We start from the raw sequence: 923388 nt of genomic DNA on the forward strand, positions 1-923388 counted from the left end.
ATGAAGCGGCGCAATTACGCCGTCGTTATCCATTTTCAAGTTCTCCATTTTCCAGCGCAACTCTTTTGTCCTAATCGCGGTACGCCTCCCTAAAAGGCTTCTTTGCGGAGGCCTGGCCGAGTTAATTCCTTCGTCCCAACGACCAGATAGAATCCCGGCTCGCGTCTCTGGACCTGGGAATCGGAATCCGTTGTTTATTATGCTATCCTCTTCCTCTCCTCTCGCTCTCTCTCTCTCTACTCTTCGTGGTCTGCCTGTTTGCGCTCCGCAATGGACCAACGGCTGAAACACCGCAATTCGAGCTCGCCAGCCGGATAATAATAGCGATGTCACTCTTTGGGTTCTGCACGGGGGAACATCGTTTGACGAAAGCAAAGACAGAAATGCTTCACAGGCCTGAAAATTACAATTTTCGGTTAGCTTATCGCAGAAAGACTTTTACAGCAACGGGAGACGACCGTATCGAATGGAAACCTGCTTACGCGGATTTTCCATCCAACGCAAATATTTGACGGCGCGACGCAGCATTCGAGTGAAGTTTGCACGCTACCTTGCGATTCCTGCGCGCCAAGCAACAGTCTAATCCTCCAGAATACTCAGAACAGTGATTTACAGTATTTGACATACAGCGTTTTATAGCATTTTATAACGTCGTCATAGCAGGTATTTATTTGTTGCAACAATGTGCCGCATACAGAGTGTTAACAAATTATGCGTGATACTTCGCTTGCAAAATGTAGTTTACGTCTCTGAATATCACGATCTTCCTCTCTACGACTCGTACGACGCAAGCTGCAGCCCATGTGTCGTTCGGTTTGAGGGTCACTGTGCGCCCCGTTGCTCAGGCTAACCTCCTTTCCTTCGTGTAAGGAGGTTTGCTCGCGTGCAGGGGTATTTCGTCCGATTTCTAATTGTCAATAACTAAAAGACAACGCCGAAAACGCAATTCCTTTATTCTTGACTTTCGCCTTATTTCAGCTTCAACGATCATCCCTCAAATTTCCCGGCACCTGTAGCTGAGCACTTAAATCGAAATCGTGATCCGTGGGACGGAATTATAACGATACTCGGCGTACGTACACTGCAATTGGCGAGTATTCCAAAAGTCGGAAAGAAAATATCCGAAGGGATGTGCAAAGAGGAAGCAACGAAGAGAATAACACGGTGCAGGGAAATCTTGTTAAAACCAGAACTAACGTCCATTCTATTTCGCCATGTTGACTCGAAACTACAGCCGAACAGGGTTCGCGAATAATATGCAAAAAGGGTCAAAGTTTGGGAATTGGGCAAAGTTGGGAAAGATGAAGGTAACAGAAAATACGTGCGGATGATACAAAATGGAAAGTAAACTTCTATCGACTATGACGGAAACTAGTTTACGAACGTGATACCTTGCCAACGACGTTGCAACTAGGTGTCATTGATTAAAGAATCCAAGTTTCCTTGCGCGTCGCTGCTCTTAAATCGTTGATCGGTGTGGACAGGTATCTATGAAGTTGTATATCAAAGACCAAGCTCGCTCTGCGAATCTAACGTCCCGAGACGGGATGTGCCAGAGGTGACACATTCTCGCCCTCTAAAAACTCGGTAGATATTTCATGCAGAAGAATGCGGAGCTGGAGTCTAAATGGCTAATTAAGGAGGAGACGAAAGCCATTAAGGATGAAGCCACCTAGAGGCAACAAGAGCGAGAAACACTGGAAAATATTTCGCCAGCGTGAAGAGCTAAGAGGATTAAGCCGCAGACTCTGCGTAAATCTAGGGTCTTGAGTCACCCAAATCTCGTCGCGCTTCTTTCCTCCATCAAAGCTGCTCATTGTTCTGACGTGGAATCCGTACCACGAGAAAATATACTTTCACGACGTTACACCTGCGCATCGATTCGGCAGCGATTTTCAGATCAGTTTACCGTCACATGTCCACAAGAACATTTCAAGTATGAATTTTTCAAGTATGAACCTCATCGTTTAGTCAGGAGCGCTGACTTTCTTTCCTCTGGGTCATCCAATAAAAAAATGGCAACAGCCAAAAGAACAGTAGCTTTCCAGCTATGACTGTTCTGCGTCGAACAGAATATTACGATATATTCTCTTTCTCTTGTGTCGAAGCATTTTAACCTGTTAACTGCGGAATTTAGTTTCAAAAATCCCTTACAGGGTGCGTAGTTAGAATCGAGCAACGACGAGTATATACGTCGAACGCAGGGCAGATACTCCTATTCTAAACTTCACGAAAAATGTGAAGCAAATTTCTATTCGATAAAAAATTAACGAAATAATAAAATCCATAAAGGAGAAAAATCAAAGAAAACAAATTTAAGAAATTCGGTTGATTTCAGTGCGGTATTTCTCGATGCAGGGTACCGTACAAAGTCGCACTTTGCAGATCCAGCAGCAGTGACGTGACTGTATTTTTTCAGCAGATGGCACATCTTCCAAGTGGATTTGCTTTTGACGGTGTAGCTGGTATAAAACTTTACAAAATTATACGTGGTATAAAACACAAAACAATTCGGGGAATAGCCGATATACGCGGCAAAGAGAATAATCAAATAATCAAACTTTTTTTTATAAAATACGTGACAGATTCGGTGGAAGTATAAAGGAAACATACCACCAAATGTCATTTACATTACTTGCCACTAAAGTTTTCAGCTTTTATAGTAAATGGTAATTTTTTATTTCAAACGACGAGTATACGCGTCAACCGCACCGAGGTAAACCTACGGATTGACGTGTATACACGTCGAACGCAGTTAACTTAGCTAGTAACTAGTTCTCGTGTGTACTGGTTCACGCGTACGTATCAGATGAACATGAAAACAGGCTGGTGTATATCTATGCGACAACGTTAACCCGCCAACCGGCACATAAAACTATTTTACGACCGTGGAATATCTACTTGATTATTACGTATCCGGAAGCGTGCCGGTATTCAGAACGTTACGAGCGATATATATCTTGATTTGAGCAGGTCGACGAGGCTATTTTTCAGACTGGCGGACCGATGTTCGACAAAAGCCAGACAGAGTGACCCTTCGTTGGCCGAGGCTAAAGAGGAAAAACGACAGTGGGGAAATGGGCCGCTGAAGCGGGAAGAAGGAGCAGGTACGACGACACCTTTTACCCGGACCGGCTAATAAAATGCTCAGCTTCGAATCCGTGGCGTTCACAGACGGACCAGTCGATTAATCCCAGCGAAACTTCCGGACGCTCGGTCGACCGTGTAATCGGCCTAACTCAATGGATTACGCTTCGAGACTTCGACTTCTTGAGATCGAGTCTCCTCTACCAAGAAGAAGGATACTCGGAGGTCTCTCCATCGGTTGTCTTTTTACTCCCACGCTAATTTCTGTTGTGTCTTTATCGCGACAACGTTCCCGACAAGAACGCTACTTGCGATCGTGGCGTTTATTTAGCGCAGGTTTTTCTTCGTCACGCCGGACTCTCGCTGGTGAAAATCTACGCTAACCGACTTGTTCTTTTTGCAATTGCGAGAAACAAAAATTGCCAGTGTTCTGATAATATTGTTGCCCCTTTAACACGCAAGTTTTTCGATGCTGCGTTATTTAAAGCATCCGCTTTATCGAGGCGAAAATATGATGGCGTATTTATTTCGGTCGTGTCGCTCCGAATCTTATCAACTGCGCGTCTGGAGCCCGCAGCCACAGCGTATTGACCCATCGTCTTTAAAAAATTACATTTTACGTACTTGCCGTGTCGAATTTTTCACTCCTGCCGATAGTAAACATTTTTTCTAGCTCGTTTGTTTCTTATAGTACGACAGCGTGAAAGTAATATCAAGCTGGCATCTTGTTCGAGGGTTCCACAACTTTCATTTCCTTTCGTTCAAAGTTGGAAAAACGTAATTTAATACGGACGATACGTATCCGTGGTGCACAGATCGCGAGTGTATTTTCTGATCGTTACGCTTCTGACGTTTGGTTCTGCGACAGCGACGAGAGGACTCTGCGGAGGATGAGCCATCGAAAACTCAGCGAACGTTCGTATCGGATTACAGCAAGCGAAAAGGGATTCTGAGAATGCACGTGGAGATTTGGCTCGCTTCGAGCCACGTGCAGTGAAATTGACCCGCACGTGTGCCGACCGAGTGCGTGCAGTACCTGTGTGCGTGTACACGTTTAAGGGCGCTGTAAATCTGACAAACGAGAGAGTCGTTTTCCCATTTTGTTGTTGCATATCCAACGTCCTCTATCCAACACTCCTACGATTCCTATAGAAACAATCGGTTTAACGACACGCTCTTGATTAGATTCGGATTAGGTTGGATTTTTCTATAAAAAAGAAAAGGGAACAAAGAAATTCAATTTTCTGCGAGATATTTTCACGTGTTTCGGGAAGATAGGAAGAAAAGTACGGGTGAACTGTGCGGTAGGTTCAGGTTGTGCTAGGTTGCATAGAGTTCTCGGTGATCCTCATCAGTTACGGAACGAAGCTGAAGCGCAACCTGCACTAGGTCGGTCGGAGGTTGCCAGCAGGTGGCAGGTTCGCCGCGTATCGATTTCTTACGAATCCAGCCGGGCTTGGACCCGCTATAGAACTGCTCTCGAGTACGAACTCGGCCCTGAAGCGAGCCTCTCGACCTATCTCGAACTTCGTGCAACGCCCGATCGTCCCCTAGCTGAGCCTTTCCCACGGGGAACATTAGAATACAGAAGGCTGGCAATAATCTTGACGAATCTATGGCCTCGCCTTCATCTTTCAAATAACGCAAACATCTCATAGAAGCAGCTTCTCGCATGCCATAGTTGGCAAACTCCTGAACGATTAACGTCGCGAGCCTTTGCTAATCTCGCTTAATCGAACCTCTTAATCTCGTTTTTGTACGTTAATCGCGTTCCTAAACTAATCTCGTTGATCCGATAAGGATAATTCGGCGGAGATCGATTTGCTAGCCGGCGAAGCCTACGAAAGTCCTACGTGGAATTTCCACCGGTTCTCGTTCGGTTTGCTTTCTGATCGAGCACGACGTCGTGGTTTCTGATGGTCTGCTTTGGCCCGGTTGTCTGAGCAATTCGCGGCAAGCAGTTCTCGCCTGCGTTTACTTGAAAACTTCTTACAGTGCGCTCAGACATCGGCTATTCACCTGACTTTTGAATATTCCGCACCTGCGGAAGCGTCAGAGCCCCTAAGTCTATGCAACGTTAAACGCAATCCCGACAACGATGAAGTTGAGCGAGAACCGTCGAAACGTGAAATTAAAATTCACAGAAGTATCGTTTTAACGTCGTTTAACTGCGAGCCCGATCTCGATAAGTCGAATAACTCGCAGCGTGATCGCGACGATAAAATATCGAACATTTGCCTCGTAATTCCTTGGAAGGTTAAACACAACGGGCGTGGGAGGAGGCGTAGCAACGAAGAAAAGGGATGCTTAACGTTACAATAAATACACAAGGCATTAGGGTAAGTTAAAGTTATTCGAGTCGAGCTAAACGATTTATCTCGCAGTTCGCTAAATTTTTATGAATAATTTTTTACGCGATCCGTGTTCGAAAGCGGTTTATTGAAGTTCAAGATGAAATTTTAAAACATCGAAGCTCGAGTGACTCAGCTTGTCTTACTCTGGCGTGCTAGCTCGATTCAAAAAGTGACGACTACGAGTAGTCCGTAGCTTCCTGTAGCGAGTATCCTTGCTACAATGTACACTCAACGACTTCATAAACTCATCTATCCGTGATATATACGTCTTCTCCATTGGATTGACAGGTCGAAAAAGTGTCCTCGCGATGTCTTACAGGACACGCACGCTCTGTCGACAGATTAGCGCGTTTCAGGGCAAAAAGAAGAAGGACCAGTCCGACAGACGTGTTGGCATCGCTTATGAGTCACGTCGTTACATCGTTGCACGGCTGTTTATCGTCGAGTCTTTCTTTTTCTAAGCTGTCATTGCCCTCTCAGTTACAGTAGCACGTTAAAATAATTTACTTATAATTCTCAATGAGAATCGATCGCAAAAAGTCTACCAAATAAAAAAAGAAAAAACAAATTCCCCTCTCTAAACAGAGCTACCGAGTCAAGAGTCTTCTAGCTGTGTGTGTCCATGTGTCAAATTACGATATCACGAAAACATCTTTGGTAGCAGGTTAGTCACGAATTTATTTTTCGCGGTCGAGTGGCAATGCTATTTTAAACGTCTTTAAGGATTAAACGCGATGTGGCTGTTATTCACGGTTCGCCTGTCTAATAAAAGCCTTTCTGTGTGGTGCGTCGGTATAAAACGCTACTGACAAACGTGTACAGGACTGTTGATCGAGGCTGACCGCCTGGAAATAAACCGCGACCGATTTACAGGTCATTCTTTGCGTCACCAGACGACGCCAGGTGACTTTATTCGTCGTTGTCAATCTCACGCTCCTCCGTTGGCTTTGCTCATTAGCGGCCTGGCTGTCGCGCCACTGCCAAAGGTCCTAAACGTGGGTTCGTCGTTTGTTCATTCTCTTACATCGACTACTAACATAAACGACGTATTTCGCCTTTCAGCGAAAAAGACGCGTGCGTGGATGTAGCACAGATTTACGAATCACGCGTCGAATTGAAACGGCAGTTTATTCGACGAAAAAATATCGTCGAATTTTTCGCACAGTTTTTCCCGGAAACGTTGAAACTGGTTATTTAACCAGTCAGCTGTTGCGAGCTCTTTTAAAACTGTTTACCTAAATTGTATCGCGTTGTTCACGCTACATACAGTTTTCTCGTAATGATTAATCATATTCTTTATCCGAAATTTATCGAAACATCTTCAAACTTACGAATATGTTTTAGTTTTCACTGAAATTGCAATTTGAACAGCAAATCGTACTACTACTTTATACGCACGACGAGTATACTCGTCAGGATACGAACTACCGCCATTCCTTCACGACGAGTATACTCGTCGCGATACAAAGTACCGCCATTCCTTCGAGACGAGTATACTCGTCACGGCACAAAGTACTGTCATTCCTTCACGACGAGTATACTCGTCAAAGGCAGTTAGCCGGTTAACAGACTTTCAAAGAATTCAGTTCTAAACGTAGGAGTCTCCCCCTCAGGTATAATCCGCTCTCAAGCGTACTGATTATCTCGCGTTAAGCTAGATGATACGTTTGACGTTTTTGCGTTTCATCGGTGACCCCATACACGGCGGGGCTTTAAGTGGGCGGGATTAAATTTCATTTAGCCGCCTCCTCACAATGGCCACTTTAATCCGGCCCGGTGACGTCGCGAATCGCTGCTGTTCGCACCTGACCGCAATTTTTCCCTTCTGCCTCGCGTCGATCCTGTCCCGATACTCCGAATTTACAGTTTCATTTAAATCCCATTGAAAATGTCTATTCTGATCCCCAGAGGTATCGAATCTCTGGTCGCATGAAACGAGGCGAACGTTGAATTTTCGAGATCGAGTGGCTTTTTTGCGCCCCGTTTCGACGAGGCGCAGCGAAAACGCGCACGATCGCAAAAATTGAAAACGCAGACAAAAGTTAGATTCCGGGTAAAGACGCGGCACGAATTTGTCAGGGGGAGAACGGATTATCGATACGATCGCGGACTCGAGCCACGTTCGACCTAACGGGGCATCGTTACCGGCTACATAACGTGTCCATCTAGCCAGCATGAGACTGTACACGTGGAATTTTAACGACTGAACGAGCTTCAGCCGGCGACGTGATTTTAATAACGCCGGCCAATCAGTTAAAATCGTAAAAAGGAAAAAAAGAGAAAAAAAAGAAAATACGCGCGCTTATACCTATAGAAAATCCGTTTCGGCGAATTTCAATTATTCTTCCGCTGTTTAATTACTGGAGATTTCACGATGGAATACCAACCATCTCGCATGATGGAATTCGTTCTCGAATATATCGCATGAAACGTAAAATATATCGTGTAAAAGCGAAACGAAAAGGTTTGGTAGAAACGTCGAGGCCTCGAACACGAGGCTTCAAAGGATCGACCACCAGGGGACGAAACGTCGAGCCGGTGCTCCACGATCTTCTTAACTCCACTCTCCTAATACATGATGCTTTTGAAAAGTTTGCTTTTTTTAGAAGAGTTTTTTTTAAGCGCGCACTTGACACCGTTCCCTCTTATAAGCCTTATTCATGCTCTCCCTCGATTCACGTCCGTCTCTTTCTCGCTCTTCTAACCGAGGCTGTTCCTAACATCGCATTAAAGGAGGATATATCGTTGCCCAACGTCAATTCCTCGCCACGGAATCCCCTTTCCTTCAGATCTCTACGTACCGGTTAACACCGACTAACCTACATTGCCTGAAACTCGACAAACTTTCGAAAAATATCGGCGCAACGTTCGATATAGCAAAAACCAGGATGCTAATATTTATGAACGAGGGCGTGTGCGTAAATGTACACGCTCGTCCTATAGTTTGGGACGGACTATTCATCTCCGCTGAAACAAACTTTTCTCCTAAAAAAAAAAAAAAAAAAAAAAAAAATGGAATATTACAATTGTAAGTTTCTCAGTACGTGTGATAATTAATCGCAATTTCGTTAACGTAAAACGATAATGTTACGAGTAAAACACTTGTACGCTTAAGCAGGTGATTATCTCTTTTAAAATCCTAGTACGCGATCTAACGAAAAGCGTGTACCTAAAATGTGTCGCGAAAAGTAAGCGACGACGAGTATACTCGTCGAACACAGACTACATGCGGTTGTTATAATATAGAATCAAGTTGTAACGAAACGACTGTTTTATTTCTTCATTTTATTATTCCGATTTACCGCGATTACTCAATTGCGATTTAAACAGCAGATTGTAATTGTAAATCAAACGCATGACGAGTATACTCGTCGTAGCAGAAAATATTGCGTAAAAAGTAGTTAGAATTTGCTGTATAAATAGCAATTTAATGACTGCAACAAATTGCAGTATACTCGTCACTCGTCACGCGATATTTTATATTACGACGAGTATACTCGTCATGCGTAAAAAATAGTTACAATTTGCTATATAAATTGCAATTTAATAATTGCAACAAATTGCAGTATACTCGTCATGAACAAACGACAACATTTTCCGATACGACGAGTATACTCGTCAAGAGCAGCTAACTGGTTAAAACCTGCAAACTTTCCAACGACCCTGTGTGTATACGTCTCCGTACTCTATGAAACTACGCATATTGTAACAAAATATTCCAAAGAAACAGGTGAATAAATTAGTTGACGTCTCGGGGACGAGAACGCGTCTCGATTCGATCGAAGCGGAGGAATCTTGGTCTTAAACGGAGGGGCGTGACGCTCGTAAAGCGTGCACGGTTGATCGACGGGTCACGTTGACCGCAATGATCGTGTACCAAGAGGATAACGATTGGTCGGTTCGGTCGGGAGGATAAACAAGTGACTTCCGCTGGCAATTGCATGACAGTACATTTGTAAAGTAACTCCGATGATTACCAGCAGAAGCGGCCCGCCCGCATCTTGTTACAGGATGCAATTCACGCGGACGCTCTCTCGTTCCCGATCGTATATAAATCGTCGGCTCGGATCTATTTCACGGGAAACCTGTCCCACGTGGTGTTGGTCATAGGCCAGCGACGACGAATCCGAGCCATCGAGTGGTTCGACGGGAATTAAAGTTCAAGGACGAACGCCAGCCTCGGCCCCAGCCGCTATTCCCATGTCGCCGTCGTTTCTACCAACGCCTGTCAAACGATGTAATTGAAAGCAGCCATCGTTCTGCAGCCCGGTAGAAACATCCACTGACCTTCCTCATCTTAGAAATTCTCCGCGTTTCTTCTTTGCCTACGCTGTTTGTATCGCGCACCGACAGCTTCCGCTTCTTCTGAGAATTTTTCATTTCGAAAACACGCGACTGATCGCCGACAAGATCGTCAAATTCCAGCATCAGAGATTCTACTATTTTACGACGATTCAAGAGATTTAAGCATCTAGAACGAGCTATGATAAACGATCGCTTGATACTTGATAGGCTGATCCTAGACACCAGAAGAACATCACTGAAGTATAGTAATTAGAATCTTGAAAATGTTTAAAAATCGTTGGTTCGCTCGTACTCTCGGGATTGTTGATCCGGTATCGGTTTTGGCTTGGCAAAAGTTATCCCGGTATGCAGATATCTTCTTAAACTGCCGCAACTCTCGAAACTTTGCCGCTATGAAGCTGGTATTACGAGATCGATTTCCCGGGCAACGAAGTCATGACATATGTATGTAATCGAAAAGTTGAAAGATGTAGCAAGTTTTCTAAAAATAGTTGAAATTTCGTAGCAGTGGGAAAAATATAGTCACCGAGACAGGAAATATTTTGGAAACTTTCAAGAGGATAAAATTTAAAGACCACGTGTTCAGCTGCGAAACCAACCGAGAAGACAATTTCACCGCGACTAGCAGATCGATCGATTTTCGACATACTAAATTTTACAACAGCTATGCTGTACGGAATACAACGTATTACTTAGCATTCTTTCTCTATAGTTCTGGAATATAAAGAAAACGCGAGCTGGTGATTCAGCCTTTGACGTAACTAGTGACGCGCTTGATTCTATGGGCTGCCTGTCCACGACTCATTTTCCATTTCTTCAACGTTCTACCGCTCTCTCCCACTACGCTTTCGCCTATTTACTCTGTCCCAGTTTCCGCTGCGGGCTGCGTAGGCTCGCGATCCTAATTGCGCCGCGACGACCAGCCTCTCACGACGTGCTCGCGTGTTAACGACATCGCGACGACAACCGGTCTCGTAAATTCCCACCGCGTTTCCAACCATTTAACCATCCCACCACGCCCTTCGAAATCGTGTTTCCGACATACAGAGTTGCCTAAGTCGGCGATGAACTTCGATTTTATGCTCTGAACTGTATCGCGAGCCGTTCATCCACAATGAAAGATGTAAAAAGAAGGAAGAGTTCTCTACGTTAGCGATGAACTTCAATTTTATGTTTTGAACTACGTCACAGGCTATTCATCCACAATGAAAAATACAAAGAAAAAGAAAGAGTTGCCTAAATTAGCGATGGACTCAAGTTTTATGTTTTGAACTACGTCACAGGCCATTCATGCACAATGAAAAATACAAAGAAAAAGAAAGAGTTGCCTAAGTTAGCGATGAACTCAAATTTTATGTTTCGGATCATTCGGATTATTTTATGAATAGAAACAAATTTATCGAGTGGATCATTTATTCGTAGCGAAACGACGATGGAAAGTCTAAGTTTGTCAAGTAACAAGGCGTTCACGACACTGCAAAATTTATTAAACTAACTTCTCAAACGACTAAAATTCACTCAATTCCGACACTCGTTGTTTCAGTCGCTAGTAGTTAGTTTGGAAACTAATGAAATGAATTTAATCATTAAACTGCTACAGACACTGTATCTTTTATCTTCCGTATTCATTATGGACGAGTCAACCGCGATGCACGTCCCAAGTGTCAAAGTGTAAATTAGCCTTGAGGCTATAATCACTGTCGCCATGTGTGTACTACCACAGTTATCGCGTGTTCCAACGACCTGATTGTCGCAATATTTTAACGAATATTTCAGCAATCGGATATAATCCGATATAAAAATGTAGATTCTTACGAATGTACGCGTTTCATAGCCAAAGATATCCAAAAGGCTTAGAAGATATCCCCATCAGAGCGATTAATTCCTCGTTCATCTTTCGTTTCGGTGAAAAATCTTACTCCCGTGGATTCCCTCGAGGATCCTTCCGATTTATTTCCAGAGCAGCATCTTCTTTTCTAATCTCTCCGATGCGCTACTTCGGCACGCTGCTCGTTCCTTACCGCGTTTTATTACTTTTACGCTCGCGTATTGTTTACAGTGTCAAGGATCGGGGCTCTGGATCGGCTAGAGCAGCCAGGATAATGCCATTTATTATCGAGAAATTTATGTCCCGCCGTAGGCGAGCCTCTTCCCTTCTGATTCTTCTGGGCCCGGTGCGAAACTTTCCCGTAGGTTTTCTACCATCCTCCTTTTCACTATTTTTAATTAAAATCCTTTCTGCTGTATTCTTCAACCTTCCATCTTCTGTTATGGTTAATTATAGCGCGAGATGTCTATCCTCTTTGTAGAATCAGCTCTACGGTATCCTACGCTTTTTAAATAATTTACAATTAACTGTGTCTTGATTATACAAAAGCAAATTATATAAAACGCTGTTGCGAACGATTGCTACATACCCAACGATTAGTCTCGGTAGGATAGAAATTGACGGATGAAGAATATTCCGAGATCAGCGGATTTCGAACTGAGGATCTTAAATCTGCAGACAGGCACTCCATTCGTGTGGCCGGTGTACTTTGAGCAAGGTTCTTCTGTTTTATCCTTATTCCCTTTACGTGAGTTCCATACGGTGGATATAAAGAATATTTCTACGTTCTTGCGTGGTCCAATAAAAGCTGCTTTCACAGAAGTAATGGTCCCAACATCTAGGAGAAATAGAAAATCCAGTGACTTCGAGGTGAGGAAAAAGAGAGAGAGAGAGAGAGAGAGAGATACAGCGCAGTCGTTTCCTCAGTGTAGGAGTTTCATCCTCGCTGGGATGAAAATCTGGACGATGCTGAAGGCTGATCTAGCGGATCAGAGGCTACCACCAGGTGGTAGGAAATTAACATCGGAGGAAAGGATGGCTGTATCGAGACAAGTGCCGGCTAATAAATGCCAGCGCCTCGGGCTACACGTGCAAGCCGCGTTATCAAGATCCTCCAATTATTGGAATTGACGTAGCCTGAGATAACAGGCCCCGGCCTCTGTTCTGGCCGGTGTTGCAAAAGAATGGCTGACGTTAACAGCCAGCTACCAGACCTGCATATCCGGCTATCGACGTTCAATTCGAAGCCACGCTGACGATATTACCAACAATGGGAACGTTCTAGATCCTCGGATCGGTGACCCTGAAAAATCTGGAACACTCGAGGACTCCGATTACACCCTCCAGGGCTTCTTTTTACCAGGCAAATTAGGATTTTAATATATTTTCCAGGGGCAGCAAACGGTCGACGAGGCTTGTACAACCAACAAACTAGAAATAAAAAGTAGAGGTAAATAGTGGTAAGCGGTAAAAGGGCTAAATAAGGCAGCCATTAATTTCATTTGAAGTTAACTTGAAATATGTTATCATAATATATAGTATGTATATATTATATTCTTTTAAGTTCCGAGATAAAAAATATGTTTATCGTTATAAGTATGCGATGTTAACAAGGAGATGGCAATGGAACCGCGAAATCTCGAACGAGTTGGCTGCATGTGCGTTCGACGCTGTGGATCGATGGCGAAACAGTGCCAAAGGGATTTTACCTTTGCTCTCGGAAAATGAATCGAGAAATTATGTTCTTCTTACGGCAGTTTCTTACGTTTTGCATGCTTTTACTACAAATTTCACTCGACAAATCGTAAGGACATGCAGCACTGTGCCATAATGAATAAAAATGGTGGAAAACTTGTCAAAGTAAATCACAGAAGAGTGAATATTCTTAACAGACATAATACTATTGTAGTATGAAGAAAATTTATAAGGTAAGACATAAAAAGAAACGTATTAATTTCTCGAAAACAAAGGATCGTGCACTGAAATCCTTTTGGGGCTGTTTTAACATCAACCTGAAGCGTCGTATACGAACACATACACAGCCAGCTTATTCGAGATTTCGCGGTTCTTACTATCTCCTTGTACGTATTTGTTGAAATTTCCCCTTAAATTAGGGGTGAATATTTAATACATATGTACATGTATATGTGTGCTATGAAGTAAAAGTGCGCTCCCCTACCCCATAAAGAATCTGATGTTACTTTTGGATAAATTAAAGTAGAACTTGGGTTGGGTTGGATTTGCTGTACCGCAAGGGTGCAGGGGGAGGGGCTCTGCCCCACCCACGCTTTTACATCATTACATGTATATCTTGAGAGTACAAAAATATCGCAAGTGTAATTTTAAAGCAACCTTTTCTCCCAATACCTCGGAAGCTAAAATAGTCCGCCTATTATGTCCCTAGGAAAAAGTTGTAGAAAATGATCAACTTATTCCAACATATTTCAAAGTGTTTGAGATGGGAGTATTGGTACTGCGAAAGATGATTAGGAAATTAGCAAAATGTTCAGCAAATTTCATCGTTTCAATTCTTACGTCATCTAAGACGTTAGACTATAACGTTTGCTTCTAACAATTGCTGCGACAATAATCTCGTTAATTTTACATAACAGTATATCTTTTACCCATATAACGTATGTCTTTCTTTCAGTCATCGTTTTCATCAATTTCGACGTTATCTCCTACAACAATGATTTTACGAAACGTATTGAGATTTCGAATGAACATCTGGCAATGTCTTGTCTAACACATCCTATTTTTTGTTTCAATAGGATTTCGATTAGAAGACGCGTAATTATGACAATTTCCATCCACTGCAACGCTACTGAATTACTGTAATTTATTATTACGTTGATTCCTTTTGACGTATCGCGGTAATTCGCTAGAACGATTTCAACGAATATATCTTCTACGTATAATTACGAAAGCAGGAGGACTGCTAATGCTCGTGAACGACAAAGTACGCGCTTGTGCGTTACCTGTAAGCGCTGAGAAATTTAAAGGCAGGCAAGACAAAGCTGACAAATCACTTGGAAATTATGAGACTTGTTTGGAACGTTAGAGTCTGAATGGAGGTCGGTATGTGCAATATCGTAATAAAAATCTGAGCAATTATATCGATAATTTCACGATGTCTGGAAAATTTGAAGGATTGCAGAGCAGGTCGACGTCGTTAGCGGGTTGAGCGGCAATGTCGAGGCACACGCGATGGAGAAGTGGCGCAAAAATGGAAGCTCAGGGAGCGGCGCGTCCAATCGATTCAGGGGAAACACGTGAGCCATCCTGGAGGAAACGCTTCGCTGGAGTAGAACGACCTGTGAATACTAACGTGATCCGTTCGGGGCTTCGATCGTTCTTACTTTATTAATATGCCGTCGATCGAAATAACAAAACGAACCTCAAAAATATCCTTGAAAATTCTGTAATTGTAACTCGTTTGGAATTAAAACTGATAAGAAACTGAAAAATTTTATCGCGAAATCGAAGTTTAAGCTACCGTTGGAATTTAGTATTTTTCCATCGATATCGTCCGTTTGATTGAATAAAAATCAGTTCGTTTAGAATGAAGATTGTTAGATGAAATAAAAGACTGGAAATCTTGTTAAGGATTCTAAGGAAGTTCGAGTCAGCGTAGCGAGTATAAATCTTAATTCGCTGGAAATTGCTTGTTTGATTTATTAAAAAACGTCTAAAATACTTCGCCACCCTCGTTTAAAGTGAAAATTGTCGTAGGAGTATGTCATTGAAATATTATCGGAGAATCGAAGCACGAGACAATGTGGAACGTATAATAAATTCAAAAAATTCGAAACAGTCGAACTCTCGACAAAAATACCCAAAATACTCCGTGTCTTGTTTAAAATGGAAATTGTGAAAATCATGAAAATAAGAGACGGTGATATTATTGAAGAATCGAAGCACGTGTCAAAGTGTAATTGTCCAATTTATCCGAAAAATTCGAAACAATCGAACTTTCAACAAAAATACCCAAAATACTCCGTGTCTTGTTTAAAATGGAAATTGTGAAAATCATGAAAATAAGAGACGGTGATATTATTGAAGAATCGAAGCACGTGTCAAAGTGTAATTGTCTAATTTATCCGAAAAATTCGAAACAGTCGAACTTTCAACAAAAATACCTAAAGTACCCTGTGTCTCGTTTAAAATGAAAGTTATTACAGAAATAAGAAAGCGAAATATTATTAGAGAGGCGAAGCTTAAGCGAAGTAAGTCCTCTCTGATTTACTCAAAATTGTTTAATTTATGAAAAACTCTTCTAGGTAGTCGAAATACGTCGTTCAATTAAGGTAATTGGTTCTGGCGTCGAATAAACGTGGCTGGCGAGAGTATTGGGTTCTGCTTTCATCTCAACAAGTAGCTAGTTAAATTCGATGTGGAAGCCGTGGCTGGAAACCGGAGGCTCGCGTTTAAATTCGTGGGATTTTCGTGAGTCATGCTGCGTCTTGGTGAGAGCAGGCCTCGGTGCTATGGTAAACGACGCCTTCCTGGCGCCAACGGCGTCCCCTTTCCAACCGTTCTACCCTTTTCCACCCTCATGCTCCTTCGGCGAACATCGAGAACCGTGTACGCCACAGTCGCCGCGATAACAATGCGATCGTGTGATCAAAATAATGGCGTGCCGTCGAGTAACTCGTCCGACCGCTCTAACTCCGCTCTATACCACATCCAAGTCCAACTTAAACTGAACTCAACTTGAAAAATTAAACGAATTCGCAAGACTCCTCTACTCTTATCGGAAACTTTCCAACTTCGTCATACACTTTCAACAGAATTTCTACAGCGATTTTGATGAAATTTTGACGAAGTATACCCTATCGATAAATAGGAGAGCTATGCTGGAACTTTTATATTTGAATCTCGTAATCGTAACCATTAAAAGAAGAATCTGTGACGCCTTAAACAAGATATTTAAGGCAAAATTCAAAGGAGAAATCATGCGCGCCGTGGTACCGATATTTTTCGTATTTTCTTGCCACGCGTAGAAAGACAAAAAGAAAAGAAAATATAATTTTTCGGAAAATTCGATTGGAAAAAATTCGGTCGAAGATGAGCGAAAGCAACAAGATTATAGATCGTTTGAAAGAGAGACATATATTTTCGAGATTGACTGATAAAAAGAAGTTGATTGTCTCTTATTATATCAGTGGCGGATTCCTGCTACTTTCCTACCATCTGACGATCAGTCTGGATTAAGTCCGATCTAATTAGATTTATTCGGATTTGGTTCTCAGTCTCCGGCTGCTTCCTAATTTTTTTCTTCGACAACGAGCAAAGAAGTTTCCGCTGGAAAAAGAGCTGAATGAGGAATCGCAATGTTTTTGTTGAGAAGGGATGGAAATTCTCGGCGGTCGTCGGGATTTGTATACGAGTTTTGACGTCAACGTGGAAAAAGCGGGTCAAGCTCTTTAGCCACGTAATTATTTTCCCTCCACGGATGAAGTACACCGAATCATTCGTATAATAAACAATTTTCCAAGCAAAAGGAACTGTTACACAGCATTCCGGCTTCTCAAAGGCACACGCGTCTAAACCGCTATCGTAACGCTCCAGTGGGCTCTTGATAATTATTGCAAATTATTCACTGGAAAAGTTACAGCTGCGTGTTGCCAATGACGTAATTAATATCACTGACTGATAATTGAAACATCGCTATAACCACTTTGATCGATTAATTTCGCCACGTAACGATTAGTTCGTTTCGAGATTCGTCTTAAATTGAAAATATATACAGAGGAATCATTTTTCCAAAGATTAACACGTCTCGAATATTCTTCGATATTCGATCATCGGTAAAATACCACAAAGTCGATGAAATTTTCTGTAAAGAAATTTGGTTGTTCAACGTCGTGAATTATCAAGGTATTCGAGCAACGTTTTCATGAGCTCCAACTTGCAAGTTGCGGCTTAAAAACTGCTGGAAATCTGAATCTCAGCATCGAGAGAAAATTTGTTAAAGTTCTTCGTTTCGTTTCAGATTAATTCGTAGAAAAAGAGAGAGAGAGAGAGAGAGAGAGAGAGGAATTAAAACTCGTTCGCGACAAAGAAGATATTATTCCAATGAAACCGAAATATTTCGCATCATTACTCGTCGCTTGACACGAATGGAGAAAATAAAGGAAATAGAAAAATGGAAAAATGGATAGAAGACGTATGGAGATAGTCGCTACCTTGCGCTTACGGACAATCATTTTTCCAAGCACCTCGACAATTTTTCAAAACTGCTATCAAACAAATTGCTTCGAAATGAAGACACTAAAAGCAACCTTCGAGCAATTCTTCGATACTGAAGCATGCGATTCTCATTATAATATAATTCTCCTTTTTTTTTCAAATCAAGTTTCTCGTGCACCAACACAATTTTCCAAAAGCAAGGAATACAAAAGGTACTTCAGGCAGCAAAGAGGGGAAAACTCCCTGAAAATAGAGAACCTTCTCTACACAACTTAAAGCGCTCTTCGTCTTAGTTTTTCAAGCACTTTCTACTCCGTGCTCGTAACTTGAGTATCAAAATTGGATACATTTATTATGTAAAAACCGGAGAAGAATTAAATTTGAGGGTATTCTATCTTCTTGCCAACTAGCGTATTTTATACTTCTGCATATCATGTTCCTTACTTGTACACATTTAAATTTCCCACAAATGCATAAACAACCTATAGTCTACAAATCATTCAATTTTGGGACCCATCCTAATCTTTCTATTTAAGAATGTATTCTATATTTCTACATATCTTGTTCGTTTCTTGTACATATTTAAATTTCCCACAAATGCATAAACAACCTATAGTCTACAAATCATTCAATTTAAAGACCCATACTAATCTTTCTTTTCAGAAGTTTATTTTATACTCGCACACATCATGTTCTTTTCTTGTACACATTTAAATTTCCCACAAATGCATAAACAACCTATAGTCTACAAATCATTCAATTTATCCTCCATTCCCTTACTCACACTCACAGAGAGTCGAATCAGTACAAGCACGATGACATCAAATTTCCTAATACTGCCACGTCCCCGGTATTAATTCACAAATGCGCTAGACCCGCCAGCATGTCTGTCGTTCCTACTCGTTCAACAAGACGAACCGACAACAAGAATAGGGAAAAGAGGGAAGAAAGAGAGAAGAAAGGGGAACACGCTGGTCTGAGGGATGAAACGAGACGCGTTAGGTCGAGAAGATAGGAAGAGCGGTTGCGGGTGTTGCGCCTGTACAGATATTGATCGGTCAGGTCACGCAACAGGCTGCTTGTCAGGATACTCGTCAGGTTCCTCCCCGGCTAGGAACTCGCCTTAGGATTCCCGACAATAACTCACGGCCTGGAGAGAGGCACGCCGTTGCATAACCCGTCGACGAGCTCGTGGTTAATAATTCTCTGTCCGACGTGCACGTTCGACGAATCCGCGACCGGATAATTTGCTCTGCCTCGAGATCAGCCTCCGACGGAGAATGGCTGCGACTCTAGCGACAATATCGAACCCTTTGAACCCGGCATTCCCTTCAAATGAACGGGAATTCGTGGAGGAACGAGTGGCTGATCGAGTTAGTCTGCAAGGTGGGGAGAAGAATTCCGCTAGACCCTGCGTAGCCTGGAATTTCGCCAGGTTCTTCAACGTGGCCTGGCTTCTGTCTTCATCTACGTGGCTTGACAAAGTACTTGCAACATTCGTAGACACCTTCTATAGGACGCGTTACGTGCGTGTTATTGGATACATTTTGAAACTTCATTAGCACCGTGACAATTAATGATCGTATCGGTAACGTTTGAAACAAGTTTGCAAATGTACATGGAAGCTGTGGATATTTGAGCCGCTCAGGAAGGCAGATCGAGGAGCAACTCTCCATTGTTTTTTTCGCAACGTTATCAATTTTCCGTTATATAGATACGTATCCAATATGTTCGACAAATTACGAGGAACATTTTAAAAAGAAATGCTCGTAATTGTTTTCCTTTTACGTATTTTCATTTATGGAGAGTTGACTTTCAACGTGCTTTTGTGGCCGACTCGTTTATTGCGAGCATACCGTTCGCAGAGCTCAGCAAAGTATTCGAACAGTCAATTATTCGTTACATCGATAGATCTGAATGTTCAATATATACTTCGTACTTATTACTTAATACGTATACTTAATACTAGTTGTACGCTTAAGCTTAGACTAAATATATATTTACAGTCACTTCTATATACATTCTCAGATTGCTTTCAAACTTGCTCGATATAATCACCACAATCGTATGTTGTTACAGCGTTTATGAGATTTCAAAATGTTTAATTCATACAACACATGTAATTCATACAAAAGTCTTCTATTGTATAATGAATGCTGAAATATGTTTGTAAGCTAAATATATGTGTGAGTATATGGTGCAACACGAAGGTACCTGGCTCTCTCCTCGTCGATATGCTAATTTATTCAATATTCCTCGCGGTGTAGCTTGAAACAAGACGGAAGCGAAGTAAGAGCTCCTTTTTCTGGGAATTTGATGAATATTTTCTAAGCTATCTCTCTCTCTCTCTTTCTCTATTTTTGGGCTTTTCGGTGCTAGCAAACTGCACATCGTGATCCAGCTGGAAATTATGAGAACATGAACTGCGAGAACATGGAATTCGAAGGAAATAAAAAAAAAAATAAAAAAGGGGGGAGGAACCTGTGCGCGGTACGCTGCGATAGGAAGTTGCGAACCCAGAGACCAACGACATTTCATGAATACAGGTTTGATTGGACGTCCTATGTCCGATAAACGTTGTCGACATTTGCGTGATGTTGTTGGCTGCTACGCTGTAGAATGATGTTCGTTCAATGATATCAGGAGGTGGCTGCAATAGGAATGGATTACGAGGATGTTAGTCGTGCAGGTGGAAGCAAATCAATTTGTCCGATCGATGGTTAGAGGAAGGCGAAATTACATCAAGACACTTGCGCCACATAGTGATAGTAATTATAGTTAACAATACCTGATTACCACATCGTACGCTGTGAATCGATTAACTTTGCTCTCGTAATAAAAGACCCGATTTACCTGAATTCTTGACATCTGCGCGAGTAAGTCAGGTCCAGATGCTGTCTGACAGCGCAAAATACATAAAACGATTTAATCTTCCGTAACTGGTGACATTTAACCAGTTAGCTATTTTTGACGAGTATACTCGTCATGCGTAAAAAGTATTTAAATTTGCTGTTTAAACTGCAATTTAATAACTGCAATAAACTGCAGTATACCCGTCATGAACAAACGACAATATTTTGTATTACGACGAGTATACTCGTCATGGGTAAAAGATAGTTACAATTTGCTGTTTAAATTGCAATTTAATAACTGCAATAAATTGCAGTACACTCGTCACTCGTCACGCGATATTTTATACCATGACGAGTATACTCGTCATGCGTAAAAGGTAGTTACAATTTGCTGTTTAAACTGCAATTTAATAACTGCAATAAACTGCAGTATACCCGTCATGAACAAACGACAATATTTTGTATTACGACGAGTATACTCGTCATGGGTAAAAGGTAGTTACAATTTGCTGTTTAAATTGCAATGCAGTAATCGCGGTAAATCGGAGTAATACAATGAACAAATAAAACAGTAGTTTCGTTACAACTTGATTCTATAATATATTATAATTATATTTTGACATGCGTCTGCGTTCGACGAGTATACTCGTTGTCGCTTACTTTTCGCGACACACTTTGGATACACGCTTTTCAAGGAAGTCGCAACAGCTAACTGGTTAATGCGGTTCTTTGTGAAAAACAAAAGTTAGCTTAACTGATACGAACTGTTATCGCTAACGAACCCGAACATTAAATGTCAGTGACATTAAATCAGTGAGTTGGCTGAATCGATACCTGCAACTGTGCAACAACGTGTGATTTTTCAACTCTGAATGTATTTTTGCCACAACTGTGATTAGTCAACTGCGGCTAAAAGTTGCTGTGTACGTTTGTTCCTCGTATAGAACCACCGACACGCGAGATTTAATTGAAATCCGGAACACCTTTTGCGTCTGTCATCGAAATGGACCTGGCCAATAATAGATTGTAAAACTAATCGAACGAGACGATTAACGAGACAACGTTGGCCACGAACGAATCGTAGAGCATTTCCAACGTCTCGATTTCTTCTCCTTTTACTTTCCAACAGTATGTTAATGCATTGTTGACAAAAAAATAACAGTTGCCACTTCATGAGACGTTTCCCTGCCAACGTTCCCTATTTTCTCTGACAGCAAATTGCTCTATCGGAGGATATTGCGTTCGATGGATGGGACTGTTATCCTGGCGAGATAACAGGATAAAACGTTTAAAACGATTCCGCAGTATGGAACAATTCCACTGGCACACGGCAGCGAAAATGTAAACATCGATTTCAGAAGGATTAATAGAGAAAGATAGATGGTGAGAAACTGGCAAATTTGTATTTGCCACTAGAATTCTAATAAGACGTCGCTCCGTAAGTCCTGACGAATCGTAAAGGTACGATTATTCGTGGCAAATGTAATGGGAAAGTTGTAGAAAATGTAAAAAATTGAAGACGGAGAATTGAAACTTTCTGATTCGCAAGCATCGTAACTTGGAAACAAACGCATGAAATGCAACAATTCAAAGGCTATCTTGTCGAGGGAAGTCGATATTTATATAGTGCGTGGAAACATGTTGCTCAAATTGCTAATTGACAACGATAAAACGCGACAAATTAAGTTAAGGTTTCGCGATGTAAATACCAGGTCGTTCGAAAAGTTTCTTTCGCTTCGTAAGGAAATAACAGATAAGCAACACTTTTTTCTTTTATATTATTTAATTACATTATTATTCGATAATCATATATCATTATATTATTAATATTATTAATTCCAATAGAACGAAATGGATCATATATGATTCAATAAAATAATATCATGAATCTATTATTTCCTTACAAAACGACAGAAACCTTTCGAACAAGCTAATATTTCCTCAAATAATCCTGTTACTAATTGTACCATTTCTTCCTCAGCTCGTTTCTAAAACAAGAGAGAACGTCTCGAACGTATCTCGTGACACTGTCAATTTCTTCGTCATTGCTTCTACATTTTTCACAACTTTCCTATTACGTTCGCCGTAAATGATTCTGCTTCAGCACCTCAGCACCTATAAAATTATGCTTGTTAGAACGATTATTAGAATTTCAGATGCCTGAGGAGGTACAAAAATTCTCTACTTCCTCCTTTTCGTGAAAAGGTGGATGCTCGGCGATATTCTCCATCCAGTAACTGCTTCGAATTTGAGAAAAATGTGCGACGTCCCGTGTCGAATATCACGACAGTTTCAAGAGCGTGTGCACCGCGCGCAGTCTGGAGAAATTTTCTGGCCTCGTAAACATCGCTGTTCCTTCGGACGGCGATTCACTGTGTCTCGATAGCAGCGTTCCTTCGCGCGTACAGGAATCCCGAGGTAATCTCTGTTCCAATGGAAACCTTTGAAAATCGCCCGCTATCCGAGACGTCGGGGATGCAATATCCCAAAAGGGACAAGTCGACTTTAAGCTCGGTGTTTCATGCATGGCCGGACTCGCCGGAGCAAATAAAAGAATATCCAGGGACAGGGATTCTTCCTTCAGCCTGCTATCTTCCTAACCCCGTGCACATTCTTTCACTTTACATACAAATTTCTCTCTACATACAAAATCATGCGACTGCGTCCGTAATGGAAAAAGAGAAAATATAGACTTTCTTCGAAATTTTCCATTTCGAAGTGCCATTTGTGATTTTGGTCAAAGGTTCCAGCAACCTATCGTATCGACTGTCTGTGTAGAATCTATGCTCGCGTGAGATAAGCGTCCGCTGACGCGGTAACATCGACTGCTAGCAAGTCTCTCGGTGAAAGGTTGTGTCGTAGGTAAGGAAGCGAAGGATAAGTCGTTCCGATGGTTCTGTTCCATGCTCGCGGTAAATTCTCTGCAACTTCTCTGTAGCGTTGTTTATTCGTTCAAAGGTAAGAGAAGATTTAAAGCAAACTTTTTACGTATTCATAGGATCTGGTGATTCTTGTTTTAACAAGTTAGTTGGGCATCCCAGGCTTTGTAAAGGGACTCCCTCTTCCTGAAGTATTTTGCATGGAAAAGGAAGGACGAGAACACGGTTCCGGGAAACAACCATCAGGAAATCATTACCAGAATATATTTCGCTTACAAGAAGTTTCTCAATGGCAGCTGCCAGTCTGTGACAATGCATAATATTCGCTGCACTCTCTCATTCACCAACACGCATACTCGTTTGTGCTATACAGAAAGAATTGTGCCGAACACGCAGCATGTATCGTTTATTTTATCCATTAAAAATCGCGGAAGAATATATTTCCTTTGGAATAAATCGTCGTTGTCGAACGTATTTCTCTTTCGGAACTTTCTCTCGCTTTTCTTTAACATCTTCGCTCGTAAATTATGTCTCTTCCGTAATACCTTCTTCTATATTAAATAGTACATAATATATGATAGCTTTTTTTTTTTTTTTAATAAAATCGACAATTAATTTTTCAAGATTAGTTTTCTTGAATCGCTATAAAAAATTTGCTAAAATAAGGAGAGCAGAGTTCCCATTGAAAATCGCAAATACAATACAAGTTGACTCGCAGTCGTACTCCACGCACGTGTCACACATTTGAAATCAGCGGCGTGATAGCATTACAAAGAAGAGAAACACCGGAGGAGAATCGGCCTCGGTTCGTTTCTCGATCGAACTAAAAAATTTCCACGATTCCGTTCGATTTCGTTTCGCCGTAGCACGGCCGTGAAACGTTGTAAGCTTGCTTCGCGACTACTTTGCAATTTCTCCTTTTCCTTCCTTCTTTATCGAGAACACATTTCATGGTAAGGCACGATCGACGGTTCTTCGAATTTTTTTCTTGAAAAATTGATTCTCCCTGCTGTTGCGTTTTGGTTTTGATTTCCATTGAGCAGATTCGTTCTTACATTCTAACTGCAGATCGTGGAAGACCACTTTCGTCGTTTCCTACGATCCTCCACTGACTCGTGCACGGTAACTACCGTTGCCTGCTGGTACAGCTAGAAGCTACTAGTCTAAATAAAAGACTGTGGTCGAACTAGTATCGGAGAAGAAATTCGTTATCGTGCATTCGGCTCAAGGTAAAAACGTATCAAATTCGCTGCTTCGATCAACGTCAGCCCGGATTTTCAAAGCTCGACCACGGTCAGTCTATCTTTCGTTTCTTCTAATAAAACAATCACGGGAAAAAAAGACTGGAGAATGTTTAAAAATACCGGCTGACGTAATTCGATCTTAGAAGGTGCTATTTTTCTACCATACAGTTCCTCTGACAGTATCCTAGAGCTCACACTTGAAAAACGAGTCTCTTTGCTTACTTTACTTACTTACGAGTCTACACTCGAGTCTCCTTTCTAAGACGAACACGACTTGCAGAGACGTTCCTGAGAAGATTTCTTTCTTTCTTTCTTTCTCTCTCTCTTTCTTTCCTTCTTGTTAAATATACTGCTCCGGGGAAGGAACCATATTCGCTGCTCTTCCAGCCACCGATTTGTATCTACAGCCACGAGCAAGTCTTTCAAGCCTGATTGCCAGGTTCCAAGAGAAATTCTCAAACAACGTGAACCGTATTTTCGACGACCGTCACACGACAGAAAAATTGGATTTCCCTCTGCAAGCCGTGCACAAGCTACACTCGTTCCCTGCTTCTTCGTTCTTAAGGATAACGCGGGTCAGTCAGGTACCTCGAGGAGTGATGCAGATTATGGTACGATCTACTTCTCCTGTGATCTCTGTGCAGCTGATTGGCCGGCCTGTGAGGTGGATAGGGTCCCATGTAAGACACCGTCCTGGCTGCTCGTCGCTCCTGATCGTTCTGAGTCTCTGGGGTCGTGGCAGAATAATCCGGAGGAGGAGCAGCTGGCGGTGAAGAGGTCTGAAACTGAGACGTGCCATAGAGAACGCCTATGGACCTTCTCCAGACGTCGTGCCGCCTTTGGTTCTCTGGTTCCAGCTGGCCTTCCCTTCTTCTACTTTGGGAGGAGCCACTTTCCGTAGAGTTGCTGTCCTCGCTGGTGCCCAGACCAGGATCTCTGTCTTCGAAGGCGGCTAGACTGGTGGCGGGACTGTCCTGTAGACTTTTCGCGGGTGCAGAAGAATGATAGTAAGTGAGAGTCGGGTGTGGGATCACGTAAGGCTGCTGGAGTTTGCAATTCACATCCTTTTCCGACACCTTCCGCTGTTGAGCCTTGTCCGAGTCGGTTTTCTTGTCTTTGTAGGACGACGGGCCGAACAGAGAGAGCAGAACGGGCAGCAGGAACATGCCGTGCATGGCTCCTATGAATATCACCAGGAACACCATCTTGAAGAACACCATGAAGATGTAGGTACCTGCAAGCACTAAAGCTATGAGGCCGAGGATCGTTGAAGTGGCTCCTTGCACTATCGGAAGACCGAGACTGTACAAGCTTTCCTTCACTCTGTCCTCCGCAGTCTTTTGCTTCGAGCTCATGTAGGCGTAGCAGATGTGAGCGGTGAAGTCGACGCTGAAGCCTATGCACATGATGAGATTGATCATGGATATGCTGTCCAGGTTCACGTCCCAAAGAGCCATGTACCCGGCCACGCCTAACTCGATCGAGATAATACAGAAGGCTACCCAGAGGCAGCACAGAACATTGGGAATGAAGATGAAGCTGATGAACATCATTATGAGGGCGCCGAAGACCATGCATTGGATGCTGGTGGGCTTGACCAACTCGAACTGGTCGAAGAACACGAAGTAAGGGTGGAAAACGCTGGCGTTTAACGAAGACTGGGCGCAAATCCGACGCAGTTCCTTCACCATGTCTTTCTCTTGATTCGTTCCGCTGACGTTCACCGCCTGGATCAGAAATCTACTGGCGATGATGTGCTCTTCGGCCTGGTCAAACTTCACGTCCAGAGAGAAGCTACTTTTGGGGGACAGCCAAGTGTCTTTCAACACTTTGATGAAGGTTTTCTCGTCCTTGATTTCCACGTCGGTGGCGCTGTTGTTGGCATAGCTGAGGAAGCTTCTGAGCCAGCTCTCCGTGTATATGGGAGCGCTGCTGATGTACTTGCTGGCTTCCAGGGACCTGGTCAGATTTTCCATTTGCGATTGAATCACCGGATCGCTGTAGTCGTACTTTCCGCTTACTACAACCTGAAACAAAAGTGACAAAAGTCTTTGTAGACCCTCGCAGCAACTGGTTCATGAAACTCGTCAGCGAATATCAGCGGAATTATTTAATTTCAGACTAGGAAACTTTCTTCGTCTTTTGCTCGCCATTTACTCGCGATCTAAAGATATTGAACACGCGGAATGAGGTATAAAATTATGAAGAGCGGTTTCTATGAACTTGAAAGTCCTCCTATAGCCCGAACGGCAATTAAGTGTCTTCCAGCCACGCCTAGTTCGCCAGAAACTAGCAATTACGGGGTTCCGGAGCGGAGAATGCGGCACTCTCGACGTTCCAGCGAACGTCCTCTGAATTGATCCAGAAAAATCACGACAGTACCGTGTGACGCAACGCCAGTCACTTTTCTTCGACGCAGTGAAGCCGAGAGAAAGTTGCCCACGTGACATAATTGCATGTAGCGAGTTACTCGCAAGTTGATGAATCTTCGGAGGTTTGTCGCGGTTCCTGGACCTTTTGGCTAGAAACACTTTCTCCTTCTCAACCCTCAAAAATCTCTTCGATTGAAAAACGAATCCCAAACAAACACCTAGCCAACCCAACGATTTTCGACTTTTTCTCGTTACAACCGTTTCTCGATTATATTTTATCATCTTATTGTTATTTAAATTTAGTATTCAAATCTATTATATCTCAATATTCAGGTCATTCACGCTGGACCTGCATGTTTTCGTTATTCGTATTTGTCGATGCAGTAAAAAATAAATAAGTTAATGTCTCAGTGTCAAAATAGTACGATACTGCGTGCCTCAAAAATTACAAAAATCGCGAATCTGCACCAGAATCTGCTACTTTCCAGATAACGATCGCCTGTATTCTATCTACCTGTATTCTATACGGAAACTCCCGGAAGTAATAGTCCTGCCGGTCGTAGAAAGTGATCGAGTAGGAGTCGTTCTTGGAGAGCTTGCGACGGTCCAAGCCCTCCTGAAGAGTCGTCAGGCCGTAAAGAGCGCCAGCAAGGTAACAGGCGAATATCAGGATGACGATGACCTTGACGGGTCTGCAATTCAGCGCCGCGGCCAGATAATCCCTGAACCAGCTCATGCAGCCGTGTTCTGGGTTATCGATGGGGTTGTATGGATCATCCGGATCTACTCCTCCACTGCACAGTGCTCTATAGAGCCACGATCTGTTAGCTGAAAAACAAAATAACATTCGTTCGTCGTTAGTTCGCTGATTCAAGTGGAAAGGGGTGGTTGTGGTGTATCACGCGATCGCTCTTTTCACGAGAATCTGTTGCATTGTCTTCTACTATGAATCCCGTGCACATTGTGAGAAAAAGAATGTACAGAGTCATTGTTTAGCGGGAACAAAGCCAGAGGAGAACGACGGTACAATGTCACGCGCCAAAACGACAATGAACATTATGATATACGAAGACTCGCATTAGTACGCCGAGCACGCGTTCCTGATCGGGACAATCGATTTCCAAGATGCGTTGACCACGTGTGTCCGCCACCTTTCTTGCTTACCGATTGATTACCAATTCTTCTCGATCGAGTCACGATACCAATTATTAATGATAAATTCCAACGACCTTAAACCTTTGAGGCCTAGCCGCGCGTGAAGATAAAAGCAACGTTCGCCGTGTAAATTACATTTGCGTCGATGGTGCGTGTAACCACCTTGAAATGGCACTTTCACCGCGTTTTCCAGCCGATGGTGCACGAGTGATCGCGGAAATGAGCAAATACAGTTTGCCGCTTTTCACAAACCATCGAAAGCAGCGAGAAAAGGGGAAAACTGGAATATGCAAAACGCAGATCGTGCAAAAATATGCAAGGCGGTATTGTTTATAACTGTTGACAATGCCTCGGGAGAAAGTGACGAGGTTACATAACGCAACGGTGATCTAACGAATTAGCGACGCTCTAACGTAACCTGGTACGCATTTCTCGCGTAACCGGCGGCTACCACCGGACATCTGGCGTCTCGTCGGTTTCCCATCGAATTGGCAAGAACCAAAGGAGTACACAGACGAAGTAACTCGATTCGGATCGCAGGACGATCGATTTCCAATTTTGCCAATTACGGCTACGCGCTATCGCCAAAGTGATTTGTCGACTCGTAACCGGTGTAAGGGATAGCAAGGGACTTGCTGTTGCATCGAGCCACAATTTCTAAATGATTTTAGAGACTCGACGACGGTTGATCAGGATCTTCCGGCTTTCACGATCGAAATCGCCGGTGATTTACAACGACCATTCTCTCGCAATGATCATGTACCAACTTTTCACGATCAAACGGTATTCGTGAGAAGATTTTAGTTGAAGAAAGGTCTGCTCCAAGAGGATTTTTAGAGCGGCCGCCTTTCGTAGAATGGAAATAAGAATAAAGCAGCGTTGGTGTAATGGCCCCAAGAGTCCGAGGTCCGGCTGGCCGCTGCTTAGCATAGAAAGTTCCGTGGCAAGCGGCAAATAAATGAAAGTTCAAATAAAACCAACGAATGATACGTTCGACGAGGCTCTGCCCGTGAAAGTATTCCGGGTAACGTCTTCTTTGGCGATTTAACGGTCCCTGTTACCATCGCCGCGTACGTGTAAGTAAACAGGATGGTTACATCGGATGTAGTAACCGAAATAAGTCGCAAACGATCGTCGAACTCTTACTTTTACCGACCACCGCGGATTCTTCAGCGTTACAAGGTTACGTAACAAGAAAATGCGTGTGTATCCACTTGCAGCTCCATTTCTCGTTCTCACAGTGTCGCAGCTTCTTCCAACGTTAGTCCTGGATCTGGTTCGACCAGTTTCGCTTTCTTCTTTCTTTTTTTTTTCTTTTTTTTATTCGGAATTAGAAATTTCGGATTAGACATTCTTCTCAGAATCGGACAGTCTACGGTCGTGGGCAGAAGAAAGTTTGAAACTAATATTCGAGTATGAGCAAACTTCGCGTTAAACATTTTGTTTCTACCAACGCTGGTCTATTACATTATAATTCAGTTTTGCAAAATTACAGCGTTTTTCCAGAGCCACGTTTACCGTGAGACGTGTTAGGCGCAAAAAGCTGGCATCTCGCTCCCTGTTTGGCCACGTTTAAGAACCAAGTTGCACGCCTAGAGCTTCCAGAAGTATAAACGCGGCCCTGGTTTCTTCCTCCTTTAACCCTTTAACACGTTGACTGCCACGCGTGTTTTCACTGAAATCTCCGTCAGGCCGGCGTGCCGCAGTACCAAGCGTCCTCTGATATTTTAGTAATGCGAGTAAATAATTTTTTTAATAAACCATTCTCGTATTACTTTCATAACAATTCAATAGTTTTATTATTTCCTCTAGAATATCTTCTCAAATACCTACGACGATCCTTCGCAAGTAGTCAAATAAGCGCCACCCGAATACGGGTGACGCGGCCCTACCAGAAACTTTGCTGTCACCCGAATATGGGTGCCGTGGCAGTCAACGTGTTAAGCCTTCTTTCGCGGAACGTAGAGATCAGAGTATTACTTAGGGCACGTTAACGTTCGAACAAGGAGAAATATGAGCGACAGAGACTTACAGGATTTGGAGAGAGGCTGCACCTTGCAGCACAATACGCTGTGCAGGTTCTTCTGCTCGCAGTAACCGCTAATGGCTACGCAACCCGTGAAGAAGGTCAAATGGAAGACAAAGGTGAAGACCACGGCGAATCCTGAGACAAAGAAAGTAACGGATCATCCATTTGGCCTTGGAGTTTGGAGTTATTGGCGTTTAGGTAAATCGCGTGCTACGGACCTGAATAAATACAGAAGATCTGAACCGAGGGGAAAGGCGAGAGAATGCCAATGAAAAAAGATATCATGTCAGTGAGCGAAGTGATAGTGATGGAGACAGCAGCTTCGCTGAGAGTCGCAGCCATTCTTTCGGGCACCGGTTTCATTATACTGGTTCGTCTCCAGGCCGCCAACATGACGAAGGTGTCGTCGATTCCGATACCTGCAAACAATTCGATCGATCAGTTCGATTAATCGGAAGTAACGTCAGGTTGCTTGGTTGTAAATTAATATGAACGGGAGGAAAAAAAAGAAAAGAAAATACAATGTGACACAGCTGAGTCATTGTGGGAGCGATTTGTCGGCGCAAACACCCCTTCGGTCGGTATAAAAACGACCACAGTGCCATTAGCGTGATAACAAGGCGGCAGTTAATGCGTCGAGTGAATCAGAATGGCTGGCTTATTCGTGATTCAGCCTGTCTACATTTGGACGACGATTTATAACCGCTAATAAACGCATTTATTCAATTTCAAGCAAGGACGACCGATTTCCACACCATTTCCCGCGTTACCATCCAAACTTTTCCATCGAACCATCTTTCGTTCGATGGATTTCTGCCGGAAATTCATGTTTCTGTCGTTTCGCGCTCACCTCAGTGCGCTTAACATTGCATTTCAGTGAGTTACTGGCCGATTGAACGCGACACATATATTTAAAGAGTGGAACATAGTAAATTTCCGTCGCTTATCGTACCGTTCCAATCAGATACATCGTTTGTTTTGGCAATTACATCCTTAGCTGTGCTTGGTAATTTCCTTCCATTCTTACTCGCTTTATATTAAAATATTCCTTTTTAACAGCGGAGCGAAAGTAAAGTTAAAATTGAGAGGTCGATAGAAATGTACTCGTTATGTAACCTACATTCGTTTTTCACCAGTCCATTAGACAATACTAGCCATTGTACAAGAGTTTCCATTATTATACTAATTGCTATGAGAAATATTTATCTGGCAGCTTAAGAAGAACGTCGGATTAATCGAAAGGATCAACAACAACAGGCGTAATTACAATGAATCAAAGATTGTGTATACTAGGGAAAGCAACCGAGTCGTAACGCAATGATCATTGACGAAATTGTTGCAAAACACTGCTTAACAGCCCTCCTCGATTCGATCGGCTGGCCACAGATCAGGGAAACAGGCTGGAATCGGCAAGCACCGGGTGATTTGCGTGAAAAGCGGAAGCCGCCGTCGCGACTTTTCCCTTCCGTCGTTACGCTCGTATGCACCAGCCACCAGGCAACCACGATCGTTGCACACGTCCGACCGAATCATTGAGAAATCTTTCTTCTTTCTTTTCGAATTACCAGAACGCCAATTCTTATTGGAAATTTAAACATACAAAATCCGTAGGATCCATTTAATATGAAAAGAATATATAAAATATCCAAGGTATCGTTCTCGTAAACTATCCAAGTATTCGAAAATGTCCAAAGTATTCGCGAGTATCAAAAGTATCCATAATATTATAAGTATAAAAATATACTATAAGTGATCGAAAAGATCAGAAGTATTTGAAAGTATCCAAAAGCATCAAAAGTATTCGATAGTATCCAAAAGCATCAGAAGTATTCGAAAGTATCCAAAAGCATCAGAAGTATTCGAGAATATCCAAAAACATCAGAAGTATTCGAGAGTATCCAAAAGCATCAGAAGTATTCGAATGTGCCCAAAAGTATCGCAAATACTCGAAAGTATCCAAGGTATCCAAAAAGCTCAAAGTTCGTCTGCCATTTCTGAGATCGATACTAAGTCATCGTGAAGAGTATGCGAGTCACATTGAGCTGTGGTTTCATTCGCACTTATTATTCTGAGAATTCGCACAACAATGAGTCGCTCATCGATCGATCATTCACTCCGTATAACATTAGAATTGCAGTTCTTCCGACAATTTGGCAAATTCAAATTACAACGAACATGAGTCGGGACTTTTTTGATCCGATTAAGAATTCTATAGGACTCGAGTTGAATCCTTGGCGTTCTAGGTGCTATCGTAATTTTCTCAGTATTACGCGAACCGCTATGACATAGAATCTATTTAACCTACATTAGACACCTCGTATCGCAAACGAAAGTGCACCGAACGCCAATAAAGAGCGAAACGTTACTCTTTTGTCAGAATTCTATATATTCATCTGCCGATGTATCTACATCCAAAGAATACTAATCAAGTACCATTCTACGATCTTGTTCCATCTTGGCAGAGGAAAGTTACGCGCTTCTTTCTTTAACGCTTCGTGTACTGAATTATCAGGACATTCGGTAAATAATGCAATATTTTTCAACAGTTGAGTCTAGAAGGAATAATATAGACCTTACCACGTTATCGGAAATTTGAATACATAATTTAACAAATAAATGGTAAAGAAATTTTTTATCATCGATCAATCGTTACGCAACTGATACATTTTTCTGTTTGTCCAACATACGAAAACAAACTGTCGTTAGACGAGAGCTATGTATGTAAATAAATTAATATAATATAGAATATAATAAACAGTAAATAAATATAAATAAAGCAACTGCGTAACTTATGGAACCACCTAATATTTCGTTCTTCTTACGCTTTCACTCCGGAAATTCAATGTTCAGGTGTATCCTGAAGAAGCGAACTGTAACGTTCGCGAAGCGTTAACGCAAGAATGCCACTCATAATACAATCGTCTTCGTAAAAGTCAAGAGCATGACATCCATCGATCATCACGAGAGCTTCAAATCTAAAACATCTGTTTCCTATATTTTATGAAATTTATGATCTTATATCATATCGCTATTTTGCCTTAGAGCGAGGCACATTCGCGTCCACTCACCGATCATGAGGAACGGTGCAGCCAGATTCAACCCGATGAAGTCGACACCCAGGTATATGCAGAGACCAAACGCCGCCACAGTGGCCATTGCCGCAGAGACGTTCCCAAGAAGTCCCAACCAGGGCTTGCTGCGTACCCAATCGGTCATCATGCACGTCACCACAGAGAACAGAGCCATTAGGATAAACGTGCTCGAGAAATAAGGTACTATGGTCTTGGTGTTCTCTTCCAGCTCCAGTTCCAAGGTCCTAGAAGCGAACCTGGCGGTAGCGATGTGCTTGAACACGTTGTCCTCCTCCACTTGCCTCAGCGTCTCTAGAAACGCTTCTTCCCAGGCTGCTCCGCTATTTTCAAGATGCAAAGAATTTTAGATATACAGTGTGAGTCATAGGATTAGGGTATTTTGTATGCTCGCGATTTTGCCAATTTCTTACGTTCTCTTCTACAGTTTTAAAATGTTTGTAATATATTTAACAGTAGCAAATGAGTACGTATGTAACGTGGAAGCTTGGACACGAACTTACATCGCATCCTGGCGAGCATTGTCAGCTGTGAGAAAGTAGGCCAGCTGCATGGAGGGTACAGACTCGATGATCAGGTCCTCGTCGATCACGCTACCTCCAAAATAGACTGGTAACAGGTGAATGTCCCAAGTGATGGGGTTCAATGTCACAGGGAACGTCAGGTTCAGCTCCCTCTTTTCCACATCCCTGCAAAGTGCTACCGACTACTTAGACCCTCGAACACACGGATCAGTCTTAAAAATATTCTTCTAAATATTGTTTTTCACGAAAGATGACAAAGTATGCAATTGTATCTTGCTGATTTAAAAAATATCTCAAGCTTGTACAAAGTATGAACAATTGTTATTAGTGTAGATGATTTCCCGTTTCAATTTTACGTTCGACATTTTCTCAGAACATTGTACATCTTTCTGGCACGTTAAAAATACATAAAAATCTGTTGCTTAATGAAATTAATAATTAACAATGCCACGATTCTAGCAATACACTTACTCTATGACGTGATGTAGGTCCAGAATGTCGTTGTTGAAGCAAGTGTCCAACCATTTGGCACAAATCTGACTATAAGTGAACTCCTCCCCTTCGTAGGTAGCTTTCGTGTTCCTGATCATCTTGTCCAGCTGCCTGAGTTCGTCGAACACTACTGTTCTCAGCAGATTATCGTTTCCATCCTTGGACGTGATGATCACGTGGCCGAATCGACCTATTTAAATCGACAAGTATTACACGAATACGTTTGCGAGTAATTAAGATTCGTACGAACAGCGATTTGACAGGGAGACTAACGAAAAAAGAATTTAAAAAGTAAAATGCGTAGGGAAACACGCAAATCGTTCCAGTCAGCAGTTGATTAACAATGGGCTCGATGAAACGTGAAAGTTCTCAGACGATACAACAACGAACTATAGTCTGCACAGCAGGTTAATTCACGCAGTATGAAATTACACGCAATACAAACAAGAAAAAAGAGAAGTTGATGCACTTTCTCCTTGAACTTCGCCGACGTATTTTATAAAAAGTAGCCGTGAATTGACCGGCGTCGGTATTTCCTTGTAAAATCTGACTCACCTGGCCTGGTAATGCGACCCAGGTTAAATTTGTGGCTGTAATTGACCTTAAAGTATTGCTCGACGATCGCCCTCTCCATTTTGCTCGGTCCATTTGTCGGAGAAAACAGATACTCTGGATCTATCTCGTAATGGATTCTCTGGTATCCGGTGAAGCAGATGAAGGCAACGAGAACCGGAACTATCACGAAGTAGCCGGGATGACGGCCGACCACCAGACCCAGTTTGTGAAATGCCCGGTTTAGGAAATCGTCCACGCATGTCAGATTGTTCCACATCTAGACAAGACATTGACAAAGCTACTTTATTTTATATTTATTTCATGTACATATATTTATTTATATATTATATATTATATTCTATATTATATATATTTATTTATTTTATATTATGTCTATATACACTGTACTATGTAAGTATATTTTTTCTCATTGTATTTGTTCATTTGTATTTCTTTCTCATTGTTTCTTTTAATTTCATCATATAGCTTATATGGAGTAGTCAATGCATTTTTCTTATCCCTTACAAGAAGATATCCCAATGAATTTTAACCAATTTATGAATTAATTTGATTAAATAACCAATTAATTTAGAAACTGCTACAAGTTATAACATCATCTATTACAATTACTCCCACACTATTCCAACTGTATATACTCTGCACTGTGTATAAATATAAACTATCTACATACAGGGTGGCGCATTTAAGTAAGGCCACCTAAACGTCTCTTTCATTCAGTTCAGTGATAATGGAAAAGATACCTCCTTATAGGTAACTTAAATGGTATCGAAGAATTTCAGGAAAAACAAGCTTGCAAAGCACAAATATTCTTACAGGACGTTGATCCTTCGATGCAGGACATTCAAACTGCTTATAGAATATTTTTTACATCATCACGACACAAACAGATATTCAGGTGGAATTGCTTAAAAATGGCCCCACTTGTATGGTATATAACTAGAGCAGAGACCATTGGATAATTCTATTCACAATACAGAGAAACAATAAAGATGCCTTTGTAAATATAGTATTCTACCTTCGAGTCGTGGAAACCGTATAAAACGGCAGAAGTACCATCAGTAAAGAAATAACGTTCGTAACCTGTCCATTCTATTATAGTTGAACGCGTTGTACATACGGTTGAAGATTGTCATAGCGGTTAACAGTAGTTCCGAAGGAACTGGTTCTCAGACGTGCACGGAGATAGCGATCGATCAACGTTGTTTGAAATTTATGACATAATTGCTATAACTGCAGAGCGGTGCTGTCAGAAAACCGGGAAAAACGATAGAAAGTGAAGCGAATTGTTTGTTGTAGCGCAACCAACGAATACGAATATTAACGACAGACTATTTCGCAATTTTGGGGCAAGAAATTAGGAAGAAATAAGTGGAAAAAAGAGCGTAACGCAACGTTTAAAGGAATATTTCGAATGCCTGAGTACTATTACGATCTCCGATCAGCCATGGCGAAATTACAGGTTGCGAATGTAACTCCATCGAAACGGGTACTCGTTGTAATCGATGCTTTTTTACGTGAGAACATGATCTACGCTCGCGTAAGCGATTTCTGAAAGAAGCAGCAAGAAACGCTAAGAATACAGAGAAACGTGTGATTAAGAGTACTTTAGGACAGTTTGAAATCGATACAAAGTCGTCGTCTAATTTTTACTAATTTTTCTAATTAAGGAAGGTTAAAAGGGCAAAGGTATAATTAGTTTTTCTATTTAACAGGGACAGAGCGAATTTAAGATCCAATGAGTTGTATTTTATTTGATTTTCACGATCGTCTTTTCGTAATTTTGGAAAGATCTCTCGTCACAATATCGAGATATTGAAGATATTCGAACGTTGCTAGTCTCAATAGCAGCTGTACCTTTGGTGTCTTACAAAACTTTGTCGACTTGTAAGCTACTTTCGAAAGGATCTTATAAATTATCCCCGTTTTCAACTGTGTCATATTAAAATATTAATTTCTTTCTCTCTTTTCTCCATTTTTCTCCATTTTTCCCTATTTTACAATTTACTCCTTGGCATATTCCAACTTAACTTTACTGTCCTGAGCCTGTCGAGTGACTGGTTACAAAATTTAATTTAAAATCGTTCATCGTTATCTCTTCTGTTCGTCCAACTTTATGTAAATTCTCATACTAACAACTGAGAAATTGATTAATCAGAAAATACGAGAATTTTCACAAAGTTAAATGGACAAAAGAAATAACGATTTTGAAGCTGGTCATTTGATCGGACCTGGCAAGGTTAGTGTTAAGAAAATAAACCAGTCGAGCAAAGGATTAGGCGGATTGAAAAAGAGAAACAAAATGTTTGACAAGACGAATAAAAAATTACGTAGACGATTGTTATTGTGCTCGTGAAGCAATGGAAAAGCACACTTAGTGCAATAACGCAGACATCCGTCTCTGCTTAAGTAGCCAGTCGTGTCTCAAACTCGAGTTCAATTTTAGCGATGAAAATCGCACACATCCGTTCTTCTCTCTTTGGTCCAACCAAACTACTACCACCACCGCCGCACGAAATTCACATTCACTGCGCATTATCGTCATCATCGTCATCCTCCTTGTAACATAGCCGAAAAGAACAAAACAGGGATATATTAAAAATTCTAAATGAAAAGTGGGTTAAGCGAATTCGACCAAAGCGTCATTGAAAAACAGGGCGTAAAAATGACGCACGAAACTTGACCTAGATCGGCACAATACGCGTTTGGCATAGCGAAATGATCGTCAGCTGTCGATTCTTCGGATTCGGAACGAGATTGCGGTAAGTCTGGTTCAAGATCGAAGAAACGGGCCGTCACTGTTTTCTGGGAAGCTCGTTGACTCGCAACTCGCCTTACGTCAGATTCTGCCCAGCGAAAAACACAAACACGGCTCCTGCCAGGGCGTCGACCTCCGCAGTCAGCTGGCCAAACTCTCCAATAAAAGTTCTTGCGATAATGGAAAGTCTATTGAAAAAATGTTCTGAGAAATCTCATCAAAACTTTTAATCGAATTCTAAAAGACGCTAAAATCGACCGAATCAACTGGAGCTCCTTCAATGCGAACTCTGGAGCCACAGTGTATTAAGTCACGCTTATCAAACTTCAGAGCGGAGACGTCGAACTTATCATTTTTACGTTATTATATTAAATCAAAGTGCAACTCAAAGTTTACCTAAACTTGGGAAATTTATTTACTTAAGAAATCTCTTTATCAAAGTAAGAATTCAGTTCAAAGCTAATGAGAGTTCAGCTCGCGTTTAACCAGTCAACTGTTGCTACCTCTTTGAAAAGAGGGCACCTGGAATGCGTGACAAGGAGTAAGCGATGACGAGTATACTCGTCGAACACAGAGTATGCGTGGCTGTTATGATATAGAATTAAGTCGTAACGAAATGACTGTTTTATTTTATTACTCACAAGGCGCGTCATAACACAAAGTATCGCAATTCCTTAACGACGAGTATACTCGTCAGAAACAGCTAACTGGTTGACCGAAGCTTGGAAAATTTATTTATTCGCGAGGATCGGTTTATCGAGTTTCTTAAGTTCACAAACTACGAGTCTGATTGAAACTGATCCGAGTCAAACTTGAAAAATTCATTTCTCCGACTTTCTTCTTGTTTCTACCGTACCTCGAAAAAGAAATGACGTAACACCACGTAATAATGGCAAAGCTCCAAATAATGGCAAAGCTTCACCGACTGGTTTCTAACCGTGTGAAAGTTGCGCAATCGTTGTTAATTAGCCTGATTAGAGCGCGATTACGTCGGCCAAGTTACGATTTCATTGGACAGCTGGAACAAAAGGTTGGCTCGATTGTTACGCGACTGTTATCCAATCGTTGCAGATCGAATAAGGAGCTGTGTTACCCAATGACCGGTCGACTGACTACTTTCTCCGTGACGAGAGGAGAAAGATGGCCATCCAGATCGTGAGATCTGCGTACACCACGCTTCGAAACCACGTCATCGAATCACCGATGGAAAAACCAGCTGGAATCGAGTGCAAGTGGTTTTAGAAAGTCGTTCACGCTCGAATCCTACCGTGTCCGGAGCCAATGTCCTTCCGTTTCCACGGATAACCGCGTCCACGTAGCTTTCCAATCTTATCCGTGAAATCTGCCATCTTATTTCCATTCAAATCACGATTTCCGTAATTATGCGGTCTAGTGACACTTCCCCATTTTCACTCTTCCACTCAAATCTCCACGATGATGACAAATTTTCTTGAAAATTAACGCTTAATGTTCTCGCGTGATCTATCAAAAGGATTAGGTTTGCCTCCAGGCTATTTACCGCAACTACTCCAAATTTTCTCCCAAATAACGTTTCTCCCAATCTCCTGTGGTTCAGTGTGGCCGCTTCTAAGACCATCTTCTTCGTACGTAACTTTAGTACAATCTTCAGTTACGTGACACCCGTTGCCTCATAGGATTGCGTATTTTAGAGATTTCGAAAGAAGATATAGATGACGCCGAAAGCAACAACATACAACGTTAAGTAAAAGTATGTCTTCTTTGAAAAAAATTAGAGTACGAAACGTTATAGAGATGAGATCCTGGGAAAGAGACTGAACCAACGTGCACAAGAGCCAGCGAAAAAGGGTAGGAGGAGGCACTAGACAGATGAGACGGATGAGATGTTAAGGAAGAATGCGCGGTATAGGGTTACGGTAGCCTGTATGGGGGCTGATGATCCAGAAAGAACGAGCTTCTTCCTGAAGAAACAATGACGAGGACATTGATCCAGAGAATGTAAGAGGAGACCCTGATCTAGAGCTACCGGTCTATCCAACCACTCCAGTGTTACATGATCTTTTAAACTACCGTAATGCTTCTTTAATCCTGCCACTTTTTATTCGTCTGCTAAGAAATACGAAAAACTAGACTGCGGTCTTTTATGCAAATTTATGTTTTTATCCACACGATTAAAGAATTAGTACTTGGAATTAACGTGTTTTTTTTTAATTAGATGTGTTTTCTTTACTATTGAGCGTCATAACGAGAACTCTATTTTAGGTATTTTACACGTATTTATATTTTGTAGCTTTATAATTACGCATTGTATTTCATAGTTGTGTAGATTGTACGCATACTGTGTACATTTTTGTATCTTTAAATTTCTCACAGATGCATGAAAATCCGTGGATCCGTATAATGGAAAATTGGATAATCCATTAGAAGCTACGAATAATACAATTGTGTGACTTTTCTTTGTTAGTCCTACACGAAGGCTGAAGAAGTCCGTCCAAATTTGGTTTAGATTAGCTCATATTAAAATTCAGGTCAGGTTCCCATAATAAAATTCTCCTCTGTAGATTCTTAGGTAATATTAGAAAGTCATTCTCATGTAAATTTCGTAGGGAATTCGTAGGACTGACCTGATCTAGGCTTAATCATAGAACCTTAATCAATTAACCTTGGTTCTTAACTATCCCTTCTCCTCCATACGTGCACGCTATTAAAAATCCCACGTTTTTAACAGGTTTAATAACATGTTTTCCATTCTGGCCTTTTCCCCACGTGTGAAACAGTCCGATAAACTTGCACGGGATTGCCCAATTGACCAGAATGTGGATTGACCAACCAGTGTGGTAATATATTGAATAATAATCGTTGGTTTAAGTCACAATGTCGACAGCGATAAAATAGTTGAGCGTATCAAAGGATTCTCAAACTTTCAACGCGACAAATTGGCCAAAGCAGTCTGTGGCCTGTAACGCAATTGAAGTAGATAATCTCCAAGAGAGATGATTTTTTACAACGAGGAAGCAAGAAACTGTGTGTCATGACCCTTCCGAAATTAAATTAATTAAATTAATAACCTTTATTGCTGCCATTCAGACCGTACTTCGCGTCGATAGTATCATAACCTAACTTTTCTCAACTTAAACTTGTATGTACAAGATGTTTCATAAGAAGTAGACAATACATAAGGGTCGATAGTGTCATAACCTAACTTTTCTCAACTTAAACTTGTATGTACAAGATGTTTCATAAGAAGTAGACAATACATAAGGGTCGATAGTGTCATAACCTAACTTTTCTCAACTTAAACTTGTATGTACAAGATGTTTCATAAGAAGCAGACAATACATAAGGGTCGATAGTGTCATAACCTAACTTTTCTCAACTTAAACTTGTATGTACAAGATGTTTCATAAGAAGTAGACAATACATAAGGGTCGATAGTGTCATAACCTAACTTTTATCAACTTAACCTTCTATGTACAAGATGTCGCGTAAGTAGGCAATACTTAAGAACTGACAGTGTCATAACCTAACTTTTATCAATTTAACCTTGTATGTACAAGATGTTTCATAATAAATAGGCCAATACTGAAGGGCCGGATTCAGCAACTGAAAACGATAAGAAACGATAAATGATCGCACTGTAAAAGATGGAACCACGTATATATGCTTAAAATATATACCAAAAATAATTTCTTTTTGATCTTTCGATATACCAAAGCACAAATTATTGCATTACTGCCGGTCATTGCCGGGAAAAAGCATCTCGAAAGAGTTAAATCGCATGACGGTGTTTAAATGCGATTGTCCTGCATACTTTCACCAATTTTTTTGGCACTTTCGGTGAAACACTCGTTAGCTTCCGGTCGAAGTAATTACGGTCTATATGCATTTATATAATCTTAAGTTGCATGAAGAAGTATGAGGATAATAACGTGGTTTTTCCAGGACTAAGCGACCGACATTATCGAGTCTAAGCGAGTCAGTGGAATTTCGTGGTAATGAATGGTCGCTTGGAGAATGACTAGGATAATGGCAATGATCCCTCGTAACGCTATTTCATCTGAGACGCTAGTCACGCCAGGTTGTGATGGGAATGTCAAGTCGGTTTCGCTTCACAGGCCTTGTGCTCGAAATTTACAGCGTGCCGCGTCCCTATGTAACCATCGTTGCCCTTTAGTGAAATTTTATACTGAAATATGCGCGACGTATTTGAATCCAGAGCTTAGAAGTATCTCGACGAATATTTAAAGTCTGACGAGACAAACATAATTGAGAACAGATTTCATACATTAAACGATCGAGGGACGTCGATAAAACAACAACTTACTGTAGCTATGATTTTTTCAACATAATGTTGCGTGAAACGTTATTTCGCCGCTCGCCAGGGGAGGTGCATTTAAAACTTACTAAATAAATTTGTACGTATGCTCCAAGCGTTTAATCTTGCTAAAATTCGGGAAATAAACTCTGCGCCATCCCTCAACTTGCCTAATATACACAGACGAAGATTTAATAGCATTAAAATTCAGAGAATAACACAGATACCACTACCGCGTGATTTTATTTCTGACCTACACCGATCTAAGCGCATCTAATTATGATTCTGTTGGAACTTGCTAACTATGCAGAGTCCTATGCACAATCTAACCGAATTACGTACAATCCTAACTTAATTTATTAAACCAACTACTTGGATGCTTCTAAAGTGAATCAGATTAAATTTTGAACCGCGCAACTTCGAAACATGACCTGTGCGAACAGATTGTGTAACGGTGAACCAACACGTGAATCGACAGGGAGTTGGCTTTATCCGTGGTTTGTTAAATTGTAAAAGGACACGAGAATTGCCTGGGACAACGATTAGCCTGTTCGAGGATCAATGTCTCATCATCGCGTCAACCGCAAGAAGCGGAATAAGAAAATTACGATGGAATCGTGTCACTGCGACATGGCCAAGCGATCTGTGCCAATTTCTCTTTCCAAAATTAAAAACTCTCGATTCGCTGGATTTATTCCAGTGGTGGAGTAGCAATTCCAAGTTAGAAAAGAAGTCGTCATCGAAAGATTACAAAATGATATTTTGTTCGAAGTTGGTATATTTTTTCTCCACACTTTCTACAGACTGGATGATCTCAGAGTTCTTAGTTTAGCCAATTCAATCGATTAACAAGCGGCTTGAATATTCTATTGTGAAAATAAAAGAGAAGAAATAAAAATGTAATGTCCATTAACTATAATTCTGAATTTGTTACCAAGACTTCTTGTGTAATAAGTGACCAAAAAATAATATTCCTAGACTGACAAATTGCAAGTCGTAAGTTACACAACTTCTCTTTCATAATTTTATAATTTCTTCTCAGAGATAATAATTAAGTAACTTGTTAATTTGTTAATCTATTTGGGGAATTCGCCTCGCGTTTGACAAAAATTATTACCACTGTATAAGCGTATTTATTAATACTGTAGTAGCATCTGACTTGGGGCTCGTAAACTTTCATTAGTAATATTGGTGTAATTATGCAATAGGCGAAAGTACAAAAACTTCAAGACGGAAAATACGTAACATAATTGTACAACAGATTTTTATATACCGATTTATGGAGAGTGCAAGAATGCACGGAATGTACATAATATGCAAAAATATAGAAAATATCCAAAGTATAGTCCTATGCAAAATATCCAAACTATAGTCCTATGCAAAATATCCAAACTATAGTACCAGTACAAAATATCAAAATTATAGTAGCAGTACAAAATATCCAAAGTATAGTACATATGCTAAATATCCAAAGTATAGTACCTGTACAACATATCCAAAATATTGTACCTATATAAAATACCCAAAGTATAGTCCTACGCAAAATATGCAAAGTATAGTACCTGTGTAAAATATGCAAAGTATAATACCTATACTAAATATCCAAAGTATAGTACCTATGCTAAATATCCAAACTATAGTCCTATGTAAAATATCGAAAATATACTACCTATGAACAATATCCAAAGTATGGCACCTATGCAAAATATGGGAAGTATAGTACCTATTATAATATTCAATGAATGAAATTTTCTACTTGGATTCGATTTGTTTAATTAGCTTTATAAAAATACCCGTTTGCATAAAAATTCACGATCTAATGAAACGAAAGTGTATCGAAACTGAGACATTTCAGCGATCACTTCAATTTTCATTGACCAATTTTCAGCGACCAATTTTCATTTGTATTTATTAGCCGTGTTAACAAAAATCTAGGAAAAACGTACTACGCGTTATCAGTCTAAAGATGACGAGATAGAATCAGGCGAATCAAAGTTGCACGTGGCCGAGAACGAAAGTAACGCTTATAAATAATAAAATGGAAAATGGTAGGCCACGGTATGCTTTCACGTCGACACGGTGGTTGCCCGCTAGAAGAGCCGCTTAGCACGATGCCTCTCGGTTTTCATGGCTGGATTCGACGAGTACGCGGCTCCATTTTCACGCGAGGGGAGCAAAAAATGATGGAAAAATGATGGAAAAATGAGTAAACGACGCGTGGACGATGTACACTATCGTTCAAAAGCATTCGAACAATTCGCTTATTTTTCCCCAAGACTTTAATTATCGAGAACGATTTGGTCCTTCCTAATTATCATAATTACGTATAACAGTATACTATAACCCGGTTAAATCAATTTGCAAAAGTCAATATGTAATAATAAAATTGGCGTTCGTAATTGTCATACCGTATAGAACTATTTTGTTACTGGACTACCTGTTTCTCTCCAGATTCTTTAATTTTTCAATTATAAGGCAGATTAAGACGAGTATTCTAAACAGACAGACAAACTCTTCGTGTTACTACAACCAGCGATATTAATTAGCAAACGTATGTATCGCGCTTCCAAATTATTGCAAATATATAAAATACACTTTAACTAAAGATCTTCGATCTAAGTTTTGCCTCTGATCTTATCTCAGCGAACCATAAACAGTTTTATATATTGTTGAAAACAATAGTCGATATCGATTAGTATAAATAAAAAGCAATAATACCAAAAATGAATGAATATTGTTTCTACGGACACTACCAAGTTAAGTGACTTTAAGTGTATCTGTCAGTGTTCAGATCTTAGAACGATTGGAATATATGTCACGAGTCACATTCTAGAACTTTCTATAGATTTGATCAAGTGTTTGCTATTTATTGAAAATACATATGTAACTTAAGCGATGCAAATATATTCCACGTTTCGGTAAAACATTTGAGCCCGGCTATGATAAGAATTTAAGGAATTGATAATGAACAGCCTTCTATAATAACGTTGAAAATACAGTACAAAATATCAATGCTTTCATTGGATTGCAAATACTTACACACTATCGTGTACACTATACAACAATACACAATACAATACCTACACAATAGTGAACACACAAAAAGGCAATAAACATCGTTTCTATGGCAAGAAGAAAAGAACGAACGATAGAGAAATATTCTTCTATCGTAATGTTGAAAACGATAGAAAATGCAAATGTCTCGATTGAATTGCGCCAAGTGTACAAACATTCATGCACGGTATCGTACAACCAGAAGAATCCATAAAAAGATAATGAGCGTTGCTTCTGTTGCAAGAAGTGAAGAAGTAATTGTAGAGAAACATTCTTCTATCGTAATGGTTCCGATTGGAGTACATTGAGTGTACGAATACTTATGCACGGCACTGCATATCCTGATAGGAATGGCGATGAGACAAATTTTTCTATAATGTAAAGTTGGATATACAACAAAAGTATGAATGCTTCGACTGGATCGCAGCAAGTATCCAGATACTTATGAATGGTAGTGTGTATCTTGTATCTTGTGTGCATCGTGTAGAATACATCTTGGTATATCGCGCTTAAGTATCTGAATACTTGGTGCAATCCTGTCGAATCCATAAGAAAGTAACAAGAAATAAAGTCTAGAAAGAAATAAAGAATTAAACGACAAAGAAAGATTCTTCTACAATATAATATCGGGTATGTGATAAAAATATCAGTGTTTCGATTAGAGTGCACTAAGTAAATATAAATATTTATGCACGATTAGTATACATCCCGATGATAGGATAAAAGCGTGAGAAGCGTTCATTTGTACAGTCTAGTCAAATTCACAAACTGTTATTACAATTCGATAAAGATACTTATGAGCGATAGTGTAGACTGGAGGAAAACAAGAGAAAAACCACAAGAGAGAAAAGTAGTAGGAGTACTCGAATGTCGACGAGCATTGCGAAAAAACAACCGGTGGAAAGCAGGATTTTTGCCGCGTTCCCTTGCGAAATCCATGTCTCGACGTCGTCGTTATCGTTCGTACCCTGTCCCTTGACCTGCCGTAAACCATCTTCCATCCATTCGTCGTCCGCATTCCCTCGTTGTTTCTTAAATCTCAACTATCCATATTCGTATCCATATTGGGTGCTACGTGCGTAATTTCCTAGGCGCCTGTTGCAAGTTTCAGCACCTATGAAGCCAGTTTCCATAGATTTCAGAAATTATTCGCAGTCCAACGTTGGCGGACTAACGTAAGTAAAAGTTGCAATTACTTAACCGTTTGATTAAGAATGCAGCTACCTTTCAATGATTCTCGATGTATGTACAACCGATTGGTCCGTACATGATAACAGAGGCTGATTCTCAATATCTGACGAAGCATTTATCCTCAGTTACTGCAACGAGTAACTTGGATGACAAGTGCAATTAGGCTCCTGGAGTTTCACGAGCAGCCACCAGCACCGCTATGAATAACTTGTCAATTAATCGTGTAAGTACAGTATTAACTTTCAAGTGGATAATGGAGAATGGAGTTCTGAGAATAATGTATGCCGTGCTTTCCGCCATCATAAATACATACAAGTAAAAGCGAGTTATATTTCATATATTAGTAGCGCATTGACGTAAATTTTCCATCGATTGTAGGATTATCGACAAGTAATGGCGAGAGCGGAGAACAAGAGCCTCATAAGGACAAGTTTCACAAGCTGACGTTTACGTCACACTATACCGATCCTTCTACGAAGATGGACGTAAACTCGCTTGTTAATTGACCGCGAAAGCATTAAAACGTGATTTCAGGTCAATTTCGTGCGCGTATACTGTATACGCACGGACGAACGTTACGTGAAACGAAAGTAAGTGCGATGAGCATTACCCAATCGTCCGTAGTCGCGATTTCGTCGATCGACCAATGACGAAAGAGCGCATACGCGTGTCGCGTAGCCCGGCTCTTTCAAAACGACTACGAGCAATATTGTCAACTCGATCGCTGACCTTAGGCCTTAAGTGGTCAAGTTTTCATTCTAGCTAGATGTTAATGTCGTTCATTCGCCTTGCACGTTATTTGAAAGTTGTTTGACACTCCTAACAAGTGTTCGCAAGCTTCGGTATCGTTCGGAATTCTTCAGAATTTTTTCGAGGCCTTCAGAATTTTTTTGAAGCTTTCAGAATTTTTTGGAAGCTTTCAGAATTTTTTGGAAGCCTTCAGAATATTTTGGAGGCGTTCGGAATGTTTTAGAGACATTCGAAGGCTAGTAGAAATTTTTCAAAGGAGCTTTCAAAGGCCATTATAAGCTTTTAAAAACTTTTGGATGCTTTCACAGTCCTTCAGAGGTTTCCAGAACTTCTTCAAAAATTTTCAGAGTCCTCGGGAGCTTCCAAACTCCTTCAGAAATTTTCAGAATTTTTCCAACGATTTCCAGATGCCTCAGTAGCTTTCAGGATCCTTCACAGGCTATCAGAGGCCTTCGAAAATTTAACGATCCTTCCGAAACCTTCGCAGAAACTTGTACTATCTTTCCTGAGTCTCGGTGAGTTTCCAAAAATGATATCGAATATTTTTCTACAGACCTCCAATGACATCCAGTAATTAATTAATCTTCTAGTGACTTTCAGAAACCTAGGGATCTTCCTTGGTGATTTTCTAGGTATCTTCGTAGGTACCTTCAGAGGGAATTCCAGAAAAAGCTTTTGAACAAATTTCACATGCTCTTGGAAACGTTCAAAGGCCTTCACAGACATGTAGGCAGCTTTCAAAGACCTTCGGCGGCTTTCGGACAGCATGTGCACGCGCGGATCGTTTGGAAATCTGCCACACGCGTAATCCCGTGCTCATCGCCAGCCAGGAATGCAAAGTAACGCTTCACGGACGCTCCGCGCTGGTTTCCAACTAATTACTGCGAGAAGAAGCTTGGCTTTCGCACTTGTTGCTCCTTTCTCTCTCTCTTTCTCTCTTTTTCTCTATTATTCCAACAATAACACAATAAAGAGATGATTAGGTAGAAGATGTACGACCATCAGCGTCATTGATTGGCTTATTGAATCAGAATTTCGTTACTGCGTTGCTTCGTGACCGGAGAAAGTTCGTTTGTATGAATCCTGCAAGAAACCGATAAGGAAACGACAGATCGCAGTTTCACGGGGCACCAGCTTTGCGTAACGGAATAATTATCGTCGTTGCTTTGGTCGCTTGAAACGAAACTGTGCAAAAAACTGTGTCCTATTCGCAGGAGTCTCAACTGCAACTATTAAACGAAACAATTGCTTTGAGGCTTAACAACGCTGTTTTTCTTTTTCAATATCTCTCCGCTACGTACCCTGCTTTTATATTTCTACTTTTCAAGTAACGAGAAAAGAAATTCATTGTAATGTATTTTGTAAATAAAAGTAGAGATTAACCATGAAACAGTATTATTGGTTTACAGATGGCTGTAATAATTTATGTTCGATTATTAAAATTTAGGGTATTTCATTTCACTTTGTATTTTATATTCTCCGTGGTAAATAGTGTTGTTGTATTAAGTAGAAATTATGTACTGTTGTAATGTTGATTCAGTTGACGGACGAAATTCAAAGCAGAGAGACAAGAACTAAATAAAATAAATAAATGAAATTAATAAAATAAAATAAAATAAATATATTCTCCGTGATGAAGATTGGCTATAAAATTAAATTACGTTCAAAATTCGAGAATTAAGTAATCCAACTGCAGATTGTTATGGTCTCGATGATACCAGTTATAATGGCACAATCATACCAATTGACACGTTCACGTACGCTCGAGATTATCCGTGCTAACGTCTTCAATGTGACACGTAAGTTAAAAATCCCGAGATTATGAGAAAGTATTTCATAATAATTGATATTTCGCAATACAAACGAAGATACTGCATAAAAATGTTTTGTTAACGTACAGCACAAGTAGAAAATAAACAAGTTGGATGCGCAGCGAACGTGTTGAAAGTTTCAAACGATGCTTCCAGAGCCCTGAAATATTTCACGCGATCGAAAAAGAAGATCTACCTGATTTCAGACCACGTTTTCACGAGAACCATCTTACCATAGGTCTCGATAACATATATCACGTGCCGAAAGAGAAATCCTATTTCAGCCTATTTCCATCTTTCCTCTTTCCTCTGTGGGTCGCATTTACAATTCCTAGAAACGAAAATGATTCAAAGACATCGATTTCTCGCGATGTTGCAACTGATGCTCAGTGTAGGGGGGAGAGACCGGTCTGAAAAGGATGGAAAGTTCTTGTGGAGCAAGTATCGGGAAACGATCTTGCATCCGTTACGAATTTCATTTTTGTTTTCGATGTAAACCAGCTGAGTGACGAGATATTCCTGAAGAATTTAAAAGTTCATCGACCGATGAATGAGAATATCAGTAAAACTGAAAGCCACGTATATTCAATTTAAAAGTACTTCACAGCCTCTTCAAGACTCTGCGAGTTTTTGGAAGAGGGAAGAGACGTCGGGATACGTTCCAAAAGGCTTTAGAAGATTACAGAAAGTCGGGAAAAGTGTTTGCGAGTTGCTCGAAGATCCTAAGAGCCCCAGAAAAATTCTATGATCTCTGAAAGATTCTGAAAGTCTTTGACACTTTCTGAAACGTCTTTGACGTTCTATACAAGTTTAAGGAAAATTCTGAAGGTTTCTGGAAGATTCTAAGAGTCTCCGAGAATTTCTGAAAACTCTTGAGAGGCTTTTGGAAGTCTCCAAAGACTTTTCGAATCCTCCAGAAATCTCTGGAGGACTCTGAAAATCTCCGAAAACGTCTGAAAGTTCCTGAAGACTTCCCAAGACCTTCGACAAATTCAGAAAATTTCACCAAAGAGTTGGAAACATTTCTACGAATCTCTAAAAGTCCTGGGAAGCTTTGGCAATCCAAAAACTGCAAAATCTACTCGAAATCGCCGCTCTCGACTCAATAAGATCGATAGCTAATAATACGATATAACTTCGATCATAGCACATTTTAGAAACTAACGCGAGTAATTCGTTCGGCACTTTCTTCGTTAGAAGTGAAAATCGGAAATTTTAATTGCCTCTAACGATCCTGTTATACTATCTGCATCTGTACTGAACAGCACAAACAACATTTCTTCCCTCCTTTCAGGTTCCTGAACGCTCCAATCGATGATCGAAGACGTACACCAAACTATCTCGATCGAGTGAAGCAATTACAATTTTCCAGAGATGTTGCTCCGAGAACGATATTACAATTGTAGACGCATACAGATCAGCCAAAGTGCAGAGAAGTGGCTGAGATTATGGCTTTCGTTTTAATTAAACATGAGAAACCGCTTGATCCAACTTACCTACTTCGCAGCCAGCGATTATTATCGCGCACTTTGTCTGATAAAACGGTTTCCCTGTATTCATCTACAGCGCTCAGCAAATTATTTCGAACTTCCCAAAGAAAAACTTTCATATTTATATATCGTGTATTATGTAAAACATTTTGAAATTTCATTAGTATTGCGAGGAGACAACACGAGTGACATGATTATGTCGATAGAATTTGAAACTAATCTGAAAATGTATATGGATGTCGCAAGGTATCTGCTGCGAGCATATTATTAATAAAAAAAAATTAATACGGAGTATGAGTAGCTAGCTGTCTTGTAGTCATTTCTTACAGAACAATTTTGACAGAACCTTCTTCATTATTATATTATTATAGTATCAAATACGCTTTCACCGAATACCGAAGCTTATTTAACATACAATGTATACTTGAATGTGTAATTTGACTATTTAACACTAGAACTACCACACCAGTCAAATTGGCTGGTTTTACAATTTAATTTTATTTAAAAATTCCTACTTCGTGTTATATTTTTTCCGCGATGATGTAATGACCTTCGAAACGATAACTAAAAGAATAATATAACGACTTCTATTTTGTTTTTTATGTATTCAAACTGAAAATAATTTTGTATTCAAGCTGCTTATACCGATAGCAGGCGAAATGACTGGTATTTGTCAAAGTGTAAAAAGAGTCCTGCAATCTGTTTATCGAACCCCAATTAACCAGTTTCCTCGTTTTCTACAACTTGCCACGCGTTTTTCAAATTTTTACCGCGTATCATTCGATACGACGATATCAGTTATCAGGAAAATTCCGAATCGAACGCTGGGTCGCTAGATGCTAACGCTAGAAATACCACAGCAGTGAAAATGACTGGTTTTACGATTTTATAAACGTGTCAACCCTCGTTCAGGGATCCCAGATGGATTAATAATAACAAAAATGTACTACATAACGTGTTATTTTTTCTGTAAGAAAGTAATAAATCAATAAATATAAAAATATTCTATTATTACGAATTTTTTAAATACCAGCCATTTTCACTGGTTTTGGTAGAAATAGCTTCGTGTTAACTATCGGTAGTTTTAGCGTTAAATACCTGTGTGTTTCATTATTTCCCTAATTGACATAGAAACTTATAGTAAATATTGTGTCATCTATATACATATTTTCAGATTGGTTTTCAACTACAATCGGAACCACAATGACTGTAGATGTTTATGTATTTATGAAACATTGCAAGGTGCAAGAATGAACAGAATGTGCATGATACGAGTTCTGTTTTTCCGTTTCTCTGGTTGCCTTTACAAAGATCATGAATTTGCATAAATATCACGATCGAGTCTGTCGATCCTTGTTAATAAAATTTCAAGACATTTCCCTTATCGCATAATGTATTCGTAAAAGGTGTGCACGAGTTTTCGAGTACCTTGGCGTAGCCTAAGTCATTCACAAGCGTAAAAACGTTATCCAACGTGTACAGGAAATTGAAGAAACGCGTGCTTCTTCAATTAGAGAGACACTCGAGCACAGAACCAACTATGTAGTTACACGAATGGATCGTCCTGTACAATGAAATTTCTGGTAGGAAGATAGCGGTTATTACGGTAATAGGAGACAAGGAAAGTATTCCAAACTATCAAGAGCTACACGCACGGTTCTCATTATGCCATTTACATTCTTCACACACTCAATCGTTATCTGTAGAACGTGACGATAGACACGAACGCGAAACACCGTCATTTTTTCAACACTTCTCAGGAAAATGTACGTAAAATTAATCGTGAAAAAAAATGTCATTTTTGTGGAATTTAGTTTGAAAAATTGCTTGCGGGGTACGTAGTTTAAAATCGAGCAATGACGAGTATACACGTCGAACGTAATCAATAATACGTTCAATAATAACGTCAATAATTTTTAATCGAACATGATGGTATGGAAATATATTTTTGCAATTTTGTTTAAAGAACCTAAATGAAATATCTCTTAATTACAACGTTTAAACAGGTCGTTGCTATTACTCTACTTTGTTAATTGGAAGCATTTGACGATTAAGGTGTAATTATTGCAATACGTGGCCAACGTCTAATCGTCCACAAAACTGATAATAGTCAGTCCGCCAGGCCTTGAAATTTTAGTTACAGGCAACAATTCACCTGTGAACATACGTTTGATGGATGACCAGGGAAGAAGAGCCATTAATCAGGCGAAACTGTTAGCGGACAAGCGTTTCCCTGCTCGATTATCAACGACAGTCACGTTGCTCGATTCGCCGTGACGTCAAAGCAGCATGGAACTGCGATCTATAGCCGATTGCGATCGCGAAACGAGGTGTTCTCAAGCGAATGACATTAGTCAACTAACGACTACCACGGTTATTCCACTTTGCCTCAAAAGAATCGCCAATAAATGTTTCATCGATCGATCCGCTTTTTACTAATTAGAAAAGTAGAAGAAAAGTTGACTTTTAAGAACGAAGAGGGAATACTATTCAGAGAAACGAGACCTCTTTCCCTTCGGATAGAAAATTATTCCAACTGTAGGTTATTGGACAAATTATCATTTCGATCATAAAAGAAATTCGTGAAAACCTAATATTAATTGTAAGTTCATCTAAGACCTGGTACCAACTTTAGGTCAGACCCAAGGGTCTAATTCTAAGTGAGGCAATTCGTCGTTAGACCTGATACTAAGTCATATTACTCACACACGTACAGACTCTATAGCTGTGAGCCTAAATTACACCAAATATTAGATTTAATTCAGATAATAGACTAATACCGAGTCCATGCCAGACTTTATTTGGAGTTCCCCTCAGACTATACCCAACCCTAATTATCAGTCAATTTAAACCTATAACAGAACTTCATTCAGATTCCATACGGAGTTTAACCGAGATCCGGCACTCGTTTTAATCGCAATTTTACAGCAACGCTGGAGTTAAACGGTTCGTTTTCCAGATGTGATCCAACGCCAAGTGAAATTCACAGGCGCAGTCCAGTTGCGGCTGTCGATCGGCTAAATCCTGTCACTCGGAACCAATGCGAATGAGACGTAACCCCAAACGTAACTCTGACCCACATCGTATCGATAAGGAAAGATATACGACTGGCGATCAAATCGGATCATAAAGCATAGATCGACCTCGAGAACAGGCTGGATATACGTGTGCACCGATCACAGGCTGCAAAATTATGCAGTCGCGTGCCCTTTTTTTATACGTTATCCGGTAAAGCGTTGCAAAATCCACGGGTCAATCGTGGAAAAATGAGGACAAGGCCGTGTGCGTGAATTCTACGCTCGTTAAAACAGACAATTGTGCTTCTTTGCCTCTATTAGCGACAAATTATTCCAAAGGTAATTTTCTACTGATCTTACGGCCCATTGTCTGTCTTTGTCGCGTTTCTACGCTCGCGATATATCATGTTTACACTAGTCTTACAGGTTCGAAAGATCGAGACAAATAACCGATAAAGCGGTTGAACGAAGCTGGTACAATAAGAGAGATAATCGTCCATTGTGAAAGGATAGATGTTAATTGGATCTAATTAGACACAATTTCCCTCTGCAAGTGTTTAGAGGCGGTCTACCAGGTTGATCGTTGCCACTGGTCTTTCTCTACCAGTTCCTCTTTCACGTTCACCAGACACTCGGTTTAGAGCAAATATAATGTATAGCGTGTACTTAAACATGGAGCGTGCAACAGTGTGCGAAGCTGGCGTGTGCACACGCTTGTAAAGCTTGTAAAACTCGTACAAGCTACAGTGCCTTTTATACGGCACTCTAACAGACGTTTATAGCTGCGAGATATACAAAATCGGAGTTAATTCGCAAAGCGTAAGATCGTTCGTTGTTTATCGTAACAGAACACCGGAGATTGTTCCTTCGTCCGTCGTATCCTCTAATTTCTTTTCGTAATTAATTCCATGCTTAGTTGATGATAATTCATCGCTTTACACAATTAATCATAATTAACTGCCTCGACGATTTACAATGATATAGTCCCAGAATTTCCTATTCACTGACTGCCACATATTTTCTCCGATCTTCCTAATTTCTTTTCTCAATTAATCACTCCAGCATGCACAGAGTATTTCGTCTAACTGGAAACTGGTACAATACCTCGCGAGTAATATTACAGTACAATTAAGTATAATTAGAGTATAATTAATCATTACTAAGCATCAAAATTAGAAAAAGAAACGTTTTGTCGTTGAAAAACAGGGAAAATGAAAGCTGTTTCTTTCGACGTCATGCAGGACATCGTATTGTGCAAATTATTTTTTTCTGCAGTAACGGGGCAAGATTTCAAGGTCAACTTTATTCCTTTCAAAATGCATTCACATATTTTTTAATACAACGATCCATCTCGATATTTCCTATAAAAAAGTATTAACCTACTTACGCCGAGAAACTATTACTTTGCCAGATATTTCAACTTTAATTCGTCGTATGAAAGACGAGGAATTCATACGTTAGAACGAAACACCCGGTATAATAAATTTCAGAGATCCAAGTGTCTTTTCCAACGAAGATTATAGTCGCAACGAACAAGCACTCAGGAAAGTGTCATCATCGTCGTATTTATGTCTCTATTCCCTATGAAATACCATGCAGACACGTGTTACATAATTCCGATATGAAGGAAGTGCCGCGTGTACGGTTTGAGTCGCGTGCTCGGGTCGCTATACATATAGATCGCTATCACGCGGATAAACAAGGCGAAAATCGGATTGGCCCCGAAGCGCAGCGAGTTTCCGTGTTTCCAGGTGCAAAATTGCATCGAAAGCACTGGAGCAGACTAAAATTCATCGACGTTTTCCTCAAAATCCCACTTTCTTGGTTGTTCACGGCTCTCGGAGCATGCGTTAGCCGGATATCCGGGTTGATCGCTATTACACAAGTGGCATAATCCGATTATGCAAACTGGACGCGCGCGTGCAACGTTCGTGGAATTTTGTTTGATCGATTTAGGTTTGTCGAATGTTAGGGCCAGTGGATGCCGTGTATCTTGACTCATTAATCAGTTAACTGTTTTTGACGAGTATACTCGTCACGAAGGAATAGCAATATTTTCTGTTACGACGAGTATACTCGTTACGAAGGAATGGCAATATTTTCTGTTACAACGAGTATACTCGTCACGAAGGAATGGATATATTTTCTGTTACGACGAGTATACTCGTCGTGCGTAGAAAGGAGCTACAATTTGCTGTTTAAGTTGCGATTGTAGTAAGAACTAAGGTATATTCGTAAATCTCAAGATGTTTTCAATATTCGCAGGCCAAGACGAAATAAAACGAAAAAAAAGATTGTAATTATTATAAAAAAAAACTGTATATCGTGTGAACAATGCGACACATTTTAGGTACACGCTTTTCTAAGAGATGGCCACAGCTAACTGGTTAGTTAAGGAGCAAACTAAAGTTGCGTCGACGCATCTCATTTCTAACTCGCGTTTTAGACGATCTATCGGGTTGTAACATACACGAAAACTTCTCGGAAATGAGACACTGTACCAGCGACAAATATCAAATTTTCTAGAAGAGAGAGAAAGCTTCTCTGGCTTAGAATTGTCTTCGAAATCTGATTGCTTTTGATTATTATACGATTTTATCAGTTAGGTGTTGCGATCTGTTTATCTAAAATGACAAGTGTGGCAAAGAGCAATGAATATGACGAGTATACTCGTCGAACGCAGAGTATGCGTAGCTGTTGTGATATAAAATTGAGTTGTACTGAAATGACTGTTTTATTTTGTGATTTTACTCGAACGTTTTCAATTAATTAAGACTAATACCATAGATATCATTTATCCAGAGCGCGCAATTTGAAAGTGCGGAGAATTGCACAACGCCGAATTTCCTACCGAGGTTATAATTCTCCAAGAATATCCTCGGAAATACGAACTTGCATAAAAATCCGCAGTCTAATAATAACGTAGTAACAAAGACTAATGAGAATTGTAAGAACAGGTGGAAGTTACAAACCGACATCGATTACTAAATTCTACCGAGTTCACGCTTCGCTTACGAAAAGGAACTTGAAGGATATAATTTAATCATTTAGACACTGTTTCAAAATTCAAGTCGTAATTTGATGATTTTCTACTTAATTCCCGCGCAAGAAAACGTTAAAATCAACCTGGTTCGCGAAAGACGCGCGAGAACCATCGCGATCGTTACTCATCCGACTCGATCCTTTGTTGTCAACTATGGTTTATGCAACGTTGAAACGATAAGCTTGTGTGTGCAGTGTGAACCAGAGGCCTGGATAACCTTGTTTGATTAATCACTGAAGCCGCTGGTCGTAACAGCCCAACAAGGTGGGCTGCATTCTATGAAAGAGCGGAAAGAGAGTATCGATTGTGCGAGTGTAATTGATTTCACGCTTCGTATCGTACTCATACTCTGATTAATTCGCTTAGACAGGTTGTAGCAAATAAAAAAACTAGTTGGTCTTCCGCCACATTTTTTTGCGTCTGCCATTGCTATCTGCTTCCTTTCACTACGTTTCTCTCTTCCTTCTTGGTCGCGTCTCTCTGTTTGGAACAGGTCCCTCATAAACAAAAATTATATATATATGTATATATATATATATGTGTGTGTCGGAGATGAAAAAACATCGGGGCCTTTGGAATTTTGGGAATATCCCCAATACTTTAGTCTAGACTTTTTATTATAACTGTTCTTAAAAAATAAAACTTAGAAGTAACTGTTTATGATGTTTATGTTTAATCCGAGTATGTTTGCCCGAGATTTATGACAGTAGGCTTGGGCTCGAAATGATATCTGGTCGCAAAACGTAGCCACGGTCACGGGATGGACGTTTTTACCTAACAGAGGTATGGAGTAGTTGTAGCTTGTAACTGTAGCAAATATGGAGTATTCTTGAAGCTCCCCTTCAAAATAGAGTTGACCTGAGGAGTACAGAGAAAAGTACATGTGGGAGTTCCACTTGGACTGTGGACAAGTTCAGTTTGACTTTGACTTTGGACAAGCTCAGTTCGACTTAGACTTTGGAAGAAAGCGCATTTGTTATCCCGTTGAACCTAAGATTATTGTCATTGGCAGATACCTCGAGTATCTAATCGCCACGGTTAATCGTCAAATTCTGTAATAGTCATATTTGTACCATTAACAATCATCTATTGTATAATAACGATGGCTAATCCAAATATAGATTCGTTAAACACTATGGTAACCCCAATGATAACTCGACATATATATAATATCAGGCTGTCCCAAAAGTGTCTTTCTTTTACAAACAACAAACGTCTTTTACAACAACGCATCTTTATACAAACATGAGATCTAATCTGTCAAATGTCGTGGTCTTCGTGTTAATAGAACAGAATGGACCATACATGATTCAATAAAATAACATAAAAGAAGAAATGTCGTGCATCCATTATTTTCTTGTAAAACGAAAGGAACCTTTGGAATAAACTAATATGATGTAACATATAAATAGTAATATAACAGGCGAAGGTACATTATGTTGGATACTAAAACCAAATAGTTGGAAACATTATCAACGTTTTATCTCTATTAAGATACAACGGTCATTCCGGGTCATATAGACACGAGGAAAACAACAGTTCTATTGTAACGTGAACGTAATAATCTTTTGGATCTTCTTTAAAAAGCGTAATTTCGTTTCTACCAAAAATTAATTGTATCTTATTTACATTTTGAAAGGACGAAGGCGGGCCAATCCGAAATTCGCTTCGACTTTGTCAACTTTTCTTCTTTAAAAAGCGTAATCTCGTTTCTACCAAAAATTAATTGCATCTTATTTACATTTTGAAAGGACGAAGACGGGCCAATCCGAAATTCGGTTCGACTTTGTCAACTTTTACTTTCAAGGTTATAAAGAGGGCAACGAGTTAATTAACAATTTCAAATCAGCTTTTGCAGTGATACTTTCAACTCTGCTGGTGCAGTATACAGCAAGTGGTAGTATAACACGGCAGTCATTAAAGTCAGCAACACGTGGCTGATGTGTAATCAGGTGTTACGTTTACTTATAGTTGTTACACAAGAACTGATCTTTATTCAAATTAACGAAACGAAGCTATAGAAAGAGTTCCTCTCTCTTTCTTCGAACGTACGTGCTCCTGTCGTTTTATTCCCCCAGCATCACGAGCCGATTCCCTACGATCGATAAATTAAACTCTCCGATATCTCTTCCGGTTTGAAAGCACGCTCCATCGAGGGGAAATGGCGAGGAGGCTCGTTTTTCGTGACAATGGACAGACCCGTTCGCTTCCTTTTATCTTTTTTCCCCTTCTCTTCACTTTCCACAAATTTCATTCCTTTTAACGAAGGTTTAAATAGAATTAAGTCGCAAGAACGTAAACCTTTCTATCGATTTTGCTCTTCGTTCTTTTTCTTTTCTTTTTTAGTAGCAAAATATATATGATCTAATATAGAAACTAACACTGCTGTGCTTCGTTAAAATTAATTTCTATTTGCCATTTCGAAATCAAAAAGACTAAAGTTTTATCATTTTTGCTTGGCTCTATTTTTTCCTCGTTTAATTAAAAATAATTAGTCATCATCACGATACAATATACTGCACGATATAATTTTGCTTGCAAGCTTGAAAACACGTTTTTCCTGATTGATTAAAATTTTACAATTTTACAATATCTCAACGTATCTCGAAAAATGGACAAACGGGGCGAACGAAAATAGACAAAATTTCATAAATCGAAATGTAACGCAGCATACGTGTACGTTCACGTATCTTAACATTTCGATGATAATTAAACGAAATGTCTATCGCCTAATTATATACATTAATTGCTTCGTATACACCTAAACAGGAGAGAATTACATACCGTAACTCTCAAGTTTCTCTCCTAAGTTCCAGAAGCTTGTACAGCTACGGTTCAAGTTCCACGTGACTTCCAATATCAATATTCGAACAATAGCTTCAGACTTTCTACCGATCTTGGTCATTCGCCAATGGTTTATACGATCGAATGAAATTTATGCGCCATTAACCGGGCACCTGTTTCCAGAGGCTTGTACAACGTCCCTAACCGACCGCGATATAGTCGTTATTATTACAACCATACAAGTGCTTTGCCGTGAAAGCGACTAGTGTTGTGAAAACCCTTCCAATTTCTCAATTGTTATGCCGTCTCGAAGAAAATATGATTCCAGATAACCGTTTTAACGTTGCACTGATCAAATTCACCAATAAAATTCCGAACACTGATATCGCAACGTAAACTAGTAGGATCGACAACTACCGTACCACACAGTATAGTAACACAGACTCTTTTCGAAAACAGAATCAACAGAAATTTTTCTAGCTTCTGGTTTTTTTTTTTTTTTTTTTTTTTGAGAACTCAATTCGGATATTTGCTCGTTTACAATAGGCGTTTGAAATTTATGTTTCTCTTGTGCAGAAGCAATAAAAGAGTAAATTATTCTCCATTCAAGACCCCTAGAGTTAAACTACGTTTCAGAGAGGCGAGCACAGAATCATCGTGTCTATTCCGAATGGCGGTAAAAATGAAATTGTTCGTACTTCATTGCTCGCCATCAACGTTCACGACATAATACACTTTCCTCCGGAGCAACTGTTGCCTGTTTGCTATTTGATAACTGGAAATAAAACGACAATTCATGGAAGAACGCTAATGAAACGAAACTATTGAAAAACGGCAATTTACAGAATACAGCAACTGGCAAAAGTATTTGTACAGTAGCCAGAGAAAATTCTCGTGCTCGTATTGTACGTTTCGTACAAAACATTTTGTTAACTGATTGGCAGCGTAACGAAACGCGACTGCCAAGATTATATTGACAAAATCTGAATCTAATCTGGAAATGTATACGAAAGTTGTAAGGTATTTATTTATTTATTTGTAATATGTATATGGTATGAATAGTCATTTTAAACATATGATAGGTGTTGTTAATAATTATTAAAATATCGAGGACGAGATTGCGTGTTTAAATACTTTTGCGATCTCTGCAACATATATACTCCAACTAAATATCTTGCAACTTCCGCATACATTTAAATTCTAGTTTTAATTGATACATTTAATTTAAAAATTCTTAATCAGAATAGTCATTATAATGGATTTCACTGTACCGTGCTAATGAAATTTCAAAATGCTCCGTATAAAACACGTAATATGTTCGTATCATTCGACAGATTTTTGCAAAGACTATTTTCTTTCATTATTCCAGACTTGCGCGCATCATTAATTTTCCAAAGGTCTTAGGACAGAGCTGCTACAATTTCTACGTTTATAAATCTCTTAAAAATAATGTATGTATCAAGAAATTATTTAAATGGAGCAGGAAACGTCTTTGACCTTACCTAAATGCTAATTTTATGTTTCTGGAAACCTTCGTGACATTCTTTCTCAATTTACGTTCACGTAAGATCACACGAATATTCCGACTGCGCGTCAATGTCACCACGACGAAGCGTCACATTTCCACTATAAACCTTCTTAACGTCGAACGTACCGATTTATAGTGAACTTCTTCTTCCTTAATATAGTTGATAATTGACGATAGCACAAGTCGCAATTTGAACAGCAAATTTTAACTGCTTTTTACGCATGACGAGTATATTCGTCATAACACTTAGTATCTTTATAATAAATATCTATATAATAATATCGATTTAATATGTTTGAGTAAAAAATCTCGATTACGAATAACCGTTATAAATGACCAAAATTAATTTCGTTACCAATAATCGATATAAATAAACAGAATTTTTTGGTTATCAGTAACCTTTGTCGATAGACCGAACTTTATTTTGCTTACCGATAACCATTATCGACGACGAAAATACTTCTTGCTTACATTCGACTATTGGTAATAGTTCTTAACATTACCGATAATTAGCATAACATATTAACACAATTGTATCGATATTGTATTACACTATCTTTTATTCTATTCTTTGTTTCGGATATCTTCATATCGTTTCTTTGCTTGGCAAGATACATAAGATTTATAATTAAGCTTTTCTATGTTGCCAATGAATACCAATTAATTAATTAATGTTAATAACGATTCAACAATAGTGGAATAGAGCCAGAAAATGTTTTGTCGTTGATACTGGTGATCGGTAACCAAAATAAAGTTCGAGATATCGACAGTGGTTATTGGTAACTAAGAAAAATTACGGTCATTTGTTACCTGGTAACCAAAATTAAGCTTCCGTCATCGATAACGATCGCCGGTGGCAAAAAAGAGATTTTAATCGTTCATATTGGTTTCATTCGTAATCGAGACGATTAGAGATTAATATTTTCTAATCGTTTCATTCTTCGAGAAATTTCCTTCACATTCATTGAAAACTGGCTTGAATAGAGACTCGTTTTTACTTGTAATGACGTTCTGCCAAGGAAATATTTAAAATATTTGCTATTTTGGATCTCTGCCGCTCGTCAGAATCAAACGGTGACAGGATCTAGAGTTGATTGTTAATAATCGGTGTAGACTTACGGATGGTGTCAGGAGCGAATCGAACAACGACACAGGTTTAAAAAACGATGTAAAAATAGAGTCCCCTCGACTCGATGATTCGCAAGTTCCCCTCTGTACCGAGGTCAACAGTTTGTTACGGGGACCGTCGCTCAAGGGGGTATAAACACCCGCGGTTGATTGACCCGTCGCCGCGATGCACAATCCAACATCCAGCTGCATACCTTCGCCGCGTAACAAGAACAATCGAGTATATTAAATCTAATGGCGACTTGATGATACTTGAGATGCGGCGAGCCGCCTGTCTTCTATAGAAAAACGTTGGTACGAACGGCAAGGTGCGCTTGGAGGAAAATTCACTGAGAACTTTGCGACGTTCTGCCGGACGTTTGGAGAACGATGGAAAATTCTGTGAAGCTTCGAGACGCGATGGAAAATTCTGCGAAGCTTCGAGACGCGACAGAAAATTCTGGGAAGCTTCGGGATGCGATAGAAAATTCTGGGAAGCTTCGAGACGCGATAAAAAATACTGAGAAGCTTCGAGACCGCGATAGAAAATTCTGGGAAGTTTCCAGAAGCGATAAAAAATTCTGGGACCTCGTGGAAATCTTTAATCAGGGGAAATTCTAAATTTTCAAATAAAATTTTTGGAAGGGTAGGAAAACGCTCTTGCGAAGGATTGGAAGGATCTTGCGGCGCTGTATAAAATTTTTACGACTTTTGAATATTTGGAATTTCTGCAAAAATTTATTCTGGGTTTTGGATTAAGTTTTTTAATATTTATTGATATTGGATATGGAGGAAATTTAGAGCTTTAGAATAAGTTCTCGAATATTCGGGAAATATAGAATATGCATATATACACAGATAGTATATATATTATAAATAATAATATATACAATATAAAATATAATATAGAATATATATATATGTTATATAATATATTATGATATATTACACATTGTATATAACATAATATATATAAATATAATATAAATATATATACATATATATTTAGAATAAAGAATATTGCCTAATATTTGAAATAGAGAATATTTGGACCACTTTAGAAATTTGTCCGAAGCTTCGGAACATGTAAAATATCAGATTGTCCCAAAAGTTTCTTTCATTTTACAAGGAGATAACAAATGCACAACATTTTGTTTTATATTATTTTATTAGATTATGTACGATCGTAAAAATAAAAATAGAACTAAATGGATCATACATAATTCAATAAAATAATATAAAACAAAAGATGCTGAGCATCTATTATTTCCTTATAAAACGAAAGAAACTTTTGGAACAACCTAATATATAAAATATCCAAAGTACAGCGTTTTCTATAATACTTGGCAAGTAAAACAATTTTCCGCTGAAGTTCTACTCTTTCGATTATATCCTAAAAAAAAAAAGAAAAAAAGAAAAAAAGGAAGGAACTCGCATAAAAAACCACGCTCTCTATATTAATTATGTAACATTCCCCTTAAATATGAAATGTGCTTCTTCGATATATCGTAACAAGATATTCCGAACCTTTTTGCACGTCGATCAGGACCTTCTTATCGAAAAGCTGTCCCCACGTGAGTCGTCGGTCGTTTAGGAAAATCGCCGCGTCGAATCCTCAGGATTCACCAGATAGATAGACCGGAAGTGTGACTGGTAGAACACGGTTTCCTCTCGTATGAACGTTTCACCTGCACGTTATAGGGCACCGGCGTGTCATCGTCGACGTCGCGTATAATCGGGAACAAAACACACCAAACACACAACAGAAAGATGAAACCGCGGCCGCTGCTCTCGTTGCTTCGTCGCGAAACGCTCAATTCGAACTGATCGCCGCGCGCTTCGAAGCTGCTCGCACCAGCTGCCACTGTGCCGCGATCGTCCACTTTCGTTCGGTCTCGAAACCGCTCGACGCGACTCGCCCCACTTTGCGCGTTTCCTCCGTGATTCTTCGCTTTCCTTCGTTCCGAGTTTTTCCAATTACGCTTTTCGTCTCGCTAATCCAGCCGCGTCAAGAGAAAAGGGCGTATCCGTAACTTTCCCTTAAGCCGAGCCGTAACAGAAAAACACTTTGACTCGTGTCTCTTAAATCTTTCGAACCATCGAATTTCACCAGCTTGTTCTTTGTCAGGAGAAACAAGAAAGGGATGTTATATAAACTATATGTAAGTCCACAGGCGCTTTATAACGACGAAGTTACATAAGAAACACGAAAACTAACCGTTTTTGGGTCAGCTCCTTATGCTTCCATTTGCAAGTACCCCGTTTCGATTTTATGCTTGATATCTTCCCGGTAGATCGAGTTCCCAATTTCATGCTCATTCTGCTTCAGATCGCTGAGTACATCGCAAATTCTTTGGACCGGTTCTCGTCTCCAGTCAATTTTTGCGCGATATACTGTCCCGTTTACTATTCCCCATAAATAAAAGTCTGACAGTACGAGATCCGGTGATCTCGTGGGCCAAACACGTCCCCTACACGACCAATCCGTCTTCCATAACTACATTCGTCCTCTGTTATAACTTTTTCATAAAGCGTCTGCAGTCCTATGTTTGTACAACGCTTTGGTGATTATGGATACCCCCACCCGTCTCACTGATTTCAATCATTTTTCGCTATGTCGTAGAGACCAACATTTTCAACAACTTTTTCCTTACATATAACCGTCGGTTGATTGCAGTTGCCTAGGTATTCGCAAAACATCTATATATATATACCGGGTGGTACAAGCGGAAAGGGGGTGATTCTACGCGAAAAAAGAAGTCGAAAATATAAAATAAAAATTTTTCGTTCGAGGCTTCGTTTTCGAGAAAATTGACTTTGAATCTTCGCTCGGTACGCGTGCACTTTATCGCGTCTCGTTATAACGGATCTCGCTGTAGATCGTTGTCTCGATGGAAAAATTTAAAAAAAATTAAAAAAAAAATTTTTTTATTCTATATTTCCGACTTCTTTTTTCGCGTAGAATCACCCCCTTTCCGCTTGTACCACCAGTTAGCAACCACCCTGTATATATATTATAATTATAGTTATATATGTAAACTGCATAGTTCAAGTGTGATAGGGTCTCTCACGGTTTACGGACAGCACGACTTCTTTTGTTTCACGGACAGAGCGACTTTCTTTGTTTTACGGACAGCCATTTTGAGAGACACTCATTTCCCAAACGGACGGACAGAGAGCAACATCAGAGATAGACAAGATCACAGAGAAAAGAGTAATTATTTAAAACATTGAAGACTGACATTGACGGAGAAAGATCGGTAGCTCAGGACGTTGAAAATCGATTCTCAATTTTCAGGTAGACATTGCACGGAACTTGTTATTTATTGTTTACTGTTATTAATTGGTTGTTGTTTATTTAATTATTACTGTTATTAATTGCTGTTTACTCCTGTATTTCATTTAAGTATTTTCACAATAAACTCGATTTTCAGACTTCAGAATCAATCACCTTAATTATCTCGAGATAAACGATATTACATATATATTATAATTATACATATTATTATAATTATAAATATATATATATACAGAAGAAAAAATACGTATACATATGATGACTAGTGCTACGTAATGTACTTTTACCCTTATCTTATACGGCCTTATCTGACACGTTTCAACATTCTCGAATAAGTTACCGTATACACTTGTTACATTTAAAACTTCCAGGAAAATATATTTTCTGGTCGCGTAAATTAAGATCACGCGTGAAAACTACCGCGCAAATTGTTATAATTTACGGCGCAAAAAAGGGACTCGTATAAAAAAAGTGCCGCGTGAATCGAGGAACGGGTGTACATATACCACTACAGCGAATTCTGCCTGTATCGTGCTTGCGTGCTTGTAAGTGTTGGTTGCATGAGGCGACCCGATAAAATCACACCTAATCCAAACTTATGTAAACCATAAACAAAAGATGAGAATTAGGTTTGAGTTAGGTGTAACTTTATCCTACCGCGTGAGGCGAATACTAACCGTAAGGTAACCAATACTAACGCATACGTCGTCACGGACAAGCAGAATTACAGGCAAAATTCACTGTTGGGGTAACGGTAATATTTTGCGAATATTTCGGAGACAAACTACGAGCGGCAGTTGTACGTATGAGAGAAAGTTGTTCAGAATCACGTGCTTGACAACGTATTCAAAGATATCGCTGAGGTGGATGAGATATGGATAATTAACATCTTTTGGCAAATATTTGCAGGATGGCTCAGCGATTTCCATGATTTTTATATATGTTGCAGAAATCAACATTTTAGACAACTCTTTTTTGCGCATATAATCACTGATTGGTCTTAGTTTCTGAGACATATTTATGAAAATATGTTTATTTTTATGACCGCCATGAGCCGCCATGAGTTTATATATCGTCTCACGTTTCGATACTTAAACACAGGCAGATGAGAAAGAGGAATGCAATCTTGCCGAGCTCTTCGAGAGAATTTAGTAAACCAGCAACTTTCTTCCGTGTCGTATCTACCTACACGCTCAGGCCACGATGAGTTCGAAGAAGGTGAGAGACGATTTTTAGTCAAGTTTATCGCCATAGGAAATGTTGACCGGATTAAAGCCACTGTACAACTAAAACCTAACTCAATACAGGATCATCAAACTAGCTACCAATTAAATAACTTTCGATCTGATTTCAATCGATTTATGCCAAGTTTGATTTGCAAATTTTGCATTTCCATCCAAATTAAAAAGAACTTGATGGTCAAACTGTCTATTCCGAACATAAAATCTATTATACATGACTAAAAATCTTCTCTCTCTGTTTCTCGCGCGTGCACTCTGCAGTGTGTTTACAAACTGAAACGTGAGATTACAAACTCATCGTGATCAGCGCATGTAACATAATCGTGCTTGCGATAAGTCGAACCAAAACATAAGCGACATTCGACGCACATCGAAGTAAAAATGTCCAAATTGTTTTTATGAATATCTCGAAAACTGAGACCGAGCGTGGATTATATGTATAGGAAAAAGTTGTAGCAAATATTAATTTCTACGACATATCCAACTATCGTCGAGATCGCTAAGACCTCTTTGTAAATAATTATACATTATTTTCTTGCTTTTATTCATAAAATAAACTGGTGAAATTTGATCGTATAAAACTGAAACATTTTATATATATTACATAAGACTTTTTAGATAAGAAAATCAAATAAAACGGAAGACACAGGTAACAGTTTATATTTTAAGACGTATTTATGTGAAATCGATGCCTGGTTGTTATTAGGATTATAGATCGGTGCGCGTTAAATGCAGTTTTGTATAATACAATTTTTATTGCTCGTAGCTGCTTGAAAATATCGTACATTTAATCAAAATGATATTTATATCATTCGACAGACCTTTTCAAAGACTTCTTTCATTGTTTCAGACTTGCACGAATTTTTTTCTTTCTTTTTTTTTATTTGGTAGACTTTTTACGATCAATTCTCATTGAGAATTATAAGTAAATTATTTTGGCGTGGTACTGTAACTTGGATTATGAGAGTTCATAGTATGTTTGATTCTAGAGACTTGCACGAACGACCAATTTTAGAATTTGAAAAGTTTTAGAACAAAGCTACTATAATTTCTACGTTTACGAATCTCTTAAAAATAATTTACGTATCAAGGAATTACTTAAATGGAACAGGAAACGTCTTTAACCTTCCCTAAATTATAATCTTACGTTTCCAGAAACCTTCGTGACGCTTTTTCTACATTTACGGTTCACGTAAGAAGATCGCACGAATATTCTGATCATGCGTCAATGTCACGACAACGAAGCGTCACATTCTCACTATAAATCTTCCTAACATCGAACGTACCGATTTCTCGAAAATTTCTTCCTCTTTGATATAGTTGATAATCAACGTAATTAACAAATTAACAAATATGACAGAATTGAATGTGCGATATTGGCGCGGCAAATTCAAACTTCAAAACAGCGACGTATACACCAACCTCGTAAAAACATAGAAAATAAAAAAGTAAAATCTATCGGCCCGCAGTGTAGGATACTTTTGTTCGAAGAAGTCCTTCTCCGTTTAGAGATTTTGTTCGAAGAAGTCCTTCTCTGTTTTCTTCGTCCTCGCCTCTCTACACTTTGTTCCTTTTATCGCGCGTTTGTTTGCGAGTGCCGACTGGCTTCGTAGAAACAAGGGAGGAAGTGGCAGGGTAAAAAATGCTGGGAAGGCGTGTCTATTCATCAGGCTGATTGCGTGAATGCGTTAGAAAGGGACCAATTCACGAATCTCACAGCGGACGAACGAATATAACGCGCAGCATCCACGCTAGACGGAAGTAATGAACGTTGCTGCGCTTATCTAGTTTGATACTTCCTTCCCAGCTTACACGCATTTACACGAGAGCGTAGGCAGACTTTCTATGGATGCGATCACGATCTCCGTCACGATTCGGTTCGAAACATTTCAAGACCACGCCATGGGGTGAAAAACGCAACAAGACTGCGGATTTTCATCCATCTATGGGAAATTTTAAATGCGCAACAAGGCGCGTAGTATGCAGAGTCGTACGAAATATTTATTATATATATATAATAAAGTAAAATATATATAGAATATAAAATATTTATTAAGAAATTTATTTCATTCGCACGAATATTATAACAAATACTTTACATATATATATATATATATATATATATATATATATATATATATATATATATATATATATATATATATATATATATATAGTATGTAGAATCGTATGAAATATTTATTATATATATATTAAATTAAAATATATATTATATATACGATATATATACAAATATATATATACGATTCTACATACTACTACTACTGCGTATTATATATATATATATATGTAAAGTATTTGTTATAATATTTGTGCGAATGAAATAAATTTCTTCAATTAGATTCCATTTGTTCCACTAGGATGGTGAGAAATGAAACAAGAAACAGAAAAAAGATCAACAAAAATCAACTTCCTATCATAACTTTCCCGAGTAGTCTTCGTTTGCAATTTTCCTCGCCGTATAATCTTCACGTTATCATATTACGTTATCGTATCACGTTCCCATGCAATTCGCAATTGACTCGCTGAGAAGCCACACGCCGATTTGCACTGCAAATTCGAACTTCCGATTGTTCATCGTCTCGTCCCTATCGCAAATAAAATTCTAATAATAAAATTTCGTTTCTAAGATATCGTACGTATCACGTACGTTCATTACATTTCAGAAATTACCGATAAGCGCACAGAAAACGGACACGATCTGTCTTGCTTTTGAGTTCAATTATTGAGTTTCGCGAAATAATCTCAATGGAAATTTATGACGTAAAACTCTATTGTGCATCGTGTGGTAGAAATAAGTCACGTTTCGAAGAAACGACGAATCGCACGTTCCAAGTGCACACGTGAGATAATTACTTTTCACGACAATTATTAGAAATTGAATATTCCAGACTAACCTTTTGCTAGGGCGGATCAACAGGAAAAAGGTTTCATTGCGATCTCAGATGTCCTCGTTATCGGATGTATCGTTTCTACACGGACAGTTATTGATTTTATTGTTACAGATGACCTACAAGATACAGTCAGATATCTGGGCATGATTCTGGATAGAAGAATGACATGGAAATGGCACATCGTAGATAAATCCAAATAACTGAAATTAAAACTAAAAAAATTCTACTGGCTCATTGGCAGACGCTCCAACTTAAACACGTAGAGTAAAATAATAATATATAAAGCCATATTAAAACCTGTTTGGATCTATGGGATCCAACTATGGGGAACAGCGAGTAATTCCAACATAGAAATTCTCCAACGATTCCAATCAAAAACTCTAAGATCCTTAATAGATGCATCTTGGTATGTTACCAATGAAACAATACATCGCGACCTTAAGATACCCACGGTTAAAGAAGAAATATCGAAATTCAGTAAGAGATATAATATAAGAGTTAACGACCACCAAAACTCATTAGTTACCCAATTACTTGACACGATTAATCAGATCCGCAGACTAAAAGACAATACCCTTTAGATTGAAGCATTAGATTCAACTAGAATCAAACATACTATAAACTCTTACAATCCAAGTTACAGTACCACGCCAAAGTAATTTACTTATAATTCTCAATGAAAATTGATTGTAAAAAATCTACCAAACAGACGACCTACGATTGTGTCACACGCTCAAGAAGACCACCCGCTCAGAAACAGTAATAGGATAGAATAGACATCCTGCATACCACAGCCATCGAAACAATAACCAAATGGTAACGGAATAGGCGCTTCAGAGATAACCAGATGACAACCCCTCCAAAGGAACTAACACCTCAGTATGAAAACGCTCCAAAATACGCGCTCGGCCCAGTCTCTTGTAACACTTTTGTTGAGAATTTTTGATCTTAATAGCCGAAATAATGGTATAGGAACGCTAAATTTACACTTGGAATTTATATTAGAATAGTTATATATTTATTTGATAAGCGATTTCAAAGATATTCATCGATACACACTCGCACGCGTCTCAGCACTTCCTTCCATAGCCGACTGTTGACCGACTGTTGACCGACTGTTGACCGACTGTTGACTGACTGAACAGTTTACATTCATTTGTTTTCGAGACGCCGCGCACACACATACTTCCACACACTGATATTCACATGCATTACTACTATGCGCCTAACCTAGTCTAGCGCATAAAATTATACATATCTCAATAACTTTGAACCGTCATTCTGTTGGATTTGCATAGTAAGATTTATTATCATATACAAAGTTCAATTTTTTCAACTTATTTGTGAAACGTTCGAACTGCGACTCGAGGAGACTTGTCACGTAAACTTGAGGGTTATATGATAAAAACAAGGTTGAGCCGAAACACAACCATTAACTTTTTTTCTATTAGACTTTATTTTTCACTTAATAGTCACAATTGAATATACACTGACGCGTATGCATAAATCAAGTACGCGACTGGTCTAAAGGTAGAAACCGGTAAACATATGTTGACTATTCTAAGGGTAGAGAATAAGTAAGTTTAGTGACGATGTTGTGGCGGAGGAAAGATAGGGGTGGGTGTGTCTAAGGACACGGCACCATCGGATTTGTTGATGACAATTTTGGTTAGGAAAGTGAAGGCAGTAGACACCGCTTCCGATTGGATAATAAGAAGGTTGGTGGACCAGGAAGGGTTTTAGTCGCCCCCGAGAGAAAGTTGCTAATGGAAGATACCGAACGTGAGAAAAACTAACTTTCCCGTGTCAACCCGTAGTAAATAATAAATGTAAAGGGGCACTTAAAATAAAAGATACTTGTTTGGTCTGAAGGACCTTAACTATGAAAATGCCAAGACCCATGGTGGGTTCTTAAGGCTATTGAGGGTACGCGCCAAGGATGTGTAGACATCTCGTGGTGTTGATGCGGATTGATGTCACTAAATCACCAGCGATCTATCATTTTCGTGATTTCTTGTGTCTCCTACGTGACAGTCGACTCGATCGAACCAGTAAAGCTCCATTTTCTATCTACGAATCCCTTTGAGAACTTTCAGTTGATTCTAAGTTAAGTTTACATGGAGTTTTTATTAAAGAAAAAATTATTAAGAGGAATGTTCATTTTAATAATTTTCTATCCTTAAATGTTGTTCGTCCAACAGAGATCTACGAGAAAATTACTAAAAGAAATTGACAAATCATAAATACAAGCACATCTACATATATATACAATACGTATGCAAAGTGGGGAAAGAACCTGATCGTAGGAGAATGTGTGCGATAATATCGCGGTATTTTGTATCTTTTGTAAGAGATTTTTGGACAGTGTTGAAAGATAAACCGGTGGAACGAAGCACGAAACGAAGCTCGCGAGAGGATCGAGTAACTAATACGTTCTAATTTACGTAACGAAACGTTCAGACCGGAGAAATTACACCTGAATAGCATGTGACACGCAACAAACGAATGCTGGACGAGTTTCATTAACGTCCATTAAGATCATTTCGCCGGCGAGATGCGAGTTTCACGTTACAAAGTAAGAGGAGAGATTAATGCCCTTCTAATACAAATTTCTGACTCTATAATTAGCCAGGATAGCAATTTACGATTTAGAGATAAGGAAGAACGAAGCAGGAAGCCATCCAACTCTTCTGACCGGAGAAAATGCTCTATCCGGCTATTTAGCAGACGTACAAAGGCCACGTTGTTACTTATAGCTGTATACTAAGCTCCATACTATGTGCAACGATTGCTTATTATACGATCGAATGGGAATAGAATGGTAGATGATTTTTGTTGATTTTCTAATTTTCTTTCTTCTTTTTTTTAATTCGTGCCACGCCTGTCAGCTATAAGGAAGCAGTAAGTTAAATGTGCTTACGTAGCTGAGTTGGAAACCTTATTAGATACAAAGACATACGTGTGATTTAAAAGTAGATCATAAATCTATCAAGTTGGAGAAGTTGAGGAAAGTAAAAAGGATATACGTATATATCCTTTAATCCTTTATATAAAAAGGATATACGTTATTTATTCAGAAATATTAAAAATTAAAGTTTCCAATGATTTTTATCCTAAACGATAAGATTATTGATAGATGCATCTATTTACAATAGATCAAACGGGAAACGATGGTTATTTGACTAAATACAGTAATGTGTTGCAACTAACACAACTAGATAGATAATTCACAACTGAAAACTAATAGTTTGCAATTCGTAACAACTTGCCAACTTAACTCTCGACTCCTCACAACTCGACTCTTAGTTAACGACTGCCGATTAATTCGTCTTTCTCCCTTAAGCATCCCTTTGCCTTTTCTCATACCCCCATCACGAACGCCTTCTTCCGCGTAACTATTCGACCGAGAAACAGACAACATATTGATGGGCTGCTTGGCCGATTCAAGTTTCCCGACCCTTTTGGCCTGTCGGCACTTGGGCTTTCTCGCAACATTGTTCATGGTTCACCAGATATTTCTTAGGCAGTTTGTTCACGATACTACACGTATATACATTTAATAGAGAAAATCAAAGAAAGACAAAGGAGTTGATAACATAATGCTGATCAAGAATCAAAATCGAATTTCATACCGAAAACAAAGCTGGTAAAATAGTTAAAATTAGTTGATAAGTAAAATCGAAGTAATTTACATAATACCAAGTGAAAGCTGATAGTATGAAATAAATTGATAATCAATGTCACGTCCCGCGCTGCGCACGCGCCGTAACGTAGACTAAAACTACCAATAGCGCGAGCGAGCGTTCCAATTTGAAATTTAAATAAATTTTAACAATTTGTATAGAAAGCAAATTCGAGCCTCACAACCTCCACGGAATAACCCGTCACACGACGACCCCTCCACGGTAGACCTAAATATAAATAAGCGTAGCGACAGAGGAGAGAGAGATAATTCCTTAGTTCAGAGTAGTTAATTCCTCAGTTCTGTGTGATTAGTTCCCAGTTCTTCTTAGTCTTGTTAATCGACGTGTTTGCATTTGTCAATTTGTAAATTATTGAAAATCTACCAAATTAAAATCTTGTAATTAATAAGAGTGAAAACGTATTGCGAACGATTGTAACTTCGAGTATTTGAAATTTCAACGACAATTCTGTCAATATCCAATTAGAATACGAATAAACATTTTTTGTGAAGAATATTTGTCTAATAATATAATAGGATTAAGCGAACATTTATTTTCACCAACTTTAATCCTCTCCCGTGCCAGTACTCCTGCATTAAATAACAGACAACACTACAATTTAATCTGAATTAAAAAATTAATGCCAACACAACCAAAACGAGCCAAACAAAACGTAACACAAAATCAAATTGGTGAGGTAAAACTGAATGAGAGTGAAATTAGAATTTAATACCAAAACCAAGTGAAAGCTGCTAGTATAAAATAAGTTGATAACCAAAGTCAAATTAATATAAAACCAAAATCGAAGAATGAAAGAGAAATCGCTAATAGAAAATTGATTGCTAACCGTAGGGGATTTTAAAATTGCGTGCTTGCGAAACACAAAATATGTGACTTATGATATTTTTCATCTTCATACGTGATATCTCATTCTTTTAAATAACAATCAAACCGTATTTCGCGAAGCTCTAATTCTCACAATTTACGAATTTTCTATGTTAATCCGACACGTCCCCGTTCTCGAGATTACTATAATACGACCGACAATCGTTCCAGCAGAATAAACAGCTACTATGGGGAACAATATGAAGACCTTCGGGCCTCATAATGACGATAATCGCGCCACAAAATCAACACCAACTTCCATTATATTTTTTCAACGTGTCATTTCCGACAGTTTATCCAATTATTACGTTCAAAACGCACGAATATTTACTTTTAGACACCGTGTAGAGCCGAGTACCTTCGAGAAAGAAAATGATTTATGAAGGAAAGTCAGACGATGATAATACAGCGTCCGCGAGGCTGACAGGTGTCGATGATCGTATCGAGAACAAGAATCGATGTTTCTACGCGTTCTCTACCTGTTCAGGTGCCTGCACTACTTCCAGCAGGAGATCATCGAGAAGAGAGAAGAAATTGGAGAATTGGAGGAGCTTTGCCCGATGACTTATAAATTCCACGACAGAGACGAAGAATGTAACTTTCGTTCAGATCGGTCGAGGGTGAAAGAAATAGGTAGTCTCATGTTTCTTTAATGCAAACGTCGAAACGTTACGACAAAATAATCTTTGTAAATACTTAAAAAAAGTGACAGTGTTAGGCGTTATTACTATATTGCGGATTTTGATGTATTTATGAGAAATTGAAAAGAAATTTAAAGCTGTAAGAATGCACCGTGATATAGAAAAATAATATAAAAAAGATAAAAATATTAGATACCTAAAATACTATATTCTTGATAATATTGTTGGTAGGTGAAAGGACAATTTTCTATTTAGATTAGAGTTCTTTAATCGTATTTATAAAAATATGAATGTTCATAAATGTGCGCAATTTAGTTATTACGTTGTTTCAGACTGAAAATACTCGATAAAGTTGACCATGAAGTTCCGAAATTGTCCTTGCTCTACCTAAGTACATACTTCAAATTGTGCAAGGGTAATTTACTTTCATTCCTACTTGTCTTCGTTTGAGTTACACTAATTCCGACAGAAATGCACGTCCGCTGATTGCAATCTGGATGATAACATACTAAAAATGCCGACTATCTGACGTAATAATCCGTGTTTTGCTAGAACTAGCTTTGTGTTGCACGAGACCGTGCAAGTAAAGCATTATGAAATCGATTAGAAATCTAGGTGTCAACAGCACCCATGGTTGTCATATGCGAAAAATAGGGACGAGCTACGACTTTCTCTAGATACGATGATTTTCTTCGTTCTTTTTCAAATCACATCAATTCTTAACTGTCTGCCACTTTCTCGAGCCAAATCTTTTCACAAGATTTTACTCTTCGCAGTAAATTTACGAAACTTAACATAAAATAAATATATAGTAAGCAATAATATGTAAAGGAAGTTTGAAATAGCAGCTAATTAACTTATATTGTTTGCTTTATAATTCACAATTGTGGTGCAATTAGTAGTTATATATCAAATAATAATGATTACCTAAGTCTCACCACGTGGAGGTGGCTGCACATAGAGACTCGTCCTGAAGATACAGAAAATTTCAATTAAATCTTGAATTGATGGTATAAATTTAATATCGACGGCCAAAGGCAAACAAAGAAATATGGAATATGGAATGTTTTCTGTGCAAGACTTTTTAAAACGAACGATCACCGCGATTCAATTTTAATTTACGCGCAGCAAATTCAAACGTTTTAAAATTACTCTTTGATTAATTAATCAAAAATACTGTAGACGAGATAATTGTAACTCTAATAACGAACGGTTACTATTTACACACTAAAATAACGAAATAATATCTTAATATATATTTCAAATGAATTAATATTCTATAAATGTTATATTTTGCATTTTTCATTTAGTAAAAAAATTTTTGTATCGTATAATCCAAACATATTCGTATTTCATTTGTCAGTTTTTTACAAATGCAATATACATGAAATTACAAAATGAAACCATTTAAAAATCATTTTAAGTAATACAATACCAAGTTACAAGTATTCATCAGTATTAAATGGATACATTGCAGTATTTCCACTGCAAAACGCCTAAAGGGATGATGGAAAAGAAATAAAATCGAGGAGCCAGAAGGGCGATCCACTCGATACAACACCGAACAAACCGTGAGTGGAACATTTTTTTATTTCGCAACGCTAATTTACTAAATCCGTAATCATAAAATAAAATCTTCTCAAAATAAACCGCGAAGAGTGCTTTATTACATTTGCAATTATATTTAATTTGGTCTTGACAAAAAAAAAGATAGAAACAAATGAAAAATTCGCGAAAGCACACACCACAGCAAGGTGTTCATTATTCACGCAACGCTAATAAACACTAATCTGTGCACTCATATTTCAACATACGCAACACTAATACCGAGATGTCCAAGTGCAGCCACGTTCGAAGCTGCTGATGCACGACCACCTCTGTGCAACTGTCTTAGCTGCTTCAGGTGATCCAGAAACGGGGATAAGCTTCCACAATTCCAGTGGAACATTTTGGGCATTTTATAGACGCAACGCTACTTACAAGAACGCGATCATTCGTCAACGCAACGCTAATCGAAAAAATTATGAAAGCAATCCCGATGAAATACATCGCAACGCTAATTCTTAAAGCGGATTTAATGTAAGTTACTATTACTAGATTGAATAAAAGCTACTTCAATTATAATCGATAATCAGAAACCGTGGTACTACGAAATTAATCCAAAATTAACATCGCTTTAATTTAACTTTAAGTAAAACAAAACGCGAGAAACTCTAATTTTACGCTTTAATAAGTTCTAGCAATTCACGATCGAAAATACTGAAAACAATCGCGACATTTTACAATTCGTAACACTAAAGCAAACGCGATCATTTTTTCATCGCAACGCTAGTCCAAACCGTAATTAATCAATCGCAACGCTAATGCAAATACCGCGACTAGCCCAAATGAGGATGGGCCGACATATACGTCGGCAACAAACAAATTACAACTAATACTACTACAAATACTAAAGACGAGCACAGTGACAAAATAGTAACAAGAATGACTTCCCATGCTCTGTATCTGGATGACCCAGAGGATGGGCAGCCATTAGTAGTTGCCCTCTTGAGTGGCAGTTTGCCGGGCCTCTTCGGCTCATAGCCTCTTCTTTCTTCGGGCGCGATGCCCGCTGAAACTTACATCTAGGCTCGAGACTTTCTAAATCGCAAACCAAAAAATAACTTATAAAGGTGAAATAAAAATATAAATCGCGGAAGCTGGCCCAAATGCATATGGATGAACAACGATCAGAGCGATCGCTGTCCGTTCGCATGTGCGTGCTCGAGCAATACATAAACGCTCGTTTCGAAACCTACTCGCGACCACGATCGCGAAAATCGAAAAATCGATCAACTATGCCAGAGACGTGACATTCTGCCCCGTGCCAGGCTTCGCCATCCATTTTTCAAATTACCTTTCCTGAAATAGATTGGACACGCGAGAATGAGCCTACCCGACCAGAGAGAAACCACACCAACGCACTCACTCCACGATTCTCACACATACCACTCGGGCGCAAGAACCTACACTAGAGAGGACGTCCCGGGACACCTCCGACACCCGAGTTTGACACAACTTGCACACTCTAATGTACGTACCATTTTGCTGAAATCGACTGACGAAAGTTAGCGACCATTACTAACAACACGATAAAAGTAAGTCCTGTGACTTGTTGATTGTAATTCGTATAAATATCCATAATTCAAAGAAACGATAGGCGGTACGAAATTTGGTACCAGTTATTATCATTATCATCTTTAAATTTATAATGAACGGAATAATAGCTAAAACGACGCAATTCCACAGCCTAACCACACGCACAATGTGGAAAGTACGTCGTTCACGATACACTAACGCATCGTCAATCGCTTAGAAATTGTTATAAATTCGTCAATGGTCATCGTACCCGTTGCCTTTCTCTCACCCACGTAGCACCTGGGCACGTGAGTGAGGTCCTGGCAACGAATACGGAAGGGGTTAAACCTGAAAATCCTAACTAAAAATGATATTTATGCATCTATTTTGTATTTAACGGGCTAATCGTTCTTCATTTTGCAATTTCAAATTTTATTTCAAATTATTATCACTGTATACTCTACTTTATTAATTTAATGAATTACCAAAATTCTAATATCGAATGTGTTCATAAAAAGCAATATAACATAATTATTCGCTCAAATAATTGACTCTAAACTCTAACAAATTATTGAAACTTTAATATTGAAAGAAAGAATAGACGGAATAAGAAATTGATTTAATAATTGAATCAAGATAAGATACTAATGCCAACAACCTCAGGCGATCCCTTCGTCGAAGCACAATTTGAAAAGTATGAAAGCAGTACAGAAAACTTGTTGCTTCGATTCCGAGATCTGCCTATCGCGAAATTTCTTCTTGCGCATAAAATTCAAGACATTTTTGTACGGAAGGACTAAGCTTCGATATCTTTCTATTTTTTAAGTTAATACTCAAATACAAATATAAAAGCCAAATAATTAATAAAAATAATTTCCATTTTTAATGCAACGAAATTGGAGGATATCCGACTTCTCCACGAAATATTCAGTTGTCATTCCGACACTTATCTCATTTATTCAAATATTCACATCTCATTTATATACGTATATTTGTATGGTTATTTGGCTTCTGCAAATATACATTTTTAGTATATTCTGATTTTAGAAGTAATTATAGTGAATCATTATATTAATACTATTAATATAAAAACAAATAATATAATACAAAAACGCGATGTGCAAGAAGACCTATCCTCAACTAATAAATAACACGCAGAAAAAAGAAATGTTACTACTCACGAGTATAATAAATACCCGCGGTCACTATGCTCGCAAAAAATTCTACGTAATACAACCAATCACCCGTGCCGATTCGGACCTTTCGTCCTACGACATGATTGAGTGACCGGAGGAACAAAAATACATGCGACTCACCACAGATGCGAAGAACCTGTCATCGATGCTGATCGTCATAGTCCAGAAAGTCGTTATCAATGACGTCATCAAACAGGAACCATCGAAACCCATGGCACAAGTGCAGGTTACAAACAATCTGTAATAAAATATTCAATATCACAATTTGTTCTTACGTTGTTTGTCCATATAAAATAAAGATAAAAATTGGTATTCTAATAATTGAAAAGTTGCACTTCATTCGATAATAATTGAAGCAAAACGTATGCACAAATATTTAACTACATAATTGGAATATAGTATTCAAAGCTTTCATACACTTAATAAGTTATTTCTACACTGCTGTATAGCAATTGTGTAGCAAAGATTAGTATTGGTCCAATAAAAAAAGAAAATAAGCATGTACATACGTCTGCCTTTGTTATAATAACTCAATCATTACCAAATCTGCATAAGAAATCAAGAAATTGATTATTAATCATCTGCAGCGTCGTTTTTGTATCGATTTAAATTATCGATTATGAATCTCCCATTGCCTCAGTGCTGTAAACTGCTAGTCTTTCATCAGCGAATAATATATACAAAGGAAAACCAACAATTTCAAGTAAATGTACAAAAAACCAATAACTTATAATATTTGAACAAATTATAGCAAAATAAATCAATAATAGAATTCAAATTACGCTTCAGAGGCCCGTAACATAAAGTATCGATGACTCTAATCGTCAAATATCAATTATCAATCGTCAAATATAATCAACGATAAAAGTACAAAGAAATTACGGAAAGCTACTTAATTTTACTAAAAATGATAATTGATAAGTGAATAAATAAAAACGTACTATTCTAATGATGCTGATAGAAGCGTACAAATGATGATAAAATCGAAATTAAGATACTAATAATGACGATGTGACGCGACGTACACTGGCTCCACGAATTTCAATACTAATCCTAAATTACCAATCGTGGAGACTTTAATATAGCCTCCGCCAATAGGAGCGCTCGGTTTGAGTTCGCAATATTTTCTGCCAATAGGAACGGACTTCCTTCTATATGAGCGCGCGATAATTCAATCTAATCAAATGGTCAAATTAATTAAATTGTTAAATAAACAACATATTTAAGGTAATGTTCATTGTCAATTGCGAATAAAATTATGCTCTTAACGGAAAATTTTCGTGTCTTATAACTATCTATTATTAAATAAAATATGGTATAGTAAAGTAGGCTATAGTAAAAGTAACACTACGATATATTATTTAAATATTCATACTGTTATTAATATATATATATTATTAATAAGTAATTAAAACATATCAATAAATAGAAGAAAAGAATGCGAAAAATTATCCTACCATGCTTTATGAATATATCTATTTAGAAATGTTATTATTATTAAAAATTATTAATAATTAGTAACTTAGAATAGTTGTTGAGAATTGATAGCAAAATTATAATGAAAAAAGAAATTTCTTTAATCGAAAATAATTCTTTGTTATCGTTTACTTTGCTATTAATTGATGTATAAATTAAATAATTGTACATATGTAATACTAGAGAAGAAATAGAAGTGTTTACGCCCGTAGTTCTAGTTGTTTCACAAAATGTAACTACATAATTGACATATAATATTCAAAGATGCTTACATTCTTGGCTTTTGAAGCACCACTATGTTTTCAGGAAGCAAAAAGAAGGAAAAGGAGTGACAAACCTTTAACAAAATATGACAGTTGATTAAATTGATGAATAGAAGACATATTTAAGGAAATATCCACTAGCAATTATGAATAAAATTATGATCTAATGGGAAATTTGTGTTATGCAAGTATACCTGTCTATTATTAAATAGAATCTGGTATTAGTAAAAGTATCATTATAGTATTTCATTTGATTATTCATACTATTATTAATAAATATATTTCAATAATTCAAATATATTAACAAATAGAAAAAGTTATTGTTTTTTCTGTTTCATAAGTAAATTCATAAATAATTGTTTATGTGTATTGCATACTATCAAAGAAGCCTTATTTTGACCTAATATAAAGGTAATAAGATGCCATGTTTATTCTATACCTCGTCTATGGTAGAAATCTAATTTCACAGTAATGTAACTGTGTCGATTATTATCCGTCGTGATGATCGTCGTGCTTGATCTTGTAGCCTTGGCAAGATCATTGCCACCATAACGATGGCGCGAAAAGCAATCGGTGATTATGCGCGCCTCTATTGCGGAATGCTCTGCATTTAATTGTATATAATGGCGCTCTACTTGTACGAACGTGTCACCACAGAGGGCTTGATTTGATTAATAAAATGATCGCTCAAGGATCATCTTATTAGCATAGCATACGACCTTGTATCTTTCGCCATCTTACTGGCACTTTTTATTATTGTATGTGATCTTATCGCGTTTTTCTTCGTGTTTAATTTTCGTTCCATTATACTGTTCGATTACCATACATGAATCCTTGAAAATTTAGTTCAGTGACTCTGTCTCCACAGCCGAGTACGCGAGATTCCTTATGCAACTATAGTTTCCGTGTCCTTGCGTCAATCCAGATTTCAATTAAGAAATCGGGAATCTTTTTGTTTCGCAATCTATCCTCAACAATAATTCATCATCATTATTGCAAAAATACTAGCAGAACAAGCAATGGAAAGTAAAGCTTTCCATAACTCTACTGTGTTTTTATAATATTCTTGTGCCTGCTGCGCCAGTTTTTTAGAGACCTATTGCCCTATTATCCTAGACCTCGATAAAGTTATAATAAATACTGTCTATTTCAACTTAGCTAATTAAAATAGTCAATTCCAACCTTTTGTACTTACAAACATCTTGATACATACATGCTAAACGACAACGAGGAAACGGATGTTGACGTCATTTTGTGGCTCTAGGAGGAGCTGGGCACACGTGTGGCGTACGTCTACCGTAAATATATTCTGCTTAAGGCTGATGGCTAGATTGTCCATAGTTGATGTCTCGAGCTCTCATATCATGTCAGTTAGCTCGAGTTACCCGCGTATCTCGCCTCGTGGAACCGTAATCAACTTCGTCTACGCCGTCTGCCGACTGATTATCAATTCAGTGCCTCCGCCTAGACATCCCCACCCTCTGTAGGTAGATGTTCGATAGCCAGAAATGGCAAAAATAGTGGATCAGTGCTATGAAATACACTGGTGAATTATTCAGTAATCCGAGTATCAAGTATTCGAGTTGTTCAACTAACTGATATTACTTATTACCTGTTTCCTTAGTTGACGAATCTCCAAGCTTTTCCGTGAAAACATTAATCTTCTTCCTTTGTAAAATATCGGATAGAAATGAGTACTGATAAGGATCTTAAAGTCGTCTAACATTTTTGCCCTTTTTTATAACATATAATAAAATAAACTCTATAAATAAGTACATAATAAAAAGAATTAAAATATCGAAAGTATTGGAAGATGAAAATAAAGCTCGTCTTCGTTAAATCATATATTTCACGTTTGCGTGAGATTTCATTACAGATTATTAAAATTAATTTGAAAGCATCAATAAAATGTTTGCAGGATAAGCAAGACAAGATTCAGACGTACACCTGAAATCGGAAATAGATACACCAGCGCCTGCGCTCCCAGCTCACCTATTTTCACTCTTTTAACCGAGAATCTGCGTTTGACAAAGATTTACCTAACGAATGCTCATACAAACACTATATACTAAAATAATTACTTTGTTCTTGCAATATATTTGTATAACATTAGAATGAACGTTAAAAGTAATTAATGATATTTAATTAAAATTTAATTTTCTAAATATCAAATTCAAATGTTGACCGTCATATCAAAAACTTTTTTTACGTGTCTTTTCTCCTCCAACTATAATATTTATACAAATAATATAATTAAATATATTGAATAATTAAATTAAGAAAAGAAGTTAAAGTATAGAGACAAAAAGAGATTTCAAGTACTGTACGTGAAATTGTTAGTTATTTGTTCTTTCTTCTAGCATAGATTTTTATATTTTTCTGAGTCCAGTTTGATGAACCGTTGAATATCGCGCATTCCCATCGTTGAAGCAAACCTCTTTGCAGCTCTCTCGACCGCGGATCGAAATGGATTTAAAACAGAGACCAGGCCAATCGAGCCGCACACATTGCGCGCAAGCGCGCTTCGATAACCTACTGTCGCAAGGAGCGCGGCTTACCTGTCGTAGTCGCAGAAAAATGTTTTAGTAAGGTTGTAGCTTCGCTCGATCTTCGTTGTGAGTGATCTCTTTAAACTTTAATTCTTGAAGTAAAATGACTCAGATGTAAAAAGTGAAGATTGTTGTCATGAAATGTCATCGAAACTCGTTGATCCACGCTTGACGTATGATAATTCGATATTGTTATTATCATTGTAAAAACGCAAATTTGTAAATATGTATGAAAATTTGGTGATAATAATCGAAGAAGGGTAAATGTTCCGCGCGAAAGAGATATTTTCCTTGAATTATTTTCGTGATAAAGGAGCTTCTGGGAAAGGGGTCGTTCATCGACTCTTTCAACTTTTTTTTTCGTAATCGAATCGTCCAAACAATGCAGATAACGAGCCTGAAAGTATATAAAATTAAAGTGTAAAGAGATTTGCGAGGAAAAAGAAAGGCGCCTGCGCTCGATACTAACCTGCTGCGATTTAACGTGAGTACGGAGGTACTCGATATACTTTCCACATCTGTTAGGAAGTTCTTACTAAATGTACAAACCTGTGAAATAGTAAAATGATATTATAAACGTAAACAAATTCAACGAGAACCGTCAATATTACATCTACATGCAGTCCGTTAACTAATCGTAAACGAGGAACGATAATTAATTTAATATAAAAGCTCAACACCTTCAACGGCGATAAATCACGAAAATAAACAAATAATTAATAGTAAAATAAAATTAGTTTAAGGATAATGTCAGAGAGTAGGTCAGCATCTGCATTCACCGAAGTATTCTGGTTGGAGCCAGTGTCGAGGAGGGACGTGAGAAATTCGCTTGACGACGTAGTTCACGGGATTTTCATCCCTTTGAGTTCTCCAAAAGCTATCAGGGTAGAATTATGCAGCAGGATCGTTGAGAAGAGAGGATGCAGCTTGGAGAAGTGTCGTTGAACCGGATTTACTCTGGTTGTTCGATTTGGTGTTACCGTCAGCTACGTCCTCGACGTCGAGGTCGTGAGATTCAGGAACGTCCTGGCTGGGTCCAGGATCGGCCGCAGGATGTTGGCGGAAATGGTCCGACTTTCTTACCAGCATCGAGCGTTCTATTGCTATGTCATTCTCAGCGTGTGGATCTTTCTCCTCGTTGCTGGTAACTAAAGAAACCTGACATGTTTTTCCTCGACTTCTATCTTTTTTCTTTCTGTTTTCAGCATATATCCTAATTGTTCCATGCATTCGATATTTATTTTTGTAAGAAGGTTTCATTTTTATTTATTATTGTATTTGTTTCTTTTAAATATATAATAAGTAATGCTTCTTTGAAAAGCACGTTGATAACAATGCATTATTTTATCGTAGCGTGAGCGTTCGTAAATAAACACACGTAATAATGCGATTAACTAGCACATACGCGATTTCACATTATCGGCTTCGTTGGCCTATTGTGAGCCGTATACGTAAACACGGTTAAAGAACCCTTTGCCATCTGATCTCTTTCTTGTTACTTCTTTTTATAGCAAGCGGATTGAATGCCATCCTATCGTTTATATAAATATTCATGTATATGGATTCCAAGATAATGCAATTGTTTAAAATAAAACTGTTTTGTTGAATTATATAGGTATGTACAAGTACATTGGAATAGATGAAAAGAGCTCGGTGCAAGCCAGAGTTCTAGACAATGACATTTCCATCAGGGAATTTCCCAGGAATTTGAAAACTGATATGAGAACCAAAAAGATATTTCAATTTTGTAATCCTCCAAGTGATATCACAGCAGAAACAGAAGGTATAGCAAACAAAATATTTTACAATTATTAAGTAATCATTAATTAATAAGCCAATGGAAGAATCATGTGGTTTTTCCATATTTAGGAAAATTGGATGGGAATTTGACATTGGGAGGGATTTTAGTATTTGTTCGGCATGGAGACAGGGGTCCTTTGGCGCACATTAGAAATATAAGCATAGTAAATTGCGGTGGAGATTTTAATTCCATACCTGAATTAGAAAGTTTATACCAGAACTATGTGAACTTCTTGCAAAATGTCTCCAGCTACTCCAGAACTGCTTGGGCACAATTCTTAGGTCCATTCCATGGTTTTCCTATGCTGCCCAGCAACTCTAAAGATTGCAGAATTGGTCAATTGACTACACTTGGCATTGGACAATTGTTAAAAACTGGAATCGTACTTAGAAATGCTTATTATCACAAATTGAATCTGGGAAATGGTTCTATATCCAGCAAAGACATTGTTGTGTATAGCACTAGGTATCGAAGAACAGTCCAAAGTGCAGTTGCTTTACTCTATGCCCTACTAGAGACAGATGGTTTCCAAAATCTAGCCAAAATAACCATGCAAGAAAGTCAAAGCTATGCTTTTTGTAACACAGACTGTGCGTGTCCCGCCGCTGAAAAATTCTTCAAACAACACCTAAAAGTAATTAAATTTTAGCCTCTATTATGAAGTTAACATTGAGTCTTCTTAACACAATGTTTCTTGTTACAGGAAATGTCTGATCATTTGAAATCTCATCCAGCGGTGGCTGAGCTTATACGACAGGCTTCCAATGCAGTCTTCGAGATCCCTGATCAAGCCCAAATGACAGATCCAAATACTTTGAAGGATGCATTGTTAACATACATCTGCCATGGTGCTTCCTTGCCCTGCATAGATTTTAACACTCAGAGGGTTTGTGTGAAGACTGAACACGTAACAGGTTTGTTCACTTATACAGAATGGGAGTCTAAACAAGTGGCAAAGAGCAGTAGCCGTAGAAAATATGGATTGCTAAGAGCTTATGGACTACTTCGAAATATCGTTTCCTACATGCTACGAATTATCTCCGAGGCCAAACCTAAAATAGTTTTATACTCTGGCCATGATAAAACACTGGAATACCTCGCAACCGCTCTTGGAATCTTTTCTGACAAGTTGACTATGCCACATTATGCTTCCCGCTTCGTAATCGAGGTCTATCGGATAAATCCGAAGAACGAAAACCACGTAGCCAGTGATTTCTACTTCCGGGTGGTGATCAATGGAAAAGATTTCACCCAAAAAATTCCGTTCTGTAGAAATGCAAATTTTTACAGTGTCAGTTACATCGAGCGCAATGAAGTGGAAAAAACGCGGCGAGATTCAAAATTGTGCCCGATTGAGACGATCATCAGACAACTTCACGACGATTATTTCGGACCATTCAATGCAACTAACTTCAAGGATGCGTGTACCAATCATAAGCGCGGATAATTAAAAGATCGGTTCTAAAATTTCCAGATAAAAATTTTTTATCAAAGGCTATAGTTTGTTTAACACATTGATTGCCACGGTGGTGACACACGTTTTACTAAATATTTTAGGATGCTTAAAATAATATAAATTTCATGGAAAAGATTTTCAACAACGTAAATAACAGATAATATTATCAGTAAAATCCGGAATTTAACACAAATTCATATTTTTAAAGTCATATAAAAGATTCATATATGAATATAATTACAATAATAAATACGAATATAAATATGAATATAATTACAACAATAAATAAAATACAGATTCGGTAAGAAGTTGCTTTACCCCTGCATTATACTTTGGATATTTCATATATTTTTTCATATCATGTATATTCTGCACAATTTTCCACTTTCAAATTTTCTATAGATGCATAAAAATCCGCACTCTAATTATCTGAATAAAGTGCACAAATACAATGTAATATTTTGTAAAAACTAATGTTGTGGTGTAGTACATTTCGGATAAAATATGTAAAATTCGCGTGGCAATCAACGTGTTGACGTTCTAGCGAGAGATCAAAAAAATGAAAATCAATCAGTAACTGAAAATCGAACATTCTACAAGCTCCTTATACTTAAACCGGAAGCGAGACGCAACGCAATGTGTATTTGAATCTTCATACGAATAAGTAATAAGTACTAACGTTTGAATATTTTATGACGAAAGTATTAAAAATTTATGAAAACGAATTGCAACGTACGCCCATCGAATTTCTTTTATCGTTAAGAAATCGATGCTTTATTACGGAAATATCAAAGTATAAAATATGAAAAAAATGATAGTAAAATTTGCACTGTTTAGATACTATGTCTTCGAACGAATAAGAAAAAGGAAGCCTTACATTCTTAGATTACGTCTTACAAAATCGATTGTAGCTTTAAATATACATATATATACATATAAAGCTAGATGATCGCCATATATTTTATCACACATCTCACTGTACATATGTAAATAACTTTTGTCAAGCAGAAATTGTGTTTAGTGTTTTCAATGTTCTTGAGGAAATTATAGAATCCTATGTAATTCACCGTCTTTGCCATTGTTAATTAGTATCATTTCCTCGTTAACGTAAAATTAGTTCTCGTTAAATTTACAATGGACCAGAATCCTCGTATAAGAACGATCATACTTAAAGTGCTGTTAAAATCACTTATCTACTCACCAAAAAATTCCACAGGTCGAGACTAGCATCGCAAAGCTGTACAAAATAATATTTATCCAAAAAAGATATACGAGGCACTGAAATGTAAAATGAAATTATAGATACTTTCTTTTGTTAAAATACATACTTATATCGTAAACTACTATAAACGGATGGTTCATTAATCTATTCCTATCAACGAATCACGATCTGATAAAAAGGTATTTTATTTTTTATTCACAATATAAAAACGTACAGATCATCAACAAATAAATAATAGAACACTTATTACAATGTACAAGGCACAGGTTTGTATCCTTATAATAACAGTATGCTTAAGAGCAATATTTCTATCAGTAACTTTGGTAAAACACAATATATAAGCACTAGTATGACGTCATTTTGTTCAATTATTTAAAAATATTACGGGTACAGATAATATTAAAATTATAGCACGCATAATACATCATCCTCTAATAATTGGTGTGGAAATTTAACACGTGTTCGACATATCGTATTTTCTATGCTACAATTTTATATACAATTTGTAGAAAAAATACAGCTGAAAGAAGCTCAAATTTTTGCAACAACATGTTTTCCGATAAAAATGCCCAGTTTCGAACGTTTTCGATTGGCGAAACAATCGAAAACAGCAATCCCATGCGGATCACACAATAATGACCGCATTCAGAAAACAGTGACGTGATAGTTAAATCACTGTTTACGATACTTACAGAACTTAGGTACAAAACGTAATACTATTCTGGAATAATCTGAAGATTCCCAGCCTCTGCTAAACCCAATCTCTGCTGAACATTCTTCAGTCGTTGGCAATACTGTTCAAACGTGTCAAAACCACCATCTCCACTAAAAATCGAATTTCAGATAGTTAAAATGTTCATTTTCTAATAATTCTTCACTTACTTTGCGGTAGTCTTATCTCGAACAGGAGGCGAATGATTTATGGCGGCTTTTTGAATTGGTAGAAAAGACTGATCCATGTTCCATAATAGAGTTTTCACACCAATTCGTCTGCCAATATTCCATCTCACGATTAACCACTTCATTCTATGGATACTAATCAAAACAAGCACCGCACTCCTAAATCGAACTTTTGGCGATTTCTTGTTACGGCCTACCACAGCGTAGGATCGTTGGTCTCTGGTCAATTGGGCGAGTACACATAGAGTATTTTCTTCAGACAATTGATAGCTACCAATTACAATTAACAAATATCGTTTCTGATATGTTAGAGCCTTGCGTCTGCTTTCCGCTCGCAGAAACTTTCCATAAAAATGTTGCAACTGTAAAAAAGAATATTATCGTATCATTGAGCACAAAATGAATATATGAAAAAAAGATAGAAATTACCTTTTCTATTTCTGGGATTTTAGCATTTGAAACTTGAGGTCCCTTATTTCGTTTGATTTGATCTTCGAGTAATTTAATTCGTTGGTTCAATTGTTCCTTCTCTTCCCTTGATTTTATCAACTTCTCTTGAAGTACAGTCTTTTCTGTCATGTATTTTTCATTAACTTCACTGAGATCCTATAAACCATAATATCAGTCATAAGATACAACAATTCATAAGGTAACTAGGAGTTTATTACTAAAAGTTAGAAAATATTAAGTTCATTACATTTATCTTTTGCATGAATTTTGTAGGCATATTCTCGTTTGTAAATCTGCTCTTCAGTTCCTTTGTGAGCTCCAATTCTCTCCTTGTACATGCTTTTACTTCTTGTTGTAACTCAGCAATCATATCCCTAGAGTTCTTCTCCTCATCTTTGACGGCCGATAACTTTTTAAGTAGATCAGTTTCCCTTTCTTTAAAAGTCTCAGCTAGCTTCATCTCCCGTTCTAGAGATTCCGTTAATTCTCTCTTTGACTGTTTCATGTCAGCCTCCAAATCCATCTATCGAAAAATTAATCACGTGAAAAAAAATCACAAAAACTAGTCGTTATAAATTAATATATTCTTATACTAACTATCACATCTCTAGCATTATTGATTTCTCTCCTCAAAGCCTTGAGCTCACTATGTTCACTGATCTTTTGTTCTTGTCTCTTAGTCTCCGCATCAGACATGGTTTTAATTCTCTTCTGTAACCATTCGCCTTCTTCTTGTTTCGCTTTTAGTTCTTCTTTGGTACGCCTGAGATCAGTTTGCAAGTGATCATTAGTTCCTTTTATCAAAACCAGATTACTTGTTAAGTTCTCATTTTTCTCCACTTCCACTTCTAATTGCTTCTCAAAATGATTCTTCTCCATCTGTAATTTCCTCAAAGTGTCCTTCAGCTCTGTGTTTTCCCTTCCTTCTTTTTCAAAGCTTTCCATTAATGACAGATATTTCTTCCTCTCAGCTTCTAAATCTGTTAATTTTGATAAGTCATCGACTTTCTGGGATTGTACATGGTCTTTCATCAAACTCAGTTGAATCTCTAAATTCTTATGCTCATCTTGTAGCAAGGACAATTCATTTTTAAGCTTCACCTCATTGTCTAAAGAATTCTTCAACTTACTCTGGAGGGTCTCTATTAATTCTGAACAACCAACTTGCATTGCCCTATGCTCCTTTTCAATCTGAATCTTTAATTTTCTCATCAAATTCTTCTCTGAAGATAATTCTTCATCTAGTTTCGCTATTTTCTTTGATTTCTCTGTTAAATCTGACTTTAGTTGGAAAATTCGACCTTCGTATTCTGTTATCTGGCACTTGAGCATTTCTGTTTCTATCTCCAAATCATCTTTCAGCTTCTTCAATTCTTCATTGATTTTATTAGCTTGACTCAGTTTTAATTTTAGTTCTATATATTTTGCTTCTTGGAAATCCTGATAAGGAGTTTGTCTTTCTGTCTTTTTCTTATCCTCGTCATCGTTTTCTATGGCGTTCATAATCTTTCTATCTAAGTGTGCCGATAAATTTAACTCTCTTTGCACCATGTCTTCGATGTCGATATCATCTTGCAATCGTTCTGCAAATTTATACAATAATTATTGTAATAAAACTATATTTTTAATTTATATAAAGAAATACTTACGTGCAGGTAACTTTAGGTCAGACAGATCTTTGTTTAGATTATCCACCATATTCCTCAGTTCAGCATTTATCTTTCTTTCATCCTTCAACTTCTTTCTCAATTCCACAACATTTCCAGATTCCTTCATCTTATTCTGTATAGCTTCCAAAGCCTTGTGCAGACTTTTGCTATCGTCACTCATTTGTCTAATCACTTTATCTTTTTCTTTTAGGTATTCCTGCAGATGATGGATTTCTTGATCCTTTTCGTTAGAAGGTGAGGATGTTCCTGAGAAGCTGGTGCGTCTGGCCATTTCTTCCAATCTTCTAATGACCTGATCCCTGTTGTTTAGACCTTCGGTCAGTCTTTGAATTTCATTCTGACATTCTAATAATTCTTGTTTGGTAGATTGGTACTTTGTTTTGAATTCGTACAACTGTTTATTTTCATTTTCGATCTCAATATTGCGGGTTTGGATAGTTTCGATAGTAATATCTTTTTCGAGAATTGCATCTCTGAATTTCTGTAACTCCTTTGCCTGTTCCTGGAGGAGAATAGTATATTCCCGTGTCTGTCCTAATTCTTGTTCCTTCTCTTCGATATCCTTTTTTAACTTATTATTCTCTAAATTCAATTCTATTATAATTTTTTCGTTCATTTGTATCTTACTTTTGTGGTCTTGCATTTCTTCATTACTCAGTTTTAAAATATTTTCTATTTCCTGAAGATCTTTTTTTATTTTATTCTCTGATACTCGTGACAATTCATATTGATTCTGATAGAAACACTTATCTCTGGATAGTGTCTCCACAACATTTTTAAATTCCATTTGCAACTCGTCGTAAAGTTTCTGCAGAGCTATTAAATCATCTTCTCTTTTAGTCAAAATTGCTGATTTCATATCTAATTCCTCTCTTACTGCCTGTAATTGAATTTCCAAGTTCTCCACCTCTTTCAATGTCTCATTGATGGACGTCTGAGTGTATTTCATTGAAGGAACATAAGATCTATTACTACTACTGTCGTCACTTCTCTCATCAGCACGTTCTCTTTGTGGTAATTCTTGCGTTTGAGTACACTGTTTTGTTGACTGTGTAGCATGGTCAGTTCTGTCGTTAGAATTATTGTTTTCCGACGTGGAAGATTTCGACTCCTGGCCACTGTGCAGCAAGTCTAAGATTCTAGATTGTTGACTGGAATTTGCTGATAGACTTTGAGAACCAAGGTCTAGAAGAGGAACCTGAATTATCTTAGTGCTGTCCATTAAAGGTACAGTTGAATTATCTATACTTTTTGGAACAGGTGAAGTAGGAACTTTGAAAGCAGATACGTTAGGTAAGTTTTGTGTCGTGTTGGCTCCTCTGATGGCTTCCGTAGTCTCTTCGCATTCTGAGTGAATTGATAGAATATCGCTCAATGTACGTGCACTATTCTTTGCCTCTGTCTGTAGTACCAACTCTCTTAATTGTGTTTCGTCCAGATTCAGTGAAGAATATATCTCAAGTTGCTTTTCTTTTTTGGATAATTGTTCCTTCAAGTGATCTATCTCCTCGTTCTTGTCTGCTAACATACTGTCTATTAGTCTCGGTAATTCTAACTGTGCATGCTCTTGAACACCAACTTTCGTCTGAAGAATCTTTTTCTCCTCTTCAATAATTTCTACGTGCTCTTTCAACTTCTGAATAGTAGCACTTTCTACTTGCACCACATTTGCAATCTCTGCTTCCTTCTCTTGCAATAATTGATTAATTCTATCCAATTGATTCTTCATGTCCTGTAATTCTAAATCTTTGTCAGCAATGGTTCGTTCTAAAGATTGAAACTTGGCATTAGCTTCATGAAGTTGTAGTTCTAAGCGTGATGTAGCCTGTCTCTGGGCAAATGGAGCGCTTTGCTTGTGTTGCTCCAATCTACCACGCATTGCTTCTATTTGAAACAATTGCTCAGAAGTGGTTTGCTGAAGAATTTCCTGCTCTGCTTGCAATTCCTCGTTCTGGTTTTTGAAAGCAGTAACTTGCAATTCTAAATCTTTGATTCTTTTTAGTGCTACTTCTTCAGCTCTGGCATGTTTCAACATTTTCTCCTTAAGTTTAAGTAACTGGTCGAGAGGTAACATTGGAGGTGCAGTAGGATCATCGGGAGTAGGGCACCGCGAGGCATCTATTTGCTCTCTAATAGAGACATCTTCGCTTGGTTGACTCAAACTCAAATTGGAACTACACATGTGCGCAGATTCCAGTTCTCTAATTCTTTTAGTTAAATGATTCTGCATATCGCGAAGTTCTGTTTTCATTTGCTTCAATGCCGCAGAATTCACGTTGAATTGTTCAGAACTTAACTTGTGTTTTCTTAATTCCTCCTACAAAATCGTATTTTTAAAAATGTATGTTCTAACAAAGTTAAGTATTTCATTAAAATTTACCTGTAAGTGAATAATATGTTCATTTAGTTGCTTGCTTTCACTACCCATCTTAACAGCATCCAGTTCTTGGACCAACTCATGCTGGTTCTTAGTCTGCGCAGCAATCACAGTTTCTAATTGATTGATTTGTAATTGAAGAGATTCTTCCTTCTCGGTTTTGATCTGTAGTTGTTGTTCCAAGTCTGTGATGATTTCTCTAAGTACCCAAATCTTGTCAATAGCTGCTTTCAGTTCACTCTCGGTTTCAGATTTTCTGGCCTCTGTGTCAGACATAAGAGAGGACATCTCTCTCATCTGAGACTCTAGAACCTCCACCTACATTGTATTCGACTTTTTAATGAAACTTCGCAATTGCTAAGTTTATTCCATTACCACAACCATAAATTAAATGCTGGAAAGCATCACCAATATGTAAAGCACACAAAAAATAATTGTCAAAGTGACAAAATAAAAGATACATGCATATCATCTTAATTTTTATTAAAATGAAATGTATACTTTGTACTTAGTAGAGCCTGGATCTGAAATATTATTAAATGTATTAATTCTCATAAGTAAATGACCACTCACAACTGCACCGATGTCAGATGCTTGAAGCACAGGGACGTCTGACGTTGCTTCGGGTGATAGTGTAGACTGCTTTGTGCGACAAACAGAAACCAAAACCAGAGTGCAGGAAAACTCGTGTTAATAGGTTAGTGATAATGCGTGTTATAAGCTGCCTAATTACTAATAATATAGCTGACAATATAGCTGACCATAAAAAATGAACTCAAATATGATATCCCAAAAGTTATCTATTAGTTTGATCAATTTATATGAGATCAGTAAAGATCATTAAAAAAATCCCAATCCAAGACAAATAGAAATAATCATTTTAAGAAATTTCTGAACTTGATTAAAATGTATTATTTAGTCCGCACCATGTAAAGTATCCAAAAAAGCAGATGTTTTGGGTGCGAATGAATATTTCAATTAGAATCGTAAATTGTTTATATCAAATTATTGTATTGTTAAATAGTATGAATGTAATGCCCAAGGACTCACCTCAGATGTTATGCGTTGATCTCGTTCCTTTTCTCGTTCACGTTCTTTAAGCTGTTCCTGCAGAACATATACTTGTTTCGCTGCTTCATCTCTCTCAGCTTCTCTTTCGCTTGCTTGCTCATCCAGAAATCTGCGAGTTGCTTTTAATTGCTTATCTGCTGCCTCAATCTACACATATTTTCTTTCAGTTAATATCAATAAAATCGAACACTTAAAAAGCAGAAACTAGAAAACTTGAATAAAAATAATCAATAAAATGTACACTTCAGCAGCTACATGAGTTATAAACTTTAATATTATTTATATCAACACACATTTAATCAATCACAATCAAAAATAAAACTAAAAACAAATGCCTTTATGCAAAATAAATAGCAACAAAAATAAAATGTTCTGAAATACTCATGAAAAATGCTCATCAACTTTCTTCAAACGTATTCTTTGTTATTAAATTAATGCAACCAGGGAGGATAAGGAAGAGTTAATTCACAATATTAATAGCATGCATATAAGAGATTAATAGCAATAAATATACTTTTAATGTAACACATGCCTTGATTAATCATTAGGAAATTATTATTTTTAATGATGGCATGAAATTTAGTAGATTCTTATGATAAACCATTTCATCAGAATTGAGAGAGTCCATAGCGTTCTTGTCAATTTATTGTTAAATATTGCTCGGTTTGCGGTTAAAGTTAACTTACGGAACAGCTTTTTATAATAGTATTAGTAATTCTATAATTTACCTTTCGGCGGCAAACCCTGTGAATGTATGGGGTAGGAGTAGGTTCTAAAGGCACCTGCTGGCAAGATAACAGAACGCCAATCAATCTTTCTAAAAAGCTGCATCACGGAGCTATACATTTTTACCGGTCGTTTATCTTTTTTCTTTCTTTTCTTTCTCTTTTATTTCATACGTTTTTATCGTAAATTTTTTTCTATCGATTTCTGAACACGAGATCATCTATCGATTGAAATACTTGTCAAATGATAATCGAATCTATTAAAAGTTAAATATTGATGCATGGATAATGAGACTGTTCATTATGAGTTCAAAAACAAAAAAAGAATGTCTTGTGCAATGTATGAACAACTAAGCTCGTAGATACAGATAAAATAATGGACTACCAAATACAAAACTCGTCTTCAATATGCAATACACCACAACTGTTTTGTATGTAGCATACCAACTCTATATAATGAAAATACATGCAATCGGTGCATCCTTTATAAGAAGAAGTTGCAGTTTACCTGTTGCTGCAAATCTTCCTTTTCCCTTTTTGCCTCTTCCATCAATTTTTCAGTCAGTCTAGATTGTTCATCTATCAATTGCAACAATTCTGTGCAATCTCCTCCTCCATTTGATAATACATGTCTCACTGAAAAATAAAACATAATTTCAAAAGACATTCATTGAAAAGTTCAATGTTCATACCTCAAAAGAATTCATACCTTTTTCTTGCAATTGTGAGAAATCTTGCAAAGTAATGTCAGTACCTAAGTCATAATTTTCCCCATAACCTTCTGTGATTGTTTCTTTTTTATTCTCTGCATTAATTAGCTTCCTTTGAAGATCTAAAATAGTCATTTTCAGATGACTGATCTCTTCTTGATAGCCGATGACTAGAGCTTCAGCATGATGAAGTTTCAAATTCAGTTCTTCATTCATTTTATTTAACCAAAGAGTATCTTTCAAAGGCGAGCTATGTCTCCGTTCTCTTGTGGATAAAGAAGTGCTAAGAATTTCAGCGCTTTCAGATTTCAAGCGACGTACGCAGTTGTTCAATTCTTGCTTTAATTTTTCTGTTATGCACTCATCTTCTTCCAGAATAGTTGGTAAAGTTTCAGCATTGCTATTTATTATAGAAACTATCTCGGTAGTTTTTGGAGCAAAATGGATCCTTTGTATCTTCATTTTGGAAGAGTTCAATAAGCTAGTCTCTTGGTTCTCTCTTGATTCGTTGAATTTCAATCCATCAGTTTTATCAATTTGCATGGCTTTTTCATTAATGACGCTATCGGATAATTGACTCTTAACAACTTTGGTAATAAAAGTATTATTAACTTCCTCTTCACAAATACTAAAGTACTTTATCAGTTCTTCAATCAACGTTTTAAGAGTTACACACGTTTTACTTAAGGTATTCCTGTTTAACACAAAATGTTTATAAATAAAAGATAATAACGATTTTTAATTTTCTCGAAATGTAAATACCTTTCTTCAAGAATTTGATTATCTGTTACTACGCCTTTATCAAGATCTCCTTTTTCACCATAATTCTGAACACATTCTGATTTAATTTTATTAAGTTCTTCCTGATGACGATCGATCATTCTAGCTACAGTTCGAGAATGCTCTTCTTTTAAACGTTGCATTTCCTCAGTATGGGTTTCTTTAAGTAGTTGCATCTCCCTCTTTGCATTACCAGTCAGTTTGTCTCGTAATTCCAACAATTCTGCTGGCCAATTATCTTCTACATCCGACTCGACCGTTAAAAGTGCCTATTGATTAAATTACAATGACATGAAAGTGATAAATTGAAAGTGAATATATCAGTAGGAAACTAAATTTGTCTTGGATGTGTTCGAATCAATTTTTTGCAGGATATTAGCATGTAAATTGGTGTGGCTAAATCTAAAGCTACCTGAATTTGTTCTTGGAGCGCATTGACAATATCCAACTTAGCTAGTGCGATCTGTTCTTCCAATTGATGGTTGTAGGCCGCTCGTAGTTGCGTTAATTCACCATTTTCCAACGCACCCGCATCCCATTCTGTTTGACAATGCTGCATGCATACATATGTGGTCACACAATAGCATGTTAGTTACGAGAGAAATAATACATTATAATTGTACTCAGTTCGAGCTAACGACTTTGCTTTACAATTTATAATCTGTGACCTTTATTAATCGGAAACTATTCTAAAAATGCTTTCAGAACAAAACAATGGTTTTTTGATAAGAACAAAATTATTAAAAAAATACAGGTTTCATTTAAATAAATTAAAGAATCATGCGTTTCATCGAAAATAAATAGAATTATAGAAAGGAATAACATAAAAAACATACTATTGAAAGATTAAAGTAAGACATACCAAATTTAAAAAGTGCAATCTAATGTACATAGCAAAGTGAATGAAAGAAATCAATTTTTATTAGCATGTAACACATATTCTTGAAGAAGAAGAAGAAGCGATTATAATGCACAAAAAGATATTCAACATTTAACACAAAAAGTAAGATAAATGAAATGCATTAAATACACAAATAAGAAGTTCATAAAACGATCAAGTTATCTTGCTTACCTGATTTGCCATATTTTTCAATAACTCGCGTCTTTCTTTGTCCTTGTTATCGTATAGTTGTCTTTCATACATATTTTTCTGTTCTTCTAAAGATTTCTCACATTGCAATTTCGCTTCCTGCAACTCTATTATTCTGTTTTGCAATTCTTGTTGCAAAGTTTTGATATTTATTTCATACTCTAATTCAGACTTATAACTATTAAAATTTTGGCTGGTATGCTTAGATTGCTCATCCTTTATTGGAGAACCAAGTCTTGAACTATGCTCAGAGATATTCGAAACGTTCAAACAATCGCCAGCACCTCCGAAATATAAGCCTTCAGTTATGTCAGCAATTTCACTATCATTGTCTGACATCTTTTTTGACTGCTGACTAAATATTTCCTCGGAATATTGTTTTTCCATCAGCAAACATTTTTGTTCGAAATACATACGCAGTTCTTCCATTTCCTTCGCGTGTCGCATTTCCAGTTCGGTTTTGAGATCGTTTAACTCTGTTGTGCTTCCTTTTGCGCTCAACATTAATGATTGTACTTTTCTAATTTCAGATGTAGTTTCGGTTTTTATAGCGTTTATCTGCTCGTCATGAACATGAATCAGTGCTTCAATTTCTTTACGTAAAGTCTCCTTCTCTAATGTTAATTGATTTACAGAATCTTGTAGTGAATGCATATTCTCTAACTTCTTCTTCAAAGCTTTATTTTCTTCATTCTTATGTTCCTTTTCTATGGTAAGGTTTTCTGAAAGATTAATGTAGTGATCCATTTTGTTTTTTATTTCTTCATAGTCTGCCTGTTGACTCATTAAACGTTCTACTTCTTTCAGCAACCGTTTATTTTCTTCCAGTACAAGCATTAATTTTTCTTGTAGCGATGCTGTTTTGTTACTAATATTAGGATCTTCGGTTTTCTCATCAAGAGTTCTATTTATATCGATGCTTTTATCGTGTGTTGTATCTACAGAATTATTAACAATCCTATCCAGCTTAAATTGTTTCATTAAGGCACTGTTATAACTGGATGACAATGAAACATCAAGTTTACTATCGCTTAAAGCTAACGTCTGATTCAATTTTTCCTCTACCTCTGCACACTGTGCCCATGCTGTGGCTAGTCCAGTCTTCAACTGTTCACGCTCTTCCTCAGATTTCTTCAACATGTCTGCCAGATCATACATTTTTTTTATGGATTCTGCAAGTTCTGTCTCTTTCAGCTCAAGGGTCATCTTAAGCTTCTTGATTTCCTGTTGATTCTCTTCAGTTTTGTGCAGCAGATCACTGATGGTATCTTTCATACTCTGACTAGATGATTTGCTTTCTTCTGCTAATGGCAGGGTACTCTGGCCATCCAAACTGTTCTTCTTCAAGGAACTCAGCTCAGATTTGTATTTGTCGCATACATTCTTCATATCCTTAAGCTGTTTCTCATATGATTTCTTTGTAAGATTTGCTTGTTCCAACTCTTCTTTTGACTTACGAACATCCTCTTCAAGACCCTCAATCTTACAAATTAAAAGTTTCTCGAATTCTGCTTTTTCCTCAAGCTTTTGTTTTGTCAACTGATATTGAATCGCCACTTCGTCAAAAGTCTGATACGTAGTTTCGTTCAGTTCGCTTAGAGTACTCACGTTTATACCACTAAGTCTGGACAATGATTTCTCTAAATCATAGATTTTGTTGCTTAAAGTTCTTTCATGAGACTGACTATTTTCTATCAACGATTGCGCTGTCGAGTATCTCGACGACAGATCATCGAGTTTAAATTTTAGACTTTCATTCTCTTCTTTCAACACAGCAGCATTTGTTAAGGCTTGTTCCAAGGAACGTTCAATGCTTTCCTTCGATTCCAGAACCGCAGTTGCTGCTATGTACTTTGAAGTGACTTCCTCCAATTGAAGTTTATGCAACTTAATCTGTTCGTGTAACATCTCTTTTTCCTTTTGATGATCTAGATTTTGAATGCATGTAACTTTTTCTGCCTGCACTCTAAACTCATTAAACTTTGATTTTTGTTCGTTCAATTCAGCTTGGGCAGTTTGTTGGGATTCAGAACGATTCATTAACTCGAGTTTCAGAGTTTCCACAGTTTTCTTATAGTGAGCCAACTGCGTTTGAAATATGGAGAGTTCTTTGGCATGTCGAGTCTCCAGATCTGGTAGTTCCTTGTTCAAGCGATCAGCCATAGTCTTATTTTCTTCTTTCAATTGCTTTAGATGTTCTTCATATTCTTTTTGGATATTCATTACCTCTTTCTCATACTTTGTAGCTTGCTCTTTTAATTCCTGTTGATGACGTGTAGTATTTATATTCATCTCAGTTGTAAATTTTTTTAATATATGTTGCATATCTTGTTTTATCTTATCTACACGCACTTCATACTGTTTCTGTTGCTCTAAAGTCTCGGCGATGTTTAAATTTTTGTCAGCAGCATTTAGACGGATTTGTTCATTCAAATTATTAATTTGCAACTTATAATCATTAATCTCAGCTGTTCGAGTTTCTTTCTCCATTTCCAGTGTCTGTACATATTCTTGATTTTGGGTCACCTGGCTATTTAATTTTTGTATTATTGACCTTTGATCGCTTACAGTCTTTTCTAAAGTATCAATCTAGAAACCATCAATTTTCTAATAAAAAATCTCTTTATTTTGTGGTCATAAAAAATATGATTTTCTTACCTTTTCTTCCAAGCACTTATTCTTATCACTATCTTTACAAGGTATCTGCATAGCATTTATGGAGTTCAATTGACTAGCAAGATTATCTCTTACAGACAGAGCATGCTGCAGAGACCACATTAGATCTTCTATTAGCTTATCTCTTTGATTCACTGCTTTTTCAAACTCTTGTAGCTATTTGATTGAAAATAACACATGACTATCTATATATACTATGTCAACAAAAAAAAAAGAACAGATTTTACATACTTTTATATGATACAAAGACAAGACATCTCTACTGTGTATACTACTACTCTGGCTTTGAGAAGAGTTTGGAGATGAGGCCTCTGCTCTCAAGTGATCAATTTCCGCATTTAAAGCTTCGACTATGGCTTCTTTCCCTTGCAACAACTCTTCTAATTGAACCACCCTTCCTGCAAGACCTTCTAAATCCCCATCTGCTTCTCCTTCGCTCATACTGACACTGCTTTGTGTCACATCTTTTGAAGAAACTCCTTCATGCGGCTATAATCAATGGAATTAGTGCTTTGATGTTCACAAACAACAAAATAGATTTAAATTCCTATTCTTACATCAGATTTTCTATGTTCCATAGATTTGTCATTACGGAAAGATTCCTCATCGGATACTTCATCCATTTGACTATGCTCGAACCTTGAGCTTTACTAATTCTTTCTACCTTATATCTCTCCAGCTGAAACCACAATTGTATATTATATAAAAATTTTAATTTCCATATAATTTTTCAAGTTCAGTTTTCTAAATGTCTTATTTATGTTCCACGTTTACCATATTAAATAAATCTCAAAATATCAAATAATATACTATGATCTTTTGTACCCTACATCAATGTGAACTTTATGGTGTTCGGAATCCATATTATATCCTTACATTCCTCCACCATACTTATCTGAATTATAATAGCTACAAAAAGCATTTCTACACCTCTAGAAGTATTTATTTTTGCATTTACATATTAATTAGATCCAGGTATATTAAATTTTGTATCATTTAATAGTATATTTACGTCCACAAAAATTTGATACTATCGGAATAAAATGTAAAATATGATAAAAAGATATTTTATTGAAAAATAAGGGTATGTTCAAATACTTTTTGTAGCCACTACATTGAGTTGTCGGTTGAAATTTACTTTGAGAAACCAAAAATTATTGACTTTTTTTATATATTCCGATAATATTCGACAAATAGAATCCAAAAATATAAGTTTTGAGTTTAAAAATCAATTGGTTTAAAAGTTATACGTATATAAAACCAAGAATTTTTAGCGTATTTTACACGTTAATTTGACGCCATATTAGCTTGTATCCATTCGTCCAATGTGTGAAGTCACTAGCTGTAAACAGATACACGTGGGTGGCGGGATAAGTCAAATGTTTTTATCTGCAAGCGTTTTGCACATGTTTGGTTTTTCGCGCTAACACGATTCAAGACTTGCACATAACAATTCTCCCAACGCGTTCGAAGTGTTCGCTTTTATTTTTTTTCCACGGTTAGGTCTTTTTTCGTTTTATTTTTTTTTTACCGCTTTCTTCCTTTTTTAGTTTCTTTTTGTTTTATTTTCTTTTATTTTCCTCTTTCTTTTTAAATGTTTTACTAGTTTTGTTGTATTATTATAAGTACTTGCATAACAAACTGAAAAGCCACACGGTTTTAATGAATGGTTAATCTCTTGATAGTCAATATTCATTAGAATTCATGATCATATCAGATTCATATAAAAACTTTTAGGTGCCAGCTTCCACTTATTAAATATTAATCTATACAATCTTCGCGACAACAATCGATCGCATACAAATACCTAATTATATAACAATTATACAATATTATATTAATTATATAATATATAACTGCATAAAAACATAAAATATACAAATATATAAAATACAATTCAAGAGACAGTTATAAATGCAATAATAACATAACAATAGTTAACAAATAGTTAGGTATTGCAAATGGATCGTTAGTAAAACTTTTGATTTATTAAAAGTAGAATTAATTAGAGTATGATGTAATAGATTGAATACATCTTGGCCATCATAAAACAATATTATTTTTGTAAAATATTAGCCATTTCACATGCAACAATCCAATGTCTTACTTGATTTCTTTCTCTCCCAGTAGTTGATCTTTCCCACAAATTATCAATTATAAATGTGTTAATATAGTTTGTAAGAATTCCATGGACAGCTCTGTAAATATATAATTATGTATTTATTAGATTTTATTAATGTCTGTTGATTTATAATTCAAGATTTTGACTAATAATAGTATCTTTTATTATAATGTAAAAAGAAATAAAAATATATATTCTAATTAATAAAGAAACCTTTCTCATAAATTTATTGCATGTAAATATTTGATCTGTTTTATATAGATAACAATTAACCCTCCCCCTTCAATCATTCCAACACATTCAGAATTATTAATTTATAAATATGAAAATCTAATTTTCTGTTTTTAATATTTATAAAAAAAATGAGCGTAAATTAGAAAAAAATAATTCTACAAAATATTTATGATTAATGAATGGGTTGATGAACCATATCTTTATTAAATTAACAAGTAATTTATTACGTTTAGTATTTGTGATAAATTAATATAAATTGTGAAAAAGTACGTCTGAAGTCTGTTCTTTAATTTACAAGTAATTTTAGATATATTTGTAAAAACTTTAATATATATCTGTCTCAAATTACTGTTCTGATTTTCTAAGTAGTTTTTTCACCAATGTTATGAAGAAATATAGAGTGAATTATCGTGTATCTTATTTTTTCAATCTACTGAATTTATTGAACAAAATGTTCATCTTGAATATTCAATGTAAATATTGCTGATCTCTGAGCATTTGAATATCTTTTGTAATGTTATTTTAGTTAACGTTAACGGGCTTTGAACCAAGTATACTATAACTACAGTTCTTGTTGAATTCTTTTCTTAATTTTAAACGTTTTAGTGTACAGATTGACAGAATTTTGAAAAAGTATTCGAAAATATATATGTATATATTTCTCCATTAATAAAAGACTATTTGTTTTGTAAATAGAATATTTCAAATCTTAAATTCATGTATACTCATTATGTATTCAAAAATATATTGAGTAAAATAGATAAAGTAAAATTACTTTTGTAATATGCAATGCTATTCGTCCTTATTTGTTGAAACAGCAGAACCAGTTAATGATGGCTTTAATTACCTGAGAAATACATATTTTTATTAACATACTTATAACATATGTACATATATTCATCAATATAATTGATTATAATAATATTGTTTATTATCCATCATTAATAGTACAGCTCTGTAAATGAGAAGTACAAAGTTTATAATATCAAATTGTTACTTTTCATTAAACTTTATTTTTGTTCATTTCGTTAAACTTTACACAATTAATGAATGAATCTATAAATTACATATAAATAAATTAATAATTCCCTTTACACCTATACGCTGTTCAAATACATAAAGAAAATTATGAAATATATACTATATCATATAATATGTATATAGAGGAACATTATTAGAGTATATCAAATTTTTTAAATTAAAATGGAAAGTAAATTAAATTACCAGTAAGTTTTAATAATGAATGATACGTATCGTGCAACGAGCAACAACTCAACCACGGTCAACCGTCACATTTCCAGTACGCATTTCAGTGCGCAGGATTATTTCGCGCGCAAGAAGAACCAATAGTAAAACAGTTTGATTCTAAAAATCATTTGGCTTATTTTCACTTGAATTTTTGAAGCAAAAAGAATTATAGTCATAGAATAAACAAAAAGTGCTTAACTTTTTAGAATAATACATAAGTTATAATATATATGTTTTGAATTTATTTAATGTAGATTATGTAGATTAATGTAGATCACATGTAGATATTGCCAACTTAAGAAATTGTGAAGATACTATTTATTGATGGCAATTAAGTGGTTGCGGATTTTATCAATAGGTGGCCTTAGCATATTCTTTTATTTTGTCAACGTGTTCAATGCACCTAACCTATATTGTTTTGTTATTCTTTGGTCTTCCACCTTTAATTTAATAAAGGATTGTATCGATTAGTTTTTTAGTTTCGTTTTTATCCCAATTTAAAAATGGAAGAACAAGACACGCATTTCAGACATATTTTATTGTATTATTTCCGAAAAGGCAAAAACGCATCGCAAGCACATAAGAAGTTATGTGCCCTATATGGAAATGAAGCCTTGAAAGAAAGGCAGTGTCAAAATTGGTTTGCCAAATTTCGTTCTGGTGATTTTTCAGTGAAAAATGCTCAACGGTCTGGTCGTCCAGTTGAAGTTGACGAGACCCATATCATGGCCATTCTCGATTCAGATCGTTATAGTACAACGCGTGAGATTGCAGAGAAGCTCAATGTATCGCATACATGCATTCAAAAAAGAATAAAACAGCTTGGCTATGTCAAGAAAATCGATTTATGGGTCCCTCATCAGCTTGATGAAATTCATTTGAAGCAACGCATTAGCATCTGCGATTCGCTTCTGAAACGCAACGAAATTGATTCATTTCTGAAACGACTGATTATTGGTGACGAAAGGTGGATAGTTTATACAGCCCAGACGACACCAAATGCTGAGATTCACCAAAAAAAGATTATGCTTTCAGTTTGGTGGGATTATAAAGGAATTCTGTACTTTGAACTTTTACCAAGAAACCAAATGATTAATTCAAACGTGTACGTTCCACAACTCACCAAACTGAGCGATGCACTTCAAGAAAAGCGGCCAGAATTGGCAGATCATAAGGGTGTTGTTTTCCAGCATGATAATTCAAAATCCCACACATCTTTGGTCACTCACCAAAAATTATTGGAACTAGGTTGGAATGTGTTGTCACATCCACCACATAGCCCTGATCTTGCGCCTTCAGATTACCATTTATTTCGTTCCATACAGAACTCCTTAAATGGTAAAATTTTTAATGATGCTGATGATGTAAAATCACATTTAATTCGGTTTTTTGCTGACAAAAATCAGAAGTTTTATGAACATGGAATTATGACACTGCCTGAAAGATGGCAAAAGGTCATCGAAAAAGACGGACAATACCTAATTGAATAAAGTTATATTTTTAAGCAAAAATTTTGAATTTTCCTTATTTAAAATACGCAATCACTTAGTTGCCAACCCAATAAAAATGAAATTCTTTCATTTAGAAAAATACACATTTGGAAAGACATGCGAATATTCTTTATGCAATTAATTCTTAAACAATTAAGAATTCATATAATATAAATTTTCTAAAGAATATGATCGTGCAATATGGCATAATACATTGAACATTTTTTTATTAATATTAAAAATTAATATTAATATTAACGTTTTATTAATATTCTTTTTATTAATACATTAAACTTTGAATTTAGTTTAGTTTAGTTTAATTTATCTCCAAATTTAAAATATTTGATGATGAGAGATGCCATCATTATGATATATTTTAATTTTTATTTCCTCAGTAGCCTCATAACGAGCCTGTCACAGAACTTCTAAAAGCCCGCATGAAAAATTATTACAGATAACATCACTGATATGTACTTACATATGTACACATATTTAAGATTCAATTAGTACAAAACTTAAAAATTATTGCACACGATTATATATATTAACTTAATTACTTTGTAATTTTTAATTGTAATATAACCATATTTATATAAAAACTGTGGAAATAAAATAAGAGTAATGTCAAGCGAGCAACATTATTATTGTAAATTGTAAGAGATGATGACATTAATAACATTTTTCATCACTGTACTCTACTAGATTTTATTTAACTTTTACATATATTACATATGTCATAAATTTATACATACTATTATTGCAATATGTTAACACAAATATGATATTAGATATTTATCAGGCATAATAATACATTTGATGTTAATATACAGATTTTCTTGTAGACAGTTTAATTATATGTACGTATATCAAATTATTGAAATAATTTACACAAAATAAATGATTTATGTATCATATGCAGGGTAATTTCAGATTTACTAATTTCTCTAAAATAATACTAATTTTCATTTATGTTTAATTCATAGGAAATACATATCCATCTATTTTTCATATATTTTTTATCAATTGTAAGCAAAGTAAATATTTGCATATAAATATTTCTTGGAATGGTTTTATTCACCTGAAAGAGGCATTAATCTGTAGGTGCTACTAAATATCAATACTAAAACATATGCATACATTTACAACTAGAACTACAGCAAACTGTGATGTAGTGATAAGTACACATTAGATTATTGTATGGATATACATACATTACCTATAAATGGAGGCATAAAAATATATGTTTATAATACATGTAATAAACGTTGCTAATAAACAATTACACTTCTTATTATAAAAATTGTTTAAAAAACGTAGCACTAATATGGAATAAACTCATTTTATGGTAAAATATGATAACATTAAAACTAAGGGAAGCATTTTTGTTTATCTTTTGTAAAGATATGTGTAAATTTCATTTCTACATAGATATGACATATAGTTTCATATATAACGAGTGTAGCATAAACTTTCAAAGTTCACACAAAAGATCAATAATTAAAAATTTATATAATAATGTATTGTGAACATTTAGTATTATTACCATATAACAAAAAATTGCATTCTTTTAACTATTATATCTTTGTCTTTTTACATTTTATATTTTACATTTTTTTAAATTAGTGAAATTGCTTTAAAACAAATTATTATCACAGAGGTACATAAAAATTATATAATTCTAAAATTATGAATACTGTATGTTTGGCAGAATCGTTTAAAAAAATAATAGAAAATATAATTTCTACTAAAAGTATAGTAGAAGGTACTTGCATATTTATAAACAATTAAAATGCTTTACGTAAGTATTTCTAAGACATATACATATATACCTCACGTAATTATACTCGATTTTTTCAAGTAATATAGATTTCGTATGTATATAAATGCAAATTTCTTTGTTACGTACATATTATATATTATTCCGTAAATCACATCTAATTCATTTCTACACAAATAATTACAGCTTTAGATACTTATTACTCCAATCCACCTTCTTCTTCTAATTTTGATAAGAATTTTGGAACTCTATATTTTGGTTCCACTTGACGTGCCATGTCTATTAAGCATAGCAACTTCTTTATACCAATAAATACTCTGAAAGAAAATATACAAATCGTGCTTTCAATATTCACACATTTAAATAAAAATTAATATTGTTAAATTGTTCAAAATAGACATACCGTTTTCCTTGAAGTTTGGCATGTAAATGTACAATTTCTTTTTTATTAAATAGATCCATTTCTTCTAAAACGCTTAAGAGATGGTCAGGAGTTGATAAATTAGGTACATGAAGAGTTGTACTAAATGCTGATAACATTTCCATGTCCTCTAAAACTTGTCTAGAGAAGATATGGTAATTATATTAATAAAAATATATGTAACTATTATTTTGGAGTATTGTTACATTAACGTTAAGTATTTTACCTGCGGCTTGTAGTACAAAGTACTAATAATTTACGACCACGCGGTGGTTGTTTCTTCAGTAAAACTAACAGCGCTTGTAAAGTCAAGTTAGAATATCGTGGACCAATAGAACCATAATCTAATAAACGCTCAATATTATCAACTAGGATGCAACTGAGTTGTGAACGATAAGCATCGTCGAATATCTAAACACAAAAAAATATATATTTCATATTATTTATTATATTATAATTAGAAAATATTCAGTTCATATTTACCTTTCGAATTAAAAGACATTTTGCAGATTCTGTAAAACCAACCATATCTTCTGGTGTACATACTTTGACAAACGGAAAATCGGAATTTTTAGCTATTTGTGCAGCAAGTGCTGTTTTTCCACTATTTGGAGGTCCTTCTAACAAAACTGACACAAGACCAGAACCTTCGGCAGAACGTGCCTCTTGAATATATAAATTGCCATCAGATAAAATCTCTGCCACTGGTTTGCCCCAGTTAATAATACCACGTATAAGAAGATGATCTAATTTTTCTGCACTTGTGCCAAATGCCTGTAACATAAAGTAAAGTCATTAAAACAAATCATTGTAGTTCTTTGTTAATCACACTCGAATTTCTTTTAAATTACTTACAGGTTTAACATCATGTTCCAAAGCATGAAGAAAATCAGTTCTGGAAACCATAAGTTTCTCCATTGCAGCAGGATCTACTTCTACCTTACTAGAAGCTTTAATTAATCTATTCATAGCAGTACTTTGTGCAGCTCTAACTAGACCTTCTAATTCTGCACCACTGAAATTTTTAGTTAATGTGGCTAGTTCTCTTAAATCAACATCTGGTGATATCTTCTTATAATCTTTCATTCTAGATGTGTGAATATTAAGTATTTGGAATCTTCCATGTTCATCAGGCAAGCTGATTTCCATTTGTACCTGCATGTATACAAATTTTATTTAATTAAGTAATAGTAATGGTTTTCCAAACATTATCTCTAAAGAATATTTAATATTATTAAGAAAAATACCTCTAATCTACCAGGTCGTAGTAAAGCTTCATCAATCATATCTCGTCTGTTAGTCATACCAATAACAAGAATATTATTTAACTGCTCCACACCATCTATTTTTGCGAGCAACTGATTTACGACAGTATCATGAACTCCTGTATTTCCAGCAACACTCCCTCGAGATTTACAAATAGCATCAATTTCATCAAAAATAATTATATGTAATCCACTATTTGGTCCAAGCTAAACATGAAAATTTATTTATCTGTAACCACTAACGCCACTGCGTGTTTTGCTTTCATATTGGAATCAAACAAAGTTTTCTAGTTTTTCTTGATCCTTTCTTTAGCGAACATTTCTGCTCTATAATATGCCTGTATTAGACTTTCTCCTAGACTTTTAGTTTTTTAAATAAATTAGGAAATGTAAGCAAAAAATGGTGTTTTAGGGGTCTTTTTTGCTTTGATCATTATTTGAACACACTTAAATGTTTATAATGCAATAATAATACATATCATTTTATTTAAGTGAGCCTAAAGAATTTTTTTGTCCCAACCGCAATTCGATAGTTCTTACTGTAAAAGACATGAAACATCTCCAAAGTTGAAAATGTGCAATTTTTTTCATAATTGATTTTTTTAAGAACTTCGAATTTTAGCAAAACATGGTTTGCAGATTTATATCTAGTACATAAAAGTCTACAAGAATTACCTACTGAAGGTTGCAAAATCGGAAAAAGCTAAAATTTGTTAAACAATGTAATTTATATTTACAACTTATATCTGTAAAACACGTAATGAAGGTTGAAAATATTTTCATACCCTCTTCTCCTCTTCTTCAGCATCAGCAAATAATCGTCTAACATTAGCTTCACTTTCTCCAACATATTTATCCAAAATCTGAGGGCCATTAACGATTTTGGGTTCTCTAGCATTTAACATAGTTCCTATCTGCCTTGCCATTAACGTTTTACCTGTACCTGGTGGACCATAAAGTAAAATCCCTTTTACGTGCTTACAACCCAGTTGAGTAACAATTTCTGGCGGAAAAACTCGTGACGCGAATGCTCTTCGAAAAATAGCACTGAATTCATTATCCAGTCCACCAATACCCATTTTTTGAAAGTCCCAATCTGGATTGATAATTGATTGGCGAATAACATTCCCCTTTGCTTTGCCAATAAGGTTTACATTTGAATTTTCTGCCTTTTCAAACTGTATAACAGTGTCGCCCAAACAACGTCCCATTTGAGTTTTTTTAGATACTGTATTTTGTCCAGAACTTATAGCAGATATATCAGCAGCTTCCAAACTTTTAACTACGAGGCCAAGCATTCTTTTATCCTTGAACTGAAACACCAGTTGTTGACCCACGGTGAATGCCTGCCCCGAAAATTGTAATAGAAAATCTTTAGCCATTTCATCAGTATTGTATGGTTCCAAAGTAGTCCTGAAATATCATTACAAATTTTATTATATATGCTATTTTCTTTGCATTTTCCATGTAATGCACATACGATTTTTTTTGCAAAAAGTCTGCTTCTAGTACAATAGTGCATAAACATTCTGTACTGGAGGTAGGATTAAAATGATATGGTCGAACTTCAATTTCCTGATTAAGGGAAAGAGTGGCCCATTTTCTCTGAAGTAAACTAAATCCAACAGTTCCTCTGGGTACTTCATGATGTCGTTTTATAGTAAATACAAAGTGATGATTTGGTGCAGTGGTAACTTCAATGTGCCTAAAAGATACAATTATGTTAAACTTCATATAATCTGTCAAATAAACTAAAATTATAAATTTTATTATTCTTTTATTGCCTTATTTGTCGATTTTATTATTTAAAACCTTACATTTTATATAAATATATAAATATTATTATATATTATATTATATATTATATATATATATATTATTATATATATATATATATAAGCCGAAAGCAGCGTTCACACATTTCTGTATTTTCGCCGCATGTTCAAGTCCCGAACAAATGAATTAATGGTTCAGTATAATATGTAATAGCTGTTACTACAGTTACTACTATACTGTTACAACAGCTTGTTCAAACTATAATGAATCAATCATTTGTTGGCTCAATTGTTTTTTTGTCTAGGAGCATATACTTACGTATGTTTCATATCCGTGTATACGATGAAATCACCGATTCGGTCGCATTCGACATTTGGTTTTGTCGATGTATGAAGTGATTCGGCAATAAAACCGAATCGGCCGATACATTTTCTTTATCGTACTTATAGAAGAGTCATAGAGGAGAGTGCGTATGAATCGTTGAAAATGGCGAAAATAAATGCGGAGTTTATGATATCGTTGGTGGAATAAAGGCCCGCTATATGGGATAAAAGATTAGATTCATATAAAGATAAAAATTTAAAAGAAGCATTATGGTGAGAAATATACAATTTGTTAAAAGAAGATTTTGATAAAATTAATAGATAAGCAAATAAATTTTCCTAGAGATGAAAAAGAAAATCGTTATATTTAATTTTTTAAAAGTCCTTTGTTATCATTACATATATTCAACAATAATGAAACTTTAGAATTTCAAGTCAAAGTTATAAATTTAATACGAAAAATAAGAAAATATATGCATATGTAGACACTTTTTACCATACTCTTCTAGAGAATTAACAAATGAATTTTATGAATGAATAAATTATAGAGATCAGAACTTGCATCAACATAACACATTACCTTTGTTTTAATTGTAAGTCCAATCATTGAATCCAATCATTCAATTATGGATTTAGATCTGACTGCTTGATCATATATAATGATAACAATTTAAAAATTAGTCTTAACCATGCAATCATTTTCTCTTCGAAACTAATGCTTAGTCTCATAGTTGTGTTCTGTTTTGTTAAATCTCTTCCATGCTTTTTAACAGATCATCAAAAGCAAATATTCATGTACAAAAATAATTAAAAAATTTTATTTCATCCCTTCTTAATTGAGACATGAAAATTTGATAGGAACCCAATTGATATATATCATTTTCAATAGGATATATCTTCCGTTGATCCCTTTTTTGTGACATATTGAAAAACCATGAAAAATTCATAATAAAAAAATATTCACGTCCATTTTGTCAGACTGCAAATAACGAAATAAACAAACAAAAATAGGAAGTAAGCATATGCGTGAGAGTTAGATTTTTGGTGAAGGTACAGAACCGTGTGAACACTGCTTTCGATCGTTACCAACTCGGTAATTGGGCCAATTCATTGATTTGGTACTTATAACAGTCACATCAGATGATACGGTTTTTTGACCAATTCGATTTTACCGAATTAGTAGGATCGATCAAAAAACGATATCATCTATACTGGTTGTTATAGCTACAAAATCAATGAATTAATCATAGGATGATATCTTTACCTGACATCATCTGGGAAATCATCTGGATTGATTATAGCACAATTTGTAATGCTAAGTTCATCAGTAGGACACCTTATTGCCTTCATTCTCTATGAAAAAAGTAAATTTTACTATTGAGAAAAGGAATCGCACTTATTGAAAATATAGTATGTCACTTTACAGACTCATACGCAAGACACCAGACTGACAACTGATCGGACTTTTAGTGGTGGAGGATTCCGCATTACGGCGCTGTTACGGAACTCCGAGAAGCGCGCGCAGAGAGTAATAATATGTTATATTTAATATCAATAAAGGAATAAATATTAGGTAGGGAATAGTATTAACAATATTAATAATATTAATAAAGGAGTTAGTAACATCGAAACGATGACATCCTCCTTCATAGGACTCTCTTTTAAACTCTTTCTCTCTTCTTTGCCTTTACGTTAAATTCGTTCGCTGAAAATCAGATTTAAACTTCCTTCTGTTCCGTTCCTCTCTTTTTTCTTCTATCACTATATATTTGACAATTGGTTGGAAACACCTGCGTAATCAGTTCCAAATTACATTTTGAATTTTTGATTGTTCTGGAGTATGCAGTTTGGTATTTTTCTTAAGATCTTAGCTCTGTATTAAAAAGATTGTTAATCAATTCCTAAAGTGTTGGAAAAGTGTCGAAAAGTAAAAAGCTAAAATAAAATGGAAGGAGCCGATGTTTTGCACGTGGAAATCTGTCAAAATATCGACAGGTATCACCTTCGTAGTTCTCTTTTTTACAATTAACGATTTTGTACGATTACGATAATTTATGTTTCAATTGGAATATAATTCTTTTATCAACTTTGTGCGCTATATTTTGAATGTTAAATCCATTATAAATAATAATATTTGACTTTCAGCACACTTTCTATAGAAAAAATAGAGAATTTAGTATATGCTGAAATAAATGCATTAGAGGATGTTGCTTTAGATATCATTATGTATGGAAAAGACCTGACAAACTCCACTTTGCAGACTCATATTGATTCTATAATATGCACTTGCAGTCATGGAGAGGTAAAAATTTGAAAGTAAATTTAATTGCATACACAAAGAACGTTAGTAATACGAACTTTATAGTTACAGAGAACTCACATGAAAGTGCAAGGAGCTACTCTAAAGTTTCATACATATAGATTAACCACAGAGTCTGCAGCTACAGAGACAATGGAAAATGATGGAGAAAATCTTCCAGCCTCATCCCATTGGATATTACCATCACAAGAATTTCATTATTTATGGGAGAGCCTTTATTTTGATTCCAATATAAAGGATAACGTTAGTTGAATATCTTATAATTAGCTCAATTTTTCATAACACCTGAAAATGTTTTGTTCCTTTTTTAGCTACTTCACTTTGTGGAAACAGCAATGATATTTGCAGATCATGATATTAATACTAATATCATAAGTTGGAACAAAGTGGTACTATTACATGGGCCACCAGGTACAGGAAAAACTAGTTTATGTAAAGCCCTTGCTCAGAAGGCTGCTATTCGTTTAGGTAATAGATTTACACATGGCGAATTTATTGAGATAAATAGCCATAGTTTATTTTCAAAGTGGTTTTCAGAGGTAATATTACAATAACTTATTAAGGAAATTTTTTAATTAGTAGATAATAAAATTAAAAATATTACTATTTGCAGAGTGGCAAATTGGTTATGAAATTATTCAATGAAATAAAAAGTCTTTTAGAAAATCCGCAAGCATTAGTTTGTATCTTGATCGATGAGATAGAATCCCTGGCGCATACCCGGAGAAATTGTAATAACGGATCGGAACCCGTTGATTCCATAAGAGTAGTGAATGCTTTATTAACGCAACTAGACCAAATAAAACGATATCCAAATATTTTAATTTTAACAACTAGCAATTTATCAGAAGCCATTGACATAGCATTCGTCGATAGAACAGATATGAAGCAATATATTGGACCTCCTTCGCATCAAGCTATATACAAAATTTATACTTCCTGTCTTAAAGAATTAATGAGGGTAAATAAATATATATGTTTTCCTATTCTGTCAAATATACTATTTTCATTTTTTTCAGACAAAACTAATGGAACCAGAAGAAATTTATGATTTATCATGCTTAAAAAAGATGGGCTATGAGGAAACATTTCAGACAAAGAACAGTCTTAAATTAATGGAGCTCAGTCAAGAGAGTGTGAACTTAAGTGGACGTGTTTTAAGAAAAATACCATTTTTAGCTCATGCTTTTCATTTGAGAACAAAAAAGTGTACTCTAAGTCGATTTTTAAGAGCCATGCACATAGCGATTGAAAGAGAAAAGGAACATACAGAGGAGGTATTCTAAGAGGTATTTTTCTCTAATTCTTGGACCTTTTTTACTTTTTTAATGTACTTAGTCTTAACTCAATGAAAGATTTAGTATTATATTTATTTAATACTTTTCATACCATACATTGCTTTTATGACATAAAGATATGTGTGCATTTTATTTAAATCTTTCTAATTTTTTATTTTCCCTTCCTGTGAAAACTTTTGGTAACTGTAACGAAGGTCATCGAGGTCATTAGGGTGGAAACTCTCGTAAATAATGATTCAAAGGAGAACGGCTAAATTTGTATTACTTCAGGGATATAAAATTCTAGTAAGACATCATTCTAAACCATAAGATATAAAAATACAATCATTTATAGTAAATGTGATGGGAAGGTTGTAAAAAATGTAGATAAGGTTGACAGCGTCTCGAAGTACATTTGATACGTTTCATTTGGTTTTGGAAGTAAGTTATAGAAGTTATTAGAATATTTGCTCGTAATACCACACTTTAATTTGTCGCGTTTTGTTATTAATTAATAATTTGAGCAATGTGTTTTTACGTGACATATAAGTACCGACTTTTCTTTACAAAATAGCATTCGAATTTTTGTATTTCATGGCATTTATTTCGAAGTTATAATCTTTTGAAGTCAGAAAGTTCCAATTCGTCTTTCAAGACACCATTAACTTCATCTACGTCTTTTACAATTTACCCATCATATTTGTTCTGAATTATGTACTTTAATGATACCTTCAGATTTATAGAATGATCTCTTATTAGAATTTTAATTACCTAAAGGGGTACAAATTTGAACATTCTTCTTTTCAAATTACAAAGTTCCCGCCATATGAATCTCGATATCACCTCGATTGCGAAGCATTCGATAGTCACGACCTCTCTAGTTTCGTGATAGGCTATGGTAAACGGTGCGCCATACGGTCGCGATCAATGCAATCAGTTGTTGCCGGGCTGTTGAACGTATTAGTGGTGTTCTTCGTTCGCGCTTTTTTAATTTGATTGTCGAGACAAGAGCCAAGTTAACTATCGAAAGAATAATACATTGCAATTGTACGCAATTTCTCTGCGTTTCTCGCATGTGAACTTGACAGTGTATTTTTTGTTCTGTCTTTTATCGAAGTTAATGTTCTCAGAGTGACAGGATTAAGTGGAAGAATGTTGGATCGCGATACCGCGATACATCTCGTCGCCGGAGGGTGGGTTTCTCATGTCTTTTTCCTTTATATTAATTTCGACATTCATTGAATTTAGATTAGAATTAGGAACTTGTATATAACAAAATAACAAATTAAGATAAGAAACTTACGTCGTAGATTGACGCCGGCTATTTCGACGAAAACTATTTATTAACAAAATAGATGTACATGCGTTTTGCGCAGTAGCTATAATTTATAAAAATATTGTGCGCTTCTGGACAAGCGCATTCCTAGAAATTTCTACAGAAACGTGACTCAGGAGAATTCCGTAATGTTGAATGCTGCGACATTGTTCGCCGGCTCGCGGTTGTTACGTCATTCTCAGACTAGCTCGTGTATGTCTTGCTTATGCGTAATTGATCGCTCAAATTTAGAAGCTAGGATGTTATTTTCGGCCTGTGTCAGATAATTTTTCACGACTATGTTGAGTCTCGCTGCGATGTATATCATCGAAATTCCTATCTAGATCGAAATAATATCGCGCTTAGTATAATACGCATTATAACCGGCTTCTCAATGAGGGGTACATGTTTTTACGACGAATCTACGTATGGCTTTCTCAAACCGTTTCTTAGACGTTCTACCATTTGCAGTAATATTTTTACGAAAATATTTGAGCACTTATCAGAGAATTTTTTTTATAAATATACTATGTGCATTATACGAATCTTTTTGAAGTTTCATTAGCACTGTAATGAGACACGACTGTCATGATTTCAATAACAAAATTTGAAACTAATCCGTAAATATATGTAAAAGTCTCAAAACATTTATTACAGATGTACGCATATTAGAAAGGTAGTAAACAACATGAATAAGCAGACCTAAGCAAATAGTGCTGACGATGTTCTCACTATATATTGTGGCCTATTGATATAGCGAGTAATTGACTTTACAAATATTTCGGAAATCTTTATGAAGTATATGTTTCAAGTAAATATTTTGTAGCTTCTATGTACATTTTCAGATCCGTTATCAATTTTACCAATATAGTCACGATAGTCGTGTCTAGTTAGAATGCTAATGAGATTTCAAAATGTTCTGTCTAATTAAAAGTCACTGAGCCTTTGTATATGAATTCATTAAACTTTATCGAAACTGAATTCGATTATTCAAGAATTTTTGTATTTAAAAGCGATACGTCTCGTTTGTTGTGTGACATATGAATTACAAATTTAGGAATATGTTTACATCCTAATGATAGTGTACGTTGATAATTGTAGAACACGTCTTGTTAACATAAGTCAATCATATTTAGTAGAAAGTTTTCGACCAAACGATTAGCGTTACAAATTTTTTTCTCATTTACACTATGCCAACTCTACTTTTTAATCTGTTTTAAATGTTCTTAATTAGTTTCATTTTATTACGTTTGATTGACAATTTTGTACAGGTGTAGTATATATGTTTCGCTTGGTGCGTAATAAATATATGAATTATCAATTTACAAACATATTGATATTTTAGTGATATAATTCCATCGAATAATGCTACAAATAATTTGTCATCATATATACATACGTATTAACATCGTAGTTTACATACATATATTAGACGAATACCTTTCGTATCAATTTCCTGTTGATCTCTTCATTCATTTCTTATTAATTGGATTTTTTGTTTCACAGAGTGGCTGGGACGACCGGTGCGATAGTTACCTGCCCTTTAGAAGTAGTTAAAACGCGTTTACAATCTTCCTCATCCGGCTTCTATCCACCCCCGGTGAACAAGGAACTCACTTCGGGTCATGTAACGTGCAAAAGTTTCCCGAAACCGGAACAGAGGAGAAGACTGTGCACTGGAGGGTATACAAGGTAACTTAATTAATACCTCTGTATAATTAATTAGATTAATAACGAAAACAATTTATGACTGTTGTTCTTTTAGATTATTTAAAAATGTAGATCAAATTTAGATTAGTATCGAAATTCGAATTTGTTTTCAAAATGAAGAGCACGAATTGATACTCGGAGCACCGATACCTTCACGAAGCAACAAACCTGCTTATCGTTATTTCAGCGGATCATATTTCTTCTCGTCTCATGCCTGTATATGTTATACATTAGCTAATTGCGTTTTGAAACCCTGTTTACTTCGTCGGGACATTTTGAATTGTACAATGATTGTGACATTAGAGAAGATGGGGCATGCAAACTAAATTTACGTGATGTTCGAACGTGTTCCGAACACGTCCGAGATGGTCCAGCGCCGATGTTCAACTAATTCCTACATTCGCGGCATGCCTGGTTAAAAATAAAGCCTCGACCAAGTATATGCGTCGCGTTGTTGATTCTAGAAATCCTGACAAGTGTGTTCTTCTCAAGGATTCAAGCTTCCAATACTTTTACATTAATTTTCAATTTTTTATAGAATTAATTGATTCACACTATTGCCCATAAGTAGATTGCAGATATTCATACAATTTCATATTTTTATGAATATACCTAAAGAAACAGAATCTAAATGCTTGTTTGTTTATTAAATATTACAACAAATAAATAAGTTTACTTTAAATACTTCGGATATTTTTATATGTTGCAAGCATTTTGTAGATTTTTTAATCTTCCGCAGTCTAGTCATAAGTATTAAATATCAGCTCCTGATATTTAATACAAATTAAATACTTTCCATTGCTTTCAATTTATATTTATTGTATTATCGTCTAGTCTAATTGTTTACATCATTTGTATCATGCGTGTCATATAATATAAAATACTAGATCTAATAAAACTTGATAGGGTATTTTTAATAAATACAACGATGTCCTAATACTTTATGGTCGGTAGTGTAGTTTAACTCTGTACGTGTTAGATTAATTTGTGAGGCGAGAAAAATATGAAAATATCGTTGAAAAAGCTGCGATGGCAGAACGGAATAAAAATGAATGTAACTTTATTTGTATGTTTAATATTTAATCGAAGTTCACCATACTGATTCCAGGCACGCTTTGGTTGCTCTCTCTCACTTTGGCGCGTCCTCTTCTCCAGGAGGTTCTCCCCATAGTCACTCCGCGCCTGGTGTATACCAATGCATCAAGTATATCGTAAAGAACGAAGGTACTCGTGCCCTGTTCAAAGGATTGGGCCCCAACCTCGTAGGAGTCGCACCATCCAGGGCGATCTACTTCTGCGCCTACTCGAAAAGCAAAGTCGCGTTTAACGCGATCTTCCCCCCGGACACCGCTGTTGTGCACGTGTTCTCCGCATTCTGTGCCGGTAAGTTTATCGTTCTACTTCCGTTCTTATCGATCAGACTCGTATTTTCATCGGCTCTGCTGCAGCTTGATTCCGATGTGATTGATTTTAGCTACTGCTGTGATGTAATGTATGTCTTAAGCGAAGGAGGAATGATTGAGAAGCGTTACTTGAAAGCTCGAATGTGTTGTGCATTACAGATGATTATATGAATGATAATTTGATAGATCACAAATAGGTATGTTGCTACAATGCCCGCACAAATGGGATTATTAAGGACTATTTTATCGTTTCAATGTATTTTCGGATGAAATTTCTTTCCATTCAAATCAGTCTTTACGGAGCGACTTTTTTAAAGCACAGTGCTATACAAATTAGAAAATTGACAGTACCATCGACGTTGATCGTTTTCCATCGAATCAAAGAAACCTTTGGCGATTTACGTAGTGGAAAATGAGAAGAGCAAGTATAATGATTGAAGCGTAAAATTGCATCTTTGAATAGAACGAAGACGAATAGCTGAGCACAGAAATAGATGTATGTATGTATATATGAAGATCTAGCTGAGGCATCGGCCGACCAGGCACAATGCATTAGGATCGCGTAGTCTGTCTCTTTTCTCTCAGAACAATCAAGGCGTCCACTGATAAGGAGCTCAGTGGGGTCATGTCGCACGTCACTCGCTGTTATCTAGTTGAATGGACTGCCGTAAATAACTGGTTCCAATCATTGCTGTTTCTGATCTCTTCTAACGCGATAACATTCGATTTTGTATGCTTGATAATTCACATCGTCTATCTTATTTAGTTATCGTGTAATAAAGGACAAAATTCTTGTGAATTTGTGTCCTCGTGGAATCTCTCGAAATACTTACACAGGAATTCTTATCATCAATTTGTTCTATAAACGTTTGCATAATATAAAGTCAATTATCTGAATGAAAATTGTTGTTTGACATTGATAATATGATAAATTAAGCGATGTTTATTTTAGTTCTCAGAAATTGTGATGAGTAATTGCAATTAATTGAAGAATCTGCTTGGCTTGCTTAATTGGCAGATAACTCTTATCCGGAAAGAACAGAACTTCATGTGCCAGATTATTCTTTTGGATACTAATTTCTCTGCAGGGGTGCTGTGTGTAACACTCACTGTATCCAACAATCCACAGTAGAGCCAGTAATTAATAAAATTGGTTAAACAAGAAAAGGAGCCCGATTACGGTATGTAATTTAGTTTATGCGTCTGATGGCACGTAAGCTCCTTTTCGAAGGGTCCTCCTTTCTGCTTGGTCGAAAACGTGCGGCTGATCACGTAGTCGCCTAACAGCTGATTTTTCATCAGCTGCCCCGTACCAGTGACCCAGTTTTTCCCCATTCGAAGTGACTACACAACTTAAGATTTCATAATTCGAAACTGACGCTCTATTTTTTTAATTTTTTGCATTCCTTTCATTTCTTTGATGTCTTGATTTTTCAGACAAATGGAATTTAGTTGCTTAAAGAATTCTAAAAATCGTGTCCAATATAATTTTTAGAATCTTAGATCTTACTTTTCCATTGCACATTTTTCTCGAAATAACAAATATTCTGTATCTTCCTCTACTACTTCGAATCTTCTTCGCTGGATTCTCTGTTTCTGTTAGGCTTACGATCTGTCAGTCTTGCTCCTTCTTCACGATTTATTTCATCTGCGTACAATTGCATCCAAATGGCTTTGAAACACTCGCTGTTGTAGTACTTATGGCTCTCATGCGTCCTTGCATCATGGTTGCATGTGACAAGAAAGGCTTAATTTGATGTTCCTGAAGTCTCATTTTCCCGTTATTTTCCCTCTAGATCATTTTCGGAACGCGATGCCTCGTGACTATGTTGCGATTTCACGACTGAAAGATTCTTGATAAAGAAAATTTATTAGTGACTGGATAACAAAATTGACCTGAATATTTTAGTCAATATAATCAAACACGGAGTTAAGTATATTTTTAATATTTCATATCTGTTTCAATATTTCATATTTATCTTATTCTTCTTAAATTTCATTTATGCTTTTTCTTGAAAAATCAAACGAAATATATCGTGTTTGTCATTTTTCTACGTAATTTTAGCCAAAATTCAACTACATCTGATAATGAAGATCACGGATACTTGGTAATGAATGCTTAGAGAAAAAGCACGGTTTATGGATTGTCGGTTTAAGTCGTAAATAGCCGACAGGTAGAGCGATCATTGAAATTACATGGCTGTTCAATGTTAAAAATAGAAGACTGCTACGAGAACTCTCGGATCTCTTCAATGAAACACCACTTTTACCTGACTGGCGACAGCATTGTTCTCGTCAAACTTTTTATCAAAGCGCTACGCCTCTTCCGATTTTTAGTTTCCGCTTTGTATGACGTTTCTGGAGATTGGTTTGACTGCGATTATTCGTCTTACGCGACCGATAATGCTTTGCATACACGTTATGCAAATTTCTATTTACATCACTGGTGCATAACAAATGCGATCGTATACTTGCAGCTAAGATGTGCAACGAAATTGAGAAAGATATCGTTCAAATAGGAGCGATTATGGAAATCATCGAACGCCTATAATTGCAAGTTCGGGTGTTTTGTCAAGTATATGATCTAGTTCTAAGCTGATGAAGTTACTAGGTAGCATATTTTGAATGTTTACATGGAAAAGAAATTTTCCGTATTTATAAATTGGTCACTAAAGACTGGGATTGTTTATTGGCCGAGCAGATATTCCGTTCTATTGACCCAGTTTGTAATGACCCACGCAGGCAATCATCCCGGCCAACGCACTGTTTACCACCGGTGCATCGCTTGCGACGCGACGCGTCCGGATTACGTAAGCATTTTGCACGCGTCCTTCGAATCTTGAAATGCTATTAACCTACTGTGACACTTGGATTGGAATATGCGAGAATTAATGTATCGGAGATCTTGGCATGTTAGAATATTAGAATAATGAAGATCGAGATATTTCAATATTGGAAACGTAGGGATATTTAAAATATTTGAAATAGTGGACACTGGAATATTTGGAATACTGAAATACATGTAGTGATAATGAGGTGTAGATACAGTGGCTCACGAAAGTATTCGAACATTTACTACAGAACTTTTTTATGTATATACTATGTGCATTGTACTGCGTATATCTATATGTATATGTATATGTGTTGATATGTATAAATGTTTATATATATATGTACGATATATATAGTGGATACGTGCACAGTGATAACCTCGTTTATAACAGGCTGTGAACCTACAATATAAATAATACTATGCTGTGTACAGAACTTTTTAAAACTTCATTAGCACTGTAACGAGACACTACTATCCTAATTATAATAGCAAAATTTGAAACCAATCTGAAAATGTACAAGGCCTTTATCGCAAATATACGTTCAAATGAAAAATTAGTATAAAGCATGAATAGTAGTCTTAAACGTATAAATAGTAATGAAAATATTTTCACTATATGATATTATTATATATGTGTCTTATTAATGTGGTAAATAATTGACTGTTTGGTAGTTCTTGCGAAGTATATGCTTTAAATAAATATTTTGTAACTTCTATATACATTTCCGTTTCTAATTTTTCCAATATTAATCATCCAATATTAATCTTGTCTCGTTGTAGCGCTAATGACATTTCAAAATATATGCATTATATGTACATAAAATATTTTTCTGAGCCACTGTATATCTGGTTCCCACGGTTTAATGTCTTTTAAATCCTGAAGTTAATATTAATATTAATCTTTCAAGTACGAAAGCTCACCAAAACTACTATAACTGTTAGAGTGCATCTTTAAGTCCAGCATCCAAAGTAACCCAAAGTGTGTCACCTAGGAATCTCGCGCTTCAAATCGATATGCGGCGGTGTTTCCAGTGTTTCCCTCGACAGTGAGATAGGTCAAATAGTTAGTATTTCTCAGATTCTGCTGAGCTCAAGTATCTGCTTATTAGTACTCGAAAGAACGTCAAATAGCTGTAACATGGCATTACGCATAGAAGCAGCCTTAAAACTATCTCGGACGTCTTGACCGTATATGTACGGAAAATGAAGGATCAATAAACAAGAAATATCGTCGTAAATGTATTTTACGTTACTACTGTATTTATGAAACACGTGAAAGATGAGGACAAACTGTTGCTCAGTAAGAGTTTGCTTCTTTTTTCAGATCAGCGTGAGCGTGCCGTTACGATAAGATAAATTTATAATTCGTAATAATTTACGGAAGTGTATGGCGAATAGCACGCCACGTTAATCGCGTATAATCTCGCGTGTTCTGATTCGCAACACTGTCGGATGAAAATTGACGAAGCGTGTTTACGATGGAATCACGTTGCACTTATGACAACGTGCAAAAGTATACACGCGGGAAGTCATCAATTGCCGGACTCCATTGGAATGCCGAGCGCTGTGTACTGTGTGCGCTAAGCGATACTTGTTTACAGCTTATTTTAGGTTATCTGTGACCTTGATTATATACCTGTGTAACTTCGTTCTAAGATATTACGTATATTCGATGAATTTAAGACAAGAAGTTCAAGGAAATTTTGCAAAGAAAATTATTGGGAATAGGGTTACTAATAAACAGAAAATTTCTGGACTTCGAGCTTTGTAAATCTAACAATTGGAATTTTTCAATCTTTAAGTCCGATGATTTTGGAAATTGAACTTTGTCAGTATCTCTGTATTTGTATGCTTCGTACAAAAGGAAGTGGTAATACTGTATTGCTCATTGTACTAAGATATGGATTATTTATTATAGGTAAAGAATACATAAATAATTTCTTCCTAACAATAGCATGTAATTGTACAATAGATTTTTTAGCAAAAAATTGTCTGATTTTCAGATCCTCGCTAATATTAGAATTTACATTCTGCGTTCCAGCAATTCTTGGAAATTAAGTTTTCGAACTTGCAGAATAGATTTATTTTGTATAATTAATACCAGGGGTAATTGACGCCGATATGTTTGTATGTGGTACACCATGAGATTTAACATATCACAGAAAAAAGGATAAAAGTTTTCGTGAAATTGTACCATTATTAGCATTAATCATAGCAGATATTATTAAAGAATATGAAGAAGAAGATCGCATCGAATATAACCAGTTAGCTGTTGCGACCTCTTTCAAAAGTGTGTACTTAAAATGTGTCGCAAAGAGTAAGCGATGACGAGTATACTTGTCAAACACAGCTAACTGGTTATGAAACAAAGAGGTCAACCTCTTTTTTTATTAAAACTCTATTGTACAATTAAATGTTAGCGTTAGGAAGAAGATGTTTACGTATTTCTATGCTGCGATAAATGATCCACATTCTTGTATAATATGCGAGTAACTGCAAATACTACTTTTATTCTTATGCTGCTACACCTATGCTAAGTACAATATGTAGGAACACCATCTGTTTGTAAGCACATAAGTTTCACATCGGGTGCGTCTATGAATAATTCTTTTACAATGCCATTCACGGTGGCCATGGAGTATCTTCTACTCCTGGTGCCTCCCAATTCCGGGATATCCACGTCCATTCCTATGGCTTTGGTATATGATGCCGTGGGATCTGCCAGCATCCTCACCTAAATTTCAACGAATCATCTATCTTATACTATACTTAAGTGAAAGTCGCTCTTATTACTTTCATACAGAAAATTATGTTTCAGCTTCGGAGCCAATAACCCTACAAATCTTAGAAAGTCATTATCATTCATTGACGTCAGTACCTTATCATTTGCTCCTTTGGCATTTCCCCAAGCAGACATCACGAATGGATCATTCACAGACACGCAGATTATCTCTTCAAAGCCAAAGAATTTCAGGTTTGTCGATCTGAATTAGCAAACAAGTTTCTGTATATTACAAAATTAAGTGAAATTATCGCTCGTGTTCTGAAATTCTTTTTGCAACAGTCAAAAGTCACGTTAATAATTACAAGAGAGTTAACAGTTATGCCGAACACGTTACTTTTCGATAAATCCTCTGAGATGGACCCTAGAACATCCTGGAACGAAAGCCCCAGGGACTCCAAAGATGATGGCTTTCTTATTAGCAACCAGATCCAGAATATTTCTTCGATTTTCCGGTAGAGCTTCGTACAAGATCACGCTGGGCAATCTGTCGCCTTTTCTAATTGCAGGCATTTCCGCGTAAAAACTAGGACAGTTCTGAACTTCGCCTCTGATTTCAGAGTGATTAGGAACACGTGAAATAACTATCGATTCATTTGTTCACCTCGACGTCCTCGATTCTCGTAAACGTGGATGGGGTGAACATCTAACGTATAAATTCGTTTCTGACTTCATCGCATTTCATTGTCCATTGAAAAGATCGATTGTTGTCGTAAGTACGATAATTTTAGAAGTTGGCATGTTTACAGGAATCAGTGGATCGATCGGGGAATTTCTGCCAGCGACAGACTAGATTTGGATTCACGAAAAAGAATTCAACCCGCCATTCGTTTCTTGGCTCGAATGTATTCGTTGCTTGTTAGATGGATGGCGCAACTGCTATTGAATTACCATAGACATTAGATGATCGAGTTATCTGTGGTCATAGTCGTTCCACAGCGTTTCTTTTAAACGAATTTATTATCTGTTAATCGGCTCTTTAAAGGTCTACGGTCTAAAATTAGACCATTATCAGGAAATACAGCGTGGCAGTTTTGCATCTTACTACTCTATTCTTCTCCAGTTCTTTTGTTCGGAGTATCGTAGCACGAGACTAGATCAATTTGAAAAGAGATAAATTCCTGCAACTTTGGATGTAAATATCGAATTGTTTTTTTTCAGGAGGATATTCCTGGATTTTTTTTTTTTTTTTTGTTTTTTTAGTATGTTTTCTTAGCTGGCACGTTGCGCTGGCGGTCTAAGCATCGCTTCTCCAAAGACCATCTTCGAGAAACAGACTTTAGGGAGCCAGTAAATTAGCTCTTGAAGAGGGCTCAGACAGTCGCAGTTCGCCCCACACGTACTGATCGGATTAAAGACACGTGCATTCATTTTTCAGGTTTCGTGGCATGCACGTTGACAAATCCTATTTGGTTCGTGAAGACCAGGCTGCAGCTGGACCATCGAACAAACAAAATCACCGCGATGGGGTGTGTGCAAAGGATATATCGCCAATCGGTACGAAAATTCTCTTCTGAGGACACTCCTCGTTCCATGAGACATGTCATATTGGAACATCTTGGAAGACTTTTTTTAATCAATTATACCATTGCAATGATCAGTAGCGTATCATCGGAAAGTTTCCCCACCATCCACAGTCAAACACATTGGTACACGGTCTGTGGTCGACACTGTTGCATCCTGAATCATCAATTCACTGATTAGATAGTCTCTGTAATACTATAGGGGTAACGAGCTCTAAACCACATGTTCCTGACATCGGACAAGGGAACTATATTAACTGTATTCTGATTTTAGGAAGCAGGGTATATTTAAGATTGTAGATCCCTCTTGGGACTGGAAGAGCAAGGATGAAAGAGTTTAATAGTATGCTCTTGAGGCTGATGATTGTACTTACAAAGAACGGAGAGTATGTGGTGAATGCTATGCAACAATTTTATTTGTTTTCTTTAAATTAAAACTGGTTCTGAGGCTTAGGAAATGCGAGACCTTAAACCTGTTGTCGATCGAAAGTCAACATAACATAATGTCGCAACTGTCACGACATACAATGTACAACCCGATTCGGTAGCCAACGATATTTTTACGACCATAGATGCATAGGATCCGAGTGCCAAATATATCTGGATCTTCAAGATTTTCGGCATAATTCGTTACAGAATGATAAAATCGCGTATCGTTATCTAGAACCATAATTTAAGTAGGAGCTCTTCCAACACTTACTATAATGTAAACAAAATTTATTTAGCATGTCAAATCGTGGTGTCATTTTCGTATGGTTTGATTACGTCTCGCAGACGTCGCATTTGCATCGCAATTGCAGCAGAGCCAATTCTAAAATTGTCCCTACGAACTACGAATAGTTAAAATGCGCCGAAAATATCTTCTAGATGAGAAAACAACGTTTTTCTTTATAGCAAGTAATCTATTAGTTCATACTGCGTCATGCTGTCGGACTTTTTGTAGCCGGCGTCTAAGTTATGTTAGTATTGTTTTTTTCGTTCAATAAAAAGAAACTGGAACTGTTGTTACGTAAAAAAGAACTAATAATATTATGTATGAAGCATATACCAAAGCGTAAAAAAACTGTTTTAATAGAATTCAGCACTTTGGCTACTTATCATTAAAAGACTGGACGAAACAAGAAAATTCTCATAAATAATAATCGCGAGAAGAAATGAACAGTTTGTTAGAAATTATAGGGGGGGGGGATTCTAGCAATTTCTATGGTGCAATATTACCTCGCCATTTATCAAGCAATTATATACTTTCGCTTTTCTCTCGCTGTAATCGCACAACACGCGTGTACATGCAGCGATAAGGTTGATTAGGTAGACAGTTTTCTACGATAGAATCCTCCGTTCATAACCCACGTCTTTCCATTCTAGCTTCTCTACGTCTATTTGTATTATCATATCTGTTAGCGAGTTCCATTTTCGCCTATACTATATTGTTCCTGAAAATCAGAGAATTTCATATTCAAACAAAAGGGTCAACATTTTCTGAAGCACTTACGATGTAGATATTAATTAAATTATTGGAATATTATACTTTTACGATTTCTTTTCTAATATAAATCCAGTCAATAATTTTAATTCACAGAAAATTCCACTATCGCGTGCTTGCGAATCAGAGACAGAAAATTAGCAATCAAAAAGTAATACAGCGTGAATGGTGGCTCCTAAGGAAGGTTAATTTTGATAGCTCGATCATAAATTGTATCAAGTTATTATTCATCCTCGAAATTTAACGTCTGCCTTATCTTTGAGTGCAAATATCTCTGGTACGCACTCTTCAGATAATTTCTTTATTGAGAACATAGTATGTTCCTTAATCCTTTGACAAGTTTAACAAACTGGTTGAATGCATAAGTACATGTATCATGTTTTTATCGAATATTTAATTTTAAATTCATGATACTCTGATTTTCTTGAGCTTCTTACGCATATAGCAAAGCAGCGCACTCATTTTGCCAACAAATTGACCGTAACGTGTCAAGAATATACATATTTGAAAAGAAGATTCTCGTATGACATATTTACCAGTTTAAAAATAAGGAATTATTCTTTGGCTATTTAGTTACAGTTCTCATTGTTGGCAGGCTGGGTGTTTTAAATTACCCAAGACTAACAATTAACAACATCAGACAATCTCACATTCCTTCCATAGGAAACTAGGAGTATGATAAGTCTTGATGGTTGATGAAACTCGAGTTAAGACTATATATTGTATTTTCAGGGTATCCTGGGATTCTACAAAGGCATTATAGCCTCCTACGTAGGAATAAGCGAGACTGTGATACATTTTGTGATCTACGAGGCCGTGAAGGCCTCTTTAGCGACGTACAAGCCCAGCAGCGCAGACAATCGCAAAACATTGCGCGATTTCTTAGAATTCATGGCGGCGGGCTCGTTCTCAAAAACGATCGCCTCCACCATCGCTTACCCCCATGGTAAGATCGGCTGCATTGTATAATTCTGCCATCACGAAATGCAAGCTTCTGCTTTCTCCTTCAATTATGCTCTATTTTTAAGGCATTGCTCAGTGAGTTGGCTGTGGTTCAAGATCAAAGCACCCAGTTTGTGCGAACTTCCTCACTCGCAAAAGCCTCTCTAGTTCTTGCAAACATCCTGCGCACTAGTACAACACGTCTCCACCACACGTGTAACTGCGCTTAATGTATCAGAATCTCAAAAAGAGGACTAGTTGCTTGGAGAAGGAATACATTTATTTTAATTCTTTTAATAGAACAGTTTTAGTATCAATTAACTTCCATTTCTCCTGACAACGAGTTCCTAAAATCAAAGAAACGATCATTCCAATTTAAGCAAATAACTCTGACGTGGTTAAACTAAGATATAGTAATTAAAACAATTTGAACTGTTCCAGAAGTTGCAAGAACAAGACTTAGAGAGGAAGGTACCAAGTACCAGGCTTTCTGGCAAACGTTGAAGACTGTACACGCTGAGGAAGGATTACACGGTCTGTACCGTGGTCTCGGTACCCACCTAATTAGACAAATTCCAAATACGGCGATTATAATGGCAACATACGAAGCGGTGGTATACTTGCTAAGCAGGCACTTTCACGAACAGGCGATGAACATGAGCAACGGCAATGAGTCCAAGTTCTACACAGAACCAAAGGGTAAACGAGAATTAGCCTAGGACTTACTCACGGCCCCTGAATAATGGGCCAACAGCTCGCATCTTGTGGCGAGTTTTGAAAAAGTTACGTCTGTTTCGAAAAAAAGAAAATGAACAACAAGAACAACAATGCCATCCAAGAGAGCGTCCAGACGTTGGGAGAAGCCATTCGGACACGCGTTCCCGAACTTGGGGACCATGATGGCCGATCAGGTCCAATTGAACATATGGAAGGTAGCAAAATAGGTATCACAGCGCTGCTGTGTGGTCTGTAAGCGTAGCAAAAAGTAGTCCTTCCTCCTTTCAGGTAGCGTACGTACGTACGCGAGGAACAGCCTAAACTGTCTGTCTGTACCTTCGTCGACACATTCATACACACACACGGAGGCGGGGATCGTGAAGCTGGATTAAACGAGTCGGTTACATAGACTCAGAGTGCGCCGAGAGTAAGATTATGTCACCTTCTCGTTACCATTAATCTGCTAACTGGCACTTTCATTGTGGAAAATTGTTTTCAACAAATAATCTGTTTTGTTTCTTACAAATGTAGATATATTTTTAAAAGATAACATTAAGAATTACTAGAAGGTGAAATAATTTGATTTATCTCTTGAAAATGTATATAATTATAATGTATCACAGTTAAATTATTAAATTGAAAATATTGATAATTTTGTCTTTTCCAGTTAACAGGTTAATGAAATGATTGAATTATGTTGACTGGCAATAACAGTAGTGCCAAAAGATCAAGTTTGGTCTCTAGTTGTTTCTAAGAACTTTCGAAACATGAGGAAAAAATTGAATTTGAATTGTAGCTTAGAAGAACTCTCTGGCCTAATTTTGTATTGATTAACTATAATTAACGTAATCTAAAAAGAAAAAAAAATGACCTCTAAGGTTAAATACTTAAAATTCATGGTCCTCGTGTTTCAGTATGGTAGAAACAACTCATTTCCATCTGATACAGTATTGCGATCTTTCTAGAGCAACATGTACACTTGATTTAAACCAAAAGTTATTGTTAAGTATGGTGTTAGAGACAGGTTGCTCTCGTCGGATTCTTCGTATCCATTTCTACTTTGTTATTAATTATCAATACATTATTCCGGTTAATGATTAAAAAAAAGTATGACTATTGTCTTGTGCTATTCTTCCCAACGAAAAAGAAAGTTAGGGAACGATATCATCATAAATATAAATTTTCAAGACGATAAGGGTAGACGATTATTGTGTTTGCTTCTATTCATATTAGAGTAGGAAGATTTATTATTATTACTATTGTTGTCCGTCATGACATAAATCACTTTTCATTATTTTTAAATAATCTTTTCATGAAGCGCTCAAACGTCGAAATTCAACTTTTTCTTTGCGTAGAAAGCCTATTTAAATAAAAACATTTTATTATCAATTACGTTAACAATAAAAAATAAGAAATTAAAAATGTATATAAAAATTGGATAACAGTCTTTTTTTGCATGTAAAACTTGTAAAACAATGAAGAGAAAAAATTTACTATATTGAACATGTCAAATATTACCGATCGACAATTTCATAAAATCATATAATAATCTAGAAGTTGTGTATATAAAACAGTAAATCACATTCTATGTTACATATATTAGTAGATTTGCGACTGTTTGTATTTTTTCGAGTATACTACCGCCTCCGGTCAAGATAAGAATGATATAGTAAAAATGTTTCTTCTCTTTCTGCAATGTTTAGGGGGAAAAACATTTATAGCTGCTATCCTGTTTTTTGAATCGGTAATATCTATATAAACTATGCACTTAGAGATATATTATGTCGAAATATATTGTTGTTAAGAATGATGATTCGTTGAAGATGAGATAAAATGTTAAAGTCATATGTATATTATATACACACATATGTATATGTACGTAAGAGAGGATTAACAATGTTTTGTTACTGAGAGATATTTTAATGTTCGTAAGTTCGATTACGTTTGCGAACTAATACCGTTCAATATTAAAAACAGGAGTGTAACGTAGCTTCTTAATTTTTATACTTTTCTTGCCTTGATGTTACTCACGAACTAAGATTCTAATTTGTTTCTTAGTTTGTACCGTTTTGTAAGATGACGATAATTCGATGGCTCAGGTTTTTTGAAAACTAGTCTAAAACTTTTTTCATAAGTACTATTTTTGTATTTGTGTCGAATCGATGAGTCAGAGCTAGGAGAATTGTACACTAAGATTGGCACTGAGTAAATTTGGTTTGTCTCTGTTCGGTTTATGATGATTTCAATGATCAGTAAAGACGAAGAAGCTGTGATTTTTAATTTTTATATATTATCGGCTGAATTTGGTATTTGGGAAATTATGTTTTTACTCCGAAATATGTTATTAAATAATTTCTTTGTTACTCTAATAAATTGATATATATCCTTCATCATCCGAATTTTAAAGTACAAACAAGTAGAAAAATTCATGCTCATAAGTCTTGTTGGAGAAGACTGCATTAGATTTTATTGTATTTAGTATGACTCCGGAATTGTAGTGATGAGAATGCCGATATACAAATTGTTAAAATGAAATATATATATGTATACACATACATATATGGATCCATCAATAAAGTCAACGAATAATATTTTTGTATTCTTGAGTGTATTTTAAAGCTTACATTTATACATCAATGTAATTATAATTATCTTTAGCTCTTTACTCCGCCTTTTCTTCCTTTATAACCACTCCTACCAGATGTACAGGCTGAGCAGGTGCAAGAAACTGGCACAGCCACTTGTTTCTTGAATGTTCTGTAGTTTTCACAAGTCAGTTCAACAACTAGAGGTTTATACTCTGTTGGTTGACAACATTTGCAATTAGCTACTTGATTCCAATTCTCTGCAATTAAAAAAATAATATAATTATACAGTAGTTCTGGTATAAATTATATACTGTATTTGTTAAGACTTGCCTGTGTCGAAATAGGTGGTGGATTCACATTTACCACGACATTCTGTGACTCCATCAATGGGCTCTAAATTCTTGCAAATGCCATGTCCTCGATGCTTAATGTTAAACATACCAATAGTATTCTGTAGCTCTAAGACTTCAGCAGCACAAGAATCAACTTTTTGACTATACAATGTCAAATTGCACATTTTGCAACAATCCTGTGTGTAAATTGAGGTCACTGGACAATAAGTTATATCAGGACAGACTACAGAACTGCTGCTGATGACTAGTTGTTCTCCTTGATTCATACAAGTAAATGAAGTACAATTATCAGTAGAAAACCAGGTAGCACCTGGCTCATATAACATATCCCCAACCACGCAATAAGCCTGCCTACATTTTCCACAACATTCAGCCTCGTTCATTTCATATACCCAGCCAAGAGTACAATTTTTATTGCAAACTTCTATGTCTTTGTACTTTGTGACAACATCGTTCAACACACAGAATTCTGTAGTACATTTATCATCCAATAATTTCCACTTCTCTCCCGGTTTATATATGGTACCATTATAACGGCAGCCAGTTTTAATAAACTGTGGACAACACTGGCCTGCGATGTACTGCTTTTCTATCTCAAATTCAGCTTCTTCCCGAGCATCCATTTCTGGGCACTTCTGTGTGAAAGATTCTATGTAGATACTTTCATTGTTGGACTGGCAAGCGTACTTGGTACAGAAATCAGGAGAGAGCCATTCTTCGCCCACGTTTATCGTTTTATTGTTGACTATACAAGCTACTGGAATGCATCGTCCACAGCAAGTGGTGCTCCTATTATCCGTGGGCTGGTACTCAAAGCCAGGATCACAGGTTGTGATACATTCTTGGACCCTCACTTGTTTTTGTATCCCATTTTCATCCTTGATACACTTTATTAAAGTGCAACTATCTTCAGGATTTGGTTGCCAAACATCACCAATATTGTATATCTCATCTCCATCCTTGCAAGCTGTTCTCTCGAAATTAGGACAGCATTTATCCTCTACAAGAACTTCTTCTACGACAAAGTCAGATATATCTGGATGGTCCACTGCTTTGAGACACTCTGTAGTAAAGCACTTCGGTGTGGGACCCGTTTCAGAAAATTCACAGATGCAGGAAGTGCATTTTCCATCCATCCACTTTTCACCAAGCTTCTTCGCCACTATGTGTTCCGACATTTCTATCTTACTCTCTGATTTAACATTATACAAACATAAATCTTTTGGTGGAACACACTTGTAAGTGGCACAGCAAACGTCCCATTTTACATCAGATTTCAGCTCATGATATTCTGGACAAGATGGTGCTGCAGGACAAGTCTTAGAATCGCAGATAGTCATAGATCTCGGACAGCAACCAGAAGTGTTTGTCACCTGCACGAATCCAGGTTCCAGCTCTTCGACTTCTAGTGCGACTTCGTTGAGGATAGGACATTCTGATGGTGGCACACATTCGCAGATGTATTTCTTGCATCCATCTGAATCTACAGATACCTTTACAGTTTGCCCATAGCCACACTCTGGAATTTGAGGTTCTTCAATGCAGAAGGGTGCCACAGTGGTTACTGTTTTTGGAATACAAACATATTTAGTACAACAAGATTCCTCTGTCCCATTAACGACTACAGGTGCCATGTTCTCTTCACAGATAGTGTCTATTGCTGGACATTCGGTTTTCTCGCAATTAATGCTCTTTCTATTGCAAGTGCACCTTGTGCAAACATCTGGGAACCATATGTCACCTTCAACGTGTCCTTCTTCATCACATAATAAACATTTTTCCTTTGGGATACAAGTATCATTATGAAAGACGAAGTTTGGAGGACAAAAACAACCTTCTTCATAATTCTTCGAACACGCGGTACTATTGATTTCGTTGATTGTATCGCAAGTCTCCTTACAAGTAAAACCACAAGGTTGATATACCAAGTCTAAAAACAAGATAGTATTTAAGTGATGAAATTTAATATAGATAAAAAAAAGAAACTTACGTGGAGGACAGAAGTGAGGACACATTTCACTACTTCTCCAGATTAGGCACACTCCCATCTGCTGACATTTCCTTGAATATGCTTCAAAACTATCACAATAGCTTCCTCCAGAACACATACTATCTTGACAGGCCATCAAATATGGCATTGGATCAACAAGATTATGACACATGTCAAAGTCCATTGTATCTAATAATTTCCTGCATGTAGCCTGATCTGTTGGTGATAGAACGCACTTGCTTTGATTAATGGAAATACACGTATTTGTGTCTATGTTGACACCACTTGGAGATTCTGTGACCAACCAGCTTGTACCAAAATCTTGCATATTGTCCGCGACCTATTTACCAATAAATTGAGATCATCAGTTTTTTTATTTTTCTATCTTTTCTTTGTTTCCCTGCTTATTGTATTAAGAAAATGATCATACTTGGCCGTCTTGTTGCTTCAAATCATCTTCTGCCTCTGCATTGCAGTTACCACAGAGACCTTCTATAGCACCTCCAAAGATGTGAGAAGGAACAGTCAAGCTAAATGCAAAGTTCGGCTGGTAGCTGATGATCTCTAGTTGAATAGAAGGAATCAGTAACAGCAGCTTCTCCGAAGGTGTTTGTTCTAGAGTCAACCAAGGTGTATTGAAGGGGAATCCGTACACTTTCGAACCATTCAATTCCACTTCGAATTCCTGGGTAGGCACACCCTCCTTAATTTTAATTACATGATCCTGGTAAAGAACTATAATCGCCTCGGTACATATTCCAGTATCGCAAATTCTATTTGACACCAGAACCTGATAAGTGTGTTCTTCATTTCCCTTTGTATTTTCAATAATATCTCTGGAGAGAATATATGTACAATTTCCATCGAATTTCACGTTTTTTCTATCGAAGGTGATGAATTTGGAGTTCCCTAACCATTCACAAATGCAATCCTTGCAATGTGTAGGAGGTACACATTTATCTCCATTGCGTACTGTACCCTCTGGGCAAAAGCAACCAGAGAAACATACTCCCTGCATTACTGGACAAGGGTCTATCTGCTGCAAGTTCTCGCAACTGATCTCACATTTGTTTCTGCAATGAAATTACTCATAGCAATATGTCGGACCATTTCATTCATTAATTTTAAAGTACCTAAAGCAATCTTTGTGAACAAAAGGCGGGGTGCAAGAGGTTGGACAATTGTGAGTGCTTCTCCAGATAGATAGATCCATAGTTAGATCACTAGCTTGACATTCAGTGATAAAACTAGTTAACAAACGACAACGACAGTCGTTGTATGTGAAATTACTGCGCAGGCAGCTACACGTGCTCTCCATACAACTAGATACAAATTTTTCCAAATCCACAGTCTTTGAACATTCTGCCAAGGAGGTATCCTTCACTATATTACAGATTTTCCAGCTCTCTGCTTGCAAATCGTGTGGACAGACCTGGAAAATTAAACAAATTTAGAATAAGTATATTACTGATGTTAATTGACACTGTCGAACCTGTGGATCACATTCTGGTACTCCCTCCATGGCCCAACTGTTTCCAAATTCTACAGTGCTTCGAGCTTGACTTCCATCAGGCAATTCTTTATCATTCATGGAGTATCCATCGAAGTATCCGCACAAACCATCCACTCGTCGAGCCCATTTTGTGGAAATTCCTATTTTCACATTCGAATTTCGATCCCATATCACCCAAAACCCGTAGTTGTTGGATAATAAATATGTAATATCCCCTATGCTTGCTATCTTGAAGGAAGGAAAATTATTACTGATTCTAGCTATCTGCTTTTGTGTGAAACTGTAATCGTTAATGTCCACATGCATATCGGCGGGGTACAGAACAACTACATCTGCATCCAGAATCACAGCTAAGATCTTGATACACTGGCCAGTGTGTGAGTCACATTGTTTTTCCACTATAAAAAGTATAATTAAGATATCTTCCTAATAAATAATTTCATTTATTAATTCTAATGAAATTATATTATAATTTTGACACATAAAAGACTTACATGTAATGTACCATTTATTGGCAAACATATCTCTTGCTAGAATGTGATTGCAGATATCATATTTGTATTCCAGCTTGTCAAAAGTGCTGAACGTTCTTCCCGTCACATTGCAAACAGCTTCTATTGGTGATGGAGGCTTACAAGTATATTTAGGACACTTCTCAAGCTTATACATGCTCATCTTTTCATAAACAACTGTGTAACCTGGTGGACAAGACACCTTTGGGCAGGTCTGAGGTACAGCCTGATTAAAAATTGATAGTATTATAGGCACACAAGTAAACTGTGCACATTCTGTTTCACTTTTAATGTTTTCATTATCTGTGTGTTTCGAATCATGATTCATAGACTTCCTGAAAGATTTTCTAAAAGAAGAGTTTGCATTAATCATTACTAAACCAACGTATTTAAAATTTTATAACAATACCTTAGTCCTTTCGTTCTCAATGAATTCATGCTTGAAGATTTTACTCCCTTTCCCATATGGGATCTGAGATAGTGTTGCCATTTTGTAGGCGTTTTTAAAACTATCTTGTATCCCAGTGGGCAGACAGGCTCTTGACACACGATTGGAGTAACTTCAACATTATAAAATGTTATATAGATCAAATTTTCCTCAATAAAAGTTTCATAAATGTAGCTGTTTTAAATCAATTTTTCAATACCTGAAGTTGGAGTAACTGTCGTACTTTCTATTTTCACTGTAGTAATTTCTTCATGTTTTATTGTAGTCTGTGAACAATTCTTTTCATCATCTGGACAATCCTGAATCCCATTACACCATGAATTCTCATCGATACAAACGTCACTAGTTGGGCAGTGACGTGTCCCACTTGGACAAGGTTTGCAAATGCAATTGCAGAGTCCGTTAACCACTGGTCTCATTTCTGGCTCTTGACAAGGTTTACACTTCATTGGCTGACAGAAAGAGGTACCACCCAAGGTGCATGTGCATTCTTGACAATTTTCACCCATATAAATTACGCCCACATTGTATCTAAAAAACGTTAACCTTGAAATTCGAGAAAAGAGACTGTGTATGAAAAAGGCGCGTTGCATACGTTATATGTCCAACTACACAAGGACATTCTTGCTGGGCAACACAAGTATCTCCATTCCACCAGAGTGATTCTGTGCATCTACAATTAACTTGATCTTCAAATGGTACTCCTTTGCACACATTGCATTTTTCTAACGTTTGTACCGTTGTTGGTGTTAATTCTAACTCTTCAGTGGTTGTTTTAATTGTAGCTATACAAATTAAATGTAATAAAGAACACAGAAGCAGAATTATTAATGTCCCAATTTATACAGGAGCTACTTACTATAGGGCAAGAAGCAGCCAAGGACTTCAAGTTTGAGACCTATCTGTTTGTGCCATTTAATTGGTTGCACCTTCAGATATCTTGCATTCAATGGTTTATCAAAGTAATTCTTCTTAACAGTGTCGGAGTCAAAATTACCTAAGAATTCTCTTTCCAAGCCATTCTCATCCATGACTGGGTTCCACTGATGATCATCACTGCTGTAAAACACTTTATAAACCGTTGTCCAGGTGTCATCGCTACCCTTAGTAGCGATGCCTGTTAAATTACGAGGCTCCAAGAAGTCAATCTTTACAAATTGGTATGGATTGTCTAGTTTCGGATGCCAGATGTTCGGGGAAGATAACTTTAAATTCGGTAATAAATCAGTAGAAGAAGAGGATACTGAGACTTGTTCAGGAAAGATTAAACCATTGTCTAGCCCCATTGCATCATCACATACTGGGAAAGAAATATAGAAAATAATATGATCTTATAATTTTATACATCTTGTTTTTATTTAAATCCAATTACCTGGTATTATGATCTTCTCTGTGATCATTGTAGTTGTTATTGGAACACTTCCTGTCACAGGTATAATGGTGCTTACCATTTCCTGGCAACCAAGCAATTCCACTTTCATGGCTATACCATTGTGCCAGGATAATGGATTGATACGAACTATTTTGGCTTCAATAGGCTTGTAAAACTTTTGTTCAACAGACTTAAATTGATCCACAGGTCCTCTGAATACTTGTGGTTCCTTTCTATCATCCATAACATAAGAAAACGAGTGACCATTTTCCGAAAATAGTACTTTGTAGCTAGTTACAAATTTATTTTCCATTGTACTGCCTTGAATGATGATTCCATAGATAGGTTCCGGGTTCTGGAACTTTATATCCAACCTAAAAATAATCAAATAATAAGATTAATCATTTCAATGGATAAGATGTAATTATGCACTTACCATTGATCAGTAGTGGTATATTCAGGCTCCCAAAATTTAGTATTCCCATTCAGTAGTGCATTTTCTGGTTGGAACTCGGAACTTTTAATACTACTAGCATTAAAAGAAACCTGATCGTTCAAATACTGAACCAAAGGAATAAAATTGTTGCTAACACAGTAAGCTGGTGGACTAACAGTACTTGACATTATGATCGTGAAAGCCTCAGTTCTTTAATACATAAAGATTATTAGTATTCCTATTATCAAAGAATTATAGCTTTTTAAAATTAATAAGTCTACTCACAAAAGTGTGGTTGGAAGAGTAGTTGCTTCTGTGAGTGGTTGGGTAATTGGTTTTTCAGTGGTTACCTTATTCGTTACACTAACGCATAATGATTTATCACAGGTGTAATAATTATTTATACACTGACAGATTTCACATTCTGATTCCTTTAGAATCGCACCAGAAATGACTGGATGCCCATTGTGGGATTTGCAGATACAGTCACTCTCGTCTACACATGTCAATGCATCTCTCCAGAACTCATTTGATGAACACTGTGGTTTATTCAATGGTATGCACCCTAATTTTTTAAATAATTCAATATTAATCTCAAAAAATTCTTTTTTTATTTAAAGTGTAATAAAAGTACTATACCTGGCACACAATCAGAAATACCATCACATTTCCCTTCCTTTATTAAGGTGTATTTATAGTAATCACAAACCTTGTTACAGTTGATAGCGCATTCGCTCCATGTCTCGCCCTCTTTACATGCTTCTGCAAAAGAATCTGTTTTTTACATATTTCTGCTCTTTTTATGGTACCAAAAATATTAGTAAAATATTTAAAAACTATTAGAAAATATATTATACTGGCTGTTATGTTTTTCTGTAAGGTAGTCGATGTGGTGCTCGTATATTTGGTCATGTTATTAGTTGTCCATTCAGTCGTATTTGACATTGTCTGTTTCATCGAACACTCTGGTTTTACTGATATAACATTAGCTGGCCAGTCACAGACTTGTATCTGAGGATTGTAAAACATGTTTTCTCCGCAGGATTTCTCCACAAATTCATTGCCATTGAGTCCAGCGGTGCATTGATAAAATAGATGACAATTTGTGGGATGAGATTCGTATGGATGTTCCATATTGCACTCTTTGTATGTAGGTTTTTTGGTTGTACTTGGTATTTCTGTAATATGAATTGACTTTATCATTAGACTAAAATAATAATCTTGATGTTTCCCTGATACAGACCTGGTCCTCCAGCGGTAGTTGCTGAACACTGGCATAAAACACTGATTTCAAAGTCGATACAAGGAAGACCAGGTTGAGATTGGCAATAAAGACCATGTTCCAAACTGCACTCGACGTCCAAACCAGTTTCTTTTGGTGTTAAGTAATCATTTACTGATCTACACTTTATATCGACCATTTGGTTCTTGTTACATATAGCAGATCCTTTGTTCGCCTTTTAAAAATTATATAGTAATATAAGAGAGATGAAATAAAATAAATAAATGATTAAACAATATAATAAAGTATTACCAATTCTAAAGTTGAAGGTAAGGGTTCAATATCTTTAAATTTCTTCCCTTTAATTGCTGGATCCTGATTTATCCAAGCAGTCCAGCCATCTACACATTTCTGTGGTTCTTCTAGCGGTATAGTACTCGGCGCAGTGATAGTTGTACAAGGTTCTCCTTTGCATAACACTTTTCCACGACTACAGTAACACATCTGACAATTTTCATTCTTTACACTGTCACCCTCATAATAAATTACCTACAATATGAATTATCATTAGTGACAAAAGATATTTTAATCATTTCCTCAACATACCCCATTAATTTCAGTACAAGGTGTTTTACAAGTTTCTTTGGGAACGCATTCCGTGTAACTATCATTGCTATACACTTGATTCTGAGGACAAGATTTGACCAAACATCCCTCAACGCAAGTGTCTTGAGAACATAAATGAGCTTTATCCTTTAGAGTGATAAGATTATCGCAGGTTTCACGAGGACACGTTGTAATGCAAGGAGAATACGAGCTACATTTTTCATCACATTGTATGGGACAGAGTTCTTGACTGCGCCATTTTATGGGAACTCCTTTTGCATTACATTCCTGAGCGTATGCTGCCAAGGCAGTGCATAGACATTCGCAGTCTCCTCCTAAAATATGAAAAATACAGATATAGATAAAAACTTCTCTTATTTTTATAACTTAATATAACACTCACCTGTATCACAACTACAAGTATCATAAATGCAGTTGCGCACATAACTTTCGACCTCAACTTCGGAATGACAAGGATGAAAAACTGGTGATTTTAATATTCCACACTTTTGTACAGCCCATAAGTTCCTCTCTGGATGTTGCACACAAGGATCCAAGACATCTTTCGGCTCGGGACAGAACTCGTTCTTCTTCCAGGAATCTCCAAATAGATTAGCAGACACTTCTGAAATTCCACCTGAAGGAGTTTTGAAATCATCCTTGCTATTATCATTGTAATCACCACAGAGTCCTTTTGTGTGCCCCTTCCAACTAGGCTCTAATCTTACATACACTCTGGTGCCTGTAAATATCATCAAAGTTTTAAGAAAAATTCTAAAACGAGTATAACCAATGGAAAAATAGTGATCATATAGTGATACCTTTATCCCATTGTACAGTTAACCCCATATCTGGTACATCAATAAATGCAAATAGTCCAGCTTCTCTCATGGAGATCCTTTTAAAATTATCCGCTGGAAGTTCCTTTCCTCTAGTTAAAACAATTCTTTCTGAGTTTTGACCACTTCCAATGGTAAGAGTGATCGATTTAGAGCAGGATGTCCCGGTTGTTCCACAGGGGACATTCTGAATAGACACGTCGAAACAGTCTTCCTGGCTCAAAGAACCTTTCACAAACACGTAATCGCATATTCCTTCGAAATCGTAAAGCCTCCCATCAAATGTCTTATAATGAGAGTCTCCCCAAGCAGAACAAACTCCTAATAGAACAGAAGTTTCGATAATTAGATAAAATTGAATGTTTCATAGGGTAAAAAGACGTTTATAATGTTACCTGCACATGTCCTATCAGTGCATTTCCATGTTCCATTGATACACTTGCATGTATTGCAGTCGTTTTGTATAATAGATCCTTCTTCGTAGCTCTGACTTCCATGATGACATGAACAAGATTCCTCTTTGATGCATCTACCATCTGGCTCATCCAAAACATAACCAGGTTTGCAAATGCAGCCAGATTTACAGATTGACGGCTTCTGGACTGGTTTGTGCATATTATGACAGGTCCTAGGCTCTGCTGGTACACAGTCTGTAACTTCCTGATTATTGCTTGCCACACATGAGGCCAATAGGTCCTTGGTTGCTGGGTATTCTGCAATTTCATCTGGTGTGGCTTCCTGACAACTCCAAATTCCACCTGTTTAAAGTAATTCATAAAACTATTTATAAAATTCAATTTAATATTAAAATCAAATATTTTTTAGATTTATAAAAGTCAATACCTGCACAGGTACAAAGTTCGAGTGCTTTATTTCCAGGTCTGACTTCTTTGTGCCCTGGACTAAACTCCAAGCCACCGTAAATGCATGGACACTGTCCAATTGGAATGCATTCCCCATGGATATCCAATGTTTCTCCCTCTGGGCAGTTACATCCCTCTACACATTCTTGTTTGCAGTCCTGATAAGAAGATATATCTCCACAAGATCTGGAAATATTGGAGATAACATTACAGATATCTTACATTTACTGGTATTTGATTAATTTTGAATTATGGCATGCCTGGTGCAACTATCTCCACAAATTTGATAAACTTGATTCCCTGGGCAATGAATTTTACATTCCTCTATGTTCTGATGCCATAAAAGCTTTATTCCAGCAGCTGCACAATCTTTGGCATATGCAGCCAACATAGGACAGAGACAGGATTCAAGTTCAACTTTACAAGAGCACATATCAAACAAACAGTCTCTGTAAAATGTATCCGGGTCTACGTGCCAGTGGCAACCTAAAAAAGAGAATTATAAATAACCGAACTGGAAAATTTGTTAGACTAAATCTCGATACTCTACCAGCAAAGATATCACTGAATAAATAAGAACAATATTGCTTTGCAGTGGCTCGTTTTTGTGGATCAAGATCACAGGGATGATCCAATTCTTTGTCTGCGACATTGGGACAAAATTCATCACATTTCCATTTATTGGCAAAGGCAATTGCTGTGTTTTCAATGTCACCCTCTGGTGTAATGAAGTCGTCCTTCTGGTTCTCAGAAAATGTGCCACAAAGTCCCCTTGTATTGCCTAATAATCAATGTAGAAAATGGAAAATTTGATATAACGTTCTATTTAAATAAATTTAAAGAATAATGAAAATTAATTAACCATGGAATTCAGGAGGAGCATTAATATATACACGAGAAATTCCATCCCACCATATCTCCAAACCATTTGGCAATTGAACGATTAAAAATATACTGCTTGCAATGCGTATTCTAATTCCATGAATAAGTCTAGGAAATACTGTTAGATCATCTCCATTAATCAATACTTCCCTATGTTGCTTTAGCTTCATGCTAATGTCTTTGTAATTGATTGTGATAGTCTTTGTACAGGAAGGAGCTTCAGAAGGAATGTGTCCCATATTCTACAAATAAAATTACAATCATTTGATAATGAAATATATTAGAAAATATTAGAAATTAATAGTTTTATAAACAGACCTCCGATATTGCACCAGAACAGGGAACATTTTCACCTTCGATACTGTAATCATCACCCTTCATCAGATAATACTTGCATTTTCCCATAAAGTCATAATGTCTTCCATCAAAAGTAATATAATGGGGATCTCCCATGACAGCACACCTAGCACTGCATTTTGCTTGAGTACATATCCATTTTCCAGAAAAGCATGTACAGGTATTGCAATCCTTTTGTACACTCTCCCCAGGCTGAAACAATTTTCCACGCAGCTTGCAAGGGCATTCATCAGATTGAATGCACCTTCCTTCGTAAGCTACTGTTCCTTCCGGACAAAAACAACCCTCTTCGCAATCCATTGTATTTGGTTTCTTTTCCTCTACTGTCCAGCAAGATGATTCTATTTTTGGACCACATGGCAGGTATATTCGTCCACTGCTACATATCATGGCTATAATATCATGAAATGATAGAAAATACTTTTTTCGTCAACAGCTTATACATTAAATTAGGAAGATTCTAACTTACGACAAATGTCATCACTCCTCCAACCAGATAGAGACACAACCTTTTTATGAGCACATTGCCTAACGTATACATTCATCGTATCACAGGCACATCTTTTTCTGTCACTGTCTAAGCAAGAACAGTAATCCCATACACAGGCTGTCTGCAGCTCAGGAATGTTAAGTGTGCTAGCACAAGCTTTAAATCGGCGATCAGAAAATAGTTTTGTACAAAATTCAATGGCTTCTTTGGTAATTAATGAATCAGATTCACAGGAGTGCTTAGTGTTTGGATATTCGTCGCACATTTCTGAAAGAATTAAATGAACTGTAGATATTAATAACTAAAAAAATTTATCTTTGACTGTAGAGTAAGAAAATGATACCTCCAATATTTTCTGTCCGCCAAGAAGTAGCAAATGATGCAACACTTTTAGTATGTTCTCCATTCTTACTTATTAAATCGTCACTTTTATCGCCATTCATGTTACCGCATAGTCCGGTCGTTTTATTCCACATATTTTCTAGAGCTTCAACTTGTAACATCAGAGCACCATCCCATTTCAACTGAATTCCCAAAGAGTCCAAAGTTATCACAATGAAATGTGCAGACATTTCAGCTCTCAATGCAGAGAGTTGTGCTGGAATTGGAAGCTGGTGCTTTCGAGTTCTAAATTCTGGAACGCCGTCTTCATTTCGCAACAAAATGTATTCTTTGTCCTGGATGAAAATTCTGATAATCCTGAAACAGTCCTGATTTTTGCAAGTTGGACTGTTGTCCACAGTTACAGTGAACAGTCTGTTCTGTGCTTCCTGTACTAAGATATGAGAACATCCACTATCGAAACTGAAAACATTGTCATCAAAGGTTTTGTAGTGCACTCCACCCCATGTGAAGCAGGTTTTTGGAACTGGTTTCTTCTCTTCAATAAACAACAGGTTATTCTCCGGTGGATTAAACATCATCTAACATTAATCAAAGTATAATTCAGTAATACAAATGTTTCATATTCAATTTTAAACCGCTGGTCTTAAATTATTACCGTATTCGTGACCATATTGGATTCATGATTGCTATAATGTTGTGTGAGCCCATAATTTCCTTGTAACAATGGTAACTGGTTTGTATGGGATTTGAAAGTATTCTGGTAGGTCCAAGTATGATTAGTCTCCTTAACATAAGAATTATACGTTGTCCCCAAAGAAATTATATTCATATTATCGCCGTAGTTACATTGGGGAATTGGTTGAGGTGAAAAGACACCTGTTTCATAGTTGCAAATATATGCAGAAGCTGAAGGGAACTCAAATTCTATCCCATCAGGACATCTTATGATACATGAATAAGTATCATCAACACTTGTGCAGGAAAAGCCTCCATTAAAACCCATTTTCTCCCCATTGCAATTATCAGTAGCTATATCAGAATTATAATCAATCAATTACTTAGATTAAATAATGTTACTTTATTAAAATAAACAAATTATTATACTTACAATATTGACACTGGGGTCCTTTGAATGCTTGAGGACATTGGCAAAAATTGGATGGGAGACAATTGCCACCATTCTGACAAGGTGGATCACACACAGCTATAATAAACAATCTTTATATATGTGATAATAAATTTAATATTTAAATTACAAATTGAGGATTAAAAACATACGTTCACAGTCAGGTATGGAGACCCAGTCTTCCCTGGTGGGCTTCCAATTTCCATTCTTGCACATAAGATTAGTGACTGAGGTGCCATCCGGGAACGTAAAATTCTTCATACAGGATATGGTACATGATCTAATAAAACAAATATTGGAACAATTAAATATTTAATATGGATATTTTAAGTACAATATAGTTCAACATTTTTAAGATCATACTGTGAGTTGCACTTCTTATGTGCATTAAGTATTGGAGCAGGGAAATTTAGACACGGTTTGTTCTCAAATTGACACTGTGGTCCAGTGAAGTCCTCGGGACAATTGCATTGATGGGGTGCGACACATATTCCGTTGTTCAAACACTCTGGTATACAAATTGCTGAAAATATAAAAATACATTTATCTTGCGCATATTATACTTTTTACACCAAAGAAATTGATCATCTTCGAATAAAACTCACGTTCACAGTGAGGAATAGAGTCCCAATCTGTGCCATAAATATGCCATTCCTCATTCATACATGTTATAGCTAATCTTGTTACTCCGTTTGGAAATTCGTAATCACGTTTACAAGTTGCAATACATCCACTATAAATAAAAATTGGTAAATATATGTAACACTTCAAGATATCATCCATTAAACAATAAAAAATCACCTGTCTATAGAGCAAATTATTTCACCATGTATGGGTGGATCTGGTTTCTTACTGCAACCTCCTGGAAATATAGGCAATTTCCTTTTACTCTTTGTGCTCTTCACACTCTCATAGACATGTTTTAGAGAGTCATTTAGTGAGATAGTAGCGCTGAAGAATTTAAATATCAATTAGATTTAGTCTTAAAAACCCCGAGAAAAAGTAAAGAATCACTTACTCTGTTATAGCAGAAAATTCCGATAGATTATCACCGATAATTAGTTGATTACAGATCGTAGTAATTATAGCAATGTTAAGAAATGCTTTCCATAGCACCATGTTGAAGTATCTACTTTTATAACATGCTTGTTAAAAAGAAATGCTTACGTGAAACGCTATTCGCAAGTCTTCTCTTACCAAATATACGAATTAATACATTTCTACTTTTATATAGCCACCTCCAGGAGGAAGCGGATAACCGATAACTGAAATCTTACTTGATAAATTAATTCGACGAAATAATATGTCATTAGTGGGATTTATATCGTGTCAAGGATTCATGCCTGGGATTCGTGAATTAACAAAACTTTGCTTCTAAAAAATTACACATTTATTATTACAAAATTAAATGATTTACACGATAATTATCAAATGAGAATAAACATTAAAATGTATATATATGTATATTATCAGGTACTCTAATAGTTCACTTACAGCTAAAAATAATTCTTTAGAACACCTTGCATATCCATCTTCCCTAGCCAGAAATAAATCATTCACATAGAAAAGCATGAGGATTCATTGTTCCAGTATTCTTAACATATATTTAAAATTGGAGTTGTGATTTGATTACCGAGGTCATTACAAGCGTTAATGAGTTCTTAATTAGTCAGATAAGGCAACAATGGCGTAACAAGGGAAACAGTTATCAAACAACACTACTCCGTCATTCCCACATTTGTCATATCAATATAACTCATTAATAAACTGTAAAACCTGATAACCATTTCAAGTTTTTAACAACATCATTCTATAAAAATTCAATGTTTATTCACAATCAGTTTCAAACAATTTCAACAATTATTAAACTATCTAACATAGATAACATTATTGTACTTTAAAATTATTAAAATATGATATTACTTGATATAAAATATCTTTAAAAAATCTTCAGTCAGTATAAAACATATAAAAATCATATATGAATGATTTATTTAAATTTATCTTAGTCATTAGCCTGATAATTTTTACTAATTAATTGTCCTGGTTCAGAATATTTTGCATGCCATATCTCGTAGTACACCTCGCTAGAAATGTTATTTAAATTTGTAATATTAAACTCTTCTTCCAACGCAACTCTCCAGACCTGAAAATAGAAATATTTAGTTAATTCTAAGTTCTTCCTTATCATAATACATTCATAATAAAATAATAATCATACATCCTTGTCAGATATGGATATTGCTGCTTTTCTACTTCCAAAAACAGCTTCCCTCTTTAAGACATGAAAATGATATAATAAATAATTCAATGTGTGCATTTTTTCTGATTCTCCTACATTAAAAGTAACAGACATAAATGAGCAGCATTCGTTTTTTACTGGGTATAATGCACGAGTCCAATAAACACCAGTCTTAACACCACCCCATAATAAAGATTGCAAAGAGTATCCATGAAAGGTTCCCCTTAAATACTGGTCCCTTGTATCAGAAGGATAAATTCCCATAGACGCCAAATGTTTAGCTGAAAACAATTAAAAACTGCAGTTTAATTATAGTTTTGTAGATAAGGAATATCAGGAGTGATAAAAAATTTACCGAGATAATAATCTTCCTGTTTCCAATATTTGCCACTGATTACACATTTTTCTGAGTTATCAAACATTTTAATTAGCTTCCTAAGCACTCCCACACTAATTACATATCCAGCATCAGCTACATTATAAGATTGACCCCAGAGAGTAACTGCATGACCCAAATAATGATTCTGAGTGTGATTTAATGGGCCAAGCATGTACCGCAAATTTTCAAGAACCACTAATGTGTCATCTTTTACAAAGATAAGCCATTCTAACGTTTCACTGCTCTTCCACACATACTTGAAGGCTTCACATAAAAGTTGCCATGAAGATACTAATTTTATATCAAAATTTATAATAGGCATTTTAGGATCTTTCACTTGACCAAAGAAATATATCTTGTTACAATGTTTTCCCCAAGTATCCTGGATAGATCTAGCCAATTTAACTTTTTTTACAAATACAATACAAGTGATGTGAATATTTGACTTCAACCACTCTGCTTCTGATTCTTCCCTACTTTCAGGTCCATAAAGATAAGTATCCATATCAATATTTTTTGACCTCAGTTTTCTATTATTCAACCATTTACTATATGTCATGTTTGTTGAATCTTTCCAACTCTGTATAACAGTCTCTTGCTTGATCCATGTATCAGACATGAACCATTTAAGATCATTTCTGTTTGTAGAGTACAAATTTAATGATGATTTCTGACAAATGGAAATATTGTTAAATAAATCTTGAGCAGCAAATAAGATCAGAGCAAGGAGAGAGCCGATTCCGAATCCAATTAGAAACACAGGCCACAGTTTAAGACGGTAGAGATACATCTTATAGTTTTGACACTGATCTGTAATACTGCATTTCTATCATAGAGCTTTTTCCTCTGAAATAGCTATGATCTAATAACATTAATTGACTCTCGTTGAACTCGCAAATGGTTGATTGCATTAGATCATTCCAATCATGAATTCTGCATCTTATAAATCATATTTGTGTCTAAAGGATCTACAAATAAAAATAACAAGGTATGTATTATTATAAAAGTTATAGAAAAAATTGTTTAAAATATATACTTACATTTATTTATATTACTTACTGATAAAAAACGATCGAGTGCGCTAGGTGACCTGATATTATGTAGATTTTGTTATTTCATAAATATTGCTATTTTCTTGTAATTTTGCAATTTTATTAATTTTGTATAACCTTTCGTTTATGTAACTGTATTAAAACTGAACGATATAATGAATTAGGTCAACAGGTGGTGTTATGTACCTAATACATTTGAACATAACCAACTAGTAATATGTTTTCCAAATAAAATATTTCATATCTCAATATTTTTTCTGTAGATAATATTTGATGTAAAATAAGATCACTGTTGTCTTTCAAAAATTATTTTTTACATATAAATTTTTATTTCTAATATTATTCTCTATTATTAGCATTGATATTATTTCGAAACAATTAAAAAATTTATTAAATGGTAAAGGATAATAAAAGAAGTTTTTCTGTTACATGTTAAGGAAGAACTATCTTTATTTATTATTATCTTTATATATATTATAGAAAGGTTAAGCGCCTTGTCTTTACAATACGGAATTATAAAACATAGTTTTATATCTAGAAAATGTAAACGAATTATTTTAACGCGATGTTTAATATCTAGTTTTAGCATTCTGTTTGCCAGGTACTGAGTGAAAATGTTTGTATTATACGCCGTAGAATTATATACGATATGCTTAATAGTATTTCACAATAGAATCTTTGAAAAGTAAATAGAGATCTATTTGAGAGTTCTGTTATGTGGATAAAATACAATTGTATCGCTAATTTTAGTATTTCATTATAAATATCATAAAATTTATAAATAGGAGTTTTGAGCTTTGGAAATTGGAATGTGAATTTTAGAGAAATCAAACACAAATTTCAATTTCTTATAAACTAGATTAAAAACTGACTTTACCACGAATTTTATAGAAACCTAATCCATTTCTGTTATGTACTAAGGCACCTACACCAAAGTAGTTTTCTATGATAATAAGACCATTTCTTGTAATGCAGTCTGAAGGCAAGAAATTTTTAATCAATGACTGTAAACCTTCAACATTAAACCTTGCTTTCTCTACTTCTGATCCTACAAATAGCATCAAAGTTTTACAAATAAGTAATTGATATAATTGCACAAATAAAGTAAATTTACCTTTGTACCAAAATAACGGATGACTAGCATAAGTAAGCCATGGTATATCCTTTGCAAATGGATTCCATTTCTTAGTTAATGGTACTGGATTGCCTTTGTTCCACATCAGTCTTATCCCAGACATGTGCCTTTTTCTGGAAAGTCAATTTTAATTTTATACAGTAATTACAAATGAACTACTATCAGAATTACTATTATACATATAGCAATATTTAAAAATAAATATATATATACTTGAAACTAGACAATAAAACATAAGTATTACATTATTTACCAAAGCAACAGTCTGCAAGCATAAGTGTGAATATTAACTAAATGAAATAAACAGTTCTATTATATAATTTGCATTTCACTTAAAATGAAATTATTTGAAGGTGCCTACATGTATTTAACACATACGAGAACGATAATACTATTAACAGAAATCAATAAAAATGGAACAAAACATTCTTTTTTTTTTTAAATAATTGTCTCTGTTCTACGTAATAGCTCAGTGTACCTAGGTTCAAACTGTGCAAAATCTGTACAAGAGACAAGAGTAGACCACTCTTGACGGCCTGCGTAATGAAATATTGACGATACACCCTCTGCCAATCCATTTAATCGTCTAAAAATCGTTCATAAATTTGTAAACAATACAAACTAACTGTGATTCATTTTTCACCTATAATTAGATGGTAATTTTTATTGTGAAAACTTCACGATGATACTTACGGCGCTAAAGACGAAGGAGGATAAACTAATTCGCCCGAGATGAGCGTATCAATTTGCAACAAAGGTATCCGGTTGTACTCTAATATCTTTAAAGAGATGAAGTCATACTTTATTGAATAAATAGCTTTTTTTGAAAGTATTACCAATCTTTCTTTCTCAATATCCCACAGACTTATTCTACAAATATGTCCTAATATTAATCGTCATATTATATAATAATAAAACAAGATGTATATACATTAAGTCTCCTACTCTGTCAACAGCCAGCTTCCAATAATATCGTTTTCCTCTTCATTTATTAAACTCTCTTGGCAATCTTTTAGCGCTCTGTCAACAACTTCGTTTCTGTCAGAGAAAAAAGAGTGAATATCTATATGTTTGAAAGGGATATTAGACAAGTCCTTCGATGATGGAACTTCACTTGAAGTATATGTCTTATTCTCTCTGTTCTTCTTTGCAGTATCAGCTCCTTTTTATTAACAATTACAAAAAATGTTTTTAACACGTTAATCTCATTAAGATATCAAATAGAAAAACATTGTGACTCCCAATATGTAAAATACCAACCAACAGGAACAGTGTTCTGACTATTCAACTCATTGACATCGAGTTCTTTGGTGATTTCTAGCGTAGCTGTTTCAAAATTTCCCGCGGGTCCTTCATCGAAATACGTTTCATCCATCGTTTATAGGTTATGGCTCTCCTGTCTGATCAAAAAATTCCGTTGTTTTTCGTTGTTCACGATATCAGAGTTAGATAATTCTCGGAATACGGCTAAAACAATATTTTCTTTCGACCAACAACTTTTGTAATGTTAATAAAACGTATCCGTCCGATAAATTCTCAGAAACAGTTTGACATTTCAAGTGTTCCCGAAAGGCGCCATGTTTATGAAATTTATCATTGATAACGTTATCAAAAGATAGCAAAGAATTTGTTATCATCATTTCTGTATTTTAAAGAATGTTAATATTGCTTATATTTGAAAAATGAGTAGAAAAATATTCCAAGGTTCTCAGATATTTTTATAAATTATTATATATATCTAGACTGCAGATTTTTATGCATTTATAGGAAATTTGAAAGTGCAAAATTCTATAGAATGTAGTATAATATGCATTATAATATGACAAAATATATAAAATATTTAAAGTATAGTGCTTTCTATAACACCTGGTAGTTAGAACAATTTTATATCTAGATACTATGTTTTTAATCATATAATCAGAAATATGAATTTGCATAAAAACCCACAGTTTACTGACAACAAAAAACAGCGATTATCGAACAAAATAGGAGTTCTTTATTAAATATCATTGACAACGTGAAAATCTCAAGGTATAACAAATCTAGACAATCGTTGTATATAATTAATTTATACATCGCTAATACGTCAATTCTTATTCGTTTAATTATACATTTATATATATACATATATTCGAACTGTACAAAACATCAGCCTTATAAAAACCAAATCTGTATAGAGCTGATGATTTTGAATTTTACAATGTCTGTACAAGTTTTGTTTTTAAACTACCTTCTTTTTTACCTTATATTTTACACTCATAATATTAGAAGAAGAATATTAATACTTGGTTAGTGATATTATCATGTTACATTTTTACAACAAGCTACATAAAAAATATGTAGGCTATAGTCACAAACAGAAAATAGTCTGCAAGATATCAAACTCATTAATGTAGAAAATAAATATCCTATACTATTGTAAAAACTTTGGTTGTCGTTAACTTTCCCTTTTTTTATTCAGTAATAAGTAGATTTGCCCCAAATAGATACCTTAACTAGATCTTACACGCATATTATATATATATACACATATATATTTGGGTTGTCAACTAAGTGATTGCGGGTTTTGTCATTAGGTGGTATTGACAAAATCCGCAATCACTTAGTTGACAACCCAATATATATTTATGTATATATACTTACACATTCTATTAAAAAAAAATCTTGCATCTTTCTTAAGACTTCCTGCTGATCTCCTACTTGTACGTTAGTATATAAAATGTGTATGTATGTGTAAATGTGTGTATGTACTGTCTGTGCGATAATCAAATGTCTTCATTCAAAGAATATTGTCTGAACTGATCTTACATTTGAATCTTGTGAATGCTGGATTGCAAAAACGGTACTTTGCGTCAGTCTTACAATCAAATTAGTTTTAAGCGTAATAAGACATCATTATGTGCACTATTGGAAAAAGAGAACAAGACAAAAAGAAGAAACGAAACACACAAGAAAACCGGGAATTGACTAGCGTACGAAATATAGATTACTAACAAGAAGTTTGGATCACTTGTCTATTTTATTAATATTCAATTATTAGCTAATTTTTTACCATTTCGGAATTAATACTTTTCGAATTGAGAAACAGTTTTCGAGTTGATTAAAAATTATTAATTTTCCTATGAAAACCTCTATATTCTTGTAAACGTGTGATTCCAAACTTATGTTCGAACACAAAGTAAGAAATATTCGCGTATGGCCGTTCGCAACTATTTATAGTACTGTACATCGTCTAACATATTATCCGACGAGGAAAGAGTCAAGCTACGTTCCTCATGCATTCCTTTAGCGTAATTAATTTGCTGCGATACCTGTAACAAATTTGAAATAATATAAATGTATTAATACTAATCATGAAATTTATTATACTGACCCTTTTAGCTACTTCCTCGTTATCACATCGAACTTTAGGTCTCCTTAGGAGTTCTGGGCCGTCTATATTAACGGCTATCGTCGAATCAGATCTAGATATTAATTCAATATAATATAAAGTGACACCGTTGCTTTCTAGTTTATGCATCGGTTGGCAATATAATAAATCTGCTAGGCTGACTTCGGTTACAACTCCTTTGGTACCACCGGAAATCACACGGACTCTTTCGTTAGAAACGAGAACTCTTAGATTCTCCGTTCCACTACGTAAACACTCGTACGCCACGAATAATTCTGAATAATTATGCTCATTTATTATGTACAGAAATTCTTGGCCCTCTGCTTGTTGACGATTATAAGGTGGTAATAGACCAGCGGAACCGCTAGCCACTCGAGGAGGTCTATCACGTTTTGGTATTGTACGATGAGCACTAAATATATCACACGAAATTATAAATATTATTAATAATTATTAAATATAATTTAAAGTACACTTACCTTCTACTGGTTTCTCTTACAGCAGTGGCAGTTTCTGTGGCAAGATCTAGAACTCCTACAACAGGTTTCGTGATAGTTCCAACAACTCCTTTGCCAAACCCAGCGAAAAAGCCCTGAAATCATTTGTTACCATTTAATTAACTTGTTGCAATCAATTGTAATGAATTTTAAAAAACGTACGGGAAATCCTTCGTTTGTTGCTCCATCATAGGTTTGTTTGAAGATGCTAGTTACCCCTCCAAGTAGTCCAAAACCGAAGCCCTTTAATCCGGCTACCAAATGATCACTACTGCCTGCTGTATTAGCTCGAATTCTCTGTCTAGCTTCCTCGTGTCTTTCATCCATTATGACTCTTCCTAGTCCATCGGAAAGAGACTCTGTTACTTTGGCAGCGGAATTTGATATACCGTGTGTAACATTTTTCACTAAAGTTTTCACGCTTCCTTCGTAGATTAAACCGGAAACTCCTTCTGTGACGTCGTTTACAAAGCCTAGAGGATTGCCTAAAAAGTCCACGGATCCTAATATTACTGCAGCTTGCCATTTTAATTCCTGAAATAAAATTTATTGTAACAGGGAAATGAAAGTAAATTAACAAATAAAGAATATTTACAATCGTACATCTTTGTAATGTTTTATAATGGAATGTACTAAGAATTGAGTGCTCTCAAAAGGATGCTTCTTAATAAATGGCTCCAACTCAATAGTGGCATCTTCAAACTTGATTAATGTTAAGCCTAACTGTCTTTTTATAATCTGAAGTTGACGTGGCAGTTTTGTTGTAGTGAGTACACTTAATTTTATCTGAAAAAACATATTATGTGAAATTCGATTAATTAATTTCGATTAATAAAACCAACCTGACTGGGAACGATCTTTAAAGCTCCAAAATAGTATCGTTTAGCATGTGCAGCAGATACTTCGGAAATGAACCTCTGAGCCTTGAAATCGTTTTCGTCCATAGGTACCTCTAATTCCGATCTTCCCGCCCCGACAAAAGCAACTAACTTCAATATCAATTTCTCTTCCAAATGTATGCAAAGTGGTTTGATGCTCACTACCACGTGCTTGTATATTTCTGCATTCTGATTCTTCGACTTCAGTTTCTCCGCAACTACGTGTATAGCTGGTCTGTGCTCACTCTCAACTCGGGTGGATCGTGTTACATAAAGAACAGATGTACATTGTGCTTCAAACAACTGATTATCAATCTGTATATCTTCCATGCTCAAGTCTAGAGTAGTATTGATAGGAGTTTGAACCAGTTCCAAAGAGATACCAGCCAAACGAGCAAACAGTAGCTCCTCAACTGGTCTTCGAGAAACAATTGATAGTCCTAAGCCAGCTGTTAAGTTGATTTTCAATTCCAATTCTTTGGAATTGACCTTCTCTGCGTCACTATTTATCTGTGTTGGTCGGTGGCTGATTGCAATATGCGACCAATCACGTTCTTCCAGTAAAGCGAACGTTTTCTTCTGCAAAAGAAAGTGAGAAAGTGAGTATTGGTATCATTAAGATACTTGTTCCAGTATTCATACCCTTTCTTTGATATCTAACACTTGGAGCACTCTTGTTGGGCCATCAGTAGTTACCGTAACAGATAAAAAGCCAGATCCTGGCCTTAGCTTCTGTCGACCAACACGCTGTTCAATTGGGGGAGGATTGGTGTGCATTTGAGGGCCTAATACTGCTTCACTCCCTAAAAAGACATATAGAAACTGCATGTAATGAACATTTCTGCGCAGATCGAGTAGCTGTATAAAGAATTTGAAGTTGAAATATTATTTCATGCATTTTATTATTGATGAACTTAGCGTTAATGAAATAAAAAAACAAGCGACAGTTTAAACGCTTAAGATAGTTATAATTCTGACTTTAATGTATGCTCCGAATCTATACGTACACATTTGCCAACGGGCGACACTGCCGCCTGCAACATTATCATTATGAGTTTAAGATTCACAAAAATAATATAATTCAGAGAATAAACGGGGAAAACAGCTGGAAATTCCAAATTAATTGAATGTAAGAGAAACAAACGTTGATTTGTAACTATACATTTACAGCCACTTTGCTTAAACCGAGGTACTTAGTAACATTCCACTTTAGTTTTAGTGATAAACATAATAGATGAAACATCCTTTTAATCAAATGATATCTCAATTTACGTGGCATAATAATAGCGATTCAATAAGCAAGTGAAATCTATAGCAAATAAAATAGAAGAATGTATGGTAATGAATAGAACAAAATTTGTGTATAAAATGGATTGCAAAAGCAAAATACTTTTACTGTTTTACAATTCTACAATTTTTCCAAAGTTTTTACAATTTTAACTGTACATTCTATTCTGAATATAAAACGTTTACATAAGAATGACAAAACAATTAATAAAAACACCCCTGACTAAGGAATAATACAAGGAATAATACAATAATTCAATAACCATAATATTTCAAACCTTCGTGTAATCCCATGAATCCATCTTTCGACTGTACACACATATTCTTATGTGCACAACATAATCGTCCATCATCGGTGAATCGCCAAGTTTGTGTGGATCTCCTTCGGGGATCAGGTTTCCTTAAAGCAAGAGCACAATAGGTGAATGGTTGAGGTGCAGTGCCTGCTATATCCAACACTAACACTGTTTCTGGAGCCCTTGAATGTTTATCTCTGGGTGGACTAGATCCTATTCATAAAAAATCATTTTAAGGTATAAGATTAACAAAAACATTTCTTTTAGGGTACCTTCGTGTTGCAATTGACCATCTCCAGTCATTCTCCATAACTGAGATCTAGCACCATATTGCTTTCTCCTCAAAGCAACCCATCCACCAGGACCGGCTTCTAAGACTAGTCTTTGTGTTTCAACATCTAGGGGGTCTAGACCACCCTCTCCAGTCCCGAGATCACAGTCATTTTTAAAAGTACCTGTTTTCAAGAAATAATGAGATCCATAAAAGAAGAATGATTTAATATCATACAGAAAAAGGTGAATTACCCGTGAAGGCAATGTAGATGAAGTTCTCATAAGTTAAAACCCTGCCCTCTCCAAGTACATTCAAATCGTATGTAGCTGTCACACCTCCAGGTGCAGTAAGAACTAAAGCAGCAGCCTGGATGGATTCATCCAATGCATATGGGACAGAGGAGTGTGGTCTGACTGTCCATTGCAAGTTATCGTGCACGGTAACCTACAAAAATACTCTTGAAAATAATTTCGAATTAATTCAGTTAAGGGGTATAACTTATGAACGCTGCTTGAAGCGTATTTAGTACAGAATGTCTTGGTTAATCACCTGATTCACTACCAATGGCACCTCTGAAAAATTGTCCACTCTTATAGGTGGTGGCATAGTATCTGCATCAGTAAACACTATAAAGTATGTGCTCTCTTGCAACACCACGTCTACTCGAAGAAAATACATCTTTCCTGTTGAATCTCTGATGTTAATTGTCAATGAGTAATTGTCATCCAGTCTGATACCACCTGACCACATGCAATTTCTAACATCCACATTACGAACACATAGGAGTAAATCTTTGTCAAGACGTGGCCAATGAAATGCCATATGGCAATTGGACATGATTTTAATATATGTGGATTGAGCATCTGGATGACTCTGAAAGTGAGAAACAATGAAAAACTATTGTATATCACAATAAATTTCTTGTTATTACTTACAATTGTTGTGGTGAAACATTTCTGGGCTAATTCTAGGGTAGAACTTGATTTATTGTGCAGTTGATATCTAGGAGATAATGTGACTACAGTTGTAGCTCTGTATTTCCCTCTAGCTATCCTAGTAGCGACACTAATTAGATATACTATGTCAGGCCTGCCATCACGAAGAGATATTCTAAGACGATGTACCTGAAGATATAAAAATCAATTTGAATATTTTTTATATTTGATGATATTTATTTAATATTTACGGACTTGTATTCCGGGTTGCAAATGAAAATGTTGAGACCACTGTGGAATTCCCTGGGGATGCACTGAAGTACCGATTCTCACTGACAGAGTTCTGCTAGCTTCTTCATCACTAAAAGAAAATAACAAAGGAGCTACCATCCTGGCTTTTTCGTTTTCTTCAAATTGTCCGGCTGCCTCTATCCCAACTCCTTCTTGTCTGAACACCAGTGGTAGACCAGTTTTATTTATAATCCAATATGGTGCAGTAATGTTAATATGTATAGCAGAGCCTTTCTCTATGTTAACAGCCGCGTGGAGATATAATATTCTTCCACAAGAATCTGTCAGCCGTAGACGAGCAGTGAAAGAGTTGGTATTTGGTGGCAACAACATCTATATGAAGTAGATCTTAAATATCAATAAGACATTGAAAAATTAATAAAGAAGGTTTATTTACCGTGCCTGATCCAGAGTATCCGTCTAACTGTACTGTAATTTCTAGCTGCTCTTCGACATTTACAGTATGTAAATCCGCACTGTCACCGGGTAGAATTCTACCATTTTCTGTGCTAATCTCATATAACAATTCGTGAGGCAATAGATTGGTTAATGTGAGAGGAGCCATCACTGTTATAGTGTGTGCTGGTAGCATTTGACTCATATCCAATGGATAATTATCCCTCATCACTGCTACGCTCATTCTACAAAACAGATTGATTTAAAAACGTATATTGAATCATTCATTTCCGTGTATAATTCGGGACGTACCTAAATATATTGTTGTGATTAGCTCTACAAGTGATACGATTTTCTATAACTTCTAATGGTTTCTTAACTATGGTCCAATCTATTGTTTCTGTACAGTATTGAAACAAATTGTTCAAGTTGATAGGTTTTAAGCACATTTGTACCCCGGTGTGCGTTAGGGGAATCGATATTGTGGATTGGGCAGGTACTTGAAGAATTCTGTCACTAGTAGATGAAGTTAAAAGCTGGTCTAAAAGAAAAGGATATGAAAATTGGAATTCAATAATTAACTTCATTTCATATAAGCAACTTACATCCGTATTGATTCAAGGTTTTTTCCATCTTGATTTCCACTGTGTGTTTTAATTTATTGGATATTTGTAAAGCTGATCTAACAGTTACTAATTTTCTAGCTGATCCTTCTAATTCGACAGCAAATACTATTCTAGCTTTCGGCGTTAGTATCTGAAACTAAAAGTAATCATTTAAATATAGGAAGGTATAAATGAGCTCCAGTCAAAATAAATAATCTTAAGCGATGAAATAAAAATGAATTTTACATACCAGTGTTGTATCTATCTGTATATCAGTAACATTTGCACTAGCATGACGAAAATATATCCCAACACGATCGACAGTGACAGGATCTACAGGTCTCCACCCATCTACCAATACTGTAATCTGATGTCTCCTGACAGTATGCGTGGCATGATGTCTCAATTTACCTCTTCCTTCAAAAGTAAATGGAACAGTGTCACCTGGAAGAACTTCAAGCCATGTATCATCCTTCTGAAAGTCATTTTGGGCTTTAAAATTCTGTCCCACATTCTTGGTATCGTCCGCAGTAGCAATAATCGTTTTGAACCACAATTTACAACCAGTTTCATTCCTTAATGCAAAAGGAATGAAAGGCATTCGACGTCGATATCCTTGCCCATTGCTTGCCTTAGTCATATTAACTTCCTTACTGGAAGTAGAGTAGAAATCCTGCATCCAGTTGTTCTTAACCAACTCTATCAACTCTATTAGCGTTGAAGTTATGTTAACATCAACAGAATCTTGGGAGTTAACAGACATCTGCAGCCTCTTTGCATTGAAAGAATTAGTTAACATCTGCTCCCATTGAACGGTAGCACACCATGGTTCGATGAAGGGCTCCCAGCCACTGAGAACTCTATTATAATAATCAATGCTGAAAGTAGTAGATACTATACCAGGTCCCACGCGTTCTTGTCTCAAATTAAGATCTTGTAAGGAAATCTCCAGTAATGGTACATCAGCGTCTCTACAGTCATCTATAATGCATATTCTTGCACATGATGTTTGAATTTCAAAAGTGCGAAAAACGGACTCGTTGTTTGTACTGGTGTCTGAATTAGGTACTGCATGTTGAGTTAACCACAAAGCTGCTTCATCCAATTGCCCATTACAGAGATCCAAAGCAGCTCTACAGTCAGCATCTGTAAATCCCAGGGCTGTCAATTTTTGTACTTGCCTCTCGGTGGGTGTCAATGCTTCACTGGAGCGTTGTTTAGCTACTAGAGTCTGTTTTGGTAGAGAACTGAGCATTCTAGAGAACATAGTCACATCATGGTAACTTAATCTTACGCACAGAGGTTGCAATTGTATTTCAAGACATTTATCTACTGTCAAATCCAAACTGGCTCCAACTGGATCTATTATAGATAATGCAGTCTCTTCTTCTAGCCCTAAGACACAGGAAAAGAGTTCGCAATGGGACAGGTTACAAGAAAGAGGCTTTTCACCTTCTTGAGGGGCAGATCTATAAGAAAGAACAGCTGTGTTTTTCAGAATAACGGCGTTCGTATCGCGAATCGATGTATCCTCTACAATAACTAATTCTGAATCAGTGATATTAATCTTTAATTCGAATGGTATTGCAGACAAAGCATTACTGTCGTTTTCTTGGTTGTTTTCGGTGATTATCTGAGCAGTTCCAATGGGTCCTGGTTCTACAGAATTCAAAATTAGGAAATCTCTTACAGCCTCCCACCAGTCTAGTATAGCAGTTAAGCGCATGCTGTGGACCAAAATAGTCGTGGCCGCGTTTGCTTTACGCCTTCTATGATGAACCTCAGCCTGGACGCGATTTTCATTATTTGAATTTCTCAGAGGCTGTAAAATACTTGTGAAAACATTAGATTGTTTGTTAGCAGGCTCATCCTGAAATCTCATGTCCATAATTAGTATTTCCTGGGATACTAAATCAATATCCTGTGATCCATCACTCAATGAATCTAATGTCAATCTGGATTTTATAAAATTAATACAAGCTAATGCTGCAATATTATGATTTGGATGCAGCTTAACAGTAACATTTACCAATTCTAGCGTTATGCACGATTTTTTCCAGATTTTCCCCTTGTTATCCATGCTAACTATGGAATACTCAACAGTTTCATTCAGATCTTGCATGAATTGTCGCAAGTCATCCAAATTTTCGCCGATATTGTAAGAAAGTAAACCTCGAATCAACATATACTGAGCAGGGTCCAAAGCACAATCCATTGTGGATAGCGTTCCATGAATGCTCAAATCTGGAATTTCTCTACTAATATAGGTGTCCAAGTTTCTTTCGATACGTAATTTCAAATGGCACATTTCAGTGAGCAAGGATGATCCAAGTTTCTTGATATAAAAACCACCAACAAGCAGATTATCCATATTGCCATCCTGATCATTATCACACTTAATCCGTTTAGCTGCATAGACGTCCATATTAACAAGTTCAAGGAACATTATGTCCAGCATGCATTTATCTATCACTTCTGAAGTTTCGAATCGATTATGTGCGGTGAGCTCTCCCAGATCCAGCAATAACATTTCATCTGATCTAGAACTAACTGGCAATAGGATTACTGGTGCACCTGCTTCTAATTCTAAAGATAATCTTATGCTTCTCCTGTTAGTATCGATTATAGCGCCAACACCAGCTCTCAGATTAGCCATAATGGTCCAAAGTTGAGAAAAATGGCCAATGAACGCTTGAAGTTCTGCCACAAATCTTTGAGTGTGTACATAATGGACAGCAGACATCTCTAGTTTTAATTGGGCATCATAAGGTCGTTTTTCAGAATCAATATAGCTGGAATACTGAAAATTCAGAGCTTTCCGCCCAGATGAAAGGAACCTCTCTCTATAAAATCTTCCATGCGGTGTTAGGTCTAGCAAAGACATCGATCCCAAGGATCCTGACACCTTCGTCTTCCCATTTGCTTTCAAAATGTGCATATTTGCATTAGATACATTGGCTTTAGCAATTTCCCTCTCAGATTGTATCAAAACCAGCGTTAAAGATCTAACTTCTATCCCAGTTTCTGATCGTAGAGGTAGATTATCCGCCTTGTCCAATTGATCTGTGCCAGTGGACGTTTGATGCATTGTAACTTTAGGACTGCTTCCTGAGGGACCAGCAAACCCAAAGAAATCAAATACCACCATCCAGGATTCGACATTAATGACCAAATCCAAACAATTAAAATCCACTGTGACAAGTTTCTGATGAAATTGATTTTTCGTTGGCAGATCACAATCTGGTTCTGTTATGGTAATGCTCATTAGTACCAGATTCTCTTCACTGGTTGATGCACCAGGAGACGGAGGTGGAGTATTTGGCGTGTTTGCCAAAGAAACTGGTTTTCTGCGCCAGTGAGCAGGAATTGTCCCATATAAGGTATCAGTTTCTAATCTGTCGGGTAAACTTCCTCGCCCAAATTCGCTTCTAATTTGTTGTACAAAGGCAAAATCAGGACAAGACTTAGAGACACCAGCTAAAAGTTTGGCACGAGTCGGAGCTGACGATTGCATCATGTATCTATGCCTGGAGCCAATAGGACAAAGAAGGTCCTCCATCAAAAGGGATCGTAGAGCAACTTGAATAGTGGATTCATTTTTTTGCAATTTCTCATATTTGGCCACAAAATCCCTCATGGACAATTCAACTAATGGCTGTTCCAAAAGTCCCTGTTTGAGTTCTATACCTAGAGTAGGCAGTTCGAATAAAACTTTGATGGAGAGATCAAGTTTATCAGAATAATTTGATGCTTTGCTCATTGCTTGAGACTTCTGAACAACGGGTACAGATACTGGCATGGAGAAAAGTCTATTAGTAGTGTCTAATAACTGTTCATATTGTTCTCGAGATAGGGAGACTTTCAGTGGTGTCATTACAACTCCATGGACTTGGACAATAGGACTACTGAAAAATTCATTGTCGAGAAAGAAATTCGGGCTTTGTGCTAACGCATTCTCTTTTTCAACCACGACTTTTAATACAGTATCATGCAAAATTGGCTTGCCTGATTCTTTGCAACAGTATATTTCTTCGGCTCTTAGAGGGAGATTACTATGAACTTGTCCCACGTTGGCAGATATCTCCAAAGAGTACAAATTCATTTCCCTAACTTCTAGAGTTAATTTGTGCTTCGCCATGGAACCTTGATGAGGTTCGTGTTGCAAGGACATAGTGCCAAGATGTGCGACGAAAACTTGTCTACTGTGAGACGAACGCGGAATTACCAAAACAGGACTATCCAACAGGATATCTAATTTCAAAGACAAACTTCCTGAATTTTCCAAATCCACAGACAAACTTGGTAAACGTCTACGAGGTGGAATGGACCAGTCCTCTGCGTTTACTAAGCCTATGGCCATGTCTGTGGCAGCTGCGCTGATCTGCCGTGCAAGCTTACTCAAATACTGTTTAAACTCGTCAGCACAAGAACGTAACTCTGACAATAAATGAGGAGCGTGGGTATACCAAACACTACCAATACGAATTGTTAGATCTATTAAGGTTTCCATTCCATCCTGCTGTTGTGCACAAGGTTTGGTACATCGATTGGCGGAAAATCTTAAAGCTTCTGGCTGATTAGGCAGACCAGGAAAATATTCTAATGGATGTTGAGATGGATCAGCTATTGGGTCTCTTCCAACACTGACGATTCTTTGGTGCGTTTTACCGGTTGGTGTTTGATCCAAGATTTGTAAACCTCCAAGTGAACCAGAGATAGAAGCGTTTACTGCCAAAGTAGCTTGTATGCGAGCGTCACACATCGTAGCTGTGGCGATTTTCTGACCAACCAAGTGATTATCCTGTATCACTGCCCTTAAGAGAAGCACATTCAGTCTATGAAAATCAAAGGTTACTTCTGTCCTGGTAGAAACTTTTGGCTCCATAGTTTGACTTGAAAGGGATTCTTGTCTCTCAATGTATCCTGGTTTTATCTTCCTTTGAGAAGGGAATATCCTTTTAAAGAATCCCATTAGTTCTACAATGGTCTCCTGATTAGCAATAATATCCAAGTTGTTGAACTGAATATTGGCTACTCTCAAAATCTCTAATGTATCATATACTAAAGTTAATTCAACTACTATCAAAGCTTCAGAATCCATTTTCTCCAATTCGATTAAAGAATTATTCCTGGGTGATTGCGGATTCTTCGCTTTGCTTGCTAGATTAGACAAAGCATTGGTCAAAGCAACTGGAGAAGTCAATCTCCTTGGCATATTGGAATCGGGAGAACCAGGAGAGACTGGGGAAACAGGAGATGTTGGTTCCGAATCTCTTAAGCTCCCAGAAATACTGTCCATCCCTACGTGTTTGTGACTGGCTACTAATAATTCAAAATCCGGACCAAATTCCTGAAGAGCATCAACGAGAAGCAAACCATGGACAGATAGGGAAACATTGATATCTGCAGACCTTTTGCTAAAACCGGCTCGGACTCCAGAGACCTGAAGTTCAGCAACACTACGGCCTCTAGATTGCAACTCGAAAGTCATCTGATCAATAATGAATTGAACCATAACTGCGTGGCTTAATGATTTGTCTAGGCTCTCTTCTTTCTTAGGACTCTCTGGTTCTATACTGATTACATCAGCCTGAGAAATTCCTGTGGATTTCGAGAAGCTAGATAATAAATTATACATCAGTCTAATTGCCTCCACCTTCTGTTCATTAACATGAACCACCAGTCTTGGCAGATTCCCAGATACAGTCACGGATGGCAAATTCGGATCAGAGGAAGCAAACACTCTTCGTTCAATTTGCAAGGATATGTTGAAACGTTCCAGAACGTGCAAGCTAGACATCCCCCTGGTTCGTATGTGTTTCCAATTGTCCTTCACTTTCCCTACGAGAATCTGCAAATCCACCAGATCGATAGTATAGTGGTCGTACAGTTTCTGATGCAATGCTGTCTCAGAAATGGTCGGGAAGTCTTGTATGGAACCATTTTCTTGACTTCCAGGCGGTGTCGAACAAGGTGTCTCGAATCTTTCATCTTCATCGTCGCTATTTAGTTCAGGAGAGTTCGATTTAATGATTACTTCGTTATTTTGTACGTTATTCGACAAGTGGAGCTTTCCGAAATCTACAACAACCACCGCAGCATTGGAATCGGTAAAATTCTCAACTAGTAGAATCTGTGGTGCTGATATATTGAACTGCAAATCCCAGGATGAGCGATATACCAAATCTCCATCTAAAATCTGTTCCCAGTTCTTGATGAGTTGTCTTCGAGTTCGTCGCTTCATTGCTTGAAACCTTTGATTGGTCGATGATCTATGTGGTTTGCACATGAAGTCTATAAGCCAATGTATCACTGTAGGGTTGTAAACTACATCTAATGACTTTGAATTGACTTGCAGCAAATGATCAGCATTTAAGTGCAATGGTCTTTTTTCGTAAGTCATTTCAAAGAGTTGTTGAGGTAATTGATTGGTTAACTTTTCTGAAGAACCACGTACTCTAGAGGTTATTGTGGGAATTATTTGAGGCTGCACCAAAATCGGGAATGTGGAATTCTCTGTGAGATAATCGTGAAGATACAAGGCTCCCAAACTGATAAAGAATTTGTGAGATCCATATCTGGGTCTCGAATCGTAACTCAAGTTTACTCGTTCGAACTGTAGCTCTATAACCGCTTTCGTATTCTTGCCATCATTCTTCATTGTACAAAGGGAAAAAGCGCCTTTAGATAAAGCAAAATTGAACTGTCCAAACACAGTATCTCGACGTAACAAGGTGTCATCATCTATAGTGTCTGCCAAAACATCCAAAAGCTCTCCATCAAATGTAGAGGATGTACTTTGAGTGTTCGTGTTTGAACTCTTTGAATACCAGCCCCACCACTGTGGAAACCACTGCTCCAACATTCCTCTAGGTTGTGGTACATTTACATCAGAATTTTGAGGTAGTTTTGGAGGTTTAACTCTATACATTGCTACTTCTCTCAGTACTCTCAATTCATCGAAACTTCGTTCCTGTTCTATCTTTTCTTTTAACTGTTTGATATCTGGAGGTAAGATACTAGTTGGTGTTCCTATAAAGTGACACTGATGAGTATCAAGAAGCAATGAAATGGTAGGTTCCCATAATTTTTCTTAAATACCTAGCAATTTAATGTAACTCTCTACATATAAAATGTTCTCATTGCCTCTTTGAAGGATATCTTTCCATGATGGTTTAGGTTTCAGAGCATCTTTTCCGAGGTGACACCTTGCTGCATACTTCCACCATTCCCTTGGAGCAGCAGACACACTAAGCAATGGACGGCAACATCTTTGTTGCTTACGACGTTCTATATCTTTCAATTCTCTTATACATTTAACTATTTGATCATATTGTACCTAACAGAAGGTCACTTGCAATATAAGGACTTTAAATAGTGAAATCAGATATATAGTCTTAAACTTACATCTGTGAGACATAATGGGACATCATCTAATAAAAGATCAACAACCATTCTAGGTTTATTCGTAGATCTCAACGGTCGTTCAGACCTATCTCTCTTGATATGAGCTCTTGCATTAACAGGTAATAAGATGTGGTTCTTTATTATATTGTTTGACTCGCTCATGGCAATCTGAGAATGAAATTAATTTCAAAATTATTGGCTAAATTATTTTAATTAATTGAACTAGGTATATAAAAAACAATATATACAGCTAAATCACCGAGATTAAGAGACCCAAGAAATTCATCTTTTTTCATGTGATTCCAATAAATGGAAAGCCTGTCAAGTTCCATGAGCTTGAAAGAAGCATCTGTGAGATTCCAGGACGTAGAACCAGGTATCCAACTAGCATCACAACTTTGTGCAGTTAGAGCTCCTATAGTTACACCAAGTGTAACACCAGTACCTATTAATCAAAATTATTTTCCAGTAATATATTTACCATTACTTTATTTATCTTACTAAATAAGAAAACTTTTTTCACCATCTGACAATGTCACACCATCTTCATATCTTATGTGAACATCCTTAATATTGAGCTGTAAATTTTCAATAATATTTGTGATCAAGGAGGTGCCATAATTTACCCAGGAACTGTAACTGGTGGCATAATAACCAGGATCTCGTTCTGTATCTGTTCTCCATCTTGCTTCTAATGAATCTAGTCGACTCAACTTATATTCTAAAATTGCCTGTTCTTCTGTTTCACTATCAAACTATGAATACAATTATCTATAAACATATAGAACTGGAAATATACACTGCAGAGAAATCACAGATCATATACCTCATCCAAACTGATTGGCCCAGCTACCAAATAAAGTTGCTCTATCACTATGACCCATGAAGCTGTTCTTATTTGACGAACAGGTACTTGTAATCTTACTTTACCAATAAATCCTGCCTTTATTTCCACTGGTAATCCAATATGACGCAAGGCCTCTTTCTTTAATGGCAAATTCTCTAATTCAACTTCACCTAAAATAAGATATTTTCATTTTACTATTAAACTTCATTGAGTGAATACTATTAAATTTCAATGTACGCTTAAGGAGATTTGGTTTGAAACTAAATAATCCTATCTAACAAGCAGTGATATAATGTACAACTAATTCTAAATTTTTAAATAATATAAGGGAAGTAGTATCAGCGAGGTATTTCAATAAAAGTAAATTCTTATATTACATGAATACAATTAAGAAAGAAAACATAACCTTACCAGAGAGTAAGGCGATACTTAGTTGATCAGTATTTAAATTTTCCACGTATTTCCCGAGATAATTATTTAACACCCAGGCAACGAGTCCTTCCAACATTTTGAAGGATTGTAAAGTTCCTTAACAGCTACAAGGATCAACTTATATACAAAAGCAGGCATAAGTATATTCTGTATAGGTTATATTCGTCGAAGTTTCGTTCAGATTTTCGAAACTCACGATGTAATAGCGATTGTGGATCGTACGATCGGCGAGATATAGCTCTGCTCGAGCAAAAGTAACATTTTTTACATCAAAATACTATTTCTTTTATTACGAAAGCCACGAGATCTCCCGTTAACAATACAGATCACATCAAAGAAGCTTCATCGATCGTGAACACCATCGTGCCGAATGTACAATTTCGACATCACGTTAAGAACTTTGAAACTTGCGATTATTTATAACGAAACGCAACTTTTTTTCTGCAAAATTCTGATCAAATTGCGAACTATGTAGGAAGGGGAACAACGTTACGTATATTATTAGTAGAATGTATAAATGTTTAAGCGATTATAGGTAATTTAAATACCAAATATATATTAAATATTTATAGTAAACTACTCGTTATACCGTTCAGAAGATAAAGAACATACAAATATAAATTTGTATACATGAAATTGTATTTGTATACGTTAAATACATTACATCCATAGCTTAATTTTTTAACTTTATTAAAATCATTCATTAAGATCATTAAAAATGTTAATGGAAGAACCATTAATTGTACTAATGAAAATTGAACATATTTGTTTATACAGAATTGAAAAAATAATTTTTATGCAACTTGCGTCTGAACATCTTGAATTGAGATTTATTAACCAATGAGAGCTCTATTTCCGAATATTTTTCTGTATATATAACGAATCTGTTGTATTCATAAATATAACTGAAAGAAAAAAGATTTGATTAGATTTTTTTCTCTCATTTATTACAGAAGATATAAAAACCATCCTTTTAAAAAACTTCAGATGTAGCCATCATGTGAATAATTAATATACATATCTTCTATCTTGCCCTTCATCTCAGTTTCAAATGTTTCATTAAATAAATACAAATCTATTGTCACAAACTTAAATATGGAACATAAATGCACTTTAATGATAGGTCTGACTAAACACCTTCCTATTCTCCTTAGAAACAACATAATTAATTATCTCGTACGTTTCATTAACGTTAAATTTATTCAGCCTTCGGTTTTGTGTCTTCTTTATAATGTAAGAACACCAGAGAAAATAAGAACACACCGCCCATCATTGAAAACGCACTTATATAATAAGGGAATGCACTGGGTATGAAGCGTTCATATTGAGTGTGTTGCAGGGGACGAACAGATACTTGAGTGGTACTGTACAGATGCGTCAAACCAATGCGGGTATAATCTACTTTGAACTGATAAACTCCGTAAACGTCAGGGATTTTAAATCTCGCTTCATATCGACCATCGCCTACGGGTTTCATGGTCATACGAACGAAAGGATCTATTCTAACGAATTCTAATTGTAAATCATTTGTTTCATAAGGGATCCATTTGTCTCTTGCTAATTTCTGAATTTCGATAGAATAAACTACATCATCCATGATAGTATAAGCTGCTGGAGGTGCAGATTCTCCAACTCTATGGTGATGAACAGTGGAGACACGGATCACACCATTCTCCTTGAACACCCAGCGAGCGATCATCGTTGCTACGGCTTCATTTCCAGATTTCTCGTATTTTTGGCCACCTGTACACCATTTTTAATGTTTAATACATGATCACAAGGAAGAATTATAATATGTAACTTATTCTTTTTACCTTGGACTTTCTGAATAGAACTGGTGAAAGCTTCATCACTAAAAAAGTACAATGAACCAGAGAATACTACTCTGGCATTATTCCTTGCTTGTAGAGCAGCAATCAACAATGTATTTTTGCCTACTGCATGTGGATACTCCTTTATGGGAGTCTGTGGATTGTAAGAGTATGCTGAACTAGATGCTGTTAATAAACGTAGAATTAAAGGATTTTCTATATCTGCAATCAATCCAGTTCCTTGGTAGAGTAAAGGTGGTACGTTTTTACTTCCAACAATTGCAGAAGCATCTATTAAATTGACAGAGTCTGCTACTATTTTTGTATGGTAACCATTATCAGAAACATCATAATTTAAATGATCAATGACCGCAGAACCTTCTTCATCAATTTCAAAACCACATTCTGAAGCTAATTCATGAAGAGCATCTCCTGACTGAGATGAACCAGCAACCAAGACATTACCACCACCATCAATGAAGTCCGTTATTGCTTCAACACTCAATATTCCTCCAAACTCTTCCACAGAAGGGGCAAATATTATTAAATGCTGATACAAATATTCTCCATACTTGGAAAGCTGTAGATTAGCATCATCTGCTAATTTAAATGTTAACGTGTATCCACTATCTACAAAATTTTTTTAAATTACTAACAACCTAACCTCAAATATTTTGCAAGGTATACCATATCTGTGTAATTAAATATCATATAGTACAATTAGATACGTTTAATGTTGTCATAATTCGAAAAAAAAATAAGGAAGCTTAAGGTAATTGGCAATGAATGACATTTCACTGAATTTGATAGCTAAATGTTTACATACCCTGTAGAGTCTTGAAAAATATGGAATGTGTTTCTTTTATGGCTAAATTATCGAGTAAAACCAATGTAGGTCCCCCAGCATTCGTTACTCCGAATATTGTAACAAAACAAAGAAATTTGTTTATAAATCTCATTATAAATTATACACAATATCCTTGTGCCACGAGACCGGTTCTATTATCTTAAACAAGCGGCTCCATTTACAACACGTAACCAAACGGAAGTTATCCACTTTGCGGAAATGATATGTCTTATATTTTGAAACATATGGATTGAATTTATTATTTAGTATTATCTGGTATTACTCAATTTACTAATGATAAAGATATTTTCTTTTGCTTAACATATGTATTAGTATATATTACTATGTATATGTGTATGATGAATAGTATTAAATATAAATTATATTGACATAACCTTACACATTAGAATCATAATACTTAAAACACATCATCAAATATTTTCTTATACCCAAATTAAATTTAGATGTACATTATTATATTATATATATATAGCGTATGACATGCAATGTTAAATATATTACTGATATAACCTAAAACGTCAAAATTTTATAATATTTAAAATCCCCGCCAGAAATATCAAAATGAATTCTAAATCGTATTTGTGGTGTATCAAGGCGGATACGTAACAGATAGAAGTCTTGCGTACAAAATGATAAAGAGATATTAATTTTAGCAAATTACAATCTTGATCAAGAATTCATGAGAATAACCAATTAATTTAAGTCATACGTCATAAAATGTTGTATACAATACTATAGAGTCATTCTCGATTCAACGATCCTTCGTGAAGTTGGCTTGAATAATTTCAAATGAAGATACTAGACTAATGACGTTAGCAAAAAAGCAAGAAAAAATTTTGTTTACGTATAAAGAAAGTAGTTTATGTGGGAAAAATGCACGTATATATAATACCATACAAGCACAGTGATCATTATCACGCATGCTCGAATGCGTTTTAAATGTCAAAACCGTGCGAATTTATCCACATTTTATTCGCATCGAGAATCGGCGAGATTATCCCAACTGTAGAGTTCGCATAAGTAATGTCTTTGCTGCGTGCCCTGCACGACTATCAAAGTGCTATGGCCAAACCGTGTTACAAGCTGAGAACTTCTCTCTTCGGACACACATCCGACGTGAGAGCTATAGCGACTTTCGCTGACGGAACTATAGTTTCTACTTCGAGGGATGAGACTGCACGTATTTGGAAATCATGCGGGTATTTAACCTGTTTAAGTATTTTACCACACCAGACTTTTTCATGACCCCAAACAAAATTTTCTGTGTAAATAAGTAATGAGATAAAAACTTGTTTTATAAGATCCTCTTTACTTTGTAATAAATTTGTATATTAATATATGTGACTTGAATAAATACGCTATGAAAATATGAGCTGAATTTAGAACAATAAAGTTCAAGCCATCATAAAAGAGTTTGTCATTGCAAAAAAATTCTTTTTTCTTATTCTATGTAAATCGTACTTCTTATACGAATGTATATTGTATAAACATTTTACAGGAATAATAAAAATTATGAACATACTGCAACTTTGAAAGGACACTCCAACTTTGTCACTTCTGTGTGCGTTATAAATCCTTCAGAGCAAAACCCCATAGGTTTTATTATCACTGGTAGTCATGATAAAACCATACGTATCTATGTTTCACACCAAACAGAGCCCATAAACATTATAAAAAGTCACCAGGATACTGTTTGTAAATTAACAACTGGTACAAAAGAAGGAACATTCTTGTCAAGTTCCTGGGACATGAGTGCAAAATTGTGGAGCCTGAGTGACTTAAGTAAGCCACAATTAAACTTGCTAGGTCATACAGCTGCTGTATGGTGTGTAGCAGACTTGTCAAGTGGATCTATTGCAACTGGATCAGCAGATAAGCTTGTTATAATATGGGCAAGTGATGGTTCAGTACAGCACAAATTAACCGGACATACAGATTGTGTTCGTGATATTTCTGTAATAAGTAGCAATGAAGTTTTATCTTGTGCCAATGATGCCACTGTACGTCATTGGAACGTGTGTCTTGGAACTTGTTTAGGAACTTATTGTGGACATGAGAATTATATCTATAGCATTTTAGCCTTAGAAAATGGTACAAGTATATTTACTTGTGGCGAAGATCGGACGCTTAGGATATGGCATAATACAGAACTAAGTCAAACCATTACTTTACCCACCCAATCTGTGTGGTGTTTGGCTTCACTTCCTAATGGTGATATAGTTACTGGAAGTTCTGATGGAGTTGTTAGGATATTTACATGTAATCCTGAAGAATATGCAGACCCAGAGGCATTGGAAGAATTTGAGCAGCAAGTAGCCAGTGTTAAGCTTAATGCTCAACAAGAGCTAGGTGGGATCAAAGTTAAGGAGTAAGTGAAGTAGCTGAGAAATGAATCAAATTATAAATAATAAGCTAAAATCTTAATTTATATGTTAACAGTTTACCAGATGCAAAAACCTTGCTACAACCTGGCCAAAGAGATGGTCAAACCAAAATAGTAAATGATGGAGATGCTGTAAGAGCATATAGCTGGTCACAAAATGAACAAAGATGGATAAAGATCGGTAACGTCATGGGTGCTTCGGGTGGTAGTGTAGCTACGTCTGGAAAACAGCTTTATAATGGCATAGAGTACGATTATGTGTTCTCTGTGGACATACAAGATGGTGTTCCTCCATTAAAATTGCCCTATAACAATGATCAGGATCCTTGGCATGTTGCGCAGAAGTTCCTTCACGATAACAGTCTTAGTCAATTATTTCTAGATCAGGTATAAAGCTTGAGATAGATGCTTGTTTATTTCGATAAGAAATAATTTTTATGGCAATTTATTTTCATTTATAGGTTGCAAATTTTATAATAAAAAATTCTCAATCCGCACCAGTTGTGAAAACTGATGCTCAATATGCTGATCCTTTCACAGGAGGCAGTAGATACATTCCTCAATCAACAGCAAATACAACATCACAAGAATCTACAAGACCAGACACACCAAACTCCTCAGACACAACCGCACCGTCTTATATTCCTCATACAAAATACTTGAAACTGGAACAGGCTAATCTTTCTCAAATTTTAGGTACTTTCTATTACTTTTATCTTATACATTTTTATAATGAAATAAATTAATTAATTTGATACTCTTACATAGAGAAACTAAAAGAATTAAATGGCAAACAAAGTGATCCTCTCAAGGTGTCAAGTGACAAATTGGAGTCCTTGGTGAAACTTGCTGGAGACCAAGCTCCTGAACAATTGAAAACTGATACATTGAACACTTTGAAGACTCTCTTGAATTGGCCAAATGATGTATTGTTTCCTGTGCTCGACATTACCAGGCTCGCAGTACTCTGTAGAGAAGTGAATGATGTACTATGTACAGAGGAGCTGCTACAGATTGTAAAGAAGCATATCGAATCTAACGCGCTTCCTTCCAACCAAATGCTTACTTTCCGTTTGCTGGCGAATATGTTCAGTCACGAAAGAGGTGAAAAACTATGTCTTAATTCTAAAGATGAGATATTGAAACTTCTATCAGAGTTGGAATCACTTACAAACAAAAATAATCAGGTATGAATAGCATAGAAGAGTAAAGATTTATATATTGGTATACAAAATTCATATTGTACGATTAGTTGATGAAATTAATTCGTTTGGGTATTTTCAGGTGGCAATTTCAACTTATATATTGAATTTAACTGTGGCTCTGAATAAATATAATGATACTCTCGGTAAAACACAATGTTTAAATGCGATCTTCTCTGTGTTACCGCGTTTAAACGAGCCTGAAGCAGTGTTCAGAACTCTTGTTGCAATGGGAACGCTTTTAAGTACAACATCAAATTCAGAAGATCAAAATAATTTAATAAAAGCAGTACGACAATCGGAAGCTGCGTTAAATATACTTCAAACTATGTCAGAAATTCGAGTTCCAACAAACAAGCTGGCAAATTGTTCGAAACAGATAATCAGTTTAATTATTTAAAACATAAAATATATATGAAAAAGAAATTGAAAAAAAAAGCAATTACACACGGAATCCAAGACTTGAAAACAGTTAAGTGTTGTAATTAACAAAACATTTCTCACCAATATTGCGTTAAATAGGTTTCTTATATTTTTTGCAATCTGATGATTTAAACATTATAATTATCTCATTGCTAATAAAAGTACATTTTGCCATATTTGAGAAACAATCTTCGTTCACCCAAAAAAGAAAACACGTCCCACTTTCTTCCTTCTTCTTTTTTTCCTTTTATAAAGATCAGTTGCTTTCATTTCAGTTCAGGTAAGAATAAGCTGTGTATTTTGAAATGAAAATTAATCAATTAAAATATATGTACAACGATGAATATAAAATAATAATTTATGTAATATACATAATATTTGATTAAATCGTTCGAGCGTTACGCCCGACAAACATACAACAGACAACAGTGTAATAGTAGAATATTGTTATTACATTAACGTCAAATATATATATATACTTTTTTTTTGTTTTCCCTAGTTGTATATCAATTTACCCTCGTGAGTGAGCCGAGAGCCGATTACAACTTTGTAGTTAATTACAATGAAAAATAATAACATTCACTGTGTACACTCATTAACTTCAATTATGCTCGATGAACAATACATACAATACACGAAAGATAGTTTTTTATCCTTTGTTTCTTTTTTACAGTATCATCAGGTAATTTGTGGCTCGTGGGAATGTGAATATGCGATTTCCGTAATCTTTTTTCGTTCTTTGCTTTTTTTCTTACAAAAATAATTTGAAATATATAATCTGAGATCTGTAAGACAATAGAAACAGTATTGGATCGTACAATTAAGAATTTTTTAGTATTTCAAATTGCTATACATCGTCGTATATGTGTATCTATAATTAATCAGTGTCTCTTCCTTTTTTCCATCTCGTATCGACGATAAGGATCACGACTGTCGTATATTTTCATAAACAAATTTCTTTATCAGAATTCTGAGGTATAATACGTGTACGATTTGTCTAATTTTTTCTTCGATTGATTAACTCATGATAAAATCAATTTTTTGTCAATTCTTTTCCGTCCCATAACTCTTTTTTCTTCTTATACGTATTTACGACGACCCTGATTTTTTATCTCGGAAATAGAAGTTTCGGAATGCCCTATAGAAATGCACCGATCCATAAAGATGTACTTCTTAATCGATTATTAACCAAGATTAATTACTTGAAAGAGATGAAGACAGACAGAGATAGAGAACGTGCACACAAGGTTGCAAATCTTTAAAAGTCAGAATTGCACCGGGAAATATGTACCCTTCTCAAGATAAGTCACTTTTGTGGATTTGAAAAATTATGTCAAAAATTACGTTCGAGTAGTATCGAATCATAATCTTTTTATGTATATACCTTCTCTTTTTTTTTATTATAATAATCTAAATTGCCGAGTACGCGAGAGTTTTTCAATTCTTTTTGTACCTCTGAACTTAAACATAGTGTGATCTTTTTATCAAGCACAGTTGTAATTAATTATTTTTTAAATTCAACTACTTATGATTGCCTGTTTTACGATTTATATTTCATTTCATTTCATTTCGCTTTGAATAAGCATCACCCGCGATAAAATCAAACACAGCCTCATTAATTGAAGGGTTCTGGGAGCAAGTATTAAAAATATAGATATCTCATATGTATAAAATTGTATCCTAGAAATGGATCGAGAGTCGAACGAATTCAGACGCTATTAAAAAAAGAATCTTGAATTTTTAGCCGATCATCTTGATATTACAATTATATTAATTATTTGTAAGAAAGTACAGAGTTGAATTTACAAAATACTTTCAGTGTTTAATACTATATCACGACAACTTAGAAACGAAAGAGTCATAGAACCCTTTTGTAGCCGTCCTACCTATTTTTCCCCCTAAATTATAAACAACACTTACGCTTAGATAAAGATTTACAATCGTAGTTTCGTCAAATTAAAAATCATCCTCTGAAAGAGAAACTATATTGTGTCCATTATTTTTTAACTTTTTTCCTGAAGCGATAGTACAGAACCGTGGCTTGCAAAGCCTCGACAGAAACAATTTCCATTACTGGATAGAAAAATACTAGAAAGGTTCAGCCGTTTTAACAATTTTGTTTGAGTTCATCGTATTTCTTTCACTGTGCACGACCTAGTACACAAAACTTTTGTGGCAAAACTCTACCACAAAAGTTTAAAATCACCCGCTTGTTGTACTAACTGTGAATCTTCTGTTAATTCAGAATTAATACTGCACAGTTATTAATAATAAATTTAACTAGTAATTAAACAGTTTTTAAGCTAATTTAAAATTGTAAATTTTTTAAATGAAAATCTCTGCTTTTTTAAAAATATCTAGTGATTCCAAATTTTTAATTGTCGCAGTATATTTGAAATTGCAATCTACTACGATCATTGCGTTTCTCGCCTTAAGATATTATTTTTCTCTTAGCAGAAATGTAAATTTTCATTCCCGCACCCTTCAATTAGGGCTTCCCTTGTTACTATGGCGGCGTACTAGGAGGGACCTAAAATTTGTATTGGGTCCCCCCTGGCCCGTCTCATTCTGCCGGTGTACTTGATGCCCACCTGTCGAATTCTATTCCAGAATCCGGGCTAAGGCCCAGATCAATGGGACTAAGGAAGCTGGGAGCTGGACAATTACATGGTCCTCCAGGCCTGCACGCTCCGATACACCTCTGATCGTTCCCCCTGCTACTTCTGTCACCTCTATCCCTTAGTTCTTTCTCAAAACTGTGCAATTGCTCCATAAAATGGAAATTCGGAGCCACATTAGATTTTCGGCTGCGCACCAGGTTGAAGGCATCGTTTAAGCTGAGACTGCACTTGTGCATAAGGTAGGCTACAGTGATAGTGACGGACCGAGACACTCCGGCCAGACAGTGAACCAGCACTCCTTTGTCTGAACTTCGAGCCTCCTCTGAAAGATGGAGAAATGATTATATCTCAAATTTACATGTAATTAGAACTTATTTTTCCTTTGTTTTTGTAGGTTGTATTCACCAATGAATTGAATTGCTTGTGGAAAGAAACTAGCTAGATTCTGGCTCCAGTGATCGCTTATGGGTATTTGCATGTATTTTATCGAACCAGCGCTTTCAAATACATTTGGCAAATCTGGGGTTACGTTCAGAATGTACTGTATTCTATGACGTGCCAAGGCTTCCCTGTCTTCGCTATTCGCTGCGTTTCCAAGGTACAAATGGGGTAGAATTTCAACTGGAAAATCTTTATCCTCTTCAGGTCCTAAAAAAACATGAAACAACTTTAACATTTCTTACTTTGTATTTTATGTAGTAAAAGAGTTTGTATGGCTTACTAACCAACAGAATCACACGTGCTATCGCTATCAGAATCTGAATATGATCTCGTAGGTGGTGTGGAAATTCGAAGGGACCTGAGACCCATTAATTCACCGTCATTAGAATCCTGACCATGGGGACCTTCACCACTGGCTTGACTACCCTCACACCATTCAGGGTATCTATCTCTGAATGCTCCAAAACCATCTGTAACAGAAAATGAAATAAAGGATTTGTATGAGTATAAATAATTTAAAGCCATAGCTATGCAAAAATATGAAAGAATATATAATAGAAATAAAAAATACTGAGTAGTAAATGAATGAAACAAAAATGTTTTTTATTGAATAACAAAAGAAATTTGGCATAACTACAAGATGTAATTAGATGGACATCAATATTTTTTGTACAAATAAATATTTCATTCACAGATGCTTTTAAGTATGAATTTTTAAATTTCTCTAATGGCAGACATAACTACAGACATAATGGTAGAAACTTGGAATATTTTATAATATAGCCTTTAGCTATACTTATTTCTTCTTCTTTTTTATTTTCTTCTTATTTTTTAAAATACAGTAGTTAACGCATATTCTTTTTTTTCTTGTAGCACATATTTGTTCTAACTATATGGAAATATTATGTGCAATCATACAAATATATGTATTTATGAATATACTGTTCTTACCCATTAAAATAGCAACATATCCTCCACTACTTCTAAGTCTCCGACTTAAAACTTGAATTGTTTCACCCTGATGTCCTGCAGGGTCTGTAGAGTCACCAATCAGTATAAATGTCCCTCTACTATTCTCATCACCACACAAGAACACCTCCACTCTGTTTCTTAGATCTAAGCACCTTATCGTTGACAGCAGATCAACTTTACCAGCTGCTAGCCGTCTTAACATGATGCTAGGTATAGCTAAGGGTACAGAGCCTCTAATATGAGCTTCAGAGAAATCAGAATGTGCCCTACAATCTAAGATGAGAAGTTTGTTTGGACCATCCGGTGACCTAAGATGCCTGAATAGCCATTCAGGATCCACCAGATCTTCTTCCATAATATTTCCACCTGGCATTTTGTAAGCTTAATCTGAATTCCTGATGCTTCTTTGGCCTTCAACCTTTTTCTCCTTAAAGCATGCTTGCCCTCCTTACAGACATAATCTCCTCATGTTCTCCATTGGATTTTAAAAAGAAACAAACACCTGAGACTTGACAATGTTGAAAGAAATCTCCTTCTTGGTATGGCACTTTCAAGTAACGCTGTACCATTGGTTTCTGTGAAATGGTCAGTGTACACATGTGACATCTGCCTAGACTCGTAACCCATGGAACAACAATTTTGTCACTACATGTTTATCGGTAACTGTGGACAGTGTGAAACAAGTGTGCATGTACATTCAGCGCGCGCGCGCATCCTACGTGCACGCGTCCTGTACATCTATTCTTAATTATTTATCAAATACGAAATGGCACTTGGAGTTGTATAGTAGAACGCGTTCTCTGGAGGCATCCAGACGCTCGACGTCCTCCCCCAGCCTCATACACGCGTATCTGTGTCGTAATCCCACGTTTTCTCACGTGTTTCCATCACTTCCTGCGGCACCTCGATGCCGTGTTTTCTACTCCTCCTCCTCCTCCTTCTCCGCCACTGCTACCGCCAGCAGCTCGTCTCGATTATTGATCCTTTTGTAAATAAAGACGACAGGTCTAATTAACGCCACAACCGAGGAATGTTTCAGCCCATCCGACAAATGCATGATCCCACGCGCTCTCCCAGTACACACTTCCTCTAGCTTGTTTATCTCAACATCACACCAACAGTCCAACCGACATCATCACGTCTTGTGAAGAACGTGTTGGCATTATTCTCTCTTTTTCCACAATGGGACAAACGACGAGTGCGTGTATGTACGTGTGTTCCTCTCCTCGCGCTAAATCCTCTCTTTCGTTCTTCTCTTTCGTTGCCCTTTTCTTTACTGTGAACTCGACAGAATCATAACTACAACACGTTCTCAGATCCAGCTTCTTTTTCTTCTCGACTTGACCAACACACAGGGATGCTGCGCTGTACACTGGAGCTGCCGTGAACGGTCGATTCAAATCAGTCTGAGTGAACGAGGTACTTAGTTCGGGAGATCGGTCGCGTATCTCGGCGCTGCGCGACTCGAGACCGTCGCCCTCACCTCACAAATCCCTCCAACATCGCTCGACGCGTCTTCCCTGGGTTGCCGGACCGACTTCCTGTTCTTTTTTTTCTTCTTTTACGTCTCTCCTTCTCTGTCGACTCTCGACCGAGTCACGGAGAGAGCAGCAGAGAGCTCGAGCTACGATTCTCGTGTGTCTTGGCCTTCTATCTTCTTCTCGCTTTCTTCCAACTGTCTGTTCTTCTCTAACGTTCCGAGCACACCATAGATTGTCTCTGTCTCTCACCCGTGGCCTTCTAGCCAGCCTGCTGCAGGCCACACCTTACCTCGAGCGTTCTTCCGTCCAGAATGGGCAAATGGCGCTCGGATCCTCGATTGTAGGGGAAGCTGGTCTTCACATTGATTGGTGCCAGGTCACGTGGTGTCTGCTATCGGACCAATCCCGATCCGGACTGACGTCAGTTCATTGACAAAAGATGTTTTCATTAACAAGGCGTGGGTAGATGGGTCGGGGGTCGGTACTGACCGAGGCGCACAGTAAGCCAGAGGTGAGGAGACGACGGGGAACGCTTCGTATACGCTCACTCTCTCACGCGTGCGTGGGCGCATATTATTACGATCCACAGGAGAACACGGCACCGTCTACCCAAGCTACCTCGTATCGACGTGCACGCACACTCGCGTGCACGTGTTGCGGCCAGGACCGGCGTCATATGACTCGTCACCCTGTAGAATTTGACGAATTTTATTTTTTTTCCTAATTCACTGGATACCTTTATGCATTGTTTTATATCTTCGATATTATCTAAAAGATAAGAATACTAATTAGATAAGTCTTGCCAAAGATCTTGAGATCTGGAAAATAGAAAAGTAGGTCGAGTTTGAAACTCGAAACATGAATGAAAAATTTTAGGTAAAGATAAAGTACGGCTCCTTTCTAATCAGATTTTTGCAGGCTTCAGAGCATTGAATGAATAATTTGTTATAACTTCATCCATGTCTTAGAATTGATATAGAATTTAAAAATTTTCAATCTTCTTAGGATTTCTGAACACAAGTAAAATTCCCATATAGCTTTCTATCCACCATTTTCGGGAATCTCCAGTTCTTCAACCTTGAATTATGCAGAATAATACAAAAGTAGAGTAACTGAAAATGTAAAATTTCTTTGAGGAAAAGCTAAAAATAAAATACAATATAATTCCTAATGGATTTTTAGAGCTTACATTTAGAAATCCGTTATTTTCCAATCAGTTTATTACATTATACTAGTATATAAGTACAAGCAAGATGTTCAAGCCGATTTCTTTGATAACAGTGCTCCTGAAAAGATTACGCCCCTGAGCTCTGTCATACTGTACGTGAAGCCTCACCTCGGATCGGGCAGCCTATCAGGCGGCTCTCGGGCGTGGGTTGGCATTCCATTCATTTGGGCTGCTGTCGTTGAAGATTTTCACGTTCGATCACGCGGACGGCGCAGGGCCATTTTATCGCGACCCCTAGAGAATCGTCGCCTGCAGAAAGAATGAGTAGGCAGAAATAGAGATAAAGAGAAAGGGAGACAGAGGACGAAAAGGGCCTCTCTGGTTGGTGTCGGTGGCCTTCGACGAACCACGAGACGAATTTCGATTCGATTGCGTGGGAGCGTGATAAGGTGAGCGTACTACGGCGTCCTTGCTACTCCACGCTCATTTCGATCAATGGCGGCTGTAGATTTACGTAAGAACCTACCATAGATCCTCGTATATCGATTCCTCGTTACATTTACATTTTTCAATATCCGTGTGCGGAATACAAATCCTCTTCGACTATACTATGTGTACGACAAGTATAATGGATTAATATTCGATCGAGCTTCAAAGCGTCACGCAAGATGCTAATGAATCTTACTAGAATGACGTAGTCGACCTTTCTGAAGAGTATCTTTTTTTATTATATAACTAGAATATTTGATATTAGAATATGGCTCTGTGGATCGCATTAAAAGTCTACCGTAGTAGTAGTCGGAAAATAAATACTATCGTTGGAATTAACTTGTGCTTATAGATTTCACAAAATAACTATTATATGAACACCTTTATTAGACTCAGTATCTAATATTAGAACACAGGTATACAGATTGCATTAAATAGTCTGCTATGGTAATCGCGAGACGTGGGTCGTACCCTATATTTAGCCAGAAATTGGAATAGACAAAGGGTACGAACGTTTACTATGTTAAATCCGTCCTTATATTATTATATCCTTATCTCATTGCAACAAGTATAGCAAAGTTATAAATTAATTCGCCAAGTGACGGTACTAGTTAACTACGGAACTTTGTTAGATATATATAGGTATTATTCCTATAAATTTATCTAATGTTTTCACATCGCGTATAAAGAAAAATTTTGGATGTACATATGCTGTAATGAGAAACGAAATTATTCATATTTTTAAATTGTCCTTAAGCCTAAAGCTATAAATTTTTATCCTCCTATAAAACCTAATTGTTCCATGGCCTCAACATAAGTACTTTATGCCTCTCATAAACTTGCCCTTGTACAAAATCTAAGATTTCGTTTCATGACCACAACATAAGTATTTTATACCTCGACCATAAATTTTTGCCCTCATATAACATCTAAGCTTTTGTTCCGTAACCATAACATAAGTACTTTAACACTTCTGCTGTATCCCTTCAAGAAACTTATAGCTGAATCGGGGAATAAGCTATTGATCGGTATGAATCTGGACTTTTTGAGTTGGTGCATCGCTGAACGAATCCTCATTAAAGCGATTATCGACCGATAGCCGGCGGGAAAGAGAATAGGGAAGGTGCATGCGGTATCACTATGGCAGTCACACCAGTAATGTGTACGCTAAGATGACGTAAGTGATACCTGTTGATGACCTTAACAGGTGTGCATACTTAATGGCAGTGGCATTACGTATTTCGTGATGCAGTCGGAAGTCGCAGCGCATTACTCAATCACGATTCTATAGTACGCCTCGTTGACTCTGTCACGATGCTCTTTTCTCACGACTACCTAGATCCCCATTAATATTCTTTCCTATCTTTCCGCTAAGAATTTCGGAGCTAAATACGTGTCATTCGGTGAAATGATATCGTCCCCATTTCTCTGAATTTCTAGACCATTTTGTTCAAAGGAAACCGCTGCTAAGAGGTTAACGTTTCCACTTAGCAAGGTATATCGATTGTCGAGACCATATCTCGGATCTACAGAGCCAGATTCAAAGGAAACATCCGTTTCTAAGAATCCACCACACGGCGTGAGTCGTATAACGCGGCGTTTATTTGCGTCTGGTTCCTGCAGGCTACCGGAGGAGGAAACCGATTATCGGGTTCACAGTGCCTCACCAGATGTAACGTCGAACGCGTATACACGTGCACAAACGCACCAACACCGAGGTGGACGCAAGTGTACGCACCGGAAGCAATACTCCCTGGCACTTGGCCGGGCATTAGTGCATGCACTGGCTGATATGTATATGTGAACACAAATAAGCTTGTACACTCCACCGCGTGGGCGTGTGCGTGTGATTACCACGAAAAGCGGCCCTAGGTTGACAGGAAATGGTTTGAGATAAGATAATGACGTCCCTCGCCTCTCCTGCATCCGGCTGCTTTCTTCGTCGCTTCGACGTTGGAAAATGTTCCCTTGCCGCAGCTGGGACAGGTACTGATTCAATTTTCAATCAAATAAGTCTACAAAAATTTTTTTATGTAACCACCATGATAAAATAGGAAAATTAGAGATGAATTGTATAATAATTACGGTAGAACCTGGAATCCTTAGAAAAAAATAGCAGTGAAGATTTTTTCGATCATGAGTCTAAAACAAAATTTTCAATATAAGCTCCAAAATAAAGTGAACAAAATGGTGGATGGAGTGTAATCAAAATGGAACCTCGGGCGCACGAAAATAGCCATCCGACTCTTTGCGAGGATTTTTCAAAATATACAAGAGGAATAGCAGTGTAAACGAACCAGGCCTCCACTATGAATAATCGCATCCTGTCTCAGTAACTAAGCAAAAAAGAAAAGAAGGCTTAAACATATATAAACATCTGAGGTCGGCATTTTATAATAGTAATAACGATAATATCTCCAAGTCCAACTTATTTGATGTTTGCTGTAATTAGTTATGCAAACATTGATCGATGGTATTGTGCCAACGATCACGTTTCATGGATCATCAATGCATATTTATAGGTTAGAGACGTAGATGGTTTCCCGCGCTTTCCATTCTAAGGGAAATTGGTAGACGGGAGACCAATTCTCTGAATGACTCTCGAAACTGGTGTGCCCACATTCCTCCAGCCACACAAGATTCGAGGTTCTGGCATGTTCACTAGCCTGTAAAACTGCTTGCGGGATCTTCGTTCCCCCCTCTTTATGCCTACGGATCGAATAAACGACATACAGTTAGTAAAAGGTACCATAAACGTATCGATGCATGTATATAGGTAAGTACAATGATTACAAAAGGTTTTACATTTCATTGTCATAATATGAAATTTCTGTAGTCATAGAAGAGTACAAATTTAATATATCTAGACATAATTAATCACCATGTAAATGCTACAATAAATAGAATAGTGTACAAATACTTTGTTGATTATATTGATTATTAAAAAAAGGGAAACAATTATATCGGTTAGGGTACATCTCACATATAACATTCGCTTTACTTTAGTTCTCGAAATATTCGTAAAAATATTCTTAATACTTTTTATTTTGGTATAGGTTATATTTGGATTAGGATTGAGTTAGGTTCATATACTATAGTAACCGTACACACTTTTTGTAGCCACTGTATGTATTTTCCACAAATAGATCAATCAACACCAAAAATAAATTATACTTGCCGAATTCTTTTGTAATTCACTTTCGCATAATTCATCTTGATTCTTAGACATAGCCTTTTATTCGTCAATTTTTCTTAAGATTTGGCAGCAAGGTTTTATAAGAGAAAAACACATAATATAGATTATATGTCATATATATTGATTGACTGATATGTCAAACAGAATGCAATTATACAATCAGAGGTGGCGCTAATCAGGCCATCTCTATCAACACTGTTCTCCTGCGTTTTTTCCTCTTTTTTAGTTAATTGCTTTTAAGGACAATGATAGTCGTAGATTAATTTTTCGATAGTTTAAGAATATTTCTTCACTTATGGATATATTTGATTAATTGTTAATTATTTACTATCGTAAATCTAAACAAAGGGGGCGCTGAAAAATTTTTCCCCCGTTTTCACTTACTTTCCGTTTCCGATGCAATTAATCGATTTCACAACTACAATTTTATTTTTTCTAGTATTTTTAATGCATCAAATTAAAATTTCCATGCTTATGTATTAGTTATGTTAAAAGTGAATAGATTCAACTAAAATTGAATGTTAGGGAAAAGGCATTACTTTTTGTAGCAGTCATTTCCGTCCCCTGTTTCTTGGAGAAGAAATGGTCCTCGGGCTAGTCCCGGTTTTGTGCGAAAAAGTTGGTAAATTTGTCGTTGAAATCGTAGTAGTGAATATAATTTCGTAATTTGACCGTCAAAGTGATGTTTGAAGTGATTATCGTTTATGTTATAGCCTTTCATTCTTAGCAAGTTATTAGTATCAAAAGTATTTCAGATCAAGGCTTTCTTTTTCTTTGCAATTTTTCAAAATGTTTTTTAACCTATACAGCGCGCTAGTTACCGTAAATCAATCATCTATCATTTTGTTCGTTATCGATATGCAATTTGCTATTGAAATACTTGGAAAAAGTAAAAGGAGGCGTGAATTCTCTGGAGTTCTGTGGAATGTGCTTAAGTGGCGAACGATTTGAAACTGGTAGAGCAATTCTATTTGTTCTATGGGTGTACGAAGGACTGATTCAGGTTTCATCTCGAGTTCAACCCATAGGAGTTTGGTAAGAGTGATCTAGAATTTCCCATTGTCTCTGCATACGAATTTTAAAAATAGCGTAATATTTTAAACTCTACTTTTTTTATCCGATATTTAAAGCCATTGTAATACGTTATTTTATCCAATAATTAAATCAACCGAGAAGTTCTCGCAAATTCATATTTTTGCTTTAATTACTAAATATTATACGGTGTAATATATTTTTGATATTTCATATATTTTCATATATTACGTGCATTCTATGCATTTTTCATTTACAAATTTCGCGTAACCGCATAAAAATCGCAGTTTAACTATAAGGTATGTATTCGACCTAATATAAGGCATTTGGTTAGTCAGGGGTTATAGAAAAGTGTAAAATTTGAAAGATCACATTTTTATTCAATAACAAAATAACTTAATTTATCGACAGCTAAGTGAGATCTCTGAATCTTAAAATTGCATTCAGAACAGCTTTATTGCATTAAATTTTCAAAAATTGCTTAAATAGCAGAGGGAGTGCTATATCAGTCAACTCAAATACCTTATTTAAGGACATTTATTGCTTCTATTCTCATCACTCGATCGATAACAATGAGATTCAAAAATCTTCCGCGTCTTTTTTAATGTTTATACACTTTCTAAACAAAATGCATATTACAATATGTACCAAAATATAGGATATGTATATGTTTAAACAAAGTGCCAATCTTACAACAACAAATTAATGGAAAATATCGAAAATGAATGGATTTTAGAATTCCATAAGTATGGTTCAAATGCATCAATATATCGAAATACGATCACACAGATCTTCAAATATCGACCGAGCGGTTACGCAATTATCGACTCGTCCAAGGTCCAAAAAATCATCCATCAGTTTCAGTTAGATAATATCTGTCTAAAATAATATTAAAGTATTATTGAGCCATCGAGGGCCATAACAATTTAGAGTTACTATTTAATATTTTGGAATTTTTCATTTAATTTAATTTAATTTTATTAATCTTTAAATTTTATATCTTTATATCTGAATCTTAAATTTTATAGTTACCCATTATAGGCATCTATGATGCTATTGATACTTTTAACTAAAGACATTTTACAGAAATTTCGTAGAAAATTGTTATATTTTCAATATTTTAGTATTATGACAAACAATATTTTTGAAATTATGAAGAGGATTAATCAATTATGTAGTTATAAAAATATAATATACGACATTAGATAATAATATCACCATTCTATTTTATATTAAAAAATATCTTCCTTTATATTCTATGCTAGTTAAAACGAAGTATGCCATTCTTTAGGAAGATAATAAGCGAAGAAATTGTTGAAATTAAGAAGATAATCAATTAATTATAAAGTACGGAATGCAACATTAACATTAGAATTAACATTAACATTAGAAATTTTGTCATTAGAAAATATCTTTTTTTTATTCTATATGTGTCAAAACAATGTATGTAATTCTTTACGAAGATAATAAGGGAGGAAGTTTAATTAGCGGCTTTCGCTAGAGGATTCAAGAATACTTGTCCGCGTATGGTAGCTTGTTGTATACAAGTAACGTGCTAATATAGAATGCGCCGGCATACGTTGGTAGGTGGCGAAGTAAAATAATCAATGAAGAGGCGAACGGGATCAGGAGGGAGAAAGCGAAAAGAGCTTTATACATTCGCGCCCACGCGGGCCCACGGGTTCTAGTTATTATCCCGCGCTGTTTTTGTTCTTCCTGCCGGTAGAGAGACCTTGCTAGGAATTGGAACGATGGTTCGTATATGGAATCGTCCATTACATATGCGATAGCAATTTAATCCTCATTTTTGCACCAAATATACAATGTATTCAAATAAAATGTTTCTTCTTTTTAAAGCAATCAGAGAGAAGAAAATATCCGAAGACGTTTTTTAAATCTATGGTTTGTATTCGAAGTTAGTGCAAAATTTATGTGCTATATTTCGTACATGTTACGTAATTTATAAAAGTTATATTGTTTTTTAGAATCATCGAGGAATAAAAAATATTTGAGCGCTCTTTTTACGAGATACCTTTCATATTTGGAATTACAATTTTACTTATAATTTTCAATAATTAAACAATTTATTAAACTAAAATTGTTTTTCGGACATCCTACGATTATTTTGGGCAATCGTTATGAATGACTGTGAATAACTCAGTGCTACAAGAGTAGGAAAAATGAATGCACATGGTATGACCGTAGTCTCAATGAATCAAGGTCCGATGTACGCACATAGAACGCTAGACAGTGAGTGGTTCATTGATTTTGAGGTGTAACGACGCTACGCTGAAGTTTAACGTTCGCGAAACAAGAACGTGATTCTGCTCTCCTGCGATCTTCTCCTAACGAGCCCACGCTTTTTCCTGGAATTCTGCTCACCCGACTTACAACCACTAGTTAATTACTTTCATCGACGGAAGTCGGCATTTACGACGATTGCCCTGCTGCCAATTTGTACTAATTCGGTGAACGAACCGGCGACCCTCGAAACTCGCGCAGGGTGCTCGGGATATGTCGACATTATTATAAGAAGTAAAAAAGTGTATTTTAATTGTTACATACAGATCTATGTGATAACTGGAATATCGCAGACTAATTAACTCATTAGATAGAAATTTTATGTGATCTATAAAATGCGTAGGATTGATCAAATTGGAGAATTGTTGGGAAATATTAAATTTTCGTATTATATACATACGATACATAGAAAGTACAATATAACGCGTATCTGGCGTTCGAAGATAAACGTCATCCGTCTCCTCCGCTCGCGAAGTCAATTGCAGAGTCAAACACTTGTGATATCTGAGATATCTTTATTGACTTCGATAAGGAGAGAGAATAAGAATCATCGCGATAAGAGTTTAAGCTGAATGGAAAATAATCAATGAGGAAAGATAAGTCTATTACATGAGCGGTTCGATAAATTTAGTTCGATTTAACTAATTAGTAAATGTTGACTATTTTCTTCCGGGACCGGGTTTGGAATATACATTAGATATATTCGTCCGGGATGGAATATCGACTTTGGCTGTCTAAATGTTTATTGATGATAAATTTGAAGAATTGCTTTTAGATAATTTGACCCGAAAGGTATTGTTTGTCGATTTCTGAAATATTCCTGTTAGTAAATTATTCTACAATTATCTGGAAATAATTTGGATGGTAAATTAGTGATAGCCGTGAGTTTTGAAAATAATTTTTAATAAAATAAAAATTATACTTATCGATCGAACTTGGCCGATATTCTCAAAGTTGTAGATGGAGCTTGTGATCAAGTTTCCATGTAACAACCGACTGAGCTCATTCTCCATATTAGTCCATTATTTTCAGCGTAGATATTTAAAATTTGAAAATGAAGGAAAATGGAAATTCAAATAATAGGAATTAATCAAATCAGGCTAGAGTTTTAATTAATTTTTTCTTTTTTATTTTATGAAGAATTTCTCGGTTGATTTGATTATAGCGTTACGAAGTACATACAGATTATTTTAAAGCATTTGGAGGAGAGACTGCAAGATGTATCGGTTTATTAGGCTTTCGAATTTCCTGGCTCAAGTCTATTTTGCGAGTTTCTAAAGCCTATTGTTTTAAAAAGTCGCAATAATATAGACAACGATCAAAGCCTGTGAGCATGACATAGTATAAAATATATGTATTTGATGATGAAGTGAATAATTATATTCCTTACTGATACCTATTATTGTACTGATAGCAGCGTAACGTTAAAAGGATACTCTGCTATTTGTTAATATTAATAAAATACATTTATGTAAGAATGATGATATTTATTCAGTCATTGAGTAGTTGCACTTTATGGCTTGTTTGGTGCACTCCTAAGTCTCTTGGGAGTAGTATATCGAATGCACAGGAATACTAGTATAACTAAAACACTGACGATAGTTATTCCTATTCCCAGCCACAGTTCTCCTCTTACATTGAATTTATGCAGTGCAATCTCGTATAATGCCAGAGCACCATCGGGCGGTTCACAGGCAGCTTGAACTATGATATCCTGCCTCTGAATTTGTTTTGGCTTACAATTGGTCAATTTATTCATAACTTCTGTTTGATGAAGCGGAGGTAACAATAGGGACAGAGACCACTGCATTGGGCTGATCTTTTGATACCAGCCTGGCAAGTTCTCCAAATGCAAGGTCACTCCTCCAGCTAATGTCATCTCTCCAATCACAATTCCAGCAAACAAGGAAGCCAAGTACGTCCACTTGCAAGTGTGAGCAAATAATATACAGATTAAATGTTGCAGTATTAAATACAGTAAACCGATTCCGAGATAATTCCATAAGGAAGTCAGATTCTCATCCGGGACCAAGTGAAGTCCGGACATGGCGTAGCCTGGTGCTAAGTAGATCAGGTAGACTACGCACCAGGACACTACTCCACAGAGGAGCTGAAAGAAATCCATTTAATAAAATGAACGATCGTATACTACTGTTTTTGAACATTTACCTCCATTAAAATATACACAAATCTTCCATATAAACCATCCTTGATATCTCTTTCCACGTTCGACCTGCAGTCAGCTACTTCACAGATGGCTATTAAGGTTAATGGCCAGAAGAAAATTCCCAAGCTGGCATAGTGAAACCCAACTCGGTCTCTGAGATATAAATTTGAGTCGCCAGATACATCCCAGAATATTGCACCAAGTAAAATACTCAAAGAGGCAGAGATGACGATTTTCCTGAGTAATCTAGTCAGTGTCCATGGTTGACTGTAGATTAGAGTCCTCAGAAGCAACGCATAAATCTGTGAAAATACATTGGGACTGGAAATGGAAGGAGGAAGTGCTCCAGGTGGTCCAGGATCACTTAATCCTGGCAGTCTAGTCCTTGCAAGCTCGGCCAGGTGGTCTATCCTTTGAGAGGATTCCAACATGGCTTCCGCAGACAGATCATCCAGTGTAACTAAATCAACTGGAATAGGGAATTGCTATAAATTTCAAAATAATTTTGTATACATAGATCATCGAATGTTAGTATAAAAATCACGTACGATAGTAGTCAGAAGGATTCTTAAATGGGGGACACGGGAACTCTGCAAGGGCGAAATATGGCAACATATCCCTCCTGGGACCGGAGTACATGATTCTTCCGCCGGAAGTAAGCGCAACCCTCGAGACCATTGTCAGTATCTCATAAGTAGGCGGGTGCAAGGTCAATACTACTAATCTTTGTCCTCTTCCAGCCCACTGTCTCAAGTATTCTACCATGAAGAAGGCGTCGAAAATATCCAAACCATGCGTTGGCCTGTCCAACGCAAGAATATGCGAGTCTTGTAACAAACGACACGCGAGGGCCAGTCTTTTTGCTTCGGAGGTCGTCAACGAGTTCACGAGACAATGTTTGGTCGCCTCTAAACCGAGTTCCTGGAGGATGGCTTCGGCTTCCAGTTTGGAAGTATTTGGACCTCCTCTAAGAAGCATATAAAAGCTTAGCGTCTGCTGAGCAGTTAGACCTGGGCTTAGACTATTTTCCGTGGACAAATAAGCAACTCGAGACCTGGAATTTGTAATTTTACTAATGTACAATTTTCGGTTTAAGATAATTTTCGAACAAATATGAATTATACCTTAAGGTTCTATAGGACACGGATCTTCCATTGAGCAAAATATCTCCTCTCTTAATTCTCTTCCTTCCGGCGACAGTTTCCACGATTTGTTTTCCTTCTTTCTCCGTAGTAGCCATAATGGCCAACACCTCAGTAGCTCCTACCTCCAAAGTGATTCCTCGTAAAAGAGGCAAACCATCGGATCCTGAAGCCTCTACTCCTCGTAACTGAAGATGAGGATGTTGAAGACATGGTACAGGCCTCAGAGGTAATGTATAACTCTCTGGACCCAAGATTCCATGTCCTGAAAATTAATTTTTCTGTTTAGTTATAACGGAAGCTGAAGATAAGATATGGTAGATGAGAAAAAGCACTACTCACCTCTGGACTCGTGGACACCATACCCTGGATCTATAGGCGCAATACTGTGCCTCCTATTCATTCGAACACCTCCATGAAGAAGATTCGCTTCACTGACACTCCTTAACCTAGGATTCTCCCTTGAAACCGTCAATTGAGAGTGTGCATGTTCCCTAGGAACAATGTGAACGTGTCTGAAATCGGGGTCGCTCCTGGCAGATCTCATAGCGGAGGTCCCGTGTGCGGAAGTTCCCGCGTGAGACACCCTACGACCTTCTTCGCTGGAATCGTAACCGCTAGATCCATCTCTGTTCCTGGAACTAGGAGGCAGAACCCTTGGCAGACCAAACTTTAGATATGTGTACGAATTGCTGGCCAGAGGGCTCTTTGGACCGTATCTAGGGTGTCTGAGAATACTCTGCACTGTGGAATCTCTTAATTGGAAGTTCCCATAGGGAAGAGGAGACTTTTCAGCTGATCCAAGTGCTGAATCGGTGAAATCGGAGTTCAAGTTTTGCCTAGAAGAATTATATACTGATTATGACACTTTTTTTCTTTTCTTTTTTTAAGATTGAAGATTGAAAGCGAAGTTGAAGAAATAATCACCTGTAGATAGACCAGGCGTGAAGATCCTCGCTAGCTGGAGGCTCCAGGCCTCTGGTGTCCAATGCCCCAGGCACTGAGTACCTCCGTTCCAGCTCCCACGCTTCCGAACCCATGCTTTGTGGTATCTGAACAGTTCAAGCGAGACTAGATGAAACGCATGATGGATTGCATCATGTTCGCAGCTTCGATAGAACTTCTCGGAAATGCGTGAACGATTTTGGTTAGTTTTTTGTACCTTGCTCGGTTAATGTTAATTGTTCTCTGGTCTAGTCAAAAGAACTTGACATTTTTCGTAATTACAGTAAATTCGAGGTAGTTTGAACTATTGTAATTAAGAACTTCGCATTGTTTTACTTTTTATTTATTTATCTTCCCTATCTTATTTAGAAAGACATAGGTAAATCACTAAAACAATATTTGAATGAAAATACGAACTGGAGTATTTTAGCAAATAGCAGGGAATTTAATGCAGGAAATATAACATATAAATTGTTCCACATGAATGGTGATAAATGCATTTGAACGGAGTTGAGAGCACTATGGCATTCCATAAGCATGCGTGCACACCGTGCGAATAATCGGCGCGCCTTTGAAATTGCTCGCCACTGGAGGCTCGAAATTGTTCACCTCTTGGCCTTCGGTACTACACTGAAAGGAAAGGAACTGGAATCCGTACCAAAACGCATGACAAGAACACCATCGATCACATTCATGTTTATTATAGCTGGTTATTCGTCAATATTATTTCCCCTTTATTTGAATATTTTTTTATCAAAACTGAATTTCTCATTTTAGTTATCTTATCAATATTGAAACATATTTAATAACAATAACTATACTACATTTAACTATACTTCATTTATTATGCTTGATTACTCGAAAGTTTTCATTCAAGTTTTGTTTAATTTTTTTGTAACAAGTAGAATTCCACGCAGACAAGAGTTATTTATGAAACCAATGATAATTCATAAAGATGTTACTCGGTCGCATTATCCAAATGCTATAATATTTATTAGATGCTAGATCACGCAAAATCATTACATGGTGGAGTGACTCCTGGAGCAGTTGCGCGGATCTGACCGTTAATCGTCTTACTTTTTGCCATTTTAGACGTCGCTACAAGTTCTTACCATCAAACCGTTACCAAATTAATAAAACGTTTTCAATTTATTCGATCGCTCCCTTTTTAATCGAGATGATTAACGTTATGAGTATCAAATTCAATAATGCGTAGTTTAATTCCCTCTCTCATTAAATTTTCTTTCAGGCATAGTGGAACACGTGCCGTCCTGACCTCAGAACGTCGCCGGGTATCGTAAAGCGAGCTCGTAGAATATTTATGGAACGACTAGTGCCGATTTCACGAAGATACATCGCTTCACATTTGCAGTGAGTATACGCCAGAGTGCCATTTACTCTTGTATATTCGCGTAATTATGCTCATTGCGTCGGCACACGTGGCGAAGAGAAGCTCCCCCGACATTCCTCTTAACGGTGTACCTCGTGATGAATGTGAAAACATGTGTAGTATCCCCGAAGTTAAACAATTATATCAGGGATAAAAATTTCGTATTAAGCATTTTTTTATTTATTACAAATTTCATTGGTTACTCGTTAACACAGAATTGTTATTGAAATTTTTGGTAAAATTGTATCCCGTGTCGGAATTTCGAATTGAAATATTTTTCAAATAGCATCGTATATCATTGATTCTCGTTAAAAATTGATAAGATGATATTCCCTATGCCATAAATATTGAATTGAGATTAGTGAAATAATAATTCCATTATTTGATCAAACTTATTAAAGTGGTAGCTAGAGCCTACACTTACTACTTTATATCATATATTCTTATTTCTTATAATAATCCATTCTCACAAATTTTTCAAATTACTCGTTTATAAAGATTTTAAACACTGTGAATTATAACTCAGAATAATGACTAGATTGCGGATTTGTATGCAATTATAAGAAATTTAAAGATACAAAAATGCATAGAATGCACATGGCGCAATGCGGAAACAAAATATCCAAAGTTTACTAGGCAAATCACATGTCTGTATAGCCCCTACGTTTTTGATCGTATCTATGAAGATATAAATTTGCATAAAATCCGCAGTTTAATGATGACATTATTCTAAATACTTTAATGAATCAACAGAGCCTAACAAATCATTTGGAAGATCGAGTAATAAGGATTAATAGGTGCAATAAAATAGCAGTCTGAGATAACGTTCTTTTATATCGGGTGGTTCATGCAAACGGCACTGGTCCACGTCAGATGCCATGATGACATTTTTTTCGACTGCCAATTGGTTTCCCGTTAGATGTTGACTCACTTGCCGTGTGTTTGAACGAAACCGAGCATCTTTTGTGCAACTTCCTCAAACAAAAGACGTTTCTCTGTTATTTTTCTATGACCTAACCAGTCTGATCAGTTTGTTCTCTTTCTTTCTTTGCAGGTATTTACAGATGAACAGTTTCTTGATAGATTTTCACATTACATGAAAATTGTTGATGATCGTTCAAATTAAAGGCTAGCAAGCAGATGATTATTATTGGGTAATGGATCTTCTTTACCCACGAAACTGTTCTCCCCGCGTCTTCGACATCAGCTGAGATTTTTACTCGTCATCGAGTAACGGTATGGCCGAAGGTAGCCAAGATTCTACGTTATTTCCACTGCTAATCATCGCTCTCCATAGCCGTCCAGCTGCTCTGCTTCATCATCTACCTATAGAACCCTCCGAAGGAATCAAACTTGGATTTCCATAAATCAAATTGAATTTCTAAATTCTTCGGTTTATTTTGCATGACACCACCGATTAAATTTTTATAAAATAGGATTATGCGATGATAATTCTTTGAATATTCCAGTTCCATCGTTTAAAAACAGATACGTGTACCCGTATGGAAAGCCATTTGCCACCTGTCACTTGTTTAATCATTCCCAGGACACAACTAGAAATTCCTCGACGAATTCATATTCGTATAGATTTCTCCTTGGCTAATGTATAATGAACCAATAAGTTGCGATCATCGACCGTAATGTTACCCTACGATTTACGTAACGTCGCGTACAAGCTTTTTTTTAGAGCCAGATAACTATCTTGTATTCGAGTTAACTGTTCATTTGCATATCCCGTTTCTGCAACAGTTGTATCAAACTGGCCGCCATATATTTTCTTTTTTATTCCTGTTTCCTCTAGGTACAAAAGTTTCTGGTTACACTTAGTGAAAAGCGTCGACATATCTCAGGTTCAGTAGAGTATAATCCTAGTCCCGTGTGGAAGGTGATACTTAATTAATACATGTTCGACGGCTCGGTGATTTTCACCGTCAACCACTGAACTACATGCAAATTCACTTTTCAATCCACTGGGCATTAGGCTTTCGTGATGAAAAGCGATAGTTGTGTGCCAGCAGAGCGACCACGTTAAATGGATTATCTATCATGAGCGTGTATGTAACTTGATGAGCTGATAACATTCTTCTCTGTTGCTCCTTCTCCATTATTTCCTTTTCTTTTTTTTAAATGAGTGTATTGCCAGTTTCAGTCCTTGTCACCTTGTTTGTGTTCCCATAGATTTAGAGGATTATGGGAGACTAGGCTAACAAGCGGTTCTTACTATGGTGAAACTCGAGAGAGGGAACACTTTATGACGAAGGATTAATTACTTCCTCGTTACTTGATATCTAATAAGTGTGATTTCTTCTTTCCCAATTACCATAATTTAATTTGTTTTCCATTATAATGGTATTCTTCTTTAATGTCTAATTTCTCATAAGAACAATTTCTTATATTTCAATCTATTTTCAATGAAGATGTTACTAGATCGTTACATTATCCAATGACACACGTAACTGATATGCACACTCTTTTTTGCAGTCTATGAACGTTTTCCAGTAGCCTGGCCGACTTGGATAGTTTAGGGAAACGATACTCTGGTTTCGAAATCTCTTCCGCTGGCTGTGAGATTGTCCCACGCACTGATTTCTACGATCGTGCCTCTCGATCTCGTATACACGTGACAGAGAGTGTGTCTTAATAAAGTATGGCCTGGATACCACGTGCAACAAACTGTAGAAAGTCCACCGAATTATCAGATGAATTAGTGCATCGATCAGGGAACGAACCTTGACACTAATGTCATCAGAAACGATAAAAGTACCAGCATACTTTGGAACTGAAATTAGATTCTGGTGGCTAAGTACGCTTTTTTATCGCATAAAATATTTCATATGGGAATATTTAAAGAATGCGGTTCAAAAATTTTCTCATTGATTCAAGAAGAATTCCTTTAGCAATTTTATTTAAGAATTATTTTAGCATTTTATTTGATTCCCTGAATGTAAGAAGGCGTCAAAAGGAGGTGGTCTAGCAATTCATTTGCCATTTTTTATTTTCATTATATACTTTCGTGAACAAAAAAACTAATAAAAATTCTACACCAGTCTTTTTTAATATCTTATGTTTACTTCCGAAGAATTCGATTATTTGTATTCGTTCCGCCATTGAGCCACGCGATGGAGTAAGAAACGCTTTATGGAGGCGTACACCGAGGTCAGTGCTGCCGCGTTTTTCAATATTCTATGGGGGTACGCCTGTCTGCTGTGAGAGAGGCTTAATTAACATTGCAAATCAGCCAGAGTGCCGTCCATGGCACGTGGAAAAGTGCAGAAGTACATGTCTTGTGCGCTCATTGAAATCTCCCGATAGTAGCGTCGTCACCAAGCAGTTCAAAGTATCTTCCATCCCCATAAAGCCATCGCGAAAAACCGTGGCTGATTCAGCTCAAACTTCATTCTATCCATACTCTCAACTTTGTTTTCAGCCATTAAAAATTATGACAATTAAAAAATGCATTCACAAGGACGTAAATAGGGTAATTAACAGTTAATATTTAAGATAACTTATCATGTCATTCTTCAAACCATTATGACAGCGTTATCAAGCTAGTGAAAGCATCGACAGCGAAATGAAAATCATTAGAAAGAAAGTATGGCCACGGAATATTAACCACGCTCCTTGAGTTCCTTTTCTTCGCTAGGCAGAGCCTCCCAGTGTTTCGTAAGCGACTGATTTAAAAAAAATTCACGGATAGATAAAAAATAATTTTCTTTAAGAAAAATAGTTCCTAATCTGCGGCTTTCACCGGTACCAGGTAAACCTTTCTCATTATGCAAAATCAGGTTCCCAGTCGTTGAACCATGACTGGTCACGGGATTGTGCCAACCGTTTATATTTTCCCTTTTTTCCGTGTCTAACAAGAATTCGATCATATATGACTTCTCCTCTGTCGTAATAGCATCTTGGGGTACCTGAGTAAAAAATGTTGCAACTACCCATGATTCATGGTTCTCTCTATTATTATTTTTACGCGGAGGGACAACAAACAAACAATAGGTAATTGTTTGATGATTTTTTCTGCAAAAATAGTGTTCATGTGCGAGAAGGAGGCACGTGAACGTCAGGAATTGCGCGTGCCACGAAACCTGATACGTTCCCGGAGATTCTTCATGACAATGACTCACCACCGGTATTCAGGATGAGCTTTCAAGCGAGCCTGGTTGAGTCAAGGTGATGCTGCTTCTCCATTCCGCCGATTGCTCCTGGTCTCCTCTTTTTCGTCTGGTTCCTCCTGATAACTTTGAACGGGAATTTTAAAGACAAACACTGTGTTCGTCAGCTCAGGAATCGCACGACGGAGCCCGCGAACGCATCACCCGATCCGTGATCGCGATACCGCAATGGCATCGGTATGTCCAACGCCGAGAAGCCTTTTCTAAACGCTGCCTTCTGACAGACTTGCCTTCCGAACCTCCAACGAAACCCCCTCTCTGTATTCCCTTCCTTCCTTGTTGGTCTTTCAAGTTCGCAATGGCGTACCTACCAAAAAGCTGACCCCTGACTTCTAAGTACATCAGTATGAAACTGATTGAATATTATTTCTGCCTCTTTTTTTATTTGCAATTACGTTCCATTATTATCAGTATCTACAAAGCATTTAGGGATGATTTACTATAATTGAAAAGGTGTTTAAATCTACTTTCGATTAGGATAAAATTCCATATATAAAGTTGTGAATGCTTGTTAAAGATCCGTAGTTAGAGATAAAGTTATTTGAGAGAAGATTATTCTTTTGTGTGTAATTCTGAAGACTGGGAAGGGAATTGGGGATTGAAATTAGCAAGTACACCCTTGAGCTACCACTGATGCTACCTTCCTCCCACCAAACTCGTCTCAGAGGAGACATTCACCTCGTGAAGCCAACTCCCAGCCAGGTATCCCTACCGATGGTTACGTTTTACATGCGATGTTCACTTCTCTAGCCGCAGTGCCAGTTTATACATCGTTTTGTCCATTCTACGTGCTTTCCTGGAGTGCAATCTCCGTGACCAAATACTATTTTACTGGAAGAACCATTGTTTCACCGTTCTAACAAAACTTCATCTTCGAGATTTGTAGTATACCATCGAGTCGAGTAGAAACAAAGTTTGTCTTCTCCAAAAGGTCGTTATGAAATAATTCAGAAAGATCCAGGATGATCCCATCGGATTGTACTCTTGATATCTCCAATGTGTTTCATTCCACTGCTGTGGTTATTGAAGGAAGTTGTTTGAGTAAGTCGGAACCTACTGCTGTATTGAGAGATGTGTCCGCCCGAGTTCACGGTGGCGAGGTGTTAGCGATTTTGGGCTCCAAGGGGTCTGGAAAGAGAGCTTTGCTCGATGTCATCGGTAAGATAATGACTTAAGTGCAAATGTAATTAATTAGGTCTTAGAAACCATCCGGAAATTTCTTGTCTTTTAGCTGGAAGGGCGGAGGGAGAAACTAGGGGTAGAGTCAGCCTAAATAACAATTTATTAACTCCAGAATTGTTTAGACGACATGGTGGATATGTTGCACACAGGTGTCATCTATTACCTAGTCTAACAGTTCGACAGACACTGACCTATGCCACATGGCTTGCCAATTTAAACAACAGGGAAGCCAGAGTTCGACAAACTTTAGCCGATCTGGCTTTGTCTCAAGTTGCAAATAGATCGGTAAATGATCTGACGAAGCCAGAATACAGAAGATTAATGTTGGGCGTACAATTGGCCAAAGATCCTACGTTGTTACTCCTGGACGAGCCCACATGGGATACTGATCCCTTAAACACGTATTTAATTGTGTCTATGCTCTGGTCTTACGCAACCAGAAGAGGATCTATCGTTGTTCTAACGATGGAAACTCCTAGATCGGATGTGCTACCTTTCGTGAGTCGCGTGACTCTCTTATGTTTGGGAGCAGTTGTCTATTCGGGGCCAACTAGAAGTATGTTGGACTATTTCACTTATATCGGTTTCCCATGTCCTGAACTCGAAAATCCTTTGATGTATTACTGTAAGTATGTATCTATAGGAATAAAATAATTAAATAATTATTTAATTAAGTAGTGATAATGGTGACTTTAGTATGTTTATCAACTGTCGATCGTCGCTCAAGAGATCGTTTCTTAGAATCTAACCAGCAGATATCCGTTCTGGTTGAAAAGTTCAAAGCCGAGGGTGTTATTTACATGAAAGAGGCGCCCCAAGTGCCACCCAATATTAAAGATACATCTTTAGGAATAATGCATAAAGGTTTAGGGCGTGGAATTAAACCAGGATGTTTCTCCACTTTGTTTGCCCTTTATTTGTATGTATTTTTACAAATGCACGCTATCTCCCCAAATAATAGTACTACTATAGCTTTTACGTTTTAGAAGAAGTCTGGCAACGACATTTGCCTTCAATAAATCTGGCTTAGGACACTTTGCTGCTAGACTATTATTGTTACCATTCTCAATAGCTTTAATGAGTATTTTGTATTCGCATTCGACTCCTGTGCAATCCAGAATATTTCTACAAACAAGTGGTCTTGTCTTCAATGTAGTAACTCTGTTCTATGTTGCTGGAATAGCATGCACAGCTCTCCTCTGTAAGTGCATGTAGACCAATCTCTTCTCAGGCAACCTAATAGATATACTATTATTATGTAACGTCTATTAATTAATAAGTTCCAGGATATAGGGCTAGATACTATCAAGAAAAAAGAGAAGGTCTATATGGTGGAGCTATGTTCTTGACCGCATATGCATTACTAAGTTTGCCATTAAGTTTTGTGTCTACCATGATCACCATTGGTATCCTGACACCTATTTTAGAGCTAGATTTGTCTACCTGGGCTTATGCCTGTGGTGTTTTATGGGCCAGTTATGTGGCAGCAGAACAAATAACTGTTGCAGTGTTCATGGTGGTTGGTAGACCCATTACAGGTGCAATAATGGTGTTATACATGACACTGGTGTCTCTGGTAATTGCATCTGGAGCCATCAGAAGTCTGAAAGGCTTGCCTTATTGGCTTGCTGCAGTCTCCACTGCATTACCTGCTAGGTACGCATCATTGGCTCTAAATCAATTAGCCATTGATGTGCCTACATTTTTAAATTTGCATTATAATGAAAGCTTCACGTGTCCTGGGATACCAGAGCTGTGCAGATATCCAGATGGGAGATCGTATTTAATAGAACGCTTCACCCGTGAAGGCGAAAATATTTCAGAAGTATTGAATGTTGACTTAAACTTATTAATTTCTCTGGCTTTTGCTGTTGGACTGAGTATATTAAACAGTGTTCTGTATTTATTACCACTTCCAGCAAAAGTAAAAGCCAAATTTAGAGAGTAATTTCTTTAATTGTAGGTCTTTGACCGATAGAAATATAAAAGCAGAGCTTGTTCTCTTTTTGGAATTTATTATTTCCTTAGCCTTAGAATATATATTACAAAATTACATTACCCGCGTTGAAAACTAAATACTATATTGCATGAAACAGCGCACTTATATTACATTTATAACTAAACTTTACAGTTCTTAGAGATAAAGGTATGACTTTGTAATTTTACAATTAGAAAATAAGAATTTTAAGTATTATTTTTGCTTTTTTGGAATTTAGACGAAGCAAACTTTTTTCATATTCATTTTTTATAATTAAAAATGTGTAGGAACTTGTATTTACTGACAATCTTCCATATCCACTTGTCCCATTTCTTTAAGATCGTCAGCCACCGAAAATTCACAACCTGTGGAGCTAATAATATCACTGACATCAATGTTTGGTGCAATTTCAATCAATTTCAATCCTTCTCCATGGACTACTTCAAATACAGCCATATCCGTGATTATTAAGTCTACACATTGTTGACCTGGAATTAAAAGATGAGTAACTATTTCTATCTTACGAAGAATTAAAATGTAAAAATTACCTGTGACAGGCAAGGTGCAATTTTTCACAATCTTTGGACTTCCATCTCTAGCTTTATGTTCCATAGTAATCACCACTTTTGTGCTCTCCGCAGAAACCAAATCCATTGCACCTCCCATTCCTTTCACCATAGTTCCTGGAATCATCCAGTTAGCCAGATCTCCATTCTCTGATACCTGCATTCCACCGAGCATCGTCAAATTGACGTGACCCCTGAAAAAATTCAAATGTACTATCTTTTACCAAAAAACTATTTAATATTCAATCTTTTCTATAAGTACCCTCGAATCATTGCGAAACTTTCGTCGCTGCTGAAGAAAGAGGCTCCTGGAACGACTGTAACTGTTTCTTTCCCAGCGTTTATTAAGTCTGGATCAAGTTCTGATTCGTCTGGGAATGGACCCATGCCAAGAATACCATTCTCAGATTGCAATGTTACTTTTATATTTTTGGGAATGTAATTGCAAGCCAGCATGGGTATTCCAATTCCCAGATTAGCTATAAGGAGTGTATTTAGTAAAGGTTTTTCAGAAAGAAACTTTTTAAACTTATTTAAGTGTTTTAATTGAAAATATTTGTAATTTTTTAAATCTCTCACCATACATGCCGTCTTTGAATTCGAGCGCAGCTCGTCTGATAATTCTATCTCTTGCTTTACTTGCTGGTGTTATTTTTTTGGGTTTCATATTTTGCTTCGTATATCGTTTCTAATAGAGACAAAAAGTTTTAGTAATTTTTCAAATTATTGAAATATTTATATTGACAAGAATATGTACGCACTTCCACGCGTTTCTCGTATGATGGGCCTTTGACGATCCTGTCCACAAAAATTCCAGGTAAATGAACGTGATCGGGGTCCAATTGACCAGTTTCTACAATTTCTTCTACTTCCGCAATAGCAATTTTAGCTGCTTTACACATCACTGGGTTGAAATTCCTGGCTGTTTTTCGAAAAACTAAATTTCCAGCTTTGTCTGCTTTCCAAGCCTTTATAAGAGCAAAATCTCCTGTGATAGCAGTTTCCAAGACATAGTTTTTTCCATTGAACTGTGCTACATCCCTTGGCTCTCCAGATATTTCTGCATTCCCATTTTCATCATATTTCACAATGACGTTACCTTCTTCAATTATCGTTCCACATGCTGTGGGAGTGTAGAAGGCTGGAATACCAGCTCCTCCTGCTCGAATACGTTCTGCCAGTGTACCCTATATATTGGAAGTATTATTGCGTAATTTTTTTGTTGTAATTTAATTGAAAATTTTTTTATTACTAATATTTACCTGTGGAGTTAATTCAACTTCCAATTTACCACTGAGGTACTGTTTCTCAAATTCATGGTTTTCACCAACATAGGAAGCAATCATTCTCTTAATCCTACATTCTTTTAAAAGTATACCTAATCCAAAGTCTTCGACTCCTGCATTATTTGAAACAACAGTTAAATCTTTGACACCCCGTTTCAACACTGCTGCAATTAAGTTTTCAGGAATTCCACAAAGTCCAAATCCACCAACCAGAAGCTTAGCCCCATCTGGCATGTCCGATATAGCTTCATCCACACTTTTGAATACCTTTCCATCTCCTACCGGTGATCTTAACTTTGGTACCTCTTCCTCCAACTGAGGGATGTTAGCTTTTGTGGAAAAATTTACTGTGCATATCTGGCAAAGAGAAATGTTATTCCATTTTTATTTAACTTAAAAAAGAAGAGTATAATAAATATAACAAATATATGAACTTTTTTATGAATAAATGATGCAGTTTTGTATATATAGAAATTAAAAGAGTGAAAGTTACTTAGCATTAAAATATATCACAAAATTTATAACAAAATTTATTTCACAATAAATACAATTAATATTACAATTAAAAATATAAATCATCTAATAAGAAATGTACAGGTTGTATAGGTTAGTCGGTATATTTTTATATTAATATTACATACTTTTGACAATTTCACATTTTTGTAATTATTTTTAGATCTCGTGTTAGCACGAAAAAATATACACCCGACTCTACTTATAGCAAAAATCATTTTCCAAATAAAAATTTACTCCCAACGTAAGTTAAATCTTGCACAACGTTAAATCAGCAGTACACTAGTATTTGACACTAACTTCATAGATAACATGATAACATGTTTCTCTGATTGTCATTGGTTGATTTTTATTGGCTCGGATTCAAATAACAAGAATATGCAAAGATCACAATTTTGACGAGATAAAGCATTCTGTATTTCTGAAGGAAGGAATTACCATATATCACACATCATTCAAAATGATTTTGTAATAATTTCTTAAGCTTTATCTCTTACTTATCTACTACTTATTCCTTCCTGTTTTATTTGTCTTATCTCTGTATTATTTAGCATTATAGTTGGCAAATGATACAAATGAACTGCCAAATGATTCGGTGTTTGTTCAAATCTTTGGATTTCTTTATTTATCCTATTATTTTATTTTTATAATAAAAGATATATATAATTTTTTCAAGTTTATTTATTATTTTATTTTGTATAATTTTAAATATGTATAAATTTATAATATAAATTGTACAAATTTTAAGCGTTAACTACTACAATTAATTTACAATTCAATTGTTATCTGCATGCCACATTTTTACGGCACAAATTTTAAGCTGCTAATAATAGAAAGGGGTTCCTCTTGGCTCTTTCTTTGTTTGGTTCTATTAATTGGCATAATCGTCAACATCATCGATGTCTTCCAGCTCTGGCATCAGTCACAGCGCCCCATAACTCAATGACGAAGTCATCCGTAAATCCGAAAGCCTCTAAGTCTGAATTATCGATTGCTTCTGCAAATTCACTACTGTTGCGCTTGTCCTCTGCAAGCTCCCAAATTTGTGTAGCTATTTAAAGAAGAAAATCCAACAAACATTACTTAGAAAAACGATATTTCTAAAACATATTGTAATAATAAAAAATTTATAAATGTATCACGCTTTGTAATACACTTGTAAATTTGTAATACGTTATTGAATGGTTCTATATACCTAATTCCGTGTCATAGATGCCCATGAAGCTCTCTAGGATCACATTGATCTTCTCTATGGCTATAGTGGCAGCATCATCCACCTATTAATCAACAACCAAAGAAGAAATGAATATTTTGTAAGTATCTATGTTATAATTTATTCTTTTTTCATTGATAATTAATTACCTTTTCTATAATCTGTGCACTTCCATCAGCTTTAAACCTGAGGGTTTCCTTTCCAGTTCCATAACCGGATTTTTTTCCTTTCTTCGTATCAACTCGTGGACCAATGTTGGCAAAACCATTTTTCAATGGTTCCACGAGCCTTAGCGTGAATGTGTCTCCCTTAGGGATCTCTTTCAGCACCTTTGCCACTTCGAAATGACGTTTGCCAACTAGACTGGTGGAGTTGATTTTTTCCAAGTGATCTCCAATCTCGATCACTTTTATCCTATCGATTACCGAGTCTTCTTTGATGCGCTTTATGAAGGCGTACCCTGTACCGTTGTCGGTTATGGTTAATCCGAGGGAGTCATTTGTTTTCACCAATTCTATCTCTTTACGTCTCCCTAAAAAAAGTGAAATTAGTAATAGTTGAAGCGGGGTTAGACAAAAAGTAATATTTAAACAATTTAATATTTGTTCTCGGCAATGATAAAACAGTCGATGATTCAAAATTTACAATTTTACCTTTTCTGTGTGCAAATATAAAGTCACCTACTCCTATCTGGCCTCCCAACAACTCGCTCATTTTTATTTTGTGAGTATTCAGCGTACAAAAGAGGATCTGAAATAATAAAAGATGTATAATAATTTTTGTATATTTTATGGTAGACGCGGAAGATGTATCAAAGGTATATTATTATTATTCCAGATCATCAAAGCAACTTCCTCCCCACTACATTCGTTTCTCCTTTCATATGCCAGTACTTTACATTATATGTAGCAAAAAGTAAAACAAGAACAAAGTAATAGTAAAAAATAATTGAAAGAGGTTAAATTATTTTAGTTTGAATAAAAATAAAGATAGTTGTCATTTTTAATGGAAATCTAAATCTAACTGCATTAATATCTATATGGTTAATTCCTTTCATCATTTGCATATTGTTAGAAGTTTCGCGAATTATGTCTTAAATACGATTAACTGCAAGTTAACTTTCACCAGGGTTCTTAAACGGTGTTATAGAAGTCGGTTTAATACTGTCCCCGATTTGAATGACCCACTACATATGCAGCTTGGCCAGCTTGGCTAATAAATGCTGCTACTGGCCTTTTACAACCTGTTATTACACGGAAAGCTACACTTAGCCCTGGTATCCGCCAGGTCGGCCAGAGGCCACAGCCCGGAACCGATGTTTCCTGTATCCGGGATATTCACCCTACGAAGAGCCGTGTTATTTGTGCACCATGACTGAATAAATAAATCACAGGAAGGATTTTTGGAACTATGTTTCTACTACAGTAGCAACAAATGACGAAGAAAATTTTCAAATAAATATTTGAAGATTTTTATTTATCCATCGGAATTACTGTCATAAATTGCAAGAAATAATTCTTGAATAATTCCGCGCAGAAAATTCTTATAAAAATGGATTATTAATTAATACACAGAAGCAACAAAACACAAGTCTCCTTTACAACCCACCTACTATTACCTAAAGTACCAGATAAATTATTTCTATCATACAATCAGCATAAAGAACCAAATAACAGGAGACTCACTTCTTCCATCGGTATATCATAGCAATCCGCTATTTTCTGGTAAAGTTCTCGTACGTTATTGAATCCTGATATCAATCCTGTTGGACTTCCATGAGCCAGTTGACAGTAGAAGACTAGAGGAGGCTTATGTACTTTAGAAGACCGCCTTTGCTCTTGGTTACCATTTTGTTGTTGATTATGAGTCCCTTCAGACCTTTCCTGATCGTTCTCGTTACCATTTGGTTGATTATGATGATTATGGTAATGAGATCCACCGTTCAGAACCTTCTCCGACGTAGGGGACCTGGGGGCGGCACGCGCCTTGAACAACGACATGCTTACTTCTGTGGAACAGGAACATTTCTGTTTTGTTCGAGTCTTTTCTTCAAAGCTTTGATTTAAGTGGAATTTAATGTCTCTTAAGTGAACAAAGAATTTTGCTTTTATTTTCTTTTACAACAACATTTTTACACCATACCTTTATTAATGAAATTTAATTAAAATCTTTGTATAAAGTACAATGAAAATTTGTTAGTGTTTCCGTTTCTTACTTTTATATCTTTTTATCCAATTTACGTTAAATATTTTATAATTTTATAATGGCAGACCGATAAAAGAATATAAGTAAAATTTTGTATAAAACAGTGCAAATACGTTAACATATTCTACATTATTGTTCCATGTTTCTAGTCTTTGCGTAAATCAAGTTATTGTTGTAAAACGTCTTAATTGTTACAAATACCGTTTGGCCACATAAATAACTATAATTTCCAAAAAAAAGAAAAATATTTCTAAACCGAGTATAACGCGTATTTTGTAAGTCCAATGGAACGAAATAGAATAACATATTATCAACTTTCACGTCCGAAACCTAATACCTGATCTAAAATTGCATTTTAAGGTATTTCTCCGAGAAAATGAATTTCTCAAGAATTTCTTCAAATTTTAGCTACGCGTTAAGAAGAATACAACGTACAAGTAATTACATTTTACGGAAGCCTAGCGATATCGAAGTCGAGATATCAAACCCCAAAGTTTCTATATTTATTGCGTAATCCCCAAATCAAGCCATCGCCGAGATAATATTTTTATTTATCTTCACTGTACTTCGATAAATTTCTGGATGAATGTAAAGCACACACGTGTAGGAATATAATAGGTATCTAAGGGACGAGGCTAACGCGTTCAGTTTTTCCAAAAAGATTCTTTTTCTTTTGTCTACTGCTGACATGCAGTATGCATGACTTATACTCCTTTACCCCTCTTCCGGATAATTCTTTTTTAATCTATTACATTAACATCGTTAAGTGGGTTTTTCTGACTATTGATATTTTTCATGAACAAGATTTTACGATGGAGAATACGTATATGTATGGCAGAAATGGATAAAATGTAAAAAGATGGATAAAAATGTAATGAATAAACGAATTAGAAGACAACAATCATTTATAAGGAAAGAAAAAGAAATTTCTAAAAGCGATTCAATAGAATTATTCAGGTGTGACTAATGTCAACGATAACGAGAAAACAAGTGTTGTTTGTTTTAACAAATGCTCAGGCGATAAAAAATTTCATAACTCGATGACGTGAACGTTCAACGCAATGCAAATGTCAATAAGAACTTCGCTAATCGGTATGAGAAGATTAATTTTAAAAAAACAACTCTCCTAACTTTTTGGTCTCAAGACAATTTTAGATTATAACTTTTAGATAGCAAAATTAAGAATACTATAAGAATGTGGTAACGCGATAGTGATCCTGATCTATGAGACAAGAGAACCACTGGAAGATGATACTGCTTTAACGGATCGTTGACTTGTGTTACTGTTCACACAATTATTAACTTCACTCAAGTGTTATTTGCTCGATTAGTCACTTATATAAGAATCAGTCTACCCAATTGTATTTTGTATCCCATGTTTCATGCATGAAAGATTAAAAATGAACATTCCTCTTCAAACAGCCATAAGATCTCTTACCTTAGTTGTGGACGGAGTAGAAAATGACGTTACCGTGCGGACATAAATGGAAATCAACGGGGAAAAGAAACACAAAAGTTCTTCATGTCTGACGTGTACCGTCTCACGGTTGACTTTTTACTGGTTTATGATCTACTTTTATTTTATCAATGCAAGTGTAATCGTTATCAAGACACTGATTTACTGACTGCGCGATCGTCGTGCTTCATCGTGAATTACAAATACCATTCTCCTCCTCCTTTTCGTTTTAGAGTTTCTTGTTTATGGATAGTCTTTCGCCGGGATCTTCCAAGTAAGTTAAACGAATGTTTAATTGAGATTGAAGAGTTTTGCAGCAGAGAATCGAAGAAAACGCGATTTCATGCGAACGGTCGTAACTCGTAGAAGCGTACCTCCGCACTGCAGCTCCCTTATCCCGGACCCTTTCAGCGTTATGACCCCCTCTCTTCAGAGAGTCAGCCTGCTAAAGCGCGTTATGGTGACTTCATTCGATGGTAGAATGGCACTCTGTTAAGTTTGAATGATTCCTTTTATTCCGTATAAGAGAAGTATCACAAAAACGTATATTACGGAATAACAAAATAATTATAGTCAAGTATACAAAACGCTTCTGCATTGGTGGCAATGCAATTGTATAAAATTTTTGTAAAAAGTTTCTGAACGATATACATCTCGTTTAACGACGGTAGTTTTCGTAAAAGTAATTTACGTCGAGTTTTAAGTATACAAAGTAATTTTAAAACTTTGATCCAAAGCTATATTCAAAGAGTATTGTCGAAATGATCTTAGCTAATAATTGTAATAACATAGTTCTTTTCCTTTTTTTACGTTAGACAGTAACAATCACAGCGCATTTGTTAACGAATAAAATCAGAATGCACTATAGAACATAATCAGTCTGTGCATGAATAGAATTGTTTATACTATACTGTATATTAAATATTGTGTACAAGTTCCAAATTTGTTTCAGTAGCAGGACGAAGAGAAAGTATTATATTAATTATTCTTTGTATATAGAAGAAATGCTTAAATATTATTGTTGCCCTAAGTGTGACTCAGGCTGAGTAATAAACACTTCCCACACTTTACCACAGTTTGACTTATGCTCCAAAGCTAAATAGTTTCTCATTGGCACCAATAAATAATCGTAGGGATCTGTATTCAATTGGTACTCTTGCATGGCTCTGTAAATCGCTCTGAAAGGAGGTTGCTTTTGAGAATGAAAAGTGCCTCTAGAACCATGTAGGACCAGAGCACCTTCTTTCTCTGCTTTTGTGCAGACAGGCATGTACATACAATGGTCAGGCCTATAATTATATCTGCAAGAGTAGACATACAGTTTCTCAGGATGGTAATGGAATATAATATTTATTATATCTTGATCTCCCCATGTTATCTTCAATTTATATTCCTTGTGAATGGGTATCACATACTCTATCCATCTGAATTCTCTCATTCTGGTCAGATTCATTAACATCACTCCAGAATTCACACCGAGCTTTCCATAATAGGGATGTTTGGCAAATCTGTTGTACCATCCTGTGTTAGGATCTTCATGTTCTGGACTCAGAGCTGCTAGTTGGCTAGAATTCATCTTCTTAAACTCATCCCAGATTTTTTCTGGTGGAGCTAAGAATAACGTGTCTGTATCTACGTAGAGGACAGCATCTATATCATTTAGCACTGACTGTAATAAGTAAACCATACATTTAAATATTAATACATATAATATTTTTTTGTTAGTTAATTAGATTTTTATGGAATTACCGGGAGAAATAATCTTTGAGCTGCACAAGGCTTGAACAGCTTCTTCCACATAGCTGCATCACTGCCTTCGGGGAATGTAATAGGTTTGACAACGAAATCAAATGTTTTGTTTGATAAAAGCTTCCATTCTGCTAACTTCTCATTAAAGGCAGGAATTAGGCTGGTTTCTGCCAGAATAATGAACTGTAAGGATCTACATGTAAAGACTAGGGCAGATTTGAGCATAGTTAGCGCTTCATCCACTCTGTCTCCACAGACTACCACACAGATTGTTACTTCTCCTGTTATTGATGGTGGTTGAAGCTTTTTAACAGTAGTAGACACGGCAGCTTCTTTGGTGGATGCATCGTAGATTTTGTTAGAGAAATTTGTTAAATTAAGCAGTATTATCAATACGATGAAGATAAGGCACAGAAAAAACAATTTGTACACAGATTTCATCGTTGTACTTATTTGAATTTCACGTAGTCCGCCGAATTTTTGCTGTATTACGGTCGGTGGAAATTATCGTGAAAAAACTTATTGTTTTCATGTTCTTTCGTATTGTTTATCATTCCGATAAATATGCTTAGACGATCATTATGTTTATAACCTCACTGTAGACCTACCATAACTAACAAGTAGGAACTGAATAGTTTAGATGTATAGAGATATTATTTACATAAAATTGTTAAAAAATTGTTGATTATCTTTGGAATGTAATAATTGTCGCTTTATATGGTATAAAAGTAGATTTTAATGGTAGGAGTATCCGTGCTCCTCAGCTTTCGAAAATATCGATTAGTGTGATCCATCTTAACAACAGAACCAGTTTTTGACTCCCACACTCCCACGATTGAATTACATTTTCGGACTGGTAGTGAATCATTATAAACGATATAGATCAAAATATCTCTAAACTAAAGAAATAGTTTTAACTATATTTTAATTAGTGCACATTTTTTTTATTACTAGATAATTATAAATATTGTTGAACTTCTGAAGAATGTTTATTAAAAAAGACACTGATAATATTTCAAGCATATATATTTTTCATCTTTCTTAATCAAGTCTTTCAACATTTCTTAACATATAATAATTAGGCAGGATATACATTTAATTGATAGGATCAAAAATGCGCAAATTAGTTGTGGATATTTTACAAATACATACAGATCCGCGTGCACGCGTGTGCATGTGTGTCAGTATATTAGTTTAATAATATATTACAAATGTACAGCGATTCAAAAATAAGAAAGTTTTTTTATACAAATTTGATTTTAAAAACAATATATATATATATATATATATGGATAGATAAGGTCCTTATGATTTTAAAACATATACATATATATGTTGTATGCTATATTTAATAAGAATAAATCATTGAATCTATCAGGAGGTTCTATCAAGAATAAAATTATAGAATGTTAATGCAGTTCAATCTCCAGAACAGAACTTACATTACAACTCAAAAATACATAATTATCAGTCTGTCACTCGTTCACCGTTTGGGCAACTATTTCCATTATTTCTGCCTTGCTTTTTTGTATTTGTTTCCCTAGATTAAGAATTTCGTTTATATACCAATATTTAAATTAACACCTGATAATTACATATATCACGATGGTGGTTTCTCTAGAGGTATATTATGATCCAGATGATCACAATGGATGGGACACTGGTGGTACGATACCGCACTCGCATGACCCGATCTTCCTGAAGTCATTGGTACTCCCTGCTCCCATGTGTCTTTCATAGGGTCGTAAATTTCAACTATATTTAAAAAGTGTTCACCATCATATCCTCCTGTAAATATTGAATAAGAAAAGATTCATTGATAAAGTCACAAATCTAAATAAAATCTATTCTGTAAAAATATTTTTTGGTTCTCACCCATTGCATACAATTTTCCATCTAGTACTGTAACACTGAGTGCACTACGAGCAATAGTGACACTACTGACTTGATCCCATATATCTCTTTCTGTATCATATCTTTCGACAGAGTTTAATTGCTTTGTTCCATCATATCCTCCCACCACATATATGTATTGTCCGAGGTTGGCTACTCCAGCTCCTGATCGACTACATTTCATGGGTGAAACCATTGTCCACTCATCGTTTTCAGGATGGTAACACTCTATAGAGTTCAATCGATTTGTTCCATCAAATCCACCAATGGCATAAAGTAATCTGTTATAAACAGAATTCACATAGATAACGTAGTTTAATAAGAAACTCTTAAATCTTAAATAATTTGCGAGTTTCACCTATTAACTACAGCTACTCCAACTCCCAATCTCTTGATGTGCATTGGCTTCACGTTAGTCCAAGTATCGTGATCTGGATCATAACATTCAACGCAATTGTGATATTCTGCACCTGCACTACCTCCAACAGCATATAATAGTCCATCCATAACAGCCACTCCTACTCTGTTCCTTGGTACAGACATTGGGCTGCAAGCTCTCCATTGATCCGTGATTGGATTGTATCTATCAACCCAATCACTATCATATCTGCAAATTCATATAAATTCTTAAAAATGTTATGTCTAATTTCTTACTGTCTTCCCTTCCAAGAAACTTACCTGCTATCTGGTGAATTATTCCTTCCACCAACAGCATAAAACATACCCTTTAGGAATGCTCCACCCAAACCAGATCTTGGCACTATTAGTTTAGCATGTTGAGTCCAAGTTTTTTCATCTACGTTATACCCCTCTAGCAAATCTAAAGAATGTTTCAAGAAACCACCAGCTATGTATATCACTCTGCGAGTGTTGGGTGTTCTCTCTTTTACCACTGGCTTTTTATGAAGAGTCAAATCTTTGAAGATCTGTGCAAGGTACTCTCTGCATGCAGGTACTTTCTTCAAAACATCACAGTTTTTCATTTGTTCTCTAAGGAAGTTAGGAGTGAGATACTGACACCTCACTGCATGCAATATGTGCTCCATTTTGGGTCCTCTGGCTTCTTCATTGTACTTGACCCATTTTAACACTGCATTGTACACTTCTCTCTCTTCCTGTACATTCAGCTCATCCTTTCTCACTAGTGCTATCAATTGCATTGCCGATAACTGTAGGAACTCTTCTTCCTGACATATCTGACTAAAATGTTGAACAATAAATTGATTTGCTTTCTGACATAAATTTTGACAACCATGTTGTTCAGCAAAATTAGCAATTCCAATAGCATTTGTGGGATCTAATTGTCTTTCCAAGAATACACAACACGCATCTATGACATTACTAACCTGCACCATAGATGTAAAAAAAGTATATTAGATACTGTGACATCTTTTTTTTTTATTAGAAAAATGTACTTATCTTTTACATACCTGAAACATGGTGGCTGCTGATAAAAGAGAGCACACTGTAATCTCTGTGACTCTTATTTGACCAGTATACATGAAATATATTAAACGTGCCATCGTTGTTGGGCTGACACCTTGAAGTTTTACCCTAGACATTTCAGATTCTTTCAAACCTCCCGTAAACATTGCCTAGAATATTGAAAACAAGTCAATACAATTTTTGTCTTTGTCCAGTGTATATTTTTTGTATGTCTTTAAGGTAAATTACCTTAAAATATGGACTAGCAGCAGCTAATATTACTTTGTGTGCATAGAATAACTCTGACCCTACTTCCAATATAACATCAGTGAGCATATGATGACTACGCATAATGAACATCATCTTCATAGCATCTTTAATATAATTTGCCATGTAAAAGGTCATGTCACCAAGATCTCCATGTTTCTCCATAGAATCTAGGCCTTCACCCTCGGTCATGAACGAACTAGATCCAAGATTTTTGGAATGGAAGCTGCTAGGAGCTTCTTTTTTCATGCAACAATCTTCTTCATCCATTAAAATAACCTATGAAAGAATTAAGTTCACCAATAATAGACAAATCCTACACAATTAAGCACCACGTATAAACCATATTTCAAGAACACAAGAAATACTTACAGGAATGACCGAAGAATCGCCGACAAAACAGAGAAATGCAAATGAATTGCGAATAAAAATTTGCAATCTTGATAAATTTCCCAAAGTAAAATAAATTAAGAAGGGAAGAGGAGATGCGATAGAGCGAACATAATTTGAAGGGCTAAGTTGCCAATTAATTGATCGTGCTCGATGGCGCAGATATGAACAATAAGTACTAACAAATATGATGTTGATGTTGGCTCACGTCAGACGTGAAATTATTATTTGCACGTGCTTTCAAAGAATCCTGTGAGTTGACAAATTTTTCTTTCTCCAAGATGAGCATCGATATCTTAACGTCTATTCTAACGCGTTACTTAAGGACTGATAAGAGTAACTCGTTACTCGAGATCGGCTTCTGAATGAAAAATATACATTCCACCCATGCTCGTAATACGTACGTCGATATTTTACATATGTGTCTGTGAAAAATTTGGGCGGTAAAGCGTGAAAAAACGAGATGCAAAGAATTAATCGTTCGGACGACAACAGCGAATACGTTTATATTTACATGTCACTATACCGCAAGCAGCTCGGTCTTACCGAGATAATAAGGTAATAAGAGACAGTGTCTAAGTATATGGTTACCACACGGGGCTATGTACGAGACAAACACAAGCGAAAGTTCGACCGTGAAACAACACTCGTGATCGTAGATGACGTGAATGACTTGCATTTATTTCGCTTTGATGATCAAGCACGTTAGCAGCTACTCACCGAGGTTTTTACCTTTGAGACCGTTCGCGCACCTTTGAACCAATACGTCCGGTAATTTTTCTGGCTCGCATTTTGTTATCCAGGAATCCGTTTAATATGTTTTAAATATTTGTTTGGTTATGTGTATGCATTTGTATTCTACATTGTTTCAGTAAATTGATGGTAAACTGAAAATGTTGGAGGAATTCACGTATAAAAAATGACAATCATTAGGTTTACATTACATATTTATGAGTTAATTATGTAAGGATTGAGAAATGAAGAGGTTATAGGTTGAAGCTTTTAGGAGTTTGAAATTGGGAAAATGAGAGACCACGTTTATTTTGAGACAATATATTTATTTCTTATTAATATGGAGTTTTCAACAATAACAGTATAATAGTAGGCGTAACAAGAGAGACGAGGTAGGTTACGAGGAACCTAACCTAATACCGTACGCCAACAAGTCACCGCCGTAACAGAATCTCTGTGATTTATTATACGACTACTTCGTGTAATCCTTTACTTTATGATTTTACAATACTTATTTCGTTTCCTTAAAGTTGCATTGTGCTTAAGTTATAATTTATGCAACTTTAATGCAACGTAAGTAGCAATTGGTCTACCAAATTAAAGACCTTTTTAAAGTAATGGTTAGTTCTTGATAAGTATTTATGAATTAGATCTTATTAGTTTTTACTCGTATTAGCAAAACGAAAGAGTAGTACAGAAGTACCTATATTGAGCCTCAAGAATTTTTTTAGCATTGCATTCTATGCAGTTGAGAAGTTTACTATTAAATCTCCACAATGTACAAAGTTCCATTGTAATTGTTGAAAAAATAAATTTCAAAGATAGTAGGAACCTTGTTCTGTGAATTGAGACATTATTCTATGCATAGAATTCAATGAACAAGTCCTCAGTATTTGATACTTCCTATTTGTTAATTTGTTAGTATATTCTGTACTTATATTGGAAATGTTCTCATACCTAAGCAACAAATCCAAATATCTTGTGAATTTGAGAGAATATCTTTTTCTTGACTTATTTGCGATGTATAGTTAATGTCTGTTTTTTATTGAGAAGTTTTAATTGTTTTTAAGAGAGCCCTGAAGAATGCATTATATTTAATGCGATAATATTATTTGGCAGGACCTTAAAATCAATATAACAATAGTTGAAATTATGGCAGTGTTTTATAGTATAGAATAATCTTATTGCCATTAAACGCGGAAATAACGTGTTAAGGCTATTAGAATGTTATTAATACTTTAATTACTAGTTATCTCTAATAACTGAATCATACAAATTTATATTAGATTTATTATCAAGCAATAAATGTTCCTTTTCTTTTAAAGTTCAAATTTTCGAAAGTTTGAATTTTAAATCTGTTATTTTTATGGACATTATTGATGAGAACAATGAGAACACTTCATGATATTAATTTAGAGAATGGAAAGAAAAGAGCACTAAAAGATCCAGAAGTTTTAATTAACTAAGGGGAATTCTCTAAATTCTACATTAAATAGGCCGATTCAATTTTTTTGATTATCGCATGTAATAATTTTCAGAATATTTGATTTGTAATTGAATAATAAAGATAGAAGTACAGATGAATTTTGCTCTGATCTTTCCATAAAATGCTCACATTATACAGGTTCTTGTTGGCGCACAATGAAGTAGGGGGCTCGACCTTTAATTCAGTGCAATAATGCCTCTTCAGGTATCTAGAGTAGAAGACACATATGTACAAAGACTTTCAAAAGACAGGTTTCTTTTTTCTCTTTTTTTATGCATTTTGGAATAAATTGGAGAAAAGAATATATATGATCACTACTGAACTAAATTACCGGCAGAACCCACTTATTAAAGAATGTTACAGCTATTAATTAATTTAATAAGTCTATCTTTGATTTAGTTAGGCTTGGGTGACTCTAAACTGGCCCCCTATATCTTTGTATTTTGATTACTTCCTGAATCTGCTATTGCAAGCAAGCCAGTCGTTTTTCTTTGTTATTCAATTGAAAGAAATTTATGGAAATTATCTTTATTGTTTGTAACACAATGATATTTGTCTTTGTTTCCTCATCATCATGTATGAAATATTCTCGAAAGTCTGTTAGCTAAAAAATGACAGGTGTAAACATGTAGGTGCTGACAGTGTAAATGGTAAAATAAATGTAGTTACTTGTAAGTTGGGACACTTTCATTGGTAGAAGTTACACTTGTTATACATCAGATTGAGGATTCAGTAGTTGTATGTAGTCAGCCTGCGAACAACTTATGTTGTCTTATAGAGTCTCTGAAGCATAGTCTGAATTTAGTGAAATGTATTTTTGAATTTCGGGGATGATAACTAACATGCATTTGTGAGAGTCTCTATCTCGTTAGACTTTCAAGAATTTCAGTTACGAGTGTCGGATACAGTGCCTAACGAGAAAACTATGAAACTAAATCGCTATCCTCTATGTATAATTTATAATTATATAGCGAATTGCTCGATAATACGATTAAACGCTATATCCGTAAGTAAAGAATTGGGCGGATCGACTACTCCTAAGGCCTCGCTCATCAATTATTTTCAATTAATTTAGTCCCACACATTCATTCTAACAGTCTAAGTTTGGGTAGTTGGGATCAAGTTGGAACGATGATAATTCATTTTCAGTTTGACGAAAAAAAGGAAAAAAAAGTATAAAGGAAGAGGAAAAGAACATTTTGAGATAGAGAGTGTATATATGTGCGTGTCCTTCATTTTCAGTTTGACGAAAAAAAGGAAGAAGAAAGTATAAAGGAAGAGGAAAAGAACATTTTGAGATAGAGAGTGTATATATGTGCGTGTTCAATTCCAATGATCCGTGGATGCGTGTGTGCAATTCCTGGATAAATTTTTCTTCACCTATCAGTCTAATAATTGGTGGAAGGTTATTGCACAGTAAACACACGATTTCTTCCACTATCAGTGAATGAAATTACAAATAGAATGATTAATGTGTGCATACAATTATCGTCGTTAAATGTTTGCTGATAGAATTTCATTCCATATAATGGTATACCAGCTTTCGGTAAAAAAGTGACTCGTCCGATTAAAATTTCGTCCGCCTTTCAATATATTTTATTATTCATTCTTTTATTTTGAATGAGATAATTTTTAATAAGATTATGTATTTTTTTCTTTTAGTAAATGGTCATTCTACGCTGAGAGTTCTACGGGCGAGTCTCTCCTTTTCTCTCCTTCCATGAGAGAAATACTAGAAGGTTTATGGCAGTATGTGAGTCAACAAAATTCCGTAGACCAGCGATTCTCAGCTTTCACTTATTTCTATTCATTGTCGATTCTTCCTACTTTAATATATGCCATTGTCTTATGCGGCCGTTCGAATCTCCATCACCAATTTGTTTCAGATGGCAAACTGAAAGATGTCGATGAGTCATCTACGAATGATTAAAAGGAATTTGAGAAATACGGCAGTGTACGATATCTAATAATCATATTATAATTTTAAGAGAGACTCGCCCAGACCGACAGCCTCTGTAGAGTTAAAATGCCAACAAGAAAATACTTTAGTTACTCATTTAAGTCGCTACTCGTTAAGACAATCTACTAAAGTTTTATAGCACTTTTTTTCCATTTTTTTATCAACATACTCTATCAGTATTATCAATGTACGTAACAACATGAACAGATAAAGAGATTTCACTCTTTCTTCGTGAGAGAATCCCTTTCTTGTGTTACACTTTAATTACCTCCGGAGACACTGTGTCTATATATATATACTTTTTCCTTTATATATATATCTTTTTGTTTTACTGTTTGTCGGATTTTTTTTTCTTCTACAAATTGACCTATAAATCTGATATTGCTTAAATCAACCAAAGCCCCTCAGAGGCAACGATCCTCGAAGCTTTTATGGCTCACTTCTGCAAGAACTCTCTCTGTCTCTTTATTAAAATTAGATGAGATAGCCTGTCGTCTATCAAGGGGGATGAAGGTCGCGGTGGTGGGCTCTGGCACTTAAAATCGCTTTCAATTCGGACTCTAACTGCTTTTTCGTTCGTTCGCTTACCGATCGGCCTCCTACCACCGGTTGAGCGGTGAGTCTTGGCGACGGTAGATCGGCCATCAGCTTGCCGGTGTCTCTGTTCTCATGGCTTCTGGCTCTTCTTATAGGCTTCTTGATGGGTAGGGGATCGTTCTGGATCTTCTCATGGGACGGCCGCTCTAAGGATAACGTCATCTCCTGGTTTAGCGTATAAGAGCAGCCGCCAGCGACCGTTTCGGAAGACCTGCTGATGTCTAGAGTTCCCGAACCCCATTCGCGAGATAGTTTCCGTCCGATAGCGGAAGTTAGCTCATTATTAGGGGATAATAATGGGCTCTTGGACATTTGATGGCTGGACGAGTGTGGTGGCCTCAACGTGGCAAACACTGGGAACGATTGCCCTCGTTTTGCAGGACTTCTCGCGTATCTGGGTGTAGGAGCACCTCCCCCAGTGGACTCACCCTTGATCGTTGGTGTCGTACTTCCGGTGGAATCGCTTTTCGTTGGCGCTAGGGGTCTTAGCGTTGCACTGCCACCGAAATTAGAGCCTAGACGCGGTGGTGGTGATCCTCCATCTCCGTGGCTCAAGCGACGACCTACTGTTTCCAAAGGGCTTCTTGCTCTGAGGTTAGTGCTGCTCAGAGTGAATTCTCTGGGCTTCATTGGGGCCTCCAGGCTGATCGGAGACAATCCTAGCCTGGAGCTTGATAAATTGGTCGAACTTCTGCTTTTCTCTGATCTCTTTGGACTTCGGGGCATCAAAGGGCTCTTGCTTTTGCTTCTTTCTCTTCCTTTTACAGTTTTTTCCTCTTCCTCTTTCTCTTGCTCTTCCGATACAGTTTCTATCTTTTCCTCTTGTTGGACTCTGCAAAATTGAAACAATTTACTGATTAGATTTACGAATTGGAGTAGCCAAGTAAGATTAATGGATTCTTCAGCTCTCACCTCCGGATCTCCTGGATCATCTCGAAGAACTGAGCTTTACTTTTGCGCCTTCGACGTTGTTCGTGTTCCTTCTGGAACATGGCTACCTTGTAGATATATGAAAAAAGTTACAGTCTACGGAAGCAAAAAGTCACTTACTCGCTTGACACTTTTTTGAAACAGGGAGGCGATCTGTCCCTGTCGTACCGTGTGAACCAGTTCTCTGGCAGCGTGGTGTGGCGACACCAGCTCCACGCAATTGATGAATCTATACAATTTCTGTGAGAAGAACATCACGTTACGGCTGCGCCATATAGAGTCCTCCGGCCTATGTCTCAATCTGGGCAACGTATATTTGTAAAACAAGTGTTCTCCAGCTAAAATAATTGTACCAAGTACAACGCCCATTCCTAGAAGACAGAATACGCCGGCAACAGAAGCTACACCCAGAGGTCTGGGTTGTCCCCCTTGTTCATGGTCAAGGCCAGTATCCATTCCTTCTCTTCCTCGAATACAAGGTAAACCACCATACCTGTTGTGATCATTTTTTATTCCAGTTATTCGATCGTATTCACTTGCAATTTTTAATTAAATGACAGTATTCTTGTGAAAGTAGTTTACCATTTTTCTTGCAGGATATCCAGTAGTCCAGTGCTCGTGTAATTAGCTATAACTTTAGATATACTTTCTTTCAAAGGATGGCCCTTGGTAAGGGCAACGGCATATGTGTCTTCATTTATGGTGTCTCCGATCTTTTGTAATCGACAACCATCGTCTATCGCCCGATAGTAATCTAAAATAGGAGTATCAGCTATGAGAATATCTAAAGTACCATTTCTTAATCTCTCCACGCCTTCGGCGATGTTCGACAAAGAATATCTGGCCATGTGAGACCACAATTGTGTGTTTGCTTTCTGTACATAGTATTCGGCTGCGGATGCTCTTGGTGCTCCAACTCTTTGCAACAGTAACTGCAACACATAACACAATTACTAGCTAGTTTATTCAGAAATAAGATATAATATCCTAGTCAAAAATTTGCTTACACTTTTATCGTGATAATTGCTCACTGCAGGGTGGAAAAAGAGACCCGCGATAAGGGCAGCTATATTGGCCGTATAGGAAGCCACGAAGATAACGGAGAAACCGCCCCAAATGTTGATTAGAAACTTGTTAGGCCAAGACTTTGGTGCCTTGAAGGCGACCAAATGTCCACAAAGAAGACCCCACATTACCCACAAAGCAGAAGCTATCGAGAAGTTCTTGCTTCGTTGTCTACCCCATGGGTTCAGGCCGAATGGACTGAACCATTCGTACAGTGCCACTGCTATGGCAGTAAAATTCAATGACGTAAAAACAGCGATCCACAGCTCTGTGCTGAATGGAAATAGGAAAGCAAATAGCGAGATTTCTGACTTGAGCTTTGGCGCAGTGAGGAAGCTGACCCCACTGAAGAAATACGGTGTCGTGAAGTCGACTACTTCTGCTCTACGAGCAGACACGCTGAGTGGTGCGAAGGCTAATTGAGCTCTACCAGAGACCAGTTCTCCCATGATTCCGTTCCATGTACTGCCGTTTCTCTTGCCGAACAGGCCATCTTTTACCAGATACAAGTCGTATCGGAATCCTAGTTCACGAGACACCAGGGACATCAAGTCCATGCTTAGACCGTAACAACACATCAAGGTATTTTCTTGACGACAAAACAGTCCTCTTAAGCAAAGACCTTCCTGTAGATTCGTAACCATCGTAAACGGTGGTGCCAGTGCTGTTACTATGCGATACATTGGCATGCCAATTTTTTCGCCTCCTTGCTCCAGGTACGCTGGCACGATTCCACCTCCTGGCCAAATTATCGTGTCTAGATGAACCTCCTTTCCACCTTTCACCGTGCCGACTTTCGTCCATCTGTGCGGAAAAACATTGGAATACATTATCTCGAACATAGTGTTTTGAATAATTGGAACAATTTAGATTTAGAATTGTAAAGATAGACTCAATTATTTAACAAAAACGTTTAATTAAACACACACCTCAATTGAGTCTTATTTCCTGGAAATCTTATGGCTTGTAAGTTCAGCAACTGGAACTTAGCCTTGTCCCTGGAAAGTTGACTCACGGAATTTCTTAACTTCTGAGTCAAGGTCTTGGAAACATTGTGCCTCATTTTACTCATCAAAAATTTGGCGCTACTTTTTGGAAAGCATTCTGGTACGAAGTTCTCTTCGAGTTGAGCTTCTCCCAAACGATTCAGTCTGGGTTTCACTTCTAAGAATGTTTCGTCCAGCGCCTGAGAGGTCTCCCTGATCATTCTGGATAATATAGTGTCACTACCCATCAATTTTATACCAGAGGGTCTCAACGCTAGCATACCGACTGGCATAAAATCCTTGGAATTCAATTCTTTGTCCATTATTCTGATATCCTCGTCGTCGTCAAAATTAAAGCTTCTATCTTCTTGTTTGTTCACAGACCTCTCACTCTGCCACCTATATTCTTGTAATCGATGTATATCGTTCGCTAAACTGGGCAAAGAGTTTAACGATAACTGGCTTTCCGCTACGAGATTCGCGTTTCGGTTTATACTCTCTACGGGTGAAGGATTTTCATTCGTTGCTATCGACGATCTTGAGCTGTGTATAATAGTAGAACTGATTATATTTGGTTCATTGGGTCTCAGTTCTGCTTTCAGATCCAACCAGAGCCACAGAAATCTTCCTGCAAGCATTTCATATTTACCAGCCACAGCTAGGATTCTTCGTGCACTGTTCAAGTCACAACCCATCACTATGACTCCTCCACTGCCACCCTCTTCGGCAACTCTTTTGAGTCTCATCCTTAAGGTCTTGTCATTCGTTGGAAGATGTATAATAGTTCTAGGTGTTAAGGTCGTTTGGTTCGCGTGTAAAAGATGAGTCATTGGCAGCAAGGTAGTGTCTATAAGGAGAGTGAATGCATGCCAATTTGCTCTATGCATCAAGGCAGCAGCAGCTGCTCCCACTTCCCTTGTACTAGAACCTATACGACTTTCGTATTGACCAATATTTCCCTGTAAATTCGAATCTTTTGTTAACTACATAAAAGCTATTTTTTAGAAAAGCAGTTTATCCATGACTACAAACCTGTCTAAGGAAATCCTCGTGTGTAAATGGTAGCCACAAGGCTGGAATATTCAAGGAAGCTGCAGCAGTGACGAGAAATTTGGCTGCAGATCCTCCTCCAATGATAAGACTCAATACAGTTTTCCCAGCTTTGATTTCATTACAGAATTTACTTAACAGTGACAGAGGATAAGACAGCGAATCTGTCTTGACTGGTGCCTCTATGAAAGACACGTTCATGTCTGCATGAGATGACTCCAGCCTTGCCTTCTCCCATGCTTTTTGTACATCTGTCTTCAGTGAACCCTGTGGTTGTGTCAGACACAGCACGATACGCCATGCAGCGTAAGATGTTCGAAACCGTCCCTTAATGGCTCTCACAGATCTGGCAGGATCCGTAGAGCAGAGACAGAAACAAGTACCCAGCAAAAAGAGGAATAGAAATCTCCAAGCGAAGCCGAACATCTTCTTCGCTTTTCTGTCTTTCTCTCCACTTTATTATTCTTTGCTTAGCTCTTCTGACTTACATCATTCATGTAAGGTTCCAATCTGTAATCGTTGAAATCGGAATTAACGAATTATTCGTCATTGATATATATTGTATATAATTACATGAGTCAGTTATGGTTCATGGACGTGTCACAAATTAGTCTCACATTGTTGACAATGCTACATACAAATATCTCGTATTTCTAGCGTGTTTGCGCGAATAATGCCATGATTAATCTGATTCTGACACAAAACGTTGTCTTGCTTCCGTAAAAGGTACTTTTTTATTTCATACTTTCTCTCTGAAACGTTTTTTAGTCATTTGCGCACTCCAGTTTCCAAGGTTCACACTTTATTAAAAAAAATCATGGAACTTTTCACGCACGACGAAACAGTGCATAAAATCGGATAAATTTAACGATTGAATTTAGAAAATTTGAACGTGTACAGAGGAAAAAGAGCTGTGACAGTTTACCTTTTCCCGAAGCGAATCATATGTCGCAGATCCGGGGGTGGGTGAAGAGCAGTACGAAGATTGCTTCTTAACCGCCACATAATAGCTATCGATTAGGTAACCGTATCAATTGTCGTAAAATAATGTCAATTGGTCAGTGTGGAAGACAGGGATGAACCGTCACTTGCCCTCTTCTAGACGTCCTACCCCGTGCATAACAGCCATTTTCGAGCAGCCCCTCCCTTTAAATTTCACCCCTATAGTACACATACCATTCTCTCGCGCAAATACGTGTTATACCACACGTACTTATATATGTATCTCTCATGTGCGTCTCTCTGTGGACCATGAGACATCGAACATTAAGATTGGGCTCTACTGTTTCAATTTCTCAACTTCCCTCTAAAAGATATTAAAATTGTAGTCTTGTTTTTTTATTATTAATGTAAATAAAATAGTCGCTTTTTAAATAAATAATCCCCTTTTTTATTGTATAAAAAGTTACAAAAAATGGTATTTAAAATTATTTGGAATTTGTTAGATGTTTAAGAAGTCTTGGTTAAATAGACAGTGGATGGACGGTGGAATATGGAAGAGACTGTAGTCGGCCGGAAAATATCTTTATATATTTGGAATCTTCCTTAATTTACATTTTGCCTTATATACATATACACGTTATGCCGCAGTTACGTCTAATACAGTTCCCCTTTTTTTAAGTGATCTTACAAGGCTTTTTTCATATGATAAGAAGATGCATGTACATAGGTAGCCATTCAGATGCAGCTTTTTCGAAAATCTGCATTCACTATAATCCCTTAATTGCTTCTTCTTTTTTCTTCTTCCGCTACAGCTGAGATAACATTAGTCGGAATGTAACACGGAGAGTCATGTCTTACCAATAATAATAATATAGTCAATATCTTACAATTAATAATAATTAATAATAATTAATAATATTCTCGGGTCTCTCTTTCCGCTAGGAACTACCTTAACTCGTGGACATAACAAGTATATAACAGTCAGATCGGAATAATTAACTAAATAGGTTTTGTTGCGACGCATCGTTCTCGAATGTACTCCAAGCATTGTTCAGTTCCATGAAAATTAACTTTGCAATGTTCTCGTTAGCCGTTCCTGCTTGCTATAAAGAATAGTATGAAAAAGGATTAGAAACGATATCGTTGTTCATATCTATATTAACATTTTACTCGATAGTTTCAGATTTTGAATAATACCTTATCCGGATGCACAGCCAAACAAGCTTTCCTATAAGCTTTCTTTACATCCGCAGCAGAAACTAACTGATGCATCTCGCACCGTTGCCATCTGTCAGCTTCTGGCCAGAGAACCGTATGTAACGAGCAAAGAAGGGCTCTTAAATTACCCTTCTTTCCTTCTGTCCATTCGGCAATCTTCAATCTATCTGGATCCATATTCTTAGCAGCTCCTACTTTTCTCATTTGATTTATTGTCTTTGGGCTGTCTTTCTCTGCTTTCCTCGAACTGAAGAAATTGTAGCCTTGACTGCCCAATAGATCCTCGAAGGCATCTCCACTCGGTTTGCTTGTTTTATTGCCTGTTGCACCGGTATCAGCAGCAGCAGCAGCAGCGGTATTGGTCTCGTTAGTTGCGTTCCTGTGCGTATTGGGGCTAGAGTGTATCGGTGTGCTAGCTGGAGCGGGGCTAGCGGATTGTGGAGTATTAGAGTTCCTCGGCGTTCCATTCCAACTGGACGTTAATCCAGCTCCCAGGGAGCTAGCAAGACTCGCGAAGGGATCCTTGTTTTGAGCTGCAAAGTTCGGAACGCTCGAATTTCTTGGAAAGTTTTCCTCGGATAGAGGCTTCGTGTTATTTGGTTTAGAACCTTGCATACTTCCTAAAAAATTCGCAGTGTTTCCACCGAGTGGATCAAATAAATCGTTAAGGTTTTGCTTAGTAGTAGGCTGTCTATGATTGAAGAACAAATTGTTCAAATTATTATTAGCATTGTCATTCTTAGTAGTAGGCTGATCGTGTCCAAATAGTAGATCGTTTTGGACAGGATCGGTAATAGTGGGCACGGTGTTTTTCGTTTCTTGTTGAATAAAATCACCGAAGCCTCCTAAGAGATCACTTTCTTTTTGACTAGTTAAATTTGACGAGTTAGAAAAAATATCTAATCCCGGGTTCACTGTAGCCTGCGCAGTATTATTCAAGGTACTGGTGTCTGGCATTCCTAGGTTCAATAAATCTGCTTCTTGTAACTTGATTTCTTCTTTTATTTGCTCTTCTATGTCCTCTACTGGCTGTTGAGGTACTTCTTGTTGTACATTAACGTTGCTTTGTGCTTCGACTGGTTGCGGAGTCGTTACTTCTCTCTGAATCTAACATTTTTACATTAAAATATCATAAAATCTCTAAACTTTAATTATTTTTAATAGAAATATTTCTATAACTTACCTCTTCTGGTTTAGAGATTCTAAAGCTCTCTAAAGTTTCTTCCATTTCCAAAGTAGATCCGAATAATGGATCTGGTTCCAATTTCGAGGATATTTCCGCTTCCCAAGGAGCTGGAACTCTTGCCATCTTTGGATTCTCCTCAGCCATCATGATATTTAAAATAACACTGAAATTCCCGCCTATTTCAGGCGCATCATCGAGATCCTTCTTCTTGAACGTTAAAGCAGATTCACTAAGTGGTATGTAACCAGTATGAAAATGAACAGAGGCAATTTTAATTCCTATCATTCGACCCAGCTGCTGCCTGGCGTGGAATATGACTAAGGTAACATCTCCTCTAACGGTAGCATTGCCAAGTGCCAACTGAACCTTTCCCTTCATCATTCCAAACAGTTTTATGTCCTCGTATTCTGGTCGCTTAGTGGAAAATACTAAAGCTCCGTTACTATAAATATCAACATAAGGTCTACAACCATCTTTTGCCCTAGTAAATAGTGGAACAGGCTTAATTATTAAGGAACAAAGGGCTAGAGGCTTTGTATGAGGCTGTACACCGGTACTCAGCAAACTCATATAATTAATACAGCGTAATTCCGAGGGTTGCAGCTGGGGAGGCTGTCGCCTTGTTATGAACATCGCTATGGCTTCTTCAGATGTAGAGAATGCTCTAGCGTATATTAGTAAAGTACACGCGATCGTGGCGCTGGCTCTATATCCATCCTAAAAGAAGGAAGCAACATTAAAAAATATTATGGCTTCTAATTAATCTAAGAGGCTCCAAAGTATACTCACACTGCAATACAACACTACGATGTGATTAAAATCGGCATTCAGGTATCGATAAATATCCTGACATATCTGATAGAGGGCTGACAACAGCGGGGCATTAGAATCCGAGGAAGCATAGGCGAAAGAACAGTCGATATGTCTACCAGGAAGTCTAGACACGTTTGGTCGACCCCGAGATAAATTATACAATTGTATACGAGCTGGCGGAGGATGTCGAGCTTGTAAAAATGCTCTTACATCTTCCACATGGTTAGCTCTATAGGCAGACTCTATTCCATCTGCTGGATAGGGCATGATTAATATACGCGACGTTAAGTAACTGGCATCTAATTCAGTTCTGGCCATGCTCTGTTGCATAGAGTACATCACTTTGCTCGAAGTATCCTTCAAGTTTCGCAAAATGCTGCCAGCACCGCCTTTCAATGAGCTAAATAGGCCTGTCGATTGAGCTACGGGGATCTTGGCGACTGCAGTTTGAGTCGCTGGAGTAGACTTTGGAGGTAGTACGTTTACCGGAGGAGATGGTCTCGGTGGCGGAGTGGGTGTGCTAGGTGGTTGAGTAGGTCTGGGAGGCGGTGGAGTCTTCACTGAAACTTCCACTTTCGGGGGTTCTCTAGGATCAAAATTGTTTGACTCGGCTATCGCTGCTAACCGCTCCAAAATCATTGATGTAGTCAGCCTTCGTATCGGAGACACATCGAGACATCCTTTTACTATGTCGTGTAAACAGGCTAAACGAGGATTAGGCGGAAGTGAAGTGTACTTGCCATTAACTATTGCGAGCTTATTACCTGTGAATGAAACGAAATTAAATAAGAACCGACTCTACTATTAACATGATATGAATTGAATACCTTCAGGAAATGGATGCCTTAGTGTTATTAGAGAGTATATTATACATCCAAGCGCCCAACAATCAACTGGAGGACCAATAGGCTCATTGTTCCATGTATCCATCATCTCTGGAGCTCGATACATGGGTGTAGTATATTTTGCCATCTGATCCTCCAAAGTGGCGCGTTTTTGAGCATTCCAAGATGGATTTGGCAAGATTTGCTGATTGGAAGTGCTACCAAAATCGCAGAGCTTGATCAGACCATCGCTCCCGATTAGAAAATTCTCTAATTTTATGTCCCTGTGTACTAGTGGTTCAGGTTGCTGACTGTGCATATGGTGCACAGCCCTTGTAGCCTGGTAGGCTATTTTACAGATCTGAGCGAGAGTCAGAGAATTCGTCGATAAATTTCTGAGCGCATCTGCGACTGTACCTCCAGGACATAATTCCGTTACTAATAAATACTCGTATCCTTGACGATCCTCGCGTTCGAAACGCTGAGCATAGAGATACTGAATTATATTTGGGTGGCCAGATAGTTTTTGCAAAATCTCTATCTCCTGCATAATACTTCTGTTAGCATCTTCATCAACTGCTATAAGCCTCTGGAAGAATAAGTGCAGATCAGTATAACCTTCTGTAGCTACTTTAGAATAATGTAAATGGATGAGTGATTTACCTTAAGTGCATACTCTTTCCCTGTATTTATGTCTTCAACTGCAAATACCAAAGCCCAACCACCTGTTGATACAAGTATTTCAATATTGACCAGAATAAATAATTTAGAAAGAAATATAGTCTGAAGTACTAGAGAAATGTATGATAAAGTTTACACATAAAACTTTTATCTCAGTAGTGATGTTTTTTAAATATCGATATTTCTGAATGAATCAGCAATCCTTTACCATGGAAAAGCAATTGTATATAGTTCCTTGTCTCAATCTTAATTCATTTATGTTTTCATTATAACAAACTATATTAAATTTAGAGAATGAATTATATATTCAAGTAAAGTATATAGCAACACCTGCCAATAATATATAGGTATTTGAATGCATATATCTTAGTTAATCGGCTGTTTTTAAAAACATTCTAGATATAGCAAACTGGTTCACTAGCATTGCATAGCTGAATGTCAAAACACATTTGACACATGTCAAGAGGAGAATAATATACAGTGTTGGCACAGTGTCAGCTATTGTTTTATATAGTTTAAATTGCATCAAAAAACAAGTATTTTTATTCTATAATTAAAAACGGTTATAATATGGAAATGTTTTAATTAGGATGTGGAATTGTGTGACAGTGGAGTGCTAGAAGGGTTGACAGACTCACCCTCGGCGAGTAATCTGGTCACACGTAATTTCACATTGTTGATTTCCAGTATTTGTCCGACGTATTCATTGGTATTTGTGGCTCCGTTCAAGTATCCCAGAGCGGATCTTAAATAATCTGACATATTTCTTTTAAAATATCCCGTCGAACCCCCAGAAAGCGTTTCTGTACGTTACAATGCAGACAGCCGATGCTGTCCGGCCATACTGTCTTTCTGACGTCACCGACAGTGCCGTATCAGTGGTATTTTTGTATTCTAAAAATGATAACAATCTCTATTACTTTCACACAAATTAATTATTTCGTTAATTAACAAGTTAACGTAATTACTGTGCGATAATGTTAATTTAGAAAGTGAAGGGTAAATTGGAGCTATATTTATAATTAGTGATGATCCGACAGTACCGTATCAATGACATTTCTGTGTACTAGATGTATAGAGATATAAAGATAGAGTACGCGAGTCATATGTTACCGTGTAAGTGGATTCGATATGGGAGCAGAAAGAGAACGCTGCATGGAGGCGTCGCTCGTTGATTAGTGTTATACTTAATTATTTACTATATAAATGTGCGTACGTTATTAGATGAGGACACAAGAGGCCTCTGTGCAGCGTTCTCTTTTCATTCTTATATCACTTTCCTTTATCGCTAACTCACATCTTTATATCCTCATGATTAGAAAACTGATAACAATTTGTATGATAATCTATAATTAATTAACAATCTATATGTACAATTAGTAATCACAAATATGCGTGATACATACAAATAGGATATAAAATATTAAAAATTTAAAAATATTGAAATGGTCCAAGCTAATTTTTATTTTACAGTTCAATTTTTAACACTTATGGCTTTTCTGAAAATAAATAATTTCTTCTTTTACCAGTTGAATATTAGGAATTAACAAGTCATAATAAGTTATTACTATAATAATAATTATAAGAAAAAATATTATTTTGTATTACAGGTAATCTCCAGAGAGAAAGTTAAAGAAAATTTTCTACTACTTGGTTTTTGAAAAGAGTGCAATTTATTAGTTTGTACGAAACACGCGCATGCGTGTAGAAAATTCTTAAAATCGCGACCTGATGCGATGATTAATTGCTTTTCCTTCGATTCTATGAATTTTTTCGCCCTGTACTACTAGTTCAATTCATTATCGATAATAGAGTAAATAATACCGTGCGAGTTTTTGAGATAAGCAGACCCAGTGGTCGTGCTTTGGAACTTGTAATATATACTTGTGAGTCTTGTTATTGTTATCATCTTGATAACGTATTTTTATTGAATGGTTCAATCATTTTCAGAAGTTTGAGAATGGCGAAATTTGTAAAATTTACAAAATTGAGATCTTCTACAGACAGCACCTTCTGGGCAAAATTTGTGGAATTAAAGATTGACAAATTCAAACTTGATGAGAAAAGTGTCAATCTATGGGGAAATTATAATCTGCAATCGTTAAACGAAGACAACACCAATCCATTGGTGTTGGATTTCACATCGTTCAATGAGTAAGTTTATGTCTGTGACATAATTTATTATTTCGACCATTGTATTTCAAATATCTGTCAGAGTTAATTCCATATAGGTAATTTTTAGAGACTTGGAGACATTAAATAATAATTCATCGGTTCTTTGCTTTGGACATATGATTAATACAAATACTTTTGAAGCATTTCGTCAAATTAATCCTGAACAATTTATCGACTCCATGGGAAAGGATATTATAAATAATATTCAAGATGGAACAATATTGCAAAACCCATGGAAATTGTCATTGTTTTTAGTCTTGGCTTATTCAGATTTAAAAAAATATAAATTTTATTATTGGGTTGCACATCCCACTCCATTGAAATTGCCTGAAATGTATTATCAAGGATCTCCACAATCAATTAATGAAGAATTCACAGCCAAACAAGTAGAAGATTTGTCTCAACATTTCTTACAATTAGATAGCAGGACAAAAAGTTATTTTACAGTTTCAATATCAAAAGAAGGTAAACTGAGTATTATTGACTTGGCAACAGGAGTAGAAACAATTAATGCAAGGGAAAAGCAATCACAAGTATATTAAAAGATTTATTTTATATAAAAATACAATACAATTGTTTTTATATATGTATATTTACCTATTTTTCTAGGAATATAGTGAAATATATTTTGCATTTTATGACCCATGTATGACTTCCAATCCAGGTTGGCCTTTACGTAATCTTTTATGCCTTTTATGTTGGCATTGTCCTATACATTATTTTTCAAAAAACATTAAATTTATTTCCATACGAGGGAATAAAGCACAGAAAAGTATTGTTTTTAAACTTAAGACCAAAGAATATGAAAATTATAAAGACATAAGAGATGCTTTATTTATGAGTCATCTGGTGGGTTGGGAAAGCAACTCAAACGATAAATTGGGTCCCACCATAGTTAATTTATCTAATACAATGGATCCAACCAAGTAATTATTTAAAAAAAAATTAAATACTAACGATAAGCACACATATCAAATATTTCAGTGGCATTTTTATCTTCTATCAGATTGTCAGACAGAGCTATCAATCTGAACTTGAAGCTAATGAAATGGCGTCTTGCTCCTGACCTAGATTTAGAAAAGATCTGTAATCTTAAGTGTCTTTTATTAGGCGCTGGAACCTTAGGTTGTTCCGTAGCAAGAGTTCTCCTAGGTTGGGGAGTTAATAACATAACTTTCGTCGATAGCTCCAACGTATCTCATAGCAACACAGTGCGACAAAGTTTGTACAGTCACCAGGACGCTGTGAAGCATAAGTATAAAGCATATGCAGCTAAGGACGCTTTATTGAACATCCGACCGAGCATAGTGAGTACATAAAAATCTTTAATTTCATCGATGCTTTGTTAAATTAATTTTACTAATAACATAGAATGCAGAAGGTGTAGTTTTACACATTCCAATGCCCGGGCATGTTGTTGGTAAAAGTATGCTGGATTCTACGAAGCAGTCCCTGGAAAAATTGGAAGAACTTGTCGAGAAGAGCGACGTTGTCTTTCTTCTATTGGATTCTCGAGAGGCCAGGTGGCTACCTACGGTTCTCTGCGCTGCTAAGAACAAGATTGCCATCAATGCAGCCTTGGGTTTTGATTCTTATACAGTACAGAGGCACGGTACTCGAAATTTCACTAGTCCAGATTCACCAGACTTGGATGCTAGGAATCCCCGTGGTATGGACCTTGGTTGCTATTTTTGTAACGATGTAACACAGCCTGGAAATGTAAGTCTATCATAAAATTATTACGATTGTTATTCTTTTTATAAAAGTTATTTTATTCTATAGTCACAAACTGACAGAACATTGGATCAGCAATGCACAGTTAGCAGGCCGGGTTTATCACAGATTGCTGCAGGATTAGCAGTCGAGTTATTGGTAGCTTTGTTGCAGCACTCTCAAGGGTAAAAAAAAAAAATAATACAAACTTTAATACAAATAAAAGTTAAATATATTTCAATTGCCTATAATTAATAGTTTATTGTTTTGTATGTAACAGAATCGAGGCTGCAGCGTTGGTGGGTAACAGCAGAGATATTAGCCCAAGCGATACAGAATTTGTAGGCTTGTTGGGATGTATACCGCATACGATACGAGGTTCCCTGTGGAATTACGATACTCACTTAACGATTACTCATAGATTTACATCCTGCACAGCTTGCTCCGTGCCCATTATCGCGGAATATAAAAATCGGGGTTTATCTTTTGTTTTGGACGCGTGTAATATACCGAATTATTTAGAAAAATTATCAGGACTGGAGCAAATACTTAAGAGGCCCGATTTAGACGAGGTACATATATCCCAAAAATTTTATGTTGAATCGTTCAATTTTGTCAATTTTTTATTAAATTTTTAATTACAGCTTTGTTACGCGTTGGATAGCATAAGCGATGACGATGAGGATGATGGAAATGATGTGATACCTTAAATATGCGAATTTTTCTCTTTAACAAAATTCTAGTTCTTGTAATACAATATTTAAAGAATTCAATTTTACCACATAAAAAGCATTGGAAGAATTTATAATCTAATATCCATATTCGTTAATTGCAATCGCTTTATTTTAATTTTTTTATCATTGTGTTGACATTTGACATTAATGTATGTCAAAATCTCATTGCAAGATATGTCTTATTACGCTCATGACTTGTGTATACAGATTTTATGCAAATATTAGAAAAGTATACAAGAGGTTACGCCTCTGAATTTGTTTTTAATGCTAAATATGTTGAATAAAACATTTGAATTGCCTGAAAACTGAAAGAAAGACAGGTATTCTATTCTACATCCCCTATATATATTTAGAAAAATCATCTATAGTACTGTTGTTCCTTAATAATCCTTGGTTTACAGACTAATTGAGACTTAAGCTCAACTCAAGCTTAAAAGAAATCTAAGAAGAATTAGCCCTTCAAAAATTTTGTTTGCTAAGAAAGAATTATATGAAATTGTAGGCATAATTGATGGAGGGAAAAGAGGGAGTTTGAACTGTATTTATACGGTCGGCGTGGCGCGCGTTTGTGCCTCTGGCAATCTTCCCGCTAGAGAGCGCCTCGACGGACGAATACCAGACATTCCAGCGTAATGTTTAAGTAGTGGGGAATCGAGGCTGGCTCTCGTGTGTCAAAGAGCCTGTGTTCCTTGTGTGTTCGACCGCATACCATTAGATTTTCCATCGTTTTCAATGAAAATACGTACTGTGCGTTGGCTCGACGTGCCAGCGGACGTCGTGCCGGATGTTTGATCCTCTGTTCGTCAGCCTGTCAATGCAGAAACATCGGTGAGTGAATCATGGAAATGGGGGGAAGAACCACCTTAAGTTCGATTTACCTTGAGGAATGCGTGGCTCGTTCCTTTTTTTTTCTTCACGCTACGTCGCATTCCTCTATCGATTCTTGCCTCAAGACGGGCGGAGTGACGAGGGGTACGTTTCATTATGCTCAGTCGGTAAAAAAATTATAAAAATCGTTACCGATTTACCGTCTACTTTCTATTAATCCTGCTTTTTGTTCTTCTAGTCCAATTTTCGGCACAATTACGATTTTTTCTAACTTCTCAAGTTTGAAGAAACATACAGAAGTATTATTGCGGCACTGATATGCATGCTTTCTCATTTTTATTTTACATTAAAGATTTTCTTAGAATGTATAAAGTTGGTAAGAAAATTACTAAAATCATCACCGGTCGTCTACTTTCTATTAACTTTGGTCTTTGTCCTTTTTGGCCCAATTTCTTTCTTTTTTTAATTTCTCATGCTTGCAGAGGATACAGAGGTATATTATTGTTGTATTGATATGCATAGCCTTTTGTTTGAATCCTGTGCAACAACTTTTCTTAGAATATTAAGTCTTGTTAAAACAAGAATGAGATTGAGACATAAAAATTCATGAACTGCAGCAATGATGCAGAGTGATTTTCAGAAATTATTCTTTTATCAGGCTTTCTACGAAAAATGTTTGTTACAGATTTGAACTTTTTTAATTATGCCCGCGCGTTTGCGTGTATGTTGTTACATGAGACTGGAATTCGCGTGCCCGGCGTTTCGTTGATTCATCGCTTTCGATGAATTTCATTTAGCGAGGCACGATTATTTACTTCTCTGACTTGTAATCTTCGATTGAATGTTTATCAGCTTTTCAATTTATCAGTAACTCTACATTCCAACGAGAGATTAGTATTTAAAAAAAGATATTGTTGACAAGATACGTTTCAGGAAGAATCTAGAAAAAGCTTGCAAGAATATCGGAGTGGGAGTAAAAGTATTTGATCCAAGTTACCAGATTATTGGCTTCCTTTTACCCCAATTGGACTTTAATACTCGTCCTTCTAAGTATACTTATTACACTAGAAAAACAAAATTTCACTTTTGTTATTACTATCGAGTACGAAAAGTATGCATTCACCTTAGATAATTCTTATTTTTGCCACGGAAACAGAAAGGAGTCGATGAGAGACACAATAATAGGTTGAAAGTACTATTTAAGAGGCATTGTTTATGTTGTTAGAAATGAAATTGCGACGCCGGTTGCATGGAAGTTTGGAAAGAGAGCAGGAGGCGCGATACGAGAGTAAGAAGAGGAACGCTGTTACTAGTAATAGCTTTGAGCATGCCTACATAATTCGGAGTTATCACTGTACAAATATACACACAAGTATCACCGATCAAGTAACCCTTAATATCCTCTTAGCGTTTATTTCCTTAAATAAAGCTTTGTATGTAAAAAATACAAGATCCTACAGGATTTTCTTTCTTTCAGCGGTGATATAATTTTCGATGTCACGACATGTCACACATGGTATATATACTACCTTGCATAAGTATTTGGACACTTGTTGCAATTCAATCAAAACATTGGTATCTTTATTATATTTTCAACATTATAACAGGAGAATGTCTCTCTATTATTAATTCTTTACTTCTTGCCTTAATTGCGACCAAATGTTCTGCTAAATTGAAACTGAAACAAGTAATATACCGAGCATTGATCAACTTCTATATTTATCTCTAATAAATAGCTTATACCTCATAAAGTCCATGGAAACTTTTAGAATATGGTTGGAAACATATATTCCGATCATTCTAAGATGTCAATATTGAACAGATATATTTCATCAAGCTTCGATCATTGCTTTTTTATTTACACTACGTAGTACCAACTATTAATGTTACCAATGTCTACTAATTGTATGTAGTTCCCTGAGATAAAAGATCAGAAAATTAGAACGAAGAGCTTTATTTGAACTATTTTATATACTTGCAATAATCTGCAAGTCTCTAAATACTTATCCACTATAATATACGTTATTGAATACATCTCAAATCAAATATATATATAAGTCTATATATGTATATAAAAGTGGTAAGAACTTTTGTTCTAATCTAATAATTGGAGAGTAATTCGAAGCCATTACTAGTCGGTATGTTAACGGTGGGTGGAGTGGGATCTGGGATCGAGTGGATACGCGTGGGGACTCGCGAAGCGGCGTCGGGTGGGCTGCACGCGAAGAGGCGGAGGACGCGGGCGGTAGACCTCTGGTGAGGGGTCCGCATTCCACAGACAATGTCACGTTTTTTAATCCCCGTTTTACTTTATTTGTACTGGCTTCGGCCGCGAGGAAGGCCCCCAAACAGTTAACTTCGACTTCTGTCCCCAGAGAGCAGAGATCCTCGTGACGGTGCCGTGGTCGTCAGCGTTCTATCGCGGGAATTTCAACCCGTGTGTCGAACACCTGCTGCATCTCTACCTCGAGAAACACTTCCTATCTGAAGTTCAATCCCGCGGACAAGTGAAGTTCTTTTAGAAATAAAAACTAAAAAGGGTGAAATTGGTGGATCAAGGATACCTTTGTTCAAGTTCTCGAAGAAGAAGTACGAGAGAAGAGATGTCCGCCGTCGAGAGCGCCTTGGACGTCCTCTCCAGGGCGGCTACCATGGTGCAAGGTCAGTTTGCCTCGTGACTTAAGCTTTCAATGGATTGCTGGTGATTGTTCGTGATTGTTGATTGATCAAGCTTATAGTGGATCGGAAACTGAACTGGGTATTCCATAGCAGATTGTTATTTAGCTCGATATAGATCACTGGTACAACAATCAGTTGTCACCGTCACCAGTTGTTATTTCAAAGTATGATCGCATTATGATAGAGGGCTAAGGCTATTCTAATTGTACTGTTTCAAGGTACAGGACATTACAGGATAAAATACAATGTTTTAACGAGTGTCAAATTGTCTTGGTAATAAAGCGTAGACTTACGTTACGTTACAAAATGAAAACTGGAAGTAAAACTAAAATTATGGGCAATGGAATGTGTTGGCTACGACCGTGGAATTTAGATTACGTGATGTTGTTGATTATGCTTTCTGCGGTACTCTGTATACGTAAAATTCGCGTTAATTTTACATACTAGTAGGTACAAAAAGTTTTCAACTTTTGCGCATTATAATCTTACGGTAATAGAAGAAAGTGAAGAAAACGTAATTAACCCGTCAACCCAATTTCCATGAAACCTAAAACCAGATCATTTTCAGATATCCAGTTTACCATGTTATGCTCCAAAGTTTTTACCCAGAAGCATTCACACTTCCTGCAGGAAATTTCCCAGTCCACGAAGGCGATTAAAAGGTCTCGTTTCCATGACTAACCGCGGCGAGATAAATCACGGCCCGTCGAACGAATCGATGGAATTTGTTCGGTAGGGTTGTTGAGGATCTATGTAAGAAGAGAGGAGGCCAGTACGAGCCCGCATTCCTGCGAAATGCCAATTTCGCGTCGAATTAGATAACATTGTGCGGCGTTTATTTTAGATTCGTCGCGTTCGCGACTCCTCCGACGGACTCCTTGGCAAGAGCCTCGAACGAGTCTCCTGTGACGTTTCATTTCAAACAGTTAAACAAACGAAACACAAACATTAACAAACATTAAACAAACATCAAAACAATTTCATTCTACTCTCGGAGCACGTTTCGATTAATCCTCTTGTCGAAAGGAGTCAGTCTGATTATTCTGTATTCTTAAAGCCGCTTCTCACAGTATCACGAAACGTTTGCTAGCTAAAGTGTGTCATTTTCGCAATAGTCTAGTGTGTAATCGACCGTAAACAATAGTCTTCTCGCGTTGGAATAGTTGAATCATTCTATTATGTTACGAGCTTCATTCTGGTATTTTAATGAACGAAGGCACGACGGATTTTATTATATCACTTTTGAATCATGTTGAGATTTTAGTTGTTTCGAGTCCCGAAGCTATGGAGGGAACATAGGAGTGGAACTAGGTTTCTTATCGAAAACTGATTCATTGGTATTTGATAAAACATAAATCATCGTGCGTCCTCCTCGTTTCTCTTCCATTTAAGAAACCCGGTAATATTTTCTTCAAAATGCAAGAGGAATTTTGAAGAGAAAATAATATCTAGTTTCTTAGTTGTAAATCTAGAAATTGATTTCTTGCTTTTACAATATTAAAAAGAATTGTTCGTATCAAATTTTATAAGGTCCACAAATTCTTATTATTTAGGAATATCTAGCTTCCATGGCTTCTTTTTAAATTGAGGGTGTAAATCAAGGAGAATTGATTTAAATGACACGGTGAAGAATGTGTATGGTCAGAAAAAGGTGTAGCTGCAAAGTGTGACGCATTAGAGAAAAGGTTCCACTTTCGAGGGCAATCGGGAGCATGACGACGCGTTCGCGGCGATGATTTTCATAAATCATCGAGTTGCTCCTCTCGTCTCTCTCTCTCTCCTCTCTCTCTTTCTCTCTCTCTCTCTATCGAAACGGACAGCGAAGCATAACGAGCCCCGGTTCTCGAGAGTGTGACTGGTTCCTCCTGTGTGTGGTTTGTTGTGATGGAATGCCGTGCCTCGAACCTGTTCCGAATACCAGACGTAGTTGCATCTGCCTGCGGATGATGGCGCATTCTGTGACTTTCTCGATGACCAAAAATACGTTTGCCCGGTCGGTTCTGCTACTTATCGGCGTGGTCAATGATTTCAATATGATATCAGAGGGTAAATTCGAGCAACTTGATTTCTCGGTGATCTTACCTTTGTAGATTTTGATAGATTCACTATCGTACTTGTCAATTTTTAAATGAACCGTGGATCCGAATCTTTTTATTTTGAATACAAAGAAGCTCAAGCAATGTACCAATGTAGAGAATAGAGATACCGATATTTTTTCGGTTTTTGGGAATTCTACAAAGAGAGATGATTTTTTTTTTAAATAAGTATTATTTCAATTTTATTTGTTACTAGAAAATAGAGAGCACCGTTTCGATCGATATTTAGATATTAATTTTCACTACGTGTAGTTAGCAGGTTTCTTTTTAATTCAGCACATTCCATAAAATGTGAATTATGCTCGTCTAGCAAGAATATCAAATATATATATATATATATATATATATATATATATATATTTTAATTAAATTCAGATTGTTGAAGCACGAGGAAGAAATATAGCAAGCGTGTTCGAAATGTATTGAAGTATTCGACGAATTCACACCCACGAAACCGCGATTCGCTGGTGTACGGACGTCTGATAACCATACGCGATTACCTGGTTGCGTTGCTATTAAAATGCCTAGCATTCCTCCTCAATGCCTCACGATTCCTCGAGGATAACTTGCCACCTTGATCTTGCTTAGGTATCACACGACTAACAATAATACAGAGTTCCATAGCTTGCCCAAATCGATAGGCTTCAAGGTTGTTGACCTATTCTCACTAATTTTTTTTTTTATCTATTCTCTAGACTCTGAGTCGAATGCGTGAAATATATTTGAAAATAATTAGATTTTCCATCTTCGAATACTAATTCTTGAAGCATAGGTAGATACGATTACAACAGAATATATTATATTGTAATAATATCCAAGGTCGCCTATACCATTATTGAAATTATAGATTTCTTTTATGGTAACAACGTTGATATTCACAGAGCATGTAATTGTTATTTTAAAAATGTATCGAAAGTACAGATACGCATGTATTATTGTCCAAAAGTGAATTAAAGAAGGGCACCGTAGGTACCTTCGAGACAACCGACAGTATTCGAATTCGAGTACTTTGCAGAACTAATGGAAGGAATCCAAGGATCTTTATCGGGCAAAATTTTTTCGCCAACGTGACGGCGTTAGACGTAGTGTGCACGTGTACTGGACGCACATGTGCATCGATCGCTTACCTGCTACGGAAAAAAAGGGGAAAGAGGAAGAAGAAAGAGGAAAGAAGCGAGTTAGTTGGCAAGAGGTGCCTGTATCCCTTAACACTCACACTGTTGTAGCCAAACAGCGATGGCTTTCAATCACACACCTTTCGAATTAATCCTAAAACAAGCATTGGATAATACTCAAATCAGGAAATGTTAAACCGTCCATTCTTCTATATGGTAAACTATCTGAATTAATTTCCACGCTATATTTAATATAAAAATTAATTACTTTTTTAATAGGGTTCTCAAAAACTCCCCTTCGAAGTTTCCGAAGATAATCTTACCTTAGGACTAATATTAGAACAACGCTAATATCGGGATTCTACAAGCTCTAGAAAGTTTCAAAAGATACTAATCTGTATATCTATATCTGTATCTATATCTACATGTATATACTACATCAGAAGAAATTTGTTCAAGAATGATTGATAAAACGGAGCCATCGCTAGATCCAAGCGTGCAGACCGTGTGCATGTGTAAAAGGCAAGCTTTACCAGCTGTGGAGGGGGCAGACGACGGGACGAGGCGGATGAATGAATGAATCTTAAGACAGTCGTGTTAAGAGGGGCATTCACGAATCCACGTATCTCTGACTCTGTCTATCTTTCCAGAAAACTCGTATCCAATGTCCCCAGTCGTTCCGTATCCTTTAACGTGCTAGTTTTAACAATCGGGTGATCCTTCAGCCTGGGTCATACTTATAAGAGCCAATGGTCCTGATTTCTGGCCGACGACCAGTCGAATTCGTCGATAGATCGCGTCACGCCGCTTTCTTCGAGTTCTCCTCGAGGCTACCAGGACATCATGGAAGCCACTTTCTTCGGTGAGAAGAAGATCCTCCCATGGAAAGGATATTCCACGTATTCTATTCTCTGAAACCGATTTCGTAAAAAAAGAGAAAAAAAAACAAGGAGAAGATTGTAAAAAGTGGCTTGAAATCTGTGCAATTTTTATAACTTGATGGGAACCAGTCGGTGGTTCGCGATATTCCGCGCTTCTTCAAGCTCTATGGACCGTCTGTGAGAGAATAAGAGAGGAGGAATCATTGATTTATGATTAATCTTGTTGGTATTCATGGTGGTTGCAAGTTGAGTTCATGACACCTGAAGATTTTTCGAAGCATGGAGATCTCGCCGAGGAGAAGGTGTTTCTGGCAGCCGTGGCTCACTACGGAGAACTTTCAAACGGTATACAAACCCGGAGGTACGTGAGGAAACGTTCTGGATCGTTTATGGGATGCCCTTTCCCCGAACCTTCTCATTAAGGTTCGCCAAATAATTTTTATACGTATGTGAATACACGCTGTTAAAAGGATCTGAGGCTTCAGAGAAGTGGTACTCTCCCATGGTTGGTACTCAACGTCAAGTGTAAAAAAAGAAGTGAAAGAACAGTGTAATTAGATGAATTCGAAAATGATCTATCTCTGATAAATTGTATTTTATATGCGTCTGTAATGAATTCAACTTTTTATTTGAAATTAACTAGCTTCCATTAATATTTCAGAGCTCTGGCCTCTGGTTTCTTCCATAGATTAAACTTGTAAACTGGTCTCTTCTGTTCAATTCGACGAAAGTATGGCAGAAGCCAGCAGCCAGATAGTTAATTGAACGGAACGATCTCGGCTTCGATCCACGCGTTCTGTCCATTCATCTTTTCCCTGGCCGCTAGCTCATCCTTTGCCTTTAAACCAGTTTGACCGTCTTCCTGACGATCCTCTCACGGCTATTAGGCACTTCCTGCCCCATCCTGGGAACCAGTCTCGTTTCTCTGCTCACCCTTCGCGTTCTCCTCTTCCACCTCTCTCTTTTATTCTCTTCGCACTCCTCCGTGTGTTTCTCGATCGTTCGAGGGGTTGTTAGATCGATTTCCGATTTTAGATATCGCAGGAAACGGAAATAGGTGATCTGTGATGTTTTATAAATAAATTAAGTGCGATGCCGGAGGCTCAAGGACAGATTTACTTGATCTCTTCATTCTTTAATGATCGTAAGATCGTTTCGAGAATTATAAGAATGAATATAGTGTAGGAATTGCAGGGTGAATCAAGGATGGCTTGAAACCCGGACCATTCGCTGCTTCTCCGAGCTATCGATCATGATTTATAGTTGTACGTGCAAGAAAAAGTCGAGGATAGATACATGCAGTTTAGGAATCAGTATAGTTTACACTATATGTCTATAAGCTTTATCTATAGGAAGAGGAAATGAAGATTATTTAAAATATTAAACAACCTCGTTATTGCATTTATTTACAGAGACTCCTCTAAAATATAAAGAAACTCCTCCAACATGCTGACAATGACCGTTGTTTCTAATCTGTGAGAGTCCTCTGTACTTTTATGTCCATTTAAAAACCTCCCTTTTAGAGTAAAAGTAAATCTCTTTTTAAAGAATCTCGAACAGCCAACCAGAATAGTTACAACATAAAAAAAACAACCATTCCGCAAACTAGCAAGCCTAAAAATGTATAAACTTATAAAAAGTTTCATTTAGAAAAATAGAATTCTCAATCTGAATAATATGTTAAAAGCACAGAGTTCAAAATATCTGAAGATTTTTATCTATTGTGCAGAAGAGAGGCCGAAGACGACGAATCTCCACCGGAAGCCGAGTAGCGCGTGGCGTAAGGAGCGTAGGAGGGATCCTATCCAAAGTGAAGCTCTGGACATGTCCGCAGCCAGGGTCCATCATCATCATCATCACAGCAGGCCCAGCGTGATTGTTCCTACCACACCGCAACCTGGTAAGCTTCTGCTTGCGAGTTCCTGGTGTTCTACGCGAATTCGTTAGGCGAGTGGCTGGCTGCCGTTGTTCTTGGCCTCGCGGGGGGCAACCAAGAACAGGCTATTGTCTGACGCATGGGGTGACTGCGTGCTTTGACAATGTGGCGTGATGCACGTCGCGCAGATGCTTGGCTTGAATAGAGGAATAGACGATTCACGTTAGCTACAAGCAGGAATTCCTCTGAGAAGTACTCTGAAAGAAAAAAAACCAGCTAAAGTTTTGAATTTTTTTAAATAAAATTGAGTTAGCATGGATTGAGAATTAGTTTGGCTAGATTTGAAAGTAAAAATGGGGTGAGAATTCCAAACTGAACATTTTAATTTCATTTTGTTATTTGTCATTAATAAGCTTAGTAGAATTGCTATTAATAGCCTTCGGTATTAATTATTTGTGATATTAAAAGTTTCTTCGCTACGTCAAACATTTTTGGGGTATGTTCTATGTCATATTTTATGTTGGATGAGATAGTAAATATGTACTGTTTACCAGGAACAACTATCGAGGACACGGCAGTGACGCCCACCCCATCACTGACGCCGTCGGCGGCAGCAGGAGGCCAAAGAACCGGGGTCAGAACTGTTGGTGGTGTGAGTGACCCTGCAATAGACGAGCATTTCAAGCGATCTTTAGGCCTAGAAGAGTACGCTGCAGTTTTTAACGCCACCACTACTGACAAAGAAGCAGGCCTCAGTGGTACGTCATTATCTTATTTTATACAAGGCAGGAAGAGTTAAACAAGGAATTTATAAAAATTTAAAAAAACTTTTTTAGTGGATGATCACTTTGCAAAGGCTCTTGGGGAAACCTGGACAAGGCTGCAGGCAACCAGCAGAAGCAAGGACTCGACTTAACTGCCGGACAGTTAACCAAAAGTCTTCACCATCATCGTTGCATTGTTGCTGTTGCTTCTGTTTTCTTCATTGTGACATCCAGTGTGGTTCCATTACCTGTTTAATTAACCCATAAATTAACGTGAAATCGCTGTTAATATCCGTAGAAGAAACAGTGGGAGCAACCAATGAACTCTGTATTAATATTATTATAATATTATTATTATTACTATTATTATTGTTTGGTTCGCGTGGGAAGCAGAACGAAAGAGTACCTAAGTGTCCTTGAAATGTCATAGATGCTCTTGGGTGCAATCGACGGCGTACCGCGATTTTTCTAACTTCTTGGGACAATTGTACTCGAGATACTGTATATATAGACGCGTATTCTTTTAATCATGCCATCATCGCGGCCTCAGAGGCCTCAAGTTATTTATTATACGATGTTCCATACTGCCTCGCTAAATACTAGATCCTTTCATTCCTTTTGACTTCTTTCTGCTGCAGTAAGAATTTGAAGAAAAGAAGACTTTTAAGAAAATTAACGAAGATTAACCTTCTACAGTTCTAATTGCATTCTGTGTGTAATTGTGCCGAATTTCTGATACTTTAGTCTTTCGTTATAAATATACGTTTTCCATAATGTCCACCAATAGTATAAACGGCACGAAGAGGAATTGTATTTTCCTCTAAAATTAAAAAGATGATACTGATAAAGAATAAAACGTCGAATTCGGTTCGATGTAGGACCGTATGGAATTAGAACTACTGCAGCTGTTGGAAGAGAAAGTATAATGAACGGTGCGACTTGTACGTAATTAATTATTCGCCTAAACGTATTACGTGTACATATATATGTACTTAGTATATATGTATGTATGTTACATATATTTCGCAATACATATATATATATATAAGTAATGCGTATGTTGTAATTATAGAAAACCGAGAGTCTTTATAAAGAACGTAGAGGATAAGCACGAAACCGTATAAATTGAACCGGTTGTTGCACAAACTTGTAACACGTGTTCACCTCGTGTAACTATATATATAATTATATATATATATATACACATTGTATCAAAGAGAAGAGAAAAAAGAAAACGAAAGAGGATACATAAGAAGTCGACTGATGATATTTTTAATACCAATCTTGCTGCCGAAAATACGTATCCTTCCTAATCCAGTAGATCCCTAGTGGTCGATGATGAAGATTGCTAAGAAGAGTAGTACTGATTTCAAATGGTGCTAGGAGGTTTATCATAAACCCCAGCACGCACAGAAGTCAGTACCTCTGTCTTCTTATTGTCTTCAGATCCTCTTCTCTGCCGATTTTCAGTGCTCTCGTTTAAAACTCGATTGCTACAGCCCATTCTTCTTATTGCAGCTCCAGAGATTTTTCTTTGGTATAAAATTGAGCTGAATATTAAGATTCAAATTGAAATATGGAAAATACTATCTGAAGATCCTCGGAGTCGCGCACTTTCTCCAAATATCAAAATTTATGGAAACTTCGTACCCCCTTCTGACAATGGAAGACCAATTCGTAGCAAAGAAAAGATCACTTCCCAGGGAAAAGATTCACATAAACGCGTTCCTGCTCCAGTTCCAGCCATCCAGCCTCCATGCATACAATAATTTAACCAAGTAAAAATCACTTTTATCCAAATCATTAAATACCATCGATCCACAATTCCACTTCACAACGTATTTCTTTCAGCTTCTGCTCTTTTGTCTTCAATAAAAATTCCTGCCCTTTGAGAGAGACAGTTTCCTAGTTGAAAGCAGAAAAAATGATGGAAGTCGAAGTTTGGTGACACTTTTTTCGGAACGAAACCACGAAGGATGATGGGCCGGGAAGAAGCGACGCTTTACATGTCGTAGGTGGGCCCAGACCTAACCCAGACTGTCCCAAGAGCGCTCGGATGGCTTCCTATATGCAGGCAGCCTGTTCACTTGCCGTAAAGCAAAATGGTAACTTAATATTAGACTTGAATATAAGTACGGTAATCCCACACCAGAGTCCAAAGTAAGCCTACACCTAGCCGGCCGACCATCCCTGGACCTCGGTTCCCCCTTACGAACGCCCTCGAGCGTAATAATACGACGGGATACTAGATATCGGTGCTCTCTGTGCTTCTAGGTGCAAATTGCGACCACCTATGCACGCCTTGCCGTCCCTGTTTCTCCGTTTCCAGCCTGTACTCGCGTCTCTCTTCCTGTCAGCGAGCTCCTTACTGCCTGTCGTCCAAGAAGATGACTCTCTTCGACCGACTACGCTGAATTATAACGTCTATTCAACTAAATCTTCGGTACCGAGATGTTCTTCGATTTAGCATATATATTCCATCGAAGATTAGTATGTCAAAATTGGAATTAGTGTGCCACGATGAAGAAATGGGAGCATACTGAAGATTCTTTCAAACCTAAGTGGGAATTTTTTCACTTTATGATGCATCAATGAGAAGAAAGATATCTTCCTAATCTCATATCCTCGGAATAACTCGGAAGGAGAGTGAGGACTTTCCCAAAGAAATTACGCTTTTTAATCGTTCTATTAACAACATATAATGTTCGTGACACGGAATTGCAGAAACTCGATCTGGTTTTCCAGCGTTTTTTCAAAGTAACGCCGCCATGAGCGCTCCCCGAAGTACGACGACCTTCGCTCTGCGAAGAACTAGGATAAACCAGTGGTCTGCGTTTCTCTTTGGACATATAGAGTAAGTTAATCCGGCTGCGTATCATGTTTGCAGTCCCTTTAAACGATACTGATACGCCTTAGTCGCGAAAGTCGCATGTTCCGGGCTCCAGACAGTTTCTTCATCTCTTCACTTAGGAATTCTGATCGGGCAAGTCCTTCTCGATATATTCAAAATGTTAAAAGAAGTTCAATGAATGGACAATTGAAGAATTTATGAGTTTTAAACGCTATAATACAACGTACTAGGTTTTATAAAGGTAATTATATGTTTTTACTATTGGTTCATAACACGACAGATGTTGAGGGCGGTTTTTGATGATTCCCAAGAATTTTCCAGGACAAGATGGTTACCCAACGACATTAGGGAACATGGTTTTCGACAATTTCGAATTAGTCAGCCTCTAGGGGTGATACGCAGCTGGAAATAGGCCAATAGACCGCGAGCAGATGCTCGACGAAGCTATTTCCCCGTGCACGCAGGTGTTTCTACGACTGTCTACGAACTTCTACCCTCCCATTGGACACAAATGCATCCCCTAGCGCTGACTTAGTGATTCTACCCTTGCTAGATGCTATAATTTCTCTCGTACATCATTCAGAAGGGGAGGTCGCTAGATTAGTATCGAATTGGACACATTCTAGAATGTTTGTTGCGTCTATTTCACCATTTTCGTGAAATTAGGCTTTATTTTATGAAAACGATCGATTTTACGTGGATTCTCGATATATAATATTAGATATTAGAAGAGAATATATTTTCGTTAAAAGATTGATCATGTTTTGAAAAGCTTATGACTACAAAAATCCAAAGTTTTTGCTAGGATAGATGACAAAGGATATTGTATATATATATATATTTCTGAAAGAATACGTTCTGTTTTAGAAAAGAAGAGCGAATCGGGTTCACGAGGAGGATTCTTTGACGGTGGACCAACATCCACCCCATACAGATGGTCTCCCCCGTAAATAGTGGCTCTACCATCGCGTTCCAACCGAGATATCGATCCAAGTTCCTATCTCACCCTCGATCGAATTGCGTTCCAAAAATTTCTTTCATACCATTCCTTCTTCTAATCACTATTCTTCAGAATTATTAACATAATATAGCCGTAATCTAACTTCCTTCGCGACAAGTGGGCACGTCGTACAATTTCATTTGCTCTTTTAGAGATCGATAGTAGATCGACTAGCTTTTCTATTCGGTTCGTGGCATATTACTGTTTGTTTATTTTAAGTCCCAGGCGTATCTTGTTTCGGAACCAGACCCAACTGACCGCAGCCTGGCATCGTTTTCTCGTTTTATTCTCTTGCGTTACACGTCGACCTGGTATCGGTGGCGTGAATTAAGCGAGAAAAATCGACACCGTGAGGCGGATGCGCGCAGCTTCCAGAACGATCGGCCCGATTTTTTGGAATTAACCAAACGATCAAGATGCCCAAATTGTCTGGTCCATCGGAGCTATCTGTTTCTGTATGAATCCAACTTTTAAGAAATTTATGGACAAAATCTTGGAAGTTTCGTGCTTTCTCTAAACTAATATTTTAAGCTGCAGTTGCGAAAACCGTTTTGTGTACTAAAAAAAAGGAAGGTATTTGGTATTTGGTAGCTTTGACTGAAAAGGACCACTTTTTTTTAAAGTAAGAATGGAAGGATTCCTATGGATATAGCAACAGGTAGGTTTAAAAATAATTAATCGATAAATAATTGGAATTAATAGGATAGAGTTGACGATCAACGGTTTTACAGGAACGTGACGATAATAGAATTTTAGATGCGTCTCGATGCCTCACGTTGCTAGCCTCGCATCGAAATCCCCGAGCCACCCTCAACGCGAAAAAACGGTACAGTTGCATGCTCAGATTATAGTATGCCCTCCTATAGAAATATGTGACAGAGTACTTGACGTAAAAAGAATTAAACACTTTTCGTAACATAAATTAAAGTTGAATGAAAGAAAGAGAGATTCATTTGGAAGAAGTATGTAATTGCAATTCTACCTACACACAACTTCATTTTTAAACAGTTCTATAATTTGGAAATTTTGTTTACATGAAAAAAAGGTAAGAAGTTTTCACGAAAAGAAATACAAAGGAATTGCCAAAAAGTCACTTTTTCATTATCATTGACCAAACGGATCAGTGATACGGTCAGAAAATCTCCATAGCACAGTTCATATAACAATGCACAAATTTTAACAACTCTGAAATTCTTTTACCTGTCATTAAAGTTGATCATATCCTACAGGATGCTCTTACTCTCAGACGCCGTAGAAGAGAAGTGAAAGACAGCTCATCGGTCCTCTATCATAGCCAATCACCACTGTAAACACCAGCACATGCACTGAGGAGGTATATACAGTCCTCCGAATATTGATATCAGTCCTCGAAATCGAATGACGAACGCGGGATCACCGGCGATCGCGCACTGGATGTAGCTTGTACGTGTCGACGCCGACGCATTCGACGAAAACCATCACTAAAACCCCCGTGACGTGTGGAACTGCTATAGATCCTGGAAATGATCGAAAGGAGAAGCAACGGGCGTAAAATTGACAAATGGAAATAAACATGGGAAACGAGGAAGACACGCGAGAACGTCGACGAGGAGAGCCACGAAGGTTCACAACGAGCATGGGACTCTGGACACGACTGATCGAGTGACCGAGGGGGTAGCATTGTAAGAATACCCCTCCTCGTGTGCTTGTATAGAATTACGTGTGTTGATCGCACATACAGCCTGATACAGCTCTCTCCGTCCCCTTGGTTCGCGGCAAAAGGGAGCACGAAGGGAGAAGAGTGGCTCTCCGTTCTCCCTTCCCCTCCGTTGCCTCTCCTACAGCCTTTCACCGTGTGTATACCCACCCCTGCGTACCCCTGTCCCCCGGCCCCCTTCGAGGCGTCCTCTCTCGCGTGCGTGAATCATGCATATCGATTTTCTTTCGTTAGTACGTCGTTCGGTAGTCGTTGCCCGGCTGTGTACGCCTCTGACGATGCGTTTCCCCTCTTCTTTCGCGCGGAGAGAGCCCGGGGGCCGACCGCTGCTCTGGAACCCCTTCTGAAAATGCGCTAGACGCACCACCGCTAATTCTTTTCGCCACAATGGATAGAGGAGGTTCGTTTTCAGCGGCCTGGTGGCTGAACCCATGATCTGGATTGGATTGGAGGTTCCGGGTTCGGGAGGTTGGGGAGGATGGGGTTCTTAAGAGGATAAGAGGTCCCTCCAACCCTCTACTAGAGTAATCTGCATCAAAAGTAGGAGGAACGTCCTTGACAATTGAAAATTCTCAAAATTGTGCAAATGATAATGTGTATTAGTAGTAGTAGTAGTAGAAGTATTAGTCAGAGGTTAATCCAACTTTATTTTTAGACGTTTAAGACGATCGTCAATAGGAGAACTATTAAGAGAAATTCAAGGAAGGAAGTTGATGATGAAGAGGCTGATGAATGAAGAGAAATTTGTAAGGACTAAAATGGCCCGGTCTGGTCCGGCCCCCACCCCTTCTTCGGAAGCTGAAAGCCCTCAGAGAGACCCCCTCTTTTCGCTCGGGCAAAATGTCCCCGTATGAGGCGAACAACGATGTGAACGATGAGACGATGCTCTTGTACCCGGCCCCCTCTTTTTTTTCCTAATATACTTCCCCTAGTCTCGCAGCAGCAGGCCTTCGATAATAAAGTTTCTTTGTTTTTGCTCACTCTTTTCTCTCTTCTTGTCGCGAGTACCCCCCCCCCCCTCCACCCCACCCCACCCTATTGCTAATGGCTACGGTTAATTGATTCGTAGTAATTAACTAGTTTCTTTGTCGCGGCTTTTGAAATACGAGCCCAGTTAATCTCTTCGATCTTCCAGCATAGCTGGCAGAATTAATAATCCATATTTGGCCATGAAAACTTGGAAACTTCCGACTTTGCGTAAGAGTTACCATACGATAAATCTCACTCTATCCTTGCAATTCTTTTTCATGCAAAATGTTTATCCTCGTTCTTGGAAAAATATTAATTTTGTTTTAATCTAATTTGAAAAATTATATATGTTTTAGAGAAAAAATATATTTTTATTTTTAGGTGGAAAAAAGATTGAGGCTTACTGAATCTTTCTGAGAATGTAGTAGATATGAACCCCCATAATTTTTCTATAAAGAGAAAAGGTAGGAATGTGAGAAGAGAATAAATAGTATCGATTTATAAACAATTCCTTTAATAATAAGTAAACGATGACAGATATGGCGTTTCAACACGATAGAAATAACGTTCATGTATATATACAATTGTACGACATTTACAACAATTTTACACTATCGTTAAGAATAATTACATTCGTTAACGACAGGGGAATTAAATTAAGATTTTACAAACTTATAGCTGTCCGAAGAAATTCTTCAAAGAGATTCGAATAAATAGAAACTTGGTTTTACTTGCTTTTGTCTTTGCTACGTGTAGGTTTGAAATGGCACGATACATTGAAGATCTTTCGGCGAATTAAGTATTGTATTTTCGCGACGATTTGTACATTAAAGAATAACACCATCATGAAAAAGTTGGTCTTCTAGTACACGTGTAAAAAGTGTTCTTTTATGAAGTACATTGCTAAAATGCAAATTGGAATGCATAATCTTCTTAAATACGCGTGTCTCTACGAGATATTCGAGAGATTTGTGAAACGTTCCGTAACCTACCAGCAAAACTCGATTAAAGTGCTCGAATTAATTCGTGTAAATAGTTTATTAGACTTATTTGGCCACTGGATTACTGCGCTTATTTTATTCGAATATACATATTAATAGAAATTGAGAGTATGATTTAGAAATTCTTTTTCTCTACAGAACTTTCAAATTGTTCCCAGTTTGAAAAATGACTACTTCCATCTTTTCTTCTCTTGTTTATTGCAATTAAATTGGCTGCTCGAGATAATAATGTACATAATCACTTTACCCCTAACGAGTTTTTAGGTAATCTTCCAGTTGAGCATCGATTAAGGAAATTCGTCCTTTGTATTTTACAATTCATCTATAGATAAAATTTATAGGCATGAGTATTGGTTCCCCTAACTCCCTCTATAAAATATTTACTCGACAATATGATTTCTCCTCTCATTCATTTTTGAGAAATCAACTCAAGAGCTGGTAAACAGTCATCCTCCATTTCACTATTCTGTTCAAAGTCTTTGGTGCAGATAGTATTCGATGAAGAGATTCATAGGCGTTCCTAACTCCAAAATACGCTGAATAGAATTATCAGATCTTATGTTTTCTGAAAATTTCTTTGTTGTAACCTTGGTGAAACCGAGTAGAGTTTTCGGAAAATGTCCACCAAGTTGTTCTGAGGGAACAGAGTCTCTACAATTCCTTCTAGAAGTGCGTACAGAAGTCTTCTGTTGAGCACAGGTCGCTGGAACAACTCAAACACTCTCAGAAGGCCTCTCCTGGTTGTTTCACTACCAATGATATGTTTCAATTCATCCGAAAGACAGGATAGAAGTGCAACCTTGGCTGCTACCCTTGTCCTGTTCTTCGTTTCTGCATCCCTGGGTGGTTTCTTTTCGGCTTTAATTCCGTTTGGCCAGAAACTGTTCCTGTACAGTCGAATAATTAGTAAATAACGTTAATTAGTTAATTCCAACAAATTCCGACAAAATATAGGGTTACTTACTTAAATAATTTTAAGTAACCAGCTACCCTGGCTGGACTCGTTAATAGGGAAACGTACTCGACTATTCTTCGATTTACTATGTCGCCAAACATAGTGCGAATGATCTGCCTGAGTAACGTTATTATTCGTCGTCTGAGCCATTGGTTTCTCACTTTTAAGTCGAAGATTTCATCCATCAATAGTAGCATTATTCGTAAGGGAATGTTGTCGTTGGTCTAAAATAAAATGAAATTAAAATGTGCTACATATTTAAATACCATGTGGTTACTACATACTGATCTAAAAGGCAAATAAGCACCTCCACATCCAGACTAGCACTAACTTTGGTGTTCTCATAGAAGGCATTGGGTTTCTTTGGATTGCCAAAAAATTTACTTATATTGTCCATAACTCCATCTACCGTATTTAGCATATTATCCGGCATAGTTTTCACTGCCTGAGTTACTGTTTTCATTGACGTTTTCAATGGATTCATCAGAGTATCTATCTGTATTAAATCGAGGATTAAATACCTTGTATAATCCTCTTACAATCTTACTCGTATATACAGAGTGTACCAGACAAACAGAACTCTTTAAATAAAATATCATGCATTTAATTACTATTATCATTTAATACAAAATTCTTATATTTTTTTCTATTTTCAATTGATTTAAAGACACCGCTTGTTCCAGTTGACTAAAACACCCTGTATAATAATTATAATTACCGTTTTAGATATCTGTCCACCGGTAACACCTTTATCGTAATCGCCCTGCTCCAAAAAGTTCAGTAACAAATTCTGTAAACCCATATGTCCTTCGACGACAGCTGGTTTCGTTAATTGATGCAACCAGGCATTCAACATCAACATTCTTCTTTCCAAAACGGTTCTTTCCATATTATGGAAAGCCTTCTTCGCTGGAAAAGGAATTTTCGCCAAATCGTAGTATTTTTCTTTAATCTTTTGATGAAGATTGTAAAAATCAGAGTATCTCCTATAAATGTGCCACTTCTCTTGATAACCTGAATCGTAATTCTTGGTCACGGCTACTGCGTAGATACCATAAGTTTTCCCACGATCATTAACTATTCCAGTCTCGATAATCTTGGCCGTAATTTCGAATTTTCCCTGTTGCAACTTCTTAATGGCATTCTGATCATAAGTGTTCTCATCTAATTTGACAAATTGTTCTGAATTCGATTCCAGATAGAAAGAGACATCTTTACCCTCGCTAATGTGGTCCGTATCAATGCTAATTGCCTTCCTTATACTCTTCATGGTTCTAATGTTGATCGAAGAATCTGATTCAACCGGTTTGTCCTCGTTTGGCTCCACGATACTGGCCAAACTCGTCGAAGAGTTAGATTTCGATTTACTATCTTTTAATTCAGCCGGTTTAGTATCCTCGGTTTTGTATATTTCAGACATCTCATCCAAAGTCTCCAGTTCGTTATTCGTACTCGACAAACTGATACTATCCAAAGATTTTGTATCTTCTTCAGATGTTGGATCTTTCAAAAGATCCAATTCCGCGAGAAGTTTTACGTAAGCCTTAGATCTTTTAAAACCCGGCAGAAATCGATCCTCGTTTTGTAATTTTTCGTAGCAACAAGCTCTAAGATCGTCGAACCATATTTCTTTCACAGACTCAGTTTTTATTCTGGTTAACAAAGTCTTTACCAAGGCATCGTCCAGTTGTAACTTTGGAGATGCCTTGTCACTAAGGTACTGCTGATAGATTTTGATAGCTGCTTCCTTTAAATTTTCCAGATCTGTATTTTTACGCTTGGTACCTATGAGACTAGGAGTTGCTTGAGCCGCGTGCAACTTCTGCAATTCTATGTTGGATATCTGTTGCTCTGCCGATACCCTCCAGCCATAGATATTTAGATAAAAGAACAGGTACGATTCTGCATTTATGGAGGTCATGTAGTCGATGAAGTAACTCAACGCGATATTATTCTTCAATAGCTCATCTAGGGGTAAATTCACTAATTTCTGTCCAGGCATCAGTAGCCTGTTCCAATCAGGCTGAGTACCAATTAAGTCGGTCTCTGACTCTAGTCCCTCCTGCATCCCGATAATCCTGGTTTCCAAAATCTTCTTTACATAGAGTAAACTATTCAATTGTTGTTTCACCGACAGATCATCCTCTCCTCCAGAATCCTTAGAACGAAGATGAGCTATTTCTTTACAAACTATATTTTTCGTCGCCGTTAATTCATCTAAGCTATCCGTCACTCTGATCACCGTTAAAAACACATCGCTGGGTAAGCCACCTTCTTTAGCGCACTGAAAATGCAAAATTATAAGCATAATTCGTTCCCTGCTGTTTAAAACAATCTTATAATATACTTACCAGCCATATACACGCCTGATTAATATAATCAGGATCAGAGAATAGATCCAACAATGGTTTAATAATCACATTCACTAATAACTCCCTTAAAATAAATCTTACAGTCAAACAATCGAAGTCTCCTTTTGGTAATACAAGATATAATAGAATTTCAGATATCTCTCCCAAAAATTCAAGTTCCTGAGTGCTATTAGTGCACACCAGGTCCCTGCAGATTAAATCGTTCTCCATTTGCACCTCCAGGTCGAAAAATATCTTTTCCAGCGATTCCTCTTCTTTCTCTTCGTTATTTTCGATTGGTTCCGTGAGGGAAGATAAATTGGGAATGTAGAACTTAGACTGGGAATACCAAGAGACGTCCGTTTCACTTTTATTTCGTCTATGCGTGGGTGTCTTCTTAGGTGTGCCACTGGAAGTGCTTGAACTGGCACTACCTTTCTGCAGTTTCTTGGCTCGAAGCTGTTTTATCCTCGCTCTTGCCTGTCGATAGAGCCTAACATGGGAAGCTGCATCGTCCACGAGGCGCGTGGTTAAGTATGGTACCCAATCTACACCTTTCACCCTAATGAAAAGATGATTTTCTTAAAAGGGAATGAAGCAAAAAAGATTTATCGAATTGTATGCTTTATGTACCGATTTGCAATGTTGATTGCTATTTTCTGAGCAGTGTCCCGAACAGAATATATAAACTCCTCGTCGTCTGTAATAATGCTGTACCATGGTTCCACATAATCTCTGATAACGAAATCTAGTATTTCCTATATAGGGGGAAGTCGCAAATCGTATGTTACTCTTATTATACATATTATATATTATTATATACTATATAATATATTTCATGTTGGGGTACACAAAGGCAATAAAAGTTCTTAAATCGACTATGTACTTGCAGGGATTCGTCAATAATACGGCTCCCAGTGATTCTTCTATCTAAAGTAAAGGTCATCTTCTGGGTGGATAGATCTAGAATATACTGAAACAAAAAGAAATGCATCTTTAAGCACCATGGTAATCAATCCAATCGTATTGTTTAATGTGTATTCACCTGCCGTAACTTTTCAGTCTTCTTGTTTAAGTCTTCCCTTTCAGACTTAACTGCATTGTCAAGATTTGCACCATATGTTCTATATATACATGTGATTATTCTACAACAAAATTAAATGGATAGAAATATCAATGCTTCCAATATCAAGATCTTAAAAGCAAGTGAATCATACCCTAAAATTAAGGCTAGCAGACAAATAAACAGCTTCAGGATCATTCCAATTCCAATAATATATATGAGTAGAGCAGCCGCAACTCCAAGAAGTCCATATAGTGGAACGTTCATCTGCAAAAATGCGAAGCTGGTTAAATGGTCATTAGCAAAGAAGATGTAAGAATAAGATGGCAGTATTACAAGAAAGTTTAATAATAACTTCTGATTCAAGATAATCGAAAAAGAATATACATTACTGGAAATTTCCTATTCGATGGTCCTTATCAATGATCGGACGTGAAATATAGTTCTCTTCTCGCATTATCGCGAGATTGGGTTTTCATAAAGAATTTTTATGAATTCTTACTGGACACATTAAGTTTCACTCAAATGTCACTCTCCACTTTAACTTATCGAATAGATTTGATAGTGATACCATATTATAGTGTATCATTCAACAATTGTCACATTGACGTTTGCATCACAAATCGGAAGTCCACGTTTGAGTAAATAGACAGGAGAATAGATAGTGACAAGAGATTGTGGAGGATCTCCCAAAATGGAAATTTCATGGGACAGAAATAACTTTGATAGAAATGTTGGAGCAGAATTATTTGATGAACCAGTGCGTGCCCAGTAAAGAATTTGCGCACATCAAAACAGAAATAAACGTCGACGAAGCAATATGTTCCGTCTGCTACAGTAAAGTCGATCATTGCACACGCGCGGGCGCCATTCTTGGGCCCCTACCTTTGGATTGCCGGATAAACGGTCGTGTACATACAGCTACGCACATATTGCGGTCCTCGTACGATTCATCGCACGAAACTGGTCAGCTAACCAACAGTTTATTTACATCTTTGCAGGCGAACATTAATCCAGCAAATACGTCCGACGACATGTCTGGTTAATTCCGTATGTGGATGTTAGGGGCGCTTCCGCGCGCCAACTTTATACGTCCTACGTAATTACTTAATTCTTTATAATTTATAGTGACTCACGAAAATCTTAACTCGAGTAATAAATTCATCAAATATCCTATCTAGTTAAGAGTGAACAAAATAAAATATAGGAAGATAAAAACGATTCAAAATGCTACTTCAAATCTTCCTTTCCTTTCGAACTGTTTTGCCCATGTCTCACCTTTTTTTGTTTTTCCGCGGAAAAATTATTCTGCGCAGTAAGATGCGCAGTTGTCATGTTCTGTGGCACCTTTTCATGTAACAGTCATGGAGCGTTAAGTCACTATATACTAATATTGCCAACCTTAACATACAATAACGAACAAAATTCTTATAGGAATAATAGAGATCTTTAACTTTTATATTATGTACATTATTTCCAGCCAATTAGATGGAAGGTCAAAAAATTTCAAACTTAAATTCGTCAACGTCTACGTTGACCAGTTACCAGGATTTTCGGTGTTTGAAAAGTAAATATCCTGGAAAGAAGTTTTTTTTATAGAATTAGTTATTTAAAGAATTGTGAAAGAACTACTGGACCAGGTAAACGTTTAATTACACGAAATCGTGTAAAAATTGCAGCTTAAGTGCTTGCTACTTATTCCAAAGGTACCTATAAACTTTAACATATACAAATAGAATAACGTTTCTAAGTTTTTTTTATTATCCTCGCGCTTTTTTTGTAGATTGTGTTTGAATAATATCCACCTTACGGTAGTTTGTTGTAATACTTATTTGAAAATTTAATCCATGAATTCAAATTTTTTTGATATGATGGAGAACTGTTGTGCTCCACAGTGGGCAGATTTTACATGTAGTCCTCAGGTTTGTTGTGATAGTTATTTCGAAAAAGAACACGAGGTGCACGATCCTCAAATATTTTTGAAATCTACCATTGATTCCACTCCATCTTCCTCACATACGCAAGAAAGCAGAACTGAGCAATCTATCAATGAAACAAAGTTTGATGACAGTTTAGAACCACAAACTCCTGCACATTGTAATATAGCATATTTTATACCTCATGAAAATAAAATGCATTCTATAGAGAAAGTTAAGGAAGATCATCAATTAGACAGAGCTATGAAAGACTTAAAGCTAGATGAAAGGTCCAGCAAAATTCATCAGACATGGAATATACCAATAACAGATCTGACCACTGAATTTAAAGTATCAATGGCAAATCATAAAATTAAGAAGGATGTGCCTGAGAGGATTAAGCAGCGCATGTTACAGGCAAAGAACACAATTCTTGGTAAGTCTTCATTGAAAGATGTTCAGGCAAATAATATGGAAAAGAAAAGTACTTTACAAACTGCATTTGCAAAAAATAAAGATAAATTAGTAATAAAATCAAAAGTTGATACTTCAGCAAAAGATAATCTTTCAGAGAAGAGATTATCTTATAAAATTGTATCACTTTCAAAAAGAGAATCTAATTTATTTAATAAAAAACGACACTCATTGGGTAAATCACAACCAAAGGTACTTACTTGTCAATATGGTATAACAAAGATGATAAAGAATCGAAAACGTTCAAATCAGTTCGTAAGTTTAGCAGAGGCGATTTCTAAGTTCCAAAATGGAACACCTCAGAGATTCCGTACTCTCAGTAACAAGGATATGAAGCCTGGTCCATTGATGAAATTGAAACGATTACCGATGAAGCTTACTTATCCAGTTTCTCCTGCATTAAGATGCAAACAGAGAAGGAGAAGAGGTAATATCTTGAGTCAGCAAGAAAGAGAAGAGTTGGAGTTTGAAGAAATGAAGAAGCATCAAATCAAAGCAAATCCTGTACCAATTAATATCTTAAAGGGTCGGTCAGTGTTGAAAAAAGTGCCTAAAAAACCAACTACAGTTACGGAAGAGTTTCATTTGACTCAGTCTAAGAGAATACGTCATACAGCAGGACCATCCCTAAATTTGCAACAGAATACAAATGCCAAGGAACACAAAAAGATTGTTCCCATCACTCCTTCCACCAGTAGCTCAAGTGTTTCCTCTAAGAAGGGAAATCCCTGTGTAGAAGTTGTTGCAGATAACACAAAGGACACAAAATTCAATTCTAACACTCACAACAAGGAATTTCAGATAAGAAAGGAAGAAAAACTGAAAAATTGTCACACTCAGGAAGTAAATAAAGTAAAGACAGAGTTTCATGCAAGACCCGCACCTAAATTTCTAAAGCCAACAAATACAGTTAAAGAGCAGAGTTCAAAAAGGAGAACAATAGCTACATGTCCATTTAGTTTTGAAGAAAGAAACAAATTTCTTGCTAAGAAGAAAGAAGAATTTATTAAGCAGTTGGAGGAACAGGATAAAAAGGCTAGAGTATTCCATGCCAATCCTGTTCCAAGCTTTAAACCTGTTGTGATTCATGGTTTATCTAAAGATAATATACGAAGCAAGGACAAGGTAAGTGGCTCTAAGGAACTTGGAACCAGACAAATAAAAAGTTACAGTAACCAAGAAAATAAGCAGCCTAATGTTATGAACAATACATTAACGGACATAAGCACTAGAAAGAAGGTGACAATAAATAGAACCAGCACAAGCTTAATAGATACCAAAAATAAAAAATTAAACAATGTCCAGAACAAGGTTGGTAAAGTTGAATTAAATACAATGAAAAGAGCTCAAAAAAGGAACGAATTTGATGACAAAATCAAGAAGAGGGAACAGGAATTTGGAGCAAAGAAAATGCAGGAAGAAAAGAATAAATTATTGAAAGAAAAAATGGAAAGAGCAGAGTTGCGCAAAATGGCAGAGGTGAAAGCTAGACCAATGCCAGTATATAAACCTATAAATATTGTAAAATCAACCAAGCCTATAACCAATCCACAAAGTCCTGCATTGGGAATTAGAAACAAAGCAAAAGCCGTTTCTTAATTTTAATCAACATACAATATACAAGTTAATTATGTATTGACTATATGTAAGTAACACGACATGATTTGTTAGGTAATACTTCTTTGAGTTGTAGGAAATATTTGAACTCTCATATACGGTATCATAATAAAGTAATTTTTTTATGGAGAATGGTGCAATCGAGCTTCGAATCACAATAAAAAAGCTGTATTTTTTTTTGTAATTTTGTGTCTAAAACTGAAAATTTTTATTTTTACCGTTTAGATAATTTAAATGCTAAAAAACAAATTAAAAAGAAAACTAAACAATTTATACATATTTACACTTCGAAATGACGATTGAATGTAATTAAATATTTCATGATTCGCCATAAATTCGAAAATAACTTGTATTAGCTAACTATGACATAAACAAGATGTTATTTCATTATTTCTTTGATTTGCTGGATTACTTTTTTCAGATATATCTCTAATTGATAAGGATGTAAATGACATTTTTAGTACTTCTCTTTTATATCACATAAAATATATATAATAAATTTATATACCAAGAATATTATATAGCTTCAACAACATAGTTTAATTTATTTCGAATGTACAAAGACCACACTATCATACATCTACTTTCTTTTGCTTCACATCAGTCAGAGGAATAAAAAGTTCAGTTCTGGAGACAATTCAATCGATTAAAAATGCTATCATTAACAACTTTAACACCACAATCAGCAGGAATATTTTTTCTTCCATCAATTTCAGATGTTCCAGTTATCTTTATCATTCTATTTGGCATACAATCTAATATCGATTTTTTAGATACGACAATACGATATAAAAAATTAAAAACGTTTATCAAGATTTCACAGTAGACGATCGATAGTAGAAAATGAATATTGTAGATTGGTTGCTTCCATTCGAAATTCTAGCTTTAACTATTAACACGGTTCTCGTAGAAGTTATAAATATTTTGTATCTGTAGAAATATCGTTTATAAATTATTCGATGTAACACAAAAATTACACTCATTGACGTACGCAATGTTTTAATTGACCCGTATATCATAAATTATTCTGAATAACTATTATACGGTTATCTTCAAGTTTCCATCGCAGTAGCTCCAATGAGCAAAAACTAAAGTAACATGAAAGATTGTGCCTCAAAAAATAAAGGCATGGAAAATATTTAATTCCATTTATAATACACGAGTCAGAATATTTTTCCTCAAAATAATATACATATTACGAATCGACTCCATAACTGTTCGCAAAATTAACGAAAAAATATTCGGTGTTTGAAATGCATTGAAAAGGCTGTTACTTCTTTTTCTTCGTTTTTTTCTTTTTTTCTTTCTTTTACTAAGAAATGCAGAATAATTGTTAGTGTTAAAAAAAAAAAAATTAATGAAAGAAAAGAACGTGTTGAATATAAAACAGCGACTTCTTTTCACAGCAGTTTAGCGTATAATTAATCCAAATATGGCATCCCAATAGACCATTGCACAGCGGTGGCCATTTTGGAATGCCATACTTGTATGCAGTATTGTACAATTAAAAATCAATTAAAATCATGGTAAAATCCGCGTAACGATTACTATATGTACGTGTTCCGTTCGCATAAATTATATTTCAATGCGTTAAGTAGTATCTCATGTTGTGTGAGGCAACATCGGCACACGGTTCCCAGTGAATCGAAAAATGGCAGACTCATTGTACAGACCCCAAGAAGTCGTCCCGTCAAAGCTCTTTCAACAGAGCGGATTTTGCGTTTTTAAGTTTATCCAATCGCCTCTGTAAATGAGAATTTGCCGTTTCCAGTTCTTCTACACGGCCTTGAGTCTCTCTGACCTATAAGAAACAGATTTTTTCTGATTTATCTGGCGAGAATGTTCAAATTACAAAGGATTAAAATTCGCAGAGAGTTTTCGCTTACTTCTCTTTGTAACTTTCTCTTTTCTACTTTCAGTTCATCCTCCGCTTTTTCAGATGCCTCTGCTGCTGACTTATAACGTATTACTTGACTTTCTAGCCTGGCTACAGTAGCTTGCAAAGTAGACATATCTTGTTCAGCTTTTTGAAGCTTAAACTTGTAATCGGCCAAAAGCTTGTTTGCTTCACGTTGCACATCTTCGGAGTCTGATAAGCAACCTAGAAGAAACAATTAATGAAATATAATTATAGATACACTAAACAATATAAAAGGAAATTTTATAATATGCTGTAATATAAGTACGGTGTATTTTATAGTAGGTATACAAACCTAATACTGAACCAGGCGATCTTTCGGACCTAATACGATTTCTTGTCTCCTCTAGTTCCAATCTAAGATGTCGTATCTCATCTTGCAATTCTTTTTTTTCAGAAGCAAATTTTCTCAGCCGGACATCTATGATTTATGATAAAACATTCTCTCATATATCTTTTTATTTCAAAAATATTCTTTATCTTTTATAATTGCGCATACCTAGTGAACCCTTTCCAGCGTTTTGCAATAATTCTGCTGCTTCTGTACTGACTAGTACTCTTCGTCTTGGACGTGGACCGTTCTCAATTTCATTATCTTCGTTTTCACTTCCTTCATCGTCGACAATAACTAAACCGTTTTCCTAAAATAATTTTAGTTTTTAATTACAGAATTAAAATAAAAAGTACGACATATTTATTTGAGATTATCGCTTACTTACTTGTATAAGCGCATCTCTTTCTATTAATTGTGCATGGCATACATCTAACTCGTCTTTCAATGTTTGACTGAGTCTTTTTAACTGCTCAGATTCGCGATTCTTTTCTCTAAGTTCCCTACGAAGTTGTGCAACTGTCTCCTCTAGTTCCTCCAATTTGTCTTTCAATAGATCGACTTGATAAGCATACGAAGATTTTTCATTGTCTAACTGAGCATTGGCTATCATCGCCTTTCTAAATTTTTCTTCAAATTCTTTCAATTCTAACTACAAAGGAAAAATTCGGAGGAAGGCTTGTACATATTTAAATAAACGAACACATGGTGTTTTTTATCCTAATATGAATTGCAAGATAAAAATATTAGTACCCTGAGGTCTCTGCTTAGGCCAGCATCTTCCAGTGAATCTTCAGAAGATCTTCGACTGGATTGGAAATTGTTAGAATTCGTGAGGAGACGCGACGACCTCACAGAATCAGGTGTTACTCTCATTGTTCTATTCACATCAGCTGAAAAATTGCGAAAATAATGTGTTTTTCGTTTCTAACATTCTATGTAGAATTAATTTTTTTGGATAGATACCTGAACACATGTCGTACACCCTATCTGCATTTTCCTCTGCCTCTTTCTGTTGTCTTTCTAACTCCCGCATTCGTATTTCTCTAGCTTCCGCTCTTGCCTGTCTTCTAGCAGCTAATCTAGCTTCTGCCTGAAAGTATGTACGGTAAATCCATCCTGTTACCAAAAACATAGTTTCACATTCAATTTATTATTAACACATTGACACATGATATAGAAACACTGTATTAGACACATGATATTAAAAATAACATGCGAGATCCTGATATCAATTTAGATCAACAAATACTTACTTTAATTTAGTCACAATTAAAAGATAAAATATTAATTAGAATAATACTTGTGACATGTACTATATATAATATCTCACTTATTTAGTAATTGTCTCTACACATTCTGGTTTACAGATAAACTTATCAAGGAAGATATAAACCCCACCTACTACAAACATGCACACATTTAAGTACCGAAGGTCAAGCACACTTATAGCAACAATACTATCTTATTTTATTTCCTGTTAAGGCAACGAATACAATTTTGAAATAATATAACAATTATAAAGTTCTTAATATCATCTTTTTCATAAACTCCACTCTGTTACATTATTATAAAATAATCAAGCCATACCTCCTTGGCTATCTGATCGAGAGCCTGATCCTCTGCTGAATGTCGTGCGGTTGTCCGCCTACGTCCAGCTATAGCAGACTCCATTTCAGTATTCAATGCTTTAATATGTGTATTTTGCTTGAATATCAGGCAGACTTTTGCTAGGCAGATCCACGTCCTTCACCGTACAAGAAGACAAACCACCACACTAAAGGACAAAGGGACAATATGCTAGAGCTAGAAATATGTGAGCATGATTTAAAGCATGATTAATAGACGCATTATGACCAATTGAATATACTGTACAGATGGGAGAATGATGTTTGCAATGCAACCAGACATAAATGAAGCGTTAACGTTCAAACATTGCAAGGATATTCATTCGTAATAACAACTCATTCTGATAATGCCTTAACTGTTGCAAAGAATAATTTAGTGGTGTTACAGACTGCTAATAATTACTCATTATGCAACAAAAATGCTTTATATGTAGACAATGACGACGAATAGATAATGGAACGGTTATCACTCTGAATATTTTAAACGACTCAAAAGGAAAAATTACTGAATATCGATATTCAAAAATTAGAAAATTTTGAAACTAGAGGCTGCAAAAGGAGAAACTTCGTACTTTTTCAACGAATTATAGGTTAACAATACCCGGCGACATGTGAAGGTTCAAAATAGAATTGTAAAAAGAATCTAGCACAGGTAAAAACGGTCTTCCGTCGTTCTAACGTTACAACGTTTTCACGCTAAGAATAACATCTCCATAGTGGGATCTAATAATGTATTTGTTCGGATCACTTTTATTGTGCTATAACGCGTCAAATGATTCCCCCATAAAAAAATCGCGTTCGTCGTTAAGTCAGTGACGACGACGACGACGACGACGAAGACGACAACAACGAATGAGACACAGGATCACGAATCTAGAACAGAAACGAAATAAAGAGTCTAGCAATCGAGTTCGTACGTTCAACAATATATATTAAATAGACTTGCACACCCACACATAACGTCAGTCCGAATACATGCAAATAAGACCTTACTGTAGTCGTCAATCGTCTTTTTTCTCTCTCTCTCTCTTTCTCCCTCTCTTTCTCTCTCTCTCTTTTTCTTTCGATTTCTTTTTTCTCTCTGTACAACTACGACTTCTCCTAAATGTTAAAAATCCTATGGTTAAAGGGACTTACGACGCGAGAAACGCTGTCAGCCAGCGGATAGGCGCATCTTTTTCTCAAAGGAGCCGCATGCAAAAATAAACTGGAGGACACTATAAATACAATCAATGGAAATCGGAAGAGTGAGCCACGATGACCATCTGCGGCCAGGGAATTAACTCGGTGCGGTTTCCGTTCAGTTGATTCACGGTTCCATGGAATTTTCCAAGTTATCGTTGCAAATTAAGCTCACGCGACTTCACGGTCAAACCTTCTACCTCCTATAGGCGAAAGCTTGTAAAAACAGTGCGTGCAGTCGCACTTAAATATAGCGGAAGACACATTTTTCGATCGAATAGCCTGGATGGTGATGCATGCGAATGCAAAAGCACACTGTGCGCCGCGCCTCGAATCACCGAAATTGGTGGAGTCATCTGTATATTATAGCGCTAACGTTAGTATTCCTATCGGCAATACAGTCTCTTACAAATCGTAATCTTGCTTATCTTAAGCAAATTTGTTGTACATATTGTTCTAGTTACGTAAGATTAAATGAATTATTTGGTTTAATATGCAGAAGAAACTTGTCTAAACTAATCCTTTTCATACAACCAGTTCAATAAATTTGACTTCATCTTTTATATCAGCATGGACATTTCTATATACATATATTATATAGGTAACTTATAAACCGTAATCTTGCTTATCTTAAGCAACTTTGTTGCACATATTGTTCCAGGTAATCAAGATTAAACGGATTACTTGCATTAACACATGGAACAAAATTACTTAAAATAATCCTTTTCATACAATCAGTTTGTTGAATTTAATCTTTAATTATTCTCTCACATGTTATATAGCACATTTTTAGATGAATGAATTTGAGTATTAATAGACAGTTTGAGTTGTGAAATTGAAGATGATGTTTCAAAAGGTTCTATAATTTTGTTTCAATGTAAAATTTTGGATACAGAATCAGAAATGATTTAAAAAACTAAAAATCTTTTATAGGTAACCTCGATTGATAAAGTAGATTGACGATCATAAAATCGCGAATTGAAAATAACCCTTTGGTTAAGTGCAACAGATACACTAACACAAGTTCAAATTCTATTTTTTTCCTATATATCGTCAGTCGTCGACGCGTTTAATACACACGGCCTACGTTTCCATAATCTAACCTCACTTGAATTTGCGATGTGGCACTTAGCATTTTAACATATTTCATACTTTGGTTAGCGGAAGATCGATTTAATTCGAGTGAAATAATGATTATAGCATAGTGTTTCAGTGACTAACGCGCTAGAATAAAAAAAGGAGGAACTTTTCAACGGATATGAATGTACATACTTAGCGAATAAAAAAAATGAGAGTGTCATTATTACTGATCTTTCGAATTTTATACTTTTTCGATGTATATGGTGTCACAAATGCTTGGGACAATGACGAATTGGAAGTATTTGATGTTGTCGAGGAGGTCAATCAAAATTTCTACGAAGTGCTTGGTGTCCCCCAGGTTTATCTCGTTTTTTATTGTCCTTATTTACATAATTAATTTTCTAAATGAAAAACAAATAGTTGATGAATTAATTTTTCAGGCCGCAAATGCTTCGGAAATTAAAAAAGCTTTCAGACGATTGTCACTGCAGTTGCATCCGGATAAAAATCCTGCAGAAGATGCAGAACAGCAGTTTAGGAAAGTAAGTAACAGATCGTCCTAATTCTGAAATAAACATTTCGAATGATAAAGGACAAAAAATGCCTAATTTCTACTCCTTTGGGTACCTAAAATTCTAATTCATCATCCTATAAGTCCTATAAGTATCATAAAAATACAATCATTTATGGCAAATATGGTGTGAAGGTTAGAAAATATAGATGAAGTTAACAGTATGTTCTGATACACAATAAATATATTCCAACTTATTTTAGAAGTTATAATATAATTAGAACCATATTTTATGGAATATTTTGATCATAATACGTTATCTTAAATAGTTGTATTTTATTACAATTAATTAGCAATTTAAGCAATATATTTTTTCATACTATATAAATATTGACTTTCTTCTACAAAATACTATTTGAATTTTTGTACTTCTTGCATTAATTTCAAAATTGTGATCACTTAAAGTTAGAAAAATTCAATTTACTTTTTGAGGCAATGTCAACTTCATCTTTCAACTTACAACTTTCCCATCACATTTGCTATAAATGATTATATTTTTATGATACCTGATTTGTACTTAGATACTTTATATAAAAAATGATGCCTGATTAGAATTTTCAGTGTCTGAAGGGAAATAAATTTAGTATTTTTTCACCACCCTCCTCTCATTTCCAGTTAGTCGCTGTTTATGATATTCTGAAAGATCCTGCGAAACGTCAGCGATACGACAATGTTCTAGTTAATGGATTGCCAAACTGGCGATCAGCCGTGTATTATTACCGCCATGTGCGGAAAATGGGACTTGTAGAATTAGGAATAATTTTATTTTTACTGATTACCATCGGACAATATGTAGTTGCGTGGGCCGCATATTTCGAAAAAAGATATACATATGTATGTAAGAAAAACTACTCAAAACTAATGGAAGTTAAATTGCTTTGCCTATTTATCATAATGTATGTTGCAGGAACAAGTTTTGGGCAGTAAACTTCAGAAAATGCAAAAAAAGAATAAGAAAGGGAAGATGGATGTGCCGGATTTGGCAGACATTTTGGAGAAAATTCCTACACCAACTATTTGGAACACTCTCCCCTTTCAATTTCCAAGATGGATAATAGCTTTTACGTTGTCCATACCTGATATCGTGCGTGTAATGAATACTATACTGGAAGAAAGAAAACGTAGGAAAAAGCAAAAAGAAGAAGAAGCATTGTGAGTAAAGCTGTGATATTCAAATGAAACGTATTATTTGCCACCAAACATTTTCCTTCCATTAGGTATGCTTAGAATTTATTTATACGACCTGTTTCAGAATGCAAGAAAACGAACAACCAGAACCAGAATTCACATCTCGTACGAGGAGACGCAGAACTGGTTTCACTCCGCAAGAAAGAAGCGGTAATGGCGTTAAAGAGGTGTTTAAGAAAGATCAAACGAATCACGTTTATCAGAAACCTGCTTTTTCTGGGGGATTATGGACTGATGATGACATACTAGAATTAATAAAACTCGTGAAGAAGTATCCCAGTGGTACATCAGAGAGGTGGGATAAAATTGCAGACGCGATGAACCGTACAGTTACCGAAGTTACACATATGGCGAAAAAGGTTATTTTCTAATCTGTTTTTTATAGATTCTAATTCTAACTTCTTGATGAATAATTTTTTGGTACTTGCTAGATAAAAGACGAAGGATTAAAACCCGGTTCGTCTACAGAGGAGACTGTTATAGAAGAACGTTCAAAAAAGATAAAGACTCGTGCCGAGAATGTAGAAAGCGTTAGCGAATGGAGTCAAGAACAACAAAGAGCTCTAGAAGCGGCTCTTATAAAATATCCTAAAGGCACATCAATAGATAGATGGGAGAAAATCGCAAAATGCGTTGAAGGAAAGAGCAAGGTATCGTATATAGATATATTACAACGAATTTTTCAAACGTATGTTTAATATAATCGATATTGCGTTCCAAAGGATGAATGCCAAGCAAGGTATAGACAATTGGTGGAATTAGTCAAAAAGAAACAACATACTCAATAGCCTGCCATGTACAAGATGTTCCTTCGACAAAAAGTATAGTCCAATGCCAATCAAGTCCAAAAAAGAAAAATGAAAGAAAAACATAATTTTCGATCTTAAGATGATACATATTTCACAGCTGTTGTACAAGCTTTACAAAGTGAATTAAAGATTTCTTAAAAGTACTCTTATACAAGGATGACGCATTAAGAATAATTAAGAAAAAAAAGAAACTTTATACACGAAAAAGAACAATTACTCCTACATCATTTTATTATTAAATGTTTGTGGAGAATGTATTTATTTAATAAATTTAATAACTAATTCAGAGGAAAAGACTGACAAGAGATATGATAATTAAATACTTTCCTGTTCTCTGAGACTGATACGCCGTATCGTTTTAGCTTTGAAAACAAATTGTAAAAAGTAATCATGCCAAAGTGTATAACACATTTTACTTTACCATTAATATAACTTACATATATAGATGAACTATATTAATATAGTCGATATTAGACTCTGAAAACTAAGTTACTTGTATTGTACTTGTTAAAACTAGTACAAACAAATTCCGTCTTAAATATTTTTCGAGATCTAACCCAGGAGTTATACTATAAAGTAAAACAGTGGGCCCTGTTCTTGCATTATGAGTGTAAATATTTAAAAGGCTATAAATTTGCAATGGACGAGATAATTGCCCACGAATTATTCTGCGTAATTTACTTTACTTAAGAAATTATAAATACATATAAGCATAGAGAACTACTATTACAATTTCAACGTCGAACATATTTTATAATTGTCTAAATGGAAAGCAACATTTTGTGTAACTAATATTTAATTTTGTATCATACGCAAAGAAGTGAAGTGAAGAAAACAACTAGTATATCCGAGCTATTTATTGGTTAGTTTTTAAATAATGACTGTACAAAATACTATTTACAGATTGTATAATAAACATTTTAATTACGTCTTCTTCGAACCCTTGATATTCGCCAAGCGTTCGGTTCTTCGTACTTATTATAAAGTGGTTCCAATCTTTGGTTCTTCTTAAACTTGCTAAGTTTGGTCGGATCGCTAAATTTGAAAAATGCTGGCGCAAACTCTACTAACCATTTTGGATCTATAGTTGTCACTTCCCTCATGTATTCTTTTGTAGTTTGGACCAATTCATGATAAATTACCTATAGAAAATGAAAGAAAAAATTGGTCATATGTATCTTTTATAATTACGTTTCTAACCTTCATTGACTTACCCATTCCGGTTGTCTGTTAAATAACGCGCTACTTGGATGAATGTAGACAACTTGGCTATCTACCAAGGTTCTATATCCTTCTTGAGGATCTTTCTTTGCGGCGTTTCTGAAGAAACCAGAACAAACAGCTTTCTGAATTCTTACAGTGTTTTTACCCGCAGATACTACGTCCAATTTGTGTCTGATAAGCCAAATAAATAATTAGTTTATCTTATTAGATATTAAAAAATTGTATTTACAAATAAACTGATAATTACCTGTCCATTATACCTAATAGTTGTTTCCGAACATCCTGAGCGCGTTTTAAAGTTCTAATTTGCACAAAATTTTCATAACACCATGCATTACTAAATTTATTATTTCTCCAGGAGTTATAAACTGCCAACAGAGTTAAATGATCGCCCTCCGGTTGGTTGAATTTTGCTTTCTTTTGATCTGCTAAAGCTTGCTTATCTTTCGGTCTAGAAAAATTACAAAAATTAAACATTCGTTCGCGATTCTCGTCCGATATCATTTCTTACCTGTAGAAGACGTTCTGAACAGATAACATGCTGACGATGGTCAATATCTCATCAGAGCATTGAAGATGTACGCTCATAATAAGCATTTTAGATAAATTAGGTTCTAGAGGAAACTCTGCCATCCTTCTTCCTAATCTGGTTAACAAACCTTCGTTATCTAATGCACTTAAGCTGTGTAGAGATTCCAAAGCCATAATCAGCGATTCGACAGGTGGAGCATCCATAAAATCAAAGTGTAATAGATCATTGATGCCCATAGTCTTTAATTGTAATACCGTGGTTGCTAAATTAGTACGTTGGATTTCTGGAACCGGCGTCGGAAGCATTTCGTCCCTAGAAAGAATTATAATTAAATAGTTTATTTGTTGCATATTTTCAAATATAGAGTATTTCAAAGTATTTGTAAATTTTAAGCCAAATACCTATAAGCCCTTTCAGTATAAAGTCTATAACATTTTCCTGGACCAGTTCTGCCAGCCCTCCCTGCTCTTTGTTTCGCAGCTGCTTGACTTATTGGTGTTACTATAAGACTATCCATTCCAGTTTTAGAATTATAGACCTTCTGTTTCACAAATCCTGGATCAACTACGTAATAAATTCCATCGATAGTCAAACTAGTTTCCGCTATATTGGTGGCTATTACCACTTTTCTGGAACCAGGTGGAGCTGGTTCAAATATTCTCGTCTGCATCTCCGAAGGAAGCGCCGAATACACGGGCAAAATGATTAACTCTGGAACATCAGGACCTAAAGATTTCATACGTTCGTATAAAATTTCACAAGCTGTGTCGATTTCTTCTTGACCAGTTAGGAATAGAAGTATGTCTCCTGGAGGTTCTCTCAAATGTATCTGCATTACTGTTATCAGTGCGGCATCCAGATAGTCTGTTTCTGGTTCTTTGGTGTACATGACCTGTTTAAAATAATTTCAATTAATACTTTCAGTTATAAAAACTTTTAAACATAGATTTGAATCACTTACTTCAACTTCGAATGTTCTACCAGGAATAGTGAAGATCGGTGCTTCAAAAAAGTATTGTGAAAATTTGACAGCATCCAAAGTTGCACTTGTAACGATTAGCTTTAAATCTGGCCTCCTCCCTACAGCTTGTTTCAGCAATCCAAAAAGAACGTCCGTGTGAATGGTACGTTCATGTGCCTCATCCAACATAATTACAGAGTATGTCTTCAAATCCAAATCCATGAGACATTCTCTTAGCAACATACCATCAGTCATATACCTACAAAATTGAACATTAATATTGAATATTTGTATCTATGCAACTGAAGAACGTATTACTTACTTTATGTTGGTTTCTGGACCAGTACAGTCTTCAAAACGAATCGTGTAGCCAACTTCTTGTCCTAAACGACAACCGAATTCTTCCGCCACTCTTTTGGCAACTGACATGGCAGCCACTCTTCTAGGTTGAGTACAGCCGATCTTTCCACGGGCTGTGAACCCTGCTTCTGCTAAATACTGTGTAATTTGCGTGGTCTTTCCTGATCCTGTTTCTCCAATTACGATTAAAATTTGATTATCCGTCACAGCTTTAACTAAATCATCCCTGAGTTTATATATTGGTAAGCTCTGACGCTGTTCAAGAAGAGTTAAATTTGTTTTCTTTCCAAAGGAAGACTTTTTTCCTCCTATCACGTGTTTCTTCCACTCGGGCAAATCCTGTGTTTGAAGGCCGATTCCACGCATGTTCGCAGCTAATGTTCTACTTTCAGCTATACAATTTATAAAAACTGTATTGTTAAAGTATTTTATATTAAAAAGTTTTTAAGTGTATGTAGAAATAAAAAAATTACCTTCTGGTAGAGGGTCAATCCAATTTTTGTTCAGTCCTGTTGGAACAGAATCCATTTCCTGTTCTCTTTGCAACATTTTTTGTTCCCTCCTTTCCTTTGCTAAAGCACTCTGCATCATTGCAGCTTGCGCTAAAGAACCATCAGGATTTTTTACTATACGAACAGGACTTAAGTCTCCAAGAGCTCTTCCGTGGCCATGTAAAAATGGTGGCTCTTCTTCCACTAACTCTATTTCAACGTCTTCTTCTTCATCGTCTTCTCGTGGGAGGATTCCCGTTTCGGTATCGAATTCTGGCAATTCACTCCTATAGAAAAAGGTAAAGTTCAAACAATGAAGTTACTACATCAAGAAATTTAATTATTTAATTAATTTTAGTAATACCTATCGATACAAGATGCGGCAAGCATTTGTTTAATTTCCCACTTTTCTGGAGAAGACAATCTCTGCACACGTTTTCTAGAATAAGTTTCGTCCTCGTCCCAATTACCCTGGAGTTCTAACAAGGAAGTAGGCCTATCTGGATTTCTCAAATGTTTCTCATCTTCTTCAGTTTTGGTAACAGCCACAACAGGATTTAGATCCCTGCCGGTTTCCTGATCAACATCCTTCATACTTAAAGAAACCTATTAAAACTCAATTAGTAAAGCCCTAAATCTATTTAAAAATATATTTACTTCATTTTATAAGTTTGTATACCTTTTGTCCACCAATATTGAGGACTTTCACGAGCACCTTCTGACCCCTAGATACTACATCGCTAGCACTGGCGACTCTTCCTTCCCTTCTTAATTGTGAGATATGAACAAGCCCTTCCCACCTTCGTTTCAAACCCTCCAATTGAACAAAACAACCAAAAGGTACGATATTAGCTACTTTGCCTGAATAGATCTTGCCTACTTCTGGATCCATGGAAAGTTCTTCTACAGATCGCGATCTAGATCGATCAAGTTTATTGGAATATTTGTCCCTATGAAATTTTCTGTCTCGTGATCTAGATCTTTTACGATCTCTGGACCTGTGACGTCTTCTATCTCTGGATCTTGAACGATCTCGTGACCTTGAACGAGATCTAGACCTATGCCTTCTGTCTCTGCGACCTGATGAACGTGATCTGTGTCTTCTTCTATCTCTTGATCTACTTCTTCTTGTGTGTTTGTTCTTCTTATCATTATTATCGATTGATTGGTTCTCTTTCTTGCTATCTTCTTTGTTAGACTTTTTTGATGGTGCTAGTTCCTCCAAACTTGCCATAGCACTGCTGACTATATCATCGTCTTTGAGTTCTTTTTCATCCACAATTTTTGGTTCCTCATTTGGCAGTGCTAGGGCAGGGAATTTTTGAGCTAGTTCATCTTGCTTTGTCGGAGGTTTCAATGATTTCTCCTCCAATTTAGTTGGCTTCATATGTTGTATTATTCTTAGCAAATTGGCCATAAAAGATTCCTAAATGAATAATTGAACGTTACAATGCAGCTAGATAAAGGAACAAAGGGATAAAAGGATAAGCTTCATAAATTACTTACAGAAAATTCAGCACCATTTTCAATGAGAACTTTTTTAAATTTATCAAATGTATCATTTTTCTCTGCCAAATGGATTATGAATTCAGCTGTAGGAGAGAGAATATAATTTATAATTATAATAATGTAATATAATTAATAATTAAATATAGTTTATATATAATGTAGTCAACAACAAAATGTAAACAATGAGAGACTTTATGAGAATTAAGAGAACATAGGATATGTTTGTATTAGAGTAACAAAATCTGTGTTTTTATTAATATAAATAAAATTATATTCCATACCCAAATCTTTGTCATTTAGCCCTAAGTGATTTTCCAATTCCGTGCATATTTTCGAAACCAAAGACAGGTGTTCGAGCTTTGCAACTTCATCCATTTTCGTGCTTTCACTTATCTGCTTATACCAATACTAAGTATTTGAAACAAATAAATTAATACATGATATTGGAAATTTCAATTCAAACCATTCTTTCGTGAAATTATGCTTGGAATCAATGTACATGCGTTATGAAGCATAAAATTTGCCATAAAAACATTACGGAAGCATTTGGAACTATGTTATTATCATTATTATGCAGGAAATGTCTTTAACAAGTGTCAGTAATAAAAAAATTTTGTTGTAGGAAATAACTTTAACACTTATCAGTAATAAAATATTTTAGCTGCAGAAAATAAACTGAACATGTATTACCAGAGAGAAAATGAAAATGCTTACGCTTATGAGCAGTTCTGGTTGTTCTCGGAATAGTACTCTAACATAAAGGAACCACAGCCGAATATACAACTATCGTATTCTTAGTCAATGCTCTAACTTAAAATTTAAATACATAGATTCTTGTATATGTCAGCGTACAACCAAACAGGGCAGATCTCTAATTTTATAGATTCTTGTATATGCTAGCGTTTGTATATGCTTAGCCTTCAGGATACAACACCTGTACTATGAAACAACTAAAACTACGGATGTAAACACTCTTATTTCTTCTCTAGTATTATATATGTGCATTTCCTTTTTTATCATAATTTTGCTCTTAATTCTTGACGACTATTCTAAATGATTAATTATTAAAAATTTTTAATAATAATAACTATTCTATTAAATAAATACATTCATAAAACATGGTAGAATAATCTTTCTCACTTTTTTCTTTTAATTATTGTATGTTTTAATTATTTATTAATAATATATATATATTAATAACAGTATGAATATTTAAATAATATGTCGTAGTGTTACTTTTACTATAGCCTACTTTACTATACCATATTTTATTTAATAATAGATAGTTATAAGACACGAAAATTTTCCGTTAAGAGCATAATTTTATTCGCAATTGGCAATGAACATTACCTTAAATATGTTGTTTATTTAACAATTTAATTAATTTGACCATTTGATTAGATTGAATTATCGCGCGCTCATATGGAAGGAAGTCCGTTCCTATTGGCAGAAAATATTGCGAACTCAAACCGAGCGCTTCTATTGGCGGAGGCTATATTAAAGTCTCCACGATTGGTAATTCAGGATTAGTATTGAAATTCGTGGAGCCAGTGTACGTCGCGTCACATCGTCATTATTAGTATCTTAATTTCGATTTTATCATCATTTTTACGCTTCTATCAGCATCATCAGAATAGTACGTTTTTATTTATTCACTTATCAATTATCATTTTTAGTAAAATTAAGTAGCTTTCCGAAATTTCTTTGTACTTTTATCGTTGATTGTATATTTGACGATTAGAGTCATCGATACTTTATATTACTTGCCTCTGAAGCGTAATTTGAATTCTATTATTGATTTATTTTGCTATAATTTGTTCAAATATTATAAGTTATTGGTTTTTTGTACATTTACTTGAAATTGTTGGTTTTCCTTTGTATATATTATTCGCTGATGAAAGACTAGCAGTTTACAGCACTGAGGCTATGGGAGATTCATAATCGATAATTTAAATCGATACAAAAACGACGCTGCAGATGATTAATAATCAATTTCTTGACTTCTTATGCAGATTTGGTAATGATTGAGTTATTATAACAAAGGCAGACGTATGTACATGTTTATTTTCGTTTTTTATTGGACCAATACTAATCTTTGCTACACAATTGCTATACAGCAGTGTAGAAATAACTTATTAAGTGTATGAAAGCTTTGAATACTATATTCCAATTATGTAGTTAAATATTTGTGCATACGTTTTGCTTCAATTATTATCGAATGAAGCGCAACTTTTCAATTATTAGAATACCAATGTTTATCTTTATTTTATATGGACAAACAACGTAAGAACAAATTGTGATATTGAATATTTTATTACAGATTGTTTGTAACCTGCACTTGTGCCATGGGTTTCGATGGTTCCTGTTTGATGACGTCATTGATAACGACTTTCTGGACTATGACGATCAGCATCGATGACAGGTTCTTCGCATCTGTGGTGAGTCGCATGTATTTTTGTTCCTCCGGTCACTCAATCATGTCGTAGGACGAAAGGTCCGAATCGGCACGAGTGATTGGTTGTATTACGTAGAATTTTTTGCGAGCACAGTGACCGCGGGTATTTATTATACTCGTGAGTAGTAACATTTCTTTTTTCTGTGTGTTATTTATTAGTTGAGGATAGGTCTTCTTGCACATCGCGTTTTTGTATTATATTATTTGTTTTTATATTAATAGTATTAATATAATGATTCACTATAATTACTTCTAAAATCAGAATATACTAAAAATGTATATTTGCAGAAGCCAAATAACCATACAAATATACGTATATAAATGAGATGTGAATATTTGAATAAATGAGATAAGTGTCGGAATGACAACTGAATATTTCGTGGAGAAGTCGGATATCCTCCGACTTCGTTGCATTAAAAATGGAAATTATTTTTATTAATTGTTTGGCTTTTATATTTGTATTTGAGTATTAATTTAAAAAATAGAAAGATATCGAAGCTTAGTCCTTCCGTACAAAAATGTCTTGAATTTTATGCGCAAGAAGAAATTTCGCGATAGGCAGATCTCGGAATCGAAGCAACAAGTTTTCTGTACTGCTTTCATACTTTTCAAATTGTGCTTCGACGAAGGGATCGCCTGAGGTTGTTGGCATTAGTATCTTATCTTGATTCAATTATTAAATCAATTTCTTATTCCGTCTATTCTTTCTTTCAATATTAAAGTTTCAATAATTTGTTAGAGTTTAGAGTCAATTATTTGAGCGAATAATTATGTTATATTGCTTTTTATGAACACATTCGATATTAGAATTTTGGTAATTCATTAAATTAATAAAGTAGAGTATACAGTGATAATAATTTGAAATAAAATTTGAAATTGCAAAATGAAGAACGATTAGCCCGTTAAATACAAAATAGATGCATAAATATCATTTTTAGTTAGGATTTTCAGGTTTAACCCCTTCCGTATTCGTTGCCAGGACCTCACTCACGTGCCCAGGTGATACGTGGGTGAGAGAAAGGCAACGGGTACGATGACCATTGACGAATTTATAACAATTTCTAAGCGATTGACGATGCGTTAGTGTATCGTGAACGACGTACTTTCCACATTGTGCGTGTAGTTAGGCTGTGGAATTGCGTCGTTTTAGCTATTATTCCGTTCATTATAAATTTAAAGATGATAATGATAATAACTGGTACCAAATTTCGTACCGCCTATCGTTTCTTTGAATTATGGATATTTATACGAATTACAATCAACAAGTCACAGGACTTACTTTTATCGTGTTGTTAGTAATGGTCGCTAACTTTCGTCAGTCGATTTCAGCAAAATGGTACGTACATTAGAGTGTGCAAGTTGTGTCAAACTCGGGTGTCGGAGGTGTCCCGGGACGTCCTTTCTAGTGTAGGTTCTTGCGCCCGAGTGGTATGTGTGAGAATCGTGGAGTGAGTGCGTTGGTGTGGTTTCTCTCTGGTCGGGTAGGCTCATTCTCGCGTGTCCAATCTATTTCAGGAAAGGTAATTTGAAAAATGGATGGCGAAGCCTGGCACGGGGCAGAATGTCACGTCTCTGGCATAGTTGATCGATTTTTCGATTTTCGCGATCGTGGTCGCGAGTAGGTTTCGAAACGAGCGTTTTTGTATTGCTCGAGCACGCACATGCGAACGGACAGCGATCGCTCTGATCGTTGTTCATCCATATGCATTTGGGCCAGCTTCCGCGATTTATATTTTTATTTCACCTTTATAAGTTATTTTTTGGTTTGCGATTTAGAAAGTCTCGAGCCTAGATGTAAGTTTCAGCGGGCATCGCGCCCGAAGAAAGAAGAGGCTATGAGCCGAAGAGGCCCGGCAAACTGCCACTCAAGAGGGCAACTACTAATGGCTGCCCATCCTCTGGGTCATCCAGATACAGAGCATGGGAAGTCATTCTTGTTACTATTTTGTCACTGTGCTCGTCTTTAGTATTTGTAGTAGTATTAGTTGTAATTTGTTTGTTGCCGACGTATATGTCGGCCCATCCTCATTTGGGCTAGTCGCGGTATTTGCATTAGCGTTGCGATTGATTAATTACGGTTTGGACTAGCGTTGCGATGAAAAAATGATCGCGTTTGCTTTAGTGTTACGAATTGTAAAATGTCGCGATTGTTTTCAGTATTTTCGATCGTGAATTGCTAGAACTTATTAAAGCGTAAAATTAGAGTTTCTCGCGTTTTGTTTTACTTAAAGTTAAATTAAAGCGATGTTAATTTTGGATTAATTTCGTAGTACCACGGTTTCTGATTATCGATTATAATTGAAGTAGCTTTTATTCAATCTAGTAATAGTAACTTACATTAAATCCGCTTTAAGAATTAGCGTTGCGATGTATTTCATCGGGATTGCTTTCATAATTTTTTCGATTAGCGTTGCGTTGACGAATGATCGCGTTCTTGTAAGTAGCGTTGCGTCTATAAAATGCCCAAAATGTTCCACTGGAATTGTGGAAGCCTATCCCCGTTTCTGGATCACCTGAAGCAGCTAAGACAGTTGCACAGAGGTGGTCGTGCATCAGCAGCTTCGAACGTGGCTGCACTTGGATATCTCGGTATTAGAGTTACGTATGTTGAAATATGAGTGCACAGATTAGTGTTTATTAGCGTTGCGTGACTAATGAACACATGCATGGTGTGTGCTTTCGCGAATTTTGCATTTCTTTCTATCTCTTTTTTTTTGTCAAAATTAAATTAAATATAATTGCAAATGTAATAAAGCACTTTTCGCGGTTTATTTTGAGATTTTATTTTATGATTACGGATTTAGTAAATTAGCGTTGCGAAATAGAATAATGTTCCACTCATATACAAGAATAGCATTTGAAATTACAAAATACGTAATATGAGCTAATTGGCTGCAATCGCTATTATGTTTTTATGGGAATGTAATTACACACATAGCTAGGAATCGATCTAATTTCAGTAATAATTCCAAATTGTAGGTGGTACAACAGAACCTTTGTATTTTTGAACGATCGTTATTACAGTAATTCGTCTGTAGCAGATGTAGCGATATGACGATAGAGTGCGCCAGTCATATGTTACCATCGCGATATAAAGTTAGGGCGTGGGAGTGAGCTGAAGCAATGATACGAGAATAGAAAGAGAACGCTGCATAGAACTTTCTTCTATTCTTGTCTAATAACGCATGCATGCCGATGCCGCTCGTTAATCGGTGTTACACTACATATTTACGAATGTGCATGCGTTACTAAGCAAGGACAGAAGGGATATCTGTGCAACGTTCTCTTTCTATTCCTAAATCGCTTTTCCAGCACGATATCTTTGTATCTTTATGATTTTGCGGTGACACAACCATAGAATCACAGAAAATACTTTTTCGAAACAAATTTTAAGTGGTATTTTAAGTAAGGAGGGCGCCTCTTTACATGGCCTTTCAACTGTTTTATCGACAGCAAAATTCTCATAATTCTTAATTTGCCGTCACTGATTTACAAAGATGATCGAAATGACAAGTTCGTAGATCCCGTTAATTTACTTAACTCTTTAATCCGATTTTTCTATCTCCTCGCTACTGTTTCACAAAATATATTCCAAACTGCTTCGTTCTACATTCTACGTTATTCCGTTCCTTCGGATAACAAATTCTTCCATGCAATCATTTAATACTCTGACAGTCACACATTTCGGCCTAGATCTTATTGCCAACTGCTAGTACGTTTCACTCAGTCTATTATCGTATATTATGATACACGATGATTATCACGAGAAAATTGCATCGACTCTATCTTCGTTATTAATTTTCTATCGTATCGTGTGTTAATTTATTTTCTACACTTATACATTATATTGTACAAGTATTGTACAAGTCTATTTACTTTGTACATCGGAAAAATAGCGAAAATCCAACGGTTGTTGGTGCATTTCAGGATTCATACACAATTGAAAGGGAATGTCAATGGACATTTCATAATTTCATAATTTCTAAGAAATACTTACTAAACACTCAAGCGTTATTTCTAATGATCGAATGACTTGTATGCGTTTCGATCTCAATTGAATCAAGTATGATCTAATAGTTACTTATCTGAAGTATGATTTAATAGTGACTTATCTAAAGTGTGATTCAGTAAGAGGATGAGGAAAACCAGAACGAAGAACAAATAATAGTGGGTGTAAATTAACTCACTGTTAATGTTACCGCACTTATTCTCTCACAGATGTTAAGTACAAGTTGTAAGCCTGACACTTATCATAGTCGTATAACGTAAACGTAATTTATCGTAAGTTTGTAAAGCGAACGTAACTTAATATGGACATGACGCGGTGGTAATTCATTACAGGCATGGCTGTTTAAAAAGAAGAGGGAGAAAAAGAAAGTCGGGTAGAGGCTTGTATCTAAAAGACTGGAAATAGCTGGTCTTCCGATCAAATAAAAGGAGTGGAGCCGGCGTCTAAAAACTACCGAAGGGTACACGCGATCGAAGAATTCAGCTGTCAGACTATAAATCGCCGAGCTTTCTTTGTATTCAGGAAATTTATTTCAACATTTTTCCCTTCGTACCGGCTAACTTGCTTTATATTCGTGGCGAATATCTTCCTCCGATCTTGTCCACGCGTATGCGCTTTCGTCAACAAGAGTACTTCACTTTCCTCCCCTTGTCACTCGGTACTCCTCTAATTGACATGCATCACGTTTTTTGGAATAATTCGCCAACCTATATACGAGCCAAATCCAACGCTAGAAACTGAGGATTTCGATGCATTTATGGGAAATTGAAAGACGCGAAGGTACACAGGGCGCAGCGAAATCAAACCTCCGGTTTCTAAATTTGATTTCACATTTCATTTAGAATTTATTCATTTAATTTCAATTTTATTTATTTTCATTTATCGGTTAATCGGGTAAAGGGAAAGTTAATCGTACGGGCAAAAAGGTGTAAATTGGAGACAAGTATAATATTCTACATTTTAACGCTCGTGTCTTTTTCGTCCTAACGCGGCAAAAGTGATCAGGTTTGTTCCTTCATTAGATTTGTTTTCTTCGTTAGAATTATGATATCTATCGCTGCTGATTAATGTCCTACGTTTCGAACATAGTAAAGTGAAAATCGGGGCGTAGGGTGCGAAGGAACGATAGTTGTGCTCATGGACACGGAAAATAGGATTCTTTATTAGCGTAAACAATTAATAGCCGGTAATATGTTCTGTACGATATAATATAAAGCACGGGGCAGCACATAGCCCGACGCTATAGTTTTCCCAATAATATCTTGTTTCTTTATGTCTGCGTTCTTCTGTACCGCCTCTTTTGTATCGCCACAGACAACGCAGAGTCGGCTGGGAGCCTCTTTCTTTTCGGTTGGTGGAATATAATTAGGACAATGTCCTTTGACTAATCTTTGTGGTTTTACTTGTAGCGCAGGTCGGCGTTTTCCCTTTTCACAATGTAACAGTAGTTTCGAATAATTTCCTCGCTTAGGATTTTACAGAAATCTAAATGATTCTTTATCCTCCTATTTTTTTCCTTTTCTTTTTTGATATAATACGCAGAATTCCTGGCGCATATATTTTATCGAAAAAATAGAAAAATTTATTTTTGTATTATTCTTCGTCGATGGTTTTAATTGTTAATGGTGAAATTTGCATGTTCGATATTTGTCACTGATGTCCGATGTTCCATGTCACTGATTTTCACGAACATGTCGATGCTAAGAAGACTTTCGGATGTACTTGCCATCTCGCACAATTATATTATTTCGCACAAGCTGCGAGAATTTTGGCCACAATTCGTAGCGCGGAAATTCTTCAAACTTATCATTGTTTATGTATCCACATATACAATGAGAAGTACGGAGAACGGAAAATATAGAACGCAGTTCTACTATTTCACGATAATATGTACGTTGCTTATTTTAACGCGCAGACTAAACAAATAATTGCTAATGGCATATCTATTGCTGCTTGAGTTCCACTCGGACTTGCACGCTTTGAACGATTCGCCGCGTCTAAGGCAGATTTGGCTACGAGCTTTAAGGCGCTTTAAAACACGTTCGTCGCCCAGTGTGATTCGGCCAAGTTTCCTGCGGGGGGAACGTAAATAGAGCGACATTCGTTGTTTATCGCCTTCGATTCATTGTAATGAAAAGATTATTTAGTTCTGAAATGGAGAAAGCGATAGGCTTTCCAGCTAAAGTATTCCGAGGGATCTCATGGCAGATATCTCAGATCTTTCGTTTAGTCGAGAAGCATACTTGTGATTTTTTCATCCTCAAAATGTTCAGTAAACAGCGTGAAAATATATTTGAAAGTGAGGAGAGTAGTGATGACGAAGTCTACAACTATTGTTCGAGGTGCCTAAGGATGAGCCTAAATGTGTTTGGAATGTTTTAAGAAATACCATGCGATATAGAATAATGTAATATATTATCCAGAATATAAATTAATTAAAAGTATGGTATAACGTGTTTTTAATATTTTTATGTTGTATATCCTATATAACAAGATGAGCGTCACCCATACTTTGGTGACGGGCCCCCCACGGAAGTACACCCGTCACATAGATATGGGTGACGTGGCGACGAACGTGTTAAAACACTATGTAAGATCAGGTGTTCGATTTTATTAGAATCTTTGCTAGAAGATAGGCGAAGAAATGAAATTGGCTTGTAACATTAGTGTTGAGCTTTTATATCTCGGAATAGAGAGAGCAAACGCGTGTATGAGTGTATTAGGTTGGCAACTAAATGATTGCGGATTTTGTCATTACCAGCTAATGACAAAATCCGCAAACACTTAGTTGCCAACCCAATATTATGGAAATTCTTTATTCAGAAATGTTAGAAATTAGAATTTTCATTGGTCTCTATCCTATGTGACAATTTATTGATAGATGGATTTATTACAGTGGATTAAAGAGAAAACGATTATTTAACTCGAACTAAATGCAATAGTGTGATATGACAACTCTCGATTAACGACTCTTCGTTCTTGACTCTCCGATGGCCAACTAACGAGCAACGACTGCGCTGCCGAAATATATCGATGGCCGTTAGGCTTATTCAAGTTTTCCGACTCTTTCGGCTTGTCGGCATTCGCGCTTTATCGTTCACATTGTCTGTATGTCGGCGATCTTCCCGCCGTATTACTATCGAGATATGTATAATTTTATGTGTTAGACTAGGTTAGATGCGTGGTAGAAATACTTGTGTGTGAATGCCAGTGTGTGGAAGTATGTGTGTGCGCGGCGTCTCGAAAATAAATGAATGTAAACCGTACAGTCGGTTAACAGTCAGGTACGGAAGAAAGTGCTGAGACGCGTACAAGTACGTATCGATGAATATCTTAGAAATCGCTCACCAAATAAATATTTAATTATTCTAATATTAATTCCAAATGTAAATTTAGCGTTCCTATACCACTATTTCGGTTATTAAGATCCAAAATTCTCAACAATTACATTGTGTTGGCAACTAAGTGTTTTTTTCATTAGATAGTATTGACAAAACCTGCAACCACTTAGTTGCCAACCCAATAATAGAGACAAAAGAAGATGTAGAGTTTTCCTAGAAGTGAAATCGTAAGCAACAGACAGCAATGTTGAAATTAGCATACGTATTGATCGTTGATCAAAATATGACACATTTATGTGTTTGCCCGTCCTCCAGAGGTTTATTTATTATTTAGTCGTTGGAAATGTGTGCGAAGGTTCGATTTCTTTTATTGCATTCGTAACTCGTATATGGTGACACAGATTGTTATTAACAGACTGGCTAAAAAAAATGTTTCTTCGTCGACACGAGCTTTCTCGTAGATTCTCTGTTAATTAGGTACATTTGCCAGATTGTCTTAACACTGAGCCTATCAGAGACCGGATCAAATGATCGGTTTCGAAATTTATTTTAAAATTCTACATTCATCGATATTTGTTCTTCCAACTTTATGTGAATTCTTGTATCAGCCGATTTCTCAATATTTGTTAATATAAGAAAGCTTTGAGAAGCGTGTGCCTGTAACGTGCCGAAAAAAGTAACCGACGACGAGTATAATCGTCAGACACAGGGTATCTACAGTTCCTGTAACATAAAAATCACTGTTTCTATCTTCTAATTTCATTACTGCAATTTACCGCAATTACTAAATTGCAATCTAAACATCAAATTCTAGCTACCTTTTACGCATGACGTGTATTCTCGTCGAAAACAGCTAACTGGTCAAAGGTACAATACAAACAAAATTCTATCGAGCAACCTGTGACACGCTTGTTTCTTGAAACGATACAAAATATATTCCAAAAACGTGGTCTAATTTCGATCGCAGGTAAAACAGTATCTATATATCACATAACGATCTTGGAGGGTAAATAGACGGGCAGTTCGATCCTCGCGAATAATCTGTTGCTCGCGGTTCGACATGAATTAGCGCGACTGTTCTTTCATTCTTTTTCTTTTTTTCCTTTGCTATGATTAACAGACAGGCTGTTATAATTACACCGTCTATGCTGGTCCAGGATGCATCTCGTTGGTGAAAACGCGGGCGGATACGCGTGAGGCGAGGTTGACCCGTTTAAAAAAGATCACCCTCGCATCTGTTGCTGAGCGCAACAGATCCTCCAGTTGGACGAAGAGGTCGTGTCAAGCGAGACAAGGAGGGAATACGCGTCGGCGAAAGCACGCGGTTCTCCTCTCCTTTTTTTTCTTCTTCTTTTTTTTTATATCTTCTTTTTCCTACCGGTATGACTCGTCGCTGCTGATGGCCGTTCGATTCGCTGTCTCGTGAATTTTCAAGCGGACAGCCTCGACTGGCTTGCGGGATTAGAGAAAAAACTGAACGGATCGGTGAACCGTAAAACGACGAAATACTTTAAAATCGATTATTTTTGCGTTAAAAATATCCCCCTGAAAAAAGAAGAAGGAGACGAGTGAATTTATTAGTTTGGTCCGCAAATGGCACGGATCTCTCTCGTAGGATGTTTCCAAAGGTTTGATACGTTGTTCCCTTGTTCGCGATCCTGGTGCAGCTTTACGTAAGAATATTCTACGATAGTTTTTAAAGGAACCTGCATCGTTTATTCCACGAGAAACGTAACAAATGGAGCGATATCCGGCTATGGTAGCAACAACTTGCCAATTAATTAACTGCGCTGCACGACACCAGTAACTTTCTCCGCCGTCGCTTAACAATAGTTCAAGACCAAAGATGAACGACGATCTGACTTCTCGCGTCACTTTCTCCGATCGTTGCCAAAATTAATTATCTGACATAACCGAGTCATCGACGATTAACATAACGGACGTAGTTGTGCAGGTATCGGCGCGCTTATGATCTGCAATTTGATCCTGGACTCATTAACAGTACAACTATCGACAGTTAAAACGAAGCTAAGTTTCTAGCAAAACTGATCGACTGGTCTTTAAAAAATACGTAATAATAGAATATTTGCATATTTATTGACTTGTTACTTTCCTACAAAAGGAATTCCACGTTAAACGGTATATTTTTGATATTATTAATCCATTCAAGATTATGATTTCTAAACGAAGGTTAGTACGTTTATAAAATTGTAAAACCAGTCATCTCGACCGCTGTGATAATTCCAGCGTTAGCGTCATGGTGGATCCACAGTTTCCCTGATAATCGACGCCGCCGTATCGAACGATACCCGATGAAAATTTAAAAAACGCCTGACAAGATGTACACACCGAGGGAACTGGTTAATTCGGATTCGGTAAACAGATCGTAGGAGCATTTTACACTTTGACGACTACCGGTCATTGCGGCTGCTATTGCTACAAGCAGCCACGATGCAAAATTATTTTGATTTTGAATAAATAAAAAGATCATTACATCGTCGTGGAAAAAAATGTAACACGAGATAGGAGTTTTCAAATGAAATCGTAAAGCCAGTGATCTCGATCGATGCGATAGTTCTCCTGTTAAAAAATCGCGTACGTCCACTTTTGGATCCTAGTCGCCTCGTGCGTAAGTACGGAACGATCGTGTCCGTGGCAGGAACAACTTACTCCTCTCCGTGTAGAGAAAGAATCCGCTGCGAGAAAAAGATGCACCGCTACCTTCGGCGAGCGACAAAGACGTTAGACCCTCGCAAAATATCGCGGAGTGGGGGCAGCCAGAGAAAGACGGCGTGGAGTGGGGAGCACGACGGAGAAAGACGCGCCGGAGACAACAGCAGAGGAGGGGAAGCTGTGGTCCAATGGTGGGGGAATATCGCGCTAGTGGAAGGCAGACGACTAGCAAAGGACAGAGCTACGGCGCGAATTGGTGGTTGCGAGCGAGGAGGAAGAGGTGGATGGCCAGAGAGGAGAGGGAAGCCCCGTGGACGGAGAGAGCAGAGAAAGAGGAAGTCAGCGGGTGAGAGACAGAACGGCGGAGCGCAAGGGAACGCAGCTGAATCTGTCGGCGAGTCGGCGGGGTGAGGGAAAAGCACCGGGCTTTTGAAAAAGTTTTATCTTGCCGGCGCGCTCGGCCTTTCAGACGCTACCGAACACCGGTACGCTGTTGTACGGTCCTGCGTGTCCCGCGTTGTCGCTTCAGACCAGTTTGTACGTCCAAGTTTGCCCGTAGTAGCCGGTCCTCGCAGTGTGGTCCTCACAGTCGGCTCCGTGAAGGTCCAGATCGAAGTGTCCTTGGAAGAAGGGGACCGGTCGCGCGATTTCTTCCTCGTCATGCGTTGACGAGAGGTTCCCTCGACGAACCCAGTGTACATAGAGAAGAACACCGGTGGACACGCTGCTCAACTACGGGGCTAACAGGTCCACATCCCATCATGAGGGATTCTAGCTCGCTGAGGAGCTGCCTCTTGCTGCTGCTCGTCGCCAACGCCGCCCTCGTGCACGCATCCGAGGCAAGTACAGTTGATCTTTAATTTCCTTTACGATTAATCGTATCGAGCACTACTAAAGCGATACGATGACTGGGACCAGTGACTTTTCAGACCGAATCGAACGTCTGTGGATTTAGAACGAAGTTTGAGCGAATGGCAGAGCTAGCTAGCTAGGTCGAGTTCTAGAGAATCCCTCAAAGGATTTATAAGTCGTTCATCCTAATTTCCGAATATATCGTAGATACACCGCAAGTTTCTTTCAAGATTCTAAAGAATCATAGAAATTTCCAGTTTGAACTAACCGATCGATGTGGTCGCAAGTTGTAAGTTGTAGAAGATATGTTAAGAAGTTTATAAGCCACTTGTTCTAATTTCTCGGAATATTATAGATACCTCGAGTTTCTTTCAAGATGCTCAATAAGTATGAGATATCTAGGCCGAGAACTTCACAGAGTGATAGAGGAATTTCTGTGAAACCTGTGGAAACAACGTGAAAAATATCCTCCCTGGTACTGACCATCCACTAGCCCAACATTCAGGAACATGAAAGAACGAGGAATCGCTGGCCAATTGGCACCAGGCGATTGAATTTTTTGGCAAGTCTCGTAACCGCCTCCTAAAGTTCACTCACCGTGATTATTCGAGGCATGTACCGGTGTTACGTGGAAACGATAAGCATCTTCGCATATTTATCGTTGAGAACCGGCCTTATCTATCGCTTTGATAGCCTATACGTTGCTGAACAATACCCGATATACGATCTTCTGTTTGATATTCGATTGGCAATCCTGACTTAATAGGACTTTGATAATTATTTGGAATTGTTATATCATCTATTCTTCTGCAAGAAAATTGTTCGTTTTTTTTTTATATCGGAGGATTCATAGGTACGTTTGACAGACTCACTTTGGTTGTTGGCCAAAGTAGAATTTACGCGTTGGCCAGGGGTAACATCGGTTTCGACAGTGCTCGGTTTCGTCGCCGAATTTCCAAGTTTCGCTCCTTTGGACGCTCTTGTACGCTTTGTTTACATGGTCAGCCTTGGACATTGGCTGTAAGTGGTACTCTTGAGTCATCGAGTTACGACGAACAATGTATGCTGGTCGTGCGTTATGAGACCTGGAATAAATTGCATAAAAAATTTATTAATATATTCGATAAAGCTTACATAGTGGAATGATTAAGGTTGTTATGTCGTAATCGTATTTCTAAGATTAATACGAAACGCGCATCATATGCCAGTGGCGCCGCATTTTTTATCTTTGATTTGTTTCAATAAATTTGATCGGCAGCGTAATTATTGGAAAATCCGGAGCTCGCGGATTGCCGTAAATCAGAGTCAGAATACGCGAGTGCCTTGCGTAATCTCGTTTCAGCATAATTGTGCAATGTGGTCAAATAGTGTTAGTGATTTGGTACAGCGAAGCAATAAGGTTATGTAGATTATGTACATACCTGATAGTCAAACAGCTTAGTCGAATGATAGGGTAACAGCACATCGTTGACTACACATTCAGCGTTTTTGCTTTACGGTGTAGTTACACGGCGTGTACGTTACAAATAGACTATGGATGTTTACCAGGGTATTTAAAAGTATAAAATTGTGCAGAAGGTGTACGACGTAGAAAAGTGTACGAAATATCCAATGCAAAGCAGCCGTTATAATATTTAACAGAAAACAAATCCCTGGACTCTATTGAATTATTAACTGAATGTCTGCAAAAACCTGAATATGCTTACGTCGCCGTATTCTAATTGCAAGAATACGATGCGGCAATGGTCTCAGTGTAAAAAGTCGTAACTTATTGTACAGAGTAGTCACGCAGAATATAGAAATTGTACGGACAAAGTATACGTTTAACATTAAGCTTGCCAGGTCCGGTTAAACGACCGGTTTCAAAATTTAATTTCCAATTGTACGTTCGTCGCTATTCCTTTTGTTCCTCTAACTTTATGTAAATTCTTATATCAACAAAAATTGAGAGATTGATACAGTTAGACGAACAAAAGAAATAACGACGAATATACAATTTTCAATAAAATTTTGAAACCGGTCGTGTTTAATCTGGTTAAATATAATTCTTGCGCTAACGTGTCTACATAGTCGCGTAGTACGGAGATGCAAGGTTGCTAAACGAAAGTATATGACACACAGAGATGTATGAAATATCCGATACAGAGTAGCGGTTGTAATATTTAACAGGAAAGAAATCTTTTGATTCTATTGAATTACTATAGTTACATGCGTGTAAAAACTCGAATATGCTTGTGTCACCGTATTCTAATTGCAAGAATACGATGCAGTAACGATTAGAATGTAAAAAGAATGTAAAAAGTAACTTGTTATTAGATAATATAGTCACGCAGATGACTACTATACTACAAATTCTATAGTCGAAGTATATATTTAAATATAATTGTTGCACTAATGCACTTACATAGTTGCGCATAGTACAGACATGCGAGGTAGTTAAACGAAAAACAGACGTGGAAAGAGAAACGATGGCGACGTGATCAACAAGTACATCGATCCGTGTCTCTGCTTTGGCTTCTCCTCGATTATTATTCGTAAAGGTTCGCGCGATACGAATAATTCGCGGGACTCGATCGTATTCCGATCACATCGAGAAGTTTGGAGGCGCGGACAGAGCTCGCGTCAGCTTTGCAAACTGCCAATCCGTCGAAATGTCATCCGCTGTCGATGGATTTTTGCATTGCTACGCTTTTCCCCCTAGTTGAACGCTTAATATGTTTCTTCAGAAAAAGTGGAAAGCCGATGTAGAAAAAATTCGCTTTTGAATCATTATCGTCGATAGTTTTGCAGGCATATTCGTTAAGTATTAATGATAATAATATAATATAAATCTGTATATGAAGAATTACAAATCGCAAATTATTCTTTGGTATAGCGGATTGGTTTTCTTGCTGTACGATTTCTTCATTTGGCCGATCTGGATTTATAAATTACGTCTAGCAGTGCCGTAATAATAATCCAATGTAACGTACAGCAACATAGTACGATGTAATGGAATATCATGTAAGATATTTTATGGTGTTGTAATTACAATATAACAATATTTATTTGCACTTGTAGCATTGTTTGGTACTTAATTCTTGGTTTCACTATTGTGATACTCGTAATCGAATATCAAATTGTGTTTAGATATGTTTATTATATATTTATCATATAGATAGAACATCAAATTGAATTGCTACATTTCCATGTCGTTGCAATTGTAGCACAAAGTTGAAACGACGAATCGATAATAATTTTTGTATATTTTGTCGGAACTCGAGGTACATTTTAATGTTGAAAGAGATACAATTGAATGGAGAAGGACTTGAGAGAAGGCAGCAAGGTCGAAATAAAGTTTAAGTTACTTTGTTTTAGTAGACAGAGTTTTATCATTTTCCTTCTTACTCCACCAAATTTGATTCTTACGAAAATCATTGATTGATACAGCGGCATTTATTTTTCGTTTTCTTAGTTGATAGCGATTCGACGAACGTGTGTTTGGTTTGTGTAATTCGATCGATGTAAGAGATGTTTCCAGTTATCTGTAATCGTGACCAGAGTGTCGACGTTAAGGTTTTTTTGAGAATAACAAGATTTACGTTATGTTATAGCGTTTGGCCTTTCTAGTGCTAAATCCAATTTTTAAAGATGTTTGCAAAATACTTGATAATCTGATAAATCCAGGCCGAGAGATGGTAAGAACCTTGAAACCTTGTCGATAATCGTGATATCTGGTTGATCTACTTTTCAGACTCCCTAAGCTATTCTTGTTCGCCGCTATTCTAAAATAAAACTCACTGAAATCTAAACTACCATTCTGTGCTACGTGGAAGTAAAAAATATCTAGCAGCATCGGATCGCCTATATACACGTTACTCTGTTCCAGTATCGTTTCGGTCATTTTCTCCTCGATTGATTCGATTTACTCTTGCCGTCGTAATTTCATTATGTTCCGCTCACTATCTTTACGAAAGCTTTTGCGCTATATTATACGCGTTACGCGGAACATTTTGAAATTCCATCAACTCTGTAACGCCATCTGACTATCACGATTACGATGGTAAAATTTGAAACACGAAAATTTCAACGCGAGCATACGTACACATAGCGAGGTATTTAATGCAAACGTTTTCTTCGTTTCTAAAAAGAAATTCTCTTCGTCTTGTGGCTACGACAAGAATAAGAACGTTGATATTCAAAAGTTGGAACTAAAGCTCGCAGACAAATCACGTTAGTTTGTTAATTCTTTATTTCGTAAAAGAAGAAAATTCCTTAATAAGACTGTTAATATGAGAAGGTTGGGAGCTTCCAATGCTTCTTTTCTCGCTAAAAGTCAACGAAACGCGCGTTCAAAGGCACGTACACTTTCACAGTGCAGGTTTTTGACGAAAACGTTAACATTAAGAAATACAGATCGATTTATTCAGCTGTTGAGAAAGTTGGACAAATCTGAGATATGGAAACAGCCAGGTCAAAATGATCATCGCGAATGTAGCCAAGGCTCGTCTTTGGTCGGCTAATACGAACAGTGATCGTCCTATTGAATTATCGTGCGATAACTGGACGCATGATTACGTTATCTATTTACGGTATCCAACATCGCGTCCAGTAACGCGTTTGCCGCAAACCGGTCAGTTTGACTGGAAACAGCGAACAGTGTGGCGAATCTGCCGCCAAAGTACGTATACTTGGTACGTTCAGAAGAATAGTTTTTGGCTTGGTCACAGAGAAATTTCTGTAAATCTTCGAACCGTGCAAATGCATTTATAGAGCGGTATTTATAGGCGGAATCGGAGCAACGATCTTTAAGGCATGAACCTAGCACGATGAGATCTCTTTTGTTAAATGTTCTATATTTTTCGATGTCTCGTGTTTCAGAGTTTTTAAAGAGGATTCTGCATCTCGGTTATATACGGGTTGGCAACTAAGTGATTGCGGATTTTGTCAATACCACTTAATGATAAAATCCGCAATTAATTAGTTGCCAACACAATGTAAATCTTTGTTAGGAGAATGATCGGTTTAGCCTGTTGAAGGATGCTGGAGTCCGCTTAGAATGTCAATAAATGATAGGCTGGTACCGCATAGTTGTACCAAGCGCGATCATCGAATGTGGAAATTTTGATAAGACAGTTCCTCTTTTCATTTGCTCTTTATCACCTGACGTCTATTAGTCATTGCTGTTCAGTTATCTGTGTCAGTTGATTTCTTTCTTAAGAAGAAGGCCGAATTCAGAAGAAGTATTCGTCGCAATAGAAGCCGATAATGTTTAGACAAACATACGGTTTATTATTGGAATTATCAGGATTGTAGCGTGAAACGTTGAAAGAAATCAGAGTGAAAGTTGTAAAAAGTAATACGACGCAAGATGGAGAAGATAGAAAGGATGGCTGAAATTTCCAGATACATAAGAGTGTAAATTTTATATTCAAAAAGACACGTGCGAAGATATATAAGAAATGTAAAATTTATAAAAATGCATAGCAAAGATACAATAGAAAGAGAAACAAAGTAATAAATATTTATTGTTACATTCCATAAAAATGGGGGTATTTTTCTAACAAATTCCATAATTTTGCTCGTTTTCCTTGAAATAGTAATTCACCATACGAAATGAAGTTCAGTGTCAGATATTATATTTTCTAAATGTGATACACGAAATTGAAATGACAATATTTATAAATTATTACTAATTATTATTTTTATATCATTTCTCCTACTCTTCTTCGCTCTCTTGTCGTTCTAAAGAATTAACCAAGTGCCATACGAAATATTCTATTCTGAAGAAGAGGAGAAAAGATTTCATCAGTTAGGAAACAAATGTTTATTAAAGGATTCACTGGTGAATATTTAATCGAGGTTGCCTTGGGAAAAGGCATTCGATCAATTACCACGCTGAAGAATAGAAACTGATCTTTGTTTGAAATAAATCTCTATCATCTAGTTTCCTTGGTTTCAGCAACAAACAGATCTTTTCGTACTTACGGATATGTCAATCTTCATGAGAGATTTGCTGCGTAAAACAAACGTGAAACTATCCAGATGAATAATTAATTCTCAAATTGAATTTGTATGTCGAACGATCCTTTTCCACTAGGAGATACCTTTTTTCTTTTATTGGGATGAGTTGTAACGTGAGACGAAGTCGACTGTGAAGTAAACGGATATTGAATTAAAATGGTCTATTCCGGGGACACCGGTATGGTTACGGTTCATCGGTGATTCGATTGTCTTGAGAACAGACTTCCTCTCTTCAACTTGTGTCGGTCAATCTAAAACTCGAGAATCGCACGCTTCTTCCTATTTTGATTAATAATCATTTATCCACATACTTTGATACGTAGTGACCACCACTGTCGATGATAGTGTTGCATCAATAAATTAATCCTTGACTCGTACGACCAGTGCAGAACTTACATGTATTAATTGTATATATTCAAAAGTAGAGAAAAATGATCTTATCGTTTCATACGATTCAGAAAATCTTACGATTTAGCGGCGAATCTGCGCCGATTTGGATATAAGAAAATACATAGAGAATGCATATAATATAGAAAAATGTATAATGTACGGTGGTGTGGAAAATATACATTGGAACATGTAATATGCAGGTTTCTGGCCGGATAGAGTTTTCATTTTGTATTCCAGAAATATTATTACAAATAGCGTTATTATGTTAAAAAGATCGTAACTGATGTTGTATTCTTATTCTTTTTTTACTCGTCTATCCTTACACCTAATAATTAATTAAAATTCTTCCAGACACGACTTTTGGGATACAAAGCGGGGAATTTGTCTAGTTGGAAACTCTTGCACGTCAGCGTACGCTGGAATATTTATCATAATTTTCAATAAGTCAAACGAATCTATATTCGGCGTCTGTTCCTTCTATCTTGTCCATAAAGATTTCAATCCGAGAACTAACGAAAAAGAGAAGCGATCGGTTGAGCTTCTGAAAAATTCGATTGTTTTCCAAACTATTAAAAACCGCACGGAGTTGTCGAATCTAACGTGTAAAATTCGCCAGTGGACTAATTTTAATCGTCGATCGATGCCAATCTTGTTTAAAACGCGACATTGGAAACCATTTAAAGTCTTATAAATAAGAATGTCCTTATCGATCAGTTTAGTTTCCCTCGGATATTCATTCGAAGAATCAAAGATTCAGCTAGAAAATCGGTTGTACGGTTGTTCTTCTGCAGGCTGAATCCACGACCCATTGGATGGAAGATTCGATGAAAGACCGAGCATCTCAATTAAGGCGATTCTTCTTATTCCGTACGGAAAGAAACCGCACAAATCATGGCAACCAAAAGTAAGATCGACCGGCATTTGTACGGAGCCTGGCTAACTTTTCAAATTACGCGTTCCATCGGGTCCGTGGAAGCCTGAAAAATCTCGAAGAAATGCTTCTTTCGTTCCTCGTGCCGTAGAGAAGAGTCGTATCGAGCGAGGCCGCGTGCATTACCATATTTTTCATAAGGTACAAATCTTTGGAGCTTTTTCCCCGGCCTGGAAATGGCCAGCTGGACGTGTCCAGCCAGCAGAGAAAGAGATACAACCGGTGACAAGCGACGTGAAAAGGATTTCCAGCTTTTTTCCCATCGAATCCACGATGGAAGCAATCTGCGCTATAGTCTGTTAGCTGTTAGCAACGTTTTTCGATGACGTCGACGGTTTTTTACGACGGTGATTAGATTCAAAAGTAAAATACCTTGATACAGTTTACTCAGGGGATTTTACATGTTTTTTTTTATCGTATTATCGTAAATAGTATTTTATTCGAGGGTATCGGGCTGCACAGAGGCTGGACGAATAAAATTCACATTTCGATTTGCAACGAGGCAATTCATCGGAATTTTTATCACCTCGCTAGTTCTAATCTAACGTCACGTTAGCACATATAGCTCATTGTTAGCACAATGAAGTCACGGTTGAATTTTTCTGACGGATGGATTAATAACTTTGGATGCTCGAGACTATTTTAAGTAGCGTGTAAAATATTAGCCTGATAAGAGATAAGTGAAAAAAGTGGTGATAAGAACGGAAAAAGCTTATTATCTAATTGCTAATTTCCTTGAATCGGTATTGTGCATGATGCGGATCGGCGCTCGGGTTTTTATCAGAATAGTTGGCTAGTCTACCGAAGAATAGCCTAATAATGGATTTGACCTTGTGCAAATTGCTATGAAGCTGTAAAAAAAAAAAAAAAAAAGAAAGATAGTCTGATGGAAACCACCATTGCTTAATGGTGTATGATAAATTGTTAGTTATCGTGCAAACTCTATTTCCTTTAGTTTTTTGCAGCTGTCGCGGACATAAATATAGCAATCACATTGCTCGGCAATTTGAAATTATAAAATGCAGCATGAAAGAATTCCTGGAATACATAGGCTTTTCATATATTCCAAGAGCGAGAATGTTCGATACAATACAATGAACGTTTATTCCTGGATAAGATGGATTAACTCGCAGCGCTGCGCTCTTCTTCTATTTTCTAATTTCCAAAATCTAGGACACTGGCAAGACTTGTTACCAATTTCAGAAGATTCCTCGTGCTTCGGGAAATCTAAAATTGGACAATGTATAACGTTTCGAATTCTTCTTAAACACGTCGTAAGTTACGAAGTCCGGTTCGAAGCATCCGGAAAGCTTCGATCGATCGCCAAGTCTGCGATCTTGACAGGATCTTTATTTAAGTTTAGAAGTCTCAACTCCGATACTTGGCGTCTAATATTAGGCCATCCACGAGGATTCGATTGTTCTTTAAAAAAAAGGAAAAAAAGGCTTTAAACTGTATAAAGTGCAAAGACGTAGCTAAAAGACTCGAGAAGAGACGCGAAAGGTTGGCGACACTCGAGCAAATCCAAGATTTAAAGAATTTAGTGTTCGGGACGCTTGTTGGCCAGGGTACAAGGTCTTGCCGGCGATTTAGTTATTTACAGTGTCACAGAAATCGCATTAAAGCCGGTAGAGTGGTGGGAGGGAGCAGGATTTTTAGGTACGACGACTGGGGGATCGATTTCTCATTGCCAGCCTCGTTTCGAGTTCTCGAAGGAGCGTGCAAGTACCGCTTGTCCCTGAGTACCGGCGCTCTCAAGTGCCTCGCGACGAGTGCAAGCTCGAATGCCTTATCGCCAGAAGGGACCGACTACTTCACGCGAGTCGATTCACACAGCCGATTTCACTGACCGCAATTACACGTGGTTCCAAAAGAAATGACACCTCTTTAAAGATTTCCAATTACGAAAATAGATTCCTTGCACAATGTTGCTGCATTAGATTTAAATCGCACTTGCTTTATACTTACAATTTGAGTAATAAATTATTTGAATCAGTGAGATGATCGGATTAAGCTAGACACAATGGCCTTGTAACTCGACAAATTTGGTTATGGCTCCATGAAAAACATATTGCTTGCATAATGTTATTTCGTTAGATTTAAATGGAAAAATTCTTGGACAATTCTTGCAATTTTAGTAACAGATTGCTTGAGTCAGTGAGATGATCGGATTAAGTTAGACACAATGGCCTTGTAACTCGACAAATTTGGTTATGGCTCCATGAAAAATATATTGCTTGCATAATGTTATTTCGTTAGATTTAAATGGAAAAATTCTTGGACAATTCTTGCAGTTTGAGCAATAGATTGCTTGAGTCAGTAAGATGATTGGATTAAGCTAGACACAATGGCCTTGTAACTGGACAAATTTGGTTATGGCTCTATGAAAAATATATTGCTTGCATAATTTAAATCGAAAAATTCTTGGACAATTGTTGCAATTTTAGTAATAGATTATTTGAGTTGGATTAAGCTAGACAATGTGCCTTATAACTCGACAAATTTAGTTATCCTTCCATGAAAGATAGATCCCTTGCACGATGTTTTTGCATTAGATTTAAATGATTCTTGATTTATTCTTGCAGTTTGTGGATGATAAAGTAAAACATAAAAATATTTGAGTACATTCTATTAGATTAAAATTGGTATGCAGTTTGAGGTAGGGGAAACTCGTTTAGTCTTAATCAAGAGATAACACTTGGTGTCAGTTCAAGAAAGCGATTGCAAACTTCTGGTTGATGTTCTTACGTGGCAGATTTTTTTCATTAGAAATATGTATCGGAATTGGTCAATCCTTTGATCGTGAAAAAGTTGCGAATCTTCGTAAAATAGCGCGTGATTCATCCTAGTTGTAGATTAGATTTTATTCTAAGAAGCAAGCAAGCCTTTAATCTTTTCTCGTGTCAATGAATCTGATTTATTGTTAGATCACTCTGTTCGAAGCGTCATTAATATCGAGAAGATTGCTTGCCAATAGTCTGTTTTAAGACTCGAAGAAACGGCCTGTCAGTGTTTTAGTCATCTGAAAGCTCAGCCTGTATAAACGTAGACAAGTACCACTCGAACAGCAACCTAAACGTTCACTCGAGTCAATAAGGAGGACGTGAATTGCGTTGCCTTTAATTAATTCGATCAGCTGGCGACGAAACAATTAAAACGCCAGCTTTTCCCACTTGAGCGTGAATTTTTCTGTCGACAAGTTTGAGTCACAGATCCGTCTCTTAGTGCTGGTCTTGACTCTCGCTAGCATTGTCAATGTACGAATGATTTTCTATTCAAGCAACGCTGCTCAGGGATCAATTGGCTCTGTTTCTAACAGAGCAACGTACAATAGGATATGATTCAGGCGCGATAAATTAGAAATTAGTAGAATAGTATTTAGAACGATGCATAATGTCGTATCACGCATTTGGCTAGATCCAGTCTTTGACCTACTTTTCTTAATTTTACAGCTTGGTCTATCATTTGCATCAAAGTCTAGGTTTCTCTTTCAATAGCTCTATGAGCTCACTGAAATCACTGGCGCAGCGTCGTATCAACCAGGTGTCTTCATCTGGACCATCAGCTTTCCTAGAAGATCGGAAAGATCGTTCAGATTACTTTGATCGATCGACCACGTCCACACAGACACCGATGACCCACTTGTACGTTTTTAGGCGGAAATTATGGTTCGATGCACGGTTGTTTTATGACTCCGGCAAGTTATGACGTCTATGGTTTTCTGGAAACAATAGCGAATTATTAAGATGACTTCATCTCGATGGAAATTACTAGGATGAATTTCTCATGTCTCGAAGCAAACTCAGCCAGTTTATCCATCAATTATCGTTTCATAGGCAAACTGCAGACTCAGCCAAAGTCCAGCACTGTACAATGAAATGAATAGTTAGTGGGATACCACTTGAAGAAGAGGCACTCCCACGATTGTTATTCACCTAACAGTCTTTTTTATCTGAACGAACGGATACAAGAGACGAGGATTGTTCCCCATTCGTATGACGCGATTGCTTTCATTTCAAGGTTCGTTTCGCAATCGAACGACTCGATTTTATATCTGATGGAAAAGTTATGGTGTCGCAAGTGTTCTCGTCTGGTGGAACAGCCCCGAAACGAGTCTCGACCCATCGGCTGTTTAATCGATTTTTCGCGTAATCCTAGTCGGGCTATCAACCTCCTCATAATCGCCGGTTTGTTAGCTTTCCCCGTCAAATATATATATATATTATATCCATGGTGTACGTGAGTTTGGCTGGTAGTAGCCCGTGCGTTATAGCGAGCTTCTAAATTAAAGCTTCGAATAGCAGTAGCTATCGATACGGATTGATAAAATTCTGATGCAGTATATAACACAGTGTATAAAATGCTCTTGTAGAAACTGAATCGAGAGAGAAATTATCGTCGTGTAAACGTACCTTTACGCGGATCGGGTCATTGATCTTTTGGCTGGCAAAGATTTTGAAAAGTTTCTTTACTTGTCGATATCTGAATTCACTCATTCGGCGAAACAATGGAAACTTTCTACGATGAAAGGAGTTGCCGAAATGTATGAAGCGTAAAATTTCGTTTAAAGCTAGTTATCGATCCACAGGTAGATTTGAATCTTCCGGAAAGTTCGTCAGTTATTTGAAGAACGTCTCACCCATAAGCAGAGTGACGAGTGTTTTCCAGCAGTTTGTAAATATGTGAAAGACGATCGTACCATTTGGATTCTGCTTGTAGTAAGAATAGAAGATCGATAGATGGAAAGAGAAAGATCGAAAGTAGGCTGTGTGGTGTGGCTACCAGCCCCGAATGAAGTAACTTCGACGCCCGGACAGGTAGGATCCCCGAGGCTTTGGTGCATCTGGTACGCATGCACTGGTAAATAACGTGTTTGCGCGTCCCTTTCACCGGCCCACCGTATCGATCCGTTTCCGCATTGGTTGCTTCAGCTCGTTTTTCGAATTTCTCGTGGATTTGCGACCCGGTCCAGCCCGTCGGAATTTATGGAACGAGTCGATCTCGCCAAGGATTTCCCGGGCAATTGCTGGTTTCGCTTCGATTGTGAGCTACAGAAATTCGCAAACCAGGACTGTCTTCAGCCTTTCGTACTCTTCGTCTTATGTTAGCTCGACGTACGTGAAATGTGGTTTCGTCAATTTTTAATTTGCTCGCGAAATGTTCTTCCATCATGCACCATCGAAGATGTCAAGGAAGAGGAAATCAGCGTTAAGAAAGTTTACGATAAAAATATCGAAAGTATATCCCGTTGTGACGAGCAATCGGAATATTCGCGCGATTTTCGCGTACGAGCCTAAGTTTGGACAAAAATTGTATGAAACGTAAATTTGCAAAAGAAATATAAAGTTGTTAAAAAATAATGTTGCAATAAATTTAGCACTGGCGTTTTCTGTCTCACTTGGATAATTTTGTAATCTATAGATTGACTTCGAAGAAACCGATAGCTTCGTTCTGAGAATTAATTCTTCGGAAAATGTAACATCGATAGCAGTTAATCATCGGGACAGTCCAGTGAATCACAGAAATTGCGGAAGTTACGTCGATCAAGTACACAACGTTTTGAAAAAACTACATGACGAGTACCTGATATATACACAGCACCAAATCTTAGAATCGCTGCTCTATACAAAACTCGAAGAGTATCACTCGTTGCTCCCCTGTGGCTCTTATTTGCAAAACGACGATCTACAAAATTGCACATAAATTACTACTATACAAGTCCGAGAAAAATCTATGAAACGTGTGGAAAAGTAACATGTGAAATGCACAGAGCTAAACAATTTGAAGATCAATTCTCTCTGCATAGTGTCGAAAAAGATCCACAAGAGGCACAGAGAACTAACACGTAGAATGCATGGAGTTAAAAAATTCCATTGCGCAATTCCGGAATAAATTTGTAAAATATATCGAAAGGTAATAAAATAAACGAACGAAAAAATCTGCAATTGCACAATCACGAAAGGTAGAGAATAGAGAACAGGTAACTATAGTGTAGAAATGGATTAAGCTCGCGTAGCGGCGGACAAATCGCAATGGTTCGTGGCGAGGTGGTTGGATTGTTCTTGTTTTCTGCTGCGTGAGTCGTAAAGAACGGTGGGGACAAAGAGGTCTCAGAACGCGTGTCCGGTCGAGTATTAAGATTCGATGTCACGCCGGGAAGAAAGGGGAGAGACGTCAGAATACTCGCGTTCTGGAACGTGTGGGCGGGTGAAACTGGTTTCCAACATCGCGTGCGCCCGTGTCTGGCAAGGGCTCGAACGAAAAGGAAGAGTGGACCTGGTCAGATGCGTATTGCAACTGGTCCATTCGACCCTCTTCTGTATAATCTCGGACGCGTCAGATCCGCAGTCTACAGCTTCGTTCAAAATCGCGCGCATTCTTTGCCAAAGTTGTTATTAACTCCGAGTCATACCGTGACGCATAAATGGGAGGATCGTAAAAATGTGATGTACAACGTGCTACTTGTGACGTGACGATTTATCGACGTTATCAGTTGATAAACTATCGTACAGAACGATTCTATCGAAACAGTCGAAACATAGCGAAAGCAGCCACTGGATTAGAAGCTCGTAAAAATATCAATGGCTGAAGCTGTAAAAGTTTATATCGATTCGCTACCAACTGCTTCTTTCTCCATAATCGTGTCGAAGGAGCTCTAATCGCTGCTTTTAACGAGAAGATAGATCTTGGTTGAGATTAGTCGATTTAGGAAAATTCAAGTTGTTGTACCTAATGGCAGCTATGTTTAATTCAGCTTAAGCCTATCGAATTCAATTTAGATGTAATGTATAAATAGAACAGATCTAGCCTGGCAAAGTTCAAGTTGCCACTCCTCTTAGCGTGGCAGGACTCGGCTTAAATCTAATTCAAATTTAGCCCAGACCTAATCTACTACTAATTCTCGGAATTGGCTTTTCTCCTAGCTGCGTAAGAAGTCAGATCATCGGCGGAAATCGGTATACAAGCAACTCACAGATAGACTGGTCTGTCTGAGTGTATGAAAAGAAGTCCGGGGGAACAGTACAGTAGTCCTGTACACCGAAGTTAACTATTCCTAGCACGGAATCGCTCCGAGACGTCGAATCGCACGTATAGCACGTATCTTACACGTTGCTCCTTTGTTTAACCACTTGTCACACGGTTCCCGTATTATTTCTGCGACCCCGAAGCAACGTTGCCAACGTGTCTCTGAAAGCAGACTTCATTCTGGCGAGACCTTTTCCTTAGAAGTGCCCTCCTCAGAAGTGGGTCCATTATTACCCATTCTATAAGTGTCAGATCTTAACAGAGTGAGCAAATTAGGAAGTTTGGCGTCGTTGATGTAATTTGTCTCGCTTCAAAGAGACTTGCACGCGATACTGAATGCAAACTAATAAGATCTTGTTGGCCGTTAGATGGCAAATAATGTTATGTAATCCAGCTACTTCGTAATTTCAAACGACGAATATAAAGATGGAATTTAGCTCGTTCGAGATCCCCGGTTCGAACTGTGGGTCGCGCGATTCGTCCCACTTTTCGCAGCTTTCCGAAGTAACAAGAAACACATGTTTTGCGAAGATCGGAATATGGATAAGACGAGCTAACCTTCTGACGAGTTTTTTAATCTATTTTTCTCTTCCTCTTATTGGGAAAACATATTGTTTCTCTCTTTTAACACGTGGACGCCGGCGTGGGCCACCGACGGGTCACGCGTGTCTGTCCCGTGAGGCGGCGTGCACCATCGGCGGGTCACGCGTGTCTGTCCCATGGGCCGGCGTGTATTTCACAAAATAGGTTTATATTATTTTATCTCAACGTTATAAGCAGACATACAATAGTAAAAACACAACAATTCAATATTATAAACTTAACATAATTATTTCCTTTTTTCATGCAATTTTTTAAAACATGTTAGACAGAGTGCCGGCTGGTCCTTACAACGATCACAATATGTTGTTACTTTTTTGGCTTTTTTCGCGGCATACTCTCTCTACCTTTTATTCCAGAAATGTGTTTATAACGTTCTTTATACCGCCGTCTGTCGAATCAGAAACAATAATAGCAAGAGTACGTAATAAATTGTTCTCGTCAAAAATATCACCTAATACATATACGATGTATATGAACGAAAATAAAATAAACGAGGCAGTAAAAACACTACGAATTTTCCAAACAATTGCTTGGCCACTACAAATAGTCAGCAATTTAAATACAGAAATCTATTAGAATGCGTTGAATATCGTCCAGCAAGCTCTTGAACAATAATTAAAATGGAAAAACACGTTGAATTTATAAGATCGTGTTTAAACGTAGAAGATGGATTCACCTACTCTCCGAAGATATAGAGACAGCTGGGACATTGGTCGCACAGTATTCAGGACCAGGATACGTTTAATAAAAGCAACCTGATAATAGACGTACTCGAACGAGAAGTAATTAGCAGTTGCCCTGGTTCGGGCACGTGCATCGTCTTTCCATTAACGAGGCCAGTAATTCATTCTTTAATAAGACCATTCCGACGAACGTCGATCGAATCACACATCTGTGTTTCCCTATCGAAGACGTTTTATCAAAAACGTCGAAGAAACGTTGCATCACCTTTCCATAACGAACCTGACAACGCGGTGAAACTGTCTCTCTTTATATATTCCACGCTAGAAATTCTCTGATATCGATCTATCCTTGCGCTTCGATACCGTTCTTCTCTGATTTCCATAGCTTTCTCGCGATTATCGCTGGAATTATCATTTTTGGCTGATTAAAATTTCATTTATAAGTCGGCGATCAATTGAAATTATTGGATTTTGTTTTCAACATCGTGTGGAAATTGTAAGGATTTGAAGGAAATTGTCCGATGGTAGGAAGCCATGGAAAAGTTATTGGGACGTTTAATTACGTAGACTGCGATGGAAATTTCTATATTCTTCGTTTATCAGTTCTTTTACTTTTACGTTTACACTGAAATATACGCGACAATTGGAAACTTCAATCGAAACTTCGTACTTGCCTATACACTGGTCGCATAACTGCATTTTAACTATCAGACCGATATTTATGGGAACTGAAATTTTTCTAATTACAGACAAAATGGAACCTAAGCAAAAATTTCCTTTACCTACTGAACGTCGTAATTAGTACTATACTTTGAATATTTTATACATTTTTGTACATTCTGTGTATTTTTCCACTTTCAAATATCCAGCAATTGCATAGAAATCCACAGTCCATTGATCACCTACACAACAATTATTTCCAATTCTCACCTATCGGAATTCCTCCACATATTATCCCACATTCCTCTTCTAAACCTGTATTGCTATCTTGTTTTTCATTTTTTCCTATTTCTGCTCTAATATCCTGATACTAATCCTAATCTGTCGTCAGATTTCCATTTATTATCCGTAATTATACAAGTGGTAGGTTGTTGGGGGAGTTTTTCTCCGCTCTAAGCTCGTAAGATCTGTACGTTTATCATCGTAAAAGAAAGATAAAATTGTTCCAAGCTCGAGCTATTCGAATCTGTTTCAAATCTGACGGTAATTTAATCGCAAGATTCCTCAGATTTCTATTTATCCGTAACGTCCGCTAAAATGCACGGGATTTTTTTCAGAAGTTTCATCGACGTGAAAGGGCTTTGGTTTTATGTTTTTGGCAGGATGGCAGGGTGCACGATCGTGGATACATCTTAAATTAGAGATCAGGTGCAGTCGGGGGCCGGCTGCTTTCCGATTCACCGCTACGATCCGCGGCTTATTGTTGCCGGGAATTTTCTTCCTTAGCACGCGCGCGTTTTGTCACGGCCATCTCGAAAGGGCTAAGCTCCGTGACTTGGATCGGCAGGTATATCGAATTCATAGGACCTTGAATAATGCAGCGTGAAAATGCTCGGACCTAAAATCCTGCCAGACACTGTGGGCCACCATCCTTTCTACGTTTGATAAAAGGAACGGTGTATATTTATAGCGTGACGTTTACCATCGCTCTACAATATATTGTCTCGTACTTTATTTCGTATATTTCATGTAAAGTTTGTTCTTAGATTGGGTCTAGTAGATGGTAATATAAATATTAGGTAAATCTTCGCCCCAAAAGCTTCTTTCGTTTTATAAGGAAATGATAGACGCAGAAAATTTATTGTTTTATATTATTCTATCGAATTAATTTCCTCGTAAGTTCGTTCCATTGGAACCAGATGGATCATACGTAATTGAGTGAAATAGTATGAAACAAAAGATGTCGTGCGCAAACTAATATTGTCATTAAAGTAATACGACACTAATAAGATGGTACATTAAAATATCGAAGAAATTGAGAGGCTCGTAAGGAAAAGAAGCGAAATTGTTGGAATTTTCAGGCGATGTCGGGTCGAGTAAGAAACTCGAAGAAAATTATTCGCACGTATTTGAATGTTTCCGCGAAGATATATATTTGTAAAGAAGCGAGATAAGCTTCTAACAGGTAGATTTTACATGAAGGTAATAACATTAGGTTGTCCCAAAAGCGTCTTTCGCTATCTGCACGCAGCTACTTTATCTAGCAACGTTCATACAAACATGGAACTTAATCTGTCAAACGTTGTCGTCTTTATCTTCAGTCGTCTTCTGGCTCTCGTAAGAAGCGTTTCGTTCGCATTAAAACAAAGATATCTTGTGCATCTATTATTTCCTTATAAAACTAAAGACACTTTTGGGACAATCTGATACTTGACGTGCTCTTTTCGGAAGATTTGAGCGAACTTATCGCTCAACTTAATACGTTATAGGTCCAAACATTCGTGGAATTTGCTAATATGAAAGTATTTCTTACCATTCTAGTATTTTTACAACTGCAATAATTTCAGAATATATCAGAAAATAGATGGAAAAGATAGTTTCTAAATATATGAGACACGAGCCATTATTAACCTCCGCGAATCATTCTCGATGATTCTTTTCAGCCGTGTGATTCACGCACGCAGTTGGCTTTGAAGATCCATTGAATATCTATATCTGTGAAATATTTCTTTACGCGTTTACATTGAAACAGCTGTGGTTTCATGGTGATCCAGTTTCGCTATGAGCGAGATCAATAACTGGACTCTTTAGAATCGTGCAAGTCCAGAAAAACAGGAGATAAAAAAGAATATTCTCTTTGAAACGAATCGCGGCTCGTGGGATTTATGATCGGCCTCAGTTTATAGTTGGGGATGCACAGTTTCGCGGGGGCAGTCTCTGCGGGATTTTCGCATTTTTAGAATATCTTACGTCATGCCGGCGTTAAAAAGTTGGACCAGATGCTCCTTGTCGATCGAAGAAACTTTTACAACCGTCGTGTAATTGTTTGGATTATCGTTGCTCGAATCTCAGCTTTCTTTATTTTCATCTATCAAGGGCCATCGTTTAGAGAACGATCCATTTGTAATTCTTCTTTTGTCAGTCGATCGATAATTTTACTAACATGTTTGTTTTATGTCCTTCTGATTCGAATCGCACTAAACACGATATAATTTGGAACAGATTTGCTTGTTTAATAAATGATAATTCAATACGTATCGATAATTAAACATAATTCAAATTATGTCGTGTGTGGTCTCATTTTAATAAAAAAACATCTGAAAAATACGTCGGTGAAAGTTTGATTTTAGAAAAGTAAAAGATAAAAGAAGTTCCATTTTTGAATTAGTATCTACGTACTCATTGTCTCAGCGATATTTTACATTGAATCACGTTACGCTATTCAAATGTGGCGCGCCGACGAGCTTCGCGGCATCGGGGATAAGTGGTGGGGATAACGACCGTGCATTTATCGAGAGGGATTCCTATTCTATGATTATCAGAGGTTTCTATAATTAATACGCAAATGTTGTAATAAATGCAACGATACGTAAGGATTTTTTCTATCCACTGTACCAGTTATTCTAATAATCTTGATCTTCACGTAACAATATGTAAATTACTTTACGTGCGTTCCATAACATTACGTTGCATTCATGCAACTCTTGTACGTTATTTCACTGTTTGCCTCTTAACGGGCTAGAAATTTAATAGAAATAAGAAAACCGGTATTTCTAGTGTTAAAGAGGTAATCAAATGAATATAGCGCTGCGTGTGCACGTGTTACGCTCCATTTGATTGGAATATGTCGGAACAGTGGTGGCAACCTCGGCGCAAAAAAGGCCCCGGAAACGCACTCGAGGCGGGAAAACGAGCCGCAACACCGCACGACTCGATTCGATTTATCTTAATTAGAACGCAGCCGCGGGAATTAAAAATAACGAGTCCACCGGTATCGTCGTTAATTACGAAACGACCGTGCTGCAGATGAGAAAAGCGAAGGAACACCGCGTCGAAGGAATTGAACGTGAGGGCCACACGCACGATCGAGCGAAAGAATTCGCACCGACAAAATTATCCGTCGTTAGTTGCAGTCATTATGCGTTCTATATTATTTTGTCCGAAAATTTTCTTTCGTTTTAGTGGGAAATAGTAGATGCGTAACGTTGTTTTATATTACTTTATTGAATTATATATGATCCATTTTATCCTATTTCTATTATTATGATCATTCTTCTGTTATCATAAATTATCATGACCATAAATTCCTATATTATCTGACTAATCAATTTCTCAATTTTTATTGATGTAAGAATTTACATAAAGTTAGACGAACAAAAGGAAATGACGAGTACAATTTTAAATTAAATTTTGAAATCGTTCATTTGACTCGGGCTCGGGTAAGGTTAGTGTTAAAAGATTATAAAATGATATTACGAAGTATAATCTCCTCGTTAATATTAATCGTGGCTTCTTTAATACAAATGTTTTCCTCGTAGTAAAATTCCTAATGTCTGCTAAAATCCGCTAATTTCACGAAACAAGAGAAAATCAATGAAATTACGTAAGACAAGCAAATTTTAAAAATTCCAAAATAATAAAGTTGACTATTTTAGCCTGTGAACGGCGCATGTACTTCCTTTTCTAAAATTATCCACTGTCCGCACGTAGAAGTCCAATGGCGTAAAATTCAAGGCGATATTGGAGGCCAAAGTATAATATTATTCTGTTTGCACGTCATGTTCTTTTTTCTAAGGTTTAAAAAGTCTCTCTCTCTGTATATAAAATGTTTTTTGCTTCTGACTATATCCGTAGAATATATACTGACAAAATTTGGTTGCTAAATCTTCGCACACTGTATACTGTCTGTTATAAGCAAAATGTTACTATGAAAATTGAACGATTGCAGTCGTTTTTGAAAATTCGCGAGAAATGATTACTAGTCGTTTGGATGTTGGCAAACGTGTTCACACTAGCGCCTAATCAGGCGTGCTCGAGGTACCAGGTTCGTGAATGGCGACTGATTAGGATCGTAGAGTGGTTTGTTCTTCGAGAGCGTGGCTCGCGTTAGAGTACCTTTCAACACTAGAATTGGTTACACCAGTCAAAATGACTAGTTGTACAATTTCATTTGAAAATTCCTATCTCGTGCTACATTTTTTTCCCGCAATGATGTAGCGATGATTTTTGCAGCGACGACTAAAAGAATGATATAATGAATTTTTGTTGTTTGTATTTATTCAAAATGAAAATAATTTTGTATCCTGGCTGAAGGGTCCTACGATTCGTTTAATAACACTTTTAATAACACGTTTAATTCGTTTAATAACGAATAATCGAACACCTTTTCTTCGAGAAAAATTCCCAGTGTATAGAATTTATGGCAGAATCAAGAAACTCGAATGTTTCACGTGTTCAATCGTTAGACCATCAATATTTATGCAAATTTGTATTTTCGTAAATAAGAGAAAAGGAATCGGACATAAATGGATTTCGTACTTTATTTAGTATATTGATTTAATTACTTGGATATTATTGCTTCAAGTATTGTTACATTATATGGAGATACCTAAATTTATATGAAATGTCATATATAAATATTATATTTGAATATTTTATACATTTTAGCATGTCATCTGTTTTCTATGCATTTCTACGTCTTTAACTTTCCCCTAGATGCATAAAAATCCCTATTATCATTGTTGTTGCTATACAGGGTGAGTCGTTAAGAAGAAGTATCTGGAATAACTCGTTACCTGATATTGGTTTCTTCTCAAAACGTTTGAAAGGAATTACGTTGAATTTCAAGGGATTCGTCGAATGGATGCAGTTTTATTTTTTTCCATCTTATATTTTCCGAGACATCGAGATTCTTGAGACATTAGGTCGTCCGAAAAGTTTCTTTCGTTTTATAAGGGAACACTAGATGCGCAACATTTTTTGCCACTTTGGTTCTATTGGCACCAAATGGATCATACGTAATTCGATAAAATAATATAAAACAAAAAATGTTGTTATATCATTTCCTTATAAAACGAAGGAAACTTTCTGGGCAGTGTAAACGTTGTACTTGAAATTTTGTAAAAAAAAAAAAAAAACGGTTCTCCAATATAATTGGCTTAATACGTTTTTGCCGAGAATAGTCCAACTGTATGGACCAACGTTACAAAAATATACGTTGTAAAGTAACGTTATAAAGAGGCTCGTGGTCAGCTGGATATCTCGGAAAATATAAGATACAAAAGAATAAAATTGCATCCCCCGAGATGCAACGTAATTCGATTAATACGCTTCTCGATAAAACCAATAGATAATGAGTTACGTCAGATAGTACTTGTTATTGATTCACCCTATATACTCGTAGATCATGTAGATCATGTTTGATGTTGGCGACAACTTTATATTATTTTATTATTTGTCTTGCACGATAAATACAATTCGAAAAAGATTGCGACAATGTAGGCGTTATTGTGTCACTTATCAGCCAAGCTTATCACACATTCTTGTTGTTCTATTTCCGCCATGCTTCTACGAGCTGTACGAGCTCTGTTGTCGTAGAGTGTAGAGTTTCGCATTTTAGTGATATTCTTTTACTTACGATACTGTGTGTAAGCACGTTTGTGGCGTAATCTCCCCGTCAGTTTGTGCCACGGACGTTCGTCAAAGCAAAAATTCCCTTTATCTATTTTGCTGCAGTTTATAGAGTTTTCTAGAGTCTATCTGAAGTTAACCATAACTTTTTCTTCCCATGCTGCATTCTAACCTAATTATTTTTACATACCGTTAGATCGGTGCATACGAAGTTTCGTGTCTTCGATGTTTGAACAACTGTGCGTTAAATCTTGTTCTATCGCCGACTATATCAACCGCGTAGGAGAAGAAAAAAGCGCGTATAAATTACATTTGTAATAGAAATATGGAAACTTGGCCATTGGAATCGGATAATCAGAAATATTCGCGTGATGTGTCTGTGAGATGAAATCTGGGAAAGTCACCTCCCAAAATGTTAAAAAGTAAATCTAGCTTCTTCAGTTTCTGAATTGTTAATCATCTTTTCGTGGTTTATTAAAAAAAAAAAAAAAACAAAATGATTATCTCATGAGTAACGTTGGAAGCTCATAAGATAAGAAAGGATCCTAAATCCTTGTGTTCTTCGAATCGATACTTTCGATTATCTGCTTGATTCTCTATCGAACAAACGATTCTAAACGATACGTTCCGAAAAAACGTCAGTGTGGAAGGAATTCCTAGAGGCGACGCACGTGGAAATTTTGCTCGTTTTTTTGGGGGGGGGGGGGGAATCGCGGTATCAATAAATTTCTGACTTATCAGCCACCATAAATCAGACCTTTGAGGCTCGATGAACCATGCAAGAGCTACGTTGCTAGTCTGGTTCGATTCTTTCACGCGGTGCAAGTAAAGAAAAAAATGCTCCGAATTTATTTCGATTTTCTTGCAAAGACATTCCAAATCCAAACATCGCAAATTCCTCGTCACTTTTTATTCATTAAACTTACGATTCATTTCACGTCGCGCTTTAGCCGCGCTTCGAACAATCTTTTTCCCAGTCTCGTTGAAAAATACATTCCGTTTTCTCGGAACGCAAAGATCATGATCAATAGAAGAATAAATTTTTTTCAAGCTCGAAGCAGAACGATTAAGATAAGACTAACCTTCGAACCAGATCGCTTGATATTAATCTGCGCCTGTATCAGTGGTATCATTTTACGATAGTTTGGTAAAAAGAATGAGGTTTCTAGTAGTTGAACGTTTGCTCTCGTATTATCCGAGTCGGGTATTTTCAGCAAAAATATTCAGTCCAGCTATCGAGTCTACTTATTTGCTGCGCTACGAGTAATTTGCATATCTGCTCGTTAAACTAAGTCATTGATCGTTTCAAATGGGACAGTAGAATGTCAAAGCGAGGGTTCATGCCGAATTGATCGTTGAACGTTCACCTCTCTGTTACGTGATAATCGCAATTGAATTCTTCGTAACTCGACAGAACTCGAAAGCGTGTATTATGGCAATTTATGGCACGAATAGGCGCCGAGAAATTCTGTGGCTCAAAATAGCAGGAAAATCAAGAATTGGAGGCTTCGGCTTCGAAGGAATCGAGTTTGAACAATTTTTTCAAGTGTACGCGAATTTGACCGATTCTCGGCTGGATGAGAATAGGCAATCGACAGGTTTAAATAAGTTGAAAATGGGGAATAAAATTCCGAAAATTTTGAGATCTCGTTTTTTGGCAAAATGGAGCTTAGCTAAAAATTAGTTAAAAAAATGTAATTCCACATTCTTCGACTTATTTTCACACGTAGAATAGCGTTCTGTCGATCATCATCTACCGCTGTCTAGCCGGTAATTAGGCAAATGTACGTGTACTTCGCAAATTTTTTTAGAAACTCGTGTTTCTAAAAAAGAAAGAAAAAAAAATGTCTGACCTCATTTGTGTAATGAATTACCAACCACTCTGTATAGCAAATACCAACACTTAGAATAGAAAACTTGTTTCTATAACATACGTATTTAAAAATGTTGCTACAAGTGTTGAAATGCTTTTCTGAGTTACTGTAGAAGCGTGTCTGAACGTAGATATTTTTAAAATGACTAAAAAAAAAAGCTAGTTCTTCTTTTAATCAGATCTATAAGCCATTGATGAAAGAAAATCTTCAGCTCAGAAAATATTTAACTGACCTTTCTATTTCCAGTTCAGTGTCACTTTTCTTTAAGACGTTAACTCCTTTGCCTGTGGAATAGAAAGTTATTCACAGGATTTACATTAATCATTGAATAAATTGATATAATAGGGCGAGAATCTACGTTTAGGCTACTGCAAATAGAAAGTTCTTTAAAATAAGCGTTACTTCCCTTCAAGGTTAAGACTTATTATAACTAAATCAATTTTATTGCAACTTTCATCGTGATCTTTTTTATCACAACTAAATCATCGTAACTATATCAATTTTTGCTTTGTATCGTTACATCGAGCGAAGTATCTGTGATAATTATGAATTGCTAGATCTCAAGTTGAAATAAATATGTGAAATCAATTATTAGATAACACTTGGCTCGTGGGAGTAAGCAAAGTGTTTGTCATACCACACAATGTCTATTATCAAATTAAGGTCGAAATATAAATACACGTATCGGTGGCTTGATTGCACAAATATTGTACGTGCACTTTCCGTGCAATTGGAAATTTTATATCCGGCAAATAGTTCTTCGCTATATCTGTAAGCTGTTCAGATGACCACATGTGTTTCATACGTTTAGGAAAAATAACGTTTTCTCTTATCATACGATCTACCTTTGTCGTTTCACGTATGCCTCTAAAAACGACCAATACGCAATCTCTAATTAATTTTGTAACACCATTGATAAGGATAAATAGAATTCCAATAGTATTTATTTCATTATAAAATATCTTAATATTCAGATAAATATCTTAACCCTTTGCACTTCTATGTCGAGCGTGATTCGACATCAGTTTTTATCTCAGCAGCTCCTTTGTCGAGTCCCACTCGACATTCCTTCAGTCCCACCTTCTTTTTGCGAAGAAAACCAGGACTGCATCCTGGAAATTGTTTCGAGATATATCATACATTTAAAAATTACAAAATGCAACAATAGCGTGAATAAAACTGGTATTTAGGTGAACTTCTTTCTTCCTTTATTTATTTAAATTGTCTTAGTTTTTAGTTTTTATCCCAGGAGCTCCTTTGTCGAGTTCGACTCGACATTCCTTCAGTCCCACCTCCTTTTTGCGAAGAAAACCAGGACTGCATCCTGGAAATTGTTTCGAGATATATCATGCATTTAAAAATTACAAAATGCAACAATAGCGTGAATAAAACTGGTATTTAGGTGAATTTCTTTCTTCCTTTATTTATTTAAATTGTCTTATTTTTTAATTCAAGTAAATTTCGAATAAAACACTTAAAAACGTTGGGAGCTGCTGCTAACGAAATTGAAATAAAATTCGCAGTGCAAAGGGTTAATATTAAATTATTAAAATATTGTTTTTCTCCAGAACGCTGAAAATGGGCATAGGATATTTGTGCAACGAGCCATCGACATTGTGTATAGCAATTAGTAGTCGCAAAAGGGTTAAAGACGTGCTGTCAATTTTATCATTGAGTTCATCGTCGAATATAGTTTGCATAGGCGAGCTAGAAACTTGGTAGTGGATTTATCACTCAACAATAAGTGTTACGACGTTCATTGAGCACTTGACGCGTGACGATGCATATGCATTTTCATTCATCTCCGACGCACGTCGCGTCGTCGCTTCCATTTTCACTTTTTACGATGACGTAACCGGCCGATTTAGATGTAATTATTTGCAAACTAGTTCACACTCCATTTATCTCATCGTGCAAATATTTTTATCGACTGATAACGATGGTTAAAGAATTTCACTCGGTGTTCTTCATTCATGTTGGCGAGTAAGAATCCATTGGATCGGGAAATGGAAAAGTCGCAATTCTGGTGAAACGGCTACCGATTACCAGTCACGGCTAGTAATTATCAAATTACTGATAATTAGCGAGTTTCGATCGACTTTACCCTCTCATTGCGCTCGTTGCAGGTAGCCTTCGTTACTATTCAATCCTCGTGGGATCGGTTCTCTTTTTCAGCCGATCGAAATTGAATCAAATCCTTTTTGCTTTTGGAGAGCAAAAGAAAATGTACAACGTAAACGTTAGGAGAAAGGATATTGAGTGGAAGTTGGATCGGCTAAATGTTAAGTTCTAGAATAGTTGGTATTAATTTCAAAAAAATTGAGTACCGATTTACCAGATTTGCGATGGCTTCCAGTTGACTTAAAAATCTAACGTAGACTTAACTTGAGGACAACATAAATATTCTTTGAAATTGAGCGATGGATTAATAAATTTAGGGTGGTTCAGCTTAAGTCTGCAGATGTAATGTACTATCGTAATTGAGGCAGTAGATGTTAATTTTACTCTGCAAATGAGTTAAATTATTAAGTTTGGTTTAACATTTAGGTTTAGTCAAGTACTCAACTATCGGATTGGGTTAGATTCGTTTGTCGCAAAATCAAGTACGTACTCAACTACTACATTCGCGTTAGATTTGAGTTAGTACTCAATTAGTACGTTTGAATGAGGTTTCAGATAACTTCAAAATGGTGTACCTCACTATTGAGGTAATAGGTACTCGAGGTACTTAAAGCCACTACTGAGTTCAAATGAACTAACTTATCGTTAGATATAAGTTCATTTTAAGATTACTGGGTTTGGATTAAGTTAGGTGATCACCGGATTTACGTTTGCCATAGGTTTTACACTTTCACTCAATTTTCATGAAAATTTGTTACTTGACAGGAAGCACTAAACACTTAGAACCGATTGAGACACACGATCGACTGATAAACTTACTATACTAATCTGACACTTAAGGGGGTGTCCTGAATTAGAATGTTCTAAATCAGCGTCTTTTTGTGATTTTTTTTAGAAGGGAAAGAAAGAAACGAAGTTATTGAATTTTGAGGTATGCTTTTATATATATTTAACGAATACAAAAGATTTTTTTAAAAGTAAAATAAAAAATTATAACAGATTTCTAAGCCTATTTCATGGGCTGCAGTTTCCAATCGGCGTGAAAGATCCAGCTCGTAATTCCTGACCGAAAGAAAAAACCAAAAAGGGATTAAATTATTGTTTATTTTTCTTTTCGATGAACTAAAAAAGTTCGCGAAAAAGTTTATTTAAATAATTGTTACAGCACCTTAAAGTTTATTTTTTCTTTTTATAAAACACATTTTTTCTTTAAACCCGCCAAAAATTTTTAATTTCACACTATTTTCTGCCTTTTTTCAGTTCATCGAGAAGAAAAATATATAATAATTGCCAAGAATTACGAGGTGGATTTTTCATGTCGATTGAAAGCTGCAGCCCATGAAATAGGCTTAGAAATCTGGTATAATTTTTAAGGACACCCCCTTAAGTCGTTACTGAACGCTCGAGTAATCAGTACTCAAGTCGATGTTTATATTCCATTACGAGTTTGTATATATATCGTAGTAGATCATCATCGATCCATTGGCTGGATTGCTGCTTAAAATTTCTTGCGCGAGTGCACCGATGTTTGCCACGGTGAATCACTGAATACATTTTCACAGAAATCGTCGTATTCGCGTCAGATCCGGAAATAGATTCATAAATTAAATAACGTATAAACAGTTGCATGCGATCTTTACCGATGACATAATTTTCAACGTTATCCGTTAATACGAACGAGCTTCTCCTAAGAATTTTTCCTATCGCTAAATAACGCTGTTTCTAAATTTATCTCATCCACTAATTTGATTTATATTTATTTACTTCTGAATAACCGCAGCTGTCACTGTGCGTTTATAAGTTGTGATTTTTCTGTCTAAGCAACATTTGCATTCTTAAATGTCGCAAAGTACAAGGTTAACGTTACACAACCAGGTTAGAATACGTATCGTAAACGTATTTGAGTATGCAAAACTGTACATTGCAAAACTGTTGCTCGGATGTATCGCCGTTAATCCATAAGCAAACCGGCGGCTGTCAGACGAATCTAATTGGATGACCGCAAGGTTGATTTCTTGCTGAAACACTTAGCGCGTCGTGCATATTTCAAGCTTTCCCAGCGATGGCTTCGACTCATCATCGAGTTCTATCATTAGTATGGTATTTAGGTCTTCGCTCGAACAATAAATTAGATTTGAGGAAATATATAACAGTAAAGACGAGACAAGTTAATCCAAGATGTAAAAGCATGTGCTGGCTACTTGACAAAAAGTCAACGTTATCACTGTATTATAAAATACTTATTTATAAAATAATAATAAGGCCTGTGTGTCTCTCGTGTCAATCGCCTTTAAAAATACTCCATAGAATGACAAATGTACCGAGATGCGAGTCAAACAAAACGCTCCACGATGCTTTGATGTCCTATACATCGCAGAAACAGTACAAGAATAGAGCAGCAGCCACCACATGGAATTAGATGTTCACAGGAATCGACAATTGCTGAAGGAAAGGTCCTAGATTCGTTCAATGCTCACTTCCGTGCTGATTGCTGATACAAAGGAGGAAAAAGTATCGAGTTCGTTTTAAAAGGAACGAGGCAATTAACTCGAAATAATTCAGATCCATTGAGATTCCATTCTCGTGCTATCTTCCGCAAATATAACAATTTACTTGATTGGTTTATACCGACAAGTTGTAAAGTACTGAACGTAATTGTGTCGTTATCCATTGAGAACTTGAGTGCCAAGTTTGGAATGTTTCTGTCAACTTTAAGTCAGTGTTAAGTCCGAGGAAATTGAAATTTTGGATTTACGAAAGTGGCATTGAATTTAAAACTGTGCTCATAATCGCGAATACTGGAATTATTTTAAAGATGGTTATTTAATGTTAAGTTCAATCTCGAATCAGTGTTAGATGATGCTCGAGTTATCGTCGAGTCTCTGTTGAGTTTTACTCGAGTTACTCTTGGGTCGATGTTAAGCGAAGTTTGAGTCAATTGTGAACACAGAAATTAGGACTTAACTATTAACGTTAAGTCAGTCACGAGCCAGTGTTAAATAATATTTGAGTCTTCACCAAGTTTAAATTATACTTACGCCGATGTTAAGTGATGTCTGAATAATTGTTAAACAACTATTAAGTTTAACCTGTCTTATTTTTCAGTCAATGTTGAACTTCTCTTAATGTATATTGAGTTGCTATTGGATTTTATTTGCGTTGAGTAACTTGTTGAGTTCCCTTGAGTAACTTGTCGAGATTAGTTGAATTGCACTTGGGTAACTGTTGAGTTAATTTGTTCGTTTCTTATCCGCGAACAAGTATCGAGAACTTGCAGATATTTTCTTTAATTTTACTTGTAGTATTCGTTTTTTCAGAGGTCAGGAAAATGAAGATACTCTCTGGGTAATCGACAAACTGTCAAAGCATTCGATAATTTGACGACGAGTAGATGAAGGAAACAGTTCCCAGATGTGTAAATGTTTCCATCCACTTATCTCCCGACCAATAATCAGAAATCAATTTTACATCACCGGTATATAATTGCGTAATTGTTTGACAAGCTGTTCACACATTTTGCCTGGCCTCGTTCATCCTCCCAGGAAATCGACATCATTTTCTAATATTACCTTTTCACGACGATCATCGTTATTTACCATACCTGAAAACCGGTTTCCCGGATGAATCACGATACTATCTTTTCTCAATTCTCCATAGTAAAAAAAAAAAAAACAAGTTTATTAGTCACGTGTGCTCTATAACGCTATAACATTACAATTTTTTTTTTACTTGCCTGTCCTGGACTAGCAAATGGCAACATATTTATTCCGATTTAATTATCGTTTCTTTTTTTCTTCCTTAATCGATGTCCTCTTATTTACAACATTAATTCGGTCATCCTTCCTTCATGAGAACAAAGTTCAAAATTAACTCAGGTTCGTTCGATTTTTTAAACGTATTTTTCAGGATAATACTTTTTTTTCGTTATAAGACTAAGGTGGGTGCATCGATTGAATTTTTGTATCGTCCGTAGTTGGTCTTTAAAATATACGTTCATTCGGAGGAATATTGGAAAAATCGGAAAATACGATAAAATTACCTCATGGTCATCCTTTTGCAAGGATAGTGAGCATATCTGGGTTAATATTCGATCGATACCGGAATAGTTTAGTCGATATTACTTAGGATTTAATGACAGCCGATTAACGAGTGGCGTGGGATTGATCGAATCTCGGTGGCCAGAGAAATTGTCGACCAAATAGGAGACAGGAATTACAAGGCGTGAGCACTCCATGTTCCCGCTATTCCCTCTGCCGTGTCTATCTTTAGCTCAGACTCTACAGAGCGTTTCAAAAAAGAGACGCATAACCTTTCCACGAACAACTTATACCGAGAATCCCCCCCCAAAACTGATATCAGACAAAATTTCCTCGCGATAAATTCTCAGCAAATTGGCTAAAGTTATTTTCGTTTGATCGGCAAATTTAGGTTAGGATTTGGTAACCTTCTTGTCTTTCTTTTTTCGAACTGTCAAATGTAATAGATTTCCACTAGATTCGGAATGGAATTGCTCTTGGATCAAATTTGAGGTTATGTAGCCTATTGTAGAATGGTTTTATCAGCCGAACAAGATTCGATCGACGTTGATTTCATTACAAATCTTGTACTCGGTTAGTAAATTTAGGTTAGGATTCGACTTAAGTTTTGATTAACTTTTGGCTTAAATGTCGGATGCACGTAGCTGGGGTTCGACCTATGAAATCAGATTCGAACGTGTTGCGAGGTTTGTTGTATACCGGCTGTCGCCAGAGTTGGATGTTAAACGTTAAACGACACAAGTCGGATGCCATCACGAGCCCCTAGAATCAAGCGTCGCGACAGTGGTTCGACGAAGAAACGAGTCCCTCGTTCCTCGAATCTCACGCGTCGTTTGCTCGAACGATTCGGCTAAAGTCGCGAGCAGACGTCATTATGTGGCAAGACACAGCCGTTTGAAACTTATTCACCGCGTCTGCCATGGCTCGTCGCCCTTTTTTTCTTTCAGAAACGTCACGCCAGCGTTCCACCGATACTTGACACGGCCGACACGACGCCCATTGAAACGTGCGTGCGCTCATTAACGCGCGATGAAATCGAGGAAAAACCGCGACACGCCGCATGCTATGCCGGCTAACCCGTGTCGACCAAGTTTGGTTCCGTGGAAACGGCATTCTGGCTGATCTATGGGACCGCGCGAGTCTTCAAATCGTCAGGAATATCGTCTAAGCTTGGTAAAAAGCAATTAATTTGACGGAATATCGATATAAAATTCGAGTCGAAGTTGCCGAATATTCCAGAACCTCGTAGACTTGGACAAATTCTTGAAAATCTGGCGAACTCTTCGATGTCTGCAGGTTTCTTCGTCTTTGTTTCTTCGTATTTCGTTCGTCGAGTATCGAGCTGCTTTGCTTTCGCAGAAACGCGATTCTGCCTGATCATCCAACTTGCGAATAATTAGGTCTTTGAGCCAGCAAAAAGTGGTCAGTTCGATGAAATGGATGAAGCGTCGCAGTCAAAGTTCAGACTCTCTAAATACGTTTAAGAAGGTCCTAAAATCCTGTATTCGAAGGAATTCCTTACGGCCTAGGAAAGCTTTCTACGTACCAAGATTGCTTCTACATTCTGTCTGCCGGCTTCCAGACGAACGACAGAGGTTTCAACGAATTCTTGAAAACCTAGGGGAACGTTCCTCGAGCCTGCGGAAGAATTTTCTTCTAATTGTGTCGCGTGCTTTCGCTTCCTTCGTCTATCTTCGACTGGCAGAATCCGATATTTTGAACCAGAAAGACCCAGTTCTCTGAACCTCTGCACTAAATTCCTATTCTCGAAACATGCGCTACATGCGACACCCACGATCCTCCAACTGCGCAACGTTTTCTCACCCCGAACCGATCTCATCCCGAATTCCATAAAAATCCTTCGCGTTCCCAAGCATCCGAAAAAACGACAATTAAAATCCCCAGTGAATAGGATCGCGTGAAAGAGCAACAAATGTTGCGCATACGTTTTTCCACTCGTCGTCCCAGCGGAGCTTTCTTTTGTAGAGAAATAGGCGGTGGTGGGGGTCGAAAATGATCGGGGTTGTAGGGAAAGAAATTGCTGGTTTTTTCTTCTTCTCGCCCCGGTAACCAGAGTATTTGGGTCGCGTGTCCCACATTCCAGCCATGTTGAAGTTAATTGCAGGTGTTAACGACGATTACCGTCGTCTGTGCCGGCTACAGGCTGTTTATATCCGTGTGTGTCTGGTCTTTTGTGCGACCAGGTCGAGCGGGATGAATCAAATTTCTTCCTCTTTGTTTCCTGCCTCCGCTTCGTAATTTCGTCCCCCTTCTTCTTTTTCTTCTTTCTCTCTCTCTCTCTCTCTTTTTTTTGTTTCTTCTCTCGTTCTCCCTCGCTCGTTCTCCTTCCTTCTCCAACCATCCTCTTCAGTTCAGCCATTTTTTCCCCCTTTGCTCGTCGTTTCCCTGTCGGCGAAGAATGGCGAATCGTCGACCTGGTATTTCTCGAGGACAGATTCCTGTCGTTCGAACCGTTTCGCTCGCAGCTTGAGAACATAGCTACGAATAAGCTTCCGATTCTTTGGCTCTGTCTATGCGCTGGTAACTGTGTCGAGATCCGTTTTGCTGGCAAATTTTACGTGCACGGGCGTGGCTGATTTTTATATTCGGTTAAGGCTAGGATAACGAGGAGCAACGACGTTCCGTTCGCGTCTTTTGCGATCTTTAATTGCTGTCTTCGCTGAATACGATTTTATGAGATTAATTTTACAGCGCAGCGGTTCTCTTTTTTACATTGGATCTGATTCTTCTGCTTTGGATTACGGTGTGAAATTGAGGAAGAAAATTTAGTTTGCATAAGTTTCACGGTGGTTTAGAATGTGGCGGTGTGCTGTAATTAGATCAGAAAATTGTAAGAAAACCTCAGTTTCGATTTTGCATGTAATTATTCAGCCGTTAGCTGATATCTACTCGCCCGCTGTGGTGTAGTGGCTGAAAAAAGGAAGGTTTCTAAAATGAGAAGCATAAAGAGACGCTATAATTTTACAAAATGAGTCCGTATTTGATTAGAGCAATTAATATTACACCGTCACAACAGATTCTCGCGTTTTATAAAGAAATCATAGATGCACAACGTTTCTTCTTTTGTATTATTTTATTGAATAAATGTACGATCCATTTTCTTGCAAATAGAAGAAACTTTTAGAAAGAAACTTTTGGGACAACCTAATAAATAAATGGTAGAAAATCGTCAGCACAAAAGTTCATAATATATCAATTTTCAACTGTAATTTATCCCAATGTTACACGTACGCGACGTCTAAAATCACAGTGGAATAAGTCGAACAGATTCGTTCACCTACTGCAGCTACCAAAAATGATATTCCACAATTAATCGATCAAATTATCACTCTATCCTCCGACGCGATACATTTTCGCAATTCACCGGATCTACATCGAGCGCCAGATCTACATACAGCGTTGTTCTACGGAAAGAATACACTCACTCGCTCACTCACGCCACTCTGATTCCCAGTCATACGATGGCAATGAAGCGCGAAATAGCCCGACAACGACTGGATTATCGCGTTACGGCTCGACAACCAGCGATCAATTATTCTATTTGCCAACGATAACTGTTGCAGCTCGTTATCTGTTGCATAGACACGCGCGCCACGTTCTCTGCCATCCATGCGACGAGGATGCGGAAAAAATGAAAGTGCTACGAAATATCCCATTAATAAATTAAATTGGCCGCGCTGAGTTCACTCCTTGAACTGTAGCGGTCAGTTGGTTTTGCATATTTCACAGGAGACCACCGTAAGTGCGTATTTATAGAAACCGTCTCTCTGTACGTACGTGCTGCCGAACAACGGCAGTTTTTCGGTGACGAAATTGCTGGAAATAGCAGAGAGACGGAGCGGCCCGGCTCCTCACGCACCTCGTGCCCCAATTCCATCGCTTTCTTCCACTACGTTGCCCCACTCGGCCGTTCCTTTCTCTGTATCAGCGGCTGTCCTCGTCGTTGCTTTTATTGGGCGAATCTCCGAGCGGTTTCATTGAGGAAGAGCGGAATAAATCAGGGGAGGCTTGCCAAAATTGCATCACTTAACCTGGCCAAGGTGCGCTGCAGCCTGACACGCCCCTACGATTCTCAGACTACGCCGTTAGTGGACGCAGCGAGAAGAAGCTGGCCGATACGGCTCACAGTTCGGTCGCAGTTCGCGATGAAATTTTATAAGAATCGTGTTTGGTAAAAAAAAAAGAAGAGAATCGACACTGGTACGAGGTTAGAAACGAACGGAGTAATTTTAACAGTTTAACGATACACATGCGGCAAAATTGCTATTCATTAATCATTGTATATACTACTTGCTGTCTGTGATCTTATCTCGGGCAACAATATACCACTGTTAATTAATAGGTATCGATAAAAATAACGAATTAGCGTGAAGCAGATAAAAGAGGAATAATCGAAGATGGATGGAAATTACTCGTATCGATACGCCTGGTTTGAGCGGCTATCTATTCAATGTTGAGGTCTCAGGATAATTGGAACGCGTGTTTGCATCTACGTTGGGGAAATTTTTATAGATCCAACGGGACAGCTGTTTATTACAGATAAATAGGGAACTTGATCGATGCAACTGTATTCCTGGTTTCAGTTTCAATTTAGCGGACCATGTAATATCCCAGTTATGAGAGAAAGCAAAGAATTAGTGGGAGAGAAAGGTTCTTCTATCGCGATGTTGAAAATTCGCAGAGATACCGGTCTTTCGATTAGATTGTACCTGGTGTCCAAATACTTGTGCACGATAGCGATACATATGGAAGATATACTTACCACTTACTGTTGCATGTAATTAAGATATTCGTAAATTTAGCTAAATTCTTTGTCAAGAAGATTGCAAATTTAATGTGCAACTACGTAAAAAGAAGAGGAAGATAATCGAAGGATTGGAAAACGAAGGAAGAAGGAAAATACTGAGCGTAATCGCGTTTGCTATTTCGACGATTACGAGCGTCTATAATTTCTAAAGCTTCGCTTGAATCGACCGGTACAATTAATTAGCAAACGGCGGTAGACGGGGCAGCGCGAATTCGCCGCGAAGTGCCCGAGGCAGATCAAACATAAGCGAGAGCAAGAGAACGAAGAGAATTAATTCGGTTTGCCGATATTCCGCGAAAAAAGAGCCGCGAGACGATTTCGACGAACGCCTGGCTCGCTTATCGTCTCTTCTCTCGCAAGAAAACATGTTTTGTCGAGGCGTGTGACCCCTTTTTCGAGGCCTGGCCGACCGGATCTTGTCTTTTGACGAAGAGAAACGCCGTGGAAAAAAGTCGAAAAGAGAGACACCGGCCGCGGCACATTCAATTTACGTAATTCCTGAAACGAGAAACACCGTATGCACAGTGAAAAGCGCAACGCATCGGCGGTTAATCAGATTTTTTCAGCTTGAAAATTTTCGCCAGATACTCTAATTGCTATGTCGGCCGCTATTCATTTACGTTGAATCAGGTTTGGCAGCGTTGTTTTTTTTTTTTTGAATAAGGTACGTTTCATTCCAACATACACCTGTCCATAAGTCATTTTTCCATTTAAAGGTCGTGAAACAATTTCTTATCGTGTTGTATCGCGTGCTGTTTCTAAATCTTTCGTCTCGGATTTCTTTGGTTCGTTTTTTGAAAATTCAGAATGGAACAACAAGTAACTAATTAACTTTTAGTATATTTTTTTATTATACAGGATGGTTGGTAACTGGTGGGACAAGCAGAATGGGGGTGATTCTAGGCGAAAAAAGAAGTCGAAAATATAGAACAAAGATTTTTCGTTTGAGGCTTTGTTTTCGAGAAAATCGACTTTGAATTTTCACTCGGTACGCGTGCGGTACGTTATAACGGATCTCACTGTAGATCGTTGTCTCGATGGAAAAATTAAAAAAAAAAATTAAAAAAAGGAATGTTTGTTCTATATTTTCGACTTCTTTTTTCGCGTAGAATCACCCCCTTTCCGCTCGTGCCATCAGTTACCAACCACCCTGTATATACTATCAGAATTTTATTAGAAAAGCCTCGGAAAAAAAACACTCGTAATTACAGTCCCGTTTGAGTATACGATATTCCACATGCGACACGCCATTGGTTAGATAAGACCGATGCAAAAGCATTGACCTTTGGTACCGACCTAAAGAAACGCGATCGAACTTACTCGATCCACCTATATATAATGGAGCGATGACGTCACGTTTGTATTAACGCACAACAGTGTTGGAATCTTGGCGAATTTGTTCGCCGGTACCCGCGGGACTTGGACTTTATAAAAACGTTTCCGAGAATTTGCATTAATCGGGGACTTTTGTTGTTTCATTTTTTATTTCAAGAGATATGATCAGGACGGGTCACGATTCACGATAGTTGGAGCAACCGAACGGGGATAAGTACATTCTTATCGCCGAAGATTGTACGAATTAAGCAAACGCTTTAAATTAAGTAAACTTACCGCGAGCTCGGCAAGAGAATAATGATTAACCGGTTCCATCTCAGGATATTAATATTCGATGGGCTGGTGTAATTCAGCAAAAGTGGTCTGTTATCGCCGCCTCTGCCGAGATAATGTCTCCATTTATAAACGGCCTGCAATATCTGTAATTTTACCTTGAAAATTCGATACTTGCCGATTGTTACTGCACGGCTGAATTTTCGTGAATGCAAATTGAAGGGTTTGTGGACAATACGGAAGCAGCTTCGATATTTGAATTGTATTTGTTAGAGGTAGACATCGATCTTATATCGAAATATACGAAAATTTATCGCTACACGAATATCGTGGAATTAACCGTGAACTCGTTTGACAATTCGATTTTGGTCGACTTTTGATCGATCGGTTTCGTGTTTCTTGTTCTATTCAAAGCCGAAATTGGGGCCGCCTCTTTAGCTCAGCGGCCCATCGTCTGGAAAAAATTGGCTAGCATAGTACAGACGCACACAAATGAAGCGTTTTATTATCCAAATATACAGGATATTCGGCTGCAGGTGTCAGGAAATTTAAGAGGCGATTCTCGAAGCCAAAATAAGACGAAAATCAAGAATAAAGAAATTACATTTGCGGCTTTGTTTGTTAGTTATTGACGATTAAAAATCGGCGAAAATACTCCTGCACGCGAGCAAACCTCCTTGCACGAACGAAAGGTGGTACACCGTGTGTGTCTCTCGTAACTGGCTGCATATCTGCATCTGAAATGTCAATTATGATTATAACTATACGAAACGAAAAACACGTTCCATTATCCAAAAATACTTATACCATCTGAAGTTTCCAAAATTTAGAGCATAGATTTTTCATGATCGATAGAATAATTGATAGAATTTGCAGCAGCAAATTTCAACGATGTTTCTATCCATGGAGAGCATGGCTCTCCATGGCAAAAACACGTCCAAGTTAAACGTTATTTTTCCCATAATTCGTTGGGTATTTACACTTGAAATTTCAATTATGGCTGTAATTACACACCCATCGTATTCTTTAACGGACGCGGCACTTAAAAGTCGCTTACAGAGAAAAAAGAAGCATGTTGCTATCAGATAGTCCGCTTACAGGAAATCTGATCTTTGCGTTGTGTAATCGTTTCGTGCTTCTCGATGTCGATTTGCTTGGCGTAGAGAAAGCGTCTGAAGGTTCGTTTCATCATCCGTCGATGCATAATCTGGCCATTTACGGCTGTCGCTCGGACAAAACCTCGCTATCTCTCTTCTTCGTCCCTTTCCTCCTATTCTTCGCACGGTGTTTCCCGCCTTGCGGAGGAAACAACAGATTCTTTTTATTTCGTTGCTGGTATCTTGTCTAACACGGACGTAGATAAGTCTGCCTGATGATCGAACGTGCAAAAAAGTGGGTTACACTCTTGCGAATCGCAGGAAGGAAACGGTCTGCGCGCTGGCGGAGATTAGTTGGGCGAGAAGGAGAGCTCTGTGCTCGCGAACTTGTCGTTTACACTCGGATGAATCGAATGTTCTGTGTTTCAAAGCACAGACTGCTATCTGTTTACTTGCACCTATCCAGCTATATAGCTGCACCAACTTACATCCACAGTAGAAATGTTACGCGGTAACTTGTTTGGTGGTCAAAGTTCTGCAAGAATCGTTCATCTATAGACGATTCGTTTCATTATAAGTTACGAATCCTTCTATCTTGTCGATTGTATAGAAAGGCTGTAGGAAGAAGACTAAGGAGGCTCGAGAATCTACCTCTTCTAGGCCTACCTCTTAGAACTTGTAAAGTTCAAAGATCGTTCCATTTTCATCTACGAACGCTTGTATCTTTGGGATTGTACGTTAGATCGGAGAACTTTATTTTAGAGACTGAAGTATATGCCGACTGGTCGTGGAGAGCGTCTTGGAGGCCAGAATCTGAAAAGGTCGGCACTCGTTCATAGTACAAGGTGATTGGTTTCAATTTTAAATCAAAACGCAAAACACAAGGATTGTGAGAAGTAGGTTGAATTGGAAAACATTGTCGGCGGGTTAAAGAATACGAGAGAGAGAGAGAGAGGGAAGAATCAATTTTCCAGAAGGATCAGGAACGATTCTTGACTTCGCGTGACAGGCTGACTCGTTTCAGAAACTACGGATCGAACTTGATAATTTTCACTTGCAGTAGAAGAGAATGCAAAAGCGTTTAATACATACGTTGAATACAGTCTCTTGTTCATCCACTGCAGAGACTCTGAAGTCTTTTTATCGACGCGTAAGTCTCATTCCAACCTCCATTCGAATAGAATTTGCATTGCACAGTCAGTGAAGGGGCAGTTTTCTCTTCTTCCGTCGCTGAAATCGTTTACCATGGAATTTCTGCGAATGAAAATGACACGCAGCGGCTGAAAAGAGAACGGATGCTCGATAACGTTGAAAGGAAACGACCACGCGTGACCCTGGCATTACACGCCGATCCGATTGAACGTGTCTTTGGACGTGTCGCATGAGTTGTGTCTGTTTCTCGAATTTTAATCGACTCGAGGCGCGAGAAGCCTGCGTACGATTCGATTTACGTAATAGCACGTGTAATACTGTAAAAATAGAAAGTGGCTGGCGGAAACGAACGGCCTGGCACGCGTAATTTACTCCAGAGATCTCGTGATTCCCCGGTTGCCGGCCGAACATCCCGCAAACGAACCTAATATCCCAAGGTTATCGTGTTTCCAATTAAGCGGCAATTATCCAAACATTTTCCATCCAACACTTGCGTCCTGCACACGTCGATCGTCATTACGGAGCTCATCAGCGATTGATTACGGGGAAAATGTACGCGCTGGCAAATCCACCGTGTCAAGGAATTCCTGTAGAAATTAATGGAACACGAACCTTTCCCTCTCTCGGACGCCGATGCTCTTCAAATTATACCGGCTGACTACGGGGGATGGTATTAATCGGTTATGCAGGCAAAAAGGATTGGGTTTCCGGAAGAAATCGCCTGGTAAATTCGTGGGGTAGATCGCTGGTTAATACGTAGCTACTATTTTATTTTATTTTTTCGCAGGCCTGTATTAAAGGGCGAACATATATACCAGATATATCGCCAACTTTTCTCGCTTCTCAACGGTTAGCGTACGCGTAAAGGGACCATCGATACGTATTGCATACGGTATACAATTAATTGTATATATTGAGGTGGCGACTAAGCGATTGCGGATTTTGTCATTAGGTGGTAATGACAAAATTGCCAGCCCAATATTTAATGTATACGGTATACAGTTAATTGTATATAATACTGGGTTGGCAATATTTAATGTATACAGTATAGAGTTAATTGTATATATTGGGGTTAACCCAATATTTAATGTATACGGTGTACAATTAATTCTATATAATATTGGGTTGGCAATATTTAATGTATATAGTATACAGTTAATTGTATATAATACTGGGTTGGCAATATTTAAGGTATATGGTGTACAATTAATTCTATATAATATTGGGTTGGCAATATTTAATGTATACGGTGTACAGTTAATTGTATATAGTATTGGGTTGGTAATATTTAATGTATACGGTATACATTTAATTGTATATAATATTGGGTTGGCAATATTTAATGTATACGGTGTACAGTTAATTGTATATAATATTGGGTTGGCAATATTTAATGTATACAGTATACATTTAATTGTATATAATATTGGGTTGGCAATATTTAATGTATACAGTATAGAGTTAATTGTATATATTGGGGTCAACCCAATATTTAATGTATACAGTATACAGTTAATTGTATATAATATTGGGTTGGCAATATTTAATGTATATAGTATACACTTAATTGTATATAATATTGGGTTGGCAATATTTAATGTATACAGTATAGAGTTAATTGTATATAATAATGGGTTGGCAACTAAGTGATTGCGGATTTTATCATTACCACCTAATGGCAAAATCCGCAGTTACTTAACTACCAACCCTATATTTAATGTACAATATGAATGATTATAGCGTTCAGACGATCAATGTATATCGTGAGTACAATACATAGGTCGAGTAATATGCGAAGCGAGTGGGAAGTGATTTCTGGTGAAAAAATAGGAAAGAGATGTGGAATAATATTTGTTCGTCGAAAGCTTGGTTTTCGAGAAATTCGAGTTTGAAAATTTCCGAAGTATGCTTTAACTCGGTTAATTGTCCACTGGATATGAGTAATTGATAGGTTATCGTACAATAAATGCGAAAATAAATACAAAATTCAGGATAAAATTGAAGCAGAATGGGTTTTAAAGCAGTACAATTTTTCGACGCTGTATGTCTTACTAACATAACTGTTTTTAGCTTACTCAGATCTATTTAATCACATTTATTTAAAAGAATGCAAGAATTTCATCTCTCGTGTGTTTCTCAACGACAGTGATCTGAGAAACATCGCGAGTCCTTGACAACTGTGCGGTTTCTGAATGCGAAAAAGATATTATAACTGTAAGCACGTCGACGATTACTAATACGGGAACTAATAACGCAGTAATTCCCATTCAAGGGATACGCTAATTACAATTTTCAATGCATGAAACAGATTTATAATGATACTTAGCTACATAATGATATTACGATATTAGGAATATTACATACATAATGAAAATATATGTATAATTGATGTATATAAGAAAATTGAACAAGATGAATTAAATAAGATGAATAATTCATTTGCCCGATATATTGATCGACCGACTTGCGCTGTTTTCGAATTCCTGGATGCAATTTTTCCGTTTAAGGCTTCATTTTCAAAAACATAGAGTCTGAACGTGAAAAACGCGATTAATTTACTATTATGCTATTTTTATTCAATTTATAAAAAAAAAAGATATTTTAGAAGAAAAAAAAAAAGAAAATGTTTATTCGCTGTCCCAAATTTCATTCGAATCGAGTCATCGTTGGAAGCTTTTTCAGTTGATGCATATTTCTAAAGTAAATTTTCGAATCACAGGCGTATGATCTCGACCCAGCGATGACAAATACTCCTTTGTGACTTGGCAATTTTCCAATTTTAATGGTATCATTATAAATCTATTTCACGCACTGACGACTGAAATTCACGTTTCCTTTGAATGGGAATTACTGCGTTATTAGTTCGCGTATCAGTAATCGCCGACGTGCTTGCAGTTTTAATATGTTTTTCGCATTCAAAAGCCGCGCAGTCCTCAAGGACTCGCGTATCTCCATATTACAATGCGTTAAACTTTCTGTCAGGGTACTAAGCATCGAAACAAAGGGAAAAGTTAATACGCAGACACGTCGATTAACTTGTTATTTTCCAAGTTCTACTCTCGAATATCGCATAGAAAAGGAAAAAAATGCGCGTACGCATATGAAAGCGACGAATCTGTCGCTAAGCGAAATGGACAGATCTGTGAAACGTGTTAATAGCGTTTCGAGTCGATGCGTGTGTAAACTCGAGTAAACGTGGTGAGTTAATAACGTGCTAAGGAAAGGGTCTCGATCTGGAAGGTTGTTATTTAACGTTGCTGATGGCACGGTTTACGAGCACTGTTTCGCGTCTTACGTCAGACGTTCGTGACATCATACGTTGATAATAAAATATTCCACTGATCGAGACGAGGATAACAAATTATCGCAGTTTGCGTTGGTAACAGAAGGCACCAGCGAATTGAATTTCTCCTGGACGTAGGAATTTCTGCGAGAATTTGCGGCCAAATTCACAATGGTTAGAAATCGGTCGAGTTTGCTTTCTAACGTGGCTCTTGATCACAGTCGTAGCGGGCCACGGTCCTCAAAGTCAAGAACGAAAGGCAATCGTGTGTCTGACACGGTTCGTTACGCTTAATTCTGTCGTTTGTCTTGGTTGTGGCCTAATCGAAACCGCAACACATGCCACGTGCACGCTCGTGCTCAATTTTAGTCGTCTCGGAAGTCCATTGTATTCTTGGAAGTCTTATTTGGTCGAATCATCTCTGCAAACGTTGCGTCCAATGTTTATGCAAATAACGATTAAATCGCTTGTTTATTATCTCGTAGAAAATATATTTATCATAGCGTAGGAATTTTGCGAAGATGTTCAAATTTTTGTTTAGCGAAAATAACTTGTACGTTAACTTTATTGTATTGTTTTCTCTAAACGAATTGCCCTGACACGACGATGACTCCTGACACGATGATGTCTAGTGTTAGTGAAAATTACAACATATCGAGCTTGCACTATCTTCTTGAAATATTTAGGCATCGTATTACTGTCGACGTTCTGTTAGTTTGAATTATTAGCTTTAAGCGGGATATTAACAGAAATGGGAATATCAGTCCGAAATATCGGTTTACGTACGAACTCAATTTTAGCATAAGGTGTGCTATATTAACTGCGTAATAATGTTTCGAGAATATCATTGTCGGGAATTTGTTTAATCGAATCGCCTCCTAATGGAGCGAAGCAATTTTCGTTTTTGTGAAAATGATTAGAACTTTGGAATTAGAAATGGAACGACGCGAGAAATTAAAAAGCGGCCAATCCTCGAATAAACAGATCATCACGACCGAGATATGAGAAACTTTAGATGCCAGATACGTATTTCCTCGACTGTTATTGAATTTCTGATGTCGGTTCGTATTAAATAATTCTGCTAAGTCCGATTAACTATTCTTTAATAAAAAATTTGTATCGTGGAATTGAGTATTCAAAACAGAATAGATTTGTGTCTCTTGTACTATTTATTTGCAAGAATATTTTAATGTCGAAATTCTATTAAATCGCAAAGGTTATTCTATTAAAGTTTCACAAAATTAAATTGTAAAACCATCGTGTCATCGTACCATTTTTTGTCTAAAAGCATTCCACCGTTTCCTTTGAACGAAATGAAAAGAATTAGATTAATTCTAGTTATTTTGATCCGTAGCTTGGCACAGTTCAGCCACGAAACGGTCGAGTAATAGTAATAGGTTTCCGAATGAAAAATCAGACATCATACGGCACTTACGTAGGTGTAAAATTTTCCCTTTGTATTTTGTTTCTTTAACTTACCTGTTCTCCTCCTCATTTGTATACCTTGGGATATCTTTCTTCTTCCAAATTTTAAGATACTTTATCTTTAAAATGCATGGGATATAGAAAAAAGTAGAAAGAAATATACGTAGAATACTGAAATCAAACAAATTTTCGTATGATATTTGTATAATGCAATTTTCATTTCGGCTCGCACAAGCCAGACAAGAACAACAGGGTCAATTCGTCACATACAGTACAAGTCTGTTTGTACGAGTTCCTCGGGCAATAAACCGTGTATACAATTGTGTAATTCGCATAATAGGAGCTGACAAATTTTCTTTACTTTCTATTATTTCTTTGAAACTTTCTATTATTTTGCCTACACGTAATGAGATCTCTCACGTTCGGATGAGCAAATCGAAGCAGTCAGAGTTCAGCTAATCGTCTGGTATCCACGTCAAACTTTCATTCCAATAATCGCAGTTCTATCGTACATATTCAATAAACCTATGTACTTAAGAAAGAGAAAATTTGCAATTGCAGTTCTGAATCCTCAAACCAGTTTCTCGCTTACAGTAACTAAGTCAAGAGCAGCCCAAGGTGGACAAAATGGTGGGAACTCGCGCGATCTCGTCAGACTGGGTCCCAGCGCGGCGCGAACGATTCAGCGATGAGTCAGAGGGCTGAAAGGACTGGCGCGAAAGTGTGTCGGGGCGTGGAGAGTAGGGAAACGAGCGAAGAAGCGAGAGAGTATGGTCGCGTAGGAGTAAACGCGTCGCGACGCATCACAATTAACGCGAATTGTCGGTTCGGTTGGGGCGCCGTTTCCGCGACGACCGAACCAGAAGCCTCTTCTCGGCTGGTGCATGCCGGGACGCGTGAGTTTGCAGCCGGTTAACTTGGTCGAAAGCGGCAGACAGCTTTTTCCAGCGACGGCTGGGCACGATCGTAAATCGCTTTTACGCGCGCCGCTTCTTTGTCCCGTTTCTTTCGCAGCGTGCGTGCCCCTCGACATGCTCACGACCTCGTCGCGATCTCGTTACTCCATATGTACGATGTAGGGTGCTGTCGTAAATCATTTTGATGGCTGGAATCATGTAGCAGACGGTCGCTTTAATTACTATCATTTTAGTCGTCTGACTCTTGGCTGGTTGTAGGATAAGATAGATCCTTATGGGGAAGGGGAACAGACTGGTTGCGAGGAAGATGTATTGCAGGTAGTAATTAGGATTTGTGATAGGTTGTTGTTTCATAGGAATATTGGTGTTTCTATTAACCATAATAATTTTTATCGTTTGACTCTTGGTTGACGTAGGATAACATAGTTGGTTGAAGAAGATTTGGATAGTTGCGAGGAAGTCGAATAGTTGTGTTGCATGTAGCAATGAGAATTTGTGATAGGTTGTTTCATAGGAATATTGATATTCCGATTAACCGTAATAATTTTTATCGCTTGACTCTTGGTTGACGTAGGATGATAGTCGGTCGAAGAAGATTCGAATAGTTGCGAGGAAGTTGAATAATTGTGTTGCATGTAGCAATGAGAATTTGTGATAGGTTGTTTCATAGGAATATTGATGTTTCTATTAACTATAATAATTTTTATCGTTTGACTATATGAGCTGGTTGATTGAAGAAGATTCGAATAGTTGCGAGGAAGATGTGTTGCACGTAGTAATAAGAATTTGTGATAGGTTGTTTCATAGTGATTAGTATTTCTATTAATCATAATAATTTTTATAGCTTGACCTTTGGTTGACGTAGAACGAGATAGTTGGTCGAAGGAGATTCGAATAGTTGCGAGGAAGATGTGATGCACGTAGTAATGAGAATTTGTGATAGGTTGTTTCACATGCACTGGTCATTTCGACGTTTCATGTTATGTTATCTTATTATCTGACGGAGTTTAAATTTTGCAGGGATTTAGTTTAGAAGAATGTTGCGTTGTTGGTATGTTTTTTAATGAAGTATATAGAATTTTAATGGTATATATAGAAATTAGAAAAATATGTAACGTGTCTTGTTATTTTTGATGCGACCGCTGCAGTTTGATGCAGTTGTCTGGCGAATTTGGATTTGGAGAACAATCTGCAAAATTTTAAATATTTTTTAGTCTACCGAGTTCTAGATATTTCGGAGACACTCGGCTTTACGGAATTATGCATCCAGTTTCATTTTATTTTGGGGTTATTTTATTACCAACGGAACAGTAGGTATTTTGGGAAATGTAATTCTGAATAATTCGCAGAATTCTAAATATTTTTGCTAATCTATTTCTGAAAAACAATCTAAATTGTTAATTTTTTCGATTTCTAGGAAACATTCTACAGAATTTTAAGTATTTCCGTGCTCTGACTCCAAGGAATAATTTATAGTATTCTAAATATCTTATGTCAGTAAGCCTCGACATATTGTCAATTTTGATTAATCACGTTACCGAAGAATTTTTACTATTAAATTGTAAGAAATACTAACGAGATTTATCACGAATATTATTGAAATCATGTTATCAGTTGTCACCAATAATTAGAGTACTCTATCGAGTACACGACATTTTCAAAAAAGGTGTCCTAACAATAACACAGATCTCACATTTCGATAATGGAAAATGCTTGTAATTATATGTTAATTATATGTAAATACGTCCATGAAACTCAAGGATGACAATTCTTCGTTAGAGCACGAATGACATTGTCCATTAACAGTAACGACTTAAGAGATATTACTGAAAATAATCTACGACAAACAACAAGAAAGATAACGTCTCAAATCGAGGTAAATTATTTTGCTATTATTCGTCGCTTCGTTTAAACAACTGAGCAATATACAAGAGTTTGCAACGATGATACGAACGCGTAGGCCACGTTTAGTTAAAGTTTCGTTCGAAAAATACCGAGAAAAGTCCATTACAAAAAGGAAGCAGCATGAAAGAAGGTTGATCAAAAAGGTACCAAAATATCTCTTCAGGCACGTAAAATTCGAAGCCATCGTTCTGTAAGTCCTAAGATATAAAAGCACAATCATTTATAGGGAATTTGATGGAAAAGTTAGAAAAAACTGTAGATGAAACCGAGGCGGTGTCCCGAAACATATTAAAATACACTGCATCTTCCCTTAGAAGTAACCTACAATATCAATATAAATCGACAATTTGAGCAACATGTTGTTACGTACTATACGTAGATATCGACTTCCATTTACAAAATGGCCTCTGAATTTTCCCATTTTGTGCATTCGTTTCGAGGTTATCGGCTCGTTCGATACGAGAAAGTTCCAATTCGCCTTTCGCTTCAATTTCCTCCTACATCGCATTTGCCATAAACGATTGCACTTACAGAGAACGATGCCTCGTTGGCATTTTAGAGGCCCGAAGGTCTAGAAATGTGCCATTTTTTTTTTCACCGTCCTGCTTTCCCGGAAGAACAGTCGAACTCCTGGCGTACACAACCAGGACATCGATTCCGCGGAAACTCGCGCACAGAAGAAAAATGCAGGACGAGGCGGAGACGCATCGTGGCACAAAGAGGAATTGGACGGACTTTGCCGCGCACAAAGCGGCCACAAGACCGGGAACCACGGTGCAAATAGGTATGAAAAAGGAAGGAGCGTGCAGTGAAGGGGCGTGGGTGTACCGCCAAGCACTCTCGACAACCCTCTTCTCCCTGCTAGGTCCGGCCGCGGTTCCCTCGCGCTACCGGAGAGGCTGCAGAGCAGCTTACATCGCGAAACTGCCCTAATAGTCCATTGTCTAACATCCGAGCGACAAATCCTCGCCTCTATACCTCGACATCCGGCTCGACGACGCGCCACGTCTCTCTCGTTCAATTCACCAGTCCCTTGCATCGTGCCACACTCTGTTCAATTTCAGCTTCGGTACAGCGCCTCCGACTGTTTATCTTCGCAGGCTGATTTCTCGCGCCGAGAAAGTCGATTCGAACGGCTGGAAGAATTTTTTATTCGAAGATTTGGTCCACCGTTCTTCTGCGATTGTTGCACGTCCGGCTGATGCGTGTTAATTTAGATTCATTTAGAGGGTTCGTAACCTCTCGAAGTGCCACGCGGCTAGTGGAATATCTCGGTTGCCATTCGGAGACTGTGAAAAGCAATTATGCGACGCGAAGAATTTTCGGTTTCGAAAGTCTGACAAGTCTGCTTAATTATTCTGCCATAACTGTTGAATATTCTACCGATGTTCATTCGGTTATTCTGTCGCACACTCGTCTTAATTTAGAAATTAAGCACTTCGTGATCTACTGCTATCGTACAGAGGCGTTCACTTGGTTTCCGTTTGATGACGACGACGAGGGAAAAGCTTTCGCTGACAAGAGTTTCTGTTCTAAGAGTCGAATGCGTTTGCCAATGTTGGTATCGATTGAAAAATTGGATGGAAATCCTGAATTAATTTCGAGATTTAACGTTTCACGACCTACTACTGCACAGACATCTGACATTTGGAGGTTATAAGTAGAAATTTGTGTCGAAAATAATGTTCCTTTCGAGAACAAGCCTCGTTCAATCGTTTTTAATAGTTTTTGGACGATTCGATGACACATTTTCACTTCCGAGATTTCCACTGAGAAATTGTATTTGTTTGAAAGTTTGGTATCGCATAGTTGGCTGCCTTGGTTCCCATTTGAAGATTATAAAAGAAAGTATCGAGGAGAATTTTTATTTTGACAACGGAGTGCTTGCCTGTTCCATGTCTGTACGATATTCACTCATTTGTTTAGTTTGGAGATTTCAGGCTTACCATAATATAACGAAAATTTTACTATTTTTTTTACCATTTCCTTGAAAACGGTGGAATATTTTTATCAAAGGTTTGTATTGTACCATACGCGGCTTTGACCAATCGTAACCTTCCAATGACCATAATTTGAGTCAATCGGAGACTAGAGAACCATAACCCTAGTTAAAATCTAGATGACCTACTAATAGTCTTAATAACCAATTGACTTCCCTATAAAATCAACAATTACGTCTGCATCGGAATTCTTCGACACCATAACGCGATTAAAAACAATAAATTTTTCATCTAACTTTCTTCTTCTTTTTTTTTTTTTATCAAATCTATTTTGTATCAACTTGGACCGAGCCTCCAAAAATGTTTTTGATCTGTGCCTTGACAAGAAATAGAGTACGCAATCGTCCTAATTAGCATCTGTAAATTATATAAACAGTTAGACCGATCGAATATTATCAAAATTACGACGTCGATGGAAAAGTCACGGAAGTCGATTATCTCACAGAGGCGTGACCCGACTTTTGGCACACTGTGTACATGAGACCTGACGAGAATGCCCGTCCTCCCGGCTCTTATTCGTGACTCAATGACAGAGAAAGCACGTGGCGGAGAAACGCCTGTGAGTCATTATCCAGAAATACACGACACAGACTCGAGATACCGTATATATTGAATGTCAATCGTTTCTTTTCGACAACTCGACCAGTTGCTTCTCCAATCTTCCTCCACCGAGATAACTTAATTTCTGTCAGTTTATTCTTCCAGCAGATTAAATTCACTGCACACACAAACACGCGCATATATTCTCGCGGTTCGTGACACAATCAGGTCAACGTTTGGGGCGATCGAATACACATACTGCCTCCTGTGGTCCCTGAATAGTTGAGAAACCCGATCCTAAAATTGTTTTCCGCGCTACCGTCCTAACCTAAACGAACCTGAAGTACGATTTACGTCACGGCTTCTCGATGGACATTCTACAGGCGAGATCGGGTGATGACGATTTCTTCGAAGCTTCGCGATTACGAAACCGTTTCGGAACCGAGATTACCCGGTAGAGGATCGATTCGATTTCACCACCCTTGCTGCCCTAACGCGTAACAAAATAAGTCGCTAGAGCTAAACAAACGAAACTGTCAATAGTCTAACTTGGCTTTCACGCTGCTGTGAAAGAGGTGCTAACGTGTCTTGTACAAGAGAAACGACGCTTGGTTTGTGAAGATGTCGGCGGAGTAGAAAAAGGAGAATTTTTATTCTGCCTCCTCGACGTTTAAGTCGAACGAACTGATCGTATAACGAAGCAGAGACTTCGATAAGTATCTTGTTAATTATGTAAGAGTAATTTTTATCTTGACTATTCCTGCCGAGGTCGCGATTGTTCTGACAGACACGTGTAAAGTCCAAGTATTCTTAAGTTCATAATTTTCTTGTAATTCTTATGCTTTATATATATATATATATATATATATATATATATATATATATATATATATATATATATATATTATATTTTGTATTAATTTTAACACGATTAAAGACTTTCCGTATATTTATAGTCTTTTCGTATTTCTAATACAAATTATTAAATAATCTTCTTTGTATTTCTTATATAAAATAATTTTCTTACTAAATGTACAGGTGAACCTCTCCGATCGCGATGATTTTTTAATATATCGTCGGGCCATGATTCTGAACAACGTTTTTCTATATGCTGGTATTCTTGTAACTGGCGGTAAGCCTTAGTTTGCGAGATACTCGCAAAAAACTGTCGGTATCGTTTTACAGCGAATTCTGATTATATAGTCGTGCGTTTATAGTTACGTAAGCGTCGGTATTATTGGTTGGCGGCCGGTGGCCGCTTATCTTTTGTTTATATACGAGAGGCGGTCGAGCTTAAAGGTCCTGTGCACAACGTGACTATAAGAAACGTGACGTGGCGGCGGCTGGATTTGAAAAGGCTAACCTTAATACGATCCATTACAGTACATTGTTGATATTCGCTTCTAAGTTATAGCAGACCTTTCTTACACTCTCGCGCATGCACGTTGTGCACAGGGCCTTTAAGCTCGTCCGACACGCGTTTATAAACAAAAGATAAGCGACCGGCGACCGACAACCAATACGAACGCACACGCTGCGTCACAGATGTACGACCATAAGCAGAGTTCGTTGTGGCGATGTGAACAGGTTTTTGCGAATATGTCAGAAACTACGCGAGATGCCAGATATATAGGAAAAAATTGTCCATTGATCTCTCCTACCAAATATCAAAAAAAATCATCGAAATCGACGAAGTGGCGTCCGATGTGTACATTTATCATTGTAATAAATACTTTTATTCCGTACAGGATAAAAATAATCTGCAACCTAATTTACGAGCGTTACTGAACGTTGTGACAATACAGCTTAACCTTTGAACGAGGTTCTAATATCTTTTCCTTAGCGCTTGGCGAGCCGTGATGATAAAGTGGAATTTAATGACTTCCATTCATAGTAACTGCAATAAAAAATGCCTGCGATAAATACGTATTTCTATCTTAACATAGTAGAAGTAATTTACAATTTAACGGGTAAAGTAGTCAAACATATCACTGACACTTTAACTTGATCCTTTCATTGCTTCGGCTGAACTTTTAATATTTCTTTTTTTTTTTTTTAACGTGGTTGAAGTTAATTGACCGTGGAAGACAGTTTGATAGTTGTTATTGGCCTTAACACGTTGACCGCCATCCAAACTTTTTTTTTTACACTTTGTCCTGGAAATCGTAGCAGATGAAAATACATTATCGTAGATAACGTTTAATTTTTGCGAAATATTAAATTGTATTTGCGTAATTTTTCTTTCTTACTATTGAAACCAAAATTGTTCTAAATTATTTGCATCGTTGGTAATCTTTTATTATACTGAAAAATTTAGTAACGTGGTTTATCGATGACCGTGTCAAGACAACGCGTTAATCGACATTAAAATCAAGGTCGAGAAAAATTATACTACAATAGACTCGAACCGACTATATTGCGGATCTAACTTAAGGAAAATCAATCTAACTCACAAGATCTAAATCACTGACATTTTAATAGAACGTTTTGTCAGTGGCTTTTGAGACACATGTACCGCTGCAATCTGTTCCTTTTTTTAACATAGTTTCCGAGTAAACGTAAGCCAAATATGATAATAATTAACCTTTTGCAACTTTTCTAAGAAATATAACAGATACCGAGTAATATACGAGTTTCTTGGAAGCCAATTTCACTGTTTGTCAATTTTTTAATTCCATTACTTGACCACATGATTAGCGTGTAACTTCTTAAGAGAATAATTGTTTTACTTCTATAAATTTATTTGTCGTGTGCAGATTAGAAATAGTCGTGAATTCTAGACAAATCTTAAAAAGCATTTGCATAATCATCACGTCTTTCTATCATCCTACTTGTGCTTGTTAACAGATATTCCATTACCTGACCACATGATTAGCGTGTAACTTCTTAACAGAATAATTGTTTCACTTCTATAAATTTATTTGTCGTGTGCAGATTAGAAATAGTCGTGAATTCTAGACAAATCTTAAAAAGCATTTGCATAATCATCACGTCTTTCTATCATCCTACTTGTGCTTGTTAACAGATATTCCATTACCTGACCACATGATTAGCGTGTAACTTCTTAACAGAATAATTGTTTCACTTCTATAAATTTATTTGTCGTGCGCAGATTAGAAATAGTCGCGAATTCTAGATAAATCTTAAAAAAACATTTGTAACATCGTTATGTTTTTTTATCATTCTACTTGTGCTTGTTAACAAATATTGTCACATAACAAACTCACATCTCTTTTTTTTTTCTCCTGTTTATACAGTTGATTGATATAGCCTCTGGCTGTCTCGTGTTACAACATAACCATTTAGAAGCGGAGTAAATCCGATTACAAGTGACACCTCTCGCGATTTCCACGATTGTACTCGATTTAATCTTCGTACGTACGCTATACCGATCGAAGATCAGTTTGGCCGATCGAAACGATAGACACGCGTTGATCTGGTGAAAATTACAGGACGGTGGAAGCTGGGCAAGTCGTCGAGTCAACGAGAAAATTCAGTTACCAAAGTCATCAGAGGCCGAAATCAACGATTCAATGCGTGTGCTGGCATTTGACACAAGGATGGCCGGTTGCGCAATCGATTATAATTATATTTCTGATGTAATTGCGCGTGTTACGATGCGGAGAACTGGCGAGCGTTGTCTCTGAGCGTTGCCATCGGGTTTCGGCGAAACTTCAGCCTCGTTTCTCGTTCCCTTTGCCTTTCTTTCTTTCTTTTCTTCCTGTTTCGCCTTCCTTTTTTTTCATTTGCCTCAGCTTTTGAGGGAATAAAAGCGCGATTTCGTATGAAAGGAGTGGCGGAACCGAGGGATTTCCGGCAAATGGAATTCAACTTGCGGCAAGAATGTGGTTCACGGGCCGTTGGTCAGCTTATTAACGATGTTTCAAAGGGGAAACTAATTTTTCCTGGTTTTGATAACGACGTGTCCTCGAATGCGAATATTTGGCACGGTTTCGGTTGTTCGCCAAATATGGACAGTCGTCCATTCGCGGTCCGGCATTGCCCTAATTTGGTCAACGAATAGGCTGTCTGCCTGCCGGAGCAACGGGAAATTTATTCAGCAACCACCGGATGCGGAGATGTTTCTACGAATTTTTCTCTACGATCTTCATCTTTTCGTAGATTTCTTTTCGTCCCGTGGTCTCTCGTCTGCGTCCTGTGCCATGGCGTGTGTCTCGGTTCGGACGATCGAAAGATGGATCGTCGTGTTCCTCAGCGTGGCGGAAGCTTCCGCTCTCGACTATTTTCGATCCGACGGAAATGGGTCTGTCGGCCAATTGTTTGCCTTCGCCGAACAAATACACCTTCTTCCTTCTCTGTCCGCCAAATCAGCCCGTATAGCCGCCCTTCTGTTATTTGTCACGCGTGTTCCACCCAAAAGAGGAAAAAGAGCGAATCATAAATTGCACCGGCGGATTCGGCCACTCTAACAACGAAACGTTTCATGTAAATCGCAGCAGGATCATCCCCCGGCGTTTAACCTCCGTGTTTTCCTTCTCGATGGCCGATACAGGTTCCTCCGACCCCCTTTGATACTTGAACCAATGTTTTCAGAGGGTTGAACAGGGAGAACTGGCTGACGTAGAGATGATTTTTACATTTATCCAGCCTCCAGTGGACAAGATTCCCCTCTTTCGGTTAGAGAAGACGGTAGGTTTTAAGAAAATGGCAAAAAAATGGTATTTTCGCTTGTCATTTGGATTCCAGCTATTATTCGGAACAACTCTCGATTACCTAGCTGCAAGTTTCCAAAGTTCTACTTTCCGAAGGAGTCACGGAGGTCTGCGAGGCTCCAAGAAAATAACAAGAAACGTACCTCCCAGCCTCGTTTCGATTCTACGTATTATTCAAAGCTCTTTCGATTACTTAGGCGCGACGAATCTATTCGATTCGGAAGTTTCCAAACTTTGCCTCGCTGCGCAGTCACCAAGGTCTCCAGGTCGCTCGAGAGAAAATAGGAAAAAGATAAATTGTGTTTTTTATCGTAATTTGAATACGAGATAACAACGCGTGACATATTGGCGGCGAGAGAAAATTGTCCGTTGAATTTGATGGTTTTTGAGCAGCAGGTCCGAAGAAGATTGATGATCGGTCGGCTGAACGACTCAATGAACTCGAGGAACGAGTCTCCTCGGCTGACAGACGGGAAAAGTGTGAAGAACGTGAACATGCGTGTCACGTAGGTGATTCCTTCACTCTTGTCGAGAATTAATGAGCCATTCCACTGAATTCGTTTACTCATCGTTGTCGCTTTCTGCCGGCAAAACCGTTCGATTCTTCAACTTCTTGTTCCAATAACTGACAGTATTGCGATTTCAAGACACTGACGCAAAAATTTCCATTTACGTCACGTTTGCAGTGTGACATCGCACGACCCGTGTATATAATAACCATAATCGCGTAATATGTTGTTGGCTGTTGGATTATCTAGAGTTCGCAGTATCTTTCAATCTCGACATGTTGTTTCTTGAATTTAGTAGGACATTTTATGCTAATTATTCAGGAAGCTGGCGTCATGTTGCGCTTCAATGATCTTTTAATATGCTGTAGAAACCAACTTTTTTTTAATTTAGTAGTAAAAAAAAAAAAAAAAAGTCACCTCACGGCGATCATTAAAATGATTTTCAAAGCTATACGTATTACAAAGAAAAGATAAGAATTAGACGTACAACTGTAGGTAGAAATCTGTAAATGTAACGATACGATAGTAATCGAGCGTCGGTTACGCGTACGGGAAAAAATTGTTCAGAATCACACAGCTGACAGTGTAATAAAAGAATCATGAAAATCGAAGATGTGCAGCAGCTCTGTGAACAATGAGCAATTTTATTATGGATTTCTATTAAATACAGAAAATGATAAAGTTCTATTACAAAATTTATTTTTGCATTATTCTTACTTTTACGTTTCGTTTGGATTCTTCCAACGAACACGATATGTTGAGAAAGTTAGAAATAGCAGACAACTTTAAAAATTGATTACAAAACACACCACGTGTCGTATGGTGCGATACTCCACGCGTATTCTTCTTTCAATAAGAGAAAAAGAGTAATTTAAATTTCAAATTTCGACACAGAATGATCTTGGTGTGAACGACGAATGAGTCGAAATACCACCGACGACGAATATGTTAACGAGCTTGCTAGCCTAATTGTCTGCTAATAGTCGACAGGGACTAGAAAAAAGAGGCTGTAAAAGACGAGGAATTTGGATTCAGAGTGCGGTGACAGGCAACACGAGGCGCTAAGTGAGTCTCGTAATTTGTCGAACCGCCTCAGGTTTCACCTAGAGGGGTGAAAATGGGTAAAAGGGTCGTGGCTGAGTCTAGAGGATGGCTGAAGGGTGAGCAACCGTGGTTAAGCGACCTGTTTAGACGACGTGCACACGATCCCCCTTGTTTGCTGTAAAAACAAACCTACGTAGCTCTTTAAGAGAGCCTGGTCGATCGCTGAATCGACTTCTGTTTGGTGTCAGTGGCAGGCCAACTTCCTCGCAAGATCTTTAGCCGATGATGAAGATGAGCGTGTTCTCAAGTGGTAGATTATCGAGCAGTCACGCGACACTGTCAAAACTGCCGCTTTAAAGCTTCAATTACTTTTCTCAGTGGCTTGCTATTCCGCTGATTCGAAATGATAGACGTGTTCATAGGAATAATTTGATCGATCGGTACGACATTTTCAGAAGCAACGATGCTAATACCAGCCGAGAATGGAATATAAAAGCGACAGGAAAGAGATGTAAACGATAGGCTTGTGCCGTATACTGTACGTAAAAGTCTAATTAAATATCGCATCGTAGGAAATTTACGAGTTTCGCGAAAAAAAGGCTCGTAGGTCTCAGGTATAGAAATGCTGGGTGTATTTTTCTAGTCACATAATTGAGCTATCTTGAGTCTTTGAAAGGACTGAACTAAACCTCGTGACACGATTTATAGCATTCAGCACTTTATCTCATTTGGACAGTTCTACGATCGAAGATTATTAATTGAAAGCTTCTCGTTGAAAACCGTCCACCATTCATTGTTAGAAATATCGAAACATCTCAGCTATTTTCGTACGGCGCTGAGAATAATTGATAAAAAAGTTGCTGACAGAGCAGCTTGGGCCAAACTTTGGCGAGAATCGCATCGGCTTCTTGCTAAAATTAATCCAACGTTCAGTCTGCAACTGCTGGTTATCTTGTTGAAAATGGACTGACTCATTGAAAGAAGTAAGTCCGGTTGAAATTTCACATTGACAGGCATTTTTTCGATTTTTTTCTCCGCCGGCACAGGACGTTCAGTTTCAGCCGTTTGGACGCGTGAGTGGCAGATCGCAGCCCGAGGGCCGGAACGTTTCTGTCGGGAAGTCGAAGCCTCGTGATTTCCGCAATTTCACCATTTTCACGGGATTGCCCATAGTATTTGCCCTCCTCGCGCACAAGGGCTGAGATATGAAAGTTCATATGAGATGATCCTGCTTCTTCTGGATCTCATCGCGTCGTTTCGTCCGTTTTACGGCCTGGGAATCAACACGTGACACTTTGGCCCAGCCGTGAGCGAAAGCTTGAGATTTGGCGCCGGTTATGGACGTTGCTCTTTCGATAATAGAATCTTCCTTTAAGAGAAAAGGAACGAGAGAGTATCCGCTATCCCGATAGTGTTTGAAGAAATTTATAACGAAGCTGCAAACGTTTATCTTAACTATACATTGATTATCTTGGTTATATCTATAATCAAAGTTCTGTTTAGTCGTTGTGTTTCTTTGCTGCACGTCTCGATTATATCTGCGCCCAAGCTGGACCCAAAATCCTCCATTCGATAATTTGATCTATCTACGACGTCTAAAATCTAGCGATTCAGCTTGCAGGCATGTAAAATTACAAAACGCTGGTTTCGTACGCTGAGAAAATATCGTATAAATAATCCGTGATATAATCCACGCGCGGTACCCAGAGAAGCTTAATTTATGACACTCTCGAGTAGCTTTTTCTTCCTAAGTTCCATGATATAGTCCGGAACTTTGGAAGCTTCGCGTTTTCTTACAGTTCCAATTTGTACCACGCCTCGCGAGTGATACGAGGTGTGACAAGTTTCTAAATATCGTTTATGAAGTACTATTCTACTTGTACTGTTCTCCGATCACTCTCACCCGACAGATCAAGAAGAACCCAGTGAACGTACTTTGGCAGACGTTTCTAACTCGAACACCTGACTCCACAGGTCTTCACGAGCTCATAATTTTCCGGCTCTTTCGCAACAAACGTGCGTACAGGGGAACTGTCGAAAGTTGCTATACTTGGCAAAGCCTTGCCCGAAGGATTTGCTGGAGTAGAGAGGCAGTTAAAATGCAAAGGCTCGGTCGCGCGAGACTAGCGCCACCTATGCAGCACATAGTTCGCCACTGTTTAGTATTCCGGGCGCTGACAGCCCTCTTTTCCACGTCTAGTCGTCCAGCTATCGTAGCATGGTTCGACATGGCATGTTCTTCACATTAATATAGAGCGGCTTAAGACAAAAGACGATCGGCCAGTCTCGCCAGATTCTTCCCTCGGAGATGCTGTTCTCCACCCATAACGCCATCTAGCTCGCCAGCGCGTATATTTTCGTTAAGTCGAAGCCCCTGGAAGTCTCTCAAATTGGGGGATTTCTCGCTCTCGGCCTCCATACGTGCCGGATCTTGACCTTTGAAGCAGCCTCGCTGCGAAGGAACAGATTGATCCTGATCATCACCGAGGATTCCAGTCTGGCGCCAGTTGTTCCAGTGTTTAGACAGCTAGTCATGAGCCTGAGTAGGTGGTGCGATGATCGATCACGAGTCAAGAGGTAGGACGATGCGTATTTGGAAAGCACGTTTCTCAAGATCTAAAGTCTGGGACCTTAGGATCTTGGATTTGAGGAAAATTTTGCAATCGAAGAGCTTTGAGTGCAAGGTGCAACGATTTAGGGTTGAGAGATGTAAGGTTTTACAATTTAGGATACGAAGGGTATTAGAGCTCAGGGATGAGGAGTCAATAGATGAAGACCAAAGAGACTACGATTCATGAGTCGAAGATTCGAAATTGAAAATTTGGATTGCAAGTGTTCAGCATCCAAAACTTGAAGTTTCAGCAAAATTTAGAGATTCGTCTGTGCAGGATTCAAGAGTTCAGAGTCCAAGACAAAGAGACTGAAAGATGTCAGATCCACGAATTTTAGGGCCCAATCATTCGGATTGCGAAAATCCAGGATCTAAGGATCCCAGGGATTACGATTGGAAAATTTTCCAGTGGAAGGATTTTGAATTCCACGATCTACGGTCCAGAAACTTAAGATCCAGGATCCTTAGGCATAAGAATAGTTCAGTATTCAATTATTCGTCGTTGGGAAATTTGGCAGCCGAGTATCTTTCGTCGAATTATTCAGAATCCAGAGGCTCTAGAATCCAATTCAGCTTTCGTTTAGCAAACAGCCAAAATGATTCTACTTGAAAGAGTACTCCGACGTTTGAAACACGCGGAGAAGCTATTGAATTCCCAAGATAATTAATTACGAGGCACCTTCAGTAACCAAAACTTGTACGGAACGCACGTGTGTCGTCCTCTGATCTTTGTATCCTGATAAAAATAGCTAAGATTGTTTCGCCTAATCGCTCGTTTAACGCCAATTATCTCTCGTGGCATCTATATAAGACGAGAAGAAGCAGCGGAGGCAGAGAATCGATACTTTGCCATCTATTTTCACGCGAAGACGAGAGTTTGGTTTCGCGAAGGCGATTCTGCGAGTCTGGTCAAGCTCGAGGCGAGGTTCTCGCTCGCATTATGCAATCAACACGTGTGTGCAAACTGCACGGGACCGGCTTAACGATATGCAGACGCGCTTGCTTATTTTTTTCAGGACCAGTTCTCCAACTGTGTGAGTCATCGGTCGGACTCATTTTTGCACCAGGTTTAACGACCTCGTTTACTTGTTCTCCTCCTCTCTTTCTCGAGGCTCGTTGATCCACCTTCTTTCCCTCCGCGTCTCGCCAACGTTTTACCTTGGAATCTCACAGTTTTGTCAAACGTTTGCGAGCACCGAATTTAGTGGCTCTAACCCTGGCTGAGTTGGCGATTCATACGCGACTGGCTGATGAGAGTCGAGTCATTTCTGTTCGTTACAACGAGAGCAACGTTAAAATACGAAAATACGAAAAAATTGATCTTCTCACGTTCGTTGTTCTTCGGTAAGTTGTTGACTCTCGGTTGACAGGAATGAAAGATTAAAATTAATAATTCGCGTATCGTTGTGAGAATATCGAAAGACAGTTTGCGAGAAGCGCGACACTGTGGCAAGGAAAAATGAAGTATATGACGTTTATTAGCGGTGTCGTCCACTTTCAGGGGTCCAGATCATCGATGGATCCAGGTCATCGATGGATCCATTATGTAACACGACAGTGGTTGAACGTTTTGTGTTAGAAGAAAAGGCTTCGTTATCTTTTATCTTCTCGTTTTGTCCTCGAGGTTTCTTTGCAACGAAGCTGTTGAAATTGTCACATTCACATTGTTCACATTGTTGGACAATGGAGCTCGAAACATGTCTACGATAGATTTGAAACGGATTTAATTGTGATATATCATAATCCTTACAGAGACACGATTTTCTAGAGAACAAAGCTTCCTATTATTAATGTCTGGTGAAAAGATTTTTCTACCTATATGTACTGTTAAGAGGTCTGAGTCAGTGGAAATGTCAAAAGTCCTCGCACGATTCACATGGCAACTAAGTGATTGCCGATCTTGTCATCAGGTGATATGGACAAAATCCGCAATCACTTAGTTGCCAACACACTATCGACGCGTGTGTAATATCAATCACATCTCAATCCACATGAGAAACCAGGCCGCACACCGAGGGCAAAATGGCAACCAGATGTCTACGCATCCTTGCTGCGTACCCTCGATATTCTTAAGGATCCACCATTAATTTTGGCATTTTCATGACTAAGGTCCTTCGGACCAAACCATGTCTTTTATTTCGAGTATTCTTTATATTTTTGTCTACTACGGGAAGATACGGGAAAATTAGTTTTCCTCGCGTTCGATATCTTCCGTTAGCACCTTCTTCACCCATCAACCTAGAAAATTTGCCAATTGACAGCGAAGTCTATTTCCCTCACTCTCCTAACGAAAACTTGTCCTTAAGAAATCAACTCTTTTCGTGTCCTTAGACCCACCCATCGTTAGCTTTCCTTCGCCACGACATCGTCACTAAACTTTACTGATTTTTCATCTTTCGAACAGTTAACATCTCTTTACCGGGTTTCTTCCAGCCTTAGATCAGTCGCCTAATTTATTGAAAGTTGTTAGAGTAAAGTAACAAATTTATACGCGTTAATGCAGTGTACACTCAATTGTGACTGTTAAGTGCATAATAAAGTGTAATAAAAAGGAAGTTGATAGTTGCGTTTCGGCTCAACCTTCTTGTTTTTATATCATCCGAGTTGCGACTTGTGATTTTAAGTGACACATGCCACGGTACAGCGGGATCTCCCCTTGGTGCATTCTCAGAATCGCTCTTCGACTGTAATGGACACTTTCGTGTAAATATTTGAACACTCCCGTTTCGCCCTCGATCACTTTGCATCCGTTGATCATTCGTATCGTTATACGATAATCGAATCGAAGTTTGACACGATAGACCGCTTAGGTGAATTATCTGCTACAGATAAATGAACAAATTGAATCGTGCAGGAAATTTAGAATATGATTCGATTAGTATACCTACTCTTGGAATACAACGATATTACGCACATAGACACAAATAGTCTTATACAGACACCTATACAGGCCATACTCACTACTGTACAGAGAGCGGGGTTCAAAATCTTTTAACACGTTGACTGCCACGTTGATTTATTCGTCTACTTGCGAAGGATCGTCGTAGATATTTGAAAAGATATTCCATAATAATAAATTGTTAATTAATAATTAATTGTAACAATAGTTGAATTGTTATAAAGTAAAAGTACGAAAATGGTTTGTTAAAAAAATGATTTAGAATGTGAAACTTTAAAGCATTCTATACGCAGCTGAGATTGGTCGGGACAGTTTGAACAATAAGTCGTTGTTTTCTTCAAATTCTTTTGTGCCTTTGTTCGATCCATTCGACGTCTTTTATTCGCGTAACGTAGTTTGCATGCGCGTCTATTGCTTCTTCCGGAATCATTTTTCCGAACGGCGATATTACGCTGACTCCGTCGAAGACAAGGATTTTTTGTATTTTCAGACAACCCTGATAATTTTGCAACTAATAATTGTCTAAATATTCTAATATTTATATTTTTTCTCGTTGCAATTTTGTAAATCGTCAAAGCGTTTATAATAGAAATTCCCAGAAAGAATCGAATGCCAAGCTTTCTGTACCATTCGATTCCTTTTTTAATTTTGGTGGCGTGAGAAACCATTTGGTCGGAATAATCTATCCACGCTTTCCTTCGTTATATTCGACAACAGTTAGTGGTCACCATGGGTCACCATGGGTCACTACGTACAGTCAGTCTGAGAGTAACTGGCCAACTGTCGACAATCCATAAATTCTTTACCTGCACACTTTGTCAATTATACCATATCACTTCACTGTTCTGTAATTTCGTTCAATAAATATCACCTGATATTATTTCAACATCGTTGAGCTTATTCGATGTGTAAACAGAGAAAACTCGTGGTTAAATTGTAAGGTAGGAAATATATTTAAATAGAAGCGTAATTACAAGTAAGAATACAATTTGAGCTGGTCCAGATCCGCACGCTAGCCGTGTTACCCAATAACTGAAAACCCCGAAGTCAACGTCAAGCTGTCTACTGTTTATGGTCTGTCTTCGTCGCGGTCTTTTGTCTACACGCTGTCGATGGCTTCGGTGCTTGAGAAAAGTAAAAAGGCCAGATGTAGAGTTTTCTTAGAAGTGGTGATCACTTGGACAAACATAAACATCGTGCCTTCCACAGATTATTTATCTTAACTGTAAGATTAATTTCGAACACCTACAGTAGTTTGTAGAATTTCAAATCCTCATATTGCCGAATATCATTAACCCATTAATCATGGCCCTACTTAAGAGGACTGGTCCCTATGACCATGACATGGAACGACATCCGAATTCTTCATGGAGTTTATCGAAAATTTACTGTTCAAAACGATTGGCAGACAATGTTGCTTCGCGAACATCGCATCTTACGTTCTTTATAACAGAGGAAAAAAGAAGAAATTATTTATTTTAGAAAAAATAAGAAATTGAATCATATTATTTCTCGTGGAATTGTTTAAAATGGTCGATACAATAAACTGATATAGGCGAGATGCTGACAAACGGGTCGAACGTGATCTCTCACATCTGAAGAATACTTAACGATTGAAATAAAAAGCAGTCGCAGCGCGCGTAATAATCCGCGCTTGCATGCAAAAGGGGTAAAAGAATGGAAGTTAAATATTGGGTTGGCAACTAAGTGGTTGCGGATTTTGTCATTAGGTGGTATCATTCGAAGATGGTATCCCACTGGGGGTAGCCATCCACATGCTATATTGCTATATCACTAAGCTATAATATTTTACCAAATGTCCTACTGGACAAATTGTAAAATGTAAATAAATAAATAAAAAAAAAAAAAAAAAAAAAATAGGTGGTATTGACAAAATCCGCAACCACTTAGTTGCCAACCCAATAAAAGTTCGTCGCACCTGTTCTATTTCAGGTATCTTATTTGTCTGCTCAATTACGTTCTATTTATATTTTATTTACATTTTCTTATCATCACACGCGCTCTGTACATTTTTGCGTCCTTAAATCCCCCATAAGTGCACAAATATCCATAATCTAGCGATAACGTTTGATATCGGCTAGTTTCGAGCGTAATTTTCACGTTAGAAATTCACTCGATAAAATAAATACCACGACTTTTCGTATATTATCGACGAGTAACGTGGACCGAAGTTTCCGATATTTTAGACGCGGAGCAATACGTGTGAGTCGAGCTTTCTCATTTCATTCGATTTGACGTATTTTCCAAAAAAAAAGTGCGACGATTAGGTTGAAGTTTATATTCCGATAAATCGTCGGCAACGTGCAAATACGCGAAGAAGCGAGCAGAGTTTATAAAAAAGTCAAACGATTGATCGTTACAAAGCCTGTACCAGTTGGGTTTGTACGTGGTTCGTGTCACCTAATCAAACGACAAGGGAGTGTGAGCGGAAGAAAATTGAGCGAGGGGGTCGACGGTAGACCAAGAGGCTCGATGTTTGCCGCAACTTCGTCCCCATAGTCGAAGTTCCGAGGACGAATTTCCCGTTGGCCACTTAAGCTGCGCCGACACGTATTTCCCATGCATTTTAAGGATTTCGGACAGCGCGAGGGGCCCGGTGTTTTGTCGAAGTATGAGCACGTAGTTGTCGTGAAAGGATCATAGAGTGGACTTAGCCGGGGAATCCCGTGTAAAACTTGCCCGGAATAACAAAGTTTTGTCTCTAACCTATACCACCCTCTCTCGCTTCTTTCTAATTCTTTGTCCTCTTCGCTCATGGAAACGAGCTTTAATCGACCTCACTTACTTTTTTCCCGATTTTTCGCCCCTTGCTTCATACACGTCCACCTCCTTTTTATTTCTCTTTTTTAATATCTACGATCGATCTTGCGGCAAACCGGAGACTGGTAATCTTCGATTTCAGAATTTGTCGTTTTTTCTTCCATTCGCATTCGTCCTTTTCATTTCCAACGATACGATTGTTATAAGAATTTTAGATAAGAGGAAGGGCAATCTTATGCTTGAAACGTACAATTTCCAAGTCCCGATCCAGGTACTCGTCGTTCGCACGTTTGGCTGTTGGTCGATACTTGCGAACGGATTGTTCTTTTTGTTTTTTAATTACGTTCATAAAAATATGAATATACAACGTGTGTGTATGTTTGCGACAAGGTGGTTCAAGGTCAGACCTTGATCGGAGATTAGATCGACCCGCGTGTGGCTCGACGAGCCAGCAAATCATCCGAAATAAACGAGAACGACGAGATGCCGCGACACGTTGAGGGTTAAGCGGAGAAACGTCGGAACGCGCTAGTTTATTCGGAGTTTTTCGAGCGAAACGGAGAATTCCGTGAACGAGCTGGTGGAGAGAAGTTACACGGCCTCTTGCTGCTGTTCCTGCAGCTGCCAGAAGTAGGCCTTTCAGCTCCCCTCGTGCAGAAGTTTCGCCATTGATAGGGGTCACTGAGTGGATTTGCAACGAGATACAGCAACCAGGTCCAGCGGTCGTGTTGGTCGGGTTGCAGGTAGCGTGGCGCGTTATCGCGGATCGAAACGGACGCTCGTCTTCCCGTACGACGGTTCAAGAAAAATTTCTTTAACATTTTGCCTGCGAAATTTGTACTTTTATCGCGGAGAAAACTGCGATTCTCAGATATTACGTTTGCTGTGTATATAAAAGAAAAAAAAAAAAATAGGAAGAAGCAGGAACGTGAAGAAAAGAAAAGCGATCTAAGAATTGGTCGATCGAGGTTGATCAGAGATACAGCCGTCTACGTCTATAGACGCACATTTGGTTTCTAGATTCTGCAAACATAGCACGATGACTTGGTGCTGACGGCCGGAGAGACGGTAAGAGATTCTTATCGCAAGCCAAATATTAACATCGATGTTATATTTCCAAAATTGTCCATATTTATTGGAATTATTAAAGGAGAAATAGATTATGTTCGAGTATTCGGAATAGCCTGTATCAGAATTAGAATGCACAAGGTGTTAGAGTAGGAAATGAATTATTCGCGTCGTTTACGTAGCGTCGGAATGTGTTTGCTTGTGTTCAAGTTTCGTTATCATCGTACGTTCACGCATATCGGTTGCAAGCAAAGAATACGTCGCAACTAATTTTAGCTGGAGGATTAACGAGCGTCGGCTCGTGTCATTATCCTCCGTGAGCTCTCTGTTTCCAGTTACGCAACGTTACGTCGACCCCCACTCACACGCGCAACGTATGCACGCGGAAGTCGAGTCCTTCGACTTCTAACTTCGTGCGATTTCTTTCAGATTATTAATGATTGTTCACCATTTTACAAAACAAATAAATAATTGCATGTTATTAAACGATTTTAGTTATCGTTATGATATTATGGTGATACGATTATACCGTGCTGGTTAAAAGAAATTCGAAACGAATTTAGCAGCGTACAGACAGGAAGTTATATGGACGCTTCCGGTCACGTGACCAAGCGCATCTCATAGCTGCGTTCGCAACGAAACGCGACACTCTGAGGTATTAGTCGCGATTAGCAAGATCCGCCAGATGGTCGGCTTCTGTTGGATCATGCCATTTGCCACTGATTCCGCCGCCACGAAAAAAAAAAAAAAAACGCATTTTCGCGTCATAATGATACGGCGAGTTTAATTAACGAGTAGACAGGAAATAAATAATGTACATATCGTAGCGCCATGGTACGGAGTATAAAAAGTAATTACGCGAATCGGAAAGGGAGAAAGTATTTTTCATGATTTAGAAAGAGTACTATAGTTTAGAATAGCGTTATAAATATTCAGTTTCTTTAAACTCCGTAAGATCGTAGGAACTAGATGGGAGAAGAATTAATTATTAAAATTAGCGGGAACTGGATGGAAGAGGAATGAAATCCTTAGAATTTCTCCTCGTAACCATCAAAAAATAGAATCTAGTAACGTAATTTGATTGAAAAAGAAATTGCGAATGAATTGTTTTGTCTAACTTATCTTAACTTGGCCATTTTATAGCATTTCGTCGTGTTCATTTAGTTTCCTTAAATTTTGTTAATTAACAAAAAAAGAGAGATTGTAATGCAGAGTTAACACGTACATTAATGTCATTGAAATAATTTTAGCCTTTAGCCATTTCTTAATTATTGCACATGTCGTTATATGTGATATATTATTATATATGTTAATTATATATCAATTCCAGTTTTGCAATTACCTGTGAACAAAATTCCTAAACTGTTCAATAAGGCACAGCCAGAAGGTACACTAACATCATCCAAACAATTGTAGCCTTCCATTTTGCAACTAGTTCTGAAGAAAATTGAACACACTGGGCCTGTTCTGGTTTCATAAGACACAGCAAAAAGGTACACTAACATCATCCAAACAATTGTAGCCTTCCATTTAGCAACTATTTAGTTATGAAAAAAATTGAAAAGACTGAGCCTATTTTGTTTCCATAAGGCACAGCCAAAAGGTAAACTAACATCATCCAAACAATTGTAGCCTTTTTTCATTTTGCAATTACTTATGAAGAAAATTGAAAAGACTGTACCTGTTCTGGTTGCATAAGATACAACTAAAAGGTAAACTAACATCATCCAAGCAATTTTATCCTTCCATTTTGCCTTCTAGTTCTGAAGAAAATTGAGAAGACTGAGCCTGTTCTGGTTTCATAAGACACAGCAAAAAGGTACACTAACATCATCCAAACAATTGTAGCCTTTTTTCATTCTGCAATTACTTATGAAGAAAGTTGAAAAGACTGTACCTGTTCTGGTTGCATAAGATACAACCAAAAGGTAAACTAACATCATCCAAGCAATTTTATCCTTCCATTTTGCCTTCTAGTTCTGAAGAAAATTGAAAAGACTGAGCCTGTTCTGGTTGCATAAGGCACAGTCAAAAGGTACACTAACATCATCCAAACAATTTTAGCCTTCCATTTTGGAACTGGTTATGAAGAAAATTGAAAAGACTGTACCTGTTCTGGTTCCATAAGATACAACCAAAAGGTAAACTAACATCATCCAAGCAATTTTATCCTTCCATTTTGTAACTAGTTCTGAAGAAAATTGAACAGACTGGGCCTATTCTGGTTTCATAAGACACAGCCAAAAGATACATTAATATCATTCAAACAATTGTAGTCTTTTCTCATTTTGCAATTACTTATGAAGAAAATGGAAAAGACTGTACCTGTTCTGGTTGCATAAGGCACAGCCAAAACGTAAACTAACATCATCCAAGCAATTGTAGCCTTTCATTCCGCAATTGGTTGTGAACAAAATCCCCAAATTCCTGTCCTATACGTCCAAGAATGGTCTGATTCGTCGTAATTTTCCATCTCAAGTTTCTTGGATCCGTGGATCTCCGGGAAAGGGAGCGGAGGATCGCTGAAAACTAGGTGGTGAAAAACGCGACGGATGTTCCATAACTACTCGATAGAGGGGAATCCTGTATTCGTCGGAGCAAACGCTCCACTCGTCACGTATAGATCGGCGAGCAAACGTCTGGTTTGTTATTCGCGTCGTAGCATAATATCGACAGGGGTACACCGGTTGCATAAGCTTCGTCAGTCGTTTTCTCGCGTAACGATACTTTATCTCGGCCAGGCGATGCTCGCTGCTTGGACTCTCTGTCGCTCTCTTTCTCTTCTTCCTTTCTGTGTGTATACGTGCGCCTGTTGTTCGTCGAACAGGGAGGAGACGTCGTTGACCCGCGACGTCGAACCCTGGCCAGCGAATCACGGCCGGTGGAATGGGCGGCTGATCCTGAATTTATATCGCGTGTTTAGGTGAGAATTGGTTCTTTATGAGTCGCACGTGAGTTCACTGCGCGATACTCGAGCACACTCGACGAATCTCACTCGTTATGTACATTGGCTGCTGCGGTTTCCTCGTTTGTAACGCTTCTTCCCTTTCAACCAGCCAACCGCATGTATATTAGATGTATACAATAGCGTACAGTTGTTGAATCTTTGCAACATTGAGATCCGCCACGTCGTCTCGTAGCAAACGGATCTCTTCGTTCGGAATTCGCTTTATCAACCAGTTAACTGCGGTGTACACTCTACCTAGACCAGGCCACACACCGCGGGCCAGATGGGAACTAGATGTCCGCTCATCCTCGCAGCGTACCCTCGATATTCTTAAGGACCCGTTATAAATCCCAGTAATTTGCTAGCTAAGGTCCTTCAGACCCAACAAACATCCGTTTTCCGAATCGTTTCTAAAGACCATTGTCTACTACGGCTTGACAAAGGCAAGTTAGTTTTCCTAACGTACGATGCAATTTTCCTCCTACTAACCACTTCCTCTCGAGGGCGGCTAAGACCCTTCCTAGTCCACCAACCTTCGTTTAACCAATTAACAACGAAGCCTATTTCCCTCGCTCTCTTAGCCAAAATCGTCAGCAACAAATCCGATGGTCCCGTGCGCTAGACACACCCATCCTTAGCTTTCCTCCGCCACAGCATCGTCTCCGAAGACAACCGATTTTCCATCCTTCGAACAGTCAACATCCTTCGACCGGGTTTACACCCGTGGATCAGTCACTCGCTCATCTTATACATACGCACCAGCGTAACTATCTTCTTTACGAGTTGTTGGAATAAACGGTGATTTATAACTTACTGTACAGTGTTACATTCATCGAACCACCTCTGTTATCTTAACCGAAACAGGGGAACGACTACTTCGCGGCGTCGATTAACCGAATCGCAGCGAGAATTTTCGCCTCTCGCTGACGCGCTTTCCTAGCGACCGCGTCTCTCCGCGAACGATCGTAACACGCGGAATTTAGTTGTAGAAATCGGGTTAGGTCACCGAGTGCCTGATTAAATACGAACGACGACGTGTATACTCGTCAAACGCAATTAATTGGTCAATATTAGCGATCAATTAGCTTAATATTAAATACAATTTTTCAAACTTACAAACTTTGCAAACTTTCCTGTTCATGTAACAGGCGTTCGCGTTCGCACAAGTGTCATCGATGTAATCGAGCACTGGGCAAAGTTTCCTTGCTGCGTAAACGGAGTTCTAGCGTAATGTGAATTTGTTAATTCGACAGCCTCGTCGGAAGAATTTTTTATGATCTTCTGAGATTCCCTAAGAGGTAGACCTTCGAGTATACAACTAGCTTAGAGTGCAAAGCCCATGCGCCGCCTGGTGTTCTATTTACCTAGCGTTGTTTCTATAGAAAAGTCACTGGAAGCGTTTCCAAAGACGCTTGAAATGTGATTGTCGGAGTTTGAGAAAGTTGGATTACGTATGGATTCTTTCGTTTGCAGAACGACGATCTGGTGTTCGACCAGGATGGCAAACAGTCCATCGGCGAGGCTCCGCTGATAGAGTCGCGCCAACAAGACTCCTTGTTTCACAGGATAAAGAGAGGGCTGTGGGATTTTTTTGGCCCATCCGAATCGACAACTACCACTACCGAAGCTCCAGGTAATGTATCGTTCTTTTTCCCATAGTAAACACGTTTAAACATCGTCGTTAGCTGCAAGGGTTGGCTAATTGGCAGAAATGCAGATCCTCCAATTGCGCCGAACATTCTGCTCTATCGTGTATTACAGAAATTGTACTGTCTAACGTTTTGCAGAATCCGAAGACGACAACGCGGACAACGAGCTGAACAACGCTCCTCCAGTTCAATCGGACGAGGACAAAGAGCCGCAAAGCTCGAATTTGGAAAGGATAACCCGAGATAGCGCGGAGGAATACGACGAAGATGACGAGGTTGGTATCCAAGAACTTACGACGTTGAAGTAAATACGTAAATCTTTGGTTCGATAGTGGCTCTGATCGTCGTTGTTGTTGACAGAACAACGAGGTTGGGAACGCGGCCGAGGGTCGGAGGGAGCCAGCCAATTTTGGCAACACCGACGACGAAGACCTAGCCGGATCTGGAGAAGTTGAAGGCAGCGCCACCGAGTTTGATACGAAAGTTAATTACGGTTCCAGAAGAGAAAGAAGTAGGCAAACAGTTTGTTATGGTTCATTGATTTGGTAGCCGGAGTTTCCTGCACTTGTTGCTAATTTCAATGTGGCTTTTTCAGGGTTCTACAGAATAACCTTGACCGTTGGAGAACCGTACAGGAGGGAATACGCGGACAGAAGCAGCAGAGAGTACAAGGAACTCAGTGGCAATCTGACGCAGCCGCTCGAGGAGTTGCTGAACCGTGACATTCCCAACGAAAATCACCACGTCAACGTTGTTAAAATATCGTGAGTGTAATGTCACTCGGTGTGCGATTTATTTCTATCCTTCTGTTCTACGAGAAACAGATTTCCTTAGTCTCCGACGTTCTTTACGTTCTTATCGGTAGCAACGCGTGCGTATTATCGTCGTTTACTGTAAAGAAAAATGCTTTTAGCTTCTAATCGTACGTAGACTGGATTCGAACGATTGTTACGCGGTATGAAGGTCGCAACGTACGATGAAATATGATAAAGAGTATGTCCTATAACTTCGAATTAAATGGAAAATTAAATGAAAAGTTCGGTAAATTCGAAGCGAGATTGAAGTTTTAGGATAAATTCTATGAAGGATAAATGAAATGTGACAGGTTGTTGTATTGTTCCGCAATGGTTCAAAAAACAATCACATTGTGACGAGTAATATCATCGGGAACACGTAGCAACTGATTTCCGTGTGTTTTTAACGCTAGAACTACCGATAGTCGACACGAAGCTATTTCTATGAAAACCAGTGAAAATGACTGGTCTTCAAAAAATACGTAATAGTAGAATATTTGTATATTTATTGATTTATTATCTTTTTACGGAAGCAATTCCATGTTACGTAGTACATTTTTGCTATTATTAATCCATCTGGGATCCCTAAACGAGGGTTGACGCATTTATAAAATCGTAGAACCAGTCATTTTCACTGCTGTGGTATTTCCAGCGTTAGCATCTAGCGATCCAACGATCGATCCGGAATTTTCCTGATAACTGACATCCTCGTATCGAATGATACGCGATAAAAATTTGAAAAACGCGTGGCAAGTTGTAGAAAACGAGGAAACTGGTTAATTGGGGTTCGATAAACGGATTACAGGACTCCTGTACACTTTGACAAGTGCCAGTCATTTTCACTGCTATTGAATACGTAAAAACCAAAATAAAATTCGTTATATCATTCTTTCAGTTATCGTTGCGAAAGTCATTACGTCATTGCGGAGAAAAATATAACACGAAGTAGGAATTTTAAAATGAAATTGTAAAACCGGTGAGTTTGGCTGGTATGGTAGTTCTAGCGTTAAAGACACTAGAGATGTTTTTCTGAAATAGACAGGTAGCCCAAGAAGCTGAGTCAAAGTGACTCAGCCAATAGGTATCCGAGGTACGATAATAATTCCTGTTCGATGTTCAGGCCAACTTCTGACAGCTTTACGTCGCAAGTTACTCTAGACATCGGCTCGACGTTAGCTGATGAGACGGAGATGCAGTACATCATCGAGAAACAGCTGCAGATGCACTCGTTGGGCAACGTCCAAGTGCGTCCGGATGGATTTACCTTCAGAATATTCCAAGGTAACTTGGTTTCGCTACACGCTGACGCGTGGAATGATCGATTCCTCTACGAAGACCACCCAGGTCGATGACCATAGAAGAAAAAAATCTCGAGATAGAAGGAACGTCCTAGCGTTGATCTTCGCCTGGAAGAATCGATCCATTCAATTTTCACACTTACGCCGCATGCTGTTATTGTGTCATGCTAGTTGTACTTTTATATTATAAGTAGAATCTTTTGTATTAGAGCTCCGTTTCACTTTTTCGTTCTTCTACCTTTTTTGTTGCATTCTGTTGTCCACCTGATGATTGCAAACACGCCTACACACAAACACACGAAATACGCATCTAACCACAGTAGGGTTTGAAGAGCTGGAATGCGATCAGTCAGCTGAGCTAACGTGTAGAGACGGTACATGCGTTCCATTGGAGCGGCGATGCGATGGAATTGCCGACTGTAAGGATAGTTCTGACGAAGAGGGCTGCTCCGAGAGTACAACGCGTAAGTAGCAGTCGTAATCGTCAACACAGTAGCTGTAAATACACTAAAATATAAGTACCATGTTGGACTTCTGGCATAGATCGCTCTTTGCTACTGGTGAAATCGTTCCATATCAGATGCATTCGTTCGTTTGTTCGTTCAACTAATTCCCTCCCCCCTTTTTTTTATTAGAAAGATTTTTATTTTTAATTATTTACTTATTTTCACATACGTATATTTTTTTTTCTCTCTTCATGTTCATAATTTATATTCACTTCCCAATCATCGAAACGATCAACGACAGAGCCGAGCAGGGATTTCGCAAGAACCGATCATCACGAAATTTTGGGAGCTGTACCAAACGAAGACGATGGAGATATAAACAGAGTTGATTCGATATCTAGCAAATGTCGTGCCGACGACACAATTCGTTGTAGAGATGGAAGTCGTTCTATCTGCTCTGTACAGCAATGTGATGGCGTGAAAGATTGTGACGATGGTGATGATGAAGATGGTTGTCCCCATCCAGGTACAGATGTTGTCTCCCGATTACGTAGATGCTTACTCATAACGGCAGTACTTTTGCATAGATTAACTGTACCTACACAAGTATCAAATGTTCCTTATCTTGATAATTTTCGTTGTCCCTTTGCGCGCAAAAAGAATCCACAGTTCGTACGTTCGTAAAAAGTAAGAAATCGATCGATATTACAGGTTGCAGCCCCGGAGAATTCGCCTGCGACGTGTCTAGGTGTATCTTGGACTCGCAGCGATGCAACTTCGTCCAGGATTGCGACGACGGAAGCGATGAACACGACTGCAACTATCCTGGTGAGTCGTTCTTTATTTTCTAGCAACTAATAACGATGATAATCTAGCTTCTTTTGCTTCTTTGTTATTTTATAAATAGAGATTTCCAACTTGTATCAATCGACTGTTACTTCGATTTAGAAAACGATGAGAATTCCATTGAAGAGATATCCACTTGCCAGCTGCGACAAAATGTAGAAATCTACTTTTTATATTCTTACCGACCTTATAACTTACCCTCGAAGATTTCGTTACCGATCGATCTCTGCTTTTACCGACGAGTCGCGTGATTATCGCGGACCTTGGGTCTGTTTTGCCGACATATCGGATCGATGACTCCGAAATTCCCACCTTACGTCAGCCTGATCATTCTCAACGTCTTTGTTTCCGCTCGGCGACCATCAACTAATTATAAGTAACACCGTCACCGGCTCGTCAAAGGCTTAGAGACGGAAGGGCGTCGAAGACGAGCCAGAACGTGACGATTTTCGCCGTGAAAAGAGGGTCAGGTGGAAACCGACCAGGATGTACCTACTGAATATTCAAAACTCGAGGGCTTTTGCTCTTCCGTTCTGTTTTACCGCGCTTTTTTCACCGTCGAGAGGCGGATGATTATGGCCAACGGCCACGGAAGTCGGTCACGTGATGCTGGAACCTCGGATCGCGAATTTTTTATCAGCATAACGTATTACCGAGTCGATAATTGGTATTAACGGTTCCACATCGGATAGGTCAATAAGATCAAGCTGGCCATTTTTATAGTATTACGACGTGTTAAATTTGTCCAATGTTTCTTCGTTAACAAGCAAAAAGACAAGAATCCCACCGTGCTATACCGAAGACATTAATTCGAGTGATGCAACGTATGCGTCAGTAATATGCTTGACGAATATGTTAAATTAATTCGTTAAACCTATCGAGAAGTCTTCTGATAAAAAAAGAGGAATGCGAAGGACACCAACAAGACACAACAATTACGGTAACTTATTTCAGTCTCTGGATTAGTCCTCGAGACTACAGCCAGTCTCCTACTGTTGTAGCGTTTAATGGTTGCAGATTAGGCCAAACTACGAATCCCGAGTACCAATTCTCAGTTACAAGTAGGCAAGTAGGGGAAGGCCAGGTCTTCTCAAGTTTCTCGATCAGAGTTGCGGCTAATGGAGAGTGCGTCAGCTATGCGAGGTCTAGAAACGTAACAAAGGATATTAAATTCCCTGTTTGAAATAGAAATACAGGAGCTGCGTGGAAGTGGGCCAAACCGCGACGGAACAATGAGTCGAAAGTTAATCTTCGAAAGTCGATCGCCGGTGAAATTCGTTTTGCACATCTTCGAAGTCGAAGTTTTTCTGGCTCGCAGGAAGTCGAAGAGAGACAGACAGAGGCATTCGTTATAAATATCCAGAGACACGCAGACCGCTGCTTTTACCTGCTTCCAGTAATCGCGATGTGCATGCTTAATCAATATTCAAGTATTCAACCGTTAGGGGACCATCGACCTTATCCCCTCATTACTAGCGATGGGTATTCGAATCCATTGGATCGCGATCTTCTGAGTAAAATTGTCCTCTAAGTGTCTCCCGATATATCGCGATGTCTCGAAGAAGATTTTCATATTCGGCAAATGAGACTTTTTTTCATCGATGAACGATCGATCGGATTCTTCGAAATGTCGAAGAAATGTCCAAGGAGTACTGTGTTACGATACAGTATAATTAAACGTACACCTTTAATCTTGCACAATCGCAGTGACATTAGACAGGATCATCGATCCATCTACGATATCCCCAAAGATCGTTTCTCTTCATCGGATCTGGGACACGTTGCATCCAAAAATTTGAGAATTCTCTTCGAAGCAAAAAGAGACATCCGATGGTACCAAAGGAGTATCCCTCGAGGAGAATTGTTCTATCTTCGACACTTGGAAACATCATCGTTTTCGTAGCAAACTGTGTCCCTAACAGGAAGCCGGGAATATCAACTGATAGCACAGAAGGAGCATTTCTTGATCCAGCTGTTCCATCTCCAACGATAGTTCTCACCAAACCGACGACACATGACGCCACAAGCTTATAGAATCTTCTTAAAACCTGCACGACGATGTTGCTAACGCTGCCAAAGGAACTAAAGTTGCTAATGCTTGTTCCACCACGGTCTCTCACTGTCCATTCCATATCTCACTGTATCCCAGTAAAGAGATGTTCTATCCCGTCTTTCGCATAGTTTGACGAGACGATCGTTTCCTAGCAAATACGAGACACATTGTGGTTACAAAGCGAGAGTTAGGAGAACCATGATCGTTGGTACCGAGAACAAGTATCGCTGCGGCGTTCCTTGTCAAACTAGAAAGGTCCATCTATAGCTATACCGACAACTAGTAAACTAAATCGAAACAGCTCTTGATCAGAGTGGCATCCGTGTTGAGGCCATCGCTACCGATGACCCTCGTGCTCGCCCTCCCGCCTCCGTTGATCCTGCACGGTGGATAGGAATGCGCATAACCACTTTCGTGTCCCCCGTTTGCTTCCGCGATATGCCAGCTCGGACGGGGACAATTATGAGTCTTGGTGAGCAGGACGAAGCGAACGTTGCTGGAAGTCGGGAAACGAGGCTTTGGTATGGTTGGCAGGTTGGCAAGGGGGGAGGATGGGGAGTTGTACGTTAGGCTGGTAGGTGGAACGACAGCACGCTAGGCACCGCCACGACAAACGTCAACCCCTGCTGTCCCAGCACATTATTCAGGTGCGTCCTCTCGACCTGGTATACGCGGTGTGCAAAAAAAAAAAAAAAAAAAAAAACACGTGGGCATCGTTGCGATGATGGCAATCGCTGCATCATCCTTGCTTGGATGAATTTGTAAGCAGTCATTCGCTTGCTCCGCTTCTCATCGTGCAATCGATAATGAGCGCGGTAACTTTGCACAGTGGCTTGGAGTGACAGTTCTGGGATATTTATCGAGGTTACGGGGATGGGTGTCACCTGGTGACACCGAGTTTAGACGTCCTTGTTGCATGAATGGAATTTGCGGTGCTAGGTTTTCGGTAGAAGCATCCACCTTTTCCACTTGCATCCGTCTAGGTAGTTTAACGATTCCTCGTTTAACCGTGCAATCCTCTCTTTTTCTGACCTTGAAAATTCCTTTAGTGCGATTAAAGCAGGACAGCACGGGGTGACACGCGTGAATTTTCTACGGAAGCTTCTCTCAGGTTGTCAGCTGCAAGCCTCCGCTTATCGGTATCTGGGCTCAGCTCTTGGAATATAGAAATCTCAGGCGATCATTCTTTCGTGATTTCTTGTCTGCGTTCGATATACACGAGCTCGATCAGCGTACGCTCGCGTTATCCTTAGAATGGAGCGTTCGCGAGAACTTCAGACTTGCACACTTTTAGACCTTTCACGAGAACTTAGAGTGGAGCTTTCTCGGAACTGTGCACGGTGAGTAGAAGCTTAGTGCGTTCAACTGGCACTGCAAAATGAAATAAGAGTAACATTTTCGCACGTCAGAAAATAATTCAGACATAGGTAGCTCTTCTTCCGGATCAAACGTAGCAACGATTAACCGTCTGAGTCGCGCTGTTTGGATTTTGTGTCGAAAGGTCCCAGTACGTTTGAACGCTACGGGCGACCCACGGTTTTTTCTATTTCATTGTTATCTTCTCAGTAATTTTTCTTGAACAAAACTTGAAATATTTATAAACCGACAGTACGCGTATATAATAATATAGATGTACAAGAAATAACAAATACGACGAGCGCTATTGCGCCGCTTGTTTCTCTTCGCAATCGATCGAGGCAAGCGCTGTCGCGCTGTTCAGGATTTTTCCATCCTGTTTTTTCAAACACCGCTGGCACTCAAACGGATATTCCGACTGACGCTGGAGTTTTTCCTGGGTTTTCGGCCTTCTTAGCAACTGCTGCTAGCTGGTTGTGTATCTGAAAAATTCGCAGAACTAACAAGTGTCGCATGTCGACTTTTAGCGCGATCGATATTTGGCAGAATTCTTGTTCCCGACTCAACAGTTGTGTCAAACGTGACTCAAGAACTGGAAAAAAGAGAAGAAAGCAGCAAATGTTCGAAAATTTCGAAATATTTTATAGAAACTAGCTACGTTTCATTTATTGTCGGAACAGTAAATTCTGAGAATCGAATTTCAAGGATGTTGTCTTAATTTACACGCAAGTTACATCGCGCACGCGGGTTTTCCAATAAAATACGATCCGTTAGTTGAAATTTCGAATGCGAAATAATCTGTTATATCTGGAATGGGGCCAGCGTCGATATGGTTGAATTTCAATTTCTCCAAGGCCAGCTCAACAAACTTGAGTACCAATTACGTTAGAATAGCCAGCAGTTGTTCTATCCTAAATACTTTCTGACGGATAACGTTTTCCAACAAAGACCCAAACGTTTTACGTGCACGATTTTTTGACCACCCTGTGCGAACGTTCGCCGCGTGGTGGAACGTTCGTGCGCCTATTTCAGTAAAATAATAAATACCAAAGCAATCGTTCAAGCTAGTGTTCAATTTCGACCACGAAGTCGTTCTTTCAACGTCTAACCTTGAACTCCTTTAATAGTCAAAAAATAGTTCAAACATGTGCAATCCCTTTGCTACATTTCAAAGAATTTTTCTCACCTACAGATCAATCTGTTGTATGTTAAAAAATACATCTTTTGAATTTACGATTACTCGATGATTTGTCCTGTAAATCGCGCGGTAGTCTCGTTGAGATTGTGAACATTAATTAATTCAATTAAACGAATCGTTCGTTAATCGGTAACAGTGAAATCGTTGAAGATATCTTTTTACAACGAAGAGATTGCACAGAACTTGTCGCCGAGAATATCGTTGAATAAAGTCGAAGTTATTTCTTTAGATGTTTCGTCGAACGTATCATTAAATTTGCCTGAAAAAAGAGAAGAAATTTTTCAATAGAAAATTCATAGCAATTTGGTAAGTACGAACACGTTTCTAAAATTCGTAGTGAAAAATACGGTCGGTACGTCAGCTGTCATTACGAGCGCAAAGAATTAAGCAAAATTATTTTTCGAATCTACAATTCTGCTCGTATGTCTACTTTATGGTAATAATTGTTCATTGGATAAATTTGACCGGTCCAAGTATTTTTATTCTCTGGGTTAACGTTGCGTTATCCCTGTTTGAACAAGATCCTTTGCAGGACCGAAGGTTTTTTTTATTCACCGGCGAACGAAAGAGGACGGTTTATTGACAAAATAAGCATATGCAAATGTGTCGTGAATGTTCGGGCAGCGTGATTTGTCTGAAAACTTGCTGCGCCCGAGTCGTTCGTTCTGCCTATAAATCACGTCACGAATTTCAACCGCATCGCGTGATCATTGATCGATAAATTAACGAGCCACTTAGCTTTCGCGAAAAATTTGAATGTCTCCTGTTTTCTTTCGCTCTCCTGTCCTCTTGTTGCACGGACAAACATCGCTACCACCGATCTCGTCCTAGTTTTCAGAAACGAAATCATATTTTACCAACGTCCAAGCCCAACCGAAGTTTTGTTTCCGTATCTTTCGTTTCCTACGTATTTCGAAAATTATCGTTTAATCCGAATCAAACGTAGATCTGTTGCAAACGCGAATTGCTTTATTTTGAAACAATTGAAATTTATATCCGTTTTCGTGCTTAACGCGAGCCTGACCCAATTGTGCTCTTAGGTAACTACTCGTTCGACGGCTCTGAGTAAACCTGGTGATGGGTTTTGTTTACTCACGAGCCACTGCAACGAATTCTTTAAGAATTTCAGGCCCCAGGTTTCTCAAAGTCAGTCGCTAAGAACTACGCGTTCACTTTCTCTAACGATCACGCTTGTACCATGTCGTAGAACCCTTCTCGAAGATGGATCTTCGATTTATCTCTAAATATCACGTGGAAGATTTTTGTAAATCCGTGGCGTATCGATAATCGTGAGTTGCATCGATCCTCGAGTCTACCTTCGACACTGTTCTGCCGTGGATTTTTCTGTTTACAAAATATAAAAAGAGTATAGGGATTTCTGTCGATTTTCGAACCTAACCTAAACCCGACCTACAGATATTCGTCGTATACTGTAGTGTCATATTTAAAAAAGAAGAAACATGAGAATTTTAATCAATTTTGAAACTTAAGCAAAATCCAATTACGATTAGTCTAAATGTAGCTCACAGATGTTTCGTATAAACCTACATTCGACGGGAAAGAGAGAAATAGGTTTATAGGGGATTTTTATTAATTCCCTAAACTAATCCAGGTCTAACGCAGACCTGTGTCACGTGTGTCTTACCATATCTAACAAAACCCTAGGGATTTTCCTTCGTCTTCGAACCCAACTCGAGTCTTCTTTGACTTAACCTAATACTCGAACACAAAGAGACGTTTCTATGAATCGTTATGTACTCAACATCGGAGAATCATCTTGATTCTGAAATTTCTGATGGTTCTGGCGATTTCTAACGAGCGATGGATATTTTTGCCGCACATATCGCCAAGGATCAACGAGTTGGGTAAGGGATAATTTGCCCGCCGTGTGTTATTGCCTGATAAGGGACCTGGCAGCTACTAAATAATTCCCGACCTGTGGACTTCGACGTGCCACGAAATTTCGTGGACGGTGTAAGTTTCCGCGCGAGCGAGCCTCGTGTGCGCCTTGGGCTCATTTCATAAATAATCAAGACCAAAGATAATGGCCTGACCACCGAGGCCGCGATCCGCTCAGATAACCACCTAACGTTATCAAATTGCGACATAAAATAAGTATTGATAATTTGCCGATATTATAATCAACGACTTCCCCTCTACGCAAATATTTCACGCGATAAGGCGTTCTAAAATGTATATTTTATTTCCATAGCAATTAGAGTCCAGCTTGGAAAGTCTTCATAGTCTCCTCCTGTTGTTGACTTTCGACTCTGTTATTGAGTTTCGCGTTCGTAAGTTTGCATAAATTGATCGATCGTGTACTTATTGTTTAGAAAATTCTTTTTACCTATTTAACGACCAAGGATCATCCGTATCAGCACATCCTTGGAAATGGTTCAGTGAACATATTTCAAAGACAAATTTCTCATTTAAACGTTTACCAGTGTGTAATATATCTTTCCTAACACCTTAACACTCTGAAGATGAACATTATTTAATTTATTAATTACTCAACAATTAATATTAACATTACGTCTTAACACAATGGGCATACTTCAGAGAAGAAGAACTGAAATAATTTATGTTGTCGGATGGCGTAAATTTTTCAACACGCATTTGCAAAATTTTTGCCCAGTCTTTCTTTGTAAATTTGTTTTTTAAACAATTCTTCGTACATTGTTTATTCGTAAAGATTCTCTGCAAAATTCCCTCCACTTGCATTCTCGATATTTACAAAACTCTGTCTACTCTTATTTAACTATTTTCTAATATCCATAAAATTTATCTTCCACTTTTTACCTCTGTTTCTGCACGATTTACAAGATCTGCCCCTTACGCTACTTGTTTCTTACATTTTTACGATTCTTCCTACCAGTCTGGTTTTCAGCGTTTAGTGAACCATTAAAAAAAAAAGCTGATCGCACGTCCTTTGTCTATGACCTTAGCAAAACTCTCCCCCACCCCCGTTTTCGATATTTACGAAACTCTTCCCACCCTCGCTCAACTAATTTTTACTATCCTCATAATTTCTTCTACGCCTCTCGCCACTAATTTTCGCGAAATTTACCATAGTTTTTGACATTTACAAAATTTGCCCTCTTACTTTTAACTTCTATAAAATCCGCAACATCTGCAAACTTTGCCCTTGTTTGTTTAAAATTTGCCCTACACCCCTTCGTTTAAAATTTGCCCTTCATCCCTCTTCATCTCAACTTCCCTAAAATTCCCCCCAGCCTCTTCATCCTCGGAGTACCAGCGTATCCTGCAGGATGATTTTCAGAAGCTGTGCCAAGTACGGACCAGCCAGAAACGCGTCTAACGGCGGGAAATCGGCTGCCTCCGCCGTGAATATTCCTTGCCAGCCGCGGATTAAACGAACGATTCGAGGTCGCGCAGCCGCGTCGCGCCAGGGCGGATCGTAATTCTGCCGGTCGCGTTCGTATTGTCGTAAATTACAAAAAAGCCAGGGAATTGTTACCACGAAATAACCGCCCGCCCGACCAACCACCTCCACCACCACCACCACCACCACCACCACCAACACCAACACCATCACCACCGTTTCATCCCCATCGTCATCGTCGTCGTCGTCGTCGTCGTCGTCGTCGTCGTCGTCGTCGTCGCGTGGTCGCGTGGTCGTTGTTGCCTACCCCATCGCGACATATTTCGACGTGTATGTACATGCATCCCAGTGCACGTAGAGAGTTGGGAAACGCGGGATGGTTCACGAGGGGGTGGCTGTGGGAGGGCGACGGTGGTTCGTTACACAGTGTGAACCCCTTAAGTGTGGCAACAGACAGGGTAACGCCTACCAATCTGCCGTTTGTCCCCCGGACCAAGCCATACCGACCCTCCACCGCGCCCAGCTTAATTCTCCCCGGCCGAGAAATGAAGCTTAAAGCCGAAAATGAATTCTAAAAAGCGCGGCTGATGAAAGCGTGGTTGGTTGGTTGGTTGGTTGGCTGGTTTGCCGGGGGTGGCCACCGTCGATGGGGGATTGCCTGGCTGTCGTAAATCTGGTTGAAGCGTCGCGGATGGATTATAATTTCGACGTGACCGAACTCGCGATAAATCCGACGCTTCTCTGCTTTTTTTTTTTTTTTTTGTTTTTGTTTTTGTTCTTTTTTTTTTGTTTCTTTTGAGAGGGCGGTTACTCTTTGTTTTTTCGCCAGTTCTCGGGGATCAGAGATTTTGGGAATTGCCGAGGGTAGGCGAGGGAGGAGGATTTTTCTTTTTAACGTTGGTTGGTTGGGTGTTTGGTCGAGGATGCTTGGAATTTTTAGGGAAGTCGTTGGAGACGAGGAATTCGACGTGCGAGTGGCCACAGCTAGCGAAAGAGTTTGCCTTTTTTAACCTGGCTGTTCCCTTCGGGTTTGCGTGGCCTCTAAATGAGTTTCATGTTGGAACAAATATTAGCAAGGTATTGGGTTCCAGTGATATGTTATTTTTACTACCTTTCTTTGCGTATTCCACGTTTTTTTATCGATAAAGTACCGCAAAAGGGGAAGATTTCTGAAGAGTTGCAAACGTAAAGAAGAAAGGGAGGGACAAAACGGTTAGAAAAAGAGAGTTAATCGAAGCAGTTTAAGATTCAACGCTTCTTAATCAATCGTAGGATAAAATATGCATTTTTGGATCTTGTTAAGTGCTACAAGAACGTCGGTTATTGTATCACGTTCTACTTATTGTAATTTTCTCTTCTTTTCTACGTAAATTCTTCTCTTATTCTGCTTCCATTTAGGATAAATTATTATATTTTTAATCTTTTACAAAATTCCATACACCAGAGAAAGACACACTTCCGAGCTAAACGTGTATTTTACACGTTAGGCAGCTGACATGGAAATAAAAAATCAACAAATACGAACTCGCCATATGTTTCCTCTGTGCTCTCCGATTTTCAATTTTTCGTTGATCGACCCGTGAAACAGTACAACGTCTTCCTCACCGTATCGTCGTGCAATTCTTTCTACTTTTCTCTCCTACCATTTCTTCGTCATCGAATATCGAATTGTTCCTCCCGCGAGAAATATTCGACAAAAATCTGTCCAAAATTGCTACTTTGTATGCAACAATTCGATAGTTGACCGAGCATTAATCGTCACAGGTGATTCACGACTGCACGTAAGGATGATGAAGAGTTCTTGAGCCAAGTTCGAAACATCGATCCGTGGCCCTATTTTCACTCGCGTTCGAGCTTTAACGATGAATGATCATCCAGCTTTCCTCCACAAAAACCAACCCAACCTCTGCGATCCGCTGAAATTCTACAAATATATTTGCCAAAGTTGCACGTTATACGCAGTACGTTTGTTGTTGCAATTTTCATTTTCCTGCAAACAGCTCCATATTTACCATAAGGTGCGCTGCGCGCAAGCTGCCTCCTCGCTCTCTATGAGGCCACATTTTAAAACTTAATTAGGCGCTTAGGGCTTCCTAATTATTAATTAATCTAATTCCTTCGAATTTCACGTTCTTTCCGACGACTCTTCGATAAAAATGTTGTACACACATGAAAGTATGTACTTGGGGAAAATCTGACCAGCTACGAGCTCGATCGTGAATTTTCCCCTCGAATCTGTTCGAGCTTCGTTCGACTGAAACGCCTGCGACTAAATTCCTCGAGGACCCTAATACGCGTTTCTTCGTTATCCTTGGGAAAATCGTGGAAAGTGGTTGATTCGCGAATTTCCAAGACTGCACGTTCCTTCGGAGAAGTGGACGGAAGCGCAAAGTATCCCCCAAGCACGCGTTAATCCATCTGACAAAAAGATAATTCGAGGCTGGTTACACCGTGTCGAGGAAGTTGAAAAAGTCCATTAGTATGAAAATGCGAGGTAAGGCCGCGTTCGAATAAATGCCACGTCTAGGTTTCCACGGGTGCAACAGCTTTTTCCTTGGGTTTCCACGGCCGTCATATCGCCGGCACGAACCGTGATTTCTCAACTTATTTTATTTAAACTTTTATAATCCGCCAACGAAACGTGTTTTCTTATGTTCGTTTCGTTCACAGGCTGCCCCACGGCGGATGGTTTATGTCGCTGGAAATTGGATCAGCCTGTAGGATAATCTCGTTTGGCTGGTGTTAATTAGAATTCTGATCTGGGGACATTTTCGCATGGAACGACCGAGAATTAAATAGACCGGTCACCATATCTTTTGTACTGTCGTTTATTTATACAGCGCACCTTAAATTTCACCCTGCCAACCCCTGCTATATTCTGCTCGCGGATACTATTCAAGGTTGTTAAAAAAGTTTACTAAACCGACAAGTTAAATTCCTTACGAAAGAATTAAAATATATCGCTGTTCCACGTTCTTTTATGATTTCGTTGACGTTCGTCGAGCGTCAAGTCGATTGCATAGTAATTAGTATCGTATTGTCATAATGTTAACGTCCTTGTAAATGCCGCGTAGATCATAATGTTAACATCGATGGAAAAATTCAAGAGCGATAGACTCAAAGCTTCGTCGTATTGGTTCTTCCTTTTATTTATTGAATTAATTTGTGGAATTCTTCGGGACGATTAAATTGGTATTTCGGTGTTTTTCTCGAGGAACGTCTTCAGATTCGATCAATCTGACAGCTATTTATTATCCAGTTCAAAAATAGTTTACTCGAACAAGAATATACGTAACCTGGTAAATGTGGGGTGTTATTAAAAGATGTCTGTACGATGCACGAGATCGAATCGTATCCAACGTAGAAAGATTTTGCTCGAACAACGATGTAGCTCAGTGGACGCAACGCATTGTCGAAGACTAAATCTCTAGGTGTGCAAGATCTGTAGATCTAAAGCTCCGATTTTGTAGGACTTGTACTTTTGCGTTCCAAAATTTCTTCCCTCTGTAGAGTATTCCAGCTAATAATAATACACAGAGTACTAGAAGGAATTATGGCTAATTGATTAGCAACAAATTCAAGAAATATTCGCTCCAAAGGGAACGTTAGAATTATATAGGCTAATAGTTTATTGCAAACGCTTCACTTTTTTTTTAAATTTTTGTACGATCGTGGGACCTAGCACTCTTTCGTAGACACAAATTGTGAAAAACAGATTTGGACAGTATAAATCGATTGGAAGATATTGAAAGAAGTTGCGAATGAAAATGTTTTATTAATCACGTGAGAAGTCTATCGACAGTAAAACTGGTACACGAATAGAAAGATTTATAAGAAGAATTGTATCAAATCTTTAAATCTATCTAAACAAAAAAAAAAAGAGGAAAAATGTTTAAACTACCACATTGTCAGAAAATTCATAAATATTTCCCTCGATTTATCCTCACTATAGAGCGCCTAATTGATCATCGTTAGACTGCGGATTCTCGCGCATTTACAGGACATTTGAAAATACAAGATTGCACAGAATGCACGTAATACGACAAAATGTATGAAACATTCAAAGTACAGTACTTTCTATAATACTCGTAAAACAATCTTCTACCAAGGTTCTACGTTTTCAATTATATTCTCGAAGATGTGAATTTGCATAAAAATCCGCAGTCTAATTATCATGAATGATCATTAGACGGCGATAAAGGCATCTGGCGATTCGATGGTTTTCAATTTGCGAGGTTTGGCGGCTTTCTCCTGGTGCTATGCGCATGCGCGTTTATAGCGGCACGCATGCGCGTCGATAGAGGCGCGCGGAATACGGCGCCGCTGCGCTGTTCGCGCGGCAGAGCCGCCGCGGCTGCGACGCGTTGCACGCGCCACTCGACAGTCGTTCGTTCGAAACGGCGCGGGCCGGTTCGTTCGCTCTTTCGAGATATTAGCGGCCACGCTCTCGACACTTTCGATCGGTAAACCGTGGATCTCCATGATCGGAGACGCCTGGCTGACGATCCTCGAGCTGAATTCTGCTCTATGAATCGAGTTGCTCAAGTTGTTGAAATTCCACCATCTGTTAGTTCATTAAAAGTGAACAAAGCCCGCAATTCTATTATATCGTCGACATTTGAAAATCCGCGAGATAAGAGAAGAAGCATTGGAAAATTGTTCATTGAAAATTTCGATAGTTAGAATTTCAAATCGTTGGATGATATTTTTCCTCGCTTTACGTTCCATGGAATTTAAAAAAATCGCTCGCTTTCATCGCCCGTAAAGACGAATTCTGCTCTAGCAACGGAATTCCTCGAGTTCTTGAGATTTTCGTATCTCCGAGGAATTTTAAAGTTGATTAAAAGTTAGCAAAACTCCCGATCCGTTACGTTTACGGCATTTTGCAATTGGCGAGGAAAGAGCAAGGTCGAAATTGTTCCACACGCTAGTTCGAACATTCGAATAGATTAGCATTTGGAAAGTTCAGCGCTCGAATTTGCAGGATCGGATAGCGGTATCGGTATTTTTAGCATTGCAGCTTTAATTAGATAGGAGCGTCTTGGGAGTTTCTCGACAATGTTTTTGCCGCGAGATCGTAGGCGATCTCGTTGCTCGATTTTCGTATGCGGAATTTTAAAACGATGTCAATTCCTCCTGCCGATTTTTCTCGCTTGTAGTCCTGTTGGAAACCGGTGTCGCGTTACGAGTTCCGCGGGGGCGGCGTAGAAAGAAAGTCACTCGCAATCTTCCAAAGCACCGAACGATCACGAAACCGAGGCATATCCTTCCGCTGTCCACGAATTCACGCTCGTTCGTCGAACAAGCTGCTTACGATCTTGTAAATGCCGCCTAGATCATTCGATGGATCCGTTGCTCTGTGCAGCTGCAAAACTTCGAATTCCTGTCTTTTTCTCTCTTCCAGGATATTTTTCTGGGCAAAGTTTCATAGAATTTTTGTAAAAAGATCCAACGTGATTGTGCGTAGCTTTGAGAAAATTTTCGAGAACGGACGAACAACGAGAATTTCAATGTTTTGTCTTTCGATGTTTTATGTTCGTATTCTATGGAAATTCCGAGGGTGAAGCACAGTAACAAAGCACTTTTCTCTACAACATCTCCCGGGCAAGCTGCTAAAAAACATCTTCTAACAGTTTTATCAATTCTTCCCAACATTTACGTTGTTTTTTTCTTCGTTTCTCTGACAAAGACAATAGAAGAGCATTAAAATTCTCGTAAATTTTGCACGGAACCTTGCAAAATATTCCAAGTGAGGATTCACGCGTTACGACGATTCCGAAAGACCGCAAAAGTTTCTAATATTTTTCTAAACAGTTTCTAATCTGAGAAACATTTACCAGCAACATCTCACTAATCTCCTGCTCCATGTTTTTTCCAATTTTGTCTCAATATCTTAGACATTTCAATCTACGTTTCTTCTGCGTTTACGTCCAAACCGCTTTCCCTTTCTCCGCGGAAAATATTTCACTACCCTTTCCAGTCCCTCGCACCATTTTTTCCAATCCACCAATTTGCAAAAAGAACGGCGAGAAACAGCACGTTCCCTCGCTCAATAAATTTAAACCGAAGATTTCGCGCCTGTATCGTACAAAAATTTCCCAAGCTCACGAACCTCCCAACACCTTCCGTCTCTCCGCCGAAACATTTTCTCCTTTTTCGCCTGGCCCCCTCCCCGAAAAGACGCTTCAACGATCTCGCCCAATCCTTTCAGCATTTTTCCTCGGCATCCGAAAAAAGAGAAAAAAAAAAGCAGCAAAGACGACAGAAAACCGCGATTTTCCTAGCCTCTTGTGAAAATTCGGGCCGAAGATTCCGCGCGTACGTCGTAGATACATCGAAGGAGGAATCGAAAAAGCGTGGGCTCGCCTTTGGTCGCCGCGACGCCAGCGTCGACGCTAGTTGCAGCGACGAAAAAAATGAAAAAAAAATGCAAAGTAGCTTAGTGCCTCCCACGCTTCCCTTGTTGACAGCGGAGGTGGGGTGGCCTGTTGTTGGTTCGGTTCATGGCGACTAGTAGTTTGCCAGTCTGTCAGCTTCGGCCAACGCGGCGTCTGCACGGAGAACCGCGCGTATTTCTCTGCTTCTTGGTCGCGACTCGCATCCGCAGGTAAAAAGAATCCATCGCGACCATCGATATCGTCGTTCCATTTTCTTCCATCTTCTTCGCGCCTCGGAAATTTCGCTCGAGGATCGATCCCACAGACACCTTGTTCGAGGATCGCGCGATCAAAGACGACGGAGTATCATCATCTTTCCGTCGAGTGGACTGTGTTGGGAAATTTTCGAAATTCCAAGAATTTGCAACATTCGAAAAGTTCGAGCCTGGTGCAGTGTCGCACGTTCGCAGATATCTCGCATCGTTTGTATTTAGCCGCGAGCTTCGCGATCTTCCGGGGCATCGATCTTCGCCAAGTTTTCGCTCTTGTGAATTTCAGTCGTCGTCGACGTGTGATCGACGCGTTCCTCCGTAAGTAAATTAACGTAAAATCCATGGAACGCGTTGAACGGACCTGTAGAAATCTCCAACAATTTAAACGAAAATTTCACAGCTTCTATGGATCGTTGTGTTTCAGAGATTTTTTAAACGTAGTTGGACTCGTTGTAAGTTCCTGGATCAATCGACATCGATCGTAAGGAAAAGAGGCTTCGTTGTTCTTCTATCTCTTTGTTTTCTGATCGTGCGAATTTTTAGTCGTCGCTATTTGCAAATCTGTCATCTTGTAAACGACAATGTTACATCCCAATAGTTTCGTATATTTCGGAAGCTTCGTCGATGACAAAATTGAATAATTCAGCCGTCGCTGGACCGCGGATTTTTTTGCGTCTATTGAAATTTTAAAGCCGTAAAAACATTCAAAATGCATGTGTCATAGGAAAACACGGTATCTGCCGCAAGTATCCGGACAGTTCGTGCGACGTTTTCCGTCCGATGGATATCGAGTGCCTTCCACTGCTTTTATTTGCTCGAATGCTTCCTTTTAATTACAATTTGTTAATTCATTCGTAGCATTCGTGTCTTGTACGATATAAATATACAACATAAAGCGAAGTATAGTTTGTTAGAATATTTCGATAGAAATGATCTCGTTTCTTGTAAGAAATACGAATAACAATCGTGCAAAGTATAACGAATTAATAAACGTGCTAACGCTTATGGCTGGCAGCGTGTACGAAATATAGAAAATACGGGAAATACGTTGCGCGGTGTAACACGGTCGGCGGGAAAAAAGAGAATCTTCAGGAAAAATCTGAGAAACTTGTAGTTCCTTAATGGCGTCTACGAAAAGAGGAATTTGCATAAAAATCCTTAGTCCACTGGTTTGTTGTGGAAAAGAGTCGGTACGATCGGCCGACAGCAACCGTGGCGACGTTACGTTAAAAACGAGGATCTCGCGGTCTTGTGTCGTCGATTCAGTCAAATTCCCGCAGTTATTTCCACCTTGCTGCGTGCTCCCGTCGCACAAAGCTCCGACTCAAAGCTCCTCTTCTTCGAATTCTCCTCTTTGTCTGGTAACCGGTGGCAGCGACGGCCCAGAGAACGCGAAAAAAGGACGAAGGAAAATGGGAAAAAGACGCGGTGGGTGGGAGGGGCAGTGGACGTGTTTTTAAATTGGACGTGGAAAAGCGAGAGGGATCGATAGGGTGAGGGTGAAAAATAGGGGCGGAGAGACGCGGGACGGCTGTGTGTCGAGCCGGGGGTTGGTGTGTGCATCAAACGCGGTCGCGGCTTTCAGAAAATAATTAAAAATAATTGAAAAACACAGCGTGTCGCCGCGCCACCGCAAGACCATTGTGTCTTGTTCGCTGCACAATTTCCTTGCCTTTCCACCGCGTACCGTCGCCTGCTTTTCCTTTCTTCCGTCGCCCCCCCTCTGCTCTGGTAATCCGCGAAAACAAAAACCGAATTGTCGGCCGGTCAGAGGCTGCAAGGAAGCTCGTGCGACTAACGAGAGAGCCTTGTGACTCCTCGCTTCTTCCACGCTCGCTCCCGGTGCTTTTCGCTTGCAATTCTCGCCGAACAGCGGCTGATTAATCGCAGATCGACGCACAGGGCCAGTCTTCGTTCAGAGCTTCCGCTCTTCGGCTACTTGGCGATCTTCTCCCTGAGGCTTCTTCCCACGCGTCTTTCTTTCGCGTCCTATCGCCTGGACATTCCACGATCCTCTAAGATCCCACCACGAGACAGACACGGTGCTGCGTTTTCGATTTGGAACACACAGGACACTCTGTGAGCGATTTTTGATCGCTCAGACGCGAGGTCCAGCGACGATTTTATCGGAGATTACAAGGGACAGTCGGTCGTCTTATTATGATCTTTGCGTAGAATAGTCGAGAATAGACTGTGTCTAGCGCCGTTTTCTCTTTTGTGACTTCCGTTTAGACTACGTTGCGGACAGCGTGTTCCAAAGGTGGTGTACAGACGTTGCATGATCGCGGCGAGAAATTTCGGCCAGGTACGAAATAAAGTAGTTTATTTTGTATTTTATGGGATAACGATCATCGATTTATTTCATATTGGTTTGTTATGTGGTTATATTGGCTTGGCAACTAAGCGATTGCGGATTTTGTCATTAGGTGGTACCGACAAAATCCGCAACCACTTAGTTGCCAAGCCAATATACAGGGTGGTTGGTAACTGGTGGTACAAGCGGAAAGGGGGCGATTCTACGCGAAAAAGGAAGTCGAAAATATAGAATAACAATTTTTCGTTCGAGGCTTTGTTTCGGAGAAAATCGACTTTGAATTTTCGCTCGGTACGCGTGCACTTTATCGCGTCTCGTTATAACGGATCTCACTGTAGATCGTTGTCTCGATGGAAAAATTAAAAAAAAAAATTTTTATTCTATATTTTCGACTTCTTTTTTCGCGTAGAATCACCTCCTTTCCGCTTGTACCACCAGTTACCAACCACCCTATATATTAGGTGGTCCGAAGAGTTTCTTTCGTTTTATAAGGAAACAATGGATGTACAACATTTTATATTATTTTATCGAATTACGTATGATCCGTTTTGTTTTATCAAGATAAAAATCACAACGATCGATTAGCTTTCATGTTTGTATAAAGATGTGTCCTTGCGAAAGACGTGTCTGTAAAAGAAAGACACTTTTCGGACAACCTAACACGAATACAAATTTCCTTGACTTATTTAAACCGAAATTAGCGCCACCTGTGACCTATACTAATCGAGGATTAGGAATTGGGTAAGAATTATATCGAAGCGCGTGAAGAGTCGAGAGGTTAGGTTCTTCTTTCGAACGGAAGGAAGTTGGAAAAGAAGAAGCGTGTTAGCGACTATTAGCCCTAGGTTCGATAGTTGATGAGACGTTTCGTCTCGTTTATTGAAAATTTTCTTCGCCTGGCGCAAAGTCTTGGCCGATACTGAATTCCCAATTTGTTGTTAAACGAACAAAATTCTCGATAAACGATGTAAAACGTCTCGTTAAACGTGAAATTTATTATCCACTAATACGCCAGTCGATACATTGTTCTTTGCAACTGCAGTTCTTGCCAACTTTTATCCGCAGTTGGACCTTGCAAACGTCCTTATCTGTACAGCCAACGGTCGTATTATCTTAAACCATGAAAAAGATCATGCAACTTTGTACGTGACAGGTTCTTGTGTAATTTCTTCCAATCAATTCCTCGGTCGTTATCAATGTAAAAATTGATACAAAGATATCAAATGTTTAATTACGTTGTCTAGGCGAAAGTAGGCTGAAACATTCTCGCAATAATTAAAGCGTCGCCCTTAACCTCAAATTCCATCGTAGCGAAAGGGCTAATAGAAGTTTCATCGAATCGAACATCTACGAAGGACGCTTTTTTTTTCTACTCTGTCTGCGATTTATTAATCCAGCTGTTGAAGCCATAAAAAATTTTCGACGTCTTCGAGTCTCATTTATATCGCCGAAAAAATACACCGGACGTTGTTCAATCTGTGTTGTAATGGCGGTAGCGTTCTTTGGCTAAATTTGTCATAGCGAAAGGGTCGATAGAAAGCTCATCAACGTCGGGTCATAGCCAGACGGGCAACAATATCCGTTACTCGATGATTGATTAATCGGAATATTACAATTTTGACGCTACCAAATTGTATTCGTCCAGTGCAAGAAAAAGTGCAGGTTATTTCCAAGTTATTGCGTTTGTAGGGCAGTTGCTCTGTAGCGAACGATTATTAACAGATTCCGCGAGTCACTTGTCGAACACCAGCCGCTTAAAACGAAACGTTCAACGCGATCGAAAGATCTAAACGATACCAGACTTGCGATCCGACAGACACTCTAAATACCAGATACTTCGTAAACCTAAAAACCCTCGAAGAAGGTGTCGTCCAGGCTTAATCCTCGAGAGAACTGATCGGTTAATCGGGAAAATTGAATTCAGTTGATGAAATCATCCCGCCCTGTGCCCTGTGCGAAGAGAGCCAATCGAGGGAAGAACGGAGGAAAATCGGTTGAAGATCGTCCGCGGCAAATGAGACGCTAGTAAACGATAGTGGAGAGTGAAATGGGACTTCCGGCGAGGAGATTTCTCGTGGTTCTTTTGCTCTTGCTGGCACTGGCACAGTCGAACCTTGGCCAGAGGCAGAGAAGACCTTATCATCCATGGAACAGAGGTAACTACCACGAATCTTTGCTGATTTATGCACCTGTTGAACCTAACCTCACTCTGTGTCGCGATCTCTTACCGACGAATCTAGGTATTTGCGTTGAATTCCTGTTTAAATAGCGAAATTAATGTTACCAATGGAATAAAAGATTTTCAGCCAGAGGAATATCGATGAATAGGCTGCGGATTTTCGTGTAAATTCGTATGTTTGAGGATATAATTAAGAAAAAAAGAAGTAGGACTTTTGTGGGAAATTACTTTACCGGCCAGATATTACAGGAAACATTACGCTCAGAATATTGTATATATTTGTTTCATATTATGCGCGTTCTCAAATGTTGTACGAACGCATAAAAATCCGCAGTCTGTCGATAAGTCAGGTTTTCATCTTTTGTTTAGAAATTGCATACTTGTATGGGGAATTTATATTTCTGTAATGAATACATTTTACGAAAAAAAAAAATTGTAGCTAGAAATTTGATCAACATTTTCAGGGTATCTTAATATACGTTTCGAATAAAAAATATTAGAGTTCGTCGGATTCATTTTGTTAGAATCTAATTGTCTATTAAATTCATGGAAACATTTTTGCAAAGCTCGATATTAGTAAATCGTCGAAGGGAATACCTTCTTCAGAGTCCGCTTCTTTTTCTAATAGAAAATATTCGTTCGAGTAGAAAATATTCGATTTCGTCATATTTATTTGTAAATCGTTCGTTAAATCCTCGAAAGGAGAATTTTAAGCTGTGTAGTGAAGGGAACTGCTATTAATGTATTCGACTGCATTATTATATAATATTATAAGGAATGTTGAAGAAAGGATTATATTGAAATATGATTGACATAAATAAATTACGAGTCGGTAATCAATAAGTCAATCGAAGTTTAACGCTAATGAAATAAATTTAAATATTCATCGCGTCACATAATACCGAATTATAAATCAAGTTGAATCAGTAATGTTCTAATTAATATAAAAAGTTTCAATAATATAACTAGAATTATATCGACCAAATTCCACTCCATCTTACGTATTATGCATGTGTCCCATATTTGACAATTTTGTTTGCATAATGTGAAACAGTTTTACGTGTATAAATATCAGCTGTCCATCGATGAGGACGATCATTCGATGTGATATTTTTATGTTGCATAATAAATGTGTGGAGACCGGTTGGATCCGACCCGAAATGAATTTTCAATGGAATCTGGTTGAACGGTGGAAAAAACTGTTGTCGGATTTGGTTGTTCCAACGTCAGGGTTAGCTCCAGAGCGAAAATCTCACTTACGTTCGTTCTCGAAATCGTATCGTGCGCCTCCTCGCATTATGCATTAATGAAGAGCACTCGAAGGCGTCGTCGGTATCGATTGCGCGGCCGTTTGTTCCCTAACGCGACGAAAAATCGCGTGAAACGTTTCCACGAAGGGTTGCACCAGGAATTTTATCTCGCCGACCTAACACGATTCGATTAAATTCTATTCAAAATGAATTTACGACGCAGATATAACTGTGACAGACCTTCAGATTTAGCGTGGAGTGAAATTCAGGCGACTTAAAACCGAAGATAAAATTAACCGGGTCGATGTCAGATTAAATTGGAATTCGTAGTTGTTGTGTCTATCGCAGCTTATTCCAGGCATAGCTCGAACCTGAGATTTACGATATATCAAACCTGAGTTAAACGTAGCGTATTTGAAACTGTTGCTCACGAGAAATCGTATTAACTTAACCCACCCGTAAATAGCATTCGATCCACGTGAAACTAATTTAAAGGTAACCTAGACCTTAAACTTAGCGTACAGCTTAACCCAGTTCAGGCGATCGTTGTATCAACACGACGCTTCGTTTGCCATATTCTTTTCGATCCACCTACATTATCGAATCTACGTCTTGACCTTGCGACTCAGCGAAAGAATTCCAAAAACTTCGCCCGATACCTTCCTCGTCGCACCCCCCCCCCTCCCCCAACTAGATTCTAGAAATTGCAAAAGATGTCGAGAAATCGAGATATTTTTAACAATACGACGAACCATTGCTTGGTCCTTAGTAAATAAAATTACGAGTTAAGCTGAGTCAAATGAACGCTTACCCGAACCACGAATTAAATGGAAAGAAAAATCGAAGCTCGAACCTCCATCTCGAAGGAAGATTCGCTGGAAATTGTGTTAACTTGCGTTACGAAAGGGGACAAAGGCTGGCGGAGAATCGCGCGAAACTTAATAGAAATATCTCTGGTGTGCGCTGAAAAGGGGGTTCGTTATATGAAAATGACGACATACACGAAAAGAGCGGGTAGCGGACGTCTTTGATTAATGTAAGGCTCAAAGCGAACGGAAGGCAGATGATGATGATTTCCACGACTTTTATAAGCCACCGGAGATTCGCACTTGTCATCGACAAAGCGTCCAGTGTTTAGCGTCGTTCACCCTGACGATAGATTTTTCTCTACCCACCAACTGCCCCCCACTCCTCGCCCATCTGCCCTATCGGTGTTCTTCTTTCCACTAGCATCCCCACCACTTGTGCCGCGGCTCCAACGTACTCGCGTTTAATTGCATGATGCTAGGGGCCGCGATGTATTTTCAGGGTAAACCCTACGCTGTTGCTCTTGCTAAAAAATACGACAGCGAGAGAAAAGGACGACGAGGCAGCGGGTTAAACGCGTGGATGGTAGAACAAGGGAGAGAGAAAGGCATAGGGAGGAAACAGAGGGAAAGAAAAGAGTCCTTTTACGAGCTGGCTGCGTGGCGGCCCGTGAATATCATTTTCGGGATGAAACAATCGCGCAGACCGTTGCTTGCCGCGTACAGGGCGTATGTACAGTTGTGTCTCTTTTCAGCCAGTGCACACACTCGCCCTCTGTACACTCCGTCTCGTACTAGCTGGTCGATCGTCCACGGCATAAATTATCGTTAGGTGAAAAGGATTCGCAACCGCGCCGCTGTTCCTAGATGAGCAACCGAATTTTCATGCTGTCCTGTTTGGCGTTTTTACGTTGCTCTGCGCGGCGGAGACTGTCTAAAGTAACTGGCGGCTTTAGCGCCCATTCGTGGGTGTCAGGGCAGTCTAATTCCGGAGGAAACGGGACAGAGTTAGGTTAACAGGCAGTCGATTGATTATGGTGGTACAGTAATTATGCAGTTACGTAGTTTAAGCGTGGTATGTAACTGCGTGGTCGGGTTAAAATAGGGAAAAGCAGTTTGCAGAGGATTGTACAATAAAAACTTTAGGAAAGCAGTGAATTAAGAGTTGCGCGTGGAGTGGCTCGCGAATATTTGGACACCGTGGTGTGCCAGACGTTATTGTTACGCAGGTATGTTTGTTTATAACAGTCAAGTAGCTGACTATGTTTTAATGCGTTAAAGTAGATAACGTAGTTGGTAGAAATTAATTAGTAAGTAATAAGGTTGGAAATTCTTGGAAATTCAGATAAAGTATTTTATTCTATCCACTGTTTTTCCTTATTGTCCTTTTTCTAAGAGATTTTTTAATCGTATTATCATCTACGCTAATCTATTCGCTATCTGAGACCGTATAAGGTTATGGTTACAGCAGATGTGTATTCCGATGAATGTCATTCCGAGCAATGACTCATTTAAACGTCGTAATCTGTATGCTCGTAAGAATCGATTGCATCTACGAAAAGTAGTAAAGTCGTATATTAACTCTGACCATTTTGACTTCAGTTCTGTCTTAGAGGTAACAAGTCAATTTAACACTGCGACATCGTGCGACAAATTAACGAGACACGTCGTAGCGGATTACGTTTTGTCTTTTCTCTTTTTTTTTCTTTGGTCCCTGGATCTTTTTTATGTTCAGCACAACCTAATAGCTCTAATTTGTATTACTATGAAGATGGCGTGAATTGCTGTTTGTGACATGAATAATTAGATCACGTACGATCTCAATCACGGTGGTTTTTCAATGAAGAATAGACTGGATAATTGTTCTTTGCATGCATCGCATAAACCGTATATTTTATGTTAACGATATCGGATGAATATGTATTACGATTCTGAAATCGGGAGGAAGAATTAACGTTTTACTGTTTGAAATGCCGATATAAGTTAAAAGAGAGAAAATTGGATTATTTTCTACTTTTAATACGAAACGAAGTAAAATTTACGCCATAAGAGGGGACCGTAACGTTGTAACTGTAAATCTACGTTTCACGCGAGCTACGTCGAACTGTTTCATGAAAAATAATTCAGTCAAGATCGAGAATAACGATCACGGCCGCGAATGAAGTTACATGACAATCGTAATTGTGATTCTGCGAGCATTGTGATAAATGATTGTTAGTGCTCATGCATACCGTCTTTTCTACATATCCGTACGAATATGATAAGGTATCTTTCACTCACTCTAAAGACAACACATCTCGAATTGCCGAGATTGTTTAGCTGTTGGCTCTCGCTGCTCTCACGCCATCTTATCTGGCGTCAGAATTTCGCGACTGCTTATCACGGCGAGTTATTGTACTATTACAATATTATACTATTATGCCATTATACCATTACCATGACTGGTGGTTGGTAAGTCAGTGTTGATAAAATAGGCGTAATTGATACCAGTAACCAAAAACCTATCGATAACCAAGGACCGAAAAGTAAAGTTTCTCGAGTCAATTGCGAGTACTATAGAATCTCGATTATCCTAAATGACGCGATCGCGGGAATATTATTCAAAAATTCGGATAATACGGAAAGGATTTTATTATATTTTGGTAAATCGTACGATAAAACGATAGAAAATATTTTGACAATGTTACATTATACACGTATTTAGGTTTCTTAATTATTTAATTGGTCGAAAGTTCGATCAACAGCTCTCACAATAGACTATTTACGCTTTCACACTGTTTGTGTTAAAATTGTTTGAAAAGAATGAAGTCAGAATAAAGTTCAAAGCACTTTGAATAATACGGCGCTCGGCTAACCTCAATATCTCGAATTCAGCCCCTAAATTTATACTTCAGCTAATACAATTATATCAGATTATCGCGAAAGTTGCTTTTGTTTTACAAGGAAATAATAGTTTCATATTATTTTTTGTTCTATTATTACAGAATCGATCATAATTCGATAAAATAATGCGAAACGAAAAACGTTGCATCTATTATTTTCTTCTAAAACGAAAGCAACTTTCGGGATAACCTAATACTATAAACTCCATCGATAACGCTTTGGCCAGTGACTCGACATTTTCCATTATCGAATAATTCGAAGAAATAGTCCTTCATTCGGCATTATTCGCCGCCAGATTCCAGTCATCGTATCCCTTAAGTTCGAAGACATACGTCCACGAAGCGTCGTTCCATAGACACGCATATTAGAGACGTGGCACAGTTTTCTACACGTTTCTGTGCTTTGAGCAATGTAAAACAATGCGCGTTCTTCTTCCGCGAGGTAGCAGCGTGCGTTCGTCACGATTTTCATTCGTCGTGACGCCTGCTACATGACATCGCTAGTGCGCGGCGTATATTGCATCGCTTCTTTCACTGTCGGCTTCTCTTTTAAACGCAGCCTGCCCTAGCGATCATTGCAGCGTCGGCAAACAGGCGATCCTACGTCAAAAACCAAGTCGAAAACGTACAATACAATTTTTTAGCCGACTGTGCTAGGAGAAGAGGAAAGGCTATCGTGTTTGGTTTTAACCTATGTATGTATGTACGTATGTAGATGTCTCTGTCTGTGCTTACGTTTGTGTAACTTAAAAACGTTTCAACCGATTCAAACTTTGCAGGTTTCGATCGATTCGTCTCGGCAGAGTGTTGTAGGTTATGTAGGAATATCGAAGAAAAAAAGGAAGGAAAAGCAAAATGGCGGGAGATATAGGTAGAAATGCGAAAAGAACGTGCATACCGCGTCGTTAAATCGCTGAATTCAGGAAAGGAATGTGTCTACCTTTTTCCTTCTTACGTATAACGTACTTACCTGTAGGTTTCGTCTCGGTGTGAAGAAAAATTAAAGTAGAAGAGAAAGATTCGACTAAATAAATATTTTAAGAAAACGGTACCCGACAACCAAGTTAAAACTGACCAAAGCTAAAAAAAAAAAAAAAAAAGAAAATAGCTGTACGTATGTGCTTCACTGAGAAATACGTGTGGTACACATTCAGATATTTTTAAGTAAGTGACGTAGCTACGGAATTTAGAGTAGTAACGTTTAAAATAATGGCGTAGTCGAACGCTCGCAGCATTTACACAATCTTATCGTTATTTTTTCGTCGTCAGCTTTTAATCGCCATCGTGACGATTTTTAATCGTCATTGTGACCATTTTTAATCAGTGTCGACTACGGCGTTTTGTAAACGTTACTTATCCTCTAAATTCTTTGTAATTGTATAAATTAATTGTGATATCAGCTACTTGCGATATATCTAAATGTGTACTTGTTCGTATTTCTGTGTGAAACACATACATATTGCTTTGCCTATGTCCGAACTAGACGGGAGCAGATAATCGACAAGAAGTTATTTTAGCCGCGAAACTAAAAATGGAAAACGTAGAATAAAGTTTGCTCGCGGGACGCGCCATTTGCAAGGAAGCAATATTTTCATTTATCAAATACTTAATATAACATGTTCAAATTTTACTTTCCGGGAAACCAGGTCACAAACAGAAAAATTGCATTCCACGCTCTTTACTTATCATTTGCGCGCTGAATAATCTGCTTTTTGTTCATTCATATTCAGTTTGCAATCAGCTAAGTTGATATATATCAGAGGAATTTTCAAATTGGATTCCATCGAAGGCAAGACGACGTATTAAGGATTTATAAATGAATAAATAAATGGAAAATATAGGTTAAATCTTTACAAATATTAATATTTATTAATGCAATACAATATTTATAGAACATCAATATTTATAAACATATATTTTGTTCACGTAGAATTATTGCCTTATCGATCGTATCATGATTTCTAGGGCATTGCCGTATGTATAGTTATTATTGCAGTTTCTGACCAAGGAATTAATTAAACAAAACGAGAGATATGCGAGATATGCTGCGTTTTTATATTCTATTCGCTAGACCTTGACGTTTATCAAAATCTTATCTTCGCCATATATTTACGCTGACGTATATTTATTGTTGTTGTTTCTAGCAATGGTTCCATTATTTGCACAAAACTTTTCCCTCTCTTGACGCATCTTGTACACTGCGTGCGATATCTGTCTTCATCTACTGCTAATCCGTCTGTAATTTAAGCATTTATCTCCTGGTTTTCTCATCATTGGAAGTAGCACTTGTTTCACTCGTCCTTTCAGAGGTCTCTATGCTACTTATATGTAGTTAACAGTATATTATACTAAGAAACTTTGTGTTTCTATATATTGTTCCTTTTTGGTATTTTTGTACGCGTACAGTCAATACTTTCAGGCTAATGAACATTAAATATTTATATATAATACTAAGAAACTTTGTGTTCCTACAAATTGTTTCTCTTTGGTATTTTTGTACGCGTACAGTCAATACTTTCAGAACAATGAGTATTAAATACTTATAGTAATAGTAAGAAACTTTGTGTTCCTACAAATTGTTTCGTTTCTTTTTTTTGGTATTTTTGTATGCGTACAGTCAATACTTTCAGAACAATGAGTATTAAATACTTATAGTAATAGTAAGAAACTTTGTGTTCCTATAAATTGTTTTTCTCTCCTTTTTTTTTGGTATTTTTGTACGCGTACAGTCAATACTTTCAGAACAATGAGTATTAAATACTTATAGTAATAGTAAGAAACTTTGTGTTCCTATAAATTGTTTTTCTCTCTTTTTTTTGGTATTTTTGTATGCGTACAGTCAATACTTTCAGAACAATGAGTATTAAATACTTATAGTAATAGTAAGAAACTTTGTGTTCCTATAAATTGTTTTTCTCTCCTTTTTTTGGTATTTTTGTATGCGTACAGTCAATACTTTCAGAACAATGAGTATTAAATACTTATAGTAATAGTAAGAAACTTTGTGTTCCTACAAATTGTTTTTCTCTTTTTTTTTGGTATTTTTGTACGCGTACAGTCAGTACTTTCAGGCCAATGAACATTATATACTTGTATATAATACAGAAAGCTTTGTATTTCTACAAATTATTCATCATTCTTTTTTTGGTATTTTTGTATGCGTACAGTCGATACTTTCAAAACAATGAACATTTTTACCAGTTACTTGATAAATTACCGCGAAAAGATATCGAGAATTCCTTTTTTAAATTACGTCGATGCGCATTCTTCTTCTACCCATTCTCGTGATCTCGAGTATTTACTCCTTCGACGCGCCACAAAGAAGCTTAGATATAATCCGCGCGATTCCCATCAAAATCGAAGAGCTTGCACCAATAAGGGGGCAGTTGCACGTTGTCTAAACGTACATTGAATGGGCGAAAAAGCAGTACGACAAGCGTAACATTCATATTCGAAGTTTCACACTCAGGAGCACAACACAAGTTTACTATTGGGTTGGCAACTAAGTGATTGCGGATTTTGTCATTAGGTGGTAATGACTCATGAGTTCAGTAATTCAAGCGTATACTTCCAATTCTCCTTGTCAGAGAGGTTTCAAACTTTCTCGTACAGTCTCAATCATGTTGGGGTTCTGCTGAAACTCTAGGTTTGGATGAAATCTTTCAATGTTTGCGAAAGTTTGTAGTTCTGATCTAAGTCAGATTTAAAATTTGTCCATCTCCAAGAATGTTAACAATGAGATAAAATATTCCAAAATTCAGTAACTCGAACGTAGACTCCTAACTCTTGTCAGAGGCATTTCAAACTTTCTCCTACAATCTCAATCATGTTGGGGTTCTGTTGAAACTCTGTTGCAATCTCTAGGTTTGGATGAAATCTTCCAATGTTTGCGAAAGTTTGTAGGCCTGATCTAAGTCAGATTTAAAATTTGTCCATCTCCAAGAATGTTAACAATGAAATAAAAGATTGCAAAATTCAGTAACTCGAACGTAGACTCCTAACACTTTTCAGAGACATTTCAAACTTTTTGGTAGAATCTCATTCAGATTGAGATTCTGTTGAAATTCTCCTGTAATCTGTAGGTTTGGATGAAATCTTCCAATGTTTGCGAAAGTTTGTAGGCCTGATCTAAGTCAGATTTAAAATTTATCCATCTCCAAGAATGTTAATAATGAAATAAAATATTCCAAAATTCAGTAACTCGAACGTAGACTCCCAACACTTGTCAGAGACATTTCAAACTTTTTCCTACAATCTCATTGAGATTGAGATTCTGTTGAAACTCTATTGCAATCTCTAGGTTCGGATTCGATCATACAGAGTTGGTTGCAAATCGCTATAATGATTTTTATATCGTTGGAAGGATACGCAAAGCGTAATCGTGCAGCTCGTCAGATCGAAAGAGATATATCGAACTGCGGTAGTTGATAGCGAATATTGATGACACCTTGTCATTATTTCCGAATGAAAAGGACTTCAATCCCGTGTCCGTTCGTATTCCAAGCCCATTGAAATCAAACTGCGAGATCGTTCCATTAACGGACGTCGTAAATTCTCGTTGACACGACGCAGCTTCCAGCTTCGATCGACGGTCACCCCCTTCGACCGTTTCATCTTTAATACCTTTCAACCAAGTTTTACGAACGATCAACTCGAAGAAACAGAGAAAAAACGACAAGGCAAGAAAAAAAAAGAGAAGAAAAGAAGGGGAAAACCATTTAACATTTGAACGACGAAGCACGCCAATTGTTGTTCTAACTGAAATTTGTCTCATGTACGAAGAATCCTAAAATAATATGTTCTATTTGACACAATCGCGTAGCAACGTAGAAACATAAAGTACGAATAAGTGTTTCAAACAGCACGTAATTTATGCACTCCGGTACCTTTCCTTTCTTCTTGCAATTCCCATTTCTTCTTCTGTCTCTTCAGTCTCTTCCTTTCTTCGTTTCATTTTTTTCTTTTCCCCCTTTTTTCCCTCCTCTTTCTTCCTATTCTTCCTTTCTTCCTACATTCAGTTCCCTTTTTTTCTTCCTTCTCTCTTCTCCTTTGCTTCCACTTCCACTCTGTGCCCACTAATTCGCCATTCGTGTGCCGTACGGTAGCCTGGCTATTCAACGAAAGCCACATTTTTCATGTTGGCGGTAAGAGCAGCTCTAACAGCAAAGTTTACGAAATACCAGGACGATATACTCTTCTTTGCTTCGCAACTCGCGTCCTTTCTAATTTGCTCTCCGCGCGTCATACGTTCCGCGTTCTCGTTATTTCTCCAAAGATTCGCAACTCCCTTCATCAGATCGAACACGAGCGCAGGGACAATTCGTCGTTTGCCGCTTCGATCAAACTCGTGTAAGCAGCAAATAGCCTGGAGTCCAAGCGAAAACCATGTCCGCGAACCGACGTTCTTGCGTAATTCTTTATCGCCACGTTTAACGACGCCTGATACCTCGACTGATCGCAAAACTGGTTGCGAACGCGACAGAACACGAAAAAAAAAAGAAAAAAGAAAGGAGAAAAGACGGAAGGGGATAAAAAACTAAGCTAACGTGTAAGACGAGGTCGTAACGTTAATCCAGGCGGAAGCTTCCTTATTATTTATTAATACGTTTACGATTGCGCGATAAAGCAGAGCGAAGTTGAGGAACTGCAACGAGTCTAATGGCTGGCAAACCGGGAACTTCCATAACCGGCGTTAACGATCGGCTTTGTTTATGCCTTCTTCCTTCCAACCATCGCCCCCGTGCCCGGGATAATTCGATTTGTCGCGGCCAGTTTCCTTCTTTTACGTGATCGACGTTCACCCTTCGTCACGTGCCGGCCAGGCATCGGTTTTTCATTTGCCACGGGGCGGCCTGTTGCCTGCTGTTGTCGGGGCGTTCGCTTTCGGTAAAACAATCGGCGCGCCTTGTTCCCAGAATCTCCCTCAGCAAGATTTATTAAAAGCTTCGTCGAGGAAGATGGCAGATATTACAGTCGACTATGTATTTGTATTTCTTTACATTGTTGTACCAGCCTACGCATTGTTGCAGCGGGTTTTTGCAATTTTCCAGCAATTTGAACAAAGGAAAATCGACTGGGAATCGATCGAGTGACTTTCGTGGGACGCGCTAACGAGTTCATAGCCGACTGATATTCATCGATTTTGTCATTAGATAGCGATGACAAAAGATACGAAAAATTTCTGTTATTTTCAATTTTCTGAAAACCGTCGCCGATTTAACTCAGCGTAGTTTCTTTCGGTAAAATAAAACGTGGACGATTTTACGTCAGCCGCATACTTGGCCGGCCATAAACCGGTGGTCACAAATTGGTCGCAGTTATTCGCATAAACGCCACACGAGAACATTTTTTTACGCCATACGAGCAGATTTTTCCATGTTTTTCTCTCTCTCTCTCTTTCTTTCTATTTAAGTCTTGCCGGTGTTTTTCCTTCTCCCCTCTGCCCACGATTTTCCTCTCACCTCTGGCGCAATTCTGGCGAATCCGATGGACGAAGCCGTGAAATCTGGGTTACCCGCCCCCTGGAATAATTAACGTCGAATGATCGTTTTTATTAGCTCGTAAATTTTGTAAATACCAGTGAAAAATCTGCCAGCTCTTGGCCACTTTTCTGTCCATTTATAAACGCCAGGCGATTTAACGATCCAGCTGGCGTCGTTTCTGATCGACGATAGTTGAAAATAATATCTTGGCCTCTCGTGTTCCGCGTTATCAAAACTGACGGAAGTTAACTCGCGTTACGAGTTCAGTTTCAAATCGATCGAATCTCACATCGAATGATTTGACTAACTGTAGGAAGATTAGGCCTGCAGCTCGTGTTAGAACCTTTCTGACCCGGCGTAAGCGTAAGCTTCTTCCGCTAACGAGGTGTGCGACGTGGGCCGAGTTTAGAGCCGCGTCGTGTTTTAACTTGTCTCTCAGGCTTTTTCAAAGACGTACAAATGTTCGTGGTTCTGCTTAGTAACGTGTTTTCTACGTTACTCGATAGATTTAAAACAGTCGACAGTCGTGGGATTCGGTTGGATCACGTTTCACGCTAGGACCGCAAACCTCTGTGACTAACAGACCTACCGATAGTCGACACGTAGCTATTTCTACCAAAACCAGTGAAAATGACTGGTTTAAAAAATACGTAATAGTAGAATATTTGTATATTTATTGATTTATTCTTTCTTACGGAAGCAATTCCATGTTACGTGGTACATTTTTGCTAGTATTAATCCATTTGGGTTCCCTGAACGAGGGTTGACACATTTGTAAAATCGTAGAACCAGTCAGTTTCACTGCTGTGGTATTTCCAGCGTTAGCATCTAGCGATCCAGCGGTCGATCCGGAATTTTTCTGATAACTGACATCCTCGTATCGAATGATACGCGGTAAAAATTTGAAAAACATGTGATAAGTTGTAGAAAACGAGGAAACTGGCTAATTGGGGCTCGATAAACAGATTACAGGACTCCTGTACACTTTGACAAGTGCCGGTCATTTTCACTGCTATTGAATACATAGAAAACAAAATAAAATTCGTTATATTATTCTTTTAGTTATCGTTGAAAAGGTCATTACATCATTGCGGTAAAAAATATAACACGAAGTAGGAATTTTAAAATAAAATCGTAGAACCAGTCATTTTCACTGCTGTGGTATTTCCAGCGTTAGCATCTAGCGATCCAGCGGTCGATCCGGAATTTTCCTGATAACTGACATCCTCGTATCGAATGATACGCGGTAAAAATTTGAAAAACATATGGCAAGTTGTAGAAAACGAGGAAACTCGCTAATTGGGGCTCGATAAACAGATTACAGGACTCCTGTACACTTTGACAAGTGCCAGTCATTTTCACTGCTATTGGTATAAGTAGATACAGAATTATTTTCAGCTTGAATACATGAAAAACAAAATAAATATTCTTTTAGTTATCGTTGCGAAGGTCATTACACCATTGCGGTAAAAAATATAACACGAAGTAGGAATTTTAAAATAGAATTGTAAAACCAGTCAATTTCACTGGTGTGGTAGTTCTAACGTTAAAGAAGTATGTGTCTGCCTGAATAGAAGTTTCATTTTACCAAAAATATCTAGCGTCTGTTTAATAATCGCAGATGCCCTTAGCTGGAACTGTAGCAGGTTCAAAGTTAAACCTGCAACAATTCCTTTAGGCTTCGGTATAGGTCATTTGCCTCGTGGATTATTTCTCGGATCAGTCGAGAGAAATAAGTGGAAACAACGTGGATATTCGAACAATACTCGTTGCCCATAGTGACCGGGTTGACCTCGGTAGGGCAAACCTGGTTCTGGCTAAATTAAGCGGCGGAAGGACATTCCCCCTGGTGAAAGAATAATCTTGCGGAATGTACGAAATATTCAAGGATCCGCCGACTATAATCGCGCTACGGTGGAGTAATTAAATCCTTCGCCGATTCGTTCGCCCGTGCAATATGCATGAGCAGATTTTTTCCCTCTTCTGTGGTCCGAAAGGAGAAGCGGAATAAGAAAAAGGCGACGAATAAAAGAAACGTAGCGGGCAAAGAAAGCATAAATCGCGTTTTTCCCTTCCCAGCGAATAATCTCGGTGTATGCTGAGAATTTCCCGCGGTATTTAAAATGTAAACTCTTCGGGGGCTGCAGAGAGACAGAAAGAGAGAGAGAGAGAAAGAGTATTCCGTTGGTCTTGCCCTTTCTTCACGTCCTCACCCGCAAATCGAGTCCTCGAATCACCCAATTAATCGACTGCCGATTATTCCGACCGCTAATTTCGACCGCTCTGACCGACTTATTTCCTAAACGATAACTTAACCGAGCGTGTGATATTTTGGATAAAAATTGTCAGATGTAAAATGCGAGGCAATTGGAAAAATATTGTTTTATATTTATAAGTAGAGATATCCGCTGTTACTGGCCAAAGAGCATTTCTTTCGGCAAATTATAGCTGGTTACCAGCGACGTGCAATTACGTTGCTTCGTAAGATACCAGAAATTCGTGGTAGAGTATCGACGAATTCCTCGATAAATTCCGGCAAAGTAAAACTACGTTGCTCTAAGTGAAACTTAGTGGATCTGGCGATCTTGTTGCAATTCTTAATATTTCGCTGATTTTTCTGCCTCCTCGCAGAATATCAGAGCGGACTAATTGGAAAAATTGCACGATGTAAAAGAGAGAAAAACGACGTGATTCTGTTCTCAGAAGAATTTTATCACCTGTGTAATCGATAACTAGCCACTGCATTTGCGGGATGGTTACGTCTTAATTACGTTTTAATCGCAGCCACCAGTTATATAATAGAAGGCAGGACTTTAAACTACACGATATTAAAAAAGCAAAAAGACGAATAAGAAAAGAAGTAGCTGCATATTATTGATTTGCCTAAATCTGGATCCTGTCTACGCACACGAAACCCTAGCAAGCAACCTAGCATCGCTGGTTTTATTTCGATCGACTCGTAGGTCTAACGATTAATGCCACGATGTAACCTAAATCTGTAAGAAACTCGTCAAACAAATATAGACTTTACGAAATACGTTAATACTCGACGTGAAATTTCCATAGAAAATCGAAGTCTGATAATGGATGAGCATAACACTCGCCTTACTTATTCATGATCCTTCTTTCGACCCGAATGTAACTGGTTATTTTCGGATATCCGAACGTACTCGACATTGCCAGCCTCCTCTGTCGGAGTACACTTTGCCGATAGTTTTTGACGACCGCTATAGCGTCCCTCGTCGATCCAGCAAACGAGAAGAAACTTGTGTCTTATCGTTGCTCGACGTTATGAAAAGCCAAATTGATTCTCTGCACGAGCAATGCAGAACGTTCATCGAGGTATTAACCAGCCCGGAGACTATTTAAGTTGCAGTATCTCGAGCCTCTTCCCTTTCGTATCCGTTCTTCCGTGCTGTTTTCCAGTCGATACGAGCAAATTGTTTCGCCAGACGACGAAGACTATCGGCGTGGAACGCCTGGCAAATCCGATCGAGTTGACAAGTTTTGCAACCTCCGTCCCGAGGGATACAGTTTCCCTTCGATTCGTCGCCAGACCTGAAAGCATTCTTCTTCTGGCTCTTCCATTGATTAATCGTTAGCACTTGTACGAGGAACGTTCGATTGGTTGCACGAGGCAGCCCATGACGTACCACTTCCGGTCTCTTTTAGATGCCGCTACTTCCTGCGCCGTTGAGAAGATTTATTTGGTAACCTGTGGTTCGCTCCTTATCCACGGCTTCCTGCTGCTTTTCTATCCTTGACAAATAAATATCAGCTCGGTCTGCAGTCTTCTTCCGAGGTTGGGTTCCATCCCGGAGGTGTGCGAGCGCCGATGGGCCACCGAGTTCCGTTTTGTAAAGTTCTCATAAGGATTCGAGAATAGATGGACCGTCTTACATAGAAACGTACCAGTAATATTCTGTCATCTTGTCACCTTCGCTTAATTGACATCCGAATTTAGCTCTCTATTATGGACGAGCAATTCACGTTCCTATATCGTGTCAGTCTCATCGCAGCACTAACCTTACCAGACCCTGTCAAACGACCGGTTTCAAAATTTTGTTCAAAGTTGTACATTCATCGCTGTTTCTTTTGTTCATTGGAATTGAACATGAAACTTTGAAACCGCTCGTTTGACCGGGCCCGGTAAGGTTATGGAGGGTACGGATTGGTTGACGTTCTAATTTCTATTAGAAAATCGAATTTCTAATTTCAAACTTAATTCGATCATTGTCTGAGATTTTAACAGTCTCTCGCTATCTTCATCTTCACTTTACCTGATCCGATTTCAAACCCAAGGAAAAATTAATTAGTTAGTACGTAGACTTAGTTAGTATATAGACTTCGCATAAGCTGATATCTTGTTATCCTAACCTAACCTAAACTCAAATCTGATCCACGTCCAACATTTGGTCTGACAGTCTGTCGTTCTGTCAATTTTGGTTAATTTAAAGCGAAACTGAGCTCAGATCTAACCATCAAATATAAATAAATGGCAAAGCGCGAGCTAATTTGATCTGAACTCAAACCTAACCTAAACTTGACCCAATCTAGAACCGCTGATCAAGAAGATTTTTTTCGTCGAGCGAACACTGCCTCTAGGTCGAAACTACGTTTTCCTTTGCCCGAGATATTTGATCTGCGCAGTTATTAGATTTTCTGGCTGACTTTCGTGCTTGGCGGTAAACATACTTTTCCAGAAACACACATGTTCCCTGGTTGTCTATCGAATTTCACCTTCCCACCACTTGTCTCAGGCTTATCCAGAGCGTGGCGATCGATGAAACGTACGACACGTGGATCGAGGCTGTCCAACACGAAGGCATTTAATCAAAGTATAACTGGCCGAATTGGTTGTCTGGAAAATCTTTTCTTAAACCATCGCATGAAAATCAGATTTACAGGTAAATTTGATTTACTGCGGCAGATCGCACTTATTCTTGAGTTAAAGCCTGCTTTCCCAACACGCGTACGACTTTTGACCCATTTCGATCCTCTGTATAGGCCATTTGTTACAAACTTGTTTGTTTGATCAAAAACCGCGAGACCTTCGCGATTTTACCCATCTGTCTGGCTACCAGCGAAAACGTCCAAGAAAAATAACTTGGAAGATACAGTTATTTATTTATCACAATGTACATTAGTCAATGTTACAAGAATATCCTCTCTCGGATTATTCTCAGTTTAAGTGTATCAATATCGTAATACATCAAAGAACGTGTGTGCCATTGCCAACCTTGGACCTGATACGAAGGATCAAACATAACCTCTCAAACGATCTTGCTGCTGGATCAAAAGCAGAGTTCTTTTGTTTTGTTGTAATTCGTAGAAACTTTTGCCGGGGAATATAGAAAATGGTGTTTAGTTCGACCTTTGAATCTACCAGAAACCGATACGTACACGGCTAATCATCGAACTTGGTGAAAAAGACAGCGGATCAAAGGATCGACCAGCACTCGAGTCAGGGATTATCGCTGGCATGACCCGAATGTCGTCAACGACTAGCTCGTCAAGCGATTTTAAATTGCCACTAGAAGGCATAGAGGACTGCGTGAGCCTCTTGCCGCGGGTATCATCGACCTCCCCGCGATGGAATCTGTGTGGCAGGCTTTGAATTGCAATATTTACGAGGCTGACGAACGCCAGCCGACCCAGGGAGAGCCATCTCCGTGGCATCCAAGCGAGGAATGCGCCATGATCGAACGGTTGTGCGTCTTCGACTGTCACTAGAAAATCGTAGTCGTGCAGCGAAGAGTGATCGCGACTGTCTGTCGGCTTCTAAGCAAATCGTTCTATGCCATAGAATCTATGGTAATAGGATTAGCCAAGAGAATTGCAATGCGGTGAAATACTTCTATTCATATTCCACGAGATTCCGAAACGATCGGCTAAAATTACCATCCGTAACGTGCTATGTATGTCGAACCAAGACCTCATCGAACGTTTTACAACCAGGTATATTTTCAGACTGACCGAAGTACGAACGATTCATAGCGGTGAGTAGCAAAAGGAAACAGAGCCGATGGATGAGCGTTCCAGGAACGCGTGTACCGATTTGCATCCGTTTTAATTGGGAAACAACGAGAATAGAGCGATCGAAAGATAGGTTAGGTTGGTTACTTTAGGTACAGGTCAGGTTAGGAAACTTGTGACCGCCATCTTGCTTCCACTGTGGGAATTATTTTTGTTAAACAAAAGGAAAACATCAGCTACGTGGTAGATGCATCGGGATGGGAGGAAACGTGGCAACGAAAATGACACGATACGCAATGGAAATGCTAAGTGTAGGACTCGGAGGATCGTAGCAACGCGCGCGCGCGCGCGCGCAAGCTCACGGTGACGGTGAAATAAATTATTCGGCCGCGTTCACCTTGGCGTGTAACGGCATTCTAATGCATATTGGAACAGCTTTATCGCGGGTGTGTGCACGCGCGCCTTGAATACGGTTAAGATGTTTCACCAGTGATGTAGTAGATCCACTTACCCGTGAGCGCGCGCGCGCACGTCTCTGCCATGCAGCGGGAATTTCCAAAGATCTTTGAAGTGCATCCTCGATTTACAGGCATCGCTAACGCTTCGGTTTTGATCTTTCCGTGTTCGCCAGTCCTCTCGTGTCAGGTTTCTAGGTTTCTATTATTAGATAAGCAATCTTTACGTTTCATTATTGGACAGGAAATGATGGCGGTTTCGATGAGATTTTAGCGTGGAGCATAAAACACTCGAACGAGCCTAAATATTTTAGCTGGTAATAGGAAACTTGAAATAGCCGAATTGCGATAATTAACAAAGATAATATTCCAAAATTTAGTAGGCGAAACAGTATTCTCTCCTGGTTCTTTTTCATCCTTTCAATCTTATTGACAGAGGTATAAATTGATTTTCTATTAAATTTAGGTAGCGTGGTACGCAAATAAAACCACTCCTAGGAGTTCAAGCCTCTTCACACCGGCCAAAGATACAATTTCTTCGTGTTGCTAATAAGCGACCAAAGTTTCAAGTATAGATAACATAATGATACTTGACCATTGGCGAGGGAAGCATCAGACGTCGAAGTCCGAGCTAGAAATTACATCGAGATTAGAAGTCTGGATAACGTCAGGTGCTAATTTTCGAGTAGTTTCCACGCTCGTGCTAATCCACACGTCGTGGAAGTATAGCAATCGCGGAGAAAGTTGCGCAAACGAACGGTTTAGTCTTCACCGCGTGCCTCGAGGCAAATCTCTCGATATATCGGATTCGTCTTAATATCAATTTTACCAATTTTATCGTTTCGCCGAAACTGTGTGTTGCACCGTGATCTGCCGCGTTTCTTCGCCCGTGGCTACGGACATAGTTCAATTTTCTAAGAAATTAATCGGGAAAATGTTGCGCACGAGATACAAGACGTGGTTACACGCGTGGTTGAGCACGCAAAACGTTCTTTTGTGCGAAGCTCGTCATTCTTCATCGGCGCTTCCGCTTGCCGCGAGTGATTCCCAAGATTCTCGAGATTATTGCGTAGGCATTCCGAGGCCGTTATCTCAGCGACACTTCCACTTCCGTCTTCTTTATCTAGATCATTGCTCGTGATTCGAATGCTGCGGCATCCCCACGAAAATTCCCTCTCGAGGACGCCGATCGAAACGTCGTGTAATATGTGGCACACCCGATCCTAGATGAGAACTAACAAAAGAAGAAGTAACAAAGGGATTGGAACGAACAGGTGAAAATGCTTAGATAGGAACAAGCTGTCTTTCAAGCGCGAGGACAACCTACATTCTAAATAATTCAACATTTTCTAAAAACCAAGGTTACTAGTCGTCAGTAGTAAACACCAGGAAGGAAAAAGCCACTTGTTGGAGATATTTCTTTTCGACTGCCACGACGATATTTTCAACCTGGCGTATGCATAATTCGCGCGTTGAAAGGGTCGTTAGGAAGGTTGCAAGGACCGTGTGCAATCCTGAGATGAGCTGATATTTGTCACGCGAGACGAGTAGTGTAGGAGTTACGTTCTTCCGTTCCGGCAGGACGAGATTAGAGTTCACGGTGATTCGAGTGCATAATAGCCGTGCACTCGGTCTCGCCGTGTACAAAGGTCGACCGAATTTCTCAGACTTAACGCGTTTATCCTTGCTTCAATCCTCCTCCGCCTCCTACTCTTCCTGCCTTGCTTATGCTTCTTTCTCTTTGTCTCGCGCCTGCCTACATGTTGCTTGCCGTTTCTTCTTCAATATTTTATTAAGCTCTTACGAAGATGAAGCTGGAGAGGTCGCGGAAATGCACGGCTTAATCGCGTTAAGTGAGTTTTAGGGATTTTTACGCGGTCAGGCCGGAAATAGCATCGTGATCCAGCGCTACCTTGTCGTTCTCTCGTGTTTCTCATTCCTCTCGTTCGAGAAGCCTCGATAAATTCCGCTCGATGCTGCGGACCTACCTGACTGAGAACGTCGAACGCGCTTACAAAGAGCCAGTGCCAATGCTACATTTTAGTTGACACGTGTACCGAGTAAATTGGCGCTTAGGTTTGTTCAATTTTGTGTTTTCACTGTGATAGGTTATGCAACGTTCATCCGAGTTATCGTCAAAGGCGAATCCTCAGATTTGTGCTGCTGCGACTGATTACACGCTGAGGAATGTAAGATAAGCGCGAGGAATAAATCACCTTGTAAAGAAAATTGTTACATAACATTTTTTATTCTTCGTTATTCTTTTATGAACGCGATTTTATCCATAGATAGATTAATGATGGCGTATTAACTTCTTGAATTGACAACTTAATGACAAGCCACGTTAATATACGTAGCAAAAGCAAGCTGTTTCTACTTGCGTCACGGCGATTCGTTTTATCGATAAATGTGAACCGATGATCGTAATTTAATTATTCCTGATTGAATTTGTACAACAATAATCGATGTTAAGATCCTTTGTTCGCCGTATAACATCGAAGTAGTTGCATTAGACTGCTTGCTATTCTCTTGACAAATAAAAATAGCACAGTCATTTACCTTCGTACTGTATACTGCTCTTCGCACGCAACTTCGTTCGCGTGGAATGCTAATGTACGCAACAATTTTTAAGCAGATGAATTTTTATGAATATGAAATACCTTCCCAGTATCTTTTATAATAACAGTTAGGTTGTTGCTCGTAGGAAAAAGCACTAAATTATAAAAAGCTTCGATTCCGGAAGAAGCAGAACGTAAACGGTAAACAATACGAGAGCGCATATAACTCAGATGCCAGACTATTTCTTTGCTTCTACGAAACGGTCGAAGATGAAATGTACTCTGTTTTCTTTCGCGGACACTAAGCTATACGACAAAGGAAACATCATCAAGATCCGTTCAGTAGTTTTTACGTGATGCGAGTACAAACGAGCAGACAAACAGACAAAAATTCCAAAAATTAGTTTTTCTCCACTCCGTTGCTTATGAACTGTTGCTGGATGACTGTATTATCCTGTTTTATTCAATGCACAGGCGCAACAATTCTTCTATTGTTTTATTATCGGTGTATATCGGTACGTGGAGCAACGATCAGACAAGACGAGGATGCTTGATACTCTAACAATGATGGAAGTTTACAATCAATTTTTTTCAGAATCAGCGATTTTATCGGCAACTCGATTAAGCAATCAGGCGCGTCTAATCGTGTGGAATTCGTGGATAAATAGCCAATCTTTTACGTCGATGATTACTAACACGAAGAATCACGAGGTTACGCCTCAGTCCCTGCAGCTATTTTGCGAAAAGAATGTTGCATCGTTTATTTTTTATCAGCACACTGTATGCCAATTATCGTCGCCAATAGCTCGATCCTTGAATAGGATAAATGCGTCTATTGCTCCTGGCTTCTTGCGGATAATGACGATCATTAACACAGCTAAATACAGGTTGAGGAAACGAACTGCTCGTTCCTGTTCAACGGATCGATCGATTACCGTTTGTTGTAATGCTTACAGTTAGCCGGTTTCCTTAGCATCGACATACCGAAGATTAATTAATCATTAAATGAAATTAATAACAGCATTTGTGCGTTGGCAATGATACTTGTGTATTTCGTACTGAGAATTCAATTTCGAATTAATTATTATATTACTTTAGACAAACTGTTTACAGTATCCGTGTCCTCCATACGTTAAATTTGCAAAATGTACATTGCATTTGTTAGGTGCGTTACTTAAAAGTGGAATTCTAGAAAAGTAGTTCATTCCAAATACTTTGATCATTCTTCTAATCAAACCGTGCGACTAATAAATGGAGCAAGATTGAAACGCATTAGAACGAAGTTGGGCAAGTTACTAGCGCGGCTGTCTTCCACGCGCGTGACCGAGGTTCGAATCCCCTTTCCCTTAGAAATATTTCTCAGCGACTTTTTCTCGCATTACATTGCTGTTTACGTTCATATCGATCAATTTTAATCGTAAATATTTGCCGTCGCGGCATTTTAACAATGCTCCGTTATGAATTATTCATTTAGTCGCAATGTGGCCAGAAGACGTGCGTGAATAATTGCCTGTGAAAACGTATCGCTTTTCTAGCACTTCGGTTACACGTGACGTGGGGAAAAAGAAAAATGTGACTCTAGGAATGTTGTTGTTGCTGCTCTCGTAACTACATGTTTTCGTTGGCAATTGCAGTTAACACGGAAAGTTGTGTTCGATAGATCGACGATAAAATGAAAGATACACGTGTGACTCTCCTCGAGTTTCTCTACTCTTCTCTAGCACATTGAGAAGAAAAAAGGAAGAGAAGGATGATGATGAATTCATTGATAAATTTAAAAGAATTTCTCGAGGCGAACCGTTGTGGAACCGTGTCGAAGCTCAATGAAAGTGACCCGAGAGTAATCAGAGCAAGCAAACCAGTTCCTTGTCTGGCTTCTGGCTACTTGTTGACACCAATTGGGTGTTTGATGTTGGGGGATTTGAATAAATCTTGGAGATCGTTGTCCTCGCTCGAGATGAGGAAGAATTTACTTAGGAATTTACTACTTCCCTTAGGATCGTTTGAATGCTATTGCCGTTGTGGTGTCAACTATGTTGTTCAAACATGTTTGAGAGTTACATTTGAAAACTGTGATATAATCTTCATTGGTATTCGGAATTTCAACACGTCGATTGCTGGATAAATTTCTCATGTCTTATCACGCACATATTATTTAATGATTTCAATATCTTTACACTGTTACCGTAATATGACAAATGTTGGATAATTCAACGAATCTAAATTCAACGAAAACATGGTAAAATTTCCGACTGACAACGATTCTGTCAAGCGAGACTTGGAAATCTCCAAGAATGTCGCACGTAAAAGGGATTCAACAGTTGGCAACGTGGCCGCCGACCACACTGGCAGCAAGAAGTCAAAGGCCGACGCCGAGTGAGATCGCTGCAGCAGATATATCCTCTGCTTCGGGTATAATGAACTCCAGAAATCGTTGCTTCCTCGAAGGCGTTTTTCATTCACAAAAGACCTTCCACGTACAATTCCTAAGCGTCCGTCGGTCGAATCATTCTTCGTCATAATTTAGGTTATGATCCATGGACAGAGTATATATACATATATATGCAAAGATATGACATCGTAAAGAACGTTTCTTGGAACGTGTATGCGAGAAAGGTTAATTGGAGTGAGAGAAAAAGGCGCGATCGGATTAAACCAGCTTCTCGCCGGGCTAGTAAATAATTAAAGAGGCCTGTCCTGGTTCCTCGTGCACCAGGGTGCCGAGGAATCGAGCCGCGTGTAACACCCACGATTCGCGGTAATTAAAACGCCACTTTGGTCGGTTGATCTCATCGTAGCCGTGGGTGTGAAACGTTCGTTCGAACTGACAGAAAGAATTAGCGACTCGCTGATGTCATCGCGTGATACGGAACGTAGGAAAACAAAAAAAAAAAAAAAAGAAAAAGATAAAAACAGAACAGAACGTGTTCGTAATTAAAGGCAGTCCTTGTAAAAGCTGAACGACAAGTGACAAAGGCGACCATGTTAACGCTAGGAAACGTCCCTCTCTGTGCACTACGCACAGAGATATGTATCTTAAATTTCGTGTAATTGTTGAACCTTGCAATTGTGTAAAAGCTTTCTCTCCGTCTGTAGAAAATTCTCTACCTCTTGTTAGAAAGGCCCTCTTGCACGATAATTCATCAGTTGATAGTTGCGATTTGTAGGCCATAGTCTCGTTACGGTGTTGTTGCTATTTTATGCGAAATGAATCAGCTGACTGGTAACTTGCTTTGCTATTAAACTTGTCGCTGTCATGCGAGAGAATTTGTTACTCTTGCTAGCCTATAATTACGCTGGTCAACATGATTTCTGTCACACGGGCTATTTATACCGGTTCTTGCGTATTTTTCGATGCTCCGTCATTCGTCTGTCATAGTTTTTCTGTAATAATGATTTATATTACTTAATAACTGAGTTTACAGTTATATCGTCAATAGTAGTATGTATACATAAGGCGGATTTAACTTCTGCTTAGTATGTTCAGAAGAACGAAATCCCGTAGTAAGAAATCGTATTGTGTATAGGACAGGTAAAAATTTATTTATTATATAGATGAACGCTGTCAGTTGATTGTCCATGAATGATTTCGCGTCAGGGAGGATATTCCGTGTTCGTTAATTTATTGCTAGACGCATAAACGAGATGTTCCTCGAGCGAAATATTCCAGCAAATCGATAGGTACCAGGTTTTAGGTATTGTGTTAGGTACAATTCCCAAATCTATAGAATTATACGAGTCACTAAATAATCAAACTGTGTGTCACGTGAAAACCTCGCGTGACGAGAACAAACGGATTCTATACATGAATTCAGTATAAAAAATTCTATAGAAATCACATATTAAATTTTATATGACAGAAAGAAAATAAGATTTTATAGACCAGCGTGCAAGAGAAGCCTGATACCAGCTTAGGTTCTGGCTAGGTTTCATTCTTACATTGTTCAGACGTTTAGAAATTTAGATTCAAGATTTTAGACCTACACGGTTCAGTATCGTAAAATTATGAAAATTGTGCCCCAAAGTGTCAGCCAACCATACGCTAAAACATCAATTTTGATAAATATATCCAAATCCAGGAAGTACCTTCGATATAACCTCCAAGGTGTATTCTAAGATTATTTAACGTCTAAGTCTGCCAACGCGTGGAACATAAAATGTTGCCACCCGCTCCAATCTAGGGAATTTCCCCATCTACCATTAGATCTGGTCCCTATAGTCAGCCATATATGGCGAGGCACGTTTTCCTAATTTCTAAGGTTGTTCTTGTTGCCATTAAATCACTCAGAGCAATTTGGACCCACGTTCGAAGTTTCGTAAAATTCCATCGGTTTCATTGAATCTCCAGTCCCTTCCAGCACACGTGACTAACCTACATATATGGCGATCTCGTAACATCCGTGACACGAGGATTTAGCCGAGCGGAGATTACAAAATTTTAAGCGAACGGTTAAATTAGTATGAAGACATGGAACTTCCTGTTTTATCTAACTACAAAAACAGATCAATCATGTTGATGATCGTGATGCAAAGAGCGAACACGTTGAATTAATTGAGTCCAAGCTGATTCACTGTTTGCACAGTCAGAAATATTCCACCGACGCTCCACGGGATCGAGAGTCTCTGATGGTCCAATAATAGTCTCGTACGTAGGTTTGATACATTTCACGAAAGAGGAGAGGCTTTCGCGTGGATACACCGCGACATTGACATAGAAACCCACGTGGCGCCACGAAAAGTAACGCGTCTTGCTAAGAAATATAATCCGCCCGCCTGATTAAGCGACGGCGAATCATTTCCAAGGAAACGCGTGGCGTAACGAACAATTAGCCTACAAAATGCTCTTTGAATGTCGCTTTTCGATTAGGGCACGAGTGTCTAAATTGACTCGTGGCATCATTGTCTTGACGACCCGTATAGCGTCTCTTAAGTAAAAATGTTCGAAGGAAATTGGGCCAGATATCTCTTTCAGTATTTTTGATCTGATTAATGGGATATTTGTCTAATAACTTAGGTCATCGTCTAATTATAATACCATAATATCGTGACTCACTACTCCTATATTGTATAATTCATTCTATCGAACTACTGGAATAGATGACGCCTTATAAGGATTACAAAATCATTAAATATCGATTTCTTAATTAGTCACATTGACTAACGCACTAGCTCGCGACTAGGAGGTCGCGAGTTCGACTCCCGATTCCACCGACGAATTTTTCCTAGCTGTTTTCTCCATTATGTGGCTAAAAATTCCCATAAGATACTACATTAAACGCCGAACATAAAGAATAATTCGTTATGCTAATTAATTTCCCTATTTAAAAATCGATAAGCTGTATCTCGGCTGGCGAACCAGGTGCACGCATGGTGGTATGTATTATAGCGGTGACAACGACATTTCTCTGCGGTTTTCCTCTTCTGACGTCGAGCAAATTCCTTGCGGTTCTGTTCATCCTCCTGGAGAAACGTTAAAAGACATCGAGATCTCATCGAATGGAATGGGAGTGACGTCACCCCACGTTTTCCGCGATACGCTGCCGATAGCATGCCCGCGATGAACTCATCGCGTGCAACATTCGACTGGGTGACATAACTGGCGATGCATGTGCAACACAAACACCATCGAGTGAGAAGCCCCTTCGCTCCGCTGATCGTGTCACGTTCTCGCATTGGTTGGTAAAAAGAGGAGTATTCGTCCGAGAAAGAGGGGAAAACAGGGAGGGGTAGGAGGGAACACTATATACCACTGTGCGTTGTTTGGTATTTTCAGTCGCATTGCATGATTGCATCGGCAAGTTATGCGACGCACGGTAATTAACCGTGTATTGTCAGCCAGTCGAAAAGGCGACAGGAAGCGTCCAGCCGGCTCGTGCCAACAATTACGAGCGAATTCTGCATGCGAAAGAGCGTTCTCCAAGTCGTCCAACTGTATCGATCCATGCATTATGCAGAAAGGGTTGCATGAAAAAATTACCTAGAAGCTTTTTCAATGACGTTTTTATCGGGTTCGAGTGGAAATTAAGTGGCCCTCGTCGGTGTTATGCATCCTCTAAAAATATAGATGTTTGCGATAAATTCACCTTCTACACACATATATAATACAGCAATCATTAACTCGATTTAACCGATCAGATTATCGACGTCGATCGCTGTTATTTCAGGAAAATCCAGCTTCGCTGCTCGTCTGACACGTTTAAATAGTGTAACAGAATAGAAAATTCTTGTTTCCAGCTGGCAAATCCGAAGTAAATATTGATACAGTCCTGAGTGAGAGTCATGGAAGTATACGTGCAGCTAAAAACGGATCCTAAATGGGCAACTGTAGCACGCGAAAAGCGCCTGTCAACGGCTGAGTCGGATTTAGAAATTGTTCAATCGCGAATCGATGAATTTATGGGGAATTTTGTAAGAAATTTAATGCACCGTGGGAAAAAGATTCTGTCAAACAAAGATTGGTTCTGGAAGAAGGTGTTCGGAGCTGGTGAAATCTCAAACGACGTCTAAGAATGCGCCATGAAAGGCATCTTCTCCACGTATCAGTTGCGGATGCGGTAAAATATGATTCCTTGCCGGCTAGCAAACTGCATAGCCGAGAATTTCTTATTGATAAAGAGATACCTTCCGTACGAAGCTTCTGTCAACCGAAATACGAATATTTCTACACGGGTTTTTAAAGCCAGCCATAGAGTCATCCTGGTTTTTAACATCGTCTCTAGGAAAACCGGAACCAATTTTTGGTCCATTTTTCTGCGAGTTAGTACCGCAAAATGTTTGCCCGATATTGTAATCGAAGACAACGATTCCAGGAGAAATAATCTTCTTTCCCTGCATATTGCCAATTACAATTTAATCTTCCTCGAAAATTAATTAACACCGGAGTATTTTTAATCTGCCTGGAAACTTGATTTCAATCGATTCTTCGTCTAATAGCCAAGAAAATTTGTCTAGAAGAGTAACTTCTTCTTTTATGGTCTCGTATAATAATGTATTTTAATGTTTGCAAGTTTACCCAGTTTCCTCAAATTGAAGATTCCGTCGCCTGTACTGACGAACCATTCACATACGCACCTATAACATAATCGTTCCAAGGACGATCTATAGTAGCATCGCGATACGCGTAATTAATTCTGTCCATACGTCCTCCTATCGATCGTTCCAAAACTGAAGAAATCCGAAGAGCTATCGCCTTCATTGTACCTTGTACAACTTATCGATGTTGCATATTTAATCTTTATTTCGTAACACGTACGAAATTCGAGTAACATAATTTCGCTTAGAAGATAAAAGAAGATAAAATTTCAAATAACTCGTTAAACCCCGAAGAATCAAACGGATACCAGATAGAAGAACGGTATTATTACACGTGGAACTTTTGATCTTGGAGCGGACAGAGTCGTTGAAAACGGAAGAGTTTGTATCGACGAGGTTTTATGGTGGAAAGTCGAAAAAATGGAATTGTCGGATGAAAGTGGAGGCGGTAGGAGGTTCGATCGACAGAGAAGAAGGACACTCGGTTGAATTCTAATTGCGTCTGGCGAGAACAAACCGCACGTCAGTTAACGAATGAAAACGCGTTGCGCGACATAGAGAGAGAGAGAGAGAGAGAGAGAGAGAGAGGGAGACATCGGTGGGTTCATATGCTCGGTGGACAAACGATAGCGTGACCTGTTATGAAATAACGATCCAACCGGCCGCTGTCCACCCACGCGTGACACGTATCCGCGGCTCGAGCATTTATTTATCGACAATTCGTTTTACCTGAACGTTATTTACGATACTCGAGGGCGGAAAGAGGCTGCTGCTGCCGCGTATGGTTATAGTTGTCGCGTTGTCGAAACGAGCCAAACCTCGGTCGCTACCTACGAATCGATGACTCCTCTTTGTCGTCGCGTGTTTTCTGCCAGATCACCGTTGATGTCTACCGATCGATTCCGTCGATCATTTTGAAACGATTTGTCCAAAAAGAAGGAAGAAGAACAGCGTGGTTAGAGGCTGACTCTGTGATTTTTTGAAAGATCGAATAATATTACAGTAAGTGTGTAAGGGGACATGTACGAACCGCTCGAGAAGCTGATTGTACAGTTAAAAACAGCGAGAAAAGTTCGTATTAACATTTGCTCTAACTGTCTTCGTTTATGAGATGTGACGAATTTTGTACACAGAGCAAACGCTGCTATAGAGAACGTTGAAATACCGAGGTTTAGAATAGAACAGGCTTTTCAACAAATTCGCGAAACACCGGGAAACATTGAGAGCGTAACTGGATCCATGGCAAGACGTCACTGTGTTGAAATACGAGATGGTCATTTCGAGCATATTCCGTAAAACTCGTTAGATAATGTAAAATCAAAACAGAAAATTCGTGGTATCCCATAAACGCAGACAGATGCAACGTGTACGTTTATATGGATCTTATCTATTGTTTTCAGCTGCACAATCAGCTCCCGAGTTTATAAATATTAATAACAGTATGTAGAAACTTGATCGTTCCAGAAGAGTAGCCTTTTGAATGGTCCGAGGGGAGAAGAAGATCTTTAAATTATTTTGTCAAGAGCATTTCCGAATAGGAAAGTCAAATGAGAACTGATCGTTGCTAATTGATCACATCGATCGTTCGGCGTCGGTTTTCGTCCGTCCCAATTACAAATCCATTCAGCGCTTAAAAATATTTTTGAGAGTAATTTGTCTGTCAATACGTAAGTTAAGGTTAGGTTATATTTCTGTTACTTTTGATAATGACAGGATCGATAATCAGCAGCGAAGACAGTTAGAATAGGAACTAATTTCCTGCGTTACGCAAAGACGAATCGACGAGCAATTATCGTTCTCACGACTACGTTCTGCGAAACCTAACCTAAAAATTCGCGTGGCAGAATTTTATTAATCCAAGCAATGCTTCATCCGTAGTATCCCCGAGGGATCGGACAAGCTGTTACCTCGATTTCTGTCGCGATTTTCCGTGTTCTCCCCGATTTACCAAGCTCCATTGATTGAACGTAAGCTACAGGCTGGTTTACAAGCGCCGCGATCCCACGGGGAGAGCAGAATGGTCCCGTTGTAGTCCGGATGACTCGGTGGTTCGTAGAAAGGTGGATTATGTCGCGCAGAAATCGTCAGATAAGGCGACGAGTGACTATCACGGCCGAGAAATATTTTTCCTAAAATTACTTTCCAACTTTTCCATTGAAATATCCGACTCTCTATATCTCTGTATCTAATATTACAAAACGATTGAATCTGTAAAAATGAAAAACATTATCGATGACTTGCATGGTCAAACAGAACAATTTGCAAATAGATACCGTTGCAAGCTAACTTTAAAGTGTAGAATAACGTACCATTGGCATTTCCAACTTTTCTACTAAAATATTCAACGTATCTTTATATTTAATATCATAAAGTTAATCGAAAGTCTATAGAATCGGGAAACAGTATCGAAGATTTCGATCTGTCGAATGCATAATTTACAAACTGGCGGATTCGATGGTGAAAGGTTTCGCGAGGAAGAACTTCTTCGAATATTGTTGCGACCTAACCTAAAAATGCAGAATAATTTACCAAGACCTCGTATAAGATTTCGATATTGATGTCTTACATGCTAAAATTAGTGAATTTGTATTTGCAATGTTTCGTTCAAGATTTCCGAGTATAGTTTCGACCTGTCGAACGCATAATTTACAAACTGGCGGAAGATGCAGAGATCTATCTAAGGTTCCATGAGGAAGAATTTCTTCTTTGCTTAGAACAGCAGTTTTTCGAGGTGGCCGCGGGCGATTCCGCGTTGGGTTTCATAAGATAGCAATGATCCGGCCGTGAAAACGGGAATTATGGCTGGTTGAATCGCGATAAGGGGCCGAGACGTACGTTCAGCCGTCGTTATCGCGGAGTTTACGCATGCACACCGGTGTAGATTACTCGCTTGATTTTGCACGCGTGAAGGACTAAATGTTTCACGCTCTAGAAATATAATGAAAACGGCCACTGTCCAAGATCTCTTGTCACTACAAAAATGTCCCTTTCGCTCGACATTTCGTCGAATTTTCAGGATTTTCTCGATAACCGAATATCGTCGAAAGTATTACCGACAGACGGTAACATTTTCGATCCAGATCTGTTCTCGATACAAAATTTTATAGCCAAGCTGTTGAAAGGTTATGAACATTGATATAGTTACGTAATCTCAAAAAAGAAACTCACATTTTTTGTAAAAGCAAAGAAAAGTATATCGAATGTTAATATTTCCAAGAATTTTCGTGGAATTTACGTTTACGTCTGTCACTTTCCCGCAATAAATAAACTCGTTTCTTTGAGAGATCCGACTACTACGGTAGTCAATTACGCGCATAGTGAAGTTGATCAGGCTGAGAGGTTCCTACATGTTTCAACTGTAGATTTGTGCATTTATTCAAAATTTCAGGATGAGAGGATATAATGTACGAAAATAATTAAAATATACCTGCAATGGTGGAGTATTTGTTATAACGTTTAACAGGAAAAGTGAATCTCTATCGAACTTCTGTTTCCTTAATCGTGTTCCTAGAAATATAATTTTGCATAGAAAATCGCAGTCTAATGGTACGTAAAATCACGCGTCAACTCCAGTCGGTTAATCTTCGTCTAATGTCGATGAAGTGGCATTTTAAAAAGAACTTCAATTACAGTTTTCGAATAGAACAGGTTGAGAATCACTGTTGGGAAGGACGCTTAAATCGTGCAGTTTCACGCCGCGACTTCCGCTCGACGCGAGCCATTCTACTCGCAGAAGTATTTGTCATTCCAAGGGAAATTAATTGTAAACGAGTTATCGATTGCGCCGCTCGGTACTCGTCTTCACTGTGCACACGATTAAACGTCGATGATTTATTTATCGTTCCGCTCCTTTCTCCAGCTTCCACTCATTTTTCTTGCTAATGCAAAATGCAACTGGCTAAAAGGAATTATAGCTATATGTGCACACATTTCTATTCTCAGATATTTCTCTCGCTTGATAATGGCCAAAGCTGAGAAACCACGGTCACTCGTTCCGTGGATATCGAATTACACTTTCATGGAAATTAAGGATTTAGAAAGATATCGGTAAGAGATAGAAATGCAGTTTCCAATTCCTTCGTCTCGAATTATCTTTCAATACATCGCCTATCGATACAAAGGGAATCGCTATCGCGGAATTGCTTTCCAATTAATCGTAGAATATCGATAAAACAGAATTCGCAGGGTTTCGAATTGCTCTTCGCATCGAAATATTTTTCGGCGAAGAATTTCATGCGACGAAAGGAACCGTTAACGGGGTTCGAAACTACTAATCGATTTAAATTAAATTACATACAATTAGGAAACTAATTGTACATTTCTAAATAGCTTACACGTATATAGTTAAATCATCTTTGCTTCCTAATACGATAAATTCCAAATACGTTATACTTTCTGCTACCGATGAATTCCTAAATATATACTTTTGTCTCTCGATAAAATGTCACATCGAAATAAGCGAGAAAGAGAAAAATGCCAGCAGAACGGAGAAGGATCTTGCAAAGATAATTTTGAATAATTAGCCGCAGCCCTCCTCACAGCCATTCCTCGTGGAATAATTTTTTCGTTACGGCGCGTTCGCAGCGCGTCGCGAGACACGACAGGACGTCATTAATTATAACGTTTAAATTGCAAATCGGCCACTAAAATATGTCGAATCCCTGGTGTACGAGGGGAGAAGGCACACCCCCGCAATATATGACGCGAACATACTTTATATACCGCGTTCATATATGGCGACTGGCCCGTTGGAAACGCAGCGTAATGTTCGTTTCCTCGTTATCCAACGTGCGGCGATTTTTCATGCAAATTCAACCGCGAAATCGATGGTAATTTTTCTAAAACGATTATCACTGGCCGTCCACGCCATTATAGGGCTACGAATGGACCTGGTTAATGGTTAATCGTCTTGATGGATCGCGTTTAAACTTCGACCTTGAGCCTAATCTTCGTCTTGATCTTTTCAATAGCGTAAAACACTTGTTACGAAAAGTTCTCCTTGGTGAGCCATCCATTCAATCAAGCATTTTCTTGAAACTAGTACCGCGTTCAATTGTGTTTTTCCACTTAAGTTGACCCTTTCCTGACTGTTTTCTTCAGTTTCACGACTTTTCAAATCTTTATTTGTCCTCTGGTTATCACATCCGCAATACATGGAAATTAATCGATAAATACAATTATCTATTTATATTATTTATTGTAATGTTAATTGTGTAACGTGTTTTTATTTTCTCTTATCTTCTTGCGTTTTTTCTTTTTTTTTTTTTTTTGACATATTTCTCCTATCAGACTTCCGGATGTTACGGTTAGAAGAACGAGCTTTGGGCTACACTATTTTCGCGCGTATGTTAAGTATCACTTCGTGTGACATTCTTTGTTACACGAACTTACGACAGTGGTTGATAATGGGCTCTGAATGGGGAATTCCAGTTGATCTAATTGCTATTGCAAACTGGTCCTTAGGTTGCTATCTCTTAAAAAATATACAGAATAAAATTGCAGATAGAAAGATAGAGTTGTTTCATAATTTTGTTAGTGTTCATTGTAGTTTGGTCGTTATTTGCGGAAAGGAGGTCGATTTTGTGGTTTTATGAAGGATTATGGTTGCGGATGGATTTTGTTACGCGGGGGTGGAAAAGTAGAGTGAGAACTGCTTCCACTCCTCGAAGGGAAATCACGCCCTTTTTGTTTCCGTGTCTCATTAGGACGAGCCCGAACTCGTTATCTCCTAAATCACGCGAGTATACCGGGAACTGGAGTTGCTCGTGTGCCGCATTGCTTTTTCTCCGCTGCAAAACGCGTCCCTCCTCTTCCTGAATATTTCATGTACGTGGAAAAAATACGCGATTTATCGAAAAATAATTGTATTCTAGTCAAGCGTGTGTATCAAAATCGACTGGGTGAATCAGAATTAATGCACGAGCAATAGAAGAAGAATTTCAGCAACGAAGAGTGTGGTACGTTAGACAAGAATTCCAGCAACAAGAAAAAGGAAAGTTCTAGTAACAGAGAAATTGACGCAAAATGTTTGAGAGGCAAGTCCAGCAATAGAAAGCAATAGCAGGAAAACCAGAAGTGGAATTCTAACAGAAACAGCGATTCAAGAGCCCTGGAATAAAAGAGACTAGGAGATTTCAGGAATAAACGGAACCAGAAAATTCCAGAAACAAATGAAGATCAACGTGTGAATACAAAAGAAAGGAAACTACAGCAACAGTAAATTCAAACACACAGCAATTGCAGAAGCAATTGTAGTAAAATTGTAGTAAAGACGAAAGGAATTTCAGCAATATACGATTCAGCAGAATCACGACAGAAATTCTAGCGATAAAAGGAAATAAGTGGAACTTTGCCAAAGATGGAAATTCCAAAGATAAATGAAGATCAACGTGTGAACATAGGAAAAGAGGAAACTACAGCAACAGTAAATTCAAACACACAGCAATTGTAGTAAAATTGCAGTAAAGACAAAAGGAATTTCAGCAATGTACGATTCAGCAGAATCACGACAGAAATTCTAGCGATAAAAGGAAATATAGTGGAACTTTGCCAAAAATGAAAATTCCAGCAACGGAAAAAGTTAACGCTAGGACATCGAAAAAGGAAGACGACGAAATAAGTTCCGAGATGTCCAAGTGCGACTCTCGAACGCGCTACGTGTCCTAGAATTTTTATTTAATGGTAGTAGAATAAATATTTATACGCGAAAGAAGAGAAAATTCTGAACAAGCTACTCCCCGAGGAAAAATCCGGGGCAGCAGCAACAAAAGCATCATCCAGCGGTATGTTCAACGACGTGTACTCCCGGCAACTTACGCGGGGAAACCATACATCAGAAGCGGGTGAAGAAAAACTCGACTCGATATAAAGCTCGGGATATTAGCATGACAGGCAAGCAGCATCAAATTGCTGGACCTAAAAGCCCCTCTGCTAAATCGTCCGTGCTCTTCTAATGGACTGCCAGCAGGGGAAGTTTAGTCCCCATGGGGTATTCTTTCACCCCCTTACCGTCATACCTTACGCTTTCAGCTCTTCGTTTCTAATAAACCTGCCTTAAAAAAAAGAAGCCAAAAGATAAGATACGAATTTATATTTCAATGAAGACTACGCTCCCTGAATATGTACGTAATTGTTAACCCTTTCATGCTCGATTTGATCGTACTAGGAGCGTAAATTAATTAATTTGTGTATCGCGTGATGTAAACTAAATCACGAGGAATTAGAGTCGGAAGAGCAGCCATAAGCCAATGAGATTTTTAATTTCCCATAGATATTTATTATCGCTAGTTAATAATTAATAAGTTATTAAATTGTAATAGACAGAGAGATACTTATTAATAATTAGCAATCTATTAAATTTAATAAATAGCGAGGATAGTTGTAAATAATTTATTAAATTATAATTTGTATCTGTAGATTTTGGTGGATCTAAAGGCAGTGTATTAATTTACTATAACTAAAATTTCCATCAGTTATTCGCCAATTAGAGAATGAACGTATCTGTTTCTCGTGAAAGTTGCACAATTTTACTATCCTCGTCTTTTCTTTCAAACGCGCTCGAAAGAATGCGTTTCTGTTGTTAATAATTGATTAAAGGAAAACTATACCAGAACTACATCGTTTGCAAAGAAACGTTGGCTCGTGAAAATATTTGGTTAATTGTCCGAGGCATGCTAGGAATTTATTCGATCTACCTTACCTTGTGTGGTAAATTAATTCAAGCCCGGTGATACCTCTAAGATGTTCTTTCCGGGTTGATGCGACTGAAAAAGCAGCGCTGCAACTTTGCACGGGCTGTTGCACGCGATACTAATGCCCTCGTTATCACAGCTGAAAAACTGTTCTCCCTAATGGAGAACGGAAATCGCCTGTGATCGACCTTGACATTTTTACAAACGAAGATAACCCAACAAATAAAGACGAAGGAAGGAAGGTAAAAGTGGAAAAATCTAAAAGCGCATATGACAAATAGAAACTCGTAAACAGTATCATTTCCAAATGTCCAAGTAATCGCATGAATCCTCCATTTATCGCGCCATAGACGGAGGAATTAGAAATTGCGCGAGTGTTGCTGGCTATTGAATAATTTACGAGCGAGAGGGTTAAAATGGCGTTTTAGGGCTAGAAAATTGTATGTTTTATCAAGATGGTGGAAAACTCGCGACGTTAAAGTGGTTAGAGCGTGGCGGAGCGGCAATTTCCACAACTTCTCGGGCCTTAGATAGTTATGATCGAACGAGCATGACAGGGGTTGGGGGTGGAGGAGGAGGAGGAGGAATGATAAGAGAAACGCCGGCTGTAAAGAGATGCATCTCGAAGAGACAGGGCTTTTGAAGCGCGAGGCACGCTCTCATGCATCTTTAGAGCGTAAAAAAACGTAACCAGGCAAACTTTTCCATCCGCCTTGGTTCCATCCGCTCTCGCCACAGCTCGCACCTTCAATATTTCGCTCCATCTCGCGGTTTACCCTGTTGTTTCCTTGTTTCCAATAAAGATGATAATGTTGCGTTTCGATGGAATTCGATTATTACGAATTTTCACGATAAAAGGGCAAACTTGCGAAACGTTTATAAACATTCATGATGTTTTCGAGCGGCAGGCACATGGTGAAAGCGGAATAAGCGGAGGTCCAGAGATTATCACGCACGCATTGCACTTGCTCGATTTTTGGCCCAATCGATCGGCGATGTATAAAAATATACCAATTTTCGTAAACGGCGAACTTGCCCAGTTTTTGCATCAGGATCTTCGATTCAATGTTCGTGTGAATGTTCGTGTACATAACCTAAAATCTATTTACATAACCTAAAATCTATTTACGTAACTTAAAAAGTCGAGTAGTGGAAATGGTTGAAAAATCGAGTTCCACAGTCTTTTGTAAGAACACGTTTGATTTTGGTGTCAAGCAGTTTACTTTGGGTTTACTCGACGCGTGGATGGCATAAGAATACGAGGGACACGAGGCACGATCAGGTTATGTCTGCTAAAGGAACTCGAGTGTGCTTTGACACGGGAGACTATCACTCAATCGCCGTACTTGACTCTGGCTGGCCATTTGCTGCTATATTGCCATTGCCACGAAAGCTAATAGGAATTCTCCTTAACCTTCGTCAGAGAGTTAACCCGAGGAACTCAGACCACCCTAAATCTCGCGTTACTCCATTGGTAATTGTAGAGATCGTGGATACAAAAGCCCGGGGAATCCTCGAGCGACCGCTGTTGTGGTTTTCGACGATCAAGATCTTCCTCTGGAGCAAATCGCATTGACCACGTTGGTTCTTACAGAAAATTTAAGAGTACAAGAATGCGTAATGGAATGAAATTGTTGAATAAAGCATTCACGATCCTTTTATCATCCGACGATGCGCTCTTATTTGACGAATTGAGAATCACAGTGGTTCAAGTGAAAATTTGTCAAACATCGTCCTATGAAAAATGGCGCGTAATATGCGAATATATTATTATATATATATAGATATGTATATATTATTCATAGTTGGTTATTAACATTTGGTTATTTAGTATCTGTTGTAGCATTCATATAAGCGAAACAAATCCCTGTCCAGGCTCTACTCTACCAATTGTGTTTCGTAAAAACACGAATTTGCATAAATGACCGCAGTCTACCTACGATTACCCTACATTGCTGTTATTTTTGTGTGAATATGAAACTAATGCCCGAATCGACAAGAGTGACCATTGGTCGGTAACAGTATCGGCGGAAGTCGGTCGAAAGCGCGGGAAATCGGTAGAAATACGAACCGCGAGGCACTTCACGCGCGTTACGGTAACGCTATCCGAAACGTGATCGGATTGTCTCGAATGAGCATGGCATAATTGTGAAAACGAGATGAACCATTGTCGATTCGATTGCTGAAACACCATGGTCGACGTACTCTCGTATCACATACGAGTGGTAGCTAGAGTCTGGTCTGTCGGCTTGAAACCGGAGCGCCCAGCCACGGCCTCTGTTTATCTGTAACACAATATACCAACACTTTTGACAACTCTGCAGAGTGGCTTGCCTATAGTAAATCACTGGACAGTCAGTGGGCAGAGGTTAACTGGCCAGAGAAAAAATTATTACACGATGGAAAACATTTAATTGGCGCTTACATCGTTCCTCCTGGTTTAAACTCGTTCGTTTTATCCCTGTCGGTAAATTAAGATCGATGGTGATTAAGCAGGTAGATAAAAAAGAGAACAATGCTGTGAGAATGTTATTTAAGATTTATGATTAGAGTGAAACTACCAGATATTGGAAAAGCACACCCCGTATGGAATAGCGCCATTTTTTTTTTTTTTTAAATCTGACAAATGAATATCTGTCAAACGACTATAGGCTTCCTCGCTCAGTCACTTTGGTATCGTTTATTTTGCTACAAACTTTTTCCCCAATACTCTGGTGAAGAAATATGGATCAAGTGCCTAATGCGCGCACTCTGGTCGCATGACGAATGTACTTGCACAAAGTGTGACACTGCAATATGTGACTATTGCAAGTAGCTATTTTCTAAAATGTTATAATCAATAAGAGGAATAAAACTATTTGCTTTTTTTTTATTGCTTTCTATTTCTTTTCTATTTTGCTATCTATCCTATATCTATAATATATTAGGTAGGATTTATATCTTTTTACTGTTAGTTCGATATTGAAAATTGTTAGAATAATGTTAGAAATCTAAGAAATGCTCTTGATACCCAGGAAAACCTTTTGTTCGTTGCTATTGATTTTCTAAGAATGACGTTCGAAAAAACAAAGTGGTATTCCATATTTGGCTTAGTACCTTTGTTGTTTTACTAAACGGCGAAGAAATAGTAGAATACCATGGAGGACCTAGTCTTTGAAATCTGATCTTTCTTTCGGTACCTCTACGAGTTTATATTAAACGGCATTCAATTTGCATTATTGGATCCTTCGTATTTCTATTCCTTCGTCTGTTCTCATATCAGAGAAATTCCTGTTCCATTGATGCCTACTCTCTTTGTAAATCACAGACAAGGAACGAATTACAGAGGGAATTTCACCACGTGCACTGAATTTGATTAAACTCCAAGTAATCTAGTGGAGGGATACCGAGTACTATCCAATTTCGATAATTATGTAAAACATAAATTATGAAGCTCAAAGAGGAAGTAATAAATAAATAATTCGTTTGAAGCAATACAAAATTCCCTAATGATATTTAAAAACGTCAAACCAAGAAGTCACAGTCGATTGATATAACATGCTCTTGATCAAATTTTTGGAAAGAGAGCTAAATCTCATAGTATCATTGCCGCTTTTATTAAATCAAATGTGTCACCCGTTCTGATTCTTCCAATTAGTTTATTCCGATATGTTAAAATTCTCTATACCTTATAATTTCATTTTACAACATTCTGATAAAACATTCGTGAATTTTTTCCCATCTGACAAAATTTATTTAGTCTTATCTAGTGATCTAAGAATCAGGGTGGTGTGAGTCAAAATTTGTACAACACAACTTCATTCCTATTTTGCAAAGCTTGTAAGAATCCAGCTACCAAACAAACTTTGCATTCTAACACACATATGCAGATGAAACAACGAACACAAGTAGATGGAATTTTAACATTGACTATAAATAAATATATATATACGTGAGCATGTGTGTGCGTATGTCTGTCTGTCTCTCTGTCTGTCTGTCTGTCTGTCTCTCTGCCTCTCTGTCTGTCCCTCTGTCTGTCCCTCTGTCTGTCCCTCTGTCTGTCCCTCTGTTTGTCCCTCTGTCTGTCCCTCTGTCTGTCCCTCTGTCTGTCCCTCTGTCTGTCCCTCTGTCTGTCCCTCTGTCTGTCCCTCTGTTTGTCTGTCTGTCCCTCTGTCTGTCTCTCTGTCTGCCTCTCTGTCTGTCCCTCTGCCTCCTCCCCCTCTCTCTCTCCGTGCGTGCGCGCGCGCGTGTGTGTGTGTGTGAGCATAAACGTATAGACAAAATTGAATCGGCATTATGGTCGTTGTTTTTGCACGCGAATATGGCCGCGCAATATGAGATCCATGAGATCGATCGGGAATCAAAGTTTGAAATATTCGTTCGAACCTCGTCGTATATTTCCAACGTTTTCTATTCGAGTACGAATATTTTTTACACGCTCTTTTTTTTACATGACTTTTTCGTTTTCTGTGTTCGCAGCCTGCACCGCCTCGCAATTCAAATGCGGAAACGGTCAGTGTATCGACAGCAACGACCGCTGTAATAACGTCGAGGATTGTTTAGACAGATCGGACGAACTTAACTGCCGTGAGTACATTCGTAGGATCTTCTTTTCTTCCGTTTCGTCGTGCATGGAAAATTATTTTCCTCGCTGTTTTCTTCGTTCCGTTGGGTGTCTCGGCATTAACATCAAATATTTCGTAACCGCGGCACTATATTCGATGTATTCGATGGCATGCACGCGTGGATTTCATTCAAACTATTCGTCGGAGGTACTCGGGAATTGATTTTGCAAAAATAACCCGTCAGTTTTCGTGGGTGGCTTCGCTCCTTCGCGATCAAACAATTCTTAACCACTTGGTGATCTTTCTTTCTAACGTGAGATCTTGGAAGAATAACGCCTTGGTTTGCAATGTATTTGGCAATTGTGTACTAACTTGTTTAACATCTTGAAATTATTCATTCGGGTACTGGTCAATAATAATTCAACGATGTCGGGACAAAATTTCAAATGATTAACATAAGCATGTTTGTTCTTACTCTCTGCTGTGATTCAGAAATGTCTGAATTTGTTACCTGCATCCTCTGTTATCGTAAGAACATAAATGATGTGGATAGCGATGGGTATAGATCTCTCGCACGTTCTCGAACAAGTGGGATATAACTTTACGTAACACATGGATACTAAATCTCCTGTCCAATCTGCTACACAGTTGGCAAAAGCATTTTAACGTCGATATATTAGACACATTGACCGAAAACAACGGTGAAACAATATCCATAAATCTTTCAAATTCTTTCAATAGTTGCCTTCGAATCTTCCAAGCCGTTCAGTGTGTCTCGAAACAACATCACTTTTCATCATTTTTGGACTGCATCCAAATATTTGTTTCATATCATCCTTTACCTCTCAGTCAATGCCAGTAGCATTGGAAACCGTATTTATATTCACATACCAATTCACTCACTAACTCGCCTAACTCATAAACCCATCGACCCAAATTTAATTAAAAAAATTAAAAACACCAAAATTGAAATCATGTACGCTCAGATCATCCCAAAGTCACAATCTGCTCTTATCCTGATCTCCATAGACTTTTGCAAACTCTCGATCCACTATAATTTTCGCTCTTCCTTTTTTCACAGACTCATCGAAACCAAAAACACCCCTTTTCCTTTCATAATCATCTTCGCTCAAAATCTACTGAACGATTCGCGCATCGACAAATTCACGACCTACCTTCGATCAAATCTCTTTGAACTCGTGCGAAATTATCGCAATTACCATGTTCATCGATTCACCGATCTCAAAAACTGGCTTCTCTTCTACGCGTAGCATAGTCACACTTGTCCTTCGCAATCATTGTCAGTACCACCCAGGGCCGGATTAAAATTTTTTAGCTCTGGGTCTGTTGATCCATGGGAGAAACAGGGAAGGGGGGAGGGTTAAAATGAAACACATTCACATAAATATGAAATCAGATTTATTTTGTAACAAGTCATATTTAAAATCATCTACTATACATTTTTAAAAGACAGTCTCTTCACGTAATGATAAGATCGTTAAATTACCGAAACGTTGGATACAATTTATTTTTCCCAGGATGCACCTCCAATCTTCTACTATACTTTCAAAAGACATTTCTTTCTTTATTCAGTTTTCTGCAGAGCCAATTTCTCGTCCTAGTTACGAAGTAACATGTATTTCTCTTAAATAGCAAGGGCCCCGAAAGAGCAAGGCCTGGGCCCGTAGCTTTTCTCCCTTAGCTTGCTCCTTAATCGGCGCCTAATTGCATCCAAAATTCGTCGAACAATGAACACGCAAGCGAAACGCAGCGGGCAAGAAAGCGAGCAAAAGCAGGACAATTTTATGAGCGGCCATCGTCAGTGTGGCACGCGACTGCGCCGGAACTAATCGCGAATGGCCAGGTATTACGATGAGCTGAATAATTACAATAGCTGTGACAATAATAACAATGGCGTGCTGGGAAGACATGGGTGACCAGGCTGAGGGAAGAGACGCAAGGGGTATGGCCTCGCGTTTTCAGGCCATTGCACTTGTTGCCCCACCTTTCCTCCCTCTGTCAGCCCGCACTCTATCTTCCTGTCCTTTTAACCCCTTATTATTTCCATCGTCTTTTGCGGAGGCACGCTCCGACGCTGCACGTCGAAAGTTAACCAGCCCACGGTGATACCTGGCGTCCCTTTCTTCCTCTGTATCGACCTGAAATGCCAGTTTGGGCTGTGCGACACGTGCAAACAAAAATTGGCCACCTTCCTCGGCCACTGATTTCAAACATTTCGTTAGACTGCGAAACATTCGTATTATTGGAACGTCGGAGGAAATTATTTTGGCAAGCGATTGTGAAAATGGAACAGTGTCGATGGCAGTAGGATTAGGAACAGTTTCTTTGGCTATTTTATACGGATAATTAAAATGATTAAAATCGTTGTTGGCTATCGTGATCGTTCGAAGGAAAATGGGACTTTCAATATCGAAAGCGGATTCGCGTGATCGAAGAGTTCCAAGTACAATAGATCGAAGGACATTTTCAAGCTCGCGATAATATCGGCCTCGGGTCAGGAGAAATTTCTTTGGTAGTTTTGTACGATTATAGCGATTAATATTTGATTGGTTAATGTACGTGGGATTTTGCATTTTGAAAGGCTGGTCAGGGCTACTATGCAGTTTTTAGTATCGTTGGGTAGAGTGAGCAGATCTGGGATTCGGTTTAGAAAGTTTCGATAAAACCACATGGTTGCACATAGTTCTCTTGTTAATATTAAACCTGCTACGTTTTTCTAAAACTCTCTCTCTCTCTCTCAAAAAAAAAAAGGTTTACAGTCTTCTGGTTTACGTTTCTTCTTAATACCGGAAATAATAGTGTTGCCTAATGAATGAGCTGATGAAATCAAAAATACGAAGCTGATACGCCAATCGATATACTTTGATAGTTAGATTTTCGAGAGAAGAGGCGGAAAGTCTGTCGGACGCTGAAAACATCATCCTGTGATACACATGTTCGTACGTTGTGGCGACGCGGAGGAGGTCGTGAGGGGTCCAGGCATGAATCAGAATTGGATTAAACCCGGTGAAAACGGATGAAATTCCAGGTCCGAGGCCGCGAAAGGGCCGGCCAGCCCCGCTGGAGATTAACGTCGGATTAAAATTGCAGCCGGTTATTAGGGCGGCTTAATAAACGCGAGTAAATCTCGTTCGGCCACGGGGGCCGCCTTAAATTTGGCTGTGGCAGTGTTGCCCGTTTTTGCGGCGTCCGATATTAATGCTGCTAATGAAGTTTGTTGACGAATTACAAAAAAAAGAGGGGAAAAACACGGGGGAAAAATACAAGGGAAGATACGAAGGATATACGGGTGAGAAACGTAGAACTGTCAAGTCGTTTCGTGTATCCACTTAAGCTAAGGAAGAATCTGAAGAAAGCGGACAGTGGAATTTCTTGGAATCTTTCGTTTACGAAGTAATCGTCAGTTTGCTTGTCCAATTCTGTTCTTGCAATTTTAACCTTTGGAAAAATGAATTGGTGTCGTATTTAATTCCTAACCTCAAAAAAGCAGCAGAAATAGAACAACAGGTTCTTGTTTAATATTGGTTAGGCTAGGTTTTGTTAGATTAGAATCACTCGTTTAATTTTGTTCCTTCAGCTTCGCGTTCTGGAAGTCTTAATGCATCCAGGGGTAATAATAAACCCTTCTACTTTACATTCTAACCTAAAAAGTCAAAGGAATAGGAAATGTTATCACTCCCAATATAGGTTGAATTAAATCTTATTTGGTTTTAAAAGTTGTAATTTCAGCTTTGGAAAGTCCTAAGGTATTCAGAGATAGCAAGAAATTCTTCTTTATAGATCCTAACCTCAAAAATCGGAAATTTCATCGCATCCTGTATAGGTTAGGTCCGAGTAAATTAACTTCGTTATTTAATTTCCTTCCCGCAGCTACATTTCTTGCAGATCATAAACTATCCTAAAATATCAATAATTCTCTTTCTAACCTCTAACCTCAAAGAACAAGAATACGAAACATTATCTCATACTATATCAGATTCGAATAAATTGTGTTCGTTATTCAATTTCCTTCTTCCAATAGCGTTATTTAGCGGGCATCTTCCTAACCTCTAATCTCAAACATCAAAGAAAGATTAGAAACTTTTGTCACAAAAGGTACGTGATCGAGCGTAGAGCGACGGATTAGTCGCTGGAAAAAGGGAGAGGTCATCGCGATTACATCGCCAACCAGTCGTTTGCAATTCCGTAGCGTAGAACAAACGGATGGAGCCTTGAACCTGAGAGATAATGTCAGAGAAATCGTAAGATATTTATCCCCGTTCCCTTCGCGATTTCCTGTTTGCAGAGGCGCGTCACGCGTGTCGCCACCGTGGCTTGCCGCACGTTTGCCAATTTCGAGGTCGCGATATTCGCTTTATATTCGTCGATCACCGCGATGCAACGACCAGAGAGAGAGCACGCACTTGCCACCTGGCAAATCGCGTTAAAATCGTAACTGGATTTTCGCGACCTCACGTTCCATTCGATTCGTTGCTTCCATGGAATCGAATTAATTTCGACTTGTGTCGATTTTTGCTTCTTTCTAGCGGGGAGGGGAGGTCGCTCCTGCCCAATGGAGGAACGTGATTACAGGATTTATCGAGAATCGCTGCTCCCTTTTCCAGGTCGATTTGCTCCGTTTAGTGCCGAATTTGTTGCCCGCGCCGCTGTTTCTTCACGCGGCCGTATACTGGCTGTCCAAAAATTTCCAACTCGGCAATTTCGTTATAGAAGAACCAGAAGCAGAATTTGATACATTAGCCTGGTTTTCAAATTTGATATTTGATACCACAATTATTTTGCGCACGGGATGACCCCTTTTAGAAATGTCAGGCGTAAAAATATGCATCATCGCGAATAGTCGTAATAATCATTGCTCGACTGTGAACTTTTGTGTATTTATACAAAAATTGGAAACTGTATAAATACACAGAATCCACGTAATTTATACAGGGTGGTTGGTAATTAGTGACACAAGCGGAAAGGAGGTGATTCTACGCGAAAAAAGAAGTCGAAAATATAGAATACAAATTCTTTTTAATTCTTTTTCTAATTTTTTTAAAAATCTACAGTGAGATCCGTTATAACGAGACGCGATATAGTGCACGCGTACCGAGCGAAAATTCAAAGTCGATTTTCTCGAAAACAAAGCCTCGAACGAAAAATTGTTATTCTATATTTTCGACTTCTTTTTTCGCGTAGAATCACCCCCTTTCCGCTTGTACCACCAGTTACCAACCACCCTGTATATATAGCTCCTTTATTAAATATTCCTAATCGTTTAATACAATTAAATACATTTCTTATTCGATGAAACGAATATTTATTTAGATTTCGTTTTTTCTATCATGTTGATAGAAATATGAATTTCCATAAACATCCGCAGTCCAGTTATTTACTTAAGAAGAAAAAAAGAACAATAGGAACTTGATAAGATATTCGATTCTGAAATTTGCATCATATCACATACCGGGTGTCAATAAGAGAAAGGAAATGGTGAAAAATTGGATAATAAGACGTTAGTTGTGAACAGAACTGAAATAAGCAACGAACTACTCGATTCTTGAGTTAAATTATGTCGTGCTGTATATATAGCTAGGAAATTCGATTTTCACGAGCATGAAACGCGGTATATCAACGGTTACGTGGGATATATCGTAATAAAAAGTTGAACAATCAACGGGCGGCTATTATTTAAGAGATAATGACAGAAAAACAGGCAGCTGGTCGTCCGATCCGGCGGATTAATTCAGATCCAAGCCGGTTAATGCGTTCCCCAGTGATCGCGTGCCGCCATTTTTCGCGTGCAAAGGAGTCGACGTTGAGGTAAAAACGTGTAAACGTCGCCGTTTAATGGAAACACGGGGACACGTTCGTAACGTCGAGCTTCTGTGTAATTATTGCGCACGTGAGAGCCTGTGTTTCGCATGTCGACCAGCAACAATACGCCAGCTCGGGAACAAATTCGTCGAAAAAAACCGAGTAAAAAGGGAAAATGGTCAAAAGAAATAGCTCCCCTTTGTGTCTATTAATTATTCCACGTTATTCGGCAAGGAACAATAGTTTTCGTCACTTATTGTTCGCCCACTATTTTCGGAACACTCGGTATATGGCGCTGCCATTGTAATTAGAATGTATCTTACGTATCGCTTATAACCTGCCATTTGTTTTATCTCTCGCGATGTTTAACACTTTACCGACCGCTAGCGATTCAACAGCATACGCACGTCCGACCGGCAGCTCAGGCGCTGATTCTCCCTGGCGCCGGCTCTGTTTTGGTTTAGTCTCTCCGATACCATTCTTTTCGTTTATCGCGAACTGTAAGTTTTTCATATTTGTATAAAACTGTGGCAGCTTACAAAGCAACGCAACTGACGCGACTGAGCAAGGTACTTTAGTACTAAATAACGAATTCCTGCTCGAATAATGAGAAAGATTGTCGCCGACAAAAGGCCAATTAATAGGCTTTCGGTCGGTAAGCATCGGCGACAAAAAGCCGATGAATAGGTTATCCGTCGGTAAGCGTCGACGACAAAAAACCGATTAATCGGCTATCAGTCGGTAAAGCGTTCATTATTTGACTGCGGTGTTCTACCTGTTTATGGCAAATTTTAACACATCAAAATCTACAGGAAGTGCAGTATTTTTTTGACATTATGATACTTGAGTGTAGCATGCGTGCAAAGTATAATATTTGTTTGTATGATATTTACTATGCAAAGTAAACGGATTGGATTCTCTCTTGTCAGTGATATCCATTAAAATACGAATTTACATAAATACCCGCGCTCTATTAATTACCAACGACGATCTAAATGTTAGATGAAACTTCTCACAGATTCGATCTGGAACGTACATAAAGGGACTATTTGAAACAGTCCTCCAACAATGGATCGACCGCGACAGCATTCTAATTTCTAGAACGACGATATTTATGCGCAATGGAACGTTTTGTTGCTCCGCTTTGCCACTAACCCATTTTTCTCTCTGTCTCGATCTTATCGCCCGTGATAACTCACAGGTATATATTTTCGTTTGCTAATCTCTACGCAGGAATTGCTTTAGATTAAAAAACGAAGCAACACCGGTTATATACCAAATCTCATAGCGCATTATAAAAGTGTATGCGTAGCAACATTCTAAAGAGCGAAATGTCGACCTCCTTGTAAACCTTCATTGAATTTTTACATATTCGGCATATTGTACTGCCAAAACTAACTATACATGAATATGCAAAGCAGACAATTAATAGTGGCAACACGGCCCGAGATCTTCAGTCTCAGGTCTGTGCTGAAGGTTCTGTTCACGAATTTTTTTTTTATTTAATTACACGTATTCTGTGCAGTTGTGCAATTTCGACTTTCCTACAAACAGATGAAAATCTACCGTCTAATTATACGTAATATTTCTCCAAGTATCTGCACAATGCAAAAAGTGGAGTTGGAAATGGACACCCAGTATGTGGATCTTAAGAATACAGGAGATGGCTTATTTTTCACGTCGAGAATCGTTGGAGTAAGATCCAGGGGAAGCTCGATGGAAATTCCTGGAGGTTGGCTGCCTTCCGTTTCCATTCTTTCGAGTGCACTCCGTTCGAAGTGCCGTTCATCCTCGATCGTTAGCTAATTGCCGCCGTAAATTAGACAGCCGCCGCGTGGCCCGTAACTCCTTCTTCATTTATAATCTCTTCCGCGAAATTTCCTCAGGTGCGTGTTAATTAATGGCCACAGCACGCTAGTCAGTAGGCTATCCTTCTCTACATCTGTCTGGTTACTAATTAATTCTACCACTGCTTTCCTTCATCCACCTTCGGCATCTATATGGCGCCTTTTTTCACGGAATTGAAACCCTATTACTTCTAAGTAGCGTCGTCAACACTTCTATAGTACGGCTTTGTAAGAATTTTTCATCTTATTCGAGGGCTTGAATAGCTTTCCGGCCGGTCACAGTTGGATGAAGATTTTGAAAAATATTTGTCGTGAAACGTCTCGTGAAACTAGGACGATTTGAGTTTTCGAAGTGAGTCGAGAATGAAAAGTAACGAAATTGCGTCGGAGGTTTTTGAGAAAATCGAATTTTAAAATTCACGATCGTGTATAATTTATTGTAGATTTTTCCTCGTTTAAATTTTCTACGAATACGTAAAGATTCCTGGCCTAGTCATAAGGCAATGAATTTGCAACCTTTTTGGGGAAATTATGCGATACATGTTATAAAAATATAGTTTGTCTCAGTTTCATGGGCCAATGTGTGTTCAGTAGTGCGCTACATGTATTTGAAATATTTTTTTTTTCTATCGTCGCTATCATAAAACGTGGCATATTCATTTATTTGTTAACTCTATGATATTATACGAAACTCTGTTTTCCCACTTGGGAATGTTTTCAAAATGCGCTTGGTCGCCTACGTGTGGCGCCAGGTTCGCGCAATAATCATCTGCAAATCCTCCTAACCTCAAACTTCAAGCTTATCACGTATCGAAAATCTTCGTTATATGTGTTCTTCGCTGTGTCTCTGTCTATTTGTCTTCGTGAAACTCGCTCTCTGTGCCTTCGTGGAGCTTTTTCTCAACTCGTGTTGTCAACGTCTGTCAACTCGAAGAAGAACATGCGAAAGCAAAAATATAGGAACAGAGAAATGGAACATGTACGATTCTTGCAGCTTGCGGAGAGAACAAATTCGAATGCACCCCAGGCTATTGCGTGGATAAATCGAAACGCTGTGACGGATACCAGGATTGTGGAAATGGGAGGGATGAGGAAAATTGTCAGCACATAAGTACGAAAACTAAGCACTAATCAGTTGAACGAAGTAAAGCGGAATGTCTGGAGACGGGGAGGAAGCTCACTAATCGTCCGTGAAAGCATATGAATGAGAGAGGCGCATACTTTATGAAATGACTGGTTTCACAAGTGACTGACAAATGTACAACCTAACCTATGTTTCAAAATTCGCTTGCCTTTTACGCTAGAACAGAAGAATCTAAATAAATTTATTTCTAATTTAATTTCTTACGAAGTTTTAAATAAATGGGATTCCGATGTGTATCAGACGACACGACAGGCAATAGCGAATTTTAAAGCATGATGGGTCTAAAATAAACAGTGTAAAAGGTATTAATTAGCGAGGGACAGCATTCAAAACATTTTCTACGTCTGAATAAATAAATTTCTCTAAAGGGATGTATACCGGGTGCCCTGTAAAAACCTGAATACGCCTGTGGCAAATAAATCACTTTTAAGACTGGCAAAATTAAGTATACCTGCCAAAAACGAGGAAGAAAGAAATATGGTATAACATCGTTACACGGTTACCCCTTCTACCACGTGGGGTCACGTGGTCGTTTGAACGAAAGCGCGAAATTCAAATCCCGAATACTTCGAACACAATTTTCAAAGAAAAACCTCTATCCAAAGTAAAAGAAGAAAATTGGAAAAGTTAAATACAGAGTGTGTCAATAACTGTGGCATACAAGCAAGATAAATTACGACAGATTTGACTAAAATTACAAAGTCTAGTAAATAAAGTCAGCTTTCTTTAAACTTCTCTAAAAGAAACTTGTAAATTCTCGCGATTCACTAACATTTCCTGATTAAAGAATAGAAAAAGATTTGTTGAAAGGTGTACGGTTGAACGGGACACCCGGTACGTTGAGATAAGCGCGAGGAACGAGCGAGAAAGAAGCGCTAAGTGCGAACTCGGCGCAAGGTTCGATTTCAGGTGAAACGGCTCGTCGCGTGGTTGTTCGGCCGAGTAATCGTCCGAGCCGAAGCATATTACTGGCCTCAATAATGGACGCTTGTTTCTCGAGTAATTAATTGCACGGCTATGAACAGAGCAGTCGTAATCGTTAGTTCTCCTGCCTTCAGAATCTTATATCCCTCCTTTCTTCGCGTTGAGACGAGGCGCAACGGAATAATCCGATTCATTATCATCGTTCCACTGCCTAATTATCCGCTGTGAACAAGCGTCGACCCGATAAATGGACCTTCCTGGCTCCGTTTCATCTCCACTGACCGATCAATCCCCTTTAGAATCAGTTTCGAACCGTTCCAAGTTGTTTGCCGCTAGGTTAGGTCACCCAGCCTCCACTTTTACACTCTTAATCGCTGAATCTTTACATATTTGTTACGGTGCGTGTGTTTGGGAAGGATCGTGTAATTAAAGATGGCTAGATCTTGAGAAAGTTTTATTTCTCTAGAAGTTCTAACCTAAAAATCGATAAAAATAACCTCTCCTATCTTTTTTGCGCGGGAAAGACTTTATAGTATATAGAATATCATTGCGAATGATTTATAAGATTTATATCACGTTTAAAAAATTGTATTGTAATTTTTCAAAAAGATATCCCAACATAGATTCTAATTTGAGAGTAATTTATAACGTCTATGTGACTTCTTTTAGAATTATATTACAATTCTTTTAGGAACGTGTGACCTAACCTAGTTATTGTGATTTCATTTTTAACATTCGTTCTTTGGTTAAAATCCCTACGCGTCGTTGTTCCTTTCAAGTTAAACATTTCTTTTACCATTATGAAACTTTTGTTTATTTTTATTTTCTGTTTCCCGACTCACAGCTCGATGTCGATCAGACGAGTTCGAGTGCTTAGACGGAAATTGCGTGAGCCAGACCTCGAGATGCGACGGAAGATCCGACTGTCGAGATTTATCTGATGAAATCAATTGCACCGGTACCATTATGTTCCTTTGTATTTTATTTTCACTGAACCATGGACGTTCGTCATATTTATTTATTTTATCAAAAATTCGAGGCAAATTATCGTAAAATATAATTCAAGCTTCCACGGTTCAGCTTTATCTTATTTTTTGTTAATTCCACAAAACGCCATTCGCCGGAGATACAACTTCAGTTTCAGCGCGACACAGTGAAATAATCTGAATTTTCCATTTCTCATTCCAAGTGACCACATGCAGCGGAGATCAATTCAGGTGTCTGGATGGAACCTGCATCAGTATCGACAAAAGGTGCAATCAGAACATAGACTGTCGTAATGGAGAGGACGAGAGCCAGTGTGGTGAGTCAACCTATTCTCATCTCTTAACGAAAGAAGAAAAAAAGACAAACTGTTTTAATCATTCCTGAGATACGATAGGAATCTTTGAGAAACATGGATTCCAATGATCTGATGGAATCCTCTGACCGACACAGTCTGGTGTGAACGCTTGCTTTGAAAGGCCAGGTGTTCGAAAGCCACTTGTTAGCTTATTGCAAAAGCAACAAGCAAGCTCGACACAGCGATTCTGATGACCTGCTAATTAATCTGGTTTGACTCGCGTAGCTCGTTGTATTGTGGCGGAGACGCTTTCCAATCTAATTGCACAGATAAGGTGAAACAAAGTCTCCTTTCTTTTTCTTTTATCGAAAAATTCTATTCTACGTATCGTATTGTTATAGGAAAATTTACCTAGAAAGAAATTATGTTATAGTTTGCATTAGTATTTTGTTAGAATCCTCCACGATAAAATGAGCCTTACTTAAATGGGTTTCACCTTCAAGGTCACCCAAGAATTATCAGTCTTCCACGGATTCGTTTGTTCTTTCACTCAAAAATTGACTAGGGCAATATGATCTTTTTAAGTTAGCTGGAAGATACTATTTAGCGCTGAAAAATTGGATCCAAGACACGAACCATCTCGGTGGAGTATATCTATTCCTTTTTTGGACGATGTTCGATTTTTCCCTGCTGGTCAACCTCACACCGGAAGTGGCTTCTTTCCTATTCCCAAGTTTGCAATTTTCCACCATGGCACGCATGGACAGATTTTCACGCTCGAAAATCATCCCCGATCAATCTCATCTCTCCCCTTATTTGTCACGAGCTCGAATCACTTCGCAATTTAATAATCTGCTGATCATCGAAATTTGATAAGCCTCTTCCGAAGAATTGATGAAACGTCGTATATTAATTTTCCTGTAACGAAAATTGTCCTGCAGAATTAGTAGGAAGCATTGAGAGAACGAGTCCAAATGTAGAACATGTTTCATACCGAAAATCATCGACTCCTTGAAATTCGAAGTGATTCGAAATCTCGTAAAACTTCGAGTCTCGTCGATCATGAATCACGAAGTCATTGATCATCCGCCGCTTGGTAATCACGGCAAGAGGATCTAAAATGCTCTCCACGCTCTGTGGCGGTTTCATTGAGGGCTCGGTATCGACGGCACACGGCTGATTTCACTGGATGGAAAGGGAACACATCAAAGGGGACGCTTGAATCGTAAGCCGAAGCCGCGTGTTTTATTTGTGAAGCAGGGGCTGATGAGAAGCCTGCTTGGCTGCGCTTTTAACCCTTTAACTGCGCCATTCACTCGAATATTTCTCCTTCCAAATCACCGTGGGAATAGACATCCTTACTCACAGAGTTATGCTTCAGGAGAAACGGACTGCAATGTCTGATCACTCGTTTCTTCGTGTTAAGTAGATTTTTATTATGAAGAAGAATTATTAATTAAAGTTAAGTCCTTCGTTCCTTCGTGGACTTAGACACAGGTGAGACGTGGACAATTTTCGAGAACCATATTTGAATATTAAATTTCTTATTTTCTCGCCTCTTAATGTACCCACAGCACTAGATCTAACGATTCATTCCTTCACTCGCAAGATATTGTCGTGAGCTTGAACATGAAGGAAAGAGCGAAGTCCGGAAGAGTCTATCAAAGCGTCTGTCGTCCCTTGTAGAATTCATGCACAACTGCACTGCCAAGAGCGGTTATTCCAACCAACAATCAACCCCTAATTCTCTCAGTGTCCCATCTTTAATAGACTCGGACTACCGTAATCGCCCCTCTGCTATATTTCACCGAACATTGTTGCTCACCATCTTGAACGCCAAGGTACGATCAAGAGCAAAAGTGGGTCAAAAGAGTCTGCTAACGAATCTTTCGAAAAATAATTATTCCGATCCACGTCAACACGTAGATTTGCCAGTTTTTACGTCTCCTAGACTCGGAATGTCAAACGATCCCTCTATCATGATTCACCTGTACACCAATACCTGTCTGTCTTCAACATCAAAGAACCGTTGAGAGCAAAAGTACGTCAAAGGATCAGAATGTAAAGAAAGGACTATGAAAAGTCTCTTCTTCTCTAAATTCTTCTCCACCGTTCATTCCCGATATTATTGACCAGTTGCGCGTGGTTAAAGGGTTAAATGTGCATGAGTGTGGTGTGTGGAGCAGGTTGCGGAGAGGCCCAGTTTCGCTGCACGGACGGACGGTGCATCGGTTACGAGTTGCAGTGCAACGGGGTGGAGGAGTGCTCTGATGGCTCTGACGAAAGGGACTGCGGTAATTATGCCATTCACACTACCTACTCGTGTCCCTACACTCGTGTCTACACACACACACACGCTCACATATACACAGACGAACGCGCGCACACACGCACACATACATACAACGATATACTTCGCTCTGGATTTTTAAGCGTCGTGTCTGTCTCCTGGTAGCTCTTTGTCCTATTCAACATTTGGGATCTCGAGCTGCAATTAGACCTTGATGTTTCGTTATCGATCACTGATGATCGTTGATTGAATTTCTGTAGAATGATGAGCAATTGTTTTTAACGATATTGGAACAACGATTCGATCGGATCGTACAGTTTCAGTGGATCAGTTACGTAATTTCAGCAGAGATCTGTGCAAAAAGAGCATTTAGCGCGTTATGAGGATCAGGTTTAGTGGCTTTATCGGTTCGACGAGGCTGAAACTTGAGAGGGAAGAGGAAGAAGAGACTGATCGATCCAATGAAAACAACGTGTTCCTAACGCTGACTCTAATTGTTCTACGGGACCACAATGTTTCGGCTAAGATCGCTTCTACCGTATTTCTTTTCCTTAACACTAGAACTACCGATAGTTAACATGCAGCTATTTCTACCAAAACCAGTCAAAATGACAGGGTCTTTAAAAAATAAGTAATAATGGAATATTTGTATATTTATTGATTTATTACTTTCTTACAGAAGCAATTCCATGTTATGTAGTACATTTTTGGTATTATTAATCCATCTGGGACCGTGATACCTAAACGAGGGATTGGGACTCTTTTACACTTTGACAAGCATCAGTCATTTTGATTGCTATTGATATAAGTAGCCTTGATACAAAATTACTTTCAGTTTGAATACATAAAAAACAAAATAAAATTCGTTATATTATTCTTTTAAGACTAATAACATGAATTAGGAATTTTAAAATAAAATTGTAAAACCGGTCAATTTGACTGGTGTGCTAATTCTAGTGTTAATCTAATCTCTGTGTATCTCAATTGTTAGAAATTGCAGAGGGTAGACGTACAATTGGCGAATTAGGAATATCTCGTAGATGCTTGTCTCAGATTTTTTTAAAAACAACAAAAAAAAAAAATTAAAAATAAAAAGAGAAAGATAAGAAAGTCCCTATCTCTTCAGTAGTAATCCTCACTTTTACATGGCCAAGTAGTATCGTGCTACTTCGATAATTTTTTGTAATACATAAATTTAATCGTACAGCTGTTCCTTGAGGGAGACACGCGTGGAATAGAGTCCCCAAGTCGGCTTTGAAACGTGAAAATGGACTTTCTGAATAATGCAGACACCTGTTGCTCTGGCATAGCTAGAGATATTTAAAATTGAAACCACACCATCCTAATTTCGTGGTATCCCCTCTGTTTAATCCTCATCGCGGTTTTATTAATCGTCCATGCAATTCGGCTATTTCTGTGAAACGACCCTGTGAAATTTATGACATCTGTTATCCACATCTGTTAAGCTCTGGTCGTTGACGAAATATTTTTCTTTCGTCTCACCTCGAGGGCGATTTTCGAGAAAAATTCACGAGTCAATCGTTTGCTCCTTAACGAGCAAAGTGAACTATTTAGCCCGCTGTCTTGGTCCAGTCTTTTTCTTCTTCCTCTTTCTCTCGTTGATGTCTCGATCGAGGTGGAAGCTTAGGATTTTCTCCGCCTCGATTCTCCTCTCTCGTTCGCCTCTTTCTCCGGAAAGGCAAATCCTTCATGTTCCGTCACTATGATCGTCGTCACAGAAAAGGCCAAGTGGAGGAATTTATACAACGACAAGCATACGTTCCGCAAGTATCTGGAAACAGTGAGAATGCTGAACTGGAATCACGTTGGTGACCTGAAGCAGCAGACTTTGACAAATCCAAAGAAACACCCGAAGAACGACTCTACCATCGATCCATCCTCGAATGAACTACCTGATAAAAATTCGAGTCCACAGAATATTTGGAGGTCCGTGCCAAGGCATTCGAATTCCTTACCAAGAATAGCCATCGAGATAAGCGATCCGTGCTCGATGAAAATAGTCAAGAAAAAAACGAATCCAGGGAACATTTGGAGGTCCAAGTCGAGGAACTTGAATCCCTTGCCACGAATAGGTTTCAAAATAATTGACACGCCCGATAGGAAGAGCTCGAGGTCTGCCAAAATGATGATACGTTCCTTGTACTACGAGAGATATCCTACTGATAATGAGGCGAAGAAGCCGAAAAAGAACAGGAAGAAGAACCACCGAAAGTCTGGTGTTGAGAACGCAACGTCTAGCGAAGTGTCAGTTCTGACGGATTCCACAAATTCCACGACTGTGGTCAACGATGGAAAGGTGCGTGCGAAGAAGAAGAAGTCTAGGAAGGGTAGGAAGAAAGGGCAGAAGGGTAGATTCAGACACATGTCCGTATTTGCTGGCACCAAATACCCAACAGACTCGACAACACCGGAGACTGTTAGCTCGACCGTCGCCGATGATCCAAGTTCAATGAAAAATGAAATACTTTCTAATAAGATTCGAGAAGAGATGGAGGAAGAAAGTACTTTGAAAAGCGTGGAGGAAACTACGGTATCAAAATTGGAAGATTTTTCGATTGGGCCGGAGATTAATCTTTCGACGAAGGAAGAAGATGAAGTAACGGTGAAAGGCGAGGTGAACGGGACAACGGATAGTGTGTTTGTTTCGATGAAGGACGAATTTCTTATTCTTACAGAATCGAGTGAAAAATTATTTGTTTCCGAAGATGGGAGTCTGGAAGAAGCCGTGGCAACCACGTCGACGAGTACAGAACAGATCAACTCCACTGACTTTTCAGAAACTACAAATTGGAATTGGTACTCTGAAGAAGATTTAGACAAGAAGTTGAACTTCACCGGGGAAGAAGACGCGATGAGATTGGACTCGGGGGAAAGAAATACTTCCGATATATCTGGGACTAAATATTCGTTGGAGGAAAAGCTGGATTGGAGCCCGAAGACGACATTCGTGGAAGAGACCACAGTGCCGGATTCAGAAAATTCTTCCTGGATTACGGAAAAGTACAGGACATCGACTGTCCTAAGTTCGGAAGAAATTTTAATTGCCGACGGATCTAATCAGGATTCTACGGAGACATCAGATAGCAGAAAAGATAGCGAAGAGACGACGTATTATGACGGGAACTTGGAAGAGAAGGGATCATCGTCGGTATCGTCGACAGCCTCTACGACTGCAGACGAGGATTACAGTTATAATGTATCCGCAAACGTGGAGACACTGTTATTCGAATCTAATTTGAACAATTCCAAGATCCTGATAGATCTACTTAGTAAGGACAGGTTAGCTGATAAAATTCTTCCCAATTCTATCGACCAAACCTTGGAAGCGAAGATATACAATTGTACCTCGAAGTGTGTGGATTTCTATAGACAGAGAGTGTACGAGTTGGAGGAGAAGTTGCGACAAGCAGGTATCGAGAAGTCTCTGACAAGCGAGAATAAGATCGATTCCGGACTAATCGAGGATACCACACTTTCCAAGCCTGAAGATGACAGTAATTCTTCGGATTCTTTTCAGGACTTCTCGGAATTCTCAGAGGTGTTCAACCATAGTTTAACTATAAAACCAATTGATTCTAAATATTCAGACGCCACAGAATCACTGACGTTGGTGGAGACCGTGACAGAACTGAGCAGGAACAACATCAGCAAAGAGTCGAAGGAAATCGTTGACCAAGAGGAAGGGCAAGATCAACACAGTAAAACATACTCCAGAATAGACGACGTTACGGTTTCTACGAGTTTCCCAGCCACGAAGAGCTCCTCTTCCTCGGCTAGAAAAAAGTGCAAGAAGGATGAAAAGACGGGCACAAAGATCAGAGCTGACCAGGACGTGGAGGACGATTGCGAGGAGGATACCACGGAAAGACAGAGCACTACGAATTCCGACTTCATCTCCAAAGAGACTAGCACGACCGCGAACTGCGACCCGGATCAGTTCGTTTGCAGCGATGGCACGTGTATCGCGGCAGACAAATGGTGTGATGGATATTCAGACTGTCCAGATTATGGCGACGAGTTTGACTGTAACGGCAATACCAATGGAGATTATGAGAATGGAGTGCACGAGACCGAAGAAAATTCCGCATGTCCTATGTGGAAATTTGCCTGCGACGGGACCTGCATCGACAATATCTTCGTCTGCAATAGCGTAAAGGATTGTGAGGATGGATTAGACGAAGCTGACTGTGGGATGGAAGGTAGCAACCAGTCCATCTATCCTTCTTCCGTTCTGTTCTTTCACTTCTTGGCATCTTCGAATGTTCTTCAGTGAAACCTTGCCAGCAACGAAGGTCTGAAAAGTGGGGCTCTGAATTGGTGGGATCTATCGCTGTACAAAGTGGTGGCTTGGAAATCTGGCCCAGAAATTCTGACGAAGAAGATATTTGTATGTTCGTGTTGGAACTTAATTTGTGGCGTCCATCCCTGCTGTACAAAGGCCTTTGTATTGAATGTCCTCTGAGGAATTCTGTTCCTTGCACAGGCTAAGTCACCATGGCTCTTCCTTTGCATTCAAGTTTCTCGATTACCTGAAAAGATAGATCTTAAGGTAGGCCACAAAGTGGTAATTACATATCTCGCTCAAACCCCAGTGATTCTCTTAAATTCGATACCCGTAAAACATAAATTTAGTTGAAACTTTTCTTACTGATAGACTTTTGTTGCTGTAGTAAAGGCTACTGCTTCCTTATTAATAAAGAAGGGATTGTTTCGTGAGAATTACAGCTAGCACCCCATAACTTCATGGAATCTAAACGAATTACCACCGTATTATGGTTATTTGAAAAAGTAGGCCTCTGAGTAGGCCACAGCTGTACAAATAAGGTCAATAAGATAGGGATAAAGCAAACGGTGAATGCAAAGGAAGTCGAGACAGCTTACATCTCTGGATATAACAAACATCTTTCATCGGTCTTGCGGACTGCACACTGCAATTCGCAGTCAGTTTATTTGCTCTGAGGTTCAACGAGTAAACCAAAGTGTTTAATCTGTTTGGAGTCCAAACAACGTTGTTCCCGATTCTTCTATTGGTCGTCGATGTTCTCAGTTAATGTTACGCAGACACGAGAGACAAATTACACGTCCAGACGCACACACTGTACATAGAACCCATGGAAAATATCCTAATCGCCTTCGAGAGGCTTCGTTCAGATTGCTTTAAGTGTTAGCCAGCTTCGAAGGAATCCTCTGTAAAAAGATACCCCGCGGTCGAGGAGTCGTGTGCTCTGTCAGGCTGCAGATACTGTGCCAATAAACATCATGTACTGTGGCTGTATTGTTCATCCTGCTGCGCTATGATGAATTGATGGAATAACTTTTTCTCAGCCGGAGAATTATGAAAAAAGATGTCTATGAAAAAATTTAGATTGCAGCAGGATTTAACTCTAGAACTAGCAGATTTTAGTCGACATAATTTTTCATAGAAATTTTACGGATTCATAGCGGTGGAATTTTATACATTTTTGCAGAATCGGATTGCAAAGAATTGTTCACTTTTTATTACAAACGGTAACATGTTTCTAACGTTGAGGAACCTCGATGCAACAACGTGCCAGATAGAAAGTTCCAAATATGAAAGACTGATATTCCTTTGAAAACAGAAAAGTCCCAAAACCTGTACAAAGGTATTATATCAATTGTTATTCAAAAATCAGACGAAACAATGGCAATGCAGGATTAACTTGGCAGCCACGAGGCAATATCGCAGGCTGACAGCTGCCCATATATAAATACCATTCACCATAACAGATGCTTTCAGTGTATCAAGCCCAGTTGATCCCGCTTTAAATGTCTCCACACGTGTGTTGTCCACGTGGATCTCATAGCTTGTACATATATTTATATTTAATATATAACCAATGTAACATGGCCACCTCGACTCGAGCTTTTCCACGACTTTGAGGAGCAATAATCCTGAGGAGGGAGCTCGAGGCGACGGGTTTGACGAAACCAGGCTGTCTGTTTTTGCCGGTGGCGCCCTGTAGATTTGGCCCCGTGCCCTTCTATGGACTTCACCTGCAACGACGGCTCTTGCATATCGAAGAGCGCTGTTTGCGATGGATTCGACAACTGCCCCCGGGCAGAAGACGAGCTTCACTGCGGTATATAAACACTTACCTATCATCTGGGAACATTCAATATTGGAGACTCCATAGAAGTGCCATTTCTTCCTTTGTTTCCTTTTTTTTCTTTCTTTTTATAAATTACTGTTTTCAGAAAGAAATAGATATTTAGTTAATTGTTTGAGCCGGAGAAAGTGGACGTGGAGTTTCTGGTGTTGGTGGTCTCCGCTTCTGCTTGCCAAGTAATCTCAATCCTTGACGATACTTACGAAGCGTGTCATGTGCTGGGTGGTGGAAGCTTTGATGTTCCTTTGATTCGTATTACTCGAAAGAGTTCGGTGGCAAAGAATATCTTTGCAATATTATTGACATAAACTGAGCAATTTCAATTCCAATTATTTCTAACACGCGCACGTTTAACTTATTATTTTATTGTGAAAATTTCGTTTATTATATTGCCATTATCGAAGTGAGTCTATTGGTACCGGTGGCTTGGAATAACTGAAATAAAAATGAACGCAGCATAGTGAATAAAACAATGAGAGTATAGCAATATAGTAAATAGAATTCAGTACTTTAATGTGGCTATCTTCGGATGAAAAATCAGTTGCTGGTCAACCGAAATTGTTAAGAAAGGAAAAGAATGTGAAAGGAAAAACGTCAAAGCTTTTGTTACCCGCCGTGCCTACATTTGTACATTGGTAGTTTCAAAGTTTTAACCCTCACCTCTCTAGACCATTAATTGTACATAGATTCACGCGTCCCGAGTCCCCAGAAAGTTTAGAGGAATTTCCTTAATCCAATTTGAAACGCTAGAATGAGAGGGTCGATCGTCCCTCTCCCGTATTGTTCAAAGCAATAGCTTTTGTATCGTTGTTCGTCGAACGCTTTCGTTGTTCGTGGACGAGCTTCGAGCTTTTCGTGATGTCATAACAGAATCGAAACCCTACAGGTGATCCCCCCTCTTCAACGCGCAACGTTTATCCTCTATCAGGGGGACAAGGTAACTAGACATTGAAGAAGAGGTATAAAATAACAGCCCAATATAATAAACTATAAAGAAACCTGTATAACTTTCTAAGCGGAAATCTATTTTTATTTATTACGATTTATAAACAAATTATAATTTTTGAAACATTTAAATTTCAAGTATTTTGAGTTATCGACCGAATAACGTAGACGTCGAAGAAGAAATATAAATCAACATCCTAATATATAGTGATTTCTTAACTTTCATGAAACTGTGGTTTTTAGAAAATTCCAATCTCGATCATTTTCCAAAGATGGAACAGACGAGATCCAGTGTTAAAGGCAAAAAAATTCTTCTTCAATGGACGGACGATCGAGTCCCCCTGAACAAAAAACCATCCCCTGTTCAGCAGCATTGTCAACGTATCTGTATATATAAATGTGTGTTCTCTGCTCCCGTGTATTCCTGCTGCGACACAAACGACCACACAAACAGAACGGGAATGCACACCCACCCAGTTCAAATGCGTCACCGGGAACAAGTGCATCGAGGGTGTCTACAGGTGCGACGGCCACCCGGATTGTCCGGATCAGAGCGACGAAGATTGCGCTAACGAAACCATTACACACGCCACTCCACCTATCAGTACGCTGTTTTCACCCTCTTCATCTTTTTTTTCATTCTCTTTGCACGAAATTCCTTGTTCAATGGCGCGATAAACGAACGTGAATTAATCTTGTTACATCATCGGAAATATGCAAGAGAAGATACCTAAAAGATATCGACAGAATGAAGTATAGAGTTTGAACGCGTTTGCAACATTGATTTGGGAATTTTGAGCAACGACATTTGGACAATTTAAGTTTTTGTCGTTGTTGGGAGGAACATTCCGCTTCGCTTGGATCAATTTTGAGAAATTTGAGCGAGCATCCGTTTGAATCCGTATAAGTTTGATAAAGTTTGACACGGTTTGAAGAAGTTTGAGAAACTGGTAAAAGAAGTTCCAGGCTTCGTAATTTCTTTATTGTAGCGCAAACACGCAGGAATATATATGCGTGTGTACTATAGAAATGTAAAATCTCTTTCCAATATCCCATTTGCAAAACACCTAATTTCCGTTGATCTTTTAATCTGTAAAGCGAAGATCGTCCGAAATTGTAGGATAAATATTCTATGCCTGAGAATTTCAACAAAAATTATAGTAATCTGCGGATCGTTCCTTCCAACCAGGCACAACAGTGAAAGTTACGATACATTTTCGCTTGAATACCATCTGCATTCGATTATATTCGACTCCTCTTCCTCCATCCTGTGTCTGACTACACCTCAAAGAAACGTGTTTACGAATACACTGTGGGGGCCTTCCTCTTAATGTAGGTAAAAATCTGGCTGGGTAGACGCGTATTTCTCGTTTGCTTAGCACTTGACAACGAGGATGACGATGCTGGTCAGCCGTGGTCTCACCGCTAATTAATTCATTAGCTTGATATAAGCAAGAGTGAAACTGGCTAAGAAGCCGCCTTTATTTCCAGGTTTATTTCTCTCTAGCTCTTCAACCGTATCTTGTCTCAAAGATCAGTATCCCGTATAGCAAGAGACCGGAACTGTAAAAAATAATTAAAAATAATTAGCTATCGCGACTTACAAGAACGTAAAATTATATTGAATATTCCAATTTCTCTCGACGAACTTTGTCTGGTCGTTGTATGAATATAAATTGGAGAAAAACCTATATAGGATTTTTATATGGAAAGGGGAGAATTTCATGTAAATATAAGTCGTTGGAAGCTTTGTTAACAAGTTCTAACAAAAATATACTTTCCTTAAGAAGAAAGATTAACACACTTAATTTTGAATCGCCATGGGTTTTTTTTTATCAACAGCAACGATAAAAGTCTCAAATTGACTGTGAACCTATTTTTGGCTCACTACTATTGCCATTTGTTTTATCTTTTCAATAACTTCTGAATAAATCTTCAAAGTTACTTGTCTATATACATATATAGAATACTTTGGCAAAATTTGGCTAGGAAAAACTGGAAGATTATAATTTCTTATCCTCTGACAAATATAAATATAAAAATAAATATAAGTTCCATTTGATCCCCTTTATTATATGGGACAATTGTTCCCAACTCTATCCAGATTAAGCTAATGTGTACAAAGCTTTGGTGAGAAGTGATCTTGACCGCTCTAGCATCGTTTTCCTCGACATGGAGGTACTTTTTTACGTTTGTATATAGCAGAAGGCTTGTGTTCGAGTAGCTGGCAATGTGCTTGTTTGTATATGTACGTTCAGGCCATGTATGGACAACTGAGCGCCCGAGGGAATGCGATCCGAGCAAGGAAATGCGTTGCAAAGACGGACAATGCATTCTGCTTCGACGCAAATGCGACAATATCTTCGACTGCCTCGATGGTAGTGACGAGCATGACTGTGGTAAGCTTCCTCTGCACCCAGTTAGGTCATTCGAATGGTCTTTGCATTTTCAATGTCTCCCGATAATCTTTCTCATCGAATAGAGTACCTTTGATAACCAGCTCGATCTTAAATTTGAAGAAAGACAGATTCTATATCGGTAGAAATTATTTTCTCAATTTAAGTAAACTGATGATTTCGTGGTTGATAGTTAACCTGCTTATTTTATGGAAATTGTACTCTGATATTTGTGCATCTTTGAATTTCCTATATACGTGCACAGTTAGTCACGTCAGAGTAATAAATAATTCAAGAATCACTTGTTATTCCTTGATTCTTTTATGAGAAATACAAGATTTCGAGTGACCCTTACCTCGGACAAGATCCATTTTGCCCGCCTTAGCTGGTCATGACTGAGCCATTATGAGTGGTCACTAGAAGTGATCACCCTAGTGATTATGTCAATGGCGCTGCAATTCCCCAACCATCCCATTGTTGAAGCTTCTTTAGAGCTTGTTGTTGAGCTGTTACTTGTGTCAAGGGGTCTGCACACCTGCCGAGTGGAAATGTGCCAGTGGTGAATGCATAGCTGAAATCGAGAGGTGCGACAATGTAACCCACTGTGCTGACGGATCTGACGAGATTGGATGCGGTAACTATGGATCATTGCTACCAATACATGACGAAAAATGTCCTGGCCACCTGGTCTTCTTCCTTTGCGTGATTGTCCAATAGAAAATTACCTTTCGGGGGCCATGTTCAACACAACATAAATTTACTAACCTCAATGGCACATTTCATGGCATTTGTAACTAAAACCATTTATCCTGCATTAATCCTCCTCTATTCTCTGATTCGTCGTCTTTAAAGGAGGCAACATCTTTTGGTCGTTCTTTAACTAACGTCGCATTCCCTCGATGCAAAAGATATATTGGCATTATATAAAGTCAGCCTTACGCTGTACTTTCAGCGACACGGATGCATGTAAAAGTTTTGGTCAATTATTACGTAGACTGTGAGTCTTAAATCGGACATTTAAATGCATGTTTCTGCATGAGAATGGGTATACGATCTCCGAGCATGTATAACACTTCATTGGCTCATTGGAGCCAGTTTTTATTGCCTGAAACGTATGCTGGTCAATTTGTAACCCATTCGTTGTTTATCAAATCTCGATTCATATCATTTCATGCCTGAAACTCGATTCTTTACAATCGTCTGACATATTATAGAATATGTGGGGTCATAACCTCTGAAACGTTTCTTGATTCTGGACTTAAAATTCTTTATCTTATCTAAGGTAGCGTCTTTGAAACTACTTGTATGTGTCATAAAATTGGGTCAGGGTTCGAAAATGGAATTTAAGATCTCTATCTTTCTTCTATACACTATAATCAGGTTCGAAAGATCTAAGATTAACATGTAATAATTATGCAACTATATGTACTGTATGTATTTCTGTACAACGAAAGGGTTAGAGAACCGAGTATGCTCCTCGGGATTTTATTGGAGATATACGTGAGTACTTTTTCCATTCCTGAACCAACGGACCAACGTGTACGCAAAGGACGTCGAAGAGATAGGTGGTGACGGAGTCCTATACCTCTTTCAAAAATGTTTACACGTAATACCACAAAACATTACTGTTGTTGCTTATAATTAAGTTTTAATTAAATGTGGTTTGCTAAAAAGAGAAGGAGGTAATAGTTACCAATAGATGGTAATTAAAAGAGGGTATATGAACTCCGTCGGTAAGGTCATTTTTCTCTTATGAATTGCGCGCCATTGCACGAGACGCTCTAATGGAAGATCACCTGACCGTTTTTTTGGGCATCGTTATAGTAAGCGAATGTCCGGTTGGAATGTTTCGATGCAACGACGGATTGTGCCTGGACAGTAAGAGACGTTGCGATGGTCGACAGCATTGTAAGGACGGCTCGGACGAAATCAACTGCCGTACGGTCGTCATTTTTCTTTATTTATTTTTCTCTCTCTCTCTTTCTCTCTCTGTCTATTTGCCTGTCGATCAAGGCCGATTTGCACTGCAGGCTGCAGTATCGATGGAGAATCGATCTCGTGATCGACGGTCGATACGGGAGAACTTATGGGAATCCCCTGAATAAATTCATCTGCCAATAGTTCTCATTTTAACGATAAAAATAGAAACTTAACTAAGAACAGAACTTCGATTAATCCATCAATCGATTCGTTCTTCTACGTTTTGGACAATAAAGACGAAACGAGAAGAAGATTCTTTGTCTTCATTGCTTAGAGTTAAATGATGAACACAGAGGGATTTTTCTTAGTCTAGTTTATTTGTTTGGATGTTGAGAACCACTGGCATGACCCACCTGCGCCCTATTTTTCATAATGCGAGAAGCATAGTTTGTGCAGAGAAACACCCCTCCTTTTTTTTTGCAACCGCGCTCCCTCGTTTTTTGCCAATTTATATTTAGGCAATGGAGTACCGTCGCGCGATGGTATCAGAAAAACGAGAACGAGTTTTAATTCAGAAAAAACAGCGTGTGGCAGGATTCCTCTGCGCAGAGAGCTGCAATTAAACAATCACGTCAGAGCCCATCGATCGCGGTGTCCAGCCTGTAATGCAAATCAACCGACCTCTGGACCCGGTTTCTCTATTTTCATTCTCTCGTCTCTTTCTTTGTCTTTTCAATCTCCCCGCCTTTCGGAGCTAAATCTACGAAATCGCATCTTGATAAATTATTCCGCGGTTGGATCTCGACATTTTCCCGGGACGCCTCGCATGAAGAATTATTGCTGAGGAAAAAATGGAAGCTTTTCTTTAACACGTTTCTCTAACGCTCATCGTTTCTTCGTTTTCAGCTATACCCCGTCCTGCACACTGTCAAATTTGCAGAGGTCTCCCACCTCGATATCCACGTACGCAGGACAATTCCCTGTAAAAAATTTTGGACTTTTACCAGCTTAAAGTTTATTTTAATTGATATCGCAATTTGAAATTTTTGGGTTAAGCTGTGCTGTCTTATAAGCAAAGTACAAGATTTAACGAAGTACACATAATGTTATGAAAAAATATTTAAAATAGCATAGTGCTTTCTATAATGCTTAATAGTCAAAGCAATTTTCTATCAAGGTTCTACTTTTTTAACTACCTTCTTAGAAATATGAAAATAACGTGAAAATTCGCAGTTTACTTATATCACAGACTACGTATTTCAACTTTAGAAATCAAATGACACGCAGAGTGAAAACTAAAATTAAAATTATTATAATTTTTTCAAAAGTCGAACGATACACGCAATTCCTTCAGAACACAGCTTACACCTAAGAAGCTCGAATTGTAACAAACTCCCTTGTGTCTTCCTCGAGACTATCCGAAGAGAATTATAGATAAACGAAGTAGAAAGAGATCAAGGAACGATTCCAAGGAAATAAATCGAAGTGAGAGTGCCGGTTTATCTGATGGATGCTCGAGGAAACAAGACGAAGCGTGAAAAACGAGAAGAAGCCATCGAATAGAAATCGATGCGTACGGGGAATCGCGGGGAGAGCCCTCCACCTTTTGCCTGGTCGCGCGTCGGTCTTCAAGGCGGCAATTAAGAAGCTGTAACTAATGCCAGCTCGCTCTTGTCTGGCCGTGCAGAACCGTTAATCTCGTTTCCGCGTTCCTATCGACCGTGTTTCGAGTCGGACGTTGACTGCCGCCTCGGCTTGAATCGCGACGCCGCGACCAGGGGGCCTCGTCATCGAGGATGAGACTGTCCATTGGGGCTATGGAATCTACGAATTGCCCTCTGAATAGAGATATATCAATGCTGGAAGCTTTTCACATTCAAAGATAAATAACGATTAACGACGGATCTAAGAGACTTACGATTGAGTTTTGTGATAAAAAGTTAGGTTATGTAGGTTGTTAGCAGTGGTGGGTTTTGGTTTTCATGTAGGGCGATTCTTTGGGCAAAAATGAGAAGAAAAGATGCAGTGGAGGTTCCTCGTAAGAAACTTCGTTTTGAGGGAAATTGAACTTGAAAGGCGTTGCGCTCTACGGTACTCCAGTGGTTCTCTTTCCGTTTTTTCCATAATACGATCTTTGCTGATGTAACGTAATTAAACTTTCTAGTCCTTTAGCAATTAATTCTTCCCGTTGGCAACCAAATCTTGAGATGTATCTGTTCCATTAAATAATATTCATACGCTTGATTGAGGATACGTAAAAAGAGTGATTAGTTTCGAATAAAAAATTGTAAGTACGTATTATTGCAGAATCAAATGAGTAGATTGTAACGGTGGAAGACTGTGTGGTAAATTATCTCCGGTATATTGAAATGTATCCAGGTTAAGAACCACTGGAGTCAGCTACGCTAAAAACACGTACTCGCGACCGACTTTCAAGTCGTTTTTCTTGAAAACAGAAACTCGGGCGAAAAAAATGCATCGTACATTTTTGACTCGTTTTTCCATGAACAATCGCCCCGTTAACTCACCCTGCATATTATTTCACATTCTATATGAAAAAGGCCCTTAAATGGATCCCACAGGAAGCCATTCCAATCTTTAACGTCAGAATGATATTTTTTAAGCAGAAATCGTTGGTTCTCCTGTTAAAAGTGAAACAGTTATTATTCCATCTTTTTCCCTTATAATATTCATTAGAACTTTTGAATGTATCTATGTGAGAATAATATGAAAAATTTCATTTCATGTAATTTAGCTCTCTCTCACTGTATGAGCACGTGCCCTTCTGTAGTCTCGTGTAATTAACAATTACGGTATCTTTGTATGTTTCAGCTCTACACCCACCCCCACCCACCCCCTTAAATCTCGTTCTAATACACCGACCTATTCTAATTGATACTATGGAAATGCAATTGGACGCTCTTATGCAAACAATTCTCTATCCTGTTGCTCGAATTTTCTCTCTGTCTCTCACTTTCTTTCCATTCTTGCCACTCTCTCTCTCTCTCTCTTTTTTTCTTTTTCACACACTGGTTGTTTTATTTTTTGGTCTTCTCTTTCAGCACAGGTTGCCTGACCTTGATATGTACATACCTCTTCCACTCTCTGATTGTATATACATATACATATATATATATATTTATATTCACATTTATCTATATATATATCTTTCTTCCATTCTGATCTATATTAGATTATAAGAGTCTTGCACAGCGCACGTACACAGGATCCTAGGATTCGACAAGTCGCCAAACCGGATGAGACTTTCATATTTCTGTACACACTGGTGTCGAGGAAAAGTTTAACAGCGAAATATTCTTCGTTTCAGCGGAATTTTCTACAATTTAATAATTTTCTACGATTAAGTCTCTATAATTTTCAGTTCCTTGGCAACGTAGAATGAGTTAGAAGGAAACTTTTGATCGATCCCAGTGTATGTGCCCCTTTCTATCTATTTCTCTGTATCTCTCTCTCTCTCTCTCTCTCTCTCTTTCTCTCTCTCTCTGTCTCTGTCTCTTACTTACTATATGGTACACCATAGCCTTAGATTTATGAGGCATCGCCTTTTGCCTAGATCTTTCTGTTTGATAACGTTTAAACGTTCCTGTAGCTTTTGGAAAGTACGTTACACACTCTGGCTCCCTAGGGAGAACGTAGTTCACGGAGTTATCGTGCTGCATAGTAGAATTTTCCTACTTACCACTCTTCCAATACACGCACATCCCACGGAGTAACAATGGAAACTAGTCTTTGGTCCCGTTTACCAGTTACCAGAATCGATTCTGGCATGATTAATCGCGAAATTGACAGCATCGATAAGAGTAACAAACTACTGATATCCTCATCCGTTGAAATCACTAAGATACGTCGTTCGACTTTGAATCAGCGAACTTGATTTCTATGAAATTATTAGATTGCCGCGCACCAAATATTCTTTCTCCAGAGTTTCGCTTTAATAGATCAGAATCATCCATTAAATTTTGACAGTATTATCAATTCTATAGCTGCGCGAATAAAGGACAAATTTACTGTGAATCGAGTATTTCGTGTTGAGAAGATTATGAAGAGATTATGAGAATTTCATTATCGGTTTTGATACAGTAAGTATCGGAAATTTGGAAAAGTGACGTGAAAACTGCTGAGAGCAGGAAGACATCTTCCTGTTTCACTCTGGAGAATTTCAATTTCTGAATGCGTAAATTATCTTACGAGGATACTTCGTTCCAGGAATTGCTCGATCCTAAAACTGACAGTAATTATAAATCTACAAGAATTAATTGGAAATTAATTAATCGCTAGAAAAGTAGATTGACGTGGAAATAATTTTCGTTTGGGTTTACCAATCAAACATATTAATTAAATTCCCTCCTTCAGTCTTCAACAAACTGTGATATCACATAATGGATGCGAGACCCGATCTGACCTAAGAAAAGAGCAAAGAGAAAGGAAGAAACAGCAAATGTAAAGTTCCATTGGTACTCCAACCGATTCTACAAATTACTATCTGTAAACGCGGACGGTCAACGCGATCACGACACCATAGAGAGTTCCGCTATGGGGATCAGTGTACATGTGCGCTCCTTAAAACGTCGCATGACAGCCGGCAGTTTGCACGCTGTTTGTTTGACGGTTTTATCTTTGTTGGTATCTCGACTAGGACAGTCTATCGATCGGTTAATTACCATGGGCCGCTTATTCGACCATACTTTCTCATGGAATTCTGCCACTGGACCGTGGAGAATCGATCGGAACCTGTCTATGTACATTTTTGCTCTGTTCCAACTGTCCAGTCGAGTTTCTCTTTCTTCCAATTGCTTGGGATAATGTATATGGCATTATGGGGGTCTTTATGGTTCTAGGAAAGCGAGCATACTGTCTACTTCTTTTCTTTTCTCATATATTTTTTCACAGTTTCTTTTGAATATTTCTTGAAAAATTACCCTTTCCCTCGTTAACTGTCGCCTGTCTTTTCAGAGTGCCCCAACGGTGAGCGACCCTGCGACAACGGTGTGTGCATCAACAAGAACTTCTTCTGCGATAACAACATCGATTGCCACGATGGTAGCGACGAGCGCGACTGCAGTAAGGATTTCAGACCATTTCAAAGCCTTTTTCCCATGTTCCAAGTACCGTAGAGATCCTGCCTCCCTCTCTGAACCCTAAGGACTTTGCGAGAGAACTCTGTCGAACTCCACGAAACCTTAAAGAATTCCAGAAATTGTAATACAGCTGGTTCCTAGTAACGAGTTCTATAGAGACATTATTATACGCTAATCCAGTCCTAAATAGTTCAAAGAATTTAGCTTCTCTTGGAACATCAGTTTCAGCTAATCGTCAAACTCAAATGGAGATCGTAACCTTCTCCTTATCCAAGCTCCAAACTAATGTTTGCTGAAGCTGATAAAGCCTCGAAACAGTCTGGAAGTTGACGAATCCTTGATCCGTAGTAACCCGGTGCTGAAAACCTCAAAGAGACCTTGACTGCAGAATTCCAGAATACTCGACGCTTCTATCCCAACTAAATGAAATAAACATAACTTCCTGACTCGTAGATAAGTATCCATAGCGATCCACGAGAAGTAATAACGATAAAAATGTTCCAAATTGCAGACAACGTGGTGACACCACCAGCAGAATGTCGTGCTGACGAGTTCACGTGTCGCGATGGAACGTGTATTCCGCAATCCGCCGTCTGCGATCGACGCCCAGATTGCCCTCACGAAGACGACGAGGCGAACTGTCATAAAGGTAGGTGCACAAGATGTCTGTAAGACAGCTTAGGACGCTGAAGGGAAGGAACTAGGCAGGAACACGTGTGCACCGGCTGAAACGTGTCCTAGACGTCGCATAGGGAGACGTAGTCTGACCCAAAGTGGGTGGAAAAGGCTGCAGGGACCAGCTAAGACCTACACTGACCCGTTTGAACATCCTCGAAACTGACTCGTTCCTTGAGAAACATATTGACAGATTTGAGACTTTAATTCGTTTCTCTGATCAAAGTTCATTTGCGTCTTACGTAATAATTTAACGATTAATATTAATCAATTGATGGGATAGAAAATATAAATTGTGAACTTCTTTTTTGTAGGTCTATAATTCTTTGTTTCAAAGATAATCGGATGGCTTGGAATTTGTAAATGGTAACTTGATTTGCAAAATTGCGCCAGCAATATTAGTTCAAGTATGCAAAAGAGTGCTGTAGTATTTCTGGAAAATGGTTGGAGGAACTTAAATACTTTAATCTGTTCAAGGAGAACTTCTGTTGCAAGAACAAATTACATCTTACAATCAGAAACACGTTTCTTAAGGTCCGGTTGAGTCTGTCGAGGATTTCTGATGTCTGACCGTGTCGTGGCCGTTTCCACTGTCTGTACATAAGCTCTATTCGGTTCTGCACACTTGATCCAGTAGATCACGCAACGCACCAGGTGCACACGCAGTATTTGGCCGTGACACCGTGTCCACCGCCTGCTAGAGGCAACCAATTGTGCCGCACCGAGTTTGTACGTGCACTAATTCAGTCGCAAGTGGCCCAAATTGTACAGCAGACTGACAGGAAATCAAACACCCAGCTGAACCAAATTATAGCAAACTAAATTTCACTATCTGTAGTATTAACTGGTGTAATCGTAAAGGATCTACTGTCAGTTTGTGGTGCCCTATAAATCACACGCAAAATATCGCAAATAGTTGATCAGACGATGACTGTCTCTTCCTTCAGAGGCAGAAGACTGGAATCGCAATAGTAAGTAGTTGCAGGATTAAAATTCCAAGACAGAGATGGACGATTGGTTAAGAAACAGTTAAAAGAAAGGAAGAGCCAGGTGCAAGGTGGTTTCAGTTTCGGTTACTTCTAGGTAGAACCACACTGGTGGGACTAACCCACGTGAACCAGGCTAGCAAGGATTACAATCCGGATTATCAGGCGCCAGCTAATCTGAGCACTCCGAGGAGTTGTGCTCCGGATGATTTTGTTTGTGCTGATGGCACTTGCATCCCTGAAACTCACCACTGCGACCATTTCTACGATTGCCGCGACTTTACCGACGAACAGTATTGCTTCGGTTAGATCACTGGCAGATCTTGATTATCTGCTGGCGTCCAATCCCCTCAAATTCATTTCATTCCAATTTTTTCATTATCTATTCAGTTGTGTTACAGTCAGTTTCTTTGATCAAATAGCACGTACTTTTCAACTTTTATTTAATCAGTCACTTCTAAAGAAAATGAAACAACGAAGCTATGATCGATCTATGATCAAAGGATTCATTTTGTATGCTCAAAAATGATGGTCAATTGCAAACAAAAATAACGATGATTCTTGAAGCCTTGACCAAGGAAAGATACGATCGCTTATCCAGAAATTGTGTATCGCCTACATTGCTGACAGAAATAATTTAATTTGTAACTGTCAAGCCTCGGCTCTTTTTTCTGCTTTAACATAAATGATTTTTAGTTGATTCTAATAAGGATTTCATTGGAACCCTGGACGCCCCAGATTTTCTAGACTCTGCATTTTCTTTCAGTCTGTGTTAGCAGCCAAATAGGCAGTTTGTAGGTTGTTCGAGTAGAGACTTGAGTGAATTCTACTCAACTCAGTCACACGTTCAACGCATCCCTGTGTAAATTATTAGTGCATCCGTTGCCTGGTACAATCTGTTGAACATCCCTGTTGGTACGAACCTAGCGTAGATCCTGTTATAGCATGAGACATAGTTTTTGATTTGCTAGAGATAGAGGGTACATATTACCTGAAGTGATCGATCGTAGACTATGTTCTGAGTGTTGTAGAATAGTGCAGCAGTTTCTAGTTTCGTAGTAATTTATTAACGAGCATACACAGAAAAATGTACAGTGGAAGCCTTAACCTTCTGAATCTGGTCTCGTACGATAACACGAGTTAATTATTTAATTTGTTTTTCCATTTACCAACTTCAAATCGAGATATTGAGATGAAAATCGAAATGGAAAATTGCCATTGGGATATTTCGCATATCATTCCATTTCTACTTTATCATTCCTCTGTAAATTGCAAAAATATCTATCCTCAAGTTTGGCCCGATAAGTAAAATGTTAAACTCACAGGCGATCAGTGTGGAGGAGTTAAAAGTGAATTTCTCTCGCTATTTTTCTGTGCGTGCCAGTACACGTGTACATATACCGATCATTTTATGTCTGTTCTTAGCATTTTTAGGTACTGTTGGTGGTCCATGCTCTTTTTCATTCTTTAGACCGTTACTTAAAGAGTAATAGATCCTTTGTGCCTCGTTCAAACTTTTTCACGATCACACGATCGTTTTTTCAAGACGAAGCTGTTCATTCTATCAGTTACAATACATCGACGTGTTTGCAGGCTGTGGCAGGGACCAGTTCCAGTGTGCGAATGGAGATTGCATCAGAGCTGACCAACAGTGCAACAATTTCATAGACTGTGCTGATGGATCTGACGAAAATTGTGGTAAGGTTTTCATGCTGTTTCTGGCTAAAAAGGAGACCAGAATGGGAACAATGCAAGTGCGGTTTACCATATTCCTTCGACACAGTCTTAAAAATAGGGCTCCTGTATGTTCCTTATTGGCCAAAAATAGCCACGAATCGATCGTCCACGTCTACAGATCGTGAGTGGAGTGAGCAAACTAGGTGGAAACGATATAGTACAGTCGTAAAATTACCGATGAGCTAAAGTTTATACATCTCGAGTGCCAAGATATAAAATGTAAAGTTGAAGAGGCTAAGTCCTCAAGTTCCTTTCAGAGCCGAGCAATATTTTCTGCCATTAACCGTTTCTTCGGAAGACTTTTCTTCAAAACCTTAGCAACATATTTCCCATCGAGCATAAAGTAATAAGCGATTTAATATCGTATAGGCTTGCTTTGAATATTAATTTGAAAATCATTTTCGCAATCCAAGATTCAACGAATCTAAACTATGATCCTGGATACTATTGCATTAACAAATAGTCTCTTCTGAGTTAAATTTACGATCATACCATACCGTTCTCATTCTAGTAAAGTCCTATGCTGTACCATCTCTCTGGTATCAACACCTTTTTATATTCTTCCCAATTATTAACATTTCCAGAATATTATAGAAGGTATTTTACATTAATATTCTTGCACGAATTTTTTATTAGATCACATCGTTTCCCTAATGCCTGGCAGTTGTCCACACGGCTACGTCGCGTGCACCAGAGACAAAGATTGTGTACCTCAGTCCTCTCTCTGCAATGGGGTGCCAGAATGCAGGGACAGATCCGACGAAGAAAATTGCTGTATGTGATTAATTCTAAGTTTAATATGTATTATTTGATATGATGATCATTTTCTACCTGCTTCCTCTAGATGGAGAATCTCATCGTCTCAACTTGAAGACTTATCCAAGCGAGCAACTGATCAAAGAAAGTAAGTTTAGTGGCAGCAAAAGAATAATAATCCTATTACACAGTATTTTATGCATTACACGTAGAAATGTACGTATTATAAATTAAGCAAATTAACTATATAAGAGATTAATACAATTTTTGATTATCTTTTTCTTGCCTTGGCCAGACCCGCCGAAGCAAGGTAAGATTTTTACGGACAGCAATCGCAAGTAATGCTACGCAATTTTGTTATTTATGGAGCGTGATTAATGACTCGTTGAAATTGTGAATGATCATCTAAGCGGACCATTTTATTCATTCATAATTGTAATACCAGAATCGTCTATGTCTGCGAGGAGTTTCGTGTTATTTAATTTACAATTGACAGCAGATACTTGTATTTCATAGTAACGTGCATGCGAAGAGGATATCTGAACAAAGACAGTTACTTTACAGCGTAATATATATTTTTGACAATGCGTTTCCCAAGAACTATTCCACAAACAACACCGCATATCATTACATGTTCTTCGTTTTACTCACACCAAACAATAAAAACAATAAAAATTCTTCTCATAACATAAGCTTCTTATGGGAACATTACGATTAATACAAGACAAGTAACACGTAACGTCGAAAGGCAGGAGTCTCTACGGATATTACATTGTTATCTCATAAATTAGGTCGTGAGGTCGTATTCCAATGCCGTGACGAAGGTCTTCTTCGAGCCAAAGTGCGCTGGCTACGAGGAAATAATCTGCCTCTGCCTCCTGGAAGTCGAGATGTCAATGGACGCTTAGAAATACCAAATATCCAACTGGAACATTCAGGGATGTATATCTGCGAAGCTGTTGGCTATCCTTCGTCCACGCCTGGTCAGCAAGTGAGCGTGTATCTCACTGTAGAAAAGTGTACGTGCTTTGAAATTCAAAAAAATTATTCCTGTTTTCAATTGCCTTATAGGCCTTTTTTCCGAAAGTTCCTCTTAATTCTATCACAGCCTTGTGATCTTCGTGTCGTCTAATCTTACCCTTCTTTTAACGAGACAAAAGAATTGCGTTTAAATAAATTGGCAGAATTGAAACAAGGAACTATTCTTTCGTACTATCTTCAAATTTAAGCAATTTTTAAGAAAAATTGAAGGAGAACACAACAAGGGTAATTTCGATTCATCACTTCTGTTCTCTGCACAGTCGAGCCGCCACCAACCAACAAACCCCACGCATGCCAATACGACGAAGCCACCTGCAGCAATGGTGAATGTATTCCCAAATCATACGTGTGCAATGGCAGACTGGACTGTACCGATGGTTCTGACGAGATGCGTTGCAGTAAGTCATCATTCGTAGACATCGGACTGCGAATATTTATGCAAGAACCCGATTAAATAAAGATTTGGTTCACCTATTTTATGAATATTTTATGGACATTCTGCATATTTGCATCTTCGAATCTCGCTTAAATGTATGAAGATTCATAGTCTGACTCATACAAGGTTCTATAAGAAAATTCATTACATTGAATAGGTCCGCACGGTTGCGAGCCAAATCAGTTCCGCTGCAACAACACAGAGTGTGTGAGCAAAGTGTGGCGCTGTGACGGTGACAAGGACTGCGCCGACGGCAGCGACGAAGAAGACTGTGCTCCAAACGCACCAGGCACTCCCTGTCGCTTCACAGAGTTTGCCTGTGGCAGCCACGATCAATGTATACCCAAAAGCTATCATTGTGACTTGGAGAGGGACTGCATAGACGGTAGCGACGAAGTAGGATGCTGTACGTGTCTCTTTGTTCTTTTACTAGATACAGTAGCCGCTTAAATTTCAATTCGTTGGGAAAGCACATTGTAATTCTCGCGATATATGTACTTCCGAGCTCCTCGACAAAAGTGATGAGAACAAACGTGAGAGAGACATAATATTTCTCATTTACTCGCACTATATCTATGTATCGTCTTTGTCAGTGAGTTTTAGTTAAGCTGAACTCGAGACACTGAGTAGTAGGCAACAGTAGAATATTCGAATTAAGGCGAAATAGTTCTGTTGGAATTTAAGTGAGCACTGCTATTCTGAATCTGTAAAGAATTTGATTTAAGCAATAGCTTTTTTCTTTTTTCGTGTTATTTAGCTCCAGTTTACATAGTGAAACCACCTCCACCGATGATCATCGTGTCTCAAGGAACATCTTTAATGATAACCTGCACAGCGATTGGCGTACCCACTCCCGAGATCAGCTGGCGTCTCAACTGGGGCCACGTTCCTCCCAAATGCTACATGACATCGATAAACGGAACTGGAACTCTCTCATGCCCTGACATGCAACCAGAAGACCAAGGATCCTACTCCTGCGAGGCACTGAACAGCGCTGGCTTCGTAATTGCCATTCCCGACGCCATCGTGATCGTGAACAAGACCGGACCGGAGATCTGTCCCAAGGGAACGTTCAACTCTGAAGCTAGAACCGCAGACGAGTGCATTTCCTGCTTCTGTTTCGGAGTCGCTACCCAATGTCGCAGCGCCAACCTCTTCACTTATCACATTCCACCGCCTTTCGACCGCCATAGTATCGTAAGCGTGAAAACTCAACCGGATCTGCAAATTCTGAACGACATCACCAGACAAGTGCAAGCTGTGAGAGGTATAGGTCGAGATGGAGTGCAGCTGTACGATGCAAACCAACTGCCACTGGGTTCAAGAGAGGAACAGGAAGTTGCTTACTTCGTCATGCCTGAGAACTATCACGGAAATCAGTTGAAATCCTACGGTGGTTATCTGAAGTACAGAGTAACCTATAATGGAACCGGCATACCAAACACCGCGCCGTCGGTTATTCTGATTGGAAATAATTATCGACTCTTGCATAAAGGAAAGCAGATAATAACGGGTTACGATAACGAAGAGGCTGTCAGGTTCTTCGATGGCGAATGGTACAAGCAACAAGGATGGGCTGAGGTTCCTGCCACCAGGGAAGATATCATGATGACACTGGAGAACGTGGACAATATCTTGATCAAGTATGCGAAACAGTTTGATCTATTCAAAACCGATGACCCAGACGTTGAGTTGTGCCTCTCCAGTGACTGAAGGCCAGCGTTTGGATCATTTGTTTGTACCAGTTATCAATACTGCAAATATTTATGCAAGTTCATACTATTATAATACTAGGTAGACAATTGCTTTGCTGAATATATTTTGGATATTTTCTATATCATTACACGTTATATGCATTCTGTACATTTTTGCACTTTCAAATTTCCCACAAATGCATAAAATTACGCAGTCTAGTTATTAGCAAATTCACAGATCGAAATTGACAAAAGAATTATTTGTTAGAGTACAGTATGACGATTCTCCGTACTTGGATATCCGGCTCACTAACATAGTGATGGACACAGCTGATGTAAGGAATACTGGACTCGGATCGGCCTCGTATGTGGAAGAATGTGAATGCCCTATAGGTAAGTTTTAATTCGATTCACTGAGACCGGTCAGACTTTCCGAATCTATGTTCAGAATGATTACGAAATACAATATTTATATAGGATACAGTGGCCTGTCGTGCGAGCAATGTGCTCCAGGATACGAAAGACGAGAATCTGGTCCTTGGCTTGGTCAATGTTACTTAGCCGCGCCTCCTGGTTGCCCTTTGGGATTTTATGGAGATCCTGCGAGGAATATTCCTTGCCAAATGTGCCCCTGTCCACTCACCAATCCATCCAATCAGTAAGACAATACCATTAGTAGACTACGAATATTCGTGCAAATTCATACATATTTCTAATGGAAGCTAAGCCGATTTGTTTCTTTCGCTAAATATCTTAATGAGTACACTATACTTTGGATATTTTGGCATACGTCAGGGTAGTTTGGACATTTTATGAGCACTTCACTTTAGATATTTCTGAATACTTTCAATATTTTACAAGTAATATACTTGGCGTATTTTATAATTTCTTATAAGTGCATAAACATCCACAGTCCAATCACTAATTAACTTAAAGTCTAAAAGAATTGTGTTACAACTATTTGCTTGAACTTGCTCTGAAACAGGTTTGCACGCACTTGTCACCTTGGATCTGATGGTCAGCCGACCTGCGATTGTCCAGCAGGATACATAGGTCGTAGGTGCGAACAGTGCAACGTTGGATACCGAGGAAATCCTCTTATTCCAGGAGACATGTGTGTTCCCGAATCTTCTTGTGACCCTGATGGTAGTCTCAGTACGATCGCGGATCCTAACACCGGCAGGTGCCGATGCAAGGTATTAAACTTTAAATTTCTTGGTCTAGAAATCCAGTATACGTTTGTGAAGGGTAAAAAATTACTTGCTTACTTAAGTTAAAATAAGTTTGTATGACGTGCTCAATGTTGTTTATGCTGTCGTTTGATTCGGAAATATTCCTGCTCTGTTTAAAAGTAAGTACAGGGGGATAAATGAAGAGAATTAGTACTAGAACGATTCAAGGATAGATTTTGATGCATATGGTATTAACGTATTGGTTTTCAGCAATACGTGACGGGTCTTACTTGCAATCAATGTAAGGCGAACACGTTCAATTTGGCATCGAAAAATCAATTTGGCTGCATCAGCTGCTTTTGCATGGGCATTACTGACAAATGCGTCTCCTCCAACTGGTACAGAAACGACGTGAGTATATTTTACGTTGCAGTTAATGAAAATCCTACAGAATTTTACCTACAGAATTGTCACGAGACGGTACTGTTTTACAGATTCGAGTTTCATTTACCAATTCTGTCAGGGACTTCTCTCTCATCGAGTCTAGAACACCAGATAGTCTACCAATCACAGACGGTATTCGTTTGGACACAGTCAGCCGCGAAATCATCTACAACGAATTCCCTAACCGTGGGAACAACGATGTTTACTACTGGCAGCTGCCTAGCATTTTCCTAGGCGATCAAGTTACCTCCTATGGTGGCAACCTCAAGTATACTGTTCGCTATGTTCCGTCTCCAGGTGGTCAAAGCTCGAAAAACAACGCTGCTGACGTCGAGTTGATCAGCGCCAACGATATCAACTTGCTGTACTTCTCCAAAGAGTCTCCCGAGCCAAATACTCCCCAGACTTTCGTCGTACCTCTGTTAGAACAATATTGGCAACGCAACGATGGAACACAGGCTGACAGAGAACACTTGCTAATGGCCCTGGCTGACATTCGCGCGATTAGGATTAAAGCCACATATACCACCCACACCGACGAGGCTGCTTTGTCGTTGGTATCCCTGGATACAGCTGAAAAGTACAACACAGGTCGAGCAAGAGCCGTAGAGGTGGAGGAATGTTCTTGTCCAGTGGGTTACAAGGGACTATCTTGCGAGGACTGCGATGTTGGATACACTAGAGGTGGCGAAGGTCTCTATCTGGGTACGTGCGAGCCTTGCTACTGCAATGGTCATTCCAACCAATGTAATCCTGACACGGGAGTATGCGAGAACTGTGCTCACCATACCACTGGCGACTTGTGCGAGTTCTGTGAATCAGGATACACGGGTGACGCGACTCGAGGAACTCCTTACGATTGCACAGGTCGCGAGGTAAATCATACTGATTGCAACGAAATGGGTTCGCGCAGCAGCTTGTACATTGGTGATAGATGCGATTGTAAACGAAACGTCGAGGGACGGCAGTGTAACAGGTGTCGTCCAGCTACATTTGGACTGTCCGCAGAAAATCCGGATGGGTGTAGCGAGTGTTACTGCAGTGGACTGACCGATCAATGTCACGAGAGTTCCTTATACGTTCAGCAGATTCCCATGTGGGTATACGACAACCAACACGGATTTACTCTAACCGATTCGACGAGACAGGAAATCATCGACCACCGTGATTTCGAATTGAACTTGGCTACGAACGAAATAGGGTATCGTTATCCGGATAGCAGACGACGCAGCTTGTTGTGGTCCCTGCCGCCCATTTTCACTGGCAACAAGGTTAAAAGCTACGGAGGAAGTCTGACTTTGACTCAACATATCACTGCCATTCCTGGGGCTCAGAGTTACAAGGATCAAGATATTATCTTGATTGGAAATGGGATCACGTTGTTCTGGACGAATCCTATTGACATCCAGCCTGACGTTCCATTGACTTACTCGGTGCCATTCAGGGAATCAGAGTGGAAGCGTTTGACCACCGAGGGGCCTCGAGTCAGCTCCAGGACCGATCTGATGACTGTACTCTCTAACTTGGAGGCGATTTTGGTTCGTGCAACCCACAGCGAAGGAATGAGAGCCACCTACATTAGCGACATAAGCCTGGACACAGCCGTGGAGCACCCAACTGGCAACAGAAGAGCTGTCCAAGTGGAAGTTTGTCGCTGCCCGACCGGATACGTTGGAACATCCTGCGAGTCTTGCGCAACAGGTTACTACAGGGACACTAGCGACCGATCCGTCAGCTACCTGGGCTCCTGCATCCTATGTCCTTGCAACAACAACGAGGAAAGCTGCGAGATGACGCACACCGGCCACGTGAAGTGTCACTGCAAGCCAGGATTTGTGGGCCAGTATTGTCAATACACTGGTACGTATGAAAGGAACTTCGAAGTACTTATTGTTAGATTTATTGGAAGCTTGTCAGGGTTCAAGAAAATTCTCTAAAGCAATTTAGGATGAGGAAGATATTAAATGAAATATTTTGGATCGGTTAGATGGGCTGATGGTAAGTCTAACGCCAGTGACGAGCGTGTTAAAGGCAAATTCGTGGGTTCTGTTCACGTGCAGTTACAAGTCCCCACACCCATTTTATATCTATTTCTCAATGACTCCGTGCGACGGCTGGCCACTAACTTCGTCCAGCATGCCACCAGGGCCCATTGAAAGAACTACTAATGGATCGTGGAGGAGCTGGTACGTTTACGTCCAGCAGAATCCTTTCAATGTAATATGCTGCATCGTGGACGATCATGGAACGGAACTGATCAAAGTTATAACGACGGTCACGCCAGGTTTGATGAGCCAAATTAAAGGAATATTCGTGTTTGTCCCTGGAAGGGTGGAACATCATGGTTTCATCTTCATTCGTGTTTTAGTTTAGTTCATTATTGGATATGATTGTTTCCTTTGGTCACACCTATGGATCACATATGTTCACTACTGACTATTTCATAGATCTTCTAACTTTTTGACCACTTTGATTGTTGGTCTGATCACACCTTTAGTCAAACCTATGGATCACATATGTTCACTACTGACTATTTCATAGATCTTCTAACTTTTTGACCACTTTGATTTGTTGGTCTGATCACACCTTGGTTAATGGGCTTCTTGTATCAAACTGAGTGTAAAATGTCGGATTTGGACAATTAAGTCCTTCTTCATTATTTTCATTTATATGTTTTTATGTTATATGATTCCAAAGACATGCTTCTTTTAACTTTTATGGTATTTCTTACAGAAGGCACAATATCGACCACCACGACAAGTCGTCCACCCTTAAATCCACCAAAGATTGTGGTTTATATCAGAGAACCCGAGTTCCAGATCGTTGAAGCTGGAGGTACTGTTAGGTACCATTGCTTTGAAAGAACGGACAATGTAAGAAAAATAAATAAATCATTTGGAAAGATATGTGCGGTGGATGTATTAAATATTTCTTGGAATACAGGGATCTTTGCACATCAGATGGGAAAAAGAAGGTGACGAATTACCAATAGGAAGAAGCATAGACGACAAGCGTGGCTTATTGATCATTCGAGACTTGAAAGTGTCTGATAGCGGCATTTACATTTGTCAAATCAGCGATGGAGTACATATTGGTTACAAGAACGTCACTCTCACTGTTGGAGGTAACATAAAGAGAATTTGACTACTAAGAAATATTCACCTTCGTACATATTTTATTAATATTATTGAGTATCGTATAATTCATCCGGACGCAGCTTTCCCGCGAAGTTTGCTGGACATTCCAGGTACACGAATCTTAGCTTAGATGCCAGTAGTAATAACTTAGCTGCACATACAATGCTACAACATGCCACAGCAACATATAATGCTACAATAAAATGTCCTATCTGCGTCTATACTTAGGTTTAATTTGGCAGATGATACATAATAAGTAAAATAATGATACAACTTCCAATATTCCACATTTCGAAAAGTGAGAAGATGCCAGATAAGGCAACAGTCAATTAATCAAAACGACATTAACACAATACATTAATTATCTTGATTTCATTTGGATAATTTTATTTTCCTATTTAAACACTCAAATTTAGTTCCACCAAGGGTTATCGTCGAGCCATCATCTTTACAAGTAATGGAAGGAGAACCAGCGGAATTCCGGTGCGAGGCAACTGGGAATCCCCCGCCACGAGTCGAATGGATTCGTGTCTATGGTCCCATGAGCCCGGGTGTAGTGGTCAACAATGGAATTTTGCTCCTTAGATCTGCTTCGAGGTACGATGCCGCCGAATATAAATGCGTGGCAAGGAATAACGTTGGCGTGGACGAGAGAACTGTCATTCTTCATGTTGAAGGTACCATTGACTGTCATTCCATCCTTGTGTCGTTACCTTGTAAGATGTTTTCAAGAGATTTGTGTTTTTGCATCTAACAATCTTTAATTGTAGAATGATATTAAAATTAGGAAATTAACAGAAGTTAGCAAATACACTTTCATTGACAGTTTTAATATTATGCTATACAGAAAATAGTCCTTACAAGATGATCATTTTGTCTATAGGAAAATCCACTCAACCCATAATACCACCAACCATCACCCCGTCACAATGGTTCGGCCAGCCTGGAGAAACGATCGTGATAACGTGCGTGACATCTTTAATAACGAATCTTACCTGGTCTAGAGAAAGAAACCCACTACCTCACACAGCCAGCCAACGTGATGGTGTCTTAACAATTGTAAATCCTACCCCTTATGACTCCGGTATCTACGTCTGTACGTCGACCAGCTACATAGGAATGACTAACAGCACTATCAACATAACAGTAACATCTAGAACACCAGCGCCGTTTGTCAAGGTGACGCCTGAGAAACAGACCGTTCCTCAAGGCAACATAGCTGAAATAAGGTGTCTAACAAGCAGAGAACCCGGTGAACATTTGACGTGGAGCAAGTATCTTCAACCGCTAAGCTCTAATGTACGACAAGTAGGAGACACTTTGAGAATTGTCGACATCCAAATTGCTGACAGGGGTATATACGTGTGTCGAGTTACTGGACCAAGTGGAACTCACGAAGCTAGCGCCATGATCGAGGTCGAACGTGAGTAAATATTAAATTTTCTGTTCCTTACACAAAATTGTCCAGTAATCGAACCACGTATCACTGCTTTAGTAAATTTTTGTATGTATATATCTTTGTATAATGATCTTTGACTCGTAGATGAATATATTAGAATTAAAATTAAAATTTACTAATTGTATAATCTATTCACACACAAGCTTAAGAATCGTTTAAGAATAACTTTTATTTCACTAATTGGGCTTGTTTAAACAGGCAGGGAACCTCCATTGGTAGAGATCTATCCCAAGAATGTCCCCCCAGTTACTCTGGATGGGTCCACGGATCTCCAATGTCGAGCAACTGGAATCCCCATGCCAGAGTTACATTGGTCTCACGAATCTGGTCGACCGTTGCCCCATAATATTAAACAACTTCCTGGTGGTGTTCTGAGACTAACCAACATCACAGCCAGCGATGGTGGGTCGTACGTCTGTACCGCTATCAATCCCGCCGGAACGAATTCAGCCATGGTATACATAGAAGTTCAATCCATGCCTGTCATCAGTATATCGCCCCAATCTGGAATGCTGCACGTGAGACCTGGGGATAGGGTACGACTACTATGCAGCGCAAATGGATTTCCGGAACCTTCAGTTACTTGGAGCAGACATCCGAACGTAGTATCACTGTAAGTTACTTTTTAAAAGGAAGATCTTATAATTAGACTGCTGATTTTTATGCAACTTCATCAGAACATAATTAAAACGGTAGAAAGTTATAAGAACCTTGATAGAAAATGATTTTATCTACCAAGAATTCTAAAAAGCATTATGCTTATTATGTATTCCGTTACAGAGTGTGTGAGGAAAGTAATCGGACTGATACTCTGAAAATATATATCTGCAAATACCTCAAGTACAAATGAACTTTGTTCCCTCTAAAATATTCTTGAGAAACTATACAACACCATAAAATTACCAGTTCCCGAGAAACGACATCAATCTCATTACTTTTCTGACATACTATATGAGGTAAACATGAAGTAAAAGTCCAAAAAACAGTACTAGGTATAATATTTTATAGATGAAACTACAGCATACTCTCTTAGTTGCATTCATGAAAATATGAATTTGCATAAATACTCGCAGTCTAATAATAATAGTGGAAAGTAAAAGCCAGAGGTAACCGCTGGATTTTTCTGCAATAGTACAACCAATGAATTGGCAGCCCCTCATCAGGCCGTTTATGAAATACACTCCGCTTCTTCGAGTGACGAAGGTTCATACATCTGCCATGCAAGTAGCAGAGTAGGAACTACTGAGGAACGAGTCTATATCAGAGTAGAGGATATAAATGTACGTGTTCTTATAATTGTCCTGTAATTGTACGTGTTCCTATAATTGTCCTGTAATTGTACGTGTTCCTTGTTGTGGTATTTTTACAATAGCTCACAAAAATATTTAAACACTAACCACTTGATATCGTTCATTCGTCAGAACACGTATCTGCTGTAACCATAGCTTAAGAATATGATGAGTATTAATAAAACATTGAAATATTCGTTGTAGGACGGAAATGATAACGCTATACGAACGGACTACCTCAGGATCCCCGATGGCGGCAAGGTGGAAATGCGTTGCCATGTGCAAGATTCCGATGGACACAGAATTTATCTGGATTGGAGAAGGGCGGACGATAGACCACTGCCAGCTGGTAATTCCGTTGACAATGGTGTACTGATCATCCCTGTCGTGGATAAAAGCGCCGCAGGAGAGTACGTTTGCACTGGGAGAGACCTAACTGGAAATGTTCTCTTCAGAGCCACATCTGTCCTTGAAGTATTATGTAAGATCTTCGATCGAGCTTTGTCTTGCTTACATAATATGAGAACAGAAGTGGGCTAAGTCAAGTATTCAGCAAATTGAATAATTCTTTGTTTACCATAGACATGAATATAAAGTACTTAACGCAACAATTAATCTCATTATTTTATGTGACATAATTAATCATACAAAAGTAGGAGAATTCATTAAATTAAATTAAAAAAATTAAACTAAATTAAATCGAGATATTATGATTAATTAAGTTTAGTCCACTTTTGTTTACAATGCCTTATGTGAGAGTTGAACAATCACAGAATTGAAAATTATTTGTTTATATATTGTTGCAGCCCCACCAAGGATTGTGTTAATCCCACCAAGACAAACAGTCCGATCCGGAGAAAATCCATCAATCGAATGTCGTACCACTGGTGACGAACCAATGAACATAGAATGGGATGCCATAGGGCGTAGTTTACCTCATTCGGTGACACACCATCGTGGACTTCTCCAGTTCCATGGAATCACTTATTCTGACGCGGGAAAATATGTTTGTAAAGCTACCAATGAAGCAGGAACCGCTGAAGCTGTTGCTGAAGTTCTAGTGAATCGTACGTAAAACCATAGACTCTGATTCTAATAGTTCTATAATAAAACTCCATTCATCAGACTTCATTTTTGGGACAATGACTTAGCCAGTGAGCATATAAGAGGAGTTTATGCAATCAAACAGGGCCGCATTTATACTTTTATATAACATAATATAGTTATAGGTTTTAAAGTTAAGTCGTAAAATTTGGTCCCACAAGAGTGAGATCCCAGTTTGCGCTTAATGCACCTTCTGGAAAACGCAGCCTTGTAATCAAACACTAATAAACACTTCCACTGAGTTCAGATAAATGGAGCTCTAATATATAGCTATAAAATGAAATGTAATCCTGCTATAATCCATATATTTCAGAAAATCCTTACGAGAACACAGAAGTCAGACATCTCGAAAGAGACATGGTTACATATGTGGGACAACCTGTGCGTTTACGATGCATGGTCAGCGATAGAGCTACAATACACTGGTCCAGGGAAGGACTGCCATTGCCACCTAATGCTAGAATCAAAGACGATTATTTGGATCTACCTAGAGTAAGACTGGAAGACAGTGGAAGGTACATCTGCCAGACCCAAACCTCTCATGGGGTTTCCAGTGATTATGTTAATTTAAATGTCTCACGTAAGTTGAAACCCATGGTTTCTATCACATCATGCATGGTGTTCTTCCTTCACTTTCATACTTTTCATTTTTCTCGATACAAATCAAGTAATATAATTAGACAACATACGACCAAAAAACTATGACTAGAAGGGTATGTATTGTACCTGATTGTACTAAATTGTTCCTGAGCATGAATCATTTTGGATTGAATCCAATTCAGTTCAATTTGAGCAAAATTAATCATCAGCAAGTCATGATACAGATTCGATGGACACAGTTTTTATTTATGGTTGTCGCGGTATTGTTTATTAGTACTTAATTTGCGTACGGATTGCACGCGTGTGAACCCAATGCAGTGCAGGGAAAGCAGTTGCGTCTGCAGCGTTCAAGGATGCTTTCTGTTGGATTACTATTGCAATGTGAATGCTATCTTCTATCCTGATAACCGCTACTACTTCAACAGCAAACGGTGGATTCCCCACTATCTTCAACAACTAGGCGGTTTGTTTTGTTTCAACAAATTATGTGTTCCCGATTTGTGATGTCTATTGGACAGTTAATGCTTTTCTCCTTCTTTTGTTGAACAAGATTAACATTTTCTTACTGTTCCTCTCAAACTATCTCTACCCTAATAGAAAAAAATCAGGAACACAGTCTGACTGCGAAATAGATCTTCATCCTGTCACTACCTTACACTTTGTATCGTTGTGTTCATGGTACTAAAGGTTGAGAGAATTAGAAACTTTGCACAATGATCATAGAAAAGGATATTAACATCTTAGCAAGGTTATTTAATATCTTCCACATGTGTTCGTTATTCTGTAGAATAGCCTGCTCCTGATCCAAATGATATCCATTGTCATTTTAGATTTATCCTAAACTCAATGTCATAGGAAGCAGTAATGGAAAGGGCTTCACGTTCATACGTTTTAAAAATAACTCAATGCATTCTGCTAACTCTATTGTTTATATTTTAGCTACTACAATACCTGCTGTCAGTGTGGAAGTCTCTCAGGATCCAGTGAACATTGGGGATAACATTGACATACGTTGTGCATGCTCTGGAACTCATAATCCACGTTACTACTGGTCCAGACCTAACCATTCTAGTCTGCCACAAAATGCTCAAGTGCATGGAAACACTTTAAGATTGTCTAACGTGACTGTCAGTGACAGTGGACTGTACAGATGCACTGCAGACACTCCTGATGGTACCTTCGAGCAGGACTTCAATCTTGTTGTCCATGGTAAAGTTTCATACTTGATTATTCTATTATTCTATTTATTTCCCAGTATCCTAATCTTTATACTTTATTTATTGATCATTCAAGTAATATAGTAAACTAATAAAGTCTTTATTTCATACTTATGCTTACAAAATTATGCTTCAATGTAAGTATACAATAAGTTCAAAGCTCCAAAAATATACATCTTCAATTGAGGATTCTTTTATTAGGTGGAAACAACGATGCTCCAGCAATTGAAACCAAGCTTGCTCCTTATGGCTCCAGTCTAGAAATGGATTGTCGTCCTAGCATCGATCCACCACTGACGTTCTCTTGGAGCAAACTAGGAGGTATTTTGCAACCTGATGCTCAAGTGTTTGAGGTACGATAATCATAATATAAAAATCATAATTAAAAACGATAGCAGAAGACATTCTGACTCCATGTATTATCTTTTTCCTTCTTAGAGCAAATTGAAGCTAACCAACGTCAAGGCAGAGGATGCAGGCACGTACATCTGCACTGTGAACAACGACCATGAAAATATAGAAATACCGACTATGCTTGTCGTAACTGGAGTAGTTCCATACTTCAGTCAGGCACCTCAAAGTTTCATCGCTTTACCTCCACTAGCTGACTCATATCTGAAATTCAACATAGAGATCTCATTCAAACCACAGAGCTATGATGGTATAATCCTGTACAATGATGAATCCAACCGTGGAAATGGAGACTTTATTATGTTGTCACTGGTTAGAGGCTACCCACAATTTAGGTAATTATCAATAACTAACTTAAAAATAACTTGAATATATCACTAATATGCAATTAAAATGCAATAATGTATAGAACGTGCATGATATGCAAAGACACATAACATATCTAGTTGTAATATTTTAAACGCGAAACAAATTTTTGTATGGATTCTGTTTCTTTAATTGTATTTATAATAAGAATTTTCCTATGTTAGCTTTGATCTTGGTTCTGGACCAACTATGATTCGGGCAGAAAAGCCTGTAACACTTGGAGAGTGGCATACTATAAAACTCCAACGTCACAGAAAGGAGGGAACCATGTTAGTCGATGGTGAAGGCCCTTACAAAGGTATCGCAGATGGCAGAAAACAAGGATTGGATATGAAATCATTATTGTTTGTGGGTGGAGTCCACAGTGGTACCATAATTACCAAATATGCAGAGATCAACAGTGGTTTCGTTGGCTGTATCAGTAGATTGGTAATTGGAGAAAAGGAAGTTGATCTGATTGGTGATCAGACAGATAGCTCTGGGATCACTAACTGTGAAACTTGTGCTGAAAATCCTTGTAACAATGGTGGTGTATGTCAAGAAGCTGCTACAAAGAATGGATACATTTGTCTGTGTCGTGCTGACTACAGTGGCAAGCACTGTGACTATGTTGGACAGCCTTGTTATCCAGGTAAAAATATGTTTTAATTACTTTTTATTTTTTCATTTTTGTCTTTTGTTTTTATATCTGTACAATTGTAATTGTCTATAATTATAGGTGCATGTGGTGAAGGCGATTGCATAAACAAGGAAACGGGCTTCGAATGCTATTGTCCTTACGGAACAACCGGTGCTCGTTGCGAGAATACGATGAAGGTCTATGAACCAGCCTTCCATGACGATAAATCCTATATAGCACACGATACACCTAAAGCTCTTAGACGGTAAGTATCTGAACAGTGCATGATGCATGATTAGAAAAGTTAGCCCAATTTTTTTGCTGCATATGTCCCTTATTTTTTATATTTGTCAGTAAACAATTAGAAAGTTTTTACTTTAGAGTTTCATGTTAAACAATTTATTATATGTATGTTTAAATGTTAATCGATGGATACAAAGACTCTCTAAAGGTTCTTCAGGCGCACTTTAACTTGCCCCCAATAAAAGGAAATCCCTGATCTTAATTGGTACAATGATTTTCAGGCCGAGAATGAACCCAACCAAAAGATACGATCGATTACGAGCACGCAACGCACAAGTTAGAAATCCACGATCAAGGCCACATCACCACAATAAGCTGCACCACACGAAACATTAGTCCTTTTTTTCACAACCAAACCCTTTCAATGCACATAATGATAAAAAAGAAAAAAAGAAACGAAGGAAAAGTCATTTATAACTATTAAATGTTTGTAGAGAACGAATCGATTCTTATGTAACTGCTATTTATAGTTAGTCAGCATATTATATATTATATATGTATTATATATATTTTTTTTATGAGAATTTTATTTACAATTAGATTTTTTTGTGTCTGCCTCATACGTGTCATAGATGATTATGTTGAAGCCTGTATAGTGAGTAGTTCCTTGGAATGAACCTCATGGTGCTGTAATATTAGAGTATCAATTAATATACTTACGTTATACTTTTCATATAACAACCTTTTACAGGTCCAAGTAATTATTTTCATAGCAACATTATTTCAGAAACAATTCTTGTCGATAGAGCTCTCTTTTTATTAAGATGCCATTCGATTCGTTGGATCTTGGACCATAAAGGGTTTTTTGTACAGCTTCTTGAATAATACATTTTAACGCATGTTTAACGCGTGTTAGTTATTTTAATTATTGTTTAAAGTAAACCATTAATAAGATCACTACCAAACAAGAAAGGCACTTTACAGTAGTATCAAGAGCTTATTATTGGCATTATTGTGTTGTGGCATTATACGCGATTTGTGTACTAAGCACACACTCAACACATTCACACACACACTTAATATCAGGCACATCTTAAGATGTTTGTACTTATTTTGTAAGAACCTGTTTGATGTATGTGCCATAAGTGGTGTGTTTCTAGGGCCAGAATGACCGTTTATATGTATTTCGACGGGCTTCGAGTGATGCTATAAGTATAAATATATGTCTTGAGATGCAAATAAAAATTGATTTAACAGGATTTTTGTCATTTTGCTGATTACCTGCCTTCGTAGTAGTTTATGAACATCAAAGAGGGTAAGTCACGTTTCAAAAGGAAAATTGTGTGTCCCTCCAATGTAATTTCTCCCATTAATTCTAATATTTTCTCCTACTAACAGGAACTAATTTCTACATCTAATGTTAAATCAGGACAATGACTTTAATATTTCCAATGTTATTACAGATTGAAAGTAGCAATGAACTTCAATCCTCTGGACAATCAAGATGGCATACTGATGTATTGTGCTCAAAGTGAAGAGGGACTTGGAGACTTCGTTGCGTTGGTAGTCAAGGATGAACGTGTCGAGTTTCGATACGACATTGGTTCTGGCCTGGCGATCATTAGATCAAACCATGTTCTTCAACCTGGTGTATGGACACATGTCTCCATCAACAGAGACTTCAAGGAGGGGAATTTGACTATAAATGGAGAACCTACAATAGGAGGCAAGTCTCCCGGGACTGCTCGCACCATGACGCTTAATACACTACTCTATATTGGAGGCGTTGATCGCAGAAGAATTATAGTGAACAGAAATGCCGGCGTAGATAGGACTTTTCGTGGTTGCATCAGTGATGTAAGCTCATCATAAACTTTTTCAGAAGATTCTTGATAGAATTATCCAAATAAAACATATTCTTTTATATTCTCAGCTTGGAGTGTCTTCAATGAATGTAGACATACTAAAGTCTGCCTTGGATTCAGTAAACATAGATGACTGCAATGTTCTACATCCTAATCAAACCAAGTTGACTACTGTAATCACTATTCCACCATCCACTACGACTCCCTTTGATCCGTGTGCCTCCAATCCTTGCATTCATGGAATGTGTCAGAATACTGATTCGTACGACTATTCATGCACCTGTGAATACGGCTACGTGGGAAGAAACTGTGAGAACATTTTGAAGCAATGTGAACTGTTGCTTCCCTGTAGAAATGGAGGCACCTGTACAGACCTCCATGGGTCCTACAAATGCGATTGTCGCTTAGGCTACAATGGACAGAATTGTGAAAAGTGTAAGTATTTCAGAGAATCAATTTTAGTACTAAATACAAATATTTATTTTACAATCTTATTAATTTCTCTTTGATTTTCAGTGGCGGAGGTAACTTACGATGTTGCATTCAGAGGGGATGGTTGGTTAGAGTTAGATAAGTCTGTAATGGCCCATGAAGAAGAACGTGAAGTGTTAGGTTTTGAAATTTCAACGAACAAGACCAAAGGACTGATCATGTGGCATGGGCAGACGCCAAATGATCTTAATCTTGATCACTACATGGCTCTTGCTGTAGTTGATGGGTAATTAACAATGTTCTTTTTAATTAAACACAATAATTTATGAATTCATTTGCAAGCAATAAGTATTCTATTCCAGTTTTTAGAATAAATATTTTATTTAATCTGCTATTTTCAGTTATGTAGAGTATCAATACAACTTGGGTACAGGACCAGTAGTGATTCGTGTCACTGCACAGAAGGTAGATGATGGAGAACGACACAGAATAATCTTAAAGCGCCAGGGAAGTGATGGAAGCATAGAATTAAATGGAGAACACATGGAGAGCAGTGCTAGCTATGGAACACAGCAAGATTTGAATGCTAGAGGCAGCGTGTACTTAGGTGGAGTGCCAGACTATGCTATGACTTATGGAAAATATCAAGAAGGATTTTCTGGTTGCATTTACACCATGGAGGTGCAAGATTCTGGGGCCATAGACATTGGAGAAAAATCTATAAGGGGAAAGAACGTTTCACCATGCACTAGGTAAATGAAAAAATAATTTTCTGTTAAGAAAACAACATGGAAACTGTATAAAATGGTCTGTTAATCTTTCATGCTGCTTAGAGCAAGATGGATACCCTCTTCCTTAGTATTTACCAACGCGGATACGGACATCTTCGACGCGTTTGTTCCTCCACCTCCTGTCAATATAATCCACCCTAAACCAGCGGCAAATTTGGCTGCGTATAGTATCAAAAATTACTCATTGTTAATCCTACTTCAAAATCTGCTCGCCTTCACCATGGATATCCGAGAGCAGAGCGTGCTTTTCACAGTATTATGCATAGACACTATAAATGCGATGAAATGTATATTGAGTTAAGTGTTGTTTAATTGGATTAGGTCTTGTTTAAGTGAATACGTGTCCTTTCAACAATGATTTAATAATGAAGAAACACGTATTCTCTGGTAACTTATGGAATTAATCCAATTTGTAAATTGTTTAACGCTTCGTTAACATTGGGGACAAGGTAAATTATTAACATTTTAACAAGTAAGGATTATTAATGTTTTAATAACCCTTTTTTCTCTTTATTCCTTTTTGTTTTATAGTTATTTGGACGATAGACTTCCAACAAGAGGCGACCTTGGAAAGATATGGAAGTGGTTTATTTAAGTGAAGGGACAATTATATTATTCAGTTTGTAAAGCCTACCACGGCAAATGATATATGTATAAGCAGTTTTATATCTGTACGTGTACAGAATATGTTTCTGACAACATTTTATAACCGAATTAACTACATTTTATACAGTTCTTTGTTTTTATAAAGTACGATAGATTCTTTCCTCATATTAGCCAATCCTATTCCCTTTTTTATTTTTTTTATCTGACAATGCTTTTTTTTCAATTGACTGCCATGTTCAAAGAATGAACGTTGAGGCGACTGCGAATGGATACAATAATATTATATTACGTCATGCATAAGTTTTCACTGCCATTGTCTGAGTTGTTAACTTCCCATAGACTCCCTCTAATCTTTAGCTAAGCAAACACTAAAAATGGCTCCATTAGTTCATAATTCTAGTTGTAACGTTACAACAAATTCTCTTTGAATTGAGAATGTTTATCTTCAACATATAGAAAAACATAAGAAATAAGTTGTATTACAAAGTAAAATTTTTATTCCAACATTTATCTGGACCAATGATAGGCCCTATCATTGATTGTTCTATGACTTCTATACAAATTTGTTTTCCTTTCTTTTTATTGAAACACTTTAAACTTCATTATGTGATACTAACAAAGGAAAGTTACTTACAAGTATTTGCATAGTTAAGATACGGTGCTAGTAAAATATGTTGCTAGTTCTAAGGAGATTTGTATTCAATGAAAATGCGACGGAAGTGTGTAAATAATTATAACTAGTCTCTCAAACCTTAGCGTTTTCTTACATTCTGTATAACCGCTATTTCTCAGAGGAAATATTGCATAAAAAAACGAATAGGTAAGGATTAAATGAAAGATTCGACAAACGATACATTTACAGATTACTATTATTTGTTTATTCATGAATTATTACAACGATACATTGTCATTTATTTCCTTTTGTTAGTGCATTTGCCTATTAAACTGTCAATTAAGAAATGCAGATTCTCTCACATGGAAAGTAGTAACAATCATGGGCATTTTCTAGATTTGTATGACAAACAAAATATGATAATATAAATTTTGTGTGACTCAAGTCTAATGCACAACGATAATTCAATTATTTTTCATTTTTCTTTTTTCTATCTATAAATAATGCTACATATTCTCTCAGTAAAATTCTCATAATCTAAATTCATTCTTTGGTTTCACAATAATAAAAATATATAGGCCATGAATCATCAAGGCAAGATCGATAATTAACATCAGTATATCAAAAAGCTTTGTCGATACTAAAATATTGTAAATGATTATGTACAGACTTAACGATATTGTAAGTACATTGCTGAAATCTCTAAAACTTTCTTATTATCCAACATCGAACGAATGCTTTCTAAATGTCAATGCAAATGTTAGCTACAGCATTATATTTATTATTTTGCATTTCGTATATATATATATATATATATATATATGTATATATATATATACACGCGCGCGCGCACACACACACACACATATATGTAATAAGCATAAATATAAAAAGAAAGTGTATAATCTACCAACTGAAAGTAACCATATAATGAAAGTGTAGTCTATTGTTATATGAATAATTCTTCAAAATGAAATGAGACAATAAATATAATTTTGTTAAGAAAACCTCCCTTAATTATTGCATTGTTGCTTGAGGTACAATAAAAAACATAGTCAGTACAAATAATGTTAAGATTAAACCTGAGGAATTGATACAATTAGAGTGTTTCAGACACATACTGGCTGCTATAAATTCAGCTTGTAACCAGATATATATGGTAGTCCTGTACTAACTTTCTTCTGATATTCTACGTAATCCTGCCCAAAGAAATTAAGCAGAGTAATCTCTTCGATTAAAATGCGGTCGTGAAAGAACTTCCAAGATACTCCAGTGTATGCAAGGAAACAAACTGGATTCTGGAGTATTAGCTACAAAGATAAATATAAAACTTGTCTATACTTCAGTAAAATATTATACATATTTAATATGAAAGATTATTACCTGCGTTCCTATAGACCAATAAAACCAGCCCACATAACTAGGATGCCTGCAAATTCTGTAAACTCCATACGTAATCAGTTCGTGACTATCCATCTTTTCACTCTGCACAATATGATTAAAATTATGCTTGGCAGTAAACATTGCCAATTTCCTCAAAACTTCCCCGCAAATGCATAGTACAAGTCCAAAGTATGATATAAAAGAAGATTCTTTCATTGCAGAATAATAATGCCTTTCTATGACAAATTCTATCCAGCTAGAACATGCTGCTACTCCATAAGCTATGCTGTGATTTAGAATAAAACTGTCGATGGAAAGAGTAGATGGATTTATCCAAGCTATGCTTAGAAATTCTGTGTAATGGAATATTGCCATTATAGTGATATATACTCCGAACATTTGCCACGAAGATGGTGCAACAAAGGACACAATAATCCCAATACCAAAGGCATATCCTAGGAGAACTGCCCTTACAGCAACCTGTTAAATGTAAGTATTCATAAAATAAATTGATGTCTTCATAATAATTCACATAAATGAATCGTTATAATAGTAATATATTTAAAATACCTGATAAGCAAAGTCGCGAAACGCAAGAAGTACAAGTATATTTAAGAATCCATATTGAAATAAATGCGTAAACCAAATGTTGTTAAAATATTCTTGAAAAACATTGAATTCTAACCTTAACAATACTTCTGGTAGGATTGCGATTAAACCAGCGGCAATAAAACAAAAGAAACTAAGCTTTCCATTGTAACACAGCATTTTCTAAGATTTATGTAACTTTATCTTACTTAAATATGTAATTCACCATTTCTATCAAATATTAATCGCAGGTTAGTTTTTAACCTTACTTTAACTATAGATCGCCAACAGAATTAAATCAAATAGCATTCCACAAAGTTTGAAAAAATGGTATTCTTTTAGAATGTAAAAATTTCACAAATTGCGTTTCTCCTTATTTTCAGCATTTAGAAACTAGTAATAAACGATATAAAAAATTGAACTTCATCTTTTATAAACGAATACGTATTCACAGATATTAATATCATAGTTATTAACAAACAAAATATATTTTAGCCAGATTATAACAAATAAAATGAAGTAGATGTGAAACAATAGCATACATTTTTTAAATAATTTGAAGTACATTTATTAACTATAAATTAATACTATTCAATTTTAATTTAATTTTATATAAATCACATTTTTAGTTTTCTCTATTAAAATTAATATTTGTTTCTCTATGTTACAGAAACTTCAATTTTACATCTTCAATAATCTACAATCAACAATCAATGCTACATTATTTAAATAATAATACATGTTCATTGTTATATTATTATATTATATTATTATTTATTGTATTATATTACATATTAGATTATAGTGCAAATAAATTATTATAAACAATATATCATATATGATTACTATCTGCATTAAATTGAATTTTACACTGTTTAGAAATAATGAATAACAATTTATATATTTAAACAAACTTTTTTATTTATCAAAACCATCACCATATAAATAATAAGTTCTATAAACCACAAATTTAAATAAAAGTTGTAGAGATGAAGTCAAAATAATATTACAAATCGAAAATCAAAGCAATTCGCAAAAAATTTTCCCAGCTTCTCGGTTTTGTATCAGGAGAACATAACATCACAGGAGGTGGCACAAGTTCGGCAATTCTTAGAATATGACGTTATTTTTCAGAATGAAAATTTTTTTGCTATTTTATTATTTCCTCGTACATTTATTCATGGAATTTCACGTCATTTTTGGGCGAGGATGTTTTCTCACTAGGAAAGGAAATTTTTTGACAGTTTTTAAATTAAAAACACTGATTTCCTTGTATTTTTCGATTTATTAAACGTAATTCAGGCTATACAGAATGATATAAAGGTAATATATTGTTACTTGTATAATAATGCAATATAATCTAACAAAATAATATAATTTCTCTTATTAATAAGTATAATAAATGAGTTTTCATTGTTCTTCGGATGAAGAATTGCCATGAGCCACTTGAAATTTGGAGATGAAATTCTTTACCTGCAACAGAAGAAATAGGGATTAAATGATTTTCAGCATCAGTATCTTCTTATTGTAAAATTACTTTCTTAGAAGTTAATTCATTTATACAAATACTTGAATATATTATTTGTTTCCATATATAAGAACAGAACACTCGCTTGAAACTTGTTCATTTCCTAAATTTCTGTACGAGAATTGCTCATTAAAATATATATTAAAGATGTACATTATTTAACGAATCAATCTTATGTTTTATATTCATTTCATGCAAAAAAATGCATGAAATTCATAATTAAATTCCTTGGATAGTGGAACATCTACCTTAAATAATATTTACAACGTATAGTCTACTTCAGGATAATACGTCCCGCTCCGATTCACATCTTGCTCAGTGAATTCTTTTATTAACACGATTCAAATTATAGATAACGAAAGATATCATCGCAACGATTAGTGCAGAACTTCTTTTTTTTTTTAAGTAAAGGGAAATCTGTCATCATCTTTCATTATGAGCGAACACAAAATTTAGTCTTACAGACCGTACTATGTATTGAATTTAAAAGTGACATTAATACAGGAAACTCTACTATCCACTTCACTAACGTTCGACGTGAGTACGCTCGCCTTACTACTCTTACTACAAACACTACCACAACTATGCCATTACTACCACATAGCAATCTTAAATGAAGTAGTGATGAGTTTAACCTAACAGTTGCTAAGACAATTTCCTGCAAACATATTTTTAGACAACTATATGAAATAAACCAATATTTATTACTATATATTAGTAACTTTTACAGAAGTTGCAAAAAATACTAGTATGCTATTACAGAATTAAGAAAATTTTAATTATATATACAATTTTAGTAACGTTAAGTTTGGATATTTAACTACAATCTTATTTTAAGAAATAAGGGCAACTTTTGTAAATTTAATGTTTAATCCACTTAATAATGAAATTTTGCCAAAAAGGTTAGTTATGTCTAGATTGCGTTAAAATAACAGGCTATTTTTAGGGTCAGCAATTTTTTAAACAATAATTTTAAGTGATATTGTTTATATTTATTTAAATATGTTTAAAATGAACTGAAATCTGATCTCAACCTAATCTAATTTAATATAATCCTTCTGATAAAGTTTTAACACTAACTTGAAACTGAATAATATATTTTTATTTATTGCTATGAAATAAGGAGAAATTTAAAAATTGGATGCTTTCTTAATAAAAGAATTGCTAAGAAAATTGTTCACAACTCACGAGTAGTACCGTACCTATCACTTAGATTCAGTGAAGCTTGGCTTGAAAGTGTGTCGGTATATATGTGTACTCACAGCTCGTACTACGTCTTCAATGTGCTTTACGGATATTCTTACCTACACCGTGAATGGAGAAATGCACATGTACGGTGGGAATAGCACAAATACAGACCTCTATTCTATTCATTCCTATTCAAGATGGAGAAAAAACAACGTATGTTTTCCGTAAGGTGGTTGTAAACAAGAAAGTTGGCTGAAAAGTAGTATCTTACCCGTAAAGCAACGATTAATCGATAAGAAATGGCGAAATCCGTCTTGAGCTCGGACACATTACCGAAGGCAGGCCGAGTAAACGAAGGTATGTTGCATTTTTTCAACGCCTTCTGTCACTCATTGCAATTACATTAGAATTACTCATTTACCTGGCATTCCTAATAAGCATTCCTTTGACAATATTGTAGTGTGCCGTGAGTGGCTGGTGCACGAAGATGGAGCACTCGCTTATCGTCTACAAGACGAAGAAAGTAAGAATATTACATTATTTGTAAAATATTGTTGATTTTATTGGCTACTATCTTTATTGTACTGTGCCTTATAGTTAGGGAACACTACACAAGCAACAAAGTTCGCAATGCACAAGTTAGAGAGGATTTACCAAGGGCTAAGGTTGAACAGGAGCTGGAAGAGCTTAGATATCAATCCTATATTCAACAGCAGTTAGTATTTGAACCTTTGATTGTATTGATTTCTTAAAGTTTATGTCGTATTGAAGTGTTTCTGATTTTAGAGAGGAAAGAGATGCTCTTGTTGCAAAACAGATTGCATTGTCCTTAGAACGAGAGGAGAGACAGAGAGAAAGAGAATTGCAAGAGCAAATGAGGCTGCAATTGCGATTGGACGACGAAGCTGCACAGCTTGAGCTCGAACGACACATTCAAGAAGAGAAAGATGAGGTATTTCAGAAAATATTCTAACAACGTATCTATAGTATTCATTATCATAATTTAATTTTTATCTGTTAAATAAAGGAATTAGCAAGAAAGCTGCAGCAGGAAGAAGAAGAAAATGCTATAGATAATCATGATGGTCCTGTTAATGAACAACTACTGCTAGATCAAAAGATTGCGATGGAAGCACAGGATGCAGAACTTGCACGAATGCTTCAGGAAAAGGAGCGAGCAAAAATAAGGAAAGCGAGACAAAGAGCAAAGCAGAGAAAACTAGAACGGCAGCAGCTTCAAGAATTAGAGGAGCAGAATCTTACAGAAAAGCCTCAACGACCTGATAGATTAGAATTGAAAGGCACTCAAGGCAAGACTAGAGTACAACCAACTTTAAATTATCCACAATATCCTGATCCTGAAGAAATACAAACGTTAGATGAGTCTGTTGAAAATATAAGAGAAGTGCAAAACGTAGCTGCAATTATTGATCCTACATACAATGGAAGTATGCACAGAAACACTTCAAGTAGCTCAAGTAGCACAGTAAGTCCTACATATGCATTGCCTACACCTCCACAGGAGCTTATGAACGATGATGTTCCATGTTACATGCCTATACAAGGACAACGAAGAAATCAAATGCAATCCCCGTCCCAAGCTCATGAAGAAAAGCATAAACGTCGTGTAAAAGATGGTTGTAAACAGCAGTAAAAATAGTTTATTAAGTTTCTCTTTATTTTCCGATAGAACATTTTCGATGCCATGAAGAAACGATATAAGTTACTTATCGTAAGTTACGTGTAGAAGCTCATATCATATACATAACTAACTTAAAAATCAATATAGAAATAGAATTAAATTTCTATCTTCCATTTACGAAAAGATATATTTAACGGAAGCAATGTAGAGATAAATGTGCCTTTTGAAAGAGTACGGTGTAAGGGAGTCAACGAATATCGAAAACTGATTAGCATTTAATAACCAGTTACACCGTCCTGAATCTTACATCTGCCTTTATCCATGTACATTTATATCGAACTTGAGAATAATATATTATATAATAATATCAAAGAGATTTTTATGCAAAAAAAAAATGAATGAATAAAAGCAGTGAAGTAGACAATCACACTAAGATTAAAAAGAAAAGATTCAGCTATTATATTTAATTGTATCAAATAAGAAAATAATGATGTACAAATATTGACCATTTAGACTGAATATCAAATGATCTACTTGAAACAGATTTTAATCGAATTACATAAATACTGCTCTCTAAATTTAATGTAGATTTAACATATGCATAAATTTTCCTTGCTTCCTTCTTAAAGCAATGTGTCTTTTTTTTTTAATTATTTAAGATGCAGAACCAATAATATATATGTATTTACTGCCAAAGAGGACATTTATAACGTTCATTTTGTACCAGACAAAGTTTAGTATTAGCAACACGAGAATTTCGTTTTTTCTGGAAAAATATTCGAAGCTACGAATGCGTAGTATAAAACAAATGTTTGATAAATTAAATAATTTTGTAAGCTTTACTTTAGGAAATATAAGTTGAATGATCGTGTTACAATTTTTATTAATCTATTATAATGTAGATGCGGCACAATTGTAGTATTATTATTTAATGTCGCTTCAGTATTTAAGTTATAGGTACTTATTTATGGTGATTGGAAATTTATTCGATAGCAATAATATGTATTAATTCTTTTTTACATTTATTGTATGAATACAGCTATACATGGGTATATTAATAAATTATTTACAAAGTTATGGTACACATTTTCATCAAAAACCACCATATAAATATACGTTACGACAATAATTCATTCCATGAACTTATTGCGTTAAAAAAAAAGGGATCAATTTAATGTAACAAATATATTTGCCAAATAAGTATATAAAAGTAAGGAATCTTATGATTTACAGAGATAGAGAGAGAGTTATTTGTTTTTTATAATACATTTCCGAAGTTCCTTGCTAGTTTAATATTCAGAAGATACAGATCAACGAAGATTTCTTTCTATACACCTGTTCACACGCTTTGGAAACTTAATGATACTAATTAGAAAAAAAAAAAATTTATTTCATAAGCATGAAAATTCTAATTAAATTGATTAAATAAATTTATAGATTATATAAAATAGTCTTCTAAATAAAACATGTTAATTTTAAAAAATATACACCTCGCAAAGTACCATATTAACATATGTTCCAAGCGTTATGCATCAGATGGGATTACTCATTGATAAAATATAGCTATAACTTTCATTATACTGAATATTATCAAATCGATAGCAAAAGACTGTCCTCTTTTTCTCTGCTTTGTATTTTAGAAACGGATCTTGCTCTGTGATAAACTTTGCATCATTATGATGTAACAAAAGTTTCATTTCACATGGTCCCACATATCATAATCTCTAATCCATCTTTTTTTCTCTCTATGTAATTAAGTCATTCGAAAAACAACTGCATTTTTTTACATATTATCCACTGTACATGGTTGTCGAAAGAAAGTACTGTATATGATCTATCATAGATTATAGATTATAAATCATTTAAAATTGGATAACTGAATATACGATTGTGCAAAAAAAGGTTTTAAAAAATTTCGTAAAATTATATTTAATTTGTTGTACTCTTTGATTTCACGGGTAGTACAAACTTCGTTCTACAGCGGCGTATATGATAACAGTTCGGCTTTTTCACTTCTGCGGTTTTCCGTATATTATTCTGTGTCTCTTCCTCATTCTCTTCCTCCCCCTCATCTTCGCTCAAAATCGGAATGAAATTATTCAATCTGTATAAAAAATAAAAAAATTTTAATACTGATTCTGTGCTTTTAAAAGGTAATAAAGAAGCATATAAAGTATAAGTTCTTAGCTGCTATTAGAAGCATGAGTAAAAAAGCTGCAGAGTATTGAGTGTGTAGAAGCGTGTGTAGGTAAGAGAGAAGTAAGCTCATAACAGATTCTAAAAAAGAAATAAATTAATTTAATTGGAAAGTAACCACCTACGATGATCAGAAGCCATAGTTTTTGATCTGGTATGTGGAGGTGAAAACATATATTTTGGAACTTCTCCAATAGCTGCAAATAAAATTTAAAACAATTCTCTTAATAAATTTTCTCGATGAATAAATATTAATTAAATATTGCTAGAATGTACCTTCTTGATCCAATGGTTGATCATTCGTCTTCTCTGGCTGTGAAAAAGAAAACTGATTAGCTGCCTTATCCTTGGTATTTTGTTTTGTTGATTGCTTTGTTCCTCTTCTTGGTTTTGACGTCGTTTCGTTCGCTTCTCGAGTAGAGGTTTCAGAAACACCACGTTTCCTCTTCTTAGAAACTTTCTGAGAATCGTCTATTGGACTTATGGTTTCTGTCCCTTCTTCCTCCATTATTGTCTCTTCAAAGATTTCCTTGCTACGGGCACTTCTGGTTTTCCTCCTTGTTTCTACTTGAGATAATTCCACGCTTGCTGCTCTTCTCAGTCGAGGATTCCGTGCAGCCTCTTGCCTCTTGTTCGTAGTGGAGATTCTTTCTTTTAATGGTACGCTTAGAATTTCTTCAAGCTCTTCCGGTATTGATTGTATTGAGGATCTACGACTACGTGTGTTTGCAGCTGGTTTGCTTACTGCCTTTTCTACCAAATACTGTTCTTTTACAGATTCTGATGATAGTCCAAACTCCTTTGAGACAATTTCCTTAGCTACGCTGCTAGACCTTCGAGTTGTTCTTACCACGTTGACTGGCTCTTTAGGTACAGAACTACCTCGTCTCCTTGATGACTTAACAATACTAGGCTCTTCCTGATCCTGTTCACTTGTTTGAGATTCCCTTCTTGATCGAATTGAGATTGTATTCGATTTATTTGCTCCTCCTGAGGATTGTTTGGTATTTGAGCTCTTAGTTTCTGTTTGAACCTTTTTCTCACTACTTTCTGGTAGCTCCTTTTGTATTGAGGCAGAACGTCTTAAACTCCTTCTCACTGGAACTTTAGCTTCCTCACTTTTTGCCTCTATGGAAATATCCTTGGCAACAGAAGATGCCCTCCTGCCCCTGATTTTCCTTGGCGACGAAATCCCAGATGATCCATCTGATCCAGAAGAGGCTATCTGCTTCACACTTTCATCTGCAGGTGCTACAGAAGCAATTAATACTTCTTTCACCAACGAACTCGCTCGTCTCGACCGCGGCGTCTTTGCAAGAACCTTGCAAGGTGAATTTAAAGGAGACATATTAGTTTCTTTCGATATGGATGAAGCTCGACGTGATCTGGTCATTCTAGGTGTGATTTCTAGGGATTCAGAGTCTAAATTGGAAGTATTAACAATGTCTTTTGGTTCTATATGATCTGATGAACCTCGAACTGAGTTCCTCCTAGTTCTTCTATGATTAGAATTATTGTTATCAAGTCGAATCGACTTGTCCTTTGTCTCCTGTTCCTCTGCATTTTCTTCCTTCTTCTGGGAAAATCTGGATTGGTCACGTATATTTTCTTCTTTATCCAGATGTGCAGTATTTCTTTGAAGATTATCTAATATTTCTATGCTGGAATCAGATTCATCATCTGTGATATTTGAAGCGCCAAAGATGTTGTCTGTATTCATTGGTACCGTTTTTGAACCTTGTTTTTCTTTACTCTCCGGTTCATCAAGAACTAAGAATACCTCATCGCTATCATGTGAGGATTCATCGTCAGTGATGTCGAATAGTACACCATTTTTAGAACTAACGTGTTTTTCAACATCGTACTCAAATTCATTCGGTAATTTTTCATGAAATGATCGATGGTGTTGTTCTTTGTTCTCTAAACAACTTACATTATTCGTAGAAAGACTTTTATATTCCTCTTCATCTTCTTCATGATCTTCATTAATATTTTCCAAAACTTTAGAGCTCGAAACATCTTCCTTTAATTTTTTACTGTTACGTAGTTCTAAATGATTTGATTGATCTATATTTTCCGAGGTCTTCTCTCTATTTTCATAAAATGCTTCTGGAACAATGTCCTCTTCGACTTCTGTGGTAATTGATTCCTCCGAACTGCGTCGCGGTTTTTCAGGGCTAGAATCCTTTGTCATAGGTGTTGAGGCTATAAGAGAATTATGATTAGTATTCTCTTGTTTAGGGGTTTTCAAGGAGCGCTGAAGATCACTCTTATCGGACCTTCTTGAAGGAACTTTTATCTCAAAGCTACTATCTGGAGAGAGAACCGCAGGGGAATAACTAGAGGAAGATAAAGTAGATAATCTTTTGGATACCTGCGGCGTGTTCGTTAATGAGCGATTATTCAATATATTGACTGAAGGAACGCTCAAACGAGAATTTGCGGAATTTTTTGCCTTTGAACAATTGGACAAAGACTCATTTATGGATTCTGTAGACGTTTGTAAGTAAGTTCTTCTAAGACTCGGTCTAGGCCGAGCTGTATATACATTTTTGCAAGTATAACTACTATCTGATAAAACTGGACTATCAATCAGACACTTTTCACTTGTCGCTGGACTCACGAACACTTCATCGTTTTGATCAGACGTATTAAGTTTAGAAAATTCTTCTTCTCTGCTAACTTCACCATGAGAACAGCTGTTCTTTGACTGACTAATATTGAATCGTATCTGTCTATTAACTTTATGCTCCCTGTCCGACACTGGACTACCTGTGATTTCATCCTGTAGGCTAGCAGCAATTGGAGACGTCGAAGATCTTATAAGCTGCCGAATTTTTAAAATAGAATGCGGAGTTTCAATCGGAATATCCCTATTGGTGGATATTTTCCGTTTTACCAATGGGGTACTAAATGCAGCACTCAAAGCTGCTTCGCTATCATCCAGCAACTTCCTACGTTTTGTTCTTTCTGGTGTTCTCATACCACTGTTCTCTTCATCATGCATAACCTGTTCCAAAGTGCGTTTGTTATTCATTTGTACCATTTTGGGAGACATTACACAATTTATATTGATCCTGTCATTAGATGACTTTAACGCGGCACAAGGGGCAGTGACGAAGGGAACCACAGACTTTTCTGTTCTAACATACGTTTCCTTTGCCTTCCTAATAACTGTTTCATAAATATTTGCAGTTTTTTGACAACTTTTGTTGTGGGTCATAGGTCTGGGATATCTGGACTCTAAATCTGTATCTAGATTACTTTTACCCATGTTCATGGAAAATCGCTTCACTATATTAGGTAAAGTTGCATTGTAGGCATTTAACATATCAAGATGCATGTTCTTTGAAGCAACAGAATTGGACCAAGTAGTAGTGTTTCCACTATTGGCTTCCATATAACGACAACGTTGCAAGTAATACAATAATTTTATGTCTTCAGACTTGGAATCCTCCAGAAACTTGACAAACATTTCCTCTTCTTCAGTATCCAAGGCCAAATGTAAAATATCGCCGAGTTTATTATAATTCTTGCAGGATTGAAAGAAACACATTAGTAGCTGTGTATAATGTGACTGCAGTCTATGATGAAAAGCAGATTGAACCAAACCATGCTCCACTGATAAACTTATTAATGTGCTTTGTTCTTGAAAGGATGACAAAGGAGGTTTCTTTATGCGCAGATACATTAAAGCTAACTTGTGCTGACTGTTCCTTATCAGTGTTTTTAGCACAAGTTTATGATGCCAGTCTTTGACATCAGAATCACTGACTAATTGACCAGTCATCATGTCCAAGAAACCTTGGTAATCCTCATGATCTAGAAGCCAGAATGCTTGGGTAAGTTTTATGAGGCTTGGGCTCATCTTGAAAGATGAAGGATATTTGATCAATTGATCAACTCCAGGATAGGAACCCTGTAACAGCATAGCTAAATCCATTAGAAGGTATATAGTGATCTGATGTTTACATTCTATCTCATTTGACTCTGTCTGATCGCAGTCAGTCAAGTAACTCCTCAGTAACGACTGCAAAGAGGGTGGAGGATAATAGCCATTGGTATTCACCTCTCCAGCTTCTCTTTCCCACTGTAAATTCAAGGCAGGACACTCTCGAGCTATCAATTCATCTATGAAAAGCACCTCTTCACTTCCTTCTTTTGCATTATTGTCTTTAATCGATTCTCGTTTTTCTTTGTACAGAGAAAACAATTTTTCGAATGGATATGGAATTTTCAGAGCAAGAGACATTGGTAAAGGACCTTCCTCTAGACATTCTGATTCGGGTAACAAACCCACGTCGTAAAACCATAATAATACTTGGAAGTACATAGATACTCGCTTTAGTGCTCTTCGTTGCTTGATTAAACTGCTTGTTTCAAAAGGTAACTTAGCTACTACATTAGATAAACATTCCAATTGTTGGTAACAAAATCTCAACGTTTTTACTTCGGATTCGCCTATGTTATTACCTGATTGATCAAATAGAGGAATACATAGACGATCAGCAATCATTTTTATGGAAGACGCGCGCTGTATTCCCCACTTTAAGAAACTTGGATACATGTAGGCGGCACTTCCATCTGACCATTCTTTGGCACACTTGATCAAGAAAGTCGCCCAACGTTGCTCCAGACAAAGCGATAATAACATATCCCTCTGAGCGTTATGATCGCTAGAAAATGAAATTTCTGTGTTGAACGGAGTCAAACCAACGGAGAGACACTTGTGAAACATTTCAGAAGGTTGCGTTAGCATGATAGGCCCTGCAAGGGCAATTTCACGAAGTAATTCAGCTTGGACTCCTCTAGTATACCAAAATGTTAATTTTGACAAACTTAACTCTATCCATTCAAAGAACAAAGAATTTGGGTAAAATAATTCTTCTGATGAGTTTAAACTATTATTAGGAAATTCTTGTAAAGTGCGAGGAATATAGGCACAACTTATTATCTCTTTGCCAGTTATGTTGCAGGCCCTGTGATTTGTATTGTAACAGGATAATATACTATTTGGATTCTTGCATTCACTGAGAGTTTGAGGCATTTGTTCCTTGTACCATTGATTCAAATCAAATAATAAAGTTCTATTAGTAGTTGAAATTAGAAGCAAACTGTCTTCACCTTTCCTACATTCTGACTCTGTTTGGTCCAGATTAGTTCCTCTTTCGAACGTAGACAAACTAACCACTCTATCTTTTGGGTCTAATTCAATCTCGAATTTAAGGCTAGGCTCTCCTTCCAGATTAAAATATAAATTAGTTCCTCTGTCACAGTATTTTCGTTGGAACAATAAGGCAAACATTCTCAAGATAGGAGGCATCTTAAATGAATCGTCTTGGAAAACAACCCACAAATAGTAAAAAGGTCTAGGATCATCTGTTGGTTCTAATAATGCTAAATGTGTTATTATCATGGTTTCATCCACGGGTATGCTAATCCATCCCACGGAACCATCATTCTGCCATATTATCACTCTGCCTAGACATCCTGATATTAAACAACCAATTTTCATTGAGCTAATTATAGTATTTGTTAATTTTTCGTCTAGAAAAGAATTCAATTCAAAATTTTCTCTATTAAAACCAATGTGCTTTTCTATACCTACAAATGTAAAAAATGTAATCATGTATATTAAAGTAGGATAAAGAAACAACAAAAACAGAGTGTTGTTTATGTTATACTTACGTTGAGTTAGCAAATTACAAGTCATGTGTTTGCTACTGTTTCTATGAAAAGAGTCTTTAGTTGTTAAGAATTGTATTTCAGCTGGAGAAATTTCATCCATTGTAACAGATAAATCAGGATCCTCCCAAGTAGATCTCTGAAGATCAATCATGAGATGATGAAGATTGCGTAATACTACACAAGCTATACCATCCATTTGCATAAGAATATTGTCTGGTCTTCTGTCATTAAATCCTTCCCAATCTGTTGCACCAGATACAATACAAACTTGTTCTACACCAGCTGGCATCTGTACATAATATATTATATTATGAACATTTCATTCTAAATACCACATAATTTAGGAACTTATCATATTTCAATACCTACTTTAATAGCTCTTAAAACACGAGAGGAAGTACAATCAAAGATACACAATAAACCCACGGAATCTTTAATTCTAGTTGCTTCATTGTCCAAACCAACAAGGAGCAATGGTAGTTCTCCACACTGAGCAGGAAATTGACAAACACAAGTGATTTTCCCTTGGAAGGTCCACGAACTGGTACTTTCGCCAGTTTTTGCATTAAGAACTACTAAATGGCAACCATAACTTAGCCAAGCATACGTGGCATCATTTAGAAAACCTCCATAAACACCATCAAGACCATTATATATTTGCGAACCATTTGATGGTCCACTGTCATCTCCTTTTACGTTATTTAAACATTTTGTTATAGAGTGCTGAATATCTACAACACTGCGTATCTACACAAAAATAATATTGTTATTAGATTAAGAGTGATATTGCCTTTTATAATATACAAATAAATATTACAATAACCAAGTAAATATTTTCATAGCATATTTTTAAGAAAATAAAATAGGAAATTCCATTGATATTGTGAATTACCTCACAGCTAACTTCCCCTAGTTCTTTCATATTTTACACAGGATATTAAAATATATGAGATAAGAAAAAATCATTTATAAACTTTCCCACTAAGGTCACCATAAGGTTATGCTGCCGCCAAATTTCAATAATCCTGTTGTGTATTTCCAATGGCAATTGGCACAAGCTTGGATAGCGTACATACAAAGTATTATCTGACAGAGTATCCGGAAAACGGCGTAATTTAGAAACATACAGAACAAAATGAATATATTACATTTAAATTCGTTTCATCACTCGTGCATTCATTTTAAAACTGTAACTATACAACTGCGAAGTACGTTAAAAAGTATTGCCAATTGCATGCTTTACCAATAGCATTTGAATTTTCATAATTACTATATAGTTCTAAATTTAGTCAGGTGCATGAAAGCATGAAGTATGAAAACGTGCAATTTTCGAAAATTTGATGGATTATTATTTAAAATAATATAAGGTAATGAATTTTTATCGTTTAATGAATTCTAATTGTTCGAAAAACATTATCGCAAAATAATCTGCATTTTAAGATCCAATAAAAATATGTGTAAATGAAGGACGATATTTTTTGAAATATTGATTAAAATTAACAAATATTGGAATTAAGCGTTTCCTTTGTTAATTGATATTAATATTCCTAATGAATGTATAGTTTTTCCAAATTTTTATATTTAATTTCCATGTATATTAGTCTTATGCATAAACCCTAAATGAACTGTACTTTTGTTTAAATTATTATAATATTCTATATATCGTTATATTAAATTATTATAATAAATTTTCAAATATCTCTTTCGCTACACGTTTTTTGTACCAGTTGAAATTATGAAATGATTTACTAAAAACTCGCGAAAGTATCGTTGTATTAAAACAGCCTTAATGATATTTTCATCAAATGTTCCACAGCTGATCAATTACATATATGTTTGTTTATACATTCCAAGAATAACATATACGATTTCATATTATATATTATTCCTATCACATAATAGTGATCTATTTACAGTTATTTTATTATCAAAATGAGTTCCACATATTATGAAAATTGAAATTTCATAGTATTGTTGTAAATGGCATTGTAGATATATAAATAACCTTAATTGTACACAGCTATTTGTTTTTCAAACTGGCATAAAATATCTAGTATTGTTAATGAAATATTAAGAAATGATTATTGTACTGTAAAATGTCGTATCAGGATTCTCCGTTTTCGACCATGTATGGTCAGGACGATTATGATATTGATGAAGACAACGACGAGTATTTGGAAGATGACAGAGATGCTGAAGAACAAGATGAAAGTGATGAAGGTACAATTAATTCGTTAAAAATATATTTTTGTAATTAATACTTTTATAAACAGGCAATTTATAAATTTCTAGATACTGAGGAGGCAAGCGAGACAGATCTTGGCAAATCTGAAGAGTATACAGAAATAAAGGAGCAGTAAGTAAATAAATTTATGTCAATTCTTTGATCAATGATGAGTTACATTCAGATTTTTCAGAGTTTATCAAGATAAGTTAGCTAGTTTAAAGAAACAACTACAGCAGTTAAAGGATGGCACACATCCAGAGTATAATCGAAAATTAAAACGCTTGGAAACCCAGTACAAAGAAAGGTTCGCATTAAGTATAATATTCATTTTGAGTGGAATTACTATGTAATTGTTCCTTTAATTAAATTGTTTATTTACAGATTACGATTGAATGTAATTTACCGTGATTATTTGACAGAATGGGTAGAACGGGACTATATATTAGAAAAAAAAGCAGCAGTGAAGGAATTTGAGGAAAAGAAAATAGATTTAAAGGAGAACTTATTAACAGATATGGAAGAAAAACGGAAAATGATTGAATCTGATCGACACACAATGGAACTCACTGGCGATTCAATGGAGGTATAAATCTCATACAAATAGCAGTTTCACTCTTCGTTATATCATATATTTATTTTTCTACTTATTAAGGTGAAACCTGTAATGACAAGAAAATTACGAAGGCGACCAAACGATCCTGTACCTGAGAAAGTAGAAAAACGGAGGAAACCGCCTCCCGCGCAATTGAACTATTTGTTAGATGAAAAAGAGATAGAGAGCGATTTAAAAGCTATTAGTCGCGGTAAAGTACTGACCACTATTCGAAAACCAGGTACTGACTAAAAATTCCAAAGTAATGTACATGAATTAACTGGGAATCATTATTTGCAGCAATACTACCACATTATAATACAGTAAACATGCCTTCTCAACATATTCCTCCACCCTCTGATACCCCAATAATAGAGACTAGGATAGAAGATGGCAAACTTCTACATGAAAGACGATGGTAATTTTGATTTTTATTTTTGGAATTATCTATCTAAATCAAGAAAATTATAGGTTCCATCGTGGACAACCAGTGTACGTAGAAGGAAAAGATTTAACTAGGTTCGCTGCAAATATTTCGGCGATAGGAACTGAAGCTGTATGTAAATGATTATCAACAAATTCATAAAATTTCTTCCTTTTTATTATAATCTTTTTCTTAAATTATAATTTCCTCATTTTATAGATATGGGTGAAGAAAGTTTCGGATGGAAGCAAAGTGCGTATATATATATCCCAATTAAGTCGAGGAAAAATTTCAATCAAAAGAAGAGCATCCTAATGACTATTGTAAAAGTATTCACTGTTACGGGTATAAGTGTTCAGTAATTGTTAAACTTGTGATACATTAGATTTGTAGTTTATTGAAGTTCTATTTTCTGGATTCAATATAACTCTTACTGTACTTGTCTTTTGCCACCAATAAAACCAGATCTTCTGATGATACTGTATCGCCATGTACATCCATATAAAATAAGAGAAGAGCAACAGAGACATCATAGCTAATAATAAATAAGTTGACCATCGCGCTGGTGGAAAGCTATCGTAATTATTTTTGGCGTAAAAATCGGCCGCGACTATACAAATGTAAGAACATCCTATCGCCATAGGCGTAATAATAATGCTCCGAAGTAAATCGGCCTTCAAACTTCGAACATACAATTGATGTTGCTGTTGATTAAGACACACCCAAATTAATATAGAATGTAGAACATGGTAACGAGGAGTTCGTCTGATCTCGAACTGGTGTCCACATAATTCGCAGCTATTTCTATTACTTTCCTCTAGCCAATGTTCTAGACACTTCAAATGGATTGCACCCATGGTTCCCTTGAAAAAATTTAATTCGTTTTATTTTTTAATTTCCTTGGAATATTAAAAGTAGCGATGATTAGCTAACCTTACACTTGCAGGGATATGTAATGGGTAATTGGTGAGAAGAATCGTAGCAAATACGACAGTGTGTCGCCTCATCAAGGGATTCATGTAATTTCGCTCTTTTATTCGAATCATGTTTTGAATTATTGAGTTTTCGTTTTATGGTCAACTTAATACCTGTATTTTTTTGATTTGATTCTGCTTCAACTTTTGCTATAATTTTTTCTAGGACACTTTCCGCGGAACTCCTCTGACCGATCATTATAGACTATTTTTAGCTGTTTAACCTGAATATTTGTAACATATTCAGAAGAAGAAAAAAGACGAACGAAAATTAATTACGTGATTATTTCAGTTTGCAATTATTATTGCTGTTTACGTTATTTTATTATGTTATCGAAAAATGAAATTCGTTAACTCCGATGATAAGATTTCATTTATTTTCTCTTGTTCGTCGTAAGTACTCCTTAAAATGAGGATTATGAACAGGTGGTCATTTACAAACTATCTTGTTACATGTATAAAAACTTGTATTACATTACGAAGAATACAGTTAAGCTAATCAAGTAAAGTAATATTAATGAGATAAGTAATTATATGTGCAGTTTGTAATTAATCACTAAACTATGAATAAATGTTTGTCACTCGGCCATCATATCCACACTGGGGCAGTCTTCACCTATATTACTTGGAGACGTTTCTAATTCTCCGATTTCGTTAGACTCGCTATAAATGTAAATTTCGTATAACACATATTTCTACAAAAATTTCTGTAACAAACTATTTACCTGTCTAATGAAGGGTCATTGCTGAACATTTCAGTTGGAACAGTAGGTGGTGCTTTCTCTGGTACTAGTTCCAAATAAGTCTGTCGAGACTCTAGATGTCTTTCTACTTCCTCTGGTGTCATATGGCCATCTGACATCAAAGACATTGGTACTACATTATTTGATGATTGTACCTGAAATATGAAATATCCTAAATTAACTGTTCCTTTAAATTACAAATAGTTACTTACTATAGGTGTGCTGTTTGATTTTGTTACTTTTGGAGTAGGCTTTTTCTTTTTGCTTGTGTTGAGTTGAGACTTTGTCACTGTTGGCATATGATGTGGTGTATGATTACTAATTCCCATTTCTATCTTTTTTCTAGGAATAGAACAAAGTTGATACATAAATACTAACACTTTCCTTTCAACTAAAGTTTTTTCAAGTACCTTTTTGAAGTATCAAGACGAGTAACTTCTTCATCAGATGATTCAGTTTCATCACTTTCACTGAATGAGGCATCTACTTTCTCATATTGTAATAATCGATCTAATAAAAAACTCTTGTCCCTATTTACTTTAAGTAATTTTCTTTGCGTAGATCTCAAAGCTTCTTGAAAACATTCATTTTCCTGAAATAATTATCAAATAAATTTGAAAAAATAAATCAAAATAAATCAAATAATTATAAAATAAATTTATACCCAACATATATATAAAAATACTAGATACACGTACATAAATTAAAAATTTTAATTTTCTCTTAAGATTTCGATACTGATCCTTATAGTTAGGCACTTCCTCCTCTGGACTATCATCGTCATCGTCCTCTGCATCTGCATTGTTGTTTGCAATTGAGCGACAATACCATTCTTCCAACATTGATCATCTGCAACTAAAAACTAATAAATGTCTCTATTATTCCATTTAATGAAGTGTAACAATAAAATGTTTTTGATATTGTTTGTTTCTTAGAATGAAATCACCTTAAGAATATCATGAAATCAATGAAGTGAATAATAAAAATCTCATAAACAAAATAATTTACAAATGAAAACATTCTTTGTTAGGTAAAGGAGTATAAGTCAGAATTATTAATTTTATAAAGAAATATTTGCAATATTTAAAGATCAATGTAGGATTAGGTATTATATTTTGGATATATTATTATAATCTCAAGTAACAGAGTGGGAAAGAAGTGAAATTAATTCGTATTATTAGAACTGTAAGCAAAAGACAGCAATGTAGAAAATATTAGCATATTTATCCTGTCGACCAAACTTTGACTTAAACTCTTTTGCCCATCCACCATAAAATTGTCAAATGTTTTAGGATTTCAGAATGTCTGAAACAAGATCCTGTGGGAAAGTGACATTTATTATGCAACAATCTGATATGTATACAATTACAGCTTCCATTTCAAAAACTTTAGTGTTTTTGTCAGGGAACGAATTAATGTTACTTTGATGCTGTATAAGGTTAAGTTCTTAAACGATAGAAGATAAACTGAAATATTTCATAGAAAACGAACAGATAATCGGCGAGGACAATAAAGTTTGACTTGAAATAAAATTTCAGTAGTACCTACGCAAAACTTTAGAATGATTTTTCGTATGTTGCGATTAATCGAGACGAACAATTATTAGGAAGATAAATAAGCTGTTTATGACTGGCTTTCATTCTGAAATCGTGACTTCTTTATCGATTCTATAGTAACTTTGAAATACTACCATTCGACAATAAACATTAAATTGAATTTTCAGATACAATTTGACAAATTCTTCTTTATAGGAAATATAAATAATTTTTCATAACTTTCGTGAATTTAATTAACAATTTCTTGATTTTACAGTAATTAGCTGTAAAAATTACAACATTTTATTTCTATTCTTAATATAAACGACAAATTTGTGTAATTGCTGTAAGTTTACGTTTCGTATTATTGCACGATTTACTTACTCGATATGAACGATAAAAAAATATATAAATGTTAATATTTAATGAATAATGTGTGTCATATTTTAATAGCAAATTTAATATTGAATTAATGTACAATAATGAAAAAATAAAAAATTAAATTACAAAAAACGAAATGATGGTCTTTTTTTAAAATAAATTTGTACAGAGTAAATAAATTACTTTGAATTTAGCGCGATAAGGAAGTTCATAAATATTTAAAAAATAGTACAATTATTATCTCTTATTCTTTTTTTATGTATTAAATATTAAAACTTTAGGGAAAATAATAGCCATCAATGCGCTATGTTCTAATTAAATCCAATGAGTTTCGCATCTTCCCAAAACTGATTGTCTATGGAATATGATTAAAATTGATAAACTTATATGGTCGAAGTTTTTAATTTTTGTATAATAGTTCTTAAGTTAGAAATTGTTAAGTGTTATCATCATAGTTCAAATTAACATTTCTAATAAGTAAGAAAAGATTACTATATTAAAAATGGGTATACCGAAGTTCTTTCGATATATAAGCGAAAGATATCCTTGTCTTACTGAAAAATTGAAGGACTATCAAGTAATTAAAAAAAAATCTCATCAACAATATTCATCCTTCTATATTTTTCTGTTCTTCTATATTTTTATACTTTTTTGTTATTTAAAACTTTCAAATTTTAATTTTTCTAACTGAAATACACAAATGATATATGAAATAAAATGAATATATATCTCTGGATGTACTATCAATGTAAAATAATGCTATTATTTACAGATACCTGAATTTGATAATTTATATTTAGATGTGAATGGTATTATACATGATTGCTCACATCCGGACGACACGGATATTACATTCCGTATTTCAGAAGAGACCATATTCAAAAATATATTTCGTTACATAGAAGTATTGTTTCGTATGATCCAGCCTCAGAAGTTATTTTTTATAGCAGTTGATGGTGTGGCACCACGTGCGAAAATTAATCAACAAAGAAGCAGACGATTCAAGACTGCGAAAGATGCTAAGATTCAGGATGATAAAGCAAAGGTTAAGGGTACAATTTTACCCAAAGAAAAAAGATTTGATTCTAACTGTATAACTCCAGGAACGGTTTTTATGTCCAAACTTGATGAACAATTAAAGTATTTTATTACATATAAGATATCAACTGACAAACTTTGGCAAAAGTGTAAAGTCATATTCAGTGGGTCCCAGGTACCTGGAGAAGGAGAACACAAAATAATGGACTATATACGTTATATGAAAACACAAGCAAATTATGATGTAAATACAAAACATTGTTTATATGGTTTAGATGCAGATTTAATAATGTTAGGTTTATGCACGCATGAAATACATTTTACATTATTGAGGGAAGAATTGACATTTGGTAAAAAGCAAAAAAAAGTTTGTTTAACACCAGAAGAGACAAAATTTTGTCTGTTTCATTTATCTCTGTTAAGAGAGTATATAAATCACGAATTTTCCTCATTAAAGGAAAAATTGCCTTTTCCATATAATTTGGAAAATATAATCGACGACTGGATTTTAATGGGATTTCTTATAGGAAATGATTTTATACCACATCTGCCAAATTTACATATTGTACATGGCGCATTGTCTGTATTGTATCAAGTATATATGGATGTAATGCCTACATTAGATGGTTAGATAATCTAAAACAGAAGAAGCATGTAATACGGTATGTTTCATGAGTTTCTTAAAGTAGTCATTTCATTTCAGGTTACATAAATGAAACAGGAACGTTACGATTAGATAGATTTGAAAAATTTATGGAAAGACTTAGTCGTTTTGACACATTGCAATTTTCGGAGTATTACGCAGATCTAAAGTATCTCGAAAGTAAGACAGGGAGACCTCTCACTGAAACTGAGAACTCCAATGACAAAAGGTCAGGAAGCAGTGAAGAGACTCGTTCTCCAAGGAAAATGCAAGATAAGGAATTCGATGCTTTACTTAGATCTGCCGCGGATATGGTATTTACTTAAATTGTACTTAAATAATCATATTTACAATATTTACTCTTTAACAGCAATCTAATGCAGTCAACAGGAAAGTATGATGATGATGAATTTGGTGATGATAAATCAGATTGTGAAATGTACACTATGGAATTCGTTCAATGCAAAAAGGATTATTATATAAATAAGCTAAAATACGAAAATATAGACGAGTAAGTGTAACTAACAAAGATCATGTGACTCAACTTCATACGTTTGTTAATTGTGTCTTAAATGATGTTTTAGAAATTTTTTACGTTCACAAGCTGAGGGTTACGTTAGAGCAATTCAATGGAATTTAAATTATTACTATAACGGTTGTTGCAGCTGGTCGTGGTACTATCCACACCATTATGCACCTTATATTTCGGATATAAAAGATTTTAAAGACTTGAAATTGGAATTTGATTTAGGGGAACCATTTTTACCGTTCGAACAATTATTAGCCGTGTTGCCATCTTATAGTAAAGACTTATTACCGCCAGCATTCCAAACATTGTTAACTGAGGATCAATCTCCTATAATTAAATATTATCCGACGAATTTTGAAACAGATTTAAATGGCAAGGAGCAGGAATGGGAAGCTGTAGTACTCATTCCATTTATAAATGAGAAAGATATAGTAGACGGTGCGTAAAAATATGTACATTTTCGCTTATCAATAAATTGAAATTACTAATTGAATTTTTGTAGCAATGGCGCCTCGTTATCCACAAATAACTCCGGAAGAACGAGCAAGAAACAAGCATGGTCCAATGTGTTTGTTCACTTATACAGAAGAAAATTTAGGTGCTTATAAGGCACCTCAATATTTTCCTGACATTATTAATCACGCAAAAGTTCAACTAATTAATCGTGAGGACATTGCTGTACCTCGGGAAAAATTAGTTCGGGGCTTGTGTCCTGGTGTAAAGTTGGATGTATATTATCCTGGTTTTTCTACTCTACAATATATAGAACATACTGCGAATTTAGAACAAGCCAAAGTAAATTGCTGTGGCTGACAAAAGTATTCATACACTTATTATTATGTTGTACATATCGTACATATTATATAAAATATTTTGAAATTTCATTAGCACTATAATAAGACACGACTGCCATCATTATATTAGCAAAAGTTAAGCCATATCTGAAAATATACATACAGAAGTTGCAAGAAACCTACTGCAAACTTATATTTAGTAAACAATTAATATACAGTATAAATAGCCATTTCAATTATGTAATAAGTGTTAAAGATAATCCTATGAATAGTGTTATTATAATATAGTGTAATATTGTTTAAATATTTTTATGATCTTTACAAAATATATATATAAATTTTCAGAATGGTTTTACATCTTACCAATATAATCATGATAAATGAATGTTACTACAGCGCTGACGAAATTTCAAAATGCTTCGTTTAACACAAATAATATATTCATAAAAGATATCGACAAATGTATGAATACTTTCGCGAGTCACTATATCTACAATCTTTTTACTCTATATTCTTAACTATATTGCTTTATTTCATTGACATGTTCTTGCTTATAGGTAAAGGTATTCCAGAGACAATCACGCCGAGAAAGTATGATTCTCCACATAAAACCACAGTCCAATATTGACTTAACAACCATAGGTTCGAAATTATTAGGTAAAACAGTGTACGTGAATTGGCCTCATTTGAAGGAAGGTTTGGTAATCGGTGTTTCTGAATCGAACAGGAAGATGAATTCGGTTAATCAGTTTGACAACATCAATGAAACAGAATGGAATGTGTGGAAGAAACGTATAACAGAAATGTAAGTCAACTAAAATTTGTCATTTAACGCTCTGAATTCTATAGCAATTATTATTTGTAGGTATAAGGATCATCTCGGAGTGGATATCGGAGATACGAAGTTTTTAGTTCATATACGACTATTGGTAGGCAAAAAGTACATCTTTGACGCTCAAGGAAAGGTGAACATCGAGAAACACTGGACCGAAATGCCAACTTGTTATGCTTATCAGACTATAGTAAAAGATATCACAACCTATTGTAATAATGTACAATCATACAAGACTGTCAGTGATATCTTTGAACCAGAAACTGTATGTTTCATGTTGGCTCATCCATATTATGGAGCAATGGGAAAAGTACGTCATATAGAGTAATTAGTCGTATTAGTATTATTAGATGTATAGAGTAATATGTCGTAGAGCAAAGATGTGATTCTTTTTCTACTAGGTACATGAATCCGCGATCTGTAAGAAATCGGGCAGAATAAAAGTATCTGTAACAACGATGCGAGAGCCGTCGTTTGAAGCGATCAAACAGATTCAAGCAGATCTCCAAACCCAATATATGCACGGCAGCGTAGCTTCGCAGAGGTTAGGTATAAGCTCCTTGCTTTTAAGTAGAATTACCGGCACGATTTTCGTAAAACAATCCTCAAATGAACTTCAGCAAGATGATGTTACATATAATATCGGATTTAATTTAAAGTTCAACAAAAAGAACGCGGAAGTAAGTGCATATATATATATATATTTTTTTCTTTTTTATAGATTTATCATTGTGTGTATAATTTTAGATACCTGGTTACACTAGAAAAGGGGAACTTGGTCAATGGTATTACAGTCCTAAAGCTCTCGACTTAATCCGTAGCTACATGTTGAGGTGCCCCACTTTGTTTGAGCGTTTAGCTCAAAATCCAATCACATGTATTTTTAAAGAAGAAGATCTATTTACTAAAGGGTAATCAATAATTTTATTAACAATCAATCTTTGGTGAGGTTGACAACCATTAAGTCGTGATATTTCAATACTATAGTTCTGAAGAACTAACTGATACAGTGGCATGGTTGAAAGATCAACTTCATGGAATAGAAAGCCGTGCTTGTGGCAGGGAAATTATCGAGAATACTATAATGAAAAACCTTGAAGAAATAGTGGATGCGTATCTCGAGTCACCAAATAGCATTGGAAAAATTGTGGACATGCAAGTTCAACCATATTTGCTTTATACACCTACTTTGCGTATAACAAACCTTCCACCTGATCCAAAAACGCAGACTCAGCTATTGGACAGAATTTGCTGTATTAAAGATAATTTCACGGTACCTCTTGGATACAAGGGAACTATAATTGGAATACAAAAGATGGAAAATACGTTGGACACTATGTACGATGTTTTGTTCGACAAACCAATCATAGGTAAGGATAATGTCTATTTCTTGAAGCGGTGAATTTCAGCAATTTGATTTACTTCGACATTATCTTTAGGTGGATTCAGCATAAATGGATCTTCTGAATTCCGCGCGTATCGTTTATCAGTCCTTGATTTTATAAATATCAGTTATGGGCAGAGAATAGAGCAGGGTAAAGGAACACAAATGAATATAGAATCCACAGAGCAATGGAAGAACATCATGGCCATCAATCAGGACGCTCAATCGCGCACAAATGCCAGCAATGTTATATATAGGAACGAAAAGCATTTAACGGTGGAAGCACCAATGTCACCAAAGTCATGGTCTACACAAAAGAATATAGAGGAAATTCCGAAGAATCAGCTGCCTCATAAATTCAAGCAGTATAACGCGCAGAACACTGTAAGCGTTCGGAAATCGCATAAACCAGTAGCAAAAAGTGTACAGCTTTCTCAAAACGTGCCGAAGAAGCTGATGGCAGAACCGACATCCGAGTTCCAGGCAATATGGAATGAATTGCATAAAAAACAGGTTATTTAATTGACAATTTAAATATTTTAAGTTGTTTTTAAGAAATTAAAAAAGATCTTATGTTATTACTCATTTACTAGGAGCTAATCAAAGCTGTGCCACAAGCCGAAAATTCAGTAAGTATAGCTGTGTGGTATTTAGCATTTTATTAACAGACTATTACCAATCATGGTATTTTAGCTACAAGATCCTAGTGCTTTCTTAAAAGCAGTGTTAAAAATTTCCGATGGAAATTCTCAAGAACCTGTCCACCCTGGAGTATCTAAAACAACTAAAAGTTTAAATAACTCACAAGAAGAAAAGAAGGCATTGGACACGCCACCTTTAGTGCAACAAATGTTTGATGTAAGCATTTATTTCGAGTCTTTAACATAGGGATAAAAAATTAAATTAAATTAAAAAGGATTAAAAAAGAATTGTTCCATTCCAGCATGCTCGACAGAACGACAAGGCGCCAACTTGGTATTGCTCACAATTACTGAATTACTATCAACTCAGTGGAGTGGGAATGCCTCGATATAGTTATTTTGGTGTTGGAGATAGTAATTTGATCCAAGCACATATTCTTTTACCGGATAAAAGAATATTTGTTGGAGATCCTTGTGCAAATCACGAACAAGCAGCAGGAAGTGCTGCAAAGAAAGTTTATACAGTAATTTGAAGTTTTATTTGAATATCTTCCTACTTTTTCTATTCTTACTCTATTTGTTGATTTTTTGACAGGAACTAAAATTAGCTAATTTATTGCCAAATATGAAGATACCTTTACCACCCCCGCAACATTGGTACTCTAATCCCCAGAACAGTAATTGGCCACAGAATGTAAGGCCACCACCAGTACCGTATTACCCTCCAGAACCTAAGCTTCTTCAACTTTTCCCTGATTGGGTTCAAAAGGACCATCATCGCGTACCTGGACTTCAAGAAACGCCCAAGCATGATAAACATCAGTATAAGCATCATATTCAATCAAAAGTAGAACGAACTCATAATCAGAAGGAACCAAAGGCAGAGACAAAGAAGTGCACAGCTTTCGTACCCTTACAAGCACAAAAGAAAAGCAGACACATCACAGCCAAACAGGCTGTAAGCAAAGACAGTGCAAATCAAAGTGCCAAAGACAAACCTCAGCCCACAGTACAACAGAAGGGAAAGGAATCGTCAACGAAGGTTTGTTATCAATATTTTTTAAAACAATATTTATTCTCAAACAATTATAAATATTCATTCCTATACTAAATCTTTCTAGACGATAAAAGTGGAAGCTGTCAGCACGACCCTTGAGAAGCAGAAACCAGTGCAGAATAATTCACATCAAGTACAAAATACACAGACCGTAATAAAGCCTAAAAAGTCGCGAGTTGCGGCGAAATTTTGCATATCAACACAAATTGAAGAAGCCAATCATAGTAAAAATCAAAATTCAGGTTAAAGAAAAAGGAAGAACATTTGGTAAACAATCGAAAGACATTCTGACGCGCTTATCTCTCTTTTACATTTCTTTTCGATATTGTGTAATAAACAATTCCAAACAAAACGAAGGTGCATGTGTGCAAATGGAAAAAGAATCTTCAAGGATATTGAAGTAGCATGTTTGTAATACTCAATCATAAGTAACTTTTATTTTGGAATTCTCTTTTTTCCGATTTTGTAAGCATATCGACAATTCAAATGTAAGTCATTTTTATTTTGTAGTTCCCTTTTTTCTCCGTTCTTTTGTAAGCATATCGAGTTGAATGTTATACATCTGAATGATGTTGAAACATAGAAGTTAATTTGTAAGATTGATTTAATGTGATTTAGAAACAACAAGATAAATGAATATTTTATGTTTTATGTTGTGTGGAGGTCGGTATTGAGTATTATGTAGGTTACAGTATATGAATTCTATTAAAAAATGGAAATGATTTCTTTGTAAACTTTTAAAACGCACTGATTATGGACAATGAATAAAAAAGATCGATGTCTTATGTAATATACTTCTGTTTATCACTTCTCCTTTCACTCATTATATATTCTTTTTAAATATATGCATAATTTTTATTTAAAATTGCTTGTTATATAAAAGATAAACATTACCATTCGCGGTAAAAGATATAATACACAGATTATAATAGCATTTACTCAATCGAGCATGATTAATTACTTTTCGTTACTTTCCCTTTTGCTTTTATTGCTTACGCGTCATTACACTCCAATTAGTCGCAGAAGGTAAATTTTGCAGGCTAAAATCTTGCAATAAATCGCACATCCGTTTATTCGTTCGTTCTCGGAGGATATTTTTAATGAAATTCTCCTTTTGTGTTTGCGAAATTTTGAATAAGGCACCATGTTTTTCAAAGGCGACACGAAGCCACTGTGCTGTCCATTCTATGCATGTTTTATTCAATGTCAACAAAACTTCCGCGTGAGGTTCTAGGTATCTCCGTGGTACTTGTCCTCCTATTATTACGAATTTTTATTATATAGTTATTTGACATTTTTCAAGGAACAGTTATCTATTTACATACCTACACACTGTAAAATTACGTAAACTAACTGTTGACCAATTGGTTGAACGAACGTCTGTAGGTGCGGACTTTGCATAATAGCATGTGTGAGGAAATGTCCAGCCGCCTTAACTGTGCCCGATTCTGGTAACGTTAAACAGTCGATTCCTGCATTTTTTAAATTTTGATATTACAGATTTCCGGATTTAATAATCGAAAATATATCAAATTATAAACTAAAACTTACCACATTGCAACATTTCAGGAATTTGTTCAGGAATCTGTAACAATAGCCTGGTATTCTTTTTGCAAATTTGAGCCAACAACCCAAGATATGCTTCCATTAATTCTGCCCAATCGGATAAATTTCCATTTACGGATCTGCAGGCCCTGACGCCACTTAGCGTAATAGAACTTATGTCCGCGAAAACGGGACCTATTACGTTATTCGGATCTCGTCCAAATAATAGGACGAGTTGTCGAAGAAGATTTAAAGCTGCGGGATGAGGCCAATTCTTGTACGAGTTTGCCAGAATGGGAAGTAGAGGTCGAGCATCTTCCTCAGGATGCAACAATGACATTAGGGACTTTTGGGCGCAGATATACATCTCTTCTAGTGTGAAATTGTCCTGTCCCCACTCGGGATGAGCAACGATTTGACTGAATATCGGTAACAGTCCATCTAATACAGCCTTTCCAATAGATCCTTCTAATGTAGAAAAGAACATGGTGGCCATTTTTAATTGATTCATTACTGCACCACGTGCCATGAACCAAGGTTGTTGTAGTAATTCTCGAATTTTTATTATACATAATCCTAGTGTAGCATCCAGATGAGCTAATTGTTCGTCAACAGAGGGCAAGGTATTTAGCAACTTGCCAGCTGCATACATCATTCGTAAACCTTCCGCGCACCCCGGAGTAACGTTTGGAAGAGTTTGTTCGATAGTGTTGAGAATAGATGGAGCAAAAGGTGTGAGTTGCTGTTCACATTCTCTAGCTAAATCTTTCAAAGCCATAGTAGCAAAAGGTGCCGTTACTGAGCCTCTTGTCAAACCTAAAGTTACAATTCGAAGCACTCTCTCTAGCCAAGGATCCGGATGTTCTCCGATCCATTCTGCATATGCTCCCATTGTTGAACACGCACATGCGAGTACCTAAAAACATAGAATCAAATCTTGCATTCCATCTATGATGAAGTAAAGTAAGCTTCTACATATTACTTTTTTTGTAAGTGAATATAAAATTGCAAAATATAATTTAATTATGCAGCATTTTAATACTAGAGAATTTGTTGTACCTCTCCAGGATAATGATCATATGGGATATGACTAAGAACCAAATCCATTAAAGCGGGAATGTAGTGGGATTCCTCAATACCAACGCTATCGGCTACAGCCTCAAAAGCGTGCAACGTTGACTCTACTTCTGTCCACTTCTGTGAACTGTTTAACGTCTGACTTAATCTCTGTCCGAGAAGCACTAGTAAATCTTGTCCTAATACTCTATAACAATAATCTAAAGCATCTGCCACATCTTGTCTGTAACACCTGAAAAGTTCTCTTTCATCTACATCTCCTGCTTCGTTGTGAGTCAAGGGAAGTGTCGACTTTCTTAATAATGCTTGAGCTAATCTTGCGTAAATGGGTTTTAGAATCAGCAAAGCACGACTCTCGTAAGGTTGATCGAGAGTAGGGAGATAATCCTGCAAAGCGTACCAGAACCCAAATGGGATAGAACTGCGAGTTTCATTCGTGGGATATCTTCCCTCTTGTTCTGAACATTGTAAAAGTAATTCAATTAAACCTTCGACTGTCCATTTCTGCGTATCATTTCCTTCTTCCACTAAAGCATTTAAAAATGTTCTACTGTGAGCCTCTCCAATTGCAGTTAAAATTTCACAAAAATATTTATCACTGTATTGTCTTGCCATGGTTACCAAACTATGTGCCCATTCCCACAATGTTTGTGGTCTCTTTACAAGTTCACTATGGGTTACTATCATATTTAAGCATTCTTGAACTACTTCCCAACCTCTGGGATTTTCGCCATGCATTGTCCTTTAAAATTATTTATCATTTTGTCTCATTTATAAAAAACATGTTTGAAATATATATACACATACCTGGCTGGTGCATAATATGCTGCAGCTGTTAATAAATGGGGGTATATTTGCCCTGTTGCCTCGAGAGGAAGTTGGCCAACTTTAAGCCAGGATAATGCACATTCCATAGCAAGTAAGTGCATATCTTTATTAACGTATTCAGAATTTAGATTAGTCATGGAAAAAACTTCTTCTAACAGCCAGGTTGTCTTATACCAGCTATTTATTATACATTTGTGTAATTTGGCTCTTCTTACGTCATGTCTTCTTTCAAACTGATTACATTATTGAACATGTTAATATAATATATAATATAAGACTACAAAAACTATTTATGTATATATCTTACCTCTACAGGTAACACAGAAAGCGTGCGTAACAACAGTTCCAACATAGGAAGAGAATCATAAGACAACATCCGTGTCAATTCCTCTACAACATTTTTATCTTTATTATCATTATCTGCAACTATACTAACATTTGCTACGTATCCAGCTAACTGAAACCATAGAATTCGTTACTTTATTATCTCTACAAGTTAAATTAAATCAAATAAATTCAAGTAGGAGATATTACCGCTTGACAAAGTTTAGACAGAACAACCTTTGGCATGTCTGGCTGCTTCATAAAGTTTATTAAACGCTCCTGTAGAACAGGATATTCACTCTTGGGCACTTCATCCCATTGCTTGGAAATTTTAGCATGTAACGTGGTAGCCGCATAAAACTGTGCTTCTCTTGACTATGATAAAAATGAGGACTATTTTTTCCAATAAGATACCAATATCCCATGGAAAAAGTAATATATTCCATTACCTTAGAGGAATGAAGAAGATCCCAAACAAAAGTCCAGGCTTCTGGAGAAGTCTGAACTTTAAGCAACCATGAGTGAACGTCGTTATTTCCCTCCGCGTAGAACTGCTTCACAGCTTGGTCGATTACACTTGCATAATCCATTGCAAATTATTTATTGGTCTGATAAATAATCTTATAGTCAATAATTATCTAAAAGCCTAAACTTGGTAGGATTCCATTATACACAAATAACGATTTCTTTCGTTCAATTTCATTGAAATTTTGTATTTAGTTCGTTTCACCGTATCTATCGATAACAACTTTTCTATCATTTTCTTTGTAAATCATTTAAAACGTGTTAAAATTTGTTGCATGTAAAACTACTTAATCCCTGTTTACACGGTTTCCTTCGATCGTTTTAGAGATCTCACAATTGCTCGCGGAAACAACATCCTTCGTTGTCGATGACAGCGCTATTACGTGTTTAAAAGCAATCCAAAACTTTATATCCGTTTTTCAATCGAGAAAGAAGAAAGCTAAGAAAAGCTTTGATTTGAAAGAGGCAGCTGGAGATTGGCAAAAAAAATCCTATATATGCCTTTCTTATGTATTTTAAAGGTACGTGGTGAATTTATACATCAAACGAATCCATGTGAACACGCAATAACATAACTTCAAAAGTTCGACATATCAGCACTACGTTGTATAATATGTATGTGTTATAGACACCTTGCCATTACACTTATCAAAATCCCAGAATTTGGGAAGTTTAAATGTTTTAACCATACGATATAATCTTTATCGGATTATTTGAATTATTATGTATCATAACCTCTTCATTATGTTGTCATTACTTCATTGTTAATTTTTATTTTTATAGAAAATTCTCGATGAATGTGTTTGTAAACTGTCTTCCTCATGAAAAAGCTACTACTATGGATGATTCCAAGGATCTACCTAGTAAAGGTATAAATAGAATCTTATTACTCTTTTGATACTATTTAAGATAATAATCGTTATCTATTGTTAATGTGTAAGCAGTAGCTCTTGTAGAGCGTAACATTCAACCGCAAGGTATTCCATTAAATGATCCAGAAGCTGTGGGTAAAATCTCTCGACAAGATTTAATTGCATTGGCAACGGAAATAGAAAAAGCAGACAACTTTGTTAAAGCAAATGCCTGCAGCAAATTGCAAGTGATTGTAGACCAAATAAGGCACCTGAAGAAACAGGCTGAAAATATTCTCACAGAAGCTGATTGGAACATGAAATTACATCATGTTCCTTGTAATTTTGTAAAACATCCTGGACAAGTGTATCATTTGTACCAAAAAGAAAGTGGTCAGCTTTACTTATCCATGATTAGTCCAGAAGTAAATAAATTATGCTTTTAAATAATTTCAGAATTAAAAAAGATATGTGAAAAGTCCAACTATTTTATATTCCAGGAATGGGCTATATCAAATTCTGGACCAGTTCAGACTTACAAGGGTTCCTACAGACTAGAATATGATCATTCATGGACATCTTTAGAAGAGACTGATAAGAAGAACAAGGAAATGACTATATTGGCTCAACTTTGGTCCAATATTTCAACAAATGCATTGAAAAGTATTGATTTAAATGTAAATATGTAAAAATGATATGTAACATATCTGTTTTAAATAAATCATTCATTTGAAATGTGTTTCCAACTAAAATTTAAATTATATTTATTACTTCCTTAGATTAAATATATGGGGAGGAACTATGCATGTGCGTTCTACATTACCATTTTACATAATTTATCAATTACACTTTTCATACTAATTCGTAGAATACTACTATTTTCGAGAAATTAAATGTATGAGAGAATACAATTTCTAAAAAGTGATGTATATATTATACACATTCTGTGTTTAATGAAGGAAATATTTCATATATTAACGAATTACGAAGCAAAGATACAGTTCTATCAATAATCGATTCTTCGAATAATACTTTCTTTAGTGTGAAAAATATCTCTATTATAGTCATATAAAGGCATACTAAGTTTCTCCCTCCTTGATCTTATACGCGAGAATAAATCAGTCGCCGTATCTAAGACAATTTGTTTCTTACAGTAACTGTGAAAATAATAATCTGATTCTTTCACTGTTTTCTTTGCGCATCATGCAAACGATTACTTTGGGGACATAAAATTATCGTATAAAGTAGTATGAATGATCGATGAACACTCAATTTCTTCAAGGTATCTGTGGAAGTTTAATCTAAAAACGGTCGAAAGAACTCAATGAAGCAGCACAGACTATAACCATGAAACACGGTGATTTTACTTCGATTTCTTATGATGGCGTATACGTCATGTTGTGTTCACTTTATGTGCTGAAACAGACCAATTTTTCTTGTTAATATTTATAAAAATTATAGTCACAGTTATCATTATATATCATCTAGTTTAGTTCTTACATGGTAATGGTATTCTGACTGGTGCATTATCTTTCACTATGCATTCGTGTGTTTGATTACGAAATAGATATTGTATTAACAATTGTTTATCTTCTCCTACACATGGATCATAAAATCCTGGCAGTTCACTCTGCAATATGGGAACATACAATAATTTTATTTTTTACAAAAAAGAAAAAATACATTATTTTTAACTAATTTTACAAAACATACCTTAGATGCACCATGAAGGATTAACTTTGAATTCTTTACCAAACATTGTAAAGGGATGGTTACATCTATTACTTCGTCTCTACGTATAGTCTGCTGCTCTGAGTTGTACTGATCTCGCTGAGGGTAGACAAATCTTCCATACAAAGCTTTCGTGATAATCAATCCCTTCTTTGATTCTTCCGTAGTTCTTATCCTACTCACGGTGGCTTTCATTAATCTGGTAGCGCTCTCTGCTTCTTTTTGTTTTTCCATCATCCTCGTCTTGTTTACCTCCCTCTCTTTTTCTTTTTCACGTTCTTGTCGTTTTTTTACCATAGGATCTATAACAATCTTCTTCAGCACGACCCATGTCATTAGTGGGATTACAGTAGCGTAGAACATAGTAGCTGGAAGAACCTCATCACTAAGATGAATAGGGAAGGCGTAGGTTTGAAAGGAACGATTCAATTTAAGCTTTAGCATGACTCCTGTTGGCACCCCTGCGGACACGATCGCGGATAGTTTAGTGTGTCGCGAAACCTTTTTTTCCGCTCCGTATTCTACGAGCAGTCCGAATGTGCCAGCTCTGTAATTAATAAAATGTTCACGACTTAGAAATATAGAATACATACAATCATGGGTAATAGAATAATTTGTTGACTGATATTCACCTCACGCTGCCACGTAGCTTCATCTCTTTCTCGTGCATTTTATATATGTAATTAAAACTAACGAATGATCGTAGAACACCAAGGTGAATGGAAAACGATGTATAAGTTCTCGCTGTATCTCTAACAATACTGGTACTCATGGAACTTTCTGGACCCGCATTATATGTAAGGTCACCCATTATATGAGTATCTAATTGCATTGTGAGTCCTGAAATTAATATAATTCTTTTAAAAATTACATAATATTTTCAGCAGTCGATATCAATAAGTAAGATAAGGTGGACGAACATACTGCCTATAAGACTAGCCTTAATTTCGAATGGAGTGAACTCCAGTATTGTTGCCCCATTGAACAATACTTTATGGGGTAGCATACGAAAACCTTTGAACGATATCATCGGTCCGTTCCCAGCACCGACCTCTAATTCTACCCAACCTTTAGACGAAAGCAAACGCTTCGCTGACACGTTTATAGAACCAGATCCTACACCATTTCTTGTGCTTAATTGACCATACAATGTTACAATATCTTGTAAACTAAGAGGTGCTTCAATAGATTGTGTAAACGACATTCCACTGACTTCTATGCATGAAAGTATATCCCTGCTATATTTTAAAATATAATGTATTTTATAGCACATATATCTGAATTAAAGGTTACAGTGCATTACCTATTTTCAGGATCTTTCTCATATCTGTTAAAAAGGTCTGTTGCGTTGATATTCATTGTGATACTAGTAGTGGGATTCGTGAGGCTTAGTAATTTTCTCTCTTGTGCTTCTCTCGCTAGATATTCATATTCTTCCCTGATTTCTTGAGGTGTTCTAGAACGTTCTACTATTTCCCAGCCTTCAGTTTTCAGCCCTTTAATCCCCACAGTGTCATAAATAGCTCTTTGATGGGGATTACTTAAAACTATAATATATATTATAGTAAGCATTTTACTTTCATATAATATAATAAAACATTAAAATATATTATTCTATATAAACCTTTGTAAGCTGCTTTAGTACGATTAAACAATACTTCTGCTTCTTTCTTGAGCACAGGGTCCACATGCTTGTCAGGATGATATAGTTTGCTCTGTGTACGGTACGCATAATTGATTTCCTCCTGTGTAGCCTGTAAGCAAATATATCATAAATAAAATGTTGTAAAATAATTTTTTATTTTAATAACAGAAACCTTAAAGAAAATTCAATCCTGAAGTGCATGTTTCACTATTCAGGCTATAAGAACAGTGACTAAAATAATTTATTATTCCCTTGAAAAAGATTGATTAGCAAAATATAGGAATGTAATAGTACGTTTGAATGATTTTCTTAAAGTACAAGTTCATATTGTTTATTATATATCCCTAAGGGAAGCTCGATTACATCAGACACCAAGGAATACTATGTCACGTGGAGATAAAGAAATTGGTCTTCAGTTTCAGTAATTCGAAATGATTCGGTAACTCACGTTTCTCGCAATGTTTAGGAACGTGTAGTAATCGTCCTCGATTAGATGTTCCTGATCATTGTCATCGTCCATCTCGGAATTTCGACTTTTTCCCTTGTCGACTCACACAAATTACAAAGTGCCAATGCTTTCCCTTAATCTTAGTCTTCTGCTCCTATAGGTTACGAAAAACTCGGTCGAGAACCGGTTAGCATTTAGTACTTGCAGCTATCGTCGGGTGGTGCCAGATGAATGGAACCACAGACGGGTATACAAGATAGATCTAACATCTTTAGAGATTTCGAATCCTATGTTTTGAAATACGGAGCGGACGTTTAAAAAAAAATCGGACGTTTGTTATGTCCTCTACGATTTAGAGCAATGAGTCTAGAAATTATAAATTTAACTACCAAAGTTGATAAAGACAACATGAAGGTAACAGAAGCAAAAAAATCTGTGTTAGAAATATGTATATAACCTTTTTTGTTACACATCCATATAAATATACACATGTATGTATAATATATACACATATGCATACATTACGTTGCGTTTTAGAATATTTTATAATTTGACGATAACAATTAGATTTTCGTATGAGATAAATTCTATTGTATATCACTTAAAAACTTATCCATCAACTTACATTTTCTGCTACAACATAAAATGTTATCAATTTTTGAGATCCTTTATACAAACTTACTTAAATATGATCTCATTAAAATGATTTTTATTTTTACCTTTATTTCGCTTATCCACATTATCGGAGAATAATAAAATTTAACTGTTTATGTTTAAGCTTGTTTAGCAATAAAACATTGATGACTTTATGAAGATTTAATGAAAGGTACAAGCAAGCACAAGTTATTATTATTGAGATTTTATACTCATTCCTACTTTCATCTTTCTTCTGTTTGCTTTTTCCAATCTTTTTCGATCGTCTATGTCATCGTGTGTAATGACAGGCAAATGAAAAGCGAGGTAAAACATACCACGGGTCGTACCATAGAGATATAAAGATAGAGTGTGTGAGCAAGCTGAGAAAGCGGTATAAGAGTAGAAAGAGAATGCTGTATACAAACCTCTCATATTCTTGTCTAATAACACATGCACATTCGTATAGAAATAGTAAATAAAAATGTAATCATTGAGTGGTGTCTGTGTTCACTGTGTCTGATTAGACAAGCACAGAAGGAACCCTCTATACAGCGCTTTTTCTATTCCCATATCGCATCCACTTGCACGGTAACATATGACTCGCATACTCTATCTTTATCTCTTTATGGCCTGTACCTCGTCGGTGATCGTACCACAGACGACAGATCAACTGCATTATTAACTTTTAAGGAATCACAAATAATCATAATAAAAAATTGTAAGATTCATTGCAAGTACAATTGCAACGATTACAAGAAATGCCCTCCTTCTCTTTGTTTCCCAAATCTTTACGATTTATCTCCCTCCTTATTGTTTTATTTTCTTTATATATACTAGATAACTTATAAGTAATGCAAAATTGCAAATTACATACAATATTACAGTAAAACTTTTTATGGTCCTAGTAAACTCTTGGCACTAATAAATAAATGTCGATTTATTTTATATGGGCTCATCTATTAAAAGATGGTAGTTTATTTTACATGATCTCCTTTATTAAAATGATAATTTATTTCATATGGTCTGTTTTATTTAAAAAATCGTTGTATTACCCTGTAAAATTCTTTTATATTATTAAATATCTGCTTTAAGCAACTTTAGTACAATCCTAAAATTATTCAGAAAATTATAGACTTCTCTAATATAATATATTTTGTGATAATATTATTGTGACAGTTTAATATGAGTATTTTGTACTCTGTATTGTATTGTACATACTATATTGTATTATACCTAAATAAAGTGACACGAGATCTAATTAAAAAAAGAAGGAGTCAACAATTTTAAACAATTCTACGTTTCTATACTTCCCTTAACAAGTTAAGAAGTACATACAACCATGACACAATAGCTTGCAATGCGTTACTGTGGACTGTAGAACGTGACCACGACCAGTCATGACAAACCACCATAAAAAGCCAATAAAATTGGTAGGGAGAGACTGAAAGAAAGGGCAGCCCAGTGTTCCGGAGTCAGTTTGCTTTGACATTCCCTAATCAAAACAAGAATTCTCTTTTTCCTCGTGTTTCCTTACGCTTGTTGGGTCAGTCATAATTTTTAAAGGGTTCGAAGGATTGAGTTTCCTAATAATTTATCGTCCCTTCATAAGCGTGACCTGTTACGAACGATAGGAATTTTTATAGTTTCCAACAGCATATGATAATAAAAATATTAAAAATATTCACCTTATCCTTTGTTCATAATGATCCAAGATAATAAAAAATATCGACGGTCTAATTGAAAATAATTTGCAACAAATTATCCGGAGTCTCGATATATTCCTTTCGATATGATTAGTTCGCATGTAATAGAGTATCGTGCACGTGATAATAATTGGACAGGCAAGGCGCACGTTGTTTTAGTAGCGAATTAATCGCAATCGCCGCGGCTAATGGCAACAGTAACGTTAAGAGGCGAGGAAACAATCGGCCGGATCGGTCGCCGGTATTGTTAAACACGCTCATTGTACTGCTCTAACAATACACTGTTACAGTGACAACATTCAGCCCGGTGAGTCTTAGCCTTCGATCAACAATCCGTTATCACCATTGAAAAATATCCGGCTGTTGTTTTTCTTCTTCTTTTTTCAACTACTTGGACCTAATTGAAATTTTAACTATTCGTTCAAATTTCTTATCTTCAGTCAATGTATGAAATCAATAAGAATTATAATGTACAAAAATCTAATTATAAATTATGTTGTAGAATAGTTGACTTGAATATATTCGAAGAACATAGTCAGAAATAGATATTTTTTCCAGACTGATTTACCGATGATGAAGGTTCATAGGCGGATAGGTATATTTCATAAGGGATCTTAATTAATTTCTACTCTTTCAATTCTTGTCCTTGTACTGATTGTTTAAAGAAAGTTTATTTCTTGACTTCCTCAATGCTTGATGTTGGATGTTTATTTTGTGGTCAATGACCGCTGGTCGAATATTTCATGGCTTTCATTTCTTTCAAATTGTTTCTAACCATTACCTGCAAAAAGAGGAATACGGTATTAAAAAATCAGCAAAAGAACCTGAGAAAAGAATTTCATTAATAAAAAAGAAATTAGCTTAAGTATGTTAATTGCAAGAGAGAGGAATTCCAGTAATTAAAAAGCAGCACAAGAACACAGAAAATACAGTTTGAGTGACAAAAGAATGTTATAAGAACATCAGGAATTACGAGCAATTCAGAAGCCACACTGATCAACTCCATGAATTGAAAGGTAAATTTAAAATCAAAAAGCAAATTTTCAGAATATTGTGGAAATTTTAAGAATAACAGCTTTAAAACTTTAAAACGTGATATACAACACGATAATACAACACGAACAATGCACATCAACTAATAGTTACGGTATCTCTTTCATTGTTTTGATAGCAATATGTTATATTGTTAACAGATTAAGTATTATATGGTCAATGGTACGCAGTTTAAAACGAAGCAAGAATTTTGGTTGATTAGATGGTCGATAGAAGAAACGTAAGCTCTTCTATTTCACAGTCGTTATCAGCAGCCTGCCTAAATCACGTAGCCTCGTATTACGTAATCAGTGGCATGTATACATATATGACAAGCCTATTTCTCAGAATCGTACCTACATCACGTAGGAAGTAAGTATTTATATTGCTCACGATCAATGGCTGGGAACTTGTGCGCTGTTTATTTGCCCGGAGATTTCGATTCCGATAGCGACACCGTGAAAAGAAACTGGCTCTCAGGAACTTCACCAGAATAAATGCATCGTTGTTCCTCTGAATCCTACCTCCCTAAAATAAAACTATACATAATTTTTAGTCTATTGGTTATAATTATTAAAGTTATCAATAAATCTGTGTTAATGTAGGTTCTTAAAATAAATTTCCTGAAAAAGTTATCACAATAAACTGCGTACTTTATTTGACATACTTGAGAAGTTTCCTAGAATCTTCTAAAAGAAATTGATACTTGATATCTAATACAATAAAATTTCCTACTCAGGGTTTGACTAACCATAATTACATAAGACTATTCCAGAACTGCCTGGAAAATGTTTCAGTACAGTTTTCTTCCAATAAAGGTACTCGAAGCGTACACTTTTTCTGGAAAGCAATGAGTATCGCTTTTAGGGGGTTGAAATGGTACTCGGTACAGTACTACTGCTAAGTGAAACGAGTCGCAAGGTATCAGAGAATGTTCACTGGGCAGGCGCGTGCAGCTGATGCACCAGATCGATCTTTTCATCCAATGAAACAGGCAAATGTATCGCAGTCTCCGCCCAAAATATGGCGACCGTTTTTCCTTCCCCTCTATCCTGTTAAATGAACATCCCCGATGCTGTCTGTAACACGAAAAATGGAACCTGATCAGAAACACGTTTTTAATGGATCAATTGACTACACGTATCTCGCTTTCGTAGTCAAAAGGATTCATCATATTAAAGATTTGTAATTCTACAAACAGTTTATCAATCTTTAGTTTTCAACAGAAATTAATTTCTACAAATGTATGCTTCATAACTTATGTATATATTGATGTAGAATATAATCTAAGTATAATGATTGTTCTTTTTGATTAAAGGAAGCTTTTTACGTGTAGATATAAGTTATGAGAAAAGGTATCGATCCAAACGAACGCGTGCGCGCTGATTGAAACCGGCACAGTGGAAACGGCAACTCTATGGTCAGACCGGGCGCAATGAAATCCTGACCAGGCGTTTTCCAATCAGTTCAGCGATTCTTTCGGCGACCTTAATTCCAGTAGGATTGTAGGTAATGATTATCGTGCAAAACACGGTTGCCTAATATGATTTCTTAAACGCCAGCTGAGCACTGGTTACATAATTGCACTTGATGACTCGTGTTGGACCAATTCTTTACAAAGTAGAGCACACCAATATGTACATGTTTTGTGGTGGTGGAGGTTGAAGAATACCGAACAGAACAGGCTCTGAGGAGTTTTCACCTCAGGACAGCTGGACAGATGCAATTTTATTATTAATTATGCTGAATCTAATTTTATCTAAATTATACTGACTGATTGATACTTAGGAGTAAATATATATATTTTAATCTCATTGACAAACTGGTACTCTCTAGGAGAACTTAATTTATACTGAAGTCACCTTGTACCCGGAAATTCCAACAACAGCTTGTAAAACTTGACCAATAAATAATATTGTCGTTCAGAACATTATTCTAAATACAATATTTGTTTCATGCCACTCTACCTCTTTACAAACTTGCTGCTGGAAGTATAACAAATAACGCCCCAACAGATCAACAACCATGAATAGTCAGACATCCTTATTTATGTAACTGTTGCTTTTTTCTCCAGCCTCAATAAAAATAATTCACCCAACGCACTGCGTCAATTGTGGAGTTTTTCATACAATCTCCTGCAAAGAAAATTCCCAAAGTTAGTTTATGGGCACTCGATATTGCATTGGAGAGAAATAGCAAGAGTTAGAGAGTAAGTCTTTGAAAGTAGCATACGAGAATTTTTGGCTGTTCCAACCGTTGGAGGCGGAGAACCAGACGTGGGAGGTCTCTGATAAGTTGAACGGCGCTGTGGCCGCGAAACTCCGCCTCTGTGCGCCTCCACCCGCTTCGGAACGCTCGCTGGCTCGCTCAGAACGTTCTCAATTAGTTTCAATCCCGACTGGCTCTCCTTTCTGGCGCACGTTCTATCGTGCTCCCGCTGTTACTCGACGGTTTCCACGCGAATCGCGATACAGTGATAAAAATTGCTATAGCAGTGCTTCAAACAAGCACCTTCTTGGTGAAAAGCTTCCTGGTGAACCAGCTACTGCAACTCAAAAATCTTCTGTTCCACTTGAAGAACCATCAGGTTTCTCTGGCTCCCTGGATCCTGTGAGTTCATTGGCTTATAGTTATATGTAAATGCTTTTAGTGATTTATTTAACCATCTTGAAAGTAATGATTTTTAGTTGTATTAATTTCTGGTAAATTCATGCTGTGGTTTACTGTATTTGTTTGGTAATGCGTTCCCTGTTCTTTAGTTTGAGTTAGTCTTCTGGGTTCTTTTTTGTGACTTGAGTTACATAAAGTGTAATTGAGTAAAATTGTAGTTTTTGCTGGTGGTTCCTGAGTCATCCAGACTCAGTTTATGCTACTTTTATGAGTAGCATAATATGTTTTTAAAATTGATGTTCTGTATCGTTTGAATGAGATAGATGAAGTAGATGAACGTGCACCAGTGTCTCCTTATGCAATTTAGGAAATGTCTTTGGAGATTGAACGTGAAGAATTCACTGAAATAAGTAGAAAATGTATTAGTACTGGATTCCCAAATAAAGATTACAAAATTATAAATCTGTCCTTTTCCCTTAAGTAAACTATATTTTGTATCTTGATTCCTTTTAATTTTTAGGAAAATTTTAATCAAATTGGAATCTTCTGATAACGGAGAAAATTTGTTCTCATAATTTTGGGGAAAAATCATGCAGAATTAGATTCTTGTAAACCTGACGGCGCCGTCGGACGTTAACGACGTGGTCTTTTACGTCATGTGCAAAGTTCACCTCTAGAAGCTCTGGGTCATCATTGATCTAACATTTCAATTCATACTAAACGTTTATGATCATGAATCTCATGAATGAGATGGTTTACTATCACAATACGCGAGTGAAAATAAAAAGGTAGATTTCGTGACATATTATTATTATTGAAATATCTAGAAGACCGTGGCCAGGAACGAGTTTGTAAACTTGATTCCGCGATCAGCAAAATTCCTATGAACTTAACGCGGTGTTTAGTAAACAACCAGATAAATGGCTCTTCCTTCTGCCAAAGGAGATAAGAGGATCTTCTAATTACGTCAAAACAGTCGTCTGCACCTCCATAAATCAGGGATCAATTAACATACACTAATCTTAAGGGATTTCAACAGCAAAATCATTCGATGGTAAATTAATTTTCTGATTTCGTTAAGTTTCCTACATATCAATTATTTTTTTGTTCCTATTGGGATTTTTTTCCATCATTACATATATGGACATTTCTTTTTAAACAAAAGATTAATTAATAGATGCTCGATTTTTAGTCAGAGATTTCACAACCACTGGTTCATTAAACTTGGTGTAGGTATAACAATTAATTTTCTCCCTATTGAGACTTAGCTTGTACATTCCACCGTTGCATGATTATTCCTTTTTAACAAAATCAATTAATAGCTATATCAATTCAGTAAAAAGTTTCAAGATATCTGTCAGTTTTTTAGCGAGATCAAAGGTACTTAACAGTTTCAGTTATGTACAAACAGTGTTTGTTATGTACAACAGTGCCACGCAATGTTTGTACATAGTTTTACATTTTATAATACTTAGATGCTCTCTTACAGATCAAAATATTTATCCATGATGTTCGTAAACATATCTGAATACGTCATGGGACATTCAATAAATTTGTTAGTCATTTCCCAGTAGAAGTGCTTAATTGTTAACGAAAAAAACGGCCTCGATTAGCATTAAAGTGAATAATCAGCGAAATTACACGCGGTTTGATGCTGATACACAGCTAATGAGCTCATTCAGCGATAAAGCGATATGAGTAGCTCCTAATGTACATTCACTCTTAAAATAAATGAGTTCGACGGGCCGCGTATACCCTCTTATTGTCAAAATTTACGAGATGTCCGCCGGAGGACGTATCCAGGATTCTCTGTCGGCGGCCGCCGGAAGTCTCAACGACTCCCTCGGGATATACTCCCTTTCCTCGTGCTCGGCTAAGTGCTCAGCTGTTGCTCACTCGTCAACATTCCCTTCCAGAGCCGTGTCAAACTCCTTGTCCCATCGCATCGGCGGCTTTGAGCTTCAAACACGAGTCTCTACGTTGGGAATCGTTCAGGAGCATCGGAGAGATCTCGCTACATTTGTCACGAACAGGGGTTCCGGTTATTTTGTTGGTAGACGTCGGTGGAGAAGATGTTAGGTCTCTAAAATACATAGAAATTGTCTGATAATGTCTTTTGAACTGTGAAAGAACTTGTTTCTATATTACTTAGTAAATTGGCATTGATTGGACTATTAGACTAGGGATATTTATGAAAATTCATATTTCTAGACTGACAATAAGTCTTGTTTCACAATTCTTCTTTGCTTCTCATTTCTATGCTTTTGCATACTATATGCATTTTATGTGCATTTTTGCACATGCATAAAAATGCACAGTATAGCGATGATCGTGGTAAGAACTATTTTGTGAACTAGCTTTTATGTTATTAAATTATTGAAAAATGAAAGATTCTTTTCTTTCTTGCTTGTAGTTGTTAGACTATGTTATAAATACATAAAAATTTTCATTTTTAAAATACAATTTCTAATTTTTTGAGCGTTTAGCTTATAAAATGAATTTGTATCTCCATTTTCTGTTACAGATCGTATCAGCAAATTTCAAGAATTATTTCCACCACCCCAGTGATACTCTGGTGTACCAACGTATCTTCCTCTTAAAGATGTAACATCAAGTATCGAAGGTGTACATAGCTTGTGATCAGTGTTTGACGGTCTTAAGTGTCAGTGTATTTGAAGAATCTTAAGGAAATTTCAGTCAAATTAATTAGAACGTTTTGAAAGAATCAGTGTTAAACAGTGGAGGGCTTGCCCGCCTATTGGGAGGACCTAGCCGTGCAGCATAGTGTAAATGCAGCTGCAGCGGCCAGCATTTTTATGAATTACGACCTGGATAAGTCAAGGATGGTCTCGCACGTCATTCCCGTCGCTGGGGTAATTTTCAACTTGTTAATTTACAATTTATCTATATCTGAACTGATGAACGATCATAAAAGATCATTCATCCAATTCCTACAGTCACATTATTAGGCAAAGAGGTTCATGGTGATAGTGTAGAATCCATAATTGCAAAACGATGAATTTTTCTGAATTTTCGCGCTTTTTCAAATGAACGTTCACGAACGCTCAGCTGGAACGATAGTCGACAGTCGAGCCAGCGTCGCTTATCGTCGCACATGAGAGAAGAAAAAAGAGAAAAGTGGAGGTCGTGATCTCGAAAATTTCGCAACTATCCGATCTGCGTCTTCGCCGAGCATTCTCAGCCATTCCCGTTCCCATTTCCAAGTAATTGACGCTCTTCTGTTTCCTTCATTCAAGTTAGAAAAATTCTTTTCCAATAATTACAGTCGAACATAATCCATGGAGTTTATTGAATAATCCTCTCTTCCATGAATGAACTTATACCTGATTGAGTCCGCGGATCGGTTGGATGTGGTTTAGATTTACAAAGCGAACTGGAGAAATCGATAGAAGCTCCTCTTACTATGGCTGACAGGCTAAACCAGGCCAGTTGTACGAGCATACTCCGTGCTGACTTAAATTAAACCAATATCGAAATCAGAATACGATTATTAGAGGGTGATGCGACGATTATTTTGGGGCAGACATGCGAACTAGTTATTGAAAATAAACGAACAGCTGATAAGCTGGAGGAAAAGCAGAGGAACTTTTATCAAGTCAATGATAAGAGAAGTTGCCTCTCACGTCGTCGACCTATGCTGATCTCTTCTCTTCTTTCACAGCCTGGTTTCTATTGCTGGATGTTCGTGCACTTGCTGAAAGGAGCAGAGTAAATTTTTCAGTCATTCTTCAATTTTTCATCACACACTGTAGTACTTTGAATAATTATAAATGAAAAACTAGTATTTGCTTACATTAACGGCTTTTATTGTTTGTTAAAAATCGCATTTTATTGCTTCTAAAATTCATAAGTTATCACTCTTTTGGTATGATCAAGTGCATGTTTGACTGTTTGACAACTCAATGTTTCAATAATACAATTTAGACATGAAGTTAGTAATAAGTTTATCGGAATTTATCCTTAGAATCTAAAGTCATTCATCTGCTAGTTTACAGGAGTGATTTATAGGCCCTCTACCTTTATTAGTGTTGAAGTGCAAACAAGCTGAATCATCGGAAACAATAAATCCTCTCCTGTTTGTTTGTTTGTTTACGAAGCAACAAGGAGTCTTTAAGTACAAGTATCTACATGTTCCATAATTGAAAAATTATCATTACCACTTCCTAAACTTTCAAGGACATAAGGAGATCATGAATCTTGTAATACAGTGAGCGATTAACACCTTCAATGCAGGATATATCATTTCTTTTCATTTGGTAGAGCCTCAACAAGCTCTCCATATATTTCTACCAGCAAGTATACCGGTATTAATCTATCTAAGCATCCCAAAGTCTCTACCCTTTGAAGAATCCATCGCATGGCTATGCTGATTCCCTTTTTTCACTCGTTCAAAGCATTCATCGGTGGCGACAGAGGCCGAGGAGCTTAATTTAATGGCTGTCTAGCGAATTAACGAGGTGGCCACGTGTCCCAGCTAGCCGACCCGACGGATTTCTCGAGGACGTTTCTCAGTGTCAACCGTTGATGCACTTCTGCAGTATGTCCGACACAGTGCCTGTATATCTTGCTGCGTTTGCAAGCCGCACTTGACAGCTCTAGCGCCACTATAGAAATAATTATGAGCTCAGTGTCGAGTAGATTGTATACCCAATCGGTTTCAATCTCTAGGTCAACGACACGCCCTTTTATTTGGTCAGGTATACGAGTTAGGGAGAAGGATCTTCTTCCATGAAAATTTCCGATCGGTTTCTTTATGTCGTTCTCTGAATTGTATATACAATCGATTAATACAAATAGTTTATTTAGAAGGATTTGTTTTGAAAAAAAGTAATATGGTATGATAAATATTGAAAAGAATGTACTACCTCAAGGTATCGTAAGGTTGTTTAACGAATTTTCGCCAAGTACACTGGTGGCTCAGTGCAAACTAGACGTCGTAAAACCGGATCGCAAATTAACGATCTAGCGAGATCGTAAGTTTCGCTTGGCATAATACGATGTCACAACACGGAGTCGGTGTTTGTAAGCTTCCGGCGACGGCACTTCAAACATTGCCAGCTACGAGCCAGAAGCCTCTTTGGCCCGGTCTCGTGGATGCGCCGCGTCGTTCACCTCTCACGATCCTCCGGTTCGTTCACCTTTTATCACCTCCTTCTTCCCTTTTGTTCATGGTGTTATTGTTACGTTAAAGAGCCACAACGATTACCTGGGTTACCTATTTCATCATTATTTATTTAAATTGCGTCGTAAATACCGATGAATATTCATATAGCCAGACGCTAGATTACATATGCATATATTACATTTGTAGTAATTTATTTTTGGCGAAAACTCTTCTTGCTGTAAAATGAACTTTCCCGTATTAAAAATACATTCATGGTAACGAACTTCTTCGTGATTCCAGGAACTGCAGCAAGGTAATGGAAATTTGGGAGTCGCAGGGTTGGGAGGGATGCAGGAGTCGTCCCACTCATTGAAGATCAAGCAGGAGCCGTTTCAGGTGTCTCCACCGTCACCTCTTCCGCCTCTGCACCAAGGTAAGCGTTTACTTAATCCTGAGCAACGAGAAATCGTTGCTGTACAACCAAGCTTCTAAAACGCGTTGACAATTTTTGAAAGACTTGCTTGACGTCATCAGGATCCCAGCACCAATGATTCCTCCGTGTTCATGGAATTCGAAAACCGCGTTCTAATAATACAAAACGGTGCTCGAGTGTCGCGTGACTCTATACGATGAAAGGCGCGGTGCACGGGGAAGAGAGGAACGAAGAGACTGGGCCGAGGGTAATCTGAAAGAAAACAGAGACGTTAGGACGGAACAACGAATACGTGAAACGAGGAAAGAAAGTCAAAAGTGTACGGAGAGACGGCGGAGGATGATATACCGACGGAGGCTGCGTCCTGATCTCTCCACGCGTCGTTTAGTTACATTCTCTGGCTCGATTACGCTCTCTTCGAACACTGTCAGTGACTTATCCTCCACGGCTTCGGATTAGAGATTATCACTGATAGAAATATCCTTGCGTATACGACGCGCGTCTCCAGGGCCACTGATGATTTATAAGCTACAATCAGCAAGCTGCATTGTTTTTGTACAGACGGTGTATACGCGTATTTTGTTGTAATATGTCGCTGATGGACGAGTTCAGCTATACGTTGGTCGTTAACGCGTCCATTAATCATTCTGCAAGGTAGAAAGAGACGCGTGCAGGGAATGGACTGGTTGTTTACGAACGCGTAATAAATTCGATCAAAAACCGAAGCAGAGTCATTATATCGTTTACATAATCTAGGTATACGAACCATTCGAAAAATATAGTTTCAGGGAAATCGAAGGCGATTTTCGTTACTAGCGGAAGACGGCTTTGTCGGAAGGGGGTTAAAGAAGCAGATAAAACATCGATAAAAGAAAACGACTGCACTCGGGGTTTCGCATTACCAGATTTTTCTTATTCGCTAATCGCTGAAGATAGACGGAGCCTCGTTGAAATCTAAGAAGCTTGGTATCAATATCTCCGGCCAGTTATGCGCGTGTGCATGCCGTCTGATCGCGAAACGCGTCGCAAAAATCATGAGCTCTTTCTCTGTTCGTGTTCGGATAGATAAAGCGATTAGTCAGTCTCAATGACGACGTGGAGGATCCTTCTCGTGGCTGGCGGTCGAGAATTTTGCAGGAGCAACACGAGACAACGACTCTCTGATGGCTCTTCTTGTGTTTTCGAAATCGAGGAGAACCATTCTGAATGCTTTTGTCGAGAATTATGGTCGCTAATCCGGGAGTGTTGCCCACTCCAACGGTTCACTTGATATATAGGACGACGACGGCATTTTCCTGAGTCCCATCACCGATTGTGCGACTCTTTGCTCCTTCGGTTTCTTATGAAAAATATTTGAAATACTATTTCTACGTGCATAATTAGAAACACTTGTTTAAAAAGTAATTTCTTACTACTTGATCCTTTATGGGCTCATGTAACTCTATTCCGTCATTTTAGTTGTTAATGTCTGAATCAATATCTCGTTCTCCTTGCTTTGCAGATCTCCGGTACGGTACTTGATATTTTATTAATATTTTCCAACTGCAGGTTCCAACATGATTATGGGCTCCTCAAAAAGTTGGAAAATTTTTTCTATTCGGAAGAGTTGTGAGTAGCAGGCATAAATTACGAATATTAGTATATGAATGTCTCGATTGGTGTTCCACATTCATCTAGTACATTGCCATATTTACGATTATGCGTGCAAATTTATCGGGCCAATAAAGACTCTCCGATAAGACTCCATGGAAAGCTGACACGTTTAATTATGCAGCGCTTGAACGGTGCTCCGATTAGCCGGACTTGTAATTTAGCTTCTTTAGTGCTCTCCAATCACAAGAAAATAAGACAGAAACGCTTTAACATATTCGCTATCATAATTATACTGTAATACTTGCTTTTCTAAATATAGCTATTTATCTTATTACCTCTGTGGTGTTAGTTCAAGATCCTCGACGGTTTTTAGCCAAAAACTAGCAGATTGGGCCTTGTTTTCATCACCGATAACGCGACCCTGTTTATTTATTCGGAAACCAGGTCGTGGACGTAATATCTTCGCACGTACTCGAGTTAAAATAGATCTGTAGTAAACAAGGGTACGGCTCTCTGATAAGGGAATCGCTAGCGTTCACAATGATTACGTAGATGCATAATTTTCGTCGGGACCTTACATAAACTTGACCGATCAAATTGTACAACATAATCTCAAATTAGGTCATTACTTTATAGTTCCCATAGAGGTCCAGAGCAGATAAGAAAGGTGGAATTAGTACTGTACAATTAGTACTTGATTTCCTTATCGGCATCTAAACCAGATGGATTCTTGGTTCTTTAGAACGATAAAACGGTTAGAATGACGGATAGTCGATTGCAAAAGCTTCACGAAAAAGAAGATTCGAGATAAATACTCGACGACGAACCAAGTGGCAAGAACACAGTCGGGCCCCCTGACTATTATCGCTCAGTTTCCGTTAGGTAATCGTCAGCATTTGTTTTCTACTGGATCTGATTCAGAGTAGCTTTTTCCTTTCTCCAAATCACATACATTCGGTATAATAAACACGATGACGCGACAGGTTGCTATTAGAGGGGAGAGAGAGACGAGCAGAGAAATTCCTTGCATCCTCAATGAGAGGAAAATTCACCTCCACGAATCAAAATGAATCCTGTTGTTCTCTTCAATTCTATATGACCAAAAATGGACGTTGTACTTCAATAGATATTATTTCTATTCATTTTATCCTTTAATATTCATTTTTGTGTATTCTACGCTTTTTACGAATAAATTATTCCAAAAGAGAAGATATTTGAAGAGATAAAAACGCGCAGAAGAAGTGGAGGAGTACCGTAAGGTTAAGAAATCTGCAAAAGAAAGCATGACATAAACGAAGAGATCAGAATGGTCTTTACTTAATACATAGTAACTAGGAGAAATTTGATCCCATATTTACTTCCGGCGTTGTGGACGTCAGGGAGAAGGAGGATACCGACGAAGATTGGCTCATGCGATGATACCACAAGCTGAGCTATCGTCGCGCAGATGACCCCATACCCCTTGATTCCAGTTCTATGTTATCCTCGTAACTCCTTCCCGTGCAAGGAATCCTCATTATTTTAGGCTTAGAATAATATAACTCCAATTCTTGATAAATTCAGGTTAATACCTTGAACGTCTTAAAGAATTCTGAAAAGAACATGTTTCAGGTTAGGTCATTGTACGCTTTCCATTAAATGGTAAAGTTTATTACTTACTTGGTTTATTTGGAATTTGATACTTGAATCTGAAGTATCGTAACATTATAAGATTATAAAATATGTTTCGAAGTTGATGGTATCACCATGGGCAGGCACGTGCTCATTACTGCTCATCCATGGTGGGAGTGGCTACTCCAATGGAATCCCCCTATTAGCTGGGTCATTGAACACGTGCCCTGACGCCCTCTAATGCTTGCCCTAGCTCGCTATAATCGTCATGATATTTGATATTAGAGAAGTATGACTTTCACCATTAATGATCATATTACCACCATATTACAATTAGCTAATCAATTAGTGAATGATATTATTCAGGAAGAGAGAGGATACATACATGTATAAGTATGTACTTCATCCAATTACAATATATATAACAATCTTCTATATAGTTATTTGAGGAAAATCTCTTCATATACTTTCATATCTTATGTATACTAAAGGAATAAGTTTTTAATAAGTTTAAAGGTAACAGAGGCTTTTTTAGAATTAGAGCGTAGATTGACCTGATCAAAGAGTAAGGAGAAAGAGGCACGCATGGCGTCGACGGGGACAAAGGCGTGCGATTCGCAGCGTGATGTCACGGCGTATTGTATTTCGCTTATCGGCGCCGATTCCTCGCGGAACCCGTAGCATTTCAGGAATGCGAATGCCACGATTTTCAGTGCGACAACGACGACGAAGACAACGACCTTCGCTTCGAGGATCGCCTTTGTTTCAGTCTAATCGATCCGCATCATCTTTTTCTTCTCTTTTCCATTCTCTTCATTCTCTTCTTCACAGATGAAGCAACAGTTTTTTTTATCATACCGCTCTTTACAATTTGTCCAGGTGAACATTTGATAAGATGTGTAGCATTGATCTAGGCGAACAGCGGTAACTGAATCATGATCAACGTTACATATAGGAGACCTAATAAGACAGATTTATAACCTAGTTAATCACCGATTTTCCAAGAACTCGTGAACTCGTTTCACAAATCTGCAGACGTCGTTAAATCATCGTTACAAACATACCATGGCGAAGGCCACCAATTTTCGCAAGCTTAATTACGTCACGGGTTTTCACAACAGCTGCATTTTTCTGCATGCTCCGTTGCGAAACACGTTCTGCTTCCTACAGTAATCTACTTATAAGGCACCATAAGTGACACCACATCTTTGGCGCATGTTAAGAAAATTATTTCTACAGTGGTCTTCTTATATGATACCATAAGTGTCACCTTTAGTACAAGCTAAGGAAATTATGCTTCAGTTCCTTTTCTATATCCAGTGTTTTATACTGGACGATTGTCTGTCGTAGACGACTATGAAACAAGGGATCCCGTGACGAGAGCAGATGTGGTCTCGTAGGTGTCGCGTAGCAGAGGATCTCCAGTTGCAGTCAGGTGTGTTAGCAAACGTTTCGACGTTATCGCGATCTCGTCGCTCGTTTATGCACCTTAGATCTACACATAGGAGTCCACGAGCCTACGTAGATATGTTAGGCTCCCCATAGGTCGATATCAACTTGTCGAACTTGGGACACGTGATCTGTAAAAGATGACGTACAATCTGAAGTCTTCAAGAAGATAACAGATCATATACAAATAGTTCCTCGTTGATTATACCTTTTTCTATTTCTTTTTCTTTAGTTTCTTTAGCTAACCCATCAAGGATTAAGTAGCGAAATAATGCGTGAAAGCTGCATAATTTCAATTTTATTTCATAAATGTAGAATTTAGGAAGGAGAGATAGAAATTCTGGAAATTCATTTTTATAATTGCAATGTCGATTCATTCATTAGAATTCAATAATGTGAATTGATTGAAAAGAGGCATCTTTGGGTCTGAGTTTAATTATTTTTCTCCAACTTTTTCTTTTAAAATATGTCCAATTATCAAAATAGCTAAAATATCTGACCGCCGCAACGGTACCGTAGGAAATATATTACCATGTTCCTGTGTCGGGAAACATCATTGTGTCCCGAACGAAGAAGCTTCTCCGCGCTGAAAATCATACGCCCTGGAGGTCTGCGTTAGTGGCATATCATATTTGCCTGGATTTGCATAGCCTGGGAACAGATGTTCCCGTTCCTAGTGGTTCCGATAACAATGTAATCGATCATTTACTGCAGGCTACAATGGACCGGAGTAAATTGAACAAACCATTTTTTAACTGAATTTCGAATATTCAGTTCGTCGTTCTTTCTCTTCTTGAAATCAATCCGATTGAATTTGCGAAAATTCATACTCTGCTGTTTTTCCTTTTGTTCAGAGCTTCTCTGTTACCCGCTTTATCCTCTTTGTTGCGCAAGTGCGGCGTGCTTAACTTATCGGTGTCTAATTACGGTTTCAGTTACATGTGCTGCGGGGCACCGGTGAATATTCGACACCATGCACGTACGCACTCCTTTCCTGACTCATGTCTCCGTGTTTTTCACTCAATTTTCTTCCATCACTGAGGCCTCTGGCACTCAGTCATGCGATTCGCACGATATGATTTATACAATGGCAAATGTAATCTGGTAGCAACCATGATTCTTGTCAATGAAGTAGATATAAATACGTTTACGGTGAAAGAGAAAATGACGTAATTTTTACTCAAGGGCACGCAGTGCACCTTGGATGATCATTTCTTCAAACAACTTTTATCGTCGAGGCTCGAGTGTCGCCCAGCGAATTCCTTTCAAAGGTCCAATTGTTTTACCCCGACTGAGATTTCTTGGAAGTCGTGCCTGTACGTAGATCGATCGAGCCAGTTCCATTGTCCAATTTCTTGGAAACCGTGTCTCGAATGAAAATCATCTAGCCTCTCTTTTCGCCTTTTCTTATTAGAGCCTCCTGCTCTCTTCAGAAAATTACCAAAAATGTTGCTTTATTTTCTTCACGTAGATACTCCTTGGTCATTCGCAGATTCTCCTACAAGAATTTTTCTGAAGTTAATGATCTTGTCATGCAAGCCATTCTCAAGGTCATTCGCTATATCACGATATTTAAACGATACTTGTGATATTTTCAGTGAGCAGCTTCGTATCAGAGATGCAGAATGGCTGTATCGGCGTGTCGAAGGAGCTGGACTCCACAGTGAGCCTCGCGAGAGGGCTGACATCGCACCACGCCTCCCTGACTCATCATCACTCTCATCATAGTCTTCACAGCCCGAATTCTGCGGTGTCTATGCACTCCACAGGTTCCACTCATCATCACCTCGATGAAAAAGGATCATCCCCGACCGGAGCTCTTCACAGCACCACGAACAGCAATCCTTCGACACCGTCGACACCCTCGACGCCTACCACAGCGGCAGATGGGTCTTCTACAGCGACTGGAACAGGAAATACAAGTGGTAGCAACAGCGATTCCGCTAGCAAGAAACCTCCGTACAGTTACGTCGCTCTAATTGCTATGGCGATTCAACATAGTGCTCAGAAGAGGGCGACCTTGAGTGAGATTTATGCTTACATCACTGCCAGGTTCCCATATTTTCAGAAGAATAAGAAAGGTTGGCAGAATTCTATCAGGCATAATCTGTCCTTGAACGAGTGCTTCGTGAAGGTTCCTCGTGATGGAGGTGGCGAGAGAAAAGGAAATTTCTGGACTCTCGGTTAGTGGAATTTTTAGTCCAGGAATAGCGACGGCTGGTCAATTTTGATACACTTTCGATACAATATCTACTTTTAGATCCCCAATACGCGGATATGTTTGAAAATGGTAACTACAGAAGACGTAGACGCATGAAGCGACCATACAGAAATGCACCGTATCATAAACCGCTATTTGGCGATCCTTTCTCTCCAACACACGTTCATTTAGGTCCTAGGAACCTGTTTGGTCACTCTCCGCCATCTTATGCTCCGTCTACATATCCCAGATACGACACAAGGTACCATTAATTATCACAAAGTTTTTTCATTACTCATTGTTAATTATCTCAAAACTTCTTCACCATTTATTATTAATTATCCCAAGGCTTCCTTCTATCATTTATTGCTAATTATCTCAAAGTTTCTTCGCCATTTATTGCTAATTATCTCGAAGCTTCTTCATCCCAGTATTAAATTTCAAAAACAATCTCTATTTGTGATTCCTAGTGCTTGGAGTCTTCAGCAATCTCAGCTGTCCTACAGTCACTGTCAATCAGTAAGTAACAAGTTCTTAATTAATCTTCTGAAATTCTAAGTTTCACACTTTTGTTATTCAAAAAGTAAAAGTATAATTAATCAATGTCCCCAATTTGTTCGCAGCTTCAGCCACAGTTGCAGCCAATGCAGTCCATGCAGATCCCAACCATGAATGGCTACAGTCAATTAGGCACCTCGTTAAGTGAGTCTCTCCTCTAATTAGCAGATTATTGGTACTTGATTTTGTGAAATGCTCGACGACCAGGCAAAGCGTTTCAAGGCAATTATTTGGATGTTCCAGGTGGAACCACGAGTTCCCCAGGTTCTATGGGTAGTGGTTCCTTTGGTAGCAGCTTCGCTAGGAGGCATGACGCCGCCATGACCCAGGAAACCGTACCTGCCAGGTGCTATTGGCCAGAAAGTAATTATTTTCAATCAGTTTTGCCTTTTGCATTTTAATTTATTAATGATACTAAACAAGCATGATTATTGTGGATTTTGCATGCATTTATGGAAAATTTGAAGATTTGCATATAGTGTCTATTAAAAGTATTTGCACATTTTCCAATGAAGAATTTCACTTATAAGTTTCTACGCTCCATTTTCATAGTGTCAAATTATACCGAATGTTAGAAAATTTTAAAATACTTGAACTTAATTAGTATGTAAATAGTATAATACATACAATAGTTTGCAAGTATTTCCTTTAGCCACTACGATTATATAAAATTGTATAATGAAATCATTTTTTGCAGTGATTTTCTTGTTCATCCAAAGAGACTGAACGAGACAAGTGTCTGTTTCTTTCTTCTGTTCTAGTGGTGAACGTGAAGGAGGAGCCAGGCACTGTGGCAGTATCTAGCACTAGCGTGGGTGGTGTGGGTGTTCCTTCAGGAATGATGGGATCTACAACTCCAACAGGAGTTTCTACGACCGGATTCGCGCCCATGGAGTTTCAGTCTCGGTCCAAGTGCTTCATGTGAATCGATCCACCGTTTACACCATTGTCACAAGCCGAGAATCTTATCAGAGTCCCGAAGGATCATCCTGTGCGTCGTTTCAGCGACGTTAATTAGGCTGAGCTTCGTCCGGATGAGGTGGTAAGCAAGAAGAGTGGAACGTTGGAGTGATACCTTTTACTGGAAATTTCTGTGGCTCCCGTGGTGACGTTGAAGAGAAGCTGAAGCTGGTCTATAGTGATAATTCTGTCTCAGACAAGCGTGAAAGGTTTGTTCCACTTAAAGCGATAAACATTGCACCCCTGTCCTCGTGTGTTTTCGACTGCTGCACAGTATTCGATATTTAAGCGAGATGAGGGATCGGTCCGTGCCTCGTGAATTGGTTTCCACAAAAGAAAAAACGAATTTGCGAGAAGCACAGATCTAGAATTACGATTAACGCGTAGCTTAAGGCGCATTCGCGATACAGGAAGGCACTCGAAGATGTTTTCATTTATATATATGAATAACTAGGTCCATGTAGAAGCAAGAGATAAATGTGTATCTAAACATGTAAGTCGCATAACGCAATAGTAAAAAAGAAGAAAAAAAAAACAGTTTCTCTGCAAGACTATTCGTCAGTGTACATATCTAAGCCTAAGTAGTTTGATTAATTAACTGTGACCTATTCCAAGAACCCTGGACACACGTGGCAGCTCCTGTAATTAGATGGAAAGTCGAAAATAAATCTCTATTATTTATCGTCTAGTACCGTCACATGAGCATCATTTACCTTTCATTATGATATTCTATTCCAAATGAAATATAATTCTAGTTTTATAACTCTTACTCTTTAAAATATCCTATGTCATTCAAGATATCTTTCATAGTTAATTACAAAAAGATTCCCTACAATTTCTTTATTCTTTAACTAACTAATCACCGTGTTGTCCAATTCGTAATAATTCTGCAAATGGAGAAGCATAATAGATTCATCATTCGTGTCTGTTTTGATTCTATTTCGATTCGATATTCGGAACAAAAGTATAGTCGCTTCCTGTGATTCAGTGCGAGCCCCTGGGCTCAGAATATCCCTAGCAAAATGAGAAAAAGAGCGGAAGAGGGAAAAATAGCCAATGGCCAGCAATGGTGATGTTTGCGTGGACGAGGATGTTTTACAAACACGGTGCGCGTAGCCGAGCTTTAATATTCTCCGTAAAAGAGAGGCTGGCCGTGCACAGCCAGTCAACACCGTACGTGCATCAGCGCAGGAATAGCACGTGCACTTTATTTTTCGTCTGGAAATCGATCGTACGGCCACGTCCCTTCTCCACGCCCGCCTCAAAATAAATCTTGCTTGCTCGATGGAAAAGAGCACGCTTGGCATGAATGGAATGGACAGAAGTCGTCCCACTTGCATCATTGTAGCTTCATGTTGCTTATTGGGGTCTTCACAAATTCCATTCTTTTTTCGCTATTTCATATTGTTGGCTTTCATCTAATTAGTTTGTAATTCTTTTGTTGTTTAGGATAAAATGCTCCAAATCATAAATTGATCAAGTCCTGCAATAATATTTGTGATATTAATGATATAATTTTGTCTATACCAAAGAAGATAATTATAATAATTAAACTGAAGTGTTAAATCTTCTATGAATTTCTGAACTTCCTTTTAAAACATACAATTTTTACCTGACATTTTCCTTATCGCTATTTCGTAGAAGATATATTTCACTAATATAAACTATGGGGAGGGTCGTGCTATCATACTGACTCTCCTATTGGTTGGACGGGACAGGTAGAACATCTGTCTCTTCTTTGCGAAAGAACCACCATGGAGACAGATAGGGATACCTAAATTCCCATTGGTTGGCTGGGACAGGTGAGACTAAAAGGAAGGGAGGCTTTATCTACTATAGGAGGAAACCTATTCTTTCTACCTCTAAATAGCAGTCTGCAGTTATTACAAGAAAAATGGTGTCTCCAAGAAAATAAAATAAGCCATCCATCTGTCCATGATAGAAAAAAAAGTATACAATAGCTAAATCTTACAAGAAACTCGAAACATAAACGTCGGCTACTGTTCGGTTCACGCAAACAGTCTCTATAAGCAAACACTGACGTTAATCATCGGTGGTTCCCCTCTCCGCGGAACGAATCCACCGGGAGTCAGGTAAATCATTCGTGGTGTTTCTCTGTAGGCTCGGATTACAGAGATGTGGCCGCGGTACTTTACAACGGGACGCAACCACCGTACAGTTATTATTTCCCATTGAATCAGTTCTAGTAAACTGACAATTAGAGAGACAATAATTTTCTTGATTTTACGACCGACATGGCTTGTAATTGTTGGTTGACGTTGAAATACGCTCATAAACGACTCGGATTGAACTCCGTTTCCAGACACACCGAATTACTGGCGGTTTTTATAACATATGAAATTTGTTAACTTCTAATTTTTCCAATTTAAAAGCTACGCGTATATAAAGTTAATGCATATTGTATTTTTTACTTAGCAAACATGTTTTAAGACTTGTGTGCATGCTAGGAGCTTGATTAACAGAATGAATTAGTGATCTGTTTTGATTAATTTTAATTAATATTGTTAAGAAACCGGTTGTTTCGAATTGGATAAATGCAAGCAAATTGGTGCCGTGCAAAAGTCTGAATTCGAGAGAAGTTGCAGTCATAATGATGGCCGTCCAAAATTAATATGGCGTCCAAATAAATTGTGCAATATGCATGATTTTTTCGAATAATGATCCATGTGCCTTAATTTTTTAATTCTTCTCATCAAAAGATTTCATATGTTATCAAAAAAAGTTATAGATTCGGTGTGCAATAGAATGATTATTAGTCACGGCTTAGACTAGCTTAGGAAATTAGTTAAAGCCGAGTGGATTAAATTTTATGTGGAAAGTTCATCCGGTTGCATTTTTTAAGGCGTTCGAATGGGAGGTAACGCGGTAGGCAGCCGAAGACAGCCGGGAATTCCTTCGTTTCCGTCGCGTCGAGATTCACACGCACGTGCATCGTCCGTGGCGTGTAAATAGAGGGCGGAGGTGACATATAGCGACAGCCAGAGCAAGCGTGTCGACCATTTAGGCGACTATTAGCAGCTTCACGGCCTCTTCCACGCACGTGCGACGAAGGGAACGCTTGTCGCCTCTTGCTGCCAGCTAAATTGTTCGATCCTGCGTGTCATTGACTAGCACATCATTATTAGTTTCACCGTTTTATAGTAATAATAAATGTAATCTCCCAAATACAAATAGTAGACACGATGTTGTTTGAATCCAAGAACAATAAAACACTGGAGGAACAGCAAGTTAACAGATGAATTAATTTATTTACTTTTTTAATTTATTAACTCACCCGAATTACAATGTTGATTGAGATCAGGAATAATGGAACACTAGAGGAACAGGAAGTCAGTGGGTGAATACATATATACTGATTGATCTATTTAATTTCAAATTCGTTTTTAATTGATTAACTCACCAGAATCGGGAATTTATATTTCTATGGGAAGGAGAATGAGCAGGAATCCCGGAAGACATTGGATTTTAATCGCACCCTCTTTCTTCTTTCAAGTTCAAGTCTTTATTCTATGACGGAATAAGCAAAGAAGGAGAACGTCGAATTTTATTGGAATGATTTTTGCCCATCTATATTTGGCTCCGCCTTAAGAATTACCCGGCTCGTTTACGTGGTCGTTAGAGTGGATTTAACTGGACGAAACGAGGGAGAGTGTGTCAGATATCGTTCGACCGAGTTCTGGTAATCCTCGCGCGGAACGGACGGCAATAAATTCTCAGCGACACTGGTTGGAGAAGAGGGCCGGAGTTACGCGGTCCATTTACTCCTCGAGGCGTCACCTAAAATCAGTTAATTATATTCTAGATACCCGACCACTTGGCCTAGTCCAACTGATATTATTTGCAACTTAAAACAAATAAATATGAAGGCTACAGGTGAAAAACATGATAAGTCACGTTTTCGGATTTTTATAGAAGGGCAATTTTAAAATTCAATATGTTGTGAACTAATTTTACATTTATCAGTTATGCAGACTGATAATAACCAAGTTAAGATAATATAAAAAACCCTAAACTGATATATTGTGCATTTACCATGTATTTTCGAATCTACCACATTATTCTTCTTTTTCAACTATTTCACGTTAAAATACTTCCTCACTGCCAAATGACATAATCAGAAAATGAACAAAAACGGACTTATCATACGTTTCTCGTGTGGTCTTCACATATGATTATCTTTACATTATCGCTGATCTTATTTAACATGAAAGTTAACTCCCAATTAACAACTCCTTAATCTATCCTAATTTCCTATGAAAATATATTGCAATAATAATAATAGTTGCGGTGTTAATCTGTGGACCTATATAATTTTTTAAAGAAGTTATCTATACACGTTTCTAATATCCAATGACCGTTTAGCCAAAGGGTAGAGGTCGGAACGCAAAAATCGCAAAATATTCCAGCGGCGGGCATCCAGGGAGGAAGGAGCGCCTGGCTCTTACAAAGAGCATAACGACGCGGACAATTTGTAGCAGAGTGTCAACGAAGCCGTTTCTATTTTCGAGACGACGCGCGCGGCTACCTTCCCGCCCCGTTCCCTCGTCTTTCTCTGTCTCCACCTACTACTGCATCGTTTTTCAGCTTGTTGTACCGGGTTCCCCGGGTGTCGCGTAAATTTACACGCGATTAATCCGTCTTCGTGGCCATCTCTTGTTATCCAGACACGCGGTTCCTCAATCTACTTTCGACTATAAAAATAACAAAAATGCAACAAGACACGCAGATAAATATAAACTTTCTAATGAAAAGAGGTTACAGTAGTTCCAATCTTTTAGTCTCCTCCGACCTACTTCCGTTTTCAAGATTGCTTCAACTTCATTTTAACAACTCTTTCAAATCTTAAACATTGCATAGACTTTGCTGTTCCGTCTACTTCTCTTCTTTTTTATATCTTCTTTAGGATCTGCAAACAATTTTGCAAATAAATGAGTAAGGTTCAAGCGCCATACAATGAAAGTAGAGATGGAATACGATAGTTCGGTCCTTCTTCGAGCACACGTTGTGCTGGAGAACGTCGGGGCACGTACCAGTCACGCAAAATGTATCTCTTTCTCTTTCTACAGTGGCTGACGACACGTACGCGTGCATGAAAATCGACGACTATTCGAGTTTCAAAGAGAGTTAACGTGTTCCTCGCTTATAAAGTGTTTGGATTATTTTTAGGATCCTTTAGTGGAGAGCTTGCTCAGCATGGAAAAAGTTATGGATGATGGTGACGTCATTGAAAGGAGATACGGAGATTGACAGGTCATTATTCTCTCATTGGGATGTTACTTGCACTGCGAATAAATTGAAAATTTATCGTATGTTAGTTTTTAGGATTAGAAATGCTTTCGTTGTAGTCTTTTACTCTTCACGATGCTAAGGAGACTTAAGGATGCCTATCTGTAAAATGAAATAAAGATTACATTTTATTGAATTACTCTGTTATATGAACAACATGTATTTGTATATCTCCTAAGTTCCTAAGCATCGATAAAAATGGTACCTCTTGGGAGAGTGCAACGATGGCTGTGGAAAGAAATAGATGGAAACTTATGTGAATGTTTTGTTATATTACAATATATATAATTCTCAGTACATGGATAAAGTCTGTGTGCACATGCTGAATATTGTGCACGATAGAAACACTCGCGCACAAAAACATTCTTCGACGGTTTCTTCTCTCTTTAATACTTGATTTTCTCTAAACAATTCTGGTTGGCTCGCAAGGAATGATTAACAGGAGAAAGGTATTCCAATCGACGGGCTAGTCTTCCTCGAGGAGGTCATCATCGAGATTCACACCCTGAAACAGGAAATATATTTTTCAGCATTACCATTTATCATCTACTTTTATTCACAGAATGTTTGGATAGTAGAAAAAAAAAAAAGAAATTTAAAAAAGCTTTAATGTATAAGAAAATCTACTATTTTAGGAACTTTGTATTTTCTTTACTCTTAAAAATTTTAATCTTTATTAGATTAATAGATAGTTTAATAAATATTGTATAATATGAAAATATGATAATTGAGCGAGAGAAATATTTGCTGTCTAAATAAAGAAAGCGTGATAAAACAATATAAACGAGGGAAAGGGTACACAAAGAGGGATTCTGTACACGAATGTTATGGCAATAAGGCTGTAAAGAGAATGAACCGTGACTGGTGCAAAGTCAACAAACTTTATGGCTTCGTAGTTCCCTCTTCACTCGTTGATGACTCAAGAATCCTAATAATCGATGTTTAGAAAGAAATTAGACGAGGAAAGAAAATATGACTGAAAATACTGCTATCGATTTTTATCTTAAAACAAAAGGCTCGAAATTCTCCACTTTCGCGTTACCTGCCTACGGTTTCTTTCTTTCTTTTATTTCCGCGTGTGTGTTTCGCCTTTCTTTGCTTTATTTAACGTGGTGTTCGTTCTGCTTGATAGGTGGAACGTGTTCACATACATCGGTCGAGATCGATATATTGCCACGCATACACTCGTTCTAGATGCGCGTGTGCGTACCACGCTTGGTTTCAGACTGTTTTAGTAATGTAATACCCTTCTAGAATTACGCGTCTGTATTTAAGGGTATTAAAGCATCGTCTAGTTACCCTCTTTTGTTCCCCACCCATGTTGTTCTTCCGTTTGACCTCGATTCACCCCTACCAGGGCCCCTCATGATTTTGATATCCCAATTAAAATAACTCTATTTCACAACATAATTAAGTCTGTATAAAATAAATAAAGAAGTAAATGTACTTTTATGCGCGTACACTTACTTTGTGTATGTAGAAGCACTTATATACGGACAGCATGCACAAGGTAAAAAATGTTGCATGAAAAAAGAAAAACTAATAGAAGAAACACATATTGGTAGTAACACAATGGACTTACAGTAGTATCTATAGTATCATCGATTTCAAGATCGAGATCCAGATCGTCCTCGTCCATGGTTAATGGTCTAGAGCTGCTGGTGGTCTTCGTAATCTTCTCGGGAAAATTCGATTTTCCCGTAGACGATGGGATTACCTTACCAATATCGAGATCCTGTAGCCTATTCATTATCATTTCGGTGGTTGATTCTTCTGCTTCGTCAGTTGTACTTGTAGCCGCTTTGTAGGTGAACCGATTCGCCTGCTCAGCCGCTAGCATCTCCTCGAATGGATTTCGTTCGACATTCGGCTATAATAGACATATGAAATCGCATTAAAATTCATTCTATGTTTTACAATATCACAAATTACTGAAATATTCAGAATTTTTAAAAAGAAGGTAAACCCATTCTTACTTTCATAGTCGGGAATGCAGATGCCGGAACCTTCTTCTTACTCTCCTCTCTAAGGAACTGTTCGACCTTCAACGCTTCTCTGTATCCAGGAAACAGGTTTTCGTACTGTTCAGGATCAGCCAAGCTCTGTCCAGCTTTCTTGCTCACAGACGAGAGTTTCTCCTTCCATAATTTTACAATCGATGAAACTTTACTAGGAGCGTACGTTCGTGCAAAGAACGCAGCCTCTGGAGTTCTGTCCGTTTTTAGAAGGATTTCCTGGCACTTGTCGAGGTCTCCAAGAATAAAATATGACAAGAAAGAAATATTATTCTTGCCCATATCATTAGCGTCCGAGCCTAGTTTTTGAATCATATTCGCGTTTCCTGTACTTGTGGCAAGCAGTAGGAGCCCACCGAAATCTTGCGCCTGATGCAAACATTCTTGTGCTAAGCACAATTTTCCTTTCTGAGTGGCGAGAGACGCCAATTGCCGCCATTTTTGCTGGCTATTCGCTTCCTTTGCAAGCGAGTGCGCCGTTACGAGGTCTCCCAATGCCAGAGCCAATTCAAACCTGTGTTCTGGATCCGTGGACACAGCCAATGCTTGTTCTTTGAAACCCTACAGCATTTTAAATGTTAATTCTTCAAATAAACAGAGTGTTTATTAGCAAGAGATTGTCTTAATAATACGAACTTGTTTTTCCAAGAAATGAGCCACTCGCGTACGATGTTCCTTGGGAACCGTGGGAAGAACTCTGTCTGCTGTCTCGAAATCTTTTCGCATAACAGCAGTCTGGTATTCTAATACAGATAATAATAACGAATACGAGACAACTGACAGTTCCTTGTCGCACAGATACAATCTGTTGTCCCTCGGGACATATCCAAGAAGATACATTGGTCTATCTAAGTGTGATACAGTCACAACTTCTCCACCGACGAAATAGTTTATCCGATTTACGCTATTTGTGTAAATGAAGCAGTCACCGACCCATAGACCAGTTTTCACAGTTTCACTCATTTCTGCTACCATCTATAAATGATATTAAAGGGTTTTAGAACATTACTTTCTTCATTGTAGGTATTAATGGCAGGTAAAATGACAAACCTCAAAAGCATCTTCAATGTCTTCTGAATTTTCTGGAGCATTTGCAACTGCATCAGCATGGTATTTTAAAATAAAGTATTGATCAGATGTAGCTAATGCTACCAGAGAGGCATTTTCGGCCCAATAGACATGTGTAGGTTGAATGTCTATACGACGAACTAACTTAAGCGTGTCCCAGTCGAAAAATGATAGACCAGATCCAGAAGAAACGCCCAACAAAAATCCACCAAAAATACCTGTATAATATAAATATAATAAATTAATAAAATTATATTAGTAAATGAAATACGGCAATTTGAAAAATAATTATTATATTTACCATCAGCACCAAAATCAGGCTTAAAGCTCTTCTTTTCTTTGAAGTTCTTGAAGACTTTTACAGTGGTATTACTTTCTCTGACAGCATACTGACTTGAATCAGCTGCCCAGATGAATTCCGATGCTTGACCAAAAGCTTTATTTCTTAATGCCATAGATGTGTAAATAATGTACTCTCCATCCCCACATACTACCAAGAATCTTCCATTCGGATTATGCTGGATAGTTTGTGGATAAATTTCACAGGCACCCATGTCTTTGACAGCCAGTGGGAGTCTCTCTCCATCTTGTGTTTCCTCTCCCAAAGCTTTCAAGTTCACTTGCTGTATTTCACTGTGTTTTGCCCAGACGATCTTGCCACCTAATGAATCCATTGAAACTGCAGGCTCCTCTCTACCAACTTTTACTATAACACTACTCTCATCATAACCAATTGCAACATTGTTTGAGCCCTTTAAACAAGCGATTGTCCATACTCTCTCAAAACCATAATTAAGGGAAGATTCCAATCTGTATGTTCCAGCATGCCATATTCGAACAGTTCCATCTTCAGAACCCGTAAGAATGATGGGCAATTCTGGATGAAAACAAACAGCACAAATATTCTGTGTGTGTCCTTCTAGTGTCTGTACACAAGTTTTATTTTGATAATCCCAAATTTTGACATAGTTATCGTCTGCTCCTGATATTAAGTATGGTTTGTCTCCACCATGGTAGTAATCAACACAATTTACACCTTTCTCATGACCATCTAGTGTGAAATTGGCCGTGGAAGATCCAAGCTGCCATACTTTCACTGTTCTGTCTAATGAAGCACTTGCAAATGTATTATTATCTTTTGGATTGAATACTACTTGCATTACATAGTGTGTGTGCCCTTCAAACACCTGTTGTGCTATCCAACCTTTTTCCCAGTTCCACAATTTGATTAGCATATCATCTAACAAGAAGAAAAAAGGAATTAATCAGAAATAAAATTATCATTAAAATTTAATAAGTAAGTTAATACACATACCACTACTTGTTAATATAAATGGTTGTGTTGGATGTACTGCAATACATCTGACATAGTCACTATGTGCCTCGAAAGAATGCACACGTTCCAAAGTATTATAATTAAATACTCTAACTTGCATATCATCTGAACCAGTAACAACCCAATTCTTGCGTGGTACAAATTTGGCTGTACGAACTGGTAAGTCACATACTTCAAATGTTTTAGCCAGCGTCTGAGTTTCATGATTCCAAATATTAACGTTTCCTTGATACAAGGAACAGAGCATCCATGGTTCTGTAGGGTGAAGGTCCACGCTCTTTACCCTGTCCGACCTAGCGGTCAGTTTTCGCTTGATATCTAACCTCAGTGGCTAAGGGAAAATAAAGTATATATTTATAATTAAAAAGGGAATATGTATCATATCATATGAATGCAATAAAAGATAATAGAAAATCTTGGGTAAAGCAATTAGTGAGCAATTTTAGGAATGTGTATTTTGTGACTTACATTGATATCACCAATATTGGTTTTATTAATATTACTCTTGTTGACTACAATTCATCAATGCTATTTTTTATTAATAGCAAGATTAATTGGCAATAACTAATAATGACAATAACCAACATACACATTTGTAAATGCATATAGCTAATATTATTATTACTTAGTACTGTTGTTGATTAAAGTTGGGATAGAAAAGTTCTGAATTAACAAAGTTTGAAAACAAAGTCGATAAAACTCATGTTGATGATATGAATGTAACCTGTACAGGATATAAGGACATTTACATTAAAGGTATTACATAAACAACATACATATTACATTAAGAGCAATTATATATCATATTTCTTAATGTAGATTTTTTATTATTTATAATAAATGTTCACGTAAGTGACCAGCTGTCCAAAATGAAAGAAGCAAATAGAGAAAAAAAAAGTGAGACAATTTATCATTAAACATATTTAAATCGAGCGTATCTTTATTGGAAGCATCTTATAATAATCATTCATTAGAAAATTATAAAAATCATTCATAGTTATAATGATCCAATTGTTCGTCACTGCCACAATAGTTAAGCGCAAACATATACACAGGAGCGAATGAAAAATTAACTAAATTACGTTATCTTCGTTCCTAAAATACGTACCATTTTGCACTGTACAACTTGTATTTACAGTATTGAATAAATTCGAGTCTAATAATACAGATATGAAATTTAAATCTTCTCCCATAAAGTAACTACGTGGCCCAACTTTTCTTCCACCACACAACCTACACCTCCTAAAAATGGCGTTGATCTAAAGGTTCCTGCACACAGTTGCAGTAATTAATCAGATATATTTAGCGTCAAACGGATTGTTCAAATTAATTGTACTATCGAATCTTATAATAACCTCCGTGATAACTTTTGCATACGTGTTAAGTTTATCAAAAGACTTGAATATTTGATTATGAGTTTAGTGAGACATTATATGATGTGCCAAACCCTTATCTTATATCTTCATGATGTATCGTTACTGAACTGTCGATAAAACAGAAATCGTTTACCATAAAATTTTTTATTAAGAAAATTGTACAGTCGGTAATCTATTAGATCTTCCAACGATATAGTAGGAATGGTAATTACCTACTAAATGGCGGTTTATTTGAACCTATTATACAACTTGTAATTTTAAATATGTATTTCATAAATATGTACCTATGCATAAAAGGAAACATTGTAATAGTTTTTTATGTATCTTTTCGTCTATCAAAATCACGCTGTCATAAATTGTTTTCTCGATTGATAACGCATCATAGCGAAGCATGCAAACCACGTTGATAAGATAATTGCAGTTGCGTTCCATTCTGATTAAACGAGAAAATATTGACAATAAAAGCACGTGCTGAATAAAAAACCTTATAGAGAGAAATGAAAAATAATCTACTTTAATACGTCATCCTTAAGATATAGCGATTATATCTCGTATAAAATACGGTTCACAAAATAATTTTAAAGTATGTACTTATACCTACACCTACCATGAAGTACTTTTTATTCTTTTTCGGTAAAAGAGGAATATTTACCTCATTATTGACAGTTTATTACATTTCACGTAATGTCGATTTTTAGGTTTCACACTGATCTGTAGAAGAGGGTGGACTTTTATATTGGCGAACAAGCGAATTTTTTACCAAAATTGCGAAATTTTTAATAACGTAGATTTGTATGATGGTCCAGTATGTGGTAGTGATGGCATTACTTATGCCAACGATTTATACCTGGACTGCGTTAACTATCAGACATTTCAGAACGGTGAGTAACAATGAAATTTCCCTCTTTGCAATTCTAAGCTTCCATGCTTCGTACAATTACGCGAGTTTAGGTCACGGCATACTTAAACATTCACGAAGCACGTACGCGGGGCGTACATGAATTTTTAATTCTATGGAATACCATGTTTCTCACTATACTTGGCCGGAAGCCGCCTAATTCAACGAACAATACCGTATATCCTAGCTGCATGGTGAAATTATTCAAACTTCGTTAGCCTTCTTTTCTTGCAATTTTCTTGACGTATACTGTATGTACTACATACAGTATATATGTCCTGGCAACATTATTCCTTAACTATAGTAATATAGGAACATGTTAATTTTTTAGTGCACTCCTCAGATATTCTAATAAAGAATAAAAGTTTGAACATATAAATAAATTGTATTTATATTACTGCTTTGAACTGAAGACCACATCTGAAGAACATGATATATAAGTTACATTTTCTGTATTTTATAAATTCAATGTGTTTTATATCATTCTCTTAAATAGTATTATAATAGTATTCCAATTAATGATATAAATATTGATAATAGATTCTATTATACGGATTAATACTAATTAAATTAAGTTCATATACTAACTAAGCTAATATTATTCGTTTCTGTGGATTTATCAAAAGCCTTATATCTTCAAATCTACCAGATTATTTCTTTCTTGAATTATTTCATGTTAAAATACTTTTTGCCAATCACCAAGTGACAAGTAAGAGTTAGAAAATTATCATATTTTCCTGTGAGATCTTCGATCGTAAATTACAAATAGAATGCGGATATTTATACAAATTCATACTTTCATTATGTATATACATTTGTGCATCTTTAAATTTCCCATAAAAGCGTAAAAATCCGCAATCTAATTATAAGATTCAATTTAACTGCTGATTACCGAGAGACATACCTCGGATCATGTGGTATTTGAGAATAAATTTAATGAAATTAATAAAAATGATTCATAACTTACGTTAAGAATAATATTTACCTTCATACATTCGTACTTTAATGAACGAAAATTCCTTTTCAGTGATACCAATGCATTCTGGATATTGTTTACCAGTGGATGATTACTGCAAGATAAATCTGTTTTATCGGCCGATCTGTGGATCGGATGGGCACACGTACACGAACCTGGAATCACTTTCATGCGTTAATTACAATCGTTCGCAGAGTAAGCAAGACAAATTCTGAGTATATTTACCGTGCCGTTAATACGGATTAAAGTTAGCAAAAGTTGGCTGGCTGGAGAAATTTAGTTGACCAGTCGGACTGAGAGAGGTTCGCGAGACCAGAATTCCAGCTTGCAAACTCTGGCTCGTTGTTACCCACTAATGTCCGCGGGTATTGTTACATTTTGTCGTCTGGTCGCCGACTCTCCTAACAATGCAAACTAAAAATCCCTTATCTTCGAGTTAGTAGAATTCCGCGAACATGAGCAGCGTTTCCAGAGACTACTGTCCCTCTGAGTTTCGTTGACCAGGTCCACCGTGGATCTAATGCAATATTAGAATTTAGCTTGAGCTTGTTCTCGTTAGGTTTCAACTAGGTTTGCGGTATAACTGAAATTGTAAAACGTTAACTTGTTGTCGGTGTTAAGACGATTTATAGTAAAATAAGACCTCGTTATTGGTCATTATGAAAGAATAGTTTTCTGACATTCTTAGACGCGACAAAAAAAGTCAACGCGAATTTATTTATTACAGGAAGAACGCATAAACGATAGCGGATTCTGAGACAAAATTTATCAAATTTTCTTTAACTATCCAATATACAGTTAGTCAGCGTTTGTGTCAGTCGATGACTTTAAATTTGGAAAATACGGAACCAGTTCAAATGCGGCAAAATGAAAAGATGCTTCAGATATAATTCAGCAAAACATCCATTCAATTGCATAATTCATTAATGTGACAATTATTTTAAGACTGTAACAGATACGTTCAGCTCTGATCCGAAGCAGTAAAACGTTAAAACTAATGTAATATTATTTTAGATGTAACAGTAGCTTTAAGCGGTCCTTGCAAAGTTATGGATCGCTGTTATAGCTACAGGACCTTATCGTACGGTTCCAACGGTGTCTGCGCGAATAATGGTTTGACCTATGGAAACGCGGCTCAGGTGAACTGTCTCCGACAGATTAACGTTGGTAAATAGAAACAGAAATAATTATACGAAACCTAACAACTACATATGTTACATATGTCATAAAGAAGCTTTCATTGTATCCGATATTACTAGGATCTTGATCGTTTCAGATCTGAGGATTCTTCATAACGGTAGTTGCACGGTTAGGGAGGTTTATGATATTTATGACAGCGTCGAAAAGATCTGTGACATTGCCAATAGTAGGTTCGAATGGAATCCAGTGTGTACTTCAGATGGCGTTACCTATCATAATCCTTTTAAGTTTTTGTGTTACAAAGCTCGTGGTAAGTTGTGTTACCAAGTTTTCGTGGCTAGTATTCTTTATTCTTATATCGTATATATTTCTATCAGATCGAGTAATAAGTTCGTTTAGTTTGTTTTAAAAAGAGCATATCAAGTATTCTATCTAATTAAGGAGTAACTTATTTATGTCATTTCTCTGTGAACATATACTTTTCATTAAAAAATTCAGGTACATTTCAGGTACCTTTATACTTTTCAAACAATTTTGAATGAACTTATTACTTAACTCAACGTATATGTATTATATGCATTTTGTTCATTTTTATACATCCTTAAATTTCTCGTATAAAGAATCGCATAAAGATCCACGCTCTATTACATATTGTATTCTCTGTTTGTAAAGTTTCGTGAGATTAAAGTTGAGAAGATGAATGATCTCAGACTTCGCGGGCCTTTCCTAATTTGTTTTTCAGATTTGAAGACGTTGGTATCAGATAACGAGTGCGAGAAGAACACGCAGTTCTCGTGTGCTCATCTCAAATCCTCTGCTAAGACCTTCAGTGCAAAGGACGAGGTTTGCGGAAACGATGGCGTTACCTATCAAAGTATCCATCACTTACAATGCCACAACAATCAAAATAAATGTCAGTGCTGTCTTGGGAAGACCTTATTTAGCTAGACTACTTATTCAGTCTATTATCAAATATTCAATGTTTCTCCTTAATTGTCTATGGCAGCGATTTTCAATCATTTACATCTCGTAACACGCTTCAAGGCAAGGTATTGACAGTCGAACGCCTGTTGTTTGTATTTGACAGTCTAAAGTCTAAAGGAAAACAGGTCACTGCACCTGTCTAAATCAGGTGTTGCTTGTTTTAGAACTTTTTCTGGCACACCGGTTGAAAATCACTGCTTTCTCATATGCAATTAAAAGTAGTACATGCTTGTTCGTGCGTTTCATTATTTAACAGAAATTTCTAATAAAAGCGCCACGAACTTTTCAAATAACTTGATACAATGAAGGATCAATTGTTTAAAACTTTTGTCACTTCTGCGAGATATATACTTGTACCAAACATTTTGTAGCTTCTATAGATACATTCTCAGGTTCGTTTTAAACTTTACCAGCGCAATCACGATAGTCGTGTCTCACTAAACTGGCGATGAATTTTCAAAACGTTTTACATAACACGTACAATATACGCGCAAAAGATTTCCAAGTAGACAAGCACTGTTACTTCATTTTTCTTTCGCAGATTTGTCCCTGAAGCATTCTGGAGCCTGCGTCGACCCCGACGACAACCCCTGCAGATCCATACCCGAGGAAAGTCTCCGATTTCCGGTGTGTGGAAGCGATAACTTGTCGTACGTGAGCCCAGAGGCTTTATGGTGCGCGAAATTGAGGTTTCCAGATAAAAGTGAGCTAATCTTGCTTGGTCTTTACAAACTTCAACCCCTAAAGGCTATCACGAGCGAAATTTCATATAAATTTTCTTTTAATATTACCATCCCATAACGAGACCATCACGGCCGATAATTTTTCTATTCTTTATCCTAATATCCAATCATACTAGAACGCTAATTAATTACTTACATCTTCTCGATTTTATCGATTCTTAAAACGAAAGGAACAAGCAGACGATTTTCCTTGATGACAGCTTTCAGGGGTTAAGGCAGAATATTCAATGCTCTGCGTTTTAAACTGAAATCAGTCATCGAAGAAACCTCGTAATTATTTATCATACGAAATATTCTTTTCGGCAGATTTGACGCTTGTCTACGACGGACCTTGCTAGCTGTTTCACGCGATTAATCCACGTTTCGTTCATCTTGCGTCATCGAGGATGAATCACTCGCCTCTGGTGGATCTTCCTCGAGAAAATAGCTGGAACCGCCTCCCATGTACACGTCCATCCAATGCTCTTCATCTTCTCGGTCACCTGTACAGAAAATAAATTGGTATAAAGCGCCGGTACGAATTGAAACGGAAGATATCGCTATGATAGCACCTCCGGGGACAAAATGGCCAGCTGTATGGATCAGGCAGAATTTCCTTCGAGAATTCGTTGTCGAAAGTTATCGACGAGCAGGCAGATAGCTGTGGAAGCAGCACAACCATCGTATCCTAATATTTTATTCACGGCTGATGTCATTCGGCTCGCGTGCACATTTTTATCTCTCTTTCACTCGCCTTTTAAGCAGAACAGCGGGACGTTTTAACTGCCTTAAACGCATGTCTTACTTCATTTTTGCCGCCGTGGATGTCCATGAGGCATCCGCTGGAAGGATTCTTCGTGTAATCTTCTGGCTGCTCGTTTAACTGACACGTGTCCATACTGCTGAATCTTCGTTCTTTCATTATTCATCGTATACGCTTGATGTTTCCTGTGAATAAAATTTCTAAGATTATTTACTACACATGTGCGGTGATTTATATTTCAAGTGGAATCAAATATAGCGTGTTTTTCATTTACAAGAAAATCTCTACGATAATGATGTTACAAGGCGAGATATCAGCTTCCTTTATTATTTATTATATATATTATTATTATTTATTACATACATATAACAAGTAATATGGCGTTATAGCATATATTGTATAATGTATACGTTATATAGGGCTGACAAAAATGTTAAGCAAGAATTGATTTAGGAGTTTGGCCCATTTTCGCGAAGAACATTTAACCAGCTTCAGATGGGAATATTTTTTCACTTTATCTATTAAGATATTTTGAAATGAATAGAAACAGCTTTGTTCGTCAAAAGATATGTAATCATCGCAGGATAATTTATTCGTCATTTTTCCAAGACGTTAGGAAGATATGAAAAAATGCCAATCTTTGATATTAAACATTTTTCAATATTCTATGAATTTCATAGCGTTCTCCTTCGATACGTATTAAACAATCAGTGTAATTCTGCTAGTAATTGAACAGTGTTCTTTATAAGATTTCCTTAAATGTTGCTGAGCTGGATCAACATGTATCATAGTTGGCAGATAATTTCTTTAAATTTTATAAAATTGTAAAACTTGCATGGAAGAGGAACTGTCGATGAAAAGGCTATTAAGTTTGTAAGTTTAAACTATCAAGTACAAAGAATCCTTGGAATTCCATTCCATAGTTACAATGTTAAGAGATAAATTTCGCAGCCGATCGAACAAGAAATTGCGAATGAAACGTTACACGTTAACCCGTTGCTACATTCGAACTAGATCAATTAACATGCCAGAGAATTAGCGTGATCATCGAGCTTTACTAGGCCATTGCAAGTCGTCATTTCGTGTATCTGTTCTTGACCCGTTTTTCAATTAAACTTTATCAATCTCTGAATCCTCTACTTTTAAACTGACAACACAGCCACGAATTTCCAAATTTCTCTAAATATAGTTTAATAGAATTAAACGAATAGAAATTAAATAGATAGGAAACTGTCTTGCTTATTAAATGTTAAATACTATAGAAACGATTATATTATATATGTAGCGTAATAATAATTATATCACAGAGACTGTACCGCTATTTTATACATTTTCATAAATTATTCGTATTCGTAATTAATAATAATTATATCGTATAAATGTAACGATTGTTCAACAATTCATTTTCATAATTATTTGTATGGTGTTTGAATTGTGCGTATGTTTGCATTATTTGTGTGTGTAGATTTTCGCATTTCCAAAATTCGCATTAATGCATAAACTGCGCAGTCCAATGGCAAGTACAATCATCGTTCGACCTGTCTGCATTTTTTGCGTGACTGGTATTATTTATATAACCTTGGCTACACAGCCCGGAAATTGATTTGGTTTGATAATATTTTCTGACAGCCGCACGTACCTGTAACTTCGTCGAACTTGGCTTTGCACACACGAAGTTCATAAGATTCAGTAGATTTCTTATATATATATATGTATTTTGCTAGAATGTATTTATGAATGAAAAAATGTTTTTATAAATAATATATGGCAATACAATGACGTGTTAAAAATATATGGATAATATATGGCAATATCATAACGTGTCAAAAAATATATGGATAATATAAAGTAATGCAATAACGTATTGAACTATATAGAGATAAGGGAAATAGATAATATAAATAATATATAGTAATATAATAATGTGTTAAAAAATATATGGATGATATATAGTGATACAATAACATATTAAAAATATATGGATAATTTATAGTAATAGAATAACGTATTAAAAAATATATGGATAATATATAGCAATACAATAACGTATCAAATTATATATTGATAAAGAAGATGAATAATATAATTAATATATAGTAATCCAATAACGTATTAAAAAATATATGGATGATATATAGTAATATAATAACGTGTTAAAAAATATATGGATAATATATACTAATACAATAACGTATCAAATTATATAGGGCCAAGGGAGATAGATAATATAAATAATATATAGTAATATAATAATGTGTTAAAGAATATATGGATAATATATAGTAATAAATAACGTGTTAAAAAATATATGGATGATATATAATAATATAATAACGTGTTAAAAAATATATGGATAATATATACTAATACAATAACGTATCAAATTATATAGGACCAAGGGAGATAGATAATATAAATAATATATAGTAATATAATAATGTGTTAAAGAATATATGGATAATATATAGTAATAAATAACGTGTTAAAAAATATATGGATGATATATAATAATATAATAACGTGTTAAAAAATATATGGATAATATATACTAATACAATAACGTATCAAATTATATAGGGACAAGGGAGATAGATAATATAAATTATATATAGTAATATAATAACGTGTTAAAAAATATGTGGCTAATATATAGTAATGCAATAAGGTATTGAATTACATATGGATAAGGAAAATGGATAATATAAACAATACATAATAATAAAATAACGTATTAAAAATATATGGATAATATATAGTAATAAATAACGTGTTAAAAAATATATGGATGATATATAGTAATACAATAACGTGTTAAAAAATATATGGATAAGGGAGATAGAGCTACTATGAACACCTATGTGCTATTATAACTTAAACATCTCTTCACACGTATATACATGGATATCCGTGTGAAAAAGCTACACTATGATTTCACAGGTTTACATTTGGCCAGGGTTATTCCTTGTACCTTTACGCTCTTTTTTTTTCGTACGAATATTCCTATCGAATTTTCCATCGTTGAATCACGTTTCTGCAAACAGAACCACGTGTTCTATCAGGTTGGAATTATCGTGGCAGAGATTCTTCCCGAGAAAAATGAGTTTGCGAATTGTCTGCACGCGATCAGGGGAAGAGGTGACCTGCTTTCCGAACTTTACCCATTTAGGTATGTCTCTCAAGTGCTGTTAATTGTGCCTTTGCGGTCGACTATTGCTATTTTTGCTTCCAGGGAGTCAAACGGTGGATATGAAAACAGAAAAGAAAAAAGAAACAAGAAAGTAGAACGGGAAAATGGAAAACAGATTCTGGAATAAGGCTTCCTCTGATATTTGTTCTTTTATTCCTCGCGTTTTACACGTTAATAGGCGAACGATTAAGTTTACGATCGGATAGGATGGAATTGCTCGGACGATTAAGCTGTTTACAATGTTCCTTTGTCGGCGAATAAATAGCCTGTCGTGTAATTTGTAATTATATTCGAACGATGACTTCAGAAAGCCTTCCTTCGATCCAATGTTCCACCGTTTTCCGATTGATTTGATGAGAAAAACGCATCTGAATGGAAAGACACATCTCATAAAACTTGATAGACTCTATAATAGATCTTGTCACAGAGTTGTCCTTTCTACGTTTTGTACACAGTGAAATTTTGCACACAGCTACTAGCAGATTTCTCTCACAAAACTTGGACCCGTGTGAACGCTTAACCAACAACGAAAACTAATTTCCAGTTGTCGAATCGACTTTGTACTAAACATAGTAATTAATCGTGGTTGCGCGCTAATCTTTCGTAAGCGCGGAGATTTCTGCTTAGAAAGGACTGAGAGCCAGGAAACGAACGATTATAGAACCGATTACGCGAAGTAACTCAGAGCCACGTCGACTTCCTGGATGCCAGGCGATCGAGAAGACAAAACCTGATTGGGAAACGGGTATCGGAAGTCTCGGATAGCCGGAAGCCAAGAGCCAAGAGCTAAAGACCAGAGCAAAAAGGGAAAGGAATTTGTCCCATGAAACAGACACCGATCTTACATCTTTCTATCCTCGTGGAATAGTTTCCTCTGACGATTTATCGGAGAAAATATCCTCCGATAGATCGCCTAGATCACGACTGATCGATAGGTGATCGAGAAAAAAAGAACGTTCACCCAGATGGTAGGATGAGCTTGTCCTGGTTAGGTTTCGACTAGGTTTGCGGTGCAACTGAAATTGTAAAACGTTAAAATGAATGTAATATTATTTTAGATGTAACAGTAGCTTCAAAGGGTCCTTGCAAAGTTATGGATCGATGTTATAGCTACGAGACCTCATCGTACGGTTCCGACCATGTCTGCGCGAGTAACAGTTTGACCTATGAAAACGCGGCTCAGTCGAACTGTCTGTGACAGCTTAACGCTGGTAAATAGGAACAGAAATAATTATACGAAACCTAACAACTACATATGTTACGTATTCCATAAAGAAGCTTTCATTGTATCCGATATTACTAGGACCTTGATCGTTTCAGATCTGAGGATTCTTCATAACGGTGGTTGCACGGTTAGGCAGGTTCGTGATATTTATGACAGCGTCGAAAAGATCTGTGACACCGCCAAAAGTAGGTTCGAACGTAATCAAGTGTACGCTTCGGATGGCGTTGCCTATCCTAATACTTTTGAGTCTTCGGATCACCTGGATCACGGCTGATCGACGAGTGATGGAGAAAAAAGAATGTTCCCAGCGAGATGAGGAGCAACGCGTGATCGATGAAACCGATGGGGCAGAAGTCTGTGAAGAAGCCTGGGAAGTATAACGGGTGAGAAAGCACGAACGAAAAGCATCGACGACAAAAGGAGAGCCGGATAAATAATGTGTCCGCTGTGTAATCGTGGCGTCGTCAGGAAAGGAGCAGTAGGTCACCCGAGATCTCGTCTAGTCCCAGATGCTTCACAGAGCCGGGACAAATAGTCGCCATGACCTCCTGCGACATAGCGAACACCTTACCGCGGATTTTTATTCATTTATGGGACATTTAATTTAACAGAAGAATACAAAAAATAGTAATAATAGTAAAGTATAACAGAGTGGTAATTAAATGGTTAAATGGGACTGGGAGTCAGATAGATTTCAAGATACGAATCGTTTAGCCAAATTTAAAATTCACTGGTCAGATAGATGTGAATTCCTTTAAGCGAATATCAGCGTATAAGTTGAACACGATGTTGACTCAGTTTCAATCGAATTCCATATGTTTTATAGATGCAGGTTAAATACTGCACGACCTGCTGCGATATTGCCACCGATATACCGTGGATTTTTATTCGTTTATGGGGAATTTAATTTAACGTAAAAAATATATAAAACAGGCAAAGTATCGACTATTTTACTGCGGATTTTTACGCATTTATGAAAGACTTTTATGCACATTTCGTGATGCAAAAATCCACACAAGATGTTTATATAATATGGATTTTATAATAGGCAGAATGAATTCCTATTTAAATTTCATACGTGCGCTCATGAGGATACAATACAAATTCGTATAAAAATCTGCAGTAAAAATCAACGTATTTTCATTATCGAGTTCCGATTGAAATCTATCCTGTTTGCTTAAAAAATAAGTTTATGTTTGCCTAATTAAATCAGTATACTTAGTATTCGAGAAGTTTATACGACGAATTTCATATTTCAAAGAGTCGAAGAAAGGTATCTATGGGACAGAAATATCAAAAATTTCCATGATGTCTAAAAATTTCACCAACGTTTGCAGCCGTTTGCAAATATACAGGGTGGTTGGTAACTGGTGGTACAAGCGGAAAGGGGGTGATTCTACGCGGAAAAAGAAGTCGAAAATATAGAATAAAAATTTAAAAATTTAAAAATTTAAAAATTTAAAAATTTAAAAATTTAAAAATTTAAAAATTTAAAAATTTAAAAATTTAAAAATTTAAAAATTTAAAAATTTAAAAATTTAAAAATTTAAAAATTTAAAAATTTAAAAAAATAACGTCAATCGAGACAACGATCTACAGATCTGTTATAACGAGACGCGATAAAGTGTACGCGTACCGAGCCAAAATTCAAAGTCGATTTTCTCGAAAACAAAGCCTCGAACGAAAAATTTTTATTCTATATTTTCGACTTCTTTTTTCGCGCAGAATCACCCCCTTTTCGCTTGTACCACCAGTTACCAACCGCCCTGTATACAGAACAATAATAAAGAAAGAAGATAACATTGAAAAATTGAAAATGTAATTTCCACGTTCACATGGCAATTCAAAGGTCGAAGAAGGGTACGTTACATAAATATCAAAAAAGGGAAAGCTATTTACTCGTCTTCGCCGAGTTACCTAGAAATTCCGTAGCTGTGAAATGAGAGAACGTTTTCGTCTCTTCCTCGTTCGAGTCGTCGACCTGAATCGACTGCGAAAATGTTATGCAAACCGCGGTCGGTTAGCCTAACGTTGCCTCATCGTCGACCACGAATTAGCCAGGAATGTCATTGATATCGTGTTTCCTATCTTCCTGGTCCCGTTTGGCGCACGATTCCGATGGTCTTTGACAACGATCATCGTCAAATTTCCGACTCGTTCGTTGAATTAAAATAGGCGCATGATTATCTTTGTCAATCAACAACACTGTACGTACATAGATTGGAATAATTCGAATAAGAAAATAATATTCTCGTCGAGTTTTCAGCATCGTGCAAACAGCTTTTTTCTCGCAATTAATTCGGACAAGGGAGGCGGTTCTAAAATTTGCATGTTAGTAAATTTCTGCAGAGAAATCTTCGCAGTTTAAACGTACAAGCAGATGATTTCTGAAAATTTCCACGATTTCAAAATTTTCCATCCTCGTGCCATCCTAATCGCGAACGATTCTTCGTAATCATCACGTCCATCTTCCACCTCTCACATCCTGCAGCACGTGCATGCAACAGGAAAACATGAAATACAACACCGTTGTTTGGACGATGAATTCAGGGAATTCCAATTATTTCAATTATTCGAACAAATTTGCCTTTCCTTTGTTCCCCTCCGATCCTTTGTTTTCTGTTTCCATCTTGAGTCGTCTATCGATCACAAAGGTTCACACAAGCTATCACACGCTCTCGAGTTTCTATTCGCAGAAGCGGAGATTTGACATGCGAAACGCCCAGGATTCCTTCGATCGGAGATCCAAACGCAGATGTAAAATAATCTCTAAAGTCCGTGGCAATTTGCTGGAATTTGCCATTTCCGTCCGGCTAAATCCTCGCGTCATATATTTGCTATGGCGATTAATTTAATCATTGGTCGTCACTAGGTAAATCCGTCAGTGCCAAGTGTCAACGTGGTATTGTATCGGTGTGTACTACCTGGATAAGTGCAATCTCGACGATCTAAATACCAGAAGTAATTTATACAGTTAGCAGCTTTAGTTTTTATGTCCGTTCGTCGACGTTATCGCGAATTAAGTCGCGGATCAAATTCTGTCGAGATAATGCTGCCTGCTCGATTTATGCTCAAACAGACATTTACTGTGCTTATTTTACTCGAACGCTTGCTGCACCATTCCTTTGCGAATATATTGGCTTGGCAACTAAGTGGTTGCGGATTTTATCAATACCACCTAATGACAAAATCCGCAATCACTTAGTTGCCGACCCAACAATTTAGGATATTTTTCAATATTTTTATATATCATAACTCAAATTCTGCATATATTGGTTTGGCAACTAAGCGATTGCGGATTTTGTCATTAAGTGGTATTGATAATATCCGCAACCACTTAGTTGCCAACCCAATATATCATGCTCGCTATTTGACTATATGAAACTTTTGGAGATTTTTCCTAGCACTGTAACGAGAATATACGAATATCGCGATTACAATGGGAAAATTTGGAGCTGCAATAGACTCCGGTTTAACAAGATTAACACGTTACACGTTATATGAATTCATTGGAAATTATACACAGAAGTTAGCAGAAATTTTCTGCAAATATATGTAGAATGTATTTTGCTGTTTCGAAATTCGCATTACGAGACACGAATGAAGAACAATGGTATAGATTAGATTTTCTTGCAAAATTCCATATAAAAATACAGGGAGGAAATTTGTAATGAATATACTATGCGCGCTGTTAAACATTTTTGGACATTTTTGTTAGCACTGTAATACGAGAATACGAATAGGACGTTTTTCGAACTAACTCGAAAATACATGTAGAAGTTAGAAGAAATTTATTGCAAATATATGTACCATGTATATATATGTAGAATTAAGTTGTAATGAAACGACTGTTTCATATTTTAATTTTATTACTCACAGGGCTCGTCATAACGGAAAATATTGCCATCTCTTCGCGACGAGTATACTCGTCGAAAACAGTTAACTGGTTCGAAAAATGTAAAAACGAACTGACTAATTTTCGTCTTTGACGAGTTATTAGGAAAATTCGTTCGCCTCCTAATAACTCGACGTTTGTTTACGATCAGACATTTGGAAATAGAGAGAAAATTATTTTGGCTGCCAAATACTCTCGCGTTATTTTTAGCTGTATCTATTGCTGTCGTGCATCGTTGCAAAATTAAGTAAGCGTGTTTACGATCGGTAAATCTGACGATCGAGTGGAAGAATTTCACGAACGAAAGCTGCTCCCCTATCGATCGATCATTATTTAAGTGGACAGGTATGACATTATGTATGTATCATTCTGAAATTGCAGCATGATAAATGCGATTCGTTTCTCGGCAAATTCTCCGAATACATAGCAGTAAAGTTCAAGATTTTTCAACTTTGTTTCATTAATTATACGAAATATCATGCTTATGATAGGTAGCATGTGTAGAGACTGTTGTGAATAATTTCCATCACAACGTTTTTAATAATTCCTATTAACTATCTGTAGATATTAATTTCTACTATTTTCAGTAATTTTCTCCAATTATTTTCAATAGTTTCCATTGATCATTTTCAATAATTTTCCATTCATTGCGTTAATAATTTAATAATTGATCGTTCTCAATAATTTTCATCAATTATTTTTAATAATTTTCATTATCTCTGGCAATTTCCACTAATTTTTGTTAACAAAAATTTTCAATAATATCAATAATTTCAATAGTATCAATAATTTTCAATAATTTCTATTAATTATTTCTAATAAGTTTTATTATTCTTTCTAGAATTCTCAATTATTTTATAATTCAGGATTCTTCAACCTCGTTGCACTGATAAAACAAATAATTCGTTTGTTGTACCTAGGTTCATTATTTTCTAACAATTTTACAGGCGTATGCATAAATAATTCCTACATTCACGTAAAATTCAATCAACAATGGTAAAGTACTGCTAGTTCATAGCGCGTTAAATTAGTTTACCTTTCTTCCTTGAAAATCTCTACATTTCTAATGAACAAATTTTCATTTTCTAATTTCTGCTAAATTTCATAGAAATCCTAGAAACAGACGGAAGACTAGAAGCTATGTGATTTAACGCTACGTATATTATGATCTATGAAGTTCAATTTATCAATGTTATTGTCGCATAATTCGCGTCTCATTAATTTGTTAATAGCGCTGACGTAATTGTTATCGTTAAATATTCATCGCTGTCGCATCTTGGCGGTTAGACGAAGAGCATTGTATCAGTGACAACGCTACAGTGATAATCGTTCGTTTCAAAGATTGATCCTCTCGATCGAATGTTTCTTTTTTTTCTAGAGCGTAGATAGGCTCTGTTATAAATCTATCGTTTGTGAAAATGAAAAATGAAGATTGCGGGGGGAAACACGGTAAGCCGTATCTTTTCTTTTTTATATTGAAAATCAAAGTAGGAGATTATGATGGATTACGTTTTCACTATCTATAGGGAAACGATTCTGAGTAAACAGTTTAGCTTAACTTCTCCGACGTTCCAACGATACATTAAAATTAAAAAGCTCGCAAATCATAAAAATATCATATTTTTCTGCTGTAATCGTGAAAGGAAATTTTTATAGCAAAATATATCTTTCTAATCGCCAAGTAACATTCAAGTAAAAAAAATAGTTACATTTTTTAAAATACAGCTACGTAGACATACGTAGACATAGTACAGCATACACTAAGATAGATACATACTAATTACTAGAAAACAGTTAATTGATATGATATAACACGATAAGATAGCGATACGATAGCTATGTTTAAAGTTTGCGAAAAAATCGAGTTTGAAAATTTATCGATGATACTAGAGCGTGGCTAATCATAAACGATTTGTTATTGTAGAAGCGAAAGTTTATCTTCAATGAGGTGTTTCTTCATTCATTCATACGACTATTTTTGGGGAAAAATCCATTTTCCCCTTCTCCAACCTCGCACGAGGATTCGTTTCGAACGAAGAGTTCGTATGCTGAATTTCACGTCTTTAAACTTCAGAAAAACTATTATTCCGTAAAAGAAATTTTACCCCTTTTCACCCCCTTAGGGTTTGTATTTCTAAAAACACTTTGTCATCTCATATTTACGTTATATAAAAAAAAAAAAAAATAAAGAAAATACACCGTTGAAATTTCATGTTTCTAGGTACAGCGGTTTGGTGTGAGCGTTGATGAATAGATCAGTCACTTTTGCATTATACAGGGTGGTTGGTAACTGGTGGTACAAGCGGAAAGGGGGTGATTCTAGGCGAAAAAAGAAGTCGAAAATATAGAATAAACATTTTTCGTTCGAGGCTTTGTTTTCGAGAAAATCGACTTTGAATTTTGGCTCGGTACGCGTGCACTTTATCGCGTCTCGTTATAACGGATCTCACTGTAGATCGTTGTCTCGATGGAAAAATTAAAAGAAGAACATTAAACAAAATTTTTATTCCATATTTTTGATTTCTTTTTTCGCGTAGAATCACCCCCTTTCCGCTTCTACCACCAGTTACCAACCACCCTGTATATGTATACGTCTATACAGACATACATATACGAATATGATGTATATATATTGAGTAACGTCCTTACCTTTCTAACTGTTCATTTCAAAGAGAAACACAAACAAGCTTTGAACTTGTGAATTATCTACGTACGTATTATAAAAATAAATATTATGTCATATTCAGAATATCAACTTCAGTTATTATGTAATATGGTTGTAGTACGTTAAATAATATTTAATATTTATTGGAATAATCGAGAACTTTTAATATCAACGGGCGAAATATCCGTCGCCGTTATTTTCTATGGAAAAATGTTTATATCTATATTTTATTAAGTTCTATTCAAAGTTTAAACTTTTATTTTCGTGAACTTTTCTTTATCTGTTCTTATCGGAACTTATAATGTGGGAACGTTTTCTATAAAAGTTTCACGGTCCGTGTTTTAAATAGAATCTATTAAAAAGTTTCCTAACTCTCTTCAACCCTGAATTCTTGCGATTAACGAAATTTCGTTAAACGGTATTTCTTGCTTGTTGGAATGTTAGAGCATGATTTTATCGATATTTTAAATAATTCGATGATATTTAATCTCTTAGAGGTATTCCATAAATATTAAACATCGATCATTGAAACATATAATAATAAAAATGTCAATACATATTAATAAAAATATTAATCTTCTTTCCGATATATTCGTATAAACGTTAGAAATTAATCTTTGGAAAAATCGATTGAAAAGTGACTTAACCTAATTAAGCTTCTATTGTAGTATTTTTATTCAACCCACCAAGCTTACAAAGTCGACAATCTTCAACCTAACGCTTTACCGACCCCTAGCGGTTCAACAGCATACGCACGTCCAACCGGCAGCTCAGGCGCGGATTCTCCCTGGCGCCGGCTCTGTTTCGGTTTACATTCTCCAATACCATTCTTTTCGTTCATCGCGAACGGTAAATCTTTCAAATTGGTATAAAACCGTGGCAGCTTACAAAGCAACGCAACTGACGCGACTGAGCAAGGCACTTTAGTACCAAATAACAAATTACTGCTTGAATAATGAGGAAGATTGTCGGCAACAAAAAGCCGATTAATAGGCTATCGGTTGGTAAACGTCGGCGACAAAAATCCGATTAGTCGGCTATCGGTCGGTAAAGTGTTAACGTATTTTTGATCCTCCAGATTTCTATCGTGTTGTCAAAATTCCAGTTCAATTGCATCTTCGAATTGAAAATTAAAAAAAAAAAAGGAAGAAAGGAAACAGGCGCAACGTTCCAGATCTGCCCCGAACAAGCGATCTGGAATGTCCGAACGATAAAGCGGAACGCGTTAATAAGAACAAGACAGGAATGTCAAGAACCAGATATACGTTACTTAACCATCATCGAAGCTTCGAAATCTAGAGAACTTGAGCTTATCAAATTTTTATCGATTTACATCAAACAAAATTAATTGCTTTATCGGTATTAATCCGATTAACGTAGAAAACTCTGCGAAATGACAATTAATCACAATTATATAATAGTGTATCTGTCTACCTGTCAAAGTCTCATCATTATCAACAGTTCCTGGATTGTGGATTTTTCTGCGAATTTCCATCTTTATAAAGCCAACTAACCAAATGGTATCCGAGTATAAATCTGTTTCATCCACCGAACGTTACAAGTACCATATTTCCCATATTTCGTCCAATCTTGCCACTTCAAATTTCCTGCAAACCTGTACAGACTTGGCTCGAACGTTTCTTAAACAGCCTGCACCTGCTTCGTTCCACGTAACCTGACGTTTGATCTTGCAAAACGTGCGATCGCTAGTAACATATTAGGTGGTCCGAAAAGTTTCTTTCGTTGTATAAGAAAATAACGAATGCACAACATTTCTCTACTATTTTATCGAATTACGAATGATCCATTTTATTCTATCGAGATAAAGATCACAACGTTCGATAGATTAGGTTTCGCGTTTGTATGAAGATGCGTGGTTACGTGTCTGTGAAAGAAAGACACTTTTCGGACAACCTGATCATCGATAACGTTATCGTTTATTAACGACGAACCATCTTGGATTATACCGACGAATAAATAAACAAACAAATCGCTGACCTACTCTTGCGTTGGCAACTAATCACTTAGTTGCCAATGCAATAATCGCGCCAACTTTGCTCGCAGTACGCCGCGCGTTCATCAACACGCGGGAAGAGCAAGACGCGCGAAAGAAGGCACAGAATCCGTTTGCTGGCTACGGAGAAAGAATGGCATTGTCCGAGGGGAGTACCGTCCGAAAGGATGAGAAACTATGTCGGTCGGTTGGCATCGATTTGGCAGAAGTAACGGGAGCCAGAGTGCCTGCCAGAGGAGGAGATTCTACATATAGAGGTAGAAGCGAGTCGCGAGCCGATTCAGTCTGGTTGAAGCCACGCGACATTACGACGCTGTGCCGAATCGCGCAAGTCCAACCGCCGCTTTTTGTCCAGGTGTCATATTGTCAAGCTTCGGCCGAGTGACCGCGAGAAACACCACGTGCTCCTCTCTTCTGTCTGCTCGCAACGTAACACGAGGTGGAGCACAGCTGATCGATCTTCGTCTCAGCGTGAGTCACTTTATGCAGAACCGGACTGCGGATTTTTATTCCCATACACGCGTTTCTATTAAGCTGATGGAACGAGTGGAATTTCGGTAGAAAATCGATCTCGTCCGGTGAATATTAGAATAATAATCGGTACGCTGTATAAAGGCGAGGGATAGAAATAAGCGGGACAGGTCTAAGCGAGAGCAGCTAGTGGAGGTAGATTTTTCATTTTCGAGCAAGTTGAACATCAAACTGCTACTATTTTTTGCCGTATACTGGTCTTGGCTATCGTGCAGTTTTATAGTCAATGTTGAGGCTATTGTTGAAGAAATTTACACGTAGACAGTTGTTTCAATGGACAGTGATTTGTTATGGAGCAGGTCAGTCGAAGAAGGGGAAGGATTGTCCGTTATTTGGACGAGCTCGAGTGCGTTACTTGAAACAATGAAATTAAGTGTTATTTTGGAATGTCAGTTTACTTTCTATTTATTTTTATTTATTGCTTATCGATGCGTAAGATAATAATCTATTTTTACACGTAGGTAACAGTTCAATGAGGGAGAGAGAGAGAGAGAGAGAGTATTGTGTATTGGAATTTGGGATTGTCAATAACACGTCTGTTGATTACTATGAATAGACCAAGATCAAATATACTTGCGAACAATTCGTTCGGAAAGCGAGTAGTTTTATGAGCAAGTGTCAACTGCGGTCTGGTTAATTAACCATCAAATTAATAAACAAATGGAAATAGATAAGACAGGAGGAAAAATTATTCGTTTATAGATTATCATTTGTTCGTCGATTAGATGCAAGTGGGAAATAAAATTTAACTTGCAAATTAGCAATAACAGATAAATTATTTTTCGTTTTTAAATGATTTTCATTGAAATAAGAAATTTCATAGAATCAAATTTTGCCCAATTTTGTGGCACGTAGATTATTTACTAAATAATTGAAATTAATATTTAGAATTAATATGAAGAATTTATTTCCACTACGTTGTCTCTTATTTTTGCTCCCAAACTACGTTTCGCATACTTTGCTTATCTTTTCGTATTATACGATTTCCTACGATCACGATCGTTGCACGATGATTTTTTCCAGCCGTGAAACGCGGAAGTTCGAAATTCTCGTTCAGAAATTTTTAACAGTTCGCAGATTTGAATTTGAATTTCGATGGGCACGGAAGATAATGATTTCGTTACGAAGCGTGGATCGTTGACATTGGGCACTTGAGTTTACATCGAAATATGGAGATTTCCCCCTCCCTTTTTTTTTTTTATTTCGATCGAAACGTAGAAACGTCGATTCGAATCGAGATAAAACGTAGAAGCCCGAGCTTCGACTTGAATACGCAAAAGTTCTCGTAGAAATTTCAATCGAAATTTAAACCAGTCGATAGAACGAATCAAATCTCGCAAATACGAGAATTAAATTGAAACGAGAGGAGAAAGGAAGAATTATTTGTATTTTAATCGGAATTCGAAGCAAGAACACCTGAAATCGCTAAAAGAGGAATATCCAAGACGATTAATCCATAGTTTGGTCACGGTTGTACGTTAAACTTCAGATACGTGTGTACGTATAGGAATTTTCGATTACCAACTACTCCGATGTTTACAACGCGCTACACAAAGATTACATCCTTATCGTGAGATCCTTGGCCGGGGATTAAATCAGGATTATCGATCGCTCCACTTGATTTTGATTGCACGGAGCATGCAATTCTACGATAATGTAGCCAAACAGTTGAACATTTGTGGAAACTTTCCACCTCTTATGAATAAGTTACGTACGTTGTGCAAAATATATTGCAACGTGTAGAAATGTTTGATGAGTAAATTATGGTTGTTCAATGTATTATACACCGTATGATGTTATATGAATGGTATATTATAAATTATTATTTATAATATACCATTATTATATACACGGATGCATATTGAAATTGCATTAACATTGCAACGAGATACGACTATCGTAATAATATTGGTGAAATTTAATCAGGAAATGTATATAATAGTTGCAGACACAAATTTATTCAAAAATTACTGCACACCATGTATAGCCAGCTTATACGTACGACGAGTGTCGAAGATGGGGAAAGTAAAATTTTTGTCGAGGTTTATTAATATGTAGTTGGCAGACGTTCGTGCAAATTCGTATTTTTATGAATGGAAGTGGACTTTACTCTTTAAATGATCTAACCGGTATCCTGATTTGAATAATCATAATAATGATAATAATTTTTATTGATCTCCCTACGCGATTAAGACGTTTCACTACCTTCATCTTCTATACAAAAATATACCACGTATGATGTAATACGACAAACATATAGCAAAATTCGTATACATCAGACCGTGGCAAAAGTTTCTTTCCTTTTGTATGAAAATAACAGACGCACGACGATTTTTGTTCTACTGGAACAGAATGGATCGTACGTAATCCAACGAAATAATATGAAACTAAAGATACTGCGCATCTATCGTTTCCTCATAAAACGAGAGAAACTTTTAGGGCAATCTAATCTATACACATAACTATAACATTTTATAAGAAATTTTATGAGAAATTAATTTTATAAGAAAATAACAGATGCACAACGATTTCTGTTCTATTGGAACAGAATGGATCGTACGTAGTCCAATAAAACGATATAAAACAAAAGATACTTCATGCATCTATTGTTTCCTCGCAAAACGAAAGAAACTTTCAGGACAACGTTATCGACATTTTATGTTCGGAAAAAGTCGCAACGCAGATTCGGAAAGACTTACGTAGAATCGTAACTTCGCGAGTCTTTCTTCCTTTTTCTTCTTTTTTTCTTTTTTTTTGAAGCTTCGAAGCTTCCTACGTTAATCGTTGAAATACTTTGGCGAGCCGCTGCGTGTAAAACGACGAAGCGAAACGATCCGAATTTTCCCGTTTAACACCATGAACGGCAAGTTTCGATCTGTCGATAACGCGTGACCGAGACTCTATCTTTCTGCCGTGGTATAATTAGCCGGTTAATGGAAACGCAACGATAACGTGCCCTTTAACGTCAATTAGCCTTGGCACAATGGTAGAATTCGATATCAATTAGACTACCTGAATTTCGGCCTGTGCAATTTAATTATCCGCGTCGTCAAAGTGTCACTGGTACGGTAGATTGCTAATTAATTGCTTTCTGTTTCGATCATACGACCCGCACTTTCTATCGTTTCGTCAAAGTCATCGTTACAATGCGGCGGTAAACTCGACACGCAGTGGCGGTCTTTTCGTCGAGCTTTTGCCACTTTCTTCGAGTTTCTTTCATCGAAAGAATTCTTCGAGTTTTATCGTTAGAACACGGCAGAACTACGTTTAATTGAACTTGTCGGCGGACAGTTTATATAATCGCGGTTCATAATAATAGGAACTCGTTGACTTTCCTTGCAACCTGTTATTTTTCGTTCGCGTAATTCGAATAAGAAAATACAAACAGTGACGTTCGGGTAAGCAAACTCAGCCAGCCAAAGCGCAACTAATTGATACGCTGAAATTCAAACGATCCAGCACGTTATATCGTTTCAATTTGTTACGCGAATATTTCTGAGTTTTTGAAGAGTTCAACGACACGAACATTCACAAGATGCACATAACGCGCGAGGATATGTCAAATATCCGGGCTACGTACTGCGATATTTGCTAGATGGAGCATTGTAAATTTGTATTTAGCTTCAATTCTTTTGATCGCTGTTCAGACAAACATAAAGATACGGGTAGAATGGAAATGCAAAAGTGTACAGCTGCGGTCTGTTTCTGACGATAGGAAATAATATTGCGTTGGCAACTAAGTGATTGCGGATTTTGTCATTACCATCTAATTAGGTTTAAATAATTCAAATTTTATTAATTTAATATACCTGTATTTAATTACTAACATTATTTTCTTTCATATAAAAAATTACTTTACCTACAATATTTATATAAATATAATATTTATAAATTAAGAAATTATACATACATATATATATATATATTAAATTTTATAAAATATTAAATTCATAATTATTTAATGGTAATTTCTATTTTTTGTTTACTTGCTAAACTTGCATTTTTTTACTTTACTTTACTTTATTACTTACCTAACTAGGTGATAATGATAAAATCCGCAATCGCTTAATTGCCAATCCAATAAATTAGCTACGAACAGCAATCGCATAATATATCAAACGAGGTGGAAAAAAGTGAAATACAAACACCATAGTACCAGGTTTTCAAAATATCTACTGTCGTTTATCCAATAAAAATTCCAGATACGAGGAAAAGAAGGAGGAAAGAAAATTGGGTATTCTCTTTCCTTTGAGATTGCTTTCTTCGTCAAATTTCTTTATAAATAGGAAATTTGTGAGTACGAAATCAATGAAAAATAGTAGATGTAATCTTTGAAACGTATAGTAAACTTTCATTTTTTGTAGAGTGAATGGGTTTGCGAAAACAGGAAACGTACAGTACCTGTGTCTCTTTATCAATTCGATGTTACGACGCGAGAAAAGCGCCGCTTCCCAACGATTTACAGCCGTCCGCCTTATTTCTCGCGTTTTTCACAGTTCTGTCAGCCGCGATTTACGACCCCGTCCCACTTATACACGCGTCTCCGAACTCGCTGATAACGAAATCGAAAAACGACGCGTTTACCATTGTGTTTCAGTCGCTACTGACAAATTCCGCATCCAGATATTTCCTATTTATAGAAATAAATAGAATTATTCATGGATGCTTTTTAAAAACAATTTCCATTTCTCTATCCTTCCCCTCCATCCCTTGTTTCTTTAAATTTATTCATCGAGATCGTTATTGACAAATTACGTATCAAAATGCTTCCTCTTTACAAAAACGAATTAAATTTATTTTTGAAAAAATAATTCCTATTTTTCTCTCACTTTCTCTTGATTGTTTCTTGAAATTCGATGGGACGGCCACTGAGAAATTTCGCGACAAAATATATCTTCCATTTGTAGAAACGAACGAAACTACAAGTGGAAAGAAGAATTTCTATTTTTACTTTTCTTTTATTTATTCCTTGCAATTCGACGAGACGGTTGCTGACAAATTCCTAGTCAAAATATTTCCCATTTGTAGAAATGAACGATATTGTCGATGAATACTTCTTAAAGAAGAATTCCTATTTCTTCTTTCGTTTTTCTATCTCTAACAATTCGACGAAATGTACACTGACAAATTACGGATTAAAATGTCTCCTATTTTGTAGAAATGAACGATATTATTCATAGACACTTCTGAAAAAAGAATTTCTATTTCTTCTTTCGTTGCTCTATTTCTAACAATTCGACGAAATGGCTACTGACAAATTACGGATTAAAATGTCCCCTATTTTGTAGAAATGAACGATATTATTCATAGACACTTCTGAAAAAAGAATTTATATTTCTTCTTTCGTTGCTCTATTTCCAACAATTCGACGAAATGGCTACTGACGAAATTACGGATTAAAATGTCTCCTATTTTGTAGAAACGAACAAAATCATTTATGGATACTGCTGAAAGAAGATCTCCTATTTTGTCCTTCCTTTCTCTTAATTGTTTCTTTGAGTTCGATGAGATGGCTATTGACAAATTCCCGGGACAAATTATTTCCCATTTGTAAAAATAAACAAAATTACTCGTAGATAGCCGCGAAGAAAGAATTCCTATTTTTCTTCCCTTTAAACTCGACCAGTTCTATCGATGAAATGAACGTTGAATTTTTTAACGGGCAGGCAGATTGACGTGGACCAGTTCGTGAGACATGGAGCAAACTGGCATCTCGATAATACAGACTGGTGCGATCACCGCCAGTACAGCGGGAAAATCGAAAAGCGTTGGCATCCCGTTCAATCCGAGCTCCAGCATACAGACTGCCACGAAGAAGTTCAAAATACCATGTGAGTCTGCTCTCTTTTTCATTATTAACGGATTTTCATTGTTAATTTATAAAGAGACGGTGAATTTTTATATACTCGTTGGAAATTTATCTCTGCTATTTTTCTTACCTCTTTGTATCTCTTCAGATATCTTCTTTTTTCGTATAACGCTTTCGCGAAGTTCATCAAAATCGACGAATACCGAAAGATTAGTCAAATTACATTGCATATCAAAAATGTACAAATTTGGACAATACTCGGCGTGTAGATTCCACGTTACAATGGAACACACTGAAACGGCGTTAATAATCAAATAAGAACAAGCGAAAGCAATGTGCTATTTTATACGAACAATGCTTGGAATATGTGTTTTGCCTAAATGAATAGGCTTAAGAATAATTAGAATGTAGAATTTATCCGATAGAATAACAATATCAGTCTAGTTATAAATTAACAATTTCGTTTCTCAGCGATACAAAGCATAACGTGCAATGCTAAAATATGCTATATAGAATAATAAATCGTAAAGAATAGAATGATGATATATATATATATAGTTCTATCGTGAAACTAAACGTTCCTTTTAATGAGAATGTAAGCGAGCGGCGCGACGACGAAAGTTTCGATTCCGCAAAAGTTCGTTCACCTGATGATTAAAACGCGACGCGTGGAAAAAAAGAAAAGAAAAGAAAAGAAAAGAAAGAAGAAGAGACGAAAGGACGATTCGACTGGGTCTGGTGGGTTGCCGGTTGCACTGCTTCGCCATGGAATTCCACTAGGCGGCCTGGTGGATAAAAATTCGATCGTACCGCGTAGAAAGGTGCTCGCTGGCACCGGTTCCCCTCGGGTGAAAGAAAAGAAAGTACCGGCGACGCGACGTGCATTTCAGGAAATCGGGTTACCAGAGATCTCGTGATCGACCGGAAACTGCATCACGTGAAACGAAACCCGTGACCACCGAGTGATCGGTAGGCTCTGCTTGTGTTCAGCGCGCAACAGATGTTCTATTCTATGATCGGGAAGAACGATCAAATAATTTGCATAGGTGATCCACGTTGCTGAAAACAGCATCTTATAGAGGAGAAAATATCGACATTACGTGGTATTTTTCCAAATCTAGTTTTTTTTTGCCACGGAACGAATAACTAGATCGACGTAGAGGAATTATCGTTGTTCAAAGGAGGTTCACAACGATTATACTTTGATAGTTTTTCGTCAACTTTTGATAATTTATTATTTGCTAGAAACACGTTGCTCGAAGCAACGTATTACAGACGATATTTTCACGGTTTTCTGATCCAGTTTCTTTTTCGAATGGGTAAGATAACTAGATTAAATAACTAGGTAAGAGTTATTGATATTGTTTAAGAGAGGTTAAGTGCACGTTTCGGTTCTTCGTTTATTTCTTCGTGAAATTGTGATAGCTTACTATTATTTTTCCGCCTTGATCAACACATTATTCGTACTGTTTAACCGGTTTACACCCGCATTATAGACGCTTTATTTGGCAAATTGGCTAGAAATTTGAATGCGTTACATTTCCCTTACGAAACATCGGAAACGATACGTTTTTATTACTAACAATTGGCAAGAATGAATTTTTCCCCGTGTCTAAAGAAACTTCGGTCTTAAAAAGCTTCACGACGATCGTATCTACTCGTATAGTTCTTTACGAAACTTTAGTCACTTATGCTTATCTTGCTCATTTAGTTGTTTTTTTCAAATCGAAAAATCAACTACACTCTGCTAAGAAATAATGTTATTCTTATTATCCGAAGGAAATTACCAACAATTTTATTATTCAGTTAGTTCCCATAAAAGTTTCTAGGATTTGCCCCTAAATGTTACTAGATTGCATTGAATATCACCAGGACGAATTCGTTCCTTAATATCTTCATAACCTTTGTATTTGCACGTCGAATTTCCATGCAGCAGCTTAAAGGACAGCAGGTGAATTATATTTACACGTGTTGAAGTTTCAATAAGTCTACGACGAACAATAACCCGGAAGATGGCTCTATTCCTGCTATTGCGTGTCATAGTGACATAGTGTGAGATAATTAGCATCGTGTCATTACCAGTCGCCCGAGACTAATGGCGAACACTCGCAAATTGTTTCAGCTATTAAATCGAATAGTTACTTCGTCTCTGTCTCATTATATTTCCACGAAAGTAGATCTGCTGTTCAGGCTTAGACATTTTTAACGTATAATTAATTAAACAATATCGTTTGTCGCTAGGATCTAGGAGGTTAAAAGATTTTATTATTCGAAATTCGAGATTTTATTTTCGAGAAATGGAACGTGAACGCGATTCCACGAAACTGGCTCTCGAGAAAGGTCAAGAATACCTTGTCCTTTCTCACGATGGCAAAAACCACATGGTTTGCACGTCGAGTAAGCAGATTCGAACCTGGTTTCTGCAAGCACCGTTATGGAAGCTGAAGGCTAATCGTGCTAATTTCCCTCTTGCACAATTCAACCACTGTTACTAGGGAAACTATGCAGTCACAAGTTACCAATTAATACGTCGAATTAACACGTGAAAAAAGAGGTTCTACGCGGCAAGAAAAATTCATTGCTCGCTAATTACTTTAACTGACTGAAACGAAAGAATTACACGTTCGTTCACGTGTTAATTGATCTTTCCAAGACTGCAAACTATAACACGTTCTAATAGTCAGAAATTGATGGAATTGACGTTACGAAAAATGACGTGGTTTGGCATACTGTCGAATGAGAAATTTTAGTAACCATTTCTATACAAAAAACCTTTCTAAAGAGGGTCATCCAGCGTCTCACGAAACCCACGGCGTTGTAATTTCATTAGACTTGTACAGCTGTGGTCGAAAGAAAGTTTATAACTGGAACGTGGGTTTTTAGTAACAGTATACTAGATACCTTTTATCATGTTGATAACAACAATTCGTGTTTGCAGTGTGTCCTGAAACCGCTCAAATATCTCGAAAAATACGAACGGTACAAAAAAATGTGTCGAACGAAATTCCCACGATATCGAGGTAGATGTACTCTTGTGTATTTCACCTTGAGACGATCTTGAAACCTCTGGTGAAGAACGGTGCGCAAGGCAGGTGTTTATTTTGAAAAGTTCTGGATGTCAGCTACAAAAACATGTGATAAAAGACGAAGGTCTCCTTTTAAAAATTGTAACGTTGACTTCACGGAAGATTTCAAGGTCACCGAAAAGTCAAATACACAAGAGCATAATATGTTTCTCTGCGTGTCGTGTAATTTTCTCTTTGAAACCCTCCTTTTTTTCTATCGTCCGTAACTTTTTCGACTACACGTCAACTTTAAAACTACAAATATGATACAATATAAACTACAAATTTTCTAATCCGAATCTTCGTTGCAGTTACATCGCAGTGATCAAGAACGAATATTCTTCTTTTCATATTACGCGAATTCGTTGGTTTTGTAAAGTAATCTTTTAGAAAATGTAATAAAATTCCAAGGAACTTCCACCGCCATCCAATTATACGATGAATATTTTGTTAAGAAAGATCGAAAGCTATGAAACAACAATTGACCACATTGCAACATCGTTCTGTTCCCCTTGAAGAAGACAAACGCGAAGAAATTGGACTCGCCGGTGAAAACGAGAAATCTAAAGACACTAGCACAGAAACGAAAGGTTCCCACCCTGAAGATACACCTTCGCCAGTTTGATTGCCTGGCCTGATTTAGCGAAGCATTTACGAATCGTGTTCTCACGACTGTCCCACTTGCGAAACGCAAATCACACGAAACAACGTGGCCATAGGGGCGCCACGATATCGAGCCGATATAATCGCCGTGATTTCCCTCGTTTTCCACGTTCCAGATACTTTCGCGCGCAACTTTCTTTCCGGCCCGTAAGAGTCCTCGATAAGCGAAATCCCATGAGATCTCTACCTGCAATACATCCGAGTGCCCTGTTCCTTCGTCATCTGCGCTTGCAAACTCAGCTAATAAACACGCAGGGATCCTGAAACGTATTTTTCCGGTGAAAACTGGTCTTTACGAGGCGTTCAGCGTCGTTGAAAATGGCCCGTGTAGAAAGTTAGACGCGATGCGTGTAAGCGTGACTGGCAGAGCGGCGAATCCTAATCTCGTTAGTACTGTCTTTGAGCAAGAAATCGCGATAACCAGCGTAACGAGTGTTTGTCGTGTGCAGGAACGTGTGTTTTGCGAACAGTTTATGCAGCCTAAAGCATATCGTAATGTAGTAAATTGGCAGAAGATCAAAGCCAACTTAACTAATTCCAACTTTGAGCATTAGGTTGTACGAGTAACTGCAACGAGCCTTTCATGCGCAGCCAGATATGCATCATGTGGATATTTACAGGGCTAGCGACTTCAACTAAGCATTTGAGGAACCCAGGTACCTGCGAGACAGTCAGGTTTACAAAAATTGGCGCGCGTAACATGAGGCACCCATTTCAGGAGACACAAGAACGACGAAAGAGGTCCGTATGAACATGTGTGCTGTCTGTTCTAGTTTCCAAGTTAGGGCCATTTTTGTGTTTCCATAATTCGCAGCTACTTATCTTCGTAGGAGTTGGATAAGTACTATACACCTGGAATTTTTGGAACGTTGCAAAATTCTTTGATACGACGGTCGCGAGCTTGCGGACAGACCGAGCGATAAGTAAGTCAGTCGCGAATTAATGAAACGCGAAAATGGCTACATGACTTTGAGACGAGGACAGGTAGCACACACGTTCTTGTGCCTCCTGTGAAATGGGTCCCATGAGTTATGGTACACCCTTATCATTAGCAAGGCAGTGAAGTAACCTGATTGATGCTGTGGATATTTACATATCTCAACACTTTACTGACCCCTAGCGGTACAACAGCATACGCACGTCCAACCGGCAGCTCAGGCGCGGATTCTCCCTGGCGCCGGCTCTGTTTCGGTTTAGACTCTCTAATACCATTGTTTTCGTTCATCGCGAACGATAAGTTTTTCGAATTGGTATAAAACCGTGGCAGCTTACAAAGCAAAGCAACTGACGCGACTGAGCAAGACACCTTAGTACCAAATAACAAATTACTGTTCGAATAGTGAAAAAGATTGTCGGCGATAAAGAGCTGATTAATAGGCTATCGGTCGATAAGCGTTGGCGATAAAAATCCGATTAGTCGGCTATCGGTCGGTAAAGTGTTAAATTGCATTACAATATAGTAAATTGGGGAAGAAACGAACTCTTTGAGCACGAGACTTCAGTAAAAAAGGACTTAAGGTGAAAAGCAATTTTTCTGTTATTATGGTGGGTACGTGATACGGTTCTATTAGACACCAGTTAATGAAGCGCGTGAAAGAGAGAAAGAGTGGGAATTGTGTCGTTTTGGAGAGCGGTCAGTGGACGTTCACTGCCAACTTGGCTCAATGTCGCACGTGTAACTGTTGTAGCTGTGTAGTAGAATTCGTGAGATTAATTGGCGATGGCACGACGATCGAAGCGACGAAGAGACAAAACTTATCGGCTAGCCCAATCATGTAATTTTCAGAAAAGGTGACCGGTAGAGTTAATTAACTTGTTGTTAGTCAACTATATTCGTGACTCGCGAGATATGGTAATCGATAAGAAGTATTTTTCAAATTATGTACAACATGATAGTTCCTTGTGAACGCAAACATAGGCACTCGTATCAGGCACTTTTATATAAATGTACGAAGATTTTGATGATTTCGAGATTTCAATGGTTTGAATGTTTTTTTTAATTAAATAGAACTTGACTCGTTTTCATTGCCAGTTAATTCAAAACTGATCTTGTATTGTACTCGAACAAAGATTAAACGGAATTTTTAAATCTTATCCCAAACATAATCAAACTGATTCAAACTTAATTCGAATCTAAGTGAAACTTAATCAAATCGCTTCAATTATTTTCAAACAAACGTAGCAATTGACTAATCTACACTAAACTTTTAAGTCTATTAACACTCGAGCTTAATTAAATCAAATTTATCTCAAACCCAATCGCTAAAACTAATTCAAACCTGACTCAACCCCATCAAACGAACTCAAACTTAGTTCAAACCTAATCCAATTGCTTCAAATGCTTTTTACAATAAAATTTCGTCTCCCAATTGTTTTCTGTTTACACACATTTGTCAAGTTTTTTTTTTTTATTGAAGATCTAAACTTAATCATCCGTTATCGTTTAAAGGGAAACCAAATGAAATATCAGATAAAGCGAATCAGAATGGGCTAATCGATGAAATTTGACGACAGCAAGCTTTTTTCTTATCTAGATATTTGGGGAATTTGTCGAGTGAAGAGATGGTCGGGGTGAACGTGTTGCGGAAAGCGCGGAGGCGACGTTAATTGGAGCGTGGAACGCTCGAGCAAGAAGTAGTCCTCGATCTTGGGAGCTTTCGCGCGTGCTCTCGTCGAATCGCGAGCTATATGGGCCGAGGAACGACTAAACTGCGGCGAGACAGAAATTAATTCCGCGCGCGCTTTCTACTCCAGTCTCTCGGCACGCTATTAATTCGAGAGGAACTCTATTGTTTCAGTTTCGAGCGTATCGAGATATTTAACACCGGCCAGCTCGTAAATCACGCGATACAACGCTACGTTTTCTTAATCTATGCAAAACATTCGGAGATAGGTTAGCTTTTCAATAAATTCTCCTAGACGTGGAATCTAGTTTACAGGACGATGCAAATGTAATGTAAATTGATATTTAAACAGATTTGATTAAAAGTTGTTCTTATTAGAAATCCAAAAGTACGTTAAGTTGTCAATAAGTTCTTATAAACACGGAGCTTTATATACAGAGTGATGCAAAAGTGAGCTCTAACAAGTAGCGGTCAGAACCATGTTGGAATCTTGGACATGACCTAACCTAAAATTCAATTAATGAAGTATTTAATTTTATTATGGAATATCTTCATTAGAGATAACGATACATCTTCTAATCTACGTAAAACATTGGCAAGAAGATAAGATAATCAGGTTCTTTAAAAAATATGTCAAATAAATATAGAAAATTAGTAGGTTTGAAAATTATCGTGGTGTAAATCAAGATTTTGTGAACTTGAATTTAATTATATACTTCAAGTTGAAGAAATATAATGAATTTTTTATTACAATAAACACAGAACATTAATTAGAAATATGGATGTAGAAAAAGTCGGCAACAACTATTCCTGAATGTACTTGACGATCGTGTGAATGTTAAATTAAGGTGGTTTCATCCCATTTCACGCGAATTAACCGTTTATACGTTACGTAGTGAAAAATCGATCGCTATCGAACTTTCTATCGTGACGTTTTTTTATCGACGTAACCATTTCCTTCTTTATCGAGCCACACTATCGAGTGATTAATGATTCTTCTCACTAAGAGCAGATGGCGTGCTGATTACCACCATAAAATATTAATTGATGCAAGCTATGGGGAAACTGGCCATTTCTTATCGCGTTTCATGCTCGAAACGTAGACGATCAACCTTTCACTCTTTTCTAAATCACGAACTATTACTTTCTCGAATCCTAATTACGAGCAGGTAACTTTCATCGTAATTACCGGCAACACCTATATCCCTCGCAATTCTGCTATTATGGACACCAGATATCATCGCAAACTTGTATACACAATCCTCTGAAAGAAGAACTTTGGTTCTAACACTAATAAGTGAGAGAGGCACTTCCTCATTCTTAACTCAAATTTGCAACAACGGTTAGAGCGTGTTGCCACCATTATCCGACGACTCATTCTATAAGACATGACTTACATCGCGCTTTTATGTAACAAACATTTTTTCGAAAGTATTCAATTATAATATCAGGAACATCTTAGAACAGTGTTCTAAAATGAATTCACTTTCAAGCACTGAACCAAAATATTTATTTCGTTAACTTTATTCAATGTATATTTTGATTTCCACGTGATTAAATGTTTCTCCTTCCTGTGTTATTTTATCAACGTATTCATTAGGCATATTGAATCTAAGAACCGGTTTCTCTAAATTTGTTTATCGATACTCTAGTTTCTTTTTCCTTAATAGGTTACCTTACCTGGTTTCCATAAATCAGCTGAAGGAAGGTGAAATATAACCACAACTTTTGTATAATAATTTACCAATCAGTACCGATACCAATGATAGCGATGCCAATGAATTGGCAAGTGATAAGTTTAAAGACTAAAGTAAAATTTCATTCCTGATAATAGTGCAGTTATTTAGAACGGTCCCCTGTGAATGTGCAGATTGACGCACCTCACTCTACAGAGATGAATAACACCAGAGTCGATCCTTTTCCAATAATTAGGCTATCATCAACATGGAATCGTACTTGAAAGCCGTGGCAAACGTCAATGACTGATCACTGTCACTCTCGATGGGACGCTAATGGAAATTGTGCGTGACACGTGTTGCCTTCTAATTATATCCGGCCGGCACACGGTTAATCACGAGAACTCTGCCGTAATTCTGGGGCAGACGTGCCTCCGCATATTCTCCGTCTAACCCTATACACACCGATACGCGGTGATTTTGCGAAGAATTTGACATATCACGATTCGTCGGAAAATTGAGGAGCGCGTAACGAACACGAGGCCTGTTAGATTTTTCAGAAATATGTTTTACGCGACAATACGTTCCGATGGTCAGGACCTAGACTCATATTTGAACTCAACTGGAAACCAGTTAAAAGTCAAATCAAACCGAACCAAGCTAATTCGAGTTTAGCCCAAACCTAACCTCAAAGGTATCTTTCTTTCAGTTTTGAAACTTTCATCGAAACTGTGACTTTGTATCGCAACGTTATAAAACATGTATCGCGAGATACTTGAAACTGCACTTTGCCAAGTTTGACGCCATTAAGGCTACTTACGCGATTTTTGATGGTTCACCGTAACGGTTATGGCGGCCATTTTCTCCGCGCGAAAGTATCACGATAGTAAACCTAATGAAACATTAATGTCAATATGATATTTTCCTTTTATTTTTTTCCTCTTATATACCTCGAGAGTGGAAAGTTGAAGCTGAGCGTTAGCTTATTAAAGCGTATCGGGTGATTCATGAAATACTAAATTCTAGGGAATTATGGGGATAATTGGTAAGAATGACACGAACAGATGTATAGAGTGATTCACTCAGCGCGTCATCTCTGAGCTACCTGAGAATCGCGGTTACAATTGATGGCGATGATTCGTTTTTTTTTCTCAGAAGCTATAAAACCTCGCTAATTTACAAATAAACAAGTGCATTTCGTATATTCTTTGGACTATGTAAAACGAGAAGAAACGTTAGAAAGATATAGCGAAATTTTGTTCTGTCATTAGCAATTAGGAAATACCAGAAACGAGGATGTTTGATAAACACGAATCTAATAAAAAATTATTCGATGCTGCTGGGTTTCGTAAGAAGACAAATTACGCAATATATATGTATCGCTGCATCGCGAGCGAAACTTTTCGCCTGTATCTTTTAAGATTATTCAGAAACTGGTCGTTTGACCTATGCTATTGATTTCTTCATCGCTGATACCGGCTTTATCAACCCTGGCACACGTATACGTAACAGTGACCCGAGATTACTGCTCGCATCCACGATAAGTAGAACAGAAGCACTTGTAATCAAGCCTACAAATCGTTCAACACAAGCGTACAAGCCTCGTTGCAGTTTCCTATTAAAAATAACATATTTCTGTTTGAAGATCACAGGGGACGAATTTGATAAACGATTTTTAAATTCATTAGTCGATCGTATACGTATTGAGTTACATAATTCAATATTTAATGACGCATTCTGTCAAGACGTAAATTCTTTGGTAATATTTATCGATGGCTGAGTTTTTAGTATATTTTCATAGGCGTAGAATAGACGCTTTTTTCGTACAGGGCTATACAAAAGTGAAATGGGAATAGCTTCGGTGGTAGGACACCTCTTGTTTGGATATCGAAAGTAAGTTGCTTTTCTTACGGTATAGGGATTGCTTAAGGTTTGCAAGCTCATAGGTAAGTTAAGTTCTGGGAATATTTTCGTGATTTTGCTATGTATCTAGGCTTAGTCTATAGGATGATACAAAATTTGCATGTTCAGTTTAAGATCTAAATAAACTTATCGACAGTAAGTTGGATTCTCAATATGTGCATAATTTCATCTATTAGATGGTACAAAAGTGAGGTTTGTCAAAATTTAGGATTTGATCACAGACTAGTTCTTACTGGGAATCCAAACATACAGATTAAGTTTCCAATAAATTCCTGTAATCATTGCACGCGGTTTCATCCATAGGATGATACAAAAGTAATGTAATTATTAAAGTAATCAAGTTTGATTTACAATACCTCTTATTAGGAAGCCAAATGGAAATCAGGTTTTCAATATATTCTGGTGTTCGTGCAGCTTCATCTACAGGACGCTACAAAAATGATGTAACCCTCGAATTAAACAAGTTTCATCGAGACTTTCGCTTCATCGATAACCCAAATGCGAATTTGATTGCCGATAAATTCTCATATTCGCACAGTTGCATCTACAGGACGTTGCAAAAGTAACATAACCTAGAATTTAACCAAGTGCAGGAACGAAATGGCTGTTATTGAGAGCCGGAGGGCGACTAGGTTTCTTCCAGGAATTCTAATCTCGTTTCCGCGTCTGTCTAACGTTCTATTCAGAAATAGAGAGACTCGGCAGCCAGGAAGGATGAAATTTCGCGCGATTCAGGGGCAATTTCATCTGGAAGCGGCATCGATCGAGCGTGCACGTTCGCGGTTACCCTAATGAGTCGCAGCCAGGGGAAGGCCCCCGACGTAATTAAGAAAATTGCAGGCGATCGAGCGTGGATCTTCGTTGCGCCAAGAAAATCTCGCACGTGCTCGCCAGCGTTATTCCGGCTTCCGGTTCGGCTCGAATATCAGCTCGTGCCGCCTCTAATGTTCACCTTTGCCTGCCCGCTTGCCCTCTTCATTATGCATTCACCGCGAGTCCCTTCGTTAAACCTCTTTCTTCGCCCGATAGCCATCTCCTTGACATCTGTATTCCAACCGAGGCTCTGTTTACTTTGGCGCCAGCGATATCGGTCAGCATTGCCATTACCATATTCCTAGATCCATTAGACAGACCTTGTTATGAGGAATTTTAAATTTACGACGGCTAAAAGCGTTCCAACTCTTAGCACGGAAGTTGCCCGCGTTATATTAAATATTTTGAAATTTCATTTACGCTGCAATGAGTCACGACGTAGTCGTGATTACGTTGGCAAAGATTGAAACAGAGCTGAACACGTCTATACAGTGGCTACGGAACACCACTGCGTTCATTATTGTAATTGATGTATTCATTGATTGGATCTGATCGTTTTATTCGTTTTATCAAAGAATGCTATCCGTTGTATGTTTCCAATTATCTACAAATACCTACAAATTTCTATGCAGTCCTATGGACATAACGTCATTCCTAGAATACAATGCTGACACGTTAACAATTCTCTGCTTCTTCTTAACAACTAAACAAAGTGACCTACAGTTTTGTCAAAGATCCAACTAAGAGAAATTACCTATTTCAATAAATTTCATATACTACAAGTACCTAAAAATTTCTATGGAGTCCTATGGACGTAACGTCATTCCTAGAATACAATGCTGACACGTTAACAATTCTCTGCTTCTTCTTAACAACTAAACAAAGTGACCTACAGTTTTGTCAAAGATCCAACTAAGAGAAATTACCTATTTCAATAAATTTCATTTACTACAAGTACCTAAAAATTTCTATGGAGTCCTATGGACGTAACGTCATTCCTAGAATCCAATGCTGACGCGTGAAAAATTTTCTGCTTCGTACTAACATCTAAACAAAGTGACCTACAGCCGTGTCAAAGACTCAATTAAGGAAAATTACCTATTTCAATAAATTCCATTTATTACAAATACCTAAAAATATCCACGTAGTCTATGGCCAAACCGAGAAGCTACCATGATCGTAAAATGACCGTGTCATCGAGCATTGAGCAATTCGGCTGCACTGACAGAATCAAAAATGAATTAGCAGCGAAAGGGTTGACAGAATCGCAGCAATTCCGATATCGATGTATCGTCATTCTCCTTCCAATTGGCGGCCACCTTCGGGCCTGTGATCGGCTGTTTTTCCATCGACAGAACATGGCCTGGAGTTCCGCCGCGTCATCCGACGACCGCGTCTCTGGCAATGACTGTGCGTCCACTTTCCTTACAAAAATTGCCTCGCAGGTTCAGCTAGCGTAAGACTGTATGACAAAAGACACACCGATCGATCGTGAATCACGTCTCCGTCGCGTCGATCCGGTCCCTCGATCTCTCACAGACAATCATAGTTCTCTCCCTCTTGTCTCGTTACAGGGCTGAGCAATTTGATGAGAGAGGATGCATCCGGCTGGAAGACGCTGTGCATTGCCGTTAGCGAGGCGATCGGCACCGCCATTCTGGTCTTCGTTGGATGTACAGGGTGTATCGGAAGCTTGGGTGTTCACCCGAACGTGATGCAGATCTCTCTGGCCTTTGGACTAGGTGCCATGATAGCTATACAGGTGAGCATCTGGAAAGAGGCTGTGAGTCGGAGTTTTCGTGCCACATCTTGGCTTGTCGTTAGGTCAAATGCAAAACCAGGGCTTCTTTCGTCACAGACGACAAAAGTTAACGCGCGTAACGTCGTAACGATCGCTGGAAAATTACTGTGCGTTTCTTATCTGCTCGGATACATTTGCTGGGAATGAAAAATATCATCGACAGATAACAGCCCATGCGTGAACGTGCAGTATGTTTTAACGTCAAATGGCTGAAAAGAAGAGTCTAGGAGAGTGAAACTTGGCTCGGTGATAACTCCACGCTATGAGGCTGTTTCTCGCGTAACGGTGCTGGCCCGCTCGTACGAATAAAAGCAACTACGGACAGATTCGTGACTATTTTACGAACTCGTATGCTGTCTGCGTGCAAACGAGATAACGCGAGCAGAGCGGTCATTTCGACGCGATAATAACGCGCGAGCTTCTAAATTAATCGACACGTTTCTTCGTTGGGACAGAACGTGGTATAGTTAAGTGGTGAAGTCGTGCTGCTCGTTTGAACGCGACGCAACATTCGCGGGATTACGTTCGACGTGAATTGGCCAGTCAATGTTTTAGAGAAACAAAAGGCAGTTCATGCACGTTGCGTACGATCAATCGAATCGATGCCACGCAGTAAACAAATCCAAGGTTTAACCAACGTCTTACTACGTTATTTCTTATGTAACTTTTGTCGAATTTGTAATTATACGATTGAAACAGGTTTCTTAACACTGTCAGGAAGTTTGATTTTCTTCACCTGATTCAATATTTAACCGAGGAGACCGTACACGAGTATAATCGAAGAAAAAATATATTGTCATTTCACGTATACACTGTTACCTCTGTAAACTATTTTCAATTTCAATTCGAATGTATCTTGGACGATAAAAAATACACAGTAATTTCCTTAACGCCTCTATCAGTACGTGTATATAAGTCGATTCACAGGTGGAAACGGTTAATTCCACATTCTGACATTTGGAAAATTCGATTGCCAACGTACTGATTAATTCATTGATCAATGCTCGTATAATATCATCAATCTTCTCTACTCGTTGTTTCGTGTAGCTGACAAATTATATGTACGTCATCGCTCAAAAGTAGCCGAACATTTCTTTATTCGTTACAAGATATGACGATCAATAATATTGCAGCGATTTTTATAATGGCCACAGATGTTTCCTAGTTCATCGTCAACCAGTTAACTGGGGAATTTAGTTTTAGAAATCTCTCGTGTACACGTCGAACGCAGTTAACGCTTTGATTGCCACGTGGGTCATATATTACCCGCCACGGTTTCTGCTGTGACGCCACATGGGTTATCGGTGACCAGCGCGCTTCAACTTCTTACGATTGTAAAAATTGAATGAAAATTCACAGTTAGGGCATTTTCGATATAACCGATAAATAGAAGATACTTTGAAACAAAAAGTGCCCCATTGAACGATTAAACATTTTTATTAGAACATCGATAAAAAGAAATGAGAAGAAACGTTGCATCTAACGGTGCACCGTGTTAAAACGCTTTGAACACAAATGTGGCTCATCGATACAATCCGGACGATAGGTGGTCGCCTTTTTGGTCAGATTCTTACCAATTTTTGATCTTAACTGTTTAACATTATTTTATAGCACTCTCTGCAAAATTTTCGCGCCAGGTACGCTTGCCCTTCTTTCCTCTGCATTTCGCGTCGCGATCTTTGTCGAATAAGGATATTTCACGGCTCTGGTGAATGGCACCGTGTAAGGTGCATTGCGAGTGCCATTCTAAAATCTGATACCTTGATTTTTGTTGTTGTTGCTTGTTTATGGAGTATCATCGCGTTTGAAATTGATGTATTTAACAGTAACTCTAAAGCTAATTTCGTACACCACTCGAGGGTTCTTCTATGTGTCGTAGAATATGCTATCGTTCGATCCGATAAATCCACAGCACGTTTTCCTCTCTTGTATTCTACCACTACCATTGGTTTATCAGAAACATAATTTCTTTTACCTCAACCATTTCAGTCGAACGTTTCGTCGAAATCATAAAGATAATCGTAATACTGTTTACTAATATCTTCTACACGTTTCAACGATATATTCTGCACGTTTTGCCTACGACGAAGTAACGAATGCGAATGGTTTGTTGAAGTAAACGAAGCCTTGTTATAACATGTCGCTATCAGCCGTTAGCAAGGCGCCACGGTAATCCCCGTGACCACCAATAAGATAAACGGTACATCGGGGAGGAACGTTGCCTTACATCGTCAACTTATTGTTATTTTACCATTATATGCTTTGAGTAATAAAAATACTCCCGTGGTGTCCTGAGCGAAACGTGTGATCTCCACGTGCCAGTCAAAGTGTTACCTAATTAATATATATACATTTCATTGATATACTGCTACTAGAAATCGACCAGTTACTTGTCCGGATACTAGTTAAACACATTATATATAGTGGGAAAGCTATTTCCACATTTTTAGAGTTATGTGAAAGCTAAAGTGGCCGAAGAAAAATTTGCATTCGTCGATCGATCGAAAGAATATCGATTGTGCTACGTTGTTTGTATCTTTGGTACTAACGCTGTCAGTTGCTCTAGCTAATAAATTATTCCGTAATTTAACAACTCGCCAATGCGTCAGATATACACGCGCTGGCTTATAATTAATTCGGGGTTAGTCTAATTAATTCTAGTTCCGTTGCTCGAGAAACCAGATGCTAATCAAGTTCAGATAGGTTGATTTGATCGAACCTCTTGCTTTTGGCACTTCTAAAACTCATCCACTGCTTACAATTGCTAATCAAGCCAATCCAAACAGGGAATCAGAGGGTCAACGACTAGATTGAAACTCTATCTTTAGACTTCCGGGAACTCGCAATAGCTTCGATTTCAATCACGCTGACGCTTGTAAATTCTTGAATCTCTATCCGACTTGTCACTTTTCTATTCCAACTTTTCCTTTTACGCCTCTGCCATCTCTCTGTTCCATTTCATACATTTTCTATCGGTGTTCGACTCCGCTCGTGGCTTCCACCAACCCACGGAACGAGCGAACGATGATAAAAATTTACCGAGAGTGGTTCACTGATTTATCGTAACGTCCAGTTCGCCAATTTCTTCGAAATTTACAATTTCGGTTGTTTTACTTGCCGCGGCAATTCAAATTGCAAGCGAGAAAGTCGATACGTGAATTTATTACTTTCTGTCGTGCAGCAACGAAAATTCCTTTGTCCTCGCATCGTTGGTTTCTTGCTCGGTCGTCGTCATAATCACGAGGCTGACATGCGGAAATTTCGCTTTTCTAATTATACTCGCGATATATCGTTTATACTATGTCAGAGAAATAGGAAACTCCCTTTGATTATCCAAATTATTACTAATTGGGTTGGCAACTAAGTGACTGCGGATTTTGCCATTACCATCTAATGGCAAAATCCGCAGTCACTTAGTTGCCACCCAATAGATACCAGGATGTTCGCTTACAGCGGAGGACGATAGAAAGTGGAAAGAAAAAAGTAGCACAAGAACGCGCGATAATTGCAGAGGAAAGTGTTACAATTGCCAAGAACAATTAAATTACCGATTAGACGTAACGCAGATGACTGTTATCAGCGTGATAGAAATCTAGCAAAGAGTGTTATCGGTACAGCAAAGTTATGATGCAACGTAATTATTATACACGAGTATAAATTTGAAACTTTCTTCTGTTCACTGCCGTGCATTTAGCAATTACTTAATTATTGAATATTTAACTGCAGGAATATTTATATTCCCTGATGTTTCTTGTCTCACTGTGTTATTTTACTTTCCAGTGTATTGGACACATCAGTGGAGCGCACATAAATCCCTCCATAACAGTGGCAGCTCTGATCCTAGGGAAAGTCTCTCTGCCCATGACCTTCCTCTACATTTGTTCCCAGTGTATCGGTGGACTGATAGGCTTCGGTCTGATTAGGGTAAATCACCGCTCGATACTAGCGCTACAACTACCGTACTAAGTGACTGCGGCATTTATTATTCCCATTAAATGACAAAATCCGCAATCACTTAGTTGCCAAGCCGATAGTTCAAGGTGTTCGCTACGATGAAAAATTGTGCGGGATGCAATTTGCGTTAACTAACAGGACACGAGGTACAAAGGACAAAAATATGTTTGCGTAGCAACCGTTGGTGTCGTTGCCGTTTTGTAAAATTCGTAGAAACCAAAGTACGTGCGCGTCTTATCGGCAATTTTTCAGTGCGTAGAACTCGAAATGTTCACCATTTGCTGATCTTTTTCTGTCGATTGGCTCTTGACTAGTCCGCGTGATTGTACGCGCGATCGATAATATTGTTTACAATACAAATAAATGTATATATAGTATACATACAGGGTGGTTGGTAACTGGTGGTACAAACGGAAAGGGGGTGATTCTGGGCGAAAAAAGAAGTCGAAAATATAGAATAACAATTTTTCGTTCGAGGCTTTGTTTTCGAGAAAATCGACTTTGAATTTTGGCTCGGTACGCCTGCACTTTATCGCGTCTCGTTATAACGGATCTCACTGTAGATCGTTGTTTCGATGGAAAAAATTAAAAAAAAATAAAAAAGAAAAATATTTATTGTATATTTTCGACTTCTTTTTTCACGTAAAATCACCCCCTTTCCGCTTGTACCACCAGTTTCCAACCACCCTGTATAATGCGGTAAATAAATAAATTGTAATGAGGATTATATAGGGTGAAACAGATAGAAGAGAAATGTGCGAACCAGATCTGCGTGGTATCGTCATGTGATTTCGTGTAAATGGTTGTTTGATAGTTGGAGGTCGTACGAAGGTCAAGTTCGATTTTTCAGACGGGATGACACGTTTCTTTGCGTAGCATCAGCGGTGCACTGGTACGTTAATAAATCGCCATTACATAAAACAATGTGTTGGATCGCTCACACGAAGTATATCATTTTCTCTTGCAATTGACTTTCATTGACCTTGAATGTTCTTGAACGTGCAGATCATTGTACGCGTGTTAAAACGCCACGCTAGATGGTACGTAGAGAAGCACATCGTTCCATTTGAAAAAACGAAAGTGATCTTCGTATGACCTCTACGCGTCCATTTATCAAAGAACTATTTACATCAAATTATGTGCTCCACGACATCGTGCAATCTTTGCTTTCACACATCTGTTCTGTCACCAATAACAGCAGAGATATTTAGGTGGCCTATTTTAGCCTCACCCTGTATATGTAATAAATAAGATCGTACGATAATTATAACAATGCACGATAATATGATGGTACGACACGGATCTAGTCAGGAGCGGATTTACCTTGACGCTAGTGACGCTATGGCGACCCCAAAAGTGTTTGTGAAAAAGATCAACGAACGATTGTCAATGAACGATTGTCGCAATCGGATAAAATACATCTGTCAGTTTACAAAGACTGAGATAAGAATTTTGGCTCGGCTGAAACAACGTTCGTCGAGTCAACGCGTATAGCTGTTGGAATATTCGAGACGCCCATCGACGACTCGATGGGTCCATTCGAAAGTGACCAGGAGGATTGTTGCGTTTCCTAAGCTGCGCGAGAATCCACCGAATCCTCCACTTGAATTTCTGCCAGCAGTTCTGCATAGTTAATATTCACCTAGCCTGAGCGAATATCGTGTCCTCACCAATTTCCATATTGGTTTAACAAAAATCATTTGTGGCATCTTATAAATTTGCTTTAGAAAGGTGAAAGACTGGGCCGAAGGTGACCCAAAGTGATCATTAGCTTCGGGCCCGCAAAGGATTAAATCCGCCATTGAATGTGACAACAATTTTATGCGACATTTCGATCAACACGTCGGTAGTTTTAGCGTTAAATCGAACCCCAATCGAAACTCGTCCAGCTTCTTCGATACAGAATTCTTCGATCTCTGCAGGTGATAACACCGGTGCAGCTAATGTACACCGCGCAGGGGGCAGGAGACTCCTTCTGCATGACGGACATTCACGCAGATCTGACCACTCTTCAGGGTGCCATGGCGGAGGTCTTGGCCACTGGGCTTCTCGTCTTCTTCGCTTGCGGTCTATGGGACTGTCGAAACGCCGCCAACACAGACTCGGCACCAATGAGAGTTGGCTTCTGCATCACCGTCCTGTGTCTCATTTTCATCCCATACACTGGCTGCAGTTTGAATCCGGCAAGGACACTAGGTCCAGCCATCTGGAATGGCTACTGGACTAATCATTGGGTCTTCTGGATTGGTCCAATCGGTGGCGCTATCGTGTCGTCGTTGCTGTATCGATGTCTGTTTCTTTGCAAGACTACCGAGTCTGAATAGCGGACAACGCCGGAACAGTGCTGCAGGATGATGAATGGCGATGGTAGGTTTTGCAGTTGCAGGATCGGGATTATTAGGAATAGCGAATAGCGATAGTAGAGCGTCCATTTGTTCCAACTTGTCGCTGATTAGCCTCCTGCTACGGTTTCTTTCCCGCAGGACAAACGCGGGATGATAACAGGGCGACTCGTAACTTGTGCGATTTCGTCGTTCCAAGACTCGATATTGTCACGCGGAAGAATCTATTCACGCGTTAACCGAAGCGACTCTCTGGCGATAATTTCTTAATCGTCTGAATTAATTATAGAGGCAATTTCATAATTTCTTTATTTGAGAACGTAGTTGTATGGGAACATATATATGGCGTATTGACCGTCGCGCTGATTTTATACACAATGTATATGGATGGTACAACCGTGGAGAGGGTGATTGTACATGAAAAAATAAGTCGAAAACGTGGAATACAATTTTTTCATTCGAGGCTTCGTTTTCGAGAGAATCCACTTTGAATTTCGTCCGGCTACGCCTGCGCTTGACCATCTCGTGGTTAAAAGCAAACATATACCGCACTTTTATGAGTAACAATAAAGCGTGTAATACTTAAGAGTTACTTTATTAATGCAATATTTATTGAAAATGCCGGCCATCGTACTGCATACACGAATGTGGTCTCCGAATTCAATTTTTAACGCATCTTCCCTTTTCAGTTCTTCGAACGAGAAAATGATCCTCGCTTTTCATTCTGCGAGATTTCTGCCGTTTTCGGAATAAATTTGTCGTTTATCATGTACCTTTCTACATAAAAGGACAAAGTAAACAACGGTTTGTATCGAGATCCGTTTGAGCACGACATATTCAAGCGCACGCGCTTCAGCATCTCAAGCATCGAACGCGCACACAGCATTCGACGATTCACAGTTCTCGTCGTCCTCTTTCGTACAGATAGAATCGAGAATTGCTGGAAAATTTCTTTCGTCTTCGTCGGTTTCCGCTCTGTTCGCTCGATCTCACTTTCCGCGACTGATCGATACGACCGAGGGGAAGAGGCGGCGAGAAAATAGTTGGAGCCACGTTAATCCACTGTCTTATTGGTTTCAGCGAGCAGAATCGTATTCAGATGGTCCGTAGTTCACAATTCGAGCGAGAAATCCTAATCGTGTCGCGGAAGCCGAAAGTGGGGGACGATCGCAGGGCCGAGTAAAGGATCGAGGATCGAGAAGAGGCGGAAACTTGGCGGAACGTGAGGCGAGAAGGACTTCTCGGTTGCGCAGACCGATTTTCCCAAACGATTCGTTCTCTTCTTAGATCGATATCATCTCCTCTTACGTATATTTTTCTACGAAGTACGTAATTTCCGAACCGCGGCGCAAAGTTTCGCGTAATTTCGATGGAAAGTTTCCGAGAGGGAGACAAGAGAGGGAAGCGTCGTAGAATAAAAATTGTTCGTAGAATTCTTTGTCTGTGAATAAAACGCGGGAAAGGATTGCCGATTGTTTTCAATGCCTCGTTTATCGAATGGATAGGTCACGGAAGAATCGAATTCTTCGATCTATTGCGTTTTTAAAATTACGAAATTCAGAATTTGCCAAAAGCGATCGAGATGTGTGCACGCAGAGGCAGAAATAAATTTGATACGTTTTAAGAAACTTTTATCGTGTCTTTTCGCCGCTCCTACCTTCTTCCATCCTTATTTCGATTTTTCATTCCAAGAAAAAAAAAGGAAAACATTTTATTATTCTATATTTTATGAAATTCGTAAGTTTACGAGATCGCGAGTAGTTTGGCGAAAGAAACGCGATCTCTGTCAACCGTTCAATCTCAAGATTGTAAATAAAATAATTCTCCAGCCATACGATCCTTTCGTACAATTATTTAATCACCCGGCAATCGTTGATAAATAAATAATAAAAACCTCATAGCTGATAAAAAGAGTGGTTTTAATTTCAACGGCAGGCTGTTGCCTGTTTCGACAGCTTTCGCATTCGAAAAAAAGATTTCGAAAATGAGCGATTAAAACCGATTTATTCGCGTCGCTCTCTGCGAGTTCCCGAAACGTGCAAACGCTGGCAGCTGGCGCAAAAAAACTCTCGGCACGTTTACCAACACCGTGCAACAGCTCTTGGCGCGATAACAGAGTTTATCTGCGAAAGTTTTTTGCTTGAAATTCGAGAAATATTCGACACGACATACGCAGCAAATTAAGCGTCGTCTATGAGAGAAGATGGGCGAGTGTGTGGCTCGTCGTGTAGTCGGAAATAGACACGTCCGAATTTTTTCTTTCTTTCCTTTTTACCGTACGAAGAGGCTTGGTAAACTTTCCGTATGGTTTTTACAGAAGTCACCGGCGAACGAGTCGTTTCGCGACTCATTTTCAAAATCGTTTTTTATGCAATAACACAAACTGTCAAAACAGAGAAATGTTCTGTCGTTGAAATAACAATGGAATATCGGTGTTTCGATCCGCCACGGAGCTTTCACGCGCAACAGCGGATGAGGCTCCAGGATAAATAATTTAATCACTTCTGTTGCAATCGGACACGGATTTTTAACGCCGACTCGATATGTTTGTAGCTTTTAGCGTATTTCACTATCGTTAATTGTTCTACGATTTTTCACTCGCGATAGATACTTATATATTTACATATATTATATTTATTTATTTGTAGATGCAGATAGATCGTACACAATAGCAGCATTCGTGTCAATGACGAATTATCATAAGTCGAAGAATTCTCAGGTTTCTTAATCGCGCGTTGGAAGAAACGTATGACTAATCGTTTCTAGAAATTGCATATTTTATTTTATCAACGATGTCTCTGGTTTCAGATATTTCCCATACTCGATAATATTTGTCGTTCAACGAGTCGTTTTGTTGAAACGGGTCGACTCGAAAGCTCAACAATCGCACGAGTAGCTGTGGCAGAAATTGCAGCACCTAAATTGCAGCTAATTAGAACGACGTATCGCGTGAGTCGATAGCATCGATCGAAAGGCATCTGTCCCGTGAAAACAGAGAACACATTTCAAACCTCTCGAAGCCAATTTCCCTGATCTTCTGCATCGAAGCTCGACTTTCGAAGCACCGCGTATATTTTCTTTGAATTTCCCCAGAGTCGGTGCACGTCGTTTGAATTTATAAGAAATTTGAAGACGCAGAAGTGCACAGAGTGCAGGCGATATGCAAAGATATAAAAAATATCCGGAGCACGGGCGATGGATCAGGCGAAAGAAACGAGTGAAAGCAATTTTATAAAAATATTATTTTTCTATAAATATCCACGATATATTTACTTACAAGCAACTCTACTTCTTCACTTTGCTGTTCTGTTTCTAACCGAATCTACGTTTCTCCCCAAAGAACCCCCAAATTCTTTAACCAAATCTGTCCGATCTTTCTTCCGAAGTTCGATTTTTTTAAAGAATTTAACGAATTTCGTTGGAGGCGCCGTCGTTTAATTTTGTATCAAATCGAAAGATGCAAAAATGCACAGAATGCACGTGCTTTGCAAAGATACATGAAATGTGTATAATACAAAGGGCAATATTTATCAGGCAAAAGGAACGAATGAAAGTAATTTGATAAAGATATACATTTCTACAGATATCCATGCTACACCTGTAAGCGATCTCTAGTTGAACACAGTGAACAAACATTCTCATTATTTTTTCTCAAGAGAACGCGCTTTAAACTTTCTAATCCAATTTCCCCAATCTTCTCTCCGATGCTCGACTTTTCAAGCACGTCTCACGTTTTCATTAGATTTCTCCGGAGTGTGCGCACGTATAGCGACTCTTATTCAAAATCTATCAGGAACATCAAAACTGAGAGAAAAAAAAAATAATAACGCTGAACACGATGTACAAAATATGCAAAGTGTAAAGTACAAATTAGTGAACGTTTTTGTAATTTTGTAAAGACATAAACTTGTATAGATATCCGCAGTCTGCTCAAACGCAAGCTTGAAAAAGCATACTAACCAGGTCTGAACCTAATTGAGTCCACGTTCCCTCAAAGAGTCTCTTCTCTTATCCAAAAACCACAAGAAACCACAAGAAGCATAAGGAAGTAAAGATGCAGAAATTAATAAAAGCAATTTTGTAAAAAAGAAAGACAAATTTCTGTAGAGATCCGCAGTCTGTTCAATCGCAAGCTCCACTTCTACAAGCTTGGAAAGGCATTCTAACCAGGTCTGAACCTAATTGAGTCCACGTTCCCTCAGAGTCTCTTCTCTTATCCAAAAACCACAAGAAGCATAAGGACGCAAGGATGCAGAAATTAATAAAAGTAATTTTGTAAAAAAGAAAAAGACAAATTTCTATAGATATCTGCAATCTGCTCAAACGCAAGCTCAATTTCTACAAGCTTGAAAAGGCATTCTAACCAGGTCTGAACCTAATTGAGTCCACGTTCCCTCAAAGAGTCTCTTCTCTTATCCAAAAACCACAAGAAACCACAAGAAGCATAAGGACGCGAAGATGCAGAAATTACTGAAAGTAATTTTGTAAAAAAGAAAAAGACAAATTTCTATAGATATCTGCAATCTGCTCAAACGCAAGCTCAATTTCTACAAGCTTGAAAAAGCATTGCAACCATGTCTGAACCCAATTATGACCACGTTTCTAAACGAATCTCCTCTGAAATCTCCTAAAACTAATTTGCCTCGTGTTGCAGCCGAAGCTGAACTTCCGAAGCACCCAGTACGTACATTTGGTAGTTCCTTGAGAAAAGTGCCGCGAGTCGGCGCACCTATGTTGTTTACAGTGGCCGTGTAGACGGACTGGTGAGTTTGTTGCACGCGCGTTAAAAATAAAACTGGCTACTCGCTAATCGAAAATAAACGTAGGCTGTTGCGCGCGCGTTCGCGCTCGTGCGCACGCCAGTAGCTGCAGTCTGGTGGGGCGGCTACGTGGAGCAGAGGTTCCACGCTGAATCAACCGTGGTCGAGAGACCGCGACCACGTGCCAGCGCGATAAAAGTGCGTACGATCGTACAGGATCGTGACCGTTCACAAACAATCGGGACGAGCGACCGTGCGCTGCCTCATTCTTGCTTTCCGATCGATCGAGATCGTCGCCGTTCGATCTCTCGCCGTCTTCGCACACAGTGTCAGTGTATACTATATACTATACTATACTATTATATTATAGTGAGCGTGTGACAGCAACTGGCGTCATGTCCTCTAGCGATCTTCGTTCAGGTGAGTAAGCCGCATTTGCAAACAAATTATTCTCGTAGCAGGTTGGTCAAGTTGGAGGGAAAATGTAGTCCGGAACTCTGTGGTTAGTACAGTTCGCTGTAGATAGGAAAATTGGTGAAAATTTGCAGCGGATAAAGTTTGGCAGAAACGAGAATGAAAGAGACGATTGCAGCTGACCGAGGATATATTTAACGCGGTACTGTTAGTAAATTTCGCGAGGATGAAGTATGACGAGACAAAGAGAAACGGGAATCGCGTAGGTCGTTGGAGATAAATTGTTCTGGTAGAAATTTAGCGATGTAGATGGCAAATAGATCTACCGATCGAGCACAGGTCGAGCGAACGTTTTGTTGCTACGATTTATTAATCTCGCGTGGACGAATTTTTAGACAGAAATGGAAAGGATAGGAGGATCGAGCGAATCGTTGTTAAATATATAATTGTTCTGGTAGAAGATCATTCGTGTAGATCGAAAATAAGTCCAGCGAGAAAGCATAGTAGAGATGGCTGGAGGAAAGGTGTAGTAGATTTAGCGAAAATTCGCTGAGGATAGGTTTTCATGGTTTTGAGAGAGAAAGGAAAATAAAAGAGGGATTGACCGGACCTGTAGAGTAAAATGGGGCATGGTCGTGCGTACAATGGTACGCTTTGTTTGGTTTCGATGGCACCTCGTCACTCGGTTCGTAGTTATACGCGGTGGCACTGTAAATACCGAGTACAGGCGGACTGAAAATTTCGTGCAGAAGATATGGAAGTTTGCTTGTTTCTGACAAAAATTTGTACCCGAGCATCGACGAAAGGAATTTTGAATATTCAAATTGGCTAATCGAATTTTAGATTCGATGAATGTTTTTTTTTTTTTAATTGCAACTTAAACGATAATATAACGATATTTGCAAGAAATCTGATGATCTTGTGATTTTAGATTCGACGACTATCCGCAATTCGGTGGATAATTCTTTCAAATTAAATGCTGCACATATTTGGTATTCAATAGCTGATTTTTTGAATATTGATGCATAAAAGATGTTGCGAATATTTCAATTCGCCGATTGAATTTTAGATTCGTTTCGAGTTTGAAATTCATTCATATATTCGGTTGATTCGTTCGGTTTTTTAAATATGTATACGTTTGGAATTCAATGGACGAAACGACATCTTAAACGATGAAGCTTTATTCTACAATAATTTTCAGACACCCTGTGTATGTTCTATCATCGTGAGAACCAGGCCAATTGCGAGTACAGTTTCATTTCCGAAATGTTCGTAGCCTGCGAGACCAAGTGTCTCGAGATTCTTGGCTAATCAAAATACACGTTACACGCAAATCCATACACATATCCATATACCGGGTGATCGCGAGGAAACTATCGTCGAAATAAACTTCTTTTAGAGGAAAAAGGGAAAGAGAAGGAATAAACAGGAAATTTCTTCGATAGATAAATTATTTTCATTACTCTCTTGCCAGACTAAACTAACATAAAAGACGATAAATAAATAAAAATACATAATAAAAATCATAACCTAAAAGATAGAACGATTTGCTTTGAAAACCAGCATTGGGCTATTTTTATTACAAATAACGTGATCTATTTTGCAAGATCGTTCTTCGATAGATAAATTATTTTCATTACTCTCTTGCCAGACTAAACTAACATAAAAGACGATAAATAAATAAAAATACATAATAAAAATCATAACCTAAAAGATAGAACGATTCGCTTTGAAAACCAGCATTGGGCTATTTTTATTACAAATAACGTGGTCTACTTTGCAAGATAATTAATTCTCACTCATCGTAATTTATTTTTTCCATCATTTTTGCGAAGCGTGAATTTTAGAGGTAACTTTCTTAATATTTGCTTAGAATTCAAACTCGATAAAAATATGTTTTCCAGGAACAAGGTAAGAAACGATTGAGACATTCAAAACGTATTATTAGCAATAGACCGAGGTACTCTATGCAAATTCATATTTCTTCGAATGTAATTAAAAAGATTCAAGCGTATGTTAGAAAATTGTTCTTACCTTGCAAGCATCACCGAAATCACTATACTTTGCATATTTTATATATTCTGCGCAATTTCGCACTTTTCAATCTTCTACGGATGCGTAAGAATCCGCGATCTGATCGTTAGGTGACAACGAGGAAAGCAAAGGCGAAGGAAAAGTTAGGGAGAATAGCGGATAGCAAAGAGAAAGGAGCGCATAGCGGGAAATTAGTAAGAAATCGTGGCGACTTTCGATAATCACAACTTGCGAACGAATACGTACGCCTATGGAATATCATTTTGCAGATAAAAAGTTAACTGACAAAAGTTGACTTTCTTCAAACGCTAAAAATCTCGTCTGTTTCGGAAAAATCCCGGGAAGGCTACTCTACTTGTGCGAAAACACGATAATAATCAACGACGATAATTAAAAGATTCGCGGCAATAAGAAGGCAGTTTCGATATTTCAACTTATTTTACTTTTACTTCTAAGCCGAACAACAGGAAGAAACGCGTAGGTTTCCGATTGAAAAGTGGAAAACTTCGTTCTGACTGCAAGTTTGAGAAAGTCGTCAACGGAGAATTTCTATCGATTTTCATCACGATACTTTTCATCTACCTTTTCAAATCTACCTTTTGTACCTTTAATAATATCGATAACCTCGATACGTGGCGAATTCGTCCACGTAATTTGCAGACGCGCGTGCGGACAGAATTAACGCTGCGAGATTGCAAGAAATTATTGAAAATTCAATTTTAATACAAAAATAAATCAGCTCCTACATGTTTCTCGATTCGTCGTATCGCATTTTACCACGAACGCGATCTTCCTCCCATGTTTCTTTTCTATTCCATAAATCTATTGGCTTGGCAACTAAGTGATTGCGGCCTTTGTCAATACCACCTAGTGACAAAAGCCGCAACCACTTAGTTGCCAAGCCAATATTAACAGGATGTCGTATCCGTTTTTGTTCCTTCGTATCAACTTAAATACGCGTTCGATAAAACATTTGTTACGCGTAATTGCTATCGACGCGCTGATGTAACGAGAAAATTGGGGAAAATAACGTGGAAAATCATCGCTTCGAAGCTGTATCATTTCTCCACTCGAACTGATCGTTTCGAAATTTCACCTTCCTTTAGAGACAAAAATATTCATTTTTCTCGCTGTCGTTGTAACCCACATTTAAACTGCGGTTTACGTACCGTGAATTTTATTGGCTTGGCAACTAAATGACTGCGGCTTTCGTCAATGCCGCTTAATGACAAAGGCCGCAGTCACTTAGTTGCCAAGCCAATATAAACTTGTGATTTTACGAGCGAAAGTTGCAATTTGGAAAACGTGGAAACGCGATTTCAGCTTCTTCGATTAACGTCGCGCTAATTCATCTCTCCTTCTGTTTTACGATACACGTCGTCGCTCGTACAATGTTGCACAACGTTCGTAATGCTTGTTTTATATTTGAAACGTGGTTGGTTTAAACGAATAGCTCGGTACGAAGAAGCATAATGAGATCCATTGAACATGTGAAACGTGGAGGAAGATTTGCTCGGGAATAACAAACGGTTGTTGCAACCGAGTTCCGCGACAATAGTCGACCGATGCTTCTGTGCAACATTGTATACGTTGTTACAATGATTCGATAGTATGACACGACTCCAAGTCGTTCGATATGGATTTCTGTTTGGCTAACATCTGTTTGTCATTTGCTATTAGTCATATAGCAAGTCATTTAACGTTTATACAATAATTTAGTACGACTTTGAAGTTGTGCCACACATCTTTGTCTCAACAATGGCAGATCACACGAAGAAACACGATAAATAGGAAGATATACGTCGATGATTATGAAATATACAGACAGTAGATGGCCTACATGAAGAATGTAGCAAAACATGAGCTTATCGCGTATGTTACGTTGCATCTATTTACATTAGAACAATCTGCAAGTAACTTTGCAAAGTAGTGGTAATTGAACTATTGGATCGAAGTGGCTGCTACGTCGTTAAACAGAATCCGGTTGATACGTCGAACGCAAAACTGTAAACATCTCGAAAGGAAAACTATATGACTTAGGCCACTTTCATAATCACCGGCACATGTATTGTCTTATTGATCGTCTCCTTTTTTTATTAGTTTAGTGACTAACCGTGATCGCTGAGAGTTAATCTTTGTACGAAATATAGTTTTATATTTGCAAAGGAAGATAATAATTTAGCCTTAAGATTGTAATTATAGATAATATTTAGAAATATAATTTTCTTTATGGAATAAATCCAAACAGATGGAATATTAAAACTAAATAAAATATTTCCCAACAATGTAGTTAACTCAAACACTAAAACTTATATTTACACAAAATATATTTTTTTTTATATTTGGGGAAAGAATAATTTACCTTTAAAGATTGTAATTATAATTAAAGATAATATTTAGAAATATAATCTTCTTTATGAAATAAATCCAAAGAGATGGAATATTAAAACTAAATAAAATATTTCCCAACAATGTAGTTAACTCGAACACTAAAACTTATATTTACACAAAATATATTTTTTTTTATATTTGGGGAAGGAATAATTTACCTTTAAAGATTGTAATTATAATTAAAGATAATATGTAGAAATATAATCTTCTTTTTGGAATAAATCCAAACAGATGGAATATTAAAACTAAATAAAATATTTCCCAACAATGTAGTTAACTCGAACACTAAAACTTATATTTACACAGTATATATATATTTTTATATCTGAGAAAGAAGGTAGTAATTTAGCTTTAAAGATTGTAATTATATTTAAATGTAATATTCGCAAATATAATTTTCATTTCGGCTCGTACAAATCCAAATGGATGGAATATTAATATTATTGGGTTGGCAACTAAGTGATTGCGGATTTTATCATTACCGCCTAATCACAAAATCCGCAATCACTTAGTTGCCAAGCCAATAAATAAAATATTTTCTAACAATAAATTAATTCGAGCAGCGCGTTTGGGACCGATTACACTGATCAAGAAACGAAGCTAACGGTTACGTAAAATATGGAAACCTGGTTGGATTAGTTCGCCTTTTCTTTCCACTTCGGATGACCTTGGAATACATACAGCTACGAGAATACCATTTAAAATCGCTTCGATCGATGAATTATAATATTTACATAAACAGAGTTTCACAGGAAACGGACATTCTCGCATTTACATTTTATGTATGTTTGGTGATTATTTAAAATATTCGTTTTACATGGAAAAATAAGATTACTTCGTCGCCTAGGTATAAAAATTGAACGATCGAATAGAGAAACGATGTCTGTTCGTTGGAATTTTTCTAACAGTATTGCGAACGAGACAAAACACGTGACGGCGTATTAAAATTGCAAATCAACATCAGATATCTGCAATTACATCTCAGCAGATGATATGAGTTTATGTTGTTTCTTTTTCTTTTCCTTTTTTTTTCTATGTGATAAAGTCATGTTAAGGCTATGTAAAGTTACGCAACAATTCCCTGCAACTTACGATTTATTCCGTTTCGATTTATTTTGCTAAATATTTTCGTGTTAATAACGATGTTTAACAAATTGGAATTTTACATAAATAATATTTTATATGCTTACAATAAATGTTTCCGCGTTATATTTATGTGATCATTAATGTCGAACAGACAATTTTTCCATTTAGGTGGCCTTATAATTATTATAATTTTGTTATATGATTATTAACGTCGAGTAAATAAATGCTTTCTCCATTTAGGTGTTAACACAACTGTAACATATACGGCGTGACATTTTTAATAATGATACATTTAATATGAAGAAAAAAATTGCGCAAGAGAGACATTTTTTAACGTAGACACTGTATGTCCCATTCTCAGCATGACAAATTTTTATGCAACAGCTTTTATTTAGAAAATTAAATCCCGCTGCTGAACGAGCTATTAACATTGTTAATGAATCGCTACCTCGCTACTTGTTCGCATTTATTTTCATTAATTCCATCTTACCATATTCGTCATTTATATCTCGGCTGGTTTCTCAGGATCCATAGAAGCAAACATAATCCAGCTTTCTATGGATATTTCCAAAGAAGTTTCAAATATGCATACAAATTCGTGCAAATAATAATAATCTGTGCTCGTCATAAAACAAAACTAACGTCCGTCGATTTTGTTGTAGGGAAGAGAATTAGCAACTTGGACTATTTGGAGGAAAAATGTTATTCTCCTGTACTTGATTGCAGTAAAATTCCAGAATAATTCATTTTCCGGGAACTCGAGGAGAAAGAGATAAACTTGAAAAAATACTGCGAAAGATTAGAAAAAATGCTTAATGTGCACAATCGAAAGTCGCGCGTTTGTTTGCGAATGTAAACGTAGCTAAAACGCAAGTAAGCAGCGAAGATTCGATAACAGAATTGCATCGTGCGATCAAACTTTTTGATTGCGTAACGATATTACTGCACGGAATACCATTTTCTACCGATCGTTATACTTTCTTTTTACGAGCGACGAACCGTCGCGTTGTCCTAAAACCTGATCCTCCGGTTATCGTGTGCCAGTCTGGCTCATAGGTGTGTGTATATATATATGTATATATGTTTAAATTAGCTTCGTTTTATATTCGTATCGAGATTGCTTCGATTTTCAGTTGGGTCAAAGTCGTTGCTCGTTCCAATTCGTGTCTAGTTCATCAGATCTATCGTGACTAAAATTTCTTCGAAACCGATAGCAACGACGAATTCTCCGCGAAGATAAGTAACGTAATTCAGAGAAGATTGGAATTGTTCGAGGAAAAATTCTTGGCCAATTTATGCCAGTTCCGTGAGAAAGCATCCAAGTATTTTCATTGTTATACGATAGAGACTTCTCTCGGTGTAAGTTTCTTCTTATCTGCTTAATTATAAATTACAGTTTATGCGTTAGATTTAAATTTTAGATTGAGATTAGATTTAAAAATGTTTCTTTATCATAGAATAGAATCTTTGCTTTAGGTCACGAAATTTATGTTTCTCGATTATACGGTCGAACCTTAATTTCGAACAATTGAATAAAATAATGTGATTCTTATCACTTCGATTAAAAGTGGGAATTTGTTAGACCCGAATTTGAATTTTAGATCCTAAAATTTAGCTCTTTCTCTTAAATCCCAATCCAAATAATCTTATTGATTTTATATCTTCCAATTAAAATAAACAAAATATTTTGTTTATTTTATACCAACAGAATATTTTGTTACAGTTCCAAAAATTAGGTTAGGAACAAGTGGAGCAGTAGGATTAAGCTAGGTCTAATTTACGATCGTTTAGGTTAGGTTTAAGTTCGCGTCCATTACTCTGTGAAATCTGTCTACGAAGGGTTTAGGTTAGGTTCGTTTCACAAAATGTTTCTCGTTTTAGCTAAAAACGTGTCGTAAATTGGAGAGAAAGGGCCAAAAACGTTGGTCCTGATTCTGACAGACTACCACTTATTTTAAACAACCTATCGAATATTATGAAAACAGTTCTTATCGTTCATAATGTCACAGCTGCGCTTAGATATGATCGTTTAAAATAGCTTACGAGCCTACGAGACTATAGATATCTATAGGGGGATTGAGAAACAATGTACAAACACGGATAAGCCTAGACAAGTTTTTCTATTGGCGATGAAAACGATACTAGCGCCACTGGCCTCCATCTACCGAGACTTACGTAACCTTTTCTCTTTCGTAACGAAACCTTTTCTATTTGCATTGCTGCGTATCTACTCGTTCCTCCGCCAATTATCAGTCAGGTTTTAGAGGGTTGAATCTTCGTTTATCATTCAGATGCAATGTGCGACGATAAAGTCTAACCAAATTTGTCTTAAACCTGATAGTGACAAATTCACGTTATTCTCAACTCTCTTAATTAAGTCCTATCATATATAATACTATTTAGAATCCTATATAGTTACACGATCTTTAGGATTTCGTGCAGCTATCAGATTTTATTAAATAAAATGTTGTAGCGAGGTATAGAATTTGTTAAATTTTATGGGGGTTTTTGAGGTCACGTCGGTGTATATGAATAACACAATGTTACCAAATAAGAAAGTCATTTCGATAATTATCGGAGTACGAGGAATGGCACAAATCAGTCCAATTAAAATTTTTGACCTTTAGAATGGCTAAATCTTTTAAAGGCAATAGATCGATCATTTAAAGCGAAGCTCCTGTTAAAATTATATGAACTTTAATCTGATGGACTTAAAAGATAATTAAAACATTTGATCGATTTATAATTCCAAAATCTCTCTTTCGGTTTTTCTGAACATGTATGACGAATTTGCTAGATGGCGTAAACGTGACTAGAGCTTTTTTCATTATCACTAAATCAAACAGAAGCCCAACATTTTTATTTACGTACGATCTCGTGAGGAACCAGTTAAATTTCATCTTATCTGGAAAGTTCTCCACGAAATGCCAGTGAAAATCGAACCAGACTGCTTTTTATCGGCTCTCTGTCCGAGCAAATAGAGAAATTGCGTTATCAGTCAGGGTTATCCGACAGTTGTGTCCATCGCATCGTCCTTGTCTCGTTTGAATTTCGTAAACCAACATTTCTTTGCCATTTATTTTTTCATGCTGTACGAGATAAGTTTATGACAAATACATGTACCACTTGTATTAAATATCTTACTATTTTTATATATATTTTTTCAGATTTGTTCTGTCTGATTACGGTGCTAACGAAATTTCAATATGTTCTACGCGATACACGTGATAATATTAAAACTGTGGATTTCCACATATTTATGGAAAATTTAAAAATGCGAAGATACACAAAATTCGCGTAAACTGGAAAAGTACATAAAATATCGAAAATACATTACTTGTTATAATATTTTATAGATGAAATTTAATTATATTTAATGGATGAAACACAGCTTTGCTGTTTTATTTGCATTAATAAAAATATGAATTTGCAAAAAAATCTGCGGTCTACGCATAACGCACTCATCGAGAAAAACGTTCAAGCACTTTTGTTGACCATTGTAATTTGTACAAGTGTACTTCCAATTATATCGTCATTTTTGAATTATTTTGGCTACGTTTGATTTAAGCTGTCGTTATATTCCAGTTAGTTTTTAACTTTGTTTCAACTGTGACTGTCTATACGTCGATAAATCATTTAGCATCGATTTGAATGTAAATTAACGAGCCGTACGTTTCCTGAAAACACTCGGTAAAAAAATTAGAATATAGCGTTAGTAGTAATAGTAGCCGTGAACGTATATGTTTAGTACTACAACTGATATAGTAGTTTTATTCATATTCAGTTATTCAAACCGGTCAAATACTTTCGCGATATTGTCAAAGTAAATGCTTGCGCTAAATATCTTGTAATTTCTGTAACATATTCCCAACTTCGTTTCAAACTCTATCAAGATAATTGTACAAGAAACTTTACAAATGCAATTATGATAGTCGTCTCTCGTTACAATGTTAATGGAATTCTAGAATGCTTGACGTAACGCACATATGTTCGTAAGAAAGACGTGTCTGAATACATTCTTTTCCTTAAGTCGCTGTACGTATGTAAAATGTTGAGGTGATCGAAAATCGATGGGAATCGGCCTGAAACGTGGCTGGAACGCGGAACAAAGGAGGTGGACTTAGGTTGGCCAGACTGGCCGAGCTGACACGAGGCATTAGTCAATTCGAACACGATCTGCGTTATATCTGACGCCGCTTATCCCCCTAATAGGCAGATTATACCGACTAATTGCCGCATAATGTCTCGATGCCGATTCCATAGAATTAGCCGATTGTCGGTTGGCTACACTGCCCGAGGACACTCTCTAAAAACGTTTATTCAATGGACGATCGACTGGAATGTTTGTTTGCTTAACTGGAATTGGGTCGTCGGATTTCTTTTCTCTGCGCGGCTCCTTTTTTTCTTTTTTTTTTTTTTTTCTTTAGATTAGAATGGAAATGTATGGTAATCGCAGAGGCGTTCCGACGACGAGTCTATAATTACTTTCCTCGCTATCTCGGTAGACTTTGTAGTTTGTTCTGATGACCATTGTTATTATTAAACAACAATTCTCGAGGCATTGGGAATCTTTGCCGCGTCACGAGACAATGCAGAGTTTATGAAATGGTTCTTCTACTTTTCAGTGTTCCCCATCTTCTGTTTTTATTAAGAAGTTACGAAGCTCGGAGAGGTGGAAGTTTTAATTGGCAAATTGCGAGATCTACGATGAGACGAGATTTAAAAAAAAAAATTTCCAGCTTCACGGAGACTACCGCAATATCTGTAGTCGATCGAGAACTTTCGAAGAGTCTACGATGAAACGAAAATTTCGAGGAACCCGTAGTGAGTCGAAAATTCGGGAAAATATATAGCGAGGTGAAAGTTATGGGAGAATCTACGATAAATTACAGCATCCTACCACCTGTGGCTATTCTAACTGTGTTAGCCCACCTTGCTAACACTGTACACCATATGGTGTCCTTTTTCTCGATCCTTGTCGTCCTTAAGACGCTGCTTAAAACGTACACTTTAGTTTTCATATTCATCTCGACTTTCGAACCACCGTATATATCGTTCTCTTTTTATTTTCCTTGTTTTGCATATATTTGCGCGTGCGATTTATTTTTCCCCGCGTCGTATCTTTCTACCGAAGCATTTACCCCGCTAATATTAGATAAACAATATTAATAATAATAATAACAAGAACAATAATAAAATAAGAATTCTGGGCCGATCCAAGCAGACAAAGATTCCGATATCGCGAATCTACAACAATAAATGATTATTTATCGAAAGAATAGGATAATCTGAACGATCTACGACAAAAAAAGACACAAGTGGTTCTCGACAAAGTGTTCGAAGATAAGGCAGCACTCGAGTCGAGTCGAATCGACTTCAAAGTTCGTGTCTTTCCTTATCAATCGTGTCAACTTATGAGGAAAGATCGCATGGAAATTTTATGAACTTCTACATTGATAGGGTTTGGTATTTTGGGAACTGGAGGAGGTTAGATTAGGTTAGGTCAGATTAGGTTGGGTTAGGTTAGGTTAGGTTAGGTAAGGAAGAATATTTATGGCGGAGAACGGGGGAAAATGTCGAAGTGGCGCTAGTGTCGCTAGTGAGAGAGCCGAACAATGCGACTGGCATAAATTACACGCAATTACGATGTATCCAGCGAATCGCAATTACCTGTTCACTGGCGTAAAAGCGGCGAAACGCATCGTTGCACGATGCCTGTTTTAAAATCCAATTATCCCTTTCTAAAATATCTCATTCGTATCCTTTTGAAAAAGAAAGATACACTGTATATGTTTTTCTATGCCTCTAATAGATCGTAATGTTGTTCTTCTTACTAATTATATTATTACTATTGTTACTAATTTTGCGATTACTAATCTTCACCGTATTTATCTGTAACAGTATTACGATCTTAGAACATAAACTAAAATTCTGGATCATGTGAATATAAATCAGTTATCAATTTACGAATATTTATAGTCCTGTCGTGATACAGAATGAGGATGGTAAAATAATTAATAAAAAAAGATTAAGAGATTAAAGCGAATGATTTTTGAAATTCAACTTGTATTCTCTTCTGTTTTTCTTACGTACGTCTATCATTTACGATAAAAACGTTTCGGATAAGATATTTTTAGAAAAGCGTACAATGTATGCGCTAACGTAATTCGATTACGATGAAAAAATTCCAGCGTTAACGAATTCCTCAAAATTATCGCGTTTATGTAACTGCAAATTAACTACGATGATTACGAAACGGCTACAATTACTTTAATTACTCTGGTTCGTAAATCAGAATCAGCTACTATAATGAACGTTCGAACGTTTATCTTACACCCGCCACATAAACAAAGCGCAATTACCCAAATTATAGTCGGATTATTGTAAGAGAATTAATCGGACATGTGAATTTGCTTCACAATGTCCATAAAGATTTTGTAAATTCGCGTGGGAAGAATTATCGACGTTAAGTAGCGGAAACTCGGCCGAAGCGAGTCGACTAGCGCAAATGATCATTAAATTTGCAAAGTATCAAAAATTGGGGTAGAATCACACGCAGGAGCCAAGCTTCGAAAATTCCAAAGCTTCGAAGCGAGCCCCAATTCACGCGAAACGCGATGAGAGAGATTAAATTTGCGAAATTTACGAATCAACGTAAAAATGGAAGGAGTGGCAAATTTTTGAAAATCGGTCCGAGACGAGGCGATCGGCGTAACGATGTTAAATTTTCGAGACTTGAAAATTGGCATGGAAACGAACACGAAACCGAGTTTCGGAAATTCGAACCGACTGTGTAGCACGAAAGAATTAAATTTTCAAAGTTTAGAAATTGACGCGAAATTTGGGAAATTCATGAAAATTCACCAGGTGAACTTAAAGTTCGGTCGATAACGTGGATATTGTTTCTCTTTGGCGTTGCCAGGAATTTTCGGTAATTGCAGATAACGAGATCGTGGAACCACGTGTATGGGCATTATTTTGTATGGATCCAATTTCCACGGGTACAGATATTTTCATCGGGACGGATCGATAGCGATGCCGAAGAGCCACATCAATCACCGTGCACTCTTCCGATGAACGTGCACTCTGATTACTTTGCCGGCATTTACGGACTAGAAGAGCGGATTCGCGGACCAGAGGGCGAAAATACAAGTAACCGCGTGTTTCGGTGAAAAAAACGCGCCCCTTTTCTTTTTTTTCGAAGTCCATTCGACGCTGTAATATCATCTAGAAACGTATATGCGAAGGGATTCGTGATTAACTGTGAGGTTATGTTCGCGTGCACTTAACGATCTTTTGGTTTGAAACGCCCTGTATAGAAGTATCGAGAATTAGCAGTAAGTTGGTAAAGGCTACAATTTAAAATGCAAAGAAGTGGAAAGAAAGCGTTGGATTGATCGAGCTTGGAAGATGTAGATTTAGTTACTTTGAAACGCTCTGTAGTTTTTAACGATTATTTTTAGCATTTTCTTTCGTCGCTTTCCACAAACTTCGAAAATTCTGTTTAACGTTTCTTTTCGCGAGTTTGTGAGTTGTCGGAACAACTTGTATATCGCAGAAAATATTACGTGAAAGGAATTGGTAACATAAATTTTGAAACATTCTGTAGTCAAGTGATAATAATTCCTGATATCAATAGCAGCCAATGATGATGTTATGTAGGGGTTCTGCGTACATAAAAGATAACTAAGTAGCATTTCTTAACGCGTAAACAGTTTATTAATAAATCTACATATAGAAAATTCAGTATTTCAAAACAAATTATTTTTATCTAAAAATAAACTCTATCCTTCTTCGCTTGTCCCGAGAAAATCTCTCAATAATTTTTTTATTAAAGTTGGAAATTTCTGAATTTCTTTTTCGATCGAAATCACACACAGTGGTGTTAATCGTTCATGACATTTTTTAAATAACGTAGACTCCTTTTAACGTAGAAACAACCATTAACGCTGGAATAACAATCTATAACCTTAAGTATATTATACCGTATTTACATAATATAGGATATTTATTAGTATTATTTTGCACTTTTCAACCTCAGAGTGTTTGAGTCTTTCGTTTTTTCTGCGGGCCGCCATTGTTCGATATCATATTTCCTAACCTCTAAAACGAGTACTTCCATAAAGAAATTAATTAATAATAATTACTCTAGAAAACTTCCTTGTCTAAATTTACTTGCAATTTGTACAATTAAACACCCGAAATCCTCGCTTGTCAAATTCCTAACCTCCAAGATAAAATCTTCCACGGCAGAGGTTGATACTACTGCGGAAAACTCATTTATTCGAATTTAATTAGCTCTAATTAAAGCAGAAACTGTGAAGAGCCCTGTATTAACGTAACGGAAGTGTTTGATATTGCGGTTTCAATTGCGTTACGAAACTCGCACAACTAAAGGAACAACTTCGGTAGACGGTGCTGAGTGATGTTTTACGCGACTCGATCTTCCCGGGTCTGACGTTATCTCTGTAAACGCGAGTGTACGACCTGCTTGCGTGTGGCAAGGTGACGTCCTGATTTACGATCGATCCTCGTCTCGATCTATCGTTGCACGAGTGTAATTCCTGAGTAACGTGCAAACTGTGCTCCGTCATTGAAATTCTACACTCTTTCGACGTGCACCAGCCAGTAAAAACAAATTTACGATCAATTCTAAGAAATTTCGAGGGAAATCGTATCTGGCCATCATCTTGATTCCAATACGTATCATAAACGATACAAACAGTGACATACTACGTCGTTGCTTTTTCTTTCTTTGAGACGATATCGGTTTACGGAATATTATTCGTAAAAAAATTCGTCAAAAAGGTTCGTATTACTCGTTAGACTGTCGATACAAAAACGTGGACAGACGAAAGGATCTTTCGAGGCCCGTAAAAGCTACTACGGTTTCGTCGAACACATCAAAAAGATCTACCGGAAGTGGGCAGAAACAGTGGCGTCAATTGAGTACAGGATAAAATACGAAGGTGTTTCAAAAACAAAGTCCCATTCGCCGGAAGGTTAACGCACATAGATAAGTTCAGCCGTCGTTTCATCGTTTTATTAGAAACGATAAAGAGTACTGAAAATATGGAAAATAATGATTTTCGACGCAGAATAAAATTCAAAAGGCGTTTCAAAATACAAGTCCCGCCGATAAAAGATTAATATCCGTATATTTGACTGAAAAAACGTTTCGTAGTTTTACTAAAAATAGTTAAATCGATGGTATCCTTTCTTTTCTATCTTCTATGTATATATACGAAGATAATGCATAAAATCTACCTACAGAGCGTTTCAAAAAAAAAAAAAAAAAAAAAAAGAGAGAGAAAAGAGAAATATCCACGTAAATGTACACAAGGACGTTTTACCATAGATATTGAACTCTTCCAAAAATACCGATCAAACAGGTGCAATATTTGCGTTTGAATGGCATCGCGCGGTGTAAGTGTATTTACACTGGGCTATCACTCGGCTGAGCCAGTTTCGTGCTGCGTCGTGTATAGTGGCTAATCAACTGTCAACATCATTGTACCAACGTATACGTCGTATTTCGTTGGACGAGACCGACGTAGATAACTATCGTTCAGACTACTTATTTCATCGGTGCAAGTGGTTCCGTGTACGCGTACTGTGTAATATCGACGCAATGGTTTGCAAGTGCGGTAATATACTCGTATATATATACATCGATGATAAAAAAGAAACAAGTTCTTCGTTCATCGTGAAAATCTTCGTCTAGGCCATTTCTCGTTTCTTCGTTTGCTTCATCTCGTTTATATTTTTATACATGTACATTTTATATATTTATATACATCGTGTGTAAATACGTAAACGAGGGAAAGAACGCGTATCGTACGTTAGTGACGACTCTTTCGTAATATACGATGAAACATTCAAGATCGTAAAAATATTACCTGGCGACAAATGTTTCGGATAAAACTCGAAGAATATCGAAAGAGAGAATTTTTAAGAGAAATTAGAAGATCAAGAAATTCGGAATTAAAAAATCTTAAAAGTTGAAGAGGTAAAACGCGACGAATATAACGACGTCGTTTGGTAGCTATTCCCGTTTTTCTGCGAAATATCTGTGCTTTGGTGAAAGTGTTCCGTTTTGAGAATACCATGAAAAGCCGAGAAATTTATAATTCACTAGTTTTTGGACCCTCGAACATCTTGTACTGGTTAGACGGAAGAAAAATAGGTTTATTAATATTTCACCTTTATCACCGCCTGTCTCGCTCGTTGAGAGAGCGACCACCACGACGGGAACGTCTCTGTCCTTGTCGACACCTGTCGAGACTCGAGTCTCGAGAACACCATTACGAACGCTCGTTTGGCGTGTTTTCTATACATGATAAATGTCGCCGACGTCGTGGAAAATGTCTGTCACGAGTCTGACGAGTGGAACGAGAAGAAACATTTTCATAGAATGAAAAGTTACCGAGGCTGACGTATATCTCGATTACGAGTTCTACTCAAATTTATTTAAAGATTCTAATTAATCAGATCCCTGAATTTCGATTTGAAAATTGCTTTCCTAGAGTTTTTTGCGGGATATTTTACGGGATGCTTTATGATAAAATTTATTGAAAACATGTAGGTCCATGTATGGACAAGGAAATGAAACCACCTGTAGCTATTAAGGTAACAAGTTTCGCGTCAAAGTAAGAATATTTGCTCGAGGTCACGGCATCTTCATTAACATTCTGGTTAAATAAAAGGATGGAAAAAACTAGTTCCATACCGTGGATAATAAAATGAAACTACCTGTAGCTATTAAGCTAACAAGTTCCGCGTCAAAGTAAAAATATTTCCTCGAGGTTACAGCATCTTCATTAACATTCTGGTTAAACAAGAGAATGAAAATCCATGCCGTGGATAATAAAATGAAACTACCTGTAGCTATTAAGCTAAAAAGTTTCGTGTCAAAGTGAAAATATTTCCTCCAGTATTTTCATTAACATTCTAGTTAAATAAGAGAATTGACAAAATCATTGACGATTGAGATTATCTAAGAAGTTACGGATCGTCTACAGTGTGTTTCATGTTGCAGGTTTTAAGGAGCTGATGCATGGCGAAGGCGCCATAAAGAAAACCGTGTTGATAATTTTGGCCGAGACGATTGGCACCTCTATATTGCTATTCGTTGGCTGCATGGGATGCGTTGGAGGCCTGGGCTCTGAACCCACTCCACTTCAAATTTCTTTAACCTTTGGCCTTGCTGTGATGATTGTGATTCAAGTTGGTATCCATCAATTTTGGCAATTCGATTTCATTTACACATATTTATTCTCTGGTTGATTTTGTTATATCTGATGATCCAAATTATACACTATATTCTTATTCTTATTTTATATATCTATCACACTGTACAACTACACTATGTATTTTAAAACAGTCTATTCATAACGTATGTTAGCTCTCGTCTTTTGGATCAAAGTTAGAATTTCTATTATCATAAAGGAATAAATTTCTAGACAAGGCTCAAATTTGAATTAATTGTAGTAGAAATACAAATAGGTTCTATTGCATTTGTAAATAATTTTGCCATGTTCCTAAATGTCTATATGAACCGACTATTCGTGGCTATTGAATAATTCGAAGCTAAGATTCGTTTGGTCCTTTCAGTCTATTGGCCACATCAGCGATGCTCACATTAACCCTGCCATCACGGTGGGATCGGTAGTGCTCGGGAAGAAGACTATTCCCGAGGGATTGGTGTACCTGTTGTCCCAGATAGTCGGCGGAATCCTGGGGTTCGGCATGCTGAAGGTTCGTACTTTCGTAATTCATTCACAACTTTGATCATCCTCTATTTATATTGATCGTGCACCGAAACGGATAAACTGCGATGTTGAATTCTTTAAGGTCGCGCTTTTAACAGGATAACTTGAAAAATTCGTCCTCTAAAAAGCTATTGGTACTTTTCTCTAATTAAATTTTATGGGTACACGTACTTTCTGAAATATTTTAGGCTGATCAAGTTCGTGTTACGTTGTAAAATGAAACGACCTGTACCTGTTTCGAGGCAGAATATTTTCTCATCGTAACAGGCAATTCTACAAGAGCAAATTTGGAGAATATGTGGACTTTTTACTCATTGTATTGTGCAAGCTGATAAACCAGCCACTTGACACATCAATCTTAAGCTTCAAGATTGCTCACAAGATAGATATCGCTTAATAATAACATAATAATACATCGAATATTATTATCATACGTGGATCAGGCTGTAAATCTTTGAAAAATACGTGAAACGTACAAGAGAATGATTTTAACGCGATTTCGAAAAGAGGCCAGTATATAATCGCAACCTCGACATGTATCCGTTTATCGAGTTCAAGACCTTCTGTTACATTCATTTATGGAACGATAACTAGTCATGATATCACGCTATCTGTATAGACCGTGGTCAAGCTCTATTTGAAAACGAATACCTGTGATAACGACGTTTGCAAACGTTTTTTCTTATCTAGGTTGTGTATTCGTTAACTTTTGTTTGATTCTTTTTGAATACAGTCAGTCAGGTAGATTTATAGAATTAAGCATTATGTTAATCCGAATCAGTTTCAACCATTGCGTTAATCTTTGATTAATCCTAGACTCGAATTGTTTATAATAGCAATATCAATCATAACCGTTTCATTGATCTTCAGCAATCCAAACTGGGATTGAATCATCCACCATGTCCATTCTAACCAACTCCAATAGGTACTATATCGACTCAAGTGAATTCCAACCAATGCATCAACCTTCCATTAATTTTCACACATTGCCAAAGCGCTAGAACCGAATAGTTCATCACATCAATATCAAACAGTCAGGACTATTTGAGTAATCTTCAACAATCCAGACTGGAACTGAATCATGTACAATATCAATTCTAACAAAATCCAGTATATAGTATATCAACTCAAGTCATTTCCAACCAATGCATCAACCTTCAATTAATCCTTTCGCATTGCCAAAGCATTAAAATTGAATAATTCATCACACCAATATCAATCAACCCTGACCAACTGCAACTATTCATTATTCTTCAAGTAATCTTGCCACGCATTATCAAAACTAATCCTAACTCCTAATCTAACTCACTAACTGATCCTAACCATATCACGTTCCTTATTACCAATTCATTCTTTCTGATCTTAACCAATCCTGTATTAATCTCCCATTTCCATGAAAACCTCGATGTACCGGAACTGGCGTTGCAGGTGGTGACGCCGGCAGGTAACCTGACGAGCAAGACCCTCAGCGAGGCGGACATGTTTTGCGTGACCGATCTACACTCGGAGCTATCTGCGATCCAGGGCCTGTTGCTCGAGGGCATTTCCACCGCTATACTGATGCTGGTCGCGTGCGCCGTCTGGGACAGTAGAAACGTGAAAAACACCGACTCGGTGCCAATCAGATTCGGCCTGACGGTCGCTGCTCTTGCGCTCGCGTTCGGACCTTACACAGGCTGCAGCATGAACCCGGCCAGGTCATTGGCACCAGCGCTCTGGAACAATCAGTGGTCACATCACTGGATCTACTGGTTCGGCCCCATTGGTGGCGCCCTTTTATCGTCCTTCATGTACAAAACTATCTTCGGCGTGAAGAACCACACGCAGGATGAGTGCTCCGCTGAAGCTGTCGCGCTGAACAGCGTCAACATTCAGAAGACGGAGGTATGATCGTTACCTTCGTGTTACATAAGTATTTTTTCATTTTTTCAGCTATTCAGGGTCCGTCTTTTTTCTCTCTAATTCCTTCTTTAACTCTTTGTAAGCTGCTATATAATCTATCGTGCGCTATTTTTGTATCTTTTCCATTTTTGAATTTTCCTTTTATCTTTAATTTAAGCCGATCAGAGTCCATTTTAGATGGAAGATCCTCTTTTCGATTCCTTGTAGACTTGGTACATTAGTATCAGCTCATGGTGCGTCATTCATTTTTCAATATTTCCAGCTGACCGCCGTGTACTTTTCTAAATATTCTACTTTTAGCTATTTATAGGCTTCGTATCAAAGTCCACTTCGTTAAGAATTCTCTTTTTCACTCTGTGTACACTTGGTACACAGTGCGGTACTATCTGTCGCTCAATTTTATCAGCATTCGTGCCACTGAAAATATTTAACTCTTCGTACACTTGGTAAGCTCGTTCACCTTCTGCTCTGGCATCTATCTTCTAATATTTCTAGCTGATCGCAGTTCCTTACAATGAACATTTTCTCTTTAATTCCTCCCACACGTTACATTCGCATTATGTATGTATCTTTCGTCCCTTTTATATAACACATACAATTTTATATTTTATAAATGAAAGGAACTTATTAAAAGAACTAACTCTTCGATTTATTTTTTCACGTACAATCATATCCTTCTCACTTATACTATGAATAACGGGACACCGTGTATAACACGTATAACATATGCAGGAAAGTTCGCAATGCTAAGTGTTGAGATACCTTCATGAACTGTTGTAAGTAACCCCGCAGTCTGGTGACGACAGACGTCAGTCTCCGGATTCCTCCTCCGAAAGCCATTAGGCTGCAACTAGGACAGTTTGCAGGAAAGTGACTTAAACCTGATTCAGAATATTCTTGCGACAGCGTGGCGCACAGGATAAGAAGTTAAACGATACGTCGTCCGAAGAACGGCTTTGCCCAGATCCACGGTTAGGGTTCCCATCGACGGTAAACCGAGAACGTTAAATCTCACCGCGTCGTAAAACCAGTTTCACCAAACTTCCTCGCCAACGACGATTTATCGCCGACCTTTACGGCCAGCCCTTACAAGATAATCCGCATCGCGAAAAATCTCCATGCACGGCATGCATCGCGTTTACATGACGTACATAGTCAGCTAAACTTACGAGCTTCTGCTCGAAATTTCTTTCATTCGTCGCGATGCTTCCCTTTTAGAATTTCTTTTTTTTTTTTGATTGAATTACTGACTAGTCATCTGACTGAGGTAGTAGGACGATGTGAAAAGAGAACTGATAAAATCAAGTATCAACGTTGGACTCGCCACTTCGATTTATTACGAAGATTCTTCGAGCTTTCTGAGAACTTCGGTATCAGAAAATCCAACGCGCGTCCTAGTACGTTCGTGAAGAGTTTGAAGATATTTTTGGTAATAGGAACTCTGGACGATCGGGAAGATTAAAAAATAAGCGAAAAGGCTAAACATCTGCAAGGAAAGGGATTGAGAGGTTCACGTAATTCTGAGTACCCTGACTTCGGTAAAGAGAAACACATTTCTGTCCTCTGATACGAGATGATCCAAGAAATCGTTTGATGTAACAGGTCTACAGAGTTGACGCGTCAGTTCCAACATCTTGCTGATTTTAATTTACACAAAAAATAGTTTGATCCTCCGTGTTGAATTTAGATTGAAATTGCAAATAGGCAGGACATTTTCTAAAATACTACAAGGAAATTCTAAAAATCTTAATCAGTGCCTAAAAATAGAAAGGGTATGTTCTCTGAAGCGTTATTTAAAGTGCTATCACAGGTTAGCATTATCTTCGGTCAACTTCACAAGTCGATATATGTACATAAACGTAACTTAATCTCTTGCTCAAATATTACTTGAAATAAAAGTTTATCCATCTCGATACAATTCTTCCGTCAGTAGCACCAACGAGCTATCGCGAACAATCAAAGAATTATCGAATCTTATCAAGGGATTAGGAAAACCAACTAAAGAATTAAAGCAACCGAAGCTGTGTAGTAATTTGCTTCTCCTATTAAAGATAGTGCCGAGTATCCCACTTTGCAGTATTTTACATATTTTACGTATATCGTGTACATTTTGCTGACTTTTGTACTTTTAAATTTATGATAAATCTGAAGGCACAAACGTACACGGTGTGATACAAACAAAGCAAAGATATATAAATAAAAACTGTACGTAAAAAAAAAAAAAAAATATGGTACTATAGTTATCATATGTAGCAAATAAAACAACTGGCACAATCCATTCTTCGAACGATATGCAGAACAATATAAATTTTTATAAAAATCTGCGTTCTATCGGGCAATGATCTATCAAGATTGATCGATTCGTTTTCTCTTTCTAGCCGTGATACAAAACTGAAGAGGGCCAATCGGAAACGGCGAGGGTACGGGTCGATAGGCACCATCTTCAAGAAACCACGAGAGATTAAGCGTTCAATGGAGGATTCGAATGGATCGAACGGATCTACCGGATCGTACATCGCGCCATCTAGGATCTTTTGTACCTCCGTTTTTCTCGATCGTATAGAGTTCGAACGATCCAGGAAATCGCAAGACTGCTCATCAGAGAGATAGATCATCCGTTGCCTGCGAAGTATTGTTCACACGCGGCAACGTTATCCTGTTAGGGAAACGATATACAGCGTATAGGTTATGTGTATCCCGGGAACGACGCTATTCCGCCATTTTACGATTCGATGATCCACCGTGCACAATATGGTGGCTGTTAGATCGGAACCGATACCGGGAACACGCATCTCGTTGTTGTTGTCTTTTTTATTTTTTTTCTTTCGAATACTCCGTTAATATATGTTTTGCGCAACATAACCGTGTTGCTTGCTGCTTCATAGGCGATTTCAATTCGCTAATTGTCGTTGTACATAATTGTTATATTTTTTATAGATGTATTTACTCGTGACGATGGAAAAATATAATCGGATAAAAGTGAGCTTGCAATTTATTCATCAACCCTTCCTCATTACCTTTTGCTTGAGAGAAATTCGTTTCTTTCTTCTTCGCATCTTCGGAGAATTGTCGAATAAGAATATATATATATATATATATATATATATATATATATATATATATATATATTTAGGAAATTTTGAATAAAAATGTTAAAATCTCCTGTAGTACCGAGAACCGTGTCGCAGCGGTGTATTGACGGTAGCCTGTCTTCAGGCACCAGGCGAGCGTAGAAATAAAAAGTCTAGCTCTTATAATTGATCTCTTTTATTAATGATATAACAAGTTTTTTAATTATAATCTGAGATTCTGAGATACAGAGCTTTGGAAATATTGCGCGAAAAGTTATTTACAGAGACAATTAACCGACGATCGACCGGGAAAATTTCTCTCCGTCACTCATTACGACCATGAGGCTCCGTTCGGAAACGAAGCACACAAATCACGTTATATATGAAACAAGTTCGATAGAATGAATTCATCGGCGGCGATGACTGTTCGATAAAACCTGTACCGTTTGAAACAAACAGGAAAAATCAGGAATTATTTTTGAAATACGATAACCAACGATTGATCGTTAACTAATTTATTCATAAGACCAAAATTATATCTGCAAAGGTATTTACTGGAAGTAATAATTAGAAGCCATAATTTGTAGCCACCGAGCCATAATTAACTAATCAATCGTAATCTCAAGTCATCCAACCGCGTAATAACCATAGACCGTAATAACAAAATATAAAAACTGACTGGCTAATTAGCCTGTTCATAAAACAACCGGAAACATTAATCGTTCTTAATCTCAAGCTCCATAGGTAAAAATAAAAGAATCTTCAAGTCTCAACTTAATACTAGTAATAAATTTAATAACAAATGTTAAACTATCCAGTAATAAAATTAATGATAATAAATTTAATAACTGACAAGTCCCGTTGGAGAAAGTCAATCTTATTTCGAATTATTTTATCCGCAAAGCCAAAGTCAGTCTCGACGACTAATCAATCCTAACACAAATTTCCATAACTCAGGGCCGCTATTCACTCGAGAGAATTTTGAAATCTTCATTTATAAACAGTCATCGTTCGTTATTCAATTAGCATAAAATTACGGTTCGAGTGAATAGCCAGACGGAGCGAAGGGATCTCTACGGGGTTGGTTTCCCATGGGCGACGTAGCTTGTTACAGCGGAGTCAGAAAATTAGACGAGGACCCGGCAAAGAAACAAATGTGTTTCCGCGTAAGAAAATGGGAAAACTACATCAGGCTGTTGGCGAACAGAGCGAAGTAACGTTTTCCTATGATTTACATAGCAAGCGTCGACTCAATAATTCAACTTTCAATCTGTTCCTTAATGCTCGCCTCCCTTTTCTTCGCCGTTTCTTATTTCTCACGATTCCTTCGCAGACACGTACACCTGCATGCGATATAATGACCGTCTAAGACGAAAATAATTACAGCGAGCAGTGAAGCAAATATTTGTCGGCTCAAATTTCTCGACGCGACGCGCGATAAAAAAACTATGGCTCGCGGTCTCCATCTATAGTTCCAAGAATTTCATGCCGGACACACGCCAATATCGCGATTGACGTATTTAAGGCTATTTGTCGACGAGTCCTTTGCACGTTCTACAGTTTTTTTCGTGCAGTTCGAATCCTGATCTTTGAAAGCTGCTATGAGTGAAGTTTTATTTTTTGCAACGGCAAGCTTTTACCTCTCATCTGTATTAAGCTTATTTCTTCGACTTTATCGATTCTACTGTACGCGACTGAAACGTTACACATCGTTCCTTAACATCGAAATGATTTCCTTCGATGACAGCTTCCGAGGGCTAAAATACGACAAGAAGGTGCTTCGATATGTTTGAACTTTTGTTAATCACTTGCCTTGCAATTGTTTTCCCGGCTATATCATTGTCAGGTTTCTGATATTTTAATTATTATTCTATATACACAATATGCATTAATTATTATTTTTGTACACATTACGTTCAATCATCGTAACATTACATTGCTATATTAACATATTCTTTTGTGTTTGCAAACTGTAGGATTGATGTATTACGTGGAAATTGCATTAATAATTCATAGTGCAGCAATCCGGAATTAAAACCCAAACTAAACTTCCACGCAAATATTAGTCCTATTGGTTGTATCAATTGTACAGTATATTTTGCCATCTCTGGAATATATTTTATGAACCACTCTGTATATATTAGTCGGCCAGCTACATAATACAGAAACTATACATTAAACACGATATATATCTTACATTTTTCTCTTCAATTTTCCTTTACATTTAAACGATAATTATTAACATGAAATAATTAAACTGTTCATCGCATATATCGCATACATTTGCACGGATAGTTTTACATTGATGTAAATTATGTGATTTTTATACAGTGGAACGATCGGTTTAAATTTAAACGGTTGGACATTGATTTATAGGAATGTATAGGGTGATTCGGAGGAGAGTTATGGTGGCCATAAAGACAGATAAAAGCGAACCCCGTTTTGTTTGCGAGGCAACGTTTGCGCCTCCATTAATATCCTCGTTTACTTAACGTTATCAGTCTTGATTGTGTCATCTTAACGTATGTGCGATCCCGTAATTCCGTTACCTACCTGTGTCAATATGCCACTTCCCCGTGGAACCGATAGACAACCATGTCGTATACAAACATTCGGCATCTTATCTCCCTTAATTCATGTCACATTTTCATTTCGAAATTTATACAGATAACGCGTTACAGTTTGTTCGGAACGTCCAATTTTTTTTTTTTTCTTTACAGCAATACGTTGAACTGGGCTATTTAAAAATATCATTTTAAAGAGTGTCGCGAACGATTCTAGCTACTGTTAATTTCACATTAAGACTAAACCCGAACCTAACGTGAAACTTACGTTGAACATTCGCATTTTTATTTGGAAATACGCCTATTATTTAGGAACACTAACATTATATATCCGTTGCTTTTAACAATCACCTAATATAATTCAGTTTTGTAAAATTGTGCAATCTTCTTTACTGTACCCTTTAAACTTCTTTTCGTCCACTATTGTGTGTGATTATTAAGCCAACCTGTATAAGGCGTTACCCCGAAGTTAATATTAATAAGAATAAAATCAACAGTAAATTTTCGCGAAAATAATAATCCAACCGATGGTAAATGATAGAAAGATTCGAATCTTCAGTTTTCAACATTGCAATTGCATTTTTCAGATTCGAATCGCTGGAAATAATTCTTTTAAGTTCCAGGAGAAATCGTGATCTAATCGGGAATTCAGGTTACTAACATTTACTATCACCAAAAATGATTCTCTGGTTTCTGAGGAAAAATTCGTGTCGCCAGAAAAAATTGTCTGTTTTATTTTCCTTTTTTTCTGAAACATCCAAATTACGAACAAAAGCGAAACAGCCGACTAATCCTAATCCGATCGAAAGTTCAAAAGTATGAATTGCTAAAAATTGAAATGCCTGTAAATAATATTCTACTCTTCAAGGGCCGAGAGAGAGAGAGGGGAGGAGGGAGGGAGAGAGGGGGGGAGAGAGAGGGAGAGAGAGAGAGAGAGAGATCGATAACTAATCTGGATCTAACTAAAAGTTAAAAAATTCCAAAAAACTGGAATAATAGAGAATGACTCTCTTCGGTTTTGGAGGGTCGAACGTGAGCTAAATCGATGACGAGTCTTCCTCTAATTGGCCGTGCGTTCGTACAAAAGGTGAACGGGAGACGAGGACAAAGGGAAATGCGAATGGGACGCGTTCGAACGTCCGTAATCGGAAAGGCTTACAAGCGCGTGTAATTGCCCATTGTGGAGGCAATCTAGCATTTTCCAGGAAAAATATTCGAGTACGGGCCTACTTAGAAAGCGTAACGAACCCGTTCGATATCGATATGCCGCACGCGGAGCCAATTGTACGGAAAATCACGCGACTGCTCTAATTCTTCGACGCCGTGTCGATGTGCTTTTCATACACGGGTGAAAATTTCCTTTCTTTTTTTCCTTCTTTTCATTTTTCCAACACCCGTAGTCTTGTCTCTGTACGTTTACGCGACGGACATGTGCGTTAATTATCAAATCGAAATCCTTCGAATAACGGTACATATATGGATTTACAAATAATTCAACGTTAATAAGTAAAATAGTTAAAGCAATATAATTAGAAAATAGGAATCTTACCGTTGATACGAAAAAGACGATAAAAAAATACGATAAAATGTTGTAATTTTAATATCAATACGGCAACTTTACAGTTAGCAATAAAAACACCGATATTTAATAAAAAATATGATAAAAAAGTAGAATATTGTAATTTTAGTAGCAATAAAAGAACGTTACCGTCGGCACTTAATACAAAAAATTAGCACAAAATACAATGTACGATAAAGAACATATTAAAAATAGAATATTGTCATTTTAATACGAATAAAAAGACCTTATAGTAAAAAACAGCAGTAGTTGTACCAGCGTTGGCAGTAAAAATATAATATTTTAATTAAATATTTATTTTCACGGTTAAAATTGTCCGGCCGAACCTTTTTAGTACATGGCTTAAATATCATTAAAATATTCCATTTAATACGAATACTACATGAACACTTGGCATTTAAATTTAGTCAAATTCTACATTTACACGTATGAGCATGGGGTTTATTTGAATCTTGGTTTTGAATTACAGCCGTCGTTGTGTTCACGGATTTCTTTAATAAAATTGAGACAATACAGTGAGACTCTACTCGATTATTTACAGTTGATTCAAATTAGAAATTATTCGTGCAATATGATTGGGAGTGATTTGATCAGATGTCTGCGGATCTATATTGGTATGAAAAATGATCATTGGAAACACTTGGTGTATAGATAACCGCAAACAAGGTGAACGAACTGCAACGAGGCTGTAACTCTTGATCAAGGTTGGCCATGTGATCTGTTTGCATTAATCGTTCTATATATAGCACGAGATAGAAGTTATTATTACCAATTATCCTCCGTCGGATGATTTTTTCTCAAGGTTAGTTTCTTTCTAAGGTCATTACTTTCTTTCTCTTATAAATGTTAAAAACACATTTAAAAGAATAATTATTATATCAATCTTGCATTCTTTTTAATTGAAACGACTAATAATTACAATTTCGCTAACGTGCAAATTTCAACTAAGATTTTATTACGTATAAATCCAAGTCTATTACCTTTTAGCATACGAATGAAATTTTAACAAAATGGCTGCCAGTTATATCAATTATAGCTATCGTGTACTGAGAAACTAAGCATATACAAGACATAATATACATTTATCAATGTTTCTATACTTTTGAAATTGTTACAATATCATCTTAAATGTATTATATTGCTGTAATAAAATGCTATGATAAAATCTGTAACATCTCGAAATACGTTGATGCAAACGCTTAAAAAAAAATCATCCACCAATACGATTTCCGATATAAAACAAGTATCTATCGTGCGTGTGAATTAATAATGTACATATAATATATGAATTAATAAAAAACTCACGGATCTCGTAACTCTTTTTATCGGCATTCCAATGAACGTCAGCAGCTTCGTAATTCAAACGAAAATGATTTGTTGCACCTTCGACGCTCACCAGTTGAACGAGTAACGTGCTTTGGCGAGTAAACAAATCCTGGTACAATGGACAAGGTGATCATTATTGACTGCACACACAATACACGTTATTACAACTTATGACACGCCGCCGACATCGCACATTTCAATCTAACGTATCACGTATTTATCGAAAATCAAACTCAAATTACGCTTGATTTCAACGGATTCGTCAAAGAACGCGTAACGTGCGAAACTATTCGTTCGATAATCGAAAGATGCGACGCGAGCGGCGAGGTATCGAATCTCACAGGTATGTAGACTACTGTACGTGTTAACTTCGCTAACTTCACCATTGGTCCATCTTGTACAATTAATTAATGACATTATTTAAATAATAAACTACCGATTTTTATGCATTTATAAGGAATTTAAAATTGTAAAATTACAAAAATGCACAAAACGCACATAATATGCAAAAATGTACAAAATTTTCAATGTATACTGTATATTATAATATTCGGTGAATGAAATAAATTTCTACTTGCTGTTAAATTCCATTTGTTTCATCAGTTATATAAAAATATGAATTCGCACAAAAATTTGCATATATGGGGAATTTTACAAATTACAAATCACAGGCCAGTATTAATCACAAGCCAGTATTGTCAGTATCAATAACTTCTCTTGCATAACAAACTTGGTAATAAAATAAATAAAATTGTATTTGTTAGTTTTATAACTTACACATCAACTGATTATTCTACTTCATGTGAGAATGTGCAGTTGTAAAAAAGAAGTTTATATTCCATAACTTGTAACTTATTGATTGACTAGTACTGTTAATTGGTAGAGTATTGTACAAGAGGATCTTATGCAAAAAAAAAAAACAGGTAAAATATTCATAGCTCACTCTCGCTTAAAGGAGTAGAAAGACATACATTGCCTCTAAAATATATTTTCAGACATTCTTAACTTCCAATGAAGCATTTTTTTATTAGCTTCTACATTTCATTTTCATGGTATCAAATTATTGTAATCGCATCAAAGTAGTATTAAATGATACAAAATTTAATTAGTATATTATTTGTAATATATTGTTATAGTAAATTAATTTCAATACATAGAAATATACTATATAACAAAAGAGATTATCTTATTTTCGTTATTACTGAATAGTAGTGTTAATCTAGATCCAGATCGAATCTAACCTGGACCAACTCAATCTCAACTCCGGTCTTGTAAACTCTAGTACGTATAAAGTGTTGGGAATACATGGAATATTTGGTAAGGGAGGAACTATAGGTGGAGTGAACCGTACCTTTTAGGAATTCTTCGCATAGGATCTCGCTGTAGTCCTTTCAGAATCCTACCTACCGCAGTTACGAGCCGCGTTACTTGCCCCTTCGAACATGGAAAAAGTTTGTACTGCGGTTATGCTTTGTCCACTGCGCAAACTCGACCGGTCGTTTGACTCAGTGGTCGATCTCCCCGGATCCCGCCCGACCCCTCGCCCGCAAGCGCGCGCCGGTAGGCTAACCTGACCGTGAACAGGCGTGACGCTATTAAACGTCCGAGAAAGAAATATTTATCGGAATTTCACGCAATCAACCCACTGTAAACTCCATATATGACTCTAACGTGCTATCGAATAACACTGGTCCTCTGATTTCATTGGTTGTAAATAAATACTTTTTTTCTAGAACGGATCGTTCGGAGTTAAAAACAGTTTTAATGTTCCGTTTATTTTTAGAAGAATAACAAAATATAAGAAACGGTAATACGTATTGGTGTAATTTTCGTTAGATTTTCAGAACTAATTTCTGATTGGCTTTTAGATAATTCGTAAAGGGCAAATAGCCAATAGGATTCAATCACGTATCTTATTATTAGTTTTGGCGGTAACCGACGTATGCACTTCCGGTTAGCAGTTTCGAAGTTTCGAATAGTTCTGTACGTGGTACGTTGCATGCAAAAAAGAATGGAAGAGTTTGGTATCTGGAACATGTTCCGTTTTCTTCGAGTGTACTCTTATTATTAAAAAGAAAGTAACGCATGAAAGTATAGTTAACTACAGGTTCGAAGTACGACGAAGTTTTACAGTATTCTGAATGTGTAACCTGTACACCATGAGCATTGGAAAGATGTAAGGAGAGAAACGAAGGTATGTTAAGCTTTGACAATTATATATCGTTCTAATAAACGATTGTTATATGTTATATGTAAATAACTGTAGTACGAGACTGACAAAAACAGCGAGACATTTGAAATGTAAATTGTTATTACATAAATGTTTACGTAATAAATGTCACTCGTCGATAAAATTTCATCCATGCATTTTCAAATCGTACAAAAATTATTCTCGTTAGTGAATTGTTGGTTGGAAGGTTTCAATTTATTCTTTTTATTGGTTTAGTGATATTCTTAAAGAGACATATTTTACTTCTTTTAAAACGTATTACGTATTTTATATTATACGTAATACGTATTATATTACGTATTTTAACTAATGCTTAAGTAGCCTTGAAATAGTAAGAATATTATTTCTTCACAAAATTGAAATTAATAAAGTTATGCAACAACAAAAGAGAAATGTATCGACTCGAACGATTCTTAGTTTGGTTAAAAATGTTCTATTTTAAAAGATATAATTATCGGTGCTTTTATATTTCTAAGATATAACCAGTCTTGGTCAATTTCGTATTATTACGTTTTAAACGAATTTTTACGACATTATAACCTGTAAATCTGTAATTAGAAAAATACAAGAAAATAGGTACTGAAAGTATATCGAACTTGAACAATTATTCCAATAAAACAATTAAACTGACTAAATTTCACATTTAAAAATTTTAAAATTACAGTATCCTATCTACAATCAATACAATAAATATATAACAAACAATTATACAGTAAAGTTAAGTAAACCAAACAAAAATAATTCGAAAGACTTTACAACGACAATTACCAACGAAAATAGTAGATTATGAATTTATAGGAAATTTGAAAATGCAAAAATGCACAGAACGTTCATAATTTACATAAATAAATATGTACGAAGTATAGTACCCTGTGTAGTAAAATCTAATAATCTAATAATCTAAAATAAAATCTCTATACCGTGTATAATCTATTTAATAGATAAAGCAATTTTCTATCTAGGTTCCATTTCCTTAGTCATATTTATAAAAATACGAATTTTCATAAACATCTCTAGTCTAATGATAAAAAATCAATTTCTTTCTTACTTCCAGGAACCCCACGCCCTTCGCTACGTACGTTCCTGTCTGATGGCATTCTTCTCACTTTCTCCTACCCTGAATCGAATGGCGCCGTGCGTTCGTCCTTCTTCCTCGTTCCCGCGCAGTCTCCACACTGAAAGCCTCGTCGTTTCTCCCTCTCTGTGGTCCTACCTGGCTTCCCTCTCCCGGTCGGTGGTCGATGGAGGGGCGCGGGTGAACGCGGTCGGACGACAGTCCTTCCGCGGATTGCGGATATTGTGTCGGGAAGCCTCGTGGTACGGTGTCCTTGTTATACCCGTGTTCCTGCGACGCGCAGAGTGGAAGGCGAGTGGCATCCAGTTTTTCCAACTCGCGATAAACCAACTCGTGTATTTTCATCGGGACCTCGAACCTTCTGGAGGACTGGAGAATCGTTTCACGGTCGCCGTCTCCTTGGTGCTACTCGTAGTTCGTTCTCGCGTTCTCTTCCTCTCCGTACTTCCGACGTACGTACTTCGTGACACCGGTTGTAAGGTTATGTTCACTCCTGTCACATCCGCGTGCCGCTTCGTGCGACCGTACTTTTCTTTAGTGAGTCTGTCGCGAGATACAGTGTCACATCATCGTTTTACGTAGTGTTTGTCGTCGTATATCGTTCGCGAGTGCACGTCAGAGAAGTTTGTGACTTTGAGGGACACGTTTGGTCTCGAAGGAGGCGATTCACGAATGACGCTACCACGCCTGGAGTCTTTCTGCATTTCGGTAAGTGAATATTTAAAGCTTAATTTTGTTGAGGACGCTCCTCGTGGCGTGCAATGCTCGCGTGCCTAGACGCTGCGTATTTCGACACTCTTTCTCTTTCTCTCTCATCGGTGTTTCCCTCCTCCAGACGCGGGGAGATCGTTTCGAAAGATTTTTTTGCGTGCATGGTATTAACACGTTGACTGCCACGCGAATTTACATATTTCGTTGTAAAAGTCGCAATAGATTGAAATATAGTACACCATAACGTTTAATTTTTGTAGAATATTTTGTTCTATTTGTACGCCTTTTTCTGGCAACGCTATCGAAGTAATTCGCATTTGTAAAAATCTGTTCTCTTATCTTAATTGCCCTATAAAATGTAACAACATGGGTCACCGGCGACGACCGTGACGATCAACGTGTTAGTGTATCGATGTTTCTATGTTTTTATTCTATCGCGAGATATTTGGGTTCTAATCCGATTCGAACAGTACCAAGTTACATTGTGTTGACTCGTGTAAAATATCAACTTTAATCACGTAAATTGTGTTTTCCTTGACACGACGTTTGGTTAAACTAATTTCTAAATGAACGTATGTATATAACGTCTCTGGATAACATTAATTAATTCTACTATTTTCAGATTTATAAACGACATCGCGTTAGAATTTAAAATTGCCCATTCAGCTTATTTATTTATTAGATGAAAATTACATGGAAGACGTTAAATGTTTGAAAAAATTGAAATCAGTTTTAATCTTTGAATTTTTGACATGGTCATTTTTCGTGTTTAATATTTCTATATTTCTATATCCACTGCATGCGTAGTGCATTCGTTGCACGTGCAATACAGCAAATTTCTTTTTTTATCTACAACAAAGCGAATAGTGCTAGCCCATTAGGTCGAAACTCCATAGAAATAACATTTCACATACTCCGATCCAATAAATCCAATTACATAAAATATCTCTCTAATGTATATAATATAAGTTCTATTTATTTTAACCAAACTTTTATTTCCATTATAAAGCTCCATCATTCCGTACAAATCTTTTTCTTTGATCTAAAAACATGAAAATTAGAGACTACCATAAACGAACGATTTGGTGCCTGCATAGTGGTAAAATGCACAAGTATAATAACAGTCATTGACGCAGTTCAGTTACAAAAACTTGATTGAAATTCCATTCGTATTTGTTCGCGCAGCTAAAGCGCGTTTAGCGTATTACATTTCTCAATAATATTCGAGTAGAAGATTGGAAAAGACGTGGCTTCTTGTCATCGCGAGAACAGAGTGTGAACTGCCAGGTGAATTAGAGCGGACGATAAGCAGAGACAGAGGATTGCCGTGGAGACGATGGCGAGGAAAAGCGGAAGTTCATCTCCGGTCTAACAGAGGGATGTGTAACGAAGTCAATCATCTTTGCTTGCTCGCTTGGCCCGGTCTCCTCGAGGCTTTGCTATTAATTAACTTTTCTGACAAGTTATTAGCGCGACGAGATCAAAGACGCCACGGTATTACTTCGTTCCATAGCGTCGTCGTCTTTCCTTCTTTTTTTCTATTCGTCTCTCACTTTCGCCCCGCCTAAATCGTCGAACCGTGGCGTGTAATTAAGACGGCCATCGCGTGCCTAGGTGTACGCGTTAATTATCTTGTTTATAAAGCTTCGTTGGGAAACTGCGATAGCGAAGAATCGGAGCCAGCGTTAGAACAACCCACGCCCACTACCATGCGTGCCGAGAATTTTACGATACACCTGTAATCATGCGATAGCTACTCGTATTTAACGAGTGGAACGATACCAGTGCGTTTTCAATTTAAACTAACGGCGTAGATTAACGGCCAACTGCGAGGTTTACCGAATCAACGCCCGCGGGATCTTCCTTTTAGTAATTAGCGCAATAATGAAATAAGAAGGCTTATAGCGCGCTCCAGTTTGAAACTTAAATACGAGGATTCGTTCTCAGCAATCGTTCTCGCAGTCTCATTAGTCTCAGAAGGGTTAATAGAATATACATCAAGTTATCATTGCCCTATAATTTCAAACTATGATACAAATTAGGAAAACGATGCAGGCATTTAAATGGAAAATATACCAACTCCAGCGTTCCGACTAATTGACTAATTTTATTAAATTATCTACTCTTGATTCTTCTTGGCTGTACACAAATTTACAATTCTATGAGAACCTTGCGATACCGTTCTGGCGTGAACGAACGAAACGTCGACTCCTTGGAATTTCTCCACTTGGTGTTTTACTCTTTCTCTGGAGGAAATTCAACGATTTTGTCATTTTTTTTTTGCGCGCTAAGATTCAGCAAGGGATGAAAGAGTCTGTCTAATCTCTGGTTAAGCAGCTTACGAGGAAGAAGGACTACGCGCGCATATGGTCGTCGTGGAGCCTGTTCCCGGTCGTCTTTGTGCGCCAGGGAATCGTTGCAGTCGCTTCTTTTGTCGAAAGTTCCCCGCTGGCTGTGACCACCTGCGCCCATCTCGATACCTGTTTCGGTGCATACGTCCTGCACGCGGTGTCTCGCCCGCGTTTTCGTCTTCCCGCGTCCTTTTGCACCTGTCTGAACCATAGCAGTTCTCGCGCCTGATTGATTCCTCCGCAGCTGAAACGCCTACCCCTTGGCTGCAAAGTATAGCATTCGCTGCTCTTAACTCAGGTTTTGTATTTGAGGAATATTTTAAGCCCCGACGAGTCGCCATCCTCCTTCGTGAACATGTATTTTTACCTTTTATTTCCGCTACTTCTTCGTTATTTATTTACGAATTTATATTTGTAAGTGAATGGGTTCTTGGTAAATCGGGAAGAGCAAGGAGAAATTCCCCTCTGTCCCTCATCTCTCTTCGTATTTGGTTAGAATGGAGGTAGATTAATTGTTTTTGTTTCTGAAAAATTATTACAAAAATTATATATGTATAATTATATTTCAAAAATTTGTTGGTAGAATATGGAAATAAGTAGCTGTCGAATGTCTGTGTAACATTAGAAATCCAGCAAGTAGATCACAAATTTTGGGTTTAATTAACGTTTGTTTATATATGTTACGTAATGTTTATATATATAATTATATTATAGAAATTTGTTGGTAGAATATGAAAATAAATAGCTGTCGAATGTCTCTGTAACATTAGAAATCCAACAAGTGGATCACGAGTTTTGGGTTTAGTTAACGTTTGTAAAAATTTGTGGTAAGGAGGAAGGTGGGAGAGATTCCTTTTAAATACTCGGATGAGTAGGTTTTGGATCATCTGTTCTTGTTATACGGCCAATTCACGTTTCCCCGGAGTCAGAGATAGTTTTGTATATCATGAATATTCAGCTTACATAACATTGTAATGGTAACATGGTAATCGGAAATTTTCTCCTCGTACATTCCATTCGTATTATCGCCACTATCAGTTCTGGCGATTAAACTGTATCATTAAATTATTACATATTATTTCATTTTAAACGAAACTGTCGCAACCTGTCGATGACGTGACTAGTTCATTGAACCAAACGTTCCAAGCTTTTCCCAACGAAAATAGAAATTCGAAGGCGAATGAAATTTTAATACGCGTTAACCACCGTCGTCCGTTTCTCGTACGTTAATTACTTACGGTTAATTACCTAAAGGTTGAAATATTTTTAGCTCTAACAACGTCGATTAAACCGGACTTATTTTTCATCCAACGAATAAATTCATTAATAAATGAATATACAGAGTGTGGCAATTTACGAAAAAATAAGAACAAAATATGTAACAAAATTTTATCATTTAATTACTCACATCCAGTCGTTAATTAGCCACGTTTATCAAGCATAATTGATAATTCCTCAAACTCGATTTTGCAAACTAACCCGAGAATGAAAATTTCTATTCATTTCCTTCTTATTCTCCTACAAGGAATCGTGTCCTGTGTTCTTTTGCATACTATTCGACCGTATTCTGTACGTTTGATCTGATAAATTATCGGATTGAAATTACCACGTTTATCGTCACAAGTAGAGTTGTTCATTAACGAAAATAAATGTACGATGACACAGAGGAAAGTAAGGAAACGAAGAGTCGAACTGAAAATGCCATTCTCTTCGAATTATAAAGTAGAAATCGCGATAACTGTTGTATATGACTTGTTAATAAGGTTGTATATCATCTTGAAACACTCGAGAGACCGCTTCCTGCGGGACGTGGGATTCGTCGAGGCACAGCAGCTGCTACAGTCGGTCGGTTTGCTCGTGGAACTTTCCGTTGGGCGAACGTGCACAAGCAGAGCGCAGGGTAAAATAAAATGTAATATCGTCCCGCCAATGTTAACACGCGGCGTTTGTTTTGAAACGCGCGTGCACGTGGTCCGGCTGCTTACGCTCTCGCGCTTAGAAACTGGATTCTCGCGCGTGCAATGGAGAAAGAGGAGCGACGTGGCTGCGTCGGCGAGAACGAGACGAGCTGCTCATTGATGAGAGCGAGAGCTGGCGTTGGCGAAACGAAGAAAGAATCTCGCTGCGTGGGAATATAGTATTGATCAGAAGTTTGAGGCCACGTTCAACGAACAGGCCACAGATATTTTTGTAACGGTTCAGCGATCCCAGCTATCGTTCGAGAGGAGACAGAAAGATTATTGTATTTTTCGGTCGAATGAATTAGGATTTTAAAAAGATAGGTAAGGCTGCTTTTGGTATTCTTTCTTTTTATCTTTCAAACCACCGAGTCATCGTTCTTGCTACGTTCTTTAACACTGGAACTACCGATAGTTAACACGAAGCTATTTCTATTCGACACGTTTCATATTTCGCGATTTGGACGAGAAAGCATAGAACATGGCCTGGTCCAAAACGCAGCCTTTCTACGTAGGCTGTTTCTCTTGGAAAATTTGTTAATCGATCGTGTACTCGTTGCGAATTCGTTTTATCAGTCGCTGGAAACACCAGCTGAAAAACGATCGTACTAAAATCTCTATCTCGTTGAAACAATTATCACCAACTCCTTCACAGTCTGATAAAATGTCGAGGAATTCGGAATGAACGATCTGGTAGAAAAAATATGTGCTTTTATCTCTTTGTAAGAAATTAGTATTAGCAATTGCATTATGCTCGATAACATTCGAAACGTGACATTTATATCGTAATAGGATGTTCAATGAATTGGTCGAATCTTTCTCGAGCTACGATGCTAAAGTATTACAAGGCGCTCTGTGTTATCATAAAATCATAAAACGTATGTCCGTGTTATTTTTAACGACATACGCACGCACGTGGTTCATCGGAAGATTCTTTTTCTTAGAAGCTTCTTAATAAGATGTTCACGGTAGAGCAAAATTCTTCAAAGAGGCAATCGATTGGTGAAAGAAACGTTGGACGACCGAACCCTCTTATTTTTTTCTTGTCGCAGACAGTCATTAGGCAATTTACAGGAGCGTCTGGGTCTAGCCAGAGCGTGAATAGATAATCACACGCACACAGTGCCGCTTCATTAAATTGGATTCATGCACGAGCACGTATCCTCTGGCGTTAATTCATCTTATTTCGCTTTAGCCGGTTTTTCCATCCTCTTTTAACGACGACAGACGGTCATCGAGTGTCGTTGCCAAGTCACATATCGCCAACCCAGCTGGAATAACATCCGCGAGATCCTCGTTTCTTGCCATTTTACACGTGGACAAGTTACGTTTAAAGAGCAATCCCTAAGCATAGAGTCGAGGGCATCGCCTAATTAACAATGACGCCAGGTCAACATCGGTATGTTCACGCTATTACGTATGTAGGTAGGAAATGTAAATATAAAGCTAACTATTCGCGGTGCAATTTGGTTATTGATAGACTGTGAATATTTATGCAAATTTGTATATTTGTGCGAGCAGCAGTCAAAGAGTAGAAGCTACGCAGAGATTAGTTTTGTTTACTCAATATCGCAACTAGTAGTGTATTTTAGATATTTTTGAACATTTTTTCTGTTTGCCTGTAGGAGGCTGAAGACATAATGCAAATAATTGTATGGACAATTCAATGTGGATATTGGCATATTTATGCAAATTGTTATTTGTGCAAATACACCTAAAGCAGTAGGAACTAGGCAGAGATCGGTGGCTTCTACCATACCTTGCATATTCTGACAAATTTATTTAGGTATCTACTCTAGCTTTAAGGTACATTGCAAACAGTATCCATACGTGGACAATTCAATGTTGGTGGATATGTATGCAAATTGTTATTTGTGTAAACACACCTAAAGCAATAGGAACCAGGCAGAGATTGGTAGCTTCTACCTTATCTTGGATATTCTGACAAATTTCTTCAGGTATTTACATTAGCTTTAAGCTTTAGCATTAGCTTTACATTGCAAACAGTATCCATACATGGACAATTCAATTTTATTTATATTTATGAAAATTCATATATTTGCAAAGACACCTGAAGCAGTAGGAACTAGGCAGAGACTGGTAGCTTCTAACATATCTTGGATATTCTGACAAATTTCTTCAGGTATTTACATTAGCTTTAAGCTTTAGCATTAGCTTTACATTGCAAACAGTATCCATACATGGACAATTCAATTTTATTTATATTTATGAAAATTCATATATTTGCAAAGACACCTGAAGCAGTAGGAACTAGGCTGAGACTGGTAGCTTCTAACATATCTTGGATATTCTGACAAATTTCTTCAGGTATTTACATTAGCTTTAAGCTTTAGCATTAGCTTTACATTGCAAACAGTATCCATACATGGACAATTCAATTTTATTTATATTTATGAAAATTCATATATTTGCAAAGACACCTGAAGCAGTAGGAACTAGGCTGAGACTGGTAGCTTCTAACATATCTTGGATATTCTGACAAATTTCTTCAGGTATTCACATTAGCTTTAAGCTTTAGCATTAGCTTTACATTGCAAACAGTATCCATACATGGACAATTCAATTTTATTTATATTTATGAAAATTCATATATTTGCAAAGACACCTGAAGCAGTAGGAACTAGGCAGAGACTGGTAGCTTCTACCTTATCTTGGATATTCTGACAAATTTCTTCAGGTATTTACATTAGCTTTAAGCTTTAGCATTAGCTTTACATTGCAAACAGTATCCATACATGGACAATTCAATTTTATTTATATTTATGAAAATTCATATATTTGCAAAGACACCTGAAGCAGTAGGAACTAGGCTGAGACTGGTAGCTTCTAACATATCCCGGATATTCTGACAAATTTCTTCAGGTATCTACCCCAGCTCTAAGGTACATTGCAATTCAACGTTGGTGGATATTCGTGCACATTCCTATTTCTCTAAATACACCCAAACAAACAGCAACTAGACAGAAATTAGTAACTGGTACTATATCTTGGATATTCTGTACAAACTTCCTACCTGTACCAGGTTTAAGTTACAATACAAACAGTATCGTTACGTGAACGATTGAACGTTTGTTTCCTGATGTTGCTGTTAACCGCGCCACAGCCTTTTTAGCCCAGAAACAAGGAGGACTCGATTGCATCCGCCTTTCGAAATTCCCGTGCCTGGTCGCGATTTTCCTGGCCCGGCTAACTGTTTTAAACAGGAGACGACGAAGAACGATTAGATGTTGAAGATCGCGCTAACCAAATCGGATCGTGGGCACGATAATTTCGAGATGGAAGTGGCGTCGTGTAATCTCGAAACGTTTAATTTGCTCGGCCCGCCGTTAAAACGATCCGGTTCTCGCGGCTGAAAATAACGAGATCTTTAATTGTCCCGTCTAACGAGAGGCTGCTGGCTGCTACCGCGTAGTTGTGCGTTACGCTTCCTCCTCCAGCCACTCTTCTCCTTCGTTTCGCTTCGTTTCGCCCCTGCAAAATTACAAACAGAATTACGCTTCGCAAAAATTGATAGAAGTTAAAGTGGATTTAAGAGACTGTTGAAAACTGTTTTCGGAGCGGAGTTCGCCTTCTTGCTTACTCGAGATTCGAGTACGTTCGTCGATCAGCTGAAAGTTGGCGATATTAACTCTTCAGGATTCAGATAAATAATTTACCTTTTAATTTTCCCTCCTATTTCCTCGTTAATTGGTTGCTTTTTTTTTTGCTAAATTTGCGATCGAATTTTTGCAAGCTTTTTACGGCTCAGGAAGTATAAATATCTTTCGAGATCGGTAACAGGACAGGTAAGATACAAACTTTAGGATTTTGTTAATTAATTCAAATTAATAAATAACTTTGGCTGGCTTCGTGACCGCTGCCTATTTCTTCCCTAAATCTCTTCTTGCTTCTTCTTTTGCAACTTTTCTCGATATTATCCTATTTCGCATAGTCGTAACCATAGGCAACGCTGAAAAAACGCCCGGACAAATGGAAACAAAAATATATGGACGTTTTACGCTCGGGAAAGATGGAAAAATCCAATTGAAAATTAATCGAAGAAGGAGAACGCCAGGTCCACGCATGATAAAATGAAAATTAAATTTGAAAATTCAAGTTAAAATTAGTTAATTAAACGCTGACCCTACTACGAAAACACTGGTTGCATTTGAATTTTTCTGAAATTTATCACGCGCACAAATTCAGCAAGCTGGTTCGAGGCACGCAGAGTACCTCGCTGGCATAATTAGGCAATCGATCGCAGGTGAAAGCGATTTCGTTCTTCGCTTGTGGGGATGTTCAAGATGATAGATAAACTGATTCCCCTTGGTATTTCCAGTTCTGCCCTGTTTCTCTCCCAGATATTTACATTCCATTTACATTCTCCTCGTCGCCTTTTTATTTTCACCCGGTGAAATTTCAAAGAACGTCCCTTGCTACGCTGAAAGCGTAACGATAGTCGGACAGCAGACTGCAGTTTCAACGGGGAGGTCCAAGGATGGCGATTATCGCCAGAGAGGCAACAGTGCACATTCTCGACGTCGGCGTTTAAAATTCCTCCGGCCAACGATCCGATGCCGAAGGTCGATTAGACCTGGTCGTCCTTGTCCGCTGGACCATTCCGGGCGGCTCGTTCCCACTGCCGAAAGGGAGCCTGGTCTTCCATTTCCGGGTGGGTCGAAAATTAGCCTTCTTCCTGATTCCTTGATCCTTGAACCGGGTCGAATAAACGTCCCTACAGGGAAATGTCTGTGTCTACGATGTAGCTACCTCGTAGCGTTGGTAAAATTCTAGAGTTTGCGCGCCAGCCACATGGACCAGTAAATTGTCAAAAGCTACGAGAAGATAAGCACGCGAAGCTTCGATCTCGCGCTATTATGTTGGGTCGAGTAATAGGCTTCCTCGCTTTTCACTGCTGTGTGCGTTCTGAAGAATATTTATTTATTTATTTATTTAGGGTAAACTTTTTGAGTAAACACAGAGGACAGAAGAAGAAGAAAGGAAGTAGAAACTTCATACGTAGTAGACTTTGTACGATAATTGAAGTGACATCATTCTGTATGAGAAAACGTTCGATTTCTTCCACTAATGTGGTGAAAATTCATCAGGAAAGGAATTCTATTCGTAGCAAAACGTGTGTGTCTTAGTCGTAGAGAGAACCGAGTCTGTCGTTCGTTTAAATCCTCAAGCGCCGTAGGTGGCAAACGTATTCGTTGTTAGCACTAATCTTACCAGGCTCGATGAGATGAAACGACTGGTTTCAAGATTTCGTTTAAAATTGTAGGTAATAAAACTTTATGTAAATTGTCATATTAACGAAAATTGAGAAATTAAAACTCGTACAAAGGCAAAGGATATATTTTCTCAAGACGTGTTTTCTATCTTCGTTGCACAAATATATTTTATAACGTTGCTATAAAATTATAGAAGAATTGTTATAAAATTGCTGATATTTCAGCGTCTATCGGTTAATGATACTCGTATCGTTTTATACAGAGGCTTATTTACCCAGCTGGCGTTGCCTCTTAACGCTAACATAGCTGTTGAGAATTGTGGATCTTAATTGCCGAAATAAAAGTAAAGGAACACTCAGATTACACTTAGAATTCGTATTAAAATAGTTTTAGCTTTATTTATTGAAGGATTTCCAGGATCTTCGTGGATACATATTTGCACGCGTCTCAGCACTCTCCTTGTCTCACCATCTTCCATACCACACAGCCAACGGAGCAGTTGCATTCTTCTGACGCTGTGCACACACATACTTGCGCACACTCATATTCACATACGTGTGTCACTACTACGCGACCAATCTAGTCTAGTACACAAAATTATACATATCTCAATAATAGCAATTATTTATATTTATAATTACTATATTGGAATTACTGGAAAATATGGAAATGGAAATTGCTGTTAGACTGTACGTTACGATAGTGCCATTTGCGTGTAGTCCAGGTTATACGATAAAAAGAGAAACATTTTTTCATTTGCCACATAAATAAACCAGACTCGCTACAATCGAAGATACTGAAAACAATAGTGAACATCCCATGGTATGTCAGAAACGAGGATATACGCAAAGACTTAAAAATACCAACGGTGAAAGAAGAAATCGGCAGGTACGTAAAAAAACACAAGGAAAGACGGCAACACACCCAAACCAGCTGGCTGCTGAAGCGGGCAAAACACTCATAGAAAGAAGACTAAAAAGAAAACACCCCATTGACCTCATTAAAGAAATAAAATAGACAAACTCGAAGATGGTATCCCTTTGGGGTTAGCCATCCACATGTTATTTAGCAATTGAGTTAGAAAAATTTGCCAATGTCCAGCTGGACAAATTCTAAAGTACAAATTAAATAATAAAAAACGAAGAAAAAGAAATAATTACAGGACTAAAAGGAAAACACACCACTGACCTCATTAAGGAAATAAAATAGACAAACTCGAAGATGGTATCCCTTTGGGGTTAGCCATCCACATGTTATTTAGCAATTGAGTTAGAAAAATTTGCCAATGTCCAGCTGGACAAATTCTAAAGTACAAATTAAATAATAAAAAACGAAGAAAAAGAAATAATTACAGGACTAAAAGGAAAACACACCACTGACCTCATTAAGGAAATAAAATAGTCAAACTGGAAGATGGTATGCCACTGGGGTTAGCCATCCACATGTTATTTAGCAATTGAGTTAGAAAAATTTAGCAAATGTCAACCTTGACAAATTATGAAGTACAAATTAAATACTAAAAAATTCATTCCTACGCTCACAACAAGTCGTCCACGTGAAATCTCTCAATCGAGTTTAAGACCTGGCAGCCACCCGAATCTTAGCTTTTAGAGTCGAGGGATTGGTATCTGGCGACTATACCAGGCAACCCCGAGGCTCGATTTTTAGAACCGAGGATTTACGATCTCGTGACTGAAGCTTGGTTGTTGCGGCTTCGACTCTGGAGGAGTCGTTGCCGGCGGATATCATCGAGATATCGCCTAGCAACGAAAGCTGATAGCTGGTAGCGAATCGATAGTCGGGCCTGTAACGCAATATATTCGATGGCACTCCTCGGCCTATGCTTGCTCTATCATTTAGCCTGTCTCTCTCTCTCTTTCTCTCTCTCTCTCTCTCTCTCTCTGTTTCTCTGTCCCTCGTTGTCGATCACTCCCTCATCCTCTCTTCGTACACTCTGCTGGGTCCATGTACATCCTCTACCCTTGGGTAAATACATTTATTCTGATGCACGCGTGCGCGCATTAGACAGGCGTACGTGTGCGTGCACGCATGCAAATTGGCGCGTTTGGTCGCGTAGGCGCGAAAAGTCATCCGTGGCGCCACTCGAAAATTCCCTTCTTCCGCTTAGCTCTTTTTATCTTCCCGCCATTCACCGTGTTTTCTCGGTTCAAATTACTCGGCTTTTCTCGTGCAACAGATCGCGTACGGCGGACGAGTCTCACGACAGTTGCAGGAAAACGTAATGTCAAGCGATCGTTGTTGGAAAAAGTGTACGTATTGGTTTGGCAACTAAGAGATTGCGGATTTTCCAATACCACCTAATGAGAAAATCCGCAATCACTTAGTTGCCAACTCAATATTTTGCAACTTGGGGATTGCGTTACTTCCGCTGTATACGTTTCGGCGGATTTTGCACGGATCTTTGCTACCTGGTTTCTTTAAACCACGATCGTACACTTATTTCGTTAATCGCACACTTAATTCCACGTTTCGTTGAAAATGAAAAAGAAAACCGGCCGTTAGGAAGCTTTCATCGCGCTAAGGAAGGCGCGTTATTCGCACGACGCTGTAATTGAAATTGTATTTAGCGGCTAATTAACACTGGAACTACCGATAGTTAACACGAAGCTGTTTCAACCAAAACCAGTGAAAATGACTGGTTTAAAAAATACGTAATAATAGAATATTTGTATATTTATCGATTTATTGCTTTCTTACAAAAGCAATTCCATGTTACGTAGTACATTTTTGCTATTATTAATCCATCTGGGATCCCTGAACGAGGCTTGACGCGTTTATAAAATCGTAGAACCAGTCATTTTCACTGCTGTGGTATTTCCAGCGTTAGCATCCAGCGATCCAGCGATCGATCCGGAATTTTCCTGATAACTGATATCGTCGTATCGAATGATACGCGGTCAAAATTTGAAAAACGCGCGGCAAGTTGTATAAAACGAGGAAACTGGTTAATTGGGGTTCGATAAACGGATTGCAGGACTCCTGTACACTTTGACAAATACCAGTCATTTTCACTGCTGTTGGTATAAGTAGCCTCGACACAAAATTATTTTCAGTTTCAATTCATAAAAAACAAAATAAAATTCGTTATATTATTCTTTTAGTTGTCGTTGCGATAGTCATTACAGTCATAACACGAAGTAAAAATTTTAAAATAAAATTATAAAACCAATTAATTTCACTGTGGTAGTTCTAATGTTAATTATATTTCGTTATTTCAATCTAACTAACATTATATTTAAAGGGCAGTAGCTTCGATAGATTTGTATGTTCACTCGAAACGAGAGGAAATTCAACGACGATCTAGTAGAAACGTAAATCCTCTCCATTTCCTTTCTTTCGAAACGTTTCTAAAGAGAAACAATTACTCCGATAGGCAGCCGTTATCCAATGTTTTCTCCATAGTTAAAAGATTAATCGAAAAGCAAGGAGGATCTAGAAACGACCGAGCATGGTCTGACAAACGTTTAACCTAAATCATGAAATCTGGAAAGCATTTGGCTGCGAACGTTTCTACAGAGGGCGGCAACTTGGATGGACCGTGGGATTTTTCTAAAAATCGCTAGAAAAATGCCAAATAATAGAGACGCGGTCGATTCAGAGATTCAAATCCCTTGCTGAATTCGCTATTTTACCAGGCACACGATTTTATAATTGACAAAATATATCTGGCGTCGAACGCATTTTACGAAGGGCCATTTGCGCCCGGGGAATTTACCGTGCTGTTTGGGGGCCAGACGAATGGCCGCAATCTGGAAAATAAACAGCTGGCGCGGCCAGCGAACGCCATCGACCAGCTCGTACATTTATTCTTCGAAAGGCGCAAGAATGCATTTCCTTTCTCGTTGTCCTCGATTCTTATCCGATTCTTGCGTTTTCCGCTTGTTTCGTCGCGGTTTCCGTTTCCAGATTACACCGATTCCCAATCCCCCCCTCTTCGCTCGTCTATTTTTCGAACAGAAAAGGGAACGATGTGTGTCGCCTTCGACGAAAATAAAACGTCTAGGAAACGAAGTTATGGTCGCGTGTAAATTCCAGTTCGCGATACGTCTCCTCTTCTGTATCATCGCGATATGTAGCAAGCTTTGGAGCAATAGCTTCCATCTCGGACAGAAATGTCGTAGGGAGGAATGACCGTTGGAAAATAAGACGAGTTCACGTTTATTGATCATTCGTACTTCGCAGCCTCTGTTTGTTAACGTTTTACGTCGTGCAGGGAATTGGTTTTCGCGCGATCGCTAATCTCAGGTGCCTGCAGCGCAATCGCTCCAGCTTTTCCCATTTTTGCCCACGGCTCTGTCGTTGGATGATGGAAATGGCGATTGGTGTTGCGATCTCGATTGTTAGCAGATTTTGTTCCGATTTTGTAGTACGTTTCTTTTTACATCTCGACTGGGACTGCAAAGTCCGAACGATTTCCAACGTATCTTTCCAACGTATGTGTTTGCCCAAAGTGTCGAGGATATGTCGACGATACATTTGCACGTTAATATTAGGTTGTCGGAAAAATGCCTTTCTTTTACAAACGCGTCTTTTACAACGGAGTAGTAGCGTGCCTCGAGGCACTTGAAGTCACCTCTAGCATGATTTCTAAAATCACGAAGAAACTTTCGAAAGATTCGATAAGCCTTGGTAGATAAAGCTTGAGTCATGGTAGATCTTAACTCTGAAAAATTTGATAAGTCACGAAATTCCTGAAAGATATCACGGTCTTGAAAGATTGCGTAGTACGCGATTCCGAGCCGTCTAATGCTTCGTGGGGCGAGAAAACGGGAGGTTTTGGTCGACAGTATGCTTGACGGGTTAATCGCGAGCGTAGGACACGCCGAGGCCTGTGCAGAAATCGCCGTTAAATGCGTTTCGAGGCGTCCTGTTTATGGCGATTATCAGACGCCTGGTTCGTAAAAGCGACAGTCGATATTTTAAATTGCGGTGATGCCGCGATAAGCCATTATTTCGAGATCATGGGGGAAATTACGCGTTTTATCGAGGCCGTTTTCCACGACGTTTAAGACCGACAGGAATTCCTTACATCGCTGAATATTTATCACTCGTCCGAGCGAAATTTAATTAAAGTCTGGCTCGCTCGCCAGCGTCGCGAGACACTTGGGCCTGGCTCGTCCCTTCTCCCACTTTATTCTCCAAGAATTTTATTCTTCCAACCGGGACAAAGATCTGTTTATCGCGTTGAAATTTGTCCTCGTCGGTTTCACTAGATTTTGTTCCAGGTTTCGTTAATTCTACGCGATGTACACTCGATTGTACTTACGCGACGTAGATCTAATATCGTTGATTGTTTTTAAGTCTACTCAAAGTCTGTTTCAGATACCTAACACTGCTCAGTTTATCTATTCGATGTTTCTCCAACGCTTACTTAGTTCTATTTACATCATTTAACTCTACTCAGTGTCTACTCAGTCCTATTCTAGGTCTACTCGATTCTACTCAGTTCTATTCGAGGTCTACTCAATTCTACTCGATGTCTATTCACTTTCACTCAGATTACTCGGTTGTGCGTAATATCTACTCGGTTTTACTCAGTACTACTCCGTATTACTCCAACCTGTTCGTTTCATTCAACGTCTATTTCCCATTTCTGCTGATATTTCTATTGTTGGATGATCACTCGAGTCTTCGGACAAAATGTAAAATTCTGCGTGCTTAAAACTCTCGAAAGTATCGATAAATCTCGATAAATAAAATTCCTCTAAGGTAATTCGGTTTAACTTGGTTCATTCGATTTGGATCATTTAACTCTACTCAGTGTCTACTCAGTTCTACTCGAGGTCTACTCAATTCTATTCGATGTCTATTCACTTTCACTCAGATTACTCGGTTGTGCGTAATATCTACTCGGTTTTACTCAGTACTACTCCGTATTACTCCAACCTATTCGTTCCATTCAATGTCTATTTTCCATTTCTGCTGATATTTCTATCGTTGGATGATCACTCGAATCTTTGGACAAAATGTAAAATTCTGCGTGCTTAAAACTCTCGAAAGTATCGATAAATCTCGATAAATAAAATTGCCGCAAGGTCATTCGGTTTAATTTAACGACCACACAGTCTCGCGCAATTTCACTCGATATATACTCAATTGCATTTACGCGACGCAGGTTATTCCGTTGTATATTTACACAGACTATTCGCTTGTACGCGAGATCCACTTGCTTCTATTCTACTGGATTCTGGCGGATCACGTTTGAATAATTGATCGTCACTGTACGTCAAGTCATTTTATCACGGTAGAGCAACCTGACAACGCAATTTATTCGCCGGTGTGCACCATCGTATCTCCAATGATACACGCGTTTCACATTTTTGTATTTCCGCGAAGCGTAGATCGCCTGCTTGCAATGTGCGCGCGCTGCGGCGAAATAAGATTTCGTCGTCAGCACGTCAGGTAAACCGATTTCCGCCGCTTCTTGCCGCACCTTTGCGTCCCGTAACACAAAGCCAACGTAATTCCTGCGAACCTATCCGCGATTTTTCGCACGTTTCCCCTCCCGTTTTCATTTACAAACAGATAAATCAGAGTTTCAATGAGAATTACGCAAGCAACTTGTAAATCTCTTGTCCCCTGTAAACAGTACGCGGTTCCTTTCCAAGGGAAACGAATTTCCCCGCCAACCGCCAATGTCGAACAGCTCCCTTTCCTTCTCTTTTCTTTTTCTTTTTTCACGCAGTTTCAACCAACAGCGACAAGATCTCCTAATAAGAGGTACACGGTCGAGGAAGAACGACGCGTTCTCTCGCGAGAAAACCGTATATGGAGACAAGTGTAGGTCATTGGCTCTGTTTAAACCGCGCGGAACACCTCGACGTGTACGTGGAAACGATGGTTGGAAAAAGAATCGGAATTGTCGGTGGACGATCGGCGAGCGTGGCCTTCGTACGCCGGCGAAAGGAAAACGATCCGGCGCGGAAAAGGGAAAGGACGATGTTAGGGCTTGGCAATTTTTGTCGACCGTTGCAGCCTGCGTACAACCATCCGTGAGAGGCTGTTCGCTTTACAAAGAGGCCATTTTTATTTGTTGCAAGCGTGTAGAACCGTCGCTCGCCTCTACGATCTTTTTACGAGTATCGTTTAGAACCGAGTCGCTCAGCGATTACGCTAATTACGTTGATAAATAAGAAGCAAGTAAGAGACAATGCGATGTAGCAGACGTTATCTTCTACATTTTTCAATTTACTCGGACATTTACTTTGCATCTTGACGAATTCAATCGTACGTTTCTCCAGAACTGAACCGAATTGCTTCTAACGAAGTTGAGCGATTTTTACGTCGTATCTTTTTCCATAAGAAATCTCATAATTATTCCATTCTAGTTACGTGTCCGCGTATGATATCTGTTGAGAATTGTGGATCTTAATTACCGAAATAAAAGACAAGGAACACCAAGGTTACACTTAGAATTCGTATGAAAGTAGTTTTAGTTTTATTCGATAAACGATTTCCAGGATCTTCGTCGATATACATTTGCACGCGTCTCTGTAAAGAAAATTATGTTTGTGATGAACCAATGGTAGTGGTAGATTACAAGAGAGAAAAATGTGCTGTAGATTTATCAGGTCAAATGATAGCATATTCTACACCACATAGAAGAACCCTCAAGTGGTATACGAAATTAACTTTGGAGTTATTGTTCAATTGTATCAAAACGCGATGACAATCGCGTGGCAAGATAAATTTAAAAATGTGAAAATAGGTTTCCCGCTATATATAATACGTTTAACTAGTATCCGGACAAGTATTTGGCCGTAGAATCACGTTTCTCACGTGGAAAGAATGCCAACTATGCGAACTGTTAATAAGCAAACGGCGTCAGATTTTATTTATCTGAAAAGATTTATAGAAATTTTTGCTTTAGGTTCAATTTTTGAGAATAAATGTTATTTCTATCGTTGTAGGAAACGTGCTTTTCTTTTCTAAATAGTTTCGTCAAAATGCTATCGAACGTAAATTTGCCATTAGAACCAGATAATTACGAAATTTTGCCAAAAGAATATTGCGGTTTTGTGGAAATTTCGGGCACTGCAGTTTAACCGAATTACTGGATTCATCGTTCGTTGCATATAACGTAATTGTCAGGAAGATAACAAATACTTTTTTCTACGTCTCTCGTCACAGATACGACCGTGTTATAATTTGTCATTTCGTCAGACCTTGTCAAAGACTTAAAAAGAAAAAAGAAAAGGAAAGAAACGCGATACTTGGTAAAAACGCGTAGTGGGAGGACTCCAATTAGGCGAGTTGAAGTATAATGTGCTTCGCAGAACTGTAGTATGATGGATGATGATGGATGTAAAATGTTAAGTATGGACACATAATGTAACTTTAATTGTGCATATGATTAAAATTATCGAGTAACTACAGCTGATATTTTGCACGTATCGTCGGCCAATGTACGCGCCGCTGCTACTGTCCTTGCTGAAACACGTTATATTCAAAGTCCATCAATTAGTTGTGTCACTCTAGTCAAGCCGCTAAATCTATACAGCAGAATTTTTCCATTTTTCCAGCTTTCCCGTTCTGATCCGCCTTTCGCTCGACGAATAGAATCTGCCACGGTGGAAAATCGCGCGGATTTTCTCTCAGTCGGGAAAATTCGTGGCTTAGCCCAGATTCCAATAGCAGATTCGAAACTCTGGAAAAGCCGATCGCTAGCGTACTTTCACTCCGCCTCGTTCGCTTATTTTCCAAATCAACCGATCGCCGATCTTCCTTTGTACATTTACACGTATCAGTTTTTCCATTTATCCAACTTCCACCTCTATCCATACGTTTCACATATCCCAGCGTTCTTTACCAGGTTTCTTCGACAAGGTTTTACCAGTTGCAAAAATATCTATCTTCCTCGCGTTCGCCCACGAAACTCGCAATTTTCCCGCCTTCCGATCGAATCTGACAACGCGAAAAAACGCGGGACCTTCGACGAGGAACATTCTACGCTCAGCCTCCATTTCCATAGCACATTTTGATTCTCTAACTTCGGATCACAACCGATCGAATTAATTTCTTCCTCGCTCGCCTCGCCCTTTTCCTTTCACATCGCCACCTGGCGAAATGATAGTCAGCCGTGCGTTGCACAAGGGCCGAAGGCCTTCTATCGTGTTGGCAACTGAGTGATTGCGGATTTTGCCATTACCATCTAATGACAACACCCGCGATCACTTAGTTGCCACGCCAATACCTTCGCACCGAATCCTCCGTCCTCTTGTCTTTTCTCTTCGGCCTTTTTATTCCTGCGCCCTTGTTGGCATACAGTATCACGATTTCGTATTATGAAATGAGCTGCAGGGTTAACGAGCGAGCCCGAGCCACGTTTCCAGCGTAATTAATATAACGAACGGGTCGCTTGAACGTTAAAGTAACGCGTTACGGGGAATAATGGGTCGAGCGAGGAATTTTTAAAAGGCCGCGCGTATCGTACCGTGAAAACGAACGCGAAACGTTAGTCGCCAGTATCGTCCCTTTTCTCCGTATCGCGATCGCGTCTTCTTCCTCTCGGACAATATTTCCTTTTTTTTTTTTTTTTTTTATTCCATTTTAACAAGCACACCGTGCTCTTTCTTTCTTTCTTTTTTTTTTACTTTTTAATCATCGTCGTTATTTGCCTTTAATTGGCTTTACTAGCCGGTTTTTACCTGGCCGTGTACCGTTAGGTCATTAGCGACGAATTTGGCCACTGTTTCTCCGACGTTGGATTTTGTAACTGGACTTTATCTTGTTTCTGGCGATTCGCAGTGCGGACTTGTCGCGTCTCTTTTACACTTTGAAATTATATCTGCCACGGTTGTCACTGTGTTTCTTCCTGCTACGCTCCTGCTCTCTTGTATTTTTATCTTTTTTAAGGAAGAGGTTTGATAGAGTCGGAAGAGAGGAAAAGGTAGGAATCTCGTTGGATCTGTGTTTTAGGTATTTTACTTGCAAATGATTCCGCCGTTTTGCCACTATATTTTGTTTATAGTTTACCCTTGCGTCGTTTCATCTCTGTGTTCTTTTTTCGCCGTTTTGTTTGTTGCCAGGGAATTTTGATGAAGTTTGAACAGGTCGGACGAGAAGGGAGGATTTTTCGGTCGATTAAAAGTGTAAACAGAGTTGGCGAATCAATGTGATCGACACGGTGCAATTTCCCGTCCGGGCTAATTCCCTTCATGAATATTTATGCGTGTAGCAGGCTCCCTGGCTAATGATAACGCCGATGCCAATTATGTCCTTGCGTCGAGTCACTCGCCCGTGGCTGATTGCCGCTTCTAGCCTGCAATTCTCCTTGCTGTGCATCAGTTCCCTGTTACGTGCATTTTTCTAGCGATTCTCACGCTTCGCATAGATCGCTATTGCGTCGAAAATAGCTTCTCGCTGTTTTAAAGAATCCTTTCGATCGTCCGCTTTTTCCTCCTTCGTTTCGGAAATGTTAGATTTTGAGAAAATTCTTTCGATGGATGTTGTTATCTTCTAATTGCGGAGAAAATGAGATTTCAAGCGTTTTCTACTTTGCTAAAATTCACATTTTTCATTCATTTTCACTCAATTCTCGTTCAACGAATGAGATAGATTTTCTGAGAATTCCCAGCGAATAAACAGATATCGACCGAAGCTTCTCGAGTATTTTACAAAATCTCACCCGTGTAACGTCCTTGGGAAACTACTTTTCTACTTCTTAAAGATAACGTAATCTTCCATTGCTCGTCATTTTTGACAATTGCAAGTACAAGAAGGGACGTAACGAGAGTCTTTAAGAAGCACCGTCGTTCGACGTTGCTTAGTCGAGCAACCGCGATGCATCGTCTTCGTATCAGCGTAAGGAATTTTTTGATATTGAAATTTTTCATTTATTTTCGTCGAGTAGCAGACTCTCTGCAAGTTTTCCTGATATAAAACCTATGACATTTTTTACACCCGAAACAACCAATTAATTGCGTTTGACGAGTATACTCGTCGCCTGTATTTATTTACACACTCCACGACCTAACGTCATGAAAGATTTCCAAAGCTGAATTCCGCCTGGTCGACTGGTCAACGTGAATAATATCAATATCGTTAATTAATTTTCGTTCGGCTTAATTAATTATTTCAATTAATTTATCCAACGCAATCAATTACACTGGAATTAAATATCGACTGTTTTAATAAACGATTCTCTCTTAATCTCCAAGAAATAGTATCTGTAAATACTTCTGTCGACTGTAGCAACCTAACTGTCATTGTCGCGTTAATTCTTCGCTTCGCGTAACGCGGCTATTATTTTCAACATCCAATTACCGCGTTATACGGCGAATACCCGTAACCTTGCAAGCTTCCTGTTCCGCGTCCGATGGCAAGGCCACGGTAAGATCGTACGAACCACGAAATTTTTCTCTCAGGTTCAGAGACACTGCGCGAGATATCGGCGCTGAATTCTCGCAGAACTAACCACCGTGTGTGGCCCATACGTATGGACGTATATGCCCATAAGGTAAACCGGTGCAAACGGTGGCGAACCCCGTGAAACATTTTCGTCTGGGTCGCGCAAACTGTCCATTCCATCTGGATCTGGTTCGTCGTCGTTCGGATTCCGTTTGGTACGTGACGTGGTCGATATTTGGAAGGGAACAGACTGGCAATTTGCAACACGAAGGTAGAGGGCCATGGTTGTGGTATTAAAATGCGCCAGCATGATTCTAATAGAAGGCATTACCGGGCCTGGGGTTGGATGCAAACACGTTGTAATGTATTCATATTGGCCCGGCGTGCTCCACGGACCTCAAAGCGGAGACGGCTCTTCCTCGGCCGTGATATTTGAATTTTAATGCCAACCTACGACCTATCTTTCTCTCGGTTTCTCCTACCTACCATTCCAGAGCATCGCCTTTTCCTCCACAATCGCCGGATTTCCCTCCAACTGCCGAAGCCAAATACCTTTCACGAGACATCGATCGCCGACCAACTCTCGTCGCGATCGTCCTCTCTGGAACGTTGCATTGCGGAAACTTACAAATTTAGCAGCTGCTATTGACAAAAATCGGGGTGCAGGGATTTCTTCACCTGGTGTACGACTTTCGAATGACATTTTGGAGCCAGCCATTGGTACAATCCCGGCGAACTGATTTCTGGCCCGCTAGCCCACTAACCGATTGACCAGTTATTTGTTCTCGACGAGTATACTCGTCACAACGCAAAACATTGTCGACGAGTATGTTAGTTGCGAAAGAACGACGATATTTTGCGTTATGACGAGTATACTTGTCGACAATGGTTTGCGTTATGACGAGTATACTCGTCGCGAAGGGGCGACGATGTTTCGCGTTATGACGAGTATACTCGTCGGCAATATTTTGCGTTATGACGAGTATACTCGTCGACAATGGTTTGCGTTATGACGAGTATACTCGTCGCGAAGGGGCGACAATGTTTTGCGTTGTGACGAGTATACTCGTCGCGAAGGGGCGACAATGTTTCGCGTTATGACGAGTATACTCGTCGGCAATATTTTGCATTGTGACGAGTATACTCGTCATGCGTAAGAAGTAGTTACCATCGTTCGATCTCTGTTTCCTTGAAAACGAAGCCTTAAACGGAAAAATTGTATTTTGTTAATTACATTTTTTACTTACTTTCGCTTCTAAGATAACACCCTATCGGTTCTTTACTCATATCCAGTCTGCAGATTATTTTAAATTTTTAAATCATTTTATCTTTTAATAGAACATACAGATTAATAATCTCTGGATTATTTTTCCATTCTGAATATTTCTTTTTAACCGCAACTGTGCGCCACTTGGAAATTACGTTCGACGTAACAGTCGTGAAATTTTTGTCGCCCTCAACATTAGATACTTTTCAATCGGAGACATTGAGAACTATCATTGTCTATAGTGTGTTCGATATTCATCGATCGTCTCATTCCTCTCTTTTCTTCTTTTTAATTTCTGCCCAAGATTCGAAGTTTGCTCGGTTCTAGTTGGAAGAGAGCTGGTAATTTCAGATATCGGTCTACGTGAAAAGATACAGAAGAGAATCCTCGGTTTGGTTAGATTAGTAAGAGGACACGAAATCTTGGAAATGACAATTGACTGGAGACGAAGACGAGCCCTGTGGAACCCTAAGCCAGGCTAGCCATGTTCTGGATAATCGTTTCCGGCGATGTCGTTCCCGAGGGAAGAATCGAGGGTTGGTCCTGAGAAACCCTCGATTCGCAGTTATCTTTACTTCCCCACAGCTCTTGTGACTTTTGATTCTCGCAGCCAACACGGTTCGTCCTACCAATCCCAAGGAAGATGACGTTCGCTTGATCCCCGTTGGATTATTTCGCTGACTGTACGTTGCTCAGCCGGTCGACGATTCTACGAGTCTGATAAAAGTCCTTCGCTCGTACGCCTTGGCCAAAGAATCCTGCGTAGATAGCGCGACAAAATTTTGAATTAAATTGCCTCTATTCCGCACTAGCGTCGCACAAAAGCGAGGCAACCGTACTTTGTCGTAATATTAGCTTCGATCAATTATTCGGTAGTTTAACGCTAACCTTGGCAATTTAAAATTCCAACTTTATGTAAATTCTTATATTATCCGATTAATCAATTTCTCGATTTATGTTGATATAAGAATTTACATAAAGTCGGACGAACGTGCAATTTCGAATTAAATTTTGAAATATGACATTCCTATGACCGGGTCTCGTAAGGTTAGCGCGAACGATCGAACAATCGTAAGAAAATACGAGCGTGGAACACCTGCGACGAAAGAAAGGTTTCTCGAAGTTTCACCCTCTATCTAAGTTCTATGAAAATAAAGGAAAAGGAACGAACAAATAAAGAAATGAAAAAGATGTTCAGATACGCTGTAAGAGAATGTTAGTTGGCGAATAAATGTTGACAGTGGCGTCGGCACCTCTTTGTAACAGAAGATAGCGACAAAGCGCGGTTCTCTTTTTAGAAATCGAGCATAGCGTTTGTATCATACAACGTAACGTGATTTTTCGCTATCTTGAAGAATGCGTAAGCTGATTAGTGTAGCATTATAAGAAGAATATATGCGAGGACGAAGGCAGACCGTGTTGAAGAATCGCACGAAACGCGTCGGATACGACTTTCTTATTTTTTTCATTTACCTCGTAACATAACGACGAGACGAAAAGACAGAAGCGAGAGTTTCGATACAAACAGCGGCGAAGATGAATTAGATTCAGACGTACAACTATCGACGCGAAAGAAAGCGAAAGTAGAGATATCGACTTAGGAAAAAAAAGACGAGTGAATATAATTTCGCTTTTCACTGTTTCGTAAGAAGCGTAGTGTTGGAGCAGTTTCCTATAGAGGCGATAGGAAAAAGGTCACCGAGTGCAAATTCAAAAACGAAGATTTTGCTCGACCAATAATTCTGAACCAGTCGTCTGTTTTCGACGAGTATACTCGTCACGAGTAAAAAGTAGTTGCAGTTTGCTGTTTAAATAGCAATTTACTAATTGCAATAAACTAATAAAATGAAAAGACAAAACAGTTGTTTCGTTACAATTTAATTCTATGTTAGAACAGTGTTCGACGAGTATACTCGTCGTCGTTTATCTTTTGTCACACGTTTTGGGCACACGCTTTTCAAAGAAATCCCGACGTTAAGGTTTTTATCGTAATCAGAATCTGAGGACGAAGACATTATTCCTACATATAAAAAAAGGTACGAGACGATATTTCATCGGAAGGTTTGCTTTGGTTAATCGTGTTAGTCGAGCAAGCGTCTCCCTGGATTGTGGCAGGAGCAATAAAAATAGGAGGACGAAGTTTCCGCTGAAGGATTACCGGGGTTGAAACAAGATTATCGTATCTCGGAGAAAATTGGAGAAAGAAAGGCGAGCGTCGTTTGCTTAAAAACTGTCGTAAGCAGTCGGGAAGAAAACAGCGCGATAATAATGGCCGGCGTTGTCTGGTCCGCGGAAACGGCGCCACGGAAGCTTCCGGTCTTGTTATCTCGATGCTCCACGGCGAGCTCGTTAATCCCTGCTGCCTTTCTTAATACCTCTACCTCGTTGTCTTCAACTGCTCTGCGAATTTTTTCCTTCTTATTTATTTATTTCCTTCTTCTTGAAATAATGGTAACGTGGTGGAAGTTAAGCTGGGACGACTCGAAGAAATTAATGCATGCACACTGCTCGAAGTACAGAGCGAACCATACAATACGATTTATAAGAAACTAAATGCAACTCTGTTCAAAGAACAAAGAATTGACAATCTTCTTCGCACCTTCTTCTTCTTATTTATTTACTTTCTTCTTCTTCAAATCGTAACAAGTAAACACGTTAAAACATGGCATTAAGTTAGGACAACTGAAAAATCTTAACAAGTGTACAACTGTTAGAAATTTAAACTGGGCTATGCAACGTGATCTGTAACAAGAAAGTAGATTTAACTCTACTGAAAAAAGGAAGAATTTACAATATCTTGTTCGCATCTTCTTCTTCTTCTTCAAATCGTAACAAGATAAACACGTTAAAACATGGCATTAAGCTAGGACAACTGAAAAATCTTAACACGTGTACAACTGTTAGAAGTTTAAAGTGGACCATGCAACGTGATTTGTAACAAGAAAGTAGATTTAACTCTATTGAAAAAAGAAAGAATTGACAGTATTTTCTTCTTCTTCTTCTTCAAATCGTAACATGGTAAAACATGGTATTAAGCTTGGACAATTGAAAAATCGTAACACGTGTACAACACAACAACGTTACAAACTAATGTTCGCGTAATCCTTCCAAGTAAGTGCTGCGATCTGACAAATTATCCAAACGAAACCGCTACCTTGATCCACCTTGAACGATGAAAATTTCAAAGAATATGGAGAATTTATCGTACAGTTAGCAGCAAGCGGATGTAAAATACGAAGGCTAGCAGTTGGTAAGCGTAGCCATCGGAGAGACTATTAATAGGCTTCCGGTGGATAAAGTGGACGCTAGAGATCAGGTCAGAGTTTATTGCATGGTGACCGAGGGTACGCACAAGTGAAAACCCGTTTTTTGTATTCCAACGGCCGGGATGATTTATGACGCTCACCAGCTAAGCTACTTTCGGCAAAGCTGTTTCCTATCCGTAGCTCCCGTTAGTTTCGTCTGCGTTTCTCCCTTCGAGTTTGTTACCGGTCCCTTTCCAAAGGGCCTACCCGTCTCGCAGCTCCGAGACAAGCAGATCAGATACGATACGACGAAATACGAAGACAAACCGCGTCATGCGTTTCTGATCCAAGAGGAAGTGCCATGATGTCACCAAACAAACGTAGACAAATTCCCCCGTCAAGTGGCGTTCCGAAGAAGCGCGCTAAGGAAGCAGAAAGTAGGCAGCGCTAGATCGAAGACGATAAACAAACACCAACTTGGCTGAGCCAGCGCGCGAGTCAGCCAATTGGATGGAAAAGGAAATGACCGCGGACTTCGAGCGAATGGGAAAACTGCGGAGGCAGCAGTCGGTAAAAGAACACGACGCGTAAATCCAAAAGGACTTAACGTACATGCTATGATCCGCTGACGAAGCAAAGAATCATCGACGAGCTATCGCGCAACGATAGTTGAGCTTCGCGACATATCAAACGTAAAAATTCCCCTGGTAACAACATGGGAAAGAAAGAAAGAAAAAGAAAAACAGTTTCAGGGGACGAAACGGTTAATCGTAATTCTTGACAGCATAATTTCCTGGATACAACAATCAATCGAGACTTAATCGGCACTTAGCTCGTCCGATCTACCCTCTCGACCAGCCAGAGAACCCTAAGAAGTCCCTCTTCCTTTGAACCGTTCCCAGTGACGGGCGAATTTCAGTGGATCGAGCTGGCTGAGCGCGATAACAGGCTTAATACAGCCCGGAACCGGATGCACGGCCATTGTACCCGGACAGGTTATCGGCATCCGTCGATCGTTCGTCAATTCGTTCCGTTTAAACGTGGACGTATTTCAGCCTCTCGCTTCAGCCTCGCCTTCCATTCTCCCTTTTTATTTTTTACTTTTTCCTTTTATTTTTCCTACATCGAACATCGATCAATCGAGTCCCCTGTCGGCCATCATGCGCTCTTCTTGGAGCAATCACGAGCGTGAAGAGCTGCAACTTGTTTTATTATTGCTGTACATCGTGATAGCGTGATGTAGAAAAAGAAGAGACGAGAAAGTAGGAAGAGCGAGTCGTTTCTTGAACTCTTAACACAACAGGCTGATGGGATGATCGACAAATTCTTTGCCAAAGAAAAGAAGGTTGGGAAGAAAGTGGAGGATTTTTCTGTCTGAGTCTTGGCTTTCGTTTAAACCGAAGATTTTGAAGGAATCAGAGAGATGTGCGAGCTTCGAGGAATCGAAATTTTCTGTTTTTTATTTCCTCGTCTTTTTTCAAATTTTAGTATGTGCAGCAGGTAGGTAAAAGGGTATTTTGAAATGCTAAAAAATGCTCGAGTCAGCGAATACGAGCGTGTTTATTTTATTTTACAGGAAGATTAACCGAAGGCTTTAAACACTGTTTCTCTCGAAACTATGTTCCCCATCCAGTCACATCTCCGAAACTCTTTATCCGATTAACTTGGAATTTTTGCACGTTACTCCGAGTAACATTATCTACAACGTAGCCTACAGTTTTTTCGATATCCCGATCCGTTGAATTTTTATAAATATTCCAAGTTGATTTCGCTTGAGCGAAAAGTAAAATTTCGCTCTTAACAAGCCGTCGTTCCTTTATTGTTCAAAGTCACAGAAAATTCGTAAGCTGCATCGAAGATAATCTACCTTTGTATAAGTTGGCAGAAAAATGTTTCGCTTTCTACGATCCAGTCACGTTCGCCGCTGGCTACGAGCTGGCCGCGTACGCAGTCAGATAACGTTGTCTCGCTGCCTCAGTTTGCAACTTTATTCGGTAAAAAAAATATGAACTCAGAGGCAACATGTCGCGTAAGGTTGCCCATAAAAATCTTGGTCCTTTACCAAATACTCACAGGCAAAAAAAAAAAAAAAATAAATTCCTGTCTTCCTAGGCCTGTAGGGCTGCTTGCTCCCTTGAGAGGATCCGTTGCATAAAATCCAACAGACGAGTCGCTGTTTCTTACTTTTCCGAAGCTTGAGAAATTCTCTGACGAATTTATAATTCTATGGAAAACGATGCAAACCTACGAGCAGTAGGATTATCTGCTGCATTTCACTCGTACTTCGCGTCCATGCAATTGTCTAAACGTCGTTGACGTAACTGTTTCGTTCCGAACGAGTACATTGCAATCTTCTAAAGACGTGCCAGGGATATTCATCTTTCCCCATTTTCTTTCCATCTTCTCCTCCTTCCTTTCCGCAACTCTTCTCTTTCTTCATTTCCAGTTCTTTATTTTTACCTATTGTACATGATATCCACAAATATTGGGTTGGCGACTAAGTGATTGCGGAGATTGTCGTTAGATGGTATTGACAAAATCCGCAATCACTTAGTTGCCAACTTTTGAAATTGTTCGAACAAGTAACATTTGGCTTTCGCTACGCGAAGCAACAAGAACCGCGGAAGAAGTCGCGTGCATGTTGTTATCGTAATTACGACGTTTGTGTGACGGAGTTTGAGATCATGTCGGGTCTATAGGATGTCGCCGTTTCTATTTTCCAGTTGCGCTGGCGCAACTGTTTGTCGTCGTTCCTCGCCTGACCAGGCTGCATCTATCAGGTCACGTAATATTTTACCTTGTTGACTTTCCATCTTTTGTACGTGCGATTTGGCTGCCATTCTCCGCAGTTGAATGCCGCAGGTCCAAATTTCATCATACTTCATCGTACCTTTGTAAATTAGCATCTTTCCGTAACCTGACATTTTTGTAAACTGCCAGCTTCCATAGAACCTTGTAGCGACGTCATGAAATTCCATAGCGATCCCAAACTTTCGAATTCCACGTCATCCAAGATCACATACACACACACACACAGATTGCCGTATTATCCAGCGATACAGACTGACACGTTCGACGTACATAGGTTGGAAAAATTGTCGTATGGATCGTAAGAGATGCAGCCGTAGAAACGGTGCGTAGCGTAAGGAGCGCGGCTGAAACGTAGTGGAAGTACGTGGCACGATTTCCCAATAGGAAAAAGGGAAGAGGCAGCGAGGCGGACACGGAAATCTCTTAGATATTTCTGCCAGTGTCTCCTATTCGCGTGTTTCGGCCGAGTATCGTTGGCTCAACGGCACGCGTGTACGTCCGTGGAAACGAGTAGCTCGGAAAGAAATAACGAGAGGCTCTTGGAGCTACCGCTCATTATTTTCCAAGTAAATACGCGGTAAAGGGGAAAAAAAGAAGAGAGAAACGACGGAGAGGAAAAAGCGGGACGCTGGGACGAAAGAGAAGAAATTAGCCGCGAAGGTGCCGGTTCGAGGCCGACCTGGCCGGCCGGCCGCGCGTCGCTTGAAACTTTAAAAAGGACAGAGGCGAGAGGTTTCGCTAATTGGGTTCGTTGGAGGAAGAAAAGCCCTGGATTCCACGTAACTCACGGTCAGCACATTCCTCGAGTTAGCTTCTGTCCGCTTCCGTTTCGAAAGACACCGATCAGCCAGCCTCGAGCTCGGCTAATTACTCGCCAGTCCTTTGAGACTCTTCTGGTTTTGTGGAAACGCAGTGCGCAGAACGGTCCAGTCGGCTGGAATATCGCGTGAAACCGGGTTAAGAGTACAGCCGCGATATCGAGTATGGGGAGATCGATTTGCGTTTAACGCGAGCGTAATCGGATTCAGGGCACGCGGCGAGATTCTCCGATCTAACCGTTTGGCATTGGGAATCTTGCTCGAATGGCGTGTAAGCCCGAGCAAGATTTAATCGAAACTAGTTGGGTATGATTTTCAGCCGCGTGGAATCGATTCTAAACCAAATCGAACTCTGATCCGGAACAGCTGGCAGTCTGCACTTGATGCAGTTTATGGTGATCTAGTCTCTTAGATCAGGATCAGAATAGACCTAACCGAGACCCGTCTTGACTTTAAGTCGAATTTAAACGCAACTCACATTCTGCACTTTGGATTCTTTGGTTAAACTTTTCCAAGCAGCATCTAAGCGCAATGAAGATCCATTTCAGAGCTAACCAAGTCCAATTTTCGTGCTGACATAGATCCGAAGTCGACAATTCCTGTCGTTTTCAACCTCAGATTCTACACATTCTACATATTTCTACACATAGTGCTGTCTATCGTAGCAGAACTGGCAAAACTTTGTGCTTGATTTCACTGGCCGGTGTTTTGCTAAGGCTAATTAGGTCCAATTATGGTGTTGACATAGATCCTAAGTCGATAATTGTTATCGTTTTCAACTCACTTAGACTGTAGACCTAGTGCAGCCTATTGTAGCAAACTGTAGCAAAACTTTGCGTTGGAATTTGTTGGTTGACTTTCGGCCAAGGCTAATTAAGTGCAATTTTGGTGTTGGCATAGATCCTAAGTCGATAATTACTATCATTTTCATCCCACATAAAGTGTAGACCTAGTGCAGCCTATTGTAGCAAAACTGGCAAAACTTTGCGCTGGATTTTGTTGGCCAGTGTCTCACCAGCATCTCAGGCTAAACAAAGCCTAATTTTAATTTGATTTAGCTAAATTTTTGTCGTGGTCCAAATTATTTCTAACTCAAATCTAAAGCTTAGGTCTGTGTATTTAAGGAGGGATTCTCGTGCAACAATAATAAAAGCATGTGATTTTTCTGAATTTTTTTTAGGCTAACTGCCAGTTACGTGAAACTGGACCTTTTTAGAAATGTAATATTCTTGTTTCAATCACTTTTTAACAGTTTATTAACTTTCTCAACTGCAACGTTTAATAAATTTTTCAACCGGCGCGCGCGATAACTGAAAAATTAATTGATCGATCAATTTCGGACGAAGCTCGTGCACCGTAAATTTCTCCAGGGATTCAGCCAGGTTTTCTGTTTGTTTATTTATTCGTAATATTTTTTTAAACGATATAAATTCAATTTATCTACCGAAAGAATTAAATTTTCCTTCCAAACGCCAGAATCTTCCAATTTTTCATTCTTGTCTTTCGAAAATAGCTTCAATCCCGGAGTAAACTATCTAACTTTAAGTTTCTCAACCTATGCATTCCGATCACTGTGACACGTGTTCACGTTGTCAAAGACCATCACAATAAACGACAAAAACCGAAACAAAAATACTACATTTGTACTTGAAGACTAGCTATTTGCGTCTAAAAATTAGCCAGCAGTTAGTCTAAAAAAAATCCATAAAAAATCTAAGCCCCTTTAAACCAGTTAACTGCGTTTGACGAGTATACTCGTCGTCGCTTACTTCATGCCACACGTTTTACGTACACACTTTGCAAAGTTTTGAAGAAGCTCGTATCTAGAAGCAGCGTAGCTAGTTTGTACAACTTTCTGTGAGATCAATTCGACTAGTGTTTTAACGTGGAATAAAGTCTAATCTAAAGCACCGCTACGTCTCAATCTCGTTCTCTCGAACAGCAACGCGATAAATCCTAATCTACTAAGAATCTCAAGCAGCTTCGTAGATCCTAACTCGAACGTAGCTGTAACACGAAGCTAATTGAGAGTTAGCACGATCGAATCTACTGTATGGGCTGGCAACTAAGTGATTGCGGATATGTCAATACCACCTAATGACAAAATCCGTAATCACCTAGTTGCCAAGCCAATAGATCCAACGTACCTGATGCTGGAACAATCGACGAACCTATTTCCACCAAAATCAATGAAAACGTCTTTAACAAACTGGACTGTAAAAAAATACCTGACGATAGAATATTTGTATTTTATTGATTTATTACTCTCTTACAAGCGAAATTCCATCTTGTAGCACAATTGCCTAGACGAGGATTGGCGCATTTGTAAATGTTGAAGTGGTCACCACTTGCAAGAAAACTCTGCATCTGGTCTTTTTAGTTTTCTCAAGGTTTTCTCAAGGTTTCGACCGGTGTGCCGGTCCCCTGGCTCTAATCGTCATTGAACTCGACTCGACTCAAAGAAATTCAGCTCGGTAAAAATGAAAGCAGAAGCATTATGTTTCTCGTTGGAGAAAGTGTGCAGCGTTGCCAAGATCGCAGATGATCGTTGGTTGGTAAGTTGCGCGAAACAACGAAGCTCTGACTCGTTTACCGAATGCGTTGTTCCCTTTCCGCGATCTCCAGAACAAAAAGGAAATCTCTTTTCGATAAGAAGGAAACGGAACACTTTGGAGACCGCAGGCAACGATTTATCGCGGAGCGAAGAAAGGACAACAACTGGCCAGGAAAATGTACGCAACGAACAAGAAGAAGCCGGCACAAAGCAAACGCGATGCTGTGATAGATCGTTCCATACAAACTCTAACTTTGTGCGTTGAAATTTTCTGCAATGCCGATCCAATAAATCCGCCGCGAGTGGATACGCTCGACGAATTGAACAGGTACAATGCAGCAAGCCGCGATTCACGGTTCAATTAAGGTCAGCGTCGTTTTAAAGCGTGCAATTTAATCACGATATCCGGCCAGCGCTTAGCGAGAAACTCGACAGGCCAACAATGACAGGGCTGTATCGTTCGTATGGCTGGTCGAGACGCAATTACGGGTCCGGACAATGCTCGCCCCCTCGTGTTCCCTGCGTTCCGCTTTTACCTCGTCGCCGCTCGTTAATTAAGAAGCCAAGAATTTTCAGACTTTTACCTTCGATCCGTGTTTTTCAGCGTGTCGCGCGCTTGCTAATAGCGAGGAACGCGGGTCCACACGCGGCTCGTTTCGCAGCTCCACCAACTTTCGCCCCTTTGTCGATCGTTGCGAGTTGGAATTGGATCGCAAGTCGAGAAACGCCACGTTACGATGGTCGCAGGATTAGCAAATTTTCTGTTAGAACGCCGCAACTGTGAAAACGCTCGCTTCGACCGGCAACTTTTGGTCATCGCGAGCCACAGCCTTCGGTGTAATTACGGCGTGTAATTTAAATACGAAAGAAGGGAAAGAGGCGGGTTTGCATGTTGCAGATTATGTGGAGGAAGTAGGGGATTTTTGAGAAGCGAAACTCGCGAAATCTTGTGTTACGACGCAAGAAATCTTGTTAAGTCGTATTCGTAATTACCGGCGGTATAATTTGATAAGAAAAGAGGAAAGCAGCTTTAAAAGGTTGAAACTCGGCAAGTTTCACGGAACGAAAGAAAGTTTGCCGGAGATGCTGAAATTTCATGGAATGAAAAATTCTCGAAACGCCGCGATTTCTCCAACAAAATACTGCGTAGCGTGAAATCGTTAATCCTAGTAAAATCCTGACATTCCTTATGATTACGGAACCTAAGTAGATAGGAAGAGAGGAAACGGTTCTTCTTCCTCTTCTCGCCGCTTTCGAAACGTTCCAACGTGTACGATATGTCGGGAAAATGATGGATTCTACGAAATGCGAGCGTTTGTCGTAACTGTACGTAACGGACAAATCGTGTTTGATATTTTTCACTTACTTTCGCTTCTACGATAACATCCTATCGATTGTGTACTCACGTTCAGTCGCTGATCAGCCACGTCCCGGTGTTCTTGATGAATCTTCAAACTCGATTTTCTCGAAAACCGAACCTCAAACGATAAAACGTTATTCCACATTTTCTTCGCATTTTTTCGCAAGCAATCGCCTCGCGAAGCTTGTACGTGTCATTCGGTCGTACGATTCTGCGTAATAGCAGAAGGAAAAGGAAGGAAGAGGAGCTTCTCGTTAGCGAAGACGAACAAACGGAATCCTACGATTTTTTCCCAACACGTCGTGTAGTATTTTTGCGCGCGAAAGAGGTAGAAGCGACTAATCGGAGAAGGAAATTCCAGCTGGTAAAGGCTTTTTTAATCATCGCCTGGTTTAATTTCGACCCGGTTAGGAGAGGATTTCCACGGTTTCGTGACCTGGTTCGCACGTTTCTCGTTCTACAACGCAACAAACACGCTCGAAGCGATTAATTTACTTGAAAAGTTTCGTAATCAGACCGCAAGCGGGCGTCGTATACTCGCGATAGGGCGTGACGCTTTTAATATAATTTACATAGCTGGAGAGTAGGAAACGGGGCAAAGAGGTTCGGCGATGGCGCAGCAGTAAGAGGCGACGTCGTTCACGCATTAACCGCTTTCGAGAGCTGAAAACATTCGCTGAAACGATACGCGTTTGCCGCAGTTTCCAGCGAACGCTTCGCAGAAGCGAACTCTGTCTTGTTTCGTTCTTTCTTTTTCTCTTTTTTCTTTCTTTTTCTTCTCTTTGGTCGCCAATGATTATCGACCTGTCGTTACGCATACCGGGTGTCCGGCTTTGATTACGTAAGTGTAGCTGACAGTAGGCGACAAGCATAGAGAAATTAAATTAGAGACGTCAAAGGACAGACGAGGGAGAGAAAGTTTCCAGACGAACACATTTATCATCGTCCCTGCAAATCGACTAGGATTATCGATGGATAAAGATGTATCGCGTGGCGGAGATAAGCGATGGATATTTTTTATATATGAGACACGCTTGATGGAAAAGCATACGACAGTGGTTGTGCAAACGTTAGACGATAGAATAGAAACCTTGGAAATATCTGGCAATTGCTGCGATCAAATGTTTCAGCAAAGGGATAACAGGCATCCAAGATGACCCTGTCTTGTTCACGTTCGCGAAGACTTTGGCCTGTGTAGGCTCTGTATCGGTTAGCTGTTGCGACGTCTTTGCTAAAAACGTGTACCTAAAACGTGTCGCGAAAGGCAAACGATGACGAGTATACTCGTCAAACAGAAATCACTGGTTTACCTTTTCATTTTACTAGTGCAACTTATTGCAATTCGAAATTGCGATTTAAACAGCAAATTGTAACTACTTTTTAGTAGTACATGACGAGTGTACTCGTCAAACTGAAATGACTGCTTTACTTTTTCATTTCACTACTGCAATTTATTACAATTTAAACAGCAAATTGTAACTACTTTTTAGCAGTACACGACGAGTATACTCGTCGTAACACGGAACATCGCCATTTCTTCGTGACGAGTATACTCGTCAGAAATGGTTAAGAGTACCGTGAGTATAATTTCGTATTTGATTGTTGATCTTATCTGCAGGAAATTCAGTCGAATTTCTCCGTGTCATTATGCAACCGGTGTACGTTATGAGAATCGATAGACAAGTAATCCGGCAGGAAGGTTTGATCTCTTTCACTGGGATCTTAATGTCACGCTGCATCCATAGCTCGCCTCGTTTATCTTCATCTTTCTTAAAACGTTGTCGAGATACGTCTTGGAGGAGCGAGTAGTTGGGTTGCCATTTCACAGATTCGCGTTCGATATCGAATACAACCGGATACTTTGAACGATTACCAGAGTAGACGGTCGTTTCATTCGTCCGTGGGTCGAAGATTTGCGCGATCGTGCTTCGTCGAAGGCCTCGCTGAGAACGAGCCCTACGTTTGTTCCTTAGCGAGAGAAGGTAAAAGGTAAGAACGTAGCGCGATCCTGCACTTGGATCGCCTGTTTGCGTTCTATGCAGAGTCTGAAAGACCGTGAAACGTGCGCAAGGTTGACGGTATCCCGCGAGGTCAATGACTGAGAGAAGAAGTGTGGGCGTGTCTAGCAGCCGGTTACTTATCGAGACGATTTAATCGATGATTTCCCAAACGCTTAACCCACATTCCACTTACGATTGGCTCCAGCTAGCCAAGCGTAAATTAGCTTCTACTGGTTTTCGTATCGCCTGACATAACCTAACTTGACACGGTCTTTCCTCTGGCTTGCGATAATTTAACTTTTTCACACATTCATACACATACACCTGTAAAATATTCCAAACTAGATTTCTGTTCCACGATTCAATCTAACTTGATGCAGCTTTAATTTTGTCCTAATCTAGGTTCATCTTCCATAAGAATATCACGATCTATCTTGACCTAATCGAATCTAGACTTACTTCTCTTTTTTCTACCTTTACTTAACTCACACTTGGCCGAACCCTACTCGATCTATACACTCGATTAAACCTCGCTGAATTTATAGACTCGCCTTTCTTCTAACTTCATTTGAATCCATATTTGACCCAGTTTAAGCTCCACTACACCTGTCTAGCCTAGAGAAACTTCCAGTTACCTGCTGCACGTTGTGCCTATATTCAACCTTGAAAGTTGCAAGTATAACGCACGCACACTGGCCTGAACTATCGGCGTTCTTTTCATCGTACGAGATCGATCCAAGTTGCTTTCAGCTGGAACAGGCCAGGTCTTTGTCCGTAGCTGTTTGCTCCGGTGGCGACGGAACAACGAAAATGCTCGCAGCGGTCGTGCGCTCGGAAACCAGCAATCGGTCACGGTCCTTAGCAAACCGTTAGCACGGTACGTCTCTCTGTCAGCGACTGTGTCCCTTCGTCTCTGTCCTCGCGAACCACCTCGTCTGAGATGCACGCGTAGCGACCACAATTTGCCAATTAATTTCCTCCAACTAAATTCGTGACGCCAGACGAGCATTACTTTTGCTCGCTGATGTACCGGTGTGCGTTTGACCAAACTGAACTCTGCAAACGTACGTTTTAACGACCGGTTACGTCGCCGCCATTCATCGTCTCGCGGCAGGACACGCGGATCGCGTGTACCGACTGTTCGCGAGCCTGTTGCGTGTTCCGGCTTCTCCTTGGCCACCAGCCAAAAAATGCGTCCTGGCTAGACGAATTTTCCTCTGTCGCTGGGGCAGACGGTTACGTTGCCGTGCGCAACGTTTCAACCAAGTTGAGTTGTTGCTTGCGGTGGCAACTTATTCGTGCGCTGATGTTCGCACCGTGTCTCATTTGCCGTACGCTCGAAGATCTCCGCTAGAGAAATGATTTTCTTTTGTTATTCCGGGGTTCGACTTATTTGATCTGCGTGTGAGAAATATTCGCACGATTTATAAATCGATGTTGCTAAAAAAAAAAAAAAAGGAAAATTCTAAAGTGGTAGTTTCCTATGAAAGTTTAATATTTTGTCCGATATGGGTTTTTTTAATGGTATATTTTGAGCAGTTTAATATATCGAAGATTAGTTTTTATTGATAATTCATGTTGCATTTGATTCCTCTATTAGATGAATTTATTGTTCTTCAGCTTTTATTGTTTTTTTTTTTTTTTTAGTAATTCTACGGTCCAGTTAGTCCCATAGGAATCGCCATACTTCCGTAAAAAACTCGTTGTATTAACTTGATAATTTAAATTTGCAATATATTGGAGTATTCCGGCAAATGTTAAATTCATTTCTCGTCGATTTATGTTCCAATACTCGGACAATAAATCGGCATATTCTTCTTTTTTTCAAACAATGTTGCAAATGTGGACGACATAAAATACCATAGTAAGTTCTGTAAACGAGCTTTCAAAGTTACATTCAAAATTGTACATTCGTCGTTGTTCCTTTCGTTCATCCAACTTCATGTAAATTCTCGCATCAAGAAAAATCGAAAAACTGACTAATCCGACGACAATAGGAATTTACATATAGTCAGAAAGAAGCAACGACGAATGTCCGATTGTTTAATTAAATTTTGTAATCGATGTTGTGTTAACGATTGCCGCGACAATTTGTCCTCATTTTCACCCACAGATATAGCACATACTAACGAAAGAAGTCTGAGCGAAAAAAACGACTGGGTCACCCTGTATATGTACTTGGGCTAGACCGGAACGCGACAGTTATGAGAAAATTGCTACGAACGTAAATCATATTTTTTATCGCCGTGGCGCTCGTCTTTCTAGTTTTTACTTTGTACAGACGCGGTCCACCGTCTAACCGGGAGCTGCGAGAAGAAGCGGGCTTGATTAATCCCCGCGACAGATTTTGCGCCTCAGCTAATTACGCGAAGCGAGCACGAGCAGAAGTGGAAAGGGCTAAAAGTAGCCGTGTCGTGCTCCTAAAATCCTAGGCTTCGATGAAAATAATTCCAACCCCAGCGCGTTGCGTTCCTTCTCAGGCCTCTGCGAATACCGAGAAATCTGATTAACGAGAATCACTACGTTCGCTGTAAAGTGGATTACGTTACTGCACAGCATCTGTCGCACGATTTAACACATTGTTGACCGGCAATTTTACTGACAATTTATCTCATGTCACCGGCTATTATTTCGTAATTGCACGTGGAAGTAAAACAATATAAATAAACTTGAATAAATTTTATTTATTATTCAACTTTGAATATGCATTGGACAAGGTGCAGTTTATCAGAAAAAATGCTAATTTTTGGCTAAAATTAATAGAAAATAAAATACCGCTGTTCGTCAAATATTGATCTGCACGATCTACCCTTTTCGCGTGTTTATTGTATTGCAATATGCACGTAGGTTTAGTGATATTTCGGTGACCTAATATATGAGATTCGCTATCTTCTGACACGGTATCACTTTCCAAGTCATCACAACTTCACTCACAATCACTCGGACAATTACATAAAAAATCTGCATGTAATTCATTGGTACATTCCGTCATCGTTGAAGTTTTGTTTACAACAAAGGACGCAATCTGACGGGTACTGCTGGTGTATGCGATTTTTGTCTTCATCCGGGTTGCCTTCTTCTCAGTTAGGAATTGTGCAAACAACCGGAAAGTGAGTACCGGCATTCGAACCTGGCCTCGAACGTTCGCAACCAACTGCGCTAACTACAGCTCTGCCGTCGTTCGGTCTAGGATAGGGTCTTTGCGTAGCAAGCCACGGGACAGAGACCGTTGAAAAGTTTGCTGTCGAGTGCCGCCACATATGCATCATTTGGATGCCGGATATATGGGGTGCCGGATTCAGGAGTCGTCGCGTGGTCGCCGTCTATATGCGGCTCTCGTACCGACAGGTCATCTCCTGGATGCCGTCTATAAGCGGCACTCGTACCCACAGGTCATCTCGCGCGTGCCGCCTATAAGCGGCACTCGAAGCGAAAGGGTTAGCGTTCCAAATGTGTCTTTCAAGCACCACCGATGTGCGGCGCTCTACTTCAAACGTATTTTTGCCTCGTTATCGGTAATTGTTTACAAATAAAAAATAATACTCGTCAGCGAGTACTGTGAGACCTGTGAACTGAAACCCGGTTTGCATTCCAACGAATGTTTTTGGAGAGCTATTCTGTTCGCTCGATTGTACCAGATACGTGTTGCGCGTTATCGCAACACGCTTTGTGTGCAGTACAGAGGGACAGAACGTGGAAAAGTGTATTTCTCTGTTAGAATGGTATCGTTGAAAGACGAGAGAGAGAGAGAGAGAGAGGGAGGGGGGAGGGAGGATGGGCGTTCTTGGAGGCCTCGTTCGTCGGAGCTGCGAGTTGCTTATCGAGTTAGGAGTTTAAACCGGTGTAGAGATGAAGATTAAGGGGGTTGGCAAGTGATTCCAGCGGCGGACAGCGATCGATTATTTACGAGAGTTTCCGGGGGGCGGGGGAGGGAGAACGATATCGAGAGGCAGGATATCGCGTTGGATCCGTTATATCGGAATTGAAATCGAATTAAGGAGTTGCCACGCTTCGTTACGGCAACTTCTGATACGTTAATTAGCGCCAATGCTGCTGAACTTATCACCTTGCAGATAATTAGACCTCGTGCACGCTTGCCAGGTATTCCGGTGTCTCTGGCAATTCGAGCTCGTTCGTTTTACGCGCAACTTTCTTGCCGTTGATCTTTCCCATCGCGCCGCCATTTCTTCAGCCGATACACCTTTCAACTCATCGTCTTATCGTCCGTAATCTTCTGAAAGATCGTTTCTACCTGCCTGCACTCGGTTACGAACGATCTCCGGAAGACTTTACGAACGTGTCTGAATAATCTCTCGTTTAATCAGTCGGATGTTCTCCACGAGTGTACCCGTCGCGAACAAGTGACAATGTTCCGCGTTACGACGAGTATACTCGTCGCGCGGTACGAGTAGTTACAATTTTTGCCGCTTAAATCGCATAACATTGAAAAATGAAACAGTCGTTTCGTCGCAACTTCGTGGCTCTTATAATGTAGAATCTGTGTTTGACGAATATACTCGTCATCGTTTACCTTTTGCCACGAGTTTTAGATACACGCTTTTCCAAGAGGTCGTAACAGCTAATCGGTTAATCGCGATTAGCGATAGTCGTCGTTATCAGTGAGTGATCTTAATGGACTTTCGAAATGCTATTAACCTGGTCCTTAAGATCGCCTCAGTTAACCTTTGAACGATGTTTAATCGACGCGTATCTTATCGGCTTTACACAGCCTTTGAAAATAATCTTGTTCCGCTGTTATATCTTGCTTAGTCTTTATCGACCATTAGGAAACCTTTATCGGTCATTAGACCAACTTCATCGATCATTAGATCACCTTGATTGATCGTCAGCAGAATTTGATTGGCAAGTCATCGATCTTTACGTATCCTTGCCGTCTTTTAAACATCAGCGATCAATGTTCGATTCGATCTACGTTTAGCTAACCTTAATTGATTCTTAATCATCTGCATGTTTATGTTAATACAATAGACTGGCGTATAACGCGGTAACTAGACGAATTCGAGTTATAGAAAATCGTACTGTACGGCAATTTTTCTCCTATAACGCGCATAATTTAGAGGAACATGCTTGGAACGATCATTGATTATGTCAACTTTCATATTCTGTGTTTTATCAAACAGGACAGTATTACAAAAGTATTGGATTGGCAACTAAGTGATTGCGGCATTTACTATTACCACCTAATGACAAAATCCGCAATCACTTAGGTACCAATCCAATATTTAAGTTTAAAATTTAGTTTAAATTTAATTTAATAGTTTAATTTGGTTTAAAAAATAATATTAAAGCCATTGAAAGCAATCTTTATTCATCTGAATTGTAATATAATTTTGATTACAGTATTTATATTAATTATAATTGAATAAGCGTGGAATTTTTTCAAACATTCGTTAGGATGCTGTTCACAAGTCTCACAATAGAAAACTGTTCTTCTACCGCATTAATTCCTATCATTGCTGTCACTATAACTGCTTTCCAAGTCAACAGTTACATCATTATAAACGTGAAAATCAAAATTCTCACCCTAACTATCCATATTTTCCTCGCAAAGATAATTCATTTTTCTTCTCGACATAATTAAAATAATTAAAATAGATGGGTTTACGATAAACCAGGTTCGGATCTAACTGTCTTTACCGATCGCTTGTAACTCACTGACGAGTATTATTTTTTATTTGTAGACAATTAATGGCCGCTGTCTGCTCCGTTTAACGCTGTTCGTCGTACAAATAAACGCGAACAGCAGCGCGATAACGGCAATCGTATCGAATCGAACCGTGGAAAATCAGGGCCGATGTTTCATCGATTAGAACGCGATTATCGGTGCGCGCAGCGTGCGAACGTAATAATACGTCGATTGTTGTCGGTTGCGCGGCTAAGTAAGTTGGCGGAATGGGAAATGGAATGGCGACGTGGAGTCGCGTGCCGGCGTCGTCGCCGTGTTGAATCGTCGCGAAATTGCTGCAGCTGGTTGCTGACTAGAAAACAAACGGTTGTTAACGATTCAATCGCGTTTTGCGCGGAGGGGCGGATGCTCGACTGCGTCGCTCCGATAATTTTCATTCGTTGGAATAATAATTCCGCGAGTGTAACGTGGGCTACCGGCCGAATTAACCGCGATTCGCTAGTCGAAACTCGGCCAACAACAATACACGGCCAATCGTTGCTGTTGCGAATTGTACGTCATCGGCCGCGCCGCGTCCACCGTTCGCTATCGATTGGCCGTGCGACTTTTGCGCGCCAGGATGTTACTTGGGAAATGGAAAAAGTTGAACTGGAAATATTGGCCGGCACGCTGTTTAACCTTTTGAGCGCTGCGTTGTCCGGCGTTAAGCGTGCGCCATGGGTGGCCCACTCTTCACGAACAAGCACACCGTGGGCTGCTTATGTTTCACGAAGGGCGTTTTAGTCTGCTACACACTTTGCTTTTCGTTTTGGTTTGTCAGTTTGATAATTAGTTCTTTCTGTTTCAACGAAATCGTCAGAATGTCAGCTGGATAACACCCGTACGTCTATTTTATCACGCCACTTTTAGCCTAAATCGAATGGTTATGTGAGAACGTATATATACGTTCATAGCGCTCAAAGGATTGAGAGGCTGCAGATCGTAGATGGGCGTTTCTCGCCAGGCAAAATCCAATCGAGTTGCAACGTTCCAAGCGTTGGAACAGCTTCGAATAATAATAATACGAGAGGAGGCGGCGCGTTTCGGACTTTAAACTCGCTCGCTTTATCGCTGATAATAGTTTAATTGTTAAACGAAGTTTGGCAGAAACTTTGCTCGTTTGTTTTTTTCCCCGTAAAGGGATAGCCAATATCGCAGGGAAAGTTGCTTTCGCGGTGCATCTGTTTTTTAATTTAAACTTGGCAACCAGGATTTTCCGCTCAGGAGTTTGGTAGTCGATCGCCGCGAGTTTGTTTACCGATTTATCGACCCTCTTAGTCTTCATTTATCCGTGTCCGTTGCTCCGCTTGAGTTTCGACCAGACCAGCGACTCTTTCAGTGGCAATCTCGCGACGAGTACGATGCGCCACGGTGTATGGCAGCTAGAAAAATCCAACAACTAAGTTGCTCCCTGTCGCTTAAATTTTCCATTCGTCATGCGCTCTTCGCGAGCATTGCTTCTTACCACTACTTTCATTTCCACCATTAATCTCTCGAACTGTGTCTTTCCGATCTCCGACTCTCGTTTTCAACCCTCTTTTACCATACTCTCGCCATTCTTCCGATTGTCTTTCGTATCGCGCTGTTGAAAAGAACACACACACATGGAGAATATTACATATATAATTAGAATATAATGTAGTTATAGATATAATAATAATTAGAATATAACGTGCAGTTGTCACGTAGGAGACACAAGAAATCACCAAATTGTCCGGTGGTCTACTCGCGTCGCAGTCCGAATGTTTCACAAATAAGGTAAAGAATTGAACTTTAAATATAGTGGTACGAAAAATAAAATAAAATAAAATGTATTGTATAAATTCAACAGAGTGAAGGTTCAGAGTGTTAGAACAGAGAATTTTTTTTTATTATTTAATTTGTACTTTACAATTTGTCCAGCTGGACATTTGCTAAATTTTTCTAACTCAATTGCTAAATAATATGTGGATGGCTAACCCCAGAGGGATACCATCTTCCAGTTTGACTATTTTATTTCTTTAGTGAGGTCAGTGGGGTGTTTTCTTTTTAGTCTTCTTTCTATGACAGTTTTACTCGCTTCAGCAGCCAGCTGGTTTGGATTTGTTACCATTCTTTCCTGATTTTGGCAAGTTTTATGTACTTTGGGTTTGGCTCCTATGGAGGGGATATCACAGGGGTCCAGTTCAGAGATGGCCATGCTGTTACCGTTTTCTCACACTGCAACACTCTCTATGTTGTTGTTTCGATGGCCTACGGGATATTCGTTAGATCCCCTTGGTTTTTCTATCGTTAATTTTTGGCTCTGTGACACAGTGCTATCTGCACGCTCACTCGAAGATGGCATCCCGCTGGGAATAGCCATCCACATGTTATTTAGCAATTAAGTTAGGAAAATTTAGCAAATGTCCAGCTGGGCAAATTGTAAAGTAGAAATTAAATAATAAAAAAAGAAATCTGCACGCTCGTTTATTTCTCTATACAATTTTCAACTGCATCCCCAAAATCCATGCAACGTGCACACGACGTGCAGCAGGATTCGCCGTTGCGTGGTCTTCTCGACAGTTTCTTTCTCTTCGTAAATGGCGAAAGTAGCCTAACGGTGTACGAGAAGCAGAGAAAAACGAAAGGAACATCGAAGCTACGAATTTACTCGGAGGCTTCGTCATCGGCCGACTGCCAAATGGCAGCAACGACGTTCATGCGAAATGTGCTCGGTCGCCACTCTCTTTATCGCTGGCCCGGCATAAATATTCCCTTTGCTTCCAATCTCTCGTCAACCGCACGAATTTCACTCGCCACGCTGCCATAAAATCTGAAAATAACTCGCAACGAACGTAGGCGAGTCACGAGAGTTTTGAACAACAGTCGCATAGGAAACATAATGATATGTAAATAAGCAGTAGCTGGACGCACGAGCGAGGGCAACGTCTTTATCGGCCACTGCGATTCGCTGCGTGCGGAACGGGTCTTCGTTGGCGACTAGGTCGTAAATAAAAGCGGCGCGGAAATTACAGTGGAGCGTAACACCGTAATACGCTGCACGTAGAACGAAGAAAAATAACCGACTGCTGCTCGCTGGGCCACCGTTTCTCCCTCTTCCCACTGTACCTCGCGATCGCTTCTTTCTTCATCGCGTAGACTTTCCTTCTCATTCGTCTGAACACCGTTGACACAGTTCTTTTTTCTTACACGATACTAATCTATCGCGGTCAGGGTAAATGATCTCGCGCGTCGTTCCCTGTGTCGCTGTTTCATTGGGTTGCCAACTAAGTGATTACGGATTTTGTCATTACGTGGTATTGACAGAATCCGCAGTCACTTAGTTGCCAACCCAATACTTGATCGTCGTCAAGGAAGGAACAAATAGACGTTACGACCTCTATTTTAGCTTCTTATCTCGTCAGAATCTTCGTCATCTTCGAGAACCACGGTCCTCGTAAGTTTCATTCTCGTTTCCGCCATTGTCATGTCATTGTCGAAGCGATCGTTGCCTTTGTCTCTTTGGTACATATATATTGTTAAGAATTTGGATCCTAATCGGCGAAATAAATGTATAGGAACACTTAGAGTACACTTAGGATTGATATGAAAATAGTTTCAGATTTATCTAATATGTGATTGACAAGATATTCGTGGATACGTATTTGCGCGCGTCTCAGCGCTCTCTTTGTCTCACCATCTTCTTTACCACACTACCAACGGAACAGTTGTACTCTTCTGTTTTTACGAGACGCTGTGCACGCACATACTCTCACACATTCATACTCATATATGTGTGCCACTACTACGCGCTAATCTAGTGTTTTTTGTTTTTATTTAATTTGTACTTTACAATTTGGCTAGCTGGACATTAATGTAGTGTAGCACACAAACTTACACATATCTCAATATATATATAACGTATTATCTCGAACAATTGTTCAATTAAAAAGTCCGCCCTTCCGAGCTTCGTGCTCGATGCTTGCCTCGATCGCAGAACCACGTGTCTGAATCTGATAAAATTCCCAGCTATCTGTATATTAACCGGTTACTAAAGTTCCACAATGAAAGCGAAACAACGTGCGACCGTCTGTCGTTAGCCCTCGAGTAGCCTAATCGTCCATGCACCCCTCGTTGAATCCACCCTTTTTCGATCAGCCGTCATCCTTGCACCTGACAGAGAGTGCAAACGTTCGGCTGAAACGGTGCTCGAAAGGGGAACGCGAAAGGAAGGAGGGCGTTGATGTTGACGAGGGTAGCGTTCGGTTGTGCGCTGGTGGTACAGGTTGTTCGTAGCCACGGACCCTGCGACACGGCCCATGCCAAGGGTTGCTGCGACGTTTGTTACCCCGGGAGAGGGCGTGTGTACCGATTTACAGCCGGCAGTCACGGCATTGGGTCCGCGCGATAGTGTGGCGTGAGCGTCTTCCTTTACGTAGCCACGCGGCTGTCGTAAATAAGGCGTTATCTGCGACGATTTTTCTTTCATTTTCGCGCCCTGTCGCTGTAAATCACACTCCCACACCTCGCTGCGTCCACGAATCTCCGTTGCAAGTTCTTCCTTCCAATGATTTGCTCGGTGCCACTCTAGGGACTTTTGCACCACTGCAGTACTACTGAACTAATGGAACCTACAATAGGGTAGCACCGTAAAGTGTTGAGTTAAGACAACCGGAGGTGAACCGCGTGATCAGGCTACGGGTAAAGAACGGGGGCTGAGATTTACAGTCACCAGATGTTATAAAATAAAAAGTTACTTTTTAAAATAATAATCTCTCGACACATTTTCCTTGAATCAGCTACTCTCAGGCAACGACTGCCTCTGTATGTATATTTTTTTCATATGTATATCGTTACTTATGTATTATAACTTATATAGTTGATGGAATTGAGTCAATTAAGGGATCATACTTTGATCATACGGTCTACCTAAGTTGGCTCTACTCCGTTGATAGAAAATATCGCGATAAATATGCTAGTCGAGCATCTCGTATAGAAGACGTATCGCCAAGCTGAATTAGAAAGAAGATGAAAATTGTAGCGGGGCTGTTCGTAAATGGGGGAACCCTGGATAACTTTGTTATCCATCGTTTATTCGAATTTTCCTGTCGATATCTCTGGCTGATATTCCGAGCAACCCTATTTTCCTAGATATTCCTCGTAGATATTCCTACGTAAAAGGATCCTCTGGAACGGAAGGAATTTCCATAGTCGGATGATAAAGAGAAGGGCAAGTGGAGATGGAAGCAGATATCCAAGGAATACGAGGCAAACGTTCTCGTTGCATCTTTTAACATTGCGAAGCGAACACTGGGAAGAGTACGCGTGCCAGCAACGAATGCACGGTCTATCGTCGTGCATGGTCTTTTCTCTTCGTGGTCTTGTGCGTGCGCGCGGACCTATTTAAATATTTACAACGGCGCGGAAGCTGCCGGGCGCCGCTTTTATTTGCCAGTTCGTTTGCACGAGACCTCTAAATTGCCGGCACTCCGTGATGGAATATTGACCGTGGTGAGATCTTGTACACCGAGTTTGTAGGCTCGTCCAATCAACCTTGTTTCCGAGAAAATGAATATCCTTGACCTGGAATCTGCTCATGATCCCACCCGGCCTCGCTCATCATCTTACGTATATTATTACGACTATGTTACGACTGTATTACGATCTCCGCTACCCCATAGACTTTACGTAAACTTCTAGAAATCTGACGTACAGAAGTGTTCGAATCCGGCAGAATTAAAGCGGAATCTCGGTAACGAATTATTGGCTCGGCATTGGAATGCCACCTAATGACGAACTCCGCAACCACTTAGTTGCCAACTTCAGGAATAACTCTGCATCTTTACTTTTGCATATCCGTGACCTGGAGACCGCTGTTACGAAGACGATAGAATTCAGTGAAACAAAAAAGTATCCTAAATAAGCAGAGGTCCATATCATTGCACCTTTGAATATAAATTATGTTTTGGGTTACAAGGTCTAGGAACAAAGGAGCTATAAGTAGATTTCTGTTGCTGTTTCTTGTAGCCCTCAGCTAGAGCTACAATGGTAACTTCTTGGCTACTTCTTGGTAATGTCCTTTGCATAGATACACGAACCTGCTGCCAATCAATCTTCTATTGTATTGTAACATTGTAAGAGCGAGGATCTGGACTTTGCCGCGTCTGGAAATAGGTTCTCTATCTCGCAGTGTCTGTATCGGATGTTCGTCTCCGAGCACCTAATTTCTCGCCTACTTATGTGGTTAACGTAACGTCATTAGACGAGAGTTTGAATGTTGCTGTGACGAGCCAGGCGCGAAGCAGCTAAAACAACGACAAAGCCGATCTCGGGAAGCAAAAGGATGTTGGTTGGATCGTTCGTGGAATTTTGTTCGGAGCGTGACTGGGATGCGCTTTCGCAGCTGGTGGTCTGTGTATCGCGGCACGAGAGACGACGACGGGGCTTACGAGCTTAATGACGAGACTTAAACAGTCCCTTTGGAAGCTGGTTGGCCGTGGAATCGCGAAACTCCATTGTCCTGCTGTTTCCATTGCAGCTGCTGGCGTCCCAGCTTCCGGAAACTGCTTCCTTCGACGCCTCGTCACGCTAATGAACGGCATCGTGACTTCGTTAATGCCATTAGTCACAGGGCTAATCCCATTGACATGTAGAAATTAGATTTCGCTGGGATGTTGGCCTTTGGGGAGACCAGTTCCTCCTCTCGAAAGCAAGTTTCGCACGAAATCCTCGCCGACCGGTTGCGCTTTGCCTCCATTCGTTTAACTTGCTCGATGAAGGTTGCTCGGTCGGTTGGGACAATTAGACGATTGTCGATTATTCCGTGGTGGACTTGGTGTTTCGCAGATGGCTCGGCTCTTTCACAGTCTGCCTCGCTGATCTCCTCGCCTTTTCCATCATCGTCGAGCTTCACTTTCCGCTCTAAGGGGAAATTAATTAACGAGTTTGCAACTAGCCAAGTTGGGTTAAACAAAAAGTAGCGAATATTAACTCTTGTACTCGCATCGGACGCTTAACCTATTGGCTTTACTTCAGCTATAAATTATGCATAGAAATTGACTAGCTGCTAGTCAACTTGTTTGACTTAGTAATAGCGTTAGGAATTATTAAACCGAGGTCAAACGAGCCAGCGAATATTAGCCATCGTCGTCCTGCCATACGCACGAGCGTTTAGATTTTCGCTGAATTAAGCCTAGGTAATCAGCTGACGTAATTAAGGTAAACGTAGCAAATATAATTAACCTACGATCGACTGATCATCGCACGTGAATAAGAAATAGAATAGTGAACCTCGAAGATGGTATCCCGCTGGAGGTAGCCGTCCACGTGTTATTTAGCAATTCAGTTAAAAAAATTTACCAAATTTCCAGTTGAACAAATTGTAAAGTACAAATTAAATTAACAAATTAAAGTACAAATTAGCAAGGTTTGTACATTACGTTGTCCGGAAAGTGTCTTTCTTTTACAAACGTGTTTTTTATAACAATGCACCTTCACACAAACGTGAAATCAAGCCTGTGAGATATCGCGGTGTTTATCTCAACAGAACAAAATGGATCGTACGCAATTCGACAAAACAATATAAAACAAAAAACATTGTGCGTCTGTTATTCCTCATAAAACGAAAGAAACTTTTCGGACAACCTAATACCACGTCGAGGGTGTCTCCAGGGCCCAGTTCACAGGCGGCCTGCGGGATGTTCGTGTTGAGAATTGTGGATTTTAATTGCCGAAATAAAAGTAAAGAAACACTAAAGTCACACTTGGAATTGATATGAAAATAGTTTCAGATTTATTTAATATGTGATTAACAAGATATTCGTGGATACAATTTGCTCGCGTCTCAGCACTTTCTTTGTCCACCATCCCACATACTCCCACACACTCATACTCGAATATGTGTGCCACTACTACTCTAATCTAGCGTTCTTTTTTCTCTATTTGATTTGTACTTTACAATTTTTCCAGCTGGACATCAATCTAGTGTAGCACACAAAATTACACACATCTCAATAGTTCGTTAGACCACCTTGGTTTTTCCATCGCTAAATTATGTCTCGGTGACAATAACGCAGATAGCGATTACAAAAATTAGGTTACAGAAAGAGCGAGCATCGTCTTTTCTTGCCTCTCGCTGCTGCAACTCGTAAACTGTAGCCTCACCAGGAGTGAAAAATTAACCGATAGCCCGTGTTATTTAGACGATAGTATCAAGAACCGCTTAAGACAGAGCAAATATTATCGTTGGCAGAGAAAGCGGCGAGCGAATGTGCGATAATTCGGTGGATGCTCGATGTGCAAGGATTCTCTGGTCGTTTTAGCTTTCGTTAAAAAGCAAACGCGTTACGTTATCCTTAAAGGGAAGTTGGTTCCCGCGGGACCCGATGTTATCGAGCTGGCGGTCGGAAATTTTCTGCACTAGCCACGAGGTGAATTCACAGGCTGAGAGAAGCAGCAAGGAAACCGGATAAAGGGCAAAAGGAAGCGGAGACCGCGTCCGACATATCGATTGTTCGCCGACCGATTATTTGCACCCAATTATAATTATTGCTGCTCTTTCAATTTCTCTCCTCCCTTTACTCATTCTTTTTCCAATACTTCCTTTCATTATCGCGGAATCTCATCTTCCTTTTCTTTTCCATTCCACGTTATCTCTGTCGCTTTAATTCTTCCGCGGCTGTAATTTCATTTCACGCGAGACAGCAAAAAGTCCCAATACAAACTGTATTAAATATAACGCACGTTTAATTTAATAAAGTCAATTTACTTGCCGCTTTTCTACCGTGCAGTTTCATCTACCGATATTACGATCTTTCACGCTATGGATTTTAAAGCCTGCGATTTTCTTGGCAGCAAGTTTCTTTGGAATTTTTAACAACACCGCGATCTATTCGTTCGCCTCATTTCCCATTAATTTTCAGAAAGTTAATACGATATTTTGTGCATCGTTTTGCGAGCGACGACCGAGGGAAACAACTTTAATTTTGCAGACAAAGAGAAAAGAAACGAGATCGACGATACTCGTTGCTTAGTAGCTTTGATAAGTTTGCCAAAGCTAAAGTGAAACTGACTATCCATCAAGCGGGAAACCTAATAGGACAGCATCTACTACCTCTCAGGTGGAAGTTGTATAGCTCTTGAAGTAGGATAATGGGAATCACGGCCGAGTTCTACCATAGACATCGCATGATCCAACGGGTTACAGGACGTAACGAGCTTTGGCAGTTCTGCCAGAAACTACCATCGTAGTCTCTCGTCTTGTCACGATCTATGGCTGAATTTCCAAGTAGAACATGGTCGGTTGTAGTTGCCTTCTTCAATCGCCATTTCCACGATATCTCGCCAGCATTGAAATCCTTGTTCCGCGTAGTCGTATCTCGCGCTTACGAAAATGCCAATAATTCTATCGAGCATTTTTCTTTCATCTTTGGACGATCAACGATTCGACGTATCGCGCGTTCGGTAGTTTCTTTCGTTTCTCATACGACTATGCGAAATCGAGCGGATGAGATTTGCGAAGAACTTTCTGCTAGAAGCGCCCTTCTCCACACAGTTTCACATTCCTAACAATAACATTAGATAGCGTCGCGTAAAGTACTTCCCTTGCCTCTGAGACTGTTCGAGCGTCAGCTCTTCTCAGTTCACGTAGTAAAACAAACGAATGTGTCGGATAAGCTTTATCTTGTTCGCATTTAACGAAGAAGAAGGGTACTGTACATTCTCTGGAATTAAACCTCTACTGATAATTACCCGGATAAGGTCCAACTCGTGGCACTGCTCGTATCCCTCGGATTTTCAATTTTCAAGACACGCTAACTCTTTCGAATCTGCCATCGCAAACCCGACAAATTTTCATCTTTCCTCTGAGCAAGTTCGGTATAACTGTAGACTATATATCTGTGACTATAAATGGCAATAGTGGATTTCCATCAGCTTCTTTCAACCATCAAACGAGCCAAACGACGCGCTGTAAGCGAGGGAAGAGGAATTTTAAAGTTCGATACGTTATCGATCCATTTTACATGGAAACCGTACGTTAGATGTTTTGTTGAAGTAATTAGTCGAAGAAAAACTCTAAATTTTTACTTTTGTATGTCCGCGACCTGGAGACCGCTGTTATGAAGAGAATATTGGGATGGAAACTAAGTCATAGTTGCCAACCCAATAGATCTACTGAAAATATAATGGAAACGTGTCAATAAGTGACGTTTATATCGCTTTTTACTAAAATTTCCAGTTCTTATAGTAAATGGTAATTTTTATTTCTCACGACGAGTATATACGTCAACCGCGTCGAAATAAGTCCAAATGACGTGTATATACGTCGAACGCAGTTAACTAGTTAAGGGAAAATCTTACAAATTCATCCACTCGTTCCTCCATCAGTCAACCTGAACACGTTCAAGAGTCTCTTTAGGTTCGATAGTACGACAAAATCGTTTTCTTAAAAACTTTTATCGTTGTTATTAAAACAATATATTTACATGTGTTTATCTACCATTGGACATTTTACAACTGTAAATGACAATAGTAGGTTCCTGTCAACTTTAACCACAAACGTGCTGCACGCTCAACGTGCAAAAGTCCCTCCAGGCGTCGTCATAAATCACGATCGAATTTTTCTCTTATCGCGATCCAACCGAACGTAAAATCACGAGATACCAATTAGAGCGGTGCGCAAGATCTTGCGTGGCGATCGATCGAGTTCGCTCGAGATCCCGCAGGGCCAAATCTCAGCCAACTCGAACCTGTACACGCGTAATAATAGCATACGCCGTGGCACGAATCGCAACGATCGCGAAAGGATGTGTGGCTGGTAAAAGGAGAGAGACGAGCAGCCCGGTCACGAGGTAGATCCAGTTTCCATGGATATTGGTTATCGATCGGGCAATCCTGTTTCCTTTATCGCGTGTCCCGCTATAGTGTCGCCGGTATTCCAGCCCCGTGGCTCCTATGAAGTCATAAAGTTGCAACGGGGTAAAGAAACTTTATGCGTGATATTATAATACGTATGTCTCGCATGAATTTGCCCTCTCTCGTCCCTTGCCGGCAGCCAGGGGGTTGCTTTATTGCGTTTATTCTAAATCACCGCACGTGCCCGGAAATCCTGTCCCGTTCACGTATTATATTGCTCGTCCCGACGCTGCTTCATCGTCTGCCGTGTGATCAGCCTTGCGAGAAGGAATTTTTCCTTCCTTGCTTTTGCTTTTGGTAGTTTTTTCATGGCAAATTCGTCGATACGATCGTCCTGTTGAGATGAGGCCAAGTTGGCGTTAGACTGTCAGGAGCGTTGGCTTCCACGTTCCTGACTGTGATCATCGATTAGGACACGGTGTTAATTTTAGAATAGGATCCCAGTTGTAGCTTACAATTGATTATGACGTTGCAATGGATTGGTCGTTACGGTTTTAACGTTATATCGCGTCTAATGCACAGGATGCAGCGTCAGATCCCCGCGAAGCTTTAGGTCCGCGCTCGATCTCAGTTGAGGTGTCAGGTCTCGGCCTACAGTCTTGCGTCTGAGCTATTAGGTAGGTAGGTCGTTGAACGTTCTAATATTAGCATCACTGAGTGGGCTGCTATTAAAGTGCAATTCGTTGCGATATCAGTATTGGGTTGGACGATTAAAGTTCTATATCAGCTCAGATAGGACTCCTTTACCTACGTTGCAGTTTTGACGCGTTGACGACGTCAGACGCTAATTAGCGTCTTTCATTTTGCACCCGTTGGTGACGGGTGAAGCTAATTACTTGGTCTTCCAAAAAAAAGAAATAATTCGTAAAAAGCACTCGCTTTTATTATCGTTATCTGAACAGCCCTTTTGATCAGTTAGCTGGTGCGATCTCTTTGAAAAGCGCGTACCTAGAACGTGTCGCGAGTATACTCGTCGGACACAGAGTATGCGCGGCTGTTACGATAGAGAATGAGGTTGCAACGAAACGACTGTTTCGTTTTCTAATTTTATTACCGACGGTGTTGCGAATTATCAACTAACCGGTCAGCTCCAATCGATCGGTCGATATCGCGAACTTTAAATGGATCCATAACGCTCAAGGTGGAGGAGGTTTAATATATCGACTGTTAGTGTAATTTGCCACTTTATTTTGCACTTGCTGTATACAAGCAAAGTTGATGTTCTGAACACGACGATTGTAAGATCTTGCTGAGACTGCAGTCTTTCATCCGCTTGGTACGACGTTCTGTAGATGACTGTCTTAGTATGTTGGTGATACTCTCCACCAACCGTTGAGTCTCGTCAATCCATCGTGTCTTCTCGGCCAGGGGTCTTCCCTGGGGTTTTTCCTTAACCTCTGAGTCATCAGATTTACAGTTATTTGGAATTTCCCAAAGAAGGAAGAGGTGCGGGTCGAGCCATACACGCACGGCCACTGAAAATCTCGAACAGACGAGGCTCGTCGTAATGCGAAATATCGCTATTGTTTCATGACGAGTATACTCGTGCAAAACCGGCAACTGGTTAAATCGGTAAAATTAAAACGCAAAGATCAAAGTATTATATCAAACCATTAAAACTAATTTACGAAAGTTATTCTGCCAATCTAACTTGTTGCTACTATCGTTTCAGGTTTCTTGGATCTTGGCTCTACACGCGAAACTGTACGCGTCTCCGATCTGAAACAAGTAAGTGCACAATTATTTATTTTATTTTATCGATATCACCTTCCAGCTGGAACCATAACAATAAACCAATTTTATTTCTTGGCTGGTAAAGTAATTGAACGACGTGTAAATATTTCTGGAAAATTGAAATCTTCTCTGGATTTCTTCGCTTTTACTCCGTAAACACGTCGTCCCGTGTTTTATGATAATCGCGCAGCTTCGATCAACTTACTGCCTTGACGAGATATATCGCGCAAACTGCCTTCTCTTTATCCTCTTTACGCTACCAAGGCACTGTCGTCGCTTCTCAGACCTTTTGTTTCTTCGCGCCCAGCCATGGAACAGCGTTCACGATGGATCGCCGCTAAATTACGCGAATAAATTGCGGTCTAACTGTCTTGTACATTGTTTGTCTTCATCCTCGCCCCGGTTTCCACCGCTTCCACCGTTTCCGTGGCCTGGCTCGAGCTTGCGGCACCTTTCAACCGCAACATTATCGCTGCTGGATGGCTCGCCTCCACTGTATCATCGCGTGTCCTCCGTATCTCGCATACGTGCAGCGAATTTGTCTGAAAGATGAATTTATTCAGCCAGGTATTCCTCTGTACGCGATAATTCAGCCTTTCGTAAACGAGGCTAATTAACCACGCGTTTTCATCGTTTCAATGCACGCGATTAACGTTCGTGTTTGAAGAAACGAACGATTTGCTTGTACGAAAGATGACATAACCGGCGAAGAACACCGAGAGAAATTGAAAAGAAATGGAGGAAAAGGGGGAAAAGTATAAACTGTGGTAACGTCGTGGCTTCTCTGTGCTTCTTCTCAGTTTATGCAGTCCATCAATGTGCTTCCCGAACGATTCAATTACACGTCGCGACCCACCAACGGTTGGCACCTGAAACTTCCCTAACTTGCTACAACTTTTTCCATTCTGTCCGCCCTTGACCCAAATCTCACTAATGGCGTTCTATCGATCCTGGCTACCACCTGCGTTCGTCTTGCAGTTGTTCCATAATTGCGCAGTTGTTTAATACGATACGAGGCACTTGCAAGTAGCAGAATTTATCGTCTACCGACGCATCTGGCCGATAAACTTCTGACTCGACTCGTTCGTTGCTGTTTCGCGACGTTCCTATCTCGATGCCGGCGGTTCAAGGCTGTGTCAAAATGGAATCACTTGCTCCAACGCGTGGAAATATCTTCAAATTTCTTGTAGAAAAATTAATCTTCGAAATTCGTTTCACGTTGCTCCCCTTCGTGTCCCAGCAACCAGCCTGCCTGCCGAGCTTCCACGTCAAACGATACTTTTCCACGGTAATTTAGTCAGAGTATTATCGATACCGCTGGACGAAACAGGAATTCGGGAAAATTTTATGTCAAATGTTTCGCACGTGCAGATCAATTATCGAGAAAAGAGCGTTGGCTGCGCGTGTTCAGCCGGGAAGTTGCTTGGCGAATTTGTCAGTGCCTGAGCCAGCAGCGGGGAGTTAATTTAACTTGCTTGCAGGATTTCGCGTGCCACGCTGGCGTAATTAAATTTTGAAGCAACGTAAACGAGCAATTACTGCGTCTCGCAGTCGTGTTTTCGACGTGGACTCAACTGCCCGGTCACCGTGCAATTATTTGCTCGCGATTGATACCGGCCCTCCATCGATGCTTCTCCATCAGCAGCGGAGAATTTCGTGGAAAGACCGCTAAAGGACCTACGAGAGAGTTGCTCCGGCAATACTCAGTCTCCCCTATTTTTCTCTCATTTTAGTAGATTCCTAGTTTCGTGCTGCAGCGCTAACGATATGGTTTCACACACGCTGAAATTTCACGAACTTACACACTGATATAGAGCGTGAGTCTTCCAAGACGACGACTTAACACTGGAACTACCACACCAGTGAAATTGGCTGGTTTTACAATTTTATTTTAAAATTCCTACTTCGTGTTACATTCTTTTCCGCAATGATGTAATTACTTTCGCAACGATAACTGAAAGAATAATATAATGAATTTTTCTTCTTTTTGTTGTTTCTTTATGTATTCGAACTGAAAATAATTTTATGTCGAGGCTACTTGTACCAATAGCAGTGAAAATGACCGGCACTTGTCAAAGTGTACAGGAGTCCTGCAATTTGTTTATCGAACCCCAATTAAGTGTAAGTGAGTGTAATATCTCGCTGATAACAAACAGATTACAGCACTGTGTGTCCACTTAGATACCGTGCAACTTTTGTTCGAGACATCGTTTCGTACAACGAACAACTTGCGAGTTAATTTAAGTCGTCGTGTTGGGAGACTCGACCCGTGCAACGATTCGATCTCGAAGTGTTTTAAACACGAAGAAGGTAACGCGGGAAGATGTTCGAGAAGGTGATGGATACTTTGAAGGACTGTATCTCGAGAAACGTCTCTTCTTTTTTTCTTTTTTTTTCGAACCTATAGAGCTATCGCTATATCGATTGAAATTTCGTTCTCGTATTGAAGATACTAAAATATCGTTTCATTGTTTCGATGCTATGTGCATGCTGCCGAGACGACAGTAATAAATGCGAGACGCGATACTCGAGGCACCCTTGAGACCTAGCCTTGAATCATGCGAAGTGGAAAATCCTGTCCTGTCTGAAGCCGATCATCGGACTGTACGATCGCGTACATACAGTAGAAGCTCGATAACTCAGAACCTGTATAACTCGAACCTCTGTATAACTGGAATATCTCAATAAGACTACAATTTTCTCTATTCCTTTGCGCTCTGACTATGGAAGCCTCTGCAAGTCGAAATAAAATTTACCTTGGAATTATTTCGAATTTAATTGGAATTATTTGCCATCGCCTGTCCACACGCGTTCTTTGCACCTCTGTTTTAACTGGAATTTGGAATAACCAGACTTCGCTATGGGTCGAAGTTTATCGAAGCGCGCCTGTAGCTGCGCCGTGTGTCAGAAGATGCGAGAAAGCAATCGTACGATATTCGATAGTCCGACATTCGATATTTCGTCGCGGAATCCCACTTCGTCGACCACAGTACACCACCTGTTACAGAACACCCTGTATATTACACGCAAACGACGAAAAGTCGACCACCTGGTCAGTCATTCACGCTGTCGGCTCGTGGGACGTTAATTTACACGGCGGAGACGTAAACGTGAGGGTTTGCTCACGTTATTTCGGTCGTTAAAGCAAAACACGTATATAACGTGTCGTTGACAAGCGACTGGTCCGTCGTTTACCGTGACGCGAACCTGCTCTGTTGATACACCGCGAAGAAACCTCGAGAGTTACAGGCAACCGAATCATAGCGCATTTCCGATACGCGAGCGCGATAATTTGTCCTAGAAATTCGGCTGCTCATCCGCTGCCGACTGGTTAATAATATTCGCTATTCTAGTTTGCTTTTTTCTTTTTTTGAAGAGAAGTAAGAGAAATTGCTTGCCTGAAATAAAAAGAGTAGCAAGATTTTTGATCGCAACTATCAAGATCGGTGAATCTATCCGAATTCGGAGTTTTTCTCGAAACGCTAAATTCGAGTAGCTCGCGACGAAGTTCGAAATAGGATAATTACTTTATAGGTAAATTAATAAAATTATGTAAATTATATTAATTATATAAATTAATAATTAAGTTGGTTAATCTGCAGCGAAAAGTTGTTGCTTAGAAATTCGGTAGAAGGTAAAAGCTAGCGTTTAATTGTATGAAATACTGGCAGAGAAGGATCGTTGACACGAAACGAAGCGTCCAAGTTACGCAAGCGTCTGGTCGTCAGCGAGATGATCACCTGGCCAGTCAGTCAGTCATTCATGCAACGTGCGTAAACGAGCGTCGCGACGCGACTAGGCGTCGACTGCCTGCGTTATTTTTGTCACCGGCAACGCTATTTCCGTTGGGGTAGCACCTAATCGAGTCTACGAAACAGGGCTATTTATTCCCGCGCGGAATTAGGTCGAGTCGGTTCTACTCGAACACCAAACAGCATCCCTATTTTCATTTCGCCTTTTCAAATAACGATCGTCTGTTAACCGGTTAGCTGTTACGACCTCTGAAAGCTTCGTAAAGTGTGTAGCTGAAACGTGCGGCGAGAAACAAGCGACGACGAGTATACTCGTCGAACACAGAATACATGTAACTGTCATAATATAAAATTGAGTTGTAAGGAAATGTTTGTTTTATTTTCTCGTTCGATTACTCACAGGGCTCGTCGTAACGCAGAATATTGTCATTTCTTCGTGACGAGTATACTCGTATGAATATCATTTTGTTGAATTTCAGGGTAGATATTGAAATCACGTACCTAAATCAAATATCACGACCAGAGGCAAAATCAATGACCAGATGGTCAGAGTTGAGTTTACAATTATTGAGGAGAATTGAAATTACATCCTAGGGATGATCGAAGTTACACCTTTGGACCAGGATTTCTGCAATTCAACTCAATTGAATCTGGCAAAAATTAGATGCTACGCAGAGTATGGCATTAGGGTCGGCATTAGATACCAGGACCAAATTTTGCACCAAATTCGCCCATTATATTCTGGAATTGATGATGGATACTAGGTATCAGCGATGACTATGTGTCGAACGTCGTACAGTCTGTAACCGAGAACAGATTATCGTTTATTACTAGAACCAGGGTTAAATCGTAGAACCGAACCTAATCCGAAACTCAATCAATCATTAGAGTTGATTATATGGCATGGCTATAGATTAGATCTAGAATTAGGTATCGGTAGAATTAGGTCCAGTTATTGTATTGTAGATTGAATCTTGGGATTCAACTAAAATCGTTTCTAAGCGAAAATGGCCTCTGCTAAGAACTATCGTTTAGACCCAGAATTAAACACTGTGATGGAATATTATTACTGAGATTCGAATTATACCTTAGAACGAATCGAAATTATAAATATAATAGAATCCTACCTTAGAATTATGTAAATCCACTCAAATATCAAATCTCTATCCTTATCCCTTGTTTGTCCTTAAAATTTACCGACCAGGTTCCAAACTAGCTTACAGATCCAGTTTAGAACGAACAGATTCCTATCCATTCGAAGATCAAAACATCGATCTCTTCAATAGCAATGTTCTTTCTCAAAATTCACCAATCGGAATCTTGTCCATTGATTCGTCTTAGAGTGCGGCTGAAATTTATAGCCATCGTCTTATCCACATTGAATCGTCTTAGAGTGCGGCTCAAATTTCAAGCCATCGCCTTATCCACACTGAATCATCTTAGAGTGCGGCTCAAATTTCAAACCATCGTCTTGTACACATTGATTCGTCTTAGAGTGCGGCTCAGATTTCAAGCCATCGTCTTATCCACACTAAATCATCTTAGAGTGCGGCTTAAATTTCAAGCCATCGCCTTATCCATATTCATTCGTCTTAGAGTGCGGCTCAAATTTCAAGCCATCGTCTTATCCACACTGAATCATCTTAGAGTGCGGCTAAAATTTCAAGCCATCCAAGAAACTGTATTCCCCTAGCCATTCCCTTTCCCAAAGCTTATTAAACCAGATGCCAAGTTCTGCTTCGAATTAGGCACACGATCCGATCCACCCAGCTATGACTCGTATTATCGAAACTCGTATTTCCTTGATATTTATTTTTCAACACTCATCACCTTATCCACATCGATCCATCTTAGAGCGCGGCTGAAATTTCAAGCCAGCCACCGAGAAAATTCTCTGTTCCCCTAACCGTTCGGTTTCCCAAAATTTATTGACCAGAAGCCAAAAGCTTCAAAGAAGCTGCTCGCAGATTCAGCTTAGAATTAGACGAATTAGACTGGGATTTCAGCGTACCCGAACGATCGAGAAACCTATTGCTCCAACAGTTATTCTCATTTCCAACGATTCGCTAATAAACTCTCTCCCCTCGATGGTTGGTGTAGTGGCATAGCGTCGGCAGGGTCTCCGCGGCACGCAGTGTATATTTGATGCGGAGTGTATATTTCATCGGTCGGAAGAAGCGTTCGATTAAGCGTACTGTCGGTGTGCGTAGTCGCGTCGCCGAGCCGAACGCTTGCCAGCTACAAGCGGGACAGACGGGGCGAGAAGACGCGATTACGCACAAACTAAACGCAGTCTGGCTGTGCACGTCGGTGTCGTAGCTCGGTGTTAGTTGGCCAGATTCGTAGGTAGGTTGTCTGGCCGATGGCCTTTCGACCCGAGTGCAGTTTCGCTCGCGAGCTGCGTCTCGTTCGTCGCCCGTGTGCCTGTAGCGTCAAGCCCATCTTCCAGTCTCGTTCTTCCGATCTGTGGCTGCATCTCGTCCTTCTTCAAGGTACACTTGCATGCAACCTGCTACATCTACGCTCTCCTCTTCTTCTTCCATCGATTTCTCCATATTTTTCCCACCCTCCAGTACCTTTCCCACCGTAAGTTTCGCTACAACGTCGAGTATCTCGAACAGCTGCGATTCTTTTCCGCTGCTGTGGACTCGACGCAGTCTTCCTTCCTCGTCTCTTACCTGTCGGTGTGATCGGATCTGGAAATCGCCGCGAGACAGTGATTTACAAGTTACACGCCCATTTCCTACTTTTTCAATTTTCTTTTCAATTTTCGTCTATCGCGAATTACAGCGAACAGTTTCAGCGAATTACAATTTCTATTCGTCCGAGCAAACGGACACAGACTTTTGCACAGGCTACGCTTCTTCGTTTTACCTTCTGAATCTGACTGTTGCACGAGCATCCAGCGAATCGGTTGAAAAACCCATAGAGAAACGTTGGTAGAACGTACCGTCGAGTGTTCCTCTGTCTCTGGAACGAGAAACCAGGCATCTGGATATCCAGAACGAGCTTTTCACGACGCGTATCCTCGCGGACGCTGGAATCGTCAGGCTGACGACGAGTAATCGACGCTCTGCCGTCTTTTCAACCGGTTCCCACTCTTTCCTTCGTCTCTTCGGCCGGTTTACGGTTGCATTATCGTCCGAGTCTCGTCTGAAAATCTCACCAACCTTCTCTTTTACGATTCTCTTCCCTCTCGGTGCAGTCATCTTCTTGCGTTCCAGGCGTATCTCGCCCAGTAGAGTCCACGCACGGTCCGCGTCAAGTAACTGGCTGTCGTTTCCCTGTGCGCGTCATTTTTCCTGCAAACGTGAAAAATTGCATTAGGTTGTCCGGAAAGTTTCTTTCGTTTCGTAAGATGAAGAACAATTTCTGTTTTATATTATTTTATTCAGTTAGTTGCGATCCGTTTCGTTCTATTTCTATTATTATCTTCGCGCATAATTCAATAAAGTAATATAAAAGAAAAAATATCCTCCGTCTGTTATTTCCTTCTAAAGCGAAAGAAACTTTTCGGACAACCTAATACTCGCCGATTTTGGTGCAACTCGTTTCTATCCGAGCCAGCCTGTTCTGTGTAAGTGCTCCAATCTATAAAAAGTGAACGACCAGAGATGTCAAAAGATCGTTGAAGCGAAACTCGTGCCTTGTTTCCCTTACGATCTATAAATCTGTGCGAAAAGTGTTCCGAGGAGAATCATTTTCTAATGTAATTTCTGTAAGAAAGTAATTTGCTGGAATAATCGTACGTGCTTTCCGTAACGAAACGATTTCTTCCGAAGATTCATCCAAGATTTGTTTCAACCATTTTTTCGTACCTTTTGTCGTTTTACTATTTGCAGCACTTGCGTGGAAGAGTCGTCTCGGGCAACAGAGTTGATTTCTTTCTTAAAGCAACAAACGAAATACGACTAAATTCTCAGGTAAATCTAACGAGCAACGCTTCGTTAAAATTAACGTAAAATCGTTAAAATTGACACGAGTCAACAAGGTTCTCTCGCTGGTGAAAATTTATTTCGCACGAAGGCAAAAATTGCAAATTGAAATTCAAAATCGAGTTACGCTCCATGTCGGTAGGCAGCGGACTTGCTTTTGTTTCTCGACCCACGCGGACCTCCAGTTAAGCCGCAACTAATTTTCCTTAAGTTTTGTAAAATTCGAATTACTTCGATTAAAGCCGCGGTTTAACTCGCCTTGGATTTGGATCGAGTTATTGGCTTGGCAACTAAGCGATTGCGGATTTTGTCAATACCGCCTAATCACAAGATCCGCAATCATTTAGTTGCCAAGCCATCTGCTTGCAAGTTGCAGCCAGAGATTCGTTCAGATCCTCGTTCGATTCCTATTCATCTAGCAGCAAGTTCCAGCAACTTTGCTTAGGCTGAACCAAGATATTATCGGTGCGGATTAAGCGACGCTTGAGTTAGCTCGACTTACGTTAAATCGCACGCTTACGTTCCATTAATTACGGATCAGGTTCATAGCCATTTCACCGGACCTCGTATCACATCCTTACGATGGTGCACGCCTTTCCGCTGAAACCGTTTTACACCATTAACACTTTGACTGCCACGCAGAAATCACACGTTTCGCTCAGGACACCACGGGAGTATTTTTATTATTCAAAGCATATAATGGTGAAATAACAATAAGTTGGCGATGTAAGGCAACGTTCCTCCCCGATGTACCGTTTATCTTATTGGTGGTCACGGGGATTACCGTGGCGCCTTGCTAACGGTTGATAGCGACATGTTATAACAAGGCTTCGTTTACTTCAACAAACCATTCGCATTCGTTACTTCGTCGTAGGCAAAACGTACAGAATATATCGTTGAAACGTGTAGAAGATATTAGTAAACAGTATTACGATTATCTTTATGATTTCGACGAAACGTTCGACTGAAATGGTTGAGGTAAAAGAAATTATGTTTCTGATGAACCAATGGTAGTGGTAGAATACAAGAGAGGAAAATGTGCTGTGGATTTATCGGATCGAACGATAGCATATTCTACGACACATAGAAGAACCCTCGAGTGGTGTACGAAATTAGCTTTAGAGTTACCGTTAAATACATCAATTTCAAACGCGATGATACTCCATAAACAAGCAACAACAACAAAAATCAAGGTATCAGATTTTAGAATGGCACTCGCAATGCACCTTACACGGTGCCATTCACCAGAGCCGTGAAATATCCTTATTCGACAAAGATCGCGACGCGAAATGCAGAGGAAAGAAGGGCAAGCGTACCTGGCGCGAAAATCTTGCAGAGAGTGCTATAAAATAATGTTAAACAGTTAGGATCAAAAATTGGTAAGAATCGGACCAAAAAGGTGACCACCTATCGTCCGGATTGTATCGATGAGCCACATTTGTGTTCAAAGCGTTTTAACACGGTGCACCGTTAGATGCAACGTTTCTTCTCATTTCTTTTTATCGACGTTCTAATAAAAATGTTTAATCGTTCAATGGGACACTTTTTGTTTCAAAGTATCTTCTATTTATCGGTTATATGGAAAATGCCCTAACTGTGAATTTTCATTCAATTTTTGCGATTGTAAGCAGTTGAAACGCTCCGCTCACCGATGACCACCGTGGCGTCACAGGAGAAACCGTGGCGGGTCATATATGACCGACGTGACAGTCAAAGTGTTAATTTCGTAGAAAATAATTTTGCCGCGCGCATTAGTCCGCGTGACTGCGTTTCGCTGCGAACGCGCTCGTAACGGACGCGAAACGCACAGTTTTAGCGGCAATGGGTGATCAGGCACGCCATTTGTCGGCTCGCAAGAATGGTCCGGACAGCTGCTGAAAAACGACAGTAATCTCGCCAAAAAATATACATTCGTTCCGTCGCCGTATTACTCCCTCGACCGGTTCCACGCTCCTTCCTTTTTTTCCCTCCGCCGCGCGCGTTTCGCTTGATAAAAATGCGTTTTGCCGGCCGTCGTATTTTCGATAGCGAATTTTTATCGTAAACCGATTTCTGCCTCGCGCTGCGTCGGCTGTCTGCTCGTTGCTCGGCCTGTTGAAGCTTCTGCCTGTTTATCGTCTTATAGAACTCGATTCGGTGCCATTTTTATCCATCCGTTTCCATATTTCCACTCGCGATTTCCATTTTCCCAGTCTCGCGTTTCGCAGCTGACGATAACGTAAATGGCGATAGTGTACCTACGAAACGAAGTTACAGCTCGTCTCGGCACATTTACGGCAACGCGATCGACCAATTTCAAAATTTTATTCAACACCAGAAATTGGTAGATCGTTTCGGTGGCCTGTTCGAGAACAAACTTTCGTCCACGTGTTACCTACAGTCGGTTCCGTTAGTTACACGATGTTGTTTTAACGCGAGTGTTGGAAGTTTTTGTTGCGCTGCAAAAAATCTGGTCGAAAGACAGATAAGACAGCGGACGTTGTGTCGGGCCACGGATCGTTGCCAGCGAGACAGAAAGAAGCAAAATCTATGGAGAAGCCGAAAACAAACAAGTGGCGGAACTCGCGGGAATCGATAACATTTAACGGAATTACTGGAAGAGAAGCGTGACGAAGCGGGGAAACTGGGAAGAGGAAGAAATAAGTCGACGATCGAGGGAACTGTAAAGAGTAAAAACAGGTGTGCGCGACGTTGGTAATTGAAACGTTAATGGACACCGAGAAAAACCATGACTAGAACGGCTCGACGTTAACATTACCACGGAAAAAGAGGGGGAAAAATGCAACTGGATAGAGGAAACGGGTGAAGAGAGAATGAAAGAGAAAGAGAGAGAGAGAGAGGAGAGTACAATGGGAGCGTCGATCGCGTTGCGGCGTCGAGAATTTTAATCGATGTTTCCGGATTGTCGTTGCAGCTATTCCGTCGCTCTTTTGTCGCCAGTAATTTTCATTCGCTAACGATTCGATTCTCGCCGCAAGAAAGCCTCGTCGAAGTCTCGTTTCTCGTTAATTGCTATCCTACCGTTGTTTTACCCTTTCACCAGACGCACGTGCTGTCCTCTTCTCTCGCGCCATCTATGCAACAAATATTTTTACGCCACTGTGTCTCTCAACGAGACCTTTTTTCGGCTAATTTTCGCTTCTCAACCCTCTCGGTTCTTACCGAACAAAGGAAACGTGGAAACGACAATATCGACCGATCGAAGGATGGAAATCTGGTAGATTTTTTGCAGCCGGAATCTTTTTTATCGATTAAAACGCAATCTGCGGACGCAACACGTGCCCATCGATCCTGCCAACTTCTTTCCACGAAATTACCACGATATTCCGCGACAGATTCTTCCATCGTAGAAACGTCGATGTGAAAATAATATCTTTGCCTATCCTTTGGATATAGATATGTATCGGGAAGTTGAAGAAAAGTGGGCATTTTTTATCCCTTTCTGGTGATCGTGATCTTTGGACAACAAGGTGTTTAGCATGGCTGGATGTAAGTGTTAATTACGTGGAAAATATTTGCGGTGTGAAACGCGAGCGGAGGGCCAGCGTTCCTCGGTCATAAAGAAATTATGGCTCGGCCACAGACAGAGAAACGCGAAGAACTCCGGAGGGAGAAGCGGGGCAGGCCGCAATCACTGTGTAACGAAGACAACAAGGACTTCCTGCATGCTTACGAAGTATACGCTGTCGGTAGTCTGCCACTTGGTCTGCATACCGGGTGTCACAAACATTTATGTAACTCGATTCCGGTTTTTCCAACCTTGCGTCGATCCGTAGCATGTTCCCGGCGTGTACAGCGGCGTAGGAGAAAAATTTCGACACAGGAAACATTCGATAATCGCACGAAAAGATCCTCTGGATAATTGCACGATCTTCGTTCCCGTTGCCGAGGGCAAGTTCGCCCGATACAACACGAAACTCGACGGCCCACCGCCATCGAATAACGTAACACGATCCGATGTCAGATATCGCTGAAACGTGGTATCGAGTTACCAGTTCGGAAGCGAAACTTTGTTATTTCTAACGTTTGTTGTAAAATTTTGTTGCTTCTAGCAACGTGTTTGCGACGGCTCGCTGATTCTAACGAGACCAAACACGATGTAATTTGAACGATATTCAACTTTTCCTATATATTTAATTATCGTTTATCGAGTGAGCGAACATGCTGGAAATTATATGGCGTTTGGTGTCGTTCTAATCGGAAGAACGTAACGAGCACGTTGGCGAAAGTTTCATTGATCGCAAAGCAGAGATAAAGCATCTTCGTTTTCGAGTTAAAGGTCCCAGCTTATCGCGAACCTTTAAACTTTGCCGAACGCGTCCACTCTCAGTCCTCTTTCTTCGTCACTCGCGTTCTTCCTCTCTGCGTTCCACGCGTCTCAGATTTCAATTTCCAGGAACAGAGTCGTTTTTATATCCTCGTCGGTGGAAAGCTCGAGCCCCGTTTCTTGCGCAGTTGTCGAACGTAAAATTATCGCTATAGAACGGAAGACCGTGAACATTTAAAGGCTCATCGCTCGATTGCGTTGTATATTCTATGGAATCTAAGAATTCTCGTTGTTTCAACGTCATTTGTTCAAAGATCGGCGAGCTCCGAAAAAATTGATCGAGTTTGGCTACGTTTAAACAGTACGGCGATACATCGCTGCCTGTAACTAATTGTTACAAAAAACCGGTCACTTTCGAGCTCTTTATTCCGGCGAATCGTCGCGTTGGAAGAATTCAAATGTGACGAAAATTCGCGGGTCCGTGAAGATCCAGTTAGAAGAAAAAGCAGGTGTCCCAAGGTTTGCCTCGTCGGTCGACTTATATCCCATCTTCGTCGACGTTGTTGAAAATTTAATGCTCAGCTGTTTCACTCACTCGTACCATAACTGTAGATACCTGCAAATGGAAAACTCTTTGGCTGAAGTTTTCGCCAAGTGAGAAGCTCGACCCCTGGTCGAAAGTAGCCTTTAAAAATCAGTGTAACCCACCCCCGAGAGACATAAACCACAGGTCCGACTCGCAGGAGTTTAGGTAGAAACACGGTCGAGTCGCAGATTTATGCGAAGTTTCCTGCGGTCGTGTCCATCCGGCGTCACCGAGCCATCCTCGTTCGTTTCTCGCCAGCGAATTATGCGAAGATCCGAGGGAGCTCCTCTTGCCAGCCGCTCGTACCGTGTTCTCCTTTGTCCGTGCCCTAACCAGGATCCTCGTAAAGCACCATACGCTCACGGAATGTCTGTTGCCGAACTCTCAAGTGTCTCGTTCACGGGCCTTGGTCTTGCATCCGGCAAACTCCATGGGCAAGTTTGATGGCTGCCTTCCCTCGCACGCTATCGGGATTATTCGAACGATAGCGGCTGGCGTCTTGGACCGACACGCCGTATGGCTCAGCCAGCCATTAGTTTCCGAGAATCGGCTGCGACGTTGCGCGCTGCGAGTTGGACGAGCGTCGCTGACGAAACTGCCCATTGACAGCGATTTTACATCGATTGCTGCGACCTTGCTGGAAGTCTCCCAGTGGATCGACGATACAATTGTCCGCAATTTCGTTGCACTATTTTCATAATCGACTGTATCTGAGTTTCACTTGATTTTGATTTTGCTTTGATTTAGGTTTCGGTTTTCTCGGATCATTCTCGCAGTTGTCTTTGTCGATCTTCGATAATTGATGGACGTAACATCTATCGGAGCTAATTCCTTTTTGCTTCATGTGGCAGTGGAGCAAATCGACAGTTTCCATAAAGACGAAGCCAGGTCCGGGACACGATTTCTCCGGCAAAGTGGAAGCTGTTGATTTCTCGGTTTTGGCTTTTGCATTTCGTTAAACGGGCTTCAAATTGGCTACGTTGAATGTTATCTTCTGGCTAGAATTTCCACAGAGCTCTCGTGCCTTCTTTTTCATATCTTCTTTTCGTTCTATTATCTTCGTAGCCATCTCTATCGGGCGTTATCCAGCTTAGCTTAAGCCGAGATTGGAGTCCCTGGAAGATTTCCGACATCGTAGATTGTTTCTTAAAGCTGAGGCTGCCTGCCGGCTGTTTAGACGAGGCTTCTCGACATAATACACATCATGGACACGGTGTCTCCGATATTTTACGTACTTTTCGCGTGTCTTCGTCTTGCGTGTAGTAAATATCATCAGTCTGAAAATGAGGATGGCGGCTCGCAGACTTGCAGAGTTGCAGATTTCTACGATGTTTCTGGTTTCATGAGCGAGCGAATCGTAGGCGAAACGATGGATTGTTGGAAACGATGGAAACAGCCGAGAAATGCAACGAAAAGGGTGCACAGTGGTAAGAGCGACTTTGAAATTCAGCCGCGCGAGGTAAAGTCCGTAAACTCGTAATTAGAATCGGCTGGCTAATTTGATTCACGGCGAGAGGCTGTGCGAAAGGGGTGGAGGCGGAACCGGGGGATTCTAAAAGCATCGTGGCCCCGCAACGAACGGAGTAAGTGGCAATACGCCGATGCACGAAATTCAGAATGAATTTATTAGGCGACGCGCGGAGGTCTGCTGCTGACGGTCTCTTTGAGACGTCTGTCGACGCTGCTGCATACACCGTGTCTATTTATTATTCACGACGCGCTCAGTTTTAATCGCGCGCTCGTTCCTTTTCTATTTTCTTTGCTCGCCACCGTCGCAAAGCTTTTCTACCTTTCGCCTCACCTTCCACCTTTCGCTCGCACCCGATCAACGAGATTCGACTGTTCGCGTTTTGCATTGGCAACTAAGTGATCGCGGATTTTGTCATTAGGTGACAATGGCAAAATCCGCAGTCACTTAGTTGCCAACGCAATATTTACGAAGAACGTAGTGCGATCCTCTGTTCTTTGCAAGTGGACAGTGTTGTTTCTGAAAGAATTTGCATTTGGCGAACGTTAGCATGAAAATTACCGATGTTTCTACAGGGACGCGCGAATCGAATGTTGGATTTTCGACAGTAATTGCACGATCGTTTGCTTTCGTCTCGATTAACACTGGAACTACCACACCAGTGAAATTGACTGGTTTTACAATTTTGTTTTAAAATTCCCACTTCGTGTTATATGTTTTTCCGCAATGATGTAATGACTTTCGTAACGATAACTGAAAGAATAACATAACGAATTTTATTTTGTTTCTTTATGTATTCGAACTGAAAATAATTTTGTATCGAGGCTACTTGTACCAATAGCAGTGAAAATGACCGGTACTTGTCAAAGTGTACAGGAGTCCTGTAATCCGTTTATCGAACCCCAATTAACCAGTTTCCTCGTTTTATACAACTTGCTACGCGTTTTTCAAATTTTGACCGCGTATCACTCGATACAACGATATCAGTTATCAGGAAAATTCCGTATCGATCGCTGGATCGCTGGATGCTAACGCTGGAAATACCACAGCAATGAAAATGACTGGTTCTACGATTTTATAAACGCGTCAAGCCTCGTTCAGGGATCCCAGATGGATTAATAATAGCAAAAATGTACTACGTAACATGGAATTGCTTCTGTAAGAAAGCAATAAATCGATAAATATACAAATATTCTATTATTACGTATTTTTTAAACCGGTCATTTTGACTGATTTTGGCTGAAACAGCTTCGTGTTAACTATCGGTGGTTCTAGTGTTAAGCCGCAGTTTCGTGGAATCGACGCAAAGCACACCCGGTACATGGGCCGAGCGTGGAAGGGGCCGCGGCTGATTTGCTTTTCAGTCGCGCGACCAGTCGAACGTTTCGGTGCAGCGCGAACCGTTTGAAGTCGACCGCGGTGTTTGCGATGGAACATTTTTTCCACGCTGGCACCAACATCCACGCCGGGCTCCTCTGCATTCACGGCGTCGTCTACGTAGCTAATATCCGGCGTCCGACGTGAAAAATCCTCGCATCCACTCGCCACCCTGCCCTTCTCTCCTTTGTTGAAACGCGAATTTCGCCAACCCTCTTTTTCTCGCCTGAACGAAGTGGACGTGACGTGGTTCCGCGCCCGGAACCCCAGACATGAAAAACACAGTTTCATCGCGCGCGTAATTGAATTCGGCTGCCTGCGCGCCTCTGAAATATCCTTTTCTTAGCTGCGATTTAACGTTAAAGTCAACCGTGCCCCACTGACCCCGGTCCAACTAAGAAGAAACTTTAACCCTTTGCACTCGTATGTCGAGTGTGGCTCGACATCAGTTTTTATCTCAGCAGCTCCTTTATCGAGTCCCACTCGACATTCTTCCATGTCCACCTCTTTTTGTGAAACGTGCGAAAGAAAACGAGGATTGCATCCTGGAAATTGTTTCGAGATATATCATACACTTGAAAATTAGAAACTACAACAATAGTGCGAATAGAACTGGTATTTAAGTGAAATCTCTTTCTTCCTTTATTTATTTAAATTGCCTTATTTTTTAGTTAAAGTAAATTTCAAACAAAACACTTGAAAGCGTTGCCAGCTACTGGTAACAAAATTGAAATAAAATTCAGGATGCAAAGGGTTAAAGATCTTGACCCAAGGTTATATTGACTCGCTGCGATATTTGCCAACGTCACGTTGTCAGAACGTGATTGTGTCAGAAGCGTTACCGTGTTACGTTACAACTGTGCGCAAGATGTACCGTTTATTTATATTCTGCTTCCAATTTGTTCGTATTTGACGATATCGGATCGTACAGGGTGGGGGTGGTAGTCGTAGTAGAACCGGGCAGAGAGCGACATACGTCGAAAGTACGTCAAGAATTGAGTGGAAAACGTGGAATAAAATTTGTTCATTGGACGCTTGGTTTCTGAGAAAATCGAGTCTGAAGATTCGTCGGCTATGTGATTTAACTCGGCCAAGCGCCGGCCAGCTACGTGCAAACAATCAACAGGAGATTATTGCGCGCCTGAGAATAAGCGAAAAAGAAGCGAAATGAAATTTCTCCGATTTAAGACCGCGTTTACAAGGAAATCAATTTTCAACGCGTTTAATCACGCGCCCCAAACATACGGCCGATGCATTTCCAAGATTATTCTTTGCTGGGAAACGAACCACCTTGTGAGAAAATTGCATTCTATATTGTTGGCTTGTTTTTGTACGTAGCTTAAACCCCGTGTCGATAATTTCACTCGTGTTCAGTCGGCGATTAGCCAAATTTCAAATTTTCAAGAATACTCGTCAAATCTTCCAAGTGGATTTTCCTTTTCCCGGCTGAAAACATGTTGCAGGAAATTTTTCTCTCGTCGTTTTACGTAGAATCAGCCGAATGTGCGGCGATTACCGCCGCGCCGCAAGCAGAAAATCACATCGAAAATTGGCACGAAAACGAGGAGCATGCGGATTCGTGGAGTTTCGCAAATCGCTCGAAGTTAGCCTAACGCAGAAGATTGCGGATTGGCTTTTAAACGACTGGATCGCTGCATTGATTGTTGACCTTGCGGCACGAACCGTCGCTATTCTCGTCGCGTTTTAATGAATAACGACGAGCAATCGATAGTCCGTGGGCCGCCCAGGACTGGGTTTTCAGCAAGTCCAAGGAGAATTCCATTAAAGTTAAGCGACGTGGTCAAGTACGCCTAAAGTCCATTGAATTAAACATCGATGTGGCCCTTCTGTGGCTTTGTTTACGCCCGATGCTCGATGGTCTCGGAAGAGTCGCGCGAGGAAAAGGCGTTGGTGGCTGAGAGTGAGGCTTCTCGGTGTCTGGAATTGGCCGAATCCTGTCACGTTTGACGATCGGTTAATCGGCCAGTGAACGCGAAACGTTCGAACGAAAATTGGAAAAAGAAGTTGAAAATTGAAGTTTGCGTTGCAACTGAAATTCCAGTTCCGACGCGCTGCCATATAATCCACGCGTCTGCACGCTGTCTGAAGACCTTGCGTTCTTGCGAATGACCGATAGATCATCGGACTTCAGCTGCACCCGAACCACGAAGTTCCGAATATCCGCTGAATGTGTTTCGATCGTACACGTAGCTGACGAACCCTCTTCCTCAAAAAACAGAAGAAAAAAAAAAGATTAAACTTATTCCAACCTAACGGCTTTCGCATAAATGTGAAACGTAATTTCCCAGCATCGTAAGTCGACCGCCTCGTGAGTGTCCTCCCAAAAATATTAAAGATTTTGAGAAGAGAAGAAAACTTCACTTACGGAGTCCCACTTTTACCAGCAGACGATTCCACGAACAGTTCTGAGACCTTAACGCCAGCTCTCAGACCTCGCTATAAGGTCAGCGAGTCGCAGGATGCTGAGAATGCTGGGACCACGGCAGCGCCTCTAATCGGTCTGGCGGATAAAAGAGCGAGAAAGGAACGTGGTCTCGCGACGAGGCTAAAACGGCGACGCGGTCAGATTAATCCAAACAGCTGGCGTTCCATTATTCTGCGAAATAATGACAAGTTTGCGGAGGGGAGGGGGTATCGTTCGGTAATGGCTGACGACAGTTCCATCGCGGCTCGCTGAGAGCAATATCGACGTAAATCGAGTAATAACGTCGCGAAGCAGCGGATCCCACGCCGATGTAATTCCTCGCATAAACATCCAGCATGCAATTACGCGGTAATGCAATTTCCCGCCCAACCTGCCTCGCTTCATCCTTCTCTTTCTTTTCCTCGCGTCTGGCGTCGCATTTCAAGGAAACCACGCGACTGTCGAAAATGAAGCGACACGTGGAACGTGCGTAGCTTTCGGACAAATGACAGTCGCGATCGAAAACGTCGCTAGAGCGAAGAACGAAGATTCGACCGGTTGCTGAGTATCGCAGGCTCGCGCTCCTGTCGCACAGACGATAACACGGGGCACAGGAAGTTTCTTTAGCCGCCGAAACTGTCCACGTTTGTTTGATCCCAACTATTCTTCTTCGCAAGATGACATGTCTGTTTTTAAATTGGTCGCGAGTTGGAATTTGTGAACAGTTTCTAGGACAAAAGTCATGTACACCCTATCGCTGAACTTCGCGGTATAAAAGCTTCCTGGTGGAAATTTGATTCAGCAGCGAGAAGACAGTAGAAGAAGCTTGGCCGTATAAAACGGTCTCGTACAGGCTATCGTATGATCTCTTTCTCGACAAAGTAACGGCAATTCAGAGACGGACCAGCGATCCCTTAATTTCGTTGCAAAGTGTGCGTGGTCCGACCTGGTCTACAAGCGTTCCAGCTGTTAAGAGATACGATCGAAGGCTAGCACGGATAGCTTGGCGGATGGATGTACTACCAGGTAGATCTTTTCCATCGTTTTCTCTTTGCTCGGTCGAATTACAGCGGCACAATTGTATTCACGTATCGTCTATTGCGCCCCACCCTATGACATTCTATTCTACTGTTCTCTATTGTACTATTATTCTAGCATTTCTATCCTCTATATTCTACCATATGTATACGCTACCATTATAGTACTCTCTTTCATTCTATCGATGTAACATTCTCCTATTCGATATCATTCCTCCGTTCCAGTATCGCCTGCCGTGTCTGTCACCAGATATTCGCATTTCCATTTTCCAGCGTTTCGATTTTCGAAGAAATTCATATAGCAAAGGCGTGGATACCGTTAGCTGGTGCTGAAACTTCATCGAATGGCAATTACGTTGATCGAAAGGTTAACACGAGCGTTAGAACTTGCAGACCGAGAACGTTATCGCCAACTTGTATTAGTTAACACTAGCTCGCTGTTCCGGGCAAACCTCTCTTTCTCAGTGCGATGATAAATTCCGATCGATCGGTCGTGAGAACGACTAAAGTTCTGCACCAGGCGAACAAAACTGCGTTACGAATAACTTGTTGATTCGCTTCAACAACCGTCTCTCGTTCGAGAACGTTTGAAGCAAGTTGCTGGGATTCCTTATCGTCGATATTTTACTTCGATGTTCATCGAGACGGAGAGTACCGCCCAGAGACGAGAAGATGAGTAGCGAAACGTCGCCCTAGCGAAAGGAGTACACTCTTCCCGCTCCGATTGATTCCAACTTTGATGCTGCAGCCTCCGACTGTCGAATCAGTTTTTGTCAGCCTTTCAATTCGACAGAGAGTCTTCGTATCAAGCATACTTTAGCCACTCTTGTTCTTTATCTTCTCTTACGGTATACAAAAATAAGCCCCTCGACAATCAATGTACGTTCCATGGATACGATATTACATCTCTTCAGACTACTATTCTATCCAAGAATTCCAAGCTTCTTCTTCTTTTCTCGTCATTTGTACGTTAATGTAACTACGTCAGCTTTTCATTGACGAGTCCAGTCAGATTCATAATATAATCAGCTTAATCATCCTCATTTTTATTCAAAAACAGTCAATGTGCATTCCATGAATACTATATTGGATCTCTTCAGACAACTATGCTATCCAAGAATTCTAAACTCTTCATTCTTTTTCCACTACTCATACGTTAAAACAACTATATCATTCTGCTATTCATGAGTCCAATAGAATTCATAATATACTCGCCTTAACCATCCTCATTTTTGTTCGAAAACGGTCAATATACATTCCATGGATACCTGAACGTCTTTTCTCGTCAGTTGTACACTAAGAAGACTACGTCAGCCTTTCACCGATGAGACCAACTCGATTCACGGTATGCTCCTTCTAACTTTCATTTTTCCGAATCTTCTATTTTCCTGCTCGTACCTTACGAAAGCAACGTAACTCTGAACGATCCATTCCAGAGATGCCAAACGGCAACGCTGTAAGCATCATTCGCCTCCAAGAATCCTAGACTTTCCACTCTTTTTTCGCCCCTAGTGCTACACCAAAAAAGCATCAGCCTTTCATTAGCCGAGTCCGCTTCGATCCATCAGGCAACCCACTACCCCTGCACTTACAAATCTTCGCCTTTCTCCCTCGCATCGTACAAAAACATCGAAACTCTGTATACGCTGCATTCCACGGATAGCTGGAACTTGCGAGACAACGAAGCTTCCGTCGAAGAATCCTGCACCCTTTCCTCGCCACTTGTTCATCGATCACCGCGCGGATCACGGCAGACACCCTGTGCGTGTACCGTCATCCCCTTAGATCCGTAAAAGGAAGCGGGGTCGAGCGGACGAGCGGCGCTCGCGAGTCAAAACACCCTCGGGCCAAGCGAGACCAACCCCTTCGCCACTCCGTACGTTCACTCGGACGTTTGCACGTGTGGGTCGCGCGTATGCAGCGCGTAGGAGCGTGGATTATATCGGCACATGCGCGGTGAACGGTGTCGCGTCGCCGGAGAAGCGGACGTAGCCGCCGGCGTGTCAAAACTATTCCACCCGTGGCGAACGTTCAGTACGGCGTGGTACTCGCTCGCGAACGTTCCCTTCCGTCCCTTCTGCACGCGTCCGAGCTTCCGGCTGCCGCGTGCTCGCGAGTAAACGCGTCGCTTCCGGTACCCGTTCTTCGGAGCCGGCTGGCCAGTTGGCGCGAACAGGAACGACGCAACGTTATCGCGTGTCGTTGTTTTTCCCGACATTCGTTCACTTCTCTTGCGTTCTCGCAGTCGTTGTTCGAGTTGCCCGGTTGCTTGGAGTTTCCGTGTTCGCAGCGTTGAAACGCTTCTGTGCAGTTTGAACAACCAAGTTGCACTACGTTTGATGGCATCTTAGCTAGACGAGTAATTTTCCAAGTGGTAAGCACGTTTCTGTAATTGCACAACTGTAGCGTCGCGTTCTTCCGGCTCTTCTACTCGTTCGTTTACGTCTATACGTTTGCATCGTTCGGGTTTGACAAGGTTTTACGAGGTTTGAACGAACAGGTTTGAGGGGATTTGTTGGGATGACGAGATAGCGCAACTATTCGTCGCGTGGAAATTGTCATTTTGTCCTTTGAATTGGTTCGATTTGGTTGGCGTGGCAGTCGCGTGAAGTTTGAACGAGCAAGTTGGAGAAGGTTTAAGGTTTGAAGCGAGGAATAGGCGTGTTTTTCAAACGGCTAATAGAATATTGTTTGTAAGTTTAGCGAGGCTTGTCGGCGGTTTCGTTGGTTCGATGTGCTGGATATTCTTCGTGCAACGGATGATAGATTCTTGGCGGTTTCTGCGGCAACGTGGTAATGTATTCGTTGCCGCTGACGCGAAATTGCGCTGGTTTGAGAGATAGCAGTGCAGCGTAAGAAAACGGTATCGTAAACGAAAGTAAAATACTCTCGCGTAACCACATATCGAGTAACTGACAAATTACGAGCTGCCTTTTGCTCCTTCTTTCCATAGTTTTACAATTTCATATTTACACACTTTCGGGAAATTTAACACGTTTCCTTATTATTCCTATTATAGCTTGTAACAATTTCAATTGTTCAGACTGCATCTAATAGTAATAAGAGTAATATTATCTTGGCAATTACATTCATTAGGTGGCAATTACAAAATCCGCAATCACCTAGTTGCCAATCCAATATTATTTCATTGGATTATGTACATTCTTTCCCAATAGAAGAAACTTTGTTACATCTGTTATTTTCTTATAAAATTAGGGTATGTTACAGTTATGTGCATACATCAGGTTGTCCTAAAAGTTTCTTTCGTTTTATGAGGAAACAATAGATGCACAGTATCTTTTGTTTCATATTATTTCATTGGATTATGTACATTCTGTTTCAATACAACAAATAATGTTGTGCATCTGTTATTTTCTTATAAAGTTATGTGTATATATTAGGTTGTCCTAAAAGTTTCTTTCGTTTTATAAAGAAACAATAGATGCACAGTTCTTTTGTTTTATATTGGCTTGGCAACTAAGTGATTGCGGATTTTGTAATTGCCACCTAATGACCAATATTATTTCATTGGGTTATGTACGTTCTGTTTCAATACAACAAATAATGTTGTGCATCTGTTATTTTCTTATAAAGTTATGTGTATATATTAGGTTGTCCTAAAAGTTTCTTTCGTTTTATAAGGAAACAATAGATGCACAGTTCTTTTGTTTTATATTGACTTGGCAACTAAGTGATTGCGGATTTTATCATTAAGTGGCAATTACAAAATCCGCAACCACTTAGTTGCCAACCCAATAATTGTGAATATTCACAATTGAGAAATAATTTCAGAAATTAGCAAATACTTGGTGAAATCGATAAAAGGTACAATGGAATTTTGCAATTATACGGGTAACTGTACGAGTCTGTTAAACAATTTTTTGCAATCGTAGAATACTGAAATTACGCGTTGGCGTGAGAATGTCGAAGACGTGGAAAATGTAAGGCGCGGACAGGAAGAGCTGTCCCAACGGTATATCAGCAAGTTATCGCAGATTTCGATGGCCGGTTGCGGTCCACCAATCGTTGGGTATCTCCGTTGAGGAAACTCTCGTTTCCAGGAAACTTGTGTTGCGTAACGCGCGCGACGCGAGTCGGATGAGCGACACGACCGAACGATTCCACTGAAAACAGCGAATCAGCTGTTCTCCTCGATTTAACTCCTTTGCTTTGCGGTTCGTTCCGCGTTTTAATACTCTTTTTCCTCGAAGATCAAACGCGCGATATTTGCGTACCGTCGCTCCTCAAATAATGGCAAACATCCAATTTCAGATACAAATTTTAAGAAGCTGTATGCAAATCAAAATTGCGAAAGATTCTACGGATTTGTAGATTTTTATCGAACGTACGAAATCGACGATAAATTGCCGATTGAAAGGTTCGGTGTTGAAAAGAATTTACAATCAAATGTACAGTCTTAAAATAGAAAAATGTTAACGATAAGTCGGTATCATCCTTCGTTGAGAAATTGAAATTAAAGGTAATTTCATCGAAATTCAGATTTCTCTGTTTGCCGTGTTCGATGCACAGGGCTATTTGCTTTACTTGATTCGCGACTTGGAAACCGCACAAACTGGCTATCGTGATTTTCACGTAACAGAGCCGCGTTATGACAGTTTGACATTAACAGATGTCGATCTCGTAATTCCGCATCGCCGTCTAAAAATCAATTTTATCGTGTCATAATATCCCGCCGTACGCAACTGCGATAACACAGTGGCAAATCAAATCGTTAATCGTACATTTCCTAGTTAGATTACATGCTGTCGGAAATAAGGTAAACGCAGGAGGCCGATACGAATCAAAAATTAAAAGAGTCGCAGCCCGAGATTAAAAGGGAAATATCAAGATAAAATCTTCGAATTAAATCAGCGTGAGATCCGCCACAGAAATCATCTATCTCTCTCCGTATTTCTCTTTCTTCTCTGTTTCAACCAAAAAGTATATTGAGTGTACAAAAAAAAAAAAAAAAGGGAAAAAGGGAATGCTCCTCATCTTTTAATTCGAATTTCCACTTGGGACGGATGCAATCCTGTTCATCGTAAACAAACAATCGAACCGAAATATTCGAGGCCAATGAATCGATTCGCGTCCGAGCTCGCGATCAGCCTATTTTTAAAATTCAAATGCGCACACGCCGCTGTTGTTTATGGAATCGTCGCGGAGAATGGAAGCCTGGGGCGGGGAGGGGCAGGCAGGATTCGATATACGCTGGTCGTTATTAACATACGAGTAATTGGTATTGTTCGCTAGAACCGCCGGTTTCGCGATAAATCGAATAGCAATACGGAGATTTTCCGCGTGCAAAAAATCCCGTTACGGGCATCGATTGTTGGCGTTACGTTGCGGTCGTTTCGCTTCTAAACGATTTTCTTCGCTGCCGATAAGTCGATTCTTTTCGACGTTTATTAGCATACGATAATTGCCAGCGAGCTCGTAGCTCTTTCCTATCGCCGTCGCTCTATTTTTTTTTTTTTTTTTTTTTGTTTTAAAGAAACGTCCATTTTCTGCTGTTAACGACGTTTCCTCGTTTCATAATGGCTTCAGTCGTTTCAGTCGTTGGACACGTGCAACGATTGATAAAAATCGAACGCCAAGTACGTGTGTCCCGTAAAACGCGAATCGACTTTGACCCACAAACGTACCTCGCGAAACGTACACGCAAAGGCCTGCTGATAAAACGTGTCTCGTATTTAGTGCTGCGCAAATTTCACGACAAAGTGTGAACCCACAGATGTCCCACAAAATTGTACCCACAAATGACCCACAAAGCGAGGACCCACAAGTGACCCACAAAGCGAGGACCCACAAGTGACCCACAAAGCGAGGACCCACAAGTGACCCACAAAGTTATACCCACAAGTGACCCACAAAGTTATACCCACAAATGACCCACAAAGCTAACCGTTCTCTTTGAACCTTCAGACGGGTGGTGGAAGAACCAGGCCCCGAAAACAGCCTGCACTGCTCGAGGAACAAAAACGATCGGGACGAAATTTGAGGGAAAGTAGGGAAAGCGGAGAAAACGGCGAGGTAAATCGAATTAAGGAAACGACGCGTTCCTGTTGAATGGGTTGGCGTCGGACTGCACACGTTGCGAAGAGGCCGCGTCCTCGCGACGGTTTCGTCGAGCGCATCGAGTGAATCGCGATAGAGCACCCTCGACACGTCTGCTTGTCGAACAAAAGGGACGGCAGCTTGAATCCGGCCGGCCACTCGTCGCGCCAACCCCTATTTTTCCACCCCTCTGCCGTCTGACCATCTCGCTCGTCCGCGCCCCTCTCCAACAAGGAGAATCGAAATCGAAGGTCGAGCGTTCGTTGATCCGTGGTTGGAGAGCGAGGGGATTTTTCAAGGCAAGGTAAGCCGTTCGTGGTAATCGTCGCTTCGTGCATAAGGCTAATTCTTTCAAATTGAACTTTACGTGCTGCTGGTTGAACCACGATGATAATTAGACTGCGGATTTTCATGCGCCTACAGAAAATATAGGGACTCAGAAATGCACGTGCAACTCCTATAGCCAGAAATAAAGAATTGATAGAACTCTTTTTAACAGCGCAATCTACGGTTCAGCTTCGAATCGCGTTCAAGTTACGCTAAACATCGTAACTTATTGGGTTCGTGGATGCAGGTGCCTGTAAACCGGACCTGACTTGTACTAAAAATCACGGTCATTCAGTTCCCTTGGACTAAGCTAGATTTATTGGCTTGTCAACTAAATGATTGCGAATTTTGTCATTAGATGGTATTGACAAAATCCGCAACCACTTAGTTGCCAAGCCAATAGATCAGATTCGAGATCAAGGAGAAATAGAAGCAATCGTTGGTCTATTTGCCAGGCAACTATCGTTCATCTTACGAAAAGTAGATGAAACGAAACGATGCGCTGCTACGAAAGTAGGTACTTGTGTTTCGTGGCAAGTTCGACCAGAGTTGGAACAGAGTGGATATTCGGGTTTTCAGCGTATAAGTCGCGACTGGTTCTCCAGGCGGAGTCACGGTGACAGGTTGGATCGATTATCGCGTGCGAAACGACCTTACGTCGGGAGACAGAAGGTTTCTGGGAAACCGTGTCTCTGGTTCACCAGGTCGTATTTATTGTTCTCGCTGGAATTGGATCGCCCCTTCCTCCGCCTCGTTCCTCCTTTCTTCGTGATTTCAATCCGCGGTCACGCGCGCTCCTCAAATTTTTACCAGCTCTGTAATCAGACCAGAAACTTCTTGGCCTCCGACAACTCTTCAAATATCACAGTTATCGAAATTGTTCGCCTTCTTTGCTATTATGCGACTGCAAAGATCACGACATCGTACGTTTTGAATTTCGTTTCTGTCGCTTTCATTTGCGGTGTCACGAATTCCGACGATCGACGAAACAGCAGAAATCGATGATCGAAAAGACGAAAAAAGAGAAAGGTGGAAGAGCAAGAAAGGACCTAGATAAAATGTAAAACAATATCGGATTAATGTACATAAGTATAGAGGACTTAAAATTTCTGTAAAACAGTGTATGGAATTTATCCGATGAACTGGAGGAAAATCGGCGGCCGTTTCGTCGAAGAGATCGAAACAGTTCGTGCGGAGAATTCGGCTCGCGTTCGTCATCGATGCGAGAACGCGTATCGATCGCTGGAGCCGGCCAATTTCGCGGACAGTCGAAACAGTCAGTCATAATTTTCGCGGACGTTTAATCAACCCCGTGGCCCCCTCTTTCTCTCTGTATATGCCCTCGTAATTCATAGCCGAAGCTATTTACTTTTCCCTTCCTCCTCTTCTTCCGATACTATTCGATCTCGCTCCTGGACTCTCGATATTCCCGGCAATAATATACAGCGACGCGCGAACGTGCCCGATAAATCGTCAGCCTTCGTTCCGATACTGCGACTTCGAATGGGAATTTTGACATTTTTTTATTTCTTTTTTTTTTTTTTTTATTTTATTCCATTCCAGTCCAGAGATAGTTTTCATTCGTCTGCAAGTTTCATCTGTCCGTGCAAAGATTTTATTGACCGCTCGTGACAAATACGTTTACGACGATTAAAAGCGATGTCGCGCAGCGACCATAAATTCCGCGAGACTTTGCCGAAGGATTTTGTCAGGTTCGGTGAAAGGTGACGTCTGCAGAGATACTTTTTCGTAAGAAAGAAATTCTTTATTCCACCGTTGGATACACTTTTCCGCCAGTCTACAAGCTTCTCCATCTGTCAGACTTAGCAAGAGCCTGCTTTTACATCCATACTTCCGCCTAACCCGAATCTAATGCAGTCGTCATAACAATTCAGCAACTGACCCAGAAACGCAAAATGTGTCGTCGTTACGTATACGCTCGCAAGCCTTTTTAGCCAGGTGAAAATCCTAACCTAGTTGCAACATACGGACAGTCTACTTTGAATCTGTCTCGCGCCAAATCCAAACTGAACCCTGACATTTGTTCAACTGGCGAATGTAAAATGGACGAGAAATTGAGATTCATACAATGCGTATCGTTAGATATCGTAAGCATCCACCGGCTCTAAACAGACGTAAAATTTGTCCTTTGCAGATCGTGTCAGCGCGGACGTGTCCCATGAAGTCGATAGACGACGGCAGCAAAGTCGGGGCGCGATCTTCGAGCATCACCGACACGGGATCGGACGTCTATCGCGGCACCAGGTGAATCGAAGTCGAGCAACGCTCGCCCACAAGTAAATCCCGTCTTTGCGCCATGTACAAGATCCTTCGACGCGGCTCCAGCCGCGTGTTCTTCGCCTGCGTGGTTCTCTTGACTCTGCTCTTGTGTCTGTACTACGTGAACCAGGCACAGGCGCCGTCCACAGGTCCATCTGCCGGCATCCTGAACGAGGAGCTGAGATACGATCGAGGTCTGACCTCCATCACGCCGGACTACGTTGAATCTCCAGATGCGAAGGTCTCGCTGGACACCTGTCCCGTCATCGTGCCCAGGAACGTGAACATCGACACGCAACAGGAGTTCAGGAAGTTCGACTTTCAGGTGAGTGAGCTTGTTTCACACGGCTGACGGCGAATTTCTAGGTAAAATGGAAATCCAACGACGATATTCTCTTGCAACTGGATTGCTGACGTGTTTCTTAGGATCTAGGAGATTCGAGTGGCTGAAATTTGGCTTATTAGTGGGCCAATAGGATTCATTCGCTTCTGAAATAGTCGTTTCGACGTTCTTCGTGTTACGTTCGACCAATTTGCCGATCTCGATTAGAAAGCGATTAGAGTTTGATGGGCCTTTGGCCTGGCTCTTTGAGGTTCGTTGACTCCCGATGAATATCAGTACAATAAGCAGTGTTTAATCGAGCATGGCCTTGATTCATGCTGGATTAAAATTTGATGGATCTTCGATCAGGTCCTTTGAGGATTAGATGATTTTCCTTGGTGAAACGCGTTAGACTAATACGCCAGAATTTGCGGTTGGAACTGTTCGTTTCGCGACTCAACGATCCCAGAGAATATAACGCGACTTAAAATGTCCCAGATAGCGTAACATAAAGAAAAGTTCGATAAAGAGTGCCTCTGTTAGCTTCCTTTATACCTCAGCGAAAATTCTGTTTGCTTGGAAGGAGGAACAACTTGTCGCCTTGAAGGATTCGGAAAGAGCAATTAGCAGGGAAACGCGGTCTTTCAATTAATTCCCGCGCTATGCGGCCGAATATTTATGTTCCCGTGGTTAGAATGATCCAGGGACAGCGCGTAAGTCCGGTCGTTTTAAAAGTACCGCGTCATTAGCCGTGAAACTTTCCTTTCTTCGTAACCCTCCGGGGAGTCTGCGGACTTTGCCGATTTAATGGACGACCCCTGTAACAAGGAATTTTTCCTCTTTTTTCTTCCCTGCTTCCCCTTCTTTTCTTCTTTTCTTGCCGAGCCATTGAATCGAAAATAATTTAGCAGTTTGTCTCGAGCTTCTAAACTCCCTGGCCGGAAAGTTCGTAAGTCTCCGCGAATTCGCCAACTTCTTCCGGCCTCTGCATTCGAACGAGAATAGCTGGCGTCTCGGATAATTTAATATCCTCGGGAAATTGGCCAGGGGAAAGTGAAAACGCACGAGATTCTCGAATTTCTGCCGTATATTCCCTCGCGCATCAGCTTGCACGCGTTGTTTTGTCTCTGTGGGTTCAGTGGCGGATGGTTTTGAAATTGCTGTTGCTTTAAGATTGCGCCTGGATTGCCAACGTTGCTGTTGGTAGCGATCGGTTCCGAGTGGATTCGAATATCCAAACGTTGGTTGCTAGGTAAAATCATAGGCGTTAAATGGATTCCAATATTCAAATATGTAACTATTGATGTATCAAATATCCAAGTAGCGAAGTATTCAAACATAGGGTATCGAATATCGAAACGTCGGGCTCGCAGGGTATCAAATGTCCAAGTATAGCGTGCCAATTATCCTAATATCCAACTATGGGCTATTAAATGTGCAAATATTCGACTTTAGGGTATCAAATGGAGTTTTAAGTATTAAATAAATCGAAATATCGAGAAGTGCTTAGGACGTCTGACGCAACTCTTGTTGTATCTCGTTCGTAATTATTCCGATGCTTCGATAATGCTGTACGATGGTCGATACTTCTATTAAAATACAAATAGTCCCGTTTTCGAAATGGGATAATCGAAACGCTGTAAACTATGAGATCCAATTAACAATTGCGGAATAATTAGAATCCAATTGCCGATCGATGTAACAGGATGTTTCAATTTTCTGCCATTTCATATTGAAAATATTTTTCTAAACAAGTAGTTGGCCAGATAATTGCGTATGTAGATTAAACTGGGACGACAGCTTGCATTCTATTTTTCACCCGTTCTTCCATCATCGATGAACATCGATTGCAACCCACGCACGTCCCACCGACAATTTATAAGGTTATTCATCCCGTTGCTGATAGAATTTTGATAGTCGATCAATTCTTGAAAAAAATTCCAATGGCGCGCGTCACGATTTTTCCAACTTAATATTTACCTTCTACTCTTTTTTTTTTCAAAATCAATCGCATATTTTTCAAAGCCTGGCTACGAATTTCAGTCAATCGAATTCTATGGAATCATCGATTCTGTGAATCCACCGATTCGTATTTGCAAGTTCAAGTTTAAACGGATGATTCGAATTAATTGCGATCGGAAACCGGAAGTCTCAGTTGACGTACAATTGCGTCCAATTGTGAAAGGCAATTCGGTGACGAAACGATGCTCGTCGCGAAGGTAAACGAGTTAAACCGTTCAATTGCTTTAGACTTTCAAATTGTTTTGATTACCGTGCAAAAACATATACAACATATATATACAGGGTGTACCTGCATAATCTTCGAGCATCTACGGAATAAGATCAGCGAAGAAAGAAATTTAAAAGAAAATATTCCTCTTCGAGACTTCGTCTCTGGACAAATCACGTTAGAAGGTTCGTTGCACAGTACACAGGGTGTACTTTGTTAACTTAGAATTCGATAAAGCTGATAGAAGATTATTCTATTGAAAAATAGAATGGAAACAGTATCTGGAAAGTTGACACTTCGCACGACTATGTTTTTAGAATCCGCGAGATAAGATCAATTTCTACGGTTAAGAGCAAAAATTTGTCTGTTACATTTGACGTGTACGTGGTAAAACGGCATGAACCGAACGTAGAATCTGGAAGGCCCTGTATAATCGGCAAATTCAGCGGACGTAATATAAACGCATCGGCTATGAACATTCGGTAAATTGAATTATCGTTCGCAGAAAGTTTATGCCGGACGGTGATCAAATCGAGCGGCTTTAATTAATATGTTCGTTCCTCGATAATAATCACCGGATGAAACGATTTCGACGAGCGCCAGCTTGCGCGCGCGCGCTCCAAGTAGAGTGCACTTTACGCGAGATTGAACGGCCAACAATCGCAATGGTGTTGATTACGAGCACTCGACACGCGTAGTTGCGTTAATCACGAGTTCCGCTAGTTTCCATACTTTATTCCCTAAAATCGAGAAATTTGACGAAAGTTTCACATTTTTATTTAAATTTGTGTTTTACGATCACAACGCAATCGTCGAAAGTATTTACTGGACATTCGGCTGTTTTTATTTGAGGTTAGGAATTTACGATTACGATTCAATATGGAAGCTGTTGCAATTGGAAGTAAATGTAGCAACACGTGCAGCTCTAGCACGGAATTGCGTTTGAGGCTCTTCGCGTGTTTTCTGTTTTTGATAAAACTTTGCTGTAGATTGCAAATTTTAAATTGTCGAAAATATGTTTTCACCGTCGTTGACCATTTACTCTTTTTCCAATTGTGCAGCGAGCACAACGTGCGTCTTGAGACTTTCAGGCGGAATCGTACTTTTGATCGGCCCTGTAGAATGGCGGGAACGAAATCGCCGGACGAGACGCGACGACGTTATACAACAGTGGAAAATTTGTTTTCCGAGCGTGGCGCGTCGCCGAGGGTAGCGCGTCATCCAACAGAAGATGGAAACGAAGATGCAGACTCTTGCGATTTAGGCTTCAACCCCCTCCCTCCTGTTCTCATACCCTTCTCTGTGTCTGTCGTACACCGACAGACTACATCTCGCAATTTGCTTAAGCAAACCTTTCCAGAAATTCATATCCGTCGTTGGTCGTCTTCTTCGAGGCACCCTTGAACCTCTACTGCACCGCCCTCCGTGATACTTGAGCCGAATATTCGTGTCTCGCACCCTCCGACCGGCCAGAAATCTCGCCATCCTCGCTACCTGTCCAGCTTATACAACCCAGGGCCAATTACTTTTGGATTTTCCAAGCTGAGGCCGCTTTTTAATCTCTCGTTTGGATTCCCCTTTTCTATCGCGCGGCTTCTGATGAAACTTTCCAAGGTCGCGAGGCTCCTCAGGCTCCTCAGAAGGTTATGGTCTACGTCAGCTTTGTCTCACATTTTCTCGCAACTGCCAGGGTTCTTCGATTTCGGCTGACTTTGGATTAGCTTTTGGGTAACTTTAGTTTCTGGAAATTGAGCAGTTGTTGGTTTGCCGTGGCAACTGACTACTTCGATCGAATTCTTCGATTTCAGTTGGCTTCGAGTTTTACCAAAACTGGATTACGTCAAGTTTTAAAACGCGACTGACAAATGGCTGTAACAGTGCGGTCTTAGCCTGAAAGATTGGCAAGCGTAGCATCCAAGCCCTTAGTAGCCTGAACCATAACAAGATCCTCTGTGACGAACGACTGACCCATAAACCCCATGAAGCAATTAATTTCGGGAACCTTTGAGCCTGCACTTGGCATGTTCCGTAAACTCGTCGAATTTCCAGCCATAATTCCGTATCCCTGCATCGAGCCACAAAGAGGAACACGGTATGCTCGTCTACGTAAAGATAGACACGTAGCAGTGCGGGTATCCTCTCAAAGACGTGACGCTTTGAAACGGCCTGGCTCTCGACACAGCGCATCGACTGCATCGATGGCAACGACACGCCGCCAGCATCTCACGATTGCGGATTCGATTTTCCCGCGATTCGAATCCCAATCGAATTTCTAATCCGATCGTTGGGCCGACTCTCGACAGGGACGTACGTTTGTACCCCGTGCGAAATGTTCGTGACACAGCTTCGCCTGGGAATTTCCAATGGGAGAAACCCACTGTCCATCCGGCTCCTTATGCTGATGAAATTGAAGCGGTGCGCGTGACCGGTTCCCTCTGAAATATAAATAATACCCTGTCCGTTATCGCTGCGAGGATCGAATTTCCTCAGATCGACTAGCCGTCCTCCTCGTCTTTCCTCTCGGCTTCTCTTGTTTCGTTATTCGACGACGAGTTCTCGCTCGAGATCGATGACCTGCTTTCCAGCCGTGGATACGGATCTGCAGACTCTCAGCGAGGATAACCAGGATAATTCGCACTTAACCAAGCTTAATCCGGGCTTAACCGGGTTCAATCTGGACTTAACCAGGCCTAATGTGAACTTAAACGGCATGATGTAAGCTTAATCCTGCGCAATGTACATGCGACTACGTGAAATCTACGCTGAATATGGTTCGATATAAAATCAACTTGGCCTGATCTACGCTTAATTGGTCGGAGTATAGAGTTAATCGGGTTTAATATTAATTCGCACAGGCACGTGATGTAAATTTAATCAGCCATGTAATCTGAACTTAACCGAATTCATTTGAAACTTCAGCAGACTCGATGCTACGTAAACCAACGTAAACTGACATCGGCATAATCTGAGCTTAATCAGGCTTAATATAGACATAATCAGGCTCGATCTACATCAAAGCCTAACCAGGCCTAATCTGCATCTAAGTAGGCTTAATATAGACCTAACGAGGCGTTAGACCTGGACTTAACTAGATCTCCTAACCGAGAGCTAATCTGATCAAAAAAACTGAAACTGATACCACGTTGCCACGTAACGTCTATAGTAATTTATCGATTTAATTTTAATTAACCGCGTAAGGTATGCGTTTAATTATGAAAGAATAGAAATCCAAAATTCATTCGATGTTAAATCGAAAGAAATTCGTCGATGATTTTTGCATCTCGAGGTCCGGAGTTCACGAAGTTCTTATTGTCTTACAATTTCAGTTCCGCTGAGAGTAATTAGTTTATCTGCAGGAGCAAATCCACGAAACTTCCACTCGACTTTAACCGAAACGAAATCTCTGCCGTTTAATGATCTCTCGCATCACTGACGAAGGGGTCCCATCGCGGATTTAACCGAGATTTGATAGAAGAAATATGTTGATCCTTCGTCTAAAGGCAATTATGCGGCGACACGACCGCGTCTCGTCGCTATGAATCAGATTTTTGCGGGTCGTGGCGGTCGATTACATCGCCAGCAAATCCGATAACGAGGTCCTTTGCCCACGGGGATTACAGGCAGAAACGGTCGACTGCCTTTTATGCGGCCCGCAGAGAAGAAGAGAGCTTAAGGGCCGCCAATCGCGCACGGGTTTACTTATTCTTCACGCTCGATGAAATCGTTCCGCTCCGAGGATTGCGTCTCCACGAGGACTCTGCTCTGTCTGTCTCAAGAAAGATCGCTAACTTCTTCCTCTTCTTCTTCATCTTCCTCTTCTCCTCTTTCTTCGTCGGTCAGTAGATCGAGTCGAACCGTTGGTTAACAATCTAAAGCTAACTGAAACCTAATCAAACCTAACCAAATGTAATCAGATGCGATTGAAAGCTGATTAAACTTAATCAAACCTGACCAAACGTAATCCAAACCTAATCAAACCTGATCAAACGTAATCCAAACCTAATCAAACCTGACCAAACGTAATCTAAACCTAATCAAACTTAATCAAACTTAATCAAACCTATTATATATATATATTTGTATAATCAAAACTCAACAGAAATGTAGCCTAAACTTGTTCGCGGTTACGTGACTCTTTTAGATTCATGTGACGTTGTCAAAACTGACACTTTCGGTCCGTGATATTTACAGCACCGTAAAGATCGTGATAAAGCAGCAACCAAATCACGACAAAGACATCGGTGCACGTACGAACAGGACAATTAGACAGTCCGCAACGCGTCAACCGATGGGTCGGCTAAGTAACCACATCTGGATGGCTCTGAGCCCGAAGATTAAGAAACAGAGGACTCAGAAACAAGGCGACAACTTTCAGATTTCCAACCGACACTAACCGTACATCGTCCGAAACTCGTTAAAATCTCGATGACAGAGATCCTGTGTCGCAGTTGTGATCGTCGAAGAATCTGTGGGAATCTTATTTTCCAGCTACCACGAGGACAAAAAGTTGCCGGCCGTGATGCCTCGAACTGCTTCAATTGCGGGGTAAACCTTCTCTGTTCGCGCAGCTTCAGCTTCGAGGACCCTTATGTATTTTATATACGCTCGCATAAAGGGTATCGTGGCTGTTGAGGACCGCGGGGAACGCAGCACGTTTCTCAAAGGACCCGCTGTGCTTCGCCTTTCTTTTTCTTTCCATCTTATCTGCCGCTTCCTTCGTGCTTCCTCCTGCTCCTCGAGCGAGCCGGTTATAGAACGTCAGTGAGAGGAACAGAGACAACGAAAGGAAAAAGCGGACGGTTGTTCGAGCTGACAGAAATAAGAGGCACGCTCTCACTCTGATTTGCAAAGGCATTTCCGGGATTACTTTCCGCAGCTTTTTCTCTCTTATTCCTCTCCGACTCTTGCTTCACCGTCAGATTCCCAGCAGATCCTCGTCGTCGCGTCCTTCTCGATCGAGCGATTTTTAAACGAACGTCATCTGCAAGGAGAAAGAAAGAAAAGAAGAAAGAAAGAAAGAGAGAGAGAGAGAGAGAGAGAGAGAGAGAGAGAAAGGAAAAAAGAATAATTGGAAACGTGGAAAGGTAAAATTCCAACGAACAAAAATTCTACCTTTATCCGGGTCAGGATTACTTAGACTCACGAGTTTAGGTTCTTCGTTACACGCTGCGGACGGGGATTAACGGATCCCTTGGGGAATCTCTTTCGCGCAAGCCGATAGATTCGGGTCACAAGCTTTTGCAATTGCAACGGCGACTGATAGTTTCGGAAATTTTTCGAGCACTGCGCGTAAACGTGCTCCAGGTGACTGGCTGTTTTTCCACTGACGGATAAAAGCAAGAGGAAAATACGGCTAATGCCGTTAGAGCTGTTTTAACCTGGCAAAGCGAAAATCTTGCTGTCAGTAATTTCATCGCGACCGCCACTGGCGATACAATTAACGAACGTAAGCGTCTGCTGTCAGTTTGCATGATCGTTTCACTCCTTTTTCAGCAAAATGGAAAAATCGTTGCTGAAAGGTAGAAGTTTCCCGCCAACTTTTGACTCTCAGCTGGATCTGCCAGTTAATTGGCACAACTTTTTCCTACGTAGACGTTTCAGACAAACTGCACCGTTTCAGTCGATAAATATAAAATGGTAGAAACAAGTTTCTTTTCATATTTGTTGCTAGATCAGTGACGATGTGTATTCCATGCCAAATTCTGACATGTACGAGGCTGGTACTTCCTGCACTTAGATATGAAAGCCACGTGAGACGATGGAATGTACTTAGAGAAGGTCGCCTAACTTCATTCGTGTATTCACGTACTGAAGACATAGCAAATTTTCTGTTTAAATATTTTAAAATTCCGCTGACGCTTTATGCTTTTCGAAGGCTGGAAAAATTCCTGCGAAAGGAATTTGTTACCGAATTACAGCAGTTAACGATAGTAGAGTTATGGATGAATTATTAGGTTGTCCGAAAAGTTTCTTTCGTTCCATAACTCATTTCGTTATATTTCTATTATTATGTTAAAATAAATTATGTTAAATAAAAGAAAAAACATTGCACGTCTATTATTCCCTTATAAAGCGAAAGAAACTTTTCGGACAACCTAATATTTGTAATGCGCTGCAGTATTTTACAAAACTTCAAAACTCGTTTCGTCGATAATCCTTCGTAAGAAACGATGATCCGGAGGATTGCGTAAGACGATGGTCGTGTGAACTGAAATATACGAAAGCTATAAAAATACAACTTAGTACTAAAGTTGCAATGAAGAAATCTTTTTAAAATGTATTTGTATCGTCGTTCTTTCGAAACTGGTATTACTTCCTGGCCGACCCCTGTATCTTCTCGATGAGAAGCTCAGAGAAAATAAAATTTCACGATTAAACTCGATCAACCTCTCCCCAAACACACACACACGATTATTGGCTTGGCAACTAAGTGGTTGCGGATTTTGTCATTAGCTGGTATTGACAAAATCAGCAATCACTTAGTTGCCAATACAACTTCAAGTAGTATCGGTCGGTAGTTGATCAGACATCTCACGAATCTCAAAGTTGTCGTTCTTCGCTGCAAAAAAAAACAAAAAACAAAGAAATCTTCTGCTTCTGTGTAAAAAGTAAAAAGGGAGATGCAAAGGACGAATGGTCAGAGAATAATCGTCGTGGACGAAATAGTTCAGGGTGGACGTAATATCTCACGAGTGAATCCATCGTGTGAGGTGTGGCCAGGTTTCGTCGACGATACACGCCGTGTAATTAGACACCGACGTCCTAATTCAGACGGTCCAAGGAAGCAGAATATTGGCTTTCGCCTCGACCCGAGTATAACGAGCCGAACCCTCTAATTGAACTCCGCAGGAATGTTCGTACAACGGAGCCTCTTCACGGAGCCGGCAGGGTTACAATACGCGGATAACCGTGGACGAGCAATGCGGCGACAGGTCGCATTCCTTTGGTCAAACTCGAATATTAATCGGGCTAATTAGAGGTGCTGCTCTCTGCTCCAGCCTCTGTCACGAACCTCGCGAACTAACTAAGAAACTATAAGATGTTTGAAAAAAGAAATAAAAAGAAGAAAAAGGAAGATATAGAAATATGTATCAACTTCCTTGGAGGGAGTAATTCACAGATTTGTAAAAATATTTCCATCGTTTCGAGGCTCGTGGTTGCCTGGTTCAACGGGAAAAGCGGTTTTCCGGATAAAACCGTAATAACGATGGTGAAGGAAGATCCTCTTGGGAAGATGTTGAGAATACGTAGCTCTGTGTATGCATAATGGTAGGACGAATATGGGTCGGTATATTGTAGTATCGTGGACAAAGGCCCTAAGAAATATCGGGTGAACCATAAACAATATCGCGGGAAGGTCTAAGTGCCATTAGGCCGAAAAGGGCCTGACAGTTTTACCGGGAATTCGAGTGGTGGGAGTCGAATTGAGTAGTCGTGAGTTGAGTAGTCGTGAGTTGAGTAGTCGTGAGTTAAGTAGTCGTGGGTTGAATAGTCGTGAGTTGAGTAGTCGTGAGTTGAGTAGTCGTGAGTTGAGTAGTCCTGAGTTGAATAGTCATGAGTTGAGAGTCGAGTGGTCGAGTGATGAGAAGTCCAGTTGCGAGGAGTGGAGAGTTGAGTCACCGAGTTGTTATGAGTTGTAAACTATTAATTGCGAGTTGTTTATTAACTATTTAATTATAGCACATTACTGTATTTAGTTCACGTTAAGTAACCATCGTTTCCTGCTTAATCCATTGTAAATAGATCTATCGGTCAATAAATTTATCATATGAGATAAATAAACAATCCTTTAATATCGTAGACAAAAATCATGCATCGGTGGGCACGAAGTTGACGATGTTTCTAAAATGTTCGAGTGCTGACCAGTTAAGAGAACCAGCTGGTTTTCGCGTATTGATAAATTCACAAAAATTATAGCTTTCCTTATCGGATATAATTATCCGCAGTTTGCAAAGGGAGATAAGCGTGCTGAAATAACAACCAGCATTATTCTCCAGCTATTATTTTCGCAAGGTGTTTTTGCAAATCCTATGTTAAAAAAAAAAATTATCAGCGAAAGATCTTTGGTATTTTCGATCGTTGAAGATACGGTTTTAATTGCTTAAAGAAAATAAATACTCGATAGAAGAAGACATAGACGTGGAAAAGGGAAGAAGAAAGGTAATAATAGCTTTGGTTAGAACAACGAAGTTACAACAGAGAAATGGAACCGTGGAGTGTGTGGATCAAACGAATCAGGGGACGGAGGAGACTTGTTCCGCTCGTAAAAAGTTGGACCGCGTTGTCCGAAGATACCGGGGCCAGCCTTATTGCTCAGCCAAGCGACGAGGATGCCGGAGATTGTGTAGCTCGCAACTTGTCCCCTAGTCGGCTTTTGTCGTGGAAACTGCTGGAAAAGAGCCCAGTCGCCGAGCTTTATCACGCTCAGAATGTAATTCTATCTCTGCGCCCTTAAATTTGCCAAATTCATCCAGGTCCGCGTGAATAGTCACCTTTGACGATCAACCGACGCTGTTGGCGTGTCGAAAATTACGTCTCCTACAGACGGAGGAAAGAACGCGCGAAAAAAGAATTCGTAATTTTGCCACGAATAGTTTTTCTCGGGACACGCCAGTGCCTCGTTGCTATTCTCGTCTGTTCCATCGGAAACTGACTTGCCGAGTTATTAAATTTTCGTAAGTCCGTATTTTCCCTCGAAACGATATCATTTGGCTGGGATTTTCTTTTATGAAAAATTCCCAAACACTCGCTACGTCGCCCTAACGCTTTTGCTGCATCGTAGAGTCGTCCATAGACGCAAGGAATTGAAACGTAGTCTCTGCGATCCTTGTCAGAAGCTCGGTAGAGTAGAATTTGCCTGTTGCGTTTAATCTAATTCTAATCTAATTCATTGGGACGTGGGATATTTCGTGCACAAATGGCAGAGGATCGAAACGAACCTGACAAATTAAATTACAGAAATCCGACAATCCATCAGCCTACGGTGTATCTTCGACAGAATCATAGTGCTACAATAGCGGGACGCAGAAAGTTGCTGGCAAACTTGGACAGCTTGTGTTGGAGTTCTCGTCAACTTCTTACGAAACTCTTTCTTCTGAGTTGAAAACACCAACCGATTTCTATCTTCCACAGCCTTGAACGTCGTCTTTCGGTATTTCAGAATCTTCTGGTCTTTGATATATGGCACACGTCCAACGCGTTACACTGGTTCGATGTAAACAGGTCACGCGCTTCTTACAGGCTCGTTGTTAAAAACGTCTTCTAACTACTCGCTTTTTGCCTTCTTTCCACGAGTGCTGTATGCGCGATCCTGAAGTTTGCCACCAACTTTCCAGAATGCCAGATTCGTCGTTGCGTATCGTATTCCAACCACTTAACACCCGGCAGCGCCAAAGTTGAAACAAATTCGAAATTCCAAGTGCAAAAGTGATGGGCAAAGTTTCCTTCCGCCAAACGCAAAGCCATTATCGTCGAATTCTTCCCATCGAAGGGGGGATAATCTGCATTCGAACGAAACGCGTGATCGATGCCCGGAATATTTACACGCGATGGAGGTTTCAGCGTGCGAGACATAAAGGGCGGAAAGGGGAAAGGGGGTGGTAGATTTATTTCAGCGGCGAGCATTTGTCGAACGTTATTCCAGAAGCCTTCGTGGCGAAAGTGAAACGCGATACGATCCGCCAACCAACGACTGAGACCCCAAATAAATTAGCGGATATTCCAGATCCCGGGCAATCCGAGAACCACCTCGTCCCTTTCGCTCCGTTGCCTGATTATTTGTCGAGTTCTTCTTTGCGTCAGCCTGTCTCCCTACTCCTTCCACTGTGTCTGCTCGAGCATCGATTCACCACTTCCGTTCTCCGCGGCGTCTCGCTGTTTCGAAGGCAAACGTCTACTGACGTCATCCTTCGTTTGATCCGCAGGCTGATCTTTGCTTCGAACGATTTTGTTCTACCGAAGCTACTGGCTAAAAAGAAGTTTGCTTTCCACCTATTACGTTTGTATTCTATGGTGTAAACAGGAACTATGGGGTCTAATGGTTCACTCGATTCTTAATCCTTGCACGTTTTTGACAAGGTTTTACGGTGTCCAATATCGTCCATAACTCGAGATTTCTGTGGCCTAAATGTTCAGTTGTGCCTCCCTTTATTAGTTTGGGATTTTGGGACACGAAGCTAATTGTTGAAATTATAATTGGCGTAATATATTTGATAATTTTCTAATGCGTAATCTGTAGAATATGCAGCCTGCATTTAACAAGGTGTAATCACAAATGGAATCAATAGATAGCGTTAGTATCGCATACGTTATCAGATAATATGGGGGTCATAGATTACTATGAATGGCCATATCGATATCATAGATTCTGATAGAAAGGGATTGAACAGTAGCACGCAGGGATTTGCATTTTTAATGGCGCATAAATCCTCGAATTGAAGAAATTAACCTAGGTTTCACCCAGATGTGACCCATTTCGACGATAATTTCATCTAAATGTAATTGAAACGACAGTCGGTTTGATTCGAATCTAATTAAAATCCAACCTAACCTCGTCACACCTGCGATTGACTTTTTTCCCCCCTCTAACCCAGGTTATCTCACTTAATTCTATCCGTTGTCAGTTCAACACTAATTTACTGCAACTCTAACCAAACCGAACAGAAATTGAACGTGATGATCGTGATTGAATCCTAACCTAACCTAGACCTAACCTAACTCAATTTCAATTTGGCTCAGGCATCGAATAGAATTTTCCCACTTCTCTTTGCTGGCATATTCCAAGCTTCTCAAAGACTGTCGGAACAACGATTGAACAAAGCAATTAATAATAGAGGGAGGGCACGAAGGGCAAGGGTGAAAGGAGAAGAAAGGCTGGGACGCGGTCCAGGAACGGTTTTTCAGTCGTAGCCCGTATAAAACGCGCGATAAGTACAGACCGTGCTGAAAAGACCGAGGGAAGCTTTGATTCATCGAGGACCACTTCTGCGAACACTTTTTTCTCTTCCCCCCTCCCTTTCCCCTCTGGCCTGCGTCGTGTCTGCACCCTTCTCACCCTTGCGTTTCTCCCTTTTCTCGCGTCCTTTCTTTCTCCCGGTTGCCTGGCTTCGTTTTACCATTCCACGTCAGAAGTTCATCGCGTGAAAAAGCAGCCACCTTGGCACCGATTGCGAAACCGTACCTCTGCTCGTCCATTTTTCCCTTTATCGAGTCTGCCGCTCGATCTACCGGGTGGAATTTAGGCATCGGCTCAACCTAACCTATATTCATCGATCTATGAATTGGGATCGTGTCCTAACCTAAAATTGGGTCTGCAGATATGTTAGGCAACAACTTGACGCAAATTAAATTTATTCCATCATGGAGTTGGCTGATGGAATTGTCGAGTGCTGATTAGGCAAAAATCTGATCTGGTCCAGACTGAATCATTCGTTGGGTCGTTTAACTTCAAAATAAATCTTTCGGTGAGTCTTCCGATCGAAATATAGGTTAGGTAAACGCCTAATTCAAAATTGAACTTGTGTTCGTATAACCCACGGTTCACCGAGCCCTTTCATCGATTCTAACAGGTGCAAATTGCATGAAATGAATGTGCCCACATGCTTTCCTGTGTGTTAAACTCGCAGCTCGATGTATCGAATACAGATTATGTATTAACTTAATCTGATCGAAGACTAATCTCGATACCAGTGTAACAGCATACCTGGTAAATCTATTCCAACCATAATATTGACCTAACCTACACTTCATGTCACGTCTATGTTCATAACCTGGCCCAGATTTACCTGACTTAACCGTAATTTAACACAAACCTAACCCAACTCAATATTAACTTGGCGCAAACTTGACCCAAGTGAACATCGATTTGATCAGAATTGTCATTCGATCTGAACCTAACCTAACAACTTAACATCGTTTCAGTTAAACCTAATCTTCAAATTAACGATTGAAACTTTTATTTGTTCAAGAATTTACTTCTCCATTCTCCTGTAGTATTTAGATAATGTTTTCCACGTTTCTTAAAGATGATCTAAGCGTAAGTCAGGTCTAAGCTCTTCCTCAACAATGAGAAAGTTGAGGAAAATTCGGAATGCGTAATTTTCACGATTCGAGTTGACGGTGTTGAGCCAGACCAAAGTCGGGCTATTAAACGGAACTAGGAACTGATCCCCCAACTCCCCGTATCGCAGTGCTATCCGACTGCGCGTGTGTGCGTGCACCATGAATTTTCCAATAAGAGTCACGTCGAAGACGACCAGCCATTTTCTCCTGTCGCCACGGCCTCAGCATATTTCTGCTTCCTCCGCCACCCTTGTGGAATTTCTCTTCCGCATAGTTCCTGGCCGCCTCTCGCGCTCGTCGTTGAAATTCCACCTAGCTTGATATCACCCTCTTCCTCCTCTTCCTTCGGTCGTTCGCTGCGTGTTTCCAGTATTTTCTATGGCTCGAATTTACAGAGACTCGGAAGCCATTTCTCGAATATATTTCATCATGGAAAACTGCATCCAATTTTATAATATTTATCTAGATCAAGGTTATGTTCGACTCTTCCAATCTTAGCGATGAAATTCCATTTTGTTATCGTGGTTTTAGCTTTTGCGAATATATCGTTTAAATTTCTGGGAACTTGGCAGTCTCTTTGAATCGTATTTGCCCCTGGAAGACCGCAATATTTAGCCTAGATTGAGGTTATGTTTCATATCTATAAACTTATCGACGAAGTTTCTTCTTGTTAGCGTAATTTTGAGTTCTGTGAAAGTATGGCTTAATGTTTTAGGGATTTCGTAGTTCTTTCTTTACCATATGTCTTTGCATTAGTTCAATATTTATTAAGATTGAGGTTATGTTTCATTTCTTCTAAACTTGGCAACAAAGTTTCGTAGTTTCTAACCTATTCTGAAATCTTCTTCGAGATCTATTTACTAAAAATGTTCTAAAATCCTGTTCGATAATGAACTCCAGGATTTTCTAAGAAAGCCACATTGGTGAGCTTGCGATACTAGACTCGAAAATCTGAAGATAAAGATTGGAGAAAGAAAGAAGTGATATGCTGTATTATTAGGAATATTCCCGGATGACTTGGCTCGGCGTGATTCGTCGATAAGGGTGCGCCTTTAATTATCCCCGCCCGGTAATGGAATCACGCGGCTCGCACGATAATCCGTAATGAATTTTAGTAAATTGCTGTGATAATGAGATGAAATACGCTTGACCGCCAGTTTACGCTGCTCGCGGCAACGAAATTGAATTTTCCCTCTCCCTGGTCGAGACAATGTCTTTTTATTGTCTCTGCTTCACGTGCTGCCATATTGTCACGTGGCTCGCTGACGATCCATAATACCTTCCCCTAACCTCATCTTTTCTTCCTTGTACCTTTTGATTAATTTTTTCAAATTAAAACATCCATATGATTCTCGTTATGATAGACAAAGTGATTCACTATATAAATTCAAACTCTGTATTTTTTAAAACAGTTCTTCGTACGGACCTGACAGAAGTTTCATCTTTCCATTGACTCGTCGCATTTCTATCAATTCCCTACTTCTGACAGGCGAAATATGTTTACTTTGACTGTTGGCTAACTTCACGAACTCTCTATATCGTTGATCGAACTCAACGACGAACACAAAGAGAGATATCGTGATCCATAACGCAGACAAATTCCATTTCTCTCGAAAGATTTGTCCCTTCGCGAGGTAGTAATTGACTTTTCCATCGTGCTGCTCCCCCCGTCGTCCTCGCGTATCATCGAAGCCGGAAGTCGATAAAACGAATTCCAGGGACAGGGAATTTATTTCGTTCTTCGCGAGCTTTTCCAGCATCGATCCTAACTCGGCCTATAACTGCGTTGCCGTTCACAATTAGGACGCCCATTGATCGCATACGACGCGTGATTACCGATTATGAAACGATCGATCGATCAATCAGAACGTTGTATTTGTTGTACCGAAATTGCCACCTAGTACGAAATAGCGAATAAACAGTTGAAACTGTTAACTGGTATCGTAGATATGTGACAAATTAACGATAACAGATTGGCCCTCGGTATCCTAACCTCAATCATATCGAAAATTTCGAAGCGAACTGAATTCCAAGAATTTGCAGAATGTATATACGATAATTCATTTATTAAGAAGATAAGCAGCTTGAAGGAGAAAAGTGCTTTATCTGCTGGCGAAAATCTAAGTATCTACTTTCTTGCCAGAGAAGATCGTAAAAGTCGTGGAACGGATGCACCGACAGTCTGTCGGTACTCGACGATCGCTGGAGCCCCGGAGAGCGGGGGATTAATGTTACATTGGCCTCTGGGAACGAGATATACCGTTAGAAATGCGAAGCCAGTTTAAAAGTTAGGTTAGGACGTTCAATTAACGAGTCCTCGAAGCTATCTCCTGTTTTCATCCGGGAATATTTTTATTTACTTTGCTACAGTATCGCTGAAGGAAAGTTTACTAGGTTAGGTTCAGGTTAGGTTAACCAAAGCAGCTGCTGAGGAGAATTGCAGCTTGGGAAAGTTGGATAGGTTAGGTGTAAGTTACATTAACGAAATCGATATCGTACGTAGCTTGTTCGATCGCGTTAATCGTTGGTCGTATCGGAGGGAAAACAAATCGAATCGCAGGACCAAGAGCCAGCCTCGTTCATCCCACCGTATTTCGATTCGCAGTTTCGGACGCGGAGGAGCAAAAAAAAAAAAAGGGAGAAAAAGAACTGGAATTCAAAGCAAACGCGACCACCGCCATCTCTCCAACGCGAAGTTATACGTAAACTACGGGTCAGAACGATGTAGTCGGTTTAATGGAGGCTGAAATAAAAGCCTGGGCCCTGTCGTTGAGTCTGGCTCCAAGTAAATGACAGCTTCGACTTACTCTCGAACCTGAACAAATCGATAAACCTCCACATGCACGTTCTCTAAAAAAAAAATGAAAATGAAAAATAAAAAAATGATCATATATATTAGATTTTACAAGAATTTCTTCCTCTCGTTTTAATTTGCTAACCTGTTAAAGCAAGAATGTTATACGGTAACCTCCTGTCTTTGATTCGAACGTGAAATAACAACGCAAGAACATTGCGATAGGCAGGTGAAAAATATTCTGGACTATGACGGTACTGAAACGATGGAAGAGGGTTACACAGTTCACATGCACGGAAGGAAGGTTTCGATATCGCCTGGAAAGCCTCGAGGTGAACACAGAGGTCCGGTCTGTCGCGGTAATGGATATCGTCGGGTCGGCCTTTGTGCACGCGATTCATCCGCAACGACGCTTCTTCCCGTTTGTCTGGTTCCGCTTTGTCGTCGGTTGATTCCTCTTCGAACGCGACAAAGCCAGCGAGAGCCCTCGCGATATTCGCTTTTAATTAATTCCGTCCTACTCTCCTTCCCCCTTCTTCGATCGCAGGTTCAAATTTTCTTCGTCGTCGATCGGCGTTCGAGCACAATGTGCCCCGTTGGTTATACGATAGCAGCACGGCCCGGAAATGAATTTAGGGTCGGGGTTTTTCCTCGCCCAGGCATTGTTCTACCGTTGTTAATCGCGAGAAACTACTGGCTAGCCGGCGTGCAAGTGACGCGCTTGGATCACCTTCAATCCGGTGAAATGGCTCTTTGTGTGCTAGCGATTAATTCGCAGTTGGACGAAGCGACGTTTCGTTGAGCCGCGTTAACAGCCGACGCTTTGTTCCGGCTGAGTCCGATGACACGAATTACAACGCAGCGCCGCTTAACGATTAACCTCGTCGTTGTGCGCGCGAAGCCGATTGTTCACGCTAACACGTCGGCTCTGCCAAATTCAAGACTCGCGCAACCATTTAATTATCGTCCATCGACCACCTTTTTGCTCACTTGTTGCTTAAATACTGGCTACTTTGAGTATTTCCGCTACTTACTGATTAGTATTCCATGCTTGATTATTGGTACTCGAGACTTTTGTTATTTCGAGTACCGATGTTCCGTACTTGAGAACATTTGCTACATGGTATTTATTTCGACGTTAGTTCGAGATTACGTATTCGTTGTTGCGAGCATTTGGTACTCGATGTTCAAGTACCGGTATTCGCTTACTAAGTATTGATATTTGGATGTTGGTATTCGGCAGGGATGTTTGAGATCCAAATACCAGTATTTAGTATTTGAGAATAAGTACTTGTTATCCGATATTTGATACTTGATTATTGGTCTGCAGTAATCTGGCTATTTCGGATTTTACCGGCTATTACCGGTATTCCCAATACCCATTATTCGGTATTGGAGTACTGGTATTTGTTGTTTGAGTATTGGTGTTTAGTGTGCACAGTACTTGGAACTGAAATACCGGTATTCGCTAGCCCATACTTGATACTCGAATACTCGTTTAATATTTAGTATTCCTGTAATAATATTCGACGTTTGACACTGATCCAATATGTATTAATATATACTATACTCGATACGCGTATTCTGTATTCAGTGATCCGTCGGTACGACTATTTTCTGTCTGATTGCGTCCAACGACAGAGAGTAAAACACGCAGGTATTTATCGCGACAAACGCTGTATGGTCCCCCTTCGTTTCCTTTTCAAATCGTATGCCTGTCCCGGCTTGAACGCCGGTTCCTATTTCCCCGTGGGTTGATTCACACGTAGCCAGATCGGCTTTCATGTGCCTGGCGCATTGAAAATCCCTAAATCGAGTACGCGTAGCGCGTGATAATCGCGCCGGTTATATTCGACTATTTAACCGTTTTAAATCGAGCTGCAGTGATCGATAATCGAGTGGAGGCGAGCGCGATGCACGCGCTGCAAACAAACAGGCGGACAAAGGGAGGTTCTGGGCGTGTGTTTGTCCCGACGAAACGAAAGCAGCCAGCGGGCTAACGAAGCATGATTACATAATTAATGAGACATCTACCAAGGGAGAGAGAGAGAGAGAGAGAGAGTTTCTTTCGAAAACAGTTCCGTCGATGAAGTTTCGTCTTGATAAATTTTCAGGATATCAGGATTCGTCGAGTGAAATTTAGAGGAAATTTTCTACCCTCGCAGTGGCTCTTGGGAGTCGCGGCAGTTATTCATAATGTACAGTACACGGCACACCTATACGCGTAATACTGCCATACATGTATGACAAATTCCCAGTCCCTCGGTGTATATTTGTGTTAGCATTTTTGAAGTTCGAAGTCCTGTAGAAACGACGCTTGGAAATGGGAATATCCTCTTAATAGAATATACGTGAGGCCGGTCTGTTCGTGACACCGCGCGGCCCGACCAAATTAACCTTAATAAGCCTGTAACCTCGTCATCGTTTCGTTGTAGATAAACCGATTATTAGCGGCACGAGCAGGTCTCGTGACATCGGCGTCGAACCTGACCCTGTGCGCACACATCTCGCAGCCCTGATCGCTGTCGCGTCACGTTTTACCGCGCGTCTCCAACAATGCCCCTATGTTACGTCCACGTCAATATCAACTTAATTAATTGATATCGTAGATTCGTTGGAAAGTATCGTCAACTAGCGGAGTAAAGCTCGATCGCTACTTCCACGTCACAGCCATGTTGTTTCGCTTCTTTTTGCAAGTGGTGAAAGCTGCGCAGGAAAATGTATTGCGATGGATTCTGAAAACATCGACAGAGAGTTCTGCAACGTGATACGAATACCGTGATTCTCAGATGGAAATTCAGGAGAAACGAAAGTCAGCCTAAATTTGGAAATTGAGCAATAGACGTTTTTAAAGAAAAATATTCCGTAAAATCTAATTTCCACCAGGTTATTCTCAGCCAATTGATACCAATTTCATCGAGATCAATGGACGGAAATGGGATATGTTTGCTCGTCAGTAGCACTCGACGTTAACGTCACGTGCATCCAAAATCTTGGCTGACCACGTGTTCTCGCTGAGAGCGTAACCCAACTTCGGACACTTGACACCTCCGCGTTAAACATCTCCGACATCTTGAACTTGATTCACTGGCAATCAAACGTTCCAGCTCAAATTTCCACAAACGGCCAATTGAATTTCGTGTTTGCTGGCCGCGTTAAATGAAATTTTTGTTGCCGCGTTATGATCCTGTTATTAGAGGCTGAGACGCGGTTGGTGAAAGTGCGTCTTTATGAGCCGCGATTCGACGCGCGGATTAGCGAGACTCGTGGAGCTTAAATTGCCGCTGTTTATTCTGCAGAAACGACACACGTAGCCCGGTTATTCAGAGGCAAATGAATTTCTGTAATCCGCCCCTTTCATGGCCTCGCCGGCCGGATATTACGGCTCACAATGGCCGCCATTCTAATCTGCTATTCTTCCTCGAGTGGACCTCCGAAATGCCTCTCGCTGACGGTACACTTCCTTTTTATTGCGTCCCGAAAGGCTGCTGTGTCTCTGCCAAAGAACGCTTCTGGTATATACGCGTGTCTCTATGTGTGTACACCTGTGTATTTCGTATTTTATCTCCCGCTATTTTCTCCTTCTCCTTTTTTCTTTTTTTCACGGAGGACTTCAATTGCCGGTCACGCTTTCGCTCGTCCAGCCCTCTTTTAAAGCTTCAGTTTACCAAAGGCGCGTACGACAGTACGACGACATAGCGGGTCACGTGACTCGACAGGGGCAGGGCGTGGGAGAGAAATAGTCGGAAGACTGGTTTTTCTCGCGAGTTTCAACAGCGACCAAGGAACTCGGCCCCGGGTATCCCGTCCAATCGATAGCCGGCATCGCGATAAACACCGTGGACTGCTATCGGTGTCGGTGAACGTGGCAGAATCACGCGAGCTTTCAACGCGCGTGCGACGGAGCAAATTGAAATTAAGCCTGCCATTTTTCAACGCGGCACGAACTACTCTCACGTCTGTGAGCTACTCCTAGCGACGCCCTGGCAAATGTCAAGTTCTCTCCTACGTTTGTACTTAGAATGAGGCAGATATTCGAGTAATCGGCGTCCATTCCACTCGTTTGCTGCTATTCGATATTAGGTAGTCGATATTCACAGTGATCTGACAGTTTGTTAGACGAATACCGATATTCGATGTTCGATCGGTGGTATTCAGCGATTGAAAGGTTAATTTGGAATTTGGTATTAGTATCCCATACTTGAGTCCTGTTTGTTTCGTATTTCAGCATTGATAACTGGTGTATTTAGTTCTTGAGTACCGGTATTCGATGTTCGATCGGTAATGTTCAGCGATTGGAAGGTTAATTTGGAATTTGGTATTAGTATTTCACACTTGAGTCCTGTTTGTTTCGTATTCCAGCATTGATAACTGGTGTATTTGGTTCCCGAGTACCGGTATTCGATAGCAAATAACTTATCCTCTTCGAATTCCAGTTGAACATATGCGAAGTACTTAATACCGTCGATCGAATGAACGTATCATGCCGCGGTATTCCCAACTATCTTCCTTTCGACGATCGCACGAGGTCGCGAATTTTACGACCGACAGCAACGAACTGTACTATCGATAATAACGGGGTTACCACGACACGTGATCGATAAACTGCTTTACGATTTATAGAACGGCGGAGCTGCTCGTTGGACCTTGCGACTCCGCCAATCGATATTACGCCAGAAATTCATGAGAAGTTAAAAATTCTGTTCACTGCGGGACCTGACACACGGATCCTCGATTCTACGAAACTCGTATAGACGAAACCAACCTAGTTCGCCCGATTAGTGGAACTAGTAACATTCTGACAACCGTAATCAACGAGAATTCGCGTTCGTTAGCTTCTACAATAGCCACTCCCACGTTTCGTCCACGGACTCGCGGTATCCAAAGGGATTAACTCGACCGATCCGACAGTCGAACTTTCCTTACTGGTGCTACCCACCATTCTCGATATTTCCGTGAAATTCCCAGCTGTTCCATCATCACGTGACCGACGCTATCTTTCAGCACAGGAAGCGCCGCACAATAGCTCCTGATTAGAGGCCTGACTCCTGTGTACTCACGAATCGAAATGGTAGAAAAATCGCACGAATACACGGACCTAGCTGTTCAATTTCATGGACTGAACGTGGTATTATCGTAAGAGCGTACCAATCTTCGGACTGGCTAGAGTGGTTTACGATCACAGTACGACCACCACTGAAGATTCTTAGGTTATCATTATCGTGGATGTGTTTTCCGAGGAAATCAACCTTCTGGTGAATATGTATTCACCGTACGGTTGAACATACGAATACAAGATCCATTTTTAAAGTAAATTCCAACTAGTATTTCACCGTGACCGAACAAACCGAGCCTTTGTCTCTGCTGTCTTGATATTTCGGGTTTGGATCGGGTCGTAAAATGAAAAAAAACATCGTACTTACAACTTTCTGAATTTCGACCCGACTCGACTACAATTTCGGGTACCTGCAATTGCGGGTACCCGAACGTTTAAAAATGTCGGGATTCGGGCTCATCGCGAACCGACCCGAGGGTCGGGTACCTGCGCATCCATCTTTTCTGAACACATCTCGTATTATAGTACAAGCGATGTAAATTCTTATGAGAGTAGCTATATCGTTCTTCGTCTACTTCTTCGAAAACAAATATCGTCGTAAAAAAACGGAAATAATTCTAGATCATCAACCTGGCCGAAGGCGAAATTCAATGCAGGAATTGCGACTTTCTGCAGGCTATCGGTAACTTTGAATAGGAGGCCGTAGGATACGGAGGAAGGTTGTAGGTAGCAAACGCCGCGAGACACGTGCACGTCGATTAGCTTTACGGGCGACTGACGAAATAAACCGCGGTGAATGGCGGTTAATCGCGCGAAAACGCGGCCTGCCTGAAGAAGAATGGAAATTCTGCTCTCGTTCGTAAACCTCACCGAAGGATTACCTAGGCTTCCGCTAGTACAAGGCAACGACGATCGATGGTTAACTGTTTCATAGTTGCACGATTGCATTTATTTTATTTTATTTTATTTTATTTCACATTATGTAACTATGGGAAGAAATCTTAGAAGAACCATCTGACTATCTAATTTGTTCATATATTCATATATATTCATTTGAAGATGATAGAAGATCGTTTAGCTTAAAGCTTTTAGGATTTTTAGCGTAGCCTGTCGCATAAACTCGGAGGGCATCTACATTTTAAAGTTAGACTTCTCGATTTAGTTTATAAAATGGACTTGGAAGGAGGTGATTTTTTTAAAGTCAGCGTTTATAACGTGGTTTATACCATGGATTAGGGAAAAGACTATTTTTGAATGTTAAGGTTGTTAGCGTGTAGAGTATGTCGACTGCATTCGTACGCTGCTTTCTAAATGGCTTGTACAAAGCTTTGGAGCCAGGGACTGAATGATGGACGCGCAGAAAGAGGGACAGAGAGAAACCGGCGGTTCCGCCGTGAAGTCGAATCAAAGAATCGGATAGTCAGGTACGCGTTAGAGATGTCGTTATCGGCTTTTAATCAAGCCTACTCTACCTTTTCTGAAACCTTTGCCACCCTCCACATTCTGATTCTTTTGCCGGTGAAAATGGCCTCGCTAATCCGAACGCGTTACGCTCTCGTGCCAGCTTAATGGACGCGCAATTCTATTTCGTGTTCCGCCAGCTGAACCTGCTGCTCTGCACTCGGCCAGAGATCTAATAGATTAGCAGCGCTTTTCGAGTTTTTCTGCCTTTTGTACGCCTCTATATGAAACTATTTGCGAAATGGAATAATTTTTCTTTGCGCTTGTGCGCGAGACAGATGAGCCTGCCGCTTTATATTCATTGTACAGACTTAACAGATTAACCGTGCTTTTCAGTTTTTATGCTTTTTATATGTTTTCTCGTGAAAGCGCGCTTGTTCTGTGCGAGTTTTTAGATCGCAGATTATAGCCATTGTGAATTTCCAATAACAGGACTTCCGATTAGCAACAGCTGAATCTATCGATTTATATTCAATCATGCGATCTAAATAAATTAGCACCACTTTTGCATTATACGGTGGATGTACAGTAGTCCTGCACTTTTTAAAGCAGAATAACTTTTGAAAAATTCAACCGAACGACTTGATCTTTGAGAACTTGGAAGAACTAGTTTACCGGATAACGTGTAACAAGATTTCGAGGAAGTTGCAATTGCAAGTTGATCGGAATTGCGAAGAGAAAGTAAACGTGCTTTCTGGCAACTTTCTTACCTGGGCCTGTAGTCAAAATTTAAGCAACGCGTTTACAAGATTTTTGCCAGGTCTGTAGAAAATTTCATCGAAATCGGTTAACGTTTTTACGGACGAAGAAACACGGTTTTCACGATTTTCGACCTGAAACCTAAACAGTTTTTCGATCAAATTTCGACAAAACTTTCAGCACACACGTAAGCGACATAAATCTCCAAATGTATTATTTCAATTCCCGTTACAGGCTCTGTTAAAAATACTGTAGAAATCGATCTTTGCTTCTCTTCCACGATTTCTACCAATTGCAACTTCCTCCAAATTTTCAAAAAAATTTTCCAACTGGTCGAAAAAAGAATCAAATTAGGTTGCAAAAACGAAATTTGTAAAAGTTAATTCTGGTTTAAAAAGTCTACTTTCTTATGCTTCCGCAGAGGGGAAGATTCTTCTGAAATGTTCCAAGTTCTAACACGACAACTTATTAGGTTGGCAACTAAGTGATTGCGACTTTTGCCAATACCGCCTAACGACGAAATCCGCAACCACTTAGTTGCCAACCCAGTGGAATCGACCGATGTCGTGGAGCAAAAACGTATCTTCGAATTCTGTCTAAATTCGGTTGAAAGTTGTTTGTTCGGAGTTGCGTCCCGAAACGCAAATTGCGCCTGACAGTGCATCAAATATATTTTTAAGCGGCACGTCATACAGAAATCTGCACGACACGACGAAGCGAAGTTAACCGGCTAACCGTTTCCCTATTTATACTTGTCGATACTTGTCAGCTTGTCGTGCGGAAAGCGTTAATTATACAAATAATTATTTTCGTCTCTGCTATTCTTACACGCGCAACCAACGTGTCGAATAGCCGAGCAAGGGGTGAAAAAAAAAGGTGTTAATTGAACGTGAAAACGAATCGAATCTAACGGGGACAAAGTTCATCGGAGTGCAAGTTGGCCAGCAAGCGGCTAATCGAAGAGGAAAATAGCAACTGCGAAACTTTATTAAACCGTAATCGCGGCAGACGCGTTTACATTGGAGCGCATTGTGCGCGGAACGCGAGGGGCAAAAGTTGGATAATCTAACCGCCCTGCGTTAAAAGCCAGCCACCACCCCCTTAGCCTGTCGGTGTACGCCCGGCCTTTTACTCTACCCATCGCCATCGGTCTTTCTACGAGCCGGAAGGCGCGTTTTCGAGGAACGTTGCCGCGCCGCACCCAGCAAACTACAAAAATGTCTGCCTTTGACTGGAGCGTACGGCGCACCCACCTTGTCCCGATCTTCTTTACCAGCCAAGTGCAATTCCGCGTGTTAAACGTGCCAAAGTGTCGACTGCTGCGACTCCCAGACAATCCCACTCCACTTGGTACTTGCGCGCTCCCTTTTATCGCCATGGGAAACGAACGCAGCCTGTTTCGATGCAACGTTCCAATCATTTTTCCGACCATTTTACCTTGATAAGTGGGAAAGTATTTCTTTTCATTTCTCCAATCGTTCACTGAAATGCAGTTTTATCGCGTTTGTAGGAAAAGACGCGGTTTGGACGCATCGTTGAAAGTATTAGGTTGTCCGAAAAGTTTCTTTCGTTTTGTAAGGAAATAATAGACGCACAATGTTTTTTGTTTTATATTAATTTTTTGAATTATGCAGAAACATAATAATGGAAATATAACGAAATGGATCGTACCTAATTCAATAAAATGATATAAAACAGAAATTATTGTTCATCTATTATCACCTTATGAAACGAAAAAAATTTTTCGGACAAGCTAATACGAAATTTGTGAATCTGCAGTGATTTTTTTTTTCTTTTTTGTGAATATAATTGAGCGAGGTGGGGGGACGATGTTATTGGGTGAATAATTTCGCGTGAGAGAATTATGCAGACGCTTGCGGCTCGTGACAGTAAGTCGATGTGGCCACTCGATGGTCTAATTTAGGATGTTTGAGTATCGTGAAAAGAGATATTGTATCCTCTGGCTGGACGAAACAAAAGATTGTACGGCCACGAAGAAGCGCAACATCGTCACGGACGATGCTCGTCTGGCAACGATAATACGATCGAGCCGTGAAACTTTTTCTATTACCCTTTGGAAACTTCTATAGGAAGCTATCCAAGTATCGACGCGAACTAGACGTCCGCCAGGGATTCTTCCTCTTCCTCGCGTTCCTCTAAGTAGAACCCATGATAAGAATGTAGCCAGATATTTGTTGATTCCTACGTTCGGTCTCCGTGTTTCTATCTTCGGGTTTTTCGTGTTGATATTTCCCTGAAACGTTGTGTTTTACGATTATCGCCGTAAACACACCGGAGTGGTATTTTTCTTTTATCACCGTCGTGGCATTTCCCAATTTTTATCTTCGTTCGACGTTTCAACGCGGGCTCCACCCTGGAAATTTGTTGTTTGTCTTGTCGTTCTCTTCAAGGAACGAGATTACAGAAATTCGGGTTTGGCTTTCGTTTAAAAGAATTTTGCAGTAGAATATGTTGCGTGTAAAATTTGGAAGGAATTAATTTTTTAATTAACCACGCTATTGTGGTTCTAAAATTAGTTATAGAATTGAAAATAAGTTTGTTATCTTTGAAACAAGCCCATACTCTGCAATGCTAAATTTACAATCCTGTGAGAAAAGTAACGAATTATCGTGGTTCTAGAGTTAGGTATAGAGTTGAAAATAAGTTTGAGTTATCTTTGAGGCAGATCCATTCTCTGCAGTGCTTTATTTACAATCCTGTGAGAAAAGTAGCGAATTAATCAATTTGTACACTATTGTGGCTCTTTGGAATTAGCCACAGTGTAGAAAGCTTCGAAATAAAAATGAAAATTTACGCTGCCCCACGAAACCATCATATTGGTACAACATTCCTGTTGCAGCTGATGATGACGATATTCTGCTTCTGTTTTCGAATACAGAGTTCGAACGAGTTAGATGACGAGGCTCGCAGGAAATCGGCCCGTTAATTAATCAGGCTGCCGCATGATAAGCAGCGGTCCGGCACCGATAACAGCGGTAATTCTAAATTCGCAACACGCTAGTGGCGCTTGCATACGCTCGATAAACACACGCCGGCCAATCCACCCCCGCGACGTATTAAATTATTGCTAAGGAAACAGAGGGTGTGGCGGTTAGTGACTGACAAACTTTCTGTTTACACTGCCCCATATGTGTGACAGTACGTGCTCACGGTACACCGTGCCCTGTCCTGCTGATCAAGCAGCTTGTACGATAATTATATGGAAATGCTAAGAAAATCCTGACAATCGGTCGTTTTTTCTCTTTTTCCTTTTCTCTTTTTTTCCTTTTTTTTTTTTGCATGATAACTAGGTGGTCTCATCGCAAAAATCGGTGAGGATTCTTCTTATACCTGGCACTTTTACAAAGATAGGTTTGGCTTTCTAGAATCGAATTTTTCCAAATTTTATTTCCCATCTCCTGCAATGTGGAGTTTTCTCAAGTCTAACATTCCTGTATTTAACATTATGTTGCTACACAGATCAGATTGTAACTGAGTCACACCCTCTAATTTTTGCTCCACAAGAATTGAGCAGTTGCTATTGCACGATTGGGGTTAGGTTATGGTGCATTACCTCATTAGGTGGTAATGAGAAAATCCACAATCGCTTGGTTGCCAACCCAATATAAATGGAATGTTTTCGCTATAGCGAACGTCCAATTCTGAGCGTCGTTGTACCATTCTCAAGAGCAAATTCTGCAGCTTAGATTTCAATGGATATTATGATAGTTATAGTCCAGACCTACGTCATGCTATGGTCATCACGTATCTGTCAGAAGAAACATATTTGGCAAATATTTCACACATTATATGTATTAATCAATTTTCAAACTCAATTTTGTCGACAAGTAAACCTTAAATGAACAAATAGTATTCCATATTTTCTTCTTATTTTTCCACTTTTCATAAGGAACCACCTCATATAGCTGCTGGCACATGTTATTCGGTTACACCCTGTATATATATTACATATTTCTTATATATTTTTATATTATAAAAAATGTAACTGTAAAATGTCACAGGCAGATCGGACACAAATGGTTTCAAGCCATTTTGAACTCTGTTCCTGCACAAATTCTCCGAAGCTTTAATCCATAAATTAGTCGACACTGGTAATGGTGAAAAGTAGCTGGAGAACGTATGTTGGGCAACTAAGTAACATAAATGCTTCAAATTAGCAATAAAAATATCTTTCTCGTCGCAGGACAACGATCCACCTAACAATTGGTCAACGTTCTGCTACTTACAACTCGTTAGTAACGTGAAACCTAAACGAGCCATAAAAACCCATCAACTTGTATTCAAGTGTAACTCATAAGCTCGTGCAACGATGGGTCTCGGGCGAAACCATGGTTGTCAGCTTACCCGTAATTGTGTAAGTTGTACGGATGCGTTTGCCTGGTGCAAGGTGTAAGTGCAGGTTAGACACGAACACATGGCATAGGCAGGCGTATTGCTGGGGAGTAACCGAGTCGGAAGTCCGTCGTAGCCGCAAGTTAAATAGCTTTCCGTTACCGCTCGCATTACTCGCCGACGTACTGAAACACTCTCCTCGACTCTCCCTTTCTCTTCGACTGTGTCGCACCAACCCTCGGTTCGCTGCTCGAATGAATAATGCGGTCGACGCACAGACCCGACCCTTAACCGGTCTCAGTCAGCCACTCTCCTGTTTCTGCTCTCTCTTTCTCTCTCTGTCACGCGCATGCACACACACACACACACACACACACACACACACACACACACACACACACACACGGAGTCCAGTTGACCAGCGAAAATTTCCTCCAACGTTGTCCACCAGGCTTCTCGTGCGAGCTTCTCTGACGCTGGACTGGAAGGGATGAAAGGGAGAACGACGAAGGTAAAGGGAAAGGGAATGAGAAAGGATGGTTTCCTAGCAGCGACGAATTTAGACTTTACACTTTGCGTGTGCATGGCGGACGATTCATCCATAGCGAGGCGTGGGAAAAATAAACGTTAAAAATAGTGGACGTTTGGTTTGTAGAGTATCACGTTACGGAGGATTATGTTCGGATTAGCTTGGACAGCGATCGTTTCACGTGATATCGTAGGGCCTGCAATTTTGTTAGAATGCAGGGCAGTGTCCTGCAGTACCGACCGCGCTAAGTTCTTTCGTTGTATCCCTTGGTCAGATGTAAGTAGAAGAGTTGTACGTTATACAGTTACACGTATTCTGTGTTCGACGAGTATACTCGTCGTCGCTTACTTTCCGCGACACGTTTTAGGCACACGCTTTTCCAGGTTTCCCGACAGGTCGCGACAGCTACCTGGCTAACATTGGGAATGTTAACGTGTACGTTTAACGTGTCAAAACAGTGAAAACAATGGGATAAACAGTACGACTGAGAAATATGTTGCACAGGATTGTTATATTCGCGTGTTCACTGAAATAACAGTGCTAGTATCTGGTGAAATGGGGCAGAATTAATTTTGGTCACTAGCGCGCACGACCTTCTCCTAAGGAATTGCTCAATTTCAGCACTGTGCTAGTTCCCCTAAAATTGAATATTTTAATTTCGTGTGACTGTCTCGCAGAGGCCAGCTTAGGAGAAATTACAAAATTTGGATCAGCACTTTTGAACTTCGATCTGAAGATCAGGCTATCTACGATCAAACGTTCGTTAAATTTGCTACATTTTTGGCCTCATTGGTTAACAGGAAATTTCGAAATCGTGAGAAGACCGCGTGCTAAGGCAATTAATTCGCTGTTGATCAGTGTCATCTTCAGGACTTGGTCTATCTCGGCGTAGCTCTGTTTCACCGCTCGCTGCACAGCAAAATAAACTATCTCGACATCGCATGCTCCGTAACATGAATTCGAAAACGGGTTCATTATGGAGTCGTTTAAGAGGGACGTTCGAAGCAGCTGTATCCTGAAGGATAACGGGCTCGTAGAAGGTGGATTGCACCGTCGTGAACACGAAATTCTCCTGTAGAAGACAACGATATCGTGGTCGTAAAACATTTATGGATGGAGGCTGGACAGGGTCATAACAGTTTCATATCTTTTTCGCGGCATCTCTCTGGCCTGTTCTGTGAAACAGCGCGCGATTTACTTTGGCGGAAACGTTTCCGCTGTGTTTCACACCCTCTACTGTGCCACCAAACCTCTATGGAAGTTGCAACGATGGGAAAAAGAATTCACTCGGTTTCGTTCCGAGCAGAGTCTTCTTTTTTTGGAAATCGAATCGCAGGCTTCTGGAAACCGTGATTTTCACTCGCGATCCGTATTTTCGATTTCCATTAGGGCTGTATTGCCAACGTAGAGCGCTGCTGCCGCCTCCTAACATCTGTGCACAGTGCACACGTACAGGCGCATTGGGTACAGTGTACGTGACCCAATTGAAAAGTCGATACCTTAGAATTCAACGGAAGGAAAAGGCCCACACCCCTTTTCCCATCTCGTTCGTCTTCTTTCGCCTCGACATCGTCGTCGTGTGGTCCCTCCGCTGTCGTCGAACACGTTCCGCTTACGATGAAAGCCAGTCTCCCTGATCAGGATCCTATTCCCTGTCCTCGCTGTGTGCATCGCATATTTGCATAGTCGAATGAAAAAAAAAAAAGAAAAAAAGGAAAAAGAGGACAGGAAAATAAAGGAAAAAGAAACGTTACGCTTCGAACGGGAATTCTGCACTTTGAACGCTGGCTACGGTGATGATAAGGTGAAAGTTGGTTCACGCGAGAAAATTGTTGTAAGTGAAGATAATAGCTTTCTTTATCGTCGATTGGAAAATTTCTCTTTCCTCTCGCGACCTACGTTCTTGTAATTTCATTTTAAAGCTTACGCAGTATAGGTGAATCGAAGGTTGGTCGACCAGTTTGACGTTTTTGACGAGTATACTCGTCATAAAGAAATGACGATATTTCGCGTTACGACCAGCACTGTGGCTAATAAAACGAAGAAATAAAACAATCGTTTCATTACGATTTAATTTTATATTATAACAGGTACATATACTTCTTGTTTGACGAGTATACTCGTCGTAGCTTACGTTTTGCCACACGATGCGAAAGATGGAAAATGAATTAGCATAGAGAATTTGTAGTTTCGACTTCGTTGTAAATTGTCACGTTAATTTGTCGCTTTTCGTGGTATTCTTCGGTTAAAAATCGATCAATATCGAGTTGTATTTTTGCCAGCATCCATTTTCGTTTCTATGTACGCTTCAATCTTCATTCTTGGCTTCAATCTTCGCTTCCATTCCAAGTGATAGATATTGTCACCTGAAAATTGATTAACATCCAGAGCACGCCAGTTTTTCCATTGTTGTAAATAAGAAGACATAAAACACTGTTCCAAGATTGTGTAATAAAAATTGACTTTGCAAGCAGGTGAGTAGTAAAAAACGATAACGCGTTTTACGACAATATCGTCCAACTATCGCCATCGTCTTGCCGTATTTTCCTTCGTCCTCGATAAAGACACTCGACTTGCAAGCTACGTGCGCCTATATCCACGTTTTCTTGATAAATTTCGCTTGATAAATACTTTGAGAGAAGCTCGCTGTGGAAATCAAACACGCGAACATATTTTTCTGTTCTTTGAAGAAAAGAAAACTTATACCTTTAATTAGTTCAGTATACTTTTCTATTACAAATTCATTCACTGGTTCTTCGATCGGTCAAGCTCAACCTCAACAATTATCACACAGGGTTTCTGTTAACAATTTTTTAGGTTTCTGGGTCGAATATGCCAAGGGAAAGCTGAAATCGGTACGGCTTCGATTATGCTATCGATTCGACAGCTGACTGGGTTATGGTTGCTAGCAATCTCGACGTTGGCAGTAGGAAAAGGGAACGCGTGCAAGCTGTTCAGAGCCGCTACTTGACCCGCAAACCTTGACCGAATCTCCAGCCGCCACTGTCTTGCCTGGCTTTCGAACGTTCCAGATGCTTGCAAGTTTGTCGAGCGTAGGCGAATACCGTGTCGTCGGTTATCGGACGTTTCCTCTCCATTGCGGCATCGGTCCGGCCAGGAAACGACACATTTCCTCCCACGACCGTTAATGTCCAAACGCAGCATCGATTCCTTACGACCTTGTACAATTTACCGGCTGTCGCGAGGCTGCAGAACGATCTTCCTACGACACCGGTCGAACTAGCTGAAATCCTGCATTTTCCGCGAAATTATGACGAAATTTTCACAAAACGAGGAATTTAGCCCGAGACGACTCCGACGAGATATCGTAAAACTCTTTATTTGTAGATTTTGTGGAAATATTGGAGACTTGCGTTCTATTCCTAAAATTTCGCCGAAATATCATGGGATTTCTGCTTTTGCTTGGCGTTCCGACAAAATATCGCCAAGTGCTCGATTTTTCCTACGATTTTTCATCGAAATATTACAGAATTCCTGTACTTTCTTAAAACCGTCAAATATTCCTCAATAGTGGTTTTTCTATTATCTCAAAGATTACTTTTATTAATCTCTTAAGTATACTATCCACCAGTTTATTCGAAGTATTTCGCTTCATAATCATATCGTATCATTCGTTTAATTCCGTTTTTAAGTTCATTTTGTATTTCCTATTTGTTTTCTACGTGTCGCTTTTGCTGACGGTAAACTCGTCCTGCAACAATTTGCCGTAGTGTGTGGATCGTTTTCAGGTCGATCACGCTAATAATTCCATTCGAAAATCTTGAAACCGTTTACGCAGTGGCGGCTGTACAAATGACAGAGCATTGCCCTCTTGGAAAATTCTTTTCGTCTGCTGTCTCGGTTACGAAAGACGATAATTCAGCGTGTAACATGGAGTCCTATTTTGTGGCGTGCACCGTGCGTTTCACAAAGGCAATTTCACCTGACTCATCCAAACCTGATTAGTGGTTTCTCACTGGAAATATCGAAAAGACAATCCTGAAAGTGTGTGTTCAATCGTATCATAATTATTACCATAATTATTCACAGCGCTGTATTTTTACAAATATGGGGAAACTTGAGACTCGAACGAAATGCGTTAGAACCGCCCCATCTCTTTCGCAATTTCCCAAGGATTGGCTGCACGAGCGGTTGAAAAACTACGTTTGCCGGTGATAAGGATCGGTGGAAGCGCAGTCGATCCTTCCGGTAAATTTCCAGGCGCCACGGGACGAGTAATTACGGCGGCGACGGTACGGCGGCGGCGGCGGCGGACGCCGGGCGCAAACGCGATTTATCCCTCTCGTCCCTCTGTTTCGAGGTCCGCGAACGACCAGCCTTCGGTGCCTGGGACGCACGTATTATACGCGATGCCGCGTCGTAAATTTCATTTTGCCCAGGTCGATGTCTGATCGCGGCCGGTTGCGCTCGCGATGACGCATCGCGCGATAATGCGTGGCCGCAATTTCCTACGTATTTTCGGATAAAGTAATTCACACCGGGGCCCATCAGCGAGCATTACGCGGCTGCCGATACCCGATTACCCATAATCCGGCCGGTTCCAGCCGAATCCCTCACGAATCCTGAATTTTCCATGTAATTAATCGACGCGAAGTAACGAGTCGTAATTCGCGCTGCGTTGTATCGTGTCTGTAGCGGAATTCCGATTTTTAGAATCATTGCGTTGGCAACTAAGTGATTGCGGATTTTGTCATTAGCTGATATCGACAAAATCCGCAATCACTTAGTTGCCAATCCAATAATTCTGAAAATCGAAATTCCGCTACAGACACCGTATTGAGCACATCGGTTCTCCTCTATTGGGTCGGCAACTAAGTGATTGCGGATTTTCTCATTAACTGGTATTGACAACATCCGCAATCACTTAGTTGCCAACCCAATAGAAGGGAACTTTGGTGCTAAATAAGCGACACGTGCTCACCAAAGGAGAACAAATTTGGTCTTCCATTAATAAAAGAATAAATCCAAAGATAATAGAACTTGAATCCCCCTGAAAGGAGAATTCCGCTGATAAATAAACAACATAAGGCTGCTAAAAGAGAAAAAAAGAAAAAGCGAAAGAAAAGAGGAAATTCCAAGGATAAAAAAGCTATTCAGAGCGCCATAAAGATGATTCTACCGATAAAAGGAACAAATAGGGTTGAAATTTATCAGGACCCCTTGGTCAGGATTGATTGATACGATCTATAGGATTTATTTCGCTGCCAATGTGCTTTGGTTAATAGTAATAGCGCGTTCGCACAAAGGAAACACGTAAAAGCAAGGGGAACGTGTAGGAGCACGAGGCAAATGGTTGCATGCACTGCGCTAAGCATTCCTTTGTTCTTGACGCGTGATTGACGCGGAATAGTCGATGATTTGCAGTCACTCTCGTGCCAAGATTACCCTGCAGCCGAGCGCGATGGATCATCTACACGATTGAGCCAGCTGCTTGGAACAGATGAGCACGTTCTACTTCGTAGGATGATGATGTTCCTACGTTTGACGTATCCGAGTCTGTTGAGAGGCATCAGTCTCCTAATCTACTGTAACGCAGTGCCATTGAAAAATTATGTGTTACGTTATCGTCTCTGTTCGATTCGATCGAAAATCGCGTCTCCTCGGCGACGAACGATCGCGTAGAGGACCGGAATCTTGGAAATTTGTCAAGAGAAACGTGGAAGAGTCGCGATTCTAGGATAAAAGTTGAAAGGCTACAGATTTGTAGAGAGATCGATAGATCTCTGTACAACAACCTGGAAAATTCTTGTTATATTTCTGCTTCTTTTATTTCGCCTTTGTGTCGCATCGACATCGCTGGCTCATTAGCGACGCTTCCACCTGGTTAGTCTTAATTTGTTAATTTTGGAATTTAGTTTTAAAAATCCCTTACGAGCTGCGCAGGTAAAATCAAGTGACGAGTATACGCGTCGAAACATAGTAAATGCTACTATTATAAATCTGACGAAAAAAGTAAAGGAAAACTAGAAGCAGAAAACAGAAAAATTGACGATTCGTCGTTGAAAATGGTGTTTATTACTAATAACTTGAACATTGCCAGAAAATAATAAAAGAAATGTCAGAAATTCGGTTGATCTCCGTGTGCTGGTTTTCAAGACAACGTACCACACAAAGTAGCACTTCGTAACGTGAGTCCTTACGGATTCCACTTTTTCGACGGGGATTTGCTTTTGACGGTGTAGCTGCTATAAAGTCGCGTAAGCTGATATAAAAGGCAAAGAAATTCGGGGAATGACCGATATACGCGGCAAAGAGGATAATCAAATAATCAAACTTTTTTCTATAAAATACACGATAGATCCACTGAAAGTGTAAAGGAAACATGCCACTAAATGACTTCTTATAGTACTTTACTTCTTATAGTAAATGGTAATTTTTATTTCACACGACGAGTATATACGTCAACCGCGTCGAGATAAATCCAAATGACGTGTATATACGTCGAACGCAGTTAACTAGTTAAGCGAGAGTCCTAATAATAGTGGAAATGACCGGTCAATTACGGGAAACAAAAAGACGAGCATTTCAAGAGATGCTACTGTACATCTAGAAATTTGCAGGAATTTCTGTCGGTTCGTCTTTATCGAAATAATTCCAAGATGCAAGCGCAGTGCGATGCAGCGTAGTAGAACGAAATTACAATTTTATCGAGCGTTCTTGTCGAAGTAATTACTTGAAGAAAAACTCTACGTCTTTACATTTGTATATCCGTGACCTGCACACCTCTGTTACGAAGAGAATAGAATTTAGTGAAACAAACAAATATTCTAAATAAACAGAGGTCCATATTATCGTGCCTTTGAATATAAATTACTTTTTGGGTTACAAGGTCTGGAAAGAAAGAAGCTATAAGTAGATTTCTATTGCTGTTTCTTGTAACCTTCAGCTACAGCTACAGGGTTAACCTTTTGCTAATGTCCTTTGTTATAAATATATGAAGCTGCTCACTGTCATAGCTTCTTCTGTTGTATTGTAACATTGGAAGAGCGAGGATCTGGATCAGCACACGCTATACCTGAACTTATACCGTTACTTTTTTCGATATATTTTTCTATTACAAATTAATCCACTCGTTCTTCTATCATTCAGTCAACTTGAAGAATTTTAAGTGCGTGATCTTTCGTCAAAATTACGTAAAACTTTCCTCGTTTAAATTTAAACAAATTTAACAACGAGCCAATTATACTGGGCCCAGCAATCTTTGGAGTTTGAAGGTTTTAGGAGGAAAATGCTTCTACTTCTCGTCTTCTTTAAGTTTCGTTGAAGAGTAAAACTGGAAATTTCAATTATCTAACTACTCGCCTTGTACTATATTTGGTTAGCCACTGCGAAACTTAACAACGTTTATTTGGAAACTTTCAGGTATTGCAATCTTGAAATGTGTAAAAGCAGAGCTTAAATGTTTGTAGAACGTAATTTTGTTAATACTACGTGCGCTGTAATTATCCTCTGCATGGAGAACATGTAAATAAAAATATGTGGTAAAGTAATAAACGAGGAATACGATATTTCGGTGTAATAATCCAGCATCAAATGAATCTTTGAACAGATGTAAATTATTTCTCGTTTTTCCACCTGCTTCTACCACGAAATTTCCCATTTCCTTTGGTTTTCCTGCGCCAACTAACTCACGAATAATCGTAGAACGACTGCTTTCCATTTCAAACGCAATTCCTCCCGCTGTTTGTCGTGTATTATTTTCCGTAATATCGCTTAAAATATTATCGTCGCCAGTAATTGCCAACCTTTTCCACTTGGTTCATCTTCTAACGAGAAATCACCAGCTTCAAATTTCCCGGAGAATAAAACCCTACAACCGTTTCAACGTTAACGTAACCTGCCCCGAATACTAAATTTATAATTTCAACAATTTTTCTACTACCCTCTGTTACCTTCCGAACTAATATTCAAAAAATTCACCAGAATATTCATAACGAGTGGAAATTCAACAATTATATTCCTATCGTTCGTAGACACGCGACACAGGAAATTAAAATTAGAAAAGTTTCGCGTGCTTTTCACGAAAAGTTTCATTCGCCGATATAATTCTGACACGTCCGATGCAACGATTTATCGTACACTGCGTGTACCGATTCATCGACTTGAGGCGCGCGCATCCGCGTACCGATACGAAATAAAAAAAAAAAAAAAAAAAAAAGAAAAAATAGAGAAAACACGAGCGCGTGAGGCCAATAGTTTCAGCGAAGATGTCGTCGGTAGTATTTTTCGATTACGGTAATATTGGTATCGGGGCCAGCCGGTTCGAGAGAGCGAAACGAGAGGGTCGATTTAAAAACTAACCAGAAAAGAATGAAATACAAGTGTAATTTGCAAGCTAGCCGGCCGGCAACGCGAAATTTAATGCAACGACGCGAGAAACAGAGACAGGGAGAATGGCGCGCGAATATTTTTTTTTACTCCCCTTCGTCCGGCGGAAAAAATTCCTCTTCCATTCGCGTATGGAGGTGGAGCAAGAGGGAGGAAAGGGTTTCTTGAAATTAATATTTGCAGGAGCGAGCGCAAATAATTATCGCGCGTATTCCTGTCCCACGAGCTACGGTGAATTGAATTTCCCCCGCTTTTCCTTTGGCTGACCGCCAAACGACCAGCGGGAAATATTCCTCCCGCCCCCCTCCACCCACTCACTCTTTGGCAATTTAAAAAAAATGCAACTGCGATCCTTTAATTAAAAACACGGCTGACCGTCCGGCCAGCTTGTTTCGACGTATCATGCGAATGAGCCGGAATTTAATTAAAAGAAACTGTCTCTGCTCAGCGCAGAGCGCTGGTATTGCCGTTTGCATAGTCTTGAATAATCTAACAATCAGTGGACCAACTTGTTTCAGTCGGATATACATAGCAGATTTGGAAAGATTGTCGGTCGTGGGAATTTTGACGGTAGGAATTTTCGTAGCTGTTCGTTAGACCGAGTACTGTTTGCAGAAATAATTAGCGTTTCTGTTGTAATTAAGATCTGCGTTTTAATTAAGATTCGCGGCGCACCGCGTTCTTACAGTGCTCGACAATTTCCGTAAAACCGCTGTAATTTTTGGTGAAATCTAATAATTGGTCTGTTCCAATGACGAGTTCGTGTACGGTGGTATTTTGATGAGAAGATTGGAAAATGGACGTGTAGGTGGAAATGGTATTGATACCATTAGCGGAAGAAATTGAAGATGATGATCTGCTTTATCGACAGGACAACGCTGCGGTTCGAGCGTCGAAACACGCGAAGCGGTGGCTACATCTTAAAGATATCGATATTTTTGATCCGGCCAGGTTGTTCCCCACGTTTGAATATCATAGAAAATCTTTGGCGAATAACTGGAAGAAAAGTTTCTTCCAATTACAGAAGATATAATTGTATCGTGTTAACCAGTTAGCTGTTCGATAAAACGTAACCGATGACGAGTATATTCGTCAAACACAGATTATCTGTGGCTGTTATAACGTAGGATTAACTCGTGACGAGATGACCGTTTCATTTTTCAATTTTATTACCGCAACTTACTGCAATTACTAAATTGCAGTTTAAACAGCAAATTGTAACTACGTTTTACGCATGACGAGTATACTCGTCGTAACATAATATTGCCATATTTTCGTGACGAGTATACTCGTCGTAACACAGAATATTGCCACTTCTTCGTGACGAGTATACTCGTCGTAAAACACCTAACTGGTTAATCACGTGTCTCCATTTTTCACGTAACATTCTTCCGGAGCCTATGTCTGCCATATTACACGAGAGGATAGCTGTATTTCTGTTATTTCTGTCGCGAGTCCAACCTAACGTCAAATCTAACGCGAACCAATCTGACCGATACAAACCTAACCTATACAAATGTAATGAACGAGACATCTGCGTTTCTTATCGATATCCTGCGTCACTGTCGTGTCAAATGGAAAATACAGATGCCACGAGAGAAGCCATTTCATCGCTCGAATTCCTCTAAATGACACGTCCGTGGAAAGGAAGGTCTGCAGACCCCTAAAAATGAACCATTCGAGCGATACCAAAGTTCAGAATCCCGGCAGACGGATAAACGAAAAGATAGATAGCCGCAGAAAATAGGAGGCTGTCTGCTAGTCTCGGCTCTAATTTCGTTAAAGGCGCGTGAAGGCGAGGCGTAAGATCGATCGGGGGGACGAAAAGAAAGAGCCTGCCGGCGAATAATCCGCCGTTAAAAGACCGCCTCGATGGATTAGATGGGACGGGAGCCGAGCTTTTCGCTGTTTAATTAACGTCCCCGGGATTAACTCTGTTACAGGGAAGCTCGGATGATCAACGGATAATCGAGCCGGCCTTTCCGCCTCGAGGACCATCCCTTTCTCCCACCCTCTCTCTCTCTCTCTCTCTTCTCGTCGGATTGGTTGCCTGGGAATTCAATTTCCTACGGTAACATAGTCGAAAATATGAAATCTGCAGCCAGGGATTGTTGAAAGCCACCCTGGCGGAGTCTCGCCGCTCGAAACTCCGAACAAAAGTGAGATTTAGGGTCTTCCATGACGTATACGCGCCGCTACGGATTATTTCTAGCGTTGCCGAGGCTCAAGGTCAAGCTGCCGTTACTCTAAAACTCGTACTTCATTAGGGTTCAGCCTTCTGCTGACACGCAGCCACACTTGCCACACTTACGAGCGATGGCCTTGGTCGAGTAACACAGATTTCTTTCCTCCTGGATTCTTTTGCGGCGATGCAGGTTAAGAACGTTAACTATTATTACAGTGGACTGCCGTCTAAGATTGCGAGTTCTTACAACGCCAGTTGCTTTAACGCGCCAAACGTATCGCGACGCGCCAAGGAACAAAACACAGGAATTATCGTGTACTGATTCAAGAATTAGGTCCGTTTTGGTCGAGCATTGGATCGTTTTCGTCGTCGTTGCCGGTTTCTTATGTTACGTCTTTGTTCTGTTTTTTCACATTCTTCATATAACGCATCTCAGTTTCGATATTTCCCAGTGAGCAAGAAACGTCAATTCGCAAAAGTGTCTCAGCAAATATTTGATCGTGGCTAAAATGTGTTCAAGCTTCGCAGTAAACTGCTTGATCTACTCGTTTGCGCGTTCATTCTATGGTTTCGTGCCAATTTGCGAACACTCGGTGAATACGAATTGCGACACGGTGCTTTAGGTTTTAACGCCACCTTGCTAATTCGGAATATCAAGGAAAAACCTGCTGAGAGATGGGTGCTGTTCTGAATGTGAATTACGCCGAAGGCAAAAGAGGTGCAGTGTTTCATCCGTGCCAGATGTTGGGTACATTGCGAACGCGTCGATTATGACGCGAAAGCTGCTGCGACTGCTGCGAGTTGATTTTAAGAATCATAGACTGTGCTCGTGCTGCGACTTTTGTCCCATCGGATCACAAGAGAAAATCGTTTTACCATCTACTCGCTTTTTAATTTCACACAGCGAAGATAAATCGGAATATCGCTGCTCCGTAACGCAATCCTTGCTTTATTTCCATTTTTTAATTACACCAAAGTTACAGATACCTTGCGCTTTCCGCCACTACTGAGATTCTAAAGTATAAAAGTTTATTAGTCTGCCTATGATATTACGCAGTTTTATTCCTTCCTCTAGTTCTCTGCTGCAATTTCTTCTTCCTCTCAAACAAACTATATGCTTTGGTATTGGTATTTGGTATTCCAAGTACGCCGCGGCTCCTCTAATTATAAAATATTTATCATCTGAAACGTACTTTTGTCAGCAGCAATCTCAGCTCGCCGTATACTCAAATCTCGCTACTGCGATTTCTCAGAAATGTTCCAACAGTTCACACGTTTTTACATGCAAGTAGATTTTATCTTGGAAACTTGCTCGTTCGTGGTCTAATACGATAATATCATTGTCCCGTAATACGAAGACAAGAAGAGGCAAAAATATCGGTAGCAAAGTGTCCTAATACGAAAACCTGAATCGTATTCTCTGAGTGGCTTCAAAGACCATAAATCGTTGGGAAAGTTCGTGTGCGCCACTTCCATCTCGCCACTCGTCCTGCTTCTTTTTCCTCCCCCTAATTGTTTTTATTCCAGTTGCTCTTCTACTCGAACCCCACACATCGTCTCAGCGAACATGCGATCTCGCTGGACTAGGACCGATCCTTTCCCTTTCGTCAACCCATTTACCGTTCCACGATCATCCCTCTTTGCCGAAGGATACCAAAGCGTCCTTGTGCCTCCTCCAACTAATGGTGATCGAATTGCTTTCGACTGTTCTCGAGGATTCCAGATCGACCGGAAGGGAATCAGTTCTTTTTCACGTCTAGAATCCGAGCTTTTAGAGCTCTGGTGTAATAACAGCGAATCCAGATCATCCATCTGGTTTAATTTATTAAAAAACGTATAAACAATCTTCAATGGGATTTTCAGGATGGAATACTCGGTCATTCGCAGTATTCGAGTAGCTTTCCGCTAGAGAAAAATTAGACCACAAGGGTTCGATGAATTTAAAATGTAGAACTTTTTAAATACTTTTCATTGCAAATCAGGTTGGAAATGGGGATATTTTGGTAATATCCTAATGAGTAATCGTCTGAAGAGTCCTGTGGCAATTAATCGACGATCAGACCTTGAGAGATCAATAGCCACTCGGCTAAGATTTTCCAGAAGTTTCAGGTGCTCGATATTTAAAATGCAGGATTCTTAAAATATTTTTTATTGCAAATTAGGTTGGAAATGGAGTATATATTGTGGTAACACCTTAATGAGTAATTGTCTGAAGGGTCCTGTGGCAATTAATCGACGACCAGACTTTGGCAGATCAATAGCCACTCGGCTAAGATTTTTTAGAACAGTTGAGGTGCTCGAGCCTCGATAACCACTTGGCCAATTTATTCGAACGGTAGCAAGTAGCATCGGGCTTCTTCTTCCTCTAAATCAGTTTAGTAGTCAATGAGCACTTGGCCGACGGTTTTTCGCAGTAATCAGCCACGCTTGCCTTTCAAGGCTTTTATCCGCTCGACACCTGGCCGAAGCCCTCGAGTAGTCGGATAAGTCAACTTCCAGCCAATGGCCACTTGGCCAATATTTTCCGAAGCCGTTGGGCTTCGGTTTCTCACCAGCTTTTATCCACTCAACGCCTGCTCAGAAGCTTCACGCTTAAGTCAGTCCTTAACCTGTGTTTCCTAGATCAATTACAGCGGAGCCTCGGTAACTCGAACCTCAGAGGAACCAGGCCAACATCTTCGAAGGTTCGTCAAAATTTTCGAAGAAAACAGGTTCGACGAACGAAAATTCGACGCGTAGAAGCTTCGCGTTCATCTTTTCGGGAAGCGTCAGTACTTTAATCAATTTTGAAAAATGTAATTCTCAATTTCACTTGATCTGACTTTTCAACGAGTGATCACTGAAAGCGAGGCGTTAACGTTGCCCGAAACACGACAGTGAGAGAATTTCAAAGGCGCTGTAGGCGTGAAGCCTTCTTCGCTCGTACCTGGTCGCGTTTTCGTTATCGACCAAGGTATCACGTCGAGGCAATTACGACGATAAAGCCGTCGTTTAATTTAACGCGCGAACAGCACACAGCCAACAACCGCGTGAACCAAAATGATCATCGATTCTCGACAAATATTCGCCTTTATAGGTCCGGATCTTCTGCCCTGTCCAACCGCAACATCGCTTCTATCAAATTTCCGTCTTTCCATTCAATATCGTTCTTTTTCTAAAAATCAGAAACTACACAAATTTCGTCAGGAAAGTCTGTCAGAGTTCGAAAATTAGTTTTTTCCGGCAACAAAAAACAATTCTACAATCTCGCCGCGTTACTCGCCATCACAACGGATGACTTACAACTTGTTAGCTTCCCTACACCGTAATAGTATACCTTTCAGTGTGTGCGTGTATGTGAGGTGTATAGGACGTGGTAGGTGCTAAAGAAACACTCGGAGACGTTTGAACAGTATATTTATTAATACTTCTCGCTTTCGACACTTTACATAGAGCTCGCGATCACAATTGACGATTCGCACTTGGTGGTTACAACTCGACCGATAGACGATAAGTTAAGGTAGCGATTGAGCAGAGAGCGCGGTAGAAGTTAAGATGCTGACTGTTCAAGATACGTCGAGGTACTCTCTTTCTGTCACGATGATGCTGCGAAGGAGAACTGTACCAGACCATCGAATTCGTTAAGGGGGTATTCCAGTCTGGAGGCACGAATTTCGGGCGGTTTTTGAAGCTCTGTACAAACGAAACAAAAAATATTGTTACTATCCGTTTTCTTATCATTTGTTTGTTGATATTTTAAGATTACATAAAAAATTAACCGAAAAAACTCACAAAGTTATGAGCTGGCAAAGTGGGAGGTCCAAAAAAGAACGGGAGGTTCAACCCCTCCGGTCATCTGAAACAAAAAAGCCGAACGGATTCTTAATTAACATAGATGCCGCTATAGCATGAACCTTAGAAAAGTCAAAAAAAGATTTTTTCGTGAAATGGCGGCCGTTTGAAAAAGAAAACTAGAATACCCCCTTAAGGAATGGTAAGACTGAAAGATGTTCGTTCGTTTGAAGGACTTTAGCTAGACTTAGGCTAGTTCAAATGTGCTATGAAAATATTTCGACATCTGACAATCATCTTGTCCGAGGCATAGAATCTTTGTGTAGCGAGCCACGGGACAGAAACCATTGGAAGGTTTGTGTCGAGTACCGCTATATATGTGTTATGTGTGTATGTGTGTGTGTGTGTGTGTGTGATTGTTAAGGAACCCATTGCAGCAAGCAGTGAATTAGTAGACGAGTGGCAGTAACCGTTCTGTCATTAACCACGTGGTTCAGAGTCGTTAATAACCGGAGCTCGCACTTTCTTATCGTTCGTCGTAAATTCCATGACTCGTTGAAATCGATGCTAGTCGGTAGTATCGTGGTGGAAAGTCGTTCAGCCGAATGTTACTCTCTCGTGCCTGCTTATCGGCCAGCCGATGATTAATTATTAATTAAAAAGCGCCAGGTAACACGTGACAGCAGCATAAAAATCGAGCGTCCGGCCGATTTTCATTGGCGGTTCGACGAGGTGGTTGGCAAATTTGCATATTATCGCGGTTCCTCGTCTGCTTATCGAACAACACGATAGTTCCATGTACGTAACTGATTTGTCTCTGTGTTTCTGTTACAGCCGTCGTGGATGCGCAGCCGGGAATACTGGGACGACAGCTTCGAGACTCGTTACGTGGTGCTCAGGAAAGATCCGACGAGGCCGCCATTGAAGGTAATTATGCCATCGTTAACGTTATCGCTTGTCAACCGTTTGCGCGCGCGCTATCGTCACCGCCCGATTCTATTTTACGCGCGGAGATTCTGCATTTTCTGCGACTGAGAATATCAACGAGCATGGAAACACGAATTCTTAATGAGCGACGGAGGAAAGGAAAAGGGAGAAAAGAACACCAGGAAGCGTGAGAAAGCAGCGTTTAACACTGCAACTACCACACTAGTCAAATTGACTGGTTTTACAATTTTATTTTAAAATTTCTATTTCATGTTGTATCTTCTTCCGCGATGATATAACGACTTTTGCAACGATAACTAAAAGAATAATATAACGAATTTTATTTTGTTTTTTATGTATTCAAACTGAAAATAATGTTGTGTTGAGGCTACTTGTGCCAATAGCAGTGAAAATGACCGGTACTTGTCAAAGTGTACAGGAGTCCTGTAATCGTCCGTTTATCGAACCCCAATTAACCGGTTTCCTCGTTTTCTACAACTTGCCACGCGTTTTTCAAATTTTGACCGCGTATCTCTCGATACGACGATATCAGTTATCAGGAAAATGCAGGATCGAACGCTGGATCGCTAGATGCTAACGCTGGAAATACCACAGCAGTCGAAATGACTGCCTCTACGATTTTATAAATGTGTCAACTCTCGTTCAGGGATCCCAGATGGAAGACACTTTTCGTGACTGTCAAAAAGCGTGAAAAAAACAGCCTTCCGAAGGATCACGCGAATTTTTCTACCGTTAAAAATCCTGCAATTGTACCAGTGTAATATATAGGAGAAGCGTGGATGTGCTTTAGGTGTGTGCAGCTCTGCCCATGTCGCGGTTTTCCAGCAAACCTTTGTGCAGCGATTCCCTTGACCAGCGGTTCCCTTGGCCCTTGACGCTAATGGGAATGTTTCATTAAAACTCACGTGGTCGGGAGAGAAAACTCCAGGCGCTTGCTCGTCCGAGAATTTTCAATATTTAGCCTCATAGCTCGTTTATTTATTCGACCGGATAAAACTCCCTGGTTTTTTCACCGGAGCGGCTCGAGTGCTCGATAATGAATCTCCGGCTCGGTCGATAAGTTGCGCCTTTCGCGATGTTCGCTGAAAACTGTGGATCGTCAAGCTTGTTGAATACCGCGGTGAATGCACGAAGCGGATTTGGCCGGACGCTTGTAATCTGCAAGAAGCTTTCTTCTCTGTTCGATTGCTGTTTTTCTAACGTGGAATAACCGCGCAAAATTTATTCACCTAAATGTAAACGATCGTCAATTCGCGGAAAGTCGTATGATCGTAACGAAAGAAAAGTAAGAAAGAAAATTTATGACGTCGTTTTCAGCTCCTGTACTCCGACACGAGTAACTCGTTTCGCGTAAATTCGGACGATCGTGGATCTTGAAGAAGAGTCAGTTTGCTATGGCGAAATCACAGAATGCGTATCCGATCAGCCAGAGGCGAAACACAGATTAGAGGGTTGGAAGGGTTGAACGCAGCGGAGAAGAATGAACACGATGCGACGATAATCTGATCTGTGTAATGAAGCGGTAGGAAAGCAACGCGGCGGATGGAAAGGTGCGTTTACAACGCAGGCCTGGGCCAAGCTCAGCACACGGATCGTACGTGCTCAGCAACGGAGCCTCAAGGCGGATCCGCGCGGCGAGCAACTTCGTTAACGAATCTGCGAAATGCCTCGGATGCATCGGCTTAATTAGCTCGCGAACGTGAATGCCAGGCTGCCGTTGCCAGGCGCGACCGGAAGTGAAAGGTGAACCTCCCCGTACGAAGTTGCTGCTCGATCGGTTCGATGCACCGCCGATACGCCGTCACGTCTGCTCGTTAGGATGAAACATATCCCCGTGCCATGATGAATTTCAATGTTCGCTGAAAAAGAGCAAAAATCCGGCGATTTTTTCATCGCGGCAAACAAGATCCATCGTTTCTATGGAATATTCAAGTTAGGCGCTCTCGTGCGCTTCCGAATTTACAATCTGGAGCTTTCGTTTCGGATTTTCGATAAAAATTCTACGCTAACGTATCATTTGTTCACAAATGAAGTTACAGAATGTAATAGTCAAGTCGTGCAGTCATAGAGAGTCATAGCCAAGTCGTGCAGTCACAGAGAGTCATAGTCAAGTCGTGCGGTCACAGAGAATCAATCGAATCATGCAGTCACAGGGACACGATTTTTTAAACTACCTGTAGACGTTTAGTTTCTCGGTACGTCGAATAGGAGAAAAGGGAATGGAATCGAGTGGTAGCCTCTGAATAAAAAAAAAAGAAGAAAAAGAAAAAACGTTTCAACTAGCACGAAACTGGATTTGGTTGGAGAAAATTCAATCAGGCTCACAGTTCCGCGATCTCCTGGTACGGAATCGCAAATCAAAGAGGTCGACAGATGGAAGACGTCGATCGGTGGTGTTCGTCGTCTATGCGGTGAATTTTTCTCCACGATATTATCCTCTCAGTTTTACCTTGTGGGTTATCTATGCCCGGAAGAAAAGCACTATAACCTTGTTAGGCAAGATTGCAGAATATTGGCGTGTTTATGACGCTACGGTACCGTGAATGGACGACATCGAGTACCGAACATATCTTACCATATCCGTACACGTATTCTTATATCGTGCTATGCGAGGCAACTTTTCAGTTTCAAAAAAATTGCACCGAAAAAAAATCTGAACACGAGAATTTCTTCCTGAAAAATCCTACGATATAAAACCTGTTCTATCTAAAATTCCTGATTCGGACATCGATTAAAAAAAAAGAACGCTGAAACAGCGGAGAAGAATATCCATATTAAGTCGGTGTATTCAGCTGAACGAGAAGCAGTTGAAATGACGACAAAATGGCCACTGGTGGGTATTAAAATGGCGGTGCAGTAATTCGAACGATGGAATCGGCAAACAAGCGTGGAAATCGCGGAGCAGAGACGAAGAACGGAAGGAAGGATAAGCAGAATGGGAAGTGGAAGGTGCGTCGGATGCATTCCACGACTAGATCGGCATTGTTGTGCGCGTTTTCGAAAAGGCCACCGCCCACCATTGTACCTGGCCGACAATGGCCTGATGAGCCAGTATTGTCGAACTTGTCGAACTCCGGCACGATGAAAGGGCCGAGGGGAAGCCGCGTCCGAAGTCCCCCGGCAAGTACGTGCCTCCTGGGACTCGATGAAATCGCTTTCGTCCGGGAACCACTTCCGTCCAAATATTTGTTCCGTCATTCCAACTCCGTACTTTCGATCCAACAATTATTAATCCTGTTTTTCTTCTGAGCTGTTGGGCCCTCTGCTACCAGCATCCATAATTCTCCACAAGGGAAACAGTGACCAGATTGGACCGAGTACTTCTGAAACATTCAGTCGATTGTTATTCGGTTAGGAAGCTTGCGGATCGATGGGGAATGGGTTTGATAGTATCATTTGGTCTGCGGTCGATTTATACTGAGTCGCAACTCCAAGTCTTCTGATGCTTCTCGAGAGATTAGATTCGGGTTAGGTTAGAAAGATTGGATTGGATGTTGAGGCCAGGACAACGATTGTTTATTCTTCTTGAAGATGCCAGTGGATAAATTGGACCAGGTATTTCTCAATAATATAGCTGAATGCTGTTAAGCTGTTTTCATCGAATCTCCTGACGATATGATTCCGATGAAATAATATCGAAGGCGAATCTGTCCTAAGCAGCTGTCCGCATCCTCGAGGTTCGGATGGATGAGAACGTTCTTCCCAGCTAATGAGCTTCTGCTTAAACTTTCTTTTCCTATCGATTGACTAAAGTACACACCGGAATCGCGAAGACAGGAAGGAGACGGTGATCGCTTGAAAACGAACTGGCTTTTGGTTCTCACGAAGGGACGCATTAGACTAGGGAAGAAGTTGCGCCAAGTTTGCAAGTTGCCAGGCCGGAAATTAACCTGCACAGCTCGTGATGCACTTTTGGCGGCGACTTCTCCTTTGAGAGTGGCGTAGAAACCTGGATATAAAGTCGTCAGAGTGCGTGACTCCGGGGACATGTTTCCGGCAGTTGCAATTCTCTAATTTATGATAACAACCTATGTACACAGTGTCCAATTAATCTTCCAATTCCTCAAGAAAAAGCTTCGTAAGCTAAATTTGGATCAAATTACGATTAGAGTATTTCCCACGAGAACACCAATATCTAAGGAATTCTATCGTTCGACATGATTGACGTAAAGCGCTAAACACGTAGCAGTGGAGAGAGACATGATAGGTGAAGGTAAACAGCATTCGAGATACGAGATACGTTTAGGTCGTAAGAGACGTCCTCGTAAAAAGTACGTCTGCTCTGGTAAAATGTTGGTGTGGTTGCCTATCGCGACTGGGGAAATGTAATGGAACGGTCACGAGTCGCTTGTCGTCCTCTACTTACCCTCTTCCACCCTTTAACTCTCTCCGCGTTGCTTCTTTTCCTTTCCGGCGAGAACTACCGCCAGCCAGCTCGCTTATTAACGTTATTTATTCACATAATAGCAGTGCTTTCTTATGCATACAGGATAGCAGTGTAACAGGAAGAAAAAAAAAGAAGGAAGAAAGGTGAGACGCTAAGAGCACAAAAATTAGGTGCCATGGAACCGGTGTAAAGCACGAAAAACGTGTTAGCGTTGGAGTACTGATTGAAAAAAATAAATCAAAGTGCATGCAATTGTCTGTAGAGAGAAGGTCAACCGCTGACAGCTTTCGTATTTAAAACTGTCCATTCCATTTAGAGGACGACGATTCGAAGAAGTAGCCGGCAAAGTTATCGGGAAACTGAACGATCGAACGGATCGTACTAGCTGAGAAGAGGAGATCAATGAAGAGTGAAGGGGCAGGGGTGTATTAAAGGGGCGCAGTGATCCGGGCCACGATCGTCTCATGCATACGAATAAGCCTTCCTTGATATCTCCCGTGGCGGTTTCCGGTAGTAGCCGGCTTATTAAACGCTCTGGATGATCGATCTGTAATTAACGCTCGTCTTCGGGAACGACAATTCGACAGTTGGCACGAACCTACTGGAATATCAATTTAGAGAAGTTCCACTATTCTCACCTATTTCTTGCTTATTGACAGTAGAGGATCGTTCGATAGCTTCTCGATACGGATAAAATAAAATAAAATAAAATGAATGGATCTGGTGAATCTCATAGAATCCGATTCAAATCATCGATCCAGCTGAAATGAAGGGGGTGGGAGGGGGTCGGTCCGGTCGGTCGAGTAATAAACGGGGGCGCATAACAGGGATTTGTCAGTGACCTATGCACAGTTTAACGTGCCGCGGCTTCCACGCTGATTATGAGCGAATGGATATCGGTTTATTGTAATCCTTTGTGGCAGCGGTTCTCAATCAGAAGCCGAGCGAGGTATCTTCTTTTTCCCATCATGACCGAGCGAAACGGGTCGCTGTGTGAAAGATCAAACAAGCGGCGCGTTAAATATTCATAAAAGAGAGGCTGTGAAAGCCGATGGGTAGAGGAGAATGACGGGAAAAATTGAAGCGTCGGTGCCGACCGGTATGAATTTTCATTAACGCGAACTTTCGGCCCGGCCGAAAATCAAATTGACTTCGACGAATTTCAAATGCAATTTCGAATCTCCACTGAAATCTGCATGCTCCACGCTGCAACCAACAAAGTCGCCGCGTTAATCGTCGTATTAGTTACGAAAAAGTTAGGTTAACCTAGGTGTCGCTCGTGCAATCCCCTAGAATGTAGCTTCCCCTAGGGAGATTGAATTATCTGTGTACGTAGACCGGAGGAAAGGCAATTTTTCTCGAAATTTCCCCGTTCCACGTGGTAGACAATGAACAACAATCAAGCCAGCCAGGCTTACGGCTGAATGAGCCAATGGTAAATCGTAATGAGTCCTGCAAATTGTTTTACGAGCGATGCTGGCTGGCGTGCGGCTACATTACAGGCTCGACCCAGCGGTGTATCAATTACGAAATAATGTCGTTATCGTGGCGAGCCTGGAACGGCCTAATTAACGAATTTCTGCTTCGAACTCGTCGATCACGACTGGTTGAGAACCACTATCTGGCTATTTCAGTTAGGAATTCGTTAAGTCCTGCCATGGATCAGAACGGTCCGACTCATTTTGATCGGAATATGTATATATGCATATTTAATATATAATATTTTCAGCAAATATAGCGATACATTTAATTGCGACAATGGAGAAGCTAATATCGTGACTCTTGTTGCAGTTACATAACCTAAAAACTGATCGTTTCGGTCTTCGCTTGTAAATACGATCTGTTAGCCAGGATTCAGCTGCGTTAGCCGATAAACGAATTCAAACTCCATGAAATTGGAGACCTTCTGACGTTTCGCGTTCAAATGAAAGTTAGAATTGCTGTGGGAACTTCTTTTTGACCTATGAAGATTTACGGACAGATAGTAAGAGTGTATTTTTTGTCGTTTCAGGTGATCCTGGTGCCCCACAGTCATACAGATCCAGGATGGTTGAAAACGTTCGAGCAGTACTTCCACAGCTCCACCAGGAGCATCTTGAACAACATGGTGTCGAAGCTTCAGCAGTGGCCCAACATGACTTTCATCTGGAGCGAAGTGTCCTTTTTGTCACTTTGGTGGGAAAGGTGAGTAACATGGGAACACGTGATAGAGGGGATTGGAACAGAGTAGAATACATGAATACAAATGGTAAAAATCACATACGCGGTAAAAGAGAGTATAGCGAGATGCTGTAGACGAAGGGTAGCTCTTCCTCTGATCGACGACAGTCGTCATTTTTCAACAACATCTTCGGCAATTCTCGCCACATGTCCCACTCAGCAGGATTTACCATATTTTATTTACCATAATACGAGTACAAACGCGTATACAAAAATATTCCACAATAACAATCTACATGCCATCCATCAGAAACAGTATAAACGCACCAAAATTGTCGTCAGTAGATGCAATGGAAATGGGCTTATTTTCTGCAGTATCGTTCTTGTCTCTAGTCGTTCGATTGCCCCGGCCACAATGCTCATCGGTAACATCGCTTTTTATGCCCACGTTAGGAGTTGGCGTTGTACGTGGCTCGCGAAGACGACAGTCGTAAAGGGCGCCATTAGGGGCGGTCGATGGCGGCTGAGATGGCCTAGCTTGAAAGAGCAGTTAAAGCATCCCCTTACGATGGATGGAATATCCGCTAGAATCTTCCTGTGCTTCTCTTTTTTTTTTTTTTTTTTTTTTAACGATCGAAAGAGAATCCAGGGATAAAGATGAGGAAGTATCGCGAGTATAAAAGGGAATCGCGAAAGGACAATGAGATGAGATCCCCACCTACCACTGCTATAGAAGAACTTCTTTATGAAATTGACGGTGGATCGAATTCTGTCCAGCACCGGCTGGGACAAGGGATCATTTCCGATTCAGGGAAACGGAAATCGTGTGGATAGCGATCCAGGAAAACGGAAATCGCCTCGATACCGATCCCCGGCTATCGTTCCGTAAGAGGATCACGTGGAAAGGGGAATAGATTTCCGTGGACTTAGCTCGGCGACCGTGTGTTCGCGTGTCGTGAGCTTCTTCCTGAAACGAGGCTGTCATAAAATGGCCCATTAGAACGAGAAACGGCAGCGTCATGGTGCTTCGGGTTTAGGTAATATCCGGCGGATCGAAAACCACCTCCTTCCTTAACAACCTGCAACGCCACGACTGAGAACGAGCCTCTTTTGTACTATACTGTGTAGCAGGAATTGTTGGGTCGTTGCAGCAGAGGAGTTCTTGTTTCCTCGTGAGCCAGCGTGAATTTGAGCTTAATGCGAAGTTCTGAAGAGGAGATTTCGTATAATTAGTAAGTCTGAGTAGTAGGAGAAAAGGGAGGAAAAGGCGAGACACCGAGGGTAATTGGCTGGGATAGGTCAGAGCGTGTTTGACTGTCTCCTGGCTGACTCGGGTTTCGAATTCCCACGGACTTGGATCGATTTTCACCTGGCGAGAAATTATTTTCACTTGCTTCCCATTTTACTATATCCCTAGTGCACTCTACAGGTGAAAGAATTTTATAACCACTGAAAAGTACTGAAAAGTGGTCAAAGTATTTGATCAATGTATGTGAAAATGGAAGTTGAAAGTACGTAGTGTACTCAAGAAGATGGAAATGCAACCAATGGGATTTGAACTTGAAATGCATGTTTCTCTCCACTAGTGAGTCTCTCTGACTGAAAGCTTCGTAGTATTCTACATAGCGAAGGTCCGTGATACTTTTAAAGGTACTTCTAGATTCTCTGCTTCCCCGAGGATCAATCCGTGTACGAAGTGTTAACCGGAAAACCTAAAGACGTCTTGGTGCAAATTGACGACTTCCTCGGCATTTGGGTTATCGAAGAGCGGAAACGGTAGTGGAACGGAATTTGTTGGTGGTTTACGGACCGACGTGAACCGCAAGGAGGCGGCCATTGCGGCCTGCGTGGGATCACGTAAATCCCAGACCCACTGGAATGCGCCCCGGCTATAAATATGATTTGTATCACGGATTGTATCGTGCGAAATTACAAGTTGCGGCGTAACACGTTACACCCCTCCCCCGTTATCTGCGATGTAACTTACAATTACTTGACCTGTATATCAGCTGCACGTTGTAAGGCATTCGTGCTTAACCTCCTTAGATAGTGAATTATACTTCCAGGAATGTCTTTGCAGTTCTACAACCCTAGAAACATTCGCTTCCTTCGAAGTTAATTTAACGTCTGGCAGTATAACCTGAAAAGTGATTGATAACCACTCGCAAACTATTGTAAAATCTAGATAAACTTGAAACTATGCATAGAGATTCGTATACGTTATCAGATTCGAAATGTACTAAAGCGCAAAAGTGCTGACTGCATCAGAGATGCGAAAGCAGCTATGTTCTCGACGTGCAAATTTTCGAAGTTGAGGATGGGGTGGATCGTGAAATTTAGTTGGATCTGATCATCGTGTAGACTTCATGACCTTAACCTAAAACGAGAGAAAAGCTGCAGAAGATTTTGCAGAAGCAATGCGAGATTTGTGGCGGTTTTATGGCAGACATAAACGTTCTAACGAGGGAGCTGAGCTCTCACGGGAGTATTAAGCCCGGTAGGCAATACTTCTCCCGATCGATCATGAATTCTGACGTTAGTCGACGTTGAACCATCGATTTCGACTCACGAACAACATAAATATCGTCCATAAATCGATCGATCTACGTTTGGAAATTTTCAGGTTAGGATGCTAGAAATACATATTCAGCTAAAATATTTGGCTTTCTTGTTCATTTACAGTGCCCACCCCACCAAGAAGATGGTCGTGAAAAGGTTAGTGAAAGATGGCAGGCTAGAGATGACCACAGGGGGCTGGGTGATGACCGACGAAGCAACGTCGCACATCTACGCCATGTTGGATCAGCTGATCGAGGGTGAGTACGGCCATCTTGAATTTTTATCGCTTCTGAATAGATCAGCATATTCAGGACCAGTATAAAACGGTATAAAATTAGAGGAAATGGAAATTGGGTATAACGTGGAACGCAATAACCCACGTTTCCTTTATTCGAAGGAATTTTTACTTAATCTCGACTTCTCGGAGGTGATGAAGATGACGAGGGTCTTCGCAGGAATTGCCTGCAGCGTTCTTAACGCCCTCTGATTGCAGAAGAAAAAGGAATCTGGCTGGTTTAATGCCAGAATTTTATCGTACCCTAGAATTCCTCTCATTACAGTTGAGACCTCCATGATACTAGCCGCGCCATAATAATTACCATTCCCTTAAATACGTCCCGGCGTTATCGTCGTCTCGTGGTCATTAAGCGCGATCGTGATCCAGGCTATGACGTTTGAGAATCCTCAGGAACTTCCTGATGATCCTGGAATGCTTCTTCAAGGACCAATAAATTGTATACGAAATCTTCCTGTCAGAATTGGATTTATATTGTTATGGGCGACAAGTGGCGAAGGAGTTTGATGAATTATTAAATTCGTCTCAAAATTTCCATTATGATAATAGCCATTTCCATTATGATAAAAGGTCTATGTAAGGAATCTTCGTTCTTCGCATCCTTCTTTATTTTGAGATTAAAATAAAATTACGATATAAACTAGTTTCGAAGTATCCAGACAAAAATGGCCAAGTTGGTGATGAAAAAAGTTCGAACTTTTTGGTCAGAATCGAATGGACCAAATTTGTCGGGATATTTAAACCGCAATTTCTGTTCTCTACAGCAAGGGATTCTCTGCGCTTGATCGATTTGGGTCGGTTTGGAAATCCTTCGGGTCTGTTCCGACTGATAGCAATATAGGAGGATTTGTTGGTAACGTGTTGCGTTTTCGACGTTGCATATTCACATACAGAATATTTGCCGATATATCGGCGTGTAATGCCCGCGAGCACGCATATTGACCGCGGCTGGCCTGGATATTTAACGTTCTAAGCGCGAACCGACCGCATACATATTCAGAAGCCTAATAATTGGAAGTTAATATAGCCTGCTCGGTATTATTTCAATGGAACGTGTGGACCGGCTACACAAGTTGCCGTGTAAATTGCAAATCTGAATGCAAACCAGTATGTCCTTGAATGAAGGAAATCATGTGGCTTCGTTGTCAATCTATAATAAGAGAATCACGAAAAATAATATTCTGGAAAAAAAGGGAAAGTAAAGAAGGACTTTCGAGATAAGTTTATAGATCTTATCGTTTATATATTCACATACTTTTCTTTTACATTCATTTATTGGATATTTATTTATTTTATTCAATTTATTTTTCATCATTTTATATTACCATATTTCCTGTTAACGAGAGTTCCTCTCATTTCTTTTGCAAGTAGGGAACGAGGATGACAGAAAAAATCGTGTTTGTAGAGGAAGAAATTACTCGTTCCCCTGAGGTAGTCAGACAACCTGATACCAACGCTACATATTTCACTTTGTTTCCTTCTGTATCTCCGAATTAGCTTCACAGACATTACAGCGTCGGATCTCAAATTGACTTCATCTCGCAGCCAACGTCGAAGTTACCAACAGAAAACGTCCTCGAACCATTTGTTCGCGGGATGAGCCGTCGAGAACCGGCAGAATCGGCCAGGCGATAAAGGATCGAGAGATCTTTGGAAACCTCGGTATCTCTCGGTGGATCCAGTGTAAATATCGCGGGAGAAAAGCGTTCATGGCCGCGTGCTATCGCGCAGCATGGAATTTCTGCTCTTCTCTGACTGCTAGAGAACACAGGAATCCACAGTTGGAAATACAGGGAAGCGCAATCGAAGGGAAGTCCTAGCGGCGATATTACGTGGCTGAGATCCACCCACTTCGGGCTTGTCGGGTGAATATCCTCGACGAAAGCTTCTCCCTTGTATAAAGGATGTAATTTAAGTCCACCAGAATACGCGGAGCATCTCTCTGCGATCCTCTTTCCTTTGGATTCTCTTCACCGTTGATCTTTTTTTCTTTTATTTTTTATGATTCCAACGATAACTCGCTTCTGAGATCCTTTTTGTGCCGATTTCGTTGAAAATCGAAGTTTGAAGAGGTTACGTGCGGTTTGATAAGCAAAGAATTCGTCCAGTGTAGCTGAGTAATTTTTTTATGGTGTAGAGCCTCTGATTCCTTCATTTTCATTGCTGTTCTATGCGATAAGATCTTCTTCTTAATTGATTTTATGTGGAATCGAAGTTTGGAGAGGTTGGATTTGGTTTGAATGAATAATGGGGGGTTCGTGAGATCGATTAGACTAAGTTTTTAAAGGTTCTGATGGATGTTCTTCTTCCTGATCTTCTTTTATTGGTTCTTTTGATGGTCCACGTGATGGATCATAGTTGGGATCCTTTTTCGAATTCATATTGAGTTATATTCAGGTTGAATTAGGTTTGAACATGAATTAGGAAGCTTGTAGACCCATCAGTGATAACTTTTCGAGGACTTTCAATATCGATCCTTCCTTTTAAACTGGTTCCGCATTTTTTTAATGAAACTACTGTTATTACTTGCAACTGTGTGATTTAGCATTTTGTGATTGCTGGTTTTTACAAACTCATGCGCGCGTCTAAATTATTTCTCCATCCAAATATACACTCTCAGCTTCTAAAGCATGCCTTTTGCAAACGGATCCCGTGGTCCCCTTTTAATCAGATTACTTGTGTCGTCCTAACCATCCACCAAGGAGAACGGCTTATTACAATCGCTTCGAAACCTCCCCAAGCGTTTCGTAATTAGCTTTCCCTTCTTTCCCTCTAAGTATCGTCTCAGAAACAGGCGACTAGCCCTCTTTGAACATCTCGAATCGCGACTTTTGAACGTAAATGGCACCAGGTAGAGGCGGAATTACATTTGAAAAAAAAAACAAGGACGCCACTTAATTGCGTTTCGCGGGAGTAATCGTCGAGCTTTTCTTCCGGGAGAAGTAAAGTGTCGCGTGGATTCCTTTGTGCCACGCCAGGCGAAATGCGCCCGTTCCTTTGTCTCCTGTTTCTGCTCGAAAAACAACCTGACGTTTGTCGTGGTCGCTTTGAAACTTGACGGATCGGCAGAAATAAATAACTAATGCTTTATTTTAGTCCTTTTTGCAGCTTGAAGAATGTTTCTCATTTGTGAGTCAATCCCCAATATTTTTAAGCTGACCGAGAAAATGTTTTCGACGCTGCAGTGTCCTTTGGATCCGTAGAAAAGTCGTTAAATGATAGATTTTTAGGTTATTTCATGTACCAGTCTTTAAACGTTTATTGTGGTCGTCTTAAATGAAGGTAAAAGGAGGTTAGGTGGTGAATCAGGTTGGTTCGTAGGTTAGGTGTATTTGAATTGTCATTTCAGGACTACGAAATTGTTGGAAATGAGGATCGAGATAGGAACGATCGGTTTGAGGTTAGGTTTTCACGGTAGGTGGCGCACATAGGCAAAATTATGCATCTCGCAACGACAAATCCAAGCGTCACGGATCGTAAACGGATAAGCGTAATTTACGATCACGAACGCGTCTAATTCCGATCGCACCTGTTCGATCAATAGAACGATTGATTTATCGAAGCCCACGTAAGGGGACAATAGCGACGGCCAACGATAATAAACCACCCCATTGTTTAGCAGAGGAAATCGCGAGCTATAGCCGTCGTTGAGCGGCAAATTAATTATCCGTTTCAGATAACCAATTCCCTGACGGCAGTTTATCCCAATCAGGTCGAAGCTTTTACTTTGAAAAATAGATTTAAACAGTTTAATGTTTCGAAACTTTTAGGTTCGTCTCAGCTATAATTTATTACTTTCAGATTCAGGCATAGGATTAGGTTATTAAATATTAGTAATAATTAAAATATTATAAGAAGCTCGATATACTTTTGAGGTTAGAAAACATATTTTGCCAGTAGGAGGTGTTAGTGTTAGATTGGTTCGAAGAAACAATCTGCCGTGATAGAACGGAATAAAAGTAAAAGGATTTCATAGAATTATTCGAACAGGAACCGAAGCGTACTAAGATAGATGTTAACGGCTGAGATTAAAGCGACATGGAAGAGCTGAGTTGGTGGATTAAGCGAGCACTAAAATCCAGAATCCTCTAAAGTAATGGAAGATAAGGGATGGAGAAGAGGTATCGACAATTGCAGAAATCGAGATAACCGCGATCCTGGCGTCGAACACGCAGGAAGCCCGATAATAACCGGAAGTGCACCGGGACGAGTCCATTACCGGTCTGTCCCGAAACGCCGAGCTCGTTTCGGTCGGTCCCTGAGAATTAGCAACAGCTAACGAGCCCCGTTATCTACGTAATCGATTCCATCGCAGAAGATTCGCATCTCGCGCCAGCTAATTTCCTCCTCATGACCGAGATTATCCAAAAAGTTTCAAATTTTCAGAAATAATTTTGCAAATTTAGATTAAACAGAAATACGTTACTAGACTAGCTGTATTCAACCGCTAAGTATAAACCAGGTATTATTTATAGGTTAGGTTTGGGACAAGGTTTTAGCCATGACCAGGCAAAACTAGGTTAAGTTAGATTCGACTCAGATAGATCATAGGCATGATACCATGTCCAGGTTAAGTTTGCCTTAGATTGGATTTGGATTTGAGTTTGGATTATGATCTTAGACATACCAGGATACCGTATATATCTAGGTTAAGTTTGAACTATGCTTAGGTTAGATTTGGGTTCGAATCTGATTTGGTTAAGATCGTGAACGAAATCAAGATGTTTGTTCTAGCTTAAGTTCGATCTGAATTAAATGTTAAACCTGAGTCAATTGTTAATTAAATCTAATCTGAAATCGTTTTTACATTTCATAACTTTGATCGTGAAATATGATCGAAATATTATTTTTAGGTTATGTTATGAATCTAATATACAATGATAGATTTGATTTAACATGTCTAAAATGGTACTATGTTTGATATAAAAATCGTCATCGTTGATCTCTATAAATAAATTCTTCGGCAAAGCTGCCTATAAACGGGAGAGTACTTTATTTCTCTTCTATGGCTACGTATACCTTCCTATAGCATTTCCTAGAGTCTGAAGAAGCTGGTGGTATCTTTGATTCTGCTGAAATAAGAGCAACAAGTGGCGCGCGGTATTTATTATCCTTCCGTTTGCTCGCAGCTCTTCTGGCTGACTAATGCGACGCCTCGCTACTAGACGAGTCTGTCAGTGATAGAGGTCGACGTTCTATCGAACGGTACAAGTAGTCGCGGAACGTGTCGCGTCAGACGGCTGCCAGTAACGTTGGACGTTTTAAGGTCAGCCAACCTAGGAGGTGAAGGCTGAATTATTAAAACAGCAATGGGTGATTCTCCATCGTGCAAAATATATTCAAATTGAAAAGAACATTAATCTTACGAATTGTACTCGGCTGAAAGGTTCACTGAAAAATGAAATATACCTAGATGGCCTGTCAGTAATATCGAATATACCATCTATAGATTTACCTCTGACTCATTTTGCTTGAAATGACATTTACTACTATTTCATTGCCCTTTCTATATCATAATATGTGTTTTATCACTTTTACGTATTTCGTTGGTTAAAAACATTGTTCGAACAATTTTTAATGCGTTACTTATGCTTAAATTACAGCACAGATACTGCAAAGAAAAAAACGAGGAAATTCACAAATTTCAAACCAAAAGATATTGATATTGCTATACAACGATAACTAAATTTTATATATTATTTATACCTTTTTCATCAATTCTTTTCTTATTGGAAATCTTCTCATCTTGAAATTTTTTGAAGAGAAATTTAATTCGATTGCAAAGTTTTTTATGGTAATTTCTTTCGTACGTGCGGATCGTTTCGGAGGAAATCAAGGCGTCGATTGGAAACCTAGAAGCAGCTTCGACGAGGAGCCTGCCCTTTAGCGATACTTGGCCTGGATGAACTTGGCAATTCCCTGGAATTAAAGCCGAAGCGTGCTCCAGAAACGTTCGAACGACGATTCGTTATCCCCGAAAGCGCACTCGGTTCATTCCCCTAACTTTTTCCAACTCGTTCGTCGGTCACTCGCCCTCCTCCTGTCCTTACAGAACTTCCGTGACGCTGAAACTTTTTTCCTCGTATCATTCTCCCCTTCTAATCAAGCAGGCTAACCTAAAACTTGATTTAACAATTTTTTAATCCTCATTTATTTTGACCAACCCATTATTTATATATGAAAATTAGTACATAAAAGTAATCAATTTTATTAAGGACAAAATATGAAATTATACCAACGAATATTAAATTTTACCAAAACTTGGCAAAAAAGGGAAAATTGTCAAAAGATGTTACCAAAATTAATGCAAACATTGATGATTAGGATTGAACATTTGATCATTTGATCCTAAAGAATTGGCAAATTATAAATTTGAATATTCTGAAAAATATTTTCTGTAAACTTCTCTGTAAATTTATTTTTGACAATGATTCATACCTTAGAAACCAGAGGAATTAAGAGCTTTTCAGAGATCATTGCTCGTTGCTATTTAAAAATCAATTTTGCAGCATCACAACGTTCTGCTATGGCTGTAACAGTTTACCTATGACATAGCTGTAACAATCGTAGAAAATAAAAACTTATCGTAGATCCATTGATGATCGAATTACGTGCTCAAACATGCTCAAACATCCTCAAACATCCTCAAACATCGTGAAAAAAGAGCAGAGATTTATTATTCCATGATAGTATAGTCTGTCCCGATTTAAATCACTGAATAGAACGTCTCTCCCATTGGAATTGTTAGGTTCATCCACGTCAGCCAACAGGATGGTTCCGATCGTGTAGCAGGGAACAGTCTACGCGCGCGATAACTCGTTTAATGCACACATGTCATGTCTAATGGGTTATAATCAGTGGAGTACCGGCTGAGTGTAGTTTAATGGTTTGTTCGCTCGCATTAGGCCATGGCACACCCTTTCATCCGAGTTCCCCTGCTCTTCAAACCTCCTTGTACACACTTTCCCTTCCAATGGCTCCTCAGCAAGTCTGCCAGGGTCTCAGTTTTTGCCTCGCTTCCTTCATACTTATTGTACTAAATAGCTTCGCTTCCGCATATGAAATTTCATTTAAGATGATTTAACATGAATATAAATTTATATTAGTCTACATAAGTATTAGATTACGATTGAATTACTACACCTAACTATGAAGTTAAGTAAGTGGTCGTAGCGGGACAGTTTGTAAAATTGCAGTTCCTATAATAGGAGCTCATCAATTTTCTTCGCTATCTAATAATAATATTTTCACATAATAGAAGCTCACGTTCATTGAATTCTACGGAGATATGTATATGTTTATGTGTTAGACTAGGTCAGATGCGTAGTAGTAATACTTGTATGTAAATATCAGTGTACGCAAGTATGTGTGTACGCAAGTATGTGTGTGCGCGGCGTCTCGAAGAGACAAACGAAGGTAAACTGTTCAGTCGGTTAACAGCCGGATATAGAAGAAAGTGCTGAGACGCGTGCAAATGTGTATCGATGAATATCTCTGAAATCGCTTATCCAATAAATATAGAATTATTGTAATATAAATTCTAAGTGTAGATTTAGTGTTCCTATACCATTATTTCGGCTATTAAGATCCAAAATTCTCAAGAAATTCAATCGGCAGGGGCTCGGTTAATCAAGCGTGAACTAAATTTTCGTTCCAATAAACGCGGTTGAGATAGACGCAGCTCTACCACAGTGGTCTGGATATTACATTTGGTTTGAAATATCACGTGCAATCGCCAAGTTAAACGTAAGCAAATTAACATATAAGAAATTGCAACGAGATACATGCCATCCACAGGTAAAACGAATTTCTCGAAGAAACGCATTAATTAATTTCATCAATCTTCTGACTCCTCTTATTTGCATGCTTTAATGGCTGAATGGGAAACTCGTCGTTCTTCGAATCCTGTTACGATCTCCGTGGATTTGTGGTCGGGGACGTTCCTTCGAAACGTCTGCAATAAACTGAAAACTCTGTGGAAGCAGCGAGGAACGCGCAATTTGCGGGCCAAGCCGGCTTCCTCGAATAATTGACGCAATTTCGACGCTACGACCGGCGGCCACCGATGACTCTGTGAATGCGGATCGTACGGACTAACGGACCGGTAACAATCCGCCAGTGGACGTTAATGTTTAAGCACGCTCGAACGATTTCGAGTAGCGCGCGTCTGAATCGAAAATACCGGCCCTAGCCCCAGGAATTGCTGGCGTCCTCGCGACATCGGGCATTAGGAAACTCGAATTAGTTTCGAGCCAGGAACGCTTAACCACTGCCACGATTATTCATTTAGCTCGTCTGCCCACCCCCTACGAAACCGGCTACGACTCCGTCGAATTTATTTGCCTTTCTCGTTTTATTTTATTTCACTTATTTAATTGAGAAATCGTTAGAATGCTTGCAACGACCAATTGGTAATTTCTCATTGAAATTTTAATACATTCACAACGACGTATTCTCGCGTTGAATAATAAACAATCGACGACAAGAAATATAAAATAGAATACTAGACTGTCGAGTAGAGTGGAATGTAAACGAAAAGGATTGGTTATAAATCTTGTTAATTTATCGAAAATTTGACTATATTTTATGCTTCTGGTGAAAATATTTTGGTGGAAAATGGTTGAAATTCTTCTCAACGTAAATTCGTTTCTAGTGGCGTATCAAGTTCCTTCATCAAAGTAGAGAAAACCACGAGCAAGATGAAATATAAACACTAACTGCTTCTCTTCGCAGTATTAATGTTTATGAAAGCTGTTGGAATGTCGTTCGTTCATAAAATATAATACACAGTGCTAGAATTGCGACCTGTGTTTTTTATCATTTTTTTTTTTTTTTTTTGTTTATATCTTGTTTTCAATCCATAGCTTCCAATAATTGAAACAAACAAGCTGTGTTGTCTGATGAGAGCGGGGGATTCGTTCAATCTGTTACGGTTAACGAATAACCACGAACGAAAACTTTTACTAATTGTATATAACGTTGCCCGTCTTCTGTCGCAAAATCTCGAAAATGTCGATTTCCACCGCAACGAGTATAAATGCCGTGGAATTTATCTGCACAGGTTAGCAGAACTAAATCGATGGACTAAAATATTGCGGATTCGAATAAAAAATTATGTCCAAGTGGTTAGAAACGGTTAACTGGTGTTCCCTGGTTAATAAGTTAAATTTGCCCAATTCGCATTTTCGTGGAATGTTCGCCGTTCCAACGATAAAACTGAAACGGCGAAACGGAAGGTTGCCTTCCGTGCAGATAAACGAGACAGATACCTCGAGGACGTTCGGAGGAGAAACTGGGTCAATCCGGATGGAACATTTGGGTCAGCCAGTCGGAAGTCCCTAAGGGGTACACGATAAGGCATGCCTCAACGAATTTATGTGCCGTAAATCGAACGCGTAAGATCACTCGAGGAATCGTAGCTCTTCGTTCATTGGTAGCCTGGTAGATGCTATTGGTTATTAATAAAATTAAATCTGATCCGGTCGGCGGTCGTTTTCATTAGCGGTCTTCCAATTGTTCCACGCCCAACGAAATGCACTTGGATTTGCACACGTGACGCTCGTGGGTTGCCTATTGTTTCCGGGGGAATAGCGCAGAGCGAGCCCCGCGGCCACCATTTTCGATTACCATTTCTCTCTATTCCTGTTAATCCGGTGTTTCAATCTTTTTCTTTGCTAAAACACCAGGAAGTATTGTTACCACGTTTTTATGAGAAATCCAAGTTACGCGGTCGTCGTATGGTTGGTGAAATTCCTGCAATGTATTTCTCTTATTAGAAAATTAGTACGCGTGCGTGTAACGATGCTAATTTTGTTTATGATCTTTCTACCTTTGTACAAATTAATGGCCAGGCATATCATCTTTCCACGTGGCTATTAAAAAGAAGCTTTCCAACAGCCATTGTAACGTTAAAGAATCAGAATTGACACTTGCCACAAAATTGTTTCAGCATTTTGTCATGCGGGTCTACGTGGCTATTATCATCTTAGTGGCTGATCTTTGAAACATTTAAAAAATTACTCCACGATGTTGCCATTTCCATGTCTGATATTTCTATCTCCTCGTAAGATCCGTGTAACCTCTTTGAGTTACGTACAATTGGTAGAATCGGCGTGGGAAAAATATTGAGCGAACGGTTGGAGAATTTCAACTCAACGAGCCCCTTCGTTTTCCAATCCATTGTCAAGTCGTTTCGCAATCGCGGTGTCAAAAAGCAGAACTGGAAAATGTAAATTGACTGAAAAGGAAGATCGCAGATGAGATATTGCTGGAGCGCAATGTTGGTCGTTAATGAGCTAACCTAAATCCGCAAGAGCGTTGTACGTAGGCCAGGAAGAGCCCATAGAGAACAGGCTGCATCCACACGACAGCGTGCGTTAACACGCACGCTTAGCTGCACATCGTTGCATGCACAGCAAGTGCATCTGTTGGTTGTTGTTGTTGTTGCTGGGCTGTTCTGATGCTCGTCCATGCGCATAGCAGAATCCTGAATACGAATTCGGTTTCGCAGGAATTTCGGGGACGCTTCAGACGATTGCATTAGCCTGATAATTGGACCTGTCTCCGTTTGCCTCTTTCTCCTAAAACCGTATTAACTCAATTACGTACTGTTCTTGGAACGGTATTTCGAATTTAATTGATTAAACTTCGCATTTCTGGTTTCTTTTTATGTGAAACGAATTCTCTAATTTTCATGCATAAACTTGAAAAAAATCAAAGAATCGTTTCATGATAAAAAAAGAAAAAGAAAAGAACAGTTTATCGGGACAGTCCAAAAGCTCGGCTCTGCCCAGTAGTTCATTTTCCACGTCAGAAGTCGCGCAGATCGCAGAGAATTCTATTCCATTGTACGCGAGCATTTCATTGGATTCGATCAACGATCGTTTATCGAGGGAAACTAGGAGCCCGTGTGAATTCGTTTTCCCTTCGAAAATACAAAGACCAAAGGAATAAAATAAAGAAATACCTTGCTACGATTGCACATCGAATACTGTACCGTGTTCCTTCTCTCCACCTTCAATGTACACATTTTTCTAAATCGTCTCTTCCCTCGATCGACTCGCGTTTCTCCATGAAATATAATACAATTTCTGGCCTATAAAATTAATCGCGAAACTTTACTCCGTTCATAAAACAATTTCTAATTAATTTTTATCAGGCGATCAGCGAGAATGAGGCTCGGCCATAAACGCAGTTTATGGAGTTAATAAACGTAGATAAGCAGTCGTAGACCTAAGGATAGTTACTGTAATCGACGCTAGAGGCGCTGCGAACCATATGACACCATAAATTGTCGATCGAGAAACCGAAACGCAGTCTCTATCCTGTGGCAACGGATGTGGATTAACTCCCCCCTGTTGCACAGGGTCAAAAGGGGTTGTTTGGCCAGCGAGGAATGTTAGGAGGGTGAGAACTGATAAATAGGCTGCGATTACACCGTCCACTACGACCACGTATCGAAACGGGTCTCCGCCGTGAGAAATCGGGTCTAAATTATTGAATACCTCTGGTACAATGGCCAACCAAACCTGTTACCATCTTTTCCTATTTCGTTCTTCTTTTTTCCAAATAGTCACACTGCTTCCTAAATCGACCATCCTTCTGATGGATGATTTATTTGATCGACTGGGAAATCCTGAAAATGCGTTAGTGGATAGGATACAGATTAATTTCTGGACCCAACCGTTTCGAAAATAATCGATAAACATAAACACACACAGATATATCTTAGATTTCCACTTTTATAAGGAACTTGCATCGAATCACACCGCGCGGATTCTACTTGTTTCGCCTGAAAGCGCTCAAGAAGAAGCTCCTGTTCTCCCGTGGAGCATGAGCTTTTAAACGAGCCCCGGAGATATTTACACGGCGATAAGTGTCTCGTGATCGGCGGTACGAACGAACGGCACTCAAAAGACGTTCTTCGAATTTAACGACGCTGTTCGCATCGATCCTTTTGATTTGTACAAGACCTGTGTCTGTCTTAATGAGACCTGCAGAAGCCTCAAAAGATTCACCTAACCGTTCCCAGGACATTAAACGGCCGGATGGCTTGCCAGTACTCGGCATACCAGAAAAGCCGATTATTCCGCGGCGTTGCTAACTATTGTGCAAACTGAAGCTCTTCATTCCCTATTCACAGCCTGCGGACTGGTGTTTTTTAATTGACCCGATTCTTGTCTTTTTTATTCCAGGTCACCAGTGGCTGAAGACGAACCTGGACGTGATTCCAGAGTCTGGTTGGTCCGTGGACCCTTTTGGTCATGGTGGTACTATACCATACTTCCTGAAAGCCTCTGGAGCTTCTGGTACAGTCATCCAGAGAATACACTATGCGTGGAAGCAGTGGTTCGCCAAGGAACAGTACGGTGACTTCGTCTGGATACAGCCCTGGGATCAAACCGGCAAGGCTGATATGTTGACTCATAATCAACCGTTCGATATCTACAACATCAAGCATTCCTGTGGTCCACATCCTCATGTGTGTCTGAACTTCGACTTTAGGAAAATTCGTGGAGAGTATACCGAGTATTCGGTCAGGGCGGTGGAGATTACGCCCAACAATGTGAAACAGATGGCTGAGCTACTTCTGGAACAGTATTCTAGGACCGGCTCACTGTTTACGCATAACGTGGTGTTGATGCCGCTTGGGGATGATTTTAGGTGAGGGTTAATTCGAATTTTGTGATAGAAATAATTAGAGAATTAAATAGATAATTATCACTTTTGAAGCTGTTTACTCGTATTGCAATCCGATTTTCTTGAAAATGTGAAACACTATACTGCATAAAGTATTTACTAGCTCCATATTCTACTCTATTTCAGATACGACCATGCTATCGAGTGGGACCAACAGTACACCAACTATAAAATCCTAATGGACTACATTAACAGTAGAAAAGAAGAGTACAATGCAGAAATAGTGTTCGGTACACCCAAAGACTACTTCCGTGAAATCAGAAAACGAATCGAGGAGTTTCCAACATTGAAGGGCGACTTCTTCGTGTACTCCGACATCTTCAGCGAGGGCAGACCAGCTTATTGGAGCGGCTACTTCACTACGAGGCCGTATATGAAAATTTTGGACCGTGAGTTGGAAGCTAATCTCCGATCAGCTGAGATCCTCTACACCATAGCTCTAAACGTGGCCAAACAATCTGGCAAAGACTTCATGTTGTATGAGACTTACTTCGAGAAACTGGTGAAGGCCAGGAGAAATTTAGGTCTCTTCCAACATCACGATGCCATCACTGGCACCTCCAAGTCTTTCGTCATGAAGGACTATGCTCTGAAACTGTTCGAATCTATTTCAGACACGACCAGTCTCCAGAGTTTCGCCATTCAATCCCTGGCTGGAAGCGCCAGCAAGCCTAATTCTGTGTATGTTCTGGCTGAGTCGGATAGAGACAGCTACGAAAAGCTACCAAAAAAGATACCCATTGGTATCAATGGTCAGGAAACTAAGAAGATAGTTCTATTCAACCCTCTGGCTCAGCCCAGGCAGGAGGTGATCAGTCTCAAAGTCACTTCCTACAAAATTAGAGTTCTGGATACACAGAAGAACCCTATTCCGTATCAGATAGCTCCTGTGATGAACGCCACGAGCATTACTCACGATGTTTATGTTTTGTTATTTGTGGTTGAACTGAAACCTTTGTCCATAGCCACGTATCATCTTCAGCAAGTTGATAAGGTGCCCATGGAGGCTATTTCCACGGTGTATTGCAGCAGATGTGGCAAAGACAACGTATTTCCTATCAAACCCATGCAAGTAGGCGACGTTCAGTTGGAAAACCAAAGGATGAAACTGCTGTTCGATGGTCAGACCGGGTTCCTGAAGAGGGTGACCAAAAAGGCGACTGGTAAGATCATGCAATGCGCCATTCAGTTCGCTGCCTATCCGTCTGCACAGTTCCACAGTGGGGCCTATTTGTTCATGCCTGATCCTAATCTTCGAGACATCGATAAGGACGTTCTTGAAGCGTACACCCCTCATCAAAAGATCTACATCGTTAGTGGAAGCCTGAGTTCGAGACTGACAGTCGAGTATGGAAAGTTGTTGAGCCACCACGTGGCCATTTATCACAGAGACGACGGACTGGGCGAGGCTATCTATCTGAGAAATATTGTGGACTTCGAAACTCCGCCAAAGAATCGTGAAACAGAAATGTTCATGCGTCTACAAACTGATATCCTGAATGGTGACCCTCCAGAGTTTTATACAGACCTAAACGGTCACCAGATGATCAAAAGGACGAAGATAGAGAGAATTGGCATCGAAGGTAACTACTTTCCCATCACCACTATGGCCTACATAGAAGATACCAATCACAGACTTACTCTATTGGTGAATCACTGCCAAGGAGCAGCCAGTTATCAGCCAGGCTGGCTAGAAGTGATGTTAGACAGGAGAACGCTATACGATGACTCCAGAGGAATGGGTGAAGGTCTTCTGGACAATCGTAGAACTGTCATCAAGCACTGGCTACTGCTAGAAGACATCACCGGGGAAAAGGACAAGTACTCCAAGCCTTCCCTCTTTGCCAATCATCTAAGCAATGCTCTCAACTATCCTGTAAACATTTTCGTAGTAGATGGTACAGAAGGTGACATAGCAATGGCACCAGAGGTTAGGCTACTAAGTCAAAGTTTCCCCTGTGATTTGCATCTGTTAAATTTGAGGACCAATCACGATCAAAAGCTGCCACACTTCCCTGTGAATAGTGCCCTGATGGTGCTCCATAGACAAGGTTACAGTTGCTCTGTGGGAGTGGACGTGGCCATGAAACACTGTCCACTGACTGAGAAAATTGGTCAAGGGACCTCGTTCTTCAAACTAGCGAATCTTAATGTAACCAAGACTTCGCTAACCGGCACCAAGACGAAGCAGAGGCTAAAGGACGGCCTCCAGGGGGTGAGCCTACAGCCCATGGAGGTGGAAACATTCAACGTAAATTTCGTCCAATGATCGTAAGCCCAGCAGAAGCGTTTGCCTGCCTTCTCAACAGGACACTGCCCTGGCAGATGCTACCTCTTCGGGTCTTCGTGCAATCCACTGGAATCAGAGAGGGAAATTGCCCTACAGATGGCGCTGGGACCGTGTTCTTCTTGCCCCATTTGTTACCTTGTATTCCATGGTCAATTCAGTGTACATACTTAGACGCCACGGTGATGTTGACTGTGTCAGCATCAGTGTACATACACACACCAGGCCATCACACTGTGCTCCATTCTCTACCTTTTAGTTGAGTTTCTAATTAGGCAGGCAGGGACAGGAAGAGAGAGTCCTCATAAGAAGAGAAATTATACATGCTCGCTGTGTCCTCTGACTTCACGTTAGATTCACAAGGTTTCCTATGCTCCTCAAATCATCTTACACGACTGTAGGAACATGTAGGAGTCAGAAATCATTTCTGAAGCCCGGTCTCCGTCGCTAAAACCATTCAAATGTTTCTACACCAGTCAATTTTTACTCCCAGATACTTTAAAGGGACTACCGGGCGAGGCCTGGCTTCAGAAGCATGCCAAAACAAACTGACGACACAATCAAACGTTCAAAGTGCATTACAGACTAGTAATCTGTACAAAGGTAGAGATTCAGCTCGCGCGAGGCGCATGGGAATAGTGTGGATTATGATGAACAGGGTGCTCCACTTAGCTTATGCGTTTGAATGACTTTATGATTGAGATTATTCTTGAGAATAGATAGTTTTTTGATGGAAATTAATCAAAAAAGATTCTTATACCTTCAATTTCTTAATTGATCAAATTTCATAATTGATTAAAAAGACCCAGATGACAAAATGGTGAATTAAAACAATTTTGTGGAAAGTGTTAATTCTGATTCTTTAACAATATAATGGTTGTTGGAAAGCTCCTTTTTAATTTTTTTAAAATATAGGAAGTAAGGAAAAGTTTACAAATAAACCAATATAAATTCTCATAAATCTTCTAAATAGTCTAAGTTCCTCTAAGAACTAGTAAGTTACTTCGCTTAGGACAATAAAGTTTGCCCCATAAAAACAGATGATTTGTAGAATACACGTCAAATGTTTTAGCTAAATGGACTCACCATGTGAAATACTATAAATAATATATTATATTGTACATATCAAAACTGGACTTAACCTTAGACCGTATATTGTGATAGCGTGAGATATATAATGTAAATGGTATACACCTATTTTCATATGCAAAACGTTAAACGATAAGACTCTCTCTTCCTTCTCCAGACAGAGTGATGAAAGAAAATGAAATCAATCGCCAGAGACCACTGGTGACTTCCAACGCTCTTCCAATTCTAGCGGGGACACGATTTAGTTGAGCCTGAAGGCTGGAAAGTACCTATTTTTTACTTTTGCTAAGCGAATCCGGCTGGAGAGACGAAAAGGTTCGATCAGGCGTCCGCTGTACGACAGACTCGTGTAAATATTAGACTAATTAGCAAGGGAGGAAGCGTCGTACGGGTTCCACGCGAATTTTTACAACCAAACCGTTCATTGAAGTACGCTTCTTGGTCAGAGAAGAGGTTAGGTTTCAATTTCTCGTGACCAGCTTATTTCAACAACTCATCGAGCCTAGAGTGGCTTATATAAACATTTGTTATACGATTGTTAAGGTGTTTTTAATTTTATCTGTTGAATATTTGTCATTTTTACAAATTTTATCAGTGACTCTTTCTTGAAATTAGGGGTATCTAAATAAAGTATAGGAAAAAATATTCAAAATAAATTTTTCTATTTATATGTATTACATTGTTTAATTAGTTATTATTTTATTCTTAAGTTTTGGGGAAGATGTATGCTAGGAGAAATTTCACTGACTATTCTGCTGCTGGAAATTTGATTCCACTACTAGTAATATTTTGCAAGGGGACTCCAACGCAGATGATGCATTTGTGTGCATCTGTAATTAAGCTCAGGTTGTTGACCTCCTAGTTTCCTAATTCAAGTACTTGGTGAATTTTATGGTATAAACAAGTAAATCGTTGGTGATGTGATTAATAGCATGTCCTGGTAATGGAGAAACTATAGGGACAGAGATGAAAAAAATACGCTCTAGTTCCTTTTAATTTTAATTCTATACGTTATTTTTATTGATTTAATTATGCTTTACACTAAGAAAACAAATTAGTGTATAATATTTTGTAACCAGAAAAATTGAAGTACAATTATTTTTAAGATTTTTGAAGTACAAGTAGTAGAAAATCCTATAATCTGAAAAGTCTCGTATGTGAAGACACTAGTATCAATCTTCGAAGAAGAAAACACTAGTTACTGGCAAAGGGACAACCTGTCTCCAAGTGGGCCAACTGAAGAAAGTAAAATATCAAGATGGTTGTTGAACACGTCACCACCAAGAGATTCGCGTTGGAACACCGGAGAATTAGATTAAAAAAAAAAAACGATCGCCGGAGATCCGTGACTGTCCTTGTAACGATATTGTAACATACTACGTGTTTGTGCTGTCTCTAGAGAAGAAAGATCTATATTAAAGATGGTATATGTATACATACGTGTACGTGTGCACACGGCATGCACGTGTGTAGTACACGTATATAGAGATATATTTGCAAATCGCTGGGACCACTCGCAAGAATAGCTACTTGCGAGCTGTCCAGCTGGATGAGGACAATTACACACCACGATATTCCTTATGTTATGATGTAATATTATATTTATTGAATAAAGATAGTAACTGACGTATTTTAATTAAGAGCGTCGAGATGGATTCTTCCTATCTTCTCCTACATCTATGTTATATTTGAAATATAATCTCTCGTCACTTCATTTTATTATATTCATTATATTACACTTTAATGACTCCTGCCAAGTTTAACGCAGACTTCAACATTCTTTCAATATCAGGATACGTAACAATAAATAAGAATCTAAATTTAACTAGACACAAAAGCAGAAGAATCTAAACGAAAGAATCATCATAGGATTATGTATCAAAGAAGTTCACGTCTAAAGATTTCATTTATGAAATACTGTGTTCAGATTTATTATACCAAGTAGTACTGATCTTTGACCATAAGCAATATTCCAAGTTGAACTAGACAAAAGGTTGAACCAAAATCGGGAGATTTTATTTACAAGATATTGCATCCCCACAAATGAAGCATAAATTTATTATAGCAAGTAGATCTGATCGTTGGTAATAAGACATTACATTTAAACTAGACAGGAGGTAGGCCCAGGAGGATCTAAGAACAATAAATCCGTACTAAGGAACCTCATATCTTAAGAGGATTTTGTTTATGAAATATTATGTGCCCAGATGAAGCACAAACTTGTTATATCAATTTAACTTCTTGAACTATCTCAGTGGCGCTCATTCCCAGCGAGAAGACAAAGATGTGCTTTGAAGTAACATCATCTGAGTGGTAAATTTGTAGACAACGCATGATAGTAAATCAATGAAGCGACGCCTCGTCGTCGAGTATCTAGGCTAAGCTTTAATCGATACGATTCCTTGACATAATTCTCATTAATGAGAGTACGAGATACCAGCTGATGCGCTGATAAACGCTACAATGCCAATTTCTTATCCGCCGTGATTCGTGAGACGCTGAGAACGCGGTTAAAGGGTCATCAGCATGAAATAGAATATTCATTTGCACTTCTCCTAAGAAGCTTAGAAGATCACCTTAATTCCAGGAACTTCAGAATGCTATTTAGAAGGCCTGAGCTTAGCCACAGGGACTCTCCGGTTTAAGATAACATCTACAAAGAAATTGGACAAAAATAATTATCTTCATATTTTATTTATACACTAGATAGGCTCACTGTTGTTATAAATTTATTGTAGATTTATCATATTGTTAAATAGATAGACTAAGTATGCTGTTAAATATAACATTTAATATAAGTCAGTTGTAACAAAATCTCAAAGAATGATACTTACCTCAATGATAACAGTGATCTAATTTTCGGGGGTTTTCTTTTTCATAATTCGAGATACCTGTCAAAAACTTCAAAATGTATTGATGTGTCCCATGTTTTGGTAACAAAGAAAGGCAACTTTGAAGTGAAGAGATTCTTGCTACACTGAAAGAGTAATAGGTTTCAGTTCCATGTTGTTTACTCAACAAGTAAGTAGTAGTAGACAGTATTCTGACTATCTAAATCTGAGTTAGATGTGATAAATGAAGAAAAAATAGATAGCAAGAAATTAGAGTGGAAGAAATTATCTTCATCTCACTCCATTCAAATTCACTAAAGAAGAAATAAATAAATAGGAAGAAATTAGAGTGGAAGAAATTATCTTCTTTCTGCTATTCTATTCAAATCCACATTTAGATGGCAGACTTGAAATGTAGAGAAGTTCACGGATATATTTAAACAGTGGCTGCAGATAGCTTAAACTTCATTTGAACGTGAGAATGGCTTGCAATGACTGAGATAAGTCTCGAAGGGAGGAGAAAACTAATACGTAAACGACAGTCGCGGAGCTCGACCACTCGAAGAACTAACAACGTATTTCCGTCATTAATTAAGAATGTCAGGGGGATATTCAGTACCGTGAAAAGGCCGCGGAGAGAAAAATAAGTGGACGTTACGAGTGTCAGCTCCACGGTTGTGTTTAACGAAGCTCCAGATGGAAACTCCAGTAAAAAGGAAATCGAACCGATTGTAATTAAAAGTTGTATAACGAGAGGGGTCGTCTCTTAGCTCTTCCCAGCCTCGAATTTTCTTCGTTGCCTGCTCAAGATGCCTCTAAAACCCTTCGATAATTATATTTTTCATGCCAAATGTACAAGAAATATTTATATGTAAAATATTTTTTAAATAATTTTGTCAGTTTAATCAACAATTGGAATTTTTAGAATTTCGTATTGTTCCTCTAATATCTTTAAATTTAGATTTTTATGATAAATGGACTCGAAAGAAAAGGACAAAATATGTTCGAAATATTTTAATTTTGTGCGTTTAACTAATTTTTGGGTATTTAGAATTTTCATATTTTCCCTTCAGTTTTGTAACATTTCCCAAATCTCAAATAAGATATGTAGAAAAATATGTTTTAAATATTCTAATCTTGTTGATTTAACGAAAATTAAACATTTGTAATAAACAACTAGTGAAATAGATGAAGTAAATGTGGTCCATGAAGTGTTGTTCTTTGAGTGATTACTGTATGGGAAAAAAACTGTCTGAATGCAGGAATGCACTTCATTTGGGCACATTTGCGTGGTTGGCCTAGTTCTCAGCTCTTTGTAGCGATATTACATTCAAGTTTCACGAGCTACACGAAAATAAGTTGTTGCCTCGGTCACAAGCAGCATTGTTAAAACCTAACCAACGATTCACTCGATGGCCTGGCCGTCATGAAATACTCCATTTTCCTTCTGTCAGTCTGGGTCAATGACGACATCGCTGAACTGTTATTTTAAGCTGTTTCAAAGTACTTGCACACTCTGTTAGAACTTCACACTTCAACATCAGTCCATCCTAATCTATTTCTCACTCGTAAACTTTATACTTACTAAATGTAGCACAATTTCGTCATTTTATTTGAGCTCTGTTTGTCATAAACACTTAAATTTGAGGAAGTCAAAGGAAACGGTTAAACATTTCATCATCTAACTATTTTCACTCATAGAAGAGTCACAAAGCGATACCACTATAATAATTATCCAGTAGCAAATAAAAATGTCCCTAGAAAATACTATAAATTGTATGGCCAGATAAAAAGTTGCGACAAAGCGTCCATCTTCTATCAAATTAAAGACACTGTGGGCTAAACTTATTTCCAGGAAGACAAGTCGTCTGAAATTCCCATTTCTGTTTTGGGGCTATCAAACTAGAGGCAAACTCCGGCACAAGCTTTTTCCCAAGCTCGACAATGGCCCAGTGAAATAAAGACACGAAGGGCTTTAATAACAGAGACCAGCCAGGGGAGGCAGACAAATAGCCGGCTTTTCCTTTGTGTCGTGAAAAAGGCGTCCAACCTCTCTCTCCCTCTCTGTTGGTCTCGAAAGATGCCAGAAATTTCGTGTCCAGGCCCAGAAGTGCGTCGTTAATTTGTATGGAAATACAAGGTGGATTATAAACCACAGGCTGGCTTTCTTAGGATATCGTCTTGGGGCAAATTATTCTGCGGAGAGCCGGTAGATTATGACGAAAATCATTTTTTAAGGGTCGCTTCAGCGATATTACCTCGCGTGAAGTACAGGGTGTTCCAGTAACCATGGTACATTTGGTAAAGCAGCGGTTCTACGTGAGAAAACAAATTTAAAATGTAAAATAATGTTTTCTCGTCCAAAGTCACGTTTTCATCTACTTGAAAACTGAACGCCCTATGAAAAACTTTTATTCTAACTTTTGGTTTATCTTAACACGTAGAACAAGCTCCTGTAAATTATTTAGCTCTCTCCAGTTCAGAATTGGCCAGATTTAAGTATATTTGACAAAGTTTCAAATTTCATTTTCTTGGAAATAGAGCGTCCCATGAAAAAGTGTTATTCTACATTTTCGACTTATTTCCGTACGTAAAATAACTTCTTGTCAATTATTTATTTCTATTCTATATTATCGACTTATTGTTTCACGCAGAATTTCCGCCTCAACGTTTGCGCCATGATTATGGAGCACCCTGTACAGGTGCACGCTGCTGGAACGTTCTTTAATGAAACGTAAAACCGAGGCTTTAAGGTAGACGTTCTTATTAGATAAGACACGATCCCTTAACCTTTAAGCGCTTAAATTTAAGGTTCTACGACGTCGGATACTGTAAAATTCGCTTTCAACTAATTGCTGACCTACGTGCTCTGGGAAAAATTATTTCACTGTTTTTATCTCGGAATGAGTTCTAAAGAGATTATAAATTTTTCTTGACCTGTTTACCAGAAGTTTGTTTCCTGTTCCTAGCCAAGGACAAGCTTGGTCAGCGAAACGAGTTCGAAGGAACAGATAAACTCTGATCGAGTTGCATTCAAGAGCTGATTCGATAATTTGGAAAGCGAGGGATACAGAAGTGCTTTGTTGGGAGTGAACTTGAAGTAGAACTCAAAATGAAATATACCTTCTATCTTTCGATTTAAAGCTAAAAAAATATATTACTTTGAGATGAAATATGGTGTAGCTTATCAAAAATGAAAGTAACTTTTATGAGCAGATATACATTTAGCAAACTGTCGGTAAGGAAAGACAGAAACTATTACCGATAATCGTCAATCGATAAAAATGCGTTAGAGATATTGGTAAAGTAGGTTACTAAATCGATCGATATATGTATCAACGGAGATCATCATAGAGAAAATTTATAAAAGGAAACATACTATCACTGCCATCTCTTCATCTTTTATGGTACTTGACCGTAGAAGAATTTAGAATACAGTAAAACTATAACTTAAATAATCTTTATGATTATTTCTATTCAGCTTTATAATAAAACGAAAAAGTAATTTAAAAGATGTTCGTTGATTTATAAAAGACAATTAATATAACATTTTATTAGAATAATAAAATTTAATTTAGATGTTGAATTAATCAATAATAAACAGTAATTGAAATGCTGTTTGATAATGATATAATTTCAAACTTTGTAAGAAAGATCAGAATTACTTAATATATTTGAAAATATAAAATTAGATACGCTCTAATTAATTACTCAACTAATACTTACCTTACGATTATGTTCTTCCAAGTCTCTTTGTAAAAGTTGCTGTATCACGTTATTAAAAATCCGAAACACATGTTATAACTTCTAATTGATTCCTGACATTTGAATGCCTAACCCTAAATGTGTTAACACCTCACTGTGTTAAGTGGCGTTCTCTACCGGTTGATATTGTAAAATAAAGCTATATCATAAACGAGGCATATAATACACTTAGCACTCAATGTATCTTTCTATCCATGTCATTTTGCGAGAGAAACGATATGCAAAAAGTGAAAGAAAAGTTATTCTATCGTGAATTGTGATGGACGTTTGAATTTTAATCTGGAAGTAATTACAAATCTTGTTAAATATATAGCTTAGTGATTAATTAATTAAGTATATAGCTTAGCCTAGTTTTGTTAAGTATATAGCTTCTCCAATTTTGACTATTTAATTTTATTCTTTTAGTTAAAAGTTTTATTAAATCACTAATATAAAAAATCGATCAGCGAAAATTAAGAATATTTTACCATTTTATTGAAAAAGGATAGAATTTTCATTTAATTTCATTTGATTCATTGAATGCTCAAAATTTACCAAAACAGATTCATTTAAGTTAAGTTCCAATACATTTATTTAAACATGTTTGGATAAACGGAAGTAAAAGTTCTGAAAATGACCAAAATATAACTAATCTTTTTGGTAAATTTTGAATACTAAGTGGATTAAACTGTAAAGATAGAATTTAGAAAATGCTTTATTATCTTTCCAAAAACGAAGTTACTAAATCATTAAAATAATTTTCAAAGTGATTCGGTACTTGAGAGCTCTTTCATGAATTGAAATAAATTCAGAATTCTCAATTTGATGCATCCACCTATATCTGAGGTGATTCAAATTTTGGCGCCATTGCAACCAACAAGCCTCCAATCATTTCAAAGCATTTAACTGCTTTTAGTCGTTATACGACCGCGCACGCGAGAGTTCCGTGTTGAGTGTGATAAAATTCGTGTGATTTTTCGTAAAAAGTTGAAAAATATGCGTGATTGAAAAGGAGCGATTTGTAGAAAGTGTTAGCGATATGGAGAAGTCTTGGACTCTGAAGAAAGTAAAAGGGATAGCTTGGATGGAATTGCCGCCATGAAGAACATCATTGCGCAATATAAATACGTCAAGAATTACATGTGAATATGATGGTAAGTACTTTCCAATTTTCTTGATTATTTATAATTAAATGTTCGTGTTGATTATTTACGAATGTAACTCCGAATATAAAAGATTATTTAAATGCATACATATTATGGAAAATATTGAGGTAACATACAATTTAAGGTTATACAATTCATATTGCATAGCGTTGTGAGGCGCGAAAATTTTATTTGAATTGAATGAATAAAACTATATGATTATTTGTGGATTATAATATAAATTGATAAACATATTCAGTGTAAATAAATTATTTAATTCTATAATTAGATTTAGATATACGTATAAGAAATTTGTTGCGTCATTGAGTCATTTGAGTTATTAAGAGCTATTATCAAATGCTGTCAAAGTAACAATGTTTGCAATTGTCAAATATGGATTTGAATTTTTGAACTTTTTATTTTTATATATTATGTAATACTGTACAAAAAAGATTATGTAAAATTTTTAAGTAAATATATATGTTATTTAGAATTATTAAAGTAATAAGTAGGCATAGAAATAAGTCTCAGTTACTATTGAAATAGGAAACATATTTATTTATGTGACATTGTAATGAATACGATTTAAGATTTTTAAAGAAATTTTCTTGAATCTTTAATATAGTAATCAATACTTTGTTTTCTATAATTAATGTATGAAAACCATTTCATGCAAATGTTCCAACATTTAATTGGATATTCATTATTGCAAAAAATGAAAAAGAAAATGCAGTAAAAGAAGAAAATAAGGATATCTCAAACATTCTACATAAAAGAAAAGATTCATTAACCTAAGTAACTCTGTTAGAATTCAAACTGTATTTCTCTCCAGTGCAAGTATCGCGCATCCTAATTATTCTTCATTATTTCATTCTACTCAAACCAGAAGCTCAAAGAACACAGAGCATTCTCAACAAAGATATCTGTTTAGTTCAGCAATTAAAATATATATAAGATTAGTATCTCAAGCCAATCCTGTATCCTCTGGCGACAGAAAGTATAAGCAGACCATCATATTTATAGCATCATATAGTATTTACAGTCTAATTAATTAAGTCTAGGTGTATTAAATTACATGTTCTTTAGTAGTACTTTCATATGACTACTAAAATTTGATACTATGAAAATGAAATGTGTAGAAGCTGATAAAAGAAAACATTTCATTGGAACAATACCTTTTGTAGGCACTGTACAATTTGTCTGTGGAATAATTCACAAAGATATTTAGATTTTTGCTTGTTCTCATTAAAGTCCCATAGGGGATTTCCCAACATTGGGTACTCTGATCTATAAAAAAACAATGTCTTACTTTCTATCAATACTTTGCAATATTCTTAAGGAACTGGAAATCTTGATTCGTTAACTCATACTCATAGAAGAATACAGAATGTTCCAGTAATCACAAGTAGACTGCTATTTACCAGCTGTTAAATAACTTTCAAGGAAACACTTTCTCCGATGAGATTGCAGACTTTAAATGATTGTACATAAAAATCTAACGAACCAAAACTGAATTCTCCAAAGAATATTACTCAGGATTCAGAACAAAATAAAAATATATTCTCTTTTGTAGATTAAGATACGTCTAATAGGGGATCTCCTGCAGAATTTCTAATAGAAGATTTCTAATTTAATTGGTGCAAGGAGTTTCATCAGACCTGTCTCAGTGAAGCTCAATGAAAGCAAATAGGAAGTTGAATACCAAAGCAACCTAAGACTCTGACCAGGCAGAATCAACGTGGTTACGTGGTTCGAACGGCGAGAGCCGGTTAAAGAAGTGTGTTCTGATGAATGAACGAATGGATAAATGTCAGAGCGCCGGTAGGGGCGGTAAAAGAAGAGACGGACTTGCGCCCCTGCAGGTCCGAAGTCTGTTGGAGGGGGCGAAGAGGACGTAGGATGTAGAAGGGTGAGGGGTCGTTGGGTTAATTGCACCGCATCACAGAACGTAGTATTTCGTAGTACGTGATGGTGGGGATGTAATGCGTCCTCGATCGTCCTCGTCCTCGTCGACGGCGTCGTCGTCGCCGTCGTTATTCGTATGTAAGCTGCACGCTCGCCTGGATCGACGTATGCGTATCAGGGCCGTATCCACACAGGTGTTCCGTTCGAAAAGGATTACTAAAGGAAATATTCAATTTTCTATTCAACTTTGGTGTAACCTCGTTACTTTAAGTCTCTACTAGTATAGTGATTATAAAATTAATTTCAAAACAACTTTATTTCTTCTTTTTTGATATAAAAGAAAGTTACTTGAATCTTCTATTGATGAGTAGTGGCATAATAATTTGTATAAAAATTGTATTTCTACTTTCCAATTTTTATTTCTTAATGCGAATTGCAGAATGCAAATGAAAGTTAAGTCATCAAACGTAGAACAAATTATCGCAGTCGTCCATGATGCAACAGTGTCAGTTGAGGGTTAATAATATTATTACGCTAGAATTACCAGATCAAAATAACTTGAATCAGGTTTTTTATTTTTCCAATAGAGCACTATAAGGGAGGAACATAAGTTACATTCTCTGTCTTTTACAGAGAAACAGTTTTAAGATTCAGTATATTGTTAATCAATCCCATATTATCAAAAATGTGTTTCTACTATAATTTTCAATTAGTAGAAATAGATAAATATTTTTGGTGTTATTAATATTTTAGTTTTATTCGGATAGAAACACTTATTTTGGATATATTACATTAAATCCAATTAACTATCTGGAACATATCAAAGAGCTTGTTAGTTTTAGTGTTAATAACAAAATTAATTCAAAGTAAATAGATAGGAAAAAATATATCTAATGGATAAAATAGACTAATTAGAGATGGCTTCATAATAATTGAAACTTGATGAAATTCTATTTATATATTAGAATTTATGTCTTTTCACTTTTCTTCAGATGACGATAATAAGGTGTTAATGGATTTGGAAGTTTTAGGGTGTACCAAGGAGTGAGAATTTCTGAAAATATCGAAAGACTTAATCTGACGAATCCACGGGCAATTTAATCGCGTATAAAGTTTAAAATAACTTCTATACTTGAGTGTCTTGGAGATTTCTGAAGGAACCTGTAATCTTGATGAATTTAAGGAGCAGGCAATTTTCGCGAAGCTATTTCTGCTCTTGAGGGAAGCACAACTTTTGCTCCGTTTCGTCAGTCTTAAACAAACACTTATAGAAATTGTTTTATTTCTTTCTTAGTTAATTTATATAGATTAATTTAAATAATTTGTTTTAGAACATTTGAAGATTACAAGGGAAAACACATGTCTTCATCGTATCATGGTAATGCTATAATTTCATTGATCTTGATGTTATTCAGTGATTAAAAAGATATACTTTGATATAACATAGTTAAAGATAGGAAAAACCCATTTAGTTTAAAGGTGTAACTGATTAAAAATACCAAGTCCATAAAGATTTATGAAAAAATTAATTTACCATAATACTTTTAAAGAATCAATGTATTTGATGATCTCACTCATAATCAATTTTAATAAACTGACAAATTTGGTAATATACGAGAATTGTTAACAAGATATGAGGTATTAAAATTGCTCTCATATGAAAAACAAAAAGTATGACTTATCACAGCTTTCCCCTGTAGTTTTCTTTTATTAGAGGTGTCGCATTTAGGAGATGAATTTAACAGTGCCATATCAAACATTGGCGGAGCCCCGAGTCGCCAAATGGACGATAATACGAACCAATCGGCAGGACGCACTTGATGAACGTAATAATCGATCGGTTGAGACGTTTGACACACTTTTCTAGCCAGATAACGATTAATTTTCGTCGATGTAAATCTATACTAAGCGATGTGGCGAAGGCGTTTTCGTGGAAATGCACTGAAACTCTGTATTGTAATAAATAATCGATACCATTCGTTGTCTCTGATGTAGCTGTGGTTCAGATTAGAGAAGTACCTTTTCAACATATTGGGATCCTAGGGGAAAATATCTTCTTCTTTGATATTTTCTACGGTACATTCAAGTGAGTCGGTTAATAATTTCCAAGCAAAAATTATTTCAAAGTACCAAGATACTCGGAAAGAAAAATTCATTCTGAATGCTAACAATTTCAAACCAAACGCCACGCTAAAGCTCCAAGATACTTTAAATTTCAAAAGATCCAATATATTATATTATATATAGACAAATTGAAAATTTGCATAATTTTATGTACAATCAGGGCGAAGAGGAGAATTGATACGGTGTTGGTAGCTCGTGTGCGTGACGTGGAAAGCACACGCGAGCACACGCTCACGCTGCTCGCGTGTCAACTACCGTAACCCTCGAGTACATCGGGGGTTTCACGATGGACGGGGTCGCGGCTGAAAGGAAGGGGCTGAAAAAAGGTGTGAATGCCGGATGGCATTCATTCAAATGCCGTCCAATCACAGCATCGTACTCCAGGTCGAGCAGCAGGGCCGGCATGCATCGGGAATTATTAAGTCCTCGCGATTCCCTGTTGCGTTAACGAGCCAAATTAACTCAAACCGAGAAGAAAAACCGTCTGCGGGATAAACTGGATAAATATTGTATTAATTATCGCTGCATTGCGTATGCTGTTAGCCACGCCGAAGTGGATGTTCTAAGAAGGAGCTTCATGCTTATAAAATAGAAATTGAAGACTATTTTAAAGATTAGTTTGGGAAAAGGATGAGCAAATGTGGAGTAAAGACTATTGTATTTGAGCGAGATTTCAACAAATCAAATAAAACAGAAACTGGAATGGAAAGTCGTGGCATTAAATCAAGTAGATCTGCTGATTTCCTGTGGATCAATTTTGTATAGTTAATTGCATTGTAATTTTCGTTGAATAGTACAAATTGGTTTGGAAGTGTAAGCAAAGCAATGAACAGTATATCGAACGGTATTTGTTAGAATAAGGATATTTCTGATAAAATATAAACAAAAAGCAGAGCCAGAAATGTGCGGCTATATTTGAATAGCAAAGTGTGTGTTGCATTGAAGAAGATAAAAATGAAAATTGAAGATAAGAATAAGGTACCATTTAACTTTCACTGATCTTTTTGAACTTTTATCAGTTTTACTTAAAATAACTCTTCTAAATGGAACAAAAGCTTCTAGGAATAAATAGAATAAAGATATAATCTTTCCTAGATTCTGCAGTTTCAGTTAGACACCGCTCTGAAATTTATGAATCAAATAGAGAGGATCCGGCTCGACTTGCCGAGGCAACGTCTTTCTGCCGAGTGTTTTTGACACGAGGCGGTCTCTCCAATCGATCCAGGCTAGAATAGCCGAACCGGAAGTGGGACGTTTAGGCTCGATGGGAATGACAACGAAGAGAGAGCGACTTAACTTTGGATCACGACGGGGCCCTCTCGCTGTGAATCACTCGAACGAATTTCCTCGATAAGATAGCTAGCTCTCCTCCCAGCCGCCTATTCTTCCATGCGAGAATTACTTTCGTTCAACGAAGGAGAGGCGATTCTTCTACTTAAGAATTAATTGAAAGGGAAACGAATCGTCGACGTTGATCGAACGGGGATCTAGAAGACATCAGCTTCTTCCATGAACCATCCTGTTTCATCTCTTTCATAAGTTATTAAATAGATAAAAAAGAAGAACGTCAAGAGAAATTGCTATTATAATTTTGCTAGATTAATTTACGGTTATGTGTATTTCATTTGTTAGAATACTAGTAGGATTGTTCATACTTAAGATGTGGCCAAAATATTGGGTTCACACGTACTCGCGTAATTATTTTCGTGGTATAAGTTCGAAAGAAGAATTTCTTCTTTTGAAGAGATGTAACGGATTCTGTGAGAAAAATTAAACGATACTTATACTTTTGTTAAATTCTGCGATACTGCAACTGCACAGAACTTTTTAAACGCTATCTTAAAGAACTGAATATTTAAATCATGGAAATAAGTAAAAATATAGAAATTTAATGGTCGAGCTATTTAATTTTATTAATATGTTCAGATCTACTGAACGAAGATCGACTAGCCTTGATATTTCCAAAAGAACTGCTATAATCTCGTATATAATTAATTTCTTTAAAGAAATTCTAATTTAATCTAACGATGAAAAAATGTTTCGTTTAACTTTAATTTAATAATTGAAAATTACTGTGAATTAATATTAAAAGAACAATAAGAGAAGATAAATTCTCTCTAGCAAAGAGAATCTTATTAATTCCACTTAATATTTCTAAATAGATTTCAAGTATCAATTTGGACAATAACTCACTAGGTCACAATTGATGTGGTTAGAGGCATCACTGAAGCAGGATGAAGGTAGATCCCGTTTCACGTTCAGGTTTTCTGGTGTCTACGGTTGAAACTGATATACTCTGAGCTGAAAGACAAGTAACTTTCATCGATCTTGTTCGGTGATCCCGTCATCCCCCAGTGGCGAGGATCTCCCTCTCGTTTTTGCGTTTAATTGCTCGTCACGACGACGAGCGTCGAACCCGAATAAATTTGAAAGCTGTTCACGGGGAATTTTATTGAACGTCCGGCAGAAACTCTGCGACGATTCTCACCGTTATTAACGTATCCATTCTGGCCGCGTTTTACCCTCAAATTATAAGGAAATTAAGCAGTTGTTTCACTGAAATGGAAGAAAATATGTTGCAATCTGATAGAACAGTTTCCATCTCAACTAACATAACGTCAGAACAATTTTCATCCGAATCATTCTTACTGTTAAAAAAAAATCAATTTTCTAGAAAGAAGATTGTGACGAAGTTTAACTAAGTGTTACATCTGTTGGAGGTCACATTTTAAGAGAACAATTATTGTTATTGAGATATATATCGTTAAAATTGAATATTAATTGTAAATTATTATTATATAAATTATAGATAATTGTAGATCAAGAAGAGACTTGTGTATAATACGATGAAAATTTTGTTTAAAACGTTGAACCGTGCATCGAATAGAGATTAAAGTTATTCTTCCGTTTTTGGAAAGAGGGAGAACGTAGACAAAGGTGATTTTCGTTATGAGCTGCTCAGTGGTCGTGGCTGGCACAAACCACTAGATTCCTCTTCATGTTAAGGTTCTGTATATTTTCAGTGACTTCTGTCAGAGAGTAGTATGACAATTGGCAGCTGATTGCGATCTTGCACCCCTGTTGGGAGGGAGAGGAGAAAAAATTAGCGACGGAGGAGGCAATCAACGTGTCTGTGAAGTAGCGTGGCCCTAGGTTTTGCGGCTGTATCGACCTAATAGTCCGTAGTTCGCAGCAGCTCGTAAAATACGGCGATTACACGACGTGATTTCGAGGAAAACCATAATAGCCGACCCTGACCGTCGAGAAATCGTCCCATCGGAACGAACAGTTCAGTAGATCCACCCTTTGCAATTTATCGATGCTGCAATTCGGCTCTCCGACCTATCCAACTTACAGAAAGTGACGAATTTTCTAAAAGGTCCATATAAAACGTGTCTTGCTTGTCGAAATAATCAATTCATGGAAACATTAATAATTTACATCGGTGCATTTTGCAGATTTGAACGACATTTTTGTAAAGTGCGTAGATGAAGAATGGGAAGCTTTTTGCATTCTACTAATTTCTAATTCTAGTAACCTTGACAGACTACAATTATAGTATGATTATTATTGATCATTTCCCATAAAAAGTTGCAAGTGTATACTTTTGGAATATCAAAAAATGCAGGAAATGTTGTTCAAAGCTAGATAGATGATTATTTTCTGAATCGCTTATGCTAAATCTTTTGTTAGTTTATTATACTGTGAAAAAATTGCAGATCTCCAGATGTCGATATTGAAAATAAAAGACAAATAGTAAACTTTTCGCACCAAAGAGCCACAGGTGCAACAGTATCTCACAAAAACTCATTATAGAAAAATATCGTATGCTTCAGAAACTGCGAGGAAGAAATTTAAGAGGCATTCCATCGATCGCAGCATCCTGGAGAGCCTGGAAATACCGAGTACATCCGTTGGTGATAGAAAGCAGCGGACTAGGGGTGGGCTCTGCTTATCCTGGAGCCTCGATAAGCATCGTTTCGTATGAGGGACTATTTACAGCAAGGCAAGAAATTTAATAAAACTCGGAGAAGTCGTGGAAAACCGATGTAGCACTATGCATATGCTTCTCTGTCACTGTCGCCGTTCCTGTGGCCGGAAGAGTAGGAGAGAAGAAGAATTTCAACGTCTGCGTGCGGAGGGTTCGACAGCCTGAGAACTAGCAGAAGAAGCCAGGACTCGTCGTACAGTGGCACAGAATCAATTTACCAGCCGAATCTATATTTCAGTTTTTACGGGGACTTACTACGCCTTTGCTGTCTCCTGTCAACAACATTTTCTCAATCGTTCCCGTTAAATGTCATGAATACTATATTGTATTTATCAAATGGTATTTGTGCGGGAAGTAAATATTTAATTATTTTGGGAAGTGGTAAACCAGTTATGTCAAAGAATGTAGATGTAAATAGTAGGATTGCGTAGTAAAATTATTTGATAAATTATTAGGATGATTTTCTAAGTGCAGTTTGAATGATATGTAGGCTCATTAAATTATTATTTAATCAAAATAATTATCAATAGGCTGGGTATTTTTATGCATTTATAGGAAATTTAAAGCCATACAAATTTGTAAAATATTTAAAATAGGGTATTTTTTATGATATTTAATAAGTGAAACATAATTTATTCTATTATAAGTTATTCAAATACTTTTATGTGTCACTATGCACAAACCCAGTAACTCAGCATATTCTGTTGAAATATTTCGATAGATTTTATTAAAATATACTATCGTTATTTGTATTACGAACACGACTCGTGGCTCTCACGTTTGAACCATAATTTGCGGCACAAGCCAACCTCGATGTAAGACAATGGCTTAAATGTGTTAGCCGAGGAGATCCAGTTAGATTAATTGATATTCAATACTAAATGCGTTTCCGTGCCACCCCATGAAATAATTCGAAGAATCGTTCAACATCGAGAACCTTAATTTCGTATTTCCATTAATTACTAGAGAAAAAATCCGAAAATCATATATCATATCCCAATGCAGAAAGAACCTGCGTATGCCTTTGTTTGAACAGACAGAACTGAATCGTTCGAAAAAAACAAAGAATCCGCAGAAAGCATTCAAATAACCTGTTGCATCGAGTCAGGCGAAAAAAAATCAAAAAGCCGCTCGGTCAACTGAGATCCAGAAGAATCAATAAACCTATTAAGTTCAACGAAATAACCATAGTCCATAGTCAAAGGCGACTAATCTACGTTACGATATGTCTTCTTTTCTGTACCTGACCAAAACTTTGTTTATTTGTGTCTTAAGTTCACTTTCGTTTCTTCCATCCTTTAAAGAAGGAAATTTCAAGCGGGATGAAATAATGGGAAGGAAAGAAAACTAATTGCGATTAATCATCTGTGGAACGACTTCTTTCCATTGCCTAACTAAAATGTAATTTGTTAATTTACAAATCGATGACCATTGACTTCCATTTCTCAGAAATAAAAAGTCCAAATTAATATCAAAATAAAATTTGAAGAGATAATGAAGAAATGAAAAGTAGTTGCGAATAAGTGCCCATTTTTATTGACTTCCATTTTCTAGAAAATAAAATTCTAAGCAAAATAAAAGAAATAAATAAATAAAATGAGATTATTTTCCTACGGAACGCCTTAGAAAATTTCCGCACACAGATTCATTTTCATTAATTTCCATCTTGCAAAAGAGAAAAAGGCAAACGAAACTAATTGGAAGAGTAGACTACTAATTGCTTAGGAAATGCCCTCTTTCCAATATTTAACAAAAATCCTATATCTCAAGCCTGTCCACATTGATTACTAATCCCCAAAAAACGAAAACTTTCATTTGAATGAAATAAAAAAGAAAGGATAAAAGGAAAAAGGAGACTAATCTCGATTAATCGCCTACTAACAAAAGCCTTCTAATCAAAATTACGCTTTTCCATCCACAAGTCCATCTTCATTGACTCCTAATCTTCAAAAGAGAAGTTCCCAAACGAACCAAAGTAGAATAAAAGAAAACGAAATGAATAAAGAGAACTGAAAAGAAACTCAAAAACTGACTTCGGTCCGGCGGAAAAATTGATTCAGCGTAGTCTGGAGGGCCACGGCGAATACGCGAGAAGAAGAGCCGGGGGCGCGTGTGCGCAGTTCCCTCGACCAACATGTCCGCCCGGGTACTCTAGGTAGTCGTGGTTATGCGGCGCGGTGCGTTGCACACCGTCGTCAGGCGAATCCTCGGTTTTCCGTGCTGCGTACGTCCGCGAGACACGCGTGTCCCTTCTATGACCGGCTAAAGGGCCAGGATCGCTGAGTCGTCGCCTCCTGGTGATTGTGGCTGGCTCTGGTACGAGTTCACCAAGGGTAGTGCACGAGGTTCCGAGCAGCTGCGGGGAGGCTGGAGCCGCGACACGGACAGTCAGAGTGCTGCTCGAGAGTGGAGAATCGCGGGAGAGCCAGGGAGAGACAGGGAGAGACAGAGGCTTACTGGAGGTGAAACACAAGCGGGCAAGAGAGGGAGAAGCTTGAGGCAGGCGCGCGTATTGATTCCCGCGTGGCGTTTATACGGTGAGGTGAGAAAGCTGCAACCGGAAGACTTGTGCCCGCTTCCTTCTTGTTCGCTGAAAAAGTCGAAGGAAAGGCGGACTGGGCCAACCACATTGAGTTCCTGGCTCTGAAGCTGCTCGTCCTTCGGTTACTAGAAAGGTACGTTGCACCAATGGACAAACCGGACGGACTCTGGCTGGTCACTTTGATTCATTCAGTAGAGAGCTGTTTAAGAGAGAGAGTCGGCAACACGCGCGTCTTCCTTGAGGAGAGAGAGAGGAAAGAGGGTAGTCAGTGTTTATGTGTACGTGTGGCTGTATGTTAGTACGAGTCGAGGGAGGGTCGGTTGAAGGCACTCTCGAAAAAGGGTATATCGATCCGCTGGTCCGGGACCATTGGCTCTGGCACGCCACCACGAAATCGTGCTTCACCCGACCCTTCTTCCCTTTCTTCACCCTTTCTTCGCCGTGTTTCTATGTTCTTTCCACTCGTTCTATACTACTGTACGGTATCTCTATTACCTACTTTTCTTATTTATTCTTTATACTCTTCTTTTATATCTGTTCTTGCTCGTTCAGTATATATTTTGTGTTTTATCTCTTTTCGAGGTTAGCGAGTATATGTTTTATTATTTTGCTTCCTCTTTTATGACTTTAGATGAAGGGTACGTAGTTGGTTGCTGTCATTATTCAAAGGATAGTGGCAGGTGTTACTTGATTGATGTAAGGAACACAGTGAGCAAGATCCTGGCTGCTGCGATGCTCTTGTTACTCTCGCCCTTAAACGTATCCCTTATCGATCCAGGCCCCGCTACATTGCCGTACGATCCGAAATTGCGCTCCACGAGCTTCTTCTGCGTCCATTGCCACCTTATCGACCCTACTGGCATCTATTTTTCACAGTCGGAATCGCTTCGTTTTGTTCCTCACCGTACCACTTCTTAATATTCTGCGTCTTTAACTACTTTAACTACACATATTGTTTCAATTAATTGGACGATCGCCTGTTTTCAGCCGAAATCTGCATGTAGAACGTGTTGGAAGATTATCGCGACATTTTAAAGAAGAGAAGAGAGCGATAGCGTTTTTGGAGGCTACTTTTTATATCGTGACTTCTAACCGGCTATTACACGAGGAAAATCCATAATTAGAATAACGACACCCTTAGGGCGAGACGCGGGGGAGCGTATAAATAGCTTTACTATCCTCCTTCTATAACTTTCTTTGAAGATAATGGGATCGTTAAACCGGTACACCTATCTCCGCTCTAAGAAGAATATAAAAATTCCAACGCTACTTGTGCTGGATGCAGAACCGAACTTCCACAATATTCTTCGCCTTCTTTCTTTCTTCTTCTTGTTGAAGAGAAGAAGAAATTCCAAGATGGTGCACAATTGTAGTATCTTCCCCCAAGTGGTTTGTCTTAGTTGGCCAGTCAGGCTTGGTCTGTCCGTTTCTATATTTTCATTTGCTAGTTTTGTGCTTCTTCATTGCCACTGGAGGCTCTCCTTGTCTCTTCTGTATCGATAGAACATGAAACGGAAAGCGGAATCGAGGAACGAAGTTCAGGAGAACCAGTTGAATGTCGCTGATTCTTTGCTCGAGTATAATAGCATCGACTGTAGCTTGTAACAACTCTGGTGCATATCAGCACTCAAAACAATGTTTTATTACATGAAGAATTTCTTGAGAATTGTATAGTCATTAAGAAATATATTCATATTTGATGATATATATATTTTCTTTTTCTGAGAGAGCTTTCTTCTTTTCACAGTTTTGACTTGTTTGATGAAAGAAACTACGTTTATGTGGAATGACCGTAAACGTGTATTCATTCTGAAGCAGAGTTCCGCATCGTGCCTTTGTTTATTCATGTCGCTGCACTCTGGCTCAAAATAAATAATGAATGAAGCAAGTAACGATAAAGGGGGAACTGTATGCGAAGAAGTTCCAAATATCATCCCGCGCAACTCTTAAATGATATTAAACTTTGAGTAGAAGATTGTCTCAAGATCATTTTGTACAAAGCACGTAAAATTTTTACCGCATACGCCGCTAACTAGTCAATTTTTAAATATTTAAAGTCACTATCATATACTATATTACATCCTACACTTTCACGATTATTTTAAGTAGCACCTGTAGTAATCAATTTGACAAACTTTTAAAATAATTTTCATATATATATTTTAGGCAAATATCAATTCCACTATTAAATAACGAAATCCATAGAATAGGCAAACCTCAGGTACAGTTTTCAATAAATATCTCAAAGTAAATATCTGAAGGTAATTTATTAAATTATCATATTTTATTATTGACATAAATATTAATTATGTTACTAAAATCTTTAGATTAAATAATTCTGAGGAAAAATTTTAAGCGGAAAGCGAGGAAAAAGAAGACGATTGAGTTATCATCCGGAGGATGACTGATATCACATGGACCAAACGGCGATCGAACCGCCCTTACGACAAAGATTTTGCGCAGTAGTAGGCCCCCCCTTTTATTTAACGACGGCACACACACGTCGTCGCGCAGTTTGAGACCGCGCTCGTCCCCCCGTGGAAGTCGTCGCCTTCCTCGTCCTCGCGGAGAGAAGGAAAATCGTGTGCCGCGATGTTGGGCGTTAAGTGGCGTGTACGACGTTGTTAAGATACGCTTGGCGTGAGCCGGTGTAGTTAATCTCGCGTGCCTCCTCGTGGACAGCTTTTTTCAGTTCATTTTTTTGCCCTTCTTTCTAACGAGCTGTTGTGTCTCGCCGGAAAAATTTCGCCGATTCTGTGTAAGATACTAGTGTGAATCGTTTGGGCGCTTTGTAGATAGTGTTTGTGATCAGGGAATCGCCAGCTCCAATCTGTTGTCTGAATTGTTTGGTAAAGTAGTTGATACTTCCAAGATTTCAGTTACCTTTATCTATGTCGTTGAAACTGAACTCGTTTATTAGGAGTTCAAGTGTTGAAAATTTAGATAGTTGGATATTTGATGTTGCGAGGAATATAATCATAAAACTTTTAATTGTAATGCAATTGATAAAACTATTGAATCTGATGTATGGAATTGGTCGAAATATTCAAAAGAGTATAATATTCAAATATACGTAGTCCTGTAGAAAGAAACGTGTATAAAGTAATTAGAGGATCATGTGCTGAAAATTTTGGATATTTGGTTCTTTATAATTCTCATTTACCGAGGAAGGAAAAGCTTGTGTAAATTAATTAGACGATCATGTGCTCAGCATTTTTGAAAAATTAAATATTTAGTGTTCAAAAATTTCAATATTGTATGCGATTGATCAGAATATTGAAAAGAAGTATATCTGGCATGTGGTTATTTCGAGAGAAATTATACGAACAGTTTGTAATTGTTTTATTGGAAAGGAAAGTGAAAAGAACGACGAGTGATCAAAAGCACAATGCTCCTCCAGCTTTATGTCATATTGAGAACTCCTTTGCTTAACGCTGACGTTTTCCCATGGAGTTGTCTGCGAAGTCGAAAGTCCGGGAAGCTTTATTACTCCCGCCTGTCGAAGCCAAACTTCTATGCAAGTTTTTGAATTTTCACATAGGAGCCTTAAAACTTATCGATAACTTCCAGGAATTTGCTTTGAAATTCTTCTCTCTCTCTCTCTCTCTTTCTCTTTGTTACAAAGAAGGAAATAGTCTAGGTTAATATCTAAAAGAAGTGAATCTAAGTAGATATTTGCTTCACGCAGTAAATATTATAAAGGGTACTTTACTTTTGATCCTTTCCGTATTCTTTCACCTTTAAATTTCCCATAAATGCATGGAAATGAGCAATCTACTTGCAACACAACCTGAAATAAAATACAGTTTCAGAGAGTTTAGTTTCAGCAGTTTACTAGGTTATAGAATTTGTAGAGTAAAGAATGAGATGATATAATAATCTTATTCTTTATATAAAGGTTTCGATGGAGCGCTTGTCGACGAGCAACCCGTCATACGCTCCTTGTTTCCGTGGGGTTTCGGTGTATGGGGGATTGCTCTTCAGCTGACGCCCAACACTTGCATCTTTAAAGCTTCGTTACTAAAAAGCAAAGTCACATGGAGTATACTCTAGAAAAATACTTATTTTTCATTTTACCATCACTTTCTGTTTATTCATTCGGAATTATATTTTAAATAATAATAATACAATACTGTCATTGTTGATTTGTAATAACACAGCAAAAGATACAGTAAACTCTAATAAGTAACATAAGAAAGTCAGATTGAAGTTTTGAAATTCCAAAGTGTTCCATACTTTACTTAATCCGCCTTGCGATATGCCTACATTATCTATTCTATAAATATAAATATTTATTATACCGATTAATGAAATAACTAAAAGTCTCATTAAATACCTACGTACTAACGTAACTATTCTTATTTTGTTTCAGGAGAGCGCGAGAGGGTGATCGGTGGGCCAGAATGAGAGAAGAGACCCAGGTCTGCTCGAGCAGGGACCCGTCGGCCCTTCGCGCGAGAAATGATTTTTAGAAGGTACCGATCAAGCACGCCACCTATATCTCTTCTATCACTTCCTGTTCTTCTAACTTCTTTCCAAACTGCGAGAACTCTTCTCCAAGTGTGCCCAGAGAATTGCATCGATTGGAAATTACTCTGGAAATACGAGTAAACCTGCATGGCATGCCACCAACACACGTTTTCTTCTTTGTAATTCAATGCGATATTTCTATCTGAGACGAGCGTACAGGTGCCCTCTGTGTCAAGCACGCCGCTTGTACTTCGAATGACCATTAAACATTCGCTTCTTTTGCATTAGTTATACGTGATAGCAAATATCAAGAAGAACTAGATATGGTTCGTTCAGTTATTCAAATTATGTGTGATTGATGAAAATTTTTATTTACTGATTTACTCAGACCTATGTAATTAGACTCTTGCAATCTGTTTAATGTCTCTGTAGCTATCGAATTAATTTATTTGAAATGTGTGTAGTGTGTACTGTAACTGGGTGTCTTATAATTTCTTCTCTTTTTACGGAAATGTTTCGTATTTTTTATAATTAGGATATATATCCTATTTGTATATACAAAGTTAGAATTGTGTTTAGGAAAGGTTTTTAATCTCGAATCTTGAGACAGAAGTGATTTCTGGTTCAAAAAGATTGCATGAACGGTGGAACTTTTATGGATTCACGGTAGCAGAAGAGCGTCCATGGGGAGCACGACAGTTTACCCTTACACGTGCATCAGTATCATTACGCTGCACGTTTTTCCCCCGTGCGAGTATTTCCCTGGAACAGGTTTGTTGCCAGAAGTATCGCCAGGGACCGATTGGTCGTTTACTGGAGCAGCGTAGCACCGTTATTTATGAGCCCTCATCAAGCTACTTAGGGCCACAGAGATGTAGTAAACTAACAAGAGAGAGGAACTTCCTACCTTCATTAAACTCAAAAATTCCTAGGGCATTAACGTCCCCTTCAAGATTATAATTTCCTCCTTTCTTTTTTTCCTTATTTGGTAATTGTATCCAAAAGTGGGAAGATTCGGTAAATCAAAAGAAGCTAAAACATCTCTACTCATTGTGGTACCATAATAAATGTGTCTTTTCTTCTAGGCTTCGAATTTTAGTGAATAACCTAGAAGTTAGATCATCAAGAGATATGAAAACTATAGGGAACCAATGTCACTACAAAAGTATCTTTTCCCCTAGCTCTTCAACTTTACTCTTTTCTTCCTCAATTTTTCACCAGTTATCAGCAATTTGTTTCCTCTTACTTATTACCATAAGTTTCCTAACCACTCAAAGATTCCAGGCAACTTTATCACTGATTGCTCGAATGAAGTCGGTATGGTTCAGACGAGATTATTCCATAAATTGTTCCCATGCACTAGGAGCTAACCCCCTTTTTAGGGAGAATCCGTGAAAGGGAGGGTAAGGTCAAGGTTATGCCACGACAGCCGCACGCGGTTGAGGATTTCATTGATTCTTAATGAGCCAACGCGAGCTTGACACAGAATGTGTCGTATGAATAGTACCACCAATTGAATTGAAGACCGAGACATTCGGTCGGTGATGGACGTCGCTTATGAGATTCCTGGCATAATTCTCGGTGGCCCTAGGTCAACTGTGATTGCGCACAGCCACGTGCGATCGATTATTCGGTTACCATAAAGGGGGCTGGAAGCGTTTTGTTTCGGCCCTTATTCACCTAGTGATTTAAATACACTATCCTTCTACCTGCTACACATCGTTCCAATCCCTTTCTGATACTCTTTCGAGCGGAATCTTCTTAGAGGTTAGGTTAGGGTTCGCGTCGACTAGATTAGGATTGATCCTTTGCTTATAATAGAATTTCAGTTCTCAATAGTTGACGACTAAGAATTGTTTGAGCAATTCTGGTAATTTTTTAAGGAAAATCTATCGAGGTTAGGATAGATTCCATGATGAATAGGTTAGAGAATTAATCCAAGCCTTAATTAACCTTTGCCAAGGTTAGTGAGATTTCAGTTCAATGTTTGATTTGTTATGCTAATAGCCTTTTAACGATAGTTTTCTGATACTATTTTGAGAAAAATCTTCTTGAAGGTTAGGTCAAAGTTTGCGATAAATTCTTAATGAAAGCTAAGTTTCCTACCTAATCTGGTGTCAAATAGAACTTTACTAGAATATTTATTGAGATTTGTAATTTGTAATTTGTAGTGGATTCCAGTGAGATGATAATATTAGAAGAAATATGCCAGGGGAGTATCAGACACGCAGAGAGTGGCCTAATAACTTTATCTAGCAGCCAGTCGATACCAGGGCGTGTTAATTTATTAATGGCTAGGATCCATCCATCGGTTCCCAGATGATCGAATGATTTTAATTTGGCACGCGATACGATGGCCTCGTTCTACATTTCCTACCGATCGTATCTTTCGTTCGTCTACATTTGTTCCATCCGAAAATAAAGATTGTCCACGGATCCATCGATTACCGACGCCCTTCGACGCTTCCTCGTTCGCTTTCCACCTTTCGAACTACGTCGAGATGAATTTTTAATAACGCGGCTGCAGCCCTGATTAAATCAAGGCTCATTAATTAACGCTGAATCACGATTTCCGCGTGTGTAATGGCGTTGTTCACCGGGCAAACGAGAAGTCTCCACTTCCAACTGACTCCCTAGTCACCTAGGGAATTTTATCCGTTGGTTCTTTTATTCTTGTTTAAGGATTAGTTAACACGGATAAATTTGATATTTAATAGTATAATATCGAATAATAGTTTTCATAAAAAAATTAGTTAATTAATTTCTTTCGTGGCGAGGAATATTTTTCATGTAATCTCAGGTATACTAGCTGGCAAACTTTATTCTCAGAATCTACAGATTAAAAATTTTGTACTAGACAAGAATTCCGAGAAAATTCACAAAACTTCAGCCGTCAGAAAAATTCTCTTTCTAATAATTTCGCTTTGCTTTTGTTTTATTCGCTTTACTAACCACATTCTAACATTTTTATCGTCATTCTAACTTGGAAAATTCCCAAGGATAGGCAGAATCGCTAGTTAAAGAGAACTCTAAACAGTAGAATGAAAGGGAAAAACTTCTCTTCAATCAAGTGTACTCGCGTGGAGGATATCAATAGCAAATAAGGTTCGCCGAGGCAATATAAACAACAGTTGTTAGTGATAAAATGGGAACAGCAAATAGGGATTTTAGGAGGGCAACCTTGAACGTGCCTGATTCAGGGAAGTGATAGTAAAAAGTCTAGTGATTCCGGCCAGTCATCTATCAGCTGTCGTAGACGTCGAAACCTTCGTGTTACGATCCTCAAATTGGTTTCGTAACCTGTCTAAGCCTAATGAGTTTCAGCGTTCAATTTCGTGGTTTTATTACTATGCTGTTTGCTCGACTTATCCAGTTATCTATTTATTGGGTTCTCTCGTTTTAGTATAGGGACTGTTCTTGAAAATTTCCATTTCAAAGAGATTGAAACTTATAGGAAATATAATTAGAAATCAAACAATCAGGCTATTAGGAAAGTTTCAAAATTCAGAAATTGGAGGGTTCATACATTTGAGGAATCGAAAGTTTCGAAATAGAAACGAATATACCTATATCTAATAAAACATATTGCCTGTTAATGGATTACACGTACGTGGCTTAAGATTAGATCAACAGATCGATTAAACGTGGCTCTTGGCTTAGATCAATAATAATAAAGTTTGCACAGGAAAATAACTTTTCATCGAAAGTCTCTTTAATCTCGCAATTAACTATGAATGGACAAGAAGTATGTTCGTTAAAAGTATAGTTGATTGAAGAGAGTATAATTCTTGAAAACATGTAGCTTCATAAACGAAGAAGGATAGAACTGACGGTGTCATGTTAAAAGTTTTCAAGCAGCGAAGGTGTATGGTTGCTCATGGTGTCAGGATACCCAGAACGTATGGTGAAGATTATAGAGACGTTTAATGTGTAGTAGGAGTATGCAGCCTGTGCGTTCCTCTCTTTCCCCCCACCCGGTACGTATCGATCGATCTGTCCTGCTTTTCCAAGGGGTAAGGAATGGGTGGCGACTCCTGGCATCCTTAGCTTCAGCAAAAATTTGCGACTACGAGGCTGCTCTGCTAACAAAGTGCATTAGCCGTACGGCAACACCCTATGGAAGCCTTTTAGCAACGACGTGTTACGTAACGGTGATTGCTTTTGATAGCCTTGTGTGTCGTGCCGAGAGCACATGAAGATTCCGAAATTCCCACCCACCCTTTAGCCTTCGTGGTTCATTAATTAATTCTTGCGGTCAGGCTCCCGGCTTCTCGAAGAAACTGATTTAGCCGTAGCACGACCCTAGCCGCAAGGTGTTGTTTAAATGCCGAAGAAAAAAACAGCAGGACGATTGGAGACTTTTTATAGGAAATTAAATATTAAATTCAGAAATTTGAGAATTCTGCAGTTTGAATGTTCAAAGATTTAATTTGAAGATTTGGAAATTTCAGGATCTTGGCACCCAAACGTCAAAAGTTTCGGAATGTTAGAGTTTCCAAAAACTCCAAAGACCGATAGATTGAAAATTTGGAAGATTAGAACTCCTGTATCAAAAAATTTCCAAATTTGGGCCTTCCGAAATTTGACAACGTTGAAACTTGGAAATTCCAAACTTACCGATTTGCCAAATGACCACGTCCTAAGATCCCTCTAATCGAAGATAATTCTGTTACGTCCCACTATCCTTGTTCAAAATTAGTCCCCAACTGATCTTCCTCGAATCATTAGCCTTTTTACTAATCGATGATTGAATTTCAGGAAGAGGGCATGACGTACCGAACTCATGCAGTGGCGAAAACACGTGCGCATCAAGTACGGTGGTCGAGTCGGTGTCGGTCAAGGGCAGCGGGAGCGGGAGCAGGTGCAGCTGCAGGTGCGCGTGGTGCAGCTGCAGCGGGAAGGGGGCGCACGACTCAGCTACGTCTGTCATCAGCCTCAACTCTCGTCGACGGCTCGCCGCAGCTGCAGCGCAGCAGCCATGCTCTGCTGCGGCCGCAGAAAAGTGAGTACCAAGCATCGTTCAACCCTTCAGGATTGCATGCTCGTTACAACTGCAACACCCTTGGTACTTCAGCCAAGGAAACCCGCTTTGCATGGAACTGTAGGGACTCATCCTCGGCTGATGGGGCTGAGATCAAGTTCGAAGTTAATAGCTTCGAAGTGAAGCCGTTTCAGTCGATTACCACTCGAACGTCCTAATTGCCTACGCTCGCGTATTATTTTAGTAACATACAATGAGATCTGTGAAATGAGAAGATCCAAAATTAAGGAAACCTAAAATTGGGGAAATTGTAAACTGGGCAATCAAAATATAGGAAGATCCAGAAGTGGACAGTCGAAAGTAGTAAAGTCCTAATTAATTGGGTACATTTAAAGCAGGAAAGTTGCAGGAGGAAAGGTACACATTGAAAGTTTCCAAATTGGGAAAAATCCTAAATAGAAAGCCCCAAAATTGAAAACTCCAAATTTGGCAAGATCTATTATCTAGAATACAAGGATGGTCTATATAAATAACAGTAAGAATCTAGGACTCGTGATAGTATCACAATAGGAGAGCAAGCAAGAGAATGGTAGATTGGTGTACTTCCGCGTGTCTTCGATTACTGGATTCAATTTACACTGGCTGCGTCCATCGAACCACCTGGACACGATTGCATCTGTGAAATCAGATTAATCGGGTTAATGTCACGTGCTCCCACGAGCATGGTCCAGTTACACAATCCTACCACCACGTGGCCTCATCGTCAATGTTTATTTAGATCCATACGATGATTAGACCATCCCGTTTCCTTGGAAACGGTTCTTGTTTCATTTTAGATGTAATTTTAGCGTGTTTGCCAGGTAATGAGAAAGTTGAACGATGTTTCCCCAAGTCTGAACCGTGGAGAGCCATTCTAGGAATATTTTGTTATAAAATAGCGCCACTGTTAAGGATTTTACTATGAGGAAATGTAGATATTTATATCCTAGTTTAAGTTAAGCCATAAACATTTTTTCTTGAAATTTCTTTCAAAATTTTTTAAATTTTCTCTTAGGAAGCGTCACGTATGAAATTTCAGGTAGGAGATAAAAATATAACAAGAAAACTACAGATCGGCAAGATCTAAAATAGAAAAGCCCAAGCCGGGGCACATCCAAGATAAGAGAAATCCAAAAATGAAAGATCTAGGACAAAAAGCCGAAATCGGAAAAACTTGAAACGGGAAAATTCCTAAATGAGAAACCTATTTCTGTCAGGAAAAAAATACCAAAATATTTTCAGTTTCTTGTGTAGAAATTATTCCTAGGCACAACGATGTCAGAGGCTTGTACATTTTTGGCTTCAATATACTTATTGATATTCGAAGTGAAATATCAAATTTTCGGTGAATGCGTTACATGGAAATCGAAAACACAGTTCCGATATACGGTTGGCGAATATCGGCCCGTTATAAATCAATATCGAGATACGGAGCGGAACAGCTCGGCTTTTATCATATATATTTGTCACACTCCCGCCCACAAATATCCGGCAGCTTGCCATTATTTTCTATTCCAACCGATGATGCAGGACCAACCAAATAAACGTGTGCAACTCCGCGATTGATTTCTCGTCCAAATCATCGCACCAACTGTCGATGATTATTATTTACCTCGCGTTTCTGCCGATGCCTCTGAAAATCAGAATATAGAGACGCGATGTGTCTCATAAGATTCCATACTAAATTCGCTACTGTACTTAGTGATTAAATACCATATGAAAATATAGCGTATTGGAACATTTTAGAAGCTTTATACAGCTGTATACCATTGACCAAGAATTTGGAATCAATTTTTCAACTATAGTTATATTAATTCTTACACTAATTCTAAATTAGAAGATATTCCATCTCCATCGTACTATCGTCTGTTCAAATTTTTAGCTTATACAACACACTAATTCCAGTTCCACGTGGATAAATGAATAGAATAGATAAATGGATTAGAAAATAAGTTTAATCAATCTTTTTCATAGAGAATCGTACGAACTTTCTGTACATATTGGATACGATCTTTTGTTCTGCGAGCTTTATGGAAAAGCCCGGGTATTCAATTCATTTAGCGCTATTAATAGAGCACTCTATCAAAATTTGATTGACATCGTTTCAAGGATTTGTGAAAATATAGGTCAAAAGCTTAGACTCGGTTATAGGTTTACCTTTAAAAGCTATCATGGTTAACATTGGCCCGGTGAATTTAAACTTGGTAAAGGCAAAGTTCCATATAGAACGCACCAACCTAGCAAAACTACAATAGTCTAAAGAACAATATAATTCCAGGATAATTCACCATGAAAATATGTCCCTGTCCTTCGACTTTGCTTCGCTTCTTGACGTGCCTATGACGAGCGTGGAGATGGTCTTTTGAAAACGAGTCATGTGCACAAGTTCACTGGGAAGCGAAGACAATGGGGTGGACAGGGTGGAAAAGAAAAGACGACGCCCGTCCTGGCACAGAATACGTAGCACAGCTATGCCGCGTCATTTTTATATTGTTCCACTCGAAAACAACCCCACAGTTTGCCCACGGCCTGGAAACGTTTCATCTAGCCTGCAGATTTCATCATCTATTATTTCACGTTTATTATCTACCGCGTTTACGCTTTATTAAACCCACCGCGTTGCTGATTAAGTTTTATCAAGTATGATTATCCTCGTTTTAGATTAGGGTAGGGCCAACTGTGTTCCTCGCTGGTTTCCACGACGAATACTCCTCTCCTGAGGAATTTCGGCCAATTTATCGTAAACGTTGTGGAAGCTTTATTTGCATCGGAGTTTATTTTACTTTTTAGAGTTTAAAGTTTGTAGAGTTTAAGGCCATTATCTTCGTTATTGCTTTATTACTGGTTAATCTTCGTATAGGGTGACTTATGTATTAAAAAAGAGGGGTAGGAAATGCTAAAAATCTATAATAATAATATATTGGATGAAGGGTTTCTGGAACCCTGATAGGAGATCCTTTGTTAGACAATTTGGTTAATTCATTGGTCGATGGTAGCAAGATCAATTTCTGACAGGTTTTAATTGATCTTTTACCTTCTTCTATTTAGTAAAAATAGAAATTTAAAAATCAGGAATAAAATTCATTGTAAGATTGCTGGTACTATATATCAAACAATTTTAGATAAGCACTGTAGGGTTATATACGTATATTGTTTGACCTGATCTTGGTAAATATGCCAAGGGTTAAGCGTGAACCATGGCATCCAGCGAATATCGAGCATGTTTCCGGGGCCACGTTCCATGGTGAGCTCGGAAACTTTTCACCATGCTAGCGTGAAACGGCGTGCTCATAGTGGCTGTGTGGAGGCCCTTCCCAGAGGGAGAGAGTGTTAAAAGTGCTACACTGGCACAAAGGGGGATACTCCCTTCAGCAGGTATCAAAAGCATCGCGACAGTGTGAAGGGGGATCCCCCGTCCGTTGCCAACCTAAAGCTCAAAGCGTTCAATTTCAACGCTTCCGCCGGAATTTTCCCGTGCTTCCTCTATTGTTGGCGAATATTCTGATCAACTTATTAATCCGTAATATTAAGTCAGCACTTTTTTTCTCTCTTCTTGTCCTCGCCATTTGTACAACCTGGTCCAAAAGTTTGCACATGTGTATATTCATTAAAATCAGGAAATTACAGCGAAGCGATTATTTTCAGTTAATTTCACACGATATATTACAGTTATTAAGAGGAAAATGTTAAACAAATTTTTGCATTACAAAAATTTACAATCGGATAATTTTGGATTATAAAAATTTGGAATAAACAAATTTCTAATTATGAAAATTCAAAATTGAAAACATCGCTTTTTAATTAACCAATTCCCGATATAAAATACTATATAAACAATTTAGCGATAAAATGCTTTTTAAGGTTCGTTTGATAAATCAGATAGAGAAAGATTGATGGTTGTACGTGGACTTCTGTGACTGAGTGTGAATGCGATAAAATAGTTGTGGGAGGATGCTAGAGGAAAAATAAGACACTAATGGCGGTGCGAATGTAGCGAGAATAGCCAAATGTCGTGGCAACGACGAATAAAACTGTCACGGGACGAAGTGGCTCGCGAACAAGTTTATTTAAATTCCACTAATGACGTCATTAAAATAATAAACGATGTCATTTAGGCGCTTCTGCTCTTCCACGATCAGAAACTCCGTAGGAAAACTTTCTCTCCCTGTATAGACGCCATTTTCAGTCGAAAACTTTCGTCAAAATTCGATTCTACTTTTTCGATGAAAAAAAAGTAATAAAAACCAGAAATTAAAAAGTTTCGAATTATCAAATTTCATGATATAAAATATTAAGCACAAAATTATTTTGTTGGCACGGTAATTTTTACAAATTTGGACAGAAAGTTTTTTGGCATAAATTTTATTAAATCAATTTTACTTGTAAAATATGGCAGATTTTTCAATTGTTGAAATTTGAAAGGAGAATGAAGCAATACAGTTAAGTATTGGTTAGAATTTTATTATAACTTTCTAGGGATCCCTAGGATTATTCTAGGGACAAATTTGGTTTTGATGACAAGAAGTAGATAACTGACATTGTAAAAGCCAGTTCCGGCTTGATGTATTTCCATAAGCCGGCGTGTAGATTTCCGGAAGCCGGCTTTACGTTCCTTCCGCGTATCACGCGTGTCGACAGCTCGAATATTTTGCATGCTTCCGCGAAAACTCGACGTTGTAGTCGTTGCAGTTGGAGTACATTACGTGCGATAGAGCACGCGATACGGATATTTCGTAAGGATGGCCGTGGCATAACCGGTGTCTCGAAAGAAATCACGATCTTAACGTTTATAATGTTTATTATCATTCTTATATACTTCTAAATTTTTATAATACGAAACTTTATCATTTTTAAAACTTTTCTAATTTGAAATTTTGTTGTAATCTGTAAAAAAAAAATGCTGTAATCTGCAGCTTTTTTATTGTAAATATTTATAATTCAAAACTTTTTTGGTCAATTAAAATCTGCAAAGATTCTACTCTCCATTCGCAAATAAAAAATTCAGAGAAAATGTCCTACTTATATAAAAGAAACGTTCTATTTATAAAAGAAACTAGTCACTACATTTATTAAAAATTTAACAACGTCGATGACGCGTAAAATTTGATTTTACACTTAGAAATAAGAATATAGAGCACGACGTATATTTTCGTCTATAACAGAAACCTTCATTGACAAATCGTATATTTAGATTGCATTCCCATTGGAAAATCGGTTGTACAACCGATGTGCTGCAAATTTAGATGTGATCCGTTTGCTTCTTGAGTAAATGATTCAGCCACGACCCAAATTTCATTTTGGAACACGTTGTAATACAAGAATCCGTATTGCAGAAAAAAGATTTCAAGTAATATAATTATACGATATATCGTGCATCTGGTTTAAATTAAATAATCATTTGTACGCCAAAAGCAATATCAAAAATGTAGCAAGAATTTTTTCATTGAAACGATTCAAGGGAAAGCTGTTTGGCATACGCACAGTTTTTCTCAATCCAATTTTTTCAAGAACAGTTTGTCCTACGAAAAGATTTTATTCTACATTTTCTTTTCAGTTTTTTACGAACTTTAATTTGGCTTTCAATTGAAACGTCTATCTCTTTTTATATCAGAGATATTTAAAGATATATGAAGAAATTTGGTGGTGGAAATTTGAAAGACATCATTGAATACGTGTCAAAAACAATTACCACTTTTCGCCTATCCAGAACGCTGGCTTATTATGGCTCGTTCATCTACTATCGACATCAATAGCGCCGCTATCGATCAGGGACACGCGATGAGTAACAAATTTCTGCGTAGCTCGTGTTTAATGAACACGTCGTCCTTTCAGCGCATAATGGTTTTTTAATAGTTGCTTGCGTTAATTGGTCGATATTCGGGGATAATTGGCCCACTGAATATTTTAGAAGCTTTTGACCTGTTCCTTTTGATGAATACGGTACAATTGATTTCTATATTTTTCTTTAGGTCTTAAAAAGATAGTGACACATATATACAGGGTGAAAGATATAACTAAAACCATTTCAATTATTTTATATATAATGAAAATAAAATAGTAACATTTTTAGTGAAACATAGCTGGGATAAAATTTGAATGATTTTGGGGGAGGGCACATAATTTGATATGATTAATTTTATGTTAATGGACGCTTAAAAAGTGCATGAAATTTAAATTTGTTTTTAGGAAGATTTTAAAGATGTTAAAAGAAACTTCAAAAAATAGTATTTTCCCTTTTTTCGTCTTAGGTTACTTAACGGAAGAAACGGTGAAGCGAAGAACGTGGAACTGTTAAAAATATCGTACGTAGAATTGTGGTTTAGCCTTCACGACAATGTACTTCGCACGAATCTTCTCGTGAAACACCCGGGGCGTTCGATTCGAGCTACCTTACTTCCAGGAAGATTTAAATATTAGATTGCCATTCCGGGAAAGAAGTACCACTGCTTTACATTGCAATCCGGCGATTTGCTTCGCTACAATGAAGCTTTTTCTCGTCGAGAATTCTTATTTCGTTCTAGTCCCACTTCCATGGAATTTACTCGACCTGAAATACCATAGAATATTGGATAAATATTTTATTTCATAACGCTAAAAAATTCTTCGTGTGTAGATAAAATATAAGAATAGAGGAAATTCAAAGAAAGAAGAAAATTTCTATTAAATAGAGAAATTAATCCGAAGTTATGTTTCACATAAATTTATTTCTTATTTATCGATTTCACTAACATATGCTTTCCAAAATTTCTAATTTCGAAAGGAAGCGAAAAGTATACAATGTCTAATATGAACCTTGTCAGACGCCATCTTGTCTATCAATACTAAACATTAAGATTAATAGATATCGTGAAATCCTCAAAGGATAGAAAAATGCTAAAATTTAAGGAGAACGTGTCGAATTAATTTCCATGCCTGATACGTAATTTCAAAAGTTTCCAAAAAGAAAATTGTAACTCTGAACGCGTATATTTCCGAGTAAAGTTCATCACCAGGGACAAGAAGACCTGGTGGTTAGGCAGTCGCATTCCGAGACAATGGAGAGAGTCTTTTTCAAAGGGAATGGTAAAAGAATAGGGAGAAAAGGGGGAGAGGTTGTGAAGAGAAAGAAGGTTGGACGAGCGAGTAATATGCAGAAGGTCTCGACCATCCTTTGATTTTAATAGATCGGCCAATGAACGAGGACCCCTCCGTTATAACAGGTTAATGAATAGCCGTCCATCTTAACGCGGCTCTAATGCGAAATCAATATCTAATTATCTTTCGCTGGTCTCCGTGGCCCTTTCTGCCCTTTCCGTTCTCTCGCCGTTGTTCCCAACAATTGATGTCCCTTACCGAGCTAAAAATTATCCAGAATCATTACTGCTAACCAAACAGGTGCGACTAACTTGAACTAAATGACTTCAAGAGATGAACAAAGCGGCAAACAAATATTCATTGAAATTAATGGAGGGTGCTAATAAAATTATTGCAACAAGATATTCAATATTCAGACATTAACTCAAAGTGGAGAATTTCATTTAGGGAAGCAAATCACAAGCCTCTGGAACTCAATTAATAGATAAATCCATATTTGCATCTCCCTGTCTCTTCCTAGCTCTCCCTGGCTCTCCCTGGCTCTCCCTGGCTCTCCCTGGTCATTTCGCATTAATTTGGTACTTAGAATGAGGAATTTAACTTAAGGAAGCAAATCACAAGTCATAGAAACTTAGTTAATAGGTGGATTTTTGTTTTACATTTTGCTTAAAGGGTTCGACATAAAGAAGTAAATCAGAATTCGCCAAAGCTTGATCAACTTCATCCGTAGTTAGATCTTTCTCACTCTCCTTGTTCCTCCGTGGCTCTTCTCTTTTTCCAGCCTCTTTACTTCACTCCTCTCATTCGGTTTGAACGACAGCATAGCCGCGACGCGACAATTGGTCCTCAATTATGAAACCTCCCTCGTCAGGGTAACGGGTGACCCGGAAAAGAAGGGTGGCGGAAGGCCGCTAAAGGACGCCTCGCACACGATCAACCACCCGGTTACTATCCTCTCGAATATGTGTGGGGTTGTGTGTACCCGATCGAATGCTTCGTGTGCATGTACTTTTCGTGTCGATGCTAAACCGATGAAGGGTCGTCGCTATCGATAGGGGACTATCCGTTTTCTAACCGGTAGCTCGAAACTATCTGCCCTTTAGCCATTATTACACACGATTCTATATGCAAAATCAATCATGTTATCGTTAAACTGTCTTCATTTTTATCGCATCCTACTAGCGAATATTAAATAGCCATTGTGTATCGGGAGAAATATTATTCGATATCAAAGATAAATGTCGAAGCGATATTACTTTTGGATGGGTACTTTTGATACCAAATTTCAGAGATCCAAAATCAAATCAAATTCTCAAGTTCACAGATGCAAACATAAATTGAAATTCTTCAAGTTGTAAGCTGATACAATCTCAATGAAAGACCTAAATGTAAAATAAAACGCTTCGAATGGCAATATCTTCTTCAAATCTAAACTTCTTACAATACAAACATCCAGACATCTCAGAACTGAGAAGTCTAAAGCATCCAGCGCATCTCAAGATATCAAATAACATTTTTTCAAACTTCCAATATCTCAGAACCTAATCACTCAAATGCTTCAAAGTTGAAATACCTAAACCTGCAAACGCTCAATACGCAAACGCCAATAATTCAAAAGCCACTTGCAGTGGCAGAAATTCTCAAAAGAAATTCGCCAAACCTCGAAAATTCCACGTTACTCAAATAAAACCGATCTGATTCGTTTGAAGATAAAGCGTGGAACGCGGAAGAGACGATCAGGGTGCGAAGACAAAGGGGGTTACGTGGACCGATAAAAGGCGTTTCGAGTGCCCCCCGCCTCCCCCCGGGTGATTAACCGTGGCCTTCCGAATCAGCTCTGAAAACGAGTGATTTTTAATGAGGTCGAACGTCCGTGTCGACGTCGACAAACAAGAAACTCTCATTCAACCGGCTGGTATTGTCTCCACGATTGCTACCACCGATCTATCCCCTTTTCACCCTCCCCGCCTATCTCTATTCTCCTTGCGACGCCCTCTTTAAGTTCTTGTGCCCTCAGGCTGGCTGCATCCTTCCCCAAGAGTCTTTTCCGTGAATCTTTTCATGCGTTTTCGCGGTGAGCCACGGCCACGAGGGCTCGCTGGGGGTGGCACGAAAGAAAGGGTAGGAGAATGAGGGACTGAAAAAAAGAGAGAGAAGGGATCGTAACGATCCGACTGCTCCAGTTCCGGTATGTGGAACGTGCGAGAGGGATAATTGCGGCTCGCCTGAAAATCAAAGGGACTTCCGTTTCGTCCGACATTTCCACCCTCCGACGTTTTCGCCCCATTTTTTACCCCTCCGTTCCCATTGCCCGTTCCTCGACACTAGCGCGCCTTTATTGTCAGTGTTTTTTACTTGGGTTTTAGACCATAGTAATTTTCTAGGCGAAATTAGTTTTTGGTATTTGCAGTTTGAGTTTCTATTGGATTTGAGAGATATGGTTTTATCGCGATTGACGATCGAAATTTGCTGCGTATGAGACATGAAATCTGCAGTTGAATCTTCCTGCTTTTATTTGTAATTCTTCCGGATTATTTTCTGTTCTTGGGTAATTTAGTTTCTTGTAAAACCATCAGATTATTTTGAATTCTTTGCCTGGATATTAGAATCGACGCATACGTTACCTCGTTTTAGTCATTTGATACATATTTGGGTCTCCCTGGGTCACCCTGATTATGTAGCCTTAATTTTGCACTTAGAGTAAATAATTCCAGTTAAGAAAGCGAAACACATGTTACTAAAATAAAATCAGTAACTTAATCCACATTTAGATCTCCCCGTCTCTCCCTGGCTCTCCCCGTCTCTCCCCGTCTCTCCTCGTCTCTCCCTGGCTCTCCCTGTCTCTCCCTGGTTTTCCCCGGCTCTCCCCGATTATGTCGCTTTAATTTTGTACTTACGGTCAATACATTCAACTCGAGAAAGCAGACATAGACCACTAAGACTTAATGAATGGGTTAACACATAATCGGATCTCCCTGTCTCTCCTTGGCTCTCCCCGACTCTCCACGGCTCTTCCCGATTATTTCGTGTTAATATTGCACTTAGAGATATAACACTCCTGTAGCAACCCATTTCAGCCCATATACTCGCCACTGCATCTCATATGTTGTAATGTCTGCATCCCGAAGAATGCATTTAAAAATACCAAGCCAGATATTGAAATCGTATATTGTCGAATAGAAAATGCTTGAAACGTTTCGCATACCTGCCCATAAAAGGAATTGCGATTGCACGAGACGGATTTGGCACAGGCGACTGTGAGGATTATTGTTTTTAAATAAAAATTTTTCCACAAAATCGAACGGAAAGGAAAGGACGCACTCCACGCGGCGGACGGAAAAATATCGGTGACAGCGATCGCTGAAACAATCCATGCGAGAAAGATGAGTCCCGGCTGTCCCTCTCAATTCCATGTTAACTCTCGCCTATAAATCCTGTTGGTTGTCTATGAAAAGAGACTCGGAACCGTGTGATTAATTTCTATGGTCCTCTTTCTGAAACACTCCATTGCTTGGCACACTCGGTCAAACACACCTATATCCACTATAATCTTTGAATTAGGGTAAAGGCTTTGAATTAGGGTAGTAATTAGGCTAAATATGAATTAGGGTTTTATTCGATGAGATATTCAAGAAAATAAATCAATTAATGAGGAAACATTAGATTTAAAATTAGAAATATAGTAACTTGTGGAATTCATAGTCACTTTGCTTGTTTAAAAGATAAAAGTAGAATCTGTAAAATAACATTTATGAATGGTAGAACCTTTAGTTGACAAAAGAGAGATTTCATATAAACTAAGTGAAAGATTATTGTAATGAAAAATTGTCTATGCTAATGTTTACTAAATAAAGCTGCAATTTACAATTAGTACAATTTTCGTTCATTTCTCTCTCTATATATATAAAAAAAAGGAGGAACTAGTTGTCTAAAAATAGAAGGATTTCAAAGCTATCTGATATATTGATTATCCCTCCATCGGAGAGTACAAAGTGAAAACGAAGAAACGAGCATGAAGTAGGGAAAATAATCCTGACTGGGGCACGAATGGACACAGAGCCACATGGATTTCTCTGCTTATTGTAAATGGGCCGCGTATATTCGGCTTTGAAGAGAACTCCGTTTCATTTCAGGCTCGTTGGTCTCGTCTCTCTCGGCTTCTCCATACATGTGTTGGCTGTTGATTCCGCTGGAATGCTGTGTGTCCGATATCTTTGATATGCATCGCGAAAAAAATGCTATGGGTCAATCGTGCGATGTGCATGTTAAATGAAGAAATAAGTGAAAAAGGTATCTGCGAAATCCGGAGGATTTTTTGCTTTGATACAACAGACACAGAGTTTAACAGACGTGGACTCTATCGTGGATTCTTTTCCTCTTTTCCTTTCATTCTTACTAAATGTTACATTTTCTTGCTTATTATTGAGCCACTCTGTAATTCCTTGATCCCCAGTTGATACTGTATGACGATTAGCTACATTTGTTTATGTTCATCATCAATCATTTTTTATCCAGAAAGGTTTAGCAACTTTGAGTTCTTCTTCTTAAAATATGTTTCCAATGTCTGATCTTCATATTGGTAATTTGTGAAATATAATCTCTTGATATATAAGGGTACTTTACAGAATTTTCTATCAGTAATTATGCATTAATTAATTAACATGTGTTACATATTTCTTTCTTTGTAAAATGTTGTCTGTTCAAACCCGATTATGGAAGAAATAGAAAATTCTCAGAAGTAGAATACACTTGTCAAGATCTTCTAATCTAATGTATAGACTAATTTAGTTTGATTCTGCGGTTCTGTAAAATTGATGATAAAGTGCAATCTACGCCATAATCAAATAAAATATAAAAAATTAATATAGTAATCAATGACAAATTCTGGTTTAAATCTAATTTAGCAATAAAAAAATATTTTGTGACGCTCTCTTGTCTAATCACTGTACGTAATTATCCAATCTTAGCTTAGTTTAAGCTTGTGGTCCTGTAAAATTGACGATAAAGTGTAATGTAAACTTAGCTACAATTAGTATGGATATATGTGTACAATTAATGACAGAATCTGATTTACATGTAATTTTAAAAGTAACAGAAAATTCTTTCATACATTATTTATTGTAAGTAACTTGGTTTATATTTATAACTGCGTAGAAGCAAACTCAAAGAGTTAATTGGCGAGTGTTCTCAAGAATATGGTGAAAATCAAGACAATTAGAGTGATTGCCCGGGAATAAACCACGTCAACGTGCATACGACTAAATTTATTCCGGTTGATTCGGGAAGATAATGTAATTACGGGAGACGTCGGCGAACGTTCAAATTATCTCCAATGTGCAGCGTCGAATTGAACATATGCGCTGTGGTTGCGAACGATAATGTCCAATAATTTAGGCCACGGTCTATGACAGATTTTGCAACCACAGTGTCACCGAAAAATTATCTTAAAATTACTCTGATTAACAAATTACACTCTGTATCTCTTTAAAAATAACAACTTCTCGCTTTAAAGAAATTCCTGGGTTTTACAAAGTTAGGTTTAAACCTGATTTCGCAAAATCACACATTCTTATAACAGTCAACAAATGTTGACAAAATACTAAATTTTATGCGGCTTCCAAGATTAGGACCAAATGAAATTTTACAAAACCATGAATCCCAATCAAACGTATTAATTGTGATAATCTAGGAAACCACGAGGAAGCAGCAATTATTCTAAAAATGTTCCATTACCTTGAAAAACCTAATCGCAAATAAATTTCAACAGATTTTAGTTTCTGTTCTTCGTTCTGCAATTTTATAGCCAAAAATTGGCTCCCCTCGATTTTTAGTTTGATCTATCAGAGAGAAAGGAATAATGCACGATCCGTAGCGAAGACAATAAGATCAACGGGATGAACGTTAGCCGTTTTTGATCTTGAACTTTTCAAAGGGTTTGCCACACGTTTGACATTTAGCGGAGGCACTCGGTTATCTACTTTAGAAACCGACGATCGATCCTCGACATCATTCTATAACCTTTGACCGAGATGCTTCGACGGATTGAATTACTCACGTTCGTCCAATTACACCCAATTTCATGAACTTGCTACGTATCTCCATTATTCCTCCTATCTGATCAATCAGGATGTTTGACCTAAAGGCTGGTACAGTCAGGCGATTCCTTGACAATATTTCTCACTGTCTATCAGTACTTTTATTAACGTTAATTACCGTTTTATGTTGGTAGAATTTCTGTGAAAATGTGCAGAATCGAGAGCACGTTGCGTATAAATGTTTGTAACAAATTTGGAAAACGAGGAAATTTAAAGAGGATTATCGAAGAATTTCTTATTTCTTACTTTCTAGTCGTTCACGATGCTGAAATTTTCGTTAAAATGCTCTCACTGAATGGATATTTCGGCTGAAACGTTGCAATAAATTTAGTTGAAACAAAGGAAGATTCGAGGGATCATTGGGGGATTGTTAATTTTTTCAGCTTTCAGTTCTCGCATTGACGAAATTCAGCCATATTTTGGCTAAAACTGTGCAACACATTTAGAAGACACAGGAAGTTATAGTTAAAGATTGCACGATGAAATTTTAAATATTGGAAAATATTTTATTTTCCACGGTATTGGACTGTACGTGGAAATACCATATCACGATTCGTGTGAAATCACTGTAATAAATCTGAGAGGCAATCTTACCGAAGGTGAAATTTTATTGGTGAATTCCATTGGAAAATGTGCTTATTAAAAAATTCCATCGTGTATAATCTGGCTGCAAAGCGGAAGAATATTGGAAGGCATTCCAAAGTTTAATGAGACTTCCATCTAAACTCTTACCTTTCGTGAATCATTAATTTATATATACAGGGTGGTTGGTAACTGGTGGTACAAGCGGAAAGGGGGTGATTCTAGGCGAAAAAAGAAGTCGAAAATATAGAATAAAAATTTTTCGTTTGAGGCTTTGTTTTCGAGAAAATCGGCTTTGAATTTTCGCTCGGTACGCGTGCGGTACGTTATAACAGATCTCACTGTAGATCGTTGTCTCGATGAGAAAATTAAAAAAAAATAACAAGCGGAAAGGGGTGATTCTACGCGAAAAAAGAAGTCGAAAATATAGAATAACAATTCTTTTTATTTTTTTTTAATTTTTTCATCGAGACAACGATCTACAGTGAGATCCGTTATAACGAGACGTGATAAAGTGCACGCGCGCCGAGCCAAAATTCAAAGTCGATTTTCTCGAAAACAAAGCCTCAAACGAAAAATGTTTATTCTATATTTTCGACTTCTTTTTTCGCGTAGAATCACCCCCTTTCCGCTTGTACCGCCAGTTACTAACCACCCTGTATATCCATTACAAGAAATAAATAATGGTACTTGTGACAGTGAAGAGAATGGTAAATTTATCAAACACAACTGCCAGCTGCTATAAAACACTATACATTTGAAACATTAAGTAAGCTCGAGCTTTTGAATAAATTAATTATGAAGTTTTAAACGCGTTTGAATTAATTATTACAATGGCTTTCAAAGTACCTTGTTCTTCTTACGTTTACAACAGAAATAAAAGTTTCATAATAATTGAAAATCATCCGTTTAACTAGAAAATACACTTAGCATCTATATTTACCATACACCTTCTTATCTGGTTATTTATGGCAGACAAATAGGTGCAAGTGGAAGCACGATCGTCAAACGGATCTTAAGGAAGGCGACAAATCCCAGATAAGACAGTTACACGTAGAGGATTAAATTGAAAAACCATTTGAAATGGCGTCGAAGAGACACGGGGAACCGATAGAGCACCTAATTGCCGCAGAAAATTCCATGCTTAATCCTCGGTCTACCCCCAGAACGACGCTAGTTTTCTCCTACGTACACACAAGAACACACATACACCTGCCTAACCAGTCCTTTCACGCAAGTTATTGGAAAAGTTGGAGCACGGGGGTTCCTATTGGAGGGCGGACACTGTGCGCATTTTTATGCGGGACGGTGCAACAACCTTTGTGAACGAAAAGCCCTGGAAATATCATTATGCCGCTGTGAATTCGCTGGAATGTTTGCACGTCTCTCCCACCTCGTCATCCTCGCCATTATATTTTACAAACTTTTATATTGGATGAGCAGCTTGTTCGTTTGTTAGTTTCTTTATTGAAGATACGGTTATTAATGTTACTCTATTCTGACGATCGGATTATTCCAGCGAAATTTCTGAAAGATCGAAGGAGGGAAGATACTTTTATAATCTGACGGGACAGAGCCAAAGGGAAATTATGATAACTGGGAAGTAGAAGATATATCAGTAACATCGATAAGGACATCGTCAGTTAAGGGCCATTTGGAATACACTTGGGACCTGGATTCTCCAATTATTCGACGAAATCGGATGAAAAAGAAAAAAGATATGGCGCGAAGCGTCGAGAGAGTGCACTCTCGCCGGACAATTAATTTTCAAAGTGTCTGTCTGGCCGACGGAAGTTGGACAATTTGCGAGGCGGTGATTTTCGGAAACAGCCGCGGAACAAACGAACGAGTGCACTCGTAGTTGCCGAAAGCGACACTCGCGCGTAGAGTACGCGTAACAACGGGCAAACGGGACCTGCACAACTTTTGGTCCCGCGTCCACGTAAATCAATTCTCGCCTAATCCCTACGGATAACTGTAAACAACTTCGTAGACAGGTTTGTTAAATCTCTACTACGTGACGATGCTATACGTGGCCCCTGTTTAACAGTAGAAAAATCCTTCTGCATAAGAACAGCGGAGAAAGAGTAAATCTGTCCGCTTAAACGACTACGAGTTGTCCCTTTAAAATAAAAAAAATAATAAAAATGACCGACGCTAGAAAAGTACAGGAAAATCGTACAAGAGGACAACTATGATGCGATGTAATCTGAGATTAACACTTTACCGACCGCTAGCTTAGTCTCTCCAATGCCATTCTTTTCGTTCATCGCGAACGCTAAGTTTTTCAAATTGGTATAAACCTGTGAGAGCTTACAAAGCCACGCGACTGACGCATCTGAGCAAGGTACCTTGGTACTAAATAACAAATTACTGCTCAAATAATGAAAAAAAAATTGTCGGCGACAGAAAGCCGATTAATAGACTATCGGTCGGTAAAGCGTCAAGAAACGATGGTGGATACGAAACACGTGTTAAGTTGCGTGTGGCTCTTCTTCTTGCAGTGATACCAACAATGGAATCACGAATAGGATATAAATAATGGGTATGTGTGGCTACATGAAACCTGGAAACTGGGAAGATTTTCTCGAGCGTAGCAAATCGAGGAGAGACGGAGATATTCCTGTATTTTTCTTCGATAGGATTATAGGCGTAGCTTGTGCACGGACGAGCAGGATTACCCAATAAGCGGCTCTTTCTTTTCCCATGGCCGATTCCGGGGCCGATATCTTCCGAGTGACCGACTCCGCTACGGAGTCGAAAGTTCTCTTCAGGCTTGTCCAAAGCCCACTTCAGAATGTTCCTTTTATCGGAATCGCATTCTAGGAGACTTCTTTTGAGTGTTAGAGACATCTTTGGTATATGGATTGGACAACGCTAATTCTCCTTTCGAGGAAGAGCCTTTTTTGGGAATTGTTGGAAATAGAACGAAGGTGATTATCGTATTTAGAAATATTATTCCGATACGCGTTGGGTCTTGGAAAATTTCATAACAAATTTTTCACTCGCTTTCCCTTCATTTGTTATTCCAATTATTATGTTCAGCTTGGTCTCTGTTTTCGATTCCTATTCAAAATAATGCCTAATGCCTAAAATAAAGCCTAATATTGCCTAATGAGACAATGACAAGAACTGAGAAATCTCAAATGACTTGGTGTTCTCTTCCTATCTGTGCATTCCATGTTTTAGGTTGATGGTAAAACAGTACCAAACAGGTTTAAGTGCATAGCCCTTTGTTTTCGAGAAATTAATAAATTCTTTCCATATCTGACTTCGTAAATTCTTTTAAATTGATATTATGTCTTTTTTAATATTAAATTTTTACAATTAGTTTCGCTAAATTTATTCTTATTTATTACAGTACTCCTGCATATTCTTACAATTTTGCAGGTGGAAATTGTAACGAAAACATATGAAACAATAAATTGCTATTCTTGCCATATCCTTGTAGATGGAAGATATTTACATCGGTCGATGTCCTGTCACTCGAGCCTTCAACTTCAAATCCCGCAACACCACTATGGCTATTATGATTTATGAAACTAATAATTAATAGTTTCCACCTAAGGAATCTTCAGCGAGAAGTTCATCTACCGCTCAGTTTCAAAACTGCTCGTTTATGCAAGTAATAATTAGTTAGCTGGTTTCAAAGAATTTCTCGAAAGTTGCCAGTCGACTTGCAAGAAGAACGCATCCTCGAAGTGGTAGACAAATTCTGAAAAGTTTGGTCAGCGATTCGCTGCTGAAGTCGAAGGTTACAATTCGCGAGGACGATGTCAGGCTGGCGTTATTAATTTATGGAAATGCCCCTCTTTCGCCAGTTCGAGAAGGTTACCAGCAATTTACGTTGTTAATTGCGAAAGTTTGACTGCTCCGTGGCTCGTGCCCTGGTTATTAATGTCGCCTACTCTCTACGCACTCTGGTAACGCATACCTCGTATAATACTTTTTTTTCTTCGAGGTCAGACCCACTGCAGCTCAGAAATCGTGCAAATGATTCGTTTGCTGCAGAAATGTTGTGAAATGACTTTTCATTGTATGCGAGTGTAGAAAAGTTTGTTAGCCAAACTTCTTTCTGTTTGGAAAAGAAGCATGACGCACTTGGTGCGTCATTAGGGAGACCGTATTCGTTTGGAGTTTCATGTCTAGAACGATAATCGATGAATACGCGATATTTTTCTCGATCATTTATGCTATTTTTAATGTTTCCTAACATTTTGCACGGAAATAAGTCACTTTTCATAATAAAAAGGCCATGTCAAATATGTCGCAGCGCCAGATTTAAAAGTGTTGAACGATCAATTTGGGGCAAATCGTTATGAACTTTCAAAATTTAGTAGAAACGATCCAAAATAGAATAATTAAGATATTTCATTTTTCTCTTAGCAAAAATTGATGTCTAGTCACATGTTTTGCTGCTGAAATAATGCAATTTCCAGACAATGAATTCCTGTGATTTTCGTATTGTAGAAGCATTTGATCTATATCGAAGGAATATCAATTGGAACAGGCATGTTCAAGGGATTAATTCTAGTGTTGCATCCCTGACATCGTGTGAGAGTGGTTGGAATCGATATTAAATTCCCAAAAGCATTTTATGAATTCAATAAAAGTGACCTAGTTGAAGAGGAACTGTACGATGCTTGGTGAAAGTGGAACAAGATAAATAGAATAGTATGTGTGTGTGTGTGTGTGTGTGTATATTGTAATGGTGGAAGAGGAGTTGCCGAAAATTTTATTGCATTCGTCCTTCGCTGAAAGATTCCACTTAAACCGGTAACCGTATATGGAAGTTTTATAAAACTTCATTGAAACATAACCTCTTCAAAGAAAGCAATCTCCAAGTTTATTAAAATCTGAGGACCATTAAGTAATACAAACCTCAAATGCTTCTTTTATTTCATGAATTTGATTGGTTGTAAAGAATTATGGTGACTTTCCTACCCATTTCCCACATCCGAGCTCGCATTACCTTTACAATTGGGACTCCCATTTTTAAGAATCATGTAGACCCTAACCTATACACAATGGTTCAGCACACCCGCTTCTAGAAACGCAAATATATGCGACGTCTATTTGCTTTGAAGAAACGTACTACCAAAGGAAAAATCTTTCAGATAAATTTAGGACACGAAAGATTAACGAAGAAACTGAGTAATTTACGATCGGGGTTATTTATATTATCGTTAGAACCTTCATTTTCAAAAACTAGCATCTAAAATTAAAATTCTAAATGAAGCTAAAAAAACTAGGATCTAGTAAGAGTCTGTAACCGCTCTAAGCACAAATTATCCGGCAGTAAATAGTACCAAGTTATTCAGTAGCTTGAAAAAGGTGGAGGAATCGCGATGAATCCGTTAAAGGGAAAAAATTGGACACGCAGCTTTGTTGCAATCAACGGCTCGCTTAGAGGCCGTATTAACTTGGTAAAAAGCTAGTACATTGGCGCAATATATGTCACGTATTGTACGTACTTGGCTGCGTACATACAGGCTACAGGCGCCCCCCTGTACTTAGCTGCGTACGTACTTCTCACCGTACTCCCGTATGTACATAGACCGGGTAGACATATAGTGAGTGCACACTGGCGTGCATCGACCTCCAGAGGGGGATAGCGCGCGCACACAGAGACCCACTGTAGAAATGTGGTCAAACACCCGGACAGAGAGGGTTCGAGACCGAGTGAAAAAGAAGAGTGTGGCTCCACCCACACACCTTCGTTCAGGCGCGTGCGCGTTTATGTGCGCGCGTGTGTGTAGAAGCAGAGAGAGAGTGCACAGTAGATGAATTCAGTTCAGTTCGAGCTACTTCAGGATCGTGAGACGCAGGCGCGTTGACCGAGCATCGTATTGCAGGATCCATCCCTCTCCTCGTACAGACTGGCCTTTGTTTCTGAATTTTTCCTGTAGCTCTGTCTGTCTCTTCTTCTTCTTACCCTCCTTCTCCGTCTTTCGATTGTCTAGTTTCTTCTTTAACTTCTTTTCCCATATATAAGGTGTTACGAAAATATGTAGCTGACTAAATTTCGATGTAGGGTCAAACACTTTTGTAGGTATTTCGGGCACATTTGTAATAGCGGAAGAAGGTTTCGTAGATAGTTATAGGTTAGGAAGATTCTGTTCTGGAAGGTATAGAAATAGGTTTCGTTACGTTGGATATTCGTGAAATTGGATCGCTTTTTCTTATCCCCTGTTGTTGGACTGTCTAATTTCTTCTGTAGTCTCTTTTCGGCTATATAGGATGTTGAAACGATACGTAGGTGATCAAATACTGTATCCCTATATATTTCTAAGATTCTTTTGTTCACTACTAGGAAAAAGCAAAATGTGAACCTAATGTTAATCTACTCCAAACTAAAGTTTAGCCACCTATGTGTCTTTCTTTAGATGGCATCCAGCGTACATTCTTCTGATTGTTCTGCACATCACATTGAGTGCATGTAAGCCTTTCCCTACATGTAGGACCGTTTCTTGTTTCTTCTTTGAACCCCGACTTTGTTTCTTCTTATTTCTTCATTGTTTTATCTGGATTCCATTTTTCCGTTTCCAATTCTTTGCCCCTGCCGTGTTTGCCTATCCTCTTTTATCTCTTTTGTCTTCCTTCAAAGTACACATCAATAATTTTTGTACCGTCCGTCCTTTCTCTATATACTTCGCGTCCCTTTTTGAGTATACTTCAGTTGTTCTTGCCCAGTCTGGTCTAACATTCGGTATTCTTCTTTCCCAAGAATGCTCTCGCCTCCCACTTCTCCTTATATGCCATTCTTTAACCCATTAAGAATACAGATCGCGTTAATACAAAATGTTATCCTTATTTTTTCGTTAGACAAATTATTTCATTGAATTTTTTTGTTTCATCATTGAGATTATGGAAAATAATTTCAAAAATATTTTTAATATCCCCTTCTTCACTATACTTTCGTCTATCCATATCTTATAGTTTCATATACATAAGTCAAGATATTTATACCACCGTAACCACCTAGTTTCTCAAATCATAGAAACCTCTGATTTATCTAGTATTCTATAAAACACATATATATTCTATCTCCTTTTTCCAATAACGTAGCATTTACGCATTATTCCACAAGTCCTTAATGGGTTAAGCTTCCACAGTTTGCTCTCTTGCAAAGCATACTTCATTTATCCTTACTCAGTTTTCCCCCTCGTCTTTCATCTTTTCTTCTTCCATGCACGCTTCGAGCTCTTTTTCTTCTTTTACACATCTTTTCTCATCAACTGGCCATCCCACCACAACCTTCCCATTCCTCTCCTCCGGTGTCCTTGTCCGTCCTACTTCCCCTTTCTCCCACCACCCAGGCACCACTCTCCCTACCATAACCCCAACCTATCCCCACCACTATCACTACATCTCCTTCCAGTGGACCACAAGCGATCCTCCTTCTCGTTCCCTTTCGTCCTCGAATCTCTCCCACCGCCGTACATTTTTTCGACCCCGAACGATGCCGAACGTGCGTACGCCTGCGTACCCGCCGTTACTACTTACTACTACGTTTTACTACTGATACTTCCGGGCTACTACGCGCAGCAGCGTAGCTTTACGCTGTTCCACCTTTACGCTACCTCCCTCCCTTTACCCGCTGCACCCTTCAACCATCCTTCCACATTTTCTATATTTTGTCGTGGTCAACCTATCTTCATACTGCACCATCGTTTTTCATCGTTTGATCTAATCGAGCAAAAAAGATCGATTTCTTGATTTTGGTTTTTGAAGGCTGATATGAGTACGTTTTTTAGGTTAGAAATTGGATGTTACTGAGATTTGTTTGGCGTTTAAGGTTTGGTTCGTAAAATTTTTAGGGTTTCTTCATTTTTAGGTTAGAGAGTCGACCGTTATTGCTGTCCTGTGTTACAAAACCGTACTTAATATTTGAGGTTAGATTTATGAAATATTGAAGATTGGTTCTTACATACAGAGAATAAAATATCAATTTAGAAATGATTTGTGATACCTGATGGAAAAATTATCATGATATCTTGGTTTAAAATTTCACTATATCTATCAACGATAGTTAGAAAATTTGCTTATATCAAATTTAGATTCAAGATTGATAATTTTGTATTGGACTGAGCCTCGCATTGATAACAATAGCATTAGTCAGAGCAGATACTTACGTTCATATCAAGGAGTTTTCAAGTAATTTTTGGTATCGATGTTCTCGTTTCATTTTATTCTCCATTGGGGTTGATTTGAACGAGAGAGAGCCAATGGAGCGGTGCCAAATTGAAACAGAACCGCGGTAAATCGGCCGCCTTGAATCCAGCCCAGCGGGACACGTTTCGACGTTAGACTAACCCCCTGCCCTCCTTCCACGTTTTTCGACCCTTCATCGAATCTCTTTCTCTCTCTACCCCAGAGCTGCCCACTTCTCCACACTCCGTCAGCCACGAAATAGCCACTTGAAGCTTTGAAAGTAATTCATTTAACGCTTCACGCTGCGTTAAAACTGCGCTGCTCCTGTGAACGATTAGCGAAACCAAAATGATTTATAAATCTCCTCTTTCAGCTTTTTCTTTTTTGCTTTTCTCGATCATATTAAATTTATTAATACTTTGATTAAATTTGGTGAAGAATTTTTCACATTATTTTTGAATATTTGAATATGCTTTTACCAATGATATATGATACAATATTAAAGGATCTTCTTTCTAGGCGAAACCTAACCTAACTTAAAGAAAGTGAGATGTTAGACTACTCCTAAGCATGATTTTGTAAGTAATGTTATAGTGACATTGTGTTGAAAGATTTTCTTTTACGGAACTTAATCTATCCCAAATCTGAAGTAAGTGAAACATCTATTAAACTATTGTTCCATGACACTATTTCCAAGAATTGTTCTTTAAGGTGAATCCCCTTGATAAATCTAACCGAAACTAAACCTAATTCAGACGCAAAGTAAATGAAGAGTCCGTTAAACTCTCACATCTACTTTTGTCAGTAATATATGGTACTAGTTTCAAATTTTCTTCTATAGCGAGCCCCCTTGCGAAACCTAATCTAACCTAACCTAATCCAAATGAAGAGAGGTTAGTGTAAGTTAGGTCGAAAAGCAGTATTAAGCTTAGTTGCTTCGTGATTTGTTACATAGAATGAAGAGACGATGAAAGATTGAAAAATCAGTCGCGATCAGCGAAGCGATCCAACAGGGTTCTCGATACCGGGACCGCGGTTAATCGCGTTAAAACGCTGAAACAACGATAAAACGAGGATCCACGAGGCGGAGGCGTGGACACACAGCTCAGGACACGTAAAATCCGGCCGTTCCTGTGGAAAGGTCGTCACGCCTGCGCCAACAATTTCGTTCGAAACTCAATGAAACGCCACGCTCTAATACCAGCCACGCCGAAGAAAAAGTGCCCAACCTCCCTTCTCCACCTCCCATTCAAATCAATTCCTCGTGAAATAATTTGCCTAATACACAGAGAATAAAAGACCTTGATGACCTGTATTTTCGTTCGGAAAGAAAAAAAGACGTTGGTTTTTATGACGGCTGGAAAATGAGAGGAAATTTTATTTTCCAAACACGGTGCTTGTTCGGTACAAACTGAAAAAAATTAATGGCTGCCTCTAAGACAATTCACCAGGTTGTTGAACGCGATCTTATGGAAGATATAGTGATTTCTGAGTGACACTTTTGGTACAATGATTTCTAAATGAATTTTGGTATTTATTGATTCTGTTTGACGAATTTAATGACACAAATTCCTAAATAAACTTCGGTGATTCTGGTCCCATAAATATAAGAGAAGATATAGTAATTTCTGAATGAACTATAAATAGAAGTTTTATTTTCATCGTTTTATTTTAGGAAACGACAACATTTTTGTTCTGGCTGCGTCACGGGTTGCCAGGAGCAAGGATAATGAGAAAATAATTGGTTCCCAGAGTTTGTATATGGAAGAGAATTGCTTTCCAGAGTGTTCGCTCGACCTCGATTTGTATCTGACCCAAAATCCAGTTCCGCGTGATTTCGAAAACGCTTTGTTGAAATATGTGAATATTCATATTTCGATACAAATAATTATCCTAAAATTCACTAGTATCTACTCGTAATCTATGGAAGAGGAATTTTGTAAAATTCCCTCATTAGCATTCTATTCTTAACTTCATAGTTTAATATTCACTGATTAAAAAAAGAGCAAAGTTCGAGGTTGTAATACCCTTTATTAATACGTTTGTACTCAGTGACGCACGCATATGCGTCACGCGTATGTTCCACTGTGCGTCTAACGACGTATAGTGTCTTCTACTGTGTGTTTCAAGGCACGCGTCTATGTCTCACGAGTATATTCCACTGTGCGTCTGACGACGTATAGTGTCTTCTACTGTCTGTTTCATGGCACACGCCTATGCCTTACTAGTATACTCCACTGTGCGTCTGACGACGTATAGTGTTTTCTACTGTGTATTTCAAGGCACACGCTTATGCTTTACGAGTATATCCAACTGTGTGTCTGATAACAAACGAGTATTTTCCACTATGGTTCTAAAGATGTACGAGTATATTCCACCGTGCATCTGTGTACCCATACGTAAGCGTTATGAGCATATTCTCTTGTATATCTAACGATAAACGAGTATTTTCTACTGTATACTGTGATAACAAATGGTTATATTTTACTATGCATCAGTAGTCGTGCTTTCAAAAGAATTTGCTACTAGAAGAAAAATCTTCCAAATACAGAGCTTTGCTTCTGCACACATCATCAATAGCATAAATAAATCTATTCTCGCATTCATACGCGAATTTCCCAAACCTAACCTCCAAATTCCACTCCAAAATAATTCCACAGAAAACAAAATAGATCTGTCACAAGAAGCAAGAACCTAGGACCTTAGACGATTAACCTGGACCTTACCAATGAATGCAGAATTCGTGAAAGGGACACGGTTGCAATCAGAGAAGCGAAACATTAACGTGAGGTCCCCTAGCGCCATTACAGGCATTCTTCCTGCAGCTTGGAAGCGCAGCCACCATTAACACCACCGTTACCACCATCAGCACCTCCGTCACGGGTAACATTACTACGTGCAGACGGGTACGAGCAATGGCACCTCCTCGCCAGAGGCGAGAGACGACGAGATTTTATAGTGGAGGGGGTTGTCGAACCCTGTAGGAGTTGCTCGATGGAGAAAGAACGGAGGAGAAGCCAGATAGAGGGACAAGGAGCCACGTGAGAGATAAATACGTGGAGAAACAGGATGAAGACAGTGAGAATTAGGGTTGGTTAGGTGGAGAAATCGGAGATTAGAGCTGGCTGGACGAAGGAAATGGAAAATTATGAGCGGAACCAAGATAGAAAGAGCTAAGATTCTGCACATGATAAGATGATGAAAAGAAGTTGCAGCAAAGGGTATGAATGAACATATGGCAATATGTTTTTTATAAATGATCTTTTATTCTCAACTTTTACAGAAATTAAATGAAGGAAGGACCTGACTTACAAATTTATCAACCAAATTTTTAAAAGCTATAAAGATACCAGGATTACCTTAATTGTGTTCCATTTTACAGATTACCATAGCAAAGATTACTATACCAAAACCAGTATATCGTTATAACAAAATTTTTCGGCTTTAGACTAAGATCCTAAAATAAGGATCTGCCTAACTTGTGACATTATAAATTCCCCTAATTAAACAAGCAGATTACAAATAACACCAGAGACAAAGGACCCACGACAACATTCAAATAATAACGTTTGTGTGTCGTTAAGTTGGCAGACAGAGGAACTAGGATTGGACCATTTCTCTGTAAAGTCAAACAGCGCTGCAACTAATCAGCAGTTGAAGGAATAAGCAACTTACAGCCAGAGAAGAGGCAGGATTTGCGGTGAGGAAAGTTGGAAAGAATAGCAATGCAGACAGAGAAAAGCGTTTATGGCTTACATAAAGGAAGAAGCACACAGGGGATCGGGAACTGTACAACCGTTCTGTGTGCGTGTCTGGTGGATAAAACGAATTGTTGGGAATGGTAGAAAGATGTCAAGAGACGCGGCGAGTTGGATGCAATTAGAGAAGAACGGGCTGCATCGCGAAATAAAAGCCGGATAAATGAATATCCTCGAAGCAGGGTAAAATGGGTCGAAGTAAAAATAATGGGAAGATCAATGACGAGGATCTGTTCTCTGAGGCGAGTATGAAAGATGGAAGAAGGAACATGGTTGTAAATCGTGAGAAATGAAGAGGAGGAGAAAGGACCAAGCACAAAGGAGTATTGATAGTTCTGGATGATGAAGAAGAGCTGATAGAGTCTAGGTTGGATCAGGCGAGCGGCAAGACGAAAGGAGATGCTGGTGAGAAACAGGTTCTCAGATTAGCAAGAAATCTGTTCTGCACGAGATTCTCCAAGACTCTGTTCAATTTTGCATCACATAGTACAAGGAATCCTTTCGTAATATTGTGAAAAAGAATTAGTCTTTGGTCACATTAGATACGTGTTCTTAGTAGTCGAAGGTGATTAGAATCTCTCAACGATCCCAATATATGTTTCTTGATATCCCTCGATGACTGTTCGATAATTGTTCCCATTTTGCCCTGCAAGAAACATTATCAACCCTTAATATATTACACTAAATCTTAATCTTCCTTAATTCCTGTTCGATCTCACAAACTCCTCAATGCACTCATCAATAGCCTTGTAATAAATGAAAAAGCAAACGAACCTAACAAAATCTCAAAGAAACTAAGTGGAACCTAACCTAAAAACTAGATACACCACATCGAAGAAACTCAACAATCAGCGACAACAAAAAAGTCGCGGTAAGAAGAAGCACATCCCGATTCAAAGAAAAACCTGCACAGAAGGAGAGAGAGAGAGAGAGAGAGAGAGAGAGCATAGCAGAAATCAAACGGCACAGAAAGGTGCACAGAGCTGGCAGAACGCGTAGACGTAGCCAGAGAAACCCGGCAGCCGGTGGAGCGAGACAGCTATAACGTATAGACAGAGATAAAACGAGTGGAACAAACGAGGGGCGGCAGCGTAACCGAGAATCACCGCGAGAGACAGAGTAAGTTAAGACAGGGGTGGGAGGTTTGGTCGAGGATGGTGGTGGGCTACGGTGACGTCACATCGGGTCGATACTCACCCACACTCCATTTCCCGGTGTCGTGGTGACCATGGGGGCGCAGGCGCGGCCTCGTACGCTCCTGAGCGCTCCTTCCCGCCATATTAGCCAGCATGGGGTAGGCGAGGATGTTCTCGAGGGGTGATACGGGCTGTTTCTTCTCCCGTAAGGTAATCCGCGTACCTGCGTCGCGTGTCCGGACCCCCTGATGTCGTGTGCGGTTTCCACCATCGAACGAGAGAAGCCTAATTTGGGTCTCCCTGTGTGGACTGGCCGGATAGTGTGCTAGGGTGGACCGGTAGCCCAGTTGTGTCGGAGGTCTGTAACGACCCCACTGTAGTAGACCTCACTGTGTTCGTGTAGCACGCATGGATAAACGTACTATCCCAAGAACGACGGACCTCGACACCTCGAGAAGGAGGAAAGAGGAACAGCAGAGGGCCTGGACACCGGTTGAGACCAGGGAGAGGGGTGCTGAGGGCTGCACGACCAAGGCTGAAGAGCTCCTAGCCGCTGCCGCCGGCCTTCCTGAGGACACGTCTAACAAAAGGGGCTGCAAATCGGCCGCGCAAGTGTGGATGTCTTTATTGTCCCTCTGTGATCGGATGTGCGGCTCCGCCGCGTGGCTAGTGCTCTTCACATGCCTCCACGGGGTGCGTTTCCGGATCGCGTGATCTGCTTTGAACGAAGGGAGAGAGAGAGAGAGAGAGAAGCTCTTACGATGTGGAACGTGTGCCGGCTACTCGCGTGCTGGATATAGACTAGATGTAGGATGCTTGTAAAGAGGATAGTAAATGTGATACGCATGAAGCGAGAATACGGGTGTAGTAGTGATGGTGTTAGGGATTTATAGAAGTATGGGTATGTAGAGCGACCAACGGTGAAATTGTGAGGTACAAGAAGAGATTAACTGGGTTCTGATCGGTGGATGACAGCATTCGTCGGAAGAGAAAATTTTAAAGCTTGTGATTAATATCTTTATTACTCTCTGAGATTCTCATCTGAATTCCTATATGGAATGCTATCTGGGATGCTGTATATAATACAATATACTTTTGGCCTAGAAGTAATATTGAGAAAATAATTTTCCTTCTTTAACAATGTCGTTCAAAGTTCTTGAATTGATGCTCTTAATATTGAATTTTCAATATTGAATGCTACCGTATTCAGAAATTTTTGGGTATTGTTCCTAGAAACCTCAGTAATTAACTAACAATCACTGTATAAATTTGTCTATGAATTTGTTAGAAGTTAGGAAGACACCATGACATATTGATCATATAATCACATCCTCAGCTAGATTACTCATTAATGGCAAAGTAGCAGAATCTTTATGGAGATTTAAGTCCTATGAAAGAACAAGAGAGAAACGTTGCCATTTCTGGCTAATTCTAATTAAAGCAGCTTTTGTAACAAGCGGTTGATTCCCCAGCATTGTTTATTACTCTTAATGAGTTCTATCAAGGTACTTGTGCATACAGTTTCTTAGCATTGAACGGAACCTCTGCATACCCTGATCAGCTCAAGGTAGCTTATTGGTTTCAAGATGTGTACAATTGAGGCAATTCACTATACACTGTGAAGTATCTTCCAATGAAGAAACGATCAACTGACGGAATATTTAAGCACCGGTTAAATGATTTTTATACTTAGCTCAATTTGATTTCCAAATTGGTCCAGTTTCCAAATAGAAAGTGCATTTGTGAATTGACCAAATCTATGGGGTTTTCTAATTATCAACTGGATATACAAGTAGGTTTTTATCCCTAGAAATGACTAGATGGGATAGAAACTCTAGAGACAATCTACATATTCATATATCAAAACTCTGTTTAATTCCTAAAATACCATAACCAAAGACTTAATTACTAGCTATAGTAGGAAAATATGAAGTTTACTGTAGAATCTCTACTTTTACCAATAATGTTGTAAAATATAGGGCGAAGGGGGCCCCTATAATCTGAATCAATTTACAATCTCATCACAAATTGCTATAGAATTTCCAAATTAGTCATGCAAAATTTAGCAACCAATTAAATCCGTGGTTCTGGAAACTGAATTAATAATAAGCCGTCTAATTTCGTCTGAACGAGGAGAAAAGAGAAAATTGAGGATGGTAGACCGATGTTTGCACGGGGTTGATTATTATCTCTCCCGGCCCTGGGTTGGCAGCAGTGAGTAGTAGTGAGTAGGCGCCTTTGCATCGGTGACCGACAAAGCGGTTTCTATTTTCGGCGGATCCTCTGAAGCGCGTGCATCTCTGATTGTCCGTAATTTCACAGGTAAAAGCCGGCTGGGAAAGAGAACGCTTGCAATTTTTACGAGCCTCTAATCAGCACACTGATTGAATCTCGCATGCAACCGCCGCGAAGAAAATTCCCCTCCCATTTAGCCCGATTTGCTGTAGCTTTTAAGCTGATAGGGAAATCCCCCTGATACCTTTCGTGCACCAAACATTTTCATTTTCCATTATTATGTTTATCTTTAAAAATTCAATTTGTTATTTTCGTCCCCCTGTAATTTTTCTCTTAGTACTTCGAAACTTCCTTTGATTTCTTTCCAAGATTATTCGTGATTTTATTGAGGATCAATTAGGGAGACACATGATCCTAGGTTTATGACATGAATTAGAAATTTCCTTTCTGTTTATCGCAACAAATTTCTTTATACTTTCCTATGTTTTTCATTTATGATACTTTGAATAGCTTTGCAGCGTCTTCATAATGAAGTCAGGAATCCTGTATGATGAAAAATCCTTACAATAGCGCTACTCTTACATTATGTTCCAAATCAATAGCGCGGTTACATGAAAAGTATTGCAAAGAAGTAATACTGATTATAATACCAAATTTTATTTTTCCAATTTATACAATTTTATGAATACCTATTAGCTTGCCCAAGCAATTAATAATACAAAATAGATTACAAAAGTGAAACTAATTGTACATTAATTTTGATGCAGGAGGGCCGGGGGGAAGTGACAGACATCAGCGCAAGTCCTGGGAGGCAAGCACCTGCCAACCAGTTGCGCCCCAAGGAACCACCCCCCATGGTGATTCAGGGAGATTTCAGAAAGGTACTGACTTCCATGACATTTTTGCTCTCCAGCAATCTATATACATGTACTAAAATCTTATCTTTTTTCTCCTGATTATCCTACCTTCTTGTCAATGAAAGAGATTAAAATCCTGGTTCCTTACAATGTCCCATAGGAAAAGCTAGATATCCTGCTGTTTTCCAGACCAAACATATCCTGATCCAAGGGGATGATTAGGTCTCCAAGGAAGCAATTGATAAACCCAATTACTTCAAAAATGAGAGTAGACAGAGGAAAGCAACAGGAAAAGAGAATCAGATTAGAGGAAACTATCAGGCCAATTTACCTTTTTCATGAAGCTGTTCAGCAATAACTCTAACAACAATATATGTAACAATCTATAGCCATTATAAAAAGGAACAGAGAGAATTTAAGAAATACTTAGGCTATAGATATGTTGAAATTACAATTTTATGAAAAATATATTAGTTGACGAATATTTTAAAAGAATAATTATTGGAATTGAGAAATATTTTTCTTGGAATATTAAAATTTATAATATTAATATCAAAAATTTTAGAAGTATAATATGAATTGGAGAATATTTTTTTAGAAATGCTTATTGGAACAGTTTCATGGAATATTTTTTATTGGAGTGCCTGTTCATGACATGCTGGTTGAAGTGGAAGGACCTGTCGTTGCAGGTGAGTGGAATCAGCACAGAGATCTTCAAACAGATCGAGACCGTCGAGAACGATCATGACGCCTCGACAGCAGCGGCCCTCGAAGCTGTCGAACGAAGGGGTGAGATGGTCGTCCGAGTCATCGAGCCACGACAGATGGGCAGACAGGCGTCCGAGGCGGCGAAGAAGTTCATTGCTATGCAGGTGTGACACCATACCAAATTCCCAATTGGATAAGAAAAATTAAACCTATTTCTTCATCTATGAAGACGAAATCTCAATTTCCTAACTAATAACATGACAATGAAAGAAGCTTCAAACTTGAAAAATATTCCTTAAAGGCTATAATAATATAAAAGATCTTTGTAAAAAAAGTTTAAACTTAAAAAATGATCTTCTAAGATGCCGGAAGAGAATTTTTATTCCATATATATCTTCTTATCGCCATTTCGTCATCTAAAAAAAGCACAATATCGACCTTCGTCCCACGTACCTCCTTCTGAACACAAAAAAATCCAATATTAAGACAGTAATTTATTAGCTCATAACTTAGTTGCCACTATATAATGAAGCAATAAATTTAACCAACAAATTTTCCCGTTTTTCCCATAATGCTTTTGAAGTACTATTTATAAGAAATATTTTATTATTTCTATGATGTTCTAGGATCCAAAGCATCCCATCCACTTTGTCGAGATAATCAAAAGGCCAGGCCAGACGCTGGGGTTGTACATACGGGAAGGCAATGGCGTCGACAGAAACGACGGTGTCTTTATCTCGAGGATAGCCCTGGAGACCGCAGTCTACAACAGCGGCTGCCTGAAGGTTAGGAAGCATCTTTTTCTTTGAATCATTAATTGCAGTTCTAATATAGCCAATTTGAGCTTACCACTTACTGCACTTATTCTTGTGGGAATGAAAATCATGAGACTCACTGATTTCTTCTCCAAAATATATATGAGGAGCTATTTGAAAAGAAGATTTACAAGACAATGAATAGAATAAATTCGTAAAAAGAAAAATTAATCTACTATTTGATAGCTTATATTTAACATAAATCTATGAGTCCTTTTCTTTCAGAATATTCCTCTTATTTTATCTTCTATGTATAAAGGAAAGATTCTTATTTTTTTAATCATAATTATTTCTAAATTTAATAATATTTTATGTAAATAATTTATATAAAAATATGTTTTATTTAGGTTGGGGATGAAATCCTAGCAGTGAATCTGGTCGATGTGACGCACATGAGCCTGGACGATGTCGTGATCATTATGTCGATACCCAGGAGGCTCGTCCTGGCGACTAGGCATGGCCAGCACCAGCCAGTCTCACATAGTCGTCAGACCGAGCACAAAGCGCCTCCGGTTGTGGTGATCAAGAGGGAGCTAAATGAAGATGAGAGCGACCATGCAACGAGTAACCACGTCAGGTAATTATATCTCAAAAATATTTTATAGTATCAAATATACTTAGAATTCTACTGGTACTTACAAGTACATCTTCTGTGAAATTACATATACATGTACACATATGCTATACTAATTGTAAAAAATAAACAATTCTAGATAGGAATTAAATATGGCTACCCAGAGAAGGAGATCTTTTCTCAGTCCCAATATTAATCTCGTCATTTTCTTACAGTTTTTAAAGTAACAATAATATTTGTTTGATTTCCGAGATAATTACAAGCCTGTTATTTCTCAAATAATTAAATATAAAAAAAGTTTACGATGAAAGACTTATTTAAATATTTATCAAACTTTTGCTATTCACATCCTGGGAACTTTAATTATTACCCACATTGCTTGGACTGATCTATTGTAAGTTCCATTAGAATCTAATTAAAACTCCATTTGTTGATTGTAATCATAAGTTGATACAGTTTTTGTATTTTGATTCCAGGGATGGCAGTCGTAGGCGTGGCGACGGTCGTGAGATGCTACCTTCCCGGTCTAGATTAGGTCTGTCGGGTCTAGGCTCCAGTCAAGACCTAGGTTCCAGCAACGGTGACCTATACTACAACTCCAGACCGGAGGGACACTGGTCGTATCAACCACCACCACCTCCTGTTATCACACATCAGCCAAAACCCTCTACGACGCAACACTTCCAGCCTTATGAGCGTGGATATCCAAAAACTTTGGAGAGTTTAGCTGAAAAAGTAAGCCTGTGTAATGTTTTACTTGCTCTTCGGGACTTTGACGCAGGTCGAGGTTTTATTAAATGAAAAACATTCGATTACATAAAGTTCAAACAAGAATTAAGATTGAGAAAATAGGAGAAATTGATATTGATAAACTTTGCAAGGAAGATATAGGAAAGGGAGTTTAACCACCGTAAAAGTTACGATATTAGAGAAGAATGCAAGATCTTGATGTACAATTTGGCGTTTTGTTATTAAATCTCCACCTGCGTTTGAATATAGATCACATAGATGTTCTAGACGATGTGGATCGAGCACCCTTTCATATACCTGTCTGCACCAAGTTGACACTTGTTTGCCCTTCTCTGTCTTCAATTGCGATAGCGATTCGAATAAGAAAGTGGTGAATTCGTGGCAATGACTCGAGACACTCCTGATAGTGATCAGTAATGCTGTGCACCGTCTCGATTTCAAACCCTTCTAAATAAAACAAAATACCACGAGTTTCTTTTATTAAATTGCTTGAAAGATTGTCTGAAATTGACTTAGAGAGTAGACGGTTCGCAGCTCGCTCGTGTTTCGACCACGTGTTTCACATGACTAATCGGTTCTATGAATGAATGCTACGTTGATATTAACCAGGATTTCACAAAGGTAAAGAAACCACTAACTCTTTCTTGATATCTAGACTTGTGTATGCAGCAATTCCCTGCACCGTGCATCACCTGGACAATGGACAAGTATTTATACTCTATATATCCATAATATTAGGAAGAAGAAGCAATGTAAAAGATTTAATAATAGAAAATTAAACAAAAACAATAAATACTTTTCAATGTCCAGGTGGAACAAAACAACCGTCGCTACTTATAACATAATTCCACTTTTTGTTGCCTTGTAAGCTTTGCTCTGTATGTTCGTTCTTTCTTTTTCTTTCTTTCTGAGTATTGTCTCTTCTCGTGGCGATCCGTGGTCGTCATAGTCCATCATAGTGATATGTGGATTTCTATGTAAAGTGTATTATAATCTATATAGAAAGATCTATCAATCATGATGGCAATATCTAATTATATTTTCCTTTAATCACAATCGACTTCCTAATCTATCCGTGTAGATAACGTAAATATCTTCTATTAAAAAATACAGATCGAGTGTGATACGAATAATCGATTGTGATATGAAAGGAAAATAAAAGAAAATTGTAAAAGAAGGAACATAAATTAATTAATTCGATTGAATTTAGGTACACTCCTTCTACACGGGGCCAGTTATGCCCTCAAATGGTGGTCGTCGAATGTCCACGGGCGCAGGGATGCAGTCGGTTGGCAGCAGATTGTCTAGTCAGACTCAGCCATCGCATTATGGTTATGGCCAACACTCTGGAAGTGGAAGAATTATGCCTAGAAGCGGTTCAGATCAACATTTACCTCGCGTTGATTACACAAGTATCACCACTCCAGCTCGACATACTCTTCTTAGATCCAGCTTGAAGTCAGGTCCGTCACTTTCCACTAAAATCATTTACGCAACTGTTTTCCTAACTTTAGACTCATATTTTGTGACGTTTCTTTAACAGGAACATCTGCGTTGAGATACAACACCAGATATGGCACTCAGGGAGACAGTACGTCGACTACTCAGAGACAAGGTCAATTTGGTACCCTAACCAGGAGGCACCGACCGTCGTTGGATTATGCTTCAGACACTGAAGCAACCTGTTCGAGTTCGCCCAAGTCGGCGTATTATTACTACAGGCACAATATGAACAATCCGCCTCAGAGTAGCGCTGTCTCGCATCTTGCCACCCTATCGAGATCACAGATTGGTCAGAGTTCCTCAGGTTAGTTATTTCTTCTGCATCTTAACAAAGTTAGTTCCTCATGTGTGATCGTGAACAGACTTTAAAATTGAAGTTATGCTTTCTCTAGGCTTGAGATCGAATTCGTTGCCTCGTAGTGGCAGAACGTTGCCCCAGCAACCAGGTCTCAGGTCTGGACTTAGCACAGTAGCATCTGGACTAATAGATCAGGAAGATAGTGACGGAGCACTATCAGCGCCCGAACTACCTTCCATTAGACGCGATAGAGGTTAGTTTAAAATTCAAGTAGCGAGTCGATTCTAGTATTTTGAACATAAAATTGAGAATTCTATTGATTGGAATGTCAGGAAGAATACCGTCATCACCCAGTGTGTTCACATCAGATGAGTACCGAGCATGGCTGAGTCGAACGCCGAGTACCAGTGCATTGTACGAGCAGATTAGAGCCACTACGACTAGACCACCACGTTACACTTACAGCGCAGAGAACATCCACGCAGCTGTAAATCAAGTAAATAACATACATTAAAAATTACATTCTTTTTTGATAAACTTTTTAGATCAGTTTCTAAATTTTGACTAATTTGTTTAAAATTTAGGGTGAATATGGAAGCTATGGGACGTACAGACCATTGTCCAGCACGCTGGATCGTTTGTCAACAAGATCAGCCTCTGCTCAGCAAGTGAATCTTGCCAACTTAAGAGCATCGACAGCGATCAGCTCGACGTGTCATCGTGGAACAGCGAACCCAAGACCGGCCTCGGTTGCATCCAGTGCTCGTACGTCCTTGACGAGTCAGAAACCGTCACTGAGCAGCTCCACCACCCAGAGGGCAACGTCGGTCAGAAGAATCAGGAACCTGCTAGACCTGGAGTCCACCCGAAGCATACCTACCCCCACACCTACCAGAACTCAGGATCAAAGACTGCTAGATATTAATCCTGCAGGTGAGTATTAAAGTCAATTTTGACAGTAAAAAGTTTAATTAAGGTCATAATGTCTTTTGTACAGAGTTCCTTAAGTATAAGATAGAAAAACCTCCGACTGTGGGAACTCCGAGCTCGACTAGCTCTCTTTTGAGCTCGCTCGGGGAAACCAGCAGTGGTGACCTGGCGGGTGGTGTTAGTGGACTACTTTGGGTCCATCTTCTGGCAGGTCGTGGCCTCCGTTCAACAACATCCTCTTCAGCGGCCACTACTCCTTCCACACCATCAGGTCAGCCTAATTTAGGTACGTTCGGGAGTCTGCACATCCCTTAGACTATTTTTCCACTGCACAATCACTATTCGCATTAACATAATATCTAGCAAAATTAAATTATTTCTGTTTTATTCTATTTTCTTTATTTAAAATTCAATTATTTTTAATTTAAATCTGTAGTGATTCCTACTACCTGACACTCTCGAATGTTAGAAAGTGTTCGATAGTACTATGTACTGTCTTTAAGTCTCGAGCTATTCCTTTTACAGAAACCTTTAAGGATCAAAGCTTGAGGGTTAAAGTTACCATATATAAATTTGATAAATGGCGGAATATCTTTATTGTTTGGATAACATAACAGCTAGTTGCGGCTTGAGAGACCTTTACTGCGTGTTGGAGTGCGATAGGGTGCACAAGGCGAGGACAGTGATGCGAACTGGCGATTTAATGTTCGACTGGGACGAAACCTTCGAGCTGGATCTCGTTGGCAACCGGCAGTTAGACTTGCTGGTCTATTCCTGGGATCCACAGTACAGGCACAAGCTTTGTTACAAAGGATCTGTGCACCTGGCGACCCTTTTGAAAGAATCACCAGTTCACCAGCTAGCTGTCAAAGTCGAACCACGTGGCACAATTTATCTAAGACTGAGATATACGGATGCTCAGCAAACATTCCGAAGGAGAGGACTCCCAGTCATATCTCTGGCTACCAGAGTGGCGCCACTTTTCGGAGTTGACCTTGACACAGTGGTAAGTTCAAAATTTTGAAGTTACGATATATAAATTTGAAAAATGATGATGGTTTGGATTAGGTGAGTCGAGAGAGCAAGACTGGTGGAGTTCCTGGAGGTGTTTCTACCGCCCTAGCCATGGGTGTTCCAAATGTGCCCATAATTGTATGGCGTTGTGTCGAAGAAGTTGAAAGAAGAGGTCTTGACATCATTGGTGAGATATGTTTTTACCATTTACAAAGTTCAATTTCTATACTGTTGAGTTTGGACAGTTTGTCAATGAAAACTTGGGGGCTTAGGTCTATACAGGCTCTGTGGATCAGCTACGAAAAAAAGGATACTTAGGGAGGCTTTTGAAAGGAATGCTCGTTCAGTGAACCTGTCGCCTGACAATGTACCAGATATCAACGTGATTACTGGTAAACTTCCCTTAATAATTATTTCTAATATTAATAATAATAATAATGTAGGAGATACACTTTGATTGTAATGGTAATTTATAATTATCGTTTAGGTGTACTGAAGGATTACTTGCGAGAACTTCCAGAACCACTCTTCACGAGGTGTCTCTATCAGATGATGGTTGATGCATTGGCCGTCTGTCTACCGGATGATCCACAAGGCAACGCAAAACTCATGTTCAGTATACTTGACTGTTTACCAAAGGTGAACAGGGTAAGTATCTAATCTCAAACATCCCATTCATATACCTAGAGAAAATAATAATTAATTGTTCCTTCAACAGTGTACATTAATCTACTTGCTGGACCATCTGGCAATGGTAGTATCACAGTGTAATAAGATGTCACCAGCAAGTTTAGCAGTCTGTTTCGGACCAGTTTTAATGCTACATTCTGAAGAGAACGGGCCGCCTTTGGATTTCCAACAACCAATAGCAGTTCTCAAGTATCTTCTTGAAATTTGGCCTGTTAAGTCAGGTAATGTCGTCATTCCTAACAATTGACTTTAGTAATCCCAATTCACTATTAATATATGACTCAAAGTAGCTTGTAATATTAGAATTAGACTGCAGATGTTTATATATTTATGAGAAATTTAAAATATGAAATCTCCAAACTATAACTGAAAAATTATAAAGCTATTACAAATATAAAAATAGAAATGTTCATTATAGCCATTTGCAGTCTATATAATATCTGCAACTTATTAGGCATTTTCAAAGCTTTATCGTTGAATTCACGTACGAAAATTAGAGTCCTAGTTTAAATTAACTGAACCGAAAAAATAGGAGCCGAATAATCAGTCGCTCATTTCACAGACAGTTCGGAAGATTTCTTCAGTCGCTTCGGCGCTTCCTCGAGTTACGCCAACAGTCGAGCACAACAGCAGTCAACAGCAACTGCAGCACCAGCAGCAGGCTCAGCAACAGGTGCAACAGCAACTGCAGGGAACATTGGGACGCACAGGGCTGCCCTGGCAGCCTCAACACTCACTTCATCAACAGCCCCCAACTACGGCAGCACCCGCAGCCCTCGCGCCCTCCACTCGTCCTCCACCACCGGTCAAGCCTCGCCAGGTCAGTGTTCTATTTAGAGCTCTCGGTTTATCTCAACAACGTTCATTGCAATCTTTTGCCTTTCTTACCGTCGCTTCCTCTGTCTGTGCACTTGCTCCACTGCTATTGATGTCTAAATATCTCAGAAAGCACCTTAAAAGTACAGAACCTCTTGGTCCACTTCTTAAGCAACAGTTTGAAATTTTTGTGTCGCATAAATTAATGCATTATTATAATAAACTGTAATAAATTGCGTTATCTGGAGAATTTTACAATTAACTTATTCTCTAGATAAATGATCAGCTATGGATCACTTATGGAAGTGATTCTTTAATATGACAGTTGAAAAAGGGAACAATCTTCTAAATTAAAGTTATAGATCTTATAAAAGTAAGCGATGAATCCACGAAGTGTTGTGAAACGCCAAGAGCCTAAGTAATGTTATGACAATTGGAATTTTTAAAATATTCAGGGGGTGAGAGAAACTTATATTTAATCCCAAGATCAAATAAAATGAGAATTTTGTTTAAATGGGATTGATTGACAGTATCTTAAATTTTGTAATTACTTTCGTGTAAAAGATAAGAAATATGTCTTATCATCTACTTCACCTTATATTCTTCAAATGTGATTACTTTATATGAAGACTACTGTAAGTACTGTAATGTGTTTATTTTCGTTTAATTTGTAATTAACAGAGTAAAAGTACAGAGGATGGGCGGAAGAAGGTTAAAGAAATAATAAATCAGAGCTTTCCTGGTCCAAGATTCTTCGCCATTTCCTTATATACATATTAATTAAAAATATCATGACCACGTGAAGTGGAAGAAAGACCAGGAAAGTTGAACGAAACGCTTCAAGGAAAAAGAAAAGAAAAGAATTGAACAAGAGTCTCGTCTCGCTCTCTGCTTTTTTATCCGTGTCCCACATATGTGTATTATCTGAAGCGTGTTGTGAACAGCATGGTAGGCAAAGTAAAGACTCTGTTCTCTCCCTTTATTTTCGCTTCGCAGAAACAAGCCCTGTCGCGCTTTTATGATCACGAATCATGTATTCGCTACTCAATGAGACAAGTTCGTTCCATTCATTTATTCACATATTTTCATTCATATACGTTCTTTCATTCATTTACATCGTGTCGGTTTCAGGTTAACTCTCGAGGATCGTCGGCCATTGCAAATTGTTCGCCCTGAAGGCTATGTTATCTTAACATGATCAAAACGAAGGTGTATAGACGAAAAAATATAAAGAAAAGAGGTTATAATGGGTGGCAAACAGTTTGCAAAACAATCACGTCGCGATGCGTCCGTGTAAATATGATACCACAATTACCAAAAACGCCTCCGTGCATGTCTCGATGTCACTTCTGTACATTTACTTGGGTGTTCTACTGGTCGAGCGGGTCGGTTATGATTTTTCCGTTTCTCTTTGCGCCAGTCTCTCGACGTCTTTCCATTATAGTGACGATTTACGTTGTCTTCTTTATCTTTTTTCGTTTGGGCACGTATTCTTCAGAGCAAACGCAAATTGCCGGCTCTACCAAACCGCTGACAGCACAGAGACGCCGCTTCTTGCACAGGTATTATCGTTATTATCGTTTTCATTCGCGTTTTTTACATCAGCCTTTAGTTATCGTTCTATCACATGCATGGCCAGATTATCAAAAAAAAAATATATATACATATATATTAAAGAACCAAGTAATCAGTCATCCATTAGCTTTCATCAGTTTCACAGAGTCGTTTCGAACAACAGCTATGACTACAGTGTGTATATCAAAGACTCTGATGTACATGAAAATATATAAATACCTTTAGTTGATTGCAAAGATCAGGAATATCCAATGTCTGAAAACTCATGGTAGATCAAAAGCTATTTAATATGAATATTTATAAAAGATAGAATTGTTCTCCCTTAAAAACTATTACATTCAAAATGTTTATACAGTTTATGAAGTGACTATTCTTGATCAAGATCTTAATGTGAAGAATACTTTGACAGTGCGTCTGTTTTTGATCAATGTAAAAATGTTCATTCATAAAGTGTCTAGTACTCTTTCAACATAGTATCATCTCTCACGATATATATTTATGCTTAATTAAGAGACAAAGTGGAGAAAGAGTATAGGAAAAATGATCCCTCTTGGGAATCATTTTAATTAAGCAACCACTCCATCTCTGAAAACTATTTAGCAAGTGATAGTTTGAGGGATCATTAGTGCTCCAAGCATGCATTAATTGCACCTTGAGTGTTGCTTCTTGAATCTGGTTTGACATTACATTGTAGATCATAAACTTGATTAAATTCAATACCTCCTTTCTAATTTAAAATGTTTCAAACTGGAATCAAGAACAATATATCCTTTCAATTCCCAAAAATTCTTATCCAATGGACATCCTTTCAATTGTGAAGTATACATCAGATACATAGAATATAGTAACCAAGATGAGGCATCTAGGTTTCGATACTTTCAATTTTTCTATACATATTACACACACAACTCAAATCATAGATGTCTCATTCTACATAGGTGAACACATTTATTTCCATACATCCCAGGACCATATCTCACTCATCAAAAACAAGTCACTAGAAGTCACCTCTATTATGAGAGTGATTTATGCTTCAACAATCCTTGAGCAGAACCTTCACAATAGAAATACAGAATTCATTTTGCACACAGCCACACCACAAGTTCTTTAACCCTTTGTGCAACAATTTGAACAAACATATGTTTATTCAATTCAAAATTCAAGCCTAAAAAATCAGACCTGAAACCTCAGAAAATCACCATATATAGAGTGCGAAGGGTTAATATTTATCAAACACAAGCACGCAAAAAGAGTCCAAGGATTGCGTAATTAATGGAAAACGACGCTGGTGATACGGCGTCTCTGTTCATATAGGTGATAGTCTCGTCTCCCGGTTCACCTAGCAGCGAGGAGTCGGAAGCCTCGCCGGAACCGATTAACAAAAGCCTCCTGGGCGGCCTGGGACTCGAAAAGAACAACGAAGGGGCCACAGCGAACTCGACTGGTCCTGGAACAGAACAGATTACGCCGACCAGCAGCGTCGACACCGAGGAGGGAAATACACCACATCCTGAAGAGGGTGAGAAGGGCGTCGAGGGTGATGCAGAGGCCAGCGATGACGATCGACATTAGCACGTACCCAATACGCATTAGAGTCTCGTGAAATATGAGGATTTAATCGGGGATGTGCGCCCTGGATAACTTCGACGTCTTCGTTTTACCGATAGTTTGGAGAATCTTGCGTTTCTTCTTCTTTTTTTTTTAAGAAGATGAGATTACTAAGGAACAGTGTTGGGCATGAAATAATGAATACATCGAAAGGTTAAAATTTGTTCAACTAGGAATTACCTGGATTATCTAGTTGTTAGTTGTTAATTGTTGAAATAGACTGTAAACAGGCTCAAAGTCTGCTTACAGTTTCTCTAAATTTATTTATTATTTGAAGAAAGTTTGGCTAGGTTTGAATCTTGCCCAATACTGATGCATGCGTATTAAGAGACTGACAATGAAACTTGTAATAGAAATATAATGGATTTTGAAGTCTGTTGGAACAGGATTGAAAGGGTTTTGTTGCTCACAAGTGTGTTTGTTTGAAATTGTTTAAAAAAAAGAGAGAGAGGTTATATTCTTAAGATACAGCTTATCATTCAGAATTGTATGAAATGATAAACAAACATGTTAAGAGTTTCTGTTTCATTTTAATCAAAGATTCTCATGATGTGTTGACGAAAGCTGAAAAAAAGAAGATATACTTTCTACTTCTGATTTCTCAAAGATATTTAACGCGTTGACTGCTTTGATTTAGGAATCTAACTTGTATCTAACTTGTATCTAACTTGAACAACACTTGTATCGTGAAACGATTTTTCAATCTTTAATAGGTACCAGCTACTTGTAGAGCAGCAAAGAAGCGAAAACCAAAGACTTGAGTCTTAATCGATGCTGTATTACCTAGTGAAATAATTTTTCCTTGAATGTTATTATTGTTGGCTGTGTTAGGAAAATGGTTCTCTTCGTTGCGTAACGTTGTGTTTTGAAATATTTATAGATGTTTTCTGCGGCAGTCAGCGCGTCAAATCGCACATATATATTATGTTTGAAGAACATATAATTTATACAATGAACGAGGCTGAATATTTGTCGCCAGACGCACAATATAAGCGATCATTGTTTCCGAGACGAAATGGCGCGCATAATGGGACCACTGCGAATATTCGTTAAAGAAAATATCTTCGCGAAAAAACGAGATTCAACGCTGAAATTGACGATCTGACGACTGACTGAAAGCCTTCTGCAAGTTTTATAATACGACTAAACAAAACCTAAACCAAAGAAAATGAACTAATCGAAAGTTGTACTAATATTTAGAAGAAGATTTTACTCTTTAGCTGCGATATATATTATGATTTCACAATGACCAAAGACTGTAACGGGTTCCTAGTTTGAAACTTCTTGCACAAAATTTGACTCCTAGATAATTTTGGTCTCGTTCAACCAATGAAATAAGTCGCCATATACAAGAGGAAATAATTCTCTCTTCCGCAGCTGAAGAGTCAATATTGCAAGGTTTTTGAACTTTTCTTCGAGCACAAATGCCAGAAAGATTATCAACCAGCTGAACTTTTTTTCTATTCTATCTTGAGATCAGTCAAAGCTTCTTTCAAAAACCCAACGGTTGATCAAGCAAAAATGGAGCCAGTAGACAAGAAACTAACAGAGGAAAGGAGGCAACGAGTGAATAGTTGTACGACAGTGAACGTCTCTAAACATTCCCTGCGTCCTAAATTATGCACAAATCTATTTTACCGACTGAGAAGATAATGTCCAATGCATTGGAACAGCAAAGAAAGGGATACGAATGGAATGCAAAAAGGGAATCTCGCGATTCACCGCGCACATCCTCAACTGAAGGAGAGACTCTACCATTTCTCCAGTCGATTTTTCAACAAAATTCATGGTGTTTCCCGGCCGGTCGAGACTGAGATCTCACGCGAAAAAGTTCCGGAAGAGTTTCTTCACCGGCGAAGCTAGCTGCAGAAGAAGAAAGGCGACAAGAACTGATCACGCTGACTGGCGATGGAAGAAGAAAAGAGAGAGCGATATACAAGGAGGACAAGAGATGAAACAAAAATAAATAACCAAAGAAAAAACATACACACACAAAAGGAAAAGTTGAATAAGAGACATACACACACGTAGAGACATATAAGGAAATATGAAGATGATGAATCACACAGACACAACGGTCGATTTATATACAATATACTATATATATACATATTATATATACACACATAGGCTAGTCACGATATACATGTGCTTTTGATAAAAAAACTATTACTTAGAGGTTAGCTAGCCCTCGTATACAAAACACAAAGGAACTGCTGATGTACACGACAGCTGCGTCGCACATATACATGCATTATATGTAAAAGGAGAAAAGAAAATAATTGAAAAAAAACGAAGGATGAGAGACAAGATGCAAAGTATAGGTGCACGCAGACGATAAAGTTATACATAATATATATAATGTTCAGCGCGACAGGAGTCGAGGAACCGACTCCATGACTTCTTGTACATGTTGACAATAGCAAACCGACGAACGGAGAAGAAAGATAAAGGAGAGATTGGATCAGAATAAAAGCGGAGAGCCAGTGGTAGATGAATAGAAACTCACCGAGAAACGATAATAATTAAACGGTTAATTGTAAACTTCTAAACGATTAAAAAAACATAGCCAGTATTATAATTGTGTACGTGAAGAAGCAAGCATTTGAAGAGGACGAGCCGGGAGAGAGACCACCCTTCGGTCAGGGTATTCCCCGGGGTTCGTTTGTTCTACGATCTCGTCAACGGGGACACGAGTCGTTATTTGACTATTGTTACTGTCATTATGGTTAGTTAGTATAATATTGTTGCGTACAGACAGTAGATTTAAGTAGACCTCATGGTAATTAATGAGTAGTCCCATTTAAAGCTTATTATTCTTTTGATCTAGCTTTTAATATGGAAAACAAGTTCTCAATCTACCTTGAGATTTTACTTATTTTATCCTCACCTGGAACGAGTAAGAAGTGCATTAGTGAAACGTTTATATGTCAATGAGGTATTCTGAGTCCTCAAATTAATGAACCCAATGTTCACTTTAGTATAGTTATTGCGACAAATTCCAATTAGTTAAATGGCATCATAACTATTATATGTCTTCCATCGCATCCCAAAACACTCCCAATTCCTGTATTCTGCACTACAAACTCAGCACACAATCTATCCCAATGAGCACCATAGCTATAATTTTTATTATTGAATAGAACTTCAAACTTCTAGTCTTTATTTTCATTTATTCTCGTGCAAACTATGCATCTATATTTCTATATTTATAACTTTGTTCATTAGAATCCTGCTGCACTTCCTTACTGAACTAGTTATAGTACCCGTGGCGCTAGTATCGCTACTGGCAATGCTTAGCGCCATACGGTTATTTGACGATATCTTCTCAAACAGGACTAAATTCCCAAAAATCTACCGTGTGTTCGTAACAATATGTTTAAATAAGCGTTTATATGTATATATGTATATGCAGAATGAGTCGTCAGACGTTGTCATTTAAATTAACTTTCCTGTTGATCGATTTAGGAAGAGAATAATTTAATTTTTATTAACTTAAACACGAATTTCAATTAAATAATAAAATGTTTCAATTTCAATGATTGAAAGGTTGGAAACATTTTTTCTTTTAAATTAGTAAAAAGTTATTTCACATGACAATTTCCAGCGATTCATTCAGCACGAGATAGTAACTTTATTCAATTTAAATATTCTTACCATTTTGGATGGTATAGAAAAGTGGTGATCAAACGTTTAATACAGTACTTAATGTCCAGTCACATAATGGGAATAGCTTTTTGTAAATTTAAACATAAGTTGTTCGAAGTTACAAGAGAATTGCAAGGAAGCTATTTCCATTACAAGCAGTAGTTCTTAACAAACACCACTTTTTCATACTGCTGAAGACTAAGTACAGGAGTTTCCTTCGATTGAATAAAGCTATTATTCAACCCTATATAAATAATGTATAAATAATACATCGTGTATGAATAATGGTAACATTAGGATGAATGTTCACTAGCCCTTTGGAGAGGTTATGTGAACAAAATTTTATTTTAAACTATTAATCTAGTCAAGAAAGGCAAAAAATATCATTTTCTATAGTTAAGAACAATCCTGTATCAAAGACAATGTTGATGAAAGCACCCTGTTCAAAAATATTTAGTACTTGAAGGGGTTGACTGCTACGAAATTGCTTTCTCAGCTCGTGTCCTCGTGAGTGAATGCAATCTGTATAAATGGCATACGATATACTTATCGTATCAGCGTTCTTCAACAAAACATTCCAGTTCTTGGAAGTTCATACTATTAGATAATACATCAAAATAATGATACAATATTTCCTTTAATTCTCTTCGTTTTTTTAATTCTGTTGCTATTCAATGACCCGAAATTTAAGAGAAAAAGAAGGGAAAAAGGAAGGAAAAGTGATTTTTTGAGCTCGCTGAAGTTACATAAACAAAAGTCATCTAAAGGAAAGTACCAGATCAAGATGATATTACAGTTACGATGCCCATATTACAATTTGGCGATAGTTGAAGCTATAGTTTAAGGTATCCTATAAATCTCTGTGACGTCGCTTTTTGATCTTAATTATTCCTGAAGATGGAACTTTACTTTTTGATCAAATACTACACTAATGCACACATAAATTCCAATAGATCAGGGGCCTGCATTGTAATTGTGTCATAACAGATATATACCAATTTTATCCCAGGGATATTCTCGAGTCTCATAATAAAGAAAGAGATCTGTAGATCTACAGATTCACTATGTTTGGCGTACTAGGTTATGTTAAGCTTGAGATAGAAACCAGTGCGGAGTCATAAGTATATATCACTGTTGACTTATTGAAAAATGCTGTTACGATACAAGAATATATCTATGCATATAATATATTTACACGTATGCTATCGCATACTCCAGTGCGCTCTCTTTTTCCGCACAGTGTTAGTTTAATTGGCGGCATCTCGGTAGAGGATGTCACCAGGGGCGATGTTTGTTTTGAGTAGCCGAGATTCGAGGGTCATTGTATAGCTCATTGTCTGTGTACCATAATTCGCGTAGCCACATCTCCGATCTTACCGAGCCCCCGACTGTTTCACTATCGTTCGATGTGCAAGCGCCACGGAACGCCGGTCCCTTCTTTTTTATATTCCTCCTTTTCACTGCGTATATTTTAAAATTCCATTCATTAGCTCCATGTTAGTGCCATTTATATATAATAGTTCTATATTGTGTAAGTACTGTATGATCCCTCGTTGTCATCATTTTGTAAGAATATGTAGCGATGTCTACTTAGTGTTCCTAACCTAACCTAAAATTATAAGAAGCTACAATATGGCGAGAGCGTAAAATCAGGCAAAGTAAGTGTATTTGAGTTGTCAAGGTAAAGGATTTATAAAAACATAAGCTGAAACTTTGATCAGGGCTGCATGAAGAAATTTTTATCGTGAAGATATTTGCTTATTTTTTATAAAATGTATATAAGAATTACCTTTTAAAACCCAATATGCAATAATAAAACTGACGTTCGTAATTCTTAAACATTGTAATACTGTTTTATGAATTGACTAGTAATTCTTCAATTTCTGAATTTATGTTAGGTAAAGCACTCGTTATTTAGAGGATGAAACGAGCCTATTTATATTCTACTTTTTTGGTTATATTCGTCTATTCAAAAACATAAAATTATACAGAAATTAAAAAAGGACCTTATAAAAATATTGCTATATATACAATTTCTTAAGAAGATTTTGTATAATTAGGCTCATATAAAAGTTGAATTTTCCATGTTTAAAAGAATTATCGCCCGTCTATAGATTAACCAGGATAACCTTACTTTTAGTTTGTAAAGCTTGTCAGAATATTATCGGCGGCCGGCGTTCCTCGACGTTCCTAATTTTTAGTAATAACGATGAAATCACGCGCCCAAAAATACGCGTACCATTAATTACAATTATACGTGAAAGCACACTGCCGCAATTTTGTATGATTGACTGTTGTTATATATACCTATACCTACATATTATGCTACGTATACATAATTATTAATTGTGACTCGAATCGAACGATTGGTACGTGTCTGATGAGGGATTCCAGGTTAATAAATTCAGGTTTCACACATTTGTATCTTTTCCGAGCGTTTTCGGTTTGTTCAGTCTGGAAAAAAGTGCATTTAAAGGAAACAAAAAGCATTAGAAATGCAATCTTTGAGAACCCAATTGTCAGAAACTGACATTTCCAGTGGACTGTTGTGTTCATCAAGTAAGATATAATGAAGAGGATGATGCAAAGAACATTTCTTATCTAATAAACGTATGTCCGATTTTGCTTCCTTTTTTTTTATTTATAAAGCAAATTACTTGTTGCTAGGCGCCAAATACTCGCATTTTCAAACGTCAACTACTTGAAAACAAAACAAAATCGAATATATATCTATTAGAGAAAAAATGTTTCTTTGATCAGCCTCTATCTTCGCCCGATTAATCCATACTTCTGAAATCATTCTCTATATTTCTTGAGCATGAAGAAATATAAAATATAACAAAGGGCAGATAATATAAAACTGAATACCGAAGCAACAGATGGACTAGCCGAAAGCAAAATTTGACAATCAGTTTTGAATCAATTGCAAGACATTTCATTTCGATGAACGATTCGTACGCAATGAAATATTCGTTTATGATGGCCTGGAGATCCTTCGAAAGACATCGTATCGTTATTAATGGAACCCCTTGATCGAAAGAACCGAACGAAGGAACTGAGCCCAATGTACTGCAAGTTCGTGGCCTCGACTTCTCTAATTCCTTTCTGAAGATCGTATTTTCTTTCGGTATCTTCGGTCGGCCTCTTCTTCTCCATTCCAAGAAGACTCAGCGAGCAATTGCTTAAAATAAACTAAAGAAGTATTTAAAAAATTGTGGAAAATGAAGAAGGTATTGATTCTAATAATTCACAACGAAACTTCTGAGGAAGAAGAGGGTCGAAGAGCCACTCATGACTTCCGTGAGGATTCATTTACAATGTGTAGAGAAGAGAATAGAGTGGAAGAAAAACGAAGTAGAATAGACTGGTGAGTGAAAGAAAAATGAAAGGAAAAGCAAGAAAAAAAAAACGAAGCAAGGGGCGTAATATCGATATAAGAATCTAATTTTTTATTATGCTCGCATTACCTGATTCTCTTGCGCAATCGCGTTTCATCGAACAACCAATACCATGACTGCAGACGTTTCTTCGGACGAATTTTTGCGCGAAATGAAGAAAACTAAAAGAACCCAACGGCTTGTATTTTCTACCGTGGCACACGATCTTCGAGCGATTTTATTCTTCTTTACGATAACCCCGCGATATTTTATAGGCCGATTATTTTGATAAGCTCGAGCGCGCCAATATCTGGAAGAAGGAGGCGCGTTTGTCTTGCTGCGTACACGATTCACTGAAGCAGGGCCGTCGAATTTTCACTGAAAAAGGAGAAAGTAATAGAAAAGGAGAAAATATGGAGAATATGCATTGCAAAAGAAAGAAGATTCAATGAATGGTGAATATAGTGATTTTTAAATTCTATATCTTCTCCTTTACACTTTGAGTATTGTGTTAGAAGAAAATAAAAAACTGATTAATATTTGAACACTAATAGCTTATCTCTAGATTTCTATGAAGTTGTAAAATAAATATGTAAAAGAAAAGAGCAGAAGGGGAAAGCAAGACTTCTTTCATGAGAGAAAAGGCACAAAGAATTTTTAACATCTGTTTCACTGTTGAGGAAGCGAAATTCCTTGCTAGTTTATAATCAACGAAACACATTTATTTTCAAACCTTAGGAAAGACATGAAAGAAGAAGAAGTAACCTATTCGACGGTTCTGGGTACTAATTCCGCACAATGAGACTAGGAAGAAGTATCAACAAAGGCTCTTGGTATTATTTTGAGGTTAGGAGCGCGTAACTTCTTCAATGACTCGTGAATACCAGCATCGTTTCTGATTTCCCCGTATACAGGTCTTTTTAATCGTCGAATCCTAGCGCTAACATATATTGAACTACGTATATACGATGGACCATGTTTGTCATACTGAAACGTTTCTAAAAAAAAAAGCAAAAAAAAATAATGTGAGAGAGAGCGAGAGAGAGGGAGTGAGATTGAGAGAGTTTTTCCATGGTTTTTCTATGATTTAGAAGCAAACAGTAGCCAGAGTGCAATTGTTGCGCTCTTGAAAAAAAAATTTCTCAAGGAAGAAAGTTTAAAGAAGAAAAGAAGAGATGAACGAATGAGTATAACTATCGACTTTCTACGATTCAAACTTAAGTAGTTCGTATCATATAGTTTCTAGTCGTTCCTCAAAAATCCTCGAATCGTCACGAGGTTCATTCTGAATCATTCAACACAAACTTCTTTGATGATCTACCTTCGATACTCGTCTCCTCGATTCGATTCATACGAAGATCCTATTCAGTGTTGCATCAGATTACTTTTAGAAACGAATTAGGTATTCCAATCATTCGTTAATCTTCTTTTAGACCTAAATGGATTTTTCAAATCAGACGCAGGTCAGTTTAGAGGAAATGCTACTTCATTGCTACAACGAAGAATAAAAAGCCAAAGTCTGACTCTAAATATACCTTTCGCCTCTCCAAATCCTTCTATGAATAGTCCAGAAGCAGAAAAAAAAGAGCTGCAGCACCTAAAGAGATGGATGGAAGCTAAAGGGAAGAGGAAGACAAAGAAAACAGCTCACGGTGAACCTCGAGACGATTTCCAGAAACCAGCTTGGCTACGATTTACGTTGTTCTTCCTTCGTCCTTCCGGTAGACGATGATGATCTTCAAATGAGGGGGAGGATCCTGGAGAAAGAGACACAGTGAGCAGCACAATGCGCTCTCAGAGCGCGAATCTTAGAGAATAGTCACATGAGGATGATGAAAAACGAAGCGGAGAAGATATTCGAATTCCTCGAGCCGTCGTTCACCATGACGTAGACGTAGAAACGACGAACTTCACACTCCCACGTATTCAGTGCTCAATGACTCCAAAAAAACGAAGCAGCCACACAGGATAGTAAGTAGTTGGCAAGTAGTCGAGTTGTCTATACAGAAAACGGTGAGACAGATATATGTATACTTTGAGTCAGTAGACCAAGCAACGAGTTAATTATGTACAGAGAAGAAAGACAAAAAGAAGGAGATGACTAGGAAGAATAATTGCATATTCTTGAAGAATACTTGGTTCTTCTGTCGTTTTCTGAGCCCCACATCTCGGGGGATTCGATGTACGAAGCGTTCTCTTCTCAATTCATGAAGAAGTTGACGATGACGATGATGCAGAAGTTGATGAAGTTAGGAGAGATCAGTGAAGCCTGTAAATAAGTAGAGTCTCGTTCGTCACGTGTTTGGACTTGGTCTTTGGTCACGGATGCGCGCGACACAATTCTATTCAGATAAAATAGAAGAGAAGAGTATTATATATATATATATACACATACACAGAATACACGCGTACCAGGGTCGAAGCTGGCTGTCCTGGGGCCAGGTTATATTCTCTCTGATCCATGATGTACAGTTTTGGAGGCCGTTGAGAGGCGTGAGGGTCCCAGAACTGGATACGACCGTGCATAATGCAGTTATCTTCAGAAGAGTATAGCTTCTTGTGTAATTATGTGAATTGTACGTAGAAAGACACTTATCTCCAAGGAATAGCTGCGAACACATATCTCAAAGCCAGAATTCATTCTATCTGGTGCAGAGGAAAAAATGGATAGAGACGGATTCAGAATGATGGCAACGAGATGTGGGCCCTCCTTTGAATATTAGAAACTAGTTTCTAGCAAGGAACTTGCCGTGGTCGGTCTTGATCGCTTTCTTCTTTTCATTTCTTCCTGGTGGAAAGTGATTTCTTGTCTGATCGATGGACTCGGAGACAATTAAGACTCTCCCAATGTAAGATTTCATCCTTCTACTTCTTGTCACGTAACCTAGGAAATAATAAATAACATTCGGTTGTAACGTTTTAGGTTAGGTGTTTTGAAAGATAGAGAAATTAGTCAGAATTGGGCCCACAAAATCTTGAAAGTGATTTAAAGGGATCCGCCGATCAAGGTTCTGCGCTTGATCGTTTCCATCCTTCATCGAGCAGGGGCATAATTAGGTCGTAGGTTTTACCCTAAAGCTTTCATCGTCCTACATATCATAGAGAAGAAGAGATCCTTTTGTTTCTGTGGTAGAAAGATGGGCCTACGAAGAAAATTCTTAAGGTTCAGTGGAGTACTTAAATAAAAAGAATGAAAGTGAGCGTGAGAGTGAGAAAGGAAAGAAAGAGAAAGAGAAATATGCAATTAGGAACTCGAAACAAAAGAAAAGAAGAAATAAGAGGGCCTCTAGTAATTGATAGGGAAACGAGCCGCGTTTCGAGATAAACGAGAAACACGCTTTTTAGGATTAGTCGCAGCTTCGACCTAGCCCCCCAAAAATATAACTAAATGGCACTTTCTAACGTGCACCCTGAAATTTTTCCCTTTTCCTTAATTATCGTGAGTTCTATCCCTTAATATAGAAACTTTGTCTCGAAAATTCATTTACCAATAATATAATATTAATAATACATCTATTAAATTGAATTAATTCATTCTAATGTTCAATTTATGATCTTAGATCCTTTTTTAAATGTTGATTATTACTTTATGATAACCTTACGTTGTAATTAGAGCTCTCGACAATAATAAAGGAAAAGGATCTGATGCAGCTCATCGAATCATTCAGTTTTCCAACATATCCATCTTCTGACCTCGTATTTTCATAAATCAAGACGTATGACATGCACATCCTCATCTATAAGGTTCGTCGACAAATTATTTTCATAATCAGACTGATCTACATCGATCTCATACTGTCCTTATTCGATAGCTACTATCTTACAGTATTACAAAGGTCGGATTCTTTTCTCCTTTTTCGTAATTCCCGCCAGAACCAGAAACATTTTTATACAAAGAAATTTTTATGACCCGAATGACCGACAATTGTCAACCCTTTCACATGAGGGTTTTTTTTCTTCTGATATCGTTTACGGAAACAACTCCTATTGCTTTCAGATTGTTTGACAATAATCGTGACTGATGAATACTTAGAACGATAATTATCGAGCCCGAGAACTTCATAAGGGGAGAAATACTGATAAAACTAAAAAATAAAAAAAAATTAAAAAAAAGAATAGGAATAATAAAATAAAAGTTGAGTATTAATTATTAAAGTATGCGCAGATAACTAAATCACACGTGTGGAAGGGATGAAACACTAAGATAAATTTGTATTTCAACAAATAGTTTTTTTATTCATTCCATGTTAATTGACGATTTTGTATCATCTTTATTATGATTTATACAGATTAATATTTCATAGGAATCTCTACGTAAACATGTACATATAATCAGTGCTTAGATCATCGGATCTCCACACACAATATCGCTGTCAATCACTGTCATGTGAAGGGAGAAAAAGTGAAAGAATAAAAAGCTTACGATTATTTAGAGAGGAGCCTGTGAAACTCTCTGTTAATAGAAATAGCGTGGATGAATAATTGCAATTCACTTGTTGTATCATACACCTTGATTGAGGAAGTCTGTTGCACATTGGTTACTGTTACACATAGAAGAAGTTTAATGTTGAACACTTTAGCCTGATATCGATGAGACTCCAAGCATACACACAATTTAATTTAACGAACGACTAACTTGTCAATGAAGTTAAAGATAAATTTGAAAGAGCTTTTTCGTTTACAGTGTTTAAATTCTTGTTGAATGTATAGCCCACTGTGCAATCAATTTCCTCAATAATTTTAACATCTATGGGGAATGATTGGTAAACAGTTATAGGAACGTATGAACAAGAGTGAGAGGCAAGCATACGTGTCTGGGTGTGGATGAATGAAACAAGAGCAGAAAGACGATACAAAGAAGCCAGACGATTAAATCGTCAAGAGAATTGAAAATTCTAAGTGTATAAATATATTTACAAAATTGAGTGCATCGAGTGTTGTGTGTGTAGAAGAATCAGAAGATGAATGACAGAGCGAAATAATAAACAAGGGGAGAGAGCAGTGAGTTTGGAAGAAGGCGAGTGAAAGTTTATGTGAATGTAGAATAGGTAACGAGAAACTAGAAGCTATAAAATACTAATTTTAGAAGGAGGAAAGGGAAAACGTAGAGACACTACGAAAGAAGGGAAAGAGAGCAGATAGGACAGTGATACGAACAAATGATGGATGAGTGGTATATCAGTATTTGCGCAACAACAAAAAAAAGTTAAAAGTCCCAACTTAGAAGCGTATCATGAAATAAATTTGACTCGAATTTCGAGGATCGATCGATCCTCCGATCGAAGCTGCTGAACGATCCAGAAGACGAATGTGTGGCTAAAAGTATGAATGAATGAGCAAAAGGGAGGGTGGGAACGAGGGAGGGAGGGAGATTATATATATATATATATATATATATACATAAGACAAGAAAGAAAAATATATATATATATAAATTATACATATAAAAATGAAGGAGAAGAAAAAACAACTATCGTTGATCGCTATACCAAGCAAGTAGATATATATATATATTATATTGAAGAATATATAGTAGCGTGTCAGTATAATTAATTACAATTTGTAAGTGCGCGTCGCGGCGCGCTTTTACTAGAGACGCCCATTGACCGCTCATGCGAACCAGAGAAAAATCAACTATGAAAAGAAAGAGAAGCACCGATGAGAGTGTGAACACAAAAGATAGTGTCGAGTGGGAAAGTAAATGAAAATGCGTATCTTGTGTGTGACAGTGTCAATTGTAAATGCGTCCGGCTTTCTAGAAATTTTGTCTTCATCTAGGGATATTTTTCTAATCATCAAAGATCTCCCTTGAAATTTTAGATCTTACAGTTTTCAACAGAAGATTCATCATAAGTTGGTAGAATATCTAAGTAAATTTTCCTTAGATCAAAAATGTTACTAGGTACCTATAATAATTTTTGTTTTTTAAACGTTGGTCAAGCCGGACGCACTCCAAGAAGATGTAGAAGCACAGTACGCGGATACAAGTACAGCAACTTCAACACCAAAACGAAATAGAATTTCCTGCAATATAACAGAATTTAGATCAATTATGGGAATTCTTTGTAGCTAGAGATTATAAAATATTCGTATTCTTCGCTGTTTTTGCGTGTCACGCGTATTCGTTTGTCCAAGTCGCTTTGAGGTCCGCATCGTAACGAACATTCTCGCGATAAGAAAAGAAATCTAGGAATAAGATGAAAAAATCATTATGGAATGGGTAAAAACTCTGTTTTTTCGATTTATGTTATGTTCAGTGTGTTCACACGTGATCGTAAGATTTGCGCGTTAGTGAGCCAGGCACAACGGGTGAAATGGAACTTCTGCTTTCGAGGACTGACTTTTTTATGTCGTTCTAAATAAATAATAATTGTAATGATAAAGATAATGATAACAATAATATTAATAGTAATATCGATAACGATAATATTAAAGAAAAAATAAATAACGATGTGTGCGTTCGAATTGCTAATAATAATTAATAATAATAATAATACGTATACTTTAAGGCACGTTTTCACCCAGCGTGTTTGGCCATGGTAACCTGTTTTCCATTGTTTGTGAAAGATTTATTGCGTCGCGACGTTATCGATCTTGATGACGATCGATGTTTATTAATGATTCAAATGATTATCAATAGTAGAGCCCATTCGAGGTAAAAAAAGCCCTTCACACTCGGAGTCACTACGGAGTCATCTAGAGAAAAATGGAATCGTATGGGGAATTCCCCGAGTTATTAAATACTATGTATGAATAATGAACATGAACATATTAACGACAGAGGTAAAAAGTGGTTCGAGTGAGAAGGGTCGATTAGTTATTAATTAGCCAAGAATCGGTTAAGCTGGACGCCACACTTTATTTTTGTTTCATTTCACGGCAAGTAGACTGCCAACCTAATCGATAATATCATTAAAAAGAAGTAATAATAATTTTACTAATTTCGAACCAAACGAAATACTTCAAATTACAAAAAAACGTGTAATTTCATTATTCTCAATAATATAAATAGTTATTAGAAATGGAATTCTAGATATAGGGAATGTTAGGTATACGGTATTTTCTATCGTGATCACTACTTCCGTTATCGATCATAGGTTGACAGCCTGCCGGCCAAAAAGTGACGCTTGATAGCGAATCGATAAATCTCGCGCAAGTAAATGAAAAGAAAAGCAAAAAAAAATGATAAAGAATAGGGTTCTAACGTCACCGATTCCGGTGATAATTTAGTCAGTGTTAAGTCCACATTAATTCAAGATGGAGGATCGATGGTGTGCGCGATCATCGATCGAATTATAAATCAACAGTAGGACATATTGTAGAGCGTGAGAATTTCAAAGAGGTAGTACTACCGTTGTTCCGTTGATCGTTTTTAATAGATTTTATTGTGCCGTGACCGCATCGCGTGCTCCTGCTAAACGTTCGTTTCATTGCTGAAAGGTAACAATAAATAATTGACTTATTAACAAACAATCATCCGGTGACCTTCTTAAATATCTGTAATTACCCGATATCGTTCTGTTCACGTTAACAATGTTACTATTTTTAATTTACTAGGGGATTTTGGGATATGCAACATAAATCCTGGGGAAAATAATTCCAGAGATTGGTATAATGTATAATAGAAGGTATAGACAGTTCTTTTGCAATTTAGGAGAAATTCTTGCTCCTGAGATTATGAAGACGTAAAGAATTTAGTCAATTAGGTGATCTTGTAGGGTATTTTCCTCAGGCATGATTCCATTTATCCATATTAGAATTAATTTTAATCACTCTATTCCAAAATCCACAAAATTATTCCAAAATCAAATTTGAATTTTAATTAAATATTATGTAATATCTTCTCTTTAATTTTTAGTTGCTTCAAGGAATTGTTCTCTTGTGGAATAACATGGAATTCAGTTTCATCTACTGCTATCTAGAGATATTATGCATAACTTGGTACGACCACCAGGTGCTTCGATCAGATCTGGTAATCTGAAAGAATAAATTCCCTAGGAAGATCGATATCGATCTTCCGAAGCGCAGATTTTAAGTTTTTGTATTTCCAGTAACAAAATGATAATCGTGAGGTTCCACGGGACGCGGCCACGCTTAGCTAGGACTATTTTTCTAAGTTGCAAAGCATAATAAATTAACGATGTTGCATTATCGTTATTAGAGTATATTATAATGTACATTGATATTTTAACTAGCCGAGTAAGTATGAAATAATGTTACAAATCATAGTAGACGAGCTCCATATAATATACACACACACATAAATATATATATATATATATATATATATATATATATACATATATATATGTAGGTAACCTTGGTTGCGATCGTCAGTTATCGACTAATCGTGCCGGTTCGCACTTGAGGTCGGTGCACGCGCGCGCACTGCGACGCGCCCATTAGCCTGATATACCTATCAATAAAAACTGAAAACGACGGCGAATATAACACGTAAATGGGGATTAAAATATCATGAGATACGATTTGTTGCGAGTCAAAACACGCCATTTTGAGTTCCAGCATCGATCGATTGGCGATCAAGAAAGTACAATGGATGCGAATTATCTGAGGGAAAAAGGAATATCCTAGACGCGCGTACCACGAGGCTGGAACATTAATGAGCGTATGCGTGCGTGAAATGTAAGAGTGATTGAATACGAATGGGAAAAAGATATGATTGTGGTCTTTGACCAGAGAACAAAGAGAATTAAAAATATGAATCGTTTTGTCAGTCACCTCACTTATATTATACAATGTCATATTACTATGCTGCCATATGATATAAATATATGTCTACAGTAAGGAATATATTACTAAAACATTATAAATAAATATGTTATAAGTAATTACATTCGTGATCGAATCCCTTAAACTCGAGGATTTCATTCCTTTTTCATTCTTCCATTTAGAGTTTTATATTTATAGAATGAATTGTTAACAGAATATAGTTGAATATTTATATAAATACGAGAATTTATATTTTCTAGTAATATTACTTTGAATAAAAAGGTATTCCATATAGAAACGACGGGTAATTTTACATTTCCCGCCACGGTTTATAAGATATAAGTTAGAAAATGTATCACTGGATGGCGCTTTAAATAACCAAATTATTCTGTGGTTTGTACAACTAATAATGAATGATTTAGTGATCGATGACTCTTGAAGATGGGAGTATGACTTTTCGTTGTAGTTTAACATAACCTCTCTTTTGCAATGTCTAAGGTCTTTAGAAGTTTTTAAGATATGTGTGAAGTGTACAGTATTGTATTTTTATACACTTCGTAATTATCAGTCGAAGTGTTCAGTCTATGCTCTTTTTCATACTTTGCAATTGTTTAAGCAAATAAGCGTATACTTTGAGGTTATGAATGACCTTTCTGTATTGTTTATGAGAAAATACATTCTCGTTTTAAATGTACGTAAAAATAGCGTACAGATTTGCGTCACTTGATTGAATAACTAGATATGATCTCATCATTCTACTCACATTAATTTTCATATTTGCAGATATTTTTATTATCTGTAACAGATATAATTTATATTTTATTATGAAGCGACGTCAAAGAAGGCCTGTTTTAGAACTTAATCAATCGCAATCCGGTTTTCATGGAGAACATTTACAAAGTAAACACATATATTAATTAACAAATTTTTATTATTGCATTATATCTATTTTTAGATGTTAAACTGTTACAGAAGTGCATGGCATTAGAGAATTTTATATATATACAGTAGCATTCTGTAATTATACATTCAATTTTATTAATAAAAAGAAATTGTTAATAAAAACTCGTACATAGATTTAAATTTTATGTAATATGTCTCATCATTACCTTTTTTAGACAAACACAAACATATAAATAGTGATTACCCTGGACAAAACATACCTACAAATCCTCTGGCAAATTTACTTTGTCACTATAATTCAGATAGTGATACTGAAGACTCAAAGAAAGATTGCAAATTAGATGATCAAGTTAATAATTTTTTTAAAGTAAGTAAGGCTTCTCATGATCATAATTTTTTACAAAACATTAAAAAATGTAAGATCTTTGAAATTTTGTAGGAAATCCAACTGATTGCACCCAAACAACCAGTCTCAAATGAATCTAGCAATGCTGCCTTAACAACAAATTCTAACACACGCTTAGCACATTATACAAATCAACAAGCACTCAGTAAGATACTATCATATCTTAGAATTTAGAGAATGTCTTTGCAATACTTTGTAGATTAATAATGAAAACCATTTTAGTGTGGAGAGAATGCTTAGATGAATCTTCAGGTTATCCTTACTATTGGCACATTGAGACTAACGAAGTAACCTGGGAAATGCCAGATGAATTACGGTACCTAAAAAACAACATTAAAACAAGCTCTGTTATAAAACCACTTTCAATGCAAGAGTCTCATTGGGTTGATTTCTCATCAGTTACATGTAATTGTATTTTGTTGAATTTTTATTTTGTTCTTTAACAGATATGGATTCTCTAATCAATAGCGTGAAATCTTTTTAGATCAACAATCCCATGAAAATATACCAGAAGGTATGATTCCGCGGGAAGTGGTGGCTCGAAATCGTAATAGATATATTTGCAATGAGACTTTGCAGAAGCCAGAATCTCAAACTGATCCAGACACTGCTAACACATCTGATACCATGGATAACGATTCTGATGATGGGTATAACGCTAAGGCATTAGTAATTTTAAATCTCACTTTAATAGGTTTCTTAGAAAGAATAATTTAATGATTTAGGAAAATAGAAATGATCACATCCTATGGGAGTGATGAAAGTGATTCAGATACAGTGGATGAGAATCGATCAAAGTACGACATGAAAGAATCATCGGTGAAAAACACAAGTACAACACCAAAATTGAGATGCCCTGAAAAACTTTCTGCATCAACCCCTATAATCCAACCACAGTTACTGACAATTTCTCAGAATACAAATCAGATGTACGAAAACAAAGGTACTGTAGAAGAATCAATGGTAGAATCCGTGGACTCAAAACCATCCGATGATGCAGAGGTTAAGTACTTAATAAATCAAATTAAACAAGATGCTGTTCAAAAGATAGATTATACGGATAAAATTAATAATGATAGTCGATTAATGAAAGAATCTGTAATAAAGAAAAGCAGTAATAAACACAGTGTTGATTCCGATGTAGACTTCCGCATTTCTTTAGTGCCTGGTTACGATGAAGATTCAGATGTTGAAGAAGAATCTGAAGATAAACAGGAGAGAAAAGCTCTATTTCCAATTCCTCAACCCAAAGAAACCATAGACAGTATGTTATTAGGTAAAATTGATGGTGATCAAATAGCAGAGAGTAATGACAATGAAGAAATTAATGGCGAAAGGAAAAACGTACAAGAAGATAATGAAGACATTCTAGAAAGGTTAGAATGCAGAGATGATTCAAATACTAAAACAGAGGAGGATACGCAAAAAGGAAACAAATTCGTCGATAACGTACATGGTCGGAATAAATTTTTTCAAAGGAAAAAACGTATTGCATTTGATGGTAAGAATATTTTACAAATCAATAATTATAACCTGAATTAAATTAAAATTCACTTATTTTTTTAGTTCCATCTACAAAGATAAAAACAAATAATGATAATGAAACAAGTAAACTGGAAGTGGAGACCCAACGCGAGGAAATAAACTCTTGCGACGAGCATCTTATTGAACCTCAGGTTGATCAGCAAGAAGAACCAAACACTGCGAACGAGAACGTGGAAGAGAATGTTTCAACTTGCAAAGATGAGTCAAATAGTACTGAAGGAGAAACAAGTACATCAGAAACGAATGGCGAATCCAAAGAAGATGAAGGGGAGGTTAATCTACTATCCCAGATCATACTTGAGAAATTAAAGTTTTTATCAGAAGGAAAACCAGGTGTATCGCCAGTTCAATTGATGTCTATTCAGCTACAAGTAAATAAAATTCCTTTTTACATAGTTATAAGAGATCAACCAATATAATGTTATATCAAATAAAATATAATATTATATGTATGAGATCTACATGTATAATGAACGATATATTGAATATTATGTTGCAGACATTGTTTGTTGCATGGGAAGCAGGTTGTTTAGAAAAGAATTACTTACGTAGATGGTTGAGTGACACCAGTCACGAATTGGAACGCTTGGAACAAGATGCAGCACCACCTGGATGGCTATGTCAGTGGGATAGGTATAGTATACCATCTAAAATTTGTGTATTTCATATAAATAAACATAAATCGTACCATACAAAATATCGTGTATGTTATACACGTCATTATTCTAAAAATCTTCAAGTCATGTAATCTTTGCACATATCATTAGCAAGACACTTAGTAACGATAACGAGTGATAATTTCAATCTTTTTGTTTTAAATTAATTTTCTTCACAAGATGGTATCTTGAATTTAAAACATGAAGTATTTTTTCAAATTTTTTTTAATTCTTCTCATGATTCATAGTAAAAGAAATGAACGAACAATTGTCGTATCCTTATTAAGAAACTTAATCAATTTGATTTTATCAATTTCAGAATAAAACATTACGAAATTCTTTAAAGTTTTTAGGATCATTAATTCTACTTACGTCCCTTAAAGGACAATATTTTTATTAATTAAATTTATTGAAAATTATACATGAATGTGCAAACAGTACCGGGTTATCTTATAAAGTAACTAAGTAATAAAAAGATAGGTTTGTGTTCAGAGTGGAGCCTCAAAGACCAAATGTGCATTATCTAAAATTATGAACGAAGAGTATATGTGGGAGAATTAACAAACATTAGGAGCATTGTTTAGTGACTTAAAGCATGAAGATTATATTATCCAGTATATTTGAACACTTCAAGAACTAAACTTCTGAAATAACTAGAGTCAAAAGCTCACCTCAACAAAGTGCAGAGACAGAGACTGTACCAAATGGATAAAACCATCCATTAGAGATGCAGTCATGAAACCTGAGAAGTATTTGAAAGAGATCTTAAATCATGTGAGTGTTAAACAGACTTAGTAACCTGAAGGGATAAGTGATAAAAGGGGATGGTCGTTGCTGGAAGAAACCATTAAATATCAAAAGAAGCTTATACCAAATTAACTCAAGTTCTTCTTGGACGAAGTCATATGAAGGAACTAGGAACCTAAAGAAGCTAGGCATCATTGAAAAGATTTATCAAGTCATTGAAACAAGTTGTACACAAAGTTGTTAGTCAAAGCATCAAAGTAACAATACTTGTAGACGATCATTACATATATATCGTACGAAATTTTTGTTTCTCTACACTACATTTTATGTATATGTTTTTAATGTCACGTATATACGTCATTTGTTAAAAAAAAAATACATTTCATGAAAAGTTGTATCTTCTACATGTTTAAACAATTTGTTGAAATGTAACAATTAAAAGGCGCTTCCCTTGGTTCCTCAACGAGTGCACGTCGTTGTATATCTTTGAAAGTCATCCTCAGGCCTTTGCGCCCTTAGTTACACGCATAATCAATCCGCTTAATATTTCGCTAGCGTAACGCAGATATTGTCGACGTAATTCTCAATGTTCGAGTTTGCGGAAGACATCGCCTTCTATGTAACTGCTAAGTAACACTTAATCCTTTTATAATAAAAGGGCCTCGCTGACTTAATGGCACACCGAGCTGCAGGTAGGAGTATTAACTTTTTGTTTTCTAGCTAATAAGTTGCTTCAGAACTCAGGAGGACGTTCTTTTCATGGAGTAACGTCTTTCCAATGTTTATCAATGTAAAGAAAAAAACCATGCAAGTAAGTCACTTTTATTCGTCACTGTGCTACATCCCTTTGTGGGCTTTTTTCCAGGTCGCATAAGCGATATTATTACCAGAACACTGCCACTGGAATTACACAATGGACTTATCCGGATACTGGCATCGCCGGTGGAGCTGAAGAGATGGAAATTTGTTCCACGCCTCCTCCAGCTGAGCAAGAAGATATTATTATACCTGGTATGGTGAAGTTTTATAATATAAAGTTAGACCCTTAATTTATTTAGTGAATAATGTATGCTTCTCTTTGATAGCAGAAGAAGAAGGACTAAGATCAAAGTCAAAGAAATCAGAAGGTGGAGAGACAACAGAGGACATGACGATGCCAAGGAACAGCGACATAGAAGCTCCGCCTCCACCACAAATTTCAAATCCGAGCCCACCTCCACCCCCAAGAATATATGCGGAGGATTTGAAGAGGGACAAAAGGAAACAAGATAAGTGCAACGACAAATTGGATAATAAGAGACCACGACTAGGTGAAGGTGCATCCTTATTAAATCAATTTTTCTTTACACACTTAGGTATTTTAAATATAAACTGATATATTTCTTTCTGCAGAGGGAGCAGCAGTCGCGGAAATAACACAATTAGAAAATTCTGTTGCCCCATCCTCTACCTTACTGTCGCCTCAGCCTGCCAATCTTGCAAACGTAACTAACGCAGAACCCCTGCCACCAGGTGTTGATTTAACAGAAGCACCTTATGAGATACCTGCAACTGCCCTGAAAAGAATTATTTATGGCGCTGTGCAATCACAAGGTGCTGCGCTCTACGATGCAGCTGCGAGAGATCCGACAGTTCCTATTCTAAGTCATCCAGCGACCATAGTACAAGAACATTATCTTCAATATCCAGCATATCATCAACACTTACACGCTGTATGTTATTAAATATACTAATACAATCAGGTTACTTCTGTAATTAATCTTGTTATATTTATTGTCAAATAGCCAGCGGCCTTAGTACTTCCGCATAAGCACAATGTGCAGCCTGCGATTCAGCTAATACCTGACTACACTCCGATATATACGAATCATAAGGTCATTGAGAAGCCACCAGTTAAAACAGCGAAAGAATCTTTAGTGTCTGCACTAGATTCATTTTACAATGACATTGCGCGAATAGAGAATATCGGAATAGAGAAAGTTCCTCAGAGACAAGATACTACGACTGTGGAACCGTCGTCCTTACCAACAGAGGAAGCCAAATTAGAGACAGACCAAGAACCTATCCCTGTTGAAACTACTGTGAAAGAAAAGAAAAGGAAAAGGGTAAAATATTTTAATAAAAGAAGTAAAATTAATTTGATATATATAGATTACAAAGAAATTACATTGTGTTATGATTTCAGACAAGGATTGGTATTAGTAAAAAGCATAAAGAAGTCTCTAGTATGGTTGCAAAATGGCAAAAGGTGCAACAGAATTTCGAAAATACGTAAATTGGTTAGTTAATCTAATATTTGAATGTTAAATATTTTATATGTAAAATTTGTAATATTTTTGAATATTTATTATATGTAAAACTTTAAATATTATTTCCAGCTGCAACTTGCCGATATTTAGATCACTCGACACAAATAGCACACTGTACTCTCGCCAGTATAGTGACCCCGTACCTGCAATTAACTTTATTATTCTCTGCGCTCCCTTTTCTATTTTTAAAATTTGACGAACTTACTATAAGAATTGGTAGGTTCTGAAAAAAGGATGTTGTAAATTTTGAGGAGTTATAGATATGATTTTCTTATCATTGTGTATATACAAAGTATAGGCTGATCTCTTTTAATGCTCATCAACTGTGAGAGAAGAATATTATCGCGATTTATAAGCATTTGAAATAAAAAAAGTATTGTAATTTAATAACATTCAATTCCACTGTCTTCGCGTATAGGTTTATATGTACTATGCTTTGAAGTATTTAGGATTTATTTATCCTCAAATATCATGGAAGAAAAGTGTTCTCCCATCCTATACAATTTAAAAACCAAATATTTCAGTACTACGTTCTCAAAAACAAATAGCTACCTCTTATCACAGGTCTAGAGTTAATTACCTACTTTTCAAAACAACAAAAAGAGGCTTCTACTTGTTTGTTTAAGGTTATGTAACTTTGTTTGAATGCAAATTGAGGAGATAATGTTATAATCATATTTAGGTACTTTCATAATAGTAACATAAATTTTAAAACTGAAATTACACAGAATCCATAATCATTGTAGAAAATTTATAAGATTATATGTATTACAGATTCATTTTGTAACAATATGTACATACATATATGATTATCAAAAATATATATATGCATATATAAAAGCAGACAATTATAATTGGTACTTATTTAAACTTACATTTATTATTTCAAATTTTAATTTAAATTTCTACTGTATATTTTAATTAACTTTGATATTTTAAAGACTTATCATTTTATAAATAAAACTTGTTAAACTCGATTACAATTGGAGAAAGCCACGACTATCAATGTTAAGTGATAAACTTTGAATATCTGGAAAATAAAATGAGTACTTCAAATATAAATAATAAACATATATCGACATTAAGAGAGAAACTCACTCAAGATCAGCATCTAATTAATCCTTGTTTACAAGTACGTGTATGGGATTTAGTTCTTTGAGGTTATATAATTTGAACCTTTTTATTCAATTAAGATATTTAAAGAAACGAAACTTACAATTTAAAAAGTTAGAAACTAATTTAGAGAAGAATGGAAGAATAGATAAATTGTAGCTGTTGATCTATTATTTTAAAAGTTGATGGAAAGTCTGTTACTTAACCTCAAAGGTATAAAAAGCATGTTTATCTTGTTTATTATTTTTCAGGAATATAACATCAGTGGGAAATGCCTAGAAGACAATAAATACGAAGCTAATAATTGTATAATGCAATTTGAAAATTACAAGCTCTGTAAGAAATTTTGGGTAATCGTACATATATATTCACTAAGTACATTAATGTCAGTTCTGAATACAGTGTGCTTCAAATATTTTATGAATGTTTTAGAGAGCGGTAATGATCAATAGGAAGATTCGAGGTATAAAACCGTTCCTCCCTTTGCCTGAAGAAAGAGAAAAAATAAAAGAAGAGTACTTACAATCTCGCAAAAAATAGTACAGTTTTTTTATGGATGATAGGTTTTGTATATAATTTTATAGCTACTTTATAAACGTTATTTATATCTACAAAATCATTTTTATCATAATCCTGAAATATATAAGAGATGTATTCCTAAAATAGATAACTCTTTGTTCATTTCTATAATTACATGGATTATATGTAAAAATAAAGTAAATGCAAAACAGTCTTTTGTGCCTTTAATTGTATTATTAATGCATTAAAAATATATAGATAAAATGTGTATATAACTGCTCGCAGTAAGCGAAATATTTATGTAAAATTCCTGTTTTTAACATCTTTGGCAAAAACAAACGTTCGAGAAATTAATACATATATTATTATATTCGATGAGTGATAAACGATACAGATAATTAATACCTTACATAAAAAAGAAGAACTAAATATCTAAAAAGTAAAGTTACATAAACGGTGTTTTAATTAGAACGGGTTATATAGCTTTCGTTAATTACTATTTGTACAAGTATGTCCATAAACACCTAGGTAGTTAAAAAATTTAGCATTTTGAGTTCCTACACGTTCGGTAAGTTCTTTTGTGACTATGTATGTACATATACTAAAGTTTACAAAAAACTCGTTACACCTATTAACATTCTCCACTCTACTTACAATTTCGAACGAATGCTTGAATTAATTCTTTTCTTTTACAAAATGCAATGCGTTAAATTTCTTAAAATTATGTATATCGATAAGATAAATTAGACTAGTAACAATATTAAATGCAGGAATAGAAAAATTTTCGCTTAAAACATTATAATGGAATTTCAATGCATAAAATCAATGGAAACCCATGATAATAATACACATTTCAACAAATTGGTTAGTGTTACATTGACTTATTTGTTCGTTTTATTCGTACAACGTGGGAATTATTTAACACTTAATAGTTGCATATACTGTTTCCTAACTTACAAGCCAAATTATTCATTTCAGTTTACAAATTAATTAATATATTTACTATTTATATATTTTACACCATCTGCTATTGTCACCAACTACATATCTTGTAGACAAAAATTATAATAATTGATTGGTATTAATAACAAAAAATGATCAGGTAATTGTTGCATGATTTCTGACTTCTGACTGTGATTTCATATATTTTTTCCCACGTTGAAAACTTATTAAATTTTTTTAGACTCCGAATTTTTAGGCAAATTCATATTTTTATAAACACAAATAAAAAAGTGAAACCTAAGCAGGCTTACTTTACCTATTGAATATTGTAACTAGTAATATATTTTATGCACTTTTGTGCTTTATGCAAATTCTATATATTTTTGCAGCTTCAAATTTCCCATAAATGCATAAAAATCCGCAATGAGTATGGACTAAAACGTCATTTGGAATATTTTATAAAGAAAGAAGAAAATGAAATATCGCGTATCCTTTCTTCAGTTACTCACTAAGTTCTTTAATCAATTCGATTGACTTGATTTAATCTAAGTCAAAATTTGTGACTCAATGTCACTTATCGTTATGACTTATCGTTATTTACGTCGGTACACGACATTTTCTACATTATTTGCAAAGATTCTTCGTTTCAGGAAGCCGATTAAATATAATATAACATACACATACATACTTACGCAAAATAAATAATGTCTTCTATCTTATTACACCAGCATTACACCCTTATCCATATCGAAGTTCATCTGCTAACTTGCTCAGAATTTTCAAGCAAAAGAAAACTTCGTCCTTTTGGCAATCACTCGAAACAAAAGAAAAGCTTCTGTGGAGACCTTTAAAAGTTCAAAAAATCTCGAAATTTGACTCTTAAATTTCTCCACAAATTTTTTAATTTCTCTAAAGGAAAGAAATGTTCGTTTTGTGGGAAAATTGAGCAAGCCAGATTCATAATCTCATTTTTCAGACAATACATGTTAAAAACGAAGAATTCGATGCGCAACAGCTAAAAGCCTTGCGTGCTTTAAATGAATGCTCTATGCACAGTCAGAGTTACGAACAGAACACAAAAAGACAAAGTAGAGAGAACGTATGTGAACTTATTTGGTAGTATGTACACATAAAGAAAGCTTCTAGGTTCTTTTTTAATTATATCACAGCAACATGAAATGGAAATGGCTTCATCTTTGCAACTGAATTATTAACATTACTTAACAGGTACTCTCTCTATTTTTAGATATATGATCAGCGATGGTTGTATGCTCGAATAAACTCCTATTATCTACTGTCCAATATTTGCATGTTCATATTTGAAATATTCTTTTGTTCTTCTTATCAATCGTAATTCTGAAGTTTCTTCCATTTGTCTGCTCTGTACTCAATCATTCGTAGCTCTTTCCGACCGTTTGTTCGTATTTCTTCATTTTTAACATGTATCGTCGGCAAGTAGTCAGTCTGCACGATCTTTAATATGGAACGTGTGAATACGGAAATGACGACACATCTGACGCACCTAAAGGAATAAATAATTTATTAATAATAGTCTATATAGGATGTTTCTGCAAACATGGTACAACTGGAAAGGATTCCTCGTATAAAGCTAAGTCGAACATATAGAATAATATCTTTTTTTTGTATGTTCATTAAGTATACGTGCACCTTAATCACACATCTTGCTCGGGGAATCATATCTCATTTTCTATGTCCTATATTCTCACATCTTATCTCATATATTCCGCAACCAACTCTATTCAATCTTCCATATCTGATATTTCAAAAGTTGCATATTAAGCTATCAATCTCTCTCTCTCACTTTCTGCATTATCGACAACTGTATATACTATATCTAATATCTAATATTTATTATCTCATATTCATTAACCCAAGTCCATTCCACAGCTCACATTTTTATTCCACATTGTATATTTTGTATATACTACCTCATATCCCATATCATATAAACAAAATGTATTTATAATTACAAGCTTCCGGTTGTACCACGATTTCAAAAACTCCCTGTATTATAAAATATTTTATTGAAAATAATAATATAAAGCTTACCACACATGTTCCATAGTGAATATGTGCCAATAAAGCTATAATGGCAAGAATATATGTGAATACCAAATCTATACTAGGCAAGATAAATGAGAAAAGGGCTGCAACTGCTACAGGTAGTAATATCCATGATAATAGTTCACATCTGGTGTTGCTCATTTGTGAAACAATTAAACGACACTGTAAATTTTAAAGAATATAAATTAATTAAATTAATTTTTATCAATCAAACGGTTTAAATTCAATTCTCTGACTAATTATCTTACACAGATGTTTGAAAAAATAGTTCCAATTGCTAAGAAAATTATCCTAGGATCTTTGTCTATGATATTACTAGGTGAATGAACTACCCAAATTGTTGAAATCGAAAAGAGTACTGCTAGAGGCAGTAGAGGTCTTATGGCATCTAGGAACGTTCGCATTTTACCAGTCTTGTCCCTATATGATCTAGAGATTGCAAAATATATTTTGTTAATATATATGAGAAAACGTTACTAAAAAATGTAAATTACTTTAATTGTATTGTACTAACTTATATATATTCCATAGAACTACAGGCAAACTAGATACAATTGCAGTGACATAAAGTAATACTTCAAACATTACACCAACTGGTATACCACCAGGGAACACAATCTTCCAGGCTTTATGTCCGCCTATACTAGATATGACAAAGACAATAATAGTACCCTAAAAATTTTAGAGATAACCATAAATTACATGAATCACTTATCAATAATTTAATAGATACTTTGAATGAATACTTACTACCATAGATAGATCATATCCCCAAGGAAGAAACAGTACCCCTGTGTTATACTTTTCCCAATGAGTTAAGTAGAAACTAATAAACACGTTCCATAGAATGAAATACATTCTTAATGGAGATACACTATGGTCTGTCCTACCAAACACAGAAAACATACAAACACTAATGAGCATTGTTGTCCAACTATCTAGTCCATGATCAAATAGCTCTCCTAAAGGACCTGATGTTTGCGTACGTCGTGCTTGTTTTCCATCAATACCATCTGCAAAATAAACATTACATTAAATACAATGAATTTGTAAATTCATAGGAGATGTTAAGATTATACTTACCAAGAGTATATGCCATAAAAACATTGAATGCACCCAAGGCAAACACCCATCTTGGTATAGGAGGATACTGTGGCTTATCATCACTTGATGCATACAAATAATAATCGTAAAATGCAAACAACGTGAAGTTAAAGACAGTAAACAGAAATCCAGAGAAAGTTAATACGTTTGGGGCAACCCACTTTGGACAATACTATAAAAAAGTCCCAAATTGATATATGAAATTGAATACGTAATTATAAATAAACATTTTATATAAAGGATGTACCTGTACTACTTTATTCCAAAATGGATGCATAATATATACACTGAGAGGGCTTGTATCCACTGAACTATACTGAAAATGTAGATGAATGAAAAATTTACGATAAAATATGTATGAAACTATAGTCTTTTCTTAAATCTATATTATAATTCCGAGGTAATAAACTAATAATAAACGAAAATTTTTACCACGCATTCAATATTATTCAATACAAATTATGAAGAAAAATACTTAGCTAGAGGACTTACTTTATAGTTCTCGAAGCCGGTAAGATGTTGTTCAGTAAGATACTTGACTTCGAGATTCAATTTGTGATACATGTTGATGTATAGAATTCGTCTAACCGCTGTGCTGGAGAAAGACGTGCTTCAATCCCGATTCGAAATCAATTGACCTTGTTTTACTTCATGGGAACGTCAAACGACATTCCCCGGAATATGAATATGCATGAAGGTTAGAACTGTTCACATAAAAAGATTAATAATTTCTAAGCAGCATGTGCTTTTTGCAAGGTAAGCCCGGTAAGCGTCAGTTCATGGTAACACTATCTTATGTAAATGACGACACCTTATCTTAAAACGCAACTCTTTTCCGGCAAGCAGAAACTCGTCAAGGCTGATACTCACGTGCGCGAAAAAAAAAAATCCGTCCAGCCGAGTTAAAATCGAACAGGAGGAACAACACGCAAATCCCGCCTATGAAACTGCGTATTGATACCTATTCATAGATTAGCTCTAACGTAAGCGAGTCCTTGAAGAATAATAATATCTCGTTAAATAATAGAAGCTGAAGATAATAGATATGCAGAGGTCAAAGTTGAATATACCAATTGAATTATTTTAGCGTTTACCAATTAAATGTTTATTGAGCAAAATAAGATGCGACATTGTACGTACTGAAATTATAACTGAATCATATATATAGAGTAACATTTGAATCGTGACACATAAAATAGGTTATATAAATGAAATAACCGCGTTTCTCTCTGGTTATGTAATGGGATAATTACTACAATTATTCTCCATTCCTGATTATAATGAAAAAATTTGCCAATTCATGTGAATCTATTTAATCTAGTATATCTCGTCCACAAATAGCAATATTTAAATTGGTTGAATATGTATATTGGTTGTTTTCATGAAAATATAATAAATGGAAATTCTTCTGTATTATAAATCTTCTATATTCTACATTATATTATATTCATTATGTATGATAAATTATGTCAATGTCTATGTGAAAACATTTCTGAAAATGTTGACATTATGACTTTATTAAATACTTATAAAACTTTATTTTACAATATTTTTATTACAAATCTATGTTACATATTACATGTTTTGCAACAGTATTAGACTAAGTTATTAATGTTAATGCTGTAATACCTGTAAAACAATGATCAAGATAAATCCAAATTTACATTGAGGTGCTTCATAGGAACTATAAATTGATAGAACTCACACATATTACTTCGTTAAGTGGTACCGGAGAACAAGGAAAGGAACAGAAAATCCACTTCCAAAGAAAGCCATGAACATTGCACATAACTTGTATCTGTTGTTGATGCTAAAAGGTAAGTTCTGTAAAAAGAAAAGTGAAATTTTTATTGTTTTTCATTGATAAGGAAAGGAGGGATAGTAAATGTCTGAAAAACATGCAGTTAATTATTTCAAGTTTCTATAGCTTATTTTTATTTTGACAAAAAATTATTAAGTCAGATTTCGTTATGTGTTATAGAATAATACATTATCTTTTTACTTACGGCACCGGGAAAACCTTCTGGCCCGTGATCACTTTTGTTAACAGCAGTAGTTTTGAAGGATCTGGTGAATCCTCGTAAAGCTGATCTTACAGTCAACATCTTTATAATTTCGTACTCCCTACGTTATTCTTGAATTACCTGGGTAAAATGGCGATAAGTCGTCTGCTCTATACTAATTTAAGACGCATTCACATATGCGACAAAATCTAGTTATGCATTGTTGTATCATGAGTAAAGGCGAATAGAGTGATCGCCAATGCATAGTTAATAAAACCAGAAAATGCACACTAGGGAAATCCACACTGGTGGTCAACATTCGAACTATATGTACATTTTTTTCTGGAGCTTCTGGTGAGAGAAATGCATATACACACGGCGAGAGAGGAAATATGCATTCGCATGGGTAACCAACGAGGGATACTGGCAATTGCATATACAATAATTGTACAATTTTATAATCCATTCATTTGCTGCATATGTAATAATTCACGCGGTAATTTGATTCCGTCGCTCGACTGGTTTGCTGAAAAAACTTTTCTCATATAAAAATAACAATAAAAATTTATAAGTGTGCACATCACGGTATGTTTTGCTGTTAGTTTTCGAATTAACACTAAGCATCTGCTTTCGGCTAGGTTTTCATTATCATTGCCACTTTCACAGTGGATACGCACGTTTTAGTCACTAAAAACACCAGAGGAAAAAATGTAAATATAGTTAAGCCGTTTGACCGCTAGAGGGGATAATTCATAGAGCTGAATTTCTCCCATGCTGAAAATTATGCAGAAAATTAGAATTGTTGCATATTCGCCTTGATATGTCGTGAATGTAATTGTAAATCTGCCCTAAAATTGTAATATTACTAAATATTTCAAGCTGAAATAGAATTTTTGGGCCTTCTCATCTTGCATTATTGAATTGAATAAATATTATCAGTGAAATTTTACAACTATAGTACAATTTTACATAATAAATTCTTTTATGTAACAAATGAAGCTTTGGAAGTCAATTTTATGAATTAGAAGTCAACTAATATGATCGTAATATAAAATTATATGAATTATATATAAAATTATAGAAAAGACATCTATAACATATAACTTGTAACTTATTAATTTACTAATATCATCAATTAATAAATTTGAATGCAAGAAGATCTTGGAATAGACTATCTTGTTAATTGACGAAATTCGTCTGAACTGCATCTAATTATTAAGACAGCACTGTATCTAGTAACAAAATAAAACTTTACTTATTTGAAATCATCTAAAACAATCATTTCTTATCGTATAATTAAATGATAAAACACGTGGAAAAGTTATGCAAAAATATTTTAAGCTTCTAAATTTATTTTACAAAAATTAAATTACATTATTAGTTGTTATAAGTTATTTGTTATTACTGATTTAAATATTTTCGAATTATTACAGCTAACAAATATTTTATGCAGTTTTATATATGAAAATACTCTCTAACCTAAAACTTGCTTAAAAAGTGGAGTATTTGCATTAATACTCATTGTTCTGTAACTATTAATAATTTCTCATATATATCTAATTTCAATAAAGAAATTATCATGACTGACAACTTGGATCGTCTGAGCAAATATTTTAAACAGACTCTAAAACCTACTGTAAGAACCAACGTAAGTCAAGCATATTTAATAAACCAAACCAAATAAACTATCTTAAATTTCTGATTTTGTTTTAAATATCAATCTTTAGGTACTAGAATGTCGTGTCTGTGAAGAAGTATTTACTGTCGATGGAATAAAAGTACCAAGATTACTACACTGTGGTCACACAGTATGTCATTCATGTCTTTTACGATTGAGACCTTGCATGACAGATCAGCAGTTCTTATTGTGTCCTTTTGATAGACAGCCAACAGGCATTAGTCAGAACAATGTCTGTAACTTGAAAAAGAATTTTGCTCTAATAGAATTGCTAGAGAGACTAGAACAGTCCAACAGTGAGAAACTATCTATACTTGAAAGGGAAAGATTCCAATCTAATCAAACTTGCGATGAAGATGAAACTCATACAGCAGTATTATATTGTACAATTTGTATGACACATTTGTGTGAGAATTGTGATAGTACCATTCATTCTTCAAGGACTTTAAGCAAACATAAACGTGTAACTCTATCAGAGAAACCGAAGGACAAACCAAAGTGTCCAGTGCATACAACACATGTTGCAGAATTTACTTGCACTCAGGAAGGTTGCCATAATTCCCTTATGTGCTATTTGTGCAAGGATTATGGTAGACATAGTACGCATAAGGTAACAAACATAATTTGTAATTGATGATCAATATTCTACTGTCTATTCTAATTGTAGCTAGCTTTGGTGGAAGTTGAGGCAGAGAATATTAGAAAATCTATTGTCACTGCTCTGCAGAAAATGACACAATTTATGGAGAGTATGAGAGATACAGCACACAGAATAGGCATGTTTGCTCTCATTATTCTAACACTTTCATATTTTATTTTAATTCTTTATTGAACAGTAGTTAATGCAAAGATTCAATAAGTAAATCCATAGTAAATCTTTATTATGATTGTTGTTATTAGAAACGGTGATACAAGAGCTAGAAGGATGGGCAATAGAAGATGCAAGACAAAGAGTACGTCAGCATTTTGAGGAACTAAGAGCTCTATTGGCTGAACAAGAAAATGCAGCCATCTCTTGTATTGAAACAGAAACCCGTGGGAGATTATGCGCTTTAAGCCAGCAACAACAGGATTTAACTACCACTAGGTCTCAAGTAGCTGATGTGTGCATTCAGTGCGAAAGTATTTTGGATTCTGAAGATTGGAAGTTATTAAGTAGCGCAACAAAAGTTAAAGAAGTGTTAACTACGTTGGAACAACAGCAACAACATTATGCTCAACTTGGCCCTGACTTCCTCACACCTGAGTCCTCTATACCTATAATATTCAGCCGTGTAAGTGTTTACATTATTAAGTCGAAGCATCACAATAATTCATAATGGAATTACAGGACAACAGAGTACATATCGGCACAAAGATTGACATGCGTGTGGTAATCTTAGGATTAGACGGTGCTGGAAAAACAAGCATTCTATCAGCCATAAGAGGCATCACGCTCTCCGGACCGCCAATTTCTACAATTGGCTTTAATGTAGAAAGTCTAGAGTATAAAAATTTGGTATTCACTTTATGGGATGTTGGTGGACAACAGAAGTTTAGGCCACTATGGAAACATTACTATCACAATACACAGGCAGTAATCTTTGTAGTTGATGCCAGTGATAGATCTAGATTCGAAGAGGCTCAGAACGAACTATCAAAAATTGTAAATGAACGCGAATTAAAAGACGCTTTATTCCTGATATATGCCAATAAGCAAGTGAGATATCTTTTACAATATTTTTTTATACATGAATCATTGATAAACTTCTAATTAATTTTATCTATGGGGTTTTTGATCTATTGCTTTTTAATTCTGTAGGACCTCGCTGGTTGCGCCAGTGTCGAAGAATTAACTGATATTCTGTGTTTGCAAAAATTATGTTGCGGCCGAGCATGGCATATACAAGGCTCGTCCTCACTTACAAACGCTTGTGGTTCTACACAAGGTCTTGATTGGTTAACCCAACAATTGGGTGCTCATGAAACTTTATATACCATACCCACTATATCATAAAACTTATGTATAGCGACTATGCCTTATAGAACGAATGAGATTACAATGAAGAAAATTCAGACTTTGTATTTATATACTTAATTAGTCTGCAATTTGTTTTATAAATTACGTATTGCACATTCCGTGTATATCTTTCTTAATTAATTCAACAATTGTGATAATGTTTTGAAGTTATGTTTAGCTTATTGCCTTTGATATGATGTAACTATCATGTGATAATAGCCGTATTAATCGAGAGGCGAAAATAAACGGCCTGGGCACGTCTAGAAAAGTCTTATTTATTTTATTACATTGGTTACTTGGTTTTGCTTTTAATACATAATCGTACCAATCATATTTATATTTATATTTCATTCAGTCATGTCTGCATACATCCAATCATTCTTACATTTTAACTGGAGCAAGATGTTTAATACGCGCGTACACTGTACGGAAATTGAAATAATATATAATATATATATTTATATATATATATATAGTATAGCATCATTAAATTACATTTCAATTATCTTTCAATTGTATATAAAAACACTTGACAAACAAAAACGGAACAACTTAGAGTCTTTCATGGAACTGTGCCATGGGGAGGGGAGGACACGGGGCAAGATGACTCTATATGATATATATATATATATATACACCATATGTATTCTGGTAGCACATAATGAGCACTTTGATTTCTTTTTTTTTGACACTCAACGTTCAGGACAATAACCTCACATTGATGAATTTCATGGAACACGACCGAACGATTGAAGACTAGGTTTGAAAATTCAGGTTACGAAGATGAGGCCATGTTTCTTTAGAAAAAAATGAGAGAACTCTTATGGGTACACTGACTCAAATTGTCCATGAATTTAATAAATATTTCTTTTTCCCCGTAGAATTTCATTCGATCGAAAGGGATCTGATTCATTTTATGGCAATGGTTAGTTTTTCTTTTTTATCGCTATGATTTTTATGTGTTCTTATGGAAAGTTAGTGCGTGTCGCGGCCACACAGCTCCTGGAATACAGTCTGTGTTCGTGTCCATCACAACACATTATTTACAATTCATCATGCTCCTGAAAAATACGGAAAGACAAATTTTAGTAATACGGCGTTAAATGTTAAGATGGTAGAAATTGTTTCATCTCATTTTCAGCAACGAAGAATTCCAGCCATTTTATCAATCAATTTAAATCAGAGCTAAATAGAATCATCATGAGAATTAAATAGAAGGAACAGTTTTTAATGTTTTTTAAATGAAGCTTACTTCAGTATCAGGGACATTATTGTCCTCTTCATCCGCATCTTCATCCTCATCATCATCTTTATTATCTTCATTTTCTTTAGTCTCCTTTTGTCTCTGTTTTCTTTCCTCCTCATCTTGAGCCTCTTTCATCTTTTTCTCACCCTCCTACAACGCGCAAATGATCGCCAAATAAATTTATGTAACTTGATACTTAAAATCGTAATAATAATTATGTAACTTCAGCAACGAGGAATTCCAGCTTTTTTATCGCTCATTAGAATCAGCAACGCTTCTAACATCATTATTTCTGCCAATAATTATATATAATCTTTTTTAATACTTACAATAGTGGGTTTCCAAACTTCCTCCCCAAATTTACGAGCGACCTCAAGATCATCCGTAATCAGGACATTGTCGAATATTGTACCAGATTTTACTTGCCAGAGATCGAAACCGATAGCGCAAATTTCGTCCCTCTTGTACAATTCTGGGTCAGGAGTGTATTCGGGATTGTCAATCTCTGGGTGGATCCAGGGTCCTTTGTAGTTAGGATTATCAATTTGTTTCGGTTTCCATTCACCCTAAATACAGAGAAATTAATTTACATGAATATAAATCTGAATTTAATTTATTTAGACATAATTTTGTACAACTAACCTTATATTCGGGATTATCAATCATTGGAGCTTCCCACTCTCCGTCCATTTCATCATCCCAATCTTCGGGTTTGGTGGCCTCGGGATCAGGAATGTGCTCGGGTTTGTCCCAGTCCTCTGGTTTTTGGTCATCTGGGTCGGGAATGGTAGCATTGTCATCCCAATCTTCAGGTTTGCTCTGGGAAGGATCTCTGATCTTCTTCGGTGGAAGGAAGTCCCAATCTGCTTCCAATTCACCTGATTCAACCTCCTCATTGTTGATTAAAACCTACGAAACAAATACAAACATTTAAATAAAAGGAAAGTTAACCATTTTCCAACAAATACGTATATATGAATCACAGAAAATGTCGTTCTTTGCTAGTATCGTAAATAAGTAACTTAACTTATATACACTTTACGAACAAGATAATCATTGCTCTTCGAGATCCTCTAGCACCTATTCTCCACAGTAAATCAATGAGAACATGTGACTCTAGGCTCGATATATATTTCTACAACTTAATGTTATAGTTATACTCCCTTACTTTGTATGTGTTGTCAGGCTTAACGATCAGAGTATACAAGTTGGTATATATATCGTCCTTGCAGCGGATATCTTTGTTAATCAGAAGATTTTTGCCCTTGTAGCTGAAGATCACATGAACTTTCTTTGTTCCCGGTCCACAAATATCAGGTCCTGTAAAGAAGCATCACATTTAGCAATGATCATGTTCATTGGATTCCTGCCAAATACATATAATACATACTATGTATTTTTGTAACAAAGAGAGAAAGTAACCCTAATAAGCATTTTTAATATTCGCTAGATCTAACATTTTATTGTTTTATCAATCATCTTTAATTAATGAAATGGTTAATGTATCTTTAAAGGTACCTGAAATATGTATGGTTACTATATTCAGGGCATAAGTAAGAATTTGCTCTCCGAGATCCATTAGCACCAGCATGCCACAGGGCATAACCAGTGACTCTAGGCTCGGTTTCTTATTCAAATCTCTTTAAAATAGTTAAAGATTCTTACCAAACATGATCTGATATGGACTTTCACCATGCATATCTTTTTGGTCCAACGAGCAATCAAATACTTTTACGTATCCACCGCCGCAATCGATATTTTGTTCATGCTTAACAGTAAATTGAATAACAAGCGTTTTGTCTTTATTGCTGAATGGTTTGAATTTCGTGCTCAGGGCATAGAATCTGGCATCTTGAGATGTTTGGATACCTGTTGCAAATAAGAGAAATTATTGTATCAGTTGTTTTATTAAATCGTACATATAGAGAATCATGTTTTTCAATTCATATAAATTCTCTATAAGATACAAAAATTTCTTTACCTTTATCATTTTCTGGATTATTCCAAAATTTTCCATGGCTTAAAACAAACTTTCCAAATTCCTTTCCAGGATGTTCAGAATATACCCAATTCTTTTCCCAGGAATCTGTAAAAAATTTATTCATGAAAATACTAATTTGATGCTAATAATTTTAAAAATCTTATTATAACAAAATAAATTCTTGATTACATGATTTTAATGTAAGAAATATGAAGTACAAATTTAACAATCTACAGCAAGAAATTTTCTAGAATAAAAACATTAAGATTTTTGTAGCACAAGATGTTATATAAAGAATAAATTGTTGCATAATAAATAATTTGCAAACAAAAGCAATTACCAGATATTCTACCATTTTTAAATATCTAAAACAAGATCTCATGAAAAAGCATCATTTATTATGCAACAAAATCTAATAATTATATAAATAACAATTTAGAAAATCTTAATATTTTTATCAAATTCATATCATCGAATTTAATCGACTATCTTTCGCCAGAGATAGTAATCTGAAAGTTATTAGTCGTATTTGAACAGAATCGATATCTATATTGATTATCATACATACAAATAATGTTACAACAAAATCAATTTAAAGATCGAATCAAACTCAATAAATATATACAGAATACCTAGTAATCATGGCACAATTGAGAAATGGACGATTCTATTCTTGAAAAAGTAAGTCGAAAATATAGAATACGATTTTGTCATGGGACGCTACGTTTTCGAGGAAATGGGATTTGAAAATTTGTGAAATATACCCGAACTTGATTAATTCAGAACTGGACAGAATTGAATAATCAACAGGAGGTTAATCTACATGTGAAAATAAGTCGAAAAATCTTTTTATAAGATGTTCCGTTTCCGAGGAAATTAAGTTTAAAAATTTATTAAATACGTACCGGATTTAATTAACGTGTTCAAACTACATTTTCTTGAAAATCATAAACTGAATGGTCTAAAATTGAAAATTCTACATCTTGTTTACTTAAATTACACGTAGAATAAACATCCTATAGATTGTTTATTCATATCCAATCGGTAATTAAGTTCACACATATAAAATATATTTTCAAATTCGTTTTCATTAAGAACAAAGCTCTGTATGAAAACTTTTAATTATTGTATATTTTAGATATATTTTTTTTATATAGAATCACCCTCTTGTCGGTCGTATCACAATTATTGGGACACCCTGTATAATTGCATCGCTCTCAGCGTTCAACGCAGATCAACCAATCGATTGCGCGTCATGTCGGCGAAATGCAACGTATGCTTATAGCCCTCGCCACGAGACGGTTCTCATGCCACGTTTACGGCGACTTTAATTTTCCTCTGTGGCATATGGTATCGTAAACAATTCTACGGCGCTTGATCAGGAAATCTAGCATTAATTATGTAGAAATCCGTGTGCACATATAGAGAGCACGGTATTGCAGAAACGATCGAGGTAAGGGCGTGTGGTTACCAAGGAGAAATACACCGCTCGGTCTCTCTTGGAATCTATTAGCAGATCTTTCTGGAAAGTACTCCCCGATAAATCAATTTTCCACTCTACTACACAACTATCTTAATTAAAGACATGGGTGTGGTTTTTTCCTATGAAAACACGTAGGGAAGTTCCGTTAATTGTTCTAGACTATCTTTGGTTTGGGTAGTTGCATTTCGAAATGGAGTTACAGAATAAGAATGAAATTACGATGGAAAATGTCTGGATGCGTGTTTACTCACCGTCGAGGAACTTTTCCTCAAAGTAGATTTCCGCGGTGACGATCGTAACCGCCAACAGAAGGAAAATTGAGCTGAAGAATCGCATTTTCAGACGCCGGGACAACGAAAGTCCGGTCGACGAGGATGCTTACTCTACGACGAACTAGCCGATAATGCTCGAATCGTGGACGTGGTTGGTGAGTTAGCGGCTGTTGGGGTAGACAGATGGAGGATGCTGATTGGCTGAAACGCGAGCACCAATCAAAGCTGACCACGCTCAACCAACAAGGCGCCGCGCCGTGGCAGTTTATAGTCATGCCGCACGCACATACTTCACGTCACTGATTACCTCATTTTATCTATTGTCGATATAGTAGAGGATATGGGATAATGATTCAGTGAAACGTTCTTATTGGTCGGCCTGCTGATGGCCATTATTTGAAGCAATATTCAAATAGGACTGACTTTCATGAATTTCTTTTGATACATTTGTTTTAAATATATGTATACAACATTGGATTGTTTTTTGATTTTGTCATGATTAATAAACCAGAATATAGGTATAGATTAAAATTATGTAAGAGGTTCATATAACATAGCCTTCATAGGCAAAAAGGCGTCACAGGCTTGACAATGAAAAGCTGATTGGGGAAAGTGTTTCGTCGTTTTACAAGGGCAGGTGAAAATTGGCCTCGTCATCAAAAAAGATCTTTCGCGAGAGTGCTGTCTGGGCAAACTTCTTGGGTGCTGGTGCGCCCATCCTCAAAGTGACATGCAAGAGTCATTTAGTCAACTCCACATGGTACATTGTGGTACTATAGGGCCTGTCTGTCTGTGGTCTGTCTGGATGTTTCTAAAAAATGGGCCAAATTTCTCTTACAATTATTATAAAATTAACGAAATTAATGAATAATTGTATTAAAGATTGAAAAATTTTAAATAAAGATTACTACACGTATGAAATTTTTATTACTATTAATCAATGTTAATTGTTCTTTTAGAGCTTTATGTTGATGATTAAATCAAAAGAATTCCATAGTATTGTTAAAAATTTGCTGTATTAAGCTGTAAAATACAACAGTAGATAGATAACGAATAACCGCTTATCATGCACACTCTCGATCGGAAAATTATGTAATCGCTAGCAAATGTAGGTCTGACAATGAAACTTGACCGGCATATTTACACAGTAAACATGAAGTCGTCGATAAAACAGACACTGCCTTTCCTCACGTTTTATTCTATGTTTCTATTTGTCCATGTAGAAATTTTAACGATTTACAGGTGTCACGATAAACCAACTGGTCGAATAAAGATTCTGATCCTTGCTGATGCAACCACTTATCACCTGGAGGAACAGCTCCGAACGATGTATCGGGTTTCAGAACATATTGTATACCGATTTGTTCCCTTGGTAACGGCTTGTAGCAGGCGCACTTCGCTTTGGTCGAACTGCCACAAAATCTACAAGTAAAGCCAGTGAGGTCCAATCAGATCAGAGAAGTCGGTGGACCTGCAAGAAAACAGAAAAAATTAAAAAAAGGGAAAAATGTTGCACTCGAAGGCAACAGCTGCTCTGTTGAGGTTGAAGGAGATAGACAAGAAGTATAATATAAAACGTAACGAGGGCACGAGAGTTCAGAGTAACGTCAGCACTGAAAGTTCTCTGGAAAGTTCATCTAGAAGTTTGCAAGTCAAATCTAAGATCTTAAATGACAAAGAAGATAGTTCAGCTGTATCAACACCTAATGCAGAGACGGAATTTAGATCCAAGGTATTGACCAGTTTTGCTGGATAATTTTAAATAACTTGTGCAAGATTTCAAGATCATTTATTATGATATTGAACGTAGGAGGTATTTATAAGGAAAGAGAATTATTTTTTATATTATTGATATCACATCTATATTTTTTTCGAATCGATACTTTTATAAATTAATCTTTAATAATGTTTTATTCTTGACGAATTGGAAAATTTATTTTATTTAACTATATTCAATGCTTATTTAGGCATTTTCTAAATCCAAGATGGATATTAAGATTCCATTCAACAACATAAAAGATGATGAATCCTCAATCAGTGACAGTGTGACCTTGAATAAGTCTTCAAAGACATCCCCTAAAACGAGATCCATAATCGAAAGTATTGAAATAGAAGAAGAAAGTAAAGGTTCAAGGTTGAAAGAATTTCCTGAGAGTCTCTCAAACCTGGATACGAATTCCAAAGATAAGGTTAAAATTCCCACGATAGGATCTCGAGGTTCCCCAAGGAACAATGATAATTCTTCTATCGCTACAGCGTTTTCCAGGCGTTCAGATGTTTCTGAAACAATTTCAGAAGCAGTTAAATCCGTGAACGAGACTTCCTCTAAAAAAAGCGATGAAAAATCGTACGAACCAGAAGTGACGATGGCTGAGGACAATGTCCCGTTATCGAATAGCGATAATAAAGAAACGACGATAGAAGAAGTTATCAGGCTAATCGAAGAAAAAAGCGAAATCACCTCTGAACAATCAAACACGATGAACAAGGACATTTCCACGGAGAAGATTTCCTTCAAAGAAGAACAGAAGACTAGATACGAAGATGACACTTTCGAAGAAGCTTCTAGTTCCATTGAATCATCCAGTTCTGTCGAACAGAAGCTGGAGAAGAGCTCGGTAGAGGATACTGTGATTTCTGGGGTGAAACATATTAAGATTACTCCACACAGGCAGACAGAGAATGTTCAGAAGACGGTGGTCGACGAAGACAGGTTATTAAAATAGAGATTCCTGTGTTTTTTAAAATATTTTTCTTTTTAGAAAATATCTTGAGTCGAAGGTACATTATAATATTTAGAATTATGTTCATTTCTCAGAGACAAAGAAATCGTGGAGTTGATCGCGCCAAAAATAATGCACAGTACCAGCGAGTGTGATATTGGCCTCGACGAGGAGTTATCGAATTACGTGAAGAGAACGGAGAACATGGACGAAGCAGGGCCGATCAATCTTCTGAAGCTACCTAAACAAGTAACTCCAACGCGGAGGCACGTTCGTCGAAAAAAGTACCGGAAGTTGCCCAATGAAAACACAGAGGAGAAAACTGACTCGACTTCTGAACACGAAAGATTAACAGAACGTAAGGAAAACAGCCAAGAGTCCATGACATCCACGTAAGAAGCAATTCTGTTATCTTCGATCCCCTATAATTGAAGAAGTAAATTACTTTACCGTGTGTATCTCCTGTATTGTTTTAGAAAAAGTGAAAAGGATCCGAAGGAAACTTCCTTACCGACCGAGTACGGCAGAGGAGAATTTATTAACAGAATAGAAACTGGAAGGTCAGGAACTAAGATAGAAGATGGCAGTTCGAAAACGAATTTCAGTGAAGAGAAACTTCTAAGAGAGACTCCAAAACAGTCTGATGTTACCTGTACTTTAAGAAAATTGAATAAAGATGCAATTAATGCCATAGTTAGGAGAAGTAGGGTTCAAACCCCAGTAGAAGCTTTAAGTAGCCTAAATAAACCTAGACCTTGTAAAAATTGTGGAACTATAGCGAAGCTTCCAGTTGTAGATGCTGTAGATTATGACAGTGACGCTTCATCTCTAGAAAAATTTAAGACGGTAAATATTTTAGAGAAGAAATTTTTGGACAATTTCGTACTTTTAATATTTCTTTAACATGTAAAAAATTGTGAATCTTTATAGGGCAAGGAGACTAATTGTGATCAAAGAGTTAAACAGAAGAAGACTAAGTGTAAGAAAGTTTCGAGGTCATCGAAAAATCGAAAATCACCGAATTGTAACAAAGTAGAGGGAAAGCACTCGAGATTCGAATGCAGACAAATGCATAATCTGCGGAAGCACGCAGCAATACTCAGACTGCAACAAGAACGCGAGGACATCCGTAATTACTTGCTGGAGCTGGAAGGCACGCGATTAGAATTTGGTCCAGGCATGACGTCGTCTAAATTATCCGTCTTCAAACCTCTTGAATTTCCAAAAATCGCAGCATTTGTAAAGCCTGGTAGATTATTTTTCTTTTAATTCATTCATTTCTATTTCCCTTAATTCATGTATCTTTTTTTCGTAATAACAGATGAGGAGGATTCAATATTTAAAGCCAAAGGTGGGCTTGCCGAATTACAGAAAAGAATACTGATGATAAAGCAGTGCCTGAAGGATCAATACATTCTTTACAGGGATTACAGTAGTTTAGCACAGACAGTGAACTCAAAATATATTCCTGCCAGCCTGGAGGATGCAAAGAGGGTATATGTTTCATTTATATTTCTTTGCCTATATAAAAAAGAGAAAAATTCTGAAGTACCAATACGTGTAATCTCTACACAAAATCTATTATTCACCATAAAATTAAAATATACAATACCATTGCGTTAAATCCTCCTCACAGAAACCATATTATTTTAGTAGAAATCGGTCTAAGAAAAATTACATAACTTTTCTGGTAAATTTCTAATCTAAATAAACATTATTTACAATTAAAACTGAATAGTAGCCATTTCTCATCAAATTTTTCCAAAGTTACTATTACATTCCTAATCTAAAATAAGTACACGTTTACATAACAATTTTTCACGGCGCACCATTGTGTAGTACAACAAAAAATAGTAAGAAAGACAGTATCGACCGGTAGGAAGTACAAACGCGTAGAAAACAATGGAAAGACAATAGAAATGGCTTACGAGGAAACAAGCCAAACGGGATTCCCCTTTGCCGGAGGAAGTTTTTCGGTCGACGACATCCACATTCGAAAGTTTTAACGAAATAATCCTGTTTCAGACGATTCGCCAGTTACAGAGAGCAACGATTAAGAGCAGGTGACCGGTCGTTTCTACGAACCTCATGACAAGAACCGACCAGGCACGTGCAACGTGATTTTTCTACCGTGCCAGAGTGAACGGTGTTGTTCCGCGCAGTATTGTGTACTGTGTATTATACTTCCTCTGTGATGGTTGTGCGTCGACTTTTGCTTCGTATTATTGTACCAGTTTTGTGAAATAAATTTGTCTTGGAAGTGATCCCATGTTCATTGTTACTTTAGGTTAGGCGATTCCAATGCAATTTAATGGATAATTACAATTGGGAGTACAAGGGCCGACTCAAAGAAAGTTTCAAATTAACAATGAAATTATATTTGAATTTGATTCTTGCGCTAGAAGTGATTCACAACAGTTTAGACAAAGTTATTTAACTACAAAGTATTTTACTTTAGTTCTATTTTGTATTTTGTGTAATAAAGCTGATCGTAGAAAAGAATCCAAAGAAATCCAAAGAAATCCAAAGAAATAGGTAACTAAAACTCAAAACTTGTTACTATAGAGAGAATGACAAAACAAGAAGTGCATTACTTAAATAACTTAACTGAAATCTAATCTAAACTTTGTAATCCCCAATGAATCAACAATACTAATTATAGCTTATCTTCAAACAATCCAATAATAAATCGAAATCGCCCATTTCATTCTAGATAAAATTCCTATTCACTCTCACAATAAAACAGATTTTAAATCAATACCAGCCATCAATCATAACTTCAAAGATTGTTTCAAAATTCCATTATAATCGAGTCTATCCATCATAGCGCGCTCGATCTAAAAAATTTGCAGCTTCCACACAAAAGCGTTGAAACATCCAGCCGGCGTCTCAGTGAATCGATACCACAATATCATGTTGAAAAGGGTCCGGAGAGAGAAGGGCAGACCCTACGCAGCCATCCACGCTTTGGAGCGTGTGTACGCGTGCGTGTTGCACGCGCACGTGCAGGAGAAGCTCGAATGAGCGGCGGTGATGCCGGCGTTCTTTCATTGACGTGCTGTTCGCTATATCCTGTATTCTTCAGTCCCGAGCGAGCCTCTGCACGCTCGTGATCACGGATTTTGTGTTGGTGGCTTCTCTTGAGCAAAACATATTCGAAACCTTATAATTTTTGACAGTGACTGAAAAATATTTCAAAATAAAATAAATCATACTTTAGAAGAATTTGGTGATTGAAGTTGGATGTCATCTACGGTGAGTCTTTTAAGATTTCTTTGTGTTGTTTTTGGTTATTGAGTATTGTTGACTCTTTGGCTCCTTCTTTTTGGGTACTTCTGTTCTTTTTTAACTGCAATAAAATAGAGAGAAATTACTGGAGTTTATAAGGTTTGAAGAAATTTAGTATGATTTTGGTAAAATGTTCTGACTGTTTTGAGAGTATATATTTAGTTGTTTGTAACACGCGGATATTTGAATAGATGACATCAGCAAGCGTCTGGAACAAGCGGCGCGCCGCAATTCTTATCTTATTAAATATACATGCACCTTACTACACCTGGAAAGCAAAACCACATATACTGTGTCAAGGTTCAATGGATCAATTGAAATTGTGCAACCGTAGACCGGTTTCTGCAAGTAAACTGACCTGCGGCTAATTAACCTTACTACCCGAGTAATTATAGTTCAGGAATATCGGATCGATTAATGCGCTCTTCACTTCATTGGTCTCTCTGCCAAAATGCTCGTATATGGAGTAACGAATTTTTGATTTTTGCAAAAGTCCGACGTCTTAATTTTCCAATTTTCATAGTGTCAAACTTTTATTTCTTCATTTTTTTAAAGCGTCAAGTTTCCAAATTCTAAAGCAACAAAATGATCAAAATTTTAAGTTTAGAATTTTACAGAATTTTCAATGCGTCAAGATATCAAAATTCTCAATTAAACATTTTGCAATCTTCAAGCCATCAAATTTTTGAGATTCCAAATATAAAATTTTCCAATTTTCGTATCTTTCAACTTCTGAAATTTAAAATAACAGTCTTCTTTATTTCTGATACAAAATACCCAAGGAAAACCTTAGCCATAGCAAGAAATAATAAAACGCAAACCTCAGTAGCTCTTGAAACCCGTGGAGAAGCCGCGAAATCGCGGCTCGTGGCAAGCGTGTTCCCACGAATTTCTCCGCAGCGTCGATCGCGTCGAACGCAATATGTACGCTGGAATATCTTAGAAATTCGAGCGCGTTTAGAATGGCGAAAGTAATCGGGGAGCTCTCCCGGGATCTCCCTCTAGAGACCTTATCCTTGATGGAATCGAGGTCGTCTTCGATGATGTCGCCGTTTCATCGACGTCTATTCGTCAGATCTCGATGTTGTCGTCATCACGATGTCGCGGAAAAACAGTCTCGAATCCGACGTTTTCTAATATCCGTTTCCGTTCGACCCTAATGCGTCTTTCTCCGTGCTACGTGTCACTCGTGTGAAATAGAACAGGAATTCTAGGAGGGGAACAGATCAAGTGGGGAGCCGACCCTAATGATGCTGGGCCGACAAAGCAAGAAACTTCTTTTCGTCTCTTCGCATAACATGGTAATTTATGGCAATGGTAATTAATACGAGTCGAACAACGGGACCGTGAAATGCCAAAAACGTGTCTGATTTTTGTACTTTTGACTGGCCAATTACTTTCGATGGTTCTTTGTTTCTTATTTTAGTCTTTTTGAGGTTTGGATATTTGGACGTGGATTGGATGTAAAATGAACCGTGAAATAGCAGAGACGTGTCTGAACCTCGTAATTTTTATAGATCAGTCATTTTTTATCATATTTTGTTTCTCATAGATAATCATGAACTTTTTGGTTAGGATAAAATTGGATAGTGAATCTGAAATAATTTTGACAATATTAATTCTTATCCCGGTTATGTCTTTTGGGAACATTTATAGCATATAATGTTGGAGATGCAGATATCCTCGTTTTCTTTATGTTTGGAGTTCAACCGAGCGTGAACTTTGACCTGGAAGAGTGCACACACGCTCCGTCGACTTCCAGCCATTGTTATGGGCTAATTTACTTTGGAGGAAGCTTGAAATTCAAAGATGTTCCGCTCTATACAATTTGATGTATCTAACTTGCTATACTTCCAGAGTTAACCTAACTTATCTTGAAGGGAGAAGATGAACAAAGGTCAAATGGACCATCTGTCTCACGTTACGCTTTTCTTCCGGAAGAAACGTTTTAAACAACTTAAAGGCCACTGATCAGGTCAATGTGAACATTAATTTTAGGTTAACCATAACTTTCAGTCCTTGTAATTGACCTTTAATAACACCTCTGTGTTTTTCATTCTAAATTATCTTTAGTTATTTTTGTTACCAGTTTTACACTTGAACGAGAATCCAATAATCCTGTGATAATGTGACACGCAAGGCTCTCATGGTGAATGTCACTTCACGGGTTGTAGGTAATTCAGAGTGTTGATCCACGCGTCCCGAGGGCGAGTTTAATTACCACGCGCCATCTTTGTTAATGGTAATCAATAATGGACGTCTTTGGCATGGCATTAAACACATCTGGCTGTTTATTGACCCGCACCCCATTAAGAATTTCTGATCGATCCTCCATGAACTTCAGTGTACGACCCTTGTTTGAGGTTATAATTATTCATGGTGATTGTCGTCAGTTATAATCGATCCTATGTGCGTACAAATTCGAACTAATTGACAACGCTGGTCGTCATTGATAAAATGGAAAACTTGTAGGCGTCATTAAATCTGGTCTTTTATATTGTTAGTTCCCCGGATTTCGAACTTTCAGAATTCCAAATTAAAGATTTCCCAGTTCTGAAATTTCCACATTTAAAATTCACAGTTCTGTAATTTCCAAATTAAAAATTCTCCAAGTTTAAGATTCTGCAATTTTTAAACGCTCAAATTATCTTTTTCCAATTCTCAAACTGTAAGATTTTCAAATTTCCAAATTTAGAATTCTTAGCAGATTGTATAGGAATTATAATATTTTTACAATAACTACATTGCATGTATTATGTAATAACTACCAATCATATAACTGCATAATTACAATTTGATGGAATTTACCTTTTGTTAATCGATTGAACGCGGAACGAGAGTGGAAACAATTGTTCCAGGTTGCAGATTGTCGATTGCCCAACAAGCAAAGAATCGATTCCGCAGTGCTACAATGATTTCGTTCCATCCATTCGACTCTTGACGATTTCTCCTCCGTTCATCGAGATGCTTTCGATCAATTAACGCAGTTTTTTCGATGCGTCACTGTAAACAACGAGGATTCTTTAGAAAAAAGCGCCATTCAATAGTTCATTTGACAGAGTCAATCAATCTTGCCGCCATTACTCATTGAAAATTCTGAAGAATCGCTTCTTTATATTCAATACCCTGTGCTTCATTTCACGTTATAAGTGTCCCTATTTTATTCTCTAATTATATACCGTGTTTCCAGCATTCAATCTCTTCAATCATAAAGTGACATTCAAATAAAAAATGAGCAAAAATCTTATCCTAAGATCTTCATTTACGCGTAACCTACTATACTTTAAGTTATACCTGTCTCTCTTTTGTTCTCTAATTATACACCATAATTCCAGCAAACGTTGTATGTTGTATCGGGGATCAAACTTCTCTCATGTGATACAGTTTGCGGCGGCGCGGGGAGTTACGAAATCACCAAGCCGGTTGCCCAAGACGCTCTATGTGTCCGGTAGTTTCTCTTTGTTCCACTGACTGCCTCCAGGATAACCGGCTATCCTCGCCTCTGTACACACATTTTCGCGCAGCGTTGTAATTACACGGTTCTTTCTGTTATACTTTGATCCATTTAGGCCGAATTATGTTTTTCCCCGTGAAATTTCATGCAACGTCCACGTAATCTCCAATTACCATCGTGTGGTAATACAACAAGCCAGTGAGTTTCTTTAACAGGCAATTACTAAATTAGAAAATCGCTACTTTCTGACTCCATTTGACACTATGCTTATATTTGAAAAAATTTAAGATTAAATTGCCTACTGCCTAGATTTCATAAGAAATATATTTTCCCAAATATTGTAACTTGAAATTTCAATGTATCGTCTTTAAAAAATTGAAATGAAGTTAGAATCGATAATAATCTAATACTTCGATTAGGTTTCCTTCAGATTGGCCAATTGCAATCTTTGTTCTCCGAAGACCCAAGGACGCACTTTCCCTGCTCACATGGCGGAACTATTTTTAGAATATGGCTGGTAAAAGGAGGAAAGGGCAGCGAGAACTCGGTTTGACGAAGCGTTTACTTCGATTTTCTCCCCTTAACTTGTTGTTTTGTCCGTCTGTCGCCTTCAGGCTAGTCTTTCATTCGACTGAGCCGCCTTTATCCTTCTCCGTCGACTGCTGACTATTTTCGTGCCAGAAACGAATGCAGCGTCACGGCGCCAGCGTCCGGCTCCCTAGCCAAACAAGAGAAAATTGTACAAATCGCGGCGACGTGTATTTGCATCGTAAAGTCGCCTCCAAGACAACGCTGCTTTGACTTGACCCTGTACATGAGGTATATACCAGGCTATGTATAGTCAAACCCTCAAGGCCTAACTTATTTTGGTCTCCAGTTTCGTATTGATAGAAAACGAGGCCTTTTTAAACTTGGTTACTCACTTAACAATCATTTCTCTGGACTAATTCTATTATTATTACTAATACTTCTATTTAATCCTTCTATAATTACTTTAAAAACAATAAATTTGAGAATTAGAATCCCTAAAGTAAAGTTAGATTCACTGTAAACAAAAAAGGAGAACCTTTGTTAAGGAGGAACAGGAATTAAACTGATGCTTGATAATAAAACCATGACTCGCGATTCTGTGGCTTCCCCATGGTAAACGAAACGAGGCGGAAATTGATGGAAAGTCATTGACAATGAGTCACTGGCACCGCTTCAACGGCTAGGGACGCGGGGGTGCGGATAATGTCATCGCCAGAATTAATTTAGTGGCCATCGGGGTGAACAACCTAGAACATCAGCTCTGTTTGGCCAAAAAAATGTTCGTTAAATCATCTGGAAGCGATGACGCACTCGAACCTTAATTAAAAAAGCGCTTCATCAAAGAATCTGCGCGTCTTCTTCGCTAATTACATTTTTCTGTCCATCATAACCTCGAAATTCAAACCAAATGGTGTTTCTTGCGTTTTTTCTTCTAGTCACAGATTTTTATTCCTTTATGTATTTATTATATAAGATGTCCATGATTATTGGAATATCATGTATGATGATCCAGGGGAACTTTGTATGATATTAAATATGGTCGTGATCCAATGCTAACTGTCTTTTTCTGATCAATAAAGTTTGACTTTTTTTATCCTGTTTCTTTTTATGCGTGAGGATTCGTCAGGTGGTCTTCTCGCTCTTGATGGCCTCTCGCTTTTATACCGGATCACCTTGGGTGAGGAAACCCCTCTCTCAGTTGACTTCATCTCTGCTAGTGTCCACACGACGCTCGAATCTCTTTTAAAGGACGATAAACGCGCTCATGGTTACCTGATGCACACCTTGGACATGTGATGCCACTCCTCCTGACCCCAATTTGCGTCCATTTTTCGTCGTCTGGAAGGATCACCGATGTTACGCGCTTTTTTTAGCGGTTAGGGTAACTAATCTTACCTAGTGCGTGCGTGAGGTCGATATGCTTCTTCCGGAAGCTGTAAACAGGGTCGTAAATCGCGTCACAGCTTTCCATTCTTCTTCTTTCATGGGGAACACGATTCCACAAGGAGGAAGATATATTGGAGGTTAAAGATGAAGAGAGAGGATGAATTGAAATCGGTCATAAATAGATTAGAGGAGTAGGAAGAAATGGGTAGAGCAAGAAACATTTGTTCAAAGAACGAAAAATATGGTGAACAGACATTTTTTTAGAGCTAATCTTTTTTAAAAAATATTGCTTGTTAAGACTTATTGCTGTGACTTCCATAATAATTATTACACTGCGATTCGAGACTAGAATATAAAGAAATATCTAAAATATTTGAAGTAGAAATTAAGAGAGATTAAACGATTAAATATTCAACACTAAAACAATGCAACAGAGAAGAAAAAATACAAGTGCAGCGAGAAGAAAAGGGGGAGAGAAACAAAAGAAGAGAAGAGAACTTGAAAGCGAATAAGGGAGTGGCTGGGGGCGAGGAGAGACAAGAAGGAAAGTGGCCGAAAGGGAGAAGGAAATGGAGCCAGAGACTAAACACGGGATCATGGTGGTCGATGACGCCGACGGTAACTCGTGGGAGCCTGTCGCCTTAAATACCTCGTGACATTATCCGCTTTACAATGTACCTGTATATAACCTTAAATTAAAAAATGGTACAAAGTACAAGTAAAGTTAGAGAGATATTTTACAAATATTTTACAAAATTTTAAAATTCGTTTCCCAGATAGTTTGACAAAGTTATTAAATATATGTAGCCTCATACAAAGAAGTAATTCAAACGAATACTTACTGATGTAGATGGCGTTTTCGAGTTCAATAATGGATGGATCATTGTTTTAAGCAGTACATTTGAAAAAAGTACATATATTGAGTTTGAATTGTATGGAAGAATTGAAAACGCGTTGAGACAGTGAAGCATAATACAGAGAAAACAATGAACGTCGCTTCTGAAGTGAGCTATACGATTGCTTCAAAACGTTATAGAACACGGGAAACAGGGAGATGTCTTCGTGATGTGAATAACCATGGTTTTGTATAGCTGTAACAGCTAAATGACATTGGAGAAGTGGAAATGAAACTTCCCAATCTGAAATTAAATTGTAACTACATACATATATATTTCAATTACGTGGGTACAAAGAACTGGTATTGAAAAATGCGAAGGCTAAACAAGCAGTAAAATGTGGTTTTGTCGTAGTCGATCCAGTCGTCAAGAATGATTGCACAACGTTGTTTATTTCCAATGCTATACTGTTTTTATCCATCCTGAAAATATATAATCTAGTCAATTTTTCATTTCTTCTATTTTTTTAAATTAATTCTTATAACTTTTATCTCATTCCTAATTAAGGTAAATTCGTAATTAATAATTAATAAGAGGAGAACTTGTAGTTTTGGATGAGTAGGTTATAATTTTCCATAGCTATTTTGTAATGATGAAAACGATGCGGAGACAGGGCAACGGGAATCTGGGCGAGCAAAGACCACTTATACGCTGCAGGTTGCATAACGGTTTCGCGCAGCATCCAGCGTATACAGTATCCAATGTCTGCAAAGAAAGAAAAAGGTGCGGACACGTGCGAGCGCTTGACTCCTCGAACTATTCGATCGATACACGCTCTCCGCCAAACAATTGGGGGATCGAACTCGGTGTAACAGTTCGAGTAAACAACCTCCTAACCTCTTCTCACTGAAACAATACGTTCTGCCCTCTTCTAAATGCTTTTTCACGTCCCATTTTAGCAATGTGATGAACGTACACTTAATTCTATACAATTTACGGTGTAACTTCTTATTACATATTACTTCACAAATGCGTGAAGATGTATCTTCCCCTAGGTATAGGATTCTAACCTCTCAGCTACTGATCATCTCTCATTATAATATACTTTTTGTCTACTACAAAGACTCGTTGGTGATATTTAATCAAGAAACAGATCAATGTTGTGACAGCAGAAGGTAAGAGGAGAATTAGTGAATGAATTTCTGGACAAACGAGAGGCGGGGTCGTTATGGCGAGTTCCACGAACTGAAATCTCGTTACTTGCTCGGTGGTCGAACGGTATCCCACAAAGGGGACGTCTTGTCGACGTGCCGCGGACTCCTTTGAGCTGTTTCCAGCACCGCACCGTCTGGACTTCTCTTGCCAAGGTCCGATTCATTCGACCGCAAACAACTTCCTTCATCAAGAAGTTTGTGCCTGACTTTTTCAACTTCATTCTTCTACCTCTTCACAGGAGTTGAATTATCGCGTCATTCACTTTCCAAACTATAAATTACTGTATTTCTCACCATTCTTTTCACATTCTCCACCTGTTGCACAATAATTTATTAATTGACAGTATTATAATGATTAGTGAATTATTAGATTATAGGTTATGTAAATTTCTTTTTATAATTTTATAGCTATACTAATTAATATAATCCAATGAAATCTCTATGCTGTTCTACAGAAATTATATATGGAATTAAGAAAAGATATTTCGCATATTTTGTGGCATAAAAAGACATTATTTCTTAGAAACACCCCAACATTTGAAACAAAATCTTCCATAATTTTTCTTCCTTTCTGAAAAAAGGTTATGTCTATATATGGAAGACTATAGAAGAGTTCCTATAAATGGGGATTCTCAGATGTAGAGCCTAGCAGAGAAATTCCTCTCCTGGCATTAAACTTTCATTAAACGCAATTAAACTGACACAATAAATTACACAGAATTTAATTAATCTTCATAAGGATAAAGAACTTTTACATCAATAATTACATCAATTATTTTTAATCTTAACCTAATTTTTGCAAATTTCCAAACCTATAAGAAGATTAGAAGAATATTTAAAACTTTGATTTACCATAAGAAAATCTAATCGAATCAGGATCTAATAATATAGATTCTAATCTCCAATTATAAGTCGGTATAAATGAAATTAATAAACTTTCGTGTATGGTTTTAAAAACGAGTTTTAAACGAGTATCGAGCAAAGAAGAGCGCCCGGCACGGAAGGACGCCGGAGTCCAAGGAAAAAGGAGAAAAAAAAGAGTATAAAGAACAAGCAGGATGACTCGCAATCCTGATGATACTTGTCTGTCCTTGAATCGGCCTGTAAGGTAACTTAACGATCTCCGTGGATTTTTGTCGGACATCTTTCCAAAGGTACTGCCGCGTTTCAGAAGCTCTCTGATCTTCAATTAATCTCCAATTAACAATATTTCTTGTAGTTTTGTTTATTAAAAAAAAATTGTGGCGCTGCTTTTCCTTACTAGCTGAAAAAAAAGATAGAAACATATAATTCTTGGAATTTATCGAATTATTATTCGATGAAACTAAGTATTTTGCAGAATCTATCATAAATTCTATTTTTATAATTATTATGAAAAATAATAAAAAAAATTTACAATAGTAATAGAATTTATAGTAAGTATAACAATTATTCTTATAATTATTTACAAATAAAATTTTACATTTAAATTTCATTAACGAATAAATTTTTCATTAAGAAATAATTGGAAGGAAATTATTATACATTCTATCTTTTTACTTTAAGGAATTGTATCTGAATTGTTTTAACAATAATTTTTACCTTTAAACAAGGTAGTCTTCTTTCGTTAAATATGTTAGTTTGTGTAAATATTGCAGATTCGATCACCTCTTATTTTCTTATTGTTCTATAAGACTAGTGACGTTAGAGTGTTTAATTAATTAGCAACCAGGTTGTGGATCGTTGCTTCGCCTCACCAGTATCATATCTTTTAAGAGTGTGTATTGCAAATGCACATTTTTCTTCGCAGTATTGTTCTTTCCCGTCAAATCGAGGACGCCAGCATTAAATCGTTGGCTTTGGAAAAGAGCATGCATCGTGAATGGAGAGTTTCTCTCCGGGGCTTATTACGGCCCTCCTTATTTCATGAATAATGCGTTACTTTTGCTGTTAATGCAATTATTTGCAAATCTGTTATTGGCTCTACATAAATAAAACAGAAAGATATATAAATGTTATTCAAATAATGTATAAATAGAGGAGCCCCAAATTTGTAACCATCTACATTTTTGTAAAAAGCATTAAAAAGAAAAAAGTGCTGTTATTGATTTTAATATAATTAAGTCAATAATAATTCACTGAAAAATTAAAGTTTATATAATTGAAAATATGAGGCAAAAGTTCACGTATATTGTTTGAATCATATTTCTCGTAATTTATATTACATTATATTATATTAATCTTAATTTAATTGCATTTCTATCACAAAATTTAATGACAGTAATGCAACAAGGATAACGAAATAAAAAATACTCCAATTAAATAATTGTTGAAAGAAATCCGCGACAATATAATTCTTTATTTCGTATTGAATAAGGGCCCAAGTTAATTCTTTTCTGATATCTATGTACCTGTCTTACAACACTGTTTAGCAGAGTTTAACAAGTAATTATTGAAAAGGCACAGTGGAAAGTTTATACAACAAAAAATCAAGGAAAAATATTATAATAATGGAAACGCTCCCACACGTATTTTATAGTTATCTTCGTTGATGATCATGTCGCAATGATTGTTGCATCAGAAAAAACTTCATTGGTCGATGCTTGGATGGCAGGAACACGATTTTCCAACCTTATTTCCGACGTTTCTTGAGCAACATCGCGATGAGCAGGAAGTTGTCACGAAACTACCTTCCGGAAGTAGTGACATCTTTGTTTTCCATTACTTCGTTACTCATTCTAACAAAATTGCAATCAGACATTCGACTAACTATGAATCCTAAATATAAAAATAATTTTTTATACAACAACTATACAACTCTAACGAAATCATTACAAAACTATTACAACAACGTTTACGGCGACAGTAAAATTATTTAAAAAATATACTCACATTTGACATTAAAACATTATTGCAACATTGCTTATCTTCTTTCATTGCTTATATTCATATATCATTAATGAAAATGATTAGAAAATTATTATAAAACTACTTGATTGGTAAAATCATTTTACAAAAAGTATGTAAATTATAGACAATCAGTAATTAATAACCGATAGTTAATTATTGCATAGATTTATAAACTATAAAATCATATTTTAAAAACAAAATTATAAAAAAATTGTCAAGGAAAGAAAACGAAGGATAAAGAAAATGAAATATAGCGGAGAAAAACGTACGACTGCGTGTAACGTGAAATTACAAAGTATACAGGCGCCTTCTGTTGATATATGGTACTCTATTATTTCCAGGCACCGTTACCTTTTATTACACGGCAGATTTTCTTTTGTGGGTGGCTGCTTTCTCGATGGGACATTATAACGCCCGCGTGTTGCCTCCAACTCTCCAATGTTATCTAACCTCCAAAAAGAAACGTGAGAACGTATTTACATACATATATCAATGATAGAAATAACCGAAAAGATGGTTAGATGGTGCGAGCATCGATAGCAATTATACAAGACAGACAACCTGTGAAACACGCAGGTTAAGAAGATAATCGATAAACGCTGCACCGTTGTCACAAAACTGGTTTGCCAACCCTTCCGGGGTTTCGTAGATGTCCCTGCATGAACTTTGCTTTGGAAAGCTGATGTTTGGCTTTCCAGACTTGCAAAATCTTTGCCTATAGAGATTGGCGTATATGATACTTAAGAAGATCCATTTCTTTAAAGTTCAAGTTACGTAAATCAAGATTTGTTTATTAATTTTGAATTAATATTATTTAATTTATTATTAATTTATGGATAAAGAGATTTAGGAGGATCTACTTTCAAAGTTTAGGTTATATAAATTAAAATTCGTTTGCCCGTTGAGTTTGAATCTTCATTTATAAGCTTCATCAGAAAATCAATGCTGGAATATTATCGTATCGTTGATTTAAATTAAAATGAACTTGATGTTGATACATTATTATCTGTGGCAAAAATCTATAGAGTGTGTTATGTGTCTGGGTTTAATTAAGTTCGTCTAGACGCCTATGGTGATTCAACGTCGACGATGGACTCGAGAGAGGAAAAAGATAAAGAGGACCGGCTATTCTCTTATGTAATGGAGACTGAACTTTCTGCTCGGTGTAGCGTGCACTGCACACAAACAGCCTCGCAACTTCCAAACAAAACGAAGGATCCATTGTTTCTCACGTGTTCGACCGAGTTTTTCTCCTTTTTAACCCTATTAACGTCAAGTTTTCAACGGAAATATAAACGCCTCTGCAATTTTTTATTTAGAACTTATGTCAGAACTCAAAAGACTAGTACACGTGTCTACGAACCCATTGCGAGGTTATGACCGCACCTGACGACCATCTTCCAGACCTCCACCATAGAGAGCTGGTATTAAAGTCAATGAGAACTGGTTCGTGAACAGAATATGATGTCACTTTCGTGTTGGTGACTGGCAGCGAGGGCACGGGAAAATAATAAACAGGAATATGCGAATAGAATAATGATTAAGATTAGATACGATTCCAGTAAGCGAGTGATTCTCTTTGTTCGTCGATCTCTTATTTTCCTTGGCCTTATTCTACGATATTTGCTGACGAAATTTGCTCGTTTTCGGATAATGACGATCACTGTACTATCCTTGGAGCATCAGTTATTCTTCTTCCAATACTCAGCTTAATTTCTTTTACAATTTATATTTATGAAAATTCATAATTGGCAATTTAGATGTTTGACAGATTAATAATTATGAAACTCCCAATTGCTTGGTAATTAAGAAGTTAAAAACTTTGGACGGTTAATAATTTAGAAATTTAAGATTTTGATCCATTGATTGATGCACTGGCTGCTGATAACGCTACATTGACGTCACAGCCTGATCGCTCCCGAAGGCGGGTGATGCAGGTGACGCTGTGTAAGCATGACACGTGGAAATACTGACAAGCTTCAAGGAAAAAGATTTCATAATTTGAAAATTTGCAAATTAAAAAATTCCAGATCATAGTCCCAGATGGATTAGTAATACCAAAAATGTACTGCGTAATATGGAATTCCTTTTATAAGATAGTAATAAATCAATAAATATAAGAATATTTTATTACTACGTATTTTTTAAAAACCAGTCAAAATGACTGTTTTTTGGTAGAAATAGCTTAACTATCTTCTTAACTAACTTCGTTTTAATTATCGGTAGCTCTAGTGTTAAAAACTAAAAATATACAACTATTTCTTTATAAATAACAGATCAGAGTAACTCCGAACCATTTCACACTATAATTAGTAGGATTTTATTAAGTATAAAACAGCAACCCTCCTGTGGTCTAGTGAATCAGCTTTTTCAAGGATTCATTCTCGAAGAACGTGGTAGAAAACAGGGAGAGCCACGATGTTGTAATCGGTTCTGACAAGTATAGTCGCGGATCCTCCTGTCAGTACGGGTTCGAGGGGAAGGGAGATGGTTCACCTTTCACCCTGGAGTAACTGTAGAACGAGGAAAGTCAGGGAATGGATTATGCTTGGCGGAGGTGAACAGCTGGGACTCGATATAACCCGCCACGATTACGTTTCTGTTGCCGCCTTTACCATGGAGTATTAATTTTCATTCATCGATGTTCAAAAGTAAACGCTTCGTCCTTGTTAACCGATGCGTTAACTTCGATATCAATATTCAAATAATATCTTTTTTAACGAAATTCAAAATATTAATTCTGGAATTAATATCCACGCTTTCGTTTAGAAATTTTAAGATTTTTCATTGTTCGCGCTTTCAAATTCTTTAATTTCTAAATTATCAAGTGTTCAAATTTTCAAAATTTCAATCCTTCTAATTTTCATATTTTCAAATCTCTGTTACCAATCATTGAAATTATCAAATTATCACAATTTCGAAGTTCCAAATCTTTAAATCTTCACACATTCTAGATTAGAGAACGTTTAATTCTCCATATTTTTCAATTCTCAAATTTTCAGACTTTTTGTGAAAGTGTCGCATTTTCGTGTTCCAAACTCGTAAAATTTGATCGATCTTCCAAAACTTTCTTTGGTCGAGTGATTATCGAAACTTTAGAATTTAGGTAATAATTATTATATTGCTTTCTTCGAGTGAAAAGTCGAGTTTCTACTGGTTGATTATATCAGCGAGACGGATCGCAGTGAACTGGTAGAAGCCACATGCTCTTCCGTGCTGAATCAGGATCGAGCCGGTGCATATTTGAAAAACAAACGAAAGCGCGTTTACGTAAGCGCTGACTTCTTTTCGTCTTCCTCGGCCGTTCCTCGTTCAACGAACTATGATAGCAAACTTTAAGCGGTTTCTGGTGTTGTTGACACGCGAAGTTCATTCACTTTTCTGTTCGTGTCCTTTGTTCATCGACTTCCTTTGGTATGTTCCTATATTTGTACTTCTTTCAAATCTAAAGTAAATATTCATAAAATTATTAATCTTGAATTTTTATGAAATATATTAACAAAACTTTTATGATTTTCTAATTATTAAATTTTTATTATTATTCAAGAAACTCTTACTAATGTATCCTTACCAGTATCTTTATTTTTATTAATTCATTGATATTCATTACTTATAGTTACTGTTAGTTATACTTACAGTTACTATTTATTTTCTGGGAAGCTTCTTTGATAACAAACTCTTTTCTAAAATCTTCCTTTGTTCTTGTAGCCAACCTACCACACAGTGAGGTTCAAACTATACTTTAGCATCATAAATTTTAATTAACGACTCTCCATCAAACCATTTAATTCTTCCTCCTATGCAGACATCTAGGAACTCTAAATTTTACTATCTCATTCAACCATTTTTAAAAAGAAGACATAGAGGGACTATATATACAATTACCTAAAGTATCTAACTGTTAAGAAGTATAATTTATTTTACTTTCAAACTACTGGACCATCACTCTTATTTTTCATAAAATATCCTGATATACACTCTCCATAATTTTAGATGAATTATACTAAATAGCTAATATGTTCAGATACTTTTACAATCAATATTTCTTCCAACTTCTTTGTACACCTACATATATGAACCGTAGCCAAGAATTTTCTAATTATCCCAATTATCTTCTTCGCAATAGCAATCTCCTGCAAACAACATTCTTCAGACTGTCATTTATCCTCTAAACCCGGATAACTACGTTAACTTTTAGTTCCTGAATAAACCTAAGGAAAATCCGTCTCTGTATCAACAGAGAACCACTCTGTCCAGCCAGGGAACGGTATTATCCACGTAAAAACAATTCGATCGTGATTCAGAGTTGGAGAGCGTGGGTGTGCTACGAATAATCGGCTCGAGAAGGGACAGAGGGCCGGCTGGATCTCAAAGTGAAAGTCATGGATCGACGTTTAGTCGTGCCGCGGCCACAGACTTGCACGGATATTCTACAACGCGGTCAAACGTTATTCTCCTCTCAGTTCATTCGCTTCTTCACAGTTTCTTCATCAACATATTTATGTGAAAATGAATAAACAGTGGTGTACATGTGACCATTTTGGATTAAGGATCTACCAGTGATCTATGGAACTGAACTGTCAAGGTTTGATTGCGACCTTAAAAGTCAAACACAATTCTGAGTCGAGATTTATGAGTGGTTCGACGCTTGAGGATCTTTTTTCGTTAGTTCTTGAATTATTGCTGTTATTGTTATGGTTCGATTGTAAAATTGGAAGCTGAATGCTATTCCGAATTGAGATTTATGGCTTGTTTTGATTCTTTAAGATCCTTATCTTGACAATTAATTTAACTAATTTATAGTTTTGTTGTTCAAGCTGATTAAAATTTAGTACATTTAGCTATCTCATTTTAAAGCTTGAATTGCGATAGGTCAAATACTTGAAAAGATGTCTCTTCTTGTGAGTCTGTGTTTACAACATTGACAAGTGGAAGACGTCTCAGTGCAAGAATTCTATGAACAGAGTGCAGTAGTTATCTGTGCCGTATTAAGAGTCGATCAACAACTTCTTCGAAAGGAAGTCCAAGATTGAATGGATCTAGCAGTGTTATGAAACCACAGAGACCTCAGAATCCCATGTTCGAATGATAATTATTCTACTACTAATTGCTCTATTACTATCCCGACACAAGTACCATTTAAACCAATCATTAATTAATCACTTGGGTTTTTCCAACATACGCTATCTGTTCAACATCCATAATTCCACTTTACTAATCCTCTAACCTGTTTCAAACTGCTTATACTTGTTTTTTCCTTAATTATTCTCATCCTATACGCTAAAAACATATTCCATTTAGCAATTAAAATTACATGTGTGTCCTTCTGTAATCCATTAAATTTCTATTAACACTAAGTGCGATCTTCTGCTTAATGTAGCATCATAAAGAAGTTAATAAAGGAGGCTGCAGTCAGGTTTGCGTGATCAGTGGGGCGTTAATCGGATGAAGGCTCGTTAAAATCCGCATCGTGATCGATCAGCCGACTGGGAGAGGAACGATCACTTTCCGTATTATTACTGGGCTGTGTGAAAGGCATAACCTCGGTGCTCGTGCGCGCAATAACGGAAATATTAATGTACGGGCCTCGTTCGAACTTTCGACCAGGCTCTCTGTAACGAGCCACGAATCGATCGTGTGCTATTGCCTGTTCCTCCTGTCCTGTCAGCTTCGATCCACCATGCGTGAAGGCTCAACCAAGGCTTACGGTACATTGTGGCATTATTTCGTACACTAATAGACAGTCTCTGCCTTTCCACTTGGTCCTCTTGCTTCAGAATAAAGAACTTCCCCTGGAAATACATCCAAGTTACTTTCGATTATCATCAATAAACTGCAAGACAACTAAAAAGAGTAAAACTTAAACAGAGAATTTTTTCACCACCAATTTTGCACATAATTGTATCCTTTACGCTTTTACACTTTTAAATGTCATATGAGTGCATAAAAGTCTTTAGTGTAATCATTAGTTAGGCCTGAAACGTAATTGATGTTACTTCATTCAATTTTATCTTATGAGACTTGTTTCCCATATTTGTTCACTGTGATAGTTTGTAAAATATATTGGGTCAGATTCTACTTGGCTTTTATGAAGATACAGTTTTTAAGGAATTTTTGTGATCACGTAAGAAACTCGGCGAGGAAAGTTCTTTGTATAAGGTCCACTATAAAAATTCTGCTCGTGTATATATTACTTAACATGGTCATGTGCACGTACAATCACGCATGAAATAAATTTTTAGAGGGAAAGAAGAGTAATGATACACAAAAAGTTAAGCAAGCATGACTGGAAAAAAATATTGAAAACGTGCCAAATAGCGGCTGGCCTGGAAATCATACAGCGCATGATGAGGCAAGCTTATTATTCACAAAAATATGGAAAAGAAGGAAAAAAATTCCAAAAGTACAGGTGGCAACAACTATCCGTGAAACATTATCTTCATCAGAAATATCATTATGAAGCAATTATTATCCCGTTCATGTAATAGTGTCAGACTTCTTCACCAACCACTTTAATTACCGCCGTTAACAAGTTTTACGAGTTTTCTTCCCTTGATATCGTTCCATAGCTCACTCCGAATTTTAATGAAAATTGCAAATTATGATTATCAGATCATGTCTGATTGTTATCAAAATTATTCCGTAACTATTGCATAACCATTTAATTATATAGTCATGTAAAAAATTTTTGAATTTTTTTACTATTTTTTATTATTATACTATAGATGTTTACGTGTTATATCCATAGTTCATAGATGATCAAGAGCTTAGGTTAATTTCAAAGTTTGCTTCATTTTGATAGCATTAATTAATGACGTATTAAATTTGAAAAATCCAATGCTCGATATATAAAACGAATTGCAGCAGAGCTCGCCTGTAAAAAGGAATCAAAATGTGTCTTATCATGTTTTTCTCCCGTAAAAAAATTTCCAAAAATTTGGATAACAACTCTCACTACAATCTTATGGGATTTGTACAAAGATTAAATCGGTACATAACATGTTGAAGACTTAAAAAAATAGGTTTATCTTCTGCAGTTTTCATAGCATTTGTAATAATATTTAGTGAATAAATAATTGCTCTATGGATTCCATTTTTTGAATCATATTCATAATAACACAAGTTTGCATAAACATCCGTCTATTATCTAACTGTACCATTTCCATACAAATAATGAATCTCGCCCAATTATTCCACGCTATTCAACCATCGTATTCAGCTACAATGTCGTTGAACCAAGCAGCGTCATAGTTTTTCACGACAGCCACGTTTTTCGCGTGGATTTTTCGAGATCTCTTGGTAATATATAATTAAAGGGCAGAGGAGCACGGAGTGTTGTTGACGACAAAATTACCAAGGATCCAAGCTCGTTCGAACGAAAGATTTTTTACTGTGATTACCACACCAGGTCGGGAGAGTCATCCATTAAATCAGTGGTGCGCAACTTGTATCGTGCCCGACGATAATTTACGAGCGTGCTTATTAATCTTGTAACAGCGATCGAACCGGAATCAACGCTTATTTTGTAACACAGAATTCACTGAACACAACTGCAGCAACATATTTCCCATATATAGGGTGTCTCAGGTTTTTACTCAAAATAAAGATGGCATATTCTATAACTGAAAAGAAGAAAAAATGTTATATATGAATAGGTTAATATATGATTTATAAAAAAATTATAACAAAAATATGAAATGACAACAGATTATTCTTACCTTAAATCTAATGATACCAACCTAATCATTAGATATTAGGCTATTAGATTTGTATTTGGAAGGCAGGGCCTAATGCAAAAAATTCGTAATGCACTGAAATTAAAGAGGATTTGCAATGTAATGAACTCGATCTTTGCATTTGATCCATAAAAACTCGCGCAAGTAATCTACTAGGAAGAAATTTTCTTTGTCCATAGTGCGATGTTTCATAACAGTTATTTAATGTACACGTCAGAATATTCGGTTTACGCAACAGTAAATGTTTTTCCCTTCTCCGGTTTCTAAAAAAAAAAGAAATTTGAAAATGAAATTTTTGCACTGAATTATTAGATAACAACTAGATTATGCTACACAGACCATAAATATTACTGAAAGATTTATGTGTACTATATGAAAAGCTAGCTCAGCTGTGACCTTGAAATCTTTTCTGGAGAAAAAAGTAGAAATTGAAAAGAATTTGAAGAAGTTTTATGCCTCACATATATAGCAATATTTTTCTCTATAATGTAGATTATTTGCCATAGAATTCTTTTTCCAGTTCTATGCTATATAGATGTTTGCTATACTATATAACAATCTTCCATGTTACCAAAAAGATAATAATTTCAGTTATGTAATATATCTTTTACAGTTGATAATATTCTTTTACGAAATCCTTGAAAAGATATTTCTCCAAATTATCATAAATTTATTCCCCAAAGTGCAATTCCCCAAAATAGGTTATGTAATACATATAAAAGAACAAGTTCTTGATGAAATGAGCAACATCTGGACATTCTTCTACCAGAGTTTCTGTTTCTGGAACTTGTTTTGTGCCGTATCAAGGGAGTTTGCGCACCGCTGAGCCCGGTCGACCGATATCAAACGTCGATAGACTGGTAATATGGCGTTTGTATCGGGAACGAGGCACAAGCGGGTGAAAGAGGAAACGAGAGGAGCGGTTTACCTGGACGAAACTCGCTGCCTGGCAACCAGCTCGCCACCGGGCGACTGAGATATGTATATTGTTGATCCGTTGCAAAAGCTATGGAAATCGCTCTTCCTAACCTGAGCCTAGGCTACACCTTCGTTATAGAAGCTTTTAATCAAGCTTTTCAATTTATTTCCTAGCCTAAAGTGCCTTCATATCATGATACCTTACTGTGACAGCTTTTGATATACTATTTGCTCTTTCATACTTTGTATTCAACTTGGTATCTTCAGTGGAGTCTGTAGATTAGTTTCCACAAGTCTAAAAGTGCTGGAACAAATTTAGATACATTTTCTTTTCTATTTTACTCTTTATTTAGCTTGGTATGCTCAATGGAATCTGTAATTTAATTTCAAAAATAGAACTGCTGACAGATTTTGGACACTATTTCTTTTATTTTTTACTTAATGTGGCATATTAATATACAAAAATCCAGAATTGCTAAAACAGTTTTTGATATATTACTTTTTTTATTTCCTACTTTATTTGCTATTATCAGTGAAGTCCAAAAATCTAGAAACGTTGCAACAGATTTTACACTATTTAACAAGAATCCTTGTTTTGCTTAACTCAGTAAAGTTCATAAATTACTCTCCAGAAAATGAAAAATTTCATTTATTCCTCTTCATTTTGATAGTTATGTGTCTTTCATACATTTAGATGCTGAAAAAGAAAACGTGGTTTAATTTCTAATATTTTATCACTTTGATAATAAAAAATTAACTGTGATTCATTTTCGTTCTAATGTTAAATGGCTAGCTGCAGTCATTGTTCGACACCGAGTGTCTTGCCTCGGATAAATATCATCCTACGTAATGGGGAGCGTGTTAATGTTGATTGCGGGCCGCGTAACAGTTCACGACTCTCGGACCGGTATCCTGGAGAACCACGTGCGTGCACACAGCATGCATACTTAAAGCCTGTGCGAATAACTCTTTCGTAATCGCTCGATTCGTATTCTTAAATCACTCGTTGTTCGAACTCAACGTCCTATACTCCAACAAAAACAATGCAAATATTGTTAATATTGAAATTAAATTAACCTGTTCAAATAGTTTTTTAGGAATAGCAACGATTCCATACTTCGAATATAGGTTAGGATTACTTTCCTATCTAAATTCATTTAGATCCCATTATGTACTGTTCTAGGATGTTTTATTATGTACTCTCAAATAATTCGAAAAAATTCTGGGATACTCACTGAAGTCTCCACTGCAATATTTTAATTCAAAGAGTTAAGTATTGTTTTAAATCAATGAATATCTTCTTCAAAATTTAAATAAAAATAAGAAAATGCAGGACAGATTGCATATTTAAAAATTTACTTATAATTCATTGTATTTACATAAATTAATGTTCGGGATTTCCTAATTGTCTGATGCATTAACGTTGCATCAAACTGCAGAACCAGAACAAAGGATCCTATCTATCCACACGACTGCTGTACCATGACAAGATTCTAAAATGCGTATATACATATACAAACATCGTGCTAGAAACATCAGACATTTGAATGCAAAGGGATCGGGTAAAACAAAGCACGCGAAACCAGATTACGGTTCTAGCGGAGCGAAGATCTAGGAACAGAAGTGGACTAAGCAGCCGTTATTGGAGCATTAATAAAAAGCTAGCCGGTTATTGTTCGTCAATAAAAGACAGACGGGCTATTACGCGATTCAGCGTGGGCCCGCGCGGTCCGATTTCAGAATCGATAACGCGAAATCTCGCCCACGTTTCCCTTAGCGCACTTTCCATCTGCGCCGTGAGAAATCACTTTATTTATACCTAGTAAGTTCTTTTTCCATCACGACCCACGAAGTGTGCACGCGTTTACGGTTGCATTCTAATATGCAAACGTGGGTGTTTGACTGCGTTCGACCACATTTGCCATTTGTGCATTCTGTCGGTGGCTTTAGAGGCGAATTCAGTGTAGAGATACTATTAATTCGTTATTTTGTTACTTACTCAAAATTTATTACTTATTTATGACTAATTTAATTTAAGGGGGTAAAGTTTGGTAATCTACTGTAAGAAAGTAAATCTGGGGAATTTTCATCATAGTTAGAAAATAAAGAGTTGGATTTACTCACTTTTTATTTTTCGATCTTTCCTTTTTAGATTTTTCTATTCCGAATATTCCCATTTCGGATTCTTCGATTTTGGATTTTGCCAATTTTGGATCTTTCCCTTCTTCGGTTTTTATATTCTAAATACTTCCTATTTTGGAATTTTCTACTTTGGTTATTCTCATTCTGCGGAAGTTCAATAAAATTCAATTACCATAGCCATTTACAGCTGCAAAGGGAAAAAGATGGACAAAAAGTAACATATATAGGCGAACATTATAGTCTAACGGGTATTTGCTGATCGTCGGTAAATCAGTTTTTCCCTTTTCATCTCTCGAACAGTTGTCGAGAATCCGGTTGGGCTACTCGGATTTCTTCACCGGCGATTTAAAGTCCGTGTATCCGTCCACTATGAAAAAGGAAATGTGTGCATGGTGAATGCATTATATACGATCTGTATTTACGGTAACGGGAATATGTCGTGTGTTAAAGCTCTTTCAAAGCAGCAGCTTCCTTGATAAACCGTGCAATTTAACGGCGCCTGGAAAACCGCTTGCGCCGTACGTTTAATTATTATCGGTGACAGATTACGATACTACGATTGGCCATTTTACGTATAATTTTAGTTTTAGACACTGGTTATATTCTATTTCATTTTCAAACCAAGCCGCGTAAATGACCAATGTAATAATGATCATTTCATACAAATATGCAGCTTTCTAATTACTATACTGTAGTGTATTTTCAACATTTGAGCAGAAGATTTTTAAATACAAGAATATAAACAATTTCTCTATGTGGAGAAAAATATTTGTGAATTTTTAGTATGGGAGTTGAATACTTCTTGTAAGAAATAATTATATACATTGAAAATATTAAGTGTCATTACTGCTTAGCTCAAATATTTGATCATTTATTTATTCACCGTTCTGTATAGCGTTATCTCTCAGCTATTGTAGCTATTACACAAAGCTATAAGCTAGTGACAAATGTATAAGCAAGTGATTATAATCCTTTAAATATCAAAAATCTTTTTTCAGATTAATAATTAAACAACTGTTGAAACATTCCCAAACTTCAAGCAACAAAAATAATGGCAAGGCAGCAAACAGCCGACAGGAACATTCCCCATCTCCGAGACATCTTTGGATTCGGTAATAAATGGGAGAACACGCGTCTCCAAGCTGAAGAGAAGGCACCAGGACACGACAGTGCCGTATCTGTTGGTTCAACTTCTGGTGAAGAAGAGAGTCCTAAGAACAGTAAGAAGAAGAAGTCGCGTCGTCGTGATAACAGCAAAACTTTAACGGAAAGCGATGTAAAACACCTGGAGAGACACCTATCTATGAAAAAAACCATCCGCAAGAAAATCATGCGCGACCTGCAACAGGCATTCGTCGAGGACCCGAACGAGTTCCGGGTAGACGATATACCGCCAGAACAGCTCAAGGCGGAAATCAATATTCAGAGCCTGAGTTTTGGGACACCATCGCAGAAACAGGGACGCACACGTGGCAACGCGGAGAACACGTTCCTAGACATGCTCCGTGCTGGAGGTGGTAGGATTTTTTTAAAACTATTTATTTTCTAGGATTAGCCTAAAAAATACATAAATATGTTAATTGAGATGTTTTGATGAAAGTTTGCCAATTGGACTGAAATTTTATTATTTGTAAGCATATACAATTCCAGACATATGTATTTTTGAGGTTATCATTGAGGGTATCTAATACCATCAAATTTATAATTCTGCAAATTGTATTAAATTTAATATTGTTGAATTATTATCCTGTAATTCGGTGTTAATATTTATCAAGTGTGTTCATTTATTAGTTGACTAACTGATAGCATACTACTTGACTGATTGAGAGCCTACTATTGATGTGTGTATTAATTCTTAGAGTTATATTTCAAGGAGATTATTTATGGAAAAATAAGTCCTTGAAAAATAGAAAAGAATAACGAATCGTAATTCATTTGTACTTCAGGTCTGGAAAAGAACTCTGGTGACGGAGACAGAGATTCTGGACACGGTGGCTCCCCCACTAGAGAAACTCCCAACGCACAAGATACGGATGACGAATCTAGTTACCCCTATGATACACCAGTTGCAACGCCATCAAAGAAAAGTGGCAACTTTTGGAGACGTTTCACCATGAAGAGCCGTAACAAGCGGTAAATCCCCCGAACGAACGTTGAATCGATCACTACCAACTTAATTTCCATTTCTGTAACTATACCAACTTAGTTATTCGAGCAGAGCTTGCAACTGTGATATATATACAAGAGAGGAAACCAAGTTGTCTCGTGTGAGCACACTTCCCCAATTTTTTTTTTTACTGGATCTCGAGAAATTTCCGAAGTCCCTTTGCACAAGTGAGCCAATATTATTAGTCAAATTTTACACATCAAGGTATTAATATTAATAAATTCTCTTGCATAACTATAATACTAAATTTTACAAATTACAAATCACTCAAAATCGTAGAATTATAATTTAAAAATTAAATAAACTATAATAATAATAATGGTTGACAAATCATTATGCGAAAAGACCCAGGTCTAACTGCAAGAACACAGGACCAACAATCTAAAAAAAATCTAAAAAAACAAATCTCTCATAATCAAAAATCACCATCTTACATATCAGAACAATATTTTTGGAGTTCCTTTTGAGAACGCTTTTTGGCTGAAGGTTTTTGCGAACAATCTTTGTAAATAACGATTTAAAATGTTACGAATGATGATTGAAAGTTCTCTGAGATCCTACTAACTCTATAACGTTACACGGAACTCCCTTTGGTGTGTACTTAAAGTAATAATTAATTAATTAAGGAATGCAGCGAGGATATTTAGAGCGTAAGGGTAGCTAGTTTGAATTATTTTTTTTTATATATATATAATTTCTAAGATAAGGACGAGGAAAACCAGATGGAAATAACAAGTATGCACAGCTCTTTCATCATACCTGTACATTGTTAGTGTTAGCTAGTCAAGCAGGTTTTGCAAGAGGATCGACATACGAAGTATTCTAAAACAATTCGTCCTAATTTGATACTGCTATTTTTTGTGCAAATTTGATACATTTATTATATTTATCACACACGGAAACGTTTAGGACTAATATACATATATTTTAATATGAAAATAAAATTACGTTTGGAAGAGAAAAAAATGTTCAAACAAAAACGAAAAATTTAGAATTATCTTTTTGGACTGAAAAAAAGCACAATGAAAAGGGGAGCATCTTTTTATATCGTAAAATATAATCTTCGATTCTCCGAGAAAATCTGAAAACAGAAGTATAAATATTCCCAACTAATAAGCGAGATATATACATTATTATGCAGTTCGATATTTATTGTATAACGATGTTGATGTGAAATTCCATTGTTCCTATCGTTCTTGGATACCTTTTACGACGTCGATGGCATTTCTGTGCTTTTACAAGAGCATTAGAATCGCTATTAATAAGAAACATTTACCTGGTATGAACTGTCACTTGTAAATGTATTATACTCAAGGATTATGATATTAGATGTAAAGGTAGCTATTAAATAAAAGTTCTTTATGAACTTTAAATCTTGGTCTTTGTTTTCCTTTAAAATAAACAGTCGTGTTTATTAAAAAAACATCCTTTTTGATAAGAAGTGTAAAAAATATATAAGATGTATAAAAATAAGTATCTAGTTATACATATATATCTTATAATGGAGTAAACAGTAAATGCTTTCTACTGGTTGGTGAAGTTGGGTGGTCTCTTCTCAATGAATGCACTCATTCCTTCCTTCCTGTCACTCTGAAATTTTAATTATATACCATTCAATTTTTGTTTTTTAAATTATTATATTTGAGAAAGAAATCCTTACTGTTGCAAATGTTCCATGGAACATTCTCTTTTCAAAGTGTAGCCCTTCCCTCAAAGTAGTTTCATATGCTAGAAAAACAGTAAAGAAATGAATATTTGATTAATGAATAAGAACAATGATGGTTACATAATTTCAATGATTACCAGTATTAACAGACTCCTTTGCCATGGAGACGATTAATTGAGAGTGAGAAGCAATTATCTCACCCAATTTGATTGCCTCAGCAACAAGTTTTTCTGCTGGGAAGATCTTACTAACCAAACCTGCAACAAAACATGTCTAAATATATACATATAATGATATTCGTATATTATATACAGGATAATTTGTGATTCTTAGTAGGATATAAATGCACAATTGGCAGGAAAGTATTCTATATGCGAAAATATGTTGAAAATGAAGAATAAAACTTTGTCGCTCAAGGTCACGTTTTTAAAATTAATCGGTACACGAGTATTAAGCAAATCTCCAAATTCGATTTTCTCGAAAACGAAATTTCCAACGTAATTACATTATTCTTGCTTTTCGTCTTATTTTAAGCCATAGAATTTCCCCGACTTCAGTTGTATTATGAGTTACAAACCACTTTGTCTACAACTTACTTTTCAGTTTCTAATAAACCTACCGCATTTCTCTGCCTCCTCAGCAGTGATCTGACCTCCTGTTAGTACCATTTCCATCGCTTTGCTCTTACCAATTACCCTAGTCAATCTTTGAGTACCACCTGCACCTGGTATGGTACCAATGATGATTTCTGGTTGACCGAACTTTGCCTTGTCTCCGGCATAGATGATATCGCACATCATTGCCAATTCACAGCCTCCGCCTAACTGTGTATAAAAATATACTATTTAATATCTAAGATATAAGCAAATATTTGTTTTATCTGCTAAATATTATACAGTGATTTGGATATTTGATATATTTCTGAAAATTACCAAGTTGCTATTTTTTTGTAAATTATATCAACTTACAGCATATCCATTTACGGCGGCAATCACTGGTTTCGAAGTTCGTGTGATTGCGTCCCAGCTTGTAAGGAAGTTCCCTCTAATAGTCTGCGAATAAGTATTATTCTGCATTTCTTTGATGTCAGCTCCTAAACAAAAAAGTTCGCCGTTTAATTCTAATTGAATAATTCATTAATAATTTGCTAATGAATATTAATTATGGAGTAAATTATAAATAATCCATAATATAATAATTCTAATTTATTAATCTAATTAGTTAATTATAATTTCAATTACGACAAAATGTGTTTTACCGGCTGCAAATGCTTTTTCGCTGCCAGTAAGAACTATGGCCCCGATGCTGTCGTTCGTATCCAATTTATTTACAGCATTATTTAATTCAGTCATCAATTTATCACAAAGAGCGTTTAAGGCTTTTGGCCTGTTTAACGTGACCAGACCAACGTTCTTCTTTTCGCCAGCAATATCTACCTTAATGAATTCATAATTCTGTTGAGCCTGACCTACAATAAAAGAATTTTTTAATAATTCCATTTTTGTATATCACTTGACTTGATTTCACACAATTGACGAAATAAATCTTTTGGCGCGAAAAATTAGTGGTTTTATTTGGAATTTAGTATTTCCCAAGGTTATAGATTTTTTCGCTAATTAAGTAGCTGTTTATTTACCGTTTAATTTAATTACAACAGAATCTGAATCGTAATAAGATTCGAATTGCGCTTTTGCACAAGAAAAAGCGAGTTAAAAGTATCGGTTAAATATCGACTTTTAAAAATTAAATCGGTAATTACATTAAACTGCAAGCGAAAGTATATGTGGAAATAATAATATATGCATGTATAAAAACGAATACATTTTCTACTGTAAATGTGACATAGTAACTCATTATTTCTTTGTACACGTGTCTGTTCTTTCGCAAATGTATGTATCATATATGTAAATATATGTATATGATGTTCGCACAATATATGTACAATATATACAATGTATGTATAATATATATCTATAATATACATACCATTTTAGTCAAAGGAACAATATATAATAATATAATTAATCTCGCTTAACTTAAATTTATACAAATTATAAACAAAAGATAAGAGTTAGGTGTGAATTAGACGTTATTTCATCTGGCCACCGAGAGGCGGCTGACAATCAATACTAACGCACATGCTACCACGGACGCACAGAATGTACAGAATTCAGTGGTACTGAAGGTTGTTTGCAAATATCTCGGAAACTAAGATCAAGCGATGGTTATGTGTATGGGAAAGTCGTTCAAAACCATATCCTCAACAACATAGTAAAAGATCATCAAAATCTAAGATGACAGAGGCTTTTTAGGTAATTACCAAAGTTGAAAAAAGAGTATTGCTCCAAAACGAAGTTCAGCCATAATAATAGTTACCAAAAAAACAATATTTACACTATAGGAATGGTATTAAAATTAAAATAAAAGGAAAAAGTATCACTGAGTTCTTTACTATGACCTTTAACCTATAACTGATTATACTCCACTGCTTATATAATTGAGCAGATCGACACATGAAAAATGTTGAACCAAAGTATTTTATAAACAAAAAGGGGATTTTACAAAACGGACCCTAAGATTTTGTAACAATCCTAGAGATCTGTGTAACTGCGTACTACAATTTATATCAAGTAGCGCTCTAAAAGCAATTTACATATTCTATCCTTCCTTCCCGGCAATTCAACTAGCTACATAGTACTTACAACAATAGTATTTCACGTTCCTCGCAAAATATTGTGGTTTTTGACCAATCTGCAATCCTTTGTTAAACAGAATTTGTCCAACGCGTATAGTAGCCATGATGCTTATTAGTAGGAATACTATTATTTGAGAATAAAAATAATGAGCTTAGGATGAAATGATAAGAGTAACTTGTCACGTACACTGTGCGTACGGGATAAACAAGATCCCGTGATCCACGTGGCTACTGGCATCAGTGGTGTATCTAAAGATCACTAAACCCTATTACTTTCACTAAAAAGACCAGTACATATAAATAATTTTCTTCGATGTTATTTTCACATAGAAATATTACAAAATACATATTTCATGCCATATATATGAGTTATATGGCAAAATGCAACTATGAATTGCATTTTCATGAGGGAGTTCAATGCAAGTCGCTAAACATGTTTTGCTTCAATAATTATGTGAAAAGAATTTCGCAATCTGAATAAGTTTATCAAAACAATTTGGTATGATGTAATTTGTGGGAGAAAACATGTTTGTTATTTTTTTTATATAATTTGAGTTTTGTAGTTTATTTTGAAGATAGACATTTGTACACTACTTACATAAAGTAACAATCTGAGATATATTATTTTATTATACAAAACATTTAATATTACGCTTTTTACAAAACCACATGTTAGAACTAGTTTTCGCTAATGTAAAAAGGTATCTTGAAAATTCTTTTCAAATTATATTCGAAAATTGACACATGTTCATGATTGAGAATGAGCTATGAGACTGACATCTTTGCTCCATCCGATAAAAGTAGCTTACAGTTATATGTCGCAATCGATAAGGTAGGTAAGTGGGAATAAACATAAAAACAAATAGATTACGCGATGACGGAAAAAGACGAGATTTATAAAATAATTCCATTGCAGGGATTGACCAACTTGCGTAATGCAACTAATGAGTAAACAAAATAATTATAATCTTTTCACTGTCGTATCTTATTTGATCGATGACTCAGATGATCCTGAATGTAGACAACCAGATGCATTTCTTGTATCAGTATCACGATTGAGTTGTTAATATCTCGAAAGAAATAAAAAAATGTTATTTTATTGACCTTTATATAAGGAGAATTAATCTACTATTTTGTAAGATAGATAAGCTTACCAATATAGTATTCAAACAGTATCTTTATCTTTAAATACAAATATACGAATATCAACGTATGATTAAAGATTTAAAAAAATAGAAGATTGTAAATAAATTTTGAATTAGAAGAATACATAAATTTCCCCTAATATCGTGAACTAATTAATTAAAAATTAATTAAAGAAATTTTTACTGAATCGAAGAAATTGATTTAAAAGATTTTAGAAATAAATCTGCTCTAATTTTAGTGTACTATGATATTTGTAACAACGATGATTTATATATGACATTGGAAGGTTTATCAACCTCAGTAGTATAAAAAGAACTGAAATAAAAATATAGATGTATGTCAGGGTGAAAGTATTAGGGGATTCAGTGTTAAAGTGGAAGTCAGCCAAGGGCAGGTAATAGTAGAGATTGCTTTCTGATGTGTGAACTTGAATTCTCTGTCAGTTCACGGACGTTCATCTGGCAACGTCATGCAGGTACCGCTACATGTCGTGCTGCTTCTTATATTCACTTTAAGAGGACAATTCGCGGGTAATTACAATATAAGTATTAATTAGAATGCGGATCTTTGATTCTACTTTTATTATCTATTTCATTTAACTATTTATTTACTATATATTCCACAGAATTATTTATGTTTATGTATCATTTAACATTTATTTCTAAACGACTTGGACTTTGGTTTTTTGCTCTAATGTCGAAACAACTCTGTATTATCGAAATGTAACATCCGTTTTTATTGAACTCAAAGACCCGATGGCATTCATTAATCGCAGAAACCGATATAATAACCAGCAAAGATCGATTTCTTATCGATGAAGAAAATAACAAAAACGTTATTTATTTATCTCAGAGGAAATTTGGGAGCAAGATTTGTCCATGGACATGCAAATTGGGGCTTCCACAAAAGGATATGATCTGGTCGCCTTACGCTGTGGGGCAGAAAGAATGGTAGTGGGTCTGCAAACATCGGAGAATTTTTCAGGTGTGATATACACACGAGGTAGTTTCTATTCCAGACAACCATCGTGTTTCTTGAATCCTGATCATGGTGGAAACTTCACTATGACTATTCCCTTCGACCAGTGTGACACAGAAAATGTAACTACATCGTAAAGTCTGCAGTAAATTTGGAAAAGTTACTACAAAATAAGTTTGAAATAATTCACTGGTTTAAGATATTTGTTTCAGGTTGATAACAAATATCGGAACACCTTGGTTCTTCAGCATGACGATGAGCTAATTACTCCTGGTGACGCTGCTTTTATCTTGGAGTGTGACTTTTCCAAGCCCAGAGATCTCATAGTGTCAGCAGAATTGCCTGGAACTGATAAAAAGTAATTAGGTTTTTGTTAAATGAAGATTTTGATTTGAAACATGTTAGGCCATATACTTAAATTTTTGAATCTTTAAATTCCTCATAAATGCATAAAAATCTTTAGAAGAAACGAAGTCGTGTACTATGTTTTTATTTGTAGAGAGGTAAGATCGAGTATATCTCTAGTGGACGCCGATCCAGGAAGAGATAAAACGAAGAGGTCTGGGTACGTGGAGAGCGACACCAACGAAGTTGTCTTTGTGCCTAACTCGGTCATCAAGATTAACGACGAGTTATAGATCATTGTCTAATACATTTTGTAATAAAGCTTACTTCTATTTTTAAATTTTGCTTCAAACTATCTAATATAATTATAATATAAATATTTAATATAAATAAATATAATCTATTATAAATATTTCAATTTAACTTAATACTCTCTAAATAATCCCATAGATAACTAACAATCTTTGCCAATCTTTTAGATTAGAAACTTGTTTATTCCCTTTTTAAAAATATCCTGTTATGATAAATACTTCAAGCTCAGCCTGCAGAAAAATTCTATTACATCCTATTCTTTATGTTCAATTTTCCATGAAACCTTCAACTAACTTTGAGAGTGATGAAACTGATCAATGAATCTGATTATTAATTAACTATCAGTAATAAAATTCCACTGTGATTTACGCAATGAAATTTTTTCGCGGCGACAACAACAGGATGTCCATCAATGACGTTAGCTCGTTGCACATGCGATACGATAGTCTGATAACCTTAGAACAAATTAGAAATTACTATATTCTCTCGCTTACATAATGCACTAAATAGTTAAAATAGTAGGTCACGCATGAAAACCAGAAGAGAATAACATGATAAATCGCATTTTTGTTGTATCACGGCTGTAGATCTTTTTATTCCTTCTGTCTTTAAAATTAATATGCATTTCTACCATTCTCTTTTATTTGTATCTTTAATTTTGATTTAAAAGATTAATTAGATTTTTTTATATAATAAGTTGCTTCCATCTCAACTTTAACCATCAAGTAACATAAGACCCAGGAGATCAAGATAAATTTGGAAATTTTCTCACCCCCACATCTAAAAGAATTTTCCAATAATTATATTCAACAATCATTTTGACAAATTTTTATGTGAATCATTAGTAGTCTAAAATGAGACCTCTTTTAAATTCTGTAATCATAACATAATTATCAAAGATCAATTTTTCTGAACTTGCACTGAGATTAAAGTTTGCCACTGAATAAGTCAATAAAAGGTCAGTCGATAATTGGATCGACACGTTACCAGATAAAAAAGTCAGAGGACCAAAATGAATACACAGGATATTGACACTCTTACAACAGGAGCTAACAATTTTCCACTTCTGGCTACGAAATGTTCATATCTCATACAGAATATTTCAAAAGTGTCACAACTCAAAATAATTCAATTCTGTATTAGAAGAATATTAGAAGATCATTGTTTTCTATATTCTATTCTTCTTGTTAACTTATGCGTTTAATAAGGATAATATTTGTTTTAAACTTTCAAATAGTCTTTTATTTTTCCTGAAAAACTTGTTTCAGTTGTGTCATTTTTGAAATACATGTATGACACATGTATTACAGAAGCGATTAGGTGTTAATGAATGAACAGAGTAACGTTAGACGATTGCTACAACTGGACATTGACGATTTCGATGCTTTATATGAATGAGGGACTCGTTCTTATTAATCGAACGATTAACTGTATTTGATATATTCATGCCAGCTTGATGGCTATCTTAATGAGGCCAATATTTGAACCATAGCTATTTCATGAATTTACGTATGTTAATCGCACACATCTCTCCCCACTATCGTTGATCAGCTCGTTTATATACATATATAACAGGCCCATCGTTCCAGACTGTCTTCTGCCGATTGACGAATCCGGAGATCCATATTTTACTTATTTATTTAATATTTCATATTCCTAACAAGATACAATGGCAACTGCGAAATTCAAGAGTGCCTCACCTTACACAAAACCACAACCAAGGCCTCCACAGCAGGATTATCTTTATCAAAAGTGGGTATTTTTCCAAGTAGATCGTTCAAGTTCATTGAAGGTTTTGTATAGAATTTAATTAATGCAAACTAGATATTCTTCCCTTCCCTTCTTTTCATTATATGATATTCTATCCAGAGCAGAATTGACCACTTTGTAACTGGAATGAAAACAAGAAATTAATTTGTTTGAAAATAAATTTCAAAATCTTATTTGAGAAATAAATTATTCCAAGATGACATCTACCTATTGACATAAAATATGTGTCTTGGGAACAATTCTCTTATATTTTACTTTTCTTCATCTCTTCTCTTTTAATATGTTCCAAGCCGGTTGTTGAACGTTATTCTAGACTCATATAGACTACTTAGTTCGTTCTTCCTTTTCCTCTTTCATGACTGAAAATGGATTAAATGTTATTATAGGTATCTGGAGGATCTGACACTGAGGAAGGATCTACTCCATCCTAAAGTAAGACTTGCTCTATTTGGACTCGGCCGTGCTGGAACCATTCATCTGTCCAATATTATTACCAGTTCGCGTGTCAAACTGCTCTACATCGTAGACAATGTCGAGTCTAAATGGATGAGCCTCAAGGAGTACTGGCAACTTGACGATGTTGTCTTCTTGAATAGCAAACAAGCAGACAAAGTGTACAATGATCCTAAGTAAGTAATTTAGATTTTCTCATGGGAAACATTTTAGATACAATAAAAGATGTATATATCGCAAAATTGATCAAATGAGTTAGATTTTTAAATAGGAAAAATTAAAAATAACAAATCATTAACTAGCAAATTTAAAAGAAACTTTCAAAAAGTCACCTGCTTCTTCCAAACCCCAAACATTTCCATTACAATTACTTAATTTCATGATAAAAATATCCAAAGTAGATTAAACTCGAGAGAAAACATAGAGATCAATTAGGAGTTCAATTAACAATTAAAATCGTTCTTCATGTTGATAGTGTGGACGCAGTAATTGTTGCATCGCCTACGTACACACATGAAGACATTGTAAGGAAAGCTTTGGAGGCGAAGAAGGCAGTGTTCTGTGAGAAGCCGATCGCCGAGGACAATGCTAACTCGATAAAATGTTACGAGACCGCAAAAAAGGTCGGCAAACCATTGTTCTGCGCCTTTAACAGGCGATTCGATCCCAGCTATTCTGCTGTTAGGAGCAGAGTGAGGAATGGAGAGATTGGACACGTTCAGATCATCAAAACTGTCTCTCGTGACTCTCCTCTTCCCAGCATAGAATATTTGAAGATGTCCGGAGGTATATTCCATGATTGTATGGTCCATGATATTGATATCATGACTTGGGTCCTTGGAGAGTACCCTATCAAGGTGAGATTCCCTGTATATTGCTATCAAACACTTGTAGTTGGAGTTTCAAGTAGAATAATTATGTAGAATATTGGATTAGTCCTTCGCTGATACCATGGAGACCTGAATTTATAAATACTACAGCATTATAAAGAAGTTTCCATGATTTAAAAGGATCCTAACTTCATAAAATTATAGAGTACAGATAGAAGTAACTAATAGTTACAAAAATCTTCAGATCTAATTAAAAACAGAATGTAGCTTTGATTTTTAATTGCTACTACGAGCACTTAAAGTCAATAAGTATCACAAGATCATTAAAGGGTTTCATAAATAACTATTGGTAATGTTGATTTCTATCCTATTGACTGGTATTTGATGAATTATTAAATGTTGGAATATTTTCTTGCAGATTGCTGTCCAGGCACACGCACACATTCCAGAGATAAAAGCAATCGATGACTTCGACACAGTTGTAGTGACCTTGTATTTCCCATCAGGAACCTTGGGGACCATCGACTTGTCGCGGAACAGTAGCTTCGGTTATGATCAACGCTTGGAGGTGTTTGGCCCCAAGGGTATGATCAAAGCAGATAATGAACAGCCAATGCACGGTGTCACATCCCAATATAATCTAGACGGATCAACCAGCGCACCAATATGGTATTCGTTCGCCAGCAGATTCATGAATGGCTATCGCCGAGAGCTGGACCACTTCATTGATATTGTACTTGGTAGAGCTGAATGCTCCGTATTACCCAAAGAAACTCTAGCTGTGATTAAAATCGCGACTGCATGCCAAGAATCCGCTCGTACCGGCAAGATGGTGGAAATAAAGTGGGCGCCAAACGAGCTACCATAAATGAGGTCATGGTCTAGCGAATTTTTATCGTTCCCATGATATTCCACCATTTTGTATCTTATACGATCGTGATAGATTCACAGAAAGTTGAGATTATCTTCGCTGAATCATGATTTGCACGCACGAGTGAAAAGACTTAGGTGAATCTTGTTTGTTACATGTTTTTTTCCTCTTTTTTTATCGGTATAATAATATAAAGAAAATACAGAAAAATACCATATACCCTAAATATATAGTAATGATACAAAATTCACATTGTCTGTTAGCAGACTCAATCATGAAAGTTTATAAGAACGAAACAATAAAATATTCCCAAAGTTTATTCGTGTTTCTCTTCTCTTAATTCCTTACCCTTTGAAATAAAATAGAATTAATGCAAAGTTCTTTCTAGATTGGTCGATGCGTGATTGGTTTACATTACAATATTCTCTTTTTTTTGTAAATAATAAAATTACAGAAGTGAAACTAATGTATTCTTGGAGGTATTGCAAACTGATTTTTAGTCGCGAAGCTCGAAATATCCGTCAAACCGTGCAATATGTCTCTTTGATTAAAACATTATCCTTTCAGAAGTCTATTTTCTTTTATCTAATCTAGTAAGTAAAAATTTTGTGAGACATCTACAAATGTGACGCAACTTTCACGAAAGGCAATAAGCTGCTCCCCTAACTTATGACTTTGTTTTCAAACCATTTTATATAGATTCCTAAAATTGTGTATTGCAATAATGGTAGGCTAGGTTATCAGAGCACGCTGACTTCCACTTAAAATTCCAAATTCGATTCATTTCATTTCTGTATATCTAGCAAAAAGAATATAAAAGTCGGAGAAGATATATGTAGCTTTACTCTGAAGTAGCCACTTATTAATTAAATGAAATATGATATCTATACATACATCATAATATCTGCTCGACGAAATAAAATCTGAAACACCATTTCATGCTAATTGTCGAGCAGTGAGTATGCTTGCTTGAGCTGAGTTTCGATCGTGTGGTTTCCAGATTTTATAATAATCGATATGAAAATTCGCTACCAAAAATCAAGTACAAATTTTCCATTCCCTTATCTTTACTGTTCAAACATGGAAACCCCCACAATTTCTCTTTTCTTTCCTTGTTGCTTTATAGTCTAAAGGATTTCGTGAACAACGCATCGGTGGCTTGAGTTTTGTCTCCATTAAATCTACGCAGTTCCGCGATGACCTGTACTCTGCTGAATCCCAGAGATTCGATTTCTTTCACTGTTTCTTCTGTGAATGGGTCGTGGGGGAAGACTGTAGTTTCTATGGAGCCTAGTCTGCTTGATGTCCCGCTTGAACTATTGCTTTCTTGCCCTTCTAAAATACATAGTATTCATTAAAAAAAATTAAAAAAAATTCTAGCAAGCCACAAATAAAACTATAAAATTAAAAGCCATAATTATAAATTATCTGCTCCAAGTCACTAGTCCAGGCAAGTTAGGAGGATTTGTCTCAGTTGGATCTCCCTAGGAAAAGGAAAGGTACAGTGGCTAACATATAAGGCCTTGTATCAAATTCAGCTGCATAAACTTCAACATTGAAAAGTAAATAATAGCGATAATATCACAAGCATTACTTTTGAAAATTTTCCTTGGATTTATAAATATATCCTTTTTTTATTGCCACCACTAAAAGTCGAAATACACAATAAAGGAACATATATACAAAGGAAATTTATTGGGTTTCATTATGGAATGTTTCACAAATTATTTAACACAGGATCTTATAAGGAATTATGGTAAGAAAGGATAGCCTGGACAGATACATACTTACCCTGCTGGCGACGTTGCTTCTTTGCATCTCTGGAGCCATAATCCAGTGCTCTTTGAGGTCCTCCCCTCTTGTCATCTTTATCATCTTCTGTGTCGTAAATACTTGCATCGCTATAACCACTTAACCTTAGCCACTCTGGCAGCTCCCCTAATCAGAATTAAGCATTTATGTTGTATAACAGATAAAAAGACATTGTGCAACCATAGAAATATTTAAGACCACCTTCTGCTAAAAACGGCGTCTCTGCACCGGTGGTGCCAATTTGGAGCACGTTTTTCTTCAAATCTATGCAACATTGATGCCTCTTTAACATGTCCAGACCCAGTAGCATGTCCATGCTTTGTTCCGCGAGGACAGTGAACGATGTTGTTAGATGATCATTACCAATTTGAATTTGTACCATGTGAATACGGCCAATGATGCGTTGAGTTCCAACACCATGTGCTATTCCAGCCCACCTTGTGTCCACCAATCGCATTATGTGGCATCGTTCGGCACAAGCATCCGACATTATAGTTGATTGTGCACCTGAATTTTTGAAAACATAATGTTACTATATATTGCGAGATGTTTTTTTTTTTAAGAGGAGCAAATTCATAGAATTTTTGAAGACAAAAGTACAGTCTAGGTCAGAGCACGGATTTCAATATCTAAATTTAAATTTCTCCCACCATGAAGTACCACATACTACAAAGAATGACTTTCAAAATGCAGGAATTTAAAAATAGATACATTGGCACAAACAGCAGCCAAACAAAAATACATAAAAATGATCTTGTCTCCAGTTCAATGATGATCTCTGACATTTATCACTGCGCATTTACGCACGTGTATAACTCATTATTTATAAATATAAATAAAGTTGATATTTACCAGTATCAATAAATGCTTTAACTGGGAATCCATTGACTTTACAATTAACATATAACATAACAACTGATCCAAATGTTTCTGGATTATACTCCATTGCAGCTTCCATGTTTGCTTCAATGTTTTTTTGCCTAATATCCTCTGCAATAAACCTCTGTGCTTCTGTGTCAAATGGATCTGCATTCATCATTCTTAGTCTTTGTGCCTCACGCTCTTCTCTTAATTTTATTTGTTCTCTGAGTACAGTTGTAAATTTCTCTACAAATCAATATCTATTGTAGAGTAAATTCTTAGATTTCCAAAATACAGTTCTTAATATGTACTTTTGGAAGACTCACCAAGATTTCCAGAAAGTAAGGCACTAGCCAGCTTGGGATTATTCTGGCTTAGCAACGCTAGTTGATCTGGATTAGCCAAAAACATGTCTCTTATTATTTCTGGATCATCCTCCTTTCTAGGGTTTTGCATTCTGGCTATAGTGCTACTGGAAGCTGTTGGCTGTCGACTGCTGGATGATCCTGGTACTCTGATGGAACTGAAGTCCAACATGGGAATAGCTAGAGTAATATGTATCTTGGAATTTAGTACATTCTCTTCTTTACTACGCAATAGTGCGCTCTTAAATAATTGATCTGACTAAGCACATGGCGACAAAAGCTATCTCTAACAAATCAAACTCAACACAAGTGAATACAAAAAACTTGTGCTAAACTGAACCGGACAGGTGTGCGGACAAGATGAGAGGAACTTAGAAGATTCCCACACGAACAAAAAAAAAATTGTATTCTAATAGACACTATTCTATAGTGAAACCAAAAGGGGGATAACATGCTCGATCGAGTCTGTTAAGCCAAATTCATGGATCGTGCGTTATAAGTCTGGTAACATCTGATCGAGAGACGTGACAATACAATGAAAAAGAAACGTAAATCGAAGCCGAAAAGCTAACCTCACGACCCGCCTCGATCGCCACTTTAAATAATGGTGCTGTATTGAAGCTGACCTCCGTTTAACGGGTGAAGGTTCAACTCGGCCCCGCTTTGATGCATGTGCTGCAAAATCACCACGTCACCGTCACGGATCCCGTGATCCTTCAGCGATTTCTTGTCGTTCATCAATGGTAGACCATTGAAAGCGATCACCATCTCATGGACTGGTACGTTGCTCTCGATCTCGCAAAGAGCCTTGAAACTCTCCAGCTCCATATCCTCGATCACGTCCAGGACGAAGATGTCGTCGCTGAGCGTGGTTACTGTTACCTTCATCGTGTGTGTGTTTTATCTAGTTGCTTGTGTTCTCGGTTCCGTGCGTGCACAACGATTGTACGATAGATACTAGGGGCAAGCAAGATGGGCAATGAAAGTGGTCACTGGGTGGCAATAAAACTTCACGTGAGAATTTTTGCCGCTCCCCTCGCGCACGGGATGTCCGTACGAAGAGCGGCTACAGGATGTAAACAACAACCCAGCTCAGCGAAAATACTGGCTGGCTTTGAGGCTTGACCTGAAGGCTACTTAAATCACCTCGAGATATCGAGAAGTAACGAGATCGTGAAATTGTGCCGAACAGACTGCGCGCCAAGCTTGAATTTCGATTTGAATGCGTCATTCTGTCATTTGTTGTTTTAGCAGAACATCAGCGTATTGAATAAATTTTTCTACACAATATACACAGACAGATTACTTTGACAGATATGATCGAAAGTTTGCGGAGGTTGGTGTTGTGGGTTATGTTATTATATATTGTTCAACAACCTTAAGATGGGCGTTTTTTAAATTATCACGGAAATAGAAATTTCTAAACTTTGATATTCCATTTGTTTCAGTAATAAAGCAGCTCGAAATCAAATTTTCTAATAACATTGAGTAGATTGAAATATGTATTTAAAATATTGAAATCTAACCGAGATTCTTTTCGTTCTATCCTTGGCGGATAATCTAGAATCCTACATTACATTATCGTCAACAGAGGGCAGACCAATGAACTTCAACTTTCTAAACCCAAGATATTTAAACAATAAAAATTGCTGGTTATTACTTAAAAAGTTATTCTCTTCATCTATATATTTCAAATTGTACGGACAGATTCCACACAACTCCACAGATGTTAAAATGTTTGCATAATGTCAGGCTCATGGACTTGCAATGGAGCAAATCTTGTTGGGATCACAATAGCAATAATCGGGATGTCGATTTATCATAGATTTCAATATCTATAATCAACGTTTACTGAGGAACCCTGTGTGCGCACAATTTGAGAATTAAATGTCCCATACATGACGCTCAGATCGACGTAACGATAACCTTATCTCCCACAGTGAATTGATCTTATCTTGATCATCCTATTTTCAAAGCAGCCT

At 38.1% G+C, this 923388-nt stretch overlaps 58 protein-coding genes and 17 long non-coding RNA genes across 179 annotated transcripts; 36 read left to right on the forward strand and 39 right to left on the reverse strand.

The window, feature by feature from the left end:
* Positions 1-23744: 23744 nt before the first annotated feature.
* On the reverse strand, positions 23745-78996 carry Ptr (patched domain-containing protein). 3 transcript variants are annotated; one of them, XM_076625342.1, is made up of 10 exons: positions 78899-78996; positions 75393-75435; positions 34958-35234; positions 34382-34592; positions 33890-34075; positions 33366-33709; positions 30516-30716; positions 30301-30432; positions 27628-27941; positions 23745-26768 (listed from the first exon to the last, which is right to left on the reverse strand). In XM_076625342.1, the coding sequence occupies exons 3-10, from the start codon at positions 35232-35234 to the stop codon at positions 25302-25304; spliced, it is 3132 nt and encodes a 1043-aa protein (XP_076481457.1). In that variant the 5' UTR covers positions 75393-75435; positions 78899-78996; the 3' UTR covers positions 23745-25301. The 3 variants fall into 3 exon arrangements, with proteins under 3 accessions (XP_076481457.1, XP_076481456.1, XP_033185272.2); XM_076625341.1 differs by lacking the exons at positions 75393-75435; positions 78899-78996 and adding exons at positions 63330-63921; positions 64021-64444; XM_033329381.2 differs by lacking the exons at positions 75393-75435; positions 78899-78996 and adding an exon at positions 63330-64444.
* Positions 45827-48196, forward strand: LOC117154417 (uncharacterized). The gene is made up of 4 exons (XR_013060374.1): positions 45827-46256; positions 46398-46495; positions 46651-47537; positions 47613-48196. It is a non-coding gene; the product is annotated as an uncharacterized LOC117154417 (long non-coding RNA).
* A 4062-nt stretch (positions 78997-83058) lies between the features above and the next one.
* On the forward strand, positions 83059-87673 carry LOC117154518 (2-phosphoxylose phosphatase 1). The gene is made up of 4 exons (XM_033329577.2): positions 83059-84210; positions 84682-84849; positions 84936-85501; positions 85571-87673. Exons 1-4 carry the CDS (start codon positions 84120-84122, stop codon positions 86312-86314), a joined length of 1569 nt encoding a protein of 522 aa, XP_033185468.1. The 5' UTR covers positions 83059-84119; the 3' UTR covers positions 86315-87673.
* A 44-nt stretch (positions 87674-87717) lies between these two features.
* LOC117154515 (uncharacterized) lies at positions 87718-102191 on the reverse strand. 9 transcript variants are annotated; one of them, XM_076625333.1, is made up of 19 exons: positions 102102-102191; positions 100552-100673; positions 100226-100483; positions 99977-100150; positions 97301-99907; positions 96641-96781; positions 96211-96497; positions 95448-96142; positions 95247-95374; positions 94742-94798; positions 93993-94160; positions 93516-93581; positions 92946-93260; positions 90545-92882; positions 89493-90478; positions 89143-89418; positions 88875-89051; positions 88428-88807; positions 87718-88370 (listed from the first exon to the last, which is right to left on the reverse strand). In XM_076625333.1, exons 2-19 carry the CDS (start codon positions 100615-100617, stop codon positions 88262-88264), a joined length of 9228 nt encoding a protein of 3075 aa, XP_076481448.1. In that variant the 5' UTR covers positions 100618-100673; positions 102102-102191; the 3' UTR covers positions 87718-88261. The 9 variants fall into 9 exon arrangements, with proteins under 9 accessions (XP_076481448.1, XP_076481449.1, XP_076481450.1 ...); XM_076625334.1 differs by lacking the exon at positions 102102-102191 and adding an exon at positions 101279-101297; XM_076625335.1 differs by lacking the exon at positions 102102-102191 and adding an exon at positions 101133-101272 and having other exon boundaries at positions 94742-94795.
* A 3575-nt stretch (positions 102192-105766) lies between these two features.
* On the reverse strand, positions 105767-112117 carry LOC117154517 (vesicle-fusing ATPase 1-like). Of its 4 annotated transcripts, none has more exons than XR_013060306.1 (10): positions 111915-112113; positions 110032-110256; positions 109337-109964; positions 108534-108758; positions 108142-108441; positions 107770-108060; positions 107513-107697; positions 107269-107427; positions 106995-107182; positions 105767-106166 (listed from the first exon to the last, which is right to left on the reverse strand). XR_013060306.1 is itself a non-coding variant. In XM_076625343.1 (10 exons), the coding sequence occupies exons 2-10, from the start codon at positions 111998-112000 to the stop codon at positions 107065-107067; spliced, it is 2217 nt and encodes a 738-aa protein (XP_076481458.1). In that variant the 5' UTR covers positions 112001-112003; positions 112075-112117; the 3' UTR covers positions 105767-107064. The 4 variants fall into 4 exon arrangements, 3 of the variants coding, with proteins under 3 accessions (XP_076481458.1, XP_033185467.1, XP_076481459.1); XM_076625343.1 differs by having other exon boundaries at positions 105767-107182; positions 111915-112003; positions 112075-112117; XM_033329576.2 differs by adding an exon at positions 110646-110865 and having other exon boundaries at positions 105767-107182; positions 111915-112097.
* Positions 112118-112407: 290 nt separating this feature from the next.
* On the forward strand, positions 112408-131554 carry Rim2 (replication in mitochondria 2). Of its 6 annotated transcripts, XM_076625347.1 has the most exons (8): positions 115305-115440; positions 117069-117254; positions 118381-118655; positions 125669-125787; positions 128029-128242; positions 128680-128937; positions 129044-129170; positions 129244-131554. In XM_076625347.1, the coding sequence occupies exons 1-7, from the start codon at positions 115400-115402 to the stop codon at positions 129136-129138; spliced, it is 1188 nt and encodes a 395-aa protein (XP_076481462.1). In that variant the 5' UTR covers positions 115305-115399; the 3' UTR covers positions 129139-129170; positions 129244-131554. The 6 variants fall into 6 exon arrangements, 5 of the variants coding, with proteins under 5 accessions (XP_076481460.1, XP_076481462.1, XP_076481461.1 ...); XM_076625345.1 differs by lacking the exons at positions 115305-115440; positions 118381-118655; positions 125669-125787; ... (2 more) ...; positions 129044-129170; positions 129244-131554 and adding exons at positions 112408-112645; positions 112796-112952; positions 113016-113213; ... (1 more) ...; positions 113584-113931; positions 113990-114259 and having other exon boundaries at positions 117069-117190; XR_004463791.2 differs by lacking the exons at positions 129044-129170; positions 129244-131554 and adding an exon at positions 128325-128454 and having other exon boundaries at positions 128680-128816.
* Positions 115327-117855, reverse strand: LOC117154528 (uncharacterized). 2 transcript variants are annotated; one of them, XR_013060308.1, is made up of 3 exons: positions 117441-117844; positions 115551-117238; positions 115327-115462 (listed from the first exon to the last, which is right to left on the reverse strand). It is a non-coding gene; the product is annotated as an uncharacterized LOC117154528 (long non-coding RNA). The 2 variants fall into 2 exon arrangements; XR_004463792.2 differs by lacking the exon at positions 115327-115462 and having other exon boundaries at positions 116786-117238; positions 117441-117855.
* Positions 131545-146084, reverse strand: Hml (hemolectin). Of its 2 annotated transcripts, none has more exons than XM_033329568.2 (36): positions 145916-146084; positions 145699-145848; positions 145503-145630; positions 145261-145420; positions 145050-145177; positions 144880-144975; positions 144427-144800; positions 143770-144349; positions 143406-143693; positions 142898-143328; positions 142560-142821; positions 142248-142478; positions 141958-142183; positions 141678-141883; positions 141230-141592; positions 140817-141155; positions 140399-140737; positions 139996-140330; positions 139702-139938; positions 139411-139624; positions 139025-139345; positions 138807-138929; positions 138453-138732; positions 138168-138377; positions 137732-138105; positions 137219-137659; positions 136955-137144; positions 136559-136890; positions 136321-136471; positions 135894-136258; positions 135379-135797; positions 135020-135318; positions 134317-134959; positions 133887-134226; positions 131874-133826; positions 131545-131800 (listed from the first exon to the last, which is right to left on the reverse strand). In XM_033329568.2, exons 1-36 carry the CDS (start codon positions 146014-146016, stop codon positions 131610-131612), a joined length of 11820 nt encoding a protein of 3939 aa, XP_033185459.2. In that variant the 5' UTR covers positions 146017-146084; the 3' UTR covers positions 131545-131609. The 2 variants fall into 2 exon arrangements, with proteins under 2 accessions (XP_033185459.2, XP_076481445.1); XM_076625330.1 differs by having other exon boundaries at positions 145699-145759; positions 145916-145934.
* Positions 146085-146296: 212 nt separating this feature from the next.
* LOC117154520 (C1GALT1-specific chaperone 1) lies at positions 146297-148308 on the reverse strand. The gene is made up of 3 exons (XM_033329579.2): positions 147495-148308; positions 147119-147420; positions 146297-147043 (listed from the first exon to the last, which is right to left on the reverse strand). The coding sequence occupies exons 1-3, from the start codon at positions 148306-148308 to the stop codon at positions 146903-146905; spliced, it is 1257 nt and encodes a 418-aa protein (XP_033185470.1). The 3' UTR covers positions 146297-146902.
* Positions 148309-148383: 75 nt separating this feature from the next.
* On the forward strand, positions 148384-150537 carry LOC143303786 (uncharacterized). Its single transcript, XR_013060429.1, has 2 exons — positions 148384-148506; positions 150359-150537. It is a non-coding gene; the product is annotated as an uncharacterized LOC143303786 (long non-coding RNA).
* Positions 148988-151289, reverse strand: LOC117154525 (tumor protein p63-regulated gene 1-like protein). Of its 2 annotated transcripts, XM_033329588.2 has the most exons (6): positions 150966-151289; positions 150651-150867; positions 150399-150575; positions 150184-150291; positions 149685-149818; positions 148988-149618 (listed from the first exon to the last, which is right to left on the reverse strand). In XM_033329588.2, the coding sequence occupies exons 1-6, from the start codon at positions 151078-151080 to the stop codon at positions 149431-149433; spliced, it is 939 nt and encodes a 312-aa protein (XP_033185479.1). In that variant the 5' UTR covers positions 151081-151289; the 3' UTR covers positions 148988-149430. The 2 variants fall into 2 exon arrangements, with proteins under 2 accessions (XP_033185479.1, XP_033185480.1); XM_033329589.2 differs by lacking the exon at positions 150184-150291.
* Positions 151290-151678: 389 nt separating this feature from the next.
* Vps13D (vacuolar protein sorting 13D) lies at positions 151679-167693 on the reverse strand. 3 transcript variants are annotated; one of them, XM_076625668.1, is made up of 24 exons: positions 167221-167693; positions 166789-166979; positions 166486-166717; positions 166211-166407; positions 165963-166130; positions 165657-165894; positions 158806-165587; positions 158556-158712; positions 158263-158491; positions 157952-158195; positions 157519-157887; positions 157264-157452; positions 156878-157201; positions 156580-156772; positions 156327-156509; positions 156037-156267; positions 155479-155505; positions 155114-155274; positions 154436-155050; positions 154197-154379; positions 153756-154127; positions 153576-153688; positions 153079-153508; positions 151679-153016 (listed from the first exon to the last, which is right to left on the reverse strand). In XM_076625668.1, exons 1-24 carry the CDS (start codon positions 167315-167317, stop codon positions 152915-152917), a joined length of 12027 nt encoding a protein of 4008 aa, XP_076481783.1. In that variant the 5' UTR covers positions 167318-167693; the 3' UTR covers positions 151679-152914. The 3 variants fall into 3 exon arrangements, with proteins under 3 accessions (XP_076481783.1, XP_033185457.1, XP_033185458.1); XM_033329566.2 differs by lacking the exon at positions 155479-155505 and having other exon boundaries at positions 167221-167692; XM_033329567.2 differs by lacking the exons at positions 166486-166717; positions 166789-166979; positions 167221-167693 and having other exon boundaries at positions 166222-166347.
* A 729-nt stretch (positions 167694-168422) lies between these two features.
* Ost48 (dolichyl-diphosphooligosaccharide--protein glycosyltransferase non-catalytic subunit Ost48) lies at positions 168423-170173 on the reverse strand. Its single transcript, XM_033329578.2, has 3 exons — positions 169879-170173; positions 169056-169682; positions 168423-168984 (listed from the first exon to the last, which is right to left on the reverse strand). Exons 1-3 carry the CDS (start codon positions 170009-170011, stop codon positions 168440-168442), a joined length of 1305 nt encoding a protein of 434 aa, XP_033185469.1. The 5' UTR covers positions 170012-170173; the 3' UTR covers positions 168423-168439.
* A 459-nt stretch (positions 170174-170632) lies between these two features.
* On the forward strand, positions 170633-174104 carry Plap (phospholipase A2 activator protein). Its single transcript, XM_033329573.2, has 6 exons — positions 170633-171119; positions 171419-172288; positions 172360-172690; positions 172765-172999; positions 173072-173490; positions 173588-174104. The coding sequence occupies exons 1-6, from the start codon at positions 170944-170946 to the stop codon at positions 173903-173905; spliced, it is 2349 nt and encodes a 782-aa protein (XP_033185464.2). The 5' UTR covers positions 170633-170943; the 3' UTR covers positions 173906-174104.
* Positions 174015-179773, reverse strand: Mkp3 (Mitogen-activated protein kinase phosphatase 3). 2 transcript variants are annotated; one of them, XM_076625670.1, is made up of 5 exons: positions 177942-179773; positions 177275-177460; positions 176955-177197; positions 176520-176871; positions 174015-174219 (listed from the first exon to the last, which is right to left on the reverse strand). In XM_076625670.1, exons 1-5 carry the CDS (start codon positions 178333-178335, stop codon positions 174195-174197), a joined length of 1200 nt encoding a protein of 399 aa, XP_076481785.1. In that variant the 5' UTR covers positions 178336-179773; the 3' UTR covers positions 174015-174194. The 2 variants fall into 2 exon arrangements, with proteins under 2 accessions (XP_076481785.1, XP_033185476.2); XM_033329585.2 differs by lacking the exon at positions 174015-174219 and having other exon boundaries at positions 174273-176871; positions 177942-179772.
* Positions 179774-180826: 1053 nt separating this feature from the next.
* Positions 180827-184005, forward strand: LOC143303732 (uncharacterized). Of its 2 annotated transcripts, XR_013060337.1 has the most exons (4): positions 180827-181060; positions 182724-183086; positions 183267-183482; positions 183623-184005. It is a non-coding gene; the product is annotated as an uncharacterized LOC143303732 (long non-coding RNA). The 2 variants fall into 2 exon arrangements; XR_013060336.1 differs by having other exon boundaries at positions 183267-184005.
* Positions 184006-186786: 2781 nt separating this feature from the next.
* LOC143303721 (uncharacterized) lies at positions 186787-188781 on the forward strand. The gene is made up of 3 exons (XR_013060305.1): positions 186787-187082; positions 187186-187230; positions 187314-188781. It is a non-coding gene; the product is annotated as an uncharacterized LOC143303721 (long non-coding RNA).
* On the reverse strand, positions 188755-197678 carry LOC117154638 (ATP-binding cassette sub-family G member 5). Of its 2 annotated transcripts, none has more exons than XM_033329801.2 (7): positions 197401-197678; positions 191866-191990; positions 191281-191777; positions 190921-191203; positions 190345-190763; positions 189799-190265; positions 188755-189739 (listed from the first exon to the last, which is right to left on the reverse strand). In XM_033329801.2, exons 2-7 carry the CDS (start codon positions 191976-191978, stop codon positions 189143-189145), a joined length of 2376 nt encoding a protein of 791 aa, XP_033185692.1. In that variant the 5' UTR covers positions 191979-191990; positions 197401-197678; the 3' UTR covers positions 188755-189142. The 2 variants fall into 2 exon arrangements, with proteins under 2 accessions (XP_033185692.1, XP_033185691.1); XM_033329800.2 differs by having other exon boundaries at positions 190345-190850.
* A 262-nt stretch (positions 197679-197940) lies between these two features.
* Positions 197941-200642, forward strand: LOC117154641 (ATP-binding cassette sub-family G member 5). 2 transcript variants are annotated; one of them, XM_033329808.2, is made up of 5 exons: positions 197941-198606; positions 198680-199255; positions 199327-199549; positions 199620-199831; positions 199911-200642. In XM_033329808.2, the coding sequence occupies exons 1-5, from the start codon at positions 198411-198413 to the stop codon at positions 200576-200578; spliced, it is 1875 nt and encodes a 624-aa protein (XP_033185699.1). In that variant the 5' UTR covers positions 197941-198410; the 3' UTR covers positions 200579-200642. The 2 variants fall into 2 exon arrangements, with proteins under 2 accessions (XP_033185699.1, XP_033185698.1); XM_033329807.2 differs by having other exon boundaries at positions 197948-198606; positions 199617-199831.
* SCOT (Succinyl-CoA:3-ketoacid CoA transferase) lies at positions 200626-203272 on the reverse strand. The gene is made up of 7 exons (XM_033329810.2): positions 203102-203272; positions 202437-202817; positions 201936-202361; positions 201754-201862; positions 201437-201653; positions 201157-201368; positions 200626-201096 (listed from the first exon to the last, which is right to left on the reverse strand). The coding sequence occupies exons 1-7, from the start codon at positions 203189-203191 to the stop codon at positions 200906-200908; spliced, it is 1626 nt and encodes a 541-aa protein (XP_033185701.2). The 5' UTR covers positions 203192-203272; the 3' UTR covers positions 200626-200905.
* A 364-nt stretch (positions 203273-203636) lies between these two features.
* Positions 203637-208229, reverse strand: kermit (PDZ domain-containing protein GIPC-like protein kermit). Of its 2 annotated transcripts, none has more exons than XM_033329819.2 (6): positions 207830-208229; positions 205872-206194; positions 204840-204936; positions 204336-204718; positions 204169-204250; positions 203637-204024 (listed from the first exon to the last, which is right to left on the reverse strand). In XM_033329819.2, the coding sequence occupies exons 2-6, from the start codon at positions 206184-206186 to the stop codon at positions 203867-203869; spliced, it is 1035 nt and encodes a 344-aa protein (XP_033185710.1). In that variant the 5' UTR covers positions 206187-206194; positions 207830-208229; the 3' UTR covers positions 203637-203866. The 2 variants fall into 2 exon arrangements, with proteins under 2 accessions (XP_033185710.1, XP_076481443.1); XM_076625328.1 differs by lacking the exon at positions 207830-208229 and adding an exon at positions 207747-207783.
* Positions 208230-208339: 110 nt separating this feature from the next.
* Positions 208340-210435, reverse strand: shams (glucoside xylosyltransferase 1 shams). Of its 2 annotated transcripts, XM_033329818.2 has the most exons (3): positions 209597-210435; positions 209263-209516; positions 208340-209148 (listed from the first exon to the last, which is right to left on the reverse strand). In XM_033329818.2, exons 1-3 carry the CDS (start codon positions 210035-210037, stop codon positions 208863-208865), a joined length of 981 nt encoding a protein of 326 aa, XP_033185709.2. In that variant the 5' UTR covers positions 210038-210435; the 3' UTR covers positions 208340-208862. The 2 variants fall into 2 exon arrangements, with proteins under 2 accessions (XP_033185709.2, XP_033185708.2); XM_033329817.2 differs by having other exon boundaries at positions 208340-209516; positions 209597-210434.
* A 169-nt stretch (positions 210436-210604) lies between these two features.
* Positions 210605-214457, reverse strand: Keap1 (kelch like ECH associated protein 1). Of its 2 annotated transcripts, none has more exons than XM_033329804.2 (7): positions 214292-214457; positions 213164-213460; positions 212920-213084; positions 212168-212835; positions 211848-212096; positions 211472-211770; positions 210605-211384 (listed from the first exon to the last, which is right to left on the reverse strand). In XM_033329804.2, exons 2-7 carry the CDS (start codon positions 213449-213451, stop codon positions 211197-211199), a joined length of 1857 nt encoding a protein of 618 aa, XP_033185695.1. In that variant the 5' UTR covers positions 213452-213460; positions 214292-214457; the 3' UTR covers positions 210605-211196. The 2 variants fall into 2 exon arrangements, with proteins under 2 accessions (XP_033185695.1, XP_076481441.1); XM_076625326.1 differs by having other exon boundaries at positions 213554-214457.
* On the forward strand, positions 213995-217811 carry LOC143303719 (uncharacterized). 2 transcript variants are annotated; one of them, XR_013060302.1, is made up of 3 exons: positions 213995-214129; positions 217452-217542; positions 217676-217811. It is a non-coding gene; the product is annotated as an uncharacterized LOC143303719 (long non-coding RNA). The 2 variants fall into 2 exon arrangements; XR_013060301.1 differs by having other exon boundaries at positions 217452-217538; positions 217676-217797.
* On the reverse strand, positions 214609-223574 carry LOC117154634 (uncharacterized). 2 transcript variants are annotated; one of them, XM_033329794.2, is made up of 8 exons: positions 223303-223574; positions 222360-222887; positions 221271-222286; positions 220284-221145; positions 219859-220208; positions 219397-219769; positions 219259-219326; positions 214609-219178 (listed from the first exon to the last, which is right to left on the reverse strand). In XM_033329794.2, exons 2-8 carry the CDS (start codon positions 222801-222803, stop codon positions 218248-218250), a joined length of 4044 nt encoding a protein of 1347 aa, XP_033185685.2. In that variant the 5' UTR covers positions 222804-222887; positions 223303-223574; the 3' UTR covers positions 214609-218247. The 2 variants fall into 2 exon arrangements, with proteins under 2 accessions (XP_033185685.2, XP_033185684.2); XM_033329793.2 differs by having other exon boundaries at positions 219259-219329.
* A 311-nt stretch (positions 223575-223885) lies between these two features.
* On the reverse strand, positions 223886-228905 carry aux (cyclin-G-associated kinase). Of its 2 annotated transcripts, XR_013060300.1 has the most exons (8): positions 228680-228905; positions 228024-228085; positions 227364-227949; positions 226513-227300; positions 225721-226440; positions 224517-225644; positions 224207-224422; positions 223886-224131 (listed from the first exon to the last, which is right to left on the reverse strand). XR_013060300.1 is itself a non-coding variant. In XM_033329796.2 (7 exons), the coding sequence occupies exons 1-7, from the start codon at positions 228801-228803 to the stop codon at positions 224315-224317; spliced, it is 3516 nt and encodes a 1171-aa protein (XP_033185687.2). In that variant the 5' UTR covers positions 228804-228905; the 3' UTR covers positions 223886-224314. The 2 variants fall into 2 exon arrangements, 1 of the variants encoding a protein (XP_033185687.2); XM_033329796.2 differs by having other exon boundaries at positions 223886-224422.
* An 863-nt stretch (positions 228906-229768) lies between these two features.
* On the forward strand, positions 229769-236152 carry Atg7 (Autophagy-related 7). 3 transcript variants are annotated; one of them, XM_076625323.1, is made up of 11 exons: positions 229769-229927; positions 229992-230195; positions 230284-230749; positions 230826-231142; positions 231223-231523; positions 231588-231935; positions 231999-232114; positions 232210-232501; positions 232574-232983; positions 233065-233491; positions 235867-236152. In XM_076625323.1, the coding sequence occupies exons 2-9, from the start codon at positions 230002-230004 to the stop codon at positions 232637-232639; spliced, it is 2100 nt and encodes a 699-aa protein (XP_076481438.1). In that variant the 5' UTR covers positions 229769-229927; positions 229992-230001; the 3' UTR covers positions 232640-232983; positions 233065-233491; positions 235867-236152. The 3 variants fall into 3 exon arrangements, with proteins under 3 accessions (XP_076481438.1, XP_076481439.1, XP_076481440.1); XM_076625324.1 differs by having other exon boundaries at positions 229774-229927; positions 229995-230195; XM_076625325.1 differs by lacking the exon at positions 229769-229927 and having other exon boundaries at positions 230059-230195; positions 230273-230749.
* On the reverse strand, positions 232139-235867 carry LOC143303720 (uncharacterized). The gene is made up of 2 exons (XR_013060304.1): positions 233542-235867; positions 232139-233471 (listed from the first exon to the last, which is right to left on the reverse strand). It is a non-coding gene; the product is annotated as an uncharacterized LOC143303720 (long non-coding RNA).
* Positions 236153-239698: 3546 nt separating the features above from the next.
* Positions 239699-244157, forward strand: LOC117154650 (Tondu-domain-containing Growth Inhibitor). Its single transcript, XM_033329824.2, has 4 exons — positions 239699-240623; positions 241992-242162; positions 242693-242896; positions 242975-244157. Exons 1-4 carry the CDS (start codon positions 240542-240544, stop codon positions 243052-243054), a joined length of 537 nt encoding a protein of 178 aa, XP_033185715.1. The 5' UTR covers positions 239699-240541; the 3' UTR covers positions 243055-244157.
* Positions 244158-244460: 303 nt separating this feature from the next.
* LOC117154651 (uncharacterized) lies at positions 244461-249429 on the forward strand. Its single transcript, XR_013060303.1, has 5 exons — positions 244461-244680; positions 244754-245007; positions 245177-247411; positions 247485-247579; positions 247983-249429. It is a non-coding gene; the product is annotated as an uncharacterized LOC117154651 (long non-coding RNA).
* A 486-nt stretch (positions 249430-249915) lies between these two features.
* LOC117154637 (sorting nexin-13) lies at positions 249916-255814 on the reverse strand. Of its 2 annotated transcripts, none has more exons than XM_033329797.2 (10): positions 255674-255814; positions 254943-255055; positions 254771-254870; positions 254612-254698; positions 254359-254483; positions 253726-254287; positions 252093-253658; positions 251682-251870; positions 251384-251598; positions 249916-251306 (listed from the first exon to the last, which is right to left on the reverse strand). In XM_033329797.2, the coding sequence occupies exons 2-10, from the start codon at positions 255053-255055 to the stop codon at positions 250976-250978; spliced, it is 3288 nt and encodes a 1095-aa protein (XP_033185688.1). In that variant the 5' UTR covers positions 255674-255814; the 3' UTR covers positions 249916-250975. The 2 variants fall into 2 exon arrangements, with proteins under 2 accessions (XP_033185688.1, XP_033185689.1); XM_033329798.2 differs by lacking the exon at positions 255674-255814 and adding an exon at positions 255181-255320.
* On the forward strand, positions 255789-262592 carry LOC117154640 (uncharacterized). Of its 2 annotated transcripts, XM_076625322.1 has the most exons (4): positions 255789-255887; positions 256269-256494; positions 256572-258823; positions 262415-262592. In XM_076625322.1, the coding sequence occupies exon 3, from the start codon at positions 256636-256638 to the stop codon at positions 258775-258777; it is 2142 nt and encodes a 713-aa protein (XP_076481437.1). In that variant the 5' UTR covers positions 255789-255887; positions 256269-256494; positions 256572-256635; the 3' UTR covers positions 258778-258823; positions 262415-262592. The 2 variants fall into 2 exon arrangements, with proteins under 2 accessions (XP_076481437.1, XP_033185696.2); XM_033329805.2 differs by lacking the exon at positions 262415-262592 and having other exon boundaries at positions 256572-259300.
* LOC117154644 (leucine-rich repeat flightless-interacting protein 2) lies at positions 259312-264172 on the reverse strand. 5 transcript variants are annotated; one of them, XM_076625327.1, is made up of 10 exons: positions 263810-264172; positions 263274-263545; positions 262635-262821; positions 262011-262137; positions 261798-261937; positions 261433-261696; positions 261213-261354; positions 261009-261134; positions 260682-260896; positions 259312-260596 (listed from the first exon to the last, which is right to left on the reverse strand). In XM_076625327.1, exons 3-10 carry the CDS (start codon positions 262716-262718, stop codon positions 260486-260488), a joined length of 1209 nt encoding a protein of 402 aa, XP_076481442.1. In that variant the 5' UTR covers positions 262719-262821; positions 263274-263545; positions 263810-264172; the 3' UTR covers positions 259312-260485. The 5 variants fall into 5 exon arrangements, with proteins under 5 accessions (XP_076481442.1, XP_033185705.1, XP_033185704.1 ...); XM_033329814.2 differs by having other exon boundaries at positions 263245-263545; XM_033329813.2 differs by lacking the exon at positions 263274-263545.
* A 718-nt stretch (positions 264173-264890) lies between these two features.
* LOC117154643 (dnaJ homolog subfamily C member 1) lies at positions 264891-268449 on the forward strand. The gene is made up of 7 exons (XM_033329812.2): positions 264891-265292; positions 265375-265476; positions 266121-266339; positions 266413-266657; positions 266758-267052; positions 267125-267343; positions 267416-268449. Exons 1-7 carry the CDS (start codon positions 265143-265145, stop codon positions 267479-267481), a joined length of 1296 nt encoding a protein of 431 aa, XP_033185703.1. The 5' UTR covers positions 264891-265142; the 3' UTR covers positions 267482-268449.
* Positions 268345-273102, reverse strand: pea (ATP-dependent RNA helicase pea). Its single transcript, XM_033329795.2, has 12 exons — positions 272861-273102; positions 272577-272662; positions 271750-272496; positions 271435-271676; positions 271053-271357; positions 270542-270971; positions 270220-270478; positions 269660-270150; positions 269238-269570; positions 268974-269177; positions 268717-268897; positions 268345-268644 (listed from the first exon to the last, which is right to left on the reverse strand). The coding sequence occupies exons 1-12, from the start codon at positions 272952-272954 to the stop codon at positions 268423-268425; spliced, it is 3594 nt and encodes a 1197-aa protein (XP_033185686.1). The 5' UTR covers positions 272955-273102; the 3' UTR covers positions 268345-268422.
* A 12352-nt stretch (positions 273103-285454) lies between these two features.
* trol (terribly reduced optic lobes) lies at positions 285455-467696 on the forward strand. 20 transcript variants are annotated; one of them, XM_076625589.1, is made up of 51 exons: positions 285455-285896; positions 354908-355067; positions 355222-355358; positions 355444-355594; positions 355679-355847; positions 356998-357158; positions 357496-357639; positions 357923-358147; positions 358333-358449; positions 417150-417257; positions 425897-426013; positions 427815-427928; positions 428160-428273; positions 430439-430546; positions 436548-436664; positions 438091-438240; positions 439895-440035; positions 440556-440666; positions 441857-441970; positions 446927-447034; positions 447563-447700; positions 450306-450410; positions 451086-451223; positions 451294-451353; positions 451501-451515; positions 451997-452224; positions 452507-452644; positions 452840-453088; positions 453440-454325; positions 454645-454769; positions 454854-455034; positions 455362-455572; positions 455819-455959; positions 456043-457852; positions 457980-458276; positions 458726-458865; positions 458936-459116; positions 459546-459806; positions 460013-460552; positions 460787-461201; positions 461721-461868; positions 462082-462358; positions 462684-462944; positions 463295-463561; positions 463856-464044; positions 464521-464790; positions 465000-465151; positions 465237-465544; positions 465740-466206; positions 466294-466459; positions 466719-467696. In XM_076625589.1, exons 1-51 carry the CDS (start codon positions 285819-285821, stop codon positions 466831-466833), a joined length of 11523 nt encoding a protein of 3840 aa, XP_076481704.1. In that variant the 5' UTR covers positions 285455-285818; the 3' UTR covers positions 466834-467696. The 20 variants fall into 20 exon arrangements, with proteins under 20 accessions (XP_076481704.1, XP_076481710.1, XP_076481705.1 ...); XM_076625595.1 differs by lacking the exon at positions 463856-464044; XM_076625590.1 differs by lacking the exon at positions 451501-451515.
* Positions 370891-377297, forward strand: LOC143303775 (uncharacterized). The gene is made up of 3 exons (XR_013060403.1): positions 370891-370983; positions 375299-375371; positions 377103-377297. It is a non-coding gene; the product is annotated as an uncharacterized LOC143303775 (long non-coding RNA).
* LOC143303774 (basement membrane-specific heparan sulfate proteoglycan core protein-like) lies at positions 467685-470275 on the forward strand. Of its 2 annotated transcripts, XM_076625610.1 has the most exons (7): positions 467685-467752; positions 467901-468294; positions 468371-468737; positions 468819-469020; positions 469136-469486; positions 469568-469974; positions 470057-470275. In XM_076625610.1, the coding sequence occupies exons 2-6, from the start codon at positions 467914-467916 to the stop codon at positions 469824-469826; spliced, it is 1560 nt and encodes a 519-aa protein (XP_076481725.1). In that variant the 5' UTR covers positions 467685-467752; positions 467901-467913; the 3' UTR covers positions 469827-469974; positions 470057-470275. The 2 variants fall into 2 exon arrangements, with proteins under 2 accessions (XP_076481725.1, XP_076481726.1); XM_076625611.1 differs by lacking the exons at positions 467685-467752; positions 469568-469974 and having other exon boundaries at positions 467834-468294.
* A 711-nt stretch (positions 470276-470986) lies between these two features.
* On the reverse strand, positions 470987-473172 carry ste14 (isoprenylcysteine carboxylmethyltransferase ste14). The gene is made up of 3 exons (XM_033329740.2): positions 472698-473172; positions 472128-472607; positions 470987-472054 (listed from the first exon to the last, which is right to left on the reverse strand). The coding sequence occupies exons 1-3, from the start codon at positions 472893-472895 to the stop codon at positions 471872-471874; spliced, it is 861 nt and encodes a 286-aa protein (XP_033185631.1). The 5' UTR covers positions 472896-473172; the 3' UTR covers positions 470987-471871.
* Positions 473173-475513: 2341 nt separating this feature from the next.
* On the forward strand, positions 475514-478150 carry LOC117154535 (uncharacterized). 2 transcript variants are annotated; one of them, XM_033329598.2, is made up of 5 exons: positions 475514-475788; positions 475892-475954; positions 476029-476146; positions 476203-476383; positions 476459-478150. In XM_033329598.2, the coding sequence occupies exons 1-5, from the start codon at positions 475731-475733 to the stop codon at positions 477083-477085; spliced, it is 1047 nt and encodes a 348-aa protein (XP_033185489.1). In that variant the 5' UTR covers positions 475514-475730; the 3' UTR covers positions 477086-478150. The 2 variants fall into 2 exon arrangements, with proteins under 2 accessions (XP_033185489.1, XP_033185490.1); XM_033329599.2 differs by having other exon boundaries at positions 475517-475788; positions 476218-476383.
* Positions 478151-478976: 826 nt separating this feature from the next.
* Positions 478977-486150, reverse strand: Elys (AT hook containing transcription factor 1 homolog). 2 transcript variants are annotated; one of them, XM_033329593.2, is made up of 6 exons: positions 485850-486150; positions 485327-485704; positions 484958-485246; positions 479546-484873; positions 479395-479466; positions 478977-479177 (listed from the first exon to the last, which is right to left on the reverse strand). In XM_033329593.2, the coding sequence occupies exons 1-6, from the start codon at positions 485877-485879 to the stop codon at positions 479173-479175; spliced, it is 6102 nt and encodes a 2033-aa protein (XP_033185484.2). In that variant the 5' UTR covers positions 485880-486150; the 3' UTR covers positions 478977-479172. The 2 variants fall into 2 exon arrangements, with proteins under 2 accessions (XP_033185484.2, XP_033185483.2); XM_033329592.2 differs by having other exon boundaries at positions 479391-479466.
* A 108-nt stretch (positions 486151-486258) lies between these two features.
* Positions 486259-488684, forward strand: LOC117154537 (sin3 histone deacetylase corepressor complex component SDS3). Of its 3 annotated transcripts, XM_076625383.1 has the most exons (9): positions 486259-486324; positions 487066-487177; positions 487250-487313; positions 487375-487488; positions 487566-487767; positions 487837-488017; positions 488077-488194; positions 488248-488332; positions 488420-488684. In XM_076625383.1, the coding sequence occupies exons 2-9, from the start codon at positions 487084-487086 to the stop codon at positions 488513-488515; spliced, it is 954 nt and encodes a 317-aa protein (XP_076481498.1). In that variant the 5' UTR covers positions 486259-486324; positions 487066-487083; the 3' UTR covers positions 488516-488684. The 3 variants fall into 3 exon arrangements, with proteins under 3 accessions (XP_076481498.1, XP_076481499.1, XP_033185491.1); XM_076625384.1 differs by lacking the exon at positions 486259-486324 and having other exon boundaries at positions 486775-487177; positions 487837-487987; XM_033329600.2 differs by lacking the exon at positions 486259-486324 and having other exon boundaries at positions 486779-487177.
* On the reverse strand, positions 488566-489381 carry LOC117154538 (E3 ubiquitin-protein ligase MARCHF3). Its single transcript, XM_033329601.2, has 2 exons — positions 489134-489381; positions 488566-489063 (listed from the first exon to the last, which is right to left on the reverse strand). Exons 1-2 carry the CDS (start codon positions 489371-489373, stop codon positions 488566-488568), a joined length of 738 nt encoding a protein of 245 aa, XP_033185492.1. The 5' UTR covers positions 489374-489381.
* A 148-nt stretch (positions 489382-489529) lies between these two features.
* Positions 489530-491615, reverse strand: LOC117154539 (uncharacterized). 5 transcript variants are annotated; one of them, XM_033329604.2, is made up of 6 exons: positions 491466-491615; positions 490616-490772; positions 490328-490509; positions 490130-490259; positions 489900-490072; positions 489530-489837 (listed from the first exon to the last, which is right to left on the reverse strand). In XM_033329604.2, exons 2-6 carry the CDS (start codon positions 490757-490759, stop codon positions 489753-489755), a joined length of 714 nt encoding a protein of 237 aa, XP_033185495.1. In that variant the 5' UTR covers positions 490760-490772; positions 491466-491615; the 3' UTR covers positions 489530-489752. The 5 variants fall into 5 exon arrangements, with proteins under 5 accessions (XP_033185495.1, XP_033185496.1, XP_033185498.1 ...); XM_033329605.2 differs by having other exon boundaries at positions 490616-490779; positions 491466-491598; XM_033329607.2 differs by having other exon boundaries at positions 491462-491597.
* Positions 491616-492217: 602 nt separating this feature from the next.
* pcm (5'-3' exoribonuclease pacman) lies at positions 492218-499545 on the forward strand. Its single transcript, XM_033329594.2, has 17 exons — positions 492218-492410; positions 492606-493497; positions 493575-493828; positions 493898-494025; positions 494099-494481; positions 494546-494838; positions 495395-495642; positions 495703-495979; positions 496071-496349; positions 496417-496580; positions 496657-497039; positions 497109-497566; positions 497647-497682; positions 497747-497911; positions 497997-498218; positions 498290-498736; positions 498816-499545. Exons 1-17 carry the CDS (start codon positions 492336-492338, stop codon positions 498996-498998), a joined length of 4887 nt encoding a protein of 1628 aa, XP_033185485.1. The 5' UTR covers positions 492218-492335; the 3' UTR covers positions 498999-499545.
* cdm (importin-13-like protein cdm) lies at positions 499391-503388 on the reverse strand. The gene is made up of 8 exons (XM_033329595.2): positions 502975-503388; positions 502736-502900; positions 502509-502658; positions 502181-502434; positions 501356-502115; positions 500303-501212; positions 500077-500223; positions 499391-500008 (listed from the first exon to the last, which is right to left on the reverse strand). The coding sequence occupies exons 1-8, from the start codon at positions 503113-503115 to the stop codon at positions 499737-499739; spliced, it is 2799 nt and encodes a 932-aa protein (XP_033185486.1). The 5' UTR covers positions 503116-503388; the 3' UTR covers positions 499391-499736.
* Positions 503389-503420: 32 nt separating this feature from the next.
* LOC117154540 (uncharacterized protein C1orf50 homolog) lies at positions 503421-504653 on the forward strand. Of its 2 annotated transcripts, none has more exons than XM_033329608.2 (4): positions 503421-503571; positions 503834-503919; positions 503995-504326; positions 504402-504653. In XM_033329608.2, the coding sequence occupies exons 2-4, from the start codon at positions 503844-503846 to the stop codon at positions 504588-504590; spliced, it is 597 nt and encodes a 198-aa protein (XP_033185499.1). In that variant the 5' UTR covers positions 503421-503571; positions 503834-503843; the 3' UTR covers positions 504591-504653. The 2 variants fall into 2 exon arrangements, with proteins under 2 accessions (XP_033185499.1, XP_033185500.1); XM_033329609.2 differs by having other exon boundaries at positions 503556-503665.
* On the reverse strand, positions 504637-507923 carry LOC117154534 (dnaJ homolog subfamily C member 11). 2 transcript variants are annotated; one of them, XM_033329597.2, is made up of 8 exons: positions 507726-507923; positions 507257-507386; positions 506936-507179; positions 506557-506867; positions 506265-506472; positions 505615-506179; positions 505402-505531; positions 504637-505317 (listed from the first exon to the last, which is right to left on the reverse strand). In XM_033329597.2, exons 1-8 carry the CDS (start codon positions 507795-507797, stop codon positions 505295-505297), a joined length of 1683 nt encoding a protein of 560 aa, XP_033185488.2. In that variant the 5' UTR covers positions 507798-507923; the 3' UTR covers positions 504637-505294. The 2 variants fall into 2 exon arrangements, with proteins under 2 accessions (XP_033185488.2, XP_033185487.2); XM_033329596.2 differs by having other exon boundaries at positions 506557-506870.
* A 5547-nt stretch (positions 507924-513470) lies between these two features.
* Positions 513471-528326, forward strand: LOC117154487 (uncharacterized). Of its 3 annotated transcripts, none has more exons than XM_033329527.2 (9): positions 513471-513706; positions 516231-516579; positions 519132-519264; positions 525516-526100; positions 526178-526379; positions 526588-526636; positions 526741-526819; positions 526889-527038; positions 527437-528326. In XM_033329527.2, exons 2-9 carry the CDS (start codon positions 516523-516525, stop codon positions 527598-527600), a joined length of 1419 nt encoding a protein of 472 aa, XP_033185418.1. In that variant the 5' UTR covers positions 513471-513706; positions 516231-516522; the 3' UTR covers positions 527601-528326. The 3 variants fall into 3 exon arrangements, with proteins under 3 accessions (XP_033185418.1, XP_033185419.1, XP_033185420.1); XM_033329528.2 differs by having other exon boundaries at positions 526898-527038; XM_033329529.2 differs by having other exon boundaries at positions 526919-527038.
* A 4868-nt stretch (positions 528327-533194) lies between these two features.
* On the reverse strand, positions 533195-538847 carry beta'COP (coatomer subunit beta'). Of its 2 annotated transcripts, XM_076625628.1 has the most exons (9): positions 538717-538847; positions 538470-538630; positions 537341-537692; positions 536327-537265; positions 536008-536243; positions 535594-535932; positions 534919-535518; positions 534525-534812; positions 533195-533447 (listed from the first exon to the last, which is right to left on the reverse strand). In XM_076625628.1, exons 2-9 carry the CDS (start codon positions 538470-538472, stop codon positions 533409-533411), a joined length of 2796 nt encoding a protein of 931 aa, XP_076481743.1. In that variant the 5' UTR covers positions 538473-538630; positions 538717-538847; the 3' UTR covers positions 533195-533408. The 2 variants fall into 2 exon arrangements, with proteins under 2 accessions (XP_076481743.1, XP_033185718.1); XM_033329827.2 differs by having other exon boundaries at positions 538470-538823.
* Positions 538848-539345: 498 nt separating this feature from the next.
* Positions 539346-543536, forward strand: LOC117154654 (serine protease inhibitor dipetalogastin-like). Its single transcript, XM_033329828.2, has 7 exons — positions 539346-539370; positions 539436-539618; positions 540663-540806; positions 541626-541778; positions 541888-542061; positions 542494-542664; positions 543277-543536. Exons 1-7 carry the CDS (start codon positions 539346-539348, stop codon positions 543534-543536), a joined length of 1110 nt encoding a protein of 369 aa, XP_033185719.1.
* Positions 540243-618698, reverse strand: LOC117154658 (uncharacterized). 7 transcript variants are annotated; one of them, XR_013060422.1, is made up of 6 exons: positions 616657-616823; positions 615285-615414; positions 544263-544405; positions 543809-543960; positions 540837-541128; positions 540243-540766 (listed from the first exon to the last, which is right to left on the reverse strand). It is a non-coding gene; the product is annotated as an uncharacterized LOC117154658 (long non-coding RNA). The 7 variants fall into 7 exon arrangements; XR_013060419.1 differs by lacking the exons at positions 540243-540766; positions 540837-541128 and adding an exon at positions 618584-618698 and having other exon boundaries at positions 542962-543960; positions 616657-616739; XR_013060420.1 differs by lacking the exons at positions 540243-540766; positions 540837-541128 and adding an exon at positions 542962-543722.
* LOC117154656 (aquaporin AQPcic-like) lies at positions 553841-584035 on the forward strand. 4 transcript variants are annotated; one of them, XM_033329830.2, is made up of 7 exons: positions 556934-557463; positions 557562-557677; positions 563404-563568; positions 575885-576072; positions 579892-580035; positions 581988-582432; positions 583488-584035. In XM_033329830.2, exons 3-6 carry the CDS (start codon positions 563433-563435, stop codon positions 582387-582389), a joined length of 870 nt encoding a protein of 289 aa, XP_033185721.1. In that variant the 5' UTR covers positions 556934-557463; positions 557562-557677; positions 563404-563432; the 3' UTR covers positions 582390-582432; positions 583488-584035. The 4 variants fall into 4 exon arrangements, with proteins under 4 accessions (XP_076481518.1, XP_033185721.1, XP_033185722.1 ...); XM_076625403.1 differs by lacking the exons at positions 556934-557463; positions 557562-557677 and adding an exon at positions 553841-553976; XM_033329831.2 differs by lacking the exon at positions 556934-557463 and having other exon boundaries at positions 557473-557677; positions 563408-563568.
* Positions 587317-609748, forward strand: LOC117154657 (aquaporin-like). Of its 4 annotated transcripts, none has more exons than XM_033329836.2 (5): positions 587320-587587; positions 604131-604318; positions 604706-604849; positions 606292-606747; positions 609144-609748. In XM_033329836.2, the coding sequence occupies exons 1-5, from the start codon at positions 587563-587565 to the stop codon at positions 609147-609149; spliced, it is 819 nt and encodes a 272-aa protein (XP_033185727.1). In that variant the 5' UTR covers positions 587320-587562; the 3' UTR covers positions 609150-609748. The 4 variants fall into 4 exon arrangements, with proteins under 4 accessions (XP_076481745.1, XP_033185727.1, XP_033185728.1 ...); XM_033329837.2 differs by lacking the exon at positions 587320-587587 and adding an exon at positions 602603-602739; XM_076625631.1 differs by lacking the exon at positions 587320-587587 and adding an exon at positions 602903-603101.
* Positions 617440-771964, forward strand: alpha-Man-IIb (alpha-Mannosidase class II b). 4 transcript variants are annotated; one of them, XM_033329341.2, is made up of 9 exons: positions 617440-617499; positions 618590-619318; positions 672523-672578; positions 699971-700420; positions 744739-744831; positions 751251-751423; positions 754082-754215; positions 766448-766916; positions 767079-771964. In XM_033329341.2, exons 4-9 carry the CDS (start codon positions 700133-700135, stop codon positions 769219-769221), a joined length of 3300 nt encoding a protein of 1099 aa, XP_033185232.1. In that variant the 5' UTR covers positions 617440-617499; positions 618590-619318; positions 672523-672578; positions 699971-700132; the 3' UTR covers positions 769222-771964. The 4 variants fall into 4 exon arrangements, with proteins under 4 accessions (XP_033185232.1, XP_033185235.1, XP_033185231.1 ...); XM_033329344.2 differs by lacking the exons at positions 617440-617499; positions 618590-619318; positions 672523-672578 and adding an exon at positions 678672-678828; XM_033329340.2 differs by lacking the exons at positions 617440-617499; positions 618590-619318; positions 672523-672578 and adding an exon at positions 693463-693805.
* On the reverse strand, positions 621409-622341 carry LOC143303764 (uncharacterized). The gene is made up of 2 exons (XR_013060397.1): positions 622040-622341; positions 621409-621936 (listed from the first exon to the last, which is right to left on the reverse strand). It is a non-coding gene; the product is annotated as an uncharacterized LOC143303764 (long non-coding RNA).
* Positions 755472-776970, reverse strand: LOC143303784 (uncharacterized). The gene is made up of 6 exons (XR_013060426.1): positions 776886-776970; positions 764554-764833; positions 764083-764472; positions 760692-764006; positions 759960-760375; positions 755472-759864 (listed from the first exon to the last, which is right to left on the reverse strand). It is a non-coding gene; the product is annotated as an uncharacterized LOC143303784 (long non-coding RNA).
* LOC117154394 (uncharacterized) lies at positions 771643-774875 on the reverse strand. Of its 2 annotated transcripts, XR_013060425.1 has the most exons (4): positions 774745-774875; positions 773163-773305; positions 772905-772981; positions 771643-772826 (listed from the first exon to the last, which is right to left on the reverse strand). It is a non-coding gene; the product is annotated as an uncharacterized LOC117154394 (long non-coding RNA). The 2 variants fall into 2 exon arrangements; XR_004463765.2 differs by having other exon boundaries at positions 771643-772981.
* A 708-nt stretch (positions 776971-777678) lies between the features above and the next one.
* LOC143303785 (uncharacterized) lies at positions 777679-787698 on the forward strand. The gene is made up of 2 exons (XR_013060428.1): positions 777679-778057; positions 785914-787698. It is a non-coding gene; the product is annotated as an uncharacterized LOC143303785 (long non-coding RNA).
* A 644-nt stretch (positions 787699-788342) lies between these two features.
* On the forward strand, positions 788343-851639 carry RhoGAP100F (Rho GTPase activating protein at 100F). Of its 3 annotated transcripts, none has more exons than XM_033329537.2 (21): positions 788343-788743; positions 792983-793085; positions 797839-798082; positions 827902-828015; positions 828681-828863; positions 829326-829484; positions 829862-830091; positions 830565-830823; positions 832049-832301; positions 832382-832645; positions 832734-832892; positions 832972-833135; positions 833224-833572; positions 833637-833855; positions 834187-834575; positions 834638-834770; positions 834856-834975; positions 835071-835231; positions 835302-835494; positions 835840-836093; positions 838979-851639. In XM_033329537.2, the coding sequence occupies exons 3-21, from the start codon at positions 797864-797866 to the stop codon at positions 839234-839236; spliced, it is 4080 nt and encodes a 1359-aa protein (XP_033185428.1). In that variant the 5' UTR covers positions 788343-788743; positions 792983-793085; positions 797839-797863; the 3' UTR covers positions 839237-851639. The 3 variants fall into 3 exon arrangements, with proteins under 3 accessions (XP_033185428.1, XP_076481521.1, XP_076481523.1); XM_076625406.1 differs by having other exon boundaries at positions 833637-833840; XM_076625408.1 differs by having other exon boundaries at positions 835836-836093; positions 838979-839130.
* A 57-nt stretch (positions 851640-851696) lies between these two features.
* On the forward strand, positions 851697-855149 carry LOC143303790 (uncharacterized). Its single transcript, XR_013060439.1, has 2 exons — positions 851697-854269; positions 854349-855149. It is a non-coding gene; the product is annotated as an uncharacterized LOC143303790 (long non-coding RNA).
* A 293-nt stretch (positions 855150-855442) lies between these two features.
* LOC117154494 (uncharacterized) lies at positions 855443-861990 on the forward strand. 5 transcript variants are annotated; one of them, XM_076625689.1, is made up of 16 exons: positions 855443-855718; positions 855811-855927; positions 856000-856044; positions 856146-856297; positions 856370-856481; positions 856559-856741; positions 856821-856986; positions 857062-857837; positions 857903-858252; positions 858381-858514; positions 860150-860295; positions 860370-860600; positions 860677-860996; positions 861069-861389; positions 861470-861563; positions 861663-861990. In XM_076625689.1, the coding sequence occupies exons 2-15, from the start codon at positions 855852-855854 to the stop codon at positions 861557-861559; spliced, it is 3102 nt and encodes a 1033-aa protein (XP_076481804.1). In that variant the 5' UTR covers positions 855443-855718; positions 855811-855851; the 3' UTR covers positions 861560-861563; positions 861663-861990. The 5 variants fall into 5 exon arrangements, with proteins under 5 accessions (XP_076481804.1, XP_076481806.1, XP_076481805.1 ...); XM_076625691.1 differs by having other exon boundaries at positions 860370-860594; XM_076625690.1 differs by having other exon boundaries at positions 860373-860600.
* Positions 861991-862139: 149 nt separating this feature from the next.
* LOC117154498 (coiled-coil-helix-coiled-coil-helix domain-containing protein 7) lies at positions 862140-863436 on the forward strand. Its single transcript, XM_033329551.2, has 3 exons — positions 862140-862725; positions 862958-863056; positions 863139-863436. Exons 1-3 carry the CDS (start codon positions 862636-862638, stop codon positions 863244-863246), a joined length of 297 nt encoding a protein of 98 aa, XP_033185442.1. The 5' UTR covers positions 862140-862635; the 3' UTR covers positions 863247-863436.
* A 3-nt stretch (positions 863437-863439) lies between these two features.
* LOC117154497 (ethanolaminephosphotransferase 1) lies at positions 863440-868745 on the reverse strand. Its single transcript, XM_033329549.2, has 9 exons — positions 868227-868745; positions 867849-868060; positions 867604-867672; positions 867336-867528; positions 867003-867265; positions 866767-866924; positions 866501-866681; positions 866238-866414; positions 863440-865689 (listed from the first exon to the last, which is right to left on the reverse strand). The coding sequence occupies exons 2-9, from the start codon at positions 867918-867920 to the stop codon at positions 865627-865629; spliced, it is 1176 nt and encodes a 391-aa protein (XP_033185440.1). The 5' UTR covers positions 867921-868060; positions 868227-868745; the 3' UTR covers positions 863440-865626.
* A 146-nt stretch (positions 868746-868891) lies between these two features.
* COX7C (Cytochrome c oxidase subunit 7C) lies at positions 868892-869571 on the reverse strand. The gene is made up of 3 exons (XM_076625694.1): positions 869363-869571; positions 869062-869180; positions 868892-868985 (listed from the first exon to the last, which is right to left on the reverse strand). Exons 1-2 carry the CDS (start codon positions 869459-869461, stop codon positions 869067-869069), a joined length of 213 nt encoding a protein of 70 aa, XP_076481809.1. The 5' UTR covers positions 869462-869571; the 3' UTR covers positions 868892-868985; positions 869062-869066.
* A 722-nt stretch (positions 869572-870293) lies between these two features.
* LOC117154495 (E3 ubiquitin-protein ligase TRIM23) lies at positions 870294-873723 on the forward strand. Its single transcript, XM_076625693.1, has 7 exons — positions 870294-870402; positions 870931-871007; positions 871087-871647; positions 871705-871813; positions 871938-872311; positions 872368-872736; positions 872839-873723. The coding sequence occupies exons 2-7, from the start codon at positions 870939-870941 to the stop codon at positions 873031-873033; spliced, it is 1677 nt and encodes a 558-aa protein (XP_076481808.1). The 5' UTR covers positions 870294-870402; positions 870931-870938; the 3' UTR covers positions 873034-873723.
* Calr (calreticulin) lies at positions 873296-878158 on the reverse strand. The gene is made up of 8 exons (XM_033329548.2): positions 877998-878158; positions 876264-876368; positions 875948-876151; positions 875451-875602; positions 874925-875191; positions 874612-874848; positions 874289-874432; positions 873296-874097 (listed from the first exon to the last, which is right to left on the reverse strand). Exons 1-8 carry the CDS (start codon positions 878080-878082, stop codon positions 874080-874082), a joined length of 1212 nt encoding a protein of 403 aa, XP_033185439.1. The 5' UTR covers positions 878083-878158; the 3' UTR covers positions 873296-874079.
* Positions 878159-879440: 1282 nt separating this feature from the next.
* LOC117154397 (uncharacterized) lies at positions 879441-882854 on the forward strand. The gene is made up of 7 exons (XM_033329349.2): positions 879441-879750; positions 879986-880731; positions 880837-881133; positions 881218-881587; positions 881672-881990; positions 882063-882235; positions 882767-882854. The coding sequence occupies exons 1-7, from the start codon at positions 879526-879528 to the stop codon at positions 882806-882808; spliced, it is 2172 nt and encodes a 723-aa protein (XP_033185240.2). The 5' UTR covers positions 879441-879525; the 3' UTR covers positions 882809-882854.
* LOC117154403 (uncharacterized) lies at positions 882291-888938 on the reverse strand. Its single transcript, XR_013060453.1, has 6 exons — positions 887324-888938; positions 886838-887032; positions 884851-886582; positions 884388-884761; positions 884170-884297; positions 882291-884090 (listed from the first exon to the last, which is right to left on the reverse strand). It is a non-coding gene; the product is annotated as an uncharacterized LOC117154403 (long non-coding RNA).
* Positions 883844-908675, forward strand: LOC117154400 (uncharacterized). 8 transcript variants are annotated; one of them, XM_076625741.1, is made up of 4 exons: positions 898726-898924; positions 900582-900691; positions 906134-906652; positions 907082-908675. In XM_076625741.1, exons 3-4 carry the CDS (start codon positions 906187-906189, stop codon positions 907270-907272), a joined length of 657 nt encoding a protein of 218 aa, XP_076481856.1. In that variant the 5' UTR covers positions 898726-898924; positions 900582-900691; positions 906134-906186; the 3' UTR covers positions 907273-908675. The 8 variants fall into 8 exon arrangements, with proteins under 8 accessions (XP_033185242.1, XP_076481858.1, XP_076481856.1 ...); XM_033329351.2 differs by lacking the exons at positions 898726-898924; positions 900582-900691 and adding an exon at positions 883844-883996; XM_076625743.1 differs by lacking the exons at positions 898726-898924; positions 900582-900691 and adding an exon at positions 885309-885330.
* Positions 892053-894805, reverse strand: LOC117154402 (uncharacterized). The gene is made up of 3 exons (XR_004463766.2): positions 893841-894805; positions 893032-893412; positions 892053-892714 (listed from the first exon to the last, which is right to left on the reverse strand). It is a non-coding gene; the product is annotated as an uncharacterized LOC117154402 (long non-coding RNA).
* An 8-nt stretch (positions 908676-908683) lies between the features above and the next one.
* Positions 908684-911886, reverse strand: Echs1 (Enoyl-CoA hydratase, short chain 1). Its single transcript, XM_033329350.2, has 7 exons — positions 911671-911886; positions 910227-910436; positions 909937-910061; positions 909588-909792; positions 909106-909225; positions 908963-909030; positions 908684-908892 (listed from the first exon to the last, which is right to left on the reverse strand). Exons 1-7 carry the CDS (start codon positions 911765-911767, stop codon positions 908827-908829), a joined length of 891 nt encoding a protein of 296 aa, XP_033185241.1. The 5' UTR covers positions 911768-911886; the 3' UTR covers positions 908684-908826.
* A 139-nt stretch (positions 911887-912025) lies between these two features.
* Positions 912026-914509, forward strand: LOC117154401 (uncharacterized). The gene is made up of 4 exons (XM_033329356.2): positions 912026-913339; positions 913662-913909; positions 914000-914145; positions 914287-914509. Exons 1-4 carry the CDS (start codon positions 913279-913281, stop codon positions 914423-914425), a joined length of 594 nt encoding a protein of 197 aa, XP_033185247.2. The 5' UTR covers positions 912026-913278; the 3' UTR covers positions 914426-914509.
* A 1520-nt stretch (positions 914510-916029) lies between these two features.
* LOC117154438 (myo-inositol 2-dehydrogenase) lies at positions 916030-918687 on the forward strand. The gene is made up of 4 exons (XM_033329423.2): positions 916030-916196; positions 916601-916843; positions 917143-917524; positions 917916-918687. Exons 1-4 carry the CDS (start codon positions 916114-916116, stop codon positions 918363-918365), a joined length of 1158 nt encoding a protein of 385 aa, XP_033185314.2. The 5' UTR covers positions 916030-916113; the 3' UTR covers positions 918366-918687.
* On the reverse strand, positions 918511-922515 carry rngo (DNA damage inducible 1 homolog rngo). Of its 2 annotated transcripts, none has more exons than XM_033329420.2 (6): positions 922033-922515; positions 921368-921586; positions 921033-921287; positions 920382-920687; positions 920160-920306; positions 918511-919700 (listed from the first exon to the last, which is right to left on the reverse strand). In XM_033329420.2, exons 1-6 carry the CDS (start codon positions 922292-922294, stop codon positions 919489-919491), a joined length of 1401 nt encoding a protein of 466 aa, XP_033185311.1. In that variant the 5' UTR covers positions 922295-922515; the 3' UTR covers positions 918511-919488. The 2 variants fall into 2 exon arrangements, with proteins under 2 accessions (XP_033185311.1, XP_033185310.1); XM_033329419.2 differs by having other exon boundaries at positions 918511-919703; positions 922033-922512.
* Between the last annotated feature and the right edge of the window lie 873 nt (positions 922516-923388).

Source organism: Bombus vancouverensis, chromosome 16 (assembly GCF_051014615.1).
Source record: "Bombus vancouverensis nearcticus chromosome 16, iyBomVanc1_principal, whole genome shotgun sequence".
Lineage (NCBI taxonomy): Eukaryota > Metazoa > Arthropoda > Insecta > Hymenoptera > Apidae > Bombus > Bombus vancouverensis.

Bases quoted from the DNA above. Each gene is read 5' to 3' on its own strand.
- LOC117154634 (XM_033329793.2), bottom strand. From the start codon at position 222,803: ATGTTCGGCTTCGCTTGGAGATTTCTATTCCTCTTTTTGCTGGGTACT. The intron at 222,287-222,359 runs GTTTGTAGTCAT...TCGAATTTACAG, and splicing joins ACGAGGATTTCCTTAGACAG to GGAAATATTGGTCAATACGA. The intron at 220,209-220,283 runs GTAAGCAAATTT...TATGTGTTGCAG, and splicing joins GCAATTATCACGATAAAAGT to TTACTGTTGCAAAGAGTTGG.
- LOC117154495 (XM_076625693.1), top strand. From the start codon at position 870,939: ATGACTGACAACTTGGATCGTCTGAGCAAATATTTTAAACAGACTCTA. The intron at 871,648-871,704 runs GTAACAAACATA...TTCTAATTGTAG, and splicing joins GTAGACATAGTACGCATAAG to CTAGCTTTGGTGGAAGTTGA. The intron at 872,737-872,838 runs GTGAGATATCTT...TTAATTCTGTAG, and splicing joins TGATATATGCCAATAAGCAA to GACCTCGCTGGTTGCGCCAG.
- LOC117154641 (XM_033329807.2), top strand. From the start codon at position 198,411: ATGATCCCATCGGATTGTACTCTTGATATCTCCAATGTGTTTCATTCC. The intron at 198,607-198,679 runs GTAAGATAATGA...CTTGTCTTTTAG, and splicing joins AGCTTTGCTCGATGTCATCG to CTGGAAGGGCGGAGGGAGAA. The intron at 199,256-199,326 runs GTAAGTATGTAT...TGGTGACTTTAG, and splicing joins AAATCCTTTGATGTATTACT to TATGTTTATCAACTGTCGAT.
- LOC117154654 (XM_033329828.2), top strand. From the start codon at position 539,346: ATGAAGTACTTTTTATTCTTTTTCG. The intron at 539,619-540,662 runs GTGAGTAACAAT...ATTCCTTTTCAG, and splicing joins CTATCAGACATTTCAGAACG to TGATACCAATGCATTCTGGA. The intron at 542,665-543,276 runs GTCAGTGCTGTC...TTTCTTTCGCAG, and splicing joins CCACAACAATCAAAATAAAT to ATTTGTCCCTGAAGCATTCT.
- LOC117154650 (XM_033329824.2), top strand. From the start codon at position 240,542: ATGGAGATCTCGCCGAGGAGAAGGTGTTTCTGGCAGCCGTGGCTCACT. The intron at 240,624-241,991 runs GTACGTGAGGAA...TCTATTGTGCAG, and splicing joins AACGGTATACAAACCCGGAG to AAGAGAGGCCGAAGACGACG. The intron at 242,163-242,692 runs GTAAGCTTCTGC...ACTGTTTACCAG, and splicing joins TCCTACCACACCGCAACCTG to GAACAACTATCGAGGACACG.
- LOC117154400 (XM_033329351.2), top strand. From the start codon at position 906,187: ATGGCAAGGCAGCAAACAGCCGACAGGAACATTCCCCATCTCCGAGAC. The intron at 906,653-907,081 runs GTAGGATTTTTT...TTTGTACTTCAG, and splicing joins CATGCTCCGTGCTGGAGGTG to GTCTGGAAAAGAACTCTGGT.
- Atg7 (XM_076625323.1), top strand. From the start codon at position 230,002: ATGGCGAAATTTGTAAAATTTACAAAATTGAGATCTTCTACAGACAGC. The intron at 232,115-232,209 runs GTAAAAAAAAAA...TGTATGTAACAG, and splicing joins TTGTTGCAGCACTCTCAAGG to AATCGAGGCTGCAGCGTTGG. The intron at 232,502-232,573 runs GTACATATATCC...TTTTAATTACAG, and splicing joins AGAGGCCCGATTTAGACGAG to CTTTGTTACGCGTTGGATAG.
- LOC117154535 (XM_033329598.2), top strand. From the start codon at position 475,731: ATGGCGAAATCCGTCTTGAGCTCGGACACATTACCGAAGGCAGGCCGA. The intron at 475,955-476,028 runs GTAAGAATATTA...TGTGCCTTATAG, and splicing joins TCGTCTACAAGACGAAGAAA to TTAGGGAACACTACACAAGC. The intron at 476,384-476,458 runs GTATTTCAGAAA...TGTTAAATAAAG, and splicing joins TTCAAGAAGAGAAAGATGAG to GAATTAGCAAGAAAGCTGCA.
- ste14 (XM_033329740.2), bottom strand. From the start codon at position 472,895: ATGCTGTGTTACAATGGAAAGCTTAGTTTCTTTTGTTTTATTGCCGCT. The intron at 472,608-472,697 runs GTATTTTAAATA...TACATTTAACAG, and splicing joins TTCGCGACTTTGCTTATCAG to GTTGCTGTAAGGGCAGTTCT. The intron at 472,055-472,127 runs GTAATAATCTTT...TTATCTTTGTAG, and splicing joins ATTGGTCTATAGGAACGCAG to CTAATACTCCAGAATCCAGT.
- Ost48 (XM_033329578.2), bottom strand. From the start codon at position 170,011: ATGAGATTTATAAACAAATTTCTTTGTTTTGTTACAATATTCGGAGTA. The intron at 169,683-169,878 runs GTATGTAAACAT...AAAATTTTGTAG, and splicing joins ATTTTTCAAGACTCTACAGG to ATAGTGGATACACGTTAACA. The intron at 168,985-169,055 runs GTAAAAAGAATA...AATGGTGTACAG, and splicing joins TTCTATTCAGAAAGTCCAAG to GTGGCCAAAAATACGAGAAA.
- LOC117154539 (XM_033329604.2), bottom strand. From the start codon at position 490,759: ATGTTGGAAGAATGGTATTGTCGCTCAATTGCAAACAACAATGCAGAT. The intron at 490,510-490,615 runs GTACGTGTATCT...TAATTATTTCAG, and splicing joins AATTAAAATTTTTAATTTAT to GAAAATGAATGTTTTCAAGA. The intron at 490,073-490,129 runs GTAAGTAACTAT...TTCATATTTCAG, and splicing joins AATCAAACAGCACACCTATA to GTACAATCATCAAATAATGT.
- LOC117154538 (XM_033329601.2), bottom strand. From the start codon at position 489,373: ATGATCGGTCAGAGGAGTTCCGCGGAAAGTGTCCTAGAAAAAATTATA. The intron at 489,064-489,133 runs GTTAGCTAATCA...AATTTTTTCAAG, and splicing joins CATATCCCTGCAAGTGTAAG to GGAACCATGGGTGCAATCCA.
- Plap (XM_033329573.2), top strand. From the start codon at position 170,944: ATGTCTTTGCTGCGTGCCCTGCACGACTATCAAAGTGCTATGGCCAAA. The intron at 172,289-172,359 runs GTAAGTGAAGTA...ATATGTTAACAG, and splicing joins GGTGGGATCAAAGTTAAGGA to TTTACCAGATGCAAAAACCT. The intron at 173,491-173,587 runs GTATGAATAGCA...GGGTATTTTCAG, and splicing joins TTACAAACAAAAATAATCAG to GTGGCAATTTCAACTTATAT.
- LOC117154518 (XM_033329577.2), top strand. From the start codon at position 84,120: ATGTTGGCGGAAATGGTCCGACTTTCTTACCAGCATCGAGCGTTCTAT. The intron at 84,211-84,681 runs GTAACTAAAGAA...TGAATTATATAG, and splicing joins GATCTTTCTCCTCGTTGCTG to GTATGTACAAGTACATTGGA. The intron at 84,850-84,935 runs GTATAGCAAACA...TTCCATATTTAG, and splicing joins TATCACAGCAGAAACAGAAG to GAAAATTGGATGGGAATTTG.
- Keap1 (XM_033329804.2), bottom strand. From the start codon at position 213,451: ATGGATGAAGAAGATTGTTGCATGAAAAAAGAAGCTCCTAGCAGCTTC. The intron at 213,085-213,163 runs GTAATTTACCTT...TCAATATTCTAG, and splicing joins CTGCTAGTCCATATTTTAAG to GCAATGTTTACGGGAGGTTT. The intron at 212,836-212,919 runs GTATGTAAAAGA...TCTATGGTGCAG, and splicing joins CAGCAGCCACCATGTTTCAG to GTTAGTAATGTCATAGATGC.
- shams (XM_033329817.2), bottom strand. From the start codon at position 210,037: ATGAAATCTGTGTACAAATTGTTTTTTCTGTGCCTTATCTTCATCGTA. The intron at 209,517-209,596 runs GTAATTCCATAA...TACTTATTACAG, and splicing joins CTCAAAGATTATTTCTCCCG to TCAGTGCTAAATGATATAGA.
- LOC117154537 (XM_033329600.2), top strand. From the start codon at position 487,054: ATGTCGTATCAGGATTCTCCGTTTTCGACCATGTATGGTCAGGACGAT. The intron at 487,489-487,565 runs GTTCGCATTAAG...GTTTATTTACAG, and splicing joins GAAACCCAGTACAAAGAAAG to ATTACGATTGAATGTAATTT. The intron at 488,195-488,247 runs GTAATTTTGATT...AGAAAATTATAG, and splicing joins CTTCTACATGAAAGACGATG to GTTCCATCGTGGACAACCAG.
- Echs1 (XM_033329350.2), bottom strand. From the start codon at position 911,767: ATGGCTACTATACGCGTTGGACAAATTCTGTTTAACAAAGGATTGCAG. The intron at 910,437-911,670 runs GTAAGTACTATG...CTTTTATTGTAG, and splicing joins GAACGTGAAATACTATTGTT to GTCAGGCTCAACAGAATTAT. The intron at 908,893-908,962 runs GTAAGGATTTCT...TTAAAATTTCAG, and splicing joins TCCATGGAACATTTGCAACA to AGTGACAGGAAGGAAGGAAT.
- Hml (XM_033329568.2), bottom strand. From the start codon at position 146,016: ATGGTGCTATGGAAAGCATTTCTTAACATTGCTATAATTACTACGATC. The intron at 142,822-142,897 runs GTCTGTTTATAA...TTTTATTTGTAG, and splicing joins GTTCTGGTGCAATATCGGAG to AATATGGGACACATTCCTTC. The intron at 134,227-134,316 runs GTATGATCATTT...ATTGGTAAATAG, and splicing joins TGAAGCAACAAGACGGCCAA to GTCGCGGACAATATGCAAGA.
- SCOT (XM_033329810.2), bottom strand. From the start codon at position 203,191: ATGATTTTTGCTATAAGTAGAGTCGGGTGTATATTTTTTCGTGCTAAC. The intron at 202,818-203,101 runs GTATGTAATATT...TCTCTTTGCCAG, and splicing joins AAAATGTGAAATTGTCAAAA to ATATGCACAGTAAATTTTTC. The intron at 202,362-202,436 runs GTAAATATTAGT...TCCAATATATAG, and splicing joins AAGTTGAATTAACTCCACAG to GGTACACTGGCAGAACGTAT.
- LOC117154401 (XM_033329356.2), top strand. From the start codon at position 913,279: ATGCAGGTACCGCTACATGTCGTGCTGCTTCTTATATTCACTTTAAGA. The intron at 913,340-913,661 runs GTAATTACAATA...TATTTATCTCAG, and splicing joins TTTAAGAGGACAATTCGCGG to AGGAAATTTGGGAGCAAGAT. The intron at 914,146-914,286 runs GTAATTAGGTTT...TTTTATTTGTAG, and splicing joins TTGCCTGGAACTGATAAAAA to AGAGGTAAGATCGAGTATAT.
- Mkp3 (XM_033329585.2), bottom strand. From the start codon at position 178,335: ATGCCAGGTGGAAATATTATGGAAGAAGATCTGGTGGATCCTGAATGG. The intron at 177,461-177,941 runs GTAAGAACAGTA...TTTCTGTTACAG, and splicing joins ATATGTTGCTATTTTAATGG to ATGGTTTTGGAGCATTCAGA. The intron at 176,872-176,954 runs GTGAATACAACC...TCCATCTTTCAG, and splicing joins ACAAGCAATTCAATTCATTG to AGGAGGCTCGAAGTTCAGAC.
- LOC117154517 (XM_076625343.1), bottom strand. From the start codon at position 112,000: ATGAAGGCAATAAGGTGTCCTACTGATGAACTTAGCATTACAAATTGT. The intron at 110,257-111,914 runs GTAAAGATATCA...TGTATCTTTTAG, and splicing joins GATTTCCCAGATGATGTCAG to GCACATTGAAGTTACCACTG. The intron at 108,442-108,533 runs GTATTTTTCTTA...GTATACATGCAG, and splicing joins TACGACCTGGTAGATTAGAG to GTACAAATGGAAATCAGCTT.
- LOC117154638 (XM_033329800.2), bottom strand. From the start codon at position 191,978: ATGGGTTCGGAAGCGTGGGAGCTGGAACGGAGGTACTCAGTGCCTGGG. The intron at 191,778-191,865 runs GTGATTATTTCT...TAATTCTTCTAG, and splicing joins CACGCCTGGTCTATCTACAG to GCAAAACTTGAACTCCGATT. The intron at 189,740-189,798 runs GTAAATGTTCAA...GATTTCTTTCAG, and splicing joins TTGTGTATATTTTAATGGAG to CTCCTCTGTGGAGTAGTGTC.
- LOC117154487 (XM_033329527.2), top strand. From the start codon at position 516,523: ATGAATTACGACCTGGATAAGTCAAGGATGGTCTCGCACGTCATTCCC. The intron at 516,580-519,131 runs GTAATTTTCAAC...TCGTGATTCCAG, and splicing joins ACGTCATTCCCGTCGCTGGG to GAACTGCAGCAAGGTAATGG. The intron at 527,039-527,436 runs GTAATTATTTTC...CTTCTGTTCTAG, and splicing joins CAGGTGCTATTGGCCAGAAA to TGGTGAACGTGAAGGAGGAG.
- LOC117154657 (XM_076625630.1), top strand. From the start codon at position 587,563: ATGTCCTCTAGCGATCTTCGTTCAG. The intron at 587,588-604,130 runs GTGAGTAAGCCG...TTCATGTTGCAG, and splicing joins CTCTAGCGATCTTCGTTCAG to GTTTTAAGGAGCTGATGCAT. The intron at 604,319-604,705 runs GTTGGTATCCAT...TGGTCCTTTCAG, and splicing joins CTGTGATGATTGTGATTCAA to TCTATTGGCCACATCAGCGA.
- LOC117154520 (XM_033329579.2), bottom strand. From the start codon at position 148,308: ATGTATCTCTACCGTCTTAAACTGTGGCCTGTGTTTCTAATTGGATTC. The intron at 147,421-147,494 runs GTAAATTTTTTA...AATTGTTTTCAG, and splicing joins ACAGGAAGATTATTATCTCG to CTAAACATTTGGCGTCTATG. The intron at 147,044-147,118 runs GTATGATTATTA...TTCTATTTTCAG, and splicing joins TATCCATATCTGACAAGGAT to GTCTGGAGAGTTGCGTTGGA.
- Rim2 (XM_076625345.1), top strand. From the start codon at position 112,596: ATGGAAGGAGCCGATGTTTTGCACGTGGAAATCTGTCAAAATATCGAC. The intron at 113,214-113,281 runs GTTAGTTGAATA...TTCCTTTTTTAG, and splicing joins ATTCCAATATAAAGGATAAC to CTACTTCACTTTGTGGAAAC. The intron at 113,932-113,989 runs GTAAATAAATAT...CATTTTTTTCAG, and splicing joins GTCTTAAAGAATTAATGAGG to ACAAAACTAATGGAACCAGA.
- pea (XM_033329795.2), bottom strand. From the start codon at position 272,954: ATGGATGAAGTTGCAAAGCTCGAACACCTGTCTTTGGTTTCGAAAATA. The intron at 271,677-271,749 runs GTATACAAACTT...GAGTTTTAATAG, and splicing joins TCAATATTGGTGGACAAAAG to GTTTCTTTAAGTATGAAGGA. The intron at 270,151-270,219 runs GTAAGTGATTCA...TATTTTAAACAG, and splicing joins GTAGAACATTCGAAGTTGAA to GTCATGTACACCAAAGAACC.
- trol (XM_076625589.1), top strand. From the start codon at position 285,819: ATGAGGGATTCTAGCTCGCTGAGGAGCTGCCTCTTGCTGCTGCTCGTC. The intron at 452,225-452,506 runs GTACGTGCTTTG...TTCTCTGCACAG, and splicing joins GTATCTCACTGTAGAAAAGT to TCGAGCCGCCACCAACCAAC. The intron at 462,945-463,294 runs GTACGTAAAACC...CATATATTTCAG, and splicing joins TGCTGAAGTTCTAGTGAATC to AAAATCCTTACGAGAACACA.
- rngo (XM_033329419.2), bottom strand. From the start codon at position 922,294: ATGAAGGTAACAGTAACCACGCTCAGCGACGACATCTTCGTCCTGGAC. The intron at 921,587-922,032 runs GTCAGCTTCAAT...ATATTACTCTAG, and splicing joins CCTTCACCCGTTAAACGGAG to CTATTCCCATGTTGGACTTC. The intron at 919,704-920,159 runs GTAAGTATGTAT...TATGTATTTTAG, and splicing joins GAAGCAACGTCGCCAGCAGG to AAGGGCAAGAAAGCAATAGT.
- Calr (XM_033329548.2), bottom strand. From the start codon at position 878,082: ATGCGATTCTTCAGCTCAATTTTCCTTCTGTTGGCGGTTACGATCGTC. The intron at 875,192-875,450 runs GTAAGGGAGTAT...TTTGTTTCGTAG, and splicing joins AGCCTGACAACACATACAAA to GTTTTAATCAACAATGAGGA. The intron at 874,433-874,611 runs GTAAGTATTAAA...TGCGCGTTGTAG, and splicing joins AAGTTTGGAAACCCACTATT to GAGGGTGAGAAAAAGATGAA.
- beta'COP (XM_076625628.1), bottom strand. The intron at 537,266-537,340 runs GTATGTGTATTA...TCTTCTTGTTAG, and splicing joins ATTTATATTAACAAGTAGTG to ATGATATGCTAATCAAATTG. The intron at 535,519-535,593 runs GTTCGTATTATT...AAAATGCTGTAG, and splicing joins CTCATTTCTTGGAAAAACAA to GGTTTCAAAGAACAAGCATT.
- LOC117154498 (XM_033329551.2), top strand. From the start codon at position 862,636: ATGAGTACTTCAAATATAAATAATAAACATATATCGACATTAAGAGAG. The intron at 862,726-862,957 runs GTACGTGTATGG...ATTATTTTTCAG, and splicing joins TAATTAATCCTTGTTTACAA to GAATATAACATCAGTGGGAA. The intron at 863,057-863,138 runs GTAATCGTACAT...TGAATGTTTTAG, and splicing joins AGCTCTGTAAGAAATTTTGG to AGAGCGGTAATGATCAATAG.
- kermit (XM_076625328.1), bottom strand. From the start codon at position 207,768: ATGGGATACAAAATACAATTGG. The intron at 204,937-205,871 runs GTGAGTCTCCTG...TTATTATTTCAG, and splicing joins ATGATATACCGATGGAAGAA to ATCCTCTTTTGTACGCTGAA. The intron at 204,719-204,839 runs GTAAAATTGTAA...CACTTTTTTTAG, and splicing joins TATATTTGCACACAGAAAAG to GGAGACGTAAAGAGATAGAA.
- LOC117154637 (XM_033329797.2), bottom strand. From the start codon at position 255,055: ATGAACGTTCCACTATATGGACTTCTTGGAGTTGCGGCTGCTCTACTC. The intron at 251,599-251,681 runs GTGCTTATTTGC...ATTTTATTTTAG, and splicing joins GTGCTAGTCTGGATGTGGAG to ACCAACGACAACATTCCCTT. The intron at 251,307-251,383 runs GTAAGTAACCCT...TCGACTGTACAG, and splicing joins GGTTACTTAAAATTATTTAA to GAACAGTTTCTGGCCAAACG.
- pcm (XM_033329594.2), top strand. From the start codon at position 492,336: ATGGGTATACCGAAGTTCTTTCGATATATAAGCGAAAGATATCCTTGT. The intron at 493,829-493,897 runs GTATTTACTTAA...AATCTAATGCAG, and splicing joins TTAGATCTGCCGCGGATATG to TCAACAGGAAAGTATGATGA. The intron at 496,581-496,656 runs GTAATCAATAAT...TCAATACTATAG, and splicing joins GAAGATCTATTTACTAAAGG to TTCTGAAGAACTAACTGATA.
- LOC117154640 (XM_076625322.1), top strand. From the start codon at position 256,636: ATGAATTCAAATTTTTTTGATATGATGGAGAACTGTTGTGCTCCACAG.
- LOC117154438 (XM_033329423.2), top strand. From the start codon at position 916,114: ATGGCAACTGCGAAATTCAAGAGTGCCTCACCTTACACAAAACCACAA. The intron at 916,197-916,600 runs GTGGGTATTTTT...ATGTTATTATAG, and splicing joins CAGGATTATCTTTATCAAAA to GTATCTGGAGGATCTGACAC. The intron at 917,525-917,915 runs GTGAGATTCCCT...ATTTTCTTGCAG, and splicing joins TTGGAGAGTACCCTATCAAG to ATTGCTGTCCAGGCACACGC.
- LOC117154515 (XM_076625333.1), bottom strand. From the start codon at position 100,617: ATGGATGAAGTATCCGATGAGGAATCTTTCCGTAATGACAAATCTATG. The intron at 94,799-95,246 runs GTAAACTGCAAC...TTATCTTGCCAG, and splicing joins AGGAAGATTTGCAGCAACAG to CAGGTGCCTTTAGAACCTAC. The intron at 88,808-88,874 runs GTAATTTCTATC...TCTTTTTTACAG, and splicing joins AAATCCCAGAAATAGAAAAG to TTGCAACATTTTTATGGAAA.
- LOC117154397 (XM_033329349.2), top strand. From the start codon at position 879,526: ATGTTGCACTCGAAGGCAACAGCTGCTCTGTTGAGGTTGAAGGAGATA. The intron at 881,588-881,671 runs GTAAATATTTTA...GAATCTTTATAG, and splicing joins CTCTAGAAAAATTTAAGACG to GGCAAGGAGACTAATTGTGA. The intron at 882,236-882,766 runs GTATATGTTTCA...ATCCTGTTTCAG, and splicing joins GCCTGGAGGATGCAAAGAGG to ACGATTCGCCAGTTACAGAG.
- LOC117154540 (XM_033329608.2), top strand. From the start codon at position 503,844: ATGAATGTGTTTGTAAACTGTCTTCCTCATGAAAAAGCTACTACTATG. The intron at 503,920-503,994 runs GTATAAATAGAA...ATGTGTAAGCAG, and splicing joins CAAGGATCTACCTAGTAAAG to TAGCTCTTGTAGAGCGTAAC. The intron at 504,327-504,401 runs GTAAATAAATTA...TTTATATTCCAG, and splicing joins TATCCATGATTAGTCCAGAA to GAATGGGCTATATCAAATTC.
- COX7C (XM_076625694.1), bottom strand. From the start codon at position 869,461: ATGTTGACTGTAAGATCAGCTTTACGAGGATTCACCAGATCCTTCAAA. The intron at 869,181-869,362 runs GTAAGTAAAAAG...TTCTTTTTACAG, and splicing joins CAGAAGGTTTTCCCGGTGCC to AACTTACCTTTTAGCATCAA.
- Vps13D (XM_076625668.1), bottom strand. From the start codon at position 167,317: ATGTTGGAAGGACTCGTTGCCTGGGTGTTAAATAATTATCTCGGGAAA. The intron at 166,718-166,788 runs GTATATGATCTG...TTGTATTCATAG, and splicing joins GGCCAATCAGTTTGGATGAG to TTTGATAGTGAAACAGAAGA. The intron at 158,713-158,805 runs GTATGTAAAATT...GATTACTTTTAG, and splicing joins TACAGATAGATACAACACTG to TTTCAGATACTAACGCCGAA.
- LOC143303774 (XM_076625610.1), top strand. From the start codon at position 467,914: ATGAACTTCAATCCTCTGGACAATCAAGATGGCATACTGATGTATTGT. The intron at 469,021-469,135 runs GTAATTAACAAT...TGCTATTTTCAG, and splicing joins GCTCTTGCTGTAGTTGATGG to TTATGTAGAGTATCAATACA. The intron at 469,487-469,567 runs GTAAATGAAAAA...CATGCTGCTTAG, and splicing joins AACGTTTCACCATGCACTAG to AGCAAGATGGATACCCTCTT.
- RhoGAP100F (XM_033329537.2), top strand. From the start codon at position 797,864: ATGCAGTGGCGAAAACACGTGCGCATCAAGTACGGTGGTCGAGTCGGT. The intron at 830,824-832,048 runs GTAAGCCTGTGT...GATTGAATTTAG, and splicing joins TGGAGAGTTTAGCTGAAAAA to GTACACTCCTTCTACACGGG. The intron at 834,576-834,637 runs GTAAGTTCAAAA...GGTTTGGATTAG, and splicing joins GAGTTGACCTTGACACAGTG to GTGAGTCGAGAGAGCAAGAC.
- LOC117154494 (XM_076625689.1), top strand. From the start codon at position 855,852: ATGAAGCGACGTCAAAGAAGGCCTGTTTTAGAACTTAATCAATCGCAA. The intron at 856,987-857,061 runs GTATAACGCTAA...TTAATGATTTAG, and splicing joins GATAACGATTCTGATGATGG to GAAAATAGAAATGATCACAT. The intron at 858,253-858,380 runs GTAAATAAAATT...ATTATGTTGCAG, and splicing joins TGATGTCTATTCAGCTACAA to ACATTGTTTGTTGCATGGGA.
- Ptr (XM_076625342.1), bottom strand. From the start codon at position 35,234: ATGTGGAACAATCTGACATGCGTGGACGATTTCCTAAACCGGGCATTT. The intron at 30,717-33,365 runs GTGAGTGGACGC...AATTGTTTGCAG, and splicing joins TGCACCGTTCCTCATGATCG to GTATCGGAATCGACGACACC. The intron at 27,942-30,300 runs GTAAGTCTCTGT...TTTGTTTTTCAG, and splicing joins GCAGCCTCTCTCCAAATCCT to CTAACAGATCGTGGCTCTAT.
- alpha-Man-IIb (XM_033329341.2), top strand. From the start codon at position 700,133: ATGTACAAGATCCTTCGACGCGGCTCCAGCCGCGTGTTCTTCGCCTGC. The intron at 700,421-744,738 runs GTGAGTGAGCTT...TTTCTGTTACAG, and splicing joins TCAGGAAGTTCGACTTTCAG to CCGTCGTGGATGCGCAGCCG. The intron at 754,216-766,447 runs GTGAGTACGGCC...TTTTTATTCCAG, and splicing joins GTTGGATCAGCTGATCGAGG to GTCACCAGTGGCTGAAGACG.
- aux (XM_033329796.2), bottom strand. From the start codon at position 228,803: ATGTCAGATTATTTAAGATCCGCTCTGGGATACTTGAACGGAGCCACA. The intron at 228,086-228,679 runs GTGAGTCTGTCA...TTGTATCAACAG, and splicing joins GACCAGATTACTCGCCGAGG to GTGGTTGGGCTTTGGTATTT. The intron at 224,423-224,516 runs GTATTATTCAAA...TATTCTTTATAG, and splicing joins TGGCTGTGCATCCGGATAAG to CAAGCAGGAACGGCTAACGA.
- LOC117154644 (XM_033329813.2), bottom strand. From the start codon at position 262,718: ATGGAGTCTGCTATAGCTGGACGTAGGCGGACAACCGCACGACATTCA. The intron at 261,697-261,797 runs GTACTAATATTT...TTTCCTTTGTAG, and splicing joins GCCTAAGCAGAGACCTCAGG to TTAGAATTGAAAGAATTTGA. The intron at 260,597-260,681 runs GTAAGCGAAAAC...TGTTTCTTATAG, and splicing joins AGAGAAAGTTACAAAGAGAA to GTCAGAGAGACTCAAGGCCG.
- cdm (XM_033329595.2), bottom strand. From the start codon at position 503,115: ATGGATTATGCAAGTGTAATCGACCAAGCTGTGAAGCAGTTCTACGCG. The intron at 502,116-502,180 runs GTATGTGTATAT...ATAATTTTAAAG, and splicing joins GCATATTATGCACCAGCCAG to GACAATGCATGGCGAAAATC. The intron at 501,213-501,355 runs GTACAACAAATT...CTATGTTTTTAG, and splicing joins ATGATCATTATCCTGGAGAG to GTACTCGCATGTGCGTGTTC.
- LOC117154656 (XM_076625403.1), top strand. From the start codon at position 563,433: ATGGAGCAAACTGGCATCTCGATAATACAGACTGGTGCGATCACCGCC. The intron at 563,569-575,884 runs GTGAGTCTGCTC...GTCTCGTTACAG, and splicing joins GAAGAAGTTCAAAATACCAT to GGCTGAGCAATTTGATGAGA. The intron at 576,073-579,891 runs GTGAGCATCTGG...TTTACTTTCCAG, and splicing joins GTGCCATGATAGCTATACAG to TGTATTGGACACATCAGTGG.
- LOC117154534 (XM_033329596.2), bottom strand. From the start codon at position 507,797: ATGGACGATGACAATGATCAGGAACATCTAATCGAGGACGATTACTAC. The intron at 507,180-507,256 runs GTTTATATAGAA...TATATATTATAG, and splicing joins TACTAAAGCAGCTTACAAAG to TTTTAAGTAATCCCCATCAA. The intron at 505,318-505,401 runs GTAAGAACTAAA...GGTCTGTTTCAG, and splicing joins AGTCAGAATACCATTACCAT to CACATAAAGTGAACACAACA.
- Elys (XM_033329592.2), bottom strand. From the start codon at position 485,879: ATGAAAGAACTAGGGGAAGTTAGCTGTGAG. The intron at 485,705-485,849 runs GTAATTCACAAT...ATTTTTGTGTAG, and splicing joins TAGGGGAAGTTAGCTGTGAG to ATACGCAGTGTTGTAGATAT. The intron at 479,467-479,545 runs GTACATTCTAGC...TTTTATTTGCAG, and splicing joins TCAACCATTGGATCAAGAAG to CTATTGGAGAAGTTCCAAAA.
- LOC117154525 (XM_033329588.2), bottom strand. From the start codon at position 151,080: ATGGATGAAACGTATTTCGATGAAGGACCCGCGGGAAATTTTGAAACA. The intron at 150,292-150,398 runs GTAAGTATCATC...AACGATTTTTAG, and splicing joins CCTCCTTCGTCTTTAGCGCC to ACGATTAAATGGATTGGCAG. The intron at 149,819-150,183 runs GTACACTGAGCT...TTGACTTTCCAG, and splicing joins TTTGCACAGTTTGAACCTAG to AAAAAGGCACATGTCTGGGA.
- LOC117154497 (XM_033329549.2), bottom strand. From the start codon at position 867,920: ATGTATCACAAATTGAATCTCGAAGTCAAGTATCTTACTGAACAACAT. The intron at 867,673-867,848 runs GTAAGTCCTCTA...CTACATTTTCAG, and splicing joins CCGGCTTCGAGAACTATAAA to TATAGTTCAGTGGATACAAG. The intron at 866,925-867,002 runs GTAAGTATTCAT...TAAAATTTTTAG, and splicing joins GATATGATCTATCTATGGTA to GGTACTATTATTGTCTTTGT.
- LOC117154643 (XM_033329812.2), top strand. From the start codon at position 265,143: ATGAGAGTGTCATTATTACTGATCTTTCGAATTTTATACTTTTTCGAT. The intron at 265,293-265,374 runs GTTTATCTCGTT...TTAATTTTTCAG, and splicing joins AAGTGCTTGGTGTCCCCCAG to GCCGCAAATGCTTCGGAAAT. The intron at 267,053-267,124 runs GTTATTTTCTAA...GGTACTTGCTAG, and splicing joins TTACACATATGGCGAAAAAG to ATAAAAGACGAAGGATTAAA.